The sequence below is a fragment of the Acinonyx jubatus genome, chromosome D2 (genome assembly GCF_027475565.1).
Source record: "Acinonyx jubatus isolate Ajub_Pintada_27869175 chromosome D2, VMU_Ajub_asm_v1.0, whole genome shotgun sequence".
Lineage (NCBI taxonomy): Eukaryota > Metazoa > Chordata > Mammalia > Carnivora > Felidae > Acinonyx > Acinonyx jubatus.
Genome location: NC_069393.1, coordinates 42,578,385 through 43,712,991, shown reverse-complemented (window position 1 = coordinate 43,712,991; position 1,134,607 = coordinate 42,578,385). Strand labels below are relative to the sequence as shown.

The window sequence follows — 1,134,607 nt, the reverse complement described above, 5'->3', positions numbered from 1 at the left end:
TGTGTACTCAAATCACATAGCCTTAGTTTGGAAGGTTCTCAGATCCTCAAAGACCTTCCCTGATCATCTGACTTAAATTAGCACCCAACCTAGCCAATTTTGTTTTCTTTATACCACTTTTTACTAATTTAAATTACCTTGTTTGTTCAGTTACTGGTTTATAGTCTGAGTTTCTCTGCCTCACTAGAATGTAAACTCCATGAGAGCAAAGACTTTGTCCGTCTTGTTTTCAGCTCTTTCCTTGCTGCTTAGCTCCTGCCACACAAGTGCTCATATCTGTTGAACGAATGAGTGAGATAAGGGTAGAATTTCCTCTAGGCATTTCTGAACCTTGGCATCAAGACCTAGTTTTAGAGGGTGGCATGGACTATGTTGAAAAGGATACGAGCGGGTCAGGAAAACTGGGTTATACCATCTTTAGAGAAGGCAATTGTTCTAGATAGATCCAAGTTAATCCATTCACAGTCATTTTCCTGTTGTAAAGATTTTGTGAGGCAAAGGCAGCATTAAGGCTTGTGGATAGGGAGATAAGTTAGAGCTCGGTAAGGAGGGACTAGTGAAGGAACTCCCTTGGCAGGCTTTAGTTTAAGACTCAGTGTTAGACAGAAACATTGTAAAGAGTAGAGGAAACAGCTGTATTTTTCAGCATGGACACTAATACATTATCCTCTTGGTTAATAATACCCTGTCATGGGGGCGCCTGGGTGGCTCAGGTGGTTAAGCATCTGACTCTTGATTTTGGTTTAGGTCATGATCTCGCAGTTTGTGAGTCCGAGCCCCACATCGGGCTCTGCGCTGACCGTGTGGAGCCTGCTTGGGATTCTCTCATATATATAAAATTCCCTCTCTTTGCCCCTCCCCCACTTGTGCGCATGCATGCTGTCTCAAAATAAATAAATAAACTTTAAGAAAAGTAAATAAAAATAATACCCTGTCATGGTTTAGAAGAAACAAGCCAAAACAGAAATTGTGTTTAAGAAAAAGAGCTATCTAGGGGCGCCTGGGTGGCTTAGTCGGTTAAGCGTCTGACTTCAGCCTGGGTTGTGGTCCCGCATTTCGTGGGTTCGGGCCCCGCGTCGGGCTCTGTGCGCACAGCTCAGAGCCTGGAGCCTGCTTCAGATTCTGTGTGTGTGTGTCTCTCTCTCTGTGCCCCTCCCCTGCTTGCACTCTGTCTCTCTGTCTCCCAAAAATGAATAAATATTTAAAAAAAAAAAAAGCTATCTATAAATCAGTGCACAAAATAAAGTTTAAAAATCCAAATTTGTTCTTTTCTTTGTAATGGATTTTTTTTTCCTTCTACTTTTGCTTCTCAGTCTCTCCTTTTTCCATTTCCATTTCTTTTTGCATCATATCACTTGTTTACTGTGATTAAAAGATCATTTACAGAGCCACCTGCTGCAAAGTAGCCACCACTTAGTGCTATGGCCCATGGTCACTATAGTCTTCCTCTCCCTGCTATCAACACACCCCTTACCACAGAACCTAATCCTTCCCTGGCCCTGTGGCAGGAAGAATTCTCAGAGCTCCGGTCCCAAGCCAGAACCCAGCCTCCCGCTGCCTTTGCTACTCACTTGGGAAGCCCCAACCTTGACCCCTGTCTAAGGACTGACTCACAGTCCTTTTCTTGTGCTTGAAACCCTGGCCTGTTAACCTGTGTGGAACTTGATTTTCTCTGCCTGTTTTCTGGACTCTGCTCTCTAGAGTCTGCCCCAGCCCTGCAACAGATAGTTACCCCTGGTGCCCTAATAGTTACCCCTAGTGGCAACACTTACTTGACCTCCAGCTCTTTGTTCTAGATTCTCTGTCCATATTCTGTCCCTCTGTCAGTCCTCCTTTTCCCATTACCTCAGGTTGGACATCCTGATGCCTGCTGCTGTCCTGGACTACCACCTGTTGTTTGCTCATGGCTCTGGCTATTAGGTGCTGCCTGGAGGGCTGGGGTTCCTCCCACCGAACACCTGGAGCTGGGGCCTCCCCACCCCAGCCCATGGTAAATCTTGTCCTTCTCCATCTGATAGCAATCCACCACCCTGCCTTTCCCTTTCCTGAGAGCAGTGGGTTTGTGACTTATTATACTTTGATTATCTGTTAACCAGATAAAAACAGAAAACAACTGTATATTTTTATGCATATATGTGTGTATATTTTCTTTTATCTGGTTAACGATTAATCAAAGTATAACAGGTGTGTGTGTGTGTGTGTGTGTACATATAAATATATATAAACCCATACCTGATTCTACTTAACTACTCCTAAACACTGATTCCCCTCAAGAATTCCTTTGGGACCAGTAGTCCAGAAGTTCCGCATCTAGAGCGAAGTATGATTACCTTGTGCATGACTAGTCAAAGGAAGACAAGGTGTCGTGATAAAAATTCAGGTTGGGATAACTGGGGAAAAAAACAATCCTGGATCAGGAATGCTGAGTCATTAACAGCCATATTGTACCTACTGTCCATGGTCTACACGGTAATCCAGATGTATTTCTAGGTGTGGTGTGGTGCCACCAATGTGACCAGGCATACTAGTTTATCTGATACCACATATGTTGGGGGTACCTTTCCTTGTACTCGACACAAAGTTCTAGAGGATAGAAACTATCTTATTTTCACTCCATTATATCCCTGGTACCTAGCATACTGCCAGGCACCCCTGAGGGTGGTCAGTAAATACTTATTGAATGAATGACTGTATGTACTAGGCAGTATAGTGGACTCCTGTCCTCTAAAAGCTTAAAATCTTGTAAGAAAATAAGACATGCAGATAATTCCTTCATTTGATATTTGTTTCCGAGTCATGATTTATTGCCCTTAAGATAGTTGACATTTCATTTCACTCATTTATTTTTATCAACAAAGGCAGGGTTGTATCATTGACTTTAAGTTCTGACCACTGGTTTTCAACAAATAATGCTTGAGTTCTAGAGTTATATATGCTCTTTAAAACAACGTCCTTACTTCTTTCATGGGGAAGCATAATCACATATATTCAGCTAGAAACCAATACCTGTCAGTGTTTTTTAAAAATGTAGATTATTTTGGGGCGCCTGGGTGGCGCAGTCGGTTAAGCGTCCGACTTCAGCCAGGTCACGATCTCGCGGTCCGTGAGTTCGAGCCCCGTGGGCTGATGGCTCAGAGCCTGGAGCCTGTTTCCAATTCTGTGTCTCCCTCTCTCTCTGCCCCTCGCCCGTTCATGCTCTGTCTCTCTCTGTCCCAAAAATAAATAAACGTTGAAAAAAAAAATGTAGATTATTTTAATTTTATTTTTTAAATGTTTATTTATTTTTGAGACAGAGAGAGAGAGAGAGACAAAGCATGAGCAGGGGAGGGGCGGAGAGAGAGAGGGAAGCACAGACTTCGAAGTAGGCTCCAGTCTCTGAGCTGTCTGCACAGAACCTGACGCAGGACTTGAACTCACAAACCATGAGATCATGACCTGAGCCGAAGTCGTATGCTTAACCGACTCAGCCACCTAGGCAAAAATCTAGATTCTTTTACATTTAGTTTGCCCCCCATTTTAACACCTGTCTTCCTCACTGTCTACCTGAATTGGACTAGCTATCCTTCTAATTGGTCATTCCCTCTTTAACTGATTGTGCTCAGTTTTTCCAGATTTCTCTTAATGGAACGCCACTGTGTTCAAAACCTGGGAGCCACTGATGATTGGCAACGTACTGTTCAACTGGTCTAAGTCCTGCAAAATGGGCCACATTCATTCTTTTGATGCCATTCTCCCTCCCTCAATGCCCAAATACCACCTCTTACAGGAAGTAGTCTCTGCTCCATCCTAAATTCCTTAGGCTTTTCTCTCTATATCATTGACTTCTTCGCATAGTTTCACAGTTCCTATGTCTTTCTCCTGAGTAAGATTTCATACCTTTATTCACTTACATGTGAATAGGGGCTTCCGAGCTTCCCAGCCTAGGGAAGGACAGTTTAGGGAGTTTCAAAATACACAAGGATCAAAATAGCAGCCCCAAACTGGGGCCTGCCATTGTAATTATCAAAACCTTTGCCTCTGCTAGCCATTTGTTTTCAAGGTCCACCTGGAGTGGGGGGGAGGAGGGTGTCACAAACTCCTCAATGCATCTGCTGTCCCGCTTTGTCCCTCAAAGTCAAAGAGGGCATTCCTCCCTCCTTTCTGCCCTCCCCTGCCCGGATTCTTACCACAGTTGGCTGTAGTCACTGCACTGAGCATCACGGTGGTTACACCGCAGGACCATAGGGACACCGTTTGTGTCCTGCTCTGTGTGAAAGGTGCTCCCTAGAGGTGTGAAGTGTAATACCTGCCCCCGGTCCTCCTGAACACCAGATAAGTACTAGTCCAATTGCAGGCAGGGAGCCTTGTCACTGGCTTGCTTGAAGAACCAGCATTTTTATTGTTCAGCATTATATAGCTATATATATAACATTATTATATTATACTTCATGTATAACAATCTATACTTTCAGGGCATTTTGGGGGAAATGAAAGTGGCAGGATGCATATTTGTCAGAATTAAGTCAATTAGAATCCCATGTAAGATGTGGGGGTGCCTGAGTGACCCAGTCGGTTGGGTGTCAGACTTCGGCTCAGGTCATGATCTCCCTGTTCATGGATTTGAGCCCCGCACCGGGCTCTGTGCTGACAGCTTGGAGCCTGGAGGCTGCTTCAGATTCTGTGCCTCTGTCTGCCCCTTCCCCACTCTCCCCCCGCCTCAAAAATAAACATTAGAAAAAAATTTTTTTAATCCTCTGTAAGATGTGTAATTAAAAATTTTATTTGATCAAGGTGGATGTTTTCATGACAAATGTTGTTCCACTGTTATATTTACAATAATACACCACTCTAGTCCAATTTTAACCATATGTACACCGTATTTCATCAAAACTAACATGGTATTAATTATAGGAAGCATCATTATTTCATGCACAACTAGGGAAGGAAAACACTACCAATTAAACTGTGACACATTATCAATTGTAAGACATCTTCATTTCAAAGATGATAAAATGTCCACAACTGTGCATCTAAGAATTGATGAAATACAATGTGTTTTAATGCATCCTAAAGGAAAAACAACACCATACAGGCCCAATGGATTGAAATGTTGAGTTTCTAAAAAAAAAAATGTTGAGTTTCTAGGTTTTTGACATATAATCTTATTTGTTTGTTATGCACAATCCTCGGATAGCCACCCTATGAATGTTAACCATGAAAGCAGAAACAGTACAGTTCAACTGCATATAAACATGTTAAACAAACAAAAGTGAATGACTTAGGATGCAGTCACTAAGTTTAGAAGAAACACTAGCATCGAGTCACGTGCATGGATTATATTGCAAATAAAAAATCAGCTTTTTCACAGTTGCTGATACTGAAATCATATGATGACCAGAAGAATTGAAACGTGAGTGTTCCACAGGTTTTCGTCTTTGGAAAACTCAAACTAAACAATCAGAAAAATCTCACCAGCGCAGTAAGAATGACTTTACATCTATCCCGGAAGCTGAACAATAGAGCTTGTTGCTTATGGGGCCATCAGGAAAAGCCAGCTGTGGATTTCTTTCTAGTACAATTAATTGCTTCCGCTGTATATAAAATTGAAAGAATTGGGTGCTTTAGTGCGGAAAAAGGATATCCTGCTACACTGCTTCTATTTCCTCACAAAGGCTATTAGTGAGCCTTTTGCCATTAATTCACATGCATTGGATTATCCTGTGATGAAAGACTGAAAGGCTTTTCATTTTTATAGTCTCTTATCTCCTATTTATTTGGCACCTCTCTGGAGATACCTGCTCTTCTCCCAAGACTGGTTAATTGCTAGGATGTCAGAATGTAGCTAATGACTGACTTCCTTTTCGGACACTAATTGTGAGCCTGTCTCCATATTTTTTCTTGGAGCCGCCTTTCTCATTGCTGAGAAATATTCTGAGCTACGTCATTATTTGAAATGACAGATGCAGCATTTTAATGCCAACTCTCAATCCCTGGCCCTCGTACTCTTTGAGACCAGCAAGTAACCCATTTATAAATCTTCTGTGTAGACCTGCACTGTCCAACACAATAGTCATTTGCCATCCATGACTATGTAAATTTTAAATTAGTTAAGATAAATAGAATTAAAATTCAGCTTCTCAGTCTAGGGCCACTAGTGCTCAGTAGTCACATGAGGTTAGTGGTGACTGTCTTGGAAGAGCACAGATGTAGAACATTTCCATCTGCACAGAAAGTTCTATAGGGCAGGGTTGGTATAGACTGTGACCTGCTCAGTTCAGGTCTTGTGAACAGTATCCGAGCCCATCTGCTGAACTGCTTCTGTTCCTCTGTTTCTGTTTTCACCATTCAGAACAAATGGTAGAGGGGTGCGTGGGTGGCTCAGTCGGTTAAGTGTCCAACTCTAGGTTTCAGCTCAGGTCATGATCTCGTGGCTTCATGGGTTCCAGCCCCACATCGGGCTACATGCTAACAGCACAGAGCCTGCTTGGGATTCTCTCTCTCCCTCTCTCTCACCTTCGCCCCCACTCATACTGTGTCTGTCTCTCTCAAAATAAATAAATAAACTTAAAAAAAAAAAGGTAGACTACCTTCAGGGATCATTTTTATGGGTTGCAACTAGAGAAATTTTTGTGAACGTGTAAAGACCCAGAAATAGAGGGTTGCTGTTCAACAGCTATAAAATTAGTTATGTAAGAAGTGTTAATACCACAGTAAACTAGTTTTTTTTTAATAGTAGAAAATAAAAATAAAATAGTAGAAAATAGGCCAAAATACTAACAGTGGTTGTCTCCATGTAGTAGGATTATGATTACTTTTTTCTTCCTCCTATTTATTTGTGTTTTTTGGAATTTATTAAGTATATATTGCTTTCTTAATTAAAAAATTACATTTAAGATCCTTAAACCCATTCATTTCTTTTATCACCAGTTTCAAACTAGGGTGGCTTTATCCAGTCCCCGTGTCTAACAGAAAAAGTAGTCCTTTTAAGCAACTGTTTCTTTAAAGATGACTCTCAGCCAGCAGCTTTTAGTTGAGAGATCTGTATTCCCTCTGATCCTACCATGAAAAGCGTCCAAGAACCTGCATTTGGGGTGCTCTAGAGCCCTGCTAAATGGAATCACAGAACATCACTCTGGAAGAAATGGCTCGTGATTACTAGCAATCCCCTCCCCCAAGCGTTTGTCAAGCACTTTGCATTTCTAGACTGTAGAGCAGAGTCTTAGGATCAAGGCCTCACAGGTTAAGGAGACTCGTGGAGCTGAAGAGGGCTCTGATTTTACCACTGAGAAGAGAACCATAAAAAGAAGTCCTCGTTTCCTAAAAGTTCAGGCATGATCATACAGGTTTAATTAGGAACAGCAAGCTGTTTACAGCAAATTATAAACTGTATAAAACAGACCTCAGTGGACACGCCCAAAGGATGTCCCATGAACCCTTACTTCTCCAAGTCCAGATTCAGCAGATCTGGCTTGGTGAGGTAGGGTGCTGCCATGTCAGCCAGAGAAGTCTCCCAGAAATCCCTTTCCAGAACTTTCCATGACCAAAGGAGATGGCCGAATAGCTCACAGAAAAAGTCTTTTTCTTTTCTTTTATCCTTAAAACTTGAAGCCAGTCTGCTATTTGCTTGATTGCTATTGCACCCCCCACCCCAGTAGAGAGACACTTCAGAAACAGGCTAAGCAATACGATATGGTGGGGAGAACATCAACTTTGCAGTCAGAATTCTGGCTGAACTTCCTAATTTTTGACCTTGTGTGAGTTTGTCAACCTCTCTAAATCCCAGTCTCCTCATCTATAAAATAAGGACAAATAATACCAATCTAATGAGACAGATGTGAAAATTAACTGAGAATATGTGGAAAACGGTTGGCATAGAGTCAACACTCAATTAATTGTCGTTACCTTTCCTTTTCCTTCTAGAAAGTGATTGGTCCATCTGTGTTTATGTTGAAGGGGAAAGAAAACAAACTGTAAAAGTCTTAATGAGCCTTACTTCAAATACAGCCCAGTGCAGTTCAGTAATTAGCATGTTAAGTTCTGCTTCAGCTTGGGCTGGTCTCCAGTTCTTCGTTCCGGCCTTAGCTCAGGAATTTCCTTCTCTAGAAAGCCTTCGCTGCCCACTCCCAGGCTGAATTAGTGTCCCTCCTGATTAGTCTCATGGCACCTCAAGCTTATTTCTGTCCTATCATTTACCTTGCATTCTGCTTCTCAAACCAGAGTACCCAGCATTGGGCATGGAATTCGTGAGGTTATACAGCATCTTTTCCACGGCATCAGTTTTATCATTAGATAAATAATGACTTTAGATAATAAATGACTTAAAGCAAAGGGCATGCTTTTTTTTTTTAGCTAAAATATTAAGCTATAAAAGAAATTTCACAATTGCAGAGGGTTCCCTAGAGTGTTGTTTTTTGTGTTTATGGTCCTTTGCAGATCTGCCTTGCAGAAAAGTTGGAGAAACACTTATTGCCATATGACAGTGAAATGACATGGTAACTTGTCAGTTTCTTCCACCAGACTGGAGCTCTGTGAGGGCAGGGGTTGTGCCTCATTCACCTCTGAAATCACAATATGTAGGTACTTAGCATGAGGCCAGGCTCCAAGTAGAGGCTTCATGAATGTGGACCTGAACTCAACTCTCTTCTCCAAGTACTTTGAGGAGAATAGAGCATTTCCACTCAAGACAGGAACTTTGAAAGTGTATAACTGATGGGACTTCACACTGAGTGCCTACTGGAAAGAGTACAATTCTATCTGTCCTTTTTGGGAAAGGTATATCTGACCTTTGGCTTCCCAACCTGCCCAGGGTTGGGGAAATTCAAAGAGAATTTTTCATTAAGTGCCAGGCATTGTGCTTGACACACAGAAGGCACATGAAGGGACATCTGGGTGGTTCAGTTGGTTGAGCGTCCGACTCTTGATTTCAGCTCAGGTCATGATCGCAGGGTCGTGGGATGGAGCCCCATGTTGGGCTCTGTGCTGAGTGTGGAGCCTGCTCAAAATTCTCTGTCTCTTCCCTCTGCCCCTCTCCCTCATTCTCTCTCTCTCTCTCTCTCTCTCTCTCTGTCTCTCAAAAACAAATAAATAAAAGAAGGTGCATGACTTAACTTTCCTCTAAAGTCATATTCTGATTATTAATCTACAAGCTAAGAAATGATTCTTACCTTTGTAATAATTCTAAGCAACTCCAAAAGGTCCTGATATCCATGACTCAGGCTGAGCCAGCAGCTGGGGCTTCTTCTGCAACACTTTGGTTTTTCCTCCTAAACCTCTAACCTAATATTACCATACTATCCCACAGCTTATTTACTGTCTCAGTTACCTTCACATGAAACCTGGGCTTGTAAGATGGGAATAATTTAAGAAGAGGGTGGAGAGACACAGCCACCTGTTAGGAGGTCTAGGCTGCAGAGTCAGGGTCCATTTCAACCCTTGCCTCCCTCACTAACCTGGTTTACTCTCACAACTTTGGGGCATAGCCTGGTCTTGGTTCTGGAGACAGCCCTGGACAAATGTTGCCAATTCCTAACAGAGCCTGCGCTAGGGAATCAGGCTCCCCAAATGGCTGTGTCCTTCATTCTATTGGCCTGAATCCAGGGCAGTTTCATCAGGAAACTAACAAAGCTTAAGCTTCAGGGTCCCTCACTTTCACAGGCCCCTGTGAAAGCTAAGAGTCACTGGAATGTTCTAAATTGAGAGAGGGAAGTCAGATTGCAATCCAGGAGCATTCCTTTGTAACTTTTCTGATACTTACCTAAAGAGATTTCAGAAGAAAGAGACCTAGAGATCCACGATTCCAATCATTTCTTCTGATTCTTTTCCCCTGTTTTAAATGACTGCTTGAGGGCCACCTGGGTGGCTCAGTCAATTGAGCCTTCAACTTCAGCTCAGGTCACGATCTCAGTTCATGAGTTCCAGCCCCGCATCGGGGTCTGTGCTGACAGCTTAGAGCCTGGAGCCTGCTGAGTTCTGTGTCTCCCTCTCTCTTTCTGCTCCTCCCCTGCTCACACTCTATCTCTCAAAAGTAAATAAACTTAAAAAAATTTTTAAATAAATAAATGACTGCTTGGTTTTATAATTAATTTGGTGTTTGAAATTTTATTGTATTCTTTTCCTTAAAGATGGCCCCACAAAACCTGGATACCACGCTAGATCAGGTTCTTATCCAATCTTTGCCTACTTTTTCTTCAGTGCTTCCCTGTCCTACTGTTCACCAAAACATCACAAGTACGGAAGGAGACTCTGCAGGGGTCTCTGTAGTGATGACTGCATGGAGGACAGAATCACCCTCACTATTTGCTTTCTATCTTGAACTGCAGGCACACATTGGATGCCTTACACCAATTCTACAAATGCTAGGACCCTCTCATGTTGGAAGTGCTTCCTTAGAAGTAAAAGATAAGACCTCTATGAGCTGGCCTCTCCCCCGAATCTGAAAACAATTTTGAAATAGTCTCTTTATGCTTACTTTTTTTCTTTAATATTTATTTATTTTTTGAGAAAGAGAGAGAGAGAGAGAGAGCTAGCTGGGGAGGAGTAGAGAGAGAGGAAGAGAGAGATTCCAAGCAGGCTCCATGCTGTCAGCCCAGTGCTTGATGCAGGGCTTGATCTCACAAACTTTGAGATCATGACCTGAGCTGAAATCAAGAGTCAGACGCTTAACCAACTGAGCCACCCCTCTATATGCCTACTTTTATGCATCAATGAGACTTTGAGTTAGGTTTAGATAAAGGGATAGCTGATTTGCAAATGGAAATGCAGCCTGAAGAATTTACTTAATGAAATGCCCTGGCTTTTTTTTCTTTACCATATATTTATTTTTGAGAGAGAGACAGAGCACGAGCAGGGGAAGGGCAGAGAAAGAGAGAAGGAGACACAGAATCTGAAGCAGACTACAGACTCCGAGCTGTCAGTACAGAGCCCAACGCAGGGCTGGAACTCACGAACCATGAGATCATGACCTGTGCCTAAGTCAGATGCTTAACTGGCTGAGCCATCCAGGCTCCCCAAATGCTCTGATTTTTCAATAGGATATGTTTGTGAGAAAAGGAACTCAGTTCCCAGCTAACCAATGACAATGTTGGCATCCTTTTGTCATTTGAGTTCTAAGGAATCTCTCCAGTTTACTGTTTAGCTATAGATGGGGAAAAATAACAATCCAGTGCGTGCACTGCTGTGGGAAAGCATTCAGAGTTTTCAGTTTGGCTAAAAACGTGCTCCAAAGAGTCATTGCTTATAGCCACTGCTTGTGTAAACAGGTGAGAAAGATATACATAAATGGTCAGTTATTGAGTAATGGGAAAATGCAAGAGTGTTGTGGAAACACCAAGGAGGGAATGCTGGCCCACAGAGAGGCCAGGATGAGAAGGTAAATCCATGACAGGTTAAGAAGCTAGAAAAATCGACAGGGCTGGGCGTAGGGTCTTGTATGCAGATTAGTTTGGGCTCTATTGAGGGATAATGGGAAGCCATTTATGAGTGTTAAACAGGACCATTCCGTGGCCAAATTTATTTTTGAAGAGATCTCTCTACCTGTGGTGTGAGGGATGGGTTAGTGGTAGATGGGGGACAAAATGGAGACAAGGTCAGGAAGCTGGAAGAAAGACGTTTGGAGGTAGGAAGGGTCCTGAGGATGGAGAGGAGGGAATAGATCCAAGACAGATCAGAAAATAATTTGGACGTTTGTGGTAATTATTGGTTGTCAGAAGAAGAAGTCGCAAGAGAAGACCGATACAGAGTGACTCCCAGATTTCTAGTTTCGATGACTGGCTGATACCTGCCACTCGCTGAAAGAAAGAATACAAGAGAAGAAGCAGGTTGGATGATAGGGTGGTAAATTCAGCCAGTGGCAGGTCCAGAATTCCTACATAGAAGAGGTGCAGGGCAGCAGGGCTATGGGATTGGTCTCGAATCTATGTTTACAAAAATAAGCACTCTGGGGACACTTGGGTGGCTCCGTTGGTTAAGCTTCCAACTCTTGACTTCAGCTCAGGTCATGAGCTCTCTCCCTCTCTCTCTCTGCCCCTCCGCCACTCCCTCTCTCACACACTCTCTCTCTTAAAATAAATAAATAGAATTAAATAAAACAAAACAAAAATCTGAATATGTCAACCGGAGGATCAGAGGAGAGCAGTACACGGAAGATGTAGATGTCTAATGGTTCAGAAAAGTAGTTGATCACCTTGACAAATTTAATGGCAGTATTTACTCCACACGCTCCATAAATAGATTCACTTGAAATCACTATTATTCAGATAACACTTAATATGTACTTTATAGAGGTTTATTTTATTTTTTAAAGTTTATTTATTTCTTAAAATAGCTTCTATACCCATTTGGGGGCTCAGACTCACAACCATGAGATCAAGAGCCACAGGCTCTTCTGACTGAGCTAGCCAGGCATCCCTGTAGAGGTTTAAATAGGATCAAACATTGAGGGGTGCCTGGATGGCTCAGCTGGTTAAGTGCCTGACTTCACTTCAGATCATGATTTCATCATGGTTTGTGGGTTCGAGCCCCACATCGGGCTCTGTGCTGACAGCTCAGAGCCTGGCGCCTGCTTTAGATTCTGTGTCTCCCCCTCTCTCTGCCCCTTCCTCTCTCTCTCTCTCTCTCAAAAATAAACATTAAAAACATTTTTTTAATGATCAGTGAAATTCATACTTAAAACATAAATTGTTTTTAAAAGAAAGCAAATCTCAGAACAATATGTGTAATATGATTCCAGTTAAGTAAAACATAATGTGTGTGTGCAATTTGTGTGGGCGTGTATACAAGCATGGGTCTGTTCCCCAGACTGCAGAAAACAATGCCGTGCCGTATCTACACGGGACTGTCTTCCAGACTTCACACAACTGCATAGAACCAATTTTGCCATATTCATCCAGGACCGCTTGACGAACAGCTTTGAATTTTTTTTTTCAAGTGAAAAGTATTATAGGAAAAGTAAAATGTAGTCTTCTATCAAAAGTGAAGTTCCTGGAATCAAATATTTATTCTATCTCCTTTCACCTGGCAGGCATTTGAAGGCGTTATCTGGCATGTCTTAATGAGGCCTACAAGGTCGTCGGTGCTCCTCGACCCCTTTCCTACTACTCTTTCTTCACTTGTGCTCTCGAGCCCTGTGCCTCATGTGCCAAGATTGGTCCCTTAAGGCCTCCACGTTTATTTTCCCCTCTGTCCGGAACACTCCACCTCATACGTTGGTATGCTTGATTTCTTCTCATCATTCAGACCTCAGCCCAAATGTTTCCTCCTCAGTAAGGTCTTCTCTGACGACCCAACCCAAAGTAGCTTACTCCACCCCCGACACAACGCGCCATTTTATTCCGCCATAGGACTCACTGTCTCAAATTATAGTGATTATGTATTACTTGCTTATTGCCTATCTCTTCCCTTAAAGTGTAAGCTCTGTGAGAGCAGGGACCTTGTCTGAATTGTCATCCCCTGTCCCTACAACAGAGCCTAGCCACTCTCTGAATGTTGTGGAATGAAATGATACACTGATGGAATATCATTCAGCACTAAAAAGGAATGAGCTGTCAAGCCATGAGAAGACATGGAGGGAACTTAAATGCATGTTGCTAAGTGAAAGAAGCCAATCTGAAAAGGCTACCTGCCATATGATTCCAACTATATGACATTCTGGAAAAGACAAAACTATGGAAACAGTGAAAAGATCAGTGGTTGTCAAGGGGCCAAGGGGGAAGGAGGGATGAATAGGTGGAGTACTGAGGATTCTTACTGCAACTCTGTATGATATTGGAATGTCCTAATACATTTGTTCAAACCCATAGAATGTGAATGTATCAAACCCACTAAGAGTGAACCCTGATGTAAACTGTGGACTCTGGGTGATAATGATGCATCAGTATAGGTTCGGCGATTCTAATAAATGTACCACTCTGCCGGAGGACGTTGGTATGGGGAAGGCTATATATGAGCTGGAGCAAGGAATATATGGGAAATTGGTGTCCCTTCTGCTTAATTTTGCTGTGAACCTAAAACTTGAGAAAATGAACATATTTAAAAAAAAAAAAAAGTACGTGGCCCAAGTTGTTGAAATGGTTTCAACTCACTTGTGTGAGTAGAACATTGAGAAACATTACTTGACATCAGGATTGGCCTGGGAAAGCTTGAATCAGGAAAGCCTAAGCCAAAATGTTAGGCAGTGTTTCCCAAATTGGAGTTCCATATTCTGTGTTTAAATAAAATTAAGCGTGTTTCTTTATTGAGAGACTGAGTACTTTCGCAGCTCACATGTGTACTGTGACTCTCTAGGGTGAATAGCATATGTAGTTACTTCCTAAGATTTGATCCAGAACCCATTCTTCATGCCATGTCTTTATCACGAATGAGCCTAAGTCCAGATGAATGCCAGTGGTTACCCTGTAGAGCAGCTTTAAATAGTCAAATATTTCCCCTCAGAACTAATCCAACATAATTTAGTTATCTTATTTTGCTGATTTCAAACCACTAGAATCCAACTTCCATGCCAATAGTGGTTTTTGTCTGTTTTATTCTCTATCGTGTTCTCAATGTCCATAGCAGTGCCTGGCATATAGCAGCAGGTGCTCAATAAATATTTGTGGAAAGAATGAATGAATGAGCAAATGAATAAAAACAATTCTTGTTCTGTCCAGAAAGTCCTCTGTGTAAAGGGCAGAAATTTTAGTACAAGGTAATTATACATTCTGATCCATGTGGTTTATATTTCTGGGCTATTTGTGTAATATTTATTCTTGCTGCTGTTTTCCCGAAGCATTTCTTCCTGAATGGACACATTGAAGGAGTTAAGAAAATGAAGGAAGAGTGAGGGCCTTGGGTTCTGACCCCACTCTACTGGTGATGATGGTAACTAACATTTGTGTTGGAATTCTTCCAAAAGTTATTGCATTTGGCTCTCAAAACACCTGGGAGGCACATGTCATTACCTTCATTTTCAGGTGGACAGGGAGGCTGAGAGACACTCTCCCAATGCCACTCTGGAGGTATTAGATCAGCCTTGATCTAAGCCTTGGTCTCACTTTGTCAAAGTCCATGTTCATTCCATGGCCCCGGGCTGTCTCTCCAGCTGACCGTGTGCTGGGAAACCATTGCCCCTTTCTTGGTTCCCACATCTGAAAAATGCCCACGGGATTTCTTAGGTGCCTTCCAACTTTACATTCTATGACTCTGTGAGCCTTTTTTTTTTTTTTCCCTCCATCTAAATTGCTAAACATCCTACTCTTGATCCCAGGGTCATGAGTTTAAGCCCCATATTGAGCATGGAGGCTACTTTAAATAATAAATAAATAAATAAATAAATAAATAAAGTGCTATAGCTTTAAAAAGTACTATAATAATATTTTATTTCTACTTGCAATTGCACAGCTCTTTTAAAATCTGATTGAGGTGCTAAAGAAAATCAAAGAAATTATGAAAATTTTCTTTCTTTTTAAGTAATGCCTGCAAACAATACCTTACCAAAGTGAATTGGTTTTGTTAAGTGTAGTATCCTCAGAAAGGTCTTCGTTATTAAAAAAGAAAAAAAATGCCATGAGAGGATTTGTCTCTGAGCTTATTTCCAAACAAAAAATATGGAGAAAATATAGCAATGTTTCTAGAAATGAAGCTATTTAGAACAGAATAAAAATAAATAAATATGAAATATTTAATCACCTAGTAGCTAAATAAATAAACCTTTCCAGAAAGAAAAGGCAAAGCCTGGTCCTCACTGTGTTTTTTTACCTGATAAATTCCCTTTGTATGCAAAACATTTGCATTATTCACATATCCTTGTCTGTTTAAGGCAAGGCAATAAAACTACTATTGGGCTACAAAGCCAACAGAGCAAGTGAGTTGTTTGTGTTTCTTCTCCACAGGGCATTTTGTTTGGTCTCAAAAATTTTTTTGTGGCCATATAGAAATAATCTACTTTTGGTGTCATGTGAAAAAACTTTACACAGAAAAATCTGTACTTATACATTCTTTTTTGGGATTTTATTGTGCTAAAAAGTAGAATTCACACCGGCCAAAAAAAAAACAACCCCAAACATGCAAAATATTTTTGTGCACACACCTCGAACACACTACATTCCACCATTGAAGATTTTGAAATCTTAAAATTAAAAAAAATCCCAAAGCAAGAGTACCTGGGTTGAAAAGTTAACATTATACAAGCTAGATTCCTAACACAAACACTGCAGACACAAGTCACTCCATTGCAAAAAGTTAATGTTTATAAGGCTTAAATAAATGTCAACAATGAAGAGACAAAAACCGTAGATCCAAAGTGTACTCCCCACCAGGAAGTATTAAAAATTGATGTTGTAGTACATCTATGATATTAACTTCAAATAGATACCACCTTAGCCCCAAAGTTACGCCAAACTCACAAACACCGAGGGAACCATATTCAAAACTACCTTCTTTTTCTGCTACCTTTAAAATGGTTTTATATTTGTTTTGTGTGTTTGGTAAATAAGAGTCCCTCAGAATCTACACTAGCTCTGAGATGTAGAAAAACCGATTCGATCAATGACCTCCTCTGAATGATGAAGTTGTCCTCTGAGATGCGTCACTTTTCTGTTTAATGATCATGTACTTTGTAGTGATCACGTGTGTGTGTGTGTGTGTGTGTGTGTGTGTGTGTGTGTGTTTGCGCGCACACGTGTAAACCCTTTTAAAAAACTCTAAACTCTAGGGAACATTTTTTTTCCTTTCCTCGAGACCAGTCCCTAAAAATGTGTTGTTTTGTTTTTGTTTTTGTTTTTGTTTTTGTTTTTTAAAGAAAACCTGTCTAGAGCTTTTCCGTACAGTCAGCAACCTCCTTATCCCTGTATATTTGAACTTTCCCAAAATAACAGAAAGCTCCAGGGTACTTGTTGGCAACTCCTGAAAAATCTCCAGTCACTCCCAACAGATTTGACTGTCTGGTACTTTTTAGATTCACTTTCTTAAGGCACCACAGAAGAAAAGGAGGGCCCTGTGGTAGGAGCACGTTCACGTCCCTCCTGGTGCTCCCTCGGGGACATGGCTTCACCCTTGGGAAAAAACACGGGCCTCCTGCTAGGGATGCATCCTGCTGTTTCTCTCTCCCTCAGGGAGAAGGGACACACTGGTAGAAAGGCAGTCCCCTGGAAGCCTCAGTTCTCAGAAGAAAAAGTGTTCTAATGCATTCTCATAAAACATGCAAAGAGAAAATCCAAAACAGGAGAGAGGAGAAAGTAGCAGTGAGTTGGAAGAGTGCCTAAGGATTGTGTGCAAGTGAGAAACACCCGGTCAAACTGCCTACTTAAATGCCTTGTTCAATGAGCGTAATAACAGTGCATCCTAAAGGGAAAGAGAAGGTACCGTTTCTAACCTCAGAAACTAACAAGCTTCTCTCTTTATCACCCGACAGCTTTAAAATGCTTACTTAACTCAAACTATCACCAACATTTGAAAGAAGTTTGAAGACTCAAGACTATTTCAATAAACATTTCAATAATTGCTAGATCAACTCAGCTCCTACATTTTCAAAACGTCGGCCAAAATGGCAAATGAGTACGTATCGGTCCATCTTTCCCTTCCAGCAGTCAACACAACTGTACATAATCAGTGTGCTGCACTTAAAGGAACATTTGTGAAGGACGGCGCAGCTCGGAGGTGGGAGGTCCTACCAACACTTGCGTTTTTACTGAGGCTGGCAGAACGCAAGGTTCCTCCTCCCCATCCAGAGTTTGGGCGTGTTCTCAGCCCATCCTGCCATCCTGTTTCAGACACTGTCTCTCCCTTCTTGTCCACAGGTCATTAAGCCTGTTGGGGGAAGGGGTGCTGAGGAAGACTTCATAAGTGAGCAGTCACGGGATCGGGAGTGAAATACATGCACAAGACCGAACATTCATGCTCACGAACTTCATGAAGCAAAACAAAGGCTCGACACAACCCGGAGTCGCTTTAAAACCTCCTCTCACACACAGCAGAGCAAAACTGGAAAAACCCAATTACACTTTCCCATCAAAATTCAAAAAAGAGCTAAACCTTCTAGGGACATAGGATGTTTTAGACGGAAAGAAGGTGGCTGAAGGGCCCTTCTTTTCTCAGCTGTCTGCAGCATGAGCCAGAGCCCTTCCTGAAGCCCTGTCAGCTGCCCAGCGGCTCCCAGAAAACACCTCGTAGACGCCTGGACTCCCTCAGCACGCTCAACTCTGCTCAAGGTCTGAAGAAGTCTGATGCTCAGAGGTAGCTCCATGACGCTAGTAATAGAATAACACTTCCTTTTTTGGTGAGGAAAGCCCAATCGGTCTTAGCTAACAAGCCCTCAGCTATGGCTCTAAAAATACCCCGCAGCAAGCACTGCTTGGCACTTCATTCTGTTTGCCAGAGAACTCCACAGAACGTTTCAGATTCTCCATAACTGCTCTGAGCTCTGTCCCTGCTCTAGTGACCTCGGGAAAGTGTATCACTTCAAGAAGATGACTTTTTGTTTTTCACTTTAGAGTTCTTGGAATTCTGTCCTGAACGTCTGAATTACAACTCCAGCCTTGGATTAATTACTAGCTTGGTTTAGGAATCTTCGTTTGGCTTCTAGTCTGAACTATGCAAATACACGATCTGTGTGCAGAAGGAAGGACTAAAATTACACTTCAAAAGGGCTCAGTAGCTTCCTGTCTTCCCCCTTTCCCCCCAAAAAGAAACATCAGCCTCCTTGAATCCTTTGTCGCCAGCAGCAGGAGCAGCTCCCGGCCTGTCCGCGTCAGACGCTCCGGGCTCTCTACACATTGATGGCGTGTGCGTGCTTCTTGCACAGGGGTTTGTCCTTCTTGGAGTAGAATGGCTGCCCCTCCAGATTCACGTGGCAGACCTGGGGACAGAGAACAGACGGCCATGAGGCAGGCCCTGTCTCTCCTCACTACAGATTCTTAATGACGTAAGCAGCGTAGATGTTCGAATTATGGCATATTTAAGGCTTCCAAAGAGGAACGTGGAACTAAATTCCAATTAAATTAAATGGCAGACACAAAATTTGCAAGATGAAGATGACTGACCAATGCTATCCAAAATTTACAAAAGGGGCACCTGGGTGGCCCAGTTGGTTAAACTTCTGGCTTCAGCTCCGATCATGATCTCATGGTTTGTGAGTTCAAGCCCCACGTCGGGCTCTGTGCTGACAGCTCAGAGCCTGGAGCCTGCTTTGGATTTTGTGTTTCCCCTCTCTCTCTGCCTCTCCCCTGCTCACGCTCTGTCTCTCTCTCTCTCAAAAATAAATAAATAAAATGTTTTTAATTTACAACCAGTAAATTACAAACCAGTATAGAATCTATAGAATCATGAGTCAATATCCACAGAGTTGATTAACATCCAAGGAAATAGCATTAGTAAATTAGCAAACACATCAAAGAAGATGATCCTCATCAATAAGTAAAGGAAAAATAAATCAAAATCTCCATGAGAGACCACTAGGTATCTATTAATCTAACGAGATAAAACAAACCAACAAAACCTCCCCAATCACTTGCTACCATTAATCTTACATAACTGTAGCCAAAAAGTAAAAAAAAAAAAAAAAAAAAAAAAAAAAGAAGTATCTATCAACAGTCAACGATGCCAAAAGGGAATCAAGCCTACTTGTGCACTGCTAGGGACACAGCTCGGTGAATCAGCTCAGTCTTCTGTAGGGAATGTGGCAGTGGCACTGAAAAGGAGCCATAAAGATGTGCCTGCCTGCCTGGTACCACTGGGGAGGAGTTTATCTTATAGAAACTATTGCACAGAACAACATGTGCTGAAGCAAAAATTCAAAACCACTAAAACATCTCTCTATAGGGAGGTAACTAAGTAAATTCTTTTGGTACATTTTCCAATGGAATGCCATCATGCAAAAGATAAATCAAATATGGAAAAGTGTATGCAGGGAGATATTATATGAAAAAAGGCAAAATTATACATCCACATGATGACAACATATGAGGGCAGTTTGAAGATGGAGACATCACAGAAAGAAGAAAGCTAAGTAACATTTGTTGAGGCTACTATGGGCCAAGCAGGAGACCCGACACTCTATATCCATCATCTCATTTAATCACAAAATCTTTTGGGAAGGTATAACTTTTTCTCATTCCACAAGTGAAGAACTGTGGCTCAGAGCCAAGTGTCTTGCTTAAGTCACAGACCTAGCAAGTTATGGAGTTGGGACTCCATGTCTAGATCTGCAAGACTCCAGTTTCAGGCTCATTTTCCCTACACCTCACAGCAAAGAGGAGTTATACTTACCTGAAATTGTTCTGGGCTTATGGACTTGTATAGAGGTAGCCCTCCATGTTTGCTGGACTAGTCGTATATACAGGCTGGCCCTGGGTGGGCAATACGCCAATGTATCAGAGTCAGCTGGGAGGTCACATTGGCTGGGATGGGCCCCAGTGTCATAGAGGTCACTGAACATTTCAGATGGGGAGAAGAATTGGGGACCACATTCAGGACACTGCCATCAGAAGGAGAAGTGTAGGTGCAGTTCCCACACAGAATGCATGAGGATAGAGAAATCACCGTCTTGAGGCGAGTGTAGGTCAGTGAGCATGTGGTCACTCCAAGACAGTTGGAAAGAAAAGTGGCATCACGGTGGGCCCACGTGCAAGTCCCTAATGACCCAGTTGAGGATGTTACACTTGGGATCACACAGGGCTGCCAATGGGCCCCAGAAACCAATGACCTAGAAAAGTGACTGAAAATATCCCAGGTGGGTACAGTGATATTGAGTGTAACCACGCTCTTGTGTGACCTCAAGCTGCTGGTGAAGACAAGCCCAAAATCCAACAGTGAGGTTGGTTTCAGGGAAGACAGAAAGGCAGCTCTGGAGTGAGTTCTCACGGAGCTGCCTGTCAACATCTGGGGTTCCTGTTCTAGTCTGGGACAATGCTGGCTACTTGTGAGAACTGTGATATAAGTTGGAGAGCATGTTGGGGACTAAAGACCAAGAAGTGAGGAAGGGCCAGAGCTTCAGGGGTGACTCATTGGTAAGAGATGGAGCCGAGGGCAGAAAACATCATAGAGAGGTCATGCTCATTGTCTTGGGCTAGGAGACCCTGTATGGGATACAAGGTGGCTTCATGGTGGAGATCCCCAGACTATTCAGCAGAGGGGCACAGCAGGGATGGTCCAACCCTCAGGCTCCCTGGTCAAGTGGCATCAGGGCCTGACTGGGAAGGAGTGGGGGTCATGGACAGTGCTGGAAGGCAATGAAATGGGCCAGCTACAACAGCTCCTCTGAGGGCTTCCTACAAAAGTTACACCACTGTCCCCCCCCCCCCCTACCCACACAGTGAGGAAGGTCTAGAAACCCAACAAGACTTAGAGGAAAAGAGGGGCCACAGTAAGACACCTTTGTCCCACATCCTTTCCATTGGAACTCAAGTGCCAAAGCCAGACAGGAGCTTAACCTTCATCCTGACCCACACAGCCCTTCTCAGCCATCATTTTATATGCATGGGACTTTAGAGGGGCTGTCTTCTCCTGTTCTTTAATTGCTCATATATGTCAGCTTTGCTTTCCTTTCAAGATTCCAAACTCCTTGAAGGTGGAGACTTGTTCTGGGATACTCTTGTAGTCCCCAAGCTCAAGAAATATTTGGTAAATTGAATTAGTCTAAAGTTATGTGCTCTCCTGATATCTAACTGATAGGAAAACAGCATATCAGCTGGGAGAGCTAGTTTTTGATCTTCTTTTCTTACTAGGTTTTTTTTTTAAGTTATAGGAAAATATACGCTCATCAAAGTTGATTTGGAAATATAAAGTGGTGGATAAAGGACCCCCTCCCCACAAAAGACCCTCACAGTTTTCCAATCAAAAGATTGCTTTCCAAAACTTAAAACCAAAACCGTGCCTCACTTCGATATATCTAAACAGGGCAGTGAGCGCCACACAGGACCACTTTGGAGGAAGATGTAATGATTCACCACACTGATTCTCCAAAGAACAGGATGAGCCTGGCTTCTTTGGGTGGATTCTTTGGGCACTGCGATGGGTCCTCACACCTGACTGGAATTTATTTGCAATCTCAACCTGAACAACCCCATGCTTTACTGCTTCTTCTGGTCTCTCTCTGGGATTTATGCCACTGTGACCCTCAGCCAAACATAGTGGGCTTGAGAGAGGAGACCCATGCTCACCCCTCCATGTGACACAGACCTCTTGTTATCCTGCCCTCAGAGAATAGGCCTTCTGTGCCACTGTCTGTCCTGGACCTTCTCCAAGTCACTTGGATTCTTCTGGAAGTTGGGTAACCAGACTTGCAGGCAGCATCTTAGGATAAGACAAGCCATGGCTTGAATATAAGGGTCAGACAGCCCTATGTGCCTTGCTGAGCCATGGCTCTGTAGGGGACAACCCAAAAGCCAATATATTCACATTGTTACTCCTTTGCAGAGGGGAGGACCTGATGTATTTAAAGGACCCTAAAAGGCAAGAAGAAAATCTATTCCAAAAGCTGGAAAATCAGTGTTTAGATTGAATTGTGTGTTTCCTTCCCCAAATTCATATGCTGAAGTCCTTACTTCCAGTACCTTAAATCTACCCAGCGCAGGGACACAGTGGTGACCTTATTTGGAAGTAGGATCTTTGCAGATGTAATTAAGATATAAGTTAAATGAGGTCATATTGGAGTAAGGCGGGCCCTTAATCCAATATGACCAGTGTCCTTATAAGAAAACGAGAAGCGTATAGAGAGACACACACACAGAGGAGAACGCCATGTGAGGACACAGGCACACAGAAGGAAGGCGGCCGTGTGACCGTGGAGGCAGAGACAGAAGTTCCATAGCTGTAATCAAGAAACGTCAGAGATTGCTGGCAACCACCAGAAGCCGGGAGAGAGAACGTGGCCCTTGAATTTGCATTTCTAGCCTCCGGAACTGTGAGAGAATACATTTCAGCTGTTGAAGCCATCAGATTTTGGTATGTTGTTGCAGCTGCCCTAGCAAACAAACACACCAAGTCAATACAGTGCACCCCACGAATGGAGGCGTGGAAACCTGAAGCGCATTGCAGTAAACTTCATGGCGAGGGTTGTCCTATCTCCTCAGTCTATAAAAATTGCTCAAGTTTAAACTGCATGGATATTTCATACATTACCACACTTTACCTTGGCAGCTCTGGTTTTAAAAAAAAGAAAAGAAAAAAGAAAGTAGTAGCAGCACATTAATTTTCCCAAATAAAGTTCAGGCAATTGCAGACTCACGTGACAGGACTTTCTCAGGGCTGAATATTCCCTAAATCTAAGGCAGAGTCTAAATGTCGGTGACTTCTTGCTGTGTCTCCTCCCCAACCCGAAGCCCTCGGAAGGAAAGTGCCAATCTTATGGGAAAAATGACCTGGCTGTTTGGCAGAAATAAATGGCACGTGGTTAATAGTTAATCTAGGGTTTATCTCCTGGCAACTACATATCAAGAACAAGACCATTTAGGAAAATAAAATGATACTCAGCCCCAATTCCTAAAGATTCTCTCAAAAAAAGCCTTATCTCAGCTTTTCATAGGATGAGTCAACAAGCTACAATCTGGTGTTTCACGGCAAAAATTTGGGGGAAAACCCTTAAATCACTTCATCATATCTAACACATCTTATAACCATAGGAAACCAACCATCTCTATTTTAACCCAGGCATCATTCACTGCTCCCAAGTATTTTATTTATTTGTTTGTTTATTTATTTATTTATTTTTGAGGGAGAGAGAGAGACAGAGCATGAGCAGGGGAGGGGCAGAAAGAGAGGGAGACACAGAATCCAGAGCAGGCTCCAGACTCTGAGCTGTCAGCACAGAGCCTGACACGGGGCTCGAACTCACGTCGTTGCTCCCAACTGTTGAGAGCACTGCTGGTGAGGCCAGGTGCTTGTCTGACAGACCCTGGGAGGACACTCTGCTGTCCTTATGAGATAAAGAGTAACAAAGCCACATTGCTTTATACATACTTATTAGTAATAAAACTTTGCCTGACTGTGACATATCAAGGCATCACGGTACTTGCCAGCTTTTAAAAATAACCAGAGTATCAGAAGGCCAGAGTTGAAAGGGGTGTAGAGGGTTGGTCACCTGGCCCCACTAGGTCCCTCCTGCCCCTTCTCAGAAAGTGAGAACCCCAGGCTAAAAACATACCGCACAGATGAAGCAGGTGTCATGCCAGGTGTGGCCCAGGGCTTCAATAAACTTGTCTCCAGCCTCCACAGGGAAATCACAGCCATGACACTTGGTGCTGAACAGATTGACGTAGTCTGAAATGAAAGGCAGAGTGAGGACCTGGCATCCAGGCAGGCTGGGAGAAGCATCCTGGACGCACTGACCCAATGCCAGGAGAACACCCCATATCACTGAACTGGGGCAGTGGGTACAACCGAACTGGTTACTTGTCATCCTGCAGACAAATGTTTAGTTACATGATTGGGTTTCTTTCCTTTTCAATACTTTGTCGTGGTGTTTATGGATTCAGGCTTAGTTGCCACTCTTGGCTGGTTTGATTTGCAAACACTTTCTGGATCTGTCACTCACTTTCTGCAGGGTGATTTTCTCCTCTGTCTCTGTCAGCTTTTATAGCCTAAACCAACCAATCCCCAAAAAGAAAAAAAAATCATATTTCCCAATAGCTATGCTTAGTTTGGAAGAAGGAGAGCCCTTAACATTTTTAGGAATTATAGTATGTTCTTTGGTTGGAAATTCTTCTGTCATTGGGCATTTGTGTTGATAACGAATTTTCACTACTAGAAACAATATTTGAACTACTATGTTAAGACATGGCCCCCAACCCCCATCCCAGCCAAAGAGATAATAATACCAAGTGTTATTTGTATAATGCTTTGCAGCCTACCAAGCATTCTCACATAGATAGTATTATTTACTAGTATCTCAATGTCATGGTCTATGTATAAGTTTGTATTAGCTTTCTTTCCACCCTCAACACAGTGCTTGACACACAAATCCATACCCAACACATACGTATTGAATGAATGCATGAATAGATGAACCAGTGAATCAGTAAGTCAATGAATAAACTTAATCTTCAAAAAACATCCCTCAGAGATGTAACTATAATCATTTTTTGTTTTGTTTTGTTCTGTGGATGAGGAAACTGAGGCTCACCAGAGTCACACAGCTGAGACACAGTGGGCCCATCCTTCTCCAACTCAGGAGCTGCCTGTCTGGGTCCCAGGGGCAGCTGTTCCACTGCACTCACTGTAGAACTCTTCCAGATTCTTTTAGAGAAGTTAGATGCCTTTTACAAAGCCTTCATTCCCCTAGAGGTACACTTGTCTCTCCACAGTTGGCTTTTCATTTTATCATTTTTCTGCTCAGTTCTCCTTGGGGACAGTGAGCCTGTTTGCCATTATAGGCCACATGCGGAGAGGCAGTGAGCCACGGGGTGTTATGAACTTGGGTTCTTTTTGTTTTGAGAGAGAGAGAGAGACAGAGTACGAGCGGTAAAGAGGCAGAGAGAGAGGGAGACACAGAATCTGAAGCGGCCTCTAGGCTCTGAGCTGTCAGTACAGAACCTGATGTGGGTCTCAAACTCGTGAACCGCGAGATCATGTCCTAAGCCAAAGTTGGACATTTAACCGACTGAGCCATCCAGGCACCCCATGAACTTGGGTTCTGAAGAAAGAAAGCACTGAGCCCAAGTCCAGCTCTATTCAGGAATTGTTCATACCTGGGACAAACCACCCAACTCCTCAGTGTCTCATCTTTCAGTACCTAAGTTGTGGAGTGGTTGTACAGATTAAATAAGATAATGCATGTGAATGTACTTGGCACACTCAGAAATAGTGGCTCTTACTGTGAATGTCTTTATAAATGATAAAAGAGGGAAGGAAACGTGATCCAAGTGTCTATTATGCACCGGTCCGATATTAGTGCTTTCCTAAGTTTCTTGGTGAATCTTCACAGCAGGTCTGTGAAGAAGTATTATTCCCATTTTAAAGACGAGGAAACTGGCCATAGAGGTTCCAGCACACAAGCAGTAGGAGCCTGATGGACTCCAAAGTTCATTCTCTTTCCACAACTTTATGCGGTCTTCAGTTATCTATTTGCCATTGAGCTTTGATAAGTTATATCTCTTGCGTATTTTTTCCAATGTATGGTTTTCCCTTTGGGGTTTAATTACAGTTTGTCATGCAAATGTCGTTATAAATATCACAGTCTGTTAATCCTATCTCTGACAGGATTCTTAATTTGTTTGGTGGGCAGAAATCTATCACCTCACCAGAGCAAAGAAAACATTATTTTGCTTCCTTTACAAAGTTACAGTTTACAGTTGACTCTGTGCTCTGTAAGAACTAGTGTGGGTGAGAAACAGGATCATAGGCTACCCCATCTCCATGGGAGGGCCAGCCCTGCACCCCCACTTCTGACTTCTCTCTCATTACTCCCAGCCTCCAGATGCCCTGGGCTCTGTCTCTCTCCTTTACCTCATCATGCCTGTGTATGAACCAGGCCCTGGGCTTGGAAAACCATCCCCACTTTGTCTACCTTGGATCTCTACAATCCTTTGAGCCAGGCCTTCCTCCTGGGAAGCCTTCATCCTCTACCTCAACCAAGAGAGACAAGATGACCTTCCTGGGGGCTTCTCTTGGCTTCCCTGCCTTCTCAATCCATTCATTCATCCATTCAATCATTATCGCTGGACTATCCATTTATGTGATGGCATATCACATGATGATGTATCTGCTTGAGGTTTTTGAGGACAAAGACCCATTCCCAATGCACAGTGTCTTTCATAGGAACTGGCACATACTTGATGGATAAATGATGAATGGAAAAACAAAAGAAATGTTCAGAAAACCTTATTAAATACTGGTTCCTTTTCTTGTTGTGCAGCCTAAGATTAAGCTCTTAAAATGGAACGTCTAGTCTTGCCTACTGATTGGTTTTTCTGTTTTATATTTGATTCTGTATGGTCTTAAGAAGTGCCTGCCACTTTGTTTTAAAATTTGGTAGCACAAGTCTTGGCCCTAATATGTTTTTTTGAAGTTAATATATTTCTCATTTATCCTAAAACAATGAGAATATAATTGGAAGTAAGTTTGTGCATGGGTCTTTCCCACCAGGAGCATAATCTAGCTCCTCATTTATTTATTTCTTACTTTATTTCTCCTATTAGGTCTTTATAATTTTCTTTGACTTACTCTCTTATGCCCCAAGTTGAATTCATACCCTGTATTTAATGGATTTTATTGCTATTGTAAAAGGGTTTCCATCCACCAAATCACAGTTGCTCTCTGTTGAAAAAGGGCTTAGCGCTTTCCTAGAGCAGTCGTTCTCAAACAGAATCATCTCGAGTGTTCACTAAAACACAGATTACTGGGCTCCACCCTTCAGAGTTTCTGATTCAGCAGATCTGGGGCGAGACCCGAAGATCTGCATTTCTCTGATCCTGATACTGCTGGTCTTGGGATCATACCTCAATTCTCAAACCTAACTGAATATAGGATCATCTGTGTGGGGGGAGAGTGATGAAATTCTGCATCTGTAGGTCTGAGAATTGATCTTTCTAGTACCTTTATTTTTTTAATTTTTAATTTTTTTAGTGTTTATTTTTGAGAGAAAGAGCATGAGCAGGGGAGGGGAAGGGAAAGAGGGAGACACAGAATCCGAAGCAGGCTCCACACTCTGAGCTGTCAGCACAGAGCCCGACACGGGGCTTGAACCCACGAACCGTGAGATCGTGACCTGAGCCACAGTCAGACACTTGACCGACTGAGCCACCCAGGTGTTCTTTATATCTTTAAAGTTTCCCAAGTGGTTGTGACACCCCACCAGTCTGGGTCACTGCTCCAGGGTAGGCCCCTCCATGAAGGGCTGACCTTCCTACCTCTCTTACTTACGTGCAAGGTATCATATATAAAAGTGTCAGCTCATCATGGCAATTGATGAAATCTTTTTGAGTCTAGATCCTATCATTCTGGCATTCTCCCTTCTGTGTCTTCTTCCAAGTTGCTGATAAAAATGATGACAAGAGATACCACCTCACCCTCATTAGGATGGCAGCTACCAAAAAAACACAGCAAAATTTGCAAGTGTAGGCAAAGATGGAGTGAAATTGGAACTCTGTGCACTGTTGGGATTGTAAAAGGGTGCATCTAGTATGAAAGTTCCTGAAAGCCTCAGAAAATGAAATACCACATGACCCAGCAATCCTACCTCTGGGTATATATCCCCAAAGAATTGAAAACAGGGTCTTTTAGGGGCACCTGGGTGGCTCAGTCCGTTCAGCGTCTGACTCTTGACTTCTCATGGCTTGTGAGTTCAAGCCCCACATCAGGCTCTGTATTGACAGCACAGGACCTTCTTGGGATTCTCTCTCTCCCTCTCTCTGCCCCTCACCCACGTTCTCTCTCTCTCTCTCTCTCTCTCAAAATAAATAAAGAAATAAACTTAAAAAACAAGAAAACAGGATCTATGGACACCCATGTTCATAGCAGCATTATTCACAATAGCCAAAAAATGGAAGCAACCCAAATGTCCGTCAGGTTTTTTTTGCCGGGGGGTGGGGGCTGGTTACTATGGAGAGGGACAGTGGTGATAGTGGAAATCTGTCGTTCTTTTGCAAGCCTCAGACACAAATTATGGAAGTTGTAATGCTCTCAGCCAATGAATAATAGCAATTTGTATTGACACAACTGCACACTTATCCATTATCTACTAATTATCTAACAATTATCACCACGCACTCATAAGAAAGGAAATGACATCATTATCTGTTCCCTTTTACAGATATGGAAACTGAGGCACAGAATGACTCAGTAACTAAGTCATTCAATTAATAAGAGCTAGAAAGAGAACTTGCCAGTATACAAGAAACCAAGAAATTTCTTTTCTAACTTATTGTCAGGGGAAAATAGTTTTAGTCTACTTTGCTTTTCCCCTTGAGGAACTGGAATGTTTTCTCCTTTCTGATTTTAAAGTAAACTAACTTACTGTGTTTCTCTTTCTGCCCTCAAATTGGCTGCCCAGTCACTGTTGCTCTGTTATTCTTCACAATCAGCCTGCTTGCTTTTCCCTTTTCTGCTTGGTGTCGATTTTCTAGTTCTGTTGTATTAACCTTCATGTCCACGTTACCTTTGTTGGAACCTGCCTCAAACCCTCTTCTGAAAAAGGCAGGCTATGCATAAATGAGTGAGTGAGTGAGTGGCTGATTAGCCAGGACAGCAAATCTCTAGTAGAGTGCTTTGTCTTCAGAATTTACAATACTTTACTCCAAGTTTAAGGTAAAATGTAGCATTTGGGGAAAAGAGAAACTGAATTCAGACAGGGAGATCATAGGACTCTGGAAGAACATGAGAGGGGCAGGGAAATGGGCTTTCACGTGTTTGATGCTTTACACACTTTCTCAGGTTAAATCCTCACTACAACTCATGAGGCAGGTGTTCATATGCCCCCTTTTTACAGATGGGGAAAGTGAGGCTCAGAGAAGTTTAATAACTCACTCAGGGTTACAAAGCCCGTCCAAGGTGGAACCTGGGACAGAACCTAATTCGAAGTCCAGAGCCAAAGCTTTTTCAGACTCGACCTTGTGGTCTCCAGATCAAAATCATCTGAAGGGTTCCCAAGTGGTTACAAGATGCCACCTGTGATCCACATATTTGGTGCAGGGAAGGGAGCAAAGATTGAATGTGGGGGGGAAAAAAGAAGCTATAGACCCGACTCCCAGAAAACCATGATTCTGCCATTTGGAGCCTCCTGATGGTCCCATGTGAACAGACAAAGGCAGGAGTTCCCCGTACCTGCCCCATTCTCCCACACCACCGGGCCTCCCCGCAGCACAGTGGTCCTACCTTTCTCGCAGTAGGGCTCCCCATCTTCCATGTGGAAGAGGCTATTCCCAAAGGGCTTTTTGCAGGCTGCGCAGACAAAGCAGGTGGTGTGCCATGTCTGTCTCAGGGCATGCATCACTTCCTGGGGGAAAGAGCCTCAGCTCAGGTCAGAAAGCTCCCGGGGAGAGAGGAAGCTGGGCCTGCTCTCCCTCACCAGGCCCTGGCTACTGCTGGAGCATCCCAAAGAGGAGCAGGACTAAGTGGGCCTTGGACGTGCTCAGGAAAGGCCTGGGAGTGGAGGGGTGAGGGCAGTGGCAGAAGAGTTCCTGCTCATGCAGCATTTGCTGGGTACCAGGTTCTGTGTCAGAATCATCTGGAAGGTGGTTACCTAAGCTGTGATTCTTAACCCTCCCATCAAAGCTGGTGAGGAAGTACTGCTTATGGCTGCCATTTTCCCAAAGGAGCATGGGGGGGTGGGGTGGTCAAGGCCATATGTGGGTGCATGGCAAGGTCAGTCTATGAAGTGATAACTTGTTTTGCAGAAGCTCTGCCGAAGCTTCAAGCTGTGTGGCCCGGGGCATGTAACCATCTCTCCCTTCAAGTTCATTTGCTCCCCAGTCCCTTGGTGGCAAACCAACTCTCTTGTAGGGATAGAAAGAGAGTTGTTCTCTCTCTGTTAGCAGCCCCTTCTTGGCTTCCTAAGGGGACCCCACAATCCTGGGGACGGGAAGAGACTGGTGGGGAAAATACAGGGTCAGAGGAGAGGGATGCTGCCCACTTACCCCCATGATTTTCGTGTTGCATTTGGCACAGACTGGGGCAAAGAACTGCTCATAACAGCGCTCGCAGTAAACGTTGCTCTGCTCCTCCACGAAGCACACGTCCGCCAGGGAGGTCTTGCAGTAGGCACAGTTAAACTCCTCCGGGTGCCAGGAACGGCCCATGGCTACCAGAAAGGGGCCCCTGGAGAAGCAGAGAACATCACCAAGCTTGAGACCAGATATTTCAGGACCCCCCCCAACAGTATTCATGCTGTGACCCCATAACCCTGACTTTTGTGACTGTTCTAACGAACTAATGTGAAATTCAGAGAAAGCTCTATGCAAAAAGATACTCGTTGTTGCATCAATTACAATAAAGAGAAAGGGGAAAGCGGCTCAAATATCTGCAAGTAGGGGACCAGGGAAGCATACTGTAGAATATCCATTCAGTTGACGCCTGATAATTATAATACGAAGAGCAAAGATGACCACGTCAATGGTGGAAGTTTATTGAGCGCTGACTCTGTGGCACTACCTAAGAGGAAATGTGCATTTATTGACTTATTTAGTTCTTACAACAATCCTAAGAAGTAGAATTAGAGTACCCATTTTCAGATAAGGAAACTGAGGCACAGAGGTGAAGTAAGTTGTTCAAGGCCAGTACAGTAGACCCAGTATATGAGCCTGCGTTGCCTAGTTCCAGATTAGCAGTCGGAGCAGTGGGACTACAAGGAAATGCTTTAAATTTAAATTTTTACTTTTTTGAATTAAAAAAAAAATTTTTTTATGTTTATTTATTTTTGACAGAGAGAGAGAGAGAGAGCATGAGCGGGGGAGAGGCAGAGAGAGAGGAGACAGAATCTGAAACAGGCTCCAGGCTCTGAGCTGTCAGCACAGAGTCCGATGCGGGGCTCGAACTCACAGACCGCGAGATCATGACCTGAGCTGAAGTCAGACGCTCAACCGACTGAGCCACCCAGGTGCCCCCTGAATTTTTTTTTTTAATCTTTCAGTTTATTTATTTATTTTGAAAGAGAGACAGCACAAGTTGGGGAGGGGCAGAGAGAGAGAGGGAGAGAGAGAGAATCCCAAGCAGGCCCTGCGGGGTCAGCACAAAGCCTGATGCGAGGCTTGAACTCAAGAATCATGAGATCGTGACCTGGGCCGAAGTTGGATACTTAACCGACAGAGCCACCCACATGGCCCACTTCTCTGAATTTTCTAATTCTTCTCTAGTGAGCAAGTGTACTTTGTTTCTTTCTTTTTCCTTTTTCTGTGTTACTTTATTTTTAAATAAAAATGTATTTATCACATATATAAGCTTACCTCCCAAACACACACATACTATAAACACACTATGTTCCAACAAGTATCACCTATGGTCCATGAAATGACTTGTTTTCCTTTTAGTGTAGTAGATGCCCACCAAAGCCCTGAGCAGCACAGGCCTGTCTGTGGAAAGACCCAGAAGCAACCCTGAAGGAAAGCTGGGTCAAAACTAGCACTGTCAGCCAGCTTGCAACATGCCCTATAAACCTACTGACAACAAGACCAACAATTCCCAGAACCCGGCCTTAGCCCAAGGGGGAGGTCCTGGCACCAGGCACTGCGCTGGGAGCTTCACTCACTTACCTCATGGAATTCTCCTGACTCCCCAGGGATGTGGGTGTCACACAGGTATGGAAGCTAAAGCTCAAAGGGGGTCAGACTAGGTGGCAAGCCAGAGGTACCCGAGGCTGCCCCGCAGCCTTCTTCCTATACCTGCCCTCCCTCCCCCTGTCACCACCCCCCCCAAGGCTCAGAGAGTGGGCGAGCCTCCCCACTGCCCTTCTAGCACCCCAGCTCATGGCCAAGGCTGGACCATACCTGATGACGTTGTTGCAGTGGCCACAGAGCGGAGTCCGGCTGCTGGCTGGGAAGCGTTCAGCCCGCTGAACGATGCCCCTGGCCAGGGGGGACACCTGGGGCCCTGCTGGGGTGTAGGCAGGGGCCCCTCGGGGCAGGGTCTGCTTGCTGATGGAGGTGGTGCTCCTGCCAGGGGCAAACTTCTGAGAGAAGCTGTCATCTGTCACCCACGGTGGGCGGCTGCCAGACTCCGCAGGGCCCCCGCTGTAGGTCACTGAGGATGCAGGGTTATAGCTTGGGGCTGGCGAGGGGGTATAGGTTGGTGCCGGGGAAGGGGAGTAGGTGGGGGCGGGCGAGGGGGTGTAGGCAGGGGTAGGTGAGGGGGTGTAGGGAGCTGGACTGTAATTGGCCCCTGGGGATGGGCTGTAGGTAGATGCGGGAGCTGCAAGGCAAAAATAGCCAAAGAAAATGTATCAGGAATTCATTTCCCCCAACTTCCCCTGCCCCCACTGCCAGAAAACTGTAGAAGGTGGCTTAATATCAGAGCAGTACAATTCCAATTCCTATGGAAGACACGTTCCTGAACTTCTTGATGCCCCAGATTTGATTTTGCAGCAGGGAGCCAAGGGAGATAGAGAATAGCCAGAGCAGAGCCCTCGGGAGCTGGGACAGGGCTGGGAAAGGGACATAGCTATAAATATCTGCAGCTGTGTGGGGTGGGGCTCGGCCAGGCCTTGGCTGCCAGAAGCCTGCAGAAGACAGGGAAAGGGGGGCGGGGGTGCCAGGCAAGCCTCATATTTGGGTCCTCTGGGCCGGGAAGAGGGTGGGAGCGGGTCGGCTTGGCCTTGCCTGGAAGATGCTTTTGGTTGCACTTTGACCAGCGATTTGACATCTGACATGCCTCAAATGTGTTTGCTGAACCTGGACCTAGTCCAGCCTTGGGGACAGAGCCGATGACAGGGCAGTTGGGTTTTCAGGTTCAGGTTTCATGTTCAGCTGCAATTGTTTTCTTGAAAAAGAGTTTGGCTTGATTTGTACTGGGGGGACATTTCACCTTGGTTTGATTGGGGTGGGGGTTGGGGGTCTTAAGAGAACCGCACAGAGGAAGCCTGGGCAGAGATGTCGGGGGGACAGCTCACCCCAGTCTGTGGCTGCCTCTGGGACACCCATGCTCTCCCACATCACTTTAGTGGAAACCGAGAATGTCTGAGTGGCTGTGCAGAAATTACCATGGAAGTCAGAGTGCAGATCGAGAATGTACTGCCTCAGTTCTGGAACCCCCTCTTCCTGCTCCCTGAGAGCTGAACACGCTTTTGGGGTGACAACGCCAAAGAGCACTGCAGCTGCTCACCAGAGGCCCTCTGAGGCCTGGGCCCTCAAAACCCAGATCTCTCAGGTTTGCTGCCTCTGCTGTGGAGCCTGCACACATATTCCAGCCAGCTTCCTCTTCCAGCCAGGGAGGTTCCAGAAGCCTCACCTCAGCTCACAGTCTGAGCCTCTGGAAAGAGGCCTCATTCCTCCTATCCTGGGAAACATGTTGGGGCAGCCTCCCTCCATTCCTGAGCCTGCCTAGGTGGATGAACTATAGTGAGGGGTGCTGAGGCAGCCCCCATCAGTTGCTAGCCTGGAAAGGAAGGTCTTGCTCAGGGCTAAAGTTCCCCACCTGGCCTCTGATCTCTCCCACCTAGTTCTCCTGGACCACCCTGGGGGCCTGCTGCTCCAACTCTACCTTCTGCTCCCAGATGACTGGCCCTTCAGAGCAGGGTAACATGGGAACCCCTGTGCTGTGGGTGGGTAGGGATCAGGCCTACGTTATTGAAAGGTAAAGGGGTAAAATCATCCACAGCCCTGCCCTGGAACCATCCCGGGAGTGATGCTGGCTTCTGAAGGTAAAACTCTTTCCATGAGGAATCAATCTTCTTCCCACTTATTAAGGGAATAGGCTTGGCACATAGCAAGTCACCTGGGTTAGTTCCCTTGACAGTTGAGGTCACTGAGGCTCAGACAGAGCCAGTAAGTGGCAGAGTGAGTCTCCAAAACCATTCTATTACCCCAAGCTGCCTCTGTAAAGAATAGGAGTCTGATTTCCAGAAAATCTCGGTGTACCGTGTCATTGAGGAGGAACTATCCACCTGGAGGAGGTCCCATGCTCTGACATGTAGCACAACCATCAAGAGCCCTAGGTTCAGGTCCCAGCACTACTGCATCCTGGCTGTGTGTCCTTGGGCAAGTTCCTTAACGTCTCTGGGCCTGAATTTTCTTTTTTTTTTTAATTTTTTTAATGTTTATTTTTATTTTTGACAGAGAGAGAGACAGAGCATGAGCAGGGGAGGGGCAGAGAGAGAGAGGGAGACACAGAATCCAAAGCAGGCTCCAGGCTCCGAGCCGTCAGCACAGAGTCCGAGGCGGGGCTCGAACTCACAGACTGCGAGATCATGACCTGAGCTGAAGTTGGACACCACCCAGGCGCCCCCTGAATTTTTTTTTTTTAAATGGCATTAATAATTCTTAGTACCTTACAGGAGGATTAAAGAAGACAAGAAATATAAAGTGCTTAGCCTAGTGCCGGGCACAGTGTATGCATCATTTCACATTAGTGAGGATGGTGAGGATGATGCTTCCTGGGTCTCAGGGTCTGGATGAACTGCCTGATGGTCACCTAGGGGAACCTGTCCAGGGAGACCACAGGATGCTGGGGGTGGGGGTGGGAGATGTGACACCCTGTAATCAGATAACCTGGGACTGAGTCTACTCACCTGTGGTGGAATGTATGATGTTCCTACCTGCCTCAAAGGGAGTGGTGAGGACCTACTGGAACAACAGTTGTGAAGCCCAAATTTGAAATGCTGTCATCCTCTCTAACAACCTTGCATAACAGCCAAGTGCTCAGAGCAAGAGGGTCTCAAAGTGCTGGGGGCAGGGGTGATGAGGGGAACACCACCAGGGAGGGGGTGTGGGGAGAGGTGATCTAGAAGAACTTCAGAGCAGAGTCATTCCTCTCTAGTATATATAATGGGGTTCTGTGCAAGATTTTGTCCCCACTCCTCTCTCTCTCTTTTTTGTAAAGTGTGGGATCTCTGCTAAAAGGATTAAAAACAAAGCCCTAATCCTGTGCCACTGCACAGCCCTATGTGGCTACTAATCACTTGAAATGAGGCTAGTCCAAATTGAGAAGTGCCAAGAACATAAAATACACACCAGATTTCAGGGCTTAGTACAAGCGAAGGATATAAAGTATCTCAATAATTTTATATTGAGTATATATTGAAATGATGCTTTGAATATACTGAGTTACATAAAATATGTACATAAAACTGATTTCACCTGCTTCCTTTTCCTTTATTAAAAATGTGGCTAACAAGAAGATTTCTTTTCATTGGGCAGTGCCGCCCTCAACAGAACAGCAGCTACCAAGTACTGACTGCTTCCACATGCCAGGCCCTTTACCTGCACTACTGCATGTAATACTGCAATCCAAGGAGACAGATATTTTCTAGTCCATTTTACAGATGGGGAATGAAGCTTGGTGAGCCTAAGTGATTACGGCAAAGTTAGGGAGCTAGTGAACTACCTATCTCAAACTGGATCTTGGGCAGTTGGACTCAACTCCAGATTCCCTGCTTAACCACCCCCTGGGCAGCAAAACAGGCTTTAGCACGCCCCTTCCAAATCGGGCCCTTGCCCACTTTTCCTGCTTCCCTCCGCCTGCCAGACGCTCTCTCCCCCCCCCCCCCCCCCACCTCCGGAAGGTCTCCCAGACTCCCAGATCCAGCCTCCTTTTCTAAACCCCCAAGAAAGTCTCCTCAGGTCAGAGGCACGCCAGAGTCTGGACCCCGGTGGGCCGCTCCCTTGCTCAGATATACGCCCACCCAGAGCTAGGGACCTTCCCTTCTCCCCCAGGCTCGGGCCGGCAGCTTCCCCCTCCACATCGCGTCCCCCCATTCCAGTGGGGTGAGGGTGAGAGCGCGAGCAGCAGCTGCTTCACAGCCCCCTTCCCTCTGCGCCCTTCCTCCTGGCTGGTCGCGTCACCCCAGACGTGCCAGGAGAGAGACTTGATATCCCATCTCCGAGCCCGGGGCTGTTGCTATTTCTGCTTGACGGAATTAAGCCCGTCTAAATTAGAAGGTGATATTTCACCTCTAATTGGCAAGTTCAAAAGGCCCCTATCGCACTCGGCGGCCTCGGGAATGTGTAATTAAACAAGGTGATTTCTGACTCATTCCAGGTCGGGCCTGGCTCCCCGCGAGCGCCGGCCCCCGCCCGGCCCGCGGGCCGACATGGCCTCCCCCGGCCCGCGCTGGACCCCTCCGCCCACGGTGAGGCCCGCCCGGCAGCCTCCTGTGCTCCTGGGGAGCGGCCGCCCAGCCCCGGCGCCAGCGATAAGACCCGGGCTGCGAACGCCACCCTCGGCCCGCAGGAGCCCCGCGAGGAGCTGCGGCCGGACCGAGGTCGGCGAAGGACGGGAGCGGCTCGGGCCCGCTCTCCCCGCTTCTCCCCGGGCCTCCTGCCAGCCGCCCGGCCTCCCCCTTCCCTGCGGGCAGGCATGAGTTAACGTCTGCACCGCCTGGGAACGCTGCGGAGGGAGGCCCGCCGCCCCGGGGCTCCGGCCTGTCTCGCCCGCCTGGGCCCCAGCCCTGGAGCGAAGAGAGGGGCGCCGGGCGCGCCCAGGCAGCGCGCGCCCCCGGAGCCCTGCCGCCCCCTGGCGGGCCTGCGGAGGAGAGCCGGCGGCCGGGGCGGGAGCGCCGAAGCCCGGGGTCCGCCCCGGAAGGTGCTCGGGAGGACCCGCCTGGGAAGGGAGCCCGGACTGGGCCGGGACGGAAATGCGCTTCTTGCGCCGGGACCGAGCCGCACCTCCACCCGCCGCGGCTTAACCCAAACAACTCTCCACCCTCCCTCCGGTGGTCCCCGTCCCCGCAGGGCACCGCGTCCTCCAGCTCCCTCGGAGATTTTTCACCATTGCAACCAGCTCCGAGTTGCTCTCTAACCCTGTGGATTTTTAACCTCAGAACTGTGTGTCCCTGCCTCTGAAAGGACAGGGAAGGGCACCTCCTGTGGGTCAAGTACCCTTCATTTCTTCCCCAGAACAGGAGGTCTACATAGTTTCGCGCTCGTTTTCAGAGCGGGAAACCCAGGCTGCGGAGATGAAGCGCTTTGACTTCAGAGCAGCCCCCCCCCCGCACAGGAACGTGCCTGATGCCCAAGTTGTTTCTACCACCGCCGCCGTCAGACTGGGCTTTCTAACCGGAAGGCTGATGAGGGCTCCTCGGCCCTGCGCATCAAGTCAAGCTCCCCAAAGCAGGGCCCTTCCCGCTCACTCTCTGTCTTACCTCCCCAGCTCTCCGGCTTCATTGAGGATCCTCTCTGGAGTCTCTCATTTTCCTTAACAGGATATGCTCCTGAGTCCAGACTTTGCTGTTCCTCTACCTCGTGACTGCTGGACCAACTCCCCGTCTCTTGCAGGACACACAGGAGCCCCCTCCCTGTTCCCTTAGAGTTAGCTACCTGCTTCCCTAACAGGTCATTGGCTTCCTCACTCCATTGCTTTTACCATATGTGAAGATGGTTGTGTGTGTAACGATTTGGGAGCAGGACAGACAACAGTTTGTATACTACTGCAAGTGGAAAATGTCATTGTTGCTGTATTCAAGATGGCTGTACAGAGAAATATGTTGGAAGTACAATGCTTTAAATGAGAAGCGTGTGCCCACCTAAAACCCTATCTCACCCACCCACGGAACTTGCACCAGGGTACCACTCTGGGAACCCTTGTGATCCATTACCCCGTGTGTTCAACCACCAGAGTGCACAGTTCACAGCCTCTCCCTCTCCATTTCTCACCCCCAACTGTAGTTCCTCACCAGTGTTCATTCATTCATTCATTTATTCCTTCATTCACTACCTTTGCTGAGCACCTCCTCTGTGTCGGGCCTGAGTCAGGTGCTGGGGATACAGTGAAGAAAATCTGCCACCGCCCTGCCCTCCTGGAGTTCAGAGTCAGAATCCAGTGGGAAGGATGGTGATGTCAGCCCTGGATGGCTGTAGTTGCCCAGAGCCCTCCTGTGGGCACATCCTATAGACCAGGGCACACAGGACCCTCCCCCAACCTGGGAAATTAGCTAAGGAGCCCTCAGGTTCACTCAGCAGGGGCAGGCAGGGGAAACTGAGGTGCAAGCCAGACTGAGAATTGCCCTCGGGCTCTGGGGAGCAGGCCAAACTTTGCTGAGGAAAGAGGGAAGTGGGACTGAGTCCTCATCCCTGTGAAGCGGCCCTGGGCAGTGATGAGAATGGGGACCAGAGCAATGGAACAGACAGTCAAGGGAGCTCAGCCACCAGGAGACCATTTTGTTGCTTATTATGTGTGCTCTCTGAGCCTCCATTGTCCTGCCTCAGCTGAGGAACCCAAAGACCAGACAGAATGAACAGCCTGCCCGGGGTCACTGGCCAAAGCCCATGGCATTTTCGTTATAGCTGCCTGTCTTCCAGCTTGAGCTAGACCCAGACACTTGGGGAAACAAACTCCTTCTCTCTAAACCCTCTCATCCTTTACCTTGAGCCTGGAAATCCCCAGCCAGGAACCTTATCTGCCTAAGAGCCGGGAGGCTCCACCCCTGGCTGGTACCGCTCACCTGTCTCCCCAGGGCCAGAGGCAGGCTCCATAGGATGCTGGCCCACATTTGGGGGAAGAAGGGCTGAGCCTCATTAGCAGGACCTCGCTGGCCACCATCCTTCTTGGGATGTGGCCTAGAAGCCACGTCCAGCCTAACAGCTTCCCCTCCAATCTGCCTCTCACCTGGCTGGTAGACAGAAGGCCGGATGCTGGCGGTGGTGACAACTCGGGGCTTGGGCGCAGGGGCAGCTGGGGCCTCACTGTATGTATGAGTGGCAGGTGCCGGAGAGGTCGCCTTGGCGGGACTGTAGGCAGAGGCCTGGGGCCTGGAACCAAGGGGGGAGGAGTTAGCAGCTAGAAGGACAGCCCCACCCAGGCCCTGGGGCCTGCAACCATGGCAGCCTGGTCTTCAGGAGCCTCTGTGAGGAGGAAACCTGACAGAAATGCTGGGGATTTGCCAGAGGCTGTGAAGGAAAGACTGTGAGGGTCTTAGAGGGGAGGAAGCTGCTCCTTGGGGGCTGAGTCTTCGTGAGTCTGGTTAGAGCCATAAGGCCCATTGCTGGTGTCACCACCTTAGGAAAGAGGGAGGAAAACCACCAGCCAGACAGGAAGACAGACAGGAAACCCTTCACTTCCTGTGGAGAGACTACCAGGATGAGGCTGGGGTTGGAGGGGCAGACGCAGGAGAGAGGAGACAGATGGAGGAGGTCAGAACTACCCCTCTCCCTCAACCTTCTGACCTCCTGGGGCACTTCACAGCCTCAGACCACTGGCCTCTTCATTCCCCTTTCTGCTGGTGCTGGAAGGAGCCGCCAAATCTCAGGTTTCTGGATAAGAGTGCTCCAGAGAGGTCTCATGGGAAGCCAGGAGACCAGCCCCCCAGTATGTTCGCGCGCGCACACACACACACACACACACACACACAGGCTTCTCCTTTGCACAGCATTCCTGTTGCCCTCTCCCCACTGAGTAAGCTGCCAAGAGGTCTTAAAGCCTTTTCCCACTTGTGACCCAGGGACCATGGGACCAAAGTGATAGAGTGAAAGTGTCCCAGTTCGTTGCCCTCAGGAAATGCCGTACTTGGCCTTTTCCCTTGGAGAACTAAAGGCTCCAGGAACTGGAGTTAAGGGGCATGTTTGACTTTGTCTTATTCAGTGTTTCCCAATTTCGTTGTCAGTGAACAACTCCCCACCTTTTTTCATTTAAAGCTAAAGAACACCTTATTGAATACACCTTTGGCTTCTCCCTGCATTGTTCAGATCCCGTTGGGGACCACATGTCCACACCCAGGGCAAATGGGTCATTGATGGGGATGCTAGAGAAGTGAGCCTCTGATAATATACCATCCTCCCCCAGTCCAAGGCTTCCTGCCTTCTTTCCAACTGTTCCCCACGGGCCCAAGTGCTGGGAAGAGTCATAGGATAAGGAAGTAATTTCTTCTCCAGAGCTCTGGGAGGGGGTGGCCCGGAGCTAAGGACCCACTGCCAAGCTCCTTAGTGGATTCAGAAGGGTGTGTAGTGCTGCTCAGACAGTATGGAGGTAGAATGAGCCTCAGACAGCCAGTATCCCAGACCTAGGGGGTGTGCAGACTTACCGGGCCAAGTTATCATGTTTCTGGTTGGGTGAAGCCATTGTCTCCCCTCCCTGGGCCTGTCTGCTTCTCTGATAAATCACAGTGGAGCAGGGGCCTCAATGGAGGAGAAAGAGGCAGTGTTGAAGGGGTGCCCAGCTTCCACTGCGGTGGGAGAGGGCTGAGGGTCAGTGGGGCTTAGCCAGACTCTCCCACCAGTGGAAGAAGATTTCCCAGCAGCCCAGGAGCTACAGGTCCTGTGTCCAGGGTTGGGGTTAGGGGAGGAATCAGAGGCTTATGACATCTAGCAAGGACTCTGAGGCCATGCCAAGAAAGGCTAAGGTGTCCATTTGCCCCCCACTGGCTTCCTCTAGCTCCATCCCAGCCTTGTGTAAGATAGAGAGGTAGCTGGTGTGGTCCCTGGGTTCCTTCTGCTCCAGCCTGATGCTGGGAGCCCTCCAGGTATCTCTCCGACCTCCACCCAGGCCTCATCTCCCTTTGCAAGGCCGAGGAAGGAAGGGTTTGCCCTGTTGAGGGAGTCCTGAGGGCCCCAGGCCACTGAGGACACCGAGGCCTGAAGCATAGTGCTGGAGCTTGTCCTTAAGCAGGGCCCCAGCATCTAGAGCTTCTCCATCCAACTGGGGAGGCATCTTCCCACTTAACAACAGGGACGTTTCTTACCCTCTTCAAAGTTTCTTCTTGGTGCCCTTAGCTGAAGAGGTCCTGGTGTGTAGAGGGGGAGCAACTTGCTAAGTGACCCCAGGAAGCTGGAATAAAACAACCCCTGGAGGCCCAGACTGGGCTTACCCTTGAGGCTTGAGCTGGGCTGGGCAAAGGCTGGGCTTGGCACCACCTAGGTCCTTGTGAAGCCTGGGGGTAGGGGTGCAGCACACAGGTCTGCAGGCCACTGTGCCCACCCTTTATCCTGTCTCAGGCTGTGCCAGGGACTTATGAACCCTGATCCAGAGAAGCATGTCCTTTCCAGCAAAACCCTGGGAGGGGAGCATGGGAAACTGAGAAAGCTGGCTGTTACCTCAAACACCAACTTGACAGCTCCATGAAGCCCAGAAAGAGCTGGGCCCGTCCAGCTATTACACTTCCTGGCCACTCCAGAATGACTCATCCAGCCTGCCCCCTGCACTTCCCCACACCTCCCTGCATCCTTTGCAAACTGCAACCCCCACCCACCCACTCCCGCCATCCCCAGCCCTGCCTTTGCTGGGTATCCAGGAGGTCAGGTTGAAATGCAGTAACTCATAATACTCGAGAGAATTCTATGTGCTAGGTGATTTATGTACACTTTTTCTGTCCCAACCCTAAAAAAATAGATGTTGCATTAAATATCTTAGCAGATGAGAAACCTAGCTTCAGAGAAATTAAGTCACTTTCTGTAGATTACAGACAGTAAGCGGTGGAGCAGAGAGTTACATCCCATGACATCGGGTGCCTCTGGAGTTAGCCTGCTCTCCATCAAGAGAAGAGAGGGTAAAGGAAGAGGGCAAGTTAGTGCTAAATATCTGCCCAAATCTGATCTACCTTACCTACCAAGGTCAATGCTACATCTGCTCCCTCCTCCAGAGAGCCTTTCTTGACTTCCCCGGACCACAAGGACAATTTTCATTCTCCCCCTTATTCTAGTTCCAGGAACAATGACTGTGCACAAAGTCTCTCTTTGTTATCTAATTGCATGCGTGCGTGCATGCGTGCGTGCATGCGTGTGTGTGTGTGTGTGTGTGTGTGTGTGAGAGAGAGAGAGAGAGAGACAGACAGACAGACAGACAGAGAGACAGAGAGAGGCACTAGGGGGCCAGGCAGCGCATTCCAGTCTCTGTGCTGCACTGCACACAGTGTGCTCCCCTGCGGTGACTCCCAGTCTCCCCTTCACTCTCAGCACCAGGCAGTGCTAGGTTTGGCTTTCCAAGGACCCCGGGGTCCTAACCACCTTGCACGGACTTTTCTGAGGGCTGGATACAGTTGCCAACAGGTGGACCCAGGTTGAGGACTTTCCTGCCTCCCTTCCCTGAGGTCAGGGTCGGCACCTGTGGGCCCGTTACCTTGGACTGTCCGCAGGGCTTGAGGCAGGGGCTACAGCAGAGGCGGTGGCAGCATGGGCAGTGGCTGCGGTCAAGGGTGGTGAGGCCGCACTGGGAGGGGCAGCAGCAGGCAGCTGGGCAGAAGCGGGCAGCAGCGGGGTGGTGGCCTGGCTGGTGCACACTGGAGCATGCTCAATAGGGGTGCTGATGAGGCGGGACCGAAAAAGACAACAGGTCAAGGGGATCCTCTGTATGGGGATGGTGGCTGCAGCAGAGGCAGGCTGGGTGGAAATCACCATCCATTCTGTAAAACGAGCATGATCTTCCGGTAGGCGTGCTTCCAGCCTCAGGGAAAGAGCCTCCCAGGACCCCAAGAGGGAAGGGCTCAGAGCACTTAGAGGGCCACAAGAACATCAAAAATATTCTCAAGCCTGGTGAGTTTCCACACACACCACCATTTTTGTGGACTTCCTAATTTTGCTTTCTCTGTGTATATTATAAAAACACAGTGTGGTGGAAAAGTAGATTGAAGTATCAACCACATTTCCTCCCCCATCCTGTTTTGCTTTTTCTTTTGCCCTTCCCCATTTAGTTAGAAGCTTGCATTGATTTGAGAAGGAATGATACAAGGCACAAAACAGAGGTAAGATATTTGCACATCAAGGGCCTAGGCTGTGGAGGACCCAGGGCACTGAAAGCATTTGGAAGAGGGATGAAAGCTACCTGCCAGGAAGATCAAGGTCATCTGAACCAGAAAGGAGGCAATGTGGAACGAAGGATTCAAGAATAGAGGTAGCTGTGCCCCTGTTCTGGATAAATCCTGGGGAAGTAGCAGGACCCCAGGGGCCCTCATGCCCATGGTGAAGGGGCAGGCCGACCCAAGACAGGCCAAAGATCCCCAGGCCATCATCGAGGGCTTCCCATACCCCAGGGTGACATGGACATGGTACTGAGTACCTGCACATCCTAGAAGCCTTGTAACTGGGAACAAGAGAGGTCACAGCTCTTCCAGTGTAGACCAGCGTATCCTCACGGGTTGGGAATATCCCAGCAGATGGCAGCACAGGCAGACCACGACCAAGGACCAAATGCCCACGTGCCCAACCCCCCCCCCCCCCCCCCACCCCTTGACATCCTGTAAACGCTTCATCCCCAGAAATACTCCAGGCAAAAAAGAGCATCAGAGCCTGGGGTGATGGGATTAGATTTCTGCCATCTGCAAAGCAAGGCAGAGACTAAAATTTAAATTATAGGCAAGCAAAGAAATGCACATTCTTTGCTCATTGGGGTCTTTGGACTAAGATTTGTACTTGCTACAACAGCGGCAGGATATGCAGCGCCTGCGAGTGGAAATGACCTTGCCCGTCCTCTGTAATTCATTTATTGAACTCATACTACGTGCCAGGTATATGTCTTTAATTCCTCACAACAACCCTCTGATTACTGACTCTGCTTAATAGACAAGAGAATGGAGACTGAGAGAAATCAATCGCTCAACCTCCTGGAACTTATTGGCAGTGACAGAAGGATCTGAGTGAGGTGCCTTTGGATTTGAAGCCTTACCGGATACTTCAAGTGGCCCCTGATGGAGGAAGAAAGACATTTCTTCTTGTGACTAGTCAAGTAGAAGCTTTCCCCAACAAAACACACTCTTATTTGAAAAGAATTCAAATACTAATCTTCCCTCTGTGAGCGTTTACTGTATGCCAGGCCTTGTGCCAAACAACTGTACAAGCATCACTCCATTTGATCCTTTCAACCTCCCTGAGCGTTTGGTATCATGATCCTCATTTTACCGATGAAGAACCTGAGGTCTAGAGAGATTGAATCTCTGCTGAACATCACACAGCTGCCAAGGGGCAGAGAAGGGTGTGAGCCCTAATCACTACAAGGCTATTCAGTCTTCAGTATGAAGATGAATCGCCTGGGAATCTTGTTAAAATGCAGCTTCTAGTTCAGTAGGTCTGGGGCAGGCTGTGAGTCTACATGTCTAACAAGTTCCCAGGTGATGCTGCTGCTGCTGGTCTGCAGACCACACTTTGAGTAGCAAGGTGCTGCGGAGGTCTGTCCCAGGTAGCCATGCAAGTGGGCCATGAGCGGTTTACCAAAGCATTGCCGAAGTTCTCTCTTCCATCCAGCGAGGCACGCAGGCAGAGAAGGGCATGAAACAGTGTGAAAGGGTTGGGGAAGAGAACCAGAGGCACGGCGAGGCTTTAGGTTGACTGTCCCATGAAAGGGAGTGCCATTCTTTTCCATTGACTGTGTGGGAAGCATTCAGGGTAGACAGAGCATTGGCCATGTCCTGTCCAGCCCTTTCACAGCTCGGTGGTTCTGACAGAAAACCTCAGGAAGCCCAGCTCTCAGGCCTGCGGCAATGCCATGAGACCACTCACCCACCCTCCATGAAAGAAGCTGATTTCCGGAAGCCATTGCCTGGGAAGGCTCCGGCCGACACAGGACACCTGGTCTCGTTTCTCCCTGACCCTGTTGCATGCTTCTAGTGGGCTTCTGGGAACTGAGGACACCACTCAGGACAAGAGTGATGAAAATATCTGGGCTAGAGACAATAAATACTCTGCAGGACAAATAGAAAGTCGGCTTTGCCTGTCTCTTTTGCTCCAATTCTCTGTCAGATCAGCTTACTTGGTGCTCTCCCCAGGCATAGCTCCAAATGAACACTGAATTCTGAGTTGGGCCGGGGGGGGATGTGAGCCCTAGGAAAATTCATGATCTAGCATCCTATTTAGGGCCACTGTTGACAGACAAAAAGCAGCCAGGGCCTAGGGGAAGTAGGAATGGCACTGAGGGAATCCTGAGGATCTTGGGTTCTTGTCCAGGTCAGCTCTGGCCTGAAGTTCCACAGGCCCCCAAAAACTCCAAGGAGAGTAGGGAACTTACTTGGCCCTGGCTGCGGTCCCAAAGAGAGTGCCCATGAGATCACTGCAGCCTGGTCTAGGATTCGACAGCTGCTTCCTGACTCGATCATAATCCACTTTACATATCAAAGCAAAACCAAAGCAAACAACATGTACTCAAATCCTCACAGCTGCATGGGAAGTGTATGGCCAGAGGGAAAACACAGCCTGGCTACAGACCCCCATCGGCCCACATCTTCCCTCAATCTGGTCGGCATCAAGGAGAGCATGCCAACCCCGTGCCCCTGCTCTGTTGTGATGGCTCTTGATGGAGAGAATGGCAGGACTTGGTTGATGTTCTTATTGATGGTGACAATATGTATGGCAAGGATGAGGATGGTCTTGGTGATGGTGCCAGGTCTTGGGTTTTACAGTCATGGGCTCTGGTTGGAACTGTGGGTGATGGTGGAGGTGTGTTGATCGTGCTGGGGGGTGGTTGCCATTATTTAGGTGAGGATGCTATTTGTATTAGTTAAGAAAATGGGATATGAACACCTCTGTTGATTGCATGATGGGCAGAACACCAGTCAGGGGGCTGGTCTTGAAATGACTCACGCTGCCACCTACCTAGCTGGCATTCCATCTTACAACCTAATGGCTAGTGCTCAGGGAAGCCCTGCCCATATCACTCTGCAGTGAGGCCACTGCACCGCACAACTCCAGGGGCCCTGTTGTCTTTGGAGTCTATGCTAATGACACCCCTCGAGAACAGTGTATGGCGATCCCCACAGACTGTAGTGTGAATGGGGCCTTACAGCCTTTGCTAGTTCCACGTTGCCTTCAGAATACAAAGTCCCCGAGGCTGGCATCCCAGCTCTGGACCACAAACCATAACATCCTTTGCATTCCTTCCATTCCAGCCAAAATGATTAACTTGGGGTTCTGGGACACCCCTTCTTCTCCTCAGCACCCTTCCTCTCTGCTTAGAGCACCTGTCCAGCCTTCTCTACCTGCCCTTGTCCTAATCCTAACTGCTCATGAAGCTCAAACACGCAAATGCCTTCTCCCACGAAGCTTTCTCTGACCCTCCACTTGGTCGGAGGGTGGGGGGTGCTCCTTATCTCTGGACCTCACATGACCAACCTTGCATCATGATTAGCCACTGCCCACTTTGGTCCTTTCTGATTCCTTTGGCACCCACAGCAGTCAGGCATGGTGCCTTGACTAATGCCCACGGACGTTGAATGCCAGATGAGGAAATCTCTCCTATTTACTCTAGAGGGCTTTACGTAGATCCTGGCCTGGGGCCACCCAATGTGCTTGTGCAGGGGCCTGGGGTCATTGGGAAGACACCAGGCAGGCTAGAAAACAAATAAGGACCTTCTAGGGCTTCAAAAGGGCTCCAATGGGCAGGAGCTGAAGACAGGGGTCTGCGAGGCTACCAGCTCTGACTAGTTGGCCCAGGTCCTCCACCAGCCTCAGGATACCCACTGCCTGGGACTTCTCTCTGTCTAGCAGCTCATGGCCACACAACCTACCCTTGGGCCTTAGAAGTCCTTAGTAAAAGGTCAGCTAAATATGGGTGTGCTACAGGATGCCTAGATGTAAGCAGGAGTCCACAACAACCCTCCCCTGTTGATCCCCCAGCCAGCCTGCCCTGCCTGGCCCTGGCCTTGGCCCTGGACTCAGACTGCTAGAGGCAGGAAGAGATGGGAGGCCAAAGTGGAACAGGCTGGTGGGGGATTTGGGGGAGCATCTCAGTGTGGTTGACAGGATAGAGCTCTCTCCCTGGTCATCTCTTCCAGGTGGGATTGCCAAGTCCCTAGAGGCAGAAAGAAAGCCTGTGCCCGGGAAGTGGGAGACGGAGCAGGTCTCTGGCTCAGTCTAGCAATGAGGGGTGGGGTGGGGGTGGGCGTGGTTTGAGGAATCCTGAGGGATGGACCTTGGCATCTGCCTTTATTTACTAAGTGCTGCTGGTCTCACACTTTCAGCCTGTGGTTCCCTCAATCAGGGGATAGGCTGATGGGTAGACAAGTGGGTGGGGGGGGGGGGGGACATGAGCCTGTCAGCTGGGCCCTTCCTGAATGGTCAGGACTAGAACAAGGCCACAGGTGGCTGGGGCTGACAGCAAGACCATGACAGGTCTTCCACATGCACCTGCCACCTGGGCAAGGCTCTGCCAAACACATCTTCCACCTCCTCTCCTCTCAGCCATGGCCTTGGCCCACCGAGGACTCCCAGCAATCCCCTTGTGAACTGCTCTTTAGTCCAGGCAAGTCCCTTTTCTCACTTCCTGGACCAGGGCTGAGCATGACAGTGCCTTCCTGGGAGAGGGGCTTGCAGCATGCTAGGGATAGGGATGATTTCTGATCAGTAGGGAGGGCTGGCTCAGCCTGCTGGTTGTGGCTGGGTGTGTGGGGGGGAGGCAAGGGGCATTCCAGAACGCCCCCACCCCTACTGCCCTGTGGGAGGCTACGGACTCCCACCCACCATTTGGCCCACCTGAGCTCCACAGCCTGGGTGGGGCCCTCGAGTCAGGAGATGCACAGCAGGCAGAACTGCGCCAGGGTTCCAGCCCCAGTGGGCACTGCCCCTGCCCCTGCCCCTGCCCCTTTCCTGGTGGTGCCTGTCCTCTCCCCATCTTGGAATGCCCCTCTCGAGTGGTACGCACACAGGCACAGCATGACGGGGGCTGGTTTGATTCATCTTCAATCCTCTTTATTTCAGAACAAGCATGCTTATATGTACAGGAGAGAGAACTAGGGATCCAGCGCATACAGCACAGAGAGGAGAGCACATGCCCAATCTCACCACGGCCAGGAGGGGCCTCTGCCTCATCTACCCTGGGGTTTCCACTTACTCTGCACAGAGCCCTGCTCCAGGCTGCCCAGGTTCCAGAGGGCAGCGAGGAAGCGAGTGGGGCCAGGGGTTGGCCTCTTCCCGGGACCCTGATCTATAGGTGGCTTGTTCCAGGACAGCACTAGGCCAGGCTGCCTCTCCTAGCAGCTGAGGGGGGTGGGAAATCAACCAGTGGCATGTTCTGTTTCCCTTGGTTCTGGGGCGTGATGCCAGCAAACCCTGCCACATCCTCTCTGATCTATGGCTAAGGCCCTGGGCAGGGGAGCAGAGGCTGGGGCCATGTGGGGTTGGGGAGGGTTGCACTCGGCGGGTGGCCAAGAGGGGGTGCAGTGCTGTGTGGGGCTGGGCCTCGGCCATCAGCTCTGGGGGAGCAGAGAGCAGAACTGCCACAGTTGGCTGTCAAAGGTGCCCCCCAGCACCCCTATACATTCTCAAGCATCACCATGGGGCTCACATGCCAGATCTGTGGGGGGGGGGGTGGAAGGTGGGGGTCCAGCCTGAGAGGAGTGGGGGGATTCCAGATAGCCTCTTAGCTTTTAACATTAAGGATTTGGGCCGAAAGGCCATGGTGCCAGTTGCGCAATTTGGCAAAACGTGGGCTGTTACGTTCCGTTTCAAACCTTTCCCTGTGGCACAGAGAGAGAGAGAGAGAGACAGAGACAGAGACAGAAAGAAGAGAGGAGGAGAGAAAGGGGTTAGGGGATGTGTCCCATTCCCCTGTCTGACAGCTCGGGCAGGGGGCACGGGGCAGGCAGGAATTTGGTTTGGAGAGGCTTTGCCACCCATGGAGTACTTTCCAGATAGTCAGGACTGGTTTGGGGCAAGACCAGAGTCCTAAGGTCCAGGACTGAGGGACTGAAGTCCTTGAGCTAAGTGAGTAGGAAGCCATAGAGAAGGGGCCTGGCTAGTGGGCCTGAGGGCAGGCTGGGCAAAGGGGGGGGGGGGTGGTCACTGGTTCTCCCTGGCCCGTGTGGTTAGGGCTGGGCAGGGCTGCTTTGGCTGTAGGCTCTCAGGACTGAACCAAATAGGTAGGTGGGCCTAGCATGGTCTCTGTCCCCAAGCTGGGCATTAAGAAAGAGGAACGCCTGTTCCCATGATGAGGTTTGGTGAGCAGACCGTTCACCTCCCTATGCTTCCCTGGCCTTTACCGAGCCTTCTCTGTCCCCAGAGAGAGGCCTTCAGATACCACCAATTGCCCCCATCTGCCCAGGCCTGAGCACGGCCAGGCAAGCACCTGTGTGCACACACATACTCACGAGACCACTGGCACACAGACAGAGGACCAGGACTTGCCAACACTTCCCATCATCAATAGGGCCTCTGGGGCCCACCCCACAGTCTGCTAAGTCGAGGGCATAGGACGAAACGGGCAAAGAGCAGCCAGAAACATAGGAATGGAGGAGAGGGTGTGCCTGGGCCAGGCCAGTGCCACAGACGCCAGAATCCTACATCTTCCAGGCCGCAGGGGCCGCTAACATCCTCCAGACCAGAGGTGCAAATTGGTGGCTCAGGGGCCGCATCTAGCCACAAACGCAGTGGTTAGCCCAGATAGTATTTAAAACTCCTTTTAAAAATTAATTGCTACATCCAGACCATGGAATACCACTCAGTAATAAAAAGAAATGAATGAACTATGGTACACGTGACAGCTTGGATGAATCCCCAGGGAACTGGCCTGACTGAAGAAAGCCAATCCCACAAGGTCACACAGGCTGTACAATTCCATATATATAACATTCTTGAAATGATAAAACTATAGAAATGGAGGACAGATAACAGATTAGTGGTCACCACAGGTTAAGGAGAGGGTGCCCACGGTAGGGAGGTGGGTGTCGCTGTAAATGGGCAACAGGGGGAGATCCTTGGGGTGATGGAAATAGTCTGTGTTTGGCTCTACCAGTGTCAACAGCCTGGTTGTGATATTTTACTATAGTTTTGCAAAATGTTACCATTGGGGGATAAAGGGAACGTAGGATCTCTCTATATCATTTCTCACAACTAGGTGCCCAAATCTGCAATTATCTAAAAATAAGTAGCTCAAGAAGTGAATTGCCAGCATATAAAAGCCAGGAAGACCCGCTTTAGGTCTCTAAAAACAGAGATGGGGCAATGCTGGTCTTACGTTTCCCCAGTAGCTCTGCATCCCCACATACACACCTTGCCCCCTTCCCACATCTACGTTACGAGGTAGACTCCCTCGCTACACCTCAAGTCCTGCTATTGTGTCTCTGTAGAAGAATCTGTTAGACAAAACGGGCCCACTGCCAACATAGTTGAAAACCACTGTTCGGGACCAAACTTTCCTGATACCAAAGAAGAAACCAAGGCCCAGAGACATCATGTGAATGGCCTCAAACCGCACAGAAACTCAGCCGCAGAACTATGATCCACCTGCCGGGCATCTCCTGCTGCCTGCCTCTCTGAGGCTGGGGAGGGAGGGAGGGAAGGAAGAGAGCAGAAGCGGGGGCCCTGCCGATAGCACTATGCGTGGCAACAACCGACCATCCCATAGAGACCACCCAGGACACGGGTGTGACCAGGTTGCCCAGCCAGGTCCACAGCCTTTGTCATCGGTGCTCAGTGACGGGCTCAGAGACAGTCCTGGAGAGTCAGTGGACCCTAGTGAGCCTGCTCTGCTTGCAGCTGTTTGTAAATTCACAGCCTGCCAAAGAGAGGAGCCGGGAGAGGAAGGAAGAGATGGGGCAGAGAGGGAAGGGAGCTGGCAGAACAGAATGGACGAGAAGAACTGGGACACCCCACAAGGGCTTCTCAGGGACACCCCAGGGGGGTCCTGGGTTCTCCAGGTGTGGTTTTCAAACTTGCTAGGCAGGACACCCAGAATGAAAAACCCACAAAACTCAGGTAACTTTTGTTATCCTCACGAAGGTTCCATTGGAGGGAGGGCTCTGGGCTGTGCTGGCACCGGGAGACTCAGCCAGAGGAGCTGGGACTGAGCTGGCTGTGCACAGGGAGGAAAGAGGACACTGAGGTGCCCAGGGAGGCCACAGGGACTACAGGGAGGAGCCAGTGAGCAGTGAGTCCCTGAGCTCCGTAGGCAGTAGGGGAGGGAGAAGAAAATGAACCACAGAAGGGTACACGATGGAGAAGGGACTTGGGAAGTTTTTACGCTGTTGGTGGAGGAGTGTGCAAGACAACCCTCGCCTTCAGCTCCTCTGTGAACTTGTCACTCAAATCAACTGTGTTCCTTGACATCTGGGGTCTCAGAGAGGCACAGAGTTCTTTGCACAGGTGAACACTGGGTAAATGCAGAAACTGCTCTTACAGGCAGTTGAGTTACAAGGTGGGGGTCAGAGGATGTCTGGGTTTCACACCGGATTCCTCTGGGATGGTTACACCCAAGCAGCGGGAACCCCATGCCTCAAAGATTCAAGCCCTGCTTAGGACAAAGCGAGGCTTGCCCCCACTCCCATCCTCGTCAGGGCTGCCCAACGTGGAGCCGAACTTCTGAGCCATCCGACCCCTGGAGTGCCTTCCCCAAGTCAGGGGGAAGCTTCTGTGACCTCTCTGAGATTAGAGGCTCGGCTTTTGGATGGAGGCACTGTTCACGCGACTTCAGATGGAGGCCAGGAACCACAGTATTACCTGCACCCGTGCAGGAGCCGGCAGGGGGCTGCAGTCTAAGCCTGCCTGAAGAGTTTGCTGACGTGCTGGGGTCTTTCCTGAGAGGGGAGCCAAGTCCACAGCAGGTGCCTGGGCTATTTAGGGACCTGGCCTGCCTCACCTGTAAGGATAGGGTCCTTGGAGATTAGGCTCTGCCTTGGGCTGGCCAGCACGTGGGCACTGGAACCTCAGAGAGAAGCTACCTGCTACCAGGTACTGGAGACACCCTGAGTGTCAGGAGCCAGGACCCCAAGAAGAGGGCAGGGCTCTGAGCTGCTCTGGGACTCTACAGGGTTCAGGGTTGGGGGCGGGGAGGCCTGGGAGGTAGAGCAGAGACAGGTGAGGGGAGAGTTTGCAGGGTCCTCGGCCACACAGACTGCCACCTGCCCCCGAGGCCACCAGTGCCGCCGCCTGGTACAGAACACCTGACACCATGGCATTCCCGCCTATCTCCCCACCACACGGCGACAGGAAGAAGAAAGCACCTTTGCACACGTACAAGCCTGTAGAGGTTATCTGTCACCTTGGACAGGTTGCCAGGCCCCAGGGTTGGCAAACTCAGGTTCTGTGGGAGTCAGCTACATGGCAGCGGTGTGCAGTGAAGCCCACCCTGGGGAGGCAGCCTTCCTAAGAGACCCTAAGATTCCTTCCTGTCAGTGCTGCTAAATTGGGAGAAAGAGGAGGCCAGCTGCCCTCAGCCAACAAGATGGGTCAGCAGGGTCTCGGAGTGCAGCTTCCGACTTGGCAGTGGGGAAGGCTGGGATTGGGGCTTAGCCCCCTGGGGAGCAAGGACCCTGACCAGCTTGGACCCAGGGTGAGAACAAGCATGATCCCTTCTTCTCAGTGGGCCACTTGGGCAGCCCGGGGCCCTTGCTGTGACCAGTGGCCACAGTCACTACTTCAGACTTTAATCACAAGCAGAATTGAACCACTGTGCCCACTACAAGCCTCACTCTCAGGTCCTCAGGCTGCTTGGAATTCAAATGAAAATATCCACCCCCTCCTACGGCCGTGGGGGGAATAGGCTTTGGGGGAAGGCTTTGAGGACAACTTTCCAGAAATTACAGTCAGGAAAAGGGAGAGGAGCAGAAGGCTTATGCCTTTCCAGTCCTGGGTTGTTGGGTGTCCCCAAAGCCTTCACCGCAGGGCCAGAGATCCCAGGGTAGACGGCTGACAGCGATTCAGCCTGTGGGAGGAGGGGGAGCTGCTTTGAGCTGGGGGGTAGAATTGAGGGAGAAAGCAGGATGGAGCCTCTTGTTGGGCCCTCTTTCCACATTTCCCTACAGAAACACCTGCAGTCGCTGAGGGAGAGGCTCTAAAACCTGCAGCAGAGTTCTCAAGACCCCAAGGTCCTGTGCCTTCTGCTGGGGGCTGAGCCATGCTCCTGTGGGGTTAGGCCGTGGGGGGAAAGACGAGCCTGCCCTCATATCCACAGGACTGGGCAGAACAGTACCGAGGAGATGCTTCTAAAAGGAGGGAATGGCCCATGAGGACTGGAGACTGCCTTTAATACTGTCTTTTGTGTTCTCACTCAATAACTTTGCAGAGCCTGAAAATACTCCAGGGGAAACACAAAAGACAGAAGTTCCACCTTTTAAATGGTGTCTGGTTAATGAGGTGTGAGCTCAGAGTGGTTGGTCACCAGAAGTGCTCCAGAGGAGACGGTCAGGGCCTGAAAGGCAGGGATCTGTCTCATGGGAAGGAGAGAAAACACCCTGCTGGCTTCCTGATGGAAGGAACCTAGGGATGCTTAAGCTGTTTGCTGGGGGTGAGGGGTGGGGGGCTGTCAGACTCCTCTATCAGTGAGCTGCATTGCTCCCCGGGTGTACATGAGTGGCTTCAAGGAGGAAGGTGGAAAAAACAGAAACAGCACGCGGGAGCCACAGAGCACAGGAGCAGGACCGCTGAGGGCTCAGTCACACTTAAAATAGCTAGATACTAACTTTTGAGCTAAATCACACATCATCTCAGTTCAGGCTCTGTGTAGACACGTTGCAGGCATTGGAGGGTTAAGAACCGTTACTGGAACTGCATGCCATCGTTAGCAGGCCTGGGGGACCACACTTTAGGCTGGGGTGCCCCAGCCAAAAAGTGGAAGCAGCTTAGATTGGCAAAAATATAGGTTCAAAAATGAAATCTACATCAACTCTGAGCTGACCCCAGAGCTCCACTCTCCACATGATCCTGTGATCACTACATGCTGATTAGCAAGTATAGAAAGCTTGGCCCCAGGTAAAAGAGCACCTCTGAGCCCCAGTCCCGTGCGGAGAGGCCGCCCAAGGACGTGCTGGACCAAAGCAGACTCTCCCAAGAAGAGCATGCACAACATTTGCCGCCGGAAGTGGAAACACAATCCTCAGGGGCTCCATGCCTCACCATGGAAGGCCCCAGCAGGTTCCAGTGGGTTCCAGGGCAGCGTGCCCCCCTCATGCCCAGGCTCATGAGCACCTGGCAGGATGCAGGTGGTAGGTTAGCAGTTGTGGTCCCAGGCCTGCCACTGGTGGGAGACCAGACCCTGAGACACTTCGCCTTGCAGAAGCCTCTTCTCACGCCCAGGCTTGTCCTTCTTAGCAGAGCTATTGTGCTTTGAGCGATTTATGGAACTGCTACATTAGCATAGGTCTGGACAGGTGGATCCCGAGGTCAGATGCCCATGCCCAGAACAGCCCTCCCCGTGCCTGCTTTCCAGTGCCTAGCCTCCAGACTCACAGGGGACAGACCCTGAGATGAGTGGGGCAGGCAAGGCAGCCGGCCCGGTGCCCTCACAGGGAGAGATGCCCTCATTCTCAACAGCCCAGCAAAGGCCAAAGCAGCCCTGCCTCTGCCCAGGGACAGAGCCAGGAGAGCCCAGAATCCTTACTCCTGCAGCCTGGGCCCAGGGGTTAGAGACAGCTCCAGGCACCTACCTCAGTGACCTGGGACGAAGGCCCCAAGCCAGCATCTGCTGGGGCCCTTTAGGGGCCAGGCGCTTCCAAATACATGAACTTGAGAGGTTCCTTCCATGATTCATGTGACCTAGGGGCTGCCTGGGGAGGGATTGGGTTAGGAGGGACAAGGCCACTGAGCCTGAGTCCAGGCACTTACCTTGACCTTCGCAAAGCTTCTTCGTCAGGATCTTGCACTGTGGGTAGAAAATTGCTGATCAGGAGGACTCATAGGAAACATAGGAAGAAAACCCTCCAGAGCTATGGACGTTGAGTCCCCTCCAATAACGGAACAATTTACTGCCCCTAACCTGAAAATGGTGGCAGGGAAATGCTGTGTGCTGGGCAGAGGGCAGGGGGAGAAGGGGGACACAGAGGAAAGGGTACAGTTGGGAGGGAGACCTCTGAGGTCCTCTTATCCCAGCTCTGGGCCATCATTTTGCCCACAAGCCACCGGGCACACGTATGGCCTAATGTTGGAGTCAGGGAGCTGGGCAGAAGGCCGGTGTCACTCAGTAACCTGCCCCGAGGGGCCCAGAGGGGCTCAGCACATCGCTAGCTCTCTGTGGAAAGCAGCTCATCTTCAAGGGTCAGGGGGCTTGACTCCCTGGCTTCTGTGGGCCTTAGGACTGTGGGACAGGGCCCTCAGGGCCCCTCAGCATCTCTCATGCTCCAACCCCGGCCTCACTTACTGTATTCCGTCCCTGTCATCTGGGCCAGGATGCGGAAGGAGCGAGACTGCAGGTTGGAGGAGCGGCGGGCCCACTCATCAGCCTCATCTTCTGGCTTGTTCTGGTTCTTAATCACCGCCTGGTACACGGGAGAGGCGCTGTCCACCGTAAGGTCTTTAATAGGAAGGCTCCTGCAAGGCAGAAAGAGGCCGTGAGTGAGGGCTAGGCTGGAACCCTGCTCCTGTCCTCCACTACCCCCATGGCTCATCTGCTCACACCCCCACACCCGGCACACCGGTTGGTGGCCCCTACTTGCCTCAACCCCCCTCCCCCATGCCCTTTACCCACTGCCATCTGAAAGCCTGAGACAAGGGCTTGGCCTGGGTCCTCAGTGCTCAGGGTGGCCAAAGCGAGACGGTGATTCCTCTGAGATCCCTCTTGGCAAACCTCTGCCCCACCCTGGGCTAACCCTAGGCACAGGCCTGAAGACCCATCCACATCCCAGGCCCCACCCCCTTGGGATCTCCTTTAAGGAAACAGGAGGCAGAATAGGTCTTTTGAAATAATTTCAACCTCCCTGAACAGCTCCTGAGTTTGGGGCAGGGTGACAACAGACCATTCGGGGGACTCAGGTTTCTTCAGGGTCAGTTCCTTGTCCTCCTTGTACCTTTGGACCCCAACAGCGAGCCCCCAGTGCCAAGCCTGCCCTAAAAGTGGACTGGGGACTTCTGCTCAGCAAAAATGGGCAGGCTTGGTGGAGAGGTGGTGTGAGAAACAAGGCAACCAGGCTTGTGTGGTCTGGAACTGCCCGCAGACGGGGGAGGCAAGGTGGTTCTGGCCTGGGGTCCTGGGGGAAGATCTAAAGGAAGGATCATTCTTCCTCTGCTCCAGGGCAGTGCAGCCTTTGGAGGGGAACCTGGTGACCTTCCTTCAGACTCCCAGTGTCTTGCACACAGCAGGTGCTCAAAACTTACTTAAATGAATGAATCCTACAGCAGAGCCACAAGGGACCACAGAATCTCTTGGGTCCAGTGCCTCCTAGCCTTAACCAGACTGCAAGGCAGGTTGTGGGGTACCCACTCACCCTGGCCGGCAAGAGCTGGAGGGTTCTGGACCCTCCAACCTACCCTCCCAGGGAGGGTCCAACCTACCCTCCCAGGAATCAGGGTGGACTTGGGATGAGTTCTCAGCCAGCACAGCCTGGCTCTCTACCCTATGGACCAGTGGCTCAGCACTCTCCTCTTACAGATGCTGAAACTGAGGTCCAGAGCGGCTGACCGGCTAGCTCCAGGTGTAGGGGCCTTGCTGAGTCAGAACTCAAGCTTCCTGGCTCCCCACCCACTGTCCTTTCCATCAAACTGCAGTGATGTGGGCTCAGAAAGGCCACTTCTGCCCACTGGGGCCTTGTGCACCCCAGATGCTCCATGCCTGGAAACATGGCCCAGCTCAGACACTTACTCTGTCCACTGCCTCTGCCTGCCTTCCAGAGGGCCAGCTGGCTAGGAGAGGGACCTCTCCAGTGCCCATGTCTTGTAGCCTCTCTGCAAGGAGCTAAATGCAAGCATTGGCCTGCTTTCCTAGGCTTGGTCCCCAGTGTCTGGCTCAGAGAATGCTCTGAGAACAGAGAGGAGGAAGGTGATGAAAGGTGGCCAAGACTGGGGCAGAGCCCCCACCCCAACTGCCCTGAAGGCTCTGCCTTGCCCTGGAGAGCTACAGGTACTGGCAGCCTGGGATCAGATGGGGAAGACCAGCGGATCCCTCTGGGGTCCAGCAGGGAGGATCCTGGAGCTGCCCACAGAGCAGAGAAGAGAGTGGGGTCTCACTGGGAGAAGCCATTTCTGGCATAAGGAGGAGTCCCAAGGGCTCCCAAAGCAGAGGCAGGATCCGCTACCTCTGGGTGAGAGGTGCAGTAGGAACGCACAACCAGGACTCCTTGGTCTGCCGGAAGGGAAGGAGGAAGTGTGGATTGTGCTATGGGAGAGAGAAAGTATAGACCCAAGCCCAGGTCCTGCCCTTGAGCCTCGCTACACAGCTTTGTGGTCCAGAAAGCAGACGGAAGGTGTTTGCTGCCATTTCTCCAGAACATGCCCTGGAGGCGCTCCCCTGTTCCTTCCACAGCTCCAAGGGCTCGAGAAAGCTCCCAGTAGTGAGTCCTCTGGGACTCACATTATTGGCACCATTTCCCACAATGCTGTGCAAAGACCAGGGACTTGTGTTGCTGCCACGACAGATACTGGGGGTCAGATGAAGGAATTCCCATTCCTTTTGAGACTCCGGGCTTCAGGGAGAATATGTATAGGCCCTATAGTCCTGGGACCCTGGATCTGGGGTTACTCTGGAGCCACTCCCAGTATGGTCTTCTTGCCACCAAAAACATTCCGCGGTCACCACAACATTCAGGTCACCTCTGGACACTTAATTCCACTGTACGCTGCTCCCCAAAACTGACTCATCTTTCACCTCCCATGGGTGGTACTGGCAGGTGCTGGCTCCTCCAGATCCACCTCCCGTGAGGGTCCTAGGAAATGGCTTCCAAGGGCCCCCTCATTTCCCTCTTCCCTGAATAATGGTCCAGTGTGCATTCAGACATTCAGGTCTATGCTGTCCCAGTGCAGAAAGGAAAGGCTACCGGGAGCCCCCGCAAAGCACAGCACAGAGACACGCTTCCAGCCTTGGGTGCAAGGGAGGCGGGGTGATGTCATCACTCTGATTTCTGTGTCCACAGTGACATTAGTTGAAGCCAAGCCCCAAAGCACTTGCCTGCATAGGCTGCTGAGCATGTCGTTTGGCTGTGAGGTGGGTGTGAGGAAGAACATGGACAGAACCACTGTCCTCAGGCATATCCCACCAAACCCACACACCATCCCTCAACCAGACAGACGACGATGACGACGACGACGACGACGGAACAGACACTGTGGGGTCTACTTACGCCAGCGGCGATGCCCTGCCAAGCAGAAGAAAGCCCAGCAGTGAGTGTGTGTCCATCAGGGGATGGCAGAGGGGCGGCGCACACGCAAGGGAGCAGGGTTAGGGTCAGAAATGAGTTACGGGAGTGGGGCGGATAAAGGAGGAAGAGAAAGAGACAAAAAGAAAACTGTCAGTGAGGAAGGAATCGTGGGCATTAACAGCAGAAACGGAGCACCTTATGGCACAGAGGGCTAGCTCTTACCCACCGGTACCATGGTAGCATCAGCCCGGCAGGACCAAGTTAGAAGGAAGGGGAAAGCATGTTGCTTCCCAGGCACACAAGGGAAGGGAAAGGGGGGGAGGGGAGGGGAGAGGAGGAAGGTAGGGGAGGTACTCTGAGAAGCCTGGATTAGATCAATGGTGCATCACGTTAAAATAAATCATGGGTGCCCTAGTGGTAAAACCAAATGAGAGCAGTCTTTTTCCCAAGGTGCAGAAAATATAAACTTAGCGAAGAGCAGTTCTTCCATTATTTTCCACTGAACTTCCCTTTGGTGACGTTTGCGACGTTACCGCTTTTAAGAGCACAGCAAGGACACACATGGCAAACAAATGTTAACAGGAAATCCCTGTTAACTTTTTGGCAGCCTTGTTTTCCTGGGTACATATGAGCTAATGGTTGTGTTTTTAAACCTTGCGTGGTCATAGTTTCTGCTTTGAATGGTGGGATTAAATAAATCAGCACTGTCCAGAGTTGTGCAAAAGAGCGATAGCTCTGAGCTTGGCTGGTTTCAGACTCATGGCTCCAGGGCAAGGAACCTCTGCCCCCTGGTGGTGGCCCAAAGGAAGCACTGTGTCCCTTTGGGGGGGGTCCCCAAACCCGCACACAACACTCCATCCCTTTGGCCCCTGGAGCCTGCCCTTATAATGTGTACGTACGTCATGGCCGCAAGGGCTGGATTCTGCCAAGGTCAAACACTATAGGAGTTATCTGGAACTTTTAAACCACTTTACCCCTCTGACAACATTTGTTTTTCCTAGCTTCAGAAAAAAAGTACAACCATCGTTTTAACATGCCTTGAGGTCTGTGAGTTCGAGCCCCACGTCGGGCCCTGTGCTGACAGCTCAGAGCCTGGAGCCTGCTTCAGATTCTGTGTCTCCCTCTCTCTCTCTGCCCCTCTCCTGCTCGTACTCTGTCTCTCTCACTCTCAAAAATAAATAAATGTTTATTTTTTTAATTAAAAATTTTAATTAAAAAAAGATTAAAAATTTTTAATTAAAAAAAGAAAAGATTTCTTGCCTTGAGTTGGTTGAGATCCTGACTTGGGGATAAGATGTTGCCCAAAGAGATAATCAGTCAATTCTGAAAGTCAACAGCAATGATATTCTCAAATAGAAAACAGTGTGCATGTGTGTGTGTAAGAGAGAGAGAGACAGACAGACAGACAGGGAGCAGATAGAGAGAAAGAAACAGAGGCAGAGAGGAAGGCAGAGATAAAGAGATAGAGAGAGACACACACACAGAAAAAGACAGATACAGGGAGAGAGAGACACTAAAAGAGACAGAGAAAGAAAGAGACTTTCTTATTAATGTTTGCACTATTAGCAGTTTTTTCCACAAATGATTTTCAGCCAACTCTTTCCCTATTCAACACTCAAGTTCCTCAACCATTGCTAACAGGCAAATTCCAGGAAACAAGGATGTCCTAAATCCCATTGCCCTGAGACTGGGCTTCCCTGGAACAAACGGGAGGGCCTGGGTGCTTCCCAGGCTCTGCAGTGGGGCTGACTGCCAACAGCACCTTGGATGGTTGGTCCAGAGGCCCCTTCCCAAACAAGAAACCTGGTCACATATTTGCATTGCTCTCATCATTGGAAGAACGCAGCAACTTCCCCCAAAGAATGGCTTAGTTTGTGAGAAGACTGGTTTATCCAGAATGTGGCCCGGAATTCCAGAAGTCTCTTTCTAAGCTGACCCCCTTGTGGAGCCTGGGAAAATGCAGAGGCTTTGAAAAGCACTCGGAGCAACCACCATATTCTTCAATCCTCCACCCTTCTAAAGCTGACTGTGAGACTGATTCTGAAGAGAGAACACCGTGTTCTGGAAGGGCCCTGGCAAAGGCTGGCTCCCTTCGAACAGCTGTGCTCTGAGAGGCCCAAGGCGAGGGAGGAAAGCTGGTCCCGATGCCTAAAGTCTCTGATGGCGCCCGGCAGCTTGGTACCTTGGCCTCCACTAGTGAGGAGGCCCAGCCAGTGGTGTAGGCGGTGAACGATGAGCAACTGTGGAGGAGGGGAGGCGCTTACCCACTGAAGTCACTGCCCTGGGCCTGGGCCTGTCCAGCAATGGCGTCCATGATGGCATCCTGGGAGTACATGCTGATGGGTGTGTTGTACTGCGCATGGATGATGGTGGCCTTGCCGCCCAGCCCCTTCACCTCGATGGGCTTGTGGGTGGACAGGGCAGAGTCCTTCAAGGCACTGGGGTTGAACCGTTCCTGGTAGTCGGCGCTGGGGGAGGGCAGCAGGGGGAGCAGAGGAAGAAGGGGAAGGGAGGTAGAAGGAGAAAAGGGCAACAGGTGGTGTTACACAGGAGGTCAAGGTGAGGGCTGGTGGTGGAGAGACCTCCCAAGGCCTGATCCCAGGTAAGTTACCCAAGCCCCCTGAACTGCAGACAGCTGGGTCTGGTAGGGAAAATCCTCAGGACCCTCCCCAAAGCCCTTTGCAGAAGGTTTTCCTTGCCCATTTTGGCTTTCCCAGTTCCTGGGAGTTCTCAGCTCAGCCTGAGCCACTTCTCAGGGTCAGCAGGGGGCGCCAGGCATTGAAAGCTCTCTCACCACATCAGCAAGGAAGCAGAGACAAAAGGGGTTGGGGGTAGGCGACAGGAGCTGGGCCACGCGTGAAAGGCAGCGGCAGCCCAAGCAGGGTCCAGAATGCCCCAAAGGCGAAAAGCAGCCCCACTGGGCACCCATGGGGATTCTGAGTAAGGTTCCTCCACGAAGGGGCTCGTCCTGCTGGCTACCCTCTTGGTTGCCCAGGGCTCTGATCCTCCAGATGCTTCAGTGCAAGTGCGTCTTCCTTGGAACAGGACTCAGTCTGTTCAGTCCCCCTCTAGTCCAACTAGCTGTGTGGCCGCCAGTCTCTGCCAATCGAGGCTTTTCCCTCCAACAGATGAATGCACTCCTGGGGCAAAGAAGGTCAGGCGCAGCCCTTCTGCGAGTCCCGTCAGGACAGAACTGTCTTCAGGTTCACGTGGAACCCAGCATCAGCTCGGCACACGCTCCACCCCCCGCACCCCGCACCCCTGAGCCGGCCTGCTGGTCTTAAGCAGCTGCAGCAGGAAATGGGGAATGGAAAGGGCACATCAGACAGAGCCCTAGCACCCCTCCCCGAGGCCTCCACTCCACACTTGTAGCTCCACACACATGCAGGCTCGCTCAGGGACGCGAATGCACCCCCACTCACACATGCACACACATGTACCCATGCTGACACAGGCACACGCTGTCCAGGCTAACTGACACGCGGACGCATGCGAGGACAGGCACACAAGCGCACGCGCATGCTTTCCTTTGATACTAACTTGGCTGGAGAGTTGGCTACCACCTGGGGAGGAGAGAAAGAGCAAAGAAGACAGGACTATCAGCATGAGGTCCCGCCAGGGGCTCTGAGCGCAGGGACCATCCTCAGACCGGCCGTCGTGGGGGCCGCACCAGCCCTGACTGGCATTGGGTGAGGAGAGTGCCAAGGAGAGGTGGCAGAGCTCAGAGTCAGGGTCATGGCCTGTGAGTCTGGGTCAGAGGTGCTGATGGCAGTGTTTCTCCCTCAGTAGGTTCACAGCACCTGAAGCTCCGCCAGGGATAAGAGTTTTCTAGTCCATCTTCGTGGATGCTTGCGTACCATGTATGTGACTCCGCCACATACAGCCCGGCTGGAGAGCCCAAGAGAGGAAGATGGAGAGGGAGACAGGACCAGCTGTGACTGCTCCAGGCAGAGTCAAGGCTGGACGTGCCTCCCAGCCAGACAGCAGCTCTGGACTTGCCCTTGATTAATGGGGACCAGCTCTGGGAGTTCTGTTTCCTGAGCAGGACTGGCAGTACGGCGGGGTTATCCACACCCCCCCTGCCCCGGGATGTACTCTCCCTCCCAGAGGAGGGGCAGGCAGTCCTGGCCCCTAAAGGCCCTGTGCAAGGTCACCGAGGCAGGATGGAGGAACGCGAAGGCTCAGGAGAAGTACGGGTCCAAGGCTAATTGCAGGTAGGGCCCCAGCCAAGGCAGCTTGGACACAAGATGAACTCCACCCTCACTTTTGTCTAGAGCGAGCCTCCTGGAGCATCATCTTCTTGGGGCAGGCATTGCCTGCATTAGGTTTCCTTAAATGCAAATTACTTGCAGGGCCGACCCTGACAGCACCAATGGCCCCGTCAGAAGAGAGGAAAGAGTGCAGAGAGGGGTGTACCTGCCCCCAAACACTGCCGCCATCCCAGATCTGACCACTCCGGGCTCTGGCTGCCAGAACCTGGGCCCCAACTTGCCTGACCCCAGTCATTCCTTGGCCACCACTGAGGGGAACCAGGCCAAAGCCAGAGGGCCTCTAGCCCCAGGCCCTACACTGTCTCAGAACTGATAAAATTCCCTCTGTCCTCTAGCTTCAAACAGCGGCGAGAGGAGCTATATTAGGAAAGGTCTTCTATCCCTTCTCCATTTCTGGCCAGTGCCGACAGCTGCAGGGTCAGCTCTTGCCCTGGCCAGCCCAGTGCCCCCTACAGAGGGCAGTGTTGGCATGGAGGCACAGGGTGGGGGCGGGGGGGGGCAGCACGTGTCAATTAGTCTGGGTGTGCTGCCTCTGCCCTTCCCTGTCCCGGCAACTGGTAGCCGGCACCTTCTTTGGCATTGACTCCCGCCCCCTGCTTCACTTCCTCCTGAAAATTTGGGGGCTGAGAGGCCTGCAGCAGACAGCTCAGAGAGGAGCCAGCACCCAGGTCTTGGGGAGAATAAATCAAAGATGTAAGACCTGCCCAGGGGCCCTTGCATTTAGTGACTTGTGGGATACTGCCCTTCAGGGCCAGCTCACAGAGGATGAGAAGGCGGGCGGGGTGGGTGGGGTGGTGCTGCAGGGATGCTCCAGCCCAGCCTTTGTTCTCTCCACTCCTCCCAAGAGGATTCAAGCTGCCAAGAAATCACATCGCAAGCTGCCCAGAGAGGAGGGGAAGGAGCTTCCTTTTGGAGCCAGGCAGGACAGAGTTCAAATCCTGACCCTGCATCTTCTTAGCACTGTGACTCTGCACTGTTCCCCACCCGCCTCAGCCTCAGTGTCCTCATTCACAAAATCGAGATGGTGGTGCCCACCGTATGGGCGAGCTGTGCGGATTAAACAGAATCCTGAGTGTAAAGCCCTCAGCATGGGTTTGGGGTACAACAGATGGATGTGAGGATTAGCATTTGCCAACCCTGTCACTTTCGAGCACTCAGACACTCAGCAAAGGTGGTGGCCTCAGCCCATCAGAGGCTGGCTTGGCTAGCCCAGGTCAGAGGCTCCACCCTTCCAGCCAGCACTGCCCAGAGACCACGGCATCAGCCTCTACTGTGGATGAAACACTGCACTCCTTCCCCCAGTCTGTCTACCTTGGAGAAACTGTTGACCTGCTGTTCAAGTAACAATTTAACCCTTGTCAGGTTCTGCACCAACAGGAAAGCACCACTGGAGCCATGGGAAGCAGGGGTGGGACTGGCCTTTGACTTTCCTGGGCAGGTAGTTAGGTCCCTACCACCAGGAGTCATGCTGACCTGGGTACCAGCCCCATCTGCCACTCATGAGCTGTGTGTGACCTTGAGCAGATTACCCACTCTGGCCTTCTATTTTCCAGCTATAAAATGGGGAGGGGTGCCTGGGTGGCTCAGTCGGTTAAGCGTCTGACTTTGGCTCAGGTCATGATCTCACGGTTCGTGAGTTTGAGCCCCGTGTAGGGCTCTGTGCTGACAGCTCAGAGCCTGGAGCCCGTTTCAGATTCTGTGTCTCGCTCTCTCTCTGCCCCTCCCTTGCTCATGCCCTGTCTCTCTCTGTCTCAAAAATAAATAAAACATTAAAAAAAAATTTTTTTAATGGGGAAAGTGATACCCAACTCTGAATTTGCTGAGAGAGTGTGTTACATAAAGCACAAGACTGCCTTAGGGCTCCAAGTCCAGACTGAGGGCTCAGTAAGGGGAGACATTACTGTCACTGATGGTGGCCCTCATGGAGGTCTCAATCTGTCAGAGGCTAACTTCCCTGCCAGGAGCCAATCCTAGAGAGGACCAGAGAAAGCTACCAGAAGGACGTCATTTCTACTCTGCCATTCCTTGAGTTTTCTGGCAGAAGCCTCTTGCTGGAAAAAGCCCAGGAGTTTATGACTTTGCCAGTTTGGTCCAAGGAAGCCTGGATCCAGGTGCCCGGCCTGTGAAGCATCCAAGGCCAGCTTCACTCAGGATCCCAGGAAGAGCTGAAGGGTATGGGGAAACTGGGAAACGGAGGGGAGCAGTGAACTGGTGGGGCACAGGTACCTTCTGTCGCAAGAGCAGTGGGAGGGCATGGGCGTGGGTCAGACTGACTCGGGTTCTAATTCTGACTCACGAGGGCAACAGCTTCAGGTAGCACACGGCAAGTGTTCCAGAACAGAGCTCAGTGCTGCGCATGTGGGGTCTCTTTCCATCCTCCCAGTAACCCTGAGACATGGACAGGCTCATGTCCCTATACAGAGGAGGAGCCCTGAACCCCTAAGCACTCGCCCCTATCGCCTTGCCTCAGCCTGCTCTGCCTCTAGAGCAGGAGAAGACAATTATACCAAACGCATGGGCAAAGTTAGAATGAGATATAACAAGCATGAAGGGCTTAGAAGCTAGGACGTGCTCAGCTTGGGGGCTCCCTCCCCTCGGCCTCTCCGTGATGCCCACCCCGACTGTAGGTTCTTTTAGCTCCTACACTTGCAGAGTCCATCGGCTAGAGCTCAGGGGGTGGAGATTAGGCTACTATTCTCCTGCACAGCCCCTTTCTCCTCCCGGTCCTGCTTCCTTGCCTTGTTCTATCGAGGGTCAGTCCTACAAGCCCCTGACACTCACTCCATCGCTGAATCTTCTGCACCCAGCTCAAGTGCTCCTTTCTCCAGGCAGCCTGCCCAGACCACTCCCAGCCTTAAGGAACTTGCCTTCCCACCTCTCTAGTTCTTCCCTGCTCCTGCCTCAGGGCTCCTAGAGGCCACCAGCCTGAGGCTTGCTCCAGAGTTCCTAGAGGGAGCAGGCTTCATCCCATCCTGGGAAATGGGCTGGTGTGAACGTTTTGAGAGTCAGTGTCTCACATTCGGGCTTTGCTCAGCCACTTAGAAGCTGGACAGCTAGACTTCGACTTAACCTTCTCTGAGCCTCAGGTCCCCCCTCTGCAGGAGCCAACATGTCACGCCAGGCTGTGTAAAGCAATGACACATCCAGCTCATGGCAAATATACCAACAGCATCATTACTTGTATCGCTCTCAGCTTGTGCCGCCTCATGAGCCGATTGAGGCCAGCTCCTCACTCTGATCGCCCGGCCAGGCCTCTGTGAGCACTGAGGACCCCGGTGGCCCCAGACCACCAGCGGAGAGCTGCGCACCCGTTACCTACCCTCCTGGGAGTCCAGCACCTGAGGCCTTCCCTCGGAGGCTCATCTGATACATCTGAGCCATCTCCCTCAGGGTCTCTGCCGAGTACAGGCCAATGGGGTTGTTATACTGCCTTGGCTGGCTCGAGCCCTGTGGGACTTTCGGGCTGAGTGAGTCCAGGGCTCCCTCCAGGCTGGCCTTGGCCTGTGGGCTGCCCCATGGAGGGCCGGGGTCAGAGGCCTCTGTGTGTGAGGAGAAGACGGAGGTCTGGGAGAAGGAGGAGCTAAAGGTCTGCCTGAGCTCCGGGGTGCCCGGGGTGCCCGGGCTGGCCCTCGCCTCAGGGTTGGGGCTGAGCGCCGCCAGGCTGCCGTTCGTGTCCCGAGCAGGGTCCTGGCACAGGGCAGCGCCATGCAGGGGAGAGAGAAGAGAGCAGTTAGAGGCCACACGTGTCCCAGTGCATCTGCATGGACCTGAAACAGAGGTGTTAGTGCAAGCGCCCAGCAGCCTACCACCCCGCAGCCTGCAGCCCGCTGCACAGAGCTCAAGAGGGGCCGCCCAGATTCCTGAAAGGGAAGCGTTTGGCCAAGGGGAGGGTGGCAAGGGAGGGAGGGAGGCATACAGTCCCTGGCCCTGAGGCTAACACCCACTTGGACAAAGTGCAAGCCCCACACAGAAGGCCAGGCCAAGCCAGCCTGCTTACAGGGCTGGAGGAAAGGGGGGGTGGGTCTCTGCTGGTTGGGGGCAACTCCATCCATCCTCTGTCTGCTCCCTATTCCCCTGAGTGGAAGAACCTAGTGGTGCTTCCTGGCCTCCTGATGGCGGTGGGCACAGCCTGGCCTGCTCCATTGACCCCATGTTGAGATGCCCCCACATGGCCAGTGAGAGGGCCCCCAGGGCTGGCGGTGGACAGGCAGGGTGGAGGTGCAGGAGGGTATCCGGGGGCTGACATTTGGTTCCCACAGGCCACCTCTGCCACTTTTCCCAAGTAGCCCTCTGCTCACTTCCCCAATCTGTCACCCACCCCAGACTCTGGGTTAGCCTCTTCCTGTCCCGTGCCTCAACCCTGCCTATTGCCCACTCTGCCCCACTGGGCAGACAGGGGTCAGTCTGAGGTCATTCAGGGACGGGTGGGGAGTGGGTCCCTGCAGGACAGGTGAGGCGGGCCTCTCATGCTCTGGGCCAAGTTGCTTGGGCCCAAGGGGTTTATCTGCTTACAGGGAGCTGGGAAGGGGTGGCAGTCACGGTGGTGAGGTGGTCACGGTGGTGAGGTGTGCCCACCTTGTACCCGCTGTTTGGCTGCCACTAGCACTTCTGAGTGGGCTAATGGGGCGTGTAGTCAGGAGGGCAAGTGGAAACCAGAAACAGAGATCCTATGTCAGAGGAGAAGCTCTGAGGGGCAGCAGGTCCCTTCAAGCCTGGGGTGGCTGACTCAGACCGGGGCCTCTAGCATCATGCCCCAGTCATCCCCCCTCCCAGCACCCTCAGGAAAATGAGGGTCCGAGCCTCCTGGACACTTGTCCCCACCTAGTTGGAAGGATGATCCCTCTCCTGCGAACACCACTTCCTAAGCTGGTTTCCCACCGGCCCAGCCACGAGATCTGGGGTGTTGGCTAGCCCCCCCACACTCGGTAGCTTGGTATTTCATGGGGGCTCGGATGCCTCTCCCTGGAGGCCTGCCCCACCTCCCTCAGGGTCAGCCATGGCAGGGGCAGGGGTAGGGCAGGGCTGATCCCACCACCTTGCCCCCATGGGGCAAGGGTCAGGCAGGCAGATCAGGGGCTCCACCACAGGACCACAGTGGAGAGTGGAGCCTGCCGCCGCCAGTCAGCACCTACCTTCTGGTGGGGGATCACCGGTAGAGGGGACTGGACCGGGGGTGCTGTTGTGGAGATGGGGACGGGGCGCTTCGACCTGGAAAAAACAGAAAGGGCACCAAGTGAAGACAATTGCTGCTAGGACCAGAACCAGGAGCTCCTGCCAGGGCAGAGTTGGTGACAGGAGAGGTCAGAGAGCCTGAGGACACGCCATGAACTGGGAGACCCCAGAAAGGCACTGGGCCTGACCGGGTTGGAGAAATCATGGCCCTTAAGCACTTTGCACCCATGAGCCTCTGTTAGGTCCTTGGGAGGCCGTCTGGGGTGAAGAGAAGGCAGGGAAGACCCTGACTTTCAGGCCTGACTGCCCAAATGCTGGCAGCAGTGTGACCACCCCCACCGCACCCTCAAACCTCATCTGTGAAGTGAGGCACAGATGTGGCAGGTGTTTGATGGTGGCTCGGGCCTGTCCTTCTGGTCCAGAGGCTGTCCTTACTTTCCTGTGCAGTCCTGTAGCACAGGCTGGGCCCATGTGACTGCTGTCAGACAGCCCCTCTCTCGAGCCCCTGATGCCCACACCCCAGGCTCCACCCCCTGCTCTGGAGAGCTCCCACCTACTTCTGCAGCGTGAGACTCAGGTTGTAGCTGGCAGACTTGATCTTGTTCTGGGCTTCCAGGTGGGTCATGGTGTCTGTGTTGATGCCGTCAATGGCCACCACGAGGTCACCCTGGCTGAGCTGGGACTGGGCGGCCTTGCTGCCCGGTGTGATCTGAGAGAATTGACAGATGGGGGATGAACATACGAAGGGTGGGCCTGAGGATGGGCCAGTCCTCGAGGAAGAGTCGCCTGGGATCATGCAGTAGAGGCCCGCCATTTCCTCTTTCACTCACTGCGACCAGTACCCACTGCTCACCAAGCCTGATTCCTCTTCCTGGCACACGGCTACCTCATTTCCTAGTGCTCTGTGTCTGAATGCAACCATGATACTAGCTCGGGCTAGGGGAATGTGGGTGGAAGCAACGTATGCCACTTCTAGGCCTGCCCCTAGCAACCATGCTTGCCATCCTGCACTCTCTCTGCTTGTCAATTGATTGGATGCAGAGGACCCAGAAGAGGACAGCTGAGCCACCAACAGAGGGACCTGAATCCTAGAGTCACTGCTGGGAGGAGAGATCGTTAAGAAGTACTGCATCAGATGTTGCATGAGTGAGAAATAAGCTTCTGCTATTCTAAGCCATTGAGATTTGGGGGCTGTTTGTTACACCAGTTAGCCTACTATAACATCTGTATCCTCAAAACCCATGGAGCACTTTGCAGGCTCCAGGAGAGAGGGTATATGTAAGAGCTAAGATTGAGCATCACCACAGAGACTCTGCCAGGCGAGTAGGCAAGACAAATACACCCTCACAAAAGCATCCCAGGACAAGTGCCTAGTGCTCCCGTGGCAGGAAGGCAGAGAGCTGGGAAAGCCATCAGCTCAGCCTGGGGAAGCAAGATCAGTTGGGACATGGGGCAGGGTCCAGTGCTCTGTGGTTGGCTTCACACTTCCAGAAAGGTGGGGGGTAGGGAGTGCAGGTATGGGGCCCACATTCCAAATCCTGCACACTCATGACATCACAGAATGTTAGAGTCTGGGGGACCCTACCCTACATGGCATGATCATACAGAATGTGATAGCTGCGACACACCAAGAATACCCAATCTGATGTCAGGAAGGCCACACTCCCAGTGTGGGACATCCTGTGGGATGTCACGATGGCTCAGACTATACTCCCAAAGACATCGTGCACAAAGCCAAATTCTGCCTGCCTGGCCCTCAGTACTAGCACGCTGAATTTGGTCGTGGTCCCCCCTGCAGTGATGTCACTGGAAATGCAAATTCTGGAGGGCCTAGGTGTATAACTTGATGGCTGGCCCCTAGGGACATTACATGGAATGTGATCAAGCTCCACTTCTAAAGCTGTCTCATAGAATATCATGGAGACTGGCTTTACACCAAGCACCCTCCCCCCATGACACCACATGAAATACCATGCAAGCCCTACCCTCTACTGATAACACAAAGAATGACTTTATGACTTGATCCCCATGACATCATGTGGAGGCCCCCCCCAATGACATCATGTGGAATGCCATAAAGGCCTCGCCCCCAGTGACATCATAAGAAAGAGGAGCCTCTGGGAGCCACCCCCCACCAAGTTGTAACTAGAGGATATCCCTTGGCTTTTCTTCCACAACATGCCCACCAGCCAGCTTTCTTTCCTGGCTTCTCTGGGCACACCCCAGTTACTTCCATGTCTACACCCAGGGACAAGGCTGGCTTCTAATGCTGGCAGAAGCCACTTTCTGGCCCCGGCCTGGGGGACCATCCTAGAAGGAGTCCAGAAAGGACGTAGGGAAAGTCCCACACCCTGGGTGCCAGGTCTGGGTGGGCCTCTGGCCAGGCCCCGGGCTCCCAGAGATGGAGGGAAGCCTCCTACCAGGCCCTTCACAAAGAACTTTTATCCAAACCAGGGCCACCTGCAGTCACCAGTCTCCAGCCCATTCCCAAGTGGGCTCTACAGGGCAGGCCAGGAAGCGTGTGTGCTAACCTAGTGATAGCAGGGAGAGCAGGTGAGCCCCCACTGTGGACCCGCTCTTTCAGCCCCAGGGATTGTACTACTTTCTTAAACACTGACCACCCTATGCCCAGAGTAGCCTCCCCTCACCCCCAAATCTGCTGAGACGAGGCAAGGATAGTAGGGAAACAACCCATAGACTGCCAGGAAGCCACGTTGTCTGGTTTGCAAAGTCCAGCCTGCCTTCCTGGCTCCCACTGGGGTATCTTGGAACCACTTGGGCTTTCTCAAAATACACATCCCATATCCCAAAATTCATGGCTGCAGGGAGCCTCTACTGATGACAGGAATACGTTGTTGCCTTTGATTTGGGTTGAACAAAGGGTAAAAAACAACAGAGCAAAAGAAAACACTTTCTAGGCTAAGAGGGGACTCCTGAGAGCAAGCTGAGTTGCCCAGCTGGGCCCATCTGCAGAAAATCACCTTTATGGACAACTTCGGGCTACACGTTCAGGTCAATGCTATCCCAGACACTTTTTTTTTATAGACATCTGAAGAGTTCTACAGTGAGCACCCACGTAGCCACCACTGAGGTTCTACCTTAGCATTTGTTCAAGCTGCTGTGTCACATGTCAGTCCCCCTGACCATCCATCAGTCCATCTTAGCTGGGAAGCATTTCAGAGAAGATAGCAGTTACCAGTGTGTCTCCATTCAGGGTGAATTTTGCAATGCCTCTGTTGTCCTAGTGGACTGCCCACAGGGATCCCCCACAGCAGGACACCTCCACACCAGGGCTCCCCTACAGTAGAACACCCCACACCAGAGCTCCCCTACGGCAAGACACGCCCACACCAGGGCTCCCCCAGATGCTTCTCACCATCTACAGAGAAGGGGGCCATTACTCTGCAGCAAAGAGCTCCCAGGTCGGGCCACTACAGACCCCGAGACAGAAGGGCAGGCCTCATGCCTGCAGAGATGATGCCTGCCAGGGAGGACCGGAGCTGTGTCCAGAAGCTCATGGAAGCTGGTGTGAGCAAGGACACCAGAATGACATCCAAGAGCTGCTGGGGCCAGATTGGCCAGGACAAGCCGTAGGACTATCTGGAATGCCCTCCCTTCGGAATTGCCCTCAGGACATCTGTCACCCTCGGGCGTGGGGTAACACCATACCTTTCTACCGCCATCCTCTTGCCTGGTCCTGCCTGACTCCCTCTCGTCCTCAGGTATAGACTGAGGTGATTCTTATTCCGTGGGAAATGTTCAGTCTCCCCAGAGCCTGGTCAGTAGCCAAACTTCCTGAGGGGAGCACCGAGCTGGCTCCTGTCTGCCCTGGCGCCTCTCTTCCTGCACCTGTGTCTGCTCATCAGGGCTCAGCTGGCCTGGCTTTTGGCTGCCCTAAGCAGGGCCCATGACCCCTGGGGCTGATGGGGTGGAGGGTGCTGTAATTCTCTGCTAGGTGGGCGATCTTCTGGCTCTGCCTGGGTCTCCTGAGAAGAGGCAGGGACCCTAAGGAAGTCACCCCTGCTCTGCCCAAGGGCCATCAGATCCCCATGCCCTTCTCAGGAGCAGCTTGCCCTGCAAAAGGGAGGGGCCACCCTGGGACCCTCGCCTGGAGCCCAGGGCTCATGAAGCCTGCAGTCCAGGCACGGTGTGCCCCGTGTAGCTCTTGTCTGGCTCTGCCCCTCTCTCTTCAATCCTTGTCCTACAAAGGACCCAAAGCCACTACATCCTCGGAGGATTTTTTTTTCTTTTAAGTCTTTCTATCCTCTTTTGAGCATTTGAAAAACTCTTCATAACCACTGTTTCGTCCCCATTCCACTTTTTCAGTCATCCCCAATCACCAGCTACCTCTCAAGTAAGGGCCCAGCTGTGGGCCGAGCTCCAGGAGCACCGGCCTGTCTCAAAAGCTCCTTAGGACAGGCTTTAGGTGGTTGGGGGCCAAAATTGCCCCCAGGCTCACCTCACGGGAGCCCTTCCTCTTTGTTGGGCTGTGGTTTAGGGCACCTGACAGGGGACACAGGGCTAGCTGGTGCCAGGGAGCAACTGTGGCTGCCTTGAGGAGAGGCAGTAAAGCAGAGAGCACAGACTGGTCTGAGCCAGACCTCAGGGTACGGAGCAGCCTCCACGCCCTCTGTGTAAAGACAGAAATAATGCCTTTCACCCAGGATTTCTGTGAGGATTACATTTTTAAATAGGTTATTCTGTAGGGGCACCTGGGTGGCTCAGTTGGTTAGGCATCCAACTTCGGCTTAGGTCATGATCTCACAGCTCATGAGTTCGAGCCCCGCATTGGGCTCTGTGCTGACAGCTCAGAGCCTGGAGCCTGCTTCAGATTCTGTGTCTCCCTCTCTCTCTGCCCCTCCCCCTTGCTCATGTTCTGACTCTGTCTCAAAAATAAATAAACATTAAAAAAAATTAAGCAGGTTATCCTGTAAGGAGGTGCAGAGCTAAGAAAGTTTCAGGGAAGCTCCCAATGGAGGGGGTAGAGGGGCTGGCCCCTAACCCCTATCCCCCAAGGGTGCCAGAGGGGTGGAGGCTGGGAAGTTGCCTCCTTGGTCCCCACGTGGAAATAAGATCTGGGGCTGGCAGAGAGTGGCGTGTAAGGGGCCAGCCCCAACTGACCAGTCCTGAGCCAGCCTGCTGTCCCTAGAGGGGCCTGAGCATCAGCTGGAAGAGTGGAAGTTCTGTCCACAGTCCCAGGGAAGTAAGGCGCTGGCCAGGGCTCAGGCACATACATGTAAGGTTTTTATTTCCGTAGCTCCCTGGCAGCAGAGGGGTAGCTGGGCTCTGCAGAAGTGATCAGCCATCACTCTCAGTGCTCAAAACCAGACAGGCGCCTGCCTTCTTTCCCTCTAGATATGTACGCTTGCCCCCCGACCAGCCCCTGCCAGTGTAGGTGGGGCAGGAGCTGGAGGGGAGGGCAAGGGTATGTAGTAGATGCTGTGTACTGTGCAACTTCCAGCATCTCCTCCCAACCAACCCAGGCTGACCACCCCAGGAGATTTCCCATGGAGCTCGAAGTGCATTTAACATTATGTGATCAAATTACTGTCACGCCATGCTCTGCTCCCTTCCCATCTGGCCTCCCCTGGGGCATCGCTCCATCCTTCATCCTCTAGCTGGAAGCTTTTGTCTCCCCATGACCCCGCTCCCCAACTACACCCTGGCTGATAGACAAGCCAGAGTCTTGCCTATGCTCAAAAAGCCTCTCCTTGCCCAGAGAAGATTTGTAGGGCAGTGAAAATATTTTCTATGATACTACATGGTGGATCCATGTCATTATACCTTGGTCCAAACCCATAGAATGCACAACACCAAGAGTGAACCCAGATGTAGACTATGGACTCGGGGTGATAATGATGTGCCAATATAGGTTTATCGTGAGTAACAAATGTGTCACACAAATGGGGGATATTGATAACAGGGGGAGGCTATGCATGTGTGGGGCTGGGGGTATGTGGGAATACGCTGTACCTTCCACTCAATTTTGCTGTGAACCTAAAACTACTCTTAAAAAAGTAAGTCTTGGGGCACCTGGGTGGCTCAGTCAGTTAAGCATCTGACTTCACCTCAGGTCACAATCTCATGGTTTGTGAGTTCGAGCCCCGCATCAGGCTCTGTGCTGACAGCACAGAGCCTGGAGCCTGGAGACTGCTTCAGATTCTGTGTCTCCCTCATCTCTGCCCCTACCCCGCTGGTACTCTGTCTCTCTCTCTCTCAAAAATAATAAATAAACATTAAAAAAATTAATTCTTTTGGGGCACCTGGGTGGCTCAGTTGGTTATGCATGTGACTCTTGGTTTTAGCTCAGGTCATGATCTCACAGTTCATGAGTTTGAGCCCCGCGTCTGGCTCTATGCTGTCAGCATGGAGCCTCCTTGAGATTCTCTTTCTCTCTCCCTCCCTCTCTGCCCCCACCCCACTTGCATGCTCTCTCTAAATACATACATACATACATACATATTTTTTAAAGATTAAGTCTTTTAGGGTGCCTGGGTGGCTCAGTCAGTTAAGTGGCCGACTTTGGCTCAGGTCATGATTTCACAGTTCATGGGTTCAAGCCCCGCATAGGGCTCTGTGCTGACAGCTCAGAGCCTGGAATCTGCTTCGGATTCTGTGTCTCCCTCTCTCTCTGCCCCACCCCCACTTGCTTTCTGTCTCTCTCTTTTTCTCAAAAATAAACATTAAAATTTTTTTAAAAATTTAGGGGCACCTGGGTGGCTCAGTCAGTTAAGCATCTGACTTCGGCCCAGGTCGTGATCTCGTGGTTATGAATTCGAGCCCCACATCGGGCTCTGTGCTGACAGCTCAGAGCCTGGAACCTGCTTCGGATTCTGTGTCTTCCCGTCTCTCTGCCCCTGCCCTGCTTGCGTTCTCTCTGTCTCTCAAAAAAAAAAAAAAAAAAAAAAAAATTAAAAAGAAGTTAAGTCTTTAAAAAACGGATCTCCCTGCCTTAGTTGCTCCAACCAGCTCCTGTCATGTCTCTCCTTTCCTTCACCTTCAGGCTTCTCCAAGAATGACCAGCAGGTCCTGCCTCTGACTGTCTCCCATCCCTCTCACACCCAGCCATCTAGCATCAGCCCCCACCACTCCACACATGCAAGTGACCTCCCTGTACCCCAAACCAGGAGTCACTGGTCCCCTCTCTTGCGGATCACACCCTTCCCTGCAGGACCTTCTGAGTCTCTCTCTTCTGCTCCTATTTTCCCACAGTTCTCTCCTGGATGTCCTAGGTGTCACTCTCGGTGGGCCCCAGGCAACACTGGGGCATGGTAAAGTCCACTTCATGCCTCTTAGGATGGTCCCAGCATAGAGGTGTTTCCTGGCTCCAAAGAGGTGGAGAAGCTGTGTTTGGGAATGTGAGGGCCTCTGGTGAGGGGGCCTTTGCAATCATGGACAGTCTCTGGATGATGGGGGACCGTGCAGAGAGGGACACGGAGGGAACTGGGGACACATCTCCCAGGTGGGAGGGCTGCCCCAGAGGGACCTAGTAGGCATTACTCAGGAAGCCCGGCCTTCCTCACACTTGCTGCTGTCCTACAGTGGCTTAAGCCTGAAGAGCCCCGGGGGCTGCCCATGAAGTTGCCCTTGTCCTAGGTCTTGGTCCAAGGCTTTGGAGGGTCTGCTCCTCAGGGCCCAGCCAGCTTCATGCCCACTCCCTTCAGGGCCCTCACAGAGTCAAAGACATCTCTGAGTACCTGGGAGGGAAGCAGGGCCTGGGTACCTCCAAGAATGCATTCCCCAGCCATAGGCCTCTGTCCGGTTATCTTCCCTATTCCTTCATCTGGGAAGGCCCCGGCCAGCCTCCCAGCAGCCCTCCGGAGGCTTGCCTGACCTTCAGGGTGGCTATAAACAGCACAGCCTGTCAGCACTGCTAGGCGCTGCCCAAGAAACAGCAACTACGACCTCGAAATTCCAGGAATTGCCGGCACAGTTGCCCCAGAATAGTCTCGGCCTGTCCCCCTCCCCCTCCCAGGGGACCCTCCGTCCTCTGCGTCCCCACTGTAGCTAGGAGATCTGACAAATACTGGAACCAAAAACAGCAAAGAAACAAAGGCTTCTGGGCTGGTGCCCCAGGAGAGCCTGCTAGGCCGAGTGAATAAGGCCTGTAAGAGATAGAGGCATTGGTGCAGAGAGACGGGCACCCTTCCCCCCTCCCCCCAACAGGGTCCAGGCTCAGCCCCATGGTTCCCCCATCCTCACCACCACCTCAGTGGAACAACAGGTGCACAGAATTTTATAACTGTGAGCAGCAGAGCCAGACAAAAACACACACTTCTTCAGTAGAGTCAAGGGCTGCACGACGCACCAAGGACAAGGCCCCAGACCACAGCCCCTGCCTCTGCCCCAGCTCTTGGACCTGAATGGGCTGGGCCTTTGGAGCTGCTCCTTAGCGGCTGCTCCCACCCCTCCCCCACTTCCTGGAGAATTGGCTGCGGCTGGATGGAGGGGCAGGGGGGGGGGGGGGGGGGGGGGGAGTGGGGTGGGAAGCTCATGTTGCAGGCCCAGCCGCACCTGTCCAGGATAAATAAAGGCATTTCCCCTCCACCCTCTCATTCTCCCTCCTGAACCCACTTCTCTGTGGATCCTCAGAAGGGAGACTGGGCGAGGGAGGGGGGCTGCTACAGCCCCAAGGTTGATTCTGGTGGGCAGGGTCGGGTGGGGACTGGAGGTACCACCCAGCGTGAGGGTGGCAGCCTTCTTCCAGGAGGAGCAGCCTATGTCTACAGCTGACAGGGGACAGGCCCCATTCAGTACTTTGTTACTAATCCCCAGCCAAAGGGCTGAGCAGAAGAGAGAGACTCAGAAGGTCCTGCAGGGAAGGGAGGCCAGGGAGTTAGGGGTTCCTAAGGTCACAAGAGCTCCTGAGCAAATCGAGCCTCGGTTTGCCCCGCTCTGAAGTGAGACGGTAATCGCAGCCCCGCCTGCCCAACCACCTCTCTCAGGACTGCAGTCCAGGTGTCCAGGGCTGTTGGCCCTGCTGAGAATGAGTGAGCCCTGCCTTTGCTCCCCCCGTCCCTACCCCGCTGCAATATGCCACCACTGCCCTGTTGCAAAGGCTCAGGCCAGGACACTGGAGCATCTGCTGGCCCTGCATCCCACTGGGGAAGAAGTTCCTGGTCCAGAAGGGCCTTGAGAGCCCCAGCAGGAAATACCACAGCCTGGTGGGAGTGTCTTGGGCCCTACCTGGCCAGTAGCACTGAGCCTGGGATGCCCAAGCCCAGGATATCAGTGGCCCACCCGAGAAATTTGTGAAGAGGTTCTAAGCCCTGGGGAGGATCCAGCATCCATCCCAGCCTGTTCCCAGCCTTGATGACTTGGGGCATGGCTCTGAAGGAGGCTGAGAGGCCATTGTACCTATCCCCCGATGCCCTGCATGAGCCGCGGGTTCTATTTTTAAAGGTTCCCCCTAGTCATTGGCTCCATGACATCCCAATACACCCTTTCCTTGCAGTGAGGACATTCTTCCTGCTGTCTAGCTTAAGTCCTCTGTGCTGCAATATAAGCCTTGGGCTGGCTGAGGCCAGGTGGTGCATAGATCCTGGGTGAGGTCATTGACTATCCTGGGTGCCACTGCGACAGGAGGCTAATTTCCACCCGCAGGGATGGGGCAGGGAGCACCAGCATGAGGCCTGGAGGACTGTAGGGCTGGGGGAGATGTGGGTTCAGTCTGAGGCATGGGAGGCCTGTGGATCCATGACAATGAGGGTAGACGACCCCTCCTTGGACATACAGGAAACCTGTAACCACCTGAGAGCAGTGCAGGGTCCAGTGGGGGAGGGGCAGTGTCCACTGGGACTCAAATGCCCATGTATCACCACATCATCAGGCAGGGTGTGCAAGGCTCTGGGTGTCCTTTTGGTACTGCACCCTGCGGTTTCTGGGACAGTGGGTCTGAAGGGGTGGAGACTCAAGTCAGATGAACAAGATCTCCGGCAGGATGGAGAACATGGCCATTTCCTGGGACTAGAGCTGGGCCAGTGCCCCCCGCTGGAGGAGTGTGGCTTTTGTAGCTATTATGAAGTTCCTATGTCACCCCTGAATGGGGCTTCTCCTTCTTCGGATCCCCCCCAAATACCCACACCAAGTTCCACAAGCAGGATTGCTCCTCCATGGGGGCACTGGCTCCCTGTCCCCTCTGCCAAGCACTGACTGCCCACCTCAGTGCCTCCCTGCCCGCGCCCACCGTCCACCCCCAGAACCACAGCAGAGCTCTGCTGCCCTGAGAAGACACTGCCTCCCTGTCCCCCGGTGGGCAGCAGTCCCAGCTCCCTGGCCCATCCATCACCCTCCAGTGACAGCCTGGAACCTCAGCCTGCCCCCTCGTGCCCACACCAGCAGCACAGGAGCTCAGCCTCAGCCCTACCCCATCAGGCAGGGCTTGCCTTTGCCCTCCCACATCTCACAGTCCACCCTGAGCCTCAGGGCCTTCAGACTCGCTGGAGAGAGGGTCTGAGACTCGCAGCTCAGCCAGACTCGTGGGAGAGTCCTTTGACAAGTGTTGCCTGAATGCTTACTGTGTTCTAGACACTGGTACAGGTGCTGGGAACACAGCAGTAGTTAAAACAAAGACAGATTCTCCCAAGCAGATCTAGCTTATCGCCTCTCTGGACTTGAGTGTTCCTGGCTAGGCAGTAGAGCTACTCAGACAATCTCTAGTGATCTGTGACATCCCCAGCAAGTTGTTCCCTGACCACAGACACTCCAGAACATGTGGACCATTTGCCCAGGTGAGCATGAGGAATAAAATGTCAAACAGGTAGGCAGAGCCGCTGTGGCTGAATGGGTAGGGGCCCGGCCAGGTGAGGGAGGAAACCAGTAGGAGATCCCCAGCAGGCCCAGGAAAGGAGGTAGAGATGAGGCTGCTACCTGGGGCCTGGGATGAAGGGGGTACTGGAGCCCAGTTACCAGCCTAGCCTAGCCCTGAGCCCCAATGGCAGGGCAGCTGAAGTCACCAGTCTGTCCACCTATCTATGTGCTGGCCTGTCACCTGCCCTCTCCATGCTAGGAGTGCTCTCTCCCCAAAGCAGCTGCCCCCTTCCGTGGAGATGATCCAGGCTGGGGAGCACCTTGAGCCCACCCTCCCCAGGGAAGGGCTTAGGAAGGCACTATACTCTGTTCACCAGCCTGCCTACCCAGCAAACTTGGCCTTTCCTTCTTGGCTCAAAACACCCACCACTTGCCCATGTTTCACACTCACAACAGGTTGGCGAGCTCAGGTAGACAACAGCTATGGCCAAAACCAAGGGCCTGTGGCCGGCAGTAACCAGTTGGAGCCAGTCCCAGCCCCAAGTCTGCGGATGGGACATGCTCTGCTCTCCGAGAGCCTCAGGGAGGACAGCAGAGGGATGCGCACACCCTCCTCAGAGTGTGCCCCGCCCCTGTGGGTGCCAGGCTGTGTGGGCAGTGCACACTCACCCGGGAGATAGTGAGCGGCATGTTGAAGTCCTTGCCCCCCTGGAGACGGAAGCCCCAGGGCCCAGGCCCGGTCAGCGTCACGCTGTAAGACATGCTGGTGCTGAGAGCGGCAGCCTCTGTGAACAAGAGAAGAGAAGAATGAGAGGGCCCTCACGCACCCACCTCCCCAGCCTATACCTGGGCCCCTACCCCCGACCCCCAGCCTTGCCTGCTCCGTCCCTTGCTGCCTGGCCAGGCTGTGTGGAGCTCCTGAGAGGCTCCTAAGAATAGCTGGGAACGAATGCCATCGACACTGATATCTGCCCTCTGCTGCGCCCATAAATGGACTGTAACCCTACACTCTGCCCGCCTGCAGCCTCCCACCGTGACTCACACGGCTAATATTGCCCCTGGGGAGGGGTGTCCAGCACCCAGCACCCCCCAAGGGGCAGGATGGGGGACTGGCCAGGTTAGTGATAATGCTCTCTCCTCCTTGCTCCCTCTGCCCTTTAGAGAGCCCAGATGTGTGTTCTCTCGGCCCAGCTCAACCCACCCATTGCCCAGAAGACTGGGGCTTTGCAATTTGTGTCTTTTTGCCCTGTGCTCCCTGGTGAGGACTCTGAGGTTGAAGCTTACCCAGTAGAAAGCCTGGGACCAAGCTGAGCCTCCAGCTGGTCTGGACAGAGCTTCTGTTCAGGAGACTGGCAATTGGTCCAGGGTTGTCCAGCCATGAAAATGATCAAATAATAACTGTGTCTATGGTCATGGCTGAGCTCAGCTCCAGGTCCCTCATGCCATTATCCCCTCAGATTCTGAGAGGCTGCCACCTTGGCCTGCAGGAACCAGTTCAGAGAGGTTAAGTGCCTTCTCCAAGGTCACACAGGGAGTGGACCCAGGCCATGCTGGAGCACCTGAATGGTGCTCATTTCTATTGGGCTTGTGCCAAATAATGGGTTCCCCGTGGCTGCAGGCACCTCCTGATTCCCAGGCCAGGCATGGGGGCGAAGGGCACAGGGTCTTGGCACAGGGTCTGAAAGCAGGTCTGAGGCAGGCCCACACCCTCCAGACCCTCTAGGGGCCCAGAGGTTATTCCTGGCTCTCCTGTCTCATTTGTGCTCTGGAAAACTTGACAGCAGCATGGAAAGCTCCAGCTGCCAATGTCGCACGCCAGGCCCCCATGCCCTTTGCACTGGAATGGCAGTGGGTAGGGAGGAGGGGAGGAGATGCCATTTGCTCAGCTGCTGGGATGTGGGGCCAGAAGGCATAAGGAGGGGGAAGTGCGTGCGGTGTGTGTCTAGCTTGTAACCCAGAGACAGTGTGTTCTGGGTGGGGACCTGGGGGCCTAGGCCCCTTGGGACTCCAGCCAGTGTGTTCTTTGGGCCAAGATACCTCCAGAAGCCCTTCCTCAGAAGACACTTCAGGCCCTGTGTGGTCTGGAGATAGATCAAGGCCCAAACTGGCTCTGATTGGAGAAACTGAGGCTCAGGGAAGGTGAAGGTGACAGGGCTGGCAGTTCTTTGGCCCTCTGGGAAGGCTCTAGCCTTGGCTAGGCCCTGAAGACTCAGAGTGGGCCTGGGGTGTGACGAGTTCCCAGTTGACATCACCCCACCTCATGGCCTGGCACATACAACATGCATGGTAGCATCCCCACATCACAGGGACATTTGGTAACTTGCCCAAGTTCACAAGAATATCAAGTGGAAGACGTCAAAGAAGGACCTGTATTCTTTCCCCCATTACACCACCTCTTCTGTTGGGTATCAGACAGCCCAGGCTGCCCCCCTGCCCAGGCCTGGCCCGGGAAGCCAGGAAGTCCAGGAAGCTCATGGCCAGCACCCCACCCTCCCCATACCATCCCCTACTTCACTCCCAGGCCCCCTCCCATCCATCCCCACCTCCAGGGTTACCCCCTTTCCTAGGAGGGGTCTGTCCTGCCAAGCTGGAAAGGACCCGGCAGCGAGGTATGACCAGTGTGGGGAAAGAAAGAAGCCCACCCTGTAGGGGGAGGGGAAGCCCCGGGCTAGGCAGTACCTGGAGCTGCAGGCTCTTTCTCTGGACTCTGGCACCCACACTGCCTGATGCTGCCTCTGGGGAAAGGGAGGGGTGATGGGAAGGATGCTCTTAAAGGGGAAGGCCAGCCTCCCTCCGTCTGCCTCCCCTGGGAGACCCAGCCAGAGAGGAGCTGGTGCCCACAGGCTGGGCATGAACCACCTCCTGATAACAGCAGCTCACTGGGGGGTGGGGGTGGGGACAAGCCTGGTCTTTGTCCCTCCTCCATTCTTCCCCTCGAAGTTTGAGGTGGAGGCTTCAGGAGTGAGAGTTGCAAGGTGGGGGACAGAGGGAGGGGAGAAAGAGATGCTGCGGGCGTCAGAGGCCAGGCCCTGGGTCTCTCTCCCATCGCGACACCAACAGGTGAAGACCATGCTTCTCTGCTTTTTATTTTCCTATACGCTGTCAGAGCGATACAGCCCCGGGATGATCTTAGGTCACTGATTCGAGACACGCCACAGGTGCAGTGTGTGCACACATGTGTTTGGTGGGCATGCAGACATGTGCAGGTAGAAGAGTGTGCCCGAAAATGTATGTGTGCACAAGAGGGTGGGCCATGGCAGAAATAGCACTGGGGAAGCAGGAAGGGGATAGCGGTGAAGAACAGATTCCGGTGCATGAAAGTCTGTGCTCGGCTTCAACTGCTGGCCGCGGGAGATGCAGTGCTGGCCTGCCCACGTCAGTGAAATGCCCAGCCCGGGTGCAGCGGCAGCTCGCAATTAGCTGGCGTGTCCCACGGAGCCATCGCCATTGTCATCGCCTGGACAATCACAGCACACAGCATTTGAGGAGAGGCAGATGACTCCGGGAAGCAGGAGGGCCTGGGCTGAGCCTGGGGTGCAGGCTGTTGAGATGAGAAGTGGGTGCCGAGCACATGGCAGGGCAGGTGTTTTGGGGTGTGGGGCCCCGAATCCAGCACAGCCTAGGTGACAGGGCCACTTCCAAAGCCTGAAGGCTCATGGGGTGATCTTGGGTCTGTGTGTATGAGGGGGAGGTGAGGGAGCTGGATGTGTCCCAGAAGAAAAGCTGAGCCAATGGGCACCCTACATCCTGGGGTCCTGGCTGGGGAGCAGGCCCTTGGTCTGAAAGCAAACAGCACACATATGTTTAGCTCCAGGAGGGTCCCACTGGGAGCATTCTCCCAGTGACCCTCCATGTTTAGGGTCACCAAGCAGTGAAGTGCGGTCGCATGGAGAGGCCAGGTTGTGTCCTGGCTGGGGGATGGGCCTTCTCCGAGGCCACATTGTGGCCTGGAGGATGGAGCCTGCAATATCTAAGGCCACCGGCAAGACCTCCCCCCGGGGCCATCCCCTAGGCTCTCACACTCCTGCAGTCAGTCAGAACTGAGCTCCCCTCACCCCCACCGTCCAGTTGTCCTCTTCCTCTACTCCCTCTGGGGGGCCTGCGTCTCCTCTCGCCCTGCGGCCCGCAGTCGCCTCATTTCTTGCCTGTCTTACAGCACCAGCTTCCTCCAGGCTTCTCCCTGCCCGCTCATTACATTCCAGCTGTCCTTCTCCAGCCGCTGCAGGGAAACCAACCACCCCGCAAGGTCGACCGAGCCTACCTCAAAGCCCTAGCTAAGTCCTCCAGGGGCTCCCTGCTCCCCCCAGGGTCAAGGCTAGAGACCCCTCAGGTCAGTATCTGATTGGGCCTCCCCACAGTTCCTACCACTTCTTGCCCTTCTTTTCTCCTCTTCTCTCCCCACCACTAGCTCCCGGAGTCCCTCTGGCTGCTCCTGGGTCACAGAGCAACATTCTGTTCCAGGACACGCCAAGCTCCCCAGTGGCTCCACTGTGTTCACACAGGCTCTTTTCTTGGCCTGGACTGCTCAACATCACCCCCATCCTGCCTGGCAACCCTTGCTTCACCTCCACCTTTTCCTGGGGAGGCCTCGGGGACTTGCCTCTGCTTTCAGCACCCTGTGTGCTGATACCTCGATGGCAGTGCTTATCACACGTGTTAGGTGATGGCTGATATGCTGTCCCTCCCTGCCCAGTGCCCTAGCCCGGCCCAGTATTCCCTCCAGGACATTCCCTCCACTGCCTTTCCTCACTGCTTGTCTCCGTCCTGGCCTCTGTGGCTGTTCACAGTGCCCAGGGTCAGGGCTAGGGGGTGAGTCGTCCCTGGAGCTGGAGCATCGAGGGAGCTGTGCTCCTGGGAGAGGCAGGGATTCTGCAACTGCAGGGGGCAGCCCAGGGCTCCCCCTCTCTGGGACACCCAGGGGGCAGCCTTGGGGACGTAAGGCAGGACATGGTCTTAGGCTTGCTAGGGAAGCCCAAGAGATCCCAGGAGCTGGGGGTGTTGCACCAGTGTGAACAGAGGGGCTGGGTAGAGAGCTGTCAGCTGAGGGGGAAGGGTAGCCTCGGGGCCTGTGCACACGGCATTTCCAGCGTTCCAGAATATGGCCTTCTCTAATCGCCATCGACATTCCGTTCCATAGGCACTTGGGCTGACAGCTGGCCTTCTTTTAATAGCCACAAGTATTCTGGGTGACATCCTAATCTCAGGGCATTCATAGCGAGCACATAACAGCTTACAACACCCACCCCCCAGGTACATCCAGCCTCCAGTCACGCAGACAGCGTGGGCACACGCAGTTTAGAGCGGACAGGTTGGGGCATACTCAGTCCTATGCCCTGTGGTGTCACAGAGACAGAGAATATGTGCTGGGCACATGGTCACACACATGCACAAGTTACACTCCACTGACTCACTGCACACCACATACCACATACTGTCACGGTCACACATACTTACACACACAAGCTATACAATCATCACAGCACTGTAGAGCTACCACCACCTGCCATGCATGTGCATAGTCAGGGTCACGCAATCACAGACACTCTCAGGTACAGTCACAGACCACATTCAGGCATGCTCGGAGCATCTTGGAGTCACAGAGACCCCCAGGCACCCCAGGCAGGCAAGGGAAATCTGGGTGGGGAGGGAGTGATTCCCAGAGGGCATTGGGCCCACCCACAGGAACAGTTCCCCTTTCCAGTCCACTCCCTGGGCTACTTGCCCCCTGTCCCCACCCCCTTATAGACTGGCAGGTGCCGGGCCCAATCACCTGCCCAGGCGTCTCTGCTTCCCGTCCCTGGGGCCTGGCAGGGGCCTTGGCTTCCATGTCCTCCAGGCCCTGACTGCAGGGGAACCGTCCACTCACTTGCTGCGCAGCCCCCCACACAGCTGCTGCCTCCGTGTCCATCCAGCCCTGGGGAAGGTGAGAGAGTCACTATGAGGTGAGAGGGACATTCCAGAGTCTTGCTCTTGCCCTCTTCCCCAGCCAAGTGTCTCTCCGTCGTCCACACAGATATTCACTGAGGCAGGGTCTGTGATACTGTAGGCTTGCTGGTCACCAAATCCCTGCAAATTCTGAGTGCATGTGTTCATGTGTGTGTGTGTGTGTGTGTGTGCATTTGTGTGCCTTCCTAAGCATGTGGGATGGGTCTGTCTTTACTCTTTGATGTTGTGCACTACAGTGGTTCAAGGCAGGGACCGCTGGCAGCTCCTCCCTCAGCCCCTTAACAGAGACCTCCAGGGATGGAAGCAGTGGCAAAAGGTCAGTGGCGATTCTTGGTGAGGCCCATGGTGGGCCCTGTAGTTACAGTGATGGAGAAGCCCAGGTGTGGCTGGGAGACAGGAGCCCACAGCACAGAAGGCTCTCCTGGGGACAGCTAGCTCCTGCCTGTCTCTTGGGAGGCCCCTCTAGGGCCACAAATGCCTGTCTTTTCAAGCTGTGGCTCTAAGCTCCTGGAATAATGCCAGCATGGAAGAGAGATGGCCTAGAGCTGGAAGATGCATGTTCAGTCCTGGTCCTGCTCCTGGGTGACCTTAGGCCAATGCATTGCCTCACCAGGGTCCCTGCCTGTCAGGGGCGGATGGTGCAAGGGAAAGCCATGGAACAGTTGTGAAGGGCTCTTCCTGACCGCATCCCAGGGTCCTGAGGGTCCCTGAGTCTCAGAGGCAGCCTTGCCCAGAGGCCTGAGGCTGGCCTGGTTGAGGAAAGGAGGGCAAGGTGCTAGCCAGCAAGGGCCCAGCATTCTTACCACCTCACTCTCTGAGCCTAGGGATGCCTGGCGTCTCCGTCCAGAGATCCAGCTGAGGTCCGAGGCCTGGCTGCTCAGTGTGGAGCGGTGGGTAGAGCGGTAGCTGGCGTAGGGGCCAGTGCGCTGGCCCGACACGCCCAGCAGCACCCCCAGGCAGGGCAGGTGCTGGGCAATGGCCATTCTGCAAGAACAACACATTTGGTTAGGAGATGGGGGTGGACCAACAGACTGATAAAGGGCTAATGGGAGTGGAGAGAAAGCCACTGGGGAATTGGGGGAGTTTCAAACATTGTAGTTATGAGGACAGACAATTGATAGGGTGATGGCGATGGACAAAAAGACACTGGCAGTCAGAGGAGGTGATGAGGAAGAACAGACAGATGCTGGGGTGAAAGAGACTGACAGGCTCATAGTGTTGGGGATGGACAGACACTGAGGCCATGGGCATGGAGGGAGAGGCTTTGGGTAGCAGGTTCAGCAAGGTGCTTGGTTTCATCTCTCACGTGGCTGGCCCAAGGCACATCTCTTCCAATGGGGACCAGGGACGCTCCTCTGAGCCTGCAGCTGGCCTCAGCAGGGTGGGGAGTTACTGACACCACCAGGCAAAAGAAAGCACTGAAGGACTCCTCATGCAAGAGGCCAGCTGTGCCGGGATTCTATCAGCAGAGAAGGCTCTGGGCCAGAACCAGTCCCAGGCCTCTGCTAGGGCCCTTGAACTCTCCCGACTGTGGTCTCTCTAGGACATTGCTCTCTGGGGGCTTCTCTTTCTAGCGGGTATCACTGCTTATTGGCCATCTTGGCTGCCTTTGGGCCCTGGCTCCAAAAATTCCATAGTCAGGATTGGACAATGCCCAGGGAGCTCTGATGTCCCTCCAAGCTGAGCCCCCTGGGAAACTGGGGCAGTGGGTAGAGGGGGTGCACAGCAGCTCCAGACCCCACCTAGGGTCACTGGCTGTTCCCAGCTGCTAGAGGTCCCCGTATACATGAGAGATAGGAAAGATGGCTGGCCTCTGCCCCCATTCACTGCTTCAGGCCCTCTGTGCCCATGAGGGTGGGTCTGGAGACCTGGGGCTGGGTCCCGGAGGAGGGCCGCACCTGTACTTGGGGTGGGTGATGGCATAAATGATGGGGTTGTGGATGGCAGAGGCCTTGGCGATGACAGCTGGCACCGAGTTCATGTAGGGTGTCAGCACATGCGCGTACCTAGGACAGAGAAGCAGTGGTCCCCCTACCAGCTGGCCCTCCTAGAGCCTCCACAGCCCACCTTCCCACTCAGGAACCTTCTTCCTCTAGGCCAGGCCCTGCAGGGCACAGCCCAACCTGGCCCAAACCAGCACAGCCAAGTCAGCCCCCCAGGAGGGACTGCCATGCAGGGAGCGTTCTGACCGGAGGTGAGCGGGAACCAGGGGAGCAGTTGAGGGAGGGCGGCTGAGAGGAAGATGTGCCAGGTTGGGAAGTTCCACCAGGTCCACTATAGCTTGGAGCCTGTGCTGCTGGCAATAAGCCCTACCCACCCCCAGTGACTCTGGCCCTCCGCCCATCTCCTCCCCCACCCCACCCAACCCTGAGACCCACTGCTTCCCTGGCTGCCTTAGAGTGATTTCACCAGAGAGCTTTAGGGAGGACCAGGCCATTCCTGCACAAGGAGGTCTCGTACCCAAACAAGTTCCAGGATTAATAAGTATCACTGTCTCAAAGTGCTCCTGCATTCTGGCCTATGTCCATGCTGCTGTGGACATCAAGGTCCCCAGACTCTAGCCACAAAGGACGAGCAGGCAGGGGGTGAGTGGCTCTCCTGGTTGTGTGTCCACAGGTGAAGAGGGAGCCAGAAACTCAGGGAGAGTCAAGTGTTCCCGTGGGATCTGGCAGGACCTGGTAGCCCTTGTAGGCCCTCAGGTCAAATCCACTGTGGTCCAGAGCTCCCCGCACCCCTAACCTGGTATGTGTTCCAGTGCCTCCAGGAGCGGGTGGGCCCATCTCCTGCAGGGAACCTTATAGCCCCGGGGAGAATGAACAAAGTTCTGAGGACTGACTTCGGTTGTGGGGATGTCTGGCTTGGGCTTAGACTGAGGAGGGTCCCCTTACCCTCCTCCCTCCCCTCTCCGGCCCCTGCCCCAGCCCCTTGGGCACTGCTCACCCAGCAAAGGCCATCAGGGCCACAATGGAGTAGGGGGCCCAGGAGAGCACGAAGAGAAGGATGACCAGCAGCTCGATCTTGGCCATTTTCCACTCTCTCTGCAGCCGCTGCCGTTGCCGGGGGGACCTACCACCACCCTCGCAGGCCCTGAAGGTCTGGAGAGCCCTAGGATGGGTGCAAAGTCCGAGTCTGACCCCACTCTGGATGCAGTGAGTGCCATGATCATGGCCTCTGTGGGGGAGGCTGCCTGGACCTACCTGGTCATTCCCTCCAATGCAGGAAGCCCTGACTCCCAAAAAGTTCTCCACCACATCCAGCCTAAGCTGACTCCTTGTGGTTCCCCCTGTGATGTCTTCTCTACCCCCACAGACCTCCTGACCTAGCCTAAAGGTCCTCTCCTCAGAAGTCCCCATCTTCTGAGACTCCTCTAAGCACCCAGGTTGCTCTCATCTCTAGACATCCCATCTACTACGCACGTGTGCTCAGCTTGTCTTTGCCCACCTGGAGCTGGGAATGTCCTGGGTGGGTGCACATGTGAGCCTGGGGGCAGGGTAGGGGCACCCTGGAAAGGGGTATGGCTACCCTCCCATCCAGCCCCTCCTCGCACCCAGCTCTTACTGGCCTGTCTCCCGGATGGCCCTGAAGATGAAGATGTAGCAGTAGATGATGACCAGCAGGGGCAAGAAGAACACAAAGCAGAAGAGGAGCATGGTGTAGGCTCGAACTGATGGCGTGAAGCTCATGTAGTCCCAGGAGCAGGAGGTCATCAGCCCCTCTGGTACGTAGGCACCTGGAATCCGGGGTGGGGGGCAGGTGCTCAGCCTTCAGGGTAGTGTGATTCAGTCTCCTCCTCCAGCAGGGGCTCTGGAGGTGGGGTCTGGGATCCCTGAACACTGGTCCCAAGCCCTGCCCTTCCCAGTTCAGTGCGGAAAGCAGGGCACCTGGAGGGGAGCTTTCCAAGCCAGTTTTAGCAGGCAAAGCTCACTGCTGCCCATTTTTGCCAGTTTGGAACAGAGACCTCACCATAGCCCCAGGGTCTCACTCCACCAGATTTGGCCAGGTGCTCGATCCTGCCACAGAAAGGTGGGTGCCTTCCTGCTAACTCTCCTACCCGCTCAAGCCCCACACCCCAACACCTGCGTGTCTGACTCTGCAACTCAGCATTGGATACACCTGTCACTTCCCACCACCCAAGAGCCATGTGGTCTTCCCCTGTACTGGGAGAGGGAAACCCAGGTCACACTCTGATTGCTGATGGCACATCAGTTTTTTCCCTGCTGCTAGTCGTGTGCCCTGAATATCCATCTGCCTTGAGCCTCAAGCACTCCCTTGGCCCCACCTGCCAGCTGGCCACCCCGAGTCTACCAACCTGCCCCTTGAACATGCCCTTCCCAGCTTATCTTCCCCTCTCCCGATTCCCCCAGTCCACTTACTCCAGCCAAAGAAGGGTGGCAGACTCCAGGCTAGGGCATAGAGCCAGACGCCCAGCAGGACAAGCGCCGCCCGCCTCTTGGACACCACCCCGATGGTGGCCAGTGGGTGCGTGATCACCAGGTAGCGGTCCAGAGCAATGGCCATCAGGGTGATCATGGAGGTGATGCCAAAGAGAGCCCCACAGAAGGCATAGAACTCGCAGCCTGTGGGCACAGCTCCCTGACCTCAGATCTTGGCAGGAGCCCATGAGGTACCCCAGGGGAGGGAGCGTCTGAGGATGTCACATACTCAGCTCCTGCCTTCTCTCCAGAAAAGCAGCCCTGAGCCCCTCTCCAGCCTGGCTACTTGCCACATCTGGCCCAGAAGCTGAGTTTTCCCTCTTGCTCACTCATGGGATTGAGGGCGGCCACCCATTCTCTGCCCAGGAAGAGCAGATCACCTCCTTGTCCAAGGCCACCCTCCACTGTGGGCATGGGCCACCACAACCCTCCTCCTCCCTCCAGCATGAGGGAACCCTGAACGTCTACCTGCCTCCCCGAAGAGCCACCGCTTATGGAGGCTGCTGGCGAAGAAGACAGGGGCCTGGGTGAAGGACATGAAAAAGTCACTGACCGCGAGGTTGATAATGAACATGTTGGCAGGTGTCCTGAGTCCTCTGCTCCTGTGGAGGGTCAGAAGCTGTCAGGAGGTGCTTCTGCTGGAGAACTTCCCTGAACTACATGTGCACACACACACGCGTGCCCACGCACACATGTGCACATGTACAGTCACCAGCCACTGGGCCACAATCCGTCTTGGTGCCTAGCCAGCACCAGCCAGATAGCTCTGGAGCCTGACAGTGTGGACTAAGAAGTGAGGTCCCCTGAAAGACAGCAACTCTTGCCCTGTATGGAGAGCAATACCACTCCCAGAGTGTTGTGCAGCCCAGCAGAAGCAGGAGCTAGCTCTAGGGCTCATCTGTTTCCTCCTCTCTCCCTCTGGAATCCTCTGCATGACCCACACTCTCTCCTTGGACACACCCCTCACTCCTCTGAACCCCTCCAGGCCAAGTTCTCCCAAGTGGCTCCTCCCGCAGAGCTTCTCACATCTTCCTCCTCAGGTGCCCCTCCTTGTCCCCCTCATTTCAGTATTTCTGCAGTCTTCACCCTCGGGGATGGCCCAGGCTGTGCCCTACAGGTCAGGCAATTTCACAGACTTCTCTCCCATAATTATCCATCTTTGCATCTATCCCCTCCCTCTTTTCCAGATGGGAACACGGAGGTTCCCACCCAGGAAGTGGCTTCTTCCAGATAACAAGGCTCAGTAAGTGGCACTGCCAGGATTCAAACACTTATTTGATGTGCACTGCACAGGCGTAGATTTACTTAACCATCACATTGACTCCGTGAAATCAATCACAACTCTGTTTTGCCAACAAGAAAAACGGACTCCCAGAGGATAAATGACTTGTTCAAAGTCAGTTCAGCTAATAGGTAGTAGGGTCAGAATTCACTTCTTCACCTTCAGCCCAAGAATGGGGCAAGTGGGGAAAGAAGCTGGGGGTGGTTTCCAAGGGTGGCTGCTGAGAGTCTTGAGGATTAAGGGTCCTGTTGCCTGGGCTGCTCTTTGAGGCAGAGGAAGGATACCCACTGGGGCAGGTGACATGGAGGTAAGCTGAGAGCAGGGTAGAATGGACAGAGGCTCGGGTATTGTAGGGACATTTGTCTTACAGAAACTATGCCTGGGGCCCATTGGCATGTGCCACTCAAGTTGCCCTGGACTACTCTTTGGCCCCTTCCCTGAGCTGGAAGATGGAGGCCTGCCCTGAGACCACTGAGGGCCTGGCCGTGGTGTCCCCACCCAGGCTCAACGGAGCCCTGGCAGAACTGGCACTAGAATTCCTGCCCTGTCTTTGCATGGCCAGCTGCCCTCAGTGCCCATGCGCACCAACCAGGTACCTGCAGAAGGTATAGATGACCATCAGATTGCCCAGAATCCCCGTGAGCCCCACCAGCAGGATCACTGTGCCCAGGGTGTAGTGGGCATGGTCCGGAACATCAACTGTGGGGAAAGGTATCCAGGCAGCAGCCTGAGCCCTCGCTGCCTGCAGAGAGACAGAGAAATAAGAGCATCACGTTATCCTGTCATCTTCAAATAGCCCCGAGAAAGAAGGGTTAGGGTTCCCATAGGGTGGGTAGGGAGACTGAGGCTCAGAGTGGCACAGCCACTTGCCACACTACTAGGAAGTGGCTGAACCAGAGTGGAAATTCAGATCTCTCTGAAGTCAAGCTCAAGCTCCTATACCATGACACAGAGGCACAAGGATTCTAGGATCATCTGTTGGAGGCTGGTCGGACAGACAGACACATGTCTGACAAGGAGGAACATGGCTGGAGTAAGTCTACCTTTCCTTGGGGAGAAGGCAGAGCCATCCCGTGAGTGGCTTTCTCTCCACTATATGGCCCTGACCCAAGCACTCAAGATGGTCTGCAATGGTATTCTAGGCCCTGTAGACTCTGGGGTGGTGGGGTTGGGTAGAGCCCCTCTCCTCAAGACCCCCAGCCTCAAAGACTGCCACAGTATAATGGAATGGGGCTGAGTTTGATGCCTGGCATGGGAGAGAGGAAAGGAATTTCCCTTTAAAAAGAAAGCTTACGGGGCACTTGGCTTGCTCGGTCAGAATAGCGTATGACTCTTGATCCTGGAGTCATGAGTTTGATGTTGGGTGTAGAGATTAATTAAATAAATAAACTAAAAAAAAAAAAAAAGAACACTTAAGTCTCCCATGACCTCCCAGGGAGGTCATGACCCTATAGGCCAGTACAAAGGGCTTTAAAGACCCCTCTCCCCTAGCTCCTTTCCTGGGAAGGAGGACAAGTTAGTCTCTGCCTTGCCTCCTATAGCTACAGAGCCTTTCCATCCTATCCAGGATATAGGCCTGCATCCCAGGGTCCTAAGGGCCAGCCCTCCCCAGTTAACAGTGGGTTTGGGGGCTATGGTCCTGGGGCCCTGGCAGGATCTTGGACGCAACAGAAGGCACCTAACACCTCACTCTGGGCTGGACAAATCCAGAGACCTAAGGTATGTCTTCCTCTCTGGAAGGCTTCATGGGACATCCAACCACCCTCAGAAAAGAATGGATGCAGCCAAGGACAGATCTGTGCCATTCCAGCCCCTTGTCCTTTAGGGTTGACCTTTCCGTTCCTCGAATGCACTCCACAGGGAAAGACATTCCCTACACTGTCTTCCTTGTCCTCTTTGTGGGATAGACTCAGAGAGGTCCAGTAACATGACCAAGGTCCCACAGTAGAGCTCAGGCCATTTCTATCTCCCTGTCAAAGCCCCTGTGTGTTCCCAACATGGAGGCCAGGGTGAGGGGAGGGGAGGCTCTGTGTGTGCACACGCTGGCCTCTGGCTTACCGTGGGACTGATGGGTAGAGGTTGGTCCAGGCTGGAAGTGCTGCTCTGGTAGCCGTCCCACCTGCTGGGTGAAGCTGGGGTGGCCACACAGCTGGGCTCCTGGGTTCTGGGCCCTGAAGGAGGGTTCATCCTGAAGTAGGGCCGTCCTTTCTCAAGCCCACAGAGAAGTCAAGGGCACAAGGTGCTCAGGATATTAGCTGTGCCCCGTCTCCCAAATTTCCTCCTTCCTTAGCATCCCTGCTTGATTGGCTGGCTGCCTGTTCCTGCATCCAGCATGGACCGAGCCTGGAGCTGCTCTTCGAGCTGATGACTGCTGTGTCCAGTGAAGCACAAAGGAACGAGTGTCACAGCTATGGCGACTCACAGCCACGGGGTCTGTCCCCACCTTTAAGTAGCGGAGCGGGGAGTGCACATGCCCAGTTGCTCAGTCCTGCGGGCTCCCTGAGATACAGGTCCCTGGGTATCTGTCCACAGAAGGTTTGATGATGGTAGTATACATGTGTGAAAGTGTGTGTGTGTGTGTGTGTGTGTGTGTGTGCGCATGAGTATGAGAGTGTGTGTCAGTGTGAATGTGTGTGTATATGTGTATTTCAGGGGAGACTGTTCTGCTTGGCCTCCTGGACATTGGACAGGAGCCTTTGTCCTCCCCTCTGACAAGGCTCTCTCTCTTCCCCGAGCTCATCAAGAACAGCATCTGCTCCCTCAATGATGCCCGGGGTTGCCCAGTGGCGCCCAGCTTCACCCTTTCCATGGGGTGCCCTGCCCTTAGGTTCAGCCCACATGAGTCCATCACATCTTCACAACCACCCCCCTCCCAGAACCAAGGCTGGTCACCCACTCCACAGATGAAGAAGCTGAGGATGTGCCAGGATATCACACAATCAGGGTGAGATCACATCACAAGGCATTTTGTTTATTTCTTGCCTTTGATAATAAATTTTTTAAATTGTTATTCATTTATGTTGGGGGGCATACAGAGAGAGGGAGAGAGAGGATCCCAAGCAGACTCCACGCCGTCAGCACACAGCCTGGTGAGGGGTTCAAACTCACAAACTGTGAGATCACGACCTGAGCCGAAACCAAGTGTTGGACGCTTAACCAACTGAGCTACCCAGGCGTCCTGATAATAAACTTTTTTATTGAAGTATAAAGACTTTAAAAATCCAAAAAGGCAAATCTGGTAGAGACCTGGGGACTCAGGCCTGGCTGAGATGAGTGAGTGTCGGGGTGGAAGGGTCCCCTCTTGGAGGAGGCAGCAGGAGCCAACTGAAGAGCCTAGAGCTGAGCAATCTTCACAGGGGGCCCACTTGGCTTCCAGGAACATCCTACTTGGGAGTGTGTCCAGAGGCACAGCGCAGAGATTTGTAGAGCCCTGGAGTGGAGACATATGCCGTCTCCTCCTCCAGGACTCCCCCCACCCCCAGTCTCTACAAACAGTTTTCCTTAAGCCCCAGATTTGGGTGGGATGGGGGGCAGGGGGGAGCACCCACACTCGGAGAGAAGCTACACTTCCCAACAGGCGCCAGCTCGTGGTTCAGACACACTTCCTCCTGGGACCTTCCATGTCAGTCTTAGGCTCACAGAGGCTCATTTGGGTGGTGGGTGAGGCTGGACCCTGGCTTTGTTTCTCCCTGTAGTGCCCAGCATGGACTTACCAACTGCTGGCCTTTGAATATGGGGTTCTACCTACTGATCTCAGCTGGGAGCCACTCTGAACTGACACCAAGTCCCATTCACTGTTCTCCCTAATTTTCTACCCTGATAATTGGGAAAGAATGCAGGTGAAGTACCTAGCACCAGGGGCCCCCAGAAGTGTTTGCCAGTGGACAGATGAGCAGAGGCCATACCCTGGGCACCATAGGCCTCAAAACAACTCCTAAAGTCCTGAGATATTGAATCCCCCACACCTGGGGCCTTCAGAAGCCCATGGCCCATTTTACATCATCCTCCGTGGCTGATGCACAGCTGCCCTTGGAGGTGATGCTGAGATGTCCCACCCTCTCGTCCTGTGCCACGACTCTTCAGGGGAGGGCCCACCGCAACCCTTCGGCTCCACACCTCTGCGCCCAGCTTCTGCTCAGAGCCTGCTGTCCAGGCTGAGCCAAGAGAGCCACGTGGGCAGCCTCAGCCTCCAAGGACACAGTGTTTAACTGTCCCCCTTGGGCATGCCACTGTCCAAGCTGTCCAAGTTACAAGCCATGGGTCCAAGGTGGGGAAGCCCTTGGCTTGCCATCACTCTCCTCAGACCTCACGGGTGCCCAACTGCACTCCCACCCCTGAGCCCCACTTCTGCTCCCTACTCTGCCCCCTAGATCTCTCTCCAGGCCTGGCTCAGAGTGGAACCCAGCCTTCCCATGCCCATCCTCGCTTCTCTATCCACAGTCCCAGGGGCCCCACTCCATCCAGGAGTGAGCACAAGAACAGACAGGGAGGGGTCCTCAAACCCTTCACAGGCCCCACCCTAGTTAGTGCCCATTTCCTCGGAGGCTGGTCAGGCATCTCTTCCTCTCCCAGTCTGGCTGGTCTGGTCACTGAGGGCAGGCTGATCTCAGTGCTCAGGGCCAGTTGCTGGCTCTGGGGGCTTCTAGGTCCCAGGCCCCTGGAGCTGATAGCAGGCTGCCATCCCCACATATGGCTCCTCTCTTCATGGCCTTCCCTTTTCTCTTACCTGCCTCCTTACAGCCCATTCTTCATGCTACAGCCCTAAAGTCGTTTAGAACCACAAAGTCAGTCAGATAGCCTCATGCTTCGTCCTTTGATGGCTTCCGTTGCTCTTGAGACATAGACAAAGCCCCAGTTTGTCAAGGAGGTGAAGGAAAATAACACAGCACCACCCAGCACATGGCAAGAAGAGGCCTGCAATCCCCCACCGAATGCATGCTCCAGAACAGCCTTGTTTTCAGGAAGGAGCCACCAGGCGCAGGTGCCAGGCAGTCTGGGTGTGGCTGCCTGCAAGCAGCGAAGTATCTGAGAATGCCAGCTTCTGGTACCTGAAGACCCTACTGGGAGTTGGACTTGGGCCATGTGGGAAGGGGACGCTTGATCGCATGGGGAGTTGAGTTCAGGTGCAAACCCTCCTTCTGGGGGAGGAGGAGCCAGCTTGGTGCCTGGGCCTCCGGGCTCATTCACCAAGGAGTCCTTATTGTGCCCCAGGTGAGCTGGCCTCCTCTTGGTCCACAGACCGCACACAGTCCCTCTGTCACCAGCTTCTGCTCATGCATTTCTCCTGAAACTTCCCTCCACCCCTTCTCTAGGTCTCTGTTCAAACGCCACCTCAAGGATGTGCCTGAGGACCCAACTGTTCACAGCCTCCTGTCCATCCTATGGGGCACTCACTAATTGTGTCATTTATAGTGATTGTCATCTGATTGTGTCCTCTCCCTCCCTGGATCACGAATGGGTCTGTTTGTTTCATCTTTGTGACCTAATGCCCTACAAAGTGCCTACACATTGTCTCTGGAAAATCTCCATGGTCTTTGCTTCTCAAAGTGCTGTCCAAGGACCAACCATATCATTGTCACCTGGAGCTTGCTAGAAACGCTCCAGACCTACTGAATCAGCTGACCCATCCACATTAAATGGGTGAGGTGCTGATCTAGACTCTTCAGAGGACGTAGGGGTTGTGGAAGCTGCCCTGAGGGCACAGCGAGGCCACCCAGGGATTAGCAAGAGCAGTACATGCTGCCATGAAAGCTGGAAGGACAGCAGGAGGAAGGTGGGCCCTGGGACTCCAGGGGTGGGAGCGGTCCAGCAGGGTGCTGTTGATTGTGCTCACGAGTGGGAGCTGGAGCCTAGGTGGGGATGCGGCTGCTGGCAGAGGTGCCATGGTGAGCAGAGTGTGGAGCATGAACTCCCATCCCTCCTTTCTGGTCTCCTGTCTTCTGCACCTGCCTCCTACTGGCCAAACCGGCCTGGAAGCCAGAGGTAGGGGGGCTTGACAGGTGTGGCACCCTGGGAAAGAGAACAGAGTAAGGAAGGGCAGTTATCGCTCTTCGACCCCACCCCCAACCTGCCACTGTAGCCAGTAGATGGTGTGGGTCCCCCACCCCAGCAGGCAGATCAGCTCTCTCAGCTCACTTACAGGTGCTCTTGCTCCTTGATTTGTTTCACCCCTCTCTAGGGGCTGCTCATGGAGGGGTGGCCTGAGTCTTGGGTGGGCAGAGGTACGAGCTGTTTGCCTGGCCGGCCTCTGGGTTCCCTGAACCAGCCAGAGCCACCCTTATGTCCAGCATGACCTAGGAGTCTATGCGCCATCACATGCATCACCCCCCCCCCCCCCCCACACACACACAGAGTGCCAGGAGAAAAAGGGGTTGTGTGTGCACTGTGGTACACAATGGAGCCCTCACCCACAGCTCACCACTGACCTGCTGCTTGCTCCTCATACCTCACTGGCATGGCTGGAAGTGGGAAAAGCTTTCTAGGCCCCTCATCCTCAGGGGAGTTTTAGAAACACAGGAAGCAGGAAGCCCGAGGGCCGCCCTCGGTGGCTTAGGGGGCCTGGGTGTCTGCACAGCCAAGGGACCAGGGAGGCAGGGGGTATGACGTTTTATGTTAGATCAAGCATGAGTTAGACACAACTCAGTCTTGAGTCATCAGCCAACGCATAACCCACACTTGCTGGGGCACTAGAATCAACCAGCGTCATGGACATTGTCCACAGGGCCCTGATGCCAACTTTACTTTCTTCTGAGCCCCAGAATTCCTGTCTATTATGGAGAAGTCCTGAAAGGTCTTATAAGAAAAGCCAGGAGGGCAGGCCCCTGGCCCCTGCATTTCTGTCTTTCTGGCCACAACACCAGCATCCAGGGAGACAGGTCTCTCTGACTGGTCTAGCAGGCAGTCCTGTAGTGCCATTCCCATGTCATTCCCATCCTCTTTACTGCTAGGGATCAGCTTCCTCATCCTGAGGCTGGCAAGGGCTATCTGGTTACCCAGAGACTCCTGGGAAACTCCCAGGAGCTGTTGCCAGGGGAATATTAAATGTCTCAGTGAGTATGTTCCTGTAGGCACCTAGCCAGCAGCTCACCTGGGCCGCCCCTCACCTGGAACCGGTGGGGTTACAGACAAACCCTGTCAGGATAGGGTCCTCTTTCCCAAGAACCAGAGTGGAGGTAGAGGGCATAAATTCAGAAATCCAGAAAAGCTTGCTCTTCTGCTAACCTCTGCTGTAGGGCAGGAGGTGTAACTCTGCCCTTTCACCTGCTGTGAGCGCCATCCGTGCCCCTCCACCAGTATAGGCCTGCCCATAGGGAGCCAACTAAGTGGCCCACTGGTCCTGCTAATGTCCCCAGAGGCATCCCAGAGTCCTTTTGTTCCCTGGGGCCCACCTCTTTGTGGCTCCTCCCGCCCTTACTCCCCATTCTGGGGTGCTACCACTGAGGAGCCTCCTGTGCAGCCTGTGAGAGCCAAAACAGGGACTAGCCTGGGTACAGCCATGGGGCAGAGTTTACACAGCACTGTGGGACCCTTTCCTGTACCTTCTGATGCCCACATTCTTGGCCAGGCACTAAGAGGTATTCCCTATGCCCATCTTGCCAGGTCCATGTGTGATGTTTCACTAAGTCCAGTCTGGGGGTTCCAATCTCACACCCAGCCAAGCACCATGCACTTATCAAACCACAGCAGTGTGCCAGGTTCTGGGCTAGCATCAGTTATAGTGGCTGCCCTGGGCACGCTTGCTGTGTTATTGGGAGGCAAATGATGCAATCCTCCTCTCTAGACACTGGCCACTTTCTCCCCTTAGCTGGAAGTTTCTGTCGAAGGGAGTCAGAGCCGGTTAACAGGTACAAGAGAGGAATTGGGAAACAGAAAGTCAAGGAAAATCGAGTAAAGCCAAAAGAACAAACTTCTAACTTGAAAACTGATTACACACCCTAGAGAGGCATGTACCTTGGGCACGCCCAGCCGCCCGTGTAAAGCAAGAACTTGCTACAGATTTCAACAATGAGATTCATTCCTAAGAGCCTCTGACATTTCCTAGCGGCATGCAGAGCACCCCAACTGGGTCACACAGAGAGAGGCTCGAACCACCCTAGGCACTATACACTTTTTTTGACCTTTTGGTAACATGCTGGAACAGCAGGAGAAGCAATTTTCTTCCTCTCAGTGTTTTAACTGATCTCGACCAAGTTCCTGAGCTCTTCCCTACAAAGTGGAGCATTTGTCTGGCGGGGGGGGTGGGGGTTGGGGGGAAGGGGAGATGGGAGGAGGGTATCCACTTTAACTTCTGAGAGCCCAGAGCTATTTCTGACTGCTCAGAGATAACAAGGTATGCGGCAGGATGGAAATCTACACAAGACACAGAGATGTTCTCAGTGAACAGTGATTCTAGCCTATGATGCATGTCTGGGTCCGTTCTCAGTGAGTAAACCCATAAGCCCTCATTTATTTGAGCATTGCATGCGTGGACCTGGAAGATTTTGGATGAAATCCCTGAATTTGAATTGGCTTTGTCTTTTTATGTGACTGTGGACCTGTTACCTTTGCAGGAGGATTCCCAAAGCTGTAAACATTGTAAATTTCCTCTCATGCTGGCCCAGCAGGTCAGGCGACCTTGGCTGGCCTTCCAGCCCTACCCCTATCTGCTGTCAGGATCTGGAAGTCACAAGGAACAGAAATCTCTGAGACTCAGTTTCTTCATCCATAGAATGAAAGTGTTAAAACTTGCTTCATTCATGAGGAAATGTCTAGGGTGCCCTGGCCTGCCTCACACATAATTGGGGCCCCAAATTTACAGGGGCTGCCGAGGCAGAAGAGAGGAAGCCTTGACTTCGATGTTGGCACAGTACAAATTTTGTCACCTGGAGCCCACCCCTGGAGTCTCTGATTTAGTTAGCCTAGGATATGGCCTAAGCACCGGGATTTTTTTTAAACATTTTTTAAGCATAAAGACCTGCATCTTTATGCTATTGCTTTACATTTACACACCTGGACTCACAGGTGAGCCCTGTCCCCAACCCACAATTCATTCCAGTGCCCTCAGCTCTGGCTCCATCTGCTCTGGACAGTGCTGTGGCTGCAAGCAGCCTGCACCCAGGAGCAAACTCTCCCCCCTCCTCTGACATGCACCTTCTCTGGTCAAGGTCTGAATCCACGCTCCAACCCGACCTACCTGAGCCCCTGAAAAGTACAGAAAATCCCTGGTGCTGAGGAATCCAGGTACATGGCAAGGGCTGTGATGAGCAGAGCTATGAAGTATGGAAGGCAGGCAGAAGAGGCAGGGTTCTTAGCCTGGGGTCTGCAGGTAGAGTTCAGGGCATCCATGAAGTTGGGTGAGAAAAAAACCATAAGAGACTCTTAAACACTGAGAACAAAGTGAGGGTTGATGGGGGGTGGGGGAGAGGGGAAAGTGGGTGATGGGCACTGAGGAGGGCACCTGTTGGGATGAGCACTGGGTGTTGTATGGAAACCAGTTTGACAATAAATTATATATTTAAAAAATGATATTGTTTGCACTGACCTCTAGCTGAAATTTAGCATTTTCCTTCATTACAAGTGTGGACAAAACCTGTGCCTTGGTCACCAGTGGGTATCACTGCTACTTTTACATGATGGTAGGGTTGTTGCATAATGGCACAAGATTGGTTTTACTCAGCACTACTTCTCAATTACGGGCCCTCCTTACACCTGCCACCAGACCTTGTTGACTTGTTAAGAAGCATGCACATTACTCTCTCACACATTTATTATTTAATCTTTTAGTAACAATATTTCACTGTGATTGGTTTCCTTGGTAACCTTGTGTATTTGATTTTATGCATTTTATGCAACACGCCTGGAAAGGGTTCCATAGGCTCCCCGGGACTCCATAGTGGTCCCTGGCACCACGGTTAAGAACTGTGGAGTAGAAGTTGAGGCAAATGTTCAGAGACCAGGACGTGGAAGCCACGATTGTGAGGGGCTAGAAGGGGCCTCCCCCGACTACCCCACAAAGGCTGCCTGGAGGTCTTGGGAACTGGGATACAACTGCCTGTGACAAGCCCCTGGATCCTTCAGGCCTGGTTATCTAGCTTTGTCTGGATCCCCAGATACAGCCAGAATCTGGCAAGAACTGCCAGGCCTCAGGGGCCCCCATCCAACCCAGTCCCTGAACCCTGGTGCCAGCCTGTAAGTCTTGCCTTCCCCTTTGCCCAGATAAACTTCGCTTCCTTGCAAGCAACAGAGTTCACCAACATCCAGTGGGGACAGAGTCTATAGGAGGCCTTGACCACCCAGAGGCAAGGGGACCCAGGGTGTGGCAGGGTGGATCCAGGGTGTGCTGCCCCCAAGACAGCAAACTTAGAGATGAATGTTCCATCTGCCATCTTGATCCAGCTCACTCTGAGCAAGTGAGCTTAGTGCCTCACTGGAGAACTAGAAATGGCCTTCACTGCAGGCCAGGTCCAGAAAGCTGCTGGGCCTCCTGGAGAGGGCTGGACAGAGCATGGGGGTGACCTGGAGACTAGGAGGTGGGACCCAGGTGGGGCTGACTTGCAGGACCTGGGGGTCCTCCCTTTCCAATACAGAGCAGGTGGAGGCCCAGACTCATGCCCCAAAACACAGACCCTCCAGCTGGGCCTGCCCCTCTACTCTTCTCATTCCGAAATGCTGTGGTCTCCACCAAGGGACTCGGCCTTTCCCTTATCATCTAAAAGCTTCTCAGAACTCTAGTTCTGAAAGCAAACACTTCACAGCTCCTCCCTGAGGACTAGGAAGCCTACAATTTCACAGCAGCTGCTCTGGCCAGCCCTGCCCATGTGTTCCCTGCTCGGGACTCTGTGTCCCCAGCAGTGGTGGGGTGAGTAACCATGTGATGGGTTGGAAGAGTGAGGGCCCCCCCCTGCCTCACAAAGCCCCGAGGACAGGCCAGGGCAAGAGAATTCCTGGGATTGTTTTGTAGTTTTTATTTGTGTGACCTGATACCAACACATCCTTTAACAATGAAATCATACAGAAAGGCTTCTATGAAAACTCGTCCCCTGTCCCAACCCTCCTACTTCCTTAGTTCCACCTCCTGGAAGCAACCATTTTCAATCCCTTAGTATCTCTTCTGCCAGCTATCTCCATATTTGTAAACAAAAGGCTTATGTCACTGAATCTTGTTTAGAAGGATGTGGAAAGGGACTTTTCCTGTTGTTGGGTAAAGACCCAAAGCAGAAGCCAAGAGGCTTAAGGGCCCCCACATTCTAGAAAGAACATCACAGAGCTGCTTGACAGCCCTCCAAGGCCACCTCAGAGGAGCCCAAACTGGCCTTTGGACCTCTTCCCCACCCGGTCGCCATGTTGCAGAAGTACACTGGTGTTTTTCCTCCCAAGAAGCTGAAGGCTCGGTGAGTCTCCTCACCCCTACTTCTTCACAGGGATATCTGGCTGGGTTCTTTGTTGGGGGACCCTGATACCAGTTTTCCCAGAGAGGAGCCGAGTAGAGAAGAGGGATGGTGGGAGAGAACGCATCTCAGTATTTACTTAGCCCCTGTTTTGGTTCAGTAGCCCCATGCTCAGTACCTTTGTCTGATGGCCACCCCCCCCCAGTGCAGAGATCCCCCAAGTACCTCCCTTGCCCACTCCAAGGATACCCTTCAGTCTTCTACATGATGGGGAGACAGCTGTGCAGAGTGGGGAAGACGTCAAGGTCTCCAAACAGCATCCTGCGATCCCCCTGTTGGCCTCCTCCCTCCCCCTCACCTCTTCCGAGGTACCTGGTTCTGCTCACAGTGAAGCCTTTGGTGGATCCCACCACATAATCAAATGATTGTGGGTGATTCACGGTTGTTCCCATTGTTAGTTTTGGTCTTGGCTTTCTCAGGGTTACTGAATCAGTTTCCACTTATCCACCTGCTTCTAGGTTCCAGATGGTTTGTGGTTTCCTCTGCCATTCTCCCCATCTTTGGAGGTTGATGCCTTTCAAATATCCACTGACTGTGATTTTTGTGGAAGTTTTGGAGAGACAACAAATTTAGATATGAGTGTTCCATCTGCCATCTTGATCCAGAAGTCTCCAGTTTGCTTTCTGCTCTGAGGTGCACTGCAAGGCTGGGTCTTTTATGTCCTTCCCCTTCTTTGTAGGTTGAGGGGGCACAGGTAGAGTCAGGAGTTGGCAAGGAGCACCACACTGAGGCACTGCCCATCTTTGTTAGGCCATCTGTATTCTGCTCTCTCTTCTAAAAATGATTAACTATTCAAAAAGCTGGAGTTTTGTTATTTATTTTGTAGCTCACGTTGTTAGTTACCAGGGGACAGTTATGATGGGGAAGTTTTAATTGACTGTTGCGACCCATGACTTGGAAGTTTCTCCATAAGCATCTTTGTACATCAGCTTGGTCCTTTTGGAGGCTTATATTCCCAAAGTTCCTGAAACGAGATTCTAGCGGGATCAGGGATCCAGACCCCTGCTCTGAGGGTTGGCATCCCCCATCATCTGTGGCCTCCCCTCCCCAGCGTGATCCCCAGCATGGCCACCCCTACATACAGCACCTGGCTGGATTGCGCTGAATGGAAAAGCCCAGATTAGAACAAACTTCCTAAATGTGGAGACTTGACAGAAAAACATTATTTGATTTTACAGAACCCTGAGCCTAAAAACCTGGGAGTTTTTAATACATGCCCTCCCAACCCCAGATCTAATTGAAAAGCATAATAGGAGCTTCAAACTCCTCTCCCCAGAAGCTCAACCCTGAGCTGGAGTGTCCTTGGGTTCAGGTTTCTGATCTTTAGACTTGTTGTACAGAAGTGATGTGTCCCCATGAGAAAGGATCCAGGCCTGGGGATCCCTGAGTATTTTGTTTTCAACCTCATGGCAGACAGCTGATCTGCATCTCTCTCCATTACAGATCTTGCTGTTCCTGCCTCTGGTTAGTGCCTCCAGAGAGGCCAGAATCAAGGAGGCCTAGGTGCGAGGCATTGGGCACCTCTGAGCCTCACAATTAGGACAGTGCTCCCTCCTGGCCCTCCTGGGTCTAGTGCCTGTTGAGGACACAAAGACAAAAGTCTGCAGGAGCTGGGAGCAGGTCTGGGCTTTGAAGAGGAAACCCGTATCAGGAGTGACAAAACTTTCCCTCAGAGCTGGGCCTTGGGGGCACCCTGAGCAGGGTGGATGTACTTAGCTGAGCACTTAGGTACCTCCCTGAGGGCCACAGCAGCAGGAATTGTCTGGGAGGTCCATTAAGGAACCACCTACCTCCACATCCCTGTTCCTCCCCCTCGGCCCTAGACTTGGCTCTGGCCTCAGCCATCCTGTGCTCAGAGCTGGCTCCTGATGGGACCATGAAGCAGCACTGTGTTTGGGTACGGCTAACTCAGGTGAGGCTCAGGAAAGGGTCCCTGAGCCTTCCTTCATGTAACCCTGCAACTTTACAAGAGGAAGGACTGTGGCTGGTGCCCTGCAGGCCCTCCCCTTACCATGCCAGCCACTGGATCCTGCCCCCTACACATTGGCATAGAGTCCTGGGAGCAGGGGCACTCTTGGCCACCTCTTGAGGGCCCACCCAGATGATGCTCCTGCCTCTTTTGATTTGGAATTCCCAGGACTTCAAATGTAAGAACAGTGAAATGTCAGTTTGGGAAGGGTCCAGCTAGACCTGGGAGTAGTATAAGAGGAGGGAACATGAAAGGCAGTCAAAGGTGTCATATCAGGCAAAGTCCCAGCCTCCACCAGATACTACTGGGAACTCTTGAGTGTAAACTATCTACCCTTGGAATTTAATCCAACCTCAGGACAAGGAGGCTGAGTGAGCAATTCTTTGCTGTGGGCTATCCTGCAGGTACCTAAATACCCAAGCATTGAGCTCCCTCCAGGGGTGAAGAACTCCCAAAAGCCAGCCGTTAGAAGCAGGTGGGTGGGTGCACAGGCCCAGTGAATGGTGGCCACAGGACCTGGGCAGAGCACCAAAAAATGTCTGCTGCATTGAACAAGCAACTAGAATGAAATTCTGCCAAAGGCTGGTGTTTAGTGAGGCACAGAATCCCAGAGTGGGATGAAAGGTCAAGGTCATCACAAGTGGATTCCCAACTTCTGTTCCACCCTCTGTGGGGATAGGGAGGGTCCCCTCCCCTCAAAGGTGTAACATTCCAAACTTGTCATCCTCTCTCAGTCCACTGAACGTCCTGTCCTCGAGCCGGTGTGGTAGAGCTGGCCACAAGGTGCCACAAGAGCCTGGGTCAGTGTCTTCTCAGATGACACTGCTGTGACCCCGGCAGTCATTCATCAGCCTGGTGGCCCACCCACTCTTGTAGGCTTTCAGGAAAGAGATTATCTGGCAGACAGAATTTTTTTTAATGTTTATTTATTTATTTATTTTGAGAGAGAGAGAGAGAGAGAGAGAAAGCAGGGGAGGGGCACAGAGAGAGAGGGAAAGAGAGAATCCCAAGGAGGCAATGCACAGGGCTTGAGCCCAACACACAGCTCGAACTTACGAACTGTGAGATCATGACCTGAGCTGAGTTGTCTCTCAAGAGTCAGACCCTCAACAGACTGGGCTGCACAGGTGCCCCGTGGTGGGCAGAATTTCTAATGAATCTAGCCACAGCCCCCTTTCTCCTGCTTACAGGCTCTAGAATTGACCACCAATAGACATAAGTCTTCTAGAATTTGCCCTTCCTATTCTTTCAATTTCTATGGCATAGTGAGATATCTGTCCCCCACCCCAAGGGCCCTGAGTGCAAGGGCCACACCTGCTGTGTTCTCCACCGTGTCCCTGAGGTCTCTCCTGGTGCCCAGCAAACAGGAGGAGGTGCTAAGTGACTGCGTTGATCAGAACTGATGTCACAGGATTTTCGTGAAACCAAGTGTGAAGAAGGAGCTTTGTTTTAGCCTGCGTTCCCTGGGAAAGAGTCTAAGGCAAACGTTTAGATGCTAACACTTTCTGAGGAGTGAATCCCAGGGAAGCAGGAGTGAGGCAAGCAAAGTGGGAGGGAAGGCCTGAGGGAGGGCTGAGGAAGCTGGCCACAGTGCTATAATAGGGACAGTGACTACTGCTGAGCTGAGTAAGACATCTGAAGGGGGGCTGTATGAACCACCATGGCATTGAGAAGTCTGCCTCAGAGGAAGAAGGGGAAAACAAAGTCCCGTCTTCTAGTTGCTGTGTTTATTGGGTGCCCACACCAGGGGGCTCTCTACCCTTGTGCTTATGCGTGGCGCCCCTCATGGCCCCAGCAGGCACCAGAAGAGCTGAATCCCAAGGTCGTGGTGGTGCACCTTTGGCACGAACCGCAGCTTGGTGGGATAAGCCAGCCAGTGGGTAGAAGCCAGTGGCCCACCCCATCTGCTGTCTTGCAGCCCACAGCTCTGTAGGCTGGCCCAGCAGGCCCACGTGCATGCTGCAGTTGCTTGCATCCCAGTAGGGACAAGCTCCAGCATAGGAGGAAGAGACATGCGGCAAGAATGTGGGGGCAGGGGTGCTACAGGGTCAGGTGGGGGGAGCACACTAGGCAGACATGGCCTGCTCCACAAGGCTGAGCCCAGCTCAGCAAACTTGCCCGGATGAAGATCCAAACCTTCCCTGTGCCTCGAGGATGTGGCAGTACCAGGTGGTCCTCCAGAAGGGTCACCTGTAACATCGGGCAGACAGTGATGGAGTAAAAACAGAGAGGGGCACGGACTGGATCTAGCACAAGCATTTCTCGGCAGCTATAGGAGAAAAAGACACCTGTCCATCAGAGCAGGGTGTCTGGCCCCACACCCACTCAGGTTCCGTAACCTGGTTCACATGGGGAGGTGCTGGGAAGTGCCAGGGGAGGGCCTGAGACCCCAGAAGAAGAGGTAGTAGACCAGAAAGGGAGAGGTGAGTGGCCAGGTGGGGCAGCATTAAGGAGTTGGAACCCACTGCCCAGATTCTTCCATGGCCCAGGGGGCAAGAGTGAACATTTTGGAGATGAGAAATACGCAGGTTGAGAGTGGGATTCACATGGTTTCAGCTGCCCTGACTCAAAGTGGTGTTCACAGTAAGCATTGCCAGTGTGGTAGATTCAACGCATGGCCTCAAATTCTTTGACACTCCTCCCATTGAGATGTGAAATGCCCTCTCCTTGAACTTGGGCAAGTTCTGTGACTGCTTTAACCAGTAGAATATGGTGAGAGTCATGTTGTACCAGACAGGGTCCCAGCCTTAAGAGACTGGAAGCTTGGGGCGTCTGGGTGGCTCTGTCAGTTAAGCATCCAACTCTTGGTTTTGGCTCAGGTCATGATCTCACGGTTAGTGAGTTCAAGCCCCATACCGGGCTTCACGCTGACAGTGCAGAGCCTGCTTGGGATTCTCTCTCTCGCTCTCGCTCTCACTCTCTCGCTGCCCTTCCCCTGCTCATGCTCTCTCTCAAAAATAAGTAGACTTAAAATAATAATAATAATAAAAGAGACTGGAAACTTCCACTTTCTGTCTCTTGGGACACTCTATGTGGGGAGCCCCGGCTGCCTCGCAAGAAAGTCTGATGACTCAGCCTGCCTTGCCGCAAAAGCCACATGCACCTGCTTCAGTTGATGGTCCATCAGAGCTCAGACTTCCAGCCACACCTGCCAGGTGCCAGGCACATGAGGGAAGCCACCTAGGACCTTGCCATATGCCAGTTAGATACGAGTGACCTCAGTTCATGCACAGAAGAATCGTGCAGCAGAGCCCTGCCAAATTCCTGACCCATAGAATTGTGAGATATAAGTAAGTGGTTGCTGGTTTAAGCCTCTAGGCTTTGGGGTAGTTTGTTCCACAGTAACAGACAACCAGAACCAGATGCTGTAGTCTCAGCCCACCAGGGCTCCCAGTCTGCTTTTGTATGGTTTTTCTAACTGTGCTTTCCTCTGCACTGGTTTATCATCTTAAGCTTGTGATAAAATGGTTTCATTTATTGGTGAGTGATCCAAGCTTAAGGGATGGAAACATCATTTTCAGAAATGATACCCCAAGGAAGAAGAAGAATGTCCTCTTATTAGGAAGGTCCCATGTATTTTTCCCTTAAGATAGGGTCAAATGCCCATTCCTAAACAAACTTCTATCAAGGAAAATGGCCTTAGGACCACAATTAATTTAGATCTACACTGTCTAATATGGTAGCCTCGAACCACCTATGGCTATTGAAATTAAAACAGAAATTAAACAAAATTAAAAATTCATTCCCTCAGTTGCACTAGTCACATTTCAAGTGCTCAATAGCCACACGTGGCTAGTGGCTACTATAGTGGACAACACATATTATAGAACATTTGCATCACTGAAGAAAGTTCTACTAGACAGCAGTGACTTAGATGAATCATTAAGGGAATTGGGAGAGTAAATTTGGGGAAACCAAGCACAATGGTTACCACACTGGATGGGGGTTACAGGAGGGGTTGGAGGAGGCAGTGATTTTGTCTATCGTTCCTTATTTCAGTAGCTAGTTTACAATTCCCTATAAACATCAGGGCTTCCTGCATTCTTCCTAAGCCAGGACTCAGAAAAATACAAGAAAACTAAGGCCTAACAGCACTTACAGATAGCAAAGCAAGAATCCAAATTGAATCTAACAGTACATCAAAAATTAATATACCATGACTAAGTGTGGTTTCTACCAGAATTGCATGGGTAGATACATTAGGAAATTGATGAATAGAACAGACACAGTGAGTTCAAAGGAGAAAAATTATGACCATCTTAATTGACAATTAGAGAACATTTGATAAAATTTGACATTTTAGGGGCGCCTGGGTGGCTCAGTCAGTTAAGCATCTGACTTACGTTCCGGTCATGATCTCATGGTTTGTGAGTTCGAGCCCTGCATTGGGCTCTCTGAGATCCGTGGAGCCCGCTTCAGATCCTCTGTCCCCTTCTCTCTCTGCCCTCCCCCACTCATGCTCTCTCTCTCAAAAATAAATAAACATTTTTAAAAATTTGACATTTTCATTGTTTTCTAATATGAGCCATACCCCTGCCTAGAGACTGGTCAGGAGCCTCTCTGCTGTGTATTATATGACAAAGGGAGTATACTGGAGAGAACTGAGATGCTCTCAAAGAACCTGGATATCATAGAAAAAGCATTGCCCCTGGAAAATGAACTCATAGGACTTCACATACTCAGGTGTATGAGTACCCCCCACTAACATAACCAAGCCTGGACTCATCTGTGGTAGAGTGTGGTTAAAATCTTGGGGAGCCCCCATCACTCCTCCTGGTGACCTCAGGTCTCCTTGGCAGGCGGTGCTGGGGTATGATTATGCTCTATGGAGAGAAAGCTACCCAGGTATCATGTGTCTGACAAGGAAGGGGGTGTGCAGGGGTGGTGTCGTGTGAGCAGAGGGGACCGCCTGCCTGCACCCTTAGCCCTGAGCTTCCCAAAGTGGGCTACGGGGAGCTCAGAAGTTGAGTTCCTCAGCTATCTGGAGCCGGGTATGGCCTGAGGTGGCTGGAGACCCTAGGCTGTCCCCTCTGGCCCCCTACAAAGCCTCATCAGTTTAACCTGAGTGTGTCTTCTAGAGACTAGCATGTTTTCTGGTGTAGACCCTGACTCAGGAAAACATTCTTCTGGGGGACGGGAAAACCAGGCTGTCGGCTTTCTGACCTCGGTTTCTGGTGAGCTTAATGGAGTAAATCCACTCACCCTTAGGAGGGTCACAGGTGAGTGCTGCTCCATCTGCCGGGCTGTGGCACTCTGGGAGCCACTCAGCTGGCATGCCCCAGCTCCTCCTGGAGACATTCAGCCCACCCATCCCTGTGCATTGGCACCAACACACCTGTTTCTTGGGACAGCTGTGTGCCCCTTTCTTCCCCTCCTTCTTCCTAGTCCTGATCACTAGCTGTCCCTCATACCCCACTGTACTTGCCCACACCCAAATTCTACCGAAACATCCTAGAATCTGTCCCTGACTCCCAACAGCCCCTGCAGACCACCAACTCTGCCCCCATTGTCCTCAGTCTCCCCTTTCTCTGCTCTGGAAGTCAGGGCTGATAGTCAAAGTTGAGCTGAGGAGATAAGACTAACACGGGCCAAACAACGACAGGCCATACCCGCCAGAGAGCTCCAGAGGAGGGTGCCCTTCCTCAAGGAAGTGCAGCTAACGCAGATTCTGCCAGCATCTACCATTTAATGGAAAATACAAAGGAACAAAGACTTTCCAGCCACTGATGAATACAAGTACACTGTCAGGCCAGTCTGGAACTCCTGGGATGGACTTCTTCTCACCTCCCTGAGCAGGCCCTGGACCACACACATGGATCCCTCTCTGGGCAGGTTACAGAACCAGCTCATACAACAACTGCAGAGACCAAGCCAGGCTCCAGGGGACAGAGAGCCTGGCTGGAAGCCAGGGCCCCCTCTTCTGGACCTTCTGGTTCCCACTGAGGGGGGAACTGCAGATGACACAGATAGAACATGGACGGCCAGTCAGCTCTGTCCCCTGCATTGCCTGGCCAGACCCTTGGATCCCCACTGGATCCCTCAGGGCCCCTCTCTGGTGCTTCTGACGTTCAATGTGGAGGTCTGCTCTGGGCTGCTGGTCAGTCAGTCACTGGGGAGCAGCCTCGGAAGCCTCTGAGATGGACCCGCCCTTCCCCAGCCAGAGCAGTGAAGATGCCTGCTCACTCTTCAAACTCGGGTCACACGTCCCTTGCCAGGCAACTGTATCTCCCTCTCCATTTATTTTATACAGTGTTCCATTATACACCTTACCTCCCTGTGCTGCCCCTCTCTCCACATGGGTGAGGGCCTCTGGGGTGGGCTCATTCTTTAGTCATTGCTGCAACTTCAGTGACCAGCAGAGGGCCTGGCAGGCCATTGAGTAAGTATACCTGGACAGCAGTGTTGTCCCACCTCGCTGGTGCAGCCATTCATGCAATGTGGTCCATGGAACTGGAGCTAAAGATGTTCCAGCAGCAAAGGGGGATGATACTTGTTTCTTTTCTTTCAGCTAGCCAGCCACTGTGCCTGCACCACTTATTGAATACACCTTTCTGTTTCCACTACAATGAGCTACCAACTGGGTTATATATTCTATTCTCATGGGTGCTGCAATGCATTTCCGGGTTTTCTAATTAACTGTTCCAGTGATCCATTTATCTCTGCCTATGGCAATATCATACTGATTTGATTATAGGGGTTCTAGAATATGTTCTGATATCTGGTAAGCTAAGTCTTACCTCACTATTCTTGTTTCTTTCTTTCTTTCTTTCTTTCTTTCTTTCTTCCTTCCTTCCTTCCTTCCTTCCTTCCTTCTTCCTTTCCTTTCCTTTCCTTTCCTTTCCTTTCCTTTCCTTTCCTTTTCTTTTCTTTTCTTTTCTTTTCTTTTTCTTTTCAAGTAGGCTTCCTGCTCAGCATGGAGCCCAACACAGGCCTGAACTCACAACCCTTTAGATCAAGATCCGAGCTGAGATCAAGAGTCGGGCGCCCAACCAACCGAGCCACCCAGGCGCCCCTATTCTTGTGTATTTCTTGACTGCTCTTGGGCATTTACTCTTCCAGATAAACTCTTAGGGTTATTTTATTAAATAGTTCTCCTTCCAAAGACAATAATTATCATTTGAGATGGTTGGAATTGCTTTCAATGGAAAATACTGATTTTTTTTAAATTGACATTTATTTTTTAGTTTCCCATCATTATTATGCTTTTCCATTCAGTCAGATCTTATTTTCTGTGTTTCACTGAGATCTTATAGTTTGTCTAAAATATAACTTATGTAATTTTCTTGTGAAATTAATTTATAAAGATTCTTATTGCTAGAGGAGACAAAAGCCACAGATTTTGGTATGTCTAGGTTGATTGAACAAACTTCCCAGATTCGCCTATTCCAGATTTTTTTTTTTTTAACTAGGGTCTCTTCAGTTGTCCAGTTATCTGAGAAATAGGTGATTTCACTTCTTATTACCAGATGTCATATCAGTTATTTCATTTCCTCATTTTCTCTGCTTGAGTGTCCTAAACAATATTAAGTAATAATGATAACAGTTGGGATCTGTCTCTAGGTCCTGATTTTAATTGCAACCGTGGCACGTGGCATCACGGGGGACTCGCTCTGCACCCACAGCCCTGAGGCCGCTCAGAGCCCCACCTGCTGGCCCCCTTCCACCCCCAGAGGAGCAGAAGGCGCCCATCCAGATGCACCGCCAGCACGCGAAGCCGGCCTGGGCATTCCGAGGGGCACCCCGCGAGCAAGGACTACTTGCGCGGACCCAGGGGTCCCACTCCTGTCCATCTCCAGACTCCCCGCCCGCAATCAGAGGCAGCCCTCTGGGGAAGCCGTGCACCGTGGCTTGGGCCTCATCACCACCTCAGGGTGCTGCGGAGGCCCCACTTTAGCCAGACCCACGCCTCTGTCCAACCTTAGCGACCCCAGGCCCTCACAGGCTGCCTCTGTGGGTAAACAAGGCGAGCAGGTGCCTTAGAGCAGTGACAATCCTGCTAGAGAGGCTTTGCTGCCTGAACCACCGCAATAAAAACAAATTCACACATAGTTTTTATAACCCAAGGGATTGGCTGTAAAATGTCATCTTCAGGAAGAAACACATGCAAACAGAAATTCTTGGAAAAAGAAGAAGAAAAAAAAAAGAACAAGGAGAGGCCGTGTCTTGCCAGATATAAATAAAATATGTACCAGAAAATTACTGTAATAAAATACTGTGGGACTAGCAGAAGGATAAATAAACAGATGAGTGGAACAGAAACCAGAACAGAGACCAGAAACAGAACCACACATCTAGTCATTTATATGTAAGGGGGCTACACTTTTAAACTCTGGAAAAAGGATAGATTTTTCAATAAACGACATAGTTAAACATTTAAATAGGTGATTTTGACCCATTTTAAGAAGAGATGTCCCATGGCGCCTAGGTGGCTCAGTCAGTTAAGCATCCTACTATTGATTTTGGCCCCCGTCATGATCTTATGGTTTGTAAAATTGAGGTTCACATCGGATTCAGTGCTGACAGCTCGGAGCCTGCTTGGGATTCTCTCTCTCTGTCTCTCTCTCTCTCTCTTTGCCCCTTTCCTGCTTGCTCTCTTTCACACAAAATAATAAACCTAAAAAAAAAAAAAAGATGTCGCTTTCACAAAAATCTCAGAGCAAATCTTAGAGCAAAGATTTAATGGTTTTAAAAAGTCAGCCATGGGGTACCTGGCTGGCTCAGTTGGTGGGGCGTATAACTCTTGATCTCAGGATTGTGGGTTCAAGCCCCATGTTGGGTGTAGAGATTACTTAAAAATAAAATCTTAAAATGAAATCAGCCATAACAAAACAGCAAAACTAAGCAGCCAAGAAAATATGCAAGAATATATATTTCTTAAGATTTTTTTTTTTTAAGTAATCTCTACACCCAACAGGTGGCTTGAACTCACCACAGAGATGAAGTCATATCTATCAACTGAGCCAGCCAGGTGCCCCAATGTGAGTATATTTTCATAATCTTATAGACCTTTCCCAGACATTTCAGGAAAAATAAAGACACATAGGAAAATATTGACATATTTGTCTACATAAAAATGTAAACTTTATCGGGGCGCTTTGGTGGCTCAATTGGTTAAGCTTCCAGCTCTTGGTTTTGGCTCAGGTCGTGATCTCAAGGTTTGATTTGATTCATGTGTTAGAGCTCTGCCTCAGGCTCTGCACTGACAGGGTGGAGCCTGCTTGGAATTCTCTCTCTCTCCCTCTTTCCCAATCTCCTGCTCATGCTCTCTCTTTCAAAATAAATAAATAAATAATTTTTAATGCAAATATTATCTATGGAAAAATGCAATAAACCAAGTTAAAAGGCAAATAAAAAGCCAGTAAAGGGATGCCTGAGTGGTTCAGTCGGTTAAGCGTCCAACTTCCGCTCAGGTCATGATCTCACGGTTTGGTTCCTGAGTTCGAGCCCTGACATGGTCTCTGTGCTGACAGCTCAGAGCCAGGAGCCTGCTTGGATTCCCTCTCTCTGCCCTTCCCCCACTCACACTCTGTCTCTCTCTCAAAAATAAATAAACATTAAAATTTTTTTAATTAAAAAAAAAGCCAGGAAAAAGCATTTATGACATGTATGAGAGAAAAGGAGTTGATGTTACTAATATTTAAGTCCTAACAAAAATAAATGAACATCCCAATAGATATCTGGACAAGACACATAGTATGGCCAATTCATAAAAGAAATATACATGGCCAATAAGGAAACAAAAAGCACTACACCTCACTAATTAAGAAATGAGCATTAAAAAAGCAATGAGCAGACTTACAAGTCTTCAGGAGCTTTCCACTTCTAGTTAGTAATGGTGGCTTCTATTAGACTAATTGTCCACTGATAACAATTATGAATTCTGGACAAAATATAACGGTTTACAAACCAACTGTTTGAAAGAATTCAAGAGCAACCAAAAGTGGGCAGAAACTGAAGGGCATATGATCCTTGAAAAAAAGGGAGGTGGGGCACCTGGGTGGCACAGTCGGTTAAGCGTCCGACTTCAGCCAGGTCACGATCTCGTGGTCCGTGGGTTCGAGCCCCGCGTCGGGCTCTGGGCTGATGGCTCAGAGCCTGGCGCCTGTTTCCGATTCTGTGTCTCCCTCTCTCTCTGCCCCTCCCCCGTTCATGCTCTGTCTCTCTCTGTCCCAAAAATAAATAGACGTTAAAAAAAAAATTAAAAAAAAAAGAAAAGAAAAGAAAAGAAAAAAAGGGAGGAACGTGGAGTGAGATCCCCATTTATCCAACTTTTCTCCCAGGTCACTCAGTCTCTGCAGTGTAGGACTCAGCCGGGTGGGGGTGGGGGGGTAGGTGTGGGTGGAGTGGGGGTGGGGATAGATCTCAAGCAAAAAGAGGCCAGCATACCCAGCTGAGGAATCAGAGGTCAGGGCCTCAGAGCATCTAAAATTGAGGGGAGAATCCCAGAAACAAAGATGTACCAGAGGGAGAACCCCAAGATCTGTGTACAAACTCCTCTGAAATCCTTGGCTGACTCCTACTGCACATGTAGGGCAGACTCCAAGGAATCCAGAGGAAGGCGAAAGTTGAATGGAAATTTCAACCGCTGTCCAATGCTAGAGAAACAAAAGTTTGGAGCTCAAATTCTGTCAAGTTAGAGAAGCCTGGTAAACATTCTCGCTTTCCGTTGAAACCCCGGAAGGGCCACACCTTAAAAGTAAGGGCCACTTCCTGGAATTAAGGACTACATCCTAGGACTAAGGGCAAAATTGAAATAGACCCACTCTAAAAAAGTCTAAAACCAAGCCTTCAGGATCAAAATGATCTGCCTGTGGTTTAAGTTCCTCCAAGAATAACACTTGACATTTGTAAGTGGAAGATCATGAAATTTAGAGTCTTTAAATTGTATGATCCAAAATATTCAGAAGCCATTAAGAATTTGCTGGCCATGCTGAAAAGCAGGAAAATGTGACTCATAATATAGAGGGAAATGGTCACTGGGAGCAGACCAACAGATGATAAAGGTATTGACAGTAGCAGACAAGGATTTAAAAATAAGTATTCCAGGGGCACCTAGGTGGCTCAGTCGGTTAGGCATCCAACTATGATTTCAGTTCAGGTCATGGTCTCATGGTCTGTGGGTTCGAGCTCCACATTGAGCTCTGAGCTGACAGTGGGAAGCCTGCTTGGGATTGTATCTCCCTCTCTCTTTGCCCCTCCCCCCACTAAATAAATAAACTTTAAAGGAAAGTACATTGAAGAATGTATAAAAAAGATAAACATAAAAAGTAAAGAAATGGGAATTTCAGGAGAGATGTGGAAATTCCACAAAAGAAACCAAGTGTAAATTCTAAAACTAAGCATAAACAATATCTGAAATACTTTATTGCAGAATTTCAGTGACTTGATAAATTAATTTTGCATATTATAATTTTTAGAGCAATCACTAAAATACAATGCAAAGAGATGTAGGTAAAATGCCATAAAGGAGATGAAATACAATACTAAAAAAATGCTTGCAATGCTTACAATACTAAAAAATCCTCAGTTGACCCAAAAGAACCCAAGAGAAGTGACACAAAGAACAAATAGGACAAATAATAAACAATAAGATGGAATACTTAAACTCAACCATATAAAAATTACACTAAATAAAAATTATTAAATCCAATTAATCTAAAAGGCAAAGGGTGAAAGGTGGGGGTAGTGAAGGTAGTCAAAATGTACAACTCATCCACTCGCAAGATGAATGAGTAAGTTCTCTGGATGTAATGTACAACATGGTGACTGGTTAACACTACTGTATTGTATATTTGCAAGTTGCTAAGAGAGTATATCTTAAAAGTTCTCACTACAATAAAATAATGTATAACTATGTGAGGTGATGGATGTTAACTAAACTTATTGTGCTGATCATTTCACAATATATACATAGATCAAATCGTAATGTTGCACACCTTAAACTAATACAATGTTATATGTCAATTATTTCTCAATAGAACTGGGAAAACATTAAAAGGCAGAGAGTTCATCTTGGACAATAAAGCAAAACACAACTATCTGTTGTTTATATATAAACTGAAAACAAAATGGAAGCACTGTATCTAAAACACTAATCACTTAAAAAAAAACACCTGATAAGGCTCTACTATGATCAAATTAGATTTAAGGCAAGGCGTACTACCATAGATATGGAGTGACATTTCATTATCATTCTTTTTTTTTTTTTTTTTTTTTGAGAGAGAGAGCATTTGAGCAGAGGTCAGGGGCAGAGAGAGAGGGAGAGAGAATCTCAAGCAGGCTCCACACTATCAAAGCAGAGTCAGGCATGGGGCTCAATCCCATGAAGCATGAGATCATGACCTAAGCCAAAATCAAGAGTCTGACGCTCAACCCACTGAGCCACCCAGGCACCCCAGACATTTCATTATCATTCTAAACAATTTGATCCCAATCAGCTTTATTTGCAGTAGCATAACCACAGTTCTTTCTTCTCATCTCCATCTATTTAATTCCAGGTAACTTAAACCCATCAAGCTTGGTGGGAGAGTCTTGTGGGCTGAATTGTGCCACCCCCCACCCCAAATTCATATGTTCAAGTCCTAACCCTCAGAACCTCAGAATATTTGGAAGTAAGGTCTTTTTTTAAAGTTCTATTTATTTAAGAAATCTCTACACCAGCATGAGCCTCGAACTTACAACCCTGAGATCAAGGGTCACATGCTCCTCTGACTGAGCCAGGCATCCCAGAGATAGGGTCTTTAAAGAGATAGTTAAGGATAAATGAGGTCATTGGAGTGGACTCTACTCCAGTATGGCTAGTGTCTTTATAAGAAGAGACAATTAGAGGGGGCCTGGGTAGCTCAGTTGGATAAGGGGCTGACTCTTGATTTTGGCTCAGGTCATGATCTACAGTTCATGGGGTTGAACCCTGCACTATTCTCCTACTGAGTGTAGAGTCGGCTTGGGATTCTCTTTCTCTCTCAAAATAAGTAAATAAACATTAAAAAGAAGAAGAAGAAGAGGCAATTAGGACATAGACACATGCAAAGACCTCATGAAGACAAAGGGGAGAAGACGGTCCCTCTACAAGCCAAAGGAGGAGGCCTCAGGATGGAACTAAGACTGCCAAAACTCTCTCTTCCCTTCCATTCCTGCTTACAATAAATTAGTTCATTATTTCCTGAGTATATCATTTTCTTGAAGTATCGTGTAATATGCAGTCAACACCAACCAACACAAGCTACTAACATATTTTTTTTAGACCCTTCGGGAGCTACAAGCTACAAGCTTATCAGGTCACAAGCTTACTAGGTTCATTATCTACCTTCCGAGTAATTGCAGGTGATGGTTTTGTCAACTGTATCAATATGAAACAGCTTCCAAAGTCAGCTTTCTTGCTCCATGAGTTGAGCCCTAAGTCAAAGCCACAAGAGTCAGGTTTTTATTGAGGCACGCTTCATCTCCCAGCATCAGTTTCTGGGTCGATCATAGTATGCTAACTCTCTTCTGGGGGCAGCATCCATAGGCATTCAGAATGGTGGCGCATTTGACACATCATCGTAGGCTGTCCTACAATACAACCTCTAACAAAACTAGCCTGTCCTAAACCTCTGGTAATAGAGCCATTTGCCTTTATACCAGGTAGGTTGGGAAAGCACCAAAATCTACGTGTGGCACGCACCCAGGCTGACTTGGAGGAGTTTGTGTTGTGAGGTCTACAGTTCTTATGAACTTATGAGGTGGCCTAGAACTAAAAACACATGTCGGCAGGGCCTAGGGTGACTCCTTGTGTGCTGAGTGTGTTTGTGACAGGATCAAGTGTGCTTTCCTTATTGAGGATGTTGTGAAAGTGTTGAAGGCACAAGCTCAGAGTCAGAAAGCTAAGTAAAAAAATGAAGCTTTGTTGAGTAATGAAAAAAAAGGCAACAAAAACAAAAGTATGCTAGATTATGTCAAAATCTTTTTTTAAATTTCTTTAATGTTTTATTCATTTTTGTTCATTCAAAACATTTGAATAAATGTTTTTATTCATTTTATTCATTGGTGGCGTGCACGAGAGAGAGAGAGAGAGAGAGAGAGAGCCTGACTTTCTTTCTGAGAGGGGCAGAGAGAGAGGGAGACAGAGGATCCAAAGTGGGCTTCATGCTGACAGCAGAGAGCCCAGATGCAGGGCTCGAACTCACAAACCAGAGATCATGACCTGAGTTGAAGTCAAACATTTAACCAACTGAGCCAGCCAGGTGCCCCGATTATGTCAAAATCTTAATGATATAAGATAACAAAAGTTTATTTCTTGTTCATGTTGTGTATCTATTGCTAGTTGCCAGATCCCTTTCACTTGACTTTCTCGCTCTAGGATCTAGGCTGATGGGACCGTCACGATCTTGAACATTGCCAGACTCACAAGCAGAGGAATTGTTCTGAAAGGTGACAAATTGGCGACCAGACGCTTTGGTCCTGAGTGGCACACGTCATCTGATCATAACTGATTGGCCAGAACTAGTCATGTGTTCCCCACTAAAGCACAAGGGGGTAAGAAGTGCAAACAGGCAGGTGCCCTGAAGGTAGAGAGTAGGAAATATTTGGTCAACAGCATCATCCAACTGCATATAAACTGTATAATCAAATGTACTTTAGGTCTGGTGAATAGAGGCCCAACTTTACTAGAGTTGCAGCCCCTGGTAAGCCTATTTGCAGACTTAAGAGGCCCCTGACGAACTTCAACAGCACAAGTGCATACTATGCACCTTCTTCCTAGTCTTTCACCAAAAACCTGTGGTGATTTTGCCAGGTAACTATGCCAGGTAGAGAGGATTCCCCCCAAACTTTCAGTTACAATTGACCCTCGCTCTGAGATAGAACTGATTCCTTGATACTCAGACCACCAACTTGGTCCACTAATCATGGCCTTAATAGCACCAGGTGACAATTGAAGATTTGACCAGTGTCAACGGCAGGTCCTATGAGGCAGCAGACATCAGGGTCATTTCCCCACAGCCTGACTGCCATGGAGCTGCTCCAGGATTTAAAGAGTGTTTATTGTAATAGGAAACTCCAAGTAGAAACCACTGTAGTATCCCTCCAGGCTAAGGAGGTAATGAAAAAGGAAATTGACTCCCTGACTCCTAATGTTTGAGGTCGTTAGAGTTGGGTTTGCCTTGTCTCCTGCACTTGAGCAGTTGTTCCTATGTATCATGAAGGATGTATAAAACTAGGGGAAGAGAATCAGTGAGAAGCCAGCAGAACCTCAGATAAAAGGGGAGCAGAGCCAGTGGTACCTGAGGATGGTCAACGACCGGAGACCAAATCCAGAGCATATTCCAGAAAACTCTTTGTGTGGAAAAAGTGGGAAAACTAATCAAGAGCAATAGAAAGAGGAGTGACTGGGGCACCTGGGTGGCTCAGTTAGTTGAGCGTCTGACTTCGGCTCAGGTCACGATCTCGCGGTTTGTGAGTTGGAGCCCCACGTCAGGCTCTGTGCTGACAGCTCAGAGCCTGGAGCCTGCTTCAGATTCTGTGTCTCTGTCTCTCTCTGTCCCTCCCCCACTCATGCTCTGTCTGTCAAATAAATAAACATTAAAAAATTTTAAAAAAAGAAAGAAAAAGGAGTGACTTCACAAAGTTAAAAAATAAAATAAAATATTTAAAAAAATAAAATAAAATGTGGAAGGACAAGGGGAGTCAGAGTCTTCTCAGGAAATGAGTCTCCTTCTGTAACTGAAAAACCACCTTATATAACCCAATGCATGACAACTCCTTACCAAAATATCTCAATTTTCCCAACTTTTATTCATCATGAATATGTAAAACTTTTGAGACATAGAAGAAATAGTTATGTCTGTGTTCATCTAGTTTATTAATTTAACTACTCGTATTTGAAACCATGTATTTTACAAAGTAATATTTCCATCTATAAGTGTTTGGGTTTTTTTTATTCCACATTTTGTGAAACAACCCCGGTGTTTTTATGTCCCTTATAGCCTCTTGTTGAGTCACCCAACGGGTTTCTTGAAAAACTCATTTCTCGAGAACAAGCAAAAGCCTTGAGAATTCCAATTCCCTACTTGCCGTCAAAAACGTCTCAAGGAAATAAGTTTTCATATGGTACATTTATCATAGGTAGAAATGGGGACCTGCTTGACCCCTCTGTGGAGGTGTGAGGCTGGTGTAACACCCAGGGAACCTTCAAAGCACTGTCTACTAAAGGGTGGGAAAAACAAATGTCCCTGGGACTTGTGACATGGTCACAACAGATTAGGTTATGGACAAAGGATCCATATTGGTTGCTTAGGTTAAAAATAAGGAGGAGATTTGGGGGGAGGAGCCAAGATGGCAGAACAGCATGGATGTTTTTTGTGTGTCTCGCGTCCATGAAATACAGCCAGACCAACGCTAAACCATCCTACACACCTAGAAAAATGATTGGAGGATTAACACAACAATCTGCACAAACTGAACCACAGAATTCAGCAGGTACATGGCACGGAGAGGTGAACTTGGGGAGAGAGAAGCTGCCGGTGGGCAGGAAGCCACTTTTGCAGGCGGAGAGAGGACTGGGGGAAGGGGGGAGAATACGGGGAAAAGCACCCCTCCCGAAAAGCAGCTGGAGAGAAAGTGGAAAATTGGAAACAGCCACAGAGACTAAACTGAAAAGGGAGAAAGGAGAAGGTTTAAATTCCATTAAGACTGTAAACAAGGGGAGCGCAAAGGATGCAACTCCACAGCTCAATACCTGGCAGTGCTCTGGTGGGAAGGGTGAATCCCCAGGAACAGAGTGGGGTCCGGGAGGTTCTCAGGCCACACAGGGAAAAGCGGTTCCACTGCTGGAAGGACATTTGGTATGGACTGTTGAAGCCACCTAGTCCCAGCAGACCCCCGAAAATGGCCACATTCGCTGGAGCTGAACAAGGTCGTTAAGAGTGAAGCCTGGTGCCAGATGTGTGTTGTGATTTCCCATAATCCCTGAAACACTGCTGCTACACTGTCTTGCGAACTTTTTCTGGGACGGGCCGACACCTGGCCGCAGTCTCCGGGCACCGGCAACAGCAGGGTCCAGCAGGCGTTCCTGGGTGCAGCTGACATTCGGCCATTGCTCATTCAGCCATTGCTCATTTGGCCATTGTTCGGTGAGACCCTCCCTCAGAGGGGTGGAACAGGTCAAAGCCGCAGTCCTTCGGAAGTAAGGGGCTGGGCAAAACAGCCACATCTGAGACAAAACTCGGGAGAGAGGTATCTGCCTGGGGCCTGGTCACGGAGACTGGAAAGGCGGGGAGTGGACGAGAGTTGAAGACGGAGGACCGGTGCATGATTGCCGATCTGGAAGAACAGACTGGGTGGCTGGATGACTCCATTTTCACCCTCCTGCTCATGCACATACGCACCTACAAGCGCTGCAACAATTCACCCCAGTAGGCTAGCAGCACCATCTAGTGGAGAGCAGAGCCGTTACACTGAGCCCCGCCCAACTGGGCCAAATTCGCTCTTCAAGAGCTCCTGTCTCACCGCCGGCTTAATTTATGGACTATAAAGAGCTATGTAGACTGACTTCTAGGGGAAAACAAAGCAATTTCAGTCCTACTTCAATCTGTTAGCAGGTTCATCTATTCAATTTTCTTTCTTTCTTTTTTCTTTTTTCTTTTTCTTTTTTACAATTCTTTTCTTTTTCTTGAATAAAGAGAAAAAATTCATTTTAATTTTCAATTTTTATTAAGAATACCTTTCTTTAATTGTTATTACTATGTTTTTTTACTTTTATGTAAATTTTTTCAAATTCTATTTTACTTCCATCAATTTATTTTAGTCTATGACAATGTATTCACTCTTCCAAATTTTCAAACAATTTCTTTTTTTCCCCTTTTTAATCTTTTTTTCTCTTTTTCATTTCTTTTTCTTAAATACAGAAAAATGAAAAAATTCATATTTATTTTTAATTTTTATTAAAAATATTTTATTTTAGGTTTTTTCTACTATATTCTTTACTTTTGTGTATATTTTTTCAAATTCTATTTTACCCCATCATCTCACTTTAGTCTACTTCAGTGTATTCATTTTTTCAAATTCTCAAACGATTTCCTTCCCTCCCCTTTTTTTTCTCTAATCTGTCAAACCACTTTCTTTTTTTTTTTTTTTTATGTTTATTTTTGAGACAGAGAAAGACAGAGCATGAACGGGGGAGGGGCAGAGAGAGAGGAAGACACAGAATCGGAAGTGGGCTCCAGGCTCTGAGCCATCAGCCCAGAGCCCAACGCAGGGCTCGAACTCACGGACCGCGAGATCGTGACCTGAGCCGAAGTCGGACGCTCAACCGACTGAGCCACCCAGGCGCCCCTGTCAAACCACTTTCAACACCCAGACCAAAACACACCTAGGACCTAGCATCATTTGATTTGTGTGTGTGTGTTTAATTTTTAATTTTAATATTTTTTAATTTTAATTTTTTTAATTTCAATTTTTCTACCTCGTTAATTCCTTTTCTCCCTTCAAAATGACAAAACGAAGGAATTCACTCCAAAAGAAAGAGCACAAAGAAACGACAGCCAGGATTTAACCAACACAGATACAAGCAAGATGTCTGAACCAGAATTTAGAATCACGATAATAAGAATACTAGCTGGAGTAGAAAATAGATTAGAAGCCCTTTCTGCGGAGATAAAAGAAGTCAAAAATAGCCAGAATGAAATTAAAAATGCTATAACTGAGCTGCAATCACGGATGGATGCAGCGGCAGCAAGGATGGACGAGGCAGAACAGAGAATCAGAGATATCAAGGACAACCTTATAGAGGACAATGAAGCAGAAAAAAAGAGGGAGATTAAGGCCAAAAAGCACGATTTAAGAATTAGAAAAATCAGTGACTCATTAAAAAGGAACAACATCAGAATCATAGGGGTCCCATAAAAGGAAGAGAGAGAAATAGGGGTAGAAGGGTTATGTGAGCAAATCATAGCGGAAAACTTTCCTAACCTGGGGAAAGACACACGTCAAAATCCAGGAAGCACAGAGGACCCCCATTAGATTCAACAAAAACCGACCATCAACAAAGCATATCATAGTCAAATTCACAAAATACTGAGTCAAGGAGAGAATCATGAAAACAGCAAGGGAAAAAAAGTCCCTAACATACAAGGGAAGACAGATCAGGTTTGCAGCAGACCCATCCACAGAAACTTGGCAGGCCAGAAAGGAGTGGCAGGATATATTCAATGTGCTGAATCAGACAAATATGCAGCCAAGAATTCTTTATCCAGCAAGGCTGTCATTCAAAATAGAAGGAGAGATAAAAAGTTTCCCAGACAAACAACAATTAAAGGAGTTTGGGACCACTAAACCAGCCCTGCAAGAAATTTTAAGGGGGACTTTCTGAGGGGAGAAAAGATGGAAAAAAATATATCTATATCTATATCTATATCTATCTATCTATCTATCTATCTATATATCCAAAGCAACAAAAGATTAGAAAGGACCAGAGAACACTACCAGAAACTCCAACTCTATAAGAAACATAATGACAATAAATTCCTATCTTTCAGTACTCACTCTAAATGTCAATGGACTCAATGCTCCAATCAAAAGACATAGGGTAACAGAATGGATAAGAAAATAAGATCCACCTATATGCTGTTTACAAGAGACCCACTTTAGACCTAAAGACACCTTCAGATTGAAAATAAGGGGATGGAGAACCATCTATCATGCTAATAGTCAACAAAAGAAAGCCAGAGTAGCCATACTTATATCAGACAATCTAGACTTTAAAATAAAGACTGTATCAAGAGATGCAGAAAGGCATTATATCATAATCAAGGGGTCTATCCACCAAGAAGACCTAACAATTGTAAACATTTATGTGCCAAATGTGAGAGCACCCAAATGTATAAATCAATTAATCATAAACATAGAGAAACTCATTGATAGTAATACCACAATAATAGGAGACTTCAACACCCACTCACAGCAATGAACAGATCATCTAATAAAAAAATCAACAAGGAAACAATGGCTTTGAATGACACACTGGACCTGATGGACTTAACAGATGTATTCAGAACATTTCATCCTAAAGCAGCAGAATATACATTCTTCTCCAGTGCATATGGAACGTTCTCCAGAATAGACCATATACTGGGACACAAATCAGCCCTAAGTAAGTACAAAAAGATCAAGATCATACCATGCATATTTTCAGACCACAACGCTATGAAACTCGAAATGAACCACAAGAAAAAAAATGGAAAGGTAATAAATACTTGGAGACTGAAGAACACCCTACTAAAGAATGAATGGGCTAACCAAGCAGTTAAAGAGGAAATTAAAAAGTATATGGAAGTCAATGAAAATGATAACACCACAACCCAAAACCTCTGCGACGCAGCAAAGGCGGTCATAAGAGGAAAGTATATAGCAATCCAGGCCTTCCTAAAGAAGGAAGAAAAATCTCAGATACACAATCTAACCTTATGCCTTAAGGAGGAGCTGGAAAAAGAACAGCAAATAAAACCCAAACCAGCAGAAGACAGGAAATAATAAAGATTAGAGCAGAAAGTAATGCCATCAAAACCAAAAAAAAAAAAAAAAAAACAAAACCAGTTGAACAGATCAATGAAACCAGAAGCTGGTTCTTTGAAAGAATTAATAAAATTGATAAACCACTAGCCAGTTTGATCAAAAAGAAAAAGCAAAGGACCCAAATAAATAAGATTAAGAATGAAAGAGGAGAGATCACAACCAACACAACAGAAATAAAAACAATAAGAGAATATTATGAGCAATTATATGCCAATAAAATGGGTAATCTGGAAGAAATGGACAAATTCCTAGAAACATATACACTACCAAAACTGAAACAGGAAGAAATAGAAAATTTGAACAGACCCATAACCAGTAAGGAAATCGACTTAGTAATAAAAAATCTGCCAAAAAACAAGAGTCCAGGGCCAGATGGCTTTCCAGGGGAATTCTGCCAAACATTTAAGGAAGAGTTAACACCTATTCTCATGAAACTGTTCCAAAAAATAGAAACAGAAGGAAAACTTCCAAACTCTTTCTATGAAGCCAGCATTACCTTGATTCCAAAACCAGAGACCACACTAAAAAAGGAGAACTATAGACCAATTTCCCTGATGAACATGGATGCAGAAATCCTCAATAAGATATTAGCCAACCAGATCCAACAATACATTAAAAAAATTATTCACCATGACCAAGCGGGATGTATACCTGGGATGCAGGGCTGGTTCAATATCCGCAAAACAATTAACGTGATTCATCACATCAACAAAAGAAAGGACAAGAACCATAGGATCCTCTCAATACATGCAGAGAAAGCATTTGACAAAATACAGCATCCTTTCTTGATAAAAACCCTCAAGAAAGTAGGGATAGAAGGGCATACCTCAAGGTCATAGAAGCCATATATGAATGACCCAAGGCTAATATCATCCTCAATGGGGAAAAACTGAGAGCTTTCCCCCTAAGGTCAGGAACAAGACAGGGACGTCCACTCTCGCCACTGTTATTCAACATAGTATGGGAAGTCTTAGCCTCTGCAGATAACACAAAGAAATAAAAGGCATCCAAATAGGCCAGGAGGAAGTCAAACTTTCACTCTTTGCAGATGACATGATACTCTAAATGGAAAACCCTAAAGATTCCACCAAAAAACTGCTAGAGCTGATTCATGAATTCAGCAAAGTTGCAGCATATAAAATCAACACACAGAAATCGGTTGCATTCCTATATACCAACAATGAAGCAATAGAAAGAGAAATCAAGGAATCGATCCCATTTACAGTTGCACAAAAAACCATAAAATACCTAGGAATAAATCTAAACAAAGAGGTGAAAAATCTATACACTGAAAACTATAGAAAGCTTATGAAAGAAATTGAGGAAGACACAAAAAAATGGAAAAAGATTCCATGCTCCTGGATAGGAAGAACAAATATTGTTAAAATGTCGATACTACCCAAAGCAACCTACATATTCAATGCAATCCCTATCAAAGTAACACCAGCATTCTTCACAGAGCTAGAACAAATGATCCCAAAATTTGTATGGCACCAGAAAAGACCCCAAATAGCCAAAGCAATCTTGAAAAAGAAAACCAAAGCAGGAGGCATCACAATCCCAGACTTCAAGCTATATTACAAAGCTGTAATCAAGACAGTATAGTACTGGCACAAGAACAGACACTCAGATCAATGGAACAGAATAGAGAACCCAGAAATGGACCCACAAACATATGGCCAACTAATCTTTGACAAAGCAGGAAAAAATAGCCAATGGAGTAAAGACAGTCTCTTCAGCAAGTGGTGCTGGGAAAAGTGGACTGCGACATGCAGAAGAATGAACCTGGACCACTTTCTTACACCATACACAAAAATAAACTCAAAATGGATGAAAGACGTAAACATAAGACAGGAAGCCATCAAAATCCTCAAGGAGAAAGCAGGCAAAAACCTCTTTGATCTTGGCCGCAGCAACTTCTTACTCAACATGTCTCTGGAGGCAAGGGAAAGAAAAGCAAAAATGAACTACTGGGACCTCATCAAAATAAAAAGCTTCTGCACAGCAAAGGAAACAATCAGCAAAACTAAAAGGCAACCAATGGAATGGGAGAAGATATTTGCAAATGACATGTCAGATAAAGGGTTAGTATCCAAAATCTGTAAAGAACTTATCAAACTCAACACCCAAAAAACAAATAATCCAGTGAAGAAATGGGCAAAAGACATGAATAGACACTTCTCCAAAGAAGACATCTAGATGGCCAACTGGATATATGCCATCCGGCACATGAAAAAAATGCCCATCACTCATCATCAGGGAAATACAAATCAAAACCACAAGGAGATACAACCTTACACCTGTCAGAATGGCTAACATTAACAACTCAGGCAACAACAGATGTTGGTGAGGATGCGGAGAAAGAGGATCTCTTTTGTATTGTTGGTGGCAATGCAAGTTGGTGCAGCCACTCTGAAAAACAGTATGGAGGTTCCTCACAAAACTAAAAATAGAACTACCCTACCACCCAGCAATTACACTACTAGGCATTTATCCACAGGATACAGGTGTGCTGTTTCAAAGGGACACATGCACCCCCGTGTTTATAGCAGCACTATCAACAATAGCCAAAGTATGGAAAGAGCCCAAATGTCCATCGATGGATGAATGGATAAAGAAGATGTGGTATATATATATACAATGGAGTATTACTCAGCAATCAAAAAGAATGAAATCTTGCCATTTGCAACTATGTTGATGGAACTGGAGGGTATTATGCTAAGTGAAATTAGTCAGTCAGAGAAAGACAAAAATCATATGACTTCACTCATATGAGGACTTTAAGAGACAAAACAGATGAACATAAGGGAAGGGAAACAAAAATAATATAAAAACAAGGAGGGAGACAAAACAGAAGAGATTCATAAATATGGAGAACAAACTGAGGCTTGATGGATGGGTTGTGGGAGGGGGGATGGGCTAAATGGGTAAGGGGCATTAAGGAATCTACTCCTGAAATCACTGTTTCACTGTACACTAACTAATTTGCATGTAAATTTTAAAAAATAAAAAAACTACCTGTCACCCCTTACTAAAATGATCTACCTTTAAAAATTGTAAATAAAAATGTAACCCTACTCATAATATAATTTCTTTATACATTTTTTTGTAACTAGATTGAAATTTTAGCTCTAGAATTTTCTAGAGCTTCAAAAGTCTTCAAATCACTTTTTATTTAACAAAAGTTCTTCTAGTAGGAAAGAAGACCTGACATAGGGATAAAGAGGAATTCCTCTGACTCCTGGGCCAGTTATCCTGAAAATTCCACCAGCTTCAGGTTGCTGCAGAAGACCCATGCATGGGGTCCATTCCATCCTGGGCACAGGTCATAAACATTTCAGAGAAGTCCTGCCCTCAGAAGGAGCATGAAGTTGTTTCATCAACAGGCTCCTTCACAGTTTGGAGTCTCTTCCCTGTCTCAGGATCTAAGTGCATCACTCTTTCTCCATTGTGACAGGCCACCCAGAGCTTCCTCTCAGTATCAATACACATTCCACCTGGGAATTGTTCTTTTTCCAGCTTGTGAACACATCTGCAGTAGGAGATCTTTCCTATCTGCAGGTCATAGTCAAAGGCTTCCACGGAGTAGGACAAGCTGTCAATGTAATAGATTTTTTGGCCCAGGGACCATCCAAACTACTGGTCACAGTACTTTTCCAGGCAGTGGTCAGGAAAGAGGGAGTACAGGGACCCCTGGTGCGACTCCAGAACTGTGGGGGCCATTTCCTCAGCCATGGTGCCAGCAAAGTATCTCTCAGCAGATCAGTTTTCTTGTCTTTATCTATTGTGGCCAGGACAACTGCTGACTGATCTTTCCAGTTCATAGCACAGAACTTTGTTCCAATGGTGGTGACATAGCCTCCTGAGTGACAAAGGGCCACAGAGCTGACGGAGGCATCCATGGTCACATGCTGCACTTGCTGAGAGAATCCCACTGACAAGCCTTTTTTATAGGAATATGTATGAAGAGCAGAAAGCTGGATGCCGCCTCCCACACTGGAGATTCACCACGCCTGCAATTCTCCAGCAAAATGCACTCAATTCTAATGGAAGATATTGTCATAGTGGGGAGATCTTGATGCTAATGACCCTTGGAGAGCCAGCTCAGGACTAGATTATTATTTACCGTTCTCTGAAAGAGTCCTTGAAAATGAGTAGCTCTCAATATTGGTGTCTGTGTTAGTAATTTGACCAAGGTCACATATTTACCACATGGTAAAGTTGAAATTTGGTTTTTGGCAGCTTCCCTCCAGAGCTCTCTCTCTTAACACTGAGTCACAGCCAACCACCTCAGAACCTCCAACTAGTTTATATGACAGCCCTCGCATGTATCTTGATTTGGGTCACTTTGTTGGCTAATCAGGCAGACTTGAACACTCATGATGGAAAGTAGCCTACCAGCCTTGGATATTCAATGCCATGGGCATTGTTTGTGTGTGTGTGTGTGTGTGTGTGTGTGTGTGTATGTTTTAAAGAAGGAAAAGAGAACACTTGTCAATCTGGAAAGTCAGTTAAGTACAGTTCAGTTAAGGTGTATCTGGCTGGTTCAGTCAGCAGAGCATGCAACTCTTGATCTCTGGATCATAGTTCAAGCCCCACATTGGGCATAGAGATTACCTAAAAAAACAAAACAAAACAGGAGCACAAGGTTGGCTCAGTCAGTGGAGCATATAACTCTTGATTTCAGGGTTTTAAGTTTGAGCCTCACTGTGGGTGTAGAGATTACTTAAAAATAAATTTTGGGGGGACGCCTGGGTGGCTCAGTCAGTTAAGCCTCTGACTTCAGCTCAGGCCATGATCTCGCAGTTTGTGAGTTCAAGCCCCACATCAGGCTCTGTGCTGACAGCTCAGAGCCTGGAACCTGCTTCAGATTCTGTGTCTCCCTCTCTCTCTGCCCCTCCCCTGCTCACTCTCTGTCTCTCAATAATAAATACATGTTAAAAATTTTTTTAAATAATTTTTTTTAAAAAGTACAATTCAGTGTAAGAGAGTTGCTACTGTATTTGTGAGGAAATAATGTATTAGTTAGCTTTGGTGTGGTAACAAACATCCCCCCACACTAATCTCATTGACTTACAATAATACACGTTTCTCATTCGCAATACATGTTGGTATCTATGAATTAATGGTGGTGGCTCTGCTTCATGTTTCTTCTCATTCTGAGACCAACCTGAAGGATCGGTCCCTGTTTAGGAAATGACATTTTTATGGCCAAGGGAAACAAGCAAGAGACGAGACTGAACTATCTAATGGTTCTTAAAGTTTCTGCTTGACTGTGGTATATATTACTCCTGCTCACATTTCAAAGCAAGTCATATTGACAACGGAGTAGGAAAGTACACTCTACCTTTGGGAAGGCACTGCAGATTACACATATAATCCTCTTATAGGGAAGGGAGCAGGTGGTTGGAATTGATAATCCAACTGCCTGCATATCTTAATATGTTAACTGTTGCTGCAGCAGAGTATAGGAATATTACTGTTATTTTCCCATTCTCATATCATCTATTTTTGTAGTATTTGTATAATTTTTATAATTCAACATCTGTTTTACTAGGGTAAATTATAGTATCCATCACTTAGCCTTTAATATGTTGGAGATATTTTCTGACTATGAAAATCATACCGTTTATCTTGCATCAATCAATCTGTTCACTTGATTTCTTTTTTTTCATGTTTATTTGTTTTTGACAGAGAGAGAGAGAGAGAGCAAGCACAAGTGGGGGAGGGGCAGAGAGAGGCAGAGACACAGAATCCGAAGCAGGCTCCAGGCTCCAAGCTGTTAGCACAAAGCCCAATGCAAGGTTTGAACTCACAAACCTTGAGATCATGACCTGAGCCGAAGTCAGACACTCAACTGACTGAGCCACCCAGGTGCCCCACCCTTGATTTCTTTTTGAAAGGAGCTCAGACTGCTTTGTCCCTACTTTCACTGCATTTGTGATTGAACCTTAAACACTTACAAGCATTAATGAAAATATATGTCTGAAAGAAGCTGACATATACTAGATATTCACAAAAACATCTTAAATCTGAATGGTGTATTATTTATGTAGATAAAAATTTCAATGCAACATAATAAGAGCAGCCAATTTTATTTCATAAGCCAACTTTTGTTACAAAAGTAATAAATGTTCATTTTAGGAAATCATAAAAATATAAAGATGCAAAAACCAGTGGGTAAAAATCACTAGCTATCTCACCATGCCAACATAACCAATATAACCATAACATAGCATTTTAGTGAATATATTTTCAGTGATATTTCTAATATATGTAAATATATAAAGAGGGATCATATTGTGATTGACTAGTTTCACTTCTCAATATGATGTGACTAGTTGTCTAAGGCATTAGATATCATCCTACATTATTAATGGCTGCACAATATCCCATCCTATGGAAGCAGTTTAACTAGTTCTCTATTAATTATCAATAATTCTGTTATAGGGACAGACAGCCTGGCTGGCTCAATCAACTGATTGACTCACCTTTGTCTCAAGTCATGATCTCACAGTTTGTGAGTTCAAGCCCCACATCAGGCTCTCTGCTGTCAGCACAGAGCCTGCTTGGGATCCTCTGTCCCCCACTCCCTCCACCCCTCTTCTGCTCATTTTCTCTCTCACTTTTTCTCAACATAAAGAAATAAACTTTAAAAAATTCTATTATAAATTTCCTTATAACATTCACAATTAAAAACATTCACAATTAAACATTCACAATTTCACAATTAAAATTAAAAAACGTTCAAACATTCACACACAATTAAAATTTCCAAAGACCAGGGGCGTCTGGGTGGCTCAGTCAGCTAAGCGTCTGACTTCGGCTCAGGTCATGATCTCATGGTTCGTGAGTTCGAGTCCCGCGTCAGGCTCTGTGCTGACAGCTCAGAGCCTGGAGCCTGCTTTGGATTCTGTGTCTCCCTCTGTCTGTGTCCCTTCCTAGCTTGCTCTCTCTCTCTCTGTCTCTCTCAAAAAAATAAATAAAACATTTTTAAAAAAAATTTCCAAAACCCAGCTTTCTAAGATCAGAAATCCTGGAGCAAATAGTTACATATAATTTTCAGTGCCTCAGTATTGAATTATAAGAAAAATACTCAAAATCATTGTACTTTGACAAACGAAAAGAGGAAAAAGGAGACAAACTAAAAAAACCGACTCTTAACTATAGAGAAGAAACTGATGGCTACCAGAGGGGAGGTCGGTGGGGCTATGCGCAAAGTAGGTGAAGGGGATTAAGAGGACACTTATTGTGACAAGCACTGAGTAATGTTCAGAATTGCTGAATCACTATATTGTACACCCGAAGCTAATATAACACTGTCTGTTAATTACACTGGAATTAAAATAAAATTTTTAAAAATCATTGTATTTGGGTATCTAATATATGATTTCAGATCATCGGTGCTATCAGCCTTCCCGCATTCCACAATCTTCTAGAGAGATACCAAGCCATTAAACAATTTTAAACCAAGTAAAGAACCCTCACTTTCAGAAATAGTGAGCTACATAATTCAGAACTACCCTCCTACTGAAGACAACTAAAATAATTCATATGAAATATAAAAAGCTTTTTCCTGTAACAGAAAAAAAAGCTAACAAGTAGCAAGGAATCACCTTGCCAATTATTGGCAAGAGACAATAGCTTAGAAAAGGTGAAACTCCAGAGAGGAGAGCTCAGTACTTGGGCCAGTTTTGCAATGAGAAGAGGTGGCTAAAAAGCTGAGGGAGCTAAGGTCATGTAAGTTGGAATCTAGGGCTTTGCAAGGCAGGAGCAATTCTGGAAAACTACCCCATGCTTAGGACTGTAATCCTGAGTGGCTGCACCCTGGAAGGAAGAGTAAACTGAAGGAAGGAAGGAAGAGTAAGCTTTCTCCCATATTTCAGCTCAGTTTCAAGAACTCTGGGTGATTCAGAAAAATCTCAGGCACTAAAAATGCTTAAGGTGCTTCTGGATTGCTAATGCCCCTCCCCATCTGCAAAAGTCCATGAAAATCCTTTCCGTAGGAAGATGATACTATCCTAGTCTGAAAATTACCCCACTAGGGGCTCCTGGGTGACTCAGTCACTTAAGTATCCAACTCTTGATTTCAACTCAGGTCATGATTTCATAGTTGGTTGTGGGATTGAACCTTAAGTTAGGCTCTGCCCTGACAGCACAGAGCCTGATTGGGATTCTCTTTCACTCTTTCTCTCTGCCCTGCCCCTACTCTCTCTCTCTCTCTTTCAAAATAAATAAATATACTTAAAAAAAAAAAAGACTAGGGGTGCCTGGGTGGCTCAGTCAGTTAAGCGTCCAACTTCGGCTCAGGTCATGATCTCATGGTCTGTGAATTCGAGCCCCACATCGGGCTCTGGGCTGCCAGCTCGGAGCCTGGAGCCTGCTTCGGATTCTGTGTCTCTCTCTCTCTGCTCCTCCCCTGCTCACACTCTTGTGTGTGTCTCTCTCTCTCAAAAAAAAAGAAATAAACATTTAAAAAAAATTTTTTTAAAGACTTAAAAATTACCCCAATAAAATTTTCAATTACAATTTTCAGCACACAAAGACAATTAGACACAGAAGGAGATAAAGAACAAGAACCAACATAAACAATAGATGATAGAGTTTCCACAGACTGTCCAGACAGGGGAATTATTAGACATAAATGAGAAAAAAAGCTATCTTAGTATGATCATTAGGATAAAAATTGAATTAAAAAAAATTTTTAACATTTATTATTGAGAGACAGAGGGACACAGAGCGTGAGCAGGGGAGGGGTAGAAAGAGGGGGAGACACAGAATCTGAAGCAGGCTCCAGGCTCTGAGCTGTCAGCACAGAGCCTGACACAGGGCTTGAACCCACAAACTGTGAGATCATGACCTAAGCCGAAGTCAGTTGCCTAACCAACTGAGCCACCCAGGTGCCCCTAAAAATTGAATTTTTGATACAAAGTTGGAAACTAAAAAAAAAACCAGAAATTGGGGTGCCTGGCTGGCTCAGTCAGTAGAGCATACAACTCCTGATCTTGGAGTTCTAAGTCTGAGCCCCATGTTGGCTGGAGAAATTACCTAAAAATAAAATCTAAAAAAAACCAACAACCAGAAATTGAAGACTCAGAAGGTGAAAAATTAATAGCACAAATTAAAAATTCAAGATATGGGTCTAAAAACAGATAAGGTGAAGAAAATAGCTTTGAAGAATCCATTCAGAATTAGAAAATTCACACGTGTTTAGACCTTTACTTTTCTTTAAAAAAATTTTTTTTAATGTTTATTTATTCATTTTTGAGAGAGAGGGATAGAGCACAAGTAGGGGGAGGGGCAGAGAGGGAGGGAGACACAGAATCGGGAGCAGGCTCCAAGCTCTGAGTTGTCAGCACAGAGCCCAACGCGGGGCTCCAGCCTCCAAACTGTGGGATCATGACCTGAGCTGAAGTTGGATGCTTAAGTGACTGAGCCACCCAGGCACCACTAGACCCTTACTTTCTGTAGGTTATATTACAAATCATAGATTTGTTTAACATAATTCTTCAGCTGCTCGTGGCCCCTACTTCCCCCAAGATCTTGGCACGTTTCATCAGAGAGGACTTTCCTCCTTGCCTGCAGGGTTAGTATCCACCATATTTGTTAGAGTGTTTCTTATCAGTTCCTACCAGTCTGGAGAGCCAGTACCCAGGCTCAGAAACTGCATACACCAGGGTAACCCCATCCTCTCCTAGACCCAGCTGTGGTGGTCACCCCTTTACTCCTTCACTCCTCCATCTGAACCCAGACCTATGGTGTTTCTTTTTTTTTTTTTAATTTTTTAATGTTTATGTATCATTTTGAGAGACAGAGACAGAGCATGAGCAGGGGAGGGGCAGAGAGAGGGAGACACAGAATCCAAAGCAGGCTCCAGGCTCCAAGCTGTCAACATAGAGCCTGACGCGGGGCTGGAACCCACGAATCACGAGATCATGACCTGAGCTGAAGTTAGATGCTTAACTGACTGAGCTACCCAGGTGCCCCCAGACCTACAGTGTTTCTGCTCCTGGCTTCACCTTATAATAGAAACATCCTTCCTAAGAAAGGAATATATCCCTTCCCTTTGTCCCAGAGCTGCTCCTCTCTCTCTCAAAGCCAAAATCACTCCTTCTTCTCTGGAGTACAGCTCTCATCTATTTACCTGATCAGGGAAGCCTTATCCTGTAACTAAGAGTCTTGCCAATCAAACAAACAAACAAACAAACAAACAAAGGCTTGTGGGTAAGGGAGGTTCAGGGAGGGAAAATGTATCAGGAGGCCTGGGCCCCCAAGAGGGTCAGAAAGGACTTGGAACAGTATAACCCAACCCCCTCCACTTGCTCATGAGGAAACTGAGGCCCAGAGATGGTGTGACACATCCAAGGCCACGCAGTGAGAAAGTATCACAGCCAGGACCAGGATGAGGGACCTCCTCTGCCACCTACTGCTCACTAAGACCCAAATCAAAGGCTGCCTGTTGCCCTGCATCTGGCAGATGTAGCGCTTTTTGAGTTCCTGGCAGATGCTAGCGCAATGAAGGTAAAATGGATCAGACACAGTCCTTGCCCCCAAGTGGTACACGTGACTGAGGAACAAAAGTACAAATTAAACCGGCACTACACTTACATGTACCTTACCAGGCTGGGTTCATTTATCCCTCACAACCCCATGGGGCATGTAGTATTATTATTATTCCCGTTTTATAGATAAACTGAGGCCAGTGAAGTAACTCGCCTGTAGTCTCACAACGGATAATGTGCGAAGCCGGGATTTGAATCTAGGCTGCATAAGCTAGAGATCTGTGGGGGCATGCATGGGAGCAGGGTGGGAAGAAGGCGGTGACTGAGCTGAGCCTTCGAAGTGCATTTTAATAGCCTGGGAAGGGAGAAAGGACAGCAGGACAGGGAGAACCACACGCGCCTCCACCAGCTACAGCAACATGCAGTCAAGTCTCTGTGCCCAAGGATCCCAAAGGCAGTGGGCATGCTTCTCTGCCGTTCCACTTCCATGTTACCCTAAGTGGTGGGGTGCCGGAAAGCCCTGCGGGGAAGGTGATCCACCAGTCAACTCAGGCAGTAAGTGGCCCCCACCAGCAGGGGGTGGGGCGGAAGGGCCCTCGGCGAACACCCTCAGTACAGCCAGCTTGCCGCTGGGTGGCACTGTGGCTCCTCAGAGAGGGAACAGCGCCCACAGGGAGACTGGTCACAAAAAAGAGAGGGAACACCATTCCGGCCCTCCTGCGCTGGGCACTGGGGTTACAAAGAAGTACAAGAAACAGTTCCTGCCTTCGCAGACCCGTGGTGGGGCTGGCAGACACCTGGGTAACTAATTAATTACTCCAATAATAGACATAATGAATTGCTCCAACAGCCGGTTCCAGTTGCAGAGCCCAGGGAAGGAGGAGGCATTTGGGCCTTGATACAGGATTGGCCGTTCTAGGACAGGACGGCTGTGATGGTGCTGGCTCCCAGGGCACAGGCACAGATATGGGGAAGGGGGGTTCCCAGACTCCCAGCTGGGGCCGGGGGCCTCCATCAGCCACGTGCCTGCCGCAGGTGGGAAAGGGTGGGCATCTGTGCATAGAGTTTCAGCACCACCACACTAAGGTGCTCTTTGTCTCCATGAAAAACTTAGCTCAGGGACCTGGTGAGGCCCCTGGTGCTAGGATGACTAGAAAATGCTGGAACCCCCTGGCAGGCACAGAAGACTGCTGGCATCTTGTCCTCTTTCTGTGCATTTCTGAACTCAGCCTCCAGTCCCAGCACTGGTCCCAACCTGCTGCGGGATCTGGGGCCAGACACCACAGGTCTTGGGGCTCAGTGACTGCATCTGTAAAAGTGATCTTTCATGTGCACAAATATGTTGAAAAATGAAAAAAGTTAATCAGAAGCCACAGAGTTGGGGGGGCGGGGCAGAACGCCTCAGTGGCTCAGTCGGTTAAGTATCCAGCTTCCACTCAGGTCATGATCTCCCGGTTGGCAGGTCATGATCTCGAAGTTTGTGGGTTTGAGCCCTGCCTCTGGCTCTGTGCTGACAACTCAGAGCCTAGAGCCTGCTTCAGATTCAGTGTCTCCCTCTCTCTCTGCCCCTCCCCCCTCTCAAAAATAAATAAACATATATATATATAATGTTTATTTATATATATACATAAATATATGTATATTTATATATTTATAAATAATATAAATATTTTTTTATATTTATATAAATATATAAGGGGGAAAAATAAGTCAAACAGCAATAAGGGGGGAGGGGGGAATAAGACAAACAGCAATAAGAACTGTCCATGATGTTTCCTGCTGGCCTGAAGGCATGCCCTGGTCTTCTTTTTAGAGGTGGGCAGTTGGGGAGGAGGACTCCCTTGGCTCTCCTTCAGGCCTGGGCAGGACCCAATACAAAACCAGAATATATCTATTTGTCCTTGGAGAACAATTCATCTCCAAATTCAATAAGCAGAACTTTGCAGCAGGGAAACAATTTAATATCTGGTAGATACATTTTCATTAAATTTTTCAAGATGGAACAAAGACTGTATTTCCAAATTTCCTATTCAGAAGTTAACTCATCATGGTGTTGAAACCCACATCCAAGCAGCTGAACTGAAATCAGCTTCCTAAAACAAAACACAAGCAGAGATGGACTGGCTGAAGTTTCAGACAAGACTTCAAACCCTCCCTGGATGATGGGCCCAGGCTTCCTCCCACTCTGGTCCACATGCACCCATCACCAGAAGGGGGTACCCATTGTATCCACTATACCCCCTTCACAGAAACCAGGGGTGGGGCAAGGGCGCTCAGGGTTGCAGGCCCACAGTATCATTTCAAGCAGATACTCCCCACCTTCTTTTGTCATTTAGTAGTGAAGCTGTTGAGAGGTGATAAGGCACTTGGAGGCACCCAGGGTTTGCCAGGCAAGGGGTTTCTCCTCACACTCTTCTCCACCGGTTGTCCAGCCCCAGAGCCAGACTTGCCCAACCCAACTGGGGAACCCAGGTCACCTTTTAGAGAGATGATTCCCTCCACCCAATGGCAATTCCAGAAGAGGCACAGGCACTTTGCGTAGCAACAGCATGTAAATCCTTTTCACTTAAATAGTGTATTACTGGGGCACCTGCGTGACTCAAATGGTTGAGTGTTTCTTAATTCCAGCTCAGGTCATAATCCCAGGACTGTGGGATCCAGCCCAGAGTTGGGATCTGCAGTGATCATGGAACCTGCTTAAGATTCTCTCTCTCTCTCCCTCTGCCCCTCTGCCCCACTCTCACGTGCTCTTTCTCTCTAAAAAAAAATTAAAAATAAATAAATAAATAGGGTGCCTGGGTGACTCAGTTGGTTAAGCATCTGACTTCGGCTCAGGTCACGATCTCACAGTTTGTGAGCTGAAGTCCCGCATCAGGTGAGCTCGAGCCCAGCATCAAGTTAAGCACGAGTCCCAGTTTGGGTACACACGAGCCCCGCTTCCTGTGAGCTCCGCTTCTCTGTCTCTCTCTCTGCTCCTCGCTCACTTGCACCCTAAATAAATAGTGTATCACCAGTTCAGTTAAACTGCAGTCTTCCAAAGATGCTTTCATCTACACATTTTACTACAAACAATATATATTTTATGTAATTATTTGAATAATGATGAGAGGACACCTAAGGAGAGCTGATGGGGATTAAGGGAGATAGAGCCCTTTCAGTCCCACTCTCCCCTCTGCCTTGGTCCGTTTGCTCCTAATCAATTACTTTTTTAACATATAAAGAGTCATGCAGCAATAAATCAAGAAATCCTTTTGGCCCAGGCTTTGGGGTACCACACTGTAGGCAGACTGTGCGCAATTGCATCCCCAAATTGCAAGAAGTCAGCTCAGACTAGACTAGGTGCAGAAATGCTTCAGTTTTATGCGCAGAAAACTGGCCTTGGAGGAGGGGCAACTGAGTTTCCAGAGGGTATGATATGACCCGCCCCCCCCCCCCCAGATTTATTCTGTGCAACTGTGTCCCAGAAGAGGCTTTTGGGGGACATGGAAATTTATATATTCCTCATCTGTTCTGCAGAATGCTTCTAATCTCTTTGCAGGGTATCCTGGCATCCCTGAGTTCCTTTTATAAATTTTAGGTATGTAATTTTAAGCAAGTGATTTGTGTCTGGTCTTCCCATCAATCAGAGCTTACTGTTGACTTTGTCAATATCTTGGTGGTGTATTATCTTTAATACACAAAGAACACATACAAGCCAAAAAAGAAGACAAGCACCCTAATTGAAAAATGGGCAAAAAACATGAAAAAATATAATTCAGGGTTGCCTGGGTAGCTCAGTCAGTTAAGTGGCTGACTCTTGATTTCTGCTCAGATCACCATCTCACCTGTTCAGGAGGTGGACTCCAACCTCGGGCTCTGTACAGAGCCTGCTTGGGATTCTCTCTCTCTGCTCCTTCCCTGCTCGTTCTCTCTCTCTCTCTCTCTCTCTCTCTCTCTCTCTCTGTCAAAATAAAGAAATAAGCATTAAAAAGAAAAAGAAAAATACAATTCATAAAAAGTTAAGAAATGCCCAGTGTTAGTGAAACTATCCCTCACCTTCTAGGACTATGCATATAATTTTATACGACTAAGAATAATTTCAGGGGCACCTGGGTGGCTCCCACCGTTAAGGGTCTGACTCTTGGTTTCTGCACAGGTCATGATCTCGCAGATTGTGAGTGTGAGCCCTGCTTAGGGCTCTGTGCTGACAGCTCAGAGCCTGAAGCCTGCTTTGGATTCTGCGTCTCCCCCCCTCCCCCCCCCCCCCCCCCGCCCTTACCCTCCCCTGCTGGCACTTTGTCTCTCTCTCTTTCAAAAATAAATAAACATTAAAAAAAATAATAATTTAAAAATGTTTCAAATCTGTATACTCTTCGATCAAGCAATTCCACTTCTCCAAATGTATCCTATGGAAACATCTGCCCAACTAAAATGGACGTACAAGGATTTTCGTTGTAGCATTATTTACTACCGGAAATTTATTATAGGAAAACTGGGGAAAGTCCAGCAAGAGAGTAGATTGGGACTCCTCCAAGCCTCCACCAGACGCGCGGAGCTGAGCCAGCCCGACCGAGCGACGAGTGCCCTTCTCCCTCCTGCGGAGCCCCAGCTCAGACCCTTTCCGCGACCGGGACTCGGCCCACAACCGCCTCTCCCACCAGGCCTGCGGGCGGCCGGGGCTGCCCGGGGAGTGAGCGCAGCGGTTCGGCCACAGCGGGTGGCCGTTCTACGTGCGCTCGCTGCCCGTGGCCGCGGTCTAGGGCCCCGCCGCGGGGGCCGCGCCCGCCGGCGGTCCCGGGCTCGGCCGGTTAGCTCAGCGGCGGCGTCTGGAAGATCTCGCAGCCGCAGACCGCTGGCGCGTGTCCCTGGAAATCAACCGCTCCGCCTCCGAGGAGCCGACGGTCGAGAGCGAGGAATGCGTAGTGGATGGAAGATCACTGGCAAGCTCGAAGAGAGGTAAGACGGCCATGGCTGCTTCTCCCCGGGCTTCGCTCAAAAACACACGCTGCCCCCTGGTGTGGACCCCACCCTGGTCTCCTCCTGTCTGTCCCCTGAGGGCAGGCTCGCCGTGGGGGCCTCGATGACCAGCCAGCTTGAGGCCCCAGAAGCTGGGAAGCCGAGAAGCCTGGAGCCAAGTGAAGGCCTTAGCCTTGCTGTACACCTTCCCCCTCAGTAGCCACCTCTGACCATCCCCACCTGCCAACCCGTGAGCTCTTTTCATACTTTACCTTCTGTTTTTGTCAAAGTTCGAAGCAACTCCCCACCCCACCACACCCTCAAAAAAGAGCACATTGGTTCAACTTTTGGTTAACCATACAATAGCCCACGAAGCTATTAAAAGGGATAAGGTAGATCCGTACCTCTTGATGTAGCCAATATGTCCTCCAAGTATTGTCAAGTTAAAAAAAAAAAAAGATTAAAAATTAGTATGTTCCCAATGAATCCTTCTATATAAAAATAGAAATCTGTATATACATTGAAACCCTGGAAAATTATATAGCTCATTAAACTTTTATGATGCGCTAGCTTTGGGATGGATTTAAATTTTCCCATTCTTGGGGTGCCTGGGTCACTCAGTGGGGTAAGCATCTGACTCTTGGTTTGGGCTCAAGTTGACGTCACAGTTGGTGAGTTGGAGCCCGCATGGGGCTCCGTACTTACAGTGTGGAACCTGCTTGGGATTTTCTCTCCCTCTCTCTGCCCCTCCCCTGCTCTCTCTCTCTCTCTCAAAATAAATAAATAAACTTTAAAAAAAAGTTGTCATCACACACACAGAATTTGTAACTGGTTGGTGACAGATGTTAACTGAAACTAATTATATGCCAACTATGTCAATTATACCTCAATTTTAAAAAAATGAAAAAGAAAAGGCAGAAACAGAATAGTGTAAATAGCATGCTACCTGTTTTTGTAAGAAAGAGAGAGAAATAAGGAAAAATATGTTTTTAAGCCACTTTATTGAGGTATAATTGACATAAAAAAGCTGTACAAATTTGATGTATACAACTTCATGAATAATAGAAACTTATCTATATTCACTTTTTTATCGAGGTATAATTGACATATTATATTAGTTTCAGGCGTACAACATAACGACTCAATATTTGTACATATTGCAAAATGATCACCACAGTAAGTCTAGTTAACATCCATCACCACACATAGTTACAAAACAGGTTTTTTATGATAGGAACTTCTAAAATCTACTCTCTGAACAACTTCTGAATATGCAATACAGTATTTTTAAAATATTTTTTTTATTTTTTAAAGAGAGAGAGAATGCATGAACAGAGGAGAGGGGCACAAGGAGACAGGGAAGGATCTTTTTTTTTACATTTTTTTATATTTATTTATTTTGAGAGAGGGATAGCACAAGGAGGGGGCAGAGAGAAGGAGAGACAGAATCCCAAGCAGGCTCCGCGCACCATCAGTGCAGAGCCTGATGCAGGGCTTGAACTCACCAACTGCAAGATCATAGCTTGAGCAGAGATCAAGAGTCAGACACTTAACTGACTGAACCACCCAGGCACCCTGAGAGGGAAGAATCTTAAGCAGGCTCCACATTCAGCATGGAGCCCAACGCAGGGCTTGATCCCACAACCGTGACATCATGACCTGAGCCGAAATCAAGAGTTGGACATCGGGGCGTCTGGGTGGCTCAGTCGGTTAAGCGGCCGACTTCGGCTCAGGTCATGATCTTGCGGTCCGTGAGTTCGAGCCCCGCATCAGGCTCTGTGCTTACAGCTCAGAGACTGGAGCCTGTTTCAGATTCTGTGTCTCCCTCTCTCTGATCCTCCCCCGTTCATGCTCTGTCTCTCTCTGTCTCAAAAATAAATAAACGTTAAAAAAAAATTTAGAAAAAAGAGTTGGACATCTAACCAACTGAGCCACCCAGACATCCCTGCAAAACAGTATTATTAATTATAGTCATCATGCTATACATGACATCTTATATGTACTTCTATTTACATAAATAAAACTGGAAGGATTCACAATATGTGAATAAAAGTGGTTCTCTATAGATGGCAGGTGGGGAGGTAATGAGCTGGCTGGGGGTATAAGTGCAACCAAGACTTCTAAGCACAGACCTTTTAATATTGTTTTGACATTTGAAGCAAGTATTACCTTTATGAAAAAATGAATTATGAAAAACCCAGCAACAATGGCATCATCAAATCTAGTGAGGATGTGATAAACTTATTTTACTCACACACACAGTCATCATTCATTGCCAATGTCAGAGGTCATCCTCCAGTTGATTTTTAAAAATTTTTTTCTTTAAATCTTCTGGAACTCTGTGGTACACTGCAAAGGAAATGTGATGCCGGGGCAGTGACTAGCCCAGTATCACAGAGGCTGCAAAAAAATCTAGGTGAAGATGGGTAAAATGGAGATTTCTTTCTTTTAAGGATGCCAAGCATATGAACTTGCCTATGGCTCTTGGTGGAAGGCAGAGATGATCATTTTCCACCACGGAAGCCATAATGGCCAGATACTCGCTTTTCCCTCTGCCTTTGCACATAGGGCATAGGCTCCTAGGACACAGGGTCAGAGCTAATCAGCTGCATCCTCCCCAGAACCTGAAATAAGAGCTAATGGTATGAAGAATCCTTTCTAGGTCATCACCAATAGCAAAGCCACCATCTGTGTCCTGGGACAGTGACAGTATCCTGAAACCAATGTTAGTAGCGTCCAGGGTTAACAGTAGGTCCAATGGTGATATCCTTCGTCCCATGCTGACAGACCAAACAGATTCGTCAGTGGCCTCACATTACATCTCTTTACATTTTACAGCATAAAATTTTGCTGCATCTCTGACTGCATAGCCTCCCTTGGACCTGCCTATTTTCCAGGTCAGTGTCTCCAAATCTCCCTAGTTTCATTCTATACATTCCATTTTCCTTAAATCTGTCAGAATTGGTTTCTGTTGCTTGAAGAATCTGATTCTGGATTGCATTAGGGGTTCTCTAGCTGGAAACCAGAGGAAATAAGGGAACTGACAACCTAGCCAGGATCTCAAGCCTATACCTCTGATGGAAAGGAAATAGAGAAGAGGGTAAAACAGTCCCATAAATCTTAGAATTGTGTGTGTGTGTGTGTGTGTGTGTGTGTGTGTGTGTGTGTGTGTTACAGGGCAGCAGTGGGGGGTGGGGGTGGGTGGCTTTCCTAAGAAGACGCTGCTGGTCCTGGGTTAGGGTTAGGCTGGATCTGAAGCTTGCTGGGAGCGTTGACTGGTACACACGTGATGGTATTAGCCAATTGGCGATTGGAGGTAAAAACTTGAGGGTAAAGTAGCGTAGAGAAACTGTGAGAGTGAACATTCTGGCACATGGTTACAATTTGAAGTTGTATGATTTTTTTTAAATAATGATCATGAGTTCGTATGGTGCTTCTGAATTCAAAAGACAGATGGATGGGACAAAGGCCTTCGGGGGTGAAGGTATGTGTGATTGCTCCTCTGGGTCTATCCGAAGAAACTTCTTTTAGATGTGACTCATTTATTCATTTAACACATGTTCACTGAGCAGATAGAGAAGTGAATTAAAACGTGCATCTAATTTCACTCCTCTGAAAACCCCAATAAAACTTCAATAAAGCGATTTATAACTGCTTTTTTTCTTTCATTTGGATCTATACATCTTTTTTATTGTGGTAAAAGACACGGTACAAATGTGTTATCATTTTAACCATTTTTATGTATACACTTAAGTGACATTAAGTGCAGTCATAATGTTGTTCAGCCATTTCCATTTCCAGAACTTTTTCATCATTCCAAACAACCCATGGTTCACTAACCCCACATTCTTCCCTCCCTCCAAACCTGGTACCTCTATTCTATTTTCTGTCTCTATAATTTTGCTTATTCTACAGCCCTCATATAAGTGGAGTCATATTTCGGTTTTTAAAATCTGGCTTATTTCACTTGACATAATGTTTTCAAAGCTTCATCCATGTTATAGCATGTATCAGAATCTCTTCTTTAAGGCTGAATAATATTTCATTGTACATCCATCACTACTGGTTAACCTGTTCGTCTGTTGATGGACACTTGGGTTGGTTCCACTTTTTGGCTGTTGTGAAGAATGCTGCTGTGAGTGTTGGGGTACAGATATCTGTTCGAGTTCCTGCTTTCAGTTCTTTTGGGTACACGCCCAGAAGTGGGATTGCCAGATCATATGGTGATTCTATATTTAACTTTTGGAGGAACCACGTACTGTTTTCCACAGCAACTGCATCTTTTTTGTATTCCTACCAGTAACATACAAGTGTTCCACATTCTCCACATCCCCACCAGTACTTATCTTTCATTTTTTAACAATAGCCGTCCCAAAGGGTATGAAGTGGTATCTTGTTGAGGTATAATGACTTTTCTTTCTTTTTTAAAAAGTTTATTTGTTTTGAGACACAAAGAACCAATGGGGGAGGGCGGAGATTGAGGGAGAGAGAGAATCCCATGCAGGCTTCACACTGTCAGGAGAGGGCCTGATGCGGGGCTCAAACTCATGAACCGTGAGATCATGACCTGAGCCCAAATCAAGAGTCAGAAGCTTTGCTGACTGAGCTACCCAGGTGCCCTCGTTGTGGCCTAATTACTTTTAATGCATAACCTCACTAAACAAGGGATGCATAGCCAAGCCTGTCCGATCTGAGTTTTTTACCCCACATTCTGACCCTTCTGAGACCCAAGCACATTTGTTTTAACAAAGCAGAATATGGGGCTCCTGGGAGACTCAATTAAACATCTGACTCTGGATTTCAGCTCAGGTCATGATCTCAGTTTATGACTTTGAGGCCCACGTCGGGCTCTGCACTGACAGTGCACAGACTGCTTGGGATTCTCTCTCTCCCTCTCTCTCTGCCCCTTCCCCGCTTGTGTGCACATGCACTCACCTCTCTCTCTTAGAAAATGTCTTTTAAATTAAAAAAAATTTTTAAAGAAAGGAGCTGAGGATGGAGAATGGGAGAGATATTGCTTACGGGTACATGCTTGCAATAGTAGGTAAGTGTTTCCTGGAGGTCTAAGACACAGTACAGTGATTACAGACAACGAAACTGTATCACATATTGTAAACATTAAACTTGCTAAGAGGTTAGATCCTAATTGTTCCCATCAGTAGAAGAAACGATAATTGTGTGGCATGACAGAGATACTAACACTACAGTGACAGTCATGTTGCAATATAAATGCATCAAATCAATATGTTGTACAGCTTAAACTTACACCACGTTACATGTCAACTATATCTCAATTAAAAAAATGAGAATTAGGCAAACCATAAGAGACTCTTAAGTACAGAGAACAAACTAAGGGTTGCTGGAGGGGAAATGGGTGGGGCAATGAGCTAAATGGAATTTAGCGCAGAACCCAACATGGGGCTCGATCCCACGACCCTGGGATGATGACCTGAGCCTAAACCAAGGGTCAACAGACTGAGCCACCCAGGTAACTCAGCCCCTGTCTTTTTTAGTTTGTTTGTTTTAGATTCTACATATGAGAGATCTCATACAAGATTTGTCTTCCTCTGTCTGACTTATCTTACTTGGTATACTGTTGCCAAGTTTCATCCATATCGTCACAAATGGCAGGATTTCCTTCTTTGTTCTGCCAGAAAAATATTCCGTCATATGATCTACCATATCTTCTTTATCCATTCTCCCATTCAGCGATGCTTAGGTTTCCATAACTTGGCTGTTGTGCAATGAACATGGGAGTGGAGAGGTCTCTTCTCCATCAGTTTTTATTTATTTATTCTTTGTTTATTTTTAATGTTTATTTTTTGAGAGAGAGAGAGTGGGGGAGGGTCAGAGAGAGAGGGAGACACAGAATCTGAAGCAGGCTCCAGCCTCTGAGCTGTCAACACAGAGCCCAATGCAGGGCTCCAACTCATGAACCATGAGATCCTGACCTGAGCCAAACAGTCCTGAGTCAGACGCTTAACCAACTAAGCCACCCAGGAGCCCCCATCAATTTTTATTTTTGTCAGGCAGCACATCTCACTATGATTATGAAATTTATTCTGAATCTTCTGCCAGTGCTTTTTGCCTGGTTACATCTTTAGATGGGTTCCAAGGAAGTTTTGATTTAAACTGTGGTGTCCAAATTCTGGGAAGCCTGAATAATTCATGAAATTTGGATGGAAACTATTATTGAGGTTTGTAATGGCTTGATAGGGATATCCTGAATCCTACATTTTTCCATGCATTAAACCACCACTAGATGCTACTAAAGGCTGTGATATGCCTCAAGCAGGCTATGTTTGCCTTTCCTCCTTATGGGGAAACAACCAACATTCATTTATTTAAATGCTTTGTGTTAGGACACACTCATATGGATTTTTAATTTTTTTTTTAATTTGAGAGAGAGAGAGCAAGCGCGCTTGTGAGCTCAAGCAGGGAAGAGGCAGAGAGAGAATTCCAAGCAGGCTTGGTATGCAGAGCCTGATTAAGGGGCTTGAACTCACAAACCGTGAGATCACGACCTGAGCCTAAATCAAGAGTCAGACACTCAACTGAGCCACCCAGGCACCCCAACACAAATGCATTTTAATGCAAGGTAGAGCCCGGTGAATTGGAAACGCCACCTTTTCTACATCTTTTGAACAGAGTATTGGAACTTAGGGCTACAGAGTGTCTTCTCTGGGCCAGTTTTCATTCATTTTTCCATTTAATCTCTGTGACTGGCATCTTCTATTTGCCCCTCCAGATCAGCTTCCCACCCCTCTCCAACCATTGTGTGCCCCAGAGGCTGAGCTGTCAAGACAGAATTAGCCAGCGCACTCCTCCTGGGGCTTCCCCTTGGGTTTGGCCAGTTGGGTGCACCTGCAGGAGGCACTACACAGGAGAGAGAGCACGTGACAAGTTTGTTCCCAGTTCCCACTGCAGAACTCCCACTGGCTGGCTTTGTCCTGCCACCCATGGTTCCACCGCCTGTAGGGTAGCCCTCCACACAGCCTCTCTGTCTCCAGGTTTTGTCCTTCAGGCCCAGGGGAGGTGACAGACAGCCCTATTGTTCCTAGTCCCTAGTCCCCAGTCAGAGTACTGCACAATCCCCCAGTGGTTACTCTACACCTTATTCACACCTTTGTAAACAGTCTTTTTATTAAACTCTCCTCAGATTACTCAGTTGAGTGTGTCATCTGTTTTCTGCTAGGACTCTGGCTGATATAACCCCTAGAGATAGGGGGTAGCTTATCCAAGTTTGAAAGATAGTAGCAGCATAACTGGGCTGGGAAACAGGTCTGTCTGAGTCCTTTGCCAGGTCAGACTTCACTGCCCAGGAAGGGGCCTACTTGAGTAATGGGCAAATCGGGCACCCGGGATGAGGTCCAGTGCTGGGCACAGCAGATGGACTTCTTCTGCTCTGTGCCCTACACCACTGCATGTCCAGGGCCCATCACCACTTCTGTGTCTCCTGAAGTTGGTGTGTGCCCTCCCCATCATTCAGCTGCCATTGTGTTTGCCCAGGAAGCCTTTGCTTGCAGAGCCCAGAGCAGTCTCCTTTAATGACTCTTGTGGTGGTTTTTAAAATATGTCCACAAATTCTTGAAGATCCTCTCCATCAGGAATGGAGTCTAATTTCCCTTCCCATGAATACAGGCTGCCCCTAGTAATTTGCTTTCAACCAGTAGAATAGAGAAGTGATGTGCCATGAGTTTCAAGGCTGGGTCATAAAAGCAGATCAGCTTCTGTCTGCCTGTCTCCTCTTAGGACATTCATGAGACAAAATCCAGATGCCAGGCAACAGACAGGTGAGCCAGCTGAAACCCTCGCTGAGGTTCCAGCCATGAGAAAGACTCAGGCCCCAGCCATGGTTTGACTACAACTACACGAGAGATGCCATTGGGAATTGCCTGCTGAGCCCCGTCAACAGGCACAGGGAGAGATAATAATAAAATTGTTGCCATCATTTTAAGTCACTAAGTTTTGAGATAATGTGCGACATAGCCGAGAAAACCAATAAAGTTCCTTCTGCATAGAAGGGGTAGAACCCTCAATACTGATTCTCTTTGGGCTGTCCAATGTGTTCTGGGATATTACTTTAATTCTCTTTAAAATTTTTCCAAGTTTGGAGCACCTGGCTGGCTCAGTTGGTAAAGCATTCAACTCTTGATCTCAGGGTTATGAGTTTTTGAACTCATATAAAAAAACAAACAAACAAAAAACCCCAAAACTCCAAATTTGAAGTGCCTGGCTGGCTCAGTTCTTGGAGCACGATCTCACGGTCATGATTCAAGCACCACGTTGGGTGTGGAGTCTACTTTATTATTATTATTATTATTATTATTATTATTATCATTTTTTATTTTAGAGAGAGAGAGCAAGCACAAGCAGGGCAGAGGGGCAGAGGTCAAGAGGAAGAGAATCTTAAGCAGGCTCCATGCTCAGCGCTGAGCCCTGAGTGGGGCTCAATTCCATGACTCTGATCCTGGGATCATGACCTGAGCAGAAATCAAGGGTCAGTGGCTCGGTCAACTGAGCCACCCAGATGCCCCTGTGAAGCCTACTTTAAAAATAAAATAAAATAAAATAAAAATGTCCAAATTTCATAAATAAATAACTCTGAAGTTTTATTTTTTCCCCATTATTGTCTTGTGCTGGATTTTGTTCCTGGATACTTGAAACGTTGATAACTTCTTGGAATTAAATGTAACTGAATTTTTGTTCAGAACAGGTTCATGTTCTAGAATTTGCTTTTCTCAGTTAGTAATATATTGTTGACAGTTTTCCAAATGAGCAAATATAGATATCCTGCTTTTCAAACAATGGCTTCATAGTATTAAGCTCCAGTTTTTAGGAGCACCTGGGTGGCTCAGTCAATTAAGTCCCACTTCGGCTCAGGTTATGATCTCACGGTTCGTGGATTGGAGCCCTGCCTTGGGTTCTGTGCTGACAGCTCAGAGCCAGGAGCCTGCTTCAGATTCTGTGTTTCCCTCTCCCTCTGCCCCTCCCCTACTCACACTCTGTCTCTGTCTCTCAAAAATAAATAAACATAAATAAAAAACTTTAAGATGGTTCCCAAAGCTCCTCCCCTCCTGTATTTAAGCTAGTGTGTGATCCAGATCTAGTGACTTGCTTCTAACAAATAGAATATGCAAAAGTGATGGGATGATTAAGTTACAAAAGACTGTGACTGTGACGTCCATCTTGCCCCATGACCTTCTATTTTTGCATGCTTTAATGAAGCAAGCTGTCATGTTAGAGAGGTCCAAATAGCAAGGAACTAATCAACAGTTCATAAGGAACTGAATCCTGTCTGCAACCAGGTAAGAAACCTTGAACATAGATCCTTCTTGAGTCAACTTTCAGATAATCCCACAGCCTTGACTGATACCTTGATTGCCACCTTGAGAGAGACACTGACATAGAAGATACAGATAAACTGTGCCCAGATGCTGACCCACAGACACTGTGAGATAATAAGTATGTGTTGTTTCGATACCTTAAATTGTAGAGTAATTTGTTATGCACAAATAGATAACTAACAGTAATTATTTAGGGATGGGAACTTGCAGGTTCTGTCATGTGGTGATGAAATCACTGACTTAACTATTGCATAGGGTTACCTGTAATGAAATATCCACTGAGGCAAGGCTCTGGGGCTCCTAGTGACTGACATCAGAAAACATCATAGAGGAAAGAAGGAATTCAAGGACTGCGGGTGATGCCATTGGTTTGGACTCTGCTGGACAATTGAAGGAAGGTGATTGAGAAGCACAAGGTCATAACTTTTTATACCTCTTCTACTTCTGTTTATTTTTACTCTTCTCTTCTCATCTCATCTCATCTCATCTCATCTCATCTCATCTCATCTCATCTCTTCCCTTACATTCCTGGAAAATTCAATCCTAAAGGCATGAGGTAGGACAGAGGAAGGAAGACATTCGTACCTGGAGTGGAAGGAGTGTTGGTGGCACAGAGTGGGGTACTGGTGACTGAAGGGATAAGGAGAGCATTTGTGGAGGAGGGTGGCCTGGCATAGGTGTCAGAGACTGAGAAGGGTGAGAAGGACAGCACTGCAGATGGGTAGCTCAGTGAGGATGTCATAAACTGAGCAGGGTAATGAAGCATACTCTCTCGTGCTGCATTGGAAATTACCCTCAAACCTAGTAGGTTAGAACAATCATCATTTACTATCTCACAGGTTCTGTGAGTTGAGAATTCAGACTTGAATTCTCTGGCTTGTCTCTGTTCCGCAATGTCTAGGGCCTAGCCTGGCAGAATTGACAGCTGAGGGCTAAAATAATCTGAAGTCCTGGCTGAGGCTTGAGGATCTGCTTCTACGGTGGCTCACTTCATGCCTGAAAGTCAACGCTAACAAGCTGATTTCTTTCTATGTGGCCTATCCACACATGACTCCCTCCGCAGGACTGTTGAGTAGCTTTACAAAATGGCAACCGGCTTCCCTGAGAGCCAGTGATCCCAGAGAGTGAGCCAGGAAGAAGAGATCTTGTAAAAAATGAACTAGCTTAGACAGTCATATGGCATCAGTTAAGCATTTGACTCTTTAAAAAAATTTTTTTTAATGTATATTATTTTTGAGAGTGGGGGGAAGGGCAAAGAGAGAGGGAGACAAAGAATCTGAAGCAGGCTCCAGGCTCTGAGCTATCAGCACAGAGCCTGACACAAGGAACTTCGAGATAATGACTTGAACCAAAGTCGGACACTCAACCAGTTGAACCACCCAGGTGCCCGAGCATCTGACTCTTGATTTGGCTCATGTCATGATCTCACGTCTCCTGGGTTCGAGCCCCACATTGGGCTCCATGCTGACAGTGGTGTGGAGCCTGCTTGGGATTCTCTCCCTCTCTATCTGCCCCTCCCCACATGTGCTCTCTTTCTCCCTCCTTCTCTCTCTCTATCAATAATAAATAAACATTCAAAAAAAAAAAAAGTGAGTTGCTAAATCCAACCCATAGTCAAGGAGGGGGTAAATAGGTTACACCTTCTGAAGGGAGAATATCAAAGAATTTGCAGATCTATTTTCAATTTACAAAAGATATGGAGGGACAGCTCGGATGTGGTGTCCCAGACCCTGAGCAGAGTGAGGAGGGCGTATACATACAAGGGAAGAGTGGCATGGGTTTTCAGAGCCTGAGAAGGATGAAGAAGGCATCCATGTGGGAAAGACAGACTGGCGTGGGGGAGTTGGAGTCCAAGTGTATTTGAGGAAGGCATCTGTGCTCATGTGGGGGTGGGAGTAGTGCTGGAAGATGGTTTGCATACAGGGGATTGATCACATAAGTAAATATATTAAGGATAATTGGAGCCAGGCTTCTCACTGTCAGAAGAGTGAGTTACAAATAGGGAAAGAAAAAAATAACATAAATCCTGTGACGTTGGATTGGGAACTGTAGGTATGAGTGTGAACTCACAGCTCTCAAGGTGAAAAGATGGGGGTGCCTGGGTGACTCAGTTGGTTAACCGACCGGCTCTTGATTTAGGTTCAGGTCATTATCTCACGGTTCGTGGGTGTCTGCTTCCCACTGTAAAGCACTGTTTTCCCTTTGAAATTAATAAGTATTTGGTGGATATTTTGAAATTCTTTAAGTACCCCGTTCCTCATCAATTTACTCATTTATCAATGCATATCATATAGACTTGTGCTTTCCTATTTTATTTCAATGGGATATATTTTCTTAATGTGATTTTTTATTTTGACTGGCTCAAATTGTCCCAGATTTGATCAGTGGAGCCCCTTCATACTGGCTCATAGGTCTGTTTGACATGTTCCCAACATTCTTGAGCAAGTCTTTGCTTTCTGGTTTACAAAGATGTTTTGGGAGGTGCCTGAGAGGCTGTTGGTTAAGTGTCCGACTTTGGCTCAGGTCATGATCTCACAGTTCGTGGGTTTAAGCCCCGCATCAGAACAGAGCGTTCAGAGCCTGGAGCCCACTACAGATTCCGTGTCTCCCTCTCTTTGCCTTTCCCCCACTTTCTCTCTCTTTCTCTCAAAAATAAATAAACATTAAAAAATAAAATAAAATGTTTTGGGCTCATCTTGTATGTTTCCTGCTCTAAGTCTGGAATCTGCCATTTCTCTATAGAACACTGGATCCTTTTAGGGGAAATGGTATTTCTGGGTGCTATGTGTGCTCATTGCTATTAGGACTCTGCTCTTCCAGGCTCCTTGGATAGCAGTAGGAAACACACACACACACACACACACACACCCTGTCTCTCTGTATGTCTATCTATCTACCCATCTTTCCATCATTTTTTTTCTTCCAAAGTTTATTTCGAGAGAGAGCGAGGGAGTGGGGGAGGGGCAGAGAGGGAATCTCAAGCAGACTCTGTGGGTCAGCACACAGCCCAATGTGGGGCTCGAACTCACGAACTGTGAGATTGGAGCCAAAATCAAGAGTCACACGCTTAACTGAGTGAGCCATCCAAGCGCTCCCACATTTAATTTTCTATGAGAGAAGTAAGCCCTAGTATCTGAAGGCATTCCAAATATAATATGCATTAACTCTCTCCTTAGCATAATGCTGCTAATCGTATAACATCCTTGGGAGAACTGGAATAGTCACTCAAATCATTTTCTCCTCTTCTGTCATCCAGCTGAGGAACCCTGGTTGAGAGGGCCTGAATTCTAGTATTATAGGATGATCATGTCAGCAACTTATTCTCAAATGGTTCTGGAAAAGAAACAAAAAAGGAAGTCTGAGATTGTGTCAAGGTTAAAAAGAAAGAGAAAGAAGGAAAATGCTGTAAATTCTTAATCTAAGGAACAGTCCAGGGACTTTCTATGATTGTGCTAAAAGAATCGCTAACCTCTTGTAGTCACAGGATGAGGGAGCCAAAAAGCAGACCCAATGTTTGAACAGTAATTTGATAAAATCACAGTATCAGTTGAATTCATAGGCTTACCATTTCTTGGGTGCAAGTTAAGGCAGTGATGAGAGAACAGGATTCTTACAAGTTCAGTGAGGTTTACAGTACTCCTAACCACACTCAGCCTGGTATGTCTGAGGAGTCACCTCATGCCTGAAGACCCCTTAGAGACCATGGAGCCAGTCACCTGCAAAAGGAGGCCAATCTCACTGGTACTGGCTCCAGGCCTACCCCTGGAACTGTGGCTGTCAACCTTGGTTGCACATTGGAACCACCTGGGGAATCTTAAAACCTACTGGATCTCTGGATTGCAGGCCCAGATTTTTTTTTAATTTTAATTTTAATTTTTTTTTAATAACTTATTTATTTTCTAATTTACATCCAAGTTAGTTAGCATATAGTGCAACAATGATTTCAGGAGTAGATTCCTTAATGCCCCTTGCCCATTTAGCCCATCCCCCCTCCTTCAACGCATCCGGCAACCCTCTGTTTGTTCTCCATATTTAAGAGTCTTTTCTGTTTTGTGCCCTTCCCTGTTTTTATATTATTTTTGCTTCCCTTCCCTTATGTTCATCTGTTTTGTATCTTAAATTTCTCATATGAATGAAGTCATATATTTGTCTTTCTCTGACTGGCTAATTTCGCTTAGTATGATACCCTCTAGTTCCATCCACGTAGTTGCAAATGGCAAGATTTCAATCTTTTTCGTGGTCGAGTAATACTCCATCATATATATATATGTGTATATATATATGTGTGTGTGTGTGTGTGTGTGTGTGTGTGTGTGTGTGTGTGTATACCACATCTTCTTTATCCATTCATCCATCGATGGACATTTGGCCATGCCCAGAATTTTTTATTTAATTGGTCTGTGGTGCAGTTTAATTTGGGTCTTAGCAGCTCCCAAAGAGGTTCTAACTTGCAGCCAAGACTGAGAACTACACACCGAACTAGAGATAAAACCCAGCGTGTCCAAAGGTCAGATTACAGCTGAAACCCAGAAGCAGCATTGCACAGAAAAATAATTGCAAGATTTATCCTACTCATACCAGCAACATACATTATTTGGAATTCTTCTGCATGGAAGATTTGTCTCTTCTTTTCCATGTATTTATTTTTTCAATCGTTTATATCAGCATGACTCATGGATATTTATTTTATATTTTGGGTTATGTATAATCCAGCGCTATTCATATCACTCCGGTTCCTCCAGTTTTAGCCATCAGGAGCTCTTTCAGTTGGCGTCTGTGTCCCTCGGACACGTCCAGCATTGGTGGGATTTTGTTCATTTTTCAGTACTTCCTTTCTGGCACTAGGGGATACTCCAGGCTTACTGTCACCAGCTAGACCCCAAGACCTGACCTGCACTGTCCACCTGCTTGTCCTCACTGACCTTTGTCCCACATTTTCCCTTAAACTCTTCTTTCTGGCTTCCTCTTAACTCAGGCAAATGGAAAGCAAACTGCCCTCTGAGTCACAGCGACTGCCCTGACAAGACCTCCAGCCAGCCCAAACCACCCAGACCAATTTGAACTTAACCCTTGGCTCATACCTGTGTAAATGGACCATAGAGTGACCTGCAGAATGACTGACAATTACCTTTATCTCATTATAATGCTAAAATCTCTGCCCAAAGAGGAACATTTACATAACATACAATGTGTATAGGCAAGTTTCCTTAAGGCGCATGTGCAACCCCTATGCCTGCCTCTACCCTATGACAAGGCTTCCCTGTCTAAATATTCATCCTAACCCTAAATAAAAGGAACTTATCCACCCTTGCTCAAGCAGTCTCAGCTTTGGAAGCCATTCCCTGTGATCTTAATTGCTGCAAATAAAAGTTTTCTGGGGCACCAGCGTGCCTCAGTCAGTTGAGTGTCCAACTTCAGCTCAAGTCATGATCTTGAGGTTTGGGAGTTACAGCTACGTGTTGGGCCCTCTGGTGTCAGAGCAGAGCCTGCGTCGGATCTTCTGTTCCCCTCTTTCTCTGCCCCCCTCCTCAAAAATAAACATTTAAAAAAAGTTTTCTTTGTGCAACAACTCAACCTGGTGCAATTTCAGACTCACCCAGGAATGAACTCACATTGGTTCAGTTACACAGTCTTACACATTTCTTGCCCCAGTCCTGCAATCAGCCATTTCTCCAGGAGTCTCTGGTTCCTTTTATTGCAGAATGGTATTTGAAACCAAGGTCTGAGAGCTAGGTATAATTTTTATATCCTGCTACACCAAAAACAAACAAACAAACAAACAAACAAAGAAAACCAAATTAAAAAAACACATGTTAGAGTCCCCAGGGCCAACCACCCCAGATTGGCCAGTGCCTAGCTTTGGAATCCTGTCCCTTTCCTTGATGTCTTTTGAGAGTCAGGGTGGGAGGCTATCCTGACCATCACCTGTTTGGTGGCCTTCCGTTAGGTGGGTACCAGTCTGGCTCTTGTGAGTCCTGATAAAACTAACAAATGATGGGAATGCAAGCTGGTGCAGCCACTCTGGAAAACAGTATGGAGGTTCCTCAGAAAACTAAAAATAGAACTACTCTACAACCCAGCAATTGCACTACTGGGCATTTATCCAAGGGATACAGGTGTGCTGTTTCAAAGGGACACATGCACCCCCATGTTTATAGCAGCACTATCAACAACAGCCAAAGTATGGAAAGAGCCCAAACGTCCATCAATGGATGAATGCATAAAGAAGATGTGGTATATATATATATATACACACACACAATGGAGTATTACTCGGCAATCAAAAAGAATGAAATCTTGCCATTTGCAACTATGTGTATGGAACTGGAGGGTATTATGCGAAGTGAAATTAGTCAGAGAAAGACAAATATATGACTTCATTCATATGAGGACTTTAAGAGACAAAACAGATGAACGTAAGGGAAGGGAAACAAAAATCATATAAAAACAGGGAGGGGAAAAACAGAAGAGACTCATAAATATGGAGAACAAACTGAGGGTTACTGGAGGGGTTGTGGGAGGGGGGATGGGCTAAATGGGTAAGGGGCACTAAGGAATCTACTCCTGAAATCATTGTTGCACTATATGCTAACTAATTTGGATATAAATTTTAAAAAATTAAGATTAAAATTAAAAAAAATTTTTTAAAGAAAAAAAAAGTGTGCTAGGGGCTAGGAATACCAAATTGAAGAACTCAGATCAATATCAACCAGAATAAAAAGAAACACACGTAGAACATAAGAAAAAAAAACCAAAAAAAACTAACAGATGATAGTGGAGTAAGTGCCCCAAGAGAGGAAAGTAAAGGTTCATAGAGGAAGGAGAAACTAATTCAGTGGGGAGAGAAGCTCAAGAACCGCTGCTTGAGAGCAGACAGTATGGCTGACATCTTCTAGACCGCAGGCTCTTTATACCTCTATCACTCCACCTGTTGCCTGACCTGCAGTAGTCCTCCATCAACACCTATTGGTGGTTTTACCCCACTGAGCTCAGAGTAGCCCACAGAATATTAGCAGAGACCTCAATTTGGGACACCCCAAATAGTTCTCCAGCCCTGCTGCTTGTGGTAGGCAAAAGAATCCTGCAGATTCTGGTGCTTAAGAATTTATTCTGGGTGGCTCAGGTCACGATGTCACTGCTTATGAATTTGAGCTCCACATCAGGCTTTGTGCTGACAGTGCAGTGACTGCTTGGTATTCTGTCTCCCTCTCTCTCTGCCCCCCTCCCCACCTTGTGTGTGTGTGTTTGTGTGTGTGTGTGTGTGTGCGCATGCACGTGAGCAAACGCTTCTCTCTCTCTCTCTCTCTCTCTCTCTCTCTCTCTCAAAATAAATAAAAATAAACTTAAAACAATGGGGGGAGGTACCTGGGTGGTTCAGGTGGTTAAGCGTCTGACTTTTGATTTTGGCTCAGGTCATGATCTCATGGTTCTTGAGTTCGAGCCCCCCATCAGGCTCTGAGCTGACAGCGCAGAGCCTGCTTGGGATTCTCTCTTTCCCTCTCTCTCTGCCCCTCCCAACCTCTCTCTCCCTCCCTCGAATGAATAAACTTAAAAAAAAAAAAAGGATTTATTCTGTGTGCTTTCTGGAGATTTCTGAACCATCCTTGGTGGCACCAAAGCAGCATTAGGGAGATTATCTTGGAGGTGAAGTCATCAAATGGGTCCTAGACCCTTCAGATGTGTATCAGTGGGCCATATGCTTGGAGTATAATTGCCAACATCTTGCCAGATAGAGATAAAGGAAGCTTCCAAAGGAATTGTTATATGTTTAAAGTAGACTCATAGGATTCTGGGGCGTCAGGCTAAGATTGCCCTTTGCCCTTAGCAAAGTGTCAACATGGAGGCAGCTGATTTCTTGAAGGAAGGTCACTCTGCTTATTTCAAGGACTTGTCAATGGGCTGTAAGTAGTAAGGAAATTTATTTTCCTTTTGCCTTTGTCCCTTTAGTAATCACAGATTACTAAAAAAAAAAGATAAACTTAAAAAAAAAAGAACTTATTCTGTGTGTCTTCTGGCAAGTTCTGAACCATCCTTGGCACTTGGGAGATTATCTTGAAGGTCAAGTCATCAAATGGGTCCAAAAGTCACCAGTGCAACCTGATAAACTCTGAGAGCGGGCTGGACTAAAGGGGTGGAGAGGGGACACAGAAGAGGGAAGTCAAGGCCCTGTCCTAAGTGGTGTCAGTCATGGGGACTGAGACAAACCCAATGAAGACAAAGGCTAGGAGGCAGTAGGCTGCAGGTAGAAGGTTCAACCAGTCCTGTAGCAGTTGAGGGGTGATGACCCCTGGCTGCAGGGGAGAGTGTGGGGAAAGAACTTCAAGTGGGGGCATTCCTGTAGGCAGCTGACTGCTACACAAAAACATGGAAGCTGCATGGCCCAGACACCTGCTGGAGAATAACAGGTAAGCCAGCTTGGCAGGAGAAAGGAGGATTAATAAGTGGAGCCTGGGAAGGTTCTGGAACAGGATTCTTAAACCTGCACCTGGACAAATTTCATGGCCTGGAGCCTGAAGCCAGGTGCGAAATTGGGAGACCACGTGTATTTTTCAGGGCACCGAGTTAACAGAGCACATCCTTTCCTCAAAATTTGAGACTACTGTGGAGTCTCTGCAATGTCAGGAGACCCACTGCAGTTTCTGGACAGAGCGAAATAAAACTCAAAAGCCGGCTGGGATAAGACCTTGCAATTTATCCACAGAGCCTGAAGTCGGTGGCCACTAACTCAGAGCTACCTCCTAAAACCCTTGGCGGGGGGTAAGGGGGGACTGGTATAAATTGCCCTCATTTTACCAAAACTGGCACCTCATTCCCTTTCCATAATCCCAGGGGTCCTCTGGGAAGTATCTCTGTGATTCCGGAGGAGAGGATGCACAGCCTGAGGTGAGTACGGGAGACCCCGCATGCAAACATTCATTCTCTGGAGGAGACCCCGGACCCTGTCGCGAGGGAAGCCAAGGCCTGGGGAGGCCAAGGGCGCACAGCTAATTATAAATGTAACCACAATTTCAAGGAGCTCTCTGTTAGGGGTCGCTAAGGGTTTTGAGGGCGGAGAAGACTCCGGGCCCCGAGGCATCCGGTTTGTTGTGTACATCAGCTTCAGCGGGACGGAGGAAGCAACGCAGAAGTGACCGCTGGAGGCCTGGGTGCGGCAAAGATGTTCAGGAATCATGTACCTGGATGTAAAGGCCCGGATGGCGCGAAGCGTGGCTGGATGGGTATGGCAGGTCGTGACGCGCCGCCAGGCGGCCTTGGGCGCCCAGGGCCAGCTCCCGACCGCGGGTTCGCACCCACGCTTCCTTCCTGGAGCGTCATAGGCCGCACCGCGATGGGACTCAGTGGGCAGGAGGAACGGCGGTGCCGGGTGACAGGAGCAGTTCTAGCTAAGCCAGAAACCTCGAGTGAAGAGATCAAAGACCAGGTGGAGGTGGACGGGCCAATCCCGCCGCCGCTAGGTAGTCCCCCAACCGCTCCCAAGCACCGCGCGGGACAGCAAAGCCGGTGCGCTCGGGCGAAAGCGTCCCCGACGCGGTCTCCGGCCCCGTGCAGCTCCTGGATGGGCCTTTGCTCATCACACCACATCCGCTCCCCGGGCCGCGGCCGGACAGCCCCGCTTAACGCCCCCCCAGGCCATCGATCAGTCTTGGAAGTGCCCGCGAGGTCATCCGCACAACAAAGGCGGCCCCAAGCGGCGCCTTCTGTCTTGTAAATACAGGGTCCCGCCCCCAGGCAAAGTGGAGCCCCTGGTACCAGCAGCCGAGGCACCAGCCCCCACTCCGCACCCCTCCCCCACAACTCCGGAGCGCTTTCATTTGAAATGTTAATGTTTTGAAGCTTCCTTCTAGGCCCGGATCTGTGTCTTTGAAAACCGGCTGAAACCTCTGGGATTAATAAACAAACCGGCATTCGGCCTGGGTGGGAACAGGGTAAACATTTGTAGGTCTAAAAGAGAGAGGCAGGAGTGCGTAGACAAACGCGGTAAATTATTACACAGCCCTGGCCACTCGCTTTAAAAAGACTGCTTTGTGCACCGATACCAGGATTTGGAGTTTTCCCAATCAAGACACCCTTATTTGCACGCTACAGGCTGAGGACCCCGGCGGCGCTGCCTTCCGCCCCCTCCTGACACTGAGGAATCCAGGTCACAGGTGGAGCACCGGCTGGGCTGCGCTCGGGCGGAGCCAAGCCCAGGCCCCGCCCAGGTCCTCCTAGGCTGGAACCCTGCCCGTAGCTCCTTAGCCAGGCGGCCCCTAGGGCTCAGGTGTCCTCGGGTAGCCCTGACCACCGCGAGGCTGGGTTTCTCTGGCCGGGCGGCCTTAGCGTAACTCGCTCGGCTACTGCGCCTGCGGAGGACACAAAAGGGTGTCACAGCGGGTGCTTTTCAAAAGCCTTGGCGTGAGTTTCCCTGTACACATTCGATAGTTGGTCAGGGTTAGTGCCAAAATCTTATCAAGTCGGGTTCCTTGCCCAGCCCAGCTGCTAACGATGATAATGGTGCCCGCGGTCACTTTGGGAGGAGGGCTGACATTCTGCCATGCACTGTTCGAAGCCCTGCGCATGGAGTAACCTGTGATGATATGACACAAGCCATCAACTTGCTTCTTTCTAGAATGGGAACATCACGTACTCTCCACTCGTCCTTGCAGGGAGAGAGCAAATTGGGGCATGTGTCCCCGCTGGATATGGGGTCCCAATTGTGCAGGTATGACTCCACGTGCCCGGGGAATCATGTGTGCTGGGGAGGGGCTGTGGAGGTGACCAGGGCACCACTGTGGTCCTGGAACGCAGCCAGGTCCCCACAATTCCCCAACTTCAGAATTCTTTAATCCACTAAATCCTCCCAGGCACAGCCTGGCCTTCCAAAAGCTTTTGCCTGGAGCTGGGAAAACCCAATAAAGGAATGATCATTTTTCAACCATGGGAGTCAGTAACACTCATATAATGAAGCAAGTTACACAAAGGAAAGAATTCTTTCCCATTCTCCTGGGAGAGGCCCCTCAGCCCAGGCAATCTTCAGAGCTGCCCAACTGCCCAGACTATGGGCTCGGGGGGCAGGGGAAGTATACAGAGGGGTGAGGGTTCACTGAGGAGATCTCCTACCCACCCAAACGCTGGAGTTGTCACTTGAAGAAATGCCAGCCCAGGTTATTCATAAGCATTTCTTACAGATCCCAATTCCTGCGTTTTCTCTGCCCCAAGTGTCAGTTGTGGATTCCCTGGATCAGCTGAGTGACAGAGAGAAGGGAGGACAAACAGCTTATGGTAGAGGACCCCCCACCTCCATCCTAGTAATAACATCTGGATGTTGTCAGAGGACCTGATGGACGGGGTGGAAAGAGATTGTATACCACCTGGTTAAGACAAAGTGCTTTGGCCTCCTATTGGTAAACTAGCCTGGCCTTGTAGACACTCATCTGCCCCTCTACCCTCAGTGGTCACAGATACATTATCTCCCAGGTTTGTTAAACCTTCCCGCAGGCACAAGACCATTCTGACTCCAACCTGGTCTCTTCCTCTAAACACCCCTGAGGTCTTAACCAGATTCTTACTCCTCCAGGGGGCATGGACCTCTGGCTGGAAAGGACAGCAAAAGAATAGGGTTCCTCTACCCGGTGTGATATTAACAACCTAGGGTAGCATATGCTTTATGTCCATGACCTTTGGAGAAAAACAGACACCTGTCAAGTAGCTGAGTGATCTTGGGTAAGTCATTTATCCTTGCTCGGTATTCCTTAAGTTTCCCACTGGCAAAGTGGTCAGAAATTAGAACATTCCTGAAAAGGAGGAGAGGTGGGGAAATCTGCATTGTAAACAGCACCTGGAAGCCTGCTCACTTCCTGCACACTTCACGCACGTTCTCACGCGTTCTCCTGAGGCCCCACTATATGGTGGTAGAAAGGGAAATGCCACTGCCACACTGTCATCTGCTCTGGAAGTGAAATACCTGAAATTCAATCACCCTGGTATCCCGGGCTTGGGTGAGCAGCAGTCAGAGACAGATTGGCTTTCAGAGCAGGTGACAGCCCAGTGGCTTGTCTCCTATCACGGGAGGTGGGCAGTCAGCTAATACCACCTCACTGCTGGGATGGATCTTGCTCCCAGCACAGTATCCCACTGACTCCTTACTGGGAGATGAGCCCCAGCAGATCTTCACGGACATTAAATAGCCTTGTTCTGCTTCCACTGTTTCCATCTCAAGGATATTAATCCCTAGCCTGCCTGTGGCTATCAGACTTCTTTTTCAACATTTCCATATCCATTTTCCAAACTTACTTAGAAAGAGGCACAAAGCTCCAATATGACCAAACCTTCATATGCACATTTTTCTGTATCTACTTTTCATTTAGAATTTGTAGAAACAAGGAATAGAGTATGTTCGATTTATATGGGTGGGTGTATGACTCATTGGGTTCCACAAGTAGAGAGGAAGAAGGACTTTCCAGGTCATGGGGGCTGCAAGGGTCAGGCAGTGGGTGAACTTATTCTAGTAGACAATGGGGAGTCACCAAACTTGTTCTAAAAGAGGGAAGTGGTTAAATTTTGGTTTTATTTGGTAGCTGTGCAAGGGTGAATTTTTTTTTTTTTTTTTTTTTTTTTTAGTTTATTTATTTGAGAGGGATCAAAAGCATGGGAGGGGCAGAGAGAGAGGGGGAGAAAGAGAGAGAATCCCAAGCAGGCAGAGCCCGATGTGGGGCCAGAACTCACAAACCGTGACATCATGACCTGTGCTGAAAACAAGTCTTGTACAGTTAACCAACTGAGCCACCCAGGTGCCCTGGGTGAATTCATTTTTTGAAAGCTTTAAAAAAATTTTTTACAGTTTTAGGTTCACAGAAAAATTGAGGGTATATTAGAGCTCCCACATACTTCCATCCCTGCCCTCATAGTTTATTTTTATTATCTTGAATTAGTGTGGTATATTTGCTACAATCAATGAACCAATATGATGCATTAACTAGAGTCCATAGTTTACATGAGGTTCAGTCTTTGTCTTGTACACTTCTATGGGTTTTGACAAATGCATAATAGCATGTACCCACCATTCCAGTATCATACAAAATCGTTTCATCGCTCTAAAAACTCCCCCAGACGTCACCTATTCATTATTCCCAGCTTCCTCCTTACAAACCCTTGGCAACCACCAACTGCTACAGTGTTGTCTTTTCCCGAACATCATATGCTACATGGACTTTTCAGACTGATTCCTGTCTGTTAGTAGTATGTATTTAAGGTTTTTATGTCTTTTTGTGGCTTAATTTCTCATTTCTTTCAGTAAGCCTTTAACAAATATTTTTCTTCCATAAACATTTACTGAACTTCTGTATCAGTACGGTCCAATAGAAATATAATACAGGTCACAAATTTGTTTTTTCTAGTAGTCACCTTAACAAAGGTAAAAAGAGGGGCACCTGGGTGGTTCAGTTGGTTAAGTGCCCAACTTTGGCTTGGGTCATGATCTCGCCGCTCATGGGTTTGAGGCTGGTGTAAGGCTCTCTGCTATGGGTGCAGAGCCTGCTTTGGATCCTCTGTCCCCCTCTCTCTTTGCCCCTCCCCCCTCTCAAAAATAAATATTTTTAAAAAAAGGGTAAAAAGAAACAGATGAGAGTAATTTTTAGTAAGACATTCTACTTTACATTGTTATGCCCAGAATTCGTGATCCCCAAAGACCACTAGGGAGCCGAGTCCGATGCAAAAGCAAAGAGCCTTTATTCGAGCTAGCTCGAGCTCAATCCCCTACCTGCACCGACGCAGCGGTGAGATACCAGGGAAAGAGAGCGAGTTTCAAAAGGACAAAGGTTTTACTGGGGCCTGGGGGCAGTTGGTGAGGTAATGGCTATGGCCTCAGCCGATTGGCTGGGGAAGGGTCCTGGGGAAGGGTCCAAGTCCTGTTAGGCAGGTGAGGGGGGTTTACTCAAGGGAAGGAGGTGTGGTCAAGGTGAAGGACACAGAACAAGATGGAGTCGGCCGGCGTAGGCCCGCCCTTTCAATATATTTAAAATATTATCATTTAAACATTTAATCACTGTAGAAATTATTTGGATACTTTATATCCTTTTGTTTTGGGCCCTAAGCTTTTGGAATCCAGTGTGCATTTTAGATTTTCAGCACATCTTAACTTGGACTAGCCACATTTCCAGCGTCCAGTGGACACACGCAGCAGGACAGGGCAGTACCACGCAGGGTGCAGAGGACAGAGCAGGGAACAAAACGGACAAGGTCTCTGTCCTCACGTAGGTGACAGTCTAGTATGGGAGACAGAGAAAAACGAAGTAAACAAATCATTTTGGAGAGTGAGGTGTTACTGAGAAAATAATACATGGTATTATAGACTGGGAGGCTGATTTAGTTTGTTTGGGTAGTCAGGAAAGCCTTTCTGAGGCTGAGAACCAAATGAGGAGGCATTAACCATCAATTCTCTGTTGCCACGATAATGCTGTGTAACAAACCGCTCCAAAATGCAGACGCTTAACAGAACTATTTGTTATTGTTCATGAGCCTAAAGTCAGCTGGGCAGTTCACCTGGCCCCAGGTGGGCTCACACACACATCTGTGGGCAGCTGCAGGTCAGGTGGGTGGCCATGCTAATCCTGGCTTGGCTTGCGTGTTTGGGGTCTGCTGGCTGTTGACTGGCATGGATGACCTCAGCTTTTTTCCACGTGGCGTCTCAGCCTTCAGCAGGCTAGCCCAGGCCTGTTCTTATGGCAGAGGCGGAGGTCCACGAAAGAATGTGGGCGCGTTCAAGTTTCCTTAAGACTCAAGCTCAGAACTCTATCACTTCTGCCATGTTCTTTGGGCCAACCCAAGTTACAAGGCCAGCCCAGATTCTGGGAGGAGCTGCAAAGTCACATTACAAAAGGTGTGCATACAGGGAAGGATGGAAAATTCAGGCGATTTTTGTGATTAATCTCCCAAAGCACTTAAAAGGCTTTCAATTCCACCAGGATGTTATAAAAAAAATTCTAAGTTTGCGTGTGCCCAGTAAAATATCCTCAAAGTATAAAAACAAAAATAGAACCCTAGGGAGAAATTGACACAATTACTCTTATACTGGGAGGTTTCAGTGTACCTTTTACTCTTATTGATAGGTCAAGTCCACACAAAAAACTAGTGGAGATATAGAAAAGTTGAACACAATTTATGAGCTATTCAGTCAACATTTATAGCCTACTTTCTGTGTGTGAGGTCCTATTCTAAGTGTGCTAGGTGCATGGCAGTGAACAAGTCAACAATCCCTGTCCTCATAGAGTTTATACTCTAGCAGAAGGAAACAAATAATAAACAAGTTAATAAGTAAAGCAAACATGAAGTCTGCCACGAAGAAAAATGACAGGGAAAGGAGAGAGAGAGTGCTGGGCTGGCAGGGTGAGGGATTTAACTTAAATAGCACCTCAGAGTAGGCACTACTGAGGAGACACCTGAGCGGAGGCCTAAAAGAGGTGAGGGAGTGAGTCATGTGCTTATCTCCAGGACTAGTGGAGGGAACAGCAGCAGAGAGGCCTGAAGCAGGAGCAGGTTTGGCAGGTTCTAGTAGACAGAGGCAGGATTGGTAAGATGGAGAGGGATAAGGAGTAGTCAGGGGCCAGATCACCCATGGCTTTACAGGCCACAAGATGGGTTTTGGATTTTAGTCTTGGCGATGGGAAGCCCCAGGACGGTTTTTGTTGGGGAGGAGGAATATCATAGAACATTAGGGGTGAGGACACTGGGGAGTAGATGGCTGTTTGGAGACAAGGGTCAGGTAGCCAGACAGACCTTTAGAGGTTGCTGGGTACCAATCCTTGTCAGGCAACATGTCCCCAGGGAATTTTCCTTGCTTTGCTTTTCAACTACCAAGACAGCAGTTTATTCCCCAAAGGATGTCACCATCTCAGGAGAACATATTCCAATTATACTGGAAAACAAGACAATTGTGATTATAGTAGTGTTCATCTTCTCAATTCTCAGGATGAAAACCTATCCAAAGCAAGAACAGGTTAGTCCAGAAAGCACTCCTCTCTCCCTTGGGAAAACCCAGTCAACTACTACTGACAGTTTCAAGTCACTTTCCTTTCAAGACACAATCTAACATGAAAGGAAGCAAATGGGGGGCAGGCAATTAAACATTTATTGAGCACCTACTATTGCTACACACTCTTTCATGAGGTAGGGATATACAAGAGACAAAGATCCCTTCCCTCATAGGGAAGATACGTATGTAACATAAACACAAAAAAACATGAGATATGTTAGATGAGATAAATGCCCTGAAGAAAAATAAAGTAGAAATAGCATTTGGGAGTGGGGTGTTACAATTTAAAATAGGTTGGGGCACCTGGGTGGCTCAGTTGGTCAAGTGTCTGACTCTTGATTTTGGCTTAGGTCATGATCTCATGGTTTGGGAGTCTGAGCCCCGCCTTGGGCTCTGTGCCAACGGCACGGAGCCTGCTTGGGATTCTCTGTCAAAAATAAACAAACATTAAAAAATAAATAAATAAAACAGGCTGGTCCATGGGAGATTGATTGAAAAGTTCCTTTTCCATACTGGGCAGAACAGAAAGGTTTGGGGAGTGTCAGGGAGGTAAGGGCAGGGCCTGGCCCTCATTTTGTAGGGCACTGTAATATAATCACCACAACGTGCAAGTGTATGATTTATAATTTTTATTATAAATTCTGATTCCCCATCCTAAAACAAGGAAACATTTCCTGTAACCAGTGTGGACATTTCTGACTTCAAGCTCTCTGAAGTGAATTTTGAAAGTTGTGATACATTGTACTACACATTGTCAGAAAAAGATTACACAGTTCTACTTAGCAATTCCAGTTCTGACAGTTCTCATGGCCTGGCTGCAACAGAGACCCAACAATGGCACAACAGATTCTTCTATTAGTTTTCCTGGCAGGATTTTCTTTCTTCTACTGAAGCAAAGGATGAGTCCACCTGAGTGGATGGAGCTCAAGGTAGTGGAGATTCTACCCTCCTCCAGGCAGCACGCAGGAGGGCAGCCTGTAGCATCAAAGGGTACAAGTGTGGTTCAGATCTATGATTTTAGTCTCTGCCATAAATATAATTTAATGGGGGAGAAAAATCAGACATGAGACACTGAGGCATTCTAGCAAACAAAAAAGCCCTCATTTGCTACCTAATATGTGCGTGAAGCAGATTTGAATGAAGTGAAGTGAACCAATGGGGGGAGGGGTGCAGGGAGAGAGGGTGGGGGATGGGGATAGGCAGGTGGCAGAGTATAAGTTGAGGGAACTAAGAAAACCAAAGGAAAACCACCACCAACATCCAAAAAGCTGCTTTCCCACGTGTTATTCATACTGGAGTCCACATTGCTCACTCTGGTGTGGGACTCAGGGCCACGGCACTGGAATGGAGTGGAGCTTTCAGGGTATTCACTTGCCTCACTGGAATCAGGGAGGTAAAAGGTAAAGGGAGTGGTGTGGCCTGAAGGCCCAGAGACTGAACTGCCTCCAGAAGGGGCCCTGGCGTAGGCAGTCTTTAGTGTGAGGCACAGGAGAGCAGAGAGCCGCAGCACAGCTCTCTTCAGTATTAATATACTAAGCTTCCACAGACTAAACACACACACTTTCCTACTCTTCAAATCACGTACCATTTTCTACCAGATTCAACAATGTCTGTAATAATGGATATCCAATGTTCAATAAAAAGTTTGATTTATTAGTTACCATACGTTGAGCAAATGCCAACCTCTCAATTTCCTCACCTGTAAAACAGGGATAACAGGCAGGGATGCAAATGAAGAGGCTGGCATCGTACCTGATGTATAATAGGTTAATGTTTTCTCTTCCTCCTTTCCCCCATCTTAACAAAAAAGATTAGACTTCTGTCAAAGGCTATAGGTGTACTTCAAAAATCAGGGCCCGTTGACCTTTAACGTGTGGGCCAGTTACCTGGTGAATCATGTTAAAAATGCAGATTCTGATTCAGTGGAGTTGGGGACAGAGATTCCACATTTCCACTAAGCTTCCAGGGTATGCCATGCTGCTGACTAGGGATCACTCTTTGAGCAGCAAGAATTTAACTCTACTAAGCTCCAATAACACAACTACTGCACAAGAAGCCCCTAAATGGGCTCCATGGATTATCTCTTTCTATAAAAAATTAACTCTTCTATTTAAGCTTCATGTGGAGTCACTGACCCAGCCAAGTAACCAGGCCAGGTCATAAAAAATGCATCCTTTGGTCCAGAAGGGTTCACAGCACTCTTCCACAGGAAGATCTTGCAATGGTCTCATCTCTGCACCACTTTCAGCTTTTTGATCTTAGCCTTTGCCTCTGATGATAATGACCCCTTAATTAGCATCCAGTACTCTGTCATCTAAATAATTATAGTAAGTGCAGCTTGCACCTCTGCTTACAATCTCTGAAGAAACTGATAAAGTAAGATCCTATGCTGATTTTTTTAAGAAGACAAAAGTGGGGGGCGCCTGGGAGGCTCAGTTGGTTAAGCGTCTGACTTTGGCGCTTGCTGTTCATGGGTTCAAGCGCCACATAGGGCTTCTGTGCTGACAGCTCAGAGACTGGAGCCTGCTTCAGATTGTCTCCCTCTTTCTCTCAAAAATAAGCAAGCAAAAAAAAAAAAAAAAAAAAAAAGACAAAACTGAGATGCCTAGGTGGCTCAGCCGGTTAAGTGTCCACCTCTTGGTTTCCGCTCAGGTCATCATGTCATGGTTGGTGAGTTCCAACCCCCTAGTCAGGCTCTGAACAGGTAGGTCAGAGCCTGCTTGGGATACTCTCTCTGTCCCTCTACCCCTCCCCCACTCACGCTTGCTGGCTCTCTCAAAATAAATCCTTTAAAAAAATAAAAAAAATGAAAAGACAAAACTGACCCAAATACAAGCCATGCACATACTGCCCACAGTGGAATGCACAGACCTGTTATAACTTCCAGTCACATAAGCTATCAAAAGTTGATTTATCAAGAAAAAGTACTCACAATATTTGGGAAACTTTAAATGTCAGAATATACATTTTGTAAACAGTAGGGCAAAAGTAAAACAGTTCAGCCATGCTAAAATCCACCTTAAATTTCTAGTGCGAAGGGCTGCAGGATATCTTAACTATTTTTTCTTGACTCAGAGTTTCCTGAATATACTTGGAGGAACCCGGTTAACTTCTGGGTGCATTCAAGGCAAATCATCCATTTGCGGAAGAAGGGGAGGGCTTTTCACTAGAAGCAATTAGTTTCCTAATTTCCCAGGTGTATCTCCATTAACCACCCACCAAACAGCTGGGCCGTCCAAGCCAGATGAATCATGCACCTCTCAGCACGAAACGATGTGCTACTTTTTAGAACGCTGTTTTCCCACGGCAGCCTTTAAAAAAAAAAAAAAAAAATCCCCCCCATCCAAATTTCCAACTTTGATAATCAATACATTGACCCGAAAAAAACAAAACCAAAACCCAAAGACCACAAAGGAGCGTAGTGTAAAATTAACTCTTTTCTCCCATCAATCTCCCACCTCCCTGTCCTCCCCAGAGGCAATCACTGGTTCAATTCTCGAAATTTTTCATTTATGGAAAATTTCAGAAACGTTAGTGAGACTGGAATAATCAGCTCTTGTGTACGCATCACACAACAATGGAAAAACACCCCACTGGCTTTATTCTCCCTCGGTCGGTTATTTTCAAGTAAATCCCAGAGTCATAATCCTTTTACCCGTCAAAACTTCAGACTTTTTAAAAAAAATTCTTACATAACCACGTTAGCGTTATTACACACAACAAAGTTAACGATAATACTATCCAGTATTCTTGGGGTCTCTCTTAACGCGTGCAGGGCAGACCGGAGAACTATGAAAGTATGAGCGGAGGGGTCGCGGGAGCATTCAAGCGCCGGAGCCGACATCGCGGCGTTAGGTGCCCAGTGCCCCAGGCTTCCCAGTTCCCGCAGTCGTTACCTGCGTCGGGCCAGCACTCGCCAGGCCGGGTAGAGGGCGGTTCCCAGCCGCGAACTCCGCGCCTCCGCGCTCCCAGGCCGCGGCTCCAGCAGGCCTGGCGCAGCTGCACAACCCACCGTCCCTAGACACGGGCGAGTCCCTGGAGGGGAAACGATTGACACAGCTGCCTGCACTGCGCCCCCGGCCCTCCCTGGCGGCACCTGCGTCTCCCGGCGTGGTCAGGAGCTGCAACGGGCTCCCGAGCCCGGGCGGGCAAAGCCCGCCACAACCGCTCCTCCCGCCGCCGGCTCCCGCGCCTAGCCGCGAGTATAGCGCCCTCGCGAAGCCGGACTACAACTCCCGTCGGGCGCTGCGGCCGGGCCAATGGCGGGCGCCGGAGCATGCGGGGAGCAGCGCCTGCGCGGCGGTTTGAGTAAGCGGCCGCGCGATTGGCTGCGGGGTCGGACGGCCGCGCGGGGCCTGTGGGAAGCGGAGTGACGGAGCGAGCGGCTGTTGGAGGAAGGAGGTGGGGGCCGGGAGCGCAAATGGCGTTGAGATGGTTCAGGGCCCTGTTCAAACTCCAGCGCTGACCATTCACCGGCGGAAGCGGCGGCGCAGGAGGCGGCGGCGGCCTAGCGGGGGCACGTAGCGGGCTCCGGTACCTGCTCTGGCGGCGGCGGCCAGGGAGGCCTAGGCCCGGGCCCGGCCGGCGGCGCTCAAGGCGGGGAGGGAAGTTGCGGTGCCGCCGCTCCCCCCCTCCCTCCACCGGGTTTCCTATTTACCCAGAGCGGAGTCGCGGGTTCTGACGGTGGCGGAGCCCCTTGCCTCTCTTCGCGCACAAGCCGGCCCTGTTCTCTCGCGCGGGGCTCCCGCGCCCGTCCGTGGGCCGTTGGGAGCAGGAGAGGCGGAGGCGGCCCGAGGCCAAAGCACCCGCCAGGCGCCGAGGGTAAGTGAGATCTCGGGCGGCTGCCTAGGCCCGGAGGGAGCCAGGGAGGGTGGGGGAGGCAGGGGTCTGGAAGTCTCGCTATTTCACCCACACAGCCTCTGAGGAAGTTGGGCAGGGGAACGACCTGGAGAACTCTCTTTTCCCTCTTTTATTTTTCCTTTTTCTGAGTTCCTTTCGGGCGGCCACTGATTTGCCTCCCTCCCCAAGCGCGGTCAAGTGCGTTGGTTTCAGCCCTGAATCCTTTGCCGTCTTTCCTCCGCCCCTGGCCGCCACTAAGGCCTTACACTGCCCTGGGGATTCAGTGGCAGAGGCTTCCGGGGCGTCGGAAGCTACATCCCGTTCCTGGCGGTGGGGGTGGGGAGGAGAAAAGTTGCGTGAGCTTCCAGCGGGAGGGGACCGCGTCTCCCGGTACCCGCCCCCCCCCCCCCCCCCCCCCGGTGCACCGACCGCCCCCAGGTGAGAATCTCTAGGTGGTTAGCTTCATCCTTTCCGGCTTTCAGAAGCCCCTAAGCCCCTGGGGGTCCTAAAGAAGCTACACTTGGTTGAGGGTTAAGTGTGAGGACTTTTTAATCCTAGCGCACGTTCCTGAAAATTCGACCTGGTTTTGGGCAGAGAGGCAAGGGCCCAACGACTGTAAAGACTTAGTTGTGAATCATTCTTTCCTTTTTAGTTAGGAAAGTCTTTGGAGTTTGAAGCCTGACTGAGCAAGATAGCTTGTGTACTTGAGATATACTTAAAGTGTGTCAACTGTGTCCGCACTCTTACACTAATTTGTACGTACCTTACACTCTAGGCATTAATAATGTTATCGCGATAGTATGTCTAGTGACTTTACAAAACAGACATGGAAAACTATAAAATAAATCAAAAGTAGGGGATATTACATAATGAATTCCCATGTATTTGCCGCTCAGATACAACAGTTCTTAATTCTTAACCGAGTGTTTTTCATCTACACACTTTCCATTCCACATCCTTTAAAGCTAGAGAATTGCTGACATTATTTCATCAGTATTTTAGTACATAATTGTAAAAGACATGGACACTTAAAAAACAAGCATGATTTTCTTATCGCTTAAAATAGTTAACTCCTTCATATCAAGTGTTCATCTGCAGACTTTCAACTTGCAACAGTGAATGCTTTGTGGTTCCAAGACCATTTTACTGCAAGACCACCAGTTTTTCTCCTGCGGGCCCAAAGGAGCTCAAGTCTAAATTTTTGGTGTGTCATTTAGTCAGCATTTTTAGGTGGTTACCTTGTGAGTGTATACAAAATGTTCCAGCTTTGTTGGTGTACATGTAAATGTAGGTCTGTAGATGAGGGCTTTAAATTCTTGAAGGAATGAAATGACTTTTTTCTTTTGTTCTTGCAGCTGCCAAATATACTTAGTTTTGTTTAGACTGGACCTAACAGGAAAGCCAAAGATTCTTTAGTGTCAGTCTACAGTAGATCTCAGGAAAAAGTTTTGTGACATTTTAAAAGGTCTTCACACTATTTTTTCTTAATGCAGATTTGTATGATGACTAAGTTATTACTTTGTCAAATTAGAATTGGTTTCTAGCCAAACACGAGAGAGGAAAATCATTATTGAATATACATAAAACTAAGTTTATAGTGACATAAGTTGTAAGAGTTTAAGTTAGTAAAGGAAAAATATGTTTAAAGTATAGACCAAAATGTATTCAAGAGTAGAAGTCAAATATTATTCTACTTGTCATATTTTAAATTTCAAATTATGAAGCTTTTTTCCCCCAAATCTAGACAGTGATCTTTTTGGGGTATATTTAATAAATTGACATTTAAACTTTAGGAGGTCAAAGTGTAGGAAATGATAAGAATTGATAGTGTTTAAGAAGTACTGTTACTTTAAAAAGTGTTTTATTCTTTTGATTTACTATTTTGAATTTTTTTTTGTTATAGTATTTGTTATTATTATGTAGATACAACAGATGAGTCCACTTATCCTTTATAAAGCAAAGAGGAAAATTTACAGGTTTCTGTTGCTTCATTTAATAATCAGCAGACTGGTGTAATATGCTTTTCACCAGCTTCACCAGCTTCAGAAAACGTAACTCTGCAGATGAAGACAAAGAAGATAGAATACGTTTTTTTGTGATTAGGGAGATGACCGACTAGAGAATATTTTTCAAGTTACAGTTTAAACTACATTAGACCAAGGATCAGGATCTTTAAGATTGTATTAAAGGCTGCAGGTTCTAATACATAAGAAAGTAGCACCATTTTCCCCACTTTTTCCCCCTCCTATGAATAAATGCTTTGACATTTCAAGACCTAATTGAGCCAATTATTTGATAATTCTGAGATACTGAAAAAAATTAACATTTTGTGCATAAGATTTTATAGGAGTAATGACCCTATTCAGATTATTTTCTTAAGGTAAAAGTGATATTTATGAGAATAGTACATAGATTCATTTGAAATTAAAAAAAAAATGGATACTCCACTCGTAAGTTGGTTTTGTGGATAAGTTGATTAATCCTTATGCTTGCTTACTTTGTAAGTGTATGACTATGTACTCATTATAAAAAAAAATTAGATACGGAAGTATGTAGAATAAAAAAATGAGCCCCTCTCTTTATACACCTTCCCTGTATGTATTCAGCCATTTTTAAAGTTTGTATCTTGACTGTTGAAAAGCCCCCATGGGGGAGAATCCCTGGGTTATTTTTATATTCAGTGTTAACGCTTGTTAAGTGTTTGGTGATTGTATATTTTCTTTTCTTTTTTTTCCCCCCCACAGAGAATATGAAACAGGTGTCAAAATGACATCCAGATTTGGGAAAACCTACAGTAGGAAAGGAGGAAATGGCAGTTCAAAATTTGATGAAGTCTTTTCCAACAAACGGACCACCCTTAGCACAAAATGGGGAGAGACAACATTTATGGCTAAATTAGGGCAGAAGAGGCCCAATTTCAAACCAGATATCCAAGAAATTCCGAAGAAACCTAAGGTGGAAGAAGAAAATACTGGAGATCCTTTTGGATTTGATAGTGATGATGAGTCTCTACCAGTTTCTTCAAAGAATTTAGCCCAGGGTAAGGGTTCCTCTCATTCAGAATCTAGTGAAGCTGCTCAGCTGGAAGATGTCACTTCTGTACTTGAAGCTAATAGCAAAATTAGTCATGCAGTTGGTGAAGACAGTGTTGGGTCTGATAAATGCTTACATTTGGAAGAAACTTTGGTTGGGAAAGAAAAGAGCACAAACCGAATCTTAGAAGATGATGCAAGCAAAAGTAGCTGTGCTAAATTAATGACTTCAGGTAAGCTTTTAATTCCTTCCTTTCTTTCTCTCTCTCTCTCTCTCTCTCTCCTTTTTTTTTTTTTTTTTTTTTTTTTTTTTTTTTAGTTAAGTGATCTCTATACCCAATTTGACTCATGGGGCTTGAACTCATGACCCTGAGATCAAGAGTTGGATGCTCTTCTGACAGAGCCAGCCAGGCACCCCTTGAATTTCTTTATTCTGAGCCAGGAGACCTTTGTGTATGCCATTTAGTTATTAAGTGCTTTAAATTCTAAAATATCCTGCTGCTTGGGTTTTCTTCCTGCATTTGTGATTAAATGGGAGCTTTAGATAATTTGTAGAAGAGACTTAAAAACTTTAAAGAAACCAATTGGGGGTTGAAATTTTACTTAAGCAGCTTGGATATTAATGTTTCCAGACTGTTACTTGTGCATTTTGGGAACAGTTTTTCCTTCCTCCCGAACTCCATTTCTAGTAAGAAACATGCCTTTTTGTTGTGTTAGGATGACACAATATCTTACATTAGTGGGGAAGATTTGTATTGTTACTGATAATGAAAATGAGATGAGCATTTACAATGAGGATTAGGTTTAGGAGTGTTAGACTTTTTTTCAAAACTAGTTTAGAAAGATTAAGGAGGTATTGTGGAAACATTGAGGAATTGAACTTCATTGCAATTTGAGATTTGTGGAGTCTGGTGCCAGTAGCAACTTGTATTAATAGATTTTAATCCACAAAACCAGTTGTATTTTTAAAGTGTTAATTTGTAAATCTGGCATCTAGGGTTCATTCGAAAAATAACATATTTTATCCGTTTTACCTCTACTCCCTTCGTAAAGGATTTGAGACTTCGGGTAAATGGTAAAAGTGCAATTAACTGAAACACTAAAGAACTAAGCTTGGAGGTAGCAGGAGAGACAGTGTGCTTGCTTTATTAGCAATAGGACAAGGATGGCACTGTAGTTAAAAACAGACCTTAGTTTCCGACTTCTTGGCAAAGTTTGGTGATACGAAAGGTTATATAGATCTCATATTTCGAAAGGAAGTAAAGACAAAACTTTCCTAGTACTGAATTCTCAAGAGGAGTTTGTCCTCGAGGCTTAATATAAGTGCCTCAAACAATATAATAAAAGACTTTGCCTTGCATAGTTTTACTAAAAATGCTGGACATTTTTCACTCTTTCTCACCCTTGGATGAGAGGATGAGCCAGCTGTTATTGTCATTCCCTTGATCCTCTTGGTTAATTCTGATTTGGCTGTCCTTATGCTTTGCCCACATTTCTCTTGACACATTGTTCAGAACTTAAGGTTAGGTTAATCTTTCACTAAAAAAAAAACCAGCTTAGGAGCTCCTGGGTGGCTCAGTCGGTTAAGCGTCTGACTTCAGCTCAGGTCATGATCTCTCAGTTTGTGAGTTCAAGCCCCACATCAGGCTCTGTGCTGACAGCTTGGATCCTGTGGCCTGATTCAGATTCTGTGTCTCCCTCTGTCTCTGCCCCTCCCTTGCTTGCACTCACTCTCTCTGTCAAAAATAAGTAAACATTAAAAAAAATTAAAAACAGCTTAAAAACTTTCCCAATTCAGCTTCTAAGCATGTATTACAAGTCACAGGACTGTTGAACCAAAATAAACTAACTCAGTTCTCCTTACTGTACAGATGAGGCTCAAAGAGGTCAAGTGACTGTCCAAGGTTGGCTAGTGGCAGATTTGGAATGATATTCATTTATTGATTTTCAACATATTGAGCACATACTACATTACCTCCACTGTGATAGGCTATGAGAGTGCTGTTCCACTTGCGTTATCCAGTATTCTTACTGCTGTCTTGTCCTCTGATAGTTAATCCACAGTGGGGGCAGATAGGCTGGAGGAAGGAACGTGAGGCTGAGGAAGTGGCGAAACTGGTCAAGAAGGCAGACATAGCTTCCCCAAGTGCTAACTTTTGGAGAACTGGGCATCACTAGCAGGCAAAGTGTTTAGGTAGAGGCACAATAGAAACTTGGAAATTAAATCTACATAGATAGAAGTTGCTTATATTGCATATACATCTGTGTATGTCCAAACTGCCATTTGAAGTTGTTTGGTGGGAATTGGAAACAGTTTTCTGTAGAAATGAGATATTAGCTTCCCAGTCTGATAAAGCTAAATTGTAGTTCTAATGCTGATACTGTGGACTTAAGGAATCCAAACTGCATGGTAATGGTTTTATGAGTAGAAGACGGGTACTAAAATACAGATAGATGTTCAAGAACATCTTATCCCTCTTCCTCCTTCACAGGCCATCCTTAGTGTAAAGGGAATGGGGTAGCACTATGAACATTTTTTTCTCCTTTCCCTTGGCCACCTAGAGCTGCAGCAACCCTAGCAGCCCCCTGTAGGATAAGAAGGGAACTTTGAAGGAGTGCTTTTAGTTCTCATGGTAGTTGTAGTTCTGAGGTCTTAAAAACCATTTATAGGTTTTTATAAGTTGGTTATAGTTTTGGAAATATTTTTACATGGTATGATCTTGCTTTTCATTCCCCCTCCCCTCTAACATTTGGGCGTTTCCCTATATCTAGACTCTTGCATTACTGTCTGTCATATTGTTACTGCCATTACTCTCATTCAGAAAGAAGCCTTCTGGTTGTAATTGAAGTTTAGAAACCCAAACTTAAATTTGTGAAAAAAAAATTGTGTTTAATGTTTATTTCTTTGGTGGGGGGGGGGACAGAGAGAGAGAGAATCCCAAGCACATTCCACGCTGTGAGCACAGAGCCCAATGAGCACAGAGCCCAACGCGGGCCTCCATCACACAAGCCGTGAGATTGTGACCTGAGCCAAAAGGATACTTAAGCGACTTGAGCCACCCAGGCACCCTACTAAACTTAAATTTTTGATAAAGGGGTTTTTTTTGGATTAAAGATTCTTCGAGAATGATAATGTTTTGGACTTAAGATGAAACTGCTTGTACATGTAATGTCTCAGAAAACCCTTGCAGGTCGTTTTTACACACTTTATTCAAGAAAGAGCCTTTGAGAAATTTTATTGTAGTTTGTTCATAGTGTAGTAGCTAAGTTCCATTGTAGCCTTCCTGTGGGAAGTGCCTGCTCCTTCAGATCATTTTCACTGTAAAATTATATTATTTCAGTGAAAGGGGCTTATCCAAGCTCAAATTTACTGTAAAAATTTCTCCTGGCATCAAGTTTTAAAGTGCATCTCTTTCTCTACAGGGGAATATGTGGTTAATTTTTAGCTACTTTTAAAATTATAGGTAAAATATTTTATACCAGGTATTACTTTTAAAAACTGTGGCTCATTTGAAGAGGAAACACAGAATAAGGTTATGATAAAATGTATTATGGTTGCCATTTTCCAGATAGATTTTTGATGGGTATGAGAACCAGAATCTAGATTATAAACTGTGAATGAGAACTGCAGAGAAGGATTGAGTTGCTAAAATGTCCTAACTCTTGGGGCGCCTGGGTGGCTCAGTCAGTTGGTTAAGCGTCTGACTTTGGCCCAGGTCATGATCTCACAGTTCGTGAGTTCGAGCCCCGCATCAGGCTCTGTGCTGACAGCTTGGAGCCTGGAGCCTGCTTTGGATTCTGTGTCACCGTCTCTCTGTTCCTCCCTGCTGACACTCTGTCTCTCCCCACCCCCCCGCAAAAATAGAGATAAAAAAATTTTTTTTAATGTCCTAACTCTTGATTTAAAAAATAAAAAACTTGTATCAGCTTCAATAGTTGTCAGTATATGGCAAACCTTATTTTATCTACTCTACACACTACTCTTTCCACTTACTATCCTCTAATCCCTGGATTATTTTAATGCAGATTCAGGACTTCTTATTTTATGTGCAAATACTTTAGTTGTAATTGCTTTTAAGTTGAGTTCTCAAACAGCTTTACCACTTAAAAATGACTGTTAGCAGTACCTAAAGTTTTGTCCTTTTAAGAGATCTTGGAATATTCTGTAAAGTGTGGTATCCAGGGCTGTGTGCATTAAGGATGAAAGGTTTCTCTTGCCTTTTATATGAGGCTACTTCCATTTTCCATCTTTGTGCTTTCTGCTACAGGTTTTTAATCTGGACTCTAGAATAAAGTATGCAAAGACTTATATTTCCACTTGGCACACTTTCCTTGCCAGCCAGCTGGGATTCAGTCTACACATCTTGCCAAATATTGAGATAACTACTGCATAGGCTCTTAATTTGCATGACTGGTTTTGTAGCCAATGCATTTTTTCCATTTGCTTAAAGCTGTACTAAGTGTTTGTGTGTTAGGGATATTATTGTCAGGAATTTAAGAACTTTGATTTGGAACTGAAGATGATTATTTTTTGAATGTTTATTTTTGAGGGGGGGGAGGGAGAGAGAGAGAGAGAGAGAGAACGAGAACGAGAACGAGCGGGGGAGGGGCAGGGAGAGGGAGACACAGAATCCGAAGCAGTCTCCAGGCTCTGAGCTGTCAGAGCCTGTCACAAGGCTCGAACTCACAAATCGTGAGATCATGGCCTAGCCTAAGTCAGACCCTTAACTGACTGAGCCACCCCTGAAGATGATTTTAGGAAAGGGAAATAAATTGTTCTATTCCTGAAAACTTAAAGTAACCCAGGAACTTGTGAGGTGAGATGAGATTTTCATCTGCGTATTGGATAAAGTACAGATGATTAATGAGGGTGTTTTTTTTTTTTAAATTTTTAATGTCTATTTATTTTTGAGAGAGAGATCAAGTGAGCGAGCAGGGAAGGGGCAGGGAGAGAGGGAGACACAGAATCTGAAGCAGGCTGCAGACTCTGAGCTGTCAGCACAAAGCCCGACACGGGGCTCAAACTCACTGTGAGATCATGACCTGAACCAAAGTCAGACACTGAACCGACTGAGCCACTCAGGTACCACTAATGAGAATTAGTAAAGAATTCTGAAAGTGTAGCATCACCAAGAGCTCCTAACCCTCATTTAGGTATTGGACATATTTGTTGTTTAGAATGTATATGTCAGACCTAAAATTCTTTTAAGGGAAGTAATGAGACCGATTATTTATGTAGTTCCTACTTTTGTGTTGAGTTCTTATATCTTATATATCAATTGATTCTTAATCAGAACTATGTAAGTCAGGCTTTGTTTCCATTTTATAGAGGGTAAATCACAGTTCAGTGAATAACTTAGATTACTAGTAGAAGATTCAAGAAACAAAGTGTTCTCTTCTGTATTCTGATGTGAATGAACTTAATTTTATCATATTTAGAGGCTTACATTTAAAATAACAGTGTCGCCTGTTGGTGGGAATGCAAACTGGTGCAGCCACTCTGGAAAACAGTGTGGAGGTTCCTCAAAAAATTAAAAATAGACCTACCCTATGACCCAGCAGTAGCACTGCTAGGAATTTACCCAAGGGATACAGGAGTACTGATGCATAGGGGCACTTGTACCCCAATATTTATAGCAGCCCTCAGCAATAGCCAAATTGTGGAAAGAGCCTAAATGTCCATCAACTGATGAATGGATAAAGAAATTGTGGTTTATATACACAATGGAATACTACGTGGCAATGAGAAAGAATGAAATATGGCCCTTTGTAGCAACGTGGATGGAACTGGAGAGTGTGATGCTAAGTGAAATAAGCCATACAGAGAAAGACATACCATATGCTTTCACTCTTATGTGGATCCTGAGAAACTTAACAGAAACCCATGGGGGAAGGGAAGGGAAAAAAAAAAACAACAACAAAGAGGTTAGAGTGGGAGAGAGCCAAAGCATAAGAGACTCTTAAAAACTGAGAACAAACTGAGGGCTGATAGGGGGTGGGAGGGAGGGGAGGGTAGGTGATGGGTATTGAAGAGGGCATCTTTTGGGATGAGCACTGGGTGTTGTATGGAAACCAATTTGACAATAAATTTCGTATATTAAAAAAAAAAATAACAGTGTCACTGTACAGTTTTAGTTTTATTTTGGCGTTGGAGATAATTGATAGGAACACATTCTAGATTCCCTCTTGCCTCTATTTAAATAATTTTCTTTTTTAAAAAAATATTTATCTTGAGAGGAGAGCACAGTTATGAGCAAGCAGGGGAGGGGAAAGAGAATCCCAAGCACCTTTTGACCTAAGCCGAAATCAAGAGTCAGTCGTTCAGCCAACTCAACCACCAGGTGACCCTGAATAATTTTCTTTTCAATAAAAATTGTGGCCTGGGGTGCCTGGGTGGCTCAGTCCTTTAAGTGTCCGACTCTTGATTTCAGCTCAAGTCATGATCTCATAGTTTATGAGATTGAGCCCTGTGTGGGGCTGTATGCTGACAGCTCAGATTCTGCTTGAGAGTCTCCCTCCCTCCCTCCCTCTCTGCCCCTTTCCTGCTTTTGCTCTTTCTAAATAAATAAATAAACTTAAAAGAAATGTGGCCTAAGTAATTATAATACTTAGCAAATAAAACTGACCTTATTTTTACAAGTAATAAGTATTTTCTACTTTTTTCATTTTTTGCGATATATATTATACAAATGGAAATTTAGTATGCAAATTCTGAAAGACACTGTAATTTTAAATTTTGTTTATGAGTGGAATTTTAATTTCTTTTAAAGTTTATTTTTTCTAGTAATCTCTACACTCATCATAGGACTTGAACTCACAACCCTGAGATTGAGGCACATGCTTTTCTGACTGAGCCAGCCATGTGCCCCAGAACTTTAATTTCTTGTAAAATATTTTCTTAGTAAAAGGATTATTTTCCTTTTAGGAAAATTTTTTTTTTTTTTAACATTTACTTATTTTTGAGAGACAAAGTATGAGCAAGGGAGGGGCAGAGAGAGAGAGGGAGACACAGAATTGGAAGCAGACTTCAGGCTCCGAGCTGTCAGCACAGAGCCTGACGTGGGGCTCGAACTCATGAACCACGAGATCATGACCTGATCATGAACTGAGCCACCCAGGTGCCCAAAAGGAGGATTATTTTCAAGGTCTGAGCAATAACAAAAGTGCACGTGACCACTGACAAGTTTCTTCTCGGATCCAGGTTGAATACCAGCCATAGGAGGTAGTATGTAGAAACTGTAAGCATAGTCCATGCCCTCTGGGAATGGAGTTACTGATTTCTGCTGGTAATAACTGCTTTTAAAACAGTGACAACACATTTGTACAACACTTGATGCTTTTCAGAGATTTTCCATATGCATTCCATATTTTTAGAATTTAGAGCCAGGTGATTCACACATTTTTCTTGCCCAATCTTTGACTCCAGGAAACAGTCCTCAACTTTTCCAGAGCGCTGATGGTAGAGGAGGATGAATTTGTTCATAGGAAAGTCTGGGGGTTGCTTTCCTTCCAGCCATTCAGCTATTATTTTAGTGTCCTGTGCATGCTGAATGCTCATGTATGTCAATGAACAAGACTTTGCCTTATTCACATTCTAGTGGGCAAGACAGAGATTGAATAGAGAAGAAGTGTGCTGAAAATTACAGAAAAATATAGGATCTGGGGTGCCTGGCTGGTCCAGTCAGAAGAGCAAGGGACTCTTGATCTCAGGGCTGTGAGTTTAAGCCCCAAATTGGGTGTAGAGATTACATAAATAAACTTTAAAAAAAAGAAAAGAAAAATGTGGGGTCCTTTAAGAGTGTATGGTCTGAGTGAGGGATAGGGGCAAAGCTGACTTCTTGAAAATTTTGTAACAGTGTTTCAACTTTTTTTTTCAAGTTTACTCTTTTTTTTTGAGAGACAGTGAGAGTGGGTGAGGAGCAGAGAGAGGGAAAGAGAATTTCAAGCAGGCTCTATGCTGTCGGCACAGAGCCTGACATGGGGCTCAATCTTATTAACCGTGAGACCTGACCTGAGCCAAGATCACGAGTCAGATGCTTAACCAACTGAGCCCCCCAGGTCCCCCAAAGCTGACCCTTAAGTTGGGACCTACTGCTACACTGAGCAAGCATGAAAGTAGCAGAGCTTAGTGGCGTGGACAGTGAGGAAGAAGGAGACATTAAGAATGTCTCTCAGTTATCTAATGTGAACATGTGAGCAGATGGTGGTATTGAGATAAGGGGACTTACTTTTTTAATGTTTATTATTTTTGAGAGAGAGAGAGACAGAGTGTGAATGGGGGAGGGGCAGAGGGGGGGTGGGAAACAGAATCTGAAGCAGGTTCCAGGCTCCGAGCTGTCAGCACAGAACCAGACACGGGGCTCAGACTAGACTCACCAACTGTGAGATCATGACCGGAGCCGAAGTCAGACCTTAACTGAGCCACCCAGGTGCCCCAAGATAAGGGGATGTTTTGAGGGCAGGTTCATCAGTGTAGGTTTGGGCACATTGGATTTGAGACATTTGTGAGGCATAGGGTATGCCAGTATGAACGTAGATAAGACTTGGTTGGAGATGATAAATTTGAGATTCAGCATGTAAATGTTACTTGAAATTCTAGGATTAGATGAAGTCATTAAGGAGAATGTAAGAGGAGAAAGCACTTAACTATGAAGAACTTGTTATACTTAATTGATGGAGAGACGAAGAAAAAAAAAACTAGAAAATTGAATAGAGGCAGCTAGAGCACCAGTAGGAAAATTGAGCCAGTGGTATTTTATAGAAGCCAGTAGAAAGGTGTTCATGAAGGATCAACTGAATTGGAATGCTACTTGCAAAGTCAACAAGAATGAGGACTGCAGAATTGGCATTGGAGTGTGCAGCTTGGGTTGGAACAGTCTGAGTAGTGAGTACACAGGATATGGGAGTAGCAAGTGTACACAACTTATTAAAGATATTTGAAGGGGAGAAGAGAGGTTCTGAAAAGTTATGAGGTGATGAGGGTTTCTGGAAGGTTTGATTGCAAAGTAGAGCCTTAGAGCATAGGATTCAAAGCACAAGGTGGGGAGATTGGTCTTGGAAGAAGGGAACCATGTTTCCTGGGTAGGAGGAAAGATGGATGAGAATGTGAGCTTAGTGAAAGGATGGAAGATAGAGTGGTTTTATGGATGAAGACATTATTTTCCTCCATGAAATGATAGAAGAGATTATCCCTGAAAGGAAGATCAGGGCAAGGAAATGTGGGGGCTAGAGTGGAGGGATAAAGGGTTCAAACAGGTGTTGCAGAAAATGGAAGCAGGAGCTGTATAGAGAGAATTTCTGGACGTCAATGAAGCCTTAGTGAAGTCTGTATCATTAAAAACTTATGGTCACTTACCTCATTGTGAGTGCAAACACCCCCCCCCCCCCCGCTGCTTTAGTAGGCCCTGTTAGCCAGAATCTGCACAAAACGAAGAATATTAGATAGGAAAATTAGAATTATCCTGGATTGTCATTTCTGTCTGACAAGATGTGGTGTGAACAGGTAGAGAAGAAAGAATTTAGGGTATTGTCCAGAGTGAGTGAAATGATTGTGAAATTTAAAACGTTTAGGAGTTGGACAAGGCTGGTAGATAGGAGAAAGGAAAGAAGAGAGGTCAGTATACTGAGTCTTTTTTTTTTTTTTTAATTCTTTTAAACATTTATTTATTTTTGAGAGAGACAGAGCACAAGCAGGGGAGGAGCAGAGAGACAGGGAGACACAGAATCCAAAGCAGGCTCCAGGCTCCCAGCTGCCAGCACAGAGCCCGACGCAGGGCTCGAACTCATGGACCGTGAGATCATGACCCGAGCTGAAGTCGGCCACTCAACCAACTGAGCCACCCAGGCGCCCCCTGAGAGTCTTGTTAAATAAAAGTCAGGAATGGAGTTACTGGAACAGGTTGGATAGTTGGTAGGTTGTGATTGAGAAGTGAGTTACTAGATTTTAATATTTAAGAGGTGAAGCCTTCTAGGACATGACAAGTTTCTGGGTGAAACTGAGAACTGGTGGCTGAGCAGGAATGTAGAAGACTGTCTTTGGGAGAAGCTTAAAGAACTGTGAGGTCAGGGGATTGGGATTTGATGGAATTCAGGATGCTAGCAAGACTGGCATGAGGGATAGGTTATAAATCCTATGTAAAACCCTTAAATGAAGAATAAGAGGTTGTTAAATGACGAGTTTGGGGAAAATTAGAGGGTAACTAGCTAAGTGACACAAGCCTCAAAAGGATGGGCTTTTATAAGAGGGTGGAGTAGGAATAGTTTTATAAAAAGTCTCTGGAGAGTCAGCATACTAGTGACCCCAAAGCATCCTACTCTCAGATACTGAAAGGGGCTGCAGGGTAAGAGGCATATGTATGTAGTCAGGGTTCAGCTAGGGCCCGGAAGTGGTAGAGGGAATGAACCCCCAGGTATATGTGAGTGTGCTGATCACTGAGTCCTGCGTGATTTAGACTTAAGGGTTTGGGTGGTGATGGCAGTTGGTTGTTGGATTTTGAGATTGGAAAGAAGTACGGATACGTTTTGAGTATTAAAGTGTTTGGGAGAAGGTAGATGACAAGATGAGTTTACATTTTGGATCATGACCCAGAGAAACAGATGAGAAGCATGGTGTCTTTAGAACCAAATTTTCTGATGGCAGTTTTCAAACCTTTGTTAATTCACTCATTGTCCGAAAAGTGTTTGAAAACTGTCCCTGCTTCTTATATCCCCTATATATTTTTTTAAGTTTGAGTCTTCTCGGTCAAGATCCCAGCTGGAAATAGGCGGCATGCCCCAATTAGGCTAATACCAAGAAAGTGTATTTATAAAGGGACTATTTACAAAGTTGTGGGGAAAATGTTAAGGAAATCACAAGGTGCCCTAGCCTTGGTTAGCAAGCAGCAAAGCTATTGTCACCCATTTTCACGGGGACGGGGATTATCTGAGCTGTATAGAGGAAGCCACCTTAAGGGAGCAGTATCCTTTTGTTGAGAGGCCTAACAAGGAAAGTGCTGGTGGGAGGGAGGGGGGTGGAGAGGTGGGGGAGTGGGGTGGGGTGGTATACCTGAACCTAAAGTTCCTCCATTCATCCTGCTGGGCTCCTTATGGGTAAAACCCAGTGGAAGAAGGAAGGAAACTTTTTAATATCGATCAGCCTCCTGGGGCTGAGATTAGGATGGTGAGTGGATCTGGAAGGACAAGTGGAATATACCTGGTGTAGTATTTTAAAAACAAACCCATATAGTTCTATGAAAATGTGTATAATTAATTACTATCAAGATATAGAATATTTCTGTTATCTCAAAAGTTCCTTCATGCTCCTTTTTGGTCAGTCTCTTGTCTCACCTCCAACCCCTGGCATCCACTGATCTCTTTTCTGTCCCTGTAGTTTTTATCTTTTCCAAAATGTCATACACCTGGGATCATGTAGTATGTAGTCTAATCAGTCTGGCTTCTTTCATTTAGCATAATGCTTTTAAGAGTATTCCACGTAACAGTAGTCCATTCCTTTTTAATTGCTGAGTAATACTCCATTCTGTATATGCCCAAATTCTTTCTTTAGTTGAAGGACATTTGGATTGTTTTCAGTTTTGGGCAATTATGAATGAAGCTGCCATAAACATTCACATTTAGATTTTTGTTAGACATATTTCCTCATTTCTCTTGGGTAAGTACGTAGGTTATGAAAATATTGATCTCAAATTTAAATGCTTGCAAAAGATATAATTTCCTGTAAAAAAAAAAAAAGAATTTCCTATGAATATTGAGGTTTTAAAATAAAACATTTAAGTATCTGTGATTGTTTTGACCGTTTTATTATAAAAACACAGATACAGGGGCGCCTGGGTGGCGCAGTCGGTTAAGCGTCCGACTTCAGCCAGGTCACGATCTCGCGGTCCGGGAGTTCGAGCCCCGCGTCGGGCTCTGGGCTGATGGCTCAGAGCCTGGCGCCTGTTTCCGATTCTGTGTCTCCCTCTCTCTCTGCCTCTCCCCTGTTCATGCTCTGTCTCTCTCTGTCCCAAAAATAAATAAACGTTGAAAAAAAAAATTAAAAAAAAAAATAAAAACACAGATAGAGAAAACCATACAATACAATGTATAGAAATACCTGTTTGGTTTAATGACTTATTTATAAGAGCAACACGCTTATAACCACCACCCACATTAAGAAATAGAATTTTGGCAACCACTCTAGAATCTCTTCCATCTGTCCCTTCCTTCACCCCCAGAATGACTGCTCTCCTGTCTTTTATCATAATCGCCTTCTTACTTGGAAATGTAATTATTTGCTGTTCACTTTCAAATATTAAAAAACAAACAAGTTCTTTCACAGCCAGAAGATTTACAGTGCCCCTTTATCTTTTTGAAATTGTATTTTTTTTTTTTAACTTTGTTTACTTATTTTGAGAGAGCATCCACGTGGCAGGGGCTGGTGAGGGGAACAGAGGGAGAGAGAATCCTAAGTAGGCTCCATACTGTCAGCATAGAGCCTGACGCGGGGCTTGATCCCATGAACCCTGAGATCATGACCTGAGCTGAAATCAGGAGTCGGATGCTTGTATTTCTATTCCACTTGCCTTCAGAATTTTATCCTAATGCACGTATTTATGTTTATTTAATAATTCATCCTTTTCATAATTCTTTGTACAGGAATATGTATATATGTTTAAATTTAAAAATTCTTCTAGATTGTTATGAGCACAGTTATTAGTGCATGGTTGGTCAACTATGAATACTATACATTTTAAAGGCAAAATTTATTGAAATTTTGGAATTTATTGGAAATGTACATCTTGATGGGCAGGACTTTTTCCAATTAGTGGATGTGTATGAATGTCATTGCTTAGATAATAAAAAGCTTTGGTATCAATCTATTCTTGTTTCTTAATACATGTAAATATTGAGAAAGCATAGTGACAAAAGTAAGGGGAAGAGTTGTTACAGCAGTTTCTATTTGAAAGCAATAATTGGAAACTGCCTGACATGCAAAGGATGTTACCCATACATTAGAGTTACTCACGTAGTAAGCACAGAAGCCGGTAATCTATCATATTATTTTTTTATAGGTTATGCCAGAATTGGAGCAATATATCACAGTAAGATTAGGAATGGGTGAGCAATATGCCATTATTTATAATGTGGGAGAATGATTAAATCTCAGGTGGGTTGGCACTTCAGATTTTGGACCAGAGTACATGTGGAATTGAGGATTTAGAAATGAATTTTCTTTCTTTCTTTTTTTTTTAAACGTTTATTTTTGAGAGAGAGAGAGAGAGAGAGAGAGGGTGTGTGTGTGTGTGTGTGTGTGTGTGTGTGTATGTATTTGTGTGTGTGTGTGTGCGTGCACAGGAAGGGTGGGGAAGTGGCAGAGGCGAACAGAGGATCCAAAGCAGGCTTATGCTGTCAGCAGAGAGCTGGATATGGGGCTTGAACCCATGAATATCAAGATCATGACCTGAGCTGAAGTTGGATGCTCAACCAACTGACCTACCCAGGCGCCCCAGAAATGACTATCTTTAAACCTCAATTGTGCCTATATATGTTTTGAAAGGTTTTAGCGTAGTTCTGGGTGTCTCTGTATTAATTTGAAGAGTTAATTGCCACTTGGAAGGTAGGTGCACTGGTTGAGGAGTGACTGGGGTATGTTTCCTGTCTCCTGGTAGGTAGGCAGAGATGGGCATCTTGAGCAGGAGCCATGGGAGCAGGGGCATCTGGTTGGCTCAGTCAGTTAAGCGTCAGACTTCAGCTCAGGTCATGATCTCACTGCTTGTGGGTTTGATTTCCGCAGTCAGACTCTGTGCTGACAGCGCAGAGCCTGGAGCCTGCTTCAGATTCCCTCTCCCCCTCCCTCTCCCCCTCTCTGTCTCTCTCTGTCTGTCTGTCTCTCTCTCTCTCTCTCTCTCTCTCTCTCTCTCTCTCTGTTGCTCCCCCGCTGGAGCTCTGTCTCCGTCTCTCTGAAAAATAAACATTAAAAAAAAAAAAAAAGCCACTGGAGTGAACAAGCTCCTTACTTGCTGGTAGGTTGTCATAGTTAAGGCTTTCCATAGGTAATGTTGATGGGGCATGTGGGAAGGTTAAATTGACTAGTACTGCTCTGTGATTTGGACTATCTGTGTAGTGGGCCCAGCTGAGTAGCACTTTTGAAAGCTGTTTGATATTTACTGTTTTATCTTTTTTTTTTTTATGGCTTTATCTTTTAAATTACATGTAACTTTGGTCTTTCGGTATACTTTATAAAAGATAAAGATGTCTTTTTCTTGTTTTTTTAAAAACTATTTTTAAATTTATTTATTTATTTTTTAATTTACATCCAAGTTAGCATATAGTGCTATAATGATTTCAGGAGTAGATTCCAGTGATTCATCCCCTATGTACAACACCCAGTGCTCATCCCAACAAGTGTCCTCCCCAGTGCCCCTTACCCATTTAGCCCATTCCCCACCCGTAACCCCTCCAGCAAGCCTCAGTTCTCTGTATTTAAGAGTCTCTTATGTTTTGCCCCCCTCCTTGTTTTAGTATTACTTCTGCTTCCCTTCCCTTATGTTCATCTGTTTTGTATCTTAAATTCCTCATATGAGTGAAGTCATATGATACTTGTCTTTCTCTGGCTAATTTCGCTTAGTATGATACCCTCTAGTTCCATCCACGTAGTTGCAAATGGCAAGATTTCATTCTTTTTGGTTGTTGAGTAATACTCCATTGTAGATATATACCATATCTTCTTTATCCGTTCATCCGTTGATGGATGTTTGGGCTCTTTCCATACTTTGGCTATTGTCAGCTGCTATGAACATTGGGGTGTATGTGCTCCTTTGAAACAGCACACCTGTATTCCTTGGATAAATACCTAGTAGTGTAATTGCTGGGTCGTAGGGTAGTTCTATTTTTAATTTTTTGAGGGATCTCTATACTGTTTTCCAGAGTGGCTGCACCAGTTTGTGTTTCCACCAGCATTGCAAAAGAGATCTTTCTCTGCATCCTCACCAACATCTGTTGTTGCCTGTGTTGTTTATTTTAGCCATTCTGACTGGTGTGAAGTGGTATCTCATTGTGGTTTTAATTTGTATTTCCCTGATGATGAGTGATGTTGAGTGTTTTTTCATGTGTTGGTTGGCCATGTCTTTGGAGAAGTGTCTATTCATGTCTTTTGCCCATGTCTTCACTGAATTGTTTTTTGGATATTGAGTTTGATTTTTTCTATAGATTTTGTATACTAACCCTTTATCTGATATGTCATTTGCAAATACCTTATCCCATTCTGTTGGTTGCCTTTTAGTTTTGCTGATTGTTCCCTTTGTTGTGCAGAAGCTTTTTATTTTGATGAGGTGCCCCAGTAGTTCATTTTTGGTTGTTTCCCTTCCCAAAATATAAAGATGTCTTAAATTACCAGTTAAAGTGCTTTTTTTTTTTTAACGCCTTTTACCATTCAAATCTTTAAGTAAAATTGATCCACTGAAGATGTGCCATTTTTCCTTTGGCTTTTTAGATACCTCTGATAAATAGCCACATATTTTTATTGACTGATGGTGAAAAAAATACATTCCCTTCCACAGAAGCAAATGCTGTTGACAGTTTCTTATATAGTGTTTCACAATCTTCAGTATGCTTAGCATATGAATCAATGTTTCTTAAACATGCAGGCACACACAAATGGGAGCATGATACATATATATATAAATACATGTATACATATTATACGTATATATACATATATATATGGAGAGAGAGTGTGTACGTGTATACACACTCTCTATATATAGTGTATTGTGCCTTGCAGAACACTTAAGGGAAAATCTCTCAGATGTACACTTATCAATACTTACAGATTTACTTGTTCTTTTGTAGCAGTTCCATGTTTTCCATTGTATGAGTGTACTATACTTTAAAATTAGCCTGTTAGGGACACTTTGACTATTTCTAGTTCTTCGCTATTACAAATAATTGCTATATTGAACATCTCCCTGCTTGTGTTTTTGAGCATAATGTCTCAGTATAGTGGTAGAAGATGTTGTATACATTAAAAGAAATTTTTTTAATGTTTATTTTTGAAAGAGACCATGAATTGGTGAGGGTGAGAGAGAGGGAGACAGAATCTGAAGCAGGCTCTGCACTGTCAGCACAAAGCCCAGCGTGGGGCTTGAACCCATGAACTGTGAGATCATGACCTGTGCTGAAGTCAGACATTCAACCGACTGAGCTACCCAGGTGCCCCAGGGTGTATACATTCAGATTTTCAGTTGATGTTGTCAAATTTCCAAGTAGATGTGTGGCGCCTTTTTTTTTTTTTTGCCTTATCCTTCTATAAAACTTTGGGCTTTTTGCCTAGCTGAACGAATGCTGTTTATTTGGAGAGTCTAATTTATTTCATTTAGAATTTGTACATCTTTTTAAAAATTTCAAATCAAAATTTATTTGTGCATGGTAATGGTTGAAAGGTTCCCAGCCCTTTTCCCCAGTCACCCCAGTTCTCCCTGGAGTGACCATTTATTTTTTGTTTCAATCCTTCTGACAAATACTGTGCACATAGAATCAATAAAAGTAGTTATGGGTGTGTGTATTTAAATTCACAAATGTTAACATGCCATTTTGTACCTTGCTCTTTCTCTTAATATATTTTGGGGATAATTCTATGGCAGTATATAAAAATGTTCTTTCTGGCCTCCCTCCCTTTTTATTTTATTTTTTTAAGTTTATTTATTTTGAGAGAGAGAAAGCATGCACACATGCAGGGGCTAGGTACAGAGAAAAGGAGAGAGAGAGAATCCCAAGCAGGCTCCACACTTAGTGCAGAGACTGATGTGGGGCTTGAACATGCAAACCACGGGACCATGACCTGAGCGGAAACCAAGTCGGATGCTTAACCAACTGAGCCACCCAGGTGCCCCCCCTTTTTAATTTAAAATGCTGCTGCATGGTCATGTCCATTTCTGTATGCGCTATAAATTCCTTAAATGGTTTCTGTTGATGTGAGACTTTTGGGTTGCTTCCGGTATTTTTGTTTTCTTTTTAAGTTGCTTTATTTTTCAAATACCACTTAATAACTGTGTGACTGTCAGACAGTAACTTATGTCTGTTATCCTTTATCTGCAGAATGGGATGCAGGTTCACATTTCTTTATCTGAAACCTTTGGGACCAGATTTGTTTTGGAATTCAGGATTAATTTGGCAAACAGAAAGTGTGTATATTTTACATCAATACCCCATCGTAGTCTGAGGCAGCATTCTAATCAGTGTTTGTTCAGAAAAAGAAAATACATTTCTAAGTAGGATACTCTAAATAGCCTCACTTAGGTGAGGTCAGGTTTTGCTTCAGAATGTATTATGAAAAAATTTAGTTTTCAGAGCTTTCTGGGTGTTGAAATTGTGATAAAAGCATATGAACTGGTAGTAGTACCTACCTCAAAAGGTTACTGTGAAATCAAATGAATTAAGATGCAGAAAGTATTTATAACAGTACCAGGCACATACTGAGGGCTAAGTAAGTATAGGTATAGTTCAGCCTGGTTTTATTTCGTTTCCCCCCCCCCCCCCATCAGCTTTATTGAGAAATAATGAACATATAACATTGGGTACTTTTTTAGTTTTTGATTTTTAAAAATTTATTATTTTTTATTTTTAAGTAATCCATACATCCAATGCGGGGTTCGAACTCACAACCCTGAGATTGAGTTGTATGCTCCACTGACTGAGCCAGCCAGGCACCCCTGTACTTTGATTTTTTTTTGTACTTTGATTATGTGTGTGTGTGTGTGTGTGTGTGTGTGTGTGTGTGTGTGTATTTTGGGGGGGAGTGCAGGCAGGGAAGGGGCGGGGGGGGGTGCGGAGGGGACAGAGAATCCAGAGGCGGGCTCTGCACTGACAACCTGACAGAGAGCCCAGTGTGGGGCTGGAACTCATGAACTGGGAGATCATGACCTGAGCTGAAGTCAGATGGTCAACTGACTGAACCACCCATGTGCCCCTTTTTTGTACTTTGATTTTTAATTGTGTATGAAATAAAGTATCTTTTCATAAGTTATTAATTCATTTCTGTTTCTTTTTCTATAAATTGTCTATGTCTCCAGCTTTTTTGTGTTTGTGTGAGATGTTGGACTTACTAATGTGTACAAATTTATTTTAATTAAAGAAAAAATTTTAAGTTTACTTTGAGAGAGAGTGCATGAGCGTGGTGGAGGCAGAGAGAGAGGGGAGAGAGAATCCCAAGCAGGGCCCAATGTGGGGCTTGAACTCATGAACCAAGGTCATGCATCATGACCTGGGCTGAAATCAAGAGTCAGGCACTTAACCAACTGAGAGCCACTCAGGCACCCAAGAATTTTTAATATATTAAGGAAATTATTAGCTTTTTGCATTTCCCTAATGACTAATGATGAGCATTTTTCATGTGCTTATTTGATGTCAGTATAGTTTCTTGGCAGATACCTGTTCACATTTTTTTGCTCATTTTTAATTGGATTGCTTATTTTCTCATTGAACTTTAAGAGTTCTTTATATATTTTATATAAAGGTGTTTTATCAAGTATATTTATTGCAGACGTTTTCTCTTGAGTCTGTGGCTTGTCTTTGCATTGTTTTAACAGTGTCTTCTGCAGAGCAGAAGTTAACTGATTTTAATCAAGTCCCATTTTATCAAATACTTCTTTTATGGCAAGGGAGTACACTTCTTCCCTAGGTATTCCGTTGTTGGACAGTTCTAATTGATCTTTAGTATTTTTGCTCATTAGTCCTTATAGTTTCATTGAATTGAATGATTTTTATGCATTGAATACGTTTGTTCCCTCTTCTCATGACAACCAGTCTGATATTTAAAGGCAGCTTGCATATGATGGAGGTACCCCTTACTGCCCAAATTAACTTTTCTGGTTACCTCACCTGTATTTAGTCAGTAATCGTTTCCAAAGCCTCTTTATCTGTACAGTCGTCTTTGCCAAAAGTCAAAGGTTTTGTTTAAATTTAACCTTCAGCAAATCATGTGATACACATTTGTCCAAAACATTAGATGTTTAACTTCTTTATCTGGATCTCTTCTATTAATGTGGATTATGATGGTTTATCTGCTTTAGTATTTCAATTTTTAGCTGCTACCAAAGGTAGTAAAATGTAATAGAACTCAGGGTGGATCTTTTTATGGGGTGTTTTGGCCATTTGTTTAATTGGTAACTGTTCATGTCATGAGCCTCGCTGGGCCTGTTTTTCCTCATCTGTGTTGATGGCTTTGGTGAAAGTGAAAGGAAATATATTCACTTTCTTACAAGGGTGAAAGAAGTATATATGTTGTTAGTACGTATATACATACTAGCATACAGTTACACACGTGTGTATATCTGTATGTATCTAGCTTCAGTAAACATTAATTCATGGTCAGTCTTGTTTAATTTTTATTCTTATATACTCTTTTTTTTTTTTTAATGTTTATTTATTTTTGAGAGAGACAGAGTGCCAGGAGGGGAGGGCCAGAGAGAGAGGGAGACACAGAATCTGAAGCAGGCTCCAGCCTCTGAGTTGTCAGCAGAGCCTAATGAGGGACTCGAACTCATGAACCAAAGACCATGACTTGAGCCAAAGTTGGATGCTTAACCGCTGAGCCACTCGTGCGCTCCTATCTACTTTCCTTTTTAAAGTCTCCCTTATTTTGAAGCAAATTCCAGACATTGTATTTCATACATAGATAGAATTCTTTAAAAGATAAGGATTCCAAAAAAGGTAACTGCAATACATTGTTACTCTTTAAGGTACTTAATATGTATCTTTGGCAGTTTTTATTATGTTTTAAGCGTATGAACAGACTATTCTCAGACTGTAGGCAATTCAAGAGATAGGAAAGTCTTGTCCCTCATCCCATCCTTAACAATGACCTTATCTCTACATAACACAGATCTGCCTCATTCTTTCTAAATAGCTACATAGTATTTAGATATGTGGCTGTATGATACTTTTAAGTTCTTTATTGGTAGGTGTTCATATTGTGTATGAAAGCAAAAACCAGGAAACAAAGTTGTGAGTTTCCTTGTTACTTATGTTAATTTCATACTTACTTTAGAGTAAATGCGTGTAAATGAAACTGCTTGCTTCAAGGGTAAGTCTATTTGACATGTACATTTTTGAAAACATTTATTTTGAGAGAGAGCTTGTGTGCACAAGCTGGGGAGGGGCAGAGAGAGAGAGAGAGAGAATCCCATGCAGGCTCTGTGTTGTCAGCACAGAGCCTGATGCAGGGCTCGATCTCACAAACCCTGAGATCATGACCTGAGCTGAAATCAAGAGTCAGGGTTAACTAACTGAGCCACCCAGTTGCCCTAGAAATGTAGTTTGGTTTTTACTACTCTGTAGAATTTCTTTGTATGAGCAGACCACTTTATTGACTGTCCTGTGAATGAATATTTAGATCTCATTGTTTTAGAATGATGTTGCTATGGGCATAGTTCTGTTATGCTGAACCATGTGAAATTGCTATTAGTTGATTATTTTTAAAATGGAGATTTCATATGGTTCAGCTGAATACATCTTTTGGTGTATGTTTGCATGAGTATCTATTTGGTAAGTACTTTGAAATGAAATTGTTGTGTCATAAGTGTTCTGTTTAGTTTTTATAGATAATGCCAAAGTTCAGTTTCCTCTACCACCAGTTGAAGCTGCTTTACCTTCCCCAGAATACTTGATATTGTGAATTTTAGCTCTTTTGATGGTTGTGTTGTGGTATCTTATTATGGTTTTAATTTGCTAATGAATTAGGCATCTTTTAATGTATTTTATATGTTTATTGAATATCCTTTCTTTTTGAGTCAGTTGTCCGGTCTCTTGATCATGTTTTAATTAGACATCTTTTTATTTGTTATATGCATTCTTCATATAGTCTCAATACCCTCCACTCTAGTTTGGTAGTTCTTAAATAGTATTGTTTTATGGACAGATTTAATTTTGGTGAAATTTCTTTCTTTTCCTTTATGGTTAGTGCTTTTTGTATCTGGTTTAAAAAAACTTAACCCACCTGAGGTCCTAAAGATACACTCCTGTATTCTAAAAACTTTGCATTTACCCCCATATGTACGTCTCTAATGCATCTGGATAGGTAAGAACTCTTGTTAAGTGAAGGAAATTTACCTCTTTTTTGGTAATACTAGTTGCAGTTAGGTTTTTCACATTTTATTGTTTCTTTTAACTTTAACATGCTGAAATTTTAGATTTTGTGTAAATTAATTTGGATTATAGGCTTTGTATCTGAGAATTTCCCCATTCCAGTGTAATGTATTTTTTAAAATTCTCTTTTATAATATATGTATAGTTTCATTTTCTGTATGTAAGTCTTTGATTAATCCAGGATATATTTTAATGCTTGAGGTAAAAATCCAACTTTATTTCCCTCAGATATTCCAGTACCTTTATTGAATAATCCATCTTTCCCATAGAGATTTGAAATTCCACAATCAATATACACTGATGTCCTGCATATATTTTGCTCCTTCTCTCTTTTAAGCCAGTAAAAATATTTTTTAGTTTGAAAATTTGCTGAAACTGCATACTCTCCCTGAGAAATGTGTGCACATTTTCATACAGTTTCACAAAACGTGAAGAAACTGTGAAACCCATTCATAAATCTCTGATCAAACTTACCAATTTTTTAAATACTTCAAGGAGTATCCTTCATTCACAGAAGACTTGTTACCCCACCTATTTATTTTTCTTTACAAAAAACTATGTATAGTCCTAGTATTTTAAGGACTGATAATGTTTGTGTTTCTGTTGCTAAGGGAATCATCCATTTCCTTTCAAAATTAAGAATCCTCAAGGGAATAGTGGGCATTTAATTAATCTTTTATGTGCCATTGCTTTCTGTGTTTTAGATAAGCAGTATGAGGCCTAGAGAGATAATACAGCTTGCCAAACTTTTGCACATCTAGTTACTGGCTTAGCTATGTTGTTTAACATCATGCTTGTCATGTGTTTCCTTCATTACGATAAATTCCCTCTTTTATATGTTAGCTAACGTACTAAAGATTAACTAGTGATGCTAGAATCTAGTGATGTTGGGGCACCTGGCTGGCTCAGTCAGAAGAGTGTACAACTTTTGATCTTGGATTTGTGAGTTCGAGCCCCATGGTGGGTTAGAGATTACTTAAGAAAATGTTAAAATCAAGTGATGTTAAGAGACATTTATTAAGTATCTGATAGCGGATAGTGCTGGGCTAAGTTTTAAATTAAGAACTTTCTATACATCCAGTCTTCACACTTAGCTTGAGGAACAGTAGGACTTAGAATGTAGTTTTGGATTCCTTGCATGAAGCTGGTAGACACAGGGCGCATAAAGGAGAATTGATGAACTTACAGGTTAGAGCCCACTGAGAAAAATCTTGCTAAAAGATTATTAAAAATACGTCCTGTATTATGGCAGAGTGGTAATAGCTATGTTAATTTGCATCTATGTGATGTTGTATAACCTGTAAAATATACTTATCTGTTCAACCTGCCCTTCAGAAATATTTTGTTAATTTTTTGCTGAAGAAATAGCCTGAACTTCTTAAGGCCTTGTTTTAGCTAGAAAGTGGCAGAATTGGCACACGTTCATTGAACTCCTAAACCTGTCTTAGCTAGGAACATGTTTCTGTTTATATAGTCAATTTAGATTAAAACAGAGTAATGCATAGCTTCTCTGGAAGAAAGTAACTGATATTTATTTACTTTTTTTTTTTTTTAACACTTGATGTGTTAAGATACCAAGTGAGTTTATGTGACAGAGAAGCTGGGATATTTGAGGGAGGAAAGCAGTTGAAAGTAATTGTTCTGCATTTTAGGATAAGATAGCCTTGCTCTCTCTTCTAAAGATATAGTTGTAAATACTTGTTGCAGAGCTAAATGATGAAGGGAAGGTGTTTATTTTATATATTAGAATACTCTTGTGGAGAACTTGGACAGCATTTATTATGCAGAACTCTGTTGGTAATGTATGTTTAGAAATTTTAAAAACAGGCAATGTATTTTAATAATTCATCTGTAGGGTTGTTTTTGCTATACAATTGAATAGATGAGTTGATTATACTTGCTAATGTAACTTTTAGTTACAACTTTTAATGAGAATATTTTCTGTAGGGCTCTTTATTACTTTGTACTTAAAGTAGATTTATATAATAAGCACACAACAAAGTTAGACATAGGAAAGATGGCTTATTTATAAGAATAGTAACATAACATGACAACATGTATTTTCTCTGATTTTAGGAGAAATGGGAGTAATAAAAGTGAAACTTGAAGTAGTTTCTTTTTTAATTTTTAATGTTTTGATTATTTTTGAGAGAGAGAGAGACAGAGCATGAGCAGAGGAGGGGCAGAGAGAGAGGGAGACACAGAAGCAGGCTCCAGGCTCTGAGCTGTCAGCACAGAGACCCAACATAGAGCTCAAACTCGAGATCATGACCTGAGCCGAAGTTGGATGCTTAACCTTAACTGACTGAACCACCCAGGTGCCCTGAAGTAGTAGTTTTCTTTCTTTCTTTCTTTTTTAATTTGTTTTATTTTATTTGTTTTAATGTTTGTTTATTTTGGGGGAGGGAGGGTCAGAGCAAGAGAGGGAGACAGAGGCTCGGAAGCAGGTTCTGTGCTGTCAGTACAGAGCCTGATGTGGGACTTGAACTTAGAAACTGTGAGATCATGACCTGAGCCAAAGTCGTATGCTTAACTGACGGAGCCACCCAGGTCCTTCCCTAAGTAGTAGTTTTTACAAATAGGGATACTGACATTCATTGTTCATGTAAATGCTGTTCTTTGTTTTTTAGTCAGAAAGATATTTATTACATAAAACAATTAGAAACAGCCTACATAAAATTTGGCATTAAGATGGTAGAATGCTATGCAGTGGCAAAAGTGATGTGATAATACATTTGATGACATCTCACAGACCTTTGTGAAGCTAAACATACTAAGCACTCCCATAATGTATTCATTAGGAAATAGTTCCTTCGGTAAGGCTGTAAAGTAGCCTAGGTCAGTGACTTCCCTTCTGAACAGATGAGGAAATTGAAGCCCTCAGGAAAACTCCTCAAGTTAGGGATCTTGCCTGAGCTCTGAAGAGCTCGCTTAACCAGGGCAACGTAAGTCTCCAGACTCAGCTACCCCTACTCTTTCCACTTGTTAGTAAAAGCTGTGGTGGTATTTCTTCTGGTTTGATTTAGACTTGACTTTGCTTGACTCAGATGTCAGAGTCACCTTTTAATTTTCAACTTTTCAGTATCTTAGGCTTAGTGATTGGTACTTCTGAGATTATGAAAACTATAGTTCCTTGCTTTCTGCTGGAAAATATCTAAGAATAAAACAGGTATTAGGTCCCTTCTAAAGGTAAGTAAATATTAATCTAACAAGTTAAATTAGATTTAAAGCCATTGGGTAGTATTAAAAATTGTGCATTGAATTCATGTAATCATCCCTTTGCCTATATTTGATGGTTTGTTAATTGGGATCTGTAATTTGGCTTTTCTTAAATGTAAGTGCACTTTTTAAGTATAAACAATAAGTTTGGCATAAACATTTTGCCGTTTTTCTACTGCTAAGTTCTGGGAGAATTAATCATAATACCAGTTTGAGTCATATTTTCATCTTGTTTTTAGAAAGGCTAACAAAAAATGTTTATGATGATAGAAATTAAAGATAGTAAAAATGAATTGCCCAAGTACAAAATGAATAGTAACTGTAAGATTTACTACTTGCAGATATGCATAGATAGCCACTGTAGTCACTTAGGCACCAGATCAGCTGTTAAGAAAAAAAATCTTTGAAGTTATATGGCTTTTAGGGTTAGGAGAAAGAATGGAAACAGAATTAGAGAAAGAAACCTGACCCTGAGATGGGTTTCTAGACAGAGCTGGCATACCTTATGGGCAGCCCTACACCAGAGAAATAAACTGCTGGAATGTTTTCATTTATTGTGTTACACTGTTTAGATTCTACTAAATAAATTTTAGTTTAAGCATTTTTATTTGAAAAACCCATAATAATCTCCAAGAAGGTTTGCTGAGTCCTTTAATTCTGAATTGATCTAGTTGCTTAACGCTGTCGAAATCTCTTGAATTAAGGATAACAATTTTAAGGGACTTGAATTACTAGGGAGAGGTCACTAAAAGGCATAAGAGCTCTATAGTAAAAGGTGGAAGGGGAAATGTCAAATATGTAAACATTCATTAATTTCTTTACAGTTTAACCTTATTGCAGTTATTTCAAGACTGATTCTGTGCTCTTAGCCAGATATCATTATTTGTTAAATTTTACATTGATGTCACTTAAATTTTTATCCTTGACTTATTTTTAATTTTTATAGATAAAGTGGAGAATTTTAGTGAAGAATATGAAAAGAATAGTCACCATATTTACAAAAATGCTGAAGACAGTACTAAGAAATCCAATGCAGAAACAACAGTAGCTTCTGGATACAAAGCTGATGAAATCAAGGAAACAAATGATACTTGGAACTCCCAACTTGGAAAAAGGTCAGAATCTCCATCAGAAATATCTTCCATCAAGGGATCTGTAAGAACTGGTTTGTATGAATGGGATAATGATTTTGAAGATATCAGATCAGAAGATTGTATTTTAGGTTTGGATAGTGATCCTCTTTTGGAGATGAAGGATGAAGATTTTAAAAACCGGTTGGAAAATCTAAATGAAGCCATTGAAGAAGACATCGTGCAAAGTGTTCTTAGGCCAAGCAACTGTAGGACGTACTGTAGGGCGAATAAAGCAAAATCCTCACAAGGAGCATCAAATTTTGATAAGCTAATGGACGGCACCAGTCAGGCCTTAGCCAAAGCAAACAGTGAATCAAGTAAAGATGGCCTGAATCAGGCAAAGAAAGGCAGTGTAAGTTCTGGGACCAGTTTTAGAGGGACGGTTGGACGGACTAGAGATTACACTGTTTTACATCCATCTTGCTTGTCAGTTTGTAATGTTACCATACAGGATACTATGGAACGTAGCATGGATGAGTTCACTGCATCAACCCCTGCAGATTTGGGAGAAGCTGGCCGTCTAAGAAAAAAGGCAGATATTGCGACTTCTAAGACCACTACCAGATTTCGACCTAGTAATACTAAATCCAAAAAGGATGTTAAACTTGAATTTTTTGGTTTTGAAGATCATGATGAGACAGGAGGTGATGAAGGAGGTTCTGGGAGTTCTAATTACAAAATTAAGTATTTTGGCTTTGATGATCTCAGTGAAAGTGAAGATGATGATGAAGATGACTGTCAAGTGGAAAGAAAGACAAGCAAAAAAAGAACTAAAACAGCTCCATCACCCTCCTTGCAGCCTCCTCCTGAAAACAGTGATAATTCCCAGGACAGTCAGTCTAGTACTAATAATGCAGGTAAGACTTAAAAAAATTATTACAAGTAAATGCATTTTTAAGTCAACAGCTACTGAGTTTCTGCTTAGGTACTTAATTTTAATTTGTTATGTTTAATTTTAATAGAAGTATTATTTAGAACCACAGATTGTACCTTATCCAGAGGTACAGTGTTTTAAATGTTCATAATCAAGTTCCACATTGTAAGGATCAATTTATAGATTGGGTCTTTTAATTTTGTGTTTTAATTTTGCCTTTAGCACTTGAGAATTTTAAAGTGTGTGTACAGGGATATTAGACATCTTGATGTTTCAACTTTGAAAATCCAAATGCAGTTGGGGACTTGGTAGATTTTGGACATTTAGAACTACATAGATAATAGATGGTTTGTAATGAGGGAAATATTAGAAAATTAAAATTGATTAAAAGCATTTGTAGTTGGCTCAAAATTAAACTAATGTTTTAAAACATTGTCAAGAAATCTTAAGTTTAAAGTTAAAAGGTAAATGTTAATCTTAAAAATCATCCTCTTGAGTTGATTTAATAAAATTGAAAAGTGCTAGTTAAGTATTTATTCACTCTTACCAGTGAAAATTTAATTTGTCTCTTAAGATAGTAGAGCCAGTAATGACTGGAGGCTCTCAAGGAGTTGATAGTTTCTACTGTGAGAGACCAACACAAGTAGGTTAGCTTCGCTATAATTAAGTCACTACCTGACAAGGGCTTAGTGAAGTAGATTGATTGTTGAGTGAGGAAGCGTAAGCAAAAGCCTCTGGGATCCAGGGGCTATATTTATATATATTTAACCAAATAACATAGTTTCTCTGTATCGCTTTACTTGTTAAATAACGTTTTTGTCTGTTAAGTCATATAAGAAGTGTCCTTATGGTGAATTAGAATTCTAATAGTATTCTTACATATAGATTCTTGTGTACATTATAAGTCATACTTGAGACTACCTAATGTTTTGCTTTATTTGGCCTAAAAATAGTTTTGTTAGATTAGAGTCACTCTTCAAAACTAGAGGCATATAAGAATAGTCCCTAAGGGCTCACTCCTTACTCCTCTAACTGTAAAAATTAATAAATAAATAAGGGGGTTATCAATTCAGCCAGTGTTGTCTTGAATCTCTTCTGGAGAATTGAAGTTTGCAGCATCCTTGCTAGTCACATGAGATGACTGGGCAGACAGCTTAGGGTTGCTTTGTCAAGAGGATGATAGTAATCATGCACAAAACCTGAGCTCCTTTCTTCCTGCAATTTACTTAGCTCTTCTAACTTTGGTAGCAAGTTATTTTGATCAGCAATTAAAAAACCTCTGGCTGAAATTTACATTTTGGGGTAATGTAACTTTTTAAGCTTTGAAATGTGAGGTCATCAGGCTCCCTTTCAAAAACTTCTTTCATATTACTACCAAATAAAATTAAAAAATTAGAGACCATTTGATACATCCAGGGTCTTCAACTGATGTATGAAATCGCAAACATTTTTAAAAAAATTTTTTAATGTTTGTTTATTTTTGGAAGAGAAAGACAGAGCATGAGCAGGGAAGGGGCAGAGAGAGGGGTACACAGAATCTGAAGCAGACGCCAGGCTCTGAGCTGCCAGCACAGAACCCAATGCGGGGCTCGAACTTATAAACGGTTGAGAGCGTGTCCTGAGCCGAAGTCGGATACTTACCTGACTGAGCCACCCAGGTGCCCCATGAAATAGCGAACATTTTTAATGGTTGGGCTAGTGATAGTGAAAAGTCTTCCTATTTTACTTTTTTGTTTAGGCTAGAAGAAATTTAACGGCTTAGGAATTTATCTAATTATTTGGTTATTTTTGTATGAAGACCCACAAATCATTGAGCTACATTGTACTAGGTCATTTTATATCTTTTGCCAAAAATAGCTTTTTTTTTTTTTTTATGTGACTTTTGTGGGTGCAAGCAGACATTCTTTGAAGGCCAGCATGATTCAGTATACTTAAGCTCTAGAAAAATGTTAAAGGTAGATAACTGTGTGTATATTTAAACTAGAATGCCCAATGTCAGTGTCCCTAGATACCCAGCAGTTATTTTAGAAAAGAATCGGTTTTGCCATTTACAGAAAATAAAACTGAAGCACATACATACTAACTTGGTTTCTGATTTTCTTCTAAAGTTGGGGTCGGCAAGCAAGAGGGTGAGAATGGCAAAATGAGACTTACTATCGTTAGGGATATTTTGTCAACTCAATGGTGCTTTTATTCCTGTATTCTTTTACCCTGCAAAATGCCACTCCCCAAATGTTCATAGGTTGTTTGGTAGATAATTTGAAATATTGGAAAGCTAGCTAGTTTTGATTACCATTTCAGAAAACTTGGATTTTACAGAGGATTTGCCTGGTGTGCCTGAAAGTGTGAAGAAGCCCCCAAATAAACAAGGAGATAAATCAAAAGAAAACACCAGAAAGATTTTTAGTGGTCCCAAACGGGTAAGTAAAGCATTATCAGTGATTTGTATTATTTATATATTATTGGAGGACTCAGTTCTGGATTTTTTAATCTGAAAATTACTAACGAATTTTGGGTTCAAAGGATGTAAGTCAATTTTTAAAAAAATTGTAAGCATTTTTTTGAAGTGTGGTAAAATATATACTTAGCATAATTTTTATTATATGTACAATTCAGTAACGTTAAATACATTCACAGTGTTTTTGTAACCATCCCGTTATCTATATCCAAAACATTTCATCATAGCAAAAACTCTACCCATTAAACAATAACTCCCCCTTTGTCCTCCCAGCCTGTGGTAAACACTATTCTACTTTTTGTCTGTATGAATTTGCCTATTCTAGTTATCTAGTATGAGTGGAATCTTACAATTCTTACCTATCTGTGTCTGGCTTATTTCACTAAGCATAATGTTAGGGTCCATCCATATTGTAGCACATATCAGAATTTCAGTCCTTTTTTATGGTGGAAGAACGTTCCATTTTATGTATATACTACATTTGTTGTTGTTTTTCAAGGATATTTTATTGAAGAGAAGACCAGACTCTGCCATCCACTGGTACAACTCCTCTATTATGTGATATAAATATATTGAAGGTTACTGTTTGTATTAGTTTTAAGCCATAAACTGGCTGGCTTAAAACCTGTTTATTCTGTCACAGTTCTGCATGCTAGAAATCCAAAATTAAGATGTTGGGAGGGTCTTGCTTTCTAAAAGACACTAAGGGGGTTATTTGTCCTTGCCTCTTCCAGCTTCTGGTGGCTCCAGGTGTTGCTTGGCTTGTGCTGCATAACTCCATTGTCTGTCTCCATCACATGGCCTTCTCCCTCTTTCCGTCTTCTTTCTCTTAGAGGAACATTTCGTATTTATCACATTGTGTTTATTCATCTGTTGGTGGACACTAGGGTTGTTTTCACCTTTTGGCCATTTTGAGTCCCTGCTTTCAATACTTTTGGATAAACAGGAGTAGAATTTTTGAGTGAGTAGGTGTGTGTTTAGCTCACTGTTTTATACCTTGACTAAACCACTTTACATTCCCACCAGCAGAGGGTTCCATTTCCTCCATGTCTTCACCAACACTTATTTTCTCGGTTGTGTTGTGTTGTTTCATTTTGTTTTGAAGTAGGCTTCACGCCCAGTGCAGAGCCCAGTGTGGGGCTTGAACTCACACCCTGAGATCAAGACCTGAGCTGAAATCAAGAGTCAGATGCCCAACCACCTGAGCCACCCATGTGCTCCCCCCTTTTTTCTGATAATAGCTATTTTTTCTTTCTTTCTTTTTTTTTTTTTTATAATAGCTATTCTAATGGGTGAGAAATGGTATCTAATGGTTTGATTTGCATTTCCCTGACTAGTGATGTTGAGCATCTTTTTGTGGTACTGAGTGGTCATTTGTATATCTTTTTTGGAGAAATATCTTTTCAAGTCCTTTGTGCATGTTTGATTTTTTTTAAATCTTATAAAATTGTTCATTAACATTTTTTAATGTTTTTATTTATTTTTGAGACAGAGAGAGACAGAGCATGAGCAGGGGAGGAGCAGAGAGAGGGGGAGACACAGAATCTGAAGCAGGCTCCAGGCTCTGAGCTGTCTGCACAGAGCCTGATGTGGGGCTCCAACTCACGGAATGTGAGATAATGACCTGAGCTGAAGTCAGACGCTTAACCGACTGAGGCACCCAGGAGCCCCTAACATTTTTTAAAATTTAAATCCAAATTAGTTAACATACAGTGCAGTAATAATTTCAGGAATAGAATTTAGTGATTCGTCACTTACATATAATAATACCCAGTGCTCATCCCAAGTATCCTCCTTAATGCCTCTCACCCCTGATTTTTTTCCTTAAATTTTTTTTTAATTAAAAAATTTTTTTAAGTTTATTTATTCTGAGAGAGAGAGAGAGAAAGAGAAAGGGAGCATGTAGGGTAGGGGCAGAGAGAGAGAGAGAGAGAGAGAGAGAGAGAGAGAGAGAGAGAGAGAGACTTCCAAGCAGGCTCTGCATTGACACATCAGAACTCACGAACCGTGAGATCATGACCTGAGCTGAAATCAAGAGTTGGGTGCTTAACTGACTGAGCCACCCAGATGCTTCTTTGTGCATGTTTGAATTGAGTTTTTGTTGTTGTTGTTGTTTGTTAATAGTTCTTTATGTAGTCTAGATATTAATCTCAGATAAATAATTTGCACATAGATCCTTCATTCTGTGACGTGTCCCTTCATTCTCTTGATAGTGTGCTTTGATGCACAAGTTTTTAATTTCAGTAAAGTCCCAATTTGCTTTTTCTTTTGCTGCCAGAATGTGATTGCCAAATCAGATGCATGACTTTTCCTTTATGTTTTCTCCTAAGAATTTTATAGTTTTAGGTCTTTGATCCATTGTGAGTTAATTTTTGTATATGGTGTAAGTTAAGGGTCCAACTTCATTCTTTGGGTGTGGGGGGGTGTCCAACTTCATTCTTATGCATTATGTAAGTCATTTAATATGGTCCAGCATGGGTATTCAGAATAATTTGCTTGACTTTACCTGTTCAATAAAAAATTCCTTATATAACTTGTTCTTTGTTTTGTTATTGAAAGTTGCAAGTTGTCAACATCTTTTGCAGATTGAACTGCTTTTGAGTAGCTCAAGAATGAGTAAAGCCAAGTCTTACGGCCTCATTTTAGTTTTATTCTTTTACCTCTGTAAAGAGCTAATTGGGAATCTTCTCAAAGTAATTATGCTATACTTTTGTACCCCTTCATGTGACCAACCCCTCACCAGAAAAAAAAAAAGTGCTTGATGCTAATTTTTTTTAATTTAATTTTTTTTGAACTCGAGTTATTTCTTTAATCTTTTTTAATGTTTATCTTTATTTTTGAGACATTAAGAGACAGAGCACGAGTCGGGGAGGGGCAGAGAGAGAGGGAGACACAGAATCGGAAACAGGCTCCAGGCTCTGAGCTCTTAGCACAGAGCCCGGCGCGGGGCTCGAACTCACAGACTGTAAGATCATGACCTGAACCCAAGTCGGATGCTTAACCGACTGAGCACCCAGGCGCCCCGGTGCTAATATCAATAAACTTAAAACTTCAGAGCTTTGCTCTGGGGCTAGAGCCCAGGGGCCAGGGCAGTGTGGAATATAGTCTGTATGGAATATATAGACTATAGTCATTAATGCTTAGGTGCCGCTTTTGGTTTGTATGAAATTGTGCATGGCATGTGTTAATTCCAGAGCAATAGTTATCAACTTCTTTGGTCTCAGGATTACTTTATAATCTTAAAAAATTTACTGAGAATCACAAAGAACTTTTTTTTTTTAAAGACCTTTTGATTATATGTGCAGATCAGTATCAAATTATAAGTGAAAACATTTCAAAACATATTAATAATTCACTTAAAATGACAACCCATTACATGTTAGTATAACATTTTATTAAAATTACTTTCTCAAAGTGAGAAAAATAACATTGTTTTACATTTTTTTGCAAATCGTTTTTAAAGTTTGGCTTAATGAAAGACAGCTGGATTCTCATAGCCCCTGCATTCAATATATTTCATTAATGCTGTTTTGGTTGAAATATATGAAGAAAATCCAGCCTCACACAGATAAGTATTTTTAATAGCCTTTTCAGGTAATTGTGAATGTTGTTCTTCCATAAGATACCAAGACTCAACAAATAGGAGTTTCTTAAAGATTAGTTGCAGTTTGGAATTTAAAAGCATGCCAGTGAACCTTTCATATTGTCACATTGAAATCTGTCGGTCTTTCACTTTATTTTTTGTCTTCACTTTGAATGGAATTTTTACACGTACATACTTTGTAACATCATCTATTGGTCATTTGGAAAATACTGGTTACACTGATTTATGTGCAGATCTTTCAAATGGTGACACAACTCGTTATATGGTATCAAAATCACAGTATCACTGCCAAAGTCATCAGAAGTCTTAAGTATTGGGAAGCTATCAGTTTCATAGTGGTAGGTAAAAGGTCTAAAATTTTAGTTGCTTAAAAGTTGAAATTTTTTCATTGGCAGAAGACTTCAGGGTGAATGACAGTGATAGGTCCACTTTGTTCATATTTGAGAAAATGTGTGCCTAATACCAAGTCTGTATTACAGACCTGTAAGCATAGTTTGTCAATTAGTTTTTCAGATAGAGAATGGTGATCCAGAGGTGCCTGGGTGGCTCAGTTGGTTAAGTGTCCAACTCTTGATTTTGGCTCTGGTCATGATCTCAGGATTGTGAGATTGAGCCCATTATTGGGCTCTGCACTGAGTGTGGAGCCTGCTTGGCATTCTCTCTCTCCCTCACTTTATGCCCCTCCCCAACTCTAAAAAAGAATCCTTCATCAGAAGCTTTTTCTTATATGAAACTGCATTTTATTTTTAAACTACGAAGTATCTGGCAGTAAAGAATATGACTGCTTACACAGTTTGGAGCCCCTATCTAGATTCATGCTAAGACTCCAACAGCTTTACCTGTTGTTTACTATTGTTTTCGCACTGTCCTCATGAATGACTAGACAGTGAAAAAGGCAAATAACATCTTATTGTTGTGAAAATGGTTGAGTTTCGTGGATGCCTAGCACATGTTTTGAGAACTGCTGATTTATAGCATTCTACTTTATTTTCCTCCCTCTAGACTTTTTATTATGAAAAGTCAAAATATTTAGAAAATGTGAAAGCAGTATGATGAATACCCACATCCTCTATCTAGATTGATTCCCAGTTAATATCTTGACTCAGTTGCATATACATGATCTCCTCCCCTACCGTATATAAATGTATGTGTAACTTTTTTCTGTCTTATTTGAAAGTTGTGGAGTTATAGATGGCATACATTTTTAAAGAAAAAGGACAATCTCATATTCAACTGTGGTGATATGAGTACAGTACTTGAAAAAATTAGCAATTCTTTGCATTGCCTGGGTGGCTCAGTCTTTTAAGCATCCAACTCTCGATTTCAGCTGAGATCCTGATACTGTGGTTTGTGAATTCAAGGCCTGCTCTGCATGCTGACTGTGCAGAGCCTGGTTGGCATTTTCTCTCTCTCTCTCTGCTTGCACTTGCGTGTTCTCTCTCTAATGAACTTTTTAAAAATTAGAAATTCTTTGATATTATCTGATATCTAGCCTGTATTTCATTTTCTCCAGCTATCTCCTGATTGTCTTTTAGTTTTTCTTTTTCCCTCAAACCATAATTTTTTAGTTGTTAATATTTCTTGAGTCTTAAACAGTCCCATCATCTTTTAAAAATTCTTGTGGCACTGATTTTATTTTAACGAATTCATGTTATTTTTCTTACAGAATGTTCCACATTCAGAATTTATATGATTTTTCCTCTGGTGATGTCTTTTAAGTCATTACTCCACTATATTAAAGTAGCATAGTTGCATAGACCACTGGAATTCTGTAAGTTTGATTAGGTTTGGGTTAAACATTTTGACAAGAATAAGTCAAAGTGATAATTGTGTATGCTGCTTTACATCAGAAGCTACATAACACCTGGTTATTCTACTCTTAATATTGTTTGACCACCAAATGAAGGTTGTGATCACCAGCTCTCCAATAAAGGCATATTTTTCCTTTTATAATTTAGTAATAATTTAGAAGTAAGCTTCTAGGTGCCACCTTGGCACCATGCGAATATCCTGTTCCCCATTATGTTTCACTTCATCATTTTAGCATCCACTGTTGCTTGCATCATTTATTACACTGATAGTTGCAGAATGGTGAGATTTCTAATTGCTGTTTCTTCCTCATTTAAAAACTGGAATTCTGTAAAGAATGTTCTTCCTCCTCTCCCTACTCCTTTGCTCTCATTCTCTTCTACCCTATAGGCTCAATACTTTTTTTAAATGTTTGTTTATTTTTGAGAGAGAGCACGTGTGCATGCATGGTGGGGGAGGGCAGAGAGAGAGGGAGACTGAGGATCCAAAGTTGACTCTTCACTGAAAGCAGAGAGCCTGATGCAGGGCTTGAACTCACATTCTGCGAGATCGTGACCTGAGCCGAAGTTGGACGCTTAACTGATTAAACTGCCTACATGCCTCAAGACTCAGTAATTTAAAAAAAAAAATTTTTTTTAACATTTATTTATTATTGAGAGACAGACTGTGAGCAGGGGAGGGCCAGAGAGAGAGGGAGACACAGAATCTGAAGCAGGCTCTAGGCTCTCAGCTGTCAGCACAGAGCCCGACGTGGGGCTTGAACTCATGAACCGCGAGATCATGACCTGAGCTGAAGTCGCACTTAACCGACTGAGCCACTCAGGTGCCCCTCAATTTTTTAAAAGAATTTTATTTATTTTTTTAATCGTTTATTTGTTTTTGAGAGTGAGTGAGCAAGCAGGGGAGGGGCAGAGAGAGAGGGAGACAGAGGATCCAAAGTGGGCTCTGTGCTGACAGCAGAGAAGACTCAATAACTTTTACTTATTAAATGTATTTACAATAGATTTGGCCAGTGTGAACCATTTCAAGGTATCTCTTGTGTCCTTTTGCTATAACCCCATCATCTTTTTATTTTATTTTATTTTTACGATTTTATTTTATTTTTAAAAGTAACCTCTACACCTAATGTGAGGCTCAGTCTCACAACCTCAGCATCAAGAGTCGCATGCTCCACTGACTGAGCCAGCCAGGAGTCCCAACCCCATCATCTTTGAGTACTTCCCTTGCTTCCTGCACAAGAGATGACTTGAGATTCATCTTGTTTTTTTTTTTTAAGTTTATGTATTTATTTTGCGAGAGTGCCGGAGGGGCAGAGAGAGAGAATCCCAAGCATCTGCACTAGAGGCACAGAGCCCGACACAGGCCTCAAACTCCTGAATCATGAAATTATGACCTGAGCCAAAGCCATGAGTTGGACACTCAACTGACTAAGCCACCCAGGCGCCCCTGAGACTCCTCTTATATTTTACCTGTTTTAGTTACAGAATCATCCATTTATGCAAGGATCCTTGGTTCTTTTTGTATGGGTATAGTATTTAGAAACCCAGATCTGAATGCTGGCTGTATTTGTTTCTTATAGTTTCTTTTGTTGAATGGAGCTATGAAACATGTAGAAAAAATAAACTATGAGTTCATGTTAATAGTTTTCATTTCAGATGTAAGATTATGAAAGTTTGTACTTAGTTTACGTGCTTTATTCTTACAGTATATGTTATTTTTAAAATGGCGATACTAGTATTATTATGAAAAATAAGTACATTGAGTGAAGTTTAAGATTTTTCCAGTTCTTGTGGTCTTTAGATTATTTCACTAAGGTTGAAGTCATAGTAATGTGTTCCCAAATTTTGAAGTAATTTTATCTTGTGTGCTTTTGTTAATTTGATATTCATTTGCAGTCATTTTTACTCATTTGTGTTCAGGTTTTTAACTTAGTTTTAATTTTAATATTGGAGTCATTTCTTTGCTACTAATGTGGCTTAGAAGGCAGCAGTGTATACGTACTTGACCTGATTATGAAGGAATCTGTCTGGTCTAAAGTAAATCGGGTCATATAACCTAGTAGGCTGAAGACCTATTTACTGTTGATGGATAGTATCTGAGAAAAATTCAGAAAGTGTTTGTTAATTTATAAAACCAAAAGAACTTATGAAATTGAACTCATTTGAAAAATGTAATATGGGTGAAGCACACCTAAAAACAATAGTCCTAAATAACATTTTATTCCCTGAAGAGGCTTAACTTCAGTAAGTGTTTTGATTTCCTTTTTTAACAGCCTACTGAAATATTTGCTGAAACCCTCTTTATTTTAAGTGGGATTGTGTCAGAATTTCTTCACATATATTAGTGCTATTTAGGTGGAGCAGCAGTTTTCAAAAAGAAACTTTGATCATTACAGTACCTTAATAAAAATAATAAAAATGTTTTAGATCCCATGGAAGTTACATACTCTTATGAAAATATCTAGGTAAAGGATTTAGAAGCTTACTTCAGGAAGAGAGCAACAAGAAGTTAAATGGTATAAAATAGCTCATAGGAAATAGGTCATCCATTTACCTTCAGGACACTAAAAGACTACTTCAGAGTTGTTAAAAAGGAGAGAGCCATTGAGAAACAGAAATAAGGGAAATTTTACCTATAGAGTTTTGATGAGTATAAAGGAATAGAGGAAATAAGTGGATCAAACTTTTAAGCATTTAGTTAAAGCATATGTGTAAATTAATACAGTGGAAATGATAGGTGTTTTATATATAAAAATTAGGATTCATGTTGTCTGTGCAAAAAAAATAGATAAGCTCAATTCTCAAAGGAATTTTTATGTAGGTTACCCCAAATCTCCAGAGGAGAAGGAAGGGGGGGGGTAAGTAGCTGGGTGTAGAAAATGTTCTCAGCCGTTGTTCCCGTTTTCCAGTTCTCCATTATAATAGAAACACCTTCATGTAGCTGATAGGTCACTGGGAGTATCTGGGTCTTCTCTAATCTGATTAGATTTAAAGACACTAATGACCTCATTTCCAAGTGAAGAGGTGGCTTGTGGTGGCAAGCCTTCCTATCTATTGGGCTTTTCTTAGGCTTGGTACTGTGGATGTTTTGGACTCAATAAATCTTACTTGTGGTGTTGGCCCTAGTAAATTGGAGGATATTTAGTAACTGGCCTCTATCCATTAGATGCTAGTAGAACCTGCTTCCCACTCCAACCCTTCTCCCCACTGCCCAACCCACCACCAGTTGTTTCAACCAAAAATGTCTGCAGATATTGCTAAATGTCTTGTGGGGATCAAAGTGGGCTTCCCTCCCATTGGAGTGTGTGTGTGTGTCTTGAGAATAAGTTGCAGACTTGATGCCCATTATTCCTAAATCCCTTAGTCTGTACTTTTAAAACACAAGAGCACTCTCCTCTGTAGCTACAGCATTCCCATCAAAACCAGGAAGTTGGTTTGACATTGATACTGTAATACAGTCTAAGTCACAGATCCCATTCAGATTTTACCAATTGCCTCAATAATGGCTTTATGGCAAAATAAATGCCCTGCATTTCTCCCAAAGAGCCCGTAATCCAGTCCAGAATCACATGTTGTGTTTTGTTGTGACAAGTCTCTAGTCTCCTTCAATCTGGAACATCTTTCTTTCTTGGTCTTTCTATGGCTTTGACAACTTTGAAGGGTTAAGATCAGTTATTTGTAGAATGACCCTCAATTTGTGTTGTGATTTAGGTTATATGTATTTGGTAGAAATACCACAGAAGAGATGTTCTCATTGCATCATATCAGGTGGCACACAGTTGTGTTTGTACCATTACTATTGATATTAACTGATCCCTTGGTGTTGGTCAGGTTCCTCAGCTTTCCTTATTAAACTTTGATCCACTAGTTTTAGCACTCATTCTTGCCCAGATCAGTTTTTTACTGTGATGGTTGTTGAGTGATTTTTCCTAATTACATCATTCCTTCTACAGTTATTAGCAGTTGGCCTTTTCCTCTAAGGTAGATCTTTTCCTCACATCCATGTATGTAAGAATATGTGTATGTATATATTTATATATTCATTTCTTTATGTCAGTATGAACATGGATTCCTGTTTTATTTAATCATTTGTTACTGTTATTAAAAGAAAAATTTTTGTAACGTTTTATTTATTTTTGAGACAGGGAGAGACAGAGCATGAACAGGGGAGGGTCAGAGAGAGGGAGACACAGAATCTGAAACAGGCTCCAGGCTCTGAGCTGTCAGCACAGAGCCCGACGCAGGGCTCGAACTCACGGACCACGAGATTATAACCTGAGCCGAAGTCGGCCACATAACCGACTGAGCCACCCAGGCGCCCCTGTTACTGTTATTTAAATGATACTATCATTATTTCAACACTCAGATTGTTGTGGATTTGGCAGGTGGATGTTTCTTCAAACTGACTTGTGATGTGTCCAACTATTTTGCATTTCTTACTGACCTGCTGAGATGTTCAAAACTCATCATATACATTCCTAGCCCTGACATCACCCATTTATCTAAAGGCCCCTGTTTTGTTTCAGTGGAAAAGTGGAAAATGGTATTTAGAAATAAAAGTCTGGTCATTAGGTATGGTTGTTTCTTCTGTGTTGTCATTCTAGGCCTTTGAGTTGACAGAGCTGGGAAGCATGTAAATATATGCATCTCTTTCTCTCTCTCCACATGTAAATATATGCATCTCTTCCTTCCTTTCTCTCTCTCTCTCTCTCTCTCTCTCTCTCTCACACACACACACACACACACACACACACACACACACACTTTGTATCTATATTTAGAACCATGAGTTCACACTGATAACTCACATTTGAGTGTAACACCATGTTTTATTCTAGCCTTTCCACATTTTACTTCACTTTGCTGACAGAAATCTGGTTTCCATTATTGTCAACATATTTATATATTTTCTCAATCTTCATGTAATAACCAGTTTCCTGACAACACAGGTCATCTCCTCAGCTTTAGTGCCACTAGTCAAGAGGAGGTCCCTCTTCCCTCTCCCCATCTGCTCATGTTAGAAAACATTAACTTTTTTTTATTTTAATGTTTGTTTATTTTTGAGAGAGAGAGCATGAGCAGGGGAGGTGCAGAGAGAGATTGAGACACAGAATCTGAAGCAAGCTCCACGCCCTGAGCTGTCATCATAGAGCTGGATGTGGGGCTCGAACTCACGAGCGGTGAGATCATGACCTGAGCCGAAGTCGGATGCTTAACTGACTGAGCCACGCAGGCACCCTGAAAACATTTATGTTTTAAGTATGCTGCTGTGATGATCTTTCCCAGCACCTAACCAGGGATACAGAGAAGGGTTGTTCACAGGATTGAGGGCTGGGTAGGGGAACACATGTGGCAGAATGAAGATGAGCAGGGTGAGGAAAACTTCTGGTAAGAGTATAGTTGAGGGGCAACCTGGGTGGCTCAGTTGGTTAAGCGTCTGACTCTCGATTTTGGCTCAGGTCGTCATCTCACGGTTTGTGGTGCCCCGAGTAGAACTCTGTGCTGACAGTGTGGAGCCTGCTTGGGATTCTCCCTCCTTCTCTCTCTGTCTCTCAAAATAAATAAAGGGCGCCTGGGTGGCTCCGTCAGTTAAGCATCCAACTTCGTCTCAGGTCATGATCTCACGTTCATGAGTTCAAGCCCCACGTCGGGCTCTGTGCTGCCAGCTCAGAGCCTGGAACCTGCTTTGGATTCCATGTCTTTCTGTCTGTCTCTGCCCCACTCACGCTCTGTCTCTTTCTCAAAAACAAACATACATACATAAACAAACTTTACCAAAAAAAAAAAAAAAGAATAGTTGAAATGATTACCCAGAAAAGTTGTCACTTGCTAGGGAGGGAAAAAATGAGAGTTTGAGGAATTAGGTTGGAATGTATCTGTATTTAAGTGCCTGTTGTTTCTATATATGGTTTTATTGGTCATTTGTCAATTTTGATGCCTTTTTTTTTGTTTGTTTTTAAAGTGCCATCCTGGGGCACCTGGGTGGCTCAGTTGGTTAAGTGTCAGACTTAGGCTCAGGTCATGATATCATGGTTCGAGTGTTTAAGCTCGGCATTGGGCTCTCTGCTGCCAGCATAGAGGCCACTTCGTATTCTCTGTCTCCCTCTTTCTCTGCCCCTCCCCTGCTTGTACTCTTTCTCTCTCTCTCTCTCAGAAATAAATAAACATTAAAAAAAAAAGTGCCATCCTATTTCTGATTGTTGGATATCGTTTTCCTGCATTCTGTTATTTGCAGTTGTCATATATGTGCTAATATACTTAATTTCTTTTGCTTTCCCTGCTTTTTGTTTGATTTCTAGCTTTCCATTCAGCTGCTGCCTTTCTGCCCTCTTTTCTTTCTGCCCCATTATCTGTGTGATCATCCTAACTAATCTTCAGTGCTTGGAGGGTTATATTTTACCTGGGAGTTTGGCCATCTTATTTTGCTAGTAAAGACTGCTGCTGGGTCACTGATGAAACTAATTGTATTTGTCAGTCTCTGTTTCAGTTCTCAAATACCCAGTATCTTCATTTTTATCATTTTCCTATAGTTTAGTGTTGGGCCCATCTGGTAGCATCTTTTATCTGACTCTCAAAGGAACTTTGTGGACTTTATTTTTTTCTTCCTTTCTGTCATTCAGTATGATACTGAATAGTGGGCTTCTGAGTAATTGAATTAAAATTTGATTATCTGGGGCTCCTGGGTTGAGGCAGTTGAGCATCTGACTTTAGCTCAGGTCATGATCTCATGGTTCATGGGTTTGAGCCCCATGTTGGGCTCTCTGCTGTCAGTGAGGAGCCCACTTCAGATCCTTTTGCCTGCCCCCCCCCCCCCCCCCGCGCTCTCTCACTTTCTTTCAAAAATAAACATTTAAAAAAAATAAAATAAAATTTGATTATCAGTGTAAATTGTGGCTATATATTATACTTGTTAAGATTACATAAAGCTGCAGTTTTTAAAGTTAAGTGTAACTTTATAATTTTATAAGCCCATTTTTTTGTTTCATAAAATGAATTTATATAGGTTGTCAACTCTTACAACAGAAGAGATTTTTAAAGGACAAGTAGTTCCACCTCCCACCCAAGAGCAGATGTTCCTTCACAGTATCCTTCAGCAGTTAAAATTCACTCTCATGAAGTAGCTTATTTTTCTATCAAATTGTTTTACCCGTGATTACCTTTGTTCTATGCCTGGGGATTCACTGATCATCCTGGGATCCAGTCATCAAGGTGGTAGTGTGAAATTTACTATATTCTCATGGACTAGAAACCTGAGATATAAATGAGTGTGGTGCCTGGAAGAAAAAAAAGAGACTAGCCATCAGCTTGCTAATGGGGGTACTGGCCAAAGTGTACAAGTAAAAAGCCACAACTACCCATTTATAGCTCCTAGGTGGCTGATCCAAAGAGTTGTTGAAGCTGAGCATGTTCTGGCTGATCCAGGGTGTGAAAGAAGGTCAGTTTTAGTTGGCTTTTCTTTGTGATTGTTTTTATTATTAAACATATAATACTTGCTTTCACTGTGTTAGGTGCTGAGGATACAAAAAAGAATAAGTCTGTAAAAGGCTGTCTGAGGTAGAATGTTTTTCTCTCTGTGAGAACTTTTGGTTAGTCTTAATATTTCATCATTGTGTTTGTTTCAAAGCAGAAGCAACTGTCACCTTTTTATATAGGTAGAATTTAGCTTAAATAGTAAATCAGGTACTTAAATTATTGATCTGATTTACATAAAGACTTAGGAAAATACAAATTATTTTCTTGATTAATTCTTGTGGGTTTTTTTTCTTGTAATATTTTAGTCTGGAATAAAGAATAAAAGTGCTATTAATCTTTTCATTTTCTATAGTTCAAGTGCCTTTAAAGTTTGAAAGTTCAAAATATTTTTCTGTAACTTATTTCCCGGAAAATGAAGTTTGAAATGAAAAAATAATAGCTGTAGGTTATCAAGAACCTGATAGCTTTGACATACATTTGACACTTAGCCAAAGAGTGTGTACATGCGTATTAGGGTGCTTATTTTTTGGAATTTGTCTTTCCAGTTTGTAATATATTTTATTTAGAGTTCATCGGATTCAGACATCCAGAAAACTCTTAGCTAGACTTTATTTTCTTGATGCTCTGATGACTTCATGCTAATGATGATCACAAGTTAACAAAAGATGTGTAATTTTTTGAGGATGGTGACCATATTTTTTTACCTTCACATTCTCAGTGTCTGAGCTATAGAACGAGTTCATAAATGTTTATTGCTGGGGTTCATGGAAGTATCTTTCAGCAAGGAATATTTAGTACTAAATATGTATATATATATATATATATATATATATTTATTTATTTATTATTTCAAGATTGGTAAGCCTATCAGATTTGGAAAAATTTCAGCCAATATCCTTCGAATACTTTTTTCTTTATCCCCCTTTCAGAACTTGAGTTACACTAGTCCTACCTCAGTCAGCCAAAAATCAGCTGCTAAAACCTGTAGTCTGACAGAATGTTATTGACTTATGGCAATAAAGCATACTGCACACCAGAAGAATGATGGAGCATCTTACCAAAGAATAGTTTTTGTAGAATTTTGGGGGAACTGGGGAGTTTGGGTGAAACTTAAATGAAATGGTGTCTGAGAGGCTCACAGCAAGGTGGTACTGTTCGTGAAGAGATCAATTTGAGGTTTGGGCTGCAAAGTGGACCCAGGGGTCCAGTTTACTTGGAAATTATGAAGTTAAAGTAATTGTGGGATGTTGTGTCCAGAAACTCTTTATTTAAAGCTGTGCATCTCTTCAAAGTAACTTAGATCCTCCAAGCTAGAATGGGATATTTTCACCTTTTTCTTTTTTTTAATGAATCAAAAATCTGTATTACCATATTTTTAATTACCTGTATAGCTAACAATACAGTGTTCTATTAGTTCCCATAGTATAGGGATTCAGCAGTTCTGAACATTACTCAGTGCTCATTGTGATAAGTGTATCATTAATCCCCATCACCTATTTCACACATCCCCACCCACCCACCTCTGCATTGGTAGCCATCAGTTCTCTGTAGTTAAGAGTCTGTTTGTTTTCTGTTATATTTTTGATTGTTTCTGCTATTGCATTTTGATGTTCTGTAGTGTGTAGCAGGTATTAATCCCAGCCATTACAATTTTCATCTCTGAAAGTTTAGATCTGTTTTGTATTTTTATTGTCTACTTCACATATTCAGTATTTCCTTTATCTTAAATATCTAGAATACAGTTATAATTATTTTTTAATGTTCTTGTCTACTGGTTCTATCATCTGTATTGTTTCTGGGTTTGTTTCTGTGGATTGATTTTTCGTATTATGGGTCGTATTTTCCTACTTCTTTGCATGCCTGATAATCTTTGATTGAATCCTACTCATTTAGGCTTTTACTTTGTTGGACGTTGGATATTTCCTTATATCATTTGACTTATTCTGAGATACATTTATGTTTGATCCTTACAAGGCATTTAAATTTTAGATGGGTGAGCAGCTTTTAGGGTTCACCCTCCCCCCCCCCCAAAATATATCACCTGATTCCCCTGAATTACAAGGCTTTTCACTGTGGCTAGTGGGGACATGAACTTGCCCCAGCTCTGAGAAAGAACAGCCTAGGAATTGTTTCCTTGCTTTTCTGAGGGAAGTTCTTTCCCTTAAGTATTTTCTTCACATATTTGCTCATCATTACTCAGCTACATATTCGGTGGGGCCCCTTTGTATATCCAGAGTTCTTTGAACAGCTCTCTTCTCTGGTACTGTGCTGTACAAACTAGCCACCTTCATCTCCCCGGGCTCCTGGTTCCATCTCCATAAGAGAGACTGCTACTGGTTGGACTGTGAATTCTTCCTTCCTGTGTCACTCCCTGGGAACTCAGGCAATTATAGGGCTTACCTTATATATTTGCCTTCTTAGGGATCATTGTGCTATATGCTATTTGATGTCCGTTGTCTGAAAACTGTTTCATAGATTTTGTTCAGTTTGTTATTTTCATGTGGCAAAGTGAATTTGGTCCCTGTTACAACATTGTGTCCAGAAATGTAAACTCTAGATTCATGTATGTGTTATTATGATAGTCATTATGTTCTATATCCTTGAAGTCTAAAAAATAAGGTTTTTTTCTCTTCATGAGGACTTAATAAAAGAATTGGGGCACGTGGTGGCTCAGTCAGTTAAGCATTTCTCTCTCTCTCTCTCTCTCTCTCTCTCTCTCTCTCTCTCTAACTTTTTTTAAATGCTTATTTATTTTAGAGAGAGAGAGAGCCAGAGTGGGAGTGGGGGAGGGGCAGAGAGAGAGGCAGGCATAGAATCTGAAGCAGGCTCCAGGCTCTGAGCTGTCAGCACAGAGCCCGATGTGGGCCTCAAACCCATGAACCATGAGATCATGACCCGAGCTGAAGCCTGACACTTAACTGACTGAGCCACCCAGGTTCCCCAAGCATCTGACTCTTGGTTCAGCTCAGGTCAAGATTCCATGGTCCCTGGGATCGAGCCTTGCATCAGGCTCCAGGTTCCAGAGCCTGCTTGGGATTCTCTCTCGCTCTCTTGCTCTCTCAAAATAAATAAGCATCAAAAAAAAAAAAAAAAAAGCATATAAGGATTACCTCCAAAACTAATGGTCCATTCTTGTTTCTGTCTCTTGTTTTTTCTGTTTTAGCCTTTTAATTTGACTTGATTTGAAATTTTATATTAAATTGAAATACAGTTGTATCTATTTATGCTTAATTATGATTTATATGTTGCCTATATAAAAAAACATTGGAGAAAATATACAGATAGAAGTTTGGTAGGACCAGGTTAAAAATAAATGAGGAAATTCTATTAAGAAACAGTAAGGAATAGAATGAGGTAAAGACAAAATTCAAGCCTTTTGTCTTGGTAGATTTCCTAGGGCCTACCACAAATACAACTTCAAGCTTAGAAGCCGGGGCAGAGATGGTTGTTAGTGGCCCCTTTACTTTTTAGGAAGGACTATTAAAAATAGAAAACCCTTACCACCCTTGGGCCAAGTATGGGTTATATTTTGATTTTTTTCTGTATCTCAACCAAGTAAGGTATTGCTATTAAACTTTCATTTGTTGGGGCACTTGGCTGGCTCAGTCGGAAGAGCATGTGACTCTCGATCTTGGGGTCATGAATTTGAGCCCCACATTGGGTGTAGAAATTATTGGAAAAAAAAATAAGCCTAAAAAAACTTTCATTTGTTATTGGTAGGTTACTTAATTAACAGTATTTAATTTCAGCTTATTAGTGAAGGATATCTTTATCCCTTCCCACTTGTAAGATTGCCTGTTCTAAGGTTGTATTCATTTTTTTATTACTCTTTGACTTCCTACTTTCTTTAATTTATCTGCATTTGATATAATTGCTTCATGGAAATTAAAATATTAACTGATACAATGGTAAAAGATTTCTACCTTGTTTTATTTTTAAAGTTAAAAATTTCTTTTAATTTAGTAAGAGAGAGAGAGAGCATGGGCAGGAGAGGGGCAGAGAGGGAGAGAGAACCCCACACAGGCTCCAATGTGTCAGTGTGAGATCATGACCTGAGCTGAAAATGAAGAGTTGGGCGCTTAGCCAGCTTAACCAGGTGCCCTAATTTCTACTTTCTCTATTTTACAGGTTTTCTAAGTTTACTTATTTTGAGAGAGAGAGAGAGAGAGAGAGTGCATGTTAGTGGAGGCATGCGTGTGAGCAAGCAGGATCTGGGGAGGGGCAGAGAGAGAGGGAGAGAGAGAGAATCCCAGCATTCATATTGCAGTTGGTGCAGAGCCTGATGAAGGGCTCAAACTCAAGAAGCACGACATCATGACCTGAGCTGAAATCAAGAGTTGACAATCAACCAACTGAGCTACCCAGGTGTCCCTAAGAGAATTTACATTTTTTTTAATTTGGAAAATAATTTAAATTAAAATTTTTTATTTGGAAATACTTCCCCCCCCTTTTTTAATGTGTTTATTTTTGAGAGAAAGAGATAGAATGTGAGTGGAGAAGGGGCAGAGATAGAGGGAGACACAGAATCTGAAGCAGGTTTCAGTCTCTGAGCTGTTAGCACAGAGCCTGATGTGGGGCTCGAACCCACGAACTGCAAGATCATGCCCTGAGTGGAAGCCAGATGCTTAACAGACTGAGCCACCCACGTGCCCCAGAAATATTTTCAAAACTACAGAAGAGTTGGAAAAATAAAATAGTACAAAGAACACTCCTTATCCTGACTAACTTAACATGTATTTTTTTCATTTGTTCTGTGTCTATATTTGTCTGTATACATCCATATACTTGCATACTTTTTTTTTTTTTTTTTTTTTTTTTTTTTTTGGATATTTAGGTCACATATATCCTGGCCTTTTACCCTTAAATACAGTGTGCATTTCCTACTCAGTGCTAGGTCCACATCATAGTACTCAAACTAGTAAATTTAACATTGTTCCAATATTTTTACCTAAACTGTTGTTTCAATTTAGTTAGTTGACACAATAATGTCCTTTGTAGCATTTTCTTCTCTTCTGGTACAGGATCCAGTCTAGGGTGAGGTATTTCATTTAGCTGTTAAATCTCTTTAGTCTCTTCTAAAACTGGAGTATTTCCATAATCTTTATCTTTTATGACTCTGACACACCTGATCCCTTAAAGAAAAGGCATCTCATTTTGGTTTAGTCTCAAGCTTTATCTTGATTGGATTCAGGTTATTCATTTTAGATCCAGATACTGCATAAGTGATGGTGTATTCTTTTCAGTGTATCACATCTGGAGGATGTTCATTATGATCACCCACACAAGGGGTTGTCTATGCCTCTACTGTATATAACTGTTTTTTTTCCCTTGAAACTAAAAAGCAGTCTTTGAGGAGATACTTTAAGACTATTCAAATACCCTATCTTTCATTAGACTATACTCTTAGATTTAGTATACATGATGATTCTTTGATGATCCAGTGTTTATTACTATGCTGGTTACAAAATAATCCCCATCTCTCACACTCCCTCCACATTCTTCAGCACTCTGCATGAACCCATCTCCCTTTTTTTTTTTTTTTTTATCAGTATAGACTTATGAATCTCTCTCTCTCTTTTAATGGTTTATAATTCATTACTTATTTTGGAGCTAAATTTGTCCTCTTTTGGCCTTTTAAAGCTGACTCTTTTGTGCCTGTAACATACCATCTTCTGTATGAGCACTTCTGTACTTTTTTGGCAGAACACGATATTCCAGGCTCATCTTGTACCTCTGCTCTAGCCCTGGAATCAGTTTCATTCTCTAATGAGTCCCTCTTCCCTATGGGCAGTGGTATTAGAGACTAGGATCTTGGTACTAGATGTGCTCATTGCTTCTTGGCCCTTTTAGCAGATGACAGTAGAAAACATGCATGTATATGTTCACCTGCATACATGTTTCTGCATATGCATATATGTGTTCTAAAAATCATGAATGCATACTATCTCCAATATTAATCTATCCCCATAGGGTTCTTTCTTGCCTTCTCTCTTAACCTTGACTCCCAGCAACATCAACACATTGACTCAATGCACCTACAATACAATATCTACAATACACCTAAAATAGAGAATTGCTTTGTCCATGTATTACAATAAGTCTAATGTACTCAGGATTTTTATTTTATTTTAATTTTTGCAATCCTGTATTTGCCCCACCCAGTGCTGCTACCCACTGAGGGTATTAAGTGAAATAGTATGTTTGTAAGTTGCTTTGATTAGTTCTGTCTGCCTGCCTCTTAGTCTGTCTTTCTGTTTTTTCTTCAGTGCATTTGATATTCATTTGAATTATGAATATGTTTTTTTTTTTTCTGGCTTCCAGTTTTAGTTTTTTTTTCCCCTTCCATTCTTATTGATTTGTTTTTTGAATATTTACAGTGGTAACATGCTTCCAAAAGTCACAAATACACAAAAAGGTAAGTTCAGTTAAGAGTCACGTTGTTGAGATATGTTTCAGCCCATCAGCTACCTTGTGTAGAGAACCAACTTCATTATTTTCTATTTTATCCTTTCTGTGTTTCCTATCTTATTCATTATTTAAAAGAAGCCTTCATGCCCAATATGGGGCTTGAACTCACAACCCTGAGATCAAGAGTTGCATGCTCTACCTACTGAGCCAGCCAGGCACCCCTGTGTTTCCTTTTTAAAAAATAAGCACAAATTATCTCATTTTTCTTCCTTCTTATATAAAAGGTAGCATCTGTATGTCCTCTTTTGTGCTTTTTTAAATTTAATAACTCTTGGAAATCACTCTGGGTTTATCCTCAGAGTATATATAGTTCTAATTTTTTTTATGTTGGGTTTAGATTGCATTTTTTCCTGGTTTTTTTTTTGTTTGTTTGTCCATTCTCTTACATGTTTTCATCTCTTATTTATTTATTTTTTAATGTTTGTTTATTTTTGAGATAGAGAGTGAATGTGTGAGCAGGGGAGGGGCAGGGAAAGAGGAAGACAGAATCCCAAGCAAGCTGTGCACTGTTAATGCAAAGCCTGATGTGGGGTTGAACCCTGAGCTGTGAGATCATTACCTGAGCTGAAATCAAGAGTCAGACAGTTAACCAGCTGAGCCACCCAGGCAGCAGGCATCCCTGTTTACATCTTTTAAATTGTAGTTATACATGTGTAGGTAATGTAGATACACAAATACAGTGTTGGTAAAATGTTGTATATTCAGTACATCACTATAATTATTTGGTCCTAATTTCAGCTGAAGATTATTCAGGTGTTTTAGGATTTAGCTTTGCTTACTATAAAAGACACCCCAAATAAATTTTTAAGTAGGTAGCTTACTTTTCTCAGTCCTTGGCTGTTTACCTCTGGACTATTTTCCAGTTGCTGTATTGTCAGAGTCGAGTTTCCTCTGTGATAGTGTTCTGTCATCTCTATACTATTAAAGCATATAGAAGGAATGGGAAGGTGTGAGCAGTGATCCATTCCTAGACCAGGACCCACAAGGTGTACTGTACTTCTGTTCACTCATCATTGACTTGGACTTAGTCATGTGCCACACAAGCAGCAAGAGAGGTTGGAAAATCAGGACAAGCATGTGTGCAGCTACCTATTCTTTTTTTTTTTAAGACAGTTTTAAATGTGTATTTATTTTTGAGAGAGTGAGCGTATGCATGCTTGAGCAGGGGAGGGGCAGAGAGAGAGTGGGACAGAGGATCCAAAGTGGACTCTGCTGCCAGCAGCGAGCCCAATACAGGGCTCAAACTCACAGTGAGATCGTGACCTGAGCCAAAAGTTGGACACTTAACTGACTGAGCCACCCAGGTGTTCCTCTAACTACATATTGTGAAAGAAAAAGAAGAGGAAATGAATGTTTTCTAGCCATAGATAGGTGTCTCAGGATATTTATGGCTTCTCTTTTCATATTTCTAAATTTGATAATCCTCAGCTTAATACAACTGGTCCATTATATACTTAATGTAAACATTTTTAGTTATAAAACATGATGCCCCTAATTCAGCTGATAATTTTATCATGGCTCATTGTAGTATTTTTTATAGTTGTTGAATTGTAGGCTAAGTTGTAATAGTTTTCCTAAAGTGCCAAGGATTGAATTTATGCTTTGTTATCTGGATATTTTGCAGTTTATGCACAAATTATGATATTTTAAATTCTAACATGACAATAGCCTACCTTTTTTTTAACTTTTTTTTTCTTTTACATTTTAAAATTTATTTTTGAGAGAGAGGGAGAGAGAGAGAGACAGGGCACAAGTGAGGGAGGCCAGAGAGAGAGGGAGACACAGAATCCAAAGTAGGCTCCAGGCTCTGAGCTGTCAGCACAGAGCCTGACCTGGGGCCCAGACTCACAAGCCGCGAGATCATGACCTGAGCCGAAGTCAGATGCTTAACCCACTGAGCCACCCAGGTACCCCTACAACAGCCTCTTTTTAAAAAGATTTTGTTGTTATTATTATTATTATTAATTATTATTATTTTAATGTTTATTTTTGAGAGAGAGCACACAAGCAGGGGAGGGACAGGGAGAGAGGGAGACAGGATCCAAAGTGGGCTCTGTGCTGACAGCAGAGAGTCCGATGAGGGGCTCGAACTTCATGAACCCTGAGATCCTGACCTGAGCTGAAGTGGATGCTTAACCGATTGAGCCACCAAAGCGTCCCCCCTGCCCCCACCTCTTTTTTAGTTTAGAGGGAGAGGGGGAGAGAGGGAGGGAGGGAGGGAGAATCATAAGCAGGTTCCACGTTCAGTGCAGAGTCTGACATGGGGCTTGATCCCACGGCCCTGGGATCATGACCTGAGCTGAAATCAAGAGTTGGATGCTCAGCTGACTGAGCCACCCAGGTGCCCCAGTCATGGCCTGTTTCTATAAAGTCATTGCTACCAGTTACCACTTTTGACGTATACTCAACAAATAACTGAGTAGTAGTGTGCCTTGTTCTTCATGTAGCTAGGAATTAACAATTTTTTCATAAAAATAGGCCATTTCTTTAAAAGATATTTACGGAGTTTAATTGAATCCGGTAGAAAAGATTTTAAGCTCACATTTCTCCCTTGTACTTATAGACTGTATTCTCTGCATAGTGCTCTGTGTTAATCTATTATAAATGTCTTGTTCTTAGCAGTGTGGTTTTTTTTTTTCAATGTTTGTTTATTTTGAGACAGAGTGTGCATGCGTGCACATGGTTTTGCGTGTACGTGGAAGGGGCAGAGAGAGAGGGGGAGAGAGAGAATCCCAAGCAGGCTCCATGATGTCAGTGCAGAGCCCAATGCAGGGCTCCATTTTAGGAACCTGTGAGGTCATGACCTGAGCTGAAATCAACAGTCAGATGTTCAACTTACTGAGCTACCCAGGCATCACAGCAGTACATTTTCTATTTAATTTAGGGATATCTGCCTTTTTTTCCTCAAATAATTTAATCTAAATATTTAATAACACATGAAAATCTTTTTAAGGTTTTTTTTTGTAATAGGGTGGAACAACTTGAGATTATGTGATTATAATTAAAGGAAAGTTCTAAAAAGCTAAAATGGGGTGCCTGGGTGACTCAGTCGGTTAAGCGTCCAACTTCGGCTCCGGTCATGATCTCACAGTCTGTGAGTTCGAGCCCCGCGTTGGGCTCTAGGCTGACAGCTCAGAGCCTGGAGCCTGCTTCTGATTCTGTGTCTCCCTCTCTCTCTCTGACCCTCCCCTGTTCATGCTCTATCTCTCTCTGTCTCAAAAATAAATAAATAAACATTAAAAAAAAATTAAAAAAAAAGATATCACTCATTCTTTAAAAAAATAAATAAAAAGCTAAGTTATCCTAATCTTTGTTAAAAAAAAATTTTTTTTTTTTAAACATTTATTTGTGTGAGACAGAACATGAGTGGAGGAAGGGCAGAGAGCTGGGGAGGGTGGGGTTGACACAGAATCCAAAGCAGGCTCCAGGCTGTGAGATGTCAGTACAGAGCCCAACGCGGGGCTCGAACTCAGGGACCGTGAGATGTCGAAGTTGGATGCTTAACTAAGTCACCCAGGCGCCCCAGTTATCTTAATCTTTGTAAACCTTTCTCCCTCAGATTTCCTCTGCTTCTATCATCCATCTTTCAAAAAACTCCTTGGGGCGCCTGGGTGGCTCGGTCGGTTAAGCATCCGACTTCGGCTCAGGTCATGATCTCACGGTCCGTGAGTTCGAGCCCCGCGTCGGGCTCTGTGCTGACCGCTCAGAGCCTGGAGCCTATTTCAGATTCTGTGTCTCCCTCTCTCTCTGCCCCTCCACTGTTCATGCTCTGTCTCTGTCTCAAACATAAATAAACGTTAAAATTTTAAAAAATTTAAAAAAATAAAAAACTCCTTAATGTTTAAGGGGCACTTGGGTGGCTTAGTCGGTTGAGTGTCTGACTTTGGCTCAGGTCATGATCTCACGGTCAGTGAGTTCGAGCCCCGCATGGGCTGTGCACTGACCGCTCAGAGCCTGGAGCCTGCTTCGGATTCTGCGTCTCCCTCTCTCTGGCCCTCCCCTGATTAACTATGTCCCTCTCTCTCTCTCTCTCTCTCTCTCTCTCTCAAAAATAAATAAACATTAAAAAAATTTTTTTAAACTCCTTAACGTTTTTTTTAAAGCCAGACTTAATTTCCCCTTTTTGAATTGCCACTAAAGTACCACAGGCACATGTGTGCATGTGAACTCTCTCTCTCTCTCACACACACACACACACACACACACACACACACACACACACTTGTGTGTTGCAGCACTTGATTCTTTCAGAACTCATTTCATTGTACAGCCTGCTGATTGAATTACTGGTTAGAGTGTGATTCTGTTCTCATGATATCCTTGTGTGGGTAAGGCTAGATGAATTCTAATCAGCTTACTATTTTTGTCCTCATTTAGTACATAGTCTTCTTTAAAACTCAGAAATAAATTTGGTACTGTTAAAAAAAATTCATATGGCTTAAAAGCAATTATCCAATTTTTTTCCCTTTTGGGAGCCATCTCAGTGAAGGATAGCATAATATTGTCATTTCTTCTTAGCTTTTGGTGAAGGAATTCTTTCCTCTGCTTTGTAATTATGATTCAATAAGCCAATCTGTTAAGCATGGCCTTGGCATTAAAATTGTAAAGACCCAATTTTTATCCATTGTTCTCATAGAAACTGGATTCTCTCTCATGGATAAATGCTCCCATAGGTCTGTTACTGGAATGTTTTCCCCTTAGCTCTAATAGAGTGTTGTACTTAGGGTTCTTGTTTGTCGTGCCCCTGGAGAGTTGAATAAAATAGTATGTGTTTAAGATTACTAAGATTGAAATATGTTAAAATGATTCCAGATCTTTAAAATGTTAGAGTATTCTTGGGCATCTGGGTGGCTCAGTCGGTTAAGAGTCTGACTCTTGGTTTTGGCTCAGGTCATGATCTCACGGTTTGTGAGTTTGAGCCTGCATCAGGCTCTGTGTGGAGCCTGCTTGGAATTCTCTCTTTCTCCCTTTCTCTGCCCACTCCTGTTCACATTCTCTCTCTCTCTCAAAATAAATAAATGTAAAGAAATATAAGGGGCGCCTTGGTGGCTCAGTTGGTTAAGCCTCCGACTTCAGATCAGGTCACAATCTCATGGTTTGTGAGTTTGAGCCCCACATCAGGCTCTGTGCTGACAGCTCGGAGCCTGGAGCCTGCTTTGGATTCTGTCTCCCTCTCTCTCTGCCCCTTCCCCACTCACTTTCTGTCCCTGTCTAAAATAAATGAACATTTTAACTTAAAAAAATGTTACAGTGCTCCTTTTTTGTTGTTTGTTTTGAGAGAGAGAGAGAATCCCAAGCAGGCTCTGAGCCACAAACTGTGAGATCATGACCTTAGCTGAAACCAAGAGTCGGACATTTAATCGATTGAGCCACCTAGGCACCCCAAATGTTTGAGTATTCTTAAGGAGCTTTCTTACTTATTTTGTAATATTCTCCTTATTAGATTACAGAACAAACAGAACCCACAAATATTTTAACACAGCAAAAAGTTAAGGAATTTGTTTAATGTGATATGTCTGGTTTTTAAGCGAGAATAAAATTAACAAGATTAAAGGTAAGCCTAGTGTAGTGGTGCAGTCAGAATGACCTAGTTTAAACTTAGCTAGGTTGCTGAATGATAAGGATGATTTCATCTTCCATGAAAAGTCGATTCTTAAGTGGTATTTTTGCAGGTACTATACACAGTCACTTTCACTGAGTGAACTTAGCATGTGACATAGTATTTTTGTGTAGTCTCCATAAACAATTCACTTCAGTGCATGTGCAGTTGTCATACATCATTTTGGAATGATGTAAAGAGCTCAGAGTCTGTCAGTGTTGTCCTTACCCCCCAACCATTGCCCCTTGTGTATCTATGTGCATGCCACCTGCAGATTTTTTTATTTTAATTTTTAGATAATAGTATGTATCTTCATCTCCTCCTCCCTTTATTAAACCTATATTAATCACATAAAACTTTGAAATAATAGTTGAGGATCTAATTAGATCCACTTTCATTTAGTTAAGTACTAAAATGGTAAAAAGTCAAAACCTTTTTTTAAAGTTTATTTATTTTGAGAGCATGAGCCATGAGTGGGGGGAAGGGCAGAGAGAGAGAGAGAGAGACAGAGAGAGAGAGAAGAATCCCAAGCAGATGTGGGACTTGATCCCACAAACCCTGAGATCATGACCTGAGCTGAAATCAAGAGGTGAATGCTTAACCAATGGAACAACCCAATCACTCTACAAAAACTTTTAAAATAACTGTATTACTGGGGTGCTTGGGTGGCTCTGTCAGTTAAGTGTCCGACTTCGGCTCAGGTCATGATCTCGTGATCTCGTCTTTTCATGAGTTTGAGCCGCACATAGGGTTCTGTCCTGGCAGCTGTGAGCCTGCTTTGGATTTTCCGTCTCCCTCTCTCTCTCTGCCCCTTCCCCATGTGTGCCTCGATACCTGCTTGCTCTCTCTCAAAAATAAATAAATAAATACATTTAAAAAATAAAATAACAGTATTACTAAATCTCTTTGTTCAACAGAGTAAATAGAAAGTTCCTTGAATATGTCCCTTTAATATAAGTTATTTGGTTATTCTGTATCCTGTTAGGCTTTAGGGGCTTTTCAAAAAGAATTTATTTTGGTAAACACAACATGGAATTTACCTCTTAGGAAATTTCTAAGTGTACAATACAATATTATTGTTAACTATAAGCACAATGTTATACAACAGAACACTAGAACTTTTTCATTTTATATTATTTTTTTGTATGCAATGAATAGCAGCAGCCCCTTATTTCCCACCTCCCTTAAGGTCCTGGCTACTACTCTGCTTTCTTTTTGTATGAGTTTGACTACTTTACATACCTTACATAAGTGGAATCATGCAGTATTAGTCCTGTTAGGCTTACTTCATTTAGCATAACATCCTAAAGGTTCATCAGTATTGTAGCATATGATAGGATTTTCCTGTTTTATGGCTGATAATAGTCTATTGTATGGATATATCACATTCTCTGTATCTGTGGTTTTTTTCTTTTTAAAAATTTTATTTTTAAGCAATTTCTACACCTAACGTAGGGCTCGAACTCACAACCCTGAGATCGAGTTGCATGCTCTACCAACTGAGCCATCCAGGTGCCCCTATCCATTCATCTTTTGATAGGTTTTCACCTCTTGGCTATTGTGAATAATGCTACAGTGACCATGAGAGTGAAAAATTTTCAAGATCTTGATTTCAATTTTTTTGATAATTGGTTCTATTTTTTTTCCTTTTTTTTTTTTTAATTTAAATTTTTTAGTTAACATACAGTGCAGTATTGGTTTCAGGGATAGAATTCAGTGATTCATTACTTAGATACAACACCCAGTGCGCATCACGAGTTTCCTCCCTAATAGCCATCACCCATCTAGCCCATCTCCCACCCACCTTCCTCTGTCAACCCGTAGTTTGATTTCATTAAGAGTCTCTTGTGGTTTGTTTCCCTCTCTTCTCTCCCCCTTCCCATATGTTCATCTGTTTTTTTTTTTAATTAAAAAATTTTTAATGTGTATTTATTTTTGAGAGAGAGAGAGAGAGACAGTGTGAACAGGGGAGGGGCAGAGAGAGAGAGAGGGAGACACGGAATCTGATGCAGGCTCCAGGCCCTGAGCTGTCAGTACAGAGCTCAATGCAGGGCTTGAACCCATGAACCACGAGATCATGACCTGAGCTGAAGTTGGATGCTCAACTGACTGAGCCACCCAACTAGCTGCCCCATCATCTGTTTTGTTTCTTAAATTCCACATATGAGTGAAATCATATAGTATCTGCCTTTCTCTGATTTATTTCATTTAGCATTATACTTTCTAGCTCCATCCATGTTATTGCCAGTGGCAAGATTTCATTCTTTTTCATTCTTTTTGATGGCCGAGTAATATTCCATCGTGTGTGTGTGTGTGTGTGTGTGTGTGTGTGTGTGTGTGTGTGTGTGTGTGTACGTACACACTACATCTTTATCCATTCATAAATTAATGGACATTTGGATTCTCTCCATAGTTTGGCTATTGAGGGAAGTTCTATTTTAACGTGTTTGAGGAATCTCCTGTTCCTCAATTGTTTTCCATAGTGGCTGCACCATTTAAATTCCCACCAGCCAGTGCACGTGTATTCCAGTTTTTCTCTGCATCCTTGCCAACACTTGTTATTTTCTGGGTTTTTTTTTATAATGGCCATTCTAATGGGTGTAAGGTGATATTTATTACGATTTTTATTTACATTTCACATGTGATTTGTGATGATGAACTTTTCAGAAACCTGTTGTTTCTTTCTCTTCTTTGGAGCAATTTCTGTTCAAGTCCTTTGCCTATTTCTTAAATCAGTTTTGATTTGGTTTTTTGTGAGATTGAATTGTAGGTATTCCCTATATATTTTGGATAGTGACCCCTTATTAAATATATGGTTTGCAAATATTTCTTCCATTTATAGGTTGCCTTTTTATTCTTTTGATTGTTTCCTCTGCTGTGTAGAAACCTTTCAGTTTGATGTAGTCCTGAGCCACAGCCGGATGCTCAACCAACTGAGCCACCCAGGTGCCCTTATAATGTGTTTTGGTACCAGGAAGTGTGAGGCCTCCAGTTTTTTTGTTCTTTGTGAAGATCGTTTGGGCAATTCAAGGTCTTTTGTGATTCCATATGAATTTTAAGTTTGTGTTTTATCTTTTCTGTAAAGAATACATTGGGATTTTGATAGGAATTGCATTGAACCTATAGATCCCTTTGGGTAGTATGGCCATTTTAACAATATTAAGCCTTACAGTCCATGAACACAAGATGTCTTTCCATTTATTTGTGTCTTCCTTAATTTATTTCAGTAATGTTTTGTACCTGTCAGTGTGTACAGTCTTTTGCTTCCTTAGTTTATTCTTCAGGTTTCTTTTTCTTTTTTCTTTCTTTCTTTTTTTTTTTTTAATGCTTTTGTAAATGGGGTTTTCTTCATTTCCTTTTTGGATTTGGATTGTTCTTTTGTAATTGTATAGAAATGCAACAGATTTTTGTATGTTGAGTTTGTATCATACAACTTAAGTGAATATATTTATTAGTTCTAACAGTTTGGGGTTTTTTGGTGGAATCTTTTGAGTTTTCTTACACACAAGATTGTGTCATCTATTAACAGATAAAATTGTACTTCTTTTCCAATTTGGATATTTTTAATTTTTTTTATCTTGCCTAATTACTTTTTGGTATGTCTATGTTAAATAGAATTGGTGAGAATGGCCATTCTTGCCTTAATACTGATCTTGAAGGAAAACCTTTCAGTTTTTTACTGTTGAGTGTGTTAGTTTGGGGCTTTTAATATGTGACCTTTATTATATTTAGGTAATTTCCTTGTATTCCTAGTTTGTTGAGTGTTTTTATCATGAAAGGCTGTTCAGTTTTGTCAAATGCTTTTTTTTTTTTTTTTTTTTTTTTTGCACCAAATTGTGATGATGGACAGAATTTTGTCCATTCTGTTAGTTTGATTTATCACATTGGTTGATTTTCATATTTTGAATTATTCTTGCATTCCATTGATAATTTTTCTTGCATTCCACTGATAAATCCCACTTGGTCATGGTATATGATCCTTTTAGTGTGCTGTTGAATTCAGTTTTCTAGTATTCTGTTGAGAGTTTTTCCATCTGTATTCATCAATGATATTGTTCAAAGACTTTTGAGATGAGTTAGAATAGTGTATCCCAGTCTGATTTTTGTAACAGTAATACTTGGTAAGATGTGTTTTCATGTCAGTTATTTCATTTCTTCATTGCAATTCTCTGTTAGATGAATAGACCACATACTCCCAATTTTCTTTTGGAGATGCTAGTGTCAGAATTACACATCATCACTTAGCAACTATTACCATTAATATTATTAATAATAGGTAATACTTAACACAGCACATATTCTTTTCGGCACTCTTCTAAATGTTTTATATATTTTCATTTAATCCTCAGATAAGTAAAATGTTTAGTAACTAATAGTAGGGCTTACTGTTCATCTGGATTTTAATACAGACCATCTGGTTCCTAAGTCTGCTTAGGTATATCACCACTCACAGTTAACTGGAAGGTGGTCTATTTAATTTAGATCTGCCCTGCTGTTTTGTTACCTGTGAAACCAAATACCTTATTATTATCCAGAAGATTATTATTGGAGATCAATGCTTTTTAAAAAGAAGTATAGTGATTGGGCTTTGAGGCACCTGTTCTTTCCAAATGTCCTTTAACTTCCTGGGCTCATGACTATGCTTTGGGTGTCAGAAGTTGCTTAAATGAAGAATCTAACAACTAGCAGGCATATGGATTATATAGCTGATGTTTGAGAGAAGAACAGTAAGAAATAGAGAGCTAGATTTTAAAATTTATGCTGGATCTTTTCTATGTCGTAGTACCTCAAGAGGCCTCATTAAATCATTGTTGGAGTGCATAAATTGCTTTAGATTACTAATGCATCCTCACTTTATGTAAGCCGGTATGTAAGAATAGTGGGTTTATATACGTAGTATAGGTGAGAGACTATGCAAGTTTCAAAGTAGGATTCCTTTTAGTATTACGATTTTTCTGACACATTTAATATGCAAATCAACTTAAACTTTATCTTTCAATAAACTAGTTATTGTAGAGCTTACACTGTTACCTTGATGTCACAACATGGTTGTTTTAAAGATAGTATTTGGAAAAAGATAACTTTGATGCTTGGTTCCTGTTATGTTTGTTTACTGCAGCTAGTAAGGGAGGAAGGTTATTTGTTATGTAAATTTTTGGCCTGTCTTAAAAGTATGTTTCCTAACTTGTACTTTTTTTTTTTTTAAGTTTGTATATTTATTTAGAGTGAGCAAGTGCCAGCAGGGGAGGGACAGAGAGAGAGGGAGAGAGAGAGAGAATCCCAAGCAGGCTCTGAACTATCAATGCAGAGCCTGACATGGGACTTGAACCCACAGAACCATGAGATCATGACTTGAACGCTAAAATCAAGTCAGGTGCTTAACCAACTGAGCCACCCAGGCACCTCCCAACTTGTACTTCTATTTTTTGTCTGTAGTACTGAAAGTGTGAGTTATTATACTCTTATAAACAGAAAATCTCTTAAGGAGATCAAACATTTATTTGACGATTAAAGAACAAACTTGAACATAACTTTTGTAAAGAATGGCAAAAGTGTTCTCAGCTTTTGTTTAATCAGTCACCTTTTTTTTAAAAATTTTTTTTTTAATGTTTATTTATTTTTGAGACAGAGAGAGACAGAGCATGAATGGGGGAGGGTCAGAGAGAGGGAGACACAGAATCTGAAACAGGTTCCAGGCTCTGAGCTGTCAGCACAGAGCCCGACGCGGAGCTCAAACTCACGGACTGTGAGATCATGACCTGAGCCGAAGTCGGTCGCTTAACCGACTGAGCCACCCAGGCGCCCCGCCCCAATCAGTCACCTTTTAAAAGTGAAGATTTTTGTGCTTTTCATACAGATTTAATTCTATGGATTTGATTATAGGGGTTCATGGTTCTTTATTCTCAATTCTGAAATTGAGAATGTTAAAATTGAAAATTATTTTAAGTTTATATTAAATTAACTTGCCAGCACACTAACCTTGACTGAGGTGGAGCATGTTCATTTATATCTTTATCCCACTTCATGTGAATATGCCGACATTTTGCTGCAGAAATCATATATGTATTACATAGTACTGCTTTAGATTCCACTGTATGTAATATATGTTACGTAATATATGGTAACTACTTTTTAAAATATATATATGTAACTACTTTTTAAAAATTTGTAACTACTAATTTACACTAATAGTTACTACTAATATTTAACTATATTAATATATGTAACTACTTTTTAAAAATTTGAAAACTTCTCAGTAATGGTACTCATCTGGCCCCCCATAGTTTCACTTACATATGAATATACGGAACTTTATTACTTTTCATAAGCTGCCTTATTTCCACCACTGGAAGAATATGGAGCATGAATCAGTAGTAGGAGGAATACAGTATATGTTGAGTAGACTGTGTTGATAAGTAAGTTAGTACAAGATTGGTAATAGTTGCCCACAGCACTAATTGTTGATTTTGTGGCAGAATACCACAGTGATTCCATAGGCATGAGAGCACGGTGGGAATACAAGCTAGGTATTGTCTGTCCTGCTTTGTCTAGGATATATGTTTATGTATTTAAGTTATTCTTAGTGAATTTTTATTTATTAAATGAGTTACTTTTATAATGATGCAAAATAAGGAAACAGGTGACCTTTTTCTCATCTCTCTAGTCTCCTACAAAAGCTGTATATAATGCCAGACATTGGAACCATCCAGACTCGGAAGAGCTGCCTGGGCCACCAATAGTAAAACCTCAGAGTGCCACAGTAAGTGAACTGTACATTTTGTTTCATTTTTTTGTTTAATAGATTATAAATTAAGCCATTGCTATCTTTATTCACAGTTTGAAAATCTTTGATTTCAACAGTATATTTTGGACTTCCTCATTAAAATTGAGTGGCTTCAGTTTAATCATTGGAAAAGTGAGGATTATGGACAGGATAATGGAAAGTCTGGTGCTACTAGTTTATAGATAAGAGCCTTAAAAAATATTGGACCACTTTTTACCCTTGACCCACATTCTGGAATTACTGTATTTAGTGTTTTAAGGGTAAATTATTCCATATTTGAATTTTGTAATTAGCTACTAGAGCTATATTATAAATTACATCCTACATAGATCTTCGAGTAGCTTTGAGTGGTTCATTTACTTTTCAGAGGAGAGCTTTATCCTTCATTCCAGTAATACCTTTCCATTCAAAACACATTTGAAAAGGTTATCAAATTATTTTCTTCAGAATAACTGAAAGGACCATAGATTAATATTTCTAGGTTAATGGTAATACCTCAGTCGTCTGGAGCTATCAAGTGATGAATTCAAAAGAGTTAGGGATAGAGATCTCTATATATACAGTTCCCTGTCTCCTTAAGTTGAGTATATTCAACTGTGTTTACTAGTATAGAATCATCATTGTGTCTATTAGTAATTATATACCAGCCTTTCATTATGACTATTTATACCCTAAATTGAAGATTCTTGTACCTTTTCTTTTTTTTAGTGTTTATTTATTTTTGAGACAGAGAGAGACATTGTATGATTGGGGGAGGGGCAGAGAAAGGGGGGATACAAAATCTGAAGCAGGCTCCAGACTCTGAGCTGTTAGCACAGAGCCTGATGTGGGGCTTGAACTCACAAACCGCAAGATCATGACCTGAGCCAAAGTCGAATGCTTAACCTACTGAGCCACCCAAGCGCCCCCAGATTCTTGTACTTTAAAAGTTCTTTTGTCTATCTGTTGTAGTTTGATTGTCCCTTTCCTAGCTTTTCTCAGTGTTATGTATGTAATTGTGGTTCTTTATTCCTTCTAATGGTCCTGGAGACAAATAATAGATTGTCTGTGAAATCTGAGGTTAAAAAAGACCAGAAAGAATTCCCAAGTGGTTCTTTTGTTGAGTCTTACCTAGTAGTGCATGGAATTTCAAAGTAGCCCTTTATGACCTTTCAGAGGCTTTTCCCACTTTTTTTTTAAGCCAAATTTACTAGGTAGATGAGTTATTACTATTTTTTTATATTTATTTAGAACAATAATTTAATACCTTTATTAATAGGTGAGGCTGTCTTCAAAGGAACCAAATCAAAAAGATGATGGAGTTTTTAAGGCTCCTGCACCACCACCCAAAGTGATAAAAACTGTGACAATACCTACTCAGCCCTACCAAGATATAGTTACTGCACTGAAATGCAGAAAAGAAGACAAAGAAGTAAGCAGCTATATAGTTTTACTGCACGTGGATAAATTTTTGTATGTAACATTTAGCCTTTTAATGTCTTGAACAGATATCCACGAACTTATCTTTTCCTAGTACTACCAATGATTTTAAAAACATTTCTTTTAGTTGCCATATATTGAACTGTTTTATACACTTTTAAATGAAGTACAGCAAGCCCGTAGATTTAAGTATGCTAGTTCGTGGTTATAAAAGAGGAGGACTTATTTTTCTTGGCAGTTATATACAGTTGTTCAGCATGTGAAGCACTTCAATGATGTGGTGGAATTTGGTGAAAATCAAGAGTTCACTGATGACATTGAGTACCTGTTAAGTGGCTTAAAGAGCAGTCAGCCTCTAAACACACGTTGCCTTAGGTAAGATCTTATTTTTATATTTGATAATTATGTGCATGCTATATCTTATTAACACTTTCCAGCCGAGTAGAGCCAAACATTTGTGAGTTTATTATCATGAATGTATTTTATAGTCAGTGATAAGTTAGAATGTGATTGATTTCTCATGAGGAACTTGATTCTACATGGACAATGGAAAGTTGGATGATCATAGCCATTTAGTATAGTACAGTCTTCAGTTTACAGATGCCTAAAAGAAGTGTTACATTAAAAAAATCATTAAAATTATTTTTCATCCCTAAATTTTAGACAAGTAATAAATTTGTTTTAAGCATGTTTTGATTTGGATCATCTTTTGCATACTATAATAGATTGAATATCTTAGTTTGAATTATCCAGTCAATTGGAATATATCCAATCAAACATTGTCTATAGTCCTGATACAACAAAAGTGTTAGTTACAAAAAGTAGCTGAGACCTTTCGCTTTTAATGGTAGTAGTAATACACTAAAGACTACTGTATGTTAGTTACATTTTTTAATATAGCATACCTAATCACTATGCATCAACAGGTTTTTAATAATTCATTTTGCCCATGTGTTTTATATTGTGATCTCAATGGGTAGTGCTTTGACACCCCTCACCTCTCCCCATTTGCTTGTTTTGGTATTGCACAAACAAAAAACTAATGCACTAGCTATTTTCAGTCCCCCTAACCTAGTCTGTTTTCTCCTAGTGTTATTAGCTTGGCTACTAAATGTGCCATGCCCAGTTTTCGAATGCACCTGAGAGCACACGGAATGGTAGCAATGGTTTTTAAAACCTTGGATGATTCCCAGCACCATCAGGTATTTTTAAGTTTCTGGGATTAGGAAGCATTATTTTAAAATTTTAGTCTATTTAGCTATTGAAAAATATCTTCATTGGTTATTCATATATGAGTATTTCCTAATTTTGGGTTCAGTTAGTTTTATTTGCTGAATATATAGAGCTTAATGCTAGAAGTTTTTTGCTTAATACATTATTTAAGGATGTTTTCTCATGACCCTGTTTTCTCTTAATTTGTTAATTTATACTATTAAAACATCATTCTGATTTCATACCTAACATACTATACCATACTATACTGAATATTTAATTCTGTATGCATTGATTTCCTTTAATCATAAGATGCTGAAAAAAAAATCTTTATTCTATTGAAAGCATGAGAAAAATGGTTTGAAATTTAAAAAAAATATTTAGACATTTTGTTTGGATGTTGAATCTAGTTCTAGCCCATTGTGAAAAGAAATCTCATTTTCATTATGGCTTTGACACTGTCTCTTAAAAATCAAGCATATGTAATAAAAGTTGGGTTTAACATTTTTCAAATTGGGAAAAAAATCATTTATCATTATCAGTAGTGGTGTTTTCAGATCATTTTATTATATTTTTGCTCAAGGAAATTATGTTTTAAATGCAGATTAGGTGACACAGTTTGATAGTGAATATTCTGAAACTGAAAACAGTGTACTTAACCCTGAGTTGGGAGAACTCCATTGCCAAGTTGTAGCAGATACAGAACAATGAGAGGAAGAGAAAAGAACTAAGAATTAATTTGCTTTGTTACACAGTTAGGAGAGAACCAAGGCATTAGTGTGTGCTCTTGGGGGCAGTGGATTTCCCAAGGCCTATACTGTGACATCCTAATTTCTAAAAATAATTTGCTCTGTAAGCATTTAATTAGTCACCTAGTCAAAAATTTTTCTACTTTGGGAGATTTAGAGTTTCAATCTTTAGATAATTATGTTTCTGTACATATGAAATAAGTGTAAGTACAAAATACTCCAAATGTTAGACTATCCCAACATAGACCATTTTGTTAATATTAATGGTTACCTAAAATATATTACCTCAGTACTCTGGCTTTTAGTATCTATTATAAGCAGAGTATGCTAATAACTGCCTGATTTCAGTGATTTTGAGAGCACATTATATTAATGTGAAAACATTTTTTTTTAATGTTTATTCACCTTTGAGAGAGAGAGACAGAGTGCGAGTGGAGGAGGGTGAGAGAGAGAGGGAGACACAGAAACTGAAGCACACTCCAGACTTTGAGCTTTTAGCACAGAGCCCGATGTGGGGCTTGAACCCATAAACTGCAAGATCATGACCTAAGCCCAGCATCAGACACTTACTGACTCAGCCAGCCAGCCAGCCAGGCACCTCCTGCTTGATTTATTTTAAAGAAATGAGTCTAAATATGTTTATTTGAGCATCTTAACTTTATAGTATTGACACAAACTCAGCTGTGTTTATTTTATAGAAAAAAAAATACCTAAGTTGTACAGATTTTAAAACATGCTGTTGATTTAAAATTGAAATTCAACTTTATCAACTATAATATCCTAAAGTGAACTATTGTATAAAAACAGAGGTGTGTGTGTGTGTGTAGCTGGAAAAAATGTTTTATAAACTCTTAACACAGAATAGCTAAGAAAATATGTAATTCCACTTAACATTTTTCTAGTTTGGGAGCATGCATATAGGGAGCACTGATAGAAAGGAAAATTTTAAGTACTGATAGAAAGGAAAATTTTAAGTAACAGACCTTTATTCATTTAATTCATATTTTCCTAGAGTACGCCCCTTAGGGGCAGTTTGCACTGAATATAACATTTTTAAGACTGCCAACAAATCTCAAAACAGTCTCATAAATGAAATCGTCACCAGTTGTGTACATTAACTTTTATTTTTGTCTGTTGAAGAATCTGTCCCTTTGTACAGCAGCCCTCATGTACATATTGAGTAGAGATCGTTTGAACATGGATCTTGATAGAGCTAGCCTAGATCTAATGATTCGACTTCTGGAACTGGAACAAGATGCTTCTTCAGCTAAGCTACTGAATGAAAAAGACATGAACAAAATCAAAGAAAAAATTCGAAGACTCTGTGAAACTGTCCACAACAAGCATCTTGATCTAGAAAATATAACGGTAGGTTTCTTCCTTCCGTCCATTATAAAATGAAAATTACTTTCAGAAAGTTTTAAATTAGTCACAGCAGGTGTGTGACTTTGGACAGATCATTTAATCTCCTGGTCAACAATTGGGCAAGTTCTTCTAAGGCTTAGCTCTGAGCATGATTCTGTTCCCTGCCTAAACTAGCCCATCTATATTTAGATTTTTTGCCAGTAAATTTTCTGTTGTGTTCTGTCTGTCCTTTTGCTTGGTTTTTTTTGTTTGTTTGTTTTTTGTTTATTTTGTTTATTTTTTTAGTGTATTAACTATATTTAGACTGTTAGGAATTTGAATTCTTATTCTCTGTAGGTTTCAGGAATAAAGATCCAGAGGATTTTCAGGGGCCGTTTAAATGAGCATTCACATATTCCAGAGTATCTCAAGGTGTCTGGTTAACTCCTCAAGAGCTCAAGGCTCTGAAAGAAGTTTCCTGCCAGCAGCAATTGGGGTCATGGCCAGTAACCCTTAGGCTCAACACAACTCCCGAAGTTTAAGATGACTGTGTTGCTTCTGGTTGATTCTAGTTCTCCTTTCCTTTGGCTGCTTTACTTGTAGAATCAGTAGTATCCCCACAGGTTACTAGGTCAGTAGAAGATAATTGGCCTTGTCATTTTGAAAATGTATGCTTTTAAAAAGAAACATAATAAGAAAGAAAATGAATAATTAAAGGCAAATGAAGAGAAAGAAAAACTCTGGTCCGGTTGTAAATACCACTTACTTTACTGTCGTGACTTTACTATTCTGGGCTTACTGTAGTGATGGTCTTCAATCATTATTTACATATAATTTTGTCACGATAGACATATCGTGTATCCAGGCTGCTAACACTGCATGTCAAGTTCAAGACTAGTGAATCTGAAACCCTAAAAGTAACAGGATTTTTATTCAGAAGAGATAAGAAAATATACAGAATTTAAAAACAAAACAAGCAAAAAATCCCAAGCAGCTTTGCAAGGAAAATAAAGAATTACTGACAGGGACTCAGAGTAGAAGAAATACAGTTAGCTTATAAATATGTGGAAAAAATGTACAAGTTTACTATAGTTCGAAAAATTCAAAGCAATAAGATATCATTTTTTATCCTTTGGCAAAAATTTAAAGTGATAGCTAGTGCTTTTGAGGATTCAAAAGCAAGGTGTACTGATAACACCTACACTTTGTTCCTAGAGTTAAATGTTACAACCTTTGTGGTAAATTGTTCCAATATAGTGTATTACAGTTAATACATAGGCACTTTGATTCAACAGTCCTATTTTTCTATCTTTGTGCCTCTGTTCTATAGAAAGAACAGTATCAGCATTTATTTTATTGAATTGACAAATGATAGACTTTTTTTTTTTTTTAAGTGAGCTCCGTGCCTGATGTGGGGCTCTAACCCACAACCCTAAGATCGAAAGCCACATGTTCTGTGCCCTGAGCCAGCCAGGGGTCGATAGACTTCTTTCTTTTAAGCTTATTTATTTGTTTTGAGAGAGAGAGAGATCTCCAGCAGGGGAGGGGAAGAAAGGGGGAGACCGAGAATCCCAAGCAGTCTCCATGCTGTCAGTGCGGAACCTGATTCAGGGCTGCTCAAACCCATGAACTGCAGAATTATGACCTGAGCTGAAACCACAAGTTGGATGCTTAATGGACTGAGCCACCCAGCTGCTCCTAGATAGACTACTTTTAATAAGGGGTTTTCTCTGTAAAAACAAGCCAGTGGTTTAAAGTGTTTCTTCAACTTAGACTAGCCTGATAAAAATTAGTTCAGTTTTACTTATGAAAGCACTTACTGTTACAAAAAATACTATGGGCTGGTAGCATGCAGTGAACTTTTCTAAAGTAAAACAATCTGTAGAAGTGTTGCCTCAGAAATCTCACCAAGATTCAATATTCATTAATGATGCCTCTGATTTTTAGACTGGGCATTTAGCTATGGAGACCTTGCTGTCCCTTACTTCTAAACGAGCAGGAGACTGGTTTAAAGAAGAACTCCGGCTTTTGGGTGGTCTGGATCATATTGTAGATAAAGGTATGACATACACATGTATATAACATTTTTAATGTTACTTAAAGCCTGAAGAAAATAATCTATTTACATACTTCAAAAAAATAATGACATCAATTTAAACATATTTTACTTTTATTTTTTTTTAAGATATATATATATTTAAATGTTTGTTTACTTTGAGAGAGAGAGGGAGGAGAGAGAATCCCAAGTAGGCTCCCAACACGGGGCTCGATCCCACAAAGGGATAAACCGTGAGATGATGACCTAAGCCGAAATCAAGAGTTGGATGCTTAACCAACTGAGCTACCCAGGCATCCCTGTTATTTTATTTTTTTTAATGTTTATTTGAGAGAGAGAGGGAGGGAACATGTGAATGTAACCGGGGCGGGGGGGAGGGGGGGAGCAGAGAGCAAGGAGAGAGAGAATCCTAAGCAGACTCTGCTCGTGGGGCTTGATCTCACAAACCGTGAGATCCTGACCTGATCCAAAATCAAGAATTGGATGCTCAACTTACTGATTACCCAGGTGCCCCAAGATCTGTTCTTTTAGCAGCATCTTGCAAATCTCTGACTTTTAAAGGAAAAGCCATTAGCACTCTGATATTGGGGAGTTATGGAAATAAAAGAGCAACAATAAGAGTTTCCTATATTTCAACATTTCAGTGTTCTATAAAACTCAGAATAAATTATATTCAGAGAGGTTCTGGCATGTTCGTGGGTGCAGATGGCGTTTAATGTTAGTTAAGGAGATAAATATTGAGGTGATGAGACATACTAATTTTGTATCCATTTTGTTTCTCCTAGTGAAAGAATGTGTGGATCATTTAAGTAGTGATGAAGATGAAGAGAAACTAGTAGCCTCATTATGGGGAGCAGAGAGATGTTTACGAGTTTTAGAAAGTGTGAGTATAAGTATGGACAACTATGTTGAGAAAATTGTGACTGAGTGGGTGAGAGACCGTCAGATATTTTTTATGAAGTATCCCAAAAGTTTACTTTGCTAATCCAAACTGAAATTATAATGCATTCGTTGAGCAGCCAGTGTTAATGAACAAGCTAAATAACCAGTTTGGTTTAAGAATGCATATTGTCACTCTTTAGGAAACCTTGCAGGTTAAGTTTGTTTTTATTATAAAATGTCCTTGTTCTTTCCTTAATGTGGAATTCTGCTTAAATATATTGTTTGTGGAAAATGGTAATTAAGAGCTGTCAGGTTTTTGTTTTGTTTTTTTAATCAATAAGGATTTTCTTGATTTAGCTATTTGAGCCAGATCGTAATCACAGCTCTTAATAATATTTGACTTTGAAGAATACTACTGTTGAACTGTGTATGCCATAAGTATATTTGTTCTTTGGCTTTTATGAATGATTAAACCTAGTTCGGTGTAGGTTATAATTTATGCTGGCAGTGCATTTCAGGATAATATAGAATTAAAAGTTCTTGGTGTAGACAAAATTGAAATTTTTCCTGCTCTTTTAGAATGCTTCAGGTGCATTACATTAAACAGGTAGCATTTTTTTATTCTAAATTAATCCATTTAGGGACTTTAATAGTTTATAAGTTAGAGACTGCTCTTTTCTGACATTGAGAGTGATTGGTAATTCATTACAGTGAATGTGTAGTTCAGAATGTTACTTATGAGCAAACAGTTGTAAAAATGCTTTAATTTTATAACAGAGGAATAGCTCTATTCTAAATATGGAACATGTTGGTTATTTCCTTAGATGACAAGGGCTGATTCTTCCCTATCTTTGTCTTTACTGTACAAGGGATCGTATGTTGTATGTAAATGAATAAAAGCTGTGTATTGCCACAATTATTTCATATTTTTCCCTTTTAGGTAACAGTACATAACCCAGAGAATCAAAGCTACTTGATAGCATATAAAGATTCACAGCTCATTGTTTCTTCAGCTAAGTAAGTTTTTTTGAAATATCATGCAGTTTATTCAAAGCATTTGAGTTGAGGGGCGCCTGGGTGGCTCAGTTGGTTAAGCTTCCGACTTCGGCTCAGATCATGATCTCACAGTTCATGAGTTTGAGCCCCACATCGGGCTCTGCGCTGTCATCTCAGAGCCTGGAAGCCTGCCTTGGATTCTGTGTCTCCCTCTCTCTGCCCCTCCCCCACTCGCACTCTGTTTCTGTCTTTCTCAAAAATAAGCAAACATTAAAAACATTTTAAAAAGGGGATGCCTGGGTGGCTCAGTCAGTTGAGCATCCAACTTCAGCTCAGGTCATAATCTCGCATTCATGGGTTTGAGCCCTCTGTTGGGCTCTGTGCTGATAGCTTGGAACCTTGAGCCTGCTTTGGATTCTGTCTCCCTCTCTGCCCCTCCCCTGCTTGCACTCTGTCTCTTCTCTGTCTCTCAAAAAATAAAGTGTATATAAAAAAAAAAGGCATTTGAGTTGACCATAAAGGAAGTATGATTGTATCACCTTCCTTCATAAAACACTTTTGTCAAGTTCTGTGAACAAGAGGTAGTACAGTGTAGTACAAAAGTTAGGAGTGCAGATTATGGAGCCAGAAAGACTGAGTATGGATCCCAGCTTCATAACTTTAGCCCTGTGACCTTGGGCAAGTCATTTACTTGCTACAAGTGCTTTAGAAGGGGGTAATAATTGTATCTACCTACCTAAGGTTGTTGTTACTAAAGATAATTTGTATATATGCTAATATATGTTATATATAACATTTTCAAAAATGTTTTAAATGGTATATTTGTAAAATATTAAAATATTTTAAATGATTTTTAAATGTCTTTCTTGTCTTTAAATGTCTTATTGTATACAATGTATATATTACGATGTTAATATATATGTGTATGCATAAATAATTCTTAGATATGGTAAAAACTAAGTATTAGTCCTTATTTTTATTGTAAATGACCTTTTCTAACCCTCTCCTGTCCTTTATATGTGTTTTTCCAGATCTATATGTAGCTCTCTCTATTGTACTCTCTCTGCCCAACTTGCATGACATTAGGTTAATGCTATCACCTCAGTTCACATAAAATTTCCAGTTATGTTTCCAGCCTTGGTTCAAGTTTAGTACAACAGCCTCTTCCTAATCTCCATCCTAGTTCTTGATATCTCGCCTTCAGCCTGTCCAGCCCAATACCACAGGGGCTTAACTTTCCCAAATCTCTGCTTTGTAAATATAATCCCCAATGCCAAATCTCTGGTTCCTTTTTTTTTTTTTAATGATTTATTTATTTCTTAATTTCCATCCAAGTTAGCATATAGTACAACAATGATTTCAGGAGTAGATTCCTTAGTGCTCCTTACCCATTTAGCCCATCCCCCCTCCCACAACTCCTCCAGCAACCCTGTTTGTTCTCCATATTTAAGAGTCTCTTATGTTTTGTCCCCCTCCCTGTTTTTATATTACTTTTGCTTCCCTTCCCTTATGTTCATCTGTTTTGTATCTTAAAGTTCTCATATGAGTCAAGTCATAGGATATTTGTCTTTCTCTAATTTCACTTAGCGTAATACCCTCTAGTTCCATCCACATAGTTGCAAATGGCCCAAATCTCTGGTTCATTATTGGCCTTGGATGTGTGTTCATAGTCCTTGGAATGAAATCAAAAGCCCACTGTAGCCTGACTCGAGTTCATGTGTTTTTAATCCTTATTTTACTGCATTTCAAACACAGACAAAAATAGACAAAGTAGTATGATAAATCCTTTTTTTTTTTTTTTTTTAAGTTTATTTACTTATTTTGAGAGAGAGTGCGAGCCGGGGAGGGGCCGAGAAAGAGGGAGAATCTTAAGCAGGCTCTGCGCTGTCAGCACAGAGCCCAGGCAGGGCTCGAACTCACAAAAACTGAAATCATGACTTGAGCTGAGATCACGAATCGGACACTTAACAGACTGAACCATCCAGGCGCCCCAGTAGTATGATAAATCTTGATGTATGTACCATTAAGCTTGGATAATCATCAACCATGGCCCGTCTTGTTTCCATTTGTAACCCTGTTGATAATTCTTCTGTATTAATTATTTTGAAGCAAATTACAGATTTCATTAATCCATTAAATACCTGAGTATATAAAGTCTCTTAAAAGAGGACTCTTTAAAAGATGTAACCACAGGGGTGCGTGGCTGGGTCAGTCAGTGGAGCTTGCGACTGTTGATCTCAGGGTTGTGAGTTTGAGCCCCACGTTGGGTGTAAATATTACTTAAAATTTTTTAAAGTTAATTTCTTAGTTAAAATCATCTGGCAGTCTGGGCTGATAACACAGAGCCCGATGCAGGGCTTAAACTCAGGAACTGCAAGATCACGACCTGAGCCAAAGTCAGACACTTACCCCACTAAGCCACCCAGGCACTGGCCCCAAAATTCTAAACGAACGAACGAATGAATGAATGAATGAATGAATGAGTGAGTGGTGTAACCCCAATACTGTTTTCATACCCTATAAATTATTGACTTAATGTTATCATACATCCAGTCAGTATTCAAATTTCTGGTAGTCTTTAGTTTCCAGTAGATCTGTAGGTTTCCCCTGGGTCTTATTTTTTGGCCTTACATTTGTAGATTTTGTATCACATTTAGTACCTTTAAGGCTTGTGTTCTAGTTGTTATTATGTTTTATTCTCCCTTACCAAAGAGTATTCCTGCAGGTTAAATCAGTTTCTTCCTTTAAAAACGTCTTGTATATTTCATGACCCCTGTACACACGGTGTCTTTCAGGAGGTATTTAATATGACAGTTTTCATCTCTTTCATTGTGATTAGGAATTTTCTGTCAAAAATCTTAGAAGAAGTAGCCGTAGGGGTCAGAATTGGATGTTTGTGAAGTAACACTCCTCTGACTTTTAAACTTTTCAGTAGGACCCTGATAAATGCAGGTATAGCATATTGAAAGATAAAATGATATACCTCTGATGTTTTCCCCTCATTTACCAATCAAAACCAAAACCATGTTTTAGCTCAGTACTACTGAAGGCAGTTAACAATAATAGCACAGTTAGTTCTGGCTCACATCCTCAAACATTGAAACAACAAATTTTATTTTATTTTATTTTATTTTATTTTATTTTATTTTATTTTATTTTATTATTTTTATTTTATTTTATTTTATTTTATTATTTTTATTTTATTTTATTTTTTATTTCATTTCATTTTATTTCATTTTATTTTAACTTTATGTTACGTTTGTTCATTTTTGAGAGAGAGTGTGTGTGAGCAGGGAAGAGGCAGAGAGAGAAGGATACACAGGATCTGAAGCTATCAGCACAGAGTCTGACTTGGGGCTTGAACCCACAAATTGCGAGATCGTGACCTGAGCTGAAGTTGGATGCTTAACTGAGTGAGCCATCCACAAGCCCGAGCAACAAATTATTTTAGATTAGACATGAGGAACACCTTCCTAATAATATAATGTGTTTTAACAGGAGAGGCTAGAGAAGGATGAGTTACAGTACAGTTTTCTTTAGGAGTTTTGTGTGGTGTATATATAATCAAGTGAGAGAGCATATACTTTTTTGAACTAATGGACTTGGTGATTTAAAGACAGTCTTCAGCAATACTAGGCTCACTTAAAGATTATATTTCCTTGTTATTTTGGGTAGCATCTTGAAAATCCTTGGGATGTAACTGATAACCCTTATGGCTGCCAGGAGACATGTCAGTTAAATGACCTCATGTTAAAAAAATATGATGTACTCTAATGTTTATGAAGTATTTAATATCATCTATACAAGGTTATTTATTATGCATTATTAACACAAATAATATTCTTTACCTGCTCAGAGTTTGCATCCTAAATGAAAATCATCTAAATGAAATTCAGAAGTGTAGTTCTTAAATTATCTTGTTTAGGGAGGGATTGTGGTAGGTCTGTTTTGGAGAGATTGGTAAAGTGGGGACAACTGTAAGTAGTACAGATGTAAGCTTCTCCACTGAGTTTATAGTTTTAACTTAGAAAAATTTAAATTATCGAGTTTTCTCAAAATAAAATTTAGCACTTAGTGTGATATTAGACCTACTTGGTATATGATTAAATAGTTAATACATTATACCTCTATAATAGAAAGAGATTAATTTGGCAGCATTTATGACATTTAAAACATTAAGGTCCAAGTAAATAGAAATTCTTAGTATAACTAATTTTGTTTAGCATAATAGTCTACATTTTGTTTTCTCTTAAGAGCATTACAACATTGTGAAGGATTGATTCAGCAGTATAACCGTGCTGAGAACAGTATATGCTTACCTGACAGTAAGCCTCTGCCTCACCAGAATGTAACCAACCATGTGGGCAAAGCAGTGGAAGACTGTATGAGGGCCATCATTGGGGTATTGCTCAATTTAACTAATGACAATGGTAAGTTATATTTTCTACATGTATTCTCATTGAAAGATTGTATATTACATGTAAAAACAAGTTATTCCCCTTATTTCCTCGATGTAGTGATTTTTTAATTGCCATCATGTAACTCACTCATGTATAGATTTAACTACTTGTAGGTTTTTTTGGTTTTTTTTTTTTAAGTTTACTTTTGAGAATGAGCATGTGTGGGAGCAGGGGAGGGGGGCAGAGAGAGAGGGAGAGAGCGAGAATCCCAAGCAGGCTGTACTCTATCATCATGGAACTTCAAACTGCCAAACTGTGAGATCATGACATGGGCTGAAATCAAGAGTTTGATGCTTTACTGAGCCATTCAGGCACCCCAGTATTTTTAGGGTCAGCCTGGGAGCTTGGTTTGGAAATAGTATGGTCAAAAATATATTTTAATAAAGAAATAGTTATGTATTTCTAACTTTTTATATCAGTGTTAATGAATATTGGTTGGTAGTGTCCTAGAGAAGAATCCATAACAATTTTCATATTCCTAACATTCCTAACTCTTTCAGAGTGGGGCAGCACCAAAACGGGAGAACAGGATGGCTTGATTGGCACAGCAATGAACTGTGTGCTTCAGGTTCCAAAGTACCTACCTCAGGAGCAGAGATTTGATATCCGAGTGCTGGTGAGTTGGAGTGACTATTTCAGAAATTAGTATTTAATCTATTAAAATAAAAACTTCATCTTAGTTTTGGGTTTAAGAACCAGCTGTTCAATATATTGAGGGTTTCAGTGGATTACTTGTGAACACACCTCATATTATACAAAAGAGAGCCAGGAAGGGTTCTGTGCAAAAATAAAAAAAGTATTAAGTATGAAAACAATCTAAAAGTTAAAAAAAAAAAAAATAACCTAAAGGTTGTGATTTTTAAAAAGCAGTGCAATCATTGTGAAGATCATTGTCTTTCACACTGGTTTTTAACCATTTAGTGGATGGCAGAACACAGGTTTCTAGCTGCCAATAAAAGTTACGTATACTGTGTTGATTTGCTTTTGATTCTCACCTGTGGTAATATGCATGTTTTAATTTTTGTAGGGCTTAGGTCTACTGATAAATCTAGTGGAGTATAGTGCTCGGAATCGGCACTGTCTTGTCAACATGGAAACATCATGTTCTTTTGATTCTTCCCTCTGTAGTGGAGAAGGAGATGATAGTTTAAGGACAGCTGGACAAATTCATGCCGTTCAGGCTTTAGTGCAGGTAAGCAACAACTTCAAAACAAGCTAACACCTTCAGTTTGTTGCATTGTCCAACTTCTTCATCATTTGCACCTTTCCCGCCTCTCTCCCTCCCCTTTTCTTTTGTGGGTGTGTATGGGTGTCTCTATCTAGCTCACCCTCGCCAGTTCACTGAAAGGTACACTGGGTTAGAATGTATACCCTTCCTTACTGCACTCCACTGACAGTTTAACTATAATAGTCACTCCTTAGGCATTGTTAGTGAAAAGCAGAAACAAGGCGTATTTGTTTTATCAAAAGATTGCAGGTCCAGAATCCGTTTCTAGCCCTGATCCCATCCAGTTCAAGTCCTCTAGCATTTACTTCTTCGTGTGATCCGTGTCTCGGACTTTTGTGTTTCTAAATATTGGGCCATACCTTTCCTGTTTTTGGAAGCGGGGGTGGGGTGCACACTTTTCAGAGTATGTCTGTGGAGTAATTTCCTGGCTTAGGAATTGTGTTAAGAATAACTATATTTAAAAATTAATGTCCCTGTGGGGCATCTGGCTGGCTCAGTTGGAGGAGCATGATCGTGGAGTTGGGAGTTTGAACCCCACATTGTGTGAAGAGATTAAATAAGTAAACTTAAAAATAAATAAATAAAAATTGATGTCCTCAATTCAGTGGATCCCGGTCACCAAACACACTCCCTGTCCTCAATTTATGCTTCTCCCAAAAAACTGCATGGCTGTGTTTCTTGAACAATAGTGGGCACTGTAGTTTTTCTTTTCCGGTCTAACAGGTTAGGTTCCTAACTACCTTTTTCTTTCCTTAAATGACAATTTGCATGTTCAGAATTGATAATGAACTATCCTTTTCATTGTTTCCAAAACTTTTACTATCCTGTTAATCCTTTTGGCCTTTTTGAAAATACCTTTTTTTTTTTCTTTTAATGTTTATTTTACTTTTGAAATACAGAGACAGAGTGCAGGCAGGGGAGGGGCAGAGAGAGGGAGACACAGGATCCAAAGCAGGCTTCAGGCTCTGAGCTGTCAGCACAGAGCCCCAACATGGGGCTTGAACTCACGAAGTGTGAGATCATGACCTGAGCCAAAGTCAGTGCTTAACCAGCTGAGCCACCCAGGCACCCCTGAAACTACCTTTTTAAAGAAGGTAATCAGTCCACAACAACTTGATCTTTTCCTGAGTCATAACTATGACCCCTCATTCTCTTATCAAATATTTTGATCCCAGGGGTTCTTTTATACTCTTAAAAATTATTGGGTACTTAAAAAGAATTTTTGGTTTGGGGTGCCCCGGTGGCTTAGTTGGTTAAGGGTCCGACTTCAGCTCAGGTCATGATCTCACGGTTCATGGTCGAGCCTTGCATCAGGCTCTGTGCTGATAGCTTGGAGCCTGGAGCCTGCTTCAGATTCTGTGTCTCCCTCTCTTTCTGCCCTTTCCCTGCTCATGCTCTCGCTCTCTCTCGCTCACTCGCTCTCTCAAAAATAAAAATAAGCATTAAAAAAAAAATTATAAAAAGAATTTTTTGTTTGTGTGTTTGATCTATTGATATTTACTGAATTTGAAATCAAAGCAGAAAATTATAAAACAGAGGCCTTCGTTCCCTTAGCCATCAAAGCACTAACATAATCACATGGTATGTAGATTCTGGAAAACACTGTACATTCATGAGAGAAAGAAAGAAGTGAGTTGACCTCTTATTGTTATGAATGTGATTTTTGACCTCACAGATTTTCTAAAGGGATTTTGGGGACTCCTAGAGATTCTTGAACCAATTTTAAGAAATACGGCTTTTGTATAAAACTCAAATTTTATTTTCTTAAGGGTATTAAAAGTTTCTATACCATTCTTCTGTATACTCAGCAACTTTTTGAGATTTACTTGGCATTTGATTTTCAGGTAGTTGTTTTTAGTAACTTGGAGTTTTCCCCAGATTCTATCAGTAAATACTTTCTGTACATTCAGCACTAGCCCAGCACAAGGAAAATAAAGTACATGAAGGCAAGGAATTCAGTACGTTCCCTTTTGACTTAAGAGTTCTCCCTGTGTACTTCCACTGACAATTACATTTTCATTGTTAATAATATTAGTTGAGATTGATCCAGTTCTGAGTGTTTTCTCTGAGACCTTTTGCTTTTTATTTTTACTGGTGCTTGTTTATCTCTTTAGATTTCTTTTAAAGAAGCCATGTTGCTTTTCCCTAATATTATATAGGTGTGTGCACGCGTGTGTGTGTGTGTTAATGTTATATAATTTTATTTAGTGTTCTTTCTTAATTTTATCCCATCTGCTCAGGCTTAAAAATAATTTTTTTTTTTAAATCAAGTTTGTATTTTTGCTTGAAATATCCTGTCATTATCCAATTTAAGGGCACATGTTGAGATTTGCATTCTTACAAACAGAATGCCTATAACATTAGTAGATACATTTAATTTACTTGATTGAATCCCAATAGCATTTATACTTCCTTTTTTGCCTTCAGGTGGATGTAGAACAAAGCCTTTTATCGTAACTTACCCTTTTTAACCAGACAGCATGCTTCTTAGGGTTAGTGATTTTGAAAGCAAACAGATCTTATATTTGGGTACATACATGTTGGTTGGTGTTCTTTTAATGATCTTCAAAAAAAAATTTTATCAGCTGTTCCTTGAGCGAGAACGAGCAGCTCAGTTGGCAGAAAGTAAAACAGATGAATTGATCAAAGATGCTCCCACCACTCAGCATGATAAGAGTGGAGAGTGGCAAGAAACAAGTGGAGAAATACAGTGGGTATCAACTGAAAAGACCGATGGTACAGAAGAGAAACAGAAGAAGGAGGAGGACGATGAAGAACTTGACCTCAATAAAGGTACATTTATTTTAAGTCGTGTATTCAAATTGAAAATGTTTCCCTCTTAACACCTTTTTAATTCGTGTGTTGTCATAATCTTGCTATGATTGTTTGGCTTCTCTAGTTCAGTGCAGACAAGCTTTCATATTTCAGTGCTCACAGGAATTCTTCTTTGCTGGTTTCCTAGTGGTGAGGAAGGCACGTGTGCAGTGTACGAAAGGTCTGCCTTTCCCAGGCTGGGCTTTACTCAGTGAAAAGAGAGTGGTTGAACATTGGGACTCCTAAAGGTTTTTACAGTTTTGAGATTTTTTTTATGGGTCTCACTTTATAAAGTGAGATCTGTTATCAAAATTACAGTAACAGTTCTCAAATGGTATTAGCTTGCAAGCACTGTAAGGAATAAACTGATGGAGTCATTACATTTATTATCCACTGTTGTCAGCAGCTGATACTGGGTTTACTTTTTATGCGCATACTGCAAAATAGCCATTTGTAACTTCATGTCACTCTGGTTATGAAATTAAATAATATGGTTAGCTTTACCAAGCTAGGAGGCAAGCCCCAGCAAATGTCTTTTTCTGAGCCTAGTCTTTCTCTTATGTCCACGGTTCCACTAATGCCATTAGTTCTAATATTGTAAAAAATTGCTGTCCCATTCTCTAAATTTTTTAAAATTTAATGTTTATTTTTGAGAGAGAGAGAGAGAGAGACAGAGCATGAGCAGGGAGGGGTGGAGAGAGGGAGACCAGAATCTGAAGCAGGCTCCAGGCTCTGAGCCATCAGCACAGTGCCCACCACGGGGCTTGAACTCCTGAATTGCGAGATCATAACCTGAGCCGAAGTTGGTCGCTTAACCAACTGAGCCACCCAGGCGCCTCAGCTGTTCCGTTTTCTCAGTGTTCATGTTTCCTTTGGGATAATATTTTTGGTTGTGTAGCATTCTTTTTAAATAATAGCTTTATTGGCATAAGTGTTAGCCTGTGAGGACCTGCTGTAACTGTAGACGAGCAGCTTAAACAACAGAAGTTGATTCTGTCCCACTTCTGGGGGCTGTAGGTCCAAGATCAAGGTGTCAGGATTGGTCTCAGAGCTGATCTCTCCTTGGATTGTAGATGGCCATCTTCTCCCTGTCTTTTTACATGGTCTTCACTCAATGTATCTTTGTTCTCATTTCCTCTTATGAGGATAACAGACAGATGAGGACCCACCCCAGTGACCTCATTTAAACTAACTTCCTGTTTAATTAAACACCCTATCCACCTCCTACCCTGAGGCACTGGGGGTTAGGAGCTCAGCATATTCAGGGGGTGGGGTAATAGTTCAGCCCACAAACAAGATAAAATTCAGCCTTTTAAAGGAAACTTTGGAGTAGTTTTCACTGTATTCACAAGGTGCAACCATTACCACAGCCTAATTTCAGAACATGTCATCATCCCCAAAAGAAACCCTATGCCCATTTAGCAGCCACCACTCTCTGTTCTCCCCTCCCTGGCCAGTGGCAACCACTAATTCTGTCTCTGGATTTGCCTATTCTGGACATTTCCTGTAAATGGAATAATAACAGTAGCCCTTTGTGACTGGCTTCTTTCACTTAGCCCAATATTTTCAATGTTTTTCATGTTATAACATGTTACCAGTACATAAGTTCCTTTTTATGGCCAAATAATATTCCATTGTTGGTATGTACCACACTTTAGTCTTCAATTGATGGACATTCAGGTTGGGTCCACCTGTGGCTCTTATGAATAATGCTGCCATGACATCACATTCACATACAAGTTTTTGTGTGAACATATATTTTCAGTTCTCTTGGGTATATACCTAAGAGTGGAAGGTGCTGGATTATTTGTTAACTCAATGTTTAGCATTTTAGGGAACTATCAAACTGTTTTCCAAAGTGACTGCCTCATTTTACATCCCTGCCAGCCACATAACAAGGGTTCTAGTTTCTCCAAATCCTTACAAATAGTTATTTGTCTTTTTCATTTTAGCCATCCTAGTGGGTGTGAAGGTATATGTTACTTGATTTGCAGTTCCCTGTTGAATAAATGGTGTTGAGCATGTTTTCACCTGCTTATTGCTCATTTACCTATCTATGTTGTCTTTTCACTTTCTTGATGGTGTCTTTTGAAATGCAGAAGTTTTGAGTTTGACGAAGTTTGGTTTATCTAATTTTGTCACTTGTGGATTTGGTGTGGTGGCTAAGAAGCCATTTCCTAACCCAAGGTCATAAAGATTTAGTCCTGTATTTTTGTCTAAGAGTTTTATGGTTTTCATGCTTATATTAAGGTCCCTCTTCTATTTGAGTTATTTTTTGTTAATTTGTGTGGATATCCCATTTTTCTAGTGGCATTTATCGATGTTTAAGCAGTTCTGAAGAAAAGATAACAGAATTGGTGGTTTTGTGGGGTGGTTTCTTGTTTGTTTTGATATACTGTTACAGTTTTTTGTTTAAACATTCTTAGCCCTTCAGCATGCTGGCAAACACATGGAAGATTGCATTGTGGCCTCGTACACAGCGCTGCTTCTCGGGTGTCTCTGCCAGGAGAGTCCAGTAAGTAATGGTTCAGTATTATGTGTCTTGAAAAGATTCCATTGTGACAACTTCATACCATTACCTAATTTACTTATGTATTACTCTATTTTCATCTTCATGTTAAAGCTTTCAAATATTTGATGACTTTTTTAAAAAAGCTTATTTATTTTGAAAGAGAGTGGGAGAAGGAGAGAGAGGATGTAGGACTCAAAACTCATGAACCATGAGATCATGACCTGAGCCCAAGTCAAGAATTGGGCACTTAACCAACTGAGCCACCCAGGCACCCTTATTTGGTGAACTTGTAAAGGTATTAATTATTTCTTACTCCAAAATAAGAGTACATCGGATTTAATGAGAAAGGTTTTTTTGTTTGTTTTTTTAATGTTTGTTTTTGAGAGATAGAGACAGCATGAGCGGGAGAGGGCAGAGAGAGAGAGGGAGACCCAGAATATGGAGCAGGCTCCAGGCTCTGAGCTGTCAGCACAGAGCCCAATGCGGGGCTCGAACTCACGAGCCATGAGATCATGACCTGAGCCGAAGTCGGATGCTCAATTGACTAAGCCACCCAGGCACCCCAATGAGAAAGTTTTTGATGGATGGATGAATTTATTGAAATGGCTTTGGTTGAAGTAAAAGCATAATATAAAACCTGTGCTGAGCTGGCTTTAGTCTCAGGGGGCCTGGGGGAGTGAGAGGAAGGAAAAAATCTAGTCTCAGTGATACTATTATTAAGGACTCAGATAATGTGTCTTTAAACCCAACTGCCCTCTGCATGTTGTTTTGTCTTGTGCTTGGTCTCCTCCTGGCCCCATACTGGCTCTAGCTACCAGTCTCCTCTAGTTAAATAAGGTCCAATAGAAGAAGGTAGCCTTCCTCCTGTATATTTCTTTTTAAGAGCAGAGTTCCACCTCCCATCCCTCCACACCCACTGCACCAGGTAGACGTCCTCTTATCTTGGCCAACTTTGGCTCACATGGCTTTTGTTCAAACAACTTACTTACTGGCAGGGAAAATGGGATTACTATGTAAGATTTAGATTGTGATGGTTTAACTAGAAGTATTAGTGTCCAGATGGTAGGGCTGAGTCAGCATGAGGGCAGACAGTTCTGGCTAATGGGACAGTCATTGGGAGGACTTTTTAAGGGGAAGGTCTAGTGAAGAGCCAAATTTTAAAATGAAAGGGAAGTTCTTTTCCTTAGGAGCCAAGGGCATTCAGGAGGCAAGAATGGAAGTCTATTCTATAGTGAAATTTTGGGTTAGCTTCTCGCTCTCTTTTTTTTTTTTAATTTTTTTTTCAACGTTATTTATTTATTTATTTTTGGGACAGAGAGAGACAGAGCATGAGCGGGGGAGGGGCAGAGAGAGAGGGAGACACAGAATCGGAAACAGGCTCCAGGCTCCGAGCCATCAGCCCAGAGCCTGACGCGGGGCTCGAACTCACGGACCGCGAGATCGTGACCTGGCTGAAGTCGGACGCTTAACCGACTGCGCCACCCAGGCGCCCCTCGCTCTCTTTTTTTAATGTTAGAGCATGTGCAAGCAGGGGAAGGGGCAGAGAGAGAGGAGACAGAATCCCAAGTTAGGCTCCATGTGGATCTCACAAATCTGAGATCATGACCTGAGCCAAAATCAAGAGGTGGACGCTTGACTGACTGAGCCACCCCGGTGCCCCAAGTTTGCTTCTCTTTTGTGTTAAATGTTTTTTCTGATCCTTTCTTGTCCATCTCTTCCATATTTATATTCTAGTCAAGCTCTGATCTAAATGCAGACTAGCGTGCTCCGTTGTGGCCCTTCCTGGCACATGGCTTTCAAGATCAAGACCAAAGTTCTCATCATGGCTCTAGAGGCCTACAAGATTTTTTCAGCTCAGCCCTTTTCTTTGTTTCCTTAAATTCAGAGATTTAAAAAAGTTTTGTTTTTTTTTATGTTTAATTTTTGAGAGAGAGAGAGAGAGAGAGAGAGAGAGAGGGCACGCAACCACGAGCAGAGGCAGAGAGAGGCAGACAGAATCCAAAGCAGGCTCTAGGCTCTAAGATGTCAGTACAGAGCCCAGTATGGGACTGGAACCCACCAACCCTGAGATCATGACCTGAGCTGAAGTCAGACGCTTAACCTACTACGCCACCCAGGCGCCCCCTTGAATTCAGAGATTTTAAGGGCAGATGAGAAATGCTTATCAAGCAGAGGGGAAAGAGGAAGAGGCAGTTGTCAAAAACAGTGGGCATACTATTTAAATTTAACAATTTTTAGGTATTCTGTTTTGCACACACCCTAGTTTCATTTATATTCTTTCTTAAATAACAGGTCTAGAAATTAATTTGTGGTATTACCACATATGATTTACCTTTGGCCATTTTTCTCATGTATAAATTTCTATTTGTCTGTATCTCTTATCTCTAAAGAGGTCATAAGGTCCTTAAATTGTAGGCAGTGTTGTGAATTCATAGAACCCTGGATGTCTTTATTGCCTTGGGGCATTATTATGATTAACCCCAGAAAGCTAGCTGATACATAAAACGTAATGGAAATTGGTTTGCTGAATGTGTAAGTAAAAGAGACACAAGAAAGCAGGTGGTTATATTATAGTAAAAGCTGCCTGTAGGAAAGCGCTGCATGCTTCGGAAGCCCAGGAGCTTAGGTCATTTTCCATTGCATACCATGTATCTAGTGCATTGTAATAGTCTCCTCACTCATTTTTGTCTTTCCTGCTCTCTTGACTCCATTCCTGAAATCTTGGACACTGCACCATAGCTAGCTTTCTTAAGACCACGTTTCTTGTCTCCCAGTCATTTAGGGAATCATAACTTTGTTTATGCCTTCATGTAAAACTTGTTAAAACTGCCTTCTCCATTTTCCAAATCTGTTCTTCCCCTTGGGTACTTTTCTAAATTTCCCAAATAGGCCATGCCATTTCTCATTTTTTTCTTTTTATTTAAGTAATCTCTACAACCCAACATGAGGCTTAAACTCACGACCCCGAGATTGAGTCGCACGTTCTTCTGACAGAGCCCCTCTCATTTTTTTCTTTTTGTACTTGCTGCTCTCTGTTTAAAAGTAAATGCTGTGACTGTCCTTCCCACGCCCCAGCCACTATATGTTGCATTCTGTTTTGATGGAAAGGGATTTGATTATTGAGGCTTTCACTCAAAACCTTGGATCCAATCATTTATTCTGTGTCATAGAAATCGCTTTTCTACTGAGCAGTCTTCATAGCACCATAGCTACTGCTTTTGCCACCACTATGCTAGCACGCTGCTCTCCTAGAAATTGCTTAAAGACATTCTTAAATTAGCTTTCATTTAGCTCTATAGTTTCCATCATGATTGCCCTTATAACATTCATCACTTCAGTATATTTTTTAAGCATTTTGTAAAATCTGTTTTAGGTGCAAGATTAACTCCGGAGTAAATATGCACAGCTGGGGGCTTACGGTGGCTTTCAGTGGCTTTCGGTGGGGAGGTGGTTCACTTAGATTATGGGCAATTGATAGCAGATAACTTAGCGTAGTTATTTTAGTAACATTTATTAGATCTTTTCTGAAACTGTATCCATACATTATTTTGTTTCTTTATAATTTCAAAAGTACCCTGACAGGAATTTTTTTTACAAAGGGAGAGAGGGGACTGCTGGCAAATGTCTTAAAAGCGTAGCATGTAATCTCATTCCCTGCCCCCATCACAAAAATCCGAAGTTCAGCCCCCACCTTCTGGCCCCAAACTCAGGACAACATATTTTCTTTTGTGCTTTTTATTATAGGTGAACCTTCTTAAAAGAGCCTTTCCTTTTATTATGAACCTTTAAAACAGTTCAAAAATATATTGAAATAGAACAGGTTTTTTAAGCAAGTTATATATTTTCCTTGTAACAGATTGGTTATATATATATATAGTTTGGCTGCTTCTTGCTAACAGTGAAGGGAAACACCTTAATGTCCTTTCTTGGCATTGCTGACATTCTCTCTCTCACGAAAATAGATTATCTTTGGAAAGATCTAGTTAATTCCTAGCCTACGTAGGAACATGAGGATTTTTTTTTTTCATAAGCACTTCTGAGGACATTTTCAACTTCCCTCTTGTCTTCTTGACGTGCCTGCCCCCCGCCCTCAACAGTGCATTTTGTTATCTCAGGCATTTTTCTCTGTACGTTTACAAAAGTAAATAAGGACACAAGTGTTTCATTGTAGCCTTTCCCAGTTTTACCTTTCTGAGGATGGGATGGAGTAGGGAATGGACACATACACCGGCAGATTTAGGAGGGTAGAAAAGGAAATTGCACATTAACCAAGGAGTTCAAGGACCTTGTGGAAGTTTCGAACAGGGTGTGTGCCAAAACCAACAACCCAGTGCGGGGGGCAGACTCCTGTTTTCTGCTGCCTGACCCATGTTTCTTTGATCTGTTTCCTCAGATCAATGTGACCACGGTGCGGGAATATCTGCCAGAAGGGGACTTTTCAATAATGACAGAGATGCTCAAAAAATTCCTGAGCTTCATGAATCTTACTGTAAGTAGCTTCTCTTGCAGCTTGTGTGGTCTTAAATATGATACTGTCATTAAACAGTAGGAATTAAAATGCTGTATGGCCATAGTGACTAGAAGCGAAAGGGATTCTCTTTTAATGTGTTCTTTTTAAGATAATTGTTCATTATTATGGCCAAATATATTGGCATTATGTTATCAAAGCCACAATTTAATCTTCATATGTTCTGATTCATAGTGTTCAGTTTAGTAAAGCCAAAGATTCTAAGCTTTGATTTGATGCTTGATAAAATTGGTTAAATATTAACTGTTACTTCCTTTCTGCCCCTCCCCACCTTCCCTTCAGTGTGCTGTTGGAACCACAGGCCAGAAATCTATCTCTAGAGTGATTGAATACTTGGAACATTGCTAGCTGCTTTACCTTTGCTTCAGGTGCTCGGTAATGCTGGAGCTATTCTTAGACAAAGAAAAGTCATGAAAGAAGTCCTTGAAGATATACCAAGAACATTCATCAGTATCATTCATGTTTGGATTTTTAAGGCCACCTGATTTCTTCGTCATGCATTCTGCATTTGCTAAATGACAGTTACTACATCAATCTGCAACTATCAAAAATGAGGGAAAAGGTTCAGGCTGTTAACAATTCCATGCAGTATTTAAATACACTTAACTTTGGCAGAGTTTATACTCTCCCCTCTTCTCTTGCTTCATTCTGGGCAAGTTTTAAGGGGAAAATTTGTGCTGCTGTTAGTGCAACTGCTGTGTATGTTGAGCCACTGTTGTCATGCCAGCCAGGTGCAAAGGCAGCTTAGCTACTGAGGTATCGAATGTTTTGAGGACATTCTAGACAACAGCTTAGTTCCTTTTTCAGGCTCATTTGCTTTTGCTTTTTTGTTGAATGATTCCAATCGTAAATAAAGCTTTTAATAATTTTGTGAATTTTTTTTTGTTGTTGTTCCCTGAACTACTGTCTATATTTAAAATTAGATGGAATCCAAAGACACAAGGGATTAATAGTATATTTTTTTATTTTTGATTTGGTTTGGGTTGTTGAGCTGTTTTTCACTTTTGAGACCATGACCATATTATCATACCATAATGAGTCATAGCTATAGACACAAGAAAACAAACAACAGTTTGAGGGAATATTATGTAAGATGATGTGCCCTGTTAAAGGATGAAGCAAAATAGACAAACAACCCAGGGTAGTTTACGCTTAATGCTAGAGGAGGCTCTTGAAACATTGTTTTGAGGGAGGGCTCTCTAGATATATTTTCTAATGTTCAGTACAATAAATATAAGGAAGCTAAAACACCAATGTGGAATTCATGTTTCCAGATAATGTGTATATTCTTCTACAGAGTGACAGGATCAAATGCATAAACGCAAAGCCTTAAATTGCTGGTTCAGAGAAGATCCTTTTTTTCATTCAAATTCTTAGTTCATAGAACAGTGTGTTTTGAAAACAGTCATGGAACACACAAAACACATTTTATATATTTAATTTCACAACATTGCAACTCTTTCTTATGTTAATTATTGTTCAGACCACTGGTTAAACTTTTTTTGTTGATTGGGCCTGAATACAGGCTTTCCAGAGATTTCTTTCATTAATACTTTTAAATACCTTTCAGGTAGTTATATCATGTTTCTTCATTGGATTTGTAAAACTTGAAGCCATAAAAATATATTAGTTTGGTGTGTATTGAGGAAAATAGCTAAAAGTCTAATTGTTATCCATTTAGACTTTGTTATTTCCTTGTATAAAGTGACAAATCGGGGCTCTTGTATCAGTGCCAGCTGTAATGTTTTTTAATGCAGTGGCTGCCTTCTATTGTCTTCCTATTTTTGATAATGCAGATTGTTGGGAAATCTATAAGGAAGTAACTGATTCCAGGCAAATTGTTTTCTTCCTCCTACCCACCCAACCCCCACCCATCACCTCTTAACAGCATAGTTCTAGTTATGCCAGTGTAACTTGGGAAGGACCGAGGTTTTATTTGCCCTGAGTATAAATGCTAGCATAGTGACCTATTTTAAAAGTATATCAGTAAATGATATCCATAAAATTGAATTAGTTAGATATATTTTGTTTAATAATTTTAAAATGCATTGATATTAATCATTGGCTTTAGGAATTGAACAGATTTTTGGTTAAAAAACCTGACTTGTGGCAGATGGTAAAGAATCTTCCAAAATGTTTGGATGAGAACAGTCAGGGCGAACTACATTTTTCTGTTACACTGGTAATCATTTGAGAATTGATTTACCTCCGTGTTTAACAGTTTTTTTTTTTTAATTTTGTTTTGTTTTTTAAATAATAACTAATTGTCAAGCACTGATAGAGATGCAGATTGTGGTGGGGGTGGTGGGGGAGAAATCACCTCACCAACTGCAGTGCATTTGTGTGTTTTTAACCCTCAGAGAACTCTGCATTTTAGGGTACTTGAGGCTGACTTGCAAATTAAAGTTTTAAAGTAACCTTTTTTCCATTGTAAATATTTCTGTAAATACTACCAATTGGAAATTAGAACAGTAGAGTACTTTTCTGAATCCAATCCTATTTTTATTTTATACAGTATTTCTCAGCTGTGATCTTTGGAGCAAAAGCCAACGGCAGGAAAAAAATAGTTTGTACCAGTTTCATGAAGTATGTCTTTGGGTTTTTGTAAATAATTTTAACTCAAATAAAATTGCTACTTTCAATACACATGTTGTCTTTAACATAAATCTATTGAACTGTTTTGGAGGAAGAAAGCTCATGAACTTGATATAGCTGACTAAGGGGAGATATGATGTGTTACGTGAATTTCCCTTTCAACATACACATAAAAATTTAACCAGTTTTTGTTAAACGTTACATAACTTCTCCCTTCCTCATACTCATCCGAATGTCAACTCTTAACTTGGATTCGTTTAGGGATGGTGATTTTCTGCTTGTATGTAGTTAGGCCTGTGATGCATTTGTTAAGTTGCCTTAGTCTTTTTGCCCCTCTGAATATGACCCAAGACTTTGTTGATTTGTTTTACAGCTGCTTTTAGTTTTTCAGTTTTCTTAGATGTCAAAGTTTCCTGCACAAGTAGATTCGTCAACCTCTCCTCACTGCTTTCAAAACTAGATTCGAAGGGGCCTCTCCCGTGAGCTCGCATCCACTCTCCCCTTTTGCACACATACACAACATGTATAACCATGTGGAAGCGGGCAGGCTATGCATATAGAAAGACCTAAATCACACACATACATTTGGAAAATAAGTGCTGATGTATGAGCAGTTTCCCAAACGACTTGTATCTTGCTTACTCAGCCACAAACGGGGCTCTCCCTGACCTCAGGACCGTGAAGACTAAACGGAACCGTGTGTATGAAGCATTAGCACCCTGTTTCAAACCTAGGTCTTGGTAAATGGTAGCTTTCACCAAACAATTCTGTTTCCACAGTCAGGAAATGAAAATGTTCTAAACAGAGTAGACTACTGTGACTCTGTCCACACCTGGGATAAGAGCTTTCCTATTGCTGAGGTCCTTGGGTTTGGGTCCCTTTAACTGCCAAGTCTCTAAAATTATTTCTAAAGTAGTTAATACCTTGTTAGTGACTAAAGCAGGGAGAAAATGGAACAAACCAGTGTGATTATTAAAATGTTTCAAACGTACCACTGGTATTTTGTTACATTAGAAGGAAGAACTGAAGAGTTTGCATAATTCAGTGTCCATTAATCTGATATTGGATGCACAGATTAAAAATTTTCTAGATGAAGTTATTTTTTTTTTTAGTGGTCTTCACACCCAACATGGGGCTTGAACTCACAACCCTGAGAACAAGGGTCCCATGTCTTCCAACTGAGCCAGCCAGGCTCCCCTAGAAAAATCTTTGAACAAAGAAGAATATCAAGTGTCCTGGTCAAACGTCTCTTCCCTTAGCTTCTGTGCAATTTGAATACCCCAAAGGCCCTGTACTGGTGTGAGCAAAAATAGAAAACAGTATCTGTGTATTACCTAGTTTTCAATGGTCTGAAATGAACTGTTTGCTAGCCACAGTTGTATTACAGAGGGTGCGGGTAGATGGAACTATGCTGTTGGAAGGTTCATAAATCTTAGTGTAAAGTAGTTTAATAGTAGATTGTAATAAAGATGCATGTTCTAACCCCTACAGCCTCTAGTAAAAAACAATGTGAAAGCATATAGCCAGAGCTGCTTACAAGAATGAAAATGGAACACTGAAAAGTATTTGAGTATACCAAAGGAAGACAGGGAAGAGTAACAAAAACAAAAACCTATGAGAGCAATAGAAAACAAATACCAAGAGCAAATAGATTTAAGTAAAAGCAAAGAAGTCCTTTTATAAGACAGGAAGAAGTCAAGAATATCCACTAAATCTAACAGTACCAATAATTCTAATGAATGTAAGTAACCAAATACTCCCAATGACAAGGCAGAGATTGTCAGACTGAAAAGGAGATGTGCTAGGGGTGTATGGGGGGCTCCGTCAGGCAAGCATCTGCCTTCGGCTCAGGTCATGATCTCACAGTTCTTGAATTCAAGCCCTGCATGGTCTCTGCACTGACAGTGCAGAGCCTGCTTAAGATCCTCTGTCTTCTCTCAGCCCGTCCTTCCCTTGTCTCTCTCTTAAAAATAAACATTAAAAAAATTATTTGAAAAAGAGATGCTAAATACAAATAGTTTTTGAAGGAAAAAGGATGGGAAAAGATAGACCATGCGAGCACTAACTTGGAGTGACTGTTTTAAGACAAAAGACGAGTATTAGGACTAAAAACATTTCATAATGATTAGGGGAGAGGGAAAATGTATCAGTAAGGAATAATTATGCACCTAGCAGAACTTTTAAAATACAGCAAAAACCAAAAGGTAGAAGTAGACAAGGTCACAACCATAGTTTGACATTTTAACACCCCTCAGGAATCGATAGGATGTATTTTTTAAAATCGGTAGGAGCAGGTGATCTGAGTGATCAACTACCCTAACTGAAATTTATGGGACGCTACTCAGCAGTTCTTCTGATGCATGTGAAACTTTCACCAAGACAGACTACATGATGGGTCATAAAACAAATCTCAATATTTCAGATGACTGGACCCTGTGCAAGGAATTCTATCAGTCAATACAGTACAATATCTAGAAAATTAAACTAAAAAGTCATATATACTTCTAAATAACCTATGAGTCAATCACAAAGGACATTAGAAAATAGTTGGAATTGAATAACAAAATACAAATAAAATCTATGGGATGCAGTTAAATAGTGCTTGGAAAATTAGCTTAAAATGTTTAGGAAGAAGGCTTAACATCTAAATTTCTACCTGAAGAAACTAAAGGGATAAAATGAGCAATTTAAGCCCAAGTAAGCTGAAAGAAAGAAAGCAAACTAAGAGCAGAAAGCAATAAGAGACAACTAAAGAGAAATTTTACCTAAGCCAAAATTTGGTTCTTTGAAAAATTAACAAAATTGGTAGACACTTAGGACCAATCAAGAAGAGAGAGAAGTCACAAATTACCAATGTCAGGAATGAAAAGTGGACTATCAGTTATAAATGCTACAGATCTTTAAAAGGATATTAACATTATGATTAAGTCATTAAGTTTTATAATTGGACAAATTCCTTGAAAAAAATTTAAGACGGACTCAAATTTATTTGCCCTGTATCTTAAAAAAGCAATTTATATTTTAAAAACCTCCTACAAATAAAAGTACTATCCCAGAAGATTAGTGGCACCTTGTAAAACATTTAAGAAAATATCAATCTTAAATAGACTTCTCGAGAATAGAAGGAGGTACTTTTCAAGTCGTGGTATGAGGCTCACCCATAATGCCCTAATATTAGAGGCAAAAGGAAAGAAAAAAAAAAAAAAACCAAAAAACAACAGACCATTTCATGACCATAGATGCGAAGTCTTTAATAATATTAGAAAATAAACTCCACTCGTATATAAGAAGCATAATACATCACAACCAAGGAGTTGTCAAAGGAGTCCAAAGTTGGTTTTACATTTGTAATCAGCATAATGAACTATATCAACAAAGGACTAAAATCATATCCCCTCTACACAGAGAAAAAGTATTTGACGATGCAATAACCACTTATGATCTTAAAAGCTCAGCAAACTAGTATACTGGAATTAAAATGAAAATTTAAAAGCCTCAGCAAACTGGAAATAGATAAGAATTACCTTAACCAGGTAAAGAGCATATATAAAAAGTGCCGTTGTATAATACTTCACTCCTAAGGTCAAGAACAAGGCAGAGATGTTCAAGCTCAACACTTCTATTTTTATTTTTCTTAAACTAGAATTTAGAAACTGACCTAAAATTCACATGGAAATGCAAAGGAGCTAAAGTTGTCAAAATAATCTTTTAAGAATAACAAAACTGGAGGATATACACTACCGAACTTTGTTTCACTATAAAACTACAGTAGTCAAAACCATGTGATATTACCTACCGCAGGGAGAAAAAATCAGTACAAAAAGAGCCTAGATGAACACCTACATGTAATGGTCAATTGATTTTTGGCAGAGGCACCAAAACTCTTTAATGTAGAAAGTATTTTTAACATGGTTCTGAAACATCTGGATATCCATTAAAACGAAACCAAAAAACCTTGACCCCCTACAACCTCATGCCAAACACAAAAATTAATACCATGTGGATCATATAGACCTAAGTGTAAAAGCTAAATCCATGAGGGTTTTACAAGAAAGCATGAAAGAACATATTCATGATTTGGGGATTGGCAAAGATTTTTTAGGATAACCAATAAAGGAAAAAATGGATTAGACTTCATCCAAATCAAGAACTTTTATCAAAAGACACCATTAAGAAAATGAAAAGGCAAGGGGCGCCTGGGTGGCTCAGTGGGTTAAGCATCGACTGATTTCAGCTCAGGTGATGATCTCACAGTTTCTGAGTCGGAGCCCCACATCAGGCTTGGTGCTGACAGTGTGAAGCCTGCTTGGGATTCTGTCTCTCTCTCACTCTCTCTCTCTCTCTCAAAATAAATAAACTTCAAAAGAAAATGAAAAGCCAGGTCTCAGATTGGGAGAAAATATCCACAAATCGTATGCTTGACAAAGGACTTGTGTCCAGAATATGTAAAGAACCACAACTCAATAATAAAAAGCAAACAATCCAGTTTTAAAATGGGCAAAAATCCTGAATAGGTACTTCATAAAGGATGAAAATATGAAAAATAAATACATGTAAAAGTGCTCAACATCATTAGTCATCATGGAAGTGCCAATTTAAATCACAAGATAGTACTTGTATTCAGTAGAACAGACAGAATTCAAAAGATGTTAATGCTGGAACGATTAAAACTTTCTTAATGTAGTTGGTGGGAATGTAAATTACCACCACTTTAGAAAAATTTTCCAAATTATAAATTCCTTGTAAAATTAAAAATACAACTGGTCTTTCAATCCATTTCCATTTTGTCCAGGAGACATTAAAACATTCAACAGAAAAACTTGGGGAGAGGTGCCTGGGTGGCTCAGTTGGTTAGGCGTACAACTTTGGCTCAGGTCATGATCTCACAATTCATGGGTTTGTGGGTTCGAGCCCCATATCAGGCTCTGTGCTGACAGCTCAGAGCCTGGAGTCTGCTTCAGATTCTGTGTCTCCCTCTCTCTCTGCCTGTCTCCTGATTGAGCGCTTGCTTGCTGTCTCCTCCCCCCGCCTCTCTCTCTCTCAAATAAACAAACATTAAAAAAAAAAACTTGCAGAAAAAATGTTGATAGCTATTATTAATGTAATGACACTAGAGGGGTGCCCAGCTGGCTCAGTCAGTAGAGTGTGTGATTCTTGGTCTTAAGGTCATGAGTTTGAGCCCCAAGTTGGGCATAGAGATTACTTAATAAAAAAGGAGAAAGCTATTGGGGCGCCTGAGTGGTTCAGTCAGTTAAGCATCTAACTCTTGATTTCGGCTCAGATCGTGATCTCACAGTGAGTTCGATCTCACAATGAGCCGCCCCCCCCCCCCCCCGCCCAATCAGGCTCACTGCTGTCTGTGCAGAGCCCACTTCAGATCCTGTCCCTGCTCCCCACCCCCATCCCCACTCTGCCCCTCCCCTGCTCACACTCTCTCTCTCAAAAATAGACATTAAAAAAAAAAAAAGTTTCTGTATCTAATTTGAGAAAGAGCGGGGTAAGGGCAGAGAGCAATGGAGAGAGAGAATCCCAAGTAGGCTCCACGCTCAGCACGGAGCCCAACGTGGGGCTCAATCTCACAACCATGAGATCACGACTGGAGCCAATATCAAGTCAGATGCTCAACTGACTGAGCACTCAGGCACCCCAGAAATCGATTGCATTCTATACACAGAATATATTTCAAGTAGCAGAAAGAGAAATTAAGAAAGCAATTCCATTTACATGTACAGCAAGAATATTCAAATGCCTAGGAATAAATTTAACCAAGGTGGTAAAAGACCTGTACTCTGTAAGCTAAAAGATATTGATGAAAGACATTAAAGAGGACACAAACAAATGGAAATATATTTCATGCTCATGGATTAGAAGATTAATATTGGTAAAAAGTCCATACTACTCAAAGCAATCTACAGATTCAATGCAACTACTATCAAAATAACAACAGCATTTTGCACTTAACTAGAACAAAAATACTAAAGTTTGTATGGGGGTGCCTGGGTGGCTCAGTCGGTTGAGTCTGACTCTTGATTTCAGCTCAGGTCATGACCCCAGGGTCATGGGATCAAGCCCTGCATTGGGCTTTGCACTGACAGTGCTGACCCTACTTGGGTTTCTCTTTCCCTCTCTCTCTGCCCTTCCCCTGCTGGCATTCTCTCTCTCTCTCATATAAATAAAATGAAAAAAAAATTAAAATAAAATTTGTATGGAACCAGAAAAGACCCAAGATATCTAAAGCAATCTTGAGAAAAAACAACACAGCTGGAGATATCACAATCCCAGATTTCGAGATATATTACAAAGCTGCAGTAATCCAAACAGTATGGTACTGGCACACAGACACTTAGATCAATGGAACAGAATAGACAGCCCAGAAAGAAACACATGCTTACATGGCCACTTAATGCATGACAAAGAAGGCAAAAATATCCAACAGGGAAAAGACAGTGTCTTCAATAAACAATGAAGGGAAAACTGGACAGCTACATGCAAAAAAACGAAACAGGACCACTTTTTTACACCAAACACAAAAATAAATTCAAAATGGATTAAACACATAAACTTGAGCCCTAAAACATAAAACTAGAAGACAACACAGGCTGTAATTTCTCTGACAGTGGCTATAACAACATTTTTCTAGACATGTCTCCTTGGGCAATTGAAAAAAGAGTAAAAATAAACTATTGAGACTACAGTAAAATAAAAAGCTTTTGCATTGCAAAGGAAACCATTAACAAAATGAAAAGGCAACCTACTGAAGGGGAAAAGATACTTGCAAATGATATGTCCAATAAGGGGTTAATATCCAAAATATACAAATCAACACCAAAGAAACAAAGAATCTGATTTAAAAATGGGCAAGGGACCTGAATCATCATTCTTCCAGAGAAGATGTACAGCAGGCCAACAGACACATGAAAATATTCTCAACACTACTGATCACCAGGGAAAAGCAAATCAAAATCACAATGAGTTATTACCTGACAAAATAGCTAGAATCAAAATGCAAATGAAAATCACAATGAGATATTACCTGTCAGAATAGCTAGAATCAAAAGGACAAGAAATAACAAGTGTTGGTGAGGATGCGGAGGGGAAAAAACCCTTTGCACTGTCAGTGGGGATGTGAGTTGGTGCAGCCACCCCAGAAAACAAGGTGAAGTTTCCTCAAAAAAAATTAAAAAAAGAAACACCATAGGAGCCAGCAATTATACTACTATTTACCCCCAGGAAATGAAAACGCTAATTCAAAAAGATACATGTACTCCTATATTTATCGCGGCATTATTTCCAATAGCCAAGACATAGAAGCAGCCTAAGTGTCCACTGACAGATGAATGGATAAGTCTATTGAGTTGTGGGAAATACATACAATGAAATATTACACGGCCATAAAAAAAGAATGTGATCTTGTCATTTGTGACAACACGGATGGACTAGAAGGTATTATGCTAAGTGAAATAAGTCAGAGAAAGTCAAATGCCATCTGACCTCACTTATATGTAGAATCTAAAAAACAAAACAAAACCAGACCCTTAAATACAAAGAACAAACTGATGGTTGCCAGAGAGAAGGTGGGTGGGTAGGGGATGAATAAAGTAGATGAAGGGAATTAAGAGGTATAAACTTCCAGTTATAAAGAAGTCATGGAGATGAAAAGTATGGCACAGGGAATGCAGTGAGTAATATTGTAATGATGTTGCCTGCTGACATGTGGAGACTGCCCTTACTGTGGTAATAAGTAATATACAGAATTGTTGAATCATTATGTTGCACACCTGAAATGAATATAATATTGTATGTTAATCATACTTCAGCTAAACAAACAAATGAATAACATTAGTGAGTCATATTTGGATAGACTGTAAATAAAGGGGCAATGAAGAAATTATAGGAGTTCCAGCTTCTACTCCTAAGTTGTTTCCAACTTTCACTGGCAATACTAATTTTCTGGTAAGACTGTTTAAACTGCAATCATTTCTGTCAATTATTTTAATGTTTACTTATTTTTGAGAGAGAGTGTGAGCAGGGGAGGGACAGAGAGCGAGGGAAACGGAGGATCTGTAGCAGGCTCTGTGTTGTCAGCAACGAGCCCAATGTGGGGCTCAAACTCACCAACCCTGAATTCATGACCTGAGCCAAAGTCAGTTGCTCTACTGACTGAGCCACCCAGGTGCCTCAAATTTCTTTTAATTGTTAAAATAAAACCAATATTTGCTTTGCAACAGCTGAGTTATATAAATGTTGTTACTCTTTGACAGAGAGAGCACCAGCAGGGGAGAGGGAGAGGGAGAGAGAGAATCCCGAGCGAACTCTGCAATGTCAGTGCAGAGCCCCACACGCGGCTCCATTCCATAAGTCTGAGATAGCTGATCTGTGCCGATATCAACGGTTGGTTGCTTAACTCCCTGAGCCACCCACGTGCCCCTATGCAAATATTTTTGAAGCACTTTCTGGAGCTATTCATTGCTCAGATATTGGCCAGAAACTGTGGCGAAGGAATTTGGTAGCTTCCTATTGAAAACTCTTACTGGGGGGGAAAAAAAAAGACATTAACTGAAGACTTGACTAAATATATGCTAATGAACTCAGTAACTTAAATGAAATGAATAAGTATCTAGAAAAATAAAGTGAACAAAAATTGACACCAAAAGAAATGGAAACAAGAGTTTTAAAACTTAAAAAAAATTTTTTTAATGTTTATTTTTGAAAGAGTAAGAGAGTGTGAGAGGGGGAGGGGCAGAGAGAGAGGGCAACACAGGATCCAAAGCAGGTTCCAGGCTCTGAGCTGTCAGCACAGAGCCCAACGTGGGGCTTGAACTCATGAACGGGGAGATCGTGACCTGAGCCGAAGTCGGATGCTTAACTGAGCCACCCAGACGCCTGAGTTTTATAACTTCTAAAGAAATTGAATTAGCGTTAAAAAAAATTCTGTAACACATATAACAAAGTTAATGGTTTTGAAAGCTGTTACCACTAAATTTTCAGGAAGTAAATAATCTGAATCTTATGCAAATTATTCTGGAGCACTGAAAAAGAGAAAAACACCCTAAAAACTCAGTGAACTGTGTACAACAAAATAAGGACAACAGGGAAAAAAGAAATTGTAAGGTTATCCCACCCTAACCATAGACAATAAATTCCTTTAAAATATGCTAGCAAATTGAGTATGGCAATTTTAGAAAATATAGAAAAGATACAACATGTCCAAGTTGGATTTATCACAGGAATGCAACAGTAAGTGAACATCAGAAAAAACAACTCATCACATTAACAGAGTAAAGGAAGAAAACCATGGGTTCTTCTAAATGGATGCACAAAAATTAAACTCAAGTACTATTCAAAGATATATATTCAAAATAAATCAAAAGAGTAACTAAAAGAAATATTTTATTTGAAGATTTGATATTAATAAATCAAATGCAAAGATAGATATCTGTGCTCATCGCAACAAGTGCACTCCTTAATCCCCATCACCTATTTAACTTATCTCCTCCACACCCAAAAGTGAAGATATTGAAAGAAAAAAAATCTTTTAACAAAGTAGGAATGGAACTTCCTTGAAACAATTGAAAGTATCCAATAAAAACCTACAGAAATTCATCTTAAGTAAGATCCTAAAAGCATTTGCTTTAAATTCAGGAACAAAGCAAGGATTTTCAATGTTAGTACTTCTATTTAATATTATATTAAAGGTCTTATCTAGTGTGATAAGACAAATAGTTATAGATGCAAAAGTTTGAAAGGAATACATAAAGCCTGAAAGTATTTACAGATGATCTATGTAGATGTTGTCTACATAGAAAATCCAAATGTTCATAGATGATTTTTAGAAATAAAAAGATAGCTTAGCAATGTGGTAGGTGGAAATTCAAAAGACAAGCAGCCAACAGAATTCAGACCAACCATTCTGCTGAAGACCGTTAAAACACTGGAAAAAAATCAAAAGAAAAATCTTTTTACAGAAGAATTGACGAGGTTAACAGACTAGTAAGACATTATTTGGCCTCAGAAAAGGTGAGGAGGAAGAACCCAGCACTCACAATCACTTTTGCCCCGAGGGATTTGCCAGTCCAGGAGAAATAACCGTGAAACTTTAAAGCAAAAAGTACTACAAGTCATAAGCATTAGATTGTCATTTCCTAACGATAAAATGGTCAATTCACAAGGAAGATACAAAAATTAAAAATTATTTTTTACCTAATAATATGACCTCAAAATATATGAAGCAATAATTTTCAGAATTCCTTAAAAATTTTTTTAATGTTTATTATTTATTTTTGAGAGAGAGAGAGAGACAGAGCATGAGTGGGCGGAGGGGCAGAGAGAGAGGGAGACACTGAATCCGAAGCAGGCTCCAGGCTCTGAGCTGTCATCAAAGAGCCTGACGCGGGGCTCAAACCCACGAACTGCGAGATCATGACCTGAGCTGAAATCAGATGCTTAACTGACTGAGTCACCCAAGCGCTCCAATTTTCAGAATTCTAATGATAAATTGATAATTTGGACTTTATCAAAATTAAGAACTTCTGTTCTTAGAAGGCCACTGCTCAGAGAGCCAACACATAAGCCACAGACTAGGAGAAAATATCTGCAAATCTCCTATCAGATAAGACTTGTACCAGAATATATAAAGAACTCTCAAAACTCAATAATAAGAAAACAACTCAATACCAAATGGGCAAGAGATTTCAATAAAATCTTTAAGTAAATACAATACACACATCAACAGTTATGTGGATTTGTAAGGGAAAGGAAGAGTAGGAGGGAGGGATTCCCAAGGAGCATGAAAAAACTTCTGGGGGTGATAAGAATACTCATTATTTTGACTGTGGTCATGGTTTCATGGGTTATACCTATGTCAAAATTTATCAAATTGTATACCTTAAATAAATGTAGTTTTTTATATATCAATTATACCTCAATGAATCTCTTAAAAAATAATAAATCTTCCTATAAAGAAAACACTAGGCCCATTTACCTTTACTGGCGCCTTTTCACCAGTTTTTTTGAATCTTTGCTTATTTATTTTGAGAGAGAGAGAGAGAGGCAGAGAGAGGAAAGAGAAAATCCTAAGCGGCTCCACACTGATAGTGTGGAGCCTGATGTGGGGCTCGAACCCACGAACCATGAGATCATGACCTGAGCTGAAGTCAAGAGTCAGATACTTAACCAACTGAGCCTCCCAGGCACCCTGACTTTTCACCATTTTAAGAAAAAAATAACAGTCTACACAAATGCTTTAAGGGAATTGGGGAAAAAAGGAAATACTTCCCAACCAAACCACTGTTTGCCCATGATATCAAAACCTGACAAGGACATTATAAGAAAAATTATAATCCAGTCTTCCATGTTTAGATGTGAAACGCTAAATAAAATATTAGTGAGTTGATTCTAGCAAAATATAAAAATGTTAATACCTCACAAACAAGTTGAATTTATGTTAGGACAAACACCAATCAGGGAGCGCCCGTGATCTCCATTCATGGCCCTCGATTCTCCCTCACTCTTTGGTGGTCTTATACAAATTCATAGCTTTGAGTATTGTCTCTGTGTTGATGACTCCCAAATTGAGACCTTCAATCCAAACCTTTCCCTAAATGTCTATATCCAGGTACCTATTCGCCCTTCCCACTGGATATCTCATACCTAAGGTCTATAGTGAACTCTGGGTCCCTCCTCACCCCCAACTGTACTTAACCCATTCAACTTTCGTGTCTCTTTGCTTCCATTGAGCTCCTATGCTCCCAACTTGGAATAATTTTGACCCTCCCACTGGCTTCACATTGAATTTATCCATTATCCTCTCATCTCTATCTTCAAATATACCTGGAATCCAACTATTTCTCACCACCTTTTCTCATTACCAGATATATTGTTATTATTCATCTGTTTCTCATCTCTCTCCCCTACTAGCATGCAAACTGCATGAAGGTGGGGCCTTGTCTTTTTCATTACTGCTAAATTCTAGTGTCCAGACGGTGACTGACACATAGTAGGCGTCCAATCAATATTTTTACAATTAATGACCTACAGTAACTTCTCACACATCACAAAAACTTAAAAGATTGATATTACCAATTCTGTAAGGATGTAGGGCCGTAGATCCACATTCATACACTGTGGGTCTGAGTATAAAATTTTTAGAGGTTAATTTAATGGGGTCGGTTGAAATTTTACAGATGTCTATCTTTGACCTGGAAATTTGATTTCTAGCAATCCACCAGAGAAAACACTTGCATTGTACACAAAGAGTGAATATGAATATGTTCTCTACAACACCAGAATAGTGAAAGATCAAAACTACCCGAATGTTCCCTAGAAGGGGAATCTCTGAAATATCATGCACTGTCCTTATACTGACAAGGACTCAACCTCATACTGTTGGCGGGGGGGGGGGGGGGGGGGGGGGCGGGGGGGGCGGGGGGGAGGGAATTAAGTTGCATAGTAATATGTACAGTATACAATAATCAGTTAAAGTATAGATAATGTGCTGTATGCTTGTGAGTGCATAGATAGAAAAGTTCTCAATGGCCACATAGCCAAGCGATAACAGTGATTATTTCGGGGGGAAGATGAGATGAGGGAGATGTCAAGGTGAACTTCGTCTAAACTTTATTGACTTGGGGCACCTGGGTGGCGCTCAGGTAAGCGTCTGACTCTTGATTTCGGTTCAGGTCATGATCTCACCATTCGTGAGTTTCAGCCTCCTGTCAGGCTCTGTGCTGACACCATGGAACCTGTTTGGGATTCTCGGTCTCCCTCTCTCTCTCTGCCCCTGTGCTCTTTGTGCTCTCTCTCTCTCTCTCAAAAATAAACATTAAAAAAATCTTTAATGCTTTGATTTCTTTTTACTGAAAATATATTTGTTCATATGTATTGAAAATTAAAATTAGAAGGACAGAAAATCAAATGAACAGACAAAAAGTTGGTATTGTTGGCATTGCTACTTAGTAGTTGTCCGCAAAGGGTGCTAAGTATCGAGTATCGATCATAAATGATCTGGTTACATTCAAGAGTGTCCCAGAAAACCACACTTAATTTAATTAAAACTGTCCTAATAGGTCAGTGGAAACTTGACTTTTGTGGGAACAAATCATCACTTATTGCCATTGGCAAGTGGTAAATATTAACATGGTATCTGCAACTAAGAATTCTTGAGGGGCTAACATGCAATGTATATTTCAATGAGCATAATATTAATAGATAAATGCAACCTTGGAAATAATTCTTGTTCTTTTTGTGAATGTCTTGATCCTTTTAAACTACCCTGGAAAGGGGCACCTGGGTGGCTCAGTCAGTTAAGCATCCGACTTTGGCTCAAGTCATGATCTCACGGTTCATGGGTTCGAGCCTTGTGTCGGGCTCTGTGCTGACAGCTCAGAGCCTGGAGCCTACTTCAGATTTTGTTTCTCCCTCTCTCTCTGCCCCTCCCCCACTCACACTCTGTCTCTCTCTCTCTCTCTCTCTCTCTCTCTCAAAAATAAACATTAAAAATTAAAAAAATAAACTATCCTGGAAAAGAGCAAATACTACTGAAAACAGAGTCCATTTCCAAATAATTGAAGGTATATAACGTGTTTGAAAAACACCAGGAGCAAGGATGTAATTCAAAGTAACTCTATGCAAGGATATGATGAGAATGTGACAACTATTTGCTGACAACCAACGAAGACGTTGGGAGGAAAAGCAGGAGCATGAACAGCAGGAGCCTGACCTTCTGATGGAGAGCCAAGCTGAGCGAGGTGCCATAGGATCATCACACTGTTAAAACCGTCCCTTTAATTTCAAGTAACACTAATGGACGGTTGATTGAAAACATATATACTTCTTGCAGCTCCTGTCTGGCTCAGTCAGTAGAGCTTGTAATTCCAGATCTTGGGGTCATGGGTTCGAGCCTCCTAGTGTGTGTAAAGATTACTTAAAAATAAAAAATCTTTAGGGGCGCCTGGGTGGCTCAGTCAGTTGAGTGGCCAACTTCAGCACAGGTCATGATCTTATGGTTTGTGGGGTCGAGCCCGGCATTGGCCTCTGGGCTGACAGCTCAGAGCCTGGAGCCTGCTTTGGATTCTCTGTCTCCCTCTCTCTCTCTGCCCCCCCCCAACTCGTGCTCTGTCTCTCTCAAAAACAAACATTTAAAAAAATTATTTAAAAAAAATTTAAAAACTTAAAAAAATGTATACTTCTCTTAGAATATGAAACATCAGAATTTTTACTGGGGGGATTTTTCTCACAACCACTGCAAGGAATTTCTGACACACAAAACTTGAGTCAAGCTCTGAAGTGGGCGTAAACTGAAATGAAGTCATTGCCTTCCAGTAACATTTGGCTTTTCTTTCACAAAACTGTAAAAGTGCAAGAAAACTTTATGGTGATTTTGGGAGGATGATGGCAGCATTCAATTAATATTGACATAAATCATAAGGTATGTAACCCTTGGATTCTATTTGGAGAGTGTTTCTGAGACTGCTGAGGTTGAAGGGCCATTTCAAGGGTCAGTTTGGTACCACGTGCTTTCATGTGTCTTTTCTCTGACATCACCTCTGCAACATCCTGGGAGGAAGAGTGGTACCCATTTCACAGAGAAATAAATCCAGGCTCTGGCAGGTTAAGTGGTTAACTGAGGTCCCAGAGGAGGCAGAATCAAGATTTAAACCCAGATCTGCCTGATTCCAAAGGCAGGGGCCTCAGTACCCCATGTTGTCCTCTCTGGGGTAACCTCTCATCGTATTTCCCTGATCTGTAAGTATCCCTGCATCTTTCTGTTTCATGGATTTCCTGGTCCAGACTGAGCTCGTTGAGAGCAGGAAGCAGGATTTATTCATGTTTGAATGCACAGGGTCCCGATGGAACTAGCTTAAAATAACTTTTTATTTTTATCTCCACCAATTTCTAAAATAAATTCTGATTTCTTACAGCAAGGAAGAAACCATTTAAGGTTCCAGGGATGAGACTAATTAGAAGCAGGACTCCAGGAAGGACAGACACAGTTAAGAAAAAGAAAAAAAAAAAAAACAATTCGGCTGATAGGATAGCTCATTGGTTTGAATGTTTTGAGAAGTGATTTACATGTCATATGGCAATGTGGGATGAATCAGAGATACTTAGAAAACAAAGTAAATTATTAATTTAGAGGTCAGAAAAAAGTTGCACAAGGAAAGAAGAAGTGTAATTGTGGTATGTATATATGACTTGTCTGGGAGTAATATATGTGTACATGGTTTCAGTAATGAATATTAACCACTGATTTCCCCCAAACCTGTGATCTAGCTATTTGGGGAGAATAAGTATGTGGAGGCAGGGGACATAGGAGAGAGAAATCCTAATCTTCTAGGTCAGCCAATCCGTGGAAAAAATCAAGAAATAGTATAAGCATATTGTCTAGAAATACAGAGGTGACTGACATGAGCTGAAGAAATAGCCAGAAGGGCCAGTGCTAGATGCTTCTGGGGAACAAGCTCAGCATGTATTGGAGGAGAGCCCAGAGAACTATTATTTTTCATTGTAAGCTATTTCACTGTAAAACTTTTTTTTTTTAATATTTTATTTTTAAGCAATCTCTACACCCAACATGGTGCTTGAACTCATGACCTTGAGATCAAGAGTCGCTTGCTCTACCGACTGATCCAGCTGGGTGTCCCTCATTGTAAAAGTTTTGACTTTTAAGGTGCATACACATACGCACACGCTTTGAGAGAGAGAAAACCTAAATTGTGAAAGTCAAGTGAGTGGCAGCTGAGCCTGGTTTCGGGGTGGAAACCACATCCTGAGTTGAATCTTCAGACCATGGAACAATTTCTAAAGCACTTGAGCATGAATGCTCACATGATTGGCCACGGGAAACATCAAATCGTTTTTGGTGGCTAAACTGAAATTTCAAAAAAGGCTCAGGGCTTCAGTACTGTCATCGTCAGTACTCTCACGATACAGCATATCACGGAAAATAAAATAATGCAAAGCGGGACGCTACTTAAGCACATGTGCTTGCTCCAAGATTTTCCTGTTTTCCGTGGCTGTTCTCCGAGGGGAAAATGAAAGCCTATCTTCATAAAAACGGCCCACCTGTACTGAACGTTCCCTCTATACATGCCAGACCCCTGTCAACCACATCCTGCCTTTGACCTTTGGATCACTGAACAGTTTCTGAACTGGTAAGCGTGAGTGACTGCACAATCTAGCGTGTCCGTCCCGAAATAGCTTCGGTGGCCTAATATTAAATATGACATTTATTTTTAGGGTTTTAGGAGTAAGTGACATAGCAAAATCACATACATGAGAGACCAGAGTAAAGGAAGCCCATCTATTTAAAGTACCTGTTCTTTTTCCAACTACTACCTCATTCATCTTCCTTTCCAAACCTAGGGTGCATTCTGGAGGATAATTTTTAGGATAAACTGCTAATGTTTATTGAGCCTCTAGGGTGTGCCTGGCACAGGTTTCAATTTTTAGATACTTCCAGAAGAAGCTGTTGTTTCAGTTCTGGGGCTCCAGGTCCGTGCTGGAAGGGTTCATGAAATGTGCACAAGCTATCTTTTAACTAATTTTCAAGGCAATGTGAAGTTAAGAGAAAAAAGGAGGCGAGGGGGCGCCTGGTTGTCTTAGAGTAGAGCATGAAACTCTTGATCTCGGGGTTGTGAGTTCAAGCTCCACGGTGGGCATAGAGCTTACATTAAAAAAAAAGAAGAAGAAAAAAAGAAAAAAAGGTTTTTTTTGCGCCTTGCCTAGATGTTAACAAGTCATTTATGATGTGGCATACACATCTCTTCTGCCCATCAAAGTAATGCAGTGTTGTTTTAATCGAATCTACCTGGTAAAATGACTTGATGGTGATGTACGTATTGCGGGTGGAGGCGGGGAGCCACAGGCATGTACAGCCTCATGCTGTAGGAAAATGAACCACCCCTTTGCAAAAGGCAGTGCCGAGTGCGGACAGCCCACGGCCTGGTTCCACTTTATCCTGGTTTGGTAAAGTAGGCAGACGCGGGCAGCTGTCTGGAGGGTGGGGCTGCTCCAGGTGTCCCGGTAGAAGCCAACGTTTACTGAACACCTATGAGGTGCTATGTTCAGTGCCGCGGGCTGTATGTGCCCCGTCTCATTCACAGTCACGCCGATGGTGTGGGGACTCTGGCCTAGAGAAGGCCAGGCTCACAGTTAGAAGGGAAGGGCTAAACTCAGGGCTGTGACCCAGTTCTCCAAGCCTGTCCTGTGACAGCAGGTGCTCCCTGAGTCTGCCAGCCGGGCAGGGCACAGGAACTTCCTGTCTGAGCTCCGTGGGTGTCTCCTGAAATAATCTGCTGGATCAGAAGGCTGATGGATGTATTTTATCTGTGCAGCTTTGACATTTATTTCTGTTTTGCTCCACCTCCATTTGTACTGATGCCTTGATTTTATGAAGATCTTATCTGAAGAGAAATTGAGGAAGAAGCTGGGTAAAGTGGGGAATACTCCCTTCAAGGGAAGGGAGTGACTTAATCATTCAGTATGGGGTTTACCCAAGATAAAATTTCTTCTTCTCCTTTTTTTTTTAATTTTAAAAGTGTTTGTTTCTGAGAGAGAAACGAGCACAGGTGTAGGGGGGAGGGGCAGACAGAGAGGGAGATTGAGGATCCTAAGGGGGCTCTGTGCTGACAGTAGAGAGCCTGACACGGGGCTCAAACTTGAACTGCAAGATCATGACCTGAGCCGACATTGACTCTTAACCCACTGAGCCCCTTAGGATCCTTGTCTCCCTCTCTCTCTGCCCCTCTAGGACGTGTTCTCTCTCTCTCAAAAATAAACATTAAAAAATTTAAAAAACAAAAAGGAAAGAAAATATTTTTAGACCAGCCTTAGTCTCTTAATCATAGAATGGACACTATCTCTGTGTGTTTCCTTAAATTTTTTTTAACTTTATTTATTTTGGGGAGACAGAGAGACAGAATGCAAGCAGGGGAGGGGCAGAGAGAGAGGGAGACACAGAATCCGGAGCAGGCTCCAGGCTCTGAGCTATCAGCACATAGCCCCATGTGGGGTTCGAACCCACAAAATGCAAGATCATGACCTGGGCCGAAGTCAGGCGCCCAACCTACTGAGCCACCCAGGCGCCCCTCTGTGTGTTTCCTTACGCATGGTTGTTTAGAAACACAGAGGACATCTGACATTTGTTTATGTTTGGGTTAGGGATTATCTGCAGGCACTATCTGCAAGTTTTGTAAGAGCTCAGTGGGCAAGGAGCTGATGTGTTCAAGTAATTCCTAATGAGTCAGCCTTGTTAAGAAGGGGGAAGCCCCAGGTGAGCCACCCAGATGACACCATGTGCAGGAGAAGCCACACCCACTGAGTCCTGCTCAAATCCCTGACCCCCAGCACCAGGGCTGACAAAAATGACTACGGTTTGAAGCTACTAAATTCTGGTGCACTTTGTTACACAGCTATAGCTAAGACAGACACTAATTAGGAAGAGCCTGAGCTGGGAAGATGCATAGATTCATCGGCCAAGGCTGAATTCAAGTAAGCTAAACTCATGAGATATACAAGGTGCACACAGAAGGGGGTGAAAAGGGGAGGGAGTGGAGGCAGGCACAGAGGGAGCAGAGTCACCATGAAGGGGAAGGAAGGTCAAGCCAGCTCTGTTGCTGAGGGGTGAATAAGGTGGCCTGATTCTTAGCGGAGAACTGTACGATGTGTGCACGTGGCAAAAGTTGAAGAAGTCTTTGTCGAATAAACAAGTGAATTCAGGAGGCAGTCAGCTCTCCTGTTCTACCTATCTCCACTTCATCAGTGAAATACATTCCTCTCAATGGTGTCCTCTGGTTTCTTATTTATTTTGCAAGCCATTTTGTGCCCCCAATGATACTGGGTTTCTTTGCTGTGCTTGCTCACTGTGACTGCAGTTTTCCTCAGGCAAAATGTCAAGGGTTCCAGGATTCTTACACAGAGCATGCCGAGAGGAGAAACCTGGTTGGAAGGCAGTACTAGAGGACTTTTTTTTAAAAAAGATATCACCTATACACAATACACAAATCTTAATTGCTTACCTATGTATACACCATGTAACTACCACTCAGATCAAATCTAGAGAACATTTCCATTGTCCCGGAAGGTTCCCTTGTGCACGAGGTAACCGTTATTCTGACTTCCATCTTCACAGATTAATTAACTTGGTCTTGAACTTCATATGTATGGAATTACACAGCATGTATGTGTTTCACTTCTTTTGCTCAACATAACGTCAGAGATTCATCCATGTTGTTGTATCAGTAATTTCTTTTTTATTGTATGAACGTGCCGCAATTTATTTACCTTGTTAATGAACGTGTACGTTGTTTCCAGTCTGGGGCTATTATGAATAAAGCTGTAATGGATATTCTCATGCATGTCTTTTATGGACATAATGCATTCAGTTCTCTTGGGCAAATATCTAGGAGTGAAATTGTCAGATCATAAGGCTGGGCATTGGTTTAACTTCAGTAGATAATGTCCAACAGTTTTCTGAACTGGGTAAACCAATTTATGCTCCCTCTATTTAAAAAAAATTGTTTATTTTGAGAGAGAGAGAGAGAGAGAGAGAAGAGAGAACGAGTGTGGGAGGGGCAGAGAGAGAGGGAGAGAGAATCACAAGCAGACTCCACGCTGTGAGCACAGAGCCCTATGTGGGGCTCGATCCCACGAATCGTGAGATCATGACCTGAGCTGAAGTCAAGAGTCGCATGCTTAACCAACTGAGCCTCCCAGGCATCCCTTCCTGCCCCAGTCTATTAAAGGCTATTTCTGGGTGCTATACTATCCTTGTCAGAACTTAATACTGTCAGTCTTTAAATGTTAGCTGCCCAGTCGGGTAGGTAGTGGGAACTCACTGAGGTTTTAATTTGCATTTTCCCCATGAGTGATGAGGTTGAACACTTTTTCATGTGCTTATTAGCCATCTGGATACCCTCTTTATGAAGTGCCTCTGGTCCTTTACCCATTTTCTAATTGAGTTGTTTGTCCTCTTCTTGGTGATCCGTCGGTGCTCTTGTGTCAGACAAATGCATGGTGAATCTATTCTCTCAGTTGCTGGCTTTCCTATCAGTGATGTCTTTAGCTTAACATAAGCACTTAATTTTAATGAACCAGGACTTTAAGAATATATGATGTATATGTATGTTATGATAATAAAATGAATACTTGTAAAGCTATCCCAAAGTAGAACATGAGCCCTGCTTTGGTGTAGCATGCTCCTTCTTAAGTGAACTGCTCCCTTAGAGAGAACTACTGTTACATTCTCATGCTTTAAAAAACTGTCACCTAGTAGGAGTCCATCTCTAAACAACAGGTTGCTCAGTTTTGCTTGTCATGGAGGTTAATAAAAATAGTGTCTTACAGTGTTTTTGTTGTCTTCTGAGGCTTTCTTTTTTTCACTCATGGTTTGCTTCTAGGATTCATCTTTATTGCTGTAGATAGGTGTAGGTCCATTCCCACAGCTGGATAATATTCTATTACATTGAGTTTTCACACTTGTGCTTTCGCACATCCATGGAAATAAGGCTTGGTCTCAGTATTTTCTTTTTCTCAAAGAATGCTATTGTGGTCCATCTTGCAAATATCTCCTTGTTCACCTGTGCAAGAGTTTCTCTACGGTGTATCCCTAGGAGTGGACTCTCCTGATCATGGGATGTGCACATACTGGGTTTTACAAAATACTGAATTTTCCAGAGTGGTTTTCCAAATGCCTTTGAATGTTTTCCAACATGGTTGTACCAATTTACACTTCCACCTGCAGTTAAAGTTGCCCCCATCGTCCCATGTTTTCCCCAACACTTCGAATTATCTGATTTTAAATGTTTTTCTAATTTTGTGGATATAAAATGTCATTTCTTCATCTTTCTAAAAAAAATCTCTGGTTTTATTTAAAATTTTTTTCTTAAATAAGCTCTATGCCATATATATATATATATATGTATATATATATATACATATATATATACGTGTGTGTGTATATATATATATATGTGTATACATGTATATATATATACATATATATATACGTGTGTGTGTGTATATATATATATATATGTGTGTGTGTGTGTGTGTGTGTGTGTGTGTGTATATACATACATACTCCCAGTTTGGGGCTGGACTTTTCACTTTCTTTACAGTGTTTTCTAATAGAAGTTCTTAATTTTAATGTAGTTGCATTTATTATGATTAGAACTATTTTATATTGTTTAATACAGGCATACTTTGGAGATATTGAGAGTTCAGTTCTAGACCACCACAATAAAGTGGGTCAAATGAAGTTTTTGGGTTCCCAATGCATGTAAAATATATATTTATACTATACCATAGTCTCTTAAGTGCGCAATAGCATTAAATCTTAAAAATGTACACCCCTTAATTAATACTTCAGACTTGCTTTCAGCATATCATAATTTTTTTGCTGGTAGAGGGTCCTGTCTCCATGTTGATGGCTGCTGACTGACCAGGGTGCTGGTTGCTGAAGGCTGGGAGACTGTGGCAATTTCTTAAAATAAGACAACAGTAAAATTTGTTGCATTTATTGACTCTTCCTTTCACAATTTCTCTGTAGCAGGTGATGCCTGTTTGATAGCATTTTACCCGCAGTCTGACTCTTTTCAAAATTGGAGTCAGTTCTCCCAGAACTTGCTGCTGCCTTATCAACTAAGTTTATGGAATATTCTAAATCTTTTATCATCATTTCAACAATCTCACAGCAACTTCCCCAGGAGTAGATTCCATCTCAAGAAACCACTTGCTCAGCTCATCCATGAGGAGCGACTCCATATTTGTTGGAGTTCCGTCATGAGGTTGCAACCATTCAGTCCCATCTTCAGGCTCCACTTCTGATTCCAGTTCTCTTGCTATTTCCACCACCTCTGCAGTTACTTCCTCCACAGAAGTCTTGACCATGAGGGCTGGAATACACGTCTTCCAAGTCCCGTGAATGTTGATATTTCGACAGTTTCCCATGAATCACGAATATTTTTAATGGCATCTGAAATGGTGACTCCTTTCCAGAAGGTTTTCAATTTACTCTGCCCAGATCTATTGGAGGAGTCACTATGGATGGCAGCTACAGCCTTACAAAATATGTTTCTTAAATAATAAGACCTGAAAGTTGAAATTACTTCTTTGTCCATGGGCTGCAGAATGGATGCTGTATTAGCAGGCACAAAAACATTAATCTCAGCATACATCATCAGAGCCCTTGGGTGACCTGGTGCATTGTCAGTGAGCAGTAATATTTTTTAAGGAATCCCTTTTTCTGAGCAATAGGTCTCAACAGTGGGCTTAAAACATTCAGGAAAGCCTCTTGTAAACAGATGTGCTGTCACCAGGCTTTGTTCTTTCATTTACAGAGCACAAACAGAGTAGATTTAACATACTTCTTAAGCACCCTAGGGTTTTCAAAAAGGCAAATGAGCATTGGCTTCAACTCAAAGTCAGCAGCTGCATTAATGTCTATGAAGAGTCAGCCTGTTCTTTGAAGATTTGAAGCCAGGCATTGACTTCTCCCTAGCTCTGAAAGTCCTAGAAGGCATCTTCTTCCAATATAAGGCTGTTTCCTCTACAGGAAAACCTGTTGTTGAGTGTACCCGTCTTTATTATCTTACCTAGATCGTCTGGAGAACTTGCTCCAGCTCGTGCATCAGTACTGGCTGCTTCACTTTGCACTTTTATGCTATGCAGATGGCCTCTTTCCTTAAACATCATGAACCAACCTCTGCTGGCTTCCAACTTTCCTTCTGCAGCTTCTTCACCTTTCTCAGTCCTCACAGAATTGAGGTGAGTTGGGGCCTTGCTCTGGATTAGGCTTTGGCTTAGGGGAATGTTGTGACTGGTTTGATCTTCTACCCGGACCACTAAAACTTTCTCCATGGCAGAAATAAGGCTGTTTGGCTTTCTTATCATTCATGTATTCACTGCAGTAGCACTTTTAATTTCCTTCACAAATTTTCCCTTTTTATTCACAACCTGCCTAACTATTTGGTGCAAGAGGCCTAGCTTTCAGCCTATCTCAGCTTTCGACCTGCCTTCCTCGCTAAGCTGCATCATTTCTAGCTTTGGATTTAAAGTGAGAGACGGTGACTCTTCCTTTCACTTGGACACTTAGAGGCCATAGTAGAGTTATTAATTGGGATAATTTATTTTTGTTTTTCTCATTTTTTTTTTGAGAGAGAGAGAGAGAGAGAGAGAGAGAGAGAGAAAATCTTAAGCAGGCCCCATGTGGAGCCTGATGCAGGGCTCGATCGAACAACCCTGGGATCATGACCTGAGCCAAAATCAAGAGTTGGATGCTCAACCAACAGAGCCACCCAGCTGCCCCTAATGGCCCAATTTCAATATTGCTGTGTCTCAAGGAATAGGAACCTGGGGCAGAGGGAGGGGGTGGAATAGCTAGTAGAGCAGTCAGAAAATACACATCTATGATTTAAACTTGCTGCCTTAGATGGACACAGTTGTGGCACCCCCAAATGATTATAATAACATCAAAGATCATTGATCACAGATCATCATAATATAATAATGAAAAAATGTGAAATATGGCGAGAATTACTAAAATGTGACACAGACACAAAGTAAGAAAATGCTGCTGGGAAAATGGTTCCAATAGACTTGCTGGATGCAGGGGTGCCACAACGTTTCAAGTTGCAAAAAAAACCTCAATTTCTGCAAAGTGCAATAAAACAAGGCACACCCTATGATGAGGTATGTCTGTAAATCCTTCTCTACCTAAGTTGATAAAGACATTCTTCTGTATTTTAAAAATATTGAACTTTCCTTTTCACATGTAAGTGCATGATCTATTTGGAATTGATTTTATGTTAAAAATATCAATTTCATTTTTCCCATGTGAACAACCAATTATCCCAGCACCATTTCTGACCCTTCTCTGTCAGTCTTTGTGATAAGCTGAATAATGGTTCCTCAGAGATGTCCACTTCCTAGTCCTTGGAACTTGCAAATGTTCTTTTATATGGCAGAAGGAAATAGGCAGCTATGATTAAGGATCTTGAGAAGGGGAGGTGATCTTGGATTGTGTCGGTGAGCCTGATGTAGTCAGAAGGGTCCTCATAAGAGTGAGGCATAGACTTAGTAGACATTGATGATGCACTTTGAAGAAAGAGGAAAGGAGCATGAGCCATGGGATTGCAATGTGGTAGCCTCTAGAAGCTAGAAAAGGCATAACAACACATTCTGCCCTAGAGCCTCCAAAAGGAACACAGCCTTGTGGACATATTTAGAATTCTGGCCTCCAGAACTGACAATGAATTTGTGTTGCTTTAAGCCACTAAATGTGTGGCAAATGGTTGCAGCAGCAACAGGAAACTAATATAGTCTTCAACAACACCTTCGTCATATGTAAAGGTTTCATGCTCTTCTGAGGCTGTTTCTGGGCTATCTGTTCCATTATTCTTCTGCCCACACCACACTGTTTTAGTTATAGTAACTTTATAATAAATGTTGATACCTGGTAAAGCAGATCCTTCATTCGCCTTCTCCCTATGTCTTGGCTACTTGACTCTTCTTAGGCTTTTGCATTTCCAGATACATTTCAGAATCCACTTGTCAAGTTCCTCAAAAAAGACACTTTTGGAATTCTACTTAGAATTACATTGATTCTATAGTCAATTTGGGGAAAACGGACCTCATTCTTTTAATGTTTATTTATTTGAGAGAGTGAGAGAGAGCATGCAACTGGGGGAGGGGCAGAGAGAGAAGGAGACAGAGAATCCCAAGCAGGCTCCATGCTATCAGTGCAGAGCCCCACACAGGGCTGGATGGCACGATCCTTGGATCATGACCTGAGCCCAAATCAAGAGTCCGGTGCTTAACCAACTGAGCCACCTAGGTGCCCCTTAAGATTATGTTTTCTAACTGCTGTTGGTATATAGAAATGTAATTAAATTTTTTTTCATATAATCTCTTACTACAATAATTTGTCTATAGATTATTTTTGGTTTTCTATTAGACAATATCACCTGTGTAATGAAAGTTTGATTTCACTGTTTTTTTATACATTTTTTAAATACATTTTTTCTTCTCTTACTGCATTGGCTAGCATCACCAATATAACATTGATAGAAGTGGTAATTGTGACAATCCTTTCTATATTTCTAGTTTTAAAGGAATTTTAACATTTCCCCATGACAATAATATCTGGTATAGATTCTTTTTAAATTATGATCTGGTGTTGAACTTCATCAAATGGTCCTCCTCATGCTTTCCTTCCAGTGAAATACAGCAACATTTTCTAGTAAGAATGGACTGTCCCTGCTGTTGTCTTTGATTGCTTCTCTCTGGCATCTCTATGAGACATGCCATTCAACTTCTGACCTAATGTGCTTTGCCAAAGCTCTGGAAGGGGAGCCCTGGGTGATCTCAGCTAAGACTAGACACATGACCCAATGCACATGTGGCTCGATGCTGGCCAACTATTCCAATGTCAAGACCCTAACCTGTGTTCAAAAGTGTGGAGCCTGGGAGCTTCCAAGCCACAGAGATGAGGGGTCAGAATTGGTCATGGCAATGCTGGATCACTGCAAGATGAAGTCACAGGGAGCAGAAACCTGGAACCATGGAGCATAGGGCAGAGTCACAGGAAGGAGATATGTAGACTCCCCCCCCCCCCCCCCCCCCGCCCACACACACACACACATGCAAAGAGTTGCCTCTTTTGATCCTAATGATTCTCAGATCCCAACCTTGTTCTCATGAAGCCTGGCTCTGCTTCATTTCTGCTCTTACAGAAAATTTCTTTTCCTCTTACTAGTTGTCTCAGTGGGCTTCTCCACACGATTAACCAAGCCTGACCCATATCTCCTGCCACATCAGTTCCTATGATGCTGACCTCCACAGCATCTGTCACACTGACCCTTGCTTTCCCATCCCCAGAACCTCATTCAGGTCTTTTTCATGTCTCTGTAGAACTCTCATGCTGGTGGCAAACAAGTCTCTAGGCTGGCCCTTAGGCAATCACCTTCCCTGGCTTCCAGATGCATTAATCTACAGCCTAGCTCTGAAACTGCCTCTGCCCTAACCTAACTAACAACTGGCCATGCCTGTCCAGCCTTTCTGAAATCTGAACACATCACCTTGGCATTCAAGGATCCGCGGAGTTTGCTCTCATTACCTCTCAAACATTTTTTTACCTCTCAGCTACAAGTGACCCACACTGCGACAAAACCATTATTTGCTTTGGGCGTCAGTGCGCTCACACTCTGCTCCCCAGGAGCCCTTGCTTCACCTGCAGGCCGATTCTCTTTAGGTCCTCTCAGGCTGCAAAGAACCACCACCCTCTCAGGTCCCTTAGAGATGGAGACGCTGGAAGTCAGGACACATCTCAGCAATGGTGGCCAGCCCTCAGGAGCACACGTACACTGGTCCCCTGCCTGCAGTCCTGCTATTCCCATGACTCCTATGTTCTGCTATGGCTCCCCTGCTCCATCGACAAGCCCCTCTGTCCCTACTTCAGAGGCATTACCAACACCTGACTCTCAACCGCTGAAGCTGCCACTCACTAGGAAGGTTCTGCCCACATCGTTTCTTCAGAAGCACCTGCGGGTCCTAAAGATGCCCACAGTCCTCCGGGATTCCTCTCCAGGATAACTGCCTTTCTTTTCTTCTTCAGGTTTCCCTACTGGATACATATGCTTACTGTAGTTTGAAATTAAAAAAAATTTTTTTAAGGTTTATTTATTTTTGAGAAAGAGAGAGCAAGCGCTGGCATGAGCAGGGGAAGGGCAGAAAAATAGGAAGACAGAGAATCTGAAGCAAACTCTGCTCTGTTATCTCAGAGCCTGATGCAGGGCTCGAATTCAAGAACACAGACCATGACCTGAGTCAAAGTCTGGCACTTAACCGACTGAGCCACCCAGGCGTCCCTAAACTTAATTTTTAAAGTGAAAAAACCAAAACAGTGATAAAGCTGGAGTCCCACTGACTCACTCTTCTAATCTGGTTTCTCTTCTCTGAGGTACCCATTTGGGATGTCTTCTGGCCTTTTTTTTTTTTTCATAAATTATATCCTATTTTATGTACAGATGACCCCCACAGCCTTATTTATTGTTGCTTATTTTGAAATACTTTCTCTTTAAAGAAGAAGAGAAATTTGGAAGGTTAAGAGATGTACATAGGCCAACATTCACCAGGTAGAAAAGGATAAACAACGAAAAATCTCGGGTATCCCTGTCCCTTAGCAGAGGCCTTCTCCACCTAAGACACCTCGTCCCATCCCTCGCCTGGTTAACTTGTTTTCAAGGTCCTTGTTGCTAGCTGACACAGAAGTATACGCGCCAGTTTCTGTTGTCGCCGGCACTGACTGGAGGCCACCACAGAGAAGGGACCGAGTCTGTCTCGCCCAGAGCCTCTCCCAGCTCTTACAACAGCGCCCCACGCCCAGTAGAAAGCAGATTGAGGAGTCGAAGGCGGATCTGGCAGTCTCGGGCAGTGACGGGGGGAGGGGGGGGTGGGGAGCTCTGGAAGGTGCGGTCCTGGGAGTGAGTGATGTCCTTTGAGGAAGGGCACAGAAGAGAGTTGAGGACAGAGGTTCAAGCGGAAGAAGGAGGGAAGGATGCGGGGTTGAAGGATGACCGGGGTAGGGTGGGGACAACCCTGGGCACCGGGTCTGGTTGGTTCTGTTTCTCGGGCACTTCCCTGCTCAGGGCTACTGGTGTGTCCTCCCCTCCCATCGGCCCATCCCGAGGTGCAACCTCCTTGGAGACCGGCCGAGCTGGGCCGCCTTCTGTCCCCAAACCCAGCTCAAACCTGTCAAGGAGCAGCGGCGGCGAGGGTGTGAGCTGCCGCTGGTGGGCTCCGAGTCCAGCGCCTGTCCCCGGGCGCGGCTCTACGCAGGCTGGCCGGTGGAGAGAGCGCGGCGGGACCAGAAGCTTAGCTGCGTCCCTGTGGTGCCATCGGAGGCCCCGGAAAGGCCTCACCGTCCCTCCCCCGGGGGGCTGCCTGGAGAGGAAGCTGGCGGGGGCTGGAGGGTGCGGAGCAAGGCCTCAGGTCCCGCGCCTGTCCTCTGTCCTTTTCGGTCCTGTCCTGGAGTCTTGCCAGCACCCTGGGGCGGCGCTGGGCCCGAGGTGGCGGGTGTCCCCTGCTCGGGGGAGTTATCGGGAGGGCGTGCAGTCTGTGGGCGTCCGACAGGGGAAGCCGGGCCCAGCCACATCTCCCGCTTCTTCCCCCGGGGCGGGGGTCATCAGCCCCCATCCCGCCCCCCTCCGTCCCAGCACCACCAGCCCCGGCCTCCATCCTCCCCGGTGGCCTCCGCCCTCCCCGCCTGGAAGGTGTGGGTGTGGGGCCCCCAAGCGCCACACTGGGGAAATCCCCAAAGGTCTTCTGGGGAGAAAAAAGTCGGGCCACCAAAGGATCGGTGGCACGGGCAGCTGCGCGGGGTGGACCGCCTGCTGCCTGCCGGGCTGGTTCTCCCGGCCTGCGCGCCCGACCCCGGCTCCCCGCCGGCCTCCCGGCTGCGCTCCCCGCGAGCCGGCCCCTCTCTTCCTCCCTCGCTCCGCTTCTGAGTTTTCTGACCGCACCGGAGACTGCAGTCCCGACCCGGGTCCCAGGTGCCTGCAGCGCCCCCTGCAGTGAGTCCCGAGACATTCCCCAACCCAGCCATGAGTGGAGGCCCCCAGAGCCTTCCTCTCTTTTCCGCCTCTGTGGGCGGTTATTAGTTTTTAGTTTGAATCCAATGTCCAATATACAGGAAACGACACAAAACAATTGTGAAGCTTAGGAAATTATGATGAAATGAACAACCTTGCCATCACCAAGAAATAGTACTTTTCCAGCCTCTCCATATTACCGGCCCTAAGTCCCATCCCAATCTCACCCACTTGCCTCCTTCCAAAAGTACCCACCCAGTGCCCTGACTTTATAGTTGTTACTCCCCTTGAGGTTCTTTACAGTTTTTAAAAATTTTTTTTTAACGTTTATTTATTTTTGAGACAGAGAAAGACAGAGCATGAACAGGGGAGGGACAGAGAGAGAGGGAGACACAGAATCTGAAACAGGCTCCAGGCTCTGAGCTGTCAGTACAGAGCCCGACGTGTCAGCACAGAGCCTGACGCGGAGCTCGAACTCATGGACCGTGAGATCATGACCTGAGCCTAAGTCGGAGACTTAACTAACTGAGCCACCCAGGCACCCCAGTTCTTTACAGTTTTTATCATTCAGGTGCCTCTCTAGATGCTAGAGGTTAGCCTTGCTCATGTCTTTTAAACGTTTTAATCTGCAGGTTCCTCCTGCATCTCTCTTTTCATTACAATGTATCTGGGGAAGCAAGTGAGCCATTTCCCCTGTAGGGTTTTCCAGCCCGGATGTTGCAGATGGCCTTCTCAGTACAGTTCAGCACATCCCCTGGTCCCTAGAGCTCCTACAAATTGACCACTAGATCCAGAGGCTTGATCAGACTCAGGATCGAGATTTTCGATGATACTCTAAGTGTTGATGTGCTGTTTCATAGGGGAGCACATAATGTCTGCTTGTCTCTTTTTCCAAGATGTTGGCAGAGAGGATATTCAACTTTTCAAGGCTTACATTCATTAATTCATTGCGAAAAATGGCGAAATTCTAATTCCATCATTTCTTTTTCATTTAGGAGCTGGGTTGATTTTATAAGGACACCTCCCTTCATTTACTATTTGGTCACCCAAACAGTTCATAGAGGAAAGGCAGGATAGCTGATTCTTTTCATTTATTTGCCCATATTCAAGATAATGAACTGCTACACTGTCATCCTCCAAAGATGATAAATTAGTTTTTATTTTTATTTTTCAAATGTTTATTTATTTATTTTGAGAGAGAGAGAAAGACAGAGAGACGATGTGTGCATGAATGGGGGGGGAGGAGGGGGTTGGGCAGAGAGAGAGGGAGAGAGAATCTTAAGCAGGCTGCACGTTCAGCATGAGCCTGACACAGGCTCTAGCTCACAACTGTGAGATCATGACCTGAGCCAAAATTAAGAGTTGGACCAACTGAACCACCCAGGCACCTCGATAAATTAGTTTTTAAGAATACCGCGAGGAAGTTAAGGATTTAAACATATTTGATGGATTTCAGTACATTGCAGTTATTATCATCACTGATGTTCAAACTGTCCCATCTTTGGCCAGCGGGAACTTCTTCAGGTTAACTCTTAAGTCCTTCCTACACGACCCCATTAGGATGAGTGTTTCCTTGCTGTCTGGTTTCCTTGCTATACAGATGTTTCCAGCTCATCTTGTATTATTTCCTGCCCAAGACTAGAATCAGCCATTTCTCCAAGAAGCCCTGGTTTCTTTTAATGGGAAATAGTGAAGACCACGGCTGGGATGTTAGGAATCCTCCTCACTGCTGGGTTGCTCATAGAAAGGTCTTTTTGGTGAGAAAACCTAAAAATAGCATATATGATAAAATACTCATGCTTCTCCATCCAATTCCAACTGAGGACTTCAAGGTTCTTACTTAACCTTTTCTGTTACATCTATATTTCCCCTTCCACACAGGAAAACTTGGTTCTCAAGGACACAGTGAATAATTAAATTAGAATATCCAATTAGTCACTTATTTTTATCTCAATTTATGTACACATGGGTTCAGAATAACAATCACAATACTACCACAAAAGACACCGATGAAAGAAATTCAAGGTAGATAAGTGAAAATTTATTCCATGCTCTTGGGTTGGAAGAATATTGTTAAAATGTTCTTTCTACCCAGAGAAATCTACAGATTCCATGGAATTGCTATCAAAACTCCAATGGCATTTTCCCACAGAACAAATAATCCTAACATTTGTCTGGAATCACAAAAGACCCTGAATAGCCAAAGCAATCTTGAGAAAGAGGAATGAAGCTGGAGGCATCGCACTCCCTACACTCAAACTATATTACAAAGCTATATCAGTCAATGCCATACTCATATAGCAGTATGTATTAGCATTAAGAGACACTTACAGAATAGAGGGCCCAGAAATAAACCCATGCATATCTGGCCAGCTAAGTTACAACAAAGGAACCAAGAATATACAATGGAATGAACAGTCTCTTTTTTAAAAATTTTTTTAACATTTATTTATTATTGAGAGACAGAGAGACACAGAACATGAGCAGGGGAGGGGTAGAGAGAGGGGGAGACACAGAATCTGAAGTAGGCTCCAGGCTCCGAGCTGTCAGCACAAAGCCTGACACAGGGCTCGAACTCACAAACTGTGAGATCATGACTACCGCTGAAGTTGGATGCTCAACTGACTGAGTTGGATGCTCAACTGACTGAGTCTCTTTAATAAATGATGTTGTGGGAGGGCACCTGGGTGGCTCAGTCAGTTAAGCACCTGAGTCTTGGTTTTGGCTCAGGTCGTGATCTCATGGTTTGTGAGACTGAGCTCTGTGCTGACAGTGTGGAGCCTGCTTGGGATTCTCTCTGTGCCCATCCCTTACTCGCACTCTTTCTCTCTCAAAATAAACAAACAAACTTAAAAAAGTAAATGATGTTGTGAAAACTGAACAGCCACACATAAAAAAAATGAAACTGGATCCCTATCTTATACCACACACAAACATTAACTCAAATAGATTAAAGACTTGAATGTAAGACCTGAAACCATGAAACTCTGAGAAGGAAATATAGGCAGTAAGCGCCATGACATCAGTCTTGGTGAAGAGTTTTTTGGATCTGACTCCAAAAGCAAAGGAAATAAAAGCAAAAGCAAAAGCAAACAAGTGAGACTACATGAAACTAAAAAACTTTGGCCCAGCAAAACCAATGACAAAATGAGAATGCAACCTGCTGAATAGGAAAAGATACTTGCAAATGATGTATCTGCTACGTGGTTAATATCCATAGTATATAAAGAATTCATACAACTCCATACAAAAAAAAAAATCAGTTAATAGGAAGAAGATCTGAATAGACATTTTCCCAAAGAAGACATACAGATGGCCAACAGATTCATGAAAAGATGCTCAACAGCACTCATCATCAGGCAAATGCAAATGAAAACCACAGTGAGATATCACTTGATACCTGTTAGAATAGCTAGCATCAAAAAGACAAGAAATAGCCAATGTTGGGATGTGGAGAAAAGGGAACCGATGTGTGCAGTTGCTGGGAATGTAAATTGGTGCAGCCACAGTGTAAAACAGTATGGAGGGTCCTCAAAAACTTAAAAATAGTAGTGTCATATGATACAACAATTCTACTTCTGGGCATTTATTCTGAAGAAAACAAAAACACTAACTCAAAATGATATCTGCACCCCCATGTTCATTGTAGCATTATTTACAATAACCAAGATATAGAAACCAGAGTGTCCACAGATGAATGAATGGATTACAAAAATGGTGGTGTGTACACACACACACACACACACACACACACACCACACACTGGAATATTATTCAGCCATAAAAAGGACTGAAATCTTGCCATTTGCTATAACATAGATGGACCTTGAGGGCATTATACTAAGTGAAATAAGTCAGACAGAGAAAGACAAATACCACATGATCTCACTTATATGTGGAATTAAACAACAAAACACTCAGCTCGCAGATACAGAGAATAGACTAATGGTGCCACGGGTGGGGGCAGGGAGGAAATGGGTGAAGGTGAAGTACAAACTCCCATTTATAAAATAAATAAGTCCTGGGCATAGAATGTACAGCATGGTGACTACAGACAGTATTAATACTGTCTTGCAAATTTGAAAGATGTTGAGAGTAGATATTAAAAGTTCTTATCATAAGATAAAAACATTTTTGTAACTGTATGGTAATGGATGTCAACTAGACTTACTGTAGTGATCATTTTGCAGCATATACAAATATCAAATCATTATGCTGTACACCTGAAACTAATATTCTATGTCAATTGTACCTCAATTAAAAAAATAAAAACTACTATATCCTAGGAAAAAATAGCAGAACTAGACTTCTGAAAACAGTTAAAACTCTTTCTGCATAATATTTAAATTCCACTCTCCATTTTTTCTGTTTGTACCATAACTACATTCTCAGGACGTAAAGCCGTTACATAGTATCATCTCTTTTTGACTCTCATGTAATCTTAATTCTACAAGTAACTATATGGATTTACTGCTCACCACCACCTCTTACCATAATGTCTCTTTAGTTATTCTGGTTTGGAAGCTGATTATTCAGTGCATTCCTCAGGGGGGCTGGTGGATCACTCTTCTATAACAGCATAATAAAGGCAGGGTCAGTATTACTGATTTTCCCCTTTGACTCAGGCTCCGATCTGGCTCAGCACAGAACTGTTAATGATTCTCTTTTCATTTAAAAGTTTGAGATTTTGCTCATCAAGGATTTTTTGGCATTAAATTTGCTTTTTAAAAAAGTATTGCATTAAAATCTCATTTACCTTGATTACTGAGTTGTTTGAGGCTCCCTAAAATTTTGCGCCTGAGGACAGCACCTTTCTGGCCTCACTCTGGTTCCAGCCCTAAGTTGGAGCTTTTCCTTTGTCTTTCCTCTTCCCATCCCACTTAATTTTGATTCCACTCCTGTCAGCTGCCGTCTATTGTCGGGTCCACTGCCAAGAGAGCTCAGGCAGCTTAGTGTGAGAATTCACAGACCTTCAGACCTTATTGTACAGCCTTACCTCGCCCGCCGGTGGGGTGAGCCACGCCCTCCCAGTCTCAGCTGCACATCCTCGCTCTGCCCCCCTACTGTGCCCAGGAGAGGCTCTCCTGCCAGGAGTGAGTGGGGGCTCATTCTGCTCTTATACTGAGAGTGTGCAGGGCCCTCAGGCCTCTAGTTACCCTATTGATTCCTTCTGCTTTCCCTAATACTCATCGTGATGTACTACAGGTCTCATGGCTCTCGTCCACCCAGTTCTATTTTGTGGTGATGGGGGATATACCATATCACCCAGTCCTGTAAAGACTGTCCATGGGTTTTGGTTTTAATATCTTACTGCTCTGTTTGTATTTGTGTGGGAATTTTGGAAGGAACAAAACTATGTTTCCACTACCACCGCCATCTTCCCAGAATTCTTATATTTTTAACAGGATACTTTAAAAGAAAACAATGGAGAGCCAGAATTATTTTTTCATGTACACAAAACATTAAAAGAAAAAATGACTGCATAAAAAACAGAGACTGTTGTCTACTCAAGGCCTGGGTCTGTTCTCATTGTTAACAAGGGACATTGCAACTGCTAGGAATGTAACAGGTCCTGGTCTATGCAAGACAGTTCAAACCCCCTTGTGCTACAAACACCCAGACATGTGATGGCCTAGACAAGCTCAGAAGAAAGGCAAAGTCCCCTTAGTGAAGAGGAAAGGGAAAATCCTGGGTTGCAAGACTATGAATCAATATTTCAGCTGCCAGGGTGGGGGTTCGGCTATGGGTCTACGTTGCCAAGGTGACTAAATTTCATTGCTTTCTGATGGGAGGCAGGGATTAGGGATGGGGATACACATACAATAGGCCAGGTCCCTGGGTGGTTTGTGCCCCTAATAGGAGGTTGACTTGAAAACATTCTACTTGGAGCCCCTGGGTGGCTCAGTCAGTTGAGTATATGACTTTGGCTCAGGTCATATCTCCCACTTTGTGAGTTTGAGCCCCACATTGGGCTCTCTGCTGTCTGCGGAGCCTGCTATCAATCCTTTGCTCCCTCTCTCTCTGCACTTCCCCCATTTGCGCGCTCTCTCTCTCTCTTAAAAATAAATAATAAAACATGTTTAAAAACAAAAAAGAAAACATTCTACTCATCAAGGAAGCTTTACTGTCTGGGCTCTGGGGAAGGAAAAGACTCCCTGAGGGGGAAAAATTCCTAAGCCTCTGCTATGGACTGAATGTTTATATCCACCCCCCCCCCCCCCCAGTTCATATGTTGGAATCCTACCCCTATGGTAGTGATATTAGAATGAGGGGTCTTCAGGAGGGCTTTGGCCTCAGGAATGGGATAAGTGCCCTTAACAGAGGCCTGGGAAAAGCCACCTTGCCCCTTCTACCATGTGAATGCACAGTGAAAAGATGGCTGTCTATGAACCAGAAAATGGGCCTTCACCAGACACCAAATCTGCAGGCATCTTGATCTTGGATTTCCAAGCCTCTAAAACTGTGAGAAATAAATTTCTGTTGTTTATATGCCAGTTTGTGGCAGTTTGTTACAGCAGCCCCAAAGGAATAAGGCAGACTGTGATTTGGACAGCTAGTGTCTGATAAGTGTTATGGATATAAATAAAACAGAGGAAGGAGGTGGGAACATTTTATTTTAACATTTTATTTTAAGTAAAGTATTTGTCCAGGAAGAACATAAAGGAAATGATATGTAAGAAGAGTACTATATGTTCATCTCCCTGGGGCCTAAAAATGCATTTGAGAAGATTCAATATTCTTTTCTGATTGAAACCCACTTAATAAAGTGGTAATGGGGGGGATTAGAACCTCCAGAATTTTGGGAAAATTCAGGAAATAGAATAATCTGATAAAACTATACAACATGATTAAGTTACAAAATATAAATATAAAATTAGGTTAAAGACCTAAAAGACTTCATTGAAACCATAAGTGAATTAGAGAATATGAAAAACCAATGAAAAATGGAAAAACAAAAAAATACATAAAAAGAATTTCTACAACCCTCCTCTCAAAAAGCCAGGGAAATGACCATGCCATTGGATGAATAAGGTAATAGATCTGTGACCTAGAAGACAGAGTAATTGAAAGCAATCAAGCTGAACAGGAGAAAATAAAAATAATGAAAAGTGAGAATAGATTACGGGAATTCAGCAATGCTATTGAACATAACAACATTTGCATTACAGGAATCCCTGAAGGAGAAGAGAGCAAAAAGGGGACAGAAATAATAGCTGAAAACTTCCTGAACTTGGGGAAGGAAACAAAAATCCAGATCCACAAGGTACAGAGAGTCTCCAACAAAATAAACCCAAGGAGGTCCACACCAAGACACATAGTAATTAAAATGGCAAAAAAGTAGTGACAAAGAGAGAATTTTAAAAGCAGCAAGAGGAAAGAAAATAGTTACATACAAGGGAAACCCCACAAAGCTATCAGCTGATTTTTCAGCAGAAACTTTGCAAGCCAGAAGGAAGTGGCAGGATATATTCAAAGTGCTGAAAGAAAAAAAGGTACAACCAAGAATACTCTAGCCAGCAGGCTGTCATTCAGAATAGAAGGAGAAATAGAGTTTCTCACACAAACAAAAGTTAAAGGAATTCATGACCACTAAACCAGCCCTATAACAAATGTTAAAGGGGGGGCACCTGGGTGGCTCAGTTGGTTGAGCGTCCAACTTAAGCTCAGGTCATGATCTGACAGTTTGCGGGTTTGAGACTTGTGTTGGGCTCTGTGCTGAGAGCTCAGAGCCTGGAGCCTGCTTTGCATTCTGTGTCTCCCTCTTTCTCTACCCCTCCTCTGCTTGCACTGTCTCTCTTTCTCAAAAATAAATAAAAATGTTTTTAAAAAAAATGTTAAAGGAGACTGAGTAGAAAAGGAAAGAGCATAAGTGGGAGTAAGAAAAGCAGAAAGCACAAAGCAGTAAAATCAAGTATATCTGTAAAAATCAGTCAAGGTTTTCACAAAATAAAAGGATGTAGAGTATGATACCATATACCTAAAATGTGGAGGGAGAGAGGAGTAACAATTTAGTGCCTTCAGTAACAAATTTAAGCGACCATCAACTTAGTGTAGATTGCTATATGCAGAAGACGCTATATATAAATCTAATGATACCCACGAATCAAAAACTGGTAATAGATACACAAAAAATAGAGAAAGGAATCCAAGTCTATCACTAAAGAAAGCCAGCAAACCATGAGAGAAGAAAAGAAAGGAACAGAGAAGAATTCCAAAAACAATCATAAAACAAGTAATGGCAACAAGTACATACCTATAAATAATTACTTTGAATATAAATGGACTAAACACTCCAAACAAAAGACATAGGGTGATAGAACAGATAAAAAAGCAAGACCCATCTATATTCTGTCTACAAGAGACTCATTTCAACCTAAAGACACATGCAGACTCAAAGTGAAGAGATAAAAACCCACTTATTATTCAAATGGAAGTGAAACAAAAGCTGGGGTAGCATTACATACATTGGATAAGATAAACGTTATTATTAAAAAATTTTTTTTATATTTTATTTATTTTTGATAGAGAGAGACAGAGCACAAGTGGGGGAGGGGCAGAGAGAGAAGGAGACACAGAATCCAAAGCAGGCTCCAGGCTCCAAGCTGGCAGCAGAGCCCAACGCAGGGCTCGAACTCACAAACTGAGAGATCATGACCTGAGCTGAAGACGGACGCTCAACCAACTGAGCCACCCAGGCGCCCCAGATAAAATAAACTTTAAAACAAAGAGTGTAACAAAAGACAAAGAAGTATACTATATAATCATAAAGGAAACAATCCAACAAGATAGAACATTTATAAATATTTATGCACCCAACATGAAAGCACAGAAATATATAGAGCAGCTAATAACAAACTTAAAGGAGGTAATTGGTAGTAATATAATAACTGTAGGGGACTTTACCACCCCACTTACATCAATGGATAGATCATCTGAACAGAAAATCAATAAGGAAACAGTGGCTTTGAATTACACATTGAACCAGAAGGATCAAACAGATGTATTCAGAACATTATATCCTAAAACAGAATACACATTCTTTTCAGGTGCACATGGAACATTCCCCAAAACACATCACATATTAGGCCATAAAACAAGCCTCAACAAAATCAAAAAAGATCGTCATACCATGCATCTTTTCTGACCACAACGCTATGAAACTAGAAATCAACCACAAGAAAAAATGTGAAAGGACACAAATACATAGAGATTAAATAACATGCTACTAAATAATGAATGAGTTAACCAAGAAATCAAAGAGGAAACAAACAAACAAACAAAATACGTGGAAACAAATAGAAATGAAGACACAATGGTCCAAAAATCTTTGGGAAGTAACAAAAGCTGTGCTAAGAGGGAAGTTTACAGCAATATAGGCCTAAGAAAAATCTTAAACATCCTAACCTTATATTTAAAGGAGCTAGAAAAAGAACACATAAAACAGTAGAAGGAAGGAAATAATAAAGATTAGAGCAGAAAGGGGTGCCTGGGCGGCTCAGTCGGTTAAGCACCCGACTCTTGATCTTGGCTCAGGTCGTGATCTCACGGTTTGTGGGTTCAAGCCCCGCATCAGGTTCTGTACTGACAGCATGGAGCCTGCTTGGGATTCTCTGTCTCCCTCTCTCTCTGCCCTCACCCACTGGCATGTGTTTGCTCTCTCAAAATAGACAAACTTAAAAATTTTTTGAAAAAAAGATTAGAGCAGAAATAAACAAAATAGAAACTAAAAAAAACAATAGATCAATATAACCAGGAACTGGTTCCTTAAAAAGACCAGCAAAATTGGTAAGCCTTTAGCCAGACTCATCCAAAAATAAATAAAAAAAGAGAGAGAACTCAAAATCACAAATTAAGGTGGAGAAATAACAACTGATACCACAGAAACATGATCTTGTGGTTCATGAGTTCAAGCCCCTCATCAGGCTCTGTGCTCACAGAGCAGAGCCTGCTTGGGATTCTCTCTCTCCCTAGTTCTCTGCCTCTCCCCTGCTCATACTCTCTCAAAATAAAGAATGGAACTTAAACATTTTTGAAAAGGACTATAAGAATATGAAAAACTTGGGCCAACAAATTGGACAACCTAGAAGAAATGGATAAATTCCTAGAAACATATAACCTCTCAAAACAATTCGGCAGAAATAGAAAATTTGAACAGACTGATTACCAGCAAAGAAATTGAAAAACTAATCTAAAAACTCCCAACCAGACCAGATGACTTCACAGGCAACTTCTACCAAACATTTAAAGAAGAGTTAACACCTATACTTGTCAATTTATCCCCCAAAATACAAGAGGAAGGTAAGCTTCCAAATTCATTTTATGATGCCTACATTACCTTGATTCTAAAACCAGATAAAGGCACTACAAAAAAAGTTCACTATAGGCCAATATCTCTGATGAACACAGATGCAAAAGTCCTCAATAAAATATTAGCAAACAGAACTCAAAACAATATATTAAAAAAATGAGTCACCACAATCAAGTAGAATTTATTCTTGGGATGCAATCACAAATCAATGAACATGATACATGACATCAACAAAAGAAAGGATACAGGATGCTGGGTAGTTCAGTTGGTTAAGCATCCGACTTTGGCTCAGGTTATGATCTTACAGCTTGTGAGTTCAAGCCCCACATTGGGCTCTGTGCTGATAGCTCAGAGCCTGGAGTTTCAGATTCTGTGTCCCTCTCTCTCTCTGCCCCTCTCCTGCTTGCACTCTACATACTCTCTCTCTCTCAAAAATAAATAAAAACAAAAACAAAAACAAAAGAAAGGATAAAAACCATATGACCATTCAATAAAATGCAGAAAAAGCATTTTAAAAAGTACAACATCCATTCATGATAAAAACTCTCAACAAAGTAGATTTGGAGGGAACATATCTCAACATAATAAAGGCCAAATATGAAAAACCCATAGCTAACATCATACATGATGGTGAAAAACTGAGAGATTTTCTCTTAATATCAGAAACACGACAAGGATGTCCACTCTCACCACTTTTATCTAACATAATACTGGAGGTCCTCGCCATAGCAATCAGATAAGAAAAACCAATAAAAGCACCCAAACTGGTAAGGAAGGAGTAAAACTTTCACTATTTGCAGATGACACGATACTCTCTGTAGAAAACCCTAAAGATTAGCAAAAAACTACTAGAACTGATAAATGACTTCAGTAAGGTCCCAGGATACAAAATAAATGTATATAAATTCATTACATTTCTTTTTCTTTTTTTTTTTAATTTTTAAAAAAATTTTTTTAACGTTTATTTATTTTTGAGACAGAGAGAGACAGAGCATGAACGGGGGAGGGGAAGAGAGAGGGAGACACAGAATTGGAAGCAGGCTCCAGGCTCTGAGCCATCAGCCCAGAGCCCGACGCGGGGCTCCGAACTCATGGACTCATGGACCGTGAGATCGTGACCTGAGCTGAAGTCGGACGCTTAACTGACTGAGCCACCCAGGCGCCCCTAAATTCATTACATTTCTATACACCAATAATGTAGTAGCAGAAAGAGAAATTTGGAAAACAATCCCATTTGCAATTACAGCACGAACAATAAAATACCTAGGAATAAACTTAATCAAGGAAGTGGAAGACCTGTACTCTTAAAACTATAAAACATTGATGAAAAACATTGAAGATGACACAAACAAATGGAAAGATATTCTACGCTCATGGTTGGAAGAACAGATGTTATTAAAATGTCTATATTACCCAAAGCAATCTATAGATTTAATGCAATCCTTATCAAAATAACAAAAGCATTTTTCACAGAACTAGAACAAATAATCCTAAAATTTGCATGTAACCACAAAAAAGACCCCAATAGCCAAAGCAACCTTGAAAAAGAAGAATAATGGAGTGTCTGGGTGGCTCAGTCAGTTGAATGTCTGGCTCTTGATTTCAGCTCAGGTCATGATCCCAGGATCATGAGATTGAGGTCCACGCCAGGCATGGAGCCTGCTTGGGATTGATTCTCAATCTCTCTCTCTCTGCCCCCTCCCCAACTCATGTGCTCTCTTTCTCTAAAACAAAAACAAAAACAAAACAAATAATTTAAAAAAGAACACAACTGGAGATAACAGAATACTAGATTTCAAGTTATACTACCAACCTGTAATAATCAAAGCAATGGAACAAACAGCTCAGAAATAAACCCACAATTTTATGGTGAATTCATCTTTGACAAAGGAGGTAAGAATATGCAACAGAAAAAGATGGTCTCCTCAAAAGAAAGAAAGAAAGAAAGAAAGAAAGAAAGAAAGAAAGAAAGAAAGTCCTTTCAATAAATGGTGCTGGGAAAACTGGATAGCTACATGCAAAAGAATGAAATTGGACCACTTTCTTACACCATACACAAAAATAAATTCAAAATGTATTAAAGACCTAAATGTGAGACCTGAAACCATAAAAATCCTAGAAAAGAGCATAAGCAGTAATGTCTCTGACATCAGCCATAGCAACATTTTTCTAGATATGTCTATTGAGGGGACAAGGGAAACAAAAGCAAAAATAATCTGTTGGCAATATATCAAAACAAAAAGCTTCTGCACAGCAACAGAAATGATTAACGAAATGAAAAGGCAACCTACTGAAAGGGAGAAGATATTCACAAATGACATATCTGATATATATCCAAAATATACAAAGAACTTATACAACTGAACACTCAAAATATAAATAATCCAATTAAAAATGAGAATACATGAACAGACATTTCTCTAACACAGATATACAGATGGCCAATAGACACATGAAAAGATGTTCAATATCACTCATCATCATAGAAATGCAAATCAAAACTATAATGAGATATCACCTCACAACTATCAGAATGGTTAAAACCAAAAACACAAGAAACCATAAGTGTTGGCAAGGATGTGGAGGAAAAATACCCCTCCTGCAGTGTTGGTGGGAATGAAAACTGTTATAGCCACTGTGGAAAACAGAATGGAGGTTCCTCAGAAAATTAAAAATAGAATTATCCTGTAATTCCACCGCTGGATATTTACCTGTAGAATTTAAAAACACTAATTTGAAAACATACATGCATCTCTATGTTTTGCAGCATTATTTCCAATAGCTAAATTATTGAAGCAATGTAAGTGTCTATTGATAGATGAACAGATAAAGAAAATGTTGTGTATTGGATGGAATATTATGCAGCCATAGAAAGAATGAAATCTTGCCATTTGCAACAATATGGGTGGATCCAGAGGGTATAATGTGAAGTGAAATAAGTCAGATAAAAACAAATACCATATGATTTTCCTCCTAAGTGGATTTAAGGAATAAAACAGGGGCACCAGGGTGACTCAGTCGGTTGAGCGTCTGACTCTTGATTTCAGCTCAGGTCACAATTCCAGGGTCGTGGGATCAAGCCCCACATCAGACTCTGTGCTAGGTGTGAAACTTGCTTAAAATTCCCTCTCTCTCCCCCCCTACACTTCTCCCCTGTTTGCGTGCCCTCTCTAAAATAATAATAATAATAATTATTATAATAATAACAATAATAATGATAATAATTTTGAAAAGAAATACAGAAAAAAAGAGACAAACCAAAAACAGACTCTTAACTATAGAGAAGAAACTGATGGTTAGTAGAGGGGAGGTAGGCGTGGGGATGGGTGAAATAGGTAAAATAAGAATATACCCCTATTGCGCTGAGCAGTGAGTAATGTATAGAATTGTTGAATCACTATATTGTACACCTGAAACAATATAACACTATGTTAATTATACTGGAACTAAGATTTTAAAAAATTAATGTTTAAAATTCACTAAAGGGAATCCATGACAAATTAGAGAATGCAGAAGAATGGAACACCAATCTGGAAGACAGGGTGGTGGAAATCATCCAAGCTAAGCAGCAAGAAGAATTTTTTACGATGAGGATAGGTTAGGAAACTCCTGGAACAGCATCAAGCACACTAACATTCACATTATAGGCATCCCCAAAGAAGAGTAAAGGGGGCAGAAAACTTATTTAAAGAAATAATAGCTGAAAACTTCCCCACCCTGGAAAGGTAAATAGACATCCACTTCTAGGAATAACAGAGAGCCCCAAAGAAGATAAACACCAAGAGGTCCACATGAAGACACAGAATTAAAAAGTAAAAAAATTAAAGAGAATCTTAAAACAACAAGAGGATAGCAATTAGTTATGCACAAAGGGATGCTCATACAGCTATCAGCTGATTTTTCAGCAAAAATTTTGCAGGTGAGAAGGGAGTGGCATGATGTATTCAAAGTGTTGAAGGGAAAAACCTACAACCAAGAAATACTCTATCCAGCAAGGTTAGTGTTGAAAATTGAAGGAGAGATAAAAAGTTTCCCAAACAAAAGTGAAAGGAGTCCAGCACCACTAAACCAACCCTTCTAGAAATGTTAAAGGGACTTCTTTAAGAAAAAAAAGGTCATAACTTGAAGAAAATTATAAAAAGGAAAAAATTTCGCTGGTAAAAACAAAGATAGTAATCTTTGTAAAACAAAGAGGTAGTAATCACCTATAAACCTACTATGAAGGTTAAAAAACAAAAGCAGTCAAATCAACTATATCTACAAAAATTGGTTAAGGGAGGGTGAAACTCCAAGATAGCAACATAGGAAAACCCCGAACGCACCTCCTGTGCGAACCCACCAAATCTACACCTACATATAGAGTAATTTCTCCTGAAGATGAAATGAGGGCAGACTGAACAGCTTTTGCACAACAAGGGATGGAGGGATCACACAGAGAGTGGCAGAAGAGATGGAGACACAGGGACTCCACACTGATGCCGTGAACTACGGTGAGGAGGGTAGTATGAGAAACCTGGAGCAGATCCCTCTGCCGGGAGCTATAGGGAGAAAGCCATGGTACAAAAGGGCAACCAGAATATGAAAGAATTTACTTTCAGTGGGGGACCTGCGAGATGCTTTCCAGGGTTGGAGGGGCTGGTGAGTGCCACTGTTTACATTCCCCATCCACCTTGATGGTGCAGACAAAACAAGGAATGAGTGCTCTAGCCAACCTGCTGCTTCAGGGGGTCTGGCCCGTAACGCACATGAGCTTTGGCAGCGCTGGGGCACAAAACAATAAGCCATGAGTTAAAAGGAAACTAGAATATAAAGGAACTGGCCCTAGAACTTCTGCCAAACGATGGGGGAGCTGCTGGAATGCTCTCTGGTGTTGTAGGTGCTGGTGAGCATCAGTGTTTTCATTTTTCTTCCACCTTGAAAGCACAGACAGAAGCAGGATCCGGGCTGTCTACCTGGCCTGCCATCTCAGTGAGTCCCAGGCTACTATCCAATGCCAGCTCCGGCTGCTCCTCCAAGACAGCTTCCAATACCTGTGCCCACCAGAGCTCGGCTCTCCCACCACTGTGGTGACAGTGTGGTATACACTGAGAAATCACCAGAAAGCACCCACTATATATCAAGCCATCCCATCAAGGCTACACAGGTACAAATCATCCTGGGACATCCCAACCCACACTAGCTTCAGCTCCAGATGAGTCATCAGGGCACCTCCTGTGTGGAGTTCCCCAGGAACTCCCAGGCTGCACTTGTGTCAGCCTCAGTTGTTTTTCTAGCACACTTCTGGCATGGAGTACCGTGAGATTACCTGGATTGTGTCCACCTCAGGTCCAACCATCTCACCAAGGTGCCTCCAACATGGGGCACTCTGGGATCGCTGGTCCAAGCATGCACTGGACCAGACATCCCACCAGGGCACCCCCTACAGAGAGCACCCTAGGACTCTCCCCTCCATGGCCTGCACCCACTTCAGTTCCGGTGACCCACCAGGATGCCTTCTGTACGGAGGGCCCTAGAACCACTGACTGCACAACTGCTTTAGCTACAGCTATCCTGCCAGCTATCCTGCATCTTTTTCACAGAGCACCCTGGACCCAGTGGCCAGTGCTTGCTTCAGCTCCAGCCACCTCAACAGGGTGACCCCAATGCAGAGTGCCCTGTGACCCCAGCCTGCACTTGCTACAGCTCCAGCCAGCCAAAGAAGGTAGGTACATATAGCATACACAAGGGAAGTTCCTACACAAGGCCATTCTTTCAAAAGTAGGAGACTAGCTATTCTAATTCATAGAAACACAACAAATCAACAACATGAGATAAAAGGAATATGCAAAAAATGAAAGAACAAGACAAAACCTCAAAAAAGAACTAAATGAAACAGAGATAAGAAGTCTACCAGAAGAAATGTTCAATGTAATTGTCATAAAAACTCACCATAATGGAGAGAAGAACTCAGTGAAATTTTCAAAAAGAGAGAAACTATGAAGAATCAAGGCTGAAGAATATAATAACTGAAATGAAAAATACATTGGAGGAAATCAAAAGTAGCATAGAAGATGCAAGAAAAAACAAGCAGTCTGGAAGACAAGGTAATGGAAAGCACCTAAGCTAAAAAGAAATAAGGAAAAAGAATTTAAAAAGATGATAGGTTAAGAGCCTTCTAGTACAACATCAAGTGTAACGACATTTGCTTAAGAGACAGGAAGAGAGAAAAAAAGAGGTAGAAAATATATTTGAAGAAATAATAGCTGAAGAATTTACTACCCTGGAAAAGGAATGAGACATCCGGGTCCAGAAAACACAAAAGTCCCCAACAAGATGAACCCAAGAAGGTCCACACCAAGACAAGTAAAAATTCAAACATCAAAAATTAAAGAGAATATTAAAAGCAGCAAGTGCAAAGCAACTAGTTATGTACAAAGGAACCATAAAGCTATCAGTTGATTTTTTTTTTTTTCAGCAGAAACTTTGCAGGTGAGAAGGGCTGAAAGAAAAAAAACCTACAACCAAGATTATCTATCCAGCAAGTTATCATTCAAAACTGAAGAAGACAGAGTTTCCAAGACAAAAGTTAAATAAGTTAATCACCACAAAATTTACTAGAAATGTTAAAGGGTCTTTAGGCAGAAAAGGCCATAACTAGAAAAAAAATTATGAAAAGAAAAAAATTTCATGAGTAAAGCAAACATAAAATAAAGGAAATAGAGTAATCACTTATAAATCTGGTATGAAGGTCAAAAGACAAAAGAAGTATAAGCAATTATGTCTAAAGATTAGATAAGAGGGGTGCCTGGGTGGCTCAGTCAGTTAAGTGTCTGATTCTTGATTTCAGCTCAGGCCATAATCTTACACTTCGTGAGATCTCTGACAGTGCATAGCCTGCTTGGGATTCTGTCTCTCTATCTCTGCCCCTCCTCTGCTTACTTGCTCACATGCACGCTCTCTCTCTCTCAAAATAAATAAACATTAAAAAATTAGTTAAGAGGCTCATGGAATAAAACATAGAACATGACATCGTGAAAATAAAATGTAAAAGAAGGGGTGAAATTAAATGTTTTTAGAATGTGTTTGAACCTAAGTGACCATCAACTGAAAGCAGACTGCTATATACAGTGTTATACGTGAACTTCACAGTAACACAATCTAAAAACCTATAAGAGATAGACATATGCGTGCGCGCGCGCGCGCACACACACACAAAGAAAAAATCCAAGCATAACACAAAGGAAGTAATTAAATCACAAAGGAAGAGAACAAGAGAAGGGAAAAAGAACAATGAAGAACTACAAAACAATCTGAAAAGGATGAACAAAATGGTACATACTTACCAATAATTACTTTAAATGTAAATGGACTAAATGCTTCAATCAGAAGACAAAGGGTGACTAAATGGATTAAAGAGAAAGACTCATCTACTTGCTGCCTACAAGAGTCTCATTTTAAACCTAAAGACATACAGACCAAAAGTGAAGGAATAGAAAAAGATACCCCATGTAAATGGAAATGAAACAAAACCTGGGGTAGCAAAACTTACATCAAACCAAATAGACTTCAAAACAAAGACTGTAACAAGAAACAAAGAGGATAAAGGGGAATAACTTCAACAGGAGGCTATAGCAATTGTAATTATCTATGCATCCAACACAGGAGCACAAAAATACATAAAAGCAAATGTTAACAGACATAAAGGAAGAAATTGACAATAACACAATAATACTAGGGGACTTTTAACACCCTAATTTCATCAATGGATAATATCATCCAGACATAAAATCAATAAGAAAACAGTGGCTTTAAATGACACATTAGACCACAAGGACTTAACTGATATACACAGAACATTCAATCCAAAAATAGCAGAATATACTTTTTTTTTTTTGAAGTGCACATGAAATATTTTCCAGCATAGATCATATGTTGGGTCACAAAACAATTCTCCCAAACTTTGAGAAGAATGAAAACATATCAAGCATCTTTCCCAACCACAGCAGTATGAAACCAGAATTACAAAAAACAAGACAAAACAAAACAAAACGTGGAGACAAATGAAAATGGAAACACAATGTCTCAAATCCTTGGGACACACCAAAAGCAGTTTTAAGTTTATAGTGATACAGGCCTATCTCAAGAAACAAGAAAAATCTCAAATGAACAGTCTTACATATCAAGAAACTAGAAAAAAGATGAACAAACAGAGCCCAATGTTAGTAGCAGGAAAAAAATACCAAAGATCAGAAAGGAAATAAATGAAGACTAGAAAACAATACCAAACAAAAAACTATTAGGAAGGATCGATGATACCAAGAGCTGGTTCTTTGAAAACATAAAAAAAAAAATTGATAAAACCTTTGACCAAGCTCCAAGAAAAAAAAAGGAGAGAAGACTCAAATCAGAAATTAAAGAGAAGTGACTGACACCACAGAAATTCAAAGCATTAAAGAAAAGTACTATGAAACATTATATGCCAAAAATTGGATAACAAAGAAGCAATGAATGAATTCCTAGAAACATAGAATCTTCCAAAGTAGAATCAGGAAGAAATAGGAAATATAAACATATCAATTTCTAGTAATGAAATTGAATTGATAATCAAAAGATTCCTAAAAGTCCAAGACCAGATGGCTTCACAGGTGAAGTCTATCAAGCATTGAGAAGTATAGGCATTAATTGTTCTTTAAAACTATTCAAAAAAAACAGAAAGAAGAAAAATTTCCAAATTAACTCTTTAAGGCCAGCATTATCTTGAGACCAGAACCAAAGAAAAACACTACAAGAAAACTACAGGCCAATATCCCTCATGAACATAGTTGCAAAAATCCTTAACAAAATATTAGCAAACTGAATATAATACATTACATTATATTGTAATGAATCAACAATACATTAAAAGGATCATTCACCGGGGCGCCTGGGTGGCTCAGTTGGTTAAGCATCCGACTTCGGCTCAGGTCATGATCTTGTGGTCTGTGAGTTTGAGCCCTGTGTCGGGCTCTGTGCTGACAGCTCAGAGCCTGGAGCCTGTTTCAGATTCTGTGTCTTCCTCTCTCTCTGACCCTCCCCCGTTCATGCTGTCTCTCCCTGTCTCAAAAATAAATAAATGTTAAAAAAAAATTAAAAAAAAAAAAAGGATCATTCACCAAGGTCAAGTGGGACTTATTCTGTGTATGCAAGGATGGTTTGATACCTGCAAATCAATCAGCATGATATATCACATTAACAAAACAAAGGATAAAAACAATATTATTTCAATAGATGCAGACATAGCATTTGATAAAATTCAACATCTATTTATGATAAAACTTCTCATAGCAGTGGGTTTAGATGGGACATGTCTCAACACAAAACAGGCCATGCATGATGAATCCATAGTAATATCATACTCATTAGGGAAAAAAACAAGAGCTTTCCCCTAAGATCAGGAACAAGACAAAGATGTCCAAAAGGGCTAGTATCCAAAATCTATAAAGGGCTCACCAAACTCTACACCTGAAAAACAAATAATCCAGTGAAGAAATGGGCAGAAAACATGAATAGACTCTTCTCTAAAGAAGACATCCAGATGGCCAACAGGCACATGAAAAGATGCTCAACGTTGCTCCTCATCAGGGAAATACAAATCAAAACCACACTCAGATATCACCTCACACCAGTCAGAGTGGCCAAAATGAACAAATCAGGAGACTATAGATGCTGGAGAGGATGTGGAGAAACTGGAACCCTCTTGCACTGTTGGTGGGAATGCAAATTGGTGCAGCCACTCTGGAAAACAGTGTGGAGGCTCCTCAAAAAATTAAAAATAGACCTACCCTATGACCCAGTAGTAGCACTGCTAGGAATTTATCCAAGGGATACAGGAGTGCTGATGCATAGGGGCACTTGTACCCCAATGTTTATAGCAGCACTCTCAACAATAGCCAAATTATGGAAAGAGCCTAAATGTCTATCAACTGATGAATGGATAAAGAAATTGTGGTTTATATACACAATGGAATACTATGTGGCAATGAGAAAGAATGAAATATGGCCGTTTGTAGCAATGTGGATGGAACTGGAGAGTGTTGTGAAATAAGACATGCAGAGAAAGACAGATACCATATGTTTTCACTCTTATATGGATCCTGAGAAACTTAACAGGAACCCATGGGGAGGGGAAGGAAAAAAAAAAAAAAAAGAGAGAGAGGTTAGAGTGGGAGAGAGCCAAAGCATAAGAGACACTTAAAAACTGAGAACAAACTGAGGGTTGATGGGGGGTGGGAGAGGGGAGGGTGGGTGATGGGTATTGAAGCGGGCATCTTGTGGGATGAGCACTGGGTGTTGTATGGAAACCAATTTGACAATAAATTTCATATATTAAAAAAAATTAAAAAAAAAAGACAAAGATGTCCACTCTCACCATTTTTATTCAACATAGTACTGGAAGTCCTTTCCACAGCAGTCAGACAAGAAAAAGAAATAAAAGACATCCAAATTGGTAGGGAAGAAGTTAAACTGTCACTATTTGCAGATGATATTACATACAGAAAGTCCTAAAGACTCCACCAAAGGCAAAAAAATCTTTTTTTTTTTTTAATGTTCATTTTTGAGACAGAGGGAGACACAGAATCCAGGCTCTGAGCTGTCTCGAGCCCATGGACCACAAGATCATGACCTTAGCTGAAGTTGGACGCTTAACCAACTGAGCCACCCACGTGCCGCCCCCCACCAAACCTGTTAAAGGTGACAAATGAATTCAGTAAAGTTGCAGGACACAAAGTTAATATATGGAAAAATGAAGCATTTTTATGAACTTATAGCAAAGGAGTACAAAGAGAAATTAAGGAAACAATGCCATTTACAATTGTACAAAGAATAATAAAACACCTATGAACAAAGTTAACTAAGGAAGTGAAAGACCTGTACTCTAAAAACTAGAAGATACTGGTGAAAGAAATTGAAGGCTACATAAATAGAATAGTATAGCATGCTCATGGACTGGAAGAACTAATAGTTAAAATGTCTGTACTATCCAAAGCAATCTACAGATTCAATGCAATCCCCAAAATACTGATGGCATTTTTCACAGACTAGAACATGTAATCCTAAAGCTTGCATGGAACTACCAAAGACTCCAGATAACCAAAGCAATCTTGAGAATGAAGAACAAAGCTGGAGGTATCTCAATGCCAGATCTCAAGATACACTACAAAGTTATAGTAATCAAAAACAGTATGGTACTGACACAAAAACAGATACATAGATCAATGGAACAGAATAGAAAACACATGCTTATATGGTCACTTAATGTATGACAAAGGAGGTGAGAACATACAAGGGGAAAAGACTGTCTCTCCAATAAAAGGTGAAGGGAAAACTGGAGAGCTAGACGCAAAATAACAAAAGCGGGCCATTTTTTTTAAATTTTTTAATGTTTATTTATTTTTGAGAGAGAGACACACAGAGTATGAGCAGGAGAGGGTCAGAGAGAGAGGGAGATACAGAATTCGAAGAAGGCTCCAGGCTCCGAACTGTCAGCACAGAGCCTGATGTGGGGCTCGAACTCACAAACAGTGAGATAAGACCTGAGCCCAAGTCAGAAGCTTAACCGACTGAGCCACCCAGGCGCCCCTGGACCACTTTCTTGCATCAGACACAAAAAACAACTAAAAGTAAAGACCTAAATGTGAGACCTGAAACCATAAAACTCCTAGAAGAAAGTAAAGGCAGCAAACTTTTGACATTGGCCCTAGCAACATTTTTCAGGATATGTCTCCTTGGGCAAAGGAAACAGAAGCAAAAATAAACAACTGGGACCACACCAAAATAAAAGCTTTTGTAAAGCAATGGAAACCACTGACAAATGAAAAGTCTACCTACTGAATGGGAGAAGACATTTGCCAATAGTGAATCTGATAAGGGGTTAATATTCAAAATATATAAAGAACTTACACAACTCAACACCAACTCCCAACCCCCCATACACACATATACAAAACAAAGAATCTGATTAAAAATGGGCAGAGGACCCGAATAGACATTTTTCCAAAGACAACGTGTAAATGGCCAACAGATACACAAAGTTGCTCAACATCACTCATCAGTAGGGAAAAGTACATCAAAACCACAATGAGGTATCACCTCACACCAGCAGACTGGCTAGGATCCAAAAGACAACAAAAAACACAAGATGGCAAGGATGCAGAGAAAAATAGCTCTTGTGAACTATTGGTGGTGAAACTACCGTGGAAAAGAGTATGGTGGCTCCTCAAAGAATCAGAAATATCATCGAATCCAGTAATTCCACCCCTGAGTGTTTATCCAAAGAAAATGAAACCGCTAATTTGAAAAGATATATGCACCCTTATGTTTATCACGACATTATTTACTATAGACAAGATATGGAAGTAATCTAACTGTCCCTTGATGGATGAATGGATAAAGAAGATGCGCTGTATATACATACAATGGAAATATACATACAATGGAATGGTAGCCAAAGTAAAGGATGAGAGCCTGTCACTGGCAACAGCATGGATGTACCTGGAGGGTAATGACAAGTGGAGTCAGACAGAGAAAGAGAAATACTCCATGTTTTCACTTAGACGTGAAATCTAAAAAACAACAAATGAACAAGAAACCCAAAAGTAAACAAAATAGCTTCTCTTCCCCCCATCCCCCAAAACCTCCCAAATAAACTCATAAATACAGAGTGAAACTGGTGGTTGCTGGAGGGGAGACAGGTGGGGGAGGGGGAGGGATGGTGAAATAATTGAAGGAGATTAAGAGATACCAACTTCCATTTATAAATTAAATAACTTATGGGATGAAAAGGGCAGCATATCATCAATGATACCGCATGAATGCTGTGTGGTGACAGATGGTGACAACACTTATGGTGATGAGCACTGAGTAATGAACAGAATTGCTGACTCACTAGTTGTGCATTTGAAAGGAATAGAACACTGTATGCAAGTATACTTATATTTATTTTATTAAGTTTATTTATTTTGAGGGGGGTGGGGAAGAGGCAGAGACAAAGGGAGAGAGAGAGAATCCAAGGAGGCTCCATTCTCAGTGCAGAGCCCGACACAGGGCTCAAACTCACAAACTGTGAGATCATGACCTGAGAGGTGATCAAGAGTGCAACACTTTGGGCACCTGGGTGGCTCAGTGGGTTGAGCATCCGACTTCAGCTCGGATCATGAACTTGCAGTTCCTAGGAGGCTTGTGAGTTCGAGCCCCCCATCAGTCTTGCTGTGAGCCTGTCAGCGCAGAGCTGGCTTCAGATCCTCTGCCCCCCTCTCCCTGTCATCCCCCTGCTTGTGCTCTCCCAAAAATAAATAAATATTTAAAAAAAGAATCCTAATCTAGGGGTCAAAAAATAAATAATAATAGATATTAGAAAAACATTTAAAACTAAACTATACTGAAAACACTGCATATCAAAACTAGTGGCATTAGCTAGTGTTTCCAGAGAAATTTCCAGATGGATTAAAAAATCTAACCATGAAATTGTAAAATGTTTTATAAGAAAATTTAGAAATATTTCTTATGGCATCAGAGGTAAGGAAGAGCAGGCTATAAGAAGCAAAACCTAAAAAATAAAATGATAAATTTGATATTAAATTTATAAAGAAATAATAAAAAGGCAAAATACAGACTAGAAGAAGGTACTTCCAGTGCATATAATTGACAATTAGCCTACATATGACAAATTCCTAGAAAATAGTAAGAAAAATATAGGCAACCCTATCAAAAATATGTGAAGGATAAGAACGGGCATTTCCCTAAGGAGAAAAATATGATTGGCTTGAAGAATCTCCACCTTACTAATAACAGGGAAATGCTAATTTAAAAAACGAGATATATATTTTTATATACCCATAAATTTTGCAAAAAATTAAGACGCCTGATAATACACTGAGCTGGTAAGACTGATGGAATCAGAAGACTTACACTTTGCTTGTTGGAATATAAATGAGTGGACTTGGAGAGGAACTTGGCAGTTCTACTTAGGTCTGCAAACAACGATGGAGACATTTGTTAAGTGTTTGCTCTAGAGAAGCCCTTTCCCATCTTCATTAGGACACGTGCACCAAGATGTTTACTGGGTCCTAGAAATGTGGATGGAAATGACTCAAGTCTACCTTGGTTGGGGAATGGGTAAGTGAACTATGGATTGCTGTAAAGCAGCAAAGCCAGAGAGAAAGAACTCCACCTGCAACACATTTAAGTATCAAAAAAAAAAAAAACAAAACAAAACAAACCAAACATGCAAGGAAAGAGCAAGTGGCAACACGCTATGCATCCCATTATAATAATTTATGTAAAAAACATACTGAAACTGAAATATACATCATTAACAGAAACAGACATCTATCAAAGTGTAGAAAAGTCAACCAGGGCTTAGAGCGCAGTACTTAACCCAGGAACCGATACTACATACCAAAGCTACGGGGCCTTCCCACAGCACCTGCCCTCCTCTTCCGAGAAGGGCCCACAGTGCTCAGCCTCGCCCTCTCCTCCGGCGGGGACCTGCTCCCACGCCCCCGCCTTCCTTTCTCTTTCTCCTGGAGGATTCTCCCTGCACCCCGACATGCCCAGGAGGCCCCACCCTAGAAAGAAAACAAGTCTAACTTCCCTTGACTCCACAGGTCCCTCCAGCTACCGTCTGCTGCCTCCCCTTCTTTTTACGCCTACAGGCTTCTGAGAGGAATTGTCTACACTCCTGGCAGTCTACACTGCCCTGCTGCTCACACCCTCCTCTGCCTATCTCCCTCGGTGCCTCTGCTTTCCGGTTTTGGCTCCTATCTGCACCCAGCGTCTTGTCTGCCAAGGTCCCCCGTGACCTCTGGGGGCCACGTCCAAGCCCTGCTGGCCCTGACTTCCGCAGCTCGAGCGCCTGCCTCTTCCCCAGTCCCCGCGGTGCTGCAAGCTCCTGGAGCATGCTGCAAGCTCCCACGCTAGGGCCGGAGTCGCAGTCGTTCCCTCGCTCCTCCTCCTGAGCCCGCCGCTCACACAGCATCCCGCCCTCCTCCACCACCGCTTCTCTCCCTGCTGGACCTCTCTCGGCCAGAGCTTCTCAGCCCTAGCGGTGCACTACAATCGCCTGGGAAGCTCGCTAACTGCGGGAGCCCAGGCCGTTTGCATCGGAGCCCGCAGGGGAGGGGCGGGGTCGCTGGTCTTTTATCCCAGGTCTTTCTGACGCCCACTTTCCCTCCCTACCTGATTCCTCTGCGGAGCTCGGGCTGCCAGTGTGAGAGCTCCACCTGGCGGCTCTCTCAGGACGTACGGTGGGATGCAAAGAAACTTAACTTGTAAAATCTGGTGAGCTTATTAAAGAAATCTGTGGTTGCAATAAGAGTAGGTCCAAGGGACTCGCTCCCCTCCCTCCCGCCCCCGTCACGGTTCTTCCTAATCAAATAGCAAACCCTCCACAATATACGGAGCACTGTTTTAAGTGCCTCCCTACAATCATATGACATGGATATAATTCCCATTTTACAGACAAGGAAACTGAGACACAAAAACTTGCCGGAGGCCATGTAGGTACAAGGAACTGACATCACAAACCCAGACAGTCTGGCTCGGCTGTCCACACTCATAAGCATAGTGCTGGGGGCAGGGAGGCTGCTGCCTTCACTGGGCACTGAGGATGGCAAGGTCGGCTTCTTTGGGCACATAGTGTGGCACAGGGATAGGCAGGCAGATGACAGCCTGCCATCACCAGAAACATCTGGTGTTACAGCCAGCCTCAGTTTTGGGGAGAGGCAGTAACGGACAGAAATATAAAGGGAGCAGTAAATGAGATTGTCAGGTGTATCTGGGATGCTTAAAAGACAAATCTGATCCTGTCATTCTGCTAGCAAACAGTAAAATTATTAGTGGCTCTCTGAGAAAAAGCCCAAATCCTCGGCCAGACCTCGAGTTTCTCCTCCGCCTGGCAGCCCTCCTTGCTTTGCTCCCCTCAGTTGAGCCACACTGGCCTTGACTGTGCTCCCTTGAACAGTCCCGTACCCAGTTTCAAACGCCCCAGACTCGAACACTTTACCCGGATAACGACTCACCCGTCAGGTTTAAGCTCAAATGCCGGAGTCCCTCCGCTTGGGACCCGCAATTCCTCCCCCATGTCTCGGTCCAGAGCAGTCAGATGCGCCTGCTCGGCCCCAGCGCTCAGATGAGGAAGGGGCGGGAGGCTGCGGCTCCAGGCAAACTCAGGCTAACCCTAACCCTTCGCCCCCTGCGCCCAGGTGCGCCCGGGTGCGCCCAGGTGTGCCCAGCGGGCTCTGTCGCCCCCTGGCGGCAGCAGCGGATCTACACGCTGGTCCTGCCAACCGGCCCTGAGAGGCCTGGCGCCGACCGCCACCCCAGGAGAAGAGGCGCCCCCTTGTTCCTCTGGCCCTGCCACCTAGCTGGCTTCCACTAGGAATTTAGGGAATTTCTGGAAAAAGCAAGGTCGGAACTGGAGGCGGGGCTTCCCGATACGGATCCCGCCCATCTCAGGCCCCGCCCCTTCAGTTTCCTAGGTGGTTAACCAGGTAGGTCTTCATCAGATCGCTGATGGATGCAAGTCCTCACTCCTGCAGCTTTACAGTAAGGGTTATGCAAATCACCTTTTTTCTTTTGATACATGGCGGCTGATCGTTTCTATGTGCCAGGGACTGGGAATGCTGCAATGAATAAAACTGACAAAAGGCCTGCCTCTAGGAGCTTACAGTCTAGTGTGGAGAGGCTGATAATAAAATACATAGGCTTTAAAAAGCATGGTATATTAACAAGTCCTTGGGGGAAAATGAAACAGGAAAAGAGGATAGGGACTTTGGGAAAGAGGGCTGCAAATTTAAGTCGGGCGATTTGGGAAGGCTTCCCTGACAGGGAGCGAGTGATTAAAAATTGAAGAGGTAGATATCTGGGCGCAGAGCCTTCTGGTGGAGCAAACAGCAAATGCATAGATGTGTTCAAGGGATTCAAACAGGCCAAGGTGCTAGAGGCAGGGGTGGGCAGAGCACCTGGGATGAGGCTGGGGAGGAAACCCTCATGAGGAGGGGGACTTTTTCTCTAAAAGGAAAGGAGAAAGAGGAGGGGGGAAGGGCTCTCCACCCCGGAGGAACAGGATTGATACACAATAACTGAATCTCCGTGGTTGTTGCTATGGAGAACACACTGGAGAAGAGTGGTGGGGGCCAGTACCGGTGGTAGTGGTGGAGGGGTGAGGAGTGGCTGGATTTCAGATCTAAGTTGAAGCTAGAGAGGATACGATTTGCTGCTGGATTGGATGCGGGGTTTGAGGGAAAGTCATAAGTTTCTGAACTTCCGGAAGGATGCAATTAGCTGGGATGAAGAAGGGTGTAGGAGAAGCAGGTTTGGGGACAGGGAGATGAGGAGCTCCCCTTGGACATGTCCAGTTAGAGCTGAATTTTGACCTATCAGTGGTGATGCTGGTTAGATGCTGATTGGTTAAAGAGATGGGAATGCATGGGAGGGCAAGGCTGGAAATCAAGATTTGGGAGTCATGATGTAGAGATGGTATTTAAAGCCTTGGAACTGGTTAACATCATCCAGAGAGTCAGTGTGGAAAGAAAAGAGCAAAGGCATGTGTGTGGGGGTGGAGGGGGAGCAGAGGAGACTGGACAGGAATAGTTGGGGTGGTGAGAGAAAAACCAGGAAGGGGGAGCCCAAGAGCCAAGTGAAGAGAGTGTTTCACAGAGGAGGAGATGGTCAGCTGTAGCAAATGCTGATGGCACAAAACGAAGACTGCAAAGTGACCACTGGATGTAACAACATGGATGCCACTAGTGACCTTGGCAGAGCAGTCTGGGTGAATGGTGGGGGTAAAGCCTAACTGGAGTGGGTTCTAGAGAGAGCCAGGAGAGAGGAGTTGGAGGTGAGTCTAAACAAACCTCTGACAGTGTTTGCTTTAACATTTTTTAAAATGTTTATGTATTTATTTTAATGTTTATTTATTTTTGAGAGAGAGACGCAGCACGAGTGGGGGAGGGGGAGAGAGGAGACACAGAATCGGAAGCAGGCCCCGGGCTCTGAGCTGTCAGCATGGAGCCCCATGCCGGAAGGCACAAACCCACAAACTGTGAGATCATGACCTGCACCAAAGTCAGACGCTTCACCGACTGAGCCACCCAGGCGCTCCTGATGGTGTCCGCTTTAAAGGGAAGGAGAGAGATGGGGTCATGACTAAAGGGGATGGGAGGCACCCAATTACAAGAGAGAGAGAAACATATTGATGCGAGAGAGGCGAGAATTGCTGACACAATATCCTATGTTGGAGCGTTTGATTTTCCAGGAGCGAGTACACTTTATTCATAGCAACCAGAGAGAGAACGGATATGTGTGCCAAGATGCAACTTGTTGAAGTTCTTCCTGCCCCCCCCCACGATTTTTTTTAACTTGTGAAATGTATTTATAGAAAGGCACACAAAACACATGTGTACCATTTTATGAATAAAGTAAGTACTTATGTAACCATCACCCAGGGCAAAAAAAAAAAAAAAAAAGGGACATTGTTAACACCCTAAAAAATCTTTCCAGTGATCCTCTCCAATCAGAATTCTTTCCTAGATGTAACCACCATTTGGCCTCACTGATAACAGTTTAAATATTAATTTTACCACCTAAATGTATGCCTAAATCATTTTGGGCTGCCGTTTAACTTCATTTGATTTTTAAAAACTTAATCCCTCCCCCAGCTTTATTGAAGTATAATTGACAAATAAAATTGTAAGATGTTTATTCATTTATCTATTTATGTATTTACTGAAGTACACTTGACATGCAATGTTATGTTAGTTTCAGGTGTACAGCCCAGTGATTTGCTCCTTCTAGACATTACTCAGTGCTTGTCTTGTGAGACATGTAAAGTGTACAATGTTATGATACGATACATGTATATGCTGTGAAAGGTATCCCTTTGAGTTAACACATCCATTACCACATTTATTTATTTATTTATTTATTTATTTATTTATTTATTTATATAAATAATATTTATTTATCCACCATGTATATAATTATTATTAATTATTAATATATATATTAAATAAATAATATCCACCTAGTATGGAGCCCAGTGTGGGGCTTGAACTTAGCGCCCTGAAATCAAGACGTGAGCTGAGATCAAGAGTCAGATGCTCAACTGATTGAACCACCCAAGCGTTTTGTATTCACTTTTGTGTGTGTGTGAGAACGCTGAATTTCTCCTCTTTCATCAAGCTTTAGTTACACAAAGCAGTGCGATCAGGTACAGTCACCATGTTACACGACAGCCTCAGATCTTACTCATCTTATAATTGAAAGTTTGTACCCTTTTGTCACCTCTATTTCCCCCAGGCCCAGCCCCTGCCTGGCAACCAATTTTCTACTCTTTGTTTCTAGGATTTCGACTTCTTTTTTGTTTTGTTTTTCATTCCACATAGAAGTGAAACCATGTGATATTTGTCTTTCTCTGGCTTATTTAACTTCATTTTTTTAAATGTTTATTTATTTTTGAAAGAGACAGAACACAAGCAGGGGAGGAGAAGTGAGAGAGAGGGAGACACAGAATCCGAAGCAGGCTCTAGGCTCTGAGCTGCCAGCACAGAGCCCGATGCGGGGCTCGAACTCTTGAACTGTGAGATCATGACCTGAGCCCAAGTCAGCTGCTTAACCAACTGAGCCACCTAGGCGCCCCTAATTTCATTTTTTTAAAGTTTATTTTTATTTATTTTTGGGAGAGATATAGAGAGCAAGTGGGGGAGGGGCAGAGAGAGAGGGAGACAGAATCCCAAGCAGGCTCCATGCCATCAGCACAGAGCCTGATGCAGAGCTTGAACTCACAAACAGCGAGATCATGACCTGAGCTGAGATCAAGAGTTGGGTGCTTAACTGCCAGGTGTCCCTTATTTAACTTCATTTGAATGGAGCCCTACTACATATAGTCTTTCTGTTTTGTTTTGTTTCCATCTCTTTTGTTCAACATTATGTTTCTGAACATCATTCATATCTTCTTTTTTTCATGATCTGTGATTTTGTTTTTAATTATCTTAAGCTTTATCGTATAATTTACAAATTTGTGCTGATGATATATCTCCTCTACTTTAATCCTTCTAATGAGCCGGCAAAAGCACCATTACCAGTCCTGCGTATGCTGTAATTCCGCAGTTGTGTTCCTGAACAGCTGTTTAGAAGACAATCCTGAATTGTAACTTAGTCTGACTTAGTAAAGAATTCAGAAGCCAAGTTTGCTACTATAACTTGTCACACTGAATTTTAAAAGCATCTGAGCTTATAGATTATCTGTAAAATGTGAGAAGTAGTAAATATTCTTTATGTAATATTATACATAACCATACTAAAATGCCTTTCATTAAGCAAAAGGCAACATTTTAGATGCAGGGAATTTTAATTAAATTGGCACAGTTAAGATCAAAAAGATGAAGTGGACATTGCCAGCCTATCCTCAGCCCTTACCTTTCACAGGCTAACGAACACAACCTGAAATACAGCTAAATCTTGCTGTTCTATGAGACAGTGAAAGGATTTCCTCAGTATTTAAATATATTAATATGACCAGTTTCATAAATCTAAATATAAAACCAATCTCCGATAGGTTCAGAGATGGCTTTTACCATCTCTATGAAAGGACGAATATTACTGATCAATTCCAATCCTTTTATTTATTTTTTTTAAGATTTTATTTTTAAGTAATCGCTGCACCCAACGTGGGGTTCGAACTTACAACCTGAGTCAAGAGTCGCCCACCAAGTGGGCCGGCCAGGCTCCCCTCCAATCGTATCTCTAGAAGGGGAAACCAGTGACAGCACTTGCTGACCCAGAATTACTATCAAAGTTCAAAAAACTGATCACATGCATTTAACCATAAGCCAATCTTATTTAAATCAGGACTGTCCAAAAGAAATATTTTATCAGCCATTCATGATCTGGATTCTGGTGTATGAGATCAACTTAAATACGGTACACATAAAAGGAGTCATGAGACATTTTTGTTTTGTAATAAATAAGGCAGTGGCCAACTTTACTCCTTAGCAGCTCCTGAGATAAGCTGTCAAATCTGCCCTCTCTCCTCTCTTCTTAATGCCAGTGAAGATGCCATTTTTGTTCCAGGGATATACTTCTTGGGATTCTCCCATATTCCATCAGTGTCTCTTCTCCTAAGTAATGCCTTTGTTCTTCATGGCATCCAGGTAAGAAAATCCAGGGGCCTGAGGTGCCCGGCTGGCTCAGTCGGTTGAGTGTCTGACTCTTGATTTCGGCTCAGGTCATGATCTCACAGTCGTGGGATGGAGTCCCATGTAGAAAAAAGAAAACCTAGGGGCCTGGACTGCCTTTTGTCCAAAGAAACCATGGAGACTTGGCCCAGTCTTGGGCTTGCTTCCCTTTTCCACAGTATGGCATTGGGCACACTTCTAAACAAAAAATTTGCCCTTCTCAACATCACCTGTTTTTAAATTGCTCTTTCTTCACGCATGAAACAAAGGTGGACATCCTGCTCTCTAAGCATTCATATTTTCTGTAGTTTTAGCTTATCTATGTGTCTGTCGTTTGTGTACACGTGTTGAAGTGTCTCTAGGGGATAGTGGAATGGCTGGGCGAGGGCCTAGTGTATCCTCAGCTTGGATAGATGGTAGCAAACTGTTTCCAGAGTGGATATACAAATTTACACTCTGGTAGTTTGGTGGATGTCTGATGGTTTCTCTTCCAGTTTTAATTTGCATTTCCCTCATCATTGACGGATTTCCTTTTTTGAAAAGTGCCTATTCAAATTTTTTGCCCCTTTTTCTATTGGGTTGCTATTTCAGTTCTTTATTGCTGCATGAAAAACCACTCCAAAACTTAATGATTTAAATAGCAACAATAATTTACTTGGCTCATGGATCTTTAATTTGAGCAGGGTGCAGCCTCAGCTGGGATGTTTCAATGGCTGCTCTTTGGACCCGCTGGAGAATAGCTTCCTCACAGCATCAAAGTCTCAGGGCAATCAGACTTCTTACATTGTAGCCAGTTTCCCCCACAGCAAACATTGCAAGAGGTGTAGGTGGAAAATGCAAGGCTTCTTTTGATCTAGTCTTGCACCTCTGAGCAGCATTCTATTTGTCAAATGTGGGGTGCCTGACTGGCTCAGTTGGTAGAGTGTGTGGCTCTTGATCTTGGTGCTGTGAATTCAAGCCCCACTTTGGGTGTAGGGTTTACTTAATATTTGTCAAACGAGTCACTAAGGCCAATCTAGATTCAAGGGAATGGGGAATTAGATGCCACCTTTCAATGAGAGGAACAGGAAAAATTTATAGTCATTTTCATCTCCTGCAGTTGTAGAGCTTTTCTTATTGAAAAACTCCTTCCTACTAAGGAGTTCTGTATATATTTTGTATTAGTCCAATGTCAGTTACATGTTTTGGGATGAGCTCTTCCATCATGGCTTTCTTTTCACTCTTTTTATTCCCGCCCTGCTTTGTGACTAATGCTTTTTGAATCTTGTTTAGGAAGTTTTTCTCTCCCTCTGAGTCATGAAAATATTCTCTTAAAATTTTTCTAACTTTCTGGGGCACCTGGGTGGCTCAGTAGGTTAAGTAACCAACTTTGGCTCAGGTTGTGATCTCGAGGTTCACAAGTTGGAGCCCTGCATCAGGCTCTGTGCTCACAGCTGAGAGCCTGGAGCCTGCTTCGGATTTTGTGTCTCCTTCTCCCTCTGCCACTCTCCTGCTGCCACTCTCTCTCTCAAAAAAATAAATAAACATTAAAAAAAAACCTTTCTAAACTTCTAAAAGCTTTCTAATTTTGTCTTGCTTATTTAGATATTTAATTCACGCAGAATTTACTTTAGTGTGTGGTGGTGAAGTAGTAGTTTTTCCCCCCATATGTTTATTTAGTTTATTTAGTTTATTTAAATACCATCTATGAGGAAGAATAGTTTCCCCACTGCTCTATGGTCCACTTTGCCAGATATCAGCTGTTTGTTTCTGTAAGTGTCCTTTCTGGGCCCTCCATTCTGTTCCACTCTATTTGTCCTTAGCTCCTGAATACCAGTGAACTTCTTTTGCATTGTAATAGGTCTTACTATCTGGTGGAGTAAGTTTTCCCATCTTGTTCTTTAAGGGTGACTTAGCTGTATTGGCCCTTTACACTTCCCACAAATTTTAGAATCACTTGACAAGCTCCACCAAAATATCTGCTGGGATTTTTTAAAAAATTTAATTTAATTTTTTAATTTACATCCAAGTTAGTTTGCATATAGTGCAACAATGATTTCAGGAGTAGATGCCTTAATGCCCCTTACCCATTTAGCCCATCCCCCCTCCCACAACCCCTCCAGTAATCCTCTGTTCTCCATATTTGAGGGTCTCTTATGTTTTGTCCCCCTCCCTGTTTTTATATTATTTTTGCTTCCCTTCCCTTGTGTTCATCTGTTCTGTGTCTTAAAGTCCTCATATGAGTGAACTCATATGATATTTGTCTTTCTCTGACTAACTTCGCTTAGCATAATATTCTCTAGTTCCATTCGTGTAGTTGTAAATGGCAATATTGCATTCTTTTTGATTGCTGAGTAATACTGAATTGTATATATACACCACATCTTCTTTATGAATTCATCCATTGATGGACATTTGGGCTCTTTCCATACTTTGGCTATTGTTGATAGTGCTGCTATAAACATGGGGGTGCCTGTGTCCCTTTGAAACAGCACACCTGTATCCCATGGATAAATGCCTAGTAGTGCAATTGCTGGGTCGTAGGGTAGTTCTATTTTTAGTTTTTTGAGGAAACTCCATACTGTTTTCCAGAGTGGCTGTACCAGTTTGCATTCCCACCTCTGCTAGGATTTTGATTGGCATTGACACCTACTCCATACTTAGTCTTCCAATATTTATTGATCATATGTTTTTGCCATTATTTAGGTACTCTTTTATCCTTATTAATAGATTTCTACTTGCCCACTTTTTGTCTCCCCTCCCCCCCTTCTTAATATTTATTCACTTTTGAGAGACAGACAGAGAGTGTGAGCAGCAGAGGGGCTGAGAGAGATGGAGACACAGCATCTGAAGCAGGCTCCAGGCTCTGAGCTGTCAGCACAGAACCTGACACAGGGCTCAAACTCACGAACCACAAGATCATGACCTGAATCAAAGTCAGACGTTCAACTAACTGAGCCACCCAGGCACTCCATTTTTTGTCCCATTTAATCCATACGTTTTTCATAGTTTTTGGTATGACTATAAATGTTATCTCTTTTTTCTCTTTGAATCCGTTACAATGTGGTGAATATCACTAATTGATTTTCTAATGTTAAACCAACCGTCATTCCTAGAATAGACCAGATTTAGTCATAATGAATTATCCTCTTTGTATATTGTTGGATTTTGTTGGCTAATGTTTTGTTTAGAATTTTTGTGTTTACTTTCATGAAAGTAATTGACTTGTAATTTTTATTTCTCTCTCTTTGTGAAGTTTTAGTATTAAAGTTAGACTGCCTTCATAAATAAGCTGGGCTGTGTTTTCTTTTTCTTTTTTTTATTCTCTGGAAAAGTTTTTGTAATATTGACATTATTTCTTTCTTAAATGTTTGGCAGAATTCACCAATGAAGCCATTTGGGCCTGGAAGATTTACATTTCTTTTTTTTTTCCTTTTTTTTTAAGTTTATTTATTTGAGAGAGAGAGGGAGACACAGAGAGAGAGAGAGAGAACACAAGCTGGGGAGGGGGAGAGAGAAGGAGAGACAGAATTCCAAGCGGGCTCCACAGCATTAGCGCAGAGCCTGATGTAGGGCTTGAACCCCAAACCACGAGATCAGATCTGAGCTGAGATCAAGAGTTGGACACTCAACCTACATTTCTTTAATAATTATAGGACTATTCAGACTTTCCATTTCTTTTGGTATAAGTTTTGGTAATTTGTATTTTTCAATGAAATTTATCCATTTCATCTGAATTTTCAAATATGTGTTCATAATATTTCCTCATTATTTTTATTGTCTATAGGCTCTTAAGTTTCTCTTCTTAGTCTTGGGTGTGTGTGTGTGTGTGTGTGTGTGTGTGTTCTTTCTCTCTCTGTCTCTGTCTCTCTCTCTCTCCCTTTTTAATCAGTCTTACCAGGGGTTTTCAACTTTATTAATAATTTCAGACAACCAACTTTTGGCTTTTTTTAAAAACATCTCTATTGTTCTATTGTATGTATTGTATGCTTGCTTTATATATTATTAATTTATACTCTATATTATTTTCTTTACTTTTTTGAGTTTTTTACTTTTCTTTTTCTAATATTTGAAAATATTTTTCAAATTTTCTCATTAATTTTCTGCCTTTCTCCATTCAAGACTATATAAATCTTTTTCTAAGTACCCTAAGGACTATTTTTGACAGAAGCACAAATTTTGATATGTAGTATTTTTGTTGTTATTCTGTTCTAAGTATTTCTAATTTCCATTTGTCATTCCCTTTTTGTCCACTGGGCTGTTTAGGAGTAGATTTCTTAATTTTCAAATACATGGAGGCTTTCTAATTATCTTTTTGTTATCAGTTACCAAGTTAATTACATTATTTTCAGAAATTATGTTTAATACTATTTCAGGTAAGCATGATCTTTTTGTAAATGTTTTATGTATGTTTGAAAAGAATGTGTAGTCTGCTCTCATTGGTGCAGAGTTCTATATGTGTCCATTATATCAAATGTGTAAATAATAATATTATTCAAATTGCCTACTTCTTCACTGAATTTTAATGATTTTGACTGCTTTTTCTATTACTGAGAGACATGTGTTAAATTCTTTCATTATGATTTTGGATTTGTCTATTTCTTTTTGTAGATCTATAATTTTAGGTTTTTTATATTTTGAGACTCTGTTATTCAGTACATATAAACTTAAAATTGTTATGTCTCTAGGGTGACAGAATAGATAAAAAGCCAAGACCCATCTATATGCTGCCTATAAGAGACTCATTTCAGACCTAAACACATATGCAGATTGCAAGTGAAGGGGTCGAGAAACATTTGTTATGCAAATGGTTGTGAAAAGAAAGTTAGAGTAGCAAAACTTATATTGGACAAAATAGACTTTAAAAGAAAGACTGTAATAAGAGACAAAGAAGGATGCTATATAATGATTAAGGGGATAATCCAACAAGAAGATATAACAACTGTAAATATTTATGCAGCTGACATGGGAGCACCCAGATACTTTTTTTTATATTAAATATAATTTATTGTCAAATTGGTTTCCATACAACACCCAGTGCTCATCCTAACAGCTGCCCTCCTCAATACCCATCACCCACTTTCCCCTGGGATCACCCACATACTTCAAGCAGTTAATAACAAGCATAAAGGAAGTAATTGATAGTAATACAATAATAGTAGGGGACTCTAACACCCCACTTACAACAATGGACAGATCACCCAGGCAGAAAATCAACTAGGAAATAGTGGCTTTGAATGACACATTGGACCAGATGGATTTAACAGATATATTCAAAACATTTCATCCTAAGACAGCAGAATACACATTATTTTCAAGTGCCCATGTACATTCTTTAGAATAGATTGTGTATTAGCCCACAAAACAAGTCTCAACAAATTTAAAACAATGGAAGTCATACCATGAATCTTTTCTGACCACAATGCTATGGAAGTAGAAGTCCACCAGAAGAAAAAATCTGGAGAGAGCACAAGGTTAGTGCTGGAGAGAGTCAAGGTTAAATAGCATGCTACTAAACAATGAGTAGGTCGATGGAGAAATCAAAGAAGAAATAAAATATTGTATGGAAACAAATGAAAATGAAAATTCAACAGTCCAAAATCTTTGAGATGGAATAAAAGCTGGTCTAAGAGGGAAGTTTATAGCAATACAAGCTACCTAAAGAAGCAAGAAATATCTCAATCTAATCTGACACCTAACAGATCTAGAAAAAGAACAAACAAAACCTAAAACCAGTAGAAGGAAGGAAATAATAAAGATCAGAGCAGAAATAAATGAAATAAAAAGTAAAAAAAAACCAGTAGAACAAATCAATTACATCAGGAGCAGTTTCTTTGAAAATATCAATAAAATTGACAAACCCTTAGCCAGACTCAGTTTAAAAAGAGAGACAGAGAGAGAGAGACAGAGAGAGGACTGAAATAAACAAAATCAGAAATGAAAGAAGAGAAATGACAACTGACACCACAGAAATACAAAGTATTATAAGATAATTTATGAAAAATTATGTGCCAACAAATTGAACAACGGAGAAGAAATGGATAAATTCCTAGAAGCATATAACCTCCCAAAATTGAATCAGAAAGAAATAGAAAATTTGAACAGACCAATTACCAGCAATGAAATTGAATCAACAATCCAAAACTCCAAACACACAAAAGCCCAGGACCAGGTGAATTCTACCAAAAATTTAAAGAAGAGTTAATATCTATTCTTCTCAAATTATTCCAAAAAAATAGAAGAGGAAGGAGAACTTCCAAATTCATTTTACGAGGCCTGCATTATTCTGATACCAAAATCAGAATAGGATGTTACCAAAAAAAAAAAAAAAAAAAAAAAAAAAGGCATTACAGGCAAATATCTCTGATGAACAGAAATGCAAAAATCCTCAACAAAATATTAGCCAACAGAACAGAACCCAACAATACATTAAAAATCATTTACCACAATCAAGTGGTATTTATTCCTGGGATGCAAGGATGGTTCAATATTCACAAATCAATCAATGTGATACATCACATCAGTAAGAAAAAGGCTAAGAACTATAGGATCATTTCAATAAACAAAGAAAAAGTATATGACAAAGTACAGCATCCACTCGTGATAAAAACCCTCCACAAAGTATGGTTAGAGGGAAAATACCTCAATATAATAAAGGCCACATATAAAAACCCCACAGCTAACATCATCCTTAATGGGGAAAAACAGAGCTTTTCCCTTAGATCAGGAACAAAACAAGGATGTCCACTGTCACTACTTTTATTCAATATAGCACTGGAAGTCCTAGTGACAGCAATCAGACAAGAAAAAGGAATAAAAGCACCCAAATTGGTAAGAAAGTAAAACTTTCAGTATTTGCAGATGGCCTGCTCCTCTCTATAGACAACCTTAAAGACTCCAACAAAAAACTATTAGAACTGATAAATGAATCCATTAAAGTCACAAGATACAAAATCAGTGTACCGAAATCTGTTGCATTTCTATACGTTAATAATGAATCCACAGGAAGAGAAATTAGGAAAAGAATCCCATTTACAACTGCACTAAAAATAATAAACTACCTAGGAATAAACATAACCAAGGAGGTGAAAGACCTGTACTCTGAAAATTATAAAACACTGATGAAAAAAATTGATGACCCAAACAAATGGAAAGATATTCCATGCTCATGGGTTAGAGGAACAAACATTGTTAAAATGTCTATACTACCCAAAGCAATTACAGACTTAATGCAATTCCTATCAAAATACCAATAGCATTTTTTCACAGAACTAGAAAAAATAAACCTAAAATCTGTATGGAACCACAGAAGACCCCAAATAGGAAAAACAATCTTGCAAAAGAAAAACAAAGAAGGAGGTATCACAATTCCAGATTTCAAGTTATACTACAAAGCTGTAGTAATCAAAACAGTATGATACAGGCACAAAAATAGACACATAGATCGATAGAACAGGATAAAAAGCCTAGAAACAAAGCCACAATTACATGGTCAATTAATCTTCAATAAAGGAGGCAAGAACATTCAATGGGAAAACGACATTCTCTTTAACAAATGGTGTTGGGAAAATTGGACAGCTACTTGCAAAAGAATGAAGCTGGACCACTTTTTTACACCATACACTGAAATGGATTCAAAATGGATTAAAGACTTAAATGTGAGACCTGAACCCATAAAAATCCTAGAAAAGCACACAGGGAGTAGTTGATTCTTTGACATCAACTGTAGCAGCATTTTTCTAGATATGTCTCCTGAAGCAAGGAAGCAAAAACAAAAATAATCTGTTGACACTACATTAAAGTAAAAAGTTCTGTGCAGCAATGGAAACCATTAACAAAATGAAAAGGCAGCCTAGTGAAGGAAGAGATATTTGCCAATGGCATATCTGATAAAGGGTTAGTCTCCAGAATATATAAAGAACTTACAGAACTCAACACCCCAAAACCCAAATAATCCAATTAGAAATTGGGCAGAAAACATGAACAGACTTTTCTCCAAAGAAGACACACAGATGGCCAACAGACACATGAAAAGATGCTCAACATCACTCATTATCAGGGAAATGCAAATCAGAACTACAATGAGATATCACCTCATGCCTGTCGGAATGGCTAAAACAAAACAAAACAAAACAAAACAAAACACAAGTGCTGGGGAGGATGTGGAGGAAAAGGAAGGAACCCTCTTGCACTGTTGGTGGGAATGCAAAGTGGTGCAGCCAAATTGGTGGAAAACAGTAAGGAGTTTGCTCAAAAAGTTAAAAATAGAACTACTCTATGATCCAGTAATTGCACTACCTGGTATTTACCCTCCCTCCCCCAAATACAAAAAAATAAATTCAAAGGGACACATGCACCCTTATGTTTACTGCAGCATTATTTCCAATAGCCAAATTATGGAAGCAGCCCAAGTGTCCATTGATAGATGAATGGATAAAGAAGAAGTGGTAAATACACACAATGGAGTATTCTTCAGCCATAAAACAGAATGAAATTTTGCCATTTGCAACAACATGGATAGAGGTAGAGAGTATAATACTAAGTGAAATAAGTTAGAGAAAGACAAATACCATATGATTTCACTCATATGAGGAGTATAAGAAACAAAACAAATGGAGCTTTTTAAAAATGGAGCTATTATGTTTTTTAGTGGTAAGAAATATAACTCATTTTAGCATGCTTTATCATTCACAACACTCATGGTACCTAAATACACCGGATTGAAATATTATTTGGACAATTCAGTTATGTGTTTCATACTTCCATACATTAAACAGCATTTTGTATGATTAAATAGAAAAAATTTCAACAAAATTAATTTTCAAAACAATTTTGAGTAAAACAGCTATCACAGAAATGCAGAGTTGAACATTTATCCAGAACTTCTTGATCTTCCCAAACGGAAAATCTGTACCCATTAGACAACTCCCCCTCCTCCCTCCCCCCAGCTCCTGGCAATGACCAGCCTACTTTCTGTTGTTATGAATTTGACTGCTCTAGGAAGCTCATTTAAGTGGTAGTATACAGTGTTTGCCTTTTTGTGATTGGCTTATTCACTTCACATAATGAACATCATCCACAATTCTGATAAGAATCATCAGAATTTCCTTCCATTTTAAGGCTGAATAACATTCCATTATTCAGTATACGTATTATATACATTCAATAAATATATATAACACCTTTTGTTTATCCAAGTATCTACCAAATGGACATTTGGGTTGCTTCCTCCTTTTGGCTATTGTGAAACTTTTTTTTTAATTTTTATTTTTGAGAGAGAGAGACGGAGAGAGAGCGAGTACTCACAAGCTGGGGAGGGGCAGAGAGAGAGAGAGAGAGAGAGAGAGAAGGAGACACGAATCTGAAGCAGGCTCCTGGCTCTGAGCTGTCAGCACAGAGCCCGACACGGGGCTCAAACTCACAAACTGTGAGATCATGACCTGAGCTGAAGTTGGCTGCTTAACCCACTGAGTCACCCAGGCGCCCCTGTCCTTCTGGCTATTGTGAATGCTATGAACATTGGTATACAAATATCCCTTTGAGATCCTGCTTTCAATTCTTTTGAGTATATACCCAGAAGTGGAATTGCTGGACATGGTAATCCTTTTTTTTTTTTTTAAGTCTGTATTTTGCGAGGATTTTTTAAATTGAGATATAATTGACATACTAGTTTCAGGTGTGCAACTTAATGATTCAAAATAATCACAATAAGTCTAGTTAACATCCATCACCACACATAATTACAAAGTTCTTTTTCTTGCATGGTGATTCTATTTTTAATTTTTGAGGAACTGCCATACTATTTTCCAAAGCGTTTGCACTTTTTTTACATTCCCACCAATGGTGCATAAAGATTCCATTTACTTCACATTCTTGCCAACATGTGTTATTGATTGATTGATTGATATTTTTTTGATCCTATGGGTGTGATGTGCTATCTCACTGTGGTTTTGATTCGCATTTCCCTCATGACAAAGCTGTTGAGCATCTTTCACATGCTTATTAGCCATTTATATATCTTCTTTGGGGGAATGTCTGTTTAACTCCTTTTTCCATTTTTTAAAATAAAAATAATTTTTTAATGTTTATTTTTGAGAGAGAGAGAGAGAGAGGCAGAGTGTGAGCGGGGAAGGGGCAGAGAGAGAAGGAGACCCAGAATCCGAAACAGGCTCCAGGCTCTGAGCTGTCAGCACAAAGCCCGATGCGGGGCTTGAACTCACAGACTCTGAGATCATGACCTGAGTTGAAGTCGGAAGCTTAACCAACTGAGCCACCCAGGCATCCCCCTTTTCCCATTTTTTAATTGGGTTGTTTGTTTTTTGTTGTTGTTGAATTGTAGGAAAGGGTTTTAAGCAGGATGTCATAATTTGATCTGTGGTTTGGAGAGAACTGAACTTTTGCAGTAACCAGGTTGAGAGACCATGAGAGCCAGAGCCGCCAGCTGTGGGAGGAAGAACACTGCACACAGTGCTCTTCACAAAGGCTCACCTGCGCCCCCTTCCTGCTCTGGATCTTGGGTGGCCTCAGATGAGAGCGACCCAGGCCATTTCCTTGGATTCTGGGGCAAGCTTAGATCCTAGCCTTTGGAAGCTCCCAGGAGAGGCTCGGAGTAGTCCCAGGTCCATAGGAAATCCAGGGTTTCAGTCCTTCCACGTGGCCAAGCAGAGGATGGGTTTATAATTGGTGCTATAGGACACCTGTCTGCTGTTCTGCAGAGGTCGCCTGGCCTTGGGAGGAAATCGCAGAAAGTGACACTATGTTGGGACATATAAAAGCAAACTCTCCCAGTCCCCTTTCTGACTAGCAAATAGTTCAAAGGGCTGTAGAGCCAGACTGCCTGAGTTCAAATCCTACTCTGCCACTTACTAGCTGGGCAAGTTACATAACCTTCTAGTACCTCAGTTTCCTCCTCTGCAAAATGGGAATAACTAGCATGCCTTCCTAATTAAGGATTGGGTGAAGATTAAATGAGTTAATGTGTGTAAAGTATTACGACTGTGCCTGGATCATAGTAAATGTTGGCTATTACTGTTATTTTCATTGAGACCGTGGTTGTCTGGCTTCTGACCAACAGCCCAGTTGCCCTCAGCTCTCCCAGGTCCTGTTCCCCCCTCTCTCCAGTGACCTCTTGCGGGTCGCAGCCGGGCCTGCTTCCCCAGCCGCCAGCAGGGGGCAGCATTGCACCACTGCTGCCTCTGGGCGGCGCAGTAGGTCCAGCCTCGGAAGCTGGGAGCTCCCTCGCGCTGTCCCCTCTGTCCCGGCGCCGTGAGCAAGAGGGCTCGGTGAGCGCGGTCTCTGCTGGACCCCGGGCTCCTCTCCTGGCCTGGCGTCTCTCCTTCACCTGCGCGAGGCTCTTGGCCCCCGCGACTTCTTTATTTCTCTGCCTCTGTGCAGCCCGGAGGAGCTCTCGCGTGCTCTGCTTCCCATGCACCATCTCCCCATCTGTGAAATGGGAGTAATGGCACAGTGTCCTAGGGCCTGGTTCAGGCCGGCTGCAGAGTGACGGGCAGGAAATGTTTTAACCTCCGCCATGGCTTTCCGTAGAAAGTAGGCTAGACAGGGCTGGCGTCAGGCCGGGGGATTATCTGGGCAAGTGTGACCAACTGAGGGAAAGTGTGGCCATGAGGGTGTACACACTGGCTTCTGGTCCAGTCTGTGGCTGGTTGTGTGGTCCTGAAGAGAGCGCTGATCTGGGCGTGAGCACATGCCATTCTTGAACCTGCTCGGCGCCTTTGCTTGTCCTTCCTGGAATGCTCCCCTGTTTGCTCTTCTAACCTACTCTATGCTCCTCAGAAGTTTTTTAACAGCCTCCTAGGTCTCCCAGGGCCTGGCATCAGCTTCCCTTGGCCCCAACATCAGTCCTGGCCCTGCCTGTGCCAGGCTCTGGGCCTCGCACCAGGACTCCTATCTGTCTCACATGGCTCTTAGTAGTGGACCACAGGAGTGGCCTGGCATGAGTTAAAGAAGGTCTCAGGTCAGTGATCCCTGTCCTGGGGTCTCAAGGACTCTAGGGGTCTAGCCCTTGGCTGCCCTCCCTCATAGTTCCTGGAGGGGCTTGAACACTGGCCAAGGAGACCCCACTGTCACCATCTGTGGTCACACACCTCTAGCAGATGATGACAGATGCAGTTCACCTTCTTTAGGAACCTGGGACAGGAAAAGACCTGTCAAAGAGCCATGAACTGACAGAGAGCACTCAGTGACCCCAGTGAGCGGGAAATGCACATTAAAACAACTTTGAGACCCAACTTTTCACTTACCAAAATAAGCAAAACACAAGAAATTAACAATGCCTAGTGTTGTGAAGGTACAGAGAAACATTTTCATAAATCGGTCATAGAAGTGTAAATTGGTTTTAAAAAACAGCTTTTGAGGGCAATTTTAGAAATACATATTAAGAGATTTAAATTATGCATAACCTTTCTAGGCATTTATCCTAAAAAAAGTAATTGCATAAAAGCTGAACATGCCTGTATAAGTACTTTTACAGGCGCATTGTTTATGATGGTAAAAGTGGGAAAAAGCCATCCCACAGCAAGTGACTGGTTAAATAAAGTATGATAGGTCTGTGGACTAGAACTGTAATCAGTCATTAAAAATCATGTTTTCAGAAAGCAATTTCATGGCGGGGGAAGTGCTCATATTAGAATGTTCATTCACTTATTAATTAATTCATTGATTTAACTAACATTTATTGAACATCTAGACATACCAGACATTGTTCTAGATACAGATAATACAATTTTAAACAAGGTAGATACTATTCTTCTTCTCATGAGGCTTATCTTCTAGAGGGAGGAGACAGACAATAAACAAGCAAAAATTAAATAATTTCAGATAGTGGTACTTCTGTCTGCTTCTATTTAAAAAAAATATCTGAATAGAAAAAAGCACAGAGGAAACACTCATAATGTCAACAGTGGCTATGTCTGGCTGGTGATATCAGTTAGGATTTGTATTACAAATAACTGAAAATTTACTGCAGTACCTTAAATAGTCAAAGGCTTAACTGTCTCATGTGTCCAAAGCTGAAAAAGCCTACCATTTTCATCCGGTGGTTCTGCCATCCTGGGATGAGGCTGTCAGTCCCACGCTTGGCTTCTCAAGGTCACCAGATGGCAGCCTCTCTTCTGGATCTCCCATCCACATTCCAGGTTGGAGAGAAGAAGGGGGAGGAGCCAACTTTTTCCCCTTCGAGGCACTGCCCTTTTATTACCCAGGAGCAGAGCTTCAGCCAATGTCTCATTGGTCAGAAAGAGTCACATGGCTGCTTTTAGCTGAAGGAGGTTGCAGAAGAACATGGAAGTGGTGTGATGAGTGATTATAATTTTCTTCTCCATGTCTTCTGGCATTTTCTAAATCAAGCCAGACCCTAAAACAAGCTTTTGCATAGAGGATAAAAGGGCTTTTTGGGGTTTAAAAAAGGGGGTAGGGGTAGATTGCTACATGGGACACAAGAGCAGAGCGAAGGCCACAGCAGCTGGACTGCTGGAGGTCTCTCCTGATGATTCCGGTGCCTCTTGGTGTGTGGACCACCTCAGGCTAGTGCTGCTCTGAGAACACGCAGTGAAGTGCAAGTCCATGGCTGCCCCATGAGGGCTCTTCCCTCCACGGGCTGCCTTGCCGGCCTGCCCTAGCTCTCTCTACTTGCTGGTCTGCAAGAGGGGTGGATGTGTGCTAATGCAAAGCTGGGCCCACTGGCCATTGGGCCTCTGTCTGCAAACAAGCTGGAGTTTGTCCCCTTGCACAGGCCCCCAGGGGCTCACGCCAGACCCACCTGGCTTCGCATCCTGGCTTCCTTTTTGTGTTCATGTCCTATGGCTGCTGTATCAAATGATCACAAACTGGGTGCCTTAGAACAACAGAAATTTATTCTTTCATAGTTTTGGAGGCCAGAGGTCTGAAATCTGGTGGGACCACGTTCCTTCCAGAAGCTCTAGGGGAGAATGTGTCCTTGCCTCTTCCAGGTCCTGGTGGTTGCTGACGGTCCCTGGGTTTATGGTTGCATCTCTCCAATCCCTGCCTCTGTGATCACATCACCTTCTGTCTCTGTGTCTACCTCTGTCTCTGTCTTATAAAGACACTTGTGATGGCATTTCGTGTCAACCTAGGTAATACGGGACAATCTCCTCGTCTTAATTCCTTAATTACATTGGCAAAGACTTTTTTTTTTCCTGAATAAGGTCACATTTACAGATTCTGAGGACTAGGATGTGGATATCTTTTGAGGGGCCACCTTTCAGTATATCATACCCATTAACTGTCCAGTGACTTTACTGCTTTGAGCCTCAGTGATCGTGTCTACAGATTGGGGATGAGAAGCCCATTCTCACAGCGCCTTGTGGTGACCACCAACCTTATGAGCAGGAGGTCTGGGCCTCTGTGTGGTGGAGCCCTGCCCCTCCCCTCTGTTCTCATCTCCTAGGGCAGCGTCCCCCTCCTTCCCTTTTGTCATTGACCTGTTCTGATCCTGGAGATGGTTGAAGAGGAGCTGGGAGGCGTAGACTGTGAGGGCCTCCAGTCTGCAGACCCTTGTCCCCATCTCCACTGTTTCTCCTTCTTGCATTGTGGGCGCCCCCTCTCAGTGAGGTGTGTGTGGTGCCCAGGCATGGAATGTGGCAAGGGTTAGACACAGACAGGCTCCCTTCCTCCCCTGGGGGCCTCCTGCTGGGGCTTCTGCCCCCTCCTACCACCCCTGTTTTCCCACCAACACCCTGGGACTCTCTTTTCCAGAGCAGTCTCTGGGAAGTTAGGGACCTTGCCCAAGGTTGCACAGCCTATTAGCAGTGGCTCCAGGGCCTGTGTTGTCTCCCCACCTCCTCTGAAGTCGACTGGGCAGCCCCTGCTCCAAGCCGAGGCCCTAGGAACATCCCTGGGAGGTAGAACGTTCGTCCTTTGGGTTTACAGGGTGCTAAATGCGTCATGACAACCAGACTGGAAAAAAATCAATCACAATTTCATTTCATCTCCAGATAAAAGAAGAGGTTTACAGGCCAGAAAACCTCCTTATGGAAATTGGTGTGTCCATGAACAGGGTGATCTGATCTGTTAGGGCTTGTTTCTAGCAGGAGGCCTGGGTTTGGGGAAGAGGTTATCTGCCAGATGACCCAGGGCTCCAGGCAGATACAGTTTCCCTAATCCCCACTCCCATGGGAAAATGGGAGGGGCTAGCTTTGAGAGACTGCAGGTCCGGGTTGGTGCGAGCTGCTGGGCTGCACCTGGCTTAGGATGGGATGAGGTGGGAGGCGGTGGGCCTCTCACATTCAGGCAACAAAGTGGCCTGGGTCTCCACTGTGTAGCTCCCAGTCGGTGTGCGGGTTGACACTTGAGTACCCCATTACAGTTGTGGAGCAGGCCAGGACTGGGGTCTAGTGAGCCTCACCTCACCTGTGAACACCTGCAGCCCCATCTCTGCGGGGGGCAGAGGACATATGATTGGCACAGAGTGTTCTTGGCAGAGCCAGGGTTGGAGTCTCCTGTGAGCTCCCTGGTGGCCGGGGACAAGGGCCTCACCCCTCTATCGTGACTCTCCATTGCACACCAGTGGCCTTCTGGCTCCCTCCCCTAGGACACCCACTGAAGACACACAGTTGACACATTTCTGGCTGTGGAGACACCCGGGGTGCTGCTCTGTGTATGGGGACCGGTGAATCTAGCCTCAGCATCTCTCACCTGGGCTATTCTGGCAACTTCTGCCCAGGGCATTCCACCAACTCTTCCTTCACATTCTCTCCCCTGTGCATTTCTTCATGTGCTTCTCCCTCCACTCTTTCCCTCTTGCTGTTCTCTCTGCTTGAAATGTGTACCTTTCTCCTTAGTTCACAGTCTCAGCTCAACCTGCATGGAGCCCACTGCGGTGGAGGGCAGGGGCAGGAAGAGCCCTGGGCGGTGGTGGGAGGGACGGGGGCATCTGTGGAGCTCTGTGTCCTGGATCTGGAGCCCTGGACAGTGGCTGTTGAGGGTGTGGAGCCCTGAGTTTGGCTGTAGGGACGGACAGACAGGCCAGGGTTCAGTTCCCTGCTACTTGGTCCTTCCTGGGGAATTGGGAGCTCCTCCGAATGCAAAAAAGCTAAGGCTCAGGGGCTGGGGAAAGAGGGAAAAGCCTCCCCAGGCCGTGTAACTGGGAAGCAGGGACTCCAACAGGCAACACAGGAGGGGTTTTGTTCTCAGGGAGAGACTCATTGGGGCTGTGATTTTTACACTTTAGACTCTCATCTGTGGAACGCTTTCCTCACAAGCAATGGACCCAGAATACCCACGTGCAAGACATAGGAAGTGAGGTGGGTCTAGAGCCCCAAAGGCCCTGAGCCTCCTCTGAAGACCTTCCAGATCCAGGCTGGGGAACACACACCTGGAGGATCACTGCTTTGGAGGAGGTTGGGACTCAGACTGCCCCAGGAGGCCTGGGACTAAGAATGACAGTCCACAGGGATCCCTCCTGGGAGCCTTCCTTCCTTCTTTCCGCTCTCCCTTGGCATGCGGTAATGCTTTTGTGCTCTTTGGCCTGCCTTGTCTGATCTTCAGAGGAGCCTATAGAAAGGATGGACCTTGCTGGACTCTCAGGAGGCCAAAGGGAACCTGGAAGTCAGTATGAGAGCCCCAGATGGGCCTGAGCTGGTATTTGGTGCTACCACCCACCCTGTCTAGAGAGCATGGGTCCAGGGGCCAGACGTCTGTGGTCCAGCTTGTTTTTTCGAAGGAAGTAACTTTTTATGCGGGTAACTGTTTAGACTACCTTGGTTTTAAGCAGACTGAGAGCCCTGTCCTGGGCCCTAGTTTCCTGACCATATAATGAGGATAAAGAAGGGGTCTCTACCCTGCAAAAATAAGGTGCTCTGTCTAGGGAGGACACGCTACTGTACAGTTTTCTTCCTCCTCACTGGGAATGGTTCCAGCAAGCAGAAGTCCTCCTCTACCTGGGCTGCCAGCCATGGGTGCCATACTGTGCCACTGGCAGTGCGGTGGAGAGGGTACCTGGAGAAGGTGCAGCACCTGAGTGTGGGCAGAGAATGGGGCATACCAGTGGGTCCTGCCCTGGTGACTCCACTCCCCCATCCCCAACCTCAGGAAAACCAAATGAATAGAAGGCTCAAATAGTAGAACGAGCGATGCAAAAGATTGCTGGCTTGGGAAATTGAAAGTAAAAGCCCATGAGGCTAACCAAGAGTAAAAGAAAATAAAAAAATATGGTAATATAAAAGAAGATCAAATAAAATAAATATAAGCTGAGAAACCGTGAAAGTGAGATGAAAGAGGTTGGCAAGAAAGGGTAAGGAAGACAAAGTGGAGGTGGGCCATTTACATAGAACTGGAGAGCCAAAGGGGGAATAAGCGATAAATACAGGTTTTTGTTTTTTTGTTTTGTTTTGTTTTTGTTTTTGTTTTAAAGAAAAACCCAGTGGATTAAAAAGGGCAAGTGGCAGTGAAGTTTTCTGAGCTCAGAATCCTGGCAGAGGGTGGGTTTTCTGGAGCCCATGGGCCCAGCCTGGAACTCAGGCTGCAGGGCTCCAAGCCTGGCTCTTTCTAAGTTGCTGGCGGACCCCACCTTAGGGAGATGACCTCAGGACTTGGGTCGGCCTCCTCCTAGTGTACTTGGGAGACCGTGTCTTCTCTGTCAAAGCCTGCAGAGAATCCCCCCAGGCCGGGCTTTGGTCTTTCTTGCCAGCAGCAACCTTCACATAGGGCCTGGGCTGAATTGTCTTAGAAGTTCTGGGTGGGCTCTATGCTGGGGAGGGAAGAGGAAGGCAGTTTTTCAGGGTACAGTATCATATCTCATTTGGGGGGCTCTCTGGGAGGAAACATGATTGGGGAGGGGCACCTCTGCAGGGGTTGGGCAGACAGGATTCCAGCTGGCCCTTCCGTAGCACAGTTATTGGCTGGGTTGAGAAAGGAGAGGTGTGCATTTCTGGAATGACAAAGCTTTAAGTTACAATGATCATGGCTTCCTAGCCAACCACCATGGCCTCTCACTTTGCCTTGAGGTTTGTCTGTAGCTTCAGCAGTAAACTACTGGCTTCTAGCAGCCTTCCACTTGAGATTCCTGAGGGGCAATCGATCTTTTTACGGACTTCTTTATTTCCTTTTAAGCAAAATGGGAGCGCCACCTCACAGGTAAGATGTAGTGTACTGGGCACAATGCCCACCTGTGGTATATGCTAAATAAATGTAGTTACAATCAGTATAACTGAATATCTCTTTAGTAAAAGTAATCACCTGTATTGGCTGAACTCTGTGCAAAAGAAGGATTTATTGACTCACTTTTAATTTCTGTGAATACATCTTTGTGTAGTTAGGAGCAAATCAAGAAGACTGAGTCCTGGGTCTGCCAGCAACTGACCTGATGCGTTGGGTAAGTCACTCCTTTATCTGAGCTTCAGTTTTCCTTTCTGTGCAATGGGTAGGTAATATATGACCCAGAGTTTGCTAATCTATCTTCTTCAGCCAAGTTATTACAGTGGGGGTGATCTTGCTCATCAGGTAGAACCGCTTCACCAAGAGCCTGGTTTTGGGGAGGCAGCTTTGTGGTCTCAGGGGGTTATTAGGGCTTAAAGGGACTAGACTGGCTGGGATCAATAAGTAATTAAGGGTTTGATGAGCCTGATAAAGCCCCCAATAATAGCCAATGTCCTTGAAAGCTGGCAGTCCCAACCTCAGGTGGCAGAGAGGATTAACAGTCTTGCCTAGAGGTGGGTGTGCATAGGGAGGAGTGACCCTTGGGCCTGCCTCCCAGCTCCAGGAGAAATGTGACCTGTGCAGACTTCCCCTTGTGGCCGGGCAAGTGGAACCCAGGCCACTCCAGCCTGGCAGGGAAAGTCAGCCCGGCTGGGGAGTGGTAGGAGTATGAGCATCTGGGGATGGTGGAGGACCCCACTGTGTGGAAGGTAGAGGAGGAGAGGCTACCTAGGACAGGAGGGGAGGTTGCCCCAGGCCAACAGCTTCCCAGGGGGTTCCAACCCGAGTCACAACCCTCATGGCCCCAAACAGAGGGACCTCATCATCCAAACTAGAAACTGACAGAAGTCTCCTCAAAACTGTGTGTATTGATAGGTTGCTTTCTTAATATTTAGAAGGGAGGTCTTGAGGATTGTCCTGTTACAATCATGCTACCTCTACTTAGTGCTACTACATACATCAAGGAAACTTCTAACTGTGTTAGAAGTATCACATACTTTACTAACACACTGCAGAGGCCCAAACAAGTTGAGTTTGGGGATTTCTGACCCTGTGACTCTTGACCTCAGGTTTGAGCACCTACTGGACGACCACACCCACTATCTTTTCAAGGTGGACAGTCTCATAGGAACCAAATTGTTATATAATAAAGTCCATCCTTTATTTCTCTACTTTCTATAACTTTTTGGCCAGCAAATGGTGGAATTTTGAGAGAATAAGAATGGAGGCATGGGTGAGTGGGGGTTTGGAGAGGCTGGGTGGGGCATACTTTATAACTTAAGGCCCCAAAGATAGGTTTCTTGAGGAAGTGCATTTGTGTGGGCACCACACCCAGCCCCCAAGCCCAACCGCCTTCAGGCCTGGTCATTCCTCTCTTCTTGCCCATTGGCCCCTCATCCTGGAAGCTGTTTGCCTGCTGGTGTGGTTCCTTGCTATTTCTCTAACCCAGCTTTTACTCTCCACCAGGCTGCCCCCACCAGGCTGAGTCAGCCCCAGCAGCCACTGCAAGGGCTGCCTCATTGCTCTCCAAGCTTGTACTTGGCCCTCTCTGCACAGCCACCTCCCCCACCTTTCCAAAGTAACATTTGTCAATGACTCCTCTGTGGTTGGCAGCTTGAGAGACACACACCCATGCGCGTGCACACACACACACACACACACACACACACCCTTCTTTATCTTCCTGCCTTGGCTGGATAACCAGTGTTCAATGCCTGGAGGCCTCTCTTCCTTCTCCCTTGGTAACCTCCACTCAGCTTTTAGAACTGTCACCTCTTCCAGGAAGCCATCCCTGGCTCTTCTTCGCATGCTTGGCCACGTGTATACATGGCTCATTCAAGGTCCTCGTGACATCTTTTAATGATCTGTTTAGGTGTCCGCCTCTCCCACTGCACGGGGAGTTCCAGGCAAGGTCTGTTGTTAAGCCTCTCCAGGTCCCTTGCTTCCAGCGCAAGGCATGGCAGGTACCTTCTGGCTGACCGACTACAGGGCCAAGGGGCGCTCCTGGGTTTTCTCCAGCGGCCCCTTACACTAGGCTCTGCCAGGCGCGCCCAGACCGAGCTTCCGCTGAATTGGGGTCCAGGAAGTCTCAGCTGTCTCCGCGAAATCTTGGGTGTGCTACGTGGAGCCCAGTCTGGGACTTGGGGGTGGGGGAGCTGCGCATCAGGCTTGCCACCTCCTCCCAGGCTTTTGAGCCCAGAGTGGTTAACCCTGCATCTGGTGGTGGCCCGCCGGAGGCATTCACTAGGCGGCAGAGAGAGCTGGTTCGGCGCGGGCCGCCAGGAGCGGGCTCTCAGCCCGGGCTCGGGCGTGAAGGCTCCGTGCAGAGTGGGGAGTCTGAGTACGCCGGCCGCTTGTAAGGCTCCTCACGTCCAGGCGCCGCGGTCACGGCTGCGCCGGTTTCCGGCCATGAATTAGGCTTCAGAGTCCGAGCCTTCTGCCTGACTCGCGGCTGAGCGCCGGGCCCGCAGGGCGGGGGATGGGCTCCCACCGAGGTCTGCGCCGCTAGCTAGGGTGCGAGCCTCGGCTCTGGCTCTGCTCCGCGACACTCGTCCGCGTCGGGTCCCCTTTGGCTCCCCTTGCATCCCGGAGCCTGCCTCAAGAGACCCGCCCCGTCTCTCTCTCCGCTACCCCTGGTGCTGCTCCGCTAGGGCTCTCTGTCCGGGGCGGGGGGCATGGCCCGAGACGCTCGGAAGCTGAGGTCGGCGGGCGCTCCGGGATCCCCCGAGGGCAGGTGCTGTGGCCGACCCTTCTCCATCCTCTTGCCCCCAGCGAACGGTGGGCATAAGACCCAGGGCCGCCAAGTGTCTGCGCGCCGCGGACTCGGCCGGTCCCTGCTGCCATGCCGGCCCCCGAGTGTCCCCCGGACCAGGAGCGCGGAGCACCGGGCGCCCCCTCCGAGCCGCGAGCGGGCGAGCGCCGCGCGGCGAGGCTGAGGCTCCGCAGTCACGTGGCCGAGAGGAGGGCGGAGGGGAGGGAGGCGGGCAGGGAGGGGAGGGGGAGCGGAGCCGAGGGGGAGGGGGAGGGGAGGGGGCGTCCTCCGCAGTTCGCTCCTCGCCGGGGCTCAGACACACAGCGAGCCCGGAGCCGCCGCGCCGGCCCGGCCGCCGCCTCCGCCGCCTCCGAAGCCGCCCGAGCCGCGGGAAGCGCCGCCGCCGCCGCCGCGGGCCGCCCCCGCCTCGCCGGCCTCGGCTCGGGCTGCCAGCGCCGCCGCAGCCGCCACCGGAGCGGGAGCGGGAGCCTGAGCCCGACCGCGCTGGGCTGGGCTGGGCTGGGCTGGGGCGGGCGCAGGGCGCAGGGGCGGGCGCGCGGGAGAAGACGCACGGGCGGGCTCGGCTCTCCCGGGGAGCGGCCCGGGACTGCACCCGGACCGGCGCCTCCCCGCTCCGCGCTGCCCTCGGCCTCGCCCCGGGCCCGGGCGGATGAGCCGCGCGCCCGGGGGACATGGAAGCGCTGACGCTGTGGCTTCTCCCCTGGATATGCCAGTGCGTGTCGGTGCGGGCCGACTCCATCATCCACATCGGTGAGCGCGGCGGGCAGCTGGGGCCGAGGCTGGGCGGGGGCCCCAGCGGCGTGGGGGGTGCGCGGCGTCCAAACTTGGCGGTTCCCCGGGCCGAGGGGCTCGGCGGGCGGTGCTCCCCCGAAGGGCCGCGCCGCGCCGCCCCGCGGAGGAGCTGTGCATGGGCCGCGCCGCGCTCCCGCGGGCTCTTCGCCGCTCCCCGGGGCTCCAATCCCCGCGGCCTCTGCCGACACTTAGGGCCGCGGCTGCGGGGAGCCCGGGGCTGGACGCGCGTCCGGACCCGCGCCCATGGCTGGGCCGTCGGCGGGCTCCGAGCAGCGGGGGGCAGGGGGCGGGCACGGCCCCGGGTCTCGCCAAGTTGGCAGGGCAGGATCAAAGAGGCCCCGACCGGAACCGTGTGTGAATGTGGGTGGGTGGGTGTTGTCAGCGTGTATCGCTGTGTGTGCGCCTGGCACCGTGTTGGTGTCACTGCGAGAGGGCGTTGGGATGTGTGGGTCCATCTGAGCCAGCGTTGGTGCGTGCACGACTGTCAGCCTGTTAGAGTGGACACAGTGTCTGCCTGTTTCCCCGGTGTGTGTCTGTGTATCTCGCAGTATATGTGTGGGTGTTTGTGTTTCTGGTTGTGGCGACTGCAGCCTAATCCTGGACAGTTCCAGAGTTTCCCGTGGTCCAAGTCTTGGGGGCCGGCAGACGGTCCAGGTGGTGGTAGCCGGGGGAAGAAGCGTGGGCGGCGGGGGGGTGGGGAGGAGTGTGTGTGTGAGCTGAGCGGGAAGAGATGGATGGAGGGATAGAACCAGGAGAGATGAGCTAGAGGAGAAGAGGAGGGGGCGCGCGGAAGGGGAGTGTGTAGGAGTTGGTGGCGACAGGGGAGGAATCCCAGGAAGTTGGGCCAGGTTGGGGGGCTGAGAGCGGTTGCTTTGGGGGAGCCTCTCTGCAGTCGCCTTTCCGGAAGTTGGGAAAGACCAGCGAGCACAGAGAAACTGGGGGTTGGGAGGTGTGAGAAGGCAGGGATGATGGGACGGGCAGGGCGTGGGGTGGGGGGTGGGGAGGAGTGGTGAGGGAGTAGGCCTCGGCTGGGTGAGCTGCAACGCCCCCCGCAGGGACCCGGCGCCAAACCTGCTTCCCGCCCGGGGGGAGGGGGGCCTCGGGTCTCGCGGTCAGCATTGCGGCTCTGGGTGTAACGTGGAACCCGGGCCTCCCTCCTCCCGCCCAGTCCCCAGCTCCCGGGATCATCGGGCCCAGTCCTGGGACCGTGGGGACCCTCGGGGCCTGGCGAGGCTGGGGAGACTCCAGAGTTGCCCAGGCTGCAGGGCCAAGCTCTGGCGAATCGGACCGATCTCCGCTGGAAGCGCAGAGTCCGCCAAGGCGGTGCTAAGCGCGCAAAGGGCCAGCCCGAGGCTGCCCTGGAGATGTTCGCGGTTCTAGAAGGCCCTTTCAAGAGCAGTACCTTATGAGGGCCTCAGCTCTACTGGGTCTGAAGGGAAGGGGTCTAGGGTACAGTCCCCTCTCCTTCCACATACACGCAGGAATAAGCAAGGAGGGGTGGAGCCCAGGGAGCCAGGCTGGGTAGCCTTAAGTGGAACCAGGATGGGACTGACCTGCTGATCATCCAGGCCCCTGCGTAAAGAAGCCCCCAGGTGCAGCAAACTCAATGTTGACCTGCTTACTCAGCTTCACTCAAAGGGGGATCTCAGGGCAGAAGGAAGTCATCATTCCATTTTGGGATTGGGGTCTGGGACGTTGCCCTGCAGGGGAAATTCCTGGCTCCTGCGATGGGATTCAAGGGGCCATATCAAGGCATTTAGGTGCTGCCTGAGGCCACTCCAGCTTGCCTCAGTCCGTGGGGCATGGTTGGGACATGAGGTGGCTTGGTTGTGAGACACATGTGTGACCTGGTGGCAGCATATGCAATGTGTAACTCGTGTCAACTGTGTGCACATGTACTCAGTGTGTGGGGGACGTCTTCCCGTGCTGGTTGACGAGGAGAGCCTTAAACTGTCCTGTCTAGCTGAAACCCCAGTCCGAGAAACTCCCCACCAGGCAACCAGCCGACCTGCCAGCATCATGACCCGTAGGCCAAGGCTAGGGTGGGGGTGGGGTGGGGAGGGAGAGCTCCTCTCTAGGCCGGGTCTTGACGCCTCCTCTCCTCTAGGTGCCATCTTCGAGGAGAACGCGGCCAAGGACGACAGGGTGTTCCAGCTGGCCGTATCAGACCTCAGCCTCAACGATGACATCCTGCAGAGCGAGAAGATCACCTACTCCATCAAGGTCATCGAGGCCAACAACCCGTTCCAGGCCGTTCAGGAAGGTGAGTGGCCGCGGCGCCCAGGGCTAACTAAACAGGGCCGCGGCCTGCCAGGCGGCGCAGCAGCAGAGACCCGCGGGGTTGGGACGGGCTTGGCCACCCAAAGCCCCCTGTGCACCTGGGCAGACGCGCGGTGTCAAGCACGTTGCGCGCGCCCTCGCCAGCCCACCAAACGGTGGCGCGAGGAGTGCTCTGCGCCGGCGAGCTGGAGCCGGGAGCTTGTGAGCACAGCGAGCTGGGCTCTTTGCCGGGCGTGTTGCGGGATTGTGCGGTTCTTTTACAGCTGGGTGCGCGCGTGTGTGCGCCCAGCGCTGGCGGCGCAGGCGTATGTAGCTCAGGGCAGTCTTTGTTTCTTGAGTGTTTGTGGGTGGGCGTGTCTGCGTGCCGGGTACCTGTGTCGGTGCACCGCCCCTGACCTCCATGGGCAGGGGTCTTCCGCGTCTGGAAGCAAGGAGCGCCTGGCGCCGGAGCCCGCCGACTCCCCTCTACGCAGCACAATCTGTTACGTACGGCATGTTGTGCCCTGCGCCCACTGAGTGCCTCGGCCGGCGTGTCTGTGCCGTGCTTCTCCTCCGGGTTTGGAGGAGCCGGTTTCTCTCTCGCTGTCCCTGCCGCGGGCGGAGGCGCCGTCGCCTGGGCCGGAGGTGGGCGCTGTTTGACCAGAAACGAAGCAGAGTTGGGCCGGCCGGATTGCGGGGAGGGAATCTTAGCCCTTGCCTGTGCGGCCGGCCGCCGCCGTGGCCTGCAGCCAGCTGCTTGGGTTTGGACCCGCCAGCAGGGGGTTAACGGGTGCGTGGCGGGGGCGTTCTCAATGGCGGCACCCTCTGTTTCCCCCTCCTCTCTCTTTCCTTTCCTTCTCACCTGGCTCAGGGCTGGGCTCTGGAGCCCCGTTCCTCCTCCATGTCACTAGCCACCTTCCTGATCAGGGCCTAGGGCTCCTTCCACCTCTGGCATCTGCCTAGCCTAGGTACCTTTTTCTATGCTCTGGCTTGCTCTCCATATCCATGGGTTGACTCTGAGGCCCTTGCCCTGGAGTGTGAGGATAGGTGACACAGCTGGTGGCACAGGATGCAGGATTCCTCCCAGGAGGGACTGACAGGACAGCTGGTATAGGTAAGAGGTGGGCTGGTTGAGTGTTCCAGGCCAGCTCCTGCACCCCCCCAGCCCATCCCTCCAGTGGCTGGGCCCAGAGCCCTTCTGCTGCCTTGAGTTATATGTTGGCTGCTGGGCTCCTGGGTACCTGCACAGGTAGGGTGATTCAGTGAAGCCTCTGATCTGTGTCCAGAAGGTCAGAGCTGGTGCTGGAGAGAACTTTGTGCTAGAAGGAGGTCTTTGGGAGTCTCCTATTCTTGGGTGCAGCAGAGAAGGGGAAGGCTCAACTGTGAGTCCTGAAGGCCCAAGGATGCCTTAAAGTGGGTGTATAGGCCTGGAGTTTTGAGTGTGTTTTTGGAGTGGTGGCGAGTGGGGTGAAGCTGGCATTGCCTATCGTGGGGACTGCTGCTTCCAGCCTTGGCAGACGTCTATTGTCTGATGTGCACTGAGGTACAGAAGGGGGAATCCCCATCCTTTGGTGTCTGTGTGGCCTACCACAGCCCCTGCCCTCACATGGCCCACCCCTGGGCTTCCTTTCTGTGTGATCTCCTTACACCTCCTTGCAAGTGTCTGGTGTGAGCTCCAGCCAGGGAGGGTGGGGCCTCCTTAGCCAGGAATGACCCTAACTGGGGTGGGGATCTGGGGTGACATGGACTTATCCAGTCACATGCCATGATTTTTACAGTGCTTCTTGCTCCCTTGACACTGTTTCTACACATTTGTCTCTGTGGACAGTCATTCTCTGTGCTTGGGAGCTGAGGACACAGGTGGACATATGCATTTCTTGCACCCAGGGGCTCACAGTGTGGTGGTGATCCTGCCTGTGTTCCACATGCTGCTTTGGCTGTTCCACATTCTCTGTTGACATATTTTGCTTCTTTTGACTTCCCCTCTGCTGTTTGGAGTATTCCATGTTCATTCATTTTGCTCCTGAATGATGCCCATCCCCCCTCCCTCCAACAGCAGGTCTCCAGGGAATGAAGATGATGCTCTTGCCCAGGGTTACAGTCTTAGGCAGGTGACACACATAGGTGAACCGGGCAGCTGGACCCTGCAGGGCCTGTAGCGTGCGGTCTGGAGAGGTCATCTCTGTTAAAAGGAGCAGCTGTTTTACAGTCGTAGCCGATTTTGCCATTTGGGAATGAAAATCCTAGTATAGTAGATGTGCCGATTTTTTTTTTGTAAGGGGAGCCACAAATCCGGACTTTAATTATAAAATCTGATTTCTAACTGTTGTCAACGAATCAAACCATTTAAACAATAAGCCAAACAAAACATACCTGTGGGCCATTCAACCTTCAAGCCCCAGGGCACCTTTGTCCTGGAGATCCAGGGTCTTGCTTTTCTGGATCTCAGTTTCTGTATTTTTATGATTGGGAGAATGTCTCAGGCTCCAGGGATACAGGCTGACAGTCTCAGAGGGTGTGAGGGGGAGCGTGTGTACCTGTCCAGAAGGAGGGAGTTGGATTCTCGTGACTGAGGGATGTCTGATGACATCCGGGTAGAAGCATACTGGCCGGGTGCTACTGGGATGCCTGCTGCCCAGAGAGTGTGTGCTGGTTAAAGCTGGTATGTGCTTTCAACTGATGAGCCGTGTGGGCAGAAATCCACATTGTTATCCCATGACCTTGCACAGACCTTGGATGTTGACAAGGGATAGGAAGAGCCAGCCCCTCAAGGGCCTCAGGGAGTGCAGAGCAGTGCTCAGAGGCTCCTTGTCCCTAGCCTGGGGCTCAGCTGGGCAGGCACTCAACTCTCTGCATGTCCTTCCTTCTGTGCTCTGGGTTGCTGTCCATCCTGTGGTGTGGTCCTGCTTGGTGGATATCTTCTCTCTTTCCTGGGCCTGGATGATCATTGCAGCAGGCCGTGGGTGGTAGACATAATTTGGGTGGGAAAGGAAAGGACTTCTTGGTGGAGAGTGGCCATGGACCGAGGGCAGAGGCACACCGGGATTCAGTTTCCATCATGGGCTGGACAAGATCCCAGTGGACCCCCAGTACATTTGGGATTGAGGTGATCCTGTCCCCACTTTGCCTTCAAGGCAGCACCATGCAAGGATAAGAGCTTGGTTGCTACAGCCCAAGAAACCAGGTTCAAATTTGTCTTACCTCATGTGCAAGATGGAGATGTCCTAGCCTTGCTCCGAGCTTCTGTTCCCATATCCGTTAAAAGGAACCAACCATAGTACCTGGCTCATGGGATTATCATGCAGATGAAATGAGACAAGACATGTATAAATTGTCTGCAGAAGGCCTGTGGTAGGCGTTCAGTAAATACGAATTCCCTCTCTGTCCCCTGACCCAGCTGTGAATCCATCTCACTTTCTCTTGAGGCTGTTGATATTTTCAGCCACATCGTTTCTCAAGCTGGTGAATTCCTTGAGAGCACACTCTCACTGACCTTTCCATTTTCAGCATTTTGCTAAACTTTTCCCCCCCTGATTATAAAAGAAACGCATCGCTACAGTGAGCATGAATCAATTAAAAAATGTAGAAAAGGAAAAGGCCATGCATGTTCATTATATAAAACACAAAAGGGACAGGAAAGCCTCACGAGGCAGAACAGAATCGAACAGAATCCTGTTCCTTCTAGTCTTTTTTCACTCACTGTGTTTTGTTAAGTGCTGAGAGCTCCCATTCTGTTCTGTTCAGCTGGATACCCTGTTTTTTTTCTTCTTCCATGTAACATCTTATTGGCTCTTTCTGAAATTGCTACAACATAGATGTAAACACTGCTTAGCGGCTGCATATATTTTTCAATATTCAAGACAATCAATTTTTTAAAAAATGAAGTCGTTTATATGCTAAGGTATGCTTAAGTATCACTGAAGAGAACAAGAAACTCTGCTTTGATTTGTTGGTACTAAGATTTATACCTACGATTTCTTCAGGCTGGTTTTGTACAAGCTCCTGACAAACTACCTTTCAAGACACCTGGTCAGTTGATGTAAAAGAATGGGTCGCATTTAATAAAATATGCGTTTGATGAGGATTTAAAGTTAGCAAATGGTAACACCGAAATGACATTTAAATCTTTATAATGTTGTGCCTGAGATTCAGTTGGCAAAGCCCATCTTCATAGTAAGTGAAAATTTGTCTTCTGGATACTAGAAGAAACACTAATTTGTCAAGTAAAAAAATTTCATATTGTTTTAAAGTGCTTGCTCAAAGAGAATATCATCTAAATGAGTAAATGCATAAAAGAACTGGCTGAGCAGGAGTCTTCTCTGTTCACAGTATTATCTTTTACTGTAAGTAAAAGATTTGAGTTATTGGTTATACTGTGGACATATCTATCATACAGTGGAAAGATAACAATTTAGGGAAGAGGAAGGAAAGAGGAATGTGTATGAGAGGCAATATTCCTTTTAGTTCCAATAAGCACAAAAGTGTTTTAGGAAGACAAGGTAAAAATTACCCAAGTATAGCTGGGTGTTCATAATAAAACAATGAGACAATGAAATAAAGTGAAAGTAAAACAGTGAGCATGTTGGTGCCTATCTGATGGCCTTGGTCATTCATTTTATATTGGTCTCTCCTAGATGGTCACCCTGCCTCCCGTGTGCCATGCTGGGATGTAGACATTCTACTAGAAGGTCTCCTGCCCTGAGCTTTGATGCCTCTGGCATCTTCCATGGCTTCCTTTCAGAAGGATAAGGCCAGTGAGGGCAAATCCATCTAGACCCTCTGGCCGACCCACTTGTCTCTGGGAGGGGCTTTATGGGTCCCTGCCCAGGAGATACCAGCAGGGACTTTCTGAGTGTGATGTTGGTGATATCATAAAGATGTGTGTAGGCCCGCGACTGTCATTCCCATTCCCAGCCACTTGGCCGGAGTAATTTTCCCCAGGTGCTGAAACAAATTTTGCCATAAATTTAGTTGGTCAAAAGCAGGAATTATCATCTACGATTCTGTAGGTCAGAAGCCTGATACAAGTCTCACTGGACTGAAGTCCAGATGCTGATTCCCTTTGGAGGCTCTAGGAGAGTATCTGTCTCTTTGCCTTTACAGCTTCAAAAGGCTGCCTGTCTTCCTCAGCTCCTGGACCCCCTCCACCGTCTTCTGCCAGCAATGGTAGGTGGGGTCCTTCTCACAGAGTGACTCTGATCTCGCCTCTGTCCTCCTATCTCCTGTTGGCCTCTGACTCTTCTGCTTTCCCCTCCCTAGGACCCTGTGATTTCACTGGGCTCACCAGGATAATCCAGGACAACCTCCCTGTCTTATAGTTGACTGATTAATTAACCCTCTGCAACCTTAATTCTCTGACATGAAGCCTCATGTGGTCACAGCTGTGGGGATTAGGGTGTGGGGGTCTTTGCGGGCCATCGCCCTGCTGCCATGTTGGCACACCTGTCAGTGCCCATCATAGCCAGTGCACGTTGTCCCCTCTTTCCTTTCTTCTGCACGGTTGACTGCTCTCCTGCTTGCTGGGGGGCATCTTCTGGTCTTAGCCAGACCTGCTAGAGGCACGTGGGACCTATGGCCGTGTTTCCATGTCTACCAAGCTTGCTCTGGATGTGGCAGTAAGCCTGCAGGCCTCTATAGACTCACCTGTGCTCTCCAGTGATGCACTGACTTCCTTCCTTGGGCCTGGAAGCTGCTTGTGCCTAAGGAAGGTCCCAGGAGAATCTTCTTTTTGAAGAGCCAGACTGTAAGGCCCATCTACCACACAGGCCTATACCTCCTTTTCTCTCTGGGCAGGTGCTTCAAACCCTCCTTCCTCCCCCATGTGATCCACCATGCCCACCTAGAGCCCAAGGTGGGGGGCCTTAACTGAGTCCGTCTTACTTGGCTGCTGCTTGGAACTCTTCCTTGTCCCATAGGGCCTGTTGCCAGCAAGACTTTTGGGCTGGAAGATGGTTGTGGCCGTGGCTTCAGGCAGTGATGGCTCCACGCTGGAGGGGGCCTGGGGACAGGGAACCATCTAGTCCCCTCTCTGGATTGCCCACCAGCTTGTGGTTGTGTAAAGGAGTGGTCCCCATCCCTCCCTCAGCTGAGTAACCGGGCTCCAGAATTCTCCTTCATTCTAGGGTCACTCCTGTGTGTGCAAACAGGCAGGCACACACATGCACACACTTTCACTTTATGGACACCTGCCTCACTCACATCTTCATAGTTTGGGTTCTAGAGGCTTCCTTTTAGTATCCCTGTTGTCATATCCTTATCCCCAGTTTGGGAGTTTGGACCTAACTGGCAATTTGTGAATAGATGGTTATTAGTGCCAGGCATGTAGGCCAGGGGTATGTGGGTCTAGTGAGACACTTGTCCTAAGGCTGCCTCTGAGCTGCTGCTAGTCCCTTTCTTGGTGACAGGGGGACTTTAACAACCGTCCTATCTGGAGCAGCTTGATGGGGCCATCTCTCCAGATTTCTTGTGGAGGACAACTAAGACTGGCCCTTAGCACCTGGAGCTGTATCTTATAAGGGCAGATAGACTCCTTCCAAATTCTTGTAGTTACCAGGTCAAAAATCCCCTAGCTTTGTCCCCTCTAGCAGCCATATTCCCTCTGTACTTTGCCTTTTCATTACCAGAAAATGCTAAAAACTTGAAACATTTAGTCTTTATTGCCTATTCCTGAACCATTTATAACCCAGTGCGATCCTTGGATATGAATTTTTTCAGACTTGGCTACTGAGGTCCCTGCCCCCTGGTTTTGTTCTATGGTTCCCTTGTATCAGCTAGGAAGACTTAAGTTAAGCTGTAGCAACAAACAATCTCAACATTCAGTGGCTTTACATAACAAAAATTTATCTCCTTCTCATTCTACATGTCCGGCATTGGTCAGCGTGGAGTTTGGCTCATGATGGTCACTCAGCTTGAATATTGCCAGTTGCTGTGCCACATGGAAAGAGAGCTCTGGGGGTCTCAGCCCAAAGTGGGGGGGGGGGAGAGGGAAGGACATGTGTCACTTCTGGTTATAGCTTATTGGCCAAAACTACTGCAATGGTTCCAGCTAGTCATAAGGCATCCAAGAAGCACAGTCCTACTGTGGGCCTGGAAGGAGGGACAACTGGAAATATTTGGTGAATGACACGAATACTTATTCATGGGGCGCCTGGCTGGCTCAGTTGGTTAAGCATCCAACTCTTGATTTCGGCTCAGGTCATGATCTCTGGGTTCATGAGTTCGAGCCCTGCATCAGGCTCTGTGCAGCACAGAGCCTGCTTAGGATTTTCTGTCTCTCCCTCTCTAACCCCTTCCCTGCTCACGTGCTCTCTCTCTCAAAATAAATAAACTTTAAAAACAAACAAACAGGGGCGCTTGGGTGTCTCAGTCGGTTAAGTGTCTGACTTTGGCTCAGGTCATGATCTCGTGGGTCATCAGGCTCTGTACTGACAGCTCAGAACCTGGGTCTTGCTTCAGATTCTGTCTCCCTCTCTCTGCCCCTCCCTTGCTCGCACTCTGTCTTGCTCTCAAAAAAAATTTTTTTTTTAATTTTTTAACTAAAAAAAATTTTAACAAACAAATAAACACAAAAAACCAAATACTTACTCATATCAAAACAGTCCTTCCATTTCCTTGGTGACTTATTAAAACAACAGAGAAACAACCCAAAACAGGCTTAGGTATTGGATCCCATCTGGGCCAAATCCATTGCTCCCATCACTTCCCCTTTGTCCACTCATTTACATGTCCCTCTGCTCTGGAAAACTCTGGGCTTTGGTGTTGGGGGAAGTCAGGAAGCCTGGGTTCTCAGCCCCCACTGGACTTTCAAAAGAGAGACAATCTTGGGGCACCTGGGTGACTCAGTCAGTTGAGCATCCGACTTTGGCTCAGGTCATGATCTCACAGTTCGTGAGGTTGAGCCCCATGTCGGACTCTGTGCTGAGTTTGGAGCCTAGAGCATGCTTTGGATTCTGTGTCTCCCTCTCTCTCTTCCCCTTCTCTGCTCATGCTCTGTTTCTCTCAAAAATAAATAAAATTTAAAGAGAGAGAGAGAGAGAGAGAGAGAGAGAGAGAGAATCTTGTGTCTACCAGCCTTGTCCTCTGTGAACTAGGGACCAGACAGGCACAGCTTCAGAAGGCTTGGGTTAGCTGCTTCCTAAGTGTTGAGGTGAAGATGGGGGTTAAGGCCTGGCCATCACTGAACCCAGCATCCGTGAGTCCCCGCAGCCAGACTTCAGCTGCCTGTGGCCTTGGCAGGGTTTCTTGTGGTCCTGTTCCTTTCACAGAATTCCCCTGCCCCAGGCCATCTTCACCCCTGCCTTCCCCACACAGCAGCAGCTGGCTCTCACTATAGCTTTGGGCTAGGGCAGAGACTCATCACTGCCATGGGCTGGCCAGTGACAGCTTCTCTCTCTGGGGTCTAGCCTTTCTGACAGGCATGGGTCTCAGGAAGGCATCTGGGTCCGTGTCCAATATCTCATCAGTTGGGTTCTCTAAAGACCTTCCTTCCAACCAATAAACAGCCAGTTTTGTGGCCAATGGCCATGGGGTGGGAAGAGAAAGACCCATGATTGTCCCTTCTGGGCCTAGAGCACAGGCAGGGTAGCTGTGCAGTGATTAGATGGCTTCCGTTTATTTGTTTCTGGGTCCAGGCTGTGGGTGAGGTAGGCTCCCAAGGGGTGAAGCCAGGGACTGCCAGTTGGGGCCCCAGAGTGGTCCTCAGCCCAGGCTGCACCGCCCCCCCTCCAGCCAGATCTGGCATATGTGGCCTTGGCCGGTCCCGTCTACCCTGTTTGCTTCCCTCACATCAGTCCTTCGCTGGTCCCAGGCAGGGGCAGCCGGACGTTGCCTCTCCACCTCTGTTCTTCGGCCCGGCCCTCCTACTCCTCCACACGGGAGGATGTGGTGCCCAGAAGCCAAGGTGGGGGCAGAAGGAGCCCTGTGCTCTCACTTATAGGCTGGGGTTCTCATCCCTGCTCTGCTGTTTGACTCTGGGCAGGTTACCTCAGTGTCCTCAACTGGAAGATGGGAGTGACAACAGAGAGGACAGATAGCTCAGAGGGTCAGTTGAGGAAATTTAATAAAATGCCTGGCTAAAGGCCAAGCAAAGAGGTAGAAGAGGTAGAAGAGTGGTCCCAAGGGGCTCTTGGCCCCCTTCCCCTTTGTGACCTGGGCTGGGCAGGCTCCCCCAGCCTCTGTAGCATTTAGGGCAGCTTAGAGTTGAGTCTGGCCTTTCTGGGTATCCCAGAAGGGCAGGGAAGCAGGTTGCTGTTGATGACATGGCTCATATGGAAGCTACCTGGAGCCATCTGTGTGGGCCAGAGCTCAGGGACCCTGGAGACTGTCATTGCACACTGTTGCAATCTTGCTGCAGCCTTGCTGTTCTGAGTGCACGGAACAGCCAGAATCCAGCTTGTCTGGCCCAGCCTACTTGCTCTGTATGGGTAGAAAGGGCTCAGGCAGGTCTGGAATCAAATCCCAGCTCTGTGAGTGATTAGCTGTATGGTCTTGAAAGGTCACTTGCCCTCTTTGAGCCTCAGTTTCAACATCTGTGAAGTGGGGCTACCTTGGTGTCGTGTTGATAGATATGCCTGGCAGGAAGGAGGCTTTCGGCAAGCGGTCGTCCTCGGAATGCCCAGCAGAGGATTGCTCAGCCTAGTGCTGGGGTTAAGTGTGTGGGTGGTGGCACATAGGACACTCCGTAGGCATTTGTTTTCCCTGTGTCCTGGCCACCATTTGTCCTGTCCTCCTGGGCCCCTGATAAGGGTGCTTGATACTCCTTGGTCTCTGGGCCTGCCTGGGTGCCACCAACTGCTGGTTAGGGTAGAGACATGGGCCCTGCTGGGTGGACATCATCCTCACCCCACTGTGGCCGGTGCTCCTGGCTTAGCCTATGCATCTGCTCGCCCCGCATGGCCTGAGCCCCTGTGGACCTGACCTTGGCCTGGCTTTGCAGGCTGTCTGCTTCCCATGAGCTCCTCCTGCTCAGTCTTGAGGTCTTGCCTTGGCTCTGTCCCTGGACTGGGGCTGGGGGCTGTCTTCTGTCCTTTTGTTTGGGTACCCAGAGGCACAGTGAAAGAGAGAGAGGGGTCACTTTCTAGGCCCTGGTCTGAACTCCCTGCGTTTGTCTGTCTGGTGTCCATTTTAGAGGGCTGGGGCCAGGAGCTGAGGTGATCCTGACTTAGCTCAGAGCTAGGTCCTGCTGCCTTCCATTCCTGTCACGGCTGCGGACATCAAGTGTTACTTCTCCTCAGTCCTGGTTGGCTCCCAGGGCACCTGTTCTCACTCGCCTCTCCCTGGGGCTCTGTGGTCCAAACAACTCCCTGGGCTGCCCCTGAGGCCTGTATGTAGGCTGCCAGCCTGAGGGTACGTCTCTCCCTGTCACTGAGCCCCCAGCTGGAGCCTCAGCTCAGGGCTGGCTCAGGGCTTCTCCTGTGTATCTGATAAAGGCTCTCGAGGGCTGACACAGGAAACTGCATGGCTCACAGTGCTGAACTGAGGCTGCACAGGGCACCTATGGCCAGTGTTCTTCCAGGGACAGGCAAGTACGGTGGCCACACCCCTGGGCAGTGCTGAGGAGGTCCTCGGGCATCCCATGGAATCAAGGCAGAGCACCTCTGCCCTGTGTGTGCATGTGTGTGTACAAGTGTGTATGTATGGGGGTGTATGTGAGTGTATACATGTGTGTGCACGTGTATGTGCATGTGCAGAAGTATGTGTGCTTGTGAGTATGTGTGCACGAGTGTGTGTGTGTGTGTGTGTGTGTGTGTCTGTGTGTTGTAGATACCCATGCTGTCTGGGCAAGTTCTGCAGAAAGAGCCAGTAGTTCCAGCCGCTGCTTGGAGCCTCTCTAGTACTGTCCCTCTTTGCCCTCCTCAGGTCTCAGTTCAGATGTGGCATCCCTGGGGAGCCCCCCATGCCCAGAGGAGGCTGGCCCTGCCCCGTGCCCCCATCCTCCTGTGTTTGGTGATGTCTCCTGGAGGCTGTGGGCTGTGGGAAGGGAGGGACTTGCTCTCTTTTGTGCCCTATTATGTCCTCAGCTCTGAGGGACGTTCATGAGGAACGATCAATAAATATCATTTCCCCGTTCCTCCTGGGGCAGGCACATCCTTGGACCCAGATATGTGCTCCTGCCCCTGGGCCCCTTGGAGATCACTCCAATGGATGGTCATTGTGGTTGTGGAACTTGACTTGACTAAGCTCAGGAAAAGGCTGAGGGCCACAGCCTGGGCCTTTCCCTATTGTTGGCATCCATGGTGGCACTTTGGCATCATGTCAGTGGGGTGAGGGTGGGAGCCAGCCTGCCTGCACACCCCAGGGAGTGGCCCTCTGGGGGTCCCAGCCACATGGGTCAGCAGCCAGCACAGGGTTCTGGTATCCAGAGCTGGAGGAGGGCCTGCAAGCCAAGGCCAGCGAAGGTTTGGAAGTGCTGTGGACTGCCTGGGTCCCCCCCAAATTCATATGTTGAAGCCTCAACTCCCAACGTGATGGTATTTGGAAGTGGGGTTTGGGGGAGGTGATTAGGTTGAGATGGGGCCTTGAGGGTAGGGCCCTTCATGGTGGGGTCAGGCATAAGAAGAGAACAGAGAACTTGCTGTCTCTTTACAACGAGAGACGTAGCTGCTATCCCTGCCACACTGGCCTCTGAGGAAGCAGGAGCTGGAGCCCTCCCAGTGTTCGGGAGCTGGAGGGGCTTTGAAGCTCTGTTGTTAATGATCAGAACCTCATCAGGAGACGCCCGCCTGAGCGCAGCTCAGGGGGTCTGACTGTGTCAGGCTGCTTAGCTCCTGTCAAGAAAATTAACTTCATTAAAAGGAGGACGACAGGTTTGTGATGAGTATCAGCACCCATTGATCAGTCCTGGTGAGTGCTCCAGGGCAGCTTCTAGATGGTGGGGTGCAGCTAGATGGGGGCCACATGCCTGCTGTGCCCTGCCCTCACCTCCGGGACACTGTGTTTGTGCACAGACATCCAGGCACCTGCCGCCAGCGGGGAGGCTCCTGCCCCGCCTTGCCCCTCAGAGCTCACCAGGGCCTCTTCCTGACGCTCGTGTCTGGCCAGGCTCCCCCGCTCCTGACCTGCAGGATGATGTCTGTGCTCAGCATTTGGGTCCTTGGGGTCCAGCCTTGTCCCTGCTGCATGCCCTGGTGCTCTTGCTGTGCCAGCAGAGAGGGCCTGGTTCTCCCCTGACTCTGTCCACCCACTTGCCCCTGTGCCCCAGTCTCCCCATCACTTTGCAGTCTTAGCTGGGGAGGTTCTTCAGGAGGCCTCCCCTGGCTGCTCTTCTCCGTTAGCTGGGGCTTCCTGTTTGCTGCCACACCGTCCTGTGTGTCTCCCATCATGTCCTAGTCACTGCCTGTGAGGTCTGTGAGTGCAGGCACCATAAGCTCCGCATCTCAGGACTCCTGGGCACATGCAGTACTGGGGCAACTGTTTGTTGAATGGCTATCTGACTGTCCCTCTGGCACTTACACGTGTGGGCCTGCAAATGCACACAGGAGTGTATACCTAGTGTCCTGTTGAACTCACAGACACACGCCTGCACACTGGCTGAGACCCCAGTGGTGGGTGGGTCCAGGGATCATCTCCCCAGAGAACCCCTCCCTGGGGGAGCATGTCAGGTTGCCTGCTGAGAGTATGTTCTGAGGACCCCGCTGGGACTGTGGCAAGGTGGCTGACCCACAGTGCCCTAGAGGCTGTGGAGAGTTTCTGCCTCTCATGGCCTGGGAGGAAGTTGTTGCCCCCATGCATTTGTGGGAATTCTAAGCTGGACCATCTGAAAAACCACATCCTAACCTCACATCAGGGAAACCTGCTGAGGGTCTGAAATCACTGTCTCTATTAGCTGTATTAATCATGTGGGAGTTAGAAACCCTTAGGTACTGGCCTAAGCAAAACAGGGCTATTTATCAGGCCATGTAATGGCAAAGGCCAGAGGTTGTGTAACTTCAGACATGGCTGGATCCAGGGGCTCAAGTGGTATCCTCAGGACTCTGCTTCCATCTCCACATCCTTGTGGAGCTTCCTTCCCAGGCAGCCCCATCCACTCAGTGCCCCTGCCTGCTGCAGGCTGATGTCTAATCAGCCCAGCCCCATGGTCCCTGCCCATGGGAAGAGGGGGGTTGTTTAAAAGGAGTCTCATAAGGGTCCCAGGACTGCCACTCATCAGTCTGGCATGGGGACGGGCTCCTCCCGGAATCAGTCCTGTGCCAGAGGAGTGGGATGCCCTGATGGGTCAGGCTTGTGCTGCCTCAGCCCCCCCGCTAAGACTGAAAGGGGTAGAGCATATGTGGTCGTGTCACTGGGAGAGGAGAGAGGATGCTGGGCCCACAGTAGCATGCCCTCACATTTTCTCTTTGCTGCCCTGAGCAGCTTTCTGCCCATGGGCCGCTGGGATTGGGATTGGACTGAAAGCCCTGGAGCCATACCCGGTGGACGCCAAGAGATCCCAGAGCATGCTGACTAGAAACCTCTCTTTGGGGCAGGGTTGAGAGAGGGAGGAGCCAGGGTTTGAGCTCTGGGTGGGTGGGGAAGGAGAGGAGGCTGGCGGCTGAGCCCTTCTGGAAGGTTTCCTTGGGGGAGGGGCACTTGTACTGGCATGAGGGCCAGGGGGCTTTGAGAGAGGCAGGTGACACTTGTTTCAGGGTGGGTTTAGGACAGTGAGGGAAGAGTCGGGACTAGACTGGTGGGGCCAGCGCTGGGGAGTGGGAAGATAGGAGGGGACCTGAGACCTGAGTCCCTTTATCCCCAGTGTCCTAAGGGTCTCTGTGGGTGTGGTGTGACCCAGGCCTCCCTTAGCACCCCCAAGTCCTGATAGGAGGCAGGGCCTTATTCTCAGGAGGTGTCACTCACTGCTCCCTGGGCTCTTGCAGCTCCTGGGTGACCTCGGTCCTCTCCCTTCCTCTGAGCTTGATGTGAACACCCTGTCTGCAGGAGAGAGCAGGGCACTGGGTCGTGGCCTTACACACTCGGCCCCCAGTTTTTGTGTAGCCACAAACCTCTCCCTTGGACCCAGGCTCAGCCTTGCCTACCCAGTAGGTCTTTTCTATCCCCACACCGATTGTGGGCTGGGGTCTTTCCTCCCTTTTCCAAGTGGCCCATTTGTGGCTGCTCCCGAGAACTCCCTCCAAAGGAGGGAAGGAGCCCTGGGCTGGTAGCCAGAGACCTGGCCTTGCCCCTTGTCCTGGGCTGGTTCTGCTCATCCTTCTGCATAGTGGGGCCATTTCCCCTGGAGGCTGGGCCACCACGACAAACTAGGAGTTGCTGGCCCTATCGTCAAGGGCTCCCGCAGCCTCCTGGGCCATGTCTGCCCTGCTCTGAATGACTAATTGAATAGAAACCCTCCACACACCGTGGGCAGAGCTCCGGCCCTGCCTAATCTCGTTAAGAGGTCCCCTGACAGTCTCATTAGGCGGCTGGCTGCGTGGAGAGGTTTATCTCTGTCACAGGGTGGTCAGGTCCCTGGAGGCTGGACCTGGGATCAGGCCCCCACTCCACTGCCCTCCAAATACGGTCCCAGGCAGACGTGAGGCCGTGCAGCTCAGCCGGCCACTGCCAGTCTGTACTTAATCGGTTTCGGTTTGCTGGACTTAATTACTTTCAAATTATTAACTTCAGCTGGAGAAAGCAGGTGGTGGGGGTCGAGGAAGAAATATGAACATCCTTATGAGGTGTGAGGTGGGCCAGGACTGAGAGGATGGTCTCCAGCCCCACCAAGACTATTCTCTGGGAGAGCCCTGGCAGGCTGTGTCCAGCAGTGAGGGCCAGGCCCTCCAGACTGACCATCCTGCACGCTGCGGCCACAGAGCTGGGAGCGGCAGGGATAGTCGAGTGGACTTGGAACGTGATCTGTGCTACAAGAGAATGAAGCCAGCCCGAGGAGACAATGATGTGGTGCCTAAATTAGCCGGGGCTTGGGAACAATCATGGGAAGCTTTCTGGAAGAAGTGACTCCTGAGTCAAGTCCTAAGTGAGGAATGGGGGGGTGGGGTGGGGTTGGTCAGGCAAAGAAAGGGAGGTAGGCATTCCAGGTGGTGGAAGAGCTTGAGCAAAGGCTCAGAGGTGTGAAATGGCCCGAACAGTTTGCTGACCCGGGTGACTGGGCTTAAGTGGAGGAGGAGGGTACTGACAGCGTAGTAAGGTCTACGGGGGTCTTAGAGCTTCTGCTCTGTGGTCCTGGCAGAAGTGGCCCAGGCTTTGGGGATTGAGCCCCTAGGGCAGGCGAGGGGTGTAGGCTGTAGGCTTCGGGGCCCAGAGATGTATACCTAGATCTAGGCCTTGAGTCATGAGAGGAGAGACCCATGACGATGGGGAACACAAGGGGACAGTCAGTTCCCTCCACTCTACTCCCTCCCTTGTAGACCTCCATGCTCTGCTCCCAGGGGCTGAGGATAGAGGCTTGTCCTTGAAGATCCCAGATATAGAGTGAGTCATTATTGGAGATTTCAGGACTTCTGCATAGTGTGGCCCTCCCTATATGTCTGGCTCCTGTTTCTCATGCCCACAACTGCCTGGTCATCCGTGGATGGGTCAGGTGGAGGGGAGAGGAGGGGCAGTTGCTAGGCTCTTCTGGGAATGCCACCTGGCCCCACCTAGGCTGGGGGAGCAGGGCCCAGAGCCCCAAATTCCTGCTGGCAGGTGAGGTAACCCCAGGCTTTTCTGTTCCTTTCAACCCAAGCTGGGCCTTTCTTGGAGTCACCTGATGACATCTACTGCTAATGACAAGAGTACCTGCCTTTCACAGATGTCAAAGCTGAGGCCCCCCGCCCAAGCCCAAAGCAGAGTCTGAGACAAAGGCAGATGTGTAGCAGTATACTTTGGAATGTGTTCTAAAGGGGTAGGAAGTATGAACTAGGGAAGGAGAAAAAGCTAGTCGGAGCTAGTCCCAGCAGTGGGGCCCATCCCCATCAGGACCATGCAGACCAGCTCTTGGATTGCCCCCCTAGCAAAGGGACAGGAGAGTATCCACCAGCCAACTCCCCAGTGGTCAGGGTGGTCCAAGGGCATTCCCTCCCTGGCTGTTCCAGGTTTGCACAGCAGCTTGGCTGGGTGGGCCCCTTTGTGCAGCTCACGTGGTGCCAGCAGAGGCAGGGAGCCCTGTTGCAGGGGAGGTGAGGTGCTGCTGCATTATACCTGCTCGCAGCCAGTCACCACGGCAACAGTCCAAAGGTGGACTAAGGGGATGTGACCTGGGCCATAAAAGTTGACTGATACTCAGATTCTGCCAGACTTCCTAGAATGACTTGATGGTGAAATTTCAGGCATCAGGGCAGGGACTTTCCTGAAATCATATCCTGCAAGTGTGCTTTGGCCCCGAAAGAGACTGGCATAGGAGGATTTGGTGCCTGGATCTATCCCCAGTGTCATCTATCTGATGACATCACTAGAGTTGGACAGCCTAGCAACTGAGTCTTGTTTGTCCCTGTTCCTCCACCAGCCTCTGGCCTAGCGTGGGGGCACATGAAGCCCCCTGGCCATTTCTGATGGACTGAGACGGGGAGGGGAGAAGCGTAATGGGAAGTTCCTGAATGGCCTTTGGCCCTGGCCAGTAACCTGGTTGGGTTTGAATTCTTCCTGTGCTTCTTGTTGGCTTGTGATCCACGGCACTTTCTCTGTTTCCTAGCTTCTATTTCCTCTTATGTAAAGTGGAGATACTGACATTTAGCTTGAAGAATGGTTATGAAATCCGAAGGAGTGGTATATAAAGAGGACATGCACACAGTAGGTGCCCATTCATTTCTTGCTTACATGTCTACCAAGGGCTAACCCTGTGCCCGCCACTGTGCTAGGGCTGTGTAAGCATAGCAGACCCAGTCCCCACCCACAGGGATCTCAGACAAGTACCTGTGCCCAGGGCTCACCCCTGAGATTCTGATTTTACAAGCCCAGGTAGGGCTCAGGCACCAATATTCTCTAGGAGCTTCCTGGCTGATGCTTATATGCAGACAGGACCAGCCAATCAACACCGCCCTTGGCGATGGAGAGGTGGGATGCTGAGGGCTGGGCATCCCCCTCAGCCAGGAAAGCTGGACTCTTTCCTGGCTCATGGTAGGTGAGCTCATGGGGGTGCTTCTCACTGCCAGTTTCCTTCATCACAAACCCCTTGTCCCTTGGTTTTCCCTCCCCCAGACACTGGGCTCTGGAGTTCAGTGTAGGGAGGACAGTGACAGCCAGACATCACTAATGCTGAGACTGGGGTCTTCAGAAAGGACCCATCCTCACACTGGCTGCGTGGAGACCATCTCCTTTCCTGACTCAGGCATCTCACCTGCCAGATACTACATACACCCCACAGAGCTCTAAGCTGAAGATAGCTTATGTTCTCTGTAAGGAATATTTCTCTGCAAGGAGTATTTCACCTCATCTTATCAGTAACGTGAAGCAGTAAAGCAGTGGTCTGTGCATGTTCTAATTCATAATTTTATAGTAATTTAAAAAAAACTCAAGATATTGGTTTTCTTTCCATTTAGTGAGATGGTGGCAGACAGTAAAGCCCACTGTGTTTTTATAATCGGATTTAAATTGTTTTTAATTATACAGCCCATATTCTCCCAGTAACATACCATCTCTGTGAGTTAATGGGCTTTGAAATCTCCCTTTGTTCCATACACTGTAGATACAGGTTTTTGTTAAGAGATTTATTTTATATATGGAAATTGAGAGAATTAGCGATGAGGTAGCTCCAGAGGAATGTTGGGAGGTTCTATCACCTTAGGAGAAGGCAAATAAATGTCTGCAGAAAACTCAGCCCAAACCGTGGATAGAATTCGGAGAGTCTCCCCATCCCTGGAATAAGGTTTTGAGAGCACAAGTGATGCTCTGACTGCAGGAGAGACAACATTCACATAAATTTCTCTGTTGATCCTTCAGTGAAGGTATTAGAAAGGAAATATACAGTAATTCACTCATTCATGTCCTGAGTGCCTACTGTGGGCCTGGCCCTGAACTTGAGGATATGCAACAAGGAAAGCCATGATCTTTATCCTTGAACATCTGGCACTTTCCAGAGAAACAAACACTTGTGTGTATGCCTCTCAAGTGAGATGTCTCCAATGGTCAGTGCTTCCTTGTGTTGGACTGCCCGACAGGACTCGCAGCACACAGGGCTATCCAGGGCTCGCTCTCTGCAGATGGTACAGACTGACGAGGGCTTACCGAGGTCTGACCCAGGCTGGAGTCCCTAGGGCTTCCTGGAGGGTGGGCTGGACCAGGCCACATCTCCTGTTCTGCAGACCCAGAATGTCCCTTAGCCCTGCCCTCCCTACTCTGTCTTGGGGGCCTGGCCCTGTCTCAGGACCCCTGTGGGTATTTACCAGGGCCCAGCCTTGGTTCAGGCCACCTTGTAACTGGGTGGGGCTGCCCCAGTCAGGCTAATCAGGTTGGAAGAAAAGGCTCCAGGTCCTCTTGGCCATTGGCTGGGGACCCAGTGAGATGTTGTGTGTGGGCATGTGTGTGCATTGTGGGGAGTGGGGTTCAACCTCCTTGGTTATCCTGCCTAGGGCTGAGGCATTGGTGGGATCAGTATCTGGGATCAGCTAGAAGTGCTGTGTGGCCTTTGTGTGTTGCTGCCCTCTCTGTTCCAGATGCTGGCTGTGGCAACTTGCTCAGTGGTGCCTCTCCTGAAATCTCAGGGAGGGGGGGGTGTGCCTTTCACCATGAGGGCAGTGAGACCTCTCCTTCTTCAGACCTTGCTTCTTGTCCCACCTCTTGGAATACAAGGGCACTGTGTTTGGGGTCCCATTGGTTAATGGTCTTTTAGCAGTGGTGTGGGGAAAAGGCCAGAATCTCCCCCAAGGGTTTAGGAGTGAGCAGAGGTGGGCAAGACTTGGGAGGCCCATCTGCCCCTCACCCACATCAACCCCTCCATTGGAAAAGCCCAGAGCAACTCCTTTTTATAAGCCCCTTCCCCCCAGCATAGAACTTAAAGCTCAGAAGCCCCTCCTGACCCATGCTAGAACTTCTAGAATTGGCACCCTTAACTGGATCCCTTTGCTAGACTCAGAAACCCCAGAATAGCAAGCTAAAAATCACCATGCAAAACCCCAGGGTCCAAACCTCTATATCAGCTCCTCAGAGTAAGAGATGTAGATGCAGCACCTCTAGCCTGGAGATGCAGTTTGGAAGCCACGCAGCCCAGATGCTCCAAGCTAAGGCTACAGAGTCCCACGACCGTGCTCTTGAAGCCAGCCCCAGCCCAGAGCCCCAGCACAGCCCCCCACTCTTCCAGGCGGGCAGGCCTGGGGAAGAGGGGCACCTGATCACTGCATACACAGATGTAAATGCAGAGCCAACAGCCAGAGACCACGTGTTGTGAAACATAACTGAGGTTTCATGATTCGTGGTCTCTCCCATGGGGTTTCACGACACACACGTGGTCTGCCATTTACAGCTGGCGACAAGTGGAGTAGCTCTGGAAAGTATAAGAAAGGGGATGCTCAGGCCGAAGTGGGGCTGGGGGCTCTGCAGGGAAGGACTGTCCACTCTCACTGGCTGCAGAAATGCCACCTTCCAGCTCTTTCAGGTGAAGTATTACCCTGAGCAGGCCTTTCTGGAAATGCGCTGAGGGGAGTGCAGTGTGAGTGCCCAGAGCCTCTGGCTGCAGAGGGGGTGTGGCTGACATGGGGCATTAGCCCCATCTTCTCTGCTGTCCTTCTGGCTAGTTTTGTGGGGCATGGAGGCCCTGGGGACCTGCCAGCATGCCCTCAGGATCTCTGTGTCAGCAGTAGGATTTTCTCTCTGTTCCTAGAGCACTGTGCTCCCTTTATTCTTGTGTTTTAGGGCTTACCTTGAAACATGGACCTGGGTGGGTTCTGGGAGGCAGAGAGCTCTGGCCTTTTCCTTCCTTCATGGGCACCCTCCATGCATTCCTCAGGCCACTTCCTCCAGGGGGCCTCTCTGGCCTCCAGTCTTCACCCCAGCCGCTCTGCTCTTTCTCCCCTGCAGGCTTTTGGCTGCCCTGGGAGCCCCAAGGAGCAGGGAGTTCTTATCCACTCTTTGTCTTCCTCTCTCACTCTCTCATTTTTTTTTTAAATCAGAATTATACATGCAGGTAGTTTAAAGAGTTGACAATTTCCACAAAGTTTAGAAAAACAGCAGCTCCCTTCCCTGCATTGTCCCCGCCAGTGGCAGCACCTGTCTGTGAGTGGATGTTAGGTGTTTACCTGCGTAGATCCCGGGAACGGGCTTGGCTTGCACCTGTGATTTTCTGGCACGGGCTTCTTGCTTCAGGGGAGGCATTCAATTCTCGGGCTCTGCCTCCCCCTGTACCCTCACTTCCCATCTCCTCCCAGCTGTGTCGCACCTTCTGGGATGCCGCCTTAGGCCTGTGCCATCGCAGCTCAGCCCCGGCCCAGCGGGGGAAGCCTTTGCCTTTCTTGTATACATTTCGCTTCCCCTGGAGTTAATGACTGACTTTGTGGCCGTCTGGGGCTTCGCTTTCCATGCATTTCTTGCTAATTCATTCCCACGCTCTCAGCTGGTGGGTCATCTGAATTCCCTCTTGCTCCGCTCATTTGCATCAGGTGTGGTTTCCATGCCATCTCTTGACCCATGACCCCTGGAGCCTTCTGACTGCTGTGGGGGGGGGGGGCACTCTCCTTTAAAATATCTGTGGGGCTCATTCTCCTCTCTCCCCAGTCTATGCTCAGAATGTCCCCACCTCTGAGAGTTCTTTCCCGACACCCTCTTTAGATTTTCACTCTGTACCTGTCCCACTCCCTGGCACTTCCCACGTTGCCCTGTTTTTCTCTGTAGTGTGTCACGAGTGTCCTTGTAACAGGCCATTCATCTAGATGATTGACCTTCTTTTTGTTGGTTCACCCCCATCACCAGTGGAAGCTGTGGGAGGGAAGGGATTGCTGTCTTTGGGTCCCCATCTCTGGACAGCACCTGGCACACAGCAGGTGCCCAGTCAGGACTGAATACCTCTGAGCTGGTTGCCAGACCCTGGTGCAGAATGCTGTCCTGTGATCTCTCAGAGCAGCCTCTCTCCCCACCTGCTGGCTCCTTGGCACCTCCTTCCTCATGTTACTTCCCTCTTTTTTTTTTTTTTTTAAATTTTCCCTATGTTTATTTATTTTTGAGAGAGACACAGAGAGACACACAGAGACAGTGCAAGTCGGGGAGGGGCAGAGAGAGAGGGAGTCACAGAATCCAAGGCAGACTCCAGGCTCTGAGCTGTCAGCACTGAGCCCTATTTGGGGCTCGAACTCACAAGCCATGAGATCATGACCTGATCTGAAGTGGCTGCTCAACCGACTGAGCCACCCTGGCGCCCCAGGTTACTTCCCCCTTAAGGTCTCCTGGGGTCTGCTGCTGACTCCCAGCCTTCCTCCTCTCCTCTCTCCTTCTTTTGTTTTCTTGGGCTCTTTAGGTAGGTGTGGTCGGCCTAATCACTGCTCTTCAGGGTGCTCAGTGTGACCATCCCTGAGGGCTCCAGGACCTTCTCCTCAGCAGGAGAACTTCCCCGCCCCCCTCCGTACAGCCCCTGGCTCAGCCTCAGAGTGCAGTGGGAACTACCTCACCTCTGGGAGCAGCAGGTTCATTCATGTGGCTACAGTTAGCACTGGGTAATCACTGAGTCCATCCCAAGGGCAGCGTGTGCCTACCCCAGTTCTCACTCACCCCAGCTTGGCCCACCCCATCCTCCTGCATGGGGCTCTGAGGTGCTCTGGCCTGGCCCTTGCCAGCCTTGGAGGCTTCTCCTGTCTTATCCTTTGCCTTCTTTCCTGCCTTCCCTTGTAGCTCCTCCCAGGGGGCTTTTCTCTGGAGGGCAGGACCCCTGGGAGGCTGCTGGGAGATGCCCAGGTGCAGTCTTGCTGGGTGTGGGGGGGAGGGGGGCACCTTCACTTCTGTAGGTGTTTACTGGTGTCTGGTCTGGCTAGGCACTGTATTGGGTGTTGGGATGGGCAGTGGACATGGCAGGTGCATGGATGGAGCTCATTGTCTAATGGAAAGAGTGGGTGAGAGATAGCACTTTGAAGGCGGGCCAGCTAGGTCTGAACCCCAGCTCTTCCAGCTTTTGACCTTGAGTAACTTATTTAAGCTCCCTGAGCTTCACTTTCCTTATCTATAAAATGGGGATAAACATAGCACCTGGCACTTGGGGTATTTGTGCTCACTGAAGGTGGCCCCATCCCCATCCCAACACATATTAGGGCAGCTAGCACATGCCAGGCACCTGCTGTGTGCTGGGTGCTGTGAGGAATGCAGAGGTGACTGACCTGGCCTTACAGTCTTAGGAACTCGTGACAGAGGGAAGGAGTGTGTGTGTGTGTGTGTGTGTGTGTGTGTGTGTGTGTGTTTGGGGGGGGGGAGTGGGCGGAGCAGCAAGGTGAGAGCTGTGCGAGGCAAAGTAACAGAGGAGTAGGACAGAGTTGAAAGTTCAACTACCAGTGGTCATGGGGTCAGCCAGGATCTCCAGGGTCCCTGACAGGGACGCCTGTGCTGCTGGACATTAAGGATTAGGCTGAACTTGGAATAGAACAGGGGAGGCACCGTGTAGGTGTTGGGTGGGCATCATAATGGGGTTCTGATGGCAGGTAGACTCCTGAGATGGGAAGGAGCAACAAGTTTCCTAAATGAATACTGATCAGAGCTCCTTCACTTACAGGAGACAAGAATCCAGCTCACCCTGGCATTTGCCAAAAAGGGCTCAGGCAAGACTGGATCTTGGGCTCTGGAGTGGACTGTGTGGGTCTGTCTGACTTCATTTTTTTGCCAGGCTTTCTCCTTATTTGAAGGTCATTTTTCCTCCTTACCAAAAATGCCAGAGGAAAGAGACCTATTCTCTCTCCACCCCAAGGGAAGAGGACCTCAGAAGATTTTGACTGGCATGGCTGGGGTCATGAGCCCATCCATGAACCAGTGAGGTCTACTAGGGATGGGAGCATCCTGATTGGCTCAGCCTGAGTCATATGCCCATCCAGGAACCAGTGAGTGCACCAGGGATGTGGGTATCCTTATTGATTAGCAGTGTGCCTCACTCCTCTCTGAGACTGCATGGAATTGGAAGAAAAAGTACCCAAAGGGCAAGAGAAGGGCTATTGGCAGAATAATGTGAATGAATAAATGTGCTGGTCATTCCGAACTGTAACTGGTACAGCCACTACCAGAGGCCATTCCGTGAGGATCAGTACTCCTCATGGGACTCTGTTGTCCTCACCATGCTGTTTTGAGGGCTGGCCTCGGCTTTCCCTACTGCTAAGGAGTTCCCTTAGGTCAGGACAGCACCTGTTACCTTTACAGCTCCAAGGGGTGTCTCAAAGGTGGATCATTGTCTCCCCCCCAGACAGGGGATTCTGTGGTGTTGTAGCTGGGGATCAGCCGTGATTGGAACTGCCTGTCCTTTACAGGACAACATACTTGGAGGGATGTCCTGGGCACAGGCTCCTGGGCACACAGTTCAAAGATCAGAGGCGCCCAGCTCCTGCCATACCCTAAGGCAGCTTCTGGTCCTGCCCACACTTAGGTTGGAGGGGTGGTGGACTTGCTGGGGGCCTTTCTAGCTACTGCTGGGCTGCATTCTTGGTGGCTGGGCTTGTGGTCAGTCTGTTTGTTGATTGATCAGTCAGTGAGATAGAGTGGGCCAGGCAGTCAGCTGTGGTGTGGGACAGGGTCATTCTAGAATGTGTACAGATGAATGGGCAATGCTCACATGAAATAAAACAACTGTCAAAAATAATTTGTAGCCATGTTCCCATGGAGCCAGGTCTGGTTATGACTTTGCATGTTGCCTCCTGGCAAATGAGTTTTGTCATCTGATCATTGCACTTTAGTACCTATTATGAAAGCCAGCCCTGAGGCTGGGCTGGGCAGGGGCACCACTGGGCTCCAGCACCCAGGGGATGGTGGCAGGGAGCCCGTCCATGTCTGGGAAGGTGTGGAGCTGGTAGGGGTGTCAAGGAGCCCTCGTTGTCACAGCGGGGAGGCCAGGTGGTGGAGAGACTCCGATTTCGTCTTCGGCTGCCTGCTTGGGCTCTTCAGAAGAGCACGTGAACCAGTAGGCTTCACATGCTGTGATCCTGGCACATTGATGGTCCTAGAAACCCTCACTCCAGCCTCCAGGTGATTTCTAACATGTGCACATGTACATTTTATTGCAAGCACAATGAAACAAATCTCCTTCTAGGACATGGCATTGGATTAAGAAGTCCAATGATCTGGGGCGCCTGGGTGGCTCAGTCAGTTAAGTGTCTAACTTCGGCTCAGGTCATGATCTCATGGTCTGTGAGTTCGAGCCCCACGTCGGGCTCTGTGCTGGCAGCTCAGAGCCTGGAGCCTGCTTCGGAGTGTCTCCCTCTCTCTTTGTCCCTCCCCCACTCACACTCTGTCTCTCAAAATTGAATAAATGTTAGAAAAATTAAAAAAAAACAACCCAGAAGTCCAATGATCGAATTCCTAGGAAGGCAACTTGAAGTGGTCTGTGGCCAGCACAGGCCCTTCCACCTTCCTGACTCCATTAGGGGTGACATTTGTGATCAACAGGTGTGATGTTCACATGACCACTGGGCTCCTGTCCCTTCCCTGGCTCCTGAGGACTCACGGAAACCATGCTCAGCCAAACCTGGGGTCTCCCAGACCCTCAGCCCCTTTCCACTTCGGTGGCTGCAGGGACATCTTTTCCAGAACACAGGCCTGTTAAATCCGCAGCCATCCAGGGGGCCAGCTAGTGGCCCTGACAGGTAAATCCATCAAGTGGCATATTCTGCTAAGAACAGGAGTGTGGCTTGGGAGAAGCCAGCTGCTATCTGATGGTGCTATGCGGAGATTTTCCCAGCCAGGAGCTGTGCCCAGCACCCAGCTCATGCTGCTGCAGTCCTGTTTTGGCATAGCATGGGGGAAATCACTCCTTGCCTTTTCAAAATTAAACTTACTTTGACTTTCATTGCCCACACCACTAAAATCTGAGTGTGACAGCTACTGGCAGCTGCACCACACTGATTTGTGGGCAGCTGAGGCCCTGCTTTGTCCCTCTGCCTTCTTCAGGACACCAAGGCAGAGAGAGACTCACGGTTATTGAGTGCCTCCCAGGTACAGGGTACTCCGTGGGGTATTACATATGCTGTCTTGGCGTTTCCAAAATGGGTTTTGTGAAGCAGTAATTATACAAGATTAAATGCTCTGCCAAAGAAAGTTCCACATTCAACTGAGCCCGCAAGAGTTCACAACTGAGCTGACAAAAGTTAACAGGCTTCTTTACTGCAGGACTTCTCAGAGCCTTAAGTATGCCAATGCACATGGTGATGTCTCTAAGAGAAGCATCTAGCTGGGTCACAATGTATGCAACCACAGAGACTGTTTCTCCCACAGCAGTTTGTAGAATTAGTTGTGCAGAACTCAATTTGGGACATGCTGCTATGTCATTTTATTCCTCACCAGCCCTAGAAAGTAGCTATGATTGTCTGCATCTTAAAAATAACAACACAGCCTCGTGAGGTCTCTCCTATTGACTGCTGTATCCCCAGCACCCAGCACAGGGACCCCACACGGCAGGCCCTTGACACATGCGTGGGAGTTGTGTGAAGAGATGCTTTGTGAATGGCACATGGGGGAGAGCAGGGACAGCCTTCCCAACTCCTTGCACGACCCATGGTCACCTCTCCAAAGATGTTGGGAGGGCCTCTCCTCTCCCTGCCCTCCACTGGGGGCCTGTGGAGATCCCTCCAGCCATGGGGAAGGATCAGGAAGACTCATTTTACTTCTCTGGAGCATGGGGACCATCATGGACAACAATGTATGTTCCTCAAAGTAGATAACACATCTTTCCCTGTTGTGTTCTCATAATCCAGCATGGGTGAAAATCAAAATTGGGTTTTCAAGGGTAAATAGGAGTTTCTAATACACACAAATGGGAGGAGGGCATTCTAGGCAGATAGCACTCCATGTACAAAGTCATGGAGGCCTGGACAATCTGACATGTGATATGAGCCATATGTAATGAGGTACAGGGAGTGTGTAAAGGCTGAGTAAGTGACAGAAAACACTTCTCACTCAGGTTGATAAGGGCAGCCTTGGGAATCTGCTTCTCATATGAGAAGAGACACTAGGAAGGGAAGCATGGTGTGTTCAGAGACCAGAGTGATTCCTGCCCCCACCCCACTCTGAAGAACGGGTTCACTTCATCCTGACAGCCAGCAGCAGCAATAAATGAGGGAGATGGAACGTGTTTTTTTAATTATATACTTTCACCACCTAATTATAATTTTAATTGATATGTGAGCAGGTGCTGTGTTCTTCAAAGCAGTTTAAGGCAGGCACATTCCCTGGAAAAGGAGCACAGGTTGTTCTATTCATTAGTCAAGCAGATGGATGGGCTAGAAGGGCTGGGAGGGAGCCAAGGGGGCAGGGGGCAAAAGGGAGGGGAAGCAAGCAGCCTTTGCCCTGAGTGATGTAGGAGGTGAGGGTCCTGCCCTGGACAGGCTGAGCACAACATGAGGAAAGAGTGGAGGCGAGGGAGGAGAGGGGAGGGAGAGGAAGGGGGAGGGGACAAGGAGATGGCTGGCGTCCAGTGCTAGAGTGGATTTATTCATTTATTCATTCGGTTATACTCTCAACATTCATTCATTCATTCATTCATTCATTCATTCATTCAACAAATGTTTATTGAGAGCTTGCTGTAAAGGAGGCTCTGTGCTAAATGCAGGGGATTCCAGAATGACTCTGGTACAGTTCTTCCCCTCAACACGCTCCCAGTCTGGTGGGAAAGAGTGGATCCATGTGGGAAAGAAATAATTACAGTTCATGGAATAAATGGAAAATTATCATAGAAGTGCCTTAGACTAGGGGAGAAGTTTTGCTTTTTAGTGATGTCAGGGAGGGCTTCCTGGGGGACACTTGAGTTGGGGTTTTGAGGTGTGAATAGGAGTTGGCTAAATTGTCTGAAGTTAAGGATAGGAGATGGTGGTGGGGGGATGGCATCTAAGCAGAGTTGGGGAGTTGTATGGGGTGTGTAAGGAGTGCCTAGTGGTTTGTTGGGTCATTGCCAGGAGGGAAGGTCTGGAAGGAGATGTGGCTGGAGATTTGAGTGGTAAGTGGGTGTCCCAAGGATAGGAGCTGGATCTCAAAGAGGAGCTGGGTGAGATTTGAAGCTGGAGTTATTTGATGAGATTTGTGTTTCTGGGAGATCACCCTGGTGGAAGGTAGGACAGAGAGGCTGATGATGCAGCCAGGAGAAGTGAGGAGGGGCTTGTGAAGGTCAGGGAAAGAGCATGGAGGTTGGATTCTGGCCATTGGGGTAAGGGAAGGGGGGGTCAGGCTGAAGGCTGAGTCTGGGCTCAGGCCTGTAGAGGTTGCCATCCTTGAGATGAGGAGTTGGGGAGGAGCCGGGGAAGTTGATGAGTTGGGGCTGCCTGTGAGAGCTCCTGGCTGAGATGTCCTGGAGGCAGCACTTTGGAAAGCATTATTGGAAGGTGGGGAAAGGAATCCCCCACGGAGATGAGGCAGGGAGTTTGGAAAACAAGTTAAAACATTTTTTAAATGACTTAAAAATTTTATTTTATTGTGGTAAGCATGCTTAACATGAGCTCCCATCTTAACAGATTAAGTGCATGATACAGTTTTGTTAACTATAGGTACACGATTGATGGCATAAACCTAGAACCTATTCATCTGGCACAACTGAAACTTTATAGCTCTTGAACAGTGTCCCTCACCTCTCCTTTCCTTCCAGCCCCGGACAATCACCATTCCGTTCTGTTTCTATGACTTTGTCATTTATGCTTTATATAAGTGGAATCATGCAGTATTTGTCCTTCTATGATTGGCTTATTTCACTTAGTATGACATCTTCAAGGTTCATCCATGCTGTCATATCTTGCAGGATTTCCTTCTTTTTAAAGGCTGAATAATATTTTACAGACACACCACATTCTCTTTATCCATTTATCCATTGATGGACACGTAGTTTGTTTCCACATCTTGGCTATTGTGAATAAAGCTGCAATGAACACGGGAGTGCGGATATCCCTTTGATATCCTGTTTTCATTTCCTTTGGATATATATATCCAGAAGTGGGATTGCTGGATCATGTGGTAGTTCTTTGTAAAAATTTTTTTTTGAAGAACCTCCATACTGTTTTCAAAAGTGGGCTGGACCCACTAGCAGTGCACAGGGCTCCAATTTCTCCATACCCTTTACTTTGTTGTTCTTCTTTGCTTGTTTGTTTGTGGTTGTGGCCTTCCTAGTGGGTGTGAAGTGATATCTGGTGTAGGTTTTTTTTTGAAGTTTATTTATCTAACTAATCTCTACACCCAGTGTGGGGCTCGAACTCACAACCCCGAGATCAAGAGTTGCACGCTCCTCCAACTGGGCCAGTCAGGTGCCCCTCATTTGTAGTTTTGGTTTGCATTTCTGTGATGATGGTGTGAGCATCTTTTCATGTACCTGTTGGGCATTTGTTTGTCTTCTTTGGAGAAATGTCTGTTCAAGTACTCTGCCCATTTTTCACTGGGTTATTAGTGTCTTTGTTGTTGTCCTTGTTTGTTTGCTATTGAGACATGTAGACCAATGGAACAGTGTAGAGAGCCCAGAAATAAACCACATTTATTTGGTCAACTGATTTTTGACAAGGGTGCCAATAATACACACGATGGGGAAAGGGTAGTCTGTTCAACCAGTAGTGTTGGGTAAACCGAATGTCCACATACAAGAGAATGAAATCAGATCCTTATACCATACACAAAAATCACCAAATCAACTCAAAATGGATGAAAGACTTAACTGTAAGACCTAAAACTGTAAAACTCCTAGAAGACAACACAGGGGGAAGCTTCATGGTAGGTGTCTTGTCAATGATTTCATAGATAAGACACCAAAAGCACATGCAACAAAACCAAAAACAGACAAATGGAACTACTTAGAAACTTACAAACTTGCCCAGGAAAGGAAACAGTCAACAGGGGGCAATGGGAGAAAATATTTGCAAATCATATGTCTAACAAGGGGTTAATTTCCAAAATATATGCGGAGCTTGGCTTTTAAGGTTCTATTAGCAGGCACTCTTGGGGTCCACACCTGGGGAAGGAACGAAAGGGACAGAGTCCTGGGCAAGAGGCAAGAGAGGGGGTGAGGCCATCCCAGGGGAGGACACCCGGGGGGCTCTGAAGACAAGATGCGGTGACCCTACAGAGGCCTCCTGACTCAGGGACAGAGGGCTGGGCCTTCATGCCCCCTGCCACTCAGCCCTGGGGCGGCTGCCTCAGGAATGGGATGTGGCTTGGGCACAGGATTTCTCATCAGCTGGGGCGGTCCCCTTTGGAAGCTGTCGGCAAAGAGCATCAGAAAGCAGTGTTCCAGGAATCCTTAATTCCAGAAGAGGCATCTGGGGTACAGTGTCCACCACACGTGGTGTTGAAGGAGACAGAAGGGGATCCCCAGCCCCCCTTCCCAGGGCCCACTACCCCTTGCTTCTCCCACTTGCTGGCTTCTGTCTGTCTTGTTTTTTCCTCCTGGAATGTCTCCCTGTTCTCTCCATGGACTGTCTTCCCCATCCTTCACCAGAGTAGCCTTCCCTCCTCAGGCAGGAAGTCCATCTTGATTCTAGAGAGTAGGAGAAGACTGTGAGAGAGCCAGTCCACCCGAGAGGGTGGGGAAGGCCATGGCCAGCCATCTCCACGCCCTGCCCTCCTACTGGCTGGCTGTGTGACCTCAGGGAAGTTGTACCACCCCTGGGATCCAGTTTTTCCATCTCTGAAGCTCTGAAGTGAATGGTCTGGACTCAGCATGTTTTCACATATGTAGGTGGCTCTGGTGTTTCAGGTCTGCCCCCACGCTTCCCCAGCTTGTGTCTGGTCTGTCCCCTACAGTCAATTCCTGCTCACTGTGACATCCCCATCCGACAAGATGACCAGTGTCCGGGGCAGTGGGTCTGTATTTGATTCAGCTCTGCCTACCCCGCCATGTCCAGTGAGATCTAACAGTGACGGTGGGCCGGCTACCCGTCTCTCTGGAGAGGATGAAGCAGCCCTGTTTTATCCGCTCTGTGCCAGGTGCGTTACAGGCACTAGTGTGTTTTTGCTCAGGACAGCCTGTGTACGTGTGAGGAAACTGAGAGACTCAGTGCCTGCCCCGGGGAACAGAGCTGGGGTAGAAATGACAGCTGAGTTGGGGACTCTGGTCTGGTCTCCCCAAAGTCTGGGCTCTTATTCTACCTGCTCCTGGGGTCCTGGGGTAACCCTGTGGGGAGCCTGGCACTCTTTGTCCGCCTCCAGCCCTGCGTGGCTGGGGCACCGGTGGGAATGTTCAGCAGTGTTGACTCCGGCTGTGAAGTTTCAAATGGTGCTGTGGGTGCCTGGCGGGGGGCAGGTAGGGGGCACCGCCGTGGCAACTGATCTTCTGAGCCATCCTCCTCTCTGTTCATGGAGCTGCTCAGGCTCAGTCGTGTAGTGGCCGGGGTGGGAGACCCTGTCAGGGCAGCTCTGGGTGTGCTTCCTGCCCCACTCAGAGGTGCCCAGCCTGACCAGAATGCCCAGGGGGAATTGGGGAGGTGCTTATGGAAATCGCAGTGCTCTGACAGCTGGAGACGTGAGGGGTGCGGAGAAGTGGGGTTTGTAGCACATCCCACAAGGACAAGCCACGCCTGCAGCTTTGCACTGGTGACCGTGGTCGTCTCCTGGCCCTTGCCTGCGTGCGCTGGCCTGGCCACAGCCTCCCCCGCTTGTCTACCCCTGCAGTCCTTCTGTGATGGGACATCCTCTCAAGAGGCCTGGGTTTGAGCCCAGCCCAGGACACACAGCCTGCCTTCCCTTCCTGCCACCCTGCTTTTCTTCTCTTCTTCCTTTGTGCTCACCACAGCGAGCAGGGTTATAGGCTGACAGGCTGCCTCCTGGGCGTTGCAATCTGCCCCTTTGCTGCATGGCCTTGAGCTGGTCCTCCAGCCTCACTTCCCATGCTGGGACGTGCTCGATGTTTAGTGGGCCTGCCTGTCATGAGGGAGGCGCCCCGTACTTGTGGGTCAACTCCCAGCCAGGCTTTTCTGGCTTCTGTTTTCCAGGAAACCCTGCACCTGGCCTCACCTGGACTTTGCCGTGTGCCACACCAGGATTAGTTTCCAGCCTTGCTTTCCGGCTATGTGGCCTTGCACGAACTATGAGGACTGTCTAGGCCTTCCTGTTGCTCGGCACTGTGGGGACCCTAACGGCCACTGCCTCACTCAGCTCAGTCAGGGCTGGGGAGTGGGTATGGTCGACCATGCTGTTACTGTGCAGTCTCCAGGGCTCTGCTCCTGTGGCCTCTCTTGAGCTCCAGGCTGTGGGTGAACTTGTGTAGGGAGAGATCTGCTCAGCCCTGGTGGACTGCCAGCCTGCTGACCGGGGACCAAGCTTGTGGGGCAGGGCAGTGCCGCCTGCTCTTTGCCAGGGGTGTCCTGTGCCTGCCTGAAGATCTCCACTGGGCAGGATGGAGAGCCAGAGGAGGAAGGGAAGGGCTCCGGGAGGGAAGGGGTATGCATACAACTCCCCAGGATGGGAATGGTGAGTCTGGGGTCAGAGGGAAGCCCTGGGTGTGTGGTTCATTCATTGACATTTATTGAGCCTCTCCCTGGGGCTGGGGACTCAGAGGAAACAGATGAGGGCTTGTCCTGAGGGAGCTCACAGCCACATCCATGATACAGGCCCTGATGCCTGACTGCTCCAGGGACAGGGTGGGGGACTTCAGGGACAGGTAATGGGAAGGGAGGGCAAGGCCTGTTGGCCAGCTCAGTGTGTCGGGAAGGGGCGTCATGGAGGCAGCAGCATGGGGTCTGGACAGGAGCCGGGGAGGAGGCTGCAATGCTCAGGCTGTTGAACTGAATCTAAGGACAGTGAGGAGCCCTTGATGATGTGGCTGCTAAGCCCTGTTGTGACTGATTTGCATTGGAGGAGGTTCCCTCCAACTTCTCCAGGAAGATCAAGGCTCTGGGTCCCTGGGGTTTAATCTGGAGCTGTCCAAAGTATGGGTGAGGAGGAGGCTGGAATGTGGGGTCGAACAGCAAGACCCCAGCAGGGCCCTGTCCCCTGGGATTTTGCCCCTGGGACATGCACGTACTGCCAGTTGCTGGTGACGGGGTCAGTGGCCTAGCGCAGGAGATGGGCACAGAAGGTAGCATATACATGCTGAAGGTCATTTGGGCCATTCTCTCAGTGCCAGGTGGGGTGATCCCCCCTCCCCCCACCTTCCCTGGGCCTGCTCTCATCCTCTGGCTGAAAGGCAGGGCGTCCCTTGCCCCAAGCTCTACCCAGGGAAGGCAGCCCACAGGCTCTGATTCTGGACATAACTGTCTTCCTTCCTTGGTTTCATGGTGACATGTTAGGGTTCTTGTCCTCCAACCACATGGGCCATAGACCCCTGGCTCGTTAGGGGTTGGTGGTGCTCTGTAACCACAGCATGTTCACTTGCCTCAGAGGGTCCTTGAAATCCTGACACGGTCCTTAGGGATGTGGCAGGGCCACAGCGGGGGGCAGAGGCAGCCTGGTGGAGCCTGCCACAGGCAGCACGTATGTGTGAGGCTGGCAGGGCTGGGGAGGGCAGGTGAGCCAGGCAGCCAGCTCATTATTTCACTTCAGGGGGTGGGAAGAGATTGCCGCGTCTATCCCCACATGTGGAAGAAGATGCTGGCAGATATTTGCTGAGGACTCCATGCCCATGCTTCTTTCCTCACTTGGTGCTTCTTGGCTTTGTTTACCCATGCCGGGGTGGCAACCATGGGGGTGTGCAGTTCATTATCTGAATCTCAAGCCCTATTCTCTTAAAAGCGCTTGGCAGCACAGGGAAGATCTGGGCTTATTGACAGGTAGAGGGCTGGGGGTGAGAGGAGAGCCAGGGCCCTCATGGAGAGGGCCATAAACAGAGCTAAAGGGCCTCACTCAGTGAGTCCCTGAGTCCAGTGTCTCTTGGCCCACTGACATGGCAAGTCTGAGGGTGCCAGGACAGGTGCCAATTCTGGGGCTCTTGACCCCGAGTTAATTCTCAAAATGTGAGAGACTCTATAGGGAATTTCTCCCAGTGGGAGCAGTGGGGCACCAGCCATTTGCATATGAACATGTTTCCTGAAATTTTCCGGTTGTAAAAGCAATACCTAGACTTCATAGAAAAATTAGGACCTAATGAAAAGCACAAGAAAATAGATAAATGTTGCCAGGACCACAACCATACAGAGAACTGCTGTTTACATCTTCTAGCCTCTGGTCTTTGCAGACTTCCTTCTCATATGGTTGAGCTCATTCTCTTCACTTGGATTTGTCTTAAACCTTAGTCCTTCTGTTTCTTTAAATGTCACAAATAACACACAGATAAGTGTCACTGTAAAAGAGTTAAGGAGAATGAAAAGAAATAGAAGTGCCATTTCCCTCCTCAGAGGGAAAACTGAAATCAGTTTGCTGTATATCCTTCCAGAACTTTCTCTTGGTATTTACATTTATGTACATACAAAATGGAATACAGATAAGAGCATTCCTTTGAAACTTTTCATGGGCCAAAATGGTATAAAGCAAAGAGTATCCCCTACTTCCCAAAAGTTCAAATGACACCATTTTGCTTTTCATGAAAGACCTACATTAGTAGCTGTTTTGCTAACCGAAAGAAACCCAAAGAGGATTTGCACTTTTATGAAAAAAAGCTGTTACTGTATTAATGTAGGTCTTTGGTGCAATTGAAGTGGCATCTTGAGAACTTTTGGAAAGCAGGGATAACTGCACAGAGTTTTGCTTTGTATATATAAATAATACCTAATAATAAGCAATAATAATAATGCTTCTGAATATATAAATAATGCTGACTACCCATATTATACTCTACCTTGCTAATTTTTATTCACTAATATGTCTTGGTGAGCTCATTGTGTTATTTCATATAAATCTATCACTTTTTAAAAATGTTTATTTTTGAGAGAGAGAGGGAGAGAGAGAGAGAGACAGACAGACACGGAGTGTGAGTGGGGGAGAGGCAGAGAGAGAGAGGGAGACACCGAAGCAGGCTCCAGCCTCTGAGCTGTCAGCACACAGCCTGATGTGGGTCTTGAACTCATAAACTATGAGATCGTGACCAGAGCCAAAGTCGGATGCTTAACTGACTGAGCCACCCAAGCACCCATAAATCTATCACTTTTTAAAAAATCCCATAACATGTTTCCATGTTAAGAAATATTTAAGTTATTTCTGAGTTTTCACAATTACAAACCATATTGTGATGAAAATTCTTACACATGCTGATGAGTATTCATCAGGGTAGATTCCAAGATGTGGAGCTGGTTGGCTGAATGGCATGCACAATTAAATTTTTCAGTAGCTTCTGCCAAATTGTGCTCTAGAAAGCTAAATGAATCAATATGCGCTCCCACTTGACATTGTAAGAACACCAGCTTTCTTACATTCTTGCCAACACTTGATATTATCAGCCTTTTGAGTTTTGCCCATCTGATAGCTGGCAGGCCGTACTTCATTGTTATTTCAATTTGCATTTCCCTAATGGATGTGAGTCTTTTTATATTACATACATCATGTATGCCATTCTAGTAGATCTTAATTGTTAATCAAAATGTTATCACATATTTATTGATCCAAATAGTTCATTGCAAACACAGTTAACAGAGGCACTGGCCTCAGTGCTCCGTGATGAAACTTTTATTTTCTATTTTTATTTATTTTATTTTATTTTTTTAAAGTTTATTTATTTATTTTGAGGGGGGAGGGGCAGAGAGAAAGAGGGAGAGAGAGAATCCCAACCAGGCTGCACACTGTCAGCTCAGAGCCTGACGCAGGGCTCGATCTCACAAACTGTGAGATCATGACCTGAGCTGAAATCAAGAGTCGGATACTCAACCAACTGAGTCACCCAGGCGCCCCTCAATGATGAAACTTTTAAAAGGGCAGTATATGCTGCCCCAAGACTCAATACTGACGATGACGGGTTGATGGGGGCCCGCTGACGTGGTGGGGTTGTTCTCATGTGGATTTGATGCACTTTCTTGCTGCTTGTATAAATTCTTTAAGATGCTGTTGTTGAAGCGTGTGGTCTCCAGCAGTAGGCAGAGTAAGTGGGTAGAGATAACTAGTGCATGTCCAGAGTTACAGTGAGACCTGTGGAATCTCTGAGCCCTGGGGTTTTAGGCTGCTCTACCTTCATATTTAGTTGAGAATAAAAACAGCACCAAACTGTAACATATATGCAAGGATGTCCAAGAAAAGTATTAGGTTTTTTCAGGATGACTGTGAAACCAAATTATTTTTATTTTTTAAATTAAATTAAATTAAATTTTTTAAATGTTTATTTATTTTTGAGAGACAGAGAGACAGAGCATGAGTGGGGGAGGAACAGAAAGAGAGGGAGACACAGAATCCAAAGCAGGCTCCAGGCTCTGAGCTGTCAGCACAGAGGGGCTCAAACTCATGAACTATGAGATCATGACCTGAGCCAAAGTTGGATGCTGAACTGACTGAGCCACCCAGATGTCCTGAAACCAAATTATTTTTAAAATATATTCTTGTTTTGGGACTTCCCACTTTGCTGGTTGCCTGCTGGGTAGTCTGGCACATGCTTGACCCTTGCCTTCAGTTTAACCTGTGAGGTGCCTGTAGCCATGGGGTGTACCTCCTATGTTATGTGTGTCTGTGGGGCTTTACGTTCGCTTCTAACCGGAGCCTGGTACTACCATTTGCTCGGGCCAGTAGTGCTCCATTACTTTTCTTCCAGTGGCCAATCATTCTTCTCTTTTATGCCCTTTGGTGTCATTGTGGTCTATTTGAATGGCTTTTCACAATTTCATTAATGTTCTCTGATTTCTCAGTTTTTGTTCGTGTGGTTCAGACCATCTTGTCCTTCTTAGAACTTTCAAACATTTGATTAACTAAATAAATGCTCAGAAAATGAATGTAGTTCTCAAAAACAATCATCTACTTGTCACCCACTGGTTATAAATGAAATGGTGTGTCTGTCACTGAATGCTTTAAATATATAGGTTAATAAAGCAAGAGCTGTCATCTTGATACACTGATAGTTACCATCCAGAGGCATTGTGAGTCTCTCTATTTAGTTGGAAGTCTTTTTAATGATTTTAGTAAAGTTTTATGTTTTTCTTCTTATGGGTCTTGCACATTTCTTATTAGGTTTATCCCCAGGGATTTTATAGATTTTTTTTTTTTTCTGATATGAATGAACTTTCTTTTGGATTGCATTTTCTAATTGGGAGTGCTGGCATACATGAAAGCTATTGATTTTTGCCTATGGGTTTTTTTTTTTTTTTATCCGTGAGTTTTGTTGAACTTTCATGTGAATTCCTAACAGTTTATTAGTTGATTATTTTGAAGCTTATAGGTAGATGCTCATATTTTCTACAACTCATGCCAATTTTGTTTCCTTTTTCACGTTTATTCGTATTTCTTTTTCAGGTGTTATCACATTGTCTAGGACTGATAGTGGTAGAATATTCTAAAGTTTCACAGTTAAGTATGATGCTTGCTGTGGGTTTCTAGGAGATGGCCTTTATTTGGTTAGGGTAGTTCTTTTTGATCCCTTCTTCATTAAGAGTTACCAAGGGTTTTACTGAGAGTATTATTTTGGTCAAATACCACAGGTGACCTGATTCAAATTAATTTCTAAATACTTTGGAATTGTGTGTGTGTGTGTGTGTGATGAGTTCATAAGTGAGCAGTTGTATATGTGTGTATATATATATATATATATATATATACACACACATACATATACACACACATATATATACATATACACACATATATACACACATGTATATGTGTATATATACACACACATATACACACATGTATATGTGTATATATACACACACATATACACACATATATATGTGTATATATACACAAACGTATATACATATATATATATATACATATACACACACATAAACAAAAGGTTTAAATTTTCTAAGTAGGTAGATGGGGGCAGTTTCTTTTTGTTGTTAATTCCAATCTTATTGCATTGGACTCAGTTAATGTATGATGGATTTCTGAAGAGTTTTTTCTCTAGGATTTCACTGAGATTTCCACTGTTGGAGAGCTGGGTGGCATGGGAGAGATTGTGCTGTCTCTGTTGGGTCTCGTGAGTAAGCCCAGAGTTGCGTTGAGAGCAGATTAGGGCAGACTTGGGTCCTAGCCTGCCTCCCACTGGCTGCATGATGGTGGGCAGGTGGCTGGGCATTAGTTTGATCATGAGTAGAATGGATATCATGTAGTGCCTACTTTGTTGCATTGTGGAAGGATTAAATTAGTTAATATATACAAAACTATAAAACAAAAGCTGGAACATAGTTGAAGTATTTAATAAATATATATTATTAGATAAACTTATAGGTGAGATATGCAAATCTTCCATATTATTGTTTTTTGCCTACTGAATCAGAAATAAAAATATTGAAGTCACTGTTATGATTGTGGGTTTGTCAGAATCCTCTTTAATTATTGTTAGTTTGGCTTTATTTTGCAGATGTGTTGTAAAGTTCATAAAATGCCACAGCTGTTCCATTTTTTTGGTGTGGCTTTTATCTTTTATCAATATGAAATTTCCCTGGCTATTCCTTTGAGTGCTTTCTACCTTGAATTCCATTTTGTCTGATAAACACCTTCTTTTTCTGGCTTATCTTTTGCTTAATATTGCCTTTCTCAACCTATTATTTTAAACCTTTCTGGGTGTTTGTATCTTTTGTAAAAATAATTTAAAAAATCTGATTCGTTTATTGAGGTTTTAGGCGAAGGTACCCTATTTACATTTGATGAGATTACTGCCACATTTGGACTCTTTTCTTGCCATCTTATTTTGTGTTTCTCACTTACTATGCTTTCTTGGGCAGTTTTCCCCCTTTCTTGCCTTTTGTTGGGTTGATTGGGTTTTCCTTGTCCCGGTTTTTTGTTCCTTAAAGCAATGTTCTCAATAGGAGCACTGCTATCATTTTCGAAAGACTGTCCTTTGGGATGTGATACTTTTGCCTTCTTGGAGGACATTTAATATTCTTGGCTCTGGACACCAAATTACAGTAGACCTCTGCCTGTCACTGTGACAATCCCAAATGCCCCTTCCCTCTGTTCCCAGTGGAGAGCCATCTGCTAAGGGTTCAAATAATATGTTATATTTTTGTTGTATGATGACATGTATTTTAAAGATCTATTTAGGCTCCCATTTGTCTCTCACCACATAATCAGTGTTTCCATTATCTTCCTGAACAAATCAAGAACTTTAATACGCCTTGACGCTTCCACACTTGAATTTTATCACCACTTAAAAGATGAGACCCAACTGGGATTTTGTTCCAAATTTTAATAATAGTCAGTAAATGGTTTTAACAGTAAATTAGAAAAATTTTCTCACTGCTGCTCTTGTATTCCACATCCTGTTCTCAGATTCATTTTTTTGTCATTAGGGCAAGATTCACATAATGTAAATCATGATTTTAAGAATTTTCAGGTGTACAATTCAGTAATTTCCGGTACACTTGCAGTGGTTGTGCAACCATCACCACTACCTAATCCAGAACATTTTCATCACCCTCACAAGAAACCCCTTCCCCGTTAGCAGTCATTCTCCATTCCTCTCTCCCCCAGCGCCTGCCAACCAGTTGTCTAGTCTCTGTCTGGATTCATTTTTGTAGTTGCTGGAGTGTACCATTTGGTAATTCTTTCCAAGAGGGTTTGTGGGCGATGAGGTTTCTCACATGTCAGAAAATTCCTGTTTTCTTTCCAAAGGCTGAGTATTCAAGTTTTATGCCATTTCTCCCCTAAGCACGTCTTTTGAGATACTACTGTTTCATTGGCCTGTGTGTGTTGGATCACATAAATAGTAAGAGCTAGGTCTTACTTAGCCGTCACTCTGTGTCTGGGGTTTATGCATGTCAACCCATGTAACTCTGACATCAACAATGTGAGACTGTTGTAGGGACTGTTCCCCACACATGGGATGGGGAAAGTGAGGCAGAGTGAGGAGGGGCCCCGCATCAAAGAAAGAGGGGTACAGTGCACACCCTGCCGCCTGGTTCGCAAGAAGTTGACACCAGTCAGTAACTTCTGTTCTGCTGTAGGCAATGCAATCTGTGTTGTTTCTTCTTGGAAGAATTTGGCATTTTTCCTTTTTCCCTTGAGTCTGAAATTTCTCCACTTTGTGCCTAAATAATTGTCTTTGTACAGAATCTGGCTTTGCATGTGGTGAGTACTTTCAATCTGAGGATTGTGTCCTTCTGCGGTTATTTATTTTACTAATTTCCTGTATTCTTTCAGATATCTCCTGAGAATTCCTTTTAGGTGGTGGTGAGGGTTTATCCCCCCCCCCCAAACCCCCATTTCCTTTTGTTTCCTTTCATCCTTTCTGTCACTGAGCTTTTGTACCACCATCTGGGAGAATTCCTGTCTCAGTCTCCAGGTCAGGAATTTGATCTTCAGCTGCTCCGTGCTGCTATTCAGCCTGTTTTTATACTTTGATAACGAAGTGTTTGGTTCCCAGATCTAGTTCATTCTTCTTCCTTTAGTGGATGTGATACCTCTCCCATCACTAAGAGTTTCCTTGTTCTAAAGCGTTATTCTGTCTGTCCTAATACCTCTATATCCTCAGGTGTTAGTTCTGGTAGTTGATGGCTTTGACTTGCCTCTTTCAATGTGTAGCTTTTCTTAAATATTGGTGGTTGATTCTGGGTTGTGTTCTTCTCTTTGGGTTTGAAGTCCTGTTGGACTATCTGTGAGGCTAAACACAGCCCCAGCAATGGGGGGCTGGGTTGGGTATCTGGGTTGCTGCATTGGTGGTATCAGATTCTCATGTTTGGGGTGTGAGGATTCCACCAGGATTCCTGGGTGTTGGTGCCACCGTCAAGCTGCCTGCCCCCTGGAAATCAAGTACCTCCCACTTCTTGCTCCTGTGGGCAGTCACTTTTGTAGTTTGCTGCTTTGCACTGTGGGGTGTACCTGAATGCCTTTCCCAAGACCCTACCATTTCTACTCTCCATTTTTTTTTTAACCACTCTCAAATTTGTTCAGAGCTTTCCTTTGTGCCACCATACCCTCAGCTTCCCAACTCAGAACTGCCACCTCATGGTGGCTATCTCTTGGGTGTCTTTGGGCTTTGGTGCCATTTCCAATATGAACCTATGAGCCTTCATCCTTTCAGAGATTCCTCATGATTAATGCCCTCTTAAGAGACCCATTCTTGTTTCCTATCACTGGTGCAGGTTTTTAAAAATTTATTTACCTTTAATGTTGTCATTTTAAGGCATTTGTGTTGGGAAGGAGAGGTCGAACATGTCCTTGGGCTGCCATTTTGATCCAATCTCTGTTCGTTTTTTTATGGATGACCTTGTACTAGAAGGGCCTCATGATGTTGCATACAGTTCCTTCCATCTAATTACCATGATATGGTAATCATTTCCCAGGTAACTAAAAGTAATCACTATTTCAATGACTGCATAATATTTCTTTTAGTGGCAATACCTTAATTGACTCATCCAGTTCCCTTTACTTCCCAACATTTTACTATAATAAAAAAATGTAGCAGTGAACATCTTATACCTGAAACTTTGTGTACATTTGGGACTACACACAGTCCCTGAGTAGTAATGGTCTGACTTAACGAATTTTCAGTTTTACGATGGTGCAAAAGCAATAAACATTCAGTACCGCACTTTGAATTTTGAATTTTGATTTTTACTTGGGCTAATGGCATGCAGTATGATCCTCTCTTGTGACACTGGACAGTGGCAGCGAGCTGCAGCTCCCAGTGAGCCACACGGTCACACAGGTAAATGACTGATCCACTTAGAACCATTCTGTTTTTCATTGTCAGTACACATTCAGTAAATTACAGAAGATACTCGACTTTATCACAAAATAGGCTTTGTGTTAGATGACTTTGGCCAACTGTAGGCTACTGTGAGCATTCTGAGCATGTTTCAAGTAGGCTAGGCTAAGCTATGATGTTTGGTAGGTTAGGTATATTAAATGCATTTTCAACTCATGATATTTTCCACTTAAAATGGGTTTATTGAGGGGTGTCTGGGTGGCTCATTTGGTTAAGTGTGTGACTCTTGGTTTTGGCTCAGGTCATGAGATGGAGCCCCACGTAGGGCTCTGTGCTGAGCATGGAGCCTGCTTGGGATTCTCTCTCTCTCCCTCTCTCTCTCTCTGCCCCTCCCCTGCTCGCTCTCTATCTCTCTCAAAAATAAATAAATAAGCTTAAAAAATGGGTTTATTGCGATGAGGCCCTATCATATAAGTCAAGGAAGATCGGTGTTTTCCTTAGAGAATCCTTAGGGGATCCTTGTCGTTTTCACACCCAATGAACAACTTCCCATTCCCTCTTTCTGCAGCCCGTGGTAACCACCACTCTACTTTCCATCTCTGATTTGGACTACCTTAGGTGCCTCATAGAAGTGGAATCATACAGTATTTGTCCTTTTGTGATTACCTTATTCACTTACCATGTTTTCAAGGTTCATCCGTATTGTCACTGTGTGTTTTAAAGTGTCCACTCTGCCCCCGTCTACACTGAGAGCCCCCCACCCCCACTCCCCACCTCCAGCCCATGTTCGGGAATCAACAGTGCTCTCCCGGGAGGTGGCCTGGGTATCACTCTTCATTCGTGTGCAGAGAGAGGGCTTTTCCCGGAGAGTCTGCCAGCCTCATTCGCTTAGTGATTCATCTCAGAGCCAGAGCCAAATGAAATGGAATTTCATTCCCAGCAGGGCTGGTCTGAAAGTTTGTGCTTATAAACTTGCTTTACAGTAATCTATACATTGAGTTTTATCATGGTGCCTGCTCTGTTTCTCCTGCTTCTGCTAGATGTATTGCCACGTGGTCACGGGGCCCAGGTGTGAGGGGGGCCCTGGAATGCCCTGTGCCCAGGGGGTGGGTGGGGATAGTGATCGCGAGGGGTGCGGTTTAAAGATGTAATTGCATTTTTATCACTTGATTATTGCTGCTTCTTTCGCTGAGGAAATGAGGGGGCTCCTGGCACAGCTGTTTCTTACTGCAGTTCATGCTTTAAGATCTGACTCTGCAAGGGAATTTGATAGAGTCCGGGGAAGGGGAGGGGAGGGCAGCACCTGTAGCATCCTGGGTACCAGGACCAGCAAGTGCTCCTGAAAGCCATCAGCATCTTTGCCACAGTCACTGTCCTCATCAGCAACTCTGCAGGCCCCAAGACTTCTCACCTCCCAGATTGTCTCAAGAATCCTCAGAGGGGGCCATTACCATGACCGTTTTATAGATGGGTAAATGGAGGCTCCTTGCTCAGAGTCATGGCTCAAGTTAGTGCCTCTTGGAAGGTTGGATGCTTTATTCTTGGGATTGATGAGGGCAGTCAGAGGTCCATGGGGACTTGGTGGAGGCAGAATGAGTGGTGGAGAGAGGGAGAACCATACACTCCCACTCTGCACCCCCTGGGCTCACCCAGAGCAGGCTTGGAAGGGACTGCGGAACTCAGCTAGTTCAGGCACTGCATTCCCTCCTGCCCAGTTCAGGGGCTGTCCCCAGGAATGTGCAGGGCCGGGCCAGCCACGTGGTGGTAGGCAGAGCCTTTGTAGGGTCCTGGAGACAACAAGCTGGAGACCCAGAATGGATTCCTGGCCCTCTGATTCTGGCTGAGTGATCTGGGGTCAGCTACTTAACCTCTCTGAGACTCGGCCCTGTTGTACTCCTCCCTGGTCTGTGCTGAGTTTTGGTGAGGCTGATCTGTCTGCCTGGTCTCTGGGCTTTTCTTCTCAGACTAGTTGTCATAGAGATGCTTTGAAAACAAAGGCAGATACAGAAACAGAATCATAACTGCAAAGAACAAAGAGGTGGTTGCCAGAGGGAAGAAGGGGGGATGGGTGAACTAGGTAAAGGGGATCAAGAGCTACAAACTTCCAGTTATAGAATAAATGAGTCATGGGATGAAAAGTACAGCATAGGGGATATAGTGAATAATATTGTAATAACTTCGTATGGTGACAGATGGTGACTATACTTTGTGGTGGGCATTGCATAGTGCAGAGAGTTGTTGAATCTGCATGTGGTATACCAGAAAATAGTATAACGTATGTCAACTATATGTCAATAAAGAAAAAAAGTCATCCTCAAAACATATTGAGAATGGGATTGACATCAAACTCCTAATCAGCAATATTGAATGTCCTTATATTCTAGGAGAAAATTAGTTTTAAACTCAAATTCTTCTTCCAGACATTACATACTAGTATTTAAGAATGTTACTTAAATAAAAATAAGACCAAACAACAACAACAACAACAACAACCCCAGAAGAAACAAAAAACCCAAAAGCAGGTCACATCATTCTTCTGCTTATAACCTGCCAAGGCTCCCTCCATTTCTCTTGGAGTTCAAGCCCATGAGGCCCTCAGTATTTGGCCCTCTGTTGCCTCTTTTCACTGTGTGCTTTTCATGCCAGCCACACTAGCCTTCTCCTTGCTCCTCAAGCACCCAGGCATGGTCCGGCCTCAGGGCCTTTGTACTCCCTGCTCCTGGTGTCTGGAGTGCTTTCTTCAAGATCCTCACATGGCTTCTTTTTCCATCTTCTTGGAGTATTTTCTCAAATGTCACCTTCTCAGGGAAAGCTACCCTAACCTCCTATTTTAAATTAAAGCTCACTCACCAGTCCCTATTTCCTTTTCCCTGATTTTTTCATCAAATGCTTATCACATATAACACACTATTCTAGATGTAGGTATTTGCTTATTTATTTTTCACACCCTCTTTCTTTTTTTTTCAATATATGAAGTTTATTGTCAAATTGATTTCTATACAACACCCAGTGCTCATCCCAAAAGGTGCTCTCCTCAATACCCATCACCCACCCTCCCCTCCCTCCCACCCCCCATCAACTCTGTTTGTTCTCAGTTTTTAAGAGTCTCTTATGCTTTGGCTCTCTTCCACTCTAACCTCTTTTTTTTTTTTCTTCCCCTCCCCCATGGGTTTCTGTTAAGTTTCTTAGGATCCACATAAGATTGAAACCATATGGTATCTGTCTTTCTCTGCATGGCTTATTTCACTTAGCATCACACTCTCCAGTTCCATCCATGTTGCTACAAAGGGCCATATTTCATTCTTTCTCATTGCCACGTAATACTCCATTGTGTATATAAACCACAATTTCTTTATCCATTCATCAGTTGATGGACATTTAGGCTCTTTCCATAATTTGGCTATTGTTGAGAGTGCTGCTATAAACATTGGTGTACAAGTGCCCCTATGCATCAGTACTCCTGTATCCCTTGGGTAAATTCCTAGCAGTGCTATTGCTGGGTCATAGGGTAGGTCTATTTTTAATTTTTTGAGGAACCTCCACACTGTTGTTTTCCAGAGTGGCTGCACCAATTTGCATTCCCACCAACAGTGCAAGAGGGTTCCCGTTCCTCCACATCCTCTCCAGCATCTATAGTCTCCTGATTTCATTTTGGCCACTCTGACTGGTGTGAGGTGATATCTGAGTGTGGTTTTGATTTGTATTTCCCTGATGAGGAGCGACGTTGAGCATCTTTTCATGATTTCACACCCTCTTTCTGATAGAATACACACTCCATGAGGATAGGGTTCTAAATCTATTTGGCTCTCAGATGAATCCCAAGTGCTTGGTACACAGTAGGTGTTCAGTTGAATGAATGAATGAATGAATGAATGAATGAAGTGTCTATCAAGTGGTCCTGCTCATGATAGGGTCTCAGGAAGCGTTAGTTCTTTTCTCTCCCACACTCTCTTCTTCTGCCCATGACCTCAGACCCAGCCCCATGGCTTGGATGTGTCTCAGCAGGGGGTGGATGGGGAGGACGCTAGGCCTGGCTGGTTGTGTTCTCTGGGGACAGTCCCCAGAACATCCCTAGGATATTGGCAGTGGGATTTTCACAGCAGGAGTGGGCAACGGTGTGAACTTTACCTGCAGCTCACCAGCTTGGTGGCCGTGGGTGTGGCTGGCCCTGGCAGGTAGAGGGCAGGAGCCTTGGGGTAGCCATGGGAGCAGAGCACAGCACTTTGCTGAGGACAGAGGAGGCATTTTCCAGCCCTGGCATGGCTTCTGTTTGGCAGCTGTGGCCTTGACCAAGTCCAAGTTAAGTGAAATGTGTAGAATGAAAGACAGAGTGAGACATAGTTTCTGGGGTCAACCTTATTCCATAATGGAGAGGGACTTTGGTAGACAGCTCGGGAGCTGGCTGCTTAGCTCCAGTGTGTCCCTTGGCCCCAAAGTCCTTGCCCCTTGCCTCTCTCACCCTGAGGGTCCTACTGATGCCTGACTGTGCTGACTCTTAGCAGGGGGCATGGCACTTTGGGAGGCACCAGCCTCGTATGCTTGCTCAGGAACAATAGGGACAGCTGGAAAGAGGGGTCAGAATCTATCGCTATCGACAGAATAGTGAAAGGCTCGGTCCCTCATGATCTAAGAGAGAGGCTGGGGTGTCTTTGCTGTAAGATAAGCTGGAAGGAGGCTAATACCACCAGAAGGGCCTGGGGGGTGTCGGTTAAAGACACCTCTGCCCTTGGGTTCTTCACCCTTGCAGAGTGGGCACTGGGGTCCATAGCAGTAGGGGCCAAACAGCCACACGGTACCAGTACTCAGGTACTGAGTCAGTGCTAGTACCTGCCTATGTTGAGGTGGGCTACATCCTTTTTCATGCTTCTGAAGAGCTGGCTGACAGCGGGGTGAAGTACCCTAAGCGCCTGGGGCCTTTTATTTACACTTGGGAAGCCATTTCAGACTGTATAAGCTAAATGGACACAACCCAGGAGGTATCCCTTGGCCGCTCACTAAAGCAGAGCTCAGGAAGGGGGCCCACATGCCCTCATGGCCCAGCCAGGAGCACTGGCTAGATCACCACCTACAGGGGCTCCTCATGCACCTGGGCTGCTCACCTCTCCTTGCTATCCCAGCAGAGGCAGGGTGTGGGAATGCCAGATGGGTGCCTCAAGAAAAATGGCAGTGTGGACAAACCATTTTTAGAAGGTGAGATGTAATTGTGGGTAATTGAAAACACTGTCAAGCTATTTGTCATAATTTTTACAAGTGCTTTCTCCTTAGGTTATTCATAACACTTGGAGAAACTCCCAGGCCCACAGAGCACACACTCACTGCATTCCTGTACTCTGCAGAGTCTGTCTTGTTCAGAGTAGGTGCAGGGGGAAGAGGGGCTATCCATGCAGGTGGGAGCATGTAGGCCTGGATAGAGAAGGTTCTGGATTCAGGGGTCTGACCCTGCAGGACAAGGCACAGCCTGGTTTTAGCAGTGAAGCTGCAAGCCCAGCGTTCAGAATCAGGAAGTGAGGAAGTCGGAACAAAGGGGCAGCTTTCCATACTTGGGCTGAGTCCTGAGGCCCTGACCAAGGGCCCAGGGTGGGCTGGTGCAGAGGGTGGGGGGCTGAGTTGTGGAGGGAATGAGTGGGGGTCTGCCTTTTGCATGGAGGTGAGGGATGGGAACCAGACAGTTCTCTTCTGAGGGGATTTAAATGTGTAGTTCTTTATTTTTTCATTTATTTATTTTAATTGTATTTTTAATTGTATTTTTTAAGTTTATTTATTTTGAGAGAGAGAAAGAGAGAGCTCAGGGGCGCATGCATGGCAGAGGGAGGGGCAGAGAGAAAGGGAGAGAGAGAGAATCCCAAGTAGGTTCTGTGCTCTCAGTATGGAGCCCAGTGCAGGGCTTGAGCTCATGAACCACGAGATCATGACCTGAGCTGAAATCAGGAGTTGGACACTTAACCTGCTGAGCCACCCAGGCACCCCTAGATGTTTAGTTCTTTAGTGAGTGGCCCAGGGGCCACTGGTATCATGGAATCACCAAGGCTGGACTTTTATACAGTTGCCTGTGCCCACCAATCCTATCAAGTCTCTTGCAGAAGGGCCTGGGATTTTAGCCAAGGTGGTTCTTGTGATTCTGTACACACTGTAGTGTGAGGAGCCCTGGCTTGGAGTAGGCTGTTCTGAACTTCAGCCTGTCCTTGCCTCAGCAAAAACTACACAAGACCAAGACAAGCCCCTTATTTGGAGGATGAACAGGGTAGTAGTTTAGGGATTATATGTTTGTGAGCAATGCCCATAAAGATGACCTTGAAGCAACAGATGGCCGGGGTCCAGGAGCACTCAGGTTTTACACGCTTATTGTTGAGTCATTCTAGGCTGGGCTCTGTGTACCTGTCTTCTGTAGGGTCTAGCCCTACCAAGCCTGAAGATCTTGCTTGTGCTGTTCTAACTTGTCTGGGGGCAGTTTTGAGGGGCCTTGGGGTTCAGTGTTAGGGAAAGGTTCTTTCATCTGGTTTCAGGAATATGTAGAGCTTCAAGGGCCAGGCTGGACTGCCATATGTGGTCACACAGCTCTGGAGACTCTGGAGGGGGCAGTGACATATGATTTGACTTACTTGCAAGTCAGGGCTGTGAAGTCCTTGACATGAAGCAGGTGGCAGCCCTGGCTTATGGGAGTGTGCAGATAGGGTGCAGAGTGAGCCCAGTGTGATCCTTATAGAACATGCTGGAGGCACAGAATTTGCCTGGGGATGGATCAGCGAAGACTTCCAAGAGTGTTGTGCCTAATGGTTGTGAGGGGTGTTGACTGAGTAGAGGTTCCCAGTATCAACCAGAGTGGAATAGGGTAGCCATGGGCTGGGTCCATGGCCATGCTAACCACCGCCCACCAATGTTGCATTCTATGACAGGTTTTCTCGGTCTTAGGAGAAGAGCAGGGGGAATGGGGGTTGGTTGGATGGTACAGGTGGGTGGATAATGGTGAACGGCTGGATGTGTAGATGGATAGATGGGTAGATGGGGGCTAGATGGATGAGTGGATAGAGTTGACAGATGGTGTTTAGGAAGACGGTAGATGTATGTATGCATGCATGGGTGGATGAATGGTTAATTGAGTTGATGGCCAGCTGGCTGGGTGGGTGGGTAGATGGAGGACTGATGGAGGATTGATTAGAGTTGGATGGGTGGATGGATGGATGGATGGATGGGATGGAGGTTGGGGATGGCTGGGTGGATGAGTGGATTGATGGAGTATAGATGGGAGTAGATGAATGGCTGGATGATTGGAGGGAGATATATAAGAGTGACTGAAGGAGAAGATGGATAGGTGGAGATATATGTGTGGGTGGGTGGGAAGCTGGGTGGATGAAGAGTAGGGCGAATGGATGATGGATCTACAGGTGGATGGTTAGTGGGCGTGGAAGGATGGATTGCTGGGTAGGAGGCAGATCGTGTGGGTGATGAGACTAAATAATATAAAATTAAGCTACAGCCAGATATGCAAAAATCCAGCCCCATTGTGGGACTCGGAGAGGCTGTAGAGGTTCTGGGAGGAGTTGCCCAGCCTGAGACCCATGAAAGGAAGCAGCCCTGCACTGCTCCCTGGGCCACCCAGATCAGGTTCCTGCCCTGAAAGTCTCTCTCTTCCCTGTGGCCTCTGCCATCCTTCCTTGGTGAGTGTGGCTACCTGGAGTCTGAGAGTCCTGCCTGGGATATGGCTGTGCCTGGCCTGAGTGACAAGATGAGAACCATGACATGGGTCTGGAGGACAAAGGCTGAGGGGAAGCCATGACCTTCATCCTCATGACATCTGGGGAGGTGTCAGCCCCACAGAGGAGGAGATGGAGCTGAGGGAGGGTGGGTGGCTGGTCCAAGGTCATGCTGTTTGACAGGGGCAGGGCCTGGAGATCTGGTAGAGACTGGTGGCTCTGAACTAGAGACATCACAGTGAGATCAGATCAGCAATGGGTCTAGGGCAGGAGGTCAGTCCTGGGAGGACAGATTGTGTGGGGATCCCTGACTGCAGGCTAAGACAGAGGGGTGGTTCTTCAGGAGTGCTCCCTGCGGAGTGAACAGACATAGCGACTTGTTGGCTGAGACATGAGGCCCTGGGCCCTCTGTCTGGGCTCCATGCCCATGTAGCCTTTCTGATGCTCCTGCAGCGGGTCTTAGGGGACTGGGCAGGGCGATGGAAAGGTGGCACCATATTCCCGCTAAGCACAGAGGGTTGGACAGCTGGCTTACCTGTGAGAGGTGCTGGGAGGAGAGACTGTGGGCCTAAGAATCAAAGCGGCTTCATAAGAGTGCTGCCTTTAGAGAGCTACCTCCTCAGGGGTCTTCTGGTGATTAGCAGATGCTTCCTGCAGCCCCCTTACCCTTTCATTCCAAGGGCACTCTGTCAGGATTTCCCAGGCCTGGCGGGAAACATCCCCGGGACTCCTAAAGCTTCCTTGCCCCTGTCTCTGGGCCAGCTCAGGGTTTCCTCTGATATCTTCCCAGGCTAGGCCCAGTGGGCCAGCTGATCCTATCTCGAGGGGTTGGGGGAACAGATGGCCGCTGGACGTAGGTGCACAGGGATGGGAGGAGCCCTGGTCTCGGAGCCACTTCCATGCCACCCATGTTTCAGGCAGGGCAGTCCTCATCACTTAGACCCTGGTGCCCAGGGCTCTTGGTGGAGGAGCCCAAGGGGTGAGGAATGGAGCCTCAAGAGAGAAGAGCAGCAAGCCCCGTCTTTGGGAGGAAGGAGAGAGGAAGCTGGACCTGAGCTGGCCTTAGCAAAGAAAGATAAAGTAGGAAAAAACAGAAAAGTAATTTTAGTGCATTAGGCTACAGATGTGAGAGTGTTTACGGATCATTTAGTTTACGGATGGTGATAGGTTAGCGGTTAGATTAGCAGGAAGCCAGTCAGCTTGAAAGGAGGGAATTAATTTATGAGATTGCAAAGGGGAAAATTGTTTGCAAGAAATACAGGGGTTTTGTTGTAATAGCATCAAGTTTAGCAGAAACAACAAGCACTGGCAGGCCCGGCTGTCCATCAGGGAGCCAGCCACCAGGACAGCAAGTCTATGGGCTGAGGATGTGGGGGCAGCAGGGTGCCCCAGCTGGGGGACAGCCCAGCTCTCACCTCCTCCCCAGCCAGGAGGAGGCTGTTCCTGTCCTGTGAATTTCCTGGGTTTTGGCACTGAGGTTCTGGAGCCTGGAATCTAGACTGGGGGGTCAGGATTGGTGGGGGCAAAGCCTGGGCAATGGGTAGGGGTGGTCAGGGATGAGTGAGACCCAGGGTGCAGCTCAGTCCTGGGACATCATGGCATCCTGTGCTAGGTCATGCTGCACTGCCGTGGAGACCTGGAGAAGGAGGCCTCCCAGGTGGCTCTTACTGATCCTGTGCACATTGAAAGATTGGGGGACAGAGGACCTGAGCTGAGAAGCCCAGAGGCCTGGAGAGTCCTCCATTCATCACGTAAACATCTCTATGCTCAGCTGAGGCCAAGAGATGGGCAAGGCAGGAGGGCCTGGGTTCCAATTCCGGCCCCACTACCCGGTGGCTGAGTAACTTGGGGGCAGTTGTGGAGCATCTCAGAACCTCTGTATCTTTATCTGTCAGCATCTCAGAGCTGTCATAAGGATGGCCTGAGAAGGTGTGTGTAAAAAGCCTGGCACAGTGCCTGGCACATAGTTAGTGCCGGGTAATGGCAGCTGTCAGGATAATCAATGTGTTATTAATGGCAGGGGAGTAAAAGAGAGCCTGCTATGTCCCAGGTCCTGGTGCCCTCCCCACACTGCCCACCCTCAGCCTTATTCCGTGCACAAGATGTGCCTCCTGCCTGGGCTGCTTCTCCTGCTGGGTCTGCCCCGTCTCTCAGTCTCTCCCTCAAGCCTGGAGCCCAGGAGCCCAGCCTGTGGCTCATCCTGTGGTACCATTGCCACAGTGCCTTGTGGTACTGGGGAAGGAGCCCCTGGGTTTGGTATCCTCTGTCTTGGTTTCCTGTCCTGGGGCACCAGTGTGGGTGTGTCACTGCTCATGTTGTCACTGGGATTTGTTTGCCACACCCTCCACTGCAGGGGGCACAACCCTGGGCACTGGTCACTGTGGTCACTGATCATGGTGCTTCCAGGGTGTGGCAGGTGGTAGCCCTGACTACACTTAACCATTTACAAAGAGCTCAGTCTCCCTATTCACCTTGTGAGATGTGACCAACTGTGACTTCCAGCATCAGAAAAGGGGAGCATCTTGTCCAAGTTGCAGAGCTGGTAAGTGATAAAGCCAGGATTCGAACCTGCCTCCTGCATCCCTTCCCTTGCTCCAGCTCTTCCCATCTCCCTGCCTCAGGACTGAGCCTGGCCTTTGGGGTCTGAGGTCTGAGGCGACCCCCCTTGTATGGTCTGTGGAGAGGCAGGACTGGTGGAGCAGCTGGGAAGGAAAGGAAAGCAGTCACTTCCCCTTGGCTGACTAAGAGAGGGTGCATCTGCTCGTTGGGAGGGGGCTGGTGGATGCTCTCATCCTGAGCTCCTGCAGAGAAAGGGACAGCGAGCTGAGGGCAGGGAGAGTCCACAGAGAAAGGGACAGAACTGAGGGCGGGGGGGCGGTTCACAGAGAAAGGGACAGTGAGGTGAGGGCAAGGGGGTCCACAGAGAAAGGGACAGACAGCTGAGGGCAGGGGGAGTCCACAGAGAAAGGGACAGAGAACTGAGGGCAGGGGGTCTACAGAGAAAGGGACAGAGAACTGAGAGCAGGGGAGTCCGCAGAGAAAGGGACAATGAGCTGAGGGCAGGGGGAGTCCACAGAGAAAGGGACAGAACTGAGGGCAAGGGTGGTTCACAGAGAAAGGGACAACGAGCTGAGGGCAGGGGGAGTCCACAGAGAAAGGGACAGAACTGAGGGCAAGGGTGGTCCACAGAGAAAGGGACAACGAGCTGAGGGCAGGGGGAGTCCACAGAGAAAGGGACAGAACTGAGGGCAGGGGGGTCTACAGAGAAAGGGACAGCGAGGTGAGGGCAGGGGAGGTCCACAGAGAAAGGGACAGCGAGGTGAGAGCGGGGGGGGGGTCCACAGAGAAAGGGACAGCGAGGTGAGGGTGGGGGGGGGTCCACAGAGAAAGGGACAGAGAACTGAGGGCGGGGGGGGGGGTCCACAGAGAAAGGGACAATGAGCTGAGGGCAGGGGGAGTCCACAGAGAAAGGACAGAGAACTGAGGGCAGGGGGAGTCCACAGAGAAAGGGATGGAGATCTGAGGGCAGGGGGGTGGGGGTCCGCAGAGAAGGGAACAGCGAGCTGAGGGCAGGGGGAGGGGTCCACAGAGTGCATTTCTTGCTTTCCCTTTTCAGCACTGCCATGGAAAGTCATTTCACCGGGTTGAGGGAATTTCTGTTTTGAAAGTGAAATGACTCTGATGTCATCTGGGCTTGACGGAGCTAAACCACCTGGAAACATTTGGAAATAGCTTTGCTTTGTTTTCGCCCACATTTAACTTAACAGTAGCCAAGGCTGTCTGAACTTTACAAAAGTGCCCCTGTCAGCAGAAAGAGCCTGCACAGTGGCACTCAGCCAGGAGGCACTTTGCACAAATTACAAGTGCTGGGAAGCGGAGGCCAGCCCTAAGGGAGTCTCTGCGCTCCCCACTTCATCCATGTGGGGCAGGTACCCTGGACTGAGTCATTTGGGACCCTCAGAACTGTAGACCCGTGGGTTTTAAAACCTGCTCATCAAAACAGATAGTTGTGCTGCTGGTGGGTTTTTGACTTAGCTTCTGAACTTGAGCTCAAGTTGGAGGGATGGAGGGATGGGGGGTGGGGGAGGATGGAGAAGAATCATGGTGCATTTCTTCCCTCTGGTGGTCCAGTGTTCTTAGGAACTGGGAAGCCCCTGACATCTGTCTAGTGTTGGATCAGAAAGGTGTGGTCTAGGTATTTGTCCTGACTGGCTGGAGTGGGGAGGTCATGTGGGAATCAGTAACACCCTTAGGCTTTGATGGAGCATTTTTTTGTGGAGGGGGGATCACACCCCGTGTGTGATACAATGGAACATTATGGGAAAAAGGATGTGGGTGGCCCCCATCTGCTGTGACCAGCTCTTCCGGCTGCCCCAGGGTTTTCTCCCACTGCCATTAGAAAACTTCAGGGAAACCTAACAGACTCTTGGGGGTTTGAAGAGGATAGCAATATATGATGTCTTAGCTCCCTAGCTGGCACAGGGTGGCACCTGAGAGGACGTTCTCAGAAAATATTAGCCTGTCCCTCCTAACCCTTTTCCTCCTTCTCTGCTGTTTCTCCTCGTCCTCTTCCCCACCTCCTTCTCTTGCTTCTCCTCCTCCCTCTTGACCCACGAGGCTCTTTCAGGATGGATTGGCTGGAAATCTATCATGCTCACCTTCCTATAGCCTCTACTGTCTGGGACGGAGAGATCTGGGCTCAGAGATAACAGGCTGTTACTGTGCAGACCATTGCATGGTATTAGCAAAGCTGGCCAAGTTGTGAATTCCTCTGACTTTGGCTTTTTGGAAGCTTCAGAAATAAAAGTGGGGACATTTCAGGCTCTAGCTGACTGGAGTGCATGTGGAGTCTCTGGGACAAGATGACAGAAGGGCAGTAGGTGTGTCTAGCTGGGGCCTGAGTGCGATCAACGGCCTCTTCTGGAATTTCTAGCCTCTTTGCAGACACCATAAACTAGGCAGTGGGAAACTTGGAGTCTGGACCTGTATGTACCCTTCTGCACATCACTTAGATACTGGGGTTCCTTGCAAGAGCAGGGCTGGCTGATGCTTCAAACTGTGATTGGGGTCCTGGGGACTCAAGGCTCCTTGTTGGGGTCACGCACAGGCTGCGAGCTGATTGCGCCCTATTCCCACTACTGTGCCCCACCTGGGGCTGGAAAACACCCACTGCAGATGCTGGCCCTGATGAGAGTGCTTTGCAGGAGATACCAAGTCCAAGTGTATGCAGAAACCCCATGACTCTGTCCTGGGAAGCACCTTGGGGTCTAGTCCATTGAGAAGGGCATGGAAAGATTTGAGGCATCGGGCTGTGTCTGTTCATAGTGAGAATTCATTAGTGGCTGTGGGCCTGGTTAGAAGGATCTTGGCTTGGGGAAGGGGAAAGGAGGGTGTGAGGGCTGTCACTAAATTGCTCTGAGTCAGGGTGGAGCCATCAGGAGAGGAGGATGGTGGGGCACTGCCCTGTGCATTGGGTTCTGGCTTGGGTGACAATAGAAGCAACCTGAAGCAGTCCCGATGATGGACCTGAGGCTATTACTCTGGCAGGTGGCTTCAGGCAAGCCAGCTGGGACCTAAGGGGGTGGTGGTGGTGTTGAACAGATCTGGCTGTGAGTTCTGAGAAGGTGGGGGTGGGGAAATAGAGTGGAGTTGGCTCAGTCCTGGGTTCGTGCATATTGCAGGGGTGGAGGGGTGGGCAGGGTTTTAGAGGCTGATCTCATTGAGGATTGGCTTCAAAGACACATGGAGAAGATGGTCTCTCAAAGCAAGGGGGGTTTGTAGGAGGAACTTTAGTGCAACCTTTGTGTGCAAATTGCACAGGTATGTTTCAGAAGGAATTCTGTTGAAGGATGTTGATCCCACTCCACTTATTGGGCTTCCATTGGGTGGGTTCTTTGTTGGTGTTAATTATGGAAACCAGAGGCTACACTGCTGGTAATTTAAGTCCTTCCTAAGAGCCTTCATGGGAACAAATGCTGTCCTCTCCTGTCCAGGATTCCTTCCAGGTGGGGGTGCTGTGGATAGAACAGATGATGCAGTGTGGACATCTCTGATTCTTTACCCTGGTTGAAACTGTGTCTGTAAGAGACATGACAGGCAGGTACCATGCCCAGAACCCTCTAGAACACAGGTTCACTTGATTCCTTTATGTATCACCATGGTTCTCACCCTTATGCCCTCTCTTTGTTACTCAACACCTCCAGACTCCATCCTAGTATCTCCTCCAGGGTAGTTTTTAGAGGACCAAGTGCTGTTGGTTACTTCATTTACTATGGCTTTGTTAATTATCATTCATTAGCATGAGGAGGAAGCCCATTTTTGGGCTGCAGGTTTCAGAGTCAGCTGCTCCACTTTTTCACTCTTTCAAAACCAGCTGTGTTTAGTGCTCACCTTACTTTTGTAGTCTCAAGAAAATTAATGTTCTGCAGCTTCCCATCCCTTATCTCTCCTATGACTTTATAAATCCTAAGTTCTAAGACCAGTTCTCCTAAATCCACTAATTTACTATATCATCATCCTATTAACATAAAATAGGGACTATTTCCAAACATAAGTAATGAAATAATTATATGTTTAGAATCCCTCTAGCCAAGAATATTCTATATACTTGCTATTGAACCTAATACCTTTTCCTTTTCCAGCACAACAGATTTCTCTTTTGATCAACACCACCATGTAGGAGGATTTATGACTTGAGGCTGGGTGTTTTGTGTTCTTATTCCACTAGTACATTTGGGCATAGACTCTCCAACTCGTCAGAATGTATAGAAGCAATATAGCCCACTTGAACCACATATTCACAAATTCTGGAAGTGGCTCTAGGGCCACAGCCAAGTGTCAGGGTCTCACTCCAAAGTATGGTGGACACTAGTTCAGGTCTGGGAGTGGAAGAACCCAGCTGGCCACTCAGATGTGGACTCAGCTCATGGGTCCATGAAGCTAAAGATAAGCTGCTTCTGGAGCAGAGTCCAGATGGAAAGCTAAGTGCCCGGGGAGAGCAGGCAAGAAGGATAGGTTTTCAGGAGGTGAGGACAGACCTGGCACCTGAATTCTGGACAGTAGAATTCACACCAAAGTGGCAGCAAGGTGTGGGGATAAAGAATGTTTCTTCCAATCCCCGTGCTCATCAAAGCACACTTCAGGAATGCAGGTCAGCACCTCGGATAGCGCCAGGGTAGCTCCATTATCTCCAGTACTTCTGAGGTCAAACTATCTGGCTCCAGAGTCCAGACTGCCGAGGATGCTCTGCCCTCTCTCTGGAACTTTTATTGTTAGAAGAACTTGGAGCTTTTTATGTTGCATATCTTTAGGAGTTTGGATCTCTGTGTCAGGGGAGGTCCTTGTCTTCTGGCCTGGGAAATGGACCTCCTTCCTCCCTGTCCCCCTCTCTTCCTCCAACAACATCTAGACTAGTGTTTGATCAAACAGCTGGTTACCATGGCTTAACCAAGTTGACACACAAAATTAACCACCACAACTGGGGACAGTGTCATCCAGTGGCTTAAAAATGATCTTCTAGTCCATGTTTACATCCAAGAGGCTCAAATCTGAGAACGCCCCACATCCTGTCCATGGAAAGAGTGTGGCTTTTTCTTTCTCTTTTTTTCCCATTGCTTTGACCATTGGCTTTAGGGATCCAGACTTATGGCAAGAGACAGAATGGGGGGAATTGAGCCCAGACATATGGGGTCTTACCATCTAGGAGATCCTTTCTTTGTCTTCTGAGCCCAGGTTGCCACAGGTAGATGTTTGGGAGTTTCCAAATATTGCCTCTGTCTTTCCCTGGGATTTGGAAGTCTCCTAGAAGCAGATAAGGGAATGCCAAATGTGATTAGGAGCTATTTTAAATCAGAGGACAGTGAGTGGGGAAGGTTACCCAAACAAAGAGCCTTCTCCATTGACCTTGGCTCAAGAGAGCCCTAGATAAGCTACCAGGGTCCATTAATACTTACAGGTCTTGTGGGATTCAGGGTCAAAGCAGGGGTCAGCTGGGGCCTGGGGCTGTAGCAGGAGAGGCCCCAAACTGGGCCAACTGGTTTGGATGACTCTTCTTTCAAGTTTTGGAGTAAAGGCTGGGATCCCATGTTTGCCTAAAGATACACTGAGAGGTCTAGGTGGGATGATCCCTGAAGGCATTTCCTCTTCTCTACATTCACCTGTCAGGTGGAGTTAGCATTTTTCTTGACTGGGAGACATCTGAGGAAGGATAATTTAAAAATGTGGTCAAGGTAAATGTTGGGGCACTGATCATCCCCAAGTGTTGGTAGAAGGCTTTGGGCTGGAACACAGGACCATGCATTTTGAAGTCAAAACACCCATTTGTAAACCTGGCTTCCTACCATCTTGTTACAAGGTCTTTGGAAAGAGGGCTTGTGACAATTCTTGCTGAGGCCTGTTCCTCAAATGTAGATTCAGGTTGAGGCTTGTTCCTCAGCTGTAAATGGGGACTGTGTTGCTTACTTTATAGAGTCATTGCATAGAGACAAATTATAGAAAGTGCTCAGTGGGAGTCTCAGCTCTACCTTCCCAGGGCATTGAAGACATTGTCTGATCCTCCTTTCTGAAGTCTCCAGAGCAGTCACAGTGGTCTGGCCTTGGAGGAAGACCTCACTGGAATTCCCAGTTCCCATAGTTTCTGGGAGCTGATGCCAGGACTAATAACCTCCACCCTCTTCTCTCCGTCCAGAGAGGCTGAATGGAGGAGCTTCTCTGTGCAGAGATGTTCTCGGCTCTGGTGGCACCACCCCTTGTGCTTCCACTCCTACAGTCTTTGGGAACTCTGATATAGATGTTAGATATTCTGTTGCTTCCAAGGGAAGGAGGGAATGAGGGATGGGGAGTGAGGTCTGCTGAAAACCACATGGTTATAAACTAACAGTTCTTTTGAGTTTTACACAATCATAAAGCCAAGATCAATCCTTAGCCATGTCACTTTCCAGTCACTTTAAGAGAAATAAAGAAAGGTTTATGGGGCACACATCAGGGCAGGCACAGACCCTGCTTCTCTGCTTGTCTTTCAGCACCCTCATACTTCTGACCAGTAGCAGGATCTTGGGGGAGGGCTTTTTCTAGGAGGTGGTGTATTAGTCAGGGTTCTCCAGAGAAACACAGCCAATGGGAATGCATATTTCTCTCTCTTTCTTGTCTCCATCCATTGAGAGAGAGAGAGAGAGAGAGAGAGAGAGAGAGAGAGAGAGAGAGAGAGAAAGAGAGAAACAGGGATGGAGACAGAGAGACAAACAGGGAGAGAGAGCAAGGGAGAGTGGGAAAGAGATTAATTTTAAGGAATTGGTTCATGTGATTGTGGGTGCTGGCAAATCCAAAATATGCAGAGCAACCAGCAAGCCAGAGTCCCAGGGGAGAGAGCTGAAGTTGCAGTCTTGGATCTGAAAGCACTCTCAAGTCTGAAGCTCTGGAAAGACCTCAATCTTTTCTCTTAAGGCCTTCAACTGCTTAGATTAGGCCCACCCATATTATGGAGGATAATATGCTTTGCTCAAAGTCTGCTGATTTAAATGTTAATTTTAATCACATCTAAAAAATACCTTTACAGCAAGCAACATGTGGACTAGTGTGTTTGACAAAATAACTGGCCACTATAGCCTAGCAAGTCGACACACAAAAGCAGTCATCAAAGATGGGGACAATGGCATCCAGTGGTTTAAAAATGCTCCTGTAGTCCATGTTTAAATCTGAGAGTTTTAGATCTGCGGGCACTTTACACCCTGACCACGGAGAGCATGTGGCTCTTGAGTGTGGCAGTATGGGCTCTGATGTCTGCTTCCCTACTTTCTTGGAAATCACAAGACACCTCACCCTTCTTTATTTCTCCTGTCTGCTAAATGAAGACAATAGCTTGTGTTTTACAGGAACGCTGGAGATTGAGATCACAGATATGGCAGAGTAGGCACAGTGTTAGCTTCCTCTGAATTTCTCCTCCTGTCTTTGGGGGGACCTCTGCTTGAAGCTCTGGCACTTGTCATGCCCTTTGGGCTGGGAGAAGTAGACAGGCAGAGCTCTGTGGGGCTCAGCATGTTTCTGTTGGGTCCATATCTGGGGTCCAGGAGCAGGTGAGGCCCTCTGTGGGACTCCAGCAGCAGACCTGGGGGGTATAGAAATGAGAAGCCAAATGTGGCAGCTGAAGATGGTATACATGAAGCATGAGTTCATGGGTAGGAAGGGGGTGAAGAATTCTTTCTGCTGATGTCTTCCTCATTTTAATCAAGTCCCTGCTCATGCCCTCCCTTTGTCTTCATGCATTTTCAATATGCAGCTCCTGGGCTCCCCAGCGTAGATCATGTGGTGTACCAAGGGGCAGAGTGCATTTTGAAGCAGGTTATGGAGGAGTCGGGGCAGATCGGCAGTATGGAAAAGTGCAGTGGAGTGAGCTGGGGATGTGCCTCCTCTGAGTGAGGTGGAGAGCAGGGAGGGTCGCCACCAGGGTCAGGGGCCCTAACAGCCTGCTAGGGAGGTGGTTGAGAACACTTAAGATTATATCTTCACAGGGCACAGCCAATGGATACCCTGTGCGAGCATCCAGCCAGAGGAAAGGTTGGAGATTGAAAAGGGCAGTGCAAGAAGAAGTAATGATCTGAGACTAAAAGTAGAAAATTTGTTGGGTCTTTAAAAGGTCAGCAGCCGTGAGGTCAATTAACCAAGAGATATGGTGCAGAGGCGGGACTAGGAGGCAGTGTCTGGAAAGACACCAGTGTAGGTAGGAACAGCTCACGATGAGCCTTGTTGCACGTCCTGCTAGCACTGTGGTGGCCAGAAGGGAGTTTGGGTGAGGCCTTTGAAATAGCTCCCTGTGGAGCCAGGCGGGCTGCTGGTATGCTAGAGGGGACAGGGGCTATCACCAAAAGTCCTACCCTAGTCTCTAATAGCTGTGTGACGTGGGGTGATACGGTGTCTGGTAGGCAGCTCAGTGTCTCTATCTGTAAAATGGAGCTAATTAGACCAACCTTGGGGCACTTGAGTGGCCCAGTCTGTTGAGCATCTGACTCTTGGTGTTGGCTCAGGTCATGATCCCAGAGTTGTGGGATTGCCCTGTGTCAGGCTCTGCTCTGAACGTGGGGCCTGCCTGGGATTCATTCTCTCTCTCTCTTTCTCTCTCTCTCTCTCTCTTTCTCTTTCTCTCTCTCCACTCCCTCCCTCTGTTTCCCTCCCTCTGCCCCTCACCCCTGCTCATGCTCTCTCTCTTTCTTGAAAAAAAAAAAAAGACTGACCTTGTGGGGTGATGTGAAGATAAATGAGGAAAACAAATACTAACTACTCTTGTGCCTAGGAGGTAGTAGGTGCTCAAGAAACATGTGTTCACCTGTTGCCTACACCCTCCGCACTCAGTGCCTACCTGCTGAACCTAATCCCTGCCAAGAGGGGGACTCACCGGAGCAGGCTCCTACCTGAGCACTACTCTCTCTCTCTCTCTTTTGTTTAGAAAGATCTCTTTAATGAAGTAAAAGAACCCTTTATTTCTGATTATTATACAAATTTTTCATGCATACGGAGAAGTAGTAGAATAATATAATGGACACCCACATCCATCACCTAGAGTTAACAGGTGTTACTATTTTGCTATGAATATGCTTCATCTATTTTTTTTTGTTGTTATTTAAGTATTAAAATTTTTTAATTTTTATTTTTTGAGAGAGCAAGAGAGTGAGAGAGCGAGAGAGCGAGCGAGAGGGAGGGAGGGAGGAAGGGAGAGGAGCAAAGAGAGGGAGACACAGAATCTGAAGTGGGCCCCAGGCTCTGAGCTGTCAGCACAGAGCCCGACGCAGGGCTTGAACTCACGGGCTACAAGATCATGACCTGAGCCAAAGTCGGATGCTTAACTGACTGAGCCGCCCAGGTGCCCTGTTATTGAAATATTTTAAAGTAAATTGCAGACATGACACTTCATCCCTAAATACTCAAGTACGTATCCCGAAAAATTTAAGGACATTTTCCTATATAATCATAACACCATTATCATGCCTAGCAAAATAATCATAATTTCTTACTATAATCTAACATTCCATATTCAAATTTCCCCAGTTGCCCCCAAAGTATCTCTTACAGCTGATTGGCTTAAGTCAGTATTCAATCAAGGACTGTATGTTGCCATTTGTTGTTATTTCTTCTAAGTCTCTTCTTATTTAGACTAGTGCTTGTCAGACTTTCGTATGTATGTACAGGCACCTGGAGTTCTTGCTGAAATGCAGATTCTGATTCAGGGGGCTGGGGAGGGGCCCAAGCGTTTGCATTTCTAACAGACTCTTAAGCGATGCTGCAGGTGGTCCATGGATATACACTTTGAGTAGCAAAGGTCTAGAACAATCCCCCCTATTACTTTCCTATGACATTGGCTTGTAGGATGTGGGCCGGAGGTAATGAACCATGCCCTGAGTCAGAAGCCCATTTTTGGGGGTGTGGGGGTCGCCTTGATGTCTTAAGAGGCTCCTTCAGGTAGAGAACAACCGAAGATTTTAGAATGTGTTCTCTCTATTGAATCAGATCAGCTGTTCTCTTTAATAGTACTGGGGTCTCAAGAAAGGTGAAGAGCCTGATTGTGGAAGAGGATCCTGGGGTCGGTTACTAGTGATGATTGCCAACCCCTGGAACCCCTGGTGCCAGTGGTTCAGGCAAACACAGCTCAGAGGCAAGTCAAAGCAAGGGGCTCATGTGCTGGCTCTCTCCTGCCCAGGTTTCTGTGGTCCCTGCTGCTCCTTTCCCTGGAAAAGTTGGGATACAGGTTAGAATGGTACTCTGTGTCTGAGGGCCCATCTGTTGGACCAGCGGGCCCCTTGAGAAATGGGTCTAAATCTGGGTGAGATTTGTGTCCACTCCCTTCTTGAAAGTATCAGCAGAGCTGGAGAGAAAAGCACATGTGCTCAGGCTCGGGGGAAAGATAATGCTGTATAATTTTATATCTTCTTTTATACTGTGGCTTAGCCACACACCATTAGCACAACAGGAAGGAAAATGAATGGAAATGAAGGGTGTCAGTGGCAGATATAGATAGATGGGGCTGATTGATTTTGGGTTTTTCTTCAGTGCAACCTGAAGCAGAAAGTCAATGAGCTGCCCTGAGCCAGAGTCGGCTAGGGCCCCAGCAGCACGGCCAGGCTGGGGCGTCGTGGCCTCTAGGTTGTAGGCCAGTGTACCTCTGAGCTTACCTGTGACCTGTGGTTTGGCCCCCATGGTGAACTAGCTCAGCTGCCTCTTTTTGGCTCTTGTGGAGGGTTTATTTCACTTTTCAAATAAGGATTTATTCCTTTTGCCTTCCTTGGAGGGAGGGAGGGAGGACCCTCCAGGTCCTGCACACATATTTTAGCTCTATGGAATGGACCAGCAGTAGAGGGGAACAGGAATGCCAGGCTCCCTACTCTCACATGATCCTCCATTTTCAGTGATTTCTTTAAGACCACCCAGCTGGTAAATGGTAGAGGTCGAATTTGAACTCAGTCTGCCTGCTTCCAAAGCCTCTGCCCTTCCTGTGCCCCATGATGCTGCGGGCCTGTCTTCTATCTTTTCCTCCTGGCCCAGGCTTCCTGGGCCCCATGCTGTGCTCAGGTAGAGGCAGGGAGGTTGGGGTGGGGAATGGTTGGCTCCACTGGGGTGGAACCCAAGCAAATGCTTTGCTTGGAGTCCCTGGGCCTCAGAGGCTCTACTCCAAATTACTGCAGCTTCATTTGTAAGTGTTTGATGACTCTAGTGGGACCTTGATTTGGCTGGTGGGTGGGGCTCAGGGCAGGACCTGGCCAGGTCCTGGAGCTCCCTATGAAGAAAGGCTGTTTCCAGGTAGACTGGGGCACTATCCTGTTCCATCTTCCCGGAGCTGCCGTATTTAACTACCATAAACTGGGTGACTTAAAACAACAGAAATTTATTTATCTCCCAGTGTTAGGAGGCTGGAAGTCTCAAATCAAGGGGTCAGCAAGGCCATGCTCTCTCTGAAGGCTTGTGGGAACAATCCTTCCTTGCCTCTCTCTTCCTAGCTTCTGGTGGCTTCCAGCAGCCCTTGGCGTTCCGTGGCTGGTTGATGCATCATTCTGGTCTCTATGACCATTGTCACAAGACCTTCCCTCTCTGTGTTTCTGGGTGTGCTCTCCTCTTCTCATAAGGACCCTGGGCCATATAAGGATTTAGGGTCTACTCCAATCCAATATGACTTCATCTTAACTAATTATATCTGCAAACATCCTATTTCCAAAAATAGGTTGCATTCTGAGGTTCCCTGTAAATGTGACTTTTTGGGGGGAGACTACTGAACGCACTACATATCCTCTCTGTTTGGGTCCAGGCAGAAGCTTGGCCAACCCAGGGAGAGGCGAGTTAGCGGTGCCATCATTTCTTGCCCTCAAGACCGTCTCCAGCTCGCAGGTCTGTCCCATCATCCAGTTGGGATGGCCATTGATGCTGTGTCAGTGAGAAGCAGAGTGTCTCTGCTGATACACTTTCTGTGCCTGGTGGGAGCTCAGTGCTGGACTTCCAAAGGCAGACTGGACAGAATCGCCAGGAGCCCCTAGCGTCCTTAAGGAGCCCCTGAGGCTAAACAGGAACACAACACAGACGTGCTGGCAGCTCTGTATCCAGAACAGCTGTTTGTGCTATGAAGTGTAGTTTGTATATGGTAGAGGGAGGTTGCTGAGGAAGCTTCATGGAGCGTGTTTCAGGATGAATCCTGAGGATAGACTATTTTAATTTGTCTATTAACTATTAACAATAGTTATCTTGTTCCCTTTCTACAAAGCTTTTATGATATTGATTGTTCCAGGATTGTTCCCAGGATTGTTCCAGGGAGGTAGGAAGAGGGTTTTGAGCATCCTAGGAGAAGCACAGCAGAGGTCCGGAGCTCCCAGAGAGCCCAGGCCGGCCAGACCTAATGGGCCCCAGGTCCTGACACAATGGCCAGGGGGTGGCATGACCCCTCAGCCCCAGGACACAGTTTCTGGAGCTCAGAGAGGAGTGTCAGGTGAGGCTGACCACACAGCCAAAGAGATTCCTGTGTTTAAGTTTTTATGTAACACACAAAAATGCTATTCCATTGGAAGAGGAAGAATAGAACCAAGCCCCATGATTCTATTTTCATTGTCTCTATTCCCTTCCAGCCCTTGGTCCATAGGCATATTTTCAATCATAGCACAACTGCAGATTTGGTTACAGCTTTCTTTATTATCCTGTAAACATTTTTCACTGTAGCTACCAAGTTTTCCTAATTATCATTTCAATGGCTGCATAAATTGGCCATTAAAGTTGATGTTCTTTAATTTATTTAAATATGCCCCTTTGTTAGAGGTTTAGATTGCTGAGACTGTTTCTGGTTTCTGGGTATTCTACTTCATGCCATGTTGAACATCTTGAAGTAGCCTTTTCCTTCTAACTGTTTTCTCAGAAAAAGGGAGATTCTTGGGTCAGATCGTTTGGCCATGTTCATGGTACTTGAACCATAGCGAAGCCAAGTTGTTTTCCCGAAAGGATCATTTCTCCATCAGCTGCATGAGAAGACCAGTTTTACTATAACTCAACAAGCACTTGGCACTGCGTTGACAAACCTTTGTTGTTCTTTAGTGCTATTTTAATAGACGTGAAGTGACTTCCCATTTGATTACCAGAGAGATGGAGCCCTTCTCCTTGTGTGTGTTTGCCTCGGCTATCTCCTCGTGCGGATTTCTGTTCCTTCCGCCCATTCATCTGTTGGCATCTTGAAGTTTTCATGCCGGTTTGTGTGAACTCTTTATATTATGGTGCTATCAACACTCAGCCTGACACGTTGCCACAATATTCTCTTAGACTATTTTAATTTTAGTTATTTTGTTCCCTTTCTACAAAGCTTTTATGTTGTTGAATCTGTTATTTATTTTTTTCGTACTTCCTTTTATCAGTTTGAAACTTGAAAAGTTATCACTCCCTCCAGAGAACAGATAAATATTTCCTGCTAAGTTGTTCTTTCGTTTGACTTCCCCATTTGACTCTTTAATCCCTCCAGAGTTTGTTTTTTGGCGTGTGAGGTAAAGTGCGTTTCTGAATTAACTACTTTTCCTTGAAACTGCCAGTTGCCACAGCACAGTTTATTAATCAAGAATTCCTGTCTCCATTGTTTGGTGATGTCTACCTTGTAATACATGAAATTATCATGGGCAATTAGGTCTATTTCTGGATTTTTAAATTCAGATCCATATCTCTGTATTTGTGCCAGTTATATAGTACTTTAATTATTATTGCTGTATAATCTATTTTTATATCTAGTTTCCTCTCATTTTTTTCCTTTATGGAATTTTATTTAATATTCTCATCTGTTTATTTTCAAAATGATTTTATAATGATTTTATTTAATTCCTTTAGGAAACCCTTTTGAGATTTTGATTGGGATTGAATTAAATTTATAAATTAACTTTTGGGGAAAATTGACATTTTCATAACACAGTCTTCCCAGCTGGGAATGGTTATTTTCTCTATTTAGTCAAATCATCTTTTATAACTCCCAATAAAGTTTGCTAGTTTTCTTTTATTTATTTATTTATTTTCTAAATGTTTGTTTATTTTTGAGAGAAAGGGTGAGACAGAGTATGGGTGGGGGAGGGCCAGAGAGAGGGAGACACAGAATCCGAAGCAGGCTCCAGGCTCTGAGCTGTCAGCACAGAGCCTGATACGGTGCTCGAACCAGGAACCATGAGAACATGACCTGAACCGAAGCCGGATGCCCAACCGACTGAGCCACCCAGGCGCCCCTACTAGTTTTCTTTAGTAGGTCACGCACATCTCTAGTTAAGTTTATTTTTGTTAAAAAAAAATTTTTTTAACGTTTATTTATTTTTGAGACAGATAGAGGCAGAGTATGAACGGGAGAGGGTCAGAAAGAGAGGGAGACACAGAATCCGAAACAGGGTCCAGGCTCTGAGCTGGCAGTGCAGAGCCCGATGCGGGGCGTGAGATAATGACCTGAGCCAAAGTCGGTCGCCTAACCGACGGGGCCACCCAGGTGCCCCAAGTTTATTTTTAAATAATTATATTTTTTGTTGCCTCTGAATGGGATCTCCTTTCACTTTATTTTATATTTATGCCTGTCTAGAATATAGTAGTAGAATAACTCATTTTTAAAATATTATACTTTTTGGGGTGCCTGGGTGGCTTAGTTGGTTGAGCATCTAACTCTTGATTTTAGCTCAGGTTGTGATCCCAGGGTCATGGGATCGAGTCCTGCGTTGGGCTATGTGCTGAGTGTGGGGCCTGCTTGGGATTTTCCCCCTCTCTCTGTCTCTGTCTCCCTCCCTCTCTCTGCCCCTCCCCAGCTCACATGTGCTCTCTCTAAAATAAAAAAAAATAATAAAAATTATATTTTGTATTTATTGTATAACCAAGAAGGTAATAACATTTTCAGAATTAAAAAAACAAACAAGGTAGTAACCCACAATCTCATCATTTTAACAGGCAAATGATTTCACTTTTTTTGTGGCTCCTTCTAGAACTTATCTGCAAACAGATGTACACAGCTATAACCGCAGTGGTGATCCATTTTACACCCTGTGGCTTCTCTTATATTATCTCAGAAACATTTTCCCCTCTTGCTACAGAGTTTTGCTAACGATCCCATTTAATGGTGAACCATGGGGACTGAATGTAGGTTCTCAGCCATCCTGAGGAGTGTGTGGGGCATGGGAGACTGGCTGTAGCTGCTGGCCATGGTGTAGAAGGCTCAGTGAATAACAGGAGGCTGGCAGAGTGGGCACGGGGGAGGCTGCCTGCTTCCCAGTAAGGCTTGCTAGGGCAAGGCCGATCCTAGCTTCAGGTACCTCCCTGGTGAAGGAGCCAGGAATCAGAAGTACAGTCTGCAGGAGAAGTGGGGGAGGTGACTTTGGAATCAACTGATTGAAATGGCCCTCCACAGCCTGGATGAACACTGAGATTTCCACATCTCTTTGGCTGTGGTGCCAGGTGGTCACAGTATATGTCTCATTGGTATAGCTCCCTCTCTGATTGTTCCTTCTCTCAAACATTTGTTGAGTACCTGTAGAATTTTGATAGGTGCGGGAAATACAGATGAACAGGACAAGCTCAGATGTGATACCATCACTGGCCAAGCCCTAACCTGCTACTCCTGGTGGAGAAACAGGGACATCCACGTTGACCAGTCTCACTGGTGCCAACTTCAGGGGACACTTGTGCATGCTGGCTGCATCACAGTGCATTTCTCTAGTCCATTCACTCTGCTGTTGCTTTTGACTTTCTTTGTCTTCCCTCCAACAACTTTCCCTGAGCACGGGATGGTTCTATTTCTATTCCTCGGCCTTCTCTTTTCTCAGTGAAATATGTAGGAAGCAGGTCTTCTGCTAGCAGGGGATGGGCAGCGCACAGGAGAGGGAAGGTGTTGGAGGCTTCCTGCCTCAGCCAGTGTCTTCCTTGGTCCTACTCTGCCTTTATTACTGCCCCATGTCCCACCCCTTTACTGCTGATCTGCCCTCAACCTCCAGTGCCTTCCCTCCTGCTCGTTCCTGAATCTCTCAGTCACCTGACTGCCACACAGTGCAGTGTCCCAGGTCCTTCTCATCTCCCTGATAGCCACACATTGTGGTGTCCCACACCTCAGACCTTGGATATCTCTCTTCTCCACTTACACTCCCTTCCCTGGTAGTCTGGACCTTCTGATACCTTTAAATACTGCATACACACCAATGACTCCTAAGTGTGCCACTCCGGGGGCCTCTGTCCTCAACTCCAGACTCTTTTGTCACTTGGACAGCCAGGTTGCCTCCTTGGGTGGCTAATAGACTTCTAAGATATGCAAGTCCCCACCCAAGCCCTTTCTTTGGCCCAAGCAGGCTCCTGAATCCTTTTCATCTGCCCGTCGTTCCCAGTGCTCAGGCCCAACCTCTTGGGGTCCCCCTCACTCTCCTCTTTTTCTCATGCCCCACGCACCTATCCTTCCTGCTGGTGACACTTCCCACCCCACAGGCTGCGGCTGTACTCTGAGCCACCACCATCTCTCACCCAGATTATCAGAATGGCCTCTGTCCTCACGCCTTCCATCTGTTTACAACATAGCAGCCGGAGTGATGCTGATACAAACAACTTGTATCTCCCCACCCCTCTGATCAAAGCCCCCAGTGGTTTGCCATCTTACAGGGCAAAAGCTGAGGTTGTGACAGGGGTGGGGGATAAGGGGTGGGGGGGCAGATGGTGAGGTGGTGGGGTGGTGGTGGGCAGGCCCTTTGCAGCCCTGCCTCTCCACCCCTGCCCAGCTCCCACAGGCTCCCTTGCTCACTGCCTTCAGCCACGCTGGTCCTTGCTGCCTTCGAGCACCAGATATGCCTTCAATAAGGAGTTTGCCCCAGCGGCTCTTCCCAGAGCTCAGAAGGCTCCTCCCTCGTCCACTGGGCTTTGCTTAAGCATTCCCTGGAGGAGGGTCCCCAGCCTCCTTTCAGCGCCCCTCCATCTCCCACCCTTGGCTTGCAAGATCCCCTTCTCTGATTTAGTTTTACTCTCACTGGGATCACCAATGAATATGCTCTATAATCTACTTGGTATTGTCTGGACTAGAGTGTGAGTCTGAGACATCAGAGAGGTGTGTCTGGTGTGAATCGACTGCAACCAGCACGGCGCCTGGGCCAGACTGAGTGCCTGTGGTGTTTGTGGAATGAATGAGTGGTGAATGAATGAATGAATGCCTTCCACTCCACCTGCGTCCTTGCATTGCCTACCCAGGTGTCGCCTACCTTCTGCATGGCTGGTGGTGACACTCCTCTGAAGGGCAGTGTCTTTACTCTGCAAGCTTTATTTGGATGCGGGTTTGTTAGAAGGTGGGGGCCAGTAAAGTTCCCCCAGACTGAGAAGGTACTTTGGGGCCAGAAAACAAAGCAGGCCACTCCGTGCAGTTTACACAGAGTTTTGTTCAGAGTAATGTATTGACAGGGGGCATCAGGCAGAGGATGAGCCACAGCAGCTGGATGGTTCTCTCTCCACAAAATCCAGACCTTAGTCTGCAGTTTATAGAGCGAGGGGACACACAGAAGGGCACTGTAGTGAGATCAGAGGGCTCACATGCACCTCAAAGGGCTTGTGTGCACCTGACAGCTAACCTTTAATGAGATCTTGTGGCATTCCCTGTGCATCAGGAAGGGGAAGGACTGTGTTATTCCTAACAGATTCTGGGGAAGCCAAAGCAAGCCTCCCCCCATCCCAGCCTTGCTGGGCATTTCTAAGGTTTGTGTATTAGTCTCCAAGGGGCCCAGAACATGTAGCCCCAAGAGAGGCCATTGAGCAAACATGAGCAAGACGGAGGGCCAAAGATGGAGTCAGTGTTGCCAGCCCTCCTACAAGGTGAATACTTGCTGTCCCCACTCCCAATGGTGCCACACCCCTGAGCTTGAGGCCTAGGGCTACGAACAACAGCTTGCTTTGTGGAAAATGCAAAAGGCTTTTGCTCCAGTACTGGTTTGAGGGTTTTGTTTGAAATGTAATATACAGAATAATAAAATAAAAGAAAAAAGTCTTTAACATGTAAATGGCTCTGTTTGTCAGAGCCAAGTAATCAAATCAAATGGCTCTTCTTTTATGCCCACCCTGATTCCCAGGGCGTTTGCTGGCTCTGAAAAGTTCCTGTGGGGCTTTGTGAGCAAGCTGGTGGGGGCGGCTGTGGGGCCAGGGCTGTGGGGCCTCAAGGGTGCCCACCTGTGAGGGACCAGTTGGGGCAGGACACAGGGAGGGCAGGGACTGCTCCTTCTCCCCGCCTGCTGGTGTGTGTGTGAGCCCCCAGGGATCCTGTGGCAGCCCTGAAGGGGGCCCTGAGAGAAGAGAAGTGACTGTATGTCTGTACAAAAGGCTGGGTATCTGGGAGAACCCAGGCATCATGGGACCTTCCCACAACAACTATTGGACATTGTTCCGGGCTGAGCACTGTGCCGGGGACAGGAGCGAATTTGAGGCCTGCGTCTGTAGTGGGGTGTTTCATGGCCAGGCCACTGGGGCACTAAGGCCTGTGGTTTTCTTAGAGCCCAGGCCCTGTGCACTATCTTTCAGTAAGTCCGTTTGTCTGTCCCCATTTGCCTCTTATACACACTCATACTCAAACACTCACACTCATGCCCACTCACACACACCCATGCTCACTCTACACTCACATAACCGTCTGCACTCACATGCTCACATACACTCTCTCACACACGTAAACATGCACACTCACATACTCGCAGAAACACCTTGTCCCCTGAGGAAAGGCAGGAGGGAGCCGGTGAAGAGATGGCCCTGGGCCCAGGTAGGCTTCCTCTCAGCCCTGGGGCAGTGGGTTTCTGTTTCTCTCCAGGCGGTGAGGCGCAGAGGATGATGAGCCCGTGGCCCACACTTACCCCTGAGCCGTCAACATGAGCTTACCAACAAATTCAGTAGGCTCTGCTTTCCTGAGAACACAGTCTTTCTTCCCACTGATGCTTCCCTGGGGCATGTGGCTGCAGGGCGACAGAGGAATCCATTTTTCATATCACTCTGTCACCCTGTGCATCTTGGCTGCCATCAGTCCTGACAGATCTTGAAATGGAGCTTGCAGATGAGCAAAGAGCTCCCTACAGCTTGGAGCCTGTGGATGGGCCACCATCCCCCCAGCAAGGCTGGTAGGCAGAATGGTGGGTGTGTACCCCTAAGTGTGCTGGGGTCAGCCTCCTTCCCCGGACAGGCCTGCAGTCTCTGCTTCCCCCCGTGCCTGCCAGGGGATGAGGGGTGTCTGTGGAGGGGAAGCTTAGGCTTCTCCTAAGGTGTGTGGGCCCTGCAGCCCCCCTCTCTGCCCTGGTTTCCAGGGTTGGCAGCCCAGACTCCAGGTGATGATGACAACGAAGGGAAGGAGGAAGCTCTGGCCTGGGTTTGAGTCCTAGTTTTGGGGACTTGGTGGAGTCACGGCCCTTGTTTTTCTCTGTCAAATGGGCATGCTGACCTCTCCATCAGGGCCTGTGTGTTGGATCTCTGCCACCCACCCTCACCCGAAGGACCTTGGTATGTGCTGTGTCTGTACATGGCAAGGTCAGGGTGTGCTGTTGGCATTTATTGAACAGTACTTCGCTCCGGGCGTGGGGATGAGCTGGATGCCATCTTTCTTCCCAGGAACGCTGTCTGGAGGGGTGATGGACATGAAAACAGAAACTCAGCACTTTGTTGATCCCCACAGCAGATGAGGTGAGCACCGGGGCTGAGGGGCAAAATGGCAGCCGAGAGCAGCCCAGGAAGGAGTGTCAGGAGGGCTTCCTGGAGGATTATGGCCTATACCAAGGTCCAAAGGGTGTGTGGGGTTATTGCCCTGTGTCCCTGGGCTGAGGCAGGGCTGGTGATGAGCAGGCTGCTGCCTGGTGCTGCCTGAGGAGTCGTGGTCCCTAACTCAGCCTGTCTCTTTTCTGAGGGACCCCTGCTTGCCTTGGGCTCCTCAGCTCCCCTTTCTCCCGCCAGCCTCCGATGCTGTTTCTGGGGTAAACGTTGGGCCAGGCCAAGGGCTGTAGAGTGTATGGGGCCCGGGGGTGGGGGCCTGGGTTCCCGGCTCCTTCCATTCTGACTTGCTTGTGTGGGTTGTGGACTTGGAGACTCCTGTGCATTGCTTCCCACCTCCCCTGCACCTGTGGTTTATCACTGAGCCTCATGTACATGGCCTGGAGTGGCCACACTCCTGGTGGGCTTTGGGCTGCTGGGAGCGGGTGCTAGGACTCCTATGATCTTTCTGAGCTCTCCTGGTTCCGTGAGACTCTTGGAGACTGGCACCTTTGCTGTTCTTTCCTCTGCCTTGCTGGATTGGGAACTGGACTGTCAGGATCTCACTGCCCTCCCTGGGAGGGCTTTCTTTTCAGGGCTGCTTTTTCTGGATTGGGCCTCAGGGAATGTAGTGTGGTCTGATGGCAACTTTTCTCTCTGTTGTCTTTGCAGTAAGATATGTGTGCTTCCCACAGTGACCCCATGCCTTGCCCCATGGTACTATTTCCTGTTTCCCTGACACATTGTGGCCTTTCATGCTTTGTCTTTGCTGTTCCCTCACCTGGAATGTCCTTTAAGAGACAACTTGGATGACACCCCATAGCTCTCAGACAGAGTATATACTCCCTCTTCAGTGCTCCCAAGAGCACTTTGCAGTTTCCCTTCGTTGTATTAGCCTTCTAGTTCAGGATGATTACTTATTTATCTGTCATTGAGTCCACTTCCTTTTGGAGTCATGGTCCAAGCTGTATTCCTCAGGACTATTTTAGTTACAAGTGACAGAAATCCAAGTTAAACTGGTTTGAGTAGAAAAGAGAAGCTTTTGAAGCTTAAAGACTGGGTGGTTCAAGGGCATGTCTAGCTTCAGGCATGGCTGGATCCAGTGGTTAAATATTATCCTTAAGACTCTTGCTTTCTCTTTCTCGCTCCTTCTGTGTGTCTTGCTTCTCCTCTCAATTGTCTTCACTCTCAGGAATGCCCTTCCTACCTGGTGACAAAGGTGATCACCAGATGCACCAGATTATCTGGGCTTTGGTGTCCACAATCTCAACACGAGTGAGGGCTTCTGTTCTAAAAGCTCCAGACAGGCTCTGGGGATATTGTGAGGCCAAGCTTGGGTCACCAACCCATCCCTGAACCAATCAGTGAGGGTTGGCACTCTGGTTGGGGTGGGCCACCGCTCTGTAGGGGAGTGGGGCCAGCCCCCCAGAAGTCTTGGACTAGGAGTAGAGGTGTGTGGCTCTGCGAAGACAATTGGGGATAGGAGACTGGGAAGGGGATGGCCCTGCAAGAGCCATCAGAGGTTGGTAAGCAAGGAACTGAGGAGATCAGAGCTGTCTCTAGAAGATTAAGCCAGCAACAATTAGGAGAGTGGGTTGGTCTGGGTGGGCCTGGGTCCACAGAGGGTGGAAGAGGCTGAGTTAAGAGAGCTTGATTTTGGTTTGCACTGAATCACTAAGGACGCAACAGGAGAGTGAGGGGGATTGTAAATTATGGATGGTTCAGCTTGTTAATGTTTTGTTTATCAGGGATTCATATGTAAATGTTAATAACCATGGCAATGGTCTCATGAGACCTTCCTGTCTTCCTTAAGCAGCGGCATGCTTCAGGAGTTCTGTTTCTCATGGGCTGGGGCTGACGTTCATGGATACTGACTGATCTTTGTCAGACACTTTTCCCAGTCAGCATGGTGGGGTCTACTGGTCTCTGTCTGCTGAACTTGAGTGACAGGGACTTAGGAATTCACCTGTCACACTTGTAGTTCTGGTGAAGGTAGGCCCTTGGGGCCCAGTGAGAGCAAAGGGGTGGGGCAGAGCACATTTTTGTTCACATCTAAGCTGGGGCAGACAGAAGGGAGGCGAGTGGTGTATAGGGTCAGGTCCTGCGGCTGAACGCGGTGGCGGGCTGAATTGGCTGTCTTGCGTCTACACTGCCTACACTGCCTGTTGTTCGTGAGGCTGGCGCAGCCATTAGCGATGCTTAGAGAAAGTCCCTGGCAATGTTTCCTGGCAATTTGTGTGCTGCTGTCTTGGGGCTTGGGGTAGTAGTGGTTGCAGTGGGGTTTGAGAGGGAACCTGAAGACCAAGGTGCCGTTTTGAGGTGGCTATGATACAACCAAGACACTTTTCTCCAAAGGTACCTGAAGGGCCAGCATGGGTGCTCAGCAGGACTTCTGGGTCCTCATGAGGTTCTACCTTGTTTCCATTTTCTGAGGCAAGTAAGAGCAAGTTTCTAAAGTGAATGGTGATCATGTACTAGAATGACAGTGCCCCATAAAAGCCTCCCTCATGGGCATATTACCCATGTCTTGAGCTGAATGTTGCTAGAGAGAACGTCCTCCCTCAGATATGTAAATGAACACACACTCTCCAAGCCAAAGGCACCGTTGTTATCCTTGTAAAGTCCTAACTGGAGACAATGGGCTCTCTCAACCTCCTTGAGCACGTTCTTGGCAGGCTGTGCCTGGTCCTTCCAGCTGAGGGGGTGATTGTTCAGGAGACATTGAGGTCTCGGTGTTTGCTGCAGAGCACAGCTCTAGCGTGGCAGGGAACTGCATCACTGGTGAGATTCTGACCGGGGGTGAATGCAACCCCGTGGTCACAGTGAGAGCCCCATCCTCCCTCTGTGTGCACAGACTCTGGTCTCGCTAGGCATGGCATCTTCAGGCTGCCACAGGCACAGCCACGGGTGCCTGTTCCCCAGGAGGCAATGGTATGACTCAGCAATCAGCACCTCTGGTGGAGGCAGAACACAGCAGGGATGGAGCAGCCGTGGTAGGGGGCCCCGGGTCTGCATGGGGCCTATGTCGGAGCTGGAGGATGTGACCCTGAAAGTCCGGGCCCTGCCTCAGTGAGGTACTGAGGAGAAATTTCCTGGAGTCTCCGTGCCTCCTCTATTGATCTGGATTGCAGCTGCCTTCTGACTTGGGTGTCTAGGTAATCTCAGAAAATCCCAGGGCAATGGAGTTCTGAGCTAAAAGCACATGGCTCAGAGGTGAGTTTGATCACATGAGCTGTCACCCAAACCTAGAAACTTCTGAAAGGGAAAGGTGGTGCTATTAATAACTATTCCAGACAACAAGTGCAGCTGGCCGTGCCAGGCAAACCAGGATGGGCGGTCATCCTGCTGGGGCGGGCTCTGCAGAGGGGGTTGGCCAGCTCTGTCCTGTGGTTTCTCTGATGGCCCAGCTGCTCATGGTCATAGGCGGGGGGTGGGGGGCAAGCCCCTGATGTGTGGCAGGCCTGCCTGAGCATTGTGTCCTCAGGATGAGCCTACTGCTGAGGCTGCTACTGTGTGGTCCTGGCACAGTCCATATAGCTCATTTGAACCACTGTGCAGTCGTTCATGTACATTTTTTTCTTTTTTGCAAAAAGCACTTGATAAAACAATAGCAGTAGCTCCCTTTAATTGAGCGATACATTACTTGGGCCGGGCACAGTGCTCTGGACTTGTCCTTAATTATCTCTTGCCTTGAGGATGGGCACCGGCTTGTCAGTTGGGGGTGAATTAGTGAATGACCTGATCCAACTCTTTAGTAATACTTTGGAGAATTTGGTGACCTTTTATAGTTCAGGCTTCTCGTGTGGCATACCTGCTTTCCATCTGGCTTTGTGTCCCTCCACCCTGCCTCCTGTGCCCCAGGCGTTCCAGCTACTTCCATGTCTCCAGGCCTGTCCTGTGCATCCTTCTGGGTCCAAGCTTCTCCTCCTTGAGGCTCCTGCTCTGTGGAGACTTCCAGTCCCTGGGGAGGGTGGTTACTCCGTCCTGCTCCCCAGGTCCCCACTGCACCAGGAGGAGTCATGTGTCTTGTGTCCACTTCCCCCACTGGCCTGAGGGGTTCCCGGGAACAGGGAGCATGGCCTACAGGAGCCCAGTTTGACTCAGCAAACACACATGACCATGTCCGTGGCTCAGGGCCTGGGACCTTGTAGGTGCCCAGGCAATGGTGGCCCAATCCCAGGGGCTTCTTGATCGGGGGGGGTTCTCACAGGGCCCTAATTTCTCCCCCTCTGGTTCTCCACATGCTGGGACACTGATTGCTTCTCAGTAACCAGGAAAGCAGGCAACGCTGACGGAGCATTTGTGGGGCACCAGGCCCTGAGCAGAGCTGTGTCGAGTCCATCATGTGGTGTAGGTACTGCTGTCATCCCCACCGTACAGATGAGGAAGTGAGGTTAGAAGTCAGGTAATTCTCGGTCACATAGCTGATGCCTGGCAGGGCTGTGATTTCATCCTGTGTCTTTTGATCTGATTCCAGGATCTTAACCATATGCTGAGCTACTGAGAAGCATTCCCTCTTTGCCCTTTGTGGAGGGCATTCCTGCTGCAAATTCCCTCTCGGCAGCTGGGGCCTCACTTGTGGGCTGAAGCTGGCGCCCTGTGGAGCCCATGGTGGTTTCTCTGAACCTGGTGAAAAGGCAGGGGAGGGCAGGATATCTGGCCCAGGAATCTTCCCTGATGACAGAGTGGTGGTAGTGACTGCCTCCATCTGTCCCTTGGCTGTCCAGAGGTGGGGTTACACAGGCTGGTCCCCGAGGTGTCTTTCCTAGGTCCTTGATGAGGGCCAAACTCCCACAGTCACTGCTGGGTAGTGGTCCAGGCTCACTCCCAGCCTTGTTTCCTTATCTGTAAAGTGGTACAGTTGAATATCAGTCCCGTTACGGGTTTGTGGTGAGGATTAAGATTGAGCCTATATGCCTGCCTCCCTCTATATGCTTATCACCTATCTCTATAGCTACGTCTAATCTATGCCTTTATCTACGCTTATCCATATATCTGATCTATATCTATACCTATACCTGCACTCATCTACACCTGCATCTACACCTGCATCTGTATCTACTTATCTCAGAGCAGTGCTGGCGTGTGGTGACACTGTGCACACGTTAGCGGACTTAGGATTATTATTAACGGAAGGCCAAGTTCAGGGGTGCGGTGTTGGGTCTCTCTGAGGCCCTGGAAGCATGCTCACCCTGTACTGCCCACCCCATGCTGCCCTCTGTCTCCTCCTCATCCCGCACTGCCCCCAGGCCTGACCTGCAGGTCACCTGGCACAAGTTCCCTTCTTGCTGATGCGCTAAGCAGGAGCTCTGGGCTTGGGCATTTGAGCAGCAGGTTTGCTGAAGCCGCTCCCTTTGTTTCTGTGTCCGAAGTCTCCCTGGCTGCATCTCCTTTGGGGGTCATTAAGAATGTCACATTTGGTTTAGGCAAGCATGTCACCACGGGGTTTCTCTGTGAGCATCATGCACAGGGAAACCCTCTAGACACCATCCAGGAACTCCCCTGCTGGCAGCCCGAGACTGTGGATGATGCCTACGCGTCACCCTGATGGCAGCAGTGCCCTGCCTTGGGGGACACAAGGCCTCACTAGGTACTGGGGGGGGTGGTGTTTACAGGAGCATCCTGGATCCTTCCCACGGCCTGGGATGGGCAGGGGAAAAGGTCCCTGACCACCAGAAGGGCCAGGTCCTCTCCTGACCTCACCACGGAAGGAGGGCTGTCAGCCCATGGGGCTGGGTACAAGCCTAGGCATGGCTTCTCTGCACCCTCCAGCAACTCCACTGCTATTGTCCCTGTTGTGTAGGTGTTGGCACTAAGACTGTGAGTGATAAAGCTGTCCCACGCCACCCTGTGGGTCTGATGGAACCAGACCCGAGTGACCCCTGTACCACTGTGCCCACCTGGCATCTGACCTCACCCCGCTGCTGTGATGCTGCCCTTTCCTCAGACTCTGGCCTGGGATGTTGGTGCCTGACAGCAGACAGTATCCACGTCTGGTCTCCCCCATAGCATCCACTTCTTCTTGGGGAGCTCGCTTGACCTTTCTGCCTGCCCCACCTGCCCCACTTGTCACCTGTTGAGCTATGCTACAGCATGGTCAGCATCACTCAGGCCTGCTCTGTCCGAGTGGCCCTGGTGTGTTATGGTGCTTGGTGGCCTTTTTACTACCCTGCCTTTTCCACTCCCACCCCAGGAGCTGGCAGAAGTATTGGTTTATTCCAGCAGTGGATCGGGTGGCCTCAGCTTAGCAGTGGTGGAAGTGGGTGCTCTTATGCCAGCTGGTGCTCTGGATTTGTTCAAAGAGGAGCATTTGGAGTCCCTGGCTTGGAAACTGAACCTTGCAATTCCTGTGTGCTTCCGTGAAGTAGAACCTGATTAGGAGGCAGCTGAGCTGCTGGGAGGGGTCTCCATCTGTAACTGAAATGTAGTAGTTGTAAGAGAGGCACAGGCTGTGTGTCTGTGCACATAATGTGCAAGGGCAGGTGTATGTGTGCAGGTGTGCTGGTGTGTGTGCAGGCGTGTGTGTGTAGGTGTATGTGCCAGGGTGTGTGTGTGTGTGTGAGAGAGAGAGAGAGAGAGAGAGAGAGAGAGAGAGAGAGAGAGAGGCATGCTATACAACTACAGCTTGTTCTAACCGAGTGCCTGAGCCCAGCTCTCATTGTCCAACTAGGCCGGTTCCATTAAAATTGGCTCAACTCTTCTGAAGTCTTCCCACAGGCCAGGCAGTGGGCTAGACTCTGTGTGCACCTGCCACCTGTAGTGAACTGAATGGAGTGAAAGTCCTGGGCTTGGTCTTGAGAGGGTCTGAGTCCTCCCCAGCTTTCTGAGGGTCTGAGTTCTCTCTTACTTTTGTCAACAGTAGCACAACTGTAGTGACAGCATAGGAACTGCTGCTTTTATATATTTATCTTCTATCTAGCAATGTTGCTAAACTCAGTTTTAGGGGTGTGTGTGTGTGTGTGTGTGTGTGTGTGTGTGTGTGTGTGTATGTGTATGTGTATTCCATCCAATTTTCTACATAAATAATCACATTGTGAATAAAGACAGTTTTATTTCTCTCCATTCTTGATGTTATTTATTTCATTTTCTTGCCTTATTGAAATGATGGAACTTCCGGTGAAGTGTTAAATAAAAGTGATGAGAGTGAATATCCCTGTCTTCTTCCTGATCCTAGAGGGAAACCATTCAGTTTTTTACCATTAACTATGGTGTTACCTATAGGTTTTTTGTAGATGTCCTTTATCAAGTCGTTTCCTTCTCTGTCTTGTTTTCTGAGAGTTTTTATTAGGATGAATGTTTGAGTGTGTGTGTGTGTGTGTGTACATACACATATATATGTATTATAAATTATTTATATATATAATTGTTAATATGGTTAATTACAGGTTAATCACATCAGTTGATTTTCAAGTATTAAATTACTCTTGTATTCCTGGGATTAAATTTCACTTAATCATGATTTATTACCATTTTTATATACTGTTGGACTTGATTTACTGAATTAAAAAAACAATCTGTATTCATGAGAGATATTGATATAATTCATTATTTTTCTTATAATATCTTTGGGATTGTTGGGATAACTTGTTATCAGGGTAATTTTGGCTTAGTAGAATGAATTGGGGAGTATTCACTCCTTTAAAATTTTCTGGAAGAGTCTATGTAGAATTGGTATCATTTCTTTCTGAAATGTTTGATTGAATTCACCAGTGAAGCCACAGAGGTCTAGAGTTTTCTTTGTTGGAAGTTTTTAAACTACAAATTCCATTTCTTCAGTAGGTATTAAGTCTGTTCAAGTTATCTGTTTCTTCTTGAGTGAGCTTTAGTGGTTTATATATTTCAAATTGGTTGATTTCATCTATGTTGCTGAATTTATTGTTGTTCATAATATGCCCTTATTATCCATTTAATATCTGTGGCTTCTGTAGTTATGTCGCTTCTCTCATTCCAGATATATTTTTTAAAAGTTTATTTATTTATTTTGAGAGAGAGAGAGAGAGAGAGAGAGAGAGAGAGAGAGAGAAAGTGCACATATGAGTGGGGGAGGGTCGGAAAGAGAGGGAGAGAGAGGATCCCAAACAAGCTGAAGCAGGACTTGATCCCACGAACTGTGAAATCACGACCTGAGCCGAAATCAAGAGTTGGGTGCTTAATTGACTGAGCCACTCAGGTGCCCCTCTCATTCCTCGTATTAGTAATTTGTATCTTCTGGTTTTTATCCTGATCAGTGTGGCTAGAGGTTTATCCATATTATTAATCTAAAAAATTTAGTTTTTCATTTTGTTGATTCTCCTATTGTTTTTCTGTTTTATTAGTTTTTGATCTGAACTTTATTATTTCCTTTTTTCTACTTTGGATGTAATTTGCTCTTTGTTTTTAAAGACACTTTTTTTTTTTTTTAGCAATTTTAGGTTTACAAAAGAGTTGAGAGGGAGGTACAGAGAATTCCCATACACTTCTGCCTTCACATATGCATAACCTCTCCCATTATCAACATTACTCACCAGAATGCCAGAAGCATAGTTGTTTTTTTTAACTGAGGCTGAACCTATGCTGACGTGTTGTAACTACCCAAAGTCTGTAGTTTAACTTAGGGTTGTACATTCTGTGGGTGTGGACAAATGTGTAATGACATATACAATCATTATGATGTGATATCAATTATTATAGTATACAGAGTGTTTTCACTGCCCTAAAAATCCTCTGTATTCTTTCTATTCATCTCTTCTTTCCCACCTTTGGCAAACACTAGTCTTTTTATTGTCTCTATCATTTTGTCTTTTTCAAAATGTCATATAGTTGGAATCATACAGTATGTAGCTTTTTCAGATTGGCTTCTTTCACTTAGTACTGGCATACTTTTATCATGCCTTGCCTTATTGAGCTTCACAGATAATACATTTTTTAAAAAATTGAAGGTTTGTAGCAACCCCATGTCAAGCAAGTCTATTGGTGTTATTTTCCCAACAGCATTTGCTCATTTTGTGTCTCTGTGTCACATTTTGGTAATGATGAAAATATTTCAAACCTTTTCATTATTATCATATTTGAATTGCTGCAGTCTCATGATAAAACTTTAACATATGAGAATTTGCTTCTTATGGTAGAGAAAAGAAAGTGGTGTATTGAGATGCAATCTGCTCCTGGTGAAGATGTGGTAAAGATCATTGAATGACAGCAAGGAATTTGGAATAGTACATAAACGTAGTTGATAAAGCAGTGGCAGGGTTTGAGAAAATTGACTCCAGTTTTGAAAGAAGTTCAACTGTGGGCAAAATGGTAGCAAACAGCATCGCATCCTACAGAAAAATTGTTTGTGAAAGGAAGAGTCAGTTGATGTGCAAACTTCATCATTCTCTTATTTAAAGAAATTGCCAAAACCACCTCAACCTTCAGCAACCACCGCCCTAGTCAGTCAGCAGCCATCTGCACTGAGGCAAGGGTCTCCACCAGAAAAAGATTATGACTTGCTGAAAGCTCAGATGATGGTTAGTATTTTTTAGCAATAAAGTATCTTTAAATTAAGGTATGCACATTATTCTTTTTTTTAGATATAATGCTATTGCACACTTAATAGACTATAATGTGTGTAAACATAATTTTTATGTGCACTGGGAAACCAAAAAGTTCATTTGATTTGCTTTATAGTGATATTCGCTTTTTGTGGTGGTATGGAACCAAACCCATAGATGTATTTAAGGTTCCTTTATATCCTTTTATGGCTTGATAGCTCATTTATTTTTAGCACTAAATAATATTCCGTTGTCTGGATGTACCACAGCTTATTTATCCATTCACCTACTGAAGGACATCTTGGTTGCTTATAAGCATTAGAAATTATGAATTAAGCTGCTGTTATAAACATCTTTGTTCAGATTTTTATGTGGATACAGTTTTTAACTCTGAGTAAATACCAAGGAGTATGATTGCTGGACTGCATGATAAGAGCATTTTTAGTTTTGTAAGAAACTTCCAAACTGTCTTCCAAAGTGGCTGGACCATTTTGCATTGCCACAGGCAATGCATGAGAGTTCCTGTTGTTCCACATCCTTGTCAGCATTTGCTATTGTCAGTGTTTCAGATTTTGGCTGTTCTAATAGGTATATGGTGGTATCTCATTTTAATTTGCATTTCTCCAATGTTATATAATGTGGAGCATCTTTTCATATACCTATTTGCCATCCGTATATCTTTTTAAGTGAGGGTTCACTTAAGGTCTTTGGCCCATTTTTTAAATTGGGTTGCTTGTTTTTTTTATTATTGAGTTTTAAGAGTTCTTTGCATACTCTATGTAAGTGTCCTTTGTTAGATGTGTCTTTTGCAAATATTTTCTCCTACTCTGTAGCTTTTGCCTCTAATTCTCTTGATATTGTCTTTCACAGAACAGAAGATTTTAATTTTGATGAAGTCCAGCTTATCAATTATTTCTTTCATGGATCATGTCTTTAGTGTTGTATCTAAAAAGGCATCACCATACCCAAGGTCCTCTAGATTTTCTCCTATTTTATCTTCTAGGAATTTTATAGTTCTGTGTTTTACATTTAAGTCTATGATACATTTTGAGTTGATTTTTGTGAAGGCTGTTGATTTTTGTCTGTGTCTAGATTCAGTTTTTTGCATGTGGATTTCCAATTGTTCCAGCACCATTTGTTGAAGAGACAATCTTTGCTCCGTTGGATAACCTTTGCTCCTTTGTGAAAGATCAGTTGACTATATTTATATGTGAGTGTTTCTGAGATCTCCGTTCTGTTGATCTATCTGTCTTTTCTTTGGCCAGTACCACCCTGTCTTCATTACTATAAAACTTGATAGTTTTATAGTAAGTAGCATCAGAGCTCCAACTTTGTTTTTTTCCTTCAATGCTATGTTGGCTACTCTGCATCTTTCGCCTCTCCATGTAAACTTTAGAATCAGTTTGTCAATATCCATAAAATAACTTGTTGGGATTTTGATTGGGGTTGCACTGAATCTTATAGAACAACTTGGGAAGAACTGATGTCTTAACAATACTGAGTTTTCCTATCCATGAACATGGAAAATCTCTCCATAGAGTTAGTTCTTTATTTTGTTCAGTTTTCCTCATATAGATCTTATACATATTTTGTTATATTTACACCTAAGCATTTCTTTGGGTGTGAATATGAATGGTATTAGGTTTTTAAGTTCAAATTCTGATGCTCATTACTGGTATATAGGGAAGCAATGGACTTTTGTATATTAACCTCGTATCTTGCAAACTTATTGGAATCATTTGTTAGTTCCAGGAGTTTTTTGTCAGTTCTTTTGGAATTTCTATATAGATGATTATATCATCTGTGAATTAAGAGTTTTAGGTTTTCTTTCCCAATCTGTATACCTTTTTATATCCTTTAATTGCATTACTGAATTTTAGTAAGGGTTTCCACTATGATATTGAAAAGGAGTGATGAGAGAAGACATTATTGCCTTGTACCTGATCTTAGTGGGAAAGTTTTGAGTTTAATGTTAGCTGTAGGTTTTTTGTAGACAGTCTTTATCAAGTTAAGAAAGCTCCCTTCTAAGTTTGCTGAGACTTTTTTTTTTTATTACAAAAGGGTGTTGAATATTGTCAGATGCTTTTTCTGCATCTGATGGTATGATTATGTGATTTTCTTCTTTAGTCTGTTGATGTAGTGGATTGTGTTAATTGATTTTTTGAATGTTGAACCAGCCTTGCATACCTTAGATAAGTCCCAGTTCATCATGGGGTATGATTCTTTGGATTTGATGTTCTGTTGTTGGGAATTTTTGCATCTATGTTCAGGAGACATATTGGTCTGTAGTTTTCTTTCCTCCTAAGGTCTTTGTCTGGTTTTGGTATCAGGGTAATGCTCCCCTCATAGAATGAATTAGGAAGTATTCCCTCTGCTTCTGTCTTCTGAAAGAGATTGTTGAGAACTGGTATAATTTTTTCTTTATGTGTTTGGTAGAATTTACCAGTGAACCTATCTGGGCTTGGTGATTTCTATTTTGGAAGGTTATTAATTATTGACTCAGTTTCCTTAATAGATAATAGGTCTAGTCAGATCATCTATCTTTCTTCCTGTGTGGGATTTGTCTTTTAAACAATTGGTCCTTTTTATCAGGGTTATAAAATTTGTGGGCATAGAGTTGTTCATTGTGTTCCTTTATTATCCTTTTAATTTCCATGGGGTCTATAGTGATATTCACTCTTTAATTTTTGGTATTAGTAATTTGTGTCTTGTCTCTTTTTTTCTAAATTAGCCTAGCTAGAGACTTTATAGATTTTATTTTATTTCTTATTTTCAAAGAACCATTTTGGTTTTGTTGATTTTTTTTCTATTGATTTCCTGTTTTAAATTTCATTGATTTCAGCTCTAATCTTATCAATTATGTTTTTCTGCTTGGTTTAGATTTAATTTGCCCTTCTAGTTTCCTAAGGTGAGGCTTAGATTATTGATTTTAGGTGTTTCTTCTTTTTTAATTTATGCATTCAATGCTATAAATTTCCCTCTAAGCACTGTTTTCCCTGCATCTAACAAATTTTGATAAATTGTGCTTTCATTTTTATTTAGTTCAAAATATTTTAAATATTCTTGGACTCATGTGTTATTTAGATGGGTGTTGTTAATTTATAGGTACTTGGGATTTTCCAGCTATCTTTTATTGGTTTCTAGTTTAATTCCATTATGGTCTCAGTAAAGACATTGTGTGATTTCTTTCCTTTTAAATGTGTTGAAGTGTGTTCTGTGGCTGAAAATGTGGTCTATCTTGAACATTCTATGTGAGCTTGAGAAAAATGTGTATTCTGCTGTTGTTGGATGAAGTAGTCTATAGATGTCAATTAAATCCAGTTGATTGATGGTGTTGTTGAGTCCAACTATATCCTTATTGATTTTCTGCCTGCTGGATCTGTCCATGTCTGAGTGAGGGGTGTTGAAGTCTCCAACTATGATAGTGGATTCATCTATCTGTCCATACAGTTCTATCAGTTTTTGTTCACATAGTTTGATGCTGTATCATTAGGTACATACACATTAAAAACTGTTATGTATTCTTGGAGAATTGACCCCTGTATCATTATGTAATACCTTTTTTTATCCCTGATATTTTTCCTTAGTTTCATGTCTGCTCTGTCTGAAATTAATAGTTACTTCTGCTTTCTCTGATTAGTATTAGCATGGTATATTTTTCTCTAACCATTTTCTTTTAATCTATACATGTCTTTATATTTAAAGTGGATTTCTTATAGACAGCATACAGTTGGGTCATGTTTTTTGATCCATTCTGACAATCTCTATTAATTGGTGCATTTAGACCATTGAGATTCAAAGTGATTATTATTATTATTATTTTTTCACAGTAGATCTCTCCATTTATTTAGGTCTTTTACTTTTTCAGCAGTATTAAATGACAACAGTCCTCAGTGACAGAGTGGTTTTGTTAATTCTGTATTCTGTAACCAAGAGTCAGTCCATTCAATTAAAATATTCCTCTAAATCCTTAGCTTGAAATTTCTTTATTTTATTTTTTTATTATTTTTTATTTTATTTTTTATTTTTAAAAATTTACATCTAAATTAGTTAGCATGTAGTGCAACAGTGATTTCAGGAGTAGATTCCTTACTGCCCCTTACCCAGTTAGCCCATCCCCCCTCCCACAACCCCTCCAGTAACCCTCAGTTTATTCTCCATATTTATGAGTCTATTCTGTTTTGTCCCCCTCCCTGGTTTTATATTATTTTTGTTTCCCTCCCCTTATGTTCATCTGTTTTGTCTCTTAAAGTCCTCATATGAGTGAAGGCATATGATTTTTGTCTTTCTCTGACTAATTTCACTTAGCATAATACCCTCCAGTTCCATCCATGTAGTTACAAATAGCAAGATTTCATTCTTTTTGATTGCTGAGTAATACTCCATTGTATATATATACCACTTCTTTATCCATTCATCCATCGATGGACATTTGAGCTCTTTCCATACTTTGGCTATTGTTGATAGTGCTGCTATAAACATGGGGGTGCATGTGTCCCTTCGAAACAGCACACCTGTATCCCTTGGATAAATGCCTAGTAGTGCAATTGCTGTGTTGTAGGGTAGTTTTATTTTTAGTTTTTTGAGGAACCTCCATACTGTTTTCCAGAGTGGCTGCACCAGTTTGCATTCCCATCAAAGTGATTATTGAGGGGTGCCTGGGTGGCTCAGTGGCTCTGGCTTCAGCTCATAATCTCATGGTTCATGAGCAAAATTCAAAAAAATTCAGAATGAAAAAAGACAAAGTAGTTATTGATGTAGTTGGAATAATGTCTATCAAATTTGTTACTGTTTTCCGTTTGTTGCCCTTGTTGTTTGTTCCTGTTCTGTCTTTTGCCTTTTGTGGTTTTAATTGAACATTTATTTACATTGCCTTCTATTGTGTCAATCACACTTAAGTTTTGAAAATTTGTATTACTTATAAATAGAGTCCAATACATTCCTGGGAGAATATTTATATTTACATTTTAACGTTTATTTTTGAGAGACAGAGAGAGACAGAGCATGATCAGGGGAGAGGCAGAGAGAGAGGGAGACACAGAATCTGAAGCAGACTTCAGGCTCCAAGCTGTCAGCGCAGAGCCCCATGCGGGGCTCAAACTCACAGACCATGAATTTCATGACCTGAGCCGAAGTCGGACACTTAACTGACTGAGCCACCCAGGCGCCCCTATATTTACATTTATATTTATAATTTTATTTTATTTTTTCAAAAACAAAACCAAAGCAGAATACATTATTATGATAATTAGGTACTTTAATGAACATCTTGCTTCTTTGGTGTCTCTAATTACTTAATATTTATTTTTATTTATTTATTTTTTTAAAATTTTTAATGTTTATTTTTGAGAGAGACAGACAGAGTGTGAGCAGGGAGGGGCAGAGAGAGAGGGAGACACAGAATCCCAAATAGGCTCCAGGCTCTGAGCTGTCAGCACAGAGCCTGAAGTGGGGCTCGAACCCACGAACCGTGAGATGATGACCTGAGCCGAAGTCAGATGCTTAACCGACTGAGCCACCCAGGTGCCCCCTCTAATTACTTAATATTTAAATGAAGACTTGTGCCTTCCTCTTGGTTTTCAGCTAGAGCTGAGAAATTAGAATCTCCCCCTTTCCCAAATTTTAATATTTTTTAAATTATTGAAGGCTGAGTAGTCTATTATTTAGTGATTTTTTAAAAACAATTTTTATTTCTATTTATTTAAAAAAATGTTTGTTTGTTTATTTAGAGAGTGTCCACACGCAGGGCAGGGGTGGAAAGAGAGGGAGGGATAGAATCCCAAGCAGTCTCCACACTGTTAATGCAGAGCCCAATGCTGGCCCCATCCCACAAACTGCAAGAACACAACCTGAGCTGAAATCAAGAGCCAGACCCTCAACCGACTGAGCCACTCAGGTGCCCCATCCAAACTATTTTTTTAAAATTTATTTTTAACTTTATTTTTACTTTTTTGAGAGAGTGGTGGAGGGAGCAGCAGACATAGAGAGAGAATCTTAAGCAGGTTCCATGCCCAGCACGGAGCCCGAGGAGGGGCTTGATCTCATGATAATGAGATCGTGACCTGAGTGGAAATCAAGAGTTGGATGCTTAACTAACTGAGCTGCCCAGATGCCCTTCAAACTATTTTTTTTTAATTTTAATGTTTATTTATTTTTGAGAGAGAGAGAGAGAGAGACAGAGCATGAGCAGGGGAGGGGCAGGCAGAGGGAGGGGACACAGAATCGGAAGCAGGCTCCAGGCTCTGAGCGGTCAGCCCAGAGCCCGACATGGGGCTTGAACTCTCAAACTGCGAGATCATGACCTGAGCAGAAGTCGGATACTTAACTGACGGAACCACCCAGGTGCCCTCAAACTTTTTTTGAAAGGACTTTATGTTGTGCTTTATGGGGCGCCTGGGTGATTCCGTCAGTTAAGTGTCTGATTTCGGTTCAGGTCATGAACCAATGTGGGTTCAAGCCCCGCATTGGGCTCTGTGCTGACAGCTCAGAGCCTGGAGCCTGGTTCAGATTCTGTGTCTCCCTCTCTCTCTGTCCCTCCCTTGCTCACTCTCTGTCTCTCTCAAATATAAATAAGCATAAAAAAAAAAACCCAGAAAAGACTTTATACTGATGTCTCTGTTCCTTTAGCTTGTGCTCAGCTAATGGTTTGAGAGAGATTTCCTTGAACGCCAGGAGTTAAAAACAAAACAAATCAAAGAAAAATAACAACAGCAACAACAAAACAAACACAAGTAAAAAATGAAAAACAAACAAACAAACCCGAAACCCCAAACATTTCTCCCAGTTTTTGCAGATTGCCTTTCTGCTAGAGAACTCCTTGAGCACTTAGCCAGGCTTGCTCCGAGTCTGTGGATCAGCCTGAGGTGAAATCTTAGTGTCTTCTCAGGTCTCTTGTGGGCATGTATCTTTCCTTGGGTATGGTGTGGCTTTCCAAATTCCCTCCTATCAATGGGTACTTTTGAATGTCTTAATTTCCCAAAGAATCTCTTTCAGCTTTTCCTCCTGAGTCTCAAGTAGTTTCCCAACTGTATCTTTTGCCCCAGGTGTCCATGTGTGGGTTATTAGTTCATCTTGCAGTGTTCCAACCAATGCCTGTGAGTTTTGGTTTACATTCTGAGTTGCAAAATATAGATGAGTGCCTTGTGTCAGTCCTTCGGATAGCTCCCAGACATCTTATAATAGACATGCAGAATAATTTGTGAACATGCTCTGTTCTGCTTTCTGTGGAATCGGGGATTAAGGTTTTTAACTGGGAACATGGGCTGTGACCACTTCAGGACTGCTGTCATGCTGGAGATTGAGTGGAACAAAGGTGAGTAGAAATGTCACAATGCTTTCCTGTTGTTTTCACGTTCCTTTTTTTTTTTTTTTTTGATGAACTATTCTCTTTGTTGCTATAAACCTTTGACTGTTTTCCAGAGTTCTGACAAAGTTGGTTTTAGCCATTTCTTTCTTTTTTTTTTTTTTAACATTTTACTTTTAAATAACCTCTACAACCAGTGTGGGGCTCAAACTTACAACCCTGAGATCAAGAGTTGCACGTTCTACCGACTGAGACAGGGGCCTCAGTTCTGGCCATTTCTACGTGTGTGTGTGTGTGTGTGTGTGTGTGTGTGTGTGTGTGTGTGTTTTCATGTTTCTTTATGGATATAAGAACTTAGAGTTGCTTACTCTGCTATTTGCTCTGCCTTTATTTTTTCAAAGATATTTTTGTTGGATATAAAAATCTAGGTTGAGGGGCGCCTGGGTGACTCAGTTGGTTGAGCCTCTGACTCTTGATTTTGGCTCAGGTCGTGGTCTCATGGTCATGGGATTGAGCCCCACATTGGGCTCCATGCTGGTGTGGAGCCTGCTTGGGATTCTCTTTCTTCTCTTCCACTGCCCCTTCCCCACTTGCTTGTGCCCCTGCATGCGTGCACACACACATGCTTTCTCAAAAAAAACTCTAGGTTTATAGTTTTCCTCTTTCAGCACCTTAAACATGTTGCTCCATTGTCTTCTCCTTTGCACTGTTTCTGATAATAAATTTGTTGTCATCTTTATCCTTGCTCTTTGTAATAAGTTTTCTTGTTTTTCTGGCTGCTTTTATGATTTCTCTGTATCCCAATTTTGAGCGTTTGATTATGATATGCCTTGATGTGGTTTTCTTCTTCATGTTTTTTTGTGCTTGAGATTTCTTAAGATTCTTACATCTGTGGGTGTATAGTTTTAATAAAACTTGGAAATTTTTCATGAATTATTTCTATAAATATATTTTCTTTTCCCTCTCCCCCTCCTCTTCTATGGGACTTGAATCACACATATGTTAGACCATTTGAAGTTGCCCCACAGCTCATTAATCTGCTTTTCTTTTCACTCCTTTTCCTTCCTCCCTCCCTTCCTTCCTTCCTTCCTTCCTTCCTTCCTTCCTTCCTTCCTTCCTTCCTTCCTCTTTCTGTTTTTCTTTTCTTCTCTCCCTCCTTCACTTTCTTTCTTTTTCCTCTTTTCTGTATTTCATTTTGGATACTTTCTTTTGTCATCTTTTTAAGTTCTTTTTTCCTGCTATATCTCATTTGGCACTAATCCAATTCAGTTTATTTTTTAATCTCATACATTTTAGTTTTTATCTCTAGAAGTCTAATTTGCATCTTGTTTTCAATCTTTCATGCCTCTGTTTAACTTTTGAACATATGGCATGTAGTAATAATGACTGTTTTAATACCGTGGTTTGCTAATTCTGACATCTTTGCCAGCTCTGGTTTGGTTTGGATTGATTGATTTTCTCTTCATATGGGTAGTGTAGTTGACCTTGAACAAAATGGGTTTGTACTGTGTGGATCCACTTACTTATAGATTTTTTTAAAATAAATATCAAATAGTTCTGTCCATGTATTTTCTGTTCCTTATGATTTTTAATAACATTTTCTCTAGCTTGCTTTATTGTAAGAATACAGCATGTAATGCATATTGTGTACAAAATACGGTAAATCAATTATTTATGTTATTGGTGAGGCTTCCAGTTGACAGTAAGCTATTAGTAGTTAAGTTTTGGGGGAACCAAGAGTTATACATGAATTTTTGCATAGGTGATTGGCACCGCTAACTCCCATGTTGTTCAAAGTTAACTGTGTTTTCCTACTTCTGTACATACCTCGTGAGTTTTGATGTGGTTACAAATATTGTGATGGATATTTTTGTATTCCTAGAAATATTCCTGAGCTTTATTCTGGGATGCAGTTAAATTACTTAGAAACAGTTTGATCCTTTTGAGTCTTGTTTTTACCATTTGTTGGGCAGGACCACAGCTATTAGTGCTGAGGCAGGAGCTTTCTATGCACTCTACCCAATGTGAATCATGGGATTCTTATTGGAAATAGCATTGTTCGTGGCCCAGTGTGAAGTACTAGTCCCTCAAATCTTTTTGGTGATTCTTTTCCTGACCTTGGAAAAGATCAGCTCTGCTGAATATTTCAGTGGGGTCTTTTGGAAAATCCCCAGAATTCTCTCCCTGTGTACATCTCTCTTTGGTACTCTGTCTTGTGTGTCTGGCTGCCTCAGTCTCCCTGGATACTCAGATTCAAATCATCAACTCATGGCATCTCCTGGACTCTGCCTGTGCCCTCCCCCTCCTGTGTTGTTCTGGAAACTTAAGGTAGTAAGCTGAGGCCATTGTAGGCTCACCTTGTTTTTTTTTAGTCTCTCAAGGATCACTGTCCTTTGTTGCCTCATCGACAGTATCTTGAAAACCATTGTTTCATATATTTTACCCATTTTTGGGGGTTGTTTCAAGAAGGAGGGTAAATCTGGTCCCTGTTAATCCATCTTGGTTAGAAGCAGAAGTCCGAGTTTTTTTTCTTTACTATTGATAATTTGAGTTTATTTAATGATGGAGGGAATGGAGAGGGTGAAGATGTGAGGGATGGTGGAGAGGAGGTAGGTGTTGGAATGAGAGGAGAAGGAACAATTTGGTTTTTTAATCTGCTCTTGATCGATACTCTCTGCCAGGCTCCTGTGGGTATTGGGTAGAATAATTCATAGCCCCTGCCTTCAAGGAGCCCATGATCTAAAGGGGTGGGAGAAATGGTTTATAGTTGTTTTAATCAAGAGGTACAGTGGCTGAGACAAAGCAGATGTTTCGTGTTTCCAAACTATGAAGAATTAGATTCATTTAAAACATTTTACACTGAACGCAATTATAAATGCTGTTCCAGGAAAGCCTACAAATCAGGATAGATTCGTTCAGCCATTAAGGGAGGAGGATGGTTAATTGTGTGAGGTGGTTGTAGGAAGGAGCTTGAGACCCACATGTGAGCCTCCTTGGCCCTTCCCCTGCAGGAAGCCTTGGTGCCCTCGTGCACAGTAAAACGGGATAATGGCAGGCATCATGCAGGATTTTCGCGGGGTGAACACGTCAAGCACCCCTCAGCGTGCCTAACAGCTAGGCAGCTAGCTAGGAGGTGATCAGCAAATGTGGTTTCTGTGTCTGCATATGAGTCCTTGGTTTGTGTCTTTGCACAGTGTGATGCTCTGATGGGCATTTCTCATGAGTCCCAAGTCCCTGTGCCTGCCAGAGTTGGAGCCTCCACAGGCAGGAGCTATGGTGGCTTTGGTTTCTGCACTGCATTCTGAGAGATGCCACTTCTGGCTCCTGTGGGGCCCCTTGTTCATTAGGAATCATTCTCTCTTGGGGCTCCTGGGTGGCTCAGTCAGTTAAGCGTCCGACTTTGGCTCAGGTCGTGGTCTCATGGCTCGTGGGTTCGAGTCCCGCAGTGGGGCTCTGTGCTGACAGCTCAGATCCCACTTTGGGTCCTCTGTCTCCCTCTCTCTCTGCCCCTACCCCACTCATGCTCTCTCTCTCTTAAAAAAATTGAATGAACATTAAAAGAAAAAAATTTTAAAGGAATCACTCCCTCTTGTTCCACTTAATTAGACAAGTCTGAAAGCTTAGGACAGCAGGAAGCAACAGGATGTGTTCCTATCTTCACAACATTGCTGCCAACCTGCCTCTAAAGTGTTTTTTGTTCAGGAATTGAGCCTGAGAAAAGGGTCAGCTGTGGTCAGGGAGGAGGAGAGGAAGGACTAAGGACCAGAGCAGGCATGGGGATGAGGACGGGAGGACTACTAATGAACAAAGGGTCCATGCAGGCCAGGGCTCAGGTGCCCCAGAGGAGGCAGAGATGGGATCTTTCAGAATACCACCATTTGTCTGTGTGCATGGGTGTGGGGGTGGGGGATATAACTTGGAGCACTGGCTTGATGATCTCAGTGAGTTGAGCACAGCAGGAGCCTGGGCCTCTCTATGCCAGGTGTAGGTGACAGGTGGCATCATCTCAGATACAGTCTGTCCTAAGTTGGCTGGATGGAGTTACCCTGCTCCCCACCCCTCAGGCATCTTGGGGCTAATGGGAGGGACTGGCAAGTATGGGCAATGGAAGATTGCCCAATGTGCTAGGCACTTTACGTGCAGTGTTTGTACTCCTCACATCTTAAGAATGCCCTGGGGGGTAGGTATTGATTGTATGATAAGAAAGCTGAGGTTCACAGAGGTGAAGAGACTTGCTTAAAGTCATGCATATGTCCTAGCTTGGATTTGAACTCAGATCTGCCTGCCTCCAAACCTCAGTCTTTCTAACATGCCCCATCGGTTCTCTTCCTTTTTTAGAAATTTGTCATGGGGTCATCTTAGTGCACTAGGCCTGCTTAGAAAGGCAGCCAGGGGCGTGTTAGTGGCATCCTGCAAAGTCCTGACACCTACGTTGTCCTGGGCAGGTGCAGGAGGCACATGCTTTCTCATTCCTTGCATTGCCCAGCCTGGCTAGCCTATGTGGCAGTGACAGCAGCCTCCAATCTCGGTGACTTATTTCTCACACAGGCTACATGTCCATCATGGGCTGGTGTGGGGGCACTGCTGGCCCGTTGCCATCTTCCTCCCTTCAGGAGCCAGGCTGAGAAGCAACCACCATCCAAAGTGCCTTTCACGATACAGGCAGAGAAGCAAGAATCAGCTCTGAGACTCAAAACTTCTGCTTGGAATGAATGCATCTGTCACAACTGCTTACGTTTCACTGGCCGGAGTAGGTCAGTCACCGGGCTTGACTGAGTGGTATATGGGAGTATGTTGGACAGTAACAGTCTACAGTGGATGCTCTGTGCCGTCCCCTCAGCACTGGCTTTCAGAGCTCCTGTGGGTGTTCCCTCACTCCATGCTGGAGCTGGGACTGCTCAGTGGAGAGGGGCCCTGCTCTCTGCCTCCGGGAGCTCACCATCTAGTGGAGGGACGCCCCAGCCCTAAGAAAGGGATGCCTCTGGGAGAGCGCAGGACTGTGGGGTACACAAGAACAGTGAGACATTTTGCTTACGGAGAATAACTGGGGGTGGGGAAGCGATGTCTGAGCCCTTGGTTCAACCATGAGAAATCCCCAGCAAGGGAGAAGAAAGCAAGGGGCTTTGCAGCCTGAGGGACAGGTGTGCAAAGGCAGGGAGCCAAGGGCAGGGTGCTGGGTGAGGGCCAGTGGGCTGCTCGTTTAGAGCCCTGGAGGCCTGTGGGATTATGGTGGAGAGGAAGAGTCCGGAGGGGTAGGAGGGTCGGGAGTGAGGCTTTCTTGGCTTGCTGTGGCTCCCTGCTGAGCCCTGGTTGTGGGGTGCTGGCCAGTGGATATGGAGGGCACTGGGAACGCTTGGTTTGGAAACCCGGCTAGGGCCCCTCCCTGCGTGCATCAGCTCAGCCTGGGTTGCTCCTGGCTGCAGCAGGGGTCTAGACCCCTCTCTGCTGCTGGCAGCCCCTGCTGTTCACCCTGGGTGGGGGTGGGGGGAGATGAATCAGCTTCATTCTTCAAGAACAAAAGCTCCTAGGTTGCCAGGGAGATGCCAGGGGCTGCTGCCTGCACTTCCTGGAGTTGTGGTTTGGTGTCAGGAAGAAATGAGTACTCAGAGTGCCTGGAGCGGAGTTCTGTCCTGAGCAGGGCAGCGCTGTGTTGAGCCGCCTCTTGATGGCATCCCTGTTGAATGGGGCTCTCTGTGGGTCAGAGCTGGGCAGAGGCTCTGGACTAGGAGAGACTTGTGTTGGAATGTGGCTCTGCCAGTTGACGGCCGTGTGAGTTTAGGGCCCCAGTCTGCGCTCTGTTTCCTCAAACTGGGGTAATACCCAGCCTGCAGGGTGGCTGAGGTATTTCGTGAGAGCATAGGTGGAAAGCCCTCCATCTGTTCGTTTATTCAGTAAATGCTTATTGCTGTCTGATGTGTGCCAAGCACTGTCCCAGGGCTGGGATCCATGCAGTGACGTGAGGCTGACGTGGCCCCATGATGAATAGACAGCCCGGCTGGAGCTGTGCTATTACACACAGGAGCACTCACTGAATGGTAGTTAGTATTGTTCTTGAGGTCAGGGGCTCTGCGGATGAGGGTGGGTTGCTAGGGGAGGAGTTCCTCTAAGAGTTTGAGTATTTTGGGAAGTGGAGGGATAGAGGGAGGTCCAGTCCCTGATGCCATTGCCCTGCTGGCAAGGGCCTGGGGGTCATTGGAAGACGCTTCCGTGAACATAAGCTTCCTTATGGCTGTGGGTCCCAGGGTTCAGGGGAGCCTGAGAGGGTTTTTTGAGCCAGGGAAAGCGGCTGCATTTGGCTTTGGGGCCCACTAGGGAGTCACAGTCCAGCGCGGAGTGGGTCTTTCCCTCATCTCTCTTAGCAGGTGCAGAGCTGCTGTGGCAAACTGGGTCGGGAGGCCCTGAGCTGAGCTGACAGCCCATCAGAGATTGGGGGTCAGGTGAATGGGGCAGACAGCTTTCCCCCGGGAAAGGATCTGTCCCATCTGCCCCTGCCACCCCACACACAGATAGGGGAAGACTTGGGCCAGATGCAGGGGCTCCTCAGATGTGTGGAAATGCCAGGAATCTGTGAAGTGCATTTGGGGGGTCAGATGTGGTGGTTTTGGGGTTGTTGATGACACTTGGAGGTAGTCAGGGGTGCCATGTATGTGAATGCTCTGTGATGGGGCCTGGGGGAGGGAGAAGGATGTACTTGGGGATCTTCCTGATAGAGTCATTGGTGCTGTGCCTTGGGGGTTGATGGCAGGTCCCAGGGTCACAGCTGGGGCCAGAGGTATGTTGCGGAGTCTGATGATGGGGTATTTGGAGAAGATCATTGATAGTGTGGTGGTGGGAGGGATCAGTGAGGATGAGGGAGCTCTCAGTGCCTGTCCCAGCTCTGCAGCGTCTGTTTCTGGTCTCAGTGCCCTGGGAGGACAGCTTGGGCTTGAGCCTTTTTGACGGGTTCCTGGGCAGAGAGGTGTGTCTGTGGGCTGGGTCTTGGGGGCCAGGTAAAGGGACAGGAGTGAGCAGTGGGCACAGAAGGGGAGGGAGGGTCTGAGCCAGGGCAGCCAGGAGCCAGGGGTGTGGGAGGCTGGGCTGCTGCTCCACGACTTTGCAGATGTTCAGGGGTCATTACTTGCCGTTGTCACCAGGGAAAGTTGCAAAATGAAAATTAACTGTCAGAGAAGATTGATTCATTTGATGTCTAACCAGGAGCAGCCTTTTATTGCTGCAAAATGCTGATTTCCGTTTGCTGCCAATGACAGGTGAGTCTTAGTGGCCCTGAAGGAAGACAGACCCCCAGTCAGAACCCACAGAACATGTGGCCCACAGTGCCCAGCTCTCCTCCATCCTCTGTGGCTGTGGGAGTGAGACTCCATGTCTGATTTCATTCATGAGGCAAGAACAGGTCTGTGGGCAGGCTGGCTGCTGGCAGGGCTGGTGGTGAGACTTGGGGTTCTGGATTCAGACACATCTGGGTTTAAATTCAGACTGGACCACTTAGAGGCTTTGTGCCCTGGGTAAACCTGTGTCCTCATCTGTAAAATGGCAGGCGGGGGGTACCTCGCTAAGTCTTAGATTTCAGAGCACTTGGCATAGTGCCTGGCACAGGTTATCAGGGGATGGGGCTGGGTCCTGCTGGTGACAGAAGCTGATGGGATTCAGGACTCTGCTCACTTTCCCAGGAGCAGCTATTGATCAGGGGTGAGCTTGAGGGCGGACGTGAGGCAAAAGAGAGGGAATAGTCAGGTAAGTGAAGTAGGAGACTAGTGAGGACAGTTAAGATGAGACTGTGTCAGGAGCATGTGCCTACTGGGGTCCAGGCAGGCCAGCTGCCCAGGAGTGATGAGCAGCCCCAGTCTCCCTGCAACCACCCCCCCCCCCCCGGGGGGGGAATTTCTTCTTGCCTGGAACACTTTTACTTGCTTAAATGTGGCTAGAAAGAAAAGGGCTGGCCTAGTTCAGCTAGCCCTGGCTGGTCCCAGGCCTCAGGGGATTTTCTGGAGATTAGGGGGCAGCCATCCTCCCCTGGGAGCTTCTGGTTGGCAAAGGGTACAGCTGGCTGCAGGTTGGAGGGGCTTCCTCATCTGTGGGGTCGGGGAAGAGGGGGCAAGTAGTGGCACAGTGAGCGAGTGGGAGGTTCTGTGTTGGGCGTCTGTCTGCCCGCATGCCTGCCTCTTTGTTGCTCTGAAGGAGGCAGGGGCTGGGCCTGCAGCTGCCTGGGCAGAGCGGCTCCTGCGTGGGACACAGCTCCTCTCTCTGGTCCAGACTCACCGCTTCGCTCTCCACTCACCTCAACAGTCTGCGTGGGGCGTCGGGACGGTCTCTCCTGAGCAAGAAGACTGTGGAAATGACCTTCTCCAGGTGGAGCTGCCAGCCCTCTGGGAGGTGTTCAGGGAATGGGCCTGGCTGGGGACAGCCCCTGGAGGAGTGTAGTGAGCTCCGGCTGGGTGTGAGCTGGGCAGTGCTGCACCCAAGGGGCCTACATCCAAAGCTGTGTGGTGAGGGTGGGGGTGGGGCAACCAGGCCCAGGTGTCACTCAGTGCTGGGCTCCGGTCTGTCCGGCAGGGCACAGGCAGCCATGGGGCTGAGGGTATAGGGTGTTAAGGGGCAGACAAGATGCAGAGAGGAAAGGTAGGTAGTTCCAGCAAGTTTCTAGGCCAAGGAGATGCTGCAGAGAAGCAGAGGATGAAAGGAAATAAATGAAGGACAAACGGGCAGGGGGTTGCCAGGCTCCTGACTGTGGATGTTAAAGTCTGGGGGTTACAGGATTTCACCTGCCATTGGGCTATGCTCCAGCTCTGGTGGGGGGGTGGTGGTGGTGCTGCAGCTGATGGGAGGGGGGGGCCCAGCTGGACCTCGTCCTGGGTCATTCTGACCCGGCCTTGGGTACCTGGTGAGATCCTTACTGAAATTGAGGTGAATGGGCAGGAGGTCTAATGCTGCAGAACAAACAAACAAAAAAACAAACAAAACAACCCAAAACAAAAACTTGACCTTGGTCATAGAAGGCCTGGATTCTGCTTCTAGTTCTGTTGTGGACTTGCTGGGGGCTCTGGACAAGTCCCTTCCCCTCTCTGGCTTTCCATTTGCTCCTCTGTAAAATGCAAGCCATAGAGGGGAAAAAGGATTTCAAACATTTTCAAGCAGCAGAACCCTTTGTTCAAATGAAATATTCCATGAACCCTCCTAACCATGACCACTCTTAATTAACCAAGTGAAATGGTGGTGTGTGTGTGTGTGTGTGTGTGTGTGTGGGAAGTCAGTGCTCTACTCACTTTTCTTCTTAATTCAGGACACATTTAGGACCTAGTAGTCTAGCTCATCTCTAAAACCCTGCTTACAAATGCTTGTCATGGATTTTAAACATTATATATATTTTAAACCAACTTTTATTGAACACTTACTATGTGCCAGGCACTGTTCTAAGCACTTAAACAAATATTAGCTCTTATTTCTCACAATAGCCCTAGGAAGCAGGTGGCAAAACTGAGAGGCACAGAAAGGTGGTGACATCTCAAGGTCACATAGCTCCTGTGTGGCACAGCCAGAATTCCAGCCCAAGCTGGGGGTCTAGATTTGAGGTTTCCCCCCACTTCCCTGCTGTCTGTAGGTGACAGCAGAAGGAGGTGGCTTGTCTCCTGGTAGAAGGACCATCCAGCAGGTAACTCAGTTCTGCAGGTGCAGACTGAGACAGTCTCTGGAGAACTGCCCCTTGGGCTCTGGATCTGGCGGAGCTGGGAGAGGCCTATCTTCCGCTGCTGGGACCGTTGAGGCCCCCAAGATGGCAAAGGCGAGTTTATAACAGCAACGTTGCACGCGTTGGCGCGTAGGAAATTGAATGCGGGAGTTTCTCCGCCAGGCACACACTCTAACCACCAAATTTATTTAAGCAGATAAAATGCAGGGGGTGTAATGTCAGATTAATGGATAAATAACCGTTCTGGTTTTTGGCAGGATGGCGGGGAGCGGCAGTGAGAAGCCTCATTATGTGCGGCTCTGCCTCGAAGAACAAGCCTCGCGCTGCAACCCCAGCACCCGGGCCCGCGAACAGAGCATTAAATTGTTGGGAATGGCTCCCCTTCACTCGCAGAACAAAGATGTTTTCTCCAGAATAAATTGACTCCCTCTCAGCGCGCTGAGTCCCTGTTTCCCACAAATGCAGGCTATGCTCCAGGCTCCGCTCGCCGGGGGAGGGGGCCGGTGCGGGCCTGGGAACGCCGCGAGGGGCGCTTCCTGCCAGGGGCGAGGGTACCGGCCTCAGGGGCTCTGGCTCCCGGGCTCTCCGTCGCCAGCCTCTGTGCTTTGGGGGGAAGGAGCCTGCAGTTGTGTGCACAATGCAGGAGTCTCATGAGGCATGCGGTTGCAACTTGGGCGCGTTGGAAGGCAGTGAGCTGCGTTGTGGTTAGGGCTTTGCGTTATCACGTCCCTGGGTTTGCACGTCGGCTCACCAGCTGTGCGATCTTGGCAAGTTATTTAACTTCTCTGAGCTCTTGTTATCCTTGAAATAGGGCTGACGGCGTTTGAACCTGGGGTGAGGAGGAATAATGAGATAACGCAGACGGGGAGTGCGGGAACCCTGGACAGCGCAGGCAGCCACAGCCAACCTCTGGGGGCGGAGCTGTGGGCGCAGCTCCGCCAAGGCGCCGCCTCCTGCTTCTGCAAGCTTGGTGTCCTAGCAGAGGGGAGGGTTGGGGACTCTGGGGTGGTGCGTGCTTCTGGACTTTGACCCCGTGGCACGGACCAGGGGTCTGGGCTGAAAGACCCAAGCTCCTCAAGGTGGCTGGGCCAACAAGGCCTTCCTCCTGGCTCACCAAGGTCAGCCCGGAGCCTGGCAGGCTCCTGTTTGGGTGGGACTAGAATCTCAGGGGAGACTTGGCTTTGGCCTGGGCTAAATTAAAAAAAAAAAAAAAAAAAAATTTTTTTACATTTATTTATTTTTGAGAGACAGAGCACAAGTAGGGAAGGGGCAGAGAGAGAAGGAGACACAGAATCTGAAGCAGGCTCCAGGCTCTGAGCTGTCAGCACAGAGCCTGGCAGGGCTCGAACTGACGGTGAGATCATGACCTGAGCCAAAGTCAGACGCTTAACTGACTGAGCCACTCAGGCGCCCCTGGCCTGGGCTAAATTTAAGGCAGATTTCGAGCTGCTGCCCTGGCTGCCCTGGGCACAGTAAGAGCATGGCTCAGAGAAGCTGGTCAGGGGAGCGTAACTGCTTTCTGTTCCAGAACAGCCCTTTTCTCCCTTTTCCTTCTCCTCCTTCTAGAAGCCATGTGTGGCAGTTGATAGAGCATGAGTGGAGGCCAGACTCTTTGCTGTCACCTTCTAGCTGTGTTACTCTGGGCAAATTGCTTCCTCTCTGAGCCTCAGTTTCACCACCTGCTTTCACTTTGCAAGACTGATTATGAAGAGGGAAGCTCCTGGAGCAGTGCCAGGCACATAGTAGGCTCTGGGCAGTAATGTTCTGCAACAATGTTTATGAAATGCCTAGGGCTGGTCTCTGGACATGTGATGGTGAGCAGGGCAGCCATGTTGTGGTTTCTGGGAGTTGGACTGGGGAGCAGGGCTGACCTGTGTGCTGGTGGCTGCCTGGATGCACACATGTCCCTGTGAGCCACTTATGTGCACCTGCCCAGAGCCCTCAAAGTTGGGTTGCATGTGGCAGAATCTGGCCTTTGGGGCAGTGGGCTGCCTGCGTCTTGCTCTGCCTTCTTCCTCCTCTGTTGTGCCTTCTCCCCGCTCCTCACCTGCTGCCCCAGAGTTTCTGACTGATCCAGCCCAGAGGTTGGGAAAGGAAAGTCCAGAAAATGTCCTGGGGTTGGGTTTGGTGAGATGAAGCCTGCTGCAGATCCATGGGGCACAGATCCCTAGTCGTTTCCCAGCAGGATCATCAGGCACCCTTTGGGAACTAGGGTCCCAGGTGGGCAGAGCAGATGAGGTCCCTGCCCTCAAGGAGCTTTCAGTCTTCTGAGTGGTGGCAATTACTGACCAGTTTCCCAGTGCCAGGCTTGGTGCTAGTGCTTTTCACATCTAATCCTCGCCACAAAATGGACAGTCTGTGGCCGATATTGAACCCCACTCCTTTCCCATGCTGGCATGCCTTGTCTGACCTGCCTCTTTCCTAGGGTCCCGCAAGCCCTGCCAAGATAGAGCTCTGGACTCCAACAGGGTGGGTTGGAATGTGGCTCTGTCCTCCTCTGATGTTGCAAGTCACATAATCCATGTGAGCCCGTCTCCTCATCCACAAAATTGGCGTAATACTCATACTGCCTCCCAGGGGTATGAGAGGGAAGCCACCATGCACAGAGCTTGGACGGTCCTGGGGCTTGCCAAAGTGGCTGAGTGTTTTGCTCCCCAGGTAGTGTTTTGCTTCCCAGGACTGCAGCCATGTCCCCTGCAGCCCCAGCCCCTACTATTCCTCTGGTTTTGGAACCATGTTTGGGAGGCATGAAGGGGGCTCCCTGGGCAGCACTCCATCTCCCACCCACCTGGTCTTTGTTTAGCTTAGAATTAAAGCCGAGGCAGAAAACACAAAACATTTCCTGCATCGCAAGTGAAGGAACTGTCTGTCTTGTCAGCTCCAGAGCTGCCAGTGAGCTGCTGGTAATTGTGGAGTCTGGCTGTGGGAGCCTCCCCTGGGAGGCTTGCTTTCCATCACTGTCCATGTCTGTTATCATGGTTATCACATTCCCAAGCAGACTCTGGGGAAGCGGGGCTGACCGGTGATTTTCCATTTTCTGAAGGTGCAGCTCCCACCTCCTCTCACTCCCTTATTCCACCGGCCCAGCTCCTTATGGCCCTCTCAGGCCTCACCTCGAGCCTCCTGTGATGTCACCTGGTATTGGTGTAGTTCATTTCAGTGTGTCTGTCTGTGTCCCCACTGAGATCATGAACTCCTGAAGACCTTGCTGGGGTCCAGGCTGACGTGTGCTGCAGGGATCACTGAAAAGCTCTGATGAGGAGCACTCAGCAGGACACTTGTGGGGATCTCAGGTTTCAGAGGCAGATCTGGGTTCTAAATCCAGCTTTGTTACTTGCTCCATGACCTGGAGAAAGTTACCTAACTGCTCTGAGCCTTGTTTTCTTCATTTCTAAAATGAGGGTGATACGGGTACCTGCTGGCTGTTAAGAGTTGGTATAAAGGTTATCATGAAGTTATATCCACGGTGCGTAGCTTAGTGCCTGGCACAGGGGTCAGTGCTTAGAAACGCTGGGTCAAAAGTGGCAAGAAGCCATGTAGGCAGTGTTTGAATTTCCCTGTGGGAAGTAGAGCAGAGAATGGGGCATAGGAGAGGAGGGTGGTTGTTGCCCAGGCCACTCCATAGGTGGGGAGAGGGCAGGGGCAGACTCTTGGCTGTCTTAGGACTGGGCGGGAATGACTCCCACTGAAAAGCTCATGAGAGACTGATTTTTTGTTGAATACATGTCAGCGTGTTAATTCCCAGGGAGAAACTACTGCCTGGGTTCTCACATGCTCCCCGCAAAAGGTATTGCGGTGGGAAGTCCTATCTTAGCTAGCTTCTCCAGGAGCCAGGTCCTTCCTGCGTGCTTCCCACATCCATCTCTCCTGCGGGGGGGACCCTACTGGGTGGTTCCAAGGACCTTCTTGATCACCATTGGGAGCCTGCTCTGGACAGAGGTCAGGACATGGCCTCTAACCAGCCTCCTTGTCTTGCTCCATTCGTACTGGATTCTTCCCATCCTTCTCCTTCCTCTTACCTCTGCCTCCTTCTCCCTCTTTCGTCTGTCCCCCTTCTCCTACACATGCCCTGACACAGACGTGAACTGTTGGGGGTGCAGTTTTCCAGCGGGGCTCTTGGCTTGATTAAATTGGAAGTAATTTCACTCTTTTTCTGATTTGACACTTTCAGGTGTTTCTCGCCATGTTGGTGGTACCTGCGTTTCCCCTGTTTTTCTTTATAATTTATGTGTTAATATCTTTATGTAATTTTATATATGACTGTATACGTGTGTATGGTTTAATCATTTTAATGATTCAGAGACATTTTGTTTTTGCACGCAGATAGTTTGCAGATAAAACTTAGGAAGGACGGGCACTAGACTGTCCTCAGTGAATGTGGGCAGATCCAGATTTCTGAGTGACAGGAGAACTGCTGAGGTTTGAGAGCCTCCCGTCTGGTCTTTGTACTTTTTGGGGGGTGGCCTGGCTCATCTGCCCGTGGGCAGGGGCTGAGCTCATGAAAGGAAGCAAGTCCATGTTCTTATGGGTTCTCTCGAGCCCTTTTTTTCTTTTAAAGTTTATTTATTTTGAGAGAGAGAGAGAGCACGCATGCATGAGAGTAAGAGCAAGTGGGGGAGGGGCAGAGGGAGAGAGAGAGGGAGACAGAGAATCCCAGGTGGGCTCCTCACTCTCAGCACAGAGCCCAGTGCGGGGCTTGGTCTAATGAACCACAAGATCATGACCTGAGCCAAAATCAAGAGTTGGATACTCAGCCACTCAACCCACTGAGCCACCCAGGCGCCCCCTCTCGAAGCTTTGAAGGCAGAGCTGGGGAGGACATGTGACGAGTCCCCGTCAGCACCCACTTCTGTGAAGCCCACAAGTGCACCGTTTCCCGCATCAGAATATCTCCCTCTCTTTTTCTTTGAAATTTAAACGTTATTCCGTCATGAAACTTAGCATGCCGTTTTGTGTATAAACTTTTCCTTGGCACACTGTGTCCTTCTGGTTTCTAATATCAGTTCTTTGTTCAACTCCTGTAACTCTTCTGATGGGCCTATGAATATAGCTGCAGTCTGTTTCTTACGTGTTCTCTGTGAATCAGAGCCCCCACATTGGGTTCTTCCAGCATTTTCTCTTCTGGTGATCATCTTCCCCGTGAAACAAGGCTTCTATTCATTTGTCCCATGTTCTGGATATGTGTGGTAGCCGGTCTTATTGTTCAAGATATTCAGTGCTTCTGTCAGTGGGAGGATGTACAGGCTCTGCTCTGACATTGTCATCTCTGGTCACGTGATTTGCTTGGGCCAATGAAACAGGGGTGTGGATACCTTAAACCTCTTCTGAACAGAAGCTTTACGAGCCATCGCATGGTTCTAGCATGTTTGTCCTCTCTTCTGTCTGGGGAGGTGGGGGCTGCTTCCTCAGCCCGGATGAAGATGCCATAAACCAGAGCTGTGGTCAAGCTGCAATAAACACGTAGCGTGAGGGGTACATAACCTCTGGTTGATGCAGGCCACTGGGATTTGGGGGTTGCTTATTATGACAGCATATCTTAGCTTCAACTGACGAATACAATACTAATACTAATTGTCTCAAATGTGGTTTTTGTTTTCTGATATAAATTATATAAATATAATTTGTTTTCTGATATAATTCTGATATAATGTTTTCTGATATAATAATGCCGATTCTGTTTTTTACTGCTTCCGATCACAGAGATGTTAATTAAAAAAATTTTGTATTGAAACAAAAATTTAGTATTGAAGTATAATCAACCTACAGTGTTCTATTAGTTTCAGGTGTACAGCATATTGATTCAACACTTCTATACGCTATTCACCGCTCATCACTGTAAGCATAGTCGCCATCTGTCACTGTACATTATTACGATGTCATTGATTATATTCCCTGTGCTGTAGTTTTCATCTCCGTGACTTATTTATTTTATAACTGGAAGTTTGTACCTCTTAATCTCCTTTATCTCTGTATTCACCCATTCCCCCACCCACCTTCCCTTCTGGCAACCACCGATTTATATAGAGATATTAATTTGTTTTGAACTCTGTTATTCAATTGATGTAATGTATTTTTTGTTCTCATTGAAAACAACTGGTAGCATTTTTCCAAAATCTTCTTATGTGGGTCTGTTTTAGGGTTGATGATTGCTCTGAAATTGTCCTGCTCTCTTTTCTTTTCTTTTCTTTTCTTTTCTTTTCTTTTCTTTTCTTTTCTTTTCTTTTCTTTTCTTCTTTTCTCTCTTCTCTTCTCTTCTCTTCTCTTCTCTTCTCTTCTCTTCTCTTCTCTTTTCTTTTCTTTTCTTTTCTTTTCTTCCCTCTTTTCTCTTCTTGGACTGTAGAGATTTTACTTCCTTTACCTATTTATTCCTCTTTGTGTTTTCTTGGTTGTTCCTCCCTGCTTTGCTGTGGGATTTGGTGGCCTCCTCGGGGTGGAAAGCTAGGGGTTGTAAGCCTGGAGCGGAACACCCACCCAGCACCCTGGCTGGTGGGAGGAAGTGTGTGGTTTGAGGCTGGGCACGTTTTCAGCTTGTCACTGTGGGTGCTGCCGGTGCTCTTTTTTTCAGTGATTGCAGACGGTTTTAATTGGATCAGAGGGAGAAAGTCCTTGGCACTGCTCCCCTGTTCTTTATCTTCCTGGAGATAATCCCTTTAGGTGTCTGGAGCTGGCTCTCATGTCACCTTCTCACTTGGCTGGCCTCTTCCCAGGCTTTCTCTGGTCTCTTCAGCCACACCTCATGATGAGTCTCTGTGTCCTGTACACCCGGCCTGGCTGTCGCCTTCCAAGCCTTCCCCATAGTACCACTGTCCCTGCTGCATTAGAGCCCAGACCAGAGTGGAACTCAGCTCTCAGCTGACATCTGGCCTGTTAAACTGGCCACGGCTGGGTGGGGGTGGGGGGTGGAGGCTCTCTCTCCTTATCCTGGCTGTCATACCATTAATTCACCCAGAAGTGGCCACATCAGTCTGTTGGCTCACACTCAGCTTCAAGGTGGCTGAACCCAAGTCTGTCCCCAAAGCTTTTCACTGAGTCTTTTTCTGTGCTTATGCCTTTGGCCTTCTAAACTTTTAAGTCTCTATCTGAGTTATATTTTGCTGAATATGGCCCATTGTTTCAGATGGCCAAGATCTTTTTGGATACCAACACTGCCATTCAGTAAATTAACTCCCTGTGCAGTGGGATCAGTAGCAATCAGTGTCCTTTGCCAAGTCACTCATAAAAGTCGAATGGACAGATCTGAGGACAGAGCCCTGAGGCATGTCACTAGAGACACTTTGCCGGTTGTTATGAATCATCCTGTTTTGGATCTGGTTAATCTCTGAATCCACCTAATTATACTAGCACCCAGCCCACCTCAGAGAAGACTCTGGATTACTTTGCCGGAACCCAGCTCTAAACCTTAATGTGCAGATTCTTCAGGTAAATTAGTGTTGGGCAAGAAACTGATCACACATTCCCAAGGATCACTGAACAGAGTTGAATGAAGAGGAACCAACCAGAGACAGGGAAACACCGAGGGACCAGCAGTCACAGGGAGCTGCACCATCTGTGGGCCTGAAGGGGCAGGGGAAGGGGCAGTGTTACGGAGCCTGCGAGAAGGATAGAAGGATGCAGAAGGCAAGAGGAAGTTGCCCGATGGGAGCCTTGGCCTCAGATGGGGGAACACGGCCATTGCAAATCTGGACCCAGCTCAGCTCTCTGTCTGCTGATGCCTCTTAGTGGCTGAAGCCAAGGAGGAGCCAGGGGAGTGAGGGAGCCTGGGAGTAGAGTCCCTGGAGGCCAGCCTCATGGGGCACTTACCGGGGTGGATCGTGAGGTGCAGGCAGAATAAGCAGCTTCCCAGGTCAGGCTCTGACTGCACATGCTTCTACAAAAGTGCTACCGAACCTCCGTGTGGTGCTACATGCAGTTACTTATTAAGGTCCCCCCAGATTCTGTGAATTAAATATTTCTTTGGGAGCTGGTTCCCGGAAATGGAGAGAGGGCTTCTTTGTCTGTTGTCACCTGTGGATTCTCTTGCCAGCGGGGTGACTTTAATTATGGTTGTGGGGATATGATGATACTTGGTTTTTGCAAGTCAATACTGTGGGAGCTAGCTGGCCCATTCCTGTGGGAGGAGAGCCCCCAGGAGGGGGAGGGTTTGATGGGTGCCCATGGAATTGCCCCTCTGCCTGACGCTGTCCGGAGCAAGACACATGGATAGAATTCAAGCAGACATACCTGTGGGGCTGGGGGACTTGATTAACTTCTGAGGAGCTGAGCAGTTTCTGTTCCAGGCTTGCTTCTGAAGGGATGGTTGGGTTGTGATCTGAATGATCCTGTTTCTCCAGGAGCTCTGGTGACTGCTATGGTGTCCATCCTGGGGCAGGTGGTGTGGTGCTCAGGGCTGTGTGGGTTGCGGAGAGCTGAGATGGAGGAGAGCTGAGATGGAGTGTGTTCTGGGCTGGGCAGCTGAGGCGAGGGCCCTGGAACTCCTCTTGAGTTGTCTATCCACCTGCCGGCCCTGCCCAGCACAGGTGAGTGTACATGGCTAGTCTCCATAGCTGCCATATGCAGGGCCTCTACCTGACATACAAGGCTGAGGATATCCCAGGATTCCTAGGGAGAGCGTGGGACTCTTCTGCCGCCCAAGGCTGAGCACTGGGCAAGAGAGCTGGTGACGGCAGCAGGAGGAGGGCCTCCCAAGCTGTGGGTGCTCAGAGCCTAGCCATGTGTGCACCCAGATACCAAGGGATCCCAAGGGTGGAGAGGCCAGAGGATGTATCCCTGAAGGGGCCGGTGTGTGCATGTGTCTGTGTGTGTGTCCGTGTATGACATTGACCTAGGCCACAAAGTATAGAGAAAATCTGTTTTTGTTATTAATTTTAAAGTATAAATGTACTATAATATTTGTATGACAGAGTCTTTGAAAATGAAAGAAAGAAAAAAAAAACCCACTGCGTTGCAACCCAATCAGGGTTGCATTTTGGCTTATTTTCTTCTAGGCCTTTCTCAAATAATCGTGATTTCTCAGGAAGCAGAGGGCAGGGATCACAGTGGGGTGACATTCAAGTGGTAGAGGGTCTACGGGGCTGGAGATTTGGTGGGGAGCATGAGGGAGAGATGTTGGCTACTGAGGGCAGGCCTGGTCTTGGGCTTCGGGTACAGGCCCAAGCAGGACTTGTCACGGTGGGTTCCCTCATGCAGCCCGCCCTGGGGGCCGGTCCTTAATCTGGGTCCTAGAGGCTTTCCCTTGTCAGTGCAGGCAGCTGTCAGTGAGGTGATGAGCAGTGCCTTGACAGGCACAGCCAGCGGGATCCTTCTGCAGCTCAGGGACACCTGACTGGGTGCATGTGACAGGCGTGGGTCCCGGCAGTTCTGCTGCCGGGAACTCTGGTCCGCTGGGCATTTCTGTGGCCTAGAGGCAGCTGTTGGATATTGGACAGATGATGGCCAGCAGCACAGCTAGGAGCTTGCCAGGCCCTATCTGCCATTGTGGAGAAGCATGCCGGTCCAGAGCTTGGCCCTCAGCTCTAGCTGCACATGGAACCACCTGGGAACTTGTAAAATCAGTGACTCTGGGGCCTCTATATTCTGGGGGTGCAACCAGCGTGTCAGGTTTGAAAGCTCCCCAGGTGATTTTTAAAGAGCAGCCACCGTGGTTCTCAAATTTCATATGCATGAGAATCACCTGGAAATCTTGCTAGAAAACAGAAATTGCAGGGCCCCACCTCCAAAGTTTCTGATTCATTAGGTATGGGTGGGGCCTGAGAATTTACAAGAAATTGAATGCTGACAAGTTCCCAGGAGATGCTAATGCTATTGGTCTGGGGAATCACACTTTGAGAACCCCTGACCCAGAGGAAGGTGATTGGGGAAAATCCCGGTACTTCCAGGTGATGAGGGCAGGCAGGTGTCAGCTGTTCCTGGTGGTGAGGCCAGGTGTTGACTGTCACACAGAGGTGGTGACAGATGTTTGTCAAAGTGGTAAGGGACGAGGTTGGCTGTCACAGCTGGTGAGGGAAGGTGCTGCTTGCCACCCAGTTGCAAGGAAAGGTGTTTACTGTCACACCCACAGGTGTTGGCTCACACAGGTAGTGGTAGAAGGTGTTGGTTTATATCAGGTAATGAGGAAAGCTCTTGGCTGTAGATGTAAGAGGCAAAGGAGGGTGCTGGCTGTGACAGGGGGTGAAGGAAAGTGTTAGTGTTAGTAGGTGCTGAGGAGAGCTGGTGGCTTTATGTGTGGCTGGACAGGGAAGGTATTGGGCTGACAGCTGGTGAGGAAAGCTGTTGGCCGTCACACACATGAAATGAGGGAAGGGGGTGTCTTGTCACAGATCTGAGGGAAGGTGCTGGCAGTTACAGGTGAAGAAGGAAGGTGCTGGTCCGTCTGTTTGGCTAATAGGGTCCTTCCATCAGTCCATTTGCCATGGAGGCAGAAGTGACCTCTGGCTCCAAGTTGTGTGTCGTGTCCTCTGTGTCCTGAAGCCTTCAGGTCCTGCCTGCAGCTCAGATGGGTCTAAGAAGGCCAGTGGAGACCCGAGGCCTCCTTTAGGTTGGGCATGTTTCTTGGTCTTGGAGGGAGGGGTGTTAAGGTCAGGCTGGGAAATGGCAGTGTGGGGCATTGTGGGGGAAGTGCTTTGCACAATAGCAGGCTGGCCATGAATAATGCATCTGCCACAGAAGGAGGGCCCCAGGAAGCGTAACTTCCCCGCACACATTCAGGAGGCACATTTCAATGCAGAAGCCACAGGAAGGGCATCTTTCCTCATCTCTGTCTTTTATCATCAGTTTCCAATTGAGAATCACAGCAGCCCGTGTCCTGGGGCTCTGGCCTGGTGCCTGTGGGGAAAACAATCCTCCCAAGAGCAAGCTGCTGAGGTGCATGATTTGGAGCCTAGTCTTTGGAGACGACAACACGCAGATGAGCCGTTCTTTTGGGGGAAAAGACAGAGCTGTCAGCCGGCTGAGTCTGATGTCCCTTGTTTCTATAGCTACAGTAAATGTAATTACCAAAGAGTAACCCTTTGCGGATTTCATTGTAACCTCAGATAGCTAATGACATTTACTGGGTTTCTAGCAATCTGGGACAAAATGCTCATTTTGAATTTAACATGAGTAATGCCATTTTCCATCTTAGTTAAGTACTTTGTGTCATAAAAGAGTTATCTGCACAGAGCCCCTGGTCCTGTCAGTAAACATATTACAAATATTATCACCACTTATTTTCTGGATGAAAGATGTGGTGAAGGCCCAGAGAAACACTCCTGCTTTACATTTATGACTCTGCTTGGAGACTCAGCAAATTCAGCATGAAATCATCGTGGAGGTAATTCAGACTGTGCACCAGTATCACACGCAGCTGGAGGCCCCCGGAGATGTAATGTTATTTCAGGGAGCACAAACCAAGTAAATACATCCTTCCGCCACTCGTCCATGGTAGGCGTCAGACGGTGTCACTCAGCTACCATCACAGATGATAGATGCTGAGCATCTTTGGCCTAGGAAAATGGAAGTCTTTGGCTGTAGCTTGTTAGGGGAAGACGCATTTCCTGTCTGTTCCTGGATTCGTGAAGGATTTGCACACCAACGCAGAGTTGGTGCCAAACCACATATTCGTTTGTTCATCCATTTATTCATGCACCTTCCGATCCAGTTGCATAGCCCCATCAATAATTAGTATGGTGCAATGTCCCGGGTGTTCTGATGGAGAGGACCGGGGTGCTGGGACAGGAGGAAGCATGGGGAGGGCAGGCATGTGAGCTGCCTGGGGGAGTCCGAGGAGGCTCACTGGGTAGGTGCCACTCACCAGGGGTCTAAGTGGATGTGAGGGAGCTGGGCAGCCTGAGGCTGAAGGTAGGTCCTCCAGGTTGGGCATGATGGCAGAACTCTTCTTGGACCAAGTCCAGCATCTGGACGGAGGGAGGACTGGCATCACCTTGCCTCCCCTTGAACCCATCCCTGCTTCAGAGGTCTGCGGGACTGAGGGAGAGCCCCAGTGGGCCTGGGGGTCAGCACAACTTGGGCTCTACGCCTGTCTCTGCCACTTAGTAGCAGGGCCACTTCAGGTAGGCCCCACGCATGTGTTTCCCCACGTATCAAATGGGGACCCTCATCCCACCTCCTAGAGTGGCAGTGAAGATGATGTGAGACAATGCATCAGGATGTGTGTGCTGCGAGAGGTCTTGCTGAAGGCACCTCGTTGAGGAACTGAGAGCGCCCATCAGGATGTTCCTGTAGGAGATTTGGCTCACAGAGCTTTCCAGGACAGCCCTTGGCTTAGCTGGACCTAGAGAAGCCTCAGCAGGTGCCTGACCCTGAGCTGTCACCTGCACGCGCAGGTGGGTGGGCGGTATCCGTGTCTGGGCCAGGTGTCTGTGCTCCCTGATTTCCGGTGATCCTGTTGAGTGACCGTTGAGGCAGCTGGGTAATTGCGGGCCTGTTTCACTCTGGCTGCCACCTCATCCTGGCTCTGAATCTTGTTGGCAGTGATCAGCAGACAAATTCCAAAGTGTGAGGCCGTTGGAGGAGGCACTCCTGTGCTGCCCTTCCTGGTAATGGATTGAGTGAAGTCTGGTGGCAGTGCTGACTCCAGCCCCGCAGGCCTCTCCTTCTGGGGTCTGGCATTATAGGAGCTGAACGGAAGGTCACAAATCTAGGATTTTCCAGGAAGAGCTGGGAGGTGGCCCTTCAAGGCTTGAGGGCACCAGCTCCTGGCAGAGGGGAGGGACCTGTAGAAATAGGCTGTAGCCCCAAGACTGCATCCTTTGTTGTTATGTCATCACATTGCATGTCAAATACACACCATTTTAAAATAGTCCTTGGACAAGCCTGCTGAGTGTCCCTTTGCGGAGATGAGATCTGTAGAAACAGTTGGAGGCTTGGCATCCTGCTGCTTATTGGAAGGGTTTCCCTTTGCCCACTCCAGTGCTGAGGCCTCCCCATCTATCCCAGTCTGTGCACTGAGAAAGTGACTGTGGAAATGAAGGAGCGGCTGGAAGTCAGCAGACGGAGAAAGCTTAATGTTAAGCGATGTTGGGAAGGTCACCTCGTCCAGCCCTCTGCTTCTGCATAGGGCTGCCCCGAATGCTCTGAAAAGAGGGAAATGTGCCATATTCACACTTCGGTGGAGCCCCATCTGCATGGAGGGAATCTTTGACCCTGGAAACCATGTCCATATTGGCTCCTGCCTTTGCATCTTATTCAGGTGGCATTCTTGTTCGACAGATTCATCCATCTTATGAAATCATTCATTCATCTCTTTGTGTAATCATTCATTCATCCCTTTTTCCATCCATCCATCCATCCATCCATCCATCTAGTTATCCATAGCTATATCCACTCATCAAACATTGATGAGGCCCTCTGTGTAACTAGGGATTAGAAATACAGACATACAAGTAAACTTGTGTAAGGGGGCCTGGAAGTGCAGTAATTGGGTGGAAATTGGAGGTTTTGTCAAGGAGGGGTTGCTGGGCTGAGTCTGAAATTAAAGAACGCATTGGCTCTATGGAGCCAATGGTGGTTGAAGGAAAGGGGTCCCAGGCAGTCCCCTCTGTCTACAGAGGTGTAGAGGCCTGGAACAGCTCTCTGCTTGTGGGGGAGGGGAGAGGGTAGAGAAAGGGAGGTGAGTCGGGATCAGTGGAGGACAAATGGAGGTGGAGAGTGGGAGAAGAGCTTGGACGGTTGACAAGACCCTCAGTGAGGAAATGAACTGTTTGACCTTTGGTTTGAGGGTCGAACAGGGGCACAGTCAGGTCCGTGTTCAGAGACTGGAGAGGATAAAGTGGAGACATGGATGGGGGGAATAGCTGGCTCTGCTCTGCAAGGGAGGACTGGTGGTGTGTGGTGGCCAAATGCTGGGTCCTTTCCTGCCCCCGAGTCCTCACCCCAGAGCACAGGCCCTGCTGTCAGGAAGGGGCACTCTGGGAGCCCCTCCATCTCCAAAGGAATATGGGACCCTCTTCCCATCTGAAGGGGAAAGTATTTGGGGATAGGAGGGTTTTCTGGGGACCCGCGTGTGCTGCTCTGTACCAGGGTACAGGCCTCCATCCCCTTCTGGTCTTGGTTCCTCCTGTAGAGGGGCAGGTGCTGGCACCCACAGCGGGCCAGGGCACTGTGGCCTGACGTGCTTGCTCCAGCCTCTTCGATCCTGGTGGTAACTGGAAGGTGGGGATTGTCACACCCAGTTTACAGATGGGGGCTGAGGTCTAGAGTGATTGACTTATCCCAGGTTATATGACCAGAGCGGAAAGTAGAGATTTCTTCCAAATCTGCCAATTCTGAAACGCATGGTTATTTTTGGTTGATCCATACAATATTGTTGTTTCGACCCATCCAGGCAGCACCCCTCCCCAGCCCTCCTCCTCCTAGTTTGGTGCTGCAGGTGTGTGGAATATGCTCCCTTGCCCTGAGTGAGTGAGGCCTCGGTGCTCAGGCGGCCCCCAGCCTGCTGAGGTGGGGAGTGTCGGTGGGTGGAGGCGATTGCTGGCTGGTGGAAGCCATCTCATTATTATTGCCTTTGCCTCGGAAGCCACTCTTTCTGGGCCATCTCCATGCTTTGCTTGTGGGTTCTTGGGAAGGAGTGTAATAAGCAAGGATGGAAATTCTATACATTCCAGTGGAGGTGGGAGGCAATGGGAGGCATGGGCAGCCCCCTCTATTAGTGGTCCCTGAGTCTAAGACTCATTCCCTAGGCTCCAGAGAAGGGATACAGATGCAGGCCCAAACCCCTTGGCCTCCTGTTCTGCTCAAAGGAGGAGCCCTAGCTCTGTCCAGGACATACCACCCGCTCCTCCCTGCCAGTCTAGTGCTAACTTCACCTGGGCCCTGGGACATGTCCCTCCACTGCCCAGCCATGCCGGGGCCTCCAGGGCTGGGACTTTTTTTAGAAAAATTTTTAGTGTTTATTTTTGAGAGAGAGAGAGAGAGACAGAGAGAGAGAGACAGAGAGAGAAAGAGACAGAGCCTGAGTGGGAGAGGGGCAGACAGAGAGGGAGACACAGAATCTGAAACAGACTCCAGGTCCTGAGCTGTCAGCACAGAGCCTGATGTGGATGTCGAATCCACAAACCGTGAGATCATGACCTGAGCTGAAGTCAGAGGCCTTAACCTACTGAGCCACCTGGGCATCCCCAGAGCAGGGACTTCTTGATCACTTGTCTCTACAGAGGTTGTGCTGGCATTTGGCCTTTACAGTGGTGAGAAACACATTCCAGTCTGGCCTGGAGGGCCTGGAGACAGGTAAACACAGCTACCAACTCATGCTAGGTGCTCAGAGGTCCTGGCATCGGGCCTATGCTGGCCCTTTCAGACTTTGCCAGGCCTGCTCGAGGGTGGAGTTCTGACCCAGCCCATTTCTCCAGCTCATGGTGTGATGCTCCTTGGGGCCTCCTGGGGCCTGCTCTGATCTGGTCTCTGCTGTGCTTACTGCTGCTGGTTCCCACACTCCTCTCATTTCCCCTTCTTGACTTCGGACTCTAGCTCCTGCCTCTCGCATCTTGGATCCCCTACTTTGGAGCGATCCTTAGGGGGCATAGCTGCCAGTCATGGCCCTTTGTTGGAGCCCCAGGGCCTCTCTTTCTGGCCTGCTGTCCTTGGAGACAGTGTACAGCCAACCCTTTGGCTTTGGGAGACTGGTTGGGGTCTCCTTTTAGTGATTAGTTTGAGAGTCTGTGTGTCTGTCTGTCTCTCTGTCTGTCCATCCCTCTATTCTTACATTCTTCCACCCACCCATCTGTCCATCTGTCCATCCATCCATCCATCCATCCATTCATCTATACATCCACCCACCCACTTATCTGTCCGTCTGTCTGTCTGTCTGTCCATCTGTCTTGTCTCCTCATCCAGCCAGCAAGTATTTGTTGATACTTACAGTGTTCCAGGCACAGTGCCAGGTACTGGGGACTCTAAAGTAGATGGGTCCTGTCTGCAGTTGGAGAGGAGAGCCCTTTCCTCGTCTGTGCAGAGGGGCCATCAGTCACCCTCATGGGGCTGTTGTGAGTTATTACTTAGTGACCGGAAGCTGTCACAGGCATGGCGAGCTGCCTAAGGGCTCTGCATAGGTGGACTCATCACAATGGTATCTAGTGAACGTGATATGAGCAGGGTGGGCTGGAGGGGTGGGCAGGAGCCTACCCTGGCTGGGGGAGGCCCTGGGTGGGGTGTGGCTATGAATAGGTAACTGTGGTGAGGACACGGAGGCCTGGAATAAGCTTTTAGGTGGTGTCAGGAAGATGAGGGGGTCTCTTGTGCAGGGTGCATGGGGTTGAAAGGGGCTCTGGGCAGTGGTGACCTGGGGAGACCTGGGCAGTAGCACCCCTGGGACGAGGGACAGGTGTGGAGGAGACAAGGCCAGTAGGCTGGAACAGGGGCACTGGGTGGGCAATGGGGGTGTCAGTGAGGGGAACCTCTGGGCTTTGTAGTCCTGTGTGGTTGGACTGACCCTCAACTCCTTCAAGGGTTATACTCCACTGCTCTGGGAGCTGGCCTCTGGGTGCCTGGGTTTGGGGTACTGAGAGCTGATGGAATCCTTATCAGGAACTCCCTTGCCTGTTTCTTCTGGTGGCAGTTGGAGTCTAGCCCCTACCTGGGCTTCTCTCAGGGCCCAGACACATGTCCCGGGCACCAGAGAGGCTAGGGGAGAGTGAGGAGAGATGCCCACAGCAGGCCCTCAGGTAACACAGGTGGGCTATGTGGCTTCCCAGGGGCCTTTGGCTTTGCCTGAGTGGCTCTGGTCAGAAAGGGCAGGAAGTGGCAGGGCCAGTGGAGAGAGGTGAGGGCAGAGTGTCCTCTGCTTCCTTAGCTGGCCCTGAGCCCAAGGCAGAGAGGCCTGGAGTGGGATGGTTCTGGCCAGGCCTGGTCCCAGATTATAGTGCCTTAAACATCTGATGCATGTTGACTGTAAATAATAGAGTAAAGCTAATCATAATAGGAGATAACGATAATAATGCTAATGAACCTTGGGAATAGTTGACCATCTGAGGGGAGGAATGGGCACTAGGATGGCCCACTAGGATGGGTGCGCAGCATCCTTATCTCCCAGGACACTAGGCCACGTTACGGGCCCTCTTGCCCTGAGGATTTCGGTGCCAACCCAGGATGGCAGGTGGGTAGTATCTCCTGCCTCCTTTCCCTGGGTGGAGCCAGTCCCCCAGAGCCTGGGAGAGGAACTTCTAAGTGAGGAGAGCTGAACACAGGCCCATTGGTCTGCAAGGAGCCTCAGGCCCTGCACTGGGCCACATTCCTGGTGCCAAAGTTACCCGCCATTGCCCTCGGAAGAGAAAAGAAGAAATGAAAATGCTGAATCAATGAGACAGGGGTCTAATTACTCTGGATAGCATCAAACCTCCAATTTTGGGCCCGGGTGCTCTCTTTAATTTGGGGTGTTTAAATATTTACCTGAAATGGAGGGGAAAAAATCTTTTGGGCTACAAGGCTATTCTGGCAGCAATGCGCTGAGAAATTCATTAAACCGCAGTTAATTAGGGGATGAAAGATACATATATAGCTCATTAGTTCAACCCACATAATTTACATCTCAGAGGATATTCGAGTACTAGCTCAGCTCAGGCTCTCAGAAATGGTGTCTTCCAACGCAGCCTCTCATCGTGGCTGCCTCTCTGGGCCTGTGGGACTAGAGAGGGGGCCCTGGCTGCCCTCCATCTGTTTGTCCGTCCAGGAGAGGGGGAAGGTGCCCTGGGCCTCGCTGCCCCTCCTGTTTCCCACTGGAGCGGTGGTGGCCCGGCTGGCTGTGCTTCTGCTGCCAGGGATGATGAACGAGGCAGGCAGTGCAGCCCCCTCACGGCCGAGCTGCTTAGCATAATGGTGCGGCATCTGAGCAGATTTTAAGCTGCATCGAATCCGGTTCCTAGATGGGGGACATTATCCCTGATTTAATCTGTAGCAGTCAGAGAAATCAGGGCTCTAGCGTCAAATCCCCATGTCACTCTACCAAATTCTAGTTCTTGTTCTGCCACGTGCCTGGGCCTCTCAGGGGGCTGGGGGCTGCCTTGGCCCTGCTGAGCCCTGAGCCTGGCCTTGGATGCCTTGAAGAAGAGTCTGTCCCTCCCTGAGACCCCTTTTGTCAATTGGGGACTTTGATGGGATTACTGACATTGCCAGGGGTTCCCGTGTAGCCACTGTCTCCTCTGGGGGTAGCTGGGGAAGGTGGTGCTGGTGGGGAGTGGGGTTGCTTTAAAAAAATTCCAGTGTCCTCCTAGTTATGCCTCTGGTTTGGGAACAGAGACACAGAGAGGAAGGGAGGAGGTGTGTGTGCACCTGTTCGTGCGTGTCTGTGTGTGCGTGCGTGGAAGGGGTGGCAGTGAGGGCTGGGGAGACCACATCAGACATCCTCAAGGATCGGGTGGCCCCTTCTCCACCCTGGAGCCTGAGCTTGTGCTGGGGGCTGTGAGTGACAGAAGGGTGGCCACCAACAGGCCTGCGGGTGGGGATCCCACACCTGCCTGTGAGTATCTGTGCCACTTTGGGTAAGTAACTCTCATTTCCAAGCCTCGACTTCCCCATCCGCAAACTGGCAGCAACCGTCCCTAGCTCAGAGGCTGTTTCTGAGAATTAAGGGAAAGATTGCAATTGAAGCTCTTTCTCCAGGGCCTAGCATCGAGAAATTGCTCAAAAGTGTGAGCTCTTTTCATTCTCCTTTTGTTACTTTACCTCAGGTTCCTCATCTGTTAAATGGGGTGATGTTGCCTTGCTCACAGGGTGATGTGAGGAGCTGAGCCCCATTTGGAGTTGGCACGCAGAACCTAGTTGGCCGGGTGGCTTGGTGGCCATGGGGATGAACGTGGAAGGGTGGTTGGAGGCTGGCAGTGTGGTTCGCAGGCCTGTGGTGGGGCTCGAGAGTGACTGAGCCCTCAAAGGCTTCATCTGAGGACACCTGACTCCTGTTCTGGCCTCCCCCATTGGAGACCTGCCCCACTGAGATCTGGTTTGTCAAGCCAGACTTCCTCCTCTTCCTTAGGGTTGGTGCCCATTCCTGATGGCACTACACCTGTGCCAGGATCCTTGCTACCAACCACAATGTCCACCATAGCAGCAATGGCAACAAGAATGACTGTCGACATGCACTGTGCTTGTGCCATGTGCCAGGCGCTGTCCCTGGAATGACATCCTCATCCTCACCCTGGCAAGTGGGTGCCCTTATGACCCTTATTTTACAGATGAGGCACAGGGAGCTTGGGCCAGGTCTCAGGCTGTGCCAGAGGGGTGGGGTGTGTGGGCAGGGCTGTGGGAGGGACCAGGTGAGGGGCTGGTGGAGAAGCTGTGTCCATCTGTTCATCCACTGTCAGGGTCAGATCCTCACCCAGCCACTTGTCACTGTGACTGGGGGCAAGTCACCTTGCTGTGCCTGAGTTCCTTGTCTGTGACCTGTGGTGTCATCACATGGAGGGGTGCGTTCACCCATGTAAAGCAATTAGCCCCGTATCAGGCACATGGAAGGCTCTGATTGCTGGGGGGTTAGGGGTGGGGAGCATGTGCTCCTGGGGGTCCTCTGGGAAGAGGGGGCCTGGTGCTGGCACCAAGCTCTTGGGGCTGGCATGGACCACTTCCCTTACTGGGGGCTTCCGAGCTTGGGCCCCACACTGTCAGCTGTCTTACCCATATGGACTTGTAGGAGCCATCCAAGTGGGGCTGAGCCAGGGCCCGTCAGGAGGAAGCTTCCCATGGGGCATCGCACCTGGAGCAGGCAGCTCTGGAGGCTCCCACCCCAACTCTTTCCCCCACACCCCCTTTCCCTCCTGGAAGTGCAAGTGTGTCGGGCCCCCTGCCTGGTTGACCTTTGGCCTGGCTCCCCAAGGCTCTCTGTGACCAACGCTGGGATGGGGAAGAAGTCTTGTCCTTCTGTACCCTTCTTGGCATTGTATGGGCCCCCAATACTCCCTCTGGGATCTAAAAACCGACTGCATTTCCCTGGACCGCATGGTCCTTCTGTTTCCAGGTCCTCGTACATCCTGTTCCTTCTGCCTGGGATGCCTGACCCTGTTCTTTACTTGGTAAACCCACCTCAGTCTTCAAAGCGGAGTCATGCTTTTAGAAACCCCCAACCTCTGCCAAGTGGGGTCATTGCCTCCATCAGACACCGCTGTGTCACCAAAACCTGGTACAGGGCTTGGCGCATCGTAGATACTCAACAAAGATTTGTGTAACTGAATTAGCACCCATTATTTCCAGCTGTCTGTGCCATATCTCTGTGATCTTTAACATGTGAGCCCCTGAGGCAGGGCTGTCCCTGAGTGTCAGCTTGGTCCCTCGCCCAGGGACCCAGTGTGGGTGTCAGCACACAGGAGATGCCTCCTGAAGATCTGGTGAACTCCCTGGGCTCTGGCAGGTCGGGTTGGGGTATTTCTTGTCACTTCTCCGGGCAGGCTGGGCCATGTGTCCTCAAGCTTCGGGCAGGACATCTGTCTGCTGGTGCTGGCCTCCTGGGGGCAGCAGCCAGGAGTTTGTACATGCAGGACTTTGAGTAGGACCTTGTGCTTGTGCACTCATAACTAATTAATTATATTGTGGAATTGAAACTTATTCCCATTACGCACTGATGAGAAAATTAAAGATCTATTGATATTGCAATAATTAATTGAACGAAAAAGTGGAAAAAACTATGTAAAGTCTGGGGTGAAGTCAGTGCTATTAACTCCCTGATGGTCAGATAGTGGTGAAGGAGTCCTGCTTAAGGGAAGTGTGGACTGGCCAAGACTTGGGGACTCTGGTTGCCCATTGGGAACGGGGACAGGCTGATGGTGGTGCTCTGTCTTATTGGGGTGCTGCCCAGAGTGACTGTTGGGGGGGAACATAAGGATGCCTCCTTTCTTTTCTTTCCTTTTTAAAAAAAATTTATTTATTCATTTATTTATTTTTTAATTTACATCCAAGTTAGTTAGCATATAGTGCAATAATGATTTCAGGAGTGGATTCCAGTGATTCATCCCCCAGGTATAACACCCAGCGCTCATCCCAACAAGTGTCTTCCTTAATGCCCCTGGCCCATTTAGCCCATCCCCCCTCCCACACCCTCTCCAGTAACCCTCTGTTCTCCATATTTATGAGTCTTTTAGGTTTTGTCCCCCTTCTTGTTTTTATATTAGTTTTGCTTCCCTTCCCTTAGGTTCATCTGTTTTGTGTCTCAAAGTCCTCATATGAGTGAAGTCATGTGGTATTTGTCTTTCTCTGACTAATTTTGCTTAGCATAATACCCTCTAGTTCCATCCACGTAGTTGCAAGTGGCAAGATTTCATTCTTTTTGATTGCTGAGTAATACTCCATTGTAGATATATACCCCATCTTCTTTATCCGTTCATCCGCTGATGGACATTTGGGCTCTTTCCATACTTTGGCTATTGTTGATGGTGCTGCTGTAAACATTGGGGTGCATGTACCCACTTTGAAACAGCACACCTGTAAGGGATGCCTCCTTTCTAAGCTGCCTGGGATGAAGGGGTCCCTGTGGCCAGGGTCAGCGAGGGGTCAGAGCCTTTCTGTGGAAGGGTTGGGGTGGGGGCTGGAGTTACCACGAAGAGCCAGAGTAACCGCACATGGCTCAGAGGCCTGGAGCAGGTCGGGGGAGCAGGAAGCAGCCAGCCCAGGGCAGGTGGCTGAGCAGGATGGGAATGGTCGGAGAGTGAATGACCCTCATCTGGTGGGCGATGGGGGCAGCTTGAAGCATGAGTTTCGGATCCCTTCCAGGAGCATGGGTCACAGCCGCCCACTCAGCAGGATGGTGGCCTCTCCCCAAAGCTCCATTGCCTGGACTTCAGCATCAGACTGTCTCATCATGTGCATCTATAAAGAGAGAGTGTCCACTCAGGCTGCAGCTCCTCAGGAGCCTGAGGGCCCTTCTCAGGGGCTCAGACTCCACCTGGCAGGTGGTGTTTAGGGGTGCTCAGGGGAAGGAAGGGTGTCTTCCGTGCCTTTCTGTGTGTGTGGGGGGGTATGGCTTCGCCTGTGGCCCTCCTGCTGTTCTGTGCTTTGGGCTTTCTGAGGCTAGTTTGGGGTTCCCATCCTGTTTCTTCTGGAGGATGAAGGCCTGGAGACAGGCATAGGTGAGCCACTGCTTGGCCCTGGCCTTGATGCCATGGCTGGAATGCTGGAACATTCTGGCTGCTGTTCTGCTGTGTGCTGGCAGCTAGGGGAGCCCAAGCTGGTATTGCCCCAGAGGTGGAGGGGTCTGGAAAGCATCCCCTCAGCTTCCAGACCTGTGTGTGGCCCCTCTGGGTGCTGTGGCTGCCCTGGCTCTCTACCATGGAGCACATCTCATGGGTCGGCAGTTGGTTTTTCCTCATCTGGAGCTAAAATCCACTTTTTGTGGGTCCTGGATATGCCCCTGGGGCCCCAGGGCATGGCCGGCTGCTCCCTCTGTGAAGAGGCAGGGCCCCAGGGCATGTCCTCACATAGTCCCTAAGGTCTTGCTGGGAGCCTGCTTCCCATCTGCTCACCGACCTGCCTCCCTCTCCACTCTCTCCTCCACGTGCCCCGCCCCTCATGGTGCCCTGAGCCCATCTGTGTGCCCAGCATGGTCCCAGGCAAGGTTCCATGTTCTAGTGGGGTGTGTGCTGGGGTGGCGTCGGGGGGACGGGATGGAGACCTAGGGCCTGAAGCCAGATGGCCCGGGCCGGCCTCTTCCCAGCTGTGGGCCTCAGGCATCCTGCCACCTTTTGAGCCCCCATTTCCTTATCTGGAAATGTATCAGTCTGCTCAGGCTGCTGTAGCAAAGTACCACAGACTGGGGGATTAGGTGACAGACATTTATTGTCTCATGGTCCTGGAGACTGGAAGACAGAGACTCAGGCGTTAGTGGGACTGGTTTCTTCTGAGGCCTCTCTCCCGGGTTTGTGAGGGACCATCTTCTCATTGGGTCCTGATATGGTCTTCCCTCTCTGTGTGAATCTATGTCCTAATCCCCTCTTCTTATGAGGACACCAGTCATAGTGGGCTAGGACCAACCCTGATGACCTCATGTTAGATCAATGATCTCTTTAAAGGCCCTCTTTTCAAATATAGTCACATTCTGAGATGCTGTGGGTTAGGGCTTCAACATATGGATTTTGGGGGCACAGCTCTGCTCGTGACATGGGATAATGTCACCTCCTCTCATGACTATAGTGAAGGGATGATACAGTGTCCAGACACAGACCCTCGCACCGGGGGTTACCTTCTGGCTCTCCCTGGGCTGTGGACACCTTCTAGGGAGAGGGAGTGTAGAAGCAGGAGCAGAGGACTAAAGAATTGAAGATTCTTCACGAATGCATCTTGACGTGTCACTATCTAAGCGGAGATGCCCCAGGGGCTCCAGGATGGCTGGCTCTCCAGAGCACCCCTCACGCCCCTGGTGAGCCTGACCGTTGGGTCTGCCACACTCCCTGTCAGGTGTGCACCTCTGCTCTGGGTATCTAGAATGTGCTGTGCACCTTGTCGCTCTCTATGCTCTCTCCTCTGCCAGGATATCTTACCCTTCTACCCCTGCTAATATCCCATCACCCCTGAGATTCGGCTCCCTTCTCAGTGCTCACATGAGGTCCTGTCTGCTGCCCTGCACTTAGCTCTGCAAGGACCAGGGCTGGTGCTGCTGAGGGTAGACGGGGGATCCTGGAGAGAATGTGCAGGAGGATACCAGCATGGCTGGGGACCAGACCTGGCTGAGGTCCTCCTCTGCACCAGGCCTCACACTGGGCACTTCAAGTCAAAGGTAAAGACCACATCTCCAGTTATTGAAAGGCTACTGTGTGGCAGGCCTCATGCCAGGCACTTGACACCATCATCTCTGCGTGGCAGGTTGTTATGATGAGCTCCATTTTGCCGATGAAGAAACAGAGAGGAGGAAATACTGCCTAAGAGGAAATATTTACAAGGCACATATCTGATCATGAATTTGTATCCAGGATATATAAAGAGCTCTTATAACTCAAGAACACAAACCACCAGGACCAAATAGACAAAAGATTTGAACGAATACTTCACTGAAGAAGATATACAGATTGCAAGTAAACACATGAAAAGATGCTCAACACCAATAGTCCTTAGGGAAATGCAAATCAAAACACAGAGATGCCATTTCACACCTGCTAGGATGGCTGTAATAAAGACAGACAGTAACAAGTGTTGTAAGGATGTGGAGCAACCAGAATCTTCATCCGCTGCCGTTAAATGTAAAACACTATGACAGTTTCTTAAACAGAAAAACATATACTTAACTATATTATTCGGCAATTCCACTCCTAGGAACTCACGCGAGAGAAGTGGAAACATCTGTCCATACAAGGACTTGTATAAGAATGTTCCTAGCAGCATTATTTATGATAGCTCCAAACTGGAAACAACTCAAATGTCCATCTGGTGAACTGGTGAACAGGTAAACAAAACTGGGTATATCTATTCAGTGGAATACTACTCAGCAGTAAAATGGAATGAAACACTGAGACATACCGCAGCATGGATAAAACCTCACAAGCTTCATTCTGAGTGAAAAAAGCCAGGCACAGAAGACTACATGTTGTATATTCCATTTATGTGAAATTTCTCGAAAAGGCAAAACTGTGGAAGCGGAAAGCAGATTACTGGTTGCCTGGGGCTGAGGCTGGAAGCAAGGATTGACTGCAGATGGGCATGAAGGAGCTTCCTGGGGGTGATGGAAGTGTCTGAGGACTGGATAGTCATGATGGTTGCACAACTGTATACATTTCCTAAAACTCAAAGAACTTCACACTTAAAATGGGTGAATGTCTTGGTATATAAATTATACCTCTAGAAAGTTATTAAACGAAATCTTACTGAAGACCATACAGCTTGGCAAATGGCCAAGGCGGAATTCAAACCAAGGCTCACCTCCTGCAGAGCCCTGGCCTCTGCCCCCCCAGTGCCAGGTAGAGATGGAGAGATGAGCCTGGACAGGAGTCGAGAGATGTCTGGTCTCTGCAGTGGAGGGACAGGTGAAGTTACGATTATGTCTGGCGGCTGGTGAAGGGCTGGGAAGTTGGGAAGTGCCATCTGGAAGTCCCAGATTTTCAGGGATGTGTGTGCATGTGGCAGGGATGTGTGAGGGTCTGGATTTAGGGGTGGGGAGCCTGGGGGTGCTGGCTTGGCAGCTCTTGGTCCTCTCTGCGAAGTCTGTTTTGCACGTCTGTTCTCCTCTCCACGGCACCTCCCTCCCTTCAAGGTGTCTTTAGTGCTATTGATTGGGCTGGTGGTTTGGCCATCAGTGCACCTGCAGGTTCATTAAGGAAGCCTGTGGCTCCCTGGGCCTCCAGAACGTCTGTTGTATTTTGCTGATGGGCCCTGGACTCCAGAAGCCGCTCTCTCACGCGCCCTGTTTCCATCATTAGCATTCCAAAGTGGAAAACAAGCCTGGTGCTTGCTGCCTAAATATTTATGGAATACTGCGGGGGTCAGAGGACAGAGCAGCAAATGAAATTAAAGATTTACACTGAAATACCAGCCAGGGGAGGGCTTGGGCCACGGCTTGCTTTCTGTGTTGCTTGGAGAAGAGGGTTTTCTTTTTTCCTTCCAAGAAACTTAGTTTTTATAGATTTTTGAAGCAAAATGCATGAAATTTTAATCCATTGCTTCACATTGCATCCTTGATAAGTTGTTAGTTACTAAGGAGCAGGTAAGCTGAGGGTTCAGGCACTTGCGTGTGTTTGCATGCACTGGGGATTTGGGGAAAATCAATTCCTTTGCTTGGCTTTCATTCTTATGGCCCCGCTGGGGAGGAGAGCCCATTATATAGTGCAGAGAGCTGTGCTCCGTGTAAGGTAAATTAGCTGGGAGCAGAAGTGGGGGGTTGGGGGAGTCTCAATAACCCTGAGAGCTGAGTGCTTCTCTTCCTGGGGCTACTTATGACGAAACTACCCATTTTACATTGAGAAGGCAAGGGAGGGCTGGAGCTTTGGTTTCATACCAGTCAAGGGCTGGCAGGAAAGGGAGCGTGTGCTCAAAGGGTAATCGGAGCTAGGTTAATGAACTGAGTGAGTCTCTACAAAAGTGCGGGCAAGGTTAAGGAGACCAACAGATTTGTTAAAGCACCTGGGGTCATGCTACGGGGGAGCTGTTCCCTTCCCTACTCCTTTGGGAGTGTGGGGGGGTGGGGACAGTTTCTAGGCACAGAGGCAGCTATTGCAAGGAGGGAGAGGGGAGAACCCCACCTCTCTCCTCTCACCCTGTCATTTCCTGCCTGGGTCCTCTTGGCCAGATTCCAAAGGAAGCCAGAAGACAAGAAGTCCTGATGATACTACTGTCCTTAGTGGTTTGCCTTCCAGAGCACAGGCATGGCTCTGGAGGGAGGTCATGTCATCTCCGCTCAGTCTCCCTGGTTGCAGAGCCTGGGACAGTGGTTGGGGGGTATGGTTTATTGAAAGAAGTAGGTTAGAGAAGGGGAAAGTGCCAAGCAAGGACATGGTGTCATGTAAGGGCAGTCTGACCCTGTTTGGGGACTCTGGGACATAGGGTTGTCCCCTCTAGGGGTGAAGTGGAGGAGGCTTCTCTCCTACCATGACTGTTGGCCACTGGGTGTGAGTTACCCTCAGGTGGGAAGTGAGGCCATCAACTCTGGGCAAGGCGGCTCCCTCAGGCGAGGACGATTTGCTGGGGAAGGGGCAGCTATGACCATCAGAGCCCCAACACTTGGAGCAGGCAGGAACGGGAGGATGGCCCTCTCGAGAATGACCACCACACCACACTATGATTTGGGGGATGTTAGTGCCAATTAGCAGATGCCTCCAGATTTTAGAAACCCAGTGCCTTGCTTCCCAGCCCTCTCACATAGGTATTTCTGTTTTGAAGTTTATTTATTTTGAGACAGAGAGTGTGCAAGCAGGGGAGGGGAGAGAGAGAGAGAGAGAGAGAGAGAGAGAGAATCCCAAGCAGGCTCTGCACCATTCACACAGAGCCTGATGTGGGGCTTCAATTCACAAATTCGTGAAACCATGACCTTAATGGGCTGAGCCAACCAGGTACCCCTCACACGGGTATTTAATCTGTCCAATCTTTTCATTAGCTGTGCTGAGCCAGGGTGGATTTGTGACAGCAGAGCCAGAGCCCCATCTGAGGCTGACACAGCTCCCACCCAAACAAGGCTGGTTCGCCCACTCGCACTTAGCTGGTCTTGCTTCCTGTCCCCCTGCCACCAACAGACACCATGGTCTCTGCAAAGGTCTGGCTGAAGTGCTCCCTCTGGTTATCCTAAGAAATTATACAGAAGGGTTCCGGCAAGTGAAGAATTTTAGATGAGGATATTTATCAGAGCCGGGCATTAATAATAAATGCTGCATGATTTTTTTATTAGAGGAGCCACATAAATGTGGCTGCTTCAACTTTTTAACTCTCTGAACGCTTGAAGTTGGAGGCCACTCGGCTGTGGGAAAGTGTGGGGCTAATCAGTTCCCATTCATATGCAAAACACTCCCTTAGCTGAGTTCATCAAAATTCAGTCGTTTCTTAAAAAAAAAAATACTTATAGACTTCCCCTCCCTGCAAAGGACTGTGAGGAAGATGGATAGTAAAAAATACAAATTGTTAATACCCTGAAAAGGAAGCCTCACTCTGAGCCCTGCTAAGCATTCTTTATTCTTTGAGAAAAACTTAAAAATGGGCATTTGTACCGTAGTGTTCTTCCCTCCACTAAACCCTCCTCCTTGCATTCCAACTGCTTCTCAGTGTTTCTGTCCTTCAGAGGCTGGCCTGATTTGTCCCACTGGTGGTGTAGTGGTGGGGAGGGCAGGACATAGAGTAGGCGAGGAGGCTAGGCTGTACCAAGTCCCGCCTTGCCTCACCTCACCTGGTACTGTGCAGACTCCGGGCTTATGAAACATCACTGAGTCTTTACGTCAACTCTGTCCCCATTATAGAGACTGGAAAACCAAGGCTCAGAGAGATGCCAAACGACTGCCAGCTGGAGAATCCACAGTGTATCAGTTCCCAAAGGAGCAATGTTCCTGTGTTTGGAGGACAAGAGCTGCTCAGCCTTGTGTTTCTCATGGCCCCCATAGGATGGCTGTTCTGTTACTCCAGGCCCCTTTCTGGCCTTCCATTGCTGCATTCTTACAGAGGAGGGGAGTTAGGATTCGGGGTTCCCACGACTTCTTATTCTATCTTTTCTTCCCCTCTCTGATCTCCAAGTGCAGTGAGAACAGTGAGAACAGGGCCCCCCAGTCCTCAGGAGGGAGAAGAGCTGTCCGTGCAGGTGCACATGAGGGTTTGCAGTACGGGTTCATCCCTCACTCTGTCTCCCACTCCGCAAGCACTTATTGAGTGCCTTCTGTGTGCTGCTCATGGGGAGTTGTGGTAACAGAGGCTCTGAGTGCCTGCTTTCTTGGGGAGGCAGACTGACAAATGCAGATTACTGTGGAGGATTTTGCTGGTGAGTCAGTGAACCGCAGGGGATGGGTACTGGATCGGCATTGGGTGGCTAATGACCCCTGGGGGTGGTTTGTAATACCTGCTAGCCCTCTGCTGCCTCCCATGGTAGCAAATATGCTTTTGAGACAGAGTTGGAAGAGTTGAAAGGGTATTCTTCCCATTTGTCAGCTGGGAAAACCAAGGCCCTGAGAGACACCAAGACCCAACTATGCCGTTTGTGCAAAACATCAAGTGTGGCCCTGTTTGCACACCTACTGTGATGTGGTCTCTTTGTGGGTGCTTACGGTGTGAGAGAATGGTTGAACAGTAGGACCCCTGTGCCTGCTGAGGCTCAGTCTGCTCCCGGCTCGAGGCACAAGGGTTTGCAGGGTGGGGCTGGAACAGGGTTGTGGGTGGCCTGCTGGTTCAGGGGTCATTAAAGCTGGACTCTCTGTCTTGGGTGCAGGAGGTTAAGAAGTTGTCTCTGACTTTGCAGGAACTGGCCTCAGACCCTCTGCCACCCTCCCAGGAGACACTCTCCTCAGATTTTCAGGCAAATTAATAGGGACTTCAGCAAACCAACCATTTCCATTTAGAATTTTAAATCGATCGTGGACAATTTTCTGACATGCATGTCTCCTGCCATTTGCAAAATGTGCATCACAAGCCCCTTCTGGAAGCCTGACTAGGCAGGTAGTGTTTCCTCTGTCCCCAGCCATCACTACAGGTTTCCAGGCTTGCTGGAGCCAGAGTTGTGTTTAGAGACCTTGGAAAGAGCCCAGTGTTGAGAGACTCGGTCCTCAGGAAAGTCTCAGGGAATCTGGGATGGCAGCTTGGAGGGATGCAGGGCCACCTGGTGCCCATCACTGTCTACACTGCAGGACAGTGGTGAGTGTGCATCGTTCATGTACCCATCCATGGAAGGAGCCCGTCTGCCGAAGCTCCTTCCTGCCAGTCCTGGGCAGAGGATGAATAGATAGCTGGGACATGGCCCTGTCTGGAGCAGCTCACAGACCAGAGTGGGAGGCAGCTCTGGGAACACAGAGAAGGACCTAGGAGAAATCAGAGAATACTTCCTGGAGGAGGTGATAATTGAGCAAGTTCTTGAGGTATGAGTAGGAGTTTATAGTGGCCAGGGGAGAATTCCGAGGGTTGAAGTAATAGGGCATGCAAAATGACAAATATTGAATGGTGAGGTGGTTCAGGTGTGGAGACAGAGGGGAGTGCATACTTCCTTGCTCTGGGCTTGGTGTTGATGGTGACTCATCCAGAATTGATCAGGAAAAACCATAAGAGATCTGTCTGCTGCTCTTGCATTGTGTATCATGTAACCTGATGGCTTCTGGGGGAGGTGAGGATTTGGGGAGAGGTGGCACAGGGATTCCTCTTGTTCTTTTCCCCACTCAGAGACTCATTTCCTCATCTGTGAAATGGAGATCATGATGAAAACTCCCACTGGTGGCCGTGAGTATGACCAGAGAATAGTGGGGGCCAGTGGTGGCTCTGTCCCCTGTCACTCTTTTGGTGAGGTGAGCAGAGGCTCTGGGATGGGGTGGGAACTGTAGGGCCAGGCCAGGTGGAGTCTGGAGCCAGGTTGAGGAAGGGGGGGCAGGTTGGGCTGTGTGAAGAGGTGGGTGTGCCAGACAGATAGGAGGGCTGAGGCAGGGAGGAGGAGTGTCTTCCATTAACTGAGTCCCAGGAGCTTGGGATGCCCTGGAGGGAGTTGCTCCATAACTTACTAGCAGTCACTTTTCAGTCAGCAAACACCCATAGGGCCTGCTGTGGTGTTTGCAAGGTGAACCAGACAGGTATGTCCAGGTGCCGAGAGAGTGCTCTGAGAACAGGGCAGGGTGTATGGTGGCTACATCCTTACGGAGGACATAGCCTCGACTGGGGGCTGGGGCAGGTCAGGGAAGGCCCCTGGAGAAGAGGTGTCCAGGCCAGACTTGGTGAGGGGGAGGCTGTGGAGGAGCCTACGGCAGGTGCCAAGGCCAGGGTGGGAGGACTGGCCTGTCTATTCAGCCCCCTGGACTTTGCCTTGGCCATGCTTTCAGGGCAGCATTGGGGGTACAGTGCCTGCCTCTGCTGTCCTTTCCAGGAAGCCCTCCTGGGGGGTACAGGGGTTGGGGAATGGGTGGGATGCCTGAGAACTGCAGTCACTCAGCAGAGCATGACTTGGAGCCTCCCTGGGGCCCCCACAGTAGAGCAGAATCCAGGAAAATCCCATGACCTCCAGCAGCAGTAGACAGAGGTGTGAGACAGTTGTATAGTTGTGTGTTCCAGGCAGCGCTGGGCATGACAGACCTCCTTAGGCATTAAGCTTCCATGGGATGGAATGATGGGAGTCCACTTGCTCCCAGAAGCGCCTCCACTGCCCCCTCCAGATCATAACAAAGTACACGGAGGACACCCTGAGGGTTAGGCTCTGTTCCTAGCCCATCATACTACGAATCTTTGACTTATGACAGGGTTATGTCTTCATAAACTCCATCGTAAGTTGAAAATATCTTAAGTTGAAAATGCAGTTAATACACTTAACCCTCCGAGCATCAGAGCTTAGGCTCGCCTACCTTAAATGTGCTCAGAACACTGACATTAGCTTGTAGATGGTCAAACTCGTCTAACACAAAGCCAATTTTATAACAACAGGCTGAGTATCTCCTGTAATTTATTGAATGCTGTACTGAAAGTGAAAAACAGAATGGTTGTAAATGTGTTGCTTTTTTACCCTCGTGATTATGTGGCTGACCGGGAGCTGAGGCTCCAGGCCACTGCCAGCGTCACAAGAGAGTATCATACTACATATCGTTAGCCTGGGAAAAGATCAAAATTCAAATACAAAGTACACTTTCTATTGAATGCTTATTGCTTTCACACCGTTGTAAAATTTAAAAATTGTTAAGTCCGATCACTGTAAATCGGGGACTATCAATATTTACTCACTTAGCCCTGTGAATGTGGGTCTACTATTAGCCCATTTTGTTGGTGTGGAAATTAGGCGCAGAGAAGTTATGTGTCTTGCCCAAGGTCACACAGCTCACGAAGTGGCAGAGCTTGGCTTTGAACTTGGCAGCCTGACTCCCTGTCCTTACTCAGAACCCTACCCCCTCTTTGAGTGGTCCCTGGTGTTTTGGGGGCCTCCCTTCTGCCCAAGGAGGTGGGGCACTGTCCATGCTGGCCCTGTGCACTTGCTGGGGCTGAGTGGCTGGGGTTATTGTGGGAGGCATGGAAGGTATATGACTGGAGAGACCGAGGGGTTAGGGGACCGGGAGGCATGGTTACAAAGTAAAAGTCCTAGAGGAGGTCACAAGGGGCCCCTTTCCTGAGTTTCACATAGTCCCTATTTTGAAGGCACAGAAGCCCCTTCTGGACCAAGGTGGCCCCTCCCCACTGGGGGTGCCAGTTGCCTCCATACTGCCCACCCTTGTTTGGGGCACCCTTGGGCAAGTAGAGGATCTGGAGGAGATTACCCCTCTCCTTCATTCCCTTGCATTATCGTTTTTTGGTGTTGAAGACACTCCATATTCTAATACCTGAAGCCCTTAAAAATCCTGCCTCGAGGTACCAACTCTTTAAAGGCATGAATTGTGTTGGGAATATGAGAGGAGAGCGGCCGGGGCAGAAGGGGAACACGTTTGTTTCCTGAGGCTGACCTAGTTCCCTTGGGGGTATACGATCTCCTGAGGTCTCTGAGCTCGGCCGTGGGCCGCAGCTCATGAATACTGTTGTCCCTATAGGACACTGGGGACCCAGGAGGGTGACTTTGCTCTGGCCTTGGCTGAGCATATCCAGCCCCTGCGATCCTTCATATGGGGCCGACACCTGGCGGCTTCGAGTTTCCTGGCCAGGGTGTCAGGTGGAATTAACTGGCAGCGGGGACAGGTGGGTGTTGATTGAGGCTGATTGCTGGGAGGCAGCGTCTGCAGGCTGCACAGAGCTATTTCCAGCCGCTCCAATTGTATCAAGGAGGCTTAATCCTTCTAAGTGCCTTTGTGCTCTGGCAGTGTGGAGTGAGGGTGGGGGGCCAAGGCCGGAGCAAGGTCAGACTTCCCCTGGGTGTCTGCATTTTCCCTCCCTTTTATCCACCCATCTACCTGTCCACCAATCCATCCATCCATCTACCTCCCATCCATCCACCAATCCATCCATCCATCCATCCATCCATCCATCCATCCTTCTATTGTCATTCATTCCTTGCCTCCTTCAGTGTTCACTGAACTATATGCCAGGCACTGTGCTGGGACCCCAAATCCTAGGCCCTGCAGTGGCTCATGGTCTAGTGGTGGGGATGATCCACTGAGGCCCCGTGATGGAAGGGAGCACTGGCTTACCCTGGGAGGTGGTCCACAGCTTGAGCTGTGTCTTGGGGACCACGCAGGGACTTCATGGGTGGGACTTGGGCTGACAGCCCTCCCTGCAGAGGGCCAGCATGGATGAGGGCTCAGAGGTGGGAAGAAGGGCAGCAGAGAGCAGGAAGTCGCCTGTGTGATGCAGCATGAGGGTGGGGCAGGTGTTGGGGACAGGAGTGGAGAGCTGGATGAGGCTTAGTTTATGAGGGTGTTGGGCCAGGCCTTGGAGTGGCAGATCCCATAGGGATGGGGATCCTTGAGGGTTTTAGAAGATTGCCTGGGTGAGGAATGTGCCAGAGGGACAAGGCTGGAGGCAGGAAGATGAAAGGACCATGAGCTCTGCTTCAGAACCCTTCTCCCTGCCTTGTGCTGGGACCCTCTCTCTCTTCTCAAAGAGTGTAGGCTGAGCCACTGTCCAGCTAGCTCTGCGGGAGTTCTTAATGCTGGGCTTGTGCATTTCCTGAGGTACCTCAGGCCCACCCTCTACCCCAGAAGGAGGGCCTCTTCAAATGGATAGGGTACCGCTGTCCTGTGACTTCTTTTTCTTGACCACACCTCCCACCGCTAGGTCCCTGCTGTCATTCCTCTCCCCACCAGGAGGTGGACCCACTGCCACCACACTCAGCCCCACGGGCAGCCAGGGGGGGGGGGCACATCTTGGAGATGACCGCATTCTCCTGGCAGTTCTGTGTGTGTCGTGGGCTGTTCCTATGAGCTGCAGAAACACAGCTCAGGGTGGCTCCTGCCCCAGGTGTCTGGTTACGCCGAGAAGGGTGAACTGTGGGCACCGGAGCCTGTGTGGGCGGGGCACACAGCATCAAACCAGGGAAGATGCCAAGGCCAAGGCATGGCGTTTCTCCACACTCGTCTGTCCTGGTGACCTCTGGCCCTCAGTTTCCTAATTAGCGCTGCAGGCTGGCTGGACTCAGGGTGGGCTGTGGGAGAGATGCGGTTGGGTCATCTATCTGCTGAGACCGCTCCTCTGAGCTTCTTCTGAAAGGCAGGAGAGAGGAGGTTGGCTCGGACTCTGGGGTTCCTGCCCAGGGGGGCCTCTTGTTGCTGCAAAGACTCCCACTCCTCTGGGCAGCACAGAGGGTGGGAGGGTTGGGCGGGCTCTGCCTATGGTTCTTCCAATAGTTTCACATATGTGTCAGCTCTGTGTGTGTGGGGAGGTATGTGTGTGCTATGGGTGTGTATGGTGCAGGTGTGTGCGTGTGTGTGTGTGTGTGTGTGCACGTGCATGCGTTGTGTATGTGTGTTATGTGTGGTGGTCAGGGTTGAGTGGGAAGGAGCAGAGTGTTCCCCTCTTTCCAGGTGTACGACCCTGGGAGTCTTCTGGGATGTCTTTGATGTGATTCTTCTCTTTTATCCATACCTTCTCCTTGCTCCTCGTGTTTCGATCTGGGCCCCGTCAGCCCAGCTGCCCAGTTGCAGGTCCGTAGAAAGGGGGTATGGATCTGCGAGTGACCCTGGCACACACATACTGAAGGCTTATCTGCTCATTAGCAATGTTCTCAATCAATGGGAACTTAAAGTACAAGTACCTCAGGTCGGAGCCATTTTTGAACTTTAAGAGATGGTCCTGTCACTCAAAGAGGTGTGGATTTCCATGCCGTGAAGGTAGATTCTTAGCAGATCTTCCCGTGTCTCTCTCTGACAACCTAGGGCCCCTCGGCTTTCTTGTCCCTGCTTCAGGCTAGGCCTAGGGTGGGGCTGGGGGCCAGGACAACAACACCTCTTAAGGCACCTCCAGACACTGCTGTCTCCCGGCCACTGCCAGGTGTCAGGCCTCCTTCCTTGTAAAAAACGTGCTTCAAAGGAGAGTGCAAATTGTGGTGAGCAACGAGATAGTCCTTGTCTGAGTACAGATCTGCCTAAACACTATAAATATATGTAATTCTCAGCCTTGCACGGTGCTTCCCTTGGTGTTATATCCTCGTAAAAACCATTCAAGAAGTCACCCACTTAAGGCAAAAAGGTGTTGCATTTGCTCTGGGCATCCACCTTTGCTGATGCCTCAGCTGCAGAAATGCAGGGAGTGAGTGGAGGCGGTGAGCGCCGCTTGGATCTCAGGTCTGTGGTTTACCTGGGGCCCTAGCCAAGTCTCTGCGCACGTCCAGCTCACTTGCCGGCCTGTGGGAAGGACTGGGAAATGGCATCCCTCCTTCTTCCTCCCCCTGCTTCACACCAGGGCCCTCAGCTGGACAGCTTGAGCCACAGTTCTTTAGGGCAAAATCAATACGTGGTATGTGCTAGTCCTCAGCACCTCCGCTTGATCTAACTCAACAGTTTCATTCATTCCTTCAATAAACATTCCCTGGTCACCTGCACCTTGGGGATCCTGTAGTGGCCTTAACAGTTTGGTGGCAGAGACAGAGGGCGATCATTCAGAATGACAGGTGCCAGACTGAGCTGAACTCTGTGTATGTGTGTGTGTATGTGTGTGTGGGGGGGTGGTTGAGAAGGTCCCGGGAAGCTTCATGGAGGGCACACTTGAGGTGAGCTTTGAAGGAGGAGGAGGAGAGGGACAGGGATCTTGGGTGTTGGTGTGACAATGGCCAGTGCTCTGGAAGGCTATGTTGAGGGAGTGCATCTTGGGTGTATTATGGATGTCAGCTGATTGTCTCCCCAGGTGAGGTCAGGGCCCCTGGGGCATGATGGAGGTGCAGGGCTCAGGTGCTATCTGGGAGGAATGGGCTGGGTCTGACCTATTTGTGTGTCCCCCCACATCCCATCATGCCCAGCCTCCATATGGCCCTGTTAGAGCAGAAGCTGCCATACTGGGAAGGCACAGGCAAGGCTGGTAGGGTAGGGTGACCGTGGATCTGACCATGGCCAGGATAGGCAGCAGCAACCCAGCGCCCACGTCTTCTTGTATCTCCTTCTGCACATTTCTAGGCTCTGAGCGTTAGGGATCATCTTCCTATTAATTGTGTGGGAGTGTGGGCAGCCGGGGTGGGGAGTGATACTCTTCTCTGGTAAGCCTCTGCCCAGACAGGTGCTGATGCATAGGCTCACTCAGCTGGTCGGCAGCACTTTCCTTCAACCAATAGTTTAAATAGGTGTAGGAAGTAGTTTTGTGAGTCTGTGTATGTTAGGAGTGTGGAGGGGGCATGAGTGCTTTGGAGTTCTGGGGATTCGGTAGGATGTGGAGGCCAGTTAGTGGGGATATGTGCTTGGGATGAGAACAGGAAGGTTTTCCTTCTTTCATTTTTCCAGGGGACTTTGCACATCGATCTATTGCCTGTTGGTCCTTGATCTTCACCTGCTGCTTCTCGGTCTTCACCTGTACCACTTGGGAGTGTGGGAATGGCAGGATCTGCAAAATCAGACTTACTTGAGTTTGGACTCAGGCTCCATTGCCTTTTGCTATGTGACCTTAAACGAGTGACTTGGCTCTCTAAGCCTCAGTGTCTTCGTCTGAAAAATGGTGACAATAATCCTTACCTCAGAATTGTCAGGCAAGGGGCGCTTGGGTGGCTCAGTTGGTTAAGCATCTGACTCTTGATGTTGGCTCAGGTCATGATCTCACAGGTTCGTGAGTTTGAGCTTCACATCGGGCTAGGCACTGTCAGTGCTGATTCTCTCTCTCTCTCTCTCTCTCTCTCTCTCTCTGTCCCTCCCCTGCTCACACATGCTATCTCTCTCTCAGAATAAAAAAAAAACAACTTAAAAAGATTGTAAGGCAAACCAAACAAAAGGAAGGGGAGCTGCTGTGAACAGAGCAGTTTGCTCAGGAAGGTAGGTCTTTCCCTTGGCCCGTTTTGCCCACAGCATCACTGTGTCTCTGTGATGAGACATAGCACATGGTTGTCACTTGCTGCCCGTGCCACCTCAGCCACATGTTGGAGAGCAGTCTCGGGACCGCCTGAGGGGTGCCCACTTTTGTGGGCCTATGGAAGGGCTTGTCCGAAGGGCTGAGCTGGACTGCCCTTCCTTGAGGTGGAGGTCCCTGCAGAGGAGAGACAATGCTGAGGAGGCCTCAGAGTTCAGATATCTCCAGATCTGCCCAGAACCATCCCTGCCAAATCCTGGCAGGGGTCAGTGGGCTGGAGCATGAAGCCGCCTGCACCGCATGGGGAGTCTCAGTGCCACGTGGGTGTGTGTGTGCTCGCTGGTGTGTGGGGCGTGTCCTGCTGTGTGTGCTGGTGGCTGTGTCCTCCCACCCCTTTGCCTCCTTGTCTCTCTCCAGGGAGGGTGTCTGCGCAGAGGAGAGAGGGGCGCTGACTTTCATGGCCAGGGCAGGGCTTGAGCTGGGCTTCACTTCAACCTCTGGAGCTTTCTAGGCCTAGCCATCCAAGTGGAGCCTGCTTCTTAGCAAGAAAATGCCCTGAGGGAGTGCAAATCACAACGAGCGCATATCGTGTTGGGATTCTGGGGGCAGGAGGGTGGTTCTCGTCAGTTTTCAGAGCCTCCCTGCCCTGGTTCGATGTGCCACAGCGCCCTCCAGAAGCAGGCCTGTGGCACGGAACAGGAGTCCCCAGGCTCCTCTTCTGGCCAGCGGAGACTCACACAGGAGGCTGGCGTGCCCCCACCTGGTGATGGTGCTGTTCTGTGCACGTGCCCCTGGCACTGCCAGCTCCTGCCTGGATGATGGTGAGGAAGGGGCGCCCTCTCCCTTCCAGCTGGGCTCCAGGGAAAGGCTCACGTACCGATTGTGCCCACTGTGGCTTGGAGAGTTTCATGACGTGGCTCTGCCCACACTATACCCTCTGTCCCTGTCAGCGGTCTTACATGTGATCAGTCCTGGTGACAGACCCTCTGCACTTAGGGTCTTCCTTCCACTCTCATGCCCTGCGTGGCAGGCCGGCTCTCATGGAGTGCATCTTTTAGAGGCCTCTCTGTGCCATTCAGGAGGTGAGCCTGCCTACTGGGTGCCAGGTGTGCCTGTGTGTCTGCGTCCCTCAGGCTCAGCCCCGGACGTGAATGGCTTCTATAGGGTTTCCTTTAGGGGCAGAGGTGAGTGAGGGTCCTGCTTTTCCTTTCCAACCTCATCCACTCTCCTCCACTGGCTCCTTTCCTGACATACAGTTCTCTCTCTTAGAGCTCTCTCAAGCCTCTGGGGACATCACAGACGCTGACTGCGGGCTGGAGGGCTGGCCTTACTCCCCACAGGGCCGGAAGGCACCACCTCCTATCCTGCCCTGCCCCTTGGGCCCTCAGCCCAGGCTTGGGGTGGGCAGCTTGTGCCTGAGTTCTTGGCCTCATACTCACTAGCGGGAGGGGGGAGGTGGGTGGTCCACACCTGACAAGAGACCTCACATTGCCAAGCCTCAGCTGTCCCCACTGTAGAGGGGAGGGATGGTGATGCCCTCCTAGGGTTGTGGAGGATGCCAGGCAATGGTGTGTAAGGGTAGCGTGTGCCACTAGGCGACAGGTGCCTCACCCCTAGTCCTGCTGGCTTTGTGGGGGAGCCTGGCTCCTAGGTCTGCCTGACTACCCGCCCCCTATTCTGTGCATCTAGCTGACTTTGTCCTCTGACCTGCAGTGGCCCTGACTGTCTTCCTTGCCTTCTGCCTCCATACTTCCTGGCCCAGGTCCTGCCAGGACAGGGAGCAGGAGGAGTCAGCTTAGGCCTTTAGTCTTCTTGCTGTGTCCTCACTGGGGCCATTTTTCCATAGGTAAGCTCTGAGCAGGCCTCGCCTGTGCTCAGGAACCCTCCAAGCCTCCTTCATGGGATCAAAACAAAGCCCTTCAGCTGAGCAGGCAAGACCTCCACTCTGAACCCACCTTCCTTGTTTCCCTCTCACCCCAGCATGAGTGGCTCCCTCCTGGCAGATCCCTAGATGCCATTCATGTGCATGCCTCGGCTCATGGCATGCTGCTAGCCTAGTTGCTCTCTTTCTCTTGGTTCCCTTTTTGTCTGTGTTCTGTCCTGGCATCAGCTGCCCCGTCCCCCGTCAAGCCCCCTTGCCATCCCAGGCCTCATGACTACCTATCCACACTCCTCTTGCCTGACATCCCTCCATGGATACGGGACCACAATGTCCCGGCCCATGCCCCAGCTCCCTCTCCAGATGGCGTTTCTAGGACCTGGGGCCATATTTGCATCCTCTGTGTTCCTGGCATGGATCCTGGCTGGGCACATAGTAGGTGCTTGGAGAGATTTGTGGTGGCCTCTGGGGCTCTGGGGGGGGGGGTGGGCAATTGAATTACCTAGTAGGGAGGACCTGGTTCCCAGTCAGTCTTCTCATGCCTGGAAAGGTGCCAATGGGAAAACAGCCCCACTGATCACGTTTCTCTTAAGTTCCTCTCTGGTTTGTGAATTTTGTTGTATTTTTCAATTTTCTCCAAGCATCTGCTGCTGTGAAATTTTTCATTATCACTGGCAAGGATCCCCTCTCATCCCTGCTGGCTGCAGGAGATTTCTGATTTCTCTCCCTGTCTGCTCCAAAGCACCTGGGAGCCAAGGAAGGTAATGTCCCCAGGCCAGCTGGGCACGTTTTTGCACATCTCAGGAGTGAGCCTCCTCAGAGCTGGGCTCAGCAGGCCTGGCCTGAATGGCTAGGGTGGCATGGGCCATAGTCTGTGTCCTGAGGGCTTTGCCTCCTTTCCCTGGTGATGCAGGGAAAGCTGCCTTCGGGGGCTGGGCCAGTACCCACACCAACCCTGTTACTTGGGAGACTGTCAGGTGGTGGCTGCTGGGAGCTGAGGCAGCTGCCCCCTCTAGACTCATTCTCTAAAAGTGGCACTGTCTCTTCAGTTTTGGAGGCTGTGTGCTGTCATGATGGCTGTTAGGATGATAATGAGATCGGAGGTAGACATCAAGGCCATGTGGAGCCTTGGGGTGAATGAGAAAAGCAGCTGCAGGCTTTGGGAGGTAGAGGCCAGGCTGGGTGCTGCCCCACTTGTCCCTGGCCAGCAGAACTGCCCCTGCTGGGGAAATGCACAGGAGGGCCGAGGGTGGCCTTGGGCACTCACAGGCAGCCTGTTTTTGAACCTGGCTGGGCTGCTTTCTTCTCTGGTCTTACTTAGTTCACTCCTTGTGCAGATGATCAGTTAGTTGTACTTCCTGGTGGGGGCTAACTCATTTGAGTCTTGTTAGTATCCTAGGAGGTAGGTGCTGTGGGTCTTGTTTGTGTGTTTGCTTTTGCTTGGTTAAATGCATTTATCTGATTTGAAATCACTGTGGTTAGCCTGTGTTCGAGGTGGGGCATGCTCGAGGAGAGGGTGTGACTTACCCAGAGCCACACACAGCCTGAGGCACAGAGCAGGGATTGGGGTGCCCGGACAGTTCAGCTCTGGCACCTGTCATCTTACCACTGGGCTGTTCCATCTCTCTAAGAGGGAAAGAGTGCTTCGTTTCTTTCTGTTTCAGCCCCAGTGGGCTGGACAGCAGCCCGCCACCCTCCCCTTTGTGTCATTGGCTGTCCTCTGCAGCCCTGTGTGCCTAGTTTAAAAGAAGCTGGGAGGGAGGGTACTAAGTACCTGATAAGTGAATGAATGATGGATGAGCGAATGGATCCTTCCCAAGGGGGAAGGAATTAGCATCGTAGAATTGATTCAAGATGTACTTTGTGCCAGAGGCTTTGTTTTCATGTCTTGTGTGTAATGCGGGTGCTGTGACCCATTCCTCCTTGTCCTCCTACTTTAAATTTTTTTTTTTTAACGTTTATTTATTTTTGAGACAGAGAGAGACAGAGCATGAACAGGGGAGAGGCAGAGAGAGAGGGAGACTCAGAATCCGAAGCAGGCTCCAGGCTCTGAGCTGTCAGCACAGAGCCCGACGCGGGGCTCGAACCCACGGACCGTGAGATCATGACCTGAGCCGAAGTCAGACGCCTAACCGACTGAGCCACCCAGGCGCCCCTTGTCCTCCTACTTTAAAAGATAACACGCCACCGATATTCTGAAAAGGGACTGGCCCAGGCTCCTGGATGCTAAGTGACAGGATAGGGCTTGGGCTTTGTAATTGCTGCCTCCTGAGAAGAGTAATGGGCTGAATGGAAAGAAGTTCATTTGTAAGACACATGTCAGGAATTTGTGAAGCCCCCCCCCCCACCATGTTCTGTTCACAATCAGCTGTGGGTTTGGACCAGTAAGTGTGGACACCAGCCTGCTTGGACCGCTCCGTGTAAGAAGCATGACAAAGATATGATGAACACAGCAGGGCCTTGGGGTGTAACCAGCCCCATCTGTCACAGCCACCTCTCTGGCTTCACCCCAGCTCCCCACTCCTGCCCTTACCATGTAGGGTGCTGTGTGGCAGAGAGGTCAGGGAGGCATGAGGGGCTGCCTCTTGCTGTCTGTTTTCCTGGATTTGGCTGCAAGGCATGGGGGCTTGATGGCAGCCAAGGTGGGGTACATCTAGGCTGGGCAGAGTGAGAGAAGGGGCTGAGCTGTGGAGGGGTGGTGCCTAAGGAGAGAGTCCAAACACCCTGTTTGAGGGACATTGTGCAGGTGGCAGGTGTTGAGCTCAAGACTCCCATCTGGAGGTCAGGCGTGGCCCTCCCAGTGGGAGAGTAAGGGAATGTGGCAGGATGGACTAGTGGCTTATCTGGGTCAGTAAAGCCAGAGGCTGGGGGCTCAGTGCTGGCATCCTGCCCTTGAGAGTAGGCTGTCCCTGCCCATCGGGATGGCTTCGGGCCAGTGCCTCAGTGCTGGTCTTCACCAGATGACAGGCCACAGAGTAGCACAGAGGACTGGATCCATTCGTACCTGACCTGTGCAGGCTGTTGAGGTGTATGTGGGCATCTCTGTGGGCACTCACCCTAGAGACGGACCCACAGAGTGGTGACGACCTATTGCCATTAGGTTTGCCCGGTGAGAGCAGCCATCTTGGGCTGCCCCTGTGATGGCGGGTGGACCAGTGCCAGCAGCATGCCCATCCCCCATTGTCCTATTGTCCCTGCTGCTCCCCTGAGGCATCTGAGTGTCCAGCCCCAGACTTGGTGCTAGGGACAGAGAGATCCTTAGGGGTCAGTCCAGTATGTGACAGAGCTCTACGAACAAACAATGATACTGTTTGAACTGCACTTGTGTGTAAAGCAGGGGGACAGTAAAGGCAGGGCCTCTGTTGTCCTGACTGGGTGAAGAAGGCCCCTGAAGAGGAAGAGCCACTTGACCTGGGTCCAGAATGGTGAGTTGCTTGCAGGGGAATGCAGGTAACAGAGATATGAATGTGACACAGGCAGGATAGCCTCCGAGTCCCTGCTTTGCACCTCAGAGCCTGGAGGTTGCCTCTTGTTTGTCTGTGGGGATTCCAAGTACAGGATTAGTACAAGATCTTGGAGCTAGAACTCAGAGCTGGAGCTTGGCAGGATGGGGACATTTCTGTGCCCTCCCAGTTTTTTTGGAAGGGGTGCAGGCTGAGAGGTGACACTTGTTCCTGTGACACTAATCCTCTGTGGGTGGAGAGACTGGAGTGCTGAGGGCCTAGTAGCTGGGCATCCACGGGCCAACTTCCAAACCCAGCACGGGGATTGGGAGCTGAAGCGTAGACATGGGGTTGTGTCCCTCCAGGGCAGTCAGTCCTACTGGGGAGAGAGGGCATAGGCTGGTGGGGGAGAGAGATGCACATGCACACACACACACACACATACACACACCACGTGTGCACTCTGAGGGAGAACTGAGGCTCAGCAAGTGAGAAACAACAGCAGGGAGAATGAGAGAGCGAGCCAGAGAGAGCTAGAAAAGTCAGACATAGGTTGAGATGGGAAGGGAGATCCAGAAGCCTCACTGAGCTTCAATTCCCCGTCTCAGAGGGCTGTGTTGGGCCTGGAAGGACCACAGGCCAGGGGGTGCCTGGTGACTGGATGGCCTTCACTTTTGGAAGAAAAATGCAGGTGGAGGAAGGGGAGAGGCACACATGGAACTGGCCTTGGGCAGCCCAGGGCTGTGGGCGGGGCTGAGGTCAGGCTTCGTGATCCGGCCTGTTGGGTACATCCATCCTTGGCCTCTAGCTCATTTATTCCTTGTGGTGGCCCTAGAGATGGGGCTGTTATTAGCGTGTTTATAAGTGAAGGCTGAGGCTCAGCCAGCTTAAGTGACTTGCCTGAGAACACACAGCTGTAGCAGTGGGCCTGCCTGTCTCCTGGGCCCCTGTGTTTAATTTTGGGGTGAGAGGCAGCTCAGGGTTTGAACCCAGGCTCCCCTGTGACTTCAGGCAACACCCTAACTGTGGGTCTCTGCCCCTGTCTAGAGTGAGGTAGTGGTACCCATTTCCCAGGGAGGCTATGGGTTCAGTGATTAGATGGATGGCACCTGGTGGCAATCTGTGGCCAGGCTCCCGTCTTCCTGTTCCACAGTCTAGAGAAGCAGAAGGGCTGTGTCCTTATCCCCAGCCCAGACACTGCCACAGTCTTTTCCTTCTCACTCTTGCTCTAGAGCTGAAAACACCTTCTTGGGTACTCCGAGGTATGGCCATGCAGGGGTGCCCCATGTCCCTGAGTGCGTGTCCCGGGAACACCGAGTTCTCCAAAGACCTCTCTGTGCTGCTAGCTGTCCATTGCAATTCTCTCGGAGCCAGGCTGCCACCCGGGCTCAGGACCCGAACTGTCCCTCCTCTGGGGCCCATGGAACCGGTGCTCCTCGGATCTGGCTGTGTCTCTCCCTTGCCTCGTCGGCTCCAGAACAGTGCTGTTGCTTCCTCCAAGGTTCCAACTCTCCTCTTCCTCTAAGCGGTCCCTCCGTCTTGGGCAGGATTAGATGAAGTGAGTATCCCATGGCGCCCTGGCTCAGCCATGCAAGGATTGTATTCTGAGCCAAGTCCAGGAGGCCCCAGAGCCCACTCACTGTGCTGCCCAGAGCTAGCCCTGCTCTTTGACAAGGCAGACTTTTCCATTGCATCATTCCTGACATGTTTCCCATCCCACGGATTCTCTGGGTGACTCGTTTACCTTATAGCACTGACATTTCCAGCTTTTCACTCATTCTCTATGCATCTGTGCTTTCACTTACTCATGCCTTCCGTGAACATCCCCTGACCATCTCTTTATCAGGCCCTGAGCCTGGAGATACAGAAAGCCATGAAACTCAGTTTCTTTTCTTGGACCCTAGCAATTAAGCATGAAGTTAAATAATACATGCTTGATAGAAGTATGCTAGGATGCAGTACTTTCCTGCAGGGAAAGGGATGATTAATTTTCCTTAGCAAGGGGAAGTCAAGGAAAGTTCCATAGAGAAAGAGGCATTTGGGGTAGGTCTTGGAGGAGAAGTAGGAGTTTGAAGGTCATAGTGGTGGAGGAAGGGCATTTCAAGCAAAAGGAATCTGCATGTGCAAAGTTAGAGATTAGGGTGGGTGTGGTGACCAACGGAGAGCACAGGGCTTGTGAAGGTTGGTCAACAGATGGGTGCCATGCTGGTGTGTGGAGTTGAGGGGTACTGGGGGATCTCACAAACTGGACTTTGACTCCTAGGCAGTGGGGAGCATGGCAGGTATTTTGGGGCATTCTTGGTTGCTGAGCTTTGGTCTGCAGAGTGGGTTGGAGAAAGAAATGCTGGGAGGCAGGGAGACAAGTAGGCTGATAAGAGATGTGAGCAAGTGTAGGGAGTGGCATTTGGAGGCAGGGTGAGGGGCGTCCGGGAAGGGAGGTCTGGGCTTGGGATGCAGAGAGAGCCACAGGAGGTTCCTGGGTGCCCGGCTGCTTTCGAGGTTCTCTCAGTCTCCCAGGACTTGTCACTGTCCTGATTTAACTTCCACAGTGTAGGCTTTGTGCGAATCCGGCCCGGGAGCCTGGCGTTCCATTGGCGGAGCAGTAAAAATCATTAACGAGGAGCTGGAGAGCTATAAATAAGCCAGCACGATCCCACCCAGTGTTCCCTGTGTTTCCAATCTGCGGGAGCAGGGAATCAGTTTTGATTCATTAATTGGCATAAGGATGAGGCCCCAGAGATTGGCATGGTGTTGCCAGCTCTACCCCACCCTCCTGGTTGTCTCTGTGCATCTTGCCTGCCCCAGCTGCCCACCTGCCTCAGGCTACGGTCCAAAATCCAGTGGGACCTTTCAGCCCTGCTGCTGTTGGGCCCCTGGCCTGGGCTGACCGTGAGGCCAGAGGGGTGTGGGATCTCCTACCCTGGGGGTGCTCTGGGGCCTCAGGCCCAGCCAACTTTTCTCCCACTGTCCCCTTGGCACCCTCTGAGCTTTTGGTGAATTAAGAAACTCCCCTTCTCTAAATTTTGGAACATGGCTACCCTTTTGGGAGGACATGAGTATCTGGGGACCTTGGTAGGTTTGAAAACTCTGTGTCACCAATGAAATATGGACCCCCATAGTGCTTCTCTTGTGGAGTTGTTAGGAGTATTAAATAGTTTGTTGCTCTGCTGTGCTGCGCCGGGCGCTGGGCCAGGGGCTCGGAGGGTAAGCGGTATGCAGGCTCTTTTGCTCATGGGCTCATGGTTCAGAGAAAGATGACTGGCGGCGGCTGCTCAAAATAGTCCACAACTGCAAATGTTGGTGGGTGGTGTGCAGGCCAAGTACAGCAAGGGAAAATAAGGGTTGTGGAAAGTTCTCTTTGGGGGGTGACGGTTACCCACAAAAGCACAGAATGAGAGAGCTAGCAGGAGGAGCACTGTAAGCAGAGGGAGTTTGTAGAGACCCAGAAGCGGGAGAAGCAGTGTCTGAGTTACAGCACGACGGCCGCCTGCCTGGGATACAGAGCACGGGTGTGGGTTATGCAGGGCCTTGCAGGGCCTGTTTGGGGATGTTGATTTTATTTTAAGGCCAGTGGGAAGCTAATGTGGGTATTAAGCAGGGACAACACAGTCTGCTTGGTGTTTCATGAAGGCCATTCCACTGGCATAGATGGTGTGTAGATCCCAGGGGGAGGTTGGATGCACGTGGGTCCAGTAGGGATGTCATAGTGGTTTAGACCAAGGTGGTGGAAGAAAGTTGACAGACCCAAGCATATTTTGGGGATAAAACATCCAGGACTTGATGATGGCTTGGATGCAGAGGGTCAGGGAGAGAGAAGGGTCAAGGACAAGTGTGGAGAGGGGTGCCTCTTTTGAAGAGATTGGTGACCAGGAGGGACAAGGTCACACCCCAGGGACCTCAGTGTTGATAAACCAAGTTTGAGTTGCTAGTGAACTCAGCAAGGGAGCCTCCCCTGGCTGGGGGTTGGCAGCCCAGGAGAGGGCTATGGGCTAGAGCCACAGCTATGGAACCATCCACATGGCTGAGGTTTAACTTGTAAAGGGACAGATCAAATACAAGGAAGGTTGATAATTTCGTAGAGAGAGGGCGTGACTGATGGGTGAGTGATGGGTCTGGTCTGGGAGAAAGCAAGAGGTGGGAGCACCCAGAGCTCCCGAGCAGGGCCCGACCTCCGACGGGAGAGGCTGTCTTCTTTAGCTTCTAACACAAATGCAGACGGATGTGAAAATGTGGTGGCAAGAAGTGGAGTGAGTTCCTTTTGATTGCGGCTTCCATTTATCCATGAAGAATGAAGCAAGGTCATCAGCTGAACTTGGGGGAGAAGTTGGGGAGGTCTGAGAGTGGGCAGAGAAGGTGGTGGAGAGGGTGTAAGGTGAATGGCAGGGTGAGGTAGGTGACACAGCTTTGCAAGGGTCACCACGCTGTCGGGCACGTGGGTCTTTCTGACTCTCCACTGTTTGCTCACAGACATGGGGAAGGGGGCTGACCCCGGGTTGGGATTTCACCAGCTGTGCCACGTAAGGAGAGAGAGGGGAGTGAGGTTGTCTGCAATGGAGTGGCTGTAGTGACAGATGGACAGACACTGAACTGAGCAAGGAGATGGGAGTGAAGGCAGGAGGAAGCCACTGGGAGTGTTATTTAAGCAGGTCTGTAGGACAGGATGCGCAAGAGGGAGGAGGGTAAAGACCCTGGTGACCCTCCCCTTTGTGGGGGTGCCCTTTGATGGTAAGTGGCTAGGGAGGGTCAATGTACTATAGGGACCAGAGCTCTAGCACCTGCCTTTGTCTGGTACTATCACCCATTTCCCCCCCACCATTTGATGGTATTGTTTACCTTTTAAGTGTCTTAATAAAACATGAAAAAATATTTATTCTTCATAGATCAATAATTTACTATGAGTTATGACAATACTAAATTTGGTCAATTATTCATTGACTATAAAGTATTTATAAATGCTACCTTAATTTAAAGCATTAGCCATTAGAATTCAAATATTAATAAAGCAGTGCCAGCTTAAAGGAGGAAAGGAAGGGCACCAATAATGAGGGTAGCTCAGGGGAGGGTGAGTGCTCATGGCTGTTAAGATGATTACGATAACGAGCTGTCACTGGGAGCCCCACTTACGGGGCAGGCAGAGGTGCTAGAGCTCCTGGGGCTGGCCTGCTGGACCCCCACCCGAGAGAGAGACCGTTACTTCTGTAGGGTAGGGCGAAGCCCTGGGCTGCCCAGAGCCTGGCTCTCCCATCTGCTGCCTGCTGAGATGAGCAGAGCCTTGGCAGGCTTCCCTGGGCACCTCTGCTCCTACCCAGGTGGAATGCCCTCTCTCTTGCCTTGTCCATCTGGAAGAGTCTCGTGATTCTTGAAGGGGCTAGCCAGAGGCCAGTTGGCACGTGAGGTTGAGGGGCCCACGTGGGTGGATCTCACTTACGCTGGGCCACATCTGGTCTTCCGGGAGGAGCAGTGTGGATATGCCAGGGGCACCTTCCGGGAGGGCAGCTGTGGCCATCATTTCTGAGTGGTGGCACCACAAATTGTCTCTTCTAGCCCAAGGCTTCTGGGGTATTGCTTCTCCCAACCAATTTTAGCCTGAGAATTCTCCAGGAATCCTGATGGGGATGGAGAAGACTGGACATGAAACGGGGTAGTACCTGGAGTACCTGGGGATACTTCTCTTCTCAACAGTGTCCACCTGCAGGCACCGAATGACTTGATACGGCACGGATTTGCTGTCAGCAGAGAGAGAGGCCTTGTGCCTGCCGGCCAGCTCCTCCCCTGGGGCCTGCCCTGAGTTTGGAGCTGTCCTAGGTGTTTCTGTCCAGGGAAGTGCTGGCTAGCATTAGCCACGGAATCCTGGGCTCTGTCCCCTGCTGGCCACTGTCTCTTCTGGGACTGGCTCTAGAGGCTCCTGGTGGTCTGCTTCTGATGATCTCTTTGCTCTGTGCTCTCTGGCTAGGTGGCCCTGGCTGACCGGCCAGCCCTCTCTGTGCTGCAGTGTTCTCCCCAGGAGATCAGAAAGCTCACACGGGGTGAGAGTTCTAGAGATCCTGTCTGTCCTGTGATGTAGCCGGTGCTGTGCCTGCCACGACCTACCCTCAGAGTCCTATGTCTGGAGAAGCCTGGATCAGCAGGATGCTGGCATCTCAGGGGACACTGGCAGGAATGTGATTGTGAGGCTGTCCCGGAATGCTGGCGGAGCCCATGGGTCCTCTCATTTGGGCCCAAGCTTGAGCTCTGAGCACCCTCTTTCTCCCAATTCCTGGGACACTGTTGGGCAGTGCATAGATCTTTGCAGAGACCCTCTGCTCTCCTAGGCCACCAGGCTTGGGGAGGGGGCTCGAAGCTGATCATCACATTCAGCTCTGCTTCTTGCTTTCCCAGCTGATGAGCCACTCTCAGGGTGTCCTTATCAAGTCATCAAGCATGCATTGTTGCAATCAAGAGAGAGATCAGCTTTATGACCACATGATATTGGAGGCAAAGAATTATAACAGAGGCTCTTGTAGTGAGCTGCGGAAACACGTCTAAGCAGGAGAGGTAATAACAGTGGTGACTTCTGCATCCCTACTGCGTGCCAGGCGGTGCGAATGGCTCTTCACATACCAAGACCTTTCACGGAATGAGCAAAACACCCCTGTGAAGTGGGCGCGATCATTGTTACATGACAGAGAAAACACAGAGGCCCGGAGAGGGCCGGCACTTTGCCCAAGGTCCCATAGCATGTTTGTGGCAGGGCCCAGACTCAGACTCAGGCCAGGGGACCCTGTCACTGGGGTTCAGCATCTCTCTCTGCATTGGGGGTATGTCCTGTCCCGGAATGAGCACACAACCTTGATTAAGCTAATAGCTGATTTGGCTTTGATCTGATGTATTTTGATCATATTATTTTTATGTTAGGAGCCTCTAAATAACCATCATTTCAACAGTGCCCCAATTAGCAGGCCATTCACAACGGATTGGAAATTGACTTGCATCGGGCCTCTCCATTAGTGCCTGGGAGAAGCTTCCAGCCTTAATTATCCACCCAGTTTCCGAGGCTGGCGGCTTGAGGAGTTTGCATGATGCTGCAGGTGGCTGTACGAGAGGTGGGGCAGTGGTGCCCACCTCTACGGCGAGGGCTGTCAGCAGCAGGAGTGAGGGTACTCTCTGTCTTAACTACTGTTTCTTGGGATCCTGGGCATGACTTGATTGGGGACGTTGATGGGGGAGATGGGGATGCCCAAGAAGAGTGGCAGGAAACTGGCTTCTATTTAACCTCTTTCCTGTACACAGCAAGGGTTGGCACTTGCTGTCCATGTCCTAAGTCCATGTTCCCCTAGCTCTGCTGGGTAGAGATTCTTATCCTCATTTAGAAAATGGAGGCTCACAAAGGACCCTTGGGCTCTGTCAGCATTCTGGGACAGTCTCACAATCACAATCCTGCCAGTGTTCCCTGAAATGCCAGCATCCTGCTGATCCAGGCTTCTCCAGATCTGGGACTCTCAGGGTAGGACGTGCCAGGCACAGCGCCGGCCACGTCATAGGACAGATGGGATCACTGGAGCTCTCACCCCATGTGACCGGAGGAGCCCAAACCAGAACCTTGGTTAGTGAGATTCTAGGGCTTCTTCTGCTGCCCTGGTGAGCCCAGGCCCAGCCAAGAAGTTGGTGTCCCTGGCTACCAGCAGGACTGGGGCAAAGTGACCAGTCAGACAATTGTTCCCTGAGCATGTTCTTGCTGCCTGGCCCCTGTGTCTTTGTCATGCTGCATCCCTCTGTCATGCTGTTTTCCTTCATCTCAGCTGGTTTAAATCCTCTTTCTCTGAGACCCTGAGGTCACCCTTCTCTGGGTCCCAAGGAGCTTCATCTCTCCTTCCCCACAGGCTGAATCATGGGGTCTGTCTTCTTGGTGGATCCAAGCTTCTCAGAATTGGGGCTGGTGCCCTTTGCTCCCCCAGTGCCCAGTGCAGGGGTTTGCACACAGTAGGGGGCGCTGAGTATATGTATGAAACACACAGAGGGGAAGGAAGCAGTCTGCAGTGACGGTGGGATGCCTGCCCAGATGGGGAAACTGAGGTTCAGAGAGGTTCAGTGACTTCAGAACCGGTGTATATGGAATGGGCACAGGGTTTGCCATCAGAAGTCAGGTGATGACCTGGGAGGGAGTTGGATGGGGTGGGCAGTGGAGGGCCGGGAGTGAGTGATGGCAGCCAGGAGCACTCTTGTGGGTGTCCTGGGCTGGGTGTCTGGACAGCTTTCCATCCTTGTGATATCCAGTTTATTTTGTAAGATTACTTCTTAGAGTTAGAAATTCAGTGTATTGGCATTGAAGAAAGTATGTACCAGAGAATAAAGAGAAATCCATTCAGCATCACCACACCTTGTTCTTTTCTTGCCTTTTGGTGTTTTCTCCTGCCTTTTCCATAAGCAAGCTTTTTATCTAGTTACAGTTCTGGGGTGTGTATAATTTCGTGCCCTGCTGTTGTCACTTAGCTGCCTCTCAGAAGTGTTTTTTAGATTGGATGGCATTTCAGTCAGCGCTGTCTCTTATTGGTTGTGTGGCCTCATAACTAACTTGTTATCTGGAAAATGGACACAATGACACATACATAAAGTACTCAACACACACACACACACACACACACACACACACACACACACACGTACTCAACAGTATTTGGCACAGGGAAAATTCTCAGAAAATAGTCCCTCCTCCTATATAGCTTCACAACTTACCCATTATTGGAAGATTATTTTTCTTTTCTAAAAGAATGATCTGTTCATGACTCGAAATTTTGGCAAAATATGGAAAAGAAGGAAAATCAGTTCAGGCCTCTTGTAAAATGTACTTTTAGCATTTTGCAATATTTTCTTCTGGTCTTTCATGTGTGTTGAGTTTTATTTAATCGATGTAATAAAAGACATACAATTTTGTATTATTTTCATGACAAGCACTTTCCCATGTTACCTTAGTATCTTCATCAATAATTTTAAAGGCTACATATGCTTTCAACAAATGGAGTATTTTTCATAACCACTCATCTATCTGCATCTTTTAGATTGTGAGCAATATTTCAACAGCATGGATAAGTATCCTATGAATGTTTTGGGATCCAGAGCCACTCCCATAACTTTGATAGGTGCCTAAAGTGGAATTATTGACCAGAGGGCATGAAAATGTCCAGGCTTACTGCATTCTTGCACGAGTCTTTGCCGACTGCCATGTGCTGGACACGGTGTGTGTCTAGGGAAGGATGATGAACAGAACAGGCACATCACATGGCTCCCTGGAGTGTGTGGTCCTAGGAGAGACAGAGAATTACACAAGCCATGCATCATGCCCTGACAGGGAAAGTATGGGTGTAGGGGGAGCTCAAGACAGGGGGCTGCTGGCTAGTCTGGGGATATAGAGTCTGAGTCTTGAGTATTCACTCAAGTTGAAAGTTGCAAGAGGGAACAGAAAATATGGAGGGTTCCAGGGGCTCAAACGGGGCTGGTTGGCCTGGGCATAGTGGGCAGGGGCATGTGAAGAGCAGGAAGCTACAGGCATTGGGAAGCCTACAAGACTCTGTCCCCAAAGCTCTTGGGAGCCACTGAAGGCCTTAACAGGAGCATGACGCAATTGGATTTTTGTTTGGGAGAGAACTGCCATGTGAAGCTTGCATGGGAGTTGGTCAGAGCATTTGGATGGCTGTGTGACTCCCAGGAGACATCAGAGGATCTCATTTCACCATCCCTGCCCCTGCCCCTGCATTATGTATGGGGGTTGAGGGTCCAGCAGGGAGCACTGCGGGCATTTGAGTCACCGTCCTGCTGATGCCCGTGAATGTGCCCAGTGAGCGCCCTTACGTGGGGAGCAGCCGGCCTTTGGGGTTTGGAGGTGTGGAGGGCCTCCCTCCTCCCTCACCTTCCCAGGCCCCCACTGCCTTCTCCTTGGGGTTGTTTCCTCTGCTCCTGGTCTCCTCTCAGCCTTGTCTGAGACGTTTACATAAACCCAAAGTCTCTCAACCGAAAGAACTGCATTGTCAAAGTTGCTCAAAAGTCTGCTGTCTGCGGCAGATGGCCTGCTGACATTCCCAGGCTGTGTTTTGAAGCTGCATCTGCTCTCCCACATCCCTCCATCACATAAGCATTATTAATAAATGTTTGCTTCAAAACCAGAGCAGTGGGTTGCAGTGTTGGGCGGTGCATGTTTCTATTAATTGGTCTGATGTCCCCCAAAGACGTAAGTCTGTGGCTAAAAGGGGCACTCCTCACGGATACTGGATGACTTCAAAAGATGGGCCGCGAGGGCCTCAGCCCAAGAACAGGCTGCTGGCGGCTCCCTCCCTCCCTCCCCTCCTCCACCTAGCTGCCGTGCATCTTCCTTTGTTATTATCAACTGGCTTTTGAATAATCTTGGGCTTCTGGAACTGACTGCTTCATCTGGGGTTTGACCCAGTATTTTATGATATAAATTAAGTGGACTTGGCCAGAAGACCTAGGAGTGCTGTCTTTTTTTTTTTTTTTTTTTGCCTGAAACCTGAGTCCTCTGGGGTAAGTGTCTCCCTGACTTTCTGATGTAATCTATTCCCTTCAGCCTCAATCAGTTCAGTCTAGCCAACAATCATAGCGCACACAGTATATTCATGGCTTATGTCTTGGCCTTGGAGACACACAGATCCACAAAATGAGTTCTTGGCTCTTAAAAGGCTCACATCCCAGGTGGGAAACAGGATGGCTAATTTAGCAACCCTGATGGGTGTTTCAAGCAGATGTGCATTGGATTCTCGTCCTACCATCCCTCTTTGAGTAACCTTTGAGCAAATGATTTTGCCTCACCCAGCCTCCATTTCCTCATCTGCTGAATGGGTGTAAGAACATCTGGGTGGCAGGATCCCTGAAAGCATCAGTGGGACTCTGCATGTGAGAGCTCCTGGCCTGGCCCGGGGTAGTTCTGTCTCTGGAGGCAGGCAGCATTTCTTGGGGCCCCGGGCATGAGCTGCTAGGCATGGGCCATGTGAATCGAAGCCAGTGCAGCATTGTCCCCGTGCTGACCCATCCCTCTCTCTTCCCTCTCTTTCTAGCCTGTGACCTCATGACCCAGGGGATTTTGGCCTTGGTCACGTCCACTGGCTGTGCGTCTGCCAACGCCCTGCAGTCACTCACAGATGCGATGCATATCCCACACCTCTTTGTCCAGCGCAACCCAGGGGGGTCTCCGCGCACTGCCTGCCATCTGAACCCCAGCCCTGATGGTGAGGCCTACACGCTGGCCTCCAGACCGCCCGTGCGCCTCAATGACGTCATGCTTAGGCTGGTGACAGAGCTGCGCTGGCAGAAGTTTGTCATGTTCTACGACAGCGAGTATGGTGAGTTGGGGGCAGGGGTTACTCTGTGGCTCCTGGGAGGCACGTTGGGCATTGGGAGACCCATGAGCCAGGCCATTGGCTGGTGGCTGAGTGCTTCAGAGTGGGCTGGGTGCACATGGTGGTTGGGGGTCTGAGCGGTATGGGTCTCGGGGTGCTAGGGCCTAACCTTGAGCTTTGCCAGTGGGGGAAGAGCTGCAAAAACAGATCTGTAGACAAGCACGAATGTTGCCTAGCAACGACACCTTATCATGACAGCTGAAGTTTGAATCATCTTAGAGTTTTCAATAAAATATTAATAAACTGCTGGCAGGGATCCGAAGGGCTGCATGTAGGTAGAGGTGGAGGCCAGCCAGCACGGTCCTCCCAGAAGACTCCTCTTCAAAGACTGTCCTTCACACTGGACAGTCACCTGACCCTCCCAGCCCCTTGTCTCCCTCTACCATGGTCTGCCCTGAGTTTCAGAGTCACAGGCTGGGGCATAGGTCAGGGGAGGGGCACCCTAAAGGTCATGGGGCCAGGTAAGGTCATGTGGATGTTGCTGAATGTGGCTTTTTTGAAGACCTCCCATATGAAAAAAAAAATCATACTTTGTTAAAAATGCACAAAAATGGGCTTTGGAGAAATAGTTTTAGGTTTTCTTATGGCTGCTCTGTGAAAACAGGCCAGTCCTACTCCCAAGATGAAACGGTTTCTGCATTATGTGTTTTTTTTAAAAAAGACTTAATTTTCAGATAACTGAGATTCACATGCAATTATGAGAAATAATACAGAGAGATCCCATGCACCCTTCACCCAGTTTCCCCATGGGCAACATGTTGCATGACTCATATCATATCATAAGCAGCATTTGATATTGATGTAATCCAGAGACCTTTTTCATCCTTCTCCAGTTTATAGGCACTTGGGTGTCTGTATTCACTTCTATGCAATTTTATCACCACTAGGTGACCACTAGGGTCAGGACATAGAGTAGTTCCCTCACAGGGATCCCTGTGTCACCCTTTTATAGCTGCTGCCACTCATATTACATGTCTTTAAAGGGTCTGGGGACTGGTAAGGGTCAGCAGTCCCATCGCTGGGGCCAGGTTGGAATGAATGCGCCCTCGAAAGTCCTGATTTGTCTCTTGGTGAAATAATTCCTTTGCCAAGAATGTAACTAAGAAGAGAAACCAGCATATGTTTGCATTTGCCTAAATACTCTGCTTCTCTAAGACTGGAATGTTGTCCCCAGCTCTTGAGCAAATATGCTGTTTAGAGTCTTCCAGGAGGAATTAGAAGAGCAAACAGTCACTGTGCTGAAGTGAAATGAGGTGGTGATGGAGACAAGGGTGACTCAAGGCTTCAAGCACTTGAACTAGACTGTGTCCAAGGCCTGACCTCTCCCTCCCACCTGCATTCAATCTCTGGCCCTGGGTGGTGGTGGTGGAGGGCATTGGAGGTCATGGCATAGCCCCCCGGAGCCCACAGGGTGTCTCTCAGAGGCTCAGCCTTCCCTGAGAATGCTTCATACTGATGTTTCAACCCAGGCATCCAGTTTTCTCTGAGGCTGGGCTGTTGGGAGGTGTGGGCACCGCCAGGGCTGGAGGATGCTGTGGGGTAGGGTCTGCAAGCCCCCTAGCCCCCCTTATTCCAACATCTTTGTTCCCTTTGTGCTGTAGCCTACAGGAACTTTTCAAGCCTTGGTTTTCCCCAAGGCCTGGGAGGTGGGAACTTCCAAAGAAAGGGGCCCTGATCCCTACCTGTCTGAAGGCTCCTCTCTTTCCTATGGAGCTGGCTCCTTGGTTACATCTGTGAGGTACACATCTCACTGTCTTGGCCTGCTATTAGCTTGTCCTGACAAACTTTTGAGGGTTAATTGTTGATGGACACTGACTTTCACACCAGGCTGTAAGCTCCAGGGGAGCAGGCCAGGTGCTATTCACTACTGTGTCCCTGCTGCTTAGTACCATGCCTGGCACAGAGTTGGCCCCAAGAAATTATCAGTGTGTGAATGAAGCATCTAATTTATGAGGACATGGATATTTCAAGCAATTTTCACAGAAGACAAAGGAAAAAATGGGAAGAAAGACAAGGCACCGGGTAGTCTGACCTCTGAAGTGGAGGAGGTGGGCTAGGATGTTTCATTCTGCAAACACACTTCCCTGCCCCTCACCTCTCCCCTCCTACCCAACACCTCCAATCAAGCCTAAAGATGTGCCTCTTTTTCTGACTTGGATACTTTTGCTACCTTTGGTGGGGTTTGAAGTTAGTTTTCAACCAGACTGGCCTTTGTCAGTGATTCCATGAAGACAGGGTAAACCAATAGCTTTCCTCTAATAGACCAGCAACTGGTTGAGCCTTGAATGCTGTATTGGGAAGGATTCAGAAGGATTCTGAGGCTGTATGTGGGCTCACCATAGAAAATGCCATGACTGCTCCGTGAGGTTTGCATGGTGCAGGGGAGGGACTGGCGGCAACCTGCTATGTTTGCTGATTCTGATCTGGATGGTGGGGGTGAATGCGAGGTCTCAGTGCTGCCATACATTTGATTGTCGCTGTCCTGGGTGCTGATCTGTTTGGCTTTAGGCGTTCTGGAGACCAAAGCTCTTTCACTGGCTTCTGTGCAACACCTCCTACTTTTGTGGGCCCTGGACGTTGGTCCGCTGATTTGACAGCCTCTGAGGCCAGGTTTCTGCTCCAAAATATTCTCTGTAAACTGTAACCACTTTGACTTCCACTGCTTGTCCTGGCTGTGCTGCTCATGCAACAGTCTAGTCTCTGGCCTGTTTTGCAACCCATGTGCTGTTTGATGCGGTATCTCCAGCTCATGAGTGCAGGTTGTGAGTGCTTTCTCAGCATGGCTGGCATTGGCCTGTCTGAGAGTAGTAGGTGGGCTTACACTGCTGATATGCCCAAGACAAATGGTGTCTCCAGAGCTCTTTAGGTCCCCTCCTCCACCCCACCACTGCAGCACTAGCTGCAGATGAGCCCAATTAAAAAGCAAATTGAGTGTAAAGACTGTTTTATTCCTTCCAAAGTCAAACAGAAGTGGTTTGGGGATATGGCAACTTTTTTTTTAAATGCTGATCTGCAAGTATCTTTATGTATATTAAATGTATATTATATATATATATTTATGCCATTCAATAACTCTCTGAGGTGGGATTATTGTTGTGTTTTACAGATAAAGAACATGACGTCCAGAGAGGTTCTTTTTGACCTTAATGCCCACGCCCTTAGCCAAGGCACCATCCTATTTCTGTAATCTGGGGTTTGCTAGGCTCCAGCTTCCTTTTCCTGTCCCCAGCTGGGCAAGTTGATGCCAAGAAGGAAGGAAAAGTGATTTGGAATGGACTTGGCATTCCTAGGCTGGTGTGCTCAGGGCTTTAGTGAATGTCACACAGAAGCTCCCCCTGTTGCTTAAGGAGGCCTGATGCTTCCTCATTTGCCCCCTGGCCTCTCTTTAAGCCCAGGAATAACCTGCTCTGGGTGGAACCTTAGGACTGGGCATTTGAGTCAGGAGATGAGGGTCAAAGAAGCAAAATCACTGGGCCCTGAGACAGAACTTGGCAGAGGGGCGAGAAGAGGAGTGTGCATGTATATAGTTTACAAAATGTAAGATGTGCCATTTGGTAAAATTCCATTGAAAATACTTGTATGCTTGTTGTGACAGCGAAAGGAAAAATAGAAGAGAAGCTGACATTTGGGAGAGAAAATCTGTAACATTGAAATACCAAAAGTTTGGATCGAACAGAACAGAGAACTTTCTGATGTGCCACTTCAAATTCTGGGATATTCATTTGTGCGTGTGGGGAGGTGGGTGCTAGAAGCTGTAGCCACAATTTCCCCCTCAGGAATACATTTGGATGAGGGTGGTAGTTATGATGGAATCTTGGATGTCTTGACTCATTCATTCAACAAATATTCACCGTGTCCCAACCACGGACGATGATTTTGCTAAGAACTCTTCACAGGTAAAGAAACAGAGGAAGTTGGCTAAAGCTACACAGGGCTGGGATGTGAAGTCGGGACACCAGAGCTCTTTTCTCTATAGCGTCTCCAGTGTGCAGCAGCTTGCTCTTGGCCCCTGGACCAGCCTGCAGGCTGGGGGGTGGGTCAGGATCTGCATGAGTGGCCACTGTCTATTTGTGCTCTTATGTATTTATGTATGTATATACATACATAAAGGTTATTTATTTATTTTGAGAGAGAGAGAGAGCGAGCGAGCACGTGCAAGTATGATCCGGGAAGGGGCAGAGAAAGAGAGAGGAAAGAGAGAATCTCAAGCAGGTCCTGTGCTGTCAGCTCAGAGCCCAACACGGGGCTCGATCTCACAGACTATGATATCATGAACTGAACCGAAATCAAGAGTCAGACACTCAACCGACTGAGCTGCCCAGGCACCCCTTGTGCTAGTTTTTAAATTATTAAAAACAACTAAAAGTCACACATGGTAACAATGTATATGCCAAGTTACAAGAATGATAATAAATAAACTCCCATGAATCCATACCAGTTTAAAAAATGTAAAGGAACCACGTGCGTCCCTTTCCTATCATGTCCTCCTTTACTGAGGGGACATAACCACTAACCTGATAGTGTGCTAGCCAGTTCCCTGCTTTTCTTGATAGTTTATCATACAGGTATGGATCCTGAAATGCATATTGCTTAGGTTTGGTCTGTTTGTGAACTTTAAATATATGGAATAGCACTTCTATACACTTTTGTGACTGCCTTTTTCACTCAAAATTAGGTTTTTGAGGGCCATTCATCCAATTCAGGTGTATTCAGTCATTTTCTATGGTTGCATAGTATCATCTGATTTATTATCCATTTTATTGTTATGGGCATTTGAGTTATTTCCAGGTTTTTGCTATTACATATAATGCTAATTAGAACATTCTTGTACTTTTGATGTTTGTGCAAGAGGCTTTTTTTTTTTTTACTTATTCACATTTTAATTTATTTCTTAAAGTTTAAAGTTTTAAATATTCTCAATATTTCTTTTTTTTAAAGTTTTTATTTTAATCAGCCAGTGCTCATCACAACAAATGCACTCCTTAATCCCCATCACCTATTTAACCCATCTGTCTACCCACCTCCCCTCTGATAACCCATCAGTTCATTCTGTATAGTTAAGAGTCTATTTCTTGGTTTGTCTCTCTCTTTTTTCCTCCATTTGCTCATTTGTTTTGTTTCTCAAATTCCACATAAGGGTGAAATCGTGTGGTATTTGTCTTTCTCTGACTTACTTGTTTCACTTAGCATAATACTCTGTAACTCCTTCTATGTCATTGCAAATGGCAAGATTTCATTCTTTTTTATGGCTGAGTAGTATTCCATTGTATAATATAGCAGATTTTCTTTATCTGTTTATCAGTCAGTGGACACTTGGGCTGCTTCCATATCTAGGCTATTGTAATTAATGCTGCTTTAACATTGGGGTGCTTGTAGCCCTCTGAATTAGTGTTTTTGTTTTCTTTGGGTAAATACTCAGTAGTGTGATTATAGCATCGTAGGGTAGTTCCATTTTTAACTTTTTGAGGAACCTCCATACTGTTTTCTAGAGTGGCTGCACTAGTTTGTGAAAGAGTTTTTTGAAAGTCCATCCTGAGGAGCAGAATTGCTGGAGTATTTTATCCAGGCATGTTTCAATTTATTAGGTTATTTCACATTGGTTTGCAAAGCATCTCTACCTGTTTACACTGCTGTCTGCAACGTTCCAGAATTCTCAAAGCTCCCCACCTCACCGACACCTGGTATTCTTTTTACTTTTAAGATTTTCATGTGACATGGTATCTTAGTATGATTTAAATTTATATTTTCTTGATAACAGATGAAATTGAGCATTTTTTCCTATCTTTATGAACTATTTTTGTTTTCTATGAAATGCCTGTTTACCATTTAAAATTTTTGCCCATTTCAAAACACTGAGACTTTTCTTTTTTAAGTATGGGAGATAACTTCTGTCAGTTAGTTGTCTTAATGCACAGAAGTTCTATATTATATTGTTGTTAGATTTATTCACCTTTTATACAGTTAGCTCTTTTTCTTCTCACTTAAGGAGTCCTACCCTGCCCAAATGTCATATTCTCCTTCCAAAAACTCACTCTCTGCACTGAGGACAGATTTGCCCTCCTGGCTGGGTACCCACAGTTAGGTCCCAGCATAAGACACATGTGGCTCCTGATGCTAGACTGCCTCTTTCCCTGAAGCCGTGGCCTGACATTCCTCCATGACTCTGCCATGGCCCAGGGCCAATCTTGTTCTTGGTGGGGATTGCACAGCCTGTGGCAAGGTGGTTAAGGAGAGCTTCCTGCAGGAGGTGACATGTAAGCAACGACTTAAGGACTATTAGGAGTTGGGTAAACAAAGGGCTTGGGAGCAAAAGGGAGTAGGAAGAGTGTCCCAGGAAGAGGGAAGAGCACACTGGAAGGCCTGGAAGCAGTGAAGAAGAGACAGATCATATGCCTGGATTGTGGTTAGTGGCTAGGGGTGAGGCTGGACTATAGTCCAGGCAGGCCTTAGAGGCTCACAGTGAGCTTAGGACCCCCAGAAATCCCTGGGAGCTGTACCTTGCTACCTCGGGTGGTGCCGTTGGGCCTATTTTTCATGCCCATTCAGAGGCCTGAGGGCAGATAGAGGACATGGGGGTCTTCATCTCTGGATGGCCCCAGTCCTTCAGCTCTTGTGTCCAGACTCACTGGCTGCTCATGAAAGAGAAGGAAGTAACGCATAGAGAGGAACTCTGATTAGACTGAGGACAAGCCCCAGGCCTGGAGTCCAAGCTGCAGGCAGAACTTGAATGCCCCAGCTGACTTAGGTGTCAGTGAGTAACAGCTCCTGTCTCTCCAGCCCTCGCTCTGCGCCAAGCACGATGCAGGCACTTTAACAGCGCCAGCTTACATCATTTCATGGCAACACTTCCAGGTGGGTTCGCTCCATTCCTGTTTTACGGGGAAACTGAGGCTCAGAGAAGTAAAGAGGCTCACTCTAGGTCATACAGCTGAGGAACAGGGGGCTGGCCATGTCTGATTCCCAAAGCTGGGTATCACAGCTGTGCTCACTGCCTCTGGGTCCGCATGGCAAACACTGCAGGTAGACTCTCTTTTTAATACACAAAGATTTATTGTAGCATTGTTGGTAACAGCAGAAATTGCCAACAACCTAAATGCTCATCTTCAGCAAATTGGTTAATCTATTAGGAGATGTATATATATAGTTGAATACTAGTTCTTTATGTACTATGAGGCAAGAGTTCGAACACGTGATGCTGTTAGCTGACAATAGCCAAGTGAGAACAAAGGTGTGGAGGGTTGCTCGGTGTAAAAGCAAGCTTGTGTATATGTATTTGAGTACACACACCATCCGTGTGGTGAAGTGTTGTTTTAGAGAGAGAAACACAATGACTTGGGACACGCACGGGAGATCTGCTTTTCACAGCACTTAAAAAAATACCTTTTGAGTTTTGTATCAAGTACAAAAAATAAGTAAACAGAAAAAAAATGTGGCTTGCCACCGCTCCCTCCTTCTTACTGCCCATGGAGACCTTCTCGGAGCTTCAGTTTCCTCACCTCTGGAATGGGATGGGAATTCATAGGCTATGAGAGCAAGCACTCAGCGGAGTTTGTGGCACAAAGCAGGTGGTCTGTGTGATAATAGCAAACTGTGTGTGGGAACCGGGAGTGGAGGTACTTGGCGCTCTTCCATCGGAGGACTGGGTATGGCCACAGGGCCTCTGCAGAGGGTTGCCGTGAGAGGTCCAGCTCTTTGCCCCTCCACTCTGGCTCAGGATTACCTTGAGTGTAGCGGTTAGGGGCATGGGCTCAAGAACAGTCTGCCGGGGTTGAATCCCAGTTCTGCTTCTATAGCTGTGACACTGGGCATATCCCCCAAGTCGTGCCATAGTCTCTTTGTTTATAAAGTGGGGATAAAATAATGATCCTTACTTGTAGGGTCAGTGTAGGGATTAATTTAGTTAATACATGCAAAGGGCTCGGACCAGCGCCTGGCACATGCTTAAGTGCTCCGTCAGACTTATTTACTCAGGAATTGTGGCCAGTGCGGGGCCCCATTGCTGCTTCTTTTCTCTTGACCTCTGAGCTGGTGAATCTCTGCTGTGGCTTGTTCTGAGGCCTGGACCACATCTTGGTTGTGTTCTTGGTACATAGGGAGACAGAGTTTGGGGGTCAGGTGTCTCACCTGCAGGGGACATTCACTACATGGTCACAGGTGGCTCTGGTGAGCCATCACACCTCCTCAGCCGGACAGCCTGACTGGTTCTCATAGCAAACATCTGTCAGCCATTGGACCTTACCCCTGAGCCTTCTTGAAGTGAAACTCCCCAGAAGAAAGAATCATTTGGACTAAATGCTATTTTTAAAAAAAGTTTATTTATTTATTTTGAGAGAGAGTTGGGAGGAGGGAGAGAGAGAATCCCAAGCAGGCTCTGCAGTGTCAGCACACAGCCCAGTGTGGGGCTGGATCTGAAAAACTGTGAGATCATGACCTGAGCGGAAATCAAGACTCCAATGCTTAACTGACTGAGCCACCCAGATGCCCCAGACCAAATGCTGTTTTAATGCTCTGCACCAACAGCGTCTTCTTTCTGGCCCCTGGCAAAGCAGGCCAGACAACTGAGGATCTCATTAATAACACACATTGTATCATTATGGCATTAGTTTAAATTGAAGTAATAAATGCTTTTTCTAGATGAAATGAGTAAGTGAGTTTAATTGCTAGGAAACCTACCAAGAAGTTCGACAATAACTTTACCAGGACGAGTGTTTTGGGTTTTGTTCTTCCATCTAATTACAAAGCAACTATACTTCAGGGCATGTTCATTGTAGCATTCCCTAGAAGATTAAAGTTCATTAAGTCTGAAGTTCCCTCACCCCTCTGCCAGATTCCAGAGTGCATCTGGGGATGGGAGGAAAGGCCTGATACAGGCATGGATAAAGAACGGGAAGACAAGCCTGCACTGGCCCCCACATATGCCCCCTTGTGCAGCTGGAGGCCACAGTAGCCGCCACAGCAAGAACTTGGCTAGACCTTCTGTGCTTTCCTCTTCTACACCATGCCAGAAAGTCCCCTTGGAAGACAGATATGGCCCCATTGTCAACCCTCTCCTGCTGGTCCTGATTGCTTTGATCCCATTGACCCCAGCACACAAGAGGAAATAGGTTTTGTTGTTAAATGCCAGAATTCCAGGAAGAGTACCATGTGATGTGGCCCCAACGTCTGGGAAGACCATTGGCTCAGATTGGATCTGTCCCCCGCCCCTCGGTGAAATGAAATACCGTGTCCTCTTCAAGGCCTCAATTAAATCACCTCCTACCGTTCTGTCAGGGAAAGCATGCTAACAGGACCCAGCAATGTCACGGGAGTGCCTTCATTTTTTGTAATGAACTATATTGAGGTGTAACTGACATGCAATATAATATACTCCTTAGATGTGTGATATTTGATGGGTTTGACAAATGTATGCACCAGAGTAACTACCAGCCCAATGAAGGGGTAGAATATTGCTAGATATAGCAACATATGTTTTGAAGAAAGAAAATTGTAGGTCACCTGTCCTTGGCCCCAGTCACTTCATCACTGGTTGGGTGGCCACAGGCCCTGTGCCTGGGGCCCATGTGCAGCCTCCCTGTAGCTGCCTTTCTGTTCCTAAAGAGGGTTCTTAGGGACCTAGAGTGTCAGTGTGGCTGGCCAGGAGAGAGGGAGTGGGACTGGGAGGTGTGGATGGCAGGGGAGGGGCAAGGGGAGACAGGGAAGCCCTTTGGCAACCGTGCTGGCACTCAGGACAAAGCCGTCTCCAGCCAGGATGAGAGCTCTGACATCTGGTCACTGGACAGAGAAGCCTTCTCATTGGGGTGTTGTGAACACAGGCTGTAGTGTCAGAAAGAACTAGGTTCAAGTCCCTGCTGCACTGTTTACTGCATCCTGGGGGAGCCGTGTACCCTTTGAAGCCTTGGTTTTCCTGGTCTGTAAGATGTGTATCACAGCACTTCCCTCCTAGGCTCGTGGTGGAACCTGGCCTTTAGCATGTGCTTGGCACACAGTAGTGGGGTTGGGACCTTATGCTTTAAAAGTTTTCCTTTGCCTTTTGCAAGGGGATCTCAGCTGAGGCCTGGGAAGTGGGTTTCTCTTGCCTGGTGCTCAGCGCTGACCTGGCTGGCTGGAGGCTACAGCAGGGTTCTGTGGGAGGGCGGCTGGTGGCACTGGCTTGGCTTGCATCCAGACAGGATCTCTGAAACAGTTTTCGGAACATCCTTCCCCTCGGGAGTCTCAGGAGGCAGGAAGGTACTGGGGCACCCAAAGGTGTGAAGGTGTAAAGTGTCCTGTGGGAACCTCAGATGTTAACCCAAAGGTCCACTGTGGCCACTGGAGCTTTCCATTTTGTACGGGAGTAACAGCCACTGCCCTGCCTTCATGTCCTGCCCACTGTCATGGCCCCTTTCCCCCCAATCCTATCTATTCCCCTCTAGTTCCTTGCTGCTATGTGAACATACCAGGTGCAGTCTGGCCTCAGAACCTTTGTGATGGCTGTTTCCTCTGCTGGGACACTCTTCCCACCAAGAAGTTAGATATCTTCAGGCTGTTTCCTCACCTTCAGGGCCTGGCTTTAATCCCATCTGCCTTCCCTCACTAACTCTTTTGAAGATGAACTCTTTTTCCTCTTGGCACCCCTTTTCCCTTCCTGCCTTATTTGTTTTCATTAAATCCACTGCCATTTATTTATTTTTTGATGTGTGTCTTACCCCAACTAGAATGTGAGTTCCGTACAGGCAGGGATTTGGTCTGTTTTGTTGAATGATGCTGCATAGCCAGCATTTAGAACAGCAGCTGGAACATAGTAGGTGCTCATTAAATATTCGACGAGCGAGTGAATGAAGGAATCTGTATTTTGGGACATTTCATTGCCCATTTATTCTTCTAGGAAGCATTTGTTTATTTGAGATTTAAAAAAAATTTTTAATGTTTATTTATTACTGAGAGAGGAGAGAAAGAGAGAGAGAGAGAGAGAGAGAGGTCGGGAGGGACAGAGAGAGAGGGAGACAGAATCTGAAGCAAGCTCCAGGCTCCGAGCTGTCAGCACAGAGCCCGACGTGGGGCTCGAACTCATGAACGGTGAGATCATGACCTGAGCTGAAGTCAGATGCCAACCGACTGAGCCACCCAGGCACCCCATTTGAGATTTTTTAAAAGATTTTTTAAGATTTATTTTATTTATTTATTTTTGAGAGAAAGAGAGTGAGCGAGCAGGGGAGGGGAAGACAGAGAGGCAGAGAGAGAATCCCAAGCAGGCTCCACACTGTCAGCCCAGAGCCCCATGTGGGGCTTGAACTCACAAACCGTGAGATTATAATCTGAGCTGAAGTCAAGAGTCAGACACTTAACCGACTGAGCCAGCCAGGTGTCCCTATTTGAGATTTTTTTAAATTGAAGTATAGTTGACTCACAATGTTACATTAGTTTCAGGTACACCATAGTGTGAATCAACAAGGCTGTATGTTATGCTGTGTTCACCACAAGTGTAGCAGCATTCTGTCAAGGTATAACGTTATTACAAATTATATTCCTTGTGCTGTAGCTTTCATCCCCTGATTTTCTCATTCCATAACTGGAAGTCTGTCTAAAATTTCCAGTTACAACAGTGATACATAATTTCTATGGAGTCCAAAGATGTACAAAGCCAAAGACTCGCCCTCCTCCAGTCCCAGCAGTGGACCAGTGTGTTCAGCCCACTGAATTTCTGCCTATATTTTCCTCCTTTGGCAGGTGTGTAGGGAGATTCTGTGTATCTGGAGGCCAGGGCCCGACGAGAGTTCAAACAGGCTCAGTTCACCTGAAGGTTCTCTCTACAGTTTCCCAGGAGGAACAAATGTTCATATCACGATGAAGGCTGTAGTGTCTGCCTTGGTTTTGTGGGGAGCCTGCTGGAGGACTTGGGTGTCATTCCTGCCTCAGCCTCCTTCAGACTTATTTCTGGGCACGTGGACAAATCTTTTTCATCTTTAGTTTTCTCCCTTCGGTAACAGGGATAATAAAGATGCCTACCTCAGGGGTTCTGGGGAAGTCGAAATGAAATGCTGGGTCTGAAGGATGGAGCTCCCGGTGACCCCAGGCCACTTTTCACTGTTCCTGTTCCTCTTCAGTACCCAGGACAGCACCAGCTTATTGGCCTCTGAGCCTAGTGCTGAACAAACTGCCCAGGGAGATGGTGGAGTTTGAATTATAGCTGGGAGCAAGGAGGGTTTCGGGCAGAGGAGGGGGCAAGGAAATCCCAGGAACAACCAGGATGTGAAATGGCGTGTTCAACAGGAGGGAGGTTTGGGGGGGCTGGCAGTTTACATGACCGAGTGCTGGGAAGTGAGGCATCCGTGGGAAGGGTGGGTGGGCCTGGGACATGCAGACTCAGGTGGCCTGGCCAGGGGCAACTCGTGTCCGTGGTCGGCTTTCCCCTCTTCTGATGTGAGATGTGTGCTGTGACACAGAGGCCTGCCCTCCTGTGGGAACTCTCCTGCCCAGCGGCAATGCTTGAGAACGGAAGCCTGACCTCCTTGGTCCCCTCATCCTGGAACGTGAAAAAGCTGAAATTGCATGAAATTGCACAAAATTGCATTGTATGGCCATTCTCCATTGTAAGAAGAAGACTGGGAGTTTTGATTTTGGTGGCAGCTGTCCACCTCACTGGAGGCTCTGGGAGTGGTGACAAGCCCACTCAGAACCAGAAGCTAGGGTCACACCTGACACACTGCTTTCCCTGTGGGTTTCTGTTTATCCAATTCCTTGCTGGAAGTCATCTTCCAAGTGGCCTGATGTCGTGCCTGTGAGGACTTGCCTGCTGTCCTTACCTACCTCCTCACGTCGGCCTGGCATGCTGTCTTTTAATTTTTTGGTTTAATTGTTTTGGGTTGCCTTGTCTGCCTGTTGGCTTGTTTGTTTGTTTCTTTCCTGTGCACATCCGGAGAGGGTTTGCAGAGTCTTCTAATGAGGCTCACAGATGCTGAGGTTAAGAAAGTGGCAGTTAGAAAATCAAGACAGGGCCACCGTGGTTGTGCTGGCTGGGAGGGTGGCAGGGACCCCCGCAACCACCTTCTCTTGGCAGCAAGGAAGGGAGGCTTGCAGGGCTCTGAGTCTTCCGGAAGAAAGAAGCCGGGTGGCTGGCTCCTCAGAGGGACCAGGCTTCTGCAGCACTTCAAAGGATTCCCCCAGAGCAACCGGATCTATGCCATAGGGACCGAGGACAGATGGGCGGTAGCTCTGGCTCACTTTATTTATTTATTTTTTTAGTTTTTATTTACTTATTTTGGGAGAGAGACAGGGAGAGTGAGTGGGGGAGGGGCAGAGAGACAGGGTGAGAGAGAGAGTCCCAAGCAGGCTCCACGCTGTCAGCATGAAGCCTGATGCGGGGCTCAAACTCACGAATCATGAGATCATGACCTGCGCTGAAACCAAGAGTTGGAGGCTTGTTTCCGATTCTGTGTCTCCCTCTCTCTCTGCCCCTCCCCCATTGATGCTCTGTCTCTCTCTGTCCCAAAAAATAAATAAACGTTGAAAAAAAATTAAAAAAAAAAAAAAAGAGTTGGAGGCTTAACTGACTGAGCCACCCTGGTGCCCTGGCTCACTTTAAAGCATGTGCAGAGGTGGGCTTTGTTTGGCTGTTTCTCAGTCGAGCCCAGTTCGCTCACTGTTCAGAGTATAGCCCTCTCATGGTCTGGTGGGTCCCTAGCAGGTCCCATTTTTGCAGGACCAGGAGAGCCCCAGAGGGCAGGGGCCGGACTGCCCTATGGGAGCTTCCTGCAGGCTGGCTTTGAAAGAGGTCATGGAATCTGTGGATGCCTGTTCTGGCGTTCTTGGTTGTCCAGAGTGGGGCCTCCTGTACCCAGTCAGTCTGGCTCCATCGGACAGATGCCCATTGAACTCCAGGTGCTGTGTGAGGCCCAGGTGCTGTGTGGAGAGCTGGAGGTGAGTGAGGTGGGTGCGGCCTTTGCCTCCTTGGCCCCAAGGGTAACTGCCATGAGTGGGGACAAGGCTTGTGATGGAGGTCGAGCTATGAGGGCCATCTGAGCTGTAGTGGGTGAGCTCTGCCCGCCTCGCAGAGCCTGGGGAGGCCTGCTGGAGCTGAGTTGAGTCCTGGGAGTGAGGAGGCCTGGGCAGGGGGTGGAGGGCAGGTGTGGGGCCCAGACTGAGAGAAAACAGAGATGTTCTGGGCTGGCCTAGGTTTATGCCTGGCTGGAGTCTAGTCTCTGGGATCAAGGACTGACATGGAGTGCCCAACCAGGTGGCTGAGGGGCTGTGTATCCTAAGGGTGGTGAGGAAACATGGAAAGGTAGACCACTCTGCTTTCTTTTCCTTGAAGATACTTTTAATTCTGTAAGTAACACAGGGAATGAATCTGTTCTTGTTGAAAAAATGCAAACGACATGGGCATCAAGGAAAACTATACGCCCTCCACGCTCCCTCTTCTCCCTCTCCCACATACCTGCTCTCCTCTTGAGAGGTAATTAGAGGACTTTCCTGATCACGTCACACATACGTGCAGATGTTCGCATTCATGCACGTGGCTCTTTTCAAAAGCAGAAGCAGGACCACGCTTCATGTATTGTTTTGTGTCGAGCTTTCCGCTTGGGGTGCTTTGGAGCTTTTCACTCCGTGCCGGCCCACTTGGCTCTCGCTTGCTCTTGTCACCTGCCGCCCAGCATTCCGCAGGGTGGACTGTGGGCTTTATTGATCCGTTTCCTCATTTAGGTGGTTTCTAGTTACTGTGCACTTGCAGGCGGCTCTGTGTGGAACGTACAGCTTCGTGCACGTGTCTGCGTATTTCTGTGGGATGTATTGCTAGAAAGCAGGGTTGCCGAGTTCCAGGGGACTCTGTTTTCTAATTAGGAATCTAGAAGGATGGTGGTGAGCTGCCAGGTACCAAAATAAGGCACACAGGGAGAGAAGTGTTTTGGAGGAGAACAGACCTTGTCCTGGTCCCCGGCTTTTTGATGGCTTGGAGGAAGATAAATTCTTGGCTGTGATGTTACTGAGGAGAAATGTGATTAGGCAGAAGTTCAGGGCCCAAATCCAAAATCAGAGAACCAGATGAAATGGAGCAGGGGCCCTCTGAGGTCAGCTGCAGCTCTCGTGAGAAATGATTTGGGAATTTGGGTCGCTCGGTGGGGGCGGGCAGTGGCGGGAGGTGGTCCCTGTGTCTTGCTTTGAAGGGATCACACCTGTCTGTTGCTGATGAGTTCAGGCTGACATGAACGTGTAGAGGAGGAACCCCAAGCTCTCAGGAGGAGCAGTGGATGGGCCTGGGGGCAGGGCTGATGTCAGTCGAGGAGTCCAGTCCACTCTAAGTTGCCCCAGGAGCAGGGCCTCTGGTCAGGAAAGGTGGTTCAGGAATTAGGAGCTGTCCACCAGTCAGAGCTGGTCTGGACTAGAAGGGACTTCTCCCATCTCTCAGAGTCCCCCAGGGGCACTGTGGCAGGAAAGGTCCTTGTTCCTAGTTCACCTCCGATGGGGGCAAGAGTCTTTGGGTGACAAGTCATAATCAAAGGCTTCCCCTTCTCCCAAGATCTTTGCATCATCTCTCAACACTGGGAACTTCCCACTTTGCTTTTTTTTTTATTGTGGTAAAGCATATACAATACAAAAATTACCATTGGAGTAATTTTCAAGTGTGTAGCTCAGTGGCCTTTAGTACATTCCCAGCGTTGAGCAGCCATCACCATCCAGCTCCAGAACTCTTCACCTTGTAAAACCAGAACTGTGTCCCCCCTGTGAACACTAGTGCCCCCTAGTGCCTGGCAGCCACCCCCTTTCTGTCCCTGTGAATTTGACTGCTCTAGGTACCTCACAGGTGGGATCACACAGCATTTATCTACCTGTGATTGGCTTATTTTACAGCCCCATGTCTTCAAGGTTCCTTCATGTCATAGTATGTGTGGGAATTTCCTTCGTTTTTAAGGCCGAATAATGTTCCATGGTGTGTACAGACCACATTTTGTTTGGCCATTCTTCTGTCAGTAGACATTTGGGTTGTTTCCACCTTTGTCCACTTTGCTTTCTGAGGGATTGGAGAAGAGTGTGGTCTCTTGGGAGCCTGTGTGCGTGTGTGTGTGCGTGTGGTGTGGATTCACATGTTGTACCTTTCGGAAGACATCCATCCATTCTTCACCCTGCCACCAAAAGTCACCTTCCTGAGTTCAGCGCTCTGCTTAGAGCCTGACAGTGGTACCCCTCCTCCTCAAGAGTCGAGTTCAGATCCCTTCAGGTGGTCCTATGACCTTCAAGGTCTGTCCCTCACCTCCTTTCTCCAGCCTGTTCTCATTATTCCTTGAGACTCCTCGTGTCCTGGCTACTAGGCGGGGTACAGTCAGGGAGACCCAGCCCACTCTGCGTCCTTCAGAGGGGGGAGTTTAACATGGCGAGCCACTGACACGTTTTGGCAGGGGTGATGTGGAAGCATCCCAGACTAACAACTGTAGGAAGGTACCAGGACACCCAGGGCTAGGAGACAAATGGGAGAGATGGTCCTGGAGCCAGGACTGCCACGTGGGAGTGGAGACTTCCCAGAGGGACCACCCTAAGGTAGCTGGGAGCATGGAGGAGGTACTGAGCGAATGCTTATTTTATGAAATGGGTTAGATGTAACAGAAGTAAAAGGACCAGAGATCTGGAGGCTCATACACACACACACACACACACACACACACACACACACACACACACGAGCATGCATGCACACATACATGCATCTCAGATGCCTGTGGTAATTAGAGTCATAGGTGCAGATGAATGTATTCCACGGCTATGAATCTTGCTAACAGTCACTGAGGAAGATCAATAAATTTCCCTCCTTCCACGTTGGCACAAGGTTTCCCTGGAGGGCACAGGGCAGCTCAAGGTGAAATTCTTCTGTGAACTTCCAGTTATCCTGGCTTGTTGTGGTGGGGGGAGATCAAAGTGAGTATGGGGTACCAGGTGGACCTGCAGGACAGGGCTGGTGTGCCAGGGACAGCCAGTACTGGGACAGGAGCTGTGGGAGCTTTCCACCCAGGGGGTCCACTTTGGAGCTGTGGTGACCAGAGGCCCTGGCCATAAAGCCAGGCTGTGGCCATGACACAGTGAGGCTTGGACCCCCACCTGTGTTGGGACAGGGGCAGTGAGGGGTGGAGGTCTGCATGGTCCCCTGGAACCCTATGCATGGGCTTACAAGGACCACTGGGCTGCCTCTTCTCAGTGACAGCACTTTGGTAGCAGAAATCGGCCATGTGTGAGTATTCACACCATGGAGATCAGCAGGTGCTACACACATCAGGGCTTTTTATTTTGGGGAGTCAGTTTAGTGCCACACCGCATGTCCCACTCTCCAGTACTTATTGTCTGCTTCGAGGTGGGGACGAGATGGTGACGCAGAGGATTATTAAGGGTATAGTGGATCCAGCCTGGGGCTGGATCATGAGGAAACCCATGCTGGACCCTGATGCTCAGGGAGGATTTGGGTGGATGGAGACAAGGAGGGGTCTCCCTGGGAGGAGACGGGCCTGAGTAAAGCATCAAATGTCTGAGTCTGGGGGTAGTGGCAGATAAAGTCAGGGAAGTTTGCAGGCAAAAATGAAAGGCCTGGAAGGTGACATCAGCTGCAAGCTCCCCCCTCACCTAGAGCACCAAAGCGAGGGCTCTCAGTGGCTCCCCAAAGTAAATAGGTTTCTCTGGCAATGAGAATATGTGAAGGAGTAAACACTGACCTGTACAAACTAAAAATCAAATTCCCTTTTGCACACCCTCCCCTTTGTGCACACCTTCCTGCCCTGAGGGCACCACTGACATTTTCTTGAGGTATCTGTCGGTGGGACAGCCACAGCTTCCTTTTGTGTGTGTGTGTGTGTGTGTGTGTGTGTGTGTGTGTGTGTGGCCACACATGCTCACTCTAATATTCACTTTGTCCCATGTGTCACTTTGAGCATGTATGTGTCACTCATCAGTGCTCTTTGAGGATCTGTCTCCTGGGCCTGCAAAAGATGGGCAGGACAGGGCAGGGCAAAAGCCTGGAGACCCTCATCTCCACCCAGATCCACCATCACCAATCAGTGGACTGTGGGCAGATCTCTTCTTCTTAGTTCCCTACCACTAGTAGGACTGTGGTGGTTCCTATGGCTCTGGCATCTCTACTTGCACGTCTTAGGTAACAGGTGCAGAGTAGAAGCTCTTAGAAATGGGTGGTGGGCGCTTCTTGAATTAATTCTCCCATGAAGCTGCCATATGGAAATGAATCAATAATAGTCAATTCCAGGTGCAAATCAGCTCGAGGCTCAGCTCAGCCCGAGCAGACGTGGTGCCTCCTGCAGTGTAAATATCTCCACTGGAACAAGAGCAGCCCCAAGAGTGGCCCCAGTGCATCTCCCCACCTGTGCAGCTGCCGCGAATGTCACCTGTTCTGCCTGTGGCTCCCCGGACCTCTGGTTCCTCCCGGGATCTCACATTTCCTGGCCTTGTTCAGTGTTGGGCCCCTTGGATATGTTCATTAAATCTCACGAAACCCTGGGAGGATAGTGTAATTAGCAGCAGTGGATGGTGGTTTAGCACTTGGGCTCTGGTGCAGACTGTCTGAGGCCACCCTTTGTAGCGAATGCAAACTTGGGTAAGGTACTCCATCTATGTCTCGGATTTTGCCGGTGATGAAGTTGAGCCTCAGGAAGATTAAGTAACCAGTCTGAGGTCACAGATCCAGACCATATTTTCCCTACTACAATCCATAAAGATCTGTGCTCTCTGAGGATTGTTTTTAAAGTTTATTTATTCATTTTGAGAAGGGGGGAGGGGCAGACAGAGAGGGAGAGAGAGAGAATCCCAAGCAGGCTTTGCACTGTCAGTGCAGAGCCCGACGCAGGGCTCGAACCCACTAACTGAGATCATGACCCGTGTCATAGTTGGAGGCTTACCCGACTGAACCACCCAGGCGCCCCTCTCTGAGGATTTTTAATTGAAGGTTTAAATGCTAAGGTGAGTTGAAAGGGCCTAGGGATACCTTTTCTTGGTTATTCTCTGGGATGCCCACAAAGCCCATCGGTGTCATGGAACGTTGTCTTTGGGTTTCTGGTTGTACCTCTAAAGTTAATCCACAGGAACAGGTGGCTCTGTTTGGGAGTTGGTTTCTGCACTCTCTGAATGAATAGATCAGGTCTGCTGGACTTTTGTGACTGCATCAATTTCTGTATCTGTGGCTGTGGGGTACTTATATGCCTTTAGGTGTCACCCAAGGAGGTGCTGGGGATGATTGCTTGTGATAGGAAGGTAAGAAGCACATATTGAAGAATTACTGTGCTAGTATTGGATTTAAAATTTGGTCCTGGGTTTGAAATTCGATCTCAACGAATTCTCATAACAGCTTTAAATGGTACATACTTCCGGGGCACCTGGATAGCGCAGTCAGTTGAGTGTCTGACTTTGGCTCAGGTCATGATATCATGGTGTGAGTTCAAGCCTCACATTGAACTCTTTCCTGACAGTGCAGAGCCTGCTTGGGATTCTCTCTCTCCCTCTCCCTTTGCCCCTCCTCCACTTGTGCACACACTCTCTCTCAAAATAAATAAATAAACTTTAAAAAAAGGTAGGTACTTTTGCTCCCATTTCTAGATGATAAAACTGAAGTTCAGACATGTTATTTTAACTAGACTAAGGTTATGTAGCCAAAAAGTTACAAAAACTGATGTCTATGTGGCTTCAAGTTCTTTTGCCTCTTAGAAAGGCAGAAAGGTCTCAAATCAATGATCTCACCTTTCACTTAAGAAACTAGAAATAGAATAGCAAATGAAATTTGAATAAGTAGCAGAAAAAAAAGATCAGAGTGGAAAGCAAAGAAATAGAAAACAGAAAAACAATAGAGAAAATATATGAAACCAAATGCTGGTTCTTCCTAAAGATAAAATTGATAAACCTCTAGACAGACTGATCAGGAAAAAAGACATAGCACAAATTACCAACATCAGGAATGAGAGAAGTGGCATTACTACAGATTCTACAGGCATTAAAAGAATAATAAGGGATTATTGTGAAAAACTTTACACCAACAGATTTGACAAGCAAGCTGAAATGAACTAATTTCTTGAAAGACACGAACTACTAAAACACCCTCAAGAAGAAATGGGAAATTTGAACAGTCCCATATCTGATAAAGAAATTGAATAGATAGTTAAAAAATCTGTAAGAAGGAAAACTCCAGACCAGGCTGGATTCACTCTTGAATTCTGCCATATAGTTGAGGAATAAATATTATCAATTTTATATGGTCCTCCAGAAAATTGAAGAGAAGGGAATGCTATGAGATTGGTATTACTCTGATACTAAAACTGACATTACCAAAAAACCAAACCATTATCTTTTATAAACACAGACCCATAAAAACCTCAGCAAAATGTTATCAACAGCATATAAAAGGGATAATGTATTATGACCAAGTGGGGCTTACTTAGTCCAGTGATGCAAGCTTGCTTTAGCACTAAAAATTCAATTGATGTGATTCCCCCATGAGTACAGATTTAAAAAGAAAAACCATATGATTGTGCTTCAGAAAAAAAGCAGTTGACAAAATCCAACATCTGGTTCTATTAAAACCCTCAGCAAACTAGGGATATATGGGAACTTCTCTATCTTATAAAGGGCATGTATGAACAACCTCCAACTAACCTCCTACTTAATGATGAAGACAGCACTTTCTCCTTAAGATCAGGAACAAAACAGAAAGTTTCACTCCCACTGTATCGGTTCAACATTGTATCTGAGGTTTTAGCCAGTGCAATTAGGCCAAAAAACAAAACAAAACAAAACAAAACAAAACAAAACAAAACAAAACATCTAGATTAGGAAGGAAAAATTAAAACTTTTTATTTACAGATGACATGATCATCTAGGTGAAAAATTCAATGCGATCTATAAAAAAGCTACTAGAATTAACAAGTTTAGCAATATTACAATGTAAAAAATATCAATAAACAAAAATCAATTATATATATGCTAGGAATCGATGACTGCAGTCAAAAACAATACTATTTAAAATGGCATAAAAATGTGAAATCCTTAGGGATCAATCTGACAAAAATCAGCAAGACTTGTACACTGAGAACTATATAACATTACTGAAAGAAATGAAGACGTATATCAATGGAGAGATACACCATGTTTACAGATTGGAAGACTCATTAGTATTGAAATATCAATTCTTCTCAAATTACTCTATGCATTCAATGCATCCCAATAAAGATCCCAGTGTGCTTTTGTGTGGAGTAGAAATTGACACACTGATTTTAATATTCATAAGGAAATGCAAAGTACCCCAAATAGCCAAAACCACTTTGAAAAGGAAGAATAAATTTGCAGAACTAACTTCATGACTTCAGAATATTAAAAAGCTACATTAATGAAGACAGTGTGTTTTTGCTGTAAACATAGACAGGTGGACCACTGGAACAGAATAGAGAACCCCAAAATAGACTCCCACATATATGGATGATTGATTTTCAACAGAGGCACAAAGGTAATTCAGTAGAGAAAGTATATTTTTTTCAACAAATGGTGCTTGAACAAGCAAATATCTTTGTGCAAAGAAAGAAACTTCAATCCCTACCTTGTACTATATATAAAAAATAAGTGAAGAATGGATCACAGATGTGAAAAGTCTGAAACTATAAAGCTTCTATGAGAAAGCACAATAGAAAATTGTCGTGGCCTTAGGTTAGGCAAAGGTTTCTTAGATAAAACACCAAAAGCACAATCCTTAAAAAAAAATTGACAGGCTGGATTTCATGAAAATTAAGACCTCTTTAAGAATTAAGCTCTTTGAAGGGCACTGTTAAGAGAATAAAAAGACAAACCGCAGCCTGGGAGAAAATATTTACAAATCACATATCTGATAAAGGATTCACATATAGAAGGTAGAAAACTCTTAACATTCAGTGGTAACAAACACCATAATGAAGGATGAGCAAAATATTTGAATACAACTTTACAAACAAAGATATATGGATGGCAAATAGGCGCATGGAAAGATGCTTCTTAGTGATTAGGGAAATGCAAATTAAAACTGCACCTAAAGTAGCTCCCAGGTGGCTCAGTCAGTTAAGCATCTGACTCTTGATTTCGGCTCAGGTCATCATCTCACAGATTCCTGGGTTCCAGCCCTGTGTCGGGTTCCACTCTAACAGTGTGGAGCCTGCTTGGGATTCGCACCCCCCCACCTCTCTCCCCACCCCCCCATCCCTGCTTATGTACATGCACTTTCTCTCTCTCAAAATAAATAAATAAACTAAAAAAATTTGCAACTAAAAGCTACCACGTACCTATTAGAGTGGCTGAGATTAAAGAAGGAGGATAATACCAGGCATTAGTGAGGTTCAGAGCAACTGTAATTCTTATACACTGCTGCTAGGAATATAAAATAGCACTGCCCCTTTGGAGAAGGGGCTTGACGGTTTTTTTTCCTTTTCTTTCTTTTTTTTTCTTTCTTTCTTTTTTTTTTTGAGAGAGAGAGAGAGAGAGAGAGAGAGAGTGAGAGACATGTGTGTGCATGAAAGTGTGCGTAAGCTGCGGAGGGGTAGAGGGAGAGAGAGAGAGAGAGAATCTCAAGCAGGCTCCATGCTCAGCACAGAGCCCGACATGGGGCTCAATCCTTCAACCCTGGGATCGTGACTTGCGCCAAAATCAAGAGTTGGATGCTCAACCAACTGAGCCACCCAGGCATTTCAAAGTTCCTTAAATAGTTACCTATTATACAAGCCACACACCTATCATATTAGTCATTCTATTTGTACGAATGAAAGCCTATGCCCACACAAAAACTTCTTTAAAAAAAATTTAAAAATGTTTATTTATTTTTGAGAGAGAAAGAGAGAGCATTAGAGAGAGAGAGAGAGAGAGAGAGAGAGAGCATGAGCAGGGGAGGGGCAGGGAGAGGAGGAGACACAGAATCTGAACCAGGCTCCAGTCTCTGAGCTGTCAGCACAGAGCCTGAGGCAGGGCTTGAACTCATGAACTGCGAGATCATGACCTGAGTCAAAGTCAGATGCTTAACTGACTGAGCCACCCAGCTGCCCCTGTCCACACAAAAACTTATATAGCAGCTGAATTTGTAATAGCCCCCAATAGGAAACAACTGAAGTGTTCATCAACAAGTGAATGGATAAATTGTGGTGCATCTGTGCAGTGGAATACTACTCAGCAATAAAATGGAGACAATTATTGGTAAAAGCAACAGCATGGATGAATTTAAAAACAATTAGACTAAGTGAAAGAAGACCAAAAAGAATATATACTGAATGAGTCCATTTATATTGAACTCTAGAATTATAGTGATAATTATAGTGATAATTCTATAGTGACAGAAGCAGATCAGTGGTTGCTTGGGGACAGGGTGTGTGTAGGAAGGAACAGAGAGGGGCATAAGGACAACTTGGGGGGGTCATGAATATGTTCACCATCCTGACTGTGGTGATACGTATGTCAAAAATATTTTAAATTGTACACTGTGGTATTTGTAATTAAAAAAATTTTTTTTAACGTTTATTTATTTTTGAGACAGAGAGAGACAGAGCATGAATGGGGGAGGGTCAGAGAGAGGGAGACACAGAATCTGAAACAGGCTCCAGGCTCTGAGAGGTCAGCACAGAGCCTGACGCGGGGCTCGAACTCACGGACCGCGAGATCATGACCTGAGCCGAAGTCGGACGCTCAACCGACTGAGCAACCCAGGCGCCCCTGTGGTATTTGTAATTTATTGCATATCAATTATACTTCCATAAAGCTGTTAAACAAATTCCAATTGTCTTTTCCAGATACCCTGCTGCCCATCACAGGGGTTGTGTTTCCATGCTAAGAAAATGATCATGCCTGAATTCGTTCAAACAATTGCATACCCTTTATGCTTTCCAAAGGTGTGTTAGTTTGATAATCCACCTGTATAACGTCCACCACGCAATTGTGTCATCTGGCTTGCTGGAATTCTGTCACACATGGGAAAGAAAGAGTGGAACAGCCAGGATTATATCTGGGGACCTGAATGCAATGAGCGATTTCAGCTAATAGTCCTTGAAATGCACTACAAAGGAAACTAAGTGAATCACGATCTTCTAGGAGCTGACATCACGGTGTTTAATCTCAGGGTTATAATTTTCTTCCTTTCTCAACTGTCCACATTAGGGTTGATTAGTAGGTCCCCGGCCTGCTTGGAAGCCATCAGGTGGGGACAGATTAGCGTGTCGGTTATGGAACAGTGGTGGGGGAGGCTGATCAGATGTACTCAGACAGCGCAGTAATTAGCATGCCCGAGACACCAGCCTGCACGCTGGGGCGGCCTTGGCCAGTCTCACTGTGGAGCAGTTTGTTCCTTTCCACAAAGAAATTCATTAGTGGATATCAATGGTGAGCAGTGTGGAACCCCCACCACTGCCTTGCAATACCAAGGCCCAGAGGCAGAGGTACACATGCTAGGCTCCAGGGCCAGTGGGCAGTATCCTCAGGGCAAGGCTTCCAGGCAGCACCTGCAGACCCTGGAATTCTGCATGCCCTACCGTCTCAGCCTAGACTCCCAATGGGAAGGGCTAGTGCTTGGCTCCAGGGCTGTCTGCTTCTGAGGAGGCTGATGTGGAATTGATGCCAGGGTCTAGTTCTGGTGCCAGGGAGTCTGAAGTTGCCGAGTCCAGCTCATAAAGAAGTTCACATCTTTTCTGTGGTTAGCCCCACGCCACTTTGGTGATTAATGAGAGCAAGGCCATAGCGGCTTCTGAGTGCGCAAGTGGAGAGTTCTAGATCTGTTTATTCAACCAGCAAAGTATTTCTAATGTGCCTTCTGCATGCCAAGTTCTGTTTTAGGTACTGGGGATTCAGAGAATGACAGAGTCCAGGTTTCTGCTCTCATGGAACTTATAGTCTAGCCTAGGAGACAGAAAATCAATAAGTAAGGAAGCAAAAAGTGATTAATAATACTTGTTCTTATTAATGCACAAAATACATCTGACGTCCTCTCTTCAGGGGCTGTCTTCTTGGGTTCATAGGCTCCAGAAGCTCCATGAGGTTGTTGGAAACGCGTGCCTGTGTATGTGTGCGCAAGTATGTGTGTGCCCATGTGTTTTCTACTTTTTCTCTGGGAAAAGTCCATAGTCTTCACCAAATGCTTGAAGTGGCCACATTCCAAGGAAGAGGAAGCTTGTGGCTCTAGTTCACCAGCCGCCCTCATATCCATGGGCACAGGTGTGTCTATTCCTCACTGTCTCTTGGGCCCACCATGACCATTTCCTCCCTGTCTCTCTATCTCAGCTCACTCCCGGAGAGACCTGTGTTCGCTTCTCCTCGTGGGGCTTTGAGCTTTGAGCTGTTGCCACCCTCTCCCGGTTCACATCGGTGTATGTTTGGAAGCTGCTTCTTATCTGGCTTCCTGAGGGACCGTGCCCAGGGCTCCACAGGCAGCCTGGTTGCCTGGCTCTGTAGGGTGCAGCGTGGGGCCTCGAGTGCTGGCCATATAGGCAGGTGCAGGTAACGAAGCACATCTTGGGGGTCTGGGTGAGGGCTTCAAAAGTAAGCCCACCTGGCGCTGAGACTTGGGGCATATTAGGGAATGTGTCCTGCTCCTGCACCTCTGTTGGGAGATGACATGGACACTACGGGAATCATTCTAGGTGTCTTGTGGGTCATTTGAGTCCCATTCTGGGTGTTGCACACCAGCCTCTGGGGCTCTCTGCAGTTGCACCACCAGTGCCAGCCTCTCTCTCTTCTCCCTACCCACCTGGGCAGCCCGGGCAGAGAACTGTGCCATATGCAGAGGGCCAGGCCCTCAATGCTGAACCTCTTGCCAATGCCTGGCACACACTTCCCAGAGCTGCAGGGCAGATGTCTGTGACCATTAGTTCGTCACTCTTTGGTGGTGTTGGTTGTGGATGACCTTGATGTACTAGGCTCCTGTCTGCCTCCCCTGGAAGCCTCCCCAAATCTTCAGGCCCCCAAGTCCAGGGCACTTTTCACCTGTGTGGGTCACAGTCAGAATGTCTTTTGGCTGGAGGGTCCCAGGAAGCCATGGAATGTCTACTGCCATCTGGTGCTGAGCATCTCGGGACATCTGCTGTCGCACAAAATGGTCAGAAGACCTGAGAGATGATGAAGAACATTTTACTTAATTTAAATAGAGCACTGGTACTGGTTGGAGCCAGGGTGTGTGGGCCTGCAGGTGTCAATGGTCACCTGGGAGGGGGCAGGAAATGGGTCATTCTCAGAAACCTTTGCATTCCTGGGCTGGTCCAGTTCAACAAAGGCTGGTCAGGAGTCCCCTGGGCACCAAGTCTGAAAGATTGTCCTGCTCATGGCCCATGTGCCTGAGGGGGCCTCAAGTTCTGGGCCTTGCTGCCTTCCACATGGCTAACGTCCAAACAGGGACTCCCACCCTGCCTGCCCTTGGTCCCAGCGCCATCTTGGATCCTCCAGATTAGCCTGCCCTGAGCTCAACCAGGTCTCTGCCAGGGCCCATGGCCTCTCTGGTCTGGCCCCAATTTCCCTAGGCCCTTCTCAGGAGGATGCTGCATGCACCCTTGGGAGCACCAATTGTGATTCTCATTCTCAGTCTCAGAGGACTTTCACTGCCCAGTCTCAGGGCCTGTCCTTAGGCGTTAGAGAAGGCTCTGATAGCTGCCTTACTCCTGCCTCTAGCCCAGAAGGAGATGGGGCCTTTTCTGGAGTATTCAGGGGAACACTTAGGAGTAGGTGCACTTGGGTTTTCTCCTGCAAGGGTTCCTGCTGCCTGTGCCTTTGCCCCAGCCCAGCTTGGAGCAGGGAGCACACGGTGTTAACACCATTGGTCCCTCAAATGGTCCTTGCCCTTGACCCTAGGATCTGACCTATGTGCTCAGCAGACCAGAGGTTCTGACTGTGGTTGGTATGTGGTCAGTATGAGGCACTCTGAGGACAACCTTTGGGATCTCAGAGTCACTTTCCCTACAGAGAGTATAAGGCCAAGCATACCCTGGGCAGCCATTTGATCACCGGGAGGCTCCATGCCATTTGTCAGTAAAATGGGGAAAGGGATACCTGCTCGTGTGGTTGAGGAGAGAAGTAATTGAGGTGATCCCTGCAAGACCCCTCACATGGTGCTGGCCATGTGTTCCCTGGATCTCCTTCCTAGGTACCAGCTGGAGCCTCCCTTTCACAGGCTTGCTGGTGGGTGACCTCACCTTTGGCCACCATTTGAGGCACCCTTCCTTTGTCTAGTCCTGCTCTTGCTGTGCCTTGCCCTAGTGGGCCCCACACTGCTCTGCCTGTTTTGGGTTGATGGCACTCCATTTTATTAGTGATGCCCTAGGTCTTGAAGAGTGATATAGACCCTGCTGGGAGTCTTCTTGGACTCAGAGCCTGGGACTCTCCCATGTGCAGCAGAGCAATCTGGGCAGGGGTGGCTGATGAATAATATGAGTCTCCTTCTCTCCCTTTGTGGGAAGCTGGCTTTTTTAGGGGGAAGATGGGCTTCCTCATGATCCCCTGGAGGATTGTATGGGGATGGTCATGTGGTGACTTTTTACTGTCAAATCTGTCTTGGTTAAGGTGGCTGAAATCCTAGCCAACACTTATTAAGACATGATTCACTGGTTTGGGCCAGCAGGGTCATCTGGGGCTGTTGATGATGGATGGGCCTGGGACAGGGCAGAGTTTATGTGAGCCACGGCTCCATGCTTCATAAAGATGTTCCCATAGATGGAAGGACACTGTCCCAAGGCCAGTTGGAGTGGTGACTGGGGGAGCCAAGACAAAGAAGGGGCTTTGGGGCTCCACAAAATACCATCATCTGTCAGGGAAAGTGAAATCCAAAACTACATTGTGGCTCTGTACCTGCAAATTGTGTGACCTCCAGCAAGGGAGGGATACTTTTTGAGCTGGTTTCCTCCCTTGAAAACTAAGCAGGGAAGTGACCTCCTGCTTGTGCTGTGGTAAGAATTAGAGGATGTAGCCTTGGTGAAGATGCCTGGCACATCGTCAGAGACAGCCTGAGTGAGTTTGAATGGCTAAGTGTTCCACTGGGTCCCAGGAGAGCGAGAAGGATGGAGGGGAAGGGGTCAGAGCTGCTGGAGACTGGTAGGCGCCCATCTCGATCTGATGACCTGAACCCTTGTGCTTTCCATTACTTTCTCTGCTCTGGCCAGGCTACGACCCTGGACTGGCCTGAGGAGAATGGGGCTGGAGTAAGGCCGGAGGATGAACTAGACCCTACAGCCTCTGCAGTGCCTGCCTGCCCAAAGTCAAAGCCCTCAGCTCAAAGCTGAAGACCTCCCCATCAGAAAACTTTTTGAGGCCTTCCTTGTCATGGCCCAGACTTTAAGGGTCTCTGGGATAGAAGATCCCACTCAGAATTAAGCTGGGATGCTGGGGAGAAGGTGTCTGCTGCAAGGAAGGTGGGTTAGGGAGGGGAGAGAAAATAGTCTCTTAAAGTCAGAGAGGCCTGGGAAATGCCTGGTTGTGGCTCCCAGGCTCCAAAGGTGGATCGAGGGGCTGCTTCATTTAAGGACCGCTGGTTCACCATGTGCAGAAGGTGGTTCTGAGGAAGAAGTTACATGTTGGTCACCTGGAGGACGGCGCGTGGGAGCGAGGTCTCTAATGGGTCTGTCCTCCGTGGCAGTTGTCTGAAACCTTTCCTGGGGCCCACCAGCTGCAGCCACACGGCCCATGGATGTGGATGGGCACGCCCTGGATGTTCTCACCAGTGTCCCTGCACCCATTTGCCAAAAGTCAGGCAATGTTCCCTTAGAGCCAGTCACTGAATAACCAGTTTGCTGAGAGCTTGAAGGTGTTTTTCAAATTTCGCTTTCACCTCAGCCCTTGCCTCTGCCTTGGATGTCTTCTTCCACCTGCCCCTCCCTCTCATCCTGGTTTATATGCAAATGATGGGTGGGAGGAGGGGCAAGATGAGGATAAAACTTCGGGAAAAATCCTCGCTACTGCCATTTGGCATTTGAGAGACAGGGGATGTTTGGCTTCTGGTGAGTTGGCTACTAAAACTAGTTGTTTGATCTTGTCATGTGGGGAACTGACTTTGGAGATTTGGTTTTTGTTGCGTTCACCTGATTTCTGAAGTGAAACGTCAGGAAAATTTACAGGAAGCCAGAGGCCTCCTACCTGGAAAACATACTCACATGTTGTGCCCCTCAAGGCTGAGACTCAGTCTCTTCCTGGAGGCAGCATGTTCTGCCCTGTATGGACTGAGGTTCTCCCTCTCTCTGTCTATCTCTGTCTCTGTCTCTCTTTCATGCACACACATTTCTGCCTGAAGCCACCAGAGGAATAAGTTGGAGGCTGGGCAGGATTTTCCCAGGGGTGGCTCAGAAAACAACCATATTTGGAGGGAGTAGGGAAAAGACAATGCACTATAATTGGTCTAAATAACCCTTCTCACTGAGTGTTAAAAACAAATAAGTTCTCCAGGAGCAGACACAGCATTTTCCTTCCTTGGATTTTCTTACTATTTTGGAAGTGCTTGTTCCTGGAGGACTTGCTCCTCTCTCCCCACTCAGGGTGGGTGGGGGAGAGAGGAGCTGTTGGTATTTCCTGCTTGTACGATCAGATCACCAGACAGTGACATGATAGAGGCCGTCCAGTATGTGCCTGGGGCTGTCTTACAGATGCAGTGTCTGAACTCACCGTTTCTGCTCCAGATCTGATCCCCCACTGGCCTGGCTGGTGGCACCACTTTCACCCAGGTGATATTCCTTGCTTTCCCTCGTGGCACTCTGCCGATTGATCCCCAGCTCTTTCTGAGCATTCTTGAATCTACCTATTCTCCTTCCCCACCATTGCAGACCGTCATCGTTTCTTACCTAGATTAGTGTGACAGTGACCTCAACTGGTATCTTTTCTTCCTTCCTTCTCCTCCTCCTCCTCCTTCTCCTCCTCCTCCTTCTCCTCCTCCTCCTCCTCCTCCTCCTTCTTCTTCTTCTTCTTCTTCTTCTTCTTCTTCTTCTTCTTCTTCTTCTTCTTCTTCTTTTTTCTCAACCATATTTTCTTTCTGATCCACTCCTTTGGCCAAGAGAGGGGAGTTGGGAACATAAATCTGATTGGTCAGATCTGAGCCTGAAAATCTTTGGTGGCTCTCCCTTGACTCAGGGTCCAGTTCAGGTTTGCAGCATGACACCTGGGACCCTTCCTAACCCAGTTTTCCCTTCCTCCTTGATATTGTCTCTCCATACTCCCTATTTTTGCTGGTATTCTCCAGCAGCCTGCAGTGCTTGAGTTCTCAGAATACTTGTACACTGCTCCCTACTCATGCCTCCACCTTTCTATGTCTCAGTGCCTTTGCACATGCTCATCTTCCTGCCTAGGAAAGCCTTCCTTTCACTTTATAATCCAGTGAATTTAATAGCCCTTCAAGACCCAGCTCAAGGAACATCTCTGTTCTTCTTTTCTTCTTCCAACTTTTTTTTTTGATAACTCCTACATTGCTTCTAACACTGTGCTATATTTAATTTGTGTCCATATTCTATCCTCTTACTCCCATCCCCCAGAGAGTGATGTTTGAAGGCAGGAACCATGCTATGTCTACTTCTGTATCCCCAGCATCTGGCCCAGGACTGGACACATGCTAGTCCTCAAGAATGGTCGTCCAGTCTCCCCAAATGAGCTCATTTCACAGATGTTTATCAAACATACGCCAGGCACAGGTCTAGGCACTGTGAATATGGTAATGAACATGACCTCATGGAGACTCTATTCTAGTGCAGAAAGGTGGATAGTAGACAAATAAACAGATAAATGTGTGAGATGATGCCCCCAAAAATCAGTGAAGGGGACTGAGAAGAAGCAGCCAAGAAAGTTGGGAGGATAAAATCCTATGATATTTATCTTTCTCTCATTGACTTATTTCACTTAGCATAATACACTCTAGTTCCATCCATGTTGTTTCCAATGGCAAGATTTCATTCTTTTTGATTGCCAAATAATATTCCATTATATATATATCTGTAAATATACATATATATCTGTAAATATATGTATATGTAAATATATGTATATTTACAGATATATATGTATATTTACAGATATATATATACATACAGATATATATATATACACACACATATATATATACACACACATATATATATATACATATATATATGTAGTTCATCCATTTGTTCAGATGAACGAACAACCATTCATTCATCCATTCATCAGATGAACACTGAACATAGGGGAAGGGAAGGCAAAATAAAATAAGAAAAATGTAGGGGGGCACCTGAGTGGCTCAGTCGGTTAAGCATCTGACTTCGGCTCAGGTCATGATCTCATGGTTCGTGAGTTCGAACCCCACATCGCGCTCTGGGCTGACAGAGCCTGGAGCCCGCTTTAGATGCTGTGTCTCCCTCTGTCTGCCCCTCTGCTGCTTGCACTCTGTCTCTCGCATTGTCTCAAAAATAAATAAACATTAATAAGAAAAATGTAGAGGGAGGCAAACCATAAGAGACTCTTAAATATAGAGAGCAAACTGAGGGCTGCTGGAGGGAATGTGGTTGGGGGGATGGGCTAAATGGGTGATGGGCATTAAGGAGGGCACTTGTTGGGATGGCATTGGGTGCTATACATAAGTGATGAATCACTAAATTCTACTGCTGCAACCATCGCTACACTCTGTTAACTAATATGAATTTAAATTAAAAACCAAAGAAAGTAGGAGGATAACCAGGAGGAGAGGTCAAGAGGCATTTTGGGGGAGAGTGGAATGAGCATCACCCAGTGGTTCAGATGGGTTGTGGAGGAAGATGCGTGAGTGTTGACTGTTGGATTTACAACAGAGTTGTCCTTGAGGTCCTTGGCAAGAGCTGTTGCGGGGTGGTGGTGGGATCAAAGCTGACAGGAGTAGGTTCTAGAGGGAATTGGAAGACAGGGAGTGGGGCCAGCAGGTGTAGACAACCTTTTGTAGACATCTCATTGTAAAGGGAGGCAAAATCTTGGAGGGGTGGTGGTGTTGGGGAAGGATGATTTTATAAAGACAGGAGGAATGACAGTGTGCCTGTGTGGTCTGGTGGAAGGCCTCTGCAGAGAGCATGCTGCCTACAAGAGAGAAGGGACAATTGGTTGTATGATGCCCTTAAGTTGGCTGCAGGGGATGAGATCTGGTACTCAAGATGCATAAGTCATAAGTGAGATGAGCCTCGTCTGGCCTCTCCTGGCACCATTAACCAGCTGGCCGCCAATGAGCTCCGCACTGGAGAAATCTGCAGGGCTGTCCTTTCCCCACTGTCTGAGTGTCATGGTCATGACCGCCAGGACTCCCAGCATGAGCAGGGGCGGGGTGGAGCAGTGCTGGCTCCAGGGATGTGGCAGCGTAGCTCTGGTAACAGGACAGTCAGAGCAGGCAAGAAGGTGGATGAGCGGCACTGGAGGCAGGTTTGGCTGTGGTTCGCTTGAGAAGAAATGGTTTGCGTGGTGTCTGAGAGGTGGTTGCATTTGGAGTGGGGTGCACCCATGTCCAGGCTGGTGGGGACACTAGAAGAGAGCAGTCCATAGGCTGAGACCAAGGCTACATTCAGGCTACCAACGGCTGTTGAAGAAGGTTGAAAGTAACTAGAGACAAGTCAGAGCCAAGTTCAGGAGCTAGTCAGCAGTGTGTGGGCCAAGGTGGGAGCTAGGCAGAGCAAGGCAGGGTGGATGTCCTGTCATGGGAGGTGGGGGCAGTGTGGGGATCAGGGCAGAGCCCACTTAGCAGGGTTTCACACAATATTTATGCCAGATCAGCTGGGAAAGGGAGCTCACAACTATTAGTTTAATGTGCTGTGCTCTTGGGTAGATTATTTACCCATCCACCCATTCATTCAACAAGGATTTCTCGCATCTAGTCTGTTTTTCATTTAGGAAGGAATTATTGTACCCATATTACAGATGAGGAACCGAGGCTTAGCAGAATTATATAATGTTCCCAAGGTCCCAGCTATTTAATGGCAAAACATTCAGGCTTCTGTTATAGTATGATGCTCCATGCCAGGAAGACCTGATCCGGGGGCCCATGTGGCTTGAGGGTCCTTGAATCCCCACAGGGTGGGTTCTTAGTCCTGCAAAGGTATGTGTGTGTGTGTGTGTGTGTGTGTGTGTGTGTGTGTGTGTGTGTGTGTATGTGTGTGTGTTGGGGCGTCACATGGCTTCAGCCAGGGCACAGGAGGGGTGCAAAGGCTGGCAGCTAGGGAGGGTGTGAGCTAGTATCCCTATCTTGTATCTGGTCTTTGGTCATGCAGGTTGCACCAGGACCTCACCTGGAAGCCTGCTGCCTTTGTTGCTGATGGTCAGAGCTCAGGGTGCAGGGGCGGGGGGCAGGTTTGGGCTCCTGATGGCTGAAGCTCTTTGCTATATCTGAGGTTGCTTCTTCCTGGCATGACAGCTGGGGACGTCCCTGATGTATTTGACACAGGGCTGCTCTTCAGGAAACATTTATTGATCACCTACTCCGTGGAAAATACTGTGCCGGAAACCTTTCATTCTTCATCTGGTTTCATGCTCATGGCAATATCATCACCTGATTTTACAGTTGAGAAAACTGTGGCACAGGAGGGATGAGCAACTCGTCCAAGACCACATAATTCGTGCATGAGAGGCAGCTCTGGTGCAGGAAGCAGGTCTGCCTGACAACCCCAAATTTCCAGAACCTCCATTGCTGACCATTAAGCCATTAACTCCTATTAGGGTTGGGATCGATGTGTCTAAATTCATTGGTGTGTTCATTTATGGACAAAGTAAAGACTGTTCTTGACAGTTTCAGGCAGTGTAGTGGGATGACAGCTAGTTGAAGAGGGGGGGAGGGTCTAGAAGGGCCCCCTGGAGTCTGAGGTGGAGAGGACAGGAGGCATGGTAAGGGGTGTTTGTGGCAGGGTGAACAGCATGAATCAAAGCCCAGAGTCATGCGGGTGGGGGTGGGTGCCCTGGACAGGAAGTGGCTCTAGGCACTCCCCTCCCCCCGCCCCACTGGGCCCAGGGTACTCAGCATCTGTGCCTCTAGTTCTTTTTGTATCTAGCAGCTAGTTTGTGCACGTGCATACATACATGTACGTGAGTGCGTGTGTGGGCAGCAATCTGGAAAGTGTGCATCCTTCCGTTCGTCTGTATCTGTTGGTGTATTGATTTGTCCATCTATATCCACCATTTGCTTATCTCTGTATCTCCAGTGTTTGGCAGAGAAGGGTAGGTGCTTAATCAGTGTTTGTTCAGATGATGCCTGTCTCCATCTCCATGTCAGTTCATGCTCTTATGTTCTGTGTAATGGGGGCAATATGGCCACCACTGCCCCTGCTAATAGCTCCTGTCTACCTTGGGCAGGGCCTATGGCCCTCCTGGTCCCCCATTCCCAGACCCTTATCCTCTGGGGGGCGGTCTCTCAAGTGTGCAGGATGGGGGCACCTGGGTGGCTCAGTTGGTTAAGTGTCCGACTTCGGCTCAGGTTATGATCTCACAGTTCATGGGTTTGAGCCCGCGTTGGGCTCTGTGCCGACAACTCAGAGCCTGGAGCCTACTTCAGATTCTGTGTCTGCCTCTCTTTGCTTCTCTCCCACTTGCACTCTGTCTCTCCCTCTCTTTCAAAAATAAACATTAAAAAAAAGTGTACAGGATGGCTGAAGGATGGGTGGCCTGTGGGTGGTAAACCAGGGGGGAGAGGGAAGCCTGGCTTTGTGGGCCTCTCCAAATCTCTTTCTCTTTCCTGTTCCCTCTTACCAAAAGTTTTCTCTGATCCTCTATTCCCCTCTTTCCAGTTGGCTTTTTTTAGTTGCATTTGGCATTTGCTTACTCTCTCCCAAGCTGGATCTATCTAGAATTTCAGAAGTGAGAAATGAAAGACTAGCCCTGAATCTTCTCAAATTTAAGGGCAGCAATTTCCTTGAGGTTTTTTTTCTGCCCCCCCTGCTTTGGTGGGGGTAGGGAAATGGAGGAAATGCCCCCTGGGAGTAAGGAAGTAAGAACAGGGGGAGAGAAAAACAGAGGGCATAACCAGATCAGTATGCCGAGGCACTGTATCTGTATCTATATTGACATCTTTATCTACATATGTGCATCCATACACACATCTACGTGCACGTCTTTATAGAACTTCTCATGATTCTCAAAGGCCCCGGGGAACATTGGTGTGCTGCTCTAGGGGACAAAAGCAGACAGAGGAGGCAAAGTAGAGACTGAAGTGACCCAAGATACACGAGATACATGCACCAATTGGCCATATGTCATGGACTTTATCAAGATCCTGATTTGAAAAAAAACATACAAATACTGCTTATGGAAAGGTTGAATACTGACTGCATATTGGAACATGTTGAGGGGATTCTTCACTTTTTCAGGTGTACTCATGATATGGTGTTTATGTATTTTAAAGAAATCCCTTGTCTTTTAGAGATACAATTGAAATGTTTGCAAATGAAGGATATGGTGTTGGAGATTTCTTTGAATGTATACGTGGTAGGACTTGACACTGAGAGGTACCTGGGGGTTCCTTACACATTTTCAATGTTTGAAATTTCCTATAATATACAGTAAAATAAAAGCGTATGATAGCAATCCTTCTGTAGTTATGCAAAGAATATTGTTTGTCTTTATTTTAGGTTTTATGTCTTAACTTTCCTGGAATCTTAGGTGGTGTTATCACTTGCCTGCTAGAGAGGAGCAGATGGCAGGCAGGATGAATGGATAAGTAACGAACAACTATTAATGAGAACAGGAAACTATCAATCGGGTTTCCTAGACAGCTTGCTTTTATCTCTGGATACTTCTGCAAAATTACATGCATATAATATAGTCATATTATGTTTTGCAGGAAAATGAGTCATACTGTGGGCTTAAATAGGCCAGCACTTTATGGTGGGGGGGGGGGGTCATGGTGGCTTAAGGGTAGGCTCTGGAGGCAGACTCCTGGCTGTGCACGTACTCATCCTCTGCCCTTGGGTGGCTCTGCATCTGCAAAGTGAGGGTTATGCTAGCAACCACTATATACACATACAGTGGAGCATTATTCAGCCACAATAAGGAATAAAGTACTGGAAAATGCTACAATGTGGATGAACCTCAAACACATTAAGTGAAAGAAGACAGTCATGAAAGACCACCTATTGGGTGATTCCATTTATACCAAATGCCCAAAATAGCAAAATCTATAGAGACAGAGAGTGCTAGGGGCTGTGTGGGGATGAGGGGCATAAGGGGTATCCCAGTCAATTCAGGCCGCTATAAAAAATGTCATAGACTGGGTGGCTTATTAACAACAAACATTTACTTCTCACAGTTCTGGAAGCTGGCGGACCCAGGATCCTGGTGCCAGCAAATTCGTTGTCTGAAGGCTCTCTTCTGGGTTGGAGACTACCAACTTCTGGCTTTGTCCTCACGTGGTAGACAGGGGTATGGGGCTCTGTGGGGTCTCACCTCATAAGAGGGTTCCAGCCTCATGACTGAGGGACCTCCCAATACTGATCTTACAGGAAGGCACCACCCTAATGACCTAAACACCTCCCAATACCATCACATTAGGATTGTGTGGGGGAGGGGAGCACAGACGTTTAGATTATAGCAGGGGGTGGCTGCTAATGGACTTGAGGTTTCTTTTTAAGATGATGGGATGTTCTAAAATTAGATTGTGGTAATAGCTGCCCAACTCTGAATGAAATTAAAAAAAAACATTGACTTGTACACATATAATGGATGAGTTTTGTGGCATGTAAATTATATATCAATAAAGCTGTTTGAAAAAAAAATGCATCCACATCATAGAATTAAGGGTGAAATAATATACCATGTGCAACGTGTTTAGAAGAGGGCCCAGCACATCATGCAGGGTTAATAATTGTAGGTGCTTTACTGAAATCATTGGGGGGGCATTTTCCTCTAGCATTTACTTTCTGAAGTGTTTAATACGTATCATGCTATGATTACTCTGGAAGTCAGTGGTTTAGGCAGTATTACCATCTCAGGGTTTTAATGATCATACTCTGGTCTGGAATTAAAAGCCTTCTAAGCAGGGGTGAGTGGGTGGCTCTGTCCGTTAAGTGTCCGATTTCAGCACAGGTCATGATCTTACAGTTTGTGAGTTCAAGCCCCGCATTGAGCCTCGCATCAGGCTTCAAACTGACAGCGTGGAGCCTGCTTGGGAATCTGTCTCCTTCTCCGCCTCTCTCTCTCTCAAAATAAATAAATCAACTTAAAAAAAAAGCCTACTAAGTATCCCTAAAATATATTGTTCATTTCTCCACAGTTTTGGTCTTTAAAAAAATGTCTCTTAAAGAAGCTTGAGAATTTTTTGGGCAGTATTTGGGCAGCGTGGTATTTTTTTTGTATTGTTCTCCTTCATACCTTTGTCCTTAGACTGTCCTGTATTTCCCAGCAGTGGTTTTTAGGTCATAGAACTTAGGGGAACATCTGAATCTCAGTACAGCTTCACCCTTTAGATTCTCGCCTCCATTAACGGGTATGGAGCCAATAGTAATTAATCTAATTGATTCACCATCTCCTAATTTATCTCTCTCCCTTCAATAATTCCTTACTTGATTAAACTGTGGTGAGAGACAGAGAGAGACCTGACCTGCAGAATTGGCTTTGATGTTGGGGTTTCAGGCTTGCTGACCAAAGCCCTGGGCTCAGGGTGAAAGGTCTAAGCAGCTTCTGCTGCCCCAGGTCCCTTAGGCAAAGGAGTACTGTCCCTTCAGTATAAACTTTGGCTGCCCTGGCAGGGCCAAAGCCCGCTTCCAGTAGTGGTTGCATGTCAGAATCACTTGGGGGTGTTAAAAGAACACCGGGAGTGCCTGGGTGGCTCATTTGGTTAAGCGTCCAACTTCAGCCAGGTCACGATCTCGCAGTCCGTGAGTTTGAGCCCCGCGTCAGGCTCTGTGCTGACAGCTTAGAGCCTGGAGCCTGCTTCAGATTCTGTGTCTCCCCCTCTCTCTGCCCCTCCCCTGCTCGTGTGCTCTCTCTCTCTCAAAAATAAATAAGCATTAAAAAAAAAATTAAAGGACGTCAATGCCTGAGCCCTGCCTCTGGGTGCTCTGATGTAATTGGTACAGGGTACGGAGACTAGTGAAAGTTTCTGGGTGATTCAGATATGCCACAGAGTTTGAGAACCACTGCCTCAGAGAGAAGACACGCCAAATGGGAGGTCTGAAGGCAGGGAAATCAAGAGCACTTAATTAGTAGGGGGCGGAAGGATGGAGAGTAAACATTTCTCCTGACTTGTGTGAAGAGCAAAACCTGTGAGTAAACATGCTGTTTATAACTGGCTTTCTACTGAAAATAGAAGGAAGCTCGGGTCCAGTAATCCATTCAGCTTTTAGAACATGGACAAAAATAGCTTCCCTTCTGCTCTGACACATCCTCGGGCAGGACTCTTCCTTCTTTGTCAACCAAACATGTCAGTGGGGTTGTCCTCTGGTGCTCGGAGCGTGTGCGCACGGAGGACAGTGGGAAGGTTTTGCTCAGCCCTGGGCCCTTTGCTGATTGCTTCTCTGTGGCTCCCCTGGCCCTGGGGGCACAGAGGCGTGTATCCTTCTGGAGAAGAGCTGCCTGCCAGGGAGGAGAGTGGGCCCATTCATCAAAGGGCAGGATGTGGGCGTCTCTTGAGGTAGGGACCTCTGGAGTCAGGCAGTGTGCTGGGTCACTCACACTCTGGAGAGGAGGGCTGTCATTTCCACATTATAGGGGAGTAAACTGAAACTGGGCGATGTGCGCAAGGACTTCCAGATCGTGGGTGGTAGAGCCCAGGTCAGAACCACACTCTCTGCGGGCAGCAGTGAGGTGGGGTGAGTGCTTGCAGAGCAGATGCCCACCGCTGCTCTGGCTGAGTTGGTGCCGGAGCCCAGTCCCGGGCACTGGGTGCTGGCTTGCACGTCACTGCCTGCTGGCTTCCTGATTCCCTGGAGTCCTAGCCTTGCCTGAGGACTTCCTGGCAGAGCCTTGAGGAATTTGCTTTTCATTAAGGATGGTGGGAAAGGGGTGCCTGCCCAGAGCCCCAGCACTGCTCTTAGCAGCGGAGGGCCAGGTGGCTGCTCCGTGCATGGGCCCCTCCTCGCCTCTCTCCTCCCCTGCCAGCTCTCACCAACAGCGCCCTGAGCAAACAGGACAAGTGAGGTGACTGTACCCTGAAGAAGATGTGCTCTCAGAGCCCCAGGCTGAGTTGCATGGGTGGCCACTGGGCTATTTCTTTTGGGATGTGGCATCTGCACGATGTGGTGGCACTTTGACTCTAGAATGGGAGCCTTTCCTCACTGTGGGAGGGGCTATGTTTCTGAAACCGCAGCCTGGATCTCTGCTGGGAAACTTTAGGAGGAATTTGGCTTTTCTCTGACTTGCTTGACTCACCAGGCCTTGCCATCTGCTCTTTAGCGTCCCCTGGGGTCTCTCTGGTTTCCAATCCTGTTTTCTCCTTGGTGGCTTCTGCTCCGCACCTCTGAAATAGAACCAGGCACAAGCGGATACACCCCCCCGGACGCCCCCACCAGGCAGGAGTGCGCAGGAAGTGGCTCCCACCAGCTGGCTTCCTAACTCTGTGCTTGGCGATGTCACTGGTAGCTTGAAATTGATCATAATAGAAGCATTTACACCAAGGAAGTCTGCAAACACTGCGAATCAAGGACTTGTTATCTATCTATCAATTGATCGATCTATCGATCTATCAATCTATCAGCTATCTATCTTTGTATTCACTTGCAGAGAGCCCATGGTTAAACCTTCACCAGTTCACCACTGCCCCTGATGCTTTCCCTGGGTTTGCTGGGACTGCCTCGGGGCTGGAGTATGTGAGGAGGATGCCGCCTCAGCAGCTGTGTGAACAGTAGGCTCTTTGGGTGCTGGCAATTATCTTGGGACCAGTGGTGGGGTATCTCACTCCCAGGCTCAGATGCACCCTAGGGGAACACAGACTTCCGCTGAGGCAGGGCCTGCCCATCTCTCCGTGATGGACAAAGGCAGGAACAACTTGCTTTACCGAGACTGCATTGTCTCACTGGCTCTGCACACCAGCCTGGTGAGGTACGTGTCATTGTGCCCATTTCTCGGAAGTGGAAACCGAGGCTCGGCATAGTTCAGTTTCTGTCCAAAGTCACACAGCCCATAAATGCCAGGGGAAAGATTTGTCTTGGACTCGAGGGCCCATGTTCTTTTTCTCTAGTAACCACACTGCCTGAGGCAGTGACACCAAGGCCCAGCCACGTGCAGGCTGATCTTGCCCTTTGGTGCCTGTTGTGGAGTCTGGACCTCTTGGGCTGCACTCATGCCTGTGAGGAATTGCAAACCACTGATGCCTATGTCTGCCTCTTTCAGGCAGCCTGCCCTGACTGCTCTCTTCTTCTCTTGCCCTCACCATACTCAGACAGCTCGTGTCCCTGAACGGTGTGCTCAGAAGCTATGGGGTCCATGTGGCTTCTTTTGCCGCTTCCTTCCCTGAAAACCCCTACTTCCCTTTGGTCCCAGTGGTTCAGTCCTGAATCTTTCCTCCCCTTGAAGGTAGCGTCTTCTGTCTCACAGATGCCCCAGCTGCTCAGGCAGGATGCCCAGATTGTAGTTGGCCCAAACCATTGTTCAGTCAGCCCTCTTTTGTGTCCCAAAACCTCAGGCTGAGGAATAGATTGGGGAGGATTGACCCCACAGTGACTGTGAGGAGGAGAAGTTAGGAGATCCTTAGCTTCCTTATCTGGAAAACAGGTACAATGCTGTGGAGCCTGCCTGGCCTTGGTGAGGACTAAATGGGATGGTCCAGGCCCAGCCTGTTGGTCAGAACTGAGGATGCTCTGGAGAAGCCCTCCCTTCTGCCACCCCTGTGGCAGTTCCTCTCTCTCCACAGGACCTTGGGTCCATTTGCCTGGTTCTGGTGTCCTTGGGGAGAGCCAGGGACAGGGGTGTGTGTGACCTATGGGAGCTATTCTCTGCATCTTGGGGAGAGGCATGGTTCTTTTCCAGAGGGGACAAGAACTCTTTGTGGGGCTGCCTTAGAGATTCCGAAGATATGAAGGCATGTAGGTTGCCTATGTGGCCCCCTCTCCACTGCCCATCCCCAGGAAAACAGAGCAGGGAGGGGGGAATCTCTCCAGATTCCAACTGGCTAGCAGTCTGCCTCCACCCGTAGCTGGATTCACTCCCAGGGCCAGGTCCTCTGTTCCTCCTCACTGGAAGCCCCATGTTGGTTCTCTGACCAACCAGCACTCAGACGGTGGAATGACTGTGGGCTGCCTGACAATATGGCTCTGGGGGTTGTGGGTAAGATTGCAGTGCTGTAATGGGGGAGGGGTCTTCTCCTTCTGCCCCACTTGCCTGGGCCTTTTCTGGGCTGGCAGGGGGTACTCTTCATTCAGCCTCCCTCCTTGCCAGCAGAACCCCAGCATCCTTCCTGCAGTAGGCAGGTGGAGGCACCCATAGGTTCCCAACACAAAGGCAGGTTGGGAGCCTGAGAACATAGGACTTTGGGTTTGAGGCATGGCTCAGACTTACCTGGGAAGTGAGGAGGTGCTGGGGGTAGGATCCAAGCAGACCTACTACCACAGACAACGTGGAAATAGAGACTTCCCAGCAAAAAACTTTGCTATGGCTGTGGGGACAGATAGAAACTGCATTCTGGTCACACTTAACCTTCAGGGTTGAGAAAGCAGAGATAGCGTATTTGTTCTTACCTAAACTTTAAATGTCGGTCAAGCCAACTTCTTGGGCCAGCCATTGGCCATCCTTGCTGCAGGGCCTGCTTTGACACTTCCCAGCTGTGGGACTACACAAAGTGACATATGCTCTCCAAACCTCAGGGTGCTCATCTGCAGAATGGGACAGTCATGTGGACCTTCCAGAGCTCTCGTGAGAACTAAGTGAAAAACTGTATGTAAAGTGCCAGCGGAGTTGGCCTTGGGGCTCAGTGAATGGTGCTACATGATGAGAGTGACAAAAAAGCACAGTTGAGAACGATACATCTCCCGTTATGGAGGCCAGTCCGGGGGTTGGAGGTTACTCCGTGGTTGGCTTGGGCATAATGAGCTCTGAAATGTTTTCTTGTGTCTTCAGCATTCTGGTATTTCCCTGGGCTCTGATGTCCAACAGTGTGACTCAGACCTCATCTGAGTGTGGTGGGAGCCACCACACTGCTCAGGCTTTCTGGGGGTGTGAGCAGGGAGGTGAGTCTCACCTCCCAAATCCCAGGGGCCTGCTTGGGTATCACTTCCCAGGACTACCAGAAACTCATAGCTGTACCTGCCCTGCCTTAGAACCTCCCCTCTGCATCAGAACTCCCCCCACCCCATGCTTCCTCCTCCGATTCACCCCTAGTACAAGGAGGTCTATGCGATGGACTCTCACTTAACATTTGGGAATAAAGGAAGGGATTCCATTCACCTTGCTGAATCCCAGCTCCAACACTCATCCTACCCCTATCCTCAGACTGACCGCAGTCCTAACTCCTGTCTTTAGCCACAGTCCCAACCTTACCTAACCCCGATCTCAAAATTGTGTCCATCTCTTTGTAAACTATTCCAGCCCCAGGCACCTCCTCAGCCCCCGGGCTCCAGCAGGTTCTGACTCTTAGTCCTTGCCTGTCAGGGTCTATCCAGATGCTCTGTGTCTCCCCCCTTCTCCCAGCCTGCTGTCTCCAGGAAGCCAGCAAACAGTGCCACAGTTCTGCCTCTTGGTCCTGCACAGCCCATGAACTCTGTTTTTCTTCCTCCTTGGTGCAGCCTGGGCCTCTGTTCTTCACAGAGAACTAGAGCTCCTCAGGCATTTCCTTAACGAAGCTTGAACATGAGTGACACAGCACGAGCTGCCAATGTGACACGATCGCTTCTCTTTACCTTGTTCCAGGGTTCGCGGCCCATCTTGGGGGCCCTCACCCCCAGGACGTAATAAAGGAGAGCAGGAAATGTGCACTGAGAGCAAACCTCTAGGACCATGCACAGCCATGCTTTACCACTGCCTATGTGGCCTCCCTGTGCTGCTGATGTGCAAGGAGGAAGGCCGCACACCCACCTTTATCCTCTACCCCTTGGGGCCCCGGGGGAGTGGCTGGATAATGTGGATCCCGGGGGTTGGAGGAAGGGGCTTTTCTCAGGTCCTCGAGGAGACTGAGCTCACAGCCTCTGTTCTTACTCTTCTATCTGCCTGAATGCTGTTCCCTCGCATACCCCTCCTCCAAGCGTCATCTTAAAGTCATTTCTCTGGAAGCCTTCCCTGACCCTTCTGACCAGCAGACTTTGCTCTCGTTTGATAGTAGTTGTGCAGTTATCAGTTTCATTACATATCTTGTCTCTTCCGCTGTGCTGGGTGAGGGCAGGGACTGCCCTCTGTGCCTGTGTTGAGCGGGCTGTCTGGAACGCAGGTGCCACTCAGTACGTATTTGTCCCAAGCTGAGGGTCCAGGGCCGGGTCTCAGCACCGACTTTTCTATTTTCTGCTACAGGGGGCTGGTGGAGGTGGGCCCACCCAGGTTCTGGCAGCTTGGGAGTTCCTTCTCCTCTCAGTTCTAAGACTTTTTCCTCCTGGTTCCTGGGCTGCTGTTCCAGGTCGCTGGGCTGGAGCCTCCCCCAGATTTTGTCCTTTAAAACTCATTGATTTTTGTGCTGACTTTTACAGTACAAATGTCATCGTTAGATAAAATAATTGAAGCGGGTAATCTATTCGCTGAGCTCACACGGCCCCTCCCTCTCTGCCTGGCCTGGTGCGTCCACAAAAGTGCTGCTGGGGTTTGTCTCCAAAAAGGCCCCCACTGGGCTGGTGTGGTGGTGTAGGGGCCTCAGGCCGAAGACTCTTCCCTGCCACACCAGCACCCTCTGAGATGGACAGTGTGGTGACACTGAAGGCAGTCACTCAGCAGCTGCTTGTCCCCTCTGCTCTTCATCCCCTCATCCCATGCAGCTGAGCTGATCGTACTTCCGCAGAAAGAAGATTAAATAAGAGACCACAGACGGGTGACCCCCGCAATCCCTGCCACTGAGCAGGGATTCAGCGGGTGTGGCACCCACTTCGCCCTCTCCTGCGTGAGTCCTCCAGGTGTGGACAGGACCAGGTAACCAGCAGCCAGCAGACTGCGTATCACTTGAAAACAAAGGGTAGTTGGATGCCCCCAGAGAAAAGAGCTGTAGCACACAAACGTAACCCTGCCAACTTTTTTTTTGTTTTCAGGAGCTTACTTTAGGTAAGGCCTATGGTCGTGCAACCCCAGTTTCCATTCCCAGCTCTGCAAATCCAGTCTTTGGAAACAGAGGGATTCTTGTGCATGAGAAGGGTCTTGGGGACCATTTTTTCAAAAGTGTAAAGCCGTCGAGTGTTTGGACATGGAGCTGGGCATGTGTTGGTGGGTGGGCGAGGGTGTGGGGGGCTGTGGAGAAGTGAAGTGCCCCTGGGTCCTGGAGAGGGCGAGGATGGGTCTGGGTGATGGGGAAGGAAAGGCCTTTGCTCGGACGCTGTATTTTATGGGAAGGACCGATGACAGAAGAAAGCTGGTTTGGAGCTCTGGGTCCATGGGGCAGCACCCAGTTCTGCCTGCATGTCAGCAGGGAAGCTCTAAGGCAGCACCTGCCTGCCTGGTGTGACTTCAAATTCTGTCACACTGCAGGCTGAGGGGCATGGGGCATACCACTTTACTGTTCTGAAACCACCTCCCTGGTCTTTGAAAGGTTGCCCACCTGTGGAGCAGTGCAGATTAAGAAGTATGGAGTAGGAAGGCTTGGGGCAAGGCAGGTGCTGGCTTGGGGCCCCCACCCGCCTAGCAGAGCATATGGGTTTCCTCGGTGCTGGGCTTCCTGGCAGAGCAGGGGCATGGCGGCCTTGGAGCCTGGGAGTGGGGAGGAGCAGATGAGATAAGGTTGACCCCTGGCAGGGAGAGGTGGCTGAGCCCCAAAGGCAGACTGAGCAGGTATGCTGGGAGAAGCATGGAGACCCTGCAAGCCAGAGCAGGGCTGTGGCTGTGGCTGGAAGAGCAGAACAGGACGTCCAGGGCCCCAAAGGAAGCTGTCAGGCCTGTGGGCTGAGATACCATGAGTGTATTGGGAAAGTGGCAATCTCTCCCTTGAGATGCAGAATCCACATTCCTCCTGATCTCAGTCCCCACCCTCCATTCACCCTGGACAGACTGGGGGGCCTGGGGAGGGCAGGCCTCAGACTTGGGGCAGTGGAGAGTGACTCCTTCTGCACCCCTGCCCCGCACGGAACAGCCTGGGCCTGTGTGGGAGCTCTGTGAGGTTTAGTCAGCCCTGGCCGGCCTGGGGCTTTCTGGCTATCCCTGCTGATGGCCTGTAGGACAGTTGAGAAGGAACATTGAGGGGGGGTGTGCTCAACACTGCCATCCTATCTCGCCTTGTAGGCACTCCTGGTTTCATGGCTTCTTGAAGGGGCCGTGGCTGGAAACTGGCAGACTGGGCTCAGTCAGTCACCCGTTGCAGGTACATCAGTGCCTCCTCCTGGGTCCAGGAAAGGTAAGGGTTCCCGGGCCCTCTTCAGGGACACAGTGAAGACAGCCTGTTCTCGTGTCTCTGTTCCTGGGTCAGTCCCTTCCTGTGATGGCCACACTTTTATCTCCTTGGGCCTTGCTGCCCAGGACCCTGGGAGCCATCTGCATCAATTGCTAATACCAGCACCCTTCCGTTTATTTAACACTTAATTTCAATTAGAAGTGCTAATTGCACCCTCAAAAAACTCATCCAGGCCCAGCCCCACTGCTCGTTCTATGTCTTGCCATCCTCAGAACAGGTCTGGTTTCAGCCAGCTGCCCTGAGTGCTGCCTGTGTGGCCACCAGCATTTTCCTTCTGTAAACAGAGTGACAATTGGACGTTCGTAGAAAATAAAACACACTTGTTTTTCTGCCTTCTCTATTGATTTGGTTTTAGCAGGAAGGGGCTGGATGTAATTTCTGTTTCATTTTCCTCTTGGTTTCTGAGTGGATAGAGATGTTGTTATCAATCCCTCCCACACCCGGCCCTTTCTGCTATTCGGTTCCTTCGTGACCACCAGGACCCGTTCACGAGCCTCTCCACTGAGAGGTCTGCGGTACATTTGGGAAGGTGAATTCTGGCCGATGCAGAGACAAGCCCTCCTGGAGACCCCCTCAAGCACTTGTGCCCTAGAACGACCCTCTCTCAAGGTCCCAGCCTCAGCTGTAGAGGTTATTTCCTGGCTCAGTGTACTGTCTCAGCCTCAGTGTTCTCGTGTGTGTGGTGTGATGGGCTTTAGGGCATTTCTCATGGGAACCAGGAGTGCTCAGTGGGTAAACACATGTCAACTACTTGCCCCCACACCTGGCACAGAGTAAGTTTCACAAATGCCGTCCCTTCCTACAAGCTGCCTGTCCTGGCTCAACTTCTCAGACCGAGTCACTTCTCCAAGTGTTCCTACTCCCCTCTTCCAAGGGGCACATGTACCCCAACATTTATAGCAGCACTATCAACAATAGCCAAATTATGGAAATAGCCCAAATGTCCATTGACTGACGAATGGATAAAGGAGATGTGATACACACACACACACACACACACACACACACACACACACACACAACACACACACTCTGGAATACTGCTTGGTGATGAAAAAGAATGAAATCCTGCCATTTGCAACAATGTGGATTACACTAGAGTGTATTATGCTAAGTGAAATAAGTCAGAGAAAGACAAATATATGATTTCACTCATATATGGAATTTGAGAAACACAACAGATGCGCATAGGGGAAGGGAAGGAAAAATAAGATAAAAACAGAGAGGGAGGTAAGCCATAAGAGACTTTTAAATACAGAGAACAAACTGAGGGTTGCTGGAGGGGGAGTGGGGGATGGGCTAAATGAGTGATGGGTATTAAAGAGGGCACTTGTTGGGATGAGCTCTGGGTGTTATATGTAAGTGATGAATCACTAAATTCTACTCCTGAAACCGTTATTACATGATATGTTAACTACCTTGGATTTAAATTTTTAAAAATATGATGGAAAAAAAAAAGAAATCTAAGGATAAAAATCTTCACATTTCCAGAGCCACCTGAATGTGGTAGGATCTCAGACTGTGGCCCAGAATTTGTTTTTCTCTCCTGACACTCCCTGACATTAGCTTATTTTCTCATGCCATCTCTTACTGCAAGGGGCATGGCTCACACCAGGTTCTCTGGGTTACTAGTTCAGGTGGCCAGGGGAAGAGGGCTTTGTGTGGTTGTAGCTTTTTTCAGGTTTCATGCAGTCAGACTGTCTGTCATTGCTGGTAGAGATAGCTGAGAAGTGGCAGGCCGGTGATGGAGGCACAGCTTTCCTGAGAGCCAGCTGGGCAAACACTTCTTAACGAGAACTCCCTGGATCTTGAGCATTGGGAAGAACTTCCAAACAGATGCTGAGAAATCGCTGAAGGCTTTGGCCTCTAAGAATAAGAGGCTTTGATTCTCAGTGTGTGAATGTGTACTTCGACAATAGACTACACGATTCTCAGAGAAAAGCTTATGAGCTGGACTCCTCTAAATTCCATTCCTTGCTTTCTCACTTATGCCCTGTGTGAGCCTGGGCGAGTTACTTCACCTCTCTGAGCCTCAGGCTACTGATCTAAAAAATGAGGGTGCTTATTCCCACCTGGAAGGATTTTGTTTTGAAGGCTAAGTGGGTAGGGCATGGCTCCTGGCACATAGCAGGCCCTTAATGCACGCAGATGGCTATTTTCTCCCTGTAATGCTGGGGGCTGCTACTGATGAGCTTCTCACTGCTCAGGATGTCTGGAGCAGAGCTTTGGGCAGGCGCTCAGGCTTGAGAGTGGTGGCCATTAGCAGGTTGCTAGCTTCTGGCCACTCTGTCTTCACACGTTTTGTTGACTATGCCTTATTCTTTCCTTCCCTCTGAATGGCAGAAGGTACACATCAAACTTCCTTCCTCGTGGCATGGTTGTGTAAGCCGTTGATGTCAGCTTTCCCAAAGGGTAGCTGCAGAGTGGTAGTGCTAGGGTTGGCCTGCAGAAGGCATGGCAGCCGGGAGAGCAGGGGCAGAGTAGGTGATCTGGACCAAGCTGGGAATTCCACATGGTTGAGACAGAATGTATGCTTTGGAGAAGTTTGCTTAACAGGGATAGAGGATAGGCACACAGTGGCATATGCAAGGTACCTTTGCCCTCACTCGGGGACTGCAGCAAGAACTGGGCTTAGTATATACCTATGAATGGGCCCTCAGGATGGAAATCAGACCCAACCTGACCAATACCCTAGTTTAGAGATTGAAGTCCATATGGGATGGACAGGTGTGCCCTGGCACACATGGTGTGGGTGCTGGTGATGGTGGTGATGGTGGTGGTGATGATGGTGATGGTGGTGGTGATGGTGATAGCAGTGGTGATGATGGTGGTGATGATGATGGTCGTGATTATAGTGATGATTATGGTGGTGATGGTGATGATGGTGGTGATGGTGGTGACGGTGTTGATGGTGATGGTGGTGATGGTGATGATAGTGGTGATGATGGTGGTGATGGTGGTGGTGATGATGGTGATGATGATGGTGGTGATTATAGTGATGATTACGGTGGTGATGGTGATGGTGGTGATGGTGGTGGTGGCAAGGGTGATGGTGATGATGGTGGTGATGGTGGTCCTGGCAGTGGTGATGGTGATGGTGGTGATGGTGACAGTGATGGTGATGGTGAGGATGGTGGTGATGCTGGTGATGTTGATGATGGGGATTGTGGTAGTGTTAATAGAGCCAGTTCAGGACTTAGGACATGCTAGTTACTTATCTGCTTGCTTTACATGGGTATTAATTCATTGAGTTCTTTTAAGAATCCTATGAACTTACTATTTTATTATTTTCACTTCATAGTTGAAGAACAGAGGCAGAGAGAGATTCAGCGAAGTGTCTAATGTCAAGGGGTGGAGTGCGATATTGAACCCTGGCTGACTTAATTACTGTACCAGCCTGCCTCTCTTCCAAGCATGCCGACCAGCGATGCTGAGCAAGATAGTGTCCTGTGGGGCAGACAAGGCTCTGGCCTAAGGATGTCTGACAGAAATATAATGTGAACCACATGTATAATTTAAAATTTAAGAAGTAAGAAGATCCCGGTGAAATTTATTTAAGATATTTCATTTAGCTCAATGTATTCATTTAGTTCATTAATGTTGCTCCAACATGTAATCAACAGAAAAAAGTATTAATGAAATCATTTATATTCTTTGTTTTGTACTAAGCCTTTGTAATTTGACGTCTGTTTTACACGTACAGCCGTTCTCAGTTGGATTAGCCATGGTTTAAGTGCTCAGTGGCCACTTGTGGCTTGTGGCTATCTATGGAACACCCATTCCCTGTCCTCTTGTGGCTCACAGCCTGACTGGGAGACAGATCCCCCTGATTTTTGCTTTGCATTTGATCGAATAGCTTCCCACCTTTGTTGTATCTCTGAGCACTTCACATGCTCCTTTGTATCATTTCAGGAGGGGATGGAACTGAGTCCTGCAGCTCAGAGAGAATTTGGTAAGGTCAGGACTGGGGGTGTCTTTGAAGGCCAAAGCAGGCAGGGGCAAATCATACGTGTTGCTTTCTGGGGGGTCAGGAGGTGGGTGAGTCTGGGGCGGGGAATTTCTGGTGATGGTCATTGTAGCTGCCATTTGTACAACATCTTGGCATTTTCCACTTAATTTTCACAATAACCCCGGAGAGTAATTCGCTCTTTTATTGTAATCAGTGGATTTACTGGCCGGAAAACTGAGTCTCAGAGAGGTTAGAGGCACCTCAGCCACTGGATGGGGAAGCCAAGATTGAGGCCCAGGGCTGTCGGACTCCCAAGGCTAGGCCTTTCTTTGGTCAGCACACTCAGGCTCAGTTCAGGTCAAGGATTGGGGATTATTCTCGAAAGGAACCAGGGGGCGCTTGGGGCTTGTGAACATATTTGCCCAGGGGACAAATATGGCAGAGGGAGGACTGGTGAGGCAGCATTTTCTTTAGCTCACTGGATAAATTGGGGGTGGCATGACATGACACAGTAAAAGTCCCAGGAACGCTCTCAGCTTGGATGGGCCCCTTGAAATAACTGTTAACTATTAGACTCTTGGGGTCCATGCTCCAGGGCTACAGTATCCCTCTGGGGGTGACACTCAGCCAGCTTGTGGGTGCAGCTGGGAGTCAGACAGAGACAGGCTGCCCCGATGGTCAGGATGCACCACCCCTGTAAGCCTGTCCACAGCGGGCAGTCCCCCTGATATTCACCACTGATACTGATGGAGAGGATGATGGACACCTTCACTGACTGCCTGCTATCAACTAGCGTTTATAAATTGGGCAGATTCCAGCTTTTCCCAGGGTAACCTCACTTTCAGTCCCTGCTTTTTTTGCCTGCTTTCTTCCATGGGGACGGCAGAAGTGGCCCAAGGACTTAAGTCACTGGCAAGTGTCCCCACTCTGAGCTGCCTTTGGGAGGAAGTCATGCAGGTGGAAAGCCACCAGTTGTGCTTTGAGGAGAAAAAGGTTGGGCATGACAGGCCTTGGTCATCTCCCTGCCCCATGGCCTCTACACTGGGATACTGGGTTTCTTGAAGGACCTACTGTGTGTCTGTGTTGTCTGACAGAGGGACCCTGCAGAGCATGGAGTCCTGCTCAGATCTGTGCTGAGTGCTTCCTCTTTAGGAGAGATTTCAGAGGCTCCAGGGCCCTGGGCCTCAGGGCAAACTTCCTTTTATTCCAGCTCAGCTGGAGAGAAGGCAGAGGGTCTTAGGGCTTCTGTGTAGGCTTCTAGGTGTCCCAACAAGAAGGATACAGTATTTAGAATCTGCCCCATCCCCTCCTTAGGTATGGTCAGGACTTTCTCCCCACCTTTGTTTCTCCATCGGCACACTGGCAACTTCCCTCAGGCTTGCTCTCTCCATCTGGCGAGAAACATGGCAGCTCTCACCCCCTGAGCTCACATGGCGAGTGAGCTTTGTCGTGAGAGTGCTTATCCCTCTTTTCTTCGTTCCACTTAGAGAAAGTCAGGGACAGCTCTTTTGGCTTGGCCTGGATCATGTGCCTGCCGCTGAACCAGCATGTGGGACACAGGGGGCTCTGGATGGCAGCTCCCGTAGAACTGCAGGATTGGGGGAGAGTAGGGAGACATTCCCCAGAATAAGGGCAGGAAGGTGTTTCCAGAAGAAGAGGGATCTGTGTGGCAGACCACAAGCTGTGCACCGATGCCTTTCCCTTGCGGCAGGCCTTCCGTAGAGGGGGGCGTTCCCTGGTGCTCACGCGGCTGCCACGTGTGCCTCCGAAGTGGCTATTAATTTGGCCGCGTGACACAGCATTTCCACATCTGGCTTCTCCTCCGGCCCACCGGCTGCTTGAGGGCAGCGTGCATGCGTATTCATCTCCGTGGTTCCCCCCGGGCCAGCAGAGTGGACGCTGGTGGACGTACATGCCTTTCCTTTTTCCCTGCTCACCTGTCAGTTTTCCAATTTCCACTTTCACTCAGGTGTTTTCACATCTGCTGTTATTGGTATGAATAAAAATAGTGACTGTTGGCAAAGTTCATTCCAAACGCCTTCCAACTTGCTATCTCATTTAATCCTGGCATCAACTCCTCCAGGTATTGTTATTCTCATTTTATAGATGAGAAAATTGCTGCTTTGAAAGGTTTGAAGTGATGTGTCCAAGGCCACGTGGCCAGGAGGCGCCGAGCTGAGCGGATTTCAAACCCGGAGCAGTCTAGTTCCAAACGTGGGCTCTTCCCACTGCAGCATGCTGCCCCTAGGTTTTACCTGGGCCTTTAGTTAACATCCCCAAAGTGCCTGCTCTGTGCCAGGCACTGCTGTGGGTCCTGGGGACACAGTGGAAGATGACACGAGGACTGATCGATGAAGATGATCATTTTAGGGGATGAGAGGTGTTATGAGGAAGAGGGGCAGGGGTATGGCAGAGTCACAGGTAGGGGTGAGAGGGGCCAGCTGGCAGCTCAAGGAAGGTCCCTTTGAGGAAGTGACATGTGAATTGATACCGCGGTGCTTGGAAGGAGGCAGTAAGATAAAAACTGGGCAAGATAAAACTGTTCCCAGCTGAAGGAACAGTAGGTGCGAAATCCCTGAGGTGGCAACAAGCTCTCAGTGTTCAGAAAGGAAAGGGGTGGGGGTGGTGCTGTGTGGCCGCAGGGCAGGAAAGGGGGTAGAGAAAGGAGAAGGAAGCTGGGTTGGAGATGAGGTCAGGGGCTGTGCCATGTGGAGCCTCTCAGGTCCTGGGTGAGGAGCTGGGGTTTCATCCTGAGCACGCTATCGGGCCACTGACGGGTTTTTGAGCAGAGCAGAGACATGTCTGCTTCATGCTTAGAGAAACCACTGTCTGGGTGTAGAGGCAGGGAGGCCGGGTAGGAGGCTGTCAGAATTGTCTCTGGGAGAGGTGCTGGCATGGACCAGCGAGGCAAGGAGAGGTTGGGTTTCAACTATCTTGTGGACTGCAGGTGAGGAGTGAGGAAAGGGGAGGTCTCCAGGAAGACTCCCAGGATTTTGGCCTGAGTAGCTGGGTGGATGGTGATATTTATTGGGGTGGAGATTGAAAGTCAGGAGTTCATTCTGGGCTGGATTACATTTGTAATGCCTGTTCCCAAGTGAAGAGGTGAGTTTGGAAATCCTGGCAGAGTCCAGGGTAATGATACAAGTCAGGTGTGGATGGTGTTGGAAGCCATGGGACTGAATGGTATCATCTAGGGGAGAGGAGGGCTGGTCAGGACCCTGGAGAGAAGGTGACTTATGAATTTCAGTAAAACGCAGGCCCCTTGGGCAGCTTCTGTCCCCACTGCTGCAGGTGTTGTGGTTATAACCACATCACCTTAGAGCCCCTCTTTACCTTCTGGGATCCCATGCTGGTCCTGTCCTCTGAAAGCCAGAGGGTCTCTGTAAAGGAGTTAGTAGGCCATCATATGCGTGACATTCTATAGGTTTTGACCTCCTGGCTTTCAGGAGGAGCATGAGATCCAGAGCATGTGTCTGGGGGACTTGGTCCTAGCTTGGTCCTACCCATCAGCAGCTGTGGAAGCACTTGAAGGCCTTGAACTATCCTCATTCGCTGATTATTTCCCCATCTTCCCATCCTCCCCAGGCCAGCATTCTGTGCAGCAGAACCTCAGACCTGTCTCCAGGGCACATAGCAGAGCCCCACAGGAGACAAACGGCTCTCCTCCCTCCCGCAGTCTGCAGCCCCCTCCCACAAGAGACTCCTGGGCACTGTTAACCTGTCCCTCGCTTGTGCTGATGTATGTAGTCAGAGGGAAAGGGCAAGGAGTGCAGATGAGAAGGGGGAGCTTTGCAGGAGCTCTGTCACCTCTGACGGCCCCAGGAACCCATGCCAACCAACAGACAATTGGATCTCTCTTTTCTCCTGGTGACAGGGCTTGTGATAAACTGCAAATATTTCATTCCTAACAGGGTTTTATTGCTATTCCAGAATGCTAGGATTAATTCTAAATGCTTTCTGGGGTGCTCATTTCCTTCTAAACTGAAAATCACTATGATCGCAATGAAAACTCTGACTCAAATCGGAATGTGCATTTCCAGTTGCCCTTGCAAGGTTGGTGGAAAGGCAGCTGTGGGCTGTGAAAGAGCCCATTTGGTGGAGGCTGCCTGGCCCCTGCTGCAGAGAATAGCAGACTGGCCGCTGACCTGGCCTGCTAGAGCCTGATAATGTGGGTGCTGAACCTTCAGCTCAGTCTTGGGGGGGCCAGGTCCTAGGGCCACCGTAGGGCTGTCCCCAGCCTTCAGTGCACTGTATAGCCTGTGGTGCCGGCCTGGGATGAAGACACTGGGCAGAGCGTGGGTTTATTTTTGATTATTGGTTTTCCTGGAAGGCAAAGGAGGCTATCAATAACGGGGGGCTTTTGCATGGCAGAAGTGTCCCCATAAAGCCGAAGCTAAGGGCAGGCACTCTTTGGAATCATGGCTCTAGAACTTACCTCTCTTGAGTCTCAGTTTTGCCATCTGGAAAATGGGGATAATGATAGAACTGCCCTTCTGGGGTTGCTGGGTGGTCGATGTGATGGGGAGATGTCAGGACATCCTCTGTGGTTGCTGCTCCTGGAGATGATGCCATAGACAGCCTACAATGGCAACCCTGCCAGTCCTTCTGCATCGGCTTCACAACCCAGCCCCTGCATGGCTTCTGCTGCAATCCAGGGGGATCTTCATGGGTCTAGCTTCCACCTCTGGACAGAGAATTGCCTTTCATTAGTTAATTCACACATTTTCCCCATGTGGCTTTATTGGGCTGCTCTTATATGCCAGCACTGTGTGTGGTGCTCAGCATATGCAGTGGTGGATGAGACACTCAGAATCCTGGGCCACTGGCCAGAGACACCTCCTGCTGCTGGGATGGACCCCCTTGGGTACTGAGGCCAGTTCACAGTCAGATGGGAGCCACAGGTCTTCCTGGAGAATGGGACTGTGGTCCCTGGGGATCCACGTTCTATTGTGTTTGCTCTCCTGGAGGCAGCAGAGTAGGGTGGAGTCAGATCTGCCTGGATCAGCCTCTATTACTCAAGTGATGGAAGCTCTCTGGGCTCCAGATTTCTCATCTGTAAAGAATAGAGCCTTCACAGGCTGGCTGTGAGGAGAGCACATGGGGATGCACGCGGAAGGTGCTTCTTAACTGGGACTTTGCTCCCCTCCTCTCCATCCAGCACTCCCAGTGGGGAGATATTTACCCTTGGGAAGAGGAGCAGAGTTGGCGTTGACCCTGGCAGTCGTGTTCCTGTCTCTGTGGCCTGTCCCACTGGCATTGATCATACTATTAGTCTAGTCATCCCCATCCTCTTTGGAGCTCTCGAGCTGCCGTGGCATTTCCAGAGCCTTCTGGCAGCTGGTAATGGACGGCCCCACAGTCCAGCCCTTGCTTGTGGCCCCAGCGGGTGTGGATGTGTGATGGACCGGCCTGAGGTTGGTATTTTAGAAGGAAAGTTCAAATTATATTTCAGGATAATACCCCGCTTCCCCTGGCCCCCACCTGAGTCCCATTTGTAATCTGGCCTGAGAGGCTCTGGTGGGAGTTAATGAGCTGGTGATGGATGGACCGGCAGTCCTATCAGGCCTGCGGATCCTGGCTCTTAATTAATATAGATGTGGGTTTAATTTTGGGATTTAGCAGGCATGTTTTGAAAGTGGAGTTGTGTGGGCTTGTTCCCAGAATGGCCTGGCTGCCTGGGTTGGGGTATCCAGCCATGTTATCCCTCCTTGCAGGGCTCCCAGCCTCCACTGGCCACCGATTATACCATCGACTTATTTGCAATTGCCAAAGTGAGGCACCAGAGTGGGACGCCGAGCCTCTGCTTGCTAGGCAGCCCGAGGAGGGGAGTTGGGTGGAGCACGCACACCTTCTGGGGGAGTCAGCTCCCGGGCCCCGAGGAGGCTGGGGGAGACCGGGGCCAGCAGGATGTGCCGCTCCGATCCTTCATCCCCAGAGCAGCCTCTGGTCTTGCGGGGGTGTGGGTGTGGTTTCCGACCTTCCGCGTGACATTAGGGGAGATGAAATGCTGGTGTGTGTGTAAGGGGGGGGGTGCGTTGTGTGTGTGAATGTGTGCGTGCATGCGTGTGTATATGTGTGCTGAGTGCTGCCGTGGGGGTATGTGTTGGTGTGGGCATGAGTGTATGTGTGGATGGGTGAGTGTGGGTGCAGGTATGTGAGCATGCGTGCCAGTGAGTGGGCAGTGACAGTGTGTGAGCTTGGGGAGCAGTGCTGTGCTGGTAGATGCTTAACAAGCAGCTCTCCGAGAAAACAGGAAACCCTGATTTACAGTTTTTGCTGGTTCCTGGGGTGTAAATACTCCCACAGTGGCTGAGTTGGAGCACCATGATGTCACCGGGTGTTGAGTTGGGAAGACGTGACGTGCCATTATGTGGTATTTCAGGCAAAATGGACACTGATAACATAGATAAGAGTAAAATGCAGCAGAGAATTAGGAAGTGGTGAGCTTGGCGTATTTATCAGTTTGTTTCGTAATATCATTTGTTCAGTTATAAATTTGTATAATGTAATCGACAGGGGCAGTGTTTAATACCTAGCTCACAAAATTGAGAATTTAACAACAGGCTCTCATGAGGTGGCACGAGCTGGTTCCAGCACACCACTGTGTGAGTGAATGTGTGTGTGAGTGCATGAGTGTGCAAGTGAGCCTACGTGTGTGAGCAAGGGTATATGTGAAGGTGTGAGTGCGAACATGAGTGTCTCTGCTTGTGAGTGTGCACATACGTGTGTGTGTGTGTGTGTGTGTGTGTGTGTGTGTGTGGTGCAGGGTGAAGGAGGGGAGGCCCAGCAGGGGCCTGGGCTCTGTGTGTGGCTCTTTTGCCAGGGCTGAGCCTCCTGCCCCCTCCTCCCGCCTCCCTCCTTTCTGTCCTTTGTTCCCCATCCATTGGCCCTGTAGGCATAACCCGCATCTGTTATCCCTTATTCCTTCTTGCCTTCCTTCTTTGCAGCCAAAGGCCCTGTTCTCCATTCTAGTGCTCCCATCCAGGTTTGGGATCCACTGGGTCCTGCCTGCACTGTGGCCTTGGCTTTCTGTAACCTTTGGGCCTTTGCCCTCCAGGTCATACCCCCTCTTACAGAACTGCCAAATGAAGTTTTCAAACTCAAACCTTTTCTTCCACCCCATGGTGTGTTCCCACTACCCTTTGTGGCCTACCCCGCCCTGGAGTCTGGCCTCATTTGCATGACACCCCAGGACCCCACTCTCTCTACACCAAAGAGGGCCCTGGCAGTGCCATCTGTATACCTGCTGCCCCCTGACTCCAGCACAGCCTGATGCCCAGCTTGGCCCCTTTCCTGGGGCTCCCTGAGCAAAGGACTCCTGCCCTCCTTCTGCCTGGCACTGTCCACACTTCCCTCTGGGGCTGGCATAGACTTGTTTCTGGGACAGGTGTTTATGTGTCTCTCCCGCTTGCTTTGGGGGCAGTGATCCACCCCAACCCGGCATTCTTCTGGCATAGGGAGTGTGAGGCTCTGCATGGTGCCCATGCTTGGGCAGAGCTGGGTACTTCTGCAGAGGTGGCATTTGGAGGCTCCTGGGGAGGGATGATGGCATCCCCGGGCCCCTTGCTGCAATTCACTCCTGGCTCTGGTTGGCACTGCTTCTTCAAAGGCAAGTTCCAAACGAAACAAATGAAATCTGAGTAAATATCAGAGAGTCATTATGTAAATTATATACATAAGTAAAAGAACATTTGTCATGAGGTCAACAGAGAGCCGTGAAGACAGAGGCTTCCTATGCCAGGACCGGTGGGGAGCAGGAAGGGTGGGGTGGCAGTGTAGGTGGCAGTGTCCCTGGGAAGGTGAGCTCATCGTGTGCAGCCCTTCCCACACTTGGACTTTGTCTCAGGTGCTTTGTGTGTGTCATCTGCTTTGCTCCTTACAATAGTACTGTGTCAGAGGCATCACTCTGCCCATTTTATGGAGCTGGCAACTGAGGCTCAGAGAGCAGAGGAGACCAGTCAAGGCAAGAGATGGCAACATGGCTGAGTCCATCTCTTGGTGTTAGACCCCAAAGTCCAAATCCTTCTCCCGTGTGGGAGCCACAGCCCTGTTTTGAAAAGGCCCCCACGTGAGGGGGCCAGCAGCTGCTCAGGCCATGTGGCTTTGGCCATGAAGGGCACTCAGGTACACACTGGGGCTCTAGACTGACTCCAGAGCATGGACTTTGCTCTCCCTTGGTCCTTTTTGTGCCTCAGAGACTTGGTGTGGAGTGGACAGGAGGGGTGGAGTTGGCATAGCTGGGGCCACGGGCCTTGGCCTCAGCTAGCCTATAGGCCACCCTACTCCTCCTACTGTCCTGCTGCTTTCTGGCCAGTCCCAAGAGTGCTACCCTGGCCATCCTCCTTGGGGGTACAGCAGGCCACATGACTGTCAGGGCCAAACAGAGTCATCAGCAGGTCTCCTAGGTGGGCCGTTGGGTTCTGTGAGGTCTTTGCCTCTGTTGTCCTCTTGGCCTGGAGTAATCTTCCCTCTCTTGTTGACACAGAAAAGACTGCCCCACCCTACAGCCCCCAGCCTCTGTGCCGAGCTCTCTGAAGGTTTTCTGGAGGCCTTAGCTCCCGCAGACACTGTCTGGGCAAAGAGGCTCCTTCCTGGGTACCTCCCATGGGTCCCAGCACGTCTTTGAGCATCGCTCCTCTATTTCCATTGGGCTGCTTGTCTGTTCCATTTCTCTAGTCCCCACAATTGGCATGGCAAGGTGTGGGCACTAGATTCGAGCTAGGAGAAAGCCTGAGTGAGTGAGGTGCTTGTGATGCCAGCCCTACAGCCCTTTCACTGGGCGGTGGGAGGCTGCTGCTGGTCCTGGGGCAGGCCACGAGTAGGGTCAGCAGGCGGCATCCCTGGGCATCCCCTGAGCAGGTCTGCAGATGCGGAACCCAGCCCAGGGTTGCTCCCAAGTCAGACCGGTTGAGGCTGCTGTTTCCAGGAGTGTGGGCTTTTCCTCAGAGTGATAATTTACAGAATTAATGAAGATGCTGCAGTTCACTGTGTAATGTCAGTTATTAATACTGATTGCAAATTAACAGCTGGTACGGCATGCCATCACATTTTCATTTCTTGCCCTTCATAAAAGCTAGACTCTGGCACTTGACCACATGCTGTGTGGTCTCCCTGGAGCTTTATGTGGAGCTATTCTGTAAGCCTGGGCTGGGGTCAGGGGGAGGCTCTGGCCTCTACCAGTTTAGTCCCATGCCTTGATGAGGCACAGAGAGCAGAGCCTCTGGCGGTGAGTGAGTCTGGAGTTGAATCTCAGCTATGTTCTGAGCCTGGGATTTATCTGTGAAATGGGCATAATCTGGTAATTCCCTGGGGTGCTCCAGGCTCAGACGAACTATGTGTCAGGCACCTAGCTCAGCATCTGCATGAGGTTGGGGGCACTGACCTGCCTCCTTCTCATCCCTTTCCAGGTGTCTTTGACTGCTTGGTGAATGTGGGGGAAGAGGTCTGGATTTGAACCCTAACTGGCTGGATGACTTTGACCAGACATCAGGGGGTCGTGGGGATCAAAAGAGACAATATATGCAAAATGCTTAACGTCGTGCCCTGCACAAAGTCAGACCGTAATCAGCAAGTGCCATTACGTATTTCATCATCCTTATTGTGTGTGGCGTCCATTCTGCCATGCCATGGGGGGAGGCCGTCTGTCTGTGGCATTAACAAAAAGAAACGTCCTTGGATTTGGGGCCCCTTAGAAATTCAAATGGGGCTCTTCTGGGTAAATACTAGGAAGCTACTTTTCTGGATTTGCTTTGGGATCCTACTTAACTTAGAGAAAAGTCCAGGAAAATACCTAGAACTTTCTCAAAGCATGAACATGGGTTGTTCCTCTTGCTGGACATGTGGTGTTGCTGGAGGGTCCCAACTTCCCTGGCTTCTGTTTTCTCATCTGTGAAATGGGATGGTTATGCCTGCTGCACAGGGTATGGAGGAGAAACGACGTGAAGCATCTAAGCGTCCAATAACTCTGGGAGAGGGAGTCTAGCTCTGGGCCAGTCTCGTAGGTCCTAAGGACCTGAAGGTGTGCAGTGGCCTGATGGGGCTGGCGGCCAGTCTCCTGAGGACCTTGTGCTCAGCCCCCTGTGGACATGTCCAGTGGGGTTTTGTTCACTTCCCAATGTGCCTGTTGGCCCTGGAGAGAAGCCTGTTGAGAAATACCATCCTGATACCTTATCCTGAAAAGCTGCAGGGGTTTGCAAACCAGTTCTAAAAATCTTGGAGTAGAAGTGCTAAAATCAGTACCAAATACCTTGTAAGTAAAAGGTGTCAGGAACATCAAACTTTATTTGTGAAAATTCTAAGAATGATTAGCATATTACAGATTCTTTACGAATATGATCTCACTCGGTTGATGGAAGAGAATTGCAAATCAAAGGCACTATTTATTACAGTGGGGATAAGGGACCTGCCAGATTGAAAAAAAAAATATTGAAGTAGCCAGAGAGTTGAAACATGAAAGACAGTAGCAGATCAGCACCACGGAGTTTTATCCAAATACTGGAACCCAACTTGGAGCAGAAGTTGGTGAAGAATTATTTTATAAACCCATTTTCATCATAACATGTGTAAAATGCAAATTTTGATCATTATGCAAATTAGTTACTTGGTGTAATTTACTTAATTCAAAGCACTTAATGCAGCGTGGTATGTTTTTTCCAAAGTGCCAGAGTAGATGTTTATTTTAAATTGTTTTTAATCTCGATCTTCCAGCCTGATTATTTAAAATGTTTTTCCCTTATATTTGTTTTTCAAATGGAAAGGAACAGAGAAATGGCGAGAAATGAGCATATTCTCATCAGGTGATGCCTTCCATGCCCAGGGCCCAGGCAAGGGCGGTGGGTAGGGCTCACTCATGGATCCTTGTGTCTGAAATACCATGTATGTGCACACGCCCTGTGAATGCCCTCATGAGGATTTATCCAGAACACTTCTTCCCCTTTGTGGAATCTCCTCTCGTATGGCCTCCTGGCTGGCTCTGAAACCTGTTTGAGCGGAAGTCTTGTGGATATTATGAGCTCCTATTATAGGCAGATATTCGATCTCTTTCTCAGAGAGTTTCCAATGACAGACCGTTTCCTTCAGCCACTTTACAGCTTTGGTATTTCCATTATCGCAGAATGGAGAAGTGACACTTTCTGTCTTCCATTGTGCCATCGATTGTCAGGATGGCACCTTCCTTCTTGATGAGCCTCTAGAACAAGAGAGATGATTTGTTCCTTTGGGAACCCTTTTTGGAGCGTTCCTGGTGCTGATGAGGAGATTGGAAGGCAGCTGACGGCCACTGAACATCTATTTTGCACTGTGCCAGCAGTAATGTCTGCCCCTCTCGGAAGGACTGTAGTGCTTCTGTGAGGAGGGTGGGCTTTGCTCTGTTTTACAGATGAAGAGATGGGCTCAGACGGGTGGTTGCCCAAGCTCATCTGGCTAGTGCATGGTGGGATTTGAACCCACACCTGTGCTTATTCTGTGTCCCCCACTGGGGGGCCGATGGGGCTGCTTCTATGCGCCTCTCCCCAAGCTCTATCCCAGGTCTCCAGGGGGGAGGGTATTTTGTTATCATTCAGGTATGGTGAGACCAACACATAGCATGACAGCCATTGCAAAGATAGTTTGTTACGGTTCCCAGGAGGAGGGGGCACACCATGCCATGGGGGGCCACCAGGGGAAGCACATGGGCTGGTCAGGAGGCAGAGGGAGAAGGGGAACTGTGGGCAAGAGCCCTTAATGTGACCTCTGTGGGAAAGGAAGGGTGAGGTAGAGTAAGTGGGTTTAAGATGACCTAGTTTGAATAATTTCAGGAGGCCCGGGAGCACAGGGGTGTCCCCGATCACCTGGTTCTGGGGTGATTAGAGCACCCCAAGTGTGAGAGCACCCCAAGGTGGTTGTGTGTGGGCTGTGGAGGGGCTGGTTTGCACATGAAAGGGGTGCTCTGGAGTAGGCAGTTTCCTACTTCTAGAGATTGGCTAATCCTGTGAGGGGTGGTCCCTCTCGGGTCAGCAAGACCCCAGATGTCACAGCATCAGAATATAGAAAATAAAGTCATGGTTAATGCGTTTTGGGGGGTTGGGGATGAGATGTCACCTTGGAGGACTCCCAGTGCCAGGGCGGCTGTGGCTGTTGTCTGGGCAGCTGAGACTGTGACCAGGACAGATGGTTCTCCCTCCCAGACGAGACCCTCGGCAAGAAGACAGAGCAGTGGCACTATGGCGTGAGGGCTGTGGGACACCACCTGACAGTCTTCCTGTTTTACCGAAACTGGCTGGATGTGCCACATCTCTTCCTCCCTTTGCTGAACTCTTGAGAGCCTGCTTTGTGCCCGCCTGACTCCCATAGAGATTTTTTTTTTTAAATCACACCTACATAGATTGACTGCAATGAATTAATTCATCCATGAAATGCAGGCTGCAAACGGAACACATTCTGGCACATAGGAGATGCTCAATACAAGGGGGAGGGGAGCCACTCTGCTTCAGGCTCAGTCTTACCTGCAGGACTGAGTGCTCCTTGAGGACGGGACTTCAAAGTCTTAAAATGCTGCTGCTCTGGTGCCCAGCCTGTGGCCTGGCCCAGGACAGTGCTCAGGAAGTTTTTGAGGAAGGAAGAAAGATGGGATGGAAGGAAGGATGCAGAGAGGGAGGTAGGGTGGGAAGGGGGAGGGAGGAAGGAAAGAAGGAAAGAAGGGAGGACGCAAGGAAGCAAGGAAAGAAGGAAGGCAGAAGTAAAGCAGGAAACGCATAGGTGGGAAACTGAGGTGAGGCACACAATGGATTCTGAGCAAAGGGAAGGTTATTACTTTGATTGGAGCCACAGCAGGTAGGCCTTTGTGATCCTTTCTTTTGGAAATGGTGGATGCTTCCTCACTTGCAGACCCAGATTCCATCCACACCCATTTCTCTAGCTCTTCTGTGTCTGTGACAAAGATGCTGGCATTTTGGGTTGGTGGTGGGGAGAGGGGAGGGCAATGAAGGAGGAGAGGAGCCCGGGCAGGGGTCTTTGGAGTGAGCTTGGATTAAGATAAACTACATCTGGGAAAAATTGTGAAACCTATATTTGGGGGCCAGATAAGAAAGAAGTTTTTTTTTTCTTTTAATGTTTATTTATTTTTGAGAGAGAGAGAGAGACAGAACATGAGCAGGCAGGGGAAGAGAGACGGAGACACAGAATCTGAAGCAGGCTCCAGGCTCTGAGCTGTCAGCACAGAGCCCGATGCAGGGCTTGAACACACGAACTGTGGAATCATGACCTGAGCTGAAGTCTGATGCTTAACTGACTGAGCCACCCAGACGTCCCAAGAAAAAAGTTTAAAAAAAATGTCCATACAATCAAAGTTGTGTCTCAGCTTCCGGAAAATTTGCCAATAATCCCTAAGCAGTTGTAACTGAACTTCTCCGGGGTGTGAGGTGGTGGCCTTTATACATATATCTGTATATCACAGATGGTAAAATATTCTTCATAAGTACTCTCAATGCTTGGACCTTTCTCGAAGCTGAAAATAGTAGGAGAAGCAATTTGAAATGTGTTCTTTTGTTTCAATTACTTTCCAGAATGAAAATATTTAAAGTACCCGTGATTATCTGATTTTTTTTTCCAGAAGGAGTGGTGGGATAATCACAGCTACAACCTTAGATTTTGAAAAAAAACTTTTGCCCAATTTCAATTCCTTGCCAATGGCTGGGCTTCTACCAAGTACATGACATTGCGTGGTTGCAGAAGGCATGCGGGGCTTCAGGCTGGTTCTTGCTCTGGGTCAGTTTGATTCCACAAACTTACACTGTCCCTGAGCCTGTGCTAGGCACTGAGCCCGGGGATGGGAGAGAGAAATGGGAAAGCCCTAGTTTCTGCTTCCCATGTCCGTGAGTTTTGAAACTCTGAGGGGAGTATGACTTTCACTAGGTTTTGACGGAGGGGTGGGGCTATGTCAATGTGCAATTGGGAGCACCCCAATTGGGAGCAGAGCGTATGCACTCATGAGTGTGAGTGTGTGTGTGTGTGTGTGTGTGTGTGTGTGTGTGTGTGTGTGTTTATGGGGAATGTCCAGGGAAGGGCAAAGAGCTTCTTCTCCTGGAGTTTAGGTGCATGGTTTCTGGTGGTGGTGTTGGAAGTAGGTGTTGGTGATACAAAAGCAACACAGACAAAGCTGTTAGGGCCACAGAGTCTTTTATGCACAGGCTAAGGTGTATGGGGTTTCTTTATGTACAATAATAGAGTCTCTAGAAGGCTTTTTGTTTGTTTGTAATTGATTGATGCTTTTGAGGATGTTAATTTCCTGGCAACTTTAAAATAAACTTGTGTTATTCATGGAAAGTTTTAGAGGAGGACTCTTTTGTGAGCAGATGTGAACTTAGAAGCCATCCTGGCATAAGGTATTGGAGGGGAAGACCCCAGGGTTGGGGGAACCTCTTAGGAGGCTGTGGCAGAAGTCCCAGGGGAGGTATTGATGGTACCCGAAACTGGAAAGGGGTTGTGGGGATGGATTGTGTGTCTGGTGTTGATGTTCTCCCACCTAGACTGACCAGTGGGTGATGCCAGAGGGAAGCCGAGGAGTATCTGGGAATGGGGACAGGAGTGTGTGTTGGGGGATGGGACTGGGGAACAGTGGGAGCAGAAGGAGCACACGGTGTCGGGAAGCCCAGGGAGGAGAGGCCTTCACAGACCGGTGCTCCAGGCTGGGCACTGTGGAATATGAAGAGAGAGGAGGATCCCTGTTTGCTGATGACATGGGCATGAACTTTAGAGCAGCATGGTGTGGGTGGCACTGGACAGAGAGGTGAGTGGTGGGGAAGTGCCAGAGGGCACATGGGCCTTCAGTTAGGAAGCTGGTCTGTTGAGGGAGGAGGTCCAGGACTCGGGCGCTTGGGACCTGTGTCTCTCCCTCCTCCACCTGTGGGAGGTGCTCCCCGGTGCCCATGGACCCCAGCTTCCTTCCCTTGCAGCTCCACGATTCGGGTTTCTTGGTCCTCCCTATTCCTGGCCCCCATCATGAAGTGAGCAAGGCCCTCTTCCTGTAGTGTCGCAGATGCCTCATTCTGGAACTTTCCATATGCTGTTTCTTCTGTCTGCAGCGTTCTTCTCTGAGAGATTTCCAGAGCTGTCTCCTTTCACTGATGCTCCTTGCAGAGGCTTTTCCCACCCCCACCTCCTGCAGTTTCCTCCAGCCCAACATCTATTTTCTTCAGAGCTCTTACCACTGTTGGAAATTATCTATTTAGCATGGTGTTTATTTGTTCCGGTCTGTTCTCCAGCCCCTGAAATGTAAGTTCTTGACAGCAGGAACACCGTGGGCTCATTCATTCTTGTTTCTCGGCACCTAGGAGAGGGACCAACATGGAGAAAGCTCTTAGTTAATATAGGAGAAAATAAGGGATGAATAAATTTCCACTGGATGGCTTGTTCAGTTTCAGATATTAGAAAGACTTGAGAGCCCGTAGGGCGGGCCAAGGAAGCTGAGGCCTGTGGTGGGGCACCGTCGTATCACATTCCTCATAGGAGTGCACTTGCCTATGCTCCCTATACTGTTTCTTTTCTCTGGGGAGCTGGATGCCTCTCCTGGGAGCCTCTCCCCATCCCTATGGGTGACCGATGCCCTCTTTCGTGGTTTATGCCTCTCCTTGTGGCCTTGGACAACTGTGGGCCATTTGCCTCTTCCTGCCCTTTCTGGGCTGGGGCTGGGGCTGGGGATGTCCCATCAGCTCCCTGCCCAGTGGGGGTGGGTCTGGTTGGAGGAGGTGCACTAGGAGTGGTGCCTGGGCTGGCCATTATGCACAGGGACCTTGCAGGGGAGGAACTGGGCCAAGGTCCAGAACCCCAGGGGGGCCAAGGGGCTTCTGGGGTGCACACTCTGCTGCCCATGGGAGTAGCCCCAGCTCTGTCCCTAGTCTACCTTCTTGGAGAATTTCCCTTCCTGGGGAGCAGCAGTGGAGAGCTGGATTTCTTGAGGGGATGGGGGTAGGGGGCATTGCAAACCCGGTCTGTTGTAGGGAGAAAAGGACTTGTGTTGGAGAAGTGGGCTTCCTTGGCCCTGTTCCTGGGGAATGTCAGGAGGGCTGCAAAGTTAGCATAAGCTCTCACATGTTTCTCTGCTCCCAGCCCTCGCTATGTGCAGTTGAATAAGAGCTTCAGAGGCTGAGAGCTGACCTTTTCAGCCAAGTGGGAGCAGGCGGTTATAGCCAGGGACTGTGGTCCCTGGGGAGTGTGCCTTCAGCCCTCATCGCTTGTTCCAGGGGTGAGGAGCCAGCTGCTGACAGGGAACTTAAATTCTCTGTGATGGCTCAGTCCCAGCCGGGGCTGCCTGGAACAGTAGGCAGAAGCAGAGCAGGTGAAGGTGTGCAGGAGCTCTGACGACTTGTGTTTTCCATGTGTGCATGTCCTTGTGTCTACTTAGGGGTCCCAAGACAGTTGCCTGCACACAGTGGCACCTCCTGTTCCCTAAGAAAGTGGAACAGTCCTATAGGTTGAGATGGTTTTAGGCAGGGGGACCTCAGGGGACTTCGCGCCCAGTTTGGGAGGACTAGCCATGCTGGCATGACATATGAGGTCCCTAGAGCCCTACTGGACTCATGGACACAAGGACATGGACACAGAGCCATGCTGGAGCCCTCATTGTGCATGTGCTCATGTACAGGTGCAGAAAGCATGCCTCTGCAGACATGGTTAGTCTCTGCCACTTAAAATTTTTTTAAAATGTTTATTCAGTTTTTGAGAGAGAGAGAGAGAGAGAGAGAGAGAGAGAGAGAGAGAGAGAGAGAGAAAGAAATAGGGAAGGGGCAGAGCGAGAGAGGGGGACACAGAATCTGAAGCAGGCTCCAGGCTCTGAGCTGTCAGCACACAGCCCTATGTGAGGCTTGAACCCATGAATTGTGAGATCATGTCCTGAGCCAAAGTTGGATGCCCAACTGACTGAGCCACCCAGGTGCCCCTCTGCCAGTTTAAAGACTTGTGATGGCCTTGCAAGGTGCAGAAGAGGAGTGGGAACTGGTAGATATGGGTCTGAGGGTGCCACCTTCATGCCTGTCCCAGTCAGCCCTCAGTGTCTTGTCAGCTGTGCTCACATCTGGGTCAGATTAAGCCATGGGGGCAGTGAGGCTGTTGGTGTCCAGGTGAAGGGATGGGGCCACAGAGGCTGTGACCTTGCCTGATCTGGCTCACGCTCAGCTCCACGTGGGCAGTGCCGTGGGAAAGCTGTGTTGGAGTTACTTTTAAGACATAAGCCCTGTTCTTTCATTGAAGTTCTCATATGCTATATGAGATAAAGATGTCTGATCAACTTGCTCTGTCAGTATGCATTGCTGAGAAACACACTATCCCAAGATTTAGTGGCTTAGAACAAGTCATTTATTATTTGTTGTGCGTCTGTAGATCAACTGGACAGTTCTGCTCTAGGCTCGCTCGAGTAGCTGGATGCGGTTGACTTGTGACTGAGGGTGGCTGCCTGGGGGCCCACCTGAGTCTCCACGTGTGTCCACATCCCTTCAGCAGGCCAGCCCCGGGTGTTCTCATGGTGGTGGCAGGCTCCAAGAGCGGAAGCAGAAGGCACAAACGCTTATCCAGACCTCTGCTTACACCAAGTCACAGCTGTCTTATAGGTCAGAGCAGGTCGTGTGTCCCAGAGTAGAGGCTCGAAGGGTCTTCAGAGTGACAGGGCACGAGGCACAGGAAGAGGGAGGCCATTACGAGGGGCCTAAATCTCCCATATTTGGGAACATCATTTACACCATGCTGGTTACGAGATAGTTTCTCAGGCAGTACCATGCAATAGAACTTCTGCAGTGATCCATCATAGATGATGGCTATCTGTGGTGCCCGCTATGGTAGCCACCAGCCAGATGTGGTGGGTAAGTACCTAAAATGTGGCTAGTGTGACCGAGGAACTGAGGTATAATGTTATTTAATTTTAATGAATCTAAGTTTAAATTTAAACAGCCCCATGTAGCTAGTGGTTGCTCTATTGAACAGCCCAGATCCAGGGGGAGACCATCCTGGGCACAGATAGAAGGCCGTTGCCTGCCTAGCATGGGAGTGGCTGCTGGACCTGGGTTTCTGCTTGGGCCGAGGTGTTCAAGCTTATTATTGGCAGGTGTGAGTTGTGATGTGCTCAGGAGAGGGGGTGGCTGGGGTTGACTGAGTTTTTTAGCTGGGGGTCCCCTCCACCTGTTGCACCTCCACACCCTGAGCCATCTCTGCACCTCTGCCCTGTCATTCCCTCTGTTCGGTTAAGAGGACTTCTTAAAATCCTCTTTTAGCTTCTCTTTCAAGAGGCTTTGGGACTCCAGGTCTCTAAGGACCCAAGCAGGCTGTGAGGACTGCGTGGCCTCCCTGGGAATCTGAGGGGTGTCGATAGCCAGGGGCCTGTGTGTCGGGAGCCTCTGGAGCTGTGGCAGGATCTCTGTTACCTTTTCATACTTCATAGCTTTGGGGGAGGGGGCAAGGCCTTGATGAAGAGAGCCTGACCTGCTGCCTGGTGCCATTTTCCTGTGTGACTCAGTGGGCAGAGCAGCACTGGGACCCCCGTGCATTGCAGGCAAGCAGCTCTGGGTAAGTGTCTGTGCTTCAGGGGCCTGGTTGCCGTTGGGCAAAGCTGGCTGAGGTCATGGCTGGACTTGAATACAGGTGCCACAGGATTGAATATTAGTCCTGCATTTGCCATCCCTAGAAAGGCTCTCAGGGCTCTTATTGGGGCACTGCTGTGCCCTCCCCGCGAACCATTAGGAGGTTGGTTCTCTGTGCCTCCTAGGTGCCGGCCCCTGAGACACAAACAACTGGGACCCTGAAGAATTGTGGTTCCTCATAGTCCTGTGAAAATGGAAGTCAGAAATTTATATCCCCAGTTTATAGATGAACAAATTGAGGCACAAGGTGGATGGAAGATTTGCCCATGTGTTTAAGGAACTATCCAAAATTCTAAGTGTCAGAGTCCATGGCAAGTTCCTAGAGCCTATTCCAGGGCTTCCCCCGTGGTGGGAAATTGGGGCCCCCTGCACATTTCCCCCCAGCACCCCAGTCATGACTTCCATGGCACCCTGGTCTCCTCCCTGACACTGTGTCTGGTTTTCCATAACCACTCTTGTTACGTCTCGCTGGGACTAGACTTACTGGTGAGTCTGTCATCCTGGAAAGGTGGGCAGCTGACGGTTCACTATAGCAGCTTGCATGGTGCCTGGCAAGCTCAAGAAGTTTGTGGAATGGGCATGAAGGGAAAGTCTGGGAGAGTAATGGGTTGGGAAAGGCGCTCTGGTTGAATTAATACTGTTTACTGTGAATTTGATTCTGGGGGAGTGGATGGGGCAGGGTGTGCCCATCGTGGCCCATGGGCATCCCAGGCTCCGGGAGAGAGCACCTTGTGTGATATGGGCAGGCCCAGAGCATCCTGTGGAGGGGGCAGCTCAGGTGTGGAGGACAGAACTGCTAGAACTTTCGCTCCCATTGGGTGGAAGCAATAGGGAGAGAAAGGGAGGTCATCACAAAGGGTTTTCTGGCCACAGGACCTTTTGGATGGTGGGGCATGCTCCTCACGGTGGGAGACACTCACCCTGGGGCCAAACAGATGTGTGGGTGTTTTCCATCTCTGTTCAGTGGTCACTGTGGCAGACGTGAGCCGTGGCTTGTGGCAGCCGCCTGTACCTGGCGCGGAGCATTGGGGTTAGACCCTTCCTGCTTAAAGCTCATTCTTTCCTCCCCCTTCTCCACTGCTTAGATATCCGTGGGCTCCAAAGCTTTCTGGATCAGGCCTCGCGGCTGGGCCTTGACGTCTCTTTGCAAAAGGTGGACAAGAACATTAGCCACGTGTTCACCAGTCTCTTCACCACGATGAAGACAGAGGAGCTGAACCGCTATCGGGACACACTACGCCGAGCCATCCTTCTGCTCAGCCCGCAGGGGGCCCACTCCTTCATCAATGAGGTAGGTGGTGGGGCCTGGGGCCGCAGGAGCCTCTCCCCGGGGTGCTGTGGGGTGGCCCAGGTGGCTGCCAGGCACAGCCTACTCGTGCAGGAGCAAACTGGATGTGGGGACTCCTGGGTGCTGGGCCCACAGAACATTCCAGAAAGAGACCCCGAGCACAACCTGGCTCCCGACTGATCCCCAGCAGGTGACCCAAGGCCTTCATGGACACTGAGAGGCTGGGGGCAGCTGGCGGGAAGCCTGTTTACAAGTCTCTGCCAGGGATACCTGAGGCCAAACCCAGGCTGTGGTTGTTTGTGGTGGTGGTGTTTTAATTTTCCTCTCTTTGTTGACAGGTGTAAGCCTCTAGGGATAAAATAAATTTCCAGCTTTCTGCAGAGGTGGGCAGCTCTGCCTTGGTATTTGTTAGCACCTGGAGGAGGTGTTGGTTGCATAATCTCAAATGATACTTGGTGTGCGTGCTTGTATTTTTGGTGCCTGGGCTAATCAGTGCATTTTTTTTAAACACCTCTATCAGGGGTTAGGGCCTTCTAATGAAGACAGGGCCCAGCAGCTTAACAAAGAATTTGGTGTCTTGAGAATAGGCAACGAGAAATACTCTCTGAGTTGGCTGATGGTGCCAGCCCTGGCGGTCTGATGGCAGAAAGGTGACGAGCTGGACGCGGCAGGTGCTTCTCTGGCCTGGGTTGGTTTCTGGGGGTGGGGGCTGTGCTGGGGGTGTGGTGTGCCTGGGAGGAGGGGTGGACCAGAGGGGTCGCCCGGTGCCCAAATGCTCCCTGCGATTTCCTTTCCAACCCTAGTCACCTGTTTGGCTCTCTCTGATTGAAAGGAAAATGAAGAGAAAGAATTATACTAATTCCAGTTGATGTACTTTGGTTGCTTATTCCGCTTTCCCCTCTAATTAATTATTACTCAGAATGCTACCTTACGCATCAGGAACCGGCACGGAGCCCACCGCCAGAGAACTTAAAATTCGGAACGCTTAATTTGGTGCAGTTGGCTGCCAGCCCTGCCGCTCTTGGCCTAATCAGTGCCCAGATCACGCTGGTGGTCAGCCAGGCTGTGATGTCCTGTCGGCGCCCGGCATTTTCTCGGGAACACATTTCCCTGTAGGAAGTGATTCAGGCCAGTAATGGGCAGCCCGGGATCGGCTCTAATGCATCCAGGCTTTCTCAGAATGTTCCCAGCAGCACATGTGTCGGTGTCTGCTCACAGGAAAGCTTTTGTCCTTGCTAAATTCCCCCGGCCGGAGTCTGCTCTGGTGATGGTGTCCACTAATTCTGTTGCTGGGCTTCTTCCTGTCTCTTCTTGCCCATATCTTGCCTCCTCTGCTTGCTTCCTTTCTGCCTTGTCACTGCTCTGTTGTTAAGCTTGGGAGTGGGAAGAGTATTGGCTTCGGAGTTCAGCAGATTTGGGGTCAAGTCCCAACTCCTCCACTTAGTATCGTTGTGACCTTGGGTGATTTGCCTCACCGGTGAGACCTCAGTTTCTTCATCTGTAAAGTAGGGATGAAGGAGACTAGAGCGATGGTAAAGCATTTGGTACATAGCTTTTTAGGAAACATCATATTCACTGTTTCCCTTCCAGATGAATTCAGCCCTTGCTCTGTTTCTAGGCCCTGCAGGGATTTAAGATGCAAACAAGACTGGCCTAAAGATATTATTTCCAAGTGGATAATTATGCAAACTTCTGCAGTGTTGGAAATACTTGGCTTGGCTTTGGCCTGTTGCCTTCTTGATCCCCCCTTTGCCCCCCCCTCCTGTGTTTGCAAAGTCTTTGCTTTGCTGGGTGCTGCAGAGCTGGGGACGCCCCAGGAGGGGCTACTCTGAATGCAGGGCAAGAGTGACAAGCCCCTGGGAGTGCTGGCCGGAGACCGTGGGGAAGGAGGGCACCTGGGCTTTGTTGCCTTCAGCTCCAGCTGGTCAGGGTCTTGGTTTTCGATCTCATATGCCTGGGGTGGGGGTGGGGAGGCTTCATTTCCTGGGTACCCACCATGGTCCTGGCCCTTTGTGTGCTTTCCCTAATTGTCATGGTCTGCAAATGGGGCAAGTGAAGCTGAGGAAGTTAAATGATTGGCTTTAGGTCACACAAGTAGCCACCGGTTAATTGGGCAGGAGTCAAATCCAGATTTGACCCACTCCAGGGTCCCCATTTGCCATGTTGTTGGGATGAGAGAATATTATAGTGTCGGTGGTAGGTCAGTGTGGCCATGCTCCCTTCCTGCTGGGGGATATGGCTCAACTGCCTCTGTCCAAGGTCTGGCAGAGGATTTTAGGGTGCTTATGCTCAAAGAATTTTAGGGCATCTACTAAACACAGTAAGAGAAGGAAGGTGAATGTGACATGTATGGCTGGCTAGTCCAGAAGATCCTCTGGGAGACACCTGGGGAGGCCATCACTGCACAAAACCTTCATTCACTGCCTGGAGGCCTTGCTTGGGCTTTCTGAGCAGACCGAGCCCACCTCTTGTTTGTTATAATGAGGATAGAGGGTGTTCGCAAGGCTGATCCACTGACGGGACAGGTCCTGAATTTTAAGAAACTCAGAACACTGTTATGGGGCAGTAAATGGCCTGAGAGCCCCACAGCTATTGAAGACACGTGGATATTATACCTAGTCAGGACTGGTGTGTGCGAGCCACAGTAGTGATGGGGTGTGTCGCTCTCCTGACTGTAATTTCTCCCTTCCCCACTCAAAAAGCCTGGCTGATGGGAGGAGGGAGAAACATGGTTCTGCCTGAATCTTCTACATTTTGCTACATGTGAATCTGTTGGGAAGGCTGGCACTTTCACTATCGCTAGTGACAAATTCTGTATGATGTGGACTTGGCTGCCTGGGACTTGCCAGGCTGTCCACATGCTGTGTTGGGAGCTGTGTCTCTGCCCAGTGTCCAGGATGCATGCATTCAATGTGGGGGACTCAGCCTGGGGGCCCATGCACCACCGGCATCTCTGTGATCCCACTTTATGAGAAGCCATCCTGGCTGGGAGCCGTGGGGGAGTCTGGCCTTGGTAGTGGGTGGGTGTCAGCAGAACAAGCAGGCCGAGGCCATGGGGGGAGGCACGTGGGCTCATATAACAGGCCCCACCTCAAGATCCCCTCACCTTCCATCACTCAGTCTTGAATCCGCATTCCCTCCTCTGGGATCTTTTTATCACAGTCTACACAACCACCACACTAGTGCGTTGTTTTTACAAGGCCCCTCTTGGGGAAACTGGGCTCAGGGGTGACAGCACTCTGGTCCCTTGGTCCCAGACCTGGAGCCCACTGTGGGGTGCCCTTGGGGACTGCTGAGGGCATAGGCCATAGAGAATCCTTCTTCCTGAAAGGCTTGTTTTGCTCTGGGATTGCCATTGGATCTCTGAGTAAGGGTAGGCAGCACTTTTTAATCACCCTAACTGGGAAGTGAGTTGGACTCATTCTATCCTCAGCTGGGCCTTGATATGTCTGTAGACCACTGACTGCTAAGTGGGGCTTCATTACGCAGTGATACCCACTATGCCGCTGTCTCCATGTAGCCTGTCAGCCTGAACTACCTGCTAGGGGTTTGGGGATGTGAGTGTCCTCTCCTCACTCCAGGGCCGTGGGAGTCCTGAGAGGGGCTGAGGGCAGAGGCTTTGCCTGGGAATCCTGTCTGTGACTATTGGAACCTTCTTCCTTCTGTCTGTGGGTTCCATCTTTCATTTCTCTAGAATTTAATGAGCCTGAGTGCCATGTCAAGTTTTGTGCTGGGCACTGAGGCTGTTGTCCCTGCTCACATGGAGCTCCCAGTTTGGTGGGGAGGAGAGAGGTGTGAACAGACTCCTTCACCTGTCAGAGCAGAGGTGTGGACCAGGTTCTGTGAGAGTGCCAAGGATGAAGCAATGCCCTCTGGCCAGGGAGAGATGGGGGTGGCCAGACGCTCAGGGATGCTTCCTGGAGTAGGTGACACTGGGGCTGGGTCTACAGGAATGAACCTTCATTAACCTCATGGCCAAAGGGAATGCTGGGGGACAGAAGTCTGGAGAGCCCCAGTGTTTTCAGGGACTTGTGCGTCATGTGGTTTCAGCAATGGATGCACAGGGTGGAGAGTGGCTGAGGCTGAGGCTGGGGTATCAGCAGGAAGGGGTCTCTGATCCAAGGTGGGGAGTCTAAACTTCAGGACCAGTTTGTTCTTGGTGTCCTTTTCGGAGTCTTTGAGGCTAACAGCTTACAGTGCACTCCATAACCACGGCCCCAGTGCTGAGAAGGGTATGTATGTCTTATTGTCCCTTCTTCTTGGGCCAGGTTTGATAGGGAGACCTCCAGTGCACACTCAGTTTTGGTCCTGGGCTTCATCTCGTCTTCCTGGAGGTGATTCCATCCATCTGTCCCTCATCTGTCCATGTGTCCGTCTGTTTGTCCATGCATGCGTGCATGCATGCGTGTATCCATCCATCCATCCATCCATCCATCCTTCCATCCATCTATCCATCCTCCTACCTAAACACCCAACCATTTAGTACAGATTGGGTGCCTACTATGGATGCCTACTTGGGTGCCTACTATGCACTCAGGCTCATATGGACCAGGAGCCATATCAAGTACTGGCTGGGGACACAGAGGTGGTGTCTCCTCCTGGAAACCTACATGACGTTAAATATTGTGGCTACACCACCATGACCATAGTCGTGTTGGGCATTCGCAGTGGCTGGCCTAGGTGGCATACCCCAGAGCTCTCATCCACTGAGGATTCCTCTGGAGGTGGGGGTGGGGTACTCCAGGACTTTGTTCTTTCAGCTCTTTTTTGTGATTTGTGTGCCCCTGCCTCTAGATGGACTTAGGCCTCCCTCTTTCCTATTGTGTCCTCCTTGTTTCCTCCTCTCCCTTCCTTCCCTGTCTCTTTCGTTTTTCTAGAAAGAGTAAGAAACAAAGTATTTGAAACATTTGTGCACTCTTGGAGAAGAGTTGCCCAGTTCCTGAGGCAGACAGCAGCCAGCAGGTCCCGGCAGCTCGCACACCATCCAGCTCGGTGCGGCCTGTAGATATTGGGCACCCTGTCCTTCCCACAAGAAAGTGAGCCCCTCATGGACAGGGCTGGGTGGTGTCCACCTTTGTATCTTTCAAGAGCAGCACAAGGCTAGCCCACAATGGCTGCTGAGGGAATAAATGCATGGATATTTTATATTTCTTACCTCTAATAGAAAGAGCTCGAAGCTAGGTTTTCTTGTGTGTACCTTCGTTGCCTTTTCAGCTTGTCTTCAAGTCCTGGGCCAGCCTGTCAGTAAGGGCCTTGGTCTTAAAAGTTCTGCTATTGGGAAGGGTGAATTTTGCTTAAGAACCCTGCCTTAGGCCTGGGTGGGTTGGCAAATGGCAGTGGCTGCCCCTGTGGTTGGGACATTCCCAGGCCCAGCTTTGGCACGGGGTAGGGGGAGCAGTGTGCAGAGAGGTGAGTGTGTTGGGAGAGGACTGACGATAAGCAGCCATGCAGGCCAGTGTGGGAGACTAGACATGTGTGACACAGGCACACACACGCACACGCACACGCACACGCACATAGACACAGGCTGATGCAATGATACGGCTAACCAGCCTCATAGCTGGTACAAGCAGACCCTCAGACGAGCACAGCCTAACAGACAGCCACTCAGCCCCCACACCTATACATAAATATGTGCGCACACACACATACACACACACACACCAGGGTAAAGGCATTGCTGGTGGCAGAGCAGTCTGGGGAAGGCATTGCAATGTTGGGAGAGAAATGGCAAGTGATGGTTACAGCAGGTGGCAGTTAGCTTTTGCAGTTAGATATTGGTGATCTCTTTCTGTAGCCAGAAGGATGGGAGAGAAAAACAGTGAGAGGAGGAGTGGCCTATTGGTAGGACAGCTCCCCATTGCTCGGGACTGGGGGTCCCCTTTCACCCAGATTGTGAGGCACAGGTGAATAGAAGGGACAGAGGTGGAAAAGGCCACTCCCCAAATTTCTCCTCAACTCTGCTCAGACTGGCTTCCCAGGCAAGGAGTGTGGCTGGAGGCCAATTTAATCCTTACTAGAAGCACAGGCTGGGTTAACTCCTGGCTTTGAATCAATTGCTTCTCAGAGTTTGCTCCCACAATTTGAATATAAAGACTGTGTTTTTTTAATACATTTATAGCAAAGGAAAATTAAGTAATCTCAGTGTTCTGTTGTCCCACATGATATATGCAAATATTTCTTACTCCAACATGGTAAAGCTTCAGCAGGCGACTTTATCACTCAGAGCTAGGATAATTCTGTGCCATTTAAGTATCATTTACCAGAATATTTTAAATTACTAATTAATTATAGAAGATTAATTTTTAAATGTGGCCCTGCATTTGCATTTAATTATATCCTACTGTTTACGGATTTTAAAGCCTTAGTACTTCAGCAAAAGTGCTATGAGTCTGAGAAATGCTTCCTCTCCCCCCCCCCCCTGAAATTCTTAGAAATAAGCTTATGAGGAAAAGATACTGTGTTGAGTTTGTTCTGGTAGGTTTGGAGCTCAGGGATGCTCAAGGCAGCCAGAACTGGCGGCCTGGGGCTGAGATGGGGAAGAGAACAGAGATTCCACATGGCCGCTGTCCCCTTCTTTCTCTGTCCTCACTGCCCTTGATCCTTGTGGACCCCCATGCGTACTGGGGAAGCCGTTGTGGGCTCCCTCCCTGTGGGACCTTCCACATTCCTAGCACACCTCTATCACCTTTTGTCATCCGGGGGCTTCTGCAGTACCCACCACTCTTGCTGTGACTACTTGTCATTTGTACTCCCCTCCCCATGGGGCCTTGGAACGTGTGAGGTCAGGAGGTGGGACATGTTCATCTTTGTGAATCACCTTTTCAGAGCCTGTGGATGATGATTGGCACACGGGTGGATGAAGGGTGCAGTCAATCCCAGGAGCTCTGACCTCGGCTGCATGCGAACATTCTCTAGAAGCTGGATTGCCTAGTGGGCAGACAAAACACATTCTTAATACTGTAGCTAAGCAGGGACACCTGAGTAAGATAGTGTTTTGAAAGCATTTAATGTTTGAGTTTTTAATATTTTAAACAGGCGTCCAAGCTCTCATCAAGGGACAATGCTTGAATGTTTCTGGGTCTTCTGGTGTTTGTTTTCTGCTGAAGTGCTGTTTCTATTTTGAGTTGCATCTTGAATCATGCCATCCCATTCCTGGTGCTCAGGAAGGTCTTACTTGGCTGTCTGGGAGAACTTTCTGCCTCTTCTTGGGGTCAAAGAGTGAGATCATGAACCTGAAGTGCAGGTCTGGAGACACCTGGTGTTCTTTCCTTCTTCCTTTGTGGGCCATTAAATAGCCAGCAAACTGTCACTTCCTCCCTGTGGGCGTCTCTCAGCCCCTTCTGGCTGGGGAGGCAGCAAACATGAGAAATAGGCATTTACGAAGGGAAACAGCCTGTAGCAGTGGAATGACTCAATTACCCTTTCTGCTCCTGGATCCCCAAGGGTGTTCTGCCTGGGGGGGCCTCCCCTGAGGTGGTGAGTCAGCCCATTTGTTGATTGAAGGGTGGGGTGGGGAGCCCAGAAGGGAAGCGGCAGAATTTCCCCAGCATTGCAGGAAGCCAGAGGAAGACTGAGCTGTGTTAAGAGGCAGAGGTGAAGCCAGGTTATTCCAATTGCCTGGATTCATCTCAGAAAAGCTCTCTGTGCCGTGCAGCCCACAGAGAAACCCACAGAGAAGCTTTCTGTTGCTGTCTTCTGCATTGCTCCCAATGGTGCCTTTGCTTGGTGCCACCAAGAACTTGGCCTCAGACACCCGCCATCTATGTCCAAGCTGCCAGTCAGCTTGGAGGAGAGAAAGCCTCTGCATCAGTTAGCTGGTGGGGTATAACAAACCACCCCAAACTCAGTGTCATGAAACAATAAGCCTTTGTTGTTATTCCTAAGTCTGGCAGTCAGCAGACCTGGGGCAGCCATGCCTGATCTTGTCTGGGCTTGCTGATGCATCTGTGGTCAGCTGGCCATTCAGCTGGGCTGGCCAGTTAGGAGGGCAGTTGTTAGGGTGATGGGGTGACGAGGCCGTAGGTCTCCCATGGTACATGCTCGTCCACATTTAATAATGTGACAGCAGCAGAGTTCCAAGAGAGCAAATGCAAGTGCTCCAGGCTACTTGAGGCCCAGGCTCAGACCTGGTGCCTTATTGCTTTTGTACAATCTCTTGGCCAAAGCAAGCCAAGAGATCAGCCCAGATTTAAGGGGCAGAGGAGGGAGCCTCCTGGGACACTCCTCTTGGGGGAAGTGCAAAGTCATAATGCAAAGAGGGTAGTACACTAAAGGGTAGTGACTTGGGGGCATTTTGTAATCTGTCTTCCATGTCCCAGTGTGCAGATGAGCTTCCTAGGAGCAAGCAGGTGTCCTGCAGGTGTGTGGATGATGAGGACCAGGCACCTCCTTTCTCCTACTTTGTTTCAACCTGGCTCAACTTTGGGGTGAAAGTGGTGAGGAGGGGGATGTGGAACAGAGGGAGAGATGGAACTGGCCTGTATTTATCAAGCTTGCTTATGTAGGACCCACTGATTCACCCAATCTCAGCAATGCTAGGAAGGAAGGGCTATCACAGAGCATTGGAAACTGGTGGCTGTGTGACCTGCTCATGCTCCCAGATTATGTGACAGAGCTGGGATGTGAGCTCAGAACTCCTTGACTCACAGCCCAGCTCTGTTCTACTATGTGCTGTTGGGAGGAGGAGGAAGCTTGTTCTTGACAGATCAAGGGGAAGCCCATTTTCCTCCAAGAACATGACAAAGGGTGGACTTGATGAACATCGCCATTGAGGATCAGGTGGGAAGGGGGAATGTGGACTGGACACCTTTGAGAGATCATCTGGGGAATGCGGGACACCCCCCTGGATCCCATGGTCCTGTCTCTGCTAACACACCTGCAGGGAGTGTGAGGGGCTGGGCAGCTTGCCTGTGCCTCCCTGCTTGGTAACTGGAAGAGCAACGTCCATAGGACCCCAAGGTCCCCTTAACCCTTCTGTGGTGTGGTCAATGGGGCAGAGTTCCAGACAGACCTGGTTCAGGTCCTGTGTCCTCCCCATGAGGCTTTCTGAGCTTTGCTTCCCTCTCTGTACAGTGGCTTTAAAATGACACTTGACCTACAAGGTTACTGTAATAATTAAGCATGGGGAATATTCTGGGTTGCAGTTCTCTCCTTTTCCTCCCTCATAGGGCTGGGCCCCAGAGGGGCTGTCTAGCAGAGGGCTGGGCACCAGAAGGTACCCAGTGACTGCTGCTTAGACAGGGAAACGGATGAGTCTTAGCCAATGTAAGGATATGGGCCACACAGAGCATTGAGAAAAGTGAAAAATCTGCTTGACTCCAGGCAAGGTCAACATTCTGAATTTTGAAGTGCACTCATCATTGACATTAGGGGTTCTTATGGTGACCTGCTGCTGGGTCACTTGACCAAAGGAGAGAAGTGGGCATGGTTGATGGCCTGTTAACAGGCATGTCTAATGCTCATTTCTCGGCTGTTTGCTGTGGCATCTCCCTCCTCATAGTGTGTTAGGAATCTTCAGTGTCTGTGTTGGTGAGTGATGTCAGGGAGAAAGCCAGGGACAGGGGCTGTGGTCCGTGGTTGGAGCCATGGAGCTTGGGGAGAAAGGAGTTGCTGGGACAGACCCGTGTGACAGTATGAGAGAAGAGAACCAGTTGGAAGTAGGATGTCGAGGAAAATGTGCACTGGGAGAAACATGCATGTATCCCCCCAGCCCCTTATAGAAAGCCCTGGTATGCTGGCAGGTGTGGAGGGGAGGGGTTTAGCTCCTCCCGAATGGGAGAGGCAGGACAGGAATGACTTTAATTTCAGCAACAAGGGACAGGGCAGACCTCTGAGTGTGTCCCTTTTCTCTGCCTCCTCCTTCCAACACCCCACCTTTTCCCTTCTTTGCAGAAGAAATCTGAGAATCTTTGATGCTTAGCTGGGGGCACGATGGTGCTTCCCCAGGGGTGAGGGCTGCTGGCAACACAGAGAGGAAGGGGCATTGCCTTTGGAACACATAGATGCACAGTCAGGTCCCAGCTCACTCTCAGTGCCATCTTTTTGGGCCCATTTACTGGTCTGTCAACTGGAATAGTATTACTTTCCCTGAGGGTTGCTGTGGGATCTGAAATGAGATGAAACCCACGAGAAGGCCCAGTGCAGGGCTGGTGCTCTGTGAATGGTAGTTTTGTTATTGTGTCTGTAGAAAGTGTTTGGCTGGGATTGTAGAACCAATTGGGCTGCTGGGGCAAGGGCACATGTGTTAGTGGCTCAGAGGAGCAGGGCTATGGCCAGTCTGTCAGGATGGCTTCTCACGCATTCTATGTCAGAAAGCACAGCTCCCGGAACCAGGTGAGGAAAACCAGGTGGTAAGGGATGGGATTAGCAAAAAGTGACAGAATGCTCACAGCTCTCAGCTGGTGCAGCTGGGATTGCAGACTGGCCTCTCATCCCAGTGCTCACCTGGAGAGATGTTAGAGTCCATGGGGGGATGGGGGAGGAGAGGACATCTCAGTGCCCCCACAGGCCCCTTGTGCTGGCTGGGCACCTGCAGTTGGTGCCCAGGAGCAGGTGGGAGCATTCAGGGAATCTCCTCCGGTCTAGGCTCTCCCTTGCCCGGCCAAGCAGACACAGCTACTAGTAGCTTCTCAGAGCTGCTGCTTGCTGGGCTGATAGAAGGAGAAAGAGCTGCTGGTACTTTCTGCCTGCAGAATTACTTTGGGGATGAGAAGCTCTCCTTTAACAGCCTGTTGGGTGGCCAACCACCATCAACACAACGGGCCCCTTTCCCTGGACCCCTTGCACTGGATTCTTTGGTGGAGAAAGACAGGGGCCCTGCCCCTGAAGAGCTAGCAAGCTTAGCTGCTCGGGAAGAACCACAAGCAAGAGAAGTGGGTGCCCAAACCGTGAGCACCTAGTTGGAGACAGCCCCATGGCTAGCACAGCAGAGCGGGCAAGGGAGCTGTGTGTCTGCTGTCCTCTTGCTGCTCGGTGGCAGTCAGGTGGGTCCACCCAGCCCAGGTAACCACATGAACCACTCTTGGGCGCTCTGTAACTTGGGGCCTTTGAAGACAAACAAAGGATTAGATAAGAATGGCTGCAGCCTCCCTTTGGAACGCCAGCCAGGGACAACCAAGTCACAAATCCAAATGCCTGTGACCTCCAGGCAGGAATACTGAAGTGTAGAGCAGGTGGGCTGTAAGAAGGGCCGAGATTGTACCAACCGTGGGTGCCTGGAGGGCACAGCCTTCCCTGAAGGGGACAGTTAGGCTGCCCTTGAGATTCCCACGTGAAGGCCTGGTATGGGCAGTGCTTTCTGTGTCTCAAAAGGAGCCAGAAATCTGGACTTTACTGTGAAATCTCTTAATTTTTAAGTGTTGGCAACTAATTACAAAACTTTTAAGCTCTCTGTTGGCCAGCTCTGCCTGTGGCAGGGCTGATAAGGCTTGCAGACCGCTGAGTGGCAACGTCTGATTTATGGCTTATATGCCATCAACGTAAGCATATTAAATACGGGAATGGCGTGAAGTAAGCCCCGTTCTCCTTTCTCAGGCCTTTCTCACTAAGCACCGGCAGTCATCCTTAGTGCGCTGTTCCTGAGAATTCCTGCTTCTCCCCTGGATCCTCTAGGTACCACCCTTGTTTTCTGTGCATCCCATACTCTTCTTATCCTTGCTGGCTGGTGCCCGGGTGTTGCTAAACTGCCTTAGGATCCTTCTTTGTATTTGCAAGAAGGTCTTGGTCTTTAAGCATGTGGAGGTCAGCTCTTTAGACAGAGGGTTATCATTGGGTTTTGGTTTGTGCCCCTAATAGTGCTCGACAGTGCTGGTGGTAGTTCCTTGACCCTGGAAGGTAGCTCTGTTCATGGGCGTTGTTACAGCTTTCCAGGGCTCTGGGAGGGCTACTGAGTATGATAAAGGGAACTGGACAATTTTTTAAAGGCCTGGCTGATGCATTTGGGGATTTGCTGAGAATCTACTCTGCCTAGCCATTTCTGAGGACTGGGGAGGCACCTGAAAGGTGGGGGTTAGTCTCTTCTTGCAAGTGAGATGTGATTTAGAGAACAGGAAGTGAGCCTACAGTCCCAGGCAATAAATGTCTGAGCCAGCCCAGCCCAGATTTGCCTGGGATGCTGTACCCTACAGACTAGTGCCTCTCCAGGTCTCAGTTTGCTGGTCTTCAAATGGATCAAAAAGTTCATTGAGCAGCTAACATGGATCAGGCCCTATTGTAGGTCCTATGGATACAGAGTGACTGAGACAGACAAGGCCCCTGACTTCAAAGGATTGACATTCCAGTGGAGGCAGAGGGTGGTCACTAAATAAATAAGTAAATGAATAAAGGCACAGTAATTCAGGTAGTGATAACCTCTATGAAGAAAGACAAAGCAAGGTAAGAAGAGAGTGGTTCTGCAGTGACATCGTTTTAGATGTGTTGATCAGGGATGGTGCTACCACGGAGGAGGTGTTTGTGGAGGGACCAGAAGGGCGTGATGGAACATGTAAAGCAAGATCTGACCGCAGAACAATTTCAGCAGATGGAATGGCACATGCAAAGGTCCTGAGGTTGGAATGAGCTTGGCATGATGGAGGATCCGGGAGGAGGAGGGTATGCCTGGTGCTGGGTGAGTCAGACAAAGAGTGATGGGATGGGTCCAAGCCCAGAAGACTTCTCAGGTCATTGGAGGACTTTGAACTTGGTTTCAATCTAATGGGGAGTCACAGGAGGGTTGTGAGCAGGTCAGCAGCACAATCTGGAAAGGGACCAGGGTGCAGGTGTCCTCTCTGCCATTGTTCGACTCTATAGGAAGTAACTCAGGGACATGGGAAGTCTAAGGAGATAGTAGATCATAGTTGTCAGGCCACAGGGAGCCGATGTTTGTGGAGCTGATTAGGGCTACTCTGGGGGAGGTGTTCCCTCTGCCCCCTCGGCTTGCTGGGGCCATGGGGATGGCACAGGGCCCTGGGTAGGTAGCCTCATTTGGGACTCCCTGCATGGGCCCTTGCTGCAGGAAATCACGCAGGCCCCTGCTTCATGTGACAACCCAGCGTCTTCTCAGGGGTGAGCACAGCCTCCTGGCAGCCACCCATGGTGGCTTCCTGCGAGGAGCAAGCAATCAGCCTAAAGAGCTTTGCATCTTATTAATGTATGTGAAAATGGGACTGCTTTGCTGCTCCAAGGACTCTTTTTCTGGAAGGGCTGAGAGGACACACCCTTTGCAGAACAGCCTTTCCCCATCCTTTGCCAGGGATTTCAGGCAAGCAGCAACAAGAGCTAACCCAACCCACAGCTAACTTTCCGCTACCACTTAATGGGAGTCGGGTAGGACAGCCTCTGAGCCCAGCGCAGGCCTCGCCCCCTGTGGGCTTCCGTTTTTTTGCACTTGTGCCAATAGGTAAACAAATCTGTGCTGCCATTGTATGTTTGTGTGCGTATGTTTGTATGATGAGGGAGAGTTTGCTCACATCTCCTGCCCTTGTTGACCTGCTTCCACACTGACACTTTGGGGCCTGTGTGACACTCCCCGCCCCCATAGTGGGCCCACCAGTGTAGTGGGAGATAGTACTGTGGGATTCCCTTGCCATCCATCCCACCCATTGCTGCTCCCAACTGCACCCCACCCCCCTGCCAGCTCTCAGCATCACCCATAGGTTCTAGGCCGTGCCTGTGTGGCCACAGCTGTGACCTCTGCTCCTTGGGCTTGGGCTGCAGCATTCCCCTTAGGACCGGATAGACTTACATAGTGCCCCTTCTCATGCTGTGGATTCCAATCCTATTCTTGCCTCTCATTCCATGTCCCAGGGGACCTGGGCTATAGTCATGGCAGAGTGGGAAACCTCAGACATAAATTTTTTTCTGTGTAATGGGGAATGCTATTTGCACATTTCATTTAGTGGGCACTTATAAAAAATCATGACTTTTTCTTTCTATGAAGGGAGGTATCCTTTCAAATCTGGCAAGTTTCAGCTTCCAAAAGAAGGGAAGTTGCATAATAAGCTAGTTGGGCACTCAGATTGGGTTCTGGAGCCAGGAAGAGGTTGAGCAAGGACAATCTAGTCCAGGGCTGTGCATCTGTCTCTCTTCTACTTGTCTGGGGTATCTTTCAGTGAGAAAAGAGCCATGCCCAAAATGGTCACCTGCCCAGGAAATGCAAAGCAAATATATCCCTGACTCATTAATTGCTCTAAGTCAATGTGCAGAGAAAAACTCTGCTTCTCTGACAGGGTCAGATAGGGGATTTGGCATGTGGCACATGGGACCCATCCTCAAGGTGGAAGGACATTTGGGGCAACAGGAGTAAAGGCTTAGAAGTTATGCAGCTGGGCTTACTCTCTTTATCTGAGCGCACTGACAACATAGGGAAGCTTATCCCTACTTACCCCTGGGATTGTGGTGAAGTTAAATGAGACAATGTGTGGGGTGAATGCCCAGTGTTGTCTGACCCAGAGTAGGTCTTTCATAAATGACTTCACCCTGTTCCCTCCCATGGTATGGTGCCCCTCACTCTGGTCTGACACTCTGTCCAGAGCCAGGCTGTTGTCACCACTCCAGATGATGAGACTGAGGCACTGCAAGGTTGTATTTGGGGGCCTGGGGTCTCCACTGGAGTATTTCTAAAGAAACTCTGGGTGAAGAACCATGGAGTGGGCTTGAGGAGAGAGGAGCCAAGGAAAGTAAGATTGCACATGGTGTTTGGAGTTAGTGCATTTGAAGTTAGAATCCCAGCACTGCTCTTAAGGCTGGTGGCTGTGAGCAAATTAAAAACTGCTCCAATCCTTTGTTTTCTCATCTCTAAGGTGGGAATAGTAGCATATAGGGAGGACCACATCATGAGGATGTGATGAGGATTTGACAAGCTAGTATACTTGAAGTGCCTAGGTCAGTTTCCAGTACATAATGAGTACTCAGTACAGGTCCCTGTATTACATGGCAGTGGTGGTGATGTTGATGATACTGATGGTTGTGGTGATGGCTGATGATGACAGTGATGCTGATGCTGGTAATGATGACAATGAGTATGATGATGATAGTATGGTGATGATGATGGATATGGTGGTGGTAATGATGATGATGTTGGCAGTGATGGTGATGATGGTTATTATGGTGATGGTTATGATGATGTTAGTGATGGTGATGATGAGGATGAGGGTGGTGGTGGTGATGCTGATGGTGATGCTGATGTTGGTGGTGATGGTGATGGTAATGATGTCTGTGATGACTGTGATGGTGAGGCGGTGATGATGATGGTGATGATTATGATGGTGATGCTGGTGATGATGACAATGGGTATGATGATGACAGTGATTGTGATAGTGATAATGATGATCATGATGGCGATAGTTATAATGGCGATGCTGGTGGTGGTGGCAGTGATGATGATGATGATTATGATGATGATGCAGCTTTGCTTCCCATCAGAACCACTGCCCTTGGAGGTGCCTGAGTGGCTCAGTCAGTTAAGCATCCGACTTTGGTTCAGGTCATGATCTCACAGTTCATGGGTTTGAGCCCTATGTTGGGCTCTGTGCTGACAGCTCAGAGCCTGGAGCCTGCTTCGGATTCTGTGTCTCCCTCTCTCTCTGCCCCTCCCCAACTCATGTGCTCTCTCTCTCTCTCTCTCTCTCTCTCAAAAGTGAATAAATGTTAAAAAAAAAAAAAGAAACTCCGCCTTTGGCATTATCTTGATCTTACTTGGAGACACGAGTAACCCAGAGGTCTCAGCTCGATCATAGCATACTCAAAGGAAATTTTTATTTTGTTTCTGGATTGATGACTGAAATTGAGGTAGGGACAAGGAGTCCTTGCTATGTGGGGTTAAAGGGGCCTGGGGATCCCAGGCCCTGTGGTTGTGGGGTCTGAATGCCTATTTCAGGGAGATGTTTGTTCCAGGAGCATCAGCGCACTGGGGAAAGACAGAGCATCTTTCTCTGTTCACAACAGGACTGGGGCTGTGTAGGAAGCTAAAGTCAAGTTTGGCTCATGCAAGAAGGATCTAAGGGCTATTTGTTCACTACCATGGCTCTGATGTTGGTCGGACCTTTGTTCTGGTTATCTGCTGCTGTGTGATAAACCACCCCAAAACTTAGTGGCTTAAAACAAAAATCATTTTGTTATCTCACCTATTTCCTTTGGATCGAAATTTTGGTAAGGACTCAGCTTGGTGGTTTTGACTCAGAGGCTGTCATGAAGTTTCAGTCAGTCGTACAACCCCTGGATCAGGAAGAGTGAGGGATGGGAGAAGCCGGAAGCTGGCTGGGCATCTCTCCCTCTTCATGTGGTCTGTCCGAATTTGCTATTTGAGCTTCCTCAAAGCAGGGTGGCCTTAGGGTGGCAGGATTTCTTACATAGTTGCCCACAGCTCTGGTATAAGCTAAGTGGAAGCTTGGACATATCTGTTCCATAATTCTGGCTAGAACCAGGGTGAGAGAGGGCGTCAGGTGGGATATTGCATCCTGTATTTCGCTTTTGTGGACATTCATAGTCCTACTATGTGAGAGTGGCCTAAAGGTGACTCACAGGAGGCAATGTTTTTGTCAAGGCACAGAATGAAATCATAGTCACTGTAAATTTGGAGCCCCAGCCAGGTGTGTGAGGTGGCTAAGGGAGAGGGCATGCTAGAAGGATGGAATACCAAGGTGGGGCCTTCCTTTTCCACAGCAAGCTTAGCACACCCGGGACTTGGCTGTGCTGTCTCTGCCTTATCACAGCCTCTGAGAGCCCCTTACTCCTTGTGGTTGCTGTTACTTCTTGTTTTGGAGGGAAAAGGAGGTCATGAAGGCATATGTGACTCAGGGACCTCCCAATGGGCCTGGATGATCCCTTGAGAAATTCCTGTGCCTAAGGTCCTCAGTTCTGCCAGAGCAAGGCAAGGTTTGGTGCTCTGCACTGGAGGGTGTGAGAGATGGAGCTCATCACAGGGTCAGGGATGCCGGGAGCCCAACTTCGAGCCAGGAAGGAGATATGCTGCCTCGGGTCCAGTAGCAGCCTGCAAAACAGGTGTTCTACTTGGCATTGCTTCCCTCATGACAAAGGTACTTCTCATCAAAAACTGGTGTTTCTAAGCCCGGTAATCACAGTTAGAGAATAGTTACACTGAAGCCAATATTTAATATTTATGTCCAAACGGGCAATATCTTGACATTAATTATCCTGTTATAATTAAATCTAGTAATCCGTTACATTGCCATATAATGGAATGTAGTTATATAGGACTCTAGTGAGAATAATGGAGTTCTAAAGAGTAGAATTTGTAATTTAATACCTAGGAACAAAAGGTCTGGATTGCTGGTTGTGATTTTTCACTGCATCTTTTTCCTCCAGTGATGTACTCATTATTAAAGAAGCATTTGGTGAGGATTGCACCAGAGATGCATGGTGAGAGCACTGTACCTGTCCTCACGGAAAGAAGGCAACCGTCAACAGTGGGGGATAGATGTAAGTGTAGGCATGATTAGGGTATCCACCAAAGCCAACACATCCATCCTGGAGTGAAGGAAGGCTTTCTGTAGAAAGCAGTGTCTGATCTGAATCTTGAAGGACAGGCACAAGCCAATCAGGGAAAACAGTGGAGAGAAGCCATCCTAGGTGATGGACTAGCAAGTGTGGGAACATGGAAGGGAAGCACAGGTGAGCTAGAGGATTAGTTTTTTGGAGAAAAAGCAATAGATACTTTGATATGATACCATCAAGAGAGGCATGTAAAAGCATAGCAAAGGAAACCATCAACAAAACAAAAAAAGGCAGTCTATCGAATGGGAGAAAATATTTGCAAAGGATAGATCTCATAAGGGATTTATATCCAAAACAAAAGAACTTATACAACTTAATACCAAAATCTCCCACAAATAACCCAATTTAAAAATGGGCAGAGGTCCTGAATAGGCATTTCCAAAGAAGACATCTTCCAGAGAAGACATACAGATGGCCAACAGACACGTGAAAAGATGCTCCACATCACTCATCATCAGGGAAATGCAAATCAAAACTACAATGAAATATCACTTCACACCTGTCAGAATGGCTAGAATCAAAAAGCCCAGAAATAACAAATGTTGGTAAAGATGTGGAGAAAAAGGAACCCTTGTGCATTGTTGATGGGAATGTAAACTGGCGCAGCCACTGTGGAAAATAGTATGGAGGTGCTTCAAAAAAAATTAGAGATAGAAATAATTCTACTACTGGGTATCTACCCAAGGAAAAGAAAAATAATTCAAAGAGATATAGGCACCCCATGCTTGTTGCAGCATTATTTACAATAGCCAAAATATGAAGCAACCAAAGTGTCCATCGATAGATGAATGGATAAAGAAGATGTGGGGTGTGTGTGTGTGTGTGTGTGTGTGTGTGTGTGTGGGCGCACACACGCGAGTGTGCGATTGCGGGTGGAATATTATTCAGCCATAAATAAGAATGAAGTCCTGCCATTTGTAACAACATGGATGGACTTAGAGGGTATTTTATTAAGTGAAATAAGTCAAACAGAGAAAGACAAATACCATATGATTTCACTTATATGTGGAATCTAAAAGAGAAACAAAGAGCGGAAAAAGACCCCTAAATACAACTGATGGTTACCAGAGGGGATGGTGGGTTAGGAGGCTGGGCAAAATGGTGAAAGGGAGTGGGAGATGCAGGTTTTGAGTTATGAATATAATCATGGGGATAAAAGCTACAGCATAGGGAATATAATTAATGGTATTATAATAGCATGGTATGGTGACAGATGGTAGCTGCACTTGTGATGAGCACAGCATAACGTATGGAGTTGTTGAATCACTGTGTTGTACACCTGAAGCTAATGTAGCATTGTGTGTCAGTTATTCCTCAGTTAAAAGAAAAACAATGCTAATAAAAAAAAGAGAGGGAGGTCAAAGAAGAGTAGGGGCAAGGCTGTGAAAGAGTAGGGGCCCCAGATTCCATGCTGGGGATCAGATGCAATCCTGAAGATGGAGGGAGCCATTGCAACACAGGTGTGCCTCATCACATCTGAGTTGTCAAAGCTCTGAGTGGCCTCTGGGAACCTGATAGATTGGATGGGGGGCCTGGGGCCAGGGAGGAAGTGTGTTGCCAATATTTGGGTGAATGTTGACATAGCACTGAGGAAGTCAGAGATAACTGGGGAGAAGGAACACTTTTGAGGACTGTCTTGGAAGCATATTCTACAGAACTCAGGATGAGACTCCCAATTCTTAAAAATAAACTTTTAATTTTAGAATAGTTTTTGGGGGCGCCTGGGTGGCACAGTCGGTTAAGCGTCCGACTTCAGCCAGGTCACGATCTCGCAGTCCGTGAGTTCGAGCCCCGCGTCAGGCTCTGGGCTGATGGCTCAGAGCCTGGAGCCTGTTTCCAATTCTGTGTCTCCCTCTCTCTCTGCCCCTCCCCCATTCATGCTCTGTCTCTCTCTGTCCCCAAAATAAATAAACGTTGAAAAAAAATTTAGAATAGTTTTTGATTTACAGATAAATTGCAGAGACGGTACACAGAGTTCTCACATACCCCACGCCCAGTTTCTCCTATTATGAACATCTTATGTTAGTACGGTGCATTTGTCACCTTTAATGACATTATTGATATATATATTTTTGTTAACTGAAGTTCATGCTTTCAGATTTCTTTAGTTTTTACCTGCTGTGCTTTTTTGTCTCCAGGATTCCACCCAGGGTGTCACAATACATTAGTCATCCTGTCACCTTAGGCCCCTCTTGGTTGTGACAATTTCTCTGAATTTCCTTGCTTTTGATGACCTTAACAGTTTTGAAGAGTCCTGGTCAGGTATTTTGTAGAATACCCCTCAATTGGGATTTATCTGATATTTTCTCATGATTAGACTGGGATTATAGGTTTGGGGGAGAAAGACCATGGAGGTAAATTGCCATTCTTATCACGTCATACCAAGTGTGTGTGTTATCAACATGACTGATCACTATTGGTGTTGACCTTGACCACCCGGCTGAGGTAGTGTTTGTCATGTTTCTCCACTCTAAAGTTACTCTTCGTTTCCCCTTTTCTGTACTCCTTGGAAAGATGTCCCTATGTGCAGCCCACACTTAAGGAGTAGGGGGTTATGTTCTACCTCCTTCAGGGTGCAATATCTACATACATTATTTGGAATTCGTTGGCACAGGAGATTCTAATTCTCTTTCTGATGGGAAAATTAGCTAGGTGTGGCCTGTGGGGTTGGTGGTAGACAGGGTAGTGGCAGAAGACTCAAAGTTTCCTTGACGACTCATGCCTTGGGCCAACTGTGCCCCTCCGGGCCTGCCTCTAAGGGACAGTCTGATTGCTGGTGGATGGATGACTTGAGCCACAGCCTGGGTCTCCCAGGTGGGCAAGTCTCAGCCTCTGCTCTGTGAGCCGTAGCCCCTGGCCACGTGGCCTGTTTGTGCTCTTCTCCCCACAAAGTAGAGACTTCGTTCCATTTAAGTCAAACCCACAAGCACTTTTACGTGTGTTGAAGTGCTTCTCCCTAAATGCCCTTTTGGGGACAAGGAAAGAGAGCAGCATTGTTGATTTTGGGTTTGATGGGTTCTGGGGGTGGAGGCATGGCAGACGTGCCTCAGCCTCAACATTCGAAGCTCCGTCCTTTCCATACTCCTATTTGTCATGTTATTTCACTGTGTTTCTAGGAAATAACAGTTTGTAAGCACTTACTGATTATAGCCAAGGAGGGGATGGCTGCATTTAGTTGATTTTTCTGCTATGTATCCTGAAGCTGTTAGAAGATATACACATATTTTGGCCTCCCAGGGTAATACCCTGCAGGCTTCTTCTTCCAGGAGTGGCTGGGATGGGACTGACCCTGTGTGGTGGGGTAGCTGGCTCTGTAAGGCGTTTTTGGCAAGCGAGTTGGATCTCTGCGCAGGTTAGTAGAGTTGTCTAAGCAAAGGAGTCTGGAGCCATCTTCCTGAGTTGGAATTCTGGCTCTACCTTTCACTAATGGTGGGACCTAAGGTCAATGTCTCACCTGCAAATGCAGGTAATGTTATTACCTACCTCATAGATGGTTGTCAAGATTAAATGAGTTAATATATGCAAAAAGTTGCCTCACCTAGGGCAAACCTTTACCTAGGAAGTGTTAGCTGTGATCATTTCAAACATAGGCAGGAAAGACTTAAAACTTTGTGAGCTAAACAATGGATTTCAGGTTCTCATTCATGTGTTCGTTTATTCATCTCTTTTGAATTTTTTTTAACATGACCAAAACATTTTATTAAATGTATTTGCCTATATTTGCAGATTCTTTCATAGTTGAGTACTAAAATAGACATTTATAGTTTCAGAATTTTTGCTCAAAGGATTTTTTTTTAGCAGAGGGTGGTGTGGAGGCAATAGGCTCTTCTATGAGATGAAAAAAGAGCTAAGCTTTTTTGCATGACGAATTCTAAATACATCCAGCACAGTAAGTCATAGGTACTTTCCCAGGAGATGGTGTTTCATTCCTTTGTAATCCAAATGAAACTATAGTGTCTCACATCCCAGTGTCAGTAAAGTCATATTAGGAGGAAAACCAGCAAAAGTAATGCTGTACCTAGCAATTCTTTTCTGGTATCTTTTGAAGACAGTCGGAGGATTCAATTCATAACTCACAGCAACAATGCTTAGAATCTGTGTTCTCTGTCTCTCTCTTCCTCCTTATCTCTTACTAGACAGGGGCTCCCCAAATCTCCAGATACGTCACATGGTCCACATGTGCTCTTGCTTCTGGTCCCCTCCCCTCCTTTCTGCCCCCCCCCCCTGCTTTTTACCCCCACAAAAGTTCAGGAACAGCCTAGGAAGCCCAAGGAGGTGAAGAAGACACAGGGGCCTTTGTTGGGTCCTGTTCGTGGGCTGGGAGGGAGGATATTCCGATGTGCCTTTGTCCTGCCATGGTTATTTGGCACATCTGAGCTGAGCACCTCTGTGAGCACCTGTGCCAGGTGATGGGAAGGAGACTGTGGCACGTGCAGGAAGCTCTGCCTGCACATGGCTGGGAGGAGGCGTTGTGGGAACACGCTCATTCAACCAGCTTCCTCTGAATGGGTCTGGGGTTGGATGATTGAACAGGGAGCTGAGTGCAGTTCAGACGGGCTCAACCTGGGGGGGCGGTATTTGAGGGACCTCAGCTTCCCAGAAGATGGGGAGAGGAAAAGACGGAATGACTTGAGAATGTTTCCGAGGTTGGAAGGTCCGAGATTGGAAGCGAAGTGACTGATCTGGTGGGGGCCAAGTGGCAGGAATGCAGGTTGTGGCATCTGTCAGACCTGAGCTCAACTCCCAGCTCCCTGGATGCACTGTAGGACTTGGACAAGCTGCTTGACCTTTCTGAGCCTTGGTTTCATTGTCTGTGGTATGGAAGTCATGTCACCCCCTCATGGCGGCTGGCAGGAGGACCGATTAAGATAAGCAGTTGGAGTCCAGGTGTTGGCATTCGGTGACTGCCACCTCTTACACCTCCTTCCCTGTTCACTCTTGAGGCTTGTGTCCCTGGAGGAAGGTGGAGGCTCCAAGCTCATTTCTGTCAGCATGGTGCCCACCCCCACCCAGGGCCCCATGGAGATGGCTCTGCCTAGAACCTCCTGGTTTCACTTACAGAGAGTCAGACACATCTATTCCACTCTGTGTCTGATGGACGTGTGTGTTCCATCCATTAACATGACCCTGCCTGGTGCAAGGTCCTGTGGGGCCATGCCAGAGAGCAAATCTCTGCCATGCTCAGGGGATTGTGATCTGGCAGTGAGAATAAAAGACTAAGATGAAAGAAACCACAGTGGGTGTTGAGGATGGTTCGTGGACTCGGGAATTTAGCAGGATGCTTATCTTTCCAGTACATGGACTCCAGCAGTGGCCTCTGCTTACATACCTCCAGAGATGGGGAACTCACTATCTACAAAGGAAACCTGTTGTGTCATTGGGCAGCTCAACAGTGAGAGAACTTCTACTTGATGTGAGGAAGAATCTGTCTCGTGGCTTCTCCCTGTTAGTCCTGGATCGGTGTTTTGGGGCTACAGGGTAATTTTACTGTTCTTTCCCCATGTCAGCCCCTCAGTCATCTGAAGATAACATGCATGCACCTTGTGGTCCTTTTGAAAAGCCAGATCCCACCAGCTCCCTCATTGGTCTTGAGTTCCTCAATCCTTATTGAGCACATCCTGTGTGTCAGATACTCTGCAACCCTGTAAGGTGCTGAGGTAGCGGGCGGAGAATAAGACAGGTGAGGTCTTATTCTTCTGGAACCTACTTTGTAAGTGCAATAGGAAGAAACAACAGCAAGATAATATAAAGCTGAAGAGTTCCCTAAGAACAGGACGAGGTGATAGGGGGTGACTGGAGCCACTTTTGACTTTGTGTGGCCATCCTCTCTGCCTTTTGAGTTGAGAACCTGGTTGGTGGAGTCAGGCCTGTGAAGTCCTTTGCTTTCATAAGGGAGACGTTTGCTGTTGTCAGGGTCCCGAGGTGGTAATAAAGGCTGGCTGGTTGGAAGAACAGCAGAAAGAGTATGCCTGTGTGGCTGGAGCTTCACGTGAGGTGGGGAGAGAGAGCTCACGAGATGAGAGAGGTGGGCGAGGGTATGCCACCTGTGGTCTGCAACCCAGGTGAGGAGCTGCGTTTTTAAATTGGCATCAGCCTTATATTTTATTTATTTTTGATAGAGAGAGACAGAGCAAAAGTGGGGGAGGGGCAGAGAGAGAGGGAGACACAGAACTTGAAGCAGGCTCCAGGCTCTGAGCTGTCAGCACAGAGCCCATCGTGGGGCTCGAACCCACAAACCGTGAGATCATGACCTGAGCCGAAGTCGGACGCTCAACTGACTGAGCCACCCAGGTGCCCCGGAGCTGCGTTTAATTTTAAGTGCAATGGAGAGTCATTAGAGGGTTTTTATAAGGCAGTGACATGACCCGTGTCCCATTTTGTGATTCCTCTGGCTGTTTCGTGGGGACGGGCCTATAAGAATGGGAGGAAAATACATATCACTGCAGACATTCCAGGCATCAATTCCCCTTCAAGACTTGATTTGATAAGTACTGGACAAAGCAGAGGCTAAAGGTCTAGTCTCCCGCAAGTCCTGGGGTCAATGAGAGCCTCTGAGTTGTTGTACCTCGAGTACTGAACTCTAGGGGCATTTTCGACTTGTGTAAAAATGTGAGTGTATTTTCCCCCTCCAATTCTGAGTAACCTGAGCCAATGTGAAGCTCGCACACCTCCGCCAAGGGCCTCAAGCTCTGAGCATGGTGGGGACAGAGAAGAATTCTCACGATACCTTCACGTCAGCAGTCCCCGGAGGCACTTCCTTCTGATGATGCATCATTAGAAAACATATCAGTGGAAATTGGTCTTTCATCTCCATCAGCATCACTTTTATGTTGTGGAAAAGGCCCATCCTCATTAGGAGGCAAGGAGGAGGTGAGATTTGAAGCAGGAGCTCTGTGGCAGATCCCACCATCGCGTCCCCCACTCCCGCCCCAACCCAGCCACGGTTGTCATCAATCTGTATTTCACTCCTGCTTTCATCCTTCACTTGCTGTTTGTCATTTTTGGAGAAGGATCCTCTCTGTTAGCACATTTGGAAACCTATTTCATTGCAGAGGAGAAGGGAACAATACAGGTTTTCATCTCAGACTAATTATGCCTCCAATACACTGATGCTAAATAAAACCAAGGGGAAGGTAATTGGAAATTCTTGACGTGACATTCACAGCTTTGAGAAAAACAGATGTTCACTTGAGGAGCTGGGAAGAGAATACATATCCTTGCAACTGGCCAATGAGATCGGTTCCAGGAAGTTGTGAGTGGGAGCCGGGCCACCCCTCGTCCTGAGGACGTGCTTGAGGATTCTCTGCAAGCCCATCTGTTCTTTGTTGGCCTCGCCTGTGCTCTGTCCTCACCTGGGCCGACACGGACGACTCCTGAGTTGAGTCATCTACGGCATTTAGTGACAACTCAGGTCTTGCAACAGAAGGAGTCGCCCTGCAGCCTTGCCCCTGCCATTCACCAGCTGTGAGACTATTGGCATGGACTCTAGTCTCTATGATTGGCCATTTCCTCATCCATCACATGGAGCTAGCACTTCAGGGCACCTCACAGGGCTCTTGGGAGAATTTGATGAGATGACATCTATAACCTGCCCACAGAGCATGGAAGGCCCTTTAGAATTTCTGTTTTCTTTCCAAAAGATGGTGCTTTCCTGTGGGTTAAGGCTGTGCCATATCATAAGTGCTTCTTCCCATCAGTTTGAATTTTTTGACCTCCCTAAGTGGCATGACTGATTGGACTAGTCTGGCTTTAGTTTCTCTTAGCCTGGGAAGCTACACACACCAGATCCACTTCCTTTTTCAAATAAATATGTTCACCAAATGCAAATAATAGGGGAGAATTGAGCAGTTGAGTGTGTCTTGGGCAAGTCCCTTTATCCCTCCGCATTGCCTATTCTCCACATGTCAAACGGGGTGAGAATTGCTCAGTCTAATTTACAGAATGGCTGCAAAGGGGGAATGAGAACAGGGGACAGGTGTCCTTCAGACTAGAAAGGACTCCAGGTCCCAAATGACTCCAGTGATTGACTGCGTTAAATTATTCTTGATACATTGCATTCTCTGTGCAGGCCAGTAGGAACTCTTGAACAGCAGAGGCTAGGTGTGGCCAATTGAATGGTCAACCTCAGTAGTTCATCATACTCTTGCTGTGACCTCATGGTGGGTAGAGTATACTTCCCTGTGCCTTAGCTTTGGGTTTGGCCACGTGACTTGCTTTGTGGCAACAGCATGTAGCAGAGGTGACAATGTGTCCATTCTGAGCCTGGACCTTAAGAGGTATTGGATGTTTCCACCTCTCCTGAGTTTCTACCACAAAGAGAAAGAATAAGCCCTGGATAACCCACTGGTCCCAGGAGCATGAGAAATGCAAGAGTCAGAGCAGAGCCACTGAACTGACTGACCCACAAACTGGCAGTGAGAAACAGATCTTCCCCAGCCAACCCACATATCTGAGAGAGTAATTGATGGTTGTTTTAGCTACTGAGTTTTGGGTGGTTTGTTACACAGCATTATTTTGGCAATAGCTAACTGGTACACTGAGTCATATTCATTTCTGTGTTCCTTACTCCCGCACTATGCCTGACACAGAAGAGGCTCTTATAACTGCTTACTGAATGAACAAATGAATGCATGGGTGAAGAATTTTATCTGGTTGTTAAACCCGATTATTGCATTGATCCTTTCTTTAAGTTGCCACATATATGGACACTCTGAGCCTGAGGGTCTGTTGGCTGCTATTGAGGTACCCACCCCATCTGGCTGACTCTTTCAGAGTTTCATTCAGATGGAAGGTATGAGGCCAGTTCTTTTCTCAATGTCAGTTGGGGAAAGTGAGCAAGAGGTATGGACCATGAGAACCAACATGGAGTTCCAAGCCTGGTTCAGTTATGGCTGTCCCTTTGGGCCCCCTTAGGAGCATTGCAGTGAAACGTGGGCTTCTGGGTGGTAGAGACTGGAGGTCTAGTAGAAGTCACGGCTGTTATTAAGGCTAGTGCTTAGCCTACCGCTTATCATGTCTAGGCAGCCTACCATTTATTCCTCCTTCCCAGCAGGTGGTTGCTGTAGTGGGGTGTTTCGAGAGCCCTGTGGCAGGTACTGTGACCCAAACCAGCTTTCTCATTACCTGGAGCAGTCAGCTCAACCCCATAGATGGGCCCTGGAGGCCTTTCCATTCCATCTGAAAAGCCCTTTGCGGAGGCTGCACTGAATGGAGAGAGAATTGGACTTGGATGGGATGACCCGGGGTAAATTAAGAATGGTAATATTAAATAGTTATTCAATGCTTACTTTGTGCTAGGCTCTTTGTATGTATTTTCTTCATTACCTATCAGAAGTGCTGTTTTGATTCTCCTTTGGATAGCTGAGGATGCTGCAGCCTAGTGAGGCTGGTAACTTCCTGGAGATTGTTTGTGGAAATAGGGTTTGGATCCCATCCATCTGGATCCATAGTTCCAGATTTTGGAAGCCCAGTGGTCCCAGCCTATTCCACACGTTAGAGGCATCTAGAGAGCTTTCGACAACACTGAGTCCCAGGCCTGAACATCGACCAAGTAAGAGGGAGCCCTAGGGCTGAGGCCAGTCCTGCCATGTCCTGGCCTTACTGCCTGTAGTGGCTTTAGGGTCTGTCTGGCATTGGGACACAACGTAGTGAGTGTGGTTGTCCTTCTGTGGAGTTGTGTGTGAGAAGGAGCTGGGATGGGCATGGAGAGAGCCTTGAACCTGTGTGGTCACTGTGACCTTGAGGGCAGCCATTGTCCCTGGGCTTGATGACAGAGACTTCTGGAGCAGGTTAATGAGGCATGGCATGTTGGGAGCCCGAGCTCTTTGCTGAGAGCTTTCTAAGCCGTGCTCATGCCTGGCAGGGCAGGGGTGAGAGCATCATCCCTGAACATGGAGTTTCTCTTTTTTTCCGCCCATCAATTTGCTCCTTCCTCCCTTCGGTCACCAGGTCCTGATAACTGCCAGGCAGAGGCCCTCACTGGAGTTAAGGGAATGGTTGTTTTGACTTACCGAGGAAGGAAGCCACTTGGAAGCAGGATAAATAGGAAGGAAAATACTTGTGAAAGATATTCAATCTATGACTACAGTTGGAGGAATGTTTGCTTAGAAAAGGGTCAGGAGGAAAGCAGAAGAAAAGGACGAAAAGAGAAAGTGGAACCACCTTTTGGTCTTGAATGTGGGAGGCCATCCAGACTGGGCAGAGGAGGGAACCAGACAGTAGCGTGGAAGGAGGGAAGGGGCTCCAAGAGGTAGGTGGGCCAGGGTGGGGACGGGGGAAGGTGGCAGCTGCACCAAAACAACTCAGGGAAACCAAGTCATCACACAAAACCATGGCCGGACTCCCAGGCGCCGTGGCCCTCTGATGCGTGCGCCTTTTCCCAACAGTGCCGACTGGATTTTGAAAATGATCAGAGACCTCCCCTGTCAAGCACAGGATGGAGAAATCAAAGAATGTGGGAAATCAGAAGAGACTCTAAGTAAGACAGATAAGAAAATGTAAACAACCCGCTGAGTGGAAAAAAAGAGAGGGGTCTGGTGGGAATGCTGGAGAGTGAGCCTGGTGCCACTCCACCTTTGCACGTCCCTCCTCGGTGGCGACAGAGCTAGGTCCTGTGCATGTGTGTGCATATGCGTATGTATGCATATTATGTATGCACACGTGTGTATTTGCATGCATGCCTGCATGTGTGTGTGTGTGTATGCATATTATCTATAAACATGGGTGTGTGTGTGTGTGTGTGTGTGTGTGTGTGTGTGTGTGTACCTCTTTGCTCATGGAAGTTTCTGGTCCCAGAGAGATAACAGGGCAATTCGGTGGATGAAGCTCTATTCCAAGCAGGCAGTGATAACAGCTCCTTCTTGCTGAGGCTTACCACAGGCCAGCTGCTTTCTGAACAGTTATTGTGTCTTGTCTCATTCAAGCCACTCAATTCCAGGAGGTAGGTTTTAAAATTTCTACCCATTTTATTTGGGGAGACTGAGACACAGAGAAGTTATGTAACCTGGCCAGAGTTTGGGGTCTCCATAGGCAGGTTAGACCCCAGCCACCAGAGGTGTCTGGGTTCTTTTGACCTGGAAACCTTCTCTTCTAGGAACCCACCCCTCTCCTTACCTTGTTGCCACCATCAGTTCATTTTCTCCTTCACCTCTAGGTGCCTTTACCTTTTTATTTATATCTCATATGAGCTGCCAACTCCTATGACCTCATCCTGGAAGCTCGCCCAGCCCCAGACCTGCTCCACCTCCTGACTCTGCCATTCAAACCTCCATCCTGCTCCATTATATCCCTAGACATGCCCTTTGACCTCACAGAGACACCCCTGTGCTCATCTATCAATGAGCAGTAATGAGAAGTAGAAGACTTGGCCCAAGTGTGCTGCCCAGGAACAGAACTTTAACTTGAACTCATGTCTCTCTCCTCCCAACCCCCACCTGAAGGCAGGACCCTCCTTTACCCTCACTCTCTCAGGCAGGGTCCCTCCTCCCATCCTCACACCTGCAGGTGAGTCCCTCCTCCCATCCTCATACTTGCAGGCTGGTCCCCCCAACCCTACTCCTGCAGGCAGGTCCCTCCTCATACCCTAACTCCTGTTTTGCTTATTTAAAACCACTATGACAACATCAGGAAGAATTTCATAACCTCACTGCCTAGCCCAGTTGCTGTTTTCATTTTCTGTATTCTCTGACCATATGCGCACCTATTTTAGATAGAGATACTCATAATCTAGATGCAATTTTGTGTTCTGCTTTTTTGACCCAACATCCTGGCATAAACATTTCCTGTGTTGTTGCAAAGCCTTCCTAATGATCATTTTTAATGATTGCATTGAGATGAAGAATTGATGTTCCATAACCCACCTAATGTTTCCTGTTATTGGACATCATGCTTGTTTCCAACTCTTCAGTCAATTTTCTTTTTCGGACAGTGTTTCAGTGACAATCTTTGTGTGTCACATTGTATTTTTCTCCTTGGATTATTGCTGGTGGGAAATTTCCAGGAGTGGGTCAGAAGGGTCAGGGTGCTGGGCTCCTGAACGGGCATCATCTTTGTCTTGATACCACACCCAGTGGTGGGTATCATCACCCTCCTTTTACAAATGAGAAAACGGGCCTTTCCAGAATCTTCTCACACTGCCTTCCTCTTCCTGGAGCAGCCCCCATTGCTCTGTGCCCCCTTTGCACACTTCCGTAACCCCAGTCATCCTTTCTCTCCCCGCCTGGTTGGCTGCTCCTCAGGGCAGCCTTTCCTGGGCATCCCGAAGAACCCAGGCTTGTTAGACATGCTTACGTCTCCCTGTGCTTTTCCTTGATTCCCTCTGCGATGATATATCAGTCAGATAATTATTTGACTAATGTCAGTCTTGCCCACAGGATTCTCATCTGCACTGGAGAAGGGAACTGTGGCTGCCTTTCTCCCCACAGTGCCAGTCTGGTGCCTGGCATACAGAAGGGTCTTATTAAGTGCTTGCCGAACAAGGAAGGAAGGCTCCATGTGCCCAGGACACCCCTGGCAAGGGGCAGCTGGCCACTTGTGCTCTGCTTTCCTTGAAGAAAAATAATCTAGATGTGTGCCTCCGAGGTTATGTCTCAAGCGTGAGGACTGGGAGGCATGGAAGGCAAGAATAGTGAGTGAATCCACGATGCTCTTGGGAGACAGCAAAGTATGATGAGACAAACAAGCCCTTTGTAGCAGAGATGTTCCCTCTGACCAACTCTGACTGTGGGACTTCAAGTAGAGCATTTAGTGCCCCGGGCCTCAGTTTTCTCACCTGGGCAATGGGCGTACATTGTGGCCCTCTGGGCTTGGGATTGGCCTTCCTTCCCTCAGGGTCTTCTTGGGCGTATTGAAGCTACCCCAGTGCCCACGTCATTCAGTTTTCTTGCCAGATATTTGGGGTAACACTTTTTGTGCAAACATAGCCCATTGAATTGGAAGCACTCCTTCAACTTCCTGGGAAGGTGGTGATACCCTCATCTAGAAGTTCAGAGATCCTGTAAATCATATTTTTTTCCCAAAAACTTGGGTGTAATTATGTGAATAAATCATGAAGTCAGAAGTGGGCAGGATTGATTCGTCAGGTAAATTAATCTGAGCAGCAGGTGGAGGCGCGTGGGGGCACGGGACCTGTCACAGCCCTGTCACCTGCTGTGGGTCTTGTTCACTTTGCAGCTCCAGCTTGCTGCCTTCTGCCTTCCTAGCCTCTCCACCCCCCAGCCTTCCAGTGTGCTGCCCAATGGTTGGCCACACAGAAAGGCCTGGTGCACTGTCTCGGGCTCTGGAGGGTCATGGGAGTAAGGTTCTGGGGCTGAATTTCAGCTGCACCTGGTGTGAGCCTGGGTGCAGGCATGTGTCTGAGAGTGAAGGACCAAGATAGAGCCTGTGGCCTGGGGGATATGGGATGGGAGTGGGGGTCCCACCGAAGAAGGCACAGAGAGGCATAGATAGCTCCTGGCTTTCAGTCTGGCGAGGGTTGCCTCTGATGTATGACATGAGCTGTTTTCTGGGCACAAATGAGCTGGCCCTACCTATCTTGCCTGCTTGATTCCAGCTAGGGCTGGGCCTTGGGACTTTGGGACACATTGAGTGTGGAGGGCATGCCCCCGTCTGGGCTGTCCTTGTAGCAGAGACCTGCACCCTAGGAGAGGATGCCAGGTTGCCACCAAGCAAGTGGGTGTGAGCCGTGCCCCCCGTAGGTTAAATGATACAGGTGTGGGACTGTTATTGGGACTTCTCAGAAGAATCCAGGAGGCCCTGCACTGGCTGAGGTCTCGCCTTCCGAGCCGAGGTGGTTTGCAGGTGGAGGATGGACACAGACGCAGGTGCACCCTAGGTTCCGAACTGGGCTGGCCAGCAGTTTTGCAAGAAGAGCAAGATCTTTCTATCCACAGGGCATGTTTATACATGAGCACATTTATTTCTCACGGCCCAAGAGAGACATCTTACAGGTGAGGAAGCCGAGGCTTGGGGGTTAGGTAACCTGCACAAAGTTACACAGCCAGCGAGTGGCAGGTTTGGGATTTGAATCCAGTTCATGTGTCTCCAAGTCTGCTTTACTCAAGCGTGATATTGAAGAGTCCATCAGACAGTGGGATCCTGCTTTATCCAGTGGAATGAGCTTGATCTACCCTTCTACAGACTGGAGTGTGTGTGTTTGTGGCCAGAACAGATTCTGAAGGCCACACCATAAGGCAGTGCTTACAAGGGAAGTATGGCAGAGGGGACCATCCTTCTGAGGTTCGGGATGAACAATTTATGATAAATGTGTAGAGATGGAGGTGGAAATGCTGAGGGATGTGTCCAGCATCCATCATTGGATGACTAATTTATTTCCCAGTGTGCGGGGATCAACCCAACAGTGCTTAGTAATGATTTTCTTCCTCCCAATGACATGGTTGGGGTGTGGGGAGGTGCACAGTGTATCAGGGTGACTGTGCCCTCTGCTTTGCTACCCTTGGGGTGTAGGGCATACTCTTTCTGAAGAACTTTGGCTGGGAAGAATGTGAGGTGCTGTGAAATGAGGGGGGCCTGTCCCTTCCTGAATGGTGTTGCATGCTCAGCAGCGGAGTCATGTCTCTGCTGCATGTGTCACAGTGCCATTGTTCACCCACAGGAGCTCCCAGCCCCCATGGCTGATGCTTGCATCTGGGAGCCTGGGCACCTGAGCCAGGATGATGGTCCTGGTTGGGAGTGTGGTAGAGTCTTCATAGATGGCAAATTGTGAATCTTGTTCCGGGCACTGAGCTGAGGCCCGCGGGCAGGTAGGGCTATACCCTGCATCACGGGCTCACATGGAACTACTGAGGGGTCCAGAATTCCCAGCTGGGCCCCAGAGGGATTTCAGGGCTAGCTCCTGCCTCTGTCCTCAGAAGGAGCCAGGCTGCTGTGGATGGCCTTGGGGGCAGAGTGGAGACTGGCTCTAACACTGCCTCTTTTCCTGGCCTTCCTCCCCTGTGATGCACACTGGCTCAGTAGACTGATGAGCATGGAGTGTGACCACGGTGGCTAGCCCTTTCTGTCTGCCTGTCCTCACTTTGTACTCCTGTTCCCCTGCCCATCCCTGGGCATTGTATTCTGATAGTGAACAGTTGAGGGATAGGCCCAGCTCCCTCCCTTGGGGGAGGGAGGTCAGTTCTCCCATGAATGGTTAGCCCTGGACTGAGGTAGTTTTTGTGTGGTTGGGTGCATGTTAGGATTCCTCCCTATGTGTGATTTCTCCTTAGGAGGACAGTTGCTTCTCTCCTTGACATAGGCCAATGGTGTGGTGATGCCAAGCAGCTTGCTACTGGAACATGAGTTCTGGCTCTACCCTTTTGATGGGTGGCTGTGAGCAAATGTCTTCTCCTTTCTAAGCCTGGGGTGGTGGCCTTTTCTGTAAAATGGGCCAATCACCCTTTTTGTCAGTTGCTCAGGTAAAAAAATCTTGGTGTTGTCTTTGATGCTTCTTTTTCTCATATGCCATAATTAGTCCATCAACAATTCTGGTGGCTCTGTCTTCAAGGTATCTGGAATTGGATTACTCCGGGCCACTGGGGAGTCCAGCTCCCTGGTCTAAGCCACCAGTTTTCCAGCAATAGCTTTGTAGTTGGTCTTCCTGCTTCTGCCTTTGCCTCCTATAGCCAGAATGAACCTGCTACAATGTCAGCTGACCACGTCATTCCTCTGCTCAGAATCTTTCCATAGCTTCCCATCTCGCAGGGGTCACAGCCAGAGTCCCTGCCTTGACCCTCGTTAGGTGAAGGCAGACCCTCCCTGATCTGCCTGGGCTGCTCCCCATTTACACCTCTTGTCCCAGAAGAATTACTCACTCTCAACCTTGTTCTGGTTTACTGCATACAAATGCTTATAGCAGCTTTATTCATAAAAGTCCCAAACTGGAAATAACCTATATGTCCTTTAGCCGGCGAATGGGTAGCAAATTGTGGTATATCCATACAGTGGAGTATCATTCAGCACTGAAAAGGAACAAACTGCTGATACACAAAATAACATGGGATGATTCTCAAAAGCATATGCCAAGTGGGAGAAGCCAGATCCAAAAGGTTTTTGTACTCCATGAGTCCATTTAATGATGTTTGGAAACAGGTGAAACTATATGGGCAGACACCTGCTCAGTGTTTTCCGGGGCTAGGGGCACTGACTGAAAGAGGCACAGGGAATTTTTGTGTTATATATCTTCATTATGGTGCTGGTTACATGACTGTCTAAGTTTATCAAACAAATAGAATTGGACAAAAAGAATCTATTTTACTACATGCAAATTATACTTCAATTTTAAAAATGTGTTTTGGTTTGGATGATAAATTACCTGCTCATCCAAGCAGGTAAAGTCTCACTTGATCTAGCCATTTATCATCTCTTTGGCCTCATTTCCTACTGCCCTTCTCCTTAGTCTCTCCATTGCAGTCACGCAGGCCTCTTTCCTATCTCTTGAATATGCCAGGTGGGTCTCTACTCTTGCTTTCCTCAATTCCTAGAACAGTCTTCCTCTGGATAGTCATGTAGCTGCTTTTCTCACTTCCTGAAGGTCTTTACTCAAAATTCCTCTGTCAGCAATGACTGCATAACGCTATGTAACAAATAACCCCAGATCTCACTGAGATCCAGCATCTCGTGCATCCCTGCAAGCTGGCTGGGCTGACTGATCCCAGTTGGACTTGGTAGGTTCTCTTTCTACCTGTGGGTCTGCTTCCTGGCATCTCATCTGGAGCTAAATATGGAGGAACAGTAGCTACCCAAGGAATGCTCTCTTTTGGCCATGGCAGAAGCACAAGACGGCAAGTGCCTGCACAAAAATATCTTAAGCTTTTGCTTGTCTCATGTCTGTTAACATTCCATTTGCCAAAGTGGAGTTATGTAGTATATACCACCCACGTGGTGGAGGAGTGAATTTATTACTGATAACCCAAACTGTCACTGTCAGCTTCCCAGTGAGGCCTTCCCTGGCCAACCTTCTCAGACTTTAGCCCCCAACTTGACATTAGCTATTTCTCTCCTCAACACTCATGGCAGTATAGCTTATCATACATTTTGCTTATTCATCTTGTTTATTTTCTGTCTTTCTTACTGGAATGTATATTTCATCAGAGCAGGGACATTTGTCTGTTTCACTCACTACTGTATCTCCAGCACCTAGAAACATGCTCAATAAATATTTGGCTAAATGATTGAATGGGGTTATGCTAAGACATTATTAACATGATATATGAGATATGCTTAAACTACATTCCTGCACACAGGAAGTGCTCAGTAATTGGTGGCTCTTATTACTCTACAGTTTGAATGCTGTTGGGACAGTTGAGGCCTCAGTTATGTCCATGATTGCGATAATTTGCATAGTAGACCTTTGAAGCAAGATCTGTTTTTAGTTCTGGTTTCAGAGGTAAGGCATTGAGGCACAGAGAGACTGTCATTCGTTCTGAGTCACCTGGCCAGCCAGGATCTCTTTGATGGAGAACTCACCTGTTTTTCTAATGCTTTGCCGCCTCCATATCTCCCTTCATGCTAGTTACAGGGCTCTCGCCTCTTCCTGTGCATCAGAATGCCCTGTGAAGTCAGAATAAATAACCGGATCAGAGCCTAGTCCCTCAGTCATGTTGAAGGTTAGCTCCCTCCTGGCTCCCCAGGAGCCAGGTGCAGTGTGGGACTGAGACCCCCAGAGGGACAGCTCTCTGCAGACTCTGAAGCAGTCAGACCCTGAGAATGGGTGGCTGGGTCTCTGGGCAGAGAGAATCAGAGACGCATATTATCAGGCAAAATGTAGGCTCCTTCGGCTGAGAGCAGAGTCATGGAGGGAGGGCTTGATGGATGGGGCATGTAAAAATTTATGAGAGTCATTCTGTTTGGTCTGATGACCCCTCATGGATGACAATGGGCTGGAGGAGCCAGACTGCTCAAATGTGAAGCTTCAGAAGGATGAATTTGACCTTGAGTGATGGAGTCTGCCCTGCTGAGGGGACAGGGGGTCTGGGTTGTGCCCGCTCAGTGCCTTGTTCGTGCTTTTGTGAGGGCCCCGCCACATGGATTGGCAGTTAGGACTATGTCTGTTTGTTTTCCCTGCCAGACTTCGAACTCCTGCTCATCATTGCATTCCCAGGGCCAAGCAGAGTGGCCCCCATGACATCAGCAACTGTGTGTGAAATGAATGATTTATAGAGCAGTTATGGTGAGCCAGGAACCGTGCTTGGCTTCGCACGCCCATGATCTCATTTGGCCCTTTCACTTGCCCCTGGAGGAAATTGCTGCTGTTTTCCTGGGGCTTGGAGAGGTCTGTACTTGTCCGGGGTGGTGCAAGTGGTTAGAGCAGAGCTGGTATATAGACCTAGACTCATTACCCTGTGCTACGTTTTCTCCTGAAATTGAAGGGCACTTTCTGGTCCCAGCCCTGCCAGTTAGTGGCCATGTGATCTGGAGAAGCCAATGTAATCACTTCAGGCCTCTGCTTTCTGCTCTGTAAAATGGGGATTACAAATCCCATTCGTCCTACAAATAGGGCTGTTGTGCAAATCAGACCAGAGTGCTTGTGTTGAGTGCCCCATAGATCTAAAATTTCACTCCTATTATTATTTGAAGTGGGCACCAATAGGAGTCAGGAAATAGGAGAGTCTTAGCGGAAGTGTGAGAAAGCAGACTCAGAGATACTAAGATATGATACTGATCATCCTCAGTAGATAACTGTGCAAAGAACAGGATCCAGCAAATCACAGGAGAAAATGCAGCTTGTTAACAAACATATGGAAAACCACTAAAACCTCAGTTGTAATCAAAGCAAAGCAAATTAAGACAGGATGCCATTTTTCACCACTCAATTACAGAACACCCCGTGCTGGTGAGACTTTGGTGGCACTTGTCTCTTCCGCTGCATACTGGGGAAGACTTTCTGGAAGACAATTTAGTAATGAATATCTGGAACTGTAAAGATGTTTATATTGTTTTTGACCTGGAAATCTCAGTTCTAGGAATCTCTCCTAAGGGATTATCCTAATTACACAGAAAGCTTACTGGATGACGTAGTTCAAAACAGCTGAATGAAAAAACTGGTGATAATCTGAAGAGCCAGCATTAGGAGAGTGGTTCCGGAAAGTATGGCATAGCCACGTGATGGAGTATCGTGCCTGCAGCCATTCCATGAACATTTGCCAAGATGCAGGAGATGAGCATATTAGACTGGGAGGGAAAAAGCAAGCCACAAGATTGCATCATCTTAGTACATACATATCATTTATTACAAATATGTAAGATACCCTAGGGATCCTTGCAGAGAACCAAATCTGGAAGTAAGTAAAATGAAGTAGGTAATGATGGTTGCCTCAGAGTAGAATGAATATGGGGATTTTAATTTTGTTTAAAAAAATTTTTTTTCAATGTTTATTTATTTTTGGGACAGAGAGAGACAGAGCATGAACGGGGGAGGGGCAGAGAGAGAGGGAGACACAGAATCGGAAACAGGCTCCAGGCTCTGAGCCATCAGCCCAGAGCCTGACGCGGGGCTCGAACTCCCGGACCGCGAGATCGTGACCTGGCTGAAGTCAGACGCTTAACCGACTGCGCCACTCAGGCGCCCCAATTTTGTTTTTAATAGTAAGCATGCACCCTTTCATGTAGACCAACAGCTTAGGAGCTATTCATTTAGCTGTGTAAATGGAGACTTGGATGCTGCTGGAATAGAAGTGCCATGGTCACTAAAGTTGGGTCAAGAAACTGCCTTCTTATGTAGTGTTTTCATCTGGAATTCGTTCTGTTGAAAACCCAGGGGTGGTTTCTGATGATGAGCTGTGCTGGAGAATAATCATTTGGTTTCCTTTTCTTCACGTCTGGAATTTTTTAGTTTTGTTTTACATTTAATACCTCATCACTTTCTCTCTCTCTCTCTCTCTTTCTCTCTCTCTCTCTCTCTTTAAGTAACTTGAATATTTTTCTTCTCCTTATAGACTTAATAAAACAGTTTCATAAACTTCAATCATGATTACTCCCCATGCAACTGAAAGTGAACAAGGCTTGTCTCCCACCTTCACAGATAATCACCATCAAGAGTTGAGTATACATCTGTTCATCTTTCCCAACATATACAGTGTCATGTAATTATAGTTTTTTTAAAGGTTAGATCATAGCATGCATTTGCTTGTTTTTTTTCTTTCATTTTTAGCAACATATCTTTGACATTTTTCTATCTCAGTTATAAAGAAGTTGCAGGCAAATGTTCCCTTTAATACACTCTTGGTGAGTGTAAATTGGTATGAATATTTTGGATGGCAATTTAGCAATATCTATTATAATGAAAAATTCTTCTGTTGATTCTACTCCTGAGACTGTGTCTTTTATTTTTTATTTTATTAAAATTTTAAAAAAATGTTTATTTTTGAGAGAGTGAGAGACAGAGTGAAAGTGGGAGAGGGGCAGAGGGGGGGAGACATGGAATCCGAAGCAGGCTCCAGGCTCTGAGCTGTCAGCACAGAGCCCGATGCCGGGCTCAAACTCATGAACCACGAGTTTGTGATCTGAGCCTAAGTCGGACGCCTAGCTGACTGAGCCACCCAGGCACCCTGAGACCGTGTCCTTTAGCAACACCCTGCTATGGATGGAATGTTTGTATGTTGAAGCCTTAACCCAAGCATTATGGTGTTGGAGGTGGGGCCTTTGGGAGTAATTAGGTTGAGATGTGGTCATGAGGATGGAGCCTTGACCATGGGATTAGTGTTGTTAGAAGAAGAGACTGGAGAGCTCCTTCTCTATGCCACATGAAGGTGTAACAGGAAGGCAACCATCTACACGCCAGGAAGAGAGCTCTCACCAGGAACTGAATCTGTTGACACCTTGGTCTTGCACTTCCCAGCCTCTAGAACAGTTTGAAATGAATGCCTATTGTTTAAGCCACCCAACTAAGCTATTTTGGTATAGCAGCCCAAGATGATTAAGACCTACTTCCACAAAGAGATAACTACTGGCATGTTCATTTCGCACTAATTATTATATCCCCAGACTGGTCCTTAGGTTTCTGGCAAATCAAGACAATGCTTTTGTGAGCCCCACATTGTGGGACAAGGCTAGGGTAAGTCGTTCCTGGGGGCAGTCATGGGAGGTTGCACAGAAGCTCAGTGGGGCTGAGGCACAATTAGCTGATGAGAGCCCTGGTGTTGTTGGAGTGAGCAGGACACATCTGGGTACAATATTTAAGTCCAGGCACTGCATTCTTTATTTTATTTTATTTTATTTTATTTTATTTTATTTTATTTTATTTTATTTTTTTTAATGTTTGTTTATTTTTGGGACAGAGAGAGACAGAGCATGAACGGGGGAGGGGCAGAGAGAGAGGGAGACACAGAATCGGAAACAGGCTCCAGGCTCTGAGCCATCAGCCCAGAGCCTGACGCGGGGCTTGAGCTCACGGACCGGACCGCGAGATCATGACCTGAGCTGAAGTCGAACACTTAACCGACTGCACCACCCAGGTGCCCCGAGGCACTGCATTCTTAACAGGGCTTTGGAAAGTGAGAAGTGACAGAATGTTTCCACTGAGTATCCACTGTATGCTGGGTGTTTTGCATTCACTCTGTTGCAGAGCACAAACATTGGTGTTGGATGGTCTGTGTTCAGATTTCAGTGCAGCGACTTACCAGTATTGACAGTAACCTCAGGGAGCTCTTTACCATCTCCAAGTCTCGGCTTCCTTCTCTGACCATGGGAATGTCTGCCCTTAAGGTGGTGGGAACCATCAAGCACACTACTGGCCCATAATAAGTGATCAATAAAAGTCGGTATGATCACAATTACTATTAGTGAATCCTCATAGCCACCACATGAAGCAGGCATTATTAGCTCCAGTTTACAGATGAGGGAAAAGAGCACTTACACCATTTGTCCAAGGCCCCGTAGCTCCTTCTTGTACCATAGTCAAATTCAGGTACACAATTATTTTTCTTCAGAGCCTTTGTTTTTTAAGCCATGTCCACTGTCCTGTTCACTGATAGAAGGATCTGCTTAGTGAGATGGAGCTCCTTACTGTCACATGTGTCCAAGCAGAGGCCAGTGACCATTCTTTTGGGTCACTTGAATCCAGTGGAAGGTAGGAATAGATCATCATTTTTCAAAGTGTGTTTTTTGTAATTAAAAAGGAAGTTGCATGGCAATAGACTTCTCTGACCAATCAAATTGTGAAAGGCTGGCTTGAACACACTTAAACAGATTCTTTATGGTAGGATTTCTATACTAAAGGTAGTGCCTTTAATATGCTAATTTACAGTATGAGTTGTCAGAACGACACGCAAAATACAATGGCTCCCAAACTAATTTGACCATTGAAACCTTTCCCCCAGAATATCTTGTAAACCTAGGGTTCCCCAGAATGTACCTTGGACAGGAGACTTGCTGGGCAGCTTTTCAGCTTGGCATGTTTAGAGTCTATGGCTCGGCTGGAAGGTCTTTCCAGAGTTGCCCACTTCATAGTCATTATCTTGCTAGTGTATTCATGAGCCAGAGCTGTGCCCTGGGAGCTGGGTGATTCTGCCATCTTTTCCCTCACAATCCCAGCCTCATGCCTTCCTCCTGTCAAGGCAGAGTGCTGTGATGGGCAGCAGAGGACAGTGGCCACGATGGGATGCCATGGAGTATATCCTCTGCCATCTGGGCACCTTGGAGAAGTGGTCTTCTGGGAGGACAATCCTGGTTTCATCATTCTTCCTTCTTTCAGTGCCATGAGCCACTTTTCAGTGCCATGAGACTCAGGAACTGGGTTACTTGTTTCTGCAGTTTCTGGTGGCTCATACAGTGACCTTTAGGGATGCTTGACATCCTGGATTCTGGACTTTACCCTCAACTTTTTTTTTTTATTGTACTTTTTGTTTTAAGATAATTGTAGAGTCACATGCAGGTGTAAGAAATAATACAGAAAGGTCCATTGTACCTTTATCCAGTTTCTCCCAATGGTAATAGCTTGTAAAACTACAGTAAAGTATCACAGCTGGGATATTGACATCGATACAGTCCAGATACACAATATTCCTATGACAAGGATGCTGTGTTTTGCCATTTATGGCCACACACACTCTCCTTCCTAGCTCCATCCCTCCTTAACCCCTGGCAACTGCAAATCTGTTCTCTATTTCTATAATTTTGTCATTTCAAGAATGTTGTATAAATGGAATTATTCAGCACGTAGCCGATGGAGTTAACTTTCATAACTCAGCACAATGCCCTGGGGATTGTCGCACACATCCATAATGCACACAGTTGTTGCCTGTACCCATAGTTCATTCCTTTTCAGACCTGAGTAGTATTCCATGGCCTGATATACCAAGAAGTGCTTATTAACAAGGCACTCATTTAAAGACATTTTTCTTTTTACCTGGTTTTCGGCTGTTACGAATAATGCTGTAAACACTCATGTGTAGCTTTCTGTGTGAACATATCTTCACTTCTCTGAGATAAATGCTCAGGAGTGCAGCTGCTAGGTCATGTAGTAGTTGCTTTTTTTTTTTTTTTTAAGAAACTGCCAAACTGTTTTCCACAGTGGCTGTGGCGATTTTTATTCCTGCCAGCAATGTGTGAATGATCTAGTTTATCCTCATCCTCATGAGCATTTGATGTTGTCACTATTTTTTAATTTAAACCATTCTAATAGGTATCTGATGATAGATCACGGTGGTTTTAATTTACATCTCCCCAGTGGCTAATGATATTGAATATCTTTTCATGTGCTTATTTGCCATCTGTATAGGCTCTTCAGCGAAATGTCTCTTCATGTCTTTGGCCCATTTTGTAATTGGATTGTTTGGTTTTTTACTGTTGAGTTTTGGGAGTTCTTCATATTCCTTGTCACATATATGATTTGCAGATATTTTCTCCCAGTCTAGTTTTTTTTAAGTTTATTCATGTTTTTTTTGAGACAGAGAGAGAGAGGCAGAGCGCCAGTGGGGGAGGGGCAGAGAGAAAGGCAGACACAGAATCTGAAGCAGGCTCCAGGCTCTGAGCTGTCAGCACAGAGCCCAAAGTGGAGCTTGAACTCACGAACCGTGAGATCATGACCTGAGCCGAAGTCAGATGCTTAACTGACTGAGCCACCCAGGCGCCCCTAGTTTTGTTTTGTTTTGTTTTTTCTTCATCCTTTTGCAGCTTGAAAAGTCCCTGGATCTTTCAGGGACAGGAAGTTTTTCAATTTGATGAAGTCCAATTTATTAATTTTTAATTTCATGGATCATGTTTTAGTGTCAAGTCTAAGAATACTTTGCCTTGGCGTCCCTCCATCCTGAAGATTTTCTCATATTGTTTTCCTAAAACAATTTTATTGTTTTAGGTTTTACATTTAAGTCTGTGATCCATTCGGAGTTAATTTTTGTATACAGTATAAGACTTAGTTTGAGGTTAGTTTTTTAATTGTTTAGTTTTTTTTTTTTTTTTTTTTGCTTGTGGATGTCCAGTTACTCCAGCAGTATTTGTTAAAAAGGCTGTTGTGCTGGGGCGCCTGGGTGGTTCAGTTGGTTAAGTGTCCGACTCTTGATTTTGGCTCAGGTCACGATCTCACAATTTGTGAGATTCAGACCCATGTTGATGGCTTTGTGCTGACAGCAAAGAGTCTGCTTGGGATTCTCTCTCTCTCTCTCTCTCTCTCTCTCTCTCTCTGCTTTCCCCCCTCAAAATAAATAAGTAAACTTAAACAAAAGGCTGTTTTTCCTGTGTTGAATTCTTTTGCACTTCTGCTAAAGATCTGTTTGGCACAGCTGTGTGGGACTATTTCTGGGTTGTGTATTCTGTTCCATTGATCTGTGTGTTTCTCCTTCCACCAATACCACACAATCTTGATCACTGTAGCTCTATGATAAGTCTTGAAATTGAGGTGGCTGATTCTTCCCTGTCTATTCTTTTTATTTTTTCTTCAAAATTGTTTTAGCTATTCTAGTTCTTTTGCTTTTTAGATTAATATTGTCTGCATCTAGGGAAAATCTTGTTGAGATTTTGATAGGAATTACTTAAACCTGTATATCAATATGGGTAGAATTGATATCTTGTATATCAATATGGGTAGAATTGATGTTGAGTCTTACAATCCATAAACATTCTATGTCTCTTCATTTATTTAAATCTCTCTCCTTTTATTTCTTTCAATAGCATCTTGTAGTTTTCAGCATACAAGTCCTATACATGTGTTGTTTAGATTTACACTTAGGTATTTCTTTTATTTCTTGCAATTGTAAATGGTATTGTGTTTTTAATTTCAGTGTCCATATATTCATTGCTAGTATATAAAAAGTAGATGGTTTTTATATGTGTATCTTGTATGATATGGCCTTGCTAAACTCATTTATTATTTCTAAAAGTTCTTTTCTAGATACCTTGTGATTTTCTTTACAATCATGTCATCTGCAAACAGTAGCAGTTTTATTTCTTCCCTTCCCATCTGTAGGCTTTTTATTTCCATTTTTTGCTTTATTGCACTGGTTGAAACCTCCAGTACTAAGTTGCATAGGAGGAGTAAGAACAGATATTCTTGCTTTTTGCCATATCAAATAAGGAGCAAACGAAAGAGGAAAGCATTCAGTTTTTTTCCCCACCATTGAATATGATATTAGCAGTAGGTCTTTTGGTAGATGCTTTTTGCCAAGTTGAGGAAGTCCCCTCTATTCCTTTTTGTGTGAGTTTTTATCACGAATGGATATTGAAATTTGTGAAATGCCCTGTTTTGATGGATATGATCATGTGACTTTTCTTCTTTTTGCCTGTTAATATGGTGGATTATTACACTGATTGATTTTCAAATTTTGAAACATCCTTGCATTCCTGGAATAAGCCCTACTTTGTCATGTTGTCTAGTCCTTTTTGTATATTACCGGATTCCATTTGCTAATAGTTTGCTAAGGATTTATGCATCTGCATGCATGGGTGATATTGGCCTAATGTTTTCTTCTTTCCTATGGTCTTTGTCTGGTTTGATATCAGGGTGATGCTAGCTTCATAAAATGAATTGGGAAACATTTCCCCATCTTCTATTTTTTGGAAGAGATTGTGTAGAATTAGCATTCATTTTTAAACGTGATATAATTCTTCGGTGAAACTATCTAGGTCTGGAGATTTCCTTTTGGGGGGCGTTTAAGATTATGGTTTCACTTTCTTAATGGTTAGAAGATTCTCTATTCCCTATTGGGTAAGTTGTATATTTTGTTGTTGTTGTTGCTGTTGTTTGTGTGTTTAGGAATTGGGCTATTTCATCTAAGATGCCAAATCTTGATGTGTAGAGTTGTTCACAATATTCCCTTCTCCTATGGTTGTCTGTGGGTCTAGATAGTCCCTGTTTCATTGCTGATATTGGTAATTTGTGTCTCTCTTTTTTCTTTGTCAGTCTTGCTAGAGGTTTGTCAATTTTATTGATCTTTTCAAAGAACTAACTCTTTTTTTTGTTTTTTATCCTTTCTACGTTTTTCTGTTTTTGGTCTCATTGATTTTGGTTTTATCTTTATTATTTTCTTCCTTCTGGTTGTTTTGGGTTTATTTTGCTCTTTTTTTTTTTTGAGACTCTTGTTGTGGGAGCTTAGTTTATTGATTTCAGGTTTTTCTTCTTTCCTAATGTGTGCTTTTAGCATTATACATGTTCCTCTCATTATTACTTTAACTGTGCACCACAAATTTAGATAGGTTGTGTTTTCATTTTCATTCAGTTGACTGTATTTTTGGTTTTCCTTGAGACTTCCTCTTTGACCCATAGGCTGCTTTGTAGTGTGCTGTTTGTTTTCCAAGTATTTGGAGATTTTACTGTTATTTTTTGTTATTAATTTCTAGTTTGATTCAGTTGTGGTCAGAGAATGTACTCTATAACGTTTCCATTCTTTCGAATTCATTGGCATTTGTTTTATGGTTCAGGACATGGTTTCTCTTGGTCTATGTTCTCTGGGCACTTGAAAAAAAATGTGTATTTTGCTGTTGAATGGAGTGTTCTATAAATAAGGATATATACATATATGGTTGACAATGCTGTTAGGTACTTACCTGTTTTTGCTAATTTTCTGTCTAGTTCTACCAAATGTTGAGAGAGATGGGATGAAGCCTCCAACTATAATTGTGATATGAATACTTGTCCTTTTAGTTCTATCCGGTTTTCTTTACATATTTTACAGTTCTGTTATTTGGTGTATACACATTAAGGATTGCTGTATTTTCTTGGTGGACTGACCCTTTGAAAAAAGTTTTTTTCATGTTTATTCATTTTTGAAGGAGAGAGACAGAACATGAGTGGGGGAGGGGCAGAGAGAGGGAGACACAGAATCTGAAGCAGGCTCCAGGCTCCAAGCTGTCAGCCCAGAGACCGTTGCAGGGCTTGGACTCATGATCTGTGAGATCATGACCTGAGTGATCATGACCAACCAACTGAGCCACCCAGGCGCCCCATGGATTGACCCTTTTATTATCATGTAATGTCCCTTATGTCTCTGGTAATTTTCTTTGTTCTGAAGTCTACTTTATCTGATATTAATGTTATCACTCGTGCCTTCTTTTGATTGCATACTATGTTTTTCTTCATCCTTTTACTTTCAACCTCTATATTGTTATATTGGAATGATGTTCCTACAACAAATGTTATAGGTGGTATATAGTTGCTTATAATTTTTAAAAATTTAAGAAAAAAGTTCATTTTTGAGAGAGAGAGACAGATTACGAGCAGGGGAGAGATAAAGAGAGAGGGAGTCACAGGATCTGAAGCAGGCTCCAGGCTCTGAGCTGTCAGCACAGAGCCTAATGTGGGGCTCAAACCCATGAACTGTGAGATCATGACCCGAGCCGAAGTTGAACGCTTAACTGACTGAGCAACCCAGGTGCCCCAGTTGCTTATAAATTTTAATCTGTTCTGCCAGTCTCTGTCTTTTAGTTGTTGTATTTAGATCATTTGCATTTAATGTCATAATTGATATATTTGAGCGCAAGTCTGCCATTTTATTTATTGTTTTGTTGTTTGTTTTGTTTGCTTCTCTGTTTCCTTTTTCTGGCCTCCCCTGGATTACTTCAATGTTTTTCAGAATTCCATTTTGATTAATCTATAGAGGTTTTAGGTGTTTCTCTTCGCCTAGTTGTGAAAGTGGTTGCTCTAAGTATCACTTTTTCTCTTCTCTCACTCTCTCTCTCTCTCTCTCTCTCTCGTTACAATCTGCTGTTGACATTTTACCAGTTCAGGTGAAGTGCAGAAACCTTACCTCTATTTTTTTTTACCTTTCCCATTTATAATATGTAATTATCTTATATTACATATTTACTCTTTGTACATTTAGAATCACATTAGACAGTGCTATAATTTTTATTCAACCTTCAAACATAATTTAGAAAGCTAAAGAGAGGAAGGAAAGTATACTGTATATACTCATATTTTTGCTTACCTCATTCTTTCATTTTTTGTGATATTCCAAGGTGTTTTGTTTTGTCATTTCCTTTCTATTCAGAGAACTTCCTTTAGCCATTAGGGTAGGTATGGTGGCAACAAGTTCTCAAGTTTTTCACATGAGAATACCTTTATTTTCCCATCATTCCTGAAGGATATTTTTACAGGATATAGTTTTTTTTTTTAGCACTTGAAAAATGTTGTGTCACTTCCTAATGGCCTCTGTGGTTCTGATGAGAAATCTACTGTCATTTGAATTGCTTTTCCTCTGTAGATAAGGTACTTTTTATCTCTTGCTGCTTTAAAGAATTTTTCTTTGTCTTTAATTTTTAGAAGTTTGATACTGATGTGTCTTGCTATGGATTTCTTTGTGTTTTTCCTGCTTGGAGTTCACTCATATTTTTGAATCTGTGGATTTATATCTTTTGCCCAATGTGAGAAGTTTTCAACCATTATTTCTTCAAGCACTTTTACAGCCCCACCCTCTTTCTTTTCTCCTTTTAGGACTCTGATGACTCAAATGTTAGATTTTTTTTTTCTAACAGTCCCTCAAGTCCATGAAGCTGTGTTCACTTTTTTTTTTCCAGTTTATTTTATCTCTGTTGTTTACAGTGGGTGGTTTCTATTGTTGTATCTTTCACTTCACTGATTATTTCCTTTATTCCCTCCATTCTGCTGTTTATCCCCTCCACTGAGCTTTATTTTCAGTTATTGTATTTTTTGGCTCAAAATTTCCATTTGGTTCTTCTTAATATCTTTTATTTCTTAGCTGAGACTTTTTATTTTTTCATTTGTTTCAAGTATATTTGCAATTGTCCATTGAAGCATTTATATGATGGATGCTTAAAATCTCTGCCAGATTGTTATTAACATTTCCATCATTTTACTGTTGGAATCTGTTGCTTGATTTTTTCCATTCAGTTTGAGTTCTGCCTGGTTCTTGGTATGAATAGTGATTTTCATTTGAATCCTGGACATTTTTGGGTACTATGTTATGAAGCTCTGGGTTTTACTTAAACCTTCTGTTTTCATTGGTTCCTTATGACACCACTCTGGGGTGGTGCTGTCATCTCATTATTGGGAAGGGAAGATAAAGTCCAGGACAGGATGCTTTCCTAGCCTCTGCTGACAGCGGAGGTGTGGGTTTCTTGCTTCTCCTCGGCAGAAAACTTGGGAATCTCAACTCCATCTTCCTGAGGTCCCATCTGGCCTCCACAGGGGGAGAGGAGGGTGGCGTTTTTATCCTTGGGTGGTGGTGAACATCCTGACTCACTGCTAAACCTCCTATGACATCATCTTGGTTGAGGAAAGGAAACTTGTTACAGCCTGCAAAGGTGGAAGTCTAAGGGGTCCACTGTGCCTTCACTGGTATGGGTGAGTGCAGGGGCAACACTGTGCTTTATGGTGTTTGGCTGGGGTAGAGTGCTTATTGTCTGTTTCTGTCTTGCTAGGCTGTCCATTTCCTGGACCTTTGGCTAGAAATAGCAGTTTTTTTTTTTGTTTGTTTGTTTGTTTTGCTTATGCCTTTTGGTGTTTCTGGGTTACCAACTCTTCAGCTCTGGGTCTAGAATATATGAAGTGAAAAGAAAACCTGGAGATCTAGTTCCCATGTTCTTCAGGTCCCATGGTCCCTAGCTGGTCTACCTTTACTCCTCTCCTCAGATTCATCTTAAATTATTTCTGTATGATGTTTGGTTTTTTTTTTTTTACTTGCACTTACTGGGAAGAATAAGGAAATGTACATTAACTCCATTTCCCTGAAGCAGAGTTTTGCATTCTGGCATGCCCTCAATTAGTAAAGCATCTTTTTGTTGAGTCCAGGTTTCCCCCAGCCTCACAAATTTGTCCTGGAGAGTCAGAGCAGAGTCCCTCCTTCAGAGCTGGAATTCTAGTGTTCCTGGGACATTTCTGCTGTTCTTTAAATGGGGAGATAGAAATTTAGTCAAAGTATAGCTGCTCATTTTTCAGACATGTTTAATGCTGGACATTTGCATACTAAACAAGTATATCTGAACTCTAGGAAGGTATTTAAGGAATCTCAAGTGGAAGGTATTTGTTTAGTTCTGAATTAATAGTTGCAATCTTTCTCTTTTTTTCCTTTTTATTTGCTTTTTATCCCATTGTTGTCTTTTAATTAAACAATTCCTTCGCAGGATGTTCTTTCATTGAGAATTATTAAAGATGTCAGCCTTCCTTTATCAAACTGTGAGCTGTGTAATTGTATACACTTTACATTTGGCTCTGGGGAAATTTAAGAATTGTGGGAGAGAAGGTGCTTCATTAATTGGTTGAGCAAGATTGTGCCTTTAATGGATACAAAGCCACGGAAGCGTTTGTGGGGCTGGAACAGTCCACGGTTGTTGGTGAGGACAGAGGCAGCCAGTGTTGGGGACTCTGCAGACAGTTCCTCCTTCTGCACTGACCACAGGACGTGCCCTGCATGAGTGGATGGAGGGTGTAGGGGGTGGGGAGCACTGGCCTCGCTGGTGATTGCACCACCAGCCAGAGCAGACCCTTGAGAACTTTTCAGGGGGGAGTATCAGCGGTCCAAGGGGGATGGAGGGAGCTGGGCCAAATGGGTGTGGGGTGGAGGAGTGGGGGCTGTCTCACTGTGACTCTGGGAAGCAGTGTGGACAGGGATCCAGGGGAAAGGCGAGCCCTGTGCTCATCTGCTAATTAACAAATTAATCAGTTGCACTTATTGGATACCCAGGAAGTGGCCAGTGGTAGAAAACAGAGAAAGATCCCACCTGGTATCTCTCTTGTCAGGACTTTACAGTCTGGAGGGGGAGGCAGGATACATACACACTCATACGCGCGCGCGCGCACACACACACACACACACACACACACACACAGATCTACATGTAGATTCATAGCCATAAATGGACCCAGCAATACATCACATGCAGGTCCACACACACACATGCACAGACACTCCCGGATTCACACACAAGACTCCACTCACCCAGACACACACACTCACGCAGATATACATTTCATCTTCCAATACAAAGGTGACATAGTAGGCTGGATGGAGAGGCCCAGACAGGTTGTGTGTAGAGCCCTTGAAGAAACATCAGAGGACTGTGTTGGTTCCATGCTTCATGCTCTCCGTGTAAGCACATTCATTTTTTAACCCTAAACTGTTGCTAAGCTGGTTCCTAGAGGCTCACTGACTCCCCCCTGACATACATGCTGAAAAACAAAGGGACTTCAAACAATGAGAGCTCACATGTACACAGCTCTTGAGTAATAGTTCAGCAAACTGTTACTGAAGCTCAATTGAAAGTCCCGTGGAATGTTCTGGACTTAGAAGTATGAAAATGATGAGGTCTCTCTCTTCCAAGAGCTCCTGGGCCTTTGGGATAGAGCCAGGTCCAGGCCTAGGGGCACAGGCACAAACACAAACACACACACGCACGCACACATACACACGTGCTCACATACACACTCTTTCATTTGCTTCTTGTGTCCCCCTGGGCTCTGCAGGACCCTCAGACAGACGTGACTTTGGATCCCAGCCCTGCCACTGCTTTGCTGTATGACTGGCACTCAGTTTCCTGGGGCTCACTTTCCTCATCTATAAAGTGGAGACAGTAATTCCTATCTCAAAATGATTTCCTGATAGATCAAATGAGATGACAGGCACAAAAGTGCTGGGCAGATAATATTCATTTATTCATTTATTCTACAAATATTTCTGACTTCTGTGTGCCCAGTACTGAATCTGAGTGCTTGGCCAAAAATGACAGCCAAGACCCCAGCTGTCATGGAACTATATGCTGTTAGAGGAGACAGAAAGTAAATGAGTGAGTGAATCAAGGGAGATAATGTAAGTGGGACAGATAATTAAGGAGAGGGATGAGCTCTGTAGAGGGAAGGAGCAGGGGATGTCAGAGAAAATAGCTGGGTGGTCAGGGAGGGCCTCTCAGAGGTGGTGACATTTCGTGTATGTATGTATGTATGTATGTATGTATGTATGTGTGTGTGTGTGTGTAGTGGAGACACATGTTACATTGTTGTGAGTATGCATCACAGTGATTCAACAGCTTTATATGTCACTCTATGCTCACAAGTGTAGGTACCATTTTTCAGTATATGATGCTATTGTAACATCATTGACTGTGTTTCCTATGCTGTACCTTTCATTCTAGTGACTTACTCATTTTATAACTGGAAGCCTGTATCTCCTGCTCCCCTTATCTCATTTTGCACCCCCCCATTCCCTTTCCTCTGGCAACCATCAGTTTATTCTCTATATTTACAGGTCTAATTCTGCTTTTTGTTTGTTTATTCACTTGTTTTGTGTTTTGAATTCCACATATGAGTGAAATCCTATGGTATTTGTCTTTCTCTGTCTGACTTATTTCACTTAGCAAAATACCTTCTAGATCCACCCTTATTGTCACAAATATCAAGATTTCATTCTTTTTTATGGCTGAGTAGTATTTCATTGTGTATACTACATTTTCTTTATCAATTTATCTGATGATGGACATTCATGTTGCTTCCATATAAATATAAGGTTGCATATATCTTTTCAAGTTAGTGTTTTTTATTTTCTTTGGATAGCTCCCCAGTAGTGGAATTACTGGATTATATGGTGTTTCTGAGTTTGTGAGGAACTTCCCTAATGTTTGACAGTGGTTTCATACTGTTTTTGCACCAGTTTACATTCCCACCAGCAGTGCATGATGGTTCCGAAGATTCTGAATAGCCAAACAATCTTGAAAAAGAACGAAGCTGGAGGTATAACAATTCCAGATTGCAAGATATGCTACAAAGCTGTTGTAATGAAAACAGTGTGGACAGGGGCATTAAGAAAGACACTTGTTGGGATGAACACTGGATGTTATTTGTAGGGGCTGAATCACTGGATTCTACTCCTGAAATCATTATTGTACTATATGCTAGCTAATTTGGATATAAATTAAAAAATAAAAAGTATGTAAAAAAATAAAATGGAAAAATACAAAGATCTCTAAGAAAAAAAAAAGGAAAAGAAAAGAAAAAAGAAAGAAAGAAAAAGAAACGAAAACAGTCTGGACAGGCACCAAAATAGACACATTGATCATAGAACAGAATAGAGAGCCCAGAAATAAACCCACACTTATATGGCCAATTAATCTACAACATAGGAGGCAAGAATATACAGTGGGGAAAAGACAGTCTCTTCAATAAATGCTTCTGGGAAAATTGGACAGCTACATGCAAAAGAATGAAACTGGACCACTTACTTACACCATACACAAAAATAAACACAAAATAGGTTAAAGACCTAAATGTCAGACTTGTAACCATAAAAATCCTAGGAGAGAGCACAGGCAGTAATTTCTCTGAGATCAGCTGTAGCAACATTTTTCTAGATATGTCTCCTCAGGCAAAAGCAAAAATAAACTGTTGGGACTACATCAAAATAAAAAGTGTTTGCACAGTAAAGGAAACCATCAATAAAACAAAAAGATGACCTACTGAATGGGAGAAGATATTTACAATGATATATCTGCTGAAGGGTTAATACCCAAAATATGTAAAGAGCTTATACATTTCAACACCAAAAATTGCAAAGAATCCAATTTGAAAAAGTGAGCAGAGGACCTGAATAGATACTTTTCCAAAGAAGACCTACAGGTGGCCAACAGACTCATGAAAAGATGTTCAGTGTCACTCATCATCAGGGAAATGCAAATCAAACCCACAATGAAATATAACCTCATACCTGGCAGAAGGGCTCCAATCAAAAGACAATATGTAACAAGTGTTGGTGAGGATGTAGAGAGAAAGGCACCCTCAGAGGCAGTGACATTTGAGCCAAAGCCTGAAGGACGAGCACCAGCCAGCCCTGGGATCAGGAAGCAGCATTCCTGGTAGGGGAGTCTCCTAAGAACAGAGGCTGTGAGGTTCCAAAGGGCTTGGCAAATTTGAGGCACAGAAAAGGACTGCAGCACAGACAGCTGGAGAGTCCATGGGTTGAGGAGAGGTCTGGGCTCTGAGCAGTGCCTGACGTGGGTGCCCTGATGGTGGTGGGGGAGGCCTGGGTTCTGCTCCAGGGCACTGTGCTCCGAGACAATCGGAAGCCTTCCCAATCCCCAGCCTGCACCCAGCTTAGTGCCACGGAATGTGTGGTCAGCAGGGCATGTGGGGCAGATGTCTTGTGCCTGGATGCTCTGTGCACTGTTGGGACCCACAAGGACACGAGGACTGCTGGGTGCGGTGACAGTGCCATTGGCCTTCCTGGTGGCCAAGCAATGAAGGAGACATCGGACATTCTCTGTGATTCTGTTTGTTTTACGGGAAGACTCAACTTTATTGGCTTTGTCTACTCAGGGAGGTGGGTACGGGGTTCCCTTTAACTTCCGTGCTGACCCCAGCAACCTTCCTCTCCTGACTTTGGCCTAGGTGCATTTCTACTTTTCCTCTTAATTTCAGTGTTTTCTTATACCTGCTTGCCCCTCTAGTCCCATTGTAACTTCTTATCCTTTGGTGGCACTGTGTCCTCCTCGGACTGGTGTGGTCGGGCCCATGCAATGGGCAGAGAAGGGCAGCTCTGAGGGCAGGCATATGTGGGTGGTCAGAGCACACTGCAGTGCGGGATGAGCCCCCAAACCCCAGGAGAACAAACTGAGGACCCCGGTGGCTCACTGACAGCTGTCCCTGCAGGCTGCTCCTACTGTCTCCAAGGACAGGTGTTCCTACTCTCCCAACTCTGGGTTTCTTAGATGCAGTGGGAGTGAGTTATCGCGGTGCCTCTTCCAGAAACGCTATCCCCTGGAGACTCCTTTTTGTTTTTTTATTACTTTAGTTTTTAAATTGCAGTAAAGTACACATAACATAAAATTTGCCATTTTAACCATTTTTAAGCGTACAGTTCAGTGACATTAAGTACATTCACATGGCTGTGCGACCGTTGTCACCACCATCCATCTCCAGAGATTTTTCATTTTCCCCACTGTAACTCCATCCCCATTAAACACTGACTCCCTGTTCCCCCTTCCCCAGCCCCTGGCAGCCACCTTCCTCTCTTTCTTTTGTTGAAAAATACAATTTATTGTCAAGTTAGCTAACATACAAGTGTATACAGTGTGCTCTTAGCTTCAGGAGTAGATTCCCATGGTTCATCGCTTACATACAACACCCAGTGCTCATCCCAACAAGTGCCCTCCTCAATGCCCATCACCCATTTTCCCCTCCCCCCTGGCCCCTCTCCCCATCAACCCACAGTCTGTTCTCTGTATTTAAAAGTCTCTTATGGTTTGCCTCCTTCCCTCTCTGTTTGAAACTATTTTTCCCCTTCCCTTCCCCCATGGTCTTCTGTTAAACTTTTCAAGTTGCACATAAGAGTGAAAACATATAATATCTGTCTTTCTCTGACTTGTTTCACTTAACATAATACCTTCCACTTCCATCAATGTTGCTGCAATGGCATGATTTCATTCTTTCTCATTGCCAAATAGCATTCCATTGTATATATAAACCACACCTTCTTTATCCATTCATCAGTTGAAGGACATTTAGGCTCTTTCCATGATTTGGCTATTGTTGAAAGTGCCACTATAAACATTGGGGTACTCGTGCCCCTATGTATCAGTACTCCTGTATCCTTTGGGTAAATTCCTAGTAGTGCTCTTGCCGGGTCGTAGGGTAGTTCTATTTTTAATTTTTTGAGGAAACTCCATACTGTTTTCCAGAGTGGCCTGGCAGCCATATTTCTATTTCCTCTCTCTGTGACTACTCTAGGTAGTCCTATTCCACTCATATCTGGGGAATCACAGAGTATTTGTCTCTTGGTTGACTACCTTATTTCTTAATGTGACTGTGGACTGAGCATCACATCCTCAATGTTCATCCATGTTGTAGCCTATGTCAGAATTTTCTTCATTTTTTTTAAGTTGAATCTTCTTTTTAATGTTTCTTTACTTTTGAGAAAGAGAGAGAGTATGAGCGGACAAGGGGCAGAGAGAGAGGGAGACACAGAATCCGAAGCAGGCTCCAGGCTCTGAGCTGTCAGCACAGAACCTGATGGGGGGCTTGAACTCACGAACTGCAAGATTATGACCTGAGCTGAAGTCGGAGGCTTAAATGACTGAGCTAACCAGGCGCCCTTGAATCTTCCTCATTTTTTAAAGGCTGAATAATATTCCACTGTATGTATGTACCACATTGGGTTTATCCATTCAACCATTGAGAGAAATTTGGGTTGCTTCCACCTTTTGGCTATGCTGAGTAATGCTGCTATAAACATGGGTGGATAGACATCTCTTTGAGACCCCGCTTTCAATCCTTTTAGACAGTGCCCAGATGTGGAAGTGCTGTAGCATATGGTAGTTCTTTTTTTTTTCTTCATCATAAATTTTATTCCCCTGAGATCCAGACTTCATGTGGTAGCACCTCAACTCACAAAACTAAAAACTAGTCACTTTGGATGGCAAAATTGTTATAAAGTCTGTAGTTCAATTAATAATGCTGTGTCAATGTTCTGGTTTTGATAATAGTGCAGTGAACAATGAGGACACATTGGGTGAAGGATTTATCATATGGTAGTTCTATTTTTAATTTTCTGAAGGACCGCCACACTGTTTTCCATAGTGGCGGTACCATTTGACATTCCCACCAACAGTAAGGATTCTAATTTCTCTGCATCCTCACCAACACTTGTTATTTTCTGTTTTGTTTTGTTTTGTTTTGTTTTGATAGTAGCCAACCTAGTGGGTATGAGGCCTCTTTACTTTTTAAGACACAGGTCAGCCATGACCTCTTCCAGGAAGTCTTCCCTGATGCGCTCAGCCTGCTCAGGCTCCTGTCTTCCATACTCCCTCAGTGCACTGTGCTTCCCTTGGTTATGTTTGGTTGTGTGTGTATTTCCTGCCTTGCTAGTCTATAAGCTTCTAGAGGGAACATGCTGTGGACATCCAGCACTACTCTCCCTGTCATGTCCAGGCTTGACCCACAGGATATGCTCAGGCATTTTTGTGGATTGAATGCATAACACCTAGACCCAAGAGGGTCCCCAGGGTCTGATAACAGAGACTCTAGACTCAGGGAGAAGAGCCTGGTCTCCTCCCCTGGGGCTGCTGGACCTAGAACACCAGAAGAACTTTTCATGGGTGCTGGCACAATCCTCGGAAGCACCTAATTCTGCCACAGGGCCTTGTAGCTGAGAACACAGAAGCACAACTTGTGTGAGCTGCACCGGAGTTTGGCCTGCGTGGAGGTGGGGTATTCAGGCAGACAGCTGCATGCGAGGTATGTGCTGAGTGGAGGTCATTGGCGGTGTTGGCCAAGGTGGCCCAATTCCTGAAGCTAATGGCGGCAGATTTATCATTCTTCTTCCCAGTGATGAAGACAATGACATAACTTATATTACTTGTGATTTAGTGGCAGCCCCTTCATATCCCAGAATGGCCAAGAGATCTGGATCTGAAGTTAGGATGGCCTTTTACTGTATCATGTGAAAAAGCAGTCTAAGTTAGAGCTATCTTTTATCACCTAGGGGAATGACTGCTCCTGAAACAAGATTGAAAGAGCAGACTTCTTGACAAGAATTGTCCCATTACCTCGATGAAGGGAGTTAAATGGCAGTAATTAGGCGCCTACTGTGTGTCAGCACTGGTGAAATCCTCGGGGCACTTTATCTGGCCGTGGCCTCACGGCAGTGCGCGAGGCAGTGACAGAAACAGAACTCTGCCGGGCACGCCACGGTGGCAATGGCTGCCAGAGCTCACGGGCTGTGGCTTGCTCAGGGCCAAGCCCCACGTAGCCCCTGTGCCCTTCTCAGAGCTGGCAGCTGCCAGCAAGTGATGCTTCAGAAATCACTCCGCACGAGAATATAATGTTCAAGAGAGGAAGTAAATGCTGCTTTCAATGTCAAGTTTGGGTGGGAGCTGGGCCAGGTGGTATTTCCATCCTTTACCTTCACTTGGTCATTATGCAAACTTTTCTGAGCCCCCACGATGTGTCTGGCTTTATGTTGGGTGTGGTGACAAGATGAATAATGTGATGTCTTCCACCCCCAGAAGCTCCTGGATTAGTGGAGCAGAAAGGCAGACAAGCCCTTCCGTTGCACCATCAGAGCTGTGGGAATAGAAACAGAAGCCCAGACTACTGCTGCCACAAGCCACCTGTGTCACTCTGTGGAGTGACCACGTGAGCCGGGTGTTGAGGATAAAGGCAAAGAAAGAGGTCAGGACAGGGTGGACAGAGGAGACAGTGTGTGCAAAAGCAGAGTCATGTGAGAAACTCTGCATGGCAAGAGCAGAGGGTATGGGGGAGAATGGGCAGATGAGGCAGACAGTCAGCTTGGACCAGGGTGGCTGACAGTTTCCTTGTGTGTCATGGAGGAAGGAGCCTGGTGTCTATCCTGTAAGGCAGCCGGGCACCAGCAGAGATTGTGAAGAGTGGAAGTGACCCTCTTGGTTGCATTTCTTTGAAACTCCCTCCGGTAGGCATGTTGGGGATGGATTGGAGTCTCAGTGGAGAGGAACCAGGGAGAGGGTATCACAGATTACAGTGATGTAGGTGAGCGATGACGAGGATGGGAGGTGGGGGGCAAAGCACATCTGAAGAAGCCCGCTTGTCTAGGACAACCCGGCCCTGGTTAAACCCAGCTCCCTCCCTGCTGTGCACCTGCCGTTGTACCTTGCTGGGAAAAACACACAACCAGGCTGGAGCTGGTGTCTCTATGATCTGGCTGCCCACGTCCTGTAGACCCTTAATGCCTCCTGGCCATCCCACCACCCTCCCCAGGCCGCTCATTCTCCCACTCTCCTAGATGAATATTTCACATGTTCCCTCTCCTCAACTCTCCAAAACTTATTCTGTACTTATTCTTGGATGTTTTTTTTTCTTTAAAAAAATTAATAGATGTTACTTCTTTGGATAGTTTTAGGTTTAAAGAAAATTTAGCAGAAAGTACAAAGTTCCATACGCCCCCTCACTCCCCTTCCCAACTTCCCCTATTAACACTTGCATTAGTGGGGTACGTCTGTTACAGCTGATGAGCCAATAATGAAACGTTGTCATTAACCGAAGTCCATAGCTGACATCCGGGTTCACTCTTGGTGTTGTACGTGTTCTGGGTTTGGACAATTGTATCATGACATGTATCCACCATTGTAGTATCATACAGAGTGGTGTCACTGCGCTAAAAATCCCGTGTTCAATTTATTCATCCCTTTCTCCCCCTAACCTCTGATAACCACTAATGTTTTTACAGTCTCTGTAGTCTTGCCTTTTCTAGGGTATCTATAGTTAGAGCCTTGCATTTTATAGCTTTTCAGATTGGCTTCTTAGTAACAGTGGGCTTAGTAATATGCATATACAGTTTCTCCATGTCTTTTCATGGCTCGAGAGCTCATTCCTTTTAAGACTGAATAATATCCCACTGTATGGATGTACTATAGTTTATCTATCCATTTACCTACTGGAGGGCATTTTGGTTGCTTCCAAGTTTTGGCAATCATGAATGAAGCTGCTATAGCCTGAATTACCATACGTTTTAAATCTCTGAGAAAACAGGACGGATGAGGACGGAGGCTGATCTGTGTATCCTCTGCCATGCCTTCCGGCTTCCCTTGGTGGTACCCATGAGCTCCTGACGCTGTGCATGAACTCTGTGGGCCTGATAAAGGCATTCCCTCTCCTTGGATGCTCGAAGCCATTCCCTGTCACCTGCTCAAGGGTAGAACTCCCTCTCTGTTAATGTCTCCTTTCCAGGTGGACCATATCTACCAGCTCTCGAGCACGCTGCAATGCTTTTCACCTTTGCACAGCCCTCTCTGCACCCCACATTTGTCTCTTGCCCCGTTTCTCTGTTCGCCTTGAAGCAAAACTCTTCAAAGATAGTTATCTGTGCTTGCTCTTTGCACCTCATCTCCTCTTATTCTCCTATGGAGTTCCTGTGTAGCAGGCGCTGGCCATGACTGGTCCACACCCTCCAGATCCTCCCATTTCCTACGGCTCTGCCTACGTCTGCCCCTCTGTGCCCAAGGGTTTTTTTTTTTTTTTTTCTGGGACATCAAAGGCCATGCTCTGCTTGCCCCATAGCAGGCAAGAAGTACCGGGGAAGTAACACACCTGGGAGTTGCCCTCACCTGAAGAGTGTTTGGGAGTGGTATATAGATACTCTGTCCCCTGTCCCACAGTGGCATAATCCCAAGGCCCACACTGCTTTTTGGGGATTCCCTGCAAGAGGAAGTGCCGGTCTCTATGTGGAAGCCTCCTAATAATCCCCATTTTTGGCTGTCTTCCCTTCCCTGTATCTCTTCCCTACTCCCTGATGATGTTTGTTGAGCCTCCCAGATTAACCCCTTGCACTTGAATCTTTATGTCAGAGTTTGCTTCTGGAGACCCAAACTCAGACGCTTTCCAGTCAGGTGACGCCCGCCATCCCAGGCATTGCTCCTGTGTGGCCAACAGTGACCTCTGTGGGCCCAAGCCTTCATCTGACTCCACCTCTCCACGGTCTTTGATTCTGCCAGTTACCTTCTTGCACAGAGAACACTTCCTTCACTTGGACTTTGGGACACTTCCACCCTTGGTTTACTTTACTGACTACCCACTGCCAGGGAGCTCAGCCAAAATATACAGAAAGGAGATAAAAAACACTTCAAACAGAATGGCTATTAATTTTCTCTGTGCCTGTTAGGTCGAGGGGGGGCAGTGGCCCCATTTATCGAGGGCCTGATGTGTGCCAGGCACTTTGCATTGTTAACTCATTTGATCCTGACAACCAGCCCATGGTGGAGATATTATTTATCACCAAATACACAGGAGGCAACAGAGGGTCAGACAGGTGGAATAGCTTGGTCAAGGGCATTCACTGGTGGTACTGGGATTCGGGCCTCAGCCTGTCCAACTCCTTCCTCTTGGTGGAAGGAGCTGCATCCTGAGACAGCTCTGCTGTCTGGACCCTGACTTCTTTCCCTTCTTCTTTCTCCCTCATTTCCTGGTCTGATGGATGCCTTACTCCCTCCAGCCCAGTGCTCCAACCCTTGATTTGGCTGAGCCGTGGAATAAGCCCCAGAGAAAAATGGATGATTAAATCATCAATAGTGCATCGCCCTGGCCACTTGCAGGCAGGCCTCACCCCCATCCGCCCGAAACATTCCACCTCCATCAGGGAGAATGAGGCTGACTTCTGAAATTCCCTTTCCGAACTGTGTTCAAAGGGTAATCAGCCCCTATAGTCCAGGCCACTGCCGAAACAGGGCTGAGTAATTCACCCTGAGTAAGCTCACCCCAGACAGCCCCAGCGATTTGGCCTGAGCTGTGGAGGCTGGTAATGGGGCTTCCTGGAAGTGACAGGCCCACCTCCCCACCCTCACTTCTCTGAAACACACTCTGTGGCCCCGTGAGGGAGCACGAGGCCCCAGGAAGGGGAACCCCTTCATGTCCGTGAAGGGAACTGCAGCTGCTGGTCTGTCACTTAGGTCCCTGGGCTGTGGCACTGCTGAGCACCTCTGCTCTGGAAGCTGCCTCTGCTTGTGCCTGCTGAGCCCTTCCAGAGGTGGATGTGAGTCCGTACGGGTCCTGACACGGGGTTTGCTCCAGGCAGGCTGTGCAAGGAAAGGCTTGCTGGCTTCCCTCCCTGCCACTGGTGCTGGGAGAGGTGGGGGAAGGTGAGCACAGTCCCCAGGGGGTTTGCTGCAGTGCCCAGGGGAGGGGCTGGCCTCCCGGACAAGGCTGGGCTTGGACGCCTGCCTGCCTCTCCTGCGCTCTCGCGCATGTCTCCTGTTGCCCAGCCGGCCCTGGCCCTGAGTCGTGCCCAGAGCTCTGTGAACAGTGGAATGGGATGGCATTGCAGGCAGAGCGGCGTGCTCCCATATCGATCCCGTGTCTGATCTCTTGTTCAGGGGAGACAGAGGACATGAGGCAAGGCTTTCCAGAACATCATGGCTTTTGAGAGAGAAGGTGTGAAGCCTGATTTACATGACAGGGCAAAGAGGAGGGACTGAGAGGGAAGCAGAGCAAGGAGAGGGTGGCATGTGGAGAGGCTGCTGCAGGCTCAGGGAACACCTGCTCCGTCTCCTGACTGTGCCCTGGGTGACCAGCTGCTGACCATGATACGGGGACATTTCTGATATACAGGGTTTACACTTGGGGGTTTTTGCAGTGAACAAGGCAGGAAACTAAAAGGAGGCACAAAGCCCAGGCAGGAAAGGATTGATTGTGTTGCCCGTTCAATTCGTTCCAGGGCTTTGCTAAGCATATCCTTGGAGGTGTCACTGTCTCCTGGCCTTTGGGAAAGATAAGCTGTGTGGTTGCAGTCCTTTTCTAGTGATGACGTTGAAAATCAAGCCCCGTGCATTGCCTTGGAGACGCCTGCGGGTGCTCTTGGTCAGGCCCTGCCAAGGGAGAGGTGAGTGCCAGCCCCAGCACAGCCAGATCCCTCTTTAATCCATGTATTGGAGAGCCCTTGAGCGCTAAAGCCACCAGGCTGGCTGTGGCTCGGGATTTGGCTCCTGCAAGCCCTTGGGGCAGCCTCAGAGGAATCTTCCGGATGATCTTTGGAACTGGAGCTACCTGGGCTTGCTTGTAGGCCAGGCCAAGTGAGCCACTCTACTTTTCACTTAATGTCCAGGCCCTGTCTGGGCTCTGAAGCCAAGGTTTCTTCCCATCCATGATTTGTCTGCCTTCCAGCCATTTGTTCACCAGCCTCCCATCCTGATGTTTGTTTCCCAATATATGTCCCCAGAAGGCCACAAGGAGCTCCCAATCTACAAGTGGAGATGGCTCAGCCAGTGGTCACATGAGGGTGGGGACACCCCTCTTTCTTCTTTGAATGTATACAAATCACCAATCAGAGTCACACAATGTGTGTTTTAATGCAGGTCTGTGCATATGGAGATGTAGAAAATAAAGACATGATTCTGTCTGCGGGGATCAGGGAATGCTTCATGGAGCAGTAGTCCCAGATAATGAGGGGCAGATGAGATAGAGTGAGAAGGTGGGCGGGCACTCCAGGGGCAAGATGTAAGGTGTGCAAGGATGTGGTGGCTGGGGATTATAGGGGGCACTCAGGTGGAGCATCATGGTTTAGAATGATTGGATCAGGAGCCTTCACATGAAAAAGTTGGTGGCCATCAAGTCAGGAAGACTTTGGAGACTATGGTGGGGAGTGGAAGCTTATGTTGCAGGTGATTTGGAGGGAGGAGGAAGGTGTCAAAGAAAGGGCCTTTGAGTTGTGAATGCTAAAATCTGACCTATGGATCAGTTTTGGAGCAGACTAGGCTGGAAGTCAGGAGAGCAATGAGGGGGGTTGGCCTGGGGTCCAGGAATGAAGGTCACCGTCACTCTTCTCCAGTGTTGTGTTGGCCACTGATTAATTAGACTGAGGTTGGGGGAACTATTCTGTGTTGGCCTTCAGTCCTCTCCATCAGCTCCTGGAACTTCCGTTCCCTAGGTGTGGTGGTTAGTTTTATGTCAGTTCGGCTGGGCCATGGTGCTCAGATATGCAAGCAAATAGTATTCTAGAAGTTTCTTTGTGGGTGTTTATGGATGAGACTTGAATAGAACAAAAGACTGACTTCCCTTGAGCAACAGGGAATTCTGCACGAGATGGCTGGCTTTTGACTTGAACTGCCACATTGGGTCCTTTCTGGGTCTGCAACCTGACAGCTTTCAGACATGAACTGTAGTATCACCTGTTCTCTGGATTTCCAGCCTGACCACCCACCCTAAAGATTTTGACTTGCCAGCCTCCATAATCATGTGAGCCACTTCCTTCAAGTACATCTCTTTCTTGCTCTCTCTAAATACACTTGCTGTTGGTTTTGTTTCTTTTGGAGAACCCTGATGGATACACCAGGTTTGGCCAGGCTATTGGCTGATAGCAGCAGCAGGCTCAAGCCCAGTGATTCATGACTGACTTTCACAGTTTGCCATATCTTGTTCATTATGTACCATTTTTCTTCAAACCCATTCACTTCTTCAATGTTGCCTCATCTTCAGAAATAATTTCTGTGAAATCATGGATTTGATATAGTAGCAATGAATAGTTTCCCAAAGAAAACCAATTAAATATGTAACTATTAAAAATGTCTGCCTATATACCACCTAATGTCATCTCTCACTCACTTGTAGTGGTGGAGAACAAGTTGAGAAATGTAGTGGGGCCTCCTCTGGGCACCAGGAGCAATTTTGGTTTAGTTTCCATGAGCCTTAACCTCTTGCTTCTGTCTGTCCTTCAAAACTTTACTGAGCACCTACTAAGTGCCAGTCCTGGAGCAGGAATTGGGGGTATGCATAACAGTCTTGGCTTTGACTGGCTGGGCTCTATGAAGAGAATGAAGACTTCAGCAGTTACAACAGTACAAGGAGGGCTGGGGCAGAGTGGGCAGCAGGCCTCTTTCCAGCTGCCTAATGGCGCTCCTCACATTCTAGTTCCTCTGAACATATTCCAAATACCTGGCCAGGCTCACAGTCTGCAGTGTCTTCCTCCTTTGTGTATGAGTGGAGGGATCTGCTGTGTTTTCCCTAAGGAGCTGCCATGGGCCTGCCTCTTCCCTTGGACATCTGCTCTGAAACAAGCTGTCCACACTGCTGGTGTCATGGTGGCCATTAGTGCTTCCTGGTCCTGAGGGGAATCTCATCATGGCTGTGTATTTGTTGGCCAGGGCTGCCATAACAAAGTACCACAAATAAGATGGCTTACACGACAGAAATTTATCATCTTACTGTCCTGGTGGCTGGAAGTCCAAGGTCAAGGTGTTGGAAGGGTTGGTTCCTTCTGAGGGCTGTGAGGTACAATCTGCCCCATGCCTGTCCTGGCTTCTGGTGGTTTGCTGGCAGTCTCTGGCCTTCCTTGGCTCATGGAAGCATTTCCGATCTCTGCCTTCATTGCATGGTATTCTCCCTGGGTGCACGTCTGTCTCCAAATTTTACTTTTTTATAAGGACAGCAGTCCTACTCCAATCTTATCTGCCTAATGACCTCATTTTAACTTGAATACTTCTGTAAAGACTCTATTTCCAAAAAGGTCATATTCTGAGTCATTGGGGTTAGGATTCCAACATATACATTGTTAGGGGGCACAATTCAACCCATTATAGGCTGCAAGCACTGTCACTGAGTCAAAGTGGCACGGTGGGGTGGTGGTGAGTGAGGAGCCTTTGGTGAGCACCATGGCGAGTGAGCTGAGCCAGGGCCCCTGCTTCTCATACCTCTCACTATGGAAAGTTATGCTCAGGTTGAAGCTCATTCATTCACGTTATATATTTCAGTCATTCATTCAACATGCACATAATGCTCAGTTATTTATCCATTCAAGTAATCATTCCTACTCTGGTTCACTCAGTCCCACATTCATTCATTCATTCATTCATTCATTCATTCATTCATAAACCACAATGATATTCACTCTTTACTCCTTCCCTCCAACATCCATACATGAACACTCATTCCATCTTTCATTCATTCAGTCCCCCATCAGAGGCATTGGAGCCCTCTCCTGCCCCATCCTTGTGCTAGGAGCTGAAGTCAGATTGTAATAACACCCATGCCCTTTCCTAAAGGCATTCCCCAGGATTCAGAAGGTAGGGAGGGGCTTGTTTTCTCTACTGTGTTTTGACAATTGAACCATTCAGCTATCTTTGTCTTCAAAGTGGTGTGCTTTTCCAAGACTGAAAGAAAATAATGGTTTGGTGAAGAATGGGTCTACAGACTGCATGTACACTTGATTTTTTGGCCACTTCTGCTCAGAATAATGGGGATGTCTCCCAGGCAGGGATGGCAAGCTGTGTTCTGCTTTCCCATCACAGATTGCTGGTATACACTCCTTTGAAACCTGGTCCCTGTCAGCTGCTGCCCTGACGGTCCATGCTTCTCTGAGCAAGAGGAGAGTCTGGGCACTCACACTGGTCAGCCATGCAGCATGTGTATGTTCTTTCCTCCTATCCTTGCTTTTGTCCCTGAAGGAAAGATATGCACTCCAACTTCCCACTAGCAGGGCAGGACACCTGGCCCTCCTTTTTCCTCTGGTTCAGGAGGCAAGAAAACAGCCTCATTAGCAAACTCTGTTTCTAGGCTATATAACCGCATCCTTATGAACTCCACCAGACAAAGTTCTGTTGTTGGGTGAACAATGGGGACCACAGATGACACTTGCAGGAGGCAGCAGCTCCTATCTGAGTGGCATCCACTGTTCCAGGACACGGAAAATACCTCCATCCACCCCGTTCTGGTGTGTAAAGGAAGTAAGCACTGGGTTTCTTGCTGCAAAGATCTGAATGAACAGGTCCCATCCTAAGGGTCACTCTGATGGAGAGAAAGATGACATTATGAACATGTGTATTAATCTGCATAGATGCTAATCATTTTATTTAGAATTTGTTTTACTTGCTGAAATACCTGGGGGTGTAATGTGTTGTGTCTCCTCCTCAATCCCTTCAACAAGCAAAAATTTTTCCTTTACTAATAAGTTACCAGTAGGAAATGTAAATGGAGCTGTTGCTCTCTGTTTATTCCTGATTCTTAAGACTCACAAAGCCACACATCTGGAGAAGAAGGGAAAATTCTATCAGTTAGCTCTGTGTTTCCAAATATTGTGGCTTTGGCATTGGGTGGATGAGAAAATAGAATAAAAAAAATTTCATGTCACCTGCATGCTGTGTAGACACAGTGTGTGCTATACAGGGATCTGTACATTTCACAAGCAGCCGTAGCATGGCTGAAATGAGGGCAAGTGGGTTAGTTGTTTTCTTACACTAGCAAAGGGGTTAACATGTCTCCTTGGTGTAGACTGAGGTCTGAGACCATGAAAGAGTGTAGGATAGATTGATGAAAACACATGAACAAAGGCACATTAGAAAGATAAATTCACCATGCTGATCAGGATGCAACTGCTTTGTTTTAAGCATGGCTACTAATGTTGGCATGTGTTTGGATTTTAGTTCTTGGCTCAGCTTGAGAACTTACTTGTATTTGTCTTCCTAAAAGATATATTTGGTCTTATTTCTGATATTTTATTTATATTTTTGTTTTCTGGCTTTATATTTTGATATGTGATTTGAGATTCCATAGGTGATTTCTTTAGTAATTTGGAATGAATATTTTATTTTACTCCTACAATATGGTCTTTAATTACCTATGCTATTTAAAAAAGCATATCTATGTTTCCTGAAATGTGCTTGTATTTCTTTACTCAATAGAATGAAGAGAGAGAGAGTGTAGGCATTGATTCCTCTGGATAAGATGAAGAAATACCTGGTACTGTCTGGGAAAAAAAAATCTACTGGCCTGAAAAATTGCCAAGCAATGTCTTGTCCATGAGTCTTCTTTTAGCAACTTAGGTGTTACAAATTGCAGAAGTTTCTCCTGGCATCTGGCCCTTGGTTAGTGATAAATCTTAGTTTACCATTTTCATCTTGGTCTGAGTCGTCATAGATTTTTTTTGGAGGGAAGTTGGCTGACTTACGGATTGTTGCCAGACACCGGCTTAAACTTGAAAGTCTAAAATATGAAACTTACCTTGTCACGCCTCTGCGTAAAACCCTTCTGTGGTTCTCCACTGCCCCAGAATAATGTCATGTTCCTTTATCCCTGATGGGGTCCTCAAAGAGCTGTCAACCCTTCTTCTGTCACTCCCCCCCACCCCGCATTGTTCTCACCTTCCTCTTCTCTGTCATCAACACCAAGTGACCCAAGTCCTGTCCTCATCACCCTCTCCTCTCCTGGCCTCTGCTCTTGTGGTCCTTCTTCCTCCACTCTCTCTGGCCACCATCTTGTAGTAACATTATGGGTTGTTTCGGGGTATCTCTCTCTCTGAGTAGACCATGAACTCCTCAAGGGCAGCATCCTTGCCGCATCTCCCTCACACATGTAGCACACAACTCAACATATAATCGTGCTCAGAAAATGTTTGTCATAACCTGTAAAAAGAAAGATGTCAATCTTCATTTGATCCAAAGGAAGCTGTGTACCTTTAATGGAAAGGGAGTAAAACTCTCCATGAGAGGTTGGGCCAAGTAAAGGGGGTGGCCCATAAAGCCCAATTCTGCTCCCATCAGGGGTTCATGCTTTGGTTTCCTCTGCTCCTGGGGATGCTGGCAATGACCACTCCCAACCACACAATGCTGTCTTCTAAGCCTGCATGCTTGGTATTCCTCTGGTTAGACCAGCCAAGAAAGAATTGAACTTCAACTTTTCTGAACTTTGAAGGGAAATAATGAGGTAATCACAAGGTATGCATGAAATATACATAAAAATGCTGGCATTACTAAGGCTGATAAACTGGTTTCCGTTCCACATACCTTCTGAGAGATAGTCTCTCTGGCTCCAAAGCTGAGAGCTGGCATGGCCACAACAACTTCTTACCTGGGCTCCTTCCTTTCCTTCTACAAGCTTGTTACCCTTGGCAGGCACCATATCAAGACCCACAATGACCCAGGAGTTTCCTCTTGGGTATCCTTCTCTCTCCATGGTCAAGAACAAGTGGCCTCACTCCCTTCACACACCCACCAGCCGCTTGGGCTTTCTGGGTTTTCTGCACCAGGAACAACCTCATCCCTCCATGGGACCCCGACTAAGGCATAGAGGAATATTCTGGCCAATGGGAAATGAAGACAGTGCTGGACTAGCTTGCCTTTGACTTCCTGGACATTTTCTACACTAAAAATGGAATTTGGCATTGTCTTGTTGATGAAGCTTCTTGGCTATTTGGGGCCTCTGTGAGGGAGGGTAGTGCTCTCAAATGCAGTGTTCTCAGGGCCTGGCTCTGTGTTCTGGAGTTCCCCAACCCCTGAGCTGGGACCTACTTAGAATTCTGCTCACATCTGGGGCCAAGTGCACCCGGCAGCCATCTCTGTGTCTGCAGCAGCAGGCGTGGCTGCAAACCTGGCCTGGGTGAGTGGAGCCCCCTCCTGCCTGCAGCTCTCATTAGGGATACATGAACATGTTTTATGCCTGTCCTGGGTTCCCCATGGCCCAGCCTTCCCCAACTGTCTGCACACACTCCCCCTGCCCTTGGATTTCCTGGGAAATTTTCAGGTCAAATCAAGCCAGAGGCAAAGGGACCGCAGACCCGATGGGAATTTCTGATTGTGGCAATGGGAACCAGGACTTGCCAGACACTGGGGGCAGGGTGTGTGGTTGCAGAGTGGTGAGACTTTGAGAAAGGGGCTTCCCACCCACCTCTTGACTCCTGCTCACAGCATTCTGTCTGTCAGCTAGCAGGTCCCTGGGACAGTAATTAATACCTGCACAGAGGTGGCACATTGCACTGTTGGTTTGTTTGGACTGCAGTTAGCCTACCTGCCTTCTTAGTAGGAAGGATGGTATCCTTGGGTGACACCATCTGAGCAGGTTGTCTCTCCCGAGATGTGCATCGTGGAGCACGTTTTAATTAAGCTAGAATGTGTGACAGTATCAGAAGGCACTGTCACTGACAGAAGTCTTCTTTACCTTTATGGAAACTATTAGCTCCTTTAGGCAGGAGCCCAAAGTGGAAACATTTGCTTCAGTCTGTGGCCAGTGAAATATGCATGCTAAATTAAAATGTAGGATATGCTGTACAACTGAGAATCAGAGAGGTGGCAAGTGATTAGGTTCTTGCCAGGCAATATCCTTAGGTTCCACTGGGGGTGACGGGGAGCATACAGAATGATGATCTGAGCGCCTGCTTCAACTCAGTGTGGGAGGTTTTCTTTCTTCCTGCTAGTCTGCCAGCTCTTACCCTTATGTACCTTTTCAGATCTGTATCCTTATTATAAACTCCATCCTCTCTTCTTCTGATGTCACACAGCTCATAGAAAACATGGGGAACAATGTGGTGTCATGGAAACAGACTTGCTTTGACTTCAACATCAATCTTGCCTTTGCCATTTATGTACCGTGTGACCTTGGCTGAGTCACTTTCCCACTCAGAGCCTCCATTTCCTTTTCTATGGTTGGTGATGTTCTCCCATACCTCACAAGTTTACTGAGGAAGGCTCGTGAAGTTATGTATGGGAAATGTCTAACACGGTGCCAGTGCGTAAGAGTGCTCACAAATTAGTAGTTCTCATCTCTCTCCCTTCCTCTGGCTAAGTCTGGTCTCCTGGAAGCAGAGCCTGGCACCCCACAAGTGATGTGTTTGGGACAGCCCTCAGGTGAGAGCCTTCGGGGTACGAAGGAAGCGGGATGGAGCAGGGGAAGAAACTCTGCAAAGCTGGGGGGTCCCAGAGTAGGAATTGTACCACAAAGTTATCCCAACTCGAGGATGAAGGTCTGCACTTTTGGGTCCTATTGCAGTCATTCATTGGCTGCAGGCCACTCCCAGAAGGAGGAGGTAACCTGCTGGTGTTTCTGGGCAAGGCAGAGCCCGCACAAACAGCAGCTGGAGATGGGCACACCAGCTGGTAGAAGGGATCTGGGCACGGAACCAGCAGCATCCACTACACCCCCCCCCCCCCCCCGCCTATTCTGAAACTTCTTATCCCGAGAGTTTTCCATCAGCTATAAATGTAAGTCCGTTCGAGGAAGTTTTAACTATATTCCCGAATACCCAGTACCTCATGGTTACCTGGGGCGCGAGGGATGTGTGTCGATTTCTCTGGCATTTTGGGGTGGGGTTTGTGAGGCTCTCCTTGCTGACACTATCTGTCCCTTGGTGCAGAGTTCAGACTCCATGCCTTGGACCAGTCGCAGGACTGCCGGACCTGTGGGGGCAGCCCTGGGGCGCTGGAAATGCTTTCTGCTGCCAACCGGGGATCAGGTCCAAATTGAGAAGCTCCCCAGCTTTCATTGCCAACCCTCCAGCACCTCTGTGCTGCTGGAGCCCCCTCTAATCAGCATTTGCTGAGGTTTATTAACACCTTATCAGTGCTTGGGACAACTCAGTGTGCACTCCCTCTTGAGAGGCATTATCTCACTCCGGGAAATCTGAAAACATTAGACAAGGAGCCATCCTGCATGTCTCATTAGCTGTTCAAAGCACGCATGGTTTGAAGGCCGGTGGGGCGTGGTGGTAACCCATCAGGCCACGTGATATTAAAGGAGGGGTGATTGATAGGTTAGAGCTGTCCAGTGGCTCTGTAAGCACCGGGGGCATCCAGGTTGTGTGACGACAGCCCACGAAAAGCCCCAGGCCCTGCCAGCACCTATGGTGCCTGACAGGTTCTGGGCTGTGGCTCAGGGTATTTGCCACCCGAGCCCATCGCCACTCTGCAGCCACACCAAGTGCATTTCCTTAAGAGGTGGGAGGAGGTGGCCCAGTGACAGAAAGAGCGCACAGAGCCTCTCAAGTTAGCAAACTTGGGTTTGACCTCAGCTCTGCCATTTACATCCTCTGTGAACTTGAATGCCTTCCTCAGTCTTCTTATCTGGAAAATGGGGAAAAATCTTTCCCTTTTAGGGATAAGTGTGGGCCCCCACCCCACAGCACACACCCTATTGGAAAGCTCCTGGCGCATATTAGCTGCTCAACTATTAGTAACAGTTTTTATTATTGCTCTTGGATTTCAATTCTCAGCTTGGGTTTGAGCTTGTGGGTGGCATGTGGTCCCTCTGGGCACATCCTTGGTCTTTGGATCGGAGCCACCCATGGAAGAATATCTCTGAATTCTCTCCTGGAAGGGGCTGTGGGATTGAGGGGTATGATGAATAACTTTTCTTCCAAATCTTACATTTCAGTCAACTTAGCCTCCTGCTGTGTGTGGGAAATTGCACCATCTTAATACCTCTCTCCCCCCTCTTCAATCTGTCTTTTCAGAGTGTTCTGTCAATTAGAAAATGCTTGTCAGCTAAGTGACTATTCGGAAAACAACCTACATGACTTCTCTAGCACTTGAAGAATTTGAAATAATGGAAGGGGATTAACTTGCCTGGGAAGGCATTGTTAGGAAGGAGGGCTGCTATTCAGAACTGCCTCCTAGTCTGTATGGTTTCATTAATAACACCTTTCATTCTATAGCCCCTCGAATCTAGAAGGATCTTGAGTGATTAACAGATGCTGTGAATAGGAATTACTTCATCTTCTGCTGAAATATCACTTCTCCTGGAGCTGCAAGCATTTGGTTCTTGATATCCTTGTCATGTCAGAGGAGGGCTGAGGCTGCCTCATGGTCACTCTTGCTTCAGTAATTAAGGGAACATAAATATCACCAAATGAGTTGATTGTGTTCTGGAGAAGACCCTCAGCTCCCACTGGCGGCCTGGCTCTGTGCTCGGTGCTGGGAGGGAGGGATCAGGATAGCCTTCACCCAAAAGGATTTCACAGGGTAGGAAGATGGACAGGTAAATGGCCGGTGGCCACAGGGCAGGTGAGTGTATGTGACAGAGGTGCAATGCATGTGGTCATTAGCTGACACAGGACCGAGCTGTGCTGTGACTGAGGATGGAAGATTGGAAGTCAGGGGTAGAGAAGGCTGGTGGGAGACACAGCTGGCCTCTTGCTTGGGTGAGACCCTACAGTGCCAGAGCAGGGATTCTCAGATTGGGGTGGTCATCAGAGTCCCCTGGGTCACTTGGTACAACATGGATTGCTGGACCCTGCCACTGGGGTTTCTGATTCCGTAGGTCAAGAATTTGCATTTCTAGTAAGTTTCCAGGTGGTGCTGCTACTGCTGGGCACAGAGAGTCATTGTGCCAGAGCACTTAATGCAGGGATTGTAGTCGTAAATAGATGTGGGCATGGGTGGGGTCCATGGCCGACTGAGAAGCACGCACCCTATCAGAAGAACAGCTGCTACTCAGCCACAGCCTATGGTTGCCATGTGGGAATGTGGGATGAGTGTTACTAGATCTTTCATTTGGTCTGGGAAGACTGGGAATCTCAATTTTTTTTTTTTTTTTACATAAAATGCCCTGATTTTTACAATGCCATGCGAGTCTGAGAAAGCACATCTGTAGCCGCCATGCATTTTTAGTTTGTGACCTGTCTTTGGAAGAAAGAGTGGGAATTTGCCAAGTGGCCGGGGAGGGAAAGCACTTGTCCTGCAAAGGGAACCTTGTGTGCAAACACCGCGAGTGGGGAAGCGCAGAGCCTTCTAATTGGCTGGAGCAGTGAGTGGATGCCTGGGGAGGGGAGGTGGGGAGGTGGAGCTGGAGGAGAAGGTGGGAGGTGGGCAGGGAAGAGCCCTGGAGCTCTGGGGAGGTTTAGATGTGGTCTCTGACCTCAGCATGGCCAGCTTTTCCTGCTGACCTCAGGGCTTCCGTGCTTGGGATAGAGGGAGCAGTTTGGTATCCACTATGGTGGTCCTGCCAGGCTGAGGTAGGCACTGTGCACTCAGTGAGCCACATGCAGTGTTCTGAAGCCTCGAGAGAGGCTTAGCGAGATGCTTCCTATCAAGGCCAGTTTCTGGGAGGAGGGGCTCTGGGCTTATGGTGGTGATGCTTCTCAGACAGATGCACTTTGTCCCTGTCTTCTCAGGAGGGGAGCCTGGGGCCTTTCTTCCATTGTGGTCCTATGAAGGTCTTTGGGTCAGACAGACCCAGATTGGGGTCTCACATGTACCGCTTGCTGTGTGACTTTGGGCAAATTGCTAGACATTTCTCAAATCTGGTTCCTCGACTGTAAAATGGAGGAAAATCACTGTGAGCATTAGTGAAGTTATTTTTAATGTAAATATGCCAAGAAATTATTTTTTTAAGTTATGTGCTTTTTAGAAGATTACACATTATTGTGGTAGAAAAATAGAAATATGTATATGTATATAAATATATATAAATAAAAATATATAACTAACCATAAAGGAAAAAGCCCAAGAAAACCAAAATTACCTACCTTTCCTCTATCGTACGATAAACATCATTAACATTTTGATGTTAACATTTGCTATCTATTCTTCTAAACCAGAGCTAGCAAACTCTTTCTTAAAGAACCTAAATATCACTGGTTGGAAGACCCTAAGGTCTCTCTCTGTTGTATCTCTTCAACTCTACCTTGTAGCCTGAAAGTAGCCACAGAAAATTCATAAAGGAAGGGTATGCATGTGTTCTAATATAACTTTATTATAACAACAGGTCCACGGTTGTAGTTTATCAGTACTGGGCCATCCTGGTGCCTCCCTCCTTCCTCCATCTGCTGAAGGTGGATGGCCTGGTACCGAGGAGCATGAGGCCACTAGAAGGAAGGTGCAGGCAACAGGGGGTGGGCGGGGGGCCCTGCCGAGGGCACGGCTGCTCTGCTCCTTCCCTTGGGGACTTTGGGAAGGGCTTGGGAAAGGCCCATTGATCTGCTGGTGGCTGAGAGGTGAGAGCTCAGTTCACTCATCTTCTGACCCAGTTAGGATCAGCTATACACAGGACAGTGACCTCTGTAAAGGAGAGAGCCACCAGTGGATGGAAGACAGGTTCAAAAGTTAGCCCAAGAGGATCCAAGGAACCCGAGGGGCTTGCCACACATGGGGCGGTTGCCTGTGGCCTGGAGGCTATGTTTCTTGAGCTTGGATTGGGTGTCATATTCTCAGGAGAGACAGAGAAAACAGCTAGGGGTTTAGTCTCGAGCTCTGGAGCACTCTTCATGTGCCGAAATAGGAAGGGTGGGTCACCAAGGCCAGGTCCTGCTGCGGGGAAGCAGCTAGGTGAAAGATTTCAGAGTGGAGCAGATTGGGCTAAAGTCCTGCTTTGCCCTCTGTGCCTGTGCCCTTGAGCAGGTCAGCTTCCAGGGCCTCTCCGGACCCAGTTCCTCATCAGTAAATGGGGGTTTGCTCCCTGCAAAATTTGGGTGCGCATATAGGGTGCTCTGGCTGGCAGGGCCATTTCCATCTGGTGTGTAGAACTGGATGAGCTTCCATTCCGTCCCCTGTCGCCAGTTCCCATAAATGCTGGAATAGAGAGCAGCTCCTTTCCTAATAGAAAGTGCTTTTTGCATTTTTGCAGTGGGGAGATCCTGTAGTTAGGGGAAACGGTCAACTTGAAGTTGAACATGTAAACTCTTAGGGAGGTAGATCAAAGAGTCACATGTCTATCTGTAGCATTAGATTTATTAATTTAGCTACCCATACATATTTAAACTCACATGTTATATAAAATAGTGCACTAAGAAATACTGCTTTCTTCCTCTTGCATTTCATGGAGTAATTTTATTCAAAGCTTTCCCAGTCCTCTTGGGCAACAGTGCTGTCATTGCCAGAGCCACTGTATGGAGCGACTAACCCAATTCTCCAGGCCACAGAAATCTCCACTTCTGTCATAGTTGTTTGAGATCTGGCACCCTGTGGATCTGTGTAAAATTCTGTCACTGGAGATTTTATCCCAAGCCACCTGCACTTACCTGCACAACATTAGGGGAGTGTTTCCTTTTTAACCACTTCCTTCCACATTATTCTGTAGGTATGTTCATGATCATGATCTCCACAATAAAACTTGCTTTTGAAAGTGATTTGTACTAAGGCTTGTTTAGAATAATATCCCCAGTTTACAATTCTAAGGTCATACTCAGGAAAAATTATTAAGTAGGGTTAAATATCTTTGCCTCTTTCTGTAACGATTCTATCAGACAACCTCTTATAGGCATCCAAAACTAGCATTGATTGAGGTCATTTCAGGTTAATGTCTTTTCCCCAAACAGTACTTTGTTGTGGAAAATAAACTAAATGAGAGAACTGGCCTTTAATAGGAGAGAGTTTGTCAGGAATTTGAATATAAGTTCTCTCACTCTTTTTCTGAATGATGATTTTGGAAAAAAATTACCCTTGCCTTCTACTTGGCCATTGAGTAAAGCAATGGCTCAGTAGCTCTGGGTTGAATTGGATGAATGAATGAATCTAAGAATTTCATAAATTCTTGCATGTGGCACAGTGCCTGCCACATAGGAGGTGCTCCGGAAAGGCCAATTCTTTACCCACTTGCCCGGGTCCCATTGCATCTGTCCTGCCTCACCTTTGCCTACCTTCTCTCCCATCTGAGGTTGGCAGGCCCCCTAGAAGCGGGGTTCTTTGATATCCTCCTGCACAGTGGGACTCAAGACCTGAACTGGCCACACCTGCTTCCCCTGTCTGCCTCGTCTCAGATCACACCTGTCTTCATTGTCCACTTTGTCATGATTCTCCCATCAAAGGGCTTCGTACATACCATTTCCTCTGCTGTGCATGCTTTCCCCTCTCCTTCATCTTCCCATTAACACTTACGTCGATCTGGTGATGATCCATCCTCAGGGAGGCCTCCCTGGCCTCTAGATGAGGCTCCTTCCCTCCCCCCCCAAGTGCTCTGCCCCATGCTATGCTCTTGTAGGTCTGAATACTTTCCTTCGACATGCATTTTGGTGGTTACATGTCCTCTCCCCTGGGTTAGAACCCCTTCAAGGACAGGGATTTGTTCTACCTTCACAGCTGTGCTACCGGTGCTCCATGTAGTGCCAGACACAGAGTAGGCATCCCAGACATTTGCTGGACATTTGGCTGAGCGTATGGTGCTTGTGGATTAAAAAGTTTGATGGAGGAGGAATGCTATTCGTAAAATCTTGACCCGCTTCCTGGGTCCTGAACGCCCTCTGGCGAATGTTGGTTTCTGTCATTTTGCATAAATATGATAGGTTTAGGAAATAAAGGCACATGGACACCTGGAGCCTCACCTGTGTGGGTCATGGTCTCCTTATAAAATACCACTTCTTCCTCTGGAGGGAATGAGTTGGATCTTTCAGTGCAATCAGCCAATTTTGGTATTCCATGGAGCCGGGAATTGAGAGTTCTCTAAAAAGATTCCTGTTCTGGACCACCTGAAATTGTGTGCTCATGGGGAACTAGTAGTAGAAACAGAGAGGTTGGACCTGATAACCTTTGTGTCAGTAAGCCTGGGTCTTGGGGCTGGAGTCACCAGAAATCAAGTAGAAAACCAAGCAGAAATGGGCAGATTTCTTCCTTTCTCCCACCTGACCTGTCATACACACAGCGGCTCCACCAGCCTCTCTCTCTCTTCCTCCCTTTTGCCCCAGCCCTCTAGTCCAGGAGTCCCGTTTATGCACCCTGGATCCAATCCCTTCCCTTCCCTTCCTCCTTCCCTTCCCTTCCCTTCCCTTCCTTCCCTTCCCTTCCTTTCCTTTCCCTTCCCTCCCATTCCCCTAGCACTTCTTGGTTTCACTGCCCAAATAAGTTGACTTATACTCAAGGTTTTGTCATAGGCTCTGCTTTTGGAGACGCCCAACCTAAGACATAATGGATTCTCCATTCCCTGGAGCAGAACTCCCAGTTAGAATTCTTGCAGTGCTCATCCATTCACCCATTAATTCATCAGGTATTTGTTGAGTGTATACCATGTCCCTGGCACTGTGTTAGATACTGAGCCTACAAACGTAAGCAAAAGCAGATGTGATTCCTACTTTCATGAGGTTTACTGACTAGTGGGAAAGACAGACATTAACTGAAAAACTATGAGAGGGATATAACTTCATGATGTATTAAAATACAGTGAAAGAAAGGGACATGGTTCTATGAGGGATTAAATCTGAGAAAGCTGACCCAAACTGGAGGGTCAGGGGAGACTCCCCTGTTGAAGTGACCCTTGTGCCGAGACTGAAGGGCAAGGGACACATGTGTCAAACCCTGCAGGTGAGGATTTGGCTTGAGGAACTGAGGGAACACCACCGTGCCGGGAAACCCGAGAAGCAGGGTGAGACTGGACATAGTGGAGTCGGCAAAGGCCACACCTGCAGGCCCTTGGGACCATACTGAAGACTGTAACCTCATTTCAGATAAAAAGGAAAGCCATGGTGTGGTTTTAAGCAACGTAGTGGCAGTAAGTAGAGTGGGAATCCAAGCCATTTTGTGGGTCATGGAAGGAAGAGGTGAGCCCAGGTGCTGGAGAGCCTGGCACATATAGGAGGCCAGCATTTGGGGAACACCGGAGACAGAGTTCTCATGTACATCACGCCTGACCTCAATCTTAGATAGCTCCTGTGCAATCTCCAGAGACGCGATGGCGGGAAAGATCTTCTTGGACTCCCAGCCCAAAGGTCATGTCCTCTTTTTTTTTTTTTTTTCAAATTAAGTAGGCTCCATGCCCAACATGGGGCTTGAAGTCACCACCCTGAGATCAAGAGTCACATGCTTTACTAACTGAGCCAGACAGGTGTCCCCCCAAAACCTTCTGAAATGCCCTTCCTGTCCTCGCTCTCTCCAGACCAGAATTAGTTGCTGTGTGTGGATGCCCACAATTGTATAAACCTCTGTAGGACTCTCACTACTTGACTGGGGGCTTTTGAGGGCCAGAGTCATACCTCATTCATCAGAATGTCCCCAGAGCCCCAGAGCCCCAGCACTTTGCCTGTATGCTGAGTGAACTTCATCTTCTCTAAGAGTTCCACCACAGCCTAAAGGCTGGGGCAGTGCTCCAGCTCAGAGGGAAGCATACAATGTCCTCTGATGCTTCGTGGCATCTGAAATGAAGCTCTATCTTTGCACAGCAGATGGGCCCCAGGCCCTAAGGGCTCCTGATTGCTATGTGGTTTGCAAGCTCTTGGAAGTAGCTGCCAGGCTACCATATGCATGGTAACAGCCAAACTGCCTACATAAGCTGCAGTCTCTGCTACCAGATCTTCTGCATGGCCTTGGAGAAGTAACCGAGGGGCTCTGTCTTTTTTGTGGGCACAGGGTGCTGCTGCCTTTATGACGCTGGTAGGCCAAAGCAGTTTCATTCCCCTGGATGTCCAATAGGGAGCCAGGCCCTACCATCTGCCCATGCTATGTTGCCTGCATGGTTCAGCAGGCTGATTTGTGGAGAAGCGTTTGGGGAAGGGACTAGATTCAGTTGGAATTTATAAGTAGCTCATAGGAGTTCTGGCTGCTGGAGCTCAAGACTGGAACCCTTGTGGTGCTGGGGCTGGGAGCAAGATTAGAATTCTTGAAGAATGATCCTTCTCATTTAAATTACTCCTAGAGAGACAGATGAGCCCAGTGTGGACAAGTGAGCACTTCCCTGGGGGCTCAGAGACCTTTACTTTAACCTTTTCTTTGCTTTTATATACAGTCTGACCTTGAACCATTCATTTGAATCACCTGGTCTTCGGCATCATCTACGTAGCCAGGCAGTTGGAGTTAATGCCCTCCAAGTCTGTTTCCAGCATTGAAATTCCATGTGCCTAAGACATTTGGGATTCCAGGATAGCTCAAGGCAGAGAGTTGCCCCAAGGGTGTGGCAGAAAAATTTCCTGGAAGTGGAGTCTTCCTGCTCTGTTCACTGCCCCAGGGCTGGGCAGGAAGCCTTGGACTCTTCATTAGGAGTGCAGGCTTTGGATCCTCACTCTGTCACCTACTAGCTGTGAGATCTGCCTAGGCTCCAGTAACAAAATCCCACAGGCTGGGTTGGGGGGGCTTAGACATCGAAATTTATTTCTCACAGTTCCGGAGGCTGAAGTCCAAGATCAGGGTGCAACGTGGTTGGGTCCTGGCGAGGGCCCTCTTCTTGCCTTGCAGATGGCTGCCTTCTTGCTGTCTGTTCTCATGATAGATGGAGGGAGTTAGAGGTGGGGAGAGACCGAGAGAGCGAATGAGCACTAATTCTTGTTGTTTCTTCTTATAACGGCAATAATCCCATCAGACGGGCCCCACATTCAGGACCTCACTTAATGCTAACTCCCAAAGGCCCCATCTGCAAATACCAACACACTGAGAATTAGGGCTTCATATATATGAATTTGGGGGGGTGGTCACTGACATTCATTCCATAGCAGGAAAATTTCTCTTTTCTCAAGTTTGGCAGCACTGATGGTACTCACCTGTATCCAGGTATCTACTATCACAATAATACAGTTAAACAAACTGTTCCTGAACAGACCAATTATATATATTATTCGTCATGAATCTATAGGTCCACCGAGTAGGTCTGCTGATCTGGGCCCAGCCTGGCTGGTCTTGGATGGGTTCACCCATGTCTGTGGTCAGCTGACTGAGTTAAGGTGGCCTCGGCTGGGTCAGTTCCTTTCTACATGGTCTGTCATCATCCAGCAAGCTAGCCCAGGCTTGTTCTCATGGGATGTCAGGATCCCAAGGGAAGGAAATAGAGGTGAATGGAAGATTACAATGGCTCTTGAGGCCTGGGCTTAGAATTGGCACTTCAGGGGCGCCTGGGTGGCTCAGTCAGTTAAGCATCAGACTCTTGGTTTTGGCTCAGGTCGTGATCTCATGGTCTGTGGGTTTGAGCCCCATGTTGGGCTTGCTACCATTGGCATGGAGTCTGCTTGGGATTTTCTGTCCCCCTCTCTCTCTGCCCCTCCCCAACTTGTGCTTTCTCTCTCAAAAATAAACCTGGAAAAAAAAAAAAGAATTGGCACTTCATCAGGGTGTCAGACTCTTGGTTTCTGCTCAGGTCATGATCTCACAGTTCATGGAATCAAGCCCCACATCAAGTCTGTGCTGTCAGCAGGGAGCCTCCTTGGGATTCTCTCTTCCATCTCTCTCTGTCTCTGCCCACCCCACTTCACACACACACACACACACACTCTCTCTCTCTCTCTCTCTCTCTGTCTCAGTCTCTCTCTAAATACATAACGTTAAAAAAAAAAATGGCACTTCATCATGTCTGTGGCCATGAAAGTCACAATATCTGTCCAGAGTCAAGAGATGAAATATAGACCCCACCTTGTAATGGGAGGAGCTGCAAAGTCACATGACAAAGAGTACAGATACAGGAAGTCCTAGAGAAGTGGGATCATTTTCACAGTGAGTCTTTACGATACCTCTTACCCTTGCTATTAGGCTTAAATAAAATTGTTGATGATATCGCAGTGCCTGACCAGTAGTGAAAACATGTTAGGTGATAGCTGCTATTATATTATTATTAGCTGGATGACGTTTCAGAATTAATACAGGGTCAGTCACTTTATCCAGCCAGTGACCAAAGTGAGAAGCACATCTGACCTCAGGTTGGCAGGACACACTAATGCCTCCTTTACACTCAGGAGGACAGAAGCTGTGGATAAACGTGGGGCCCTCCCCTAGAAGGGGAGTCAGCAGGATGCTGACTTTGACCTTCTTTTAGAGTTTGGGAAGGTCAGCCCAAGTCTGACTTTCCAGCACCAAGGCATCTCGTATGGGAGATGTGGCTAGCATATTCTCCAAGACTGACCCACGTTGTGCTCCGGCACCTGCTGAGAGGAGGGACTAGGCCTCTGCTTCAGTACTTCTCTGCTTCTCAGATGCCCACTGTGCTTTTGCCTGCCCCCCATTCTGCTCTCTTGTAGCCAGACAAGCCCACCCTCTTCTCCCAGTGAGTCCTGTTGAATCCCACCTCCGGGCCTTCCCTCGCACTTTCATCCGCCCAGGATAAAAGCCCTTCAGACTCATTACTTCAGTTCCGAGAAGCCTTTTTCAGGGGTAATGAGAGTTAAGTGTTTTCTTGGTGCTCAGACATGGCATCCGGACAAAGCTTCCTGGGATAGTATGTGTGTTTTTTCATCTGCAGTCTCTTTTATTAAAGTTAAATCTTAGGCAGAACACCTCTTTATAAGACTTGAGAAAGTGGAGCTGCTCTGACTGAGTGTATGTGTTACTGTGGGTGTGTCTGTGTGCACAGGGGTGAGAGGGCCTGGGTGTGGAGCAGAGCTTCCTGCCTCCTTCCCTCTTGCCCTCTGCAGCCCCTGCAGAAAGCTTTTGGATTTCACCATGGCACAATTTTAAAAATACTGAAGCAGAGAATCTAGACAAGTGGTGGCCATTAGAGCCACTCTCTTGGATATCAATCAACTAAGCTGGGCTTTTCCTTTTTTTCCCTCTTTTAAATAACTTTTATTGTTTTTTTATTACACAAGTAATACATACTCATTGTAGAAAAATTAGAAAATATTAATATGCAGAAAGAATAAAAGTCATCCGTAATACGACTCACAGAGATAACTGCGGCGAATATTTTAGTGTATATCTTTGCCAGCAGAGAGTAAACATCTTTCAGAATCACTAAATATTCTCTGGCATAAATTCGGTGCCTGCTTGGCATTCCATTGTGCAGGAGGGCATGATTTATTTAATGAGTCATTTATTGTTGAGCATCTGAGTGTGAGATACAGCTTTGTACCTAAGTCTTTGAGCACCTTCCTAATGATTTCCTTAAAAAAAGATTTCGAGATGTACAGTTGCTGGGGGCAGAGGGCATTCATTGCTCATTAAAATGCTCTGAATTATGAAATATATACAGATGCAGACACACATGTGAGTCTTATACAAAGTGTATGACTAGTTCAGAAACACCCGGGGTGTGTATTTCAATCTTTTTGTCTATTCAGTCTTTTCAATCTATTCCTAAATGGTGCCGAATATTTGCATTTGGCACTTCTGACTTTTTTTGTCCTGCAGAGTGGGCTCTTTTCTCTTTTCTAACCTCCCCTCTTGCATGTTCTCTGTCTCTGCAGTTCTGGAGTGTCACTTTATTTTTGGGGACTCTGTGATCTGTTCCATTAGCATTTATTTTTCATTTGAAAACATAACTTTAACATGTTTATTTACGTTTTGAATAGATAATGCATTCCCGTGGTTCAAAAATTAACAGTTTTTGTAAAAGTCAGTTTTGTAGAGTCAGAATTCTCCTAAGCTCCATTTTGCTCTACCCCTTCCCAGTCCCTCAGATAAACACATTATTAATTTTGGGAAGGGGTCCTTCCAGAGTTTCACTATGAATTAGAAGCAGACGTGAATATAAATTCATACCCCCACCCAACATCCTGTGCAAACGGGGGCATGCTGTCTATATGTGTTCCACACTTTACTTTTGTACTCAGTAACCCACTTTAAACATATTTCCGTATTAGTATATAAAGGACTTTCCTACTCTTTTTCCCAGCTGCACCGTACTTTATTGTATGGATGTGACATAGCCTTTTTAACCAGCTTCCTAATGCTAGCATCTAGGTTCTATCCAGTCTTTTGCTGTGAAAAGCAGTGCTGCAAAGAATAATCTTGTAATCAGGTCAGTTTGTATTTTTGCAAGTATCAGATAAAATCCTAAAAATGGAATTGCAGAGTAAAAGGATTTTTGCATTTGTAATTTTGATAGATATTGCAAAATTCCCTTCCAGAAGGGTTATGCCAATTTACACTCTCACCAGCAATGAATAAGTGTGCCTCTTTTCCCCATAGTTTTGTCAACAGAATGCGTTCTCAAACTTTTGGATTTTTGCCAAGTTGGTGGATTAAAAATAGTATGAGAGCAGAGTTTTAATTTGCATTTCTATTTTGAGTGAGATTAAGCATCTTCTCACATGCTCAGGAGTTATTTGTATTTCATTTTCTGTGAATCATATACTTTGCTTATTTTTCTATTGGTTTTGGGAAGCTCTTTATATGAGGGATTTTCTCCCCTGATCTTTGGCATGAGTTGGAAGTATTCTACCCAAGTCTGCTGTTGTTTTCACTTTGCTTTTTTTTCATGACAAAGTTTTCTTATTCATATAGTCAAATTTTCAATCGTTTCGTTTACGGCTTCTGAATTTTAGTTCATAGGAAAATATACCCCAATACAAAGTGATAAAGGATTTTCTCCATTTTTCTTACAAGTACTTCTGTGCTTGCATTTAAAACTCTTAAATCTGAGATCCATTTAGAAAATGTAGACTCTTGATACCATTTACTGAAAATTTTATTTTTTCTCATTGATTTGCCATAGCACCTTTATGATATACTCAAATCCTGCATATATTGTGTCTATTTCTGGAAATCCTTTTCTGTTTGACCACTCTTTCCTGTGATCTTTTGCATGTCTGTGCCTCACTATTTTATTTAGTGATGTTTTCTAATGTGTATATTTTCATACCTGGTAAGATTATGTCTCCCTGAACCCCCTCCTATTATTATTACTATTATATTATTATTATTAGTTTTTTTTCAAAGTTTTTTTCTTGCTTGTTTTTTCTTTTGAGCTTCAAAATCAGCTTGTCTAGTGCCAGAAAAACAGCCCATGGCCATCAAATTGAAATTGCTTTCAATATGTGAACTAACTTAGGGACAATCCAAATCTTTGTGATGTTGAGTCCTGCTCTCAAAAAATGGCATGTGTTTCCATGTTCTTCAAGCCTTCTTTTGCATCCTTTGGTACTGTTTAAACATTTTCTTCATTTAGATTTACACATTTCTAGTTCGGTGTATTCCTAGGTATTTTCTTTTCTTTTTTTTTTTTTAAAGTTCATTTATTTATTTTAAGAGAGAATGAGAGACAGAGGGAGAGAGAGAGAGTGCCCATGAGAGAGCATGGGTGGGTGGGAGGGAGAGAGAGAGAGAGAGAGAGAGAGAGAGAGAGAGAGAGGATCCCAAGTATGCTCCGTACTGTAAGTACCTGGCAAGAGGCTTGATCTCACAAACTGATGAGGTCCTGACCTGAGCTGAAATCGAGATTTGGGATTTTTTAACCAACTGAGCCACCCAGGTGCCCCAGTATTTCATTTTCTACTGTTGTTTGTGAATCTTCTTTTTTTCTTCCTAAATGTTTATAATTAGTCATGTTTTGTAAAGATAAGAATTACTGACCTTTTTGGGTTGGTTTCATTTCCTGATATATTACTAAATTGTCTCCTTTTTTGCTTACCAGAAGTAGCTCAGCATTTTTTCATTTGTTTTCAGAATTCTTCTACAGGGTCAGCCATTTACCCATTAAAAATAAAAAAAAGTTCCCACCCATTTTTAAATAAATAAATGTTCAAAATGTATAAAATCACTTAATGACAAACTTTCAAGCACTGCATGGTCCAAATCAATTTTGCCAGTTGAGATATTCTGTGTTCATTTTAAAAAACTGAATAATTGGAAACAGATATTTCTTATAAAGTGTCACTATAAACCTGTCACATGGTCACCCTCATGCATTTATTGATTTAATTCTCCAGAGATTCCTGGATGTGCCCTGTGAAATCACACCTGGCTGAGTCTTGTGGGGCTGTATCCAGATTTTTATGTGCATAGATCCTGTCATTTCCCAACTGCCTGCCAGGTTTTGACAGGATTGTATAAGCAGACCATTTGAGGTTGAGCCCTGGCAAGTGCTTAATATGCAAGCATGACTCTCTGGGAAAGGTGAGAGAACTTCTCACCTTTTAAAACCAGCCATGTAAGGGCCAACATGGACATTCTGTGTAATGGGGGGATGTGGACATTCTGTGTAACATGAGGGACAATGTGGACATTCTTTGTAATATAAGGACCAAGTTGGACGTTCTATGTAATGGAAGGAGTGATGTGGACATTCTGTTAAAGAATACCTGACAACAGTGTGACAGACTTGAGTGGCAACAAGAAGAAGGGGAAGGGTGGAGCTGCAGGCAGGGCCTGAATGTGTTTCAAGAAGAGTTTGAATTTCTTAAGGACTTGGACAAGTAAGACTCCTAGGGTGGAACCTGGTCGCAGTGGTAGTCAAAGCCAAGCAATGCAGCCAGACCCACCAACAGGTCTGGTATGTTGGAAAATGCATGACATCTGGGATCACCCTGATTCTGGTGGGATCCCTATTGCTACCTAATGGTTGAATTCTCTCAATGGTGGTGAGAAGCAGCCTCTGCCTAACCCAGGCACTACATATGTCTGTCCTTGGTTTATAATACCAGACTTGTTTCCTGCCTTCTGGCTTAGTCCCCCCAACCTCACTATCAGGCCAGGCTTTTCTGGGCCACACAATAGCCCCCTCAGAATAATGTCTTTAAGAAGGAAATCCTATGGGTCAAAAATATGTATGTTGCTAGCATGTTGGGTCAGATGTAACAGGATAAAATTTGGTTTGGATCAATGCAGTATGTAAGAGAGAACCGCCCCACCACCGTCCTGATCATCTGATTAAGCTGTTGGTGGGGGTGGGGGACAGCGAGGTCATGATGCTACACGAGAAGCTGCTGTAGGCCTGGCATTCACTCATTCACTTAGCATCATGTGGTGGTGAGACACCCTAGAGCTGCTGTCGACACACCAAGTTCCCATTTCAGCTCTGCTGTTTTCTGAGTAATGGACCAAATTGCTTAACTTCTCTGAACATCAACTTCCATGCCACACTCATGGAATGACCAGAGTGAGATGACATATATAAGGTGACTGGCAAGAGGCTTGACATATACAGAAGGACTCTTTTTTTTTTTTTTTTCTATTTTCAATTCTTGCACTAATTCTGTGAGAAAGGTGAGTCACTGCTTCTGTTTCATAGAGGAAGAGACTGAGTCTCAGAACAGAGAAGGAATAACAGATGAGTCCCCAGGCCTGTAGGGCTCTATAGCTGGTACACTTTCCACATGTCCCGCAGTGTCCCATAGCCACAGCAGTAGTATTTCTTGACATTACAAACAAGGTGAGTCTTCAGCGTGATGTGTCACGAATAAACTGCCAATGTGGCCTTAGGCCACATTCACAGATCTTCTTCCTCCTCTCCCAAATGGGGTTTCTACGCACAAGCACTCACTCAGATTCCTGGCTTGGGAGGGGAGAGGCCTTCTGGCAGCAAGTTGGAAGTTCTGCCATGGACCCTGTGCTTGGGGTCTTGAGCCCAGGCCACTGACCTGGCCCCACTGTTCCTTGAAATGGTTTTATTTCCAAGTCTTGTTGTGTGCTCCTGCCTCTGGTCCTGGAGGAGCCACTCTGGCCTACCCTACCAGTCTCTCTGACTTAGAATATTCAGTTGCAGCTGTTGGGGTTTTAGTGCTTTTTCTCTTGGAGGCCCCTGTGAGGCTTTTCAAACCTCCAAGGAAAGGATTGTGTTAATAGACTCATAATCTCAGGCAGTGGCTGCCTGTCTGCCCTACTTTTGCCTAAGACTGGCACTCAAGCGATCCTTCAGAGGTCAAAGAAGTCAGTGTCTCTATTAAAAAAAAAAAAATATGGCGCTCTGCTTCATATGCCAATGAACTTGAAATGAAATGAATAGCAGTTAAAGCCCTTAACTGGTGACCTTTGATCCTGGGGCCCCAAAATAGTTTATCTTCTTCACTAGGCATTCAGAGTTTGCTTTCCAAAGTGAAGAAAACCTATACATGTGTTTATTTGTCTGCCCGAGTGATAAGGTTAAGGTCTGGGGCCAGGAGAGCAAAAAGCAGGAGCCGACAAAGGGAATGCAGCCACCAGCCACCGCATCGCCACATGGGGTGTTTCCAATGAGGACAAAGCAGCCATTATTTTCCTCCTGGGAAGTTCCGGTCAGCCAGAGAACGCAAATCCAAATGCTTTCATCAGCATAGTTTATGCCTAAGTTCTCGCTGGCCGCGGAGAACGGAAGCGCAGTATTACAGCGCGTTCCCTTGCTTGTGGTTTTGTGGCTGTGTCTATCTAATTACACATGTAATTCCATTTCCCAGTCTTGATTAAAAGTCATTTTTCTCCCTGGAAACCACGTCTCCAGTGCTTCTGCTGTACTACTACGGAGGGCACGGGGTATGGCTCAGAGGCCACCAGGAGTTGGCCAGCCCACGGTGACGACGAAAATCATCTCCGGCAATCATTGCCGGGTTCTAATTAGCCCAGAGCGGCTTGGCTTTTCCCAACCCTTAAAGTTTACTTCATCACAATGTAAAGGCAAGGAGAGGGGCAGGGTTAGGAACTCTGTTTAGGATGGGTAATGTAGCAGGGCTCCCCTCCACAAGTCCTAATTAACCATGAAATCGTACACTCTGCCCTGGTAGTAACCAGTCCCTTAACATCTCCATTCGCTGGGAGTAATCTCATCATTTCTCAGGGCTGCTGCCATGTGCAAGGAAAGGACTGGCACTGTTAATCACCTAATGCAGAATAAGTGATTTTCAGCCTATGTTTTAATAATGTGCACGCGGCTCGGGTCCATGTACTTGGGGCTTGGCTCTGATCCATGCTCGTGGATTAGTGTTCAGCCCCTTGCCACTCTCCCTTCTCCCACCAGGGCCCAGGTGGCTCGGGAGGCCTAGTTATTTAGACAAGTAGGTTTCCTGCTGAGGAGTTGTCTTTGATGACAAATTCAGGTTTAGTAGTTTCAGTCACTGAGGGTGAGATTTCAGTGAGCTTAACTAAGATTAATTGGTTTTGAATATGAGCAGTTAATTAGTTTTGAGGCAGTCCTTTGTTCTGATGTTTGAGCTGTGGAGAAGTCTGCCACCAGTGTTCCAGTGGCCTGTCTAGAGAGAAGTGTGAGTGGGGACAGGACGTGGCCTTTGCTGTCGAACAGACGGACCTGGATGGTATCCCCACTTGACTGTCTGCTACCCATGGGGCCTCAGCAAGGATTTGACCTCGCTGAGTCTCCATGTCTTCTATGTGAAATGGGCCTAAGCATTTGCAGCCTTATTTCAGGGATTCTTTGCATACGTTTAAATGCATACAAGTGATCAATAATTGGGAGTTTTATGGGGGTAGTTGTCCAGGGATGAGCAAATGGTATTTCCTTCTTTGTCAGTGTCACTTGTCAGGATAATTGGCCCTCTTTCCTCCTTTGTTGGCATGGGCAGACCAATTCAGATAGATCAAGATGAGTTTAGGGTTTAACTATTTAAAAAAAAATTTTAATGTTTATTTATTTTTGATAGAGAGAGAGACAGAGCATGAGCAGGGGAGGGGCAGAGAGAAAGGGAGGCACAGAATCCGAAGCAGGCTCCAGGCTCTGAACTGACAGCACAGAGCCTGATGTGGGGCTGGAACTCAGGGACTGTGAGATCATAACCTGAGCTGAAGTCAGATGCTCAACCGACTGAGCCACCCAGGTGCCCCTAGGGTTTAACTATTATGTATGATCTTTATCAAACAACTCTTTGGGGAAATAAACTTTAAGAAGAGAACGAAGACAAATTCTTGACTGTCTCATCTGACATGGTCATGCTGGCTATAACCACGAACACAGTCATGGGCCACTTTGTGTCTTGAGACCAAGGTGTCCAAGTCCATGGCCAGTGGTAGTCCAAAGCTCATCATATCACCATACAATCTGCTGGCCTCTTTTCTCTCTGAGCCACGGTTTCAGCAAGTACAGCCTCTGCCTGGCACCATGCCTCTCCATTGGGAACCTTAGCCCTCCTCTGGTTCCAACAACAGACAGAACAATCCTCACACTAATCAGCCATGAGATTGGTAGACTTGCCTCAAGATTTACGGGTGGGGCATCCTGAGGAGGTCAGCCTCGCCTTCTTGCCTTCATCTTGCTCTCTCTTTCCCTCCCTCCATGTCTGTTCCTTATCCTGTGTCCCCCAGACTGTCCCAGGAAGTCCAAATTCTTCTCTATTTTACAAGCTTCTCAGAAGTGTGGGGCCAGTCAACATGCAGGCCTTATGCAGCTTATCTGTTGCCCTAAACAAATGTTAAATGTTGTCCTCAGTAGACAATTCTCTCCCTGAGAAAAATCCCAGTCTAACCTGTCAGGATAATTTTCCCCACCTCATTACCTATTGACCACCTGTTGATCCCCACATTATATGTTCATTTTGCTCTGCAGTAACTGTTGGAGAACATATGGATGTGGTAACTCAGAACATCCAGTCCTCTGCCCCATTAAACTGCTGTATTGATTATAAGTGAGGACTCCAGAGGCAAAAAGTCAGGCTTCCAATCCCAGCTCTGCCCTTAACTGTTGTGTGGCCTTGGGCAAGTTGCTTAGCTTTTTTTGTGCCTCAGTTTCCTCATGTGAAAAATGGAGATAATCACAGAGTCAACCATATTGGGTTACTTGTGGATTAAATGAGTTAATACAAATAAAGCTCCAAGAACAGTATCTGGTACATGATAAGCACTCAGTAAGTGTTATCTGTGCTGAAATAATTTCCAGTAGGCTACAGGATCCATGAAAGCAGGGATTTGTAAATCATTATGTCCCATTGTTGTGAGGAGGGCCTGGCATATGGCAGTTTCCAGGTAAACATGCAGGGAACGAATGTGTGATGAATTTGCATGATTCTGTCTGACATTGACACAGGGCCCAAGGATGTCGAGCACTGGGCCAGGGTTCCCTGCTGCAGCATCCAGTTCGGCAGTGTCGATGGAATGTATTTTTGACCTGTATGAGACAACTTGTTAAAATGACCTCCAAGTTCTACCCGAGAACGAAGAGTTTGGACTTCTCCTTTTGCAGAGGAATGTGTGATATCCATGAGGCTCCCTGAAAGTCTGGAAATCACTCACATTCCTTTCCTCCCTGTCCCATGTTACTTCTGCACATCCCAGGCAGTCCCTGGGGGACCCTGTGATGGCACCTTTGTGCTGTGATTAGTAGGCTTTTTCCCCCCTTTGTGTGAGGTCTTCGATGGGAGGTGAGGTGTCGGGATCCTTGGGAAAACTGGGTGGTCTGTAATAGCTCTTGGTAGATCTGTAGTAGAGACAAGCCCGATGCAAGGACAGAGTTGCCTTTACAAACACCTAGTTCTTCTTTTCTAAGCAAATTGTGTATCCTCTGTAGATTAACAGTGTTTCAGGCCTTCCTGGCTCTGCAGAAGGACTGGCAATTAAAATATAATCAAAGTTAGAGTCACTCGCTGGCACGTCAGAAATGGTTAGGCCAATGCAGGTTTACAAGTTTATGTGCTGTGATTACTGAGTAGGGAAAGGAGGCAGGTTGTGTGGGTGTTTGCCTGGGATTTGAAAATTAAACACTTGATGCATTGGAATGCCATTAATTTCTTCACTCCTTCATTCAGCAAACATTGACACTTACGTACCTGGCACTTGTTAGGCACTGGGTGTATAGATTTAACACAGCATAGTTCAGTTCTTAACCTTCACAATCCTACTATGTTGAGCTGTGTTTCCATATTGGAACCTGGTAAAACAACTGATGTTTCTTTTGTGGACTGTCGAAACAGATGTGAATCTGGTATAACATGAGAAGATATTACTCACTTCCTTAATATTGAATACATGTTGTAGATGGTGTTTAGTAAGTCCTCAATTATCATATTAAAATATTTTTTCATTTTCTATTGCCATGCATTAATTCCCACTGAAGTGTAAAATCCCATAGGTGCATATCACATGGGATAACTCACCTTGCAGGTGAAGCTCTGGTTATTTAAGTTTCCAGAAAGTACAACTTTTTGTAGATTGGTGAAATTCGGTATGACGGCTGGTGTTTGGGAAACAGAAATCGGAGATGTAAGAAGAAATTGTTTTTGTGAGAGTGGTCAAAAATCTGGTAGTCGGGTTATTTATGATGCAGTGTTCAGTTCCGGAGGGGGGTTTATTAAATTCAGTTGAGCTGCGAATTTGCTAGAGGTCGAATTGAAGCTCCAGCTGGATACTGAACTGAGGTAGGGCATGCAGCCTGCAGCCTGCAGCCTGCCCACCTTTGCCCTTTCCTGTGCCTCCAGGCCCCATCCAGCCAGTAATGAGGGCAGGGGTCAGTGGGCTGCGGGCAAGGGCCTTGCAAGGGAGCCTCAGGCCACATTCCCAGGGGAGGCTGCCTTGGGCTTCCTGATACCTTCAGTGTGTGCTCCCAACCCACTGGCTGGTCAGGAAGATCTTCTTTATGTTGATCTAATTCCATCAGAATTGAGAGGGAGCGCTTTTCTTGTTCTTGGTCCTCAGATTCTTTGTAGTCATCTGAGGGAGCCAGAGAGGTGGAAGATCCAGGGTGTAGAGAGAAGAGAGAGTCACCCCGGGCTGAGTGCCTGGAACAGAGGCCCGGAGCTGCCAGAAGCTGTGTGGGCCATGAGTGTGGTGTTTGGGAGCCCCAAGGCCAGGCTGCCAGGCCAGGCTGACTTCCTCTAGCTGAGGAAAGACTCCAAACACAGAGACAACCCTCCTGTCTAACTCAGTGGGGGTGGTGACAGTCTTCTGGATGGAAGGCTTAGGACTAGATGAACCTCTGTGCTCCCCACAGCACTTTATAGGATTGACTGAAGCCCTTCTAAGCCCCTTCTGGCACCTACACAGTTTCCCCATTGCATGTGGTCCAGCCTGAGGGGCTGGTGGACCTGTTCCTATTTCAGGGTGGAGACTGCTTGGAGAGGCCGCCACTGGACAAGATGGTTGGCTTTGCTTGGTCTCCTTGGAGAGGTGCCCAGGATGAGGCTAGAACCAGAGGGGAGGGCCTACCAGGTAGGAGGGCCTGGCAGGCTGTCCCTCAGTGACAGGCTTAACATCCCAGCTGAAAAGTGGTGGAACAGAAACAGGACTTCATCAGGGTTCCAGCAGACAGCACAGCTCTTATATACTCCCTTAAGGTATCAAAGTGGATAACCTGGGGTTTAATGAAATTTACATGTGTGCTCCCTGTTAGACCTCTCAATGACTGTGAGGGACAGAGTAGGTTTTATAGATTAGGAAACTGAGTTTTGATGTGGTCAAGGGACTGGCCCAGGTTACCTGGATAGGATGAAAGAGAGCTGGGATTTGAACCCAGGAAGTGTGAATGCAGAGCGCATGCTCTCTGAGAAAGCCAGGCTGTCTCAGGTGGATTCCCCAACTGGCTTTACGAGGAATAGAAAACCATCAGGTACCTCTTTCTACCCTGTTTTATGTTGCCACCTCATAAATAGCACCAGCCAGGGAAGTTTCTAAATAAGATCAGCCTCTTCCCTGTGGGTCATGGACAGGCTTTGGCTCATGGACTTACACCTGTCTCTGAGCCCTTGTTGATGGTGATGGTAGAAGCAGGTGGATGGTCTCTTCTATTGCTGTGGTGTTTGCAAGACTTCAGTCCTTGAAGGAGGCTGTACAGGGGCTCGAGGCCTTGCAGAACTACTGACACTCTGGGTTGGTTTGCAGGAGCAGATTTTAGCAGATCTGCCCTAAAAACTGGTCTGAGGTATTCTGAGTTGTCTCTGTGTGGTTGAGTCAGTAGAACACGACTCATCTGCCTCTGAGATCCAGGTGTGGTTGACACCTAGCACCAAGGGGCAGCCACATCACAGATGTGCAGTGAGTGAGAGAGAGGCAGGGTGAGAAGAGACCAAGCAACAGAGGAGGTGGCAGAACCATGGAGAAAGTGGGCTGGGAGCCGCATCTGGATCCCTCCATGGCTGGTGCATCCCTGCCTTGCACTGCAGGAGGCCTGGGTCCTGCAGCCCAGAGATCATCTTAGCCCTGCTCTTCCTAAGCATTCAGGTCCTAGAATTGTTGATGTCCCACCTGAAAAGGGACGGGCACTCTGTGCTTCTAGAGTGCATTCCATTCAAAAAAGACTCAGTCCCTATCCTCCTAGGGCTCACTGTCCACTGGGGGAAACTGACAAATTAGCAGATAATCACTACTCTGAACACAGATCTCTTCCTGACACACAAGTTCTGTGTTCTCGGGGCTAATTGTTCATACTTGACTCCTCAGTGAGTTCTGGATCATTGAGGAACATACAGAAGAGACAGATAGGGATAAAATACACTGTTTTATTGTTGAATAAAAGACCTGTTTTAGAGCTGAGGTCAAAATGGACTTGCTGCTCTTTTCCCCTAAATGCATTCATTGGGCCCTACATGTGGGGACAGTCTGTCTGTAGATCCAGCCTCCACTCAAGCAACTGCGGAGGCAACTGGCCTGGGCCTCGGGCCTCACTGTTCTCCTCACTCACTAGAGATAAGTGAGCCAGTGGGTGTCAAGCTCTTGCCCCCTTACCAAGCAGGTTAAACTACCTCCTTCCTTTAAAAAATTTTTTTTAATGTTTATTTATTCTTGAGAGAGAGATAGAGCATGAAGAGCAGAGAGAGAGAGAGAGAGAGGGAGGGAGACACAGAATCCAAAGCAGACTCCAGGCTCTTACCTGTCAGCACAGAACCCGATGCAGGGCTCAAATTCATGAACTTTGAGATCATGACCTGAGCCAAAGTTTTGGATGCTTAACTGACTGAGCCACCCAGGGACCCCTAAACCTCCCCCTTCCTAAGGGAAGGAGCTGGAAAAGGTGAAAGGAAGAACAGCAGCTTTTTCCTTAATATATTTAAAGGGGTGAAATTCCTTCTTAAGATTTTAGGACAAAACATGGGTAGAGAGAGCAAGCTGTTTCTCGTAATGATTTATTACCATCAGAAAGGGTTTTTCTTTTTCTTTTTTAAGTTTATTTATTTATTTTGAGAAGAAGAGAGAGGTAGAGAGAGAGAGAGAATCCCAAGCAGGCTCCATACTGTCAGCACAGAGCCCAAAGTGGGGCTCGAACTCGCAACTGTGAGATCACGACCTGAGCCGAAACCAACAGTCAGACACTTAACTGACTGAACCACCCAGGCATGCCCAGAAAGGGGTTTTGAAGGGTGAAGAGGAATTGTCCAGGTGGTCCGGTTGGGGTGGGGAAGGGAACTTCAAGTGGAAGAAACTGCACATGCAAAGACACAGAGTTGTAAGCTGTCATGGGGTCCAGGATGTAGTCCAGAACTACCAAAGTTGAGGGTAGGAGTTGGGGGGGAACAGAGAAATTACCTTAGAGAGCTTATAAGTGGGGGGTATGTGACAAGGTCAGATTTTCATTTTGAATTCTTTTTCTAGTTGAGTAGAGGAGGGAAGGATGAGAAGAAGTGAGATTAAAGAAAGGTGATTAGCCAGGGGACCATTGAGTAGTCTCGGCAGAAGATGATGAGGGTCTAAGGGAAGGGAGTGTCAGTAGAGACGGAGTGTACCACTTAGAAAGCCAAATGATGGGACTTGCTAATAGCTTGGTTTGTCACCACAAGGATAACATTGGCTTTGAGTAGGATTCGGAGTTACAAAGCTTGCCTGTTGAAGAGAAGAGTAAGGGCTGTTGCAAGTGACTCCCCTACACCAAGAACGAGGAAAGGGGAGCAACAACCATCTTCTGAGAGTTACCACTTTAGCCAACACAAAATAGATCTGCATGGACATGTGTGAGAGAGAGCAATGGCTTTGGTGTCAGGACAAAATGGGACCTTCAGAAGGATTGAGAAGTGGAGGTTGCCTCCTAGAGGCGAAGGCAAAGGAGAGTTGCAGGGGCCAGTATTAGCTGCGTCCATTTAAACACCCTGCAAGTGGGGAAGGGGGCACCCCTGGGCTTGCAGGAACATGGTGGTATCATCACCACTGTGGGCGCAGCACCTGAAGCCAGTGGACTTCCAGGCTCTTCTGCAAGACCATCAGCTCTACAGAGAATTGTGCATTTGGCTAACTCCACTTATCCCATGACTCACCTGCTACCTCTGAGCAGCTGGGGAGTTTTCCTTCCCGCCCCCCGCCCCTCCCAGAAATGTGGCTTGTGTCGTGGATACAAGATTGCAACCCCAGGCTCAGTTTTAGCTGGTGGTGTACTGGACCAGCTCGTACCTGCTTGTGCGTGTTGATTGTGTGTATCTGTTCTCAGTTGTGCTGTGTTCAGTGACATCACACTGACAGCTCGGAATCGGTCATGGTGGGAGGATTTCTAGCCTGGCACATTTTCCAACTCAGGGCTTCCCCCTCACCTCCACCCCCACCACCTGAGAGTTGTTGCACATTTACTAGCACACCACTGGTTATCACTCTCACTGCCACTTACTCACTTTTTGGTGTGTACATCCATTTGAGTGACTTGGTGTTTCCCCAAAGAGAAGCAGTTTTTAAGTTTCTGAAAGAATAAGGCTAAGAACAGGCCCTTGACTGTCCCTGGAGGAAAGGATGAGGCATCTAGGCCACCAGCCCATAAAGCTTCCCCTAAGACAACATGCTTTCAGTCTTCCAATGGAAGCGCATCATCGTCTTCTTATGGACCAGGCCCTGGTCTAAACACTTGGCATGAAGTAACACATGAGTCCTGACGGTAAGCCTACAAGGCAGGTATTATTATTACCATATCATTTTCTGGATGAGAGGCCTGCCTAACCCCACACAGCTGACAGATGGCTGAGTCAGGATTCCAGCCCCAAAGCCTGATGCCCTCAATCGTTGGCCTGCTCCCGAGGCTCAGCATTTCTCACTTTACGTTGCCCTCAAGTAACTAATTGTTATTAACTCTTTTCCAGAGGCCAAGTCTCGGTCCTTGACAGCTTTTGTTCCCCTTCCAGGAAAAAAAGCAAATCTTTGCAAACCCCGTTGTGGTTGGAAGCTTGGATGGCGGGTTTGATGATATTTCTAGCTGCCTTGAACCCCTTGTTCTGTCCCAGAAAGTGGCACCAAAAGGGCACCTTTAGAATTCACTCTGATTGCATAAGTTCTTTTAATAATACATCTGTAATTTGAGACATATATTCTCTAAGCAAAATATAGTAAGCCACGCTTCAGGGAACGCACTGGGCTGCTGTACTAATTAATTTGTCAAGTTGTGGCTAATTATAAAATGCAATGTTGCTTATTTTGATTTGTAATGTAGCTTGCATTGTTTGAACCACTAAATGGGAAGTGGCAGGGTGTGGGGGAGTAGAACATTCCCTCCAGGTTACAGAAGCCCTGGGCCTGGTGTCTGGGCTACCTGTGTCATGAATGCGTATTGCGGCTCATAGTCACTGTGCCCTGTAAGGCCGTAAGTCTGCCTGGACTGTGTGCTTCCCCAGGCTTCTCCTCTCACACTCAGTGGGCGGGGCAGGGCCCCTGCTTGTTGGCTGCTGGATGCTTCTACGTGGCTTGCAAAGTTCTGAGCCGGGGCTCATGGGGTGGGTCCAAAGCCCTTGGTTTCCAAGCCCACTGAGAACTGGGAGGCTGCACGGGGTTATTTCCTTGGGCCTCTGCTGGCCACAGTGGAGTGTCCTGGCTCTCCAGAAGCACTAGCTCTATACCTGGGCCTCCCTGGGGCCAGAAATGACAGGATCAAGGTGAACAGGGGTATGGTCAGAGTGCCAGAGACTAGCTTTCAAGACTTCTAGGGAATGGCATTTTGGGGAAGATTCACCAGGGTGCAGGCTTAGGTCTTTCTTTCTTTCTTTCTTTCTTTCTTTCTTTCTTTTTTTTTTTAATGTTTATTTTATTTTATTTTTGAGAGAGAGAGAGAGAGAGAGAGAGAGAGAGTGAGCGAGCATGAGTGGGAGGGGCAGAGAGAGGGAGACACAGAATCTGAAGCAGGCTTCAGGCTCCCAGCTGTCAGCACAGAGCCTGATGCGTAGCTCGAACCCATGAACCGTGAGATCATGACCTGAGCTGAAGTCTGACGCTTAACCGACTGAGCCACCCAGGCGCCCCCAGGCTTAGGTCTTTGGATTGAATTCTTAGAAGCTTGATTTTGTCTGCACATTTAGAGGAACTCCCTTCCCAGGATAAATGCCCAGCAAGGAAACCTCCAGCCAAGGAAACCCGTGTGTGACCCCAGGCCAGAATTCCTGGGACTGCAAAACCTGTCCCTTCTGCCCTTACTGAGAGCCCGGCCAGGGAGCCCTGTCTCGCAGTGGAATTATTTCCTGTCTGAACCATCACCCAGGACCTGTGTGCCCCACATCTGGGGTCCTAGGTACCCTTTGTCTGGTAGCCCCCGAATGGGTGCTGCCAGCTTTTGTCCCTTTGAGCTTCCCTCCCCGGTTCCAAGCTGATTGCCTTCCCCTCTTTTCCCCCTAAACTGATTATAATACATTTAGCAAGATGCCCCCACAGTCCTGCCTTCTCAGGTCACACTCAGGGCCACTTGGTGTGAATGGCAGGAGGCTCTCCAAAGCTGCAGTCTCAGGCTCCAAGTGTCTGATGATGTCAGTTTTTTGAGATTTCCCTATATTTTGTCCCCCCCCGCCATGTTATTCTACCAAAGCACCTGCTACTTTCTTTGGGAGTGTGTATCTCAGCTTATAAATATCTATTTATTAATATTTATGTATTTATGCTATATATATTAAATTATGAGCATATTTATTTATTTACTTTATTCTCATGGTTTGTCTGCCTCCTGGACCATGTATGCTTTGTTCACCAGGGCATACCTGGTGCTTAGCCCAAGGCCTGGCATCTAATAGGTGCTCACTAAAATGAATGTTGGATGCCCAAAAAGTTCAGTCCTGAGAGAAGGGACCCAAGGAATACCTCATAAACCCACTCTGCACTGCCAGCTCTTGACTCTGGACCCTGTTCACTGTGATCGCCAGGCTGGTGCTTCCTCTTCTGAGACCTGCAGGCCCCCAGCTGGCACTGGATCCTGCATAGCGCACTCCCATTCTCAGTGCTTTCTTAGTCAAGAGGACACTTGATGAAATTAAAAGCCTGCAAATTTAAAATAGACACGCGGGAACCCCCTTTTTTGGCAACATGCAATTAATCAACCTTTGGAACTCAATCCTGCAGGATAACATTGAGGCAAATAATTCAGCATGACTAAGGAGAAGATTAGAAACCTCTATGAATAAGAATAGCATCTATTAGCAGAAAGCTTCTTTGACCAGAGAAATCCATCCCTGGGCTATTAGGTAAAATCTCATCATCAGCTGTGATGGAGGTATTAGAACAGAGTAGATAAAATAAAGGGGGCTGATAAAGGGTGGCTATGGTCACTGCCCTTTGGCCAGGTAGAGAGGCCCTTGTCCAAGGTGGCCTGGCTCCCAAAAGGCTTCTGAACAAATAACCATGATCCCCAAAAGCTAGAACCTAGACCCACTTAGCCCCCAGTGATTCCATTTATCCGTCCACCCATCCATCTACTCAGCCATCCAGCCACCCATCTGCTTATCTGTCTGTCTGCCCATGCATCTGTCCGTCCATCCATTCATCCATCCATCCATCCATCCATCCATCCATCCATCCATCCATCCTCCCCCTTGCCTGTCTATTTGCCCGTCCACACAGGCACAGTTGGGAATACAAAAGTGAAAAGATAGACAAGGCCCTTGTTCTCAGAAACGTATAGTCTGGTAAAGGAGACCAATGAGAAAACAGACAGTTTAAATAGTACATGATTACAGGGAGCCTTCCAGATGCTGTGGGGGCTCAGGGGAGGGCCTCTTAGCAGGAAGTGAAGTTTCAGCTGGTTCCTGGGAGACAGTTTAGTATTGCGGAAAGAATGTTTGCTTTGGAACTAGTCAGAAATGGGCTTGAGTGACTGTGGGTAAGTTATGGAACCTTTCTGAGCCTTCATTTTCCTCACCTCTGAAATGGAGACAACGCCATCCAGCAGGGCTCTGGGAGGATTCAGTGAAGTCATGTCTGTGAAAAGTCTCAGCAGAATGTCTGCCATTAGTAGCTTGGGTTAGGGGGGAGTATCCTTCCTTCCCTTACCCTGTCCTATGCTAAGCCTCCCTTTGGTTCATTTGTTTATAAAATACAGATCCTGTTTAAAGATTTACATATCCCATATTTTACACATACACACTTATACACATCCATAGAACTTAAAATTCTCAGTTCAGCATTAAAGCCCTCCCTGTTCCCGGGCAACTCAGAAGGACATCTGTTACCTCAATGCCATTAGCTGTGTTAGCACACATATAAGTACCTCGTTAAAAAAAATCAAATATTAACACACATAGCAGGAGCCTTGGGCTTTCTGTTTGATTACTCTGAAGGGTAAGTTTGCTTAATATAAGCTAACTTGTAATTCTGAAGTTATAAACTTGAATAAACCTGTCTCCTGAAAACTTTTCCTGACGAAGCCAAGTCTAGAATAGATTCTGCATTTTCTGCAGGGGAGACACCAGGGAAGATGGGGATGAGGTGATACTGGGTGATGCCTCTCTTAGGAAGTGTAGTCAGCACATCTTAACATTGGAGCTGATATTTGTGGGGATTTGGCACCTGCGACAGGGAGTGGTTACCATTTTCATTTGGTGGGACCCTCAATGGGCCATGTGTTCTCTGGGTGCAGTGGGAGAGAGCTATCATTCTTGCTGTCCTGGTAGTTGGTCAGGGCTGGAGCTCCAGCCCCTAACTGAGAAGGCTTGGGTGATTCATCAGCTTGGGGCTGTGGTGGGAAAGAAGCAGTCTGTCTGCCTGGGTGCTCCTTGGGGCTGTCTTCCAGTCCTTGCTTCTGTAGGACAAGGGTGCTGTTCTCTTATAAGGGCTTCAGGAGGTTTTCTTGCAGGCCTAGATTGTTTTTTTAAAAATTAGTCCAATTTCCATCTTGTCTACACTTAATTCCCAGCCTTCTTTGACTCTCTGCTTTCTTCCCCAGCCCATGGGCAGTACAGAGGCTGAAGCATCATTCATATTAATGGGCCTCCCATTGTCTGCTGTTCTAGTTTTCTCTATCCCTCTGAGGAGCCTGCCAAGCAGGGCACCATGTGCTCATGGGCCCTTAATAAATGTTTGATGATGATAATTAGATCATGGGCAATTTGTTACCATAACATTTATTTTTCACATTTTTCCTGGAAATGTTATCTGTCTCCAGCCCTGCTTGACTCGGGATAGTGATTTCAATTTCTACAAAGAATTTTGCCCAGAGATGCAATTCATTGTTGGAGAAAGAGCACAGGTTTTAGAGCATCACAATCTGGGCTCACACTCTGGATTCTCTACTTTCTAGCTGGATGAATTTGGGTGAGCTTGCATTTACGGGCTTGAATTTCCATGATTGGTGAAGATACCAGTATCAAAAGACAATTCTCATCATCTCTAAAACATTCCAGGGCAGTCAACAGATATTTATTTTGTTGGTAGGAAGATTGGGACCTGTTCAGTGGACTCGCTCACCAGAAGTCACACAGTAAATCAGGGCTGGGCTTCTACTTCTTTGTTTAGGATTCTGATTCCATAACCTTGCTGAGTCTATAAAATCCTCCTCCCTCCCGCCCCCCCCCCCACTCGCTGCCTCCCTTGTTCTCCCCTCCTATAAATATTTAATGAGCATTTACTATATGCCAGCCAGTGAAATACTGCAGTGAACCAGACTAAGCCCCCCTTTATCATAGAACTTATATTCTGGTAAAGTGAGACAGATAATAACCAGATAACCATAAAAATATATAAGAGACATATAGTGAAGGAAAAAAGATAAGGAGAAAAGAAAGGGTCTGGGGCACCTGGGTGGTTCAGTTGGTTAAGCATGCAACTCTGGATTTCAGCTCAGGTCATGATCTCATAGTTTCTGAGATCAAGCCCCACATCAGGCTCTGTGCTCACAGTGTGGAGACTGCTTGGGATTCTCTCTCTCCCTCTCTTTGTGCCCCTCCCCTGTTCATGCTCGTGCACTCTCTCTCGCTCTCAAAATAAATAAATAAACTTAAAAAAAGAGAAAGGGGTGAGAGTCCTATTTTAGAGAGAAGGGTAGGGGAGGTCCCTGATGTGGGGGCATTTGAGCAGAGGTCCAAAGGAAATGGCAAGTGTGGAGACTGAATAGGGGTGTCTTTAGTATGTTCAAGAAACTGGAAACAATTGGAACTGTGGTCAGAGAAGTAGGCTGGCAGCAGGTTGGGTAGGGCCTTGTGGGATTGGTAAGAAAATTGGATTTTACTCCAGGATGGAAGCTATTCTAGGGTTTTGAGTAGGTACACTGGGAAGGACAGACCTTACTGGGAGAGGGAGAGAGGAAGGCCTCTTAGGACACTACTGAGATAATCCAGGCAGAGGTGTTAGGGGGTTTGACTTGGGAGTGGGGGCCAGAGGTGGAAAACCTGGAAAAGGGTCTGACTCTGGATGCATTTTGAAGGCAGATTGACAGACCTGCCAACAATGTGGATGTGAGTCTTGAGAAAAGAAGAGCCAAGGATGGCACATTGCTTTTGGGCCCTAGTGGCGAGAAGAATGCTGTGGCCATTCCTGATGAGGAAGACTGTACAGGAGCAGGTCTTAGGGGGGACATGAAAACCAGAAGTTTGTTTTGAACATGCTACATTTGAGATGCACCCTAGACATCCATTCGGAGGCTTGGAGGAGGCAGTTAGATATACTGTGTTGGGGATCAAGGGGAGGTCAGGGCTGCAGATTCAACTTTGACACTTATCATCACACAGATGAAAAAAGCCAGGATACTAGGTGAGACGGACCTTGAGGGAAGGAGTGAAGGTCAAGAAGAGAAGAGGTCTGGGGACTGGTAGCAGAAGGGCTATTTTAAGAACTGACGATAGGAGCCTGAAGCAGCCCACTTTCCTGCCTGTCACCCCTGAGAATTCATGGGAACATGTTGACTTTTAAATATCCCAATTTGGAAGTCTCCAGCTAGAAAACCTGGGACATTTTATAAAAAGTATGGGTATTTGCCTCATGATGGTACAAACATTATTTAGTTAGTTACAAGGCTGCCATTTGAGGTGGATAATATACCCTTTTCCATGGCTCCTGAATTCCTTCTACCAGATGGTGTCTCAGAGACAATGGATGTCCCAGGGCTCTGGGTGCTGGCTGAAGGGTGGTCCTAAGGGGAGCCCTGCTGTTCTGATTAGCTTGTCTCTGGTAAGTAAACATCCCACACTCCCCTTCTCTGGCTTTAAGCTCAGGTCTTCCAAGTGAATATGCACACAACTAGCTAAAGATACCAATATCTAGAGACGATTCCCACAGTTCCTAGGGCGTTATAAGGGCAGACAGAAGCCCATTTTGCTGACAGGAAGATGAGGACCAGTTTGGTGGACTGGCTCCCCTCACGTCAGACGGTAACTAAGGATGCTGCAGAGACCTGGTCTTATCTTTTGGCCCGGGGCCCCACTTCCACCTTGCCTAGTATATAAAATTCCATTACCTTCTCAGAAGGAAGTGGGTAGAATTGCCCCCAAACCCAACATACAAAGACAGGAGCTTTGTTTATTCACGGAGATGCAGTGGTACTCAGTTTGACAGGGCGGAAAGCAAACAGGCACAATCAGAGAAGCAGGCTAAGACGCCCGTTGTTAATAATTATTCCATCACGGAAGCATTGCGCTGTATTTCAAGGGCAGCTCTGGGGCCAAACACACCTGTGGGGCTGAATGCTCCCCTAGCATTTCATTAGCTGTGTAATTTGAGACAAGTCCCTTCATCTCTTTGAGTCTGAGTTTTCTCACTCATGTGACAGGGGATGTTAACTCCTCCCCCTCAGATAAAGGAGCCAGCACAGCACCTGGCACCAACTCAGCGCTCACCCAATGTTCCTTCTCTTTCCCCATCTGTATGCAGCCAACAAGAAATTCACGATGGTGATGGCTACAGGTTGATGATGAGCAGTTTCTGTAATGACTGTTATAGTGACGCGAGGGTGGATTTTATGTCAATACATCAATTAGGGAGCCGGAACCGAGGAAACACAAGGTGGTGGCTGATGTGTAGGCAAAACAAAGACCATGTTCGAATAGAAAAGCCATCAGCTGCTGGCTTCACCTGAAGAAGTCTTGGCCTTATAGGGACATTGGGAGGAGCAGCTCCAGACCCCACAAGGATGATAGGATGATGTGAGTTAAGGAACACAGCACCTGAAATTGAAGCAGTATTGGTCCCAGCCACTAAAACCAGAGAGGGTTTTATAGCAGCATTGTTCACAATAGCCCCAAAGTGAAAACAACTCAAATGGTTGGATAAATAGAATGTGGTATATCCATGCAATGAAATATTTTTCAGTCATAAAAAAGAATGAGTGTCGATCATGCTACAACTTGGATGAAATTTGAAAACATTATGCTAAGTGAAAGAAGCCAGACATAAAAGGGCAGATACCGTATGACTCCATTTATATGAAGCATCCAGAATAGGCAGCTCCATAGAGAGAAAGCAGCTTGGTGGTTGGCAGGGCTGGGGGGAAGGAGAAAGAGAGAGTGACAGCTAGTGGTCATGGGGTTTCCTTTGGGGATGAAGCACATATTCTGGAACAAGACACATGGCGTAGTTGCACAGCGCTGTAAATGTACTAAATGCCATGAAATTGTACACTTTAGAGTGGCTATAATGGTGAAGTTTTTATTATGTCTATTTTCCAGCAGTTAAAAAATAACCTAATGCTAGGAGATTCTCTGATAGGGCTCTTTTTCCTGCCTCCCTTGGTTCCTCCATGGGCCAGACACAGGGCAGTGCACTTTAGACATGTCATTTCTTTGGGCACCTGGGTGGCTGAGTCAGTTAAATGTGTGACTTCGGCTCAGGTCATGATCTCGTGGTTCGTGGGTTCGAGACCCACATCAGGCTCTGTGCTGACAGCTCAGAACCTGGAGCCTGCTTCAGATTCTGCGTCTCCCTCTATCTCTGGCTCTCCCCACCTAAAAAAAAAAATATTAAAAAAATTTTTAAAAAGACATGTCATTTCTTAATCTTCATGCATGTCTATGAGTTTGGAGGCATTGGTCCCACTTTACAGACCAGGAAACGGAGGCCGAGAAAGGGGTATTCGTTTTCTCAGGTGGCAGAGGCCACATGCACTGAGCTCCCAGTTAAGTCCTACCTGTGTCCGTCTCCACTTTAGGGCCAGACTTGCCACTGTAGACACATCGCAGTCATTGCCAATTGTTGAGCACCTAGTGCACCAGGTTCTGTCCTAGGTTTGTGTTGCCTCTCACCTCTGGGCTCGCCCTGGGATCCCTATGCCTAGTGCAGTGTCTGACCTCTGGCAGAGGCCAGAAACTGCATGTGCGTTTAATCAATAAATGACAGGGTTTTTTTGTCATTGAGCTTATCGACTTGGCAGTTGATTGTGACCCGGACTGGGGGAATGGCTTTCTCTTTGGCAACCATTAGCATGAGCCATTTTCACAAAAGTGAACTTGACTCCTAAGTTCTCTGAGGTGAAGCTTCGTGAAGCCGTCATCCTCTTTTTCCCTGATACTTGGCGGCTCCAGCTCATCAAGCTGTTAAAAATTATTTACGTATTCAGAGATGGACAATTCAGCATTGTAATAATTAAAAAGGAAAAAAAAACTGTTAAAGGATCAGTGCACTTCAAGTCGTGGTAGAAAGCAAGCAAATTTCAGCTCTTGAAAGAGCAATGTGTGTGTGTATTTCAGATATTACCTATCAGATACAAGCATATGTCTACAGCCCGCCATCTATATGCAAATAGCTTGTTCTGGGTGCATATATCCCCCACAAACAGTGTGAAATGTATATAAATTATGCAATGATATAGATGTTGCACATATGTTATTTTGAGCTAATTGTCATCAAAACTCTGGGCTTAGATGGGTTTGTGTTGCATGTGTTGGCAACATAGTTGCGGGCCTGGGAGAAGTGCTGTGGACGGTCTCACTGCACCGGGGACCTGTGTGGTAATGTGGCTTGGGAGAGGGGCTGGCTGCCTGCTCTGGGGTGCAGAGGGGCTAGATCCTGAGGCAGGAGGCTAAGAAACAGGTTCCCCAGGCCAGGGGTTGGCTTTCAGTCTTGAGGGCTTGAGATTCAATTTTACCGGGGCCCTGGGGAGTGGATGGACCAGATACACTGTTGCAGGTTGACGGAGTGCCCAGACTGGGTTACTCTTAGTGAGGAGTCCAGTGTGTGCTGGGCTCACCCTGGCTGAGTAGCCTGGGCTCCCCTTGCTGACACAGTGCAGAGAACAGACCCTGATGTCTGTGCCCTGGGTTCCCAGTCCAGCCCTGCCACTTCCTGGTTGTGTGCATGACACTTGAAGGAAACGCTTGCCCTATCTAAGGTAAAATGAAGAGAGTCTGGGCCCTCTCTTAGGGCTGTGGTGGGGACCAAAGTGATACCATTTGAAAAGAACTTGGCATGTATAGCGATGCCCACCCAGTGGGTCCCATGGCTATGACTGTAGGAGGCCTACCAGGGAGAAGTCACTTCTGTCACCAAGCAGAAGACTGCTTGGTCTGCTTACTGGAGCCAGGTGATGTCAAGCACACCATTGCTGAGTAGTTAGCAGGATGCAAACTTCTCTCCTGCCATCACACAGTCCCCACACAGGGGAACTGCCTGAATTCCTGTTTTCAAGGACCCACTATGTGCCAGGTGCTAAGTGCACTATATGCATTTTATTTTCCCATCCCCCCAAATCGGAGAGGTGATACTGTTTCTATTCCTGGCCCAGAGCTGAGGAAGCTGCAGCTCAGGGAGTGGAGTGGCAGCTGTGTCCCCCAGTCACTGACTGATCCAGGATTTGAGTCCAGTCCTGTCAGACTCCAGGGAGGCTGCTCTGTGGCTCTCTCCTTCCATTGAGACATCCTCTTCCCAAAGATTGCTGGCCACTTGGGGATACATTTCTGTATTTGGAGCCCCTCTCATCATATGCTCTGTGTTTAAAGCAATTTCAGAACCTGGTGCTGTTTCAGGTTTCTGCTCACTGGGACTGACATTGCAAACCCCCACCCCCCACCCCCCGCTCCCCAGGCCTGCTTTCTGGATTTAGTCTGGTGTAAAGACCCCTGAGCCTCGGATGATGTGTTTGGGTGTTTTCCTTGTTTACATCTTGGCAGATGGGACCGAGCACCTCTCCACCCCCCACCCCCACTGTCTCCCTGTGCTGGGGAGCCAGCAGCCTCCCCTATCCCCTGGATGAGCAATGCGTGATAAGATTGGGCTACTTGCTCAGAGAGGAGGCCTCCAGGGGCAGAGAGGAGAGGGTCACTGCGAGGCCACTGGGAAGAAGTGTGGTGGCCAGAGGGCGATCTGACTGCAGCCAGCCAGAGGAGCGAGGCTCAGAATTCAGGGGTGCTGTTTGCTGGCAGGAACCCTGCACCTTGTTCAGAACTACTCACCTTGCAGAACCCCAGCTCCCACCATGTTGTGCTGAGGTTTCTCACGCCTTCTTATAGAACACTGTGTACCATTTAGAGAATCACACAAGCAAATTTAGCCAAGCATATTTTGGGCCAATTGAAGTTGTAGGCATGCTGCCTGGGGAAAAAATAGATCTTTTCTTACTTGATGTGTGACAGATGAGAGCGACGGAGAGGCCTGTGCACTCTGTTCTGCACACACAGTGATCGCTGCCTGGGGGCCTGGGGCTGGCTACCTCATTATCCTGTTTCTTGCCATTACTTCGGACATGTTTAAATGGGTTGTTTTCACCCGACAGCTGGGGGGCAGTGGAAGAGGGGTAGCACAGAGAGAGCAGAGAGGTTACTCTGCAGGATGCTAATCAGGTAGAGCTGTCTCTGGTCACCAATCTGGGAACTGGGGTGAGGAGTCTCATCCCAGACTGACCATTCTGGCTGTTGCTCCACTGGTCCATGGCTAGTGGGTTGGCAGAGTGTGGACACCCATCTCCTCCTCACCATCCTCTGAGGGAAGGTGGCGGCCCTTGACTGGGAAATCTGACAGCTCTTAGACCATCTGCAACCCCTGGAGACATAACTGGCTGGCCTTGGTTCACAGAGCTGTAGAGGATGGAATGAAGAGGAAGGCATTAATTCAGCACAATCAATGAGCACTCGATCACTGTGTACTTGGTATTCAGATGTGGTTGTGACTATCATTTTGTGTGTAAGTGTGTGCAGTTTGTTGTTGTTGTTGTTGTTGTTGTTGTTGTTGTCTGTAACCTAAGTGAGAGCTGGGGTGGCCCCTTCTAATATGCAGCTAAAGGTAGGAAGGGGAAATAACTTGAGTCATGTGCACGGGGCACATGTAATTGACTTCGGTAGGAGACAGATGAGACAGAAGGCAGAGGCCGGGATGAGGCCTGGGTGCTTACCTGTGTGGCTGTGTGAATTGTACATGATTCGTGGAGAACAAGTAGTGAGGAGGAGGAAGGTGTTTGGCCAGGGGAAAATGGTGAGTCCAGCCTTGGGCCTTTTGAGCCTTCAGTGTTTGTGTGGGATACACGCGCAGGTGTTTTTAGTAGGCAGATGGTGGTAAAGAAATGGTATTCAAGAGAGGGGTCTCCACTGGAGACTTGGGTGGTAGGAGCAGTGGGTGTGGAACAGGTTGATCAGAGAGATAGTCTAAAAGGAAAAGGACTCAGGGACAGAGACAGGGAAGATGGGCTGGGCAAAGGCAGTGGAGGTGAGGGTTGCTCTGCAAAATGGGACCGTAATAGTGCTCAGCTTGGAGTTGTGAATATTTGTTGAGGTGGTGCTCACCCTCCCCCCACCTCAACCCAGGTGCTTGTAGCAGAGCACAGACCACCGTGAGTCTGCAGGCCAGCTTCACTGCTCTTGTGGATGGCAATGATTGTCCTGAACTGATTAGTTTCTCAGCCTTTTCTGGAGCACACATTTCACCTTTGGAGCAAGTCAGACATTAGTGGGGAGGGGAGCTGGGACTCTTGTGCATATTCCTCAGCTGGGCAGGGGAGATCCTGAGGACAGAGTGGGAGGTGGCAGTGCAAGGTTTGGGGGGGGGGGAACCTCTGAGTGCCCAGGGCTGGACAGGAGGCCAGGAGAGCTGGAGTCGGTCTGCCCAGGAGGCAGGGGTTTAAAATCTCCTGTGGGCCTTCCCAACATGTGACCATGGTTTGGGCCTGGTCTCTGCTTATCTTGAAAATTCCATCTACAGTACCATCCAATCCCTGGTAGTCTCATAGCCTTGAACTTGCCCCTCAATGAGACCATCAGAAAAGAACTTCAGATCTGCTGTCATTTTCACACCTTTAATCAGCTTTGGGACCATGGAATAATGGCCACTGTGGGTGAAAGCCAGCATCGGCTGACTTGTGGGCCTCCCTTGGCCTTGCCCTGTCCGACACAGGAGCCACCAGCCACATGTGGCTGCTGAGTGCTTGAAGTGTGGCTAGTGCAACTGAGGACCTGAGTTTTTAAATAATATTTAATTTTAATTAATTTAAATAAAAAAAATCATGTTCAACTTAAGCATTAGAAAAATTGTAAGTATGTTTGGAACAACCTGATTATGTGACTCTACTTTTCCAGGGCAAATTCTATGAAATCTAAAATTAGATCAAGTATTTCTGATGAAAATTTAGCATTTAGATTAAAACATGCTATAAGCATAAAATACACATTGGTTTAGAAGATTCAGTACAAGTGTATGATATCTTGTTAATAATTTTTATATTTATTACATGTGGACATGTTAATATTTTGGATATATTGGGGTGAAGAAAATATGTTACTGAAATTAATCTCTCCCATTTCTTTATGTCTTTTTAAGGTGGCTACTAGAAAATTAGAAAATTGAGGAGGCATGGCTCAGTTTCAGGTCTGAGAAGCCTATGGCTTCACCTAGGGAATACTCTTTTGGGGTAAATAAGACAAATTTGTAGGTTTAAAACAGACACCAACCATAATGTAAATTACTGACTTTGGTGATAGTGATGTGTCAGCATAGCTTATCAGCTCTAACAAATAGACCATTCTGGTGGGGGAATATTGATAATGGGGGAGGGTGTGGGGGGGTAGGGGGCATAGGGGAACTCTATGTACCTCCCTCTCAATTTTGCTGTGAACCTAAAACTTTTCTAAAAAAGTGAAGTCTATTCAAAAAACTTCAAGCAGAAGAGTAAGAAAAACAAACAACAAACATGCAAACAAAAAATTAAAAAAAAAACCAGACATCTCAGAGTGCCATCCATGTGTTTTGGGGGGAAGGAAATTTGCTCAATGAATCTCTGCTCATCAGGGCAGGCACCTGCTCCATCAAAGCCTCTTATCATCAGAGCATTCCCGAGGCAGCCCGGCACGCAGCACAGCGCTGAGCTGTGGGCAGAGGCCGCCTGCCCATCAAGGAGTCTCTCCTGAGAGTCTCACCAAGAAACCCAGAGGGGTCCAGAAAGGAAAAGAATGCCTTTTCTTAATTTGACTGGCCTCCGTTTTGGAGATCAAGGCCTTAAATCAAACCCCACGATTACAAGCAGATTCGTCTCCAGCTTTGATCACGGATGCTGTCTTTGCATTGGAGATCCGCTTTCTGGCACTTTGATCCTCCTCCCAGGCAGGCTGGCCCAGGCTTGAGAATCAGAAAGGGTGGTAACACTTTGCAAAGTGGTCCCCAAGAGTTCTCGGGGGCTGCTAATATCCAATTTCCTTATTGCTGTGTGTTCTCTTATAAAAATGCATCAGTCTTAGGATTTTTGCACTTTTCTGTTTGCATATTCAGTGGACATAGTCTATTTAACAAAAGGCCCCAAAGTTAGCTGCCACGGTGGCCAAACCCATTAGAAGCCAGGAGGATGCTGCTCCCAGGGGGTGCTATCCTACCTCCCCAGGGAGGCCTGGTAGTACTTGCTGGCTTTGCATGCTGGCCCTGTGGTGCTGGCTGAAATGACATAGTGCTTTAGGATTTTGCAAATGGCAGGGATGGAATTAATGATGGTGGGTTACAAAGCACTTTCTACTTTTTCTCCCTTTCTGTTACTTCCTCTGATGTGCAGTCACGTTCACACACTTGACTTCCTTTTTTTGAGTGGGGGCGGGGTGGAGAGGGAGAGAGTGTGTGAGAGAGAGAGAGCAGGGGAGGGGGAGAGGGAGAGGGAGAGAGAGAATCCTAAGCAGGCTCCATGTCCAGTATAGAGCCCAACTTGGGGCTCAATCCCGTGCCCCAGGGATCATGACCTGAGCTGAAATCAAGAGTCAGACATTTAATTGACTGAGCCACCCAGGCTGCCCTTGACTTCATTTTAATAGGCTGGAAGGGGAGGCTTAGAGAAGCCAAGAAATGGCAACAAGGTCCCTGGGCAAAGACTTGAATTTAGTTCAGCTCGAGTCCCCTGGACCCTACAGGCTGTGCCTAGTGCCATGTCCATGATCACCGAGGGACCCGCGGGCTGGAACTGAATGGGTGGGCTGCTCACCCTGGTCAGGCTGATCTGTCCATCTGTCAGTGGCCTGGAGCCATCCTGCCAATCATGGGAGGTGGGAATGGCCAATGCAACTTATGTTCCTGTCCTGTGCCAGGCTCCATCCTCACTCCTGTTGGGCACATTACAGATGTGGGAGGGGGTCCCCCCTGCCATCTAAAGTCAACTAATTTTTTCTCCCACGTTGGAACAAGTTTGCTCATAAGTGATCTGTGCCATCTCGCCTGTGCCAGTGCATTGCCAGCTCTTGGAGGTGAGTTTGCAGAATGTTAAATGAGCTCCTTTGATGTTACACCTGAGACATGTTTGTGTTATAAATGGGTACAAATTGAGTTTGGCTTTAGATGATGTATGAGGTCTGTCACGTTTCTCCCTGTGGTAGGACAATTAGAGGAGAGCTAATTTATTCTGGGTTAGGGCATTGCCAAGGCTTCGGTGTGTTTGGGACTGCTGTTTCCCATCTGTAAGCGCTGGGATGGAGCCAGCAGGGCCCTGGGCTGCCAGTGGGCAGGTGCTCAGCTAGGGCGCCCCTACTGTTGGCATGCCTGCCCAGGGTGCCCACCAGGATGTCCTGTGGCCCTGAGTAGATGTGTCTGCCTTCTTTTGGCTGGTGAAGACCTGGCTTGGAGTCAGACCTCTGTTTGAATCCTATGCTACTTATTAGCTACCACACTACAGTGTGGCTCAAAGCAGGTCACATACCTGTTCTGCACCTGAATGCTAACTTGCACTGAGAGGCTTCTGGGAGGATCAGGTGGACAGTCTGACAAGGGCCTGGCAAGGATGTTCCATGCGTGGGAACTGCTTTTCCTCACTGTCAATTCAGAGCACAGAGGCTGCCTGCTTACCCAGCCTGGTTGGAGTTGAGCAGATTGGAGTGGGCTTGGGGTCATGGGCAGGAAAAGGGGACACATCCTAGGTCTTAAAGGCCCCCCCCCCCCAACAAGTTGCACAGGAACTCAAGGTTGCTGCCTCTTTCCTGACAGAGATGCAGTGACTATCCCATGAGAGCCTATAGCTGAGGCACTGAGGCACTGGGGGGCCTGCTGTTGTGGTGCCTGTGGGAGCACCGTCATGTCAAGGGGGTGTCATGCAGAGGGCAGCTCGGGTGGAAGGAGCAGCTGTGAGGCAGGGCTTGCCATTGTCAGCACGGAGCGCAGGAGGTGTGCTGAGGTGCCTAGGCAGCTTTGCAGTGCAGAAGCCAAGCCTGGTCCAGATGTGTTCCCAAGTGGGTTCCAGAGAGCTGCCAGGCCCCTGGCTCGGGCTGCTCATGTCCACCCCATGCACTGTCACTGGAGAGAGAAAGCTCTGCCTTCATGAGGCACCTTCCTGTCTGATAAGAGCCACAGTGTCCTGGATTGTCCTCATAGTCTGGCATCCAGTATTAGGTCTCCTGACTATGCATCCTAATTTGGGGTTGCAAGCTCCTCAGTCCTTTTGGAGGAGGTCCTTTGTGGACTAGATGTGCATGCTCTCTGGGGGTTTTCCAAGTGTGGAAAAATATCTGGTTGCATCATGAGGAAGGAGGGGACGTATTTTGTCAATGGTGTCAGAACCCAAGATTTGTGGCTGGTGGCCACCATTGAACCCATGGCAGTCTTCTGCCATTCAGCCTCTGACAGGGCTGGGAGACAGGCCAGAGCCCCCATACAGCAAGTTTTGGGGGTGTGTCTGTAGTCCCAGCATTCCGGCTATCTGTGCAGAGCTGGTGGGCCTGTGGATGCTCCCTGGAAATTTGGAAGATACAGCTTCTGCAGCTCCAGAAGGCTGAGTCTGGGCCCAGCAGAAGACATGGGCACCTGTAGTCATGTGGGCTGTAGCAAGCCAGCTGTTTGCTTTTGGCCTTGGAGGCTTACTAAAGAACCAATGGCTTGCTGGAATGAGAGGCATGCTGTCACGTGGTGCTAAGAAGGCTGCATGTAACTAGATACAGATTCCCCAGACACTCTGGCATGGGTTGCTGTCTGTCTTGTGGCATCTGCTGACTGCTTCACACAGGCCTGTCTTGTCTCACTCCATAGAGTTGTGAGGGCCAGAGAGTGGGTCACCGATTCACTTGCATCCACCACAGGTGGTCACAGAATTGTGACCAAGCTGAGGCAGTTTTAGTGTATTACAGGAAGAGGTTTCTGATGCTGGGGTTTGGTTATGGCTCATGGTGGAAAGGAGCTCATGAGGAGTCTGTATCCGCATGGCCAAGAGGGTGGCCCAGAGCCAGATCACCCCTGAATTGCCACATTGGGATCATTCTGCCTGGGTGTGACCATTGCCCTAGACTGTTCCTCCTTTCCCAGAGATGTGAGGCAAGCAAACCATCTTGCAGCTGGGGGTGAGGTACCTGGAAGAGTCTGTTTGAGCAGCATGGGTGCAGCAGGTCTATGCTGACATGGTGTGGCATCTGGGCCAAACACTGGGGGGTGTGCCAGTATCCTCCCTGTCCTTCTTCCTCCTTCTCTCTTGGTGGCTTTCCAAAGCATGCAAAGGACCAGCATCCTCCCCATCTCTTCCTTGTCTTCCCCACTTGGAATCCCCATGGTAGCTTTTCTTGCTGCAGCATGCATAGCTGTCAAATCATTCTCAATTGTCAAGACTGGCTATATCTATTCAAATGGTTCAAACTTAAAAGGATGTTTGAATTGTCAGGTGGACACTATGGTTCTCCAGATTGGATGTGGACCCTTCATACCCACCCCTTGTCCTGGGGATATCAGGACCAACACAGCCAAATGGGCTGTGATGTTGGGCAGTGACCCAGGAGTGCCTGTTCAAGGGTTCCAGAGAAAGTGGCTGGTGAATCCTAGCTTCTGCAAAGAAGGTTGGGGCAATGGGAAACCTATTCCTGCCTTCACAGACTGGTAACTGAGTCTGCAGCAAAAGGTGAGTCAGTGGTCAAGGCTGAGCCAAGGCTCACCAAAATCTGAAATAGGACCCTTCAGCCCAGCCTTCTCCAGCAATTCATATTTTGAGCACTTGCTGTATGCCCAGCCCCAAAGTAGTCTTAACGAGACATGCAAAGAAAGGGACAGGAGAGCAAGGAGAGGTGAGAGATGTCTCTTGATACCCACATGCCAGGACTTTTAGATTTAGGTATCCTCACAGATAAATGAGGGGACTGAGCCTCAGATAGGTTTGGACATTTGCTTAATGTCTCCCTATAGCAAATAAGTGTTGGGGTAGAATTTGTACCCAGAAATACCTTTCAGCAAGTCCAATCTTTTTCTGCACCCTTTGATCTCCATGGTTATGTGCGCATGACCTCCTCTTGGGGTTTTAGACCCTTTTTAGCTCAGGGCCTAGCAGCATATGGCCAGGTGGTAGCACTCAGTAAAGGTTTATTGAATGAATGAATGAGTCAGTGCCAGACTTAAGACTGATAATTGCCCCTCATCAGAGCACCCTTGTCCTGTGGATGCTGAGTGTGAGAAATGATGTCTTGGCTCTCAAGTCTGTGGTCTCTCTGCCCAATGGTTCTGGTTTTGTGGAGAGACAAAATAGTACATATAAAAGAGGGAGGTGAGTTCAGAAATGGAAGCCAATGCTCTGAGAGAGAGAAAGGGACCAAGGTATATGGCCAGCTATTCTTTAGAGCCGCAGAAATAAAGTATTACAGAAACAGGAGAGACACGAAATGGATGGAAGAGAAATTTAAGTTCATTCATTTATTTTATATTCCATAAATATTTATGCAGGGCCTGCTCTGTGCCAGGCACTGTTCTAGGCCCCTGGGTGATAGGAGTGAACAAGGCAATCCTAGGAGAGAACTTGGGCGGTAATGTCTCTGACATGGGCCAAAGCAACATTTTTCTGGATATATCTCCTCAGTCAAGGGAAATGAAAGCAAAAATAAACTATTGGGACGACATCAAAATAAAAAGCTTCTGCACAGCAAAGAAAAACAAAACTAAAAGGCAACCTACAGAATGGGAGAAGATATTTGCAAATCACACATCCGATAAAGGGTTAGTATCCAAAATACATAAAGAACTTATACAATTCAACACTGAAAAAATGAGCAATCTAATTAAAAAATGGGCAGGAGACATGAACAGACATTTCTCCAAAGAAGATATTCTAATGGCCAACAGACATATGAAAAGATGCTCAACACCACTTACCATCAGGGAAATGCAGATCAAAACTACAATGAGCTACCACTCCACACCTGTTAGAATGGCTAAAATTAACAACACAGGAAACAACAGTTGTTGGCAAGGATGTGAAGAAAAGGGAACTCTCTTGCACTGTTGGTGGGAATGCAAACTGGTGTAGCCACTGTGGAAAACAGTATGGAGTTTCCTCAAAAACTTAGATCTACTCCACAATCTAGGAATCATACTACTGGGTATTTTCCCCCCAAAAAACAAAAACACTAGTTCAAAGGAGTGCATACACCCCTATGTTTATAGCAGCATTATTTACAATAGATAAACTATGGAAGCAGCCTAAGTGTCCATCCACAGATGAATGAGAAAATGCGGTAGCTATATACAATGGAATATTATTCAGCCATAAAAAAGAATAACATTTTTCCACTTGCAAATGTGGATGGAGCTAAGGAGTATAATGCTAAGAGAAATAAGTCAATCAGAGAAAGACAAATACCATATGCTGTCACTCATACGTGGAATTTAAGAAATAAAACAAAGAAAAAAGTGACGAACCAAGAAACAAACCCTTTAAAATTTTTTTTAATGCTTATTTACTTTTAAGAGAGAGAGAGACAGAGAGTCCAAGCATGGGGGGTGGGGAGCAGGGAGAGAGGGAGACAGAATCCGAAACAGGCTCCAGGCTCCAAGTTGTCAACACAGAGCCTGATGAGGGGCTCAAATCCACGAACCGTGAGATAATGACCTGAGCTGAAGTTGGATGCTTAACCAATAGAGCCACCCAGAGCCCCAAAACAAACTCTTAACTATAGAGAACAAACTGATGGTTACCAGAGAGGAGGTGGGTGGGGGGATGGGGGAAATGGTTGAAGGGGATTAAAGAGTACACTTATCATGATGAGCTTTGGGTGATGTATAGAATTGTTGAATCACTACATTGTGCACTGGGAACCAATATAATACTATATGTTAACTGCTCTGAAATTTAAAACACCTAATTAAAAGATAAAAAAATAAATAAATAAATAAACAAACAAACAAACCATAAAAGTAGGGTGAATGAGACAAAAATTTGTTTGCTTACATACGTGTACTTTATTTTTTTTTTAATGTTTTTATTTTTGAGACAGAGAGAGACAGAGCATGAATGGGGGAGGGTCAGAGAGAGGGAGACACAGAATCCGAAACAGGCTCCAGGCTCTGAGCTGTCAGCACAGAGCCCGACGCGGGGCTCGAACTCACGGACCGCGAGATCGTGGCCTGAGCCGAAGTCGGCCGCCCAACCGACTGAGCCACCCAGGTGCCCCATACGTGTACTTTAAAGAGAAGTTCTAGAGATGAACTTTTATAACTTTTACTCATGTGGTTAAACATGAAGAAGGCTGACTTCCTGTGATTCCTCAGCACATATGTGCTGTGCTAGGTCTGAGAGATTCAGGAATGGAGATCTCTGATACCCTTGTAAGATATGCTGCCTTGGGGGTCAATGTAATGACTTAACACACTCACTGTTTACTTCCTCTCTTTTGTGTAAGGTTTTTGGCCCTGGATAACTGGATAACTGTCTTCCTTTACCAGCCCCAGTCCAGACATAATGCTGGGTGACTTCACTGACCGTGTGGTGACTCTTCAACTCTATGACCTTTTATTTCCTTGGCCTTGTTTCCGGTGACCCTCCCCTCCACTGCCCCTCAGCTTCCTACCTTCATGGCCACCTTAGCCTTTAGCATCCTCTGAAACTATTTCATCCCAGCCCCTACTTTCTGACCATATCCTTGATCCTTCCCTCTCCCTTGTTTCCTGTACCTTTGGGGTTTTGCTTGCAAACAGCGCAAGTCAGCTCCCGTAACCTAAATTGTGAGAATAGTGAAATGTTAGGATGTTGGACAGCCCACAGAATCAATGGGAAGTCTAGAAAATCTGATCAGGGAGATGGGCACCAACCAAGGGAGTGTGAGCCACAGAGGACACAGTGAAGTCACACATTCAGTGACACCTTGGTTGAAGTGTCAGGGCCATTGCTGAACTCTGGCTACCAGTTCTACTCCGCCTCATCACTTCCACCCTGGTGGCATTCTTGATTGCACTATGATGGTACCAATCTCTCCTAAACTTCTTTGTGTACTTTCCTCAGAGTTTAAGAGTTTGGCAAGATTATCCAATCCCCACTTTTCACTGTAGCTGCAAGGGTGTTGGGAGAGAAAATATCTAGCCCCATTCAACATCCTTAGTAAGAGGAATGACCTTTTCTTCTAGAAATACTAAAGCTATGGTTGAATTGTCCCCAAATTAGAAGGGAGTTCAGATGCTACAGAGCCAAAACAAAGCCAAATGGTCACTACATTATCCTCGTGTGGCTGCCCAATACCCACATACATTATGAGCACCTGCTATGTGAATGGCTCGGCTTTAGAGGCTTGGGGCAGTGAACAACCCAGGAGAATTTCTGCTCAGGTGAAATTCTGGGGAGATGGGCAATAGATAGAATAAATAAGGATATAGTATGTCATGTGATGACAAGTTGTATGGGAAAAAATACAGGAAAAGGAGATGTAAACCATTAAGAGAGATTCAGTTTCAAATATGGTGGTAAGGGGAGGGACTACTAGGAAGTTGGAACTTGAACAAAGACGTAAAAGATGAAGAAGTGAGCTATCTGAATAACTGGGGAAAGGATATTTCCCAGTTCTGGATAGCAAATGAGAAGACCTTATTGTGGGGATGTGGATGCATGTGGAGGCATGCTGTATTTATGTGGGCTGCATGTAGCATCCTGAGTTACTGTAGCCACTTTGAATCCTGAGCTAGGAGAGGTGTCAGAGCTGTTTGCACTGCAGCCAGGACAAGGCAGAGGGCCTGCTCTTTTTTGGGGGCCCCATTCAAAGTTGTCAGAATTTCAACTCATCCAGTGAGTGGATGGGAACAGCTCACCTAAACATGGTATCTATTGCCTCCAAAATCCAAGGAGACCCATGCAGCATTGTGATTCTTTATTTATAACGTAGGATACAGGAGCAACATCTTAATCTTTATTTTGCAGTGCATATTCTGAAAGACCCCAGAGCACTGGGAGTCCAAAAACCTTAACCAAGTTTTCAAGTTCCTACACTTTCACTGAAGTTATTTTTGACCTTATTTTATATATATATATATATATATATACACACACACACACACACACACACACACACACACACACACATATATATATATTTATATATACACTTGGTATCTGCTAATATATGCTCTCTACTTCTTATCAGCATGAAGTTACCCATGTCTTGGACTAGGATGGTGTTCTGTTAGATGGTTGGACAGTCAAATTTGTGTGGACTGTGTGGTTTAGAGCCAGAAAGTTGATATGGCCCTCTGGTAGGACAGTAAAGTTTTATTGCTATATCTTCCTGGAGAAAGCTAACTGCTTATAGCAGTTTCTGTTTGTTGGGGTAGTGGAAAAATATATTGACAGATCAATAAGTGTGTACCAGTTGCTAAGGTCTGCATTGATTTGATCCAATAAGGAGACTATATCAGAAACAGCAGATCTAAATTGGAGTTACCATTGATTAAGTTCATGATAATCCACTGTTACTCCATATGACTCATATTTTGCATCTGCCAGCCTATAAAGTTATGTAGGGATGTAATTGGGATCTCTGCTTTGCACCTTTCAAATATTTAGTAACAATGCTACATTCCCTGATTTCCCTTGGGATGGAGTAGTGCTTTGTTTTCTGATCTTAGCACAGAGAGGGAAATAAATGGCTTCCATTTGCCCTTTCTGCGTTATTAGCCCTTAGTCAATTTCCAGGGAGTCAATTAGGAAGTTTATCAGATTGCTGAAGATGTCTTTTTCACACATTCACTCTAGAAATGGGGAAACAACCATTGAGAAGGTCTGGGGTCCCTTGGACGTTGTATGAGGCTGACCTAGGTCAAAACTCGATTTTTCTTTTGACCTCCAATAGCCCCCACTCTGATGGATGCACCAGTGATGAGCCAGGTTTCTAGGAATCAGGATGAGCCAAGATACAAGATTCAATAATACCCAGTAGGTCATGGTTTTTCCTGTCTGCCAGTGCAAATTGATCCTGATAAGTAGTTTCACGTCCCTTTGAGAAAGGCTAAGAAGAATATTCACAATATTTGTGATACTCGAGGGAGAGTTCAGGGCTTCCTTTCATTTAAAAGGTTCAGGGTTATTGAAGACATTTAGGATTTGGAGATTGTATGAAAACAGTCTGTGGTTTCATTTTTTATGGCTTAAACAAGGCCTCTTTTTCCCCTCAGTTATACAAATTAAGTAAGATCTTAGTAGGTCGCCTGAATTTACTTTTGTTTTTGGGACCTCAGGGTCAATTAATCACCATCAGCAATCCCTGTGGGTGAGAACAATGGACCCCTCTGGTCCTGTTGCTTCCTGTAGGCACCCAGCACACTTTACCCCTGGGGTTTGGGTGCTTTCACTTGGCCTCTGCCCATCTCTGTTGAAATCAGGGACCTCAACTACAGTTGAACAAGCACTTTTTAGCCTATAGAGACCAGGCACTGAAGTATTTTCCCAAAATGCTGGTGGCTCTCCCACCATTTTATATATAAACAGTTGGGGAAGGGTGTGGCTTTTGGGAGTGTGTGTGGTTAAGGGTGAGTAGGGGGAGACAGCATGTGGTAAATTGGTGTCAGTATTCTGTGGTCTTTGGACTACTTCATCTCCATTATGTCAAGGAAGTTCTGGCATCTCAACTTCATTTAGAGCAGATCACTGTTGAGTTTAGATTTCCATTAAATAGCTGAGCAAATTATGAGAACCACTCCAACTGCTTGAGGTAGGACACTGCATTTAGAAGTCTGGCAAGCCTCCATATCAGTGATTTCAGTCTGGTCTTAGATTATATTCCCCTGTCTTTGTTCTGGTCCCCTCAGGGCCCATTATATATATATTTCTGGTGTAAATTAGCTAAGACCTGCTATATTTTTGTATGAGTGAGCCTTCTTCTCCCAGGCTTAACTTTGTAATTGATCTTCCAGGAGATGCTGTATATCTCATTACAGATATAGAGACAATGAAGTGTGTGTGTGTGTGTGTGTGTGTGTGTGTGTGTGTGTGTGTGTGTTATAGTTAGGAGTGAGTGGTGTTAGGGATGATGAAAATGAGTTTCTTGCTTCAAAGTAGAAGCCAAAATGAAGGGGTATTTGGGTCTTCAAGCAAAGAAGGACTATGCAATAGGGAAGGGAGGATAGGCTGTTTCAGCTCATAATGGGGACTTGCAGGGTTGGGGTAGTGAGGCCATTCTTAGTCATCTTACATTCTCCCATTAATATCCATTTTAATTCTCAGCTCCCTCCTGGTTCCCAGCCAATGCCCCAACTTCACCATAAAAGACTTGGTGAGGCTGTGAATGCAGCTATATTATAATTCAGCTTCTACAGAGATCTGAGTTGTTTTTTTTTTCTCCCATTTACACAGTACAGTCAGAGACTGTCACTATAACTCACTCCATCATCATTTATCTCTTCAAGCCTTTCATATTGCTTTCGGGGAGTGGAGCCTTAGTTGACCAAAGGCTTACCTTCAATTAGGATCCATCCATCCATCCATCCATCCATCCATCCATCCATCCATCCGTCCATCCACCCAACAACTATTTAACAAGTATCTATTGTTTAGTAGGTATTATTCTAAGTGTTAGGATACAGCAGAGGTTAAAAAAAAAGTAGCTGAGGAAAATCCCTGACCTCATGGAGTTCCAAGTCTAGCAGACATTTTATTTCACATGATTACAGGTGATAATTAAGGAGTTATTTCATCATGGCAAAGTATTCATTTTCTGCTTCTCGTTCCCGAATCCCACTAAGATTTTCATTACCATAACCCCCAGTGGGGCCCGAATATCAGTCCCAGATATCATCCATTATTTCTTATTGCAATAGACTATTAACTTATTCTCACATATTAACTGTGACCACCTCAATTCTATTCAGAGTGATTTTTTCCAAAAGGCAAAATGCAGAAGTCATTTCCTGCGCCTACTGTCTCCTACCCCAAATTCCTTTTAAGATTTCCATTGAATTTGAGTAAAGACCAGAATCTTTTTTTTCACTCAAGTATAGGTAACTTACAGTGTTATATTAGTTTCAGGCATGCAGTATTTACAGTGATTGAACAATTATATACATTTCCTGGTGTTCACCACGATAAGTGACTCTTAATCCCCTTCATCTATTTCACGACCCCCCCCCCCACCATGCACCTCCTTTCTGGATAACACCAGTTTGTTCTCTGTATTTAAGAGTCTGATTTATGTTTGATTCTTTTTTCTTGTTTGTTCATTTGCTATTTTGTTTCTTAAATTGCACTTATAAGTGAGCTCATATGGTATTTGTCTTTGACTTATTTCACTTAACATGATACCCTCTAGATCCATCCATGTTGTTGCAAATAGCAAGATTTCATTATTTTTTTATGGCTGAGTAATATTCTATTATATATAAATATATATGTGTATGTGTGTGTGATCTATATCTATATCTATATCTATATCTATCTGTATCTATAGATATATATACACACCCCACATTTTCTGTATCCATTCAGCTCTCAGTAGACACTTGGGAATCTTGAAAATGTGGCCTTTATGGTCCATCTACTACCTAAATTTGCACTTATGTCCTCTGCCTTATTTGTTCCTCCACCAAACACACACACACACACACACACACACACACACACACGTACATTGTGTAAATACACATGCACACACCCCTTCAACAGATTACTTCTTTTTCATCATTCAAAAACAATTTAGACAATACTTCCTAACCTCACTCCCACTCCTGCCAACAAGATCTGGTCCCTCATTGTCCTGCCTGCCCTTCATTGCCCTTAGTTTGATTTGTAATCATGATAGTATTATGACTATCTGATGAAGGGCTTTTCCTTTGCCAGCAAGTGGCCCCCAGACAGCAGGGGTCCTGTTTGTGTTCATTTTCTGCTGTATTCCCAGTTCTCAGTGCACTGACTGGCACAGAGTAATATTTAATGGTATTTGTCTAATGAATTAATAACATCATGATACTCATTCTAATGATTGCTCATTGTCTAAGTATCAAAGTATGCACAGTACTGATACTGTAGTCAGCCGTTGGACGAGGCCCTTCAAAGGTTTTAGGGGCAATCAGGGATAGCTTCCTGGGGGAAGGGGGAAGAGTTTGAGCCAAGAAGTGAACTGAATTTGTTTCTGAATGGATGTTTGACAGTAGTGTGGATCTTTTTGTTCTGGATCCTAGTCTGTGCCTGATCAAAACTGGATGAGGTAATTGTTGGTTTGAAATCACTGTCTGGAGTGCAGGAAGTGGAAAGAGATAGCACTTTTGTGACAGCCATTGGAGACCATTGAGACATGGGTTTTCACCCCTGTAAACCTCTCTGCTTATTTATCTCCTAATGATAGTGACTGAACTTTTGGGTTTATCCCCATTTTTGTCCATTCTGGTGTCTGATAGAGATAATTTAGGCAGTTTACACACCTCAGCTTAGGTTGCGTTGGGTAATGTGTCCATGATCCTGGTTCTCTGAAGTTGTTTAGGAAAGTGAGAAAGACTTTGCAGAGGAGGAGCATAAATAGTGCTTGGAAAACTGGAATCTAACAACAGCTTTTACCATTATTCCAGCTCTATTTACCTTCCTTCTTGGCAACAAGGTTACCTCTTTTATCACTGCTGTTTCATTTGTCCAATAAAGTCTCGATTATCCATCTTCAACAGCATGGCCTGGCTTTATCTCAGGCAATCGGTTCCATCAGACAGACTGATTAGAAGCCAGTTCCTTCCCAAATTCTTTAGCCTGGCGTTCCTGTTAACTTTTACCATCAGGGTTGTAGTATCCTCTCTTCGCTCTGCCTGAATGCATGCATAAATAAAAATGGCTGCAGCTAAGCCCCCATCCTCTGCCATTTAAATCCCAATTTATCTCACTCTGGGATGCTGGCATAGAAATTTCATTTATGGTATTGGTTTGAGGAATGTCAGAAGGGACTTGCTGTTAAAAAATTCCCCTTCAATAAATACTTATGTCCCTTGCAAGGATGAGATCACAGCATTTGTCTGACCAGGGAAAGATAGGTGTCCTTTCAAAAAATTTTTTTCCTACTCCTTTTCATTTATATTGGAGACCTCAGATTTGGGTTAATCATAATCTCTGGTTTATGACACACTCTCATTATTACTGTATGTAGCCAGAGTTCATTACATAATATTTGAGTAGTGTACATTACAATGGGATGCTATTGTGAATGGTGTTTCCTTTTAATCCATTCTCCTGTTGATGGGCATTAGGCATGATGCCAAGATTTTGCTATTATGAACTGTGATGCTATGAACATTTTTGTGCATGTTTCCTGCTATACATGTCCAAGTTTCTCTTGGAGTGGCATTGTTGGATTGTCGGGGACAGAATGTTCAATTTTACAAGAAAATCACAAATTATTTTCTAAATTGACTGTATCAGTTTATGCTCCTACCAGCAACATATAGGAGATGCTCTTGTTCCATATACTCTGCAACACACAGAGGCTTCTTAATCTGTGTCTACAGAATTTGTGTAAAATGGTATTTTATTATGGTCTTTATTAGCATTTCTCTGATCACCAAAGAGAATACAGATCTTATATAGCTTTATTATTCACAGGTGTTTCCTTTTCTGTGAACTGCCTATTTATGTCTTTTGATCCTTTTTCTATTGGTTCAAAGATCCTTACTGATTTTTAGTTCTTTATATATTACTGATATTAATCCCTTATCAGTTATAATGTTAACAAATATTATTTTCCTATTTACCTTTTTATTGTCTTGAAAGTTTTCATTGATATATAGGAATTCTTAATTTGGATATAGTCAAAATTTATCAACCATTTATTTTATGTAGTTTTTTTCTTTTTTTCTAAGAAGTCTTTTTTCATCCCCAGATCAGAAAGATATTTAGCTACATAAAACAGTGAAAGTTGACTTTTATCATTTAAGTTCTTCATCCAACTATAGTTAATTTTTATGTTTGGAGTGAGTTAGGAATTGAAGTTCACTTTTTTTCCCAAGTGGACACCCGTATTTTCTGGCTCCATTCATTGACTGGTTCCTTATGTGTCCCATGACCTGATCTGCCACTTCTGTCAGCTAGAAAATTTTCATATACCTTTAGCATCTGTTTCAGGGCTTTGTATTCTATTCTGTTGGTTATTTTGTCTATCATTGCATTAGTACCACAATGTCTTAATCCCTAAGACTTAATAATTCTTGAGACCTAGTAAAAAACTCTCTCCTCAGCAGTCTTCTTTCTCAGAGGTGTATTGGCTCTTCATTGTTCTTTATTCTTCCATGTAAATTTCAGAATCAGCTTCTTAGGGCCCATGAAAATACTGTTAGAATATTGACTAGAGTTGAATTAAATATACAGATAAATTTGGGAAGAATTTACTCTACATAATTGTACATATTTCTATCCATGAGTGTGGTATGTATCTTCATTTATTTCAGGCTTTCATAGATCAGACAGGACCTTGCATTGCAATATTTCTTTTGTCTGCTGCTATGAGTCCTCATATATTTCTGCATAGTCATCACAGGAACTATGCCCCATAATTAGACATTCCTGTATATTGTCTTAATTCAGTGTCTGCTCAATTACTCAAGGTTACTAGGTGGTTGTTGTTTTCTGACACTGAGGAGTGTGTGTATTGGAGCCATCACTGTGTCTCCATCAGGATTTTGACCGTGCTGTGAGATTCCGTGTCTGAACTTGGCAGTTAATTTTTTAAAAATGTTTATTTATTTTTGAGAGGGAGAGACAGAGAGACAGAGAGACAGAGACAGAGCATGAGTGGGGGAGGGGCAGAGAGAGAGGAAGACACAGAATCCGAAGGGGCTGCAGCCTCTTAGCTGTCAGCACAGAGCCCAATGTGGGGCTCAAACTCACAAACTGTAAGATCATGACCTGAGCCGAAGTCGGATGCTCAAATGACTGAGCCACCCAGGCACCCTGTGAACTTGGCAGTTAATTTAATAATGATTTCTGTAGATGTTTGCTTTCACTTCTCTTTGTGCTATTTTCTTGTAGTCTGGGTATCTTGTTCTTTGTTGTTAGATATTTCAGTGAAACCACACTTTCTTCCATCTGCTACGTAATCTACATGATTAACCAGTACACTCCCCAGCAGGATTTACCCTTGTCCTTGGTTTCTCTTCTTACTGTTTTAAAGAAAGCCCCATATGAGGGAGGGGGTATCTATATGTTTTGCTTTATTTAACAAGTACATGTCCATTTAAAATGTACTTATTGAGTAGATTGCTGGAAAACATACAAAAATATTTGTCCTGGGGGAAGAGGGTGACCAGGCTGTGGGCTAAGCATAGGATCTCTGTAGTGAAAAGCAAATTCACATCAGTGGTCCTAGTACCCAAACTGATCAACTCTTAGCATTCCTGGCATTTGTCTGATTTGGGTTTGATTGTTGGCAGAGTCAAGGTGCACCCACAGATAGCCCTTGCTGTATGCTTTAGGGAAATGTGCTTTGTTCCTTGCCTGATGGGAGAACTTGGCAAGCTGTTTATCTCCTCAGTTTTCCTCCCTATAAGATGGGATTAGCAATAGCTACCTTGGAGTGTGATGTTCTGATAATTAATGGCTTCTTTAGGATTCTTTCTCTCAAGACTCCACAGACAGGAGGGAGTAGGAGCAACCCAGCCAGGCCTGTTTCCATCTGTCCTTTGACAGCTGTACTACATTCTTCTAGGCAAGAGCTGGAGGGGGGTGTATTAGCCAGGGTTCACCACAGAAACAGCACCAGTAGGATGTGTACATGTGTGTGTGTGCATGTGTGTGTATATATGCACATACATGTGTATATGTATATATATGTATATATAATGTGTATCTCTCTATATAGTATGTATGTATGTATGTATGTATGTATGTATGTATGTATGTATCTATCTATCTATCTGGAGAGAGTGAGAGAGCTTGAAAGAATTGGCTCATGCAGTTATGGAGGCTGACAAATCCAAATTCTGCAGAGTGGGTCTGCATGCTGGAGCCCCAGGAAGAGCTAATATCGCTGATCACTTCTGAAGTCCATCTGCTGGACAATTTCCTCTTGCTTGGCGGAAGTCAGCCTTTTGTTCTACTCAGACCTTTAAGTGATTAGATGGCTCACTCAAATTATGGAAGGCAATTTACTTTACCCAAAGTCCACTGATTTAAATGTAAATATCATCCAAAAACATCCTCACAGCAACATCCAGAATCATATTTGACTAAATATCTGGCCACTGTGGTCCAGCCAACTTGACACATGAAGTTAACTGGGGGCTTTGGGAAGCTCTTTCTTGTAGCACTTCTACATCTTCTTTGATTTTAATTAGGGAAATTTTCAAACCTATGTAAACGTCAGGGAGAATTGCAATATACCTCCATGTCCATTCCACAGAGTCAGGATTCCAGAGTGGTTAAGAGCAAAGATTTGGGGCCAGATGGCCTGGGTTTAAATCCTGGATGTGTAACTTCGGGCAAGTTACTTAGCCTCTCAGTGTCTCAGTTGCCCCATTTGTGAAATGGGGGTAAATAATACCTTCCCTCACAGCATTGTAGTGAGAGTTAAATGCTGTAGTGTATGTAAAGCATAAGTTAGTGCCTATGACACATGGGTGTTTCTATCACTCAGCTCCAAAGGTTGATAAGTCCTCCCATTATGATATGATGTGTTTGCTTCCAATTTTTTAAATAAAAAGTATTTTTATTTGAAGCCTCCATTGTTTCTATCCTCAAACTCCTATACCTTTCTCCTTGTTCAAATGCAGCATTGTCCTAAACTTGGCATCTACTTTGGCATTTATTTTTTCTACATTTTAACTACATATTCACTAACAAGATATAGCAGTGTTTTCTGTTTCAAATGATAGAATGTGGTAGCATATTGGACATAATATTCTATAACTTGCTTTTTTTTCACATAGCAATATGTTTGGGGGAATCTAACAAACCTGAATAGACAGAGATTTGTTTCATTTTAACTGCTGATTGGATTCCTCTGGATGCATAGTTTACCTTCCTGTTCTTCTACTGCTAGACACTGGGGAGTTTCTAATGTTTTGTTGTAATAGGCAGCACTATGATGAACACATCCTATGGCTTCCCTTGTGCCCTGTGTGAAGGGCTGCCCTGTAGCTCATTCATGCTGGCAGATTCCCTGGGTATGGACAAAAAGCTCTCCAAGTTAGTTGTACTCTGTTTTTTACATCCTGGCAACTCTTGGTTGATGTTGCTGGAGTTTAAAGCTTTTTTTTTTTTTAATGTTTATTTGTTTTTGAGAGAGATAGAGAGAGAGACAGACAGACAGCATGAGCAGGGGAGGGGCAGAGAGAGAGTGACACAGAATCCAAAGCAAGCTCCAGTCTCTGAACTGTCAGCACAGAGCCCGACGTGGGGCTCAAACTCACAAACCATGAGATCGTGACCTGAACTGAAGTTGGACACTCAACCGACTGAGCCACTCAGGTGCACCTGTCTTGCTGGACTTAAAATCCTTGTCTGTCAGATGGGTATAAGTGGTGCTTTGTTATAATGTACATCTCCCTATTTGCAGATGTTTGGACATCTGTTTGGGTACTCATTGGCCATTGGGTTCCAAAGCTTTATAGAAAGAGAGCCACTCTCATATTTGGGGTCTGCTATGGCAGCCTTCTCCATGTATTTGGGCCTGGTGGAGATTGGCAAAGTAGATGCCAATCTCTTGGGCCTGGTGGAATGATCAGGTCCACCTGGGGCTGCATGAGCCAGCTTCCCCGAGTCCTGCTGGCTGCTGGTAGCCTTTGTACCTTTGACAAGCTGCCTGAACTCTCAGGAGTCTGGAGCGGTTGGGTTCCCCTGATTAGTGACTGAAGTAATAATTCTAAGTGGGGCATAAGTGCTAGAGAATTAAAAATATTTCTTGTTTTTGAATAAGGTGACATGTTCTCAGGACAGCAGGGCTATATCTGGATGAGCAGCTGTTGACTGCCTCGTGGGCTCTCCCAGCCAGCTGATGTGCCAAGGCCTCCCCATTCTCCCAGCTCCCTGACTTCCTAGGAGCCAGTCTGCGGTAGACAATGGCTCAGGAAGGACAGCTGCCCTGCCGTTCTCCTCTATCTCCACTGCTTGACACCATGGTTGGCATATTGCAGTTGTACACTTCCATTTTTTTAAGTGATCTCTATGCCCACGGTGGGGCTTAAACTCATGACCCCAAGATCAAGAGTCATATTCTCCAACTACTGCCCCAGCCAGGTGCCTCTGTATACTTCTATTTGTTAAATGAATGCGTCAGGTGCCTCTGGTTGCCCTAGAGGTCCTGAGCTGGTCTGATTCTGGGTTGCTTTGGTGGGGGAGATATAAGGAGAGGAAGAATTTCTTGTCCTTATGGGTTTGCTATTCAATTGGTGACAAGAATTGAACTAGTTGGAGGACAGTCACACTTTACTCTCAGGAGGAGTTAGGAGCAGCACCAAGATCCTAAGATACCTTATGCTAATCCTGTGAAAACACTCAAAATACTGAATTTTCATCAGTGTAATGGCTTGTCCTATTTGTACCCCTAGTATGATATAGGGTGCAGAGCATCCTATGTGCTTAGTGAATGTTTACCAGGTGAATATATAAACCAATGGAGGAAGGTCCATGGATCTTCGCCAACCATAGTTTTGAAAAGTTATTTTTGTTTCAGTATATTAAAGATTTTTAATTCCATGTTTTCAGGTATGCATAGTTTGACATAGTAGCATAGTACCTTTAAACAAAAGAACACAGTGACAAATATGGCTCCTTCTTCCTAGAATACGTGGCTGAGTCTGGGGGGTTGTAAGGGGAGAGAGATATGTTTATATCCCTCCCAGGCCCAGTAAGTACCATGATAATTTTGTGAAAAGGCCAAGTGGTTAAATAAGGATTTTGCTGAGACTTCGGAAATCGAAACATAGCAGAAGCAAGTGTAAAAAATCATTAAATTTTACATCAGTGAGGGCTGGTTTGAAAACTTTAAAAAGAGGTGCAGCCTGCATTATATAAAAACATACAACTCAAGGGAGGGTTTGTTTTTCCCAACAAGTTGAAAAGGCGATTTAGGATAAGGAGAGCAGAGACTCAATGCTTGTCAATCTCTTTAGAATCAATTGCTATCAGTACATTCAACAAATGAATGCCAGTACTGTTACTTTACCTTTCATTTCCTATTTTCTATGAAATTTTGATGGTATAGGTTGAATTGTATAAAGTTATGTGGAAGTTCTGATTCCTTGTACCCGTGAATGTGACCTTATGTAGAAACAGAGCCCTTGCAGCTGTGATCAAATTAAAATGAGATCTAATTGAGGTGGGCCTTAGTCCAATATGACTGGTGTCCTCATAAGAAAAGAGAAATTCAGACACACAGAGAGGAGAATGTCATATGATGACACAGACACAGAGGGAAGACAGTCATGTGAAGATGGAGGCAGAAATTGGGAGTCATATGGCCACAAGCCAAGGAATGCCCGAGGTTACCAGAAACTGGAAGAGGCAAGGCAGGATCTTACCCCAGAGGCTTTGGAGAGACCATGATGCTGCCGACACCTTGATTTTGGACTTCTGGTTTCCAGAACTGTGAGAGAATATATTTCTTTGTTTTAAATTTATGGTACCTTGTTACAAAAGCCCTAGCAAACTAACAGGGCTGCTCTACCTGTCATTTCAACAATCCAGCTAATTGTAAGACATACATCCCGCAGATGATAAGGGAACTTTCTGGATCACTGGAAGCTACATTCTGTGGCTGTATCTCAGACACTACTGAAGCCACATCTGTGCATTTATAATAGATGCCCTTCTGTTGCAAGGCCAGATTCCTTTAGTTCAGACTCTGTATACAAACAAACTTGAGGACCAGTGCTCATAGGACTCACTGTGTTCAGGGAAATGTGGCTGAGCAGTGTTCTAGACTTGGGAGGAGTAAGCTTGGATGTGAAGTCAGGGGACATCCTCAAGGGTCCACATCTGTGTCTTCAATGCTCTGTCAATCTACTTCTGTGTCTTCTGTGTCTTCTGGTTCAAATGCGTTTTTTGTCTTGTTTGTAAGTTTTTAACCTGAGAAGCTCTCGCACAAAGCCTTGGAGGTTGATTGAGGTTTGCTACAGTGCCCTGTCCTATTTGTGTCATGTTTTCGTTGTGATTTTATTTCATTATTATTTTTTTATGGTTCTCTGAATCTCAACACATGTGGAGATACATGGAGTCACCACCCCAATCAAGATACACAACAATTTCATCAGAAAGCTCCTTCATGCTATTCCTTTATGGCCTCAGAATTTCCTAACCCCTGATCTGTTCTCCTTCATGATAGTTTCATAATTTCAAGACTGTCATATAAATGGAATGAGACAGTGTGTAGACTTTTGAAACTGGCTTCTTTCACTCTGAATAATGCCTTTGAGATTCATCCATGTATGTGTCAATAGTTCACTCATCTTTTTGTAGAATAGTATTTTATTGGATCAACCATAGTGTGTTTATCCATCCACCTGCTGAAGGATGTTTGGGTTTGTTTCCAATTTTTGGTGACTATGAATAGTGATTCTAAAAACTCTCATGTTCATGTTTTTGTCTGACAATTTCATTCCTCTTGGATAAACACCCAAGAGTGGGTGTCCTGGATCATATGGTAAGTATATATTTAACTTTATTAAAACAGCCAGACTTTTCCAGAATGGATGATCCATTTTGAGTTAACTTTTGTATAAGTTGTGAGGCTGAATTCAATGTTTTTTTTGTTTGTTTTTGGATGTGTAGTTGTTCTTACACTATTTGTAGAAAAGACTATCCTTTCTGCATGGAATTGCTTTTGCAATGTTAAAATCAATTGGCCATATTTATGTGGTTCTATTTCTAGGCTCTTTACTCTGTTTCACTCATCTACTTGTCTATCTGTTCACTAATATCATGTTGTCTTGATTACTATAGCTCTATAGTAAGTCTTAAAATTGAATAGTGATTTTTTCAACTTCTTTTTCAAAATTGTTTTAGCTATTTTAATTCCATTCCTTTCCATATACATTTTAGAAACAACTTGTCTATATTTAAAAAATCCTTCTGGGATTTTAATCAGAATTGCTTTAAATCTATAGGCCAATTTGGGGAAAATTAACATCACTGCTATGTTGAGTCTTCCCATCTGCGAACGCAGTTTATCTTTCCATTTATTTAGGTCTTTGATTTCCTGTATTAGTGTTTTGTACAGATCCTTCATAAGTTATATTAGCTTTATAATTTATTTCATTTTGGGGAGCTATTGTAAATAGCATTATTTTTAAATTTTGTTTTTCAGTTCTGCATTGCTGGCATATAGAAATACTATTGATATTTTGTGTGTTGACCTTGTATTCTCCAACTTTGATAATTTTTGATTCTAGGAATTGTTTTGTAGGTTAATTGAGGCTTTCTACATAGAAAATTCTTATTGGTTGTGAATAGGTCAGTTTTATTTCTTCCTTTTATTAAAAATTTTTTTTAAATGTTTTCTTATTTTTGAGAGAGAGACAGAGATAGAGCATGATTAGGGGAGGGGTAGAGAGAGAAGGAGACCCAGAATCCAAAGCAGGATCCAGGCTCCGAGCTGTCAGCACAGAGCCTGATGCAGGGCTCAAACTCACAAATCACAAGATCATGACCTGAGCCAAAGTTGGACGCTTAATCAACTGAGCCACCCAGGCACTCCTCTTCCTTTTCAATTCATGTGCTTTAATTTTTTGTTGTTGCTATTGAGGTAAAATTGGTACATGGCATTATATTAGTTTCAGTTGTACAACATAATGATTTAATATTTTATACACTGCAAAGTAATGATCACAATTAGTTTAGTTGCCATCCATCACCATACAGTTGACCCTTTTTGTCCTTTGCCCTTTTGTCCAACCCCTAACCACCAATCTGTTCTCGGTATCTGGGAGTTTTGTTTTGTTCTTTGGATTCCACATGTAAGTGAAATCATACTGTATTTGTATTTCTCTTTCTGAGAGAATACATAGCATACATAGCATAATAACTTCAAGGTCTATACATGTTCTTGAAAATGGTAATGTTTCCTTTTTTATGGCTGAGTAGTATTCCATTGTACAAACATGCCACATCTTTATCCATTCATCTCTCAATAAGACACTTAGGTTGTTTTCCACATATTGGCTATTATAAATAATGCTGCAATGAATGGAAAGGTGTGTATATCTTCTTGAATTAGTGTTTTCATTGTCTTCAAAAAAATACCTGGAAAGCAAATAGCTGGATCATATAGTAGATCTGTTTTTGATTTTTTCAGGAACCTGCATACTGTTTTCAATAGTGGATATACCAATTTACATTCCTATCAACAGCATATGTGGGTTCCCTTTTCTCAACATTCTCTTCGATACTTGTTACCTTTTGACTTTTTGATAATAGCTATTCTTGCAAGTGTGAGGTGATATCTCATTGTGGGTTTGATTTGCATTTCCCTGATAATTAGTGATTTTGAACATCTTTTGATATGCCTGTTGCCCACCTTTATGTCTTTTTTTTGAAAAGTATTTATTTAGGAGCACCTGGGTGGGTCAGTTGGTTGAGCGTCCGACTTTGGCTTAGGTCATGATCTCATGATTCGTGGTTCAAGCCCTGTGTTGGGCTCTGTGCTGACAGCTCGGAGCCTGGAGCCTGCTTCTGATTCTGTGTCTCCCTCTCTCTCTGCCCCTCCCCTGCTCATGCTGTCTCTCTCTGTCTCTCAAAAATAAATAAATGTAAATTTTTTAAAAAGAAAAGTATTTATTTATATCTTTTCCTCATTTTCAAATCAGATTGTTTTTTTGCTGTTGAGTTGAGTACTTTCTGCCTCCCTCCCTCTCTCTCTCCCTCCCTCCCTTCCTTTCATTGCTTCTTTTAATTCCAATATAGTTAGCATACAGTATTATATTAGTTTCGGGTGTTTGAATTCTTTGTATATTTTGGTTATTAACCCCTTATTAGATACATGATTTGAAGATACATTCTCTCATTCAGTAAGTTGATATTCATTTTGTTGATGATTTCCTTTGCTGTGAAGAAGCTCTTTAGTTTGTTGTAGTTCCACTTATTTTTGCTTTTGTTACCTTTGCTTTTAGAGTCAGATTAAAAAAAAAAGACCAATGTCAAAGAGCTTACATCCTGTGTTTTTTTTCTAGGAGTTTTATGGTTTCATGCTTTACATTCAAATATTTTTTGAGTTTATTTCTGTGTATGATTTAAGACAGTGGTCTAGTTCCATTCTTTTGCATATGGCTGCCAAATTTTTCCAACATCATTTGTTGAAGAGACTATCCTTTCTCCATTGTGTATTCTTGGCTGGTTTGTCATAAGTTTATTGTCCATATACATATTGATTTATTTCCAGGCTCTCTATTCTGTATCAATGTGTCTGTTATGTCAATACCACACAGTTTTGATTACTATAGTGTTGTAGGGTAGTTTGGAATCAGGAAGTGTGATATCACCAGCTCTTTTCCTCTTTTTCAATATTGCTTTGGCTTTTCATGTTTTTTTTTTTTTTGTGGTTTCATACAAATTTGAGAACTATTCGTTCTAGTTCTATGAAAAATGTCATTGGAATTTTGATAGGGCTTGCATTGAGTCTGTAGATTGCTTTGGGTAGTATGGACATTTTGACAATAGTAATTCTTCCTATCCATGAGCACAGACTATATTTCCATTTATTTGTGTATCTTCCATGTCTTTCATCAATGTCTTATAGTTTTCAGTGTATAAATATTTTACCTCCTTGGTTAAATTTATTCCTGGTATTAAATTCTCTTTGATGCACTTGTAAATGGTATTCTTTTCTTAGTTTCTCTTTCTGATAGTTTGTTATTAGTGTATAGGAACATAATGGATATCTATATATTGATTTTGTGTCCTGCAACTTGACTGAATTCATTTATTAGTTCTAACAGGTTTTTTTTGTGTGGAGTCTTTAGGGTTTTCTGTATATAGTATTATGTGATCTGCAAATAGTGACAGTTTTACTTTTTCCTTTCCAACTTGGATGCGGTTTTTTTTTTTTTTTTTTTTTGCCTAAATGTCATGATGAAGATTTCTAATACTATGTTGAATAAAAGTGATGAGAGTGGGCATCCTTTCTTGTTCCTGATCTTAGAAGAAAAGCTTTGATATTTTTACAATTAAGTAGGATGTTAGCTATGGGTTTCTGATATATAGCTCTTATTGGTTGAGGTACCCACTTTGTTGAGTATTTTTTTTATCATAAATGGATGTTGAATTTTGTCAAATATTTTTTCTATATCTACTGAGATCATCATATGTTTGTATTCTCATTTTGTTAATGTGGTGTTTCATGATTGATTTGTGGATGTTTAACCAACCTTGCATCCTGTCCTAAATCCCCCTTGGTGTTGGGACATGGTCCTTTTAGTGTATTGTTGAATTTGGTTTGCTAATATTTTGGTGAGAATTTTTGCATCTATGCTCATCAGGTATATTGGCTTGTAATTTTCTTTTTGTTGTGGTGGTTTTGTTTGGTTTTGATATCAGGCTAATATAGGCCTTGTAAGGTGGGTTAGGATGCATTCTCATCTACTCAATTTTGGGGGGAAGAGTTTGAGAAGGATAGGTATTAAATTTTTGAATATTTGGTAGAATGCACCAGTGACCCTGTCTGGCCCTGGACTTTAATTTGTTGTGAGGTTGTTGATTATTTTTTTTCAATCTCTTTACTAGTAGTCTGTCTATTCAGATTTTGTATTTTTTTCATGATCAGTCTTGGAAGATTGTATATTCCCAGGAATTTATCTATTTTTTTCTGTTTTTCAGTTTGTTGGCATATAATTGTGCATAGTGATCATGATACTTTGTAGTTCTGTGGTATCAGTTGTAACTTCTCTTTCACTGTGATTTTGAGTCCTCTCTATTGTGTCCTTGCACTGTGGAAGACCACATCTCTGCTTTTCCTGTCTCAGTATAGTTCTTTTATCTTTTATTTTGAAGAGAGTTATTCAGCTAGTTTTCAGTATTTTTTGGTGAGTATTTTTCAATATGTAGCTATAGATTCTGTGTTTCTGTCAGATGAGGTGAGTTCAGGGTCTTTCTATGCTGCTATCTTGGAATACATATTTTATTTTTTTTCTTACCTTATTGCACTGGCTATAACTTCTAATAAGATGTATAATAGGAATGGTGAGAGTAGAGATATTTGCCTTTTTCTTATTTTAGGAGAAAATCTTTCAGTCTTTCAATGTTAAGTATAATATTAGCCGTGTGTGTGTGTGTGTGTGTGTGTGTGTGTGGGTGGGTTGGTACCCTTTATCAAGTTGAGGAAGTTATCTTTTATTCTTAGTTTGCTGAGAGTTTTTATCATGAATCATGCTGAATTTTGCAAAATGAGTTTTCTGCATCTTTTGATGTAGTTTTTGTTTCTTAGACTGTTAAAATAGTGTAACATATTGCTTTATTTTTAAGGATTGAATTAGTCTTGTATTTCTGAGTTATATATTACATGGTCATAATATTCTTTTTATATGTTGCTAGATTCAATTTGTTTATATTTAATATTTTCTTGAAGATCTTTTTGTGTATGTTTTTTTAAAAAAGTTTTTATTACAATTCCAGTTAGTTAACATACAGTTTTATATTAGTTTCAGGTGTACGATATAGTGATTCAACAGTTCCATACATCTCCCAGTGCTCATCATGCCAAGTTCACTCCTTAATCCCCCTCACATATTTAACCCATCCCCTCACCTGCTCCCTGGTAACCATCAGTTTGTTCCTTATAATTAAGAAGGTTGCCCCTCTCTCTCTTTCTCTCTTTTTCCCTTTGCTTGTTTGTTTTGTTTCTAAATATCACATATGAGTGAAATCATATGGTATTGGTCTTTCTCTATTTTTGTTTATGTTATTGAGGAATATTGATCTGCAGTTTTCTGTTTTCTACTGTCTTTGATTTTTATAGCAGGGGAATCCTGGCTTTGTAAAATAAGTAGGAAGTGTATCCTTTATGTATTTTGGAAGAGATTGTGTAACATTGGTTTTATTTCTTCTTTAAACATTTGGTAGAATTTTCCAATAAGATCATCTATGACTGAAGATTTTGGGGAGGGAAGGCTTTCAATTATGCATTAAATTTATTTAGTACTTACACTAATATTCAGGTTATTTATTTTATCTTGGTTGAATTTTGGTTTTTGTGTTTTTCTGCAAATTACTCTGCATCATCTAAGTTGCTGAATTTATGGGTGTAGAGTTGTTCATTTTATTCCCTTATTTTCCTTTTAACATCTGTGGAGTCTGTAGTGATGTCTCCTTACATGTCTGACATTGGTAATTTGTGCCCTGAAATTGTAATTTTTGTTAGTCTTTCAAGAGGTTTATCAATTTTGTTGATCTTTTGAAAAAATCTGGTTTGTTTCATTTATTTTATGTGTTGTTTTTATGTTTTCAATGTCTTTGATTTCTGATGTTATCTTTATTTCCAGCCTCGTGCTTGCTTTGGGTTTAATATGTTCTTCCTTTTCTAGTCTCTTAATATGGAAGCTTAGATTATTGTTTTGAGTTCTTTCTTCTTTTTGATATACGTATTTCAGTGCTACAAATTTCTCTCTAAGCACTACTTTATTTGCATTTCACAAATTGTAAAATGTCAAATTTTTATTTTTGTTCAAAATATTTTTGAATTTTTCTTTAGACTTTCTCTTTGATCTGTGGATTATTTATAAGTGTATTCAAGTGTTTAGACATTTCCTTTTTTATTTTTCTGTTACTCAACAATTCTTTTTTTAAATTTTTTTTAAATTATTTTTTTAACGTTTATTTATTTTTGAGACAGAGAGAGACAGAGCATGAATGGGGGAGGGTCAGAGAGAGGGAGACACAGAATCCGAAACAGGATCCAGGCTCTGAGCTGTCAGCACAGAGCCCGACGTGGGGCTCGAACTCACGGACCACGAGATCATGACCTGAGCCGAAGGCAGCCGCTTAACCGACTGAGCCACCCAGGCGCCCCTGTTACTCAACAATTCTAGTTTAATTCCATTATGGCCAGAAAGCCTTTTTATGATTTAATTGTTTTAAATTTTTAAAGATTTCCTTATAATATGAGATGTGGTCTTTCTTGACGAATGTTCCATGTGTATTTGGTAATAAATTGTATTTTGTTGTTGTTTGAAGTGTTCTATAAATGCCAATAAGATCTAGTAGGTTGATGGGACTGTCTAGTTCTTCTATATCTTTTTTGATTATCTGTCTGCTGATGCTATTGCTGAGAAATTTGTATTGAGCTAATCCAATGAGTTTTTTATTTTTTCTAAGTTACTGTATATTTTAGCTTAACTTTTCTACTTGTTTTTTTTTATATCTTCTATTTCTTTGCTGAGACTTTTTATTTTCCCATTTGTTTTTAGAGTATTCACAATTGCTTCTTAGAAGATATTTTAAATAGTCATTTTATTTTTTTATTTTTTAAATGTTTATTTTAATTTTTGAGAGAGAGTTGGGGAGAGGTAGAGAGAGGGAGACAGATGATCTGAAGTGGGCTCCGTGCTGACAGCAGAAAGCCTGATGTGGGGCTCTAACTCACAAATGTGAGATCATGACCTGAGCCAAAGTTGAATGCTTAACCTACTGAGCCAATCAGGTGCCCCTTAAAGGTCATTTTAAAGTCTTTGCTAGAACATCTCAACATCTTCTCTTAAAAAAAATTTTTTTTTAATGTTACTTATTTTTGAGAGAGAGGGAGACAGAGTGCAAGTGGGGGAGGGGCAAAGAGAGAGGGAAACAAATAATCTGAAGCAGGCTCCAGGCTCTGAACTGTCAGCACAGAGCCAGACACAGGACTCAAACTCATGAACTGTGAGATCATAACCTGAGCCAAAGTCAGATGATTAACTGACTGAGCCACCCAGGCACCCCAATATCTCCTCTTGATGTTAATGTCTTTTTTTTAAATATGAGTTGAGATTTTCCTGGTTCTTATTCTGAGAATTTTTCGATTTTATCTTGGGCATTTTGAATATTATGCTATGAAACTCTTGATCTCTTTGGATACTAATATTTTTGTTTTAGCAGGTTAGGTTAAGGCCACAAGTTCTAGCATGTTGCCTATGGACTGTTTCTAAAATCAGTTTAGTTTTCAAAGCACTTGCAGTGCTCTTTTGATATGTCCCATTTGTGTATCACCCAGTGACCAGTCTAGAATCTGGATGGTAACTTGTCTTTAAATTTTGTTTTCACAGGTTTTTTTTTTCCATCCTGTTTAGTATCTTATCCTTTTATGAGAAGCTCAGGGGTGTGTCCCAGAAGTTTATAAACAACTTGATGGAACTGCTTTCCCAAGCTCCTCCCTCTGTGTGATATCCCCACTACTTTCCTGTTCTTATGGATCTCCTGTGATGGTCCTTCAGTCAGATAGCTGTGGCTTTTGTGATCTTGCCCTGCTGTACACTTTTGTGGCTGTACCTATCTCCAAGGCTGAGGAGCAAGGGGAACAGAAAATGAAAACTTGTTAAACTTCAATCCAGTTTAGTGGAACTTAAAATTCTTGTCCTCTTCCCTTACCTGACTGCCACTATTTATTTTTCAGATTCCTCTAATACTGATCCATGCATTCTGTCTAGGTTTTATGGCTACATCCAGGGGAAGAATCATGGTGGGGTGTGATTACTCCAACATGCCATATCAATGCTTCTTAACCAGATGTGCATTTCTCAATCAGCTGCGGGATGTTTTTTCCCTTGAGTAGTTTGAATGGAGCCCTCTAAGTGAGATTTATAACCTTTCCTTGCCTCTGAGGTGGAGACCCTTGAATAGTGTAGCCATAGTGGTGAAGTCCCTGGAACTAAGACAGAGCCAACAGATGGAATGCAGAGGATCTAGCTGCTCACTAGTTGGGGACTGCTCCACTAGCCAGATGCTCTTAGAACATTTGGTCTACCCAGAAACAAAATATAGGATAGCTGATAGAGGGCACATCAAAGAGTTGGCTCATGATACCAGAGAACTACTTTGTTTCTGGATGATGCCTCTACATTGAGTTGTGTATGTGAAGCCTCAATATTCTGTGGGTGCAAAGTTCTACTTTTGGAAAACAACTTTATAAGATAAAACCCCGAGTCTAACATGAAATAAACAAAAAGAATATAAAACACAAAAATGTGCTTTTGAAACATTTATAGTAAGTTTATGAAACCAAACAGGGAATATCAAAGTTGGTTTTACATTTGCATCTGCTTCAGCCAAGTGTGGGCTGGCAGAAATGTTAAAAAGTATAAGCCCAATGGCATCTGGACTGAAGATACTGTGTTCTTATTAACACTCCCAACGTTAGTTGCTTTTCATTGCTTTAAGAACCTTATATTGCATTTAGAAGTAGGGAATTCTTGTCTGTAGAAGGTTCTCTCATTAAAACCAGAGGCCACCACTCCTAATCTTGCCTGGGCACCTGGAGATAAGGTTTCAGCATTATTCCCAGACCATTGGGGTGAACCTAGCATTCAGTCCATTTGCAGATGCATACTTGTGCTGAGCATCTAATACCTCACCAATTGATGAAGTGCAGGCATGATGCTCTGGCCATGAGATACCTCTATTTCTTCATCCCAGGGTCTACCAGTATCTCACTGTTGGTCAGTTTTAGGGTTACACAGAAGTGAACAGCTGGGGCTCTTGTGGTCCTCAGCTTCTGATTCCAGGTACACGACTTAAAGGCAGGGATGTTGGGTGTAGAAATTGCAGTTATTGGCAGTTATCAGCTGGATTTCAGGCAACCTCAATCCTGCAATTTTCTTCCCAGGGAACCGCCCTGTTTTGCCACTGCCCACTCACAGGCACCGTCACTATGCAGTCCTCTCAGCTTCCCCTGAGGGGCCAGGCTGCCTGACTGAGGGTCACTGAACAACATCTGTAAGCCCAGATGGAGGGTCTGTTTCTTGACTGGAAGAGCTATTTGGGGGCATTGGGTCGAGCCTCTTTCTGGATCTGGTTTGATCATTTTTCTTTCCTGTTGTTTGTTGTGTTTGAAAAATTGAAACAGCTTTTAGCCCCTGGCCCAGGACATGTGTCTGATTAGCTGACTCATCATGGAGGATGGCTCAGCAGGCCAAAGTCCAATGAGGTTAAAAGATGTGGCGTCCATCTCCGTGGCAGGGGCACCTGCTCTATATTTGAATTGGTCTCTTGATGGGGCATTTCTCTGCATGAGTGGGGCTTAGAGCATGACTTCTGTGGGTAAAAGACATCATGTCCAACAAAGGATATGGGTGTCTGCCGTTGATTTTGGACAGATCTCATTACTCTCTAAGTCATAATTATGCCATCTATAAAATGGGTATATAGTGCAATTTAGTTTATTAGTTTCATCATGAGAATTAAATAAGACAGTGTGGGTAAAAGCAATTAGCCATGGCAGGCCTATGGCAGGAAGTTCTAAATAAATCTAAATAATACCCTTTTCATCATTTCCTCCTTCTTTCTTCTTCTCCTTCTCCTTCTCCTTCTCCTTCTTCTTCTTCGTTACTTGCTAGTCGGGGCCCCTGGATGAGGTACCTACTTTCTCTGAACCTTGTTCTCATGTGTGAAGTGGAACAGTAATAATTTCTCTGCGTACTTATCAGAGGATTAAACAGACATAAATATAAATGTCTTGGGACCAGTAGTTTTTCAATATTAATTCCCTCCCTAGCCTTCTTTGATTAACATACATATTTGTCCTTTGAAAACATTGGCTACAATACAAAGAAAGGTGGCCCTTGTACAGAGAATCACCCAATTGAGGTAGTGTCCTGGGATTAATCACACCGTCAACCAGAGCACTAGAGATGTCGGCTCTAAAACTGTCCCGTCTCTGCTATGCATATTTTTTTTTAATAATTATTCATTTTTGAGAGTGAGAGAGACAGAGCATGAGCAGGAGAGGAACAGAGAGAGAGGGAGACAAAGAATCAGAAGCAAGCTCCAGGCTCTGGGCTGTCAGCACAGAGCCCGACACAGGGCTCGAACTTAAGGACAGTGAGATCATGACCTGAGCTGAAGTCGGACACTTTACCAACTGCTCTGCATCTTTTAATTTCCATCCTACTGTTCTGACTTCAGTCACAGCTGTCCCTGAGCCTACACAAACCTCCACCTGCTATCTGCTTCCCCACCCATCCTCTCTCCCTCGGCAGCTGCCACCCTGGAGCTGACAGACACACTGACCTCCACCTCTTCTCTTCCCCTACTTACCTTAACTGACAGCTGGTTATCCTCTGTGGACAGCCTGTCAAGTTGAAGGTGTTATTCCCCCTCGGGCTTGCTCTCTCCCCATCCCAGATCTGCCTCATTCCTGATGACTTTCACATTTCGGCCTTTCATTTCCATAACCTCTTCATCTCCAGTTGCACCTCCTCACTTACCTGAGCCTTTCAGCCTCGTGGAGTTCATATTCTAGACAAGCCCACTGGCGACAGCTACCCCATATCCAAAATCACAAGCACAACCTACCGTTCTCCACGTACCCTCAGTTCTTCTGCTGGAACAGTGAGATCTTTAACCCCACATTCTTCACAAAACCCTTGTCTCCTGAGTTAAACATCATGATTTTGTTTCATTAATAATCCTTCCCTTGCCTGCCCAATTTCCCTGTTCACTTTTCTTTGTGATATTTATCAGGCAAAACTCCTGATGAACCTGGAGGCCAACTTGCACAGGTGCATGGTGTTCCGTGAAGAGGAGGGCTGGGTGTCAGGTTTGACTCTTCAGCACTCACCTCTACAGCATTCACATGTCCTCCCGAAACCCCTGTGTTGTACTCTGTCTTCTTCTCTCAATCCCCAATCCACTTCCCTTTCCATTTCCCAGCCATGTCTCATCTCCAGGCTCCCAAGTTATAACCCCACCTGCATCTGCATCCTGTGGCTCATGACCCCATCCTGTTGTCCTGGAGGAAGTAGGTCTCCCTCCCCTTGCAAACGCCACTTCCTGCCCTGGGCTCTGGATCCAAGCTTTTACCCTCCCTGGGATTTTGCCTTTCCCCCTTTTATACCTCTCTCCTGCATTCTACCTCTCCCACTTTCCTGCTTTGCTGCCTAGAAACTTGTCTTAGAATCTTCCATCAGAAAAGCAAAACTGCAAACCCCTTACCCATTTTTCCATTCCCCTCCAGCTACTGCCCTGTTTCTTACCTCTCCATGTCCTCTCCTTCTGTCCACATTTCAACCCACCACAGTGTGGCTACTGATGTCACCATCCCTTCCCTGAAACTACCTTTGTCAAAGCCAGCCATCTTTATATTTCCGCCCCAAGCTCCTTTCCCTCTTTGGTGCCCTTGCTGTGACATTTGACAAGGTTGAGCATGACCTCCATGATAGTCTCTTCTCTGGTTTTCACCATGTTGTCATTAGCTGCCAACTTTCTGCTTCACAGGCTCCCCACAATGTCCTGCCCAAACTTGAACTTTTGACAGTTCCCAAGGGGCAGAGCTGTGCTACTTCTCCTTCCTCTGTTCTCCTTTCTTGGTGACTTCATCTATCCCAGGGGCTTGTCATCTCTACACATCAAACTACTCCAAATGCTGGTCTCTAGCCCAGACGTTTCCTCTGAGCCTTGACATCTGCAGGCATGTTTCCCACATACCTTGGCCTTAAGAGACCCCAGAGGGATTTCTCCAGCCTCCTCCTTTCCCAACATCCCACCTCACAAAATGTCTCCAACAACCATCTAGATACTTGAGCCTGAAACAGAAATCTCCCTGATCCTTCTTTTCCTCACTTTCCACATTCCATGCAGTGGACCCCCCAACATAATAAGGAACTAGATCCAACCAGATGGAAGCCAGGGCACCTCACCTCATATACAGGTGATCGGACACCTCAGACAACACTGGCCATGTTTCTATCCTTGCCCCCTGTTCCTGCAGGCCCTAGGAAGGGAGGCCTGAGGAGTAGGGAGGGATATGAAAGGAATCTCTTAGAAATCATGTTTCCTCCCCAGGACAAAGATTAGCCATGGCATGAGAGACAGTGGAGGAAGGCATGAAAGGGGGTGAAATAAGCTTGGACCTCTTGATAATTAACAGTGACTTAAACTTTTGGGTGTCATTCTGGAACCAAGGTGAATGACTAAAGGAAAAGAAACTTTTAATATTTTTATTCTCTTGGGTTTTGGTTGTTTAATAAGTCACTGACAATAAATGTGACCTCATCACCTCCTGTGTAAGAATTTTCGAAGGTTTTCTATTAAACTTAAAATAAAACTCAAACTCCTCACAAGGGCCTCTGTACAGTCTGTGTTAGGTGCAGGGGATTCATTGGTGAACAAACTCAGATTTTTACCTTCCTTCATGGAGTTTTCAGTGGGTAGGAGATGTAGACATCAGGCAAATAATTGCTGTGTCCCCCAAAACAGTATAAATCACAATGTCTGTGAAGGAAAAGTGAAGTGTGTTAAGATGGGTTGTGAGGGGTCTGTTCTGGATGCACATCTGAGAAGGTTCCTGAAGAAGTGTCACTTACAGTTGGATCTGAAGGGCTAGCTTGATGCTGGCAGTGATGGGGGAAGAGCATCCTGGATCCAGGTAGAAGGAATGGAGACCTAGAGAGAGAAAGAACTGGGTAAGGTGAGGCTAGGAGCCTGAGGTGAGGCTAAGAGGAGGCAGGGAGGAAGCAGGGAGATGAGGGAGAGGGAGGTGAGGCTGTGAAGAGGGAAGTAAGGCTGGGAGGAAGTTGGTGAGACTGGGAGGAGACAGGGAGGCTGAGGAGGTGAGGAGGGAGGGGTGGCTGAGAAGAGAGAGGTGAGGCTGACAAGAGGGAGGTGAGGCTGGGAGGAGGGATGTGAGACTAAGAGGAGGTAAGGAGGCTGGGAGGAAGCAGGGAGGCTGAGAGGAGAGAGGGGGGACTGGAGGAGGGAGATGAGGCCTTGTGTGAGTGAGGAAGAGGAAGAGAGAGGGTCTGATTTTCAATGAGTGAGCTTTTAGAAGGTGGGTGTGCAACCCCATCCAGGGTAGGTTTATAGAGACCACTTGGGCAGGTGGGCTGGAAGGCTGGCGAGCTGGGAGCAACAAGGACTGGGCATCGAGTGACTACTCTGGTGTCTGTTGTGGTGCACCCCCTCCTCCAGTGACTGGCCCTAGATGGATGGGGTTTTTAGGGTGTGGCGGGGAGGGAAGTTCTGAGCCATCCTGGAGCTCAGGCTGGTGGTTTTCCCTTAGAATCAGCACTCATAGCTGGGAGATGCAGACATGCCAGAATGGGGCTGCTCTGGGGCAGGGTGTGGAACAGGGGAATGGGAAGAATCCTAGCTCCATGAAATGAACAAATGGGCATTGTTATTTTTTCCCCCCATTCACATGAGAGAAGGAAGCTTTATCTGCATTGCCCTTTGCTGTATCTTCAGTACCTAGAACAGTTCTCTGGATTTAGTGCTCAGCAAATGCTTGAGCACATGAATGAATATCGTACATGTGTTACACTCACGTGCAAAAGCAGGCTGAGCTGACCAAGGATCTGGGGAAAGTTTCAGGAGACCCCAGCATCCTTGCCCACTTCCTCACTCAGTGTGCAGGGTCCTGATATGCTTTCACCCCATCAGACAGTTCCCTTCCACCAGTGTGGGTGGCAGGTGGGGCAGGTTGTAGGCAGGCTTTGGCGGAGATGCTAACCTTCTCCATGCTGCTGCCTCCCCCAAGCTCTCCCCAGTTGTGCCCCCTCTCCCCACCCCCCATCAGTGCTGCCTCTGTGACTAATGCTATTTCCCCAAACAGAATGCACACACAGGTGCTTTAGACAACAACCTGCATTATTATTTTTTCTCTTGGACTGACTGCTTCGGTGCCCACCAAGGGTTCTCCCAGGGCATCTCATTTGGAAATATTCTGGGCTAGCCATCTTCAGGCAATTGCCTTTAAGACAAAGGCAGTCTGAGACAACTTCATTACCTTTTCAGGTTTTTCTCCATTAAGTTTGGGATGCTTCAAGTATGAGGTGCTGCAAGTAGGAGGTATTCTTTGTCTGGAATATGAGGGCTCCTGGGTTTGCTGCTGACTGGGGACGCTTCCCTCACCCTTTCCTGGGCCTCAATTTCACTACCTTAATGTGATGTGTCTGATGGCTTCTGTGGGGCTGTCTGGCTCTGATACTTCTTCCCAGGGTCTGGCACATGCTGGGCTCTGACCAGCACCCAGGTTTTTGAGAGCTTTTCACAGGGGTCCTGCCTGCTGCCTTTCACCTCCAGGTTCTGGACCAGGCCCATCACCTGCCTGTACTGTTGAGGAGAAGTCTCAGCAGTTGGGGGAGGGCTCTCCTCCCCAGGACCCCTCAGCATCTGGGCTTCATTATTAATAGGCATCAACAGTTTGTGCCTTGGTCCCAAGTGTTCAGATGGTGGATGGATTAGACCTCACCAGGTTTGGGCATAGGCTGGGTATGCTGAGTCTATAAGAAGGAGGGGGAACTTGTATTTTTTCCTTGTTCGATATTGTCTGGTCCCAGGTCTTTTCTGAGGCCACCAGGCTGGGAAGTCAGGGGTAAAGGGAATCTGTTAAGAGCCTATGAAAAAGTCGCTAGCAATAAGCATAAAGATTAGCAGGGTAGGGAGGAGGCCAGGGGTGTATGCTAGGGCCTCCCTGTGTGGCCAGGAAGAGTGGAGACTGAAAGGTCAGGGGGGTTGGTGGTGGAGAGGAAGGCTGGGTTCAGGCAACTTTCCTGAAATCCAGCAGCCATGAAGATTGGCAGGGGGTGGAGGGGAGAGGCTGAAGCCCAGGTATCTAGAGGAGACAGGGGAATGTAGGAGAAGGGACAGTTTGGTTATGTTGAGGTTGAGGAGTCCAGGGGCCACAGGAGAAAACAATATTGTGCCATGAAGAACAAAGAGAAGGAGCCCTTTTCTCTGTGCAGTCCCCCAAGGCCATGGCCTAGTGACAAGCCCTGATTCTCTCTCGCTTGATAGAGTTGTGGCAAGGGAAGGTCTCTGAGCAATGGAGCATGGCCTTGAGGAGGAGCCGGGCTCCACCTGGGAGACTCCCTGGATCTCCCTTGGCCCATCCACGGAGCCCAGAGGCTCATTCAGTCCGACAGCCCTGGATGTGACACACTGGCTGAGGAGAGGTTGGCAGCTAGGACTCCCAAATGGTCTCAGAAGGAGGTCCATTCTGTGCAAGTCTCCACAACCCCTTTCTGAACATCAGTTCTCTCCCCTTTAAAATGGGATAATCCTTTATGTCCTGCCCATCTTAGAGGGGTGAAAATTAGAGTCTGTGAAAATTAACTAGGCTCATTTCTGAGGCGATATGCCACTATGAACTTAGGAGTTACTGCAGCGCATGGGGCACACAGCTCAGTCTCACCTGGTGAATTAGCACATGTGCCCTGCTCTGTCTTCTCTTCCCTGTCTTGTGCACATGGCTTCCCCAGATTTCCTGGTTGAGCTGGGTCCTAGCCTGCACCCAGGGCTGACCAGCATGTGGGGAGAGACTCCATTGTCTCACTTATCGACTCAGCAGAGGCAACCCAGTCATACTCACTTAGGCAAGGTGGTGGGTACAGGAGTAGGGTTGCCCACCTGCTACCCTGGAGCCCTGTATCCAGCTCATGGTCAGCGTCCACTCCCACTCAGGCAGTTCTTCCTTCTCTGGGGGCCACCAGCCTCTGGAGATCTATGTTGTTCCTGGCCTTGAAGTTGGCTAATTGGTTCAACCACAGAGGGCCTTGAGAGAAAAATACCACGTGTGTTTCTAAAGGGTTTTTAGGGAGCCATAAAAGTGCCAGGATTTCTTTTTTGTGATGGTTTTTAGGTCCTGATATAAGAGATTCTTGAGTTTTCCTATGTTTGCCCATGAGTTGCTCTCACTAAAAAACTTCCAGCCTCCTCAGAGGGAGTATTTTCCAGCTGCAACAGCCATGATGGGAAGGGATTCTGCTGGAAAGGTAGAGACACTAGTGGAGGCAGAAACACAGTCCTGATAGGAGCCAGGCACTATGCAAAGATGGTTGCATATGTTATCTTGTTGTGTTCCTATTAGAAACTGAGGTCATAATGGGATTGTCCGAGGCAGAGAGCGGCTCTGAGAAACCACTGACTTGTCTGGAATCACACAGCTGCTAAGGTTAGGCTCCCCTCCTCCTTGTCAGCAATACTGTCTGTGACACCCTCAGCTCTCACTGACTGACTGTGCCCACAGGAGTCCTCAAGGGTAGCTGCACTTCACCATTGAACTCTATAGGCAGTTTCCATAGAGCACCTGAACTGACCCTCTTAAATATAACCCAGATCATTTTTGCTCAAAATGCTTCCAGTGATGTCCACTCATACTCAGAAAAAGATCCAGAGTCCTTTTCATCACCTCCAATGTCCTCACAAAATGGCCACTACTCCCCCTGGTCTTGTCTCTGTCTGATTTCTATCCCTCCATGCTCCTCTGGTGCCTCCTTTTCGGTCCTCATATATGCTAAGCAAGCTCCCACCTCAGGACCTTTGCACTGGATGTCCCCTCTAATTGGATCACTCTTTTCCCAGATGGCCTCAGGTTGATTTCATTACCTTGTTGGAACCTCTGTGCAATACTGCTTCCTAGAGAGGCTTTCCCTGACTGCCCTTCTTGTCCCTGTTCTCCTCTGGCCCTCGCCCTGCTTTATTCCATAGTGTTTGTCATGACCCAATATTATATCATATGTTAGTTGGAAGGTCACTTGATTGTCTCTCTCCTACCAGGCTGCAATAAAAGGAACTATATCTTTCTTGCTCCTGTTGTGTCCTCTATGTTGGTGATAGTGCTGACACACAGTTGGCACTCAAGGCATTTGGTGAAGGAACGACTCATTGAACGAACACCAGGATCAAGAAGTGATGGGTGGGGGATGGAATACAGTGACAGTAAAGGAAAGAGAAGGATCCAAATATGGACATCTGGGCATTAGGACTCAGGCCTATGGGACCCCAGGGCAAGAAGGCAGAGCTTGGAGGAACTTTGGCACCATTTGAACGAGACCAGCATAAAGTCCTTTGCCAAGGTTCCTAGTGGCTGCTGAGCACTGATCTAAAGCTGGACAGCCAATGAAGCCCTTGTGAAGTCAGCAGCCTTGGTAGCCAGATACTTCCAGATTCACTTTCACAAAGGCTGATACTCCATGAGGGTTTTTCCCCGGAGTGACTGGGGCTCATATCCCTTGCCTGCACATTTCAAGGCATAAAATGGAGCAAAAGCAAGCAGGCCTTACCTTGCAGCTGCATGTCTGACCAAAGGTGTTGCTTGCAGAAGTGTGGGTTATTCCTGTCCAGGTGTGGAGAGGTATGTATCTTGTGATTGGCTACTGGTGGTCATTTCTTCCAGGGATTGAACTGGAACATGCAGCCTGTGGGTTAATTCTTGATTTTCTGCAGCCGTCGGCTGCTGTTGAATGGTGGTTTGCTGAGATTTACCCTTGTCATTACCCCTGAGATTTACAGCTGTCATTTCCTGTGTGCCCACGGTGGCTGGCATGTGCTTCCTAAAAACCTTGTATGAGGACACTATTCACCCTATAGTGATCCCATATAGTCACCTAAAGGCCTCATCTTATGTTTTTATTTTATTTTTGAGAAAGAGACAGAGTGTGAGCAAGGGAGGGGCAGAGAGGGGAGACAGAATCTGAAGCAGGCTCCAGGCTCTGAGCTGTCAGTGCTGAGCCCGATGCGGGGCTTGAACTCACAGAGTGCGAGGTCATAATCTGAGCCAAAGTCAGACACCAAACCAACTGAGCCACCGAGGTGCCCGCCCTAATGACCTCATCTTAACTTGATTATCTACACAGCCGCTATTTCCAGATAAGGTCACATGCTTAGGTACTGGGGTTAGGACTCCAACAGATCTTTTTTGAGGGGACACAACTCAACCATAACCAAGGGCTAGGTGTTCATGGTGTCCTGAGTTCTCACTGAAATATTCTGTCACATTTTACAGAGAAGGAAAGTGGGATTCAGGGAAGCCATGTAACTTTCCCAAGTTCCTTTTCCATAAGTAGCAGAAGTAATACCTGATGCCTCATTTGGGGATTCCAGATCCAGGGCTCAATTCATGATGATGCCTTTAGGAGGCAGGTCCCCTTTTCCGTCCCACTTGGGACACATCCAGCACTGTTGGCTGTATTATTATTCTCTTATCAGCCTTTTGCCTCATGACTTCTGGATGGGAACGCATGGGTGTTTTTCCATGGAGAAGGAGCAGAGGTTTGCCTGCTGCCCAAGAAACACCCAGAGATGAGCTACAGAAGGAGGAATCAGAGCTGTCCTGGATAACTCCCAGCTTTGTGAGAGCCAGTAGAGCCTTGTGGTTGAGAACTCAGGGTCTGGAGTCAGACGTGTTAGCTGTGTGACCTTGCACAGTCACCTGGTTCAGAAATTCAGTTTCTTCATCTATTACATGGAACTAAAGTTTGTTTTGATATCTAAGGCTCCTAGTGTGATGCCTTAGGCATAGTAAGTACTTAAACATTCACAGAAGAAGAGAAAGTAATCCAGGATAATACACTTAAATGCATCACTGCCATACTTTGTTTTCACTTGATAAATACTGAACACTGTCATTCTGGGCTTGGTTGTAGGTTCTGGGGATCCAGTGGGGAGCAAAACACCTTGATACTGTCAGGCTGGGGGCTGTGGTGTGGTACCAGACCCTTGGGGAGAAGACCTCTGAGCTGGGATCTGATGGGTGAGGAACCTAATTGTGACCCGACCTAGGTGAGTCCCAGGTGGGAGGGGAAGGAAGGGGAGAGCATTTCAGGACCTAGTACAATGTTTGAAACATAATGAGGATGGAGTGGCTTTGGTCTCTCCTGAGACTAATAGGCAGCCATTGAAGGCTTTGAAGCCATGACTGCTATTATGATATTTGTGTTTGATTGAAAAGTTCATTCTGGCTGCTATGTAGAGCTTGGATGGAGGTGACAGTTGTGGACTATTGAAGACCAGGTAGGAGGCTATTGAGGTTGTTTTGGCAATAGACAAAAGTGGCTTGGTTTAGGCCAGTGGATAGACCTGGAACCTGGCAGGAAGCCTGGCCTCCTGGCTGCTTCCTGATCCCTGTGGACTATCATCTGTCGCTGAGGATATCCATGCTGTAGCCCTTGGTTATGGTTGAGTTGTGTCCCCTCAAAAAAGATCTGTTGGAGTCCTAACCCCAGTACCTAAGCATGTGACCTTATCTGGAAATAGCGGCTGTGTAGATAATCAAGTTAAGATGAGGTCATTAGGGCGGGCACCTCGGTGGCTCAGTTGGTTTGGTGTCTGACTTTGGCTCAGATTATGACCTCGCACTCTGTGAGTTCAAGCCCCGCATCGGGCTCAGCACTGACAGCTCAGAGCCTGGAGCCTGCTTCAGATTCTGTCTCCCCTCTCTGCCCCTCCCTTGCTCACACTCTGTCTCTTTCTCAAAAATAAAATAAAAACATAAGATGAGGCCTTTAGGTGACTATATGGGATCACTATAGGGTGAATAGTGTTCTTATAGAAGGAGAAATTTGTACACAGAGACACAGAGACACACAGAGGGAAGACGATGTGAAGACACCATTCACAGCTAAGGAGAGAGGACTGGAACAGATCTTACCCTCTAAGCCCTTGGAGGAAACCAACCCTACATAAACCTTGATCTTGAACTTCTAGAATTGGGAGAGATGAATTTCTGCTGTCTAAGCCACTCAGGTCTGTGGTACTTTGTTACAGTAATCCTAACAAATGAATACCTGTTTGTCTCTTTATAGAGAAACCTGGAGACCTACAAAACATCAGCACCTGGGTCCCACTCTCGGAGATGCAGATGTGGTTGTGGGTGGGGTCTCTCTGGGTGGTGCTGATGAGTATCGGGCATGGGGAGGGTGGGTTGCAGAGCACAGGTCTCATGCAACCCTTCTTCTGTGCTTTTGCACCCTTAGTCCTCAGATCTATCCATGGAGCCAGTTTACTAGAAAGCTCTGAACTTGGCATTCATTATGCCCCTAGGGCCTTCAGAGTCCCCTATACAGTGGTAGCTTTTGTCATGGGTCCCACAAGAAAACTAGGTATGGAATTTCCCATAGTCTCTGTGTCTGGCACTGTTATTTATTTAGGTGTAGTGGGAGGAGGTTGGACACAGGAGTCAGAGAATGCAGCTCTGCCACTCACTGACTTGAACTTGGCCAAGATGCTTACTCTTTCTGAGTCTCTCTCCTTTTTTAAAACCTGTGGAGTGCAGCCATGTCCTTGCAGGGTCCCTATAAGGATGCAGGGAGGATGTGCATAAACAAGGCTTCCTATACAGCTGGGCAGGCTGTGTTCTGCACAGGATGGCCAGGGGCTGAGTCAGAGCTGGACTTGGCTGGCACACTGGTCACCACCCCTTCCACACTGGTCATGTTCTCATAAGCTCCTACAGGCTGGGATGTCCCTGTATGTCATGGGTGTCATGGCATTCCCAGTATGTAGTTGATATTCAATGAATATTTGCTTTTTCCCTTGAAGAAACTCTTCGTTACACAACTTAGAGGTGTGTCTTTCAGAATTTAGTGAATATCTGCTTCCTCCTCCCTGGCATCATGATCCAAGCAACTGAATGTATTTCCCTTTTTTGTTCTTACTATCAGGAAGATCAAGGCCATTAATCCTTATGTTGGTACAATTGTAGTTCCCTTTTCTCTTGTTCTAATTGATTATGCTTTATTTATGTTTTATCAGTTGATAAATTCTTTGTGTAAGCTACTCCGGTTCCTTTGAGAAAATGTTTATAAGCAAATGCAATATGTTTTCAGACTTTGGCCAGCACATCATGTGGCTGTTCTGCATCCTTTAGTCTGGCAGCCAGTCAGAGATGAGTGGAGTAGCCCTGGCAGCTACATGGTGTTGAGCCTGAACCCCAAGGATGTGGCTTTCGGGATATTTCTTTGATCACAGGGTGAGTGGCGGGGGGGGATGCTGGATGGTCTGGAAAAATGTCCATCTCTCCACCATTTATTGATGGCTTTATTTCATATAGCAAGCAAGAATTATAAGGATAACCCCAGGTATTTGGGGAGCTCCAGAAGGTTAGCAAAATGCTTTTAGAGAGTTGGATAAGTTCCAGGGCCGCTTTGGCCTTCAGGTCCAATTTGAGCTGGTTCTCATGAGGGCCCTGCCATGGCCATCGGTTATCATATCTGCCATCATGCCCATCCTCCAGTGCATTGCATACTGAGGTCAGCCTTGCCAGTCTGTTTAAATAGTAGTTAGTATTTCACCTTCAGTGGAGGGACTTTAGCAGGTAGTGGGTTTTTGCAATGTATAGATTGGCCTGGTGTTTCCACATGGGATTTGAGGGTTTGTAATCTAATCCAGGGAAGCAAAGGAGATAATCTCACAGCACTGTGTCCTGAGGGGTCAGCCTTGAGGGTGCATGTGCAAAAGTGAGAGCTTCTAGGCTTAGCAGGTTTGCATGGGGATCTTGCTTCGGCCTGCTCCCTTTATGTTGCTAGAAATGTTCCACAACTATTTGCATTTTCCAGATCTTTCTCTCTTCTGGAATTGAAACCTCACTGCCCGTGTGCTGAACTCAGCTCAGAGATGTGTTTGTGTGGCCTACACAGTGTTTTTCACCGTGTCTACTGGAGCCCTTTTAGATGGGGTGTGTAACCTTGGGTCAGGCCTGGCTATTAACCCTCCTTGTGGGCTCTTCCCTGAAGCCTGTTCCCTCTCTCCTCACCATCTGATCTGCCTGGGGCAGAGTATGTGTGGCCTCTACCATCTGCATTTTCACCATAAGAGGCTGTGGAGTGGAAGAAAAACCTTTTCTAAGCATCTACTACACGTCACTCACTTCTCCAACCATTTTTACATCTCAAGTCTTCTTCCAACTGTAGTAACGCTACAACGTAGACATTTGTTGACATTCACAGAGGAGGGGCTGTTCCCCAAATCAAGTGTGTTAAGCATCCTTGGCTCCTACATAGGCTTTATGGGCTTCACCTCTCCCCTGGGAGCTGGGCTTTGCCAGGGAGAAGACTGCACTGGAATTCATGGGCCAGTGCTTGCTGCTTAGAAATAAGTCCTCCCTAAGTGCCTTCCATATGCGGCAGGAGGAGAAGAATGGTTCCTTTGATGATTTCAGATCACTCACGGTCCCACGGCTCACAGATCAGTTCCCATTATGGTTGGAGCAAACTGTTCCAATGTGGTATATTTTCCCGGGTACTGGGAAACTCTGGATTTTTGTTTTTGCCTGTTATCTGGGGCTTTTGAAGACTGTCAGGACTGAAGGCACAAATTTGCAGAGCATACACAGAAAGAAGGAGATGTGACTATGGCTGACAGAGCAGCTGCTGTAGGGACACGGGGAGACAGGAGGGCTCTGTCTCCTGGGAATCAGCTTGGAATGTGAACACCCCTCTGTTGGTGTACACACAGGGCAGGGCAAGGGGTGACAAGGGGCAGGGAGGCTAGCTGGCTGGGTTAGGTTTTCTAAGACAAGGAGGCAGTAGCTCGCTCTTTCATCTCTGAAGAGGACCAGGCATAGGTCTGATGAGCAATAGCTCTCACTGCCTTCCCTTGGTCTAGAGGAATCCCTACTTCTTGGGGCAGTGATCCCAAATCGTTTCATTGCTAGCCACTCTAGTAATTGTGCTGTATTGATGGAGCATGGTCCTGAGGCATGATTAATGTGGATCAAAGTGCTCAGCAGAACACGGCCTTACAGACAGATTAATCTCTGCAGGAAATGATCACAGTTTGATCGCTGGTCATTTTGTTTTTACTTGAAAACAGAACAAAAACTCAATAATCAAATTAGAGAAAATAAAGGCTTTTATGTTAATGAGAAGAAAGGAAGAGAATAGCACAATCTTGTCCAGGTTCTGAGAAGGATGAGACATACAGTGCAGAGGCATTCATGTCTGTTAGACGATGCTCACCAACCCAGTGGTTAGCTGGCGAGGTGAACAGAGAGAGAGAGGGCCCTTGCACCTTCGGTGAGCTCTCTCAGGGCTCCCCATACTCTCACCAATGGCACATCATTCAAGTGATAGATTTTGGAAGAGTAATAAAGGAAAAAGTCTTAAATAGGTTAAACTGTTCTTATAGGTGAAATATATATTACAAGAAAAAATCACTATCATCTTTTTGGGGGAGCACAAATGAACCTAGTTTTTGGGCAGATGGCCTATGTAAGAGCTTGGCCTTGAGCATTGACTTTCTTTTTTTATTAACTCCTTATTTTTTATTTTAGAGAGACCATGAGTTGGGGAGGGGAGCAGAGAGAGACAGAGAATCTTAAGCAGGCTCCATGCTCAGTGCTGAGCCTGATGTAGGTCTCGATCCCACAACTCTGGGATCATGACCTGAGCCGAAATAAAGAGTCAGATGCTCAGCTGACTGAGCCACCCAGGTGCCCTGAGCATTGACTTTCTTGATCATCTTCTCGATGGTCTCTTGCCTTATGGGAACTTGTTGAAGTAGGGCTACTTGGAGACTCACTGACCACAGGTCTGGACCAAGAAAAGCCAGTCCTTGGAATTTGGGGTTCCAGCCTAGCCTACTATAAACTGGCCCCAGCTCAATGTCCACAGGGAGGCCAGTTGGCTTCCCCTGTTTGAAAATTCTAGGATGACCCCTAAGCTGATCCCAGTCACAAACTAGCCATCTGCTAGGTCTCATCAAGCATCTTATAGCTTTTTGGCAATTTTATTTCCTATATGACAGAGGATTTGATGAAGACAATTGCTATCTTGGCCCTAAATGTGGACAGCGTGGAGGAACCATTTGGTGAAGTGGAAGTGAGGGGAGCCTTGTGACAGATTTCCCAGATGACCTTTCAGTTTCTGAAGCCAGGAAGGGAAGGCTGGGCAAAAGATGCTCTCACCCTACAACTTGGTAAGGGGAATTGCAAAAGTCCCAAAGAAATCCCAATATTTTTGTCAAAATAAGGAAAGATGACTCTTGGGGCTGTAGAGGCTCTGAAATGAATGTGGGCACATAATCGTGAATACCTCTAGTGGAGATAGGGAATGTCTGAATAAACCAACAGAGCCATACAAGGAGATTTTGGAGAAATTCATACTCAGGACAAGAATATATAATAGGACTGGAGATGCCTATTCAGATTTGTATGAGGCCCTTCTAGAGGAAACAGGGAAGCATAGAATTTTAAGCAGGTCAGTTAGGTTGATGTATAACTTTAAGCATATATCCAGAGGTTATTGATCCACTGATTGATGTCAATCAAAAGAGGACTTCAATATTGGCTCTGTCTCCTTCAACATGTCCACTATCTGTGAAAAGCTGTGGCACAAAGATCAAACATTACATGATGACAAGTCAAGAAGGATGGCTCTGTAATCAGTGCCACACAAGCCCACCGTGTAATATATAGGAGCCTAGGTAATATGGTGCTCTCAGAATTTGTTTATTTACTTGAGAGATGATGATTCCAAATATCTCCAATGACTGGCACAATGTGTCAGAGAACACAAGATAAAATCTAAAACATGCAAAACCTGAAAGGTTCGAAAGGCCAATTGCAGTGTTTGGCCTAGAATTAGAAAGAATAATAATACCTGACATTTACTGAGTTCTGCTACTCATCAGGCATGATGCTGAGTGATTTTCAGACATTATTCTATTTTGTCCTCATGGCAGCCCATGAGTTGGCAGGGTGATAATCTCTATTTTATTAAAAAAGAAAACTGAACCTTGGGTTTTAGGTAAATTTCCCTAGGTCATATGGTATAGTAGATGAAATTATTGTCCAGCAAGTATTCATTCCTATCCCTAAATATCCTCCAATCAGTTACTTCCATGCACTATTGATACTGGACCTGGCCATGAACTTGCTTTGACTCATGTTATGTGGGCAAAAGTGAATGTGAAAGTTCTGAGTCTAAGCTTTCAGGGGTGGGGAATGTTTCCCCTTGTTCCTCCATTTCTGACCACAACAAGAAGTGCCTGCCCCAGGTACACAGTGTCCTCTCACCTGAGCCACAGGAATGAGAATGTAGAGCCGGGCCACTCAGCTGACCCAAAGACCTGCCAGTGGGAGAAATATGTCCTCAATGTTGTATGCCACCAAGATTTTCTGGTCGTCACCTAGCAGCACTAACTGATACATAGCTCCAGTTTGTAGATGAGCTGACATTCAAACCCAGATAATCTACTCCAGAGTCCATGCTCTTTGGCATTTCACCATATCTCACTAAAAAAAAAAATAAAGAAGAATAATTGAGGTGACTTACAATAGTCCCAGATAGAGTCTTTCGGGTAAATATAAAAAAGTCTATTCTCAATTTATAATTATAGTTCAATCTCTATCAAAATCCCAATCATTTTTTTAATTGGACTTTTACAAATTGATTAGAAAATTACACTGGCAAGGGGCACTTGCGTGGCTCAGTCAGCTGAGTGTTTAACTCTTGATTTCGGCTCAGGTCCATGATCCCAGGGTCGTGGGATGGAGCCCCTGCTTAAGACTCTCTTTCTCTGTCCCTCTCCCCCACTCGCATTCTCTCTCTCTTAAAAAAAATAAATAAAAAGAAAATTACACTGGCAAGGGAAACCTGGTCAATATAAAAATACTTAAAAAACAAGAAATAATGAAGGGGACAACTATTAACAGATTCTAGAACATATATACCAATAATTAAATCAGAGAGATAAAGAGATACTGTGCAAAACAAATTTATAGCAACAACAAAGTCTGTAGGAGATCCTATTACATAAAATAACTTAATAGAAGATAAAGGAGGAATCAAACACCATGGAGAAAGGAAGGATTGTTGACTAAATGATTTTGGCAGAATTTATTGTTATTTGGGGGAAAAAAAAGCTACATACCTCATCATGTGCCAAAAATAAGTAACAGTTCTATTAAGGAATTAAGTAGGAAAAAAAATCCTGGAAAATAAGGAAAAGATAGGTCACAAGATTTTTCAGATAATTTTCGAAAATGTAAAGTGATAAAAAATATTACAAAGGCAAATACAGTTGACCCTTGAACAGAGTGGGGGTTCGCATGTGCAGTCAAAAACCTGCATTTAACTTTTGATTCCCCTAAAACTTGACTACCTAGCCTAATGTTGACTGGAAGCCTTACTGATAGCGTATACAGTTGATTAACACATTATATGTTACCGGTGTTATATATAGACTATATTCTTAGCATAAAGTAAGCTAGAGAAAAGAAAATGTTAAGAGAACCATAAAAGAGAGAAGGTACAGTACTGTGCTGTATTTGTCCAAAAAATCCACATATAAAATACAAGTGGACCCACACAGTTCAAACCTATGTTGTTCGAGGGTCTACTGCAGACACAACCTTAAAAAAATTTAGAACTAATTTTATAGAAAAAAAAAAGAAGAAAGATAGTGGAGGGTAGAGTAACAAATGTTATATATATGACAAGTTGGAAGTACTTACTTTGCCTCTTTCAAATCAGTGAGGCATACATTAGAGCTTAGATTTAAAAAATGGGCAAAAGGCATGAATGAACAACTGACATCCCAAAAAATAAAGTTAGTTCACTTCAAAAGACGTTTATCAAATTCCTTCTCTGTACCTGGCCCTGTGTCAGATACCAGCATTTCAAAAACAAACATGGCAAGATGGAGAACTACTTGAGTAATCACAGAATTACAAAATAAAATGGAATTTATGAAACAATTTTAGGTCTATTGCCTGTGATTAAAAGTTATAATAATGCTGTCAAGGTTGTGGTAAAACTGTTTATTCATTGTGGGTGGCCAAGTCAATTAGGAAACCATTTTGCAAAACATACCTAAAATCATACCTTTTGACCCAATAATCTTGCTTCTAAGAATTTAGCCTAATGGTATAATTTAAATGAGGAATGCACGAATACATAAGCATTTCATTGCAGTGCTATCTATCATACTGAAAAATTGGAAATGACCTCAGTGTTCAGTGCAGGGAATAGCCAAGAAAATTATGGGTGTAGTCACCCTATAGACTTATTCTGCAGCCAATAAAAATGATAAAGACTATGGGAAATATTTATGATGTAACAGTATGTACATTTAAAAAAGAATAGCAGACTTGTATCTATGGGGTGATTATAAGTACATAAAAATTAAATATGTGAGTGGACAGGGACTGGAGGGCTCTGGAACTTGACAATTTGTGAGATGGTTGCCCTGGGGGAGAATTTCCTTTTCCCTTTGCATTTGATTTCCATTAGGGTTGTTACATCTTGCAGTAACAAGTAACAACAATAATAATATAAAAAATGTTTTAAAGTTGTAAAAGGACAGAATGAGGACAATGGGTCCTAGCTGTGCATAGGGGAAAACAGACTTGGAAATTTTAGTTGACTAAGAGTTCACTATGAGCCATCAATATTTTGAGTCAGTAAAAAATGCGTAGGAAATCCTTGGTTGCTTTTATTGAGACACAGCCTGAGGCCCATGGGACATGGGGGAATAGACATGTGTGCTAGGTGCTGGGGCAGACCTAGTCTAGAATCCTGGATGCAGTTTTTTAAATAATTCATTTCGTTTGATGTTATTTAATATATTTTAATTTCATCTTTGATAATGTCATTTAAAAAACTTTTTAAATCCCAGTTTTGTAAAGTACATAAAAACATTGATTTTTAAATGTACAGCTTGATTCCGTTTTTACATATGTACACTCCTATGTAACTGGCACCTGGATCAAGATGTAGAACACCATGTATTCCGGAAGGTCCCATCATGTTCAGTTAGCCCATCAATTAGTCCATCAATTAGTCCATCAGTAGTCCAATTCTCATCTATTTCTCACCTGGTGATAACCATTAACTTCTTTCACTGTCAGTTCGTTTTGCCTTAACTTCATATAAATGGAATCATGCAGGCTGTACTTTTTATGTTTGACTTCTCTCGTGCAACATAATGTTTTGAGACTGCTCTGTATTGTTATGTCTGTCTGGTATTTGTTGCTTTGTAGAATTCCATTATGTGAGTATACCACAATTCATTTATCCATTTCCTAGTTGATGGTCCTTTGAGTTATTTCTAATTTTGTGATATTATGAATAAGTCTGTTGCTAATGTGTTTGTCCATGTCTTTGGTGGACATATGTTTATTTCTCTCAGATGTATATATAGGAATGGGATTGCAGTGTTATAAAATAGGCATATGTTCAGCTTTAGAAGATGCTGCCCAACTTTGTTCCAAAATGGTTTCAGGAGTTCTTACTCCCACAAACAATGTGTGAAAGTTTCAACTACTCTACATTCTCACCAACACTTAGTGTTGTCAGTCTTTTTAATTTAGGTCTTTGGAAGGCAGTATAGTGGTGTCTCACTGTGGTTTTAATTACTATTTCCCTGATAACTAAAAATCATTATTTTATTATGTATATATTTTATAGTTTTTAGCTCTGTTTTGTTTATGGGGGTCCCTTAGGAATGTCTATATACAAGTTTTTATCATCTGCAAATAGAGATAGTTTACTTCTTCCTTCCTACTTCTAGATGCCTTTTAATTTCTTTGCTTGTCTAATTGGCATGATTAGAATCTCCAATACAATGCTGAGTAGAAGTGATATCCAATGGTGGACATCCATCCTTGTCATGTTCATTATCTTAGAGGGAAAGCATTTAGTCTTTCATCATTAAGTGTGTTAGCTGTGGATTTTTCATAGATGTCCTTACAAAGGTTGAGAAAGTTTGCTCCTATTTCTAATTTGTTTAATATTTTTATTATGAAAGGGTGTTGGAGTTTTTCAGACGCTTTTTCTGCATCATTGGAGATAATCATGTGGTTTTTGTCTTTTATCTGTTAATATAATGAGTTGACTGATTTCAGTCGTTAAACAAATCTTTTCATTCTTGGAATAAATGTCCTTGATCGTTGTGTATAGTCCTTCTTATATGCTGCTAGACTTAGTTAACTATTATTTTATTGAAAACTTTTGTGTCTATCATGGGAATCTACCCCCAAAACCAACACCACACTGTACACACTGTATGTTAGCCAATTTGACAATAAATTATATTGAAAAAAAAAAGAAAACTTTTGGGTCTATAGTCATAAGGGATGTTGGCCTGCATTTTTCCTTTCTTGTGATCTTGTTGCCTGATTTTATTGTCAGGGTAATAATAGCCTCATAGAATGAGTTGGGAAGTGTTCCTTCCTTTTTGGGGGGATAGGCGGGTGGGTGGGTGGAGGAAGGTTTGTGGAAGCTTGATATTAATTCTTCTTTAAATAAAAATTTGTCAGTGAAAACATCTGGGCCTTGGCTTTTCTTTGTGGGAAGGTTTTAAATTACTAATTCAATTTACTTACTTACTGAATAAACTTACAAGTTTGTTCAGACATTCTAGTTCTTCTTGAGACAGTTTCAATAGTTTGTGTCTTTCTAGGAATTTGTCCTTTCACCAAAGTCATATAATTTGTTACCCATACAGTTATTCATACAATTCATTTATAATTATTTTTATTTTTGTAAGGTTGGTAATGATGTCCTCTCTTTCCCAATCCTACTAATTTGAGTCTTCTGTCCTTTTTCCCTGGTCAGTCTAGCTAAAGGTTTGTTGATTTTGTTGATCTCATCAAATAACTGACTTTTTTGTTTACTTATTTTCTCTATTGTTTTTCTATTTTCTATTTCATATATTTTTACTCCAAGCTTTATTATTTCTTCCCTTTTGCTTGTTTTGCATTTAGTTTGGTCTTAATTTTTTTTTAACAGTTACTTAAAGGGAAGGCTAGATTGCTTGCTTGAGATCTTTCTTTTTTAAAAAAAGAAATCTCCCTCTAATCACTGCTTGCACTGCATGCCATATTTTTCTTTTTTTCATTTATCTCAAAGTATCTTTAAGTTTCCTTTGAGATTTCTTCTTTGAAATGTTGGTTATTGAGGAGTGTGTTGTATAATTTCCATACATTCATGGATTTTTAACATTTCTTTCTGTTTTAGATTCCTAATTTAATTTCACTAAGGCCAGATAATACACTTTATGTGATTTTAACCCTTTTAATTTCATTGAGGCTTGTTTAATGGTATAGTATATGATCCGTCTTGGAAGAATGTTCCATGTGTGCATGAGAAGTATATGCATTCTTCTCTTTTCACATGGAGGGTCCTCAGAAGTCTTTTAGGTCCAGTTGGTTTATAATGTTGGTCAGGTCTGTTTCATGTTGACTTTCTGCCTAGTTGTTCTATCAATTATTGAAAATGAGGTATTACAGTTTCCAATTGTTATTGTTCAGTGATCATTTTCTACTTTCAATTCCATCAGTTTCTTTTTCATGTGTTTTGGGGGATCTGTTGTTACATATGTGTATCTCATATATACCATATTATGTCTAGTTATATGATATATGTGTAATAAAATTAGAATTAAATAGAATTATATATGTAATGCAATTAGATATAATTATTATATCTTCCTGATGGAGTGACAGCTTTATCATTATAAAGTATCTGTCTTTATCTATTCTAACACTTCATCTTAAAGTCTATTTTCTCTGATATTAGTCTCTTTTGGTTAATGTTCCCATGGTACATCTTTTCCCATCTTTTCCTTTTTACCTATTGTATCTTTGAATCTAAAGTGTGTTTCTTATTGACTGCATATGGTTGGATTTTTTAAAAAAAATTCATAAATCCCAGTCTTTTCCTTTTGATTGGAGTATTTGATTCATTTATAATTAATGTAATTACTGATGGAGTATCATTTGCATCTTCCATTTTGCCATTTGCATTCTGTACACCTTATATCATTGTTTCTCTATTCCTACATTACTGCCTTATTTTACATTAAGTAGATATTTTCTAGTGTAGCCTTTTAATTCTGTTTCTGTTTTTTATTATATATTTTTTGAGTTATTTTCTTAGTGGTTGCCCTGAGGATTACATTAGCATTTTAACTTAAAACAGTCTAGTTCAGATTAATAGTGGCTTAATTTTAATATTATATAAAAACTTTAATATAGCTGTTTGTAGTATTATTGCCATACAAATTAAGTGGAAAAGTGATGACCAGAGAAGTGATGACTAAGGCAGTGGCAGTGAACTAGGGCAGGAAGGGTTGGAGTGGAGCGAGAAATTCAGTAGTGGAATCCCTAGGGCCTGGGACCTGGTTGCACGTGGAGGAAAAAGTCAGAAGAATCATTTTGTGTCTGAAAATGTAGCTTGTTCCACATGAAGAATTCCATGGAATCTATGCTTCAGCTGCCTTTAGCAACATGTCTCAGAATCCACAATACAGTTGTAGCAGCAGTGAATAAAAGATAAACAATACTTGTCTCAGGCATCAACAACACAGATCATTCTTCCAGACTCCCCTGACTGGGTTGGGCATCTTTTCTTAGGCTCACAGAGAATTATCTCCCATGGAGCACTTAGCATAATATTTTAAACTATCTGCCCATGTGCCTATATTTCCCTGTAAACTGTGAGTGCCTTAAGCATAGGAACTCATCATTGTGTTGCTAGCTTGTCCCAGAGTAGGGGCTTCACAATTGTGTGTTGAACTAAGTGTAGGTATAGTAGGTTGGAAGAGGGAATCTAGCAGGCTAGTACTGATTGATTCCATCAGTTCCTAAATCCCTCTGCCAGTTCAGGACCTCCCAAACCTGAGCAGTTTGCTTAGTGTCTTCACCCCAAAGAGCTGAGAGTCCACAGATTATGGCCCTGATATCCAGTGATCAATGTGCCCAGAGTAGGCAGCATCATGATTACATATTGAATAAGAAACTTTAGCCTTCTGACTCAGGATGTCCCATTCCAACTTGTCCAGTGCCTAATTTGCATCTGCAGCCCTTGTTCTGTTCATCTGCTGAAGTCATGTGAGACTTTGGCCCCTTTTCCAGCCTCTATAGACACTTTCCCTCCAGGAGCTTGTGAGATCTGACTAACTTGGGAGGAAAGGCTTACTGAACTAGGGCTCCCATATTTGCTTCTGCATGCTTAGCAGGACTGTGGTCACCTTCTGGGACTGGGCCCTTGCATACTAGTTAGGTCCGAGATTGTCATGGCCCTCCTCAGAGCTTGAGGCAACTAACCTCATTGGAGCAAGGGTGGCCCTTGAGGTATAGTGGTTTCTCCAGCTCCCTAATCTTGCTTTTCAGGATCCCTGCTGAGAGCTCTGAGAGTGCCTGGATACACTGTGATGGTGTATTCTTCCCTCCATCCTCATTTGGGGAGCTAATCTGGTTGTAAGCAATATAGCTTCCCTGGACATCATTTTTAAGTGTAGCTTTTGAACAGTCATGGGGTTTGCCGGGTACTTAGTAATGCCACTTAGTTGAGCAAGGACTTTTTCTGATTTGAGAGATAGGCAGCTACAGGTTGACTTCTTTTTTTTTCTTTAATTAAAAAAATATTTATTTATTTTTGAGAGAGAGAGAGACCACGAGCATAGGAGGGACAGAGAGAGAGGGAGACACAGAATCTAAGCAGGCTTCAGGCTTGGAGCTGTCAGCACAGAGCCCAATGTGGGGCTCGAACTCACGAACTGTGAGATCATGACCTGAGCCAAAGTCGGACACTCAACCAACTGAGCCACCCAGACTCGAGCATTGAGCATCTGACTTTGGCTCAGGTCACGATCTCATGATTTGTGAGTTTGAGCCCCACATCTGGCTCTGTGCTGACAGTTCGGAACCTGGAGTCTGCTCATGCTCTTTCTGTCTCTCTCTCAAAAATAAACAAACATTAAAAAAAATATTTAAATGGAGAAGCAAAGTGGAAACTGGAAGAGAAGGCTGTAGGGAGGACCACCCAGGTCCAGCCACCAGATATTAAGTATTTTTGTCGCCAAAAATGCAAATCTGTGGATGTTGGGAAAGAACACTGAGGAGGGAAGGAGGGAAGGAAGGAAGGAGGGAAGGAAGGAAGGAAGGAGGGAGGGAAGGAAGGAAGGAAGGAAGGAAGGAAGGAAGGAAGGAAGGAAAGAAGGATGGTGTAACCCATAGGTCCTGAGGTCTGAAGCCTTGGAGCATATGCTTCCTTTGGCCTCAGAGCCCCAGTGGTGGGAAACCACCTTAACTGGTCTCGGCCTGGCAGTGCTCCTCATACAGGGTCACCGGTGGGTGCTGACAGTGAGTCTGTTCATAGCTTCTAGACTGACAGATACATGAGGATGTGTTCAGCACAGCTAATGAGCCTGGTGATACTGGTGGGCAGGCTGTGTGAGGAGAACCAAGTCCTGCATGATAATAGGCCTTACGTTTGGGGAGTAATTTAGTGTTTTTAAAGCACTTTCATATACATGATTTCATTCTAATCTCAGAGAAGTGCTGTGAATGTGTTATTACCACTCTGTTCTTTCTGGAGGAGAAAACCTGGGCTTAGAATGGTCTTGCCACTCAACCAAGGTGGGGACCTCTCCTGAGATTCTTGAGGCCCAGCTCTGGAGCTCTTTACTCCCATCACCAGGACAACCATACAGGAGACTTGTTTTCCAGTGTCGAAGCAAAGACTGTGTGTGTGGAAAGAAAGGCTCCACCAGGGAGGCCTCCCTCTGGCAGTCCTTGGGTGAAGGCGGGGGTTAGTAGGGAATGCAGCAGAAGCCCCTCTCCCTCCCCGAGTGGTCAAGTCCACATCAGGTTTAGTGTTCTCCTCAGAAGACTGAAAGGAAGGTTTTCCCCAAGAGAGGTCAGTGCTCAAATCACACACCCAGTTGGAGAAAGCAATGGTCCAACTGAGTGAGGCGGGCATAGAGATAGAAGTTATTAAAACAGACTTCATTCATTCATTCATTCATTCAGGTATTCATCACACATGTACCAGAAAGTGGTAATGCCAGGCATGGTGCAAGATTGTCAGGGGTTGGGGGTCAGGAGGAGAGATACCCAGGTAAATAAAACAGAGCCCTGTCCTTGAGCCCTTGGCTGGTAGAAACATACAGTGCTCTCCCTCCCCAGCATGGCCATTGCCATGTGGGTACATGTGGGTCACTGTGCACATGGAGGTACAGAGGAGAGCACAAAACTGAGGGCCAGGGAAGCCTTCAGCAAGGAGGGGGCTCCAGACCTGGCTGGGAAGGCCCACCATGCTGTGATACAGGCATAATGTCTTCTGGCTTGCATGCCCTGTAGGCCCGGCATGAGCACCTCTCCACCTGTCTCAGGGTTGGGGTGATACGAAAACTTTGCTCCTGGGAATGGAAGATAGGGTAATCACTTTGGTAAACAGTCTGACCATTGCTTATTAAGTTAAGCATAAATTTACCTTATGAGCCTACTATTCTGCATCTAAATATTTACTCAGAAGCAATGAAAACATAGGTTCACATGAAGACTTGGACATGAATGTTGAGAGAAGCTTTAATCATAACAGAAAAAAAGTGGAAATATCCAAATGCCCATCAACAGGTGAATAGCTGAAGAAATGGTTATACATTCGGGTAACAGAAAACTACACAGTAATGAAAGGAAATAGCTTCTTGATACATATGGTGATAAGGATGAATCTCAAGAACATTATGTTGAGCAAAGGAAGCCAGATGTACCTATGATTTCATGTATGTGAAGCTCTAGAAAAGATTGATCTATGGTGATATAAAGCTGGTCACTGGTTTCCTGGGCTGAAGTTGGGTGGGAGCTGACTACGCAGGGCACAGAGAACTTTCCAGGGTGATGATTATGGTGGTGGGTGCATAGGTGTATCCATTTGTCAACACTGTGACCTGCACACCTCAAAGCTGGTGCTGGCAGAGCACTGGGCAATGTCCTGGAGACCCCCTGCTGTACCACGTCTCCCCTGCTTTGTCTGCTGGGTTAGAGGGAGGCCCAACGTTTCCTAGGAGAGGGTCCATAGTCACCAAATCAGTGGAGAGGTGTTACTGAGGAATGCTATATTAGGGTTCTCCAGAAACACAACATCAATAGGGCATATATATATATAGGTTTATTATGAGGAATTGGCTCACACAGTTATGGCAGCTGAGAAGTCCCAAGCTCTGCAGTTAGCAAGCTGGAGACCCAGGAGAGCCAGTGATATAATGCCAGCCTGAGGCCAAAGGCCTGGAACTCAAGGAGAGCCAGGGTACAAATTCCAGTCTGAAAGCCAACAGGCTGGAGACCCATAAAGACCTGATGTTTCAGTTTGAGTCCAAAGACTGGAAAAGAGCAATATCCCAGCTCAAACAGCCAGGCAGGAGGAGTTCCTTCTTGCTCAGCCTTCTAGTTCTATTTAGTGTTCTATCTGATGCAATCATCAGGCCCGCCCACATTAGTGAGGTCAACTGATTTTACTCAGTCTATTGATTCAGATGTTAATCTCATCCAGAAACACCCTCACAGACACACCCAGAATAATGTTTGACCAAATGTCTGGGTATTCCGTGGCCTAGTCAAACTGACACCTGAAATTAACCATCACAGGGATCATCAAGGGCCTTGGAGCAGCAGATGGGTATGGTATTTCATGTTGTGTGCACTCACTTTCAGTGTACCGGGCTACCTGTGGGGGAGGGAAGGTAGTTTGTAACAACCCCCTTCTCCAATAGAATCCGATTTCCCTGCACAGACTCACCTGCTTTCCATCCCACACTCTCCCTTCAATCCACGTTTAGAATCTCTGCTGCCACACTATTCAAGAAAATCAGTATTTTCTATAGAACCTTGGCCACGTTGAGGTAGGAGTGATACATGAATAATGCAGCTGTGGGAAAACAAGCGAGTCAGGCTCCATGTGTTCATTCATTTATTCGTTCATTGCCTAACTCAACACATTTACTAAGCACCTACTTATGTGTATCAGATGCTAAATGCTGGTGACATTTGTGGGAGCAAAGACCAGACAGGGTCCCTGCCATTGAGGAGATTGTGCTCCAGCGAGAGGCTATCATCCATAAATAGTCACCCAAGGAATTCTAATTCAAACTTCAGACCTGTCCATGAAGGAGCCATGTGGGATCCAGGAGTGGGCCTGGCTGACCTGACCAGCAGGGTGTCAGTGGGGGCTGTCCTGAGCACGATGGCCCCAGGTCTGGGAGGTTTGCTTTTGTTGCCCACTCGCTGGATTCTGCCGTCACTAACATGACTAGCAAGCACATTTCCTGACCTCACATGTTCCATTTTCATTTTAATCAAAAGTTGTAATCCTCCTTTTGGGGGAAAGTCCCTGTTTCCAGCTAGTCTCACCATGGCAGGTGATTGCTGACTTTGCAAAGCTGCCTCTGAGTGGCAGTTTCATCTGATCGGACAGACAAAACATCCTAACCCTTACTGCCTTCCCATTAACCCCTGGTCTCTCCACCTCTGGGGAAGCGTTTGTTGTTGGGGGGAGTGTGGCTGACCTCTGAGATGGGTGCAGGGAGAGAGCATGGTGCACAGCAAACAACGTGGAGGCTTGTGAAGCCAACCCTGGCTGGGAGGTGGGGTGTCTGAGGCAGGTGTGCCCTGGGTGTTTGGGACATTCTTATCTTCATTTTCTCTGTGGGGCATATTTATCCTTTCCTCCTTCCCACGGCTCTCGGATTTCCTTTTGGAGAACTGCCATTTGCCCCTGTGTATATTCTGGGGAGGGGGCGGGGGGGTGGATTTTCGCATCTACAGATGCCAGAAGAGCCTGGATTTCTTCTCACTGACTGGGACAACCAGAGGGAGCACCAAGGCCTAACCTGACTGATCACACGCTTTTTGTGGGGCTTGGAAAATTGGAGGGCGAAAGAACCAGCTAGAGTTCGTTCATCTGGGGGCATGGGTCTGGGAGCAGACTGGTTACCCCGTTCCTGGTCCAAAGTCCACTTCTGTAGTTTGTTCTTTGATCCTCTGGAGCTGCCTTATATCCCAGCTTCATTCACCAGCCTTTGACAGTGATTCTGCGAGTTCCCAGATTCTTTCCAATAATTCCCCAACTTTAATTAGAATTAATTTCTGTTGCTTACACTAAAAAACCCAGTGGTGACGGTAGCTTTCTGGACCCTTTTCAAATTGATGCTTCCCATTCCCTGCCTGTTCTGCACTGACCTCATCAACATGAGCAAAGGCATCTTCAATTTAGCTTGGTGGACCTCTTTGAATTAGATTTTGTAGAGTACCGGCCCATGTAGGGACGGTTTCTCTGATACTACTGAATGTTTGGTCGGCTTATGGTGATCAGACCACATGCAGGAGCACAGACAAGGCTAGGATGGTCTCTTGGGGTCAAAACTGCACTTAATCCCCATATGCTCCCATTTTAAAAGAGAAATCCGGAACATCTATTTTAAATTCTTAATACATGACATTCATAGAACGTATGGAAGTTGCAAACCTCTTCCTGAACTTTGAAAAGAGTGAGGATTAGCGTCTCATGAGTGTCCAGGGAAGAAGAGTATTAGGGAGGTTTGGGCTAGAAGGAGCTTGCTGGAATAGGAATTGTTTGGGAAAGGAGTTGGCACAGCCAAATAAAGGCTCAGGTGGTCAGTGGTGCCCAGTTGTAAGGACCTTGCTCTGGACTTCTAGAGTCCAGTATTTGTCTGGCAGGGACAGACCATTTGAGGCAGTAGCTTACAGTCTGATTCAGGAAGTTATTTTGGTTAAAATTAAAATGAGAAAAAAATATGTGTATAATGGAACATGAGCATAACAGGTGTTGAAGGGAGAAAGGATGAGATGTCTGGCTGGTAGTGAGACTGTCCAGTATATCAAGCATCATACATCCTGAGTAACCATGTCTGGACTTTAGCCCTTACATAGAGGTCCAGAATTGAGACTCAATTCTGCCAGGGTGTCTGGAGGCCACTCAAGCTGGTCAAGCTCACAAGAAACTGTTGTGCTTGTCAGATCCCAGTTTTCTTGTCATACTGAGAATCAGGAAGGGCCTGGGCGCCCATGATGGCTGGTAGCTGGCCAGCTGGCCCTCTTGTGAGCTGAGCTGGAGGAGCTCTCTGGGAATCCAGCAGCATATGGGTACTGGGGGTGGGTGAGAAGGAGAGGACTGAGGGGCGGGTTGGCTGTACTGTGTGTGCTATGCCTTTGGCAGATAGGGGCAAAGTATCTGGCATGTAGGATGCCCAGTAAAGCTATTAACTAATGGATGGGCTGAATGAAGGAATTGGAGGCACAAAGTCTCCACCTGTCTGTCTACAGAGACCTTTCTGCCTCACTGGACCCTTTTGGTAGCTGGCTAGAGCTTTCTTTCTTTCTTTTTTTTTTTTTTTTTCTTTTTTTTTTATCCCAGGCAAAACTGGAGGCCTGGAAACACTTTTCTTTCCTTTGCCCTGCCCATGTCTTTTAGCAGAACAATCCCTTTAATGAGTTCATGTTCCCAGGCCATGCTGTTCTTGCATTGACTGCAGAGACCTTTCTAGGCAGAGGGCCAGGTATGGGGCTAGACCCTCCTTTACTGATTTCACCAGTTTTATTCCTGAAGGAGGCCCTTGCATGCAGGTTCTTGGTACTTCCATGCAATCTAGATGCATGTTCTGAGGGGCCTCTTGATTTCTGCATATGTTGCTTATTCATGGCTAGGGGTTTGTCATCTTGATACTACCACTAGTCCCTATGAGCTGGGATTCTGGGCCAAGGTCCTGGAAGCTTCTGTTGTCCTAGTTCTTGATGGGTGAGCAAGTTCTTTCTGCACCATCCAAGGGACAGGTGAATGGATTCTCTCCTTTGACCCCCAGCAGCTCATCATCTGAAGCCATAAGTCACTGAGGGGGGTCAGCGGTCCTCCCCTCCCCACTCCAGCACGTGCATGCTTTGCCCAGGGGAAGAGGCCAAGTTTCCATAGTTACGTGTAGGAGCATTTAGTGTACTTGTATCTGTAAACTCCAATCTTTTACACCTGTTTCAGAGTATGTGCTAGAAAGAGAGAAAAACCTAACGTTCAGAGAGTGTCTGCAATGGGTTTGACACTTTATATCCAGGACCTCATTTGAATTTCACAACAACACCTTGGGGAATTGTGGCTCAGAGGGATTAAATGACTTATTGTAGATTGTACAATTAGTAAGTGTCTGAGTTCACACGATTTCAACACTCATCCACGTAATTTACCCCCTTGATCTTCATTTTTGGGGTTTAACACAGTTCAGCAAGATTGTGAGGACCTGGAAGGCTGATGTAGGGATGAACATCACCAGGTTTTGTTTTTTTCCGGTCATATTAGAGTGCAGAGTTTATCAGAGGAGCCACGTGGCACAGTGATGTTGTTGGTTTAGGGACAACTTTCTCAACTCTAGCAAGGGCCAACTATCTGTATTTGGTGAGTTAATCTCTTCTATAATAAAAAGGTATAAAGATTTTTTTTTTTTGCCTGCCAGGAGTGCTAATTAAAGGGTCATTGTATTTTCTGTATTTGTGACTTAATATTTTCATGTAGCCTTAATTTCTGAAGATTTCCCCATTACCATCAGTCACTCTCCGTTTGTTAAATAGTTAGGACATGGGAAAGAGACGATGTTGATAATCACTTGGCATACTTTGATACAATGATTGACATTTACTGATTTGCAGTGGAAGTGCAGTCCTTTCTCTTAAAGTTTATATTTAATTGAACATCCTGAGAGTACCACGCAATTATTATCTTCATGAATGGCATTTCATGGTGTGGTTTTCTGGGGCCAGAGCTTCTGGCTGGCTCTCCTTCTTGCCTCCATTTTGTATACTTGTTAATTCTGGGTCAGTTTCACCTGCTCTCCGAAATTTGTGGAGCCGTCCTAGCCTCCCTTCTATCTGACTTGGTTGTGAAGTGCCAAATCCCAAGTTTAGAAGAATTTATTTGGAAATTATTTTTCCCTCTTTTGTAAATTAATTTCCTTTCCTGCAAAGACAGCCAAAGCACTACAATGATTTTCTACCACAGAGAGGTAATGAGGCTTAGGGGAAAATGTTTAATAGGAAAACATTGTCCCACACTGAGAATTAGAAATTCTGGGTGGAGAAGAAGCTGATGAATATTAAAACCGGAGAGTGTGATGTTTCTGTATGAACATTTATGTGAGGGTGTGCATGTTTTATGCTGGGAAGGAGTTATGTCTGTGCCTTCTTGCATATTATGGATGTACCTAAGTTAGAGACACTGTGAAATGGTTAAACACTTAAAAGCCCACAGGGGCTGAAGCAAGGGAGAAAGATACATGCTAAAAGTTTAATGTTGGGAAGCCAAGAGTACTCCAGAGTCCAGGGATTCTGCCCAGGGGGAAGCCTTTTTTGTTTTTTGTAGTCTGGGAGTTTCTTCTTACCAAATATTCTATAAACTATATAATTCTCTTAAGATGACAGCTCAGATCAGTGGGGGGAAATGCATACCAGAGAGCCCACAGCACCAAACTGTAGTTCAATGTGCGAGACCCCTTTCTGTTAATTAAAGTGGCAGAAGAGTTTATTTGGAGAGGGAGGCAAGTATTGGAGGAAATCAAACCTCCTTAAAAAACAGGTTTCACACAGATACTGAAGGCATTGCCTCCATGTCACGCTTGATACAAAAGTGCCCATCTCATTACAGATGAACTGGGGGAATTCGGATACATTGGGAATTTACTTAAACTGGGGGATTTAGGAAGCACTGAAAAGGATCAGTAAAAGAAAAGAATTTCTAAAACAGCACATTTGTCTAGCTTTCCCTCTGGATAGAGCTTTTTAAAAGGCCATTTTTGTTGTTCTCTGAGTTGATTTGAAATTTCCGCCCTGCTCTGGAAGCTGGCTTCCTTGTGCTGTGTTTACAGGTTTGCACCATGCCTATCTTCTACTCCTCCTCATTTACTCCAGACTGTTAACTCTGCTGAGTGCTCCCTCGTTCCTCATTCACACAGTCCCTCATGCTTGTGTCTCACAGTTCCAAGAACGCACTGCGCTACAAGGGATGGAAGGGGGTCAACATACAGCTTGTTTTTAAGAGATTTGTTAGGGGAGATGGGACATTACCTTAGACCTTATTTATTTGCACAGCATGGCCTGCAGATCAGTGAGCACTTTACTTCCTGGGGAAGGGAAACACTCAGAAGGAAGGAGGGGCGTGGCACGGAGGAAGGGGTGGGCCTACTCTAGAATGTGGATTCCGGAGAAACCCAGCTTGATCCCCTGGAGCAGGAGTGGTGCTTGGAGCATGCCTTGAGGTGTGATGGCCAGCTTTGGTTCTTCAGCCAATGCTCGCTGGGATGTGGCGCTACAGGTAACTGACTTCCAGGTACCTCTGGGGTTCAGTTGTCTCTGGGGAAGGTTGTAGGTCTGAGCCTTTAGCCCAGCACCTGTACCCTCTGGGTCAGGCTTGTAGCAGCTGGCCCAGTAAAGGGGATCCTGGGGGACATCTAGGTGGGGCACCAATGGCATCTGTTGCAGCTGTGGCAATAAAGAGCTTTAGATCAAGGTAGAAAATAATAAATGTTTAAAGGTTTAAATAACGTGCGATTGGAGTTTAAAAAACATAGAGGGTACCTGGATGTGGGAGCATCTGGGAAGACTGCATAAGAGACCTAGCAAATGAAAAAAATCTGGAGAGCTTTGAGCTTTTGAGCATGTGTTGGGGTGAGTCTTTTGGTTGTATGTGACAGAAACCCAGCTCAATTAGTGTGCACAGAAATGCAGAAATGGGATATGTAAATGAACTTAATTTGGAGGTCTGAAAGGCACACGTTCAGGAATCTGTCTGTCCTATTATTTGCCTGCTGATCAAACTCAATTCTGTCTCATTCATTCATCCATTCATTCGACAAATAAGGGTGCACTGTGTGCCACACAGAACTCCCCTGCTCTTATGGGGCTCAGGGACAGTTTTCCCCATGGTGGGTAGGATGGTGGCTGGTAGCCCCAGCCCATATTTTAATGACTTCTCATCCCAAGGAACATGGAGGGTGAATCTGTCCCTATGTTCATCTGGCACCTCTCTTAGAAAGGCTGGGCTTGGTCTGACTTGGGTTATGTTCCTAGGCTGTGAGCTGGTCACTGAGAAGAGGAGGTTGGGATCCTCTAGTGGCCAACTCTGGAGTGGTATCTTGTGAGTGCTGTTTGATTAGAACCAGATGAGGTCCTAAAGGGACCATTTCCAGATGGAATGGGGGGAGCTAGACAGGCCCCAAACTCTAGGTGTCCACCGTGTATATACTCCAGGCCAAGGTACAAGTCAGGATGGGACCAGATTTAGGAGGATTCTGAATTCTAGGCCAGGACTTCACACTTTATTCTGTAAATCACAGAGGAATATAGGGCCTGGCATCATTAACAGTGAGTTTAGGAAGATCACTTCTGCTGGAGGTTTATACCAGGCATAAGGTTTATGGGATTTGAGAACTGATTAAATTAGAGGATGAATCAAAGTTGGTTGCAAGGCTGTGCATATTTTGTTATCTCATAGGCCTTTTGAGATATTCTCCCCTTTTATTCCTTGCCAGGACTATTTATTATAGTCTGGTCAGGTTTGGATTCTGGGAGCCTCCCACATCTGAAGCTGTATCATTTTTAAGAGTCTTAGTCTTGCTTTTCTCTGGGTGTTTTACAATCCCTCTGGCCAAAGTCTGGAATACATTTGTGATTATATAGAGCTTCGCCCTCCCTGGCTAGTGCATGCTATTAAAATGACAGGGCCACTTTTTCTCAATGTTCTGGCCATTCCTATTCCCTGAACCACTTCTTAGATCCAGAAGAGTACCATCTCCTCCATCCCTTCCTCTACCTTCTGAGGTGGGCAACTGTCACCTCCAGGTGTCTTAACCACTGTTCTTGGTTTAATGGCTCTTCAAGCAGATACCTTTAGAGAATTTAAATTCCCTATTGCTTCTGCTCCCTATTTCTGTAAGTGGAAAAGGAAGGAACTTAAGTTTATTGATCATTGAAATTCCCCCCATGTCCTGTTAGTGAGGAATAACTCTTGTTAGGTTTCCTTACTTAACAGGTATCTATTCATCTGTTGGTTGGTCTCTCCATCCATTCATTCATCCATGCATCCATGCATCCATGCATCCATGCATCCATGCATCCATGCATCCATCCATCCATCCATGTGTTGGTCCACCCATTTTTATCTCTATATCCCTCCGTGTCCGTTTCCGTCTGTCTGTCTCTCTTTCCTCTCTCCATCTATAGACACACACACACACACACACACACACACACACACACACACACACACACATACTAGGTAAACTACCAGGCTTTTTTTTTTCATTCAATTTCACTCATTAACATAAACTCATTTAATTCACACAACCTCCCTGTAGAGGTAGACGTTATCTCCAATTGAAATGAGGGCATTGAGTTTCAAGGAGGTTAAATAATCTGTCTAAAAACACAGAGTTAGTTTTGGAAGTGCAAGGATGGTAGTTCAGAGGGCTTGATGTAAAGATTGTGCTCATTAGAGCACAAACAATGTGGCAGCATCATCTATAATAGCAAGAAACTGGAAGCACTGTAAATGAAAATCAATAGGAGAGTGGATGAATAATTTAAGGTTTATCCATAAAACGGAATACAATGCAGCTTCTCAAAAGAATAACTTAGACCTGCATACACAAAGGGTGGAAAATGTCCATGATCTATTGTTTCATGAAAAAAAAAAGCAAATTATACAATAGCGTATGTGTATGATTCCATTTCTGTTAATATTATATCTTTGTATATGCATAAAAAGAGTCTGGAAGGATGCCCAAAAGTGTGCAGTTACCAGCAGTTACTTCTGGGGAATGAGATTAGGGGAGAGAAAGGAATTTTTAATGAAGACTTGTTTGGAATTTTTATAAATATTATTATTTTAATAATAAGTTATTTCTTATTATAAAAATTTAAAAGCCTATTTCATGACTTTCTCACTCTGATACCAAGGGAGGGCTGACCTCTCCCCTCCCCGCCCCACCGCCTCCTTCCTGGGCATCTCTTCTGTTTTCACAACAAGAACTCTTCCTTTGTCCTCTCTGCCCAGAGTCAGCATTGTGTCCTCATGGCTCCACTTGTCTGCCATCCTATGTGGGCTTGAAGCTTCTTTTTTTTTTGTATACCATTCTTGATCATAAAAAGTAGTATTTAATAATAAAAAATGTAAATTCAGGCAACAATGCACTATCACATTACCTTTCAGAATGTTCAAGTGATTGAGGAGGGGAGGTTATTACATATAAATTTTTTTTCCATGAAACACATGTTTTGATTTAAAAAATAACTTATATGCTTAGGAGCATTCAGAATGTTGAGACAGTTGCAACTTTTTTTTTTGTCAATTATAAACTTGTGTTCATTTCACAGAGCAATGATTTAATATAAGTTGTATCAGAAGCAAAACTGCCATCCCATATATAATTTGTGTTATACACGGCCTGCTTTAAATTTCCAAGCCAATTTACAGCCCTCAAATTGTATCATAGGAGGTTAATGGCTATTGCAAATCTTCCTGAAAGACAGGGTTATCTTAATGCTAGATTTAGTACTCTGCAAACAAATGATCTTTTATATCTTTGTTATTTCAGTAATATTTTGTAAAAATCATGGGAGATGTGCACATGAGTTCATTCCTTTGGAGAAAAGGAAAACTTGCATTAGAAACAACTAATCCATCAATTTATCTTTGGCTACCTCATCTTCCTCTTCTTTCTCTTCCTTTTGTTCTTTCTCTTCTCTTTTTTAAAATGTGTATTTATTTTTGAGAGAGAGAGAGAGCATTAGCAGGGGGAGGGGCAGAGAGAGAGGGAGACAGGGGATCCAAAGCGGGCTCTGTGCTGACAGTAATAATAAGCCTGATGTGGGGCTGGAACTCACGAACCATGAGATCATGACCTGAGCCGAAATCTGACGGTAAACCAACTGAGCCACCCAGGCGCCCCAGCTTCTCTCACTCTCTTTTTTAAAAATACACTCTATTTTGGAATAAGTTTTGGTTATTGAACATAGTACACAGGGTTCTCCATCTCCCTTCACCCAGTTCCCCCTAATGTTAATGATCTGATCTCATCAATCTTATGTGACCCCACACGGTACATTTGTCAAAACTAAGAAACTGACTTTGGTGCATTACCATTAATCAAACCCCAGACTTTACTTGGATTTCACTAGTGTTTCCACTGATTTCCTTTTTCTGGCCCAGGATCCCATCTGGGATACCACACTGCAGTTAGGACAGCTTCCTTTCTTCCTAGGCCAGAATCTCTTTGAATGCTGCAAAGCAATACTGTTTTCAGAATTTTCTTTAGGATCACAGACTTATGATGAAGTTGCTTACCATCTGCAGAGTTGTTCAACATTCCCCCAGTAATTTTGCAACATCTCCGAGATGCTCTCCCGTGACGTCTGGGTGACATGAAGAACGAAACAAGAGCAAGGTCACAGGAGGCTATTCTCGTATACTTTTGTCGTGCGTCCAAGTTTTCCTCTTTCTTTAGTAGACATGGTGGTTTTCTCCTTATTAAGCATTTTGGAGAAAAATTCTGTGAAGTTGACTGAAGCATCTGGGTGCCTCTTCTGGCCATCTTCCTGTGGAACGACGGCCTGTAGAAACATCAACAGGCATCCTGTGTGCAGTGTTGCTTGGTGGAGGCCTGGGGGCAAACCACAACTCCTCAGGGCATCTGCTGGGTCTTCTGGGGCAATCTGTGAACACAGCTTCACTCAAAAACCAGCCAGCCTGTAGGGAAACACTCACATATATGTTTTTAAATTATATTTTATCTGAATGACAAAGTTATAAATGGCCATCAGAACAAGTCAAATAATGTAAAGGAGCATGAATCAGTGATTCCACCCCCACCGCATGCCACCCTCCAATCCCAGCCTGCTGAACTAGCCCCTGTTCCCAGCCTGGAGGATATCCTTGCACATCTCCATGTAGGTACAAATTTATAACATGCATAGTGCATATTCATCTTAAGCAACAAGTTCAGAAATGAAGACCATGTCACTTTCTGTGTCTATAGATGACCTTAATTTTTACCTTGAGGGAAATCGTTACCCCTTCCTCTGTTCCTTCTAGAATTTGCTTGCTCTCGTCTCTCCTGCTATATTTTCATTTCCACGTCTTTAATTGTGGACACTTCTGCTGTGACCTTCTCATCTGCATCTGTGATTGTTTTCATCCACAACTCCCAGGTCACCAGGCAGCTTTGGGTGCTACACTGGCAAGTATGTGTGGGTTCTGTGGGCTGCTGCACATCTGCCTTCCTGGATGCCTGGGAGCACTGGGCTTCTTCCTATCATAGTCTCCCAGTGAAATCAAAGGCCAGGTCCCCTTTCCTTACAGCCACCCAAGACCGGGAAGTTCCCTCAACACTCCTCCACAGGGATGGCTTTGGATTGGGTGTCAGGACCCAGTGAGCTGGCACAGCACACCTTTCAGAGACCGCATTGGACTCTGTTGTTCAAGTGCTTCATGCTCTCTCTTCTTGCCTTAGCAAGGTGTTTTTATCTCCTTGTGCCATAGAAAGTATTTTTCCAAATGGGTTATTTAGAGCAGTGATCTCCAGAGTGGGTTGTATGGTTGATTGTCTCGGGTATGAGAGGAAAATGTTAAAACTTCTATGGTTTTAATCAAAAAAGAAAGGAACTAAACTTTCCAGTGATTTAATATGAGTTGGTAGTTGGGCTAAATGGAGTGGGCAGTCAGGAGCATTTGGAGTGTTGACCACACTGGTCTGTGTCTTCAGGGTCCTGTAGCACATCCCATTTGACCTGCTGTGGGATACCACTGGTTGATTGTTTTGCTAAAAACAACACCTTTAAAGGGTAGCATTCTTTACAATACTTTGTAATGAAATGGGGAGAGATTTTGAAATCTCTCCCACAACCCAGAGCTTCAGTGAAGACCTCACGGCACAGTGTTTAAAAGACTTGCTGAAATTGATGTTAAGATATTTTTGTTTCACAAAAAAGACAGATACCCAAGTTTACTGACCTATGTTTGAGATGCCAGTATTAGTCAAATGCTACCGGGCAGCTATTTTTGAAAAAATTAAATATATTCAATCTGTCCCTTCAATGGGACATCCTGTTTTAACGATGCATGAGAAATAATTGCTTTTTGAAAGAAACTCTCGCTCTTGAGCATTTTGAAAATGAATGTTTGGAAATATTTCTATTATCTCGCTGCTGCTGAAAACAACATATGTCATCCACAAATAATAATTTAAAAAACCCCTCTCATATCTGCAATTGGAAAAAAAAAACACCTGGAAACAGTATTTTCTAACCCATATATAAAAATCTTCCTGAGTGGAAAGTTTCAGTGTTTTGAAATGATTTCCTAAAAACATGAAATTTCAGTGTGTTCTGAAGCCTTTGCAAGAAGGAATGATTAACGCCTGGGAAGATGAAAATGTTTTAGCCAACTTTGAGCATCTTTTTTTGTGGCTGAGATTGAGCAAAGCAATACCACCAAAGATGAACTTCTTCCATTTGGATTTATGAAACTCTGTAAGTTCCCACTTTCAGTTACAGTAACGATTAAAATGAAGTATTGAATTCAATCGAAGCTGGTATCAGGGCTTTGATTCACAAAGAGTGAAACCAAGATATTTTTTAAAAAGGAAAGCATTTTCAATTACACTGCTCTAACTAAAAATTATTTATGATTGAGGATGTGTTTTTAGCAATAGCAAAAGCGATTTGATACTATTAATACATTGTATAATATACTTTATTTAAAATAGTTTCCCTTTTTGGCTCTTTTTGAATATTCATAGTTTTGCATATGTTTTATACTATGTGGTAATTGATGTACCTAAGTTTTAAGTACTTTATACACATGTAATGGGACACCTGCTTCAAAGGTCTTACTGATATGTGTACACAGGTAGGATGTTTAGCAGTCATAGTTTAGATGAGGACCTCAATTTGAAACTCAAAAGCCATGAATTAACCTCTGTTTCTATAATACACTATGGCACACATTATTTCCATTATTATGTCTTTAGGGGGCCACTGCATAAAAGGAATTGGTGAAATGAAAGCCTGTCAATAGTATTCTGCTAAAACATGTACACATATGTCATCTTTTTTTATTTTAGAAAAATAGAATTATATCCATTACATTGTAAATGGCTTTAAAAATTCAACAGTAAATCAAATTTATTCCTCCAAATTAGTAGATGTAGTTCTAATTCATTCCTTTAATATTTATATGATAATCCATAATGTACATGCCCTGCTTTCACTCTCTTCTTTCCTTCTCCATCCCTTCCTTTCTTCTGTTCTTTCTGTGTTGATTCCCGCCACCCCCACCCCCCACCAAATGCCAGCAATGCTCCAATAAACATTCTTATACATCTTTTCCCTGAAAGATAAACCCCCCAAAGTGGCCAAAGGGTACATGTATTTTCAGTTTTAATCGGTATTGTCACATTACTTCTCAAATAAGTTTGCAACAATTTACACTCTTGTCAGCGATGAATGAAAATATTTATTTCTTCACATCCTTGCCTGAACTGAAGTGATCATTCTTCTTCATTTTTGTCAATTTGATGGGTAAAAAAAAAATGATGTTCTGCTTAAATTTGCTGGTTGTGAATTTGAACATTTTATTTATTAGCTGCTTTTGTTAGCTTTTGCTGCATAATAAACCACCCCAAAACTTGGTAGCCTGAAGCAACAGCTGTTTCTTTAGCTTATGATTCTGTGGGTCAGCAATTGAGGCTGGGTTCAGTTGGGCACTTATACTACTGGCCTTGGCTCAGCCCCCTCAGGGGTCTGTGGTTAGCTGTGAGTCAGTTAAGCAGCTTTGGTGGTTGGCAGTCGCTAGTTGTTGGCTGGAGTGGGGGTGGGGGGCGATGAGTGGGCCATATGTCTCTCATCATCCACCAGGATAGCTAGGGCCACAGGGTGACTGTGGCAGGGTTCTTCAGAGGAGCAACACAGGGCAAGCCTCAGCACCAAGTGCTTTTCTTTGCTTGCATTATATTTGTTAATTTCCCATTGGCCAAGCAAGTCACGTGGCCGGTTGACTGGCGGTGGGGAGAGGGTTGCAGAAATAGACTCCATCTCTTGATGGGTGGGTGGAATCCTGTGGTTCTTGTTGGCCATCTCCCACATTAGTCTTTTTAAATTTCTTCTTCTCTGCATTGCTTTTTGCAATCTTTGCCCTTTTGTTTTCTTAATAATTCTGAGAGAGCTCTTTGTTTATGTTTTTAACCAGTTGCCTGTCATATACCCTATAAATATATTCCCTGACTTTCATGTACCACTTGGCTTTGTTTATGGTATCTTACTGAATCTTATAGGTATCTTACTAAAAATAATCTGGGGTAAGAAGTTCTTTATTTTAAGGTGAGGTTATACTCGTGTTTCTGATATTTTTTCTCCTCATAGTTTAGCCATTTTATTATTTCCAGTTTTAAAAAAAAATTTAATGTTTGTTCATTTTTTTGAGAGAGACTGAGACAGAGCATGAACGGGGGAGGAGCAGAAAGAGGGAAGACATAGAATCCATAGCAGGCTCCAGGCTCTCAGAACCCAACGCAGGGCTCGAACTCACGGACCTCAAAATCATGACCTGAGTTGAAGTCAGATGCTTACTGACTGAGCCACCAGGCACTTCTATTATTTCCATTTTAATCTATCTGGCATATGGTTTTATTTTTTTAATATGATATATATACATACATCTTTGGTTTATTCTGATTCGTTCAGTCATTCTTTATTACATTGATTTATTAAGTAAAATATCATTTTTTACATGGACTTGAATTTTTTAAACCTATAATATTCCCATATCTATGTTGTTGATGGTGGCTATTGAGCAATAGATATCCTTTGACATAACAACTGCACATCTAGGAGTTTATCCTGCAGAGACAGATGATCAAGTGAACAAGAGATAATGAACAAGAATGTTCATTGAAGCATTATAATAGTGACAAATTGGGGACTACTCTATTTTTGGAAAAGAGGATTAGATAACCAAACAGGACAATAGAATATTACTCAGCTGTTACAAAGAATCTATTTGCCCAATAATTTCCAGACATATTGTTCAGTGAAGAAAAGAACTCTGGAAAGTATGTGTGGTATGATTCCAGTGTTATACTACTGTTAAACTCTCAGGGTATTTATATTCCCATATCCAAAGGCACAAATAAAGTGAGTATTCTAAAATATTCACAGATTTGTTTTTCTGTTCTTTCTGTGCCAAGCCCCTCCCCCCTTGTAGCCCCCTCAAATTTGATCATTTCTTGGTCCTACTGCAAGGAAGGGGTATAATGCCAGTGCAGAATACAAGACCACAGGACCAAAGTTAATTTTCAGCTTTGGAATTTCGAAACAAATTTTATATTCTGTGAAGCAAAGTATAAAAGTCTTGGCCAGAAGCAAAGGCTTGTGTCGTCTCCAGGCTGAGTCAAAGGGCTCTCGACATCAGGTTCATGTCATATACCTCAGATACCCAAATTGGCTGTCTGACCCAGAGAGAGAAGGTGAAGATCACAGATCATACCTGCCTCAGAGAGGGGAGGATCTGAGCGGAGAGTGATCTTGGAGTGTAGTGGGGTGTTGGGGAGGACTTGTTGTCTTTGAGTCTCTCCCAGAGTGAGGAAGGGAAGTCTGGGTCACAGGTCCCAGATCACTGGTGATGTGAGTCAAAGAGACCCCACCAGAACTCAGTGAGCTGGCAGACCTTGCAAACGTCTCCTGAGCAGAGCGAGGTGGCTATAGCTTCAGAAGAGTAGAAATTTCTTTTGGAGTCTGAGAGAGCCCGAGAAAGCACCTTTCAGGGATATATGGGAGAGCATGCAGAAGTTTTCCATGTGAAATGGAGGTCCAAAGCTGCTCGACCAGAAGGGGGCTTCCAGTCAAGAAAGGGGTGTTCCAGAATATTTGACATGATTGCTAAGTAGATTTGGGAAACTGGAGGTCTCCCAGACCTGTCAGTTGGCATAGATTCTGCAGACCAAGGCCAGGCAAAAATACCTCTGCTCGCTTTAGCAAAATCGGATCATGAGTCAGCACGAGACATCCCCACCAGCCTGGCTACCATGTCAGCCCCCTTGGATGAAGATGCAAGTCCAGGTAGAAGTGGGGGCATTAAGTTAAATACACAGAGAAAACCCTTATTTGCCTGAGTGTACTTTCTGTTACTTAAAGTTTCTGCCACTAGGTGGATTGAGGGCTTGAGACAGAAAGGAAATTCGGTTATAGAAAACTAAAGCTGCCCTCTTTTGCACACCTGAAGTTTTGGCCTGTGAAACTCATGCCCTCTACATATATATTTAGATATGCAGAGAAAAACATCTGCAAGAATTCATAACAAGCTGTTCCCAGTGGTAACAAAGTTTAATTTCCTATCCTGAACATGGATCACTTTTGCAATAAAAATGCAAATCTAGAAAAATATTTCAAAGTATGTCATGTTCATTGTAGGCAATTTGGAAAATATGAAAAGTACATTTAAAAATTAAATCATCTGAATTCCCACCATGAAAATAACTACCGTTAATATTTTTATTTTCTTTCATATGTATACGTGCATATGTATTAAAAATATATAGATGGGCATCTATTCAAAGTGTATATATTCTTTCTACGAAATAAGAATTATATTGGTATTTGCCATCTACTTTTTTTCCCTGTTAATTTTGTCAAAGAGCATTTTCCCATGCTATTAAATGTTTTTTGAAAACACCCTTTAAAAGGTACATGCTCTGTGAGGTATATATTATATTTGATATATAATAATTTCTAAATACAGAATGGTAGTTTTTAAAAAAATTTTAATATTTATTTTTGAGAGAGAGACAGACAGAGACAGAGACAGAGACAGACAGAGCATAAGCTGGGGAGGTGCAGAGAGGGAGGGAGACACAGAACTGGAAGCAGGCTCCAGGCTCTGAGCTGTCAACACAGAGCCCAATGCAGGGCTCAAACTCACGAACCATGAGATCATTACCAGAGCCGAAGTCGGACGCTTAACTGACTGAGCCACCGAGATGCCCCCAGAATAGTAGTTTTTAAATACAGATGAGAAGACTGGGGTCAGAAAGGCTAACTAACTCACCCAAGGACACCCAGCTAGTATAAGTTACAGCTGAGATTTGAACCTAACTGTTAAGACCAATCCTCCCGAGGTTGGAAGAATAAATGAATGTCACAGGTAGACATAAAGTACCTGACATGTGTGGGTGCTTAATAACTAAAATTCCTCTCCCCCATCCTGCCTTGCCTTTCCCAGGCAGGGCATTTCTTAGGTCCTACCAGGTTCTTCCTTCTGTGTTTTGGTTTATGACCACTCTTGCACAGAAGCTCTTGTCACTTGAGCTGCTCCTTCCAGAGCCTTGGGCACCAGAGCCTCTGCCTTGCTCTGCTCTCGGAGATTCTGGCTGACACCCTTCTCCATCCCAGCTCTGCCTCTGTCTCTGCTGCACTTCCCACCCCACTGGCGCCATGTTGTTACCATGGAACTGTAGTGCTTTGTGTTTAGATCATCCAGAAGTATAACAGAACCTTCCACAGAGGACAAGATTTAAACAGTTCGGGCAGCCAGAGTTCTCCCAGTGCCCCTTTAAATTTAAAGCGATCAATCCAATGAGTTATTGTGGAAGCAGTAACTGGGTTTCAGCTGGGAAAAGTCTAGGATCTATACAATTCAGATAAATCATTCTGGAGATATATGTTTAGAGCTGTAAGTCACCCAGACATCGATGGAAACAAATGCTTCTCCAGTTTCTTTTTTGGAAGTCACATCAGCGCATGTGTATCCCAGAATCTACATTCATTATTCACTCCAGTAGCATTGGAGAGCCCTGAGGATGGCGTGGTGCCAGGAGCTCTTGGGGTCCATTCACAAGATCACGCCTGTGAGCATGGCTTCGTAAGAAAAGAGCCGCAAGCTAAGCAAGACTGGTCCTCCCTCTTGAAGATTCAACTGAACCTGGGTTGGAAAACCCAAATGCCTCCTTGGTCCAGACAAATAAGATAAATGAGGGCAGGAGGCTGGGGAATTAGAGAGTGGTAGGAACTGGGCAAACTGGATGGGGCATGTCCCCATAGCAAGGTTTTCAAATTCAATTAAATTCTTGTGGGGGCCAAAGTTCTCTGACAGTTTGCTACCCATCTAAGAGGTGGTGTGGTAGGTAGAATACTGCCTCCCTGTCACCTTTTCTCCAAAGCCATGCCTTAACCCTTAGGACGGGTGAATATATTAGATTACATGGCAAAGGGGAGGTTGCAGATGGAATTGAGATTGCTAATCCTCTAACCGTAAAGTAGGGAGAGTATTCTGGAGTATTCAGGTGGGCCCAGTGTAATCACAAGGGTCCTGAAAAGTTGGAGAGGGAGCCAGAAGAGTCAGAGGAGGGTGTGACTACTGAAGAAAGGCACAGGAAGATGCCATGCTGCTGATTTTGAGGCTCCATAAGCCAAGGAATGAGAGTGGCTTCTGAAAGTTGGAAAGAGCAAGGAAATGGGTTCTATCCTAGAGCGCCAGGAAAGAATACAGCCCTGCCAATACCCTGATTTTTAGCCAGGGAGACCCATATTGGCTTTGCAATTTCTAGAACCCCAAGATAATAAATTTGCGCTGTTTGAGCTTCTAAATCTGGCATAATTTGTTGCAGCATTAATGGACAACTAAGATAGGTGACTTTCCTTTAAACCAGTAAGAACACCTCAGTCTGCACTGCAAGGCTTTCTTGCTTAGATAGAGTGAGATGGGAAGGAAATGACTGGACTTAGCTGTTGACTCAGGTGGGAGGGAACGCACCCACCCCCCACTCCACACCTCCACAGTTTGGGTGAGCTGGCAGAGAGGGGATCCTACTGACAAGGCACCAGGTGAAACATGACCTGAGCAATGACCCATCTATAGAGGGTTGACCTCAGGTCACAGTCCTTTGGCAAGGTCCAGTTTTCTAAGGGGTTACACCTATCATTGCCCATTCTTAAAATAGCCAGCCCTTGGCAGTTCCGAACAGGTATGCTCAAGTTTATTTGATTAATTTTTGTTACTTTTAGGAAATTAATTTTAAAAAGTAATACTACATAATGCATTTCTGTGTGACTACTTTGGGTTCAATATGAGAGATTTTTTTTTTATTGCTGGCATTAGCATGTTTAGTTTTTTTAAATTTTTTAATGTTTATTTTTGAGAGAGAGAGAGAGAGAGAGAGAGAGAGAGAGAGAGAGAGAGGCAGAGCACGAGCAGGGGAGGTACAGGGAGGGAGGGAGGCACAGAATCGGAAGCAGGCTCCAGGCTCAGAGCTGTCAGCGCAGAGCCCTACGTGGGGATTGAATCCACGAACCGGGAATTCGTGACCTGTGTCAGAAGTCAGACACTTAGCTGACTGAGCCACACAAGCGTCCCAGTATGTTTTAATCTTTTAAAACTTTTTGAGTCAAAGGTTAAGTGACTATCTCTGATTGTCCCACTCCACTGTTGTTACGTTGCTATAGGTGATGTCCCATAGAGGACTGGGTTGTTGACAACCACTCAAACCTTCTAAATACTGTGGGTTATAACTGGAAAGGCTTTTGTACATTTTCAATGTATTTACTCACTATCCCTGGAGCGAAATCCTGGTTGTTTTGTATTATGGCATATTATCATGTTTCTGAGCTTCATTTTTCTCATTTGTATAATAGACATAACCATAGAGACCACCCCATAGGGTTGCTGTTAGCATTCAAGGAGTTAAGCCACATAAAACATCACCTAGCATGTAGTAAGTGCTCAAATAAAAATAACAGTTTCTCTCCTTTTTTTTCCCTAAATTTAGAATCTATAATATGAAAAATTGGAGAATACTTGCTGTATGGAGGGTCAGGGCAAGTGTAGAGGATAGAGTTTCATCCCAGCTAAGCATTGAGATGCTGGTGATCCAATAGGGGGTCATGAATGTGACCAAAATCCCTCCCTCAGTACTGGACCCTATTTATAGGTAAATGTGTTCATGTATTTCCCTCTTTAATTCAGGTGGATATTCCTGGAGAACTGGCCCTAGGGAGCCAGTCTTTCCCATTCACATTTCCTCTGGCAAGAGCTTTGGGAGCATCTTTGGAATGGAGGCATTCAGATCTCCTGAAGGAACTCCGTTGGTTTATATATTAAGTTCAAAATGTTGTCAAATTGAGACCAGATGGCCAACGAATCTGGCATGAGGATTCTAGATGTTTATAGATCATGCTGGCCTTATCTGGATGATGGATATGTATGGGAAGAAAAAGGTTCCTAATGGGAATATCTTTCTGATATTTAGTGTCAGCTCTGTCAAGTGTTAGACTAAACTAGGGTTTCTCAACCTAGGTACTATTGACATTTTGGGCCAGATAATTTTTTGTGGTGGGGGACTGCCCTGTACATTGTAAGATGTCTAGCTGTGTGTCTGACTTCTACCCGCTAGATGCCAGTAACACCTCCTTCCCCAAGTTGTGGCAACCACAAAATCTCCTGATATTCCCAAATGTTCCCTGGGTTTGGGGGCCCCAAACTGCTCCTGGTTGAGGACCACTGGGCTAGACATGGGGTGACAGAAACTTATCAGACTCCACCTTTGCCATCAAAAATCTCACAATTTGGAGGGGAGACCCTCCTCCCCCACCACGAGCATTGGGCCATGAGAGTAACAGTCAGACTAACCACTGGGCTGAAGCCATATGGGAGATCCTTATCTTTCTTAAGATCGAGATGGGCCAGGGGTGGCCAGTGCCTTCACTACAGCTACTTTGCTGGATACAAAGGCAGAAGACTCATTTGTTCTAATTATAGGTCAGTGTTTTGAATATCAGCTTTGGTTTCCTGAAACTCACAGGGGCCAATCAGAGGGTGCTGTTTATTTGTGCCTATAGCCAATGACCCCAGACTGCTCTACATTTTGACTTTCTACAGCTGTTTTTAGTGTGTGAGTGTGGGAGGTTTTCACTTCCGATTGCCCCATAGTACCTCTCTAGCTTTCTTGCTCTTCTCTCAAAGTGCTAGTGCTTGGTCACACCCCACCCAGATTAATTAAGCCAGAAGAGGTGGAGTCTGGATGCAGATATTTTTTAAAGCTTGCTAGGCAAATCTGATGTACTTTAAGAGACTGAGGGAGGTTTTGGGCGAAGCAGGTGGGGATGATGGCTTACTGCATCTCTCAAAATCAGCTCTCCAGGGCTGGGCTGGTTCCCACCAGTAAAGTTGGGAAGTGGCCACTTCTAGGCAACCAAAGCATTGTTTTAATTTATAAAATTAAACTCCTTTGATTCAAAAAACAAATATGAATTAAAATTAACTTATTAAAGTACTTTTAAAACTTAGTACCAGAAGAGATTTTATTCATATCATTTTATTTATTTATTTTTAAAATTTTTTTTTTAACGTTTATTTATTTTTGAGACAGAGAGAGACAGAGCATGAACGGGGGAGGGGCAGAGAGAGAGGGAGACACAGAACCAGAAGCAGGCTCCAGGCTCTGAGCCATCAGCCCAGAGCCCGGCACAGGGCTCGAACTCACGGACCACGAGATCGTGACCTGAGCTGAAGTCGGACGCTTAACCAACTGAGCCACCCAGGCACCCCTATTCATATCATTTTAAAGCACACTCTCTTTTAACTGCTTTTTAATTGAACCCCAAAATAGCTCACTAAAAATATTGAATGTAAGGTTTTTCTCTCAGACTAGAGCCAAGTTTTTCTCCTGAAAAGAGTTTATAAGCTAGTATTCAAAAGGTCCAGTTTCCATTAATATGAACTCAGAAATAAGGAGTGAACCATATCCACTCCAAATCAGTTCAGTTGTATTTTAGTTCCAGACGGTTCACTTGAGTTTAACAGGACTCTGTGGTGCCCACTATGTGCCCGGCATAGTCCTAGAAGTTGGGAGGCAGATGGGTAAAGAACAGCCTTTTGAGACTGTGTGAGATGCAAGGAACATACACTATGCCTTAGGGCTGTTTATCCATCCATGTGTCCAGTGCCAGACCAGGAGGTATGTAAAATAGACAAGGGAGCTGAACATTCTCAAATGTCTTCTGGGGAGGGCGGAAAACCACTGGGTTCAGAACTGCCCCAGAGAAGGTCGAAATGTCCTTTGTACTGGGGCAGGACTATGTTATCTGTGGTCAAAGGGAAGACATGGCAGAAACTTAAGAGAAGTCTGAATGTCACGGGAGCCAGGTTAGCGAGGCAAGACCACCAGGTCCTCACCCAACCAGGGAATTGACCACCAAACTTGCCAATTAGACCATCATATGGGGTGAAGGAACAGACAGACTAGATCAGATGAGCTGGATGTTCCATTCCGAAGCCCTCCCTACCACTAGATCATGAAAACCCATCATGGGAAGAAGGAACAGGGCCAAGGGGAAGATATCTAGAAGACATCCACTAGAGACAGCTGAATGCGAAGTGCCTGAGACACACATATAGACATATCTGCTTCTCTGGTGCTCAAGGGTGGGGATGGAGAATTGTGAAGAACGTTCTAGAAAATGGAGGCTATGTTATCTTTGCACATTGAGTAAAGGAGTAAATTTGCAACTCAGCTATATATCGTGTCATCTGTTTAGATCTGTTGTTTGTTGTCATTGATTCATTCCAGCAATATTTATCAAGTGAGTATTGTGTTCTTAGCATGAGTATCTGTCTGGTGGCTTCTAAAGGCCAGGATCTGTTTTAGGCACTGGGGACTAAAACAGTCAGTAACAGTCCTCATCCTCCTGGAGACTGCAGTCTAGCATGGAGAGAGCAAATAAAGAGGTAATCGTTATTAAGTGCCAGCTGATGGCAGGTTCTTCATATGTATCGTCCTTGTAATGCTTCATAGCCACCTCATTTTGTGAATGGGGATAAAAGAAGCCTTGGTCATGCTAAGATGGAACACAAGAGTTAGGGGGGATTTGGGGAGACACAGACATATGCATGCATGAGCACACACATTGTGAAGCTAGCTACACAACCCTCTTCACCAGAGTTATCTCAAATGCCTCTCAGCAGCTGGTGCTGATGCTTGGAGTTCTTGAAAAACCTGTCCTCAGAATTTTCTTGAAGCCCTGAAGGGGGTCATGCCTGCAGGGTTGTGATGTACAACTTTTTCTTCTCTTCTGAGAGGAGACCCCGCATCACAGATCCCACAGGCAGCAGATGGGGGCCATTTTGGCTCGTGGGCCTTTCATATTTAACTGTAGATCTGGACCCATCCCTTCTGGTTATGAAGGGACACTCAGGGTTTGAAGAAAATAAATAATGGGATATTGTAGGTATCAGTGAGCTGGGGAGCAGCGTGGCCTTGCGTGTTAGGCCAGCCTGCTCAACTGTTTTCTATATGCTACACTGTGCCACAGTAATAGTAATAAGTAGAGGCCTAGTTACAAAAAGACCTAAAACCTTAAATCCATTAAAATAAAGTTATGATGTTAAGAGCCAGATAATCAAGGGCAAAAGGGATATTTGTGCCAAAACACATAAGCTAAAGGAAACTCCTAATATTGACCTCGGTTCTGAGCTTCCTGGTAGGCAGGACAATGATAGACCGGATAGAATGCATAACCCTCAGTGCTTACTACAAAGAAGAATACCAGTCCATTGGGAGAGAGGTTTCTATTTCTTTTTCTTTTTTCTCTTTCTTTTTTTTAGTTTAGTGCTTTGGGAGACATTTATCACATCAGTCTGTAGATAAGGGACATAGAACAACATAATGGATAGTGTCTTTGCTAGCAGTTTTACAAACAATGCAAATGTGATTCATATGACTGCTTCTTATATCAGCCCTGGCTGAAAGCCAAAGGCATAAACAATGTGATATTCTAGTTCAGTGCAAATTTTTCTGTGGAAAGCTGAAATGATATCATTCAGACTTGGAGCTTCCTAGGTATTTGACTTGGCACAAGGTAGAGCTTAAAAGCTTTAGAAGAATTAAAATGTGTTTCTTAGGTTGTCTTGCTGGCTAGCTTCTATTTCATTTTTAAGATCTAGCTCTAGCCTGGTCTGCTCCAAGAAACTTTCCCTGACTCTTTGAGGTCAAGTTAGGTACCTTGCTATGCACTTCCCTAATGCCCTGTGTACCCCTCCCCTCCAGAGAGCTCCTGTCTCATAATACCTGTTTCTCTGTCTGTGTTAAAGGCAGTAAGATCCTGAATGGTAGGCGTGGCCATTGTCATATTTGTATTCCCAGCTCACACAGTGGTTTTGGATATTATAGGCCTTTGTGTGTATCAGTTAGGCATGTCAGAACTCGTACGTTCTTGGTATAGGGAGAGGTAGTACAGAAAATGGTTAGAATCTGGGCTTTTGCACCAGATTGCTGGATTCAAATTTGGGCCTCTACCACTATCTAGCTCTGCTACCTTGGATGAGTTCAAGAATTACTTTGTGCCACAGTTTGTTGCTCTGTAATATGGAGCTAATAACAGTACTCACCTTACAAGACTGCTGAGAGAATTAAGGGAATCAGCGTATGGAACACACTTAGTACAGTGCCTGGTGTATAGATATTGCTGTGAGTGTAATTAGCTATGATGACTGGTATCTTTGAAGTCCTAGCAGCTCTTTTACCAGGGTTAGTAGATAGATGGGCTGAGCTGTGGCCTATGCTGGGCCTGGCACACAGGCTTACTTGTGGTTGCTCAAGAACAGCTCCTGTTCCTTGGGAACCAGGCTGACAGTCTGTGCTCACTGGCTCTCCAGGCTGCCTCTGTTTAGAGATTGGGCAACCCCATGTGTCCTTCTCAGAGCTCCCTGTGCAGTCACACAGAGGAAGGATATTGTGATTCCTAGGCTGGAGCTCCATCTCTGAGGCTTTCCAGCCTTCTTCAGGTAGTGTCTTACCCTGCCTCGGTTTCCCTCAGGAAGCAATTGAGGAATCTTTGGCTACCAGTAGACTTGGGATCTTCTCCTGGCTCTCAGTCTCTTATTTCCTGTGTGAACTAGGGTGAGTAATGTAACATCTGCGGCCTCAACTGTCTTTTCTTTAATGATAGGGATGATGGTACCCCCTGAGGAGGTGGCTGTTGTGTGGATTCATGAAGGTCATCTATGTACAACACTTGGCTGGGACATGGCTTGTGGTTAGTGGACATTCAGTGTAAGAACCTATTTCTCTAGACTTTGTGAAACTCACTTCTCTGAAGTCTTCCTCTGGCATTTTCTTCTTGACATGAACTCACTTTAGAATTCATCTTTGTCAAAATAGCCAGGAAAACTCAAGAAGCCTTAAAGTTCCAAGGTGGGTTTATCCCAACCAAGGTCCTTGGGGCTCAATTGTGGGTAGGGGTTAGTGCCCACCAAATTGAGCCTAGAGGTACAGGACCTCCCTGCACGCCCCCTCCCACAAGAACTTCCTACAGTAGGTAGGCTATCTGGCACTTGGGCTTGGGCCTGGCTGGTGACCTCAGCTGACCTTGCTGGCATCCCATCTACCAGAGTACGTCCAGGTCAGGAGAAGCTTTTCACTGCTTTGTTCATACTAACTGCATCTTCTGTTCTAAAAGACACACAGGTATTTTACTTGAAAGGATTAGGAAAAATTAAATTCTCATCATACTTGTACAGGAAATGATACATGAAGTAGTTTTGTTGAGGAAAATGTGATTTTGTTACTGTAGTTGTAGTATATCATGTACTAGAGTCAAAGAAGAAGCCATATATTTAGGTTTTGCAAAGAAATCTTAGCCTTGGAGGGACACACTCCTGAATATGCATGGTGCTGGGGGCCATACGTGAGAATTGAGTCTCTCAGAGGAATGGCTGAGACTCTAGCTCTGACCCGTCATTTTGGTTGAGCATGTTCTCGGTGAGCGGCAATCTCTGCTGTGGGTTTTTTGGTGTTTCCCATCTCTGCCACTAGGGGCACTTACAGCCACTATTTGGAGGCATACTGTAGGCACTTCGGATGCAGAGCAATTTGTATGTATACTTGTTATATTTGAGAGCGGGGGATGTTTTGGTCTCTTGCCTTCACAGTTTTACTCATCATCACTCTTCCTACCCAGGATTTTATTGACCTCCTTCTTCCTTCAAGTCTCTCCAAGCCTCCTCACCCTTCCAACCCAGCCTATCCATGAAGCCTTTCCTACCCCTCCAGTCTTGTCTCACTTCCCTGTCAGATGCCCTCCAGAGAGCTCGCCTGTCCACAAATAACATGTATTCTCTGTCCGTCATCCCTCTCCTCCTACCAACTGGGGAAAGAGACATCATATGGCTTCCCTTGTTGCCCTCAGGCTCACCCTTACCAAGGGCAGTATGCTTAAGAAACCCTCAGCCTGGATTCTGTTGATGGAGCCCAGATCCCTGTATTCTGTAGATTTGTAAATCATTCATCCTTCTAGAGGAATGTGTTGATCAAAGTGAGCCAGTATGTTTGAACTATTTCTTTGAACAAGCTATTATAAATCCCCAGACCTCATGCACATCCATTGATATAATGTCAATCTGAGGATACCGATGGATTTTCCCCTCACCTTACCTTGGGTTGCCTGTTTATTTAAATGGGCTGTGGAATGAAGTTGTCAGATAAGAATCTGACATCCTTCCCCTCTAGGAGTGATAAACAGAGCCTAAGCCTAAAATGGGCCGTGGGCTTGATCAAGAATTCTCTGTGAAATTGTACCTGTTCAGCTGCATGTTCTCCCAAAGAAGATGCTGCCCCAACAGCCTCCAGAGGCTGGAGATTAGAGCAGAGAAGGCAGCTGTCCCTCCCTCACCCCAAAGTTTGGGCAGGCTGCCTCACCACCCCAAAGCTTTTGAAAATGCATTCTTTTTTTTTTCAAGTTTATTTATTCCAAGAGAGACAGACATTTGAGTCTCTGTCATGAGCAGTGAAGGGGCAGAGAGAGAGGGAGAGGGAGAATCCCAAGCAGGTTCTGTGCTGTCAATGCAGAGCCCCACAAGGGGCTCGAACCCACAAACCATGAGATCATGACCTGAGCTGAAATCAGGAGTCGGACACTTACCCGACTGAGCCACCCAGGCACCCCATTTAGCACATTTTAAATACATATATATGTACATATTCCACATCTTCCTTATCTGTTCATCAGTTGATGCACATTTGGGCTCTTTCCATACTTTGGCTGTTGTTGATAGTGCTGCCATAAACATGGGGGTGCATGTGCCCCTTCAAATCAGCATTTTTGTATCCTTTGGATAAATACCTAGTAGTGCAATTGCTGGGTCATAGGGGAGTTCTATTTTTTAATTTTTTTGAGGAACTTCCATACTGTTTTCCAGAGTGGCTACACTCTGGAATGCCTCACTTTAAATATAAATGGACAGCTCAGGATCACAGTGCATTTGAGGAATGAAAAAATATAAAACAAACATAAAAAGGAATCCAGGGCAAAACTTAGTTTATGGAACAGAAGGTCAAGCACCCTATCACTGATAATCTTAAAGAGCTAAGATAAATGTGTATCCTTAAGACATGAACAGGATACTATGAAAAAGAACAGAGAACACCAAATAGCAACTGAATTAACAAAGTGTGACAATTGAAATTGTAAAAATCCAGTTAAAGTATTAGACAAAATCGAGAAAGGTAAAACCAAGGGTAAAGTAGTAGTATAAGTTGAGAGAGAAAAGTTGACGAAAATGAGTGGCTTAATTCAGGAAGTTCAATATTCTTCTAAGAAAAATTCTGGAGAGAGAACTGAAAATAATGGAGAAAAGGCCAGTATCAAAGAAACAAACAAGAAAATGTCTCAGAACTAAAGGACATATGTCTCCAGACTAAAAAGCCCTATGGACCATTTAGCTCTTAGCCAAAATAAGTGAAAAGAACACCCATCTCAAGGCACTGCAATGGCAAGTTTCAGAGCATGAGGGAGAGAGAGAGGGAGACAGAGGCAGAGAGAAGAAAAGGAGGAGAAGGAGGAGGATGAAGAACAGGTGATGTAAAAGGAACAGGAACAAGAGAAATCAGAATGGCATTAGGATGCTAAAGAGTAACACCGGATGCTAGAAGATACTGGAGAAACTTTCTGTGGAAGAATTCAGATTACCGTGTCTAAGGGTACTAAGTGAATCAATCAATCAATCAATCAATATAGCAGCAACATTAAAAAAATTCCATATAGGCAAAGCCTAAAAAGTTTATGCCTCATGTACCATTTCTTAGGAAGATACTGTAGGATAGACTTCAGAAAAATAAAATGAAAGCCCAAAAAGATGAAAGTAAACAATAACAGATACAGAAATTCCAAGCAGAAGAGCAGAAAGGAAGGGGTCAGGTGATCTAACCGAAGACCAGACATCTGCGTAGGAGCAGGGGAGGGAGGGCTCCGACAGGCCATTTCTGAGATGTAAGGAAACTGGACGACTGTTTCATATGGTTGAGCATTTGGGCACGTTTAATACAGCACGTGTGTAAATAAATACAAATCAAGGCACTTGTTGATGCAAGAAAAGCTGAAGTTGTATAAGCAGCTTCATTTTGAGAGAGAGAGAGAGAGAGAGTAGGGGATAGTATTTCATAGTCCTAATGAAGTCACCACTTTTGATTTTATTTAAAAATTGTGATACAAGTAAGTGGAGAATAGTAGGACAGAAAATGAAAGGATGAGGGGTTGTGTAGAAAGTTAAGTCCTCATCACCATATCAGGAGGATAATGGATAATGCTAATGTCTAAAATCGAGCAACCAAGTGTAGCAGTGTGAACATAAGATTGAAAAACATGGAAGTAAATCTCAAAGAAATAGCTAAAAGAGTTACAAGTGTTTGCCTCTGGAGGGCAGGGCGAGGGGTAGGGGCAGGGCCAGGGATTGCCATCTGCCAAAGGAGGGCTTTTAATACCACTTCATTTTAAACTATGATTTTGTAAAGGATAATATGTTTATAAACTATGGTTTATGATTGTCTCATTGTGCTTTGCAATTACTCCATTTATTCTCCCTTAAAAATATTGATTATGTTCTTGTTCGGCACATTGGTCTTACTAGTGTTTGATATCCAGATTCTATTTTTTTTTTATTTTTAAAATAAATGTTTATTGCCCATTTGTATGTCTTTTGATAACTGCCTTTTCGTGTTCTTTCCCCATTTTTTTTAATATATGAAATTTATTGTCAAATTGGTTTCCATACAACACCCAGTGCTCATCCCAAAAGGTGCCCTCCTCAATACCCATCACCCACCCTCCCGTCCCTCCCACCCCCCATCAACCCTCAGTTTGTTCTCAGTTTTTAAGAGTCTCTTATGCTTTGGCTCTCTCCCACTCTAACCTCTTTTTTTTTTTTTTTCCTTCCGCTCCCCCATGGGTTTCTGTTAAGTTTCTCAGGATCCACATAAGAGTGAAAAACATATGGTATCTGTCTTTCTCTGTATGGCTTATTTCACTTAGCATCACACTCTCCAGTTCCATCCACATTGCTACAAAGGGCCATATTTCGTTCTTTCTCATTGCCATGTAGTACTCCATTGTGTATATAAACCACAATTTCTTTATCCATTCATCAGTTGATGGACATTTAGGCTCTGAATACCTTCCTTTCATTTCCTATTAACTCTGTTTTAAAACTTTTTACAGGCAATAGGGAAAATAATACTTATTTTTAAAATCTGCCCCTGATGCATAGGGACAGATTTTAAAAATAAGTATTATTTTCCCTATTGCCTGTAAAAAGTTTTAAAACAGAGTTAATAGGAAATGAAAGGAAGGTATTCAGATGATATTGGGCAACTCACAAAGGTGGGCAGAAGGATGGGGAATCAGGGTTGGAACCTATGGAAGGCCAGATGGTGGGGAGATGGTCAAGGTCAGTTCTGAGCCCAGTCTGGATAAGACACCATCATTGGACTCATAGCACTGCCCTCATCACTGGGATTAACTTTTCAATTAGATCATGTGTCACTTTCTCACAATTCAGGGGAATCTACTGTGCTAAGCTTAGGTTCTGTGCTGGCCTGTGTATGCTGGGAAGAGGGTCCTTCTCCCGTTGAAGCTCCTTACCTCTGGCCCAGACACATACAATGGGCATCTCTACAAATCAAGAGTTTTCTGGTATTGGGTGGCCAAGACCCTACAACTGGTTCTCATTCCCATATGGGACACCCTTTTCTTTTCTCCCAAACCACTCAGCTCCTTAAACTATCAGGGACCTTCCCATAGAATCTTAGAATATACTGAGAATGAAGAATCACTCTTGCCTATCTCTCAGACTTTTCAGATGAAAAATATGATGCCCAGAGAAGTCTGATGATGTTGCAAAGCAGGAAGATGTTCCAAAGTGGTCTCAACAGTTTAGATAGAGTGGCAGAGTGATTCCAAAAGCATGAAATCTACAAGGATACTGTGAAGTCTTCCAGTTAGGTTTAGAACCCTCTGGATCAGTACAGGGTATAGAAGGGAGGTAGGGGAGTACGTGTGTGTGTGCATGTGTGTGTAAACGCGTCATTAAAAAAAAATACATTCTTGGGGGTTGAAAGTGATACAACTGGGTGTGTGTGTGCTGTGCAGTCTCCAGGAAGGTGCTGGCTTGACCTGCACCAGTAGAAGCAACAGTGGTACAAAGGTTAAGGTAAAGAAGTTCCTGTCCTCCTGGCATGCTTGTCTGGCTCCCAGCCTCCACAGGTCACTGGTCCTACAACTGGAGCCACTTGAATGTGTCTGTAGATCAAGCTAGACACTGCCGGTGCTCACACTAGAAGATGGGGACTCTAGGTTAACTTGATGCTTTGTTATCTGCCTTGTCCTATGCACCTTCACCTTTTGCCTGAGGTAAGCCCTTGCCTGATCCCTCTTCACTCCCGTGATCACTGATCTCTTCCAAACTTTTAGGACTTACTTATCTGACTTCCTGCTTTCCAGGAGGTTATGCCTGAATTAATGTTCTTCACTGAGCCTGATCCACCTTCTGTTTTTATGTGATTGCATCTAGTGTCATTTCTGATTTCTTTTTGTCCTTCACACCTTGCTCAATTTCCAACTGATGACCATATCCTGTTAATGTTTTTCTTTTAAACATTTCACACCCCATCCCTTCTGCTCCAGCCTGGTGACCTCACTCTGTTCTGGCCCTCACCACCAGCTTTCTAGACCACTGGGACTGCTTCCCAACTGATTCCCTACACTTCTCATGCTTGTGAACTTCCATGTGGCCAGTCTGGCCCATCTGGAATTCACATCGACCATGTACTTCCCATCCGAATGTCCTCTCCCAGACCCCCAAGGCCTGGAGTACCATTTATCCCACCCTGTACTATTGCAACCTTAGTATCCTGTGAAATACTGTATGTTCCTTGAACAAAGAAACTTAGTATTCCAGGGAGATGGGTGTGATAAACATGCGGTTCAGCCAAGTTCGATGATCTTCTGTGATATGAGGACTTTTCTGTTAGTGTGCTTTGTGGTTCTTCAAACTTTCTGATCACAATTTGTTTTCAAGACAACTTTTAGCATCAGTTTGCTAGGACTGCCGTAACGAAGTACCAAGTCGGGGTTGCTTAAACCACAAAAATATATTGTCCTATAGTTCTGGGGGCCAGAGGTCCAAGATCAGGGTGCCTGGTGGGTTGGTTTCTTTCGAGGCCTCCTTTCCTGCTTTGTAGATGGCTGTCATCTCCCCATGTCCTCACATGGTCTTTTCTCTGTGAGCATGTAACCCTGGCATCTCTTACTCTTCTTATAAGGGCACCAGTCATATTGGATTAAGCCCACCCTAATGGCCTCATTTTACCTTAATCACTACTTTAAATACCTTATCTCCAAATACAGTTATGTTCTGAGGGACTGAGGATTGGGACTTGAACATATGAATGTTCTGGAGGGCCCACAACGTAGCCCTTAAAGTTCTAAGGATGTTTCTGTTAGTGTCCTTTGTGTTTCTTCAGGGTGCAGTATATCCCACACTTTCTGAGCATAGATTTTTTTTTTCTTTTTCAATAGGAGAACTCTTGGCAACTCCTAAGCCTCTTCTCTTCCATAGGACACAATCTGGGGCTCCCATTTAACAGAGTAAAAGCCAGGCTCCACTGCATAGGCCCTGCTGTGTGGGACCTGGCAGTATTTCAGGTCAGAGCTCCTGCCTCATGCCACTGATCCTCCCTCCTTTGATTTTCAGCCACAGAATAACCACTTGTGGGGATGCTTCCTGTGCAGATTTAACTCTAGACAATAGGTACTTAGGCCAGACAATTCTCAATTGACCTCATCAATAGACAATGGACACAGTAGAGCTGGACACAGTAAAATAAAGTGGTAGAAAGAATGCATGCATAGTCTCCAGGGCTTCTCCACATGGCCCATCTGACCTCTCTGGAATGCAGATCTCCCATCTTCACTTGTAGGGTAGGAGGAGGTTCCAAAGCTGTCTGGTCCAATTGACTGGACAGAACAGCAATCTGACAGGGCAGGATTGGGAGCATGGCTTTCGAGGGCTGGACAAGGGTCGAGGGTGATAGTTTAGTCGATACACTCAGGGAAGAAAATGAAGCTCTAATTGAGGGTGAGAAAGAAACGTTGATTAATAAAGGTGAGGGGAACGGATCCAGGATTCTTTACACAAATTATATTTTCTGTACTACACTTTATCCATGAGCTAAGAAGTCTTCATGGCTAATTTTGATTATAATTGATTTTTGGCTCCCCTAATAACTTCAGAATCAAATTTTTATTCACAAGATGTGACTCAGCCACCATTCCCTAACCTAATGGCCCCTCTCACCTCCAGGCTTACACGTGCTGTCAATTTAGACTGGGATAGCCATCTGCCCCGCTACTGCCTAGCCCCAGCATGGGGACTTCTACTCTCCAGGAGGAAGTTGGTATCTCGATCCTCATTAACTGAACATTCCCCGATCACTGCAATCTCTCCTTTTATCTAGTAGAATTTTCTCTCTGGATGGGTCGTCTCTCTAAATGGGTCAGATTCACTCAAAGATAAGGCCCAAGACTCCCTTACTTCCTTTTCCAGATTGATTATAGCACCTGGCCCCTCCTAGGAGCCCAGGTACATGGTTGTTAAATGGGTGGGTTGTCTCTCTCATACCTGCTAATGGATTTTCTCAAGGTTGACACCTGCTTCTTTGACTTTTTAATCCCATGATTCCCCAAAGTGGATGAATCCAAAAAGCCTCTTTTTCATCTCTGGGCCTCCCTGAAGCCTTGCTCTTTCTCTAGATAAGGCAGATTCCTCGGGAAGCTTATAGGGACTGGGTCCCTTTCTAGCCTGAGGCCTCTTGGCTTGTGCCAGTTGTCCTCCTCCCCCCCACCCCCCCAAGCCCTGAACTGCCAGACCAGCACTGGTTGGCATTTGGCCCTTCTCTTGGGCTATAGCCAACCTGGTACTAGGAAGTACAGAGTCAAGAAGCATCAAGTCTACACTGAATGACTGGAGGGGAGGGGCTGAGACCTCATGCATCTCCCCATCCTTGGTGTCTGGTGGGATACACAGCTACTCCAGATGTGCTCACAGGCTATCTCGTGCTATCATTATTTGAGCTGTGCTCCTGAGTTCTCCAGTCTGGGCAGAGATGATGCTCTTCCTGTCTGTGAACCCAAAGAGCTGGCTATTTGGACATTTATTATTTTGTAAGCTTCACCTTCTTCTTCTTTCAAAGGGGATCATAAATGGTCACCTTTCAGGATTTGTTGCAAGAAATAGTGCCGATATAGATAGAAAACTTTCGTTTTGGAATAAGCACCTTGGAGGCCATGTGGAACATTTGGTCATGAAAGCAAGAAAGACCAGTGTGAATCTGACATAGGAATTTAGTAGGGATGCAATAATGCCTACCCCTGGCATTTTGTGCCTGTTTTTTCATTGATCTTTTTACTTGTGCCCCATTTTCCCCTATAAGGTGTATGAAATGGAATTGTTTGTGTGTGTGTGTGTGTGTGTGTGTGTGTGTGCGTGTGTGTGTGTTTGTATATGTGTGTGCGCACATGGATGGGAGTATTCGGAGAGTTCAAGGTTTAGAGTTGCCCTGGGGGTCAGATAGGATTGCCTCCTACTTTTATGCTTGTCACCAAGATCATCAAATTAGATGAAACCAGTGTAGTGCTTCAGATCTGCAGCTCTAAGGCAAGTGTAGGACATGGTTACGGTAAGTTTTCTCACTGCTTTTTCTACACGAGATACTGAGCCTGGAAGCCCTGTGCCCAGAGTTTTATCTCCAAGCAATGCCTCATTCCTGGGTAGAGCCTTTCTAAGTGCTTTGTGCTATCCAAGGGGGTTGAGGGTGGGGTAGGTGGGCCACACCCCCCTGAGGACAAAGCTTATGTGTATTTGGTTTCTGTGTCTACCCCTTCTAGCAGCTGAATGTAGAGTTACATGGCTTTATTAATTTTTTTTAATGTTTATTTATTTTTGAGGAGCAAGAGAGAGACAGTGTGTGAGTGGAGAAGGGGCAGAGAGAGGGGGAGACATAGAATCCAAAGCCAGCTCCAGACTCTGAGCTGTCAGCACAGAGCCTGATGTGGGGCTCCAGCTCACTAACCGTGAGATCATGACCTGAGCTGAAGTCGGATGCTCAACCGACTGAGCCACCCAGGCACCCCAAGAGTTACGTGTCTTTATTGTTGGGCCCAGAGGATTTGGGGCTAAAATTAGGTTCCTGGCCATGTCCAGGTCTGGGACCCAACTGCACAGAGGCTTTGTACTTGGAGAGAAACTGTCTCAAAGGTTGTAGAATAGTTTATATTGTGGATTCTAAAGGAAATAGATCCTCCCCTTTCTCTTTTCAGTGAATTTGCAACATCCTCTCCTCCTTACTCCCCAGGACTTCACAGCCCCGCCCATGGCCTCTTAGAACCATTTTCACTAGGGCCAGAATGCCTGGGTAAGCTTTATGCCCCCTCTCCAATGCAGGGCACCTCCCTGGCTTTCCCATGTCACAAATCAGGGACTTGTTTCCTGACAATTCCTGAGCCAGAGAACTCCTCCCCGGCACTCTGAGGAAGAAGCAGCTCTTGTCTCCAGAACTGAAAAGAAGATATTTTTCTTTCTATTCCATTCTCCAAAAAGTCAGGCTCATAAAAAAGAATACAAATTACACCCAGCAGCTCTTATCAGCTTGGTAAAGAATTGCTACTTTCAACTTTATTGCCTTAAAAAGAATTCAAACGCTTCCATCTTTTAAAAACAATTTTGGTTGAGAAAAGGAATTAGATCCGTGTGCAGAAGCCGCTTGCCTGGCAGGATTTGAAGGGGTCACGGTATTAACCTTGAATGCTGATGCTTTAATTGAGCAGTCCGGGCAGTGTAGATATTCTCCCAGTGGATGTCTGCTGTGGGTCTGGTCTCTGGGGCTGACAGCCACACAGTGGGGCAGGTCTGTGGAGCCTTATGTGACCCAGTGGGCCTAGGAGGGAGTTTTCTGCCCCAGATGGTCCCCACCCCTTCCTTTCCTTTCATAGCCCCTCATGCTGCAGGTCCCTAGAGCCAGTCTTTGGATGCAGGCAGCACCTTCTCAAGCTCCAGCATGAACGTGTAAATACTCCTGGGAGGGAGAAGAAAACATTTTTAATCAGGTTTGGACCTTGCTTTGCTTATATCTGAAAATCACTTAAGCTAGAGCTGAACAGCAGGGCGTATGAGCAATGGCTCAGCGCAGCCACCTGCCACCCAAGAGCTGCGTCCCCTGGCCTCTGGGGGACGGCGTCACGAGATTGTTCACAGCCCGCTGCAGAGGCTGGCGGCTGTTCTCGCCAAACCGGAGTGTAAATAAGCTCAGAAGTGATTTGTTCTCTTGTACCTCTCCGTCCTCAAAAGGAATTGTGCGGTCGTGGCCATGCGGCCAATGGCGGGAATGCCCTTCTCCGTGAGACAAGATCCGATAGAAAAGCCGGCTCCCGTTGCCCTCCCAGCAGGACAAAGCCTGGGTGTCTGTGAGAGTCGAACACAGGAGGGTCTTATTTGGCGTCTGTGCCCTCCAGATGGCGGGGAAATTATGGACCATTTATTAAAATCCGAGTATCCATCAGTTGCTACTTATCGGCAGCGCCTGGCTTTACTTTCTCCAAGTTGCTCTTATTAAGCAGGTCGTGCCTATGAGCAGACTCCATTTCATTTTTCTGCTGATATTAACGTTTCCTCATAAATTGTCCACATGTAGCATATTCTCACTTTTTATTACAGTAAATTGCACTTCCAGCACAGCCCTGGAACCTGTCTCTATTTCATCTGAAGGATCCACAAATGATCTGTAATGAATCTTCATCCCCGGAGGCTATGAGCTGGCACTTCTGCCCTCCACACAGAGTGGGAAGGCGGTTTGAAAGAGCTGTTTATCTCAAACTTGGTAAACAGTGAAGACGAAGGCCAGGGAGGTCTAATGATCGACGAGAAATTGTCCAGATCTATCAGATTTTTACATGTGTTTAGTCAATTATGTTTGCTTGCTTGCTTTTTTTTTTCAATAGCAACATAATAGTTTTTCTGAGATCAAAGCCAGTGTAAAAAACAAACAACAACAACAACAACGATACAAAAAAACCCAAAAAACCTAACAATGAGTATCCTTTCTTCAGTGTTACAGTGCTGTCTTTTAAAATGCCAGCTGATTGACCAAACTACATTACAGGGCTGTCTTTTAAAATGCCATTTGATTGACCGGACTACTCCAGAACTTATTATGTTGTTAAGCAGGATATAAGGGAGCTTACATCAGGAGTTCCAGCACTCAGCCCAAATGAAGAAACAGTTATATCCCCATACAGAACTCTAAAATGTGATCATGTTTCCAAAGGTCACCATGTCTTGTATTTATCCACCTTTCAGTTCACTTTGTTTCATTTCACCTTCTCTCAGATGTGTAGGAAAAGGGTGCTATTTTCAAATACAGGCGGTACTTTTTTCACAGAACAGTGTTAATCAAAACTCAAGTGCATATCTAAATGGTGCAAAATGAGGACACAGGTCCTGGATGCATGGGTTTCTGTTAACACAGTACCATGCAAAGGAAAAAATACCTGTATGTCAGTACCCCTTCTGAGCACTGGGGGCTTCCTATTGATGTCCCTGGCTTTTGTCGTACTCAGCACCAGGGAAGTATTGCGGGAGTGTGAATCCACCCATTCATTGATTCCATGGACATCTTTCACAGTTCATTGTCTGCCAGGTGCCATATTGGGAAGGGGCTGCATGGTATCTAGACCAGGCCTTAGCCCTTAGTGAGGGACTGGAGGCTCCTCCCCATGTACGACCAGAGGACCACGTGACCCAAGAGTATGGAGGATCACGGCATTGGCGGTGGCAGGAAACTGTAGAATCCGGGACCCAACTTTGCAGAAGTCTCTGTGGCTTCCCAGATTTCCTATCCGGGCCTCATCACTATCTGCATTGCCTTCCATCTCGACTCTTGCTTTTGTATGAAACATCCCCAAGAAGTGGCCAGAGTGAGTTTGTCCTCAAGTTGGCATGACACACTAGAAGGGCTGGTTGTGTGCCTCTGTGATGCTGACTTGCAGGGAGGCTTTGGGCAAGTTTCCCCATCTCTCTGTTCAGATCAGAAACCACTTTCAGTGGGCAGTTGTGAGGACTCATTGAAGTATTGTGTGCAGAGGGCTTAATTCAGGGTCTGAGTAGAGGGGGGTGCCAACAATTGCCAACAATTGCACCCAGTCTGCAGCCAGCACCTTCCCCAAACTCCCAATAGCAGGCTCAGATTTCCCTCAGCAAATGCCCTCTTAGTGTCCCCCAGAGTCGGGTTGGGAAGCCACACAGGCTTAATTCTGTCACACTTTCCCCAGATGGCCTTGTGTAGCCTGGTGCAATTGCCTTGTCTTCACCATCCTCCAGCAACCAACCTTCCCAACAACTCACACAGGCTAAGCTGCCTGTTTGTGTGCTCAGGTGGCTGTGTTTCCTGCTTCCACCAAGGGTGAGGGCCCTCAGCTTCAAGAAAGCTCTAGCAGAGTGATGGGTGAGGTGGGAACAGGTAACTCCTGCTTGGTCAGGAGGAGCTGTTTCCTGGGAAGAGACTGGGAGAAGAAACTAGAAAAGAAACCCACATACGGTCCAGGATTCCCCAGTAGGACCTAGGAGTAAGGATGGAGCCAGCAGTAAGAGCCATCGACTTGGGGAGAACATTAAGGCAGTTTTCCAGTAAGAGCAAGGCCCCAGAAAGTTCTGGAAACAAGGCTAGGGTAAACAGGAGAAGTAGCTGGGCCAGCATCTCGGGCCCTTTTCTTGAGGAGGCAAGTCTCTGGAAAGCCCAGAGTGACCAGAAGTAGTTCAGCAGTGGCTGCCCTTTATGGGTTTGCTCATGGTTCTGGGCATAGCTTCTGAAGTTGGGCCACATGGTGGCTGCTTTGCTGATTTCCTTGTAAAGGGGCTCCTTGAATCATCCGTAGTCTTGTAGCCAGCTACTCCCCTTCTTTGCCAATGGGGGGCATCGCACTCCCTCATGCTCCGGAGGGGTGACATCGCACACAGAGAATTGTTCCTAAATAGCATGTTGTTGCAAAGGCAGCAGTGGGTCTTTAAAGTTAGCGGGCTATCTGTCCTTGGGAAAATGCCAGGCTGTGGGCTCCATGGAGGGAATGTTCTGAAATGTTACAAGTTGGGGTTTTAAAAAGATACTAATTGTTGACAAGTTTTCATTATCTCAGGCTCCCAGTGTTGGGGGGTGCCTAGAGAAGAGTGGCCAACAATTAACACATACATAAATAATCGGTGGCATTTGCACTTTGTGAAATAAATCCTCAGCTATGCTGCTGGACGGCTTCCATGTGGAGGTTTTTTTCCACTCCATTTACTATTCCTTTAGGCCAAGATAAAGTGAAACAGGCTCATACTTAAGAAATGCAAGTAGAATAATGGTCTCAGGCTTAAGAGAACAAGTTAACCTGGAGAAGGAAGGCACTGCCGCTCCTAATGGTGTTTTCTCGGTTATGAGAAAAAAGATCATTTTGTCCCCATTGTCAGGGGCCAGGCACAGGCCCAAAGGCTCACATTCTTGCTCTGATAGCTATGTGGGCCTGTTGAGGAGCAGCGTGACTGATGGAAAAGAACTCAGGATTTGGAGACTGAGAGACCCGAGTTCAAATCCAGTCTCTGCCAGGTACTAGCCGAGGGACCTGTGTGAGCTACGAGACCAGATCTAGGTCCCGGCTCCCTGCCGCACAGACGGGGATGAGAATGCTGCCTGGCTCATTAGGGCGTGTGAGTAAAGGAAAGTGTGTGTGTTGTGAAGTGGGGGAGATATAGTATCGAAGAGTCTGGTGGGGTGCTTGATCGGAGGAAATGGCCCTGACTTGGTCCTGTGTGAAAGGCTGCAGGCAGAGGCAGGGGACTGGACTGGAGGTGCTTCCTCCAGCCCCTCAGAACTGCTGTCTTCTCTGCCTCCTTAGAGGGATTTGGATATTAGAACTGATCTCCACCTGTATGTGGCCAAGACGGGCCACCCTGTATATACTATTCCTGTTAGCACTAGGGACTGCTTTCTGTCCAGAGCTTTGGGGAGCTGGGAGCGGGGGTTTTGGTCTGTATCTACTTCTCTATGGAAACTGTGGAACCAGAGTGGCTGAATAGCCAGGACAGGATTCCAATGTCCCCTGGCCTCCAGGAGGCCTGCAGGATGGCCTGTTGGTGTCCTGCATCACCTATACCAGAGCTCTGGTGATGCGATTGGAGCAAGGTTCAGACAGAGGCTGCTGCTCATGGACGAGGGGACACTTTCTCTTCTCTAGGTGTGGAAGGGACAGATGACTTCCACTTCCCTAAGAGGTGTGTAGCTATGACAGTGTGCTTTTCTCTCAAGAAGGTGGTGTGTGGATGTCAGGACAAGTGTAGACACCTGGCTCTGTCTCTATAGGTGATGCCCCTCACCGCTGGCTACCTGTGTCCACCATCCCAGCCCTTTCTATGAGCTACGTGCCATGGTAAGCTGCCATGGTAAGCTCCTTGGGTCTTCTATTTAAAAGGGGCTCAGGGCACCTGGATGGCTCAGTTGGTCTAGCGTCTGACTCTTGATTTCGTCTCAGGTCATGACCTTGTGGTTGTAGGATCAAACCTTGCATTGGGCTCCATGCTGACAGCACGAAGCCTGCTTGGGATTCTCTCTCTCTCTCTCTCTCTCTCTCTCTCTCTCTCTCTCTCTCTCTCAAAATAAATGAATAAACATTTTAAAAGAATAAAAGGGGCTCAAACAGGAGTCAGCATGAGCCTTGGAAGGTTCCACCTCCTCAGCTCTTCTTCTAAAGTTCTGTGTTGGCAAATCTACTGATGGACCACAAGAGCTGGGAAGTCGGCCACTGATGGTTTGGCCAGGCCTTGTGGAACTCACAGCAGCAACTTAACCAGGGCTGCTGGTGCTGTGTCAAGGCATTGTGACACTGCAGGGACTCCTTGGGGTCACTGTGACCTCGTTCCTGCCTCCCACAGGGTCTAGGTGGAGCTCCTACTGTTGCGCAGGACTCTATTGCCTACCATTGTGTTATTTTGAGGGTTGCCCCACAGTCCTGGTGCCCAGCTCCTGCAGAGAAGCCCAGCTGTAGGAACGTAGCCTCCCTACTTGCTGGAGACAAGTGACCAGAACCCACCCAGAGCAGATAGCCCACTCCACTCCCTTCCCCACCCACAGAATGAAGGGCTGCCCTTTGTTTGTCTAGTCAGCACAACACTTCTCTGCCCGTGCCAATGGTGTTTCATAGCAATGGACTCACAGCGTTGCCGAGGTGAAGGGAGGCCCCACATTGTGCTGCCTTAAAGGGTCTGTGGATATCTGGAGGAGAGGGCACTTATCACACTCGCCACATTGTGTTTATTGTCGGTTGTCTTGGTACTATTGGCTCCATGATGGCACAGACGAGGCTCCTGGCTCATACCCATATTCAGGAGAGTTAGGACAATAGCTGGTGTGTGGCAGGCACAGTATGTTGAGTGAAGGAGGGAATAGATGAGAGACTATACATGTCTACACATTCAAGAAACCATTGAACAAAGACCAGGCTGGGGCCTTGAGTGGAAGGAATGGAGAACACCTTCATGTTCACTCATTATCTGTAGTGAGCAACTCTCTGGGCTGGAAGCTTCACATAATTTCATTGAATTCCCATGATAACCCCAGGGTGGGAGGTGTGTGTCTCAGGTTGGGTTCCCAGAAGCAGACTCTGGAGTGAGGATTTGTGTGACAATGATTTATTAAGAAGTGTTCCCAGGGGGATTAAAAAAAAGAAAGAAAGAAAGAAAGACAGCAGGGGAGTGGGAATGTGGCAGGGAAATGAAGGAAGCCAGAGCTGGTGCGCTAGCAATGAGGCAGTTTGGGCTCAGTCCATGGAGAAATTCTGTAACCAGCAGAGCTCACACTTGAAGGAGTCCCCATCTGGGAACAGGGCATCTGGGACTTGTATATGTGACACTCTCTGTCCTTGGTGAGGGGTGTAAATTCCCAGGCACAGTGAGTGCTGTGCAGGGTTCCGGCAGCCTGAGCCACGGGTGTCTGCCGTTGGGCGTGAATGCACACAGGGAGCCAGTGTGCTCAAAAACCCTAATGGGATTCAGGGGGAATGTGGGCAGAGCATCGATAGCACTGTTGGCATTCGAACGCCTTAAAGGCGTGGAGCTGCCGCTCAGGGAGGTGGAGTAGCTCAGCCAGCGGCCCGCAACCAAGCAGTGCCAGAACTGGGATTCGAACATGCTCTGCCTGCCTGCTTCCCCCTTACCCTGCTGGCCCTGCCACGGAAGGGAGGACTCAGCTGCACCTGCTGCAGACATGGCTGAGGAGGAAGAGGAAAGGATAGCACTTAGACGGGGAATTAGTGGTGCTGCGAGGGGCATGCCCACTGGGCTGTGAGCATTTAGGGCTCTTCCCACAGAGCTGGCAGCTCACCAGTAACTAGGGGGAAGGGGGGGAGGTGTTCTTTCCAAATCTGCAGTAGCTTCTCCTTCTTACAGTCTAGCTCAGCTTCTGGGTGAGTTGCATCCTCTGGAAAAGACTACAGCAAATGCTATTTATCTCTGTGTGGGGAAAAGAGGCTTAACAAATTAGCTGAGCTTAATTGATGAGGAAAGTAGGACAGAAAAGTTGGCCAGTTGTCTTGTGGGGTTTTCTGATCAATTCTCTCCATCAGTATATTTCATGTATGAGTCTGAGACCAGGTGGAAAAACTCCTGAGGGTAGCCAGGGTCCCACCTGTTCCCTGGGATGTCCCAGCAGCTGTGGCAGGTCCTCTGCACTGCTGGCTCTGTGGGTACACAGAGGACCGTTCTCCTGCACAGGTGCACTTGTACCTTCAGATTCACAGAACCAAACATTCTGGAGCAGTGTTCCCAGCTGCAGAGGCCAAGAGTCAGGGTCAGAGCTCTGAAATAACACAGGACTCAGGCATATCACCATTCCCAGTGAATTAGGATCCCAAGGAATTGGGCCCCAAAGTCTACATTTGTTAAAAATACATCTTTTTAAAAATTTTTAAAGGTTTTTATTTGAGAGAGAGAGAGAGAGAGAGAGAGAGAGAGAGAGCAAGTGGGGGAGGGGGAGAGAGCGAGGGAGACAGATTACCAAGTAGGCTCCATGCTGTCAGCTCATAGCCCCATGCTGGGCTCGAACTCACAAACTGTGAGATCATGACCTGAGCCAAAATCAAGAGTCAGATGCTTAACCAAATGAGCCACCCAGGTACCCCTCAAGGTCTTCACTTTTAAAAGCTCTCTAGGAGATTCCTACATGCAGCCAGACTTGAAAATCATTGCTTTGGAATGTCAGTGTGTGATTAAGTCTTGCCTTTTGCCCATGGTCAGCTTCTATGCTGATGCTTAAATACCTTTCAGGGACACGCTGTTCACCTTCCACTCAGGCACTTCCCCTGATGAGACCTCACTGCTCCTGAGGCAGCCCCATTCCATCTTGAACTACTTGGAAAATCAGAAAATTCTGTCTTACATAGTGTTGATACCTGCCTCCCAGATTACTGGAGACCTTGGTCCTAAATAAACTCTGAGAGGCTGCAAAGAGCAATTCCAGTCTCTCTTGCCCATGACAGTTCTTCATGTGCCTAAAGACACCTATACTTTCACTGGCCTACTCCGTGACCAAGTCTAATTTGTGGTGTCCTCCATTAAGTGGTGTAGCCCAGTAGTCAACTCCCGGCCCCAGCAGTGTTTCTTCTAAGTGTCCTCTCCCCAGTTGCCCTTCTGTTCCTGGAAACCCAGAGCAGGGCTTTGAGTGCAGCTTGTTAATCTACATCTCTTTAGATTCAGTTCAGTGTTCCAGTGTTCTGGAACCTATAAGTTCCCTGATAGTTACCTCCTCTGAGGATCTGAGGCTCCTCAGAGGGCAACTGGCCCTTAAGTCCTCATAGCTTCTAGGGAGAGGGCCTGGTTTGTGGAGTTTGTAGAATGGGGAGAAAGTATTTTTGGGACATGGCCTCACAGGAGTTTGGTATCTCTGGAGATCCTTTCTTTCAGGGGCAGAACAGAGAAGACTTGGAGCCTCCTTCCTGAGGTGGGGGATGGAGCAACCTAGGAGGGGAGAGTTTTGTGGGGGCACGGCTCATAAGGAGGAGGACTTGTGTGGCTCCAGAAGACTTCTAGGTTCCAAGAATGTGATGGATCAAAGAATAAGGGTGGAACCTACAAAAGGTGGGGGATGGCCACTTCCCTTCTCTGCTTTGTGAAAAAGGCTTGGGATTTGTATGGACGCCATTTTGTGTTTGCTGCTTCTTGAGATTGAGGACTGAAGATATTGGCAGACAAGAGGAAGCAAGCATTATATATGTCTTATAGATGAACAAACTGAGACCAAAGGGGTTAAATGACAGCTGGTGGAGGCAGTCCTTTCCAGCCCAGTCCAGACTCCCATCCTAATTTGTCTTCACAGGGGCTGGCACCCTCTCCCCTCTAGGCTGGAGAAGGGGAGTTTGTGTCTTTAACCCCCAGATGGCCCAGAAAGACCCCTGTGCCCACCATTGGTGTCCTGTGGGAGCTTTCTGTAAAGGACTGGGATGCTAGAGCTGGGACACTCACACAGGCTCTATTTCCACATGCTTGTGCTGGCCAACAAACGTGTCCATTCTTTGTGTGGATGAAGTTTTAACAGAAGCCCGTGCACAGACAGTACAATGATGTACCTCCCACATATAGCTGGGTTGCTGGTGCAGGCAGGCTCTTTAGCCCTTTATGCTTCATGGTTAAGGAGAAAGAGTCAGAGCTCTGTGTACTGATGAGGAAAGATATTCTTGATATATTGGTAAGTAAAAAAATGATAGTTGTAACCTGATGCATATTTTGTGATCTCATTTAAATAAAAACATCTGTCTGATATGGGTACATAGATATGTACTTGCAGATGTGACCACAACCTTCTAGAAGGGGACACCTTAAACAATCTCTGGAGGATAAATGCGGAGGGGTAAATGGAACATTTCACCATTTAGCATATTTTATTTTATCTTTTAAAGTTTATTTTTTAAAGTTTGAGAGAGAGAGAAAGCGTGCGCATGTGAGGCAGGGGAGGGGCAGACAGAGCGGGAGAGAGAGAATCCTAAGCAAGCTCTGTGAGGCCAGCATGGAGCCTAACATGGAGCTCAAACCCACGAGCCCTGAGATCATGACCTGAGTTGAAATCAAGAGTCGGACACTTATCCGACTGAGCTACCCAAGCACCCCATTTAGCACATTTTTAAAAAGGGGGCAAGGTTATGGGATGATTTTGAACATTTTTACTTCTCTGTGTTTTTTTCAAATAAAAAAGAGTAATAAAAATTACATCACAAAAATACACGCAAAAAAGTAAAAATAAAAGAGGACTACAATCTGATAGTTCTCTCCCACGTTCATAGGTGGCCTGGCACAGTGCCTGGTACTCAGCAAGTACTTGACACATGCTAACTGTGAGAGCTCTCACAGGACATGCTTGACAATGATCAGTTCCTTCTCTCTTTTCAATCTGATGGCTTTCCAGTTAAAGGAGGATAAAAGCACCCAGAAAACATATGAGAAATGAAATAAGGAACCCTTATTTTCACTCTCTTCCACTTCCTTCACGTATTCAACAGCAATAATCACTCATATATTGAACACTATGTGCCAATTAAAGGGTAAGGTTCTGGGATACCACGCAAGATGTGGTCCCTGTCATCATGGAGACCCCAACTTGGTGAAAGAGATAGATACTACGAAATAAATAAGCCGCTAATATTCAAGCACAGAAATAGCACGTGCTATAAAGAAACAGAACAAATTGCTATAAGAGAGAATGATGGGAGTAGAGTCATTGCCCAGAAGCAAGAAAGAGCCAGTTCTGTGGGTCCTTTATGGGTTCTTTAGAACTGAAGGCAGCTCAAAACCCCAGCTGTGAGCTGCTGTTCTCCCAGGTGTCATTCATTGCAGCTGGACAAGCTGCCATAAATCCCTCATTCCAGATTTCGGATTTTTAGCCTCTGGCAGTCATGAGAATCATCCCCCTAAGCTCCCCTTCAGAAAAGCATTTGCAGGTACTTTTTCGAGAGGGGAGAGGAAAGCCCTCACCTTTGGTGGCCCTGTGATGCCTGTAGGAACCAGAGCTTCGACCTTGCTGAGGGCTAGTGCATAAGAGCTTGGAAAACAGCAGGAAATCAGATATCTGTGTTCAAATGATGCGTCTTGTAGCTAAGGCAGCGAAAGCTCAGGGGATGGCATGTTTTGTTAAGAAAAAAATCTCCAAGAACAATGTTTATCAAACCCCGTCTCGGCAATCATCTTGCGTGTCTACCAGCTTCTGGCTTGCTTCTATTCATGTTTGTTTTCCTTTTCTTTCTGCAGGCCGTAGAGACCAATCTGGCTTCCAAGGACAGCCACTGGGTCTTTGTGAATGAGGTAAGAGCCCCAGAGTGGGAAGGGGTGCAGCCTGCACTGAGCCCCCAGCCCCTTGAGAAAGCTCAGTGGGAAGCTTTTGGGGCCAATTCTGACTTGGGATGCTGGAGTGAATTCCAGGACCCCACCGTGCAGCACAGGGTCTCAGAGAGTTGGACCTGACCTGCCAAGATGCTCAGGGGAGCAGGTGAGAACCAGGGAAAGAGTCAAGATTGGAGTACATGAAGTCAGAAGAGAAGTGGTTTCAGGCATTAGATGTGCAGAGTGAGGAGAGACAGCCGGTCAGGGGGTTGGGGGCTGGAGAGATTGGGGCAGGTTAGAAGATGGGATGGAGAGGGAGTGGGGCAGAGGAGTGAGGGGGGATGGAGGAGGCTGCATTTCATGCAGGAGTTTGCAGTTCTGTGTGTTACATGACTTTGAATGTGTGTATGTATGAGTGCCTGCATGTGGGAGTGTATGTGAAAACACGTATGTCAGCATATGTGACAGTGTAGATGTATATGTGTGTGAGTGTGTACGTGTGTGCACACGCCCCTGGACCTAGCGGGGGCAGGAATCAGTGTAGCCATTTAAAGCGGGTAGATGAGAAGTCTCTCCCATGACAGGACATCCCACTGCTTTGGGTGCTGGGAAGAAGGGGAACACCAAGTTTTCACTGTGGCCCAGTCCTCTCTTTGGCTGTTTTACCTGCCTGGCTCTGACCTCCTCCACACTGCAGACAGTCCAAGTGAGTGGTCTTTAACCACATGCCCATTCAGGAAACACCACCAGGACAGCCTGTGTGACCCCAGCATGCTGTTAACAGAGCTGATTCCGGAAGACGGTTCCTGGTGCATGCTTTCATCAGGGCTTTGGCCTTCAGCTTCTCCTAAATTAACCGATCAATTTCTAATGGCCTCATTCTAGAAGATGCAAGGTTTATTATAGAGGTAATTTATTCTTTTATGATGTGTGTTTCTTCATTAGCTCAGTGCTCTATGGCTGGAAGAGTTTTGGGTGGCTTATTTTAATAATTTTGCAGGTAGTATCAGATAGTAACTTTTGCAAGGCCCACTTTTCATGGCTTTCCTCCATAAATTCATATCTTATTAGCTCTACCCGGGCCTGTTGGACAATGCAAATTAACTGTCCATTTACGTTGGGTTGTGGCTGGTTGTGCTGCTAATTAGAAGGGACATGTTGGCCACCTCCCCATTCTTCAGAGCCTGCTGGGGTCCTCCTTGGTCCTAGGAAGTTTTGATTCTCTGGGCTTTGTCATCTTCTCTATGGGTTCTTCAAGGTCCGGTTTTCTTTGTTCCAGAGAAGGGATGCATTTCATGTGCCTCTTAAGGCAAATGTCTGGTGCTGGCTTGAATATTTTGGTGACTCCTCCAAACTGAATCGTCAGTGTTCCTCTGTTGTCAGTCTTCAAAAAGCACTCTGATTTTGCATCTTTAACCTGTATGCTTTTTTCTCCTCTGCATCCTGACTCACCTCCAGGGTCCTCTGTCCCTCCTGAGCCCCTCTTCATGGCTAGGAGTGACTTCAGAATGGTTAGTGCTGAAGTGCCCACAAGGGCATTGCTGGGGCAGCTGGACCCCAGGACTTACTTAGGTCACCAGGAGTAGTCAGGCTGACAGATGTCAGCCACACTAGAACAGCCTCACCCAAGGGGATAGCTATGCCCCACGACAGTCAGCAGCACATTGTGGGCCGGGTCACACATCATGTGAATATCCCCAGGCTAAGTGTATCCTCCTCCAGAAGTGATCTCCTTTCTTGGCTTCCTTTTCTATAGGAGGCCATTCTTCTTGAGAATGAAAGGGTAACACCTACCATTTCTTATTTATTTATTTTTATTTTTTTATGTTATTTTTTTACTTTTATATTTGAGAGAGAGAGAGAGAGACAGACAGACAGACACAGCATGAGTGCAGGAGGGGCAGAGAGAGAGGAAGACACAGAATCCGAAGCAGGCTCCAGACTCTGAGCTGTCAGCATAGAGCCTGACGTGGGGCTCGAACTCACAAACCTCGAGATCGTGACCTGATCATGAGCTGAAGCTGGATGCTTAACCGACTGAGCTAGCAGGCATCCCTTACTTATTTAATTTTTAAAGTTTATTTATTTATTTTGAAGGAGAGAGAGAGAGAAAGCACACATAGGGGAGGGGCAGAGAGAAGGCTAGAGAGAGGATCCAAAGCAGGCTCTGCACTGTCAGCTTGGAGCCCGTTGCAGGGCTCAATCTCATGACCGTGGGATCATGACCTGAGCTAAAATCAAGAGTCCGAAGTTTAACCAACTGAGCCACCCAGGCACTCCAACACCTACCATTTCTTGATCACCTATTATATGCCAGGCACTTGTCAGAGTGTTTTATATTTGGGACCATCCTTAGACCTCATCAACAACCCTATATGACAGTTATTATCATCCCCATTTTACAGTTGGGAAAGGGCAGGCCCAAGAGGTTAAATCACTTGCCCAAGGTCATACAATGATTAAATGGTGCATTTGGGATTCTGTATGAAGACTGACTACAAAGCCATTTCTACCAAATGACACTATTATGCATACGGCCCTGACAAAGATCCTTAAACTATGGTCAAGGTCTGATTCAGTGAGGCCAGTAGGTAGGACTCAGGTATGCACACTTATGGAGACACTCTTGGCTTTGGTGTCAGCTCATGTACATTCTTGAAGTCTGTGATCTGGAGGTATGTCGTGTATAAAGCTTTGACCCTTAGGTCCCAGTGTGGCCTTTGGTTAATGAGCAAGCTGTTCTCTCAATTGTATGTAGATTTACCCTTAGGATCCAGCCATATTCAGAACTGCTGTTTCCTGTTACATAATGGCCCCACTGGAAACAAAAGTCCTATTATTCTTATGATAGTTGTATCATTCTAGACTCTATCTAAATACAGAGCCACAGACAATGTTTACCAGTTGCTTTTCTGTTTGTTGTATGTGATGGATAGGATAAAATAAAGTGGGAAGAAGAGAAGCAGGGGAAGGCATTTGGTGGTTCCGACATGGTCTCCAGAATTCAGCAACAGTATCGGGGCCCCATCTTCTCATTTCCTGAGCTGCTCCCTACTTCTTTAGAAGCAAGTTCAGTTTGTTTGACAAACTCAGGTTGGTGCCTCTTCCCCTCATGTCTTTCCCCCAAGGAGGCCTGCACTGTGGTCCCCAGCTCTGCCCCTGCTCCCTCATTCCTCACAGGCTGTGTCTTCTAGTTTCTCCCTCTATATCTGACTTCCTTAATGTATTTTCCTGGATTCAAATAAACACTCAAAGGCATGTAATTTTGTTTTGTTTTGTTTTTTCCTTAATCTGGTGGTTTTCTTAATACATATACTCCTTCACTGGTGAATATTGGTGTTGTATACATGAGGTCTATTTCATTTGGAGAAGGGGTAATTGGATGCAGAGAAAGGCTTGTGAGCATGTGAGCCTCACTGATAGTTTTTAGATTTTGTAGGTCTCTGGGCTTGACTGTGGGAACACTGGCAAGCAGATGTACTTTTGGGTCTAAACTATATTTTCATTGATTATTTAAATTATATGTTAGTTTGGAGGAGGGTGGGGGATTCAAAAGAACCTGTGGAAAGCAAATTGAACCAGTTGTCAAGGTGGCCACTAGGTCATGAGTCCCTAGAAGACATGGTCAGAATTTAGCTAATCACTGAATCCTAGTGCCCTATGCAAAGAGTAGGTTCTTTTCTTTTTTAAGTTTATTTAATTATTTTGAGTGAGAGAGAGAGAGAGAGAGAGAGAGAATGATAGCACATGTATATATGCTTGAGGGGAAGTTGGATGAGGCAGAGGAGAGAGAAAGAGAGAGAGAGAGAGAGAAAGAGAGAGAATCCCAAGCAGTCTCCCCGGTGTCAGCACAGAGCCCTACATGGGGCATGAATTCATGAACTGTGAGATCATGACCTGAGCCGAAATCACGACTAGGACACTTAACCAACTGAGCCACCCAAACATTCCCCAAAGAGTAGGTTCCTAATAAGGTTTGGTTGAAGGCAGGTTGATATACTTAGGATAGAGCAAGTTCCTTTGAAGAACATTTCTCAGCAGGCCTTCGAGGAAAGACAAAGGCAACAATTAAACTCGAGGCTTAGGGATGGAGAGGACTAGTCTGGGTCATTCACCAGAAGTTGCCAGTTGAGGACCAGTCACACATGGCTCTGGATGAGCTAGGTAGCTTCCAGAACCTCTTCACTAGCTGGTCTGGAGTATCTCTTCTCCATATGGCTTTCAGCAGATCCCAGGTGAGCCAGTGTGCAGGACAGGTGTCCTCAATGCCAGGTGGAGTCTGAATGCAGAAGAGAAGCCCTTTCCATGAGGATCCGTCTTTTGGGAACTTTTTGGAGGAAATTCTTTTATGGAATATATATATATATAATTTTCAGCATCTTCCGGAACTAAGTGTGATGGGACTTGGAGTGCTCTGTTTGTTGCTGAACAGCTCAGACTGTTAGAGTAGTTCTTCCAGACATGCACCCAAAGCATGTTTTGATGGGAATGGTTTAAGATGTTTAGAAAGCAGTTCAGAAGCTCATATATAACCCTTGTTCTTAGGTTTCTCAGTGAGTGAGGCTCTGGGCTGTGTTGGTGGAAGAGACAGAATTGGCAGGCACCCCTGCCACATTTCCAGCAGACATCAATGACCACCACATCCCATGCCCATTTCAGAACTTGTGTCTGAGCTCCAGACTCAGAGGTCCAGATGCCTTCTAGACTCAGCTGCTTGGAAGCCTTGTGACCACTTCCAGCTCAGTGCATCTCTCCCCAATGCTCCCTCACTCAGCATTCCATTCCCAGGGGCCCATGTCTCCACCCCTCTGGTTGGCTTCCTACTCAGTGAAGAAAAGCCAACATCATGGACCCTGCCTCAGAACCTGTCTAGGATGACCCTGACTGCACCTGTACACCTTCATGTACTTCTTACCCTTCTACTCACTCTCCCATGACTCATCCCTGCAAGCAGAGGAGTGACTTGTTTTCTCTATTTATTTTCCTTTCCTGGCTCTGCCTTTGCCAGGATCTCCCTTTATACCTGGCATGCTCTTCCTGAATGTCTGATTGCCAAGGTCTTACATTCCAGCAGGGGTCTGCTAAACATCTCCTTTGCCAAAAAGTCTTCCTGGATTTCTCCATTAGAGTTATTCATTGTCTTACTGTTGTACACTCCTTGCCCCAACTCTGATGCTCTGTGCCTGATTCCCTGTGCATGCAACTATGATGCATGTGCCTGATTCCCTGAACAGCCTGTAAGTGGACCTCCTTTCTGTCAGGCTGCCTAGAGTTCCCAGCACAAGGGAGTCACACACAGAGAATTTGTGTGCATTAAGGCTCCTGCTGCTGGCCGGCCTCCTGCTTCCTCACCTTGACTCTGCTTGTCTAATTGCATACATGTGGAAGAAGAGCATTTATAACTGTCCCTATCTTTCATGGACTCAGAAAGCTGTCATTTTGCTCTATGAGCTACAGCTGTCAGCACCCCCTGCTCTCGGCATCCCCTTTCCCTGCACTTATGAGTCCCATGGGGCACAAGCTCTTCCTCTGAGGCACACGCATGCTCCCTTCAGCCCCAGTCCAAGCCATTAGCCGATGGCAGAGCAGCCAGGGAGAAGGGCAGGGGAAGTGCTGGCTGGGCCTCCTACAGCAGTCTCCAAATTGCATTTGGGAGCATATGTTCTGCTAATTTGTAGGAGCTTTGTGGAAAAAGGATTCTGTGATCAAAGAGGGTGGCTAAGTTAGAGTTAAAGAGTGAGAAATGGGGGTCTCCTACAGGCATCTTCGGTCTCTGAAGCCGGCTGTGCTTTCCAAGGATGAGGCCGTGCACACTGTCACGTGCATTTGTTCCAATTGCACTCGTGCATTTTCTCTCAGTGTGCTCCCCTCTGCTCTTGAATAGGTTGTTGGCAGGTGGTGGAGTGTCAGGACCCGGAGGCTAGTAGTGCACATTCTTCCACATGACTCATGAGGTTGCTCATGTGCTGACCTCAGAGCCCTCTCTGGTCTTAGTTCCAACCACCTCTTATCTTACAGGGCTGCTCTGAGTGTATCCTAAGAGATCACTACCCCAACCCAGCACAGGGTCATCCTAGGGTCTGGACATCTTCAGCGAGCCTCTGCCCAGAATGCTGTTGTGTTGTGGCCCCTCAGGCCTCAGCCCCCACCTTATTACTTTCACTGGTTTGCCACCAACACATACTCTATGAGGATCCCTGGGTGCCCCAGAGGGCATTTCTGTCAGCAGTCCAGAAAAATGTTAGTCCAGACTTCCAAATCTTCCCCACCCACAAACACATGCTGAGTTAAAATAAATGAAAATGAGATGAGGCTATACATGAATAATGAGGGGGAAAGAAATGCTAATACACTAATTGAAGAAAACAAGAAGAAAGACCATGATATGAACGTGGAATCAAATAGCTTTAAGAAATCTCTATTTGGGACACAGAGAAAGGTCGGGAGAAGATTTAATTTTTTTCTTCCTTTCATTTTGAAGATTCCAATTCTGCTTGGATATGAAGTCCCTGTACCATTTACTGTCTACAAATTTAATTTAGGAACACTCAAAACCAATTATGTTTGTTGTAATTGGGTCACTTGTTTCTCTCCTCAGCCCCACCGAGGAGCCCTTGAGGACAGGGGCCACATCCTATCCACCCCTGAAGCCCCAGCGGATCTATCAGACATTACAGATGCAGGCACTTTTTTTTTTTCATGTTTATTTATTTTTGAGAAAGGGCGAGAGAGCGTGCACAGGGGATGGGCAGAGAGAGCGGGGGCAGAAAATCTGAAGCAGGCTCCGTGCTGAGAGTAGAGAGCCCGGTTCAGGGCTTGAACTCATGAACCATGAGATCATGACCTGAGCCCAAGTCGGTCACTTAACCAACTGAGCCACCCAAGCGCCCAGCACTGTTGTTTTGAGCATTCCTTTCTTCATCTATTTTTTCACTTAAATTTTACAACTTTATTGAGGTTTAATTCATGTACAGTAAATGCATATATTTAAGTGTACAATTTACATTTGACATATGAGTCACCCATGAACTCTTACCACAATGAAGATAGTGAACATGTCCGTGACTCACAAAGTGCCCCTTGGTAATCCCACCTCCAGCCCCACCTTCTCACACTCCCCAAGCAATTACTGATCTGTTCCTGGCACTTACAGATTATTCCTACTTTCCAGGGTTTTATACAAATGGAATCACACAGTATGTACTCTTTTTCCTATTTTGCTATGGCTATTTCCATCCAGATAATTATTTTGAGATTCACCCATATTGCAATGTATACCAATAGTTCTTTTTTTCATTGAGGAGTATTCAAATGTATGAATTCATCACAATTTGAGTATCTGTTCATTGATGGACATTTGGGTTGTTCTAGATTTTTTAGTGATTACAAATAAGGCTGTTGTGGATGTTCATGTACAAGCCTTTGTATGGACATATGCTTTCATTTTTCTTGGGTACATATTTACAAGTGGAATTGCTGGGCCATATGGTAGATGTATGTTTAACTTTTTAAGAATCTTTCAAGTGGTATGAGAATTCCAATTGCTTCACATTATGTTAAGTAGCTGGTTTGATCAGGTTTTTGATATTAGCCATTATAGTGGTATGTAATAGGACCTCATTATGATTGTAATTTTAATTTCCCTACTAACTAATGATACTGAGCATATTTTCATGTGTGTATTTGCCATCTATATCTATATCTCTCTTGGGGGGGGAGCTGAGATCATTGATTTGAGGACTTTTTCTTTAGTGCTATAAACTTCCCCTCAAGTGACTTAATGGCATCCCCCAAAGTTTGCTATGTTGTGTTTTCACTGTTATTCAGTTTAAAATACTTTCTATATTACCCTTTGATTTCTTCTTTGCTCATGGGTTGTTTAGAAGTGTGTTATTTAGTTTCCAAATATTTGGGGATTTTTAAAGGATTATTCTCTTATTGATTTTTAATTCAGTTCCACTGTGGTCAAAGAATATAGTTTCTCATACTTACACCTTTTAAAATTTATTGAGACTTATTTGATAGTCCAGTACATTTTCTGTCTTGATAAATGTTTTATGTGCACTTGAAAAAGATGTGTAATCTATTGTTGTTGTGTGGAATGTTCTGTAAATGTCAATTAGGTCAATTTAGTTGATAGGGTTGTTTATGTCTTCTGTATCCTTGATGACTTTTTGTCTATTTGTTCTATCATTTATTGAGAGGGGAGTATCAAAATATTCAACTTTAATTGTGAGTTTGTCTGTTCTCCTTGTAGTTTTATCCGTTGTTGTTTAATGTATTTTTAAGCTTCGTTACAAGAGGCATAAATGTTTAGGATTTTATGTCCTGTTGATTAATTGATCTGTTATCATTACAAAATGACCTTCTTTACCCTTCTGCTTTGAAATGTTCTCCACTCTGAAATATAATTTGATATTACTGCAGCTATTACAGATCTATTTTGACTAGTGTTAGCCTAATATATCTTTTTCCATTCTTTTACTTTTAACCTACTTGTTTCCTTGTGCTTAAAATATAGCATGTTTCTTGAAAGCCACTCATACTTTGATATTGCTATTTTATCTGTTGTAACACTTGGCCTTTTAATTGCAGTGCTTAGATGATTTAAATTTAATGTGAATATTAATATGATTAGTAACTATGGTTTCTTTACCTGGAAGTCAAATGAAAAAACCATTTCTGAGGGGAGGGAGAGAACATTGGTGCCAAGTGCTATTGTTATGAGGATGTGATGACCTGTGGGGTCAATGGTTGGAAAGAGTTGGAGGACCAAGTCCCCATGTACCTCAACTTATATTACTCCATTTTACAGATAAGAAAACAGAGGCTCAGAGAGATGGACTGATTTTCAATGTCACCTAGGAAGTGGCAGTCAGGATTTGAACTTAGGTGTAGGTGACTCCAAATTTAAGAAATAAATACCTATGCCACACTGCCCCTCTCTTACCTTTCCTCCTCATACTCAGTACTAACTAAACACTAAGTATGTGACTGAACCCCAACAATATTAGAATGTTTTTACCATTTGGAAGTGGTAATACAGTTCTCATTTACGGAAATTTGTTCTTATAAAACCTTTATTAGAGTTCTTCCCTGTATGTTACTTTACATAGTACCACCTTTTTTTGTTTGTTTGTTTTAGATTTCCTGTGGAAATAATGAAAGAGCCCTGCAAAAGCCCATACAATTAAGCTAATACCTGTCACATGAGTAGTATCTGAAGGGAACAAACCGCATTTGCTAAAAATGTACTTCCAGTCATTACTCAGAATGTACCTATTATCCTTCCTCAGCCAAAAGGAATCTATGAAATTTAACACTTATGGTTGTAGATACATGAGGAAATTGTCATTGTGTATAGCGTTAACATCATTCTCCAGCCCTTTTCAGAGCCCCATGGGAAGAGTACTTGGAACTGTACAGATGAGTTGGGGGATAGTACTAAGAGAGTAGTGATGTACCCTTGTGTTTTAGATCAATCTTTGGGAACACGCAATGGATACTTCCTTAAGCCTTATTTTCTTCATCTGCTCAATGGGGTTCATGATACTACCTCCTAGGAAAGTTGTGAAGATTAAGTGAGATAACTCACCAGAAGTGACCCATCACAGGGTCTGGCACACAGCAAGCACTCTTGAAGGAGCGTTCCTCTTATTAACCAATCACTAATGTCCTGCAGAGAAGTTCATCTTTGGAACTTAAGGAAATACCCAGATTTGAGGAATTGATAACAGGTCCGTGCATGTCTTCATGAGGAGTGCCAGGGGACGGAGCCATGGCTTAACTCATCGTCTGGGTGACCTCGGATTGGAACATTTCTAACTGTGCTTGGGGCTTCCTGGGGCCCTAGTTCTCCCTTTCAGACTCATACATCCTTTAAAACTCCATCCGATTACCCTCCCCTCACTTTGCAACACCTATGAATTTCTTCCATAACCTTTCTTTTTTCCAACTCCCCCAGAGAACTCAGGCAGTGATTCTTCATTGGTCTTTAACTTCTTCCTCCATGTCCTGTCTCCTTACCAGGATCTGCAACTCTTGACAATCTATAATTCGTTTGTCATACGTGTACTGACCACCCCTGAAGCATTGGGATGCTCATGCACATTTGAGAGATATCCTCCTCACTCTCAGAGAGCTTATGGCATCATGGGTGAGAAACATGTGCTCTTCACAAATCTACAGCTAGGCAATGCTTGTAGGGGCCACTCCAGATCCTCTGCCTTTTGCAACCAAGTTCAAGCTTCCTGCAGACAGAACAGCTCAGCTAGATTCCTGCCATTGATGTGGAATCAGACTCCATGTTTTAGATGTGAATCAATTGTCCCCAACAAGTACGTTATCCTTTTGCAGAGTTTTGACAGAAGGATGCTTGGGAAAGGGAGTACTGACACTTAGGGAGTTTTAAAAATAGCTTTAATCCCCATGTGCAGCAAATGCATCCGAAAACTAAGGGTTAGCGTCTACCTTTGTGCATTCCCATCCATCGCTCTTCTCACAAATGAGTTCTGATGGATTCCGATGAACTCACTGCTTATGCCAGAAAGATCCTATTATCTGTGCCTTCTAATCTGTTATTACACCTCCTGTGCCAGGCTGGTTAATCACCGTGTACCACATGGAGAGGCGAGCAGCAAGCACATGCGCGCATGCTCATGCGCCACGCAGCTACCGCCTTTACGCAGCGTGGGGCGGGGGAGGGATAGGAGGCCCCTGGTGGGGTTCCCAAGGAGTGTGCTTTCAAAACTGGAACATAGAAGCAGAGGTGGAGGCAGGAGACAATTCAGACCACCAAAACTTTTTGTGAAGTGTCTTAAATAACGTTCAAGGGCTCATAAAGGCAGTAGGCTTTGCTTTGGTTATTTTTTCCACTGTCTCAAACCAGATGTTCTGTGCACTGGGGAAGAGTGTCTCTTAAGCTGGTTGAAGAATCCCATATGAATATTGTCCAATTTCAGCAAGAGGAGGGAAGAAACCCTTTACTTGTCGTTGATCAGTACTAGGCCGCAGTTTCCTCTAGCCCTAAAGACTGGCTTGCTGGCTGCCAAGGTGATGAGGGGCTGAGGAGCCAAGTGCTCCTCCTGGCCAGCTGCAGAGTGGGGCTTCTGGTCAAGAATTGCTAAAGAGCCCACCTTGTGAGGCCAGTGGGGTCTGAATGGCCTCCTTTCTCACCCTCAGATCTCTGCTTATTTGCTGTGGGGTATTGCAGGAACAGTGAGCCAAGTGGTTGCTCCCCGAAGCAGGAAACTTACATTTGAGTGCCTACTGTGTGCCAGGCCCTGCTTTGGATGCTTTGTAGACATTATTTCAAAACAAATTAAATTTATCCGTGAAATCCCATTTAAAGGGATGGCAAGAAATTTGAACCCATTACAACAGGATAGCTTCCTCCTTGTCCTCTTGAAGGTTGTGCAAAGGTCCCTGGATTTTCCACTGTCGAGATCAATCATAGAGAATCTGTCTAGATACTCAGGAAGTTTCAACCCACTTTGGGTCTCAAGCTTGGGCATGGTGTTTTGTTTTTTTTTTTTTTCTTCTGAGCCTGAAGGACCCCAGGCATTGGGCTCAGGCTTCCTACATGGCTACCAGCCACTCCTGTCTGATACCCCATCCTGGATTATCACATATCAGGGAATGGGAAGACCCACAGACCCCTCTACTGTCCCCTTTCTATCTTAACTGGAAGCTTCCCTTCCCAGCTGAAGCCACTTTGACTACTCCCATTCTCTAAGCCACAGAAACTTCCCAGCCAATATCATTGTCAGTTCACATCTTTGTTGAAAGAAAATATCTTGGGAGAAAGAAGAGCACAAACTTTCTAGAGTCTGTAGTATTGCTTACTTCCATGTATATATGTGGGAACATGCATGGTAGGGAGGGAAGGACACGGGTAGAAGGAAAGCAGGGGGAAATTGCTCTATTCTTTTCTGAATCTTCTACAATAGTAAAACAAAATACAAATTAAGATGCTAATGAATGATCCTTTCCAATAGCCTTATATATGTAGTTTATTTTGCCAAATTGAGGTTTCTCTGTTATGTTCAGCTTTGTATCTTATTGTTTTCAATTAAGAATGTATCATTCACAATTTATCATGTCAGTAATTAGCATTCAGAATAATATTTAATGGTCTTGTAGTAGTCTGTCATTTGGAGGAATCATAATTTTTGCTCCACTTTTGGAAACTTAGGTTGGTTAATGCTGTTGTAAATAATGCTGCAGTCAACATACTTCAACCTAGATCTGACATGTCTGATTCCTAGTGATGGTAAAAATATTGTTTCAAAGTATGGGAGCCCTCAATGAGCCTAAGCTTCTTTTATCAGAGTGCCTGTCTCGTCCCACTCTTGTGTTTTATGAACACGACTATCATTGTTTTTCATCTTTATCAATATTATAAATAAAAAGGCTCACTGCATTGTGTTAATTTGTATTTCTTTGCTTATTAGCCAAGCCAAACACTTTGGACATTTAATTTTTGATCATGCATGTTTCTAATTTTGTGACTTTAGTTGCTCATGTCTTTTGTGCAGAGATATTAGTCTTTTGTTATATGACTGACCCTTGCATCCACCTTCTGAGAGAGATGTTACTAACACTGGAATAAAGATTATAAACTTGAGGGTCAGAAAAGGCCTAAGGTCTCACAACTGTATAAAGACAAGCTGGAATTTTAAGCTCAAGTTGGTCTTGTTCAATGTGGTGCTGCCTTTGAGCCAGTCCAGTCCTACCTTAAATGGAGATGCATGTTCATTTATCTTATAAGGGACAAAATTTCTGCACTGAAGAAATAAATCTTCCAATTGTTATATTGGATTAGATCAATTCCTGAATCAAAAGTTGGCTTTACAACTTAAAGTGGCATAGAATTTTCTTTTTTTAAAAAAACTTTATTTTTGGGATGAGCACTGGGTGTTGTATGGAAACCAATTTGACAATAAGTTACATATTTTGAAAAAAGTTTATTTATTTATTTTGAGAGAGAGAGAGAGAGAGGGAGAGAGAAAGTGAGCAGGGGAGGGGCAGAAAGAGAAGGAGAGAGAGATTCCCAAGCAGGCTTTGCACTGTCAGCTCTGAGCCTAAGGCAGGGCTTAATCTCGGGAACGGTGAGATCATGACTTGCCAAAATCAAGAGTCTTGAGCTAAATCAAGACACTTAACTGACTGAGCCACCCAAGTACCCAGACATAGAATTTTCTGTTAACCTTGGGGCACCTGGGTGGCTCAGCTGGTTAAGTGTCCAACTCTTGATTTTGGTCCAGGTCATAGTCTCACAGTTCATGAGTTCGAGCCCCACATGGGGCTCCACTCTGACAGTACAGAGCCTACTTGGGATTCTCTTTCTCTCCCACTCTTTCTTCCCTTCCCCTGCTCGCTCTCTCTCTCTCTCTCTCTCTCCCTCTCTCTCAAAATAAATAAACTTAAAAAAAGAATTTTCTATTAACCTTGGTTAATACACAGAAAAGTCATGAAAATTTCTCTAATTTTTATCCAATAGAAGGGAATGAGCAGCATCAGTGGGCTCATAGAAGACACATTAAGTTGCTTTTATGATTAAACTCACAGTATTGTGCTTAAGGCCCTGGCTCTGTTTTGTGAGAGTCTTCAATGGCCCCAGTGAAGCTCCCCCAAACAGACTTGCAGTGAGGGAGCAGGCGCCCTCCTTCCTTTCATGAGGAGTGGAATCACATCCCTGTTCCCCTTTCCCCCTCAAGGAAACGTTCCTCACTAAATCCTCTTTCCCTCGATTTTGACTCTTCTGGTTTTTTAGTCAAGAAATTAATTCTCATTTTCCTTGGCGAATCTGCATGTGTGCCAGGCTCTTCACTATGGAATTTCATATCATTAAAGCTTGGTGCCTCCAAGGGAAATTCCAATTTAGCATAATGGTTTCGTTTAATATGAAATGCTGTTTCCTCTTCCAGATATTGGTTTCAGGAAGAAGGGATCTATTATCCATTAAGTTTTTGTACCTCTGCTCACATAACACAGCCCAGGGAAGGATGTGCCCCTCAGGTGAAAAGTAGTCACAGCAATGAGCTGTAGGCCTGGGCAGTGTGGTGAGCTTGAGGGATGAAATTATGGGTAGACATCTAACTGGGCAGTGGTTTGGAGTGCAGGTGCTAATATGTGAGGAGGGGCATGAGGAGATTCTGCTGAATCTGCTCCTACAAGGATTTGGGCTTTTAACCTGAGTGAGCTGAGGCGCCACTGGAGCATTTTGAGCTGAGGAGTGATGCCATCTGAGTTATGGTTTGGAAGGACCACCCTAAATTCTGTGTTGAAAATACACTGTAGGCATTAGGGTGGGAAAGGACAGAAAAAAGGGAAAAAGAAAGCTTAAAAATTAGTGCCTTTAATTAGCGATGATGATGGCTTGGACCAGGATGAGATAAGTGAGCAGAGGTAGTAAGATGCACTCAGATTCTGAAAGTTTGAAGACAGGGCTGACAGACACTGCTGACCAAACTGATATACACAGAGGGCAAATGACTAGCCAAAGGGCAAGCACGTAGCAAGTGTTAAAGCTGAGGAAGGGAAAAGGAGGCTTTAGGGTGTTTGTGGGGGGGAGTGGTATTTTATGTAGGGTGTTCTGGATTTTAACCAGGCAGTATGACTCTAGTGTATACACTCTTATTATTTCACAAACTTTTTGAAGTGTAACTGACATTAAAGATACTGCACAGTTTGATGAGTTATGTCTTGGAGTTTTGACATATACATTTGTGAAACTATCACAATAATCATGAAAATGCACCTTTCTATTACCCACAAAAGTTTTCTCCTGTTCCCACGTAACCAGTTTCTCTCTCTCTCGCCACCCAATCCCAGGTAACCTCTGATCCATTTTCTGTCAGTGTAGATTACTTTGCATTTTCTAGGATTTTAGATCAATGGAATCATACAGTACATACTCTTTTTTGTCTAGCTTATTTCACTCAGAATAATTTTGAAATGCATTCATGTTGTTATGTATATTTGTTGGTTAATTTTTGTATATGGTGTGAAGTAAGGGCCGAGATTAATTTTTATTTTCTTCTGATTTATTTTCTGCATTAATATTTGATTTTTCCAGTACCATTTGTTGAAAATAGTACTCTTTCCCCTTTGGATCATTCATTGAGTATCAATTGGCCTTCAATGTTTGGATCTATTCCTAGGGTCTCTCTTCTATTTCATTGACCTATATGTCTATCTTCACACATAAAGACCATGCTGTCTTTATGCTTGTGGCTTTATAGTTAGTATTGAAATCAAGTAGAGTAAGTTTTTCGCCTTTTTCTTCTTTAAAAATGTGCTTTTACCCATCTACATCCTTCACATTTTCACAGGCCTGGGACTAGGATGAGGCAAGTGAGGCACCTAATAAGGCAAAAAATTTAAGGGGGAACTCACCCTCAAGTTTGTGCAAGTACCTCACCTTAGTTCTTGCCTTGCATTTCCATATACATTTTATTTTTAAAAACTGTTTGTTTATTTTGAGACACACACACACACGTGCCCGCGTGCATGCACGTGCGCGCGCGCACACACACACACACACACACACACACACACACACAGGGCAGGGAAGGGACAGAGAGAGAGAGAGAGCAGTGAGAAAATTCCAAGCAGGCTCCATGCTGGTGCTGGAAGCACAGAGCCCAATGTGGGGCTTGACTCATGAACCATTAGATCAGGACCTGAGCCAAAATCAAGAGTAGAATACCTAACTGACTGAGCCACCCAGGTGTCCGGACCATATAAATTTTAGAATTAACTTGTCAGTTTGCAGAAAAGGCCTGCTAAGATTTTAATTTCAATTGTATTGAGTCTAGAGATCATTTGAGGGAGAATTGAAAGCTTCACAACATTGAGTCTTCTGCTCTATGAACAAGGTATATATTTTCATTTATGTATATCCTCAATTATTTTTAGCAATGTTCTGCAATGTTAAATGCACAGGTCTTGTTAAATTCATCCCTATGTTTCTAATATTTTTGATATAATTGTAAATGGTGTTGCTTTTTCAATTTAAGTTTACAGTTGTTTCTAGCATGTAGAAAATACAAATGGCTTTTGAATATTGACCTTGCATCTGTATCACAACCTTGCTAAACTTATACATTAGTTCTAGTGGCTTTATTTTGTAGATTTACAGTTGTCTACATAGACAATCATGTCACATGTGAATAAAGACAGTTCTACTTCTTCCTTTCAAATCCAGATCTTTTTTATTTCTTTTCTTGCCCTACTGCATTGGCTAGAACCTCCAGCACAATGTTGAATAGAACTATTAAGACTGCACATATTTGGGGATGCCTGGGTGGCTCAGTTGGTTAAGAGTCCAACTTCAGCTCAGGTCATTATCTCACAGTTCATGAGTTTGAGCCCTGCATTGGGCTCTGTGCTGACAGCTCAGAGCCTGGAGCCTGCTTTGGACTCTTTGTCTCCCTCTCTTTTTGCCCCTCCCCCACTCACTCCCTGTCTCTGTCTCTCTCAAAAGTAAATAAACATTAGAAAATTAAACAAAAAAAGACTGCACATCTTTACTTCTTTACTGATTTTAGGGCTATACATTTAGCTTTATACCATTAATTATGATGTTAGGTATAGGTTGATCATACATATGCTTGATAAGGTTGAAGAAGTTCTCTTTTATTATTAGTTTCCTGAAGGTTTTTAACAGAATTAGAAACTGGATTGTGCCAATTTTTTTATGCATCTATTGATATATTCACATGGTTTTTCTTTTTTTATTCTGTTGATATGGAGTACTAAATTAATTAATTTTCAAATGTGAAACCAACCTTACAGCCTGGAGATAAACCCCACTTGCCCTCATCATGTTTCTGGGTTTTATTTTGTTTTGTTTTGAGTTGTTGGATTTACACTTACCTAAAATATTAGCAAAGATATTTTAAGGAAGTTTTGTATCTATGTTCATGAGGGATGTTCATCTGTAGTTTTCTTATCTTGTAAACCCTTTGTCTAGTTTTGTTATCAGGGTAGTACTAGCCTCCTGAAACAAGAATCTGTTTCATCTCTTCAGTTTTCTGAAAGAATTTGTGTAGAATTGATATGTAGAATTCACCAGTGAAGATACCTGGGCCTGGAAATTTCCCCACCTACCCACCTACCTCCACCATGGAAAGATTTTTAACAACAAGTCCAGCTTTATTAGTAGATATATTTAGGTTATACATTTTTTTTCTAAGTGAGGTTTGGTAGTTTGCACCTTTCAAGGAAGTTGTCCATTGTATCTAAGTTTCTCATAGTTCTGATCTGCTTCTGATAAATTCTTCACCTTCTGTTTTTCATTCCTTAAAGGTGTCATTTTACTGACTTATGGTTCACCTTGTTTCTGATGAGAAATCAGCTATCATTCTTATCTTCATTTTTCTCTGCATATTGGATCTTTTTCCTCTGGTTGTTTTAAGATTTTTCTTTTTCTCTGATTGTGTGCTTAGGTGTGGATGTCATCAAATTTAGAAACTGTTTAACCATTATTTCTCCCAATATTTTTTCTGTCTTTCCCTTTCTCTCTTTTATTTCCTGGACTTAAATGACATGTATATTAGGTTGCTTAAAATTGTTCCATTGCTCACTAATGCTCTGTTGATTTTTCCCAGTCTTTTTTTTTTCCCCTCTGTGATTCATTTTGGGAGTTTTTGTTTTGGTACTTTCAGGTTCATTTATTTTTCTTCTAATCTGCTGTTGATTTCATCTAGAGTAATTTTCATTGCAGACATTGCATATTTTATTTGTAGAAATTCAATTTGCGTCTTTTATTTTTCTCCCTGTCATGTACATACTTTCCTCTATGTTCTTGAACATATGGTGTGTGTTTATACTATTTATAATATCTGTTTTAATGTCCTGTTCTACTAATTCTGCCATCTGTATTATTTCTGGGTCTGTTTCCACTGATTGATTTTTCTTCTCATTATGGAGAGTATTTTCCTATTTCTTTGCATGCCTGGTAATTTTAGATTAGATGCCAGACATTGTGAATTTTACATGGTTGGGTGCTTGATTCCTTTTCTTCTTTAAGTATGCCCCACCCCACCTCTATTCTTCCCCCAGGACAGGGTTAAGTTATTTTGGAACATTTTGATTTTTTTGAGAATTGCTTTGAAGCTTTGTTAGGTCAAAAACAGTTTTAGTCTGTTGCTGTTGCTAATGTGACCCATTATTACGGATTGTTAAACCTGATCCTTCCAGTCTTTCCTTAGACTCAGGTAGTTACCTCACTCACATGCACTAACCAATACTCAGCTGAAGATTCAAAGGGAACTTTCAGTAGATTTCTGGAGGGCATTTTCTGTGTAGCTCTCGCTTCTCTGGAATTCTGCCTTATGAATTGCAATTATTTTGGCTTCCTCAAAACCTAGACTCTCTCTTCAACTCATGGAGGCCATCAGGCTCTGCCTAGGTTTCCCTTTCCTTTGCTGCAACCTGGAAAGTCTCTGTTAGCATGAAGTTCAGGCTCTCTTCATTTGTTTCTTTTTTTGGGGGGTAACACTTTTTAGTTATGTCTGTTGTCTAATGTCTGAAAACTGTCATTTCATGTTTTGTTTTTTATTTAAAGTGAATGGTAAGTTCAGTCCCTATGAGTCCATCATGGTCAGTTAAGTACCATGCTACATACCTTCTATTCTTCTATTCTTCCAAATTTATATTCTCAGATCTTTACATTTAAATCTACACAATGGGCTCCAGTTCAGATGTAAGGGCTTTGATATGGTAAACATGGGGCTGTAAACTTGAGAGCCATCCAGTCCAGGGCTCTGAGTCATGAAGTCTTATTTTAATTTATATTTGGAAATTTTTTAAATAATATTTCAGGATTTTAAATTATAATGCAATTAACAATTATAATTTTCTATCAGCTCCTTGGGGATTAAAAAACCATGAAGTGGTAATGTGAAACATTTTCCTGGTGGTAGGGAGAGTTGTGCACAAATAAAAGCAGATTTAAATATTCTCCTGAGACAAACAAATGGGTATTGCAAACAAAATAATTGAAGTGGTTTGTAGCAAACAAGCAAATGAGTGCCATGAAGGATCAGCGGCTATTATATTTATTTTTCTGTTTGAATATTTGCCTGGGGAGTAAGCTGAAAATTGAAACCCCGATCAGCTTTTAAAAATTTAACAACAGACTGAAGAGCGTTGGCTTTATGTTAGAGAATTACTTAGGTCAGAGTTTCAAATACTAAAATTTTTGAGGGTCACTTTTGCTTCCTTTCTCTCTTCCTCCCTCCTCTCCTTCCCTCCCTCCCTTCTTCTCCCTTTTCCTCCTTCATTCCTTCCTCCTTCTCTTCCCTTCTTTCTTCCTAAGTGTTTACCAGGCCTGGTGCTCAGTATCAGAAAGACAACAGAATATGAGAGACATACACCTTGGCCTCAAGGAGCTGGTTTTAGTTCTGAGCCCAGTGTAGATGGAGCAATGGATTAGCACCTGCAGCTTCCTTCTGGTTCTGTGGGGAACACAGAATTCACAGTGCCTCCACATCTGAATCAGGGTTGTGGGTATACAATAAAGGGCCAGAGGCTCATTATGGATTTTGGATCTAAGTTAATGGAGTTGCCTTATTCAGCTCTTGACACCCTTTTTTCCAAGTGACGTCTGTAGTGTTCTCCTGGGGGCATATGGTTACATGAAGGATCACTTTTCTGCCTGTGACTGCCTGCCGGGTTTGTTACCTGGAGAATTCTTACTCAGACTCTGACCTGAGTTGTTGAACTGTGTAGACACTAGATTTGCTCCTCCCTCCAAATGGCAGGCTAACTATTTTTAGCTTGTCCCTACAATTATTAGTGCTTTTAATACACGGGCCTAGACCTGCAGAAGAATAGGTTTTAGGCCCAATATAGAGCATATTTCAGGTATATCCCATCTGAAGAAATGAGGGTAAGGTTAGCAGTCAGCAAACCACTTCTGGGAATTGCTTTGACCTACCTCAGATGTTCTGAGTCCCTTGGAATTAAGGGAAACTGCCTGAGCAGAGGTGAGTGATACCCGTTGTGGGAATTCAGAACTTGCAAGGTTGCTGGGAGCAGGAAGACCCAAGAAGATGGGGGCAGGGCACACAGGGAAGAAGGAAGAGTGAGATCCAGGAGAGGGAGTTGAAATGGAAAAGAAGAAAGTGGAAGTAAGAGACATGAAAGAAGAAAAAGGAGAGAGAGCAGGGGTAAATCTCACAGACAGCCCAGTCCAGCCCAGCTGTCATCCATAAATAACTTGCAGCCAGAAGCTTTACCGACTGTCTCCAGTAAATGTTGGGGACATGTGTGGGTCCCCTGGCTCATTGGAGGGCAGATGTCCACCTTGTGTTCATGGTCAAATATAATAGAATAAAATGTGATGAAATAAAAACTCAATTAAATGAAATAGAACAAAAGAGCCACTAAAAATGCAAGACCCCAGGGGACTTTTTTGGTCTTCTCTGGGTGAGATTGCAGATTCTCCTGATAAGCTGGTAGGCCTGGGGAGAACCTGAGGGGACATCTGTTTCACCCTAGGGCCAAGGTTAGGGGCAGGTCTTTAGGGAACAGGGTGACCTGCTCACTACTGGCCGTTCTGACTGGACCACTCAGGAAAATGGACCGTGATGGAGGCGGTGGGATGGGGGGAGAGCTCTGCCGCCTGTCTGGGCAGCCCTGGGTAAAAAGGGCAGGCAGAGTAGGATGCTGGCTTTCCTGTGAGCAGAACCCATTTGTGTCATTTATGAAAATAAAAGAAGCCATATGAATTTTCAATTAATGAGCCATTATATTTAGTGATAGGATGGCTGAGTTCTGATTTGATGTCTTGGCAGGAAGTCAAGTGAACCCCAGGATCTCTTGGAGATGAGAGACAGGAAAGAGCTCCGTATGTGCAGATTGGGTGGTCTGCTATGGGCTCCCTTAGGGGTGTGCATGAGGCTGCATGGGGCCATGGAGTGGAAAGAGGGGCAGAAAGAGGGCTGGTCTGTCTTCCTTGAGGCCAGGCTGTGGCAGATGTTTTGCCGGCCTTCAAAGGCTGTACAGAGAGCTTTAGCTTCTGAGGTAGAAGGATAAGAAGTACTCACCGCAAGACTCTGTGCTAGACATGTTGGGTCCCATTGGATGAAAGTCTTTGAATTAAGGCAGAGCCCCTGGGGAAGTAGTTACCCCATTTCCAGATGACACTCAAAGGAATTAAGTTCCTTGTCCAAGTTCTACAACCAGGGAGAGGAGAAGCTAGGACTGGAGCCCATACACACTTGATTCCAGATTCAACACTCTTTTCACTTCACTGTATAATACAGACCAGTGTTTCTTAAATTTGAACATGCCTATGAGTCACCTGAGAATCTTGTCAAAATGCAGATTCTGGGTAGATAGGTCCAGCATGGGGCCTGAGATTCTGCCTTTTTTTTTTTTTAACAAACTCCCAGTTGATACCGATGCTGTTGGCTCTTGGACCACACTCTGGGGAGCAAGGGCATCCTCTATGGCAACTTTCCATATCCTGTGTAAAATAGGGAGACTGCTGCATACCCCATGAGTTTTTAAGGGATGATGAATGAGACAGGATGTCTCTGGTCAGAACCACCATGCAGAAAGTGCCCTCCTCCCATCTTCTCTGTCTTGGAAATGTAACCAGCACCAAGCTTCGGCAGCTTCCTCCCACCCTCTCCACCTCACCAGGATGTCCTAGTCTCTATGGAGCCTTAGCTTGCCTTGCCTTAAGCACTCTGTGGGGATCTGAAAACAGCAGACATTCTAAAAAGCCTGTTGACTTCAGTGGGAGGAAATCTTTAATCACGACTTTATTGAATCTTCCTTCTGTTTTTCTCAACTTCTCTCAAGCCAGCTTTGTCTGTGAAGTTTTCCTTACTATCATCAACTTTAGATTACTGGCACTATGGTTGTTAGGAGGGAAACAAACTTTATTATTTCTCCAGCAATGGAATAATGCTGGTATCACACAGATGTTTGATAGATCTAGGCCTTTCTAAAGAATAAAAGGAAATGACTAATAATGTGATTACACAGCCCTATATAAGTTTAGAGCTCTATATAAATGTTTAATAATATTTTCCCCTGGTATCAGAGGGTTCAGAAATTTTACTGAAGTCTTAAAGATCAGACATAAACTTATTTGTGCATGAGTTTTGCATCAGGTTTGCCAAAGCGTGTATTTAGAAAAAAGAGATCCTTACCATTTTAATTGCTATTTTGAAGATTTCTCCTCATTATGAAAATTTATCCTCTTTGCTACTCAAGCAGACATGGAGTGACGCTTCTTCAGTGATTCTCTCTGTTTTAAATAAAAATTTCCAAGAGGTACAGGGCATGATATCTAAACACCTTGTCCATCATTCAAATGTTGCCATATTTGAGATCTCAATTTTTAAGAAGCTGACCATTTCAGATATAATTGTCTATACACACTTACATTAAGTCCCATTAAATTCTGTGTCAGTCAGCTTGTTTTTTTTTTTACCACAAGTAATAGAAAAGTATGAATCTAGTTTCGTTAAATGGTCTGAAGCTTTATCGTTTCACCTTAGAGGAGGCTCATAGGTAGGTCATGAGGTTACAGGGCAGGGTGATTCAGAAGCTAACTAGTTTCCTCAGGGGTCTGTTGTGTTCAGTGAGCTTGGCCCACCATCAAATGGAATTTCCCCATGAGTCAACCTTCAGAGGCTGAAAGGTGCTGTCTTTTCTTGGTGGTCATTTTAGGATTGAACAAACCATCTCAGAATCCTTCCAGGAGAACCCCCTTCACATCTGAACAGAAATAGAGTTGTGTCCCCTCTCCAAGGACTGCCTAAAGTAGTAGGACCATCCAGGTTGGCTCATAGCAAGCAGGATGCACCTGTGGTTGTGGGTGCAGCGGTCATGACGTCCCACCACCCCAAATCCCATGGTGGAGGGAAGGGCAGCTGTTCACCCTAGGGTTATGGCAGCATAGGGGAGGAGGGGCAAGACTGCAAGTGAGGCAGCAAATCAGTTTGCTATTCCACTCTATTTCCCCAATGGCAACCATTCTCTTGAAGCTGCCATGTGTCCTTCACATTTGTTTTTACTGCATTACACATATCTCTATTATAAATGTACCGTATTTGATGTATCATTCTGTAACTTGTTCTTCCTTTTTTTCCTTTCTGGTCTGTCTTCCTTAACTCTATTATCTGCATGGTGCAGGTGATACTTTAGTATTATGGGTTTACTCAGTGATTTTTATAGCTGCATCATAGTTCATCATGTAAATCCCATTGCCTCTGGTTTTTGTTATTACCTCAGAGGCCTGTGTGGAAGTGAGGAGGAAGCAGAGGAATCTGAAAGACATGAAAACTCCCAATTTTTCTGTTGATGTTTCCTCATCGTTTTTGTTCTTCCCATAGTTAGCAACAAGGGGCACTTTCAAAACCATTACTGGCTTTGGTATTGCCTGTTCCTCAGCTTTTTGGGGTCAAAGGCTTCTTTGAAAATTGAATACAGCTCATGGGCTTTCTCCACAGGAAAATTCACACATACTTGTATGCTTAACATTTTTTTGGAATGGCAGCCCCCCCACCCTCCGCCACCCCCAGCCCCAAGCAGCCAGAGGCCCTGGCTAGAGACACAGGTTGTCTCTGAATGGAGGCAATCAGGTCTCATTTGGTTCCTTATTGTGCCCTCTATGAAGGACAATTTTGCTTTCAATCAGTGAATTAAGTAATGCCTTCTGAGAGGATGTGAGGATTGGTTTTTCTTTCGAATTTGTCAGACTTTTCTTTAGTCTTACCTCTTTGTACAAGGAGATGTGTGGAGGTTTCCTGATAATTACTTGCCTCCAAATGAAGATAGTCTAGGTTTCAGTGTGCATGTTCAGGACAAAATTAGAGGCAGTGAGTATTTTTATTATTCGGTCTCACATTTTATTGTGTTCATAGAAATCTTCCTTTAAGTATGCTACAAGGCATAAGAGTCTTTCTTCCCCACTGATAACTTGAAGAATGGGGTGTTCACTGGCAATTCTATCCCCGTTTTCTTCCTCTGCTTGTTTTAGCTGTTACAATGTTTTTGTTATCAAACTACAAATATTTCTTACATTGAAAAAAGATTCAGCGATCTTTGCCATCGCTCTCTTCCAATCCCATAGTCAGCATGTGCTCTAGCTTCAGCATTTCAGCTCTGTCTAAAGATGGTCCATTTGCAACAACCCTAGTCCAAGATGCCATCATCTTTCACAGAGATGATCTCTTGAGTGAGCAATATTGATGAGAGACGATTTATGGGGGGAAGCTATTAGGTTGCAGGAGGGCAAGGTAACAGTAATTTAGGGAAATGTTGCTGGAGCAAGAGACAAAATATTAATTTGGGACCGACCTGCAGAATATTTACCTTTTTGCATGCACAATGGGAGATGATTGAAGAATACAATTGGGATTTGAGCAAATGGAGAAGATTGCACGTGCTTCTCTTGGGTCCCTCAGAAATGGCTCTCCTTCCAATATTAATGACAAAGAACTTAGAGAAAGGCAGTCAAATGAAGTAAATAGAAATTGTAGCATGATAACTGAGGTTTAGTTAGTCATACAGCCAAAACATATGAGGAGTTTGGGAGGTGGGTGTGTGTCCCAGGAAAAGGGTGGAGTCATTCTTCTAAGAAAAGAAAATTCTGTATAAAAGGATTAGTAGTATTTAGACTGAATGATGCCCCCAAATGGAAAAGAACTAGAAAAGCAGGGTATAATATATTTTAAAAGTATTTTGAAATGGATCACTTAGCAGTCAAAAGTAATGTCCACAGAGGACTAATATGAGGTGAAAATTGAAACTTTGGGAAATACATGAGCTTCAAATTTAGTTTTGGCCTTGAATCTATTGGTCAAACTGCAGAAACCTTGAACGTTTATTTTTCTGGCTGTTTGGGGGCACAAAACACATGAGATCAGTGTAAGAACCAATCAGATGTGGGGCCTAATGAGAGATTTCCTCATAAAGCTAGAAACTTAGATCCTTGGTATACAGGCTAACTAGAAATGAACTCACTGCACAGAAGGGAATAGCAAGGAAATGTTCTCTCTTGACTTTGGAGTTGCATGATGGGAATGAATTTTCTTGACAATTGATGAGTCCCATGTGAGTTTGTGACCCAAGTCATACCACCTGTGGTGCCTAATGAAGCTCTGAGGAAGGTTTAATATTAAATTCAATGGCTGTAGATCAGTAGTGCTCTAACCTTAGTAGATTAGGTTGTAGAAGTGAATGCAAATAAAGTAATGTGAATTCCAGTCAGACTTCAAGGAATTCATAAGGAAGTTCTAAGGAAACTAAGAGTACACACAAGAGAAGGAAAGAAAGAAAAAAAAGAAAAAGAGAGAGAAAGAGAGAAGGAAGGAAAGAGGAATATAGAGACAAAGGAAAGAAAGAAGGAAACAAACCACCATGAGTGAGAGCCAGGGAGGAGAAAAGGACAGTTTAATCAGATCTCAAATAACTTTAGATATTATAACTATCTGACATAGACAAGTAAGAATGCTGTAATATGTTTAAAAATAGATGCTGGAAACATAAGCAAGGAATAAAAGCTATTTAAAAATGAGGCAGAATTGAAAAATAAACAGTTTCAGGAAATTAAAAAAACTAATAGTTGATGTTAAAAAATGTGAAGGATGAATTAACTATCAAAGTGGACACATACGTAGAGAGAATTGGTGAACTGGAAAATGTGAAGACATTATTTAGAAGACATACCAGAGATACAAAGAGATGGAAAATATGAAAGGGAGATATAGACACATGGAAGATAGAATGATAATATTGGATTTCTAGAAGGAAATAGGAAATGATGGGGAAGAAATAATATGAAAGGATATTATGGTCAAGAATTCTCAGGAATTATTGACAGAAACTAAACCCCAGATCTAGGAATCCTAAGGATAAAAATAAAATAAAACATCCATGCCTAGAGACGTCATTAGACAGAGAAAAATCTAGAAAGCATCCAGGGAGAAAACACAGGTCTTCTTCAAAGAAATGGCATTTTAAATGGATTCCTAATGTCTGGAGTTAGTGGGCTGAATAATGGCTCCCAAAGATATCCAGGGCCTAAATCCCTGGAAATTGTGTGTTACCTTACATGGCAGAAGAGATTTTGCAGAAGTGTTTAAATTAATAATCTTGAGGTAGAGAGATTATCTTGGATTATCTGAGTGGGTCCTAAATGCAATTTCAAGTGTCCTTATAAAAGGAGGCATGGGGAGATTTAAGAATACAGAAGAGAAGGCAATTGGTCACAGAGGAAGAGGCTGGATTGATGTGGCCACAGGCCAAGCACTGCTGGAAGCCATTAGAAGCTGTGGAAGGCAGGGAACCGTCTCTTGTAGAGCCTCTGGAAGGAGCACATCCCTGCCAACATCTGATTCCGACCCAGTGAAACGGATTTTGGGCTTCTAGCCTTCAGAACTGTGTAGAATAAAATTCTGTTGTTCTGAGCTGCTAAGTCTATGATAATTTGGTATTACAACCATAGGAAACAGACATAGTGGACAAAAATGGAAGGCAGATGATAGTGTCATATGAAATTCAGAGTGCTAAGAGAAACTAGTAATCAACTGTGATTTTTATCTTTCAAGAGTGAGATTACAAAAGGTATTTTCCAGCAAATAAAAACTAAGTTTATCACTAACAAACCGACATTAAAGGAAATTCTAAAAGTAATGGGAAATTAATAGGAATTATATGTAATAGGAAGGCATAAAGAAAGAATTAAAATGCTGGATATTATTATCACATTAGTCAGGATGATGGTGATTGGAAAGAAATGTTGAAGAGAAGAGAATAAAAATACTGATTAGCCTCATGCTTTGTTCAGTATGCATTTAAAAATATCTAAGATAACCAAGAAAAAAATAATATAGAGAAAAAAACTTCCAAAAGAAGGTAAAATAATGAAAATAGGGGAAAAATCATTCTAAGGGGAAGTAAAAAACCACACAAAAAAGAAACAATAAGATGTAAATAATATGGTACAAATCAATGTAAATGTATAGATAATCATAGTCCAATACAAATGGATTGAGATTTCTACTAAAAAGTCAAAGATGGATGTAAAAAACATGTAGTATATTTTGTTTATAATAGTCTCCAACTTAAGTGTGAGACAGAGAAAGATGGATGATGGCAAAGATGTGGAAGACGTTAGAGCAGGCAGCTCGTAACCAAAATAAAACTGGTGTCACTGTATTAATATTGGACACAATACAGTAGGAGGCAAGATGAATTACTAGAAATAAAGAGGATATCTAAATAATGATAAAAGATTCAATTCAGCAAGGAGTTATAGTTCTCCACTTATGCATAACTAATAAAACACTGAGAATATGTTTTTTGAATTTTTGAAAATATAGGCTGAATACAGAAAGAAATAGACTAATTCCTAATCTAATGGACCTAAAAGTAGACCACAGAAACCAACAACAGCAGGACAGTTAATGCACATGAAACATTCATGCAGACTGACCACGTGATAAGCCACAGAGCAAAAGTTCAATACATTTTAAAAGATTAGCTTCAAACAGACCATGTTCTCAGGGCACAATGCATTTAAATTAGAAATCAATAGGATGATAGTAAAAAGAATACCCTAATGTTTGGAAAATTTTGAAAAATCCCTAGTAAATTACTTATGGGTCAAAAATATATCAAAATGGGATTTTAAAATGAGTGATACAATTTGTATGTATAATTTATGGGACACAGCTAAAGCAATGTTTGGATGTAGATTTATTGTCTTAACCACTTTATTAGAAAAGAAAAAAACGTGTAAGATTCCACAGCCGAGCTGCATACCTTAACAGTTGGAGAAATAACACCTAATAAATCCAAAGAAACTAGAAAAATAATAGAGTGGAAATTAATGAAACAGAAGACTAACACATAAAAAAGTATCAGTTAAGTCAAAACTTACCTTTTAAAAAGTATTTATAAAATAAACTTCTGTCATCAGAGGAAGAGAGGGCACAAATAAATATTGTTAGCAATGGATGGGAGCACATGGCTTTGGATACATTAGAGAGTGAAGAAGTAGAGAGACATTGTGAACAACATATGCCAATCAACTGGAAAGTTTGGACAACATAGCTGAATTTTTAGAAGAAAACATGACTAAGGACAGAAGGAAAAATGAGCAAAATCCCTATATACAAAAGGAAAGTTAATGAGTAATAAAGCATCTTCCTACAAAGAACATACCAGGTTAGATGAGTTTATAGGCCAATTCTACTAAACGTTCTAGAAACTGGAGAAGATAATTATAACATGTGACAAAGAATTATCTGGAATTAAAAAAAAAAGGTCCCATGAATCCATATGCAAGAGACCCAACCCAATGGAAATTGGACAAAAACACAAATACAAGAAAAGAAACACAAATAATTCATAAACATATGAAAGATACTTAATATTATTAAGAATTAGGGAAGTAGAAATCAAAATCCAATGATGCACCAATTCATACTCACCAGGATGACAAATATTAGGAAGTCCTACAATAATGTCAGGTGCAGGAAATCTCTTTACCAGACATGATTATAAATTGGTACAATAACTTTGGAGATTTGATATTACTACGTAAATTTGAACATATTTATGTTCTCCTATTGAGGAATTCTAATTTTAGGTATATATCCTAGAGAAATTCTCATACAAGTCACCAACACACGTGCACAAGGAAAACGTGCACAGAAGCTTTGTAGTAGCAAATGGACACAAATGTTCCAATGGTAAGCAACACTCGGGTGGATTAATGGTGACAGAGGCATACAGGGCAGTAGGGTACAGCTGAGAAAATGATGAAACTAAGCTGTACCCATTGCCATGAACAGATTAGGAAAATGTTAAACCAGTGGGTTTTAAATGTTTGTTGAGTATTGGAATTATCTGGAGAGCTCATGGAGAAAACAGAAAACTTTGCTGGGTGAAGGATGGGACCTGCATTTTATCGAGTTCCCGAGGTGATGCAGATACACAACAAAGTTTGAGAACCAATTGTGTCAAAACACAATCACAGGGGACCTGCAGGTGGTTTAGTTTGCACAAAGCTAAACAAAAATGTATAAGACAAAGTTATACATTATTTGGGCTATACACAGAACTCATCGCATGACAAAGTTAGCTGCTGGTAAGGAGGAAGGGGTAAGCATTTGGGGGGAGGGATCCAACCAAGATTCAGGGTATACTTCATTTCTTAGTTTGGCAGAAGGCACACTGATCATTTGATTATTCATACTTAATATATGTAATGTTTGTGCCTAAGATATATTTTGCAGTGTAAACTTACAAAGTCATAAAACAAAAGCAAGATTTATTTTGAGCCTGTGCACCCCAGTAGGCATCTGGGTATGACACATTATTGCTGCTACTGCAGACTTGCTGATTTTAGTGAGGGTAGTGGAGGTCACACAGTATATATATACACATTGTCTTTCTTCTGCGGCTCATCACCAGCACTCTCTGGAAGTAATGTTTAACTGGGACAAAGAGAAAGTTTGTTCTCCAGGTGGGTTGTATAAAGTGACTGTGTGGATAGCCTTCTGCATCCATAGGAAGGCCCAGAGGTTGGATGTCTTCACATGGGTCCAGAGGCTGGCCCACTGTGGAGTCTGGGTGCAGGGAGTGAGTGAACCCCTGTCTGTACTCTGTTGGTACACAGTGGTACCAACAGCATGGGAGAGCTCCTGGAATTGACAGATGGTGTAGGGTTGGAATTCTCCGAGGGGAGGGACACATCCTTGGGAGAAGAGGTGACTCTTTTCATTGCCCTCAAGGGACCCGAGGGAGTTGCTTCTGTTCTTCTGTTCTTTTACCTGCATTTCTTACATTCTGATTGCAACGATCTCTGTGTTGGACACTAAGAATAGGCCCAGAAGGATGGGGAGGCAGGGAGGAGTACACTGGAAGATGGTGTGTGTGCTTTGACCTAGAGGGGGTGGATGAGAACTGGGCCATAGAAGATGGGGTCTGCAGAGATCCTCATTGATGCAGCTAATGGGTTGGGTTGAACTGTGCCAAGTTTGTAAGGATTTCTGGGCAGGAAGAATGGAGAAAGAACAGTATAGAGACCACAGCAGCTGGGAGCAGGAGCAAACCCCCACCCCATTATGTTGGGGCTGCCCTTGGCTCACTTAGCCACTCACCCCTGATTCTGCCGCAGGTTGCCAGGGAAGATGATGGGCGTGCTTTCCAGAAAGGTATTGTGTACCCTGTAAGTCAGACTCCCTACAGAGTTGCAGGGTCCTGCTTGGGGTGCAGTGTCACTGACCTACCAGGAAGTTGAGAGTGTAGGAGAGGTTCAATAAAAGAGCCTCTACAATGGCTCTGCAATCAATGAGTATGTGAGAAAAACAAAAGGTATGTGACTCCCCGTTTCCTCTCCAAGGTGTGCAGGCTCTGATTAACTCTCTTATGCATAGTTCAAATTATGTTCTTCCTGACCTCATGGTTTTTTTAGTTAAAAACAATTTCCTCCCCCAATCTTCTGTATTCCTTCTCCAAGTAGAGCTAGCTGGCCCATCGTTGCCCTTTCGTACGGTCCTACATACTGTTCGATCAGAATGTGATTTCCCTTACCCCACTGTTGGATGCTCAGGGCAGGGGACCTGTTAGCAAGGCAGCTACGAGCAGAGTGCAAACATCCTGCTTAACTATAGTCTGTGTTCTGTTTCCTGAAGCCTAGCTGGTTCTGGGCCCATCTCACCTTTGCACTTCCCCCACCTCTGGGCTGTTGGTCCCAATCCAACAAGATTATCTTCCCTGAAATAGTCTTTGGTCTGAAATACAAAGTTTAGTAGTTTAAACCCAGATTTACTTGAATTCTTTTGAGATTACTGCATTTCCACATCCTTGGGAACTATATCTATCGATCATTCTAAAAGGATATGACTCTCAATGTCTTACTTTCTCCCAGATCCAGCATGTTGTTTCAACTGGCCAGTCTTCATGCTTATGTCAGGTTCCTAAGAGAGTTCCTGGAACAGAGACTTTACCCCAGTTCACCCATCAACATTCTTGTTTAAGTGATTTGAACCCTCCCCATCACTAATTTCTAACCTTATTACCTCCACTTATACCAGTTCATTGCCTCAAAGCTAGAATGTGTCATCTGTAAGGAGGAAGATTTAAGACCTATTTTAAAACATGGATATTCACAGTTCAAATTTTGACTTGCAACCAACCACTGATTTAGCCATCCCTTTTGAGAGACAATAAACAAGAACTTTTCTTAACCTGACTCCACCTCTAAAACCCTTTATTTGTGTTAGTTTGTATTTTTTGTCATTCCTGTGTTGCTCCTAGCCTTGAAGCAGTTCTAATTCCTTCTTGTCTTATATCATTGTATGGCAAGCAGCCACAGGGTTTTGAAATGGAAATCTGAGTGTAGCTGCTTTGTACCTAAACTTTGCCAGAGCTCCTCACTGCCCTTAGCTGGGTCTACTCTCCCTTCCCCCACATCTGGCCCTGAACAGGAGCTTGAGGGTTGCGTCTGACCACTGCACCTTTCTGCCCGAGGCACTCACATGCCCTGCTGCCGCTCCAGGAACCCGGTGCCACAGGGTGTCACCCGCTGCCTCTGTCTTCAGCAGCACTGCCACTGACTCAGCTCTGAACTGCCCCTTCCCTCTACATATACTTCTGAGCACTTTGCCTAACAAGTTCATCTTTCAGGTTCAGCTTCAGTGCTAATTCCTCATCGAAGCCTCGTTCTGGAAGGAGCTCCCTGTGGCCAGCTGCCTTTACTACTATTTCCATGCTTGAAAGTGCTCAGTGAAAATGGGATAGTAATAGGATGTACCTCCTAGAATTCCTGAAATTGTTGTGAGCACCAAATGAGATAATGTGTGTAAAGAGCTTAGCAGACATCTAACATGGAAGCACAATGGGTTTCCTGTGCCCCTAGATTTCCTTATTGCAGCACTCAGCCTATTTCATGCTACGAAAACCTTGAGCTTTACTGGGTGGGATTAGGCCTGACTCATTCAAGGCTGTGTCCCCAATACTTAGTACAGAACAAACCACACAGGAGATGTTGGGCAGATTTTGTGCAATGAATGAGTGAATGAATGAGTGGATATATTTTCAAAATTTGTATGTGGATCTTAAAAAGCAAAGCTAATCATTAAAGAATTAAGGGAAACTCATGGCATTTTGGTCAGTTTTGTCTGAGAAAACCAGTTTTGTTTCTCTCAGGGAGATGACCCCCAACAGGAAGTTTAGCTTTTACTTCCAACTGATGCTTACCATGACATTGACAGCATGGGTTCTTCAGAGCTGGACCCTATAGAAGCTAACGCACTGGTGGCTTGGCCACAGACATCTTTTTCTGGTCTTCAGGACAGCTGTTGAGTAATTCTGTGTGTATTTGAGGGTTAGCAAGTATTATTTTAAAATAACCTATTAATGAGCTGTGTGACGTGGGCCCAGTCCCTTGACCCCTTTGTCTATTTAGGCTGTTGGCCATTGATACCTCCTGATGGGCCTTTTGCAGGCGCAGTTTGTGAGTCTATGGTAAACATGGGTCTGATTATCTTCCCAGGAGATCAGCGACCCAGAGATCCTGGATCTGGTGCACAGCGCCCTTGGCAGGATGACTGTGGTCCGGCAGATCTTCCCATCTGCAAAGGACAACCAGAAATGCATGAGGAACAACCACCGCATCTCCTCCCTGCTCTGTGACCCCCAGGAAGGCTACCTCCAGATGCTGCAGGTCAGTGCTCACCTGTCAAGCTCCCTCCAGAAGGGAGTCTCACTCATGCCCTTGGCCTGCCACAGGTAACGGGCAAAGATGTGCCACAGCTTCAGCTGAGCACTGTTGCCCACCAACTTTAATTACTGGAACCCTGTCATTTGCTGAAATTGAAACCAGTCAACTGGGCAGTGCCTCTGAGCCGCATTAGCAGGCAATTATGCCTGTTGTCAGCAGACGGGCCATATGAGCTCACTGGGTGCCTCTTGTATTTAAAAGTTACATGTTCAGGGAGTAAAGACATTACTGTCTCTCAGGCTTCTGCGCTGACTACTTTGTGGGTGATGGGTTCGTCTGGCAGGATTGGAGGTGGAGCCTTCCTGTGGGGAGTCAGCATTTTGAACCTGTTTTAGGGTCTTCCCTATAGAAAGTCAGTAATACAGACATAGCTCTTGTGAAACAACTAGGGAGTGTCTCAGCTTATCTGCTGAGTGCTAAGGTGTAGGCCAACCAGGACATTCCTGGAGTCCCAGCTGAGCGGGGTGGGGGGGAGGCCTGAGGGCAGGACCATGACATGCCTAGCTCTTGTACTCCATCCAACGCAACAGGTACAGAGTGCTTCCGGTTAGTGCTTCTACCACACCTGATGCCATATATGCAATCAGTGTTAGCTTCTCCTGGGGCCAGGGAGTAGGATGGCGAGTTGTGTGCCTATTGTGACAGGTCGTTTTCCCTCTGGATGTTTGAGGATAGCAATGAAACACAGTGGAGACTGCCCATTGGCAGCTCAGAATCCACTTCTCCATTAAGACTTCCATGCATAAGGAAACTTTCACTTGATGCTTGGTGGGAGACACATAACAGAAGGAAATTTCTCCCAGTTGGGTTTGCAGAAATTACCCAGAAGTTTGTGCATGTGATATGCTTGCCATTCAGCATTTGAAACTAGTTATACCTTCTTTACCCAGCCAGGCATGACGAGTGGAAATCAGGTTTCAGGACAGAGATATGCTGTATTTACCACCTGAGTATCTGTTGCATCCCAGGACATTTTGGTATTAACCTTATCAGGAGGCACACATTTTGGGGAGGGGGATTATTAGAATCTCTGGAGTGGTCTGGGTACATGTGTAATTTGCCAAAGCGTCAAATCCGTTCTATAATCTTATGTTTGGGGAGGGGGAAGGGAAACATGCCCTAAAAGATGGTAAACACTAGAAATATGTTCTTGGTTGAGGAGGGAATGTAGCAGACACAGATTTTAGCTGGAGTAATTCCCACTACCCCCATGTCCACTGCTCCCAGGAGCCACCACAACGTCTGGGGTCTTTCTAACATGGTGAGGGATTGGCCAAGAGAGCGGACCAAGGCCCCTGCAGGGCTCATGGACCCGAGAGTCCTGGGCATATGGGTCAGGGGTGGAAGGTGCTTAATGCAAGATTTTATATGTTTGGATGCTGCTGGCCTGCTCTGCATTCTTCCTTTTTTGGAGCTTGGAAGAAGAGGTCAGGACCAAGTAAATCCCCTTCACTGGGCCTCTGCATTTATCTGTGCACTCTCTACGTGGATGGAAGCAGAGTGAGATGATTGACTCCAGTCAGTGTGTGCCCATCCCTGTATCCTCGCCTGGGGCAGGAGGGTGCAGGGACCCCATCACTCTCTGGGTGGTCAGACCCTAGGAGGGTCTTACTCCCAGGCGTGGTCTCCCCTTGATGGGCTTCATCCCTCTCCAGCCTTGTCCCTGCTCCACGCCACCACCGCATCAATTTTTCCCAGTTCTTGCCTGGTCACTGCACTCTTTCTACTTGAGGAGAGCAGGAGGGGCCCCTTTCCACTGCACAAGTATGTGTTGTATAGGTTGTGGGTGGTGGGAGAATGGAAGTTCTTCTTATTAAGGCCTATGATTGCCTATTTTTTCACGGACTAAAATGTGGGCTCTTTGGTGGCATATTAGATACTCTAGATGCAAAGATGTGTCCAGGAGGACAGGAGAGAAAAGGAGACCAGCAGGCTGGATGAGGAATCTGGCGGAGAGCATACTAACATGGCCCACAGCTGTGAAGAGGGTAAACAAAGGCACAGCTCCGAGGTGTGTGGCTGGTTATCATCAAATATGGTAAATGCAATATCACACCTGGAACCCTGGCCACCCTACCTCCCTCTGCCTGTTCCTGCTGATACCCAGGCACTCCATCAAGAGCAAGATGGAAGAGTGACATCAGAGACATCTTGTGGTGGTGGAAGCGACAGCAGTGGTAGTAGCAGGAGTGGTGTTAGTAGTAGCAACAGTAGTAATAACAGCAGGAGTAGTAATAGCGGTGCAGTAACAGTACTGGTAGTAATAGCAGTAGCAGCAATAATAGTAAGAGTAGTAGCAGCACAGCAGCAGCAGCTCAAGAGCCATACTGTGTGGGTTCAAATCCCAGGAACTCTAGTAACTAACGAAATATTTATTATTTACTTGTCATTTTGTGCCTCCATTTCCTGTCCCGTAAATTAGAATGTAAAGTGTCTACCCCTTAGGGACATAATAAAAATTAAGTGAGGGAATGTATAGAAAGCATTTAGAATAAGACTGACCTATTCATGTCATTACAGAGGAGGTGGTCAGGTGTGTTCGGGGTTTCCAGCAAACATGGTCTCATTTAAAAAAAGAAATTTTTTAATCTTTATTTATTTTGAGAGAGAGAGACAGAGCATGAGCGGGGGAGGGGCAGAGAGAGAGGGAGACACAGAATCCGAAGCAGGCTCCAGGCCCTGAGCTGTCAGCACAGAGCCCGACGCGGGGCTCAAACTCACAAACTGAGATCATGACTTGAGCCAAAGTCAGACACTTAAACGACTGAGCCACCCAGGCACCCCTCATTTTTTTTTTTAATTTTGTAAGGTATAATCCACTTGTCTTCCTGAGCATGCTCTTTAAAATTTATTTATTTATTTTGTGAGAGAGAGGGAGAGAGAGAGAACCCCTGGAGGTAGGGCAGAGAGAGAGGGGGACACAGGCTCCAAAGCACTGATAGCAGAGAGACTGATGCGGGACTTGAACTCATGAACCACGAGATCATGACTAGAGGCTAAGTCAGAAGCTTAACTGACTGAGCCACCCAGGCACCCCCCTGAGCATGCTCTGTAAGAGCAACACAGCAAGTAGGAGAGCGTTTCCTTTGGGTCTAGACCCATATCGCAGGCCTTGTGTACTGCTTTCTGTCCACACCACTCCTGCAGGCACTCAGGCAGAGCTGCCTTTTGTGGGAGAGGAGAGGCCATGTATGTCTGGGGAGACCCACTGAGCCCATTTTACAAGACTCTGCTCATTGGAGACCCTCAGTAAGGACTGATGGGGTGGATCTGTTAATAATGCAGATCTTAACACAAGTTAAATTGTCTCTAGAAGTCTCTTTATATATATTTATATAAATGAAGAACTTTATGTAAGGAATCTCCATCTCCATTTGTTGCCTCTGCCTCGAGAAGGGGTGTGGTGAGAGGGAAATACACGGATTTACTTTACTCACCCTGCCCAACAACCATTTGGGCAGCTCCTAGATTCATCTCATTTATAAGCCATTCTCTTCGAGTTTCCCAAGTAGCTATTACCACTTCTTTATTTCTTAATGACAGTATAGAAGACAAACTAATTCCTACTAGCCTCTAGCTGTGAGATTTATCGAGAAGACTCTAACATGTTTAGAACAACTAACTCAAGAAAAAATAAAACATTTGTGTCATGGATTATTAACTTTGTCTTGATGAAATTAATGAAGATCCTTTGGGAAGTGGAGCTCTCAAGTCCATCTTTTAGTTCTTCCCCCGGATGGCTGCTCTTGGGATGATAATTCTGAGTTAGATGTTTTCAGGAGAACCATCAAGAATGGGTAGTTTTTACAAGATCGTCCATCTCTTGGCTTCTCCACTGCACTGGTCTCAGAAACTCAATCTTCTTCTATTAGTCCTGTGGTCAGAGCTTTCTGTGCTCCAGAGCCAACCAAGCACCATTATAGCAAATCAATTTGATTCCTATTTAGTACAAAGTCCCTTGGAGAAAAAATACCAAAATAAGTGACTTGTAGTAGCTCCAAAAGCTTTGCATTTGCCGGTGTGCTGTTGTTTATTTTCCTCTACAAAGCACTGTCTCATTTGGGTATTTCTCATTCTTGTTCTCTTGACAAGTTGGTTTAGAGCTTGTCTGACTCAGCCAGTAATAAAAGTGATAACCAGTCTGGAAGAACCTTGAGACTTTGCTAAGATTTCACGGGCAGCCTTGCTGAGAGGAGAATCTGTAAAGCACTCGGTCTTCAGAACTGCCCTGTCCGGTGACTTCAGGGCTGCAACAGACATATTGTCACATTGTCATGTCATTTCTATTCAAATGGGCTTCCAAAGGGGGACAGACAACTGACAGAAGTTGTGTTGTCTGGTCACCATGGAGCCTGATCCTTGAATTAAGCTGTGGGGGCTAATGTGGTATTATTATAAAATGCTCCCTCGGGTTGGAATTTCTCCTCTTTGTGAATTTCTAAATTGTTGAATGGCTTGATAGATGGAATAATTCTTCCCTTGCTCAGTCTACTAAAACATGTGGAAATCCCCCCTTCCCACATGCCCCTATTTCGTTAGGGCTTTCTGTATTCTTCTCTGGCTACAAGTTGTTTGTCAGCCTGCCAGTAGAATCCTTTTCTCTGGAGTAGCAGCGGGCCACCCGCTATCTTGGACTTTATGTCACTTTCACTGGTTTCCTTTTTTACCCTAAACACCCTGGTGGAATATGTAGCAACAGTCATGAAGCATAACGGGAGCATGGCGGGGCACGATCCTCAATGCCTTTGTCAGAGACAATTGCGCAGGTGGTCTCTCTGGCTGCAGTCGGTTGCTGTTCTGGCCACAGATGTCCACATGCACATTTGGAGGCCAGAGAGCCTCAGGTACGGACAAATGCCCTTCCCCACTCTGCCTTCCATCCCCTTGGATTCACCGATGAGCAGAGAGCCCCAGCTCCTTTGCCCTCTGCCACCATCTGCTCCCTCGCCAGGCCTGGCTGTGGTGCCCTGTCTCAGGATGGGCAGGCTGGCAGCAGTCTGGCAGAAAGGCCTCGCCTGGGGATGGATTTTTCAAGCTGTGGCATCTGGGCGTCAGCTTGTCCTCCCAGCTGGACCCTCTGCCGGCTGTTTGTCTGACTTTGCTGGTTGACCAGAGCCTGTCTGAGGATCTGGTCGGAGGTCAGTTCCTGCTGTTTGCCCCTGTGAGGTCTCCCTGAACAGTCCACTTGGCTTGATTAATGATGGAGGGAGGAGAAAACTGGGCTCTTTAGAAGCCTGGAGGAAATGCAGACTTCCTTAATGAAAACATTTCTTATGTTTCTATCTTTGGTGTGGGGTGGATAATGGTCTGGTGTTGAGATGCAGCTGGCTCGCGTGGCTGTGACCCTGGCCTGCCATTCATCTTCCTTTGCCTTCAAGCATGATTCTTCCCCTGATAATGTGGCTGCACAGCAAATACCCTGGCCATGGAGTATAATGGAGACACGGCTGGAGCACCCTCACACTTACTACAGGGAAACATGCATGGAGCACTGGGAAGTCAGGCAGCTGGCTCCACGACGGGGCCATTGTCCTTTGGGGACCTGTCTCTTCCAGTCTGATGGAGGTGGACACAAGTCTTGGCCTGCAGGGTCCAGATAGGATCTGAAGAGTATAGGTCTCCTTAGCATATTTCATGAGTGGGGTGGGGGGTGGGGCTTATCTTTTCATTACTCCTGGTCCTAATGCTGCTTCTGGGGACTCATGTAAGTAAACAGATCATCCAGCCTTCTCATGGGGCTGCCTGCAAATTAGGGTTGACTCAGATGTGAAACCAGCACCTTTCCTGGCTTTGCCTACAAATCTAGGTCTTGAATATGCTGTCACATATGGTAAGAGTCAGGGTAGGGTATTGGCATTGTAGTGGCACAGACAGCCTGTGATGTCCTCAGTCCTTTCCTGCTGAGGAATGTTCTCTGCTTGTCCCCTCCCCCCGGGACCTCACACTCTCTTTCCTGCTGACTTTTCTATCCATCCTCTATTTTCTTCCTCTGGGTCTTGACTCCAAAGTAAATTCTCCTTATTTTTTCATGAAGATAAACGTAACAATCTTTCTGGTAGCCTTTGCCCCTGCTAACACAGGAATATAAACTATAACTATATAAAATATAATTACTGATGTAGTGGGGATTCTGGTGCCAACTCTTAAAAGAATAAAATCTGTTTTTCCATATCCAGGGTCCTCAGTTGGCTTCATGGGATTGGTCTTTGATCATTGGGCAGCCAAGAGGTCTACCTGGGTCTCTCAAGGGCTGCAAGCCCCAATCAAGGCCTCCTGGCCAAATTCTCTCCTCTACCTCTGAGAAATGTTTCCTCACCTTTCCCATTTCCCTTCCAAAGACCCACTTCCTGCACAGATTATTGGCTTTGGAAATACAAGTTTGCTAGGATACTCCCATCTCCTGGAAATGCAGACCCCAGATTCTGATTGGAGATGGACACTTCCCCACGGAATATATTGGTCCAGAGCTCCTATACCCTTTTCTCAGCATGGCTTGTATCCTCCATCAATGATACTCTTTATTTTTTTTTTAATGTTTATTATTTTTGAGAGAGAGACAGAGAGACAGAGTGTGAGCAGGGGAGGGGCAGAGAGAGGAGAAGACAGAGAATTTGAAGCAGGCTCCTGGTTCTGAGCTGTCAGCACGAAGCCTGACTCCAGGCTGGAACCCACGGACTGTGAGATCATGATCTGAGCCAAAGTCAGATGTTTAACCAATTGAGCCACCCAGGTGCCCCCTCCATCAGTTGTATTCTGAGAAGCATTCTTTTTGCAAATACCTTGGTATATCTTTACTTTGGTGTTCTTTTTCCTAAAAACAGATTTAAATCTATTCATTCAGCATTCATTAATTCCACAAACCCTCATTATGCACTGATTATATGACAGTTCCTATGTTAGACATTCAAAAATGCTCTCTTTCTTAATTCCCACAAGCTCTGCATAAATGGGGAAGTTTCATCTCTATTCTGTAGCAGGTACCAGTTAGGAAGAATGACATATACAAAAGCCCAGGGGCCCAGGAGAACAGGGGCAGAGTTCAGTGTGTCTGAGGCTAGAGGTGGGAGGTGGGAAATGTTGGAAATTCAGTCAGAAAGGGGGATAGCCGCCAGGGTGCCGAGGACCAGGGTGTGGCCTTTGGAGATGTGACAGGGCAGGATGTGCATCCAGGAAAGACAACTCTGTGCAGGGGTGGGGGAGGGCCCAAGGCTGGGAGACAAGGTAACCAGTAGTTACTATTTCCTCAGGGAGAAATGAGGGCACTTGAACCACGCTGTGGTTGTAGGAGATGACCACATAGACAGGACATAAGGAAGCTTCCTTGGGATTGAAGCCCCTAAGCCTGGGCAAGGGACAGGTGACAAGGCAGAGTACAGAGCATGGTGCTTCCCACAGAGCTGGGCTGGAGCTGCCCCTGTTCTAGCCCTGCCTGCCTGCCTCCCTCTTTCTCCTGCACACCTGGGTGGTCTCCTGTGGTTGAGCCAGCCCTGCAGGACACATGTCAGACCTTCAACTGCAATGGGCCAAGCCACCTCCCTTTCAGGAGCCTGAGTCAGGCATAGTGAGGCCCCCACTCTGGGCCTTCCGATATTGGAACCTTTTACAGAACACCCCAGAGGCAGAGGAGTGGCTTTTCCCATAAAGGGATGCTCTGCAGCGCCTCAGCCCTTGCAGACCCAAAAGGTCTGGCTCAGGCCAGGGGGCTATGGCAGCTGTGACGGGGCTGCTGGGGCCAGGAGGAGACCAGGGACATGTGTCCAGGTGAGCAGTGTGCAGGCAGAACTGGGGATATAATGCTCAGGGGGATCTTTGCTCAGTCTTCCCAGCCACAAGCTACAAATCCAGATACAACTCCTGCTCCTCCTTGAAAAGCATTCAGGCCAAGGGGCATTGGGGAAGAGGGCGAGTGGTGTTGGCAGATACAAGTTCTTTTCCCAGTGGTTCTAAGGCTTCTGTGTCCCAGACTCATGCTGGGCTCAGAGATGGGGCACCTTGGAGGAGCTCTCAGACCATCCACATTGAAGTCAGGAGCCTGTGTAGGTCTTGTATTCCCCCTTCCATTTCTTCCTGTTTCTTCTCCCTCCTAAAATAAAGCTGCACACAAAGAAGTTAGGACAGTACTTGGCACGCATGAGTACTACGATCCCGCAGTTCTCAGGGGAGTTATTCAGGGCCACCCCTCCAGGGTGCACCTCTCCAGGGCTGCTGATCACATTGTATTTTCTTGTCATCAAGGTGAGTCTTAAGCATTAAATGACTTGTTCAACATCACTCTGCATGAATGCAAGTGGAGATTCAATTCACTAATTCAATAAGCATTTATTGAGCACCTGCTGTCTCCATGCACTGGAGGAGGAATAGCAGTGAGCAGAGGTGGCCCAGGCTGGGATGAATCCAAAACTCTTGCTCATCCTGCAAGGCCACCCGGCTAAGCTGCACACTCAGTACAGTAAGAGTTGTGCTGTACGGCAGTGAAAGAGGGATCAGGCATACACCTCTAAGGTGGCTAACTGAACCAGCTGGGTTCCATTCTAGCTCTGTCCCCACTCAGAATGGAGGCTCCAGCCTCAGACCCCTTGCCTGGCTGTGGCTTTTGTCTGCCTCTGACTTTATATTGTCTGACCTGGTCCCAGGTCATTTGCTTTGCATCCAGGTCTTTATTCTGCCATGCCCTTGGCCTCAAACCTCGGTCTGTCTTCTTTTCAGGTCTACTTTCACCTGAAATGTCTTTTTTTTTTTTTTTTTGGTTCCTTGTCACTTTTGTGCTGCAATGTCCCTAGGCCAGCCAGAGGGGATGAGGGTTTAAATAGTGACAGTATCAGCTCTGCTTGTCTGTCTGCTCTGAATGAACTGTGCTGTGTCTTACCTGAGAAGTGAGGGAAAAGAGGCAAGCATTCCCTCAAACCAGGCCCCTTTTCTCTGCCCCTGTGGCCTGGGGCTCCCAGCTTGGGCTGTTAGCCCCTTGAACCTGACATTTGAGTGAGTGTTCATACAGTTGGGAGCCTCTCTCCTTCCAGACCACTCTTGGCTCAGGGGCTGGTCGTGACCATGCCCTGATGCTGGTCTCCACCCACCCACCCTGAGAAAAGGCTTGCCTTATATTTATCAAGACCCAGACAGAGCCCCAAGCAGAGGCTGCCTTTCTACTATCTGCTCTTGATCTTTTCCCCTAAAGGTCCCGTCTCCAGTCTCCAGACAACCAGACTGTGAAGGTAGTGCTCTCCCTTTGCATCCCTACACATGTCTTCTCAGTGTGAGGATGCTGAAGTTGAACAGCAGAGATAGGGCCACAGATCAACACAGGGTGTTAGTGTCTGCCCACAGCAGAGAGAAGTACTGACATAGCATCTTATCAGGAGAAGGGGCAGGAGTGAGAGAAGGTGGAGCTCCAAGTGGGGATCGAGAAGACATTTTGAGCAGGCTGTAAATGAGAAGCAAGATGCTGTTTGAACAAAGGAGGTTCTCTGCCAAGTCAAAGTGGAGGTGCCCAATCTCTTCTTCCTACTGTTTTCTCTTTTGGGGAACCAAGATCAGTGTGTATCCTCTTAGCAGGAGATCCATCCATCCATCCATCCATCCATCCATCCATCCATCCATCTCCCCCTCTATCTTTCCATCCATCCACTCCTCCTCCCTTTCACCTATCCATCCCCTCATTCATCTATTCATTTAGCCATCCATCCATCCATCCATCCATCCATCCATCCATCCAACATATATTAAACACCACCTGTATGCTTTGGTTGGTGCTGGATGCTGTGTTTAGAGATAGTAAGAAAAAAGTTGTATACATACATACATTATACACACACACACAGACACACACACACATGTTTCATTTATAAAAGTTATATACAAGTTATATATGAATATATACATATTTATATAAAAGTTGTAAATATGCATGTTTTATATATGTGTATATATATATATATATATATATATATATATATATATATTTCCAGATACATATATCTATCTGGAAAAGAACATTGCTAAAGCCTTTGAACTGAAAGCTTGTTCCTTTGAACTAAAGTGTGTTCATCCTTCCCAGCAGACATACTTGTGGGAAGGCTGAGGGCTTCCTTTGGCCTTTCTGAGTCACATCCTGTTTTTGCCTCTTCATTGCCAGCCTCTTTGCATTCATTCATTTGTTAAGTACCTTAATTCCTTGTGAATAGAAGTGCTGGAGGCAAAAAGGGATTCCTTTGGGTGCTGGTCTGGGTCACAACTGGGGCTGTGCTGTTCCAAGTGGCCTAAAACAACATCTCCATTATGAGTTTGTATTCCAGAGGGGAGGTGGACCTGTCAAAAATAATTTTGCAGTGGTAGGGGCTCCTGAGGATTGAGGATTTGACAAACACAGAGAGTGGGTTAGTCCTTCTCAGGAGGGAAATGCTTGCTCAGGGCTCGAGCAGTGAGAGGTACGGTTCTACCCTGGTGTTGCCTGTAGGGCAGGAGGTCAATTCTTCGTGATGGCAGTGACTTCTCTCTGCTGTCAGGTAAGCACACGTGTATTTCAGGGCCCCAGAAAATGTCACCAGGCACCAAAATACTTGGAGGCCTTGGTTAAGTCAGCGGTGCTCAGGTGTCCCAGGAACACTCCTGCCACATCTGCAACATTGCTGTCCATCCTCCACCCATTTCTTATGAAGGCCTTAGTGGCATACATCCCTGTGTCCACTGTAAGGACATGGGTTGAAGGTGGATAAGGCAGGGCTCTGTAGGAATGGGCAGGACACAGGGACACCCACAGAAGAAGTAGTCAGCTCTGCTTGACATGGTGTAGCAGAAATGCCCCTGAGGGTTGGTTAGCATGAGTTACTGGACAGTTGTGATGGAGCAGATGGTTTTGATGTCCAGTACCAGCTCTATTAGCCCATCTCTGATTTCACTTGTAGAAAACGGTTCATGCTACCCAAGCTCTTGCCTGGGGCTGTGCTTTGGGAGCACCCAGTCCAAGACAGGTGAGGAAAGAAACTGCAGGTGGAGAATAAGGCACGTAGATACTGGGGTGTGAGGGCCATACTGGGGAGTGGTGAGGGGTAAAGTTGGAAGGCAGCAGGGGTTCTTCCTGCAGACCAAGGATCTTATTTGATTCTCCCAGGAGTCCTAAGAGGTTGACACATTTTCCTATTTATATCCAGTGATTTTGTTTTTCTGAAATATTTTTAGCAGACACCTTGCTGCTTAGGTGTGCAGAGAATCATCCCCTTGACCCACTTTGGCTGATGGTTGTTTGTGCACCAGTTACCCAGGAGGGACCACACACCTGAACAAGGGTGGACATTACCTCCTACCCACGCCCTCCCCTGACTCTCCTACCTTTGTGCTTCATGACACCTCCCTTGGAGGAGAGGGATAGTGTGCAGGTAATATCTAAGAACAGGGCTGCCTTCCACCCTACAGAGGACTCTTGATGGGCCCCTGAGAAGGCAGGTGCTGGTGTTCAGGTTCATCTGGATCAGGGTCTTGAACTGTAGTCAGGAGGATGAGCTGGACCTGTCCCATCCCTGGATACCAGGGCTCTTGTACAGCTCTCCTCACCAGTGTACCAGCTTTTCCCTTGCAATCATGCTCTCAAGAGCTCTGAGATGGGCTTTGTTTCTTCTATGAGCCATCTCTACTTAGCAGTTAAGCAGAGGGATAGTTCTCATATGTGCACAGTTGAAATTCCCAAACGTATCCCCTGGCTGGCAGTGATGCCGCTGCAGAGCAGGCTCTGTGTCCTCAGATATTCTATAACCACAAGCTGCCAGTGTCACTCAGGCCATCATTGACCTCAGGCCTATCTGGGGATCAGAGCAGTCTTTCCAAGGCACATATCTGATTTCTGGGTACAGATCCCACCAATGGCATCCTTCTCCCTAAAGTCACCTATGTTGTTACTCCTTAGCATGGCCCATGAGGCTCAACATGGCTAGATCCCTGATCCCCACCTCCCCCTTGATCCCACTTCATCTCTACTGTACCCATTAATACAGATATTTGGCACTGTTTTCAATCCCTCTACCCCAAGGCTTGGCCAACTGTAGTCTCCAGCTCAATCCAGCTTACTGCCTATTTTTTAAAATAAAGATTTATTGGCACATCCTTTGTTACATACTGTCTTTGGCTGCTTTTCTGCAGTAAGAGCAGAGCTGAGCATTGCAAAAGAGACTTTAAGGTCCACAAAGTCTAAAATCTTTCATATCTGATCACTGCTGGTGGACCCTGCCCTACCTGACCCCACTCCTTTGTACCTTCATGCCTTTGCATAATTCTGCCTCCCTGTAATGCTCTCTACCCTTTATCGTACTAATCCTTCTGTCTATCCTTTCTGTCTATCCTTCCCTCCATCCTGTGTTATGTGAGCAGGATGCCCCATTCCAGTCTTGCACAAAGCCTGGGTGCAAGTCTCAACCATGGTGATGGCCATGCTTGTTCTCATGATGTACAGATCCACTTCCCACTCTAGTTCCTGAATCAGGGCTAGTTCTTATTCTGCTTAAGACTCCAGTGCCTGGCCAGGTTTTTGGGTTTTTTTGTTTAAAAAAATTTTTTAACGTTTATTTATTTTTGAGACAGAGACAGAGTGTGAATGGGAGAGGGACAGAGAGAGAGGGAGACACAGAATCAGAAGCAGGCTCCAGGCTCTGAGCTGTCAGCATAGAGCCAGACGTGGGGCTTGAACTCACGAACTGCGAGATCATGACCTGAGCCAAAGTTGGTCGCTTAACCAACTGAGCCACCCAGGTGCCCCAAGGTTTTTGAATGAACAACTAGAAGCTAGAGGATTGTGGTATAGATACTGGCACCACTTGTTAGTGTTGGCATCCTGGATCACCCAAGGCCTCTGCTGCTCCCCTTCTCTGAAAATGCATCAGTGGAAAGGGTTTCACCGCCTTTGTGTTTGCAGATCTCCAACCTCTACCTGTATGACAGTGTCCTGATGCTGGCCAATGCCTTCCACCGGAAGCTGGAGGACCGGAAGTGGCATAGCATGGCGAGCCTGAACTGTATACGCAAGTCCACCAAGCCATGGAATGGAGGAAGGTCCATGCTGGACACGATCAAAAAGGTGTGTGTAAGGGGACACCCATTGGGCTAAGGCTGAAGACAGGTCCTTCCTTGCATGCACATGTGTGCAGACACACACAGACACACACACACAGACACACACACACCCTTGAGCAGGTGGTCTGAAACTGAGCTCTTCGTGTGGTTGTCCCTGCAGGCCCCCCACAGACCTCCCTCCTTGCCACTCTTCCTTTCCCAGCATTTAGGGCTGGTGAGTTGGGCTTCATAGATTTATTATTATTGTTTTCTCTGTTTTCTACAAGGAGATTGGACTTTAGAGTTGCTTAAGCAACCAATGGAGGCAACTGCCCAGCTCCGGTGAGCCAGATACCCTACCATGCAGGTGGCCACTATTCATAAGAGGCTGTCTCAGTATGCAGTACACGTGCTGATCGCTAAGACTTTAGCTTGTGTGTGTTCGTGTGTGTGCACATGTGTTCTGCATTTATGACCTGTCGCACACACTCAGGCACGACACCAAGTTGGAAGGCTGAATTTGAAGTGAATTGGGTAATCCATAGAAGACTTGTTAGAGTGAATTGGCTTTCAGAGGCTTCAAAAGAGCATTTAGGGAAATCTATAGTGCTAGGAATTGTAGTCACAATAAATTGTGTGCACTGTCAATAGCAGTGAACGTATTCCGGTGTTGGTTGAATCTATTGCAGCCTGAGCCAGAGCTGGGGCCCCTCTTTGGCCAGCTCAGGATCTGGGACTCTCCCAGCTCATGGTCTATGGGAGAACAAGGCTGGATGGAATCGCCACCCTAGGGAGGGGGTGGGTTGAAGGGAGAGGGGGTTTGCCATAGGCTCCCTCAGCCCCTCTGCCACCTGCTTCTACAGAACCCACTGAATGGCCTGAGAAGGGGGCAGGGCTTGCACACCCACCACAGACAGTCTGTGCCAGACACTGTGCTTTGTACACATTTTATCCTTTGGCCCTTGCAGGCCCTGTGATGTGGATCTAATTAACTTCAGGCTGGAGATGATGGGAGATGGCTTGCCCAAGGTGACACAGGTGGCAAAGCCAGGACTTGAGCTGGTGTTGGCCTCTAGTGCTCATGCTTTGCTGCCCAAAGGCTCTGTTGACCTTTGACTTTTCTTTTGGCTCAGGCTAAGGTGACCCATGGAGCAGGATGCACGGGAAGACTGTGAGGTCCAGGAGGGTGGAGACAGAACTGTCACTTTTTGACCTATATAGCAAGCACAATATGTGGCACAGAGCATGTGCTCTAATCATACTGACCACCTGAATATCAAGTGCAAGCCTTAGGGATTTCCCCTGTGAGCAGCGGTCTAGGAAGTGTCAATCTTGCTCTGCGGCTATAGGACTGCTAGCAGCCCGGTCCTCATTTATAGCCTGTCTGGTGCTTCCTCAAGATCTTGATTGTCCCCTTCTTGGTGACTACTTCCTTCCCTTCTTTGTCTTTGGGACTCTATCCCTTCCATCCACATTTTCCTCAATGGGTTTTCCTTCTCTCCTGCAGGGCCACATCACTGGCCTCACAGGGGTGATGGAGTTTCGGGAGGACAGCTCGAATCCCTACGTCCAGTTTGAAATCCTCGGCACAACCTATAGTGAGACCTTTGGCAAAGACATGAGGAAGGTAAGCATCAGGGCACCCTTCTCCCTCTCCTCCTGTGGCTGGGTCACTGGTTCTGTGTTCTGAGCAGGTGTTAACCAGCACAAAAATCCCCTCTTCCTGTCTCTCTCTGATGCTGCTGCCATTGATGCTGGTGTTTATGGGGCACAGTGTGGAGAAGACTAAGAGTAGTTTTCAGCCAGGAAGTTCTGCTAATACAGTCTCTGAGTACAGCAGGGCCCCTGGCACCACCTGGTCTCACTGCTTGGCCCTAGATGGCCAACCATGCAGGCCTAGGCTGAGGCTGGAAGGGATAATGTATTTTCCCCAGAGTGGCCAAAATTAGCCCAACCACAGGGACAGGTGTAACTGTGGCTGAGGCAGGAGTCTGCTGTTACGGCCGGTTCCCCCCCAGATCTAAGAACAGAAAAATGAGCCACGAGGAGTGTGGGAAGCAGGGAGCAGTGGAGCCCAGTGGAGGGAGATGGGAGAGGCAGACAAGCTACATAGCTCAGGGTGGGGTTAGGCTACTTTATTTGGTGCTAATGCAAGTGTCTGGCCTGGGGTCTCTTTCTGGTGATACTTTGCCTTTTTCTCTCTCCTCCTATGGGAGATTTTCAGGGCTGAAGACTTGGGGGTGAGGAAGGTAGCCTTTCCTCAGAGTTGGAACCCCAAAGTTAAGGGGAGGCTTGTGAAGTCAAGAGTCTGGTAGGTATTAGGACCAAGAAGTCAATGTAGCAAGAAAGGTATTGGAACAGTTATCCAAGAACTTCAGATGTGGTCATTGTGAGCCAGTGTGGGGCTGATGATGGGGTTGCAGGTAAAGGCCTGTGGCTGGCTGCCCAGGGCCAGGTCACCCAGCTGGCTTAGATGCACTCCTAGGAATGGTCCTCATAGAAGGCCCAGTGTTTGTTGGGCCATTAACTAGTTGGCATACACTCGGGCACAGGCTCATACAGTCACACACACATATATTTCTATACACTTGAAAGGAGGATATCTCTACTAATTAGTGCCCAAAAGATGAATAGGGCATAGTGAGCTCTCTTCAGGGCAGGATAAACCCTTGGCAATGAGCCCTCTAGCCTGGCCTCCAGCATTAGCTGGGGGTGGTGGAGGGGCAGGAAAGGCTAACGTGCTGTTGGGATATTGAGAATCTGGGTGAGGGGATTCTTTGGCTGTGCTCTTTGAGGAGCAGGTAGAAGGATACATGTATGGAATGGTGGTGGGTGTAAGGGCTAGAGGACATGCTGGGGATGGTCGTCACCACCAAGAGACTGGGATGGCTGGGGGTCCATATGTGATGTGGGAGTTGGGGGGTTTCAGCCCATCTTATGACAGAAAGTGGAGTCATAGGTTGGTCATTTAAATAACAAGAGGTTCAATAATTGGTCATGGTGCAGCAGTGACAAACATGGTTTGATGATATTTTTGAGCTCAGAGGTTTGTTTGTGCCATCATAAAGTGAGTTGGCTACTATGGTGTGATAACCCTGGAGGACCAAGGTGTGATGTGCAATGTCAAGAGCATCAGGGGTGGCTTGTGATGTCTACTAGGGATGCCCAAAGCTGTGAGGCTTGGTTGGGGCCAGGGATGGGTAGTCAGCATTGGTCTGGGTCATTCATGATGGCAACAGAAGTTGGCTTGTGTTAGGACTTCCAGCTGGTGAGGAGAAACCAGCATCGGGGAGCCCTTTTAGTCACTCTGTTACAACACGGTCTTGCAGAGTGTAGCTACCTGCTGAAGCGACTATTCACATCTGCTACCATACATGCCTTCATCCCCGTGGTCCTGAGAGGCTGGAGACACTCAGGCCCTGCCTGCTGGCTCCCTTGCTGCCCCCATCACCCTTCTTTGAGCTTAGCTTCAACAAGGTCCCACAGTAGGTGGAAACATTGGCTGTGGGGGCCCCTGCCTCATAGGGCCACACTGGCAGCTCCAGGTGCCTGAGAGACCCAGAGGCACCCGTGTCCTTCACTTCCTGTTTCAGGTGTCTGGGCCTTCCATGTTGCCATGGCAACTCTCCTCCAATACCCCCAAAGCCAATGGGAGCTGGAATCTCTCAGTCTAAGGAGCCTCAGAGCAGGAGGCCTGAATGTAATTGAGTTGGAAGGGAAGCTGATTTTCAAGTGGGCTTTATTTTAAAACGTATCCTTTTGTCATTTTAAAATCTGACCTTAATAACTGCATATCCCAGTTGTTATCTGTCTGCCTGGCAGCTTATCTCTGCTAAGGAGAAGTTATCTGGAAAGCGGGGAATGGGATTTACCATAGCAAATGTTTGTTATTCAGGCCCAGGGTGCATTCAAACAAGGTCTGGGAGGTTTCAGGATGAAGCAAGGCAAGGGGACTGGGGCAGAGTGCTTAGGCTTAGGGCAGCATTTGAAGGCAGCTCTGGGCTATGGTTCCTGGTAGAAGACAGAGCTGTGAAGGGTAGGGCTGGGAAATTGGTGTGACCTAAAAGTAAAGTTTAGGGTGGAGAGCAGATTTGAGGGTTAGGGTCCTGAAACACACAAAGGCAGAGATCATTCATTCTAAGGAAGCAGGGGCACCTCTGAGGAGCCCCCCTCAACCGCATCTCTTTGGCCACACCCAATTCAGAATGGTTACAGGAGCCAATTGGGCTGACTGCTAGATGCTGTCATGTTAGAGCAGGGTCAGGGGTTTTCTGCAAAAATGGTGCTTATCTCAATATATGTATATATTCTATTCTCTCTCTCTACTTATATTTATATAAATTCTATATCTTATATATTCTGTAAGCTGTTATTATAATAAATATATCTTAATTATATATGTATACCTATATGTATATATGTATATACAAGTATATAGGTATATATAAATACGCATATATAACTTTAAAAATAACTGTAGCAAACAAACAAACATGGGCACAAAAACAAAAACCAAGTAGTTTCTTTAAGATTTAAACCAAGAGGAATTGTTTAAATTAGGGAACAAATGGATGTTTTCTTAAGGTAAATACTCTGGAGGGAAATCTCAGGGAGGGTGAGTCACCCAGATGTTTTAGATTAAATGGCATCAAGAGACTGTGGATTACTCAGCCCCTTCAGAGGATGGAAGGGGTAGGTGATTGCCTTTCGCTGCAGGGTGCTGGACAAATACTAATTAAATTATCTCATCCAGGAAGTGCGTTCTTGTTGAGGGAGTGCTGGATGGCAAAATCAAAGGTCTATGTCACGAGCCTGCTGTGTAACTCCCGGCAAAATATCAATCATCTCTGTGTTGGGCTTGGAGCTGTCTGGCATGGGTGATCACCAAGCAACCCCGTGGGGAGCAGGCTTTGCTGGAAAGTCACGTCAGGCTCCCATAGGACTTGGCCTGGCATTTTACCTGGAGGTGCATGCTTGTTACTATCAGAGCTCCATAGTTTCTACTTGGCTTTCTCTTTGTTCAGACAGAAATCTGCAAAGGAGAGTCCCACGGGCTTACTCAGGCAAATGTCCTTAGCTTATGACATGAACTGGGTGGGATTGTGGGAAACCACCTATCAGGAAGTTACCAAAGGTTGGGGTATGGAAAAGTTGTTTAGCATAGGACAGGAGGGAACAGAGCAGGGACCATTGAACACCTACTGTGAACATAGGTGCCTTACACATATGTTGTCTCACTGACTTGGGGGCCTTTGTGTCACTCCTGGATCTGCTTCTCCTGAGTTTTTGCAGCCACTTCCCTTCTCTGAACCTTCATTTTCTCAGATGGGAGGTGCAGATAATACAGGTCTCCTGGTCGAATCAGGGGGTCAGTTGGTGTAATGACCCTGATGCAGCGCTGGGCAGTGAGTACTCTCCTGTGTGGCGTGGGCCATCAGCTTCTGGCAGGTGGGGCCACACCCCATCTCTGAGCATTCTATCCCAGACCCCAAAAGAGCAGACACTTCTAGGCAGGCTTAGAACATGGCCTTCCATGGGGTGCCTGAGTGGCTCGGTTGGTTAAGCATCCGACTCTTGGTCTCGGTTTGGGTCATACTCCCACGGTTCATGGGATCAAGCCCTATGTTGGACTCTGTGCAGACAGTGTGGAGCCTGCTTGGCATCTCTCTTTCCCTTGCTCTCTGCCCCTCCTCCACTCATGTTGTTTCTGTCTCTCTCAAAATAAATGAACTTAAGAAAAAGAACGTGGCCTTCCACCTTGATGCTCCCTGGGCAATAGCCAAAGCCTGAGGCCAGAGACAGGAGGAGGGCTCTGTGTGACCGGCACTGACCGTTCCCCCTTCTATGCATGGGACCAGATATCCACTCCTTATATAAAGACCATGAGGGAGAGTGTGCTGGGAACTTGGCCTCTGATGAAATTTTGTTTTTAGAACTGTTTTGGTGTGATTAAAGGAAGAAGGAAAACGTGGGTGTCTTTTTTTCCCACAAGTATGACACAAGCTACAGCCTTGCAGAAACATTTTTCTGTGACATGATTGCTGAGGATCTCCACCCTTTTCCATCCCAATGATACTGATGTGGGAGACACATTTCCTTCCACTAACACAAGAGTCCCTGCTGCAGTGACACCCTAGGGAAACTGCCTGATGCCCGAAGGCCCTTTGAACGTCATTTCCCATGGGCGCTATCCACCTGATTCACTGGTTTCGTGGAGGCTGGCCTGTCTCCTTGGCCAGGAGGGTGGGAAGGTGGGCAGAAAGCATCAGGAAAGCCTATGAGTTTGCTCTATGTGTTGGCATTCCAGGACAAAGAATACTCTGGTGTGATGAGAGAGAACGGGCTGTTTCTGTTCCTTGTGACAGAGAGCCAAGAGACTGAGAAAGAATTTAGTCCAGTGTTTTCAAGCTTTACTTTAGTCCTAGAAAATCTGTTCCAGCAGAATCTTCTTGGAACCCAAATATATTAAATAGTTGTAGAAGCAGACATGGAGTGGTTGCATAGATAGGGAATTGGGGTAGGGGACCCTGAGCTCCCCTGCCCCATCTTTCCCATCCCCAGTATCTCTGTGGTTTTTTGAGCAGCTCCTCTTGGGAAACTGAGGCCCAGAGACTGGAAAGACTCAGTTATGTAGCACCAGCAATCATGTGACTGTGCTGGGGCTGGAGGGCAGATTACCTGAGGGTGATTGTAGCAGAGGACCTGGGGCATTTTTTCTGAACGCAGGACTATGCGGTTCCATGACCCCCTCACTCTACTTTCCACCCCATCCTCCTGTCACCCCACCCTACCCACCACCTCCAGAGCCAGCATTAGGGCCTCAGAGCTGTTTCCTGTTGGTCTAGAGCCTGCTGAAGTCCCACCAACGCCTTTGGCTCAGCCTCCTCATTCCAGTAATTACCCGAGGAACTAGGAGGCCTTCATTCTCCTTTAACCAGTTTAAGATGCTTCTTCCGTTTTCTCTGTCAATTTCCATTCTTCATGAAAGCTGGCTTTGGACAGGAATCAAATGCACTCCTTGATATCATGTCCCTGGGAGGGTCCGTGACTGCTGATAATTCAGAGTCATAATTGCTCATCATGTAGTGATCGCCATGCCTTAGGACCCCAGCCCTCCAGGGGTTTGAACATGCATCGTTAACATTCTTGCCCAGGTCTGCCACACTGTGTTAACAAATCGTCCCACATTCTCAGGGTTCAGAAGTTTTAAGCAGTGAGGCCAGGTGGAAGAGGCAGCAGCCAGTAGACAGGATAGCTCTAGTGATGAAGTAGAGACTGCCTCTTAGGGCACAGGTGGAATCCTTTACCTGGCGGCTCCAGCAGCTGGTACCAGGAGCTACGTCGTAGATTGAGCAGTGAGGAAAGAGAGATGGGCAGTGGTGGGGCTGGGAGAATCCAGCCAGAGTATTGTGCAGTGTGTCTATGAAGCTGCTCTGATAGAGGCTCCCAGCTGTGCACAGTGAGTCACAGAAGAGAAATAAACTTCAGTCTCGTCATGGATTAGCATTCTTGCAGCATATTTCCCGAGTAAAATGTCAACCGTTCCGAATCCTTGTGCAGAACCACTTTTGATAGAGCTGAGAACCAAAACAAACCCTGCAGCTTGATCCGAGTAAAGGGATAAGGAAAAGATACAATTAAGTATTTCATTTTAAGTACATGTATCACTTCATTTTGAAGATAGCATCAATACATGCTCATTTAGGGTAGAATGATTAGAAAATACAGATAAATGAAAAGAAGAATATAAAAGTCAGCCATGATCTCTGAATCGAGGAATAAATACTGTTAGCATTTCTGGTGCTTTTGCCTTCTTTTTTCTTTTTTTTTCTTTTTTTTCCCTTGCTCTGTTCATAGCGATAGAGAAAGTGATATGTATATTGATCAAATTGCTGTTTATTGTACATACATTTTATATCCTGACTTTCCCACTTCATGCTATATTGGAAGCATTTTCTCATTGCTTTCACTCTTCTTTACTATGATTTTTAATGGAAACACATTTCTCAGCTTACAAGGAGCCATCACTTATTTTGTCTTTCTATACGGTGAATGTTTAGGCATTTATATCATAATACTATGGAATAATGTTGGAATGGACTTCCAAAATATATGCAATTTTATTGCATCTATATTTATGTCCTTCTACTTCTTAAGGAGGGGAATTACCAAACCAAGGACAATAATTTTTTAAAGTTCTTTATATAGTTGATACCTATTTTCAAATTGATTATAGAAAGATTTAATAATTTTTACATCCACTAGTAGTATATGGAAGTTTCTGTTGGATCCTATGCTTAAAACATTGAGTGATATATTAAACATTTTTGCCAATTTGATAGCAGCATGTAAAAATAATGTTGATAAATTTCCATTTCTTGTGGAATTGTGCACTTAAAAATATAGTCATTGGTCAGTTGTATTTCATATTTTGTAAATTACACCTTAGATCCTTTGTTCTTTTATATTGGGGATGACGTTTTTCTTGTCAGTTCCTATAACCAGTCTTTCAGAAGGGAATTGATAGTTATTTGTGTCAAGTATTTTCTTCCCATTAACTGTTTGCCTCTGAAGAAAATAATTTCACATAGAGACACTTAACAGTTTATGTATTTGTATTTTTTAGAAAGTCGTACCCAATTCACAGAGTAGATACTATTCACCCATACTTTCTTCTAGTATTTTTACGGTTTGATTTTATTTCCGTGTAATCTGCCATCTACTTGGGATTGATTTGGGATAAATTGTGATGTGATGAACTAACTTTTACGTTATTCAGTATTGGTTCCTACTATTCAGAAATCCTTCCTTTCCCTATTGACTTGAACATCACATTTATCATGTGCTCTGCTAAGTTTGCCATATCTCACCATTGACTTTTAAAACATTCTTAGACTCTTTTCTCCCTTTTTTCCCCTCTCAGGTTCAATATAATTAATCTTTGTATACTTTTAGAATGCACTTGTCTGCAGGTAACAGAATGCTCATCTCCTGTGGATTAAACAATAAGGAAGACTTATTATCTCACATAAAAAGAGGCCTGGTGCTAGGGTAGCTCCAGAGTTGGCCAAGGCAGACGTTCTGTGCCCAGATCAAAGGCTTGGGTCTTTTTCATCTTTCTACTTGCCTGTCCCCAGGGTGTAGTCTGAGCTCTCTTCATAATTTCAGGATGGCTGTGGTAGTTCCAGCTGTCATACCCAGAGAGACAGTAGCAAGTGGAAGAAGAGAGTCATTTTTGTGTGTGTGTTGTTTCCTTTTTATAAATGAGGAAACCTCTCCCAGGAGTTGAGCCTGGCTACCCATTTTTATACAGTGATGGTTTTGCTTTTTTGTTATTGCTGTTGAGATTTTCCACCTACATGGATATGTGACATTGACCTATAGTTTCCCTCTCAGATGCTTGTGTTCAACTTGTGTTAGGCTTGTACTCCCTGCATAACATGGGTAGAGAATCGTTCACTCTTTTGCACTTAGAGGGACAGAGCTCTGTAAAGTTGGAAAACATTTAACTCCTAAAGTTACCTGGGCTGGTTGCTGGTCTTAGAGCTATTACTCTGATGTTTTGGAAATTCTCTTTCCTGATTTCTACATTTCTTTGAGTCATTTTTAGTAGTCTACTTTACAGAAAATCTTGTATAACACTGGTGTTTTCAAATTCATTACTAAAACTCTGTATAATATTTGCAATAATTTAGAAAGTATCTATATGTTGAAATATTTCTGTTTTCATTGCTACTGTTGTGTATTTGTGTTGTCTCCCTTTATTTCTTGGTTAGACTAGACAGAATTTCTTTATTGATCTTTTTCAAAGAACTAGGTCTAATTTGTTTAATCAATTTTGTTGTATTTTATGTTTCTCTAATTAATTGATTTGTTTTTCTTCGTGTCTCCCTGCTGCCTAGTGTTTGTCTTATTGTTGATTTTTGAACTTATTCCATGAGGTATCAGATAATTTGTTCTTTCCTGTTTTGGAATGCATTCTATTTTATTCTGAATATAATTGTGGCTGAATCTTAGTCGTTTTCCTAATGTAAACTGATATGTAACACTCGTATAGCAAAGTGCCTAAATCATGAGTAAATCACAGTGTGTTTTCAAAAAGTGAACATGCTCATGCATGTCTACATCCCCATCAAGAAACAGAACATCGTCAGTGACTACAGCATAACCCTTGTGCCTCCTTCTTGTCACTACACCCACCAGCGGAAATACTATTGACATCTAATGCACACACTCCATACTCTTTTGTAACTGCCTTCTTTTGCTCAATGTCACGTTTGTGAGTTTCATTATTATTATTGTATGTACTTTTAGTTTATTCATTCTTACTGTATTTTATTTTATTTTATTTTTTCTTATTTTTTTTTCTTACTGTATTTTAAAATGTAGGTTTTGGGGCACCTGAGTGGCTCAGTCGGTTAAATATCTGACTTCAGCTCAGGTCATGATCTCACAGTTCATGAGTTCGAGCCCTGCATCAGGCTCTGTGCTGACAGATTGGAGCCTGGAGCCTGCTTCAGATTCTGTGTCTCCCTCTCTCTCTGCCCCTCTCCCGTTCATACTCTGTCTCTGTCTCTCGAAAATGAATAAACATTAAAAAAAATTTTTTTAATGTAGGTTTTATTGTTAATCAAGTATGGTGAGGACACCAGATCAGGAGATGCCTACCGTTGAAATGATAGTTTGTTAACAGTTCCCTGGAGGTGGCCAAATGTCACACCACACAGGGCTACAAAGGGAAGTGCCAGAGTCAGTCAGGAGGCAAAGGGCATGGGGGAAAATGTGGACAAGAGCCTTTATGGTGGTTTTTGCAGGAATAGTGAGACAGGGTAAGCAGAGTCAGTATTGGGTTTGAAATGACATTAGTTTCAACAGGCTCTGGGATGTAGGGGCTGCTCTGAGTTGTCTGATATTTCACCCTAGGATGAAGGCAAAGGAATAGTAGCCCAGAGTGAAAATGCTCCGTAAAGCAGGTGGTCAGGGGTGGTGAGACAGGCTCTGGATTGGTTAGTTTGCATATGAAAGGCACCCCTGCAAGAGAGTCATTTACTGTCACTGGGAATTGGCTAGTCCTAGAAGGGGCGGTCTCTCTAAGGATTAGCAGGACCCTGGATAGCAAAGCATCAGAAACACAGAAAATAAAGACATAATTAATATATATTGATGTATAATATACCTTTTATGACTATTTCATACTTTATTCTGTACTTGAAGGCACTTGAGCTGTTTCCAGATTTTTCTATTACCAACAATCCCACTTTAAATATTCTTAGATGCATGTTTTTGGGGAACATACATTCTTAGGTGCATGGTTTTGTCTTTAGATGCATTATATATGTCTTTCTGTTGGGTATATATACCTGAGCATGGAATTACTAGGTCAGAAAGTATGTGTGTGATTAACAAATACTGCTAAACACTTTTCTAAAATGCTTGTTACCGGCTTACATACCTATGGGTTTTTCCTAAGAGCGTCATCTGTCCTTCATTCACCCTCAGTGAACTAACTTGGATTGTTAGTCCTTCACATGTTAGCCATTCTGCTGGGTAGGTAATGGTTTCTCACTGGGGTTACTTCATTTCCATGATGATTAATGATGTTTAGCTTCTTTTCAAGTGTTTATTGGTCATTTGGAGATCTCCTTTGTGAGATGCCTGTTCAGGTCTTTCATGCATTTTTTTTTAAAACTTGGTTTTCAGCCTTTTTCTTAGTGATTTGTAGGTGAACTCGATATGTTGTCCTTTATATGTATTGGAATTGTTTTCTCACATGCTGTGCCTTGCCTCTTTAATGCTCTTAATGACATCTTTTAATGAACAGAAATTCTGAATTTTAATGTGTTTTCATTTATCTAGTTGACTATTTTTTTCCCATTTGTTTACTACATTTGGTGTGCTGTTTAAAAGATGTATACCTATTTAAGAACATGAAGCTGTCATCCTATATTTTCTTCTAAATGTTTTGTTTTACACTTCTCCTTTGTATCTCCATTACATCTGGAATCAGTCTCTGTGTATGGTGTGTTTTGGAGGCAAGATATATTAAAAAAATAATGTCAGCCTGATGCAGGGCTCAGTCTCACAAACCATAAGATCATGACGTGGGCCAAAGTCAAGACTTGGATGCTCAGTCAACTGAGCCACCCAGGCACCCCACAAAAGTCTGGGATTTTCAGTGAGATTGCATGGACTCTGGATCACCTTAGAGAGTTAACATCTTACAAATATTGAGTGAGTGATCCAGTTCGTGAACATACTATACCCCTCAATTTATTTAGATTTTTAATTTCCCTCAGGAAAGTTTTGTAGTTTTGTACTATAGAGATCTTGAATAATTTTTGTTTGATCCCCACCCCATATTAATATTTGTGATTGTATTGTAGATAGTATATAATCAAACTTATTTTTCTCCTTGTTTGTTGTGTGTATATAGAAATATTGGTTTTGTATATTAAACTTGCTTCTAGTGAAGTATTCACTGATTTATTCCAATAGTTTACTTATAGATTCTTAAGATTTTGTGTATACATAGTCACATCATATATGAAAAATGAGAATTTTATTTTTTTCTTTCCCATTTTTATAGCTTTATTCCTTCCTGTTACCTTATCACACTACTTAGGGTCTTTAATTCAAGTTGAATAAATGTAGGGATAGTGGGCATTCTTATCCTGTTCTTGGTCTCAGAGGACAACTTTTTATAATGCACAATTTTACATTATATTTGCTGCACATTTTTAGTAGGTGTTTGTTTTAAGATTGAGAAAATTCCCCTGAGTTTCTGGTTTGCTAACAGTTTTATCAAGAAAGGAGTATTAAGGGGCACCTGGTTGGCTCAGTTGGTTGGGTGCCCGACTTCAGCTCAGGTCATGATCTCACGGTCCATGAGTTCGAGCCCCGTGTCGTGCTCTGTGCTGTCAGTTCGGAGCCTGGAGCCTGTTTCAGATTCTGTGTCTCCCTCTCTCTCTGCCCCTCCCCCACTCACCCTCTGTCTCTCTCTATGAAAAAATGAATAAACGTTAAAAAATTAAAAAAAAAAAGAAAGGGATATTAATTCAGTCAAAGGCTCTTTTACATCTACTAAGATAATTATAAAATTTATTTTTTTCCTTTTTCCTGTTAATATAGTAAATCATATAGATTTTTTTCCCTTTTGGATGCTGTTTATGATTTTTCTTTTTCTATATCAATCCTATACCTTGCTGTTTGGGTTATTATTATTTTATAATATGTTCATATTTTATAATATGTTCCAATATTTGGAAAGTTTGGTACCTTCTGATTTCTCATTCTTCTCAGAATATTCTTCTTTAAATTAAACTTTTATTTTGAGATTAACATAATTAGCATTCAATTATAAGAAATAATATAGAGAAATATAGAGATCAAGTGTACCCTTTATTAAGTTTCTCCCAGTGGTAACATCTTGTAATACTCATGTACAGCAAAGCAACCATGATATTGACATTGATACAGTTCATGAATCTGATTCAGTTTCAGACTTCCTCAGTTTCATTTGTACGTGTGTGCACGTGCGCATGTGACAGTCTACTCATATCAGCATTTTGTCATTTCAAGTGATGTCTGGAAATCTTCCTTTCATTTACATCCCTTCTCCCTTCTTCACTTTCAAATATCATTGTCTTGAGTAGCAGAGGGTGTTATAATTTATGTTTTAATCATCAAATATGGTTTATAAAACTTAGGAAGAGGACGGTCTATGGTATGTATATACTCATTTCTGCTCTTTTTGCTGTCCTTTTTTGTATTTCTGATGCTCCAAGAATTATTTTATCCTTTCCTTTTTGTTTAATAAATGTCCTTTGGCAATCTTAAGGGTCTGCTAGCCGCACATTCTTTTAGTTTCCTTCATATGATCATGTCTTTATTTCTTCTTCATACCTGAAGGGTAGTCTTGCCAGATACAGAATTTGCGGTTGAGAGTTCTTATTTTTCCTCTGGAGAAGTGATACGTGAAGTGTTGTACCATTTTCTACTAGTCTCCATGGTTTCAGAGGAGAATTCACTGTCATTGAAATTGGTTTTCTTCTAGATAGTTTCTCTCTAGATGCTTTAAAGATTTTTTTTTCACCTTTGATTTTCAGAAGTCTTCTTATGAGGTGTCTTGATGTGGATTTCTTTGAATTTATCCTGTTTGCATTCCTATGTTCTTGAGGCTGTAGGTTTATATGTCTTTCATGAAATTCAGGAAATTGCTAACAATACTCTTTCTCTCTCTTTTTGTTTTTCTCCTTCCAGGATTTCAGTGGAATGAAGGTTAGGTCTTTTGTCCCTCAAGTCCCTAGCTGAGGTCCTATTCATCTCTTTTTCAGTCTATTTTCTCTCTGCCACTCATGTTGGATAAATTTCGTTGCTCTGTTCTCCAGTTGCCAATTCTATATCCTGCCATTTAAATTCTATGATTGATTCCACCCAGTGAGTTTTTAAATTTTTGTTATTGTATTTTTTCAGTTGCATGACTTCCATTTTGTTCTGTTTTATACTCCCTTTACTGAGATTTTCTTTTTTTTCCATTTGTTTCAAAAGACTTTGTAATTGCATGTTGCAACATTTTTATGGTGACCTTTAAAATCCTTATCAGATAATTCAAACATCTGATCATCTTGGTCTTAGCATTGGTTGATTGTCTTTTCTCATCCAAATTGATATTTGGCTGGTTCTTGGTATGATGGGTAATTTTTTTTTTACTATATTCCGAACATTGTGGTAATTTTCTTAGGAGGCTGTGTTCTATTTAAATCTTTTATTTTAGTAGGGAGTTACCCTCTTTAGTTTTAGCACATAAGTCTGTCCTACTTTTGTCTGCTGTGTTTCCAATGACTACTTAATTTTAAGAGCTGATGTTATTTTGGTTGGCTTAGTTTATCTGGTGCTTCGGGGGTTTCTGTTGTTCCCTCTTCAGGCTTCCTGAGAGAGTGAATGCGTTTTCTCTAGGATGGGTCACCTGCTACCTCTTGTTAAAGGAAGGGAGTCTCTGGCCTATGAAGGTGAAGACCACTTCCCAAGCCTGGGCATTTGTGGTCAGATCACCCTGCCTCTGGGGAATAGAGGGCACTTCCCTGGCTGAGCCCTGATTATGGCAGGATTCACCCTGTTAATGCTACCTGGTGACTGTCAGTGAGATGGGGATTCTCAGACCTATGGAGACAATGAGGCCTAGTGGATTGGGCACTTGTAGTGGTGGAATCACCCCTGTTGGTGACTGCCCAACTGCCCAGGTGTCTCATGATGGGTCACCAGAGACTCAGGCTGATGTGGAAGGGAAGCATTTCATAGGCTGGGCCATTTGTTGTTGGAGAAGCTCCTGAGGGATTTCCCAGGCCAGTGCTTCTGGGCTGGGCTGACTGGGGAAGAATTAGCCTCCTCGGGCTAGATTGGAAGTTCCCAATTCCAGGCCTGAGATGTTCTCTTCTGGTGATTGGGGACCATAAGACACTCTGCCACTGTGTGCTTCCAGTCCTAAGGTCCCTGACCCATTTGCTGTGCTTCCTATCTCTCAAAGGTCTCCTTTGGTTGCCTCTTACATAATGTCCAGGGCTTTTAGTTGTATTTATTTTACTATGATTTGTTATTCTTTTCAATGGCTTCTTGATATGTTTGGTTACATAACTTAATTTTGTTTTTCTTCTTTTCTTTTAAAGCTATTAATCCCCTTCTCAGTACAGTACAATTCTTGACTTTTGATTGATGCTATTTTGTCTGTTTACATTCCAAGTAATGGCTAATCTGTTTGGGTTTATGGTCATCATTTTCTTATTCATTTTCTGTTTGATCCACATACTTCATATTCTTTGTTTTCTCTTCCTTTTTTGCCTTGAGTGGTTTATTTTTAAAATATTATTTTCTCTCTCATAACTGTGGATCTGCATGTATTTTAAAACCCTACAAGCTATTACTATTCAGTTTGTACAACGAATATTTTTGTGTCATACACCCACAAGTGCTCCCTCCATTTTCTGGAAAAGATTGTATAAAGTAGCCATTATTTCTTCCTGAAGTGTTGGGTAGATTTCATCAATGAAATCATCTGTGCCTGAAATTTTCTTTTTTGAAAGGTTTTTGAACTCATGAGCCGTGAGATCATGACCTGAACCAAAGTCAAATGCTCAACTGACTGAGCCACCCAAGCACCCCATATTTCCTTATCATTTTAAAGTCTGTAGTGATGTCTCATTTTCACTGGGGATGTTGGTGATTTGTGTCATTATTTCTTGGTCAGTCTTATTAGTTTTATCAGTCTTATTGATTTTTTCAAAAGCCAGCTTTTGATTTCATTGATTTTTCTCTGTTGTTCTTCTGTTTTCAAATTCAATGATTGCTTCTCTTAACTTTATTATTCCCCTTCTTTTTTGTCTTCTTTTTTTTTCTTTTTTTTTTTCTCTAATTAAGGATGGAAACAGGTTACTAATTTTGTATCTTTAGTCTTTCTCTAATGTAAGCTTTAAAAGCTACACATTTCCCCATAAGCAGTGCTTTGGCTACATTCCATAAAACTTAATAAGTTTTACCATTATCCACCTATTTACTTTCAATCTGTCTAGCATTTATGTTTAAATTATGACTTCTATAGGGAGCTCATAGTAAGGTGCTCCTTTTTGTCCACCCTGTCAATATCTGTTCAGACCATTACCATCTTAGCTAATTATTGATAGAGTTGCATTTATGTCTACAATTTTGTTATTTGTTTTATTTTCTTTTTATGTTGGTATTTTGTGCCCCCTTTCTTGCTTTCTTTTGGATTACATATTTGAATATTCTTAATGTTCCATTTTAGTTTATTTATTTCGTTTTGGGTCTTATCTCTTTGTACCAATATTTAAGGGCCTTATTTAGGGATCTATCATTATATATCTATATGTCTGTATCTATATTTATCTGTATTTCACAGTTTACTTAGAGTTAATATTACACTATGTTACATAAAATGTAGAAACCTTGTAACATATAGGTTCCTATAATTCTCTCAGCTTATCTCTAATTTATTATGTGTTATAGGAGTTATATATATCTACATACATTGGAAACCCAAGGTATACAATATAATGATTTTTTTTTTAATTTCAGCAGTCATACTTGTTTAAAAGTACTTCTGGTGGGGGGAAAAATCTTTAAATATTTACCATTTATTTTTTATTCATCTTTTACCCTGGGAGATCCACGTTTCCCTTTGAAATTGTTTTTCTTTAGCCTGTAACAATTCCTTTAGCATTATTTGTAGTGCAGGTCTTCTAACAAAAAATTCTCCTAGTTTCTCTTTTTCTGAGAAGATCTTAATTCTTTATTCTTGGAGGATATTTTAACTTGGTATAGAATTCTAAGTTGACAGCTTTTTATCCTGACCTCTGTATTCTCTGCAAGACACCCACGGTCATCCCAAACCTGGTTCCCCTGTATGTAACATGTTGTTTTCCTCAGCTGCAAAATTTTTTTCCTTTGGTTTTCAGCAGCTTGATTAAGATGTATTGTGTATACGCTTTTGGGAGTTCATTGAATGTCTTAAATTCATAAATGTATAGCTTTTACCAATACTGGGAAAATTTCTGTAATTATTACTTTAAATGTCGTGTGTGTGTGTGTGTGTGTGTGTGTATGTATGTGTCTGTGTGAAAACCTTTTTCTTTTCTTCTGGAGTTCTAATGGTACATATATCATTGAAAACAAAATTAAAAAAAAATGGTACATATATCAATATTAATAGTGTCCAATAGGTTCTCAGGCTCTCTCATTCTCAACCTTTTCTGCCCCTATTTGTTTCTTCAGATTGGATAATTTTTGTTTGTTCTATGTTCAGGCTCACTGAATGTAGAGCAATGACAGGTTTCCATGCTACCTTTAGGTACCATTGCTATCACCAACACCACCATGTTGATCACAATAAGAGCCCCCTAAAGGGTAAAATGGAGCAAGAATGGGGAGTGGGGTTTATATGTGTATATATATTACATATATATACATATATATATATTATATATACATGCATATGCATATATGTGCAATTAAGTAATACATATATCTCTATCTGTGTCTAGTCCATCTCTTTGTGTTGAGAGAGAGAGAGAGGAAGCTCGTCTGCATGCAGTTTGCTTCTCTAACTTTGGACGCCCTTCCACATCCTGCCTACATTTTTTGTCACCTGTTAGAGTCCTCAAGTGATTGTTTTTTGCATTTTGCCCAGAAATTAGAGGTCCATCAAGCAGGAGCTACGGGCTAGAGTAGATTTATGCCAACATGGACTAGCTAGAACTCCAGTCATAGGTCTTTTAAATAAATTAAGAGAAGAAAATAACTAATAAAAGTGCTCATAATTTGCTATCTACAAGAGGGTTTCTGCAACCATTTTATTTCATGGCCATTATCACAAGGTACCCTCATCATCATTTTTTTTTTGAAGTATATTTTCTCCAGGTATCAAAATCAGGTTTCCTGTTATTTTAAAAAATACTTTACAAATATAATTTCATTAGTCTTTTATCTACATAAATTTTATTTTGAAAAGTCAGTCACCATTCTTATTGTTGCATCTTTCCATGGAGTGTGTGTGTGTGTGTGTGTGTACAATTTTTTAAGCTGCTTTTAAGATTTTCTCCATCTTTGATTTTCAGAAGTTTGAGTATAATGTGTCTAGGAAGATATAGTGTTTTCCCCTTTATCCCGCTATATTCAATGGTTTGATGTATTTCATTAGATTTGAGAACTTCTCAGCTATTATTTCTTTAAATGTTGCTTATGACAGTTTCTCTCTTTTTTTCAGACAATTAACATTTATTAGATATGTTTAACAGGAACTTATGTCTTTTGTACTGTATTTCCCCCTTTTTTTCCACTCTCTGAGCTTTATTTGAATATCAGGTATAAACATGTCTTTGAGTTAACTAGCCCCATCTTCTCTTGGGACCAGTTTTTACACTGATTCAGTGAATATCTAATTTTACATTTTTATTTTACAGTTCTTGACTGTCTTTATAATTCTTTTTTTATGGATTCAGATTACCTGTATAAAAATTACAACTAGCCAGACTCTTTCTCATTTCTTCTGTTTATCTTAACATATAGACATGACCTAGATGTACTATTTATGTTCAAATCTTGGTATGTTAGCTCCAGTATTCATCTACTAAAGATTTGGGTTTTTTTTTTTATTATTGGTTACTCTTTTTTAAACACTTATAGTAGTAATTTTTGTTTTATCTTTGACAGTATGGGATTTATGTTGTAGGATCTGGCTTATATTGTGTTTCTCTGATGGTTATGAAATGCTGTACTTGAAGACATCTGAGTAACCAACATACTATCTTAATACTATTGAGATTAGTTTTAGAATTTGTTATAATGATTCTATTGTAGTCTTTCCCTCACTCTTAGAACTGGATTCTTAGACATAGGACATGGCCTCTTGTGGTCTCAGTTGAAAGTGATTGGTATTCATCAAGATATTTAAACTCAAGTTTTTAGCCTATGGTTTAACATGTCTCTACTATTCTGTGTCCTCGAAGGTATCTGCTCATTTCTCCATTCTCCCAGTGCATCAATCACATCCTCGTAGATTCTTTGCAAGCTGGATTCATACCTTAGGAGTCATCTACAAACATGTGCATAATTTATACAGAGGTATTTTGTACTTTGTCACTTCAGCTTCTTCCCTTTCTTAACATCCTTCAGAATTTTGTTTCACCTCAGCACTACAAACTGTTCTCTTCACCTAGTGAGATTGCCATCCCATGCCCTTGTTTGATTTCCATGCAAAATGGATGGAAAAAAGTTCTTCAGGTAAGAAGATCTAGTGTGAATATCAGGCTCGTCTCATGTTTTTTTTTTTTTTTTTCATTTTCTCAAACGCAGTCTTGTATTGGTTGGTATATAAAGGCCTGAAAATGGTTATTTTATGCATTTGAATAAGTTTCATGGTAGTTTACTTTACTTATTTTTATGATTTTTCACATATTTATTTGTGCCCCACACCCTAGCTTGATGCATTGTTTAAATAGTTTTGAACTTTCAAATAAGGGTATGATGTTATAATATTCTCTTGGTACTTAACTTTTAAATTAACATTATGTTAATGAAGTTTGTTACATGTAGACAAATTGTTTAATGTTTACAGGTGTATAATGTTTTATTTTCGGAGTATATGATTTATTTAATCTATTTGCCTGGACATAGACACTTGATTTATTTCTAGTTGTTTTTTTCATTGTTATAAACCTTCTTGTTCTGAACATTATTTGGCATACATGTGGTTATGCACAAGAGTTTCCCTTGACTGTGTACAGACATGGAATTGCTGGGTTGTGAATAATTAACTAAAAAATCAACTTATGATAGTGGTTTGTTTTCCAAAGTGGCTGTATTAATTTACACTGCCAGCAGTATGTATGATACCCCGTTGCCCTGCATCTTCTGAACCCTGACTGTATCTTGGACTTCTTATTTTTGCCGGTCAAGACAGTATACAGCTGTTATCATGTTTCCATCTTGATCTGCATATTCCTGATCACCGTGAAGATTGTCTCTTCACATGTTTATTTAGTGCACATTTTTCCTGTTAATGTCCACTTCTCATTTTTTTCTGTTTATTATTGATTATTGGATTATTTCTGATTTTCTCACTGGTTACTGGGAGTTCTTCAGTGTTCATCTGTTCCTGGAACTTATGCCTTTTTGGCTTTAAGTCATGCAGCTATCATCTGTCTTTAGTATCATGGGTTTTTTTTTTCTTCCATATCTTTATGGTGTCTTTAAAATAATACATTCTTGGGGTGCCTGGGTGGCTCAGTCCGTTGAGCCTCCAACTTCAGCTTAGGTCACGCTCTCATGGTTCACAGGTTCAAGACCCACGACGGCTCTGTGCTGGAGCCTGCTTCGGATTCTGTGTCTCCCTCTCTCTCTGCCCTTCCCCCACTTCCACTGTGTGTCTCTCTCTCTCTTTCTCTCTCAAAAATAAACGTTAAAAAATTGTTTTAAATAATTCATTCTTAAAAATAAATAAAATAAATTCTTAATAAAGCAAGGCTGATTTCTCTTTACTTTTAAAATTAGTATTTTTTGTCTAAATCTCAGGTAAAAAGATGTTTTCTTATATTTTCTAGTAAAAGTTTGAAAATTTAAAAAAAATTTTTCAATGTTTATTTGAGAGAGAGTGAAAGAGCATGAGCACATGCACGCACACCTATGCATGTGAGCGGGGGAGGGGCAGAGAGAGAATCCCAAGCAGGCTCCATTCTATCAGCACACAGCCCTACATGGGGCTCCATCCCATGAACCTTGAGAACATGACCCAGCCAATTACCATTCTGATATTTAACTGACTGAGCCACCCAGGCACCCCTCTAGTAAAAGCTTTTAAAATAAATTTTGTTGAGATATAATTTGCAGACAATAAAATGTATGCATTTTAACTGCACACTTAGATGAGTAATAGTAAATGTGTTCATCTGGAGAATCACCACTCTATTTAAGGTGTAGAACATTTCCATACTCCTTTGAATTCAGTGCCCACCTACATTATACACAAGTGATGATCTAATATCTGTCATTACAGATTAGTTTTATCTATTTTTGGAATATGTAAGTAAAGCACATAGTCCTCTTTCCTATCAACTTTCTTTACTTAGCCTGTTTGTGAGTTTTTCTGCATTGTTTTGTATATGAGTAGTTTGTTCCTTTTTATTGATGAATTGTATTCCATTACATGAATAGAAGCACAATTTTATGGACATTTGGATTCTTTTCAATTCTGGATCATGAATAAAGCCACTAAGAACATTCACATACAATTTGTGATGTGGATGTGAACGTAACGCTTTTATTTCTCTTGGGTAAATATCTAGGGGTATGGCACTTGTGTGTGTCTAGCTTTCTGAGAAACTACCAAACTGTTTTCCAGATTGACTATACCATTTTGCAATGTCACCAGCAATGTGTGAAAGGTCTAGTTGTTCCACATTCTGCCAAAACTTGGTATGGCTACTAAATTTGTATCATTTTTTATCATATAGGAGTTGTACGGTGGCATCTCTGTTTTCCAATCCCTCCCCTGTAATGACTAATGATTTTGAACATCATTTTATTTGCAGTTCCTAATGTGTTCTTTTCTGAAGTGTCTATTCAAATCTCTTGCCCATTTAAAACATTGGGTTCCTTGTCTTCTTTTATTGAGTTGTATGGTTTCTTTAACATTCTGGATACCAGTCATTTTTAGATATATGTACTATTAATATTTTTCCCAGCCTATAGTTTGCCTTTTTATTTCCTTAATGGTGTTCTTTAAAGGGGGTAAAGGGGTTTAATGGTGATGCAATCCAATTTATATATATATATATATATATATATATATATATATATATATATATATATAATTTGCCTACCGCAAAGCTATAAATGTTGTCCCCTACATTTTCTTCTAGAAAATTTGTAGTTTTAAGTCTTACTTTTCTGTCTGTTAACTATTTTGAATTATTGTTTTGCATATGGTGTGAAGTAGGCATCAAGGTCTTTAGGTTATTATTTATTTACATATGCTATCTAACAGTTGAAAAAGCTGCTCTAATGAATTGCTTGGGTATCTTCACTGAAAATCAATTGAGCATGTACATGTGTTTTTTTGTTCCTAGACTCTATTCTGTTTCATTTTTTTATACATCTGTCCTTATGCTAATACCACACTTTATTACTGAAACTTTATGGTAAACCTTGAAATTAGGTAATAAAAATTTTGTACTTTTGTTCTCCTCAGTAAAAACTATTTTATCTATTTTAGGTCCTTTACATTTTTATAATAATAAAATTTCTTTAGAATTATAATGTCAGTTTCTCAAAATACCTGCTGGGATATTTTGGAGGATTGTCAAATCTTTTGATCAATACAGGGTTTATTAGACATCTTAATATTAAGTATTTCATCCATGAACATAGCAAATCTTTCCATAATTTAGGTTTTATTTCATTTCTCTCAACAATATTGTGTAGTTTTTAAAATTCTTTTTTAATGTTTATTTATTTTTGAGACAGAGACAGAGCATGAACGAGGGAAGGTCAGAGAGAGGGTGACACAGAATCCGAAGCAGGCTACAGGCTCCGAGCTGTCAGCACAGAGCCCAACATGGGGCTCGAACTCACAGACTGTGAGATCATGACCTGAGCCGAAGTCAGACACCAACTGACTGAGCCACCCAGGCGCCCCAATATTGTGAAGTTTTTAACATATAGGTCTTACATACACTTTATTTAACTTATCTTTATGTATTTTATGTTTTGTACAGTTTCAAATGTTATTTAAATTTCACTTTTTAGTTGGTAACTGCTGGTATGTAAAATACACTAGATTTTTACATATTGACATTATATCCAAAGATCTTGTTAAAATTATATGTCAGTTCTAGTAGTTTTTTCCTAGATTTCTACATAGATGACCAAAAAAGGCAGCCAATTTCTTTCCACCTCCCTTATTTCCTCCCTCCTCTCTTCTTTTCCCTACCTTTCCTTTTATATCTCTAATAAGATGTCAAAAAGATATGGTGAGGGGTGCCTGGGTGGCTCAGTCGGTTGAGCGTCAAACTTCGGCCCAGGTCATGATCTCGCGGTTTGTGGGTTCGAGCCCTGCGTCAGGCTCTGTGCTGGCGGCTCAGAGCCTGGAGCCTGCTTCGGATTCTGTGTCTCCCTCTCTCTCTGCCCCTCCCCCACTCGCACTCTGTCTCTCTCTCCTTCAAAAGTAAATAAACATTAAATAAAAAAATTAAATAAAAAAGATATGGTGAGAGTTGATATTCTTTCCTTATCCTGATCTTAGTGGGGAAGTATTCAGACTGTTACCATTAAGTATGACGTGAAATGAAAGTTTTTTGAACATGCTCTTATCCAGTTCTGACTTTGCTGAGACTTTTATCATAAATAAACTTTGAATGTAATCAAGTTTTTTTCTGAACTTATTGTGATTATCATGTTAATTTGTGGCTTTATTCTGTTAATGTGGTGAATTATATTGATTGATTTTTGAATGGTAAGACAACTTTGGACTTGTAGGATAAATGCCCTCATTATCATGATGTATCCTTTTTTATACATAGGTGGATTTAATTTACTTTTATGAGGGATATGGATCTGTCATTTTTTTTTTCTTGTAAAGTCTTTATTATTAGAATGGGGATACTGCTGGCCATATCAAATGAGTTAGAAAGTATCCTTCTGTTGTCTAAAATTATTTATGTGAGGGGCACCTGGGTAGCTCAGTTGGTTGAGCACCTGATTTTTTGATTTTAGCTGAAGTCATGATCCCAGGGTCATGAGATTGAGCTCTGTGTTGGGCTCTGTGCTGAGCATTGGAGCCTGTCTGGGATTCTCTCTCTCTCTCTCTCTCTCTCTCTCTCCCCCTTTGCCCTGCTTGTGCTCTCTCTCTCTCTGTCTCAAAAAAAAGCAAAAGTAAAAATTAAAAAAATTGTGTGAAATTGATATTTTTTCTTCCTCAAAAGGAGTTTTATGTTTTCTTTGTCAGAAACTTTTAAATTATGAATTTAATTTCTTTAATAGTTATGATCTATTCAGAATTCCTATTTCTTCTAATGTCAGTTTTGGTCATTTTAATCTCAAAGTGTTTTTTTCCACTTCATTTAGGCTTTCAAATATCAGCATATTTTATTTTTAGCATTTCTTCATTATTTCTATCTCTGGAGAATCTGTAGTGCTGTCCCCTCTTTTATTCCCTATATTGGTAATTTATACTTTCTTTCATTTTATTTCTCCCCTTGATGGGTCCAAAAGGGTTTTATCATTTTTTAATTGACATTTTCAAGAACCAATTTATGACTGTATTTTTTTTCCATTTCTTCAATTTCATATATTTCCCATATTAATATTTTCTGAATTCTACCTACTCTGTTTTAATTTGTTCTTCTTTTTATCTCCTTAAAGAAAAGTTTGGGCTAGTGATTTCATGCCTTCTTCTTTTTAGAGCTGCCTAAGTATTTAGAACTATGCTTTTTTGCTAAGTACTGATTTAGGTATTTCCCACAAACTTTGCTATATCGGTTGTGCATTTTGTTTTGGTTCAAAATATTTCCTAATTTTCATTGTGATTTTTTGACCCATTGTTTATTTATACATATATTTGAACATTTTCATTATTTAGAGCTTTTAAAAAATATTTTGTTACTAATTTTTAACTGATTTTTGTTGGTCACAGGATATTATCTGTATGATTTCAGTCCTTTTAAATTTATTGAGACTTGTTTGGTGGAAGAACAATAGTTTATCTGGGTGAGTAGACTTCATCTGCACTGTAGTTGTTAGATGGAGTGTCCATACATGCCTGTTAGGTCAAGTTTGTACAGAGTATTGCTTCAGTCTTCTGTGTAACTACTGATATTTTTAAAATACCAATTGCTGAGAAAAGGATATTAGAATTTTCTGTCATTTTTCAGTCCTGTATTTCAACAGTTTTTTATCAGGTACATACATAGATGCATCATTACTTTTATTACTATAAAAAGGCCTTGAACTCAGAGCCACAACTGGTGCTCATTCCCTCACTTCTTTTCTTTTAATGTAATTTATTTATTTTTTTTATTTTTTTAAGTATTATTTATTATCAAATTGGCTAACATACAGTGTGTAAAGTGTGCTCTTGGTTTTTGGGGTAGATTCCCGTGGTTCATCACTTACATACAACCCCCAGTGCTCATCCCAACAAGTGTCCTCCTCAATGCCTATCATCCATTTTCCCCTCTCCCGCACCCCCTCATCCACCCTCAGTTTGTTTTCTGTATTTAAGAGTCTCTTATGGTTTGCTTCCCTCCCTCACTTCTTGATCCACTCTAATTCTCTTTGCCCTCGTATATCATCTCTGCTGGGCTCCACGGTTTATCTAGTGGTATGAACTAAACCCTAACCCTGAGAAGTCTGAGCTCCTAGGAATAATACTTCTCAGGCTGGGTAGCTGTACTTTGTAATTCACAGTCACAATTAGTCAAGGCAGTACCAAGAGGCACCCAAATGGATCACAGGTTTCCTCTCTGCCCCCACCATGTAAATAGTGTTATACCACCTCCCCATAAGTGTGGTGTCTTCTCTTTTTGCTTGCTGGTCCTTGGACACAGAGAGTTAAAGAGAAAGAAAGTAAGCAAGAAAGGAAGGAAAAGGAAGGAATAGGAAGGGGAGGGTAGAAAAGAGGAGAGGAGAGGAGAGGAGAGGAGAGGAGAGGAGAGGAGAGGAGAGGAGAGGAGAGGAGAGGCAAGAGGAGAGAGAAAAGAAAAGAAAAATCCGTATTTCTTGCTTTCCAGGATACTGGATCAGATATTAATATAGCCACTACCCCCCACCCCTTTTATGGTTAGGGTTCACATGGTATATCTTTTTTAATCTTTGTATTTTTAATCTGTTTCTTTATTTATTTTAATATGAAATTTATTGTCAAATTGGTTTCCATACAACACCCAATGCTCATCCCAACAGGTGCTCTCCTCAATATGTAAACACTTCTCTATTAGACAACATATTTGGCTTAAATTTATTCTAACAACCTTTACCTTTTATTTGTGTGTTTATTTTATTTGCATTTGCTCTAAGTATTTGTATGGTTAGATCTAGGTCTAAACTTACTAGGTTTAGTAAGTTTAACTTACTAAATCTAAACTAAACTAGGTCCAAACTTACAAGTTTGCTGTTTGTCTATCTGTATCATCTGGATTTTTTTGTTGTTTCTCTTTTACTATCTTCTTTTGCATTATGTCTAGTATTTCATTTTATCTCCTCTATCGGTTTATTAGATATATGTCTTTAATTTTTACATTTATTTTTAATGCTTGTTATAGGATTTATAATAATCTTCATTTTATCGCCTTCTACCCTCAAATAATATTACACCAATTCATGTACAATGTAAGAACACTTGATATACTTCCAGTTTCCACCGTCCCATACTTTATTGTCATTAATTTTGTTTTTACTTACTTTTTAAAGCCACAGTTTACTGTTATTAATTTTGTTTTACACATTCAAGTGTCTTTTAAAAATGAAAAAAATTAAAAATCACATATATGTATATATCATTTCCTTCACTCCTTATTGATCAGATAAATCAAAGATAAAATCTATTTATAGGTCCACATTTCAATGTGATATGACTTTCCAGCAGCCTGAAAATTTTCCTGTAAAAGTTTTTGTTGGGAGTTTCATTGTTTGTAAATATGCTTTACTTTTTCTTATTTTTGGAGGGATTTTATTTTTGCCGCATAGAGAATTCTACTTTGATAATTAAAAAATAAATTCGCCACTAACAATTTTGCTTTATTATCTTCTGGCCTGTACTGGGATTGGTAAAACGTCTGCAGTAGCATTTTCTTTTTTCTTTTTTTTTTTTAATGTTTATTTATTTTTGAGACAGAGAGAGACAGAGCATGAATGGGGGAGGGGCAGAGAGAGAGGGAGACACAGAATCCGAAGCAGGCTCCAGGCTCTGAGCCATCAGCCCAGAGCCTGACGCGGGGCTCGAACTCACGAACCGTGAGATCGTGACTTGAGCTGAAGTCGGACGCTCAACCGACTGAGCCACCCAGGCGCCCCTGCAGTAGCATTTTCATACGTTTTCCTATTCTAAATAGTATTTCTTTTTTCTGTGGCTGATTTTTAAGATTTTCTCTTTCTTTTAGCGGTTGGATTATAATGTGCCTTGGTGGGAGGTGTGTGTCTGTGTGTGTACGTGTGTGTGTGTGTGTGTGTGTGTGTGTGTGTGTGTGTGTATACCCTGCTTGATTCTGTAAGGTTCTCCTCATCTGTCTCTTTCCTCTCAAGGATCATAGTCCTTCACTGCCTCTTGTCTGATATCTGAAATAGGTGTTGCATATTATTTAGTGCAACTTTTTAGTTATTTGTGTTGGAAGGGCTAATATGGTACTGATTACTCTGTTATGACTGGGATTAAGAGTACTTCTTATTAAAGTTTAAATGTTTTCCTTTGAAACTTAAGGTCTGAATTTATCAGAAAGTGATTTTTGTGCATAATACATCATGCCTCCTCTTCCCTCGTGACAAATTTCCATATATATGTGGATCTTTTTCTGGGCCTTCTATGCTGTTATGTTGGCCAGTTGGTCTATCCCTGTACTAATACTGAACTATCATAGTTTCTATGGCCTGATAATAAATCATATGAATTATACTATATTTTAAGTTGGGTCCTCTCCTTGAGTTCTTCGGAAATACCCTAGGCATTCTTAGCTCTTTATTCTTCCGAATTCCTTGGAAAATATTGCTTTTCTGGTTAGAATTTCTTTACCTATGTAGATCAACTTAGGGATAATTGATATCTTCAGCATATTATGTCTGTCTATCCTTCATCATGGGTTAAATATTCACTTTATCAGTTCTTTAATGATGTTCAGTGATTTTTTATAACTTTCTCCATATAGATCTTGTACATATTTTCATAGAATTATCTTGTAAGTGCTGTCCTTTAAATATATTTTTTTCTAATGGTTTGGTGCATAGACATGCAATTGATTTCAGATGGAATAGATTTTATAATCATTCTCCTTGCTAAATTCATCTGTTACAGCTAGTAATTTTTCTCAAGATTATTTTGTTTTATATATAAATGAATGTGTAGTCTAAAAATAATGACTCATTTCCTCATCAATAATACTTAAGTCTTTTTTTCTCTGTCTCTTATTGTATATTCTGTAATCTCTAGTATAATCTGGTAATAGTGAGCATCCTCTCATCCTTCTGATTTTAAAGTGATTGCTTTTCTGTTTTCCCATTAAAATTGTGTTTATTAAAGGTACTTTGCAGATAGCTTTTATCAGATTGAAGAACTTTTCTTAATGTATCCTGATTGTCATCATGAATAAGTATTGAGTATCATGGAAAGCTTTTTCTGCCTCTGTGAGGTGATGACATGGCTTTTTCCATCAGCTGTTCAGAATTTTGTTTCAGATATTTTTGTTTAGGTATTTTGCATCTGTGTTTATAAATGAGAAATGGCTTGGTGAAATTTTCTTGCACTATTTTTGTGTCTTTCGGGATCAGAATTATCTTGGATCAGAAGATGGGCTAGGTCTGTTCCCTCTTAGATGTTTTATAGAACATGTGCTTTATACTCTCAACAATTAGCCAAATTATGGAAAGAGCCTAAATGTCCATCAACTGATGAATGGATAAAGAAATTGTGGTTTATATACACAATGGAGTACTACGTGGCAATGAGAAAGAATGAAATATGGCCCTTTGTAGCAACGTGGATGGAACGTGATGCTAAGTGAAATAAGCCATACAGAGAGACACATACCATATGCTTTCACTCTTATGTGGATCCTGAGAAACTTAACAGAAACCCATGGGGGAGGGGAAGGGAAAAAAAAAAAAAAACAACAAAGAGGTTAGAGTGGGAAAGAGCCAAAGCATAAGAGGCTCTTAAAAACTGAGAACAAACTGAGAGTTGATGGGGGGTGGGAGGGAGGGGAGGGTGGGTGATGGGCATTGAGGAGGGCACCTTTTGGGATGAGCACTGGGTGTTGTATGGAAACCAACTTGACAATAAATTTCATATATTGAAAAAAAAAAGAACATGTGCTTTATAAATTTACTGTAAGTTGCCTGTAAAACCGTCAAGAACTTATGTATGGGAAAAATTTTACTGCTTTAAAATTTCTGGAAAAAAAATTCTGTAAGAGTTATAGAAACTTTCATGTATTATTTCTTCTTGGCTTATTTATGTGTTAGTTTTAACAAATGTTTTTTCAAATTTTTTAAGTTATTACCATAAAAGAGTTAATATTCTCATCTTTTTAATCTCTGCTATATTGGTAATTAGGTTACCCTTTCATTCATATTTTTTTAAGTTTATGTATTTATTTTGAGGGAGAGAGAGAGAGAGAGAGAGCGCAAGCATCAGAGAGGGAGAGAGCGAATCCCAAGCAGGCTCCACACTCAGTGCAGAGTCTGACGCGGGGCTTCATCTCATGACCCTGAGATCATGACCTGAGCTGAAATCCAGTCAGACACTCAACAAACTGAGCCACCCTGGCATCCCCATATTTTTTATGTGTACCTTTTCTCCCTCTCTTTCTTTTTCTTTAAAAATCAATAATACAAGAAGTGTATCTATTTTGTTATTCTTTTTTTAATAAAATAACTTTCATCCTTGATTTGATTCTTTCTATTTTAACAAAACAAATAGCCCAGACTTTGTAGTCACATTCTGGCTATAGCAATTATTAGCTGTGTGGTCTTGTGTAAATTAATTAAGCTCTCTGTGCTTCAGTTTCCACCTTTTCCTAAAGAATATAGTTGTTATGAGGATTAGATGAGTTACTAAAATGTAAGACACTTAAAACAGTGTGTGGCAAATAGTTCTATAAAAATAATTTTTTAGTAAATAAATACACATATTTTGTTTTTTTCTGTTCTTACCTTTATCGCCTTTCTTATATGTTTTTGGGATTATTGTCATCTTCTTTCTAAATGTTCGGGTCTTTCTTTTAATATAAGAATTGGAAGCTATACATTTCCCTCATATTATCACTTGCTACATCCTATAAATTGTGTTATATGGTAGTGCTGGTGGTGATTATTTAGTGCTATATGGTTTTGAATTATCCACTGTGAGGTTTTTTTTTTATGATCTCTGAGTTATTTAGATGTACTTAACACACACACACACACATGCACAGGAATATCTTATTTATGTTTTTATTATTAACTTACACTTTTGGTCAAAAATAATTTGTTCATGTTTAGTATGCACTGGTTTTTAAAAATATACCATCATGTATCTGAGCAGAATGTATATTTTTAAATTTTCCAGTGCGTAATTATATGTTTATTAAATTTTGTTGTTCACATCTACATTTTTGGTAATTATTTGGTCTTCTTGACCAGTGATTGAAGTAGCTTCTTGGAAATTAATCACTATGTTGCTAGATTTTTACATTTCTCTTTGCAATTCTGTATGTGTTCCCTTTATACATTTTGAGGCTAATTATTAGGTATATGTTTGTTTAGACATATCATATATCTTCTTGATTAAACTCTTCAACATTTTGTAGTGACTCTCTGTATTCTTTATACTTTTTGCCTTAATGCTGGTTTAATTTTTTTTCTTAATTAGTACTGCTTGGTATATATTTTTTTCTCATCCTTTTTCTTTTAAGTTCTCTGTGCCCTTTAAAACACAATTTGTAAACAACCCACAGCAGATTCCCCCCCCATCATTGTCTTTGAACTGAAAATAATATTTATTATGATTACTAAGAAATATGGATTTTTCTATTATTTGAAGGTTTGATTTAAATTATTGACTTTTTCTGCCTTTTAGGGGTACCTGGGTGGCTCAGTTGGTTAAGTGTCCAACTTCGGCTCAGGTCATGATCTCACAGTTTGTGAGTTTAAACCCTGCGTTGGGCTCTGTGCTGACAGCTCAAAGCCTGGAGCCTGCTTCAGATTCTGTGTCTCCCTCTCTCTCTGCCCCTTCCCTGCTCGCACTTTTCCCCTCTCTTCTCTCTCTCTCTCAAAAAAATAAATAAACATTAAAAAAATTAAAATGTCTTTTGCCTTTTCCCGAATGATAAATATGTAGCTACTTTGTACTATTAGCTTTTCCCATTGCCCACATCATCTTGCTATTTTCTAGAATTTTCATTTTGGTTTCTTATGGATCTACTTTGTCCTTTTCTTTTGGGGGTGCTCTTATCCTTTTGAAATACAAAAGACAATTTTACAGGTATTTCCCCTACTTTATGAATCTCTTACAACATCTTCTAGATTTGTTCCTTTTCTTATTTGAGTACTTTCTCACAGAGTCTTTTTAAAATGTGCTTTTGTACAACAAACCTAATGAAGCTTTGTATGTCTGACGGTTATTTTATGGTATTTGAAAGGCAATTTGGCTGGATATAAAATTCGAGATTTAATGTCCCTTTGCTTCAAAGCCATAAGAAATATTACTCCGTTGTCTTGTGAACCCAGCGTTGCTGCTGAGAAGTCTGATGTCGAATGGTTCTGATAGGTTATTTGCTCTTTCTTTGAGGAAACAGTTCAAATATTTTCCTTTGTTTTGGGTATCCTTAAATTTCATTACAATACCGATTCGTACGTTTTCTTATTTCCCTGTATCTTAACCATGTTGTGCTTTCAATCCAGGGCATTCAGGGTCTTTATTTAAGTCTTGAAAAATTTATCTCCAGACTTTCCTCATTATTTTCTCCTCCACCATGCCTCACCCCCTCACCCCTAGACTGCTTTTTTTTTTTTTCCGTTTCTTCCTTTGCTCTTCTCCTCTCCTTTTCTGTGGTGACCAGCATGGCCCAGGAATGCCTCCTTTTCTGTGGTGACCAGCATGGCCCAGGAACCCTACCCCTTGCATTCCGGTGTTCCAAATGAGGGCACTTAATATTGGTTTTGGTTTGTTGTTGTTGTTGTTTGTTTTTTGATATTCTACTTGCATGGGAGAAGAAAGAGGCAGATTGGCATATAATTATCAGAAAGGCAGAGATTAAGACATATAAACTATTTGCTTCAGTTATTTCAGTGTTCAGTGTCATCGTTTTTCTACCATGGTTTGCAAATCTTGATTTCTGGACTCTTGTTATCTCTTTCAGGTGGCTGGGTTATATGCTTGGAATTTTTCCAAGTATGTCACCTTTTGTTCATTTCTGAGCCTTTTGTATCTGACAGTGCCCTCCTTAACCTATAATGTACTTCTTGTGTTCTTACACAAGCTGGAGACATTTACTTTTTTGTTGTTTGTAATGTAAAAAGGGAAAATCTGAAATCAGATGCATTTTAGTCAACAGTATTTTTTTTTCTGTGAGAATTTATCGCAGCATATACTCTTTGTTCAATTAAAGTATTTTTTTTACCAGAATGTGTCTAGATTTAATTGAAATGATTTCATTTTCAGCCTGATAAATCCTTTTGATTTACCATCGATTCATTTAAAATTCAAAAAGCATTTCTTTGTGTCTTCCTTGGTTTTGTTAACGTTTGTGCATATTTGCTGGTTTGTGCATATATTCCCAAGAGTCTTCTGTAATTCTGGTGTTGCTCCTCATTCTCTATCTTCCCCCTGCTTTTCACCCTAGCCCTTGTCACCTCTGTCTGTCACGTTGCCAGGGAAAGGAGGTGTCACTGCACCCATTCTATAGCTTCTTTGTCAATTCCAGTGTAGACTTGAACACGGGGATTAGAGGTTTGGTTTTATTTGCAAGCCTTCCCTCTTTTAATTCACCAACTCCCCTCTTGAGCTCAGCTTTTATATTTGTGTCTTTTCCTGTGACTTTTTCTCTTAGCTCATTTTCTTCTTTTGGTTCTTTGTAACAGTTTAATAAAAAAATAAATATCCTCGGAATTATTTTGCAGCCATTGTTTACTATATTATACTTTGTTCTATCTATGGTCATTCTCCCTGGCACTTGACACAGGTTACTTGGTAATCACCACGGTGCCTGCTGTAAGATGTTAAGATTCTTTCTGAAAGTGTCTTGGCCAAATGAGCTTTGCTGGTGGGGACTACGTTTCTGGGGATACAGTGTATCCTTGCCTGTTCCCTTTCTTCTCCACTTCTTGCCCTGTAGTTCTCTGGAAACTGTTTTCCCCAAATGAATTTAGAGCGTTTTCTGAAAATATGTTTCAGGGAACAGTAGTTCTTCCGAATGTGTGTAGATGTTAAGTGGAAAGTAAAAATGCCATGAATTCAAATGCATATAATAAATATTGAACAAAATATAAAAACAAGCAGGGGGACAAAACATAAGAGACTCTTAAAATACAGAGAAAATACAGAGAATAAACTGAGCGTTACTGGAGAGGTTTGGGTCAGGGAGTGGGCTAAATGGGTAAGGGGCATTAAGGAAGACACTTGTTGGGATGAGCACTGGGTGTTATACATAGGGATTGAATCACTGAAATCTACACTTGAAACCATTATTGTACTATGTGCTAACTAACTTGGATGAAAAAAAGAAGTCGAATGAAATAAACTCTAAAAGACTTTTTGGTAAATGGCTTCTGAGAGCCTTTGATGGCTGTGTAGCTCATTGGGATGGGGCTAGATGAAGCTCTTTGAGATGCCCCTTGTAAGACTGATGTTCTACAGGACACTTTCTGGTTACCTTTGCTGTCACATGTTTGGGAAAATCTAGAAAATCATCTGGCCACCCAGGAGCAGGAAGCACACGTGAAGGGAATTGATGCACACTATTCAAGTTAGTGTAGACCCTGGCTCCAATCTCAAGAGCAAGCAAAGAAGGGGAGGGTGATGTTAGAATATCCACTGATGATGTTTCAGAAAAGCGAGGCTGTCCTGTCTTTTGCAGAAAAGTATAGGCAGTCCACTGATTGTATTTCTCAATCCTTATCCATCAACCTTCTATTCAATGGAAATTTCCCCAATATTTACAATAAGATGAATTGACAGCATTGTCTTCATTTTTTTCTTTGAAAAATCTTTTAATGTTTATTTTTGAGAGAGAGAGAGACAGAGTGCAAGCAAGGGAGGGGCAGAGAAAGAGGGAGACACGGAATCTGGAACAGGCTCCAGGCTCTGAGCTGTCTGCACAGAGCCCGAAGTGGGAGCTCGAACTCGTGAACCATGATATCATGACCTGAGCAGAAGTCAGATGCTCAACCGATTTTTTTAAAAATTATTTCTGTGTCTTCATAAATACTTTAGTTAGATTTTGGGGGAGAATGTGCCATCTGCCATTTTAAACCCAGGGACCTAGCTAAATAGTGCAAAAGGTTGGTAAATAATCCACACTGAACTTGTTATCTCTTTGGGGGCTGGGAAAGTAATCACTTGGAAGTGTGCCAGCTTCTGCTTCTCCATGAGTGCTTGACCTCAAGGGCACAGCTATGTGGCCTCATGATTACAGCAGGCAAATGCATGGTCTTATCTCTGGCTCAGCTGCTTTCAGAGCACCTGGCTCTATTGGCACCCAGTGGTAAGTACAGGCTGCACCCCAGGTACTTGTTTAGAAGTAAAACCATGAACTTGTCACTACATCTGCATCAGAGGTTGGGGTGGGGGGGAGAACTGATACAGTTAGTAGATTACCTGAAAGCTCTTCACTGTTATCAATCCTTTAGACATTCTAATGTTTATAATCTGGGGAAACGGACATGGAGCATGCCTCCTTTGTTGAGAGTCGCTTTCTTTCATGGACACCTATTTCGTGAAATATTTTTGGTGTGATGTCATTGGCTGTCGCTGAGGGACAGGGTTAGAAACATGCTTAAGAATTAAGGAAGTCAGGATTGACTTCTTTGTGCACAGGAGCTTGAAAACTCTGTGTGACACACGTTTTCTCCGTAAACACTGACACACCGAGATTCCGTCTCCGGGATAGAAATAGCTATGCTTGTCTTTGTCCTATGATATTATAAATTGTGTAAATGATTAGATTACTGATCATGTTAAGTGGTTAAAATGATGGGTGACAGAGTTGATATTCAAATCATTATGGCAGACTGGTGGAGGCTTAACCAAATAACCTCAGCAGGGGAGAATCTACAGCCTTCGTTTGGGTAAAAACAATCCACTGAAACACCTGTCCTGACAGAGAGATTAATACAGCATTTCCAAGAGTATGTTCTGAGCAACAGCACTTCAAGAAGATGCTTCCCAAAGGAAGGGGGCTCTGGGGGAAGCTAAGTATGAGGAACGCTGTATGTTCAATCTATCTTATGATGATTCACAGCACACATTAGCATATTCAAAGTTTGTAGTAAAGAAATCTGTTTAATTTTCATCATGACCATTTTTTTTTTCTTCCAAAGTTTATTTATCACAGGACTTTCCTTGCTGTTGCTGCCGTTACTATCCCCCACGTAGGATCCGGTACTGTTTGAGGGGTGCTCTGTAGAGTGCACTTTAGAAAATGCTGGGTTAAATCATTCAACCTAAGACCTGTGGGTTTTTCCTCATACCAGGGGCTGTCTCCTAGGATAATAATGCTCTTATGTTTCAATATACTCTTTCTTATCTTCCTGGAACTTTGTTTTCTTTGCAATAGTTGTAGCGGTTACCATCTATGGGGTGTCTAGGACATGTTACGCTTTGGGCAAAGATAATATCGATTAACTTTGATATTAAAGCAAAACAAGAAGCCTGGAAGACGGGGCCCTGCAGAGACCACCTTGCGCTGAGGTTGGAGAACAGCATGTGATAGCCAGCAGTCTAGAAGCAGGACTGGATTCCTTCATGCACATCTTCATTGACCTTCCAGGCCTGTGCTAGATTCTGTGAATAACGTTATGAATAAAAGGTAGGGGTGGACTCCAAGGGCTTCACATCTGGAGTGGGGACAGATACATGAACACACAAGGGCCTGCCATGTAACAGGGGCTGGGGCAGAAGGCTCCAGAAGAGGAAGTGATTATTCGAGGTTCAGGAAAAACTTGATTGAGGAGACCATGCCTGAGTTGCTGGGTGGACGAGAGCTGCCGGGTGGTAGAAGGCTAAGGATTCCCTGCAGAAGAAGCAGGGGCCATGGGTGTGCAGCTTGAAGCACACAGGTGTGTGTCAGAAAGTGCCATAGCTGCTGCTGCTGGGGGCAGTGGGTTCGGGGTGGCCAGACACAGAACCCTTGAGGAAAGGAAGATGGAAGATGGAAAATGGGCCTAAAGAGGCTGCTAAGGGCCATCTTCAGGTGCTGACCTACAACAGGTGGGGGTGCACTCACTTTGTGCAAGGAACACTGGAGCTGGGAGCTAACATCTGGCACTTGCCAGATGGTTAATCTTGAGAAAGCTACTTAGAGATGTGGTAAAGGCCCTTTTCTTCACTTATTAAATGGGGACTTTTAAAATAAGATGGTGGGCTTAGCCCAGCGCCTGTCATATTCTCTGAGTTTCATGCAGGTTACCTGTTATATAATATCTAGGTTTCACTGTAGAAAGATCACTTTGTGTGGTGAGGGGTTGGGAGAAGAGAGCCTGGAGGCATGAGGGAGGATGTGGAGGCCGAAATAGTCTAGGAGAGAGATGTTCATCCACCAAGGCTCTGGCAGAGATGCTGGAAAGCATTGAAGGGTTTGACGGAACCCAAGAAAGGAGATGGTTCTTGAGACTGCCTGGGAGGACTAGGTGACCTTTGATAATTGAGGCCTTACCTCCTAAAAGCACACATGTCCCTAGAAGTAGTCCTAGGACAGTGTGTCTTAGAAACGAGGGGGAGTGTGCTCTGTGTTTTTCCAGAAGGAAGATATTATAGGAAGACAGTTTTCAACTAAAGGAAGTTTCTAACAGAGCTGTCAGAAGATAGGGGGCTGCCCTATCGTGAAGTAGTGAGTGTCCCATCACTGAGGGTATTCAAGTAGAGTCCAGATGCTATGAGGGGATTTCTGTTGCCAGTGGGATTTTTGGCTATTGGCCTCCAAAAGTCCGTCCAATTCTAAGTTTCTGTAATTGTGAGCCTCTTCCAGATTCTGAGGTAGTCAGTGGTTCCTAAAACTAGTCATAAAGATGGAGACAGATTTAAGACCACACCGGACAAGTAACAAGCAACACAGTATTTTCTTATCTGTAATGATGGAGGGTTCTGCATATTTGGATCCAGGCTGGGCAATCTCATATCCTTGATATTGGAAGCCTATTGGGAGCCTATTAATACCTGTATCAGGCCATGTGGGTGCTTGGTGGCAGGATGAGGTACCTGCTCACCATTTGTGGGATCGCAACCTCAGTGCGTGTTAGAGACCAGAGCCAGGTACGATGGGCTTCGCATACCATCTCCTTGATGCCCACATGGATGTCCTCCTTTGTGGAGTCTGAGCATCAGGCACACCATCCATCAACAGTTGTCTTGTTTGAAGGTGGTAAAAAGAAAGGGGCCATATCAACAGCTTTCAGCAGGACTTGGTGGTGCCAGGGCTCCCAGAGACCTGGACATCTTGACCCACAGGGAGCACCACTCTCCACAGGCAGCTCTCCTTCCTTCCTGCTGGGTGCCTGCCTTGAGTGGGAATGGGGTGGGGCGAGCGTGTGGTAGAGCCCCCGAGAAGCCATCTGATTAAATCTGAGCTGATCTGCAGCAGGGCCACTGTTGTGTTTTTGTTGGGCAAGGACCTGAATCGCCCTCTGCTCTGCTGGCCCGCTCTCTCAGGAGCCCTGCACTCTTGTGTGGTTTTCTTGGAAGGGGCATCAGACCCAAGTCACTGGTGGCTCCCCCTGCAGAACTCTGGGGTGTTATTTCTGTCATGCCATGGGGGTGTCATGCGGGAGAGGCTTCCGCCTTCCACTGAGAAGGCCTGGGGTGGCCCTGCCTCGGAACCTGCCCCACGGATCTAGGTGCCCAGACAGAGCTGCAGCTGTCGCTCTATTTAGCCCATGCCAGGAGGAGGGCAGGGGGAGACTGGGGCCTGAGGCCTTCGGCAACTCTCAGCTTGGATCGTGAGCTGTATTCCAGAGTAATAAACCCTGCCTCCTGCCAGAGAACAAATCATTTCAGCAAGAAAGAGGATTCTGGCTTTCAGTGTCTGATGACTTATTATGAAGTACAGCCAAGAGGAAAAATCATTTAAAAAATATTGAAAGGCACCTCGCCAGGGCTCCCTCCACTGGTGGAAATATCAATACAAGATTTATTTGAGGCCCCGGGTCCTGTGGCATCATCCGGAGACAGGGACAACACTGTCTGCATTTCAGAACTGACAGCTACAGCTTGTTTCTCCTGCGGCAGCCTTCAGGAACTTTGCACGTCAAGATGGCTCTCCGGTGGCACTGACAGTGGGGACATCATCGTCATGATCATCCAGCAGGCTGGGCCACAGTTCCAGTGGGGGCCGAGGTCCCAGGCCTGAGGAAGGAGGGTTTGGGGAAAGGTGTGCTCTGTGACTTGGCTGGAAGTAGACAGAGAGCTTTAGTTACAGCCTAGCCCATAAATGCACCTTTCTGCTCTCTGCCCTGTGGCTGGGACCTCGCAGCTGCCCTCCCTCTGCAGCCCCTGCACTGGGGCCCAGGGTCTCCCAGGCTTCTCTTTCCAGAGCCCCACCATTTCCTTTCATCGTCTCTGTGGTTTTATAATCTCTCTTCCCTCTACTCTAGTCTTCCAGATTTCCTTTCCCTTTCAGAGACTGCGTTGTCTACAAAGTCTTTTAGACTGGAGAGAATATTTGTCTAAACTCTTTATCCTTGTATTTGTTTTTCCTCTCCCTGAGGGATAATCCCTAGTGGTGGATTTTACATTTTTATCGTCTGCTCTTTGAGATGTTCCTTTCTTCCCCACACCTGCCCCTGCCTCCTCTGCCCATTTTGGGGGAAAATTCTGCTCATTTTTGATTCCTTCCTGGTTGTTGCCCCTCTTTGAGGGGCACCTGCTCCCTGTTAAGTGAGGGGAGGGATCGGGGTTGGGGTTGGGGGAGTTGGGGCAATGCTTGGGCTCCGTGGGAACTGGTGATGCCCTCTCACAGAGTTTGAGCTCACTTGGTGCAAGGTGTGTTTGTCTCCATAATTTTAAGCATTCAAAATTTGAAGGGACTTTCAGAATATTGCCTTCAGATCTACGTTCTCCTTGTTATGACTTGAGCTCTTTGTCCTCGACTCCTTTGCTCCACCACATCTTAAAGCATGTCTCCTGGCTGGGACTGGGAGAGGCTGCAGCATGGCCTCTCCCCTGCCCAGCCTCCTGTTGTGTTGGGGTGGGGTGGGGGGGCCTGACCTGGCCTCTTAGGTGACATTGCTCACTTCTTCCATGGGCTTCCTGCAACACTCATGTGGGGACACCTGTGTTGTACTCTTTAGCATCTGTCATTTCACCCGAGTGCCACCGCCCAGCAGGTGTGCTCCAGTTACCTTGGGGTGAGCGTCCCTCGTCGTCTCTGGGAAAGGCAGAGTTCGAAGGAGAGCAGATTATGGAGGCAATAGAGTGTGTCCCACCCCTACCCTCCACCAGGCCCACAGAAAGACCAGAGCCATAGGCGATGAGCCTCTCATCCCTGCTTGGAAAGTGCCGGAATGTGGCTAGCTGGCCTCTCAGAGGGCTTCTCTAACAGTAGAGTGAGAGCTGAGGGGCAGAAAACTCTGTGCAGGCCGTGATGAGGGCTTGGTCAGGGCAGTAGGTGGGGGGGAGGGAGGAGGGGTTTGAGGAGGAGGAATGACAAGCCAGAGATCCCTAGGACAACAAGGTGCCTGACTCTGTAAAAGCCTCATGTCTTTCAGCAGCCACCTCCATTGTCAGCCTCTGGATGTCTACTCATCGAGTAGGGTGGTGTCTATCCCCTTGTGGCCTGATCAAGCCAGAAGGCAGGTTGGACTAAGCACCTGGCCACTTCCTCCAAGGCATCTTCTGGTTTGACCCAGTGTGTGGACCCACTTAAGCCAGTGACTCCAATGTGTCCCGGTCCTCTTCCTGATGGGGCTTTAACCGTCTCCACCTTATCTCACCTGCTGCCCTCCCCTCTGCCCCACTAGCCCCATTCTCTATGACTGCTAACTTTTGGCCAGCTCCTAATCTCCCCTGTAATTTCTCTGTCCTGCTGTCCCCCCACAGACCTAGACCTTGTTTGTTTCTTGACAGTTTTCCTTTGTCAGGGCCTGAAATGGCCCCTGAGTGTTGAACTAGGTCCCTTGAGGACAATCGCCTGGTGACAAAGTGCTGCTGCTTGGCGGAGTGTCATCTCATTTAATCATTCTGCTGCTCAATCTGTATTTATTGAGTTCCTGATATCTGCCAGTCATGGGGTTAGGTGCTAGGGAAATGGCAGGGGACAAAAGGAGACGTGGCCTTGCCCTCCCACATTTAGAGGCTGGTCCTTACCCCATCCGGTAGATGTTTCCTGTGATGCTTTGAGTACTGTGGCTGGGGGGTGAAGCGGGGGACAGGGTGCTACAGAACATACAACAGTGGTCCCAGCCCAGCTGGGGGGGCGGGCATCAAGAAGAGCTTTTGGACAAAGTAACATCTAAGCCAGGAGTCCTGGAGCTGATCCAGGCAAGGTTGTGGAAGAGGGAGAGGCCTCCCTCCAGGTGGTGGAGCAGGTGTGACTGCCTGAGAGGCATGAGAAGGAGGGTTGCTGCCATCATGGAACCTGAGGCTCCTCAGGGTGGTTGGAGCAGGAGAGCAGCAGGCCCAAACTGCTTGGCCGCTTGTAAACCACACTTGTGCACTTGGACTGTATTCCCAGGGTAGAGGGAGGCTTTGCATGTGAAGAGCTCCCTCTGCCACAGTGTGGGGATGTTGAGGACTGGCTGAGGCTGGGGCCTGGGCTGCTGCTGCTCCTCTGCTGTGAACCCCTGCCAGCTGGCTTGAGAGGCACCGAAATCGTGTGGTGCCTCCGTGACTGTCACCCCGTGGGTAGGTCTGAAGTCAGCCCAAACCTCCCTCTCTGTTGTGAAACTTGAGGGTGCTTGCTGCTTTAACCTTGGCAATGGAATCCATAAGGCCGTGCTTAGAGGTCATCACCTGAAACCAACCTGTGCAGCCAGGTGAGGTATTGGATACCAGGTGCCACACTTCATCCTGGCCACTGCACCAGGAGCTGTGAAACCTTCTCTTCACCCTCAGAGACCGTCTTTGTCCCCAAGCCCCATTTTCCAGGCCAGGGAGAGATGTGACCCCCAATTATTCCTCTGGATTTGCTGTGCTGCCGTTCCCTGTGGGCTGCCCATCACTCTGGGCTGCATTGGCATCTTCCCCAGACCCTTGGGGCTGTTCTCAGCCTGCACACTAGTGGCAGGGCCCTGCTGAGTGTCGGCTTTGGCAGGTGTCTTGGTCCCAGAGCCAGCTCTGTGGCTCCTGCTTACATAGCCAGAATCCTGAAATTCGAAAATAGATCATAGACATGTGGATGACCTAAATCCGAGTGGAGTGGGGCACCCTGGGGGGAAGACAGAGCTTATTTATTTATTTATATTTATTTATTTATATCCTGCCTCATGCCAAAAACGGATTAGTGGCAGCTTACAGAAATATTCATGTACAACTGGAAGTTGGTTTTTCCCCCCCATAATCAAGAAATGGGGGAAATCAGGGCAAAGAGAAATGAGGGCAGGGATGCGAGATGAAGCCGGCTGAAAACTTAGAATACAAAACTCATGCGCCCACTCTGCCTGCCACCTCCCACATTCTCTAACCCAGTTGTATTTCCCAGGCAAGTCCTGACTTGAGCTGAAGCCTTTAAAGCTGCCCAAACCCTCTCAGATGGCGCAGTTATTAGAAGTCAGCTGCAGATACTTCTTATGTACCTGGGAGCCTGCTACTAACCACACTGAAGAAGGAAACAAGTTCCAGTGAGAGTACCAGGGTGTTCTATGGCAAAAACAAATCAGGTACCCCAGGAGGTGATGAGCCTTCCCAGATAGTCGGGACTGAAGACATCTTCAATTGATGATTTATATTTAGAAACATTTAGTGTTTGCCTTCCATCAGAGAATAAATTCACGTGACCAGCCAGCAAATTGTCACTGACCCTCCTCTGGTCCGGCCACTGTGTCAGGTGCTGCAGAGAGGACATCAGGGAGACAGACCATAGCAAGAACACCCAAAACATAAGAATTAAAGGTCGTAATAAATGCTAAGAAGGAAACAGGAGGAGTTCTGATGGAGACAGAACTGATGGGACAGTTCTGATGGGGCAGGCTGTGCTCCCACCGGTGCTCTGCTGGGTTGTTTCTGAGGATGTAGTATACAAATGGAAGCCTAAACATTGAGTGGATGAAATCCACATAAAGAGGCTTGGGAACTATGTTGCTGGCAGAGGAAAGGAAGAGACAAAGGCACCAAGGTGTGACAAATCTTGGAGAGTTCTAGGGATTGATGGAAGTTGGATGGCTTCTATGATGTCTTTGGCTTCGCAACTTCTGTTTCTACCCAAGGGCTCCAGGGACTTCTGCCTGAGAGCCTGACTTTGAGACTAGTCCAGTTGAGAGTCTGGGTCCTCTTGGAGGCATGAGGGGCTCAGGAGGATTCGATGGTTCTGCCTCTTAAAGCAGAGGGAGCTCATCTGGCTGGGTGGATGCCCGGGGTACGGCAGCTATGTTTCAACAGAGGGACTTCATCTTCTCTGGTCATGATTGCCGCTCCCCCCCCTCCACCTCATGAGAAGAGGAAAGTGCTGGCATAGGAGCCTGCATTCCTGAGGGGGCTCTTAAGGATTTGGGGATAAGGATTTGAGTAGAGAACCAAGGCCATGGGGGTCAAACTCAGCAGTATATTTAGGACATGGAGGAAAGTGACTGACCTTGCCTCGTTCCCCCTACTAGTGAGATCTAATCATGGGCATTACATGGTACAGAAGGACCCACATCAGACTTACCTTATCAGATATTAGCTTTGAGAGAGGCCAACAGGGACATCAGGAGAATGTGGAGGGCAACCACAGAGGCTACCTTGGGTGGGGTCTGTTCCATGGGAGGCAGGGTTCCAAGATTTTCCACTATGCAGTTATCCTTCTGAGGCTCTATATCATTGCAGATGCTCCTGGGTCAAGGTTGGTTGAATGTGTTGGAAATGCTAGCCTAAAGATGTGTGACAGTGGGAAATAGGGATGGGAGCTTGGTTGGTGAGGTGACATGGCAGCATTGCCAATGCTCTCACTTCATGGCTATATCAGTACTTTGTTTTTCTATTCAGAGGGCAGGGGCCAACAGGCAAAACACCAAGCCTGAAAAACTGGCCTGGTAGTCACTTGCAGATTCTCAGAAAAGCATTTAAATTGGATTCAAGTTTTCTTGGTGCACATAAGGAGCAGAGATGATGAGCAACACAAGCCAAGCTGTACAAGCCTGGGGTTTCCACCCTTACCAGGTAAGAGGAGGCCATATAGAATCTCAGACCTCCTAGTTTACTTACATTGACAAAGACTGTGTCTCCAGGCCTTATGATAAGCCTGATATAGCCAAGAGTTTCCAGTGCTTTCAGACTCCGTTCAAATGTGTTATTTCTGCAGAGCGAATGGGAGTCATCCTCTTTCCTTCCTGACTTGCTGGGCCCAGTGCACCATATAGCACTGCACTCATATCACTGTCTGTCAGTGCACCGTATAGTCCTGCACTGAGCACTTTCTGCCTCTGGCCAGACTCACTGAGCCTCCCTACCCCTGACTGCATTCCATAAGGAAAGTTTCCCCCAACAGAGAAGAAGTAAATGAAGAAAGTTAAAGGCTGGGAAGATTCTAGACCTTAATACTTTCTTATTTTTTTTTTCATTCATTCATCAACTCTTAATTGGAGTCTACCATGTGTCAGACACTCTGCTAAGTGGTAATTAAAAGGCAAAATAACGTTTTTTTTTTTTTGCATGAAGTTTATAGCCTTCTGAGGGTGACCGATGAGTAAGCAGATACTTATGATGTGATGAGCATTTTGCAGGCGTAGTTGGAGATGAGGGCAGAGAGCGTAACCAGTAGCAAACCCTGGGCAGTGATTTTGGAATGGATTCTGTGAGCCATAGGTCCCCTTCTCAGATCCAGGGGCAGAAATATCATGCATGGGAAGGAATTCTGGGGGGCCCTCAGCTGATGCATGTCAGAAGACAGAGCATCAGAAAGTGTTGGGCCTTGGGGCACCTGGGTGGCTCAATGGGTTAAGGGTCCAACTTTGGCTTGGCTCAGGTCATGATCTCATGGTTCACGAGTTTGACCCCTGTGTCAGACTCTGTGCTGACAGCTCGGAGCCTGGAGCCCACTTCAGATTCTGTGTCTCCCTCTCTGTCTGCCACTCCTCTGCTCACACTCTGGTTCTCTTTCTCTCTCAAAAATAAAACATTAAAAAAAATAAAGTGTTGGGCCTTGGCAGTAGACACACCTACTGAGGCTGGCCAAAGGATGGTCTGACCTGGGAGATGGTGGGGGTCCAGCAGGTGGGGCAGTACGCTTGGCTGGGCATATGCCTGTTTCAGACAAATGGGTGGCCCTGAGTGTCCAAGTAGTGGTAAGTGTCACTGAAGCTAGGCAGGCTCTGGGAAGAGAAATAGGGTTGGTTGGGTAGGAGATACCCATGACATCAGCTCCCAGTTATCCTGACCCAGGACTCAAAATAGGGCTGTAATTCCTATAGGAGAGATGAATGAGAGGGAACACTGGAGGCCAGCACCAAGGTGGATACCCAATCCATGAATAAGCCAGGATCTGCTCAGGTGGTAGCCTTACCCACAGGACCTTTTATGAATGGGGTACAGGTGGACAGCAGAGCCGTTACTCAGAGGACAATGCAGATTTCATGGCCAAGGCAACCATTGGCTGTGTTCTTCCACCCAAGGTCAGCATTGTTCAGGTCAGGAGGTCAGGCTGGCCCTGAGGATGACAGTCCCAGTAGATTCAATGGGGACAGGAGTGGCTGGGACAGGGGAAGGAGCAGTCACATTTACCAGACCCTTCTCCTTGCAAGGCATAGTCTGTCCTAGACATTGTATTTCTGTGATCTCACTACAACGTTGCATGAATGGGAATGGTCTCTGCATCCACCAAGAAGGACAGCAAGGCTCAGAGAGAATCTAAGTCACTTGATAGTATCTCAGTCATCCTTGGTAGGTCTTGTTCTCTAGACAGACCTCTGTAGTCCTGATGGGAGATGGCAGACTGGAGCTGGGAGGACTCAGTCCCCGATTGCACTAGATCATGGTGTGAGGCCCAGCCATGACTCTGCCCCTCACATGGACTGCGGGGTTGGCTACGTGTGACCCCTAGGCAGGCTGGCAAGAGGACTCATTCTCTAATGGCTCATTTATTTCCAGGTTAAAAGCTTCTCCCTCCCGCTACCCCTCCTCAGCCTCCCTGCCCTTTGCAGCCTGGGCCCTGGGAGGCTGTAGTGACATCCAACGCTCACAGCAGGTTTATCGCCTTCTGCACAAATCTGCTTCATATCAGCCGGGTCCTGGTGGGGGGGTGGGCGTGCTAATCTAATCGGCCCTTTCCCCCTCTGTAATTACTGTAATCTATAACAATAATTACAGTCCATTTTATTTTAGTGCCACTTATCTAAATGTGGATGTGCGCCACTGAGATTGCCAATAGAAATAAGCCCCTGGGTGAGGTGGGAGAGTGGGGAGGGATGAAGGGGAGAAGCCTGCCTCACAGCTCGTGGAGACTACCTTTGCCTTTTTGAGCTCCTTGCTACCTTCCCAGGACGCCCCCACTTTCTCCTGGAGTCCAGCGTACCTGCAGATGGGTGGCCCGATGAGCCATTGGGAAAGAGGCAGGACTGTCACATCAACTCTAGGCGTGACTCCCCAGGCACAGGGTCCTTTTGGACGTGAAAGCCAGAGTTACCACTGGCTCCAGCTCCCGGGAGGTGGCCACTGTAGTCTGGTTGCGAAGTCCTCCGAGGATGGGGATGCCCTCCTCTACTCCCAGTTTCTCAAATGCCTAACGTGATGTCTGGCACATGGTAGGTGCCTAACGAGTGCTTGGCAAATGACATAAAAGCAGTATTAAACAAATGTTATGCCACTTAGTCTGGCCATTGATCCGGGCAGCTTTCTATCTGTGAGTTGGGATTCACTGCCTGTGCATTTTTGGAAAGATGATTGCTTGGTGGAAAAACTTATGAAAAACATTTCGTTTTATCTAGCATTATGTAGTTGGGCCAGAAATTGTGTGTGTGTGTGTGTGTGTGTGTGTGTGTGTGTGTGAGCATGTGAGTATGGTGTGTTGTATGTGTATATGTGCACTTATTTGATGTACCTTGGTGGCTATTTTTCCTTTTCCTCCCATTGAAAGGGAGCTAATGTTCTGTCTTCAATCTTATCCTGAGCCAGACAAATTTCCCAGGGCAATTCTAGGGTTTGGAAGTCTGGGGGATGGTGCTGGTCATGGTGGTAGAATCGAGTGCCAACCATTAATTACTGGAGACTTTGCCGTTAAGTCCAATGGAGCTGCTTCTCTGGATGCACAGGCCACCAGAAACAGGGGAAAAGGAAGTCACCAGCTTTGTCCGCAAGGACTGGTGGAGACAGATTTCTTTCCACCTGCAAGCCTCAGACTCTGGAGGTCATGCTTCCATCAATATGTAAAAATGGCTGAGTCCTCATCCAGGCTGTGGTGTCAACCCCATCCCTCCCCCTGTCCACACCGGGAGTCTGGGCCTCTCAGGGAAGCTTGCTTTGCTCCCCGTCACTGTCTTTCTCCTCTCTTCCCCACATCCGTGGATTCATCTCATGCTCATTCGATGTCCTACTGTGCATTTCTTTCCTTGGGGTTTCTCTGAACCACTGTGGAACCAGACTCTTCTCCTTTGAGGTACAGAAGTGATGCGAACACAGGGCTGTTACCTTAGCAGAGTTTCAGTAAAGGTTTGGGGGTGTGCTGAGACCAGCATAGGGCATTGCCTACCTGAATATTTAGCCTTAGCATTTAAAAGGTTCTCCACCCTTGGGGTGCCTGGGTGGCTCAGTTAGTTAAGTGTCTGACTTCAGCTCAGGTCATAATCTCACTGTTTATGAGTTCGGGCCCCACGTCAGGCTCTGTGCTGACAGCTCAGAGCCTGGAGCCTGCTTTGGCTTCTGTGTCTCCCTCTCTCTCTCTGCCCCTCCCCTGCTCATGCTTTTTGTCTCTCTCTCTCTCTCAAAAATAAATAAACATTTAAAAAACTTAAAAATAAAAAATAAAAGCTTTTCCACCCTTGTCAAGTTTCTCATTCGTATAAAATCCACAATGGGTGTTCCTGATCACTATCGTGTGTATGTGTATACACGTGTGCTCTTGCATGTTAGTGTAGGAGACAGAATGTGATTGGCCCCAGACTGAACAGCTTGTCCCAAAGCAATGCTTGCAGGGCAAGAGTGTCCTGTCTGCAGATGGGGGTGAGCACAAGAATCTCCGTGGAGAATTGTTGTCAGGCTTGGAAGTATTACCTGTCATATCTCACTGAGCAGAACTCAGTCACATGGCCATGCTAAAATGGAAGTGAGGCTGGAATGCAGTCCAACTGTGTGTTCAGAGAGAAAAGAATTTGGTAGTCAGTTACAACAGTGCCACAGTCCGCCCTTCTGGTCACCATATATTTCATCTTTCTTCCCTCTTAGAGCATGTATGCACTCCATCATCAAAAATGACACTCAGGTCCCATCCAGTCTCTGGATCAGGTCCAAAGGACAGGGATTCTGGATTCCATTAGTTTATGATGAGGATCCTTGTGGTGCTGCGCCTTAGGCACTAAAACAAGCCAGCCCGTACCTCTGATTGTCTGCAGCCCTCTCCCCCAAACCCTCATCCATAGTCCTGGAATTGGGACAAGATGAATGTGATAAACACTCCCACTTAGGAGGAGGAAGAAAAGGAGGCATATAGCAGTCATTTGGAGCTACACTGAGTCCCCAGGGCAGCCCCGTGAGTTCTTTTGCCCTGGCAGTAGACAAAGCTCCTCACTCAGAGTCCAGTTCTGCTCTCTGGGGGAACTTCCTGATTCATGTCCTCTGCGGCTCCTGACTCTCTCTCTCTCTAGAGGTTTGTCCTTTACCCGTCAACCTCCACGGCCACATCCAAGGTGGGTGCTGAGGAGTATGGGTGTATGATTAGGGGCTTGAGGATCAGTTTATATAAACCAATGATCAGAGCTTGTGTTTGATGTATATACATATATTACTAGATAAGCTTGAACCCCGTTATTGAGACGAGAGTCAAACGTTCTTTAACATGGAGCTGACATGCTTTTAACATCTTGAACTGGGAGATTCCTGGTCGAGCAATAAGCCGTCCAAAAGAGTTCTTCTAAGACAAGGTCCACATTTCTTCAACTTCCCTAAAATCTACGTTTACTTTCTTTGCGACGTGTTCCCCAGCTCTTTTTCATCTGTAGCAGATTTTAGTGAACGTTTGATATGATGGAGGGCAGTTACATCACAGACCCTACGCAGGAAACCAACCAGAAATTAAACATTGCATCCTCTTGTCCTTAACAGGACCACATCTACCCTGCCATGTCAGGGGCACCCCAATCTGAACTAGCCAACCTCTTCCACATAACGTGGTCTCCTCATGTGTTCTGGTCTGGCTATCCTTTCTCAAAGGCTGCACTTCTCTGGGTGCTCTTGTGGGGGGTTATTTTGGCTCAAGCAAGTGTCTGGTGATGATGACTATATTTTTTCAGAGTAAAAGAATGCTGGTCATGTTAGATGAAATCAGTCCCTGATTACCCAAGTGCCTGTGCACGGAAGCTGACTCCCAGTAGTTACTGAGGTGATTCCTGGTCCCACCAGAGATAATCCTTGGCTTGCCTCAGGGCACTGGTGAGACTGTCAGTTAGCACCCATGGTTTCTACAGAAGGATGTCATCTCTACCTGGCTGTATTTCCTGCTAAGGCTTTGAGGTCACTACTTGACCAGCAAGCAGAGATCTACACTCCCAGGGTTTGTGGGCAGTGCCTGGACAGTCCAAGGTCACCCTCGCTCTTTCTGTCCACAAATCAGCTGCAAACCCCACCCCCCAACTCAGGATTACATGAATAGTAGAGGTCTCTCTCCTCAATATTATAAAATAAATTCTTTTTTTCTAAAAAATTTTAATGTTTATTTATATTTTAGAGAGAGAAACAGAGTGTGAATGGGGGAGGGGAAGAGAGAGAGAGGGAGACACAGAATCTGAAGCAGGCTCCAGGCTCTGAGCTGTCAGTGCAGAGCTCGATGTGGGACTCGAACCCATGAACTGTGAGATCATGACCTGAGCCGAAGTCGGACACTTAACCGACTGAGTCACCCAGGCGCCACTAAAATAAATTCTTAAGTCAGTCTGTGCATCTGAAGATGTCGCCCTTAAATGCCCAGTCCTCCCTGCACACTTGGCAGAATTGGTTAGGGTGCCTTCTACTTTGCCACCTAAGAAACAGGATCTGGAAAGCTTTTCATTGCATTCATTGCAAGGAGGCTGCGACTGCTATTGGCCACTTTTTTCACAGTCTGGGATTATGATCCCCAGGAAAGTCTTTCTGATTATCATGCCGAAAATAGTCATAATCCCCAGAGCTATTTGTTTGCATGTATCTTCTGGATATGAGGAACGTGGTGACTAACAGCATGCCCCTGTTCGTGCTGACTCCTAGGAGGTTGGGAGCAAAAGTGGGGCTCACCTGTTGGAGATGTGGAGACCATCTTTGATTTCTAGTCAGGGGCTGGCCCCAGTGTATTTTCATCCTTACTTACTTTCTTTCTTTTGATCCCATGTCAATGTATGCAGCGTTATGGCAGTTAGCGTTGTAAGTTGGCCTAAACCTCTCCCGGAAGAGGGTTTATACCTACCCAGATACACAGACATACACACAGGCTTGTACATGAATCTTGTCTAGGATGGCTCCCGAGACCATGGTGACTTGTCACCTCTGACCTCTTAAACACCACTACAGCTGCCCTGGCCTCCTTGTTGATCCTTACATCTATGAGGCACATACCTCCTCGGAGTTTTTGCACCTGCTGTTCCTTTAGCTTGGAATGGCTCTTCTTCCTGATATTCATTTGGCCTATTTCCTCAAATCCTTCAGGGTTTCACTTAAATATCTCCTTTTCAATGAGTCCTTTTTTTGTTCACTTCACTTAAAATGTCAACACCTGAACATTCACCATCCTTCCCCTACAACCATTTGTATTAGTCTGCTAGGGTTCTCCAGAGAAACAGAACCAACAGGAGAATTAAATAAACAAACAAATAAATATTCTGTATGTGATATATATGTTATTATTAAATATATTAAATAGGAATATATTATTAAATATATATAATTATACACATATTAAACACATATAATGTATATTATTAAGGAGGCTGACAAGTCCCAAAATATACAGGCTTTGTTGGCAAGCTGGAGACTCAGGAGACCTGAAGGTATACTTCCAGTCTGAAGGCTGGTGGACTCAAGACCCAGGAGAAGCAGATGTTTTAGTTTGAGTTCAAAGACAGGAAAAAGCTGATGACCCAGTCTCAAGGCAGTCAGGCAGGAGGACTTCTCTCTTACTTGGGGAGGGTCAGCCCTTTTCATTCTATGCAAGCCTTCAACTGATTGGATGAGGCCCACCCTCACTGGGGAGAGCAATCTGCTTTACTCAGTCTATAGATATAAATGTGAACCTCATCCAGAAACACCCCTACATAAACAGAATAATGTTTCACCAAATATTTGGCCACCCTGTGGCCCAATCAAATTGACACATAAAACTAACCATTATACTCTGTAACACACTCTTTATTTTGACTTTTTTTGCTTTGCTCTTTGCCTAACTCCCTCCACTAGCCTATAGCATGCAGGAAAGCTGTGATTTTTGCTTGTTTTGTTTAGGTTTTGAACAATGTCTGGTATGCTCAATCAACATTTTCCAAATGAAGAGATTCTGTTTTCAGGCTGTCAACAGGCAATAATACTGTCCATCCCACAGAGATCTCATGAAAGACATTGGTTGCTGACAATTCAAGCATTTCTTTAGCATAATGTTATGATATAGATTCAGACTACTGTGTGCAGACACCTTTCTAATCTGAAGGTTAATTGTTAATTGTTGTAATTAGTATTGTTGCTCTCATTTTCATTTTATGCTCACTCTAGTGGTTCTCAGACCTGGTTGGCTTTTTAACATAGGAATGTCATGAAACACTTAAAAGAATATTAATTTGGATTTACTATAATTAAACTTTTAATTTATGCCCTGAGGAAGATTAATTTTGCGACAAAAGACTAACAAAAATAGGTCAAACCAATGCTATTGAGAATTCCTGGCTTCCTGAACGATTAGCAAGTTCTGTCAGACCCTGTCAGGGCTTAGTGATTAAGATCATGGCTTCTGAGACCAGACATTTCCGGGTTCAAATCTAGGTCCAATCAGTCACTGACTGTATGAAAAACTAGTCTGCACTATTTTTTTTTAATGCACAATCAATCCCTGTTTCTTTGCCGGAAAATGGAGACAGTGGCATTTACTTCACAGACTTATTGAATATGATTCTTTGTGTACAATGCCTACCACAGGGCCAGGCATGTAGTAAGTGTTCATTAAGTACAAGTTTTACTCAAGACTGTTAGAGGAACAAGTTAGCATTTCCAGAGCCAAGCACTCCTGTTAGAACGTGTACCTCAGTAAGATGCCTATTAACATCATGTGAGCATTTTCTTATCTGAACTGTGTGTTTATTCTGGTCAACCACCACTGGATTGTAGCTTCTGTCATCAATAGTGCCACATTAAAAAAAAGCAAAGATTATTCATTTGTCAGAGACACTATTAAAAAAAAAAACAACTGTGGATTTTAGAGGACAAAGAATTCATTTCTGGTGGTACCAGAAGTGCTTATATAGTGTAGCGGGAGCGTGTGGAGGTGTCTCAATATTTGAAGGGAAATGTTCTTCTTCAAATGATATTAGGACTCAGAAGTCTGGGGCAATTAGCTTTTGTTTCTTTCTAGAAGAGGAAAAATTATCCTTGATTTGATACTGACTTTTTAAAATTGAGCTCTGCTGCCTTCACACTCAATCTGAGAGCAGAGATTCAAATGCCAGCTCTTAATCTTGGGAGCACCTACCTTTCCGTCTCTGCTTCTGGTTGGGGTGTTAAGAAGAAGCTCCTGGCACTCAGCAGGGATGGGAGGAAACATTTCCTGTGATACAGAGAATTATTTGCTTCCCTTGCCGCCTGAGTTTCTAAGCACATGTGTACCCATATGGAACCACCCTCTGGGCCAAGCAGGGTATCCTGGTCTCTCTCAACAAGACCACATACCCTGGAAGTCGTAATACAGCAGATCTTTATTAAGCCCTTACTATGTGCCAGAAATTCTTCGAAGCACTTTATATCTAATGGCTGATTGAGTCCTCATAATCCTTCTGTGACTTAGGAACTGATGTGGGCCTGAGGCACAGGGAGGTGTAGCTCGGCCAGGATCACACAGCTCAGAAAGGGGTGGAGACAAGGCTGGACCCAGATGATCTGCCTCCAGATGGGGTGTTAAGAAAGTTGGTGTATGAGTGTCACTGATCCATCTAATCTCTTGTCGGGCCTGCTATGTTCCCAGCACCTCATACATATCACCTCTCAGTCCTGGCAGCTACCCCCTAGGAAGGATTATCATCCACATTTTACTGCTAGGGGGACTCAGGCAGACTGAGTTTAAGTGGTGCGCCCAAGGTCACGTGGGCAGTGGCTGGGAGAGACAGGGCCTATAGCCGAGTGGGGAAGGATGAGAACCAGCCTCTTACTCTCCCTGTGACACAGGTTCTCAGTGGTTCTCCTCCAAGCACACTTGATTTCTGGGACTGAGGTGATCTGTTGGAAGTTGAAGGTCAGCATGTTCCAGACTTCCAGCTGTTGGTAGCCTTGGCTTTGAGGCCATTTGGTCTGTGGTGCCCATGGGAGGTCTAGCAGACCCTCTTTTCCACTTAGCAGATGTGCCCTGAGACCCTGGGCTGGGGTTGGGCAAGGGGCCTGTGACACTCTTCCCACTCTGTGCAGTGCCATGAGGTAGAGCTGCTTTGCTCCCTTTATTTCACCTTGTCTTGACCTGGCCCCACCTGAGTTGTGACAGAGCACCCGGTTGGGGCTCGTGCCTGTGGAAGGTAGATAAAATCAGAATCTGCCCCAGGCTGCAGCCTGCCCTTCCCAGGCAGGCATCTTTCCATCACCCCGCCAGGCTCCCGTGTGCAAAGCCAAGCAGGTCCCAATGCTTTGTCAACATGGTGGCATCATGGGAGCCACCCATCATTTCAGCATTTAACTTTCCTTTTCCCTTTCCACCCTTGTCTCTGCAGCTGTGAGATTAGCTGATGTTGCCAACTGCTCACTCGGGGGCACACTGAGGGGGGAACATACCTGGAAGGGGCAGTTAGGACCTCTTTAGATGGTGTGATTAACCTCATCACATTTCTGCTTGTAGAGCAGATAACGCTGTCAAACGTTGTCCAATCTTCCTGGTATTCAACATGTTTTAATTAAAACAGAAAAGCTCGAGCTGGGCAGGGAGTGGAGTGGCTGAGCCTGTCCTTTGGGATTTGCTGAGCAGTTTATGGTCCTGTTGGTCTCTGTCCTTCTGGCACATGGGAGTAGTGTCTGCTGGGGGTGCTGGGAGCCTGGCCCCGAGTCGGTGCTTAGTAAGCATCGGAGCCCAGTGGCGGGGATGAGACCCTGGCAAGAGAACTGCAAAGCTCTTACTGGGTAAGACCGTTTACACTTTCCCAAGGCAGGCTTTGGAGTCTTCTGAAAGAGTGAGGCAGGGAAACAAAAATCGAGCCTTGTTTCCATTTGATGTGTTTTGTGTGTCTGCCCTGGGAGCCTTCGTGAAGTGAGAGACACCAGCAAATGATACCAGGACAGGGGCTCGCGAGCTATGACATCTCCCTCACATGAAAGGTGTCAGAGCACCCTCACCCAACTTTTTCTCCAGCAGCAACTCGGGTGCATGAACAGCAGGAAGAAAGAAAGGCATCCTGCTTCGCCGAAAATATTTTGAAGGATGACAGCTTAAAAACATTTCTGTTTAAATAGTCGGCTCCTTGTCAGACTTTGGTGCTTTCTTCCCCTTCACACCCTTCCAAATATTGTTATGTCCCGGGGATATTGTGTTGTTCCACACTCTTCCCAGTTCATGTCTGTCATGCCCTAGCTTTCAGGAGTTTTCATGTTTGTCTTCCAGCTCAGGAGTCTTTCCAAAGGTCATTGCTGAGAGAGGTCTTTCTTTCTGCTTGGAATTCTTGGTTTCCTGTTGACTATGAGTTAAACCCCCAAAATGTCAGCACAGCATGTGAGGCATGCTTGTCCCCATGCCGTGAAATTATGTCTTATGGGTTTCTCTCATCCACTGGAAAGTGAGCTTCCTGAGGTCAGGAACTGTCGCTTTTTTGCCCATCATAATGTCTCAAGGACCTACAGTGACTAGCTGTGACTAGAACTACCTGCATATATGTGTGTATATGTACGTGTACACGTGTGGATATGCATGCACGTATGTATATATAATGGATAACTACACAATTCTTGACAACGTGGACCTGTAGTCTCATTGCCGGGTGTCATCCACTGCCACCTCACCTTGGCTTCCCTTGCTGCCTGTGTCTTACCTCATTGAGCCATTGGCTCATCACCCCATCACTCCATGCCCCTGCTCCCCTGTGTGTGAGCCCCGCTGGGTTTCTCTCCTGCCTCAGAGGATGGAATGGTGCATAGGATGTGCCCATCCCAAGAGCCTGAGCTCACAGCTAGTCTCATGTCTCTGGGGCCCCTTCTACTGGAGCTGGGGCTCCCCATGGTCCTCAGAACCTCTTCCCTCCTCCATGATCACCCTTACCCCATTGTATCCTGCTTTCATCCTCTGTGTACTCATCTCAGGCATTCCACAGAGGGCATGGCCTCATCTGTAGATCCTGTGGACAACATGAACCTGGTACTTAGATGCCCAAGAATTTGGTTGAGTGAATGTGTCTCGAGGTGGCCATGGACAGAAATACATTTGGGGTGTGGATTTGTTCTTTCCTCTATGTTTCCCATGATTTCAGGTATAAACTTTGTGTGTAAGTGTATCTAATGATATTAAACATCTGTCTACTACTGCTGACTGATGTCCTATCCTGTGCTACGGTGACCAGTTTGCCTGAAAGATGGGATTTGAAAAGTGATCAAACTTGCAGAGTCCTGGGGTCGTTTTGTCCTTCTATCCTGAGCTGTGGCCAATGAAGAATTCTCTTTAGTAGAAGAAAGTCAGGGTATTTGCCGTTATAATAATCTTTCCTCCTCCAGTAGTTTATAATCTCCATGAAAACAGATAATGACACCTTCAACGAAATAAAATTAGATAGCAATAGGATATGGGTTTCTGAGAGCTCTTGAAAATTCCAGTGTCCAGGTCCCACTCCATACCACTTGAATCTTAAGTCTGGGGGTGGGAGCCAGCCATTCATCTACTTTAAAGACTCCCAGGAGGTTCTCATGTTGAGCAGAGTTGGGACCGCTGTGATGTGGAATTGTGAGGACACATTTGTGAATGGGTTTGATGAGTGGACTATAGGTGGAAGGTGGGTAAAGCACCGGTAACAAAGTTACTGGCTGCCTGTGAGAAAGGAGGGGCCCAGGGCAGAGTGGACCCCTGGCCTCAGGCACTCTGATCACCACTAGTGCTTGCTTGTTTGTATAGGAGGATCCAGGTATGACAGCGTGAGTTGGGGCTTGGTAGATGCCCTCCATCTAGGAATCTCCACCTTCCCTTTATCCCCTTGGTACTGTAAGTACCAAGTTTCACAGGCCACACCAGCTCATGCCCATGCTTTGCGTAGGTGACCATCAGCTCTGCCCCAACCAAGATCCTGGACCTGTCTTGTAAAAGCGTGTTTCTATTTTTTCTCATAAGTGGAGGGAGTGGAAGAGTATTATTTATTTATTTGTTAATCTTTTATATTTTGTCTTCTATCAATTGTCTCCCCTGTCCTTTGTTGAGGAAATCATGAAGTTGATCTAAGCTTTGCTTTTGTTATTTTAAAACAGAATTGTTTTGAAGGTAAGCTTCTACTTCATACACACATGCCAAGTGCTCGTTCTTGGCTGGCACTATCAGGAGCTGCTTGCTAAATCTTTATAGCCGTCCCTCAGAGGAGCAAAGTCCTTACTTACCCACTGTCTCCTCCAGCATGTAAGGCCCAGGGGTGTTGAGTGGGTTGGCCCAGAACGAGGAAGGGTTTGTGCCAAGGTCAGGAGGCACACCTAAGTCTCTCAGTCCACAGCTGCCATCTAGCCACCTCACTAACACCACCACTAACGTAAAGTATTTGCCTGTATTTCTGATGGTGTAGAACTCAGGCAAATATTACTCTAAAAGTTCATCAGGTTAGAAATTTTTTAACTTGTGAATAGTTGATTGTGTAATACATTTACATGGTTCAAAAAATCTCTTTTTGAAAAGCGTGTAAAAGTGTAGAGTGAAAATTTCCCTCATATTAGCTCAGAAAGAACTTCTCAATTTCTATTTTTACAGGTGCGTTACTGCAGATTTTTTTTTTTCTGTTTACTGCTGCAGTACTTGCCTGTGAGTGAATGGGCCATGATTTATTTTACCAGTACTCAATAGAGGGACATTTGGGCTATTTCCAATCTTTTGATACCGGAAACATCGTTGAATGAACAACATTGAACATATATTAATTCAGAAGAGTGTGAGAATCACTTTAAGAGAAATACCTAGAAATAGAATTGCTGGTTAAAAGGATTATTTTGTGTGCAATTTTGCTAAATATTGCCAACTTGCCTTCCATAAGGGTCAGGTCATTTTCTACATCTACCAACAATGTATGGAGGCAGCAATTTCCCCACAGCCTTGTTAACACAGTGCATTACCAACCTGATATGTTTGCCAATGTGACAGATGAAAATTTGTAACATAGAATAATTGGAGTTTGTATTTTTTATTATTCTCCAACAAGGCTCTGTGTATCTGTCCAAGATATTTTAGAACCATTTTCTGTTAACTGCTATTCATATACATTTCCATGTTAAAAATTGGGCTTTTGATGTGTCTCACTCTTATTCATTTGTCGGTGTTTTTACACTTAAGAGAGATTACCCATGGTCTTGTGCTTTGCTAATATTTTCTTCAGAATATTGGTAGTTTATTTATTATCATTATTATTGTTGTTATTATTACCTTCTTACCACATGGAAGGTTTTTACGTGGTCCAATTACCGTTCTTTTCTCTTTATGGACTCCAGATTTAAATAATTTTCCATGTTTTCTCCCAGTATTTTTGGAGTTTTAATTTACTCCATTTAAAGCTTTGATCCTTTTGGAATTCACTGTGGTGTGTTGTGTGCCTAGTGTAAAGAATGGATCCTACTTAATATTTTTCCAGATGGCCACCTGGTTGTCCCAATACCATTTATTGAATAATTCATATTTCCTGTACTTTCTTAGGGTTTGGTTAAGGGCAAAACATTCTCAACTTTCATCCTGCCTTAATGGATTTTAGCCTGGGATTTCCTAGGTAGGTGATAAATCTTTTTGTCAGGGCTTCTGGTGTTTGCATTTCCTGTTCTGTCCGGGATTACTCTGCACTCCTCAACTCCATCACCTGCTGGATTTCCAAGCCTTTGTGGTTGCCTGCCTGGGCCACAATATTCTTTTCATACAAACAAATCAACTTAAATGCTCCATGTGTCTAATGTGCCTTCATGGTGGCTACAGCACCAGTACCAGCTACAGCCATTTGCTAGCAGAGAGCTCTCGGCAAATGCCCCATGGCTTGTTGATTTCTACCAAGTGATTCTGTCTCAGGATAGGATGGGTGCCGCCAGCCCAAAGAAATATCCACAGGTGGAATAGAGGCTCCATTTGGAAAGTGAGAGCATAAAGGTGGAGGAAAATGTCAGCTGTCAAGCATATGAAAAGATAACAGAAGGAATGCCCAGTCCCTTCCCTGAATGCCACCTTGCCCTTATCCGTCCCCTGGTCTAAAACTCTTGCTGATGGAATGATTAACAATGAGCTGAAAACTCCAGCAAAATGCAGATGACTCAGGACTTCTGGGTCCTGTTTGTCTATTTATGCATCTCTGTATAAAGTTTATTGCCCCCTTGTAAAGATAAGTTTGCTTCTTGTATAGAGATATGCTTTTTAACTTATGTGCACTTTTCATGAATCTGATTCACTAAAGAAGAGGAAGCAGCTAAAGGAAGTTAAAAAAAAGATAAGAGTAGCTGGTGGAATTAGAGCCGCAATCATGAAGGACAAAAGATTAATAAAGCCGGGGGTGGGGGATGGTGGCGTGTGAGGAGGGTAGAGTCACAGAAATGTGGATTATACAAGTTCATTCACCTACTACCTTGCACACAGATTTGGCTCTGGCAGGCAAAGCTAAAATGGAAATACTAGTTACAACCTTTACAATAAGATAAAGAACTGTGGGTGAGGAGTCCAGCTTGCCTTGATACCAAGGCCTGGGACCTAGTTCTCTCTCAGGTCCAAAAGCTCATTATAAAGGAATTCTAGAGCTCGGGATTGACAATCACGTATGTGGATTTGCTTACAGGAAACAGGAGGAGTGTAGATGTATCCTTACCCCATGAAGGAAAGATTCTTCACTTCTAGTTAGCTTTGCAGGCCGGGGAGGTCCCCGTTTTGTGAGACATGAAGCGTATGCAACATCAAAGGATTGTTTTTTAAGGAAAAGGACATGAAATTGTGAATATAAAATCAGGTGTGAAATTGAATATTTATACACCGAGAATATAAATCATAACACAAATCATAAAAAACATGAAAAAAGTGACAAATACAAGAAAATCACACAACACACACACACACACACACACACACTGCCTGGTGCACAGTTCTATAATACTTTTTCCCCTTTCTTTTTTTGGCTAATGTTTGATTTTACCTTCATATGATGATCTTTTTAAATTTATTTGTCTATAGCAAGGATAGAAAGATAATTAAATCTTTTCTCCGGTATCGTTGATTGAAAGTTTTTTATATTAGTATTTACTTAGAAAAGTTTTATTTAGCTTCCCATCATTATTGCAGTTCTATAAATTTAAGATTACTGTCAAATTTGGGGTTTTTATATATGAGTTGTAAGATCTGGAACATTTTTCCATTTTTCTGATTTCAAACCTAGTTTCTCCACCACTGCCACATACTTCTGGTGGCCAGGGCTGGACATGACCTCACTTGTGCACCTTGGTGTTATGAGGCCAGATGAGTCAGCACACAGCATGGCTAAAAGTAATTCTGAGTCAGGTGGCAATAAGTTAACTCTGCACCGAAGTGACATTAGACCACACAAATATGTCCCACTAAACTCAAACCAATGTACCGAAACTTGGCTTCCCCAAATTTTTATCATCTGCTCCACCAGCAGTAGATGTAAGAGCAAGTGACTAAAGAGAGTTGGAGAGAACAGTGGTCTTAATTGATTTCAGTTAAACATATTAACTTTTGCACATTTTATAAAACCAAAAGGGCAGGGGGGAACATAGCTAGCCCCCCTCCCCCTGCCCCCAGCAGTTGGTCAGGCCAGACCAACAGAAGAGCCATGGGCCCAAGTAATTCCCTTTAGTTAAATCTCCCTCCTCACCAGAACTCCATGGGGGGTAGCCACGATCGCTTCCTGTGCACTCTGAGGGGTTTAACATAAGGGATTTAGAGGCAGACACCAGATCCCAATATGTTGCTGTGTGACTGTGGGATAGTTATTTCACTTCGCTGGGCCTCAGTTCATCAGCTTAAAAATTGAGATCATCATAATCATATGAATGTATGAGGTTGAGGATTAAATGAGACATATGTCGGTTGCTTTGTGTAGCACATCATAAGCTCTAAATAAATACCATGTATGAAGATACACCAGGCATTTCGAAAGAGACCATTTAACCATTACTACTTTGGCCTCCATGGGACCAAGAAAAATGCCTGGTGCATCTGTGCTTTATAGTCAAACTACCCTTTAATATTCTAGAACCATAGAGGTCTTGCCTTCAGACAGGTAGATCCTGATTTTTGTTTTCACCTTTCCTCTTCTCTTTTCCTTGAATTGTGCCCATACTCTGGCCAACATCCAATGTTAACCAGAAGTATAAGTTAATCAGAGCAAACTCTGGCTGCTTTTTGTGATTGGGATGAAGGTACTAACGTAGTGCAGATGGACGAAGGCTAACTCGAGGACACAGGTTTACTAACTTAGAGTAGATTCAGAAATAAAGTCTTAAGTATGTTTTCAAGGGTTTGGGGCAACCCCGTTAGCACAGGCTGGGCATCCATCTGCCTCTTTCTACCCACCATATCCTGGATTCTAGTTTGCTCTGGACCCTATGGCACCTGTGGACTCCTACAGCAGCCCAGTGGCTGGGTTTCTCCATGCCATGAAGGCTGGCTCTTCAGGGGACCAGGGAAGCCTTTTCCTCCTGGGTTTGCTTTCTCTGTCCTCGTAGTGTCTCACTGAGGGTTTGTGAATACTGCCAAAAAGTGCCATGAGTTTCCAGGCAAAAGCCCTGCATTTATTTCAGGCCTGTAATGGGTTGATTTGCCAGATGTACCCCTACTAAAAATGGTGCACCTCACAGGGACTCTGCGCTGCCCTTGAGAACAATCACTTTGCAGGATAGCACCCAGCAGTGTGGAGAGACACTGGATCTCTCTGATTATTAAAATGCGGCTGCCCCTTGGCCTGGGAAGGATTTACTGAGCATCTCAGATCACCTCTTGTCACTCTTCATGGAAAGTGTCATCATTTGAGAGGCTCATTATCCTTTTCCTGAACAAACTGGATTTCTGTGGGCAGAAAACATATTTATTTAACTTTTATTACGAACTAATGTGGGAGCATCCTGCAGTCTCCAGAGGTCTTCTCTGTGCCCTCCTCTGTAATTTATGTATTATTTAATCTTTAAATGCAGTCTCATAGAGACTTTGCCGTGTTTTCCTCATCTACCTTCTCACACAGAGACAAAATTATTCCCCAAGCGTCTTATATCACAAAATGGTACCTTTTGGAAATGAAAAGATAATACTGTTTATGTATGAGTATGAGAGAATTACTTTACTTGTCTGTAGTAACACTGATTAAATTGAAATGTCAGAGCTAATGTTACAGTTAATAAATGTTATACATATTCAAATCTGTCTAAATACTGAAGATTCTAACTAATGCAGAGGATGCTATTTAAAATTGCAGGAATACCCAAATCTCCTTGTGAGTGCCATTTGTGCTATCCATTTTCAGCGAATAAGGTACAAACGTGTATTATAAATGAGACCCGTGTTGGCGATATCTGCCGCTGATGTTTTGTCACTTTGGAGTCTTCTTAGCCAGATAAATTGGTACTGTTATGAAAAATCTACCTAGCATTTGGGAAATGCTTTGTGAGATAGGTTGCGTTGTGGAAACCAGAAGGTGGGAGGATAGTGATGTGTTGTCAGGTGTGATGGGAAAATGGAGAGTCAGACAACCCAATGCCAGGGGCCTTCCATGATAGGGCAAATGGGCCTCCCCGGGTCCTCCCCTCTCATAGCCTTGAGAAGAAGATCTATGGTTGTGTCTTTTCTTCGTACGATAAGATGTAGCTAGCTACCGTCCCAGGGGGCCTCCTTGGGCAGAGGGCCATAGCATCCTTTCTGTGGAATAGAACACAGGGAACATGAGGAGGAGGAAACCAGAAAGAATGGGGATTAGGGCTGTGGCCTGGGCAGCTGGCTCGGGGGCCACTGGCGAATGGAGAACAAGAGTCCGGGGCACTCTGCCTGTCCTCTGAAAGTCAAATCTCAAGTTCTGAAGAAGAGTGGCACCTCTTGCTCTGGCCATACCCAGAGCAGGAGGGGCCCCACCCAGCCTCTCTCCCAGATGCTCTGTGTTCTGCTGTGGCTTCCCGGTTTCCAGAAAGAGCATGAGATTTCTAGCCCCAGAGATATAGTTGCAAATTCTAGTCTGCCCCGCGGTAGGGGTGGTAGGGGTGTGGCTTTAGGCTAGGCTTTGACAGCGAGGCTGCTCGGGGCCTCCTGTGTGTGGGGGGGGGTGGGGGGTGGGGGGAGACATAGCTGTCTCCTGGGATCACACTGCTTCATCAGTGAGCTAATGTGTATAAGGCATCTTGCAAATCACCTGTCTCATAGCTGGCGCTCACTCTTTGCACATGCTCCAACCTTACTATCAGGTGTTTTTATACCCTCAAGAGTGAGGATTCTCTTCTTCTCCCCTCTGCCCTCCCTGCGTCCTGGCAAGCCCCAGTTAGCTTTTTCTGTCAGCAGAAAGGGAGCAAGCAGCCTGTTCTATTTCTTCCTGGCACGTGGAGTAGGCAGGGCTTAGGTAGAAAGGAAGAAGTGGATTGAGGCATAGTCCCTCCAGCAGGGCCGATCTGGGAGTGAAATGTCTGTGACAGAGTAGCTGGCATCTGTGGACAGGTACCTCATCACCCTAGGAGAATTCTAATTCAGCAGGATTTTACCAGCAAATGACTGTAACAAAGAAAGGATATATCAAAGTGTGCATTAGGGATTGTGGTTATTATAAATTCTTTGAAATCTCATTTAGATCCAGGAAACAGACTGCATTTGGAAGGCTCTGAGGATTAATCCTTTTGGAACAATGGAGTGTCAGTGATCATTTGGAAAAGTAATTATGCCAAATTTAATTATCATGCACGTGCATTTCATCAGCATCACCGTGCGCACCCAGAGGACGGTGGGGGAAAGACTGCCCCAGCAAGGGCCCTTGATTGAGGAACATGGTGCAAAATTATACATGTCGTAATTGAGCGTCGTGTAATATGAGGCTTGATGGATACAGAGATTGTGGGTGGAGCGAATGGGAAGGGGGGCGTTTAGCCCACTCGGCAGATGTTTGAGATATTTGTAAAGGCTTTTCAATGTTTTCAACATACTGGAGAGCAGCAAACTACATTTCAAGTAGGCTGATAAAAATGTTTCCCTGTCTTAAGCATTTCTTTTGTCCTGTGTTCTTGTGGTATCCTCACCTCTTCCGAATTGCCAAATTCAGCTAGAAATAGTCAAGTGAGCTGCTAAACTGGAGGACAGATAGACCAGAGCAATGTGGATTCCAAGGTTTTCAGAGTTTATGTTATGGGGGGCCGACCTGCTGGGGATTCATGTCAGATTTATCTGTCCCCTGGCCTCCATCCCAATTTCCTCCCTGTGGCTGGCTAACACTTAACCTTAAGGAACTATTGTCATTGTCTCTTCTTTTAGAAGGCTTCCTTAATGACCTTGGGTTGGGTTGGTTGCCGTGCACTGACTTGCGCAGCACAACAATACCACTGCTACTTTATATGCCTGTCTCTTCTGTTCACCATGGGATGTCTGTCTGCCATGAGAGAAGTGGCCACACCCTCTGCTCAGCGCGCTGGCTCCTCAGCTCCCAGCACCACCCCAGCATAGAAAGGGCTCAATAAGTATCTGTTTGAATGGATGATCAAAAACTGGAAGGAACAGGAGTCCATTCGTCCCTCTGTACTACATCCTTATCCATGCAGAAGCCTTAACACGCTGTCATCAAAAGCTGTGGTCGTCGGTTTGGGGGTGTGATCTATAAAACTTGAGGCAAAAACATTAGTGTTTTGAAACCTGGATCTTCCACTTGACGTGTGACAGGAGCTAATGGGTTAGCTTCTCTGGGGCTCAATGAGGATTGTAAAGCTGGCTGCAGGCATCCTTAAGAGGACAAACCAAAATAGCATGTAGCAGGTGCTCTGGCCTTCCTGGGATATGCACGAAAAGTTACTTTTTATTTGCTCAGCTGAGCTCAGACTCTCTTTATCTTTTAAAGAGTTTACCAAAAATTTATTAGGGATCCAAAAGCCAGAACCTTTAACTTTGGGTTAAAAGCGTTATTAGTGGATCATCAGTGCCGTGAGGCTGAAGCCACATCTTGTGGATGTGAGTGGTGAGTGGGAAAATGTGTGGATATTGTATGTAGCAAGACCTTCTGCCTCTGCTTTTGGCTGAATACCTCGTTGCCACAGGTGGGGTTCAGTGACCCTGCTGGGGTTTGGCATCCATGTGATACAGCTTTCCTGGCAAGGGTGTTTTACGAAGGTCCACGATCCTCAAATCACTATGGCCAAGCAGAATGGCTACCATACTGGGAACTGAGGTGTAACCCCTCCCTCATGGAGTTCTTAAGAGAGAGAAAATGGGAAAATTATGTAGGTGGTGCTTGAGAAACCATGGAGAACATTGCAAATACATATTTTTGTCAACCTCTGTCTCACTAGCTAATACAATGAGTGTGACCATTTGCAATTGCTTTCCCAAGACATGGGCAGGCTTACCGGTAGAGGGGTGCAAAGTCCCTATGACTTGTGTGTAGTTAATTCAGTTTTCTTGGCAGCAAACGAATGGAGCCAACCCAAAATTGGCAAAGCGGGGGGATGAAATTGTTGGGAAATAGGCTGCTGTGTCAGGCAGAGTGCTCAGTACATTGTCTCACGTAATTTCATCTGATTCTCCAAACAACCTGAGAAGTAGGTGCTACTGTCTCAATTCACAGGTAAGTGGCCGAAATCATGCAGTTCGTAAGAATGAGAGTAAGAATAACATCTGAAATCTACTGAGCATTTCCCATATGTAGGCGTTTAGTAAAGCTGAACCCTATAAAATTGCTATGTGTGGTCAAAAACAGTTGCAGGTCAGCATTTTCATATTCCTCACGTGTGGCTGAACTAAGGGGTCAGGGAGGGCTGGTTGTCTCCAAGTTTTCTGTTATGACACCATCTCCTGAGGAGGTGAGCTACAGACCTCCTGACAGAACAGGATGTCAGCATTGCCATTTTACGTATTCATACTAACCACCATCGGTATTCTCAAGGCCCCCCACTCCCCGCCCGAGAAGACATGGGCCTGGGGATGGTAGGAGATGGTGGGGACATGGGACGTGAGAGCACATCCCCAGGCACCATGCTTTAGGGACTCTTCCTTTCTTGCGCTAATTTTTCACCTGGCGTGGCAGGGTGCCCTCAGAGGTGGAAGATGGTTTGCTGTATTAAGTTTAAAATGTCATCACTAATTAGCTAGGATTATAGGCTGGAGTGATACAGCACCAGGCCTGGGGACTTAACTTTATAGACACAGAATTGAAGGGAAAAATACATTTTGCAAACTCATTTTAAAAATAGTTTCCCTTGGAAATTAAAACCATTAAATGTACATCATTATGCAGATCAGTATTCATGCTTTAAAGAAACATAATTTTGCCTTCACTTAATTTGTTTCTCCTAGACCTAATTATGGATTGGATAAAAAATGTTATTTTTCTATCACTGAGCAAATCGCCTTTTACCACCCAGGAGGACAGTTCTCTCTGGTTTTCCAGAGGTTGTTTCCATGCTGTGATTAGTGAAAGAAAAGTCAGGGAGATGTATTTCTAGAGGGAGCTGCTTGCTCACGAAGAGGAGAAAACATAGCATGTGTGCTCCTACTCAGGAAGACAGAGTGGGGGGGACCGGCTTGGGTGGGGCTCCCGGTCTTTCCCCAAGAACAGGTGCATTTAGCCATTTGCTGGGGTTGCAAGGATATAGCAGGCCAAGGGCTGGCCCGGGAGCCAGGAGCAAGTCCCATCAAACGAACTGCCTGGCAGGGAGCACCAGGATGGTAGAGGGCAGGAAAAGCATTCAGCGACCTTGACTGATCTTCAGGGATGAGGCAGAAGACAGTATCTCTGTGGAAGTCACTTTGCTTGGTGGGAAGTGCTGATGCTAGTGACTTCATCAAGGGGAAGGCTCTGAGACTAGACTTAGCTTTGATTAGGATTATAATAACAGCAAGCACTTCTGTCTCGTGTGCTATGTGGCAGGCACTTTGTTGTTGTTAAACACTAATGCTTGTTCATTTTAGTGTTAACGTATGTGTTTTTTTATTTTTATTTATTTATTTTTTAAATGTTTATTTTTGAGAGAGAGAGAGAGAGAGCATGTGCAGGGGAAGGGCAGAGAGAGAGGGAGAGAGAATCCCATGCAGGCTCTGTGTTGTCAGCACAGAGCCCAAAGCCAGGCTCGATTGCACAAACCATGAGATCATGACCTGAGCTGAAATTAAGAGTCAGAGGCTTAACCAACTGAGCCACCCAGGCACCCCCCTTTTTTTTATTTTTAAAGAGAGAAAGAGAGAACACAAGTCAGGGTGGGGGAAGAGGGACAGAGAGGGAGAGACAGAGAATCTTAAGCAGGCTCCATGCTCAGAGCAGAGCCCGATGTGGGGCTCAGTCCCATGACCTGGGCATCGTGACCTGAGCCAAAAGCAAGAGTTGGATGCTCAACCAACTGAGCCACCCAGGTGCCCCTTAAAGTGTGCTGTTAACACTTTGCAAACACCCATTTACCGAATCCTCATAAGCAATTCTAGAAGCAAGTGCTGTTATGACCTACATGTTATATATAAGGACTCTGGGGGGCATAGGGGTAACTAGGTGTCGTGGGTCACATCACTGGTAATTGGTGGGACTCCGGCAGTTTGGCTACATTCTACGGCTTTGGCTACTCCACTGTCCCCCCTCTCAGTATGAGCAGATCACTCACGATTTGTCAAGAGCCATACATTTAATCCTCTTGGTGAGGGAGATGGGACGATGGTGAGTGTTTCTCTGGTGGTCTTTGATGACTCACACCTCCTGGTATTTGCACCCTTTTTTGTCCCTTCCCTTTTGAACCTGGGCTGACCTATGACCTGCTTTAATCAATAGAATGTAGCAAAATGGACACTGTGGCACTGTGACAGTTCTGGGCCTCAGCCTTATGACACTTGTCAGCCTTTACTCCGTGCTCTGGCAGAAGCCAGTTGCCCCATCAGAAGTCTGACGACCCCTGAGGCCACTGTGCTCAGCAGTGAGGAGAAACTGTGTGGAGGTAAACTGAGGCCCTGGCCAGTGGCTCCTGCTGAGCTATCAGCTGTAGCCCACCACCTTGCAGCTTGTGGAAGTGAGTCCACTTTGGAAGTGAATCCTGCCACCCCAGCGACCTTTCTTGGCTGATGCCACATGAAGCAGAGACGAGCTATTGCCAGACTCTGTCCAAGTTGCAAAAGCATGAGCAAATAAAAAACCGAACACGATTTTTGTCTTAAGTCACTAAGTTTTGCAATTGTTAAACAATGTAGCAAAAGGTAATTGAAACACCTATTAACTTCACTTTACAGATGAAAAGTCTGAGGTATAAAGAGGCTATGGAACTTGCCCAAAATGACGTAGCTAAGAAGTGGCGGGTACAGAAATTGAATCAAGGAATTTGGGTGCAGAGATACCCTCTGACCATGATTCTCTACTCCCTCTGTTGGTGCCTCTTCAAGGATTTCCTCAGTGCCAAGGACAGCTGGTCTGTGTGAGGCTGTGCAGGGAGTACTCAGATGTGTGACCCCGGCCCTGCCTACTGGGCCTTCATGGTCTGGCTGGAGCTTCCACTCCCCCTTAGAATACTTCCTGGCATAGAGGCATCTGTGGGCCTTACTGAACTCCAAGGATGTACTAGATACCTTTTAGTGCCCTCATCATGTAATCTAAGAACAGATGAGATGATTGCCCCCACCTTGCAGGGAGGGAAACTGGGGCTTGGAGAGTTAAGAATTTGTTCAGGTTAGGGGCACCTGGGTTAGGTGGTTAGGCGTCCGACTTTGGCTCAGGTCATGATCTTGTGGTTTGTGAGTTCGGGCCCCACGTCAGGCTCTGTGCTGACAGCTCAGAGCCTGGAGCCTGCTTTGGATTCTGTCTCCTTCTCTCTCTGCCCCTCCCCACTTGTGCTCCATCTCTCTGTCTCTCAAAAATAAATAAATGCAAAAAAAAAAAATCAAAAAAAGAATTTGTTCAGGTTAACACGGCATGTTTGGAGTGCAGCTAGAATTAGAACCTGGTTCAGCTCAACCTCTGTACATAGTACATGCCCACCCCCTCACCTCCTGTACCCACTCTCCAGTGTCCCCAAACAGGCTGTCACGCCATTGAAGCTGTTCCTGAACTGTGTCAAAATTCAGCTTCCTCCCCACTTCCTCCAGGACCATGGGCAGCTACTACCGGGAGATGCTTTGCAAGTTTGTAAGACCACCTGGACTTGGAAACCTGTCCTCAACTCCCTGATCAGAGACTGCGGTGTCTGTTTTTTCCGTGCCTGCCAGCTCCCACAGAGGATAGATGGAGGGATTTCCTGCCCCGACCCTGCCTGTGTGCATCAGCTCCACTCAGCATTAACAGAGCTCAGCTGGGCTTTGTCAGGATGGAGTCCTGGCTGGGCCTCGAAGTCTTTACTTCTTACCCCCAGATAATGAACAGTGAGGTGCTCCTAGAGGAGGGGCTGATTCTTCCTAGGGAGGGAGCAGCAGAGCCCCCACAGGCATTAGAGGCCTTCAGGCAGGGAGGAGGCCAGTGAAGGAGCAGCTGCAGACGGGGGATCCTGAGTTCCCAGGCCTGTTTCTAATGTGTTAGAGCCTGCTCTTAGCTCGGGACACAACCCAACAGCTCAACCCCTGGAGGGTCTCTGTGCAGGTAGTTGGCAGACCATGAGCACATCTTGATAAAAAAAAAATACATGCGATCACCCACCCCCCTTATGCTTGAAAATGACTCCCTGCCTCCGTCTCCCTACTGTACCTGGAGTCGGGAATGGTACTTACCTCCTTAGGTTGTCATGAGGATTCGAGGGGTACATATTTGTGCAGGGCTCAGCAGCCCCTGGGATAACCTATATATTTGGTGATTCAATCAACAGAGAAGAGGTGGATAGGCCGGTGTACAGGACAGATGGACAAATGGCCAGATGCCTTTGCACACGTGTAGCTGGGGGATGAGAGAGAGAGAGAGAGAGGGATGGAGTGGGTGGGAGGGAGATCACAGTGAGGGAAGTTTCAAAGGTACATCTGGTAGTATCCAGTTCATTGGGTGGCTCAGTGTGTCCTCGAAGAGGCATGGAAGGGCTCTGAGAAGTCTGGATGCCACTCCCTTGTTTTAAAGTAAGGGGACTGAGGTGGGGAGCCAGGGGAGAAGCCTATGTTATTTGGAGTAAAGTCATGTCAGACCTTTCCTGTCTAGGTCACCAAGATGCAGATCTCTGGAGGGAGCTGGGCATCAGAGCCACCCTATCATGTGTGTTTTGGGGTTTGCTGTGCCTTGGGCCCCATGCACAGGTACCCATGTGTGCCTGAACACAGTGCCAAGTTAGAGCCCCAAGGGTGAGAATGCCACTGTCCCCTGCTGTGTTAGGCTCTCTAAGGGTGGCAGGTTCCTCAGTTTAGCATGTGCACCTTTGGCGCTTGCTTTTTGCCTTCCTTTCCTTCCAGACGGGGAGTCTCTTGCTCTACCCCAGGAGACTAGGCTGGCCAGTGATTTGCTTTGACACGTGGGAAGTGGCAGAAGGGACACTGCGGAAGTTTCAGAGTCTCAGGAGGCCACTCAGCTTCTGCGTCGTGCACTAGGATGCTACCCTGAGTGAGCCACACCCAGAGGAGCCCAAGTTGGAACCACAGGAGAGCAGGGCCCTGTGACCCCAGCCCCCTGCTTGTCCGCCAGCTGAATGCAGTCCCCCAGCGAGCCCCATTAACCCACTGACTTGTTAGAAATCATAAATTGTAGCTGCTTTAGGCCAGTAGGCTTTGGGTGGTTTGTGTTGCTGCAGTAGGTAACAGAAACACCTGCTCAGGTCAGACCAGGCTTGGAGTCCAGGGCCTTTTCTAGGTGCTCGTCTACCAACGTATGAAGTAATATTGGATTGTGTTTGCAAAGGGTCACCCTGAAACATGCCTCATGAGGAACAGTTGGAGGAGCTGGTGGGAAGAAAAGCCTGAAACCTCCCAGGTGCATGAGGAGGCTGCTTTGAGTGTACCAGGAGGGCTGTCATGTGTGAGAAAAACTAAACTGATTCAGAAACAGCCCAAGTAGTTGCAGAAAAACCATAACAACGATAAAAATATGTTTAGTACTTTCAGTACACCAGTCATTTTATATACAACTGACCCTAATCCTGTAAGTAACTCTTTTAGCTATTACTTTATTTTGCAGGTGAAGAAACAGAAACAGAGAGGCTATGTTACTTTCCCAAGATCACGCAGTGTGCAAGTGGGGCAGGGAACTAGCATTTGAACCTGAGTTTGACTCCCAAGAATAACCTCCTCCCTCTATTATGCCTTGCAGTCTCCTTCTTGGTCCACAGGATGGAACTCAAGGAAAGGGGGACTTTTTTTTGGATGGAAGGAGGTGCTCTCAGCATGACATGCTCTCTTTGACCTCCATGATGTTGTGTATGGTCTTCTTTAACTAGCAAGGACCTTTCTGCTGTTCGTTGCTTGGGGAAATCCTATTCACTCTTTAATATCATATCTCACTCTTTGCCATAACTTTCCCTAGTATTCGAGGCTTAGAGGATCATTCTTTCCTCAGACTTTCCACAATGCAATGGACAAACCCTCCTCTTATATGTACCCCATGATTTTAATTACTCTGCATTATTGTATCTTTCTCCCTTCCAGATCATAAATTTCCATGGGACAGGGACTGTGCTTCATTCATCTTTGTGACCTGTGTCTGTCAGGTTCTGGCATGTGGCAGGCTTTAATAAATGTTTGTTTAGTTAATGAATATATTGAAGATTCAATAGAAGAAATAACTCTGTGAACCATTGCCCAGATTTGAAAAACCTGTGATAGAAGTGAGCTCCCTCCACCTCCACTCGTTGAGTGTCTAAGTAGTCACTGAGGCTGCTGTCGTGTGGATTCTGGTGTCATGTGCGGATTTCACGAGATCATGATCTCAGGAGCGAAATGGACCGTTGGGTGATAGAGGATAAAATTAGAACATTTCTTTATAGGTTTTTTTAATTTCCTAAAACCTGAGAAGGAAATGAAGCTTTACAGTATTTGCTATGTGCATGTCAGGGAATAGCTCTCCCATGATGCTCTCACATCCCTGCACATATCCAGACAGGCCACACAGGCAGAGGCTGTAACTGCAGCTAACGTACGTGTCGGTGGACTACTTTGTGACCTTCCTGGAACAGGAGAAGAAGGGACACCTGGGAAGAGTTGCTATAATAATCTCCCACCGCCCTCCCTATTTCTCCTGGGGGCTGCCCTGGGATGCTTTCTCATTGCTGCTCAGGCGGTGATGAGTTACAGGGCTTTCTGTGTACTGAGTATAGCTGAGGGGTATGAAACCGCTTAACTGAAGTCTAGAATTGGCTCTTTAGCAGCAGGGCACCTGCATGGTTCCTGATACAATCATGCAAGCCCTTTTGTTTCAGGGCCATCGTTTTTGGTGTGTGGCAAAAAGACCCAGGATCTAGCACATTTGGCTACTCTTCCTATCTCTATCCATATAAGTAATGAACTGTCTGAATCTAAAGGTGGCTTGTTGTATCTTTAGCAGCCCCGCCAATCTCAGCCTTGGCCCTGGCCTTGCCTGTGTGCCTGACTCTGCCCTCTGTCCACATATCCGACTGTCCACGTGTCATATGGCAGTGCTTCTCAGTTATCTGTAATAAAGGACTAATTATTCTTATTCTTGATCTGCCACCAACCAACATTTTTATGAAGCATAATAAAATGAATTTCCTGAAAAGATAAAATGAAATAAAAGACACGCAGGGCACTTGGGTGGCTCAGTCAGTTGAGCGTCCTACTTCGGTTCAGGTCATGATCTTGTGGTTTTTTGGTTCGAGCCCTCCATTGGGCTCTGTGTCGACAGCTGAAAGCCTGGGGCCTGCTTCAGATTCTGTGTCTCCCTCTCTCTCTCTCTCTCTCTTGGCTGGTCCCCTGCTCATGCTCTGTCTCTCAAAAATAAGCATTAAAAAAAAAAAAGACATGCAATATACAGGCCCCTCCTACCTCTCTTAGTTAATAAATTAGTTCTCACAGTGTAACCTGTCAAAGTGTTAGGTGCTTATACACACTTTCTTCTGATTTCTCTGCTTATCTCATTGAGGACTAGAAACAGTTTGAGGGCTGGCACTGCTCCACGGATGACACTCTAAGCAGCACTGATGTGTGGAATGTGGAATACCCCAAGGGGAAAGTAAGGATTTCAGAACACAGATGGTTTGCCAGAGTGCCCAAGTTTTTATCTGATTTCAGTAAATTATAATATATTGTAATTCATATTTGTCCGTTAAGAATTTATGGATAATACTGAATTTATAACTACAATAATCGTTAAGAATGAGGAAAAAATAGCTTAAAAGTTACCTGTTAATAATTTACAGCTTAAAGATAATACTAATAAGGCAAACATAGCTAACAGTATGAAAATGGCAGAGTGGACATTGCTTCAGATCTAAAGCTGAGCTCACTGTCAACCATATAAGGAAGCAAAAACAATGATAATTTGTCCGGATATTACAGGAAGTTGGTTTAAAAAATTCCAAGTTATCGGGGCACCTAGGTGGCTCAGTCAGTTAGGCGGCCGGCTCTTGATTTCGGCTCAGGTCAGGATCTCACAGTTCCAGGGTTTGAGCCCTGCGTCTGGCTCTGTGCTGACGGCGTGGAGCCAGCTTGGGATTATCTCTGTCCCTCCCCTGCTTGCTCTCTCTCTCTCTCTCTCTCTCAAAATAAATAAATAAACTTTAAAAGCAAATTCCAAGTCATCAATAGAACTATTTATGATGACAAATTAAATTTATAGTAGTTAATAATGAACCTTGCCTTAAGCGTATATTGACTCTTGAACTATTCTCCAATAATCATATGATCTATCAAGTCCAACAAGACATTTAACAATAACTTATTGTACCTGTATCTCCACTTGTGAAATTCTACATTATATATCTTTTATAATATATATAATATGTTTGTATATATGTATCTTATATATGATATAGTTACATATGACAGATAAGCATTCATATATTGTTTTGAGGCTTAACATTCTTTCACTGAAAGAGTAATATCCAGGAAGTGTGGAGACCCTGGCACGAGGTCACCTTCAAAACCTTCCCAACCTTGGAGAAGGTGGTCAGACGCATCTCAACCCCAATCTTGCAGGCCAAGATTTCTGTTCTTTCTCCAGTTGGAGGGTGTCTCCAAGAGCAGAGCTCAGTGCTGGCCCAGGATTGTGCTCCCCAACAATCCTAGCTCATAAAGGGCCTGAGTGCTGGGATGGTGTGTGCTTTGGTCTTGTACCAATTACAAGGATCATAAAGATACACTCATGGGGCACATCGACTCTTTCTACAGTTTGTCTATTCCAAGCTTCATTAAGGAATGTGGATTAAAGAAAGGCCTTCGGGGAACCTGATGTGGCTCTTCCCTGGCCAGAGTGGGCTGGCTAGCACAAATGTGGGGATGATGACTTTCAGCTGGTCACTGGCATGGCCTTATCCCTGGGCTTCTCTGCCAATGAACACTGAGCTTTCTTGCATAAAAGCATGGCCTAATTTAAAATTACAGTTTATTTTTCTCATTATAAAAGCAAGTCAAGATCATTATAGAACATTTAAAAAATGCATTGAATTCTAAAGAAAAATATTAAGGAATAATTTCATTACTTAAAGGAATAATTGCTAACTTTTGTATCTATCAATCTTGGAAATATATATCCCCATATCACATACCATACATATATTATTAAATATATATGGATGTAATAAGAGCATGTGCTTATCATTTACGTTTTCTTTTTCTTTTGAAATCATGTAGTTTTGATTCCCCACCTTTACCTACAATGACCCCCAAAACCACTGAGAACAGTGAGCTGTCCCATTCTTTGGAGCTGAGGTATCTTCTCCATGTAACAAAAGACACGAGACTGAACAGGTGAGGTGTGTGGGCCCAGGCTGTGATGGGACCACCTTGGTGGGAGTGACAGCAGATCTGGTGTTCTCCAGCTTCGGGGTAGCAACCCCTGCACGTTCTGAATGTGCCATCGTCTCTTCTTAATGCCACCTTTTGTCTCCTGCACAGACCCTTCCCAGACTTCCTCAGACCTGCCCCAAGGCACAGCTTCCTAGGGCCAACTCTCTCTTCCCTAGTCTGCCTGCTTCATTTGCATGTGATTTGGCCCATTTATAATGTCATTATCCAGAGAAGGAGGCCAGTAACCGGGGCAACCAGAAGAGGTGGTTTTGCAATTCAGACTTAACCAGACTTTCTGCCCCATTTAGTTGGATTCTGATCCACTCTTGGCTCCCTTCTTTCCTGAGACTGTAAGAATGTAAACACCCAGAATCTTCCTTCAATCTCATGTCCTTTTCTCCCAGAGCTTCCCCTCAACCCACTGACAGAGCACATTCTATTCCTACTGACTAAACATTTCTTCAACAGTGACAAGATTTCCTTTCTCATTACTACCACCCAACATTTAGGGGCATATTTTCTAATGTTATCACAATCTCTAATAATCATTTTTGATGCTGTATAATATACCTAGGGGTGGACCATAACTACTTAACAATTCTCATATAATTGGGCATTAAAGTTTCATTTTTATTTATTTTCACCATTATATTTATTTCTCTGAGGATCATTTTTGGGGGTATTTTTTTTTGGTCATTCATATATAGAACTCCTTCCCTATGAAAGTCCCCTAGAAGTGAAACGGCTGGTCAAGAGGTATATTTGTTAGGCTCTTAAGTACCCTCCACAGAGGGTCAATTTAGCCTGTATTATAATTGTGCTCATTTTACTGTGTCAGCACCAGGGATTTTACAATTTAAAAAATATTTTCTTAAGCAAGAGATAGCACATTACTACAACTTATTTTTTTCATGATATTAAATTGAACATATTCCCATCCTTGTTAGATAATTGCATATTCTCTTTTGTGGATATATTTGGGGTTTTTTCCCATAAAATTACTGGCTTCCTTTCATTTCAGTTTTTAAAACTGTTTTATGTTGTGGGCCATTCTGTCTGTGAGACCAGGTCATACGCCCTGTTTTTGACATAAGAGTATCACACCTTTCAAACAATCATGACAGGTAATCAGATGCCCAAATTTGATAGTGGGTCAGAAGAGTCATGTGCTTCTGAGCAGGGCTGAATCCTCTCTGAATTTTAGGTGAGGGAAGGCTCCATATGATCTTAAATTAGGATTCATCCAGATCCACACTCCAGTCACCTGTCTGCACTGGGATAGATGTTCCTGTTGGAATTCAGCTAACTATAAAAACAGGCATGCCTTTCTGCATTGTTTGTTTTAATGATGGTAATAATCATTAGTTTTTATTGAGTGCCTGCTCTGTGCTCCACATTTTAATAAGTGCTGAGGGTCCGGCCGAGCATGGTTCAAAAGTATTCTGTCCTCATGTAGCTTGTATTCCCGTGAGCGGAGATACACTATACATTTATATACATTTTAGCAATTAAGTAATAAGTTGGATAATTTCATGTAGTCATCCATACTATTTAGAAATGAAATAGCAAAACAGGATAGAGAGGGAGTCTGCTTGGATAGAATTGGCAAGGAATCCCTTTGGAGAAAATGAGGACTGAATGATGCACGGAAGCCAACTCAGAATAATTCAGGGTAAAAACGCTTCCAGAAGAAGAACATGTACAAAGGATCTAAACTAGAAATAGTTTTGGAATGTTTGAGAAACAGAAAGAAGGCCAGTGTAGCTGTTTTACATAACTAGGAAGAAGTGATAGAATACTATGAGAGGACGAAACAGGGACCAGATCTTGGAGAATAGGTCATGCTTAGGCGCTTGGATCTTATTTTAATTGGGAGCTCAGGGAACCTTTTAAATGAAGGAGTGATATGAAATCATTGATGCTTCTGAAATGTCACTCTGTCTGCTGTGTAAAGGATGCACTATGGTCAGGATAAGCTAGAGTGTGTTATTGTGAGAGGCTTGATATAATAAGTTTATTTCTTGGTCACACAAAGTTGGTTGCTTAAGCAAACTTCAGTCATCCTTGGTTTTCACCTCCTACAGAAATCCATCCACTCGTCATGAGGCCCTGTTCCTGAGGTCAAACAAATGAGAATGTTTGCCAAGAGGATTCTTACTTTTGGTCCAGCACGTATAAGAGTTTGTGTGTTTATTCTTTCATCTCTCCACTGGTGTCATGGGAGTCGTATGTCGATAAGGTATAATCACAGGATAGATGTAGCGTGGATCCCTGAGTCACTGCATGGAGAAGATATTCCCTAGAGGTAGCCCTAACCTCATTGAGGCTGAGAAGTTTAGGGGAACATATTGATATTTGATCAACTATAACTGCCTGTGACCACATGAGCCTGGCCATGAACAGAAGTAATAGTAGGGATTATTTATAAAGCAGTTTCAGTGGTCTAAATGATAATGGTGGCTGAGATTTGCAAGGCAGCAGTAGAGATGGTTTGGGGATGTATTTCAAAAGCAGAGTAAGAAGCAGATGGCTTGTATATGGGAGATAGAATCAAAGATGATGCTGCCATCTTTGGCTTAAGCCACTGGGCGGATGATGGTGCTTTAAATGAGACAAGGAAGAAAGCAAAAGAACAGCGCATCATGTATGTTTGGGAAATTTGAGGATGAAAAATTACATTTTGGAGGTTTTTCACTCTGCCGTTATCTATGAGGTACTCAAATGGAGATGTCAGTTTGGAATCTGAACATTGGAGTCTGGAGTCCAGGAAGGAAAGGTGATCTAGGAATATAAATTTGGAAGTGATCAGAGAGCATTGGTGGATTGTAAACTCATAAAAACCTGCTATCAGTGCTATTATATCCCCTGCTTTAAAGAAGCAAAGCTTGAGGCTAAAAAAGGTTAAGCAGCTTGCTCATTATCTTAATTAGCATATGATTGAGGTAGGATTCAAATTCAAGTCCAAACTCATTCTGCAAAAGATAAACATTGCTTTAATATTATTAGTACAATATCAACTTTTTGTTCCATTTTATAGCTCTCTCAACCTGCTTTTTCATACATGGTTTCACTAGTACAGATGGTAGATATAAAAAATTCCTACCCCAATTTTCAAGTGATGACAATGAGACACAGGATATTCAAGTTTATTGACCAAGGTCATATATTATTTTCCAGGCAATCATACCCTTGATTTGCACGTTTTTCAACCATACCACATTATACTCTACCATAGTACCTTTCAATAAGGAGTCATGTGAACATTCTGTGCCATTCTATTCATTTCCGTTCACTTGTAAATGTCCTTTTATGAAATGCCCTTACTGAGTATTCGATGTGAGTCCAGAGTCTCTAGAGGCCACCAAGAGGCACTCTTCGGTTTCCAACCTTCAGGTGCACACAGCCAAGATGGCCAGATGTCTTTTATTCCTGTAACTCATTTCCCTGCACACAGTCTTGAAGCTCATCAAATGCAGAGCACCCTTCAAATTTTACAGAGTTGAGTACTGATCATTTTCTGTTTTCACTCTTGTAGAAGCAAAGATGCTTTATTTGGCTACCTTCAGATCTGAGTTACATGTATAATACAAATAAGAATCACTGGTACAGAAGCAAACATCATTTTACCTTCTGATTATGGACTGTGAAAGGGAAAATTAGAAATGGGAAGAGCTGTCTTTCTCCTCCCACACTGTCTCTGCTCTAGGCTTCCACTGTTCCACATAACATGAAATGTTTTCAAAATCTCCATCTCTTGACACCCATTTCCTAATATCAACTCCAGGTTATCTATACAAACCACTTTCAGGGATGGGTTTAGCTCTCTTATTGCCACCCTTATATACATTTTCTGGGTAAGAATAATTGAGTCTGGTGCTAAGGGAATAAGAGTCTGTTTGCCTTCTGTGCAGTTGGAGAGATCTCTAAAGTATGGGGCTAAAAGCAAGGGGCAGGAAGAAGGAGGTCTGAGGCCTGTGAGGTTTCCAAGTTATACTGGTGCAATGATCTGGCTCCCAGAAATCAAATAAAATTTGGGGAAAATGGGACCTGGCAAAATGCTGACCTCAGGGAGGTGCCTTCTTTCAATTCCTCATTAGTAACTCCAGAGTGTAGAGGAGATTCCACTACCATCAAAATTAACATCTTGGGCCCATTCATTCTTTCTATCTTTGTGAAACGAGTAAATGTTCATGCAGACCCTACTGTGTTCTGAGGAAGCATTTTATAAGAGAAGTCCAGTGGACTTGGGTTCAGAAGTCCAGAGTTTACAGCCTCCTAAAACTATTTAATGGACACACAGCAAGTCATGTAACTTCTCTGAGCCTCGGTTTCTCCACTGGCAAAACTGAGGATAATAATTCCTGTTCTACTTCACTCACAAAGTGTTGGTGGCACTTGAATGAGATGTTATGTGTGGCAGTGCTTTGTAGTGCTTTGTAGTCCTTTGTAGGTTAACCTGTTGTGTGCCGTCAGTCCACCTGTTAGGTGCTGTGAGAACACAGAGAGGAATGACCCAGGCATGCCTGTAAGATGGGCATGAGGACAAATGCTTGGCAAACTGTTATTATTGATGCATAGCAAACTACCCCCGAATTTAGTGGCTTCAAGCAACAGTGTCTCACGGATTCTGCAGGTTAAGACTTTGAATAGAGCCTGGCTGGGTGATTTTTTGCTCTTGGTGGCATTGACCGAGATCATTTAGTTGCACAGCCTGCTGATGGACCAGTCTGGAGAGTTTAAGAGGGCTTCACTCACATGTCTGGCACTGTGGCAGAGAGGATGGAAGGCTGAGCTCATCTAGAACTATCTGCCAGGGCACCTACGTGTGGCCTCTTCAGTGTGTGGTTGGATTTCTTACATGGTAGCTGGCTTTTCCTGGAGCAAGCGTCACAATAAACCAAATAGATGTTGCATGGCCATTTGGAATGTAACCTCAGAAATCACACAGTGTTACTTCCACCATAATTTATAAATTACACATGAAACCAGTCAAGATTCAAGGAAGAGGAGAGGGGTTAGGCTCCACGTGTTGATGAGGACATGGTAAAGCCACATTCTAGAAGAGCATACGAGATAGATGATTTTGTTGCTACTCTTGTGAACACACAATCTGGAAGATTCACTCCTTCGTCCGACCACAATGATCCACACACACCCCTGTACATGAAAAATAATCTCATTCCTTCCCTCAAGAAGCCCAGAGCCTTGTTCCCTTGTGGCATTGGCTCAAAGTCCAGGATCTTGTCATCTAGATTAGGTCAAAGTAAAAATGAAGTTCCTTGGTTCAGATTCTTGGATGTAGCTTTCCAAGTGTAGTTCCCCTCAGTCTGAAGACCTCAGTCTAAAGAGACAAGTTATCTGACCTCTCTACATTCAATATATGTAACAATAAGACCACAGTAGTATTACTGCAATAAACATCCCCATTCATAAGATAGGAAGGAGATAGGAGGCACATAGTGGTCACTGGTCCATAGTAATTCTCATATCGACCTGGGCTCATGTCATTAGCTCCTTAATTAGGGCCTGTTACTGCTTCCCACAAATGATTCTCTGTCTGATCTCCTTTGAGCTCTTGATTCTGCCTCCTAAGTTATCCTTAGTTTTCCACAAAATGTGTACTCTGTTTGCAGCTGTGTCATTTTCACAGCTGCTTCCTGCCTGTAGGAGCTTGGAGATCTGAAGTCTCTTCCTTTCTCATTCTCTCTGTCCCATTTAGTCTGACCTGGATATGCTTCTGTCATTATAATTCTGTTAAAAATTGTGTGGGTTTTTATTAAGTGTGTTGTTTGTTCGCTATACCAGATGAAGACCATACCCACAGTTTTCTTGGAGTCGGGCTCATCTCCCTCTGGAGCTCCCCAACAGGCTGTGATGGGGCACAGTAGCTCTGTTGTCTAACAGAGATGGTCTGAGACACACACCTTTCAGATTGTAGAGATTGGTCTCCCTAAAAGGTCTACCAGATGCTTTCCTGAGTATTTTCTAAACCCTTAAGAAAGGATTTTACAGTTGTACCCTTGATTTCATGGGGCCACATTTTCTGGGTAGTATGTGGGATTTGTTCTTTGCATTGAGAACCTCTATTATTTTAGAATTTTTGGCTAGAAGAGACTGGGGTTGAGAAAGTTTCATTTTTGAATCCTACAAATCCTGGCTTCTATATATTTTCTCTAAATTTTGCTTGAAAACAAAATTCCTTCTGTAGTTCACCTAGGAACCATTTATGCATCTGTGCTTACAAGATGATACGCAGCTAAGAGGAAACAGAATACTATAAAATTCTGATTGATACTTTCTTAGCCAGATCCGTCAGCTTATTAAGTAGATGTTCCTTATTATTGCAGGTGGTGGTTTTGTTAAATTTTCTGTCACTATATCACAATGGTACTGTTTCCTGCAGCTTCCAGTATTATTTTCTCACTTTGCTTTAAACTCTCATAATCTGTGCCCTCAGGGTTTATTTTGCTTCTACTAAAAGTCTCCTCAAGGTCCTTCCAGGTTTTTCTGCTACATCGTCTCAAAGCCAATTCTACATACTTTATATATTTTTTATAGTGACACCACATTTCCAGGTACCAAATTCTGTTCAAGTTATTACTACTGCATAACAAATGTACCCAAATTTATTACTGTAAACAACAATTTCATCATATCTTATGTATTCTGCATGTCAGACATTTGGTTAAGGCTTGGCTTGACAATCTTTTAACATTATCTGAGATAATTTGGTGCTACTTGTCCAGCTGATGGGCTGGTATTAAGGGTTCAAAATGCTTCACTCACATGTCTAGCACTTTGGCAGAGGTAGCTGGAAGGCTGAACTCATCTGGAACTGTTACCCAGAATACCTACATGTGATTTTTCCGGTGTTTTTCCCATGTGGTTTCAGGGTGTTGAACTTTTTACATGGCAGTTGGATTCTCCTAGATAAATGATTCTAAATGGGGGTCTATTATGTCCCCCAGGGGATATTTGACAATGTCTGGAGATATTTCTGGTTGTTATTCTGGTGGAGGGGATGCTACTGGCATATAGTAGAGGACAGGGATGCTGCTGAACATCCTACAATGCTCAGTACAGCACCCCCCCACTGCCGACTCCTGCCCCGCCAGCAAAGAACTATCTGGCCCCAGATGTCAATGATGTCAAAGTTGAGAAGTCTTGTCCTAGAGCAAGTATCTCAAGAGTCGGGCAGAATCTGTAATGGCCTTTTTTAAAAACGTAGCCTCAAAGACAAGTAGCATCAGATTCAGACCAGATTTTAAGAGAGAGGAATTAAACTTCACTTCTTGATAGGGCGTGGTGAAGTCACATTATAGAAGAGCAGGTGGGGTGGGAAATATTGTCACAACATTCTTTAGAAAATACAATCTGCTATGGGAACTGTCAAGGAAACCTGAATGTAATCAGTGCCATGAAAAAGGAGCAAGGGTAAGGCTTTAAGGATGTAGGAGGATCTGTCACTTTTGATTGGAGAGATAAAATGAGGCTTCTTGAAAGGATAACAGTTAAACAATTTTTTAAATGATAAATTAAATCTTGAAAGAAGGATAATGTTTTGAAAGGTTCAGCTAGAGGGGAGAGCTCTCTAGACAGAGGGAACAAGAGAAATAAAGGTGTCAATTATTAGAGACTAGTAAACTATAGCCTTTGGGCCAAATCCAGCCTGCCATTTATTTTGTTTATTGGAACCCAACAACACTCATTGGGTGGTTGACCACAGAGGCCATATTTCCCAAGAAGACTAAAGTATTTGCTCTAACCCTTTATGGAAAAGTTTGCTGACCCCTAGACTAGGTTACTCATTTATTTGTTTATTCATCAAAAACTTGTTAAGAGTCTGCTATATGCCAGGAATTGTATCAGATATTTAATGCATGGTGCTGAGCAAACCCAAGCAAAACACCCTCCTATCGTGGAGGGTGATATTAGAAATGATAACATTTGAGAGCTATAAAGAAAATAACTAAGTCTTGCGCTTGAGAATTTGGAAGAGTGACCTGGGAGGCTTTATCAGGAGGATAACTCATTGGGTAAGATCTGCCAGATGGGAAAGAGCCAACCATAGGATGTGAAGGATAGAGATAAGAGTTATCAGGGAAGCGAAGGGCACACACAGAGTTCCCAAGGCAGGAAAGACATTGGTTTGGAAGAGTAACTGAAAAGTGGCCAGCATCGGTGGATGCAGGTGGGACGTGTGGCATGAGATGAGGTTGAAGGGCAGGCATGGACCAGGGCTTGGAGACTTTTACGGGCTATGAAAATGATATATGCTTTTAATCTGATTTCACAGGGAGCCACTTGAGAATTTTAAAAAGGAGAGTGAAATAAAATAATTTTCAGTAAAATAAGGAAAAGAAAGAAAACTCTGGCTTCCGTGTGGGGTTTCGATAAAAGGCAGTTAAGGGAGGCAGTGAGGAATAGGCAAAGCAACTTATAAAAAGATTCCAGGTAAGAAATAAAGATGGCACAATTTAGACACTGTGCTTCTCAAACTTTACCGTGCCTATGCGTGACCTGAGATTCTTGTTAAAATGCAGACACTGACTCAATAGACACGGAGTACAGTCAAGATTCTTGGATTTAAACAAGTTCCCAGGTGACCTGGCATAGACCACACATTGTGTAACGAGGGTCTGGAGGTAAAGACATAAAAAGCGGGTTTTAAGAAATGTCTTCTGAATCGTTCATTTTACTAACATTTTTTCATGACTCAGAGTCTTAAAGTAAATTGGCAAAACAAAACCAGGAAAAAGAGAAAATCCAGCCTGGGCACTTACAACCATCATAAATAAATCAGTGCTGAGAAAGCCTTTTTGCAGAACTTGAGACATGGGATGTACCTGGAGGCTTGAGTTTCAGAAAAGTGTGAAATTCTGACCAGTTAATGAGGAAGTACGCAGGGGATGGTCAATTTCATTAATTTTTCTAATAAAATTTTATTGAGTGAGTTGAAATGAAGAACAGATAATCCCTGCCATACAAGAGATATAGTAGATTTGTGAATAGATAGACATGGAATTGAATGTATCATGAAAGGCATTTCCACCAGCATCAAGTGCTATGGGATGGGGTTGCCAAAGGGAGACACTTACTCTTGGTATAAGGTGCAAGGAGTGATCTCTAAATGGTGACTAGGAGTCAGAGAACAAAGAAAGAGAAGAGTGTTTCAGGGAGAGGAGAGAGCCAAGAGTTTATAGCGAGTATGGTGAGAGACACATGCTGCCTTAACAATGCAAAGACGCCTAGTGCTGGCTGTTGGGAGGTACCTTGTCAGACTTCAGACTGATGTATAGTGTAGATAGTGTGGATGGTGCCAGTGATTCTAGTGTGTTCAAATTGGCAAGAATTCTGTAAGCTGCTGGTATGGATGGACCTGGGCATAGTAGAGACCTAAGAGCAAAGAGAGTATTGTCAATAACAATAACTAATGTCTATTAATAACATAATAGGTGAGGATATTTGATGCCAGAGAAAGCATATGACCAATTCAAGTAACTTGCCATAGGTGTCCAGCTTGGCTTGGCTCACTGCAAACACTGCCTTTGTTAGAACATACCATTTATTTAGAGAGGCAAAACCCACACATCTAAAACATTTAGAGAGAGATACAAAATCAACATTACAGTTACAAGCTAGATTGCAGTGCAGTTTCAAAATGAAAATAGCTTTATTGCTTTTCTTCTGCTTATAAGAGCGATGCTTCCTGTCCATAAAACAATCCATACATCATGGGATAGTATAGTACAAGAGATAAACATTCCCATTGTCCTACCCAAGGCCAGAAATAGCCACTTAAAACTACCTTTTTGTCTTAGGCATGCATGTGAACTATCACCCAAAAGGAAATAAACATTTAAAAGGTGGATCATACTACATACAATGTTATGAAATATGTTCTCCCACACACACTGAGGAACTATTTGAAGGTAAAGCTGCACTCATGTTCTTCCTAAACCTTTATAAAGATACATTCAGTTCTTCTAGATTGATAGGTAATTTCTTGGCCACTTGATACTTATTTAACTTCAGCTAGTCCAAGAATGATGAACAAGTGTACTGACATCAGTCAGAGTTAGTATCATATCATCATCCTTGCTTTAAAAGTCATCATCCTTGCCAAAAGGTCATAGGTGGGTCACTTGAGAGGTTAGTGCCACTACTTCATCTCTCCAGCACATGGCCTCATCCCTTTCCAAATCACTAGCAATGTGTGTGTGTGTGTGTGTGTGTGTGTGTGTGTGCAATAAACTCACTACTTTAGGTATACACTCCTCAATCATCTCTGACAACTCCAAATAGCCCTTCTTCCTCTTTGCATTCAATACCTTCCTCCAACTCCTGACCCCAGACAACCACTGATCTATTTTCAGGACCAACAATTATTGCCTTTTCAAGGACATCATGTAAATAGAGTCATAAAGTCTTTTGTGGCTGGCTTCATTCACTTGGTGTGATGCTTTTAAGCTTTATCTGTGCTGTTGCACACGTCAGTAGCCTATTGCTTTTTATTGCTGAGTAGTATTCCATTGTATAAGTATGCCACATTTTGTCTATCCATTCACTGATGAGCATGATCAACATTTGGAATGTTTCCAGTTTTTTGCTATTATGAATAAAGTTTCTATGAACATCCACATACCGACCCCTGTGTGGACATACTTAATATGAAGTGTTTAACTTTCTAGGAAATTGCCGAACTGTCTACCAGTGTGGCTATACCTTTGCTTTCCAGATCCCCACCAACACTTGATAATGTCAGTCTTTAATTTTGGCCACTCTAAGGAGGTTAGTGATATGTCCTTGTAGTCTTGTTTTGCACTTCCCTGATGACTTATGATATTGAGCATATATAGTTTCATGTTCATATTATCCTTCCACATATTTCTTGGAAAAATAAGTCCTTTATTTTTAAAAATTGCAATTTCTTCTCATAATTGCGTTATAAGATTTATTCATATATAACAGATACAAGTCCTATAATATTATAGATACACATATATCTGATATTGTCCTACAACTTTTGGATGCTCTGTTCTGTTTTTCCTTCTTCCACTCCATTCCCTAAAGGCTTGGAGGAAAGAGCTGATGAATGGGTGTGGCCTCTGTTGTGTCTAGGCTCCCAGGGAGCCTCACTCTCATGCTAGCTCACACTTGGCCTTTAAAATTTTGGTAAAATTTCAGTCCTTTTCCTTCTTATCCACTGTTACATCTCTTGTTCCATACTCTGCCAAAGATGAAACATTTCTTGTGTCCTGTGACTCTTTGGAGGGGCTTCTCATCTTTTGAAATTCATGATGGTTGTGTGACCACAGGTCTCTTAGAAGCTAAATTTTTTTAAATATAGTTTTGTTGATTATCTGAATTTTTGTTTGTTTCAATGAATGCAACATTGTCTGGCTGATTTCTACATCTTAGGCAGAGTGGAACTGCCTCTGTCCTTACTGTTCATGTGACAGAAAGACTCCATCACTGGCACCACTGGAGTTGGGCAGTCCTTCTATCCCTTTGTGGGCACAGTGAGTCCTGTGTGTCTGTCCTTTTAGATAATGGAGGCTAGCACTGGGGCATGTTCATGGTCTCCATCACGAATGACCTAGTTTCCAATATTGATGGCACTTCTGCTAGTTTTCCTGGTTCTCCTCTCCGGTACCATTGTGGAGGGGGGGAGGGAATATCTTTCTCTCATCCTTGCTAAAGGTTTTTCATGAAGCCCCCATTTGTGATAGCTCTCTGGCCTATTTTATTCTTCTTTTCATTTTCTCATGGCTCTGTCCTCTGGATCTTTAACACAAATTCTGTAGGGATTTTGTTTTAAGAGTGTGTAACTTTCACCACATGCTCAATTCCCTGCATACAGGGTCCTGGGCTGAGACTTTAAGTTCTCCACTGTAAGTCCTTCACTCTCATGTGAGTCTCCTCTTCTCATTATAGTACATCTGGCGCTTCAAGAGTGGTCTAATGGGTACATCTGACCTGATGGTCATCTTCTATGGTTCATACTCTCCAAGGCCCATACGTTAGTGGCCCTGATATACTGGAATTCCCAAATGAACTTTTAAATTAGACCATACTTCAGAAACCCTGGCTACAAATTATATTCTATGCTCAGATTCTTACATTCTGTTTCCAAGATGCTCTTTTGTGTCTAAACATGTCCCTGCATTTAGAAGCTTAAAATGTGCAGTTGACTCTCTGAAATCATTGCTGGCTGAATGCCCCAACTCAAGTTGATTCAAGATGTGGGTTCCCCCTTTACGCCAATCCCACCCAGGGCCATGATCCTTTCAAACATATACTGAACTCATCTATTCTCTAATAAAAATGGATTATGGAACAAAAGCTAATAGAGGGATTATGGTTTTAGAAAAGTCCATGCACTGCCATGATTATAAACCCACTGTGGCTATCACTACTGATGCCCATATCCCAGCCAGGGCTGTGTGCTCAGCTGAAAGCAGTCACTGGCCAATGAGGGTATAGCTCAAATTGGATTCCAGCAATGGCTGTGAGGTATGACCAACATGGCCGTAAAAACTTCACTTCCTTCCTTCAGTGCTCTCTTGAGATAAGCTTACCACCGAAGTGGTTGGTCACTAGTTGTAAAATGTGAAATATAGGTTATTGATCTACTGTCTTGTTGGATATAGTTAAATATGAGATTTGAGATGAAGCAAACCTACTTTCTTTCCTTCCCTCACTCTCTCCCCAGGAATTGGTGAGGCTCTGTATATGGAACTGGTCATAGCCTGTGTCTGGGCTGTGAAGCAGTTAGACTGCCTCTCCTCTCCTTCCCTCCTCCCCATGAAAAGAGATGGCACTTCAAGAGACCTCTGTAACTAGATTATAGACCACAAAGCCAAGTCTTCCAAAGGAGGCCTGTCCCATTTATGGTTAATAGCCCTGCATTTATTAAATACAGGGCCACAGAGTCCCAAATCTCCACATCTCACAACTCAAATGCTAACGTGAAGAACACCCCGATTAACTCAGGAAATATATTTTCCTGAGACCAGTGGGTTATGAAATTTATTCTCCAATTGGCTGATCTCTTGAACAGTTGTTTGTCATAATCAGATTTTGAGACCATATATCTCCTCTCAAGGGATGATTGTGCTCTAACCTCTGGCTCCATCCATGCTTCTGGTCTGGGTAGAGCAGACCTCCTGGATGAATGAGAACCAGAGCTGTCTTATCAAATAGTGGCAGTTCTCGTATTGTTTAACAGTGCTGGAAATTAGTTTTTCAGGCACTGATCTTGACAGGTCAGCTGTCAAAAGTGGGTGTCTGTGGCCATAAAATTCATCGATCCCATAAACAAAATTCTGTCTGCAAAATACAAGGGGAAGTCAGAGTAGATGCACTTATGTACAAATGAAATGGTCTGCAGCTGTATGAGTAAGTGTCAGGACTTCTACAGGGGAAAGCTTTTTCTGGCTTCCCATTTATCAAGCCTATCAGCCTCATTTGGTTTCATTGACTGAAACTTTTTCCTGGCATTCTGAGCCAAGAGAACCAGGCAGCCTCAGGAAGGAGGCAGAATACAGTCTCCTAATTTTGATCGGCGGCAAGCTTGGAAATCTATTTAAAGGCTTTATTTTATTTTTTAAAAAATCCCCCTAGAGTCTTCTGTTTGGACCATGCTTTTTCTGGTATTATATATCAAGTGTTCAGAGGGATGGCTCAAAAATGATGAAGGTTTGGGACACCTGGGTGGCTCAGTCGGTTAAGCGTCCAACTTCAGCTCAGCTCATGATCTCACAGTTCCTCAGTTTGAGTCCCGCGTTGGGCTCTGTGCTGACAGCATGGAGACTGGAGCCTGCTTTGAGTTCTGTGTCTCCTCTCTCTGCCCCTCCCCTACTCCTTCCTCTCTCTCTGTCTCTGTCTGTCTGTCTCTCTCTCTCTCTCTCTCTCTCTCTCTCTCTCTCTGTCTCATTAGAAATGGTGAAGGTTTACTGCTCTCATCTTAAGATTCGGGTAAGAACACAAGGCTTTGTAGAAATGGGGGGATTCACTCAGCCTGGGGCACTCGGCTTCAGGCTGATGTGAGGGAATAATAAACTTCCCTGCCCAACTGAAGGATCTTGGATCCTGGAACATGGTTGTACTTTGATGTGTTTGAAGGCAGAATTTTGGTTTCACTTTGAAGTATCTTTTCTTTCTCTGTCAGAGTACAGGATGCCCTGAAGGCCAGGGAGAGAGAGGTCTACGTTAAAAAACAAAAACACACAAAAATAAAAACCTTTAAGTCCTAAATACTTTCAGACAAAAAATAGGGGTAATTACAGGCTTGGAGGATTTTTTTTCCCCTCTCATGTACTTGAGCTTTGATTTAAATGGCTTTGCCTTAGGATTGCTGTATTTCTTTCTTGGTGGAGAAGGATTGTCTTCATGGAGCTAGACCTCAACAGTGGCCACTTCCCCATCTCCAAACCCAGTAGGCTCATGGGGTCCACACCATCTTGGAGAGGTCATAGAATGGGAGATGTCATGCTGGATGAACCCACAGTTGCCTCTTCTAGGCATTAGGCACCCCTTGGCCACAGCTCCTGGCAGCCAAGGGGACTGATTTATTGGATTCTGACCCTCAGACTGGCCTTGACAAACAAACAAATTATTTGACTTTGATCACTCCCCTCCATTCAGTCCTTAGTCATACAAATACATGTGATAGGATTTTGTCACATATACTAGTTATTTCAATCAACAGCTTATTTTCCTTCCTGTGTAAGTAGGTGAAAAACCTGTTGAAAACATATAACACTGTCAAGAAGTCATAATGATTATTCATAATTCCACCACCTGGATATATAACCATATTACATTTTAACAAAGCTCCTCCCATTTTTACCACCACCCTTTTAAAGAAACATAATTAAGGTTTTATTGCACAGTTTTTATATCCTGATTCTTTACTTTGTCATTATTATTTTATAACAGATTATTTCAAAGCGATTGTTTCTTTTGAATAGCCCCTGAACATTTGGTAGGCAGGGAAGTTACTTTTATTTTACTTTTTATACAAGAAAATGGAATCTCAATGGAGTCATATTTATTTAAAAAATATTTGTAGACTGCCTTCTGTGTTTTAAGCACCACAGTAAAACATGCTGTCTGAGGTCGTTCAGGTAAGTGGTAGAAACAACCAGAATATCAGTCAGCTGACTACTGAACGTATGCTGCTTTCATATCTCCAAGTTCCTATCTTCTTCCCCAAATCTTTACCATACAGAGTAAGTTGACATTTGAGAGAAGAACATGGCATTCAAAGCAAGGTTGGAAACTCTAAGATGAGAATAAGCAAGGTAAGGTCTAGTCCAATGGCCCAAATTTCTAGACAGTTTATGAAGACAAGGTTTTAATCTCAGTGGACAGGATAACAAACCCAAATAGCACAGTAGGATCACAGACTGAGGTCCAGTATGGAAGACACTGGAGATGCTTTCTACTGCAGCTGTGTATAATTGGAAATTGGGCCAAACATTGCATTAGCTGTGAGGAATGTATGACACTAATGTAACATCTTAAATAGGGGAAACTGGGTGTAGGGTATATGGGCAGTCTCTAAACTGCCTCTACAACTTTTCTCTTTATCTAAAACTATTCTAAAGTGGAAACTTATTTTTAAAAAATATGAATAAGAATGTACCAGACCCAACCAAAGAGGGATGTTATTACAGGCAGAAGGAACTACATGTAGGGTCAGGAAGAAGCATGCTGTGTGAGGTGCATGAGGAAGGTGCAGGGTTTGGTGGGGTTGGCATAGACTGTGCCTACGTAAACTGAAGTAAGCTGATGGTCAGTCTTGGATCTCAATGAGGAAGGCCTTTCTTTTAGGCCAAGCTTCAGAGTGTTTGAATATATTCTGTAGGAAATGGGAAGTTGTTCTAAAATTTTCATTGACACAGATCGTGTCTCAGTTTGTTTATTACAAGGTTACATATCAGCATGATGGAGGAGGCTATAGGAGAGAGAGGTTGGGGGTAATGAGATCAGTGAGGAGGCTATGGCAATACTCTGGGGCAGAGGTGCTGCTGCCTTGAGCCAGGCAGGGGGCTAGAAAAAGAAGGTTGTATGGACAGGCATTGAGAGGCAGAGCCCTTCTCACAGCTGAGCTAAAACTCTAGAAGGACAGGGCTTCATTCCAACTGCTTTTTCCTGTGCCTCCGTTCTCCATTCCTATGACTGATTACAATCCCACTAGACAGCCAGGTAAAATTTCTTTGATCAAGTCCAAACAGGGCCCCAGTCCAGGTGCTTGCTCATCTAAGCCAGGGTAGCACAGAGTTCAGATGCCCCTTCACCTGTGCCAAGGGGGTTTGGCAGCACGTTAGGAATTCATGTCTTGCTGCAAGGCAGAATATCTTGTGCTTGGAACTCACATGTTATCATTAGGACAAGATCGCCTTCATTATGACTCTTTCAGTCATTGAGGTGGTCCAAGGGACCTTCTTAACACCACCCAACTCAGTCGGTGCAGGTTACCCATCAGGGCTAAGCAGCTCCAATGCCTGATAGTTATGCGAATAAGATGCAAGCAGCCCAAATACACATCATGAGTCCCCTCGTCCATGTCAGAAGGTCCAAAGAATGTAGGGAATCAACACCTTGACTCTTTTTGTCTGGGTTTGTGTCTTCCCTTTGACCAGAATTTTGACCCAGATGCAGGAAGTGATTCTGGGTCCCAGTGCTATTTCCTGAGACCCAGTGGAGAAATAGCCATGAGCTTTCATTCTGATGATACCCGTTACCAGAGCATGGCATCTTTGCTATCCTTGAACAGGACTTTGGGTAGATTTTAACTTTGCTCTTTACTGCAGTGCCTCTGAAATTAATTAGTGGTGGCTGTGAGGAGCTCCTCAGAGCACATGGCCATGCTCTTAACTAAATGATTCATTCATCACCACTAGGTATCCTATTACTTAGGATGGAGTGAGTCTTAGTTGGCATTGTGTAGAAAGTGACAGCTGGAGTTTCCACGTTCCTTTTAAACCAGGTTACAACCATGTATCTCATTCTGATGTTCCTGCTCTAGGTCTCAGGGTTCTAGTATCTTCCAGGTGGAATGGTCCTACAGATTTTGCAACTGTGGCCTCATAGTCAGAGCTCAGTGTAGAGACCCTGCTGTAGACATCAAGGCTACAGGACATGCTGTAGAAAATAGAAGTGTCCTTAGGTGGTACTACTGGTGGCTTCTTTAGGACACCTGGTGACATTTCTCCACAGATGAATAGTTCTTCTGTTCAGCCTAACTAAGGGACTTGTGGACTTTCTCTGGCGAAGAGTAGATGCTGCCTGCGGTGGTTTGATTATTTGATTATTTAACCCCTTGCTACTTAAATGGTGGCCATAGATCAGCAGCAGCAGTGTCACCTGGGAGATTGTTAGACAGGAATAATCACAGGCTCCAGAATCAGAAAGTGCATATTAAATCCCTGGATAATTTGTGTGCATATTATAGTTTGAGGATCACTGCTTTAATCTATAGCAGTGGTTTACAATCCTGGCTGTGCATTAGAATCACCTGGGAAGCTAAAATATTCATATCTAGCCCACTACAGACCAATTAAATTTGAATCTCTGGGGGTGAGGCCCAGCCTTCAATATGTTTAAAAGCCTTCTTAAGAGAATCTAATATGCAGTGACCTAGAAGAACAGGGTTTCTCGATGAGGATTGCTGGGGAAGTATTAAAATCCCTCAGTGCTGCGATCCTGATTAAGTTCCCTTGAGATGGGGGCTGGTATCTGTATTTTGTTTACATTTCACCAATTAATGATTGAGAATCATTGATCAGACAAAAAAGTTCATCATGGTTGCCCGGACGCTACAGGGATGCAGAGAGGGGAAGCAGGTCCCAAGAACTTCTGTGTCTCCTGTTGTTTCTGAGCCAGGATAGGGTATCCTTGACCACCTCAGGGTGCCTGTCAGAGATGCATCAGCCTATTGGATAAACTCTGCAAGCTCAGGAAAATATGGTGGTTCAGAGTATGTGTATTCTTAGCCTATACCTGCATATCAAGCAAAATTATGAAATATGCATTACAGTGAAGACAGGCAGTGAGCTCTTGACCTTTGCACTAGGCATCAGGGTGCAAAACAAGCTGTACATGTGGGTCTTTGTTACCTGGTTCACTGCTGATTGTCATCCTGCCCTGGTGGCAGCGATGGCTGAACTCAAGGGCCCTCTGGCCCAGGCAAGTAAAGTTGTAATTAAGAAAGAAGACACTTTGTGGGAGACACAGTGACATGACCTCAGTGGGCAGGCAGAATAAAATTATACAGAAATATTCATTTTAGAAACAAGTTCTTACCGATTGGTTTTATTTTAAAGACGTGGCAGGTCCTTGAGTTCCAGATGAGCTGATGGAAGAAGTGGAACTTTCTATCACACCTGTATTCTTTCTAAGGTTTGAAGATGGCTCTGAGTGTCTGGGAAATGGATTGGGCTGCTGTCCGCCTCTGTGCCTGACTCAAGATCCCAGTTTAGGAGACGAGTTCCTAGGTGCACACAGGTGCCCATTCTGTCCCTCACACTCCCTTTTTCCTTCACAGTTGGCGACGTGGGACTCAGAGAAAGGTCTGAATGGCAGCCTGCAAGAGAGGCCCATGGGCAGCCGCCTCCAAGGACTGACTCTCAAAGTGGTGACTGTCTTGGTAGGATCATGGGCATATTGGGGAGGTTCACCATTCAGGATTTTGAGCTAGAGGCTTCTCTCCATTTGGTTTAATACTGGGTTTGGAGAGAAGGGGATCTTGAGTAGTGGCTTGAGTGTTCATAAGGCCTCTTTGGCAAATAATTTTGCAAATAATGACGTAAGAGTAAGATCAGAGATTCTGCCCCAGGGCCTTCCATGGGAGGTGACTGGGCTGCTCTACAGAAAGATCACAAATCTGGATCCACTGCTGGCCCATCTCTACCTGCTCCTGGATGTAAACAGTATGTTGACCTACTCGTGGTCCTTAAGAGAACTTTGCTGGTAGCCAGAGTCCCCAGAAAGATGCTCGGAGGAGGACATTCTTCCAGCACCCAATCCCGCTGATGACCCCCATGTGGTGCAGACTTTATAATGAAAACCATTTGTTGCAATTTTTCTGCATGGATGTCCTGGAATCATAGACTTTTAGATCTTTAAGAGATCTTAGAATCATCTTCTTTTCAATTTCTTCCTTCACCTTTCCAGAGCTGTAGGAGACATTTTAGATTTACTTCTTATCAGCTGGCCAGACATGGTTCAAATGTCCCCTCTGTCGCATCAGGCACTGACATCTCCTTGGCTCTAGAAGCCTTTGGCAGCAGTGTTCGTGCATTCCCTGAATGCACATCACATAATAGGCATTATACCCACCCCCCCCCCCCAACACACACACACTCCCAGTTAAATTAATGAGGTATGTTCTCTGAGGCTATTTGCCAAAAGTCCACTGTTGGTCAGTTTCACAGGATTGTGGCGGGGAAGGCTGAGGTGTTTTCCAGAGGACCACATGCCCTACAGGAGCACACATGACAAAGCACAGAATGCTTTGTTTAATTCTGTGGGGTTTAATTCTGTCCTGTCCTTTGACTTATGGTATGACATTCTCCCATGAATCAGAATCCATTTTCTAGTACAATCTGATAGATGTAATTCTGTCTTCTCTCAATCAAATATCATAGAGCTTTTATTGTAGTTCTTTATCCTGGATGAGAAGTAACTACAGTTCTTATGTGGGTCCTGAAGAATTATGGCATTTCCTAAGGACGGAGTCCTGAATGTCACAAATGAAGGAATAAAAACAAATCATGTCATTCTGGCAATGGGGTTCTGGGCAGAAGTTGGGATAGCATCACACAGGACAAGTAAATCTCCATTCCTCCATCAATATGCTGGTTGCAGGGATCTTCCTACGTACTATGCTCTGAATTTCCATAAACTGCTTTAAAAAAGGGCAGAGATGTTCAGACTCCAGCCCTAAATTGCGCATATACATGCCCATGTTGGGAAACATTCTAAAGCTATGATTCATCAGGTTGATCTTTCCAATAATACCCTGGAAATATATGTGTTAATGAACCTGTTATTTAATTGAAGAACATCCATTCTGTTGTCCTCAGGAAGAGCCTTTCGTGATGGTGGCTGAGAACATCCTTGGACAGCCCAAGCGCTACAAAGGGTTCTCCATAGATGTCCTGGATGCATTGGCCAAAGCTCTGGGCTTCAAATATGAGATTTACCAAGCCCCCGATGGCAGGTATGGTCACCAGCTCCATAACACCTCCTGGAACGGAATGATCGGGGAGCTCATCAGCAAGGTAAGTCCCAAAAGCAGGACCATGGGGAGGGGCACCCTAGTCTGCCTCTGGGGTGATATCTAAATTTGATCCATTAGGCAGTTAGAACCTTGGAACTAACTAAACAAACCATAGCCTACCACTCACTCTTCACTCACTAAGACTCTCTTTTCTTCAACCCACCCATTTCTGCTCTTTTATTTTTCTCATTTCCTGGCACTCTGTGTTTTCCTTCAGTGCTCATTGCTGTTTTTCCTTTTGAGCCTATCTGCTGAGCCTGCTTTATAATATACCCTTCTTCAAACCTACCCCCATATTTGGGCTGAAATAAGAACTTAGTTCTCATGGGAAGTTAATGAATGCTTATTCTTTTCTCCCTCATGACCCACAGGTGGGGTGTGTATATGCAAGTGTGTGTGTGTGTGTGAATGGGTGTGTGCGTGTGTCTGTATTGTTGTGTGTAAGTGATACAGCATTCCCTACCTCCTCAAATTAGTTTCAAATAATCACTCTTCCTGTCTCCTATAGAGCCTGGATCCTCATTGAGACTCATGGTATGAGGCCAGTTCACTGTGTTCCCATCCAAGCCTTCTGTCCTCCCATGACCTCTGCGTCATTTCCTTACAATCATTTATGATGGTGGTATCTGCTAAAGCCTTCCCTCTCTAGTGTTGATGTTGCCACCAACTTTGATGTTTCTGACATCCCTATGGACAACCCTGGGCTCCCAGCGTTTTGACCGCCTCACCTCCAGTGACCTTTGTTTGTGCTCCACATCAGCACCGTACAGACGCATCTTGTTAGTGTCCTACATACTACTGTCACTGTCTCACTCCATGACAACTGCCTGTTAACCTTCTGACTCTTTTGAACCTTTGCTCCTAAAACATTGGTCCTTCGCTTTATAAACTCATAAAGGCAGACCAAATGTCTCCAATTTCCCCTAAGATTTTTTTAAAAAAACTTTGTTGAGGTATTAATTTATATATGAAATTCACCCATTTAGGATATACAATTCAATGATTTTTAGTGAATCTACTGAGTTCTGCAACCATCATCATAATCCAGTTTTAAACTTTTTAATGTTTATTTATTTTTGAGGAAGAGAGAGAGACAGAACATGAGTAGGGGAGGGGCAGGGAGAGAGAGGGAGACACAGAATCCAAAGGAGGCTCCAGGCTCTGAGCTGTCAGCACAGAGGCCAATGTGGGGCTCACACTCACAAGCCATGAGATCACGACCTGAGCCAAAGTCAGACGCTTAACCAACTGAGCCACCCAGGTGCCCCTCGTTTTAGAATAATTCCATCAACCCAGTGATATCCCTCATACTTATTTACAGTTAATCCCATTCCCAACCCCAGCCCTAGGCAGCCATTGATCTATTTTCTATCTCTATAGAAATACTTTTGTGAACATTTAACATAAATGAAGTCATATGATATATGGTCTTTTGTATCTGCCCTGTTCCACTGAGGTTCATTCTTCTGTAAGAATTTTGTGCCCTGTGATACTGCATCCTTCCCTGCCTGGTGTGCCCTCAGTGGTTGATCAGATAATGCTGTTCCCTTCATCTTTTGTGATTTTTTTTGTTCTGGGTTTCTTATTGTACTGAAACCCTGACTTGATTACATTATCTACCCGCTGACTCTGACATCCAAGTTGCTGCATGGAATTAGAGGAGAAAATCACAAATTTGCTCAGATGGGTATGTGAACAATGTGTGGTCTCTAACCTCAGCTAGGTCTTCAGGACAGCCCAAGTTCCTTACCTTGTCCTTTGTTGGGCCCTTCAGCGATATCCCATAGAGATTGTTTTCCTCATGTTACAAGCCATCCCTCTACCTGTGTCATGAGTCGATCCCTTGTACTTCTTCTGGACCTGGTTTAATTAATTACTTTTCCTTATTCCTATGTTTGTAAACCTATCCTGCTCCACTATATCTCTTCTTAATCCTTAATTATGGTCTGAACTCTCTAAATCTTTAAAAATAAATCCCTGGATCTTGAGTTTTTGAAAAAAGAGGCAAGAACCAGAGATGCAAATGTAACAACTCTAAGAAGAGAGCTTCACCAACGTTACCTCCAACATTTTTTCTCCTTGCTCTAGATATGTTGTTGGATTTCAGTTTTGTTTTATTTTATTTTATTTTATTTTATTTTATTTTATTTTATTTATTTATTTTTTTATATTATTTTTTGGATTTCATAGTTTACAATATCAGTATATCTGCTGCCCCTCTAGCTCATATATTAGACCTGATAATTTTTTTTCTGATAAAATCTTTCTGTGTATGTTTTCCCAATTTACATATATAGGTTGAATTAGTTGTTAGAGCTGGTTATTCTAAAACCTAGTTTTATTTTTATTTTTATTTTTTGAGGAGATATTTTCTTTTTTTCTTTTATTATTTTATTATTTTTTTGAGAGAGAGTGTGTGTGTGTCTGTGCATGATTGGGGGAGGGGCAGAGGGAGAGAAAGAATCTCAAGCAGGTTCCATGCCTAGTGCAGATACAGGAGTCAGTCTCACAACCCTGAGATCATGACTAAGCTGAAATCAAGAATCGGATGCTCAACTGACTGAGCCACCTAAATGCCCCTAAAATAAACCTAGTTCTGTTGATGCCTCCCACTTAGAGGTCCAAGAGTCAAGATCAGGATGGTCATTATGTATTTTAGTGCTCCAGTGGTTTAAGTGGGGACTCCAGGCCCATTATTGGCTGCCACCATCCATCTAGGCATAAGTATCCTAACCTCCACCAGTCTTGGCAGCTTTAATCTCACATCTAACTCCATCTTAATGGAGTCTTTGTCTATTTTAAAATTAATCCCATCTTGGAAAGCAGAAATCTTGCTTTAGAGGTCACAGTATAGAGTGCCCAGAGAGTCTCTTTACAACGTGGCTTTACTATATGAAGAATCAACCCATATGTCTGAGAGGCCATGAATTAAGGGCAGTGGACAATGAAGAGAAGTAGATAACCCCTTTTTGCTTGGAGGACATTACTCTCTGGCATAGAGTCTACATACAAAACAACCAGGGACTAAGACATCGATGAGATATAAACTAGTTGTACAACTCACCGTATAATTTCTGAAGAACCTTGGAAAAGGGAGACATCATGTGGGCTAATGGAAGTTTGGAGAGGCTTAATGGAGGTATAAGAAGGATGCAGATAAGCCTAGAAGAAGAGAGAAGGGACTTCTTGGTCGGGGGCAGGGATGGAGTAGAGGGAAATACCAGCAAAAGAAAGAAGATAGTGATAGTTTGTGAGAAGAACAAGAAAGTAAAGACAAACTACAATTCAAGCAGACAATTTAGTGCTGGATTATTTTTTTTACAGTATTCAAGGTCACGGCATGTCACCTCTTGAATCCATTTCCTCTGGACCGAGTAACCCAAAAGGCAGAGGGCAAGCCTTGACACAGGGTGGGACCCAGCAGGAAGCTGAGGACTGCTTTCTGATCAGATGATTTTGCCTTTCAGAGAGCAGACTTGGCCATCTCTGCCATCACGATCACCCCAGAGAGGGAGAGCGTTGTGGACTTCAGCAAGCGGTACATGGACTATTCAGTGGGGATCCTAATCAAGAAGCCCGAGGAGAAAATCAGCATCTTCTCTCTTTTTGCTCCATTTGATTTTGCTGTCTGGGCCTGCATTGCAGCCGCCATCCCTGTGGTGGGTGTGCTCATATTTGTGCTGAATCGGATACAGGCCGTGAGGGCTCAAAGTGCTGCCCAGCCCCGACCATCCGCTTCGGCCACCTTGCACAGTGCCATCTGGATAGTCTACGGCGCCTTCGTACAGCAAGGTACTTTCCTGGTTTCCTGATGTTGCTGTAGCTCCACGGGCCTGGAAGAACTTGCCCATTGGCAGATTCCTTAGATGCGTTTTGCCAAAGTCCTTTTAAATGCAGTTTTATTTAATCTCTAGAACGATACTGATATCATGCTGCATTCAGTTTCTCTGAGTTATATCAGATAGAAATTAAATGAAGTGACAAGGAACTCAACTTCAAAGCCTAATTCTGCACTTTAGATAAAATTGACTTTGGAGTTCTGCTTTGCACTTTTCTCCCCTCCCACATCAGATTGATTGTTATGCACATGGGGTATGTCAGATGAAACTGAATCTCACTTAAATTTGAAGTCTTAATAGGAAAAAAAAATCACAATTGTTTTGTAATCATCTAAGCAGCACTCCATCCATTCTTGAGATAAAAGTCCCCTTTCTTTGTGAAGTCTGGAGAGCACTTGGTGAGTTACAGGATTATGCAGTTTGGACAAAAACAACAAATTGCAAAGTTCCCTAATGTGAGTGTTGGCCTTATTTGCACCATGGCAAAGCCTGTAGCACCTGTTTGCAAGGTTATATAAGAACAGTCAGTGAGAGGCTTTCTTCTGCTACCACCTAAGGGACCAGGGAGAAATAACTGGCCTCAACGGGGCAGCTTCTGACTGCAAGTCACAGGCAATGATTTCTGAAAATCCCAGGGAAAAAAAAAGTCGTCTAGTGAGGGCTGAATATTAATAAAAGTGATATCTCATTTCTGAGGTTTGAAAGAAAGCTGGGGAACCCTCCAGGTAGGAGGTAATTCTATATTTACAGAATTCCTGAGACTACTCTCTATGAATCTGAAATTCGAAAAGGATCTTACATCAGGTTGCAGCCCTGGAAACAACACAGGGAGGTAGAGTCTTCTAACTGGAAGATTTGATATTCAGAACTCTATCCTTGGCATTTTGACAAACACCACATCACTAAAAGGCGAATCCTACGTTTTTTTCGTATCTGGTGGGCCTTCATTCCTTTCTGAGATTGGCAGGCTTTGGGTTTTTTCCCAGAATTGTCATTGTGGTCCCCCATAACCAGTCAGCAAATCACTCCCCTGTTCCCCAGCCCATCCCCAGTGGTGGTTCCCTAAGCCAGGCTTCAGGCTGGAGTACTTCTGTGGGGATGGGAGTGAGAGTGGAAGCCCAGGACCAATCCACTGTGCTGGCCCCCTGCAGGTGGCGAATCCTCAGTGAACTCCATGGCCATGCGCATCGTGATGGGCAGCTGGTGGCTCTTCACCCTCATCGTGTGCTCCTCCTACACGGCTAATCTTGCTGCATTCCTCACCGTGTCCAGGATGGACAACCCCATAAGGTAAGATCCAGTCATCCTTCTAGATTAGGACCACTCAGCTCCGAGAGGCTGTAAAGAGAGCATGTAGTCTTGTCCAGGGCAGCCTGGTGTCATGGAGGCAGATGACTTAGATCCCAGATCTGCAAGTTGATTATTATGATCTTTAGCCCATAAGGAACTTCACTCCTGTTGTATTTTATTTCATACACAATTAAATAAATGTATAAATGAATTAAATAATACTTCTCTGAACATTGAAATGCTGCTTGTAAGACTAAGAAATCAAAACGTTAAAAATTAACAAATTAAATTTCCTCAGGCATTTAAGTGTTGATTACAAACTTATTTAATCAAAATTTTCTAAACATTAAATTAAAATTAATTAAGACCACAAGTGTAAGATGTTTCTTTCAAATCCTCAAACGCCTTAAAATTATTTTTAAAAACCTGTCATTATCACAGTGATTGGAAAACTTATTTCACATATATTTATAAAATTATAAAATTACTGAAACCAGGGAATGAGATCGTTTCTTTGTTTTATCAAAGTGGTAAAAATATGGCATAAAAGAATTAGTTCAACATGGTGAAATAAATTGGAAATGCCTCTGTTTTAGGAGATTTCCACATATTATGTAAATTGCAAATGAACTTGGGCAAAGTGAAGGGGTATTGGAAATGTGGGTGCTGAGGTGACCAAAGGCACAGATCTAGTCTGCATTTCCTTGGGTACAATGTTGGCTTCACTGTCATCGCTCACTTGATCCCTGATTAAGGTTTTCTGTGTCCCTGCCTTCAGTGATTTCTCCTTGAATTCATCACACTATCATTATATGGATTCTTTTGATCCATAGCCCTACTGGTCATCCACATTTAACCAGCTAATACAACTCCCAACTGACTATTTAAAACACTTCGGATGCTGGGCAGGATTCAAAATTTAGTATGAAATTATCCAGTTTTATTTTTTGGTTTACAATTTTACTGAGATAATTACATATTCACATGCAGTTATAAGGAATAATGCAGAGAGATCTCATGATATTCTCTAACTGGTTTCAACCTGGTGGTGACATTTTGCAACAACTATTGTATCTTATCACAACCAGGGTATTGACATTAATACAATTGACTGATTCTATTCTGATTTCTCCTCTTGTACTCATTACTCTGTGCATGTGTGTGCACATTGGGTTCTACACAATCTTTTCACATGCATAGATTTATGTATTCACCACCATAGTAAGGGTGCTAAAGAATTTTATTCCTGTAAGGATCCCTTGTGTTTTCACTTTATAACCACACCCATCTGCGTCACACTTCTTCCCCTCTAGTCTTGTTCTTAACCACTGGTGACCACTAATGTGTTCTCCTCTTCTAAAATGTTGACATTTCAGATATGTTATATAAATGGAATCGAACCTTTTGGATTGCGTTTTTCATTCGGCTTAATTCTCTGGAGATTCATCCGGGTTGGTGTGTGTATTAATAGTTCATTGCTTTTTGCCACTTAGTGGTATCCAGTGTACCACAGCTTGTTCACCAGCTCACACTTTGAAAGACATCTGGGTTGTTTCCAGTTCTGTGCAATTATAAATAAAGTCACTATGGATATTTGTGTGAAGAAATTTTCATTTGTTTGTGCTACATATCCAAGAGTGCAATTGCTGGATCATGTGGTAATTGCATGTTTTATAAGAAAGTATCAAGCTGTATTCCAGAGTGACTGTGGAATATTATGTTACTACTACTAGTGATGTGGGAATGATCCAGTTTCTTTGCATCTTTGCCAGCATTTGGTATTTTCACTATTTTTTATGTCATTATTTTCATAGGCATGGATTGATAACTCATTCTGGTTTTAATTTGCATTTCCCTGATGAGTAGTTGTGGTGAACACCTTTTCATGTGCTCATTGCTATCGATATAGTATTATTCTCTTTGGTGAAATATCCATTTATGTATTTTTCCCATTTTCTAATTGGATTGTTTGACTATTACTGTTGTGTTTTGAAAGTTCTTTATATATTTTAGATACTAGTTCTTCGTCAAACATGTTGTTTGTAAATATTTTCTCCACTCTGTACTCTCTCTTTTCAACCCTTAACAAGGTCTTTCACACAGAAAAGCTTTTAATTCTGTAAAGTCCAATTTATAAATTTATTCTTTTGTGGATCATACCTTTGGTGTCAAGTATAACTCTTGCCTAGCCATAGACCATGAAGATAATCTCCTGTTTTTTGTGTTTTTCCTAAAAGCTTTGTAATTTTACATTTTGTATTTCAGTCCACAGTCAATTTTGACTTATTTTTTTATAAACTGTATATATATGGTTTTGTCTATTAATGTCCAATTGCTTTTGCATCATTTATTAAAAAGACTATCCTTTTTTCGTTGAATTTCTTTTGTGATTTGTCAGTAATCAGTTGGGCATGTGTGAGTTTCTGAGTTTTCCATTTTTCCATTCAGTTCCATTGATGATGTGCCTATCCCTTTGCCAATACTACACTATCTTGATTACTGTTGCTACAGAGTAAACCTTAATATGTGGACAGAGTGACTCATCCTATTTTATTTTTCTTTGTTAAGATTGTTTTAACTATTCTAGGGCCTTCACCTTTCCACATCAATTTTAGAGTAAGCTTGTCTGTGTTTATAAAGAATTTTTCCATGGCTTTGATAGGAATTGCATTAATTATAGTTGAAATTGCATTAAACTGATAGATCTTAGCTTGCTGAGACTATTTATCATGAATGGGTATTGGATTTCTCAAATGCTTTTTTTTTTTGCATTGCTTGACATGACCATATGATTTTTCTTCTTTAGCTTATTAATACGATAGAGTACATTGATTGTTTTTCAAATGTTACGTACCTTGAATGAATCTCACCTGGTCATTATCTATGATTCTTTTCATATATTTTTGGATTCTGTTTGCTGATATTCTGATTGAGGATTTTTGCATCTACCTTCATGAGAAATAGAGGTTTGCACTTTATTTGCTGTACTGTTTTTGTCTAGTTTTGGTTTCAGGGTGACACTGGCTTCATAAATAAAATGATTTAGGAAGTCTTCCCTTATCTTCTATTTTCTGGGAGAGATTATATAGTTGGTGTTAATTCATCCTTAAATGTTTGGTATAATTCTCCAGGGAAACCATCTAGAAGATTTCATATTCTTAGAGCTTTTAAATTAATAATTAAAATTTTCATGGCTATAGGGCAATTCATATTGTCTTTTTCATCTTCAAGTCTAGTTGGTTTATAGTGCTGTTCATATTTTCCATTTACTTGCTGATCTTCTGTTGTTGTTGTTTATCAATTATTGAAAGTGGGATATTAAACTCTCTGACCATTTTTTTCAGAACTGCCTATTTCTCCCTTCAATTTTATCAATTTTGATTCATATATGTTGAGACTCTATTGTTAGGTGTAGATTTGTTTCTAATTGGAATTTTTTAATACTCTTATCGAATGACCCTTTTATCATTATATAATGTCCTTCTTTGTCTCTTATAAAAACTTTTCCCTTAAAGTTTACTTTGTCTGATATTAGTGTAGCCACTCCAGTTCTCTTTTGGTTATTCTTTGCACAAAATATATTTTTATTCTTTCGTTTTCAATCTGTCTTGGAATCTAAAGTGAGTCATTTCTATACACCATGTAGTTCAATTATGTTATTTAATCCATTCTACCAATCTCTGTTTTAATTGGAGACTTTAATCCATTTACATATAATGTAATTAGTGATAAGGAAGAACTCACTTCTGCCATGTTGCTATTTGTTCTCTATGTCTTACACCTCTTTTGTTCCTCATTTCCTCCATTACTGCTTTCTTTTGTGTTAAATAGATATATTTTATATACCATTTTAATTATCATGCTGTTTCTTTTACTATATATTTTTGGGTTATATTTTTAGTGGTTGCCCCAGGCATTTCAAATAACATCTTAATTCATAACAATTTAATTTGGAGTAAAGCAAACTTTAGTTTAATAGTATAAAAAAATGTTTCTCCTATTTCACTCTGTTCCACTCCACCCCTGCCACAACATCTCCTTTTTGAAGCTGTCTGATCCCTTACTTTTTAGGAAGTAATTAAACATTCTTTCCCCAATTTATTCAATGGAAAGTCTCCTGTATTTTTAATTTTTAAATTATTTTATTTTATTTTATTAATGTTTATTTATGAAAGACAGAGAGAGTGCAGGTGGGGAGGGGCAGAGAGAGAGGGGGGACAGAGGATCCAAAGCAGGCTCTGTGCTGACACAGCAAGCCTGATGCAGAGCTCAAACTCATGAACCGTGAGATCATGACCCGAGCCAAAGTTGGATGCTCAACCGACTGAGCCACCCAGGTGCGTGCCCCTAAATTATTATTTTTTATTGTTTTTAACTTAGTGGATAAACTTCACAATTTGTTTTAAGACAACTTTAGATATTAGAATAATTATTAAAATACATGTTTATAGTTTTTAATTTTAATTTCTAAATTGTGATAATATATACATAACAGAAATTTTATCATTTTAATCACTTTTAAGTGTATAGCTTAATGTCATTAAGTATGTTCACATTGTTCTACAAACATCACCACCATCCATCTCTAGAATACTTCATACTGCAAAACTGAAAGTCTATACAATACTCCCCATTCCCCATTTCCCTGACCCTGGAAACCACCATTCTGTTTTCTTTCTCTATAAATTTGACTATTCTAGGTGCCTCATATTAGTGAAGTAATACAGTTTTTGTCCTTTTATGACTGGCTTATTTCACTGAGCATATATTAAAGTTTCATCCATGTTGTAGCATGTGTCAGAATTTCCTTCCTTTTTAAAGCTAAGAAACATTCCATAGTATGCTAATACCACATTTTGTTTATCCATTCATCTGTTGATAGACACCTGAGTTGCTTCCATCCTTTGGCTGTTTAATAATGCTGCTCTAAACGTGGGTGTACAGATATATGTTCAGTATATCTTTTCAGTACTTTCAGGTATACAGTCAGAAGTGGAATTGCTGGATCATCTGATAATTCTATGTTTAATTTTCTTTCTTTCTTTCTTTCTTTCTTTCTTTCTTTCTTTCTTTCTTTCTTTCTTTCTTTCTTCCTTCCTTCCTTCCTTCCTTCCTTCCTTCCTTCCTTCCTTCCTTCCTCCCTTCCTTCCTTCCTTTCTTTATTTCTTTCCTAGGAACTACTTTATCATATTCAACAGCAGTTCCACCATTTGACACTCCCACCAACAACTCACAAAATTTCTAGTTTCTTCACATCCTCACCCTCACTTGTTTTTCTGTTTTGTTTTTGTTTTCATAATAGCTGTACTAATGGGTGTGAAGTGGTATCTCATTTTGGTTTTGACTGGCCATTTTCCTAATAATTAGTGATGTTGAGCGGCTTTTCATGTGTTTATTGTCCCTCTGCATATTTTCTTTGGAGAAATGTCTATTTAAATCTATTGCCCATTTTTAATAGGGTTGTTTGTTTTTGTTACTGAATTGTAGTTTTCTATGTATATTCCAGGTATTACTCTCTCATCAGATATTGATTTGTAACTATCTTCTCCCATTTTATGGGTTGCCTTTTAATTCGGTTGGTAGTGCCCTTGGGTGCAGAGAAATTTTTAATTTTGGCGAAGTCCATATTATCTGTTCTTTATTATTGTTGTTGTTGCCTTTGCTTTTTTGTTATTTCTGAGAAATCATTGCCAAATCCAATGTCATGAAATTTTTCATACGTTTTCTTCTAGGAGATAGGTTTTATTTTTAGGTCTCTGATCCATTTTGTTAATTTTTTAACGTGAACTAAGGTAAGGGTCCTACTTCTTTTGCATGAGGATACCCAGCTTTCCCAGCACCATTTGTTAAAAAGACCGTCCTTTTCTCATTGAATGGTTTTTACACCTTTGTTTGAAATCATTTGGCCATATAATGTGATAATATTTCTGGAGCTTTTACTTTATTCCATTGGTCTGTGTGTCTGTCTTCTGCCAGTACCACACTGTTTTGATTACTATAGCTTTGTAATATGTTTTGAATTCAAGAAATTTGAGGTCTCCAACTTTGTTCTTTTTCAAAATTGTTTTGGCTATTTGAGGTCCCCTGTGGGGGGGGGAGTTTTAGAATGAAATTTTCTCTTTCTCCCTGAAACATCATTGGAATTTTGATAGAGGTTACATTGAATTTGTAGATTGCTTTAGGTAGTATTGATATCTTAGCTATATGAAGTCTTCCAGTCCATGAACACAGATGTCTTTCCATTTATTTGTGTCTTTAATTTCTTTCAGAAAAATTTTCTAGTTTTCACTATATGTGTTTTTGTTTGTTTGGTTTTTTTTTTTTTTTTTTTTTGGTTTTAAGTGTATCACTAGGTAGTTTATACTTTTTGATATTATTTTACCTGGAATTGCTTTTGGATTCCCTTTCAGATTGTTCATTGTTAACGTATAGAAATGCAACTGATTTTGGTGCATTGATTTTGTATCCTACAACTTTGCTGATTCATTTATTAATTCTAATAGTTGTGTGTTCGGGTGTGTGTCTGATTTTAAAGTTTTCTACATATCAGGTCATGTTGTCTGACAACGGAGATACTTCTTTCTTTCCAATTTGAAAATCTTTTCTTTTCTTGCCTAATTGTCTAAGACTTCTAGTACTATGGTGAATGGAAGTGTTGAAAATGGACATTCTTGTTTTGTTCCTGACCTTAGAGGACAAGCATTGAGTATGACGATAGCTTTGAGTTTCTCATACATGGCCATTATTATATTAAGGTAGTTTCCTTTTCTTCCTGGTCTGTTGAGTTTTTATCATGAAATGGTATTGCATTTTGTCAAATGCTTTTCCTCCCCTGAGATGATGTGTTTTTTTTTCCTTCATTCAGGTAACGTACTATTTTATACTGATAGATCTTTGTATGTTGAACCATCCTTGTATTCCAAGAATATATTGGTTAGTCCTGGTGCATAATTTTTTTTATTATGCTATTGAATTCAACTTCCTAGTACAGTAAAACCTTGGATTATGAGTAATTTGTTCTGCAAGTGTTCTGCAAAATGAGCAAACATTTCTAATAAATTTTAACTTGATAAATGAGCCATGTCTTGCAATATGAGTAGTATGTGACACCAAATGTCACATGATCACAGCTGAGCCAATGGTTCTTGAGATTCGCTTTGATATACAAGTGCTTTGGATTTTAAGCATGTTTCCAGAACAAACTGTGCTTGCAAACCAAGTTTACTGTATTTTATTGGGGATTTTTGCATCAATATTACTCAAGAATATTGGTCTGTAGTTTTCTTTTCCCTTTTTTGGGATTTTGTAGCAGGATAATTCTGGCCTCATAGGATAAGTTAGGAAGTGTTCCCTTCTCTTGAATTTTTTGGGTAAAAACTTGAGGATGATTGGTGTTTATTATTATTTTTTTAAGTTTATTAATTTATTTTGAGGGGGGAGGGGCAGAGAGAGAGTGAGAGAGAGAGAATCCCAAGCAGGCCCCATGCTCAGCACAGATCCCGATATGGGGCTCAATCCCCACGACTGTGAGATCATGACCTGAGCCAATATCAAGAGTCAGATGTTTAACCGACTGAGCCACCCAGGCATCCTGGTGTTCATTATTCTTTAGTGTAGACTGTGTGTTGCTGGGAATTTGTTCATTTCATTTAGGTTTTCCAATCTATTGGCATACAATTGACAGGTAGTATAATATAAATATATTTAATCTTCTATCATTTCTACTTATACATTCTAAATTGTTTTTATGATGTTTATCATTCTATTACCATTATTATTACTGTGGTTTCCCCACCCTCCACCACCACAACTGGAAAGTAAGCTTCATCTTTTACTCTTTAGTGGTTTCCTTTATGCTTAATCTACATGCATTGCTATTTCTCTTTCAGAATCAAATGTGAAACCGTATATTTGTATCTCTTCCTATGTAAGATGATACTGGCATACTCTTTTTCTCTCCTCTCCTTCCACCTACTCAATCATGTTTTGGTATTATAATCTGAGTTTTTAGGCCCAGTTTACTATTGTTATTTCTTGTCTCCTCCTTCTCCACTTCATCCTCCTTCTTCTAATATATAATAGTTTCTCTAATATATATGTTTGACATTTTCATTCTTTTGTTTTATCCCATCTGCATTTATGGTCATTATTTGGACTGAAGCCTATGTTCCAGGGGTTTCAATGATTGTTGAATCTCTCTATTCTGCAATTTAGCCATTGTTCATTTCTTTATTGATGACTTTTTGTTCAGCTAGAGTAGTTATTTGAGCAATAGATCTAGCAAGAGTGGTATATTTTCTTAGATAATATATATGAGAATCATTTTCTGTTGCATTTATGCATTAATTAAAACCTAGCTGGGTATAATATTCTTGTGTTACAACTTTTCCCTTAATATTGTATAGAATTCTCTCTATTGTATGGATTCTATAGAATTTGCTCCATTGTTTTTCCTGTATGTAATGCTATACAGAAGCCTGAGAATACTCCATTCACCATCTTCTCCCCTCCTTTTTCTTTTCCTATCTTTCCTTCTCACTCTTTCCTCTGTTCTCTCCTCTTTTTCTCCATCTTCTTTTTCTCCCTCCTCTTCTCCTTCCTCCTTCTCTTCTCTCCTTCATACCCTTCTTGCTGCCTTTCCTCTTCCTCCCTCTACTTTAATCCTTCCTTCTCCTTCTCCTCTTCCCTCTTATTCCTTTCTCCACCTATCCCTTCTATTCGTCACTTTCTTCTTCCTTTTCCCTTTATCCTCCTTCTCCTTCCCTTTATCCTTCTCCCCCTCCTCTTCCTAACTATTCCCCCTTCTTCCTTCTTCTCTGTCTTCTTTCCATTATTTCCCACTTTTTCCTTATCTCCCTGCTTATCTTCTTCCTTCTCTCTTCTCTCTGTTTCTAATCCCTTTTCATTTTTCTCCCCTTCTTCTTCTTTTCTTCCTCCTTTACTTCTCCTTCTTTTCTATGCTTTCTTCCTCGTAATTAACCTTAATAACATCATTGAATTTAAAAACTTCCATCAATATTTAATGAGTTGGCCTATATGCTATTAATTATGATTAGAATTCTGAGTTATTTTTACATGCAAAAACAACCTGATAACTTTAGCTCAATAATTTTGTTATCTATTAAATATTTCCTTGTGTATTACATTCTTTTCATTTGTTTTCATTTTGTTTCCAGGAAATTCAACTTTTCATATGTTGATGTTATGAGTCTTCCATGTCTGTTGTATTCTCTTTGATAATTTTCAATTCATCATCCTTTTACTTTTTATTCTGAGAGTTCTTCAGTTTGTCTTCCAAATTTTTGATTAGATTTTCTCCAGTGTTCATTTCCTTTTCAACAACATTAATGAGTATGTAAATTCTCCTTTTATGTTTGTATTTACCCTTCATTTGCTCTCCTTATCACTCTGTTAGTACCTCTTTTTATGTCTCTGCCACTCTTTATGGAATTTTTAATTTTCTGTTGTAAGAGTCTTTACTATAGTGAATTATGCCTACAGAAAACCAAATATTTTTAAAACTATATTTTCTTTAACATATACTTTTCAAACAATATGTTTTTAGTGTCTTCAATGCAATGTAATATAAAATATTTACATATGTTTTATTTCATACTAAATCCTTTCCTTGTACCTCCATTTTGTTGTTTTGATGTCTAGTTTGTTCTTCCTTGATTCTGGATAACTCGTTCCATAAACTGATATGTAAAGACTCTGTGCGCCTCCTAATAGTTAACCTGGCTGCAGGTAGAATCATCCCCTCAGATCGTAACCTGGACTGGTGAGTTTAACTAGAAACTGTGACATGAATTCCCATTACCAGTCCTGTGCCTTAATGGAAAATTTTCCTTTTTAGAGCTTTTGCCCTGATAAAGTTTCTGTTTCTAGAATCCTGACTGATGCAGTCTCTACAACTGTAAGAAAAGCCACAGTGTTTCTTAGCCTTATTTCTGGAAATGTTCTGCTCTGTGTCAGAGATAAATGCCAGTGAACTGGGATTTCTGAACACTGTATTCTGCAGAAGTTAGAGGAATTCCAGGGCCTTCCAGTATTGCTTTCAACTGCTCCATTACTTTCAACTGTTTTGTCCACATATATACAAAGGGAAATCCACTGAGATGATGCACTTTCAAAGCAAGATGAATTTGAATCTTCCATTGCTATCTCCCACTAATTTGCTTTCCCAAAATATCTGATAAGTGGGTAGCATCCTTCCCTAGGTTCATGATACATTATTTCCTATAGTTTAAAAAATTACACAGTCATTTTAGTAGGTATCTGGAAGGCTTAATGATGGGTATATGTCCTCTCTTTACTGATGAATCTTTCTTATTAATCTAAATGATCTCAGCCTATACATTTTCAAACTAATATAAAACCATTCAATAATGATTGTAATACCCCTTATAAATGTTCATAGTCACTGTCCATGTAAATGTCCTGGTCTTTAAAACCTATAAATTCCTTTAAAGACATAGGGAAGGCTGGTATCCAAGAGAGATTGAAATTTTTTAGAGAATATATATATATATATATATATATATATATATATATATATATATATATATATAAAACAGTTACCTTAAGCAATTTTTAGCTTTTTCGTTTGGAGTGTGTATGAGGCCCATTCAGGGATGAGGGCCTATCTTACTTTTAGTTCACTAAACATGCCTCAAAATGTAATTACTTTCCTCTCCATTGCAATTACAGATTGATCTTCACCCGTTATGATGAAAGCAGACTCATTTGAAAATGGTAGCATTGGCAGGTGGTTTGGCAGTGCAGGCATCAATGCCCTGTATTTAGGAAATGCTTTGGTTAAAGTTCTAGGTGAGTAGAATTCAGAAGGATCACATTTAGAGGGATCCCATTTGGCCTGGAGGCTCATGTTGGCAAGCAGAAGCACAGTGGCATGACTAAGAGATGTACAGAGTGTGGTTGTAATGACATAGACACTAAAGCTTGATTGCCGGGGTTCAAATCTTTTCTCCCACTTACTAACTGTGTGATCTTGGGTAATTTACCTAATCTCTCTGTACTTCACTTTTCCACCTATACATAGGAGTAAGAATAGCATCTATCTCATAGGACTATTGAGGGGAGATTAACAAATATATGTTATAGTTTAGAATATAACCTGCCACATAGAAAAGACCATATAAGTCTAGATACAATTGTTGTTGCTGACAAGGATATTGGCAGTCAAAATAATAGCCCTGAGGTTTGGATTCCTGGATTGAGGAAAAGCAGCATGACTGGGAGAAGTGAGTGAGAAGATGATAGTCTAGGAAATAGACAACTCTGTTTTGGTATTGTCACCAGCTGGGTAGATGACATTAGTCACTTGTCCCTTCTCATTCTTAGTTTCTGTATCTATAAAACGGAGAGGTTGCTGTAGATGGCCTAGTCATGGTGTTTAAAATGTTTCTTCATCTTTTCATCGAATTTGGAAACATCAAATTTGTAAACTGAAATAAGCATATACTTCCTTCAGATAAATTCTTGTGCTAAGCTAGGGAAAGATAGTCAATCCATGATAAGAGCTTTGTCTTATGCCCACACATTCATACAATTTCAGAAAGGAAAATAAAAAGATTGAACACACTGACAATTTAATTTATTCCGATTGGTTTTCCTTCCAATCTTCCTGATGTAAAAAATGATCTTTATACACACAAAACTTGCTGTAAGCTTTTTATTTTAAATGTTTTTATAATTATTTGCAGTCTTGTGATAAACTGAAATCTAGATGACCTTGGGTGTGGTGATGATTTCTTAGCTACAACACCAAAAGCACAATCAATCAAAGAAAAATTGGTAAGTTGGACTTGATTAAAATTTAAAACTGTGACTAAGATACTGGTAAGAGAATGAGAAGACAAGTCACAGACTGGGAGAAAATCTTTGCAAATATATATATCAAATAAAGGATTAGTATATAAAATATATAAAGAACTTGGGGTGCCTGGGTGGCTCAGTCGGTTGGGCATCCAACTTCAGCTCAGGTCATGATCTCACAGTTTGTGAGTTCAAGCCCCACGTTGGGCTCTGTGCTGACAGCTCAGAGCCTGGAACCTGCTTCAGATTCTGTGTCTCATTCTCTCTCTGTCCCTCCCCAAGTTGTGCTCTGTGTCTCTATGTCTCTCAAAAAATAAATAAATGTAAAAAAAATTTTTTTAATTAAAATATATAAAGAACTCTTAAAATTGAGCAATAAGAAAACAAACAACCCATTTTAAAAATGGGAAAAAAGATCTGAACAGATATCTCACCAAGAAGATAGGCAAATGGCAAAGAGCCATATGAAAAGATGTGCGATATGTATCATTAGGGAACTGAAAAATAAAATAACAATGAGATATTGCTACACACCTATGAGAATGGTCACAATGTAAAACACTGACACCACCAAATACTGGTGAGGATGTGGAACAACAGGAACTCTCATTTCTGGTGGGAATGGAAAATGGTACAGCAGCTTCAGAAGAAAGTTTGAGTTTCTTACAAAACTAAACCTACTCTTACCATGTGATCCAGCAGTCACACTCCTTGGCATTGTACCCAAATGAACTGAAGACACATATCTACACAAAAACTTGCACATGAATTTTTATGACAGCTTTACTTGTAATTACCTAAATGTGGAAGCAAGAGGTGAATGGATAAATAAACTCAGGGACATCCAGTCAATGGAATATTATTCAGTACTAAAATTAAATGATCTATCAAGGTATGAAAAGACATGGAAGAACTTTATGTATTAATAAGTAAAAGGGTTATGAGAGATGAATAATTAAACATTTATATATTATTTATAATTATTATTTTATATTATTTATATTTAACTATAAATATATATTTATGTTTATTTATATATTAGTAAGTTATTATTTATATTTAAAAATATATACAGAGAAAGAAAGAGAGAAATATATATATATATGGGCTTTCCTAAGACCTATCTTGTTTTAAGATATATTTGTGGATAAAATGGGGAATAATATGAAGGATAGGGCTAGTTATCAATTAGGCCAAAAGAAGTCTATTTTCAGGGTTTTTTTTATTGATCATGCTATTGGCGTTGTATCTAAGAAGTCATGGTCAAACGCAAGGTAGATCAATTGCTCTTTGAAGAATGAACTTAAAGACTATTTACACCTGGCTTATTATTAATTTGGACATCAAGTGTTTATTTTTACAATTAATATATGGATAAAGACATTGAATAGGAATTATAAACAGTTGGATATGATGTGAATTTACCTCACAAGGTTTGTTTGTTTTTAATTTGTAGATCATAGTGTTTTAAATATTTAAATTTGAATGACTGGTGGTGCTAGCACTCTTCTGGTTACATCTGGTTCTGCTAATCCTCTGTTTTTGTTTGTGTGTTTGTTTTTGGGTTTTTTTTGTGTGTGTGTGTGTTTTTTTTACATCCGTTGGTTTCACACTCTCACATACGTACCTTCTACCATCAAGTCATTTAGGTTGGTAACCTTGCTGAGAAGACCCGAATGACTCTTTGCAAGTTAGCAAATCCTATACATTATTGCTATTCAAACCATGTTTCACAGACCAGTATTGCTGACATAGATTAGAATCTCAGGCCTCATTTTTGATCTCCCGATTTAAAATTTGTGTCTCACTAAGTCTCCAAGTGATTTTTATTTATATTAAAGTTTGGAAAGCAATGCCTCTGATGAAAAAAAAAAAAGATCTATATAATTTCAATAGACTGAAGTGACTGGCTGCATCTAACAAATGCATTTTAACAGAGCTACACATCAGTTCCTTCCTTCGGGGCACCGCAAACTGGAAAAGGAAGGTGGTGCATATAAATGGTACTCATAAAAAAGAATGCGGGAATTCCTGTACCTGCCATGATGGAGTAGCGGGTATCTGACTAAAACTTCCATCATTAACAACTATAAACAGGAAAAACTTCACTGTCTACAAGCGTTTTAAACTTAAAGGCACAGGTAGATTGAAAGGGAAGGGAAAAGATAAGCCATGCAAACAAAAAGCATAAGAAAGTTGGTTAGGCTATCTCAGTAGGAAAGTACTTCACAATTGACCCTTGACCAAGGCAAGGGTTGGTGGTGTTGACTTCTGCACAACCAAAAATTTACATATACCTTTTGATTCCCCCAAATTTAATTGCTAATAGCCTACTGTTGACAGAAAGCATTACTGATAACATAGTCAATTAGCACACATTTTATGTTATATGTATTATATGCTGTATTGTTACAATAAAGTAAGCTGGAGAAGAGAAGGTGTTATTAAGAAAATCATAAGGAAGAGAAAATACAGTACTATACTGTATCCAAAAAAATCCAAGTGGACCCATGCAATTCAAACCTATGTTGTTCAAGGGTCATCTGTATACCACACAGTATTACAAGGGATAAAATAGGATATTGTGTGACAATAAAAGGAGCAATTTCATCAGAAAAACAGTTCTAAATATGTATTCACTTAATAAGGAGGCATCAAAGTATGCAGTAAAATTTGACAAATCTAATGGGAGAAACAGAAAAATCTAAAATAGTCCAAATTTTAACTTCATCCCATTATAAACTGACCTAGCAAGTAAACAAAAGACCAGTAAGGCTGTAGAAGATCTAAACAACACTATAAACCAACTTGACATGGTTGGCATTTATAGAACACTACACCCAATGATTGCAAAATAAACATTTCTTTCAAGTATACATGGAACATCCACCAAGACAGATGATTTCTTGGGCCATTAAAGTTACATTTCACCCAGTTTCAAAAAAGTAAAATCTTACAGAGTATGTTCTATCAGTATAATTAAGTTAAATTGGAAAGCAATAAAAATAAATAATCTAGAAAATCCCCAGTCAAATTTAGGTAAGATAATTCTAAACCTGTGGGTCAAAGAAAAAAAAAAACCAAAAGAAATATTAAAGAAATATTTCTTACCACGTGATAATGAAAACACAACATATCAAAATTTGTGTAATTCTGCTAAAATAGTGCTTAAAGAAAAGTTTTATAGTTTCAAATGCCTGTTAAGAAGAAAACAAGGGGCAATGGGTGGTTCAGTTCGTTGAGCGTCTGACGTCAGCTCAGCTTATGATCTCATGTTAGTGGGTTCGAGCACCACATCAGGCTCTGTGCTGACAGCTCAGAGCCTGGAGCCTGTTTTAGATTCTGTCTCTACCTCTCTCTCTGCCCCTCCCCTTCTCTTGCTCTGTCTCTCTCTGTCTTTCAAAAAATAAAATAAAATGTAAAAAAAATTTTTTTTAAAAGAAGCAGAAGAATGTTTAAGTTCATGATTCTTAGTTCCCCCTTTAAAAGATAGAGAAATAAGAATATGCTAAACTCAAACTAATTTTAAAGAAAGAAATGGAATGTGTGTGATAATAGAAAAGTAGCAAAGGCAAAAGTTGGTTTTCTGATAAGTTTAAACTCCAAGTGGTAAACTCCAAGCAAGACTCATCAAGAAAAGCAAATTAAAAAACAGTAAAATAAATGAAAGAAAACTGAATTATCAATATCAGAAATAACAGAGGGGATTTTGCTTTAGATCCTTCAGACATTAAAAGGATAATAAGACAGGGGCGCTTAGGTGACTCAGTTGGTTAAGCATCCAACTCTTGATTTCAGCTTGGGTCATGATGTCACGGTTCATGAGTTCAAGCCCTGTGCTGGGCTCTTTGCTGGCAGCCAGAGCCTGCTTGGTATTCTCTCTTTCCCTCTCTGTTTACTCCTCCCCTACTCATGCTCACTGTCTCTCTCTCAAATAAATAAAAATTAAAAAAAAATTAACAAGATAATAAGACAATATTTTAACAGTTATTTCACAACTTTATGCCAATAAATTAAACTTAGATGAAATGGATACATCTTTTTTTAAAACACAACTTACAAAAATTGATTTAAAAAGAGATAGAAATCTGAATATCTATGTATTTAAGATAATGGATTGTGAGCCTTACCACAAATGAAATCGAGACCAAATGGCTTTACTGTTGAGATCTATCCAACATTCAAAGAACTAAGACAAGTCATAAGCTCTTTCAGAACATAAAGAGGAGAAAATGTTTTTAAATTCATTTAATGAAACTGGCCTAACTCTGATACCCAAAGCTGAAAAAGATATTACAGGAAAAGAAAATTACTGGCCAGTATCCCCTGTGAACCTAGATGCAAACATCCTCAACAAAATAGTAGTGGTTATTTGAATCCAGCAATGTATAAACAGGATAATATGTCATATTCAAGTGGAGTTTTTTCCCTGGGATACAAGCTTCTTTCAGTATTTCAGAACCAATCAATGTTACTACCACATTAATAAAATCAAGGACAAAAATTCCATCATCATCTCAAATGTACAGAAAAGCATCTGACAAAATTCTACACCCATTCATTATTAAAAAATAAGTGAATTAAAGGAAACTTCCATACTGATAACAAGCATAGGGAACTGACTACTAACAATATACTCAGTGATGACATCTTCACTGCATTTCCACCAACATTGTTCTGTGTGTTCCTGCCTGACCAACAAACAATAAAAGAAATAAAAGACTTGAAAGTGAGAAGTAACCCTTTCTTTCTTTTCTTTTTTTAAACAAAAATTTAATGTTTATGGGGGGGGGGCGCGGTAGACAGAGAGAGAGACAGAATCTGAAGCAGGCTCCAGACTTTGACCTGTCAGCACAGAGCCCGCCACAGTGCTCAAACCCACAAACCATGAGGTGGTGACCTGAGCCAAAGTCGGATGCTTAACTGAGTCACCCAGTCACCCCACCTTGTCTTTGTTTTCTGATGGCATAATAGTTTTTGAAGAACATCCTAATGATCTTCTAATAAAATTAAATTTAATAAATAAATCTTCATAGTTTACAAGAAACAAAGTCTCCATACAAATATCAATTGTATTTTTATATACTAACAACCAACAAGTAGCAAAAAAATTTTTTTTAACTTTATTTTTTATTTTTTAAAATTTATACCCAAATTACTTAGCATATAATGAAGCAGTGATTTCAGGAGTAGATTCCTTAATGCCTCTTACTCATTTAGCCCATCCCCCCTCCCACAACCCCTCCAGCAACCCTCAGTTTGTTCTCCATATTTATGAGTCTCTTCTGTTTTGTCCCCCTCCCTTTTTTATATTATTTTTGTTTCCCTTCCCTTATGTTCATCTGTTTTGTCTCTTAAAGTCCTCATGTGAGTGAAGTCATAAGATTTTTGTCTTTCTCTGACTGACTAATTTCACTTAGCATAATACCCTCCAGTTCCATCCACGTAGTTGCAAATGGCGATTTCATTCTTTTTGATTGCCAAGTAATACTCCATTATATATATATATATATATATATATATATATATATATATATATATATATATATCACATCTTCTTTATCCATTCATCCATCGATGGACATTTGGGCTCTTTCCATACTTTGGCGATTGTTGATAGTGCTGCTAGAAACATGGGGGTGCATGTGTCCCTTCAAAACAGCACACCTGTATCCCTTGGATAAATGCCAAGTAGTGCAATTGCTGGGTCGTAGGGTAGTTCTATTTTTAGTTTTTTGAGGAACCTCCATACTGTTTTCCAGAGTGGCTGCACCAGCTTGCATTCCCACCAACAAAGCAAAAGAGAGCCTCTTTCTCCACATCCTCGCCAACATCTGTTGTTGCCTGAGTTGTTAATGTTAGCCATTCTGACAGGTGTGAGGTGGTATCTCATTGTGGTTTTGACTTGTACTTCCCTGATGATGAGTGATGTTGAGCATTTTTTCATGTGCCAGTTGGCCATCTGGATGTCTTCTTTGGAGAAGTGTCTATTCATGTCTTTTGCCCATTTCTTCGCTGGATTATTTGGTTTTTGGGTGTTGAGTTTGATAAGTTTTTTATAGATTTTGGATACTAACCCTTTATCGGACATGTCACTTGCAAATATCTTCTCCTATTCTGTCGGTTGCCTTTTAGTTTTTCTGATTGTTTCCTTCACTGTGCAGAAGCTTTTTATGTTGATGAGGTCCCAGTAGTTCATTTTTGCTTTTGTTTCCCTTGCCTCTGGAGATGTGTTGAGTAAGAAGTTGCTGCCGCCAAGATCAAAGAGGTTTTTGCCTGCTTTCTCCTCGAAGATTTTGATGGCTTCCTGTCTTATGTTTAGGACTTTCATCCATTTTGAGTTTATTTTTGTGTATGGTATAAGAAAGTGGTCCAGGTTCTTCATTCTTCTGCATGTTGCTGTCAGGGTTTCCCAGCACCACTTGCTGAAGAGACTGTCTTTATTCCATTGGATATTCTTTCCTGCTTTGTCAAGGATTAGTTGGCCATATGTTTGTGGGCCCATTTCTGGGTTCTCTATTCTGTGCCATTAATCTGAGTGTCTGTTCTTGTGCCAGTACCATACTGTCTTGATGATTACAGCTTTGTAGTATAGCTTGAAGTCTGGGATTGTGATGCTTCCTGCTTTGGTTTTCTTTTTCCAGATTGCTTTGGCAATTCGGGGTCTTTTTGGGTGCCATACAAATTTTAAGATTATTTGTTCTAGCTCTGTGAAGAATGCTGGTGTTAATTTTGATAGGGATTGCATCGAATATGTAGATTGCTTTGGGTAGTGTTGACATTTTAACAATATTTCTTCTTCCTATCGAGGAGCATGGAATCTTTTTCCATTTTTTTTGTGTCTTCTTCAATTTCTTTCATAAGCTTTCTATAGTTTTCAGCATATAGATTTTTCACCTCTTTGGTTAGATTTATTCCTAGGTATTTTATGGTTTTTCATGCCACTGTAAATAGGATCAATTCCTTGATTTCTCTTTCTGTGACTTCATTGTTGGTGTATAGGAATGCAACCAATTTCTGTGCGTTGATTTTATATCCTGCAACTTTGCTGAATTCATGAGTCAATTCTAGCAGTTTTGGGGTGGAATCATTTGGGTTTTCCATATAAAGTATTATGTCATCTGCGAAGAGTGAAAGTTTGACCTCCTCCTGGCCGATTTGGATGCCTTTTATTTCTTTGTGTTGCCTTATTGCAGAGGCTAAGGCTTCCAATGGTATGTTGAATAACAGTGACATGAGTGGACATTGCTGTCTTGTTCCTGACCTTAGGGGGAAAGCTCTCAGTTTTTCCCCATTGAGGGTGATGTTAGCATTGGGTCCTTCATGTATGGCTTTTATGATCTCGAGGTATGCTTCTTCTATCCCTACTTTCTTGAGGGTTTTTATCAAGAAAGGATGCTGTATTTTGTCAAATGCTTTCTCTGCATCTATTAAGAGGATCCTATGGTTCTTGTCTTTTCTTTTATTGATGTGATTAATCACGTTAATTGTTTTGCAGATATTGAACCAGCCCGCATCCCAGGTATAAATCCCACTTGATCATGGTGAATAATTTTTTGAATGTGTTGTTGGATCTGGTTAGGCTAATATCTTGCTGAGGAATTTTGCATCCATGCTCATCAGGGAAATTGGTCTATAGTTCTCCTTTTTAGTGGGGTATCTGATTTTGGAATCAAGGTAATGCTGGCTTCATAGAAAGAGTTTGGAAGTTTTCCTTCCATTTCTATTTTTTTGGAACACCTTCAAGAGAATAGGTGTTAACTCTTCCTTAAATGTTTGGTAGAATTCCCCTGGAAAGCCATCTGGCCCTGGACTCTTGTTTTGTGGCAGATTTTTGATTACTAATTTGGTTTCCTTACTGGTGCTGGTTCTGTTCAAATTTTCTCTTTCTTCCTGTTTCAGTTTTGGTAGTGTATGTTTCTAGGAATTTGTCCATTTCTTCCAGATTGCCCATTTTATTGGCATGCAATTGCTGATAATATTCTCTTATTATTGTTTTTATTTCTGCTGTGTTGGTTGTGATCTCTCCTCTTTCATTCTTAATTTTATTTATTTGGGTCCTTTCCTTTTTCTTTTTGATCAAACTGCTTAGTGGTTTACCAATTTTGTTAATTCTTTCAAAGAACCAGCTTCTGGTTTCATTTATCTGTTCTACTGGTTTTTTGGTTTCGGTAGCATTAATTTCTGCTCTAATCTTTATTATTGCCTGTCTTCTGCTGGTTTTGGGTTTTATTTGCTGTTTCTTTTCCAGCTCCTTAACACATAAAGTTAGATAGTGTATCTGAGATCTTTCTTCCTTCTTTAGGAAGGCCTGGATTGCTATATACTTTCCTCTTATGACCACCTTTGCTGCGTCCCAGAGGTTTTGGGTTGTGGTGTTATCATTGAAAGTAAAAATGAAGTTTTTCTCTTTCTGCATGCAAGAAAAAGAAAAGAAACGAAAAAGAGAAAAAAAGAAAAATAAAGAAAAAGGAAATCGTTTGAAAATTTGAAAAGGTGAATTCCCCAAAGTAGGCTAAAATAAAATGATGGCAGTAAAATAGAATTTGAAAAAATTACAGAAAAGTAAAAATATAGTAATAAAAATTACAGAAAAATATTTTGAATAAAAATTGAAAAAAATGAGTTTTTTTTCTCTTTCTGTATTGAAAAAGAAAAGAAGTGTTAAAGAGAAAAAAAAAAAAAAAAAAGAAAATTGAAAACATGGACCTGCTAACAGATTGAAGTAGGACTGAAATTATTGCATTTTCCCCTAGAAGTTAGTCTGTGTAGCACTTTATGGTCCGTAAACTAAGCCAGCGGTGAGATTTGTGTTCCTGAGAGCAAAGTTGGCCCACTGGGCGGGGCTCAGTGTAACGGCTCCTTTCTCCACTAGATGGCGCTGGTAACCTACTGGGGTGTGTTGTTGCTGGCTCATAGGTGTGTATACATGCGTGAGAGTGATGAAAATGGTGCCACCCAGCTACCCAGTCTGTTCTCCCAGATCAGCAATTACCTACCTGTCTTCTCTCTTCAACTTTCGTCCACTCCCCACCTTTTCACTCTCTGTGACCAGGCCCCAGGTAGTACCTCTCTACCGGGTTTTGTCTCAGATGCGGCTGTTTTCCCTGGCCCCTTACTTCTAAAGGACCAAGGCTTTGACCCGTTTTGCCCCCTCTGCCAGAGGTTCTCACCGAGCAATGGCTGAATGAGCAATAGCCGAATGTCGGCTGCACCCAGGAACACTTGCTGGACCTGCTGCTGCCGGTGCCCCGAGACTACGGTCATGTGCCAGCCTGCCCCAGAAAAGGTTTGTGAGATAGTGTAGCAGCAGCTTTTCACGGATTATGGAAAATCACCACACACATCTGGCACCAGGCTTCACCCTTAATGACCTTGTTCCAGCACCAGCAAATGTGGCCGTTCTCTGGGGTCTGCTGGGACCAGGTGGCCTCAACCGTCTCTACCAAATGTCCTTCCAACAATGGAACCACTTTTCCCCTTGTGGTCCGAGAACCTCCTGGACCCCACTCTATTCCTGGGGATTCGCCCTTCCCACCAGAGCACCTCCAAGTATCAAGCTGCGGACTTGCAGCCTTTACACTCCCCTTGTTTACAGTCTTAATGGAATTTAAACCCTTTCCTTTCTCCTTTCACCCTTTTTAGTTTAGTCCCTGTGGCTGTGTCCAATTTTCCACTTTCTCTCCAGCTGCTTTTGGAGAGGGGTGCTTTTCCCGTATTCTCCCCCCACCCCCTGTATCTGTGCTCTCTCCACTCACAAAAGCACCCCCCTTCCTGCACCTTCTCGCTCCCCAAGTTCACTTCCCCATGCCACGTACCTGCTGAATTCTGTGGTCCAGGTTGTGCAGATTGTTGTGTTAATCTTCAGTTTTCTAGGTGTGCAGGGTGGTTTAGTATTGGTCTGGGTGTATTTCATGGATGCAAGACACACAAAAAACTTCCATGCTATTCTGCCATCTTGGCTTCTCCCAGGAATATATTTTTAAAAGATGTGAAGATGTAAAAGATTTTTCCTCAGTGAAAAAAATTAGTGAAATATGTTTCCAAGAGAATTGAAAGATCTAAATAAATGTAGAGATATCCAATATCCATGGATTGGATTGGAATATTCAATATTGTTGAGATAGGAGACCTTCCTAACTAAGCTATAGATTTAATGCAACCACTATCAAAATTCCAAAGACTGTGTGTGTATGTGAGAGAGAGAGAGGAGAAAGAGAGTCTACTCTGTAGACTATACATGTATATATACATACAGATGCACATACAAAGTGTCTAGCATGGGGGAAAGAATTTTGATAAAGAAGAACTAAGTTGGAAGACCAATACTACTTTATTTCAAGAGTTTCTACAAAGCTGTAGGGGCATTCTGAATGCCCTCTCTAACTTAACCTGCTATAATTTCTCAATATTTTTGCTTCCCTGGCTCCTGTATACTCATCAAAGGTCACAGGTAGTTTCCTACTCTGTGGCTTTTACTTAAGCTAATTTATATTTTTGGAATACTCGTCTCTGTTTTTTTACCTAGTCAACTCTGACCATCCTTTAAGCCTCTGCTCAAATGTCATCTCCTCCAGAGTGGCCTTCCTGGATACACCTCAGTTTAAATCACCGTTTTCTGTTTTTCTCTTTATAGACTCCAGTACTTGTCTTTCTTAGAAGTTATCACATTGTGTAACAATGTGTTTATGTGCATATTGTATGTATGCAATGAAAAAGAGTTGAATTTGGCATTTTTGTTTCTATTTTTATCTTGAGGACAAATGCATATGTTGTGTATACATATTGGGCTCCTACTGGGCAAAATGTTGACAGGACACCTTTTTCTAAAGGCCAAATTGGAGATTTTCCACATCTTTTGATTTTTTTCATCCTTCTTATTCTTTTTTGCTCCTATATTCGTGGATCCATTAGAATAGTGTGAAATGCAGTTTGCTGTGTGTGTAGTGTTTCACATCTGAACCCTGAGATTCATGAATTGAAAAGCTCCAGATTTGATAGCTGTGCTAAGTCATCCATATGCACAAACTGGCTGTAGAATCGGTATTCGTGCTCAGGCTTATGAGTGCAAAAATCATATGATTCAAGGGAGCTGGGTTCGTAAGGGGCAGATGTATTGTGCAGCTCCTGTGATGGGGTGCATGCCCCATTCTCTCCTGTCACATCTACAGCTGCAGCATCATGTTGCGAAAGAATTTCAGAAGCATGGAGTCCAGCCCTCTGAGGCAGATGGTGGGTTCTCAAGGAAGTGGAAAGACAGGGCTTTCCCATACTTACTCTATGGACTATGTTCAAGAGATGACCCTCCTCAATGCTAACATAAAGTGCCATGCCCAGTGTGCTGGGAGATCTCAAGTTGGTGCTTCTCGCACTTTATATTTTGTTTTTTAATAGTAAACTATTTTCTTGAACAGTTTCAGGCTTATAGGAAAATTGAATGGGAAGTATGGAGAGTTCCTTTATACTCTCTCCCACAAATTTCCCTAATTTTTTTTAAGTTTTATTTCTGAAAGAGAGAGAGAGAGAGAGAGAGAGAGACCATCAGTGGGATAGGGGCAGAGAGAGACAGAGACACACAGAATCCAAAGCAGGCTCCAGGCTCTGAGCTGTCAGCACAGAGCTCAATACGGGGCTCAAACTACCAAATTGTGAGATCACGACCTGAGCCAAGTTGGACACTTAACCAACTAAGCCACACAGGTACCCCCAACTTCCCTTTCATTAGCATTTTATGTTAGTGTTGTACATTTGATGAGCCAGCACAGATACAATGCTAACTAAATGTCATGGCTTACTTAAGGGTCTTTCACTGTGTTATACATTACATAGATTTTGATAAATGTATAATGACATGTATCCATTGTTATAGTGGCATACAGGGTAGTTTCACTGTACTGAAACTGTCCTCTGCTCCACCTATTCATTCAACCTCCTTTCTTCTCGAATATCATTTTTTAAAGTGTATTTATTTATTTTGAGAGAGAGAGCAGGAGTAAGGGAGGAACAGAGAGAGAGAGAGAGAGAGAGAGAGAGAGAGAGAGAGAGAGAGAATCCCAAGTAGGTTCCATGCTCAGCACAGAGCCTGACAGGGCTCGAACTCATGAACCATGAGATCATGACCTGAATTGAGATCAAGAGTTGGACACTTAATCAACAGAGTCACCCAGGTTCCCTGAATCTTATTTTTATTAATTAAGCAGAAACTGGGATCATTCTAATTTTTTTTTAATATTTATTTATTTTTGAGAGAGAGAGAGAGAAAGAGTGAGTGGGGGAGGGACAGACAGAGAGGGAGACACAGAATCCAAAGCAAGCTGCAGGCTCTAAGCTGTCAGTGCAGAGCCAACACAGGGCCCAAACTCATGAACTGTGAGATCATGACCTGAACTGAAGTCGGATGCTTAACTGACTGAGTCACCCAGACACCCCTCAAACTGGGATGATTCTAAACACCTACCTGCTCTGTACTGTCTGGGACTACTCTGTCAATAGGTAATATTCATTCTACCTCCTAAATGTTTCAAATAGTTGTCATTTCTATGTTCTCTCTACCATGTCCAGGTCTCAATGACTACTTAGTTTATTACAACAGCCTTCAGACTTTCCTTTATCTCTACTCTTTTCACTTCTTCAACGCTTTCTCCACATTGCCAGCAGAAACACTTTTATAAAATAAGTTCTGATCAAGTCAGTACATGGTGTTTAAACCTCCAAGGACTCCACATACATTTCCGGTTAAAATTCATCTTCCTTAGCACAGCATCTTTGCTTGGCCTTGGCCACCTTTCCAGTTTTATTTTTATTTAACTACATGCATGTTCTGTGCTGCCTCGAATGCTAAGCCTTAGTGGGTATCTCATTTTATGTCCTGTACTTAGCTCATTTAAGAATTGTATTTTTCATGATGCAGTTTTGTTCCTTTTAGTTTTTTTTTTTAATCTTCTATGGTTTTCTTATTTTTTTCCTATGGCAGTTTCTATATAGAGCTTCTTAAATTCAGTTTTAACTTTCACTTATTTTTTCTCTTTGTGTTTCTATCATTGAACTTATTAAGTTGAATTATTACTATTCATTTATAGGTTATTCCCTTCATTAGACCACAAGCTCTTTGGGGGTGGAAACTATGTCACATTCATTTTAGAATTCTCCACGGTAGGCAAAGGGCTTGACACTTAACTAGAATTTAGTAGGGGTCAGGTAAATGCATGAATGAATAAATGAGGGAACTTGACAGACTCAGGTAACCTAGAGTCAATAAGAAAATAAGTAATAACATAAATGAGCATTGAAAGTTGGAGGAAGAAATGGATGGATTTAGAGGGAAAGTAGCATAAATAAATGGGGCTGCCAGTGAAATTAGGGACAATATTTTCTGCTGAGAACAAACTTCTCATTGGGCTTGTCCTGTGTGATGGGGGGCATTTGGGTGCCAGAGAGACTGTCTCAAGAACCACTGAGCGGGACAACTTGAAGTGAGACCACCCAGTGTGCAATGGGACCCTGACTGTAGCATCCTCTAAAGTGGAAACAAGTAGTTTAAATGAAGTGGTCACTGCTGTTGGTGTTCAGTGACTGTGGGACCATTTAATCTTCCAGCCAACCCAGGTGTTTTTGGTGTTCAGTGACTGTCTTCTAACAAGATGAGGTCAAGTATCTTGGAAAACAACCAGGATATTTGTGGCAAATTTAAAACCATGTGAAGGTGTTCTCATTTTAATTATTATGAAAAGAAAATGATTTGCTGACAATGCAAGTAATGGGAAATTTGAAAGGAAGAGAAACTACCTTATTGAAATTTTTTGTAACAGACATGAAAGAGAAGGAAGAGCTAGGCGTACTTGACTGTTATCTCAGATTACAGGAAATTTAAAAGGAAAGGCCTTTAAAGAATGAAATGGTAGTGGTCTAATCACAAATTATCCTAGTGAGGAAGAGAGAGGAGGATGTCCTGGGGCTCTCCCATGGAGTCCGATGGCTACAAGAAAACAAGAAGTTGAAAGGTAGTGCACAAAACAGGGGCATCCTGTGAAAACACATGCAGGTAGGGCCAAGTTACTGAATTCACTTTAGGGAAAACTGCTGAGAAAACAAATGTAAAGTTTTGGCAGAATTAATTTCTAAGCCCTAGTTTTGATTAAAAATGTGTCTCAAGGAAAGAGAAGGTGAGTACTTAAGGAATACTGCGTGCTATTGATGGATGGTTAAGTAGAATCATTGCTGCAATATAAAAATCAATGGATCCAAATGTTGTGCTAAGCATCATGGCGTGCTTTATGCATGATTTTAGGTGGTCACTTTATGGATCAGAGTCTTTGCTTTCTCAACTCCAAAATATACACAACCCTGCCAGTTCAGTGGTGTGCTATATCAATTAATTAAAGGAAACTTTGTGAGATTCACCGTGATGTCGGCACTCAGCTGGTCCTCAATGAATAGATTCATTGTTCCTTTGATGCCTTTTTAAAATCTTGCTTCTAGATGCAATTGGATAATTATCCTAAGACATTGGAAACTTACGGAAATATATGCAAGTATATTGCTCATAATATTTGAAAATGGGAATGGTGTCAGATTATTGGTAATGGTTAAGTATTTGAAAAGCAGTTGAAATTTTGAATTTTTTATTTGATATGCCAATTTCACATGCAACCATGGAAAAACTTATAAATGATGTATTTGAAAGGAGATTTGTGAATACTTAGGAAAGATTCCTAGGAGTAGTATCAATTCCCCAGGAAAAAATCATGTTGGGGTAGGCTAACATCTTCCTCTTTGTTTTTGCTTGTTTTTGATAGGCTTATTAGACCAGCAAATTAGGATAACTCTATAGACATAGTATATCTTGATTTCAGCAGTGCAATTGATGGGCATATGCAGTAATCTTCTGAATAAGATGGAAAATGTGGTTTATTGTTACACAGATTTGCAATTGGTTAAAAGTGGTCCCAGAACATTAATAAAATAATACTTGGCTTAACTTTTCAAATGATTGCCTAGGAGAGTGGCCCAAAGTCCTGGAACCATAGCATTTAACAATCATCCAAGACTTCAGTTAAGAAACCAGAGACATGCTAATCAATTTCACAGATAATATAAAATTTAAGGATATATAAATGTTTAATATAAAGCTTGTTATTTAAAAGTAAATAACTTATTAAAGACAAATACACATATCAAAGCACAAAAAATACAAGGCTGTGTATTTCAATGTGTAATTATTTTATTGCAGATTCAATTCATGGCCAATTCTAATAGGTATGGATTATTAAAATATTTCTTCTTAAGATAATTTTGATAAGTTGGGTGTAGCTCCTGCCAATAAGTTTTTTTTTTAATTTAGATATCATTCTATATACAGCTTTTCTGTAGTTAGGTTCTTACTGTCAATTTAACTTTTGATTGGTTGAAGTATGTTTTCAGTAGGTGTTTCAACAACAGAATATAGGTATTTTCTCTTCTAAACTCCTTGATTCCTGCATGTGTGTTTCATTTCTGCTTCTTTATAATATGAAGGATAACTGGCTGGATTTAAGTTTGTATCTCTACCATGTAGGACTCCACAGGGTGTGAATGACCAACTTTATTTTTCTTCCTTTGGCTCCTTACTCTCCTACCAAGTTTAAGCTTGAATTCCTGTCATTCCTTATTAGTACACATATAAGTAGTGTATGTTTCTTTTCATTGAATTTCCATCAAATGTTGTGAATCTCTCGGTTGTCATGCTTTTATATTTTGTTGGTTTGTTGTATTTGAGGATATTTTTTCCCTTTAATTATAAATACAGTTATTTACTATCTTTGTAACTAATATATTCTGAGGGTCGTGTTCTGGTCCCTAGTCTTTGTAACTATTAGCATTTTATTTTCACTTGCCTTCCATTTCTTTGTTCTTTTATTCTGGATTCAGAGGCAACTTTTGACATGTGTTCTTCACCTTCATACCACCTATTCTGTTTTCTCTACCATCAGTACGAATTTCATTTGAGTAACTACAATTTTTCCCCGGTAATTCATTTTATTAACCATTTTCCTTGACATTTCATCCTATTGACTTTTCACTTCTGGCTTTTATCTTCTACCAGTTCCAAAAACGTTTGTAAAAGAAGTGGCACATTTGCTATTTTCAAAGTTGTAATTATTGAGTGATTATGTGACCGTTTATTCCTATTATAGTTATTTTATAAGGAGGTTGAGAGAGTAGTGTGTGATAGTGAGAAACCATTTTAAAATGGAAGGTCTGGGATGGCTCATGTGTTGACTGGTAGAAGCAAGACTCTAAATGATGTCAACAAGATGGAACAAAGTGCTGAAACCAACAAAATGGATAAATGTAATCTGACAGGCTACCTAAAAATAATCAGCCACTTAAGTATAGGACAGGCTGGAGGATGCCTGACATGGTAAATTTCCAGACTTACACATTCAGCTCACTGCTTAGCTCACTCTTCTTGGGCAATCTAATCTACTCTGAAGGCTTCAATTACCAGCAAATACTGAAGATGTGACATCTGTGGCCCTGGTCCAGGCCAGGCACCTAAACTCAACATGTTCAACACTGAGCTCATTAGCTTGACCCCCGAACCACTCCACCAACATTATTCATTAGTTGAAGAGCATCACCATCCACCTGGTCACAGAGTCATCCCTAACCCAGCCTGTCCTCATTTCCCACAGGAAATCATTTGCCACCTTTAGATTTTTCGTATTTCTCAAAATCTTCGCTTCTTCACTGTACCTTGGGAACATGTGTTCATACACCTGGATGATTTCCTTCTGCCTTTGGATATATTGAAACCCATCTTCTCTGCTTTTCTTTTATCCAGTACCTTCCAAGTACCTTTTTAAAAGACAAATTTGATCATGTTATTTCCCAGCACCCAAGAAAAAGTCTGTTAGTGTTGCGCTACTGGAAGTCAAAACTCTTTCAGAAAGCACAAGAGAGAATACCCTTACAATCCTTGCTACCTTTGAGCCCCCACCTTTCCCCAGTCCTCCTCACACATATTATAATTTCAAAAAGTTGTCTCTCTTTCCTGTGCTTTCTCATTTTTTTCCCATCTCAGAATACTTTAATCCTCTTGTCTTCTTGGAAACCTCATAATTTTCCATTCAAGAATCTATTCCAGTGTTCCATTCTCTGTGAATCTTCTGTGATCTGCCAGACTCGGTGAACAATCCTCACTTTCCTAGCACTTTTCACATGCTGTATTAATGGCTAGCTTCTGCTATTGAAACTGTGTTTTTAATATACTATTATCCCTACACTTTTAAATGCAGGCATTTCACTGTGGGCAAACCAGTCATTTTCAGATTGCTTTCCTCCACTTCCCACCACACATTCAATCCTCTGTTCTTTGTGGTATTTGAGCATTCCTCCAGGTCGGAGTAAAGATGCTCTTCCTCAAATTGTTCTTGAACTTTTCCAATTGAGTTGATATTCCCTTCCTTAAAATTCCTCGTCACATACTGTTTCTTGCAGATTGCATCTCATTCTCATTGCCTTATGAGTTAAAATAATGGATTTTTTAAAATAAATATATATTTTTAATTTTTATTTATTTAAAAAAAATTTAACGTTTATTTATTATTGAGAGACAGAGAGAGACAGAGCATGAGCATGGCGGGGGGGGGGTGGGGTGGGGGGGGCAGAATCCAAAACAGGCTCCAGGCTCTGAGCGGTCAGCACAGAGCCCGATGTGGGGCTTGAACCCACAAACCGAGAGATCCTGACCTGAGCTGAAGTCGGACGCTTAACTGACTGAGCCACCCAGGCGCCCCATATTTTTTATTTTTACCATAAAAATTCAAATACAGAAAAATAATTATCAAAAAATTTCCACTTTGCCTTAAATACTTAATATTTTTATTTGCAGAAAATCATTTTAGATATCTGGCTCTGCATATTTATAGATGGATAGAAAGAGGCAATCTAGAAAAAAATGGGATCATATGATCAAATCTGTTTTCAGTAAAATGATTATAATTTATTTTAACTTTGAGGAAAAAATGAATGTAAGTAAAACTAAATGTATTGCTGAAATTTGATAACTTTTTTTTTATCATAGGAAAACATTAGTTTCTAAATTATTCTTCTGTGGCTATACAATTAAATCTGAAAAACTGAAGAAATTTACATGCATTTTAACTACAGGCTTCCATTATTTGAATCTGTACCAGGAAATTACCATACATAGGTCGCCTCCCATTTCCTAAGCATTACTTTTCATTTTTGCTAGTTATTATATTTACATTGTAAAAAAAATTATGACATTTGCATCCCTTTTCTGTAACCACAGTAACCCAGAATTACCAAATATTAGTTCTGTAAGTAAATTAATTCAGGACCTGCTCAATATTTGTGTTTTTATCACAGTTCACATCTCATTAGTTGTCTTGGATTTCACACAAAACATTTAAGTTGGGAGAAATATTTAAAAATAATATAGCAAACACTTATGCCCCACCACCCACATGGAAGCAATGTTACTTAATCAATTTGCTTCAAATTATGCTTTTGAAATAAAATCTTACAGAGTTGAACACACATTGAAACTTGTCCTGTTTTATTTTTTTTCTATTCTATCCAGAGGCATTTATGGACATGAATTCAGAGTCTGCCAAGTTCACATATAACTGTATACATAAAATGGTACCATATATAATATGCATCTGTAAAACATTTTAATATATTTTAGTATCTTAATATATTTAATATCTATATCTTTAATATATTCAGTATATTTGAAATATGTAAATATATGTAATATATAATACACAATTTTAATATGTAAGTATATAATATATTTCTATTTATATTACCTGTCTCCCTATTGACATTTGGGTTGTTTCCAATATTTTGCCAGAATTGACAGCACTGTGGAATGCATTTTTGTATGTGTCCTGTGAATGAACACATGGATGTTATTTGTCGGGATACATACCTTGAAATAGAATTGCTGGCTCATTGATGTAGGCCTGTTTAATTTTATTAGATATTGCCAAATTGCTCTGTAATGTGGTTTTGGAAATTTACATTCTTAATAGCTGTGTAACAGAGTACCCTTTGTTTATCAACCTTGTGAATATTTGATGATTTCACACTTTTAACTTTTGAAAATCTGATGGGTATGACAAGATATTTTATGACTATATTAATTTGCAGTTTCCTGGTTACAAGTGAGGCTAAGCATTTTTTCATAAGTTTATTTTACTTAGGTTTATCCTTCTGCACATCTTTTATTTATATTTTTTGCTTTTGTTCAACTGGATTATTTGTTTTAATCTTATCAGTCATACATATATCTGTCACATGTGCACAAATATTTTCTTCCTGTCTGTGGCTTATATTTTATTTTACTTACAGTGTCTTGTACTGCGAAGAAGATTTATTATTAATACAGTCAACTTTATCAGTTATCCCCATTCAGGTTTCTTCTATTCGTGTGTTACTTAACAAATATCATCCCTAACTCCAGGTCACATAATTTGTTTTAAAAATTGTGTGCTATTGATTTTTCACATAAATGTTTTTATCCATGTTGAATTTATTTTGGAGACTATCATTGAAGTCATATGAATAAACAATTTTTATGCACTGTTTATTGAAGACTTCAAGTTTTCCCCTCTGATGCTTTTAAGTAAATCTTTTTTTATATAATAATTTATATTTATGTAAAAATTGTATAACTAGTACAGAGAATTTTTGTGTACTCTTTACCTAGTTTCCCCTGTTGTTAACATCTTACATTATGATGGTATTTTGTCACACCTAAAATCCAACATTAGTATATTACTATTAACTAAATGCAATGGTGTATTTGGATTTCACCAGTTTGCCCCAGTATCTTTCTTCTGTTCCAGGATCTCATCCAGGATAACGTATTACATTTAATTGTCATGTCTCCTTTGTCTTTTGGGTCTCTTACGGTTTTTCAGACTTTGTTTTTCATGACCTTGGCAGTTTTGAGGAGTGTTGGTCAGATATTTTGTTGAATGTTTCTCAGGATTTTCCTGATTTCTTTTTTCCATGGGTTTTTCCTTCTCATCACATCATGTCAGGTTTACATTATATAGACACTACTTATTACTGGTTCCGTTAGTTTTGTTCACCTGGCCAAAGTAGGGTTCTCCAGGTTTCTTCAGTGTTGAGTTACTTTTCCTTCTTTTCCATATTCGACCTTTTAGAAGCAAGTCATTAAGCACAACCTGCAGTCAGGTATGAAGGGATATTAATTTCCACTCCCTGGAGGAAGGAGTATCTACAGAAGTTATTTGGAATTCTTTAAGGGAGAAGTATTCCTCTTGTCCACATTTATTGATTTATTCAGTGATTAATTTGTTATTATGGACTCATGAATATTTTATCCTTAAGTTATAATCTTCAAGTACTACTATATCTATTTTGTTTCTCAAATTATCTCACCTTTGGCCATTGAGAGCTCTTTTGGATGGGCTCCTGTGTCCTTTTTGCACACTCCCATTCTTGTGATTTCTGAGAACTTTTTTGTTTTCTGACATTACAGAGGTGCTCCACAATCATCTTATATATTCCATGCCCCAGTCCCAGGATCAGACATTTCTCCAAGGATCTTTATTTAAGAATGGTATTAGAATCTAACATATGGGCTCTATGTGTGCTCATTGCTATTGGGCATCACCACTTCTACTCTAACACCTCTCAGAAGTTAGAGTTAGGAAGTATCTGTATGTGTATAACTCATGTATCTATAATCGTTTCTTTATTTATTCATATGGACCTTGACTAAGCTAAACATGAACTCATACTATTGTCCCTGACTCTAATCTGGTGCCACGTGTTTTATTCTGGTTTCTTCCTTTTGCTTCTCTGTAATTTCTCCCTCCAACAGTCAGAAACATCCATCTAACTATCCACCATTCATTTATTTATTTGTTGAACTCCAGTATATATGCACACCGGTTTCAGAATTATTAGCCCATACTCTCATGAGAGACAAATTTACCAATCAGGACACCATGTTTTGGATACTTCCTTTGTCTTGACCCTTACACTTCACAGTAAAACACCATTTTCCATAGTTACTTGTGTTAGCTTATTCTTCTCCCAGCCTTTTGGAGGTTATGTCACACATTTGTGTTACAGTTAGATTACAATGTTGCAATTTCTATTCCATTCTGGATTCCTGCCAATTTTTAAAATTTGTATGCATTATTGTTCACTTTTTGTGCTATAAAATTTTAAGGATTTTGATCAGCCCCCCTAGTTTCCAGTGCCTGTTCTATCACATAAGAAGTCTTTGTATGTCCCAGAGACTGTCACTGGGCTTTCTTTTTTTTTCTTCCAGTGATCTATTTGTAATACCTGTGTAATTGCTACACTCATCTTGGTTTTTCTTTTCCAGAACTGCCTTCATCATTCTTTAATATACATTTTAAAATCAGTTTCTTAGATTTCACAAAAACAAAAGATACACATATTTGCAGATAATTTTTGAGATAATTGGTCTAATTATGACATGAGTCATTCTACTCATGAACATAGTATATCTGTCTTTCCATTTTTTATTTATTGTATTTTTCTTCAGTATTGAATGTTCCAACCCATGTAAGGGCAATCTCTCCATTTGTTTAGGTATTTTCTTCCTCAATTTAATTTCTCTCAATAATGATTTTGCCATAAAGACAGACAACTTTTGTTAGATTTATTACTTGGTACCTGAAGTTTTCATGGCATTTTAAATGGTATCTTATAATTTTTAAATTTATTTTGAATATTTATGTTGCTGGTATATAGAAAAGCAATTTATTTGCGTATTGATTTTAAATCTAGTTACTTTTCAGGATGGTCTTATTAATGCTAATTTAACTCTAGATTTTCTTGGAATTTCTATGTGCATAATCATATGATTTGTGAAAAATGAGGATTTTGTTTATTTTTTCCATTTCTTAGAGTTTTATTCCCTCTTCCCCTTTAATGAACAAAACACGACTTCCAGCATAATCTTGAATAAAAGCAATGTTAGTGGCTGCTATAGGCTAAATTGTGTCTCCCCAAGATTCACAGGCTGAAGATCCCTAAGCTCCAATGTGACTATATCTGGAGATAGGGTCTCTAGGAGGTAATTAAGGTTCAATGAGGTCATAAAGATGGGGCTCTAATCTGATAGTATTGTGGCCTTATAAGAAGAGGAAGAGAGATCTCTCTCTTTATCTCTGACATGTGAGGACACAGTGAGAAGGTGGCCATCTGCAAACCAGAAGAGAGCCTTCCGCAGAACCTGACCATGGTGACACCCTGATCTTGGGCTTCCAGCTTCTAGAACTGTGAGAAAATAAATTCCTGTTTTTCAAGCCATTCAGTCTGGTACTTTATTATGGTAGTCTGAGCTAATACAGTTGTTGGCACTGAGGAGTGGGGTGCTACTATAGTAAATACCTAAACATGTAAAAGCAGCTTTGGAACTAGATAATGGTTAGAGGATGGAAGAATTTTAGGTGTATGCTAGAAATACGGATGTTAAGGACAACTCTGGTGAGGTGTCAGATGAAAATAAGGAATGTTATTGGAAGCTGGAGGAAAGGCAGTTATAAAATGACAAAGAATTTGGCTGAACTGTGTTCTGGTGTTTTGTAGAAGCTAAAACTTGTGAGCAATTAAATGAGGTATTTAGTTGAGATTCCTAACCAAAGTGTTGAAGGATCATCTTACTGCTTCCTGACTGGTGATGGTAAGACATGAAAGGAGAGATGAATTGAAGAATAAATTGTTAAGCAAAGAGGAATAAGAACTCACAGATTTGGGAAATTATCAGCCTATCCATATTGCCAAATATGAGAAAGCTTATTCTAAATAGAACACTAAGGACTTGGATGAACAACCATTTAATAAAAAGATCAGGAGTGTGACTCATGGGCTTAATCAGCCATCTCAGCAGAAGCCAGGAACAGAGTGGGAATATACCAGCAAAAACATTTCCAGTTTGAACCAAAGGGTTCAGAGAACATTAGCTGGAATGAAGGAAGTCATCTTGGACTTCTTGGATCCTGCAAGATTGAACCATAGAGCTATTTGGCTGTGAATATGCACTGTCCTTCAAGGAAAGAGAAAAATGAACCTGAAGGTGATTCAGAAATCATCAGGACTGCCATTTCCATTCTACGCCCAGGGGGAAAAGATGTTTCCTGCCTGGTTTCAAAGAATGGGGCTCATCTCTCTGGTTTCACAGGGTTAAGATGACCCTGCCCAGTGCTTTGAGAAGAGGGTCGCTGCACCCAGAGAACCTCAGGGGCAGGGCACTCATAACCAAAGGAGAAGGTTGGCCCTGCAGAGCTGGTGACAGGCAAAGTAACCAAAGAGGATAGTTCTTCAGCCTTAAGATCTAATGGAATTTACCTTGCTAGGTGTAGGACTTGTTTGCAACCCATCATTCTTCCTTCCTTCCTCCCTTCCTTCCTTCCTTCCTTCCTTCCTTCCTTCCTTCCTTCCTTCCTTCTTGCCTGCCTGCCTGCCTGCCTGCCTGCCTTCCAATTTTTTCCTTTAGAATGGGTATGCCTATCCTATGCCTGGCAGACCATTGTGTTTTGGAAGCACATCACTTGTCTGATTTCATAGGTTCACAGTAAGAGGAATTTGGCCTCGGGATGAATCATACTACAAGTGTCACCCGTATCTGATTTAGACAATATTTGGATGAGACTTTGGACTTTATATTTTAGAATTAATTCTGATATGAGTTAAGACTTTTGGGACTGTGGTAATGGAATACTGTCTTTGGAATGCAAAAAGGACATTAATTTTGGCAGGCCAGGGATAGAATTGTGTCCCCTCAGAACCCCTACCATGATCTCAGACCTCTAATCTCCAGGACTGTGAGATAATATATCTCTGATGTTTAAATCAGCCAACCTATGGTATTTTGTCATGGAAGCCCAAGCTGACTAATAGAGTGGGCCTATTCATCTTGCTTCTTGTCTCAGAGGGAAACCTTTCAGTATTTTGCCATTTAGAATGATGTGTGTTATGTTTTATAGATAAACATTAAGAATTTCCTTCATTCCTATGAAGCGGAGTTTTTGTTTTGTTTTTCTTAAGATGAATAGATATTGCATTTTATTAAATCCTTTTTCTACCTCTGTGAGGATGATCATAGAGTTTTCTTTTTCTGCTTTATGTATTAATGTAGTAAATTACATTGATATAACTAATGCTGTACCAACTGTGTATTCCTGAAAGAAACCAAATTAAGTTACAATGTTTATCTTTAAAAATATATTATTGTGTTTATTATCCTAGTATTTTGTTTAGGATGTTTGCATCTATATTTATCTTTGAGTTTGACCTATAAGTTTTCATTCGTTTCCATCTTTGTCAGATTTTATTATCAAAGTTATGATAGTTTCATAAATTGTGTTGGAATATGTGTGTCTGTCAGGTTAGTCTGGGCTATATTGTGGTAATAACCACATGCCAAAATGTCTTAATACAATTCATTCTGGCTTCCATTAGAGTCCAGTATAGTTCAGGTGACTCCCCACTGGCATAGGGATGACTAAGAGATCCATAATATGTATATATTGCAAGACTCTCATATGTGTGGTTTCCGAGAATTATATAACATTCTGCCCATATGCCATTAATTTGTATCTAATCAGATGACCCCAACCTAACTGCCAGGAAGGGTGCAGGATGTAACGTACCCTTGTGTCCATTAAGAAGAAATAGGTTTAATAAGCATTGAGCCACTGTTTATCACAGGAGAAAACCTTCATCGGCTATTATGTGCAGGAGTTTGTTGAAGACTAGAACTATTTAGTTCTTAAATACTTGGTAGAACACTACAGTGAAGCTGTCTGGGCCAAGAGTTTTCAATGTAAAAAGATTTCAAAGTATGGAATTCGTTTTTTGTTTTTTGTTTTTTTTTTTAACTTTTTTTTACATTTTTTTTAACGTTTATTTATTTTTGAGACAGAGAGAGACAGAGCTTGAATGGGGGAGGGTCAGAGAGAGAGGGAGACACAGAATCTGAAACAGGCTCCAGGCTTCGAGTTGTCAGCACAGAGCCTGACGCGGGGATCGAACTCACGGACTGCGAGATCATGACCTGAGCTGAAGTCGGACACCCAACCGACTGAGCCACCCAGGCGCCCCTGGAATTCGTTTTTTTAATGCTTGTAGGACTATTCAAGTTTTCTTTTCTGATGCCAGATTTTATTAGAGGCAGTTTCTAGATTTTACTCTGAAGCATTTTCAAACATTTGTTCATGTATAGTGGCCATGAAAAATCCCTGAGGATTGTATGGCAAGTTTCTTCTCCCTCTAATAAGGAGAGAAGGAAATAGGTATACCTTAGAGTTGATTTCATGACCTTTGTGTGGTCCATAGCACCTCATCTTAGCTCTCCAGTCCTCAGGATTTAATACGCCCATGTCAAGTTGTTACTAAGGGCTCTAAAACAATATTGTGAAGATACATTCATATTCTTAGATCAGAACTTTTAAAAATTCCTCTCTTAAGGTTTAGAGATTCTCTCTCCAATGGGATTTGTATATTGCCACTGAAAGAGAGTTGGTTTTCACCCTGTCTTAACACTCACACATCCCTCAAAACATGTGGCAGGAGATCATGTTCACTTTTGTCCAGTGAAATTTTGTTTTTTCTATTTTTTTCTGCATATCTACAACAACCTCTAGAACTTTCTGTAAAGTGATGTCTCTCTTGTTGAGTAGATTTCAGTTAGAGATAGGAGAAATATCTGTTGGAATTGTTGTTTATCTGGGAGTGGTGATAAGTCGGGTGAGTGAGAGCTACTAGCCCAACTTGTTGCCATGGAAACTGAGTGCCACTTAGGTACTGGTTGTAGAAAGAAGTTGCTTTACAAAACTGGCTGAGGCAAACTGAGAAACAAAGTAGAAATGAATCATGAGGAAAATGAAGGATTCATATCCTTGGAAATTGGGAAATTTCTGAAGAGCTGTCTAGCCATGAGCCATCTTCCTCGGGGGATGCCAGAAGGAGGCTTTTCTTGTGCCTTTAAAGAGAATTCTCATAACAGGCAGGCTTGTTGTTCTTTCCAAACACCTATATTCCATGAGCATGGCCACACCCAGACACAGAGACTAATCCAGTCTGGTCTCTGGATTGCTGAAGCCATGCAGGTTGTTTGGTAGGAGACCTCAACCTCTGTTGGCAAGAGTGCCTCAGGTCTCAGTCTCCTATTCACACTCCACTGGATATCATAGTTATTGTTTCCTATTCCATCTGGCAAAGAAGTCTGTCTGTGTTTGTAGGAAGTGGAGGGAGTGGCAAATGGAATTAACATTGTGTGTGTGTGTGTGTGTGTGTGTGTGTGTGTGTGTGCCATAAGCAATGGTGTGTTGGAGCTGACCAGTGATAGTTCTGTGGCATCATGTTGCTCACTTAAAATTGGCCATCGTAGGAGCATCTATACCATAGAAATTGGTGAATGCTACAATTCAGGACTTCTTATTTATTAACTCGGTAACTAATTTACTTTGATTTTTACTAATTTACCTTTAAGTTTACTTTTACTAATGGATTTTTGAGAGTTCATTGTTGAATATTCACCCTATCAACCATAGGACGTAATTGCTGCACACCTACTATGCATTAGACCCTCTAATTATGTCTTATAAACATAATCTCATATTATCATCTTAACTCTCTGGGAGGAGTGTACCATATTATCCCTATTTCACTCAAAAGGAAAACAGAGGATCTAGGAGATTGAGAGACTTACTCACTGTTACCTGACAGCTCATGGAAGCGCTGGGCCTGGGATTCATCCTGAGCTCTTGTTTGGAATCCTTGTCTCTTGCTGCAGAGAAGGCTGTTGGTTCTGAGAGGGCAAGTCTGTCTTTCTAGCCATCATCATCCAGTACCTGTTTCTCTCTGCTGCTTCCCCACCTAAAGTAAACTGCATCCCATGATGAGAAAGAGAATGAGATGCTCTCCCCGTGCTTGCTAGTACATGACTCATGCAGGGATTTCACTGAGAGCATGAATTGCCTGAGGTACCCCAATGTTCATTCAACTCTGGTTAAGCATCAGCTCTGTGTAAACACTGTGCTGAGCATGTGTGAGGAGAGTAGAGCAACTACTGTCACCCTTGGAAAGGACCCTCCATCAGAGAGATTCTTGTTTGACATGGGAAGTAGGAAAGAAGCAGAAATTCCAGCAGAACAACCCAGAATGATGTGTCAGATGCGTGGGTCAAAGGCAGTGTGGAGGAAATAATTATTCTTGGCTGAGGTAGTAGGAAGGGAGATGGGCCATAAAGGAGATGTAAGATCTAGAAAGTGATGGTGAGTGGCAGGGCATTCCAGGTAGAGGCAATGCATTTTGGGTAATAGCAGAGGTGAGAATCCACAATGTATTCTGGGGAAGCATCATGTTGTACTGAAAGGAGAAAAGATGTGGAAACTGTCAGATAAAGGTCTGAGTCCCTGCCCTAGGAATTAATAAACCCTGTGAAACTAAACTTTTCTTATCTTATTTTTCATTTTTCTTTTTCCAGAGATAAATGAAAATGCTGATATCTGATTTATGAGGGTTGTTTGGATTGGGAAAAAAAGCGAATGCATTTAAAAGTGTTGGATATACTGCTGGACCCCAAGGAAGTGCTCAGAGAATCCATTCAGTGCTCCTTTTCTCTCTCTCTGGGTTCAGATTAGGTGGAGAATAGGGCTCGTAAGGGAGCTGGGGAAATAAATTTGAAATGAGGTTGGGCCATGTCCCTGGACAAAGAGCCTTGCATACAAGATCAAGGATTTCTACACTTAATGAGTAAGAGAATGAGGGTTTCAATCAGGAGTCAACCATGATCATGGCAGCACATGGCACATCTGGGAGATGAGTTTGTGTGAATAGGCTGCAGCAAGAGGCTGTGAGCTGGTGTAACCCCTCTAGGCTTACTTATCTTCACATGTACCCTTTATTATTGAGAGATCCAAGACTTCCCTGGAATGACCGAAGGAAAAGTCTTGGGCATAGCAAGGAAGAACAGGTCAGTGGTGTAGGTTACCATATAGTCTATTGTGGTCAAGGCTGTGGTGGATGCAGTAGAGATCAATCTGCCCTCCCAGTGCCACGTGACACTTTCCTAACCACCCACATTGACCCACTCCACTTCCCTAGGCCTTCATCATTGTTACCTGCTCACCACTCTCAGGCTATTCTTACACAGGGTTGGAACTGCCTCAGTGGTGGGGACTGGAGTGAATTAACATCACTGCAGTGACTCTTCCAGGTCATTTGCCATTGTGTCCTAAAATTAGTTTAGAGACACTTTTTGCCTTTGTTATATCACTACTGTTTTTGTTACTTTTCAGTAGCTGGGTAGCATTTTCTCTAGAACCATTTTGATCTCATATACTTCCCTACCCCTACCAGTAATACAATTTTGCCTAGCAGACCAGGGGATCTCTCGCTCTGTATCCCATGCTCTTCGCCCTTCTCCCTCTCCCTGGAAGGCCCTGCTCTCTTGCTTCTCCAGGGCACTGATATCTGATACCAGTTCAGTTGTTACCTTCTTAAGAGGCCTTCCTATATCCCTCGAGAATGAATTGAGGAACAGCTAGAAATGTGCACCTGTTCATCTGGGAGAAGTAAGAACTGCTAAACCCAGAGCTTTCAGAGTCTTTCGCTAAGACCTCCACACATCATTATGAAAGTTAATAAATTTCAAGTGGAGATACTGTAGACTGTAAAGCAGTAGGGTTTGGATAGGACCTTGGGCAGCAGTAACATGTAAGGTGTGACTGAGGAAGAGGGGAGAGGTCTGTGGTTAGGGAGGTGGAGAAGAGGCCCAGGGAGCTGGATTGCTATGGTGTTCTAGGGAGCAGGCTTTGTGGGGATGCAGTAGGGGTAGGGGAGGCATTTGGTCTGGTGTTGATACCAGTTTCCCTTTGGGGTTTGCAGCTATGCTCCTCACCACCATGGGAACCATTGCCATGATAGTCAGGCCTTGCTGCCAACAGGAGGACATTCTATCCCTGGATCTGATGGGGCATGAGAAACTACAAAGAACACTGGATTAAATGCCATATGAAGTCATCAGCATTCTTTGAGAGCCTGTTTTCTCTTATGGCAGGTGTAGATTACCTATAATGAGGCATGTTAAGCAGCAGCGTGGGACTTGGCTGAGTGTAGCTCATTCTCCTTTATCCATTGAGAGAGAAATTTAGTTTCATGCTAAGGGTGTAATTTAAATTTCAAGGAGTATAAACCAAAGTTGAAGAAGTGAGGATATATCATTATTGAGACCTTAAATGGTGAGAGGCAAGGGAAAGGAGGCAGTAGCTTGCAGAGGTGGTGGCGGTGGGGTCGGAGGTGGGGGGAGGAGCTATCCAGGGAGATTTGAATGTTGTAGTTATGGATTTTAGATGAGGCAGACCTGAACATGCTTTTACATTGAGAGGGACCAGAGGTAAGAGAAAGAGGGGCTGATCAAGGGCAAAGTCTCTTAAAATGAGATTAACGGTAAGATTCAGATTGAGAAGGGAACCAGAGAATAGAGGTACAAAGACCACCTGAAGAGATGAGTCTTCTCCACAGGCCACAAGCTGCAGAAGAAGCCAAGCTTTAAGCCTGTCTCTGGGTATTGATCCTTCTAGAAGTCCACATTTATTATTTGTGCTCCTAGAGCTGATAAAGGACAGACAGGAAGCCTGAGGTCATAACTGCCTTTGAATATGTTTAAAGAAGGCTAGAAGAGAAGTCAAATGAGTGTGTTATGTCCATCCTTTTTATCTTTTCCTTTAGGGCATCAACAATGATTCTCTGCTGAATCATTCCAATGAAGGTTTCTTCTTAAGGTGTATTGGCCAATGGGAAGGTGGTCATTCCTTTTGGCACTCAGCAGGGCCCCGAGTCTCCTGCCCCACTGAGACTTCAATTGAAAGCTCATTAAAAATGACTCCATTCTTGCCAGGAAGCCTACCCCAGGCCTTGCCTTAGCTCTGGCCAACTTTAAGTTTGGATGCAGGAGCAGGGTAAGGAGTAATGGAGAAATGGGATTCTTGGCGTCTGAATGCCTTGTCACTGAAGAATGAGAAACAGCATCCTGCCTTCACATGTCCTAGTTAAATACCTTCCACAGATTCCAGGGATTTTGTTTTTTGTTTTTTGTTTTTGTGCATGTGTTTTTGGTTTTTTTGTTTTGTTTTGTTTGTTTTGTTTTCATGTCTGAGCATTCCCTGGCACCATCACCCTCTGCAGCATCTTGGTTTTTGTGTCTCAAGGTGCAGCTTTATCAACTCACTTATCTAAATCTCAACAGTCTAAAGTTCATTGGGCCCTTTATCCCATCACTGTTTATGTTGTTCCTATTTTCTGATATGTTCTTTGTAGCATATGTACACCTAATATTCTACTTTTCATTCACAGCTCAGCTCATAAGCACTACTTCCTAGGGAAGATTCAGGGTCAGACCCAAGACTCCATTCTCTCCAGAGAAGATCCCATCCTAGAAGTTCTAGGATTTCAGAAAAGAATTGAGTGTAGAGCTATGGTTGGTGAAAATCACCTTGACTAATATAGGCTTATCTTCTTGGCTTTGTTTCCTTGGACTCTTAGATAGAAATATGAATCCTTTCTCTATAAGGATGAAAACGTTAATAAAGACAACTATGTGAATGCATCTAGCACATGGTATGTCCTCCGTTAGGACTACTGCTTCTCTGTTCTTTGCCTTTTCTTCAGTTCCCAGTTCTTGACACATCCAGGAACTCATTGACCTCTGACCTTACTCTTCCTCCAACTCCCAAATCACAAGGGTGACTCAGACTGTGCCCTCTTCCTCCTCCTCACTGGCTACTTGGTACTGGGTGTGCTGGCCAAAAAGGGACTTGGTCTACAGCCATCACGCCTGCCCTAGTCCTACTTTATCTCTTGTCCTATCAAATGCTTTGGCTCTTGAGATTTTGCTTTAGAAATAGATTCCAGGCTTAACACTGAAGTCACCCTGGCTGTTTTGGGGATTAGGAATCCCTGCTCTGAGATTACCAGAGGAGACCTGTCACCCAGTCCTAAATCATCAGGGAAGTTTAGCATGTGCTAACATAGGGGCTAAAGAATCTGTTTCTCAACTTGTCTGTAAATAGCATCTACTGTGGAGTTAGGTTTTATCGTAGGCCTATTTATTTCATCTTTTCCCCAAACAGAAAAATTATGGTTCTGATAACTCTGCCTGCCATTAACTAATGGCAAATTCAGTGACTAATTGTGCTTGAATCTGGTGAGCAAGTGAAATTAATTGTCCTCATAGATCCTGGGCCATGAGGACTTGGGAGAGAACAGAGATGCCAGCATGCAAACAGCCAACCATGTGAAAATATGGAGTTTTATCAATTAAGTCAGACCTGTAGGATTTAATGGGTGCCTATGACATTGCTCAGTTCTGTGCCTCATAACTTGGAAATGTATGTCTTTCTAACTTCCATCTGCCATCCTGGGGCTCAGAGAAGCTCATTGGAGTCTGCATCTCCATTATGGTGTGTTTGACCCTATTGCTCCAGGCCTCTTGCCTCTCACTGGAACCTGAGCAAGCAGAGCCTGAGCCCAGAATTCTTGCCCACATGGTTTAGGAGGGTGTGTGTGTGTGTGTGAAAGTAGAGTCTCAAGAGAAGCAGAATTAGGGAAATAGGGTAAGGCAGGGAAACCTTGCTAAACAAGGATGTGATATCAACTGAAAACTGGCTCCAGATTGATCCTCCATGAGAGCTCTGGTGTGAGGGTAGCCCCACAGAGCACAGAGTTGGCCCTATCATCAGGCAAAGGGGCTGGCCTTTTACAGTTCCAGATCATTCAGTTGTTGGCTATGGGCTGCCCCTTGCAGAGGAGATGGGAGAGGGGGTCATTTCTGGGGGAGGCAGCAACCGTCTATGGAGGGCAGTGCTCCAGGAGGGATGGATCCATCCTTGCAAAAAGGGATCCAGGAAGGATACAAACAGTGTCCTCTGCACATATGACTGTTCTTCATTCTATGAGCAGGGACTCAGAATATACCCATGTTCTTTGCTGCCACAAAAATCCTCCCATTGCAGCTGTCCCCTATGTGCTGCACAGGCTTCTTTGTGAAAACCACCTGGCCACAGACAGGGCAGGAGGGAGAACTTGACAACTGCCCTTTGACCAAGCCCAGGATTCTGAACTCAGGGCCTGATCTTGGAACTTCAGTTCTCCATCATGGCTTCCCCTGCGGGTCCCAGCCCTCACAGGGTGCCTGGAATGCTCACTGTGCCTCCCTGTGGCCCCCTGACATTGACTCCACCCCTGGCCTCTGACTTCACCCTCACAGGTCAAGAACCAAGCCTGCCCTGCTCTTGCACACACACCTTCAGCAGACACCCCCAATTTTGTCTATACTTGTTAATGTCACACTAAGCTTTGCAGCATTTTTATACAGGGGCCCTGCTGGATGGTGAAGGGACATCATTCCTCTAATCCCTGAAGTTTGAATGCTGACTTCATTGTGTTTATGATCTCCCTCTGTTTGGGAGAGATAAAGATGGAAGAGAGGTAGGTGTTCCTTCTTCACCACATAAACGCATTTTAATTAACTTGCTTTGTCCTTCTCTCAGACATCTCCCTTAAGGATCTTGAGCCACAATCTACAGGACTGGATCAGGCAACCCCTCAAGTGACACTCATACAATGTCATTCCTCAAAGCAGCCTTCTCTCCAACTGGAATGTCAATCTCCTCCTGGAGTAATTTGCCTCAGGTCGAGTTCTTTACTACCCCCTAAACTGGGAGAAACTGGGTGAAGAGGAGGGCACTTGCATGCTAGACTGTCCATGCAGGGTCAGTTGCTAACCCTGCTGTATCTCATCATTCCCTCCCAGCCACGTCTCTTATGTGTGAGCCGCCCCAGGGTAGACGCTAACAGTAGCCTCCTGCTGGACGCTCTAATAGTGTGAATAATTTCTGGAAACTTTCTCTGAGATAGGTTTCTCTTTTTTTCTGGGCAATTTTCCTGAGAGGAAATGACACAAACCAGCAGCATTGAGCCTGATGGACGGTCTCTTATCTCCTCCGAAACAGCTGTAAAGCCATTGATAGAACATTGAACGTGAACCCAGAAATGAGCTCTAAAAAATAATTTTCAATAAACTCCAATGGAATATATCAGCAGTTAAGGCAGAATGATTCTTTCCATTCCTCACTTCCATACCTAGGATTTGTCCTACATATATCTCCTCCTAGGGTAAAAGACCTGGCGTGCATTTGGTTATGATTTGCATTAATAATGAATGAGCATCATATTAACATACACTGGGTGTGTCACTGGCAGGAAATCCATTTGTCTGTGCTATGGATGGATTTATGTAGCACCTAAAAAAATCTACAGTGTCCGCTCTTAACTTTTCTTGTGTTATTGGTATGACTAAAAGGACAGGTGATAGGGTTCCACAAAACACTAGCACTGTGGTCCAGAATAACCCTTCACCTCTCAGAACCTTCATTTCCTCACCTTTCAAATGGGAATAATTAACTGCAGCTGATCTCATAGGATACTCCTCTTGATCAATCAATGTAATCTATGTGCTGATTCCTGGAATACTATAAAATGTCATGTGAGATATAAGCCTTTATCATTTATCTGTCTTCAAAATAGCACTTTTATAATTTGTATTTCCAGAGCTTTGAGTTGTGCAGCAGGATATGTTCAAGATGTTCTCCAAGTAGAGAAAGATGTAGACTTTTTCCTCTAGGTCATATAAAAGGAGAACAAACCAGTGCACAGCTTTTTAACTAATGAGCAAGTCATGGCACATGGGCCAGAGAAATGGCCCAGAGAAAAGGGCAAGTTCACACATTCAGTCTAGAAAAGTGGATGGAAAGGAGCAGAAAGGAAGTCACCTGTGAACTGGAACAGGTATGGCAAGTAGTACACATAGAGACACAGGAAGGTGGAGTCAACAATTTTTAATGTAAGCCAGATTAGAAAATTGGATCTTCTCAATGGGTGCCATGATTGTGTAAAGAGATGATGTCTGTAAAGTGCTCTTCACAGTGTCTGGCGCATGGGGAGTCCTCAATAAGCAGGAGATCTCCCTATCATACTCTCCCTCTACCCACCCCCTGCCCCACCTGAGATGGACTTAGTGGAGCCAGAAGAGAAGACAATGTCCTGAATTTGGGTTATGGCCATGAAATAGCCACTGACCACGGAAGTTGAGTCAAACTTGGTTAGCGCCTCATGCTTGTTCAAGCCTGGACCTGGGAATCCAGTGATTAGTCCTGTGTTAATCCTATGGGAATCAAGAGGATTCCTAACTTCGATAATACTTTCCAAACACCTGACTTTGCAGGCTCAAATCCACAGTGGCTGCCAACCTGGGTCACTTCTTTTCCCTCTGGCCTCCTGAGATCTGGGCCCCTTAGACCAAGTCCATTGTTATGACTTGGTTTCTGGACTCACAGAAGGGTCATGAGCTGTTGAGAACACAGTGACCAATGTGACTCTTTGATGTGCCACGTTGAGTGTGAATACTGGTGGCCTTCTTTTAGGAGGCCTTCTCTTACTGTATTGCTAAAGCATGGGATAAAGTCTACTTTTTAGCTTTGGTGGGTTCTGTCGCAACCCCTCAGACATTATACAAAGTCTCCTGAATAGGGGCGGAGAGAGCTGGCATCCTTACCAGCTGTGTGTCCTTGGAAAGGTGGCTGTCCTTTTACAAGATTCCTGAAGTGTCCTCCCATACTGTAACAGTTTGTGAGCTTAACAACAACTTAGCTCTGACTTGGGTCTTACAAAATAGTTTCTGTAGAACTTCTCAAAATTGCCTTCTCTCAGCTCAGCATACTAAGAAAACCAGGCCTCAGTCTAGGGTCAAGAATGGACACATTTCCTTCCCTCTGCTGCAGAGTTCCACAGCAAGAGGACACACATTAGCCCACACACACCCACTCAGAGGTGGACACACACACACACACACACACACACAATGTCATAACCACACACTCTGTTGCTCACACACAGAAACAAATTTAATCTCTGTGTATAGCCTTCTTTTATTCCCCTCTCTGCTTTTGGCTGCAAATGGCAGGGCTGGAGCTGAATTTGTCTGTTTAGGATTTCCCTTGGAGCCTCTGCATCAGAGCATTTCCTGTGTCTGACAGGCTCTGGGATGCATGTGTGTACCTGATGCCCTCACATGGCTAGTGTGCCTTATATCATAATAATGATGGTCAAAATACACAGCAGGTTGTCACAGGCTTTTCCTCTGAGCCTGGGGAGAACTCAGCTGCCAAGGTATATGTGATCTCTGCAGGGCTGGGCTTTGCCTGGGCATGGTGAGTGCTCTCCCATTGCAGACACTGGCTCAGGCTGAGTTGATGGAAAGGTGAGGAGGGAGAAGGTTTCGTGTCTTGCAGGGAAGAGAAGCCGAATGATGCAGCAGGGCCAGAAGGAAAGTCTTCCTGAACCATTGCAGGGTTTATGTAATGATGTGAATTGCATTGGGGTAGGCTGGACTCATCTACTCATCCACTGACAATTCTATTGATCACCTACTGTGTGCCAGGCAGTTTTGGGGATGCAGCGGAGAAGAAGCCAGACCTGTCAAATATTTTCATGGAGCTTAAAGCACAGAAGAATGACTACAAGTACAGGCTGGGAAGCCAGGTTGCCTGATTTTATATCCTGGACCCAATGTTTAATGGAGGCATGACTTTAGGCAACTTAACTTTGTGGGACCCAGATTACTCTTTTGTAAATTGGGAAGAATAATAGATTTTACCTAAAAAGCTATTCTGTAAATATTGAGAACAGTGCCCTGTACCTAGTAAGCACTTACTAATAATCTTCTCTGATTTACCTTTCTTTTTTTTTTTTAAGATAACAGCTTATTAGGGGATCAATCAAGCAAGTATGAGACATATACTGTATATAAGACTTGGTTAAAGAAGAGTGTGCTACATATAAGGTCATCTTCCCCAACCTGGGGTCATAGAAGGATACTGGAGGGGTGAGATCTTCTCTACTTGTCTGTGTTAATGAGACTTATCACTCCTCTATCTGTCTGCTCCTCTCTGCTTCTGCTGGGCTCTCTTCTTCTTACAGCCCAATGAACATTTTCTGTATTTTCCTGAACTAGGGCAGTAGCATTGTTTGAGGAAGAGAGATCTGAGAGAGATGGACTTGGTCATGACTTTTTGGATGTGGCAGGTGGGAGAAAGGCTGAAGTGAAGGGGCAGGGCAGCCCAGGACTGGGGGGCTGGTGATGCCCATAGCTGTGGTGAGTATTAGGAGAAGAGCAGGGTTGGATGGGCACCACGAGGTCCAGTTGGAACTAGATGTTTTAGATGCTTATGGATGCTCAACAAGTGATGATGGTAAGGGAGCTCAGGACAAGCTGAGGTCAGATCTCTTATAGTTTTGGAAATCAGGGCACAGAGCACAGGGGGCTGTGAAAACTGATTCACTGACCACAATGAAATTGACCTGAATAAAACAATGCAAACATGAGAGTCTCTAAAATCATCCATCATCTCCTCATGAATCGTACACTTCTCCACCCAAGGCAGCTGGTACCTGTCCTTCCCTGTGGGGAAGGGCCTCCCTGGCTGGGATGTGAGTGTCCCAGTGCTGATGGGAGGGACAATAGCAGGTGATAGTTTTGTAGAGGGAAATTCCAACCCTGTTCCAGGACTGCTCCCCTGGATAAAACCTATTCATTCTACCCTGGCCTCTTCTGCCTCCTATTTTAGTCAAATATGGTGTTGATATTTGGCCAAGACATTGAGTAACCATACTGGGCCTCAGTTTCCTCATCTATAAAATGGTACCACTCTATCTTTGTCAGTATATTGTGAAAATTAATTGAGTATATAATAACTATCCATTAAATATTAGCTACTCCCCAGGTCATATAAGGGGATATTTACAAAAGTGATGGTCTGGTTTCTTACAAAAGAGGGGACATCTGGTCTAGAGAAGCAGTCAGTGGAATCAGAGCTGTGACCTCCAGGGGTAAATTGTGCACACTCCTCTCCACCTTCCCCATGGTGAAATTATGCTGATCTTGCCTGGCCACGTGCCTCCCTTCCCGAGACAGCCTGGAGATGCATATTTATGTATTTCCAGTCATCACCCCAAGAGCTCAGATTTTCCTGTCCTTGGTGTCACTTTAATTAATACACTCCCGTGTTCTGGGTGACAAAATTAGGTTGGAGGGGTGGCAGGCATTTATATCACGAAAGGAGAGAAAAAGGTGTTTTGCACCATTTTCCTTCTTAAGCTCCATTATTAATCTTTGCAATCAATACTCCTTTATTTTTGGCTCCAGGAGGTGGTGGGGTGGAATCAGACTGTCAGGCAATTTAAGGCCATATCTGCATAAGTAATAGAGATGGTTTGTTACTTTCACTCTAGGTGAGAACGTGTGTCCCGGGCCAGATGTGGCAGGGCTAGCCTCTGTGATTCTCATGCCAACTTTATGATATGTTTGATTTAGGTAAAGTGCCTGGAACCTGCTGGGACTAAGTTGTTATTAAACACCATCTGCGGTTTTCACTTTAATTAATATCATAAGAATTAGGATCTCATACTTTAATTACCATGGTAACTCTTTACAGTCACGGGAAGAAGGAGAGAAAAGTGGCAATGTGGACCAGAGTGGTGCTTTAGAGGCCTTTGGATCTATGTGCTGATGCCCCTTTATCGTGAGCTCAGCCCAGAGCTTTGAATGCATGCTGTGGGCTGGCCGCTGCCCCAGCGTGGCCCTGAGAGCTGCTGGGGTTTGCTTATGTGGAAAGGGAACTGGAGTATGTGGCCCCTGTGGAGGAGTCTACTGAAATATCAGTCACACCCATTTACATCAATGGGTATCATTTATTGAAGAATTACTATTATTTTACTATATTATCTGATATAATATGTGTTCTCTATATAGGTATGTACGTCATATATACACTGTGTTATACAATACAGTTATGTGCTACAAGTTGTCTAAGTGTTCTACATACATTCTATTATTTAATTTGTACTACATTGAGCTATTATTGCAGATAAGGAAACCAAGGCAGAGAACCAGTTCATACAGTTGGTATGTAGCAGAGCCTGGATTCAAATGTCTGCTTGTTTGAATCAAAGCCAGTGCTTTCACTGACATATGCCACTTAATAAAATATTCATGTTGAAAGTTGAAAGGAAATTCTCCAAGTAGAGAGGGGACCTATTTGGCCCTTTCAAGTTTCATTTTCTTTGATTCTAGTATTGCTGCCTCCATGACCTCCAAGGTACCCACAGCTGTGGCTTCAAGCTCCACTCTTCAGCAAAGAGAATGAGCTCATTGCTTGGGTTCCCCGAACACAGCTAAGGTTGGCGGGGACTTTGAAAATACTTCATCAGTCCATGTGGAATGATAAAACATGAACACATTCAGTCATTACAAGGGATGAAAAACTGAAAACCTATACTGTGAAATTGGAGATGGAAGTCTAGCCTCAAAGTAATCCTTCAGTTTCAAAGGAAGAGCATTTTGGAGTCAGACACCACTGTGAAATCTTTGCTCATGCCCTTGCCGGCTTCAGGACCATAGACAAGTCCCCTATCCCATTTGTCTTGGCTTCCTCATAGGAAATTGGAAATGTTTATGCCTAGCTCCCTTGGGTTTCATGAGGATTTGACACAGTGTCTGACACATAGTAGGTGTTTTTTATTTTTTTGATGCTTATTTTTTTTTTGAGAGAGAGAGAGAGAGCACAAGCAGGGGAGGGGCACAGAGAAAGAGGGAGACACAGAATCCGAAGCAGGCTGCAGGCTCTGAGCTATCAGCATAGAGCCCAACACGGGGCTTGAACCCACAAACCGTGAGATCATGACCTGAGCTGAAGTCAGATGCTTAACCGACTGGGCCTTGTAGGCACCCCTAGTAAGTGTTCTTTAAACAGCATAATTCCACTTGCTGAAGGCTTATGCATGTGGACTCTCATACTAACTGTGCAAGGGGCCATGATTTTTGCCTCCCAGTTAGGAGCTCTCTATTGGGAATCTCAACATCTCCGTGTTCCTGCTCTGCTACACACCAAGATCGAGTGAATATTCTATGTGGCTGGGTTCATCTCTAGGAGTGTGATGCCAGGAATGAACTCATCCTAGAAGGGACACTGTGATTTCTACATTCCAGGAGAGAGCCCAGGCCTTTTCACACATTCATTGATACAGTTATTCATTTATTCATTCGTCACACATTTATTGAGCATCACACGGTTATTGGGCTGGGCAGGAGTGAGGTAACAGTGCTCAAGTAATATTACCATGTAATTGACACAATGACCATAATATAAGAGTGGCCCATAACCAGAGATTGTCCTTCCCATTTGTTAATTCACTCTCTCACTCATTCATTCACACCTTCCTACAGCAAAGAGATCCTTTGTTCCTGTTGTGCACCTGGCATTGTGTTAGGCTCCAGAGATAAAAATGTGAAAGAGAAAAACATCATCTCCACCTTCATAGAATGGCACTTGCTGATTCAGAGAACCAGGTAAACCGGTGACTCAATATAGTGCAGTGAGGAAAGAGTGTGATGGAGGAAGTGTTGGTGATTGTCAGAGCACAAAGGTGTATACATTTCCTGGGGCTGCCATAACAGAGGACAGGCACACCTCAGAGATATGGGGGTTCAGTTCCAGACCATCACAATAAAGCAAAAATCCCAATAAAGTGAATCAAATGAATTTTGGGGAACTCCCAGTACATATAAAAGTTATGTTTACACTACAGTGTAATCTATTAAGTGTACAATAATAGCATTATGCCTAAAAAACAATGTATATACCTTAATTTTAAAAAACTTTATTGTTAGAAAATGCTAACTACCATCTGAGCTTTCAGAGAGTCATAATCTAATGGAGGGTTGTGCCTCTATGTTAATGGCTGCTGAGTGATCAGGGTGGTGTTTGCTGGAGCTTGAGGCAGCTTTGGCAATTTCTTAAAACAAAGACAACAGTCAACTTTGCTGCACCAGTTGACTGTTTCATGAACAATATCTCTGTAGCATACTTATGTCTGATAGCATTTTTCCCACAGCAGAACATTTTAAAATTGGAGCCAATCCTCTCAAACCCTGCTGCTGCTGCTGCTGCTGCTGCTGCTGCTGCTGCTGCTGCTGTTTTATCAACTAAGTTTGTGGAATATTCTGAATCTTTTGTTGTCATTTCAACAGTCTTCATAGCATCTTCACCAGGAGTAGATTCCATCCTGAGAAATCACTTGCTTTGCTCAGCAGTAAGAAGCAACTCCTCATCCATTAATGTTCTATCATGAGATGGCAGTAATTCTGTCTCATCTTCAGGCTCCACTTCTAATTCTAGTTCTCTTGCTATTTCCACTATATCTTCCATTAACATCCTCCATGGAAGTCTTGAACCCCCAAAGTCATTTTTGAGGGTTGGAATCAGCTTCATTGAAATCCAGTTAACATTGATTACATTTTGACCTCTATCCATGAATCCTGAATGTTCTTAATGGCATCTAGAATGGTGAATCCTTTCCAGAAGGTTTTCAGTTCACTTTGCCCAGATCTGTCAGAGGAATTCCTATCTATGGCAGTGATATATTGCAAAATGTAAGTCTTAAATAATAAGACTTGAGAAGTTGAAATATTCCTTCATCCACAGGCTGCAAAATGGATGTTGTGTTAGCAAGTATGAAAACATTAACCTCATTTTACATCTCCATTAGAGCTCTTGAGTGACCAGGTGCATTGTCAGTGAGCAGTAATATTATGAAAGGAATTTGTTTTTCTGAGCAATAGGTCTCAACACTTGGCTTAAAATATTCAGTAAACTAAGTTGTAAACAGATGTGCAGTCGTTCAGGTTTTGTTGTTCCATTTATTGAGCACAAGCAGAGTAGATTTAGCATAATTCTTAAGAGCCCTAGGATTTTTGGGAATGGTAAGTGAGCACTGGCTTCAACTTAGTCACCAGCTGCATTGGCCCCTAACAAGAGAGTCAGCCTATCCTTGGAGGCTTTGAAACCGGGCATTGACTTCTCTCTAGCTCTGAAAGTCCTAAATGGCATCTTCACCAATAGAAGGCTGTTTGTCCACATTGAAAATCTGTTGTTGAGTGTAGCCACCTTCATGAATTACCTTAGGTGGATACTCAAGATAACTTCCTGCAGCTTCTACATCTGTACTTGCTGCTTCATCTTGCACTTTTGTTTTTAAATTTTGTTTAATATTTATTTAGTTTTTTTTGAGAGACTGAGACAAAGCATGAGTGGGGGAGGGACAGAGAGAAAGGGAGACACAGAATCAGAAACAGGCTCCAGGCTCCAAGCTGTCAGCTCAGAGCCTGATGCAGGGCTTGAACTCACGAACAGTGAGACCATGACCCAAGCTGAAGTCGGATGTCCAACCGACTGAGCCACCCAGGCACCCTCATCTTGCACTTTTATGTTATGCAGATGGCCTCTTTCCTTAAATCTCATGAACCAACCTCTGCTAGCTTCCAACTTTCTTCTGCAGAGTCCTCATCACTCCCAGCCTTCGTGGAATTGGAGAGAGTCAGGGCCTTGCTCTGGATTGGGCTTTAGCTTAAGAGAATGTTGTGGCTGGTTTGATCTTTTATCCAGACCACTAGAACTTTCTCTATATGAGCCATAAGGCTGTTACACTTTCTTATCATTTGTGTGTTCACTGGAGTAGCGCTTTTAATTTCCTTCAAAAACTTTTCCTTTACATTCATAGCTTGGCTAGCTGTTTGGCACAAAAGGCCTCGCTTTTGGCCTATCCCAGCTTTTGACCCGCTCTCTCACTAAGCTGAATCATTTCTAACTTTTGACTTAAAGTGAGAAACATGTGACTCTTTCTTTCACTTGGACACATAGAGGCCACTATAGGGTTATTAAATGGCCTAATTTCAGTATTGTGTCTCAGGAAATAGGGAAGCCCGGGGGGGGGGGGGGAGAGAGAGAGAGAGAGAGAGAGAGAGAGAGAGAGAGAGAGATGAAGGATGGCTGGTTAGTGGAATAGTCAGAACACACACATTTATCGATTAAGTTTGCCATCATCTATGGGTTTTGTTGTGGCACCCCAAAACAATTACAATAGTAACAACAAAGATTACCACACAGAACACTAATGAAAAAGTTTGAAATATCATGAGGATTACCAAAATGTGGCAGACACGAAGCGAGCAAATGCTGCTGGGAAAAATGGTGCTGATGGCCTTGCCCAAAACAGGGCCACCCCAAGCCTTCCATTTCTAAAGCACACAACATCTGCAAGTACAGTAGAGTGAAGCACCATAAAATGTGTGCCTGCACTACAAACTGGGTTACTTCACAGAAATTCATTGCCTCCCAGCTTGGGCAGTCCGAGAACAAGGTGTTGGTGGGGTTGTTCCTTCCAAAGTCGGTGAGGGAGAATCTGTTCCTTGTGTCTCTACTGGCTTCTGTAGGTTTGCTAGAAATCTTTGGAATTTCTTGACTTGTGGATGCATTCATTACCTCGATCTCAGCTTCACTTTCACATGGCATTCTCCCTGGGTATGTGACTGTGTCCAAATTTGCCTTTTATAAAGACACCAGTAGTTGGATTAGGACCTATTCTAATGACCTCATCTAAATTGGTTACCTCTGTAAAAACTCTGTCTCCAAATAAGATCACACTCTGAAGTACTGGGAGGTTACAACTCTTGACACATCTATTTTGGTGGACATGATTCAATCCATAATAGAGAGAATGTCTTAAACCAAATCCTGGAGGTAGTGATATGTAACCCAAGACCTAGAATATGAGGAGATACCTGTGTGTTTAGGAAGGAGAAGTGGCCCACATGGCATATGAGAAGGACCAGAGGTGAGAGGAAGCCCCCAGTGGGCTTAGGGAACAGTGTGGTCAGGACAGAAAGTGTAGGGGTGCTGGCTGGAGGACCAGGTGGACACAAGTTGTGCAAGGCCTAGGGAGTTGTATTTAGGAGGGGCCCCTTTCTTCTGAAAAAAATGTGAAGCCATGGAGGTTGTCTAGACAAACATCATGGTCAGAACTCATCATAACCTCCCACTCAAAACATTGTCAAACCATGCAGCGGGGAACCACGCCTCCTAAAACTCAGCATGCATCTCTGTTCTGGTCAGCCAAGTTCCCCTGCTAGGCCTCCCACCAGGAAAATGCCGCACATGGCTCATTCAGGCATGGGGGGAAGGAGGGATGTGGCCTCTTCCCTAAAGACAAGTACTGTGGTCTACAAGGAGCCTAGAGCCTGTCTCTGCTTGGCATTGGATGCACTGGGAGGGATCCCTTTACTTTTAACGCTCCCTTTACTTTTGCTTTGTCAAGCCTGGCTGGTCAAACCCATGATGGGTATTTTAAAAAATTCCTTTCTATAGAGATTTAAGCATCCTCTGTTTATTTATCTGACCAGAACATCCAGAATAGAAGAGAAGATGAGGAAACATGCATGAGGCAGCAGATATGTGTGGTTTATGCATCATTCATCCACTCAAACAAACTGTGCTGTTCACTGAGTGAATCTTGTGATCTGGACATAAACATCCAGATAGAGTTTGGTCCTGGTGCTCCAGGCTCTAAATCCTAGAGAATGAGAGGCAGCTTCTGTCCTGCCTGGTCCAATTCCCTGTGAATATGGCAAGAGGGAGACATTTCAGGGAGACACAGCTCTCTGAAGGGACAAAGAAAGCACACTGACTTTGAATAACACAGTCCTTTGAGGGATCCCATGATAGGCTCTTGTCTCTTGAAGATTGCAGACAGCTTCCTCCTAATATTCACTATCAACTCTTCCTGCTGCAAGACCCTCTTGTCCTACTGAGGAAGGGATGGGCTCTGCTTTGGGCTTGTGGCTGTTTTTCATGCATTATCTTTCATCCCAAGGCACTATGGGGACAATATTATGTTGCTAAGAGTCAGGGAGGCCCACAGCAACCTTTGAAGGTAGTTAATTTGCTTTGCCCTGTTGGGTGTGGTGTGGCTGTGGCCTTGACGTGACTTGAAGACAAGCCTCAGCAGCCCCTGCGTCTGGGGAGATGGCTGTAAATGTTCCTTAGGAGCAAAGCTCCTGGCGTCCAGACAAACTGAATTTTAATTGCTAAAGGCCTGTTCTTTGTGAACTCTTCCCTACAATAGCTCTGAGTCCCGACAGACACTTCAAAATGAGATTCCAGCTTTCAGAGAAAACAGCTATGTTTCAGAGAAAACAGTTTATGGTGCTGCTTTGTCAGAAGAGAGAATCCTAAATAAGATAAGGATTTAGTGCCAACCCAGGCCATAGAGTCGTGAAATATGGTGGGAAGACCTGAGATCTCATCTTGGCCAGGGGCTCCAATCACAAATGTTTACAGGGCCAGGCAAGAATGTCAGTGCGGGTTTAAGACCAAGGAGAGTTCTGGGGTTTGTGGTGACCCAGAAATCACATGCTCATATTAAAGGGATTCAAATTCAAAACAAACAAACCCTATGCTAGGCAAACCAGCTGTTTCTGAATCTGTCATGAAGATTGGCATTTTATAACTATAATGTGCAAATCTCTCATTGCATAATTGGGATCATGGATGTGACTATATACTAAGTGTCTTCCATGGGCCAGCACTGTCCTCAGTGCTTCCTGAATTCACTCAATCCGTGAAGATCCCTGTTGTATAGAAAGGAATGATGCAAAGAGAGACTGAGCTTGTCCAGGGCCACAGAGCTAGCAAGTGGTAGCATGAAATTCGCAACCAGAGTCTGACTCCAGTGTCAAGGTTTTGGACTCCTGCCCTGTATGGTTGCCCCATTATGGATGCCCCTCAGAGCAAGAAAGTACCACGTACCCTGGGCAGAGCCCAGAACCCAGGCACCAGACTTGCAGTGTGATATTACTAAACTGGACCATGTTGCTCTTGCTTCTCAAGAGTATAACAGGTCAAGTAGAGCCAGGCTTTGTATGCCTAACTCTAGTGCTGGCTGGATGTAGGGTCCTGGGTAGGTTGGTATGAGTCTCTAACTCTTGAGGAAGTTAGTTCATCTCTCAGGGTCCTAGGAATGAGGACTGTGATAGCTTCCTTCAGAGTTGTTAGAAGGATACAATAAAGAGGGAATAACATAAGGCATGGATATGTTTGGACGCCCCATAAATGTTGGTGTCTTTCTCTTTGTCTTCTGGTCTGTGGAAGCCACAGCGTGCTTTTCCAACAAGTACCCCTTGGTGGTTGATCTAGTGTTCTGCACCTGGGTGTGTTGCTCCCATCATAGAGTTTACTGTTGGACCCTGGCAGAGTTGATCTGAGTGTCCTTCCCAAACCCTGGGAAGTTCATGGGATAGGTAGTTATTTTAAACTAAAAGCAGGATTGTGCTCAGTTCTTCCAGCATCCAGGTGCTGCAGTGTATGCCATGTTCCTCTGATCAAGGCACCCGTAGCTCCCAGGGGTGCCTGCCATACAGAGTGCCAGGCTAAGGCTCATGGGGCCCCTGACGTGGTGTGTCTGGCACCTGGCATTGCTAATGGCATTTGAAGAGCTTTCGTCCAAGAGAAAGCTAGCTATAGTGAATGGTCCATGGTCTATGGCATGGACACCATCCTTAGTTGGAGGTGGTGTGGGAAGATCCCTCAAGCATCTTAGAGAAAAACTCAACATCAGGCAGACCAGCAAGTTCAACCTGGTCCTGGCACAAAGTAGCCCTAAAAACCTCATAATTTCCTCATCTATAAGGTAGGATGAATAATTTATCACAAAGGTACAGTCTGAAGATGAAATGAGCCCTCCCTTATTACAGCACTTGGCACCAGGTAGGGCCCCTGCCATCCCTGCACCCAAACAAGACTCATCAATAATAGAATATACCCTTCTCCTCCCAACTCCCTTCCCTAACCTTTCCATCAGTCTGTATCTTGTTTGAGCAATTTTTCTGCACACTGATTCGGAACAGCTAGCATCTTGTAGCTTCACATTTAATTACAGTGGTTTTGTTTTGTTCAGTAACAGGCTCACATGTGCTAGTGTTTTCTTTCCAGCTTCCCCACATGGGGAGGGCTTGAGTCCCTGCTTTCTTGCACTGTGAGTGCTGACTACCCAGGTTCATAAACAAGCTCAGGTGGGCAGATGTCTCCTGTGCTGTGATCCCTGCACTCGCTGCATTGGTTGGTTTCTCTGTCACACAAATCTTCCTCCTACGGGGTCACCATTCCATGACTGAAGAGCCCCTAGCTGCTCCTTTATTTAAAACTCTGTCACAGTGCATGACATCTCTTAGTCTGAGTCTCCCAGCCCTCCAGCAATCCCCCCTTCCCTCTTTCCTTTCTTCTTCCTGCTCTGGGGTCCTTCCATGCACATTCATACATGCACATGCCCAGGCCCTAAACACATGTGCCCATGCATGCATGCACACACATATAAGCACATGGGCTCACCAGTACTCTTCAGTTTTGCCTTCTAAAGCACATGTGAGAGGGGCGCCTGGGTGGCTCAGTCAGTTGAGCATCCGACTTCAGCTCAGGTCATGATCTCTCAGTTGAGGAGTTCGAGCCCCACGTTGGGCTCTGTGCTGACAGCTCAGATCCTAGAGCCTACTTCCGATTCTGTGTCTCCCTCTCTTTCTCTGCCTCTCCCCCGCTCATGCTCTATCTCTGTCTGTCTCAAAAATAAAGATAAACATTAAAAAAAATTTAGGGGTGCCTGAGTGGCTCAGTCGGTTGAGCCTCCCGACTTCGGCTCAGGTCATGATCTCACGGTCTGTGAGTTCAAGGCCTGCGTTGGGCTCTGTGCTGACAGCTCAGAGCCTGCAGCCTGCTTCAGATTCTGTGTCTCCCTCTCTCTCTGACCCTCCCCCGTTCATTCTCTGTCTCTCTCTGTCTCAAAAATAAATAAACATTAAAAAATTTTTTTTAATAAAATCAAAAATAAAAAAAAAATTAAAGCACATGTGACAGCTTTCTGTGGTAACTTCCCCATTGCCCTGTGCATAGAATGTGCCCTCTTGCCCATCTCACACATTCTCGGATCCTGTGATCCGTACTTCATTTCCCATCATTTTTGAACTTCTATCCCATCATACTGCCCTCTTAGTATTCTATAAGTAATTATGCCCTTGGTCCTATCCTTAGTGCTTCTTAGTTATGTTACCATGTCTGCTCCCTTCTAGTAACCTGCTATAGTTCCCAGAGCTTTCATTCTCTCCAAACATCAGTGGTTTGAAAATACAGTCACCTTTGCTCAGGACATCTTTTATTCCTCTCCTCCATGTGTCAGTTTCTGCTTTCTCCTTAAGCCAAAACTTAAGCCTCACCTTTACTGCTAACCCTTGCTCCTCGTCCCCACCCCAGTCTCTCATCTGCTGAGCTTCAGTCAGGTCCACATCTTGTCCCAATAACTCTGAGCTTACTTCTAACAGTGTGTTTTTCATGATATTTTTGATTGTCTGTTTGCTCATTTATCCTGCATATTTGGGTGTGGGCTGCTTGACATTGCTATAGGATGACAATCAAGTGCATGGGTTTTGGGGTCAAGCAGTGCAGAGTGGAAAGACAGCTCTTCCTTCTACTTGCTGCTTCTGTAGCCTTCCATAACTTACTTAATCTCCTTGAGCCTTGATTTCTTCATCTCTAAAATGGGGGGATAATAATAACTTTATGTGAGAGTATGGCCAAAGTTAATGAAGTAATACAAATGATGTATTAGCACAGTGTCTGGAAGTTAGCATTATTATAGCTTTCTTCTAGCATATCAAGTGACTGACTGCCTGGGAAGCTGACATAATTGAGGGGCTCAGTCAGACATCTGGAAAGGAGAAGAGGGAGGGAAGGACAGTGAAAACAAAAGCCAGCAGGGAGAGAAGAGGCTCAGACTGTTTCTCTGGAGCAGAGGGGGATGCAGGCTGTGCCAGGAGGCAATGAAGGCACCTTCACATCTTCCCGAAGGGCTGCTGCCCTGATTTGCATTTCGGTCACATTCATGACAGCCTCATAATGGATTAAGAGCCCCAGCACTGATATATTAAAGGTTAATGGTGCATCCTGCTTTTGTATTGATTTGTGGCAGCAAATATTTGCGGGTGTTGAGAGCTGGGAGTCCGCCATATTCCTGGCATGGAGGTACGGCCGGCTGGCAGGGCTGTTTGTGCAGGGCTCCCACTGAGCCCAAGGGGCATAGGAGCTGGGTAAGCAGACAGCTGCTGCTTGCAGGGTTCAGGCTCAAGAGGATTCTCTCAGCCAATGCTGATTTCCATTAAATCCACAAAGAAACTGGATCTTGAAGCTTCAGTACCCTGAGGAGGAAGGCTGGGGAGTACCCGGCCCCATCCCTGAGCTCCTTGGTGATTGGTTCCTGGGATAGCTCTGACCACATAGCTCTGTGCTGTGTTTCCTGGCCCAAGGCTACAGTTCTTCTGTTTAAGCTCTCAAGCCATCATTATGTCTGTTTCTCTGCAGATGACTAGCCCACACCTGTCCTGAAAGGAGACTGGTCAACTCAAGAAAAAGACCTTTCCAATACAATATACAACCTACACATTTGGAAAGTGATAAAAATGAATTCACTAATATATTATTCATGCACATAATAACCCATGTTTATTAGAGTGTCTACTAAGTGCCAGGCAGTATGGTAGGTAGGGAGGCAAATTATCCCAATTTGGCTGGAACTTACCTAGTTTTAGCACTGAAAGTCCTATGTCCCAGGAAATCTCTCTGCCCTGTGCAAACCAGGATGATGTGGTCATGCAGTTGTAGGCACTGGTGATATAGCAATAAACCAAACAACCAAGTCCCATTCCAGGGGGAGAACTGACATTCAAAAGCCTGTGATATATTTCTTTGCTTTTATCATATAATTTAAGATGGGTGGTATTTTATATAGGGTTGTCAGCAAAGGCCTCACAGAGAGGGTGACATTTGATCAGAGACACAAGACATTGAGAAAGTGAGCCAATTAAAGATGTGAGGGAAGTGTATATCAGGCTGAGGGGAAAACAGCTACAGAAATCCCAAGGCAGGAAGGCAGGGAAGCCATTGTGGTGAGAGAAGAGGTGTTGGGTTCTGACCATGTGGGACTTTTCAGACCTTGTGAGGATTTGGATGCTTCTTTGAGAGATAGGAAGCAATTGGAGGGTTATGGACGAAGAGGTGACATGATTTGACTTAGATATTGAAACGACCATTCCACCTATTCCTTTGAGGAATATTGTAGAGTTAAAGGTGGAGACAGGGAGACCATTAGGGAGATGATCTCAGTATCCACATAAGACACAGAGTGGTGCATGGTGAAGGTGATAAGAAAGCGTCTGCTTCTGGATCTCTCTTGATGATAGAAGAGAGAAAATATGCTAAGTTAATATATGAGATATGCAAGGAAGAGAGGAACAGCAATGATTCCAAAGCTTTCGTCCATAGCATCTTAGAAAATAGTGTTTGTCTGAGATGGACAAAGTAGAGGAAGAACAGGTTTGCTGGTAGATTTTGGGGTTCACAATTCAAGAGCTTGGGTTTGAACGTGTTCTGTCTAGGGACCTATTAGCCATCCAGATGGAGCTGTCAGGTGTGGGCAGTTGCCTAGAGTCAATGGGGTGGGTCAGGGCTGGGGTGGTCCACCGGAGGCATCAATGTATAGATGTACTTACAGCCAATGACTTGACCAAATCATTGTGAAAGGGATGTCACTAGAGAAGAGAGGGAATCTATTGGCTGCACGTGGGACACCCCAAGATTCAGAGTGTGGGAAGAGAAGAAGAAGTAGAGAAAGGAGAGGAATAAGGAGGCACTTGCAAGGTGAGAGAACTAAGAGTGATGTCCAGAAGCCAAATGAGGGAATGTCTTCAGGAAGGACAGAGTGATCAAGTTTGTCAAATTCTGCTGGTTGGGGTAGAGTGTGGAGTGGGAAACGGCCACCATATTTGGGAGATCATCAATGACTTTGACAAAAATAGCTTCAGTTCAATGCTGAAATGAAAACTTAACCCAGGTAGGTTCATGAAAAATGGGAACAGAGAAATGGAGACTCTTAACATAGATGACTCTCCAGAAGAACTGGAGAGTGGTTGGAGAAGGGTATGATTTAAAAGAACGAGTTTTTGTTTTTTGGGGTTTGGTTTTGTTTTGTTTTGTTTTGTTTTGTTTTGTTTTGTTTTGTTTTGTTTTTAAAGATAGAAGATGTATGTGTTTTCATGCCAATGGAAATTATCCGTAGAGAGAGGCAATTTCATGATGTTGGAGACAGAGGTGACAACTGGAAGAGCAATGTATTTGAGAAGGCAAGGAAGTGTGGGCTCCAGGAGATAGACACAGTATGACAGAAATAAGAGCAAGGACTGACCAGCATTTTAAAAGTTGGGCCGGCAGGTATTCAGTGGTTTTAGGAAAGAAAGTTCTTTATAAAGAAGCAAAGTTCTCTACTGATTGCATCTACTGTCTTAAGAAATGGGAAGTGGGGTCATGGTCTGAGAGTCATCTAAAAGAGTGAGAGGATGAATTGGGCAGGGGAGTTTGGAAGCACACCAGGCTGCATGAGGGTCTACTTGAGGTTAGCAGTTGTGCTTCTAAAGTTAGACCCATCACTGTGCTGGTATCCAGCCTGGATTTTTTTTTTCTCCATCATATTCAGCTATAAGCACAGAGTTGTTTTAAACCAGAATTGATTCTTTCAGGAAACACAAAGTCAGCACCTGTTGTCTGTCAGACCATATGTGGAGTGACAGGGATCTGGACATGGACAGAGTCCAGCCCCAAGGGAGCTCACTGTTGAGGTGGAGAGCAGACATGTTGATGGACACACGAAGTCCAAAGGGGTAGATGCAAAGATAGGCTACCCTGGGAACACAAAAATGGGGCCTGGATCCAGGAGGATCTATTCTTCCTACTGGGTATGTCAGCTGAAATGATTCCTGGAGGGCGAGTGGGTTTTAGTCCAATGAGGAAGGCAGGGCACAGCATGGTGGACAGATAATGAGCCCAGGGGAAGGCTTGGAGGCCTGAGAAGAGGCTAGAGACTATGGATCTGGAATGCAGGAGGCTTCGAGACTGGGCATCTTTTGCCAATGGTATTGCCCTGGTTTTGACTTAGTGGAGGATATGGATGTTCAGCCTCTGACACATGCCAGGGCCTCAGTTTGCTACCCGGCTCAGCAGCATCTGACCCAGGCTGAGGTGACACTCACAGCCCATCCCTCAGGACCTGTCACTGAGCCCTGCTCACTTACAGGGTCCAGACGGAGTTTCCCAAATCTGAAACACATGACCACATATGCCTTCCTTTCAGAAACTTTGGCTGCCAGGGTACCAGACCTGAGCTCAATCCAGAAGATGCACCCATGAGGGAAATTTCAGACTGCCTTGGTGAGGGAGCCTCAGTCCTAATGGGCTCTGGATGCTCAGGATGGCTGAGGCCTTTCTGGGTTAGGCTGGGCATTTTCATCTTGTTCTGGGGACTGAAGATACAACTATCAGAGCCCCTTGGAGCCTGCTTCTCATAGCCAGAAGGGCAGGTATTTGATGAGGTAGGAGAGGAGCCCCTCTCCTCGCAGTGGATCTGGACCATGCTGGGCAGTTGGCAGAGGGGGTGGACACGGAGGACAAGGACAGCACACAGTTAAGTTCCCAAGGCCCAGAGCTGTCACTTAGGTAGCAGAAGGATTTTTAATTTTTAAGGATTTGTGTTCTGTTTACAATGTAATTAAAAACGCAAATTTTATAGAAACACATTTGTAAAAAGTGGAAATCTCACAACTGTTCAGGGCTTATTCCCCCTGTGTTTATTCCTATATTTATTTACATTTATTAGTGGTTACTTTTTACCAGAATGCAGATCGGCTGTATACAAATACATTTTTTTCCTAGCAGTTTAGTTTGGGCGTCTTTTTATTTCCATAGCATTCAAAAACATGGAATATGGAAAGAAAGCAGTGTGGAGGGAAGGTTGGGGAGGGAGAGGAGTGTGGCTCTGCTGGGTACTCAGTACATGCTAGGCCCTCTGTGGCTGGCCCCAGGGCTCATGTTTGAAGAAGGGCTTTGTGGCTTCCTGTATCCTATAAGTTCGTGTCTTCCTGTCATGAGCTACACCACCCTCATCCTGATGGGTCATTAAATGTCCTCAGAGGGTTCCCCAGCTGGGATTCAGAACTGCAGTCACTCTCATGACTGACTGGATACAAAAGAGTGTGTGTGATGCCCCTGCCTCACCTTCCCCCAAGCTTCCATGATGGGCCCTGGCAAATGTTGAGGGTGCTGTTCCTGAGGAGAAGACAGATTTCCAGCCTGCCAGCCTCTGCTCTTGGAAGGCACAGCTTCTCCAGGTCTTGTCCCACCCACAAGGGCACCCTCAAAGTGCTGGAGAAGTACATGCCCTCAGTGTGAACTCCAATGGCTAAAACACCCCCTACACCCTTGATCTAATCTCGTCCTCCATTATTTTCCATAATTCTTACTCTGCTTTATTAATCTTCATAGTACTTTTGATCACTGAATACATGACATTGGAAGTCTGCTGACTACGCCCCCACAGGCCACATCAGCAGCCTGCAAACTAACACTGTTTTTCTTTTTTGAAACATTTTTAAAGTGTCCTAAAACACACACACACACACACACACACACACACACACACACACACACACACACAAAACCAAGGGGTATGTGACAGATTGGTATGCGGCCCTTATTGCCCACATATGTAAAATTTGTCCCTTTCCAGAAAGCGTGCTGACCCTGGCATTCCATCTGTTTTTGTTGTTGTTCATATGTTTGTTTCTGTCTCCCTACCTCTACCACATAAATGCCCCAGAAGCGGGAACTTGGTGTTGTTCATGCTGTATCCCTCACCTAGAGCAGTGCTCAACACAAGCAGATGCTTAGAAAAGGTGTTTTGGAATGAATCAATGGAAACATGAAGACACCTGTGAAGCCTTTGAGAGCCCAAGGTTGAGAGGCATCTCAGAGTATGTCAGCCTTCTTCCGAGGTCCTGTCCACCTTAACGGCCCCAGGTGTGGGGGAGGAGAGACCAGGAAAGGTGGCAAAGCCTCGGGTAGGAGAACACTGCATGAGAGAGGAACCAGAGAGACTGGAGGCACAGGGGGAAGCCCTGATGAAGAGACTGAGGAGGGGCAGAGAAATGGTGGGGAGTTGAGAGCACTGGTCCTGCAAGCAGCCTGTGGAAACCCAGCCAGGCCATCCCAAATGACTCAGGTAGCGTCATCTCCTGTAGAGTCAGACAAAAGCAATAGAAAAAGGAGGCTGCTGGGATGATCGTCAAGGCATCTGTGGGCTTTAGTTCATGCAGCTTCACATTAGGATGAGCGTCCCCACCCTCCCATGCCTTTTGGGTCACTCCACTACTTTCTTTGCTTTTTTAAGGAAGAATAATAGGGCTTTGGGATTTAGATTTACCAGGCCTGTGATTATGGCAAGCCCACAGTTGTTAAAATCTGTTTTACATATACTGTATATTGATTCTGCTCCTGTTACAAGTGTATTTATCTCCATTGCTAAAATAAATATTTCTGTAACATGCAAAGATGTATTTATAAATTCTGTATTATTGATTTTTTTCATGTGGCAAACACATTTATCTCTTTGTTAATGAAAACGTATCTAGGAAATAGTAAGATTGATTTATGGAGAAAGGTATGGGGAGGGAGGTGGTGCCGAGCTGGGTAGACTGTCCTTGGCCACAGCTGAAGGAGATGTTGTGGGACTTCCAGAAAGTGTGTGTGCATGTTTATTTGGAGGAAACTGCTCTCAGAGACAAAGGATGTTTGCAAAGGCTTTCTGCAAGACAGTCTGGTGTGTTTGTAGGAGTCAGCTATGCTTTCAGCTAGGGGAGACTCCCAAAATTAGCATCCGGGCCAGGAGATATAGAGAAGCATCTCCCATTGGTCTCAAACTCAGTTTCCATAGGGCACAACTGAGTGAAAGATACGGGCTCAAAAGTAGGCTTGGAGGAAAGGCTAAGCCTTGCCATGGAAGGATTCCAACACTACAGGTTGTTAAAAGATGAAAAAGTAAGGAGATAGGCAGTAGACTACAGGAAGCCAGGGTCAGCTGCAGAATGTGCATGTTTGCAATGTGACACTTCATTAGTGAATGCAAACCCAGACAGGGCAGCCTGGGGAAGATTCTTTTAAAGACTTCCTTCCATAATACAGGCAATGGTGTTATAAAAGCATATGGTGTCACGTGGTAGCTACACTTGTGGTGAGCATAGCCTAATGCATAGGGTTTTTGAATCACTATGTCATACACCTGAAACTAATGTAACATTGTGCGTCAACTATACTTCAATAAAAATAAATAAATAAAGACATCCTGCCCCAGAAGCTTCCCTCACCCAGGCACTTACTAATTTCTCAGGAAAAACCTCTGCTAGGCAGTTCCCATCATGGTTCACAAAAACAAGGGTCCATATGGCCTGCCAAAGGAGTTTTGGTGTCTCCATGCTTACTCTGGATTCAGAATTCCTCAGGTTGTCACTCTAGGCATCCTGGGTACCTAAAATGTGTACTGTTCACAAGGCAACCCATTGGATGCTGATAAAGAGGCATTTGCATGTACCTTGGCAATAACATGGAAGCAAGAAACTCGACCACAGGCCTCTTACTAGGAAGGCAAATGGGCAGATGCCAAGACAGGCTTCGATCTCATGAACCTAGAAAAGTCTAAAAAAGCTGCCTGTCCGCGGTTGCTTCCATCCAGGTGTGACCATCCCAGTCCCAACCCTGATTAGTCCTTTATACTGTTCTCTGTTTTGACCATTTGAACTGCTTATTGACAGCCTAACAGAAGGGCCACCATTTTTAAACATTGACCATGAACCAGACCTATGTCTGTGATCCTTAATCTTCACCAAATTTGTGAGAAAAGTATGAGTGAATAAAACTAGGGTCTCAGTAGGTGATTCTGAAACCTGCACATGCACCACACTCACCTGGAGGGCTGCAAAAGTATATAGATTGCTGAGTACCACCCCTAAGTTTCTGATTCAGTAGTACTGGGGTAGGCCCAAGAACTTGCATTTCTTCAAGGGCCCTGGGTGATGCTGATGCTGTGACTCTGAGGACCATTCTTCGAGAACTACTGGTCTACCTCAAACAGCTAAGGTATCCACAGGCAGGATTCACACCCATATCTGTATGATTCCAACACTGCATTGTGTTAGCTGATATGAATTGCCCCATGGTGTGTGTTCCAGATGGACCACCAGGGCCTTCTCCAGTCATATCTTGTCTTAATGGAATACCTTACCCCTTGATTCTCCATCTAGCTACCTCTACCCATCTTTCATGGCTCAGTTAACATTTTCTCTTCTACGAAGCCTTTCCTTAGCTCTGGTCATAGCCAGCTGCACCTCCCCTTTGCTTCCAGGGTCCCCCATGCAGAGCTCTATGTCAGCCCTCTCATGTTGTTTAGTGACTACTGTTTTACTCCTCTGACCACTCCCATCCCTCACTGTGAACCCCATGAGGATGCCTGCCATTCATTCCTTGCTGTGTGTGCCACGGTGCCTTACCAAGTGGCTATTCAGCAGCTGTTGGTGGGACAACTGCTTGAATGACTCTAACCAGTTGTCAGCATGCATGACTGAGGTTTATAGAGATAGCACCAGTGATGGGCAGATCTTCATCTCTCTGTGTTGAGGGTGCAGGGACACTTCCTAGAAGTCATTGCTGAAGAGACTACTTTGAGAAACATGCTAAATTAAGTGTGTTAGTGATGCCTTCTCCAAGCTAAGCATCCCTTGCTTGTTCAGATGGGTGTGCTATCTGATGTGCACATCTGTCTTTCCCTGACTGCCAGTGTTGGCTTGGAGCCTGGTTGGCCCATTGCTCCTATACTCTTTCATTCCTCCCCCTTTCAAAACTGATGAGAGGATGAGTGCCCCAAGGAAATAACGGCTTTGGTGTATGAAGAGTGGAGTCCTCCTGCCTAAACCTCTGAATGTTTTGATAGTGTTATTTACACAGAAGTATGGTGGAAGTACCTACTGTGTGCTGGACATGTTAGTGAGCTTGGAAACTTTCCTTGAAAGAGCGTGTGTGCATCTGAGATAGGAGAGATCCCTCTGCATGGACTCATGGCTATGAAAGATGATATATGGAGGCCATGGGGCTGAGCCATGAGGCTGGCACAGCAAAAGGAGGTGGTGTTTGGGGGCGGGAGCAGTGAGGTCTACTGGGACAGAAATGGACATGAAGCCATAAACATTTGGGCTGCCTACTTGTCATCCAGAGATGATCCCCGAGCCTCTGGCCAGGGGCACCATCATGAATAAATACTAAGAGGCAAGAGGAAATCTCCATTTCAAATGTGGGGATGGAACAGTAGTGCTGAGCTCCTTGGCAGTTACGCATTCATTCCATACTCATGGAAACTGCAGTAATTTAGAGCAGTTCAGTATTTAGACTCAACTGTGTAATTCATCTTGATGTTTCCCATTCATCAAAGCCTTGTGTTTGTTTGTATTACCATGAGAAAAATAAAAAACGTGGGAAAAAAGATCCCCCCTTCCTTTCATTACAGGCAAATTACGACAGAGTTACAACCCTTGGGGCCCTTCAAGCAAAGGAACATCTTGCTTCAATTAGATATAAATAATGAACAATAATTAGAAAGATTTCTTCATCGAATTTGTTATTTTGTGTTTCCTTTCATCTGTAATGTATTGAAACAAACACTGAGCTCTGTTTCTGGGCCATATAGCAGGGCCTAAAGGAACTCCATGGAGTGCATCTCCAAAGCAGGAAGAAGCACCCATTTTTGGCTCCTCTGTGTGCATGTTGTGAAGACTGGTGTCAGCCCTGGATCCAGTGCCATGGATGTAAAAAGGAGGCTGCCTCAGCTCTAGTCCTCCAGATTCCTATAGTCTGCCATGCAGAATAATTGCTACTAGTTACCGGCCACTCAGTTTGCGTCAGGCGCTGCTTTACAAGCTAAACACACATTATTTCACTTAGTCTTAACAGTAGCCCTCTGCCACAAGCTCTACTTCTAGCCCTGTTTTAAGTGTTTCGGAAACTGAGGCACAGAGAGTGTAGCTAACCTGCCAGTCCTGCAGTATCAGTGCTGGTGGAGCCAGGAGGTAAGGCAGGTGGTTGGACTCCAGAGATGTTGCTTTCTCTCACTCTGGGATGCTGTTCTCTCAAATCACAGTGATTTTATGCAGCCATAGAAACTGTACAAGGTATAGAGATGGCACAGGGAGGTGATGGCTTCACATGGGGAAGGGAGGCACCCAGATCTTCAGGGTGTCTGCAGAAGAATATCTGGTGGATGAGTGAGATAAATGGGTTCCAGGCTGAGGAAGCACCATGGTCTGGTGCCATAGATGGGGACTGTGTGGGATTTCTCATTTCAGCATTGGCTGTGGAGTTGCATGGAGGCAGGGGCAGCAGCTGGAGATGAGACCAGAAGATGGAGGGTTGGGTAGATCAGGTTGAGAAGATGGGATCTCCTCGTGGAAACGGTGACTCATGGAGAAGTGGGGATGATGATCCTTGTTGTTACAAAGGAGAAACAGATTTCCAGAAGAGAAATAAAGAGTGATTTAGTTGGAGCCTGGAGAGAGAGGCTGGCTCACCACAAAGCATTTGGGGATTTTTTTTTGCCAGTTTATTCTATATGTGGCATTCTCTCAACACACTGAACCAGGTGATGCTCACTTAAGGCAAGTGAGAGCTTCATGCCAATTGGTCCTTCCTGGTCTGACTATTTTCCTACCCCCAAGAAAGCCTCTCCTTGACCCCTAGCTCAGATATCTGCTGGTGGGCCTTCCCGATGCACTCCCCGCCTCCAACATGCACCTGACTTGAACTACCTGCTTCTCCTTCATGTACAATAAACCCAAGGCTCTTGGAAATGCTTTGATTTATCTCCACCATCTTTCAATAATACTTAGCACCTAAAAAAATCAAGAGAATTCATATAAAAATCCAGTTTTCTTTCTTTATTAGAAGGCAAACTGAGTGGTAATGCTCAAAGTGCAACAATGGGTGGAACCCTGGAAGAGCCACAAGTTTTGGAGGGGACATGCATATTCACTGGCACCACCTGAGTGTGTGCCTCTGCCCACACCAGTTCTAAGTGTCAGGGACTAGTCATCATCATCCATGTTGCCAACATGTATTTCCTTCCTGTGCCGTAGACATTGGAGTTGGAGACCTTTAGTATCCAGCCTCCCATGTTGCCCTGTCTCCTCTATTGTGATTGTCTGTCTATATATTTCTCTGGCTAGACTAGATGCTCCTTGAGGGCAGGGATGATGTCTTATTCATCCTTTTGTCCCTTGATCTCAGCACAGGACCTGGTTTTAGGTATTCAATAACCTTACTGAATTAATCTACACTGAAGAAACATAACTGTGGTAGAATTAGGCCCTGATAAGTCATGCTCTGGGCTGAGGAACTCGAGCTATTTGAAGTTGGAAGTGATGAATGTGGATAGTGGGCCACAGCTGGTCTCGGTCTTCAGGAGGACTTTACAGCCCATTTATATCCCTGCAGTGTGCAACATGTACACATGCCTCACTGCCTTTTTGCATTTCAGGACATTCCAAGACCTCTCCAAACAAGTTGATATGTCTTACGGTACCGTCCGGGATTCTGCTGTGTATGAGTACTTCCGAGCCAAGGGCACCAACCCCCTGGAACAAGACAGCACATTTGCTGAACTCTGGAGGACCATCAGCAAGAACGGAGGGGCTGACAACTGTGTGTCCAGTCCTTCGGAAGGCATCAGGAAGGTAGGTGAGAGCTGGCCACCTAGCCACATGTGTGCTATGACTGGCTGTGGGCACCATTGTCTCCAAGGTAGGAGACACCTTCTCAGAGCAACTCCTTTGAGTAGCCCTGTCATCTACAGGGTGATTCATCTTCAGCCAGTTTGATAGAAATTTCTCACAGGCATCTGAGTGTCCATAGGAGATGCACACATTCTTTAGGTAGATGCCCATTCTTGGCAACAGAAGCAGAGGGGCTGCTCATTAAGTATATTCTAAGTTTCCAAAGGGTCAGTGAAGAGCAGGCAGAGTAAGCCCCCACATATGGACCTCCTTCCTCATGGGCCCATAGGATGGTAGCCCTGAGGAGCCTGCCCATCCCAAGTGAGAATACTCAGCAAAAGCAGAAGCTGAGGACCAGTTAAGAGGTGGAGGGACTGAAGGGACAAGGTTGAGGAGAGGGTGAGCACACTGTGGGCAGCCGGGGGTTAGAAAGGGAAAGACCACACCTAAGGGGCAGAAGGCCCAGAGCAAGGGCTGGCCAGTTGGGCCTGTCTGTGTAACTGTGCTTTGGAAAAGAGGTGTTCTTAGGGGATGGTGGTGAGGACAGCAAACCTAGGATGGAGGCCATAGTGGGGGAAACTGACAGAGAGCAGGGAGCGAGGAAGCCAGGGCCAGAGAGAAGAAGGACATAGTAGCAACCGTCATTCTTCGGCAGTGGGTTAGACTCTGCTCATTTATTTCATTTAATTGCCCACAATGGCCTGAATTAATCATTGTTATCCCATTGTACAAGTGAGGATCAGAGATGTGGGGTTACACTCCTAGTTAGGTCCTGATGCCTGGGGTTCCAAGCTGTGTTTGGCATTTACCCACTGTATGCTGCAAAGCCCCCAGGGGTCAGTGAGGAGGAAGATGGTAGGATGAAGGCAGGTGTCCTCTAAGGATGCTACTGATGGTAGTGTCCTGCTATCCAGTGACCCTCACATGCGGTGCCTACTGTCCCGGAGGTCCCTAGTGAATGGTGTAAGAAAGACGTGCACCTGTGGCCAGGACTCCTGCCTCTGAGCAGACAGGCATTCCACCCTGCCTCAACATCTCTTCTTCTCCCTTCTGTCCTCACAGAGCAGTTAGCTCATGATGGCTTCTCCTTGTCATTTAGCCACGTGAAACAGTAGAAAGCGTCTGGGCTCTTAAGCCTGACACACTTGGGTGTGAATGCCAGCTCTGTACTAACCAACTATGTGAAGTGGAGCACACTGCTCTTCCTGTCTGGAACCTCTCAGAGTTGAGAGAGGCCCTTTGGAGGTCTCCTTAGAAAGGTAAAATATTCAGGGGTGCCTGGGTGGCTCAGTCAGTTAAGCATCTGACTTCGGCTCAGGTCATGATCTCACGGTTTGTGAGCTTGAGCCCCACGTCGGGCTCTGTGCTGACAGCTCGGAGCCTGGAGCCTGCTTTGGATTCTGTGTCTCCCTCTCTCTCTGCTCCTCCCCCACTTATGCTCTGTCTCTCTCTCCTTCAAAAATAAATAAAAACATTTAAAAAAATTTTTAAAAAGGTAAAATTTTCAAAATTATATGTTATGGTAAATTTTGAATGTTTACGTTGAACCAAGTGATACCTTAACAAAAATAATAGGCTGCAATGTAAATATGCTATCCCCATGCTTACGAGATTTATTAAAATCTCTTTGTTTTTGGTGATTTACAAAGGATGGCACTCTAACCTCGAGCTGCCAGGTCTTCCTTCATCCCTAATAAGTGACTCTCTGTGGTTGTAGGTGACCTCATTTGGAAGTAATGAATACAAAGTTGACTTAAGGCTTTTTATGAATGTAGGCCTGGGCCAAATGGCCTTTGAGTTTCCGCTCTCTGCTTTCTTTGTCTCTCATAGACAGCCAATACTCCCATCCATATAGCATTTTTATGAAGATTCATTGCAACAGTGCTACAAAAAGTACTTCTTAGAAAAGATGGCTACTTTTGACTTTATTAAACTTCCATTTGTCGTAAGACACTTTAAAGAAAATAAAAAGACAAGTCGCACACTGGGAGAGGATATTTACAACGTGTTATCACCAATGTAGGATTAATATCAAGATGAGAGGAAGAACTTTTATAAAAGTAAGAAAAATTCAAACAGTTTAACAGAAAAATGGGCATAAGACTTACACAGGCCTTTCACAGAAGAGGGAATGCATATGGCCAGTAATTATAGGAGGAGATATTCAAAATCATTAGTGGTCTAGGATATGCAAATCAAGAACATAAAGGTATATCATTTTACACCAATTAGACCTGTATAAAATGAGAGGTGGTGGAGAGGACGGGAGTAACAGGTGGTTAATTGCTGGTGGGAGTGTACCCAGTACAACCACTTTGGAAATGAGTTTGTTATTCTCTTATAAAACAGAACATCCACATACCCTATGACCCAGTGATACCACGCCTGTGTATCTACCCAAAGGAAACTCCTGCATGCACTTCAGAAGTGAGAAAGGTCAGGGTAGCATTGCTTATAGTCAGAACCCTGGAAACCATCCAAATGAGCTTTACCAAGATAAAAAAAAAATATGACCTGCAATGAAATGAATGGACTACAGCTTTATGTAATAGCATGGATGAATCTTAGCAGAATAACATTGAGTCAGAAAAAGCGTTCAAGGCAGTTTCATATGGATCAATGAATAGAAAACAACATACGACTTAATACCCATGTAAAATGTATAAAACACACGCATACACACATCGAAAGTAATGATAAAATACAGAATTCATGATAGTGGTTCATATAGATGAGAGAGGCAGAGCAACAGGGAGGAGAAAAGCAAATGGTTGAATCGCAAGTCAAGGTCAGCGTTAGCTTTAGATTCACGGGGTTTTTTAATTTTTTTTTCATTTTCATTATAATAAATAACTAATGAGTTAATTAAAAAAGGGGTCATTCCTGGACAAAAGGATGGGTGTCCTGACCCAAGGGTTCAGGTGATTAATCCTAGTTTGTGCACCTCCCTTCCCTTCCAAATGAGTGAGTCCTGACCAAGCCAGGGAGAGTTTGGCTCCCACAGATGTCAGGCCCTTTTGTCTCTGCAAGCCTCCAAACCTGTCTAGTATTGTTCCCGGTGTGCCATAAGACAACAAACACCACCATAGAGCCCTCTGGACGGTGATAAATCTGGAGATGGGTCATCAGGGAAATAGTTACTTGTCATCCTACTTACCCCTAGCCCATTGCTGGCACTTTGGAAATCATTCACCCTCTGGTAATATTTAGGGTCTTACCTCATGAATAAAACAATGTAAAAAAATGTGAGTAGTAGAAGATGCAAATAAAGGATTCCTTATAAATGCCTATAGCTTCGTGGCACAGAATCTAATCTTTTTCCAGTACATAGGATGTGTTACTTTTATGACACCTTCATTTTATAAACCCCAAACCAGCTTTGGGGTCACAAATCTCTCTCTTGCATTTGGATCTTTAAGAAAAAACTGAACTGCCAGCACTAGACAAATGTTAAGGGTTTTATAACTAGTGTCATAAAAGTAAGTTTATGGTATTGTCAGAAAATGGAGTGTGCTGCATTTTTTACTGGAAGGAGAGCTCAGATTTGCTCTCAGGTCCTCTTCATGTGCCTGTTTGGGGGGCTCTTGCACCTAAATGCTTGTCTGAAACTCTTCCCATCTCTTGCCCCTATGGAGCTGCCCCTCAAGCCCCACCCCCCCCAACCCCAGGCTACAGCTTTGGAAACCTTGTGAATCCCACCCACCTGCTGCAGACCAGGCTGGGGATGACCATGCCCCAAGTAAGGTTCATGTCCTGAATTCAGGAGCTATAAGGAGAAATCCAGCCAAAGAGAGCCTGCTTCTGTGTAGCACATGCAGCCTGGTAAAGGTGAGGAGGGGATACCCCCAAGGGACATTGCCAGAAACTTCTTAAGCAAAGGGAGGATGACCTCACTTGTAATTTCCAGTTACTCTTTGGTGGCTCTGGCTCCATTTCTGGAGAGTACTTGGTAGTGGAGTGATGTCTAATTGCTACTAAAGTCAAGGAGCTTGGTGTGGAGGGTAACCTCAGAGAGCTGCGATTATTTTTTCCTTGGGAATGCTGCAGATTTTAATGACTTGAAACCAATTTAGGTGGGAAATTGCTTAGCAAGAGGTGATTACTTTTCCACAGTATCAGAACCAGGGAAAGGGATTATGTCATGGTTGCCCCACCTCTGTGACCCTTTCCTTCATGCTGGTGGCCACTCAGACAAGGAGGGGCAGCCCTTTCCAGGCCCTGGTGGAGAGAACAGGAAGGAATTTGTAAGGGGAAGGAAGTTTTATTTATTTACTAAGAACCCACAGCATACAGTTTTTATAACAGACCTGCCTGGCACCCAGTAAGTCTCAATAAATACTGGGTTGTCCCTAAATGAGTCATCTGTTTACTGTTTGACTGAGCAGAGACACATAAATCTGAAATGTATTGGTGCCATCAGTACCATCAGTTGGTTACCCTCCATGGACTTCTCGATGGGAGGGGTAAGGAAAATAACTCCAGGGTCCCTTTCAGGCTTGTCCCTTAATAGCCTTCTCTTAGGAAAGCAACCCTGCAGGTCCTCAAGAGGAAAGAAGCTGCCTTCATTTTTCTCAGCCACCTGCTCCTGTCAGACCTGAGCAAAGAGTAGACCAGATGTCAGCAACATTACAGTCCATGGGCTAAATCTTGCCCACTGCCTATTTTTGTAAATGAAGTTTTATTGGGACACAGACACGTTCTTTCATTTATAAACTATCTGTGGTGTCTTTCCTACTACTTCAACAGAGTTGAGTAGTTGTAACAGAGACCATATCGTCTCCAAAGCCTAAAATAAATATGATGTGGTCCTTTACAGAACAGGTTTGAGGACTCCTGGTCTAGAGTAACAGGTGTGCCAGGGATACCACCCCTAGGTCTATGTCATCTAAAAGCACATACACATATCCAGGTACTCATTATCTGGCTCTATATCATCTAAGAGTGCATGAGCACAGCAAGTAAGGAGACCATCTGTTAGCTGTCCATCATCTAACAGCCCATAGGCACATGCGGTAACACATCACCTAGCTCTAGGCCACCCAGTTGCACGTAGGCATATCTAGTAATATCTCCTCTTATCTCTGTACCATCTAGTGGTGTGTCGTCTGCCTACACACTGTCCTTTCTTGTCCTCTTCAGGTCTAACTCTGGTGGCCCAGGGACTTCTCCCTCACTCCACCAGGACCCAGCTCTGCTCTTGGCCTGGCCTAATCTCCCTGGAAATCTGTTGAGCAGTCTCTGTGTTTCAGGCACTGTGCCAGAGGATCTACGTATACTATTCTTCTCATCATAAACAGAACTTGATTGTCATTATCTACATCATGTAGAAATGGGACCTGAGGGATCCCCCTCACAGAGGGATGAAGTGGCTTGCTCAAAGTCACACGGACCTGAGTAAGCCATGGCACAATCCAAGCAAAGACTCACTCCAACCTTGCCTCTTCCCATGGGGTGACCTTCCCATTTCTGTATCTCACTGTGTCTCTTCCCCTTGCATACTCTTTACTCATGCTTTTATTTCCCTTCCTCTTTTACACTAAAGTAACAAGACGTTTACCTGACATTCATTTTTAAAAGCCTTACTGTCCTTCCAAGCCCTAGCAAAGGTTTTCTAAGTATCTGGATTTATCTTTTGATTTCCAAACTACTAAGAATATCAATTAGAGAAATTTTGAGATGCAGAATTGGGCTAACAAGTGGTTCAAATTTATATGGTAATAACTTTGTCACAAGAAATCAGACTTGAATGTTGTTAGTGGATTTTTTTTCCTTTAGTTTGATCAACACTATCAAGTAACATCCAGCATAACCCAATTTTGGTGCAGAGCCAGGGCTGACCTGGACTGTCAATTTATTAAGCCTTTCCATAAATCAGACCTAATACTTAATAACACTGTCAAATAGAATACAGTGTTTATGGTTCAAATGTCAATCTTCACTGCTCATCGAGCTCTTTGAATAGATAGACAAGTAGCTTGTTTCAGACCCTGTGGCTAGAGATAGTATTTTTCAGACGGAAGTAGCTTTTGAGTCCAGCAGTTGTAACAGAAGGTGGTTTTTTCCACTCAGTAAATATCGTTGAGGTCATAAAGTGTGAATGCAAATTCAGGAAGAAAACAGGCCCACAAATCTTATTTATTTCCATGCTGATCTAATGCTTACCCTGGACCAGATTGGGTATCACCCATCAGCACCTGAATCTTATCCCTTCCCCTTGCTCACTGCTCTATGACAAGGGCTGCTCCCATTGCATGTACTCCCTGCTCAATGTCAGGGACTGTACCCCATGGAAGAAAAGGACAGGGTCTGAGACCATACCCTGTGACAGGAAAGTCCTTCTTGAGGTCTCCAGAAAGACTGCAGCATTCCAGGGGAGGTCAAGGAACTTTGGTGGCCCACAGTGCTCTTCACTTGGAGGGAGCAAAGTGAGGAAGCATCCTGGTTCCATGGCATGCTGGAAGTTCCTACTGAGGAGGGGAAAGAAGCTTCTAAGGAATGATACTCCTTTGTATTTGGGAGATGCTAGGTGCAGTGATCAGGAAGTTTTGGTCAAGTTGATGAAAGGAACTCTCGATGCAGGTCTGACTCCTGGTAAAGGGATTGGTACAAAGTAGGTAGCCCTGTGTAATGAAAGGAACAACATACTCTCTGCAGCAGCCATGGGTCTTATAGGCATACTCTAAGACACATATTTTGTTCTTTCTCTGCTTCCGAGTCAATGTAGACCAGGGATTCTTTATGCCTCTTCCTTCTGAGACACTCACACTGGATAACTATTCATCTCTATAGCTTTTATACTTGCTCAAAAGGCACTATATCCGTTTTTCAAGTTGGGTAGTCTCTTTATTCATTCATTTATTCACTTATTCATCCATTCAATAAATGTAGTTTGAATAGCTTCTGCCTAGAAGTTTGGAGAGGTGAATTTAAGTTCCACTTTTGACTTAATTGAATCTGTGGCTTGCCTTTGGTCAAGTGAATTCACCTCTCAGAGCTGTCTGTGAGACTGAGAAGAGCCTGCCCAGATTAGCTGTGAGCTTACCAATTCATACAGCAGAAAGTGTCTGTCATGGAAGCATAAGGTTGACATTCAGTAGACCTCAGCAAACTGTATGTTAGGAAAAGAAGATAATAAAAATACAAAGACAAATAGAATGTAGTCTTCTAACAAGACATACAGTAAAATGCAGACATGCTAAGTATTTGTTTCATGGGTTTAGACAATTGTATACAACCATGTAATCACCACCCAAAAGAAGCTATAGAAACTCTCCATCACCTGGGGAAGTTTCCTCGTGTCACTTTCTGGATACTTCTCCCTACCCCCAGAAGCAACCACTTACAACTTTCTGGTAACACAGATTAGATTTACCTGTTCTTGTAATTTATATAAATGGAATAATATACAATGTGTGTATTTGTGTTCAGTTTCTTTCCGCAGTGAAGCAGCAGTGAGGTTTAACTGTGCAATTCCGGATACTTCTTTTCCTTTCTTCGTTTTGAATAGTATTCCATTGTATGAACAAACCTCATTGTATTTGTTCATCCTTCAGCTGACATACATTGCCAGTTTGAGGCTAATAGGAATGAGACTGTATGATCGTTTTTATACAGAGATTTTTGTAGAGAAATGTTTCCATCTTTCTTTACCAAATACAAAAGAGTAGAATTCCTGGATCATGGAGCAGATGTGTGTTTACCTCTGTAAGGAACTGCCTAACCACCTCCAACGTGGTTATTCTATTTTCTACTCCCACTAGTAATACCTGACTTATATACTTGTAAGTATATAAGTCCAGTGGCTGTACATCCTAACCAGCACTTAGTGTTGTAGCCTTTTTGACTGTAGACAATTTAGTAGGTGAGAAGGATGGTCTGAGGTAGTTCTGCTGCAGGCATCTGGCTGCAAGAATTTTCACTGCAAACATTTTGGCTGAATAACTAATTGGCCATCAGGCAATTTTGCCATAAAAGATAAAATAACCAGTTGACAGTCCGCTTTCATTTCTCCATTGAAAAATTTTCCATTTATATTATATAAATCTTAGCTAGTCCTCATAATGATCTATATAAATCTCAGCTAGCCCTCAAAGTGGTCTATGCAGTAACACACAGAGATGGTGGTCTTAAAATAGAGGATGATGACAACTCTGTATGTTGACTTGATAGAAAGTAAAGTGATAAAACTTACTGGTAGTGTGAAATAAGAGAGTGGTAAAGCCAGATTGCACACTAGACTACACTAGAAAATGATGACAGATCAGTTAAAACAATGACAAAATTTAGTTACAAATGCATTACAGCATTGGCCTATCACATTTTCCATAGAAGTTTGGAGCATCTATCAGTGGACATGTGTCAATATGCCAAGAACAAACAACAGTGCAAAAGGCTCTCACAATGCAATGCAAAGCTCAGTTGCAAATATGCACCCTAGTTTTTGGAAAACTGGGATCTGTTTAATAATTTTATTTTTTTCATGTTTCATTGTGTGCTTTTTAATGCCCCTCTTTTCTTTTTCATTCTTTTATCTTTTATGGCAAAAGTGACTCATGACCAACTAGTTATGTGGCAGAAATGCTTGCAACAAAGATATCTATAGCAAAGATGCTTATGGCAAAAATGTGGACTTGGTGAAGGGTATCCCATCCTTTAATTGGCATCCTTATGGTGGCTAATGGTATCTGGCACTCTTTCACGTGCTTATTGGCCATCCACATAGCTTCTTTCAGGGAGTGTATGCTCAAGTCTTTGTCAATTTTTACTGGGCACTGCATCTTTTCATTATAGATTTAGATGAGTTTTCAATATATTCTAGATGTAAGTCCTTGATCAAATACTAAGGATCAAATATCAAGTTCCAGTCTGTAACTTACCCATTCATTTTTTAATGGTGTTTTTTTAAGGAATAGGATTTTTTAAAAATGTTTATTTATTTATTTATTTTGAGGGGAGCAGAGAGAGAGAGGGAGAGAGAGAAAATCCCAAGCAGTCCCCATGCTCAGCATGGAGCTTGATGCAGGGCTCTATCTTACAAACCATGAGATCATGACCTGAGCCAAAATCAAGAGTTGGATGCTTAACTGACTGAGCCACCCAGGCACCCCAAGGAATAGAATTTTAAAATTTTGATAAACCCCCATAGAGCAGGGCTTTTTGTTTCATGGTTTAATGCTTTTTGTTTCTAGTCTGAGAAAGTTTCCTACCTTAAAGTTGCATGTTTTCTTCTAGTTTTTACATTTATGTCATATATTTGTGTTTTACCTTTATGTTGCATCTCAAGGTAGTTTTTTGTGTGTGGAATAAAGAAGTGGTCCAGGTCCACTTTTCCTCCCCATATATGCGTCCCATTGACCTACCATTTATTTAAAAGACAAAAACAAAGTGTGTGTTTACTTAACAAATAGATGTGTTGACTGAAAACCAACTGGCCATATATTTGTTGGCCTATTTCTGGATTCTTTATTCTGTTCCATTGATCTATATATCTATTCTTATGCTGATACAAAAATGTCTTGATTACAGTAGCTTTATAATAATTCTAATAACTCCTTAAATCAGGTAGTATAAGTCCTGCAACCTTTTCTCTTACAAGAGTATTCATAGGTCCTTTCCATTTCCACTTAAACTTTAGAATCATCTTGTCAAATTTCTTCAAAAATGCCTGAGATTTTGATAGCTATGGCACTGAATCTATAGATCATTTGGAGGAAAATTGATATCTTCACAATATTGGCTCCTCTAATCCACAAACATAGTTTTTCCTTTCAAAACACCAACTTTTGACTTTATTGAATTTTCTCTGTTGTTATGGTTTATTGACTTCAGATTTTTTTTAAGTTTTTTTCTCTTCTAATGGTGCCTGAGTGGCTCAGTCGGTTGAACGTCTGACTCTTGATTTTGGCTCAGGTCATGATCCCAGGGTTATAGGATCAAGCCCCACATTGGGCTCTGTGCTGAGCATGGAGCCTGCTTAAGATTCTCTCTCACTCCCCTTCGGCCCCTTCCCTGCTTGTGCTCTCTCCCTCTCTCTCTAAAATAAAAATTTTTTTAATTAAAAAAACTTTTTTTCCTCTATTCACTTTGGTTTTAATTTGCTCTTACTTCTTTTTGCTTTTTAATGTTGAGACTTAGACCATTGAATTTTGCTCATTTTCTTTCCTAATACAAACATTTAGAACTATAAATTTGCCTCTGCTCACTGTTTTAGCTGCATCCCATGGTATTTATGTATTGCATTTTCATTAAGCTCAAAATATGAAGTGTGAGACTTTCAGTCTTTCTCTTTAAGGTATCCCTATTGAGTTCTGGAGGACAGCAAATGGCTGTGATTTAATGTGGGAAAGGCTATGGGGACAGAAAGCAGGGATGTATTCTGTTTAGTGAAGTTGAGGAAAGCTTCCTAAGGTAGTCCTGTTGTGAACACACATTTTGCAATCCAAACACCTCAATTCCTTTTCAGTTTTGACAATACAAGTGTGAGAACGTGAGAGAAAATTGGTTAGCAGAAAATTAAATACACGGAAAAAGAAGGAAAACCAGAGAGGCAAAAAAGACAGTTAAATGCCATGTAAACGAAGTGCATTTTTATTTCTACTGAATGTATAGTTTCCTTGTAGGAGAATGAAGGCAGTGGTGTTTTCCCTGCTGAACAGTTGCTGTCTAAAGAACCCCCTTCTGGGGTCTCAGCCTTAGTCCTAACTGTCTTGGCCATGCAATATACCTGAGCCTTCTTCATTCACCTGCTTTAACTCTGTGGCCCAACCCAACTCCAAGTGCACTAAAGTTAAGTATCCTCCAATCCATGCCAACATTTAAAGTAATGAGGCTTTAAGAGGAAATCTTATATATAAATATACATTTATAATTTAAATGTAATATATCACCATTAAGAAAAGCTTAGAATGTTTTTAAAAATAAGCAGAAAAGAACCAACCAAACTTTTCTCATCACCTAAATAAGGCTCCAGGAATTCTTGTGTACATTTCTGTCTAGTCTTTTTTGAATCTGTACAAAAATTGTATATAATTATGATGTTTTAGAAAATATATTTTATCCTGTTTTTCTAATATTGTTATAAAACTTTATAAAAATTATTTTAGTGGCAAATTAATATTTCATCAAATAGATGTAAAATAACTTATTTAAACATTTTCTTCTTGATTGTCATTTGGGCCATTTCTAATTTTTCACAAATATAAATAGCATTGTAATGAACACCTTCATATAAAATGTTTTTTCAGTTACTACATTTATCCCTTCAGGTCAAATTCTCAAAAGTAAAATTACATTATTAAAAAAGGATATAAACATTGAAAGCTCTTGAAAAAAATATTGCTGAGTATTGCCAAAAGTAAAACTTTGAATTACATTCTTATATTTGGAATCAAAAGAATACTCAAGTTTCACATTTTTTTTCCCCATCAAATCCTTGTGGATTTGTCTTTGGTAGGAAGAATCTTTTTACAAATTGGTATTTTTCTATTTTTCTCATGTTCTCTATTGTGATTTTTTCCACTTTCTTTTTATATAGGTACATATGTATTTTTGCTTTATTTTGCTTTATTATCTCTGGGAAGTCAAATGAGGAAGAAATCATTTCCTTTTCAACTCATTCCCCCCACACACACCCTTGGTCCACATGAGGTATTGCCATCAATGATCCATATATTTTGGTGGGTTTGAGAAAATTAAGATCCTGTTTAGACTTAAGATCATGCTTAGACATCTACCTTTATTTAATAATCAGATTGATACACATATAAACCCCTTCCAAGATGTGTTATTTCTGCAACAATTTATTATTTGAAGTATTTTGTTTCTTATTCATTCATGCATTCATTCATTCATACATTAACTCATTTACTATTGCTGAGTTTGGTTAATATATAAAAGTGGGCTTGATACTTTCCTCCTAAAATTGAGTTAGAATTGATGTAAGGTCAAAATGAAGGCAAAGGCTTATTTTGCACATATGTTATTTATAAAATAAAAGAGTTTTTTTTCCTTTCTTACTTTATCCAGGGATTTCCTTCCTAACATTGGGTCTGGGGTCAATGTTAATCCAGAGATTAATATAACCATGATGGCTACCATTAGAGAGACTTAGGATGACTCAGGTGTGGTGTTAAGTTTCTGCCATGCTTTAGCTCACTTGTTCTTCAACACAACCTGTTTATTAATGAGAAAACTAAAGTTTGACGAGGGCAAGGCACTTCCTGAAAATCAGTCTTGAGTCAGTTTGGGACCCAGGATTTGAGCTCAGTATTTTTCTCACTCCAGCACCTGTATCATTATCTGTGGCATCTTGCAGAAATGGAAGGAGAAGCATGATCACAGTAAAACTAGCTCCTGTCTTCCACTCACCTGGAAACCCGAGCACTTCCTGTCTCTCTCCCTTCCCTGGTACACTACCATGGTACTTGATGCTTGGAACATCATTCCCTTTCTTGGGTGGCCAGGCTGGTTCCTAGTTACTCCTCCAGCCTTAGCAGAAGCATTCACTCTTCCTGAGTCCCTAGCCCTCTACCCCACCCCCAGCTCCTCCTTCCTCCAGGCAGGGCCAAGGGCTTCCTTATCACATTGTGCATACTAGAGCACAGCTTCATCAGATGCCACCCCATCCTTAGTGCCCTGCTATGTCATATCCCCCGCTAGACTCAGAGGCTCCTTAGAGTCAGGGCTGTCTCTTATTCATTCGTCTGTTCCCAGGGCCTAGAGCAGAGGTAGGCATAGCAGCAAAGCACATGGACATCCATAGCCTTTTATCCTTTTTAAATCAAACAAATGTTCGATGAGTAACAAATGAGAGTGTGCAGAAATGTAGGCATGTGCATCTTTCTTCAACATAAATGAGGAGGATTGCTGGTACCCAGTTGCAGAGAGGGCAGGAAGGGGGTGAGGAGGGGCACAGAGGGCAGCGGGACTTAGCCAGTCTCCTGGAGCAGGTTCCTATACAATTGACTAAGTTGGTCCCTTCATAACACCCTGCTGCTTAATTGTTTGATGATGATTGGTTTGGGATAATACAGTCCAAAGATCAAGGAAAGCCCCCAGTGTGCCTCCCTTATTAAATTACTTTGCTTTGGGTTTTGAGCATTGCCAAGCAAATCTTGTTATGAATTCTTCAATTACTTTCTTTTGCAGTTTTAATAATTTGGTAGGGTAAGCTCTGGAATCAAACCAATATCTGTGCCATCATGCTAACTTTGATTATTTTCAAGCTCCTCATTAGAGGGTGGGAGGATGTTCACTCCCCTTAAATCTGATTTTATTTTTCAGATTTGCTCTGCCCCGTAATTTGCTTTGTACCCAGGTCTGATGCACTTCACCTTCGTGCTGGCTGTAAATGTGGGCTGATTCCATTCTGTTTGTTCCGCTGAGTATTATTGTTCTGGGTTTTATGATTTAAGTTTTTTTTTACATTTTGAATTGTTTTGTTATTTGATTCCAAATCAAGAAGCGATTGCTAATGAAAACAATTTTGATTTATTGCATCAGCCAGATCATTGGCAATTTTTGTTTAGCTTATTTTTATTTCCGCTCTGTTGGTATAATGTTGTTTGTGCAGAAACAAAGGGAGAAAGGGGGGAAAGAAAATAACAGTTATAAAGAAACTATTCCATGTGGCATGGTGCTTATGTACTCTGTCTTCACCATTGATGGCGTTTTGTGATATTTTCATTTTGCAAATGAGGAATGCAAAACACAAAAAAGGTTAAACAGTTTGTCAAGAGATTATCAGACTCTTTCTACCATCCACAAGTTCATTTTTGTTACTACTGTTATTACCACATCATCCCTAGCATCATCAATAATATAAAACCTATTTGGGTAGAAGTAGTGGTTTCCCCTGGGATGGGTAGCTCTAATGAGGCATCTCTTTACCTTCCAATATAAAGGTATTAAGATTGGCTTTGAACCTGACATTTTAAAATTTTAGTGTGTGAGAGAGAAAGCATACACACACAAACACAGAGATGGACAGAGAGAGAGTGATGAGGGGTAGATGACCTTAAATCAGGGACAGTAATGAGAGCAGTAAAAGCCCTGAAGATCATGCCTCTCAAGAATCAGATAAAGGAACCAGAAATGGTGTGGAGCCTGGTAAAGAAAACCCTGAGCTGTGAAATTGGCTATCTCTAGTATTTGAAGAATCCTCGTATGGAAGAGGTCTTGGATTCATTCTGTACAGCCCATATCTCAGACCTCAGCTTAGTTATGCGAGAAGCGATGAGAAGTGATCACAGTGCTTTCTAGTAAGGGCTGGTTGTCCCTGGGCCATGTGGCAGGCTCCTATTCACCCAGTGGCCCCGCCAGTCCCCTCTGGTGGTGAATCTTTCTGATTCTTTGACTTTACAAAGCTGTACATCCTGCCAGGTAGAGCTCAGAGTTTGTTCTGTGAGAGATAGGACTCCATTTCAATCTTTTTGGTCAGAATGTGACCTCTTTCGTAGCTCCTCAAAGTGCTTTCAGACTATTGTGTGAGGTTTTTCTCTCAAGGCTGACATTTCAGCAAAGGCCATAAAGGAATACTTAAGCCGCAGATGGGGTTAGCAAATGAGACTCTTCAACATTAAACCCACCGAGATGGCCTCCCAACAGTTTCAGGGGTAGTCTTTAATATTAATTGTGATCACACACAATTTTACTACTTTTCTCTCCTTCTGGCACAGTCTGAGTTGCTAGTTCCCAACAACCTTTTATGGCTAAAGAAACAGAGAGGGGGGAAGTGGCCGCAGATGTCAAAGTCACCTTGGCCTCAGGGTGTGGTTTCATGGGTCTCGTTTGAACTTTGTCTCCAAGAAGTCAAGTGCTCAGTTAAAGCAGCATGAATGAGGCAAGGAGAGTGAGGGGTTTGAGTTAACAAAAACCGGGTTTGGTTCTTACATCCCTGTTGTGCCAGAGGCGAGACCTTCGCAAGATAATTCCCGGACAAAGTTACCTCCTCTGAAATACAAGATTAATACTCCTGGGTCTTCCCAGAGTTATCATAAAGATTAGAGGTGATGTAAGGGTTTGGCGCAGTGCCTTGTAGGGTGTCTTTTAACACTGTCATTCTCCAAGTGTGGTCCTTGGACCAGCAATGTCAGCATCATCTGGGACATGTTAGAAATGAAATCTTTGAGTCCTCCTTATACCCAGTAAATCAGAAGTTGAGAGAGGGAAGCAGGGTGGAGACTAGTTGTCTGTATTCTAACATTCCCTCCAGATGATTCTCATGCCCTCTTAAGTTTGAGAACATGCACTTGAACAAGTGGTGCTTATTGTTATGATTGTTGCTTTATTAGTATTAATATTTGATTTAGACCTGAATCTTAGAAAGTGACTCTTAGCCAGAGGCCAAGGGATGCCTTTTGATAGGCATTCCTGCCTTTGTCCAGGAAGGTCAGCCTATGGAGGAGAGAACGGAATGGATAAGGGTGAAGGAGAAATCTGGAGGGGCGTTCAGGACATATCCAGCCCAGCTTGCTTTGATTCAAGACCCCAGGCTTCCCCATATCATTGCATTCATGCCTTCAGTTCTTCATTAGTCACTTTACACATATTTATTCAGCACCAACTGTATACCAGACATCATGCTAGGGCAATGAACAGGACACGCATGGCCATGGGGCTTACATTCCTTTGTGTGGGTGTGTGTGCGTGTGAACACATGCACTCATGCATGCGCAGGGAGTAGCTGCATGGCCCTATCCCTATGCTTCTTCAGAGAATGTTTGACAACATGGATGCCTGTCCTTTATGCTGCCTGAATTCATATATTCTTAAGTTGTTTCCCTTCCCCAGGATAACATTTTTCATTCTGTATTTTCTCTTTGTAATCTATTTTGTATCTAAGCAAACCAATTTACTCTTTCTTTTAGATCATTCTTAATCTTTCCCATGGAAGAACTCAGATTAGATTGTTGTTTATCATGGTCTTTGGACAATTTAAAGTTTTGACAAATCATTGAAAATCAATGTGTCCCTTTGCCCTGCTGGGAAGGTTGTTTATGGCCCCTGGTTTTGCTGATGGTGTGCAGTTTTAGACTTTGAGGAAGAAGCCATTGATTCTTCCAAGTTAGGACTTTTATCTTTCCTTTGTACTGAACCAGCTCCATCTCCCTTGGAGATGTGAGAAACCTCCTTCCACTAAGACAATACTTGATTCACTAAATAAGACTGTCTGTCCCAAAGTGTTAGAGGTGCAAAAAGGGAATGCAACCATAAAGCTTCCATAAAGTCAGGTGCTGGAGGCTGAACATCATTAACAAAAGCTTGGCAAGAATTTGGTAGCAGAAGAGAAAAAAAAATCAGTATGATACCAGAGACAGCTCCTCAGGGGGCTCTGTGTGACTCTTTGGGGCTACTTAGATGTTGAACTTTTGATATGGGAGAGTGGAAGGCCATTTGCAGTCCAGGAGACCTGGAGAGACATTCAATCTCTGTCAATAGCTGGTTCTGTGGTCTTGGGCATAGTCCTTTTTGAGCCTTGATCCTCTTGGGAAATTGACACAGTCTGTGCTGTAGAAGTTTATTCTGAACTTTCTAAGAAGAGAATGTATGAGAAAGACCCAAGTAGAGCACTTTGCAGGAAGAAGATATAAAACGTAACTTTCCTTTAGTGTTTATTTTCAATAGTCTTGGTCTCTCAACTCCATGACTTCTGCTCCTCCATTTAGTGCCCCAACCCGAGACCCTAGAGCCATTAATACTCTCCCCCTTTCTAGACCTGCTCTCAAAAGAGGGTCAGAAATTAATGGACACAAAGGTCTGTATTGTTGGATCTCTCAACTTGAGCACACATCAGCACCACCTAGAGAGATTATTAGATGGTTGAGCTCCACTCCCAGAGTCTCTTATTCAGTGGATCTGACATTAAGCCTGAGAATTTACATTTCTTATTAAGTTCTCCAGTGATGCTGATACTGCTGGTCCAGGGAACATACTCTGAGACCCACTGGTCTACATCATACACTTTGAGGATGTTAAAGCAGGAGAAGACCTGAAGGACCATCTGGGCTCACCTTCCATATTTACAAATCAGTAGTGAGTCAGTAACCGGGCCAAGACTGTGACCCAGGCTAACAGTCTTTCTAATTTACCAGGCTGATGGGGGTCCAAGCTTTAAGCTATAAGGATGATGCTGCTGATGATTATCATGATCATGAGGACAGTGTCTTATTGTTTGAGTTCCTTCTATGCATCAGACAATTTCCATGCTGTCTCCTCCTGTGGTGAGCCTGTGTGGGCTTGCTATTTCTACCTTCTAGATGAGGTTATGTAGGCTCAGATTTCAGGTGACTGGCCAAGAACACTAGAGGAAGGCCTGATCTGCCCGTGTCCAGACCTTTGCTATCATTGACATACCAGGCCTTTCTCTTTATGAAATGGAACTAAAAATTCTATAAAGGAAGTTAAAGAATCAAAGAAAAGACAATATAAGAGTAAGGGCATTAGTGGCTTGAGGAATTACTTGCCATTTTCTCTACCCCTTGGTGAGCTCCTTGCCACTGACTTTGTTACTCTAGGATACAAGAATACTAGGATGGGACAGGCAATCATTGCAGAAATCTTGCAGGCCTAATGCCTGGCCATCAGGAGCCATTTTCTGCTGCTGTAGCCTTATGACATTTCCCTTATCCCAGTCTTGTCCCTCAGGTAATGGGCAGCCTCACTGCGACCACCATGACAAACCTGCGTGTTTGCCCTCACACCTGCACTCATGTCCTCAGACACACACACACTCAGGACATCCCCGTACCAGATGGCCTTGCTGCCCCTTTGATTGTGTTATCTCATTGTCCAGCTCCATCCTGTTCACTCTGGTCTGAAGCCAGGAGCCAAATTGACTTTGTGCCCCGTGGACACTTCAGAAGAGCAGCCATTGCACTAACTGTGGGAGTGTTATATTGCCATTTCCCCCTCCCATGGAGCCTTCCCTGGTTTTCCTGCTTTTCCTGTTCTGGGGGCTGGTCTAGGTAAATGGTCATTATCTCTCACTTCATGGGTGGCAGGTTTCCTTACAGCCACCTGAGATTAGCTTGTGAACACCTCTGAGAGTCCTGTTGATTGTCTGCCCTACATGTGCATGTTATTTTGGACGATCTGTCCATTGTTCTGAGAGACCAGGAGAGGTAGGCTCCTTACCTGCTGTTAGTCTGTTTATCTTAAACTCTTTGTGGTTCTCCAGGCACTTGGTACCTGAGTTGACTTCTCTCCTGCTTCCCTGGGGTCTGTGGTACTTATGCACGCACGCATGCACACACACACACACACACACACATACATTTGCATACATTTATGTACTCATACTTACACACACCCATACACACACCACAGACTCCCACAGAGCACGTTGCTGACTTGGTCAAGGTGGAGGAATGGATGTGGGGGTGGGGTGGGAAGATAGATGTTCCCATAACAGCTGACAGATCAGTCTCCTGAATCAAGCTGGGGACTGCAGAAGGGAAGAGAGAGAGCTTGAATCGAGCCCTCACTATTGCCAGGCACAGTGCATTGTGTCTTGTAATTTCACAGTGAGAATAGCTCTCTAGGAAACAATTATTGGTCCCCAAGATTGTTGGTTCCTTGAAGAGCTGGGGGTGTAGCCCTGCACTTGTCTTTGTCTACAACTCTTCTCTTTTCACTACACTGTGCTCAGGAGGGGGGCCGAATCACTAAAATTCCCCTCTGGGACAGTGCGGTCACAGGAGAGATGCTTGCCAAGCTGCAGAAAACATGGGCAACACAGCAGATTAAAAGAAACCAACAGAAGTCATCATGGTGGCATCACCCCAAGATGACCATGTTGGTATTTGGTGCTTCGTTTATTTTTACATGATGATTTAAAAAGGATACCACAGTGCAAATACTCCAGTGTAACAGATTCTTTTTCACTAAACAGCATAATACTGGTTCTCATGTATTTAGCATCTACTATATGCCAGGCAAGATTCTAAGCATGTCACATTTATCGAGGGATTTAATCCTCATCAGAACTCTGTGAGCAATGGACCATTTTGCGTCCATGAGAACTGAGGCCCAGAGATGTTAAGCAACTTGCCTGCACTCACACAGTCAGAAAGCAGTGGAGCTGGAATTCAAATCCATACCGTTGGAGCCAGATCCAGGCTAGCCCTTGTTTGTCACAGACAATTGTTTCCCTTAGTGATCATTACCCTCTTTAAGACTCCATGGTAATGGTAATATAATATTCCATTATTTAATACTGTCATTTACCCAGTTGATTCTTAAGTTTTGAACATTTAGATTATCTCCAATTGTTTCTAGTTTAAACAGTGTTACTCTGAAAATCTTTGTACAAACATCTTTTCAGAAACTGAATAATTCCTTAGGATAGATCCCTAAGGGTGGAATTGCTGTATATGCACATTTTAAGAGCGTTTGAGTCTCCCCACCAAATTGCCATTCCAGAAATATCGTGCCAGCCCACATTCCTACCAGCAGACTGTAAAATTGTCCTTTTCTCCACAGATGGTCTGGGTTTTCACTGTGCATCTTGTAATTTGGTGCAGGTGTCACTGTAGCCAGGGTTCAGGCTGTGCATGGCAATGCATTGCCAGTTCATGAACATGACCATGGGAGCTAACACTTGGGACACCTGAGAGGGCCAAGCTCTGCTTTGGGTGAAAGTGGACTCTGGGAGAGGCACTAGGTGTCTCCAGATGGCGAATGCACATGAGGATGCATCAAGTGTCCAAGGAGTCCCTGATATCCTGACAACCCCATCAGAGGCAGTGTGGCCCATGACCTCCATTTCACAGGGGTTCAGCAGTTCCACAAGCCACCATGTTTCCAAAGCTGGAGAAAGACAGTCATTGCCATCTCAGTGTGTTCTGTCACCAGCAGCACTGCCCTGGGAAGTGCTCAGAGGGCAAGGACACCAGGACCAACTTCCCCAGCCCTCCCTTCACGGGTCCAAGCAGGGCAGAGGGGACAGCACAGCCTTCTTTGGAGCCAGAGTGCTAGCTTACCTTAACCTGGCTCTGCCTTTCATGATCTGGGTCTGTTTGGGACAACTCACTTTGTTTCTCCTTCATCTGTCAAAGGGGATAGATGTTCTGCCCTTTAGAATTATACCAGGGATGGCAAAGGAATCAGGGCTCTGAAAGTCCCGGCACCCAGCAGGTGCTCTGCACCTTCCCTGTAGCTGGCATTGTAGACACCTGATTTCCTTCAGCACTTTCTTTCCAATAACATTTGTGTTTGCTGTTTGCAGTCCCAGCATTCTTGTTTGGGGGAACAATGTGGTTGCTTGCCCCTTTCCAAAAGCAGTTAGAATGGAATAGAAGAGCATAATGAAGTTCTTGCCTCGAAGGCTGTTGTCTCGGAAAGTTTGTGCTCCAAGTGAGTTCTGTGAAGGGCAGAATCAGCTGTGCAATGAAAGGCAATGCAATCTCATTTTATTATTGGTGTGGAGCAATGGAGAGGGAGTCCTCCAATATCCCAGCTCACTCGTGGCTTTGTTTATTGTGCCCAACCTTCCTCCAGCCATAGAGGCTGATCACATTCCCCCAAATGTTAGGGAGGATACTCTAAATGCTGGGGCCAGGCACCCTCCTATCTTCATCCCTTTCCATTCGTTGTACTCCAGCGTACATGTGGACTGGGCACAGAGTGGACTTCAGGGAAGGGCTTGGATCCTGTTTGCTAAGGTACTTACAGGGAGATATGTCAGGGGTGGCCTGCTACCTGCTGCTATCCTGACTTCCTGGGGATGGATGCTCAGATGCCTTTGACTTTGTCTAATATCAAAGCTGTTCTTTTCCTTTTCCTTCTATCCCTGCATCTTCACATCTTTTCATTTTTTATGTTTAAACCAATTGCCTTTTCTTTCCCTTTTAGGGAAAGGGGAGAATGAAACAAAGCAAAATGTTTAGATGCAGCCCAGGGAAATAAGGGCTGTATTTGGATAATAGCCGGGAAATTGGAGAGCTCTGCCAGGCCTCTGTGTTGTATTGATGGGCAAGGGCACACAGGGGAATGGAGATCAGACTTGGTGCCTGTATAGTGTGTGATAACATAGATTGTGTAACAAGATTAAAGAAAAACCTTTAACCAGCTTGTCCTAAGAATCACTAATACCACTCCGTTATGTAATAATCCTATCCATCTTTTGGCATATTACATTTCACATGTGTACAGAACAATAATAATACTGTATCTATCCTATTGTTTTATACTACTTTAATTTTGTGTATATATATAGGCTTATGCATATACGTATATTTCTGTGTACACACACACACACACACACACACACACCAAGATTTGTGGATAAGCAGCACAGATTGTGGTTTTCCACAAATTGTGGTTTTCTACAAACCATGGAAAGCTGGTTTGGGCCCTATTAAGGAGAAACATGTCTTCAAATTTGGGGCAGGTGTGTGTGTGGAGCTCATTCTTCATGGAGACAGGAACGTCTATATAAAGGGGACATAACCATGATGGGTAGTGTGTTTGGGCTTCTTATAGTTGGCATCTGAATATTCCTGAGAGCATGGCCAGGCCTAAGAAGACTTCTGTGTTACACAGGGTCTGTGACACCAGGAAGATGGGGAGATATCTACAAGGTCCAGAAAATTTCCCTGGAGCCTAACAGACTTGGGAGGCACAGGGAGGGATCTGATGCTACATTTTACTCAGCATGGGGCTAAGAGGAGAACGTAGGAAGCTCTGGGATGCTGAGGAATTGGGGCAGAGATGTTGGGGATGGAGAGTATTTTCGTAAGGCTAGAACCCAATGCATCTGGAGCCTCTGATGTGGTCCACAAACAAGATAGGGCACATCAGTCTCTCCAGGCCCCTCGTTCAGGCATTGTCAAGTATATTAGGGACTGGCCACATGCTCCTTGAAGCAGACATAAACATAATAGTAACTTTAGTGTCTGTTTAAAAATGGGAAGACTCGCCACTTCAAGAAAGAACTACTCTCCCCTGTTTTCTCGACAGCCTTCCTGGTTAAGGGATTTGCAGCTGAGACATTGTCAGCATCCTATCCATGTGTTTCCTGGCTTCTCAGCTTAGGCCAGCAAGACAATAAATGCTTCCTTCTTGCAGCTGCACTCACCTGTCACTGAGCCCAAACCGGAGCCACAAACACTTGTGGCTTGAAGGAAGCTAAGTACCCCCATAGAATGGCTGCACCAGGTTTTTGTCAGTCGGTTTCCACTCAATCTGAGCCAGTCTATTTCCTTTTCCTTCTTGGAACATCACTTGAAAGGTGGAAACGAACCTGATCTTAATTCTTCCTTCAACATGACATGCCCTTTTGAAATCGTCCAAATAACAATGTCTGATTGTCATGTTGAATTGCGAGCGTGGATGTGAAATGCTCCAAAGTGAGACCAAAGCCAAATATTAGGTCATAAGTCAACATTTTACTGAGAAACTTGGATACTAAGAGGTTGAAAATTTATATCTTTTCAAGAGAAAACTTGTTTGCCAGCAGGAAAAAATTTCAAAGACTGTTATCTTCCCATGTGGAAGGAGAGAAATGAGTGTAATTTTGCAACCTGGGTCAAAGTCCTTTAGGGACTTCTGAAATTGGCTTGGCCATGGAATGCAGCTTTGATGTAATATTTGGATTGCTCCCGGAGGTACAAGTCCATGGGTGGCACAGGTGCATGTGTCATTTCTTACAAGGTCTTTGGGAAAAATTGTTGAATGGCCAGGAGCAGCCTCTTCGTGCCGGGGGGCGCCATGCTCTGCTCACAAATCCTTTTGATGGAAAACTTCTGAAGAAAAAATGAGCCATTTTGGCCCATGGGCACTTTGGGTCCTAAAAGAAGTAAAATCTTGACTACCTTCACCTAAGTAACAATAGCACTCTTTGGAAAGTCTCAGTGGACATGAAGACTCACCTGAAGCAAGAGATCAGCCCAATGCCCATGATGATGCCACAAAACTTGTAGCGTGCCAGCTTGATCTCTTGTCTGTGATCTTTCAGGCCTGCCACCAAGCCCAGACTGAGGTCTTACAGCACCCAGTGTGAGTTGTGGTAAGAGGGAAGAAGTGGCAAAGAGACAACTGTGTGCTCACTCTAGAATAAAAACCAGGCACTTGGCTACATTAAGAACATTATGCTCTATTTTAAGCTGGCCAAGTGACAATGTCTAGTTTGCATCTCCTTCCATAAAGCAGAGCAGCTCACATTTCCCCTGAGTGTCCAAGTTCCAGGCAAAGTCAGAGTTAAGGCTCAGGATGTAACTGAAGGTCTGCTGTGGATGGGTGTGATGGGGTGGGACTTCAGCGTGGCCACAGGCAAATTCCTTATGAAATAATCTGCAACCACTGCATTGACATAGAAACCTCCTGTGTGTGTGTGGCTGTGCGTGTGTGTGTGCACTCTTGCTTATGTGCCTGTGTGTCTGTGCATGTATGTATGTGTTTGCGCATGTTTGTATGTGTGGGGACACTCTTGTGTGGGCAGTAGAAGGCACATGGCAGAAACGCAACCTGGCACCATAAAAATCAGGACCCTGACTTTATGGGTTCTTTTCTATGCGTAGCAAGTTCAAGTTCATGACTTATATATAGATATTTTTTTATGACTTAGATATTAAGTCATAGCCACTCAGGGCACTAAATCTAGGGCCATCTTCTGCATTCACCCTAAGCAGGGCTCAGCCAGGTTCTAAGTAGAAATACTAACTGGGTACTATTACACTCCCCCTAAATCTCTGAACAGAAAATCTCAATTCCCTGGGTCAGACTTCCTGCACTTTTGAAGGTGAGCCTGCCAATCTGAGAAATAGGTCCCTGCCATTGTGAGCAGGTGGCTAGCCTTAGAGCTCACCTACCACTCACCTTTTCTACTTCTCTGTGCGATGTGTGCTTTCCTGGAGCATATTGGAGACAGCATCACAGCCTTTTGTGTCTAAACACAGCGAGTGGCAAGCCAGTGGCTTGCTGTGCTGGCTTGTGGGCAGGGGATCGCATTGGAGGGTCCTGGAAATTTCATCACTGAGCTACTCGGTGCTCAAAACTGATACAGGCCTACCTGACTCCATGGTGATTTTGGTCTTTCAGGCAAAGAAGGGGAACTACGCCTTTTTGTGGGATGTGGCAGTGGTGGAGTACGCAGCCCTAACAGATGATGACTGCTCTGTGACTGTCATTGGCAACAGCGTCAGCAGCAAGGGCTACGGGATCGCCCTGCAGCACGGCAGCCCCTACAGGGACCTCTTCTCCCAGAGGTAGGCACCGTCAGCCAAGGGGGGCTTAGAGGATAAACTTCTCTTAGGAGGCAAGAGCCAACACAAGTTTGGTTCTTCCTCACGTGAACTCAGCCCTGATTGTACACCAGCACATGCTCCTCCATCCACCCCAACTAGTCCCATGCCAGCCGGGGACGAAGAAGAGGAAGTATATGGTCCCGTCTTATGAAGGTGCATAGTCTCGGTGGGAACTGTGATGCAGGCAGGCAATGCCAGCACAGGGAAGTAAGTGCAATGGAGAGGCTATTCTAGAAGTGGAGGAGGGCAGAGGAAAACAGCTGATCAGAACCGGGAGGCCAGGGAGGGCACCTAAGGCCTGAAGGGTGAGTAGGAGGTAGCCAGATAGGCCCAGTAATTTAAAATTAAGTGAATAATTAATTGGATCTAAGAAGGGCCCAATACTTACTTATTATTATAAGTTTTAGGAAGTTCTAAAATTGGCTTTCAGTGGGAAAAGTCAGTGTGGGAAGAGTCAATGTGGTCTTGAAAAAAAGTGTGGTCACAGAAGCAGATTGACTGCATATTCATGTGCACATGGGCTGAGGGGGCAGACGCTATCTGCTGGGGCAGGCAAGGGACCTGCCTCCTCCCCATCCTCCCCAGATCAGCCTCCTGGTAATTAATACTAGCAAATGGTAGGGGGAGGGTGGGGGTAAGAGGGGAGGAGGGCTTTATAGGCCTGGGTATTCTAGCCTAAGCAAAGGCACATGGATACCCTCCACCAGAAGTGAAACCTTGTGTCTAGTTTGTGTTGGCCTATTAAGCTTCCCATGTAATTTGCTGGTGGGAGTCCATCCCTTCTTGAGCCTGGTCTACTCTAGACTCTTGGGCATGATCAAGTTTCCAAGTGCTCAATCTGGACACCTGGCTAGCTTCCTTGAGAAAAAAAGTCTGTCATCAACACCCTGCTTTTACTGCCAGAAAACTTATCTTAGTCTTTGACTAGGGGTCTTGGCCTTATCAGACAAGGTGAAAGTGAGGAGCATTGGTGAGCTCAGTGGCCTGCTCACTGGGGCTACTGTTCCTAAGGACATCTGTGCCTTGGGCCCATCGCCCACACATGTCTGTGAGGTGACATCCTGGTGAGTGAAGAGGGCAGGACTAAGGAGCTTAGAGAGGAATCCCAAAGGACAGGCTATCTTGGTCCACCAAAATCCAAAATAGCAGATGTGTCCAAATGAAAAAGCTGGCATGGTACCCAGGCTTAGGGGCAACACCAGTTGACTGGTAAACATAGGCATCCCAGCACTGAGGATAATCCATTTGGAGGGGCAAGAGTTGTTAGAGATCATTCATTTAACATCCTGAAGTTCAGAGAGGGTCACTCATGCAGCTCCTGGCAGAGTTGGGAGGAGAGTGCATATTAAGTCTCTGTGTTGCAGCCTCTCTTGGGCTGAAAGCATCCCCCCTTCCCTACCTGGGCAGATGGGTATCTACTTAGAAGGAACACTCTGACCTCAGGTCGTCAATGTACTACTGCCAGTGGTTCTTTGAGAGGCTCTCCGTTGTATGATGCCTACAGAACCGTGAGCTGCCTCTAGTTGGGGCATGCCTGAGAGGAGGAAGGGGGCAGATCCAGGAAGCAATGCACTATGCCATTTACAGGAAAAAAAAGGCCTCATAGAAATCACAGATCCCGGTCTTATCTGGAACTGCTGTAACTTTCTTTCCCTTCATCCTGGAAACTAAGCTGTTTCCTTGAATATGGGTACACGCCCTTGCTTTGGCAGAGGACAGGTTCTATAGGCCGTGCCTTCTAAGTGTGTATGGCAGGGTTGAGTGCTGTAGCCTGTTTGTGGACCATGGCATGCAGGGCAGGCATTCAATAAATGTTTAACAACCTAATAGCCATTTATAGAGCACCTACTGTGTAGCAGGCTCCCCAACTATTGACCAGAGGAAAGCACCTGCAATTATATCTGTCTGGAAAATAGAACAACTGGCTTCAGGAAGTGGCTATTATCGCTCCGGCTTACTCATAAGCAGGAGTATAGATTATTATGGTGTGCATTAGTTTAGCTTTGTTCTAGGACTCATTTTGTGCCCGTGACTTGTTTTATCTTTCCTCTGTTGCTTACATGTTTAAATTTTCCTTTTGATTTGTTTGTTTTTACTTTATTCTATGTTTCCCTATAAATTGCCTTACTTTCTTCCTGGAATAATATTGGGCATAAAAATGCATACAATTAAAAGGAGCAGGAAGAAGAGAAGCATCGGTAGAACTAAGCAGCCTGCCTGATGTTGCAGTCAGTGAGCGGAGGAGTAAAAATCAGACCCTACAGCTATGCTCTGGCCAGAGTTTCGTGGTCCGGTAGACCAGATCCTAACTCTCAGAGAGCCCGCTGACTGCACTTAGCAGCCTGATTATCTGGAAAGAGCATGGCCTCCCGGGTCAGCACGCCCCAGCTCTGAAGAGTAATCTTGCCACTTTCTAATTGCAACCATGAACAAGTCATCTAGATGCCAAGCCTCAGGTCTTCAAGATGTAAAACTGATTCACTAAGAACTACTTTGCAGGCTGCTAGGAGGATTACAACAATGGTAAATGATCAGTCCCTACTATGTTCTCAATAAAAGGCAGTGCATGTCAGTACTGGACTGGATAGGGCTGCTGGTCAGCATGGCCATCAGACTGTGCAAATTTTACCAGCTTTTATGGAGCTCTTATTACTTGCCATATCTTGAGCTGAGTGGTGCCCATGTGTCCCTTTTCCATTTTGTCACAGTCATGCTGTGGTAGGAGTTGTTATGATCTCAGATTTTAGTAATAAGGGCACTGAAATTGAGAGGTTGCATACCATGGCTAGTGTGATGGCACGGTCTGTGTTTGCATGATGTCCATCAGAGCAGAATCTGTGCTAAATACAAAGCTCTGCTGTCTCTCCTCAGCGAGCCATTAGTCTACCCACGAGTCTTCTCAAAGCCCTGAGATCCTGCATATCCAGCCCTGGGGTTCCCATAACTGCCAGGACGCCCAGCTTATTCAGACCTGCCAGCATAGACTTAAATAGTGGCCTTTCAGCATGAACCAGTGGCCAGCTTCCATAACATGTCCAGTGCCATACAGAGGTATGGGACACTGAAGCTGCCCAGGTGATCATGGGATGTGCCATGTGAGATATCTGTGATGCTCAATGGCATACCGAGCACAAGCCCAAGGCACACAGGTGCACATGTCAATCATGCATTTATCTCAATGACCAAGTCCCTACAGGCACAGCAGCATATTAAGTCTTTTGTGCTGACTTGTGTCCTTGGCTCTTAACAGACATTATCTCATTATCTCACCATGGCCATTTTAGTTTAGATTAGTTTTCATGATTCAATTAATATATTCATACACATATTGATGCAGCCAACATCCATTGATGGCCCAAGTTGTGCCGCCACTCTGCTTGCTCAGGAGAAACCATGGAGAGTAACACACAGCCCATCCTGAAGGATCTACTCACCTAGTGGGGTCGTGGATCTATCTTGCAAAGATGAGCCAGCCAAGGTTAAGCAGGAGCAAGTCACTTGTTCCGTGATACCCATCTGAGATCTGGTGCCTCCATCCCCTGCTTCTTGTACTGAGCCAAGCTATTCACAGCCTATGAAAGGCCATGCTATGCTGGGTCCATGATGGTGAAAGGTCAGAGGACCCCCTCTGGGCTGTCACCTTCCCTCTCCAACAGCCACAGCCCATGCATGCATGCACAGCCCATAGACCTCAGCCTCAGCTTATGGTCACAGGTGGCCTGCAATGCAGGTCCAGGGCAGAGACTGCTCAACTGAACAGTTGGAAGTGAGCTTCTCCTGGCTGTACAGAACCACTTCTCCTGAACTGTGTACACCCAGAGAGCTGAGAATATGGGCTCAGAGAGGTCACGGCAGGTGTTATCACCTGGATATATCACCACGCACCAGGCTGAAAGAGTCTCCCTCCCCAGATGGAAAAGCTTGGGTATGAGGAGGCTGGGGACTACCAGATACTACTAGCTCACTGTTCAGACCACTGGATTACAGAGGGAGTCCATAAAATGCCACAAGAAGGAAAACCACCATCCAAACACCTGCATGGGGACTACAGGAGCCCAGGGGTTTGCCCCACCTTGGTGATCAGGATGGAATCCAGACTCCCTCTCATACCCTCTCAGAACCGACATTCTCAGCTCTTCCTGCTTTAGCTTCTTCTCCCACCATCTTCCTCCTCACCCATCACTCTCCAGCCTCAGTGGCCATATTTTAGCATCTCAGACATGCTGAGCACTTAGCCCAGACAAGACTTTCAAGCATGGCTGTAGTTTTTCCTTCTTGTTGAATGCCATCCTTGCCAACCACAAAGTGAATTTGGCAAGATATTTCACCTCTCTGTGCCTCCATTTCCTTCTGTATAAAAATAGGAGAATGGAAGGAACCATCTCAAAGGGTTGACATGACAATTAAACACTATCTGTCAAGCACTTAGCATATATCCTGGCACATAGAATATGCCAGACAAGTGTGAGCTATTTGATGACTAACCTTCCTTCAGGTGGCAGCTTACCTGTCACTTCCTTGATGAGGTCCTCCCTGTAACCCCCCTGGTCTGGACACCCACCCAGTGCACCATTTCTTAGCACCTGTGCTTTCATGTCATGGTATTGATCACAGCTTCGGTGTCCACACTGATTGCTCTAATTGTTTCAAGGTCCATGTATGTGTCTCTGGACTGCACCCTCAGCATTGTTGAACATCACACATAGCGCAAGGCAGATACTCCTCAAATCGAATGAATGAATGAGTGATTTGGGGAATCCTGGTGGGAGAAACTTTTGAAGGTTTAAAGAAAGCATTTTTGTAAGTCCACAGTCCAAATATTGCCTCGTCCAGTTCTATATTTTCCTATTTTATCCCCAGAGCTTGCCCCCAGTCCCATGTGAAGGGTCCTTATGTGCTTGCTATTGAACTTTATCCATGGGCAGTGGTGGGAGGGGGCATCGAGACTTTTAAGGAGAAAGACAAACCTGATGTGTATTTTGGGAAGAGCACTCTGTCTCACAGTGGGAGAATGGATTGGGGAGGGAAAAATTGGGACAGAATAAGAGCCACCACGGTTCAGCGTGGTCTGTGGAAGGGCCAGCATGGTGGGGAAAGGGCCAAAGCCCCCATGACCACACTGATGAGGCCGGTGGCTGTGGCTCATGTGGATTGTATCTTGCAGGATCCTGGAGTTGCAGGACACTGGGGACCTGGACGTGCTCAAGCAAAAGTGGTGGCCTCACATGGGCCGCTGTGATCTCACCAGCCACGCCAGTGCCCAGGCCGACGGCAAATCCCTCAAGCTGCACAGCTTCGCTGGGGTCTTCTGCATCCTGGCCATCGGCCTCCTCCTGGCCTGCCTGGTGGCCGCCCTGGAGTTGTGGTGGAACAGCAACCGGTGCCACCAGGAGACCCCCAAAGAGGTCCGTGCCCTGAGTCCTGCTTCTCCTTTCTGCATCCTAGAGGCAGGAGAGTCATACTGGGCCACTCGGCGGGCGGTTTTCTTCCAGTTAGTATTTACTGAAGTCACTTGTCTAGAGGCGGCAGTGTTTTATTTGGGGGGGATGGTGTCATTGTTTTACTTTGATTTTAAAGCAAGAGAACAAATGTAGGGGATGTTTTTATGCCTGAACAAAGTGCCAAGGTACCAGCCATGGCCACTAAAGTCCTGTATTTATCTATAGAGCGGGTACAGCATGAGCAGCGCCAGAGAGCCCTTCCCCACCCTGCCCCGCCCATGTGCCTCCACCCTGACCTGGAGAGACCAACTGTAGGGTAAGAGAGGAGATCTCATTCCTTCTTGGTTCTCTTTGCCTTCACATCAAGGGCCACAGGGCTCTGCTCTTCCAGCATGCAAGTAGGGCCTGGCCCCCGCTTCCCCTCCCATCGCCCCTTCTCCCCTTCCCTTCCCCCTCCGTATAGGGCCCGGCCTTGCCCATGTTCCTCCAGGAACACCCAGCACAGGGAACTTTGTGGCTCTGTCCAGACTTCAAGTTCTGGCACAAAATCCCTCCTTATGTGTGCCAACCACAAGCTGATTCTTTCCACAACACTTCCTTCCGTTGGGGTTTTGTTCTTCTTTGAGTCCATTTTTTTATATGAAGCCTCCACCAAGGGACCCTGGAGCCAGTTCCCCTAAAGGAGGGTGGCAAGGAGTGCCATTTGGGGATGATCTGTGCCAGCGGAAACCTACACACAGGCAGGGAGACATAAGCCGAGCCACTGGATTGCAGGGCTGCCCCTCTGTGCTGCCTATACCTCAGCTTCTTCTGAATTCTAATCAACAGATTATGTTGCTACAAACAGGTGTAAATTTCAAACAAGATGCAGCAAAGTAACCAGCGCCAAATCCAGAAAGGCAGTGTCGCCATGGCCACCATCTCTGCAGCGTGGAGAGACTGGTTGGCCATACCCCATATCAGTCTGTAATGGAGCACCTGGCAAGGTCGGGGTGAGGACAGACTTTCCATTCATACCAGGCAGCAAGCTCTCTGTCATCACACTTAGTTTTTGCTGGAAGGATCTTGCCATTTGATTCAGCATGTTGGAAATGTTCTAGGGACATCCATCTTCCTCATCTGCCTTCTGTGTGCTTCCCTGCAAGGAAGTGCAAAGTGGAAAAGGCCTGGGTCTCCCATGGCCTCAGTGCTTCTCTGGTCACCCCTGGGCCACGGGTGAGAAGGAAGGAGGAGACTTAAGGGAAAGCCACTGAAAGGAACAGTTAATGGTTCTGCTTGAACTTCTTTTGCTCCTGGAAATTTTTTTGTGAAGAAGTTATTGGGAGGGACTGTGAATTATTCCGATGAGTAGTTTTTAGGGAAGTCTGCATATATGTCCCTTTACCAGCCTCAAGTCTATATGTACAGAAGGCTCAGCATGTACCCAGGGTAGGGTGGTCCTGGAGCCATCCCCAGTGGGACAAGGGAAGACAAGATCCCATTGCATTCACTCTCCATATTGTTTGGTTTGGGTTTGTTTTTTTTCCAGACCCAATCAGCCACAGCCTGACTTCTCAGTGCACATGCCCTTGGGTCAGGGGAGCAGGAGAGGCTCTCTGGGTGGGTGAGCATCTCCCTGTCATGGAAGTGCTGACCTGGGATGGCATGGGCAGAGTGGGTGCCCAGGAGAAACAGGCTCTGCCCTCCAGAATGTCCCGTATGAACTAGGTGCAGAGAGAGGCCATTCTTCCTTTGGACAGGACATTCTCATCTGCTTCTGGTCATCATGTCCCTTCACATCCCCTAGTTTAGTGTTTAGTGACAAGCCTAGCCTGGGCAGCCAAAGTGAATGATTACTGTGTGTGTGTGTGTGTGTGTGTGTGTGTGTGTGTGAGAGAGAGAGAGAGAGAGAGAGAGAGAGAGAGAGAGAGAAGGGAGAGGGGAGAGAGAGAGGAGAGGTGAGGGGATTGATTTTTGGAGAGATATAGAAGGCAGACGTGAAAGAGAGAAATACAGAGAAAAGACCAGGAGACCAAGAAATGACCCAGCTGTGAGGAACAGCTCTCTTCTTGTCAGCAAAGCATTCTGTCTTCTCCTCTGGCTTCTGCATAAGCCCAGGATCTGAGGCATAAGAGAGAATGAAATACATTGGTCCTGCCTAGAAAATGTGGAAGTTTCTGCACCTGCCCCCAACTTGCTTCCAGATAGGAATGAGGACCAGTGAAAAGACAGGTTGCAAAAGCATGGTAGCTGCCTTTCCTCCAGCCCCTTCTGGTGTTGCTAAGGGTTGCATGATAGAAGAGGGAAATATTCCCCATCTTTTTTCTGTTTTTATGAGTTTCTGATTTTCAAATGAAATTTCTCCCTCTCTCTTCTTCCTTTCATAAATACATGCCTGTGGGGGAACAGTCCATGTCCCCAGGGGGCTTACCTCCACAGGAGCAGATGTGGCAGAGAGGTTGACCAAAGCAGCCTCCATTGATCAAGGCTATTCTCAAGTGAGCAGAGGGTACCATGGATGTACTGAGGGGCACCCAGCCCAGCCTGGGGTTATGGGGGGGCAGGGGTATCAGTTAGTGAAGAGCTCCTCCCAGTTAGTGAAGTGTTGAAGGGTTGGTACAGATCCTAGAGCTGGAGGTGAGATTGAAAGTTGCCTTTCGGGTAGGGTGAACAACACGGAGGTAAACAGTCATCACACCTCCTGGAGCTGTGGGGGCTGGAGTGTCGCCATCAGCAAGGGGATGTGAGTGGAGGACGCTGGATCAGGGAGCAGGGACTTGCTCTAAGGGACTTGGATGTCAGGCCAAGTGGTTGAGCCCTCATCATGGAGGGAATAAGAACCAGGAGAGGGTTGAAACAACAGGATATTAGAAGCATATCTTTCAAACCTTCCACAAATATTAACGGTATTTAATCCAGAACCACTTTGTGTTACTGGTTGGCTGTGTTTTATGGAGCAGCATTCTCAATTAGGTGAGAGTGTCTGCTTTACCTTAGAATGCTTCATTTTGGGGCACTGGCTGTATTTCTTAAGAGCCAGAAACCTGTCTTTGGGTGTAGTTCTAGTCGTGTTTAATGGCTTGTGCTGAGATGTCTTCAGACTTTAGACACCTACTTGAGGAAGAGTAGTAATGTGCGTTCAACCCCTTAATATTCATGTGGATTTGAGCTCGTATTTTTTCTAAGGAATCAGACTATTATGTAGTTACTCAGTGCAGGTGAGTGCAGCAGACTCTGTGGTTGCAGTAAAGAGCCACCCTCTAGATTTATGGGGGAAGTGGAGCCATTGCTCTAAGAATAAAATATTCATGAAATAAAGATGAGAACCGCACAAATGGGAGATGACATGAAGAGTGAGGGATGAATCATCCGTCACTGGGCTGGGAGCTTGGAATGTTTGTGCTTCCTGCCTTGCCTGCCCTCCCCACCCCGTCCCTGCTTCCGTCGCAGACAGGAGCTGACAGAGGCCAGGGTGGCCGGGCAGCAGCGACAGAGTAGCAGCCGGCGGGCCAGCTGCTGTCTGTGTGGCCGGGAAGCACACGCCTGCTCTCCGTGGAGGATTTGTGGCAGGGGACACCCCCTTTGGCTCTGCACCCTTCTCTGCCTTCACTCCTCTGATGCTTCTTCCAACTCCATGTAGAGATTTTTCTCTCCTGTATCTTTCCCCTCTTCCTTTATGCCAGCCTCACGGGGTTGCTCTGAGGTTCAATGAGGGAAGGTGTGGAAAGTGCCATAAGCGGCACCTGCCCATGGGACATGCTTGGCGAATGGCGGCCAAGGCCCTATTCCCTCCCAAGGACCTTGTGATGGGCAGTAAGGGGTGTGGGGAGGACAATTCACATCTTAGGGCACCTTCTCTGTGCCAGAAAGATTACATGTTATCTTCTTAACTCTCCTGATTGCCTTCAAGAGCATTGGAGGAAGACATCTTTGGCCCTGGAGAAATGAACGGCAGAATGGGCAGGGACAGAACTGGGATATGATTGCTGTGTCTGCCACTGGGCCTTCCATGGGGTGTGTGCATGAGCAGGGGTTCCTGCCTGACATTTGCCAGAGGATTTGGGGAATTAAAAGTGTAGCTTGGGCTTTTTTCCTTGAGCCAGGATGCCGGCTCCTAGCGAGGCATTGACATCCTCTGCACCCCAGTTTGTCTCTTGGGCCACAAACTGAGTCTGGCCCAGTGGCTACACTCCTGATATCAGACCTCTTAGCATGAGGGTAAGGATAGCAAGTGTGCATTTAAGCCCTTATCCCAAGACCTATTAGCAAGAAAAGAGTGAATGCTTATCTGACACCAATGTGTATCTCAAAAGCAGCTCAGATATCACTCCCCTCTGTAAAATCTCCCCTGCTCACCTCTATGGGCTGCTTCCCTGTGTGTATGCACTCATGCTGGCTGATTCCAAATTGCTGCTAATGGTTTACTTGCCTATCCCTGCTTGGAGTCTGTTGGCACTTCTCCACCTCCGCATTGCCATCACTTTGCCCAGTGTCTGGAACAGTGGAGCCTCTCGTTAAGAGGTGATGAATATAGCCGAAGTATTGAGCACCTTCTACATGCCAGGGACCAAGATGGATGCTTTACCAAGAACATTAGCTCATCTGGTAGTAGGAGCTCAAAAGTGTTTATCGAATGAATGAACCAGTCTGGGCTCCTATAAAGAAAACGTTATTAATGTTAAATTGTTGTGTAATCATTTCAGCTGGATCAATGACTTTCAGTTCTGGCTGCACATCAGAGGTGATTAATCCTGGAAGTTTTTAGAAATACAGATGCTTGGGCTCCATTCCCCAAAGGGTCCTATTAGGTAGATCTGAACAACTGTAGTTTCTAAGAGTTCCACATGTGCTTCTGACATCCTGTCAAGGATGAAAACCACTGGGCTACACAATCCTCTCAAGGGGAAACTGGGAACACACAGCTTGGCATAGTTGGAAAGAGCCCAGGTTTTGGAGGCAGGTAGATATGGACTCTGATCCTGATGCTCCACTTAGCATGAAGTAGTGTGACTTTGAGTGAATCTCTTCACCCTTAGCCTCAGTTCACCCCATGTACACCTGCTGCTACCACGTATGATGGGAGGTGTCCATCAGCTCTCTCTTCTTTTTGCCCTCCCCTATGGAATCTGTGACAGAATCCATCAGAACTCTTTCCCAATGATGCTCTGAAAACTGTCCATCATCTCTTGAGACCACTTCATTAACTGCTCAATTTCTTTGCTCTTACCTAGCCACTACTTTCACACCTCCAGACCAGTCCTTTAGGGCTGGGCAAGTCTTTAGAGCAACACTTAAGAAGTTCGTATTGATGGCGTTTTCCCCAGCCATTGGGTCTCATTTACAACCCGGTTGGTGTCAGTGGTAATGGGAGAACACCTCTACAACCATCCCAGTCAGGTGTGAAGTCCCCTGTCCCATTTTGTTCCTGCTCAACTTAAAGTAAAAGCCATTGGACACCAAACAAAGCCTGTTCTAACGAGTCCCATGTGTAACTGGCTGTTGCATAGATGATAGTTTAGTTAATTACCATTTTCCAGTACACTGAATTATTTCCACGTTGGTGAACAGCGGCTTAATTACAGAACTTTATCTCTCTGCAAGACAATGCCTGGGAGAGGGTCCCCAGTAACCTCTTTTGGTGCATCTGTCATCATGTTTAATATGAGGTGAGAAACACAGAGCTGGAATTTAGCCAGATTTGTGGATAAATGCAGTCTGTGGATTTTATATCATATTCAGGGATGTTTGGCTAGGTCAGTTACCTACAGTAAATTAATGAAGACAGCAGCAAGTTTCCGTACAGTTGAACACCAAAAACTTGAGATAATGAGGATGTAAACTGATGTAGTTCACATAAAAAAGTCCATTATTTGAATTTGCATAACATAATAGAATGTCCCATTTCGTCTAAAATATAGATAATTATTCAAATCACTCCTGCCTCTTTTCTTGAGCAGGTGGATTATTTCTGCCTCCTCGTTCCTTGGCCGGGGACTACTGGAAATGACTTAGTGTGTGCTAAATCTGTGGCCCCAGGTGATCCAAGACGATTCTTCCAGGCTTTACCGTACAAGGTGGTTTTCTCCAGTTTTCTGCACTTCAGATCTGACCTCTAGACGGTGGAGGAAGCAGGCAGCTTAGAAATAGATTGGAGGCTCAAACAGACTACCTGTGTTGGGGGGTGGGGAGGCATTTCTCATGAGTTTTTCTCATTTTCTGTCCAGTTAAACAATCAAATATGGGCAGGTCACGATGCCACCTTGTTCTTCTGGGATTTGTTTTGTGTTGGAGCTAGCTACCAGCAGTAACAGAATTTGAATAGAATGAGGTCCCACTGGTGCAGAGAGGATTAATTACTTCACTGCCATTTGGGGTGGGAAGGTCTCCCAGGAAAGTCTGTTCAGTTGGTGTGGACGTTTTCTCTGTGTCCTGACGTGGAAAGGTTATAGGCTAATGACTAACCTCAATTGGAAGCTGACACTCACTGCACAGCTTTACAGTCCTTGGAACTGCTTCATCTGTCCTTAACTTGAGGCAAGAAGAAACATATATGGATTTAGGAAACTATATTCAAGCTCTTTCCTCCAAAAGTACTGATTCTCAGGTAATTGGGCTGTAGCCACACCTATGCTCTGGGCTCATTTTTATTCTAGATGCTTTGGTAGTACCAGATCAAGTCCTCACAGCTGTGATTATTATGCTAGATTGGTGCCTAGTCTCAACCACTTTTATAATTCCATCCCCTGAACCTCTTCTGCCTTATACTTCCTGGGTGAAGGATTTCATCTCAGAGACCTCCTTTGTTCACATTTTTCTTCAGAGTATTTTGGGTTGTTGGTCTTCCCCCAAAGCTCTCCTTCTGTTTTGTGGCCCTGGCATTCGATAGAGAGGGCTCCTTTCACTTTGTCCCCACTCTCAACTCTCTGCCTTCCTGTGGTCTTCTTGGACAGGAAGTTCTCCTTTCTCTATCTCTAGACCCCTGCAAAATGGGGAGCATCTCCTGAACACTTTCTGAGAAAAAGGGTCATACCCTTTCTTTTAACTGCCAGAGTGAACAGGACTGGGACCAAGATACTTGCCTTCCCCTCCAAATTAGTCCACTTTTAAATGTGACTTCTTTGTGTCCCCAAAAGGATTATTAGAACCCTGGAAAGAAAATCTAAAGGAGGAAATGGTGAGATCATGCAACTAACCCGTTCTTCCAACGATCCCAGGTCCATTGGTCATCGGTTTTTCTTCAGTGGAAACTGAAGACTTTGCCAGCAGGGACAGCTGGCTATCAAGCCTTCTCCAAGCTTTGCTGTCTGCAAAGAGAAAGGAAGGTTCTATTATGAGACCCTAAAAGTTTCTGAAATTCTCTCTCAACTAATCCAGCTACCAGGATCTCTGATACTTGTCTTCTGCCCTTCCCATATTTTGAAATGAAAATAGCCTATAGATGCAGATATTTACCAACACAGCTGTGGCACTGAGTTTGGCCAGTGGAGATGACAGATTTATCTGTCCCAGAGTTTATCAGGGGCACACAGCAACCATGAGAAGGCTGGAGAAGCAGGATGGGTGGTGGGCAGGAGTCAGACTTGTCCAGAGAACCTGGGGGGGTGGGTGGCAAGATCTAGGAGGACAGTCATGGAGCAGAAAGTTTGTTGAAGTACTATTGCATTATTGGATGGACAGTCAACTCTTTTCTGTCTCTTTATCTCTTTGTTCAGGATTCAGTTCATTCCTATTGTCCTTGTTTGCATAGTGGTCCTTCGTCTTAGCTACAGGTGGGAAGGGCACCTTCCAAACTGTTATCCAGTGAGAAGTAATTCCCTCAAAGCAAACAGACCATGGTCTTAGGAAGGGATAATTGATGCTTGGTGGTCTTAAAACAGCCAGAGACTACTATAGCAGTTTAAAAAACTATTTAAAATGGTTTCATGTGCAAGACTAACAACAAAGCAGATAAAACAGAAAGAAAAAGGCAAAGTTATACAGAGCTGGGTCAGCATGTTGTAAGGTAATTAAGAGAACTTGAATTCGGTGTCTTGTAGTTTTTTACAGCCTTAAAAGAGTCAGTGAAAGACATTCATGCATTACATTTAGTCAGGTTAAGTCAAGGCCTGGTAGTCTCCAGCCCCTTTCCCTGATTTTACCCAGGACACTCGCCACCCAGTGGTGTCCTCAACTTGGAGCTGGTTTCCCGGCATCAGTGAGCTGAGCTCAGCTGTGTGGGGCTTCAGATCCCTGGAATGTCGGCTCTGCCCATGGAGCTATGCCAGTGAATTCTGATGTTGTTCCATCTATGATATGGAGCCATGCCCCATAGTACCTTCCATCCTCAAATCAGTTGGCTTTCTTATTCTCAGGTCTCCTCTTGGCCTGGGATGAGTTTCTTATTTTCTTGTGGGGGTTGTCAGTTTTCTTTGTCTGTGAAAGGTTCTGGAAAAGGCAGAAGCTAATGTCTGACTACCAGTCTTGAGCTCAGCAGAGGTGTGGAGAGAGCAGTGGCCCTGCCTTCTCCACACCAGGGGCCACTGAGAACAAGCAGTAAACTGCAGAGGCAACTTCCTTGCCTGAGGAAGGCTGGGTTGAGACTTCATGGGGGTTAGCAACCCATGGGAGAGGGGCATTCACACCAGCTACTCAGGGTGGCCTCTTCCTGGGGAAGATCCTCTCCCACCAGCCTCCTAGGAGCTCAGAACAGCCACTGGAATTGCCCCCTAGATTTGTGTGGTTCCTTCTTTTATCTTTTGAAAGCCCGTTGAGGGCCTTTACATCTGTGGTATTTCTAACTGCCCTATAAGATGGGCCTGGGTCAGGCTCCTCTCTCTACTCTACGGATGTCACCATTAGACAGCCTGTGGTGTTCTATCTCAGAGCAGAGCTTTGACATGGTATTTCTCTAGGAGTTTGACATCAGGGAAGCATGGGTGGTAGACATGACCTTGCCTGTCACATTGGCACTCATGCTGCCTAAAAATAGGAGTGGAACTTTGAACCTCATTGGGGAGCTGGCATGGCTCCTTTGTGGACACCTGGTCTTATGCCCCACCTCAATGGGGGGAACTGAGCAAATAGAGTACCTCATCTTTGTCTTTTAGGAGCTTTCAAGCAGTTTGGCCCCCTTGATTTATTTTGATATTGTAGACAAAACATCAAGTTATTTAAAGTGCATTTTATTCTCTTTCTTAAGCTCACAAATAAACAAAACCATTTCCTTGCCACCATTTACATTATGGAGAAAGAGTCACGTGTCAGGGTCACCCTCTTGGCTGTCTCTACATTCTTGACACCGGGAAAGTCATCTAAGCCCTGCAAAGACCCATTCTTTACCATCTCCACCATCTTCCTCATCCAGGAACCAGCCCCATGGGCCTTGGAGACAAGGACATGCCTGCTTTCTGGCATCTCTGGAGATGGAGAGAACAAGGGTTTTAGGGTGAGCCAGGCCCCCACTTCCTGCTTCAGCGTTCCCTTGCTGCCTCTGCCATTCACAAGGGTGGTGATTCCAGGGAGGTCACTGACCTTCCTGAACCCAAGCCTCCTTTTGTATCTGATGGGGATGATCACATTAGGCCCTTTGAGCATTATGAACTCTGGTAAATACACAGGACACCCTGGGGGCTCAAGGACCAGTTCCTTTTATTCCCACGGGAACTCCCTTCTCCTCCTTCTGTCTCTGCCAGTTCTTCAAGGCATCTTCTCGCAGGGGTTGCCTCTGAGTGTGACCGTGGTTCTAGGCCAAGTGAGGAGGGAAGGTACATGTTGCCAAGGCCTGCTTTCTGGGTCTTTGCTACCTTGGGGCAGTGTCCTAGGCCACCAGTTCCCAGATAACTGAAGTTCACCCAGATGTAGGTGAGGGGGTATGGGAGGAATGGGGGGGCAGTGCTCACCTAGTGTCCACCAGGCTTAACATGCCTAGGGTCTCCAGGCCTCCCAGAGTTTGTAGAAAGCCAGCCTTGGCTCACGTGAGGGCTTGGCCTGACCTTCCTGTGCTTTCCCTCCAGGACAAAGAAGTGAATTTGGAGCAGGTTCACCGGCGCATGAACAGTCTAATGGATGAAGACATTGCTCACAAGCAGATTTCCCCAGCGTCCATTGAGCTTTCGGCCCTGGAGATGGGGGGCCTGGCTCCCAGCCAAGCCTTGGAGCCAACGCGAGAGTACCAGAACACACAGCTCTCGGTCAGCACTTTTCTGCCAGAGCAAAGCAGCCACGGCCCCAGCCGGACACTCTCGTCAGGGCCTAGCAGCAATCTGCCGCTGCCCCTCAGCAGCTCGGCCACCATGCCCTCCATGCAGTGCAAACACAGGTCGCCCAATGGGGGGCTATTCCGCCAGAGCCCGGTGAAGACCCCCATCCCCATGTCCTTCCAGCCTGTGCCGGGAGGCGTCCTTCCAGAGGCCTTGGACACCTCCCATGGCACCTCCATCTGACCGCGCCGCCTGCCCTCCCGCCCGCCCATCCACCCACCCGACCAGCAGAGCTTTTTAATACAAGAAAACAACAACACAAACCACACACACGTGCACACACACACACACACACACAAAGACTCTTTCATTTTTCTTGTACATATGTGTAAATAATGACAGAATGGAGTGGGGTAAAAGTGTATTTTGAATATTCCCAATTTTCGAAGTCAGTAAAAAAAAACACAAAAACTGTATGAATGACTTTGTAAATTTTGTTCTATATGAATAAAAAGGCAAATTACTTGTGATCATTCTGAAGTGCCAAAGAAGCCCCCTGTTCCTGGGCCTTTCTGAAGGCAGGAGGGGTGATCAGATAAGGAGCCCCTTCCTGCCGGGGGAGAGGGGAAGATAAGCAGCCAGTCCCTTTAGAGGAGCCCCCAAATGCTGCTTGTTGCCATGTCCCATGGTTTCCTGCCAAGTTCCTCTGCTCCTGGCCCTTGGTTCCTCTTTAATCCTCTCGGGTAGATAAACAGTGAGCCAGCATTGGTCTGACCCCAGGCCACGGGGCTATACGGTGGTCAGCTGTTCCTGTCAGCCTGGGACTTAGGAGACTTCTGGGACCTGGGGAGTCCTCTTGTTCACCCACTGCATGATGCAGTGTGCAGTGGGCCCAAGAGAAGCACCCACCATGAGGAGGCCATCTCTGAGGGCTTTGATGCTGACATGCTCTAGGGTCATACTATTGGCCTTGTGTTTTTTTGCTTTCTTTTCCTAATTAGAAGAATCAACAAGTGATAGAATGTGGGAGAAGGCAGGTAGGCTCCATCATTGCCTTGGGAGGCTTGGCAGTGGTGGGCTTGTCCTTGTCCATAGGGATAGAGAAATGCTAGCTATAGTGTGTGGACCAGGTGAGGTGGTGAGACCAGGCAGAGGGAGAATAACCCCTGGGATTTGTGACCTGTGGTTTCAGGTCAAAGGGTTATGGTGGAGGAGTGGAGGGAGGTGCCCTAGGTGAGCAGACCAGTACTCTAGGCGGTGGGCAGTGCTGGAAATAGTTTGTTCAGATAGGAAGGAGCCTTGGCTCCTAGAGAAGGAGCAGCAGAACTTGGTGTGATGTAAACACAAGTAACTCTTCATCACCCAGGGAAGTAACTCCAGAATTAAAAGGATGTCTCCAGGTCTGAAACCCTGCAGGCAGTCTGCCAAATGGGGCCAGAACACAGTGTGAGGCCTTACTCCCTGCTTTGCCCCCTTCTCCAGACAAGAAGCCTTCAAGCGGTGATCCAGCCAATAGGCAGGGGCCCCTCTCACTGAGATTCCCAGGATTATCCCCAAGCTAAGGAACCTACTGGTAGCTCTGTTCCTTAAGGCTAAGACAGCTAGATAGCCACGCCTCCCTCCCTTGTCTTTCTTGGGACAATTAAACCTTAGAACCAGACAAAGAACCAGTAGGAGCAGAGCAGTTTGAGTAATCTGAGCTGACGACAAAGGTGATTCTGCTCTCCTAACCTGCCAGGATGGTGCACACAGCCCACATTGGGCACCAAGAGGGCTGGGCTCCCCTCCCCATCCCTGGCTGGGCAGTCATCAGGGAGCTGAGAGCCCATCTGTGGTCATGGAACAATACAAAGACTATTGACTGCATCTCCTATAGCCTTGTAGAGTTGCTCCAGAGGTGTATTTATGAGGGTGATAACTAGCCCCGGATTGATTTCTTTCCTGAAGTCCTGACTGACATGATTGAGCAGAAAGGAACGGCTGCATCACATAGTCAGCTAAAAGCACCCTGGAGAGGAGAGTGTTTATAATTATGTTATTTATCTCTGGATGCTGAGAATGGCCTGATGTTAGCGCTACCCAGGCAATCCATTGACATTTCTCCAATCAGAGCGTGGAGAACCAGGAGCTGGGTGCATGCGCATAGTGAAGCCTAGGTGGGCGACAGTTACCCTGAGGAAGAGCAGGCTTCATTTTCTTTCCAACAGCACTTTGGGGGGCCCTGCCCTGGATGGTCAGTTTTTCATATATATCTATTTTTTTAATCAAATTCTGGTCTCACTGCCTTATCTCACTCCCAAGTCTGTTTTTTCCTGAGATGATCTGTCTTTTGGGGTACACCATGGATGTCTTCTTGGACAGCTTTGCTTAGAGTGGGTGTAAGGGAGAGGAGAGAGATGGCAGGTGTGTGTGTGTGTGTGTGTGTGTGTGCGTGTGTGTGTGTGTGTGTGGGTGGGTGGGTGGGTGTGGGTGCGTGCATGTGTGTGTGTGTGTGTGTGAGAGAGAGAGAGAGAGAGAGAGAGAGAGTATACCTTTGAGGAAAAGGCATCCTGCTTATTGAAAAAAAAGACCCTTAACACCTCATGGTGTTATTTATTCTTCACCATGTTTATGTTATTTTTTAAATTTCCTACCCTTGGCATGAGGGGAAATGATTGATATTCAAGTAAGTTCTCAAAAAAAAAAAATCCCAACTCAGATTTCTGTGTCAGCTCAGAATGTATCTTTTTTTCATGCTTTGCTCTTTGGATTTATAACTCTGTTTAGACTATTCCATACATTTTAGGTATATTTTGTGCCTTCAGACACTGCAAATAATAATCAGCATTTGGATTAAAGTTGTTTAATAATAAAACTTGACTTTGCTCCCTACCCTCTTCTTCTCTTCGGTGAAGAAATGCTATCTGCTTGTTCCCAGGGAATGCTGTGGTCATGAGCTGAGTTCTGTCCTATTGGCGTGGGCAGTGGTGAAAGAGACTTCTCTGACCAAGTGGGTCTCAGACATGCCTGGGGGTGGAGGCACACCCTCCTTACCCGGTATATGTCCAGAGTCCCCCCATATCAACCAGGGGGCAACGTGAGGGACAGGCTGAGAAACAATTCTAATTTTCGGTTAACCTAACAATTTCCTATAAAATGTGAGTTATTAGAAAACTCATGGGAGAGAATTTATCCATACTGCATGGAGAAGTGCTCCCATGGCCTCGTGGAGTGAACAACTTCTTAACTGTCAGTTGACTTTGTTTCCTCTCTCATCCCTACACTTCCTCTGACCTCAGATAAGTTGTTTCTCTGTGCTTAGGCCTAAGGGCTAAGGGACTGTCATTGTTTGAGGGACCATGGCATGGCTTTTCAATAGCCAACCCTCAGAGGATGTGTCTGTAGGTACCATTCTCCGATAAATATTAATCTGCCTGGAATCATCAGCATGGGCCCTGGACCCCCCAGATTCATATACTCCCCACCCCAACTTTTTGTATCACAAGGTTCCCCTCTGACTTCTAGGCCTTCCAGGGAGAAGCGGCTCTTCTGTCAGCCTTATACCAAATAGGGACAACCCAAGGAGTTTGGTTTTCATTCTCAAGATCTCAACTTCCAGGAACTGAAAGGATAGCGTCTAGTCCTTGTTCTTGTGCCCCTGCACCAATGAGAGGCATCTCCAAATGCACCAAACGGGTGCAAATTCCAAAGGCTGAGGGGCAGGGAGGCAGAGACCCAGCAGACACTCCCAGATTATCTGAATAGACAGATGGATCTGGACAGCTCTCCCAAAGGCTATGTTTCCTTAAGGAACTGCCCAGTTCCTAAATTCTAAATCTTCCCAAATCTTGCCAAGGTAGAACTAATTCCATATTTAATTTTGTCTTCTCCAGCACTGAAAGAAGACCAAAGACACACCAAGGAAGACAAGATCACTGGGCCTGATGGCCATGATGGTACAGAAGGGATATTTGGTTCCTCTGCTATTTTGGTTCTCATTTAATAATCATAGAGAGGGGCAAGGTCTGGTGGATAACATGGGGCTTTGCATGACCTTATGCTTCTGAGACGAAGGGGTTACTCACGGGCATCTGCCTTCATTTTCAGTTCCCTTTCTTGGGGAGCTCACGTTTCACTCCCATAGACATGTGCTCATGAATTAGCACCTGTGTCTCAACAAAAGCCTTGTTTTGTGCTCTTAGCTTTGGCAACACGAGATAGACGAAAGTTCCAAGAATTTTTAAGTGACCTTTCCTTAAGGAAAATAAATAAATAATAGACAAAGAGACTCAATAAAAGAGAGCATTTCTGTTCGTAATGTAACATTCCTTATACTGAAAACATTATTTTATTTCACCCCATTAGTTGCTTTTAATAAATGAAATCATGTTAGGTTCTTATTATGCTGACCCTTCATACCTGGAAACTCCAAATAGGCAACAATTTTCTATGCTAATAACTTTAATTATTATATTCTCCCCCCTCTCCATGGTATGTAGCCAGAGAGATCAGTTATGAAAAAAAGTGCACAAATTCCAAATAAATCAGGCTAACAGTCCTACAAGAGAGGAAGGAACAATTATCAATGATATCAGTCAGACCTTCCCTCCAGCTTTCATTCTTTCATCTCTGAACCTGACCTTGGGTGCTGAGCCCCAGAGAGAGGAGAGGTTCTCTCCACAACAAGAAAAACTCCTGCTACGGAAATTTGCAATGACCAATGGTCAGGATCTGGAAGAGGGCGTACCAGGGTGAGCAGCCAAATGTGTCTCAAGGAGGGTTCAGTTGCTGGCAGATTCAAGCATACAGTCATCAGGGCAACCAGATGTCCAAGCTCAGAGGAAAACAAAATATTCACCAACAGCGAGTCTTATCAATACACAAAATAAGTATACACAGGCGCATGTCCCCCTGTACACACAAACACTGAGGTCCATATGCGTTAGTTCAGTCACATGTATATAAATTTTGAAAGCACACAACAAGGCCCTTGGGCAATGCAAGCAGATGAAGTCATGCTCATCAGATGTGGCAAAATAGTCCAGTGGAGGAAAGAGGCTGCTTCAGGGCTGCCCTGCCCAGTGTATGATCTCAATGCAATCAGCCAAGTGGTTCTCTGCAATCAGCTGCTATGGAGGGGAACATGTCTCCTGCAAAGTGGCCTCTCTCTGGCCAGGTGTGTGCACAGCAAACCATCCTCTGCCACCAAACACTTGCTCTGAAATACTCCTGATTTCCAACCTGAATCCCAAAATATGCATTCTCCAAGGCATCATAATGGGTTCCAAATAAGAACACCCATTATCTTATTCATATCAGCAGCTTGTTTACTGATCAAGTATAGTGTTGCAGGGATTCTATCATACCCTTTACATACAAATGCTCTTTCATCCTCACACCAGTCCCACAAGGTAGAAAGTTCTATCTAAAAGTTATAGGAAGGGAAAATGAGACTCAAAAAGGCATGGGTCCAAAGCTGGTAAGTGGCAGTGCTGGGATTCACACTTCTTCTGCTATCTGACTGTGTAGCGTGTGTTCCTATCAGAGCAGCTGGTCCTCCCTGAGTGGGGAGCACACTGGCTGTCTCTCAACCCCTAAACAGTTGCTGGCCTTCTGTGTCCCAAGGCTCAGTGGCACCAGCCCTGCCACTGCCCTTGGCCTCCACATCTGCTGCCTCTTCTCCAGTGGCCTCAGGGCGTGTTGGTGAGTATCTGCTTTTGCACCCCTGCAGTGGCTGTGGCTGGCCTGGGATAACAGGGTAACTCTCAACTGCTCCACTGATACTGCCTTCGGCCAGGCAGGGCATCAGGGTCCACCAGATTCACTTAAGATGGAAAAATGGCCTGCTTCTATCACGGGCCCTCTCCCCTCCCCTCCTGCACAGGGTAAACTGTGAGTCAGGTCCACGGAAGCTCTACGGCTGATGAGTACTCTAACGAGTTTTAGGATTCTCCCCCAGATCAGGAATGCCCCCCCTGAAGTCCCTGGATAGATCACAGAGGTGTCTGAGAACCTTCTACAATTGCTTGTCTTATTGCTAGTATGCGTACACATTTTTTTTCCCCAGGAACAGGGCCCATGTATTCCAATATATTCTTGACATTCTTTTGTAAGAGTTCTAAGTCACCGCCCTGAAGAGCCGGGAGTCAGGCAAGCCCCGGTGTCCCATTCTGTCAATCCCAGTGGTTAGGTGTAATCCTGTTTCAGTGCCTGTCTCCAGGAGGGGTGTAATAATTACAGAAGAGTGGACAAAGGAAGGGGTGTGGGAAATGCATTGCAAGTAAGGTGCCCTGAGGTTTAACCCAGAGGCGGGCAAGCCCCACTGGCAGAACACATGGCCAACTGCAAGATGCAGGGGCAAAGGGCCGATGCTGATGCTCTAATGCCTGGAAAGGTGGCCCAGACAAGGCACAGGGTATTGAAACTGGCCAATTCTGGGCTGGAATCCTACTTGTGTGTATTGGCTGTGACATCTTGAGCACATTGTTTTTGTTTTACTTTTTTGAATTTCATTGCTTCAATCATATATCAATGACAGTAATATCTATCTCTGTCTTCTGTGAGGATTTCATAGCTAGTAATCATAATGAGAGCCGTAAGTTATAGAGTGCTTACCACGTACCAGAGCTTCCCCTGTATCATCTCATCTGCTCCTACTACTATCGTTTGTGGTAGCTAATGAGGAAAATGAGGCTCCGAGCAGTTTAATGACGTGCTTACTGGTGGGGAAGGGATATGACGTCAAGGAAGTCTGTGTGCAGAGACTGAGCTTCTCCTCGTGACCCAGCATTAGTACTTCGCATTGCCAGTGTCAGCGTGGTGCCTGTGGAACATCTGCACCTGCTTTGTTCTCCTAGGCCAGGCCCCCAGAGTGGCAGACTCAGGAAGAAGGGATTTGTGTCTCTTAGACCCAACGCGAGACAAATGCGGAGGGTCAATAAAATAGGTGAAACTCAGTTTACGTTTTGGTTCTGGATTCTCTAGCTGTGTGATCTCAGAGTTGAAGTGATTAGAATGAATCTGTAGTGCTGTCTGTGATCCACAGAGTGAAGTTTGCCCAGTTTATAGGCTCCCCTCTTCCGACATCTGAGCCTTGAGAAACCTACACAGATCCCAAAGGCCAGCGCTGACTCCTGACAAGCAAGGCCATACTTACCTTTGCTTCATGGAGGTGAAATTACTTTCTTCTGCATTAAGGTAGAGCCAAATGTGTGGTCTAGTGCTCACATAATAGGTACAAACTGGGCATCAGACAGATCTGGCTTAAAATCTGGCTTTTCTCACTCACCACACAGGCATCCCCAGTCCCATTGCTATCAAGGCCAGACCGTGCTATCACAAGGACATCTCCCTTGTGTCCCCCCACCCACAGAATGGTCCCTGAGTCCTGAGCTGTGGTGAGGATCAGTGATAATGCAGGTAAGGCACCTGCGCAAACATACTCTTGCCCAAGGCAGCTCTTGGGGTGATCGGCATACCTACAGCATTACTCTTCTCGGTGGGAACTGCAAGGCTCTGTTAGCCAACCACGTCACCAAAAGTGTTCAGGTCCTGCCAGCTGGGGCAGGAGGTGGAATTACCTGCTGGGGCAGAGAGAAACAGCATTACCACTTCTACCCTTAGCACCAGGATGCTTGCTGAATGCCCCACTCCTGTCCTGTAGGGACCTGATGGTACCAGCAGGCCCCACCTCTGTTCCTGAGACCCACTCAGGGTGAGTGTTCCCAGAAAACAAATGAAAAGCAGCCCAGCATCCTGCAGAGGCATGATTTGGTTGTGAGCTGTTCAGTCAATGCGCTCGCTGCACCTGACTTCCAGGTGTGCCCCTAATGAAATGCAGACGAGAAGAAGCAGGCTCCGGGAGAGAGAAGCTCCAAAGCTAGTAGAGGCACTGATGAGTCCTTGGGATATATTTCATAAAACCTCAGACCTTCGGGGACTTCCTGGCATGACAGCTTCTTTTTTTCCTGAGGTAAGACCCAAATTCCTCACATTTTGTGGGGAAAAAATAATGCATCCATTTGGAGTGACAAAAAGTACATGTGCTGAGATAATTTTACATTCACTCTGTCTGTGCCTGTTTTTTAGTTTCTGCCACTTCCTTCGGTCTGAAGCTCACAATAGCCGAGTCTTCCTCAGTCAGCAGCTTGTGGTATGGACAAGCTAAGTTGCCTCATGGAGAATGGAGCTTTTCACATTTAGGAGGAAATGACACAGCAGGCCACTAGGTCAGCATGGATTCTGCCTGTCCAGTATGAAAGGACACAGTGAAACTGAGGAATCTGGGGAGAGGAACTATTTAGAAAGATGTATGCATGCCACACATCACGGAAAGCCACAGGATAGTGGAGACATGTGGGAACTGAAACAGCAGCATCTCTTATGCTCTCATGGCCAGAAAGGACAGTGGGAGGGGGCATGTCTTCTCACTGTGAGAGACGAGGTTGGAAAGGGCTGTCTGAATCCATTTCCAGAGAATGAGCCATCAATGGTGATCCCACAGGAGCGAGCTGCAGGGACCCATCCTCTGAACTCACTGGCCCCCTGCCTCCAATCTCCTGCAAATTCCAGGAGCAGAGGACAGGGTGCCCACTGAGGCATTCACACCGACCAACCTGGGGCACACAGCAGGGTGGAGAAGGATGGGGAATGAGTATGCAGGTATGGCAAGAGGGAGAGATGAAAGATATTTATTTAATACAGCAGGATCCAGAAAGGAAAGAAAAGGGATTCACGTGGGTCATATGCCTATCATGTCCTAGAAGAATTAAATCATTTCTTACATTGGAAAATTAAGAAACCTCTTTCTGACAAATGAGGACGATGAGACTCAGAATAATTAAGTGGTTTGCTCAAGGTGATCCAACTCACCTGTCAGTCTAAATAAAACCTGTGATCTTTCCACCCTGAATTGCCCTGTATGTTCAGAAGATATAGATGTAAGACACCATCAGACAGAGGGTCACCTCCCAAGATCTGGGGCTCAGCCACAGACTGTAAATTTGTGGGGAAAGGTAGGCAGAGTGGGGTATGTGGCATTTGTGGAGAAAACATTCCTCTGCCTTTTCACAGTTGAGGCAGAGGGACTGTATCCTACAAAGCTAACTTGGTTGTTGGAGGCCATTCTTCTGAATGGATCCCCAAAGAATATAAAGGCAGTGTATTGGAATCAGAAAGATGTGTTTTTGAAGGCAGGTTCTACTATTTTCTAGCTATATATGACCACGAGTGAGTCACTTAACCCCTCTGAACATCAGTTTCCACATCTTTGAAATCTATACAACAAGGGCAGCAATCCCATCTCAAAGGATGAAATAAGACTTGGAATAAAGCACCTTGTGCCAGCATCAGTGGCTGGCTCAGCCCAAGTGTTCAATTGGAGATGACCATGATGAATGTAGGAAACAGGGTTGCAAAGTACCTGACTACAAGGCCACAGTTCTTAAATATACTTTTTTTAAAAAATCACAAAATACATGCCAAAAAAATGCACAAATCATAACTGTACAGTTCGATTCATTTTAACAAGGGGAGTGCTTCTCTGTAGCCACCAACCAAAACAAGAATAGAACACAATCATTTTCCTGATTGAAACCTCCAGAACTCCAAAGGTAGCCATAACTATCAGTTCTTTAACCACTAATTAATTTCATATACATTTAAAATACGTATACATAGAATCAATTATCCTTTTTTGGTTTTTTTTTTTTTTCATTCGACATTGGCTTTAGAGACTTATCTATGATTCTGCATGAGGTTCATTTTAATTGTTGTTGAGGACTTCACTGTGTGAATGTCACAATGTATCTATTTTATGGGTGACAGACTTTTGGTTTGTTTTCATTTTGAATTAGTACAAACAGTGTCCCTATCAACATTTTTTGTGCATGATTTTGGGTGAATTTATGTATGCCTTTCTGTTGGAATGCTGGGTCATAGGTATGCATCTGTTTGACCTTAAGTGCATACTGCTAAAAGGTTTTCAGAAATACCTGTAGTGATTTGGGTACTTGTGATGTTGTGATTTGGCTACTTGTGAATCACATGTGTTCCACATCTTCACTGTCACACAGTGCTGTCAGGTATTCTGAGTTCAGCTATTCCTGGGGGGAATGTCGTATGCCTACTTGTGGTTTTAACTTGCATTTTCCTGATGAGCAGTGAGATTGAGCCTTTACGTGTGCTTTTGTGAAATGTCTCTTCTTCCACACCATGGCTTGCCTTCTCACTCCCTTTCTTCTGATGAACAAAAGTTCTTCATTTCAATGTAGGCTCACGTATCCACTTGTCCCTTATCCTCAATGCTTGGTATGTGCTGTTCTGAAAGCTTTACCTAACCCAGTTCAGGGAGCTATTCTCCTCTGTTTTCTTCTGATGTTATCCTTTGTTTTGCCTTTCATATTTACATCTATAACCCTTCTGGAGTTGGTTTTCAAGTATGATGTGAAATAGAGGTTAAATTCATTTTCAAAAATACAGATATTTGATTATTCCAGCACCATCCATAGGAAAAAAATTTTTTCCTTTGCCATCAACATTGCAGCTTCACATTTTTCTTAAATACCTTGTACATATTGGCCCATTTTCATATTTTGTTCTGTTGCCCTGTATGTCCATTTGGCACAAATACCACTCGGTCTTAGTTATGGTAGTTTTGTGGTCAGTCTTAATATCTGGTAGTATAAGTCCATCCTTTGCATTCACACGTAGATTTAGAATCACTATCCTATTTCCACAGAAATCCTCTTGAGATTTTATTTTTTTTTTAATTTTTTTTCAACGTTTATTTATTTTTGGGACAGAGAGAGACAGAGCATGAACGGGGGAGGGGCAGAGAGAGAGGGAGACACAGAATCGGAAACAGGCTCCAGGCTCTGAGCCATCAGCCCGGAGCCGACGCGGGGCTCAAACTCCCGGACCGCGAGATCGTGACCTGGCTGAAGTCGGACGCTTAACCGACTGCGCCACCCAGGCGCCCCCCTCTTGAGATTTTAATTAAATCTGCATTGAACTATATGTTAACTAACTTGGATGTAAATTAAAAAAATAAACAAGGTTAAAATAAACTGCATTGAATCCAAAAACAAACTTGAAATAAAATTGACTCCTTTTCATCCCTTACTTTCAACTTTTCTGCATTCTTATACTTAAGATCTAGCATTTTTAAGCATATTAAAGTTCAACATAAGTGCGTGTGTGTGTGTGTGTGTGTGTGTGTGTGTGTTTATTACAGGTTCTTAAATCCTTAATTGAAGTGATTAGTCCATTCACATTCAATATATTTTGGTTAGATCTACAATCATATTACTTTTCCATTTGTTCCTCTTGTTCTATGTTAATTATGTCCCTTTTGCCTTCCTTATGGTTCAAATAATGCTTTGTTATTCAATATCCTATCTCTGTTAACTTGTTGGTTATGCATTCTTATATGTTCCAAACTTTTAAAGGAAACACCCTAAAAATAGAAATATGTACTTTTACTATTCTCAAGACAAGGCCAAGACCTTAAAATACCTTAAATTCATTTATCACTTTTTCCCCCACCTTTTGTTATTTTGATTCTACAATTATTTTCAGCAAGATGAGATATAATCATGGCTCTATGCAGTCTGAAATCATTTAGATTTATCAATATATGTATCTTTTCTATGTCTCTTCTTTCTGAAATTTTTCTTTTGCCTCAAGAATTCCCTTAAGAATTTCTTTAGCCGTTGATCTGTTGATGGCAAATATCACCACCTTTTTTGGGTGAAGTCTAGAAATCCAACTTTATTTTTCCTTTCAGAGGATATTTTCACTGGGTACAGAATTCTTGGTCATCCCTTATTTTCTCTCAACACCTTAAAAATATCGCTCCTTTGTCTTCTGGCTTCCAGAGTTTCTGCTGAAGTCATGTCTCATTACTATTGTTCTTCTTTGAACATAATATGTTTTTTTTTTTCTGGCTGCTTTTAGGATTTCACTTTGTGTTGGGCTTTTCAGCAATGTTACTATGATGTGCTTAGGTGTGTTCTTAAAATAAATTTCTTATGCTTGGTGCTTTAGAATTCTTTGTATCTATGAATTATTACCACTTACCAGTTTTGGTAAAATTTCAACCCCTCTTTCCCTTCTGTGGCTGTATGTGTATTCAAGCTTGTACTTTTTTAAAAAAAATAGTGTTTATTATTATTTTGTTTTGAGAGAGAGAGAGAGACAGATAGTGAGCAGGGGTAGAGCAGAGAGAGAAGGAGACAGGATCTGAAGCAGGCTCCAGGCTCTGAGCTGTCAGCACAGAGCCCAATGCAGGGCTCAAGCTCACCAACCTTGAAATCATGACCTGAGCTGAAGTCAGATGCTTAACTGACTGAGCCACCCAGGAGCCCCTCAGGCTTGTACTTTTGAAAAATCATGATCTATAATTCCTGTACGCTTTTTGGTGCATTTTCCATCATTTATTTTTTTTACAACCTCCTTCACTCTAGATATTCTTAAAGACTGATCACAATTTTTTTGCTTTGTCCAAATTCTAGATCACCTAGGTGTCTGATTTTATGTTTTTTATGTGCTTTTTTGTTCTATGTTTTTAAAAGCTTTGTGTACCTTTCACATATTACATATTCATCCTTATTATAGTATCACTATTTTTAATAGACTATATTTTTAGGGCACTTTCAGGTTCACAGCAAAATTGGATGGAAATTAGAATTCCCATGTATTCACTATTCACACATGCACAGGCTTCCCCACTATAAGCATTCCACACTGGAATGGTACATTTGTTATTATCAATGAATATGCATTGAGACATCATATCACCCAAAGTCCCTCTGTTTACAACAGAGTTAATCACATTCCATGGTTTAACAAACCTATACTAACATGTGTCCATCACGAAAATATACATAACAGTTGCTCTGCCCTCCAAGTCTTCTGTGCTCCTGCTATTTACCTCCTATTCCCCCTAACCATAGACAACACTGATCATTTTATTGCCCTCATAATTTTGCCTTTTCTAGAATGTCATGTAGTTGGAATTATACAGCATGCACCTTCTCAGATTGGCTTCTTTCACTTCGTAATAGGTATTTAAAGTTCTTCAATGTCTTTTTATTATTTGACAGCTCATTTCTTTCTACCACTGAATAATATTCCATTGCCTGGATATACCACAGGCTATTTACCCATTCACCCATTGAAGGACATCTTGATGCCAAGTTTGGATAATTATGAATAACATTGCTATGAACATCTGTGTGGTTTTTATGTGAACATAAATTTTCAATTCTTTTAGGTTGAAATATCAGTGATTATTAGCTCCTTATACCAAGATATACCAAGCATTTTGCATTTGGGCCATTCTGAAAGATGTGTAGTTGTATCTTGTTATAAATTGCACTTCCCTGATGACATATGATGGGGAGTATCTTTTCATATGCTTATTTGCCATTATCCCCTTTTGTGAGATGTCTATTCAAGTTTTTTGCCCATTTTTAACTTGGATTCTTCAGATATTCTTAGTTGTGGGGAGGCCCCTTGCAAAAAACTGGAAGCTGGGGGAAGAGGACCTGGAACATTCTAAGGATTGAGCAAACCTAGCAGTAACACCAAAACAGGACAGAGGGATGCCAATTTAAAGGTCTGAGAGACTCAGGGCACCTGGATGGCTCAGTTGGTTGAGCATCTAACTTCAGCTCAGGTCATAATCTCATGGTTCGTGAGTTTAAGCCCTGCATCAGGCTCACTTATATCAGCGCAGAGCCTGCTTCAGATCCTCTGTCCCCCCTCTCTCTCTCTGCCCCTCCCCCACTCATGCACATGCACGCGCTCTCTCTCACACTCTCAATAATGAATAAACATTAAAAAAAGAATAAAGGTCTGAGAGACTCAATGTAATACTCAGACCAGAAGAGTAGGGGCCTGAGTACAGTGGCCATCAGCCCAAAAGCAGTTATCCTTGAACCCGAGCAAGTGACCTGAGTATGCTTAGGTTAGGATAATTATGTCTTCTTTCCTTGTTTTTCAGTAATATTCCTTTGGAGGTGTTCCACATGTGTCTTAGCAGAGTTCAACAGAATTTGTTCTTTGTTATATGAGTCTGGGAGATCTCAGATGGATGGGGAGCATGTACCTGAATGGACTGCATGGTGAGGACCAACCATAGAGATAAATGAAAACCAGGATGGGCCAGGAGAAATGGTCAACGTTTGTCAAACACAACCACATGCAGGGTATCAGTGTCTTCTGGGGATGCAAAGATGCATAGAAACACCCATGGAGATATCAAAGTATACTGCAGTGAAGCTGTAATGAGAATGACCTTACATCCTAGTCTGCCAGAGATAGTCTTAGATTATGCCTATTGTTCCAGAAGTTATTAATAGCTTCAATTAGAAGGACAAATTACATGGCTCCTGTGGATGTGTTGGATAGTTTCATGTGTCAACTTGGCTGGGGCACAGCTCCCAGATATTTAGTCAAACACAGTCTAGATGTCATTGTGAAGGTATGTTTTAGAACAGATTAATATTTAAATCAATAGACTTTGAATAAAGCAGTTACCCTCCACAACGGGAATAGGCCTCATCTAATCCAATCAGTTGAGGTCCCCAGGAAAGAGGGAGTCTGCTTCCCTTCAGCCTTCATACTCAAGTTGCTGCATCAACTCTTCCTGGGTATCCAGCCTGCTAGTTTGTCCTATAGATTTCATACTTGCCAGCCTCCTCCATAACTGCTTGAGCCAATTCCTTAAAATAAATCTTTCTTTCCATGCCCCCCCCCCCAACAAACCCTATTTCTGATTCTTTGGAGAACTCCGACTTATACAATGGACTTACATATAAGGGACTATGGGGACATATTTACAGGAGGCTTTGTTTCTTCAGGACCCAAGCATCTGAAGAGCAAGCCATCTAAATAACAAGGCAGGTGAGGGAAGAGCTTGGGGATGCTGAGCATTGTGTGCCTGGTAACTGGTGGGCAGCATCTGGAAGAGGTAGTGAGCTATAAACTCTGAAGGGCCAAAGCCTGTTTGCACTTCCGAAAAAATGCTCCCCATGTAATGGCGTACCACCAGGGAGTTGTAAGCAAGGGAAAATATGTTTCAGTTTACTTTTTCCTAAGGCTCTCTCTAGCACTGGATCAAGTGGTGGGATGGGGGAAGGGGTGACAGCAGGGATTAAGTGGAGAGAAGCTGGCTATAGCTCAGTGAGACCATGATTCTGAGCTGAGGCAGCAGCAGAGATCAATTTCAGAAAAGTTCTCCTTCGTTTTTTGTTGTTGTTGCACCTGTTAGGTGACAACTATATTCTGAATAAACTCAACCACCAGCTTTCTTTATTCCTACACCCAGACAGTGGAGCACCAGTGATGAAAGCTACACAGCTGAGCAGATTGCTGTCATTATAAATGCATGATCCCCAGTCTCAAAGAGACCTGGAAATTCTACCAGGACTTTCTGGCCAATTCAATCTTCACTTTCCCCAGAAACTTCATATTTTTAAAATGCATGAACATGCTTTTTCTCCCTCACTGAACATTTTTTAAACTAAACTTAAAAAAAATTTTTTAAGATAATTATAGATTCATATGTCGTTGTAAGAAAGAATACAGAAGGATTCAAGGTACCCTTTGGTCAGCTTTCTCTAGTGGTAACCTCTTACAAAACTATAGTACATTATTACCACAGGATATTGACATTAATCTAGCCAGGATAGAGAATGTCTTTACCATCATGAGACTCTTCATATTATTTTTTATAACCACACCCACTTCCTAGTGCTACTTCTGAACTCCTGGCAACAACTGATTTGTTCTTCCTTCCCATAAATAATTCTGTCATTTCAAGAATGTTACTTATGTGGAATCATGCAGTGTATAACTTTTGGGAATTGGCTTTTATCAGGATAATTCTCTGAAGATTCTTCCAGGTTGTTATGCATATTAATGCTTTGATCCTTTTTATTGTTGAGTAATATTTAAAGATATGCATATACCACTATTATTTTAACCATTCACCCATTGAAGGACATTTTGAGTGTTTCCAGTTTTTGCCTATTACAAATAAACCTGCTACAGACATACATGCACAGATTTTAATGTGAATATAAGTATTAATTTTTTTATTTTTGTAATGTTTATTTTTGAGAGAGAGAGAGAGAGAGCAGGGGAGGGGCAGAGAGAGGGAGACAGAGGATTTGAAGTGGCCTTTGTGCTGACAGCAGGGAGCCCAACACAGGGTTTGAACCCATGAACTGTGAGATCATGACCTGAGCTGAAGTTGGATGTTTAACTGACTGAGCAACCCAGGCACCCCTTTAGGTATTCATTTTTATGGGGTAAAAATCTAGGAGTGAAATTTCGGAGTTGCGATTGTTAATGATGGTTGCATGTTGGTTTTACAAGAAACTGCACATTTTTTTCCAGGGTGGCTGCACCATTTTACCTTCCCACCATCAGTATGGTGTTGATCCAGTTTCTCCACAATTTCTCTAGCATTTGGTGTTGTCATTATTTTTTATTTTAGTTATTGTGATAGGTTTGTAGTGATATCTCATTGTGATTTTCATTTTTATTTCCCTAATGGCCAATTATATCGAACATCTTTTCTTGCCATCTGAATATCCTGTTTGGTGAAATGACTTTTTGTGTCTTTTGCTGTTTTCTAATTATATTATTTTACTGTTCAGTTTTGAGAGTTCTTTATACATTCTAGATACTAGTAATTTGTCAGCTATGTAGTTTTGTTGGGAGAGGTCATTGAAAAGACCTGATCACCAAGGGACCCATGTGCTGGACCTGGGCACTTGGATGCCCCTCACCTTCCCCTGTCCTTAGGCTGTGGGTTCTGCTTGTCTTTCCCACTGCCAGAGACTGCTCCGAGAACACAGGCTTGAGATAGCGATGTATTGAAAACACCTGCAAGGTATACACGCCTGAATCCAATTAAGGCCTTTTTATAAACTCTGAGATTCTGGCAGGCAAGGTGGGTGGATGAGAGTATTCATTCCTCTTTCTGCAGCTCAAGATGATCCTCGTATGTAAGTTCCCTTTTTATTAAAACTGCCACGTACCGATCTGGAGTTACCTGCCTCTTTCTTCGGTCTCTCCCTGGCCTTCATATACAGGGTCCATTTACAGATTTCACCTAGAAATCCCCTGAGAGGGTTTTGAACCAACAGGTTTGCAAATATTTTCTTCCAGACTATTGCTTGTCTTTTCATCCTCTTTAAAGGATCTCTCATATGGCAAACATTTTAAATTTTGTTAGAGTCTAATTTATCAGTTTTTCCTTTTATGAATAGTGCTTTTGATGTCAAGTTTAAAAGCTCTTTGCCTGGCCTTACATCTCAAAGATTTTCTCTTTAAATAAGTTGTTTTATACTTTTATATTTTGCATTTAAGTTTGTTATTTATTTTTGCTTATTTTTTTGTATACGCTATAAGACTTTGGTTGAGTTTCAATTTTTTTGATTAAGGATGTCCACTTGCTCCTTCACCATTTGTTTGAAAGGCTCTCTTTCCTCTATTAACTTACTTTTACTCTTTTTTCATCTCTAGTTTGGCATATTTATGTAAGTGATTTCCAGGTTCACTGTTCTGTTCCACTGATTTATATGCACATCCCTCTATCAATACCACACAATCTTGATTACTGTAGCTATATGATAGGTCTTGAAACCAGACATACAGATTTATTACCGTTTATTCTTTTTCAAAATTATATGGGTATTCTATTTCTTTGCCTTGCCATTGCATTTAGAACAGTTTTGTCCAGATCTTCAAGATGCTTGCTGTGACTGTTATAGTAATTACATTAAACTTGTATATAAATTTGAGGAGAATTGACAGCTTTACTATATTGTGTTCCAACCTATGAACATGGTATGTATCTTCCTTTATTTGGATCTTCTGTGATTTCATGAACAGTTTTTAGTTTTCTGGCATAAAGTCCTATACATATTTTATTATATTTACACTAAAGTGTCTCACATCTAAAATAAATAGTATTATATTTTTTAATTTTTTAATTTAATTTTTTATTTTTTTTTAATTTACATCCAAATTAGTTAGCATATAGTGCAACAATGATTTCAGGAGTAGATTCCTTAGTGCCCCTTACCCATTTAGCCCATCCCCCCTCCCACACCCCCTCTAGTAACCCTCAGTTTGTTCTCCATATTTATGAGTCCTTATGTTTTGTCCCACTCCCTGTTTTTGCATTATTTTTGTTTCCCTTCCCTTATGTTCATCTGTTTTGTCTCTTAAAGTCCTCATGTGAGTGAAATCATATGATTTTTGTCTTTCTCTGACTGACTAATTTCATGTAGCATAATACCCTCCAGTTCCATCCACGTAGTTGCAAATGGCAAGATTTCATTCTTTTTGATTGCCGAGTAATACTCCATTGTATATATATACCACATCTTCTTTATCCATTCATCTATCGATGGACGTTTGGGCTCTTTCCATACTTTGGCGATTGTTGATAGTGCTGCTAGAAACATGGGGGTGCATGTGTCCCTTCAAAACAGCACACCTGTATCCCTTGGATAAATGCCAAGTAGTGCAATTGCTGGGTCGTAGGGTAGTTCTATTTTTAGTTTTTTGAGGAACCTCCATACTGTTTTCCAGAGTGGCTGCACCAGCTTGCATTCCCACCAACAAAGCAAAAGAGAGCCTCTTTCTCCGCATCCTCGCCAACATCTGTTGTTGCCTGAGTTGTTAATGTTAGCCATTCTGACAGGTGTGAGGTGGTATCTCATTGTGGTTTTGACTTGTACTTCCCTGATGATGAGTGATGTTGAGCATTTTTTCATGTGCCAGTTGGCCATCTGGATGTCTTCTTTGGAGAAGTGTCTATTCATGTCTTTTGCCCATTTCTTCGCTGGATTATTTGGTTTTTGGGTGTTGAGTTTGATAAGTTTTTTATAGATTTTGGATACTAACCCTTTATCGGACATGTCACTTGCAAATATCTTCTCCTATTCTGTCGGTTGCCTTTTAGTTTTTCTGATTGTTTCCTTCACTGTGCAGAAGCTTTTAATGTTGATGAGGTCCCAATAGTTCATTTTTGCTTTTGTTTCCCTTGCCTCTGGAGATGTGTTGAGTAAGACGTTGCTGCCACCAAGATCAAAGAGGTTTTTGCCTGCTTTCTCCTCGAAGATTTTGATGGCTTCCTGTCTTATGTTTAGGACTTTCATCCATTTTGAGTTTATTTTTGTGTATGGTATAAGAAAGTGGTCCAGGTTCTTCATTCTTCTGCATGTTGCTGTCAGGGTTTCCCAGCACCACTTGCTGAAGAGACTGTCTTTATTCCATTGGATATTCTTTCCTGCTTTGTCAAGGATTAGTTGGCCATGTTTGTGGGCCCATTTCTGGGTTCTCTATTCTGTGCCATTGATCTGAGTGTCTGTTCTTGTGCCAGTACCATACTGTCTTGATGATTACAGCTTTGTAGTATAGCTTATAGTCTGGGATTGTGATGCTTCCTGCTTTGGTTTTCTTTTTCCAGATTGCTTTGGCGATTCAGGGTCTTTTTTGGTGCCATACAAATTTTAGGATTATTTGTTCTAGCTCTGTGAAGAATGCTGGTGTTATTTTGATAGGGATTGCATCAAATATGTAGATTGCTTTGGGTAGTATCAACATTTTAACAATATTTGTTCTTCCTATCCAGGAGCATGGAATCTTTTCCATTTTTTTTTGTGTCTTCTTCAATTTCTTTCATAAGCTTTCTATAGTTTTCAGCATATAGATTTTTCACCTCTTTGGTTAGACTTATTCCTAGGTATTTTATGGTTTTTTGTGCAACTGTAAATGGGATCAATTCCTTGATTTCTTTCTGTCGCTTCATTGTTGGTGTATAGGAATGCAACCGATTTCTGTGCATTGATTTTATACCCTGAAACTTTGCTGACTTCATGAATCAATTCTAACAGTTTTTTGGTGGAGTCTTTGGGTTTTCCATATAGAGTATCATGTCATCTGCGAAGAGTGAAAGTTTGACCTCCTCCTGGCGAATTTGGATGCCTTTTATTTCTTTGTGTTGCCTGTTTGCAGAGGCTAAGATTTCCAGTACTTTGTTGAGTAACAGTGGCGAGAGTGGACATCCCTGTCTTGTTCCTGACCTTAGGGGGAAAGTGTCCATTTTTCCCCATTGAGGGTGATATTAGCGGTGGGTCTTTCATATATGGCTTTTATGACCTCGAGGTATGCTCCTTCTATCCCTACTTTCTTGAGGTTTTTTATCAAGAAAATATGCTGTACTTTGTAAAATGCTTTCTCTGCATCTATTGAGAGGATCCTATGGTTCTTGTCCTTTCATTGATGTGTGAATCACGTTGTTTTATGGATATTGAACCAGCCCTGCATCCCAGGTATAAATCCCACTTGATCATGGTGAATAATTTTTTAAATGTATTGTTTGTTCCAGTTAGGCTAATATCTTGTTGAGGATTTTTGCATCCACGTTCATCGGGGAAATTGGTCTATAGTTCTCCTTTTTAGTGGGGTCTCTGTCTGGTTTTAGAATCAAGGTAATGCTGGCTTCATAGAAAGAGCTTGGAAGTTTTCCTTCCATTTCTATGTTTTGGAACACCTTCAGGAGAATAGCTGTTAACTCTTCCTTAAATGTTTGGTAGAATTCCCCTGGAAAGCCATCTGGCCCTGGACTCTTGTTTTGTGGCAGATGTTTGATTACTAATTTGGTTTCCTTACTGGTGCTGGTTCTGTTCAAATTTTCTTTTTCTTCCTATTTCAGTTTTGGTAGTGTATATATTTCTAGGAATTTGTCCATTTCTTCCAGATTGCCCATTTTATTGGCATACAATTGCTGATAATATTCTCTTATTATTGTTTTTATTTCTGCTGTGTTGGTTGTGATCTCTCCTCTTTCATTCTTGATTTTATTTATTTGGGTCCTTTCCTTTTTCTTCTTGATCAAACTGGCTAGTGGTTTATTTTGTTAATTCTTTCAAAGAACCAGCTTCTGGTTTCATCTGATCTGTTTTTTGGTTTTGGTAGCATTAATTTCTGCTCTAATCTTTATTATTTCCTGTCTTCTGCTGCTTTGGGGTTTTATTTGCTGTTCTTTTTCCAGCTCCTTAACACATAAGGTTAGATTGTGTATCTGAGATCTTTCTTCCTTCTTTAGGAAAGCCTGGACTGCTATATATTTTCCTCTTACGACCACCTTTGCTATGTCTCAGAGGTTTTGGGTTGTGGTGTTATCATTTTCATTGACTTCCATGTACTTTCTAATTTCCTCTTTAACTGCTCGGTTAGCCCATTCATTCTTTAGTAGGATGTTCTTCAGTCTCCAAGTATTTGTTACCTTTCCACATTTTTTTCTTGTGTTTGATTTCGAGTTTCATAGTGTTATGGTCTGAAAATATGCACGGTATGATCTTGATCTTTTTGTACTTACTTAGGGCTGATTTGTGTCCCACTACATGGTCTATTCTGGAGAACGTTCCATGTGCACTGCAGAAGAATGTATATTCTGCTGCTTTAGGATGAAATGTTCTGAATACATCTGTTAAGTCCATCTGGTCCAGTGTGTCATTCAAAGTCATTGTTTCCTTGTTGATTTTTTGATTAGATGCTCTGTCCATTGCTGTGAGTAGGGTGTTGAAGTCTCCTACTATTATGGTATTACTATCGATGAGTTTATGTTTGTGATTAATTGATTTATATATTTGGGTGCTTGCACATTTGGCACATAAATGTTTATACTTGTTAGGTCTTCTTGGTGGATAGACCCCTGAATTATGATATAATGCCCTTCTGAATCTCTTGATACAGTCTTTATTTTAAAGTCTAGATTGTCTGATATAAGTATGGCTACTCTGGCTTTCTTTTCTTGACCATTAGCATGATAGATGGTTCTCCATCCCCTTATTTTCAATATATTTTCAATATAAATATATATATTCATATATATACATATATATTCATATATAGAAATATATGAATATTCATATATAGAAATATATGTGTATATATATACATATATACGTGTGTGTGTATGTGTGTGTGTGTGTATATATATATATATATATATATATATATATATATTTCATCTTTTCTCCCCTCAGAGAGTCCCCCTTAAAATTTCTTGCAAGGCTGGTTTAGTGGTCACAAACTCCTTTAATTTTTGTTTGTCTGGGGAACTTTTTATCTCTCTATTTTGAATGACAGTTTTTCTGGATAAAGAATTCTTGGCTGTGTATTTTTCTGATTCAGCACATTGAAAATATCCTGCCACTTCTTTCTGGCCTGCCAAGTTTCTGTGGATAGGTCTGCTGCAAACCTGATCTGTCTTCCCTTGTAGTTTAGGGACTTTTTTTTCCCTTGCTGCTTTCACGATTCTCTCCTTGCCTGAGTATTTTGCGAATTTGACTATGATATGCCTTGTTGATGGTCGGTTTTTGTTGACTCTGATGGTGGTCCTCTGTGCTTCCTGGATTTTGATGTCTGTGTCTTTCCCCAGGTTAGGAAAGTTTCCACTTTGATTTACTCACATAACCCTTCTACCTCCATTTCTCTCTCTTCCTTTTCTGGGACCCCTATGTTTCTGATGTTGTTCCTTTGTAATGAGCCACTGATTTCTTTAATTCTTAAATCGTGCTCTTTTGCCTTAATCTCCCTCTTTTTTTTCTGCTTCATTATTCTGTATGAGTTTGTCCTTTATATCGCTGATTCTCTGTTCTGCATCATCCACCCTTGCTGCCACAGCATCCATCTGTGATTCCAGCTCAGTTATAGCAAAACAGCTATAGCAGTTATAGCAAATTTGCTATAGCAGTTATAGCAAAATAAAATGATGGAAGTAAAATAGAATTTGAGAAAACTCACATAAAAGTAAAAAAAATATAGTAAAAAATTAAAGAAAAATATTTTTAATAGAAATTGAAAGTAAAAATGAAGTTTTTCTCTTTCTGCATTCAAGAAAAAGAAAATAAATGAAAAAGAGAAAAAAGAAAAAGAGGAAATCATTTGAAAATTTGAAAAAGTGAATACACTGAAGCAGACTAAAATATAACGATGGAAGTAAAATAGAATTTGAAAAAATTTACACAAAAGTAAAAAATATAGTAAAAAAATAAAGAAAAATATTTTTAATAGAAATTGAAAATAAAAATGAAGTTTTCTCTTTCTGTATTCAAGAAAAAGAAGTGAAAAAGAGATAAAAAAAGAAAGAAAATTGAATAGAGGGACTTGCTAACAGATTGAAATAGGACTGAAATTACTTCGTTTTCCATTAGAAATCAGACTATGAAGTGCTTTATAGTCCATAAACTAAGCAGGCGGTGAGACTTGTGTTCTTGAAGAGCAAGGTTGGCCCAGTTGGGCGGGGCTCAGTGTAATGGCTCCATTCTCCATTAGATGGCGCTGCTAGCCTACTGGGGTGGATTGTTGCGGGGCTTGTAGGTGCGTATGCGCATGCGTGGGAGTGGTAAAAATGGTGTCACCCAGCTACCCGGTTCGTTCTCCCAGATCAGCAATTGTGTACCCGTCCTCTGTCTTCAGCTTTTGTCCACTCCCCGCTTTTTCAGTCTCCATGACCATGCCCCAGGCAGATACCTCTCTCCCGAGTTTTGTCTCAAATACGACTGTTTTCCCCGGCCCCTTACTTCCGGAGGACTGCGGCTTTGACCTGTTCCGCCTGTCTGCGGGAGGGTCTCACCAAGCAGTGGCCAAATGAGCAATGGACGAATGTCAGCTGCACCCAGGAATGCCCGCTGGACCCTGCTGCTGCCGGTGCCCCGAGACTATGGCCAGATGCCAGCCCACCCCAGAAAAAGTTTGCGAGATGGTGTAGCAGCAGCTTTTCAGGGATTATGGAAAATTACAACACACATCTGGTACCAGCCTTCACCCTTAACGACCTTGTTCCAGCACCAGCAAACGTGGCCGTTTTCTGGGGTCTGCTGGGACCAGGTGGCTTCAACAGTCTCTACCAAATGTCTTTCAAGCAGTGGAACCGCTTTTTCCCACGTGGCCTGAGAACCTCCCGGACCCTACTCTGCTCCTGGGGATTTGCCCTTCCCACCAGAGCACCGCCAGGTATTGAGCTGCGGAGTTGCAGCCTTTGCGCTCGCCTTGTTTACAGTCTTAATGGAATTTAAACCCTCTCCTTTCTCCTTTCTCCCTTTTTAGTTTAGTCCCTGCGGCTGTTTCCAATCCCTTTTCTCTCCAGCTGCTTTTGGGGAGGGGTGCTTTTCCCATATTCTCCCCCTCATATCCGTCCTCTCTCCCCCCACAAAAGCACCTCCCTGCCCACCGCGGCTTCTGGCTCCCTAAGTTCACCTCTCCACGCCAGGTACCTGCTGAATTCTGTGGCTCAGGTTGTGCGGATTGTTGTGTTCATTCTGCAATCAGTTTTCTAGGTGTGCAGGATGGTTTAGTGTTGGTCTGACTGTATTTCATGGGTGCGAGACACACAAAAAACTTCCATGCTGTTCCACGACCTTTGCTCCTCCCCTAAATGGTATTATATTTTAAATTGTGGTATCCATGTGTTCACTGCTATTATATGCAAATATGATTTTTGTATGTTTATTTTGTATCCTGCAACTTTATTGAACCTCATGTATTAGTTCTAAGAAGTTGTACATTTCGTGAAATTATCTGTGTAGGCAATCAAGCCCTTTTCAAATAGAGATAATATGTTTTATTTTTTCCTTTCCAACATGTATGTCCTTTATTTCCTCTTCTTGTCATGCCTAGAACATCCAGGACTATGTTAAATTGGATGCTTTGTTCCTGGTTCATTATTTCATGATTAAGTATAATGACAGATGTAGATTTTTGTATAGGTGTTTTTTTTTATCAAATTGTAGATTCCAATATGCCCCTCTCAACAACCAAAGGCAACCTGACAAGGATAGAAGTATAGAATCCTCATATGACTTTTGTTGGTATGAGTTGAGGTAAAGGCATATTTTTTTCCTATTATGTTTTACTATAGTAGAGCAGTTATTGTCTATAGTTTTCTGTATTGCTAGGCTATCTATTTCCTGGTCCTTTGGCTAGAAAGAGCAGGCTTTTGTTGAAGGTTGGTTTTGTTTGTTTTGTTTTGTTTTGTTTTGTCTGTGAATATTTCTGTTCCTAGGTTGTGGGCTTTTTAAGCAACATGTCTGGAATGTATAAGAAAAAAGTAAAACCCAGGGAACTCACTCATTCCCTGTTGTTCCTTCTCATTCCGATGCCCAGTCAGTCTGCCATCTTCTCCTTATACTTCGGAGTCTTCTTCTATTTGCTTTATGTATAATGTGAGAATATATTTCATATACAATGTAGTTAGAGGAAGGAACAGGGAAAGGTATGTCTACCCCATTTTCCTTGAAGCAGTTCTTGCTCAGTCTATTTTACTTCATGTCCACTTTACAGAAAAAAAAATGAAACAAAATAGAGGCCACCAAAACAAGAATTCCCTTGTCTTCCCAATTACAAACCTATAAAATGACCTATATCTTCCCTCAGCAGCTCCCCCTTTACTTTTTCTTGTTATAACAGAGGAGACTTTCCACTTGGGAGCCAACACCAAACCTCCTACTGAATACTAGATCCCATCCACTCCTTTCCCCAGCATTTCCTTTCCCTTATACACAGATTCCTCCTATTAACTAGATTTTTCTATTAGATTTTAATTGTGCTCAAGCCCTTTGCATTAAATACAAGTCAAATCTTAGTTGCACATTTCCTCCAGCTATAGCTCTGGCTATAAGGTAAGTTTATAGTTTATAGTTTATGAGGCTAATGCAATTACCATAACAGTCACAGCAAAATTTTGTAGAAATGGATAAGATTGTTATAAATGCAATGGAAAGGCAAAGAACTAGAATAGCAAAATAATTCTGAAAAAGAATGAAGGGTAATAAATCAACAAAGGAAGGCTTTACTGAATTTCTCAAAAGAATGTGTTCTTCTGTCCTTATCTCTTATTTACTCCTCAACCATTCCTATACGACTTTAGTTCACATAATTCCACCTCCAAGTAGCTCTACCGAATAGAAGTATTTTTGTATGCCATCTTTCTTGACCTGCACCTTTTGGCTCTGATGATCACTCCTTACTTCTTGAAACACTCTCAGCCCTTAGCTTCCATGAGACAGCACTCTTCTGGTTTTTCCTCGTACTTCCCTTGCCACTTCTCTCTTTTCTGAGCTCATTCTTTTACTCTACCAGTAAAGGTTGTTCTCAGACTTTGGTCCTGTGCTTTTTTCCTAGGTCACTCAAGTTTTTCTCCCTGAACATTTTCACCTATACCATAACCTCAGTTATCAGCTACACACAGATAGCTCATACACATATATGCAGCCTCATCTCATCTCCCTTCTGAGTTTCACACTTGTATAATCTCCTCCGAAGGCTGAAATTCCCTGCAAACCAATATGCTCTAAATCAAGATCAACTTAACAGTCCCCTAGTACTCCCCCACATCACATAATCCTCTCCCCTTGTTGTCTGAGCCAGTGAATGGCATCAGCATTCATCCAATTATAAAAGCCAGGAAACTATGTAGGAATCAGATATTTTGTTCTCCTCTTTATCCCTCATATTCAGCACATTACTGTGTCCTGTTGATTTTACCTCCCAAATAACTCACCAACCTATCTACTTGTCTCTAGTCTCACTGCCCTCACACTGATCCAAGAGACCATCACATCTCTTCTGCCATAGCTGCCTTAACATTCCCGACATCTACCCTTGCTCCTCACCAAGTTAGTTGCCACACTGAAGCAGAGAATTTTTTTTTCAAAATTCAAATTTGATTCTCCGTCTTGTTCTTTCCTTCTTTCCCTCTCTCTCTCTCTCACACACATGCTCACATGCTTAAAATCTGTAGATGTCTCCAGGTGTAAAATGATCTACATCTTCCCTCAGCAACTTGCCAGTACTCTGAGAGCAGAGACATAACTTGTTTATATAGTCTAATGTTCTGTGTGGTCAGATTCTCCTCTATTCTTTGGTCCCATTTTGTACAATTACCACCTGCCCCATCAATTTCTGCTTCAGCCACACTGGCCTTTCAGTAACAAGTATGCTTCATGGTGCTTCTGCCCCAAGACATTCGCCTGTATGACTTTCTGCATGAACCCTTTTATCCCACCCTGTTCAACTCTTTATCTTTCCCTCGTCCTTCAATTTCTGGCTCAATCATCATTTCCTGTTATATCTTTGCAGTGTTTCATTTACTTGATAGTTACCTTATTGATGCCTATGCTCCCCCATTAGATTTAAAGAGCCATGAAGGCAGAGAATATCAATTATTTCATGTCCTTATGTCCCCCATGTGTAGTACAATACCTCAAAATTATCGTGTTGCACAAAATGCATGATACCCCTGAAGCTGTGCATTGTTGCAGGTGTAATTATTTACTTCATACACAGGATTTCAAATACATACTTTGGAATGGATGAATGAGATTAAATCTGTGGGACTTAATATTGATTGGGCATGTGTGTGGGAGTACCTAATAAGAAAAGATAAAATGTCATTATTAAGTTTTGACCTTGAGCCATTTTACCCATTTGAATGCCATTAACTAACACAGAGATTACAGAAAACTATTTTAGAAGGAGGAGATTGGGTTTAATTTTTGACATATAATTATTTGCTATATAAGTGCAGGTCTCTGTGTTTAATTGAGGTCTGGGTTTGGGAAATTGGTTTGGAATCATCAGCTTATATATGGTATTTTCAGTTATATATGTAAATAAAATCTAACCAGTGGAGGAGGGGAAGCAGGTAGAGTGAGACAACCCTGAGCAACCTGCCCTAAGATAAAAAAAAAAAAAAATGCACCGTCACAGGAGGAAGTTTCAAAAAGAGGGTATGCTAAGCACTATTAAAAGTTATACATTTCCATTAAGATGAGGAATGGAGTGGGGACTATGGACTTATTCTTTCTAGAGGGACCATGGGGAGATGGCAGGGGACTCGGGAGTGAATGGAATGATTGATGGTAAACATAAGTACTCACTGGACACTTAGTGGCACGGTAGGGTCCAGGGATCTCTTTGATAAAGTGAGGTCCTACTGAAGACCAGGATATTTGAAATCTGGGGGACTTGTGGGTACATAGAGAAAGTAAAGGGATTTTAGAGGAAAGTTGAAGGAGTTCACGCTTAACGATCTCAATTTTCTCAGTGACACTGACCACTTATTCATCAGCTGAGAGAATGAGGGCAGGAGCCTGGTGGGGTGCCTGAAGATAAAGACAAGACTAAGAGTCATCACTGTGGTGAATAGGAAAGCGATCCAACATGAGCAGGATAAAGGATTTTTGAGTGAGCCTGAAAGCTTAACAATGACTGAATTCATGCATGTGTCATGGATTTTCTCCAGCAGCACTCTGTATCCCTGGGGCAGCAAAGGGAAAAACAGGTGGTTGTATTAACCGGGGTCTGGACATCATCAGAGTCTATGCTGAGAAAGATTAAGGGATCAGAGGAGTGGAGGGAATTGGTAAGCATGTAGTTGAAATGACTGACATCAGTAACCATGTTGACAGGGAAGGAAGTGAAGCTGGGCTGAGATTGGTGGATTGGGAAGATAAAGCAGGGGCACTGGAGTTCTCCAGGAGGATAAATTAGGGCAGTTTTATTGGCACAGGTGAAGAGAGAGACTTTAGACACGGACTAAAATGTTAAATCAGAAATTGCAGAAAAGCTACAGTGGGAAACTGATATAAGTATATACTTATACACACCTGTGTATATGTCTTGTCTCTTAGTTATTAGCTGTGTGAACTTGAAACTCAGTTGCTTAATCTGTAGAGATAATATTAGTTCCTATGTCCCAAGCTTGCAGTGAGACTCAAATGTGATAATGCATATGAAGCATTTAGCTCAATATAGAATATGGTAAGCTTTGTAGGAGCAGGTGGATATTTCTACTCTTTTACGATGATCATGATGTGACCTCAGAGCATGGCTGTGACTGTGAGTAGCTGAAGATGTGCAGAGGTGCAGGATTTGGGAGTGGAGAAGACTTGAGACCAGGGGTACAGGAAGGAAAATGCACATGGGTAGATGACAGTATCCTTGCTTTGTCTCCATTACTGACATGGGTGCCCCAGCTGTAGACTGGAGACAGTGTTCTTGCTTTCTCTGTGCCACAAAAGGAACTTAGCAAAGGTAGCCCAAGGCTTAACCCCATTGGGACCTGTTTGCAACTAGAGGTACATGTGCAGCCGAGTTCAGGTTTTTTGATCAAAGTCATCCCATGTATATCACAGTGCTTCATTTGCATAAAAGGATGCCCAGGTTTTAGTAATGAGACCTTTTTAATTGTTTGGTTTCTGTACATAAATTGGTTCCGAGTCAGCCAAATATGCTAGCAATTAGGAGACAAACAGCAGAGGCCAGTGAGTAGCATTTCCTTTTGCTTATTTAAATAGTCGTCTTACTTGGAGTCAAGCCATATTGATTCTGAGAAAGCTTTATTCAATTAGTGCCCACATGTGCCTTCAGCACTGTGTAGTCAGTGAGGACTCAGGAGGGCTTGGGAGTGACTCCAGGTACTTCCCAGGAGTATTTGGTCACCATGTGTCCTACATAGAAGATGGAGAGAGTCTGGCCCCTGCAAGATGACACTTATGTTACCTCTGCAGAAACTGACCAAATCAGTACCTGCAGGGCCCCTACAGTCCAGCTGGCAACTTATTAAAGCCCAGTGTCATCTTGCAGGGGCCAGACTCTCTCCATCTTCTATGCAGGGCACATAGTGACCAAATACGAAAAGACCCGGGGAAGAGAAGTCCTGTACATAGCTTAAGAGAAGAAAGAAACTGAACAGTTAGTAAGTTCCCACTGTTTCCCAGGAACAGTTATGAGTACATAACTGATAGTAAATCATTTAATCATTACCCTGTCCTACAGCAGCAAGGAGAACTAGACTCAAAGAAGTAAATGCCTTGCCCAAGATCACACAAAGCAGTGAAACTGGGCTGTGAATCCAGGTGTTACAGAGTCTAAGGTGCACAAGCTTAGTGGGCTGCTGGTGTGTTTTCCCCTTTATGTGTATATGTGTTTTTCTTGTTTTTGTTTTACAAGGATTACTAGGGAATCTGAACAAATTAAATAACAGATTATGTATTTATAGATTGAGAGCCTACCTATGTGGGGAACATCTGGGACCAAGGTGAGTCTCTGGCATGTAAGAGCAGGGTACTAGTCGTCCAGAAGCCCAAAGCCTATTGGAAAGATGATGATGAGAATCCCTGGGACTGATAGTCACCTATACAGTCCATAAGAAATCTCCTGGCAAGTTTTAAGAAGATCAGAGATCAAGGTCTGTCCACCTTGAATCTCCTAGGAGATTGCCACACTGGAGGGGTGGCAAGCATCTTTTTCTTTGGCTTGAACAACCTAAAAAAATTGGATGACAGAGGAAGACCAGAATGACACTGGGATGGTATCAGGATGTAGTGTATGAGGTTTTGAGAGGTTCTGGCAGAAATATTGCATTTGGTTAACTAGGTAGAATTAATGAGATATCTCTTTAGTAGGAAAAAAAAGATAGAAATTGTAGTTCAGCCCAAGAGTAAGGGTTAAGAGTGTCCAGCCATCTAGTTTGCCTACAACTATCATGGTTTTGCACTGAAAATTCTGCGTATGGGAAATCCCTCATTCTGGAATGAGTCAGGAATGAGTCATCAATGCAGATTTCATGAGAGGCTCCGGAAAAAGGTTAAGGAGACATGATAGGGCAGCTAAATGCTTGTCACTATAATGGATTATCTCTCTCAGCTTCAGCATCCTTAAATATAAAGTAGGGAGAAGGATTCCTGTCTTGTGGGTTACTGTGAGGCCAAGGGTGTAATGAGCATTGAAGAAAAAGGACAAGAGCCTAAAATCATGGAGCATTCTCTTTGAACCCATCCTGGCACTACACTGTCTCTTTCCACACTCATGTGTAATATTATTACTAATTTCCTTGTTTTATAGAAAAAAATTAATTAAATGAATTAAGGCACTAAATAACTTGTCAAGGACCCATGACTGGGAAGTAGTAGAGTTACATTTGAGAGTCAGCTAGTAGGGAAAAGGAGTTACTGAAAGAATTTACTCGCCTGTAGGACTTGTGAAAAATCCAGAGTTGGTTATCCCACTACCCCAGTGAGGCCCTTCTTCTGGGAAGAATGGCTGGGGATGACATTACTCTGGTGTGAAGTGTCTGAGCTATAGGGTACTGTATGGTTCTCAAAAGAGCTGACCTTTTTGACCTGAAAATTTATATTTCTTTTTAAAAAAGCACTTTTTTGAATTCCTGTTAAGGAGAAAGTTGGCTGTTCCAAGCAAATAAGGCAGAGATAAAATGGAATAGGCTCTGCAACACTAATGCACAAGAGTGTCAGGGATTATTTCTTCTTAGCTTGAAAGAGGATAATCAGCTCAGAAAAGAGAAGATGCCTTTGGGTATGAAATCTGTTTTTACAGAAGCTGGTTGGCAAGCATTTAATCGGGTGCGGATACATACACCTTAATCCACTGCAACCCAGAAGCCGACTCTATTGGGAGTGTCCCCATTGGGATATTAATCATTCCTAACTGAATTAACAAGGAAGGGACATTTCCAGAACCAACTCATGAGAACTTTAGAGCTCCATGGCATATCTCTGGGTAATGGCTCTTGGAACTTCATGGAGGCCTGAAGATGCCATCCTGCTTTGAGGAAGGAAACTCCAGTCAGACTGGCCTTTATGTCCAGCACTCCAACATTATATAGAACATTTCAAAAAGAACACATGGCCTGCAAATGTTTACCTTTGAAATGATAATTTTATATTTTTTATTCATTAGCTTTTAATTACTGTAGAGATGTTTCTAAGGTGGGGGAAGTGACAGCTAATCAAGACAGAATTTGAAAATCGCCAATTTGCAACCCCAAATATAAAAACGTTTTGAAGCAAATATTAGCAAATGGATACAAAATCCTTTGGGTAAAATGTTCCTGGGGATAAAGAAATTCATGTAGTGACAAATATCACTACCCAGTTATTTACCAATTATATAGATGTAGGTGTATAATACAGTATTATATTACATATATATGAGAATAAAAGTGAAAAGGACAATGAAAAATAAAACTATTGCTATGGCAAGCTTCTTCTATTCATGGCAAGGCAAAGTTATATAATATTAACTTTTAAATTAAGATTCTTACAGTAATTTCTAGAACAACTACTAAATGTAATATAAAGATGTATAGCTGAAAATCTAACAGAGAAATCAAGTATTAAAAGAAAGTTAGACAAAAAAAGAGGAAAAGAATAATAGAAAAACAAAAAATATATGAGTTGAAAACAAATAAAATACACCTAAATCCAGCATGTCAATAACTACATTAAATGAAAAGGATGAAATCCTTCAATTAAAGGACACAGGCTATCAGGTTAGATTTTTTAAATGACAACAGGGTTTAGCTATATACTGTCTATAAAAGATAAAATTTAAATATACTTAAATAGTTGAGTAAAAATTGATAAAAATAATGCCATGAAACCAATAGCTAAAAGAAAATTTCAGTGGTGATATTCATAGTAGACCAAATAGACTTCAAGTCATAGAGATTTACTAGAAAGAAAGAGGAATATTTCATAATAATGAAAGTATCAACTCATGAGAAATATTCAGCAGTCATAAAATAATAGTAATAAATATTAAAATAATAACATAAATGATAATGAGAAGAAAGCAGTGAGAGTAAACAGACCAATGAAACAGAAAATTAACAAATGTAAAAATTTTCTTTAAAAATTTTTAATGAATATATAATCCCTGAGCAAGGTTGATCAAGAAGAGAGGAAAAACAAATAACTGTATCAAGACTATAAAAGGCACCATTGCTACAGATTTTATAGTTATTAAAAAAATGAAAGAGCCGTGCCTGGGTGGCTCGGTGGGTTAACGTCCAACTTCGGCTCAGGTCATGATCTCGCGGTCCATGAGTTCGAGTCCGGCGTCGGGCTCTGTGCTGACAGTTCAGAGCCTGGAGCCTGTTTTGGATTCTGTGTCTCCCTCTCTTTCTGACCCTCCCCCGTTCATGCTCTGTCTCTCTCTGTCTCAAAAATAAACGTTAAAAATTTTTTTTAAAAAATGAAAGAAACTATAACTGATAGTTTTATACCAATAAATTTTACCACCTAAATGAACTAATTTCTTGAAAGCACATTTTTAAATATTTTATTTTATTTTATGTGTGTGTGTTAGAGAGAGGGAAAGGGAGAGAGAGAGAGAGTGCATGCACACACAAGCGGGGGAGGGGTAGAAAGACAGGGAAACACAGAATCTAAAGCAGTCTCCAGGCTCTGAGCTGTCAGTCAGCACAGAGCCCAATGCAGGGCTCAAACCCATGAACCATGAGATCACAGCCTGAGCTGAAGTTGAATACTTGACCAACTGAGCCACCCAGGGACCCCCTTGAAAGCACATCTTAAAACTGACACAAAAGGAATTAGAAGTTCTGAATGGTTGTCTATTTAGCCAAAGAACTTAAGAAAAAAAAAAGAATTTCAGTCATGTTCAAATAAGATTTGCATTCACTTGTGAATTCTATCAAACCCTTGAGGAGGAAGTAATGCCAATCTTACACAAACTCTTTTAGGAAATAGGAGGGAAATTTTCTCAACTTATTTTACAAAGAAAACATAACACAGATAGCAAAATCTTACAAAGATATTACCCCCCCCCCAAAAAAGATTTACAGGTCAATAGCATCATGGATATAGAAACACATCCTTAGCCTAATACATGCAAATTGAATCTGGAGTGTATGAAAAAAAATAGTAGATTATAATGAAATAGGGTTTATTCTAGGAATTAAATTATTTTTTTTTACATTTGAAAATCAATGTAACTTACTAGATTTTCAGAACAAAGGTGAAAAATCATGACTGTCATTATTGATGCCTAAAAATAATTTGATAGAATTTAAAACCCATTCATGTTGAGAACACACAGAAAGCTATGAATAAAAGGAAAATTCCTCCATCTGAAATAGGTCATATGAAAAACTAGCCCTAGGGGCGCCTGGGTGGCTCAGTTGGTTGAGTGACTTTAGCCCAGGTCATGATCTCATGGTCCATGGATTCGAACCCCGTGTCAGGTTCTGTGCTGATAGCTCAGGGCCTGGAGCCTGCTTCAGATTCTGTGTCTCCCTCTCTCTCTGCCCCTCCCTCTCTCATGCTCTCTCTCTCTCTCTCTCTCTCTCTCTCTCTCTCAAAGACTAAATACATGTTAAAAAAATTTTTTTTTTAAAAACTACACCTACCAATATACTCAATGATAAAATACTAAACATTGTCAGCTGTGGTAAAGATCAAGGCAAAGGTGTCTGATCTTCCCACTTCTATTTAGCATTGTATTAGAGGTCCCAACCAGTGCAATAAGGCAAGAAGTAAAAAAACAAAAGGCATAAAAAATTAGTAAAATAAAATAAAGAAGTAAAACTGTCTTTGTTCAAAGACAGCATGATATTTAAATAAATAATTCTGAGAAATCTATGAAAAGCTCAACTTGGATAGTAAGTAAATTTAGTAAGATTGCAGGATACCTGAGCAATATACAAAATACATATATTTCCATAGAGTAGCAGCAAATAATTAGAAAATGGAATATGTAATAAAGATAAAAGATAATTTATTTAAAAATAGGATAAAGGTAAATAAAATATTTAGGTACAGGTATAACGAAAGGCATGCAATAAAAAATTTAATACATAGCTGAGAGAAATTAAAGAAGACCTAAATGGCAAGATATGCCATGTTTATGAATAGGAAGTGTCCATATTTTATCATCTCAGTTTTCCCAAATTGATCTGTAGGTTTATGGTAATTCTAATCAAAATCTCAATTAGTGTTTTGTAAAAATTTACAAACGACCCTATAGCTACAACAGTCTTGAAAAATAAAGACAAATATAAACAAATTAAAGTTTATGACTTCAAGACTTAATATAAAGCTACATTAATAAGATAGTGTTGTTTTTGGTATAAGGGTAAACAGATTAATGGAAGAGAAAAGAGAGCCCAGAAATAGACCCGCACTATTAATTTCTTTAGAGGTGATGTTTTTATTTTTTAAATTATTTTTATTGATGTATAGTTGATAAAATTATAAGATATTTAAAGTGTACAAAGTGATGATTTGATACATGTATACATTGTGAAAGGTTTCCCTTCATCAACTTAATTAACACATCCATTACCTCACAAATTTACCATTTCTTAGAATATGTAAGTTCCACTCTCAGTAAATTTCAATTATATGATATAGTATTATCAATATGGTCACCATGTTATGTATTAGATCCTCAGACCTTATTCATCTTATAATTGAAAGTTTGTACCTTTTATCAACCTCTCCCTATATTCCTGCACCCATAACACCTGTCTGGCAACCACTTTTCTACGCACTGTTTCTATGAGTTCAATTTTTTGTTATAAGTGATCTCATGCAATATTGGCATGGAATCAACTGAATGTAGAAAGAAAAATCTTTTCAATAAATGTTATGAGAACACCACTGAGAGAATATCCATAAAGGAAAGGCAAATTAACATCAACTCCTACTTCATAAAACTTAATTCAAGGGGCACCTGGGGGGCTCAGTCGGTTGAGCGTCAAGACTTTGGCTCAGGTCATGATCTCATGGTTTGTGGGTTGAAGCCCCACATGGGGCTCTGTGCTCACAGCTCAGAATCTGGAGCTTGCTTTGGGTTCTGTGTCTCCCTCTCTCTCTGCCCCTCCCCTGCTTGTTCTCTGTCGCTCTCTGTCTCTCAAAAATAAATAAATGTTAAAAAAATTAAAAAAAACCTTAATTCAAAAAGAATCAATGATCTACATGTAAAAGTTAAATAAAACATTTAGTAGAAAACATAAGAGAATATCTTTGTGATGTGGATGTAGACAAAAATTTCTTAGAAAAAGCATAGATAGCAAAGTCCATAAAAGAAAACTATATGGATAAATCATATTTTATTGGTATTTTGATCAGAATTCTTAGTAAAATGTGTAGGTAAGCCAAAGATGGAAAATATATTTATAGCACAAAGAACTGACAAAATACTTGCAACCAGTATACATAAAAAGCAGTAACAACTTAATTTTAAAAGTCATATAATTGAACAGAAACATCACAACACTGATAACAGAATTAGTACCATGCAAAACTATTGCACATCATTAGTCCCTCCCTCCCTCTCAGACTCCTCTCTTGCTTTGATGAGACAGACTACAGTGTTATGAGCTCCCCTTCTGAAAGGCACATGTGGGAAGAAACTAGCTAACAAAGAACTGAGGTCCTCAGTCCAACAACCTGCCAAGAACTGAATCTTGTTCACAATGAAATGAGTGAGCTTGAATCCTATCCTTTTCCAGGAGCATTTGGAGATGACTAAGGCTCCAGCTATACCTTGATGGCAGTCCAGAAAGAGATTCTGAGCCACTAGACCCAGCTTAGCAGTACTGAAATTCTCAACCCACAAAAATTGTGAGATAATAAATGTTTGTTGCTTTGAGCTACTAAGTTTTGTGGTAATTTACAATACAACGGATACCTAATACAGTGACTTTGTAAAACATTAGTTGATTTATTGGCTCCATTTCTGGTGTCTCGGTTGACCTATTTGTCTTTAGCCTAAGAATACACTCCCCTGATTTTTTTAGTTTTCAAATTAAGTATTGAAAGTTCTCCAATTTTGTTATTCTTTGTCAAAGTTGATTTAGTTATTATAGATCCTTTGTTTCTCATAGTGATTTTAGAATCATATTACCAATTTCTGAAGTAAGTAAATAATAAAAGCCTGACGTGATTTTAACTGAGATTGCGTTGAATCTAGATCATTTGCAAAGAATTGACATCTCAACCCTGTTGTGTTTTCTAAAATATGGATATAATAGATACCTCTCTCTTTCTTTTAATTTTTGCCTTTAATTTCTTTCTGTAATATTTTATAGTCTTTAGGACAGGAAACTTGCATGTTGCATATTATTTAGTATGGGAAATTTGCATATTTTAATTTTTTCTTAAATATGTTTATGACACTGTTGGTGGCACTATTGTTTTGTAAATTTTATTTGTCCATTCTTACTTGCTAGAATTAGAATTATATTTGATTACTGTATATTGACGTTGACTTCTGTGACCATGCTAAATTTAATTTTTACTTCTGGTAGTTTTTTAGTAGAACCCATAGGGAATTGTGTAAATCATTTCTCTGCAAATAATAAGTCAACAAGTTTGTCTTTTCTTTTCCAATACTTATTTTCCTTTTCTCCTTCCTCCCAGCATCTCCCCCACCTTTATTTTCACTAGTTTAGACTTCCTATAAAATGTTAAATACAAATTAGGAGAGCAGATATTTTTGCCTTCTTCCTCATCTTAGTGGAAAATAATTCAATATTTCACAATTAAGCATGATGTTAACTACAGTGAGGAGTTTTTGTTTTTGTTTTTGTAGCATAAATGTACTTTATCAGAATGGGGAATTTCTCTTCTGTTCTTGGTTTCCTGAGAGTTATTATCATGAAGAGGTGGTAAATTCAATCAAATGCTTTTCTGCATTTACTGAAATCATTTTTTTCTCTCTCTTCATTCTGTTAATGTGGTGAATTGCATTGCTTGATTTTCAAATGTTAAAACAACCTTGCACTCCTGAGATAAGTTGTACTTCATGATTCATTACCCTTTTTAAAGACTGCTGGGAAAGAGTTACTAATATTTTATTTATTAAGTATTTTGTGTCCCTGTCCATGAAGGATATTGATCTGTAATATTTTTCTTTGAATGTCTTTGTTATTGGCATCAGTATTATGACAGTTTTATAAAATGTGTAAAGAATTGCCCTTTGTATTTTGAGAAAGTTTACATAGAATTTGCATTTTCTCTCTTAATGTTTCATTGAATTGTTATGAAGACATCTGGGCCCAGATTGTTCTTTGTGGAAGATTTTTTTTATTATTAAAAAGTTATAAATTATTAAATTAAATTTTTGAATTTTGCAATCGATCTTGAGATTTCTAGATTTTTAGATTTTCTATTTCTACTTGTTTAAACCTTGGTAAGTTTTACTTTTCAAAGATTTGTTCATTTAAGCAATGGTAAAGAGTTTATTATCATAAAGTTTTTCACACCACTCCTTTATTATCCTTTTAATGTTTATAGACCTGTAAGGATATCCCCTCTTTTATTCGTGATTTTGGCAGTTTGAGTGTTGTCTCTTTGTCTTAATCATTCTGCAAGATTTTTGACTCATTTTATTACCACTTTTGAAGCACTGAGTTACTGATTTTTGTATTTATCATTTTTCTATTTTACTGACTTCCAGTATTTACTGTTTTTCTTCTACTTCCTTTTGGTACAACTTGCTTTTTTTCCCCCCTAGCTTCTTAAGGTGGAAGCTAAAGTAATTAGTTTCAACCCTTTTTTCTTGTCTACTATAGTCATTTAAAGCAATTTCATTTTCTCTAAGCACCTCTTTAGCTATAACCTACACATTTAGGACTGTCAAGTTTTCATTATCACTCAGTTTGAAATACTTTTCAATTTTCTTTTGATAACTTTGACTCATGAGTTATTTAAAGTGGTGTTATTAAATTGCCACATATTTGGGGATTTTCTGGATCTCTTAATGCTGTTTATTTCTAATTTAAAATGCTTTTGGCCAGAGAATACATTCTGCATGATTCCACTCATTTGTATTGATTGAAACTTGTTTTATGACCTAGAATATTGGTCTATATTGGTGACAGTTCCATATGCAACTGGAAATAATGAATATCTTCAGTTGTGAGGTGGGATGTTCTATAAATGCCATTTAGGTCAAATTGCATGATAGCATTTTTCACATCTTGTCTTTTACCAATTTTGGTATACTTATTCTATCAATTACTCAGAGAGGAGTGTAAAAATAACTATAGTTAAGCTCTCCTGCTCTGCCTTCAGCCTTTCATTTGAAAGTCTGGCTGGTCTTGAGTATTTGTCTTGATCATTTAATCTCTCTTTGTTCCTTTCCTGCCTTTGCTCTTGGATATTTGCCGTGTACTTGGGGAAGGGTCAATGCACCTCACTGCGATCTCTCCCAGCTCTTGTCCTGCATCCAACTTTTCACATGCCACTGTTGAGCCTCCAGTGAAGATCCATGCCAGAGAGTGGGTGGGTGAGATGTGGCTAAGGTGGCTCAGAATTTCAAACTATCAGACAAGGCCATTCACGGCCATGGCAAGTACGTTGACAGTTTTCATATATTCTCCTAAACCTCATCCATGATAGAATATTTCCCCCTTCACAATTCTCCATGAGCCATAAGTTTCTCTTATCCTATAATGTGTTTAACCTTTTCTGGAATTTAGTACATTTGTGTTCTCAAGTTTCTGATTTTTTTTTAACTCTAATTTTCTTGCATAACCAGCTTGTTTTTGTTGATAGTGTAAAAACAATGGATTCTTGCAACTTTCTAAATACTAACAAGAGGAGAAGGTCTGTTTCAGTTGATTTTTCATTTTAGGTGTAACTTTTTAGTCTATTTTTGAATATGTAAAACATTCACTTGGTTCAAAACCAAAAGTGTATAAAAAGTGTAATGTGAGAATTTTTATTTCGATTTTTCTTTTTTCCTTTTAAAAATAACGACTGTGCTTTGCTTCTTGTTTGTTTCTTCAGTGTTTCTATTTTCAAATATAAGTTTGTGTGTAGATAGATACTGCTGATAGATAGATATTAATTTCCCATATTTTCTTACACAGAAGTACCAATCTTAAAATTGTTTTTTTTTACTTTGTTGGATTGTAAACAAAAAAAATTAAAGTTGACTATAATATAGAAAAGTAAAAAAAAAGGTAAGAATATAGCCTAGTGAATAATTATAAATGAATACATTCATGTGCTCTCTATATTTTCCAAGAAATAAAAGATTAATCAAAACCCATAACTATCCCTCATGTCCCCTCTCAGTTATTACACTCTTCTTTGCCTCAAATACACCAAATATCCAGGCTTTTTACCATCAATGATTAGTCCTGCCAGCTTTGAAATTTTATAGGTGCAAGCATACAGACATTTTTTTGTGTGTCTGACTTATTCATTCAACAATGTATTTATAAGAGCCAATAATGATTTCATGAAAAGCCTTAGTTCATTCATTTTTATAGCTGCATACTATTCCATTGTATGAATATCATGAAATTTATTGTGTTGCTCTATTCAATGATGTTTGCTAGTAGAAATTGCATTTGTAAATTACACATCATCTAAAAATCATTAACTCTTACTTTCTGATCCTTATACATTTGCTTTATTTTCCTTGCCTTACAATGTTGGATAGAAAGAATAAGAGCAAACCTGTTAGTTGCTAAATGTCATAAGTCATTTTTGAGTATATTTTTATGTATATTTTTTTAGTATATGTTTATATTCTGGGTTTGCTAGTAGTTTTTGTTTTTTATTTTTATTTTTTAATTTTTAGAGAGAGAGCAAACAGGGGAGAGGGGTGGAGGGAGAGAGAGAATCTCAAGCAGGCTCCACACTCACCACAGAGCCTGGTGCGGGGCTTAGTCCCAAGACCCTGGGATCATGACCTGAGCCATAATCAAGAGTCAGAATCCCAACCGAGTTACCCAGGCAACCTGCTGAGAATTTGTAATTTGTGTCATCAATAGAGGTTGACTTTTATCTAATGATACCTACTCATTTTTTGAGATAATATTTTTCATATTTGTTTTGTTACTGAGTCATATTACATTTTGTTTTTTAATGTCAAATCAACCTTGTAGTCCTGGGATAAACTTAAATTAGACATAAAATGTTATCAGTTTTATATATTACTGCATATCTTTGCAAATATTAACTTTTAAATTATCATTTATAAGTAGGATTGGCCAGTACTTTTAGTTTATTTATTTAAAAAATTTTTTTAATGTTTATATTTATTTTTGAGACAGAGAGAGACAGAGCATGAGCAGGGTAGGGGCAGAGAGAGAGGGAGACACAGAATCTGAAGCACAGAGCCCAATGTGGAGCTCGAACTCTTCAACCGCAAGATCACGACCTGAGCCGAGGTCAGGTGCTCACCTGACTGAGCCACCCAGGCACCCCTATTTTTACTTTAATATAATGCTTTCATTGTGTTTTAAAACCAAGTTGATTATGTTTTAATAAAATAAAATGGTGAGTGCTCCCTCTTGTTCCATTCTCTGGAAAGATTTCTGTAAACTTGGTGTTATTCTACCAATACAAGTTTAGCAACTTTGAAAAGTCCTATGGGACTACCCTTTTGTTTGTGAGGAGTCCATTTTTTAAAGGATAAATTTCCTTAACACAGAAATGACTATTTACATTTTCTCTTAGTTCTTATGTCAATTTTAGTAAATTATGATTTTTCTAAGAATATGTTCATCTACAGTATGAATTTTATTGTCAAAAAATGGATCTTAATAACTTCCATTTTTAATTGTAATATCCTCCCCTTTCTGATTTTGGGAATTTTTCCTTTCTTTTTTCTTTTCATTAGTATTTTAAAAAAAAGCTTTTTAAAGAGTAGGCTCCATGCTCAACATGGGGCTTGAATTCACAACCCAAAATCAAGAGTCAGATGCTCTACTTACTGAGCCAGTCAGGTGCCCCTACATTAAATTTTTTTTCAGAATTTTTTACTCTTTCTAAAGAACACAGTTTGTTTTTGTCAATCCTTTCTGTTATATTTTTGTTCTTTCAGTTCTTTATTTCTTGTCATACTGACAGTCTTCATATATTTCTTTTGGGCTTTCTTTTTGGGTTTAATTTTCTTTTTTCTGTCTCTGATTCTCCCTCATTGTGGATCATTTTCTTATTTTTTGCAACCAGATCTTCAGCAGAGACTATTTTTGTCTGTAGACACCTTATGCACTCTAATTTGTATAGCACTTAATATGAATCTCTTTGCATTTGCTTCTGCCAAAGAGTTTCAATAGTTTGAAACTAGATTTTACTTTGTTTTTCTCATCTTTGAATTACCATGAGTTTAATTTCCATGGGATATAGAGAAGACATTTTTACCCACTCAAAATCCTAGGCAAGAGCATGCTCACTTCTCATTTCTCAGTGTCATAGAGAAGGATACAGCTCTTTTCTTTCTCCTGTCATTCAGGATAACCCTTCCATGATTTTGGTTCTGAAATAGACCTCATTTGCCTGCCTTGACTCATGTGAGCCCAAAGCCAAGTATTCTGTTTCTAAGACAGCACTGAAATGCCAGATCTTCCTTCTGAGGCCTCAATCTGTCACACTATTACTGCAGGCTCCTGCAGTGACATCTAAAGGGCTTATTATTAATTCCACTTAATTTTGCTCATTGTTCCTGGGTTTTCTTTTCTTCTAAATTGCAGAATAGATAATTCATTGGGATAGAGGTTTCTGCTAATTCTTTCACCATATTGCTGGACTTCTGATTCTAGGCTACCTTTATACAAGTTAGACAAGTATGATTGTTTTGTATTTTCAAGTGAGGGGAGTGGCAATGTCAATAATGACATGATAGAAATGAAAGAATGCATTTGGATGATCAAGAATCAAGACACAATGGGTAAATTGTGTAACATACATTGTATTCTGTTGGCAAAACAGCCAACTTAGAAAAATACCACTCCCAAGACATCTTGGACATCAAACAAGTCTTAGCAAACAATGCGTCTGTGGAGTTAAGCGTAAATAAATCAGAACATAAGAATTACACTCTCCATAATGCAAATTTATGTGGGATTTGAGGTTTAATATAAGTCTACACCGGGGAAAAATTTAAGCCCATCAACATGTATTGGGTTTTAGTGAATTTGGCTTCACTCACCCCTAATTTAGAGTGTTCTAAAGTTTGCAATTAAAGGCTACAACTGAATGGTGGCTGAACACAGACTCATTAGTACAGAGTTACGAAAGCTTAAGAAAAAATCACCTAAATTGTAGACAATGGCTGTTCACAAGATTTCCTCAGTTTTGGAAAATCTGTTTATAAAGTGTAACTGTGTGGTTGGGGAAGGGATTGTGTATTTATTGCTTACTGTGTATTTAGTTATATCAATCTTTTATTGTGTCTCAGAGATGTGCATCATTAGAACGCTACCATTCAATCACCCAGTATAAAATCCTCTTTTTTTTCTTAAAAATTTTGGGGAAGTTTTAGGTTCACAGCAAAATTGAGAGGAAGGCACAGAGATCTCCCCTATAGCCCCCTGCCTATAGCCTCCTTCATTATCAACATCCCCTGCCAGAGTGGTTCATTTGTTATAATTGATAAAACTACACTGACATCATGATCACCCAAAGTCCATTGCTGATATTTGGGTTCACTCTTGGTGTTGTATATTCTATGGGTTTACACAAATTTATGACATGGGTCCACCATTATAGTATCACAGAAAGTATTTTCACTGCTCTGCCTTCACAGTTTTGCCTTTTCCAAAATGTCCTATAGTTGAAGTTACATTGTATGTAATTTTTTAGATTGGCTTAATTCACTTTGTAATATGCCCTCTGAGCTTTTATTTCACCCATCCCTAACTCAATTTCTTTTTCCCAGAACAGTTACCATAATGTATAAAATTTACATGGCTGGGAGTATATATTCATGCTTAAAAATGAATAGATTTCAGTAGATAGTTTTGGTAGCCTGCTGCGTCCCCTAACTGCCATGAATGCTGACTGATAACACTCCCAGTTGCCCCTTGTCTAGTGAATTGCCCTTAGCTGCATGGGAGACCTGTCTCCTGCCCTATTTACTTCCTTCATTCTCTTCCTAAGAGAAACATTTCCACAAGAACATCTCTCTCCGGCTCTGCTTTTAGAAGATCTAAATGAAGATACAGATTTGTCACAGAAATTAACAATGTGATTCACATATATGATTATAAATATTATATGATTTATATGTTTCATAAGTTTAAAATGTATTATATAATTTGAATATATTGTAATATTATAAATATATTATAATAACTATAAATTATAAATATATTAATATACCAAATATATATATACATATAATAAAAGGCCCAAGAATAATTTGAAAAAGAGTAATAAGAGGAGGGAATCTTCTCTGATAGTTATTATGATTAAGTGAAATATTATAATCATTAAAAGAGATCTTTAAACTTTTGAGATTTTTAGGAAGAGAGATGTTAACTTAAATAAGGGAATAGAATAGAAACCTAGAAACCCAGAATGCCACTCAGGCATAATTATTTTATATATATATATATATATATATATATATATATATAAAATAGTATATTATTAATATAATACATAGTATATATTTTTATATATAATATAAAATTTAATTTTAATTTTAATATACAATAAATAAATTTTAAATTTTAAATATAAAAATATATATTTATATGTAATATGTATTTATAATATGTATAATATTATAATATTTATAATATATACTAATTATGCCTGAGTGTCATATATACATATTTGAACATATTCAAATGCATGGTAGATAATAAAAACACGCTGAATGAATAGAAAATTGATATGCGATAGAATTAACATTGCAAATCCATTGGGAAAGATGGGATGAGTCAGTAAATGTTTTTGGAGTCAATAGTTGAAGTGAAAAAAATATTGTATCCCTTCTTCATACTATAAAAACAAATCAGTTCCAGTCAAAGATCTAAATGTGAAAAGTGAAACTCAAAAAAATGTTTAGCAGAAAAATATAGCAAAATATCTTTATGACCTTGGTATAGAAGAGTGTAGTGTTTTTTTTAATGTTTATTTTTGAGAGAGAGACAGAGACAGAGCATGAGCAGAGAGGGGCAGAGAGAGAGGGAGATACAGAATCCGAAGCAGGCTCCAGGCTCTGAGCTGTCAGCACACAGCCTGATGTGGGGCTCGAACCCATGAACCATGAGATCATGACCTAGCCGAAGTTAGATGCTTAACCAACTAAGCCACTCAGAAGCCCCTGAATCCACCAAGAAAAATATTAACAACAGAGTAAAATGTGGATTAGTTTGACTATTAAAAAAAATTATTGTATCAAAAACATAAACAAATTGCAAAGATAAACCACAAAGGAAAAAGCTATTTATAATATATAAAGATGACAAAGGATTAATATTCACGATATATAAAAGTTACTATAAAGCAATAAGAAAACAGACAAAAATGGAAAAATAGACAAAAGATAGGAAAAGGCAAATCCCAATGAGTAAGTAAAAATAAGTTTTTCAACCTCAAATGACTTTTCATATTCATCAGATAAATAAAGTTTTAAAACCACATGTACTGCATGTAAAACTGAATGTACTGCTTGTTGACCAGACTGTAGAGGAGCAGGTACATTTGTGCAGTACTGATGAGAATGTAAGTTGGTATTACCACCTTGGATAATTGTTAGCAATATCTAGGGAAATATGAACAGCAATGCAACAGGAATTCCAGTTGTGGTTTTATGCCATATGCCCCAAACTGCTCGTTTCAGCATTATTTGTAATGTCAAAAATATTGAAACAATCTGGCCATCAACAAGACAAGCAAAAATAATATATGTGCATTCATACACATCTATAGCCAAAATGAATATACTTGATGTACCAGTAACAACAGAAAAAAATTTAAATATAATGTTGGGACACCTGGGTGGCTCAGTTGGTTAAGCCTCTGACTTTGGCTCAGGTCATGATGTCACGGTTCATGGGTTCAAGCCCTGCGTCGGGCTTTGTGCTGGCAGCATAGAGTCTGCTTAGGATTCTCTCTCTCTCTCTCTCTCTCTCTCTCTCTCTCTCTCTGCCCCTCCCCCACTCACACTTTCTCTCTCTCTCTCAAATGAAAAACTTTATATATATATATATATATATATATATATATATATATATATAGCGCTATATATATATATGCACTATATATATAGTTTTTTCATATATATATATGCACTATATATATATATATATATATATATATGCCTGGGTGGCTCAGTGAGTTTAGTGTCTGACTTTAGCTCAGGTCATGATCTCACCAATTGTGGATTTGAGCCCCACATTAGGCTCTGTGCTGACAGGTGGAGCCTCGAGTCTGTTTCAGATTCTGTGTCTCCCTCTCTCTCTCTGCCCCTCCCCTGCTAGTGCTCTGTCTCTGTCTCTGTGTCTCTCTCAAATAAATAAACATTAAAAATTTTTTTAAATTAAAAAATATGTTGAATAAATCATGGTCGTTTCAAAAAGAAGGATATGTACAATATGATGTCTTTTTTTGTTTTGTAAAGCTTTAAACATGGAAAGTAATAAAACAGGTTGCTTCTGCACAAATACACATTTAGTAAAAGTATAAACACATGAATGGAAATGATCAGCAAGGTCAGACTAGCTTTAAACTCTGGTCAGGAGAGAGAGGAATATGTTCTTAGAGATTTACTTTCCAACTACATGTGGGGTGAGTTTTATCAGCAATGTTTTATTCCTTAAGCTGAGTGGCAGGTATATGGGCTTTTGTTACATTGTGCATACACTTGTTTGCCCAAAACTTCCTTGATAAAATATATATATATCTATTTTATGCTGTTTGCTACGTATTTAAATTTACATCAAACATACATATATATGTATGTATTATATATACACATGCTGCTTTGTTTTATACTTTATTCCCTCAGGATTTGTTTTGTTTCATTTTTAGTATTACCTGTGTAGCTGTATGCAGAACTTCTTCAATGTTTCCAAGGGCTGCTCTGCATCCTGTATGCATCCCTTGCATTTTACTTTTATTCTTCCTGTGAGGGACAGATAAATCCCTTCCACATTTTCACTTGTAGACCTGTGCAGGAGTTTGCTTCGTGCATTGCTGGATCGTAGAATGTACACATATGTAATGTCACTAGGTATTCCCAGAAAGCTCTACATCAGAGTTCCAAATGGAACTCATCTCATCTTATACTTCTACCACAAGTGGATGAGGGATTCTATTTTGCCACAATCGTTTAGTCCATTGTCAATAAACAAAATCTACAGCATCCTTTGTCAAACAGGAATTCTTAAATGTTATGTAGCAAAATTAGTTCATCATTGGGTGCTTTTTTTTTTTTTTGCATCTTATTTAAGAAGTTCATTGTCACCCATGGTTACAAAGATTTTTGGGGCTGAGGACTGGTTGCTCTAAAAGTTCTATCATTCGACCAGGCAAGTGCAGCTTGTTTTTGGTCAAAGAACTGTTCTCCTGTATCTAGGAAATTGATCCTCGTCAACCACAGACTCAGTTTCAGGAGGAATGTCCCGGCGGTTTGAGGGGGAAGGACTGCACTTAGAACACCAGAGCACACGTGTTGTCCAGGGTACTCAGTGGAGTGTGAGTTGTCTCAGATAGGACATTTTCACCTGTGAGTGGGAGACTTGAAAGCAAGACTTAACCCAGTCACTCTGGACTCAGCCTTCCCCTTTTTGCACCTCCGCGTTCTCCCGTGTATTACGAAGAGGATGGACAGTAAGACCTCTATTATCAACTTTACCTCAGACAGTCCACGATAGAATTTTTTAACCAAGTTATAAATTTTGGGGCACCTGGGTAGCTCAGTTGGGTAAGCGACCCACTCCAGTCTCAATTTCGACTCAGGTCATGCGTGATCCCAGGGTCATGGGATGGAGCCCCATGTCAGGCTCCGTACTGAGCATGGAGTCTGCTTGGGATTCTCTCTCCACCTCTGCCCCTCTCCCCTACTTGCATGCCCTCTCTCTAAAAATAAAAACAAAAATTTTTAAAAGAATTAAACAAAAAGAATAAACTCTTGATATCTTTTTTAAAATTATAAATTTCATCATCCCAGAGCTGCAGGAATCATGTTTAGTGATAATTTCTCATGTGCCTCCGACCAAGCCATTTATGAAGTAAGGTGATCTCAGATTGTAGATGAGACCATATTAAATTGTTCACAAAGTGTTTTACTTTGGCTTAACTTCCATACATACAAATTCTCAAGCCTCAACCATTTGCTGTAATAGAAACCAATGTCTCACCCATTTAGAGTCCAATCAAGGATTTTAGTTGGGTAGATTTCCAAGCCATCATTCAAGGACCTGAGATTCTTCCATCTATGGTTCTTCTCTTTTAAGGTTCTTGAAGTTCTCTCTAGTCACCTTCCAGACAGAAAGAGAGAACAGAGCTCACTGTGGGAAGCTATTTTTGGACTAAGCTTTGAAGTAGCACGTATCACTACTGTTCACATTCTCTTTGCCAGAACCTGATTGATGGCACACTAACAGAGAGAGGCAAGTGTGTGCCATGAAGAAAAGGTAACACCTTTTAAAGAACAGGGAGCAGTCTCTGCCAAACCAGGAGTACCTGTCAGGCATCTGCAGAACACAATTAGTTTGTTTTTTTTAAATATTAGAAGCAATGTAACAACATTAAAAAAACAGTGTTTCAAAACAAGGGGGGATCACCCATAATCCCATGCCAGGAACAAAGTATCTGTTAGTATTTATGCAACTTTACATAGCTGTAAATTTAGAGGGCTTGTGGTCGAATAGTACTCCTCCCCCCACCCCTGCTCTCCTTCTGCCCTTCCTTGCCTCTCTCCCTCCCACCCTCCCTCTCTCCCTTCCCTTCTTCCTTCCTTCCCTCCCTCCTGATGTCCTAAATTATTTAAACATTTTTTTTATTATCTACTGGACTCACCAAGAACACAGAGATAAGTAAGACACAGCATTTTAAATTTGCCCTCAAGAACTTCCACTAGTGTAAGAGCAGGCAAATAACCAACCATTATACCATCGTGTGACAAGGGCTGATAGAAATAAATACAGTGTATTGTTGCAGCACTTATACCAGAAAAAGAATTCTAGAGAAGGTAGTATCTGGACTGAGCAATAAAGGATACATAGACACTAGTGTGGTTTAAAAAAAATGAGTTTAAGAGGCTTCTAGAGTGGGGGCACCATCCTCAAAGTCCTGGAGGCATGAGATGGAACAGTGAGTCCTGGATACTGTACATAGTTCGGATGCACTGGACAACAGAGTGTTTCTGGGAAGTGGTGAGGGCTGAGTCATGACAGTTCTGATGGGTCAAACGGTGAAAGATTGTTAACTCTGGTAAGGAGATAACATTTCAGTTTAAACACAAGAGGGGTTATTGAAGTATTTTAATCAGAGAAGTGATATGATCAGAACCTTGCCTGAGAGAGATAACCCTGGTTGCTGTGTGGGGGAAAAATACATCACAGGTGGAAAAGTTGAAGGTAAGAGGCCAGTTAGGGGACTAGTTTCATAATTCACATGATATATGATTGTGGGGGGACTTGGGTTTGATTGGTGTTGGAGAGAAACACGTAGTATTCAAGAGATATTTAGGTGGTAGAACCAACAGGGCTTATGAATTCACTGGGGGTGAAGAGTTGGACAGAGAAATGTTAGGAATGATCCCCCAAGGATTACAGATTGCATCATTTGATTGACAATTAATACAGGAACTATTGGAGAATAAGAGTGAGTGATGAATTCAGATTTATATTTTAATTTTGAGGTACTTTTGGAAATATAAACAGAGGAGACTGGTAGAAGGTAGATTATAAAACTGAAATTCAGGAGAGAGACTTACACAGAAATTAATATTCTTAACTGAATGTACAGGAGTGAAAGAAGTTGTCTAGAGACCATGTGTACAGTATGAAGACCAATGTTTATGTAAAAATAAAACAATAATGGGGCACCTGGGTGGCTCAGTCGGTTAAGCATCTGACTCTCAATCTCGGCTTGGGTCGTGATCTTGCAGCTCATGGGTTCGAGCCCCACATTGGACTCTGCATTGACAGTGTGGGTCCTGCTTGGAATTCTCTCTCCTCTCTCTGCCCCTACCCCACCTGTACTCACTCGCACACACTCTCTCTCTCAAAATAAATAAACTTAAATTTTTAAAAATAATAAAACAACAAAAGCTGACAGTGGAGGCTGTGATGAAGCACAAACAAATACAAATGAACCATGGAATGAGAGTGTCATTAAGTCACAAAAACCAGGGGGTGAGGGTTTTAAAGGCTGAGAAGGAATCAAATAAAATAAAGGTGAAAAGGTGCCCATTAGATTTGGCATCAGACTGCTGTACCTTTGTGAGTACAATTTTTATGGCAAAGAATCAGATGAGTTGGATTGAGAGGTGAATGGAAAGTGAGGAATCAGAGGTAATGACTGTAGATAGCTATTAATAAGGAGAAGAGAGAATAGGATAAAAGCTCTAATGTTTATTTGAAGAGGGATTTTTTTTTCCAAGTGGAAAAAAAATTGATAAAGTATAAAATGCTTTTGGAAGAAGTCTTGCAGAGAGAGATGCTTTGAGAATAATAGAATGATAACAGAATGAAGAGTAATTAATAGGATGAGGTTTTGAGGAAGGGAATAAACCTTTCATTTTAATAGGCAGAAACAAGGAACAGTGATTCTGGACGAGGCTACCTTTGTCAGCTCAATAGTAGGAATTTGTGATAGATCTCATGTGATGACTTCTATTTCATTTGTGATAAAATGCCAACTGCTGAGGGAAAGCATGATGGTAGGGTCAGACAGTTAAGAAAAATGGAGAAGTTTTACAATCACCATTGTGGGAGAAGATCTCATGAGAATTATATAAAAGGGACAATGAGTCGTGCTGGGCACGTCCTAGAAATCAGAGATGCTGAAGTGACCACCACCCCAAGGATCTGCTTTTGGGGAATTTCTCCAGCCATGTTCTGTGTCCTCTGTGTGGAGGTAAAGAAGGAAGATAGTTGAATGGTTGCACAATTGCCAGGTGGGGTTGGCAAAAAGGAAAGAGAGGCAAGAGTAATGGCAAGAAAGTAAAGAAAATGATCAGCTAGAAAATCTAAACTGACTGTAGAAGAAGGAAAAATTCTCCATGGGACTGGTAAGTCTTCTAAGATGGAGATTAACTGACACCAATGAATGGAGTGAAAGAAGGGGAAGAATCAACGACTTTTATTTTTAACTTGTTGTTTAAAGGATCAATACAGTAACATGAATTTTATTTTATTGTATGATTCTATCACTTTTTAATTAATAGACTTTATTTTTAGAGCACTTTTAGCTTTGCAGGAAATTCATAGAGTACAGATTGCCCATATACTACCCCTCTACCCCATCCCCTCTACACAGTTATCAATATCTTGTATTAATGTGCTACATTTGTTATAATTGATGAAGCAATATTACTATTATTAATGAAACCACATAGTTTAAATTAGGGTTCACTTTTTGAGTTGTAAATTCTATGGGTTTTGACCAATGCAAATTTCAAGTATCCATTACACAGCATAGCTTTACTGTCCTAAAAATCTCCTGTGTTCCACTTATTCATCTCTCACTCCCTAGCAACCATTGATCTTTTTTCCCTACAGTTTTGCCTAATTAAGAATGTCATATGGTTTGAATCACACAATATGTGGCCCTTTCAGACTAATTTTTTTTTCACTTAGTAATAGGCATTTAAGGTTCCTACACATCTTTATGTGGCTGGCTTGATAGCTCATTCATTTCCAGTGCTGAATGATATTCCATTTTCTGGATGAGCCAAAGTTTATTTACCCATTTTCCTACTGAAAGACATCTTGGTAGCTTCCGAGATTTGGCAGTCATGTAATTCATGTGCAGGTTTTTGTGTGGACCTGCAAGGAGAGCTATTGTTGGATTTTATGATAAGACTATGTTTACCTTTGTAAGATACCGTAAGACTATCTTCCAAAGAGGCTGTACTATTTTTCATTTCCACAAGCAATGATTGAGAGTTCCTGTTGCTCCAAATCCTCACTAGTATTTAATGCCAGTGTTCTAGATGCAAGCTATGCTATATGGTGTGAAGTGGTATGTGATTGTTATTTTAAATTGCCATTACTTAATGACATGCGATATTTAACATTTTTTCATGTTTATTTGCCGTCTGTTGATCTTTGTTCGTGAATTGTCAGTTCAGATCTTTTGCCCATTTTTTCTATAATTTATTTATTTTTTATAATTTGCATCCAAGTTAGCACATGGTGCAACAATGATTTCAGGAGTAGATTCCTTAAGCCTCTTACCTGTTTAGCCCATCCCCCCTCCCACAACCCCTCCATCAACCCTCTGTTTGCTCTCTATACTCCAGAGTCTCTTATGTTTTGTCCACCTCCCTGTTTTTATATCATTTTTGCTTCCCTTCCTTTATGTTCACCTTTTTCGTATCCTAAAGTCCTCATATGAGTGAAGTCACATGATATTTGTCTTTCTCTGACTAATTTTGCTTAGCATAATACCCTCTAGTTCCATCCATGTAGTTGCAAATGGCAAGATTTCATTCTTTTTGAATGCCGAGTAATACTCCATTGTGTGTGTATGTGTGTGTGTGTATACACACACATACACACACACACACACACACACACACACACACACACACACATATACCCCACATCTTCTTTATCCATTTATCCATCGATGGACATTTGGGCTCTTGCCATACTTTGGCGATTGTTAATAGTGCTGCTGTAAACATTGGGGTACATGTGTCCCTTTGAAACAGCATACCTGTATCCCTCGAATAAATACCTAGTACTATAATTGCTGGGTTGTAGGGTAGTTCTATATTTAATTTTTTGAGGAGCCTTCATGCTGCTTTCCAGAGTGGCTGCACCAGTTTGCATTCCCACCAGCAGTGCAAAAGAGATCCTCTTTCTCTGCATCTTCCCCAACATCTATTGCCTGAGTTGTTTATGTTAGCCATTCTGACAGGTGTGAGGTGGTATCTCAATGTGGCTTTGATTTCTATTTCCTGGATGATGAGTGATGTTGAGCATTTTTTCATGTGTCGGTTGGTCATCTGGATGTCTTCTTTGGAGAAGTGTCTATTCATGTCTTTTGCTCATTTCTTCACTGGATTATTTGTTTTTTGGGTGTTGAGTTTGATAAGTTCTCTATAGATTTCGGATACTAACTTTTATCTTATATATCATTTGCAAATACCTTCTCCCATTCCATCAGTTGCCTTTTAGTTTTGCTGATTGTTTCCTTCACTGTGCAGAAGCTTTTTATTTTGATGAACTCCTAACAGTTCATTTTTGCTTTGGTTTCCCTTCCCTCTGGAGACGTGTTGAGTAACAAGTTGCTGTGGCCGATGTGAAGGAGGTTTTTGCCTGCCTTCTCCTCTAGGATTTTGATGGATTCCTGTCTTACATTTAGGACTTTCATCCATTTTGAGTTTATTTTTGTGTATGGTGTAAGAAAGTGGTCCAGCTTCATTATTCTGCATGTTGCTGTCTGGCTTTCCCAGCACCATTTGCTGAAGAGACTGTCTTTATTCCATTGGCTATTCTTTCTTGCTTTGTCAAAGATTAGTTGGCCATATGTTTGTGGGCCCATTTCTGGATTCCCTATTCTCTTTCAGTGATCTGAGTGTCTGTTTTTGTGCCAGTACCATACTGTCTTGATGATTGCAGCTTTGTAATACAGCTTGAAGTCTGGGATTGTGATGCCTCCAGCTTTGGTTTTATTTTTCAGGATTGCTTTGTCTATTCGGGGTCTTTTCTGGTTCCATACAAATTTTAGGATTGTTTGTTGTATCTCTGTGAAGAATGCTGGTGTTATTTTGATAGGGATTGCATAGAATATGTAAATTGCTTTGGGTAGTATTGACATTTTAACAATATTTCTTCTTCCTATCAAGGAGCATGGAATCTTTTTCCATTTTTTTGTGCCTTCTTCAATTTCTTTCATAAGTTTTCTATAGTTTTCGGTGTATAGATTTTTCACCTCTTTGGTTAGATTTATTCCTAGGTATTTTATGGTTTAGGGTGTAATTGTAAATAGGATCAATTCCTTGATTTCTTTCTGTTGCTTCACTGTTGGTGTATAAGAATGCAACCGATTTTTGTGCGTTGATTTTTATATTCTGCGACTTTGCTAAATTCATGGATCAGTTCTAGCAGTATTTTGGTAGAATCTTTTGGGTTTTCCATATAGAGTATCATGTCATCTGTGAAGAGTGAAAGTTTGACCTCCTCTTGGCTGATTTGGATGCCTTTTATTTCTTCGTGTTGTCTGATTGCTGAGGCTAAGACTTCCAATACTATGTTGAATAACAGTCGTGAGAGTAGACATCATTGTCTTGTTCCTGACCTTATGGGGAAAGCTCTCCGTTTTTCGCCATTGAGAATGATATTAGCGGTGGGTCTTTCATATCTGGCTTTTATGATCTTGAGGTATGCTCCTTCTATTCCTACTTTCTTGAGGGTTTTTATCAAGAAAGGATGCTGTATTTTGTGAAGTGCTTTCTCTGCATCTATTGAGAGGATCATGTGGCTCTTGTCCTTTCTTTTATTGATGTGATGTATCACATTGATTGTTTTGCAGATATTGAACCAGCCCTGCACCCAAGGTATAAATCCCACTTGGTGGTGGTGAATAATTTTTTAATGTATTTTTGGATCTGGTTGGCTAGTATCTTGTTGAGGATTTTTGCATCCATGTTCATCAGGGAAATTGGTCTATAGTTCTCCTTTTTAGTGAGGTCTTTATCTGGGTTTGGAATTGAGGTAATTCTGGCTTCATAGAAAGAGTTAGGAAGTTTTCCTTCCATTTCTATTTTTTTGGAACAGCTCCAAGAGAATAGATGTTAACTTTCTTTAAATGTTAGGTAGAATTCCCCTGGAAAGTCATCTGGCTTTGGACTCTTGTTTTTTTGGGAGATTTTTGATTATTAATTCAATTTCCTTACTGGTGATGGGTCTGTTCAAATTTTCTTTTTCTTCCTGTTTCAGTTTTGGTAGTGTGTATGTTTCTAGGAATTTTTCCATTTCTTCCAGATCACCCATTTTATTGGTGTATAATTGTTCATAATATTTTCTTATTATTGTTTGTATTTCTGCTGTGTTCGTTGTGATCTCTCCTTTTTCATTCTTGATTCTATTTATTTGGGTTCTTTCCTTTTTCTCTTTGAGAAAACTGGCTAGTGGTTTATCAATTTTGCTAATTCTTTCAAAGAACCAGCTTCTGGTTTCATTGATCTGTTCTACTGTTTTTTTTTTGTTTGTTTGTTTTTGTTCTGTTTTTGTGTTTGTTTTTGTTTTGTTTTGATAGCATTGATTTCCGCTCTAATCTTTAGTATTTCTTGTCTTCTGCTGGTTTTGGGTTTTATTTGCTGTTCTTTTTCTAGCTCTTTAAGGTGTAAGTTTAGGTTGTGTATCTGTGACCTTTCTTTCTTCTTTAGGAAAGCCTGGATTGCTATATACTTCCCTCTTATAATCACCTTTGCTGTGTCCCAGAGGTTTTGGGCTGTGGTGTTATCATTTTCATTGATTTCTATGTACTTTTTAATTACCTCTTTAACTTCTTGGTTAGCCCATTCATTCTTTAGTAGGATGGTTTCCAGCCTCCATGTATTTGTAATCTTTCCACATTTTTTCTTGTGGTTGATTTCAAGTTTCATAGAATTGTGGTCTGAAAATATGCGTGGTGTGATCTCGATCTTTTTGTACTTGTTGAGGGCTGATTTGTGTCCCAGTATGTGGTCTATTATGGAGACCATTCCATGTGCACTTGAGAATAATGTGTATTCTGCTGCTTTAGGATGAAATGTTCTGAATATATCTGTTAAGTCCATCCGGTCCAGTGTGTCATTCTAATCCGTTGTTTCCTAGTTTTCTGTTTAGATGATCTGTACGTTGCTGTAAGTGGGATGTTGAAGTCCCCTACTATTATTGTATTATTATCAATGAGTTTCTTTATGTTTGTGATGAATTGATTTATATATTTGGGTTCTTCCACATTTGACGCATAAATATTTACAATTGTTAGATCTTCTCGGTGGAAAGACCCCTTAATTATGATATTATGTCCTTCATCTGTTGTGACAGCCTTTATTTTAAAGTCTAGATTGTCTGATATAAGTATGGCTACTGCGGCTTTCTTTTGGTGACCATTAGCATGATAGATGGTTCTCCATCCCCTTATCTTCAATCTGTAGGTGCCTTTAGGTCTAAAGTGGGTCTCTTGTAAACAGCATATAGATGGATCTTGTTTTCTTACCCATTCTGTTACCCTGTGTCTTTTGATTGGTGCATTGGGTCCATTGATGTTTAGAGTGAGTACCGAAAGATATGAATTTATTGCCATTATGCTGCTTGTAGAGATGGAGTTTCTGGTGGTGTTCTCTGGTCCTTTCTAGTCTTTGTTCCTTTTGGTCTTTTTTTTTTAATTTTGTTTTTCTGTCCTTTCTCCCCTCAGAGAGTCTCCCTTAAAATTCCTTGCAGGGCTGGTTTAGTGGTCCCAAACTCCTTTAATTTTTGTTTGTCTGGGAAACCTTTTATCTCTCCTTCTATTTTGAATGACAGCCTTGCTGGATGAAGAATTCTTGGCTGCATATTTTTCTGATTCAGCACATTGAATATATCCCGCCACTCCTTTCTGGCCTGCCAAGTTTCTGTGGATAGGTTTGCTGTTAGCCTGATCTGTCTTCCCTTGTAGGTTAAGCACTTTTTTTCCCTTGCTGTTTTCATGATTCTCTCCTTGACTCAGTATTTTGTGAATTTGACTATGATATGCCTTGCTGATGGTCTGTTTTTGTTGAATCTAACGGGAGTCCACTGTGCTTCCTGGATTTTGATGTCTGTGTCTTTCCCCAGCTTAAGAAAGTTTTCTGCTATGATTTGCTCACATAACCCTTCTACCCCTATTTCTCTTTCTTCCTCTTCTGGGACCCCTATCATTCTGATGTTGTTCCTTTTTAATGAGTCACTGATTTCTCTAATTCTTAAATTGTGCTCTTTTGCCTTAATCTCCCTCTTTTTTCCTGCTTCATTGTTCTCCATAAGTTTGTCCTCTCTCTTGCTGATTTGCTGCTCTGCCTCTGTGGTATCCATTTTAGATTGCAGCTCAGTTATAGCACTTTCTATTTCATCATAACTAGCTTTCCACAGAAAGGGATTCTAATCTCTTTTCAATGCCAGCTAGTATTCTTATTATCGTGATTCTAAATTCTGGTTCAAATATCATGCTTTTGTCTGTGTTGGTTAAATCCCTGGTTGTCATTTCTACCTGTTCTTTCTTTTGGGGTGAATTCCTTCGTTTCATCATTTTGAAGAAAGGAAAGGAATTAATAAGGTAAAAAAATAAATTAAAAAATGAAAAACAACACACACACACACAAACAAACAAATAAAGGATGCTAGATCCTATGTGTGTTCTGGTCTGGTTGTTGAAAGGAGCTTGACAGATTAGAGAAAAAAAGGGAAAGATAAGAAAAGAAAAAAAAGGAAAATGTTTGAAAATTTGAAAAAATGAATACAATGAAATAGGATAAGATGAAATGATTGAAGTGAAAAAAATAGAATTTAAAAAATGTACCAAGAAAAGTAAAAAATATAGTAGAAAAAATTAAGGAAAAATATTTTTAATAGAAATGGAAAATAAAAATAATTTTTTTCTCTTTCTGTATTCAAGAATAAGAAAAGGAAAGAAAAAAAAAAATGAATAGATGGACCAGCAAACAGACTGAAGCATGATTGAAATTACATCAGTTTCCCATAGAACTTGAACTATGAGGCACTTTATAGTTTGTAAACTAAGCAGGCAGAGAGACTTGTGTTGTTCCTGAAGAGCTAGGTTGGCCCAGTTGGGTGGGGCTTAGTGTAATGGCTCCATTCTTCACTAGATGGTGCTGCTTAGCTTATTGGGGTGGATTATTGTGGCGCCTATAGATATGTATTTGCATGTGTGGGAGCAGTGAAAATGGTGTCACCCAGCTACCCAGTCTCTAGTATCAGAACTCTGTTCTCCCTGACCATCATTTGCTCACCCCTCCTTTGTCTCCAGCTTCTGTCCACTCTCTTTTCACACTGTTTGTGACTAAGCCCTCACATTGCCAGTCAGCACCTCCATCCTGAGTTTTATCTCAGACACAGCTGTGTTTCCAAACCTCTCACTTCTGAGGGACTGTGGCTTTGGCCCGTTCCAACCATCTAGGGGACGGTCTCACCGAGCAATGGCTGGGTGCTGGCCACACCCAGGAACGTTCGGAAGACCATGCTGCTTCCTATGCCCAGAGACTGCAGCTGGGTGCCAGCCCGCCCCAGAAAAAGTTCATGCGATTGTGGAGCAGTAGCGTTTCAGGGATTATGGAAAATCACAAAGCACATCTGGTGCCAGGCTTCCCCCTTAATGTTCTTGTTCCAGCACCAGCGAATGTGGTTGTTCTCTGGGGTCTGCTGGCACCTTTGCCTGTGGGGAAGCCACACAGCCTCTACCAGATGTCTTCCCAGCAGGGAAACAGCTTTTCCCCATGTGGCCTGAAGACCTCCAGACCTCACTCCGCTCCTGGGGTTTGCCCTTTTCACCAGAGCACTGCCAGGTCTTGAGCTGCAGAGTTTCAGACTCTGCGCTCCCCCTGTTTATAGACTCTTAATGGAATTTAAACCCTCTCCTTTCTCCTTTCTTCTTTCTCCTTTTTTGTTCAGTCCCTTGTGTACTCTTTTCTCTCCAGCTGCTTTTGGGTGGTGGGATGCTTCCTGTACTCACCCCCACCGCCAAACACCCCCACCCTTGCCCGGTCTCCATCCTCTCTCTAATAGCAAAAACAGCTCCCTGCCCTCCATGGTTTTCTCCCCCAGTTCACCTCTCCACGCTGCATACCTGCCCGGTTCTGTGGTTCAGGTTGTGTAGATTGTTGTGTTAATCCTCAAATCAGTTTTCTAGGTGTGCAGGATGGTTTAGTGTTGATCTGGCTGTATTTCAGGGATGAGAGATGCAGAAAAAACTTCCATGCTGTTCCGCCATCTTGGCCCCTCTCCTCTTTTGCCCATTTTAATGGAGTTGTTTGCATTCTTGTTTTGGAGTTTTAAGAGTTCTTTATATATTTTAGGATTTCAGGTATTTTGGAAGTTCTTCGTAGACTTTTAATGGATATGTGACTGGCAACTATTTGGTCCCAGTTTTGTGGTCTGGTTTTTCATTCTTTTACCCATGTCTTTCTTAGAGCAGAAGCTTTTAATTTCAGCAAAGTTCAATTTATCCAGTTCCCTTCTGTTCCTACATTTTTTCATGAATTAATACTGATTTTTTTCAAATTATTTTCCTTTATCAATTGTTCTGATAATGCATCTTTTGTTCTTTGCACTTTGAATATGGTGAATCACACTTATGGCTTTCAAAATACCTGCCTTATTCTCTTGGGGAAAATCCCACTTGATTTTGGTGTATTATGATTATGCTTACATTACTTCATGTAATGTGGCAATATTTTATTGATAGTTTTGTATTTTTTAATAAAGGATATTGGTCTGTAGTTTTCCTTTTTTTATTGTCTTTGTCAGTTTTGGTACAAGGTGATGTGGACTTCATAATATGATTTAGGAGATGTTTCCTTTTGTACTATTATCTAAGAGACGTTGTGTACAATTGGTGTTATTTCTTTAAATATTTCATATAATTCACCAGTAAAACAATCTGGGCCTGAGGATTTCTTTTTCAGAACATTTTCAAATTATAAATTTCATTTCTGTAATATTTATTTCATTTCTCTAATATTTATTAGGTTATCTATTTCATCGTGTGTGATTTGGGTAGTTTACAGTTTTCAAGGAATTGAATGATTTCATGTTAATTCTTGACTAGAATGCAAAGAGTTGGACAGAATATTCACTTGTTATCCTTTTAAAAATCGATGGCATCTTTAGGAACATGTCTTCTTTCATTTCTACAATGTGTCGTCTTCCTTTTTTCTTTATCAGTTTTGATAGGCATTTATCAATTTTATTAATCTTTCAAAGAACCAACTTTTGCTTTCATTAATATTTATTTTTTGTCCTCAATTTTATTGACTTTAATTCTAATCTTTATTATTTCCTTTTTTATGCTAATTTTTAGTTTATTTTACTCTTCCTTTTCTCAGCTATTAATTTAGAGGCACAAATTATTGATTTGAGAACTTTTTTCTTCTCTAATAAAAGCATTTGTTGCTATGAATTTCACCCTCAGCACTGTTTAAATATTCCTCAAACTCTTGATATCTTTGTATTTTAACTTTTATATAAATTCACTTTTTTTTTCTAATTTACCTTGGGACTTCCTCTTTGACCTACATGTTATTTTAAAGTGTTTTGTTTGATTCCCAGGTGTTGGGAGATTTTCCAGCTATCTGTTGATTTCTAGTTTGGTTTCATTAGGATCTGAAAACATACTTTGTAGGATTTAATTATTTTAAATGTACTGAGGTTTGTTTTATGACACGGAATATTGATTATCTTGGTGAATGTTCCATATGGATGTAAGAAGAATGTGTATTTTATTGTCGGGTAATGTTCTCTAACTGTCATTTTGATCAAGTTGGTTGGTGGTTTTGTTTAATTCTTCAAAATCCTTGCTAATAGTCTGACTTCTAGTTCTATTATTCAGTGATGTGCATTGAATTCCCCAAATAATACTGTGACAGTTCCCATTTCTCTTTTCATTTCTGTCAGTTTTTGCATATTGGCTCTGTTCTTGGGTATATATGCATGTAGGATTTTTATTTCTTTTTCATGAATTGAATCTTTGATCAATATGCAATGACCCTTATAATCCCTGGTAATTTTCTCTACCTTGAAATCTTCTTTGTCTGATATTAATATAGGTACTCCATCTCTCTTTTGATTAATGATTTCATGAGACATAATTGTCTATCCTTTTACCTATTTTGTTATATTTGAAGTGAGTCGTTGTAGGCAGCATGAAGTGGGGTCATTAAAAAAAAATCCATTCTGGGGGTGCCTGGGTGGTTTGGTTGGTTGGGCGTCTGACTTCAGCTTGTGTCATGATCTCACAGTCTGTGAGTTCGAGCCCCACATCAGGCTCTGTGCTGACAGCTCAGAGCCTGGAGCCTGCTTCAGATTCTGTCTCCCTCTCTCTCTGCCCCTCCCCTCCTCGCTCTCTCTCTCTCTCTCTCTCTCTCTCAAAAACAAATAAACATTAAAAAAAACTTTTTTTAAATCAATTCTGAGGGGCACTTGGGTGGCTCAGTTGCTTAAGTATCCAACTTGGACTCAGGTCATGATCTCACTGGAACCTGCTTTGGATTCTGTGTCTCCCTCTCTCTCTGCCCCTCCCCCACTCACACTTTGTCTCTGTCTCAAAAATAAATAATAAAACATTTTAAAAAATTAAAAATTTCATTCTGAAAACTTCTTTCATTTAATTGAGACAAATGCATTTAGACCATTTGCATTTAACCTAATTATTGAGTTTAGATATAGTCCTAGTATTCTCTTGTCTGTTTTCTATTTCCTTTATATTTCATTCCTCTGTTTTTCCTTTCTTGCTGTCATTGGGTGAATTTTATGTTTTAAAATTATATTTTAATTTATGTATTTTTATTTTGACCTTATCTATTTATATGCATTTTTAGTGGCTCTTCTCACAGTTACACTATGCATACTTTATTTTTTATTGACATCAAAATATTTTAGCACATCCAGTGGAATTTATAAAATTTATCATCATTTAGAACTTTTACTCTCCCTCCTTTACATTATAGTGGTCTTACATACTACAATTTATATTAAAAACCTAATTATGCAGTGTTAATTTTTTTCATTTTCAACCACTGAATATATTTTTAGAACTTGAGAAGAGGAGAATAATCTATCACATTGACCAAGATATTTACTTTATCTGTTGTTCTTCCTTCACGTCTGATGTTCCAAGTTTCTTTCTGATATCAGTTGTCTTCTGTCTGAAGAACTTTCACCAGCAATTGTTTTTAAGCAAATCTGCAAACAACAAATTGTTTCAATTTTCCTTTGTGTAGGAATGTCTTTATTTTATCTTAGTTATAGAGGACATTTTCACTGTAGGTAAAATTCTTGGTAAATAGGACTTTTCTTTTCATCATTTAACAAATGTGGTGCTTCTGGTTGGTTTGAAGGTAGTGAGTTATCTCAACTGATGGTTCGCATTCACTTATAGACCAACTCCTTGTTTTACTCTTCTCCCCTCCCCTTCCACCCCACCCCCACAGCTTCTCACTACTGCGCTTGACTCTAAAAGAAAGTGCTACTTTTTCTGGCCTTCATGATTTCTGATGAGAAATATGCAGTCATTTGAAATCACTGCTACTTTAAAGATAATGAATCATTTTCTTCTAATATTTTCATAATTTTTTCCTTGCTTTAATTTTCAGCAGTTTGATTATTATGTGTTTGGGTATGGATTTCCTCAGGTTTATCCTGTTTAGGTTTTACTGGCTTTGGATTTATAGATTTATGTCTTTTGCCAACATTGGGATGTTTTCAGCCATTTCTTCTTCAAAAACTTTTCCAACACTGTGCTTTTTCTCATCTACTTTTAGGATTCAAATGACATGAATGTAAACTCTCTTATTGTCACACAGTCTCTGGAACTCTGTTCATTTTTTTTTTCCAATCTGTTTTCTCTCTGTTGTTGCGATTGAGCCCATCCAATGAGTTTTTAATTTTGGTTATTATATTTTCCAGTTCTAAAATTTCTATTTGGTTCTTCTTTATATATTCATATTCTATTTCTTTGCTGTCTTTCTGTTTTTCCCTTTTTTGAGTGTTTACTATTGCTTATTGGATCATTTGTATAACAGCTGTTTTTGTTAGTCTTTATCAGGTAATTCCAATATCACTGTTATATTGACATTTGTTAATTACCTTTCCCATGCAAGTTGAGCATTTCCTATTGTTTTGTTGTTTGTTTGTTTTGCTTTGTTTTGTAAGGCAAGTAATTTTGGATTGTTTCCTGGTATTTTGAATATTATGTATGTATTTCTGGGTCTTCTTAAATACTATGGAAAATGTTGGTATTATTCTTTTAGTAGTCAACTGCCCTGGCTTGGAAGAGATTACAAGTTTCAACTTACCTTCTGTGGGCTGTGCATCCAATCTCAGCTTAGTGTTCAAAGTCTTGCAGTGCTAGTCAGATTTGTCCCAGGTGCGTGCCACCCTGTACTCAGCTGGGAACCTGGACAATGATCTGCTTGTTAGCTCAGTTCTCTAAATCTCTCTGATACTCCAGTTGAATCAGATCTGTGTGTTTGTAACATGAAGCGAGCCCAGGGGTTCCGAGACTACTTTGTGGGGTGGGTTTCTTGATATCCTCCTTCTTCACAGTCTCCCGGGTCCAATATATCCATCAGTTTTTAACAGATTCCAAGGGGCCCCCAGAGCTCCTCCTTTTTATCTTCTAGACAAAGTGCTGTGGCTTGATTTTCACTCCTCTGTCCTGTACTTCTAAGACTGCACTGATATCTGGGGTCAAGTGGAAATAAGACAAGGAAAAAAGAGCAATGGTGGTTCACCCTCCACTCCTGAGAACCCAACTGCACTGACTGGAGAGGCCTCTGCCACTTCCACCATATTATTGCTTGGGAACTGGGCATGAAACATCAGAGAAGAGAAAATAAACAAACAAATGAAAATAACAACAGCAAAACTCCAGGAGATTTTCACATTCTCTTTGCAATTTCAGACTTCCCTTTCCATCACCTGGAGTGAGGACCAAAGGGTTCTTCCTGGAGGTGTCTCTCTCGCTCTCTCTCTTTTAAATTTATTATTTTAAAATTTTTTCTTTAATGTTTTATTTATTTTTGAAGGAGAGAGAGAGACGATGCATGAGCGGGGGAGGTGCAGAGAGAGAGGGAGACACAGAATCCAAAATGGGCTCTAGGCTCTGAGCTATCAGCACAGAGCCCAACGTAGGGCTCAAACTCATGAACCACAAGATCATGACCTGAGCTGAAGGCGGACACTTAGCTGACTGAGCCACCCAGGCACCCCTGGAGGTGTCTCTCTTCTGATGGCCACCTCTAGGTTTCAGTTTGAGTTACATACAGGCCAAGGGATCTTGGAGGGGGGAAAAAAAGGGGGTAAACTCACCACTATTTTGATGGTATTTTGAATTCTGGTCTTCTTTCCCAATCCACCTGCTACTATTTACTTTCAGAGTCCCAAATCAGCTCCTCCAGGTACTGAAGTCACAGCAGTTGAGAGAGACATGAGAGCATAGTTACTCCACTTAACAGACCTGAAAACTTGCCATCAGGTTTTGTAAAAAAATTTTTTTGCAGTTTTTTTAACTTTTTATTTTAAAATAACTTGAGACTCACAGAAGTTGCAAAAACAATACAGTTTCTGACTATTCATCCACCTTTCCCCCGTGATAGCATTTCACGTACCACAGTGCGTCTTCAAAACCAGGAAGTTGGCGGTGGCAAAATACTACTGATTAAACTATAGACCTTATTTGGTTTTCCTCAGGTTTTGGCATTGCTGGTGGTGGCGGTGTATAGTACTGTGAAATTTCAGCATGGGTATAAATCTGTGCTAACACCACCACAGTCAAAATATAGAACTCTTCCATCGCTACAAAGAAACTCCTTCATGCTACCTCTGAACGGCCCCCAACCCTAACCCCAGGAAACCACTGATCTGTTCTCCATCACTATAATTTTGTCATTTCCAGGTTATTCTGCCAACGGGATCTTACAGTATATCCACCAGTTTGAAAAAAAATTTTTTTAAGATTTATTTATTTTTGAGAGAGAGACAGAGACAGAGCATGAGCGGGGAGAGGGGCAGGGAGAGAGGGAGATACAGAATCTGAAGCAGGCTGCAGGCTCTGATTTGTCAGCACAGAGCCCGATGCCGGGCTTGAACTCATGAATCGTGAGATCATGACCTGAGCTGAAGTCGGACGCTTAACTGATGGAGCCACCCAGGCGCCCTTCCATCAGTTTTTGAATAGAATCCAATCTTTGGAACTTTGTGCTGTGCTGCTATTAGGCATTCAGACATTCAGCAACATACCTTTACTGGGACAAAAACTGCAAAATACTGCCCCCCTTTCCTCCAGTCCCTGTAACAAGTAGAAGAGATTAGAAAGAAGGAATTAGAGCCCATGATATATGAAGTGACGAGGGTCTGTTAAAGGACAAAACACTTATTACTAACCATTTCTGAGCACCCAACTGCTGGCCTTGGGGAGTTAGAATGAAACCAGCTTTCCAGATCAAATACATCTGAGTCATTCCCTCAAGTCACAAACTGTGACCAGGGAGGGATCCAAGCCTGCCCTCTCCCTGGGCCTAAGTGGCCCCCTCTGCCTTCATGTGACTGTGAGGCCTGAAGAAAGGTATGTAAGCATGCCACAGTGAAGCTGTATAAAAAAAAAAAAAAAGTACATTTAAACAGATCCATTATCCCTGTGGCTTTGTCAACAAAATATTTCAACCCCTGATGAATCTCTGTGTTGCTAGATTTATTTTTAGGTGCAGCACAACAGATTGTTTCTTTGTTTGCTCTTCTATTTGCTCATGGTTATGACTGCCTCCTGAATGGCTCATCATAGCAGCAGTCATGCAGTAATCATCTGACAGTATATTATTATTTATTGTGTATCAAGTGCCATAAAGGTTCATAAAGCTTACCAGGCACCTATAATGATACTAACTATAGACTGAAGAACTTCCTGATAAACTTGGGCGCTTACTGGGGAGCAGGAACGGGAGGCCCAAAGATGGGGCAGGCAGTTCTGGGAGTGGTCTACCATGTCCTGCTTCCTCCTCACAGTGGGAATGATCACAGAGCTCAGGAAAACTCTGTGTGGCCAGGGTGCAGAGGAGGAAGTAGACAGCATGAAATCTTGATGTGGATTTCACAGGTGAAGGTGCTAGCTGTCCTAGCTGGGCAGCTTGACTCCTTCGGGTATGAAAACATGATTCTTATCCTCCTATCTTCTGAAATGACATTCTATACTTGTGAGAAAGGATGGGGAATGAGAAAATGAGGGCAAAGGTAACTCACGTTTATAGATTATCTCTGTTTGCCAGCGCTGATCTAGACGTTGGGGTATGGAGGATGGAACCTACAGAGTTGTTACAGAAAACAGACAATAGATGAATAAATAAATGTATGGTGTCTAAGAAAGAGATAAAAGTTGGGCAAGCAGATAAAGCATAAAGAGTTGGTTATTTTTGGTAGATTGGTCGGGGAAGAGTGTTCTGAAGCTTGACCTTTGAGCAGAGACTTTGATGAACTGAAGGTGAGCCATGTAAATATTTGAGGAAGAGTATTGTATAAGAGGGAACAGCATGTGTAAAGGCCCTGTGTTGGGGCATACTTAACAAGTAGAAGGGCAGGGATTCCATCAGTGGAGCTGTAGCCCAACAGTCAAAGGGAAATGGGAAAAAGATGGGTTTGGAACAGCAGCCATGGGCAGGCTGTGCAGACCAGGGGAGACTTGTGGATTTGCTCTCAGGGGGATGATGAGCCATGGAAGAGTTAAATGGGGGAGATGCATAGTCCTGTCCATGATTTTAAAAGTTCACTTTGAGTGTTGTATTGATGTATGGAAAATAAATTGGGGTGGACAAGGGTGGAAATGGGTGACAGTCACTTGCTAGATTAACATACCTATAACATTCAATTCTTATACCAACACAGGAGCTCAGTAACAATAGTCTCCCCATGTACGAGAGTCTGCAACACAAATAAGTCCAGCATCCTGGTCCCGGTCACTCATGTAATAAACAGTAGAGCTGGCATTTGAACCCAGGGCTGCTTCACTTTGGATCCCTCCTTTAATCCCATAGATAGCCTGAGTGTGAGTACCTTGCTTTTGAGAGGGAAGGCCATGGACTCTGCATTGTCCTCACTACCCATGTTCCTTCCTTGGGCAATGGATACAAGATGAGTTTGTCTCATTCTCATGGTTACAGTTCCCAGCTTTGTGCCTTCATACCTACATGCCCCAGCTCCCTCCCAAGTGCCCACAGTGGTCATCAGAGAACACATGCTCTGGCCAGGTGAGGAATGGAGGAGGAGAGCTGCCTGAGGTTGGTCCTGCCTTGCAGAATTGCCCCTTGTCTCTCATGGTGACTGGGGAATGAAACTCCATCGGGGTTTTCTCATGTCCCTCATGGGGACACAACAGTCCCAGGAAGGCAGCTGTATGTTCCTTGAGGGTGTGATGGGTTTTTTTTTCTCTTTTCCCTCCTTCCTACCTAAGTTCAAAATAGTAATTCCCAATTGCTCCCACATCTTTCACTTGGCATCTGCAAATCCTAATCAGCCAAGATTTTGTAAAATTTAATTTTTGAAGTTTGTTTATGAACCAATTCTCTCATTGACTGTGCTTTATCAGCCTACTCAATAACCCTCCTGAAAATTCAGGTTCACCTGTTTATTTTCCCCTGGATGAAAATAAGGTATAATTTAGAAAGCCCTGAAATTTATTTTTTTTTAAAATTTTTAACATTTATTCAGTTTTGAGAGACAGAGAGTGTGAGCAGGGGAGAGGCAGAGAGAGAGGGGAGACACAGAATATGAAGCAGACGCTTGGCTCTGAGCTGTCAGCGCAGAGCCCAACGCAGGGCTTGAAGTCACAAACCATGAGATTATGACTGGAGTCAAAGTTGGATGCTTAACTGACTGAACCACCCAGGTGCCCCATCTGAAATTTATTTTTTTACTTTTGATTACAACCCAAGTCTGATGAAAACCTTTCCTTATTTTTATTGTATATCAATTCTTCTAATAAAACTAATGGAAGTAGAGGCAGTTAGATCCCTGTGCACTATCTTACCCAAAGTCCTAGGCAAGACCAACTTTTGTTACATACTTTGAATGATGCGATGCTCATACATTTCCTAGATATGCCTGCTTAATACCACTAGGTTAACTCTTCCTGATGGATTCTATCTATCACCTTCCCAGGCAGGGTCAGGTGAAGTCTGGAGTTTCCAGGAGGCAATGGAGCACTCCTCGTGCATAACACACACTGTGTCAGCTTTAACTGTCAAACTCTAAGCCTGTCTGTCACACGATCTCCAGCACTTGATACGTGTTTACCTTGGGCCCTACTCTGACAGCTGCCATTGTCCTGTAGGCCCCAACTTTGCACCTGTGTGGCTGCTTACTTCACACAGGTCTAGAATAGAAGTTCCATGAGGACTGGGACTAGTTTGGACAGACCCACCTTGTTGACTTTCCCAGACCCACATCTGTGACTTTCTCAAACCCACATCAATGTGTTTCCCAAACCTGTATGGTTGTCTAACACACTGTAAACCATGGACATTTGCTGAAAAATAAGTGAATATGACCAGGATTGTGGGCTAGATATTTTTCATACTGTATTTTGTCTAGATGAGGAGAGGCTTTGTCTGCCTAGAGCACGTGGAAGACTTTAACAAAGTATTTCAGCCTTGGTGATGGCACACTGTGGCATATATTTAAATATAAATAAATACATAATTAAAATATTTTTATAAATCAATTCATAAATCAACATCTAGTTTTAATTAGGAATTTTCTTACCTATAAGTCTTCTCCATAACTGTTTACTCTGGTCTTGTTTTTACTAATCTAATAGTTGATAGACAAATGTTGACTACCTACTCCTATCACAGGGCATTGTCAGGCAGTATATACATAATCTAGCACCTCAGACAACCTAGCTAAAACATCAGGCTCCATAAGATGATTCTACCCAACACAAAGATATTTGACTTTGTATATATTCCTCCTCAGTCTTAGCCAGGTAGTTAGGAAATTGAGTTTGACTCAGTCTCACAAGCTCTGATTTTTCGACGATGTTAACTCAAGAAAATTGTTGAACAATCTCTGTTTTTATTTGATTTCTCACTTTGCCACTGGTGCCCTGCTCACTTTCAGTCAGTCTTTCTTGTCTATCAATGTGAGGTATCCTCCTCAAAAACATTTAAGAAAACGCTGAAAGGGGAAACAGAGAGGGAAACCATCCTTCTGTAGAGACGTATCTGTGGTAGGCACAAGTTCTACAACAGCACTTAAGATTCTACATACTAATACCTGGAACCTGTGAATGTGCAGAGATATTATTCCCATGGTTGTGTTGTGTTATATAGCATACTTGACCAATATAGAGAAGGAAAAAGTCTTCCTCTACCCTTCAAGGTCTTCTTTAACGAAGAGTGAAATTGACATAAGATATTTTAAAGAGGAAAAAAACCAAAGTTTCATTGCTTGGCTGTAATGAATTTGAAACCCAAAGAAATGACCAAAGCAGGCATTTTTTATACTTTTTAGACAAAGAGAAAACAAACCTATGAGGAATTGACAAGACAAAGAAAACATAGGGAGTTTCACACTCAAGTGAAATTCTAAATAGAATTGTTGCAGGATTGTTTACCTCAAAACCCAGGATTCGTTGTCTCACCACTTCGAAGAATGGAGAGGTGGACACAAAATGAGCAGCAGGCAAAAGTTTATTAGAGTATAAGATCAGAAAGTAAGAATAGTATGAAAGCTCTCTTCACAGAGAAAAGGCATTCAAAAGTGAATGCCCAGGGCTACAGGTGAGAGTCCTTGTTTTATACGGTTCCTATCACCACTCCCTTTTCTTCCCCCTTGTTCCTTCTCAGGTTTTACCCTTATTGGCTTGACAACTCTAGGTGCTGAGTTGTCCATTCCTGATTGGCTTGTTTCTATTGCATGAGGGGTGGTCTATGGCCATACCATTCCTTGTGGGTCATAGTTTTATGGTCTATTACTTATTTTTAGTTAGGTCTTTGGTCAAATTCTTGAGGGGAACTTGAAGAGGGAATAGGTGGTTTCTATAACATTCTTAGGAACCTTACACCTGAGGGTGTTTGCTAAGGTCAGACACTCCCAGCATTGTTCTAAAACATGTTTTTCCTCACCCTGGGACCTCAGGTCCTATCCTTTCCCTCTCTGTCTATTTTATCCTATCTTTTCCCTATCAGAATTTGGGTGGAGGGAGTAAATTAGTAAAAAGTGACCAAAGTTGTTAATACAGCCTTCTTGGCTCTAAAGGTCCTATTTCTGGTCATAAGGGTGTGTCTTTACCTCCTGGTACAGATACCTTTTGCACGGAACATTTACTTCCTGCTTTCAGAAGGGGGTAGAGGAGGGTCTGAGTGTCCTTCTTGCACCAGCTGCCTCTTACGTAACTTTAATTTAAAATAATCAATATGCCAAAGTCGCACATTTTGAGGTGGCTTCCCCTTGGCCCCTACATATAACAAAAGGGAGAATATTCAGGTAGACCTGATCTAATCACATGAGCCTTAAAGCACAACACTTTCTCTGGCAGAAAGAAAATTCAGAGAGTTGTGAAGAGTAAGAGGTAGGATACCATGTGAGAAGGAACCTAGGTGGCTTCCAGAAGCAGAGATCATCCCCTGCCGACAGCCAGGATGGAATTCTGCCAACAACCTATATGAGCTTGGGAGTGGATCCTTTCCCAGAATCTCCACGAAAGGCTCCAGGCAGGCCACTCTTGCTTTCCCTTCGTGAGACCCAGAGCCTAGAACCTAGCAGAGCCCTCTCAGACTTCTGACTTACAGAAGTACAAGCTAATAAACAAAATTTTGTTTTTTGATGCCGAATCTGAAGCATTTCCTTACAGTGGCAATGGAAAGTTAATACATACCTTTCATGTGTAATTAAGCTCTACACAGAAGAGGTAAATGGAACCCCTAAACATACTACTTGCAAAAACTAAATTAGTGGGTGTGGACCATTTGCACAAGAAAAATAGTCTTTACATTACAAAAGGATGAAGAAGTACTTTTAAATAGCACTTCTTCAAATGTTTGTTTACAGATCATTACTTGCTTAACAGAGGAAGAGATGGAAAGCTGAAGTGTTCCAAGCTATTGCTGATGAAGTAGCAATCAGAAATAAAGTATGATAACAAATGGACGTGTATGCATGCATTTCAAATGTTTTCACTTTGCATAATTGAAAGCAAAAATTCCAGAATCTCCAGTTCTTTCCGGGACACAGGTCAGTGTCATCCAAGTCATGGTGAGTGCTGTCAAAAAACTCTGCCACTCTGGAGACCTTAAAAGTACAAAGAGAAGATGAGAAATTCTTGCCTGGGGGTCCTTTGCTCCAAATTATTTTACCTCTTAATTCTTTCTAACACTGAACTTTTGAATAGAGGAGTAGGTAGGGAGCCAAAAAACCACAAAAAACAAACAAACAAACAAACAAAAAAACCAAACATCAAGAATCTCAGAAGGCAAAGTGAAGAATCCCAACAGCAGGGATCTGGATTCTGGGGAAAGGAAAAGGGGAAACTTGTCAGTACCCCACTCCCAGGGACAGGCGGTAAGGAAAAAAAATAACCAGTGCCATTTGTCAAAGATGCTAAGACTGACTTTATTTAGGACCATTGCCATGGGCCAACCGTAATGGGATTTTACAGCAGGGGAATGGGGGAGATAGGTTGGGTTCAACTCTGAATACAAATGTGCAAGTGGAACATTATAGCCAAGGGGCAGGGTGAGGCCAGTGGATGGAAAATTTCTTAGAGGAAATGTCAGGAGTAAGGGGCTTCTGGCTAGACCTAACAGGATTCTTGCTGAAGCCAGGCCAGGTGAATCTGATATCTCCTTGGGGGGACAGAGAGTGGGGGATGGGGATATGGAGGAGAAGGCCGATGAGTTACAGAGGGGAAGGGATTCTTGCTAAACTGACTTAGCAGGGTTCTTGCTAAAACTGGATTTTACAAGCAAGTGCACATACATGAGACTAGGAGAAGGTTCAGCAGCCTGACTAAAATTTGGTCAACCAAAGAATCTGTGTCACCAGGCCAGGCCCACTTGACTTAACTCATTCAATTCTGCAAGAAAGATGATTTTGCCCCCTGTTTCAAGTAAATAAACCAAGGTTCCAAGAGGAAAACCAATTTGCTCAAGTTTACAAAGCATTTGAGTAAAAGGCAGACTCAGTTTGGTTCCCAAGCTCTTGCCATTTCTGTTTTAACAAGCTGCCTCACCAGACATTTGCAGATGACGAAGAGAAGTTACAAAATCAACACCAGGGCAACATCAATTCTGCCTTTGTAACAGCAAGATCTTAGGACTCTGGCCAGGTAGCAACAAATTAAAATTTTTGACTGAAAGATTCCTAAGGACTTTGACACTTTCTCCTCCTATCTACATTTAACAAAATTGTAGTTAGTCCTGATAATTTTCACAATTATCCTTAATGGTTAGAGTCAGGGTTAAGCTGAAGCAGAGAAACATCAGGTTCCAGTGACCTGTTGTCAATCAAAACCTGCAGTGGAACTAGGATCTGTCATTGCCAGGATCTCCTATTGCCCTGAACTCAAATTTTACCTTCAAGATACTAAAAGTTTTAAGACATATTCAAACCAAGTAAGCATTCTTTTATTCTCAAAGACATTACAGCTTGGTGAATACTGAGGTAGTTTATCATATAAGCTCGGTCTTACTGAACATTTCACCTGGCATGAATTAAGCATCCCATATGTATTTCTTAAATTAGTAATATTGCTCCCCCCAGCTAATTCTGGACCTTTCTTGTAACCCCATGGGTTCTATGAAGTAGTCAGTCATACACTCACCCACTCTCTGACTCATTAATTAAAATTCTTATGATCAGTTCTGTTACATTTATATTCACTTACCTCACTCTCTTGAGTGTTTTTGTTTTGTTTTGTTTTGTTTTTTTAGCTCAAGAATTCAGCATTTATTGAATGATTTCTCTGTGGCAAATACATTCTCACAAAGTATTTTGATACTGGTCTTATGCAAGATAGTGTATTTAACTGCAAAGCACTCATACATTCATTCAACAAATATTTACCAAGTACCAGCTGTTTGTCACACAAGAGGCATGCAAATACAGAGGTGACTGACACATCTTCTTTCCTTTACAGAGCTTGCAGTGTATGTGGGAAAAAAGAAGATCTTACTGATAACAGGAAAATCTGGTAAGTACTTCTGTGCTGGCAGGATCCAAAGAATGCAAACACAGAGAAGGAACCCAACAGAGGTGGGTAGGGGAATGATGAAAGGCTTTCTAGAAAAGTTACAAAATGAGTGGAATTGTGAAAAATGAGTAGGAATCAGCCAGGTGGATAAGGGAAGAAGAAGGACAAAGCATAGGCTTTTGAGAGCGTGATATTTTGAGGGATGCACTGAGCAGCTCAGACATGGCTGACTGATGTGTAGGAACAAAGAAAGCATGAGAAGGAGATGGAAAGGTTGGCCTAATTCCCTTGTACTTCTGGCTGTGCTTACACACAGGCTGAGCTGATAACCATGGTGTCCGGGACAAGGTCCTGGCCGAGAAGCAAAGCTGACAGATGCCTGGCTCCTACTGGAAGTGGAATGCTATCCCTCAAGGTGAGCCTGAGCTGATATGAAACCATCCGCTGCAGCTGGGGTGGAAAGGAGAGACAGTTTGGGAGCAATTGATGGGGACACTGAGGGCCTCTGTGTGCATGCTTTGTGTACATGACTTTGGGACTGGATTCTCCTGGATCATCAGCTATTGCCGGGAAGTCCAGCTAAGATCGAGATAAAAGCAAGAAATTTTCAGGCCTGCAAATTGTTTTTAGGCCTGAAATAGTCCTGCCAAATATCCAAAGAGTGTTGAAGTCGGAGATACAATGGCTATACCCCAGCTCCTGCTGCACCTGCCGGGCCCTCTGGCCCTCACTCTGCCTCATTAACATAACACATTCATTCCCCTTCTCCGACCCTCAAGGTGCTAGAGTTTAAAACCTCTGTTGGAAAACAGATAATGCAACTCTAGGAGACACCAGCTCAGCTTGGGGACCACCAAACCAAAAGGGTCAACGGGAGAGCAGAGAGAGTGCTACGAGGGAGGCGAGGAGAAAGCATCACCAGTTAGCAGAGAGGGAGAGGGGAGGATCACAAGTTCAGTGTCAGAGGAACATCAGGGAAGATGCTTATCTGCAGCCTCCTTTGAGTGTGGCACTGAGCAAAACCAAATTGGTTTTGTCGGGTCCCTGTGGCATCGTCAGGAATTTTGAATTTTAAGAATCAGGTTTGTTAGAGTCCATTTGCTTCATTATTGACTTCACCAGAATTCTGATTAATAAAATTGAAATTTTATTTAAATTATTAGGAAGCAAGTCTAGAGGGAGAACACTGATTAGCCATATCCCCATGGGTTTCCCTCCCTGCTCCTCTCACACTCCTCTTCTCATCCACCCCCAGGGGAACTGGATTATCTTTGTCCACGATTCCCAGCTTGGGCCCATTCTGTTCTTTACCTTCAAACTCAGCCCCCCTTCCAAGAACGTCATCTGCTGCTTTTCTTCAACTCCTGCTGAGTTGATTTGAACCATTTCTGAAAGGTTTTCCCTTATCAATTCTCCGTCCAAGGCAGTTGGCCACTTTGCTTGACAGCTGACGAGGCCAGTGTAATGCCTAGACATTTTCTTCCTCCTTGTTCAAGGGCATCAAGGCAGAGCCTCCTCACGTTGGAAAATGGAAAACATTTGCTAAGATTACTCGCCAGCAGCCTTGGGGATGAGCGCATTGCCTGGCAGTGGTGCCGGGTGGGATGTGAGAGGATAGTTGCACTGCAACTTTTCTTAACCCTCCTAGTAAGGAAATCCAAGAGGAAAAATCCTCCTCCCTGAGCACGAAGGAACAGAGTGAGAACAATGAGGGAAGGTCTGTGGAACCTTCATTCTGCTGGGCTCCTGCTTCCGCTGACTCTTGCCATGAAATTAGGCCCCAGGAACTCAAACTGTCCAATGAGCGTGTATTTTCCATCTTTTTCCCAGCTAGCGCTTCACAGCTGGCTTTCTGGATAAGAATGATTCCTAACATCTGTAAAGTAATTTCTCTTCACATCTGCGTACGAATCTCTTACATCTGTAGCAGCCTTGAATCTTCATTATCTTCTTTGATCCTTATAACTGTCATGTATAATCATAATAATGATGATAAAAATTATTTAATACTGCATCTATTCCAAGCAGTTTCCTAGAAGTTTTATGCTGCCTAATTCAGTTCTCTCAAACCCTATAATGGAGAGCTTTTATTATCCCCATTTTTCAGATGTGGAAACGAAAATCTAAGTGTGTTATATCCCTCAGTTAAAAGCATCCAGTTTTTCAAGGTCATGCTGCCTTTTGATTACAGAGCTGGGAAGGGTAGAAGAATATACCACCCCTAAATGTGGCACTTTGGCATTTTGAACTGAAGGCAATTGAGAAGAAACAAATACAGGAAAAGCTCTATGCCTTCCCCCTGTGGCCTAAAAGTAGGACATACATTTGTACAGGTGTCTTTACCCCACCAGGAGGACAGAAGTTAATCATCAGAGATAACTCTAGACTCTTATCAGCCCAGAGACAGTACCATAGGACTCTACATAACAAACTTGGCTAAAACCAGCCCTTATCTACTGTTAGTTTCCCCATATATTTGCTTTTCCAGTTTTCCACCCCTAGAAGCTCAAAGTCCTTTTTCTTTTGTCATGTTGCCTCTCTAAAAATGTATTGTTCTTGTGTTAACATGCTACATAAGCCCATATCCTAACCACCCCCTCTGAGTTACTCATCACTGATACTCTCCTGTGTATGGGGGATGTACATGGTAATAAACTTCTGTTTGTTTTCTTGTTAAGGTATCTTTTTTCAGTCTAATTTATAGGGCCCCAGCCAATGAACCTAAGATGGGGCAGAGGAGGAAAATTGTTTTTCATCCCTATAGCTGGTACCAAAGATCAGATACCCCATCTCATCAGTTTGTGCTTATTATATTATACCAGGTTGCTGCAAACATACCTTATAGAATAACACTTCTCAAACTGTAATGTGCCCAGAATCCCCTGGTGATCTTGTTAAAGTGAGGATTCCAGTTTAGTAGGTCTGGGATGAGGCCCATGAATTTGTACTTCTAACAAGCCCCTGCGTGATGTTGATGATGCTGATCCAGGGACCACACTTTGAGTAGCAAGGCTTTAGAAAATCCAGAAAATGCTGGAAATGTGACTCCAGTCTTCAGTTCCCTTTTGAGATAAAAACCATTTCCAAAAGAGGATTTTTTTGTTGTTGCTGCCACCTGACCCTTATCTTGCTTGTTCTGACCCGCCCCCTCTCCTGCTAGCAACTGCTTTGAATGGGCACCTGAGCTGGCCATTTGAATGGCAAAGAGCAATTATTAGAGAACCTCAGAGAATCTACATTATGGGGCATCAGGGCCTCATTCTGGGAGCTAGGGAAGGGCATTGGTTATAGAGAAAAAAAACAGGGCCCTTTATTTCAAAGGCAGTCTTACTTGGTGTAGCAGAAGGTTGAGGCAAGGAAGTAGATACATTTTTTTATTCCAAATGATGTATTTCTCACTGAGATTATCAAAGCATTGTATATCTTTTACAAAAAATTTGCAAGATACTTAAAAACAACAAAAGAACTACTTAGTTCACTTGGAACTCAAAATCACAATAACCACTATTTATAATTTTTATGTATTCACAATGAGTTTTTAAGCCAGGTGTAGCCATCAACTGGTAGATAAAACACTTGAGATCACATGGCATTTTTAGATTTATGTGCAGCAATTGGTTTAAAATTCAGTTAGAAACATCTCCTTATGTTATTAAGGATTCTTTGTAAACATCATTTTTGATGGTTGCATAATTTTCCATTGCTTGTTCCCACTGCAATCTCCTTAACTATTCCCATATTTCTATTCTTTTAAGTTATTCTCAAGTTTCCATGGTTACGATCAGTGTTGAAATCAACCTCAGTTCACATGTCTTTATGGTTTCCTTATAATAAACTAGGAGTGGAGTTAGTGGAGGTATAGTTTTAGACATTTTTAAGATTTCACCTGCATATTGTCAAGTTGCTTTCCAGAAAATGCTGTTTTCTGGAAAGGACGTTTTACAGGTGTCTTCTTCAAGATGTGAGCCTGTATCATGACACTGAGCCCACCCACAGAGGCTTCCTTCAGGGGCAAGTTCACACTGGCCTCCAGCTATTGCTTTGTGATTTTGTTCCTAGTCTTTCCTCCCTCTCATTTTCCAAAACGTGGCAGTGGAGGACCAATTTGATTCTTAATGCACTTTTACTGATTGTACCGTATGGTACACACTCAGGTCACAGTAGTTTTGGATTCTGTTTGTGTGTCTTCAGGGAAGGTGATGAAAATAAGCCAAGAGAGGAAGGTACCAGTGATGTGGGAAGCCTAGCTCTGGGCCTCCAGCTGCGTTCTCCATCCCAGTAGGCTGCAAGATGTGCCTAAGGGGACTGGGCACAAAGACCTAAACAAGATTGCCTTTTTGGTCTATCTTCATTGTCTGGCAATTTAACTATAGTTAAATTTAACTGCAGTTAAATTGCCTGTCAATTAATTGTGGGTTCTCCACAATTGTCGTGTTTTGTTATCTGAAGTCACGTGTCTTATGACACACTTCCCCATGGAAACGTGAGCCACATTTCCTTGTGGAAGGTGTGAGAATAGCATGGGCTGTACAGACACAGCATCCTGTATCAGCTGGCAGTGTCCTGTGTCATCCTGGCATTGCCATTTTGGGACAGAGCCTTGTCTGTATTGGGCATGAGGCAGGCCATCGTGCTGAGAACCCCAAGCAGCCTCTCGGTGTGCAGTGGAGCTAGGACACATGTAGGAGAGGCAGTGGTCACATGATAATGACTGCCAACTCACATGGGGAGTTGAGGCATGGGGACAGAAATGATCTCCAAGCCTGCAGGAACTTCAACATATAAATCTGGGGGGACACGAACATTTAGTCCATAACATTTGTCCTTTGACATTGGGCAAAGCTCTGTATTGCCAACCTGGGGAAGAACATAGGTAGAAATTGCCACGTATTAGTGACTCCAAACGATCATTCCTGATTCATTTATAACTCAGCCAGTGGTGCTAGCGTTCTAATGAGAGCCTGTGACATTGTTATCCTGGCTTCCTCCTTTAAAGGTAAATATCTGGGCATTCTAAACATTTCTGCTCTGCATGATATCTGCTATTCTGGCACATTTCCACCGGGCACCCATGCCCAGGGTACATGGCCACTGCCCAATAACTCAAAGGCGATTCTATATTCTGAATATGTCCTCAATCATCAGATCTCACTGGGATTGTGTCTGTAAGAACTATTCATCTCTCTCTTGGAGACTTGAGGGATGGCAGGCATGGGTGAATTCCCTTCCACTCTTCTACAGAGAACTGGGCCAGCAGAAACCACCAGAGTGGGGCTCCTTTTTTTGTTAGCAACAGACTGACCCAGATTCGTAAAGATGTGGGAGGAAGGGGTTGTAGTCTTATTATACAAAGCAATGAAAAGATCATATCACTTGATCCTTCATACAGATTTTTAAGTCAGTACAATTATCCCCATTTGCTTGATTAAGAAACAGAAGCTTAGAGATGTTAAAGAAATTGCAAGCTCATACAGTTACCAACCCAAGTGAGATTTGAAGGGCTAATTTTCTGCATTCAAATGACCATGCTCTTACATAGAAAAGACAACAAATCAGTTTTCTGGGACACAAGAATGAACTTCAACTTTTGTATGTTTTTGTGATGCATTTTAACTAGGTCCTCTCCCCTTGTCCCTACCTGAGATGCCTACAACTTTGGAGTAAGGTGAGGTCTCAAGGAGCCCTGAGGTCGACATCCATGCTTCATAAAATGGGAAACCAAGGTCAGGTTGCTTACGTGACTAACTGATTACCAGCAGGAGGGATTTCTAAATCAGGGGTGTTGTACTAGAAGGGAAAAGAAAACCCACAAGTTTTGTAATAGACCATAGACAAATTTCTTAACATTTTTCAAACATCTCTGCTTCCTAATTTGTACAATGGGAATAATAATACCTGCTATCCAGTCCCATGGAAAGAATTAAATGTAAGTGCATTTCTGAACCATCTGTCACTGTGCCATGATAGTTTAAGGGGGAAAAATGTTACAACTTGCAAAGTGATTCTAAAATCTAAGAAGTTGGGGATCCAGATCAAGTCCCCTCTATATTGTCTCCCCTTGTCTACCAGCCTTTATTTATCTGCTTCCTTCCTGCCACCCCCCTTCTGACCAGATTGGCTGTGCCCCACCTGCTGTCCTCTCCCCACCCAAAAGCACACATTATTTTTGTTCAATCTCCAGGTATCCTCTCTTTCTACTACTTTCTACTCACTTAGACTGTTTCCAGTGTCAGAAAACACCCGTTTGACCAGTTCAAAACTCATGATCTCTGCTTTCCTTTTTGTTTCTTGTATAGTCGGTGGCCATTAATGGTGCTAAACAGTGCTTGCTCTGTGCCAGTAGCTTTAGAGCTGTTTTATCTGAGGGATGACAAAGTCCTCAAGGCAAGAGCTTTCATTCTCAGCACAGCTGAGTGCAGTCTCAGGACCTGAGAGCAGCACTAGGCATGTCCTGTCCCTCCAGCTGTTCCCAGACCAGAATAATCTAGAACTGTGCACAGAATATGGAAGGGAAAGGGAGGGAGAGGTTAGCATCTTCTTCTATGATGTGCATTGCTCTCCCCCTTGCCTCACACTCACCCATAGCCTCACAATCAGCAAAACAGAGCACAGGGCTGGACCCATTTCACCACAGCAAAGTCTTGTGACTGGTTTCTGTGAAGTGTCTTCTTGGGAATCCCCACTGTTATGAACTCAGGCTTTGCCCATGACCTAATTTGTCTAAACAAGACAGGCTAATTTTGTCACTGAAGACTCAAAGACTTTGGCTAATTGTTTAGTGCTCTGATGGATGGAAAAGTCTTTCCTCAGCCACATGAGGTACACATGATGAAGAGCATGAATTAAAAAACTAACCCACTGGGTTATTTCTCCTGATGTTGAAGGATTGAGAGAAAATTTGAGCCTAAATACTTTCCAGAAAATTCCACAGGACTGGCTTGAAACACAAGCCTATCCCGAAGCCACACACATAAAATCTGACAGAGCACACTTAATTTCCCTCACTCGGAACGGTCTCTCAGTTGTTCCCAATTGCCTCAGAGACGATAGGAAAAGGGAGTCAGAGCAAAATCAGATTACTTCTGATTTGATTTCTTCCTCAGTTTCATGGATCATAGGTTTAGGTTATTTTAAGAACCACTGCCAAAGAAGAAAAGGCAAGGAATCCAATATAACACTAGTGACATGACGGAATGGGTCTGTGAAAATTTCTACTTGCCCTTCCTCCTTCCTTCTTCCCATGTATCCTCTCTTCCTTCCCTTCTCGAACACAATTAATCAAGCATTAGGCCACAAACTAGGTCCTAAGGACAAGAAGATAAGCAAGAACAATACCTTCTGTTATTCACAGGTGAGGTGGCAGAAGGTTCAGCCCAGGGACTCTGTTTCATTCAGAGCCTAGCTCTGGTAATAACTGCAGAGTAATGCTAAGCATACCCTTCTCCTTGCTCCACCCCAGTGTGTCCCCAGCCCCGCACCCCCCATGATTACTGCTCTCTTTCAGATTTAGTGCCATAAAAAGGGTGAGACCCTGATGACAAAGATGAAGTTCCAGCAAGAGAGAAAAGATTGCAGCAGCAGCAGCATTAGCATCAATTCTGAATTTCAGGATTCTTCTGTATTCCTTCCTTTTTTGCAATATTTGTTTTTAAGAGACCTTTCTTCTTACACACACAATGGAAGTTCACGTTAGAAACACTATTTAGGAAGATAATAGCTCATGTTGATGAAGTCCCTACTAGGTTTTGAGACCCTGAGCACCGTGCTCTATGTGAATTACAAATCTCATTGCTACTGAGACTGAAGTGTGGAGTTACCAAGTGGTAAAGCAAGTAAACGGCAAACCAGGATTTCTAATCAAGGTGTTCTAATGTTAGAGTACAACATTTAACTACTAACCTATGCTATCAGTAAATCCCATTGTAAAGTTATTTTGGTTAGTGTATTTTCTACTTTCTAACATTTACAGCTCTTATTTTGACACCAATTATATTGGGTGCCACTTCCATATTGACCTCCAGTAACACTGGCAATAGCACATTACCTTACCTTGTCTCAGATTTCCAAGTTTTACCAAGCATAGATGCTTAATTGTATCAAAGTCTTTCTTAGGAACTATGAAGATTCTTCTGCAAATGTGGTTAATAATATCGATAAGCTTGTGGATATTGAGGCTTCTGCGCATTTGTGGTCAAGGTGATATGAGAGTGAATGGCTGCTATGCTGTCTTCCCTTCATGGATCATACATTACAGTGAGGGAGGTATATATCTCCCCTGATAGCAGGAGAAATCAACAATGTGTAAGAAAATAAATGCAACATTTAGCACCATGGTTAGTAGCACCAACAGAATAAACAATATCTGTGATAAAGAATAACAGGGGAGGAGTTTTGCTACATTTATAATGTGATCCGTGGGGGACTTCTGAGAAGGCGATATTTAAGCTAAATTGTAGAAAATGAGAAAGAGTGGGTCATGTGAAAACCCAAGACAGTTGAAATCCAAGAAGCTGGAAGGTACAAATATACTGATTCCAAATTTTAGAAATCATCATAAGATCCCTTAGCTAGAAAGGCAGACAGAGGTCTGACCATGACCTGGTAGGCAATGGCAAGTTTTTCATGCTACATACAACAGGTAACCTCTGAAGAGGTTTAAGCAATGGAAGGGTAGGGTATAATTAAGTCTTTAAAACATTTATTTGGCTACTGCGTGAAATCAGGACTTCTGATGAGGGACTGGTAACTAGAATATATAAAGAACTCTTACTACTCAACCACTAAAAATAAGTTAAAAATGGACAAAGCACTCAAACAGACATTTCTCTAGATAAGATATACAAATGACCAACAAACACATAAAAAGATGCTTCATATTGCTAATGATTGTGTGACTCATTTGCATCATTTACAATCATTTGATTTAAGTCAAATCCACAATAAGATACCACTTCAAACCAATTAGGATGGTTATTATCATAAAAACAGAAAACAGAAAGTGTTAGTGAGTATGTAGAGAAATTGAACGCTTGTTCACTGCTAGTTGGGGTATAAAAATGGTATAACTGTTGTGGAAAAACAGGATGTTCGTTACTCAAAAATTAAAAGTAGGACTAATATATGATCCAGCAATTCCATTTCCGAGTATATATTCAAAGGAATTACAATAAGACACTTGGGATATTTGGGTACCCACGTTCATAATAGCATTATCCAAAATGTGGAAGCAACTCAAGTCTCAAGCCGCAGACATGTGGATAAGTAAAATGTTATATATACACACAATGGAATATTATTTAGCCTTAAAAAGGGAGAAATTTCTGACATGTGCTATAACATGGATGAGCTTTGAAGGCATTAGGCATTATGCTAAGGGCAATAAATCACTCATACAAGGTAAAATACTGTATGATTCCATTTATATGAGGTGCCTAGAATAGTCAAATTCATAGAGACATAAAGTAGAATAATTGTGGCTAGGGAGAGAGGAGAACTGAATATATTTAATGCCACCAATCTGTACACTTAAAAAAAGGTTACAGTGGTAAATTTTATGTTACATATTTTTTACCACAGTAAAAATAATGGGATTTCTGTTTCTGACAATGGTAGAGGAATTGGCCCTAGATTATCTCTCTTGCCACAAACATAAAATTGGACAAATATATGAGGTAATCGCATATTAGTGCAACACCACATCGGGAAAAGAAGGAATATTCATGGGGAAAACCCCATCGTGGCTTCGAGTCCCTTCTGGGGGATAATTTCCTAATGGCAGTGAATGAGCTGGAGTCCAGGCAGGGAACAACAGTACCACTAATCAGAGAAGACGACATCAGGGTTTGAGGAAGTTAAAAGTGCTGGAGTTTGAGAGGCAGCCTCTAAAGGGTAGAAGCTGAACAGGTTTCCTCCTGGGTCCCCATGAATCCTTGGTGAAGAGCTATGGTTTGTTTTTTTTTTTTTAATTTTTTTAAAATTTTTTTAACGTTTATTTATTATTTTCGAGACAGAGAGAGACAGAGCATGAATGGGGGAGGGTCAGAGAGAGGGAGACACAGAATGTGAAACAGGCTCCAGGCTCTGAGCTGTCAGCACAGAGCCCAACGCGGGGCTCGAACCCACAGACAGCGAGATCATGACCTGAGCCAAAGTCGGCCGCCTAACCGACTGAGCCACCCAGGCGCCCCTGTTGTTTTTTTTTAATTTTTTTAATGTTTATTTATTTTTGACAGAGAGAGACACAGAGCATGAGTGTGGGAGGGACAGAGAGAAAGGGAAACAGAATCCAAAGCAGGCTCCAGGCTCCGAGCTGTCAGCACAGAGCCCGAAGCAGGGCTTGAACTCACAGACCATGAGATCATGTCCTGAGCTGAAGTCAGACGCTCAATCGACTGAGTCACCCAGGCGCCCCAAGAACTATGGTTTTATAAGGATTAAGTGAGACCTAGAAGATATAGTTGCTACAGAGTGGAGAATGGAACAGATACTAGAGTTTAAGCAGTGCTTAGGGATGTTGGAGGCATCTAGCGGAGACACCAGAAGTGCCTTGCTTCACAAGGAAGGATTGTACTGTAAAGTAAGACCTACTTTTGACCACTCTAACAAAGTCTGAAAGCAAACTCTAATGAGATTCAGAGTATGGAGGTTGAATCTTGCCAAGTTGGAGAGGCTGAGGAAACAGATTTGGCTTTCAACAGACCTTCCATATTAAAATGTAAACCAAACCTACTCAATTTGAAAGGTGAGCAGCCAGTAATCACACTGCCTCTTAAGACAAAAGCCAACATTCTTCAGAGGAAGATAACAGAATCCAAAGTTCATACAACTTAAAACAGCCACATCCAGTATAAAATTAAAAATTGGTGAATGCAGAAAAGAACCAAGAAAATGTGACACATAGTCAGCAGCAAAAGTCAGTAGAGGCTGACTACAAGTTGGCCGTTAATATGGATTTAACAAAAAACAACCAAAGCTTTAAAGCAGCTACTATGAAAGGGTTAAAAAAAAAAAACACCTAAAACTATATTTTCAAAGAACTTAAAGCAATTAGTTATTGATTAAAGAGATCAGGAATCTCTACAGAAAAATGGAAACTATAGAAAGAAATTAACTACAAATTTGGGAATTGACTTAAGATGAAAAATTCATTGAATCAGCAGATTGAAGAAAGAAGGGGAAACAGACAGTGAATTTGACTATAGATCCAAAGAAATCATCCAATCAGAAGAAGAGATACAATATAGTTAAAAAATTCAACAGAGCCTTAAGGATATGTGGGTCAGTATCATACAGTCTAACGCATACATAAGTAGGATTTCCAGAAGGAGAAGAGATTAATATAATTCAGAAAAAAAAAACCACTTGAAATACAGTAATTGAAAAGTTACAAAATGTTATGAAAAACATTGATTTATAAAAAGCTCAGTGATCTATAAGCAACATAAATACAAGGAAAATCACTTGAATGCGTATCATAGTTAAACCACTGAAAGCCAAAAAGAAAGAGAAAAATCTCGAAAGCACTCAGTGCTAAAAAAGTCTAGTTCTGTTCCTGAGACTGTACTAACTTCTCATGAAAAAACAGAGGCAAGAATACAATGGAATGCCATCCTTAAAGCATGGGGTATTGGTGGAGTCAGTCTGCCCTAATAATATGTAAACTAAAGTATCTTTCAAAAATGAGGGTTTAATAAAGAAAATTTCTGCTAAACAAAAGGTGGGAGAATTTGTCACCAGCAGACCCACAATAGAATAAATTTGAAATAATATCCTAAACCCAAAAGGAAATGATACCAGAGAGAAACCCAGATATCTAGGAAGTTGAAAAGGCAACAGTAATTGAAAATAAGCAGTTAAACATAAAAAATATTCATTTTTTTCTACTTATAATACCTATAAATATTAACTGTTTAAAATAAAAATGACATCATAAGTAGAATTTATAGTGTATATAGAAATAAACAAGCACAATAGCTTTCTCCACTAAAGAAAGGATTGTGTACATAAAATTACACGTTAGTTATTCCATTTGAAAGGTGGTAAGTAGGAGGTGTGAAAAGTAAAGTGAAAAGTTGTAACATCAGAAATGGAAAGCCTCAGGTGTGAAGTGGCACAGTATTAATCTAACTAGATATGGAAAGTGAAAAATACATCTTGTTAGCCCTTCAGCAACTATTAAAAAAAAATAACAAAAGACATACTGCTAAGAAGTTAAGAGAGAAAATAAAACAGATTATTATACTTGACTAATCCCCCCACTCCCGCCAAAAAGAAAGAAAGAGGTGAGAAAAGAGCAATAGAAGAACAAAAACAGAAGATACAAATGGCAAATAAATAACAAGACTGTGAGTTTGAACCAACCACAGGAGTAGTCACATAGAGTGTAATCAGACTAAACTCTCCAATTTAAAGTCACAGCTTCTTTTTTTCCCTCAGGAAAAAAAAAAAAAAAAGAGGCAAGATCCAACTCTGTGCTTTACAAGAGACAAGAATTCCAGACCCAAATGGTCTCACTCATAAATTCTATCAAACATTTCAGGAAGAAAGAATTCTAGTCTTAGGCAACTCTTATAGGATGCCTACCTCATGTTATGAATTCAGTATTATCTTGATTCCCAAATGAGACACATACATTATCAAGGACGAAACATCCCTCATGAACCTATATGCAAAATCCTTAAAATAGGAGCCAGTTGTATCTGTAGTCGGGCCCACTACCTTATTCCGGATGTTTTATCTTTCAGCCCTGAGTTAAATGTATCAGAATGTTGTTTGCTTTATTGATATTTACAAAGACTCGTAAAGGTGTTCATATTAATTAATTAATATTTTATTTTAATGTAATGTCAGCTTTCATGCTGTATTTAGGGTCTGAGTATGTCTACAGTGTAATATTATGTTTTATTTTGTTTCCAATACCCTACAGTCATTTAAAAAGATTGTGGAGTACAAAATATACACATGTAGCAAATAAGTTTTATTTAGTGTATTATTCAGTTTCTCTAAAACCCATTGTTCTTGTCTATTTGATCTATTAAAGATTTAGAGGATTGGCTTGGTTTCCTAACTCGATTATGGTTCCATTAACTTCCCCTCATATTATAGCAGTTGTTACATTCACGGTAACGAAGTGTTATTCAGCATAATCACTTTGTGATATGTCTATAGAGAGCAATTATCATTATCAATAATGCTATTAATACTAAATATACTTCCCACTTATCTTTAAATATCCAATTTAGGAAGCACCGCTTCTAAGAAGCCTTGCTCAGTTCCCCTAGGCTCCCTTTTTCTACATCCATCAGCCCTTGTATTTCATTATGTTTTGGTTTTTTTTTATTGAAGTATAGTTGACACGTTACATTACTTTCAGGTGTACAACATAGTGATTTGGTAAGTCCAACTGTGCTTAATTTTTCTGTTGTACTTAAGGGCTCTTTATTCATATGATGCGTTGTGTGAGATGCTCTTCCTCATTAGATTGTGAGTTCCATGAGAATTGAGTTCATTTTCTTTTAAATTCCAATTCCTAGCCTCTTCTTGAATCTGCGGTGGAGCAAGGTGGGTCAACATTTATCGAACTGGACTGAAAGAAAAGTGGCCCCAAACAATAGCATTTAGAAATAGTCATCACAGGCCTTAGAGGACGTGCTGGGTATGATGTCAGACAACGTGAAGAATTTGAAAACAAACAGAAAAACAGAAGGAAAAATGCATCCAGCATAGAGAGCCGCCCTTACCGCCCTGCCCCACCTCACTTCCCCAATCCCTCTCCTTCTGGGCCTTTCTTTTGGATGTCAGGCTCCTCCCTGCATGCTCTTCCCTCACCTTTCGCCCGGCAGCACGTCAGGTGGCTTGCAGTTTGTTGGCAAGTATCCAGGATAAAAAAACAACAACACAAAACCAGCACTTTGACAGCTCTATAGTGTGAAATCATTCCTTACAAGCCACCCCTTTGGGTGCTTCTGCCTCACATGGGAAGTGGCTAACAAGGCAGTCACTGGGACGCTCTGTGGAGACAGGGATGGGCAGCGGGAGGAGTGAGTGTTCTCGCTTCAATGTTAGACACCACACACCAGCTCAGGGAGCACTCTGGGAGGAGGCCAGTGACAAGCCTGGGACTGGAGAGCAGCAACGTGGCACCTTCAGCCCCGGTGGCCCACCTGCTCCTGACCTGTGCGTTCCTGAGGCCTCCTGAGCTGTAGCTTCTGCTGGGGTCAGCCGAAGGAGAACTGAGTCCCAGACCACTTCTCCCAGCCTAACCTATTCCTTCCGCCCAGTGGTGGAAGGGATCTGGCCAAGAGGTCCACGTTCTATTGGTGAAAGTAGGATTGTGTGCTTTTCTCTTTGGCCTCTGCTCTTCCCTGATCCTGGGATGTCACAGCCCTCATCTCTTGTACCTCCTGCAATTCCGTATATCATTCAGGAACCAGCTCCTTGGTGACAACTTTCTTTTTTTCTAAGCAGTGTTGATCATGTCCTTCTGTATGCTTCTAATGTAGCCTGGGCAGTGGGGACCATTTTTGTTAAGTTAGCTTTTTCCTCCGTCTGTGGGATTCTTACACTACAGACAGGACAAGATTTCACTCATCTTTTGCATTCTCAGTACCTAATGGTTGGTACATACTAGTATGTAATGAAAGCGGTGAATTTATTGAAGTTGAGGGTATAGATGCACTAACTCACTGATAAATGTAGAGTAGAATGCTTTAGTGTGGAGGACTGGCCTTTCTGGAAATGTATCTGGTATTTCTGATTTCCAAAACTTTGCCCATCTACGTTCCCTCTGTCTAAAAAGCCCCCACTCCTTACACATTTTTCAAGGTCTGATAAGGACCATGTGCACTTGACTGGAAGGAACTCCAGCTCCCTTTAACCATGACAGCAACACTGTCTACAGACTCGGGATCCCAACAGATATGGAGTCATGTTTCTGTTTTAATATTAGTAGAGCCTTGGTCTTGATCAGGTCATAATTTTTTGAGCCAGTTTATTTATCTGGTAAAATATAGATATTAACTCCTACCTCTTTTGATATAACCATCTGCCTGTCAACTTTTTTATTCTAATAATTTTTATATGAAATCTAGCCTATGACTTATGGCATTCCTGACCTCCCCAGAATATCATGGAGATTAAATGAGATGACAGAGAACACTGAGGAGTTCATGCCATGAATCTCCCTTTGCTTTAAACACATCAGTGGCGGATGAGTTGTGCTCCCAAAGAGGAGACTCTTGGGGGCCCAGAGCATAACAGAAGCCCTCTGTGGTGAGCAGAACGGAAGTCACAGGCCTGCTGAGCTCTAAGTCTGGAAGCAGGCAGAAGCAGCTTGGAGAGAGGTGTGACATCTGTGGGGTAATGGGAACCAAACACACTCTGCATGGTGTGGGGGGTCCAAGCCAGCACACTACATGAAACAAGGGTAATGGCGGGGTGATTGCACCTGGGAAGGAAGGTTGAAAAAGATACCGTGAACCCTGTCCTGGGCTGTGGCTTATATAAGCTATGAACGTCATAGCTGAAGAAAGACTTAAAGTTCACTTAGGATTTGACACAATCCCCTGCTAACACAGTTGCTTGATCTGCTGGGTGATATTTGCAATATCAGTCCTGCATGGAGCCCCAAGCCACCAATATAAGATCTGCTTAAGGACTGGATGATGCAGGGGACAGATACAATTGCGAAGCCTCTAGATTGCAAGGGGTGAGTATAGAGAGAAGACAAATAAATTGCCAAAGGAAAGAGCCTCTCAAGATAAGTCTGCAAAGGGCAGTACCAGACAGGCTGAAATGTACTAGGAGCTCACAAAATATTACTACCATCTCTCCCTTCCTGCAGTGACTTTTCTGCATATATAATTAAGTGTGTGCTTTTAGACAGTGTGCTTCTTGAGGACAGTGGCTTTTTCTAAGTTCCCCCCTCCTCCCTGCAGGGTACAGGCCAGGGCAGACAGTAGGAACTCAAGAATTATTTGCTTTGGCAGAACTCTGTATACCAGATGCTGTGACTTTGTAGCGGAATCACTGCAAAGAGCACAGCGGGTGTGATCAACGTCTTTGTGAAAGGGAGTTTCAGATACTTTCTTTTCCTTAGACCGTTTCTGAAGGTTGGGTAGTTGCTCTGGGGAGCTTTTCCTATTTCTTAGCCCTAATAACATTCTCTCCAACACAGCCTCAGTACACAGCAATCCTTCTGGCCACAGATGTAGCCTCTATCACAGAGCAGAAAAGTCCCAGGCCAACCGCCTCCTGTGTTCAAGGCTCATCAAGTGTATTTCATCTTTCTGGCTGGCCAGTGCTGTTTAGTGTTATTCTCCCTGCTGTCTTTTCAGATCTTTCTTTTCTCCTCCCATCTATTTTCGCTTGCATGGGCTGGCAGCTATAAGCTCTAAAGTTGAGGAAGCCAGTTGCCTTCAAAACAGTAGGATAGTTTCCTTTGTTTTTTTTTCCCCCTTCCCAAGTGTTTGATTTGATATTTTCTGTGAATTTGATATCATTTGGTAACACTCTATAAGTGCATACCCTGGGGCTACAGTTTATCTTTAAGTGAAAGTAACTTTGCCTCTGAAATTCTCTCCATTAATTATTGTTGTTTTGATCCGGGTCTGTTAGCTCCTATCCATTCTTCAACTCTAGTCCTGTTCATCTCTAGCTCCCCATCACTTTCTCTTTGCTCTGAAGGGGGCCCAGTTTCCAGAGGAAGAGCCCAGTGTCTTGCTAAGGCAGTCCTCATCCCTTAAGTAGCCTCTTGCTTGTATTTAAATCTTGGCCAGAAGTCCCAAGCTACTCACATCCTCTTTTCAGCTCACGACATTCTCCTCTGAATGTGACTAAGTCAGAATCCAGGCGAGAAAGGCAAGCTACCACAGGGTGATGGTTTTCAGACTCCAGTCCAGACCTACTTGACTCCAAAGTTTGTCTTTTCTTCATCCTCCTGTGATGACCCCACTCTCTGACCACCACATGCTGTGGCCAGCCTCCTCTGCCTTACCATGTCATGCTCCATGCTTCTTTCTGGTGTTGCTTAGAGGAGCCATGGGTTTTGAAAGAGGGATCTAAAACTTCTGCCTGGGCTAAAATATTCACTCATGGCTCTGTTGTTGGCAGTTTGCTGCTGCCCCCCAAAAATTTACTGGAATTACAATCCTGGATTTTTCTCCTTAGTCCTCACTAAGGACTTGTTGAAAACTTTACTTCCCTTTGTCCAGGGCTTTGCTTCTTCCTAATCCTGCTTCCATGCCTTCGCATGGCTTCCTTTGTGGACTCTGGTTTGAAAGCAAACAGATGTTAGACTAACACAGTCTGCTTTTCTGCTACTCAGAGTTCATTCTTCAGTTTTATTTAACTTGCACACAGCAGCAACCTCATGAGACAGAAGAGGAGGCAACATGTCCCATTATTCACTATACCCAGCTTGAAGTCTAACATCTCTAGGTGATATATCATCTTCGCTTTAACTTCTAGATGTGGCTTGATATGGTCTCTTGATGTATAAAGTGAAATGTAAATGTAAGCATCACTTAACACACCTCACTCAAAACAATAGGGGAAAGGAAAAAATAAAAGAAATGATTGATGGATACTTTTATACTTAAAACTAGGCATAGCTGCTACAGTCTTATTTCTGTACCTAGTCATGGGCTATGGTGTCTTTCCTACAATAATTTTCATATTCTCTTTGCTCTTAGGCAGCATCTTGGCTGGTTGGGCTTCTTGAACTGGTGAGATAATGCAGGACTTTATTCAAGAAAGATCTCAGTTCTTAGTAGCCCTGCTTCTGTTGGCTTCTTTTTGTCTTCTATTAACTTTTGCTCTTGGATGCTGGTGCCTCAGTTAAACATAAGTCGTTCCTGCCTTCATGTGCGTAGGTGTGGAATTGATTTGATTTGTAATACATTTTAAAGGATTTTTGAATCTTTGTCTCTAAGAGATACATAATTTTATTTATTGTAATGTTCTTGTCAGTTTTTAGTTCAGGTGTATGATAGACTCATAGAAGTGATTAGGAAATTTTTCCTGGTTTTATATGTGCTGCAAGAATTTATGTAAAATTGGTATTATTTTTTTTTTCTTAAAAGTTTGAGAAATTTATGAGTAAAATCTTCTAGGTCAGGAGTTTTGTGGGAAGATTTTTAAATTAAACATTTATATATTATTATTCTTTCTTTCTGTGTCGAGTTTTGTAAATTGTGACTTTTCAACAACTTTGTTAATTTTATATAAATTAACAAATGTGTTGGCATAGGCCTGTTTATATCATGTTATAATCTAACATCTAGAGGGTCAGTAATGAGTTCCTTTTGAAGATTCTGATGTTCCTAAGTTTCATTTTGTCTTTTTTCTTCATCATTAGTCTTGCTAGCATTTTACCATATTTGTTTTAATTTTTTCCCTCCAAACAATATTTGACTTTCATTATGGATTTTATTATCAACTAAAATATTACCTAATGTGTGTTGGGATTTCCTCTAGGAAATATGGATTATTTCAAAATGTTTTGTTTAAATTTCAAATAGTTAGAGATTTTAAAATTATCCTCCTTCTTATCTCTCATTTCAAATGCCTGTGCTCAGAAAACATATTTGTTTTGCACGTTTTCATATTGACTTAGGAGAGGAGCACTACTTATGTTCGATAAGGGAAAGCTGCTCTCCTGAATAAATGGTGCTAGAACAATTTGATATCTGTAGACAGAAAAAATCATAGACCTTAACTCTGACCTCATATAAGACATACAAAATTATTGAAGTAGGTCATAGACTTAAATGTGATAAATAAAACAATGAAGTCTCTAGAATAAATTATAAGGCAATGTCAATGATCGTGGAATGTACAAAGATTTCATAATCAAAACAAATAATTAAAGAAAAAAATCAATAAACTGGACTTTAATTCAACTAGTTTCTTTGTCCAAAACAGCAATAAGAAAATGAATAGGCATGCCTCATCTATCTATCTAACACCTATCAATCTATCAGATATTGTGTAGAAATTTGACATAAGAATACATATGAATCAATAAGAAAAAACAATTTAACTTAATGTATAGAACTAAGAATTGGAAAATTACTTCAACAGGTGTTTTACAGAAGAGGCTATCTAAATGTCCAATGAATATATGATAATATATTCATCATCTTTAGGCATTAGAGAAATAAAAATTAAAACCAAAATGGAATATGTCTATATATTTCCAATATGGCTAAAATTAGTAATGCCCTTGATTTCAAGAGTTGATGAGGATTTGGAACAGTCAAAACATCTATACTTGGGATAACTGGCAGTTATCTATTAAAGCTTAAAATATTCCAGTCACCTAACCGCAATTCCATTGACAGGTATACAATTAAAAGGAGTGTATTTATATGTTCACCAAAACATGGGTGAACATACACACAAAGATGTAAATAAAAGGTTTATATAATAGTCCAAAACTGAAAAAAGAAAAATTCTATGGTAGATTATTTCCAAAGACAACCAAAGCAGTATTTCCTATTCTTTTTTTTTTTTAATTCTTGTGTAGTTAACAAATATGCAATGTATGTTAGTTTCAGGTGTCCAACATAGCGATTCAACATTTCCATACATCATCCAGTGCTCATCATGACAAGGGCACTCCTTAATCCCCATCACCTATTTCACCCATCCCCCACCCATATCCCCTCTGGTAAACATCAGCGTGTTCTCTATAGTTAAGAGTCTCTTGGTTTCTCTCACATACACCCCTTTGTTTTGTTTCCTATTCTTTATGCCTTCTTAAATGACACTTTGCCATTACTATCAAGTGGTAGGGCCTATTTATTTTTTCTCTCCTGAATCTGCACTGGCCTTGTGATTTCCTCAAACCAATATCTTCTATTTTCTTCTTCTCCGAGCCCTAACAAAATTATGTGAAGAAATCTAGGCTAGTCTTGGTACAAGAGTACCAAAAATTTGAGTAAAGCCTTCTTAGACCTTCAAGTTCAGCCTAGCCACAGCCAAATACAACCAATGAGTGACCCCAGCCAAAGCCATTTGGATCAAGCAGAGCTGTGCAGTTCTACCCGGCTTGAATTTCTGAACTACAGAACGAAAAGAAAGAATATAGGTCACTGTTGGAAGAGCTAAAAAAGCTAACTGGAGGACAATGAGATGAACTAGAATTAAACAGTGCAAAATGGAAAGAAATAGGTAGTATTATCAGAGCCCTAGAGGCCTGGGGCCCTTCAAGTCTCTGGAAATTGGTGCAGTGGCATGCCTGTTTTGTGGTTCTGAGACCACAACGGGAGGCTTGTGGAAATGGAAATCATGGGAAAGATGCAGCCAGAGTTTCTGCTTCTGATAGACTTAAGTTAAAACAAAGAAGGGAGGGCACCTGGATGGCTCAGTCTTTAAACATTTGACTTTGGCCAAGATCATGATCTCACAGTTTGTGAGTTCCAGTCCCACATCAGGTAAGCACAAGCACCACTTCCGGTGAGCATGAACCCTGGGTGAGCCCTTCTTCTCTCTGTCTCTCCCTTTCTTTCTCTCTCTGTCTGTCCTTTGCTCACTTGTGCCCTCTCTCCCAATAAATAAATAAATAAATAAATAAATAAATAAATAAATAAATAAAACAAAGAAGGGAGAGAATACTCTGACTTCTTTCTTCTTCCTTTGTGTTTGTTTCCCTTTGCCTGAATCTAGCTGGAAACCAGTTTGGAAGGGAGTGTAGGAAAGGAAGTTTAAAGGGTTTTGTTGTTCTGTCCCTTGTGATGTAGAACAGCTAGTTAAGGTCACTAAAAGTATGTGAGAGCAAACAGGAAAAACCATAAAAGCATAGGCTCTTTTGACCTTCAGAAAAGAGAATTTATGGAGCATCTTTGCAAAAGGTTGCATGAGAATTTTTATTTAGGGAAGGAGAGCAAATCCTATTTGAAACACAATTTCGTACTAAAAATGGTGAAAGAGCTTCTTATTCTGCTGACTACTTTGAAGGTTGCTTTGAAGGTTGGTTTAAAGATAAGGGTGGGGAGAATTGAATGACTTAGTTTAATGGGGGAGAAAAATATGGAGTTTCATGGAATAAACTAGAAAGAGGGGAAGAAACCTGAAAACATAGTGTGAGACCAAGAACTCTGTGAGGAAAATTGCCAGTGAAAAATCTGTGGTGGTGAGTCAAGTCAAGTGAAAAAATTTTACCACTTCAAGTGCAGTGTGGAATTTTTGTTTCAATTGTCAAATGTGACTTAAAAAAAATTTTTTTTTAATGTTTACTTATTTTTGAGAGAGACAGAGACAAAATGGGAGTGGGTTGGGGGAGAGAGAGAGGGAGGCACAGAATCCAAAGCAGGCTCCAGGCTCTGAGCTGTCAGCACAGAGCCTGTCCCCAGGGCTTGAACTCACGAGCTGTGAGATCATGACCTGAGCTGAAGTCAGACACTCAACCGACTGAGCCACCCAGGCGCCCCTGTCAAATGTGACATTAAGAACACATGAGAAGAAACATTGTCTGTTGTATGTACCCATATTTATGTTCATTCCACAGTGTTTTCATCCTTCAATAATGTGCCAAGTTTCCTTCTTTTGTCATTTCCTTCTTGTTTGAAGAACTTCCTGTAGTTATTCTTTAAAGACTGGAGAATAGTGAGACATTCTTTTAGTTTTCTTTCATCTAAGAGTGTATTTTATTTCCTCCTTATTTTTGAAGGAGAGTGTCACTGAATATAGAAATCCAGGTTGATAGTTCTTTTCTATAAGCACTTAAAAAATATCATGTCATTTCCTTCTGGCCTCCATGATGTCAGAAAAGAAAACAGTTCTGTCCAGACTGAACTGATTTCCCCCATAGGAAATGTGTTGTTTCTCTTTGAATGGTTTCAATACTTTGTCTTTAGTTTTCAGAGGTTTAATCATTATGTGTCTTGGTGTGGATTTTGTTAGGTTTATGCTATTTAGGCTTTGGTCACCTTCATGAATCCAAAGGTTTATGTCTTTCACTATATTTGGGAATTATTCAGCCCCATTATTTCTTCAAATACTCTTATAGGCCCTCTCTCTTTCTCCTTGTTTCTGGGACTCTGATCATATAAATATTGGATGTTTTGTTATTGCTTCACAAGTAGCAGAGACTATTTTTTTAAATCTGCTTTTTTATATGTTTTTTTTCAAATTGGATACATTATATTGATCTCTTCTCAAATTCACTGACTCTATCCTTTGTCGTATCCACTCTACTGTAGATTGAGTCTACCCTATGAATTTTTAACATTTCTGTTATTACATTATTCAGGTCTATAATTCTCTTTTGTTTCTCTTTTATAATTTCTTTTTTTTCTTTTTTCTTTTCCTTTTTTTTTTTTTTGCTGAGAATTTCTATCACTTGTTTCAAAAGAGTGGTTACTAACTTGTTGAGGCAGTTTTATCATGGCTCATTTAAAATCCTCATGAGATAATTCAAATATCAGATTCATCTCAATATTGTTATGAGTTGATTATCTTTTTTCTTTCAAGTTGTAATCTTCTTGATTCATGGTACTAATTAATATTTTAAAAATTTTATCCTGAAATTTTTACTATTATGTTAGGATTCTTAGGATTCTATGGAAATCTGTTTTTTTAGTAGGCAGTCACCTGTTCAGGTATAACATGAAGGTTTTGAACTACTTTGGTGGCTTTGGTTTCAAAGACAATTTAATTTGCAGAGTTATTTATCATGTTTTGTGGGACTTTCACTGATCTCTGCTGATACTTCTTGAAGAGCTAGAAGGGTTTCACAGGCAAGTCTGCCTGGTACCTCTTAGTGGTCAAGGGGATCTACAGCCCATGGGAATGAAGAGTGCTCCCCAGACTTGGCCTCTTGTTATGGCAACATATCCTTTGGCAGTACTTTCAAACTTATGTGGTGTCGTCAGAGAGACTCTTACTCAGTCTGGCAGAGGAATGATCCTACCTGGACTGCTTTATGTTGCTAAGTTGGAGGTTGGAAAATGCTGGGCCTGAACTGCTTTCCTTAGCTGGGTGGGGTGAGGACACCTAAGACTACCTGCCCTTACCTTCTTCTCCAGTTCTGGATTCCCTAACCAGTTTGCCTTTCACTTTCCATCTTTCAGAGTTCCTGACAGCTCTTGCATTATTTCCATGAGTTATAGTTGTCCTTAGAAGAATTAGAGAGAAACTAGATTATGACATCTTATCTGGATAGGAAGTTCTCAAGAGAAGAAAATGTAAGAACAAAGGTGTCTATTGTTTCACATTGTTGCTAAGTTAAAACCTTTCTTAATCTTTCCATTCCCATTGACAACCAGTTTTCGTAAAGTCTATCATACATTCAAACACACACAATTTCCAGTAAAATCTACAGCTAAGAATGAAGGGGTGTGTGTGAGAGAGTGAGAACAAGACAATGAGCCAGAGAGAGAAGATGAGAATGTTTTTCATAGAAATATGCTATAGAATCAGAAACAACATTTATAGAAGGAAGCAGTAATTTAGGAACTATAGAACTCCAGTACTAGCTGAAATCAGAGGAAAGGCCATCCTAAGAACCTCAGTCTACTTTGTATTATTTGTTTTTAACATTTATTTATTATTGAGAGACAGAGACAGAGCATGACCATGAAGGGGCAGAGAGAGGGGGAGACACAGAATCTGAAGCAGGCTTCAGGCTCTGAGCTGTCAGCACAGAGTCCGACGCGGGACTCGAACTCACAAACCGCGAGATCATGACCTGAGCCGAAGTCGGACGCTTTACTGACCGAGCCACCCAGGCGCCCCTATTTTGTATTTAAAAACAATATCTGAGAAAGTGAAATTTTCACCAGATATGGGATGGGGATTCTAGATGATCTTAACAGGGTATCAAAAGGCTAGGAGATGCCAGTTGATGTGTGGTTAATGTGCTTTTCCTTACCATGGACTCAGGACTTGTGCTGTTTCTAATTATAAAATTGCTAACATGTATGGAAATAAGTTGGACACATAGGTAAAGTTTCTCTAGATTCATTAAAATCACCTGTGTTTGTGATGTCTGCGTTTGGGTTGCAAGGTAGCCAGCTAATGTAAAATTGTCCCTTTGGTGTCATGAGCTGTCAAGAGAATAAAACCTATGCTCACTTGTCTATTCATGACCCAAGTACATGACAGTGAATTTTGAGTAGGAACAAACCTTTCTACCAGAGTGTTCAACATCTGGTTGGTGGCTGGTTCCATGGGGCGCATGGTTGGAATTACTAGCAGGAACATGCAAAAGAGAGAAGAGAAGAGACATGAAAGTAGTCTCAGGAGACCAACATATCTCAGGGGCAGGCAAGGGCAAAGATCCGAGAATGGAGACTAAGACAGAACAGAAAAATAGTGACAAGAAAATGGTACTTCATTTGTCATAATTATTCAAGGGAGAGGCAAAAGGTCAAGGACTTGCTCTTGTAGCAGGCTGAGATGGCATTGGGGAGGTCAGTCTCAATGAGTGGTAGAAATGGAAGACAGATGGTAGTGGTGGAGCAGGGATCCTGACACAAAGAAACCTCATCCTTAAGGAAAAAATAGCATTTCTTACTGAATTTTGAATCCCCAGTAATCCCCTGTGGAGAATTGGCACATGACAGATGTTTAATAATATTCTCATTTGCCCTTCTGAGTCTGGGTTTCTCTGCCTCCTCTAGGGAACTGCTCTGAGCACTCCTCCTAGGACTGTCTAGGTTTTCTGCCGGGAGCCTTGTGACGGTACCTCCTAATGGTGCTTGACATGCACCATTGTGAGCTTTTTGTGTTCCACCATAAGCCCCAGCTCTGCTGTGGCTGACCTCAGCCTACTCACTAGTCAGGGCTTGATGCTTTTCATCCCACAGAGGCTAGAGAGGGCGTTGCAACACACACAAGGTTTGGCTTAGATAATTTCACAGAGTGATGACCAAGTCATCCATTATAAGTACAAATGTTAGAATCAGTGAAACACACTGTTTAACAGCTGTAGGTTTAAAAGACAGTGTTGTCAATCATGGTCTGTTACTGGGAAAAGACATTTTTAATTAGCTGGTTTGGGAAAATAATCAAACACAGGACATTGTTCTAAAACTGACGAACGAGACTTGGATGCTGTCCAATTTATACTTTTTTCCCTCTGTGATGCTGACCACCCGATCAGCACATTCTTTGCCGCACATTCTTCGTGTCAATGCTCTGTCTCTTCTGGAATGGAGATGCTTCCTCAGCCCTGACTGACTACCTACCACCTACTCTCACCATTCAGTCTCTCCCATCAGCTGCAAACAGGTTGTGGTTTCGCTGGCTCTTCTCCTCTGGCTCCTCTTTCCTGTGTCCCTTTGAATCTTAGGAGTGTGCCTTGGAAAATGCAGAACTGCACTGGAGCAAAGCATTATGTTTTTTGTCTTTCCAAGGAAAAGAATCTAAAATGCATTGCCTCTACACTATAAGCTAAACACTTCCACAGATTTTATCTAATTTAATCTTCACTACAACTCAGTGGGGTACTTTTTTCCCACTTTAGAGATAAAGAAATGGAGTCTCAGATAAGTGACTTGCTTATGCTGACATATCCATTTTACAATAAAACCACAATTTGTAACCAAGACTGTCTTACCCAGCGCATTCCATACATATTAAATCCATGTGTAATTAAATCCAAATTTAATTAATCCATATTAAATTCCATACATATTAAATCCCTGTACCACTTGTTATTCCCTTTACCTAGAATAGTCTTCTCCTGTGGCTGGATTATTTTTTTCATTTGGGCATAAGCTTAAATATCATCTCCTCCTAGAGCCTCTTATGACCACTCAAATTTCCCTAAAATATCCTTTATAGCTGTTTGCTTTAAAAAAATATGTTGAGGGGCACTGGGGTAGCTCAGTTGGGTGAGCATCTGACTTTGGATTTTGGCTCAGGTCACGTTCTCACCATTTGTGAGTTTGAGTCCTGTGTCGGGCTCTGCGCTGGCTGTGTGGAGTCTGCTTGGGATTCTCTATCTCCTTCTCTCTCTGCCCCTCCCCCACTCGCTCTTGCTCTCTCTCTCTCAAAAATAAATAAATAAACACTACAATAAAATGCAATAAAATGAAAACTTTCTTGACATTTGGAATAAAATAAAAATTTTTCCTCTGAATAGGAACATACTGCTGTATTTGTTTTGTGTGTCCAGAATAACTTTAATATCACAATATGACAAGTACATTATATAAATGAAAAATAGAAGAAAATCTCACTTGTGAAGATAGATCAGAGAACCTAAGACATTTTTGCAAACAGAACCTGTTATAGATATATAAAGTATAAAGTATCATGACCATGTTGGGTTAATTCCAGGTGAAATGATTAGTTTGATTATTTAAAAATTATGTGACTTATTACACTAACAGAATAAGAAAGAACCATTATATGATCATTGCAAAAGAGGCAGAGATAAAACTGAACATCCATTCATCTTTGATGTCTTAGCAACCTAGGAATGTAAGGGAATTGCCTTGATCTAATAAAGAATATCTTTGAAGAATGTTATCCCAAATACCATACATAATGCAGTATGATATTTTATAAATTATACAAGTAGACCAAAGGAATCACAAACAGCCCAGATTCATACCTACTCATACATAGTCACTTGGTTTAAACTAAGGAAGAATTACAGAGCAGTAGGAAAATAAACAGAATATAATAAATAGTAAATAGTAGTGGGTAAATTGTCCAAATGGACAAAAACAAAGTTTGAACCCTATCTTGTACCTACCACAAAAATAAATCTCAAGAGGGCTGTAAATCTATATATGAATTACAACACAATAAAATTTTTCTAGAAGACAATGTATGAAAATATGCTCGTGATTTTGGTGTAGGAAAAGCTTTTTAAAATAAGACATAAATATCTGTAAATATAAAGGAAAATATTGAAAATGGGACTATTTTGAGTGAATCCCTTTTGTTTAACAGAAGTCACTATTAAGAAATGAAAAAAATAAATAAAACAAGCTACAGACTGGAAGAATGTATTTGCAGCCCATATAACCAATAAAGCACTTACATATAGAATCTATTTCACTGAGAAAATGTAAAAGACTACTCAGCAGAAAAATGGGCAAGATACCTGAACATTTACCAAAGTTGTTTGTTCAATTGGCCATTAATATATTTCAAAAAGTGCTCAATTTTATGTCAGTAATCAGAATAGTACAAATTAAATCATAACTGAATCCAACATTCCGTTCACCAGAATGGCTAAGAGAAAAAGAAAAAATGACTACTATTTCTAAGTGCTGACAAATATGTACAACAAAAGAAACTCTGCCGGTGAGAGTGTAAGCTGGTGTGAGTTATTCTGGAAAACATTGGGCATTATATGTTAAAGTGGGAGGTATTTACAGCCTACCATCCCTCATTTCTGTACCTGTACATCCGAAAATGAACCTTTATACAAATATGCCAATAGGCAGGTGCAAGGATGCTCATCGCAAGATTGTCAAAGCCCCAAACTATGAAAAATCCAATGTCTATCAAAAATAAAATAAAGAGGGGTGCCTGGGTGGCTCAGTCGGTTAAGTGTCCAACTTCAACTCAGGTCACAATCTCATGGTTTACAAGTTCGAGCCTCACGTCAGGCTCTCCACTGACCGCATGGAACCTGCTTTGGATCCTCTGTCTCACTGTCTCTCTGTCTCTCTCTCTGCCTCTCTCAAAAAATAAATAAACATTAAAAAATGGCAAAAATAAAGAGCAATGTTCATATAATGGAAGATTTTTTTAATAACAATGTATAAATTACAGCTTTGTGTAACAGTAATGAATCTCACAAGCATGGTGTGGATCGGAAGAAAGCAGATTCAAACAATTTCCTACCACATGGTTATGTTTATGTAAATACAAAACATCAGACAAGCTAAACTATGGCAGGTAAGGATGCAAGTGTAGGTGGTAAAACTACAAAGCAAAGTAAGAAAGTGTTAAGTAAAATAAGAATAGTTAACTTTGGAGAGCAGAGAGAGAGAGAGAACAGGGAAGAGCAGGGGAGAGCCCTAAGGTGGTGACACTGTCCTATTACTCTGTTTTTGACCTGGGTGGTAATTAATTGGTTGTTGGGGTTCTATAAATGTGTGCTATATTTTCCAATAAAAAAAATTGTCTCTCTGTGTGTGAGAGGAGGAGAAAGAGAGAAAAAGAGAATGAAAGGTGAGAAATTGCTCATGAAGAATTCTCTTTATAAAGAATTTTATTTATAGGGGTGCCTGGGTGGCTCAGCTAGTCAAGTGCCTGACTTTGGCTCAGGTCATGACCCACCGTTCATGGGTTCAAGCCCCATGTCAGGCTCTGCACTGATAATGCAGAGCCTGCTTGGGATTCTCTCTCTCCCTCTTTCTGCCACTTCCTGATTTGCATGCTCTCTCTCTCTTTCTCTCTCTCTCTCTCTCTCTCTCTCTCTTGAAATAAATAAATACGCTTGGAAAAAAAAAAGAATTTTATTTATAAAAAGACAGCACCACAACAGATGTTAAGGGAATGTGTGGATCAGTTAGTTCAGTTTTTGTTGAAGATAGGAGATAGTAGGGTGTGTTTGCATACTAGCAATAATCCTGCCCAAGAGAAAGGGACATCGAGGAGGTTGAACCCAGAGGAAATTACAAAATGTGAAGCCCTGGAAGATGGTGGGAGTGAGCTGCAGGGCGTGAATAGAGGGCCCTACCTTGGAAAGAAAGAGCTCCCCAGAGTGAGGGTACCTGCGGAGGTTGAGATGAGTGTAAGCGTAGCAAAGTTCACAGTTACCAGTAGTAAGGCTGCCTCTGTCCTTAATGAATGTGGACCTCATCTCCCTCACAGGCTTATCTCAGCCTCTGTAGCTTTCTTTCAGTTCCTTCCTCCTGAGTCACCTCTGCACATGCTGTCTGCTACACAGAGTCTTCTCTGGGCCCCCTCCACCTGGTTAATGTCTCCACATCCTGGTCATCTCAGCTGAACCAACACATCCTCGGGAAAGCCAGACCTGACTCCCCAGGACACACTCTTAACTCCCAGGGCAAATTTTCCTCCCAGCACATATCCCTGTTGTGAATTCATACTCATTTAATTTAGGCTGTCCTCCCACAAGACTGTGTGTGCTATGTATTCAGGGAGCATTTCTTCTTTGGACCAACCCCTGGCACAGTGCCTACGTCTTGTAGGTGCCATTTTTTAAATGCATGAATGCGTGAATAAATGAAGGTCGCACAGAGTATTTTTAGAAATGTTATTTGAAGAAGTCAGAATTTGTTGGCAAAAAATGTTATTAGCAATAATGTTTCTGTTCACTGATCAAATGCTCCAATGCATTTAACCTAATAAATCATATATTCATTTAGACAGCCATTCATTAATAAACATGTATTTAGTAATGACAAAATGGGAATGGTCACAGAAGCAATTCAGTTTTCATGTAGGTAGAATAGCTCTGTGGAAACAGCCCCTGACTTTGGAGTTTATAGTTTAAATTTTAATTCCAGCTCTTCTTACAAGTTTTTAGGCATCGGGTAAGTCCCCTAAATTCTTTGAGCCTTTATCTCCTTATTAGGAAAATGGGACTCCTTGTTCATCCCTCACATTATGTTTTGTGAAGATGGCATATGGCAACCTATGTAAAGTCACGTAAGGTACAAAGCATGTCCTGTGCTTGGTCAATATCTAAGTGGAGAAATGAAGCAGGAAGCATGTGCCCTAAGTATGTACAGATACTGCACATTCATGGGGATGGGAGACTGATGCTAGAGGAGGTCTTGAGCTGATCCTTAGATAAACACAGTGTCACAGCTAGAAGGAACTTCAGATTCATGCCATCAGAATACCTTCTTTACAGGTGAGGCCTCTGTGGCTCCAAGAGCGAAAGGGGCTACTGCAGATCTATGGTTTCATCTTGGAGCAGAGGGCAGCCTGTATCTTAGAGACAGCACACTTCTTCCTGCTTTGCCTGTGGGGGCACTCGGCTGGGGCGCTAATAGGCAAGCTATTTTGAGCCAGGAGTTGTATAAAGAAAGGCTCACAGCAGTGCCCAGCCTTGGTCTTGCCATTGTGTTGGCCTCCTGTGATGCTTCCCTCCTTGCAAGGCACTTTGTGTCAGCAGGAACGGGAGGCAAGTTGTGAAATTCAATTAATTCTACATCCAGCCCACACACCTCCTTCCGGGGCTGGCCAGCCAGAGCCAGGCGGCACTACCCACTCTAAAACACTGGGTTTCCTTACACTCTCTTCCCTTCCCTTCTACCAACTCTCTCTTAGGTCTTCCCTCACACTCTCTCTCTTCTATTCTTGGTAGAAGATGAAGCTGATCTATGGGGATGTGTCACAATATTCAAAAACTGTTGCATACCTAATTTTGATTTAGAATCTCTGAAAGCTTGAATTATAGAATTGCTTTTGTTGAAGTTGGGAGAGAGTGACTAAGATACCTTCTCCTTCTCTCTTGAGTTATAACAGAGTAAAAGCAAAAAACATGAATATCTACATGACTCATGTGTTTCTGGGACGCACCTGTAATCCTTAAATATAAGGGTTCCAGTTAGCTAAAGGCAAAAGAGGGCCACCAGTTTTCTCTCCTACAAGGGAGGGGGCAAGGAGCAAAGACTTGCCCAGGTTTTAGTGCATGAGGTGAGAAAGCAGAGTTCAATGCTCTTATCATAGACCCATATGTCAGGAAGTAAGGGGGCTGGTGAGAGCATGGGGTGGTGTCTTATTACAGCTTTGGAGCAAAGTAAGTGCTCCCTCAAAGCTAGTGAGTGTCTTAGACTCTAATTAAGTACAGAAAGAGAAAATACAAGAGTTCAGAGAAAAGCTAAGTATTCACTCCAATATTTTCATCTTCTGGGGAGTTAAATAAAAGTCCCTCTTTTTATGGATAAAGTGAATACAGGGAAAGAAACACTGGATGCCCACTGACGTTCTCCACAATATTTTATCTTCATATATTGAATTTGCGAGTATACATTGAAACAGCACTGTAGTTGTTATTTTTGGGGCCGGAGCTCTATGACTTTTCAGAGCAGGCCTGTCTTTCCTTTCATGAGGTCACACTTGATTAGAGGTGGAAGCTCAGAGATGCTCTCCCACCCAGGAGAATGAGTCATTAATTAAATTAAATTTTAAGGTCGGCTTTTGCCCTTGGCAAATGGTTTACCCATGATTCTGTTTCCCATCCCACACTAAGCCCAGCACGAAGCCCAAGCAAGGTGGTATAATGAACAGTGCATATTGCCAGCACCTCCAAAGCTGGCTTATTCATCCTCAAACCTCTTATTCTTACACATTTGTGAAAAGTATGCAGCAATGGTCATAGCAGCATTATTAATAATAGCCACAAAGTGGAAACAACTCGACTAATGGATAGATAACACATATGGCATGTCTATACAATGGAATATTATTGAGCAATAAAACTGGGTAAAATACTGATGCACAGTATAACATGAATAAGCCTGAACATATTATGCTAAGTGGAACAAGCCAGATACCAAAGGACGTATGTTATACGGTTCCATTTATGTGAAATGTCCAGAATAGGCAAATCCACAGAGACAGAGATGGCTTCATTGTTTCCAGGGGCTGCAGGGAGGGGGATACGAGGAGTGACTGCTATAGGGCTTGGGGTTTCTATTTTGGGGTGTGAAAAATTTATGAAATTATATAGTGATAATGGTTTCATAAATTTGTGAATATACTAAAACCCACTTTTATTCACTTTAAAACTTTAAAATGGTGAATTTTATGTTATGTGAATTATATCTCAACAAGATATATATCTACTGGCATTTTCTCACTTAACAGTAAAGAATGATGGTCCATATTGATTCTGTATTTTTTCTTCCTTCACCCTGGAACCAGACTGTTCTTCAAAAAGTCTTGGTTCTTTTTAGTTGAAAACTTAGTAGAACTAAGATTTCTACTTCAGGGTTTAGGTACGTTTAGGTTTAGGTTTAGGTACGTTTATTACTTCAATGGTGTCTTTGCCTCTAGGCAACCTTCCCACCTTCCTTCTCCCCTCCTTCCATCCATCTATTCATCCATCCATCCATCCATCCATCCATCCATCATCTATCATATATTTATCTATCTATCCTTCTATCAATCATCTGTCATCTATTTATATAATCTTTTTATGTTTAAAAAACATGAGTTTAAGTTCATACTTCCAAATGAAAACCAAACCTAAACGTACTTTCTACTTTCTTCTACTTTCTTATTTGTAATTTTCTTTCCTGAGGAAGAGAAACATGAGTCCCATTATCTGCAATATGGTTATTTATTTGATTAAACTTGAATACATAAATCTGTCAGGATTTGCTACTTAATTTTTTATTTTGAGAGTGTATTATTGGGTTTAAAAATTGAATTTTTATGTACTGTTAGACATATAGAATTGTTATATGACATTTTTATCATAATGGATTGTCATTTTTTTCGTTAGTAAAAAATGGGTCTTTTTCAGGCTACACAAGAATATTGGTTAATTTGCATGATACATAATTTTATTGCTTTTACTTTATTTATTTTTTTTTAATTTTTTTTCAACGTTTTTTATTTATTTTTGGGACAGAGAGAGACAGAGCATGAACGGGGGAGGGGCAGAGAGAGAGGGAGACACAGAATCGGAAACAGGCTCCAGGCTCCGAGCCATCAGCCCAGAGCCTGACGCGGGGCTGGAACTCACGGACCGCGAGATCGTGACCTGGCTGAAGTCGGACGCTTAACTGACTGCGCCAGCCAGGCACCCCTATTGCTTTTACTTTAAACTCTCCAAGTCTTTATATTTAACCTGTGAAATCTTTTTATTAATTTTTAATTTTTATTAATTTAATTTAATTTAATTTAATTTAATTTAATTTTAGAGAGAAAGAGGATGCAAGTGGGGGAGAGGGACAAAGGGAGAAAGAGAGAATCCCAAGCAGGCTCCATGTTCAGTGTGGAGCCTGATGTGGGGCTTCATCCCACGACCCTGGGATCATGACCTGAACCAAAATCAAGAGTCAGACACACAACTGACTGAGCCCCATGTGCCCCTAACCTGTGAAACCTTTTTTTTTGGCGGGGGGGGGGGGGGGCGGGGGGGACGGGAAGGGTTTCAATTTATTTTCTTTCTTTCTTTTTTTTCTTTTTTTCTTTTTTAATTTAAATTTCAGTTAGTTAATATACAGTGCAATATTAGTTTCAGAAGTAGAATTCAGTGATACATACAAAACCCAGTGCTCATCACAAGTGTCCTCCTTAATACCCATCACCCATTTAGTCCATCCCCCACCCACCTCCCTCTGTCAACCCTCAGTTTGTTCTCTATAGTTAAGAGTCTCTTGCAGCACTTGGGTGGGTCAATCGGTTAGGCATCAGACTCTTGACTTTGGCTCAGGTTATGATCTCACAGTTTATGAGTTCAAGCCCTGTTTTCTATTATTAAGAGTCTCTTGTGGTTTGTTTCCCTTTCTTCTATCTCCACCCCCTCCTTCCCATACATTTATCTGTTTTGTTTCTTAAATTCCACATATGCGTGATATCATATTATATTTGTCATTCTTTGGTTGACTTATTTTGCTTAGCATAATACATTATAGCTCCATCCATGTCATTGAAAATGACAAGATTTCATTCTTTTTGGTGGCTGAGTAATACACACACACACACACACACACACACACACACCCCACATCATCTTTATCCATTCATCAATCGATGGGAATTTGGGCTCTCTTCATAGTTTGGCTATTGTTGATAAAGCTTCTATAAACATTGGGGTGCATTCAAACCTGTATTTTTGTATTCTTTGGGTAAATACCTAATAGTGCAATTGCTGGATTGCAGGGTAGTTT

General features: G+C 44.6%; 4 protein-coding genes, 3 long non-coding RNA genes and 3 pseudogenes across 21 annotated transcripts; 5 read left to right on the top strand and 5 right to left on the bottom strand.

Moving 5' to 3' along the window:
* Positions 1-15,933: 15,933 nt before the first annotated feature.
* On the bottom strand, positions 15,934-79,465 carry LDB3 (LIM domain binding 3). 10 transcript variants are annotated; one of them, XM_027062473.2, is made up of 15 exons: positions 79,291-79,458; positions 68,430-68,581; positions 67,833-67,908; positions 61,970-61,992; positions 60,694-60,897; positions 58,412-58,426; positions 55,501-55,670; positions 54,969-55,005; positions 42,571-42,753; positions 39,130-39,272; positions 32,361-32,781; positions 30,516-30,696; positions 29,755-29,875; positions 24,089-24,204; positions 15,934-18,805 (listed from the first exon to the last, which is right to left on the bottom strand). In XM_027062473.2, exons 1-15 carry the CDS (start codon positions 79,381-79,383, stop codon positions 18,716-18,718), a joined length of 2,025 nt encoding a protein of 674 aa, XP_026918274.1. In that variant the 5' UTR covers positions 79,384-79,458; the 3' UTR covers positions 15,934-18,715. The 10 variants fall into 10 exon arrangements, with proteins under 10 accessions (XP_026918274.1, XP_026918277.1, XP_026918275.1 ...); XM_027062476.2 differs by lacking the exon at positions 42,571-42,753 and having other exon boundaries at positions 79,291-79,453; XM_027062474.2 differs by lacking the exon at positions 58,412-58,426 and having other exon boundaries at positions 79,291-79,450.
* A 3,261-nt stretch (positions 79,466-82,726) lies between these two features.
* Positions 82,727-93,035, bottom strand: OPN4 (opsin 4). The gene is given in 9 exon segments (XM_053207278.1): positions 82,727-84,535; positions 85,371-85,551; positions 86,466-86,573; positions 87,508-87,672; positions 88,126-88,297; positions 88,941-89,144; positions 89,469-89,635; positions 90,879-91,024; positions 92,341-93,035. Coding segments are annotated over 9 exon segments (1,641 nt in total). The 5' UTR covers positions 92,470-93,035; the 3' UTR covers positions 82,727-84,166.
* LOC113600208 (uncharacterized) lies at positions 84,427-93,292 on the top strand. 3 transcript variants are annotated; one of them, XR_003421170.2, is made up of 4 exons: positions 84,427-84,563; positions 87,612-87,716; positions 88,119-88,285; positions 90,188-93,292. It is a non-coding gene; the product is annotated as an uncharacterized LOC113600208 (long non-coding RNA). The 3 variants fall into 3 exon arrangements; XR_008292147.1 differs by having other exon boundaries at positions 88,119-93,292; XR_008292148.1 differs by lacking the exon at positions 84,427-84,563 and adding an exon at positions 84,577-87,309 and having other exon boundaries at positions 88,119-93,292.
* A 23,901-nt stretch (positions 93,293-117,193) lies between these two features.
* LOC106982649 (60S ribosomal protein L34-like) lies at positions 117,194-117,547 on the top strand (annotated as a pseudogene).
* Positions 117,548-127,388: 9,841 nt separating this feature from the next.
* On the bottom strand, positions 127,389-128,141 carry LOC106982644 (regucalcin-like; annotated as a pseudogene).
* Positions 128,142-134,626: 6,485 nt separating this feature from the next.
* Positions 134,627-141,549, top strand: LOC113600377 (heat shock protein beta-1-like; annotated as a pseudogene).
* Positions 141,550-165,631: 24,082 nt separating this feature from the next.
* Positions 165,632-169,386, bottom strand: LOC106982654 (uncharacterized). The gene is made up of 2 exons (XR_008292306.1): positions 168,914-169,386; positions 165,632-165,992 (listed from the first exon to the last, which is right to left on the bottom strand). It is a non-coding gene; the product is annotated as an uncharacterized LOC106982654 (long non-coding RNA).
* Positions 169,387-169,401: 15 nt separating this feature from the next.
* WAPL (WAPL cohesin release factor) lies at positions 169,402-260,271 on the top strand. Of its 3 annotated transcripts, none has more exons than XM_027062469.2 (19): positions 169,403-169,838; positions 172,601-173,121; positions 198,171-199,214; positions 201,551-201,651; positions 233,306-233,401; positions 234,684-234,836; positions 235,083-235,219; positions 235,935-236,046; positions 237,946-238,173; positions 240,097-240,208; positions 240,991-241,088; positions 242,028-242,104; positions 246,338-246,513; positions 247,044-247,159; positions 247,571-247,735; positions 250,357-250,564; positions 253,012-253,100; positions 257,491-257,586; positions 257,908-260,271. In XM_027062469.2, the coding sequence occupies exons 2-19, from the start codon at positions 172,623-172,625 to the stop codon at positions 257,971-257,973; spliced, it is 3,573 nt and encodes a 1,190-aa protein (XP_026918270.1). In that variant the 5' UTR covers positions 169,403-169,838; positions 172,601-172,622; the 3' UTR covers positions 257,974-260,271. The 3 variants fall into 3 exon arrangements, with proteins under 3 accessions (XP_053063621.1, XP_026918270.1, XP_026918269.1); XM_027062468.2 differs by having other exon boundaries at positions 201,533-201,651; XM_053207646.1 differs by lacking the exon at positions 234,684-234,836 and having other exon boundaries at positions 169,402-169,838; positions 201,533-201,651.
* An 81,455-nt stretch (positions 260,272-341,726) lies between these two features.
* GRID1 (glutamate ionotropic receptor delta type subunit 1) lies at positions 341,727-1,030,799 on the top strand. Of its 2 annotated transcripts, XM_027062467.2 has the most exons (17): positions 341,727-341,979; positions 344,129-344,284; positions 494,179-494,463; positions 563,542-563,747; positions 772,293-772,346; positions 804,904-805,074; positions 818,030-818,191; positions 819,674-819,793; positions 910,879-910,980; positions 912,419-912,616; positions 916,083-916,407; positions 917,606-917,744; positions 988,056-988,251; positions 1,012,327-1,012,493; positions 1,017,697-1,017,937; positions 1,018,199-1,018,289; positions 1,027,945-1,028,082. In XM_027062467.2, exons 1-16 carry the CDS (start codon positions 341,901-341,903, stop codon positions 1,018,286-1,018,288), a joined length of 2,691 nt encoding a protein of 896 aa, XP_026918268.1. In that variant the 5' UTR covers positions 341,727-341,900; the 3' UTR covers position 1,018,289; positions 1,027,945-1,028,082. The 2 variants fall into 2 exon arrangements, with proteins under 2 accessions (XP_026918268.1, XP_026918265.1); XM_027062464.2 differs by lacking the exon at positions 1,018,199-1,018,289 and having other exon boundaries at positions 341,728-341,979; positions 1,027,945-1,030,799.
* On the bottom strand, positions 704,057-710,314 carry LOC113600206 (uncharacterized). Its single transcript, XR_003421167.2, has 3 exons — positions 709,113-710,314; positions 704,415-704,493; positions 704,057-704,322 (listed from the first exon to the last, which is right to left on the bottom strand). It is a non-coding gene; the product is annotated as an uncharacterized LOC113600206 (long non-coding RNA).
* Positions 1,030,800-1,134,607: the final 103,808 nt, after the last annotated feature.

Bases quoted from the DNA above. Each gene is read 5' to 3' on its own strand.
- GRID1 (XM_027062464.2), top strand. From the start codon at position 341,901: ATGGAAGCGCTGACGCTGTGGCTTCTCCCCTGGATATGCCAGTGCGTG. The intron at 494,464-563,541 runs GTGAGTTGGGGG...TCCACTGCTTAG, and splicing joins GTTCTACGACAGCGAGTATG to ATATCCGTGGGCTCCAAAGC. The intron at 805,075-818,029 runs GTCAGTGCTCAC...TTGTGTTTGCAG, and splicing joins GCTACCTCCAGATGCTGCAG to ATCTCCAACCTCTACCTGTA.
- LDB3 (XM_053207276.1), bottom strand. From the start codon at position 79,383: ATGTCTTACAGCGTGACGCTGACCGGGCCTGGGCCCTGGGGCTTCCGT. The intron at 55,006-55,500 runs GTAAGTGAGGCC...TTCTACCCACAG, and splicing joins GATGACAGGGACGGAATACA to TGCAAGATCCTGACGAAGAA. The intron at 29,876-30,515 runs GTAAGTGGGCAG...TCTTTCCCCCAG, and splicing joins GCAACACGAAAATCATGGGG to GAAGTGATGCATGCCCTGAG.
- WAPL (XM_027062468.2), top strand. From the start codon at position 172,623: ATGACATCCAGATTTGGGAAAACCTACAGTAGGAAAGGAGGAAATGGC. The intron at 236,047-237,945 runs GTATTTTTAAGT...TGTCTGTTGAAG, and splicing joins ATGATTCCCAGCACCATCAG to AATCTGTCCCTTTGTACAGC. The intron at 242,105-246,337 runs GTAAGTTTTTTT...TTTTCTCTTAAG, and splicing joins CTCATTGTTTCTTCAGCTAA to AGCATTACAACATTGTGAAG.